The sequence below is a fragment of the Sarcophilus harrisii genome, chromosome 1, assembly GCF_902635505.1.
Source record: "Sarcophilus harrisii chromosome 1, mSarHar1.11, whole genome shotgun sequence".
Classification (NCBI taxonomy): Eukaryota; Metazoa; Chordata; class Mammalia; order Dasyuromorphia; family Dasyuridae; genus Sarcophilus; species Sarcophilus harrisii.
The window spans coordinates 467289743-468443175 of record NC_045426.1 but is presented as its reverse complement, the minus strand read 5'-3'; the positions used below and the strand labels follow the sequence as shown (position 1 = coordinate 468443175).

Below are 1153433 nucleotides of genomic sequence, written 5' to 3'. Positions count from 1 at the left end.
TAAAGATTTATTAGTTTTTAATTTTTTTTTCTGAGGCAATTGAGATTAAGTGATTTGCCTAGGGTCACACAGCTAGGAAGTATTAAGTATTAAGTATTAAGTGTCTGAGGTCACATTTGAACTCAGGTCCTCCTGACTTTAGGGCTGGTGCTCTATCCACTGCGCCACCTAGCTGCCCCAACTTATTAGCTTTTTAAAAGAGTTGTTTAGAGGCTTCACTTTTAAAATAACAACACAGTAAAGTGACTTGCTTAGGGTGTCATATTCAGAATGTGTTAAAGACAGACTTAAACCTAGGTTTTCTTTACTCTAAGGGTAGCCTTATATCCATTATGACCCCATAGCTGGTCAGTTTCTTTAAATGTAATAATAACAATAATAATAAACATAATAACAAATATAATAATAATATAATAAAAGCTAACCAACTGACAGGGCTCTCCCGTCCTTTCCTGTAAACTGAATCTCTTTCCTTTTTTCATCCCTTTCCCAGGGTTAACGATTGAGCAAACCTACTTTCTCCCAGGTTTCTTTCTTACCGCAGGACTGGAATAGAAGAATCATCATTTTCTTACCTTCTTTTATCATACTTTTACATCTGGGTGTGATATGTTATCCAATAATATTAATGATGATGATGACAGTTTACAACATTGTTGTTGAGGTAATTTCTTTCTTCTTTTCTTGACTTAGGAGGCCTAAGGATGCTTACTATTCTAGAAGACATAGCATTACTTACCTACCATACTTCCTTACTACAGAAGAGTTCACTGCCAGTCATAAAATTCAGGTTGAATACTAGCTTTACTGGCTTTGTGATCTTATATAAATCACTTAACCTCTCAACCTCTATTTCCTTAGTTGTAAATGATATTACCTATATGGACCTCAGTTTCTGCGAGTGTGAGATGAAGGAATTTATTCTTTGGTATTCAATTTCTCAACTGCAAAATGAGGGAATTGCACTTGTAGCTCTGATTTTCCCACCTATAGAAATGCTTTCTTTGTCTTCTCCCAAAATGTTTCTATGTTCCTTATTCATGGCTTTTGGTAATTGTATTCTTCATTGGTTTCTGGTGAAAATATTAATATACCCGGAAGAGAAACATTCACTTTTTAAACAGGTAATCTCTCACAAATGGTTACTGATTCTTCTTTAGCCATTTGTGTCAAGATGACAAGTGACTTACTGGTGTGTAGTCTGTGTAGGAAATCTCTTCCATGGCAGCAATGAGAATGTTTATTGTAGAAAGGGAACTTTTGCCCTGTGAAGTCACCTCCTCATAGTCACCAGTAGCTCTCTGATATTCTATCACAGGAAATTCCTGGTGGTCCACAAAAGCAGTCTCTGGAGTGCAGCTGCAAGGAGGGGAGGAAAAATACTATACTATAGAGTTGTATCTGGAGTTCTGAGTTGGGGGTGGGGAAGAACCAAGCACCTGCACCCTGTGAAATGCAAACTGGGAGGCTCTTTGAACAATGTGAAAATGAACTATACAAGGAACATAGGTCAAGTGACCCTTCATTGTACAAAATTTTATGCAAAGAGGAAAAAAATGGTATTAGAGGATGTCTTTTGTATTTTTTAACAAGGTGGGGGAGGGGTTATATTTAGCTTTGGTTTTTTTGAAGCTTTAGCCACATCTCTCTATTTACAACTCTCTATGCTAATGAGTATAGAGAGGGTCTCCTAGGTTATAGGGAAAGATGTATTAGTTTCTTTTGAGAAGACTTGACTGCTTTTTGAGTTGAAGTGGTGAAAAAGTTGTAGGAGCATTCAGAGGATCTTTAGTAGACAGATGTTCATGCATCAGAATCTGAATGAAAAGGCAGCATCTACTAATGGTATTTTGTCCAATCCAATAAGCATTTATTAAGTGTTTAGTATAGATAAGAGTATCAGTCTTTTAACTAGGAATTCAGTTCAGTTCAAGAAACATTTATTAAGTGCTGGGAACTGTGCTAAATGCTGGGGACACAATAAAGATAGTCCTTGTCTTCAAGACAGTTACAATCTAATAGGAAAACACAATGCAAAAAAGAAAGCTGAAAAGGGGGAAAAGGGGCCACCGGAGTCAAGGATAGGTGGCATGGAATTGAAACCAAGCAAAGCATTTTATGGAAAATGGAGAGGTATTTGAAAAATAAGGATTACTTACCCCCTAAGGTTATAAATTAAAGAGAAGGGAGGAACCTGAATTGGTAGAGAGGATTTTCTCATCTGGGTCTTCTCTATATTAGCAAAATCATAAATTCAATTCTTATCTCTGTCCTAGGTACAAAGTACTCTTAAGTACTGGGGAAACAAAGACAAAATGAAACAACATCTTTTCTTTTAAGGAGCTTGTATTTTATGGATGGGTTACAAAAGTATGATACACAAGGTAATCTGAAAATGGAGATAGCCTTTGGAAGGATTGATATAGTAGAAGGAGTACTAGATTTGGAGTTGGGGCCTACATTCAAAACTTGACTATTACTACTATGTCTTGAGTAAGTCAATTAACCTATAAGCTTATTTTCCTCATTTGTAAAAAATAAAAGATGCAGTTGGATTGACTAATTTCTGAGGTTTCTTTCAACTCTAAATCAATGGATAATCAACTGCTTTGGCTTATTGTGAAAGACTCTCAGTTTCATGGGTACCATGCCTGGCATTAGTTCTTCAGGTCACTAAAGAAATGAATTAATTGACAACAGGGCCTTTGGACTAATTTTCTATTATCACATTAAATATGAATTTGAATCATCTTTTGTTGATACCCTGATACCAAATTTAATGGCAATGTACCCTGTACAAGAAGTTTCAATTGGCCCATATAAGAAACACTATCTACATTCAGTGAAAATACACACACCCATATACTCCAAGACTAGCAATAGTTATTTTGTTTAAGCAAATTAACTAAACTGATTATTAATGATACCAAGATGGAGGCCCCAAGAGTTACAAAACATCTCAGATTAACTTAAAGCAAGCCAATTCCATGTATTAGTAGGGCTGATATAATTGTATGGAGAATCTTTGTTGCCCTGTGTTGGCAGCCTGCAGGTTTCCAGCCATACATAAACTGGCGGCTGCTGCACACCTCCCACCGGCCACAACAATTCATGGAAATTAATAAATGCATTTATTGGGAGAGGTCATGGGTGAAACAGGAAAATCAGTCCCCCAGCTTCCCAGACAAGTCCTCTGAGATCAAGCTCCTTCAGTGGAAGCCAGCAGGCTCCTTCTCTAGCTTGGGTATTTATAGTAAACAGATAGGGTTCAGGTTCTTAGGGAGTTCATCAAGGTTAAGTATGGTTCTTCTAGTTGTTTAGTTAACAACTATGATTTTCATTTTTTATGGCCAGGGTCTGTCTGACAGATCTAATACAAATTAGATATTATTCTTAACCTTGATTAAATTAATGAACATGGTACCCAGGCTTTGAATCTGGGAAGACCCAGTTTATTGTCAGTATGGTCACTATTCCAGCCTCACTAAGTAAAAAAAAAGAATGGTGTTTTTTTTTGTGTTTTTTTTTTGCATTGGACAACAGAGAGAAATTCCTCAGAATACTGGATGTGAGGAGAGTGATATAGAAGAAAGAGAGAGACCGCTATAGTAGGACTATTACAATTGGAGCACCTCTTGCCTGCTCAACTTTGTCTCACCTCACCTCATGCCATCCCACTTCAGATTATGTCCTTATATCCTGCCACAAGGTCCACAAAAAGTGAGAGTTAGGGAACTGAAAGAAGGCTATTCTCCAGTTCCCTTTGTGTAAATAGACTATGCTCATTCTTTTCTCACCATAATTTTCTCTGAATCTAAATTTTTTCTCTAATAATGAAGCTGTCTTGTTTCTATGCTTTTTCTTCCCCATAGCCTTCTTTAAGGAATGTGCTAGCTCCCTTTGGGTGAGATATTCAATATGCTTCCTCTGGTTTACTCTCACTATTCAATTTCCTTAAATTTCTTCCAAGAAACATTTATTAAATACTATTATATGCCTGGTACTGTTAAGCTCTAGGGATGAAAAGACAAAAATTAGTCTCTCCAAGATCCTTACGTCATATTGGAAGAAAACCAATATTTATACTTACAAGTAAATAAAAACATACACTAATAATTTAATGGAGGAAAACACAAATCTAACATTCAAGGCAATTTGTTAATAGTAAAATAACAGTTTTAAAGGACAGAATGGAAGGATAGGGAAGAGTGGAATAGGGACCCACGAGTGATGGGGATGACATGCGTAGGTATGAGGCAAGGTGATATGATGGCCCTCAGAATGCAGCTATAGAAGAGTAAATTGTTAGGACTTTTCTGGTAGTAGAAATAATGGTGATTTGATTGTCAGTTCTTGAGTAAGAGACTTTCATCATTCACTTCTTCATGTCTTTTCTTTTCTGTTTTATAGAAATTTTCTGCACCATTTTTGTAACTTGGGAAAAAATGGGTATTTATTTCAATATCCCAATTATGAGAAAGGATGGAATGAGTGTTATTCTCATTTTCTTGATTAAAAAGTGTAACATTTTCTTTTGGGGAGTGCTTTAGCCAATTTAATCTGCATTATATACAATCATGACACTTTTTTTTTTTTTTTTTGGTGAAAAACCAAATGCTTTAATCAGTCTCTCTAGGACAGATCAATTGGATACATTAATATTGACCCATAATTGATAGTGCTGTGGACCATACACAAAGCATTGCTGGGTCAACAGTAGGTAAATATATCCATATTATATTACTAAGCATTGATAATAGCCAGCCATTTGTCATTTTTTTCAAGAAAAGGTTTCTCTTTTAAAAAAAAAATATACTATCATCAACATCAGCTTTCTCTTCAGTGCATTTTTTCTTCAAAAACATAAATAAGTGCCCTCCTTTTAGTCTGTCTGTTTTCACTTTCTCTTAATTGGTATTGCTTGCAAAGTTTATTGCTTTATTGTCTAAAAAAAAAAAAGAAACAGAAAGAACTACATTGTTACTATACATTGTCTTGTTGGATACATAGTTTTGGCAACATTAGAATGCTGTATTTTACATCCCTAATATAAGGGGATGACTAGACAAGTCTGGCATTGTGATCATTTCAAAGCAAAGGGCCCAGGACCATACTTTTTATTCTCAAATTTTGTGATGAGGCACACAGCTAGATGGCACAGGATAGAAGGCTGGACTTGGAATTATGAAGTCCAAAATTCAAATCAAAATCATGGCTTTTTACTAGCTCTATGATCCTGTGCAAGCCATTTAACCTCAGTTTCCTCCTCTGTCAAATAGGGATAATAATAGCATTAGATATATCAAAAAAGATAGAATATGTAAAATGCTTTACAGACCTCAAAACATTGTAGTACATTAAGATAAACAACATATGCTTATGTTTGCATAAACATATATATTGTATATTGCTGGTGGCATACTGAAGCAGCATTCACTAGAGAATAATCAGAGAAAGGAAATTTAGTAACATTTCTTTTGCATTATTTTATTTTTTATTCCTTTTTTTTCCCTGAGGCAATTGGGGTTAAGTGACCTGCCTAGAATCACACAGCTAGGAAGTGTTAAGTGTCTGAGGCAATATTTGAATTCAGGTCCTCCTGACTTTAGGACTGGTGTGCTATCCACTGCACTACCTAGCTGCCCCAACATTTGTTTGTTTGGTGGTTTTTTTTTTTTTTTCAATTTGAGTTCCAAATTCTTTCTCCCTTCCTCTCCCTTCCTATACCTGAAATGGTAAGCAATTTGATGTTATACATGTGCAAACCAAGAAAAACATATTTCCATATTAGTCATGCTGTGAAAGAAAACAGACCCTCCCCCAAAAGACCCATACAAAAAAAATATTAAAGTGACAAATAGTATTCTTTGATCTGCATTCAAACTCCACTGGTTCTTTCTTTGGATATATAGCATTTTTCATCATGAGTTCTTTGAAATTGTCTTAGATTGTCATATTGCTGAGAATAGCATTTTACAACTAATCATTTCACAATACTGCTGTTACTGTGGACAATGTTCTCCTGGTTCTCTTTACTTCAGAGATAACACTGTAAAAATTTCCCCACGCTTTCTGCTTTCTTTCTACCCTTGGCTACACTGACTTTGTTTGTGTTACACCTTTTTGATTTAATATAATCAAAACCATCCATCTTACATCTCAAAATGGTCTCTATTTCTTGTTTGGTCATAGATTCTGCCCTTTTCCATAGACTTGGATAGCAAATTATTCCATGCCCTCCTAAACTGTTTATGGGGTCATCTTTTATGTCTAAATCATATACACATTTTGACCTTATTTTGGTATATGGTATGAGATGTTGGTGTATACTTAATTTCTGCCAAAATGTTTTCTAGTTTCCCCCATATTTTTTGTCAAATATTTTGTCAAATGAGTCTTTTTCTCAAACTTGGATCTTTGGGTTTAAAAAACATTGTATTACTATGGTCATTTACTACCATATTTTATGTATTTAATCTATGCCACCAATTTATACCACTCTATTTCTTAGTCAGATTTAGATAATTTTTGATGATTATTGTTTTTGTCCCCCCTGAGGCAATGGGGATTAAGTGACTTGCCCAGGGTCACACAACTAGGAAGTGTTAAGTGTCTGAGATCAAATTTGAACTCAGGTCCTCTTGACTTCATGGGTGGTGCTCTATCCACTGCGCCACCTAGCTGCCCTATGATTACTGTTTTGCAATACAATTTGAGATCTGGTCCAGCTAGACCACGTTCCTTTGCATTATTTTTTCTCATATTCCTGAACTTTGTTCTTTCAGATTACCAGTTTTTTCCAGCTCTAGAAGATACATTTTTGGATAGTTTGATTGATTTGGTTCTCAGTAAATAAATCAATTTAAGTAGAATTGTCATTTTTATATTATTGGCTCAGCCTACCTGTTTGGTACAAAAAGACCTACCCAATTTAGATCACTCATAGAAAGCAGAATTATTTATTAGAATCTTGAGAAGCAGATCCCATCCTGGTCTGCGAGCCAAATTTCATAGCAGTATAGGGCCAGACCCTTGAAAATGCTTACAGCTATTATACATTTCAGACAAAGAACCTCCAAAATCCCACCTTCCATATGTTGTGATTGGTCACATAAGTCTACTGTTCCCCTAGTTGGTCAATGGAATATAGTAGACAAGGTGATATATAGCTTCTTTGGCCACGTTGGACAATGGAATGTAGTCCAGGCCTTATCTAAAATCAGGTTACTCCGGAAAAGCTGAAACTGAGGCCTATTGGCTTGATCTACTTTAGCTAACAGTCTCTGATCAATATGTGCTGTAAGTTCTTCACCTTCTCCCACACACTACCCATGAGTAATTAATATTTTTTCCAATTGTTTAGTTGTGACTATATTTGTTTTTTTTTAAGTTCTTATAGATTTTCCTTTTAAAATTAAATCTATTTATTATGCATAAAACATAAGCATGGATAATTTTTCAACATTGACCCTTGCAAAACTTTGTGTTCCAAATTTTCCCCTCCTTTCTCCTACCCTCTCCCTCAGATGGCAAGTAGTCCAATACATGTTAAATGTGTTAAAATATATGTTAAATACAATATATGTATACATATTTATGCAGTTATCTTGCTGCACAAGAAAAATCGGATCAAGAAGAAAAAAAATGAGAAAGAAAAAAATACAAACAACAACCAATGAGCTAGCATTTTTTCAGTGTTACTATGTGCTATTTATTATCATTTAAAAACAACTTATTACACAGTAATAAATTTCTATGTAATCAATTTCCATTTTTATTTTTTGTTGGTTTATTATTATTATTAAAGCTCTTTATTTTCAAAAGATACATAGGTAATTTTTAACCCCCATTGCCTCAGGGGGGGACAAAAACAATAATCATCAATTTTAACATTTTCAACATTGACCCTTGCAAAACTTTGTGTTCCAAAATTTTTTCTCCCTTCCTCTCACCCCCTCTTCTAGATAGCAAGTAATCCAATATGTTAAACATATGCAATTCTTCTATATATATTTCCACAATCATCATGATGCAAAAGAAAAATCAGATCAAAAAGGAAAAAAAAATGAGAAAGAAAACAAAATGCAAGCATACAACAACAAAAAGAGTCAAAATACTATTTTGTGATCCACACTCAGTCCCCACAGTCTTCTCTCTGAGTGCAGATGACTGTCTCCATCATAAGATCATTGGAACTGGTCTGAATCATCTCGTTGAAAAGAATGGCTAGAATTTTTAATAATGAATAGTGATAATGAGTATCCTTGTTTCACCCCATCTTATGGAGAAAACTTCTAGCTTATTCTCATTACACATAATGCTTGCTGATAATTTTAGAAAGATATGACTGATCATTTTAAAGGAAGCTTCATTTATTCCTATACTCCCTAGTGTAAAAATCTTAATAGGAATGGCAATTGTAGCTATTTTCAAAGCCTTTTCAGCATTTATTGAGATAATATGATTTTTTTTGGTTGTTATTGATCTGGTCAATTATGCTGATGATAATTTTTCTAATATTGAACCAGTCCTGCATTCCTGTTATAAATTCTGCCTGCTCATAGTGTATGATATTTGTGATATATTGATACAATCTCCTTGCTAGTATTTTATTTGAAGTTTTTACAGCAACATTAATTAGGAAAATTGCTCTATAGTTTTCTTTCTGTTTTTGTCCTGCCTGGTTTAGGTATCAGCAACTATTTGTGTTACAAAAGGAATCTGGAAAGATTCCTTCTTTGTGTGTGTGTGTGTGTGTGTGTGTGTGTGTATTTCCAAATAGTTTATATAGGATTGAAATTAATTATTCTTTAAATGTTTGATAGAATTCACTTGTGAATTCATCTTATTCTCAGGATTTTTTTCTTGAGAAACTTATTGGTGGCATGTTCAGTTTCTTTTTCTAAGATAAGAGTTTTCTAAATATTCTATTCCTTCTGTTAATAAGGGGAATTTATATTTTTGTAAATATTTACCCTCTATGCTTAGATTTGTAGATTTGTTGGCATATAATGGGCAAAATAGCTCCTAATAATTGTTTTTTAATTTTACCTTCATTGGTGGCGAATTCACCATTTTCATTTTTCATACTGGTAGTTTAATTTTCTATTTTTTTAAAATCAAATTAAGTAAGATATATCTATTTTTTTGATCCCTTCCATAAAATAAGCCTCTAGTGTTATTTATTCATTTAATGGTTTTCTTATTTTCAATTTTATTAATTTCTGCATTGAATTTCAGGATTTCCAATTTAGTGTTTAACTAGAATTTCAAAAAATTGTTCTTTTCCTAGTTTTTTAATTGCATGCCCAATTGATTGAGCTGTTCTTCCTCAATTTTGTTAATATAAGCACTTAGAGATATAAAAGTTCCCCTAAGTACTGCTTTGGCTGTATCCCATAAATTTTAGTATATTATCTCATTGTTGTCATTTTCTTTAATGATATTATGGATTGTTTCTATAATTTGTTCTTTGACCCACTCATTCATTTAAATTATTTCATTTCCAATTAATTTTTCCATCTCTTTCCATAGTCTTTTATTGAGTGTAATTTTTATTGCTCTATGATCTAAAAAAAAATTCTGCTTTTCTGCATTTGGTTGTGAGGTTTTTATGTCCTAATGCATAGTCAATTCTTGTTTAGGTGCCATGTATTGCTGAGATAGAGAAACTTCTTATTCAATTTTTGGTTAGAGTTATTTAGCTCTGAAAGAATAATTGAAGTCTGCCACTAGTATGGTTTTACTCTCTATTTTCTTCTACAATTCTCTATTTCCTCCATCAGAATCTGAATGTTATACTATTTGGTGCATATATGTTTAATATTGATTACTTCATTGTCTATGATATCTTTTAGCAAAGTGTAATTTCCCTGCTCCATTAATTTTTTTTTTAATTTAATAGCCTTTTATTTACAGGATATATACATGGGTAACTTTACAGCATTAACAACTGCTCCATTAATTTTTTAAAGAATTGCTTGAATCAATGAAATCAGACATTTGAACTCTAACTTGTCTTATCAGACTTTACTCCTCAAATTACAAGTTTCATTATATTTCTCAAATGCCTTCCCAAAGCACTATGCATATTCTTCCTGCACCAATCTATCTTCACCCACATTCAACTTTACCTATCCAGTTTTGTCTCATCTTGGAATTCCTCTCCTTTAAGTCTTACTTAACCATCTATTCTTTGGAATAGTAGTAGTTGTTTTATAGATACTTTACTTTTAGACTAATACAACTACCAAGATAAGGAACTCATCCAACTAGGATGTATAGTTTGAAAGGCTGGCACATTACAGTACTGGGGATATCCCTGAGGAACTGGGCCTCTGCTTTTTGAGGCCTAACTAGAGTGATATCCTTTGATAACCAACCAGACTTATTTAGCCCTTATAAATATTATTTACTGAAAAAAAGCAAAGTAAGAATTTTTTATACAAAATATTTCCCTTAAAACTAGGATATATTCACCCACAAATACACATAAAACCCATGAGAAAAGTTGATTTAAACTTAGAATACAATGGCAGTGAGTTAAACTTGTAGAGAACACAGAACATAGATGAAAAAAGAGTACGTTCCTAGCTCTGGAAGACCTTTTCTTCCTTTGTGTATTCTTTATAAGGTTTCCCCTTGTGTACAGTTTTTAGCTGGGTGGACTGCTCAGTTGAGCTCCTAGGAACTATGTTTTTCTAGGATCCATACCTGACTTTTCTCTCTGACATTGCCTGATACACTAATATTTGTCTCTTTGCCTTTCCTCAAACATGACACTTTCTCTCTCGAATATAGTAATTTTCATTGATTTTCTCTCATGGCTTGAATACTTTTTCTCTTCATCTTTCCCTCCTGAGCTTCAAGTTTCAGCTAAGTCCTATTTTTTCTAAGAACTTTTTCCCTCTCCTCTTTAATTTTAGTGCCTTTCCTCTGAGATGATTTCTAATTTATTCAGTATATGTCTTGTTTATACACAGTTCTTTGCATATTGTTTTCCCCATTACACTGTGAGTTCCTTAAGAGAAGGGACCAATTTTTGTTTTTCTTTGTATTTCTAGCTCTTAGTACAGTACAGTGCCTAGCACAAAAGAAGTGCTTAATAAATATTTGTTGGCTTGACTTGGCTTTATTCAGGTGATTATTGCTCTGCATCCAATTGTCTTTCCAGTGTCTGTTCCTGGTGCTTTTGGACACAACCTCTCAGAGAAACAATGCTACCTATTCTGGTGAACACTACACCCTGTTACCATTCAGCACTGATTTGATCTCTGGATCTGCAGATCTCATAAGATTGCCTTGATATCTCTCTTGTAATACTTATTAACCTAATATTAGGAAATAAAAACCACAAAGAGCCAGAAGTAGCTATGAATTTAGAGCTACCACATCTGGTAAGACATATAATGTACCTGGCTATTGGGAGGCAATTCAGTCAACTCACTCACTCAAAACTGCAAAGAAAAAGTGAGTGAGGAAGGTGTAAGTCATGCCCCCCTCTAGAATACCTATTGAGTTATGACTTGGCAAACCCAGAATCAGCACTTTGTTTTGCTCCACAGTAAGGTAAGAATACTTTTAATTATTATTCAGAGTTATGCATAGCCAGAAAAAAGGCTCTTTTAAAATTTTTCTTTCTTCCTCACTCCCTCATTCAAATTTCCACATCTTTTTTTGGACTGGAACCAGACAAGGCTATCTACATATAATGCAAGGGGCCAGTCCACCCATGCTCTACTAAGAAAAAAGTAGATTACTGATCTTCTGGAGAGGGAGCCCAGAAATTCAAAACCAAGAGTTGGGCAGGGAATTCAAAAAGCACGCAAGAACATCTCCAGATGCTAGAGAAGGCCTAAAAGCCATTACAAAGTAGCCTAAAATAAGATAGTAAAAACCATAGTCAATTAATTTATCCCACCATTGTGGTTTAAAGTTACATTAAGAGTAAGGACTTAAAAAACTTGAAGTCCAAACTTTCATCCTTCTGATCTCCCTTCCCCTCCCCCCCATGACCTCTAGCCCTTTCCTCCCCTCAGAGTTTCCCAATTCTGTTAATACCAGATAAGATATTCAGTGATAAATACAGTTAGTTGATAAGAATTTCTGGGTGTAAAGGGGAGCATTTACATTTTAATTGGAGACCCAAATGATCTTTCCCTTTTCCTCTTTAAATTTCTCAAAGCACATATTGCCTGAATCATTTTCTTAAATTTAACAACCTCCCTTATTTAATAGTTATTTGCATCCCTTCTCCCTCCATTCATCAGTTAGAAAAATTTAAAGAAAGGCTTTTACTCTCAATCCCTAGGATTTAGCACATAGCTTTAGAGATTCATATATTTAGATCTAAAAGGTATTTCTAAAGGTCATTTAGATGAACCTCATTTATAAACAAAGAAACTGAGGCCCAGAAAAGTCAAATCACTTGCTCAAGGTAATACAGGTAGTTAATTGACAGTAGTAGATCTATTTCTCTAGAACTACTTTTAAAAATTGAAAGATGAAATGACTAGCTGGTAACCTCTAGAAAGAGAGGTGATGAATTCAAGTTGCATTATGAGACATAAACACATTTTTAGACTCGGTCAGTGTAGGAATTTGTTTTGCTTGGCTTGTATGTTGGTTTTACAAGGTCTTTGTTTTTCTTTTTTTTCTAGTTTTAAAGAGATAGGAAGGTGGGAAAGATAAGGTAACTAAAAAATAGAAATGACTGGAGCTAAATTGATAGATCTCACCAAAGTCACTGAGTCTACTCCATAACTCCTTAACTTGTGACAAAACCAGGATTATATCACTGTTTGGAGAGCAGTAGATAGGTTAGAAAAAGGACACTAGAAGCAGTGAAACTTTGATTGTCAGTCTTGTTCATTACATGTGCGATCTTCACTTTCCCCTAGTAATTCAATTTCCTTCATTTCAATTAAATAAGCATTTAAGTGCCTGGTAGGTTCCAGATTTGTGTTAAGTAAGGGGAATACAGTATATAGTATATATTGGTATTAAGTGCAGGGAACACAGTATATAGTATAAGCTCCTTAAGGAGCTTATATTCTATTGGAAGAAAATCACTAGTAATACAGTAAATATTACATATATAAATAAAATTAGATATATATAACACACACACACACACAAAATTCAAAATATATACAAAGTAATTAAGTGTATAGATTAGGGTAGGAACAGGTTGAATGTGAAGGATAATGTGTTAACACTGGATTGTTATAGGGGTAATTATAGATGTAATGGGATAGAGATTTCAGATGGCCTAATAGAGATTTAAGAGTGAGATAGGGGTGGGTGGCTCCATAGGGATGATTTACAGGCTGGTTTCAGCAACTTCCATAAGAGCAGTCTCCCACACTTAGTTGCATATTTCTATATCTCACTTTCACATAGATATGGAAGGGTCTCAGAGTCAGCTGTTGTGCCTTTTTCTGGCAGTCCTACAAAAGGAAAAACTCTGCTGAGTGATGAGATTTCCAACCTCCTCTTCCAGCTTCCCCTGCCCTCTAGTTCTACTTTTGAGCAGCTCTTATCAAATTCTTCTGGAAAAATCAGCACACCCGACCATTAATAATTATGATGAAATGAAGCTTCTGACCCTCTGTTACCTTGATAGGAGAAACTTATTTAATAAGTTCTGGGTGGAGGTGAGGGTCACCTGCCCAGCTAACCTAAGCTTGTATCTCTCCAGGAAGGAAGAAGCCTATCTGAAGTTAAGAAGATAGGAATGCAGAACATGCTGAGAATTTCTCAACCTTATATGATAGTACAATTCTAAGCCTTTCTAAAGGTCAGTATGAGGCAGGAGGTTAGGGAAGTGCTTTTGGCAAAATTTCCCACCATCCAAACCTTTAGAAAATGAAGTTAAAGTAAAGGCACAGACTCAAATCTATGCATTCAATCCTAAACTAACTCTTGACATCACCAACTGCATGCTGGAATCTCAACTTGGATGACTCATAGGTGATTTAGTCAACATTTCCAAAATAGAATTCATTATCTTACCCCTTAAACCTACTCCCACCTAAATTTCTCAATTTCTGCTGATACCAACTTCCTTGCCACCCAGAATCAGAAGCATACAAGTGCAATGTATGAGAGAATGTTATGTTTGAGAGTCTGGAAAAGTTCACACTCTTGCCTCAGATTCTTCCTAGCTATATGAAAGTCATTTGGCCTCTCTCAGATTCACTTTCCTCAACTGCAAAAGTGAGGATAAGTATCATCTTCACAGGGGTGTGAGGATCAAATGAGATAATGCATAAATAATGATTGGTAAGCTTTAAAGCACTACATATGTACAAGTCACTATTGTTATAGTTTTAAATTCTTCCTTCTCTTACACAATGGTCATTCCCCCAAGTAAAAGTACTATAAACTTCACTAAGACTTTTGGGATATCCTAGATAATCAATTGCCACATCTTGTTGCTTCACCCTCAATGACTTTTAAATTAATTTTTAGCTTTCCTACCCCTTTCCACCACAAAAAGAAATAAACAAAATCCTTTTAACAAATAATCATAAGCAAGTAAAACAAATTTCCATGTTAAGGGAAGAAATAAACATTTATATAGCACCTGCTATTACCACATACTCTGCTAAAAACTCTTAAAATATCTCATTTGATCTTCACAACAATTCTGTGAGATAGGTACTATTTATTATTAACTCCTCAGTTGTAAAGAAAGGTTAATAACAGTACCTGCCTCACAGGGTTGTTGTGAAGATCAATTATGGTTAGTAATTATTTGAGGGCAGATTTGAAATCTGATCTTCCTGACTCTAAGCCCACTGCTCTATCCAGTAGGTTACAGCACCATCTCCCTTAGTCTCAACCAAGTCTAACATATCATTAGTCCATTACCTCTATTAAAAGAATGGGTAGCATTTTTTATTGGTCCTCTGGAATCATGGTTGATCATTGTGCTCAACAATATCACTCCACCCATCTACTTTTTTCTACTAATATCACTAAGATCCTAGCTTGGGTTCTCATTAATTCCTGCATGAACAGTTGCAGTGATTTCTTAATTGCTCTTCTTTTCTTCTCCTTTCCTAAGATCTTTCCTCTGCTTAGCTGCCGAAAGAATATTCCTAAAGCATGAGATTTTATGTATTCAGTAGTTATTTGAAATGTAATTCCTTTTATTGTTTCTTTCTGGCTTGTGTTGATTAGAATTAATAATAATTTGTGTGGATTTATGCTGCCTGTAGACTTGCTGTAATTATAATTATCTCATCTCAATGTTTCTTTAATGATTTTTGAGGCTTTTTTCTTTTAAGATTTTTTAATAATATATTTTTTTTATTTTAAAAATGCACAAAAAGATAGTTTTCAACATTCACCATTGCAAAACCTTATGTTCCAAATTTTTCTCCCTCCCTTTTTCCCACTTCCTCTCCTAGACAGCAGGTAATTCAATATGTTAAATATGTGCAATTCTTCTATACATATTTCCATATTTATCATGCTGCACAAGAAAAATCAGATCAAAAAGGATAAAAATGAGAAAGAAAAGAAAAAACAAATAACAAAAAGGTGAAAATACTATGTTGTGATCTACAACTCAGTCCTTACAGTTCTCTTTCTTGATATAGATGACTCTCTCCATCACAATTCTATTGGAACTGGTCTGAATCACTTCATTGTTGAAAAGAGCTTTGTCCATCAGAGATGATCATCATATAACCTTGTTGTTGCTGTGTACAAAGTTCTTTTGATTCTACTCACTTCACTTAGCATCATTCCATGTAAGTCTCTCCAGGTCTTTCTGAAATCATCATTTCTTATAGAACAAAAAATATTGCATAACATTCATATACCATCACTTATTCAGCCATTTCCCAAATGATGGACATCCACTCAGTTTCAGTTCCTTGCCATCACAAAAAGGACTACTACAAACATTTTTTGCACAAGTGGGTCTTTATTCCTTTTTTGATCTCTTTGGGACCCACTAGAGACACTGCAGGATCAAAGAATATACACAATTTGATAGCCTTTGGGCTTCATTCCAAATTGCTCTCCAGAATAGTTGGATCAGTTCACAACTCCACCAACAATGTATCAGTGTCTTAGTTTTCCCATATCCACTCCAACATTTACCATTATCTTTTTCTGTTATCTTAGATGGGTGAAATGGTACTGAATTGTCTTAATTTGCATTTCTCTATTCAATAGTGATTTAAAGCATTTTTATATGACTAGAAATGGCTTTAATTTCTTTATTTGAAAATTGTTTATATCCTTTGACAGTTTATCAGTTGGAGAATGGTTTGTATTCTTATAAATTTGAATCAATTCTTTATATATTTAAAAATGAGGCCTTTATCAGAACCCTTGGCTATAAGACTCCTCCCCTCTCCTCCCTCCCCCCCTCCCCCAGTTTTCTGCTTCCTTGAGGGTTTTTCTAAGAATATCATCATGTTATTTCCAAATAAGGATAGTTTTGTCTCCTCTACATTGCCATTTACATGTTTGATTTTGTTCTCTGGTTGCATGGCTTTACCTATTATGTAGAACTATGTTAATGTTCTACAGTTTGGAAGGAATAAATTTTAAGGTCCAGATCTGATCATCTTATTCTCTTGCTTGAACATTTCCAAGTTTTTCTGGAAAATTAAAGATTTCTTAGGTTTTCAAGCTCTCTGTATACTGCCTTTGTTTAGTGACACAATTAGTTCTATGGGTATAGAATATTTTCCTTCCTTATTTGATTCTTAGAAAAACTTCCTCTGGTTAATCTGTTCTGCTGTCCTTAATCAGTACTCTTCCCTCCTCAAATTATCTTGCATTTACTTATCCATGTTAATGTTGTTTCCAATCCCCTGGTTAAAATGTAAAGGTCATGGAGAGAAGAAACTTCTCTGTTTTTTGTCTTTGCAACCCTAATGCATAGTATAACACTTGCCTTACACGCAGAAAGCATTTAATACATACTGGCTGAATGGAACTGAATCAATGCTTAGTTATCCTTTAGAACCTCTGTATTCTGTGAGGATGAGAACTATTCCTCATGACATTATATAATTCAAATAGATTTAGTTCCTATGTATCAATATATTAAATGAATCCAAATCCCATATTTCCTTTTCTTCCAAAAATAGTTATTATTATAACTAACATTTCTATAGTGCTTAAAGATTTACAAAGGGCTTTGTATATATCATTTCATTTGATCCTCATAAAAACCCTGTGAGCTAGGTATTAATAACTTTAGTGTATGGCATTTAGTAGGTGATTAATAAATATTTACTGACTGATATTGATTGAGTTCAAGAGAGGGTAAGTGATTTTTCCAGAATAGCACAGTTAGTGAATGTCTGAAGCAGGATTTGAACTCAGTTGCACATTATTTAAGTCCAGCACCCTATCCACTAATGTTTACTAAATATTCACAGATTCTTAAAAGTATACATTTTTTTTCCTGTTTTGGTGTTGGTCAGTGTTGGTCAGAATGGTTAATTTTGATAATCAGGAACTATGTCTTCATCAAGGTTTGGTATCTGCAAATCTATTTACGTCAGCCGAGATTGTTATCAAGACTCACAAGTGATGCCTATATTTTATTTTATTTTCCAGATTATAAAGGTCAATGGTTGCTGTAGCACAAGGGGACAAGTAATTCTGTGACCTATCCTTCATAATTGTGTTTATAGACTTACTTACCTTCAATCCTTGGACCCTGAGGGAAAATCTTTACTTTGATTTTAGAACTGATGTGAGAGTCTAATTAACAATTTCTTCAACTTCTTGCTATCCAGAAGGAAAAGTACATTTCAAAAGTTCCTTTTCCCTTTACCATCTTGAATTTTATGCTTTGCAAGATTTTACCTAGGAATGTAATTCCCAGCATTGAATTCATGTTGATTATTAACCCAAGGAATGTAACACCAGCTGCTGTTGCAATTACCTGTCACTAAGAAAAGATTATGTTTATTTTTATCCCATCTCCATCTTTGACTTACAATCTTTTGGTGATGTAGGTATGTATTTGTGTGTGTGTTTTTGTGTTCCATATATAATTAAGTTGCTCATAGAAATTATTTATCAGTTTGTGGAGGTGCTTGTTTTGAGGACAGGGAAGAGGTTTCATTTCTTCTTAATATCTCCAGGCCCTAGAAAAATGCATTTGACTGAAGAGGTTTACTGAATACTTGTTAAATGGAATGATGTAAGTTTAAAAGAGTTCTAGATTTAGAATGAGAGAACTTTGTTTGAAACACCACTGCTGAGAAGGAAGGCCAGAATCATTGCAAGCAGAACAGTTTTGAAAGTTACATAGAATTTATTATATATACTTTAAAAAAGCAAACTACTCAAAATAGAGATTTGTAGCTTTAGATATAGTCCTATTCTTGTTGGTTAAATTCAAAATAAAAAATATCCTAATAAAAAAGTCCAAATGCCAATTTTGCTGCTGTGATCATGGACAAATTACTGATCCTTCTAGAAAGATAATCTTCCAATTTTCTGTCAGGACAGAATAAGTGATTCTATGTGCTTCAACTACTTTGTATCAAGGAAAGCACATTTCCTTCCTTTCTTTCTATATTACTGCCTGAATTCTTAGGTACCCTCTGAAAAGTTAGTTGTCTTCCCAATCTGGCTAATGTTTCCTAGAAGAGAGAAACTCCTTTCCTTTTCCCTCACATAAAGAGACCATATTACTCATTTTTACAGCCCAAATGGCTAAAGAAATAGAGAGGAGAATCGTCTTAGATGATACTACTGGAAGGGAGGGGAGCAAGGATATGTATATGCACACTTGCTCCTCCTCCTTTATCTTAGACTTGTTGGAGCTGAGATTCAGACCCTGAAGTGATACAGTGCCCCACAGAGCAGAAGAAACACTCTCCTCTACCTTCTCTGGTTCTCATTTAAACTGATGGCACGCAGACAAACATATCACCATAAACATTTATTGCAATCTGTAATTCCTCTACCTTTTAGGTGGGAGGAAATTGCTATTTCACCATAATGTTTATCACAACATTGTGTAGCAAGTGCCATTTCATGACCATGCACAGATAGTCACTACTTGGTTCTAGTCTACCACCTGGAAATCTTAAGGCAATTTCCAGTCATGGGCTGACCCATTGCTGAAAGTATTTGGCATTTTAGTATGACAAGGAAGCCCCCATAGATCTCTTGGACATCTCTCTGCATAGTGATAAAGTGGGAGTGGGGGGTAAACTACATGTGATATAAAAAAAAGATATCATGTATATACTCTATTCTAATGATACCATTATTGGGTCTATAGTCCAAAAAGATCAAAGAAAGAAGATAAAGATTCAAATGGGGGATTTTTCTTTTTTTGAGGTAATAAAGAACTGGAAACTAAGGGATGTCGATTGGAGAACAGCTGAACTAATTATGGTATCAAGATGTAATATACTATTATTGTGATGTAAGAAATGGCAATGAGGACAACTTCAGAGAAACCCAAAAGACTTTTATAGATTAATGTAGGATGAAATGAATAGAAGCAGAATTTATCCAATGACAACAGTACTATAAAAAATGAATTTTAAAAGTCTTAAGAACCATGATGAATGCTACTTACCTCCCAACAGAGGGGAATTGGACTCAGGACATAAAATGAGACATACATTTCTGCACAGGATTAATGGAGGAATTTGATTTGATTGACAATTCATGGTTGTCTTTCTTCTCCCTAGAGTTGGGGGAAAAGTGGTGAGAGGGAAAGAAGATAAACTTCTTAATTTTAAAAAACAAAATGTTGTCTTATAATGTCATAATATCAAAGAAAATGTTTCATAAAGCTGTTCACTTTCATCATAATGACATTCTGCAAACTACAAAAAGGAGAGAATTGGCTTCAGTCTGGAGGATGATTTTTTATTGTCATGCTATAGGGCTCTATTTTGTTTAATATTTTATTTGATGGTTTTTGTGATGATATTAGCATAATAAGCAAATTTATGGATGACAGAAACCAAGAGTGAACATAAATAAATTGAATGACAGTATTTGAAAATATTTTATAGGCTATAATTTTGGACCTAAACTAGAAATATTTAATTTGTCAGGGATAAAAGTAAAAGCCTGTACCCAGGATTAAAAACAAATCAATTACGGAAGTACAGGTAGAGGGAGATCTTGTTTGATACCAGTTCTCATGCAAAGGACCTCATTGTTTCAAATGTAAGATTTTGATGTTAAAAGGAAACTTCTGAGAGCATATGATCTGCTTTCTCATCTAGTGACTGAACCCTTTCTATGACTTCCTTGACAGTCATCTATCTTCTACTTAGACATCTTCAATGAGCAGGAAACTCCTAGTTGGCCACAGGCTTCATATGGGATATGTTATACAATAGTATTATACAGCTTTAAAAAAAGCTAATCTAGTCTTAGTTTGCATTAACAGAAGCATTCTATTCAGATCAAGGAAGTCAATATTCTCACCATACTCTGCACCTGACAGAACACATCTGGTGTATTGTTTCTATATCTGGATACTTTAAGAGAGACATTGGCAAATTTTATAAAAGTTTCTATGATGATAAGGAAATAATGTCATGTGAGGAAGAGTCAAAAAATTTAAAAAAATGTTTAGCCTAGAGGAGAAAGGGCTTAGTAAAGATGACATAATGTTTTAAAATACTTAAAGAATGTCCAAAGGAATAAGAATATCAAAACTCACATGATTAATTCCTTTAGCAATAAATCCATTCGTTAGTCATTGGTCAAGTATCACATTTAGAGTACACATAATCAAAATAAAGTTTACAAATGGGTCTATGTGATTTCTTAATGCCCTTTGCTCCCCTTTCTTATTACTCCTCCGACATCATCACTGTAGAATTAGAAGGAAGTCCCCTGGAACTGTAGTTATTACTGCATTTTAATTTATTTCATGAGTTTCCAAGGTCCTAAAATTCATTGTTAAGTAGCTGTAATACTGGTAAGGTATCTTTCCTTACTTAGCTAGGCAAGTTCTCATAAAATAGAATTATTTTGTTGCTTAGTACCAGAATGGTAGAAACTGCCAGAGCCTGTAATTTGCTGATGTGACTTCAAAAATGAAGCATCATCTACATGCCATCATGAAGCATTAGAGTAGGACTTTGTGGAATCCTACTTTCTTAGCATTCTTGCCATAATGAAAATAGGAGAAATAAAGAAGCTTCAGTTATAAGGAAGATTGTTCATAGATACTCATTGAAAAGTCAAAGCAAGGAATTGGTAGAATGCATTTATACTTTGCCAAAAGTCAAGAAGAAACATTTCAAGGGATATCTGGTCATCATATACAGTAATTCTACTGGTAAGCATTTGCAAAAAGACCACCATGAAAATAATTGCAGATTAGCCAACAACATCAAAAGTTGGTGGCTAAGGATGAAGAAATAGAGAAATTCTATGGTGTTTAAGATCTCCCAAATTAAACCAGTATACCTCTGATATCTAGTGATTTCAGTGTAATAGTGGGAGAAGTAAAGGATAGAAAAGCATGATTCAGGGGAAAATGAAAAAAAACAAACTTGTAGACTACCAAAAAACCTGATGAATATTTTCTCAGAAAAAAGAATTGGTAGGCACTAGACATGGTGAACACCAAATAATATAGAAAAGTACAAAATAGATTATATTTTAATAGTGAGAAAGGGAGTTGTTATTGATGTGGAAGTTGTTACCAAATGCATTCAGACCTGTTAAAGATTAGAATTAATTTTAAAAAGCAATGAAAGATGATGAAAAATTGGTCTACAATTGAAACAACTAAATTCTAAACCTTTTAAACAAGTAATTGACAGTCAAAAATAAAATATGGATAACAGAAATGAACTTGACATCAATTACAAACATTATATAAAGTTTCAAAAAGTAAATTAATTGCCACAATAAGAAAAACAAAAGAGCCCAGAATGCACCTTAGTCAGATGCTGTTTGAGTTGCCAAATGGAGAGAGAGGGCTGCCAAAGATAATACCAAGTTATAATATAAACTGCTGTATAAAACCTTGCAAGGAAGAATTGATGGGCAATTATGAGTAATATTATCATAAAATAGAGAGGAGCAATGGAGAATAATTCCAGTTTAAAAAAAGCTTGACAAGATAGTAGACTAAGTAAAATCATCTTCAACAAAAATGGGAAAGGAAAACAATGAAGAGAAAATGGCAAAGATTTAAAACCCCCTTTTTTTTCAATCATTAAAAATCTATCTTCTTCCTCTCTCCTCTCTCCTTTTCTTTTTGAGAAAGAAAGAAAAATAAAATCCCTGTTACAGATATCTCTAGTCAAGCAAAACAAATTCTTCTATTGGCTTTGTCTTCAAACCAAAACTATGTAGCATTCTAAACTAAAAGGGCTAAAAAAGCCCTTTACCTTTCACTTAGGAATTTGCTAACTGTTTTATCCTAAATCCTCCTGAATTGTGGAGATCTTTGTTCCCAAGTCTTTTAAAGTTTGTTTTGCAGTGTTGTAGTTACAATATTGTATAAACTGTTCACTTCATTATGTATCAGTTCATTAAAATCTTCTAAAGTGTCTTTGATATCATCCCTATTATAATCTCTGTCAACACAGCAGTATTCTATCATTTTTATATACCATAACCTGTTCAGTCATTCCCTGGTTAATGAGGACATCTCAATTTCGAATTCTTTTTTCTCTACAAGAGCTGCTATAGGTATTTTTAAAAAATCTTTAGTTTGTTTTGATTAGGATTAATTCCTCCCTTAATTTACCCTTCCTCTTATTCCTTTTTTTCACCCTTTCCTGCTCTTTCTGTTTATTGATATGTATTTTTATACCTATATGTATATTCATACCTCCTTTGTCCACTACAGATGAGAATAAATTTAGTGTCTCTATTTTCCTATCCCTTCCTCGGTATTTGTATAACTTCTCTTGCTCATCCTGAATATATGAGATAATATTTCCCAACCTTCCTCTCCCTTTCATCTCCCTACAGTTGTTTTTCTCTTCTACCCCCTTTTTATTTTTCTCCTAAAATTAAGACATTTCAGAACTACTCTTTACTATTTTAATTAGATTCTAACTCTAGCTCCTGCTGATATTAGTTCTCCATATTAGAATATAAATATTTTATTCTTAATTCCTTATGATTCTTTGCTCATATTTACCTTTTTATGTTTCTTTTGATAGCTAAAATTACACTTCAATGTTTCCATGCCATTTTCTTCAGGAATGCTTGGAAGTTGAGTTTTTCATTAAAAGTTCATTCCCCTACTCTCCATCAAAGGATTATACTTAGTTTTGCTGCACAAGTTATTTGTTGTTGTAAACCTCTATCCTTTGCCTCATTCAATAGTGTATTACAAGTTCTTTTATGGTTTATTTGTTGTTGTTTTGTTGTTCACAGTTGTGTTTAATTCTTTGTAACTTCTTTTGGTGTTTTTTAGGCAAAGATATTGAAGTATTTTATCATTTCCTTCTCCAATTCATTTCACAAATGAGGAAACTGAGGCAACTAGAGTAAAGGGACTTGCCCAGAGCCACACAGCTAGTGTTAGAGGCCAGACTTGAATCTTCCTGACACCAGGCCCAACATTCTCTCTGCCGTACCACATAACAGATAAATCGTGTCTGACACTGACTGTAATATTCAGTATTTGAATTCATTCTTTCTAATTGCTTATAGTATTTTTTCTTTGGCCTCAAAACTGGATTCTGAATATCATGTTCCTATAAGTTTTTATTTTGAGGTTTCTTTCAAGAGGTGATTCATGGATTTTTACTATTTCCCTTTTGCTTTTAGTGATTCTGAATTTTGGGACACTTTTCTTTTTAAACATATCTAGCCTCTTTTTTTGGTTATGATTTTCAGGAAGTCCAAATGATTATTAAGTTATTTCCCTTAATCTGTTTTTCCAAGTCATTAATTTTTGTCGTGAGATACATTTTCTTTTATTTTTAAAAGTCTTTTTACTTTATTTTAATATTTCTGGGGTCTCCTGAAGTCACTAATTTCAATTTGGTCTTTTATAATTTTCAAGTAATTTGTTACTTGAGTAAGATTTTATAGCTCTTGTGCCAAGTTACTACCTCTCTTTCAAGTTCTTCCTTCCATAGTTCTCATTTCATGTTCTAATTTTTCTTCTAGCAATCTCATTTAATATTAGAAACATTCTCTTGTTTCATGTCTTTCAAAAATTCTAGTTGAACTTGTGCCCAAGGCAAGGTTTTCTTTGAGACTTTCTTGTAGATGTTTTGGAGTAATTCTCTTCTTAGTTAATATCTTGCACATTTTTGTCACCATAATAGTACTTTATGGTGGGATTCTTTATTTGTTTACTCATTCTTCAAGTCTAATTCTTGACTTCAAGCTTTATGTGAGGGTCAAACTCTGCTAACTTCTGGAGGGGATATCTGGATTGAGTACTGTGTTATATGGAGATCTCAGCTCAGGTTGGGGACCAGCATGCTTTCAATGGTCCCTAAGTGGTCAATGCAGGATAAAGTCTGATTTTCCCTCTTTTCTATGCTCTGCAAGTCCCTCACCCTGATTTGGTTGGAGCAATATGTCTTGTTTTTGTATTTTTAGAATAGGAAACAAACTACTGCTTAACTCAGCCATTATTTGCTAGCTGAAAAGCTCGGATAGTTCAGAATGACAGAATTTCAGGCTCCTCTATTATCTAAGATTCCTATGCTGGTAATTCCTTTCTAGACAAGAAACTAAAAATGAGACTCCACTTTACTTCTGAGGTTCAAACCACAGAACTGCTCTTTACTTCTGAGCTTATTCCTTGTTTAATATGCCTTGGATCCTCATCCATTCCTATATTTGGAATGCCATTCCATGGCATTCCAGTCAGTTCTGGATTTAAGAGCTGGAATTGGGAAGTGAATATAAAAGTTGCTTGTTGTGTGCTTTGGACACTTGGACACATGCTTAAGCCTACTCTGTGGTGGATATGGGATCTCTTCTTGTTTTGGTACATAACCTTTCACTGCAGTTGAATATTCTGCATGCTCCTTGTTGGCTGGAACTCATCACCAGCGTCCAGTGACATTTCTGTCTACCTCCTATGTTGAATTGGGCTGGAAAAATGACCCACTGTGATTCTCCCCTTCCCCCCCCTTCCCCAGTCTTAGATTTCTCATCAAGCTTTGGTCTGGTGTATTTTCTGAATCTTTTTAGAGAAGCTATAGGAAGAATGGATGTATTGTTTCTGGCTTCTCTGCCATTTTTGGCCAATCTCTTTTAGATAGTGGAATTAAAATTGAGTTTTCAGGAAAGCTAGGTGTTAGAGGTAAGGAGGGAGAGCATTCCAGATATGGGGGATAGCCATAGAAAAAGCATGGAGTCAGGAGATGGAGTGTCCTGTATGAAAAACAGCAAGAAACAATAAAGCACTTTAAAATTTATAAAATGTTTTTCTTACATTATCATATTTGATTAATATAGCAATTAAGTCTCCATTTTATAAGTGAAGAAACTGAGACATATATATGTATGATATTCATCATCACATACCCAGGGAATATTAGAGGCAACATTTGAACACAGGCCTTCCTGAGTCTGACCAGTACTTTCTCTATTATGTGATGTTGCCTTTAGGATGGAGAGCAGACCAAAGAGTAGTTATTACAACTCAATATAAAAAATAGCTTTCTAACAATTTGAAAAGTATAGTCATTGAATGGACTCTAAAGTAGTAAACTCCTAATCAAAGAAAGCATTCAAGCTGAATCTGAATAGCTAACTGGTGAAATTTGAAGAAGGATTTCTTTTTTTGGATAGGATGCTGAACTAGATTACTTCTAAGAGTGCCTCTAAATATGAGTCTATAATTGTATTGTATGGGTTTTTACTGCAATATTCATCTAATGAACATTTCTAATGTAAGGCTATAGTCAGAAAAAGTAGATAGCAATTCTTCCCAGTGAAAGCTAAGATATCTTAAATGTGTCATTTCTCCACCAACAAATTAGGTCCTTTCTGTCATAGTCAGGAGAAAAGAAAAAACATTAGGAAGAAAGAAATTCAGAAAAAATAACTACCAGATACGTAGTGTGCCAAGTGAGAAAGAAGGGTATAAAAAATTTTAAAAAAGCAATGCAAAATTGAAGTGAAAGTAAAGAAAACTACATGTTGGAGGAGGAAAAATATAATAGACAATAAGGGTAAACCAAAATAAAAGACAAGATCTAAAATACTTAACATAAATTAACTATCTTAATTTCAACACTGTCTCCTTTTCTCTGGTTCATTTGAACTGCCCTGATACTCTGAAGAGAAGTTTTTCTGTATGGTTAATATTGAACTTAGCAGAAGGCAGGACTACTGGAGTAACTTCATATCATCTACATTTTCAGGGTGAGCATTTACACTTTAGACATTATCAAACCTGTAAATCCAGGTCTCGATTTATTGATTTGTTGTTTATCAACACTTTAAAAAGTATGGAGAAGATATTAAGAATGCAAGTTAAACTAAAATGTGTATTGAATTTTTGGAGATTCTATTGTTAAATTTTTAAATAACACACCAGTTATTTCTTCAATAGTATTTAATTTTTCCAAATACACAAAAAGATAGTTTTCTTTCTTTCATGTGTTTGTGAGAGAGAAAAGGAGAGAGAGAAAGAGAGAGAGAGAGAAAGAGAGAGAGAGAGAGAGAGAGAGAGAGAGAGAGAGAGAGAGAGAGAGAGAAAATTGGGGTTAAGTGACTTACCCAGGATCACATAGCTAGAAAAATGTTAAATATTTTTCGGATTTGAACTTAGGCCTTTCTGACTCCAAACCAGTGCTCTATTCACTGTGCCTTCTAACTGCCCCATAAAGATAGTTTTCAACATTTATTTTTGTAAAACTTTGTATTCTAAAGTTTTCTCCTTCCTTCCCTTCCCTTCTCTCTCCCAAGATAGCAAGCAGTCTGATAAAGGTTAAATATGCACAATCCTTTTAAAAATATTTCTATATTCATCACATTATGCAAGAAAAATCAGACCAAAAGGAGAAAAAATCCTCAGGAAACAAACAAACAAACAAAAAGGTGAAAATACTATGCTTCAATCCATATTTAGTTTCCATAGTTTTCTATCTGGATGTGACTGGCATTTTCCATTCCAAGTCTATTGGAATTAATTTTGAATCACCACATTGTTGAGAAGAGCCAATTCCATCACAGTTAATCGTCACTGTGTTCAGGGTTCTCCTTATTCTGCCCACTTCACTCAGCATCAGTTCATGTAGGTCTTTCCAGGATTTTCTGAAGTCAGCCTACTCACCATTTCTTATAGAACAATAATATTCCAGGATAATTGTTATTTTGAAAAAGTGAAAATGACATTTCCAATCAATAGAAATAGTAGAAGTGAACTGTTACTTATTGAAGTTTAAAGCCTTTCAATTATCTTTTTCTCCTCTAATGTAGATTAGAGCCCTGTAGAATACCTAGTCTCTTTAGTCAACCTTCTCTTTTATCCTTTTATACAACTCCAATATCCCCCTATGACCTGGTGTACCTCATTAAGGACTATTCTTCACAGTGTGATGCAGTCAATAAAAGACTGGGTTTAGAGTGAGAGGATCTAGTTTCAAAATCTTGATTCTGGCACATATTACCTAAGTGATCACTTCACCTCTGTTTGCTTTAGTTTCCTCCTTTCAAAATGAAAGGTCTGGATTAGATAAGTTTTAAAGATCTCTCTGGTCTCCTATTTATGATTCTGTATATTATTCATACTTATTATTTAATCAGAACTTCCCTAAACAAATAAATTTCAATCTGTATTTTTCTTTTAACTGAGAACACTTGATCTTCAAGTGTCATTCAATGCTAATATCTCTTATGCGTTTTTTTTAACCACTCCCTATCAACTTCATCTTTTCTAATAAACCGTTCTCTGTATGATAGAAAAAAAAATTGTATCATTTAATCAGGTAACATATATTTATAACTTACAGCTTCTTGAAGTACTGAGGGAAAAAATGTCTCTTTTGGCCTTCAAACTAAATTGGCTATGCAAGAATGGAATTAATTAAAAGTAAGAAGTTTTTTTAGATTGAAGTAAAAGTCATATAATTGGTATAATAAGCCTTATATAAACTATTATCCTGAAAAAATTCTAAGCAAGAAAAGTCTTGTAAAGAGGGCTAAGCTGTTTAGAAATCACAGTAATATAAAAAGCTTTTGGAAGTGAAGGTTGGAAGAAGAATGATAGCCTCAATTGTAATTAGTTCATCTCATTTCTTTCCTTTAAAACTTCAACTGCCTATTATGGAAATCAGGCCATTTGTATGAGCCTTTACTAAGAGAAGACTTTAGAAACTTAACCTTTATCTTAGTAGCTGTTACCGAAAATCCACTTTTAACCCTAGCTTCTCAGAAACAGTCTGTCTTATCCATCACTACTTGTCTATCCAGTTCAAGTTCACAGTGATAAATCTAGCCTATAAGGGTCCTCACAAAGGTGGGTGTGGTGTGCTGATAGCATTCATGATTAAGTGCTTTCCTGTGTCAAATATAGCTGTAATATACTACAAACAGGCAGTCGATTTTTATACAAACTGATCTGGCTGCTATCAGCTTCTCTGACATTTTATACTAATACTTAAAATAAATCTAGAAACAGGAAAGAAAGTACAGAATTATTGTTTTAAGCTGCCTGTGAGAGCTTATCTTCAAAGTGGCAGAGGTTCTATTGTATTTAGAGAAACTGCTCACTTCACTGGCATAAAGGTTAGTAACTCGGAGGCCAATTTGGTTAAATTCATATTCCTTAGGAATATGCATTGCCATTCTACAGATGAGTAATTTTGGTAGAAGTCCCATAGTTCTAACTTTTCATTTGAAAAAACTCATCAAGTGCTAAACATAATATATACCAGATCTCCTCCCTGTTTAAGTTTGCCTAAAAGATATTTGCAGTTTCTTCTTGATCTTCAGGCATTCATTAAAGCACACAAGAAAGAAAGGGCTATTTTTTTCTTCCCTTTAAAACAAAAGTGGGTTCAGAAACTTTCCTGGTGACAATCCATACTTTAGGAGTTGCCCGATTCTTTTTCTTCATCTTTCCTTATTTAAAAAAATGATTCTGTCATTTACCAATAACTCAGTCAGGAATATACTAATAAAAAATTAACAATTGACTTACCAAGAAAAAAAAAATTAACCTTAGACCCACTTTTAAGTTGACTCTTCATTATTAACATTTTCTCTATCAAGTTGAGACAATCAAAACAATAACCCAAGCAAGGTCCTACTCTAGCTCTCAGCTCTTTTCTGTAACAAAGAATAATAATAATAGCTATCATTTGTATAGAATTTTAAAGTTTGCTAAACACTTTATAATAGGACCTCATTTGATCCTCAAAACCCAATCCATAAAGGGGGAGGTTTATTATCATTATTACTTTTTGTTCAGTCATTTCAATTGTGTCTGACTCTTCATGACTGTATGTTGGGGTTTTCTTAGCAAAGATACTGGAGCAGTTTACCATTTCCTTCTCCAGCTTGTTTTACAAATGAAAAAATTGAATCTAAGACTTGCCTAGAGTTACACATCTTGCAGATGTTCGAGGTCAGATTTGAACTCATAAAGATGGATTTTTCTGGTTCTACCACCAATGATCTATCCCACTCTGTTATTGAAGAGAAAAACTGAAGCTTAGAAGATTTAAGTATTTTGCTATAGTTATACAGCTAAAATTGAGATAAGGTTTTTATCTAAGTCTTTCCCATTAAAATTCAGCACTCTTTCTACTATATCAATATAAACAAGACAAATTGCCTTATTAACTACATTAGACACAATAAGACTGATTCCACTTCTGTAATGCACCAATTCTCTACTAAGCTTTCTTCTATTTCTTTCAACTTCTTTACACTATGATTTATGTATGGCGTTTCAGAATGTGAAAGTTTCATAGTACTAAACAAATGAAGGAAGTAGATACTGTTCAGAATACTTCATTTGAACCTGAAGTCCAGAAGAGATGTGGCTTAATATTTAGTATTAGATTATGTTATAAAAAGAACTACAAGGGTTTCCCTTAAAATGAAATGGGTCTAGAATTCTTGTCCATTAATGTTTCTTATTACATAAAATTGTCTCTGTAATTATGAAGAGGAATATTAGTGTTATTCTTCATGGAGGATACAGGTAGGGATATGTGTATTTTTCATGAGGAGACTTCTGGTCTAGAACTACACAAATTGTATTCAGTCCTGGGGAAGCCTGATCCCTTAAAGAATTGTTAGCCTTTTTCTTGTATTTTCTGTCTCAATGAGACCCACTCCAGCTTACATTGGAGAAAATGTCTACAATAAAATTTAGGAATGGCTCATGTCTGGGGTCTCTCTTATAAGGGATCTCCTTAATTGGCAAAATCTACAAATCGGGGTTTGACTTATTATTTCTTTCTTTCTTTAATATCTCTTAAGTCTAGACTTAAAGGGATGGAGAAAATGTTAATGATGTGAATTAAACTAGTTATATATATATATATATATATATATACATATATATGTACATATATATCTAAGAAAGGGTTTCTTTTCTTTTTTATTATAGCTTTTTATTTACAAAACATATTGATGGGTAATTTTGACCCTTGCAAAACCTTCTATTCCAAATTTCCCCCTCCTTCCCCCTACCACCTCCCCTAGATGGCATGTTTAAATTATATGTTAAATCCAATATATGTATACATATCCATGCAGTTATCTTGCTGCAGAAGAAAAATCGGATCTAAAAAGGAAAAACAAAAACCTGAGAAGGAAAACAAAAAATGCAAGCAAAAAACATCAGAAAGAGTGAAAATGCTATGTTGTGGTCCACATTCGACTCCCTCAGTCTTCTTTTTGGATGTAGATAGCTCTCTTCATTATTGAACAATTAAAACTAGTCTGAATCAATTCATTGTTGAAGAGAGCCACATCCATCAGAATTGATCATCACATAGTCTTATTGTTGCCATGTACAATGATCTGGTTCTGCTTGTTTCACTTAGCATCAGTTCATGTAAGTCTCTCCAGGCTCTCTGCATTCATCCTGTTGGTCATTTCTTACAGACATTCATATACCATAATTTATTCAGCCATTCTCCAATTGATGGGCATCCATTCAGTTTCCAGTTTCTAGCCACTATGTAAAGGGCTGCCACAAACATTTTTGCACATGTGGGTGAAAAGATTTCTTTACTTTTTTCTTTTTAATTATAGCCTTTTATTGACAGGACATATGCATGGGTAATTTTTACAACATTGTCCCTTGCACTCACTTCAGTTCCAACTTTTCCCTTCCCTTCCTCCACCCCTTCCCCCAGATGGCAAGCAGTCTCATACATGTTAAACATGTTAAAGTATATCTTAAATACAATATATCTGTGCAGATCCATACAGTTCTTTTGTTGCACAAGAAGAATTGGATTCAGAAGATAAAAATAACCCGGGAAGAAAAACAAAAATGGAAGTCGTCCACATTCTTAGCGTTCCTTCTCTGTGTGTAGTTGATTCTGTCCATCATTGATCAATTGGAACTAAATTGGATCTTCTCTTTGTCAAAGAAATCCACTTCCATCAGAATACATCCTCATACAGTATTGTTGAAGTGTATAATGATCTCCTGGTTCGGCTCATGTCATTCAGCATCAGTTCATGTAAGTCTCTCCAAGCCTCTCTGTATTTATCCTGCTGGTCATTTCTTACAGAACAATAGTATGCCATAACATTCATATACCACAATTTCCTCAACCATTCTCCAATTGATGGGCATCCATTCATTTTCCAGTTTCTAACCACTACAGAAAGGGCTGCCACAAACATTTTGGCACATACAGGTCAAAGGGTTTCTTTTCTAGAAAAGATATTTATTGAACAAAGTAGTAGACATCAGCTATAGGAAAGCTCTTTATTTCTTCCATTACAAAAGACATGATCAAAACACAAAATAATAACTAACATTTATAAAGAACTTTAATTTTGTAAAGCACTTTACAACTATAATCTCATTTTATCCTCAGAATAACCCTGATAGGTACGCATTATTATCATCCTTCTTTTACAGATGAGGTAAAATGATTTGCCTATTAAGTGTCTGAGACAGGATTTGAACTCAGGTCTTATTAACTCTAGGTCTGGAGCTCTATCCACCATGCTACTATCTCATAAAGAAAAGACTCATAAATGCTCCTAGACAAATACCTAATACATGAAACAACACATGGTCTTTTTCAGGGAAAGACTCCTGAGCCTACTGAACATATACTTTAGATTTATCTCAGATTTCTTCTGGCCAGACAGTTATAGAGGTGGTCTTAGCCTCTGAGAAGATATTGTAGACATCATAAACAATTGAGCCATCAGCATCTTAGTCTCCCAAAGTAGTTGCTAAAACTAGAAAATTCCAGCTCTCAGATTTACTATTCAGGTATCTATGCATAGGGAAAGAAAGACAAAGCAGAAGAGACTATCAGGTATTTTAGGTCCAGTGTTAGATTGACTTTGGCAAGCTTTTTGGCATTGGGGGCCAAGTGCTCATAGCTGTCATGGCTGTTGGAAGGTTAGGGAGAAGAACAATCAAATCCCCCAGCATTCTAATGAAGGAAATAATAAAAGACTTTACTTTGATCAATGTTATGATCAACTACAACTCTAGAGAACCTAAGATAAACCATACTTACCAATTTCTTAAAAGACCAAGGATATAGAATTAGACATACATTTTTGTACATGGCAAATGCGTGGATTTGTTTTATTTTACTTGACCACATTTATTTATTACAAGGATGATTTTTTCTGTTTTTATTGAAATCAAGAGGGGAGCCAGAGATATTGCTATCTCCCAAAAGACAAAGAAATAAAAAACAGAAAAGAGAAACAAAAAAAGGAAACAAAACAAAGTCATTGAAGCATTTTAAAAATTGATCAAACTAGAACAAAAGGAAATTCAGAAAGGAACATAAACAGAATAGTTTATAAAGTAGTACATAGAATGTATCATATACTTTTAAAAAAGCAAGCTAAGTAATATATATGATTACTTTCATATATAAGGTTTGCTTCCTATGTTACATATGAAAATGTTTTCTTTTTTAGAGTTTGTTAATGTCAGAATAAAATTAACTTTATTGAGATTGACTGCCTTAACTTCTAAGTTTTCTAGAGAACTCTAAGGGACCAACTTGCATTGGTAGAATGTTCTCTATGAATGAAATCTCTGGTCTAGTTCCTATCCCTATAAGACAGAGAAATTTATTAATTTGAATGGGATGGTATTCCCAATTCTTTTTATAAGTTTATAACTAGAGCAAATATGTTAATCTGTATATTCTTATCATTCTTTACCATAAAATGGATAATAATGCTTATCACATGTCTTTTTTAACCATATATGTGATTTTGGGGTATGTGGTAAGTGGCATTCTGACTTGGAGTGAGAGAAATCTGACTTCAAATTCAGTCTTAAGACACTTATTTGGTATGTAGCCTTGACCAAGTTATTCTCTATCTGCCTCAGTTTCCACATCTATAAAAATGGGAACAATAGTAGTAGCTATCTTCCAGATTTGGTGTAAGGACAAAATAATAAAATACTTATAAAGTGCTTTAAAAGCCTTAAAGTGTTATATAAACTCTAGTTTTTATTTAATGTGGAATCTATGTCAAAGTGGACATTTTAGCCACTTAATTTGCATAATTCCAAATTACTTACAGAATGATGCATTGATTTAAATCTCAAAAAAATGCATTAGTTTGCCTGCCTTTCTGCATTTGTTCAACTTGACCATTCCTACCTCTTGTCATTTTTGCCAATTTGCTAGATCTAAGGTGAAACCTCAGAGTTTTTTTTTTAATTTCTCTCTTATTATTAGTAAACATCAGTTTTCTAATATTTAATACAAGACCTGGGTTCAAATCCTAACTTTGCTTATTTACTAGCTATTAACACTATGGATAAATAATTTTCTTCCCTGAATCTCGAGTTAGTATTCTTTAAAATTTTTAAAAATGCGTCATTACCTACCTCATTAGATTATTCTGAGAAAACTGCTTTCTGAGCCTTGTAGCACTGGTAATAGAGGTCATTATTATAAAAATAGCTTGTACCAATAGAGAGTAATTTATGTATGACAGGAGAATGTGGCTTAAAATATATAAAGAGTTTTGAAAATGATGCATATCTATATCATGATTATAATAATTACTCAACTAAAGAAAGTCCCACCTTCCTGTGTCTAAAAGCAAATTAAACTGTCTTTCTCCATTGTTTGTCCTCATAATGCAATTTAGTTTGAAGGACATGCCCCCTAGTGCTTGAAGGAGGTACGATTTGTTAGAGGGTTAATAGTTTCCCTTAGCTCTCACTGTTTCCTCCAAATCCTTGTCTCCTACATTCTATATCCCAATGAGTTTTTTTTTTTTTTAAATTTAATTACTTTTTTTACTTTTAGGGTTTTTTAAAGTTTTTTTTTTTTTAACTTAGTTACTTTTTAATTTAATTATTTAGTCTGAGTTCTCACGCCATGAAGATATGAGAGGCAATGCTGTGAAAGATATAAAAAAGTCAGACTTGAAATTAGAAAGATTTCCCAGGATGAGATGCCATTTCAGGAACTTATTAGCTAAATCATTATCTTCATCCCCTGCTTTCTTATCTGTAAAATGGGGTTAATAATGACTTTAGTATTTACTTTGCAAAGTTATTGTGAGAATCAAATGAGATAATGTATGTGAAGTGCTTTGCTAACCTTAAACTGCTTTGTAAATGTCAATTATTGTGATCTGTCTCATGAAAGTTGCCACTCCTTCCATTACTCTTCATTTCTTTCTTTTCTCTTTTCTGAGTCTACATGTTCCATGGTTGTCTAGATACCTTATGTCTGGTATATTTCAAATTGTCAGTATCTTAAAGAAGCTATAATTATTTAATTAAAATTCATTTAAAAGTACTACTATTTAATTATTTATTAAACACCAGCCAAATTCCAGGTACTGTTCTAAATTCTATCTGTACAAAGACAAATGGCAGGGTTAAGACACTGAATCATGAATCAGAAAAAAAAAAATAGGGATCCAGTTTTTTCCTCTAAAATATTTAACTGCATTTACAAATGTTAAGCAAGTTAAAAAGATATAACCAAATTGTTATAATAAGATGTTCTTTTGATGTCTCCATCTATCATTTCACCAAACTAGCATCATGTTCAGATCTTTTATTTATCTTTCGGCTTAATCCTAGTGCTTGTCATTTTACCCCACTCACCCTCCATGGTAACATCACTTTTTTCTGTTGGAGAACTTTATTTTTATTTGAACTGGCTTTTGCCAATGCATAAACAATATCTTATAATAAAATGTGGTGTGATTTAAAAGCCCAAGAAAAAGCCTAATCCAGTATATGAATGAAATGTCTTATAAGTTTTTAAAAATCTGCTGTGTATTACTTAATGGATAATAACAATTGGATAGTGTTCTAACAAATTGTATAATGTTCCACGAATAATTTTTTAGTATTTTAGTAATCAATTTTAGTCATTTTAGTAATTTTTAAAAATGTTACATCAAAACTCTAAGTCAAGGGTGCTTTGGGAAGGATTCTGGGAGTAGGGAATAGAAAGGGATTGAAATTAGCAAGAATGTCCTTTTCATGGCATAAAGAGTTATGATAGGCAATGAAAGTTAAAAATCACACTAACCTTTTATTTTTTTGCTTCAATCATCAATGAAAATCATCAGTTTGCATCAATCAGTGCTTTTGGGATGTGAGACAACTCTAGACTGCAGTCTGAAATTTTGTAGTGGCAAAAAAAAATCATGGCTCTGGAATCAGAGAATGTGAAATCCTGATTCTTTCACTGACTCCTTGATCTTGGGTAAGTCACTTCCCAACAAATTACTGAGTCTTTATAAAATGAGAAGTTGGATTAGTGATCTTAAAAGTTCCTTCTAGATCTCAATCTATAATCCAATGATAAAAGGTAATCTCATAGGTCGTGTGACTGTATGACATAAGTTTTGATTAGAGTTGGCTCAGGGAAAAATTTGCGATTCATTTTTTTCCTGATAGCAGTGACCAGATGGGTAGATCCTGAGTTGGGAGGAGAAGGCTATTGTAAACTGGGAAGTATCAGTATTCCCTAAATTTATAAATGACCTGAGAGGTCCCCTGGACTGGCAATTTAAGTGAGAATGGTGGGACTGGCTTTTCCTTAAGTTGACATGAGATGACAGCTTATAGAATGGGTTGTAGAAAAGTTTCTTCTTCATTTATGATTTAAACTAGATAGCTCTGGAGTAATTTGAGACTTTGATAAGATATGATTCTAATTAAATTCTTTAAGGGGAGAAGCTTTATTTTATTATATTCCCAGAATCTAGCACAGGAGCTTGATTAATAAATATTTGTTGATTGACTGATCTCCATTTTTCAGATGAGGAACATAAGCCTCAGAAAGCTGAAATGACAATTCAAGAGAGTATATCCAATAAGGAGCAGCCAGGATTTGGACCCAAATCTTTTCATTTCATTGATAGTGCTTAGTATACTACCTTATAAGATATTTCATTTGTGCTTTCTTTTACCTATTCTCTCTTCACAAGTGAATGCGTCTGATCCTTCTCCAAGTCCTAAAAAATACATCCTCTATTCATGGTGGCTTTCCGCCATTTAGTTATGCTCAACACTTTGTGACCCCATATGAGGTTTTCTTGGGAAAGATATTAGAGTGGTTTGCCATTTTCTTCTCTAGCTTTTTTTTTTTTACAGATGAGGAAACTGGAGCAAATAGTTTTATTACTTGCCCATGGTCACACAGCTAATATGCATCTGAAGTTGGTTTTGAACTCTGATCTTCCTGACTCCAGGCCCAGTGTTGTATATACACTGAGCCATCTAATTCTTCCATATTCTCTATTATCTTCCCTGAAATATTATTTCTTCTTACTTTTGCCTCTTTAAATCCCTAAATCCTTCCTAAGCTCAACTCAAGTACCATCTCTCACAAGAAACTTTTTCTGATTCCCTTTGCCCTTTATTTCAAAACAATTTTGTGTGTGTGTGTGTATATATATATATATATATATGCAAATATATATACATACATAGTATTTATTAATTTGTATACATATTGAATCTCAATATAAGCTTCTTGGAGGAAGGGCTTTACCCAGTTTTGTGTTTCTATCACAAGCACCCAATACTTTTTTTGTTTAGGTGTTTTTCAGTCATTTCTGACTTTTTGAGGTTTTCTTGGAAAAGATTCTGGAATGGTTTGCCATTTGCTTCTCCAGTTCATATGTGCAAAATGAGACACTTACTTGCAATTGGAGTCCATGCTAACTTCTGTCTTTTACAGATTTTCTTATATTTCTGTGTCTGTTCATTTGTCTGTGTTCATCAAGATTCACACACACACACACACACACACACACACAAACATAAGCGTACTGGAGATGTCCAAACCCTCCCCCAGCCTTTTGCAAATATAAATGAGGAAAATGTCTTTGAGGTGAATGAATCCATTTGTTATTCTGTTGTGTGGTCTCTTGTGCTAGAATGTTAATAGAAACTATATCAATCAAACTGTCATTAATAAACCAAGGAAGGATGGGTATAAAATTTGACTTGATTTTCTGCTGTCTGTCATCTTCAGAGTTCAAGAGAATAATCTAGTGAGTCAATTAAAGCACATAGAGATAATTCATTTTCTTGGACAATTGATATGGAAAAGTTATTTCATAGCTTCTCCTCCCCCCAAAAAATATCCTGGTTAGAATTTTGGTTCCCAGAAGAACTTTAGACTTTGATCTTAAAGGACTGAATATTCAAGAAAAACTTGGATAACTATAATCAATTCAGGTCAACAAATATTTGTCAAGCACCTACTTAATAGACCATTGTCCTGGCTGCTAAGGGAGATACCAAGTTCAGATAAGACATATCCTAGTCCCCCAAAACCCAGGAGAATGTTGGAGTTGATAGAGACCCTGGAGATCATTGATGATCCACCTCCTCATCCTCCCACCTTTTTCAGTTTACAAATGAGAATAATTTAATTGACTTCCTCAATGTTAGATACTTACTAAATAGCAGAATTAAGGTTTGACACCTACCTTTCAAGTTGGTTTCAGCTGGAAGCAGCTACAAGCAAAACTATGAATTAAAACTATTTCAACTCCGAGGTTCCTAAATAGTGTGGTTCTCTTACTTTAGACAATTTGTACCTTTGGGGTCAGCACTGCATGTGTTTTCTTTTGAAAAAGTCACAACTCCTTTCTAGTGAATTAAAGAAAGAAGAAGGAGGGAAAGATACATGTTTGCTGTAGCAAGATTAAAGTGAAGCCACCGGTATAAGAACTATTAGTGGTTGGCCATCTCCATTCTACCCCACAGAGTTTTAAACTATTAAAGCTTAAAACTGCACTAGAGCTTTTGGAACACTGTAAATATAATGAAGATAATAAAGGGTCAATGGGCTAAAGTAAATTATAATTTCAAAACCCTTTTTGATGACCCAAAATTTGAATTCAGTGCCCTTAATATAAAAAAAAAAATCTTTAAGGATAGAAGATATATTATCCTCAATATAGATAATTCATATACATATGTTCATATGTAATTATTTCATCTGATCCTCAAATGCCATACAGTCAGCCAGAATATTCTACTGCCTAAGAAGGTCAGGAGAAAAGAAGAAATATTGGGTGGACTCCTTATGACAAACTCATGAAGTGGTATGGACAAAGGGAAGGCAAGAATGGAGGAGTTATGATATATGTTTGTTGGAGGGAACTTGTTAATGGATGAGATCACACGTATTGAGTACTGAGTATCTCATTTGATCCTCAAAGCAACTTTTTGAGGTAAGAACACTTATTATTGTCATCTCCACTTTGCAGTTGAGCAAGCAGAGATTCTGAAGGTTTTTATGACTTTTCCACAGTGACACAATGAGGAAGGAATTTAGACTCAAATCTTTCTTGATTCTAATGCTTATCACTATGTGACTTGCCTCCCTATTTCCCAGTTGCTGCCTAGCAGCCAGTGAACCATAGGAACTACTCAAAGAATATTTGTTGAGTTGAATTTGGTAGATTGAATACCTCAACTAGATGTGAAAAGAAGCTAGCAGTTTTCCTATTTTATTATTTTTATTTTGTAGGATTAGGAATTTATTGAGTGATCATCTGCCACAGCAATAGCAGAAAATGGAAACAAATTTTAGTGAAGGAATAAATATCATTTTGTGCAAGGGAACCGAGAGGTTTGTTTCCTTGCTCCTCCTGTCAATATTATCTCATTTGAATCTCACAACAACCTTATGAAGAAGGTAAAAAATCAGATTCAGAAAATTCTAGTAATTTGATGATGGATAAACAATTATCACACCAGCAGTCCTAAAAGAATGCAGAATTAAGTAGGGTTTGAGATGTGATTTTAAAGGAGAAAGGCAAAGAATGAAAGAATAAATTGGCAAAGAAAAAGAATTAGAAAAAGGAACATAAGACATTAACAGAATCTAGGAATTCCCCATATTTAACTAAACTGGAGTTCTAGGTTTTAATTTTTAAAGGCTGAGTTACTAGGGGGAAAAAATCTTACTATTGCTTTAACCTGATAGTTTCCTTTAATTAAAATTACAAAATTTTCTTTTATTTTTTATCTTAGAAAAAAAACTGTCAATTCAATTAGCAGTACTTTAGTGTAATCAGAAATAGATCTTTGAAGGGAACAGTAAAACATTTTTGTTCCAGGGGATTTCACTAAAGGGAGGACAGAATATCTAAGTGCCAATTCTTGCTAAAGGTTATTCCAACAAATTCAAGTCAACAAGCACTTAATTTAATATTTAATATGTTATAGGGAGCTGTACTAGGGGCTGGGGAGAAGAAGAAGAGGAAGAAAAAGGAGGAGGAGAAAGAAAGGGAGAGGGAAGAAAAGGAAAAGAAAGAGAAGGAGGAGAAAGAGGAAAAGAAGAGAAAGAAGAAGAGGAGGAGGAGGAGGAGAAAAAGGAGAAAGAAGAGGGAAAAAGAAAAACAATAACAAAAATAACAACTAACTCCAGAGCTCAAGGAGTTTACTTTCCACTGGATATTATAATATGTGCACAGATAAACTAATACAAAGTAATTTTTGGAAGAAGACTGTACTAATACCTGGGGGAAATCAGGAAAGCCTTGCAGAAGGAGGTGACAACTGAATTAAGCCTTAAAAGATCATAAGCTTCTAAGAGGCAACTGTGAGGAAGGAGAATACTCCAGGAATAGGATATATTGTGTACAAAGGCATGGAGATGAGAGATGGCATGTCAGCTTTATAGAATAGCTAGTAATTCAATTTGGCTACAACATGGAATAAGAGGGGACATACAACAAGGCTGAAAAGGTGGGCAGGAACCAACTTATGTAGGGTAAACTATGGGCAATGGGCAACCATTAAAGATTTTTGAATAAGGAAATGACACAATTGGATTTGTTCTTTATGATTATTTTGACAACTGAATGATGGGTAGAGGAAGAAATAGGAAGCAAGGAGACTAATTAGGAAGGAATTATATAAGTGATCAGGGCCTAAACTATAAGTAAAGAAGAGGAAAGATGTGAGAAATATGAAAGTAAAATCCACCAGACATTACTTAATTGGGGGAATAAGGAATAAGAGTCAAATATGTATGAATGAGGTTACAAACTTGAGCAACTGCAAGGATGATGGTACTCTAAATGCAAATTTAGGGGGCAGCTAAGTGGTGCAGTGGATAGAGCATCAACCCTGAAGTCAGGAGGACCTGAGTTCAAATTTGACCTCTGACACTTAACACTTCCTAATTGTGTGACCTAGGACAAGTCACTTAACCCCAATTGCCTCAGGGGAAAAAAAAAAGAAAAAGAAAAGATATAGAGAAACCTGGAATAGGGGAGGGTTTTGAAGAAATATGAGTTCACAGCTACGCCCAGAGAAAGAACTCTGGGTGATGACTAAAAACCATTACATTGAATTTCCAATCCCTATATTTATGCCCACCTGCATTTTTGATTTCCTTCACAAGCTAATTGTACAATATTTCAGAGTCTGATTCTTTTTGTACAGCAAAATAACAGTTTGGTCATGTATACTTATTGTGTATCTAATTTATATTTTAATATATTTAACATCTACTGGTCATCCTGCCATCTGGGGGAGGGGGTGGGGGGTAAGAGGTGAAAAATTGGAACAAGAGGTTTGGCAATTGTTAATGCTGTAAAGTTACTCATACATATAACCTGTAAATAAAAGGCTATTAAATAATAAAAAAAAAGAAATATGAGTTCATTTGGGACAAGTTGAGTTTGAAATCCTGATAGGACATACAGGTAGAGGCATGCAACAGAGATTTGGCAATATGGACCTAGACTGTAGGACTAAATATATGGATTTAAAAATGTATAGAGAAAATAACTGAATGCGTGGGAGATGATGAGCTAACCACAAGAAAGACAATGTAAAGAGAGAAATGCATACAAGTCCAGGGAAGCACCAATAGCTTTAAAGAAGGAAGGGATCTCAGAGGCCACCTTGTCTATACTCCTCATTTTGCAGGTAAAAACACTGAAATCCAAGATGATAAATTACTTGCCCAGAGTCATACAGATAATGTCAGAGGTAGGAATTTGAACCCATATCCTCTAACTCTAAAACTACTCTTTCTATCAAACCTTAAGACCCAGGAATAAAAAGGAAAATCAAGACAGATCAGCATTGCCACAGAAGCCAAGAGAAGAGAGACTATCTGGGAGGAGTACTTGATATGTCTGACAATGTCAAAAACTGTAGAATAGTAACAAATAATAAAGATTAAGGAAAGAACATTGAATTTAACAGTTAAGGGATCAGTAAAATGGTGGGTTCAGAATCTGAATCACAAGATGTTTGGGTAATGACTGGAAGGTGAAGTGAAGGAAATATGCAGAAGGCATTCTCAGACTTTGACTATGAAGGAGAGAATAGATCAAAACTGATAGCTTGAGGAAATGGCAGAATCAAAGGGTTTTTTAGGAATACAGGAGACCATTATGTTTGGAAAGACCAGGAAAGGAACTAAGGGATAAGGACCACCTTAGATGAAAGAAAGTGAATGATCCAAGAACCTTTTAGAGAAAATAGGATGAGATAGGATGGAATCAAGAACTCGAGTAGTTAGTGGGATTGGCCTTGGAACTGACAAAACCCTTTATTCCTCGTAGACTAAAAGAAATGGGAGAAAATGAGCCCTGATAAGGGATTTTGAAGTGTAGAATAACAGAAGAGTGGGAGAACTTGTCAATGATGGCCTCAGTTTATAAAGGTGTGGTTCTATGGATGAATTTGGAATAGCTTCTGTCAGGGAAAAATAAAAAGATTATTTACAGCTTTCAAGGTTCAGTTGAGATTAGATAAACTAAACAGGGAGGAGAACTAGTCTGTGATTTTCTTTAGCAATCATTTTGAAAAGCTGAATGGTAGGGGTTATCTAAAGGTTTTGGTTTGCTAAGATAGCAATGACAGATCAGAGAAACAAGTGATTCTAGAATAGAGAACAGCATATAATTGTACTAGTCAATCGTTCCTACCTGGGCACTGGGTGTGTGTGTGTGTGTGTGTGTGTGTGTGTGTAATCACAGGGAGGCTGCTCTTCTATTTTTGATTTTTAAACACAATCCCAGTTCAGAGTAAAGATTTTCATAGTCATTCTACCACCACGATTTTAGCAGCCACCTCTTAGATATACAGTTCTGCCTGTGATCTCTATTTTATGGAATGTTTACTAATCTTCATTCCTCTCTGAGCTCTGCTCCTGATTCTTTTAGACTTTTTTCCCCCCATCTTTCTTCCTCCCACCTAACCCTCTTTCCAGATTCTTTTTGCATGCTCTCTTCCTTCATTAGAATGAAACCTCCTTGAGGTCAGATACTTTTTTTTTCTACTTGTTATTTGATTTGTTGTTGCTTGGCACATTGACAGATACATAGTAAATACTTAATACTTTTTGGCTTGACTTGATGTCAACATTCTATCTGTATCAAGTGTCTGGGAAGCCACATGAAGGTTTGGCTCCCAATGAGAGTGATTTTCTTACTCTGAATCTGTAAAGTGACCTATTCTAAAACCTTTAGACTAGGAACAAATATAGGGATTACTTTGGCTTGTCCAGGTATCAATTAGGTGGTACAAAGCTTTGGGTTTACTTGGAAGAGAAAGAGGAACCATGGCATATAGGGTCAAGAAAATGTTTCATAAAGCTTAGATATGAATCCTTAAATCTACTGCCTATATAACTTTAAAGAAACTCCTTAATCTGATTCCTTCAGTATCTACAAAAAGAGCACAGCAGGAATTAGAAAATACCAGGTAGACTGATTACAGAGACATTGTTTCCTTGGAGGGCTTTATCAACTCATTGTATGAGAGTTAATAGCTAAAGACAAACCCTAGGAGAACTTACACATTTAACTAAAACTGTTAAAAAAAAATCTGTATTTCTCCCATCTCATTACACATAGATATGTTAACAAAGTTTGATTCGTACTCTCAACTCTATTGTTTCCCTTAAATTTAAATTATCAAAGACCTTAGAATTTAAGAAAATAAAAGCAACCATTTTCAGTTTCACTGACAATAAGATGAACATGGATCAGTAGCATGGACATGGAGACAGCCCAGGATCCTGAACTCCTTGGGAATAATAGCATTGCCCTCCAAAGCACTAGACCAGCTTCCATCTGGTTCCAACTGGAACTCATGGCCTTCATCTTGAGAAGCAAGATGTGGAAGTAGAGATGTGACCTGGACATTCTGCAGTATTATAGCAGAGTTAGTAAAGAACTATGAAAGAAGTTTTTTTTTTTCTTTCTTTTTTATAATAATAGATTTTTATTTTTCAAAATATATTCAAAGATAATTTTTTTTTTTTTTTTTTTTTTTTTTTGCTGAGACAACTGGGGTTAAATGACTTGCTCAAAGTCACGTAGCTAAGAGTGTTAAGCGTCTGAATCAGGGCTGGTGCTGTATCCACTGCATCACTTAGCTGCCTCACAAAGAGACAATTTTTAACATTCATCCTTGCAAAACCTTGTGTTCCAAATTTTTCTCCCTTCTCTCCTTCCCCCCCTAAACAAGTAAGTAATCGAACATAAATTAAACATGTTCCAAACATATTAAAAAAGAAGTTTTCACTACCAAAGTCCTTATATTTGGTAAATACTAAAGTACTTACCAAAGTCAAATGACTGAACATCAGAGGCTGGTATTTTATCAATAGAAATAACCTTATAAATGATGTATCATAAAGGCTGCTGACATCTTTCTATCTGGCTTGCAGGTACCTTCAGTATTTATTGTCTACCCCATTAGTTGCTAGGTGGCACAGTGAATGGAGCCTAGAGTCAGGAAGACCTAAGTTCAAGGCCTGTCTCCAACCTTTACTAACTGTATGACCTATCATTTATTTCTCCCCGGGTTGTTGTAAGGATCAAATGAGATGATAATTGTAAGGTATTTAGCATAGGGCCTGGTACTTAATAAATGCTATATAAGTATTCATTATCATTAAAATGAAAGCTTTTGGGGAGCAGAGAACTTCCTACTTTTCTATTTGTATCCCCAGGATTTGGCACAGCAATCTGTACTTATAATCTGCATATGTGTTAAATAAATACTTTTTTCATTCATTCATTCTTCATTCTTTTATTTATTCATTTATATCAGGTCACAAAACTGAATTATATGGTATTGTTTAGAAGCAGATTCCAGATAGAATGCTCTTTCTATTATAGGTGATTAAAATGGAACATCTGACTTTAAATCCTGCATTTGCTACTTACTAGTTGTATGAACCTGAAAAAATCATAGGGTTCCTGAATGTGGAGCTGGAGGATACCTTTTTTGTTGTTCAGTTCTTTCAACATGTTTGACTCTGTGACTATTTTGGGATTTTCTTGACTGAAGTATTGAAGTGTTTTGCCATTTCTTTCTCTAGCTCATTTTAAGATGAGGAAACTGAGGCAAACAAGGTTAAGTGACTTGTCCAGAGTTATACAGCTAGCTAGAAAGTGTCTGAGGAAACATTTGAATTCCCAACTCCATTGAGCCACTTAGCTGCCATTCAAATATAATAAACGAAGCTCCAAAAACTTCCCAGATTGATGTCACATGATGAGTAAATGGCACACCTGGGTCTAAAATGAATGCTCCCTCCACCACCTTCCCCATTTTACAGATGAAGAAAAAGAGTATTAAAGTAGATAAATGACTTGGTCACTATCACATATATGCTTAGATTGCACAGTCAAAACCAGAACTCAGATATCCTGATTCTCAGCTCAGTTTTTATTCTTCTGGACCATAAATTACATTTTCTATGACAGTCATCTATCTTTCCCAATTGCTAACTGAAACTTCAGAGGAGCAACTTCAACCTAAAAAGATGCTACTTCATTCCTTTCATGGCTAGAAGATGAAGAGGGGAAGCAAGATAAGGGAAAATAGAATCCTCCAAATCCCTGAAAAAAACCCCTACCACTATCATAAACAAACCCTACAATTTGACTCTGGAAGACTTGAATAACCTTTGGAAATGACATTACATTTTTGGTCTCCAAAGTCTTCCCAATTTGGAAGAGGAAGTTTGGTCAAAGGCTCCAGTCAGAAGGCATGTTTATTTCTCTTTGGTTCCCACCAAGTCCCCCACCTAGAGTAGCTGATCTCCATTCCTAACAAAGAGTTTAGAATCAATGGGCTCCCTGCTGGGATAAAGCAAATTATCAGTGCTAGTCATGTCCTGTCTTGGAAACACCTTCCCAAGTCAATGATTGATCTGGCTTGGGATTGAGTTGAAAAAAAAGAAGAAATAAAGCTCTTTTGACAAGTTATAGGAAACCAATTTCTAATCTTCCTGGCTAAAAAGGTGGAGGAATTATAAAACAACTCCAATAGAATAAAAGAAAAATTAAGAAAAAAGAATATCTTGAATTAGTTTCAGTCATTTTCTTTGAATTCATCAGAAAGGGCCACCAATGCATCTCTTTAGATAGTTCTATGCCAAACATATGACCTGGGGTTGGAATAATGACTAAAAGGAAATTGTAACTTATATCAAACACTTTTTGCTAAAGATTAGTTCAATGAACCCAAGATCTGGCCTATTTAATGAATTTGGGACTCCCAAAAGTATGTTGACCTTATTATTAGATTAGGGTAGGGGAGGAGAGATGTGCATTCTAATTTTACCTGGGACCTTGGGCAAGACAAACCAAAGTGCATAATATAGATAATATAGCTAGCTGTCTTACCTGTCTCACAGGTTAAAGCATTTGGAAGCATAAAGTACTGTGCAAATAGATGTTACTGTTACATTGTTCAGGTATTTAACAAGCATTGGCTAAATATCAGGCATTAATTATCAAACATTATGTGTCCAGTACTGTGCTAGGTATTCAGAATAAAAACAAAAATGAGGCAATCCCTGATCTCAAGGAGTGTATATTCTACCAGAGAGCAACATAACATGTATATAGGCAAGCAAATAAAAATAGATTTTAAAAAAGCAAAGTAATGGAGTTAAGGAGAGGTGGAAGCAGCAGACTGTGAAATATTCATCCTAAGAAGAAAAAAGCAAAGAAAATGTGGTCACACTATTTATTAGGATTACAGGAAAAAGACATTTTCTGGACTACTTTGAGCTTCCTTCCCTTGCCTTTCTGGAGAAACACCCAATTTCCTAATTTAGAATCTGGCCTGAAAAGCAGCCCAGTTATAGGTCTTCAGCTTTTCCATAGAAGAAAATAGAAAATTAAAGGTTGCCCATGAGAAAGACCATCAGTGTTCCTGTTAATCTGGCATCACTATTACCTAGTTGTTAAAATATCTAGTTATTTGAAAGATGCTCCATTTTCAAATATTAGTATAGTTCCTGGTAATACATGAAGTCTGATTATTTCAGACATAAAGTCTGAACATCTTAATATCAATAGTGCCAATATTTTTCTTTTCATCCAGTGATTTTAAGCTTTCTTGAATCATAAATAATTAATGTGGACCTCCTCTAAAACAAAATCATGGCTTGCAATTGAAGTTGTCTTATTACTATTACTGTTTTTTCATCAATCATGGATCATTGGTAAAGTATTCCAGAAAACCATCTTCAATTCATCTGGATTAAAGCTCCTGGTGAGTCCAAAGGTGGCTGCCTAATTTTTCAATAGAAGTTAGTTTGAAAACTTCCCTGGATAGATCTATTTCAAACCACCTCTCTAATTCTGCTCAGAACAAAATCCTCAGGGTTAGAGAAATCAAACCAATGTTCCAAGCATTAGATCCAGCAATCGCATAAACCATCATTACTTACACAGCTCTGCAGGTTGGTAGCCTGAGTTGGTAGGAGCAGAAATATCCTTGTGTGCAGCCAGCCCTGGAGGGCCCTGAAAATGTAGGAAGGGGTTTGGAAAACTGGACTTTAACTAACTAGTCTTTGCAAGGGCCACAATGAGGCATTGTTAGAAATGGGCTCTGCTAGACAATAGTCTTTGATAGGACATAATACCCATTCAGAAAGGCAGCTTTGCATCCTTGTTCTTAGAGCTCAGCTTTAATTTACTTTCCCAACACACAATGCTTGTGTGACAGTATTTTCCTCAACCTTCTTGTTTTCCTCTTTTTCTTTCTCTTCTCCCTCCTCCAATACCTGCTCTTTACTTCCCAACTTTCAGTGAGGGAGAGAGAGATGTCATAGTTAAAATTTTGGATTTGGGTTTTGAATTATTGGGTTCTACAGCAGAGTGGATTACCTTCCAGTGCTCTCTAGGGAAATTTTTTTTTTTAGAGTAGTCTTGAGAAGATTGTATAGATAGTCTTGAAGATAGGTTGCTTAAAGTTCAAAGTTCCTGATTCAGAGTCAAGATAGACTGGAGTTCAAATTCTGTGTAACACTGGGCAAAACTTTAACCTCTGTCAATCTGCTTCAGTTTTATTCATCTATAAAATGAGGATAATAAATAGCATCTCCATCCCAGGATTTTGTCAGGATCATTTTTTGTAAAGCACTTTGTAAACCTTAAAAAGTGCTATATAAATGCTGTTTTTCTTATTAAGAATAATAAATTCCTTTGTATTTCAATAGTTCCTCATTTAGAAGTAGTCCCCTTCTAAACTCATAAGATCACTTTTCATTCCTAAGGACTTTACAATTATAAATATATATTTAAATCTTATTGATGTGTTTTGTTTTTAATCTTCCGTTACATATTATTCCTACTTCATGAGAGGTCTTTATAATAAAATAAAACACTTAAGTAAAACTGGCCTCAGAAGTTATCCACCGTGAGACCTTGGGCAAATCATTTAATTTCTGTCTGTCTCAGTTTCCTCAACTGTAAACATCACCAACCTCCCAGAATTGTTGTGATTCTAAAGTAATGTAAATAAAGTAATGATTCTAAATGATTCTCAAGTGCTTGGCATAGGGTCTGGCACATAATAAGTGTTTAATAAATGTTTGCTTGCTTTCTTCCTTCCACAGGGGGAGCAGGAGGTAATTGGGTTTTCAATATCAAAGACTCGGAGTTTGTAAGAGAAATAGACTTCCTCAGTACCAGGAATCTATCTTCACAGCAGAATTTTGTTGGCTTGGGGAACTTCTCTAAGGATTTATTTTTGCAGAGTGATATCAATCAGCCACACATTCCTATGGAGACTAGCTTTTGTCCTAATTTTAAGTAGTTAGGATGAGGAGCTGTGGGCCCTTGGTCCTATAAAGATAAATTCCTGTTGCAGTTGGGTCCTTCAAGAGCATCTATAAAGGGATGTTATGAAAGAAAAAGAGTTTGATAGATAAAATCTCTTGTACACAGAAGCCTTCCCTACTTATGACCAACTTGCTTTGTGAGTAATCAAATTCTGGCTTCTGAGTGAAGTCCCACCCCACTGACTTTAGATTTTAGCTGTGGTCTCCAAGCACACATCTACATGGGTGTGAATGTGGATTTTTGAACTGGTGAAATTTGAGCGGGAAATTCACAGCATTGACATAGCATCTTCAACCCTTAAGTTAATGATAACACCCATATGGGAATTTGGGGTATGGCTCCTAAAAGGGTGGTTGGTAAAAAAGCAAAAGACGGCCAACCCGGAGGTGCTAGTGAAATTGTACTTTGAAATCAATTACCTGGGCAACAAGGGCTCTTTACCTCCCTATAGCTAATTCCCTAAATCCCCAGGCTCATTTGGATACTGGGGAATGGGATTACAGAAAACAAATCTTGGAGAAAAGGGATTTCTTGGGAGTAAATATCTGTCAGTGTGAGTGGTTTGGAGTTATCAACATTGCCAGTAATTTTTTTCTTCTGTTCCTAAAGCTGAGTTTGGTTTCACCTGGAAAGGAGTTTAGTATAACTTCATCGTCTTTCCCCAGAGCTACTTGAAATTTCCTTCAAATTGCCACATTCTAGTGGGCCTAGATTTAAAAGAAGCTTTTCTTCCTGAGGACCTTGATGCAACCACTAGATCAGTTATATAATTTTAATCATGCTGGGCAAGATCAAAGTGGCAGAGGCCTTAGATGAGATGGTAGCCCATATTAGAGGCAAGGGATGAGAAATCAATCTAAAAAAAAATCCAGGTTTTGGTCAAGTTTGGTGCAATACCATGGGCGGGGAAAACACAGATGATGGAAGGCAGAGTCTGAAATAATTTATTGACACTTGCTTCCTCACAATCTAAAAGCCCAGGGGCTTATTGGACTTCTTCACATGGGTAATCTTGGTGGTCCTTATTTATCAAGACATTCACAAGCCTTGCCTGTTTCAAGTGGACCCCAGAATGTAGGCTAGCTCTAGAAGAGCTAAAACAAGACATGCACAGATTCTTTTCCTGGGCACTTATCATTTTGCAGACCCATATTTTGGGAGGTCTTTATTAAAAAAAGATCAGGCTAAGTACAACTTTTGGCAGGTACCAGGAAGTGATAATTTTTTTTTCCTTTTCTTATTTTGGATTTTCCTATTTGTATTTGTATTTAAATGCATTTTTAGAAATAAAAATGTTTTCAAGTATATTTAAATATCAAACATATTTAAATGTATACCATGAAATTGTATGCATGACCAGCAACTAATTAAATGAAAAGGAAAAAAAAAATCTAATGGCTCCTTCAGCAACCAAAAAGGTAGAAGAGAACAAAACCAGCAACATTTCAAGCTTTGTCTTCCTTCTTCAGAAAGACTATGTTCCAGATCTCAATGATCTGGTCTATGTGGTAAATGATAACAAATCTTTGCAATTCATAGTGGATCTCCTGATGTAAGACAATGATTTTTAGTTAACTGCTGTATTAGGAATATCACAGCATAGAAGATGATACCTCTAGCATAATCAATAATTTTTCATAATAGGTTAGGTTATCTGCACTAATGTAACTAAGAGGTCATTTCCACCAAAACTTCCTCCTTCCTCAGAGGGATATCGGGGAAATGATAGCAATTTTTTTTTTTCATTTAGAAGGGCTGCCCCCTTCTTCCACAAGGATAAAAAAGGAATTCCCTTCCTCTTCCTCCACAGATCCTGAGTTACCACCAAATCAGCTAGAGAATCCCCTTTTTTCACATTTCACATTCACCATAATTATATTTCAACAATTTCATCTTTTTCATTCCTCAATTCATTTTGATTTCAAAGAGGAAAGCATTTGATTCTCTATTTCTGTGTTCTCCAAGCCTCAGATCACTTAGCCAGATCTGTGATCAGTAACTATGACTCACTATAAATAAAGATGTGCTCTATCCCATCCCTTGAGACTATTTCACATGTTGGCCATACATCCTGAAGTGCAACCCATTCAGAGGATTTACCAGGATTCCCATATGGAACCAATAATACCCTATTATAGAGATGACTTATGAAGTCACATTGCATATATCCTTCACCTAAAGTGGAAATCTTAGTTTCTGCCAGAGTTACTACCTATTTATGAATCAAACCTAGACCCAGGCAAACTCTATTATTTAGAATACATAATTTCTACTTAATAGTTGAGGTCTCTTTGTTTACCCATATAGTTAGAAGGGCCATCTTGCATCACTCTACTCATTATAGGCAACTTTGAGCTATAGGTGATTATATTACTTTATGTCTTCTAGTTAGTAAAAAGTTTCAAGAGAGGTTCCCTCAGTCTTCCCCTGATCATACCTGGATTCCCTACACTGTCTGGGAGATGAAAATTCCTGGGGCCCAGCCAAGATTACTTCCCAACCCAGTTAGCCCTAAGGCTCATCACTTGCTGTTTCAGGGAAGCTAACTTGGAGATGTTTATACTTCATGTGGGCCAAACATCTGTCTAAGACTTAAAATTTTTTTTTTCTCCTATTGTCTCAGAAGGACCACTGCTCTTCCCAAACTTTATTTTGACCTGCCCTGCAGTACTATTTTTTCTTGTTTGTTGGGGGGAGATCTGAAGGGCTTAGAATTGTCTGACCTATTCACTATCCTCTCAGAATCCTCTCCTCTTGGGGTACTTTTTTTGCCTATTTTGTTCTTGTTATCCTTTGACTAGTTTCATCTCACTCAATCCTCCAGTACAGCCTATGCCAGGTTCCTCACATTCAGATATTAGTATTGTCTAGTAAAATCTTTAAATCCATTTAAATGGTGGAAGGTCCTTTAGAAAACATGGGCCACATGTGGCTCAGAACACTTATAAGTAGAGCCCAAACTAGATTAAAGTGTAGGAAATATTTAACAAAATAAGCAAAACTATAAGAGAATAAAATCTTAACATGTGGTTTTCTAAGATAATATGTGGCCCACATGGATCCTTACATGTGATTTAGTACTACTTGTTCTGATCTCTTTTTCTTTTTGAGTTTGACATCATTGTTCTAAAAGACACTTAGGATTTTGTCACCAAGGGGTTGGGATGTGACATAATAATTATTTACCAGCATTCCCCCTTTAACTTCCTAAGTTGGTCATCAGGTTTTGATGGAAGTCTCCTTGCTTTTTTTTTTTTTTTTTTTTTTTTTTTTTTTTTTTTTTTTTTTTTTCTCTAAAAGTCAATCCAGGGGTAATCAAAGTTGCACCTCTTTTAATACAGCTTCCTGGTGGCTTCTGGTGTTACTGATATGGTTTCTTATTTCCATAAGGAGGCTAATCCATGCAAACTTGGGAAAATAATTTGGAACTCAAAAAAAAAATCTAACATATTAAGAATGATTAAAAAATTTTATATGTAATTGGAGAAAATATTTTAAAATAACTACCCTATTTCTGTAGGAAATTTCTTCCATTCTTTCAGTTTCCCAGGTTTTTAACTTTAGTTAGGAACAACTCAAATTGGACAATTAATTATCTTTCATTCCACATATGCAATTAATTGCCAAATTTTGCCATTTCTATTTCTTTGAAATCTCTGGTCTCTAACCTCTTGAGTCTAGTCACAGAGATACCATTCTAGTTTATGTCTTCATTACTTCTTTCCCTAGCCTATTGAAATGACCTCCTAATTGATTTCCTTGCCTTAATTCTCTTCTCACACCAGTTTATCCTCTGTAGAATTGCCAAAGTGCTTTTTCTTAAGAATAGATCTGACTACCTCTATTCAATAAAGTTCAGTGTCTTCTTGTCATTTCAAGGATTATATGTGAATTACTGTTTGGGTCTTAGAGGCTTTGGAGAACTCAGTTTATGTTTCCAGATTCATTAAATATCATTCTTCTTTCCACACTATAAAGAAGTGTCAAACTCCTGGACAGCAATATTTTTTTTTCTTTTTATTTTTTAATAGCCTTTTATTTACAGGTTATATGTATGGGTAACTTTACAGCATTGACAATTGCCAAACCTCTTGTTCCAATTTTTCCCCTCCTTCCCCCTATTCCCTTCCCCAGATGGCAGGATGACCAGTAGATGTTAAATATATTAAAATATAAATTAGATACACAATAAGTATACATGACCAAACCATTATTTTGCTGTACAAAAAGAATCAGACTCTGAAATATTGTACAATTAGCCTGTGAAGGAAATCCAAAATGCAGGTGGGCAAAAATATAGGGATTGGTAATTCAATGTAATGGTGTTCATCTCCCAGAGTTCTTTTGCTGGGCATAGCTGGTTCAGTTCATTACTGCTCCATTGGAACTGATTTGGTTCATCTCATTGCTGAAGATGGCCAGGTCCATCAGAATTGGTCATCATATAGTATTGTTATTGAAGTATATAATGATCTCTTGGCCCTGCTCGTTTGATTCTCTATTTCTGTGTTCTCCAAGCCTCAGATCACTTAGCCAGATCTGTGATCAGTAACTATGACTCACTATAAATAAAGATGTGCTCTATCCCATCCCTTGAGACTATTTCACATGTTGGCCATACATCCTGAAGTGCAACCCATTCAGAGGATTTACCAGGATTCCCATATGGAACCAATAATACCCTATTATAGAGATGACTTATGAAGTCACATTGCATATATCCTTCACCTAAAGTGGAATTTTAGCATCAGTTCGTGTAAGTCTCTCCAGGCCTTTCTGAAATCATCCTGTTGGTCATTTCTTACAGAACAATAATATTCCATAATATTCATATACCACAATTTATTTAGCCATTCTCCAATTGATGGGTATCCACTCAGTTTCCAGTTTCTGGTGGGCAGCAATATTGCAGAATGCACCTGAATCAAATAAAGACTGTGATAGGGAACTGAATCTGTGATTTCATCTTATAGGTAGCTCCCAGGTGAAGAAATTCCGCTTCATGATTCAGGTTGTCTCCTCTACAATTTTATCACATTGGAAACTTTCTCAAAACACTGAGAAATTTAATGACTTGCTCAATGTCTCTCAGCCTGTATGTACCAGAAAGGAGAGCTTGAAATGAGGTCTTTCTAGATCCTTAATCAGCTCTCTATCCTGAACACATATTAATACTTTTGGAATAGGCTTCAGTTTTCTCATCTACAAAAAGAAGGGATTAAACTAGATAATCTCTATTAATTCCAAATCCTATGATTAATCTGGTTTTGAGAAGTTGTATCTGAATTAGGAAAATAGAAGTTGTAAGTTTTAGAAAAAAATTATTAAGAAACTTAGACACCCAGGAAATTTAAATGACTCTCAAAATCAGGCATCTAGTCACCTGAAAGAAGCTGGATTTTTTTTTAATTAAAGCTTTTTAATTTTTAAAGATATGCATGGATAATTTTTCAACATTAACACTTGCAAAACCTTGTGTTCCAATTTCCCCCTCTTCCCCTCACCTAGGTAGCACCTAGATAGCAAGTAATACAATATATATTAAATCCAATGTATGTTGTGTGTGTGTGTGTGTGTGTGTGTGTGTATATATATATATATACACACACACACACATATATATATATATATATATATACACACACAATTATCTTGCTGCACAAGAAAAGGAAAAAATAAGAAAATAAGATGCAAGCAAACAACAACAAAAAGAGTGAAAATGCTATTTGTGATCTACACTCATTTCCCAGAGTCCTTTATCTGGGTGTAGATGGCTCTCTTCATCACAAAATTGTTGGAAGTAGTCTGAATCATCTCATTTTGAAAAGAATCATGTCCATCAGAATTGATCATCGTATAATCTTGTTGTTGCCATGTACAATGATCTTCTGATTCTGTTCATTTCACTCAGCATCAGTTCATGTAAGTCTCTCTAGGCCTCTCTGAAATCATCCTGCTGATTGTTTCTTATAAAACAATAATATTCCATAACATTCATATATCATAATTTATTCAGCCAATCTCCAGTTGATCGGCATCCACTCAGTTTCCAGTTTCTTGTCACTACAAGAAGGGCTGCCACAAACATTTTGCACATGTGAGTCCCTTTCCTTGCTTTAAGATCTCTTTGGGATACAGATCCAGTACAGACACTGCTGGATCTAAGGATATGCACAGTTTGATAGACCTTTGGGCATATGATTGGATCAGTTCACAACTCCACCAACAATGCTTTAGTGTCCCAGTTTTCCCGCATTCCCTCCAACATTCATTATTATCTTTTCCTGTCATCTTACACATCATAGGTATGTAGTGGTACCTCAAAGTTGTCTTAATTTGCATTTCTCTAATCAATAGTGATTTAGAGCACCTTTTCATATGACTTAGAAATGGTTTTAATTTCATCTGAAAATTGTCTGTTCATACCCTTTGACCATTTATCAATTGGAGAATGGCTTGAATTCTTATAAATTTGAGTCAATTCTCTACATATTTTGGAAATGAGGCCTTTATCAGAACCTTTGAATGTAAAAATATCTTCCCAGTTTATCGCTTCCCTTCTAATCTTGTCTGCATTAGTTTTGTTTGTACAAAAATTATTTAACTTAATATAATCAAAATTATCTATTTTTTTCAATAATGATTTATCTGGATTTTCTTATACCCTCTCTGGTGTTCTTTACAGAACACTTTGTTAGTTATATAAAATTTCCATTTAATTTAAATAATCTTGAGGTAACTTGTACTTGCTCTATATGATATTATGGGGACTGGATAAGAGGAAAGTGAAATTCAGTAAACATTTATTAAATGCCCATTCTGTGCAAACACTATGATAGATGCTGATGATAGAAAAATTAAGACAACAACATAGTCCCTGTACCTTCAAAGAGCATGCAATCTAATAGGTGGATGACACATATACACAAATAACATGATACTTGTCAGAGCAATTCAGGGTGAAGAAAAGATCCACACACAGTTTGCTAAGGAATTTATGGAAGGCAGATATAGTCCTTGAATTTAACCATAAAAAACAATAAGGATTTCAACAAGGGGAATTGACAGTATTTCTGACATGGAAACTGACATGTATGAATACTTGGGGTAGGTACAAGAGAGTAAGGGCAAATCTAGGAATTGTTAGTAGCCCAGTTTGTTTGTTTAATTTAAAATTTTGCTTTAAAAAAAAATTCTGGAATTAAGTAACAGAAATGGGCATTTCCATACACACAGGAAGATTATCTTTGAAACTGCAAATTTTCACTTCATGCCATTTGCTTTGGGGAAAAAAAAAAGTCTTACATGTTACATTCAAAACTGTTTTGTTTGTGCTTCCTTTTGAACTTAATTCTGTGAATTTTTAAAAATGTTATAATGGATTTTTCAAAATCCAACATTGTTGACACTGTCAACCTCCCCATTAATAGAGAATTTGAAAGAAAAAAGGAAAAAAAAATCTTTAAGCAAACAAGCATAATAAAACAAAAATAATTGCACACATTGACCATGTCCAAAAGTATATGCCTCTTTCTTTGTTTTTATCATCTTTGGTTAGGTGAGTAAATGGCTTTATCATAAGTCTGGCAATATGGTTAGTTATTATTTTAATGGGAGTTCTTAAGTCTTTTAAAATTATTTTTCTCTTTAGTGTTATCCTTATAAAATTGTTCTCCTGGTTCTGACCCATTTTATTCTAAATCAGTGTATTCTCTCCAGAATTCCCCGAAATTGTCTTTTCTTATTTCTTAAAGCACAGTTACATTTATATTTAACAATTTGTATAGCCATGCCCCAATTGTCTAAAAGGTAATGTAAAACATTTCCTTATATTTTAATTCTTTGCCCCCCTCTCCCCCTACTCCATCCCCACTCTTGAGTTTCTCCTTCAGGATCAGGAAGTTTATTTTGCTTGTGTTATTCCCTCCTATTATTATTCTCCTTCCCTTTCCATAACCACATCTCTACTGAGTTTTACATATTTCTCTGCCAAATTGTATGTGTATGTGTGTATGTATGTGTTTGTGTCCCTGTATAAGAACATTCAACCTTTTTTTTCCTTCTGTTTTGAGTAGTCTTGGAACTTTTTTTGTCATGACTTGGATATAAGCACTAGGAAGACAAATCTCTTCTATCATTATCAGGTCAACAGCCTCTTGCCTCAACATCCCCTCAGTAGGAAATCACCAACCACTATTACCTCTTCTTCTTCTTCTGACCATTAATGGATGCTATTTCACTTGATATGTTGTGCCATAGTTCTCTTTTATTATTCTGATTTCCCTAAATTGTCCTGCCTCAGTTTACCTAATTGTTTTGCCTCAGTTTATAATTGTTCTGCTTAATCCTGCAAAGCCACCCCTCCCTCTTAATCATCAGAATATTTGATAAGGATAAAAGATCTTATATTTTAGAATATCAGAATGCCTCTCCCCATCCCAAGCTATCAGAATATCAGATACCATCTTATCAAGATGGCATCTTGATAAGATACCATGTCCAGGGTTATTTCCCCCTTATGTCATCCCCATCTCCTATGGCTCAACCCACCCTGTTAGAATCCCGTTCCTGCTCTTATCACCCTGACTCCACTCCTGCCTCGGTCTACCCCCTCTGAGTCACGCATATATATATATACGTCATTGAGAACTCATATTGTTTGCTGGATTCTTAGAGACAAGTCTTATTCAATCCTGGGATCAAACCATGCATCCATTTGGTCCCAGTAAATCTCTCCCTTTCAAAGAAATTATTAAATACTCTCTAATCTCTCTCTTGCCTCAGTTTCTCCGGCATTACAGATAGCCTCTCATTTTTTGAAGGAATAACAGCTGCTATTTACACAAGAAATCAATCCCTACCTCACCCCCTTTTTATTTCAGAATTACCATACTTTGTATTAGGAAGATAATTTTGATCCCTCTATGAAAGATGGCCTGGTGAAGAGAAAGCTGATGAGGAGCCCATTACAACAACAATGATGATGATGCTAACAATAATAGCAACAATTGACACATACAGGCTTTGAAATTTGGAACATATGGGGCTTGAACTTCCAGGTCTAGTCACCTGTGAAACTGAGAAGAACAAATGAAACAAAACAGAAACATCACTGGGCCCACTTCTCAGATTTGAGGTAAAAGAGGACATCAGGAAAAGGAAGTACTTCCCTTCTTAATAATTTAGTCCATGTCACCATGCTATAGGTGACTATGGTCTTCACTCAATGTGTATAGCAGAAAAGAGTGCACTAGAAAAATGTTTGATTGTCCCTAGTCTGACAAGTTTCAAAGACACAGCCTTTTCAGATTTGCAGTCAAAGGGGGATGCATCCACTCACTGAGACAGAGGATGTAAAGCATCTCCATGTTAGGTGATCTTGACATGCCTAGAGAAGCCTCCTTAAATAATTACTTTATATATGATATCTCTAGCATTCACAGTATTCATAGTATCTCTAGTATTCACAGTAAATAAGTAATATTCTATTCATTTTATAGGTGAGACTCACAGAGGTTGTTACTTGCCCACAATCTAAATAGAGAATTCAGTCTGATGAAGGAAGAGGATTGGGAACGACTAAAGGAGAAGAAGAAATTTAAGAAAGAAAAGGTGCTTTGTGTAAAAAAAAAAAAAGCAAGAAAAAATTAACACAATAAACTAATGAGACAAAATAAGTTGTCAGTGGAGAAGGAGAAAGGAAGTTGAGTATGGGTAATTTGTAATCACCCACAAGCTCTATGAAAGACAATGATTAAGGATCTCAGTCTCTATGAATGATAGACTTTTTAAATGATTTGCATTGAGTATTGCAATGTTTGTGTTTCTGTCACCCAGGGTCAAGGGACTGCTATTTTTCTTTCAAGAAGAGAATAGAGTATTACTTATTTACTGTGAATACTAGAGATACTATGAATACTGTGAATGCTAGAGATATCATATATAAAGTAATTATTTAAGGAGGCTTCTCTAGGCATGTCAAGATCACCTAACATGGAGATGCTTTACATTCTCTGTCTCAGTGAGTGGATGCATCCCCCTTTGACTGCAAATCTGAAAAGGCTGTGTCAGACTGAATTCTTTTTCAAACTGAGACTTTCTCTTCCTCTGCCTTTAACTATTTCTCCTTCAACTTTTCCTCAATTTCTCCCAAATTCCTCCCTAAATATAATTCCCAGCCTTCTTCGCAATTCCACCCAATCTTCCCAAATAATTTTCCAGTTTTTTTCTCTTTCTTTTCTCTTTCTTCTCAGACTGACATGCAATTTTTTCTACCAAAAATATGTAGGTTTGAATTATATGCCTCTGAAACATCCAGTTTATTTTTGGTAGAAAAAAGGTAGGTTTATTATGAAAAAAGGTTATAGACAAAATGAAAGGTAAAATAGACACCAAGAGTGATAAGTAGGAAATAGATTTGGGATCTAGGAAAGGAGTTTTTTTTTTTTTTTTTAAAACAATTAACAAAGGATAAGACAAGTTCCCCAGTAGAATTCAAAATTAATCAGGAGAAAAGGAATACTCTATGAGGTGGGAGTGTTCATTTGACTGGCAGGCTAAATCCTAAAAGGGATTTAGCATCATCTGAAAAGAGATAGTTAGATATAACAAGAAGAAAGATACCATGAAGTATGATGGGGTGGGGAGGAAGAGAGGCAAGACACCCTAGTAGGGCTCCTCAAACTGTGGCCCGCGGGCCAGATGCAGCAGCTGAGGATGATTATCTCCCTCACCCAGGGCTATGAAGCGTCTTTATTTAAAGGCCCACAAAAGAAAGTTTTTGTTTTTACTATAGCCCGGCCCTCCAACAGTCTGAGGGACAGTGAACTGGACCCCTATTTAAAAAGTTTGAGGACCCCCGCAGGTATGAGATAGGGGTAAGGAGAAAGACACCACAAGGCAGAATACTGTTGTGGTTTAACCCAGAAGAGATTCAGGAAAAATGGCATGGGCCATGGATAGATTTATAGGGAAAACTTAATCTCAGAGCTTTGACATAACTTGACTTTCTGATTGGATACAGTAAGGTTGAGCTAATCCCCAGGAGGTAATCTTATTAGTACTTCAGACTTTCTTTGACAACTCACCTAGTGATCCAGGACCTCATCACATTAATGATCAGAGGAAGAAAAATAGTGGAGAGTCACAATATAGAAAAATCACAGCTGAGATGCCCAGAAGTCAATAGAAGCAAAAGAGTAGTAAAATTCATTGCCTTACTACAAAGTGCGAGTAACAAGCAAAGCAAACTAATTCAATTACACTAATTTAACCCCTTAGATATTACTGAGACCTGATAAATAGAACCAATAACAAATATGTTATTTAAGAAGGGGATACCTTATTCAAAAGAAACAGTGAAATAGCATTATATATACACATTTACATATGTGTACATATATAAAATATATTTTCATAATATCTTTTGTTTTTACTAGATTTCCCCCTGTATTCTTCCCTCTACCCCATCCCATCTAAGAGAGCAATACTTTAAAATAAAGATTTTTTTTCCCCCATGGGGATATTTATTTTCAAAATTTCAAAGATGAAAATATAAAAAGATTATAGAGTATGGATTTAGAGCAGTTCAGAACCCCAAGGGTCATTTAGTAGAAGCTTCTCATTGGAGAGAAAAGAAAACTGAGGCTTAGAGGAAGTGATGAAATCTAGGTCCCAAAGTCATTAATGTTCTGCGCCAGCCACTCTTTTTAAGGGTTAGAGAAGAGGCTGATCAAGAATCAAAGATGAGTCTTCTCCTAGTCTTTAAATGTGGCCTGGGAGAGTTTGTAGGCGGCAAAGAAGCAGATCTTTGATTTGGGGACTGTGGATCCACCTTTCTGGGAGACGAGCAGGCTTCTGCCTCCTGGATCTGATTGATTGCTGGTTCCTCCTGGATCTGATTAATTACCATGGGAAACAGAAAGTGACTTGTAGTCCAGCTGTATTCCTCATCAGCCACTGTCCTTGGTCCTATTTCCCAGGGTCTAAACCACCGCACAAGGTCAGACTGGTCTGGTCCTGCAGGAACATAGTTCCAGAGGGACATTCCCAATTTCAAATAGGTATTCAGTTTCTTGGATTCAGAATCTTGGGTCACCTGAGCACAATGGGTGTACCTTTGGTCTGGGGAGTACCTGGTGGGGTCTCTTGGAGGAATGTGAGCATTTTCCTGCTGGAAAAGATGAATGGGTGGTTCCTGTGAGGGGAGCAGTAAAGGTTGGATGCCACAGAGTGTTCCAGTTTGAAAGGAGAAGGAGCCCATCACTTTCTCTTTCTTAGACTCCCTGTTTCTGGGTACATCCTTGGATGCCATTTGTGGGGAGCAAAATGAGTCCAACCTTTACCAATTTCAATATGCTGTCAGTGCGGCTGCCTCAGTTTCCAAATATTCAGAGCTCTCCGGGTATCGTTCTAACTCTCCAGTCTTTAGCTCTCAGATGTTCTGTGTAACTTTCAGCCTGTTGGCTTTGGGTTCCTGGTGTATAGGGCTGGTCCTTTAAATCCTGGATTAGAGGGTGGGGCTTTAGTGCCTAAATGTGAACTCCCAATCTCTAAATTGTCACTTAGCAGGTATCAACTCCTGAGTGGTCACTTAGTAGAAGCCAACTCCTTCATAAAACAACCAACATGAATGACAACCTTTCAATACATACCTCTCAGGCACTAAATTCTCACCTGTCAAGCTTGAATTCCCCTTTAAATGACCTGGGGAATAAGAACCTGTGCATACTTATCCCTCAGGTAGAGACTGCCAGATGAGGATTTGCTACTTGAGGGATAAGTATGCACAGGTTCTTGCCAATCAAGGTTACTTGAATGAGTAATAACCTGCAGTCCACCATCTGAGATCTAGGAGCTAAAGGAGGGCAAAAGCTGTTGATCTTTCCTTGGAAGATCAGTGGAGAGGACAGTCAACATGTTTGCCTATAGCTAGGGGCATGATGCTCAAACATCCCAAGAGTGAATGTTTCTAGAATTGAAGAATTACAGAGAATCTCTTGCCTCTACTTTGTTTCCCCAACCAAGAGCTTCCTGAAAACAGGGTCTTAGTGCTATCTTCATTCTGGTAGAGACATGAGGTTTGTATTTGAAGCAGAACATAATGTGACAGGTGTTTAAGAGGTGTTCATCAATGGGGGCATAGGAGCTTAGGCCTGCAGCAGTTGCTTCATAGAAAAAGTGTCTTTGATCTGGATAGTGAAACTTTGGTGGGATTTCCACAGACAGAAATGAAGGGCATGGGATGGAAAGGTCCAGAAAGTATAGTGCAGAGTGGATCCAAGAGAGAGAAACTGGAGACAGGGAGGCCAGAAAGGAGATTTTTTTTTTTTTTTTTTTTGGTAATGGTGGGATGAGATCCTTTAGTGAGGAATGTTGTGGAAATAGACTGAAGAAGTCTGAATAACTGATTTGATGTTGAAGGCCTTCTACATTTCTCTGAAGGTTTGAGTCTGAGAAGTTATTCTTTTATGATGGCTTAAAATTTCATATGTAGACTTTTTCTTTTTTTGGGGGGGGTCTTAGCTTTCGGTAGTACAATGATTCTTAAATCATATCATTTGGATCTACTTTTCAGGTCAGTTTCTTTAAAACATGAGATAACTTGCCTTTGCTCCTTCAGCTGAGGTACCAAGACTTACAAGGAGTTGGCTAAGCTGAGCAGTGGAGAGAGTGACTCATTTGCCACTGAAGATGGGTTGAAAGCAGTTTTCATGAATATATATTCTGAGACCCATTATCTACTAGGGTCCAAAATATGGTACAGTGGTAGCCTGAGGTGAGCCTCTGGGTGTCTGGTTACTTCCAACTGGGAGTTGTTTTGAGAATCTTCAGATCTGTTGGCTATCTTGTCTGGAAAGTGTCTGGTGTGGTCTTTTGGGAGATCCAGGGCATTATCTTGCTGTGGGTGGAAGGAACAGGGTGAAAATAGACTAAGATGAAAACATGAGGCAGTAGAGTGAGAAGAAAAAAAATTCTATGAAAGGGTTCTAGCAAAGCCAAGCAGATATTTTTTTTTTTCAAAAAGAATAAAATGAGATTAAAAAGAGGAAAAAATTCAGTAAAACCAATATATCAAAAAAACCTGATACTATGTTTTATACCCTTGAATCCCACATCTACAAAGGATACAGGGGAAATGCCTTATATTTCTTCTTTGGGATCAAATTTATTTCTTTACAATTTTCTACATTAATTTTTTTTATCAGATCAGAGAAAAATAGAATAGTGAACTGGTTCAGCTATTCTGAAGAACAATTTGAAACTATTACCAAAGGGCCATAAAACTATGCACATCTTTTGACTCAGCAATACCTCTATTAAGTCTGTATCTCAAAGAGATTTTATAAAAAGAAAAGGACTTTCATATACAAAAATATTTGTAGCAACTCTTTTTGTGGTGGCAAAGAATTGGAAATCAAGGAAATGTTCATTAATTGGGTTGGAGTAAGATTGTTCTGTGAGAAATGATAAGGAGTGGTGTTTTCAGAAAGGTATCAGAAAACCCATACGAACTGAAGTAAAATGAAGTGGAAAGAACTAGGAGATAATTGGGCATAATAACAGCAATCTTGTAATGATAATCAACTGAGAAAGACTTAGCTACTCTGATCAATGTCATGTTCCAAAACAATTCCAAAGAACTCATTATGGAAAAAATGCTACCCACCCCCCAGAGATTCTGAATACAAATTGAAGTTTGATTTTCTCATTTTATTTTCTTGCTTAAAACAAACAAACTGTGGCTAATAAGGAAATATGTTTTGGAATAATGACTACTATAGAAATATATTTTATATCTATAATTGATAACATTTTACTTGCTTTTTCAGCAGGCAGGGTAATGAGTAAGAGAGAAAGAAAGAATTTAGAACTCAAAATTTAAAAAGAAAAAAAGCTAAAAATACATTTAATTAAAATGTAAAAAACTCCAAACCCCATAAAACATATATTTTGTATATACTGGTATATGCTTCCTCCTTCAATAGAAGGCAAGCTCCTTGAGGGCAGGGACTATTTAATTTTTGTTTTTGTATCCTCACCACCTAACAGAATCTTGGCACAGCAGTAGGTATTTAAATGTTTACTAGGTGAATTTTTTCAAATTAAAGATCAATAATGTTATTTATGAAGCCTTGATGCAAGAATTTATTAAGTGCCTATTATATGCTAGATAAATCCTGAGGATACTGATAAAATAAAAAACATGGTCCTAAAATTTTTTACATTATACTGGATCTTTATTTCTACTTATTAAAAAATAGATAAAATGACCAGTCCTTTTGGAGAACCATTTCATCTCTTATCTCCTGAGGGCAATGTTGCTGATAATTAGAGAGCTGAAGTTACTAAATGAGTAGACCTTCTGTTTTGTTTTTCCTTTTTAAAAAGTAAAAGCTGGAGAAAGGAGCTGGAAAACTCCTAAGCTGCTTAAGTTATGTGGTTTGCTCAAAAACATTTTCATTGTTCAGGGTGAAGAGTTCCAAGTTTATTTTTATATACCTCTGTTTTTAGTTACAGACTGACATTGCTGGCCAGTGGTGGAAACCCTTTTGTGTGAAACATCCCTTACCGTATTCGTCCCTGGAGTCTAGCATGTGCCAAATGATCATTCCTAATAGTTTCGTTGGTTTTCTGGACAGAGGAAACATCTTGATAATTCAGTGGGATGTGTTATGTCAGAGAAAGTGTGTCATGGATCTTTGACAGTTTACATAAGGACATCATTAGAGGTCCAAATCCTAAGTGCCAAGTTCCTCAGCTCACCTGTTCAGGGAACTGTTGTTTAGGGCATCTGATTACCCAACTGTGTACACTAGGCTGCCATTTTTTTCAGGGAGATTTACGCAGTGGTATTTTGCAACGACGTCAATTCTTTTCCTGTCTGACCTGGAAGACTACAGTGACTCAATGCTGGCTGGTCAGCCTTAAAGATTAAATCGAGGACACTGGCTTAATTATTTTAACAGTTACTTTAAAGGATTTCCCAAGTAAGAGAATCTATAGAAGCTCTGGGATTTTTTTACTCATTCCTGAAGATAAAATTGATGATATAACTTGAAAAATACTCCATGATTATGTTTTTGCAAAAGCTGTCAAGTCTCAATGAAACTGAATTGTTAAAGGAAGCAGTTAGTAGAAATTTTAAACATGGCTACATTTTCAAAACACTTTTATTTTAAAATGTGATCATTCAGATTCTATGTAAAGAAGAATTATGTTCCCAAATTTTGTAATTAATGTACAGTTAGTAAACAACTAGTTATTCATAAGAAAAATATTTCTATGATCCGGACACTTTTATTTCTTCTATTTATTTTAAGTAATACTTCCATACTCTGAGAGAGAAATTTTTTAATGCTGCTGTTGCTAATAACTTAGTTATTATTAATTTTGTTTTTTACATTACTTTTGTTTACAAATATGTCCTCATATCTACCCAGAAATCCCCTGAAAAAAATAAAAGTTGGAGATAAATTTTAAAAGCACTGTGAAATACATGCAGAAAAATAGGTTTCACTCTTCTGCTACCTTCACCATCTTTTCCCACTCTAGTTCTGAGCCACTTGCATCTTTCTGGTTGTTGGCTAGGAAACTATTCTTCCTACCTCTAAGAGTATTGCTGTCCTCCATAAGCTTTTTTTTTTTTTTTTTAAATAACTTTTTATTGACAGAACCCATGCCAGGGTAATTTTTTACATTATCCCTTGCACTCACTTCTGTTCCGATTTTTTTCCCCTCCCTCCCTCCACCCTCTCCCCAAGATGGCAAGCAGTCCTATATATGTTAAATAGATTACAGTAGATCTTGGATACAATATATGTGTGCAGAACCGAACAGTTTTCTTGTTGCTCAGGGAGAATTGGATTTAGAAGGTATAAATAACCTGGGAAGAAGAACAAAAATGCAAGCAGTTTACATTCATTTCCTAGTGTTCTTTCTTTGGGTGTAGCTGCTTCTGTCCATCCTTGATCAATTGAAACCAAGTTAGATCTTGTCTTTGTTGAAGAAATCCACTTCCCATCAGAATACATCCTCATACAGTATCGTTGTTGAGGTATATAATGATTTCCTGGTTCTGCTCATTTCACTCAGCATCAGTTCATGTAGGTCTCGCCAATCCTCTCTGTATTCGTCCTGCTGGTCATTTCTTACAGAACAATAATATTCCATAACATTTATATACCACAATTTACTCAACCATTCTCCAATTGATGGGCATACATTCATTTTCCAGTTTCTGGCCACTACAAACAGGGCTGCCATAAACATTTTGGCACATACAGGTCCCTTTCCCTTTTTTAGTATCTCTTTGGGGTATAAGCCCAGTAGAAACACTGCTGGATCAAAGGGTATGCACAGTTTGATAACTTTTTGAGCATAGTTCCAAACTACTCTCCAAAATGGTTGGATTCGTTCACAACTCCACCAACAATGCATCAATGTCCCAGTTTTCCCGCATCCCCTCCAACAATCATCATTATTTTTTCCTGTCATCTTAGCCAATCTGACAGGTGTGTAGTGGTATCTTAGAGTTGTCTTAATTTGCATTTCTCTGATTAATAATGACTTGGAGCATCTTTTCATATGACTAGAAATAGTTTCAATTTCTTCATCTGAGAATTGTCTGTTCATATCCTTTGACCATTTTTCAATTGGAGAATGGCTTGATTTTTTATAAATTAGAGTTAATTCTCTATATATTTTGGAAATGAGGCCTTTATCAGAACCTTTGACTGTAAAAATATTTTCCCAGTTTATTGCTTCCCTTCTAATCTTGTCTGCATTAGTTTTGTTTGTACAAAAACTTTTCAGTTTGGTATAATCGAAATTTTCTATTTTGTGATCAGTAATGATCTCTAGTTCTGCTTTGGTCATAAAGACCTTCCCCTTCCACAGGTCTGAGAGGTAAACTATCCTATGTTCCTCTAATTTATTAATAATTTCATTCTTTATGCCTAGGTCATGAACCCATTTTGACCTTATCTTGGTGTACGGCGTTAAGTATGGATCAATGCCTAGTTTCTGCCATATTAGTTTCCAATTTTCCCAGCAATTTTTGTCAAATAATGCATTCTTATCCCCAAAACTGGGGTCTTTGGGTTTGTCAAACACTATATAATTAAAGTTATTGGCTGTTTTGTCCTTTGAACCTAACCTATTCCATTGATTAACTAGTCTATTTCTTAGCCAATACCAGATAGTTTTAGTAACTGCTGCCTTATAATATAATTTTAGATCTGGTACAGCTAAGCCACCTTCATTTGATTTTTTTTTTCATTAATTCCCTTGAAATTCTTGATCTTTTGTTTTTCTGTATGAATTTTGTTGTTATTTTTGCAGGTCATCAAAATAGTTTTGGGGAAGTCTGATTGGTATAGCGCTAAATAAATAGATTAGTTTAGGTAGTATTGTCATCTTTATTATATTTGCTCGCCCAATCCAAGAGCATTTAATATTTTTCCAGTTAGTTAGATCAGACTTAATTTGTGTGGCAAGTGTTTTGTAGTTTTGCTCATAAAGTTACTATAAATGGGATTTCTCTTTGTAACTCTGACTGTTGGATTTTGTTAGTGATATATAAGAATGCTGATGACTTATGTGGGTTTATTTATTTAGCAACTTTGCTAAAATTGTGGATTATTTCTAATAACTTTAGTAGAATCTCTGGGGTTCTCTAAGTATACCATCATATCATCAGCAAAGATATCCTCCATAAGCTTGAGCTAGATGTGCTGCCAAATGAATTCAATGTAGTTGAACAGGCATTTTTTTTGAAGTGTCCATATATGATCAAGATTGCTGCTGCCAAGAGTAGATCAAGGCAAAGAAGAGATAAGGTGGAGTATAGCCACTGGTGGAGAGGTAAGGCTTATTCCTAGGTAATGCTATCTTTTGGTGTCCTCTTAATTTCAATTCTGAGTATCAGAGTTCCAATTACATGTCCCTAGTTAGAAGTCTACTTGAAATTTATTTATTTTGCAAATTTCTGCCTATGGCTAGTAAACTCCAACTTCTTGATTCCCCAATCCAATTTTTCAGGGAAAAAAAGCCTAGAATAAAACTCCTTTTTCTAGTCACTTTTTAAAAAAAGTGTTATTCATATCTTTTCCTTGTTTCTATACTCACAATATGTTAGAGGTAGAATGAAACTGTACATTTTGTATAGATGAGGAAGCTGGAGCTCAGAAAGGATAAATGACTTGAGCTAGATCACAGCTAGGAAGCTGTCCAACTCTCAAGTCCAAAAATTTCTCCATTACACCTAGAATCTCTTTTTTTTCTGTTCCTGATTTTGTCCTTCCTTTTCCCGCTTCATGCATTTATGAAGAACACCCCTTATATTAGGACCATGTTGCTTTTATATCCTTTTAAAATTCTTCTGTTCCTTTAATCTAGTTCAGATATCACCTTTTTCATGGGGATTTTCTCTGATTCCATCTACTCAAGTTTCCTTTTGATACTTTGTCTAATCACATTCTACCACATATATGTTTACATTCTTTAAAAAATATTTTATTGTCATCTTGTTTTTACTTTACTTTCATTTCTGAACATAATCCACTCCAGCAAGCCATTTCCTGACACAAAAAATCAATTAAAAAAAAATCTCAGCAAAACTAAGCTACGTTTCAATGGATGCCTGATACTATATGCAATATTCTATATCTATAGCCCCATCACTTGGGAAGAAGGTATGAGGCGTATTTTTTCATATAAGTATACATTAAAATTATCTGTTAGGATAGACCTTAATTGTGTATTTTTAAAAAAAATGAAAATTTTTAAACCCTTTGAAGTTATGGACTATTTTGACTTTTGTCTTTCAAACACCTAGCATTGTATCCTTTTTTTTCTCTGGGATCTTCACTCCTTACTCTCTAAACTTTCCTTACTACCACTTCAGCCTTTCTCACTATGAACATTCATTTCACCCCTAAAATCCTTTCTTCTGATTGGTTAGTTCCTCTTGCAATTTTTATTTTAAGGAAAGTACCCAAGCTAGCCATGTTGTCTTCATTTTTCTCTGCTTCTGTTCCAGTTTCTCAAAACTTTCTCCAATTCTCTGCTCTCTCCAGTTCCTTTTCAGGTTTCTTTTATGTGGTATCTTTCCTATATTTTAATTCCTCATTTATATTAGAATATAATCTCCTTGAAGGCAGACACTAAATTTTCTGATATTTGTATTGCTAATGCTTAGCACCACATCTCATTCATAGTTAAGTATTTTATAAATGCTTTAAAAAAGCTATTAGCAGGCTGCTGAATTGATTTAAATATACTCTTAAAATCTCAAAAGATGTTTGAAGGGAGTAAATGAGCTGCCCCATAAATTCAATGAAGTTAAACAGGTATTTACAAGAAATGGCCAATAAGATAAGTAGTCAAAGTTGTGGCTCTCAAGGGGAAAAATCCTATTGGAAGGAGATAGTCTTTATTTTTTATTTTTTTTTGCAGAATTTAGGTTTAGTTTATTGCCTTAAATTACATGCCACATGAAATTTTTTTTAATAGCTTTTTATTTACAAGTTATATGCATAGGTAATTTTACAGCATTGACAATTGCCAAACCTTTTGTTCTAATTTTTCCCCTCCTTCCCCCAACCCTCTCCCCTAGATGGCAGGATGACCAATACATGTTAAATATGTTAAAGTATAAATTAAATACAAAATATGTATACATGTCCAAACCATTATTTTGCTGTACAAAAAGAATCAGACTTTGAAATAGTGTACAATTAGCCTGTGAAGGAAATCAAAAATGCAGGTGGACAAAAATATAGGGATTGGGAATTCTATGCAATGGTTCTTAGTCATCTCCCAGAGTTCTTTCACTGGGTGTAGCTGGTTCAGTTCATTATTGCTCCATTGGACCTGAATTGGTTCATCTCATTGCTAAAGATGGCCACATCCATCAGAATTGATCATCATATAGTATTGTTGTTGAAGTATATAATGATCTCCTTGTTCTGTTCATTTCACTCGGCATCAGTTCATGTAAGCCTCTCCAGGCCTTTCTGAAATCATCCTGCTAGTCATTTCTTACCGAACAATAATAATCCATAATATTTATATACCACAATTTATTCAGACATTCTCTAATTGATGGGCATCTACTCAGTTTCTAGTTTGTGGCCACTACAAAGAGGGCTGCCACAAACATTCTTGCACATAGAGGTCTCTTTCCCTTCTTTAATATCTCTTTGGAATATAAGCCCAGTAGTAACACTGCTGAATCAAAAGGTATGCACAGTTTGATAACTTTTTGAGGATAGTTCCAAATTGCTCTCCAGAATGCTGGATGTATTCACAACTCCACCAACAATGTATCAGTGTCCCTGCTTTTCCACATCCCCTCCAACATTCTGCATTATCTTTCACTGTCATTCTAGCCAGTCTGACAGGTGTGTAGTGGTATCTCAGAGTTGTCTTAATTTGCATTTCTTTGATTATTAATGACTTGGAGCATCTTTTCATATGGCTAGAAATAGTTTCAATTTCTTCATCTGAGAATTGTCTGTTCATATCCTTTGACCATTTATCAATTGGAGAATGGCTTGATTTTTTATAAATTGAGTAGATTCTCTATATATTTTGGAAATGAGGCCTTTATCAGAACCTTTGACTGTAAAAATGTTTTCCCATTTATTGCTTCCCTACTAATCTTGTCTGCATTAGTTTGTTTGTATAAAAACTTTTCAATTTGATATAGTCAAAATTTTCTATTTCTATTTCTAATAAAAATATTTCTATTCTATGATCTCTAGCTCTTCTTTGGTCATAAACTCAGAAGGAGATAATCTTATGTGTAGCCACTAGTAGAGAGGTAAAACTTGTTCCTGGGTGGTGATGTCTGTTGCTACATTCTTACTTTCAGTTACATAATTCAGAACCCTGATTACTTTACCCTGGTCATAAATCTTCTTGGATTTTAATTATTTTGTCAACTTCTGCCTACTTAGTATTAATTCTCATTTCAGCTAATAAACCCCAGTTTCTTGGTCTCCTAATTTAATTTTTCAGAATCAAGCCAAAGACACTAGCTGTCATTAATGTATTGCCTTAAGTTTTCAATGCTCTTCATATATGCTTTTTTTTTTTTTTTACTTCATTCATAGCATAAGTGATATGTGCTTATCTTGCTTTTACAAAAGAAGAAACTGAGCCCAGGAAAGGTTAAATGAAGTCGACAAGGTCACTTAGCTATTAAGAGTCAGGAAGAGTTTGGATATAGGTCTTCCTGACTTTAAGTCCAAGCCACTCTCTATTACAAACCTATCTCTGAAAAATTGACATCAATGTTCTTTTCAGGTTGAATAATTAGGATTCAAAGTACATAATATTTTGTACTTAGCTGGCCTTAAGGAATGTTTGTTGAAGTGAGTTGGGAAATAAGAAAAAGACATGGAGACTAATAATACTCTTAAAAGGCACTTTACTTTAATCAACCTTAATCAAAAGAAAAGAATAGTAAGTAAAGAGGTTAAGGGAATTTTAAACATTTTAGTGAAAAACAGAAAAAGAATCCAATAAATAAATTAATCAGAAATAGCTACAATATTAATGCAAATCCTAACCCCTTTCTTTCAGAGAATTGCTATAGTTGACAATTTCATTAATAAAGTGATCAGCTTCCCTAAATTTAGCTAGTCTGGTTCTTGAAAATAGATATGAAATTTATCACTGATAAATGGAAGCCTTTGGGGCTGGGAGGAGAGTGGGATTACAAGATCACCTTGATTTTACTCACTTTATTTAACTTTTCTTAAATTCCTAAAAATTGGCTTTAAAAAAATTAAATATGCCTCTTTCCTGATATTTCCTAAATGCTTCATTTTTTTTTTTTTTTAGGTTTTATCTAAATCTTTTTCTAAGAAACTTAGATATTTTAAAATAGTTTTAATAGGCAAAGAGGCAACCTACTGTAATAAGCTAGCACGACCTAGATTCAATTCCTGCCTCTTATCTACATTGAATTCGTGATCTTGGGCAAGTCACAACCTCTCAGTACTCTGAATAACTCTGCAAGTTGCATCCTCTGCAGAAAAGATACCATTCTGACTTGTTTGTATCAGTAGCAGGAATTCCCTCACTTGCATGTTCTTTATATAACAATAGAATGAAAGTAATCATAGAGGGGAAGGTGTTTGGTGTCTGGGGAAGAGGCATTCCCCATTTGGGAATTTATATTTGGGGGTTTTTTTATTTTTATTTATTAGCTGCCATTGTAATGCTAGAGAAACTGAGGCAGGATGGAGATTAGAGAGTTTTTAACATTTTATTTGAAAGGGAGAGATTTACTGGGACCAAATGGATCCATGGTTTGGTCCCAGAACTGAATGAGACGGTCATCTCCAAGAATCCAGCATCCAGCAGCCAATGTGAGTTCTCAATGACATATTTATACACAGTAGCTAAACAAAAGCAGGGTAGTGGACTCCAAACTCTGGTGAGCGGGAATCCCCAGGCAGGAATCATTTATTCAGTTCTGACAGCTTGGGGGGGGGGGTAGCACCATAAATTTTAACAAACTGGGAATTAAGAAAGTGTCTGGCTAGAGACAGAAAGTCTGGACTCCCCCCTTGTGAGTTTACACATTGACATTCTAAAACCTCTGAGTTATAGCAGTCTTAATGAACCAGAGCTGGAGGTGGGTTTGCAGCTAAGGGGATTGAGGCAGAACAATTAGGGAAACTGAGGCAGGACTAATTAAGGAAACTGAGGCAGAAACAATTTAGGGAAACTGAGGCAGAACCAATTTAGGGAAACTAAGTCAGGACAATAATAAAAAGGGAATTATGGCACACCATTACAGCAGTATTTTTTTTCTTTTTTTTTTCTTTTTTTGCAAAATGATACTTTAATTTGACCAGAGATGTGACAGTGAACACTCTCCTTGCATTTTAATTGGGTAAAGGAGATGGAGTGATGAGTGATCCTTCCCCCCCCCCCTTTTTTATTATTATTATAGCTTTTTATTGACAAAACATAAGCATGGGTAATTTTTTTAACACTGACCTTTGCAAACACTTCTGTTACAACTTTCCCTCTCCTTTCCACCCCCCTCTCCTAGATGGCAGGCAGTCCCATACATATTAAACATGTTAAAGTATATGTTAAATACAATATATGCATACATATTTATACAGTTATCTTGTTGTACAAGAAAAATCAAATTTAGAAAGAAGGTAAAAATAACCTGGGAAGAAATACAAAAATGCAAGCAAACAACAACAGAAAGAGTGCAAATGCTATTTTGTGGTCCTCATTCATTTCCCAGTGTTCTTCCGCTAGTTCTAGTTGGAACTGATTTGGATCCTTTCATTGTATGGCAGTATTTTCAAAGCATGTTTTAGTCTTAAAATGAAGATGGAATCTGTAACATATTCTAACTGATATTCAGAGTGAAAATGGACATTATTAGATATTGAACTGAAGAAAAATCTTCAGGAAAATGTTAAATAAATGTTGATTAAATGAATCAATGAAAATTGAAGGAGCACATTGACCTAAAAGAACGCACTAGAAATTGAAAAATGCTAAAATGAGAGAGGGAGAGAAGGAGAGAGAAATCTGGTCTTTTGACCAAAAGAGTCAGAATACTATGAGGAAATACAAAGCCTTGCTACTGCTACCACAACTTTTCTCAACAGGGTCAACATATGTCCTGACTTTTTCCTCTATTCTCATTCCATCGTTTATTTGATTTGGGTTTGATTTTAATCTTAAAGCAACAATGATTATATTTGGGATCACCCTTAAAGATGATCTCAATCTCAATCTATGATTTTTCTAATTTGTAGTTTACCCAGATCCTTTAATTCTTTCTATTTTCCTTCTCACTCTAGCTGTCAGACATTCTTAGTATTTCTAGGGGATTAGGGAAATAAAAGGAGATAGAATTCATCAAGAAGGGGAATTGTTTTTCTTTGGGGATAAGAGGTGTTAGCTACTTTGATTTAAAAAAGGTTGAGTTTAAAAAAAAAAAGGCTGAGTAAAGAAAGAGAGTAAAGAAAGTCCCAAATAAAACTAAGATTATCCCTGAATTTCAATTTCAGCTGAAATTTCACTCTTTAAAGTTCCCTTATACCTCACAAATAAATGAAAATTCACTTGTGTGGGTACTTAGCTCTGGTTTTAAGGAGCTTCTGCAAGAAATCCCATTTTTTCCAAGTACAAAATGTTTATAGTCTCAATTACAATTGAACTTAATTAAATTATAGGAAATGTATTCGTATCCTAAAAGGCTGAGCATAGCCCTACATATAAACTTTAATGTAGAGGAAATGATCAATAATAAGACATGCCATTATATAGCTGGTTAATAGTTTTAGGGGAGTATGAAAGGCAGACACTTAAAAGCTATTTAACAGTTATCTATTCGTTAATATCCCCCGAATTGCTGAAGGTTCATAAAGAACCTGATTCCAAAAAGAAAAAGAATCTGTTTGAAGATATCTGAAATATTCTCTGTAAACATCTCCCATTCCTCAGAAGAGCTAAAAAGTTCAATCAAGAGAAATTTATATCATTTTCTTCCTGATTTATGACTCCCTGTGAAATATTCATATCTTCACAGCTATTGTGAACTTTATCTCATTTCCATAGTTATCTGATCAGAGCTGTTTATTTCCTTACCCAGTTATTGCTGTAGTCTGAGAGTGCCGAATTGAAACAATGGAGAGGCTCAGTACTGTTAGCTTTTCATTTCCATACAATCTAGCCCTGTTTGGACATGCAAAGCTTTGATTTGAGGTTTGTAAATTCTGGGCAAAAGGAGTTGAACGCTAACTACTCTATATCATAAAATGTTAAAATTGGAGAAGACCCTAGAAATCACCCAGGGTAGCCCCATCATTTTAGAAATAGGGAAAGTGAGACTCTTTCAGAAAGATGAAGTGACTTGCCTAAACTGAGGAGAGCAAAGCTGAAATCAACAAAAATAACAAATGTAATTTAAATAGCACTTAATATTTGTTAGACTTCTATACAAGATTTTATTTGAATCTCAGAGCAACTCTGAGAAGAGGTACTTCATGTCTTGTTACATTCATTTTACAGATAAGGAAACTGAGGTTTATAGAGATCAAATGGTTTTCCAACATTCATAATAAGTACACTTCAGAACCTGAATATGAACTAAATTCTTCTTAACTCTTAAGTTTAACATTCAATTCTCTCACTCTGGTTTTGTGGATTAGAAGCCTGGTATCTTTAGTCTAAATTTTCCCAGATTACAAAGAGCAAGAAAATCAAGATAATTTTCATAGTTAAAAAATCATATGTACTAAATATTTTAAAAACACAATTTCATATTAAGAAGAAAAATTTTGTTAGCATCAAACTTTTCTCTGGAAGATAAAATATTCTAAAAACTTGAAATTTAAAGTAAAATATTATGCCGTGTGAAATTGCTATTAAAAAATAAAAAGAGTAGTGGTTCCCCAAATCACATTACCTACTTCTAGCACAGTTCCAACAGCTAGCACTCAAGGGAAGAATCTCTGCCTCCTCAGCAATAGTCACAGAAGACCTGGAAAAGGAAATTTTTGCCACCAAAGTCTTATCAAAAAGACTTATATCAGAAATAGATATGGTATTGTCAATTTAAGCAACCTTAAGGAAGATACTTTACCATCATCTGTTTTGACACAATACCTAAAGGACCACGAAATCTTTCTATTTGATTTATAGCTGAAACTTCCTATATGTGATCCCCATTATTAGAATGGGAACTTTTTGAGAGAAAGGACTATGCTGTTTTTATATTTGTATCTCCAGGGCTTACCACAATGCTTTAGACTTACTAAGGACTATTAAAAACTTTTTCATTTATTCATTCATGGAACCCCTATTCTATTACATTGTTCATCAAACAAGATATTCCATTTTCTTGATTCCAGGCATTTTTACTGGTTTATTCCCACATTTGGAATGCTCTCCTTCCTCATGGCTTTTCTGTTTTCCTTCAAGTCCCAGTTAAAATCTTTCAGAATTTTGCAAATTTCTATAGGAGATTTACAAAATTCTATAGGAAGCCTCTTTAATTCTAATGACTTGTCTCTTTTGATAATTTTCAATGTATTTTATACAGTGTTTGTGTGTAAGTAGTTGTTTGCATGGTGTCTGCACCATTAGCCTGTGAGATCCTTGAGATTAAGTACTAAATTTTGCTTTTCTTTGTCTTCCTAGGGCTTAGCACAGTACTTGGTACATAAAAATTGTTTAATAAATGTTTACTGACTAACTGGTACAAATTGTTCTCACCTCCCCACCTCCCATTTCCATTAGAGGAAGCCTTCACATACTTGGGGAAGACATGCCCCTAATTTGCTGACAGGATGAGACCTATCAGTTACCCTCAATCTGGTTTATACTCTCTACTGAGACTGTCTTACAGGTGTGGCTACTACATATGCTACAGTTTCTTGAAGTCACAGATGAAAATTGGGGGACACTAAAGATGGGTCCACAGCCCTGAAAAAGGCTCAGCAAGTCCTCATACCAGAGGGGTTAGTTCTCCCTCAACACTTATAGCTTAGTCATATATTGAAAACACCAAGGTAATCTATTGTATCCCAGGCTATCAGCAATTGTTTTGATCTTTGTTTTGCTACTGGATTTTGATGACCCTGGAAAAGAAAGTGACTTTATGCAACTGTCTCACTTAAAACCAAATCATGCACAAATCAAGATAATGCATCATCATTGGTCCTCTTTGACATGAACAACTGACTAACTGATACTGAACTTCATTGTTTTGCAGAACACAGACTTGGAAACACTAGTTTATTTTAAACTAGCTCATTATAAAACTGCTCTTTTATAGAAATATAGAATTTAGAAGTATTAAATAAGTCCATGTACAGAAAGGGTCTGGTTCAGGTATTACTTGAAACCTCCTCTTCCTGTACATAGACTTATTCAATACTGTTCCTCTATAGATTTAGTCCTGTGGAGATTTAGTCCTGTAAAAAGGCCTTTCATTGTACTTTATTAGTTAAGTTCTTATATACAGACTCTTTGAAAGAACTTGTATAGGATAAGAAGGTGTGGAAGAATATGAACACCAACAGTGTTCTCCTGTTGATTAGATCTTAAATCTATTAAAGTAGTGAAATAAAGTAATAACACTCATATCCTTGGATGGACCTGAGATCTCATTGATTTGGAAGTTTTCTCCAAAGATGCAGATTATAATCTATGCATACCTGTCCATCTTCAGGAACTCTCATCAGTGGCCTTCCATACAGTTGGATCCAATGTTCTACAGGCCTTACTTGATTTTCTTCTAAATTCATGAAGGTCCCAGTAGAGTACTCTGGCTGTTTGTTTCTTTATTATCTCTTCCTAATTCAGTGATCAGTCCATGTTCTATTTCTGTCATGTTCATTCTTGATGAGATATTTTGCTTCTGCTCTTCCTTGGAGTTCCTCATTGATTATGCATTCAATCTTCATACTTATTCCTCCCACCCTAACCTACCATATAGATCTCTCTTCAAGCACAGTGTGATATTTATATTTAATTTTTTGGAGAAAGGTGTATTACATGCCTCACTGCCATATTGCAAAATCAGTAGAATATTAATATTAAAAAGGTGGATCTTTGCTTTTACGTGAAGTTTGGGAGATGGGAACAAATCAACAAAATCATAGAAAATCTTGAAACTTAATGAAAAAAAGGCAGCGGAGAGAATGTCAGAAACTACTGTTATATATATCTAGTCTCCCATATATTCAAAATCTTTATGAGATGTCTAGTTACTCCACTGGTTTCAGTTCCCATCAATTTGTGTTCTTCATTTTTAGGGGAATACCCTGTATACCAATTACCTTTAATAACCCAATAGTTATATTAGCTTTTACAAAGAAATATTTACATCAAAAGTATAATAAGAACAAATATCCTCCCCACCCTTCCACATCACTTTAATAGCTGAGGAGAAAGATTAGATTTATGGTTTAGCTCAGTTTCTATATAGTACAATTCCACCAGATTCTAAGTCCAAAACTCATTTTGGTTTGAGTCTCAGTCACCCTGGCTTTTCAGGATTTTCCTCCTGGGCTGGTTGCATATATGGCCTTAGATCCTGCCACTAAGGTCACTGTTTCTGAGGATTCTACCATTTATGCTTAGAACTGAAAAGGACAAATTAAATCAACTAAACTCCCAAGCCTTATTTTTGGATTCACAGATTCTAAAGGGGAGCCTTTGCTTCCACTCATTTTGTTGAGGTCTAGATTTGGGGTACCTAAATGAGATTAGGGTTTAGTTGAGGTCTAGTGGCATGTTCAGGGTACAGGGAGACAAACAGAGCTCCCCTGCAACCCCCCTGGATTTGGCGCAAGGATATGCAGTAAATGAGGTCTAGTAGTGCCAAGAGTCCCCAATAAAAGCATTTATTGGCCAGAGAGCTAGATTGATAAAAGAGGTTTATTATTGGGTTTGGAAGTAAGGAGATAGGTGAAGGTAGAGATAAGGAGGGCACTGGACAGAGGGTCCTCACATGGCTAGCATGTTTGGAATCTCTGCAAAGAGGGGGTCCCCACGTCTCCCTTTTATAATGGGAGATTTAGCTGGAGGGGCTTTTGGGTATAGCCCCAAAGTTGGCTCAGATTTGGGTGGGGCTGGGACAGGTCCGGATCTTCTGTTGGAATTCAAAGGGACCAGGATTTGTGAGTCAAAGGGTAATTACATTAACTAGGGGGGTTTGGGAATCAAAGATAGGAATCTTTCCCACATCAATTTCAGTGCCTGTGCTGTGAGTAAATAGGATCTTTAGTCTTGAAGCTTGCCAGAAAAAGGAGATATTGTTCCAAACTGGTGGTTTTACAGATACAGGCTATACAGTAACTGGTCAGCACAAAGAGTAGCTCCCACAGATGTGTTGGGTAACAAAGGATATCTTCTCCAGAAGCAGGTCCCTTTATCTTATGTGATCTGGGTATATGCAAAACCTTATACTTTTGAAAAGTGTTCACTACTGTACTAAAGGAGATATTAAGAAGAACCAAGTTTGAGGAAGGATTTTTTTGTGTATGCCAAAATCCTCTGAGTTTCATTGCGTGAAAGCCCAGAACGTTTCAGAGCCTCCTTGGAAGGGATTGTAATCACTCAAAAACATATTTCTAGAAAGATTAGATAGGGATTAAGATTATAGTGTCAAAGTAGTCCCAGAAGACTCAATCCACCTCCACCTGCTCAAACTCCTGGGAAGAGTGGCTAAATTCTCAGAAAGAGGAGAGAGAGAAAAAAAAAATTAATCCAATCCCCTTCTCATTTATCTGCCTCCACTTCTCCCTCAGGATGGTTGGTATTTACTCCAAAGTTTTTCTGTCTCTTGAATCTGTTAATAACTCCTGGTTTAATTCATGTCTTTAAAAGTATCTCATCCTGGTTAAAAAAAAAAAAAAAAAAAAAGATTGATCATTAAAACCCAACAATAACAACAACAAACTCAAGGAAGTTTGGCCTGATTTTCCACACAAGACCAAGTTCATGAAGACTTGAAGTTTTCTTTCTTTAAAAAAAATTTTTTTTAAATATTTTTTCCCAGTTACATTTAAAACAATTTTTACATTTGTTTTTAAAATTTTGAGTTTCTGTTTCTCTCCTTTATCCCCATGCCCACTCCTATTAAGAAAGCATATGTGAAGTTATGCAAAACATTTCTACAAAAGTCATGTTGTGAAAAAATAGCCCCCCCCCCCAAATAAAAACCCTCAAGAAAAACAAGGTTAAAAAAAATTAGAGAGCATATGCTTCAATCTGTATTCAGACATAATCAATTCTTTCTCTGGATATAGATAGGATTTTTTTCAGTAAGTCCCTCAAAGTAGTAATGATCATTATACTGCTGAGAATAGCAAAGGCTTGGTTTCCAATGTGTATTTGAATATTCCATAAAACTTGCCCAATAGTATGGGTATGCAGTAGATATAGATACAGATAGATAGACAGATAGTGCATATGGTCAAAGAGATGAGCCTAGAGTAGAAAAGGGAATGGGAAGTGGGATGGTTTACTTTCAGAAGTAATTATATTTTGAAAGAAATCTTTTGAAATCCATCAAACTAAACATTCTCTACTTTCTGTTGCAAAGTTCCCCATCACCAATGGATTTTTTTTTTTTTCTGAGGCAATTGGGGTTAAGTGACTTGCCCTGGGTCACACAGCTAGGAAGTGTTAAGTGTCTGACACCACATTTGAATTTAGGTCTTCCTGAATTCAGGACTGGTGCTCTATCACCTGCGCCACCTAGCTGCCCCTAATAGATTATTTTTAATAGTCAAAGACTAATAAAAATAACAAAGAAACTTTCTACAGTAGAATGTAAATAACTTGGTGATTGGGATGTTTTGTTTTATTTTGTCTTTATAGCCCCCAAGCCAAAATCCTCCCCAAAATAGAAGACCTTAATTTTCAATGTCATTATCCAGTCACATTGTGAGAATTAGGGCTGAGCTATCCTAAGTTCTTCACTGCTGTCCTTATGATGGCTGAAGAAAATAAGGAAGGATTGGATGCACACACCCTCTGAGACAAACTTAGGGAGGACATGGATAAGAGTCACGTCAGATAGTCAGGAAAGAATGGATTGCTGTTAGGAACATTTAGACTGATGAAGTCACAGAATATTTACAAATTTGAATATTTACATATGAATTCTGGACAGGATGAATATAAGAAAACTAGTACTCTTTTTATCACTAACCACTGGGTTTATTCAGAGGCAATAAAATAGCTACAGTTTGGCACACACGTTTTTTAAATTATAGAGATCTGTTTCACATTGATTTAGATTAAAAAAAAAAATTTGAATCTGTTTGCAAATGAGCCATTCTTAGGTAGGTCTGACAAGACAAGAGAGGGTTGTACAATTTCTCTTAAGTCAGGGGGATGAATTCATTACTCACTTCAGTTATTTTAAAGTGCATATGCTTCCTCCTCTGGGCTTTGCCCAGACCACCAGAAAAGTGGTCCACTCTATCTTTTCCTTTCTTAAAGATCCTTCATGAGGGCAAGATTGCCTTTCTTTGTACCCTCATGGCATAGTACCTCACATATAGTAAGCATAGAGCCTGGTACATGGTAACCCTACTGGCTCATTTGTTGTTTAGTTGTTTCAATCATGTCCTACTTTTTGTGATGCCATTTGGCATTTTCTGGGCAAAGATACTGGAATGGTTTGCCATTTCCTTCTCCAGCTCATTTTGCAGAGGAGAAAACTGAGGCAAACAGGGTTAAGCTACATGCCCAGGATCACATAGCTAGTCTGGGCCAGATTTGAATTTAGGAAGATGAGTATTCCTGACTCCAGGCCCTTAGCTCTATCCACCACGCTACCTACCTGTACATAGTTTCAGATTCATATAAAGATCGTTTTCATAAAGATTCCATAGTGGTGAAAAAGTGACCATAAGAATCATTGTTAGTCATGTTTATTACACTGACCTTTTTTTGGATGTCAATGCTGTTGATTTTTTTCCAGACATTTGGCATCTTGTCTACTTTCAGATGCCTTCAAAATGCCTCATCTCCAGCCTTTTGATATGTATTTTTTTCTCTGTTATAACTTTTCTTCCCTCTTTTCTCCTTCTCCTCCTCCTCCTCTTCCTCCTCCTCCTTCAGCTTCTTTGGTCGCCATAGTTACAGGTATAGGGTACCATACTTGGCTTTCCTTTATTTTCAGAAATGACATTTCCACCTTCTTACATCATTAACTCTGGTGTTTGAGTCTAAATTGGTTGGTTTAAATGATTTTTCTCTCTCCAGTCTCATTTCTAAATGCTCTTGGGATGTCTTATTTTAGTTGGATCACATACTGTTTGACAGACTCATCATTTTTCCTCTACCAATCTCCTCTGGTTAATGTAAGTGATACTGCTTGTATCCCATCATGTTTTTGTGAAATATTTTGTGAATTTATGAATATAGCACAATGAAAAAAGGAATGAATTTAGACACAGAAGACCTAGGTCCAACTTTCAGTTTTTCACTACCTATATAAACTTAGGCAAACTAGTTTCTTAGGACCCTAGCTTTCTCATTTATAAGAGAGCTGTACAATATGACCTCCTAAAAGTTTCTTTTAAATTTTTCAAAAGATATATTCAAGATGACTTTATTGCCATAATTTATACATAAAATGTCATTATTTAGATAGTAATTCTAAAATTCTCTGCTTGCTTTTCTTTCAAAGGCCCCACTAATCTGGTCTACCCTGACCTTTGAACTAGTATTTCCCATTATTCCAAATTTTTAATTTCTAATACAGTAGGGTGATAGTGGATGGCATGGTGGATAGAATATTAGGCTTGAAGCCAGGAAGACTCACCTTCATGAATTCAAATCTGACTTTAGATTCTTACTAGCTATGTGGACCTAAGGCAAGTCACATAACTCTTTTTTGCCTTAACTCCTCATTTGTAAAATGAGTTAAAGAATAAAATGACAAATTATTCCAGTATCTTTGCCCAGTGAGGTCATGAAGAGTCGGACATGATTAAACAACAAGATCAAAGTGATCTTATTGTCCTTAGATCATACTTATATTGGCACTACCCTTAATCTTCCATTTGCCTATCATAATTCTGCCATTAAAAAAAAAATTCCAATGCAAGTTTTTAGGTTAAATTCCATAGTTCTATAAAATTTCTCCACTTTATATTGTTTCCTTCAATCCAACTCAACAATTTTTTTTAAAAGTAGCACTCTACTTTTTGTTTGGGATACAAAAATGAAAGCAAAACAGTTCCTGTCTTCAAAAAAGCTATATTTGGAATAGATATGACAAATATAAAGATAAATATAGAACAAAGTAGGAAATATTTGGGGCAAAGGAGAAATTGGCTCATAGAAGATAAGAATCCTAACTTATAATACCTCATATTCCTTAGAGTTTCTAGTACAATGCTAGGTGTTCAGTTAAGTTTCTAGCACAGTGTTAGAAATCCAGTAAGTGTTCACTAGCTATGTTTTCATTAATATATAAAGATAAGATTGTTTGCATTTTACCTTAAGTGGATCTGACTTTGATGGTGTGGAAGTACTATTTCCTTTCCTACTTCTTTCTTGGGGGGAAGGGGAGCCAGGAGGGGGTGTGTGTTAGAAAAATGTTTGAATTTATGATTTTACTTGATCGACTGATATGAACGACTGATATGAAAATTGCTTCCACCAATTTAGATGGACAATTCATGTGTGATTCATGGTCATAAAGAATGGGATGGAAGGAGGTGCTAAGATGTTAAGCGATTTGGCCAATATACAGCTAGTATGTGTCAGAAACTGTACTTGTATAGTCTTCCCACCTCCAAGGCCTATTATACTACTCCACACTGCTTCTCAGTTCCACTTAGGTAAACCTTTTTGTTTATTTTCTATGTAGAAAATCTCCTTATAAAGATTAGGAAGGAGAACAAGGTTTTCATTAAAAGAGACTACTACAGTGGAAAAAAAAAATATTCCCATGTTAGGGACAGTATACTAAAATCTTCTGGTAAAGCAAAGCAATATTTATGTGAAGAGAATCATTCCAGAACTTTATAAAGGTTCCCTCCCTTCCTCCCCTCCCCCCCCCATCCTCCCCCCAGTGCTCCCAGACAGGATGAAATACAATGAGAATGACACTTGGGAGGTTATAATATGAAAATCCACATTAAGTAGAATTTGGCTCCAAGGATCCTAGGGCTCAGATATAATCCTAATGTCAGGGTCATTCCATTGTAGACCCCATATGCTTAGACAGAGGCTCTCTTACTCCACCCGTACCCATTATAAATTGGATGCCAAGTGGACTTTCCCACAAACAATGATTTGGGATATGGGTGGTGCTGGCTGAGGTTTCTGGCTTTTCAATACCTCTCATCTTCTGTGTGTTTCACAGAAGGTTGGTTGGGTCTAAATTCCATATTTGTTGTATACCCAACAGTTGTAAAATATTTGAGGGAGGAACAAGGTAACCAAAAGGTCCAGAAAATACTAGGGAGATTTGAAGTGCTGTATAGTTAACTATGGACTACTTAGTCTTAGGCAAAAATTGAGGAGGATGGATATTAATTCAATGCCAGGAATTCAAACACAATTTTTGTCTGCCAACTTGCTTCTTTTTCTGTGTAAAGAAGTCAGTCTATCTTGTCTGGGAAAAAAATTCTTGGGTAATAGAATGTTCTATAGGAAGAGTCCCTAGGTATAGAACAGTTTTTTCCCCAACCTGATTAAAAAGCCTTAAAACATTTTTTTTAACTACAGTAAATTGGCTACATACCCATTACTGTATTTTACAATATTGTAGATTATACCATATTATAAGGATGAGATTACATTTTTGTTTAGTCATTTTTCAGTCATACCTGACTCTTCATGACCCCATTTAGAATTTTTGTGGCAAAGATATTACCATGGTTTTCTATTTCTTTCTTCAGCTTACTTGACAGATGAGAAAACTGAAGTCACTTGGGTTAAGTGACTTGCCCAGGGTCACACAGGTAGTAAGTATCTGAAGCCAAATTTGAACTCTGATTTCCTAACTCCAGGTCCAGTACTCTATCCACTGTGCCACCTAGCTACCCTGAGAATGTATGTACTCTCTTGAATAGTGGTTAAAATTACTTGAGATTTATAATTTTTGAAGTACTTTATAATTGTTTTAAACAATATGTATATATGTGTGTTTGTATGTATTATTTAAAAAATTATCAACCACAGAAGTCAAACAGCAAAAGACGGATAGGGTTTTTTTTGTTTTTTGTTAAGTAACAGTTTATTCTTCTAGAGGCCCTCTCCATCTCTGCCCCACGCCATCCCCCATATATTGAAAATGGTGGCTTTGTAGAGGGACACTTCCACAGAATAATTCTGTAACCACCAAAGAGAATAACCGAAAAACAAATTCCCTTCTCTTGTATACAATAATAGCAAGAATGTGATGATCAGCTATGAAAGACAGTTCTCAGTGGTCCAGTCATCCAAGGCAATTCTAATAGACTTTGGATAGAAAATGCCATCTGCATCTGGAAAAAGAACTATGGAGATTGAATGCAAATCAACACATACTTAGTTCATTTCTTTTTTGTTTTGTTTTGTTTTTTCTCCCATAGAGAGATGTTCTGATTTTCCTCTTCCAACATGATGCATAAAACTATGTATTAAAAAAAAATAAATGAAAATTTAAAAAATTCCTTTCTCAAGATACTCATCAGGTAATAATCTAGCCATGATTTGAATAACTGACTTCTGAGCAGTCTCCTTCCCATTACTTTTGGAGGCAACTCCTTCCTTTGGGAAGTTCTATTTGTGAGGAACCTTTTTCTGATATCAAATCTACTTCTTGGAACTCCAACTCATTTTTTCCTAATTCTACTCTTTTTTGGAATTCATTCTGCTGGATATAACTAGTATTTTGAGATATAATCATGGAATCTACAGCTGAAAGTCATTTCAAGAGGCCTTGTACTCTAATCACTGATTCTAAGAAAGTCTATATCTAAATATAGTAAATATAATAAAAACCTAAATATCGTAAAAAGTATAGATTGCTATTGGTTATGCAATCTATACATTTTACTATATTTTAAAAAGTTTTAATTTTTTTTTTTAAATTGTGAATTTAGGGTAGTATGCCTTTGAATTTTAGTGCCTAAAGCTTAGAGATTATGTGCTATTTGGCAGGAGCATTAAAAACACCAAAATTTATTACACATTTAGGCCTAAGTAATAATACACGAAAGTATCCCCTTTTAATCGTAAATATTCTAGTATTATCAGTTTATTTTACATAATTATTGGCATATTTGAATACATACCCGTAAAATGCTTCCTTGAAGATAGGAACTATCTCACTTTTGTATTTGTATCCTTAATTCTTAACATAGTACTTGAAACATAGCAGGCACTAATGTATTCTTGCATGTTCATTGTTATTGTTATTTGTCCTTTGCTCTCTAAGTGAACCACGATATCAGGGAGATGATGCTACGACATGCAAGTGAACTGGCTTTGAGTGAGGGTAGGCTGTGAAAAGTCACCAGTCTCATTTTTTCCTCTAGAGTCATTTGAGTCCAGTACCAAGATACAGACTAGGAGGACTGGAGATGGCCCTGGATGCACTGGGAAACCTTGGCCTTTTTAAGCATAGGTCTTTCCCAGGTTTCAGTTTGATTGAAGCAATATCCTATTCAGTGATTAAGGAAAAGTAATAATTGAGGCAAAGAATGGCCCATTTTATCTAGTTTTTAAAAAATCAATCTAGGAGGGAAAAACTCTTAGGATTTCTGACCAAAACAGAAACAATTGCTATTTAAAATTCACTCTGAGTCAATTATTTTTAAAAAGGCTATGTAGGCAATTCCTTAAATGGGATTAATATGCTTTTTTTTTAAAAAATCATTATAACTTTATGTTATAATCATTTTTATTTTTTTCAGTTTCAGTTTTCTTCAAAATCATGTACAGAATATTTCAAGATCAAGGAATATTCAGTCCTTCATTCTGGTTAATCTGGAAATCTTAAATCATTAACTTTCTTTGCTATTGGCAATTTATATAAAGCCAATTTAAATAGTTCATTCTAAGATACTTTGAATATCTTTTAGAAAATACATGGCATCTCTCACACATGGTTATTTTACTTTTGCTTCTATCAATAACCACAACTTCTCGCTTCCACTGAAGTTGCTGGCCTTTCCATCCCCTTTATTTGTTCTTGCAAGAATTCTCAAAGTCAAATATATCCACAATCCTATCTTCTACAAGATGTGTGCAATCCAGAGTAAATTGGAGGACCTGCTTATTTGTTTTGCTGCTCTTCATCATATTTTTTTCATGAGTCTCATGGTGACTGAGGAACTAGAAAGTGCCATTGTCATTTCCCATCCATCCACTCCAGATTAAATCTTCCCTTTTGACAAAGAAAGGCAATGAAGCAAAAAACATCTAATAAAGAGACTATGCCAACATGTAGAATATTCTGTTCTGGTAGTTCATAATTGCTTTGCCAAGAAGTAGTAGGTATGCTTTATCATTTTTTATTCAGAACTTTCATTTGTTTTTCTCATTACTCATTTAATGTCTTTTTAGTGATTTTTTCTGCTTTGTTTTAGTCATTCTGTATATTATTCTGTTGCTTTTTTAAAACAATTTTTCTAAATTAGTTCTTATAATGTTCCCACATTTCTCTGAATTCCTTTTATTTACTTTTTATTGTAACACAATAATATTTTATTACATTTTTATACCATAGGTTACCCCTTCTCAAGTCCCTGTTCCCTCCAGCATTCCTCAGGTATCTACTTTGTTTCTCATTCTTTGTTACTATAGTGTTATTGTAAGCCTTTACCTAATGGAGTTTTGCTTCTTTTTACTTACTTAGATAGTACATCAGCACACATTCTTAATCTCTAGAAATGTTTAAAAAATTGATTTTAAACATTATGAATAAAGCTATGAAGATTTTCTGAAGTATATACTAAGACATTAATTTTTTTTCCTAATAGGCTTGAATATTCTAAGTAGCTATCTTCTATTTACTAGAAAAATAAAGTCTAGTGGAAATACAGACATAGATGAAAAAGGAATAAACTTAAGGCAATTGCAAAAATCTGTCATTGAGATGGGTGGTGCTCTGGCTGGTGTATTTGCCAAGTGATCAGGGTGCAGAGATAATGTTCAGTTAAAGAACCAGTTGACTTTCCAGTAAAGGTTGAGAAGCAGACTTGTAGAGCAGAAAGGTCTGACAAGAACAAAGCCAAGTTTTCAGAAGCAGCCTTAGCAGCAGCAACAATGACATGGCTGTTTTTCTTAGCAATCTAGGGATCATGCCAAGTGTTCGGGTGTGCAGCCAACATACACTGGGATCTGAGCTACATACTGTAATAGGAAAAGGATTTACTGTACATTGTCTCTAGCCTATGGTGCTTAGAAAAAAGACTTAGAATATCAACTTAGAAAAGGAGCTTGGACAGCTGAGACTTTTACAAGTAAATCCTCTTTCCAGAGAATATGAAGCTTCTAATGAAAGACTTTATGGTTGCCCTTATCCTTTTCAAACTATAGAGCACACAGTGAAAGCATATTAAAAGGGGTGATTTCTATATGTGATTCCTAGGTTTTTCATTCTAATTCAACAAACATTATTAAGAACTTACCATGACATGCAAGACATTGTGTGAGGCTCTGTGTACAAAGACAAAAATAAAATAATCTTGACCCTCAAGAAGCTTACATTCCTAGCAGTGGATGCTTCTTATACCAAGAAGCTTATTACCACTGCTTCATATTACGAAGAAGATCATCCACTTAGGAGAATATTGTTTCATTTTTATATCATGTATCAGCAAGATGATGTGATGATCAGCTATGATAGATTTAGCTCTTCTCAGCAATACAGTGATCTAAGACAATTGCAATAAACTTAGGATGGAAAATCTGCATCCCAGAGATAACTTTAGGGAATGAATATTGATTGAAACATACTATACTCCATTTTTTTGTTTGCTTTTTTATTTCTCTTGGTTTTTCCCTTTTGCTCTGATTTTTTTCACAACATGGTTAATATGGAAATGCTTAAAATGATTCTACATGTATAACCTATATTAGATTGCTTGCTGTCTTGGGGAGGGGAATGTTGAAGACTATTTTACATGGAACTGGAAAAATAAAATACTATTGAGGAAAGTAAAAGCTTAAATTCCTTTGGGGCTATATAACAGATACTCACAGAAATAAAAAAAAAAAGGTATATGCAAATTAATTTCAAAAGGGGGGGCATACTAAGAACTGGGCAGAGTAAGAAACTAATTTTCTTGAACTACAGATGAGTACACTTAGTTTCTATTTGACTAAGAAGCTTAAGAATGGTGGGATAAATGGGGGAGAGGGGAGTGGAGTTAGGGACATAGTAGTTAGAGAGAATTATATATTCTTGTATCTATATAACTAACTTCATCGTTTTCAAAACACTGTCATATATATAGACATATATATCTATATATATGTCTATATATAATCTATATATCTATATATAATTATTTTAGGCTCATGTTCCTCAAATATCCATTATCCTTAATTTGTAGAAGAAAAAACTGAGGCAGAAAAAAGTTAAATGACATACTAGGGATAACTCAGCAAGTTGGACATAGACTTTTTGACTTCTTTTCTAGTTTTCTATCGGCAGTTCTCAAACTTTGGTTTTAGGAACCCTTTGTACTCTTAAAAACAATTGAGGACTCTAAAGAGCTTTTATTTATGTGTGATATATTTATTCATATTTATTTACTGTATTATAAATTAAAATGGATTAATTCTTTATTTCTTTATTAATCCTTAAATGATATCAATTACATGTTAATATAAATATTATTTTAATAAAAATATTTTTTAAAAAAATTATTGAGAAGAGTGACATTGTTTTATATATTTTGGAAATTTTCTTTAATGTATAGTTTAATAGAAGATAATTAGATTCTCATATATGCTTCTGTCTTCAATCTGTTGTGTTATGCTATTTTCATTGAAAGAGATGCAGAAAATCTAGTCTCACAAAGTTATGTAATTAAAAATCAGAAGAGTATTTTAAAAGGCAAATAATATTGTAATATAATTATAGAATAGTTTTAACTTCATGGACCTCCTATTGTTACACAGACCTCAAATGTAAGAACCACTGTTCTACACCATACCTTTTATGTATCACATGGTGATAGGACTTCTAAATGTGACAGAAGTACATCAAATGAAAAGCAAATAAATATCCAGGGAAATTTTAAAGTCATATTCCTTTTTCTCTAAGGTTTTTCCTTATATTTTGGTCACACCAAAACTAGATAATTCTACTCTATCTATACAAATGTCCCTTATGATTTGAAATATATTTTAGAATGTATTTCTTTCCCTTTTCTACAGAGATATTATTGGAATGAGATAATAGGACCGTCTTCCAGGACAGTGAAAACTTAACTAGACAAAAAAATGTAATGACTACAGTAATATTTACTAATGAAAATTTTCTTAATTACTTCTTGTATTATTTTCATATCATGAATTACAATGTTGAATTTGAGGATTGGGTTTTTTTTGGGGGGGGGATGGGCTGCTTATACTATTGCCAAATTTCTAGTTTCAACTGTTTTCTAGTAAAATTTCATTTGTTATTCATACTCTCAAAAGTAAAATTAAAAATAAATATTAAAATTAAATTAAAATATAAAATATAGCCACATATATTTTAGTGAAGAAAAATATGATGATGACGCTAATGTGGTGATTTTAATATGAAATGAATAACCTGAGTATCATTATGCTTTGGAAAACAGCATGCCACATGTCTGTTTTATATGCTTGAAATATCCTAAGTTTTCAATCAATAGTAATTCACCTTTATATAATACTTTATAGTTATAAAATGTTCATATATTTCTCATTTGGATCTCTCAATGATCTAAGCTTTTTTTGTTTGTTTGTTTTTGTTTTGTTTTGTTTTGAGTAATTTTCCAGTCATGTCTAACTCTTTGTAACTCCATTTTGACATTTTTAGGCAGAGATATAAGTGGTTTGCTATTTTCTACTCTAGCTCATTTTATAGTTGAGGAAACCTAAATAAAGAGGGTTAAATGACTCATTAAAGTCCAATAGCTAATGAGTGTCTGAAGCCAGATTTGAACTTGGGTACATGAGTTTTCCTGACTCCAAACTAGCATTCTATCCCTGTGACAGGTAAGCTGCCTTAACTTCTAAGGAACAGAGTATCAACATTATTATTTCCATTTTACAGATGATGAAGCTGAGACTTAAAAAAGATTAAATGGTTTGTTCAAGGTAACATAGGCAGTAAGTGCAGGTACTCTGAAACTCATTTTCTTCTTTAGAACATTGTGTGAGACACTAATAAATTAAATTACTTGCTAGGTCACAGCTAACATATTGGAGGCAGAACCTAGATCTTCCTAGCTGGCTCTCTCTTCCAAATTTCCTCTTTATCATATAACAATGACATATTTATATAGCACTTTAAGCATTTTCTTATTATTTTTAAGATTAATAAAGAAATAATATATTTAATCCATTTTAATTTGTGATACAGTAAGCCCAGTGAGATTGGTAGTGTAATATGATTTACTATTCTTTTATTACAGAAACAGAGGCTCAGAGAAAGTGAATGACTTTCTCTAAACCTCAATAGTTTCAGAACTAAGGTTTGAAAAGGGCGTCATAGACATAGGCAGAGAGACAGAGAAAGAGACACATACAGAGAGACAGACACACAGAGAGAGATAGGAAGGAAAGGAGTAAGGGAGAGAAGGAGAGAGACAGAGATGGAGAGAGAAGGAAAGAGGGAAAGAAAGCAAGAGAAGGAGGGAGAGAAGGAAAAAGAGGGAGGGAGAGTGAGTCAATTTGTCTCTGACCTTGTACTCATATTTTTAGAACACTAAGGTAATAAAAATGGTTTAAACCATTGATCCAGTGTACAGTAGGAAGGCAGTCATCTTCCTCAGATCTGCTGAAGCTAGTTGGGACAATGTTTAGGGAAGAAGGCAAGTTTTCCCACTTCAGCTCAACTCTGCATGAGGCCCTTGGCTAGTTTAGTGAGAACTTATGAGACTTGGTTTTAAACTCTTAACTAATCTGAAAGAAGTGACTGAGAAACTGTCTCTCAGCTTTGCTAAAGGGATTTGGCACCTGTGATTCATGGATATGTAAACTGAGGTAGGAGGCTGGTTGCTTTTTTAAAGAACACAATCCTTGTGAAAACACAAAGTCATTGAAACTTGAAGGTGGAATTCTAGGTCATTAGAAATAACCAAATTTGAAAAATATTTTCAAGAAAAGTAACTTCCATTATTAAAACTTAAAAAATTTTTTTTGCTTGTGATTTCCATGCTCCTCTGTAAACTGAAACAACATGCCATTTTCACTGAATTCCTGCCATATCCAGGCACCAAGCAATGTATAGACCAAATGATTGAAATTACAAGTAGTGATTAGAAGAAAAGCCCCAGAGACTCTCCCAGTAGTCAAGCTGAGAATGTCATATAGAATTGAAGCATGATGTGATAACAAATGGAAGAAAGAATGCTTGATGAATTTAAAGTCAGGAAACGGCTTCAAATGCTCATTTTCAACATTTAAAAGCTGTGTGATCCTGAGCAAGGCACAATCTTTCTGAAGCTGAGTTTTCTAAAATGAGAATCAATTAATAAGCATTTATTAAGCATTTACTATGTAATAGGTGGCACAAGCAGATAAGAGTATCAGGCCTGGAGTGAGGAACATTCATTTTTATGAGTTCAAATCTGGACTTGGATACTTACTAGTTATGTGACCCTGGACAGGTCACTTAGTCCTGTTTGACTCAGTTCCTCATCTGTGAAATGAATTAGAGAAGGAAATGGCAAGCCACTTCAGGATCTTTATTAAGCAAACCCTGGGGTAGCTAGGTGGTACAGTGGATAGAGCACCAGCCTATCCTGGTCTCAGACATTTAACACTTCCTAGTTGTGTGACCCTGGGCAAGTCATTTAACCCCAATTGCCTCAGCAAAAAAAAAAAAAAAAAAAAAAAAAAAAGGAAGAAAAAATCCAGATGGGATTATGAAAGAGGCAGACATAACTGAAGCCAATTAAATAATATATATCAGACCTTCAGGATACAATGACAAAACGGCCAGTCCTTGCCCTCTAGGTGTTTAGGTTCTATGTAACACATATGCTCATTTATATGTCCTTGTATATCTATATAATACATATATGTATGAATAGGTCCAAAATGTAGGTGCCTGCATATGTGTATGTTAAATGTGTGTATATGTATATGTGTGTGAGTGTATTTTTAAAATATTTTTTGGAAAAATCATATAGTTTATTTTTGTATCTATCCCAAAGTCAAAACATGAAAAAAAGGGCTATTTTTTTCAATCAATATAAATTCATTATTTGGTAGCTGTGTTTCCATAGGAATTAAATATTATCAAGCAGCAGTCATTCAGTAATTAAGAGAATAGGATGATAGAGCTAGAGCTGGAAATCTAGTCATTTCTTTTTTCAGAAAAATAACTCAAAGCCCCAGGATTTGAAGTAACTTTTTTTTTCGGTTAAATCTTAAAAAAAAATTTAAATTAGTACTTTCCTTCCCAAATACGTGCAAAGATAATATTCAACACCCACCTTTGCAAAAAACTTGCATCCAAATTTTTTCTTCCTTGCTCCCCCATCTTTCCCCTCTTGAAGCCAGCAAGAAATCAGTTATAGGTTAAACATGCGTAATTCTTCTAAACTTATTTCCATATTCATCATGCTGTGAAAGAAAAATCAGATCAAAAGGAAAAAAAAACACAAGAAAGGAAAAAAAAAAACAACCAAATAAATAACAAAAGGTGAAAATACTATGCTTTTTATCTACATTCAGTCAGTATCCATAGTTCTGTCTCTGGAGAAAGACATCACTTTTCATCACAAGTCTACTAGAATTGCCTTGAATCATCCACAAGGGTTATTTTTAAGTATTTGAAGAGCTGTCAGATAGAGTTTTGCTTGAGACTGGAAGGCAGAATAAAGGATTGGTGAATGTGACATATTTCAACTTGGTTCAAGGAAAAGGTTCCCAATAATTAAAATGATCTAAAGTGAACTTGTCTATACTGACTGAAATGTAATGGCATCCCCATTCCTGAAAATGTGAAAGCTTAACCTCTGTAACTGCTGGTTAGAGAATAGAGAACTGGAAAGTATTCAAAGTGATCTTAGAGACCAGAAGGTTAGTCCCTTAATTTTGTAAATAAAGAGATCAAGGTAAAAAAATATAATGTGATGTCCCCAAAGTCATAGAAGAGTAAACAGCATAGCCAACGTTTGAATTCAAAGCAACTAATTCCATTTCCTTTACTCTTTCCAGTCTACCATATTTGTGAGGCATCCAGGTGTGGCAAATGGAGAGCTGACCTCATCTGGATTCCAGTCCTGCCTCTAAGATATTTTCTCTCCATTTACTATCTAAGGTTTTTAAGCTCTAAAAAGTGATGAGATTAGATCTATGTCACAGGAAAATTACACAGATAGAAATATGAAAGGACAAGAAAGGGAGGAGATAGGAGACAGGGAGATCAGGAGGAATGGATTATAAAAGTTTAGGTGTCAGGTGACACAGTGGATAGAGTGTCTGCCTTAGAATCTTCTTCCTAAGTTCAAACTGACTTTAGAAATTTACTTGCTGTATGATCTTGGACAAATTACTTAACCCTGTTTGCCTCAGTTTCTCATCTGTAAAATGAGCAGGAGAAGGAAATGGCAAACCAATATCTTTGCCAAGAAAATCCTAAATAGGGTCTTGAAGAGTTGAACAGGATTGAAAAACTACTAAACAACAACAAAAACATAAGTGATAAAGTGAACTAGGGAGAAGACTGTAAGACTGGAAAGAAGGGATCAGATGAGAAAAATATGGGGGGGGGGGAAATTCCAGAAAAGCTGACAACTGATTGAATGTGTAGAGCAAAGAGGAAGAGGAGAAGCCAGAGATGATAGAAAAGCTTTTTTTTTTTGATCAGGGTGACATGGAGGAGGCCTGTTCTCAGCAGAGGAGGGGAAGACTCTGGGAGTAGGTGTTACTGCTTTTTGAACATGCAGAACCTGAGATAGGGTATCTTGGTGGAGATATCATTATTGGTTCATTCCAATGAAGGAATTAAAAGGAATTAAGATCAGGATTTCAGTTTTGATTTGAGTGGACAAGAGATTGGATTTGGGGTCAAAGGATCAGGGTTCAAATTCTGGCTTAATCCTTACTACTTGTGTCATCTTTGGTTTTCAGTTTTTTATCTATTCAATAAAAGATTGGACTTGGTTGACTGTTGTCCTTTGCATTCGAAGAGGCCAAAATGACATCATTATGATAGATTCTAGTTTCAATATGTCTGATTGTGGCTTATCAGACCAATATGAGCTCAGAATGCTTTGCCACAGGTCAGACACAAATAGATTGTATGAACATTTGGGGTAGTTTCTCTAATTTTGAACATCTCACTTTTTTGGGGGGGGATGGGGAGATAATTCAATTCTTTGCTCATTGGACTAGATGAAAGCCTGCTCTCATCTGCCCCAAATCAATGATCATATGCACTCTATGGTCTATTCATTCCTTATGCTTCTTTAATCCAAGGCCAGTTTCATCATTATTATCACCATCAATATATATTTACTGAGCACCAACTACATGCAATGCAGCACAAGGCCATATAAGGCAGCCTAAGAACAGTTTTTTTTCCATAGCTGATTTACATTTTAATGGGAGAGAGAGCACTCCACTCCAGGCAGCATATGATGAGTAGTACAGGACAGGGATTGCAGAAAAGGAAATGGGCACTGGAGTGATAAAGACTTCACTGATGAGTGTACTGCAATCTCAATCAGAGCAACAATTGAAAATGACAATTTTGAGAAGCAATAACAAAATTTTTCTCTTTTTTTCATTGCCAAGCTTCTTGGAGAAATATTTAATCCTCACTGTTTCCTCAACTATTTCCAGTCTGGCTTGCTTCCCCATCATGCTACTGAAAGTATTTTCTCAGCAATACAATAACACTTTCCCCTCTTTGGATACTGACCTTTCTTGACTTTTCAGTGGCTCCTGTGAATTCCCAGGGCATATTGGCTAGAATGTGGACCTGGATTCAAATCTTGTCTCCAACACTTAGTTGTGTAATCCTGGATAAGCCCCTTGTCCTATCTCAATCTCAGCTTCTTTAAAAAAAAATATTTTATACACACACACACACACACACACACATATATATATACATGTGTATTTGTAATTTCATATAAAGAGGGGACTGGATCTGATAGTTTCTAAGATCCTTTCTAGCTCCAAATCTATGACCTATGATCTTTAACAATGTAAATAAAAATATCGAAAAAGTAAAACTGAATGCTATGTAATTTTAATTAACAAGTTTGGCTTTGAATAAGACTTGACAGGACGAATTTCTCTTCCTCCCTGCACAGTTAAGGGGCTATCCATATAGAATATTGTTGTTGTTGTTTTGTCTTTCATTGTCAAAGAGGACCATGGCATCAAGGAGCTAATGCCATGACATGCAAGTAAAATGGATTTAAGCGAGGAAGACCTGTGCAAGGTCACCTGCCTCACTTTCCCCCTACAGCCAACTGGGTCTAGTGGCCAAATATAGATCAGGGACATTGGGAATGGCCTTGAATGCAATGAAGATTTTGGCCTTTTTTAAGCTAAAGTCTTCAACAGGTCTCAGTTTGACTAAAACCACATCCATTCACTTATTAAGACTAGGTAGTAATTGAGGCAAAGACTCTCCTCTTTCACCTAATCCCCAAAAATCTAAATAAATAAATATTATGAATGGGGTGGCAGGCAAATGATGACCCAGTTCTTAGAACATACAGGTATTCTGTCCTTTTTGTTGGATTACAAATATAGTGGGTGGTTCCAATGTAAGATATAGAACTTGGGAAAACCTGTTTCTCATCATGCTTCAACCAGTGTCTCAGGTGTTGAATTGGAATTGAATTTGTATACAAACAGAAGTCCCAATATAACAGGAGTCAATCTCAATCAAGTCTTCCCCTGTGAAGGGGACAAGGATTTCTGTGAGTTGCCAAGAGGAGAAGGAAAGGTGTCTCACCCTTTCTCCTACTCTCAGCTGCTGTGATTCTAAAAGCACACAGTATCTCCATTACTTTGGTATTTATTCTTTCTGGGTATATTACATACACTATCAGCCACTGTAAATTATGTAGGGCAGTTGGGTGACACAGTTTATAAAAAGCTGGACCTGAAGGTCTTTGAGTCCAAATCTATTTTCAGAGAATGTATTAGCTGTGTGACCCTGGGCAAGTTACTTAACCCTGTTTGCCTCAATATCCTCATATGTAAAAGGAAATGGCAAACCATTCTAGTATCTTTCCAAGAAAACCCCAGATGGAGTCACAAAAAGTCAGGGACACTGAAAAATGACTCAACAATAATTGTTAATGTGTTGATTTTACTGACATTCTTTCTCCTTTAAAATTTTTATTAAAAAGGATGGCAGAAACCAAATCCTATGATTTCAGAGGCAGTACTCTTCCTCATACTATATTATTTCCTCTTATCCTCAAGAAACTCACAATTTAACTGGACTTTGAGACAGTATACTACAGTAGAAAAGATGTGAAGCTGAGTCACTAAAACCTGAATTCTGCTATGAATTATGTGCATTCCTATGAGTAAGTCATTGAATTCTCTGGTTCACAGTTTTCTCAACTAAGATTGGTAATTCTATGAAATCTTAAAATTTTCCTGCATTTTGGTTCAACAGAATCTTGAACAGACAGCTAGGTGGAGACAGTGCTAATGCTCTGGGGTTGGATTCAGAAAGATTTGAATTCAAATCTCACAGTTCCTGGACTATAATAGGATTTATATAAAAGTTAAATCCCTCTTCCCACTGTTACCTTTCCATAGTTGGATCCAGGAACTGGGAGGCAGTGTGGGTCTAAGAATGCCCCTTCTTTTCTACACTAATTTGGGTCAAGTGGCTCTGTTTTCTCTTGGAGCCACGTAGTGAACAAACACTATGTGAAGCAAAGAGGTAAGAGATCCCCTTATTTCCATTTTCTGATACTTCTCTGGATGTGAAAAGAGCACAGGCTTCCTGCCTTAGTCTTAAGACTGCCATTAGTGGAAGGGGAACAAACCATAGTACAGGAAAACCTGAATTCAAATTCAGTTTCTGAATCTTATAAGTTCTTTGACTCTCCTCAAGTCATTTATCTTTGTTTGCCTCAGTTTCTCAGCTGTAAACTGGGCATCATAAAAATACCTACCTCTCAGGATTGTTATGAAAATCAAATGAGATAATATTTCTAAAATACTTAGCACAGTGACTGGTGCATAATAGTTGCTTGATAAATGCTCATTTTCTACTTCCTTAAAAAGAAACTTGAATTGAGAATCTTGGGAAAAGAACAGATTTGTTATAAGCTTCTAGAGACTAAATATCTTACGAAGAAAAATTTCTTTTAAAAATAACCCTATTGGTTTGTTAAACCAGTCATTTCTCAATATTGCTTACCCCGTTCTGGCTGCCCACTCTGGAATTTAATCTTTTACCTGAACTGGGAAAAAAACCAACAAACAAACTAGCTAGACTCTATCAGTTAATTCAAAAGAAATATTTAGCTGGGCTTGGGGGTGGGGAAGGGAATGGGTAGAGGTGGTTAGTATGGTAGTGTGGTGTGGGATTTGAAATAAGACTTGGATTCAAATCTTGGCTTTTTCCACTTATTACCTGTGTCTTTAGGTAAATCAGTCCACCCTCCTGGATATTGGTTTTCTCATTTGTAAAAAGGGGAGTTGAATGAGTCTCCTTAGAACCCTAAATGTGGGATCTTGAATTTGAGAATATATTCCATCTTGTGCCTTCATAATTCCTCATCTCTATGCAGAAAGGAGAGAGACATGTTTCATTATCTATTTTCCCAGGCTAAGACCAGTTATTTCACAATTATTCAGTTTGGCTTTAGTTGGAAACTTTTTAGTTTTAGTTATCATATATATATATATATATATATATATATATATATTCCCTTACAAAATGATTATTTCAGAATAATTTGTTCATTTTGAAGATCTATTCCTTTCCCATCATTATATAATTTATATATACACATTTTAAACATTACCGTAAAACATATTATATTTCTATTTTTATCATTTGTAGAGTATGGATACACCCCATGACACTTGGAATGGTTCTAGATTTCCTCCCTACTTGTCCTTTTGTCCAGTGCCTAGATTCCTGTGGTAAGAGCAGGTTAATATTTTGCTGTTACTACAAATAGCACACAAAATTTATCCCATTTTGCTTTGCACAAGTAGGTCATTCATCACTCTTCCATGGGATTTGGGGTGAGGGAGGATGATTGATAGTGGCAGGTAATTTTATTCATTTTTCTTAGTGAGGTTGAGTAATGGTGGAGCCTTTAACATTAGTAAGTTTCTTGAACCCTAACATTTGGCTTGACTTACCCTCAACAAAGTTTGCTACGAGCTGCTTATTTAGCTTTCCTAGAATCTTTGAACTTTGTCCCTTTTCCTTCTGATAACTATTCTTGCAGTTCTGTCTGGCCCAGTTTGGGATTTACAAATGATAGGTTGGATTTACTTTAGAAAATTTATTCATGTGCATTTTCCAACTCCTCCACCCAATGATTACGGATCTAATCGCAAAACAGATGCCTTAAAATAGCCAGTTACAGGATAAAGGAAAGATAAATCAGTGGAGTTTGTGTCTCCCTGTCATGAAACTGAGCTTTGACCCAAGAGTTAAGAAACCTCACCACCACCTATTACTGTATACTTGATCTGTGATTCCCTGAGCTGGAGGCCAGCACGTCCAATTCTGTTCCACTTCAGTGGCCAGCTTGATTTTGACCCAATAAGGTTACCACAGTAACAGTGGGCTTCCAGGTATTGATGTGGGTGGTGTGAAGAATTGGACAAAGTCCCAAATTCTGCTTAGTGTTCCATTACCACCCTAACATGTGAGTCACTCAAGGCTGTAGCCTAGTTGAAACCAAACCCAGAGAATCAGAGGGTCCAGATATGTGAGAAGTATTCTTTGATTTCTGAGTTGCCATTTTTGCTACAAGTTGTGGTTTTGTGTTTTCAAATGACTATGATTTTGGAGCATGTTCTTACTTTCAATTCTAGGGGGAAATTTCACCTTTTTTGACTGTACCAATATGACATTACTAAGAGAAATAACAAAGTTTAGGACATATTAGAAGTATATTTCATTCAAATCCCTGTTTCTAGATTATAAGTCTGAAGTATATGTTGGGGGAAAGCTAGCAAAGGATGTAAAGAATAAAAGTTATTCTCTTCTCTATTCCAGCTTCTCTTTTCTAGGACCCTTTTTGGTTGTGGTTTCTTCTGATTGTACTAGGTCAGTTTTTTTTTTTTGGGGGGGGGGTTTGGAGATCTTGAGTCAAGCCCCTCACAGCCATTCTGAGGGAAAGTAACACTTGTGGGGACCATCATCACTTACCACAACCAATGCCAACTGCCATAGCAAAAGCCACTAACAGGGAAGTAAGTCCAAGAACTAAGGAAGTAACAGTGCCCAATAGACCTCTGATCTTATTACCAATCTGATCCTTACAGCCATAAAACAGGAGAGGAACACTTGTGGAGATGTGAACAGTTTACTTAGGTGCTAAAAATCTTTCAAAAGCCACAAGTATTGAAGACTCAGAAAGGAAAGTTCTTAATATTAAAAACAGATTTGATTATATCATTAGAAAAGATGCATTATCATCTACTTTTCTGCTGCACCCTAAGAACCATGAAACCTTTCCATCTGACTTAGAGTTGCAATTTTCTATGTATTTTGTTTCCTCTGTTAGAGCATAAACTTCTTGAGGGCAGACACAAACTAACTTTTCTGTTTGTTTCTCCGGTACTTAGTAGAGTACTTTACATGAAGCAATATTTAATATATGCCTATTCACTCATTCATTCTTTTGTTCATTCAATTTTTTTCATTTCAGAGGAGGGGTTAGGAGGATCTAAACTCAGGATGTGTTGGTTGTGAACTCATGGATGGTTGGAAGAGAAGGGAGTAGATGCTAGAGTTAATATTAAATATCAAGTGACCTGGAAAACCAAAGTGGTTAAAGAAAAAAATGTTTGGTAAATGTAAAAGTCAGATCTAAAGGGAACTGGATGGTCCTAAAGGATATTCCATTTATGTTTGTTAGGATGTGATGATTTTTTTCCCCTTTTCATTGAAAAATATACATTTCTTGTGATAGGAAATTAGAATCAGTCAGACTCATTCTTTACCTTTAATAATCCTGGACAAATATAGTTATGTTCTTATTCTTAAACTCTTCTATTTCTAGAATTCATTCTAAGCATTCTTTTTTATTTATATAGCACTTTCTTCTTCAGGAGCCCTAAAAATAAAAGAGGACAAGACAAACATGTTTAATATGCAACTTGTATGTGTGTGTATATACATACACATACATTTGGTATATGTACACAGTCTATATGCACAATGCATAACTACATATGCAATGCATATACCTATATAAAACATATAAAATTAACATGTACCCATAAAGTCCTAAATGTGTACATTTATGTATATTTACATGCATGTCTGAGTGTATAAAACATACAACTAATTTGTATATTGAACTTATTTGCTTTGTTCTATGATCCTCTTTTTTTCCTATGAATCCTGAAGAAAAAAAGTGTTATACAAATGGAAGGGATGTTTAGCATGAGTTCTAGAAAAAAATGTGTATAGATATATAACAGATGTACATACACATACACGTATATATAGATATGTACATAGTAGGTAGGTATGTGGATAGATAAATAGATGATAGATAGTTATTAATTAGATAGGTTATAACTAGATAGAGCCAGGGTATGAGTGAAAGGTTATTCCATTTGCTCAGAGCCTCACAGCTGAGATTTGCCAGAGATTGGACTTGATCATAGGTCCTCCTGGCTTTGATAGTAGTTTTCTCTTTCTTATACCATGGTACCTCTATGTGTAGATATAAAACATATATAAGTAGTTATCTAGCCTCATACAACATAGAATAAAGTCCCTTCAGCATCTTCCACCATACCTTCTGTAGTTTATTATTGTTCTTAAATGACAGCTCCTAGAACTAAATACAGTGAACAAGATGAGATCTGTCAAAGACAGGGTATAATGGAACTTGGTCAGTCATTTCACTTGTCTAACTCTTTGTGACCCTATTTGGGGTTTTGTTTGCAAAGATACTAGGGTGATTTTCCATTTCCTTCTCCTGCTCATTTTACAGATGAAGACATTGTGGCAAACAGGTAAGTGATTTATCCAAAGTCACACAGCTAGTAACTGATAAAAGTCAGATTTAAACTTAGGATGATAAGGCTTCCTGGCTCCAGACCAGACATTTCAATTCACTGTGCCATGTAGTTGCCCCCATGGGATTATTATCACTTTATTTCAAGGAGCTATATCCCTCTTCATGGGAACTATGTGCCCTCTTCAAGGACAAATGAGTATTTTTTTCTCCTACATTGTACTGCTTATTCATATTGAACTTACAATTCACTAACATCTTTTGATCTTTTTTAGAATAACTTCTACCTCATTATGTTCCCTCAATACTTTTTCTTACTAGATTCAACCCAATATTACACTAAACTCTTTTCAAAATCCTTTTCGATTCTGATTCTGTCATCTATTATATAAACTATTTTTTCTAGATGTGTCATCTGCAAATCTGATCTATATCTTTATTCAAGTATTGATAAAAATGTTAAATAGCATAGGCCTAAGCACAGATCCCTGTTTCACTCTGTTGGAAATCTCTTGCCATGTTGACTTTTAACAACTACTTTTTGAGTCTGGCCATCCAAATTTAGTTTGAATCCATTTGTGTCATGTCATCTATATCATTCTGTCTTCTCCATAAACATAGTATGAGATAATGTATCAAAATGATTATTTTTTTATATTTTATAATTTTTTTTTGTGAAAATTGAAGTTATGAAGTTCTTTTAGTCAACTAAGAGACTTTCAATTATAAGAGCTATTCATACCTGGAAGCCTACTTCCCACTGTTTTCCACAAGCTAGAAAGAAGACCCCAGTCATAATATATTAAACATACTTATATTTAAAAAATAAAATCATAACATAATATATTAATAACTATACATGTAATTTTAAAATTCTAAGCTAAATATCATGTCAAACAACAAGTATACAAGAGCAAGCTCATACTGGCTAGAAAGTCTGATTGTTAAATTTTCAGTGTGAGTATTTATGTCTCAGAAATCAGCAAATGCTAGGAATCAAGTTCTGACATATTGTTTTGTTGTCCATTCAATTCAATATGTTTTTAAAGCACTCATTATGCACTATGCTAACTTTGGGGGATACAAAAAGGTCTAAACTATAATCTGAGAGTCAAAACTGATCCTCTGTTTTAATATATCTTCTGAGCTAAAAAAAATATTTTTAAACTTTATTTTACCATTTTTACATTTTGCCATTAAAAAAAAACCCTTTATTTTACATTCTAACCATTTAAAATCATTCTTAACTCAGATGATGCAAAATCATGCAGGTTTTGAAGCAGGTGATGGAAAATCACAAAAATTATTGGAGAATGGTAATAATGCAAGTTAAACTTAAAAGTATATCATTTATACACTTTTTTTTTGTTGTTGTTGGAGGGGTGGAGGGGAGAGGCAGGAGCTGGTTGGTAAACATTTATCAGTACATGGCAGTCCCAGTTGTCAGTTTTCCAAACTGGCTTTCTTTTCCTGTTTCTGCAGCTTCAAATTTCAAGAGTAAAATAGAAATTAAAAAAAAAAAAAAAAAAAAGACTATGTGTCCCAGAGTCCAAATTATAAAACCTTAGGAATGTGTGTATCAACTTGGGAATTTGTTGCTACACCTTTAAACTGGGAATTTCATGTTTTACTGAAGCCTGATTTAACCACCAACTTAGAAAATATTAGAGACTTGTGGATAAACTTGTCTAGTAGACAAATCTAATTGTTCACTGGTTTATGTTGGACTTTAATCAATCTTTGTGCTTCATCTTTGCTACCTCATGTTTTAAAAACTGAAAAATAAGTAAATGAGTATGTGAAATATAAACAGATTTATTAAAGCCCTATCAACACATGAATCTATCTGTACAAGCTCAAATCAGGAACAAGACTGGCCTTGAGCACAAGCCTTCTGTGTTAGTGGAGAATATGTATTTACACACACACACACACACACATACACACACACATACACACACACACTTGCGAGATCAGACCCATTTATGTGTGTAATAATAGTGCTAGCTTACATATATTTGGTGCCTTATTTAATCTTTACCACAGGCATGAAAAAAATTAAAGTTCAGAGAAATTAAGTGATTTGCCCAATGTTTATAAACATTGATAGAGTGGGGAATTCAAACCAGACTTTCTGATTTTATAGACATTTCTTTTTTCTTTTTCTTTTCTTTTCTTTTCTTTTTTTTTTTTTTTTTGCTGCATAGATCACAAGAGAGCATGGTGAATATAGGGTAACAAACATGCCCTTTTTACAAAAGAATGTTTACTTCAAAAATATATGATTACAAAAATACATTCTTTGTCTCAACATGTGAGAGGCATAATTTCCCTTTCCCACCTCCCATAACCACCATCTCCACATCAGTTCTACTACCAGATTCAAACCCTTACTGAGGTTCTAGTCCTAGGAACCCTGCCTTCTCAGGGTTTTCCCGGATGGTATGGCTGGCAACACCACCTCACTACAATCCTGGCACCAAGATTATCATGGATCAAACTCCTGGGTAGTGGCAATCACCTCTGGCACATAGGTGACAGGATAATTATCTAAGAACATAGGTCTGATTATGTCACTCCTTTGTTTAAAAATTGACTCCCGTTTAACTTACCAGACTTACAGAACAAAATTCCCCATGATACTCTCTTCTCCCTATATTTTCAGACTCTTGTGGTTCCTCTCCTACCAACTGACCACTTCTTCTCAGTCTCCTTTGCTTGATTTTTATTCAGGTTTTTGCTGCTAATTATGGATGTCTCCAAGGACTTTGTCTTGGACCTTCTCTTTTTCCTCTATACCATTCTACTTGGTGATGTCATCAGCTCTCAGGGATTCAGCTGTCATCTCTATATTCAGTATCTCTACCTTGGGGAAAACATCTCTATTATCAACATTAGTTGTCAATTGATGATTCTACTTATCCAAACCAAACATCTCTGCTGATGTCCAATCTTGCATTTCCAATGGCTTATTAGACATAGGATGACTTGTAGACATCTTAAGTTTAACATGTCTAAAACTGAATTCATTATCTTTTCTGTCAAATCTTCTCTCCTTCCAAACTTCCCGATTACTGTCTAAGATACCACCATATTTCTAGTCCCCCAGGGTCTCAACCTGGGTATTATGCTGACTCCTTCTTATCTCTAACCATTCATATCCAATTTGTTGATTTCACTTTTGTGACATCTTTGAAATCAGATACCCCCATCTGTCCTCTGATACTGCTATCATCCTGATTCAAGTCCTCATTTTCTCATACATGGACATGACAAAGCTTATTGGAGGGTCTGCCTGCCACAAATCTCTACCCATTCCAGTCCATCCATTCAGTTGCTAAATTAATTTTTCTAAAGCACAGTCCTGACATGCTATACCCACAATCTTCTATTTGGCTTTTATAATCTAGGTCTTACCCTCCCCTGGCTACCTTTCTAATCTTATACTTCATGCTTTTATCTAATAAGACTGGACTTTTTGCTGTTCTTCACACAAGATATTCCTTCTCCCTGCTCTGGGCATTTTCAGTGGCTGTCGTTCCTCACCTCACCTCTCCCCCCCCCCCCCCCCCCCCCCCCCCCCCCAACCTGGAATGATCTCTCTATTCATGGTTGCCTCCTGGCTTCCCTTAAATTCCAACTTAAAATCCCTTTTCTATAGGAAAAACTTCCCCAATTTCTATAAATTCTAATGTCTTTTATGTTTATTATTTCCCATTTATCATGCATATAACTTGTTTATACATTTTTTTTGCATGTGTCTCTTTTATTAGATTATGAATTCTTTGTTTCTCCAGTGCTTGACATCTAGTAGGCAGGTATTTAATAAATATATACCGACTGCTTAACTAACTTCCCCTAACATATTCGATATTCAAGATAAAATGGACTCCTTGTTATTTTCCAAACTCTTTCTACTGCCTTCATGCCTGTATTTAAGTTTCTCATACCTGGAATGCATTTCCTTACTCTTCAGTTGTCATCCTTGACCCTATGAAAGTGGCCTAGTCATTTAATTTCTCAGTCTCAATTTTTTTCATTTATAAGATAGTGATTGCAATGCCTTTTCTTTCTGTGTGTCTCTCTCTGTCTCTCTTTGTCTCTCTCTCTCTCAAAAAAAATCTCAAGAGATCTCAGGGCATTTTTCAGTTTGGGATCTTTAAAAGTATAGGGAGAATTTCACCTAACAACAAGTTTACAAAAGTAGAGGTCAAATAAAATGAGTTGCCAACCAAAAGGAAAAGAAATGTATTCAGTGATAAGGAAGAGTGTTTGCTGATGGCAGCTTCATTTTCCTTGGGGACAAGTTTGAATTATATAGGTTTTTCAAGTCTACTCAGAGTACATAGCCAATCAACAACATTCTATATCATTTGAATGAACTACTGGGAATCTATCCCTACAGGAAAATTAGTAGTTGAGTACAACATTTGTGTTACTTAGTGAAGCAGGTTTTCTCTCTTCAGCCTAAGCAGGATGGTAGTAATTGAATCAGTTGTTATTATTCAGTTTACAGCAGAAGGGGAGACAATCAGTCAGGTATTATTATTTGGTCTGCAGAAGAACAGGGGAGTAGATTTTACCTTCCAATCACAAAATTATCTAAATAAGATAATATATTTAAAAGTGCTTTACAAAATAAATCAATATTACAAATATTCATTATTATTATTAACATTTGTTTCTAAATGAGGTCATAAACTTGAGTCTGGTTTGGGACAGAGATTTAGTAGATAAGAAAACAAGAGATATTGCTTCTAAGAATTGTCTAATCCTGATAAAAACATACTCAGTAGAAATTAAATTGGCTTATTAGTGAACCTTTGAAGAGTAACTTTCATTTTTTTCTCAAATTCTGCATACCTTCCAAAAAAATGAGTATTGATAGTTGGTTCTCCAGATAAAACTAGCATAGAAAGGGAATCTTTTGTTTTGCCTTCTCATTCTAGAACCATTATGGTGTCAGGAGTGGGCCAACTTTCTAAGTCCAAGTTATTTCCAGAAACTTTGACAGTTTTTGAGTAGACAGAATTGTAGTTTGTGAATTAAAAATTAATTAGTTTCTTAATTTAAGAAGTAATAACATTTCAGACCTGATTCAAAGGAGCCTATTCAATATACTAATACATCTCCACACTTGATTAATTACTACACCATTCTCAAGTCAAGTCTTTTAAAAATAATTTTGGGCTTTTATTTTCTGGAGCTGTCAGTGCAAACAGAAAAATCTCCTTGTAGAATTTTACACAGCCTACACTCTATGGAATTTTCTACAGAAGATCCTAAGTAAAACAACTAAAATCTCTGGCTATAGTTCCAGATACAGAAAGCAGAAGAAAAATGTGATGTGGAAGACCTTCAGAAATGGGTCCAGAAATCAGATGCTTTCTGTCTTTGATTGTAGATTGGAAGCAAATTGTCTTAAAGACTCCTCTTAGGCTACGAATAAGGTGCAGTGATCTACTGTTATCTATAGTGGTCATTTTCAATTCTCTTTATTAATACTAGAAGGATTTGTGATTTCCTTGGAGTAGGGAAGTCAGAATCTGGGAGTTCCCTGAACACACATTGATAAAATTCCAAAAGTAAAAAATGGTTTAACATAAATCCTAAGGATTTACCAGAGGTACATAGATATCAGATGAGTTGTCTAGAGTAATACAGCTTATAAGTGTCAGAGGCTACATTTGAACCAAGTCTTCTTGATTCTGAGTCCATTCGAAGCTCTGTCCAATATAAGACAGTTGTTTCTACCAATTATTTAATACTACCTGGAAAAATTTGCATTGAAAATAGCTGCCTTGTCATCAGAATCTTATGATCTTTTGTTTGAAGAGCAAGTTATATACATTATTACTTGCTAGAGGAATAACCTATGTCTTTGGGAATAGAATGGAGATGAAACAATAGATAGTATTTCAAAATTCATTTCATTACTGTTCATTCTCTGGGCAAAACATGATTTTTAGATTTTAACAGTTGATTCTCCTAAAGAACTTTGGGTTCCTTTTAAGTATTTGATTATAACTACATGAACAAGGGATTTAATTCAGTCCAATATCTTACCTAAATTAGATTAGCACAAGTCCTTGAGACAAATGCAAGAGGGTTTTTTATTTATCTTCAATCAGTCAACCATCAGTCATTTATTAAATTCTTGCTGTGTGCCAGGTACTATAATAAGTGCAAGGCATACAAAGTAAAGCCAAAACAGTCTCTACCCTCAAGGAGCTTACATTGGAATTTACCATTCATACACACATATATATTTTAAATTAATCAGACTTTTATTCCCAAACTGCAGATTACTTAACAATAAGTGCTTACATTTATGTAGTACTTTGCAGTTATATAATTTCCTCATCATATCTCTAATTTTAAAAGGTCACAAAATATACATGAATATACATACATATAAGTTTAGATTTTTGATTTTCATTTTTTGAAAGGCATTTGGGGTTAAATGACTTGCCCAAATGTTTAAATGTCTGAGGTCAGTTTGAATTGAATCCAGATCCTCCCGACTCCAAGACCAGTGCTCTATCCCCTGTATTGTGTAGTTGTCCCCACATATCAGTTTTATAAATGAGTGAGTGATAGAAAGGTTTTAGTGACTTGTCCAACATCACACAAATTATAAATGACAGAGCATACATAGACTGGAACCCAGGTCTTCTGACTACAAATCCAGCTCTTTCTATCATAGAATGCCATTTCTGAAACCCAGGAAGCAGTTTATCTTACTGGATTTTTTTAACTTTGACTGATGAGAATTGAGTTTAGCATATTCTTGGCAAAACAAGACTTTCTAGTTGAAAGGAAAAGGGCTTTAAAAGACTTAGAAAAAAAAAGTTCAAAAGGTTCCTTGGACTTCAAATAGCTCTTAGGGGTTAGTTTGATGAGTTAAATGAAACAGAGACATAGACAAATTTCTCTTAAAATAGTCATGGGTTCAATAGTCAAGAAAAAGGGGCATAAGGTTTCATGAGCAGAATGGCAGACTTTCCATAATGTTTACTATTGAAGCTCTCAGAAGATCTGCCAGTCTACATTTTTAAAGTCTTTGAAATGCCATTTCATCCTTTCCTGACTGCTTATATAATCTTTGATAGCATTCTTTGTTTGGGGATTTGTATTAAGTTAGCACTTTAAACAAAGAAGACTTTACATGATTTTTTCAAAAATTGTATATCTTGATACTCCCTACCATCACCACTTTTAAGGAATAAGGAAGGAAACTAGCATGTGGGTTATTCAGAATTTGACTAAACAAAACCTCATAGAAGGTATTTTCTTAAATTGATGTGAGCCAACCTCTATTGTAAGATATCTGTAATGGATAAAACCTTTTGAGTAAAAGACTATTTAATAAGGTCAGAGAAATGGGTTTGATCACTCTCTCAGCATCTCTCCTTCCATCTTTCTTGTTTCCATCTCCACCCTTAATTAGCTGTTCAGATTAATACACACAGATCATATCTTTAAGGATTTTGCTTTACCCTGAAGGGGTGGAAGAACAGCTAAGATTGTTTGGATGACTCAAATTCATCATCATTGCTAAGGAAACAAAATTTACATGTATATCAACAATTTTCTCCTCTTTCTTGGTACCCAGTCATAGATGAATTGAAAGTAGCCATAGTTGACCTGAGGCCAAAGTAATGAATTTTAGGTGAAGTAATAAGGTTTTCCTTATTTTGATTTTCATTTTTTGAAAGGCAATTGGGGTTAAATGACTTGCCCAAATGTTAAACGTCTGAGGTCAGTTTGAATTGAATCCAGATCCTCCCGACTCCAAGACCAGTGCTCTATCCCCTGTATTGTGTAGTTGTCCCCACATATCAGTTTTATAAATGAGTGAGTGATAGTCAGAAAGGTTTTAGTGACTTGTCCAACATCACTATGCTAATTTTATGTTAATATTGGCATCTGAAAAGATGTTGAGAAATGAAAAGACAAAGAATCATAGAATTTCAAAATTGAAAGGGACCATAAGAGGTCTTTTAGGCCAATGATAATAATATTGATAATTAACATATTGTATTAACTTTGTGCCAAGCCCTGTACTAAGCTCTTTATAATTATTATCTTATTTGATCATCAACAACATTGAGGTATGGGTAAGTATTATTGACCTCCTAATTTTTCAGATGAGAAAGCTAAGATAAGTAAAGATTTACGTGACTTGCCCAGGTTTACACAGTTAGTAAATATTTGAAACTGGATTTGATCTTAGGTTTTTCTGAGTTCTTGGCCTGTACAAGAAGACCTGAGCTCAAATCTGATCTCAGACACTTGCTATCTCTGTATCCCTGAACAAGGCACTTATCCCTGTTTGCCTCAGTTTCCATATTTATAAAATAATCTGGAAAAGGAATGGCAAACTATGTCAGTATCTTTGCCAAGAAAACCCAAAATAAGATAATGAAGAGTCAGAAATGACAAGGAAAAACAAACTAGAAAGGGGTAAGAGAGAAGACTAAATAAAGGTACTGGGTATTCTAGAAAGCTGTAACATAGAGTTAAAAGAGTAAATTTTACAATTTAGCAGGGCCAAATTACAGTCCACAATTGGTATTTCTGTCGATTAGAAATGCTTGTTTCTGTATGATAGGATTATGACAAGGATGTATATTGTTTCCTAATTTATTTAACTTATATGTAGGATACACCATAAGAAATGCTAGTCTGGATGAATTAAAGTTGAAATTAAGGTTGCCAGGAGAAATAACAACAGCCTCAAAAATACAGATGATACCACTCTTTTAAAAAATATTTGTTTATTTATTTTAATACATAGTTCTTTTTCTGGATGCAGAAGGCATTTTCTATCCAAAAATCTAATGGCATTGTCTTTCATATTTGATCATTGCACATGATGATACCACTCATGTGAAGAAGTGAAGAAGAATGACGAAGTCTCTTGATGAGGATGAAATAAGAGGATATACAATTAGTTTGAAACTTAACATCAAAAAAGCTAAAATTTTGGCAACTAGAACCATTACTTCCTGGAAAAAAGAGGGAGAAGAAATGAAAGGAGAATCAAATTTTATATTTTTGGGTTCAAAGATCATTGCAGACAGTAATTGCAGCCATGAAATTAAGACACTTGCTCCTTTAAAGGAAAGCTATGGCAAATCTGAACAACATACTAAAAAGCTATGCTATCTATCACTTTTCTGACAAAGATCGTTGTGGTCAAAGCTATGGTTTTTCCAGAAGCAATGTATGGATCTGAGAGTTGAACTCTGAGGAAAGCTAAGCAACACAGAACTGATGTTTTCAAATTGTTGTGCTAGAGAACATTTTTGAATCTCTTGGACAGCAAGATCAAATCAGTCAACATTTAAAGAAATTAATTCAGACTATTCACAGCAAGATCAAATACTGAATCTGAAATTTAAATACTTTGGCTACATAGGGAGAAGGTAGGACCCATTGGAAAAGACTGTGATGTTGGGAAAGTTTGAAAACAAAAAGAAAATGAAATGGTAAAAGATAAGATGGATATCTAGTGTCATGAAAGCAATGAACTTGAAATTGAATAGACTTTGGAAGATATTGGAGGATAGAAAGGCCTGGTGTCTTTCTCTTTCTCCTCCTCCTCCTCCTCCTTTTCCTTTTTTGAGTATGTTCTTCCTCAAAGTCATTGTCTCCCTTAATCTGTCCTAACTTTCTCCCTCCATTCTCTCTCCAATATAAAAAACCCTAAAATATATACCTCTTTTATTTATTTTTAAATTAAATTTTTTCTTTTCTTTATTTTTTATAATAGTTTTTTATTTCTCAAAATAAATGCAAAGAAATTTTCAACCCATTCATCCTTGCAAAATCTTGTGTTCCATATTTTTCTCCCTTCCTCCTTCCCTCCCCTCCCTTAGACAGTAAATAATCCAATATAGGTTAAACATGTGCAATTCTTCTAAACATATTTTTACTTTTATCATGCTTCACAAGAAAAATCAGATGAAAAAAGGAAAAATGGGAGAAAAAACAAGAAGTAAACAACAATAACAACAAAAGATGAAAATACTATGTTGTCATTCATATTCAGTCCCCATAGTCCTCTCTCTGGGTATAATTGACTCTCTCCATCACAAATTTATTAGAACTGTCCTAAATCACCTCATTGTTGAAAAAAACCCAAGTTCGTCACAGCTGATCATTACATAATCTTGTTGCTGTGTGTAATGTTTTCTTGGTTCTACTCACTTCACTTAACATCAGTTCATTGTACCACTTTAATGTGAGAAAATTTTTTCCATTTTTTTCCTTCTTCCTTCTTCTAGCACATTCTACCTGCTGCATTTTTTGGAGATTATTTCAATACAATCAACTCACATCCATGCCTTGTCTAAGTAAATTCCTCTTAACTATCCTAAGATAAAGTTTTGCATTAGTCATATTGTGAAAGAAGAATCAGAATAGAAGGGGAAACTATGAGGGAAAAAAATGACAAAAAGTAAAAATAATATGCCTCGATCTGCATTTAAATTCCATAGTTCTTTTTCTGGATGTGGATAGTATGTAAGTCTTTTGGAATTCTCTTGTATCATTGTATCACTGAGAAAAGCTAAGTCTATCATAGTTGATCATTGTACAATGTTGCTCTTACTGAAGTACCAGGTTTTTATGCTCAAATTCTTTTGTTGTTTGTTCATTTCCCTAACCTATTTCTTGGCTTTGAACTTCATATTAAAATTGGGCTTTGCTCATTTGATAGTGGGGAGTCACTGTCCCAAGTGTAAACCTTTTTCATGTTACTGTTTTACTGGGATTTTGGTGCATCTAAGTTGCTATTATCCTGAGAGAGGTATAGTTACTGCTTTCCTGATCTGTACTCTGGTCTTTATCCAGGAAGGGTCCCTAGTCCCACATTCTCTTTGCCTTAGAACTGTGACCAGGACCCCTGCTTCCTTGTGACTAATTCTCTGTGCATCCTTCTCTGCCCTGGAATTGTGACCTATAACTGCATGTGGGTAATAAGGTTATCAAGCTGTACCCACTGCCAGCAAAGGGTTTTCTGTAATCTATTTTTAACTCTATCCCCTTACCATCTCTGGGCTGAGAGCTCCTGAATCTGGGAATGCCACTGCCTCCATCGCTGCTGCTTTTGTGTGTGTAGGCTCTGGACAGGCTTCCACCCTGCCTACCCCCTAAGTTTTCATAGGCTGGAAAAATGCTTCACCTTGACCTCTTGTTGGCTCTGATGCTTCAAAATTTGATTTGAGGCATTATTTTAAAAAAATCTTTGGATGAAAATGTTGAGAAAATTCAGCTGGGTTGCCTTTAATCTATCATCATCAAAGGATATTCTTGAGCAGTGAAAAAAGTCATAGTCTTATGGTTAGAGTTATGTTTCAGGAATATCAGTTTTATATTTGTGCTGTAGATGGATTGGACAGAAGTGAGACTGGATGGAGAGACCATTCAAGATGATATTTTAATGGTCCAAGTGAGAGGTATTGAGAACTTGAAGTAAGACATTGATTATGTGAATGGAAAGAGGGAACAGATGTGAAAGATATTGTAGATGTAAGATTAATAAAAAGGACAACTAATTGGGATATTAAGGGGGAGGGCGAGGAGATTATTTAACATCATTATGAAATTGTGAATATAAATGCCTGGGAGGATAGCAGTACCCTCAATGAAAACTGGGAAATTTGAAAGAGGGGATAATTTTAGGGATAAGATAATGAATTCTGTTTTCAACATGTTGAGTCTGAAATACCTCTTGACATCCTAATTCCTATGACATTCATTTGGATGTCTTGAATAGGCAATTGGAGGTGCTAGACTGTAACTCAGGAGAAAATTCAAGGTTAGAGCTATAGATCTATGATGTAGCTGGGGAAAAGTGAAGGGGAAAGAATAAGTATTTATGTAGCACCTGCTATATGTCAGGGACTGAGCTAGGTGCTTTTCACAAATATTGTCTTATTTTATTCGCTCAAGAACTCTGCAAGGTAAGTGATTGCTATTATTCCCATTTTATAGTTAAAGAATCTATCCATCCCTCCATCCAGTCCCTATATCTACAGAGGTCATAATCGAACCAAGAGATAGAACAGAGAGAGAGAAAAGAAAAAGGTCCAAGTATCAATCCCAGGTATACGGGTATATAAAATAGGTATACAAATCAAACATTAATTGATAATAAATCATAATTTTGTGACCCTCCACATTCAGTTATGAGACTCCATATGGAATTGCAAAGCACAGTCTAAGAATCTGAGTTTTAGAATGTCACTGGGAATTCAGTCAAACTTTTTCTTTGAAAGTTTGAAAAGATGCTCCCTGTGGCATTTCAATGTCTTTCATATCCCAAAATTCTTTCAGAGATCACATCTACCAGTTCTTTCAGGACCTAATAAAGAATTCATTTATACCAAGCAACCTGAACTCATGAGGGAGTGTGTATGTATGCAGTGGGAAGGATGGGCCTAAATTCTTTCCTTTCTTATCTTGGTTATCAACACTCTATTAGCCATATTTGTTCTGTCCTTTCCAGTCCCAAGATCATTCTCTTCTTAAGAGTTTCATTGGTGCCTTTTGTTTTTACATTACATTAATTTAGAAATATATACCTTTGTTACCTAGAGAACCTTCACTTTCAACAAAGATTAAAAGGAATACACACACACACACACACACACACACACACACACACACACTAATTTTCCTTGGCAGAGAAAATAGAAGTAAAAAGCCAGTGGAGTTGAGCAGCTGCCTTCTTTCCACTGTCAATCATTCACAGTAGTGTGGTTCATTCTTTGATCCTCCTCTTTTCCCCAGTTACAGCTATTTAAAAAATCCACCCTTTTCCTTATCCTTGGGCCTCACAATAGGCTAGAAGATGAATGTTTGACTCTGTGACTAGAATATGGGGACCTGAGGTGAAGGTGGGGTGTGAAGGAGGAAGGGAGTTGTGAAGAAACTAAAAATGGCCATAAAAGAATATAGGCCACTGCCACCAACATTACTTTCCTACTATTCATTGTCATTACTGATAGGAATGCAGGGATTTTGAAAAATTACAGTGGATTTCTTGAAGCTCTTTCTTCTGAAGATCCACATTATAAAATCAGTGTCATTATTGAATAGTATTTGAAATTTTGACTGTTTTCAAATATATAATCTATGTCCAAAGGATAAATATTTAATAGACTGTGCCTCAGGCTCTGAAGATAGTTTCTAAACCTGCTCTTAATTCTGATAAGAATTGGAATCACTAGAACTATGTGCTGATTGGTCAGCTTTTACCTTATCTTGGATACTCTCAAGAACCTTAGTTGTTTTGAGAGAACTTTATGAAATGTGATTTTTAAAAACATCAGGCTTTTACTTCTAGGCCATTTTCATTCTTTTTTTTTTAATTGAAGTTTTTTATTTTCAAAACATATGCAAGGATAATTTTTTCACCATTGACCTTAGCAAAACCTTGTGTTCCAATTTTCCCCTCTTACCCGCCCCCCTTCCCCTAGATAGCAAGTAATCCAATATATGTTAAACATGGTAAAAATATATGTAAATCCAGTATAGGCATACATATTTATACAGTTGTCTTGCTGCACAGGAAAAATCAGATCAAAAAGGGAAAAAAATGAGAAAGAAAATAAAATTCAAGCAAACAACAACAAAAGAAGTGAAAACGCTATGTTGTGATCCACACTTAGTTCTCTCAGACCACTCTCTGGGTGTAGATGGCTTTCATCATCATGGAACTGACCTGAATCATCTCATTGTTGAGAAAAGCCATATCTATCAGAATTGATCATCGTATAATCTAGTTGTTGCTGTGTACAATGATCTTCTAATTCTGCTCATTTCACTTAGCAGCAATTCATATTTCTCTAGGCCTCTCTGAAATCATCCTGCTGATCGTTTCTTATAGAACAATAATATTTCATAACATTCATATACCATAACTTATTCAGCCATTCTCCAATTGATGGGTGATTTTCCACTCAGTTTCCACTACAAAAAGGGCTGCCACAGACATTTATTTTTACACATGTGTCCCTTTCCCTCCTGTAAGATGTCTTTGGGATATAAGCCTAGTAGAAATACTCCTGGACTAAAGGGTATGCACAATTTGATAACCTTTTGAGCATAGTTCCAAATTGCTTTCCAGAATGGTTGGATCCATTCACAACTCCACCAACAATGTATCAGTGTCCTAGTTTTCCCGCAGTCCCTCCAACATTCATCATTATCTTTTCCTGTTATCTTAGCCAATCTGAGAAGTGTGTAGTGGTACCTGGGAGTCTAGGCCATTTTCAAAGCATACCTCAAGTCCTGTTAATATTGAAATCCTCCAGTTCCTTTTTATGTGCTTTTTTCTTATATTAGAATGTAAGATTCTATAGGGCAGACTGTCTTGTTAGCTTTCTTAGTGTTTAGCATTGTGTAGTACCTATTAAGTGCTTATTAAATGCTTTTTTAAATTCATTCATTCAAAACGGGAGTTCCAAAAATATCTCCAGCAGTGACAGCCAGGTTGGAATAAGCATGGAGAAGAATCTTCCCTGAATGTATTTTATAAAAAGACATTCCAATTACCTTATAGTTACATTTCAAAAGTTAACTACTGAAAAAGTCTTCACTTCTATTATATGGTGGCCTAAGACAAAGCATGCTGTTGGTTGTTTATCTTATAGTTTAAGATGTCCTTACTAATTGAGGATTCTCATAGTTATTTGAGTTAGATGAGGTTTTAGCTTCCTTCCAGCTCTAAGTCTTAGGCTTCTGTTGTCTTATATTGGTCAGGAAATTTCAGCAGCACTATTTCTTTGGCCCATCAATGAAATCATCTTGCTTACTGATAGATGTAGGAACTCTATTAAAACAAAGAAAATTAATATACCTTTCCCCATAATTAAGCAATCAATTCACAAAAATTCATTAAGTTCTTGTTACATTCTAGGCATTGTGTTTAAGGAGGGATGGGGAAGCTACAAATGAAACCATTTTTGTCCTCAAGGAGCTTATATAAGGGAAAAAACAAAAAGTACATATAGGCATGCAAAATAAATATAATACAAAATAAATGCAAATTATTTTTTGTGTGGAGAGGGGAAAACTGAGAAGCCAAAATAGCTAGATGTTACAATGGATAGAACTTTAGGCCTGGAATCAGGGAGACTAGAGTCCAAATTCAGCCTCAGACACTTATTATCTGTATAACTATGAGCATGTCACTTAATTTCTGCCTGCCTCAGTTTCCCCAATTGTAAAATGGATTTACTAATTATACCCCCACTTCCTAAGGTTGTTGTGAAGATCAAATGAGAGATGTTTGTGTGGTGTGGCACAGAAAATATGTTATTTAAATGATAGCCATTACGATTATTACAAGCAGCTGGGGTCAAGAAAATAGGAGGGACTAGACCTGGGTTTTAAAGGAAACTAGGGAGTCTCTGGTTAGGAGAGAGTGCATTCCAGGCTTGGGGAATAGCCATACCTCTTCTTTAGGGTTTGGAAATGGGAACCAAGATTGGGGAATTGCTCTAGGGAGCAGTGGGAAGGTAAGTGTGTATGTGTGTGGAGATTATGGGGGAGGGAAGGCAGCAGGGTCCACTATCAGACCTCCACAAGTGTTGTTATTTTTCCTGTCATGTTTGTTGGGGTCCAGCTCAAGTTTGTTTTTCTTAGAGAAAGGCAGGAAGGCAAATTTGGAAAACATACAGCTCACATGTCATCGATGATGACTTGGCCCTAGTGTTTGGCACTGGCTTGCTGATAGTTTAAAGGCAGAGAGTGGGTGAGACCACGTTGCAGCCAACACTAAGGAACAAGGAACCAGAGAGAGCAGGAGCTGGAGATCATTATCTGCCTAGGACCTCACCAGCCCTCCTCCTCCATTCTTTTCTCTCTGCTCACTCCTCCCCTCTGGGGAGGGAGCGCCCGTGGCTGCAGCCTCATACAATCGGCCTTCTCCCATCTTAGAAAGAAAGGACTCTCCTTTTCAGGGGCCTCCCCAGCATTCTGTTCACCTCTTCCTGAATGTGTGAGGAAGCATCCCACCCTAAGGAGGGGAGCAGTCTCCTTGGGCAGGGACCAGCAGAATTGCATTGTGGGAAGGGGAGGAAGGAAGAGTGAAGAAAGATCGTTTTCAAATCTGGGTGTAGGACAATCATTTGGTCCTTGTGATGAAATGTCTTATGTTTTTCCATCTAGTAGTTTGAGGAATCATAACGCAGAAATTGTCCTAAGTTCCTAACTAGATAATGCTTTTAAAAAATATTATTTATTTTTAACATTCTTTTTAAAAAAAATGAGTCCTAAATTCTCTTCCTTTTAGCCTCTCCCTACCCAGGTGAACAATATCTATTATATATATAAAATCATGCAAAGCATTTCCATATGAAGTTTTAAAAAGCAAGAGTGATTTAAAAAAAACTCCAATATGCATTTTTCAATTACATGCTAAAGTAGGCATCTTGTAGACTCTCAATGAAAACTAACAAATATAGTAAATACTGAGATGTTTTGAGGAAAAAAAAATAACAATTCTAAATATGAGAGTCCAAATTTATATAATGTCTATCATGAGCCAGGCATTGTGCTGAGTACTTTACAAATATTATTTTATTTGATTCTCCCACCAGTGCTGGGAGATAGGTGCTATTATTATCCTCATTTTACAGTTAAGGGAAGCAAGGAAAATAGTAGTTAATTGATTTGACAGTCACACAGGGAGTATTTGAAGCTGCATTTGAACTCTGGTCTTCCTGTAGCCAAGTCTAACACTCTATCTACTGGATTAACTAGCCACCATAGTAAAACCTTCCTTTGAGAATCTATAATTTCCTTGGTATGGGCACAAAGAAAATTATAAGGTCTTTATGTGTTAGTGGAGGATTTTATGAATTTCTATGCAAAAAACAAAAAAGTCATAATCTAGTGGTTGATAGTGCATGTTGTTGTTGATTTGTGTCTTTTTCTTCATAATCCTGTGGACCACTGCATACCAATACTGACCATGAGGTTTTCTTGGCAACGATCTTGGAGTGGTTTGCCATTTGCTTCTCTAGCTCATTTTACAGATGAAGAAACTGAGGCAAATAAAAGGTTAAGTGACTTATCTAGGATCATAGAACTAGTGTCTGAAGCTATTTGAACTAGATTTTCCTGACTCTAGGCCTGATGCTCTCTCCACTGAGCCACTTAGATTTCTCCATAATATTGCATAGAGTAACTCAAATGAATTCTACAAGTCAGTGACTCAGTCAGTTGTTTTTATGTCAGTTAACTGAGTCACTATCATTTATAAATTGTTTATTCTGTGCTAATTACTGAGGATACAAAGAAAAACCAAAACACAGTCTTTATTCACAAAGAACCTATCAGTCAATATTTTTCCTTTTTGGAGCACTTAATATAACTGTTTCATCTGTAGAGTTTACCTGCTATAGCTTTTATGCTGGAACAAAGAAAGAGAAAGACCATCACTTAGTGGCAAAATGGTGAAACCAACTTGTAGAGATATGGGGCCTAGATGGACAAAAAACCCAGCAAACTGTTTTTGCTGAAATCCTGACCTTGCACAGCCCTCCCTCACTTCAATATAAATTCACTTGCATGACATGACATTATTTCCCTAATGTCATGAATTTCTTCCTCTTTGAGAAGGAAGGAACCTTGACCTATCATGAAATTGAAAAATGCTTCCAAAAAAGGCTAACATGAACTGATGTGAAATGAAGTGACCAGAACCAAGAGATCATTGTATCCCAAACAGCAATATTGCATGATGATCAACTGTGAATGACTTAACTATTCTTGTCAATACAATGATATGACAATTCTGATTATTACAACAATTAAATTGAAAAATGTTATCTACCTCCAGAAAAAGAACTGAGGGAGTCTGAATACAGATTGAAGTTTAATTTTTTTTTTACTTTCTGTTCTATTTTTTTATTTATGTTTCTTTCATAACATGACTAATGTGGAAATATGTTTTGCATGATTGAACATATATAAGCTATATAAAGTTGCTTGTCACTGCAGACAGGGCAGAGGGGAGGGAGGGAGAGAATTTGGAACTCAAAATTTAAAAACATGTTAAAAATTGTTTTTAATCTGTATATGTAAAAGAAATGTTTCCAGAAGTAAATGATTGATAGAAAACAACCTCTCATATAGAAGCAGCTTGAAAGTAAGCCCCCAAATTGAAATTTTTGTAGATATTCCTTACAATGGCCAGCTCCTTACTTCTCCCTTTAATGCTGAGATATAACATGATTTCAGTGCTGCTTCCCCTGGTACAGATCACCACAATTCCAAATTGTATCTTACACTCTTTTCACCATTGTCTTTCTACAGATTTTCCATAGAGGACTGAATCAATACGGTGAGAACCTCTCTCTAGTTATTTCAGTAATTTTTGTGAATTAGTAATCTAACTTAGCCTATATTGGGTCTTACAACTAATTGCAAACAAATCATCTTGATAATGTCTCCTTATACATGCTATGCATTTCTTCATTATCCTTTGAGTCATAGACAGTTTTGTTTTTTTGGAGCTCATGGCATTCCATGATTTGTAACAATATAGCATATTTGGAAAAACATTGGTGTTGCAAATGTGAGCTTTAGGCAGCAGATCGAGATCCTTGGCAGTGTGGTATAATTGTACCATTACAATTTGGCCCACTTTTCTTCCTCATCTTCAGTTTTGGGAGGGGTCCAGCTCATTGCCAATTATCAGTGACTGTCCAGAGCTTTATGCAATATGTGTAGTGATGTATTAGAGCTCAAAATTGGCTATTCCTATGGAAGAATCCCTGGTATGGTACATATTTCATTATTTTAGAATTTCTTCAGATTCTTTGTACTTGAAATCTAGGGTTGTTTTATAGGTTATAAGATTTTGCAACCCAAGCCATTGTTTCTGGGAGATAAAAGAGATGTGGAGTGCAACAGTTGCCACTGTTAATTAGAACAGTAGCTAACATATTTAATAAATACTTGCTGAATTGAGAAAGTTAAAGTATCTACTGGGTGATAGCAAAAATAAAGTTATAGCTCTCTTAGATGTTTTGATTCTTAGATTCTTTTGATTCTTAGAAACTTTTTTTTGTTTTGCTTTGAGATTGAAGTAAAATTGGAATCTGCGGCCGTAGGTTCAAAAGCTTGTTCTGATGAGAGGATCTAAATCAGTTCCAACTGATCAGTAATGAACAGAACCACCTACACTCAGGGAAAGAACATGAGAAATGACTGTGGCCCACAACATAGCATTTACACTCTTTCTATTATTGTTTGCTTGCACTTTTGTTTTTCTTCTCAGGTTGTTACCTTCTTTCTAAATCTGATTTTTCTTGTGCAGCAAGATAACTATATAAATATGTATACTTATTGTATTTAACATATACTTTAACATATTTAACATGTATGGGACTACCTGCCATCTAGGGGAGGGGATGGAGGGAAGAAGGGGAAAAGTTGGAACAAAAGTTTTTGCAAGGATCAATGTTGAAAAATTACCATACATATATTCTGTCAATAAAAAGGTATTAAAGGAAAAAAAAACTTGCTATTTATTTATTTATTTATGTGATTTTGGCCAAGTCCTTTAACTTCTCAGGAATGTATTTCCTAAGTAAAATGTAGGAAAGGGACAAAATAATTTACAAAGTTCCTTCCAAAATTTCAACATTAGAAAGGGAATTCAGAGACCATCTAGTCTAAACCATACCTGAGCATAAATCTCTTCTATAATATCCCTAATCATTGAGTCATCAATTGTCTCTTAAAGACCAGTAAAAAGTACTGACTACCTCCAGAAGCTTTCCATTTCTCTTTTGGACAACTGATCATTTTCCCTTATATTAAGCTGAAATCTATTTCTATAGTTTCTACTTAGTACTCTTAGTTTTTCTGAAACCTCAATTTATCTCTCTTTCATCTAATTCTACCCTTTTGATCCAACAGAACAGATCTAATCATTCAATTATTTGAAGACATCTATTTTGTGTCCCAGTTAACCAGATTTACTTTCTTTAGCTGGTCCGTGTATGACCTTTTTTCTAATCTCCTCTTCCTTAATTATCCTCTTCTTCCAGTTGGGCAATGTTCTTAAAATGTGGTTCCAGGAACTGAACATAATATTTCAGTTGTGGCGCACAGAGGCAGAGAACAAACTATAAAACCTTCCTTATTCAGGATGTTATGCTTCTAGCATTTGAACAAAACATTGTGGGGTGGTGATGTGGAATAATAATCTGAACATTAAAACACTTCATGTTCTTTGCACATAGAAGTATAGATTTAAAAGAAGGGACCAAATAGGTCAAGTCCACATGAACTATAGTTCAACTGCATAATAATGACAACTCACATTTATATATTTCTTTTAAGAACTGGAAAAGGCCTTCCCTACAGCAATCTAGTGAGTTAGGTGTTATAATTATTATTATCCCTATTTTACATATAAAGAAACAGAGAATTTAGGTTAAGTGATTTGCCCCATGTACAAACAACTAATAAATTTAAGAGGTAAAATTTGAACACAGGATCTTCTTGACTGAGGGGAGGGGGGAAGGAGAGAAGGAGGGGAGGAGAAGAGACAGAGTGTTACAATACCAATGGAATTATAGGTCCAATAATAAGAACTTAATTTTTTTTTTTTAAAGAGGCTTTTTCCAGTCCAGAAAACTCTTTGGGGATTCTGATTGCAACATCCAACATATAGCAATACTATAACTTTGTGTAATATGAAAATTTGGTAAGGATCCCATCTATGTCTTTGTAGGCTTCTAAGTAGAGTAATATATAGAATGAGTGGATCCACCCAAATTAAGTCCTGTCTTAGGCACTTATTAGCTGTGTGACCCTAGGGAAACCTTATTTAATCAAACTCAATCTGTTTCCTCATCTGTAAAATGGGGAAAGGAATAGTACATATCTCACAGGGTAGTTATAAGGATCGAGTGGTGCTGAAAATAGAGAACTGAACTTGGTGGCCTCAGATATTGGGAAATTACTGTGTAATCCTGGGCAAATCACTTAACTTCTGTTTGCCTCAGTTTCTTCTATGTAAAATGGAACTAATGGAATAATAGCAACTACCCCCCCCCCCAAGATTGTTGTGAAGATCAAATGAGATGTTTGTAAAATGCACAGTGCTTAAAATATAAAGTTCTATATAAATGTAAGCTATTATTTTTGTTATTATATTTTAATATTATTATAAGATAATATATAATAAAATTATTTTTATTTTTAATGAAACACTTTGCAAACCTTAAAACACTATATAGATACTAGGTACTTTTTTGATTCAATTTTTTTTTTTTTTTTGGATAAAAGTGTTGATGGAAGAAAGGGACAGAATTTAGGGCGTTTCATTGGAAACAACTTTCCAAGTTGACATCTTTTCATTAAATATTAATATTTAAATCTAATTGTTACATCATTTCTGAATTTATTCAGCCATATTGTCATCTAGTACCCAACTCTATTCACTAGATGCCGAATTCTAATATACCATACCTAACATTTTCCTCATTTGCTATTCTTGTGACAGTCAAGAAAGGAGTACTCTAGTTTATACTTAGAAATCCAAGTTGTTCTAGCTTCTTCTAGCTGCTTCCCTCTCCTCTTTTCCCTGCCTCCTCATTTGGATTATGCTTTTACGCTCTTGCCAGCCCAGCAAGGAGGCTAAGGGTAGGAAGAAGGTAATTTGTAAAGTATCAAGACACCTGAGACCTTGAGGCTAATTTGTTAAAAAAAAAAAAAAAATCTTCCATTCTGATTACTTGTCTGCTTGGCACTTTTTCCCTTTACTTTCATCATTCCATCAGCTAGGAGAGAAATGAAAGTTGGCTCCCCAAAATGGAGACCTTGAAGTGAACTTACCAATGGGAAGAAAAAAAAGACTGGCATGGCTAAGGGATATTCCCTAGTGCAGGTGTTGATGGATGTTCCAGAGTGAGGAAACATCAAGCACTGAAGGAAGTTCCAATCAGATTTGAACTGAAAGATGGTCTCAATGTGGAAAAGTCAGAAGTAAGAGCCAGGAGAGTAATGAAAGTTGGTCAGACTGGGCACTTTCCAAAATGGATAAATCACTAAATCATTTTATTTGTTTCCTAATCTACAATATGAGAGTTGAATTTAATGGTTTATAAGGTCCCTTTTATTATTAAACCTGATCCAATGATTCTCAGTCAACTTGGACTTTTCCTTTCCATAGCTCATTCACTTTTTTTTTTTTTTAATTTTGAGGTAATTGGGGTTAAGTGACCTTTCCAGGGCTACACAGATAGTAAGTGTCTAAAACCAAATATGAACACATATCTTCTTGACTCCAGGGTGGGTTCTGTAACCATTGCCTATCTACCTGGTTCATTCACTATTATTCTCTTTCCTAATCCCTTTCCCACCCCACCTTTGTGCTTTTTGATGGTCAGCTCTACTGTGATCAAACTCCCTTTCCAATCCTTTATTTCCTGAAAACTGCTTCTTAGGCCTTCTCATCTTTAATAGAAACCTAGTTTTCAAAACTTTCAGCAATGAACACTGTCCCTTCTATTGTTCCAACCCAAAGAGCAAGTTGTAAGGGTCAACATGCTTTTAGTTACCTACTGATGTTTCTGGGCTGTTATTTTTAACAATCTATTCTCTCCTGAAATCCTTGTCAGTAGTCACTTATACCATTATTTTCCTATCCTTTTCCTTAGTAGACCTCCTAGAATTCCTTCCATCATTCTCTAACCTGCTTTATAGTCCTTTGACACCTCTCTCCCAGCGTTGTTGGGAGGATCAAATGAGATAAACTTTGTAAATCACTTAGCACAGTGCCTGACACACAAATAGTGGCTTCATAGATTCTTTCTCTCTCTGGATATCTATTAAATCTATTTTATTTTTATTATTGTCCTCTTATTATCCTAACAATGGCATGTATACTATTAAACATCCTAATACCATGACTTCACAGTTCTTTTACTTAACAACAATGATTTTCACCTCCCTCCTATTTCTGTTACACATAAGCAAAGCCACTCAGTGAATTAGTTATCTCTTATTTCTCTCCTTCCATTTACTGCCAGGCTTCTGTAAAGAGTAGCTACCTTCATTTCTTAACCATCTATTCAATCTCACAACTTTTTAAAACTTTTTTTTTTCAATTAGCAAGCATTTTTTCTTCTTCCCACCTATCCCCTTATTGGAAAAGAAAAATACCTGCACATATATACATAATCAAATAAAACAAATTCTCATATTGGCAATGTCCATTTCCTCTCCATTAGGAAGTTGTATTTTTCATCACTGATCTTCTAGAATCATAGTTGATCATTGCGTTGATTTGTAATGAGTTTTTTGAGATTGTTTACTTTTACAATATTGCTATAAAATTTTCTTCTAGCTCTGTTCATTCTGTATGCTCTATACAAATCTTTTTAGATTTCTCTAAAACCAGTGCTTTCTTTAGTTTCTTAGAACACAATCACATCCTATTATATGCATATGCCATAATTTGTTCAGCCATTACTCAATTGATGGATTCTCCCTTAATTTCTAGTTCTTTGCCACCACACACACACACACACACACACACACACACAAATTGTCTTAAATATTTTTTAATAGATAGGACATTTTTCTTCCTCTTTCTTTGGACTATAAAACTATAGTGCTATTGCAGGGTAAAAAGGCATGAACACTTTAGCAACTTTTTGAACATAATTGCAAATTCCTTTCTAAAACAGTTTTACCAAAAGCATTTCAATGTGCCCATTTTCCTAACACTCCTCCAACATTTGCCACTTTGGGTCAGTTTTGCCGATCTGATTCATCACCACTCCTTTTACTAAAATTGTTATCTTCAAAGATCACCAATGATATCGCCAACTGTGCTGGGTCTTTTCCAAAATCTTGTCTTATTTAACCTCTCTTTACTATTTGGATACTTGATTCATTCTTGTGTCCTTGATATTCTTTCCTTTCTTGACTTCTATGACAGAGCTCTTGATTATCACAGGATCCTAGAGATAAAGTTGGAAGGAACCTTAAAGATCATTGGGTACAATTTTCTTATTTTACAGAGGAAGAAACTAAGACCCTACAAAGTTAAATGACTTGCCTTGTGTCATACGGACAATAAGTGACTGAAGTTTGATTTGAACCCAGTTCTTCCTGACCTTGTGAAATATATAATATGTGCAAATATTTTTAATCACATTTTTTAGATGAGAAAGCTGAAACTGAGAAATTAAATGCTTTACTCAGGATTATATGTTTCATAAGTGGAGGAGCCAAGACTTGAACCAAGGTCTTCTGGTTAGAAGCCCAGTATCTTTCTACTGCATGGCCCAAACTCATATAGACTGGCACAAAAGGACAGCTCATCCTTATCTCATTGTTGGGTTCCAGGGGAACTCCCAAAATGTTGAGGTTGCAAACCGGTGTTGAGAGGTGTCTCAAATGAATTTGCAGATTCAGACCAATCTTGAACTCAAGGGGCAAAATTTTTTATAATTGTCATGCCATTAGAGCAGGCTAAATTCCAAAAGAAATTCCAATTAAGTAATTTATAGGGAAAAGTGAGAAGAACCAGTTGCTTCATGCCACCGATATGCTAATTTTATGACTTAGAGATAGAGTTGAGGAGTGGTCTGGTTCTGACTTTGTGCACAGGTGCAGTACCCATAGTTCTCTGGGCAGAATTAAGGGGAGAGTAGGGATATTTCAGAGGTGTATTTTTAGGCCTAAAATGTCACTAGGTCAAGTGGCTGACACCCAATTTTGTTCTAAGCCTGTGTTAACTTAAAGTACCTTATTATTGTTGTTCATTGGTTTCAGAAACTCTGTTATCACTGACCAACAGGCTGTTATCTGACAGCCAGCAATATTTGTGGTCTTAGCATCCTGGTCATATAGAGTAATCTGGGACAGGATAGCCTAAGGGAAGAAATACATCATTTCTAACTATATCACTCCCAAGGCCAGGTGGCCTTGGGGTTATTGCTACATCCTTCCTAAGGGCTGCACCATATCATCACATTTTACCCAACATCAAGCTGACCTGTGTGTGTGTGCATGGGCATACATGTGTTTGTCTGTCTGTCTGTATGTATATATAGGAAATTACAGTTGGGGCATGCCTAATCAAGAAGCATTGATCTCAAGAAAGCCCAAGAAAACTAAAAAAAAAAAATGAGTATTTCCACGTGAAATGGTTTTCATACAGAACTTCTCTTTGCAAGGAAGCCAAGCTGTTTATGAAAGTATTGAAATCTTCACTATCTTTAAGTGTATATCAGACCAAAGATTACTTTGTTTTATAATGAAAAACTAATGAGCTGGGCAGCAGAACTAGAATCATAGATCATAAAATTGGAAGGGACCTTAAATATCATTTAATCCCAACCTGTCTTTTGACAGAAGAGAAAACTGAGCTGTGGCAAGAACTTTAATTATGTTTCTAGGTCTGCCCTTGAGTCACATATAAAATTAGTTAAGACATATTTAACTTTTAGTGCCTAGTTTTCTCCAGGATAAGAGACATGATCACACATTGCTATAGCCAAGGACATTGTGAGATGCTGCCAGTTTAGTATGGGTAAAACACTTTGAAGGCAAAGGGCTTTTGATAAAACTTAAAATATTCTTCCAAAATACACAGATTTAATGAAAGTAGGAAAAACCAACTGGAGATAACATCATCACTTAAAAAACAAAGCCTGTTTCTAGGGAAGTTAAAATATTTTCCTCTGTAACAGAAGAGGAATGCTAAAGTGACCCATGAGAACTCTAGCCTTTGAACTCAGCCTAGAGCCCCAAAGAATGAATATCATGCTATTCTTGTAGAGTAAATAAATTAAATACAGAGGTATATTCAAGATATAATATACAAATTCTGATAATGGGGTTTAACTGCTCTAGATTTGTAATAGACTATACTTTTTAAAGAAGACCTAATATTAAATTTTGAGAATCCCTTTTATAAAGTCTTAAATTTTTTCTTCATCATCAGTAAAAATGGAACATCATTTAGTCAATAAATGTCTATGAAGTACCTACTGTGTGTGACATCACATTTGACTATAAGAACCTAGAGAAACTATGAATTCGTTCTTGACATAGGCTCCTTGGTGTAAACATACATCATTAGAATATGAAATTAGAAACAATCTTGTAGACTATCTAATTTAATACATTCATTTTATTGATGAAGAATCTGAGACCCAGAGAGATTAATCTTCTGTTCAATGATGCAAATGTAGTGCTTCTGACTCAGAATCCAATGTATTTTTCCCTGTATCATACTAATTTTGACACTATTAAGAACCTATATTAGTTTAATTTACAGTCTAGGGAAGATCATACTGTAAAATCAATTAAATACTTCTAAAGCAATCAAAAATATTTTTCCATTTATATATTTAAAGAAATAAAGCCCTAATCATTTATGAAGGTATTCAATATTGGAAATAAATCTGTTAGTTCTTTTTGTATTTGAAGAGAAAACCCTAGAAACCAGAAGGTCACCAAAGTTTCAATTTAATTAAATGTTTGCTAAACATTTAATTTGGGCAGCTAGGTGGCATAGTAACTGGACCTGGAATCAGGAAAATGTATCTTCCTAAATTCAAATCTGACCTTAGATACTTTCTAAGCTGTGTGACTCTGGGTAAGTTAACTTTGCCTCAGTTTCCTTCTCTAAAAAATGAGCTAGAGAAGAAAATGTCAAACCACTTCAGTATATTTGTCAAAAGAGTTCCAAATGGAGTAATGAAGAATTGGACAAGACTGAACAACAAAACATTTAATAGTATTGAATTGAGATGACCCAATGTCAAATCAAGCTTCTTAATCCTTTTACTCTTCCCCTGTACCCTGGATGGTATAGATTGATAGATTTGTAGATTGTTAGTGTTAGAAAAAAGTACTTTGGAGATCTTTCCACATCTGACTTTCAAAGGAGAAAGTTACATGGTTGAAGAAGAAATTATAAAGTTTGCATGAAAAGCTTTAAAAATTATGAAGAATGTCAGAATAATTTTAAAAAGGAAAAAATTGAAACAACTTAAGGACATGTGAAGTAGAAAAAGGATTTGAATTAGAAGAGGAGCTGAAGGAGAAGAAGAAGCTTAAGAGAAGTTCATGATCAGAAGCAGAATTAGGAAGACATGAGGAAACATGTCATTGCTAATCAGTGTCAGGAGATTGGAGTGGAAGAAGGGACTAGGGAACAAATGTGAATATTTTTCCTGAAGAAGCGGGGAATAAGAATGACTTTGGGCAAATTCCATAACTACTCTCAGCCTGATTCTTCTAATCTTTCAGATTATGATTTTCATTTTGCAAATGAGAATAATAATAGTTCTTATTTCATAGGAGTTTTGTCATGACAACCTAAAAAGACCTGGAGGCAGGAAATGGAGTGGGTACTGTGTGAAGAATAGCAAGAAGGCCAGGGTAGCTCCACCATATAGTGTACGAAGGAGAATAATAAACTTGTAAAGTTAATTTGGAGTCAAAATGTGAAGAACTTTATATGTCAGACTGGTGAGTTTGTGTTTGATCCTAGAATATAGAGCTAGGGGAGTTTATTGAGTAGAGGAGCAATCTATGAATTAGGAATCACTTTATCAGCAATATAATGAATGTACTAGAGAAAGGGGAATTCTTGAAGCAAGGAGACGAAATTGGGAGGTTGTTATAAAAAGGAGAAATGTGGTAAAGGCCTGAATTAGAGTGAGAGAGAGGAACATGTGAAAAATATGGAAAAATTAATGTCTTGGCTACTATTTGGATATGTGGAATAAGGAAAAAAAGGATAGCTTCTGAATTAAAAACCTGAATGACTAGAAGAATGATGATGTACTTGACAGATTTAGGGAGGTTCTGAAGACATATGGCTTTGGTGGTGGTACTTGTGGGGCATGTCTTGGTAGAGGTAAATAAGGAGTTGTTTTAGATTTGTTGCTTTTGAGATTCCTGTGCATTATCTAGTTTGAAAAGTATAATAGGCAGAAGTTGATATGGAGCTGAAGCTCAGGAAACAGACTTGAGTAGAATGTATAGATTAGGGATTATTTTGTATAAAGATGATACTAACTCCATGGGGACTTTATGAAGTCACCAGGTGAGAGGGTAGAAAGAAGTCTCAGGAAAAAGCCTTGAGGTACACAAACAGGCAAGGGACAGGATATGGACAATGAATGAATGGCGAAAAGGGGGGACATTTGTTAAGTGTTTACCATGTGCATATAGAAAATAGTTCCTATTTTCAAGTCACTGCTTGCATTGTATTATCTGAGACAAAACACATAGAAGGTTTTAGCTACAAATCACATGGAAAGGTCCTATAGTCCTTAGGATGAAGCAGCAAAGATGGTAATGTATCTTCATTAGTTTCATTCCTACTGATAAAAATATCACTTTCTGATGTTGAACTATTTGGCAAGGGCAAGGCCTTTAGAAACCAAACATTTCATTTCTGGGTCTTCAGTAGCTGGGGCTACAGCATTCATAGAAACAGTTGCTAGGCTGCATCTCCACTGTGATTGTTTCTCAAGATAGCAGCTGAGCCTGAGTTGAAAATTGAAACAGTAAACTAAAGGGTGTTGCTACTCCCAGGGCTGATGGATTTACCTGCCAATCAATAGCAATTGATCAGCATCTGGTACTGGGGAAGATGAGGAAAACAAATCCCTTTTCTACAGTGTTTGCTCACCTGAGTGATGGATGCAGGCAGAGCCAGGGGTGCAAAAGGCTAGATTATTCCTGGATTCAAAATCCTACATAAATGCTTATCTGTTTATTTGTTGGATATTCTCCCTTGTGCTCCCTGCCTTTTATTCCTCTCTCCTCTATCCCTGCCATGTGTATTTCTTGAGGGCAAGGACTGGGTATTTTGTTTTGGTTTTGGATTCCTGACATTATGCATGGAGCTTTGCAAAATATAGACTTTGAAAGAATGCTTGCTTATTTGAATTGAATCCCCTCTCCAAATTTAAAGAAAAAGTTTGTATACTATATTTGACAAACATCAAATAAAAACGAGCATTTCCACATTCATAATTTTTTCATAGATCGTGCTTTTCTTTTGTAATAATTATCTAATTCAACACATCACTTTCAAGGCTTTCTTATGAATGATTCTTCTTTCTATTTTCTTGTATTCTCCCCCCTGGAATCCTATCCCTAATTTCCTTCTTATTTCTCTTCAGAGGAAAAAAAAAAGAAAAGCAGTACCTTTGCAATAAATATATATAGTTAAGCAAAACAAATGTTTAACTTATTCTGTAATTCTTTTTCATATAGTGGGTAACATGTTTCATTCTTGGTACTTTGGAATAATATATGATCATTAGTTATTGTTATGCTGATAATTTGTTTCTTTTCAAATTGTTTCTGTTATAATATAGTATAGCTTTACTAAAACTTTTCATATATAATAATTAGTGAATCAAAAATTCTACCCTCTAAATTTTATCTTCCTACCATCTTTTAATCTTCTGGCATCACATGACAATTTGTTTAATAATAGCTGACAGTGGTGCTTTGTAAAGCATTTCATTTTTATGCTTAACACTTCATATCCTTTGTTTCATTTTATTCTTCCAACAACTCTCTGAGATGAAGGTATTATATCCATTATTATTTTCTCTTTTACAGATGAGGAAGCTAAGGTTTGGAGAGGTCAAATGAGTTATCTGTGGTCATATATTTTGTTGTGTCAGAGATAAGACTTAAACTCATGACATTTTTGACTCCTAGGCATACCTTCCACAAGATTATATTGAATTTCTATTCAAATTTTTAAAGTGAGAAAACAAATGTTAAGCAGTTCCTTTAAAGTCTCCTCCCTTCTTCCTTCTCTCTACTGTCCCTCCTCTCTGTCCCTCTTTCCTTTTTTCCTTCCTTCCTTCCTTCCTTCCTTCCTTCCTTCCTTCCTTCCTTCCTTCCTTCCTTCCTTCCTTCTTTTTTCTTCCTTCCTTCCTACCTATTTGAACTCTTTTCTTTCAAAATCTTATTCTTATAATAATATTAAAATTTAATAACTGTAATAATTGAAGACAGACTTGTGAAAAATACATGATCCTAAGGTTAATTCTTCTTTTACTAAAGCTTCACAACTTCCAGAATCTTCTCTCCCCTCCAAAGGCTTTTTTCTTCAGCTGTATCTAATTCTTTGCTAATTCTTAACCATGAGTAAATACAACTGTCCCTTACTGCCTTTATTTTCATCCTAAACCTGAGCTGTCTGGAATTTTGGGGGAAAGTAAGATAGCTCTGACTATTTGCTCTACTACAACTTTATTCTATCTAAACCTTGCTTAGGTTTTGTTGTTGTGGTAATTCTTTTACCAATTTATAGTTGACTCCAATTCCTGGCAGGCACTGTTCCAGACCTTTCCTATGTTCTCAAATTCTTTAGTTTTTGAAGTCAAATCCCTATGCTGCTCCTATGTTACCTTCATCTATTCATTTTTAAAAGATAACCCAATAAGGTCATATTTACTAAGACTAAACTCATACAAACAGAGATGTCTCCATTTCTCCACTTTAAAATTTCCTATCCCTCTTGTTCTCCTTCTCCCTCTATGTGTGTGTGTGTGTGAGTGTGTGTGTCTGTGTCTGTCCGTCTCTCTCCTTCTCTCTTCCCCATTTCCCCTCACATATAGTTCTCCTGATAAAGAAGTTTTATTGAAATCCTTTGGCTTTATATCATAGTTTTTTCAATTCCCATTCCAGATCATCATTTTTGTGATAAATAATAATAATTATGGTATTAGCAAGCAATAGTATTATGCTTTATTTATAAATATTATCTCATTTTATCCTCACAAAAATCCTCATTCTGGGAGCTATTATTATCCATATTTTCTATTTGAGGAAACTGAGGCAAAAAAGGTTAAGTGATCTCTTCAGGATTATGTAGCTAGTAGATGTGTGAGCCTGGATTTGAACTTACGTCTTCTTGATTCCATGTCTAAACAAAAACATTCAAAAACGTCTAATATAATTATGGTCAAGTAGTCCCTCACATCTCTTCTATGAAAGTTAAGGTAAATTATTTTTTCTGAGCAAGTATTCTTGGTTGTAAGCATCTATCCTATGCTTTATGGAATTTCATATTCTGAATTCTCCTTTCTTTTACCATAGTGCCTTCTTAGTCATATGTGATCTTGACTATGGCTCTTTAGTACCTAAATTCTTTCTGTCTACTTGTTCTGCTTTTTCTTCAAACTAGAGGTTTTGGGTTTTGGTTATCATATTTCTGGGAATTTTCCTTTTCATGGAGGTGATTGAATTAATTATTTTTCCAATTTGTCCTTTGATTTTAAGAGATTTGAACAATTTTCTTTTATGATTTCTTGTATATAATGTCTGGTTTGGGTTATAACTAGATAGATAGTACAATGATTCTTATTATTTTTTCCTTCTCAAGTTATTTTCTAAGTCAGTTGACTTTTGCAGAGATATACCTTAAGTTTTCTTCTATTTGTTTCAGTCCTTTGCTTTAGTTTTAATATTTCTTGCTGCTTCATGGAGTCATTGGCTTATATTCAGCACATACTAGTTAGTTTTTAAGGGAGTTGCTTTCTTGGGCAAGATTTCATACTTCTTTTGCCAAGATGTTAATTCCCTTTCCAATTCTTTCTTTCGTGGGTCTCTTTTATTTCCCATTTTTCTCCTCTAATGCTCTCATTTATTTATTAAAAACTTAATTCTTTTAAAATCTTGCTTCATCTTTTCTAGAATTTTAATTGCATTTGTGCTTAAACTATTTTTGTCTTTAAGCAGATGTTTTAATCATTCTCTTCCGAGTTTGTATCTTTAGCATTCCCATCACCTAATAGTTTTTTTTTTATTATTATTATTGAATTCCTCCTTCTCCTCCCCCTATTCTTCCAACTTATTTCCTGTCTCCAGGCTTTATGTTAAGGGCAGACTCTGCAAATTTCTGGAGGAAATATCTGGGCTGGTTTTCTTTGCTACTTTCTTGATGGGTAATGACTATTGGGTTACTCCAGGATCTCAGGAACAGCTCAGGTTGGGGGATGTGCAATCCTTTAGTTCTCCCAAAGTGGTCTAATTCAGGGCAAAAGTCTGTTTGCTCCTCTCCTCATCTGAGTTGAAACTTATCTTGGTTTTGGGCCTACAATGTTGCTGGGCTCAGCCCTTATCAGTCAGTTGGAAAGCTCTGTTGGGTTCAGAGTAATAGAATTTTAGTCTCCAGGAATTTCTCACAGGAATCTTCTCCTGTGTCTTTTTCTTCACAAGTCTCACAGGAATTTTCTCCTGGTTATTCTGTATTGATGGGGCTAGTTGCTGGCATGGTCACCCTAATCACTTTTGGGGTTTGAGCCACATCACTGTTGTTGCTTGCTTCTGAACTTGATCTCTCTTGGTAAACTCCCTTAGTTCTCTCTCTTCAAGAATGCCTCTCTCTCATCACTCAGAACTGGGTAGTGGTAAAGTGAGGGGAGGCTCATTATACTGTTACTTGTGACTCAACCTTCTTGGCTCCAGGTGCCTTATTCTGATTTTCCATCAATATTGCAAAATCTTTGCTCATCCATAGAAAAAGCTATGGGGACTGAATGTAGTTCAAAAACAGTATTTTTACCTTTTTTCTTTCTCATGGTTTTTTCTTTTTGTTTTGACTTTTCTTTCACAACATGACTCATATGAAAATATGTTTAAAATGATTGTGCATATATAATCTATATCAGATTGCTTGATGTCTTAGGGAGGGAGGAGGTAAAGGAACAGGGAGAAAAAATTGGAACTCAAAATCTTACAAAAGTGAATATTGAAAACTATCCTTACATGAATAATTAGAAAAAAATCATTAAGTTTAAAAAAATGAGCAGGATTCTCTCAGAGAAACATGAAAAGATTTAAATGAACTAATGGAAAGTAAAATAAGTAGAACTAGGAGAACATTATATATAATAATAGCAATATTGTTTTGATGATCTGCCATAAAAATCTTAACTAATGTCATTAATATAATAGTCTAACACAATTTTGTAGGACCTATGATAAAAGGTTCTGTCCATCTCTAAAAAAAAAAAGAACTGCTAGAGTTTAAATGCAGATGAAAGATACTTTTCCTTTATTTTTCTTTCTTTCTTTCTTTTTTATTTTGTATGTGTTTTCTTTCACAGAATGACTTACCTGGAAATGTGTTTTATATGACTATACATATATAACCTATGTCAAATTGCCCCCTTCTCAATGGGGGAATGAATTTGGAACTCAAAATGGGGGAAGGGCAAGAAGTTAAAATTGTTTTTACTTGTAATTGGAAAAAAATAGAATGTTAAATAAGATTTTAAAATTTACTAAAATTGTAAATTCTTTGAAGACAAGGGCAATTCTGAGTCCCACTTTTATCTGTAAAATGAAGAAGTAACTAACTGTTGCCTTAAGTCCTTTCTATCTATATAATCTATCTCTGTATTTTTCACAGGCCTTACCAATAACACTGCTCTTTGAGATCTATACTCCATTAGTTCTTTGGGTTGATTTGCTGAGCCATTAATCAAATAGGATTGAGAGGTTTTTTTTTTCTTCTTTCAATTCAGAATGATAGAATATCTTTATGGGATCCCACCTGTAAGAAGAATTGGGAAGATCAAGAAAAGGATCTTATCTATAACCCATTCTCCCCTCCATCCCAATCACCCATACTTCTTAAAGTTAAGGTTTCAATGTAAGGTCAGTGTCAGGACTTAGAACTTAATGCAGAATTCAAGTTGTTATTGAGTTCTAAATGTCTCAAAAAGAAGAAAGAAAGAAAAAGGAAAAAAAGAAAACCTAGAAGAGAGAAAAGAGAAGAATGAGAGAGAACAAAATAGACTCCAACTCTGCATATAACAAAATATTCATCATAGCCCTTTCTGATAGCAAAGAATGGTAGACAAAATAGATATGAATCAGATGGGGAAAGACTGGAAAAAATGATGCATGTGCCTGTAATGAAGCATTGCTGGACCACAAAAAATGATGAATATGAAGAATTCAGAAAAATTAAAGTAACTGATACAAAGTCAAATTAGCATAATTAGGAAAATAATATAGATGATATAAATAATGAAAATTAAAAAGAGAAGCAACAAGAAAAATGGCACAAGACTATAATGACTAAACTTGGCCTCAAAAAACAGTTGAGACAATACACCATTCTGTCTCTTTGCAAATGTGGAATATTGAATGTATTATCAGACTCAAGTGGTATGTTCTCTAATTTTATAAAAATACTTTCCTCTCCACTTTTTTTGTTTGTTTATTAAAAGGGATGAATATCACCACAGGGGAAGAGGAAGTAGTATATTCAAAATGAAGATGATATGAAAACAAAATAAATCAGTGTTTTAACAGTTAAGGGAATCTCAATTATCCTTTGATAGGAAGTCCTAATTTTTATAATGCGGTCAAGCTTTCTTTATAAAATAATTTCTTCAGAGGATCACTTTGAATGGATTACGTATATATTCTGTTTTTTCAGATGAAATTGAAGCTCAGACATTTTAAGTGAATTGGTATAATTTCTAAAGCATTTTTATGTATTTGACACCTTGCTTTGTAATAAAAAAAAAAAAAAGTCCAAAAGACAGGCCTAAGCTTGTTTCTCTTAAAGCTTTTCTCTTAAACCAGTTAATCTTTTCATATAGGAACAGTAAGTATTTATTAATCTCTTGTGACCCTCACTGTCTCTTTTTGGACCACCATTGACAGGGAAAGCCATGGTTGACATCTGGCAAAAAAAAGAAGATAAAGACCAAGATTATCAACAAAATGATCTCTCACCCATAACAAACGTGCCATAACAAAAGATGTAAAAGCAGCAATTTTAATTACACCCAAGATGGCAGGAAGAGATCAAAGAAACTCAGGCTTTGCTACGTGAGTAAAATTGCTTAAGTTACTATACAAGGAAGAGTATTATATAAAATTAGCATGGATATGTTTATCCTTATTTTGAATACAGCTTTGTTTGGATGGAGAAACTGGCAGAAAGCAGCCAAGCAGTGGGTGTCATTTATTGCTGTATTATGTTGTCAGGAAAAAGCTTTACTTAAATATGAAGAATTATTTCAATAGCTTAACTCCTTCCCAATTTAGCCCTATGATTTTTGTTTGTCTCCTATAACTTTTGTTATGATATTTCTGATGATATTTCCTAATGATACTTCTTAATTGTCAACTTATGTCATAGTTAACATATGTGCAATCAGTCACTAGATCCAAGCATTTATTAAAGGCTTATTACGTGTGGGACACTGTTCTATATAACTGTGTATGTTTCTGAGTCTGTTTCCTCATTTATAAAATGAGATTCTTCTTTTGAGGATCAAATGATTTGATCCTTTAGGTTCTTTTCAGATCTAATATCACTTTAGCTCTCTGGGTATCAGTTCCCATATCCAAATAAAACATGAAGAACCTTTTAGTAAGATGCCCCATACATAGTGGGAATTTAATAAATATTTGTTCAATGGTACTGAATTTAGTATTTTTTCCCCACTTTAAATGGATCCAGTGTATTATTACATATAAAAATCAAGAAATTTCATTTTTTAAAATGCCTAAGACAGTGATACATAATTGTCCATGTCATCAATGAGGAGTTTCTTTCTGTGTTTATGTTGATATTTATTTTATTTGTCCTCAAGATTTTAAAAAATATTCAGCAGACAAAATAAATTTCATAGACATTATAACGATAAAAACTCTTGTGAAACACCTAAGCTTAAAGATGAAAGTCTAAATGTTAAGGATAAAAAAATACTTTTCATAGATTAATATGATTTCTGATAAACTTATATCAGGTCAAACAATTAGAGAATCACAGAATCTTAAAAGCAGTAAGGACTACCTTATTCCAATCCATACTAGCCATACAAGAAAGAACCAGAGATCAGTCAACAAATCCCAAGGAATTTTCTTAATATTCTGATTATAGTGGGAAATTATTATATAATTTTAAAAATATATTGTATTTTTTCTAATTATATGTAATTTTTTTTGAGTTCCAAATTCTCTCCCTCCCTTCTTTCCTCTCCCTCTGAAAGTGCAAGCAATTTGATATAGATTATATTTGTATAGTCATACAAAAATATTTTTAGATTAGTCATTTTGTGAAAGAAAACAGTCCAAAAAAACCTTAAGAAAAATAAAGTTTAAAAAGTTTTGGTTATTTTTAAAGTTAACTTTTGGAGCAGATAGGTGGCGCAGTGGATTGAACACCGGCCCTGAACTCGGGAGGAACTTCGATCCACAGTCAGACTCTACCAGTTCTTTCTCTGGAGATGGATCATATTTTCCATCATAAGTCCTCTGGACTTGCCTTACATCTTTGTATTACTGAGAACTGCTAAGTCATTCATGGGTGATCATTGTATAATACTGTTGTTACTGTGTACAGTGTTATCCTGGTACTGTTCAATTCACTTTGGATTGATTTCCAGGTTTTTCTGAAAGCATCTTGCTCATTATTTTTATGGCACAATATTATTTCATCACAAACATATACCACAACTTGTTCAGCCATCCCCCTTAATTTTGAACTCTTTGCTGCCACAAAAAGAGCTGATATAAATATTTTTGTGAATATAAATCATCTTCCTTTTCCTTCTCCCTCCCCCCAATCTTGTTCTCTTTGGAATAAGGACCTAATAGTGCTGTTGCTGGGTCAAAAGGTATGATAGTTGTATGATCATTTGGGAATAGTCAAATTGCTCTGCAGAATGGTTGAGTCAGTTCATAACTCCACCAACAATGCATTGATATCCCAATTTTCTCACACATCAGTTGTCATTTTCCTTTTCTGTCATATTAGCCAATCCCCTAAGTATGATGTTGTACTTCCAAGTTGTTTTAATTGCATTTCTCTAATCCCTAGTAATTTAGTGAAGTTTTTCATACTACTATAGATAGTTTTGATTTCTTCATCTTAAAACTGCCTAGTCATATCATTTGACCATTTATCAATTGGGGAATAACTTACATTCTAATAAATTTGACAGTTCTCTTTATAGTTGAGAAATTAGCCTTTTATCAAAGAAACTTGCTATAAAATTCCACCCCATTCTACCCTGTCCCAGTTTTCTTCTTTCCTTCTAATTTTTGGTTATGGTTATGGTTAATTTATTGATTATTTTTGTGGAAAATATTTTTAACTTAATATAATAAAAATTATCTATTTTATATTTCACAATGCTTGCCCTCTTGTGTGATCACAAATTCTTCACTTATCTTCCATGCTCTCCTAATTTATTTATAATATAATTTTAAAATATCTTTAAATATCTAAATCATGTATTCATTTTGATCTTATCTTGGTATATGGTGCAAAATATTGGTCTATATCTAGTTTCTCCCTTCTTCCCCATCTCCTTCCTCCCCAGACAGCAAGCAATTTAATATAGGTTAAACATACGCAATTCTTCTAAACATATTTCTATATTCATCATGCTACACACAGGAAAAATCAGATCCAAAAGGGAAAAAAAAACATGAGAAAGGGAAAAAATCCCCAACAAACAAACAAAGAGCAATAAAAAAAGATGAAACTATTAGGCCATGATTCACATTCAGTCTCCATACTTCTCTCTCTGGATGCAGATGACTCTTTTCATCACAAATCTATTGGAATTTCCATAAATTATCTTATTGTTGAGTCCATCACAGTTGATCATCATTTAATCTGGTTGTGGCTGTGCACAATATTCTCTTGATTCTATCACTTCACTTAGCATCAGTTCATGTAAGTCTTTTCAGCTAAGCCTCCTAATTGATCTTCCTGATTTTAGTCTATCCTTTCTCCAATCTGTCCTTTTCACTGATATCTGAGTAATCTTCTTACTAAGGTCATTTCATAGCATTGCTAATAAAATCTTCGCTGCTAGGGTCATTTTGTAGCATTACTAATAAAATCTTCATTGACTTCCTTTTTTCATATAATAAACTTAAGACCTTGATATTCAAAAACATACACAATCTGTCAGCAATCTATCTTTTCAGTTTTATTTCATATTCTAGATAAGTTGCATTTACTTCATCTCCAGTCTTCATCTATTCTCTTCCTTTTCTATTCCTTTGCTCACTCTATTCTCCATTCCTATAGATACTTCTATCTATCCTCTTTTGAAATTTTTCCCTTCCTTCAAGGCAGATGCCATCTCCTTCATGAAACCTTGTCTTTCTCATCCTAACTCTGAGATGGCTCATTCCTCAAATTCCTAATGTTTTTCTTAGATTTCTCTTTTGCATTTCTCTTACTCTCCTTTACTCATATCCATATCCATATCTATATCTATCTATATACATACTTTTCATCAGTAGCAGCATTTGTAGAGAAATGATCATTATGTGTATGAAACAATAATAGGTCCACCAAGTTGGTGATATATTTACCTATATTTGTTATTTAAAAGGCATTTGTATATCCTACATAGATATTAAATTGACTTGAAGAAAATTAATAATTTAAATAGGAAAAAAAGAGAAAGGTGATGGCCTTCCAAACATCAAATTAACTGGAGTTACCCCAAAATATCATCCAATATCAAGTTTCTAATATTTGAAGATTTAAGGATATTTCAAACAAATATCTTTTTTATAATAGCTTTTTACTTTTCCAAATACATGCAAAGATAGTTTTCAACATTCACCTTTGCAAAACCTTGTGTTCCAAATTTTTCTTCCTCTCCTCCCCCTCTCACTTCCCCTAGACAGCATGTGCTCCAATATAGATTAAACCTATGCAATTCTTTTAAACATATCTCCATAATCATCACACTGTACACAAGAAAAATCAGATCAAAAAGGGGAGGGGGAAGAAAAAGAAAAAAAAAAACAAGCAAGCAAATAACACCAACAAAAAGGTGAAAATACTACATTATGATCCACATTTAGTCCCCATAGTCCTCTTTCTGCATACACATGGCTCTATTGGAGCCATCACAAGTCTATTAGAATTGGCCTGAATTGCCTCATTGTTGAAAAGAGCTATATCCATCAGAGTTGATCATCACATAATCTTGTTGTTGCTATGTACAATAGAAGCTTTAATGTAATAGTAGAAATAACATGCAAATAACTATGTACAAATACAATTTTTAATCATGTCCAGCTCTTTGTGACTCCTTTGGGGTTTTCTTGAAGAGGTATTTGAGAGTTTTACCATTTCCTTCTCCATCTTATTTTACAGATGTGGAAACTGAGGAAAGCATGGGTAAGTGATTTCTTCAGTATTATATAGCTAGTAAGTGTCTGAGATCAGATTTGAATGCAGATGAATTTTCCTGACTCTAGGCTCAGCATCATATTCCTGTATCACCTAGCTATACTGACAAAATAGAAATTGGAAATAATCTCAGAGGGAAGACACCATTCGCCACACCCAAAAACAGTCTATTTTGCTTTAGAATAGCTCTAAGGATTCCCCCCCCCCAAATCTCCCAAAAAAGAAAGAATGGAACTCTTAAAGATGCCTACCAATTGTGGAATGGCTATATAAATGATTATGTATATGTATGTGTGCATGTACACACACATACACATACACACACTTTCACAAACTAGGTAGTGCAAGGCAGCTAGGTGATACAGTGTTCTGGACCTGCTATCCAAAAGACCCAAGTTCATATGTGACTTGGGACACTAATTAGCTATGCAATTCTGGGCAAGTCATTTAACAAATGGCTGCCTCAGTTTCCTCCTCTATAAAATGATGATAATAATTGTACCTACCTCTTAGAGTTCTTACAAGGATCAAATGAAATAATAAATGTAAATGCACTTAGCACAGTGCCTAGCACATAATAAGTGCTATATAAATGTTAGCTAGCTAATATATATCATATAATACAGTTGTAAGAAATGAAAAAAAATGGTTCCAGAGAAACCTGGGAATATTTATATTTATTGATGTATATTGAAGTGAATAGAATCAGGAGAATAACTTGTGCAATAAAATTGGTTTGATAAAGACAACTTGGAAAGAATAAGGAAATCTGATTTGCATAATGATCAGCTATATTTCTAAAAGACTACTAATAAAACATGCTACCTACTACCTTATAATAATAACAATAATAATGTTATCTAAAATTTATGTAGCTATATATAACATTTATCTATGAATATTAATGTTTTTATGTATAATATAGCTATATATATGTATGTGTGTATGTATATATATATATATTCCTCATTGTGTTGAAACATTGTGATTCAGGGTCCTGTAGTCTCATGTATTGGTGGAATGGAGAGAGGCTGAAGAAAATCACACCAACAAAATATGTGCTTTACTTACTAAGGAATGTTCACTTCAAAGACTAATTTTGACCACTTAAATGCCATGGTCAATCATTAAAATTTAATGGTGATATTTTTCTCCCTTGAATCATTGGAACTTGAGACCTAGTTCATTCTTCTAGGCCAAAGTTTCTATGAATGAAAAAATTGCCAGAATTAATAAAATACTATAGGCAACAAGATTTGTTTATCATTTGTTTGATCGTGTTTATAGAATCACTTGTGAAAAAAGTTCTAACAAGAATGGACCTTCACTTGCTATCTTTCAATGTCAATTGATTGTGGAGAGAGAATGACCACTTGATTCAGACATGTATTTTAATTGGGATCTCTATTGGATCACTAAAGGTGTAGAATATCAAGGGCATTTTACATCATACATAGTATCATGGCATAGACAACGGAGGAGAGCAAAATGCAGAGAGATGATTGAAAATAAAATATAAAAGATACATCAATATTAATCATGAATATAATGGAGCTGTTCAGTTTAGATTTTCAGAAAGTGATTTTCTCCTAGTATCTAGAACTGGAACTGACTTCAGATTATTATCTTATCCAACTCCCTTATTGTACAGATAAGGAGACTAAGAATCAAGGAGGGTATATAACTTGCCCATAAACTCACAGGTAGTAATTAGCAGAATAAGAATTTAAATCTATATTCTCTAGTTCCAAGTCAAATATATTTTCTGCTATTCTCTACTGCCTGTCTTTCATAAAATATTAGCATCTTGATCTTTCACTGGAATGCACTGACCCAAATCACCTTCCCCAAATGTTCTGATTAGCTGTGGGGCATGTGAAAAGGAGTCCTATCCATGAGCAATTTAAAATTTCCATTACTTTCCACTATTTAGTTGGAATGGAATTCAGCCAAAACGTAATTTTTTTTTCTGTTTTCCTCCCCTAATGTACTACTATATGACGGATGAAAATGTTTGGCCACCCTCACTTACTCTAAGGGATTTCCTTCCCAGTCTTTCTCCAGATTACTTTTCTGCAAATCTGGAAGAAAAGCACATTAGGCAGATTTTTATTTTTCCTATGACAAGTTTTCTTGTTGTTTTCAACAGGCCGACAAGATGATTTGGAATTTTAAGGTTTAAGAGTCTGCCCTTAAAAACAAAACCTCAAAAAGAAATAGAATTGACATGCATTTGTATATCTTATTCAGATATTCCCAACTCTGGGTGATTGTTAGGTACAACTGTCATTAGAAACCATGTGACACATCTCCAGTTTTTTCTCATCTTTTCACCTTGACTAATTCATTTTAGTTTGTTTTACAGTTTAGTTTGTTTATAGTAAGATCATGAAGCAATCTAAAAGACTAATAATGGATTGGGCCCTGGATTGCAAAGAAAAGTAAGGTGACATACCAGGAAGAGAGTTTTGGATTAGTAGTGTGGGGGAATCTGTCTTCAAAGCCTTGATTTATTATGTATTACTTCCTTAACTTTGTGAAATTAACCTCAATATTAGTTTTCTTCTTTTAAAATAGGGATGCTGGCTATCATTAATGTTCCTTTCAGTTCTAAAGCCCATCATCATTGCCTTTAGCACATAAGAACTTTCTTTCTTGTTGACTCAATGGTATCATTCCCATATGCATGGTGATGGTAGTGGGGGAGTAGGAAGGAGTGGAAAAGGGGAAACAGGTGATAACTTGGAAATCTTCCAGTATAAACGAAGCCCATTAGCTTCAGCTGGTGGCATAATGCATCCAACTTAGTATTAAAACCATTTCCTTTTAAAAAGCCTGTGGTACAAATGAATTGTGATAAACAATTTCTGTCCCATATTTTAGAGTGTGTATTTAAAAGAAGGATTTGGGATTTCTTATACTTCTTAGTTTGCCAAAGCTTGCTAAAGGTTAGGCTGACCTTCCAGTGTTGTTTGAGCTCATTTGAAGGTACAGGCATGGAGTTTTGGGGCCTGTAAGTCTGTTTATCTCTGAAAAATAAAGCAGTTGTTGCTCAGCTGAATATAGGAGACTGCACAGCTTCTGTTACTACTCTGTCCCTGCTCCCAAGCTTGATAGTACTTCCTTCCTGACCTCTCATGACTTCCTGCTTCTGGCCTTATCGGGGCAAAAAACTTGACACTGTACTGGATGTGCCACATGGAACACACTTAAATTCCTTAAATGGAAATCTCTTGCCTTTACATTTACAAACAACTGTCACCCACCAAAAAATGTTCTCTGCATTTTCATATTGATGTTCTCACTTCCTTGGGAAGGTAGAGCTGATGAAATGAGGGGAGAGGGGAACAGGGAAAAAAAAAGAAAGGAAAATAAGCATTCTCCTATCACCACTCCTCTTTCCCCCTTTACTTCTCCTTTCCTAACCTGAATGTTCAACTGATAATTTTACCTATTACTGTAATATATATACCTACTGTGAAAAGTAATGGGTTGGGGGTAGGGGAAGATCTGGGAAACATTGGAATAGATAAGTGAAGAAAACCAGTGTTCACAGAACCTTGGAAACAGTGCTTGTAATGAGTTCTGCTGAGCAAGTAGAACCAAAGACAGTGTTCCTTCATTTTGTCACCCATGTCCTGAATTGTACTCTTCTTGAGTTTGCTGCTCATTCTGAGTAAGAGGGTGGCTAAGTATATTACGCATGATTGTGTAGTTTTACAGCATGGTCTTTCTGAGACTGGAAGAGCCAATTTTCATTTTATTTTTTTGTTGGTTGAGATGCACTGTGGTATTTCTTTCCAATTATCCCCTCTCCCTGATTTCAATTTCATTTCCTAAGCTTTTATTAAGCACCTACCATTGGAAAAGTACTGTACTTCTTTATTCTATAAAATTGCAAGATTAGAGATGTAGACACTCCTTATTTTAAAACTAGAAAAACAAATGCCAAATTCACAAAAAAATCAAGTGAGACTCAGTGGATCCTCTTAGATCAGCAGCTTAATCGAAGAGAGGAAAAAAATTAACTGGAACTGCTTTTCTCCTGCTGTAATTTAATCAAGATGATAGAAAGCTGTCCTTGCAACCAGGGAAAGCTGGATATAATTCCCTTCTCTTACACACACATTGACCTTGGGCAAATAATTTAATGTTCCACTAACCTAAGCAAGTTTCAAAGACTAGTAGAAAGATCTATATTGCTGGACAATTTCCTTGTCCAGAAGTTCCCTGTACCACTGGAATCATAGGTCAACTCCCAATTTTCATTGTCCTCAATCATTGAATTGGGACACAAGTCTCTTCTTGTGTTAGGGTTCATCAAGTAAGTCCAAGGTGCCACATAAAAGAGAGGAGCTTAGAGTTTTCTCTGAATGTTGTTTATTGTCCACATTACTGGTAAATGTTCCAGGGGAGTTTCTAGAGCAAAACAGCTTTTGTGAGCTCATGAAGTCTCTTGAGAGATGATCATCTTTTATTCAGATTAGCAGTATTTCCTTAGATGTGATTCAGGGGAGGTGGGTCTAACTCTTTAGATGTCAGAAGTTTTCATACTGGAGGCATGTACAGTGCTGGAGTGGATTCTATTTTTTATTTCAAAGGAATTCCCCTTTTGAAAACCTCTACTGCATAAGACAAGAATATTTTTTTAGGGGAGGAAGAATTAGAGAAAAATGCTTACATTCTGATTTCTATTGAACTATTAGTGAGCCAATTCATGTATGGATATCATCTTAAACAAGCAGTAAGGAAATGTTTATGTGCCAAGTACTGTGCTAACCACTGGGAATACCAAGACAAATAGAAAGAAACAAAGTTTTTAAGAGTTTGTCATTTCAGGACAGTAGCAGTACTAGATAAAAATGTTATCCCACTTTAGTCACCTTTATATACTGATGTACAACTTAAGTAAGAGCTAATTAGAGGATTGATTCTAACAATCATCACTTGTACACAAAAATATGATATTTTTTGGCTGTTAGCTATATGAGATGCGTGGAAATGACCACATTTTCTTCTCATTTTTGAAAAAATGGATATTTTGACTGGCTAAATTTTAGACTAAAGATAGATACTAAGTTGTCTGACATTCCTTGTTCAAAACCTTCTTTATCTTTTTTTCTTTGTGTTAAACATGGTGCCTTTTTTTTTTTTTTTTTTTTTGTCATGGCGAGTCATAGAAAATAGCAACAGCTCTTAAAGATTCTGTCATATCTTTGTGAACGCAGGGACGATCATCCCAGTCTCTTGAGGACTTTCTGAAATAACCTTTTGACCATCTATAACCCTTTCCTGATAGAAGTTACAGATGGAAAAGACTAATGAGATCATCTTGTTTATTACCGGTTCATGTAGAATTGCTCTCTCTGGCTTTCTGGAGATCTTGGACCAGTCTACCTTTAAATGACTCAAACAACAATGAGGTTTTCAGTATTCCCCTAAGGGAGATTACAGTCTCATTAGACTTTTCCTGCTACATAGCCTGATGATTCCTTTGTTAGGTTCTTGCTCATTACCCTGCAATAGGCTTCATCAGAGAATGGAAGACTTCTGAAAGTGAGTTATAGACTTCAAGTTTAACATTCCTATCAAAAGATGATATTAAAAATTAAAAATACTTCTGAGTGCCTATAGGCTCTACATTTTAACTGTGGTACTGTGGACTCTATCAAAATAAAGCTTAAACAAGACCTAGTCTGTTCCCTATGAGAATTTGCCATCTAAAATAGATGAGGCAATTCTTTTCTTTTTTTTTTAGGGCTGTTTTATTTTTTGTTTTTTTAATTATAGTTTTTTAATATACAAAACATATGCATGTGTAATTTTTCAACATTGACCCTTGCAAAAACTTCTGTTCCAACTTTTCCCCTCCTTCCTTCCACCCCCTTCCTTAGATGGCAGGTAGTCCCATACATGTTAAATATGTTAAAATATATGCTAAATACAATATATGTATACATATTTATACAGTTATTTTGCTGCACAAGAAAGATCAGATTTAGAAAGAAGGTAAAAATAACCTGAGAAGAAAAAACAAAAATGCAAGCAAATAATAACAGAAAGAGTGGAAATGTTATGTTGTGGTCCATACTCATTTCTCAGTGTTTTTTCTCTGGGTATAGCTGGTTCTGTTCATTACAGAGCAATGGGAGCTAATTTGGATCCTCTCATTGTTGAAAATAGCCGCGTCCATCAGAATTGATCATCATACAGTATTATTGTTGAAGTGCATAATGATCTCCTGATTCTGCTCATTTCACTTAGCAGCAGTTCATGTATGTCTCTCCAAGCCTCTCTGTATTTATCCTACTGGTCATTTCTTACAGAATAATAATATTCCATAACATTCATATGCCACAATTGATTCAGCCATTCTCCAATTGGTGGGCATCCACTCAATTTCCAGTTTTTAGCCACTATGAAAAGGGCTGCCACAAGTAGTTTAGCACATATGGGTTCCTTTCCCTTCTTTAACATCTCTTTGGGATATAAACCCAGTATTAATTCTGCTGGATCAAAGGGTATGCACAGTTTGATAACTTTTTGAGTATACTTCCAAATTGCTTGATGAGGCAATTCTTGAAAAAGAATGTAGATAGATTGTTTCATTGTGAATCCTTCCATCCTGAATTATGGCCCATCATTATATTGATCAGAGTCCCTACACAGTATTTTAAATAGAAAAAAAATACTCATTTTAAAATAAGTTGGTAAACACATCTCTGTGGTTTATGTATATACACATTAGTTTTTTCTTTTCTTCCTTTTCAATAGGAGACCTTGGCAAAAAATTCTGATTAATTAAACATAGTTAAAAATAAGATCTAGCTGCCTTTGGAATATTCTATACAATTTCTGTATCAAAAAAATAATTACCAGTCTGAAACACTTGACACTTACTTAGTTATATGACCCTGGGCAAGTCACTTAACTCCAATTGCCTTGTCCCTTACTCCCACCCACCGCCAAAAAGAAAAATAATTACAGGAAAAAAGAAAATATTGTTTAGTAATTAATAATTATTCACATTTATTAAATAAAATATCATTTTCTGGGATAGTTTTTCAATATGCTAGTTGGCCTTTTGGTACCAGGAGTAAAACTTTCCCACAAATAAAAATTTTAATGCAGTTTCCTTCAGAGGTTAGTTATGGTTAAGTCTTCCCTTTTTTTGGAGCAACAAAAGAAGAGGGTTATAAAGAGAGCTAAGTACCTAGGATTTCTATTTTAAATTAGACTGGAAATTAAATCAAATGACATAGATTTTCATGCAAGATTTTTTTAAGGTCAATTATTACAATAATAAGAAAATTATTTTATAATTAAATAATTTGATATATCATAGTATGATATAATATGTTTTAGTCATATGCTAAATTTTGTATAAATGAATTAACCACAATGTGAAATGCTTATACAATGTAAAAACTTGTTTGTTACTTCACATTTTATGTTGTTTTTAAATTCAGATAATAACTGTTATCTTTCATTCTCACCTTTTCAGATTTTGAAATAAATATATTAAGAATACAATTCAGCATTCTAAATCATATATCTTTGGAAATGCAAAGTTAAGGTAGATAAAGCCTGCATTTGTTATGCCAAAGTTCTCTTTTAATGGGGTGACCAGTTCCTTCAGTTGTCCTATTTTGTAATTCTGCCGTAGGTTATAACCATCCCCTCTTAATGGTTGAGATAAAGGTTTTATAGACATTCCTTAATGTCATTAGAATATCAGTAACCTCCCTATATTAGGTTATCCCCACCTAGGTCCCTCCATTATGTCATTGTTCTTGTTATTCCATAAAAGACTCACTGCCCCCATACTTGGGGCTAGACTCTTTGAGATGATAGTCTAGTCTAGCCCTGGGATCAACATGGATGCATTGGTCCCAGTATTTCTCTCCATTTAATAAATTATTGAATTGGTCTTTAATCTCTCTTGCTCAGTTTCTTCGGCATTACACATTAAGTTATAAATTTTGGTAAATCCATATGCACTGCTCTATAATAGCAGTGTAATATATTACAATTACAAATGCAATCATATTTACATTGGGAATCCTATCACTTCAATGATTGTGTTTCAATACAAAAATATTACTTAAGTATTTTTCAGCATGCTTATATTTTAGATTTCAAGTAAGATTCAAGTAAATATATTTCTTTAAATAAAGAAATTTATTAGGGCACAAACTACTCAAACCTAATGTGTCAAGATAATCTTGCTATAAAAGGTAGCTTGGTTTCATTTTGGAATTGGTCCTAAATGAAGTAAGACTTCATGAATCAAATATTATAAAATTCTATGTTGTAGAGATTCAACATGACAGTTTCTGATCAAGATATTTGTTTGACATTCTGTACCAAGATAAGGTCAAAGTAGATTCATGATTTGGACATGAAGAGTGATAGACTATTCCTTATGCTCCTAATATGCTTATGCTACCTCTCAGATCTGGGGAGAAGGGAGGAATTTATGGCCAAAGAACTAGAGAACATTATAAACTGCAAAATAAATAATTTTAGTTACAATGAATGATTTTTTTGTACCAACAAAACCAATGCAGTAATTTTTTTTTTTTTACATTCAGTATTTCTGATAAAGGACTCCTTTCTAAAACATAGAAAACTGACTCAAATTTATAAGAATACAAGCCATTCCCTAACTGATAAATGGTCAAAGGAGATGACCAGATACTCTTCAGATGAAGAAATTAAAGTCATTTCTAGTCATATAAAAAATATTCTAAATCATTATTGATTAGAGAAATTTAAATTAAGATAACTTTGCCATACCACTTCACACCTCTTAGATTGGGTAAGATGACAAGAATAATGATAAATATTGGAAGGGATGTGGGAAAATGGGGACAGTAATACATAGATGACAGACTTGTGAGCTGATCCAACCATTCTGGAAAGCAATTTGGAACTAGGCCCAAAGGGCTATCAAACTGCATACCCTTTGATACATCAGTATCTCTACTGGGTCTTTATCTTAAAGAACTCATTAAAAAGGGAAAAGGATATACATAGTCATGGGCAAAAATGTTTGTTGTAACCCTTTTTGTAGTAGCAAAGAACTGGAAACTGAGTGAATGCTTATCAGTTGGGAAATGCCTGAAGTTATGTTACATTAATATAATGGAATATTATTTTTCTATAGGAAACGTTGAGCAGGATGATTTCAGAAAAAAGCTGGAGAGACATGAACTGATGCTAAGTAAAGTGAGCAGAACCAAGAGAACATTGTACACAGCAACTAGAAGATTATGTGATGATCAACTGTGATGGACTTGTTTCTTTTCCATAGGGAGGTGAATCAAGACAATTGCAATAGACTTGTGATGGAAAGAGTCAACCACATCCAGAGAGAGAACTATGGATATTGAATGTGGATCAGAGCATAGTATTTTCACCAATTTTTTTTTTTTTTTTAGTTATTATTTGCTTGCTTGTTTTTTTCTTTCTCATGTTTTTTCCCTTTTGATCTCATTTTTCTTATTGTAGCATGATGAAGATGGAAATATGTTTAGAAGGATTGCACAGGTTTAACTTATATTGGATTGCTATTATAAAAAAGATTTTTGTTTGAAATATCCTTAAATCTTCAAATATTGGGAACTTGGATATTTAGATAGCATTTTGAGGTAACATTAATTCCAGTTTGATTTGATGTGTTTAGAAGCCCTTCACCTTTTCTCTCTTTTTCCTATTAAAATTATAACTTCTCTCCAAGTTAATTTAATACCTACAAAGGATATACAAAAGCCTTTTTAATAAACAAATATACATAAATATATCACCAAATATTTATTTTATTTATTTATCACCACTTGATGGACCTATTTTTGTTTAATATAAATAACAATCATTTCTCTACAAATGCTGCTACTCCATAGGTATCCTTATGTTTCTTCTTGCTGAAGCTTCAATCTCTGTTTAAGTTGTTAATTATCTATTCTATTGCTTCACAGGTTTTATTAATATTAAATCACATTGTATTTACTCTTAGGAAACTGTTAGGGCTCACTTCTTTCACAGTGATTATGGCTTTTTGAGTCAAAATGATCTTTGTTTCTTAAGGATGTGGTTTGTATGTATATATGCATCAAGAAACGGGAAAGATCATTTACATATATATATATATAAACATTCATATATATATGATAAACACACAAATACACACACATACATATACACACATGCCTTTCATCTACTGAAAACATATTTGTAAATGAAATATTTGTAGATTTAAACTCCATTGCTTTATCTGTGAGATAGATTACAGAATATTCCTTCACATCTGTTTTAGTTCTTGCTGAACTAACAAATAATTTTAAGACAGAAGACTTCTCTATGCTATACTGAGAATTCTGTTGTTGTTTATTTGTGTCTGCCTCTTCATGACCCCATTTGGATTTTTAGTTTAGTTTAATTTTTGGCAAACATACTAGAGCAGTTTGCCATTTGATTCTCCAATTCATTTTATAGCTATAAGCTAATAAGGGTCTGAGGCCAGAGTTGAATTCAGAAAGATGAATCTTCCTGACTCCAGGTTTGACATTTCATTTACTGTGCCACCATACTGCCCACTTAGAATTCCGTATGTTTTGTATTTGGAGCAATTATCTAATCATATTTTTACACAGTGACATTTTAAATCAAGTTATGGGCTCTTAGTTTAATAAATGATTCTCTGTGGCAATAGACTTAGAAGTAAAATATTGATGAACTTGCTAACTGTTTTGCTTTCCTGGTGTTATTGTTCCCTTTATCTTTAGTCATTACATGCCATACCATTTAAACATAAACTAGAATGTTGACTTTCCAATAACAAGGACTATCATAGAACCATAAGACCTTGGACCTGAAAGAGACTTAGGCAGCTGAGCTTCCTCATATGTTATCTCTATTAGGTGGAAAGGGAATGCCTTATGATCAGTAACTGTCTCTTTTTTGTCCATATCCACAATATTTTATAGAGTTCTTTGTACCTGATAAGTGTTTAATAAATGCATTTTCTTTGATTCAAGAAATCAGAGAAACACAGAATGAAAGAACTTCAGTGGCCATTTAGTCCAACACATATTCAAAAAAGTATCACTTCTCTATGTAACACACCAGCTTATGATTGTTGCAAAGAATGAAAGGGTACCGAAATTCTATCGAGAATATGATTAAAATCCTCCAGATTAAATTAACATAGACTTTTAAAGAGAATTCAAGTCTGAATCATTTGCATTGAAATTTATTCATTGGTGGAAGGGATGCTGACTTAACCTTGCTTGTGTAAAGGAAGGAGTTGGTATGAGAGCTTAGCAGAAGAGCCACCCTTTTCTTCCTTTGAGGACACATGTGGTTCCAAACACTCTTTGAAAAGAAATTTGGAAAGAAGGTGAAAAAATTTAGGAGGCAGCCACATAGTGGGAAGTTGTCTGCTCAACGTTTTACTGATTTCCAACTTGCTTCCTTAGAGACTTTCAGGAATTTCTCCCTGGATGGATTCTATGTGAAGGTTCTATGGAAGAATGTGGACAAAAATTGGAAAAGATGAAAATATACAGATTGTGGCCTGTATCCATGGAGAAAAAAAACCCACATTGAAAAGTTCAAAGATTCATTAAAATATAAATTTTAAGCATGTACCACATTGATAGAATGCTTTAAATTTTATCAAATATTTTTCTGGCTATAACTCTATGACATGCTTGGTATAAATTTATTTTGGTCCTGATCTAAGATACCAACTGTCACAGATTAAAATTCAAAAGCAAAAACTTCTTCTCCTAGTATAGAACAGTTACTTACTTATAAGTTATAGACTTAGAAAATTGCTTGAAAGAGTAAATGACTTACCTATGGTCTCACAACTTGTATGTGTTAAAGGTAGGGCCTGAATCTCATTCCAAGGCTTACTTACTTACTGTGCTGTCAGTGAAGTATTGTTATCCCCAACTCCTCTTTTCCTTTACAGGTGAGAAAATTGAAGTTTGTTGTAATTTTGGGAAAAATTTTGTTGAGGTCTTTTATGGAGGGAAGTGGTGTGGGAAGGCAATGATGGTTAAGTGATTTGCCTAGGTCACACACAGCTAGAACATATCTGAGTTCAGATTTGAACTCAAGTCCTCTTGACTCCAGGGTCTCTGCCCTATTCACTTCATAAAGTAACTGCTTCTTATTTTTTTCTTTCTACAGTGTATAACTTTTCCCACTTTGACTTCATTTGAAGTTGGCAGCCAGGTGGTATACAGTGCTAGGTGATGCAGTGGATAAAATTCTTGACCTGACATCAGGAAGACTAAAACTTGAAATCTGTCCCCAGACACTTAATTGTCTGCTTTGGTTTCATTAACTCTAAAATTGTGATAATAATAGTATCTACCTTCCAAGGTTATCATGTGGATGAATGGGATCTAGGTAGTGTGCCTGGCATAATACATGTTCTTTTTTTCCCCCTTCACCTGATGAAATCATCACTTTTCTTGAATACCGATCTTTGAATTGTTTAATGTTTTCCATAGCGTCTCACTAAATGCTGAATTTAGTTGTCATTTCCCATAATCTAATTCATGATACCATCAAATTCTAATCATGTCAGATTTCACTATCACACAGTGAAGTGTTTTGGGTGAGTGCCTTAATTATTTCATGTCATAAAAATAGCCTGAAATTCTGTTTTGTCTTAATTTTTATGTTCAGTGTTTTATAATCAAAGACCCATTATCTTTACAGATAAGCCTAACCCATTCTCCAGGTACATTAAAATTTATAGATACTCCCAAAGCAGAATTATTATTTGTTAGTGATTGACACACCAAATAAACTCTTGTTTCTTAAGGAGGGAGCTCTTTTATTTCTCAGCAGTGACTGCCTGGGAAAACTTTACTCCTTTCCCTTTCATTCTATCTATGTTTGTATAAATAGTGACATTCACACATAGGAAATCCTTATAGTACTTTCCTTTTAAGAGTACTTGTAATATTATTGTATGCTAGAATTCCTTGCGTTTATTAATGTACACTACACATTGTGTTTATTTCTGCACTATAAAGTTATTGCCAGATTATGGCCTGTCTGTGCCTGATAGTGATTGTGTTTGTCTATGAGCACAGGGTCATCTGATAACAACTTGTAGCATCATGCAACTAAATGATGTTTAAAATGGGTGCACGCCAGAATTGTAGGACTCCCTGTACACTTTTAGAAGGTCCTATCAACAAAAGAAAGTTCAAGGTATTTTGGAAGAGGTCAGTGACTACAAGCAACTCCACGATCATTCTGGATGTGTTCCTTCCTGCAGAGATGAAATTACAATAATGTTGTACAGTAGGAATTGTTTTCACTTTTGGAGCAAGGCTAGATTTGGGTAGGGAAATTAGTTTAAACCTATCTTCTTTTCAGAAAGGACTTCTCTACTATTTCTAAAATTTCAATTAGTTACTTGCTAAAAATGACTTTTTGCATCATTTTGCTGTCAGATCTGTGCAATTAGCAAAAGCTACATGTTATAGTAGAATGCTACTATAGGAGTCAGGAAAATCCCATCTTTTGTATTTAGCTCTGTAAACAAGAAGAAATCAACATCTTTTGAGACTCAGGCAACTCTCTAAGACTACTGACAATTTGTTGAGTGAGGGAGTTTCTACTCTGAGGGGATTCCACATCATTGACATATAAAATAATTATTTATCAAAATTATTAACTCATATTGCTCAGTGATGTTGCTATGCTGAAATATATACATTTCTAGAATATAACTGCCTAAAATAATAACTCGTCATCTTCCAAATCTGTTAGAAATTAGTATCTTCTGGACAATCAAACTCAAGTACATTTTTGGTATGTAATCTTAATGGCCCTTAATGGCTCTAGTCATGGAGTTTGGAAGATGTGAATATAAATCCAACCTTGGACATAAACTGTGTGATCCTGGGAAAGTAATTTAACCTGTATTTGCCTCAGTTTTCTCATCTGTAAAATGGTGATCATATTAGTACTTACCTCATAGCATTATTGTGAGGTTCAAATGAGATAATTATAAAAATGCTTAGTATAGGTCCTTGCATGTAGTAAGTACTATTTAAATGAAGGTCTCCATTGCATCCAGGGCCATTTCTCGTCATCCTGATCTGCACCTTACCAAAGGGACCCAGATAGTTCTAGAGAGATAAGCCAGGCAAGTGATCTCGCATAGCTCTACCTCACTTCAATCCAATTCTCTTACATGTCATAGCATCACTTCCCTTATATCATAATTCTCTTCAAAAATGAAGGACAAATAACAACAACCTAGAATGATAATTAAACCCTTAAGAAGGGAGAGTCTAAGAGGTTTGTGGTCAGAATTAGTTGTCCAGTGTAGTTAATCTTATTGCTGCTTCTTTGCATTTAGTTTTAGACAATAGAAAATTACTTAAATGTTTTCTTCTTCAAATTTGATTTGATAGATAAAAATTATCCTTACTACTGATAATAGCTCACATTTGTATTTTAACCTTACTAAAAACAAATTCCAAATCTTGCTTTATTTCTAGTGAAAAATCTTAAAGAATTGGAAAGTAAGATGTGAATGAGGTGATGATAATGGGTAGTGTGTAGGGGTGTGTGTGTGTGTGTGTATGTGTGTGTATGTGTGTGTATAAAAATTACCATTTGAGAATTTGGACAAAACATTTGATTATACAGAGCTCAATATTCTGGATTATAAAATGGTGATAAGTATACAGAGTACCATATTAATGTCAGTTAATTATTATTGTTGTTGCTGTGAGGGAGTTACTTTATAAATGATAAAACATTATATAAATGAGATCTCTTATTATTGAGGAGATATTAGATAGTGAGCAAGTAGGAGGTATAACCCAAATTCTTTATATGATGTCTATAACACAATGCTATGATAAATTACAAAAAAAAATTTCCATACCTAGATGACTTAGGAAGAAGATTGTCTAGTAACTATATTCAGTTTTTACCTAGCTCTTTATTAAGTCATAGATCTTGGGAAAATTCCTTAACACCATATTTATTTGTTATTTTTGCCCGGGATTTCTCTTCAGTAACACAAACTTTGTTCTTTCAGGCCTTAGAAAAAAAGGTAAAGCATAAGTAAACTTTACTATTATTATTCCTGAGGGTTGACTATTCTAGGAGTACATTGGCCTATACAAGTGACAAGTCAACTCTGCTTCCTCTGCTGTCTGCTTTTTCTTCCTTTCTTTCAAAATAACATGTTAACCTTCCAAAATAAACATGAAAGGGAAATAGATGAGTGGGTACGTAATCACACAGATATCTGAAGCAGCAGGCTGTAAAAAAAAAATGGGTGAAAATAAAACACTCATCAGAAATTTCATTTTGCTTCTGCCAGGGACTGATTAAGAGTTCTCATCTTGTCTTTATAAAACTTTTGGAGATTTTTACATTTTTCTGACAAAATATTTGCAATAGTTGAAATCAGCTTAAAAAACATGATTGATAAAACCAATTCTCTGCTTCAAAAGTTATATTCTCCTATCATGACCTTAGACTGCTGATAAAACATAGCTTCCTTGTTTTAAAAAAAATTTCTTAAAAAATTTTAAATTTACCAAACACCAAATTAAATGGACATATAAAAGAAGATTGGATATAAAACTGTAAATCTCTGTTATGAACAACTTGTTTTTCTTTTTTTAAATATATAATCACACATAATTTTCAAGACTATCTTCCTTGTCTGTAATTTTTTTTAATCTTATTTCTATCTCTTCTGTTAAAAAAAGTTTCAATTTCTTTCTTCTTTCCTTTTCTTAAAAAAAAAAATGTAACATATACATGAATTTGTATGTATACACACACATGGTTATATTATATATAACAAAGTTACATATATTTGGACTATACTTATGTATGTATATGCAGATATGTTTATATAAAAATCAAGCAAAAATAAATTTTCATGTTGGCCATGGCTAAAAATGTATGTTCTATTCTTCTCTTGAATCCATCATCTGTCTATCAGAAGATATAAAAACATGCTTCATCCTTAGTACTTTGAAGTCATAGTTGGTTATTTCATTGATTACAGTTTTTATGTCCTTCAAAGTTTTTTTGTCTTTATAATATTGTTATCCTTCCATAAATTGTTCTAGTTCTGCTCACTTTACTCAATATCACTTTATAAAGTCTTTCCAGATTTTTCGAAAACCATCCCTTTTAAAATTTCTAATAGCAAAATAATATTTTATTATGCTCATAAACCATGATTTGTTCTGCCATTCCCTAATTGATGCTCATCAACCTAATTTCCAATACTTTGCCATAACAAAAAGAACTGCTAAAAATGGTGTGTGTGTGTGTGTGTGTGTGTGTGTGTGTGTGTATACAAACAGGTCCTTTTCCTTTATATTTTTGGGACATAGGTCTAATAGCAGTATCAATGGATCAAGAGAAATTCTGACTTTGGGGGAATAATTCCATATTACTGTCCAATAGGGCTAAACTAAATCATAGCTCCACCAATACTGTATTAATGTACTTATTTTCCCACAACCCTTCCAACATTTTTTAAAATATATTTTAATTATCTTTACTTATTTACTCATTTTTTGGGTTATTTTTGCTAATCTATTGGGTATAAAGTGGAACTTCAGAGTTTTTTCAATTTATATTTTTCTAATTATTGATGATTTGAAAAAAAGTTTCTAAAACATAGTTTTAGATGGCTAAAATGGCTTCCTTTGAAACCTGTTTGTTCATTTTCTTTGCTCACTTATGATTTAGGGAATGGTTGTTGGAATGAGTTCTTAATCTATTTTAGGGAATATATGACCTTTATCAGAGAAACTTGCTGTAAGGATTTCCCTCAATTATTTGTTTTCCTTGTAATTTTAGTTGCATTTAACAGAGCTTACTTCTTGGTTTAAGAGAAAGAAATATGCAGTTTTGAACTTTGCAAAACTGTATTTTGAAAAAAAATATCATTCAAACATCACAATGTCACATTCATTCAGTATTTGTATAACATTGTTCTAAATTCAAAGTATCTTAATATTACTACTATAGTATATGTATATTATATAGTATATATAGTATTACATACTATATATAGTATATAATAGTATATGTACTTTATATTTACATTGTATCTTTTCATCTACATATCATCTTTTAGGTTAGAAAACTTTTTAAAAAATTATTTACAATGTGCCAGGTGATGTACTAACTCCTAGGAAGCAAATACAAACAAAAGTGACAGTACTTGCTTAAGGAGTTTTTATTCTAATGGGAGAAGACAACACATAAAAGGAAGCTGAAAGATGAGGTGGGAGGTAGGGGATGAGGGGTAGAGGATGGGGGTGGGGTGGAAGCTTTCTCCACAATGAGATTCTGGAAAGGATTTACCAATGGGAAAAACAGGCCAAAGAGACAGAAAAAGTCAACTGAAACATGTTGTAATTTAAAACTCATTAGATTTGTAGAAATCACTATTTTATATTATAGTTAGAGAAAACATCATTATCAACATCCTTTATTAAGTGTTTATTATATAGATGGTAAAAGAGGTATGAGACTTAATTTCCATCATAGCTTCATGATATCTTGACATTTGGAAACTTATCTTCCTTCAAGATTTCATTAATCTTGGTATGATGAGTGCGTATTCTAAAATCAGCCAGAGCCAGGAATTCAGGTTAAGGGAAAATCTTCAATCTTTGTTCTCAGTAGAGGTGAAGAAGGATTGGAGGTGAAGGGGGATCAGAGGTGAAGGGGGGGGGGGTTCATGATCGCAATGTGTGCAGCTGAGTCAAGAAAGCCAGCCAGCAGTCTCTCTCCACTTTTCTCCGCCCCTCTGCCTCCACCCACCAAAATTGGCATTTCCTATACAACACATTAGGACTTGCACAAAGAGTGGGTGGGGGCCATTCTTTCTCCAAGCATATATATTAATAGAGTATGGTCCAATTACTATTTAGCCTCATGTGCTTGGGACCTCAGTGCATCAACTCGAGCTTCAGCCCATTACATCTTGGCACTTGCACTTCATCAGGACCCTTAGCACCCACTTCCTCTCTGATTGGGAGAAGTCCCAATCTAAGGAAAGGTCTCAAGCAAGTTATCTTTTCATTTTCCACTAGTTGTATTATGCCCCAATGTTAGCTACCTTTCCCCCCTTACTTTTTTTCAGCTTCCTTTTGTTTGTGTTTTCTTTCCCCTTTTCATTGTAAGCTCTTGAGATGGAGCATTTAAAAAAAAAATATTTGTATCCCTAACACTTAGCAAGGTACCTGGCATATAATAATTTAATAAATGTATTATTTAATATGCATATCAATATATGAACATATCAATTAAATATATTTACTAATATATTTAATATGTACATTAATATATGCATATAATAATTTAATAAATGTATATTAACTGAATTACTCTATATGCCTCTAATGGGCATACATAAATATGTAAAAAATAAAATAAGTATTTTTTAATGTGGTAAAAAAAGATTTAATATCTGTTGTGAGGGCACCAAAGATGTCAGAATGGTAGAATTAAAAATTAAGTTCTAGTCTGATGATTTTCTTAATCTAGTACTGGATCCATAAGATCATACTTTTATCCCAAATTTTACAAAGTTATCCAAACTGTATTCCTTCAGATACTGCGTATTTGTGATTTGTGAGACTTCAGAGTTCAGTGGACTGACATTTTTATTATTTGTGAATGTGAATTTTATTATTTGGGACAGTGACCCTTACTCATATTAAAATCAGAGACTCTCAAGGTAAAAAAAAAAAAAAAAGATTTATTTTGATCTCTTAGGAAAGGGCAACTCCCAACAGACAAGGTGTCAATAGAGAAGTGCAAAGCACAAACTGCAAAACACAAGATTAAATAGACCCTAAATGCAGAGGTCCTCCCACCCCATCTTTTCTCCCATTGTCTGGGGGAGTCCAGGCTCATATACTAAATGCAGAAATCTAACCCAGAAATTTAAAAATGCTAATAAATAACAAACTTTTAATTCAAATTTCCCTAGAGAACTTCTATATAAGCAAATATTCTTGAATGAGAAAATTCTGTTACCTGAATTCCCAAGCCCTAATCACTCTTTTTTTTTTTAAAGTACTTAAATGCTAATTAAGAGGTGTGTGTGTGGGGAACAGGAGGAGAAATGGTCATCCAAAACAATAGAGCACCCTTAGATTTTTATCTATAGCTCAATTTGTTATTGCAAAATCTTAAGTCACAATTAGGGCATAGTTCAAAGCCACACTCCCAATGAGAGGTCTTCACTCAGTTTATCCCATTCATGAAGAAAGAGTTCATCCTGGCAAAATTGTTATTTTTAAAAATCTGCTTAAGAGAGTCAAACATTTTTGAGCATTTAAAAAATATACCCACTCGTTTAAAATCCTTAAATATGCTAATTATAAATTATCATAAACTTTTATAAAAAGTTTCCCAAAGACTTCTTCTTGTAACATTCATTTATTCTATATCACCCAATGTCTGAAAAATATTTTATGATTCAGAGTATATTCAGTTCTAATCATTTCAGATTTCCTTGTAGAGAATTTCTGTATTTTTCTTTTTTCTTTCTTTTTCTGTCTTTTTTTGCTGAGGCAGTTGGGAATAAGTTTCTTGCCCAGGGTCACACAGCTAGGAAGTGTTAAGTATCTGAGGCCAGAATTGAACTTAGGTCCTTCTGACTTCAGGGATAGTGCTCTATCCACTATGCCACCTAGCTGCCCCAGTATTTTTCTTCTGGAAGTAGAATTCCTTTTCCTTTGAAAATTCCATGTGCCAAAAAGAAGATAAAAATTCATGTCTTTTATTGTGGTAGTGGTTGTTACAATATTTATTCATAGGGTGAAAAAAAAGATGTATCACAGCTATTGATTTACTGTGAGACTGGGGATGATCCATGGGGATTTTGACTTGTTCTTATCTGGACCAGTTCATTTACCCCTCTTTAGATAGCTTGGTGAGCTCCTTCGTGTTTGCTCACCATGTTGGTCTCAGACTTTGTGTGGATACCAGGTAGATTTTTGCCAAGAATTTTCAAATTCAAGTAATTTACCATCTACCCAGATTTTGAAAGTCTTCATTTGGGGTTCTAATTAATCTATGACCCAGTCTCATACTCAAGGAAGAGATTATCCTTCTTAATGTAAGGAAAGGGGAACCAGCAATTTGGCAACTACATTTTAGAGAGGGAATGAGGAACTACAAATATCTTCATGCCATGGGCCCTGGAATGTCTAGTCATCACTCTTTGTGCATATTTTAGTTGCTATTACCCAAGTCAATGGAGAGAGCAAAAATGGGAGGATTTGTAGTAATCTGGAGTTGTCATTCTTATCAGATAAGGGGAAAAAAGCAACTCCAATCTGTGCCACCATCTATATTCTAGTTATATAATCTTGAGTTAGTTCTTAAATGTTTGAGTGATAAATATTTCCATAACTCTAGGTTATAAGGCTGCTCCTTGGGCCATTCATTATCTTTACTCCTCAGAAAATGTCATCTCTAATTCATTTGTTATGTATTCCAGCTAAACTGGGCAGCTCTTTCTCCCAGGTCTCCTACTCTTTTTTTCTGATCTCCATGCCATGTCAAGTGGACTAACTTCCTATTTTCTCATGTTTACCTGTTGAAATTCTAATTCCACTCCCCCCCCCCTTTTTTTAGCCCCAACATAGATGCTCCTACCTCTAATTCAATGATACTGGAAACATTTGTTAAATAACCACTATGTGCTAGGCACTGGAAATATGAAAAACAATATAATCCCTTTCCAATTTCCATCCTGAAGGAATCTAGTAGGGAAAACATAGCAACTTCATAGATAAATGACATAAAATATAATATGTGAAGAAAAGATGCCATTAAAATGCTATGGGACATTTGAGAAGAATAGGATTACTTTTAAGTATTGTAGGTAGTTAGATCAAGAAAAATTTCACAAGGAAAAATAGCTTCTTAAACTGGAGTCATAAATAAAATGAGAAGAATCAGAAGATCAATTTCTATAATAAGAATAGTATTATAAAGGTTAACTTTGAAAATCAATGGTGTGGTATTTCAGAGGGCTAATGTGACCTATTGACAAAGATGTGATAGATTCAGATGTAGAAAGATATATTTTAGATATGGCCAATACAAATTTGTTTTCTTGGCTATGCACATTTGTGGCAAATTTTAAAATCATTTTTCAGTGATGAGGGAGGTGGGAAAAAGAGAAATTAAATGCTTGTTAATTAAAAAAAAGAGGAAATAACCACATTGAAAAAAAGAAAACCTTTTTGTCTTTTAGGTTCTCTTTTTTTACACATTACATTTTTCTAAATCTTTTTTCTCCAGAATTTTTTCTCCTTCCTACCTTTCCTCAAGGGAAAAAAAAGGTCAGCAAAACTCTTGAATCCAAGGAGTCATAGTGAAACAAAACAAATTCCTTTCTTGACCATGTCCAAAAATGTATATCTCATTTTATATATTGAGTCTATTATCTATCTGTTAAAAGATAGTAGTGTTTTTCATTATCATTCCTCTGAAATCATGACTAGTTATTATTACATGGATCAGACTTCTTAAATCTTTCAGAATTATTTCTTTTTATAATAGAAATTGTTTTCTTGGCTCTGCTCATTTCACTCAGCATCAATGGATCCAAGTCTTCCAGCTTTCTCTGAATATCACATTTGATTCTGGAGTTTTAGTATGTCATATTGATGAGATAAACAGAAGCTTTCTGCATCTTTCTCAGTAGTGTAGAGACATATTGTTTGTTGTTTGACTATTCATTTGGTTTTGCCTTGTTTGGATAGAATTTTACACCTTTTTATATGTTTATTTTAGTTAGCAGATATTATTAAGTGTATATCTATCTATCTGTATGTATGTATGTATGCATTTTAGAGCAACTGGGTAGAAACATTGGACTTGGAATCAGGAGGACTCATTTTCATGAATTCAAATTTGGCTTCAGACACTATCTTATACTAGACATGTCACTTTACATCATTTGTCTCATTTGTAAAATAAACTGGAAAAGGAAATGGCAAATTACTCTGGTACCTTTCCCCCCAAAATATCCCACAATTCCAATAGACTTATGATGGAAGGAGCCATCTGCATACAGAGAGAGAACTGTGGAGACTGAATGTGGATCACAGCATAGTATTTTCACCTTTTTGTTATTGTTGTTTTGCTTGTTTTTTTCTCTCTCATTTTCCTCTTTTTAATCTTTCTCCTTTTTCTTTCCCCTAATCTTCCCCCTTTTTCTTGCACAGCATGATAAATGTAGAAATATGTTTAGAAGAATTATACATGTTTAACCTATATTTTATTACTTGCTTGCCTAGGGAATGGGGAAGGTGGAGAGAGAGGGAGAAAAATTTTAAACACAAGGTTTTATAAGGGTGAATATTTAAAACTATCTTTGTGTGTATTTTGAAAAATAAAATTATTTTTAAAATCTTTAGAAATAAAAAAAGAAGAAAAAAAAAAAGAAATTGCCTCAAAAGGGATCTCAGTTGGCTTTGAGTGAAACGACTGAAGAACAAAATGTATGTATTTTAATGTAATAATAGTAGCTAACATTTATATTATTTTTATTTATTTATTATTATTTATATTTTAATTTGTGCCAGGCACTGTACTAAATACTTTATAATTATTATCTTATTTGATCCTTATAACAATCTTGGGAAATAAATGAGGAAAATGAAGCAAACAGAGATTAAGTGCTTTACTCAGTGCCATACAACATCTGAAAGTGGCTTTGAAGATAAGTATTCCTGAATCTAGACTTGGAGCTCTATCCATTGCTCTAACTTAGCTGTCCCAACTGTGAGTCGGAGAATTGTGCTGGTTTCACCTCTGTAAGCCCAACAGTGGCTGATATGCAGTAGACACTTCATAAGTGTAATGAAAGACAAGTCACAAAGTAGCCTGGGTAAACAATTTAGGTTTAAGCAGCCTGCTTTGTAAACAGCTGGAGAAGTAAAATCATGGGCTACTATTCTACTGCCTTTTTCCTCTAAGGATTATACTTTTTAGTTGGAATGTTTAAAGTCTTGATATTATTTTATCTTCCTGCATTTTTTTCCTCCCCACTTCAACTGGAAAGAACTTTGAAATATACATTCTTCACTAAGATAATAAAGAGAGGGGGAAAGAAAAATAAGAATTTGAGAAAAGGAAAAGGAAAAAAGAAGGAAAGGTAGTTAGAGAAGGAGGAGGAAATGAAGAAGGGAGATGGAAAGGAGAAAAAGAAGGCTCAGAAATGAGGAAAGAGGTCAGAGGAAATAGAATGTATTTCTTCCCTTCTTCAATTTATACATTGTGCCACACTCACTTTTCTTCAATAGAATTTGAAAGCTCAAGCCCAGAGATGACTAACCACTGTAGTCAACCTTAGAACTGATTGGTCTAATCTGTTCCTTCAGATGAATCCAGATGTGGTTGTTTCATTGGGACCCCTCAAAACAGAAACAATCACATCATTTTAGAATCTAGAAGATAAAACTTCTAAATATTATCAAAGACAAGAACTATGATTGGATTGGAAGTTCAAAGAAATCCAAACAATATATGTTAGGTTTTAAAAAACATAATGAGTTCTAAGTTGCCAAGCTTTCACTAAAGTAAATGTCTTTAATTTTGTAAGCACTTATTTTAGCCAGGGACAACTTTCCCAAGGAAATAAAACTTTTTCTTTAAAGAGATAAAACCTCTAATTTGAGGGTAAAGGAGAGTAAGCAAATATTTAATGCCTAACCTTCCCCTTCACCTCCAGAAATGTTAAGTGTTGAAGGAGGTTACATGTGTCTATCTTTTCTATGGGTTACTGTATCACTTTGGAGTTGTTTAAGGAGAAATACTTTAATTTTGTGTTTTGGTTTACTGTTTTAAAAATGAAAAGTTTGGATTTCAGACATCCCTAAAGTCATTCCTTCAGCCAATAAGCATTTCTTATATGTTTAGTATGTGCCAAGCACAGCTTCTTTTTAAGCAAGGGAAGGGGTACAGAGGAAACACTTGTAGTTCAGTTCAGTTCTGTTCAACTCCTCCTGACCTCATGGACTTTATAGCATTACAGGATCTCTACTATTTCTCAAAATCTATCCAAGTTCATGGGTATTGTTTCCATGACACTATCTATCAAGCCCATCTTTTCCTATCCCCTTTTCCTTTTGCCTTCAATCTTTCCCAACATCTGGGTGTTTTTTCATTATGTGGCCAAAGTATTTTAAGCTTAAGCTTCAGCTTTAGTATTTGACTTTCTCGTGAATAACCTGAACCAAATCCTTTAAATATTGACATATCTGATCCCCTTGCTGTCCAAGGACTCTCAAAAGTCTTCTCTGTGACACCCAGCTTTCCTTATAGTCCAACTCTAATGGCCATTCATTGCTATGGGAAAAACCATATCTTGACTAAAAGGATGTTTTGTCAGCAAGATGATGTCTGCTATTTAGCACATTGTCCAGATTTGCCATAGTGTTCCTTAAAAGGGGCAAACATTTTAATTTCATGGCTGCAGTTGCTGTCTGCACAGTGATCTATCTTTGAACCCAAGATTTTAAATCTAACACCAACTGATATTTTTTCTCTCTCTATTTGCCAAGAAGTGATGGGACTAGTTGCCAAAATCTTAGATTTTTTTTTTTAGTGTTAAATTTCAAGCCAGTTTTTACATTCTCCCCCTTCATCTTCATCTAGAGACTTCCTAAATTCTCTTCACTTTCTGCCATCCAAATATCATTTATATATCTGAGATTGTTGATATCTCCACCATCCTATCCCTCTTCATGGTCCTCCTCTTCCTCCATTAGTTCCATTTAGTAGCTGTGGAGGGAACATAAAGAAATACAAAAATCGAATCATTGCCCTTAAGGGGTTCACAGGCTAAATATGCAAATAATTGCTAATTTACAAGGATTTATCATTTAAACTGAAGGAAATATTTGAGGGAGAGGCCTGGTACTAGCACTGGCACTAGTACTAGCACTAGCACTAGCACTGGCATTAGCACTAGCACTAATACTGGGATGGAGTGAGGGTGTAGGAAAGGCCTTCAACTGAAGGTCAGACTAGAAAGTTTGTGGTTAAAACTAAGGAAGGCTTTATTATTCTAGAATTCAGTTGGACTTTTCATTTTCTGGAAGTTCTAGAAACATCAGAATTTCTGGTTTCACTCATTAGACATTCAACAAATACTTAACTGCCTTCTGTTTATATAGCACAATGCTGAGCCAGTGAGAAATTCAAAGGTTTTATAATACAGGGTTTTGTTGTTGTTGATTTGTTTTTCAGCAGTTTGACACTCTTTGTTAACACTTTGGGGTTTTCCAGACAAAGAGACTAGAGTGGTTTGCCATTATTTCTCCAACTCATTTTATAGATGAGGAAATTGAGGCAGACAAGTTTAAATGACTTGCCTAAGCCTGTCTGGGGTTGAATTTGAACTTAGGTCTTCTCCAGACCCAGTGATCTATCCATTGTGATGCCTAGCTGCCCTAATACAGAGTAACTATCTCATCAAGTTTATAATCCAAAGGAAAGTCACAAGGATTCAAATCACTACCATATATAAGAGAAGGTAGAAATAAAGTCCAAAGTGAAGTTTGAGTAAAGGAAGTTTCTTGTTGACTAGGAAGATCAACAAAGCATTCAAGTTAAGCAGTCAATTATAGGATTAAAGATTTAGGGCTAGAAAGACAATTTAGTTCAATCTATTTTTCAAATTTTTATTTGATTTATTTATTTAATATTTTCCCAGTTACATTAAAAGCAAAATTATTTTACATTTGTTTTTAAAATTTTTGAGTTCTAGGTTCTCTCCCTTATACCCGTCCACAATTAAGGGCATAACAAAACCACGGTGAAGTTGTGCAAAACATTTCCATAAAAATCACATTGTGAAAGAAAACATAGGTCTCCCATTGTAATGAAAATAAAAACCCTCAAGAAAAATAAAATTAAAAAGAGAGAGAATATTTCAATTTATAATCAGATTAGAAAAAAACAATTAGTTTTTTCTCTAGGTATGGATCCATCAATCTATTTTTGAGGAAACTATGGACTTATGGTTAAATGACTTGCCCATGTAACTCCCAATAGTAACCTATCTGGGGAGAGGGGAAGAGAAAGAAGAGGTTTCATGATAGTTAAAATTTGGTTTGAGACCTATTGAATTTGAAGGGAATGAATAAGTGTGTGTGTGTGTGTGTGTGTGTGTGTGTGTGTGTGTGAAGGAAAACTATAACAGTTGGAAATTTAGAGATATTGCTCAAAAGAGAAGTGAAGGTTGGGTAGAATCAGGAGCTTAGAAATGCTATTTGAAATACAGGAGAATGTTAAAGCAGAGAGATTAATTGAGGGATAGAATAGGACAGAGGACAGAAGTATGGTAACAGCCACTTAAAAAAGGTTTACAAAAACAGAAGGCAGAGCATTTAGAGAGGAAGTAGAAGAAAATGAGGAGAGTCTGGTGTTCTGGGGTCCAAGGAAGGAGGACTTATAGAAAAAGAAAAGCTAGGCAACAATGTCAAATGTTGCATACATGTTATAGACCTCCTTTTTCTCCAGTTGGCCATAGTAGATTCATCTAATATTCCTGAGATAGAATTAGTTCTTCAGTTTCAAGATCAGGATGTGTGTGTGTGTGTGTGTGTGTGTGTGTGTGTGTGTGTGAGAGAGAGAGAGTGAGTGCCTGATCAGACACAGGTGCACACGAATTCATTCAATTTCTGGATCACAGGAACATTGAATTCCTGTCCTACATGAATAGAAAATAAGTTTATCCAACTTTGTGTTAGGCATTTTTACCATGTTATATCTTCACTTTTATATTCCATAAGTCAGAAGAGATAAAATTGACTCCTTTTGCATCTTTATACCTGCTTACAGGTATGAAGGTTCTCTCCCTTATACCTTATAAAGGTAGAGTTTGGAATCTATGGGGCTAAGAATACTTGTCACAATGGGAACTATAGGGCAGATAACTCTTCCAGAGTTTCTTTGTCCTTTTTTACACCAAGAATTTTTCTCTAACCCCTAACCTCCACCCCACTCCAATCTTCATTTTCTTTTTTTTCTTCTCTTCCTCTCCCCCTCAGATCTTTCAGGCTTAGTTATGGTGAAAAGTGTTAACTCATTGATAAGTAAACAGAGCCTTAGAATACCAGGATAAGGGTGGAGATTTTTTTTTTGGAGGGGGGTCTTGCAACTTTCCCTTAAAATAACCCCAGATTTCCTGCTCCAGACAAATTTAAAGACCTTACAGTTAACTCTATTTTCCATTGACTAGGCCCATTGCACTTGAGAGACAGAGAAGAGGGGGTACATCACTTACTTTCACTATGGTATAAACTCCTGGGAACAGCCTTTATCTCTGTCATTTCTAGCACGTAGGCTTTGTAAATAAACTAGAGTCTTCACTTCCCTGCTTTGTTACTGTGCCCTATAGTCAGGGGCTGGAGCCACTCTGCCTTTCTGTCAAAGACACTTGTTTATGTGTCGTCTAGAAAACTGAAGGGGGAACCTGCCCAGGCTGTGTAGTTAGCTGTTAACAATAATGTGTCTTGTCTCCATTTCTGATTTTTTTTAAACCCTGATGAGAACTGTGTTATGTAACAAAGTAAATATTTTAAGTCCAATTCTCATCAGCAAAAAGATACTAAATTAGAATGACCTTGGACCAAGTAACAACTTTCTGAACTTCAGTTTCCTCATCAGAAAAAATGAGGAAGGTTGTACGTGATGATCTCAAAATCTTTTCAAGCTCTGAGTCCAACTTTCCAGTTTAAGTTTTCTAGTATTAATGATGCTGATAGCTCATCTTTATGTAACATTTTATGATTTACAATTTTATCACCCTGTGAGATAAGCAGCAGAAAACTGAAAATAAATTAATGTTTGCAAATTCCCCTCCATATACATATGATTTCTTAAATAGCATGTTTCACAGAACCCTAGATTAGATTAGATATATTTTCAGATAATGATTCCTGTTATACAGAATGAGAGGGAACAAAATATTATCTTCTCTTAAAAAAAATTCAAACTCTACCCAAACATGACCTCAAATTAAAGAGTGAATGTAAGGGGAAAAAAAGACATGTCAAGTTCAAAGACTTATGGTATTTTATATTGATAATTAGAGGCACCAAGCTGGCTCAGTAGATGAAGCATGGGCCTTGGAGTCAAGAGGACCTGAATTCAAATTCAGCCTGAGACTTTTAACATTTACTAGCTGTGTGACTCTGGGCAAGTCACTTAACCCCAGTTGCCTGGACTCTATGTGTATATGCATTCCTATATATCATACCATATCTGTGGGGAGCTGGCACTAATCTACAGGTGTTAAGGCCATAAGGCCATATAGGTGATAAGGCCATATTCCAAAGACTGCCTTACCCTTGAATAGGCAGATATCTAGGCATCTCCTAATCACATCCTGGAGCTTCCTACATGACCAAAGACACCTGATCAGTTCATCCTTGGGCGGGAAACAAATCCTTTGTCTAGGACCCCCACCCTGTACTGAGTTAGTACAACCCTGCTTCCTTTCCTATTGCTATAAATACCTGTACTATTGCACTCATTAAAACGAGGCTTGATCAGATTGTTTTGTCTTGCCTCCTTCTGCATGTCCCCTGTCTCTTGCTCTTGTCTCTCTTCTTCCAGGGTCCACACACTCTGCCTCGCGGGCCGAGGCAAATGGCACCCAAACGTGGGGCCTGGAAGATTTTGGAGTAAGGAGTAGCCATTGTTAGATCGAACCTCTCAACAAAAAGGCTGTGCAGTCCCGGAGAATTTAGAGAATAAGGTCGCCATGGATCTGCCTGCCCCAAGGAACAAAGACCTGGGTGGTAAGAGGCTTCGATACCAAGAGAGAGAAGAAATTAGTGTATATGATAGATTTATTGAGGATCTCAAAGACTCATTAAGGACATGTAGAGTAAAGGTTAAAAAAAAAAGAACTTATAAAATTTTTAAGTTTTTTAGAAGATGTCTGCCCATGGTTCCTGCAGGAAGGAACCATTGATGAGAAAAGGTGAAAAAGAGTTGGAGATTGCCTTAATGATTTTTATGTTAACAAAGTAATTCTGGACAGTTCCCCTTTCTTAAAAGGTGCCCTTAAGCGCACCAATTCTAGGCTCAAATTAGACTCCCATAACAATGAAAAGGATTCTGTACCATTCCCTTAAATAAGGTTTCGAATGACCCTCCTCCCAAAGCTGCTTCTACCCCTCCCTCAATGGCTTTTCCTCAACTTCCCCAAATGAGAGCCTTTAGCTCCGCTGACTTGAAAAAGAAAGTGATTCTTCAGCTTCAGTCAGGCCTACAATGGGCAACGAAATTGATTAGGCATTTGGGAGAGTAAGTCTGTCTGGGTGCCTTTTGGGATACCATCTGGTTCTGGTTCTGGTTATTCTGGTTCTGGTCTGGTCTGTTGCTAGCAGCCTGTGGTCTCAGAATAAATACCAACAGGTTTAAAAGTTCTGAGACAGGTATTTTCTGGGATGCTGTAAAATATCCTTTGGGTATGTGTTATGTGTTTGTTTAATGTTGTAACTGTGTGTTCTATGTTCTGTGTGATTTGTCTGTCTTTTTTGTTGGTTGAAAAATTTTTAAGAAAAAGTCACTTTAGTGAGTGAATGGAAGATGGATTAAATTGTGGAGATACTTAATGCAGGTAGATCCACTAGAAGATATTTCAATAGTCCAAGTATAAAATGATGAAAGCCTTCACTGGAGTGATGGCAGCATCTGAGGAGGAAAGAAGGGTTTTATTGGATAGATGTTGCAAAAATAAAATCAAAAGGTCTTGGCAATGGATTGGATATGGAGTTGGTAAGAGATAGTGAAAAATATTGTATTAAATTATAATCCTGTGTGGCGATATCTGTCTGCGCTCTCATGCTATCTTGCTATCAGGAAGGCTGACACTAGTAGATGTCTTTGGTTTATGAATTCTAAGTTTAGCCCTCATATGATGAGACCTTATGAACAGGGACCATCAGACTATCTAAGAAAGAGTGAAATGGTTCAGGTTAGAAACAGAACAATTGAATTTTATGTGTTTGATACATTGTTGGTGGAATTGTGAACACATCCAGCCATTCTGGAGAGCAATTTGGAACTATGCTCAAAAAGTTATCAAACTGTGCATACCCTTTGATCCAGCAATGTTACTACTGGTCTTATATCCCAAAGAAATCTTAAAGAAGGGAAAGGGACCTGTATGTGCAAGAATGTTTGTAGCAGCCCTCTTTGTAGTGGCCAGAAACTGGAAACTGGGTGGATGCCCCTCAATTGGAGAATGGCTGAATAAATTGTGGTATATGAATATAATGGAATATTATTGTTCTGTAAGAAATGACCAGCAGGATGAATACAGAGAGGCTTGGAGAGACTTACATGAACTGATGCTGAGTGAAATGAGCAGGACCAAGAGATTATTATATACTTCAACAACAGTTCTATATGATGATCAATTCTGATGGACATGGCCCTCTTCAACAATGAGATGAACCAAATCCAAATGAACAGTAATGAATTGAACCAGCTATACCCAGCAAAAGAACTTGGGAAATGAGTGTGAACCACTACATAGAATTCCCAATCCCTCTATTTTTGTCCACCTGTATTTTCGATTTCCTTCACAGGTTAATGGTACGCTATTTCAAAGTCCAGTTCTGCTTGTGCAGCAAAATAACTGTATGGACATATACACATATATTATATTTAATTTATATTTTAACATTTTTAACATGTATTGGTCTACCTGCCATCTGGGGGAGGAAGTGGGGTGAAGGAGGGGAAAAACTGGAACAAAAGATTTTGCAACTGTCAATGCTGAAAAATTACCCTTGCATATATCTGATAAATAAAAAGCTATAATAAAAACTAAAAAAAAAAATCTTATGTGTTTATCTATGGTGGTTGCTATCCTTCCATTTGCAGGCAAAATACAGAAAGCTAGACTCAAAAGAAAGAAAGGAAAAAAGAAAAGTAGGCCAAAACACCAAAGCAAAATGAACAAATTACAGAAAAGGATTCTGACCATAGAAAGTCACTATGATGGCAAGAAAGATCAAAATACACATTCAGAAGCAGGTAACAAAGCCAAAACTCCTACATCCAAGAAAAATAAGAATTGGGTTTAGATCATGAAAAGGTTCAAAAGGGATTTTAAAAATAAAGTAAAAGAAGCAGAGAAAAAATTGAGACGAGAAACAATAATGATGCAAAAGAAACTTCAAAAAACCAATGAGGAGAAGAATGCCTTAAAAAAGCAAAACTGGCCAAATGGGAAAGGAGGTACAAAAATTCACTGAGGAAAACAATTTCTCAAAAATTATAACTGAGCACATAGAAGCTAATGACTTTATGAGAAATCAAGAAACAAAACAAAACCAAAAGAATGAAAAAATGAAAAACAATGTAAAATATTTCTTTGGAAAAACAACTGATCTGGAAAATGGATTCAAGAGAGATGATGTAAAAATTATTGGTCTACTTGAAAGCCATGATCAAAAAAAGAACCTAGACATCATCTTTTAAGACATTAAATGCAAAGCTGTCATAATATTCCAAAACCAGAGGGTGTAATAGAAATTGAAAGAATCAGAATCAACCAATCACCTCCTGAAAGAGATTCCAAGATGAAAACTCCCAGGAATGTTATAGTCAAATTCTGGAACTCCCAGATCAAGGAGGAAATATTGCAAGCATCCAGAAAGAAACAATTCAAGTACAGTGGAGCTATAGTCAGGATAGTGCAAGATTCAGCAACTTCTACATTAAAGGATAGGAAGGTATAGGATATAATATTCTGGAAGGTAAATGAGCTAGGATTACAACCACCAATCCAGCAAACTGAGTATAATACTTCAGGAGAAAAGGAAGATATTCAATGAAATAATGGACTCTCAAGCATTCATGATGAAAGAATCAAAGCTGAATACAAATACATTTGGCTTTCAAACAGCGCTCAAGAGAAAACAAGGGGGTAATCAGGAAAGGAAAATCACAAGGGACTCAATATGATTAAATCTGTTTATATTCTTACATGAGAGGATGATATTGTAACCCATAAAAAATTTCTCATTTACTGGTTGGTTGATTGTTGACCTTTATTCTTAAAGAGGACCAAAATAATATCACTATGTTAGTTGAGTTAGTATGTTTAATTGTGACTGATTAGACCAATACAAGCTTAGAATGCTCTGCTACAGGTCAGATACAAATAGTTCCTATGAATATTTCATGTGACTTCTCTGACTGTGCATCTCATATTTCTTTATGAGCTAATTTAATTTTGCTTTGTTCATAGAGCATAGCACCTTTTCTGATGAGGGCATACCATGCTGTGTGGTCTTATGCCAGTGTTAGAAGAAGTATATATAGACATAAAGCACAGATATAAGTTGAATATGAAGGGCTAATATCTAAAAAGTAATTAAGGAGTGAGAGAGGAATATACTTAAATAAAAAGAAAGGGAAAGATGAAATGGTATAAATTATCTATCATAAAAAGAAAAAGCTTTTACAGTGGAAGGGAGAAGGGAAGAAGAGGAAAAGTAAGTAAATCTGATTCTTATCAGATTTGACTCAAAGAAGAGATAACATACTCAATATGGGTATAGAAATCTATCTCATTCTGCAGGAAAGTAGAAGGGGATAAGGGATAGAAGGGAGGACATTTTGGGGAGGAAATGGTCAGATGCAAAAATTTTTAAGGAGGGCCAAGGTGAGGGGGAGTGAGAGAGCAAGAGAGAAAGAGAGAGAGAGAGAGAGAGAGAGAGAGAGAGAGAGAGAATAGAATAGTATAGAATAAATACGGGGGTGGGAGGAGAGAAATACAGTTAGAAATGGTAATTGTGAAAAGAATCTTGAAGTAAGTTTCTGTGATGAAGGTCTAATTTCCAAATGTATGGGGAACTAAATCAAATTTATAAAAAATAAGAGCTATTCCTCAATTAATAAGTAATCAAAATATATGAACAGTTTTCAGATGAATCAATCAAGATATTTATAGTTATATAAAAATACCCACTCTAATTTGCTATTTTTTGTAGAAATGAAAATTAAAGTAATGCTAACTTATACCTCATATCTATTAGATTGACTAATGGGCCAAAAAAAGAAAATGACAAATATTGGAAGGAAGGTGTGATATTAATGAATTGTTGGTGGAATTGTGAACTGATTCAACCATTCTGTAAAACAATTTGGAATGATGCCCAAAGAGCTATAAAATAATACATATCCTTTGACCTAACAATATAATACCAGAAGAGATTAAACAACAAAAGGAAAAGACCTAATATGTATAAAAATATTTGTAGCAGCTCTTTTCTCAGGGCAAAGAATTGAAAATCGAGGGAATGGCCATCAGTTGGGGAATGATTGAATAAATTGTGGTATGTGATTATGATGGAATATTATTGTTCTATAAGAAATGATGAGAAGATGCTCTCAGAAAAACCTGGAAAGTCCTCCATGCTTATGCTAAGTGAAATGTTCTATTTACAAAGTAATAGCAATGCTATGGGATGATCAGTTGTGAATGACTTTAATATTATTGGCAATACAATAATCCAAGAATACTCTGAAAGACTTATGACAGCTGTTATCCATACCCACACACAGAACTGATTGTATCTGAATACAGATTGAAGAATATTATTTTTCTTGAAGGTCTTTTTTTGGGGAGGCAAAGGGAAATCTATGTTTTCTTTTCCAACATGGCTTTTATGGAAATGCTTTTCATAACTTCACATATATCTTCTCAATTCGGGCTGAAGGTGAGGAGGAAGGATGGGAGAGAATCTGAAATTCGAGTTTTAAAAACAAATGTTAAAAAATTGTTGTACATATAACTGGGAAAAATAAAATGTTATGTTTTTTTTAAAAGACCAAAAAAAAGTAAACTCTTAGCTTGGAGGGATGGTTTCATTCTTTGTTTTTATACCCCCAATGTTTAGCATATTACTTGGTATATTGTAGGTACTTAATACTCGCTGATTGATTTATTCAATCTTACCTCTTTTGAGTAAGTGATAAAGTACCAAATCAACTAATCTTCTGGGTCTTAGGTAAGGATGGAAAGATCTTTACTGTAGTGATGGCTTGGGATCTGGTCAAAATAATTTAAGATATTCAGCTAGGCTCCAGTGATTTTCTATAACTTATCAAACTGGTTAGTATTGCATTCATTCAAGTGGTTGAAGCAAGCTTGTTTTTTTAATTTTTCCCCTAGGAGAGATTTCTCTTCACACTTGGTCAGGTCTCTTCCCCTGTTCATTCCTTTTTGCAAGAGGAGAACCACACAAGCTTAGAAGGGTCTGGAGGATTTGGAACTTTCCTTTAGGTGAAGTGCTCTATCCGCATCAACTGTTAGTAGTATCTATATTGGGAACCAAGGGCAAACTGAGGATAGGTTCACTTCTCTACAGAGAGCTCAGCAAAGAAACAATAACACATCTGAAGGGAACTTCTTAAGTGTCCCAAGAAGAGAAAAAAAGAACTTTTGAGAATCAGGAACTTCCGAGTTACCTCTTTGCCACATATAATCATAGGCTTGAACCTATTTTCTTCTGGATTCTATATACAGATAGGAGAATATATTATAGACTTTTGAAGGGAAATTTCATATCAACTACTTTTCTAGGTACCACATACTATATTTCAAAAGCTACCAAAAGTTGGCTGACTAGACTGATTTTCAACTGATGATCTTATGGAGAAAGCATAATGATTGGGCCAAGCCAACAGCATTAAAAATCATCTACAATTCCTCTGTAATATCTAGATTCTTGAAGAGAATAATGCAGTCAAACTTTAAGGACTTGACTTATCAGTGGAAGTGGGAGCTGGGAGAAGGATCCTCAGAATTTATGTTAATTATCATAATATAGATAGGTGTATTCAGGACTGATTGAATGGTCAGTTCCAAAGAGTTATCATTTGTGAATATCTTGGTGGATGATATGGTGGATAGATTCTAGGCTCAGAGTAAGGAAGATCTGAATAGAAATCTGGCTTCAGATTCATAGCTGTATGATCTTGGGCAAGTCACTTAACTGTCTGCCTTAGTTCCCTCAACTGTAATATAAAGATAATGGTAGTACCTTTCTCCAAGAGTTTTGAGAACTAAATGAAATAATTTTTTTAATGGTTATGTCTTGTACATAATAAGTCCTATTTAATTTTTCCTCTTTTTAAATATTTATTATTTAATTATATTATTTCCTTTTTACATTCTAAGTTCCAGATTCTCTCTTCTTCTATTAAACCTCCCATTTCCACTGAGAAACTAAGCAATATGAAATCAAGTATACATGTCAAATCATCTGCAAAACATATTTCCATAGAAGCCATTTTTAAAGGCAAAAAATAAAGGAAATAAGAAAATTATATTTCAATAAGCACTCAGAGCTCATCAATTTTCTCTCAGGACCTAGATAGAACTTTTTCACCATGAATCCTTTGGAATTGTCTTAGATTACTGTATTGATCTGAGTAACCATGTCTTTCACAGTTGATCATCCTTGCAATATTGCTATTACTGAACACAATGATCTCCTGACTCTTTTCACTTCACTTTGTATCAGTCTTTTCATATATGTCTTGTCATGTTTTTCTGAAACCATTTCCCTTGTCATTTCCCAAAGCACAATTTTATTCCATCATAATTATATTCTACAGCTTGTTCAGTCACTCCCCAGTTGATGAGCATCCCCTCAATTCTCAAATCTTTGCCACCACAGAAAGAGTTGCTATAAATATTTTTGGATATATAGTTCTTTTTCTTTGATCTCTTTGGGATGCTGACATGGTAGTAGTACAGCTGGATCAAAAGATATGCACAATTTTATAACTCTTAAGGAATATTTCTACATTGTTTTCTAAAATGGTTGGACTAGTTCACTACTCTATCAACTATTCATCATTGTACCCACTTTCCCTCATTTCTTTCAGCAGTTCTCATTTCTAATTGGTGTGAGGTAGTACCTCAAAGTTGTTTTACTATGCTTTTCTCTAATAAATAGTTATTTAGAGCATTTTTTGTTCCATATGACCATAGATAAGTTTGCTTTTTTCTTCTGAAAACTACCTATTTATATTCTTTGATCACTTATCAATTGGGGAATGGCTCTTATTTTTATAAATTTGACACAGATTGAGAAATCAGGCCTTAGTAAGAGAAACTTACTGTGAAATGTTTTGATCTTGTTACTGCTCTCTTGTGATCAATCACAAATATTCCTCTTTACACTAGAACTGCTTATGAGCAATAGAGTTGTCATTCTGCTCCAGCTGCACTCAATGCAGCAAAGGATTCCCTATAATCTCTTTCTGACCAGTTGTTCTACCCCATTACCCTCTGTGGGCTGAGAGATCCCAAATTGTTATTGCTGTTGTGCCACCTCCAAGGCCAACCACTAGGACTCCTGCTTTGATCAGGGCTTGCACACAATCCAGTGTTACAGATCTCTCTTGTAGATTTCCTAAGTTGTTTTTGGCTGGAAAAAATGTCTCCTGGCTTTTTATTGGCTTGATAGCCCAAAATTTGGTTAGAGGCATCATTTTAAAATTGTTTGAAGGGCAATGTATGGGTGAGTTCAGCTGGTTCTCAGATGTAGTAGGTGCCATTTAAATATTTTTGCTGCCATTACTAATGTAGTAAGTGCCATGTAAATATTGTTGTTGCAGTTATTAACTTAATAGTTGCCATTTAAATATTGTTGTTATTAATGTCAATGAAAAGAGGTCTTGGGGATCTCTGCTTAGCCCTATGCTTTTTAACAAATTTAAAAATTCATTGAAAAAGGCATATTTGAAGATAACAAAGCTGAGAGTTCAAAAATTCCAATCCAGTGAATAACAAAAGGGCACTGAAGCACCTCTGAGCATTTTCAGTTTATTAGGGGAACCAATAGTCCCTGAGAAATTGGACCTGATACTTGTCTCTGCAGTCATGGTTTCCTCTATCTCTGAACTGGGCTTTTTTTGGTAGCAATTGAGGGGATGTTATAAAATATATTGAGGCAGTACAGTTCTTTTATTGGTCAGTTCTAGAAGGGGGAAATCCACATGATTAGTCAATGGCAGGAAGTCGAACTTCATTTTGACTAAAGAAAGAAACTTTCATTTGATCAAGAGAGACATCCATTAATCACTAAAGTTTAGTCATCAAGCTTTCCACAGGTCACCAACATGAGTATTTAGTCAGTAACTGAGCAATAGGATTCTGGGGTTTTCCACTTGTTTATTATGACCACAATCCAAAAAAGGATGGGGTAGCTATGGTTTTTTGGAACATAGCAGCTTCCAGGGTACAAAGAAGTATTTACGTGTGGTAGTGATGGCACGGAAGAGTATTCAGGCAATTCTCTATCTCTGGACCTAAATAACAAATGATAGTATAAATCTATTTTATAAATCATTATCAGTAGTTTTTCAGTTCATTGTGATTTATGAATATGTTGGATATATAGAATAAAATTAAATTGAATTGTTAGAATAAGAGATTGGATTAATTAACTCATGTACTGATAATTATATCCCATCTGTTCTTTTCCAATACATTGCCCCCAATGTTATCCATATTATAACCTTCAGTTTCTCCCTATCTACTAGCTCTCTTGCATACGTCTACAGATATTCACATATCTCCTTTAACCTTAAAAACCTTCACACAATACAAGTATTTCCATTAGCTATTGTTCTAACTTTACTTTCATGGCTAACCTCCTTGGAGCTGAATGGTATACTTGGAGGATTTCCTTCAGTCTAGCTTCCAATCTCATCATTCAATGGAAATGGACTTCTCTAAGGTTTTGTTATTGTTTTTCAGTCATTTCAGTTGTGTCCATGTTCCCATTTGGGGTTTTCTTGGCAAAAATACTGGAATCGTTTGCCAGTTCTTTCTCCATTTTACAAATAGGAATTGAGGTAATTTTTTAAAATTTTAATAGCCTTTTATTTACAGGTTATATGTATGGATAACTTTACAGCATTGACAATTGCCAAACCTCTTATTCCAATTTTCCCCCTCCTTCCCCCCACCACCTCCCCCAGATGGCAGGATGACCAGTAGATGTTAAATATATTAAAATATAAATTAGATACACAATAAGTATACATGATCAAACCATTATTTTGCTGTACAAAAAGAATCAGACTCTGAAATATTGTACAATTAGCCTGTGTAGGAAATCCAGAATGCAGGTGGGCAAAAATATAGGGATTGGGAATTCAATGTAATGATTTTTAGTCATCTCCCAGAGTTCTTCGCTGGGCATAGCTGGTTCAGTGGAATTGAGGTAAAGTGATAAATGACTGAGGCTGAACTTGAACTCGGTTCTTTTTCACTCTAGATGCTACACTCTATTCACTGTGTTACTTCATTGCCCTCTAGACTTGTTCTATTTGGCACCCAAAATAGGACAAATAGAAGTGAGTAGAATTTGCCAAGGAACAAACAGTTTTGATGTCAGGAAAAACTTTTGTATAAACAAGAGTTGTTTCCAGGAGAAATTAGCCGTTTCTGGAGATAGTGGGTCCCATCTCCTTGACAGCAGTGGTGCTGTGTCTTTAAATAGAAACTAAATGAACATTTTGTGGGCATATTGTATAAAGCTTCTTTTCTGAGAGTGAATTGGATTAGACAGCCACTGATGTCCCTTTCATCTCTGGAATTGTGATTCTAATAAAATATTTGTTAGTCAGTGCCATTTAATACACAAGTATTTTAATAACCCCAAAATTCCTTAGTCTGAAGGTTAGGAATTTGTCTTAAAAAATCCCACAAGTATGTATATACATTTATATGTATGTGTATATGTATACACAGAAATATGTGTACATATATACATACATATATGTGTGTATATGTACATGTGTACATATATAAGAAATTATAAGCAAAATCATATATGTATGTATGATCTTGCTTATAATTTCTGTTAACTTAAAATTAGGGATTTTAATATCTCATGAGTGAAGGTGAGACTAAATCATCTGTAAACTTCTTTTCATCCATAACATTCTATAAGCTTATTTATATAAATTCATAATCTAACACCTAGATGAAGAAATGCAGATCATGCTGAAAAAAGAAAGATAATATAGACTAGAAGAGAGAATATGAACTGAAACATTAGCCCATCTTCAGTTCTAAGACTTGGAGAAGCCCAATAAAGGCAATGTGGAAATTCATTAAAAAGTGACTAATAGGTCTATACTAATCCACTGTGACCTTGAACAAATCACTTGACCTCTATTTCCATGTGCTGCTATGTTTTCCTTTTATTTTTTAAATAATAGGGGACATGAATAACGACTGATGATTATAGAACATGATAATTTTATAGTATGCTGAATTTTGAGATATGACTAATGATGAGTCTTAGTCTGGTAAGGTAATAAAGACTATTCATGTATTACAATTTTGCAAGGATTGTTTTTATTTAAAAAACAAAACCCAATAACCTATATATTAGATTACATAAACAAGTCTCTCTGAATGAAGTTAAGTCTTTTATCCTTTGAATCAGAACTGAAGCTCTGGAATTATGGTTCAATATTGATAGCTCTCTGTGGATCATTTACCCAGGGTTGCCCATGAGAATATTAGAATTCACTCCAGAAAAAAAAGGGGGAAAGGGTAACAAAATGGGGACTATAACACAAACTTTATTTAATCTGATAAAAATGTGAAAGGCTTGAACCCAAACTTTATAAAAAATTAAACAACATTCTCCTCTAGTGAACTCTGTCTCTTCTAGCAATCCATGTAGTTCTCTAGAAATATTGTATTACCTGGGAGTTGAGATCTTTTCTATTCCTTTCTTCAAAGTGGACTGGAAAGAAAGCAGCATTTTTAAGTGTTAAGTATTGTGAGAAATACTTAATAAATATCTCATTTGGTCCTCACAATGACCATAAGAAGGGTCCTTCCAATTGTTGGGGAGGGCTTCCAGAAAGATCTCCTGTAGAATTTATATTGGAGCTGAATGTAGAAGGAGACCAAGGCAAAGGAGCAGGGAATTCTGGTGTGAGACAGCCATGAAAAAGCAAAGAGTTAGGAGATGGAGTGTTGTATGGGAGGAACAGCAAGAAAACCAGTGTAGCTGAATTGTAGAATACAGGAAGAACAAAAAAAAAGGAAGGGGTCAGGTGATGAAGCGCTTTACAAGCCAAACAAAGGAGTTATGTTTCATCCTGGATGTAATGTAAGAATTTATTGGCATGGATTTGAAAAGTCTTTGATCTGTGATATGATAAATTCATTTTGACAGCTCAGTTGGGAATGGATCAGAATGGAGAGAGGTAAATGAGCAAGATCATTTAGAAGATTATTGCAGTAATCCAGGCATGAAGTAATAGGGGAATATATCAAAGTGATAGCTGTTTGAGTGGAGAGAAGAGAAGAGAAATTTTAAAGATAGAAAGGGCAACTCTTGGCAATAGATTGAATGTGTGAAGTGAGACTGAAGAAGTAAGGATACCATCTAGGTTACAAACTTGGGTAACTGAGAGAATGGTAGTATTATTGATAGGGAATTTGGAGAGAAGTTTTGGGGAGAAAGAAAATAAATTCTGTTTTGGATTCATCAAGTTTGATATGTCTGCAGCTTCTTCCATTTCAGTGGCTACCGCTGCTAATCACTAATGAGTCCTCTGGTGGAACCTCTGATCTTGCATATTCACAATATTCCTTGGATCCTTTCATCTCAAAATATTCATTTGCTTAAGATTAGGAAAGAACAGTCATCAGAGACAGACAACCAATTGATCACAACTTACATGCCTGAATGAGAGAAAGGACTACTACTCTTCCTCATCTGACTCTCAAGATCAGATCAAAATAGTCCTACTCACATGATGCTCCTAAGAGAGATGAAGAAGGGCAAGACCTCTGTTTTATATGTGTACTCAGTTCATTCCTCATCATTAGTCCTAGCTCCATGACTATTCAGAAAATATTTTATTATTGTTATTATTGTTGTTGTTATCACACAGTACAAATTACTGAATCATCCACTTGATTGTTTGAAAATAGATAAGGAATATCTGCATATTTCAAGGACTGGCATCAATGATGCATTATGCTTTGAAGTGAAAACAAGCACAGTGAAAAACTAATTGCATAAAATTATTGTTTCTAAAAAAGTACTGACCTATAGGCACACATTGTTTTATTGCATTTCATTTTATTGTGCTTCACGGATATTGCATTTTTTGTAAATTGAAAGTTTGTGGCAATTCTTCATTGAGCAAGTCTATTGGTGCTATTTTCCCAATAGCATGTGCTCATACTGTATTTCTATGTCACATTTTGGTAAATTTTACAATATTTCAAACTTTTTCATTATTATTATAACTGTTTTGGTGATCTGTGATCAATTGTCTTTGATGTTATTATTCTCATTGTTTTGGGGTGCCCCAAATTGTGCCCATATAACATGACAAACTTAAATATTATATGTGCTCTGACTGCTCCATTGACTGGCCATTCCCTCATCTTTCCTCTCCTCTGGTCTCCTTATTCCCTGAGATGCAACAATATTTAAATTAAGTCAATTAGTAGTCCTACAATGACCTCTAAGTGTTCTGGTGAAAGGAAGAGTCAAACTTCATTGTTGTCTTATTTTAAGAAATAGTCAAAATTACCTCAACCTTTAGCAATCTCCATATTGACCATTCAGCAGCCATCAACATAGAGGGAAAAACTTGCATCAGAAAAAAAAAAAAAAAAAGATTCTAACTCACTTAAGGCTTAGATGATAGTTAATATAGTTAAATATTTTCTAATTAAGATATATACATTTTTAGACATAATATTATTGCATAGTTAATAGAACACAGTATAATATAAACACAACTTTTATGTTTACTGCAAAACCAAAAAAATTTGTAACTTGCTATGTTGTGATATTTGCTTTATTGGAGTGGTCTGGAGCCAAACCTACAATATCTCTGAGGTGTTGCCTGTATTTGTGAGAAATTCATTTTAAATTAAATACATTTCTATATGGAAATGAAGGATAAATAGGACTCAGAAAAATAGAAAACATAGAAGGAAAAACAAATAGGAATTTGGATTGTTCATGACTTAGGAGAAGGCTAAGTCTAATGAAGGCTAATATTGTATTCATTTTAGATTCTTCCTTCTTCCTTATTCCACATATCTGTTCGGTCCTGAATGCTAATTCTACCTCCACAATATTTCTCACTGATGTCCCTTCTTCACTCCAACTTCTGTTGTTAGTTTTGACCCTCATGTATTCTTACTAAGACTATTGAACTAAGCCTCCTAGTTTTTTAAATTGCTTTTTATTTTTCCAAATACATGTAAAAATAGTTTTTAGTTTTTAACATTCACTCTTGCAAAACCTTGTGTTTCAAATTTTTCTCCCTCTCTTCCCCCACCCCTCTTCTAGACAGCAAGCAATGCAATATAGATTAAACATGTGAAATTCTTCTAAACATATTTCCATATTCATCATGCTGCACAAAAAAATTAGATCAAAAGGGTGGAAAAGATAACACAAGAAAGGTAAAAATACCCAAGCAAACAAATCACAACAAAAAAAGGTGAAAATACAATGATTTGACCCATATTCTGTCTCCATAGTTCTCTTTCTGGTTTTGTATAATATTCTTCTCTAAAGATGCAATATTCTCTGGGAGCAGGTTTCTTGGGGGGCTTCCAGAGGCAGCCTTAGTTTCAGTTTAATGTAATCAACCCAAATGCAGCCAGGAGTTAAAATCCAAATCTTTTATTGTCTCCTTCAAAGTCTTGTCTCTTTCACTTGGGGCTCAGCTAGTTTTTCTTAGAGGCCTATCTCTCTCCTTGGTTTGGAGAGCTCCTACTGCTAGTCCTTTGCCTCTTCCAGCTTTTGCTTCTAACTCCCTCCAAATGTCTCCAAATCCAAAAGTTTGTACTTCAGCCTCCAGCCAGCACAAAGGTGGAAGATGGAATGAATCTGTCTCAGCCTCAGAAAGCTTCTAGTGGGCTTGTCCTGTCTGGCCCTGACAGCTCCTCATTATATGTTCCATACTGAGTATACACCAATCATTATATCATTAGGAAACCATTATTTGTTGTAGGATTAAATCAATGCTAAACTAGATTTAACCACTGTCTCCTCAGTTCCACTTAGCACCTTGTAAGAATCCTAACATCTCTTGCTTTGTTTTGATTTAGAACATAGGTGGTCATGATCTCCCTGACTTCTCAAGGAGGTGAAAATCCCAAAATAGGAGGTGATCACACCTTCCCTGACTGCTCAAAGGTGATCAGGTCCTCCCTGATGTCTCACGAAGGGAGATGAAAACACCAAAGGAAATGGGAAATCAAATCAGATTAGTGGGTTTCTGAAGGGGATCTCTTGAAACAGGTGTACATAAATCCATCAATATGGGAGGTATTACACATAATTACATAAATTACATAAGCATGTAGTAACACAGCCTAGTAGAGATATAGCAAATAACATAAATCAACATGAGGAATTATATATTACTCATATTTCCTAGAAATAGTCCAAAAGGAATCTACTGTCCATTACTTCATGTGCCAGAAATCCAATAATTCCTGCAAGTTTTTAAGTCCTGCAATAGTCTCATCAACAATTTTTCATCTCAAGGAATCCAATGATTCCTGCTGGTTTTCAAGTCTTGCAACAGTCTCATCTTGTGTTAGGGAATCCAATGATTCCTGAAGATTTTGTTCTTAGGTCTTCTCCTTTGCTTCCAAATTTTTCTCTTTTTCTGTCTCTCATTGATGGACAAGGCGATGGCTCATTGGCACCCATCTGATTCTTTCTCCACCTGTAGAATACAAGCAAACCGTTTCTCCCAAGCAGTTAACCTATCTGGTCCCTTCTATTTACCATTTTCTAAATCTCTCCTCATCATCTAGCAATTACATTGGAGCTGCTCATTATATTGGAGCTGTTCTCACTGGACACTGCCCTTCTGTTGGGTTAAAAAACCTGTATTCCCTCCAATTGTAATCCCTTTCTGCCATCTGATTACTTTTCTGCTGATTGATCCCATCAGAATCCTGATGTTCTAAAGACTCTCTGGGTGTAAACTCAGCTGCCAGCATGCTCCAGCTGTCTTTTGATTGAGGTCTTAGAGCTGGGCTCACCTCTCATTTCCCTGGGTCAATCTATCTTCTGAGGCCCAGTGGAAGCCCTTGTGGCAGTTTGGACATAGGGTTTTAGGTCTTCTTTCATCCTGTCCTCTCACTTTCTCTCTATACATGCATTGGACTCTCAGATGTCCAACTTTTCTACACTGAAAACATCAACGAGTTTCTCTAGAAGTCCCTTGCCAAGAGGGACCCTATCTTCCCATGTTCATCATAGTCTGGGTATAATAAACATTTTTGCCCACTGTGGTACAGCATCTTATGATCTCCTCTAAAGGAGCATCTTTGTGTAGTCCCCATATAATTCTTTTGCAAATCTCATTAGCATTTTCCTTAGCCAATTGTCTTATCATAATTCTTATGGCTGCATTTTCTTCAATAGTTCTTGTGACAGCTGTCTGCAAACGTCCCACAAAATCCGCAAGGGGTTCATTGGGACCTTGCTCTATTTTTGTGAAGGCTTTATCTCCATCTTTCCCTGGGAGGGAACCCCAAGCTTTTATAGCAGCAGTAGCAATTTCTTCATACACTCTTGGGGTAATTAATCTGTGCTGAATTCTCTGCATACTGACCTTCATCTGCTAGTTGGTCAAAAGTGATTTGTACATTAATTCCAGTTTGCTTATTTCATTGGGCTTGAATCCTACATAATTCATGATCCTCTGAAAGCCACAACAAGTTTTGTCCTGGTTCTAAACATGTCCTTGCTATGGATTTCCAGTCACTAGAAGTTAGGATTTCATAGGCCAAATTATCTAGTAACATCTTAATATAAGATGATGTAGCCCCATAAAGAGTGCAACCCTTTTTCAAATCCTTAATTTTTTCCAGATCAAAAGGAGTGTATCTTCTCCTTTTTTGACCTGAAGAGTCAAGCTCTTCAATTACAGGATATGCATTTATTTTTAATATATTCAGATATTTAATATTTTCAGATATACCCTGTCTTTCTCTCTTAGCCTTAACCAATGCCTTCTGTAATCTTGTCATAGGCTGCTTCATAGGTGGTGCTGATTGCATTACTCCCCTTCCTCCTTCTCCCTCCATCCATGATGGATTAATTGAGGGATGTAGGTTAGGGGATGGCGAATGCTCCTTCTGTAAAGTGCTACACTCAGAATTGTACTTAATGCCATTCTTATCTGATTCTTCATCCTTTTCACCTATTTTATTTAGCTCCTCCCCCTCCTATTCTTTCTTCTTATTCTAACACATATAATTTCTTAAAGCCAGTTGTATTAAATTGTATGTGTTAAGTGTGTCTTTGGAAATTGAGTCAGGTCCATTTTCATTGTAGAATTGACAAAGTTGCTCTCCTACTAATTTCCACTCATTTGGATCCAATTCTTTTGCTTTAGAGAACCAAGGAGATGTGTACTGTACAGTTTTTAAAAGATCAATGATCTGTTCCCAAATTAAAAATAAATCTTGACTTTTATTGGTCTGACCAACATTTTCCTTGAAGAGGAAAAGAAGGCTGTTTTCTAAATATCTGTCCCATTTTAGCTGAAATACTATTTTAACCCTTTAACAAAGTTTCCTTGTTGTACTCCCTAATTTCTGGGTCACAGATGAAGGTTCTTGGTCCCATGTTCAGGCTGAAAAATGTAATATTCTTCTCTAAAAAATGTAATGTTCTCTGTTGTAGGATTAAATCAATGCTAAACTAGATTTAACCATTGTCTCCTCAGTTCTATTTACTTAGCACCTTATAAGAATCCTAACAGTTGTGAATAGCTCTTTTCATCACAAGTCTAATGGAACTGCCTTGAATTATCTCATTGTTGAAAAGAGCCAAGTCCATCACAAATGATCATCACATAATCTTGTTGCACTATACAATGGCCTCTTGGTTATATGCACTTCACTTACTTCATGTAAATCTTTCCAGCTAAGTCTCCTTTTTTTTTTTAATAGTCTTTTATTTACAAGTTATATGTACGGGTAACTTTACAGCATTGACAATTGCCAAACCTCTTTTTTTATTTATTTTTATTTTTATTTTTATTTTTTATTTATTTATTTATTTATTCAATAGCCTTTTATTTACAGGTTATATGTATGGGTAACTTTACAGCATTAATAATTGCCAGACCTCTTGTTCCAATTTTTCACCTCTTACCCCCCACCCCCTCCCCTAGATGGCAGGATGACCAGTAGATGTTAAATACATTAAAATATAAATTAGATACACAATAAGTATACATGACCAAAACGTTATTTTGCTGTACAAAAAGAATCAGACTCTGAAATATTGTACAATTAACTTGTGAAGGAAATCAAAAATGCAGGTGGGCATAAATATAGGGATTGGGAATTCAATGTAATGGTTTTTAGTCATCTCCCAGAGTTCTTTTTCTGGGCATAGCTAGTTCAGTTCATTACTGGTCCATTAGAAATGATTTGGTTGATCTCGTTGCTGAGGATGGCCTGATCCATCAGAACTGGTCATCATATAGTATTGTTGTTGAAATATATAATGATCTCCTGGTCCTGCTCATTTCACTCAGCATCAGTTTGTGTAAGTCTCTCCAGGCCTTTCTGAAATCATCCTGTTGGTCATTTCTTACAGAACAGTAATATTCCATAATATTCATATACCACAATTTATTCAGCCATTCTCCAACTGATGGACATCCATTTAGTTTCCAGTTTCTAGCCACTACAAAAAGGGCTGCCACAAACATTCGTGCACATAGGTCCCGTTCCCTTCTTTATAATCTCTTTGGGATATAAGCCCAGTAGTAATACTCCAGCTAAGGCTCCTAATTGATCTTCCTATCTTTTATCTATTCCTTCTCCAATCTGTCCTTTCCACTGACATCTGAACAATTTTCTTAAGTCATTGGTAGGGTCATTTCACAGGATTGCTAATAAAATCTTCATTGACTTTCTTTTTCTATGGAATTAAGTACAAACTTAAGAACTTGATATTCAAAAACATATACAATCTATCAGCAATCTATATTTTCAACTTTATTTCCTATTCTAGATAAATTGTACTTACTCCATCTCCAGTCTTCACCTTATTTTCTTACTTCTTCATGCATTGGCTCACTCTATTCTCCTAAATGCCTAAATAGATACTTCCGATACTTCCTATGCCTAAAATAGATACTTCCATCTATCTACCTCTGTTGAAATCATTCCCTTCCTTCATTTCCTCCAATCCTTCAAATTAGATGCCATCTTCTTCGAAGCCTTGTTGTCTTCCATGACAGAGCTGGATAAAATCTCAATTTTTAGTGTACAATTAATAAATTCTGTTCTATTACTGCTATTGATTCATTTGACCTTATATATGTATAAATAATCACTAAATAGATATAAAATTATAAATGTTGCACATTATGCCATGAAAAAAGTGCTCTTTTACAAGTCATTTCCCAATTGATAAGTCAAAGGATATGATAAATGATCAAAACAGACAATTTTTCAGATGAAAAAATTAAAACCATTTCTAGTCATATGAAAAAATGCTCTAAATCACTATTGATTAGAGAAATGCAAATTAAGACAACTCTGAGGTACCACTGCATACCTTTCAGATTGGCTAAGATGACAGCAAAAGAGAATGATAAATATTGGAGGGAATGTGGAAAAACTGGGACACTAATAACATTGTTGGCGGAGTTGTGAATTGATCCAATAATTCTGGAGAGCAATTTGGAATTATCTCCAAAGGTCAATCAAACTGCATACCCTTTGATTCAGTAGTGTCTCCAGTGGATCTGTATCCCAAAGAGATAATATAAAAGGGATAAGGACCCATGTGTATCAAAAATGTTTGTAGCAGCCCTTTGAGTAGTGACAAGGAACTGAAAACTGAGTGGATGCCCATCAGTTGGGGAATGGCTGGATAAGTTATGTTATAGGAATGTAATGAAATATTATTGTTCTATAAGAAATATTGAGCAGGCTGATTTCAGAAAAGACTGGAAAGACTTACATGAACTGATGCTAAGTAAAGTGAGCAGAAACAAGAGAACATTGTACTCAGCAACAAGATTATGTGATGATCAAGGCAGTTTCAATAAACTTGTGATGAAAAGAGCCACCCGTATCTAGAGAGGGAACTTTGGAGACTGAATGTGGATCAAAACATAGTATTATCACCTTTTTTGTTGTTGTTGTTGTTTGCTTGGTTTTTTTTTTTTTTTTTGATCTGATTTTTCTTGTGCAGCATGATGAATATGGAAATATATTTAGAAGAATTGTACATGCTTAACCTATATTTGATTACTTGCTATCTGGGAGAGGGGGAAAAGGGAAAGGAGAAAAATTTGGCATATAGTGTTTTACAAGAGTGAATGGTGAAAGCTATCTTTGCATGTATTTTGAAAAATAAAAGTTGTTATTTTTAAAAAGAGAGACAAAAAATTATTCTGTTGAGACTATGAAAAATGAAAGAAAGAACCAATTTTTAATTAAGATAATTGAAGTCTGTGGAAGGTATTAATTTTTAAGCAAATAATTTTTGTGCAGCCTTAGACTATTTGACTTACCACACACACATGGAAAGAAACACATATGCTATTCCAATCTCCACATTGTCTACTTTTTAATCCTAAATTTTTTGAATGAAATAGGACAATATTCTAATTTTTTGGCTTTATAAAATGGAAATTACTCAGTATATTTATAAGAATTTTTAAAAAATCACTTTCCAGAAGATTATAACTCTTTCCCTTTGGAAGAAGAGCTCAAAATGGGTTTATTGAAAGTTTCAATTAATTTGTCAGTGTTTCTAATTTAAAAATCTGGCTAATGGTCCAGGGCATTTACAAAATTATTTAACTTCTAAAAGTTATAAAAATTTTAAATAAATTCTTCAAGATGTAGAATTTTCCTGAATTCCTTTAAGACTTCAGGCCATTACAACGGTTACAAATTCCTGGCCCAGCCCTTTCACACAAAGTGTACTTACGATAACTTAAGGTCTTACTGACCTAATAAAAAACTACAGATTGATACTTCTTTTGTTGAACAGCCTGTAATTTCATTAATTTCATTGACAGTAATTATAACAAGTTGAATTTATGAAGGCCACAAAGTAAAGTTAGTGAACCACAGGAAAATGTCAACATGCTCACTTTGGTCCTGGCCATTTCCATTTTTTTTTTTTTCTTCTTGTAACCCAGTTTGGCAGCAGTTTCAAAAATTGAGTTTGAACTTTCATCATTTAATTTAGAAAGTGGCCAAACCAAAGTATTAAGCTTTTTTTTTCATTAATCTGAGAAGAATGCATGTTGCAGTAGTGACATTGCTTTCTATGTGGCTGCCTAATTGTCTGTTGTACTGTCTTAGAGACAACATGTAAGATCAATTTGCTGAGTGTTAGAGAACATTCTGCTGTGTGTTTTGTTTTAGACTTGATTTAGCTATCTTTCTGGAGTGCGATAAATATAGTTCTCAGAGAATACTACACTAGATGATTTTGAAGATTCCCCCAGCAATCTAGGATTCTCCATTGCTCAATAATTCTTTTGATTGTCCTTGTTGTCATTTTTTAGTCATGTCTGACTCTTTGTAACCCCATGTGGAGTTTTCTTGGCAAAGATACTGGAGTGGTTTGCCATTTCTTTTCCAGCCCATGATGAGGAAACGGAAGTAAATAAGGTAAAATGATCTGCCCAGGGTCACACAGCTACTGTATATAAGGCCAAATTTGAACTAAAGAAGATGAGTCTTTGACCACAGTCCTGAAACTCTCCTCTACTGTGCCATCTAGCTACCCAGGCATGGGAATAGCTAGTGCTAACATAAAAAGATTGTAATTGGGGTCATTTTTGAGGAAAGGCTAGATACTTAAAGTGTTATTTCCCTAGGATCATTTGACTTCATGAAAGTCTTTCATTACCAGTTCTGAAATAGATCATACTTTCCAAGGCACTTTGGACCTTTCAACCCTACCTGTTAGTACTTTGAAGATATTGGCTGAGGTTTGAAATTTGTCAGGCAATCAATTAATGAATACCTGAATCAATAAGCATTTATTAAATATCTTTAATGTTTCCTGTACTGGGGATTCAAAGACAAAAAAAAAAAAAGAGAAAATTTCTGCTCTCAAAAAACTTCCATTCTATTGAAATAATAATAATAACTAACATTTATATAGTAAGGTAAATCTTATAAAATACTATGTATATTTATGTATGTATATAAACTTCTATATGTATATAATCTCATTTCATATCCATCTAATTAGAGCTATCGTACTTAACAACATATTAATTTCAGGAAGGAGGAATTAGTGAATAGCATCAATCAGAGATTCATCCATTTTTATTTATCACCAAACTCCAATTTGTTACATTTATTATTATCAGGCACTATTTTGAAAGTGCACAATTCAACTAATGGACATATTTACTATTGAAAAGAATTTGGAATCATCAATTCATAGGATTATAAATCTAGGTCAGTAGGGAAATTCAGAGGGGTACCTGTCATTTTTACAGATGAGGAAACTGAAGGCTAAATTTAGTCCAGCCTTTTCAGTTAAAAAACAATTGAGAACATTGAGGCCCAGAGAAATTAAGCAACTTGTCTAGATTTGCAGATGTAAAAAACAAAAGTCACTTGAATCTCAATATAATACTCTTTCCACTATCCAGTGCTGTTTAGGTCATCCCAGAGTCCATATTACATCATGATTGAATGTGTACCAGCTCATTAGGAGTGAAATAAAATGGTTCATAGATCAACCTCAGTTTGGACTTTAGGGCATACTGATAGGGATACATCTGGGTATATCTAATTCATCTTCCCTCTAAGAAGTACTGTGCTTAATATGAAGACTAGGACCTTTGGTGGGGAGGGCTTGCTATGGTCTTTTGAGGGCTGCTTTTCCACCTTTGTTATCCACCTTTTTCTAGTTCTCATCTGCGGTCCCAAGAAGCTGTAGTATACACAGAGACCAATACCTGGTGAGCCATCTTGGCAAATGGGCTAAACTAGATTTAGGATAATCAACAAGCTTCAAATGCATCAATGAGTTAGAGCAATGTGTACCCTGGACATGTGAAGACTTCCCCTTGTGGAATAGATGGATGATAACAATCTGTTCCAACAGCTTCAATAGGGCAGGTCCTGTATGAAGCTTAGAGTTTAATGTCAAATATAGGGGACACAAAGGGGATCCACTCCATCCCATCCACCACCAACCATCTTGAATTTTGTTCTGGCACTGGGTTTCAATGACTCTGGAAGAGAGTGTGGCTGACGACTTTGTGCAATTCTCCCTCACTTAAATCCAGATCACCCATGAGTCAAAGCATCACCTATGATGCCATTGGTCCTCTTTGAAAACAAAGGATGTTTTCTGATGAAAACATCAACTGTGTTTTAAAATCTCACCATTCCTTGACAACCTCCTCTCTCCCCCCTCATTTACCAGTGCAGATGTACTGTCACATCTCCAACTATTCACATGCACTTTTTTCCCTGAATATTAAGGGTTATTTGACAAATTTCCATTAAGACCTATTTTACCACTCTTCTAACAGCAGAGTATATCAGAAGATATCCCAGATACCTATATCCTTCTCATCTTCTGCCCTATATGTCTTGTTTCTTTCCCCTCTTTTGTCCATCTAATTAACACCTTGGAACTATGTAATAATAGAAAAACGTCTAGCACATTGAAATTTTTATTTAAAAAGTTTTTATTATAAATTCAATTATCAATAAATTAATTAACATTTATTGAGTGCCTGCTTCATGCTAGATATTGTTCTAGGCATTGTTGATACAAAGACAAGAGAATGAAATAGTCCTTACTCTCAAGGAATTTACATTATATATGTACAAATGTGTCCTGGGGAGACTTCAACAAAGTTGGAGATTTGGAAGTGAAAAAAAGACAGAGGTAATAAAATAGGAGTGAGACCCTTTCAGGTAAAAATGAAGCATTTCATACCTTCAAAAGATTTCTGAGACTTTGAATAATCCAGTTGTGCTTATCAAGACAGAAAGAAAAAAGACAATTCCTCCTCTTAATTTCTTCCTTTTCTACACACTCATTTTGCAGAATATATAACAGGATTCGTGGTATATGAATGTTATGGAATATTATTGTTCTGTAAGAAATGACCAGCAGGATGAATATAGAGAGGCTTGGAGAGACTTATATGAAATGATGCTAAGTGAAATGAGCCAGAACCAGGAGATCATTATATACTTCAACAACGATACTGTATGAAGATGTAATCTGATGGAAGTGGATTTCTTTGACAAAGAGACCTAATTCAGTTTCAATTGATCAATGATGGACAGAAGCAGCTACACCCAAAGAAAAAACACTGGGAAATGAATGTAAATAGTTTGCATTTTTGTTTTTCTTCCCGGGTTATTTTTACCTTCTGAATCCAATTCTCCCTGTGCAACAAGAAAACTGTTTGGTTCTGCACACATACATTGTATCTAGGATATACTATGACATATTTAACATATATAGGAATGCTTGCCATCTAGGGGAGGGGGTGAAGGGTGGGAGGGAAAAATTGGAACAGAAGTGAGGGCAAGGGATAATGTTGTAAAAAAATTACCCTGGCATGGGTTTTGTCAATAAAAAGTTATTATAATTAAAAAAAAAAACAGGATTCTGAAAAATCTGACTGGGTGGACATCATCAGCCAGACTGGGCACCTTCACTAAGAAAACCATGCTCTGAATATTTTTCCCAATTACAAGTAAAAACAATTTTAACGTTCTTTTTTTTTTTTTTTTCAAATTTTGATTTCTAAATTCCCTCCCTTTCTCCTTCCCCACATAAGGCATGCAATTTGACATAGGTTATACATATGTAGTCATGCAAAAAATGTTCATGTAAGTCATGCTGTGAAAGAAAACAGACAAAAACCCCCCAAAAGTAAAGAAGTAAAGAAAAAGTATTTTTGATCTGCATTCAGGGTTCTTTTTCTGGAGATTGGAGAGTACCTTTCACCAAAACTCCTTTAGAATTGTCTTGGATCATTGTATTTCTGAGAATAGCTAAGTTATTCATATACGTTATTGCTACACATTATACAATATTGCGTACAATATTCTCCTGGTGTGCTGATTTCACTTTGCATTCAGTTCATATATGTCTTTCTAGGTTTATCTGAGAGCATCCTGCTCATCATTTCTCATAGCAAGAGAGTAATTCATCATAATCATATATAACAATTTGTATAGCCATCCCCTCAATTTTCAATTCTTTGCCACTACTAAAAGAGCTGATAGAAATATTTTTGTACATAAAAATCCTTTTTATTTTTTAAAAAAATCTCTTTGGGATACATCTCTCATACAGATCTAGTAGTGGTATTGCTTCTTCAAAGTAGACATAGTTCTATACCTCTTCAGGCATAGTTCCAAATTGTTCTCTAGAGTGGTTGAATCAGTATACAGCCTCACCAACAGTGCAATGGTGTTTTAATTTTCCCACATACCCTTCAACATTTGTCATTTTCCTTTTCTCTCATATTAGCCAACCTGATAGGTGTGTGGTGGTAGCTCAGAGTTATTTTAGTTTGCGTTTCTCTAAATCGATAGTAATTTAGAACATTTTTTCATTAGACTAAAGATAGCTTTGATTATTTTGCCTGAAAGCTACCTATTCATATCTTGTAACCATTTATCGATTGAGGAATGGTTCTTATTTCTATAAAGTTGACTCCATTTTCTATATATTTAAGAAATAAAGTCTTTATCAGAAAAACTTGTAAAACATTTTTTTTCACAGTATTGATTACCAACTATGTATTTTTATCCATCCTATTTTCCCTGTTTATCTTGTTCATCTCTTTCTCCTTTAACCTGTCCATTCTCAGAAGTGATTTGCTTCTAATTTTTATCTGTCTTCCCTTCTATCAGCCCTTCTCTTATTCCCTTCCCTTTATACTCTCCTGTATGGTAAGAGATTTCTACACCCAACTGTGTATGTTATTCCCTCTTTGAACCAGTTCGGATGAGAGTTAATGAACAAAGAAGAATTGTTGAATGGAAAAGACTATACTTTTCCCAACTCTTGCATGGGAGGTGATAAACTTCATGGATGAAATTCTGAGAGTGAGAGGCTTCTGCTATCCTAGCCTCAGGGACACTGCAGTGTCTGAAGTGCACACTAGCATTTCAGCTAAAAACAGCATTTTATAGAACAGGGAGCTTGGATTAGAAGTAGTGGAAACAACTGCCTCATTCAGGTTAGCCTGGAAAAGTGGGGTCAGGGAGTCCAGTAACTCAACTTCTGACCAATAGTCAAACAACCCTCTTCTCCAGAGCTTGGCAGTAGATTGGACCATCCAGCAAAGATGCTGTACTCTGCAAGTGAACTTCATGAGCATTCTTTAAAGAAACAACATCAAGGCCCTGCAACTCCAGAGTTGTGAGTTATCTTGTTTACATGAGTGTCTCATATCATTGCAAATTAAGTTTGTACTCTTGCTCCAGACTCTATGTATTTAACTGAAATGACTAAACAAGTCTTATCTTGTACTACCAATCAAAGTTGTAGTGTTTAGGAATGAGTTGAGAGCTCATCTTGGGTGGGTGGGTGGGTAGAGAATATTTTATGATTGTGCCTACTACCTGAAAGTAGGGAGACTTCATTAAGTGAAATCTTAAGATGTTTTCTAATACAGTGATCCTATGACCTACAAGGAATTGAAACTATCCTTAAATATGTGAAATGTTTTTATGTTTTATTGAAAATATGAATCCATTCAATTAGTGTGCAAATGGAAGCTCAAGTAAGTAATATACCTCTTGAAATTCTAATGGAAGACTCTCCTTGGTGAGCCCAAAATAGAACACTAATTGTGGGGCAGGGTTGCTACAGTATAGGTGCTATTTAGAGTCAGGAAAAGCTGAGATTGGTTGTTGTACAAAATACCTCACTAATTGTGTATTACTTATTTCCTCACATTGTGGTTTTACAGTATCTGCCGGCAAATGTGGGTGTGAGTCAGGCCTCAATCTGCCTACTTCACTACACAGATAAGCTATCTGGAAATCTTTTGACTATTCTGAAAGAAATGAGGAGATGCTCACCTTTTCTATAAAGGTTACATAGAATGCTGTGGAGGGTGAATTTGTGGTCACATCTATACCATCAATACAACATGGAGAGATTAGCAGTGATGTGATTATTCATTTGGCAGGGTAAATAGATTCTCTAGGTAGTTCAATCCCCATCCCCCAAGAAAGTATACAGCTAAATATGATCAGTCATATAGTCACATTTCAGTTAAGAAATTTTAATGAAAAAAAAAAAAGAAATTTTAATGAATATAAAAGTTATCAGCCTACCAATACTTAAGTTTTATTGAAAGTAAACACACATTTCAAAAAAAGAAGAAACACTTAGATGAAAGAATAGTTGGAAAATGTTCATTCATAATAATAGTTGAAATACAAATTCAGATAACCTTCAGTTATCATCTTCTACTCCTTGAAGTAAAACTTTATGTTGTAAGGTCTGTGAAGAAACAGACAATATTGTTGTTCCACATGTTGTGGGTAACAGTGCAAAATGGTGGAATCCAGTATAGTGCAGAAATTAATTATAAAACTTGGATGTAGAAACTTTTATTACAGAAGTTCTATCCCAAAACATTTATTAAAAAGAAAAAAAAAACCTTATAAGATGATGTTTATAATGATACTATAAGCAATATTGAAAAATGGAAAACAAGGAAAATACCCCAAACTCTGATATATGTCTAATCAAGATCACTATGCAGGGCAGTATTATTGGTATCTGAGCATGTGAATCTGAATACATTTGCATATTTAGATGGTCTAATAGATAAATAGATAGATTGATGTATAGGTGAGTGGATAGATAGACAGATGGTGGATGGATGGATGGATGGATGGATAGATGGACTGATATATTTTGCTGATATCTGGATTTTCATTGGTTTGGAGAAAACATCTGGTGGAGAAACTCTCCTTGATCTTCCTCCCCTCCCCTATGCAGATCAACAGCTCCTTTGTAATTTATAATCTTAAAGAGTTATTGGAAGCACTGACAAATTAAATGACTTATGCCAAGGTTTGTCTGGCTGAGGCCAAATTTTAATGTAGATTTTTTCCAAGTTCAAGGTTGGCTCTTGGAGTGTGGCTACACTATAGCATCCTGTCTATTGAAATACTGTGTGTAAAGGAACACAATAATATAAAGAAACACTATAAAGGAACACTGCCAACTGGGCAACAGAATGTTCTCTATCTATTCCCTAGTTCTATAAGATTGTAACCAATCCTGTGAAAGAGGAGAGAACAGAATTCTTACAAGAATAAGAGATGAACAAGACAAATCAATACGACAAGTCAAGGCAAGAAGAATTTCTTAAGATAAATTATTTATGGGAAGGAATAAGAATTTTTATAGTGCCTACTATGTACCAAGCACTGTATTAAGTACTTTTAACAATATTGCCTCATTTGATCGTTAAAATAACTTTGTGAAGTAGATGCAGTTATTATCCCCAATTTACAGTTGAGGAATTGAAGCAGAAATTAAATGACTTATCCAGGTTCATACAGATAATAAGTGTCTGAAGTCACATTAAACTCAGGACTTCTGGATTCCTGATCCAGTGCATTATCTACCATGCCACCAGCTGTCTTTATATTTCTAATAATAAATAATAATTTTTTATTATGAGGAAGCTATTGGCATCATTTACTTAATTATGTGCTAGGCACCATGCTAATTTCTGAAGATACAAACACAAGAAAGATAGAGATAATCCCTATCCTCAAAAGGCTGGAGCAACATTGTAATGCTGAAAGATTTGGTTTGGATTTAATCAAATATCACTGTCATTTTAAAAATTATGCCCCAGTACTTCTTTTTTCACCCTTTTATATCCTCCTTAGATCTGAGAGAAGTTATCCAACCAGAGGAAGGTATTTAAAGATGAAGAGTCCTTCTAATGTGGAAATTCCAGTACTGAAATATGCTTCAGTATGAAGTCTCTTAGGCATAGCAGAAAAACTCCTGAGGGCAGCCTGTAGAAAAATTATGAATTGTGTGAAATCCAAAGAAGCAGTGATAGAGGCAGGAGAGAACAGGCTGCTATGGATATCTCCCATCTTCCCCTTATTGCCCCCAAATGGAGTCTCTGGGAGGAATGATATCCTCCAAACAAACTTCTGGGTCTTTGATTATACCATTTTCTTTGCCTCAAATATTCTCAAACTACTTACTTATAAGTCCAATGTAGCAATTCCCTAAGATTCAACTCTTGTGAAAATTAGAAAGTAGTTTGGTAAACATTAGGTTTTAGAGTGGCATATTATATCATATACCACAATATACTCAAGATACATATATTTGTATACATATACATAAACATATGTATAAACATATACATTTTTAAAACATAACATTTACACTATATTAAAAACTGGGCAATCAGGGTCTATTCTCAATTATGACTAAGAGGAGATTTATCAACCAAACAAGAATTTGAGGAGATAATAAAAAATGAGCCAGTTTTTTTTACTACATAAAATAAAATAAATTTTGTACAATTAAAATCAATAACAGAATTAGAAGGAAAATGCTAGAATGAGGAAAATATTTGCACCAAATATCATCAATACAAGTCAGATATCATAAATATAAAGGGACACACATATACATATGTACATGTATTTTGTATGTATGTATATATGCATGTGTGTATAAATCAAGCGAACCATTTTCCAACAGATAAGTGAGAAAAGGATATGAGCAATAAAATATGTTTTCAAAAGAAGAATAAATTGTATAGTATAAATGATGACATTAAATACATTCCAAATTGCTAAGAATAAGTAAAATGCAAATTAAAACAACTTTGAGGTTCCCTTTCATATAATGCAAATTGCAAAAGATGACCAAAAGTGATAAATAATAATGGAGAGGCTTAGGGAGAATGAGCACACATGCATTCTTGATGGAATTATGAAATGGTCCAACTGTTCTAAATTTCAATCTTGAATTACACAAGAAAATCAATAAATTGTATATATCTTTAGATCCTAAGCATACACTTTGAGTTAGCTAGTAATAGAAAGAAAGGGGCAATATAATACTGATAACAATATACTTTTTGGTAGCAAAGAATGGGGGGGGGGCAGAAAGTAGATGTCTATTGATTTGAGGAATGACAGAAAAAGCTATTGTTTATCAATATACTAGAATATTTATGTGCAATAAGAAATGAGTGATATGAGAAACTTAGAAAAATATGAAAAGGTCAGTATAGGTAGACATAGGATTAAATAACCAGAATCAATGTACACAATGACTGAAACAATATGAATGAAAAGATCACTTGAAGTTGTAGTGTAACGGGGAAAACCCAACAATGAAACATCCTGAGAAGAAAAAGTTACAGTACAGAGATGGGGACTGCTAGGACAGAATACTCTATTATCAGACTTGGTTTTTCCTTGTTTTCCTTTGTGACAAGGGAGAGTTCAATTGGGAGGAGGGGAGAGGTTGATGAGAAATGACGGTGATGAAAAGATGAAAAGCATTGACAAAATGTGTGGGTTTTTTAAAAAATGTTTTACCTTTGTACCTCAGCTCAAGGTGATCTCTCTCCTCTGAATGTCTCTAGAGCACTTAATGTCTGCTGTCAATTATTTAACTCATACACTTAATTGAAAATGAACATTTTTGTGTATAGATTGTTTTTTTTAAATAAATGGATTGTTCCATACTTCAACTCCTTGGAATCTGAATTTTACTCACACAGTGACAGCAATATTACTTTCAACATAACAGAAGGTGATAAACTAAAGATGGCTTTGTTCATAATTCTTTTCTATCTTTGATCTCAAACTTTTTGGTCTCAAGACCCTTATATACTATTAAAATTATTGAGAATTCTAAATAACTTTTGTTTACATATTAATAACATTTTATTGTTATGAAAATAGTTGTGGAAATAACTCAGATCTCAAAGTGATGAACTTTCATGGTATCTTTAAACTTTTTCCTACTAAGAATTCTAAATTTTCAGTTTATTGTTTAGAGACTATCACTTGCATCCAGAGAGAGCTTTGGAGACTGAGTATGGATTGAAGCATAGTATTTTCACTTTTTATTTGTTTTTTTCCCCTTTGGTCTGATTTTCTGGTACAGAATGATAAATATGGAAATATATCTAAAAGAATTGTATGTTTAACCTATATCAGATTGTTTGCTGTCTTGGGGGTGGGGGAGAGGTAAGGGAGAAAGGAAAAAAAATTAGAACACAAAGTTTTGCAAAAATGAATGTTGAAAATTATCTTTACATGTATTTGGAAAATAAAATACTATTGAAAATTAAAAGAAAAAAACTATTAGTGAAAACAGTTAAAAAAAAAAACACAGTATGTGGGTGATTGTATGTCCTAGGTGAGAGAGATGGAAAGGGAAGGGAAATAATGGTTGTTGCTGCCAAGGTCTTTGGACTAGAATGAGCATTGGATTCACAGAAGATCTCTATTCCACTATATTCTACTTAGTATTTGCATGACTTTGGAAACATTTCTTTATCCCTCTGATCTCATTTTATTATCTGTAAAATGGGGATAATAACTCTACTTACCTCCCAGATTTGTTGCGATTAAAGTACTTACTTTGAGATTGTCAAAGATTACAAAAATGGAAGTTGGAAGTGTAATAGTAATAGTATTAGTGATGGGGAGGTGGTAATGATGGTGTGATGGTATGGTGGCAGCAGTGTTGACAATTTCAAAGTTGTTAATTCACAGCATTGTGGAGAAACATATATAATTTGTTTTGGTTGGCTATATTTATTATGGTGGAACACTTTAAATTTTTTAAAATATACAACATTTTAATACTTTTATTTTTATTGAACATATATGTTCTTTCCCTATCGAATAAACACTATTTTTTAAAAAAAAGTGTTATTTTAGTGATATTTAGTTGTCCTTCCCTACCCACCCTCACAAACAAAAACAGTAGCAGCAGCAGCAGCAACAAATGCTCTAAGCAATCTGGTCTGTTTAGATATAAAATCTTTATCCTCATCATAATTTCTAGTCCTTCCAACTCTTTTTTTAAATTATAGCTTTTTATTTACAAGATATATGCATGGGTAATTTTTCTGCATTGACAATTGCAAAACATTTTGTTCCAATTTTTCCCCTCTTTCCCCCCATCCCCTCCCCCAGAAGGCAGGTAGACTAATACATGTTAAATATGTTAAAGTATATGTTAAATACAATATATGTATTCATATTCATATTCATACAGTTATTTGAGCACTTTAATTTTATTCTGCACTTATAATCCAACACTTCATCTCTTCCGTCCTCTTCCCATCAGAGAAGGGAAAAAAAAAATCAATTAGCCAACTTATACATCAAAGGCATGGTCTTTCCCCTAGGAATCAATCCTGTTCTCTCAGCTGTATTTTTTTCTTGCTTCCCACTAAACTTCCCCTGTTTACTTATTGAGCTGCTACGATACAAGTTTTGTTATTAGAAATTCCTCCTTTCTTTGATTTTTTTGCTGCTCCCTCCCTGTATGCACAATTGGTAAATGTCATAATGTCATATCCCATATTGATTCTGAGATAGGCTCAGGAACTTTATAGGGCTCTCAGAATCAGAATCACAGAACCACAGCATTGGAGAATGAATGAATAAGTTATGCTATATGAATTTTATGAATATATGAATATTATTGTTCTAAAGGAAATGATGAGCAGGGTGATTTCAGAAAAGACTAGAAAGATAGACATAAACAGATGCCTAGTGAAGTGAGCAGAATCAGGTAACATTGTATACAATAACAAGTTTATGTGATAATCAGTTGTGATGGACTTGGCTCTTCTCAACAATGTAGTGATTCAAGGCAATTCCAATAGACTTGTGATGGAAAATACTGATCATATCCAGAGAGAGAACTATGGAAACTGAATTTGGTCTGAAGCATAGTATTTTCATCTTTTTACTTGTTTCTTTATTTCTTTCTTTCTTATGGGTTTTTCCTTTTTATTCTGATTTTTTTTTGCACAACATAACAAATATGGAAATATATTTAAATGGATAGCACATATTTAACTTATATCAGATTGCTTGCTTTCTTGGGGAGGGGAGAGATGAGGGCAGGAAGGAGAAAAATTTGGAGCACAAAGTTTTATAAAAATGAATGTTGAAAACTATCTTTATATGTATTTGGAAAAATAAAATACTATTGAGGAAAAATTAATTAATTAAAAATGCTTTCTGAGGACTAAACTGGAACCTGATTCTTAAGTCCACTCACATTTGAAATTACAAGTCTAAGATTTCCTTAATAATGGATAGATCTATTTAAATTTGAGCATATTGAAGCTTTATATCTTAGTTTCCTTCCCAACTCTAACCTATTTTCTCCTTTTAAAAATGACAACATTCTATAGCATCCCCATTCTTATCAGACTTGATCATTGATTTCTTTTTCTTTCCCTGACACCTCCTGGAATTTCTGAAGCTACCGCCAAATCTACATATTGATCAGAGGACTCCCTGTCTCCAACCTGGTGCACAGGTAACACCTAACATTGTCACCTTGATGCCCTCCCTAACAGTCCCAGGATTCTGACAGGTAAGAGGTCAGAGATGAAAGGTTTTTTAAGCAGTTATTCTTTCTAGTCAGCCTTTCCTGGAAGCACTGCCTCTCTGTTTACACTGTCCTTGGAGCCCAAGATGGAAAACTTTTACTCCCAGTTCCATGTGACTATAGAAGTGAAGCATAACCTTTATCTTTCTCAGTTCCTTATGGAGAAAGATGGATGGTTAGCTTTTAAACTATTTTGGCTTTTTAGGTAAAAGATTTAAAGCTCTTTGGGCTGTGTTTTTAATACTTTCAATATTGGGAGCTCATGGATTAATGCAAGTTGATAATTGATGAGAGTAGAAATTAACTCTCAAGTGTGTCAAACAAAGAAGTTCCACAGAAAGAACACAGAATTCTCTGCCCATGTCTATAAAATAAGAATACTGGATCTCAAATTTCAAGGTTCCTTCCAACTCTAAAATGTGATTGTTCTAGGAAATGATTTCTTTTCTATAGCTGCATTAATGTTGCTTATTTTATCCTCAAGCCAGAGCTTTGAGGATCCAATCAAAATTCAAATGGCTAAATTCCAGAATATGACCAAAAAAAAAAAGTCCTTACTCTCTTGGGCTAGAGACACATTCTTTCTGGTGGTGGTAATAATCCCCAGGATTACCCACTTGCAGACTAAATGTTCTAAATGATAGTAGTAGTTTAGTTTACCACACCCTGTTTTACTGAAGAACTGACCTTCTGAAATCACCTTGATAAAATCATGTCCTATAGGGTCAGGAAGTTGAAATATATTTTGACATAAACTTTTAACTTCATAAGAAAAGAGACAAAATCTAACTTGCAATCCAAATTTCTCTCACTGTTTCCATTGGGAATTATCAGATGTGACTAAAAATAGTACTCCACAGTTCAAATGTTATGCACAATGAGGACAGAAAAATATCTGTCATGGTGGGGCAAATTAGAATCACAAAACATTCCAGGTTTGCAGGTCAAAAATTTCCACTTTCATCACTGTTAAGACAGGGGGAGTCTGAAACACTCTATTTAGTTGAAACTAAAATAACTTCATGACTCTTTCTTTCTTTTTCTTCCTTCCTTCCTCTTTTCTTTCTTTCCTTCCTCCCTTCCTCCCTCCCTCCCTCCCTCTCTCTCTCTCTCTCTCTCTCTTTCTCTTTCTTTAAAGTTAGAGATTCATAACTAGTAAGCTATGAAAATTGAATGTACATGTACAGAGTTAGGGTTGTATTATAATTTTTATTCTGGCCCCATTCTCTGAGAGCTAGACAATATATGCCATCCATCCAGGTTCAAGGGCACTCTGGGGAATTGGTGAGTTGTTTCTTTCTTTTGTCTCTTTTTTTCTTAGAGTCCGAGTGGACTCTATTCCTTCCATTTTAGGGGGCAATAACTAGTGTTTCAAATCCATTTAACCTCTGGGTATTGAGTGCCTTTTATAAAATGGTATTTACTTCAAAGATATAGCAAAGAGAAACATTCAAATAATTTCCTCAACACCTAAGGGTATATACTACCTTTGTCTGTAGGAGAGAGTAGGATCATAATTTTGTTCAATTCTTACATTGAATTGATGCCATCAAGTTTAAATCCAAAGGTAGCTCTAGATAAGTCTTTCCATTAGACTAGAGTCTTCAACTTCACTCCGAGATTTCTCCTGGTTCCTTAAAACACTGATGCTATATTGGCTGCCAAGTATGGCCTGGATTCCCATTCCTAGGTTCTTATGTATTATTCTCCCAAATTTGAAATGTCTAAAGTTGGAGACTCCATTCCCTGCTTCTAGAATGGGAAAGAACAAACAAAAAGGCCAAGATGAACCTGTTGCTCTGGACTAAATGGCTTCAGAAGGGAAAAAGTACAAAAACTACCCCCTTAAGGTATGGTTCACCTCATCAGATGTCATGAATGGGGCCATTCTCATATGTGAATGAAGGATAGAGAGATCCAGAACTGAAGTAGGCCCTTTTCAAGATATGATTGATTCCATCTATAAGGTCAATGGAAAAAAGATTTTTCCCAATAGAAAACAAACTAATTGGAACCAATTATAGAATATCCCCCAACCTCTCTAAAACACTTCCTTTATACATCATCATGACTGTTCTAGAGGCAGTTCTCCACAGGGAAATACCAACTTACAAGCTGATATGAGTTACACATGTATTGTACCCTCATTAGAGTTGTAATGAAACTCAAAACAAAGTTAATTATAATTAGCATAAACATTTGCTGTATTGTCATTGGCACAGCACTATTCTCTTCTATCTAATGACAGACTCTTTTACTCCTTGTCTATCGATAGAGAAAAGAGGAAAGACATTTTCTCTTTGCTCAGAATAGAATATTTCATTTCCATACTTCAACAAGAAATTATGGAATGATTTGCTTTATATATGCATGGCCTACCTACTTTCCTGAGAAATATTCAACACAATAGAGAGGTGTTACAGATATCTACTTAGAAATTGCAAAAATAAAATCTGGATTTTTTTGTATTATAAACTATAATAGAGATTCATTAATTTTAGGTATACAAGTGTTATCCCTTATAAGAATTGTAATCTCTCTGAAGTCAGGGACTGTTCATTTTTGTCTTTATATCTCAATGCCTGGCACATGGGTACTTAATGAATGCTTGTTGATTGATTAAGATTCAGCTAGATAGAAAAAAAAAGGTGACAAAGTGTATAGAGTTGGACTTGGGATCAGAAAGTTCTGAGTTCAAATCCTGGATCAGGCACTTTCTAGCTGTATGACTATGGGCAAGTCACTTTACATTTCTTGGTCTCAATTTCCTCTTCTATAAAATGTAGATAACAATAGCATTATCTTAATGTGTTGTATAAATGTTAGCTATTATTGAACAATAGAACCTAAAATGATTTTCAAAACTGATTATAGACTTTCTCAACACTGAGAAAAATACAATTTTGCTTTCTCATTCCTTTTGTCTTCATTTTGAGGTTTAAAATAAGGAAACTTTTTTTTCTACCAAATATTTTAATTTGCCTATGTAAAATTGTATTTATTTAATTTTATTAAAATTAAATTTCATTTATTTTATTAAATAAAACATTACAACAATATTTCAATAAGTTGATTTAAATTTCTATTCAAGAAGAGACTGAATATTGTATGAGGAACTCTTGCACTGAAGGTTAGTTTAGATGACTGTTTAGTTTAGATGATATCCAACCCAAAGATACTATGATTTTTTAAACCCCCAAGAAGAAGGAAACAGGACCTTCTTTATATTGTCTTGACCTCCTTTTTCTATTTATCTTTATCTCATCAGATTCATAGACTGCTAGAACTGAAAGGGACCTCAGACTACCTGAAGAATTAATCTCCTCTCTGTCCCATCATATCCCTGTCTAGATACAGCCTTCAGAGATGAGCACCTGAATTCCATACCTGAAAACAACAAAGATATAGGAGTCAAACCCGGACTTTATTACACTAGGGAGACACCACAAGAAATTCTCACTCAAGTGAATTTTGCATTACCTTCTCAAGTTCTCAAAACACTAAGGGGCCTTTGCTGACCCCTTGAAAATCTGGGGTTAAGTAATAGTTTACTTAACTATTAATAAGGGAGAAACAAGATGGTGCAGTGGATAGAGCACTGGCCTTGGAGTCAGGAGGACCTGAGTTTAAATCTAGACTCAGACACATAATAGTTATTAGCTGAGTGACCCTGGGCAGGTCACTTAACCCCAATCTCCCCCTCCAAAAAAAAAACAAAAAAACTTAACTATTAAATTACATACACACAAAACTTAACTATTAATAAAATTTTAAAAATATTTTCTCATTCTCTTACCATTCCCCATCCTGCCTGTCCTCTTCTCCCCTGCCAAATCAGACTTACTTTTGAAACAGAATAGGGGCACCATTAAGAATTAAACAAGTCATGCAAATTTTCTTCTGAAGGCTAAGCTGAGAAAACATTGTACCCACATTTATTCTAGGCTGGGTCTGACCTAAGCTAGTTCAGTGATTTAGGCTGGAGGTTAGAATGCAGTGATGTACTTCTGGATCATAAAATTCAATTAAAACAATTATACTGGTGACAAAGAACTGAAAGGATACATTTAGAATAATTTCAGAGACTTGCCTGGGGAGCTGAAAAGTTGTCATATGTCATGCTTTTTAAAAAAATTCTCAGTATCTTCTATTGGCTAGGGTGTAATCTCTTCCAATTGCCATTCAAAGCTATCTGTAATCTAGTTTCATCATAATTTTCCTTATTTCACATTATTATCCTCCGTACACATTATGCTATGGCTAAACTTGACTATTCTCTATCTTCCAAACACATCTTTTGATTTTTCTTCTCCAAATTTTTTCTTATGGTTTTCTCTTTGCATAAGATTTTTCTTTCCTCCTTTCCTTACTGAATTTCTATCTATTAGAATCGACTTTACATGCCAACTCCTCAATGAAGATTTCTAGGATTTCCCTCGCCAGTAAAGGTCTTCCCTTTCAGATTTTACACAGCACTTTATTTTACATTTCTCTAATGTGTTTACCATGGAATATTATATAGTATAGTTATCTGTGAAAATGTCCTATCTCTCTTGTGAACTATAAGTATCATAAAGACAATTCCAACTCTTATCTAAATTTTGTATCTCCCTCAATATTCTGCATAGGTGTTTAATAAATATTTGTTGAATGAATAGAAAATAAAGAAGAAAAGGAATTTAAATTTTATTTTATTTTGAATTTAACAAGCCGAAAATACAATCAACATTTTCATATATAAAGAACAGAAAAGAGAATTGTACATGGAAATGTGGATCTCTATCATATTTACAGCTTACTTTTCCTTTTTAAGCATATATATATATATATATACTTATATAATATATATATTATGCACATACACATGTAATATGGCAATATAATATATATATTAAGCATATATATGCACACATACATACACACACAAACACACATATATTCAGTATTTAATTTTCAAAACTGTCCAAGTAATCTGATTTTTTAAAGGCTTTTTGTATTCTTCTGAGAATTTCTTTTAAAAAAAAATACATCAACAATCCTGGTTACTTTTTTTTCTTTTTAAGAAATAATTTTATTGCTAGTCTTTTCGCTCAACCAAATTTTCCAACCCACAAAAATAATACAAAAACAAAATCTCTATAGCAAATGAGCATAATTAAGCAAAGCCATGTCAAGCAAAGCAAAATCAAAATTGCCAGGTTGGTCATAACTGGAAAAATGTATGTCTTATTTGGCATCTTGAATCTGGCACCTCTCTGTCAGGAATTGGGTATCATTTTTTTTTTAAATCAGTCCTCTAGAATTGAAGTTGGTTATTCATTGCACTGAACAAGATTCTTAAGTCTTTGAAAATTGATTTTCATTATGAGTTGTTCTTAATTGTAATAAATTGTTCTTTTAGTTCTCATTTCACTTTGTGTTAATTCTTACAAGGCTTCTCAGATTTCTCTGAAACTGTCCCTTTCATTATTTCTTACAGTGCAATAATATTTCATTATGTTCATATACCATTCTCCAGTTCACTCATTCTCCAGTTAATGGATACCCCGTTAGTTTCCAGTTCTTTGCCATAATAAAAAGATTTGCCCTAAACATTTTTGTATATATGGATCCCTTTCCTCTCATTTGATATCATGGGGGTAAAGAAGAGTAACAGTGAGTTAGCTACTTTTGTACACAGGAAGAGATTCAGGACTACTAGAGAACCAAACAGATCAGATAGTTTTTATGTCAATACAATTTAGTGAGAACCATATTACATTGCCAAAAAACTTAAATTATAAATTCCCTAAACGCAGAGAGTTGTGATGTAGGAACATTTTGTGTAGTTTCTTATATAATGTAAGCTATCAATGTAAATTAAAGTAAAAAAAACAAAACAAAACAAACAAATGCAGTTAGGCTTCATAGGCCAAAAAAGAATATGAATAGGTATAGAAAAATATAAGAACTGAAGTATCAAGCAAGATAAAATTTTTACAATGGCTCTATTAATTCTTTCCTCAACTATACCAAATGCAAATATTTGATCATTTGAATCAAAACAGCTATTGCAAAGATCCTCAATAAAAAGTTCAATGTGGAAGCTTTGGGCCTGATTTTTTTTAGATTTGAATCACTTGGTTTCTCTTTAGAGAGTCAGAACTTAAAACTATTAAAATAATTAATGGACTCCCAAGTTTAGGGACTGATAATTACCTCAATTTTAGCTCAGCTACATATTGAGAAAGGTAGGGGGATTTTTCAGGGATATATCTACTATTGCTAATCTTATCATGAGAGCAAAAAACAAAACCCCAAAGTATTTATTTTAGAGCACTTTCCTCCAACATCATGTTGAAATGATAACTCCATTGGAGTTATAAAGCAATTCACAGAGGCATTAAGATTAGCAGACCTTTGAAGACACTGTCAATCAAGGTATAGTCACTTTGAAATCTGCTGCTCTTAAATCCCAGTGAAGGTTGAGCTCTTCTAGTTGACTCTTAGATCACTAATTAACAATGTTTGGTGAATGTATTATGCCTTCCTGATTACTACATCATGAAAATAATACTTTATTAGGCAATGCTCCTGGTCAATAGAGATCCCTTTCAGTTGCAACAGTTTGATTTGCTAAGATTAGGTAAACAACAGGGTAGTAAAGGTTTCTTGTTTGATGGATGTTTCATGGAGGATTTGTTGGGTATCTGAAAGTGCATGCCTGAGAGGACATAGCATGTTAAATGTCAGGAAAGAAGTTCTTTGGTGAAACTAAGAAGTAAAAGAAAAAGAGCTGACAAATTCTAAATAGCTAAGAATAATCTCTGCCCCTTCAAAAATGGGATGGAGAACATGTCACTTTTATTGTGTACAGCTGAAAAAAATCACTGGACTGGGGAGATGAAAGATCTGGGTGCGAATCCCAATCCTGCTTTCCTTGGGCCAATTACTTCATTCCTCCTGGCCTAAGGTTCTTTATTTTTAAAATGAGTGATGCCATTCAGCTCTCACATCCTAGATTACCTGAAATGCTCCCAAATATTGATAAAAGAGCCAAGGAGTAACTAATAATGTGTATTTAACGTACAAAAAAGCACAGGAAATTGGTATATCATAGTAGTTAACAGAAACCATATTTGTTCTTTAAGAGAACTATGTAGAAATAGCTATTGACCACTGTATATTTACTTAGGCTTGTTTTTTTAAATAATTGTGTCATCTTCCTATCAAAAGCTATATATTTATGTAATAATAAACTCACTAAAAACACCAGGAAGAATAAATCATATGTATTTCAAGGGAGCCAAGATAATAATATACTAACTACATTATGCCCTTTTACTTTTGGTCCAATCATAGTCTTATTTGAAATATATCCTGACACAGAATAAGAAAATTCATAGCTCTATATCTTTTCAAAGGAAGAGAATAGAAATCTTGTAAATGGTATTTATTGGGCAATTCAATTCAACAGATGTTTATTGAATATTTACCCTCTACAATGTCTAGAGAATACAAGATAACTTTGTTGTCAGGAAGCTTTCATTCTAATAAGGGAACAAATAAACATATACAATCAGCTACAATGTAAGAAAAAATGTTACAAATGCAAAGAAAGAGTCTAAAGAATTATGAGAAGTGTGAGGAGAGAGGGATTTTCCTTTGGGAATGTTGGTAAAGAGAGAAGGATCAGATCAATTTTAATTCCTATAATCCTATATACATTTTTTTCCCCTTTGGGATTAAAAATCTTGTTAAATACAGATAATTCCACATGTCAAGATGTAGGATGGGGTCCAAGAACTCCTGTGTTTGTCAGGTCACATCTGGAAACTTACAACAATTTCTGGGCTGTATAATTTAACAAGGACAAGGACAAACTGGAATTCATTCATAGGGAGATAGAATGGTGAATGACTAGAAATTTTGGAATATGAGGAATGAGTGATGGTTCTGAGAATAAGACTAAATCAGTCTAATCAGAGATATGATAGTTATCTTTATATATATGAAGAATTGTTATGTAGACAAGAGATAAGATTGATTTTGTACTCCCCTCTCTGGGCAGAATCATAATACTGAGAAATTACAGTCTAGTTTGTTTGGTTCAACATAAGATAGTTTTATAACAATTGGACTCATTTAACATTAGAATGAAGTACTTCATGAAGAAGTGAGCTTTTTGCTATTGAGGCATTTAAATACAAGGCAGAAATTGATAAATGGTCAAAGGATATGAACAGACAATTTTCAGATGAAGAAATTAAAACATTTCTAATCATGAAAAGATGCTCCAAATTATTATTGATCAGAGAAATGCAAATTAAATCAACTCTGAGACACCATTATACACCTCTGAGATTGACTAAGATGACAAGGAAAAGATCATGATGAATGTTGAAGGGGATGTGGGAAAATTGGAACACTGATACATTGTTGGTGGAGTTGTGAATGGATCCAGCCATTCTGGAGAGCAATTTGGAACTATGCTCAAAAAGTTATCAAACTGTGCATATCCTTTGATCCAGCAATGTTTCTACTGGGCTTGTATCCCAGAGAGATCTTAAAGAAGGGAAAGGGACCTGTATGTGCAAAATGTTTGTGGGAGCTCTTTTTATAGTGGCAAGAAATTGGAAACTGAGTGGATGCCTATTAGTTGGAGAGTGGCTGAATAAGTTATATTATGAATATTATGGAATATTTTTGTTTTATAAGAAATGATCAGGAAGATGATTTTAGAGAGGCCTGGAGAGACTTATATGAACTGATGCTAAGGGAAATGAGCAGACCAGATCATTGTATATGACAACAGCAATATTATACGATGATCAATTCTGATGGATGTGACTCTTCTCAACAATGAGATGATTGATTCTAGTTCCAATGATCTTGTAATGAAGATAAGCTATTTATACCCAGAGAGAGGACTGTGGGAACTGAATATGGATCACAACATAACATTCTCACTTTTTTTGATGTTGTTCATTTGCATTTTGTTTTCTTACTGATTTCTTTTCCTTTTTAATCTGATTTTTTGTGTGCAACAAGAAAATTATGTAAATATGTTTACACATACATTTTACATATATTGGATTGCTTTCTATCTAAGTAGGGGATGGGGGGAAGGAGGACAAAATCTGAAACACAAGGCTATGCAAGGGTCAATATTGAAAAATTATCTGCATATGGTTTGAAAATAAAAACTTAAAAAAAACAAAAAAACAAATGCAAGGTAGAAACTTTCTATTTTTCCTTTGGTGATATAATTTCTCTACTTTATTGAAATTATACCTACCTTACATCACTTGAATAGCTTTTTCCCAGGGAAAAAATGGACTTGGAGTTTACAGTTCACTTTCCTAACCATTTAAATCTGTTCAAAGTTAAGATGTACTTCAAAAGAATAACTATACACTGCCTCTAAAATATATCTGCATTCCACTCAATTTTTCTAAAAAGAGGGTAGTCACAGTATAAATACATAGATAAATAAACTACAATTGTGTTTCTCAGTCAATGCAGACATGATACAATGTATTGTCCGTAAAGTAGATATATTTAGATTCCACCCCACAGAGATGTAATATGGAAAGTGCTTTATGATGCTCAAAGGGCTGCATAAATGTGTTATTTTTCTGGAAAGAATCTGTTCCAGAGCAGGCAGAACACATCATTTGAAGTCAGAAGATATGGGTTTGAATTTGGCTTCTGATGGCATTAGCTAAGTGATCATAGATCAGCTATTTTTCAACTCTTAAATTTGAGGCAAAATGGAAATTTTTCCCTCCCTTCCTTTCTGGCTTGCTATGATTAAAAGTATATTCCCTTGTTCATTCAGTCTTTTAGGGGAAAACTCTGAACCTTCAGTAGAAAGGCAGATTTAAACTCAATATAAGGAAAATTTCCAAACAACTCTATCCCCAAATGAAATCTATTGTTGGAAGGTTTCCCTAATGCTAAACATCTTCACCCAAACGTTATTGATGCTGTGTAAAGGATTCATGTTTGGACTGTGGTTGTGCTAGGATTGGCCTGCCCTCTGAGGCAATAGGTCTATCTTTGAGATTTCTAAATGATCACTTCTGAGATCAGGCCAGTTGGGGGCAATAAATAAAAATTTAGGCTCCATTAGGTCAAAATTTCAGTGATCTCCATTAGTTTATTCATTGCAAGTATAGCTCTTTCTCTCTTTTCTTATCTGATCTCTTCTGTAATGTAGAAACAACTTAGAAAATCTGTCATTTATGAACTGAAGTATTACTATAGTTTTTTCATTGTTATTAAGGTATATAGGGGAAGATGTGATATTTTTTCTCTAATTTTACTGAGTTGTACTGGTAGAAGTCATTTTATAACACTGATGTGCCCTGGAAAGATACATTTACTTGAATTAATGGAGCAGTTTCTACCAATATTTAAGTGTCATAATGATTAGAGTACCGGACTTGAAGTCAGGAAACCCTGAATTCAAATTATGTCTGAATGGAAAATACATCTGCATCCAGAAAGAGAACTATGGAGAGAACTATATGGAATGAAGTACAGTATTTTCACCTTTTTTTTTTTTTAATGTGTTTTTTTTTCCTTTTTGACCTGATTTTTCTTGCACAGTTTAAAAGAATTGCACATGTTTAACCTATATCAGATTGCTTGCTGTCTTGAGGAGAGAGGAAGTAAAAGAGGGAGGGAGAAAAATTCAGTATACAAAGTATTCCAAAAATGAATATTGGAAACTGTCTTTACATGTGTTTGGGAAAATAAAATGCTATTGAGAAAAAAAAATAATAAAAATAAAAATAAATAAAAATAAAATAAAAAAAAAGAGAAAAAAAAATCATGCCAGAAATACTTATCAGCTATGTTTTTATTATTGTTTAATCATTTTTCATTTGTATCTAACTCTAAATAACCCTTTGGGGGGAGGGTTTCTTGGGAAAGATATTGGAATGGTTTGCCATTTCTTTTTTCAACTCATTTTTACAACTGAGGAAACTGAAGCAAAGACTTGCCCAGGCTCACTGCCTGAGACTATATTTGAACTCAAGTCTTGCAGACTCTAGGTGCAGTATTCTTAATGGCCAATCAATTAAATGATTCTGGACTTACTTTCTCTCAGCCTGAGTTTCCTGACCTGTAAATTGGTGGTAATAGTGGCATCTATCTACATCACAGTTGTTGGAAGGATTAAATGAGTTAATACATGTAAAGTACTTTGGAAATCTTAGCATCATAATTCTCAGATATCCTTATTCAGGGTTAAGCCCTTTAATATGTGCAATTGAGGGGAGGGGCGGTATCTATACAGAAAATGAAAGTTAAATGATTTAATATAGATAATTGATAAGTTTAAAAAGTCAAATCAATAAGAATTTATTAAAAGCCTACTAGGTGCCAAGTCACAAAGTGCCCTAGTCACAAAGAAAGGCAAACAAAACAAAACAAAAAACAAGTCAATTTTGATTATTCAGCACCTTCCCTCCAGTTCATTTTGCCTCAATAGCAAGGACCTCAATTACTCTTTACCAGAATTAATTCAAATTTGGTTTTTAAAACACATTCATAAAAGAGGGAAACATTCAAAAATGGGCTGGTTCTGGAGTCAGAGGAGCTAGATTCAAGATCCTGCTTTGTCTTTTGGTACCTGTATGATCTTGGGAAAATCATTTTACTTCTCTGGGTCTAAATTTCCTTATCTGTAAAGGGATTGAATTAGGTGGTCTCTTAAGTCTTTCAATCTTTGATGATGATGATGATGATGGTAAGTACCTATAATTTACAGAGTATTGATACTATTGGAGGAGCTACAAAGATTAATGACATAGTCTCTACTGTCAAGGAAATTACATTTTAATAGAAAGTTATGTCATGTCATATATTACAAGATGATAAATGGTAAGTGCATAAGAGATATAGGAAACATAAGTTGGAATCACTATATGATGTCTGTTGGGAGAATATCATTAATAACCAAGAGAATCAGAGTTCAAGACATTTCAGGCATAAGAAACAATGTGAACAAAGGTACATAGGAAGGATAATTCTATTCAATATGCATTTATTAAGCACCTACTCTGTATTTATCTTAAATGCTGGAATTACAAAGTAGAAGTAAAAAGACAGTCTCAGTCTTTAAGGGTCTAATGTGCGAAGACAATAAACAAAAGGAAGCTGAGGAAGGTGATGTACTAAAGGATATAAGGAGGCTCCATTTTAATGGAGTTGAAACCAAGTAGAACTACTGATATGGGAAGAGTTTATTGTTCTGTCCTTTAACCCTCCAGGTAAAAAGGGTGATAAGAAAGTGCTGAGTAAGTCAATCTGCATGGTGGAAGATTTCAGATGATCAGTTTCTCCTGGGGAAGGCATGCTATTCCCAGAGTGAAGATCCCACAGAGCCACTTATGGAAAATGAAGGCCAGCACAGCATATAAACTGGCATTAAGAAGAATAATTTTGTTTGATTTCATGCCTATGAAGTGAGGGAGAGAAATAAGGCTAGAAAGGCAGTCATCCCAAAAGGAAATAGAGTTTGTTTTAGGAGAGGGTGGTCTACATGTTGCAAAATAGTTAAGGAAGAGGAGTACTAAGCAAAAAGACATAGGATTAGATAATAACAAAGTCTTTGTTGACCTTTGGGAAAATAGTTTAGGAGAGTGGTATGGACAGAAATAAGAACAGACTGAGGGAGTGGTGGGGAAGTAGGAACATTGGGTGTAGGCAAACTTTCAAGAAGTTTGGTGATGAAATGAGGAGAAATAAGAGGATAGTTGTTGGATGGGATAGAAGGATTGAGGAAATACTTTCTTTCATCTATTCATTTATTTTTAAGATTAGAGAAAATATTTATATTTATAGAAATTTTTATTTATAAATATTTATAGATATTAGGATTATAGAACTAAAATATTTATAGATCAAATGAGAAAAGGCCAGTGTAGAGGAAGAAATTGAAGATGCATAGAAGAGAGGAGAATTTGATATAGTAAAGAACAAAAAAAAGTGAGAGGGCTGGGGTTCAAGGGCACATGTAGAAGTACTGTTAAGGTGTAAAAATGCCTCACTCTTGGAGATACAGTGAAGAAGAAAAGAATAAATGAAGAGATTGACAAATTTGAACTGGGAAGTTAAAAAAAAATCTTGTTCGAAAGCTCTTAGTAGAAGATTGTGAACTTCCTGATCAAGTTTAGGTGGATTACAGTGGCCTGGGCAGAGATTGGGGTAAGGTTAAGGCCTCAGGGAGGAACAGAAAGCTTTCACACAGTAGCTGTGAAGAATAAGAAAATCAAAGTGTTTCACTGGAAGCAGCTGTTTTTGTTCTTTGTCCTTCATTCTCAAGAGGACCATGACATCAGGGAGATGATGCCATGACATGTAAGTGAATAGGATTTAAGTGAGGGAGGATTGTACAAGGTCACCTGCCTCCTTTTTCCCTCCAGAACCATCTGGATACAGTAGCAAGATACAAATCAGGATGATGGAGATGGATCTGGATACTATAGGAGCTCTTGACCTTTTTAAACTAAGGTTTTAAACCCGTCTCAGTTTGACTGAGGCTGGCTGTATCCATTCAGTGATTAAGGTTAGGAAGTAACTGAGGCAAAGTAGGCAGCTAAATGGTGTAATGATAGAATCCTGGACCTGCAATAAGGTAAAACTGAGTTCAAATGTGATTTTGGATACTTATCTTCAGTCTGTCTCAGTTACTTCATCTGTAAAATGGAGATAATAACAGCAGCTACTTTGCAGGGTCATTGTGAAGACATACCATATTTGAAATCCAGAATACATCCTCATACAGTATTGTTGTTGAAGTTATTTCACTCTCTGGTTCTGCTCATTTCACTCAGCATCAGTTCCTGTAAGTCTCTCCAAGCCTCTCTGTATTCATCCTGCTGGTCATTTCTTACGGAACAATAATATTCCATAACATTCATATACCACAAATTTACCCAACCATTCTCCATTTGATGGGCATCCATTCATTTTCCAGTTTTTAGTCACTACAGTTACCTTTACAATATTATTGCCAGTATATAAATTATTCTGGTTCTGCTCACTTTACTTTGGATCAGTTCCTATTAGTCTTACAAGTTTTTTTCTGAAACCATCCCCCTTCTTCATTTCCTATAGTACAACCATATATCTTGTTTAGCCATTCCCCTAAATGATCGATATCCTCTCAACTTCCAATTCTTTACCATTACAAAAAACTGCTGTGAATTTTTTTGTACATTTAAATCCTTTTCCTCTTTCTTTGATCTCTTCAGAGCTTAGACTTAGTAGCTGTATTGCAAAAGGATATGCACAGTTTAATAGCTTTTGGAGCATAGTTCCAAATTGCTTTCCAAGATGTTTAGACTGATTCACGACTCTATCAACAATGCATTAGTCTACCTATAATGTTTCTAACATCTTTCCCAGCATTTGTTATTTGATTAAATACATTTCTAAAAAAGACCATTGAGGAATTTTGACAGAAAGGAATGGCCTGCTAACAGTGAAAGAGAACAAAAAGAATACTCCTCTCAGCTTTGAGAATTGAGAAAACAATGACCACACTATTGAAGAGGGTTTTAATGGATGTGGTTTTGTTTAAAATTAAGGCAATCCAGGTTTCAGTTAAAGTTAGAAGAGGGGGAAGTATGTTTAAAGAAAAGGCTGCTCAGAATAGAAGTTTCTAAAGAACATCATAAAGAGAAATTGGGAGGCTGAGAAGATGATAAATAGGGTTGTAGTGGATCTAGAAAGAGTTCAGGAGAAGTATCTATGTCACCCATTATTTGTTAAATCCAGTAGCTTTCTAAGTTAAATACAGTGCTTCTCTAGGATCAAATATAAAAGCTTCACTTTGACATCTAAAACTCTTTAACAACCTGATCCTTCCCTATTTTCTTACTCTTTTTATACTTCATTCTCTACACAATATATGATATAGCTATACTATTTGGCCTAATTATAATTTCTTGAACTGGACGCTACATCTCCCATCTCCATACCTTTGCAATGCCTATTTCTCATGTCTAGATTGTTCTGCACCCTTACCTCTGCCTCTTAGATTCCATGGCTTCCTTCAACTCTGTTTAAAATTTAATCTCTTCTGAAGGCCTTCCACAGTCTCCCCATCTTCTCCCCCCACTCCAGCTGATCCCAAATTTTTGAGATGTCCTATCTATTCTGTCTATATCTTTTATTTAGCTAATTATTGACATGTTCTCTCCTCCAGGAGAGTATAAGCTCCTTGAAGTCAGGGAGTATTTTTACCTTATATCCCTCGAGCTCTGCTCAATGCTTGACACATCATAGTAAGTGCTTTAGAAATCATTGTTGGCTGACTGTACTTGATTCACTAAAGAATGCATTGGTGTTAAGTGTATTAAATTACACTGTAGGTATCATAGTATAGCCTCATGTTCTTACTCCTGTTATGAGACTTTACTATCTTTTAAGGAAGTTTCCTTAGCACAGTTCCTGTCACATAGCAAGGGCCCAGTAAATGCTTTTTGATTGAATAATTGACTGAGGTAGTGGGGATGTAGAGTTTGCATCTAACTAACTAATCAACAAATATTTATTAAGAACTTACAATGTGCTGAGCATGATAATGAGGAATGGGGCTACAAAGGCAAAAAGGAACAAGTCCCACTCCTTAAATAGTATTGGGATTTTAAATGGATCACAGGACTTGGGGAATCTGTAGAATGGAAGGGGAGTAGACTAGTGTGGCGAGGATTATGGCACTTGGGGTATTGTCTCAACTTTAAAATTGCTCTACTAGTATGGATATGATTTAAGTTTATGATTTAAAGTAGCATGATGCTAGCAATAATTGCCAAATGGTTGCCCTGTTGCTAGCAGTTAAAGAAGTATTACCAGGCAAGATTGGTACTTACATACTGTAAGAACTGTCTACTGATCATGGCACTCTGAGTGTGCACATCTCACTTAATCAAAACAGAACTTGTGTATTGATTCTTTATGGAATCAACCCTTTGTACTTTGACTTCTGTATGCCAGGAGTTCATATTCTCTGCATATCCCTGATCAAACTCTTGGACATGGTCCCCCAGGTTCCCAGATTTCCAACCCCTGATAGGGCTCCAGAGAAAGCTGGCTTCTAGGAGGGCACTGCTTGTTTATTGATCTGCTGATATCCCCTCAACATCCCTGCAGTAGTAGGGAGCTCTGCCCCAGTGATTTTCAAGTTTAAGGTTCATTTTCCCCTATGTTGTGCCTGTGATATAAAGAACATTGCTTCTGTAGTCAGAGGTCCTGAGTTCAAATTCCATCTCTGATGCTTCTTAAATGTGTGACCATTTGCAATTCATTTAACATTTTGGCACCTCAGTTTCCTCATTTGTAAAATGAGGCATGATCTTTACATGTGTTCTAATGTTCTAACCTATTCTAAATCCTATTTTCCTAAGTAATACTTTAACCTTCTTTCTGTTCATCTCACATGCTTTTGTATACCTCTTTCTCCTCTTTAAGGGCAGGAGACTAAGGATTTATAGCTTAAGAGTTCACTGGGAATTGTAACAAAGAAATAAGGAACTATTCTTTTAAAAACTTAGAGAAAAAAATAGTCTCATAGTCTATAATTTAAACTTTTCAAAGTTGAGGTAAAACTAATCTGTGGGTTGGCTATGGAGACATTTTTACTTGCGAAGATCTGTTTTCAGGTGAGAAACAATTCAACCTTACCCTGAGTTCTTTTCTTTGCAGGTGACCCCTTCCCAAAGCGCCAGCTTTCTTCCTATCAGGTGGGATGAATGGCGATAAAGTTTGGAGGTCATGGTCATGAGTAGCTTCTACAGGGTCTAGTTGAGAGAATGCCAGCATTAGCCATTGTTTGTTTTTCTTTATTGACACAGAGGTGAGATGCCTCATCACCAGCTCCTACAGAAAGTGCCATTTCCTTATTCCTGGGCAGGCAAATATTTACTGGCTTTGTGGACTTCCAGGTGTATCAGCTCTAAGGAGGCAAACAGTGTAATATAGTATAGCAGAGTCAAAACGGGGTCAAAGCCTAAGTGGAGTGTATGTCATTACTGCTATCACTCTGGCTGCTAGTGCAGATGCTAAAGCAGAAAAGCTAAGAGAAAGAGAGAGGAGAGGAAAGAAAGAAAGAAAGAAATTGTGTGTGTGTGTGTGTGTGTGTGTGTGTGTGTGTGTGTGTGTGTGTGAAGAGAGACAAAGAGAGAAAATGAGAGAGAAAATAAAAAGAATAGGAGAAAGGGAGGAAAGAGAATTTATTTACCCTTTAAGGAACTCATTTTAAAATTTAATTGTCATTGTCTCATGGCCCCAACATTCATCTTGTTCTCATGTATTAGAATTGATCCTTTTTCAAAAGATCTAAGAATAGTCTAAGAAATCATCTATGAATGATAAGCAGGATGCTCTCAGAAAAACCTAGAAAGTCCTCCATGAGCTCAAGCAAACTAAAATGTACTGTGTACATAGTAATAGTAAAATTGTGGGATGATCAGCTGTAAATGACTGCTGTTCTCAGCAATACAATAATCCAAGACTTCTCTGAAGGATTTATGATGACAAATGCTATCCATACACAAAGAAAAAAACTGATTGGGTTTGAATATAGACTGAAGCATATTTTCTTTTTACTTTTTTCCTTGAGGGTTTTTTCTTTTTTTTTTTTTTTTTGAGAGGGGGAATCTATGTTTTCTTTTGCAACATGACTTTTATGGACATGTTTTGCATAAATTCACATGGGCCTTCTTAATGAGAAGGTATGGAGGAAAAAGGAAAGGATCTGGAACTGAAAGTTTTAAAAACAAATGTAAAAAATTGTTTTACATATAACTGGGGAAAGTAAAAATATTAAAACAAAAAAAAAGAAATAGTCTGTGGAATAAGATAAAGAAGGAAAGAAAATACATGTTTATGTGTATGTATGTATATGTGTATATATGCATATATATTCATATATACACATGTGTACTTAAATATATAAGTATAGGAACTGAGGAAAATTGAAACAAAGAGATTAAAAAGGCTGAGCTGAAGAAAAGTCCATGTGGTATCTTTCTGAGAGACATTAGAAATTGCCTTGGAAAACATCCTGGGAACCTTTTTTACATCTGTGGTTCTAGAAGTCAGATGATCAGGATTCAAATCTCATCTCTAACATTTATTATCTGTGAGACCTTATGATAAGTTTTTTACCTTCTCTAGGTCTCAGTTTCATCATCTGTAAAATGAAGAGGCTGTACTAGATGGTCTCTAATGTCCCTTTCAGATTTATGTCTATGACCCTATGATCCTGTAGTGATATGAAGGCCAAAGGGATAGAATTAGAGATTTTATTTGTAGCTAAGAGATTAATTTTATATGTACAAATGCTTCTTTAGAAGAGTGGATCTCTGCTTTTCTGTCTCTCTATTTATGTCCAGTTTCTATATCCAGACTAAAGAGGATTCCCAGAGTTCAGACTTTATATCTTATGTTTATGAAATTTAATTTAAAAATCCATTTTAATGAAGGTATATAATACAGAAGTATTGACTCTGTGGAATTTGAGGATTCCAGGAGCTTAGGCCCTTAGAAATTCTAAGTGGATTAAGGAAAAAAACAAGCATTTATGACATTGGTACTAAACATATGGTGGCAAAAAATTCAAAAACTAGTTCCAGGATGTGAGAAAGGCTCTGAGAGATGGGAGAAGCACACTTATCTATTTGAGCACTCAAGTATGAATATACATTTAGTGACACTATGTATTCTACATCTCTAAAAGAGAAGGCTCCAGAATAATATTACTTAGTCCTTATCTCCCCTAATTCCCCCAAATTACAGTAAGTGGCCCTCTAATACCATTCACTGGTTCTTATGTGTCATCATGCCTTGCTGGTTTGAATAGATCAGGTTTAAAATTATTCTTGGACTATTTTGTTCCCATCAAAGCTTGGCTTTCCAGCTTTCTATTTTAGTAAGTGCTTACCTCAATTATCTGAGCATATTTTAAGTTTTTTGGTAAGACAAATTCAAAAGGTCATTAGGAGACTGCTTTTTTCACAGACATCTGTTATTAGATTTCCTGCCTTCTTCCACATTTGACTGGGATCTTCCTTGTTCAGTCTCTTTTGCTTTCTATAACTGCAGAATATTTTCTTGTTACATTTGGTGACTTTTGCAAGCTGCATTTCCTGTCACTTCCTTGGCTTTCTCAGTCTTGTCTCAATGCTTTTTGTCTTATTTCTTTATACTTTTCTTTACTTACCTGACCTAATTTTCATTTTGGGAAACAATTATTTTTCAAGTAATTGGAATTGTGCAGTGTAACTTTAAATTTGACAAGAAAAACATTTACTAATCTCCTACTGTGTAGAAGGCACAGTGCTAGCTACCTGAGATACAAAAACAGGTCTCTTTGCTCCAAAGGTTTGCATTCAACTGGGAAAAACAACTTATGGATTGATTGTAGAGGGTCACAGATAGTGGGGAAACTCTGGGTGAGGTATAAGACCCTTCAGCCCAGAGGGAACCTGCTGACAATGTCTGGTTTGGCTCCCCATCTCCCCTAAGGGATTTCAGCCTTCCCGAGAAGTCAGGGAGCAGTGACAACCTGTGTTGTGATTGAAGCTGAGTGATGCCAGGTGGCAAAGAGTGATGCCAGGTGGCAAACTACATATAACAGCAAGTTGTTTATGTGGTTCCCACATACAGTATATACTCAGCGCATGCCTAATGTTTTTGTTACTTAAGGGTATGAGGGTATATAAGGGTAAAGAGCTTGTAATAAATGAACTCCATTATTTCTACTATCCTCAGGAGTCCTGCCTCATCATTTTTCCACTAAGATGGTATATTTTAACTACCCTGGCATGAGGGCTCTAGAAAGCATGGTATGTTTTGTCACCCCAACTTGGGGGCTCTAGAAAGCAGGACACAACAATTGATAAATAAATACAAACAATTTGAAAAGAGAGAAAGCACTAACAATTACAGATTCTTGAAAAGTTTCCAGGAGGAAGTGCACTTGCATCCAAGGTTTAGTACCTAATGACATTAAGAAAGATATATATATATACCCTTTACAGAGACTAGGGGCCCTAATTCACCTTCCACTCTGACAGATGAGTACCATCCCTAAACAAAGCTTCCTTTTAGGATTATAGAGTTACCTCTGAGACCAGGGTGATTCTTCTTTAATGCCTGGACTCAAGCCCCTATTCTCATGTGTTCTCCATCCTACTAATCAGGAAATTAATTGAACCAATCAACATCGATGAATTTGTACAGAGATGTTTATTGAGAAGATATAGAAAGAATAGAAACACAAACTTTTCTTCCCAAAACTTGGAGGACATTTTCTCCCCTATATATCATCTCAATCCTTGGAAAGAGATAGCTCAAGTTTAAAGCAGTCTGTACAAAATTTTCCCCACCAAGTTTACTAATAAATTAGGTAGAGCCAGTCTCCCTTTTGTAGTGCCCTGCATTGTGTCTATGGCATCAAACCACTGTTGAGTTGGATTCTAATTCCTCCTCAGGGATGTGTTTGCCCGTGGACCACAAACTCTGCCCTAGCCTCTGGCCCCAAGACTTCTACTCTTGGAAGCTGACAAGGTTGAAGCCTAGCCTTATATAACTTCTCTCAAGAGCAGTTAAAAAATAGAAATAACGGAGCCAGAAACAACAGCCATATCTGTGCTCATTGGACACAGCCTGAATGGGTACATAAAAGCCTGAGCTTTTTCCTCACTCCTATCAGATCAGGCAGGAGAGAATAAAATACCCATTAGTGCCTTTTGAATGCATTCTCAGTACCTAATCAAAAAAGTCCCTTTGCTTCACATGTAGGGGTTCAGAAATAATCAGAATACCTGTGCATCCTCTGATTTGGGGACCTTTTCAATGCACTTTATCAGATCTTTCCAGAAGCAGACTTCTCAGACTTTCCTATGAACTGACAGAAGGTAGAATATGCTATGTATTCCCTGAAGATGGGGCTCTCATTAGCCAGGCCCTAATTATACAGATGTGAGAAGGGAATATATCACAGGAATGGTGAATTACCTGTGCAAAGGAATGTAGTGTGGAAAACAATCAATAACCATTTATTAAATGCCAACTATGTGCCAGGTACATGCTAAACACTGGAGATACAGAAAGAGGCAAAAGACAAGCCCTACCTTCAAAAAGCATACAGTCTAGGTAGTCTAATCTGGACTATAGAATACCTGAAGAATAATATGAAATTATTCAGGAAAATTCCCTTCCTCCCTTTGAAGTAGTAATTGCCCCCTTTTTCTATTGAAATGCTTAAAGATGATCAAGCTATTTTAAAAGTCCTTTATTTTTTAGCTTTCCTTCCATAACAAAGCATAGAAGGATTGAATCTCAGAATCCTAGAATCAAAAGGAACATCATTGGTCACATAATCCCATTCTTATGACTTTTGGTCCCTTGGAACTCACTTAACCCAATTCCTCTTTTGATAGATAAGAATTTTGAGAATAAAAAGATTAAATCATTTGTTCTAGCTTATACAACTAGTGTAAGATTGAGATCTAGAGAACAGTTTTCCTAACTTCCAGTTCACCTTTTTCCCTAATTTTATTTTTGGATAGGATCAGCATAGGGAGATTCCACTGAAGAATGTTTAGCAATGCAGATTGTTATTTTGTGGGGTGGCTAGTGAATAGGATTAGGTGATGGTGGATTGTCACCCCCTGCCCTGAACATAGATATATATGTAAATAGCGATTCATATATATGAGTATATAGCATACATATGTATATATGCTCTGTATATGTTTTATAAGCTCACATATGTTTTATAAACTCATATATATAAGAGTTTATAAAACATATATATATGTGTGTGTGTGTGTGTGTGTGTATTTTCCTTTTACCATCCCCAATTGCTAATTGGACATTTCATTGTGGATATCCAGGAAACAAGATCTTAAGTTCAAAATGTTCAAAATTAAACTCATTATCTTCTCCCCCAAACCCTCTTCTCTTCCACATTTCCCTATTTCTGTCAAAGGTACCATTACCTGTTCAGTTGCCCAGACTTAGAAGTTTGGCATGGAATGCAATTCATCTTTCTCCATTACCCCACAAATCTAATTTATTGTCAAATCTTGCCATGTCTATCTTCACAACTTCTCATACATCTGACCCCTTCTGTCTAATCACAAAACAATCACTTTCATTCAAGGGCCCATTGCAACAGACTTCTAATTGTTCTCCATGCTTTTAGTCTTTCTACATACTTGCTGGCCAGCTAATTTTCTTCAGTCACATGTCTGACCGGTCTCTCCTACTCAGTCAACTCCTGTGGCTCAAGTGCTCCTCGGATAAAATGTAAACTTCTCTGTTTAGTTTTTAAAACCTCATACAACCTGGATCTGATCTATATGTCCAGCCTCAATGGGCATGACTCCCCCCTCACCTTCCTTGTTCCAAGCCAAGGTTGACCTTCTTTCTCTTCTTCACATGTGATACTCTCATGGTTATCTCTGCACCTGTAGCTGTTAGCCAGGTCTGAAATGGTCTCTCTCCTGCCTGCCTGCCTTCAAGATTCAGCCCAAGCACATATCCATCTTGAAAACTTTTCTCCCAAACTATCATATGTACTGAACTACTTTGTATATATTTGTACTTATTCATTCTTATTCTATAGTATATATTTATGCTACATTTGTATATCTTATTATCTCCTCTGTTAGAATATAAGCTTCTGGAGAATAGATATTGTTTCATCCTTGTTTTCTCAGAGCCAAGTACAGTGCCTGGCACACAGCTGGTTTTAATATAAATATATATTCATCTGAGGTACCACCTCAGATTGGTTAATATGACAAGAAAGGAAAATGATAAATGTTGGAAAGCATGTGCGAACATTGGGATACTAAGGCACTATTGGTAGAGTTGTAAACTAATTCAATCATTCTGGAAAATACTTTAAAACCATGCCCAAAGGGGTATAAAACTGTTCATACTCCCCCCTTTTAAAAATTATTCTCTCCAGTTATATGTAAAGCAACATTTTTTGGAGGAGTTATACATGTACATTGATTTTTATATTTTTTTTTATATGAATCATGTTGGGAGAGAAAAATCAGAACAAAAAAGGAAAAACCATGAGGGAAAAAAACAGAATACCAAAAAAGTGAACGTAGCATGTGTTCATTTACATTCAGTCTCCATGGTCCTCTCTCTGTATGCAGATGGCATTTTCCATCCAAACTTTATTGGCACTGCCTTGAGTCACTGAACCGCTGAGAAGGACCAAGTCTTTCATGGTTGATCTTTGTAAAATCTTGTTGTTGCTATGTACAATGTTTTCCTGGTTCTGTTTGTTTTCCCTAAGCATTAGTTCATGTAAATCTTCCCAGGCCTTTCTAAAACCAGTCTGTTCTTTATTTTTTATAGAACAATAATATTCCATTATTTTCATATGCCACAACTTACTCAGCCATTCCCCAATTGATGTACATCTACTCATTTTCCAATTCTTTGCAACCACAAAAAGAGATGCTGCAAACATTTTTGCACATGTGGGTCATTTCCCCTCTTTTAATTCCTTTGGTATTGTGCATACCCTTTGATCCAGTAATATCACTATTAGGATTATACAAAGAAGTATTTTTTTTAAAGGGAAGAATATGGAAATATGTTTTAAGGATAGTAAATCTATATCAGATTGCTTGTTATATTGGGGAGAGGAGAGATAAGGGAGAGGGAGAAAAATTTGCAACTCAAAGTCTTACAAAAAAGAATGTTGAAAACTATCTTTACATGTATTTGAAAAAATAAAGTACTATTGAAAAAAATTTTTAAAGGGAAGGAGAGGAAGAACCTATTCATACAAAAATATTTATAGCAGCTTTTTTTGTGGTGCTAAAGAACTGGAAACTAAGGGGACGTCCATCCATTGGGAGAGGGCTAAACAAGTGGTGGTATATAAATGTAGTAGAATACTGTTATGCTATAAGAAATGACAAGCAGTGGTTGTTTTCAACAATGAAATGATTCAAGGCAACTCTAATAGATTTGTGATGGAAAAAACCATCAGTATTCAAAGAGAGAATTATGGAAACTGAATATGGATCAAAGCATAGTATTTTTACCTTATTTTTGTTGTTGTTCATTTGTTTGGTTTTTTCTCATTTTTTTCTTTTACCTTTGGATCTGATTTTTCTTGTGCAGCATGATGAATATGGAAATATGTATAGAAAAACTACACATATTTAACCTAAATTAGATGACTTGCTGTCTATAGGAGGAGATGAGAGGAGGGAGGGAGAAAAAGTTGGAATACAAGATTTCACAAAGGCAAATGTTGAAAACTATCTTTTCATGTATTTGATAAAATAAAAAGCTATTAAAAGTGAAAAAAAAACACAATAAAGGTTTGTGGCAATCCAGCCTTGAAAAAGAAAGAAAGAAATGACAAGCATGACAATTTCAGAAAAGCCTAGAAAAACTTAAGTGAATTGATGCAAAGTGAAGAACAACATGGTGCACAGTAACAGCTATATTGTATGATGATCAACTGTGAATGACTTGACTATCCTCAGCAATACAATGATTAAAAACAATTCCAAAGGAATCATGATGAAAAATACTATCTGTCTCCAGTGAAAGAAATGATGGGGTCTGAATTCAGATCAAAACATACTATTTTTTACCGTGTGTGTGTGTGTGTGTGTTTTCTTTTGGTCTGTGTCTTCTTTCACAACATGATTAATATGGAAATAAATAAATATTGATTGATTGGAATGCAGGATGATGAAGTGATTTGCTCTTGACTATGGTCCCAAGTCAGTATGTATCAGAGTTAGGTCTTGAACATAGGCCCACCTGATTCGTTAGCTAGCTCTCTCTAATCTCTATATCATTCTGCCTTTCATATTGAAATATATTTTTCTGAAGTCTGAAATTTATTACACTGTTTTCTCTCCTGATTTTAGATTTGCTATCATTCAGTGGATAAGAGTATCATAGAAGTTTCCATCTCATAGAGATTTAATTTAATAAAGTGCCTTTTTTTTTTTTTTTTTTTTTTTTTTGCTGTGGAAATTGGCATTAAATGACTTGCCCCAGTTCACATAACTAGTAACTACTAAGTATCAGAGGCTGGATTTGAACTCAGGTTCTCTTGATTTCCAGACAGTTCTCTATCCACTGAGCCTCTAGCTGCCCTGCATCTCCTTACTTTAAGAACCAGCTCTACATATAAGAAAGTTGGGTTCAATGACTTCTGAGGTCTCTTCCGGCTCTAGATTATGCCATCTAGTCAAATTTATTTCTCTATATTCATTAATTTCTCTAACTCTTCCAAATAGTTAATTGTGAACAACTTAGACTGAACAACTAAATTTGGAATGTTAATAGAAGGCAATTACTTCTGTATTGGGACACTCTGGTCCACTGTGTCATATTTAGGACATTTCAGTGGGATGTTTTTATTTTTTATTTTACATTGTTTGTCGTCTGCTGAGAGTTTTAAGGGGAAAGTGTCAACATAAATTTGTAATTTCCTGGCTTCTGTAGATTTGAGTTATAATCCTGATATGAACAAAAAGGAAATCTTAAAAAATATTTAAGAGTGTTTTATTGTGGAAATGTCCCCAAACATTTTCATCCCATTTTCCCAGAGAAACCTGACAGCTTGGATGGAGGAGGGGGGTGGGAGAAGAACCAAATCCAATGCCATATCCTTGAACTCCTTTGTGTGTTTAGAACAATGTCTGGTTAAAATCAAACAATATTGCTGCTTAAATAGGTCTTTAAAAAAAAAAAAAAAACTTCAGTTGATGCTCATGCTGGGTGAAACTGTTCTAAGGAAAATAGCATTTTGCCTCAGGCCAAGCACAGTGGACCGAGTGAAAGGGTGCAGCCCATGCAGTCTGTCCTTAGGGACCATAGCAAAAAAAGATGCAGTTATCTTTCCAATAATCCTGTCACCGGTTCATTTCTAGCTTGTGACTTTAAATAGCTCTTTCTGAGCTCAGGGTGAATACCACCACAGCACTAAAGTGGGGGGAAAAAAAAGATCAGGGTAGGGGGTGGGGGGCTGAGACTCATAAAGCAGAAGTCATGAAGTCTGGAGCTGAGGCCAGATTTCCTCTGCAAGGTGAGGTGTGGCCTGCACTGTGTAGGGAACTGCCTGGGAGGGACACACACCCTCCCTCCAGACTGGAGGACCTAAGGACTGGCTGGCTGCCAAGCAGTCAGACGCCAGGCCCTGGGCTCTCAGCACTGGGAGAGGTCGCTGGGCTGGGTTATACAATGGTATTATCTCAGGCCAACCGCTGCTGCAGAAACTCTCAATGCTTCCTGTCCTTATAGCTGCAGCACAAACTGTCCGACTTCCAGCTCCTTTTCGGACATACTCACCAGCCCTTGGTCGCCAGACCTGCTATATAAATGTCTCAAGCCACTTCTTCCTTGGGAATTGCAGACACTGCAGTGCTGTAACCCATTGTATTGTTATCCCTCCTGAAAAGACTAGCAGGGATCATGAGTCACATGGGGAAAGGGAGTCAACTCCCAGGACACTTTCTGTAATATAAGCAAAAGTTGACAGGAAAAAAAAAAACCTACACACATACTCACACAACTTATTTTAAGTTGCATCAATATCATGTACACCACATGTCACTATTCATCATCTTACTCAATCTGAATTCTTTCCCACCCTCAAAAGTCTGGACTTTTTTAAATTAAAAAAAAAAAAAAGCAGGCAAGGTAGAGAACGAATGTGGAAACTACTTTGTAAGAACAGTGAATGGTCAGAAATGGTGAAATTTTTCTTTTTGTATCACCCAGTTATTTTCAATATATATTTAAAGCTGAATCTGGCTTTAAAAGCCTTGGATGTTCTCACATATATGTGTAAAATTGAAAATCTATGTTGGATAAGGGAATGAATTTGGGATTAGGAATTAGGCCTGTGTTTGAATCCTGGCTCCATTACTTATTGAATTGGATGCATGATCTCAAACAAGTCACTCTTTTTTTGCCTCAGGTATCTCATCTTCAGACTATATGGTCTCTAAATTATCTTACAGCTCAAAATCTACAATTCTGCATTTTGATCTTATAGTCAATAGAAACAAAAAAACCCCAAAAAAACCAGAGAGGGAGGGAGGGTAAAGAGATGCCTTTGCTCATTTGGGGGGTTGTCTCTATAAGATCTCAGTCACAACTATTTTTGCTCTACTTTGCTTCAGGTTTAAAGAAGGGGAATTATGTCTTCAATGGCATAATTAAATAGGTATCAAAAGAATAAGTCACTCCTTTCTTTTTCGTACCTTCTTTTTTTCTTTATCTTCTTTCCTTCCTTCTTTCTTTTTCTCTTTCTTTCTCTTTCTTCCTTCCTTCCTTCCTTCCATTTCTCTCTCTCTCTCTCTCTCTCTCTCTCTCTCTCTCTCTCTCTCTCCTCTCTTTTCCTCCTCTCCCCCCTCTCTTCCTCTCTCTCCTCTCCCTCTCTTTTTACCTGTCTCTTTTTTTCTTTCCTATTTCTTTCTTTTTTATTTCCTTTTATTTATGAACCAATTTGTTTGGGACTTCTGACCTAATCCACTTTTGATCTGGCATAGTTGGTCCTTCCTTAGGCAACATAGTGCTCAACTACTTCCAGGGCTTAACAAATAATTATTGACTAACTGACCATATTGACATTGAACTTAGAGTAACCGCCTGACCTACATAATCCATTCCACCTCAGAATTCCCAATTTTCAGAGATTGTAGGTAGTTAAGATCATAAACACGGACCCTTGCACTGGGTAATGAATTTTCATTAATTTTGACATCCAAAATCGGGGATTGTGGATTGTGGATTTTGCTATCTGAAGAATTTCTAGGGAAGGCTAAATATAATTAGGTTAAGAAGTATCAAGTCATGGCTTAGGGTAGGATACATCTGCAATATATGCTAGTCACTTGCTCCAGGACATTTGCTTAATCCTTCATATATCTAATTGAAATTCGTCTTGTAATTGCGGATGGTTACCCATATCAGCTTACATTATTCATTGGAATGAAGAGCAAAGTTCATCCTATATATTGCCAGGAATAGCCTTGTCAACCAATATCAAAGCAGCCAATAGAAGAAATAAGGTATTAACATCAGAAGGACTGAAATTTAAGAATACCTTGAAGGACCAAGAGACATCAATTCACAAAGTAATTTTTTTTAATCCATAAGACAAAGACATTGATGATGATAGAATTGAAATTTTTATTTCAACATAAAAGTATAATTTTTATATTATATTAATTAATTAATATGCCTGGTTCTTCCAGTATTGTTATTGTAAATATGATTTAAGAGAGGGAGTAAGTCACCTGGCTAACTTTCTCCTCCAGAGCTATCTGATATAGATCAGGACAACTGGTGATGGCCCTGGATACAGTGGGGGACCCACAATCAATATTAATTGGTTGTGAATCAGCTGCAAAGACAGCAGGATTCAGGAATATTAGGTATTTCTCAGTTGTACTCTGTTCCTCTTCATGACCTCCTTTGCTGATCAAATAGAAGAAGTTCAAGGGCAGCCCTCTGCTATGTAAAATTTTCCCTATTATTCTGGAAACATTGGAACAATTGTGGACCTCTGCAGACTTTTTGAATTCTAAGATTCTATGACAGTCTAACTTTAAGAGATTGCTATCAAGTCTGAAGGACTGGATCAATCTCCCTTTCTACTTAGAAAAAAAATAAAAAGGAGACCTCAACTGTGGAATCTCCAGTTTCACTCATGGGTCAGTCTGGTCTCTAATAAAAAGGGACTTGGGTTTCCTTCTTTCAGATTTTTGGCTCATTAATTCTTACCCCAGCACCCTATGTCCATAGGGTTATTTATATTTATTTATAGCTTAGATATTGGGTTATGTCCAAGGTTACCTCAAAAGGGGGTTCTAGAAAGATACTTAATGTACAATAGGAATCAGGTATGGGTCAGGTACACATTTTCTACACACACACACACACACACACACAAAGCCAAAAGACAGTCCAGGATGATATACCTGTTTGAAACAGGATTCAGTAACAATGTATAATTACTATTATAATCTTTTATGAAGCTGATCCTTAAACTATATCAGAAAAAAAAATCAATTTATGAAACAACCTAATAGGCAAGGTCACATGCTTCTGCATTGTCCAAATAATTCTTACTCATTCTCCTACCAATAATCAGTGCTAATCAAAAGGACTTAAAAGTTTTGAAACTTTCAAACTTCCAAAGTCACTCACAAACCTGGATTTATCTTCCAGTGTTTTTATGAGTCTATGTTCACTTACTAAGGAAACACAAAGGAGAAAATCAGAGGCCCAAGGGCAAGCTTGCTTAGTTGAGTACTCCAGCTTACCTGGAAGTGGACAATATGTGATTATGACAAAGCACTTGTCATCCTCTGAGAAGTCTCAGAATTAATATAATGCTATCTGAAAGGTCAAAGGAAGAGAAAGGGTCAAAAGCTGTCTCATTTTAGTTGATTCAACTAAATATACTACTACTACCCATCTGGGAACACCAAGGGATCACTCAGGGTTTACTACACCACATCAAAGTATTTTCAGTGCTGAGTCATACATGACCAGCAGCATGCAAAAGTTTATCATTCTCATTACGGAATATTATTGTTCGGTAAGAAATGACCAGCAGGATGATTTCAAAAAGTCCTGGAGAGACTTAAATGAATTGATGCTGAGTGAAATGAGCAGGACCAAGAGATCATTATACACTGTAGCAACAGTACTATATGATGATCAATTCAGATGGACGTTGCCATCTTCAGCAATAAGATGAACCAAATCAGTTCCAATAGAGCAGTAATGAATTGAACCAGCTACTCCCAGTGAAAGAGCTCTGGGAAATGAGTATGAACCACTACATAGAATTCCCAATCCCTCTATTTTTGTCCTGCATTTTTGATTTCCTTCACAGACTAATTGTACACTATTTCAAAGTCCGATTCTTTTTGTACAGCAAAATAACTGTTAGGATATATATATATATATATATATATATATATATATATATACTTATATTGTATTTAATTTATACTTTAACATATTTAACATGTATTGGTCAACCTGCCATAGCGGGGAGGGGATGAGGGAAGGAGGGAAAAAATTGGAACAAAAGGTTTGGCAATGTCAATGCTGTAAAATTACCCATGCATATAACTTGTAAATAAAAAGCTATAATAAAAAAATTTTTTAAAGGGTTTATCATTCTCAAATCATCAAGCCTCCTCAGTGTTGAATCAAAAACATATGATTGATAGGAAGCAAGAAGTTTTGTTTGTGACCACTGTTTCAACAATTTTGAATTTTTAGATATAACCTCTCTCTAAGGTTACCTATGACCTTTGACTTCTCTGTAGCTTTTAATATCCTTGGCCATCCTCTACTATACCTTCATCTTCCTCATCTTTATCCTGCTCTCATCTCTTCTCTAATCTGTCTCCTTTTATCTTCTTTGTTGGATTATCCTCCAGGGGCCTCCTCCTTACTTAGAGTGTACATAAGACTCTGTACTGAGTCTTCTTCTCTCTAAATATATTCTCAGTAATCTCATCAGTTCTCTTAGGTTCAATTATCTTTTCTATGCAGATAATCCTCAAATCTATTCACAATAATCTCTTTTCTAAGGTCCAATCCTACCCGATCTGTTGCCTGATAAAAATCTTTGCCTGAATGTCTCATAAACTCAAATCAACAGAACTCTTCTATCTCTTGTAAACTGCCTCTCATCTAAATTTCTCTTGAATGCTCTTGAGAGAGAAAAAGCATCAGTATGAATAGTTTTGAAGGGAACTAGTTCTGAAGTCTGGAAAAGCTGTGTTCAAATTATTGGCCTTGCTGCTATTCTTCTTATATGACACAGCAGCTCTCAATTCTGAGAATTTCTACTAGTTGTTTCCAATACTTGGAATATTTTTCTCTTCATCTCAACCTCTGGATTACCTCAAATCTCACTAAAGTTTCACCTTTTTAAAAGAATCCTTTCCCAGTTCTCAGAAATCTTAGTGGCTTCCTCCCTCTAAGATTACCCTTAATTTATCTTAATTGTACATGGTTGTCTACTGAATCCCCACTAAACTGAGAACTCCTTACAGGATAGGACTGGTTTTTTGCTTTTCTTTGTATCCTTTGCACTTAGCCCAGTGCCTGGCACATGGTAGGTATTTAATCAATCCAAGTTAACATGACTTTGGCAAGTTATCTAACCTTTTTCTGCTCTTAGGCTGCTCTAAGTTGGCAGAATGCATATTGATGTGCCCTGGTAGAGGTTTATTCATTGAGAATTCAAGGGTCTGATATAAAAAACAAACAAAAAAACCCTCAAAAAAACTTTTTTTCCCTTCCTCTCCTTTCCTTCCTTCCTCTCCTTTCCTTCCTTTCTCTTTCTTCCTTCCTTCCTTCCTTTCTTTCTTCCTTCCTTCCTTCCGAATGTCACTGTCCTTTTGGTTACAACCTGGGAGTCATCCCTGACTCCTCACTCTTCCTGTCTTCCATGAAAAATCAGTTGCCAAATCTCAGCAATTCTATATCTCTAGCATCTCTCATATCTATCCCCTTCTCTCTATTCCCAGGATTATTGCTTTTTTCTGGTCTTTATCACTTTTTGTCTAGACTATTGTAACATACTCTTGATTGGACTCTGATTCCAGTAGCTCCCTTCTCCAACCTACTTTCCAAACAGCTGGCAAAATATTATTCCTAAAGCGAAAGTCCATCCCATGTCATTTCCTTTATCAATAATCTTTAGTGGTTCACTAATTTCTATGAATTAAAATGCTAACTTCTATGCTTGGTATTTAAAATCCTTTACAATCTCATTCCAGCCTATTTTTCAAATTTATTTCATTTTATTACACTTCATATATTTTACATTTCAGTCAAATTAGCCTATTTGCTATTCCCCAAATTCATCAACTATGTCTATGGGGTTTTTAAAATATTCATTTCTTTTTTTTAAAAAGTGATTGGAGTGTTTTTTGTAATTTGTAGGTCACTTTTCTCCCTTTGAGAATTATTTGTTTATATCTTTTGCTCATTTGTCTATTGGGAAATGACGTGTGTATATGTGTGTGTATGTGTGTGTGTGCGTGTGTGTGTGTGTGAATCAGTCTGTTAAATAGCTTAGATATTAGACTTTTATCAGAGAATTTTATCGAACACTGTACACCCCCTCCAGTAACTATTTTCCTCTTGATTTTAACTGTACTGATATTATTTGTGAAAAACTTTTTCAATTTTATGTAATCAAAATTGTCTATTCTATCTTCTATGATCCTCTAATCTTTGTGTGGTCAATAATTCTTCTATCTTTAGTTGTGAAAGGCACCTTATCTTCTGCCCCTCTAATTTGTTTATGGTAATATTTACTGCTTACAGCAACATACAGTATGAGATGTTAATGTCATCCTAATTGCTGCTAGACTGCTTTTTCTAGATTTCTCAGCAGTTTTTCTGTTGTTGTTGTTGAATGTTGAAAGTTCTTATATCAGACTAGAGGCATGGAAACCAGTTATTTTTGAGTTTGTCAAATATTATGCTTGTATGTTCATTTACTGAATCTAATGTTTCAAATTATTGCACTGTTCAAACTTATCTACTTTTTAAACCAGTACTAGTACTTTAGTTGATTAATGTTTTGTAATATAGTTTAAAATATGATATAGTTAAACTGTTCCTTCCTCTTCATTCTTTTCCTTAATCTTGAAATTTTTATAGTTTTTATTCTTCCAGATTATTTTTTTCCTATTTATATAAAATCACCAGTGGTACCTTAATTGGTATAGCATTGAGTAAGTAAATTAGTTTAGAGATTATTATGATATTTTTATCATGTATGTTTTGATAGGTGGATTTCCAAATATTCTATGCATGGATCTTTTGATTAAGATCTTGGTGTGAAGGGTCAGTTTTCCCATAGAGATTCTATCAATGATCTAAAAAGAGTATTAGGTCATACTCTTCATGCATGACCACTTAACTTAATTTTCTCATTTATTCCTGTCTTTAATGATTTTTAAATGCCATTTCTTGCATACATGTTATCATTTGCAATATGCTATAATCTATTAATGCTTTATCTCCTCTTTGGATCATTCATAGTTTGAATTCTTTGAATATCTTCTATAATGTATTGAGGAGATCTACTATAGTGACATGGAAGATTCATACGGAAATGAAGTCACAGAATGAGAATATGCTGATGAATGATAATCTGTTCCAATTGAGAGATTATTGATGAGATTAAACATGTGGCTCAGAAATTGTCTCAGTATTACATTTTAAGCAACATATTAGAATCTAGATGAACATTTAGCTCAGAAACCTCATTTGGTACATGAAGAAACAGAGATACAAAGAAGTGAACTTATTTGCCAAAGTCAAATAAGCAGAAAACAGAAGTCAAGATTTGAACCAGGATCCTATGACTACAAATCTAGTAGCTTTTTCATGGCATTCCACTTAACAGGACATAATGAAAGACTTTTCTGTTTAGGGCAGCTAACTGGTGGGGCTAGAGTGCCAAGCCTGGAATCAGGAAGACCTGAGTTCAACTCTGGCCTCAGATACTTAGTAGTTGTGTGACCCTGGGTAATTTGCTTCACTCTATTTGCTTGAATTTCCTCATTTGTAAAATGAGCTGGAGAAGTAAATGGCAAACCACTCCAGGATCTTTGCCAAGAAAATCCAAAATGGGGTCATGAAGAGTCAGACATAACTGAAATGACTGAATACAATAAAATTTTCTGTTTCTTTTAGGAAAATGTATAATAAGAAAAGAACATTGGCTGATTGTGTGAAGGACAGAGATAACTGTGGACTAACTGAGATCTCTACTGTTATCTTTGCTAAATTAGGCAGAATCTTCAAGGAAAGTGCACTGGATGAATCTTCTGTAACAAATTTGGGAAAGGACTTGAATAAGAATACCCAGGAATGGAGTGGGTTACATTAGTTGCAATCTGCATCATTAGAGGAAATAACCACATTTGAGATCTCTGCTAGATCTCAAATTTGAGTATTTGAGTTTTACACAATGCAGCACTGCTTTAAAAAAAAGTAAAGACAGGGAAATCCTGGGATGTTCTGAATTTTCAATCTAGTTTATCAAAAAAGACTTTTAAAATATTTAATTAATGTGATTATAATAATTTAATTAATTTTATATTTAATTTTAAAAAATAAGCTCCTCAAAGAAACTATGTCAGAAGGCAATGTGGTTAAAGTGAAAATATCAAAGTCCAAGGACCAGGGTTAGAATTCTGGTTCTGCTCATTTAGTACTTTTTGGTTCTCTGGGCAATTCACTTTATCTCAGTTTCTAGGGCCTCAGTTTCCTCCTAATTTCTAAAATACATTCAACTTTTAACATTGTGATTCTTTGACCTCTTTGTTTTAGGTTCTTATTGACTCTGCTCTTCACCCATCTATTTGGTTAAAGCTGAGACAGTCCTTTGAAGTTAGTGGGAATTGGTCACTGAAAGCCACTCATACAAAGAGAAATATGTAGGGTGTGGAGAGGAAGAAGTTTCTGACTTGGCTTATAAATAATCCTTTTTTTTGTGGCTTCCTATGCTTAGTATTCACAATGCTACTGAGAAAATTTGGACTATCATTGATAGAACCCTCTCACGAGAGAGAGTTCTCATGGTCTTCCAAATACTAAATGTTTGGTAATAATGGTAATGATGAAAATGAAACTTGGTAATAATGAAAATGATCTTTTTTGTAGGTTCTTATACTGCTTCCTTTGTCTAAGTCTATTATCTCCTGAAGTTCTTAAAATTATGAGAATCACAGAAAAGGAATAGGTTTTTAGAAATTATTTAGTTTAAGCCCCTCATTTGATAGATGAGGAAATTGGTAAAGGAAATGATATACCCAATATCATTCCATGAGTAGACAGTAAAGCTGGGACCTGTTGCTGATTTTCTTGGCTTCTAGTCCAGAGCACATTCAATAGCATTGAATGATGCTGCTGAAAACCATTGCCACAACAACCAGTATGAATATACTGAATAGTGGAAAATAGTAGTTCGATATATTTGGTGCTGTATCTTATCCCAATTGGGACAGGCCAATAGAACCACAAAACAAAATGGAAGCAATGTGGCCACCACCTTAATAAGGCCACTAGCCTTTTTTTCTAACATTGTTAGATTGGTCCTTATATTCCAATTTTGAAACTAAGAATATTGGCAGGAGAATGAAAAAGAAACCTAAGTGATACCTCTTTACAACAGAGGGTTTAGTTACATGGTTGACCTTTTCTATGTATCTGTATTTGTGTTCCCCTGTTTCATGTGTCTCTTGAGAAAATCGGATTCAATACTAGAAGGAGGAAGTGTATGTGAACAGTAGTATATGTTAAAAAAGATTTTTTAACCCATTAAATTGTAAACTCCTTGAGGTCAGATTCTGTCTTTTGACTTTTTTTTTGTGACCCCAGAATTTAGCACAGTGTTTGACTCATAGTAGGCACTTAATTAATACTTATTGATTGATTGATTGACTGCAAGCTCAAAATCAAGGCTACAAGCACAAAAGGAAATGCTACCTTTAATCTATATTAATAGAGAGACATAGTATAAAGAACAAGGGGATTTATAATCTTACTGTACTTTATTCTGATCAGATCATTTTTGGCTCATTGTATTCAGTCCTGGATGATATTTTTGGGAAGGATGTTAAAGAATTAAAACACATACCAAGAAAGATGACCAGGATAGTGATGGGTCTGATGACCATATCACATGAAGACTGACTAAAGAAAGTAGGATTCAGATGGGAGAAAAAGGGGGAAGGGTGGGGGGATATGATAATAATTTTCAAATACATGAGAAGCTGGCTATCATGGAAAAAAGTAAATTAGATTTTTCAGGAGGATTGACCTCAGAGGGCAGGATTATGAGCAATGAATATAAATTGGAGAGAGGAAAATTTAGAAGTGATAGCAAGAAAAAACTTCCCCCAAATTTGAGCTCTCCAGAAGGGAAAAGGGTTTCTTGGGGGTAATGTGAGCTCTTCCTTACTAGAGTTTTTCAAAAAATTACTGGATTACCATTCACTGGATTACCATCACTGGACTACCATACACAGTATGTAAAGAGGATTTGTGTTTAGATATGAGTTGGAGTGCAGGTTGACGTCCAGTTGATGTTTGAGGTCCCATCAAATGATGAGATATCATAATTCTTATCACATTTTGTCATTGTTCTACACGTTAGCACATGTTGAAATGGAGGAAAAACAACACTTCTTACTATATTTGAAAATGGGTAAGATTCTGTTTAGTTACTGTGCAATAGATTTGACAAGTGCTACCATCTTTCTCTGATAGATTATTTCATCTTGAAAGATCCTAAAATGTTTTAACCTGCTTTCCCTCCATCCCACCCCCCACCCCCACCCCTAACTGGGGTGATGGAATGCTTCCAGTAGAGAGTAAAGGTTTTGTGAGCAGAATTAATTATTCTTTGTTTCTGGTTCCACTCTCTGGTGAGCCTCTTCTCTCTTCCCCAATTCCTCCCTCCATTTTTGAAAATACTTCCAGTTCCTCTTCTCAAGGGAGTGGTTATCTTTCAAACTTGCTAGAAATTAAACAAAGGAAACTAAATAAACCTCAGAAGGCTGTTCTGGTGCATTTACAACCATTCCTCTACCAAAATTGCCTCAAGCTCATTGGACATATACATTAGTCCAGATTCATATGTTTTTCTCTACTTTGGGGAAACTATAAAGATAAATATCAACAAAATTGCCTGTTGCTTGGAGCCCCTAATTTTCTGTCAAAGAATGTCTCCCTTTAATAATAAAACCTATTGATCTCTCTCTCTCTCTCTCTCTCTCTCTTTCTCACAGTCTGCCTCTCAGTTATATTTAATTCCTATTAGATACATACACATCAGTGCTTCAATTAATGTTCAAATAAATATTAGTTTCTTCATCATTACAGAAGGCAAAATAAATCACTAGGAGGTACAATAGATAGAAGCCTAGGAAAGCAGTCAGGAAAACTTTTCAAATCCACTTTGCGAAATTTGGGGCAAGTCACTTAACCTTTATTTATTAATTTTATCTCTTCTGTAAAATAGCATCTATTTCCCAAGGTTGTTGCAAGGAATAAATGAGCTGATAATTGTAAAGTGTTCATTCAACATGTAGCATGTTGAGTGTCTGGCATGTAGCAAGTATTATATAAATGTTAGCTAATTATTATTATTATCATCAACTGAAAACAAATCCTTAAATAACATATACTGGCAATTTTTATCTTTTCCTTAAGAGATGGAGAAGGACAGAAGAGAAACAGAGAATTGTTCAATTGTGTCTGATTTTTTGTGACTCCATTGCCAATATCTTGGCAAAGATATTGGAGTTGCCATTTCTTTCTCCAGCTCATTTTACAGATGAAGCAATTGAGACAAATCAGGTTAAGTGATTTGTTCAGGTTCACACAACAAATAAGTGTCTGAGACTTTTTTTTTTATTTAAGTTCAAATCTTCTTGATTCCAGGCCTAGAACTCTTTCCACTGTACCACCTAGCTGCCCTAGTGAGCTAATAGGGTCACCATTTCAGATCTTAACTCCTGATCACACAGTCTCTCTTTGTCTAGCTTGAGTTCGATCCTTCCCTGTTCCTCCAACTGGTGTAGCTCTCCTGTTTTGATGCTTGGGGGAAGTAGTGGCTGCTCTGTTCCCCTATCCCAGTTGTATCTTTAGGTCCTGCAGTGGTGTCAGCATCCCTGATGCCTTTTCCCACCGTGATCACTTCCCCCTCCTATGTGGTGGAGTCCCTGATGTGTCCCTTACCTCTTGCACCATCTGATATAGCTGCTTCTTGCAAGATTTCTACCATTCTCCCCACCATGAGGGGCTAAGTTATCAGTTACAGTCAAATAGTTCTATGAGATTCAAATAGATAAACACTTGGAAATTTATGTCTTCCAGCAGACACCAATGTCTTGCTATACATTTATAACAATGAGCTCGTATGCTTGTAGAACAAACACACACACAAACACATATTTAGTTGTTAGCATTATAAATTAAAAAGTTTACAATTTTAATTTCCCCAAATGAACACATAAAGTGGCACAAAAAAGATCTAAGTACTAAAATGCTATTTTATTTTTAAAATTTTATTTTATTCTGAACTTAAGAAATAAAGCAAACATTTCTACAACATGGTAGAATAGAGGGGAAAAATGATTGCACATGAAACTGCAAATCTATTACATATACGTTGCTATTCCTTTTAAATAGTTATCTAGAAAATTTCTTTTTTCCTCTTTTTCCCTATCTAAATGATAGCTACCATTAGATGCAAATATATATATATATATATATATATATATATATATATATATATATATATAAAAATCATAAAATGCTTTTTTAAACTGTAAGTTACTCTATTACATATATCATGAGAATTGATCTTTATTTTTGATCAGGAGTAACTATTTTATCCCAGTCTTTCAGGTTTTATAATCTTGGAGTCATTCTTAACTCATTCTCGGTCATTTCATATATCTACTCTGTTGCCCAGTTATGTAATTTTTAACTCCACATCTGTCACATCTGTCCCTTTCTATTCACACAGTTGTTATCTTAGATTGGCCTTCAGCACTTTCTTTATACCTAGACCATTGCAAGAGATTTCATTGAGCTCCCTGGCTCAGGTCTCTCTGTTCCAATTCATCCTTTACAAAGTTTCCAAGGCGATTTTCTTTAAGCACAGATGTGACTATGTTACTATCCTTCTCAGTCACTCCTAGTAGTTGCCTATTATCCTCAGATCAAATTTAAAGATCTCTGTTCTGCTTCTAAAGTCCTTCTCCACCTGCTTTAAGCCTATCTTTCTCATCTCATCATACATGATGAGGTCCTGGGTAACTAGGTGGGATTGGAAGAAATAGCCTGAAGTACTGATAAGATTACATTTTGAGGCAAGCAGGAAAGGGCACTGATGATCAGCCCAACCTTACATCCCATCCTGCTGGAGGTCTTGGCCAGTACCACTTTACTATATTCTATCAGAAAGCCAAGTTATGATGCAACGCTGCTCCCCTCCTCCATCCCCAGATTAAAATTTCCCCTATAAATCAGTCTATGACTTACATACACCATGTTTGCTGAATCTCTTTTGGATTAGTTTGTAATGTTCTGCCTTGTAGTATCTTCTCATCCTGTCCCCTATGCCTCATGCTGTCTTTCTCCTAATGATAGCTAACTCTTTTATGGTTCTAAGCTTCTCTATTGATTTAACCTCCACTTCATGGAGTATTCCCTTTCACCTGGTTAATTGTGAGTTCTACTAGGGGACTTGTATTTTCCATTATTAATTGTGAAATCCCTTTTTTTTGTTAACTATATAGTTTCCCAAATCTATTTCACATTTACCATTTCTGGTGTCTACTTTACCTCTTCATCTTGTTTGTAATCTCTTCTCATAAATAAAAGTACCTTTTGGCAAAGACAAAACTCATTGTAAATTTGTCACATTATCAAACTACAATATTTGGTGTGCCTTTACCACTCTCATGAATACATACATGCCTCCCCTTTCCATTGTGTTGACAAGCCAAACTGTTCTTCTTTTTCTTCTTCATCCTCCCTCTCCCATCTCTGAACCTTTACTCTGGTCATCCCCTCCATTTGTAATATACTTTTTCCTTTCTTCAGTCTCAGAGAATCCATCCCTCGATTCCTTCAGGCTTAGAGCAAGAATCACCTTCTACTTTTAGTTTTTCTTGATTCTCTCTCTTGCCAAATGTTTTCTCTTTCCATATATACACCTTCCTTCCCCAATTCCCTTGTGCTTATTTTGTATGTACTAATTTTGTCCACATATCTATATGTACATATTGTTTCCTGCAATAGACTATAAGCTTCTTGAGAGCAATGTTTGTTTCATTTAACTTCATATTCTGAGTACCTAGTGCATTGCCTGTATGCTTGTCAACTGACTGATTTATCTTAGAGGTTCCTGATATTCAATTCACTAGCTTTTTCCTGTCTAAGGTTTTAGATTTTTGTTGCTTTAGGCAGAGGTAACTCTAGAGAGTTAGTAAGAGGAAAAACACTGCTCAGAGATAAAACTACTTCAATTCCCAACTGCATCCAATCCAACATGATTTATTAAATAATTCTCTTTAATTAGGGTAATAGTTGCATAAAGCTAAACCCCTCACAAAATTCACATTGCTCAAGACAGATATTACTTTATTTTTCACAAAGGACCAGCTCATTAAAACAATTTATTTCCTAAATAAATTATAATGATAAATCAGCAGTAGTATCTTAAATAAATATCCTCTTGCATTTTCCCTTGATTTCCATGCCCAAAGTGAACAACTTATTTCAGGAGGATTATTTCTGCTACCAGGGAAGTTTAAAAAAATCTTTCAGATGAAGAAGACTTCCTGTCAATGAAGGAATCTTTGAATTCTTGCCATTGTACATCATTTGATCACTGTCTAACACTGGGGGTTTCCTTACTGAAAGGAAATGTGCAGTGATAGTTGACTCTCACTATTACTAGAGGGTGTGCCCAGAAGCAAATAGCATTTGAGGGGGAGGGTGAAATATAAATAGAATACCAACAGATGTAGCCTGGCTTTAGGAAACAGTGTTAAATGCACAAGTTAAGGAAAGCTACCATAGGTTTGCCTTTTTAGATTTTGGAGATGAGGGGCAACTATATATAGCTTTAATGTTTAAATAGAATCAAAGATTTAGAGTTTACTGGGATTTTAAAAGGCCATCTAAAGAAAGGAGGGAAGGGAACATGCATCTATTATGTTTAAGGCACTGTGCTAAATTCTTTCCAACTACTATCTCATTTGATCCTGATGATAGCAGCTCTAAGTAGGTGCTGTTGTTATTCCTATTCTACAGTTTAGGAAATTGAGGCAAACAGATTAAGTGATTTTGCTAGAATTACACATCTAGGTTGAATTAGAGGTCAGATTGAAACTCATGTTCTCCCAACTCCTTGATTAGCTCTCTGTCCCCTATGCCACCTAGCAGCACCTAACACAATTCCTTTATTTTCCAGGTGTAAGAACTGATGCAGCAAAGTGAAGTGACTTGTTCAAGGTCACATATTCAGTAAGTGGCAGAGCCTAAATTCAAACTGGAGTTTTCAGACTTCAAACCCAGTCTGAAGTTACATCTTCATAAAGAAATGGGATATGAATAAGCAGTTTTTGGATGTAGAAATTAAAGCCATCTATAGTCAAAAATGCAGTGATTTATATTACTGATTAGAGAAATACAAATTAAAACAATTCTGAAGTACTTCCTCCCACTTGTCAGATTGGCTAATATGACAGAAAAGAAAAATGATAAATGGTGGCTAGGATGTAGAAAAAATGGAACACATAAAGTATTGGTTGGTAGAGTTGTGAATTGATCCAATCAGTTCTGGAGAGCAATATGAAACTATGTCCAAAGGAGTATAAAACTGTACATGCCCTGGATCCAGCAATATAACCATATCCCAAAGAGATCAGAAAAAGGAAAAAAGGACCCAGATGTACAAAAATGTTTATAACAGCTCTCTTTGTGGTGACAAAGAATTGAAAATTGAGGGAATGCCATCAATTGATGAATGAACAAGTTGTAGTTTATGAATATAATGTAATACTATTCTTTTATAAGAAATAATGAGCAGGATGAAAGACTTACATGAACTGATGTTGAGTGAAGTGAACATAACTAGAATAACATTGTACATAGTAATAGCAACATAGTATGATGATCAACTTTAATAGACTTAGCTCTTCCCAGCAATACAATCAATGATTTATCACAATTACAAAAAACTCATATTGGAAAATGCTATCTCTATCCAAAGAAAGAACTATGGAGTCTGAATGCTGATTGACCACCCCTTCTTGTGGTTTTCCCCTTTTATTCTGATTCTTTTTTCACATCATGAGTAATATAGAAATATATTTCATTTTGATTGCATATATATAGCCTATATCAAATTACTTATCATCTTGGGGGAAGGGAAGGGAAGGAAGGGAGGGAGAAAAAAATGGAAATAAAAATCTTATAAAAGCAAATGCTGAAAACTTTTAAAAAGAGATAAAAGAAAAGGGGAAAGACTTATGGTTTACAAAATGATAGCTACTGTTGTTTATCCTTCATTCTTGAAGAGGACCAATGACATAACAGGGAGATGTCTTGATTTGTGGATCAATTGGATTTTGAGTAAGACAGAGTTGCACAAAATTAACACCTTCACTCTCACCTCCAGAGTCATCAAAGTCCATTGGCAAGACAGAAGTCAAGACTACTAGTGATGCCCCAAGAAGCAATGATATTTTTGCAATGGTAAATTAGGCCATCTTTTGTTTCAATTCTTACCTAGCCCATAGACATTGACTGGTTATATTCTCAGACAAACTGAAACCTGGGAAAGGCCTTCATTTAGAAAGTGTAACTATCTTCATGACAAATTTAAGAGAGAGGTTTTATAAATATCATTATTCCTATTTTTTTTTAAGTTCAGGAAATTGATACTCAGTTCAGTGACATATAGTTACATGGCTAATAAGTGTCAGAATTGGGACATGAATTCTGATCAATATTCTAGGAATTTGTGACAAAGAAATACTAGAGATAAACTCATCCAAAGCCCTCATTTTATAGATGCAGAAGCTAATTAGTTATAGCTTTGAGGACATATCCCCAGAAAGTGGAGAATTGAAACCATCATCTAAACAATTTTGAAAAATATCTTAACCACTTACTCTTCCCTACCCCATTTTCCAATGTCTGAAGTATGCACTTTTTTTTTTTTGATAATGGGAAACAAATGTTATTATACTAAGCAAGAGATAACAAAGTTGAGGCTATTAATTTTAGATCTTATTTACTCCTTTTCCTTGAACATATGCATGTGCTTCTTAGAAAAGAGATGATTTTGAAATATTTCATTCCAATCAAAGTGAATTTCCTGATCTAGAGGTTAAAAAAAATACATTTTAATCACACAAGAAATGCTTTACACTAGTTCTATAAGATATTGTTAGGGAAAAATAAATAATAAAAATAAATAAGCAAGAATCATTAAGTTCATCACTAAAAGCTCAGTTTCTTTTCCCCTGGACCCTTCCTGTTAGCTGGCTTGTTCCAATTAACAACCAAAAGTTAAACATTTTCCCAGTTGTGGCTGCCCTGAAACAAATACAAGAAGGTAATGATAACTGACTGAGAGAAACTGTTTTGCAAGTTTCCCAAATGTCCCTACATTAAGTCTCAGTGTTGTATTCTTACAACCAAGGTAAGAAAGGTTTTAGAATTATGGATCGAATATAATTGTCTACAAAGGGTTTAAAATATGTGCTTTTGTTAACTTTGGATCTGGAAAGACCAGAGTTTTATAGTTTGTAAAAGTTATTTTGTGACTAATGGCACCCAAGAAAAGAATATTGTCTCCAGATAAGGGATCCTTAAATTCTTTTGTGCAATGGGCTTTTTTTGGGCAGTCCTGTGCAGCTTATGGACCCCTTCTCAGCATAATGTTTTTAAACATATAGGATAAAATACATAGGATTACAAATGAAATTACTTTAAAATGTAATCTCTCTTTCTCTCTCTGTCTCTCTGCCTCTGTCTCTGTCTCTCTCTCCCCCCTTCCCCTCTCCTCCACTCTCCTTTCTTCTGTGTGTCTGTCTCTTTCTCTCCCTCTTTACCTCCCTCCTTCTCTCTCTTTGTTCTTCCTCTCCTTCCCTCTCGGAATCTGTCTAATTGTCCATCTTTGTCTGTGTCTCTGTCTCCCTGTCTGTCTCTGTCTGTCTGCCCCCTTCTGTCTCTGTACCTGTCTTTCTCTTTTTTTCTTTCTCCTCTTTCCTTCCCTCCTCCTTTCTCCTTCCCTCCCGCTCTTTTTCTTTCTTTCTTTCTCCCCCTTTCCTCTCCTTGTCCCTCTCCTCTTTGCCTATCTTTTTTAAAAACTCAGAGACTTTATATTAAAACCCTAGGATATGGAATCAGAGGACCATTGTTCCAAATTCTCTCTGAAACTTGCTACCTCTACATCTGGGTCATCTAACTTTGCCTTAGCTTCAATTTTCTCTTCTAGAAAATTCTAGATCCATTATCTTATAAATTACCTGATTCATATTTTTTTATTTAAAGTAGCTGGAGGTTATTTAATAGAAAAAACCTATTAGTCACTTTGATATAAATCTATTTTTCTCTTCCATTTTCTTTGAACCTCAAGGGCATTAGAAGACTTTTTTTTCCTTAGACATAGGAAAAAAGTTTGTGATGACAGGGTATTCCCATAAATTTATTTGGAAAGTTGATGAAAATGTGAGAGTTCCTTATCTGAAATGTAGGAAATGAGTAAGCCTGTTGAAAAGATGAGGTGTGGTCACCTGTGGATAAATGTATGCTATGTCTCTGGAAAGAGTGTTATTCAATTCAACAAATGTAGGTATTTGCTTACTTCCATGCTGTAAAGTGATTTTTCAAGTTAACTCGGCATCTGTTTCAAAAATAAATTGTTTTTCTTAACTCATGAAGTAATTTCATTAAAATGGGAATTTAAGATACTGGTTTTTGTCTTAATTTGTTCCAAGCACTAATCCTGTCCTTTCAAAGTAGAGTATCTACAAGAGTTCCTTCTGCCCCTAAATATAATAGAATCATAACTGGGAGAGAGGTTTGAAACTGCAATAGACTTTTAATAGTTTGACATCATCTGTGCCTATTATAAACAAATCCATGTCATAATGAGGAATTTTATTGTGACAAAACTATTGTACTCAACTGAATTTAAGGATAACTGAGTTGCATCATTCCAATGAATGATTTAATTGAATTCAATAACATTTATTAAATGCCTACCCCATATAAGACATTGTGTTAGATACTGAAGACACAAAGACAAAAAAGATTCCTGCCCTCAAGGAGCTTAAGATTTCTTTCAAAGGATAATATATGGAAATAAATAAGCAAATACATGATATATTCAAAGTAACTTTTAGAGGGGAAAAGTGCTAATGATGAAGGGAGAGGAGGTTTAGATCAGGAAAGATCAATGTAGTATATGACCCTAAGGATGTGATTTGAAGGAACTATGGATTCTAAAAGCCAGTTAGGTAGGTGGCACAGTATATAGGCACCAGGGCTGAAGTCAGGAAGATCTAAGTTCAAATCCAGCCTCTGACACTTATTAACTATATGATCCTGGGCAAGTCACATAATTGTTTTCCTTAGTTTACTCATCTGTGAAATTGACTGGAGCAAAAATGACAAACTACTCCAGTATCTTTGCCAAGAAAACTCCAAATGGGGTCATAAAGAGTTGGACATGACTGAAAAATAACTAAGCAACCACAATAACAACAATAAAAAGGGTCCTGCAAAGAATAAGTTAGGAAGAAGGGCATTTCGGACTTTAGGGACTCACACAAAGGTGAGAGGTGGATTGTCATATATTAAAACCAGCTATATCCCTATTTGACTAGAGAAGAAAGGTCATGATACAGAGTACCAAAAAATTAAAGCTAGATGACTATAACATGCAAAAATATTATTATATGTGATATCCTATGCCTAAAACTATGTTGTGATTAATTGTATATACCTTGAACATTCATATTGATACCTTGCATATAGATAATATTCAATAAATATTTGTTGAATGTATAAATGACCAATTACTACTTTGATTAAGTGGATCATTATATAGCATGAAAATCTTTTCGATTACAAAGGAGTATCTTTTATGATAGCATTAACAATGATTTACATCAATGTGTAGATATCAAATCTTACTAAATTTGTAGAGATGTAAGTGGATAGCTAATATGTAAGATGATAGAATCAGGATTAAAAAAGAGATTGTTAAGTTGTAATGGTGAGAAATGAGGTAAAATTTAATAGGAATTAATGTGAAATACTGCATTTATGTAAAAAAAAAACTGTATTGTCATATGATGAGGAAGGAGATAAGTAGAAAATATTTCCAGTAAAAAAAGACCTTGAGTTTTTAGTGAATTGCATGATAGTATCCAAAAATTAATGTGTCTAAGTTAACAGAAGCAGATTTTCTAAGTGAGAGTAAGTTACAGTACATGTTGGCTGTCCTTGTTAGGTAAAACACATCTGGAGTTTTGCATCAAGTTCTGTTACATTTTCTTTATCATTATTATTATTATTATTATAGCTTTTTATTTACAAACATATACATGGGTAATTTTTCAACACTGACCCTTGCAAAACCTTCTGTTCCAACTTTTCCCCTCCTTTTCCCCACAATCTCCCCTAGATGGCAGGTAGTCCAATACATGTTAAATATGTTAAAGTATATATTAAATTCAATATATGTCTACATATTTATAGTTATCTTGCTGCATAAGGAAAATTGCATCTAAAAAGAAAGAAAAAAACTTGAGAAGGAAAACAAAAATGCAAGCAAACAATAATAGAAAGAGTGGAAATGCTATGCTGTGGTCCACACTCATTTCCCATAGTTCTCTCTCTGGGTGTAGCTGATTTTCTTCTTTACTGAACAATTGGAACTGGTTTGAATCATCTCATTGTTGAAGAGAGCCCCGTCCATCAGAGTTGATCATGGTATAAACTTGTTGCCTTGTATAATGAAGTCCTGGTTCTGTTTATTCAGCATCAATTCATGTAAGTCTTTCCAGGCCTCTCTGAAATCAAGAAATTGTTCTTACAGAACAATAATATTCCATAACATTCATACACCACAATTTATTCAGCCATTCTCCAATTGATGGGCATCCATTCAATTTTCAGTTTCTTGCCACTACAAAAAGGGCTGCCACAAACATTTTTGCCCATGTGGGTCCCTTTCCCTTCTTTAAGATCTTTTTGGGATATAAACCCAGTAGTAACTGAGTGTTACATTTTTCATTTTTTAAAATCTTTTTTATCTTTTTTTTTCATAGCTTGTTATTTACAAGATATATGCATGGGTAATTTTTCAGCATTGATAATTGCAAAACCTTTTGTTCCAATTTTTCCCTTCCTTCCCTCCACCTCCTCCCCCAGATGACAGGTAGACCAATACATGTTAAATATGTTAAAGTATATGTTAAATACAATATAAATATACATGTCCATACAGTTATTTTGCTGCACAAGAAGAATTGGACTTTGAAATAGTATACAATTTACCCGTGAAGGAAATCAAAAATGCAGGCTGACAAAAATAGAGGGATTGGGAATGCTATGTAATGGTTCATACTCATTTCCCAGAGTTCTTTCGCTTGGTGTAGCTGGTTCAATTCATTATTGTTCTATTGTAACTGATTTGTTTCATCTCATTGTTGAAGAATTGATCATCATATAGTATAGTATAGTTGTAGTTGTTGTTGAGGTATATAACATATGTAGTATATAATATAGTATACATACAGAAATATATAAAGTATATAATGATCTCCTGGTCCTGCTTATTTCACTCAGCATCAGTTCATGTAAATCTCTCCAGGCCTCTATGAAATCATCTTGCTGGTCATTTCTTACAGAACAATAATCTTCCATAACATTCATATACCAAAATTTATTCAGCCATTCTCCAAATGATGGGCATCCACTCAGTTTCCAGTTTCTGGCCACTACAAAGGCTGCCACAAACATTCTTGCACATACAGGTCCCTTTCCCTTCTTTAAGATCTTTTTGGGAAGGGTGTTACATTTTTCAAAGGACATTGATGAGCTAGATTGGTTGGTTAATATCCTTTGTGTTTGAAGAGGACCAAAATGACATCACTATGTCAAGATAAGATATGTCCAACAGTGACTGATCAGACCAATATGAATTCAGAAAGTTCTCCCACAACTTGTACACACATAGTTGACGTGAATATTTGGAATGGAAATGTCTCTAAATTTGTGCATCTTACATTTCTTTTGAGCTGCTTTAATTCTGCTTTGGGTATGGAACACAACACCTTCTTTGATGTAGGCACACCATGCTAGGCAGCTCTGTGTCAATGTCTCACATGTCTCAAAATCCATTCCAAAGTTTTTCAAAGGGATCTTGAAAGTATTCTTGTATTGTTTCTTCTGACCATCATGTGAGCATTTGACTTTTGTGAGTTCTCCATAATTTTAAACAAATATACATTCAAACAATATGAACACCCCATTGGAGGTGCACTCCCTGAAGTAGAGTTTGAATGTTTGGCAGTTCAGTTTGAGAACCTGTCCTTTATCTTATTTTGCCAGATGATCTTTAAAATCTTCCTAAGACATAGAAGTGATTCAGTTTCCTGGCATTACAGACATACAATAAAGAAGTGAGCATAACAGCTCTGTAGACTTTCAGTTAGATAGGCAGCCAAACATCTCTTGTCTCCCACACTTCTTTTTGGAGTCTTCCAAAAACTGAGCTATTTATGGCAATGCATTGCATCAACTTGGTCAGTAAACTGCCAAGGCAAATGAGTCTATCTAGTACGAGGAGCTGGAATATATAGAGGGAAGTGTAGCTAGAAGAATAGTTAATAAAGCATAGCATATAGCAAAGAAATATAGCCAGAGCTGACTGAAAGAATTGCAGATGCTTGACCTGGAGAGGAGTAAAAACTGGAGGCATGATAAGCGCCTTAAAGAATATAGATAAATGGCTGTTGTATGTAACAGGGATTTGAAATGCATTTCTTGGATTCAGGGATCAAAAATAGGAGAAATAAATGAAAGTTGCATAAAGACAGTAAAGCAGATTGGACACATTAGGCTTTTTCCTCCCAGAGGAAGTAAAAGAAATGTATTAACAGCAAAAATTAGAGTGACTGATGAATCTCTTTATCAAACAATTGAGAGTCAAAGAAATTTTATTAACCCAGATATTTGTGCTTGACCAATATATTCATGATTGGTTTATTCAAAGGTGCCTGAGATCTGCTTAGAAACAATATTGTATTTTTTTTAAGTGCCAGCTCATTTTGTCCTTTTGAGGATAATGCTCTGAAAGTCCAATGTTCAGGAGGCACTCAAGTCAGTCTGCAGCCCTGACTAGAATGACTAATTCCTGGACAGACTTCATGTGTGTTGTGGAATGTCCTAGATTGGGACAAAAGAGACCTAGGTCTCTGTGTCACAGACTGGTACATGACCTCATTGAGTTCTTTGTTTTAACATCAATAAATTATATTAAGTTCCTTGTAAGTCAGAGTCTGTGTCTTTTTCCTAAATCCTAAAGAATAATTACAGGCAGATTTCAGCTTGGCATAAGAGGAAAAAATCCTAACAGTAGGAGTTGTTCAAAAATAGAATAGCTGTTTCCAGAAATAGTAAATTCTCTACTTCTGGAGCTGAGAGGATAACCAGTTTTCAGACATTATAGAGAGAATTCCTGATTTGAACTAGATGATTTCTGAAATATCTTCCACTTCTGAGTTTCTAGGATTCTATCAATCATCTATGCTGTCTATAGGAGTAAATTTAAATACTAGGCCACCTGGGTCTAGATGAGTAATTAATGACATAAAACCCTGAAGGAAAAAGAATTAACTCCACTTCATTGGAATTGTTAGGACTTTCCCTACATTTTTCATATCCATTACTTCTTAGTACATAGTAATATGCCTGGGATGATTGTTGTTTGTCCTTCATTCCTGAAGAGAACTTATATCATCAGGAAGGTGATGTCATGATTTACAAGCAAAATGGATTTAAGTGAAGCTGGCAAAGTCAACAGCCCCTCTTTTCCCTTCAGAACCATTTTAGATCGGGATGACCAGAAATGGCCCTAGAAACAGTGAGAGACCTTGGTCTCACAATAATATCTCTTTGCTTTTTTATACTATCATCATGGGGGACTGGCCAATGAGACTACTGTCCTTAGATAGCAATCAAAGTGCTCTTCCAAATGCAGTTCCCTACAGGGATAGCTCAGGTAATGCTCAGGTGTTAGGTGACCATTCCTATCCACTTACTCTAGGCAAAAAAGAGTATTTTGATTCACTACTGAGAAAGAAATGAAGCATATAAATGGCATTAACTGATCAAACTGGGATCTGGCCCGAACCAGAGTTTGTCTCCAGGTCTGCCTTAGTTTCCTCATCTGTAAAATGAGCTGGAGAAGGAAATGACAAATTATTCTAGTACCTTTGCCAAGAAAACACCAAATGGAGTCATGAAAAAAACCACACAGTTGAATATATTTTATTTCTGTTATTATAATAATTTGTCTAAATATCTCTTTATAATTGGTAGTAACTGATCAAATGATATTGGGGTAGTACTCATTGGTATTAATACCTATTAACCAATTGATGATTGCTATTAGAAGAACACACTAGAATGGAAGCTTAAACCAACAGCATTAGAAAAATGGTCTCAATCCCTAGATCTCTAAGGGAAAGATCAGCAAGGAGCCTACTAGGGAGCTGACTGAGTCTAAGTAGAACAGCTATTTTGTGCAGTGAATAGTCTATGTCTAGAATCAGGAAGATCTAGTTCAAATACAGCCTCTAACATTGTGCAGTCTGTGACTCTAAACAAGTCACTTGATTTCTGTCTCAGTTCCCCATCTATAAAATGGGGAAAATAGCACAGATCTGCCAGGATGGATATGTGGATCAAATGAGATAATGATTGCAAAGCTCTTCACATAGTGCCTGGCACATAATGAGTGCTAAATAAATGTTGGCTATTATTGTGAAATAGGACTGCAGATAAAGATCCTCAGAGCCTATTTAAGCTACATTACAGTTTGCTAAGCCATTCTCCAAAGGATGGCAGCCACTTTGCTTCTAGTATTTTGAGAACACGAACAATTCTACTATAAAATTTTTGCCATATGTGGGACATTTCTATCTTTGTCCTTTGTGGGATTTGCCCAGTAATGGGAGCTCTGGGACAGGCAGTATGAGAAATTAAGTGATTTTTTTTTCACATAATTCCAGGCTCTTTTCAAGAACACAAGTCAATTAATATCTCTACCAACAATGTGTGTCTCTCCACAATTCCTCCATTTACTTTTGGGGGCAAATTTTTAGGCATTTTGGCATCTTCTTTATCTTATCAGTCTTATATTATGCCCTCTCCAAGCAGTCCATCTTCATAATCAAAGTGGACTTTTCTTTGTAGGGGAGCACTGTATTCTCCCATGTATCTTTGCTCATTGTTCCCTATGTTTGAAATATCCTCCTGAAAGACTCTAGTAAGAGTTTGTCCATTCTCCCAGGAAAAAAAGATTAACCAGAGTGAGTCATACATCTGTAGGTGTAATCATTGAACACCAGAGAAATTCTACCAACTTGTATATGTATTTTTAATAGGATTACTTAGGATTAGTGAGATATGTAACTAGCTAGATGAGAGCTCTCTCTCTCCACATATATACACTTATATGTAAGTATATTACACATAAGTATTTAATTTTTCCACTTAAAAATTAAAATAAAAACAAAACTTGTCATAAACATACAGTTAAGCAAAAAAAGTTTTGCATGGGCCATGTGCAAAAAATATGCCTCATTCCATATAATTCTACATAATTGATATAGTCCTAAACACCTGGGGTTTTCATCCTATAAACTTTTGCCTTTGAAAATATGCCTAAGTAGTTTGTTTTTTTCTAAAGCAGAAGAGGATATTGTCAAAAGGAAGCAGAGTATAGTTCAAAGGACATTAGATTTTTAACCTAATTGCATGATCATGGATGAGGCACTGTTTCCTCATTTGCCAAATTTGCAAAATGGGGATAAAACCATCAGAAAGGTGTAATAACATAGATAAAGCCTCTTCTATTTGCTAGTTGTCTGACCCTGAGACAACCATTTAATCTTTATGTGTCCTAGATAATTTTTGCTATGTATTGGTGGAGGGAGTTCCCATAAAGGATATTCCTTCTATTTATTGATGAAACCATGGATGCTTCATATATTTGCTTTTAAAGGAATGTTGTCTTGAGAGGGTAGACACTCACTCACAGTCAGTCTGCTATCCTGAGACTGAAGTAGTCAGCTCCTGACTGAACCTCATTATGAGTTACTATACATTTGAGAATTAGCATGCAACATTAAGATCTAGTTGGCTGTGGACCACATTGGTACACGTTCTTGTTATATACTTTGTTTTCAGATAAAATTGTAGTCTCCTTTAGGAGAGGGACTGGACCTGTGGTTTCATTATTAATTGGTATTAAACCGATGCATATTAAAATCTTATCTGAAACATAATCTTAGAGAATTGCCTAGAATAGCAGTTCTCAAAATTTTTGGTCTTGGGATTTCTTTATAGTCTTAAAATTTATTAAAGACTCAATGGAGCTTTGTTTATGATCAGTATTTTTCATTTTAATAATTAAAACTGATAAAATTTTAAAATATTTAATTTAAAATGATAATAAACCCATTATATGTTAATATAAATACTATTTTTAAAAGAAATAACTATACTTTCCAAAGGCAAAAAATATAATGAGAAGAGTAACATTGTTTGACTTTTTTGTTTGTTTGTTTTTATTTGTTTTGTTGAGGCAATTAAGGTTAAATGATTTGCCTAGGTCACACAGCCAGGAAGTGTTAAGTATCTGAAGCCAGATTTGAACTCAGGTCCTCCTGACTTCAGGGTTGGTGCTGTATCCACTGTGCCATCTAGCTGCCCTGTTTGACAATTTTGTAAGCTGATTTAAGGCCTGACTTAATAGAATATAGCTGCATTCTCATATCTGTTTTTGTATTCAATCTGTTGTAATCTATTGTTGTGGCTTACCTATATTAAAAACAACAACAACAAAAAAAACAAACAAACAACCAGCCTCATGCATATATGGGGAGGAAGGGGAGGAATGTTTTAGGCCTTTCTAGTGAATTGTAGACACTTTTTAATAATATACTCAAATTTGAAAAGTGTTAAGTTATTTTGAAGGTTAATTGCAATGTGGAATCTGAAACAGCATCAATCAACTTTTTGTTCATATTCTGCTACATGAAAATTCATTGGCCTATTTTGTGCTCTGAATGGATCTTTTATTCATGCAGGATTTTTTTTTTATTTTAATAGCCTTTTATTTACAGGTTATATGTATGGGTAACTTTACAGCATTGACAATCGCCAAATCCCTTGTTCCAATTTTTCCCCTCCTTCCCCCCACCCCCTCCCCCAGATGGCAGGATGACCAGTAGATGTTAAATATATTAAAATATAAATTAGCCACACAATAAGTATACATGACCAAACCATTATTTTGCTGTACAAAAAGAATCGGACTCTGAAATATTGTACAATTAGCCTGTGAAAGAAATCAAAAATGCAGGTGGGCAAAAATATAGGGATTGGGAATTCAATGTAATGGTTCTTAGTCATCTCCCAGAGTTCTTTCACTGGGTGTAGCTGGTTCAGTTCTTACTGCTCCATTGGAACTGATTTGGTTCATCTCATTGCTGAAGATGACCAGGTCCATCAGAATTGGTCATCATATAGTATTGTTGTTGAAGTATATAATGATCTCCTGGTCCTGCTTAATTCACTCAGCATCAGTTCTTGTAAGTCTGTCCAAGCCTTTCTGAAATTATCCTGTTGGTCATTTCTTACCAAACAATAATATTCCATAATATTCATATACCACAATTTATTCAGCCATTTTCCAATTGATGGGCATCCATTCAGTTTCCAGTTTCTGGCCACTACAAAGATACCTGCCACAAACATTCTTGTACATACAGGCCCCTTTCCATTCTGTAACATCTCTGGGATATAAGCCCAGTAGAAACACTGCTGGATCAAAGGGTATGCACAGTTTGATAACTTTTTGAGTAATGCATGATTTTGTAAAATCATACACTGGTCATTTGGAAAATATTGATTCACTGAATTATGTAAGTCTTCAAATGTTGACATATTTCATTATGTGGTATCATTATTTAATGTTCCCACCTATTTCATTAGAAAAGTTCTGAAAAGCTGTCAAGTTTATGGTGACAAATACAAATTTTCTAAAATTTTAATTTTCATGCTAAAGTACAAATATTATCATTGGCAACAGACATTGTAGTTGTTTCCTTTGAAGTGAGAGGCCCATCTTGTTCATTTTTGAAATACTGACAAATGCCCAAGATAGAATATTCATAGTTTGTCATATCTTCTTTCAAGTAAAAATGGTGTTGCATAAAAAAAGCAATTACTTTAGTTTACAACTCAAACAAGCATAAATGCTTTCCTTTGAGACTTTGGCATGCCACACTAATATTTTATGTGTACTTCTCATTTTTGTCACACAGAATATTAAAAAAAAAGATGTTTACTCAAGGATCAGGATTTAATAAAATTAATAATTTTTTACTGTTAACTATTAGGATATTTTTGGTGCTATTTCCTTCATTCCTTCTTTTGCTTTTTTTTTGCCATCAGTATATTGTCAACACAGTTGTCTCAAGAGAAACTATTTTATTCAAAAAAGTTATTCAATACTTTGCATATTTTAGCAATGGTGTAGGAAGAAAATCTAGTCAAGTCTATAGATTTGTTCATTTGCAAGGTAAAAGAGCAATTCTGAAGATATTACCTGAATCTTCATGTTCACAGCTAAATCTCTAGTTTGCAAACCATGCGTCCTCTGGAAAACTCCATTGTACACTTATAAGAAAATGAGAGTGAAAAAAGTAATTGTATCTTAGTATTATCATGAAAATATTTTGATCTTCCAGATTCTCTGAAAGGGTTTCAAGGACTTATAGGGGTCTGCAGAATGGACTTGAGAACTTACTTCAGAGCATTGAGAGGTTTAGTTACTTATTCAAGATCACATATATGGCTAATATGTATCAGAAATGTGACTTGGACGCAGGTATTTGCTCTGAGGTTGCTATCTCACTATTGCCTTCAAATATCCTCCATCAAGAGCTAGGTGTTTCTTCCTTGAATTAGAAATGAATCATTACATCTTCCCATTTGCCATTAGAATCCCCATCCTTCTTTTAAAGTTCAATTCAAACACCTTCTCTTCCATGAAGATTTTCCTTATCCCCATTTAGTGATAATTTTTCCCTCTAAGATCTAATGGTATTTTATTTGGTAGTTCTCAAATGCATTTATCAAGTGACTTTGAGTTATGTGTTTCTTTTTTTAATTCCCTTTCTAAACTAGAAATTACATGAAGGGAGAGACTCTTTTTAATTAAACTTTGTATCTCCACCTAAAATTTAGCATAAATGGTTAATAAATGTTTGTTAAATGTTGAATGGATTACACCAATATGTGTCATGTAAGAACATTGCTAGAATAAACATATTGTCCAGGGAAAGCCTAGGCTGATCATAGTGAACCCAAAGGATGTCAAGGTAATATATTGGCATGGGGCCCCTGACTCCACAGACCTATTTTCTAGTCTTCCTCTGTATCAGCATTATCCTTTTTAGATGATAAATATCATTTTTCTTCTTCACTAGAATTGTTTCCCTTTGTGCCTTTAAAATTGTAATATTGAACATCTTGCCATTGTCCCGTGACAACTACCTACACATTTTTTTTGGTCCATGGGATTCTCCTTATCCTTCCTCTGAATACTTTAAAATTTGTTTTCTCAGAATTTAGGGTGTATTTCAGACTTTGCCTGAAGTTCCTCTCCTTTTCTATCATAAGCTCAAGGAATAATAGTCACTTGCTCCCAGGGTTTCTGTCATTTCTATATCAATTAATTATTTTCTAACACCTCTGTAGGTGGAGCTAGTGCTAATGACTTCATGGAGCAAATATTTTGAATTAAAGTCGGACATCATGGAACATATAGTTCTTATCTTAGATTAGAAGAATATAGAGATATTATCTAGATATGTAAAATGGCAAGGTGAGACTTAGAGCCAATGGAATGTGAAGAACAAAATGGGAGATGGTCAGAGAGGGTGTGGGAAAGTTCTGTGGCTCCAAGAAGCTGACGTATATACAGTGGTCAAAGCCTAGAAAACCATCTCAGCAAACAAACTAAAGCAGGCCTCAGACCATCAGCCATTCCCCAATGGATGACTATCCCAAGCTTATGAAGACTTCCCTGGGCAGAATGAGCAGATGAGAAGAATTTGTTCCAATATCCACAAAGGTGGCTGAAGAAATGGCACTTCATCAGACATAAAAGACACCAAGGTCATCCACTGCATCTTGGGCCATTACTAGTCATGTTGACTTTACTTGCCACTGGATTTCAATTCCTCAGGAAGAGAGACTGAGGCTGATGCCTTCGTGCAACTCTAACTCACTTGAATTTAATTCATGGCCAAATTAAAACATTTCTGTTCATTTTACTTTGTTTGAGTTCATGAACATTTTTCTGAAAGCATCTTGCTCATCATTTCTTCCATCATAATCACATACCACAGTTTATTCAGTCATTTCCCAATGGTTGGGCTTCCCTTCAATTTCTAGTTTTTTGCCCTGAGAAAAAAAGTTGCTATACAGTCACCAAAACCATTTGGTATTGGCTAAGAAATAGATTAGTTGATCAGTGGAACAGGTTAGGTTCACAAGACAGAATAGTCAACTATAGCAATCTAGTGTTTGACAAACCCAAAGATCCTAACTTTTGGGATAAGAATTCATTATTTGAAAAAAACTGCTGGGATAACTGGAAATTAGTATGGCAGAAATTAGGCATGGACCCACACTTAACACCATATACCAAGATAAGATCAAAATGGGTCCATGACTTAGACATAAAGAACGAAATTATAAATAAATTGGAGGAACATAGGATAGTTTATCTCTCAGACTCGTGGAGGAGGAAGAAATTTGTGACTAAAGACGAACTAGAGACCATTATTGATCACAAAATAGAAAATTTTGATTACATCAAATTAAAAAGCTTCTGTACAAACAAAACTAATTCAAACAAGATTAGAAGGGAAGCAACAAACTCGGAAAACATCTTCACAGTTAAAGGTTCTGATAAAGGCCTCAGTTCCAAAATATATAGAGAACTGACTCTAATTTATAAGAAACCAGGCCATTCTCCAATTGACAAATGGTCAAAGGATATGAACAGACAATTTTCAGATGATGAAATTGAAACTATTACCACTCATATGAAAGAATGTTCAAAATCATTATTAATCAGAGAAATGTAAATTAACACAACTCTGAGATACCATTACACACCTGTCAGATGGGCTAAGATGACAGGAAAAAATAATGATGATTGTTGGAGGGTATGCAAGAAAACTGGGACACTGATACATTGTTGGTGGAGTTGTGAACAAATCCAACCATTCTGGAGAGCAATCTGGAATTATGCCCAAAAAGTTATCAAACTGTGCATACCCTTTGATCCAGCAATGTTTCTACTGGGCTTATACCCCAAGGAGATACTAAAGAAGGGAAAGGGACCAGTATGTGCCAAAATGTTTGTGGCAGCCCTGTTTGTAGTGGCTAGAAACTGGAAAATGAATGGATGCCCATCAATTGGAGAATGGTTGGGTAAATTGTGGTATATGAATGTTATGAAATATTATTGTTCTGTAAGAAATGACCAGCAGGATGAATACAGAGAGGCTTGGAGAGAATTACATGAACTGCTGCTTAGTGAAATGAGCAGAACCAAGAGATCATTATATACGTCAACAACGATACTGTATGAAGATGTAATCTGATGGAAGTGGATTTCTTTGACAAAGAGACCTAATTCAGTTTCAATTGATCAATGATGGACAGAAGCAGCTACACCCAAAGAAAGAATATTGGGAAATGAATGTAAAATGTTTGCATTTTTGTTTTTCTTCCCGAGTTATTTTTACCTTCTGAATCCAATTCTCCCTGTGCAACAAGAAAACTGTTTGGATCTGCACACATACATTGTATCTAGGATATATTACGACATATTCAACATATATAGGACTGCTTGCCATCTAGGGGAGGGGGTGGAGGGTGGGAGGGAAAAATTGGAACAGAAGTGAGTGCAAGGGATAATGTTGTAAAAAAAAAATTACCCTGGCATGGGTTCTGTCAATAAAAAGTTACTATAATAATAAAAAATGGCACAATGGAAGAGTTCCAGCTCTAAAGTCAGAAAGATTCATCTTTCTGAATTAAAATCTGACCTTGGATACTTATGAACAATGTGACATTAATCAAAAAAAAAGTTGCTATAAATATTTTTGTACATATAGGTCCTTTTCCTTTTTTAAGAAAAATCTCTTTTGGGATTCATGCCTAGTGGTAGCATTGTTGGATCAAAAGATATAAATGATTTTTATAGCCATTTGGGTATAATTGATTTTTGATCATTTATCAATTGGGGAATGGGTCTTTTTTTTTTTTTTTAATAATTTTGACTCAGTTGCCTATGTCATATAAAAATTTGTCAGGCAAAAGGAGGTCATGCATGAGTGGAAAAAAAAATTAAGGAGCTCTGATCTAAATGAGAAAGTGATATCTTCTAGGTGGTCTACTTGTAGTTAATATGGTCTCAGCACTCCACTCTTTCTGTTTAGGAGGGGGAAATGAGGAAAACACAGAACACTTATACTTCATGAATTAATACTTAGTAATTATATATGTTAGTGAAAAATCAAAAAAAAATGTTTTCCTTTCTTGTCCTTAATTTTTTTTATTGCTGTTGTGGCAATTGGGGTTAAGGAACTTGCCTGAGGTCACAAAGGTAGTAAATGTCAAGTGTATGAGTCTGGATTTGAACTCAGGTCCTCCTGATTCCAGGGTCAGTGACATATCCATTGCCACCTTGCTGATCCTCCTCAACCTTTTAAATGATGAAATTATCATTAAAGTAAAAAAATTATTTGCAGCTGTGTCTTGGTAGATAGAGAAAGCTATATATTTGTATATTTGAAGTACTTTGTAACTTCTCTATTATGTCTCTGTGCTAAGCTTGTGATTTACTTTCCAAACTCCTCATCTCTTTTCTCTTTCTCTTAAGGTGGTCTGTAGTATTCTCAGATAACCAAATCTTTTCTCTTCTTTCTTCCATTTTCCTTCTTTACTCAAAGGCTCTCCACCTTGTTTCTCTCCTCTAGATTCTAGATTTCTTCATATTATATAACTTTTTATATCTAATGCTAGCCTATTCTCTTTAATCTGTTTTGTTTTGTCGTTACTGTCGTTTTATTTTTTAATAAGGGATGCCCCTCCATATTTATATTTTATATGATATATATATGTAAATATATATATATATATATATATATAATCCCATCAAATTTCAGTGATCTTTATAAGATCAAATTTTTCTCTTTGCGGCCTCTAGTTCCTTTCCCCCCTTAAACTTTAGACATTTGTGTATAGATATTCACACTCCCTACTGCTTTCTTTCTATTTGTCTTAATAATCATTTTTTTCATTGGAGCTATTCTTTATGACATCTAGATTAGGGAATATACATATGTAGTTCTTTCCTTCCCTCAACATTTTTAGTTTAGCCTTTTGATTAGATTTGCAAGATATCTAAAAATGTATTTTTTGGTAATTTTTAATTTTTAGGTTATATTGAATTATTTTTTTTCCTTAGATATTTCCATACAAATCATGTTGAGACACAAAAATCAGGACAAAAAAAAAAAAAAACCATGAGAAAGAAAAAACAGAAGAAAGAAAAAAAAAGGTTAAAATATTATGTACTGATATACATTCAGTCTCCATAGGTCTCTTTCTGGATGTAGATGGCTTTTTCCATCCAAAGTTTATTAGGATTGCCTTGGATCACTGAATTGCTGAGAAGAACCAAGTCTAACAGAGTTGATCATCACATAACTTTGTTATTGCTGTGTACAATATGTTCTTGGTTCTGTTTGCTTTACTCAGCAACAGTTCATGTAATTCTTTCCAGGCTTTTCCAAAATCAGCCTGTTCATCATTTTTTATAAAACAATAATGTTCCATTTCTCACATATGATTACTTATTCAGCCATTCTACAATTGATGGGCATCTATTCATTTTCCAATTCTTTGCCACCACAAAAAATTGCTACAAACAAGTTTGAACATGTGAGCTCTTATCTCTTTTTTATGATTTCTTTGGAATACAGACCAAGTAATGGCACTGCAGGATCAAAAGATACACACATACAGTTTTATAGTCCTTATAGCATAGTTCCAAAAATACTCTCCAAAATGGTTAGATAAGTTCACAACTCCATGCCCAATAGATTAGTGTTCCAATTTTCCCACATCTCTTCCAATTTTTATAATTTTTATTTCTTTTTCTGTCATAGTAGCCAATCTAATAGGTATGGGATGGTACCTCAAAGTTGTTTTAATTTGCATTTCTCTAATCAGTAGTGAGTTAGAGCATTTTTAAAAATATAACTATAGATGGTTTAAATTTCTTCATCTGAAAATTGACTATTATATCAACTGGGGAATGACTTAAATTCTTGTAAATTTGACTCATTTCTCTATAAATTTTAGAAATGAGATCTTTATCAGAAACACTGGTTATAAAAATTGGTTCTCAGCTTTCTGTTTCCCTTCTAATCTTGGTTGCATTGTTTGTTTGTGCAAAATCTTCTTTAATTTAATATAGTTATAGAGAAAATACATTCTTACCAGTCTTAGTGAGGCAAACCCAATTTCTGACCAGGAATCTTTCATTCTTCTGTTTTAAGCTATAGTTCTTATAGTCCAAATCCCATTCTTAGGCAATATATTCTTAGCCTGATGTTCACATCCTAAAATAATTTCCTCTTTTGTGTCCCTTGATTTCAATAGTCAATTAATTGTGAAGAAAGCACACCTTGTGCTCCTATGATCTTCAATTTCTTACCCAAAAAAGACTTCATAATTATTAACAATACTGTTTGGATTCCTTTTGGCAGTATCATTTGTGCTAACATGAATTACTCAAAGTGAGTGTCTTCCATTTTGATATATTGATATATCTTGAGAGGTTCTCTGTCATGTCTTAGATATGTGGCCCAGGAATAAAAGAAGCCTTTGTGTTATTTTTAGAAGGTGAACCAAAAGCAGCTTCAGGACATCTGAGTAAGCAGTACCAATTACAACTATTACTCTCAGGAAATATCCTGGATGACTTCTCATTTGATAGCTTCTGATGCTTTACTATACAATTCTGGGTAGACCAAACAGCTGCATTCTGAAAATATCCAATTATTCTGGTCCCTAAATTCCTCTTTTCACTCCCATGAAGCCTCAATTCTTTTTCTATTTCCTTGAAGAACCCTTCTTTCCTTCAAGAAGAAAATAATCTTATAGTTGGAACACATAAAACAATCACTTTGTTGCAGCAGAAATGTAAGCATCACATCCTCAATATAAATTCTTTTTCTCTATTTTTCACACTAGTTGAGAGAATAAAGTTCTTGGGAACCTTTAGCTTCATGAATGTTATTATTGGTCCTTCAGGGTTCTGTGTCCCTCAAAATTAAAAAAAAAAAAAGAATCAAAGTATATTCCAAAGATAGTCATTTTAAAAATTTTATCAGGAACTGTCCAGGCAAATTTAGTTATGGCATTTATCTGTCAAGAAAATGTTTTTGGCTTCCACAGCAATACACAATGAATTTGTGTCTCTAATTCTTTAAGTGCATGGCACCATTTAGTTCCTCTGACTCATTTGTCCTACAGGGTGCCTGCCAGATCATCAATTAGATTCTGCATGACAATTATTGTGGGTTTGAGAGCCAAGTATAAATCCTTGGTTACAAATTTGAAAATGCTACACTTCAAAAGCTTGGAATTTCTCCTTCCCCATAAATGTAACCCGTATGTCTGGATATCCCATCTGAAAACCATTGAACCAGTGAAGTTTTTCACTGGCTTATGCAGTCAATCTTGGCACTCCATCTCTTACATTTGTCCTTCTGCAAGGGTTGTCTTATATGTGTAGAATTTATTCCCTAGTTCATCTATACTTCCTATAATCCCTAACTTGCTTCAGGATTGAAGCTTATGTACCCATTTCTATAAGAAGACTTTCCTCATCCCTTTAGTTGTTAAAGTACATTCCTTCTTCCTCAAATTATATATATATATATAACTTTTATATAGGTCTTACACAGTCCACATCTAAGATTTTGGATTATTGTTGTTTTTTGGTGCCTGATTCTTTTAGGGTTCTTGGTAAAGATACTGAAGTGATTTATCATTTCCTTCTCCAGAACACTATATAGACAAGAAGACTGAGACAAACAGGGTTAAGTGACTTGCTCAGGGTCACACAGCTAATTAATGTCTGAGTTCACATTGGAATTCAGGTCTTCCTGACTCTAGGCAAAGCACTCTCTTCTATTCATTGTGCCAGCTAGCTTCCCCAGACTTTGGGGCATCTATAAATTGTGTCCCACCCACTCCTTGCCTAGTCAAATTTATAGTCCTAAAAGATAAGAACCTTTCTCCTCAATCTTTATATTTCATCCCCAGTGCCTAGTACAACATCTATACATAGTAGAGGCTTGATAAAATGTATATTAAATTGGATTGGGTGTTTTAGGAGACTAAAATAAATACTATGCTGCAAATGTAAATTGAAAGTCAAGGAAAAAAGTATATATGTGTAAGATATACATATATATATGTATATATACATATACATATATATATATATATATATATATATATATATATATATATATATATATATGTAGCCTCAAAATGCACTGGCCAATTATTTTTCTTTGTTCAAATGTGAAGTATTATCCAACTAATCCAATAGCTCATATTATTAAGATTAAGAAGTAAAAATTAAAATTCTCTAAAACTCTATCAACTAGATGAAAATCTTTCACTTTTAAAGAATTTCTCAATCCCCAGCCCTTTTCCTCAAGTACTCTTTTCCCTTTTATGGATGAGCACCAGGTTCCAAGACAGTGTAAATAGAGTTTCCTGTTTCAGGGAAGTGCTGGATACTGCAGGAGCCCAGGAGTCCTTTGGGAAAAAGTTAATAGGAACTAAGCGATGTATGTGACCTGAGCCTCAGGAACCAACTGAGCCAGAAGTGAGGGAAACACATTTAACAACCCCTTTGTGCAGTGTTAGGTCCCAGAAGCACTTCTGGGAAAGTAGGTCCATTGCCATACACACACAGTCTTTCTAAAGAATGGCAAAGGAATTGGGCCAGTGCCCTGCAAAAGTCATTCCAGATCAAGTTTGGACCTTGCCTCTTCAAGGTAACTTAGCGGGTGATTCGTAGGGCATTTCGGGTTTACAAGTCTGGTTGTAATAAATAGATTAGAATACACACAATCACAAATTGGCCTAGTAATAATTCACCTAATGCTACCCTAATGACAACTGTTATTCAGGGAACTATGTTAAAATACCCAGAATATCCACATAAAAGCTTACTTTCCTTCTTTCTTATAGATTTGATATTTCTTCCATGTGTATTAACAAGAAAAATGGAGTTTGCAGCACTTTCCTTTCCAATAGTTTCATTTTTTTGGGGGGTAATTCAATTCATTTGTGTGCTATAGAAGAGTGAGCTCTGGATTTAGAATCTCAAGACCTGAGTTCAAATTTTGACTCTGTTACTGTATGATCTTGGGAAAATCACTTCACCTTTCTAGGACTCAATTACTTACTTGTAAAATGAGTTGGATTAAATGGTATGGTTAAATTAAATGGATTAAATTAATGAGTGAGTTGGATTAAATGGTTTCCAACATCCTTTCCAGTGCTAAAATTTTATGACCTTAACTAATGAATTCCTATTTTATTTAACAGATTTGACTATTAGCTTATAGGTATGATTTATATTAGTAATGTATCAAGAATCTATTGGAACTGCAGCAAAAATACTATTATCATTGGGATCTGCTATGATTTCTTGATGGCCTTATGATTTTATCCTAAACCATCCACTCTATCAATACAGCACACCCCAGGATATCACATAATGGTTTAAAGTATCTCATCTATCTCTGACCAAAGTCAATTGGGATTCCAGATGGATATATTTCAAGGGAACATCCTGGCATGTCTTGATGGGATCATTTGGGAGGTAATTTTAAAAAGTTTTAAACTAAGTCCCTTGTTCTATCCAGGAAAAATATTGGGGAAGAGAAGAGCAAACTAAGATTTACTGTTCTGGATCTTTTTTTTTTTAATTTTCCAGACTTTGTCAAGTCTGAACAACTGGAAAAATGTCATTTGCTCATGGTTAGGTCGAGCTAATGTAATAAAAATGATCATTCTACTTAAATTAATCTACTTATTTGCTGCCATACAAATAAAACTACCACAAATTATTTTATAGAATTAGAAAAATAATAACAAACTTCATCTGGAAGAATAAGAGATTAAATATCAAGGGAATTAATGGAAAAAAATGCAAAGAAAGGTAGCCTAGCCATACAAGATCTAAAATTATGTTATAAAGTGACAATTATCAAAACCATTTAGTACTGACTAAAAAGTAGAAAGGTGGATTAGTTGAAAAGGTTAGGTGCATAAGACAATAATAAATGACTTTAATAATCTATTGTTTGCTAAACTCATAGACTACCGTTTCTGGAATAAGAACTCACTATTTGTCAAAGAATTCTAGGAAAACTAAAAAATAGTATGGCAAAAACTAGGCATACACCAACATCTCATACCCTATACCAAGATAAGGTTGAAATGGGTACATGATTTAGACATAGAGGATAATACTATTAGCAAATTAGGAGAGCAAGGCATAGTTTATCTGTCAGATCTTTGGAGAAGAGAGGAATTTATGGACCAAACAAGAAATAGAGAGCATTATAAAATGCAAAATGGATAATTTTGAATACATTAAATTAGAAAGAATACAATGTAACCAAGATTAAAAGAAAAGAAGAAAGCTGAGAAACAACTTTTATGGCGAGTGTTTCTGAAAAAGGCCTCATTTCTAAAATATATAGAGAATTCAGTCAAATATATAAGGATACGAATCATTCCCCATTTGATAAATGGTCAAAGGATATGAACAAGGAAATGACATGAACAGTTTTCAAATAAAGAAATTAAAACAATAATCATTTGAAAAATGCTCTACAATCTGGAATTATGCCTAAAAAGTTATGAAACTGTGCATACCCTTTGACCCAGCAGTGCTACTACTGAGCTTATACCCCAAAGAAATACTAAAGGAAAAGGGACCTGTATGCGCCAAAATGTTTGTGGCAGCCCTCTTTGTAGTGGCTAGAAACTGGAAAATGAATGGATACCCATCAATTGGAGAATGGTTGGGTAAATTGTGGTATATGAATGTTATGGAATATTATTGTTCTGTAAGAAATGACCAGCAGGATGAATACAGAGAGGCTTGGAGAGACTTACATGAACTGATGCTAAGTGAAATGAGCAGAACCAGGAGATCATTATATACTTCAACAACGATACTGTATGAGGATGTATTCTGATGGTGTATTTCCTTGACAAAGAGACCTAATTCAGTTTCAATTGATCAATGATGGACAGAAACAGCTACCCCCAAAGAAAGAACACTGGGAAATGAATGTAAGCTGTTTGCATTTTTGTTTTTATTCCTTGGTTATTTTTACCTTCTGAATCCAATTCTCCCTGTGCAACAAGAGAATTGTTTGGTTCTGCACACATATATTGTATCTAGGACATACTGCGACATATTTAACATATATAGGACTGCTTGCCATCTAGGGGAGGGGAAAAATAGGAACAGAAGTGAGTGCAAGGGATAATGTTGTAAAAAATTACCCTGGCATGGGTTCTGTCAATAAAAAGTTATAATAAAAAAATGCTCTAAATCATTATCGATTAGAGAAATGCAAATTAAATCAACTCTGAGGTATCACATCATACCTACCAAATTGGCTAAAATGACAGAAGAAGAAAATGATAACTATTAGAAGGGATGGGGAAAAATTGAGACATTAATTCATTGTAGAGAATTGTGAATTAATCCAACCATTCTGGAGAACATAGTTCCAAATGCCCATGGGCTATGAAACTGTGCATATCCTTTGATCCAGCAGTGTCACTACTTGGTATATATCCCAAACAGATCACACAAAGGAGGAAAAGACCCATATGTACAACAATATTTATAGCAATTTTTTTTGTGATGGCAAAGAAGTAGAATTTGAGGGAATGTCCATCAACTGGGGAGTAGCTGAGCAAGTTGTCTTTTATGAATATAATGGAATACTATTGTTTTATAAGAAATGATGAGCAGTATGATTTCAGAAAAATCTGGACTTATATGAACTGATGTTAAGTGAAATAAGCAGAACTAGAACATTGTACACCATAACAGCAATATCATGTGATGATCAACTATGATTGACTTAGCTCTTCTTAGCAATGCAATGATCCAAGACAATTCCAAAAGATTCTTGATGGAAAATGCCATCCACATCAAAAAAAAAAAAAAAAAAAAAAAGAACTATAGAGTCTGAATGCATATTCTTACTTTTTAAATATTTATTTTTTATTTTTCCATTCTCATGGTATTTTCCCTTTGTTTTGATTATTTTTTTTTCACAAACTAAGTTATATGAAAATATGTTTAACATGATTGTACATGTATAGCCTATGCCGGATGGCAGACTCTCTTGGAGAGAGGTTAGGGAAGGGAAGGAGGAAGGGAGAAAAAATTGGAACTCAAAATCTTAGAAAAATGAATGTTGAAAACTATCTTTACATACAATTAGAAATTTACATGTAATTATTAAGTGCAAAAATATTTTCGCCCAGATTTTGGAGTATCTTTTCAATGAAGATGACTAGGTTACATAATGAATTGTAATTGGATTCACACTGTGTTACATTTGGACAATCTTATGCCTTGTGACAGAAACTTGGAGTTTTTTTCACTAGATACTCAAAGAAACAAGAGAGGGGTGTGTGTGTGTGTGTGTGTGTGTGTGTGTGTGTGTGTGTGTTCCAAGTCCCAATAGAAGGTTCGAAGTGGATGGTGGGAAGGGTGATTACTACTATTCTTCTACATCATATTACTTTTCTAAAGATCCCCTTTTCTTGAGTCAAGGTTTCTTTGAGGGGTACTTTTTTTGTCCTCAGAAGAAAAAAAAGCAATATCAAATTAACGCAGCTAGGTGGTGCAGTAGGTAAACACTAGGCTTAAAATCAGGAAGACTCATCTTCATGAATTCAAATCTGTTACAAGTACTTGCTGGATGTGTGAGCCTGGGCAAGTCACTTAACTCTGTTTACCTTAGTTCCTTGTATGAAAAATGAGCTGGAGGGAAAAAAAAAATGGCAAACTACTCCCGAATCTTTGCCAAGAAAAAAATTAGATGGGCTGACAAGAAGTTAGATATGATTGAAAAAACTCAACAATGTCAATGTACCATACAAATGCCACTTTAGAAAACCTCCTTTTTAAAAATGATAGAATGAGAGTGACATTGGTAAAAGGAAAAGAAAAGACCACAGAGAATGTAAGCAATATGCTATTTAAGTGATTAGTTCTACCACTAAAGGATTCTAAATCTTTCCTGATGGCAAACATTGTGGTCACAAGACTCAAGTTGTGGCCTTGGTGGACTGGAGTAATCAGAGATGAGAGATATTCATTTACAGGGATGGTTTCTCCACAAACTCCATGCTGTGGTATTACAACATAACTGCCTATCTATTCACGTGAAGGTATGCAGTGAAATGACAAGAGAGGAAAAAAATACTGACATCATTTATGTTAATATCTGTGTAACTCTTGAGGAAGATGGACTGGTTGACTGCTTAATTTTTTCTACTTGTTTGCAGCCTTAGGCTATAATTACCTTAAGTTTTTCACTTTAAAAAAAATCCGGGTGAATTTACGGAAAAAGTTTTCCTCTTTCTTGTTGCATGTTCTTGTTTTCCAAACTTTGAGAATTATTAGTGGGCACCCATTATGTCTTGATAGAAATGAGAGTGATCATTCACATTTGGTATTTTATGGTTTTGAAACTCATTTCCCATACCTTATTTCATTTGAAAACTCTCCCTCCTACACACATCTTTTAAGATATTTAGGAAAAATATTATTATACCCATTTTACAGAGGAGAAAATAAGGGCTAAAATCACTGATAACCACTGATATCCTAGAGTTACTGCTCTAATTTTGTATCATTTTCTTATATTGGTATTTTAGACTTGACCCTACTAACCAATTTAATGATGTCAGATCCAGTCCCTATGAATAAGGTTGTAATACTTTCAAACATAGAACCATAGAACACTAATTTCTTTAAAGCTATCTCTAGAGATCCCAGAAACTTACCTTGTTTTCTTTCACTATCCATTGTATGCATACTTAATCCCAGTATTCCCAAACGTCATTGCAATTAGCATAAAGGAAGAGGCCAGATTCCCAATTAAGAATTAAAGAGTTTCAGTCTTAGATGGCTTGCTGTTTACTACCAATAAAGATAAACTATATAAATAGTTTATATATATATATATATATAAACGATCAACTGGGTTTTTAAAAGAAAATATAAATGATTTACTTAGTATCTTTTAAATCTTTGAAGGATTCTTACTATCTTGACTTGTAACTATTTAATACATTCATTATATCCAAGAGACTACCTTTAATATATTTGCAGGCATTTTTTGACAAGATGAGCTGCTTGAGGGTAGATGGAACTTGGGGAAAATAGTGTCTTTCAGTGGTAAACAGACTTTAGAAACCTAGTCTAATTAAACCAAAAAGAAACGAAATTCTGAAAGAATAAAACAACATGGTATTAATTGTTATTTTTTTTACTTATATACGTACTTTAAATGTTTTTCATATTTTAATACCGAACTTTACAAATATTAAGTAAAAATCAGCATTCTTATACACAGTAGAACAGAAAAAGGAAGATTGTACATAAAGCATAAAATTACTATTAAAGATCGCTTGTTTTTCTTTTTATGAATATATACTCAATTTTAATTCAAAACTAAGGCATATCTATTTCTTTCTATTTGTATGTCTGCATTAAAAAAAAGGTTTCCTCTTTTCTTTTTTGACCACTATTTTCTTATTCTGTCTCCTTCCCCATATAATAATTCTTCTCCCTCTCCTTCCCTCATTTAATAATTATAGCAACCTTGTGAGGTAAGTGCTCTTTTATTCCATTTACAGAGGAGAAAACTGAGGCTGGCTGAGTGAAGTGAGGTGACTTGGCAAAAGTCACACAGGTAGTCTTTGAATTCCAAGTCTACTTAAAAAAAAAAAAAAGAAAAAAAGAAAAACAAAGCTCTTGTAACAATATGCATAGTCAAGTCCTTTGAAGTTTACAAAGTTCTTTCTTCACAACAACCTTGTGAGGTTGGTAATGGCAAGGACATTGCTCTTTGGACTCTGGAGACCTAGATTTTAGTCCTAGCTAGTCAGTCACTCCACTCCTTCGGGTAAACTGGGGAGAATGATAAAAAAAATTGACTTTTTTTTTTTTTTTTGAGTACCTGCAGGGTTTTTGTAAAGTAATGTATGTAAAAATGCTTGGAAAAAAAATATAAAACACTGTGTAGTTTGACTCCCTCCTATCTTCTCCCTATATCATATATATATATATATATATATATATATATATATATATATATATATATAGGGTTCTAGTACCTCAGTCATAAAGGAAAATTTGACAAAGACTTTTAGTCTCAGACCAAGGGTAAATAGGGACCAGTTTAGGAATAGATTATTTCAATTTTGAACACATTTTTGCCATAGAACCATTGTTATAAATGATAGTCAAGTTCCCAGGGTAGCCCATAAAGGAATATTTAAACTAAAATGGGTTGTTAGTGGATAAATTGCTTGGCCTGAAGTTAGGAAGAACTATCTTCATGAGTTCCATTCTGACCTAGACACTTATTAGCTGTGACTCCAAATAAATCACTTAATCCAGTTTGCCTCAGTTTCTTCATCTGTAAAATGAACCAGAAAAGGAAATGGCAAATGTTCACCCCAGTATCTCTGCTAAGAAAACTCCAAATGGGTCACAAAGAGTCAGACATGACAGAAATGACTGAACAATAATGACAAACCACATGGCTGTAAAACTAGCCTGAGTTTGGGGCCTTGGGAGCGGGATGTCAAAAGGTCCAAGAAGGTAGATAGAATTTGTCTTTGTTATACCCTTCCACTTCCTAGTGCCTCTGGCTAAATCCTTCTAAAGCCTTTATTTTGTTCTAAGGTTCCCACAGTGGCACCCCACCCTAGTCTGGTACCACCCCAAAAGGATCCAAGCTAATAAAACTACTTATTATTTCTCTTTTCAATAAAAACTCTGGGTCAACCAAAGATGCTTCGTAAATGTTTGTTGAATTGAATTAGTCTGGGTTCAGATATACCTAAAAGTTTTCAGTAATCTCTGCTCCGCTCTAGAGAGAAGGCCTAAAGCTAGCAAAGATGAAAGGAAATGACTAGTCTCACACTCCTAGGTGGTGAGGATTCTTCCTTGGGGTGAAGAGGGATATTGCTAGTCAATAGTAGCCTGGGGCCGAGTCAGACTCTCACATGCACATAATAGGATTCAATTCAATTCAGTGAACATTTATTAAAACCTGTAAGAAGGGGAGGGGGAAACTACTCGGGATTATCTCACTCTACTGGGAGAGGAATGGCTTTATTTCTATGCTCTGTGAGCACTGTTAGTCTTAAGAGCTAGAAACTCTTATGAATCAAAGCTGTGACGGATAGGAATGGATACTCCCAGCCCACAAATTCTTGAGTTTTCCCAGTCTTTTATTTTATTTCTTTATGGTGCTATTTGGTGCTTACCAGTTCTTTTCTCCAAGAAAATTTTCATGATATAGAGTCTGGAGACTTTGGTGTAATCTATAAATCTTTGGTCTTTCACATTTTCTGAGTGATACTTCCCATATTTACTTTTTCCAGTCTTTGAACTGAAGTGACCAAGTATCAAGTGTATGTTGGTTTAATTTGGAGAATCATATCCAGTCCTCCAGAGAATTTCTCTTCCATTTCATCCTCAGCAACTGCAATATTTTTATAGTGTTGTTTTTTTTTTTTTTTTCCCAAATACTCATCATTAGTTGTTAGTCCTTTATTTCCAAAGAGGACTGGGGTGTTGTCTTGACTCTCAGATGAATTGGATGTAAGTAAGGTAGAGTTGCACAAAGTCATAAGTTTCACTCTCTCTTCCAATTATGGAAGTTCAAAAGAAAGACAAAAATTAAGGTGACTGGTAATGGTCTAGGAAACAGTGGATGACTTTGGAATCTTTATTGCCTGACCCAGTTCTCCAAGTGTTCCATAGTGCTTGCATAAGCTGCTTTCTTAGTCACTGTGGAACAAACTGTTCTCACCCATCCATTCCAATGGGGAATATCTTCATGTGCTTGGGTTAGACATTCCTTAACTCACCAACCTGGGTTGAGGCCTTTCAGTTATCCTCAAACTGGTTTAGTCTGTGTGGAATTTTAAAATTTTACAATTTAGGGGATGTGGCAGCTGCGTATTATCACTTCTTTGAGCCACAGGTGAGAATAGAGTATAAGGTTAATACCAAGATGGATAAGTAATCCTGAAAAGGAGTTGGTAAACGCTAGTACCAGACATAATAGAATTTCCTGAGCACTCATTGGTACCATAATGAGCTTTGTTGCCTCTGAGCATTTGCTAAATTGCTAAATTGTCAGTTCCTTTGCTGCTCCAGAAAGTAAGTAATCCTTTCATTTAATTGCATCTTCCTTTTTTCTGATTAAAAACAAAACCAAAAGCAAAATAAACTTTTACTATCAAAGAGACTTGCTTTAAAAAAAAAAAGTTTAGTTTTTCTTTTTTGATTAACTAAAGAATAAGTTTCAACTTGTGAAAATTTTCAATCAAGTGCCTCAGGAATTTGTCTTAAGCCATTGACTATTTAACATTTTTATAAAGGGTCAATTAAGACATTTATCAAAATTTTGGCATTCACAATTTAGAACCTCCTTCTCTTATTATTCTTCAGCAAATGTTCCTCCTTCTCTCTCAGTTTATGCCAGCTTGCTCAGATCATGGTTCCTAGCACCCACCAGTCTCCTAGTTATGTTCCTTCCTTTATCAAAAAATTTGGCACCTGACTTCTTCCTCTCAACTCCATTCCTTGACCTCTGACCTAGATATTTTAACATATATGTTGATAACCTCTCAATTTTTGTGTTTCTTCTCTTAAACACATCATCCTTAATATGAATTCCAGTCACTCTTCTCCATCCCTCCTTTCCCAGCATTCCAATTTTTGAACCTTCAATATCTTTTTTAGTTTAACTTTATAATATTCTCACCCCCAGAATCCTTTGCTTTTTGTCCTATTTTTTTTTTAAAGAATGATTTTGTTATTCTGTATTTAACTAACAAGGTTAATATGATCATACATACAAAGTCAGAAAAGGAATTTCATATGAAATTGTTAAAAGAAAAATTCTACAATGATCCAACACAATTCTAAAAGACTTGTGATGGAAAATGCCATCTACTTCCAGAGGAAAAAACTATGGAGTCTGAATGAAAATCAAAGCATACTATTTTCACTTTTGTTGTTGTTTTTTTCTTTCTCGTGGTTTTTCGCTTTTGCTCTGTTTATTCTTTGACAACATGACTAATGTGGAAATATGTTTAACATGATTGCACGTGCATAGTTGCAAGATTGCATTTAGATTGCAAGATGTCTTGAGGGGGAGGAAGGTAAGGAGAGGAGGGAGAAAAATTTGAAATTCAAAAATCTTATAAAAATGAATATTGAAAAATATCTTTACATGTAATTAGTAAAAACAAAACACATTTAAAAAAAAAGAAAAAAATTCTTTGTTGAGGCTTTCACCCTGATTAATGAGGCAAAACTCGTTAATTATTTATTATTAATTAATAAAAGGAATTTATTAAGAAATATGTTAAAGTAGCACATATTGATGGGCTGATCACTACAGGTCAGCAAGGAATTCAAGATAGATTCAGCTTTTATTGATACCTTTCATGATGAGATAAAGACAATTCCCCCATCAGTAATAGGGGATGTACCATTGCATCTTAGCTTCTTCCCAATTGCTGATACCTATGGCTAACAGGTAGGGATAATCTACTACATTCTGGATAGCAGGTAATATAAAAGCTCATAAGAACTTTAACATTATTTAGATAGAAGGATTCTATATAGAGAACATGGATGCATATCAATATTGGAATGATCACCCAAAAAAAGGAGGGATGAGAAAGAAGGATGCACTGTGAGAAGGGGAAGGGAAAAAAAATTGGGGAAACATCCCATATAAAAAGAGACATACAAGAGAAAAAAAAAAGGTAGGATTTGGGCAATTCTTGAATCTCCTAATCTGAAGTAGGAAGGATATATACATACAAAAGTAAGGTAAGTATATACTCTGTTGGGTAAAGAAAATTATCTTATTAAAGAAAACTATCTTATCCAAAGGGGAAATAGGAAGGGAAGGGGATAAGAAAAAAATAGAGGGGGGGGGATAAGAGGGAAGGTAAATAAAGGAAGGCAATGATTAGAAGAAAACAGATTTCTGAGAAGGGACAAAGTTAGAAAAAAAAGAGAATAAAGGTAAAAAGAAGAAAATTGAATGGAGGGAAATACATGGAATCATAACTGTGAAAGTGAATGGGATGAACTCATCCATAAAATGGAAGTTGATAGCAGAATGGATTAAAAATCAGAATGAAGTGATACATTGTTTATAAGAAATACACCTGAAGCAAAAAAATACACATAGAATTAAATTTATGGTCTGGAGCAGTCTATTATGTTTCAGCTAAAGTTAATAAAGGCAGGTATAGTAATCATAAATGAAATTAAACAAAGTAAAAACAAAAGTAAAGTAGAAATAAAAATAGACTTAATTAAAAGAGATAAGCAGGAAAACTATAGCTTGCAAAAAACATAAAAAGAAAATTGTAGATCAATTTCATTAATGAATATGGATGTAAAAAATCCTAAATAAAATACTAACTAGGAGATCACAATATATTACAAAGCTCATATACTATGACCAGGTGAGAGTTATATTAGGAATATAGGACAAATTCAATATTAAGAAAGCTGTAAGTATTTTTTTTCCATTTTTATTTATTTATTTTTAACACATTGCTTTATAATTCATATTGGGAAATAAAAATCAGAGCAGAATGGAAAAACCACAGGAGAGCTAAAAAACAGAAAAAAGAAGTGAATATAGTATGTGTTGATTTACATTCAATCTCAGTTTTTTTTCTGGATGCAAATTGCATTTTCTGTACAAAATTTATTGGAATTCTTTTAGATTACTGAACCACTGAGAAAAACCAACTCTTTCATAGTTGATCATTGCACATTCTTGCTGTTATTATATACAATGTATTCCTGGTTCTGCTTGTTTCACTCAGCATCACTTCATGTAAATCTGGGAAAGCTATAAGTATAATTACTGTATCAAGAACAAAAACAATATCAATAGATGCTAGAAAAGTGTTGGTTTTTTTTTTTTTTGCTCAAAATATAATATCTATTCCCAAGAAAAAATACAAGAAAGCTTAATAATAAATAAAACTTTTCCTAAAATGAAAGTATTATATATCAAAGCCAAGAGCAAGACTTCTTTGTAATGGGGATGAAATATAGCCATTTCTAATAAGATTAGGGGTGAAACAAGGATGTTTGTTACCTCTACTATTGCATTAGAAGTGTAACAAGACAAAAAAAATGAAACAAGACAAAAAAAATGAAGGAATAAGAATAGGCAATAAAGAAACAGAAACTATCACTCTTTGCAGATGATATGATACTAAACCTAGAAAATCTTTAGTGAATCAACTAAAAAACACATAAAACAATGAACAATGTTGTTAAATTTGCAGAATATAAAATAAACCCACAGAAATTGTCAGCATTTCTATATACTACTAATAGAAGCAAATAAGAAAAGATAGAAAGTGAAATTCCATTCAAAATAACTGTAGACAATATAAAATATTTGGAAATGTATCTGTCAAGACAAAACCAGAACTATATGAACATAATTGCAAAACACTTTTTACACAAATAAAGACAAACCTAAGTAATTAGAGAACTAGAAATTGTTCATAGATAGACTTAGCCAATATAATAAAAAAGACAATTCTATCTATTAATTTACAAGAAATTCAGAACTCCTGAAAAACAAACAACTCTTATAAGAGAACTCAGCAGGTATTTCATCCAAATAGCATCTCTGAGTGAAACAAGGTTGGTAAATAAAGGCCAGAGCTGGAGACATGTTTTTAGGGAATAGTCACATTAATGGGGAGGGCTGTAAAGATTTTACAATCAGAACTAGTCTAATCAATAAACTTGTTTGCCTCCCAAAAGTAGAGATTTATGGCAATGTGATTGCCATTCTCAGGAAAGTGGCATATATTGTCAATACATATACTCCCACTGTGATGAATTCTACTGAGATCAAAGGAAAATTTAATGAAGATCTGAAGAAGCTGTGATTCTGGGTGACTTTAAGGCCAGACTAAGTAAAAATTCTCAGACATGACAGGGGCCCATTGGGAGGAATGAAGTTGGAAAGAGAAATAGCAATAGTCACTACTGTGTGTCATCATCTCATCATCAATACTGTCTTCTGTTACTTAGATCCAAAAAGTTTTTATGAATGCACAATCATAGCAAAGATTGACAATAGATTTTTGTCATTGTAAGAAGAGACAGGCAAAGCTATAAAGGGAGCAGATTGCTGGACCAATCTTAAACTTATCCTCTCCAAATTGTACATTCATATTCAACCAAAGGCAAGATGTCTCCTGAAAAACTTAATGTTAAGAGATTAGAGCATTTCTCCATACATGAACAATATGTTGCTACGTTGGAAAGAAAGATGAGCCAACATATAGTTGGTAACAGTGGAGCAAAAAAGGAGTTGGTAGCTTTCAAAAACTGCTGTACAATACCACATTTACTCATTGGGTCAGAACACTTCCAAACATCAAATTGGTTTAGTCAGAATGATGGGAAAATTCTGAATCTATTAAATAAAAACTGAGAATTTTACATGGTAGGTAAACCTGCTCTACATTAGTCTTGTATTGTAACTTTTTCAAGTTAAATATTCACCATCAGTGTGTTAACTAACCTCAATGTCATTGTTGTCCCCATTTCAGGTGAAAACATCATGTTAAAAAGTGTTGGAGTAAATATACAGTCTTCCTTCACCATTGGTGACTGAGAAAGCAGAACATCCTACATTATCCAGAACCCATGCAAACATACTGTCATGAAACAGACGAACTTCTGTGGGCAAACAAGTTTTGCTTTGATCTTCTACAAGCCATCATGACTGATAGCATAAAAGATCTTAGTTAGATCAAAAGTATTTCTCCCAGAGTTATTGGTCAGCAAACACCAAAGTGGAGAGAGAGAGAGAGGTGTGTGACTTTTTGTTCACAGATGATTGTGCATTCAGTACAGCTTCTGAGTCTGAGGTTTGACAAAGTATGAATTGAGTCTCTGCTGCATATTGTCCTAACTCTGGCTAAACTAAAAAATCAAGCTCAAAATGCTTTAAGGCATCTGTTTCAGCCTCCTTTGTAATCATTGGAACAAATTGTTCTCATATCTCTATTCCATTGGGGGAAGCCTTCACATACTCACATAGGGTAGACACCTCCTAACTCACCTATGTACATCTTGATTATTCTCAACTTGGTTTAGTCTATCATCTACTAAGATGATTTTATTGGAGTGTGGTTACTGTGCATGCTATATTTCTTGGAGCTAAAGATATGAAATATTCAAGCCCAAACCTTAGAGACAATTTTTTTGCTAATTCTTGGACTTAGTTTGTTTACACTGAAAATCTGACTCCCAACTAAACAATGATTTTGCAGCCACCTCTCCATTCTTACCCTGCTCCTCAAACTGGGAAGGCTCAATCAGAACCTTGGGTATCTCCACCATGAAAGACCTTGATGGTCCTGACCTTAATTCTATTATAAAGTCGGAAGTAAATGATGTTAAACAGGTGTTCCTTGTACTGATGAAGTATAAAAACAAATTTCAATTAATGGTGAAAGTGTATGAAAGTCAAATTCACAAAAAAAGGATACTGTATTTTGTCAATTAGAGAGACTAGTAATATTTAGAGAATAGTGAAAAAATTGCTATTCAACACATTTCATAATGAGGGAGACACTGAGGTTTTGTAGAAAACTTAAGTAGAAAGATCATTGCATATTGAATTCCAGATGTCCTGGATTCAATTTCTAATTCTTCCATTTACTACCTTGTGAAATTTTTTTGCTTCTCTAGACTTGTTTCCTCATCCAGAAAATGAGGAGACTGGACTAGATAACTTCAAAATTTCCTTTCAATTTTAAACCCAATAGCTTATGTGATAAGATAACAAACAAGTAAACCTACACCTCCTTTCCCCCAATCTATAAAATATTAGGGCTTTTGTTGTTCAGTCATTTTCAGTTGTGTCTCACTTTATGATCCACTTTGGCGTTTTCTTGGCAAAGATACTGGAGTGTTTGTCTTTTTCTTCTCCAGCTCATTTTATAGATAAGGAAGCTGAGACAAACAGGGTTAGGTGACTTACTCAGGGTCACACAGATAATAAAAGTGTCTGAGCCAGGTTTTAACCCACAAAGATGAGTTTTCCTGATTGTAGGTCCAACACTCCATCCATTGTGCCATGTAGTTGTGAACTCCTTGAGAACCTAGCCCTTAGCCCAGTGCTTGGTAAATAGTAGATATTTAGTAAATGTTTTGTGGACTTGATTTGGCTCAGAATGTCTCAGAATTTTTTAAAAAAATTCAATAGTACTCTATTTTCCCAAATACATATAAAGATAATTTTTAGTATACATTTTTGTAAAACTTTGTGTTCTAAATTTTTTCTCTTCCTCTCTTAACCTCCCTTCTCCCCATCACAGCAAGCAATCTGATATAGATTAAATATGTGCAATCCTTTTAAACATATTTCCATATTTGTCAAACAAACACAAAAGTGAAAATACTATGCTTTTATTCACATTAAGTCTCCATAATTATTTCTCTGGATGTGACTGGCACTTTCAATCCCACATCTATTTAAATTGTCTTGACTCAATACATTTATTGTTGAGAAGAGCCATGTCCTTCACAATTTATTATCGCATAATTTTGTTGCTAATGTGTACAATGTTCTCCTGGTTCTGCTCATTTCATTTAGCATCTGTTTGTTTGGGTCTTTACAGGCTTTTCTGAAATCAACCTACTCATTTCTTAAAGAACAATGATATTCCATTACCTTCATATACCATATACCATAACTTTCATTCCTCAGCTGATGGACATTTACTTAATTTCTAGTACCTTGTGACTATGTAAAATGTTGCTATAAACATTTTTGCACATATGGGTCCTTTCTCCTTTTTTATTATCTCTTTGGAATGAAGACCCAGCAGTGAGAACATAGCATACACACAGTTTGATAGCCCTTTGGGTGTAGTTCCAAATTCCTCTCCAAAATAATAGAATCCTTTCACAACTCCACTAACAATGTATTAGTTTCTACTTTTCCCACATCCCCTCCAACATTTATTCATATCTTTTTCTGTCATCTTAGCCAATCTGAGAGATGTGAGATGATACCTCAGAATTGTCTTAATTTTCATTTCCTTATTGTCTCAGAAATTTTTAAAAATTATTGATGAATTGTTGCATTGAACATAAGTTGAGGGTTGTAGAAAATATTCATCAAAGATAAATTCATATTAAAAATTTATATCTACCCTAAGAATATAAATAGGATAGACATTTTTCTGAATGTGTTTTACGCTTAGCTATTTGACACTGGAAAAAATAGACTGAAAAACTTTTAAAAATTATAATCATGGGAGCTATTGCAGGGGCTTTTCCTTAGTATTAGTACTATGCCAAGTACTAAGAATAGAAAGACAAAAATTAAAAATGTTCTTGCCCATGATTATAGCTTTTTAAAGTTTTTCAGAATTTTCATTATCCTCTGTAAGTTTGGTGCCTTTCCATGGTTGATTATTTCTAATTTATCCTGCATGTAGCTTGTTCAGACATAACTGTACTTTGTTTCCCCCATTAGACTATACACTTCATGAGAGCAAGGACTAATTTTTGATTTTCCTTCAGCCTAGATACTTATTGCTTATTACTGAAACTTTCATCATAATATCATAACAATTGGAACCACATCTAATACTATAACTACATACCAACCATGAGATATAGAAATATCATTGTTCTATCATGTTTCCCTAATATATAAAGAGAATGAGTGACTTATTCAAGGTCACAAAACTCTCTTCATTCTTCAGGACTCAGCTCATTTCTCTGTGAAGCTCTCCTTGTTCTTACCACCAATATCCCAAATTGTCAGCATTCTCTTCCTTTTTAAATGACCTTGTACTTATCTGAGTACATGTTGTAACTCCTCTTCTACTCTCCTTACTTAAATAAACATTTCTAGAGGGCAGTGATTCTTTTGGTTCAGTTCATTTCTTAGCATCATTCCTTGCACATAGTAGGAAATAATTTGGTTCAGTTCATTTCTTAGCATCATTCCTTGCACATAGTAGGAAATAATTAAATGCTTATTGACTAAAAATGAAATTCAAAGCTTATTCTTCTGACTACAAATCTAGCATTCTTTTCTTTTCACTATACTATATCTATAGATCATGATATGGACTGAGTGTCAATAATACTTGTAGTTTAGAATAACTTTTGCAGAAGAGGTATTGGGATTGTATTAAGCCATTAAAATTTTCTTATCCTGGCCTCCTTGGGATTAATGGTATATACGTGTGATATAGCTGGTAAATAGCTATGCCCTAAACTTTTTATTATGCTAATAGATTTTTGTGGCAACAGAATTTATTACTCATGATTTTCTAAGGAACTTACATTAACCAGCCTCAACTATATCACTTAGAAAGGACAGCTAGTAGACACAATGGATGGAGTGCCATTCCTGGAGTCTGGAAGACTCATCTTCATAAATTCAAATCTGACCTCAAACACTAAATAGCTGTATTACCCTAGGCAAATCATTTAACCCTTTTTACTCAGTTTTTTCATTTGTAAAATGAGCTGGAAAAGGAAATGGCAAAATCACTCCAGTATCTCCATGAAAAAATCCCAAAATGAGTCATGAGGAGTCAGTAATGAATAATAATAACACACACACACACACAGAGAGAGAGAGAGAGAGAGACAGACAGACAGACAGACAGACAAAGACAGAGACAGAGAGAGAATGCAAAGTGGGGACACCTGTGCTTTTTCAAAAGCCTATAGGAGCCATGCATGGGATATAGCCTAGCCATATTCTGGAATTCTGGAAGGTATCTCACCCTTAGTGCTCCCCTATCTCTTGTCTCGATTTAATGGTTGAGACTAGTGAAGAGAAGCTGATTTTTAAATCTAGTTGAGTTTAGGAAAGTAATTGTTTTTTTTCCTCTCCTCGAAAGACCTTGAATTAGGAAGAAAAACAGAATAAAACCATTTGATGGTCACCCTTTCCCCCATCCTCCAGGGCAATATTTCAGGTTTATTAGACAGTTTGTCTGTTAATGTTATGCACTTGAAACAAAACTCTGGGTGTGTGCTTTTTAGAGCCTCAAGTAAATCAACAAAGCTATACATAGAACAGTCTGATTTAGTTACCAGCTGAGAGCTTTCCACAGATAGCGATTATATAGATCTTCCAAATGAAGAGAGGAAGCCCTGTGCTTCCTTAATTTTTTTTTAAACATGCTGAGCTTATAAGTCAATAAAAACTCTTTATACTCACAAACTTTTGAAGTAAATATTGAGAAAGTCAAACTGATTCAGTGAATTGGTTTATATTACAGAAATATTAGTAAGACTATAATTTTAATATTTAGTCAGTTTTTTTCAGAAATATCTAATTTAGTATATATATTCATCAATATAAAATTTCTTATTTAAACATTCTGATAACTCAGGGTATTCAATACCCTAATAATGTTTCAAGAATGCACAAAGACAAAGTATATCAATTCAATTACATAAAATCTAAAAGCTTTTATATGAAGAAAATTAAAGCAGGTAGGATAAGAAGAGAAAATGTCAATTCATAAGAAATATTTACATCAAATGTCACTGATAAGAGTCCTATATACAAGAAAGATACATGTAATATATATAATTAACGGCAATATTTAATTAATTAATTTAATATTTAAACTCCAATGAATAAGTGAACAAAAAAAGATGCAAAAATGTTTTCTAAATAAATTACTAGTGACAATATGAAAACATATTTCAAAACACCAATAAGAATAAGAGGATATAATGATATTTCTATTATATATGAAGCATAATATGATTAGGATCTAATATATAATCATATCAATATGGCAACAGTGATACATATTAATAAGATTAAGGTTATAAAAAGAAGAAGAAGAAAGCAAATTTAAACAGATCTCGAGTTTTACATGTACCTAGCAAATGATTAAAGATGGCAATCAATATTGAGAAGGTTGTGGAAAGACACATAGCAGGATTACTGGAAGCAGTTATGAAACTGATTGTTAAATTTTCAGTGTGAATGTACTTCAAAACTCAACAAATGCCATAAATCAGGATTTGATTTGTCTTGCTGATTTTCTAGACTTGGGAAAATGACGGAGAAAATGTTATATTGCAGATTAAATTTAAATATGTGTGTCTGGATTGTTAAATATTTATCATATGTACCTCATGCATTATATGAATAGGCACAACTATTCTGGAAAACAATTTGGAATTACATAAGAAAAGTTACTAAATCGTTTAAACCTTAAAACCTCATGATGACATTAGTTAATCCCAAGGAAGTAAAAGATAAAGGTCTCATATGTGTTAAAATATTCATAGGTTCTTCTTTTTTGTGTGGTAGATCACAATGATCTGGCTGAGAATTGTTTTTTATTCTCCTAGAAAGATCTTGAGTTAAGAAGAAAAACAGTATAAAACCATTGGATGGTCACTCTTTCCCCCATCCCCCAAGGCAATATTTCAGTTTATTAGACAATTTGTCTGTTAACATTATGCACTTGAAACAAAACCCTGGGTGTATGCTTTCTCTCTTCGATTGGAGAAATGATTTAACAATCAGTTATTTAAATGAACTCGAATATTCTTGTAAGTAAAAAAATAAGAACATGAGGAATTCAGAGAAACATGGGAAGATTTATATAAACTAATGTAGAATGAAATGGGTTCAACAAGGAGGAAAAAAAATATATATATATACACACACATAGACATACATAATGTCTGATATAAATGAAAAGAACACTAAAAGAGAGCTTAATTCTAAGTAATTTTAATGATCAATCTTGGTAGCAGAGAACAGATAATGAAAGCTAACTCTCTAAGTTGAGGTAATAGTGCAACACATATAGAATTTTTGCTTATATTGCTTGATGTAATCATATCTTATTTTTTCTTAACTATCTTTTTTATTTTCCTATTTACAACAGAAAATTTAGTACTATGAATGGAACTATATGTGGAAATGAATTTGATGCAAAAAGAGACATCAACATTTATCTTTTCAAAGAAATGAAAAGAATGGATTTTTTTTTTTAAAGGCAAGAACCTCACTTTAAATTTCAAAAAGCTTTTCATACAGCTTGCCATATTAGATAAACAAGGCATTTGTGTAATGCTTATTCTCTTACTTCCTTAATATTATTAATATTGGAATATGGAATGGAAATAGAGTCATCATTTCCCACCTACCTAACAAAAACATGTTGCTTCATGTTTTCTTCTTTTGTTCAAAAGTCATATATTCCAAATATTGTCTACCATATTTTGCACCAGTTTTCTGCCTGGTTGGAGAATCTTATTTTACATTATAGAAGCCATTGAAGTAGAATTTAAAATACTTTCTAATTGCTCGAGGGATAGTGTCTGCACTTCTCAGAAATTGAAATTGCAAAGACTGAGAAGAGGAACAGGAGAGGAGAGAATGTCAGAATTATAATGTGTTCATATTATTTATGATTTTTCATTTTCCACTGATGTTTTCCAAATTATCTTTCCTTTCACCCACAAATACCTAGGATTTGGATTCAACCTCTCTTTGAAAAAAAAATAAGAAAGGATAAAAAAGCATGTCCTCTTACTAATAAGAGTAGTAGCAGCAGCAGCTAACATTTATATAGTGCTTGCTATGTGCCAGGCACAGTGCTAAGCACTTACAATCATTATCTCATTTGATACTCACAAAAACTCTGGGAGCTAGGTGCTGAGGCAGATAGAAGGTACGAGATTTGCTTAGGTCACACAGCTAAGTATGTCTGAGATCTGATTTGACTCGAACCTGGTGCCCTATCCACTGCCTTGCTTAGTATTATTCTAAGGCAGTAGTATGCTTGTCAGAGACAGACTAAAGAACATCCTCATGGATAGTAGATGATGCTAAAGGGAATGCATCCAGTGATTCCTATAGCCTATAGCTGTCTTTAGCTAGAATACCAGACAAAGTGTCAAGAAAGATGACCTTTGTTCTATTACAAGCTGCACACTCAATTACAGTCATATGAACTACTTGGAAGATAGTAAAAAAAACACAGAAAGCTACATTTCTTTTTAAGAAATAAGAACAGATTTTTAAAAAATAGGATAGAAAACTGAAAATCTCCCATAGAATTGTTTCCCCAATTAATGGCAAATAGAAACATGTAAAAGATTTTGAAAGCTCTTATTTTCTTGATATTATTCTTACTTAGCGAGGCAATGTGGCATAGTGGATAAAGAGCTGGTCTTGAAGCCAGGAAGACCTAAGATTTATTGCCTGTGTATCCCTGCAATTTATGTAATTTCTTAGTACTCTAGGCCAAATGTGCCAAACTCATCGGATGCATGTAGCAGAGTACTCCTTCATAATGCCTTAACCAAATTAAACTGTAATTGGGAAACATCTGAGATAGATAAAAGTATAATAAAACATACATTATATTGCATTTTAAAACCAAGTCAATAAACTGCCTGTAGAGGAGCCTCATGAATGGTTTAGAGGCCCTTATTTATATTTGAGCTTGATAACACTGTTGTAGGAAACTCTTTAAGATTTTAAATATCAGTAAAAATCCTAAGCTTTTTTGGTAGGAGTTGTTTTCCTGTCTTTGAGTTTCCAAGTCTAGTGAAATCTCAGGCTTAGTCCTTAACTCTATCATGTACATATTGAATATTTCTCTCCCCATCAATAACCTCCAACAATTGTGAGTAGGGATTTTGGAATCCCAATTTCTCCTCCTCCTCCTCCTCCTCCTCTTCCTCCTCCTCCTCCTCCTCCTCCTCCTCCTCTTTCTCCTCCTCCTTCTCCTCCTCCTCCTTTTCCTTCTTCTTCCTTCTTCTCCTTTTTCCTTATTCTTTTTCCCTTCCTCTTCTTCCTTTTCTTCTTCTTCCTTCTTTTTCTAAAATCAGGGTCTGAAGCAGTTTTTAAATGAGCAGTTATAAATTTGGGTCATGGGGGAAAGCACTGGGTTTGGAATCAGAGGGCTTGAGCAATCAACTTAGTAATGTCAAAAAAAAAAAAAAAAGGAAATTTGTCTAGTAAGACATTGTTGATGAAGTCATGACTCTGTAATCATTTCTTTATTTTCTAGATATTCACTAATCATCTTAAAATAGAAAATTGTGATAATACTTGCATTTCTTCAGTCCTATAGTACATCTGTTTTTTCAAATATCTTTCATGGTGGCTCAGGAATCACACCTGTCAATTCTTTCTTTACCCCAATGATATAACATATCCAGGTCATGTGACCTGATTTCATTGAGTGCATTTCAGTGGTCATTTACTATTTTCTTACTTATTTTGGGTATTACCCCTTTACTCATTTTGGTTTCATCTTTCCAGTTCATATGTAATTTTCCTTAGCACAGAAACAAAATTAAGAACTGAGATGTTCTGTACTCTCTCCATTGTCAGTAATCATTGATCCTCCATCTAAGAAATGGTCCTAGACCTGCTTTGATTCTAGTATTTTTCCAGTTAAAAAAATCATTTTTATTGTGCCTTGATTCCTTCTGTGCATTTTGAACCTTAATATTTCTGACTCTTATGTTACTGTGCTATGACTTTATATGCACCATATCAATTGTCTCACTTTCTTTCTCATAAATCTTTAAAATACCTGAGCTCTCTGGGTCCATGTCAATCTCTTTTTTGTTTGTTTTTTGCTGAGACAATTGGGGTTAAGTGACTTGCTCAGGGTCATACAGCTTGGAAATGTTAAGTGTCTGAGACCCAGATTTGAACTCAAGTCCTCCTGACTTCAGGGTTGGTGTGCTCTATCCACTGTACCACCTAGCTATTCTCCCCATATCAATCTCTTTAGACAATTTCTATTTTTCCTCTTTATCAAAATTCTCTGTGTATTTTAAGAATTTCATTCTTTAAAAAATAATATAATTCTTAAAAGTTTCTTATCCTTCCTCAATTGACTCACCCTGTAGAATTTTCATCCATTTTACTCTACTTATCCTTCTTCTCACCACTTTCAAATATATTCTCCACACATCTTGGATACACATCAGACTGTACCTAGCTTTCTTTCTTTATTAGGAAATAGTGATCTTTCTTCAAATTTTTTTTTTTTTTTTTTTTTTTTTTTTTATCATTTTTACCCCTGAGAACAGTTTCTATCTTTTGGTTCACCATCAATAATAGATTTCTCCTCTTTTGGTTCCTCTACCAAAGTTCAATGAAATCTCAGGTTTAGTTCTTAACTCTATCCTGTACATATCTAGTATTTCTCTCCCCATCAACAACTCTCAATGATTGTGATTATGGATTTGGAATCCTCTACCAAAGTTTGTTGAGTTGAATTGGTAGTTTGAAAAAAAGACTTGGGTTGAATGTGTATGATCAGGGTCAATCTTAAAAACAAAACTATATAGGGAGAAATAAAAAGGAGTAAATACCTCATACAAATGAGGCAAGAAAGGTAAAATTGATTTAGAAGAAACAAGTAGAATAGGGGGAGGTAGGGTAGTGCTGGAACCTTACTCTTATCAGAAATGCATAAAGAGGAAACAACATTCATGGATGTGTGTATATATGTGTAAAAGTCTCCTAAATTTAGAAAGAAATAAGGGGGAATAGGATAGAGTTGGAGGAGAAGATGAGAGAGGGACTCAGAAGAGTGAGTTTAAGGAATTGGAGGGCTAGATAGTGGGTAAGAAGTAAATTAGAGGAGTGAGGAGGAATAAAATAAATAGATGAACAGGATAGTGAGGAAGGAGAGAAATATACAAATAATTATAGCTTTAAAAGTAAATAGGATTAATTTATACATAAAATGGAAATAGATAGCAGATTAAAAATCTGAATCTCAGGAAACAATAAAAATGAAAGATATATACAAAGATAGAATAAAGAGCTGGAGTAGAATCTATTATGTTAAAAAAAAAAAGCAGAAGTATTGATCATGATCATTAAGTCAATGCTAAAATAAATTTATTATAAAGAGAAAAATAGAAAAACTCCACTATTCATCACCAATATTACTCAATATTGTTTTAGATCATTTAAAATAACTAAATATTATAAAATGCCTTAAAGCATACTTGCCAAACAGTTACAGGTACTTCATGAATACAAACATAAAATGCAAATCTATACAAATAGAATCAGATTTAAATAATTGGAATAATATTTATTGATCATGATTAGATAAGGCCAATATAATAAAAATAAAAATTTTACCTAATTGATCTATAGATTCAATGCCATCCCCATTAAATTACTTAAAAATTATTTTACTGAGTTAGAAAAATAATAATGAAGTTCATTTGTAAGAACAAAAGGTCAGGAATTTTAAAGACAACAGAGAAAAAAAATATAAAGGAAGTAGACTCAGCAGGACAGAGGCCTTAAACTATAAGGCAAACGTATAGTTAAAGTATATAAATTAAAATTTTCTTGCATAAATAAAATCAATTTAATCAAGAACAGAAGGATGCAGAAAATTTAGGGGAAAAGCTTTCATAAGCAATCTTTTAGATAGGATATGATTGTATTGGAATAGTGCTGTATATAATAATGAGTTGGTTGATTAAAAAAAAAAAAAACACATGGAGGACTTGGAGCTAGGAAGGAAGTGGCTATCTACCTCCAGAGAAAGAAATGACAAGTGGAAATATGCATAGTATGGTCTTACAAGATGTCTAGGGGTATGTATGTAAATATATGTATGTATGTTTATAGATAACTATGTATCTGTATCTATATCCACATTTAACTGTAGTTTCATTAGGGGAGGAGAAGGGAAAGGCAGAAAGAGGGAGAAAAAAAGTAAAAAATGCACGGCAAAGAACAAAAACAAACCTAAAAGAAAGGAAAGAAAAATTGGGTAGGTGAAAATAATGTATAATATTTATTATATATGTTTTCTTGAAATGGAAATTTATTGATTTACATAGAATTCTCTCTTATGTTCAGCTTTTTAAACAGAGTTTTTTTTTCCTTTTCTTGTTTGGTATTTAAATTTAAAATAAATAAGAATTTTACCAAAAAAAAGTGAAAAAAATAAAAATAAAAAAATTTCCTTAGAGAAGTCAAGAACAGAACAGAGCACTGAAGACTTGTGGATTACAGAAAAGATACATGACCATTTATTCTAAACTCTGATAAATCAAACTCTACTTTCAAATATAAAAATATATAGATTAGTAATTTTACTACATAACTTCATATTCTTAATATTTTTTCCTAAGAATTTAATTTGTTTCAAATTCATTGCCTAAGATATAGAAGGGGATGGATACAATGAGGATATTTTCCAATTATATCTTTCTCTAAATGTTCACATGTAATGTCCAGGCTAGTTTTCTGGAGGATCTTGGGATCAGCCGGAGATCTTGGTCTTAGTGGAGGAGTGAAGAAGGCAGGAGGGCCATCACGCGGCTGGTCAAAGATGGAGTACAAAGTCTGGAGTCTGGAACTTGAAGTCTTCTCTGTGTCTGTGGCTGAGAGAGCTGTGGCTGAGAAAGTCTTCTGTGTTTGAGACTCCCTTAAATACCTATAGCACACTGAACACTGGCCAACTGTTAGGAGAGCCATCACATCACCAAATAGAGAACTATTATCTCACACTGTAGGTGCTTAACTATAAGCACCATGCAATCCTTGATTCAAATATACCTTTTCAGAGTTCTGGCCCTCTACATTCACCAAATTGGGTGAGTCCAATTTAGTTTAGATTTAAAATTTCCTTAGCAAAAATAGGTTGCTTCAGAACCATTTTGTATACCATAGCTGGGGATGAAGATCAGTTATCAATCTTTATATCAGCCCAAAATACTTGTATTAACTTAAGACTGTTTAACAAGAAAATATGAGCTAGCCATACTCAAAGCCTACTGGAGCCAGGTATCATAAAGAGCCAGAAATCACCTTGTTACAATAATAAATACATTCAATGTTTTAGCAGCAAAATCATTTATTTTATTTTGATGAGCTTAATTATTTTTCTCTAAATAATAATGATAGCATGTTTTTGTTGTAGAATAGTACTCCAGATGGACCAAATGCCATCCAAACAATAGTTGTAAATACGTCCATCACATCTGCCTAGTATTTGATGGCTAAACCAATTCACTTGCAAATCAAGGCATCATCTTTTTCTTCTCATCCTCCTTTTCTCATGCTTCTCCTCCTCCATCCTCTTCCAACTCCTATCTCCTCTTCTTTCTTTTCTTCTTCCTCCTCTTTTTTACTTCTCCTCCTCCTGGTCCTCCTTATTTTTCTTCTTTTCTTTTTCTCCTTCTCTTTTCCCTTCTTCCTCTTGTGGTATCATACCCTGATATGTGCATACTCTGTCTAAAGGAACATAACTTTTAGTTCTATGTTTTGTAGCTCTGAAAAACAGGCTTTTCAAAACCCATTGTGATTCAAATGGAATTACTTGACTGTTTTATTTAACCAAAATCACTCTGGCTTTCACTGAATGGCTAATAAAAGGACTTAGCCCAAACCTTAGTTCTCATTGTTTGAGTTTTGATGTCTTTGAGTGCAAATTGTAATTTTTTTTTTTTTGGCCAAAAACTCTGAGGGTCTTCACCTTCACTGATACTTTTATGATGATAACTAGGCTCTCTTTTGTTTCAATTCTGACCTAATCCTTATTCATTGAATCAATATTGCCTCAGACAAACTAAAATCTGGGAAAGACCTTAATTTTATTTTATTTTTTTTTAAATTTTTATTTATTTATTTATTTTTATTAAATAACTTTTTATTGACAGAACCCATGCCAGGGTAATTTTTTACAACATTATCCCTTGCACTCACTTCTGTTCCGATTTTTCCCCTCCCTCCCTCCACCCTCTCCCCAAGATGGCAAGCAGTCCTATACATGTTAAATAGATTACAGTAGATCTTGGATACAATATATGTGTGCAGAACCAAACAGTTTTCTTGTTGCTCAGGGAGAATTGGATTTAGAAGGTATAAATAACCTGGGAAGAAGAACAAAAATGCAAGCAGTTTACATTCATTTCCTAGTGTTCTTTCTTTGGGTGTAGCTGCTTCTGTCCATTGTTGATCAATTGAAACTAAGTTAGATCTTGTCTTTGTTGAAGAAATCCACTTCCATCAGAATACATCCTCATACAGTGTCGTTGTTGAGGTATGTAATGATTTCCTGGTTCTGCTCATTTCGCTCAACATCAGTTCATGTAAGTCTCGCCAATCCTCTCTGTATTCGTCCTGCTGGTCATTTCTTACAGAACAACAATATTCCATAACATTCATATACCACAATTTACTCAACCATTCTCCAATTGATGGGCATCCATTCATTTTCCAGCTTCTGGCCACTACAAACAGGGCTGCCACAAACATTTTGGCACATACAGATCCCTTTCCCTTTTTTAGTATCTCTTTGGGGTATAAGCCCAGTAGAGACACTGCTGGATCAAAGGGTATGCACAGTTTGTTAACTTTTTGGGCATAGTTCCAAATTGCTCTCCAGAATGGCTGGATGTATTCACAATTCCACCAACAATGTATCAGCAAGACCTTAATTTTAAAAGACCAAACTCATCCACTGCATCCTCAGTTATTACCTGCCAATCTTGCCATTAGACAAGGATGACTCTGGAGCTGAAGGAAAGAGTAAGGCATCTGATGACTGATGACTTTGAGTAGCCTTATTTAAACCTTATTTAAACTCACAAGTCAAGACATTATCCTCATGATGTCATTGGTCCCCTTCGAAAAGGAAGGACCAATAACAATAATCTCCCTAATTTTCTAGGTTTAAGTAAACATTAAGGCTACTGCCTAAGGCATTTATTAACTGTAAAATATATAAACAATAAAACAAAGATGTAAACAATTTCTTACAATGTATTAGCTATGAGAAAGATCACAATCAGAGTCCCTTTTTCTAATACTGATACTGTGAACTTGTCTGCTCTGGAAACATAGTGCTATTACTTAACTGTCAGCTAATGTAATAATTAAATCTTCTCAAGAATTATCTTTCATATGTTTCTTCATAAAATAGACTTTTAAAAGTTCTCTCAAGAAAGGAATAATTTTATTTTCTTTGTCTTTTCTCTAGCTATTAAAGTTTTTCTTTAAAAAATGACAGTTTAGCAATTTCTCAAGAATTTCTTACCTCATGAAGGAAGCAAAACCAGGAGAATATTGTACAAATAACAGCAATGTTATACAATGATCAACTGTGAATGACTTAGCTATCCTTAGCAATACAATGATTCAAGACTATTCCAAAGCATTCATGAGGGAAAATGCTATCCACATCCAGAGAAAGAACTGACAGAGTCTGAAAGCAGATTAAAGCATACTATTTTCACTTTATTTTTTTCATAGTTCTGTTTTTTTCACAACATGAATAATGCGGAAATGTTTTAGAAGATTACACATGTATAACCTATACAAATTGCTTACCATTCCAGGAATGGGGGAAATAAAGTAAGGAGGCAAATAATTTGGAACTTAAAATTTTTGTTTATTTGTTTTTGGGGTGAGGTGACTTACCCAGAGTCATATAACTAATATGTGTTAAGTATCTGAGGTCACATTTGAACTTAGGTCCTTCTATCTCCAGGGTCAATACTCTATTCATTGTGCCATCTAGCTCCCTCAGAACTCAGTTTAAAAATATTTAAAATTGTTTTTACATATTATTGGGAAAATATTATTTTTTTAAAAGGAGTCTATTGCCTCTTAAAGATACAGTATTAATATCCATATTCTCTTCTGGAGACAGACAATATTGTAGATGGTGTTACTTCATTCAGCCAACCCAAAAGACAAAGCCCATATATAGGATGTATAAAGCCACACTGTATCCAAACCCTCATGTACCTATCCTATTTCTTTTGAAAAAAGTACATACATATGTAAGTACATATGCGTATATTTTATAGTATAAAATATCTCTACCTATATTCTGCATGTTATTCTAAAGACTCAGAAACTACCTTACTAAATTCTTTTAATGAGACACATATGGTCTTTATACCAAAAGCAGAGAAAGGCAATGTAGAGAAAGAAAACTAGAGATCTGTTTTTACTATTTTCAATAATAAATTGATTCCAAAATTTGCAAATAAAACCATTCCCCCCCCAACTACACCAATATAGCCACCAAATTTTCCCTGTGATACAGGGGAAACAAGAATAGTTCAACTTTAAGAATTATTAAATTAAAAAGCATCACAAATATTAATAATTATTCCAATAAATACAAAAAGAAAAGGTGTAATCTTACAAAAACACAGTCCAGTCATTAATCTTTTCCTCTATGAGCCCAAGTTTGCCTACTTATATTAAAACCTCTAGTTTATCTGCTTTATTGTCTAAACTTTGTACACCTGTGTGCAGACATTTGGATTCTGGAGTTTGCTGTTGTTTTTTTCTAGAATTTGTTTCTTGTGAACATCTGTATGTCTCAGAAACTATTTTTTATGCTATAAGACACCTTTTCTCCATGTTATCTAGCTTTAATATACCTATGTAATCCCCTTGCCTTCCACTTTCTGGTTTAAAATTGAAATTCAGAAGTGCTTCATAACCACTTTCAAATGATTTGCACTGAGATTAATTTTAAAATAGAACTTTGTTAAAAATGATGAAAATTCCCATTACCTTTCCTATCAATAATTCCATTTTAGGGAAGCCTACAAAACACCTATCTCAGCCTAACAATATTTGAGGATAAGGGGAGCAGAGTTAGTTACTTTTTAAAGAGGTAAGAACAGATTTTTAAAACAGGGTGGAAAACAGAATAACATCCTAGAATTGTTATCACAAAATTAACTTTTAATGCAGAGGAATTTGAAAGTTTCTATTTTTCTTTCCTCTTGGTTTTATTCATACTTGACATTCCTTTTTTCTTCAGTAAAGGGAGCAGTTAGCACCCCTGCAATGTGTTTTGGCATTATTGATAGAGATGCTCCAAAATCAACAGATATTTTCTGATGTCGGAAGTCTTTCAGGATTCCTTTTGATGCATTCCAGAGCTGGATAAAGACATGTTTGCCTAAACTGGCTTATCTCTTAAATAGGACTTTCTGACTGAAACTGGCCCATGGCCCTTGTTGCCAGGTGTTACTCAAACAAGAATCCATCTATAATCATTCATGAACTCTTTGAATCCAAGTTCCAACAAAAATTGAGTGCATTATATAGAATTTATATAATCTATATTATAGAGTAATTGCAAAAAGGTGAACATAGATATATTTTCAAAAAGATAGAAAATTGTAATACAAGATTAAATTTTTCCAAAATGTGTTCAAAAACTTTTGTTGTGACACAAGAAAAGAGTGATATATTTAGATGGAAAAAAACATTTTAAGTAAATAGCAGCAACAAGATTCTTTTCAAAAGCAAGAAAACCACATATTAATAATACCTTGGATTGTGAATTACTTGTCCAGCCAAATAGGAGGTATAATAGGGTGTCCTTAAATGTAAGTACTTTTTGCTTCATCATAATTACAGAACAAAGAACTATATATATATATATATATATATATATATATATATTTACATAGTGATTAATTTACTGTACAAAGAACTATGTTGGTGACCAACCTGTCATTCAATTCTAGTTCACTAGTCAATCAGATAGTAAGCATGGCAATGCTCAAAGTATTTCAGAAAATAAAGCAGAAAAGGTCTATGTTGCCAGAATAAATTAAAAAGCTGAACATTGTTCATGTTCAAAGCAGACACCAAGTCTGGCTAGGTTAGACCCCAAGTTCTTTTTCCCTTTTCCGGAAGCTTTCTGAACTAATTACACAGGTGATTACAGAAACAATCTATTTTAAAATTTTGCCTCTGCAGATACATTCAGAGCATTATAGTCATTGCCAACATCATCATCAAGACACATTTATTAAGTTTCTTCATTTATTTAATGAATCTTTATTGAGAACTTCCTACATGCCTCACGGAATTGCCTGGCAGTAATGTAAATTAACATTTCTAGAAGAAATGAAACAAAAGTCAAAAATGATGCTATAAATGGCATAAATGTTCTTGATCAATGGTTCTCAACATTTTTTATTTCAGGACTCTTTTACATTGTTAAAATTATTGAGGATTCCAAAGAACTTCTGTTTAGGATTTTTATATCTGTTAACTTTTAACATGTGAGAAATTGAAACCAATAAATTTTAAAAATTATATTAATTTATTTCAAAATAGCAATAACAACCCATTAGTTAGATGAATAACTTTTTAATGTAAAATAACTATAACAATTTTTTAAAAGTTTATTAAGAGTAGGGAAAAAATAACTTCCTACATGCAAGGCACTTTCCATGTTTATATGCCTAATTGTGTTAAACACTAGGGTTATATAAAAGAAACTCCATGGATCTGGTCCTTGCTTTTAGGTAGTCCTAATTTTAAGGCACTGATGTGATTATACATATGTCAGACAACAGAATAAAATATACCAATACAAAAAATATCATTAAGGTTTCTGTATTTTGTATAGATACTTGGAAAATATGCATTGTTGTATATAGCGAGAGTACAGGCAGTGAAGGGGTTGTACCACAGTCGTCTGGATCATTGAGACAAAATGATGTACTTTACCTGATAATCAGAATTTTCTACATCATCCACTTTATAGGTAATCCTATGTATCTTATACCTATTCTTATGTCAATCAAGAACAAGATTCCTTTAAAGGTCTCCAAACTTTCTCTGAATGATCCACCATCTGTGGGTCCTAGGTTTTCCACATGTAGCAGTTTGTTTTAAAACAAGAACAGAGAGAAAACAGCTTTGTCCTGAGACCAGAGTTCAACTGTTTTCTAAAGTGTTCTCAATTACTCTTCCTGCCTAAACTCTGGACTCTAGCTGCCTACATGTATTTACTTGATTTTGCTTGTTTTAGCTGATTTGCCTGGCTTTGCCTCCTAATCAATGTTATTTAGGCTTCCTATATCTCCAAGACACTTAGACTCTTGGACCTATCCCTATCCATCTAGGCAGATGAGTCAGTCAGTTAGCATTTATTCATCGTTTTCTTTTTAAAATAGTATTTTATTTTTCCCAATACATGAAAAGATAATTTTCAACATTCATTTTTGTAAGACTTTGTGTTATAAATTTTTCTTCCTCCCTCCTTTACCTTCCCCACTTTCCCAAATCAGTAAGCAATCTGATATAGGCTAAATATGAACAATCCTTTTAAACATATCTTCATATTTATCATATTGTGTAAGAAAAATCAGACAAAAAGAAAAAAAAAAACATGAGAAAGAAAAAAAAAAGCAAGCAAAAAACCCCTACTATGTTACAGTTTATATTCATTCAGCCTCTACAATTCTTCTTCTGGATGTGACTGGCATTTTCCATACCAAGTCAATTGGAATTGGCTTGAATCACCACCACATTGTTGAGAAGAGTCAAGTCCATCACCGTTTTTTGTTTTTTTTTAATCATTTTCTACACACCAGACACTATGATTAGTGCTGGAGCTACAAAGAAACTCACCCACCCCAATTTAAGAAACAAAACAAAACAAGATTCTGCTTTTTGTGAACTAAAAATCTAATCCAATCCAGCCCTTTCTCACTGCTATTATTCTTTGTAATTCCTAGGTACCTTGGAGAATTGTACAGACTGACAGTTTAACTCTAGTTATTTAGAAACAGTTAGCTATTTAGCTTTTCAGAAGCAGACCTTCATAACTTGAACCTTCTCTTTCATCCTTAACAGTCATGATCCTGACAAGTCTTCTTATATCTTACACCCCACCCCAAGTATCTGAGATCCCTGGACACTGACTTCCTTGCTGTTCCTTGAACATGACATGCCATCTTCAATTCTAGAAACTTTCATGGGCTGTCTCCAATGGATGAATGCTCTCCATCCTCATCTCCTGGCTTTCTTCAAGATCTAGCTAAAATTCTATCTTCTACAGAAAGATTTTCCTCATTTTTAAAAAATTCTAGTGCCTTCTCTATGTTTATATGTTATTCATTTGTTTCAGTTGTGTCCAAATCCATATGGGGTTTTCTTGACAAAGATAGTGGAGTGGTTTATTATTTCCTTCTCCAACTCATTTCACATATGATGAAGCTTTAGCAAACAGGGAAAAGTGACTTGCCCAAGGTCTCACAATTAGTATGTATCTGAAGCAGATTTGAACTCAGAAAAATAACTCCTGGGCCCAGCACTCTATCTACTGTGTCCACAGCTGATATAGATTGTCTTTTTATCCTTTGTATTCCAGATGCTTAGTATAGTGCCTGACAGTGCTTATTAAGTATTTATTGCCTAGCTGATTGAAAGCCATGATTATAGAAAAGATCTCTCTTAACTGACCACTTCTAATCTAGCATAATACTCAGAGATATCTACAATTGATTAGGTTAAATTTCTGTTGCTGACCACTTGTGGAAAAAAAAGTCTACAATAGCAAATGTTGTTATAGAAATGGGGTGGGAATGTGAGGAAACAGTCAAGAGCTGTAGGTCTGGAACAAGAGAAATCCAGTTGTGTCCCTTAATATTTGTGGGACCCTGAATAAGTCAATTTAAAAAGCACAATTCTTTCTCTGTAAAATTACAAGGTTGTAGCAGATGGTCTCAGCCGGCTTTTTTTTTTTTTAAACTCTGAAGCTGTGATTCTCATTCCTCCAGCTCTAATACTGCAAGATATTACAATATAATATTAGACAGTTCTGCCTTTTTAATATGCTTTATAAAATAAGAAGCTTGGGTCCCGGTAACTAAACCTGTATCTAGAAGGGGAGGAGGGTGGGTGAATCATTCCATTGTATTACTATGAGGGGCTTACTAAATGAATCTCAGAATGGGGATGAAATCTTTAATACTAGAAATATTAAATATTATATGGTGACTGAACTAAATTTGTTTAAATGTTGAGGGATTCTCTCTATCTCAGCTTCTTTCCTAACATTGCCTCACCCGTCAGACCAATATTTCATTATTTTTAACTCACAAACATGTGGTCCCCAAAGGCATCAAGGGCTGTTAGTTTCCTTCCCGTGCTCCCTACAGTTATGGGAAACGAGCGCCCCATTCCTTTTCCCCACCCTGCTCACTGCACACAGCACAGGGTGATATTCTTATCTACTGGAGTTCAGACAATGTCAGGCAAAGAGAAAAAACAATTCCTGGTGTTGTCTGTCCATCCTCTGATGGTCTGTCAGGCACAGAGGTTACTTTGAAGGGCAGGGAACTTGTCACATAGAACTGTGGCATTTTTTTGGCTGTGCTCATTAAGAAAATATATGCATATTAGACACACACACACACACACACACACACACACACACACATACGTTTTCCACTCAGCAAATCTTACTATTGGCTTTAATACCCCACAACTTCTGATATTTATTGTCTTTCCAGAAGTAAGTAAAGACTGTGGTGGGCATACTGTGAAACTACAAGGACTGAATTTCCTTATCTATAATCCTTGTTAATTAAAATGTACCCTATCTTCCTATTTCTATAGTATACTTTCCCCCCTTTTAAAGTTTGAAGAGTCTATGAACAGGTGGTTTTTTTTTCCCTCATGAAATTTCTAAATGATTTTGTTTTCAGGAGATGATTTCCAAAAGATTCCATGCATATGATCTTAAAATATAGCCAAAATATTTTTGGAGCTTTATATGGTTACATCAATAGATGAAACCTGTCAAGTTGCAGTATTATTGACTTTATTTCCTTCTAAATAATTTTGTTTTAATGGAATGAATTCTAATAGATCCCACACATAACATTTAAAAATATAGCCATATTTTAGGAACTCTAAATGGTCACATCAATGAATGGATCTATCAAGAAGTGTTATTGACTTTAAGGGAATTAGAATGATAAATGCACCTCCAGGTAGTCTCTCACTGACATTTTAACCCAGGGTTCAAAGCTTCTATTAAGTGTAACTCTCCCAAAGAGCTTTGAAGTAGAGCTTCTCATTCACTCCTTGTTTGCTGTTGCCTAAGCTATTTGCCTGTGTGCTGCGGCATTTTTGGTCGAGGTGCCTAAGAATATAGCCCAATAATTGAGTTCAGATTCAGCTCTTTGATTTTAAATATTCAGATGAAGCGAATCATCTGAGCTCAGCTAGGAAAGTTTCTGTAAATTTCAGGGGTAGCATGAAGTACGACGTTGTCCTATTGACTTCCTCTAGAATATAAAACGGGTTTCTGTGTACCTGTAGATTCTGTTGAGAAGATAAATTGTTCTAAATGAGTTAGTTTTCTTGAGAAAAGGAGTTTGAAATGGCTGGAGGGGGAGGAAGGGAGGGAAGGAGGCAGTTAAAGGAGGAGAGAAATTCAAAGATAAACAAAACAACACAATAAAGCCACACTAAAACAGGATTACAAGCAAAAGGTTACTAGGTCACTACTGATTTATTTCTAAATGTTTCCCTCTTGTTGCTTGAAAGAAAACAAGTGTTCTCAGCAAATTACAGCAGGATATAGGAACACAGTAACATCAGAAACAGAATTCAGTTCATTGAATTGAAAAGGAGTAATATTCCTTACACTTTACTGTTTGAAGATGGCCCTAAAAACTGACCAGAAATTGCAATATATTCACCTTTATATCTGGAAATGATGGCGCCACATAATCAATTGAATCCACATGTATGTATATATTAAGAAATTACTATGGAAAGAATTTAATACCATTTGGCTGGGGGGTTGGAGCTGATGTAAAAAAAAAAAAAAAAAAAAAAAAAGAGAGAGAGAGAAATGACTCCTGAGCTTTAGGGTATCCACAGTTGACTTGGGGAGACCTGTTTTCAATTCCATAAACAATTACCAAGAGCCTACTAAGTGAATAGTAGTTAGCAATGGGAAGGTAAAAGCATTTATATAGCGTATTACACATATCATTTAACACAGATCTTGATGTCAAGCAATTTGTAATCTAATCGGGGAGGATAATTTGAGAAGACTGGTATAGCATAATAATGGTCAAAAGGAAAATAAGTCTAAGAGAGGTCCAGGAAAAGTGCTTTGCAAAATTATAGGAGAAAATTGAGGATAGCTTTCAGCTTTTCCTTTTTGTAAGTTTTTTATTCACTTTAAACTTAAATACAAAATAAGAAAAAAAAAAGACCATTTCCATATATACAGCTGAACATGAGAGGATTCAGTATAAAACAATAAATTTCCATTTCACAAAAACCTACATATTAAATACTACACACTGCTTTCAAAGCTACCCAGCTTTTCTTTGCTTCCTTATAGGTTTTCTTTTGTTCTCTGCTGGACATTTTTAACTTTATTCCTCCACCCTTCTACAAGGCTACAATTGAATGTGGAAATATATAAACATGCACATAGATATCTATAAAAATATATACATATGTACACATCTCCATTCATACGCCACATATACCTAAGACTATGCATATATCCACCTGTCATCTCTTTCTCTGGAGATGGATAATTTCTTCGTTCATAGGTGCAAGTCTTACCATATTTTCCAAATCAACCAGCTTATCATTACCTAACTTTAGGCTTTTATTGACATAAAAGGACACCTAACATTCAATACTTCTTTTTTGAAGCAGACTTTTGATTTTATTGACATATTCAACTCCCAAATTAATAGTACAGAAAAACAGTTCTTTTAATATTGATTTAACACTTGGTATTTTATTAGAATGAAGTAAGATATATTTGGATATGTCCCTGTTTTCATGGAACTTTCATTCTATTAGGACATAAGTCAAAACAGCAACTTTTATTATCATTATTATCATTTTGTATTATTTTGCTACTTAATGTTTATTTTTTGAATATTTACTTTTCCCAAGTATATGTAAAAACAATCTTTAAACATTCATTCTTTTTTATGCATACATATTTATACAATTATTGTGTTACATAAGAAAAATCAAATCAAACTAGAAAAAAAAGAGAAGCAAAATAAAATGCAAGCAAACAACAAAAAAGAGTGAAAATACTATGTTGTGAACCACATTCAGTTCCCACAATCCTCTCTCTGGAGTAGATGGCTTTCTTTATCACTGAACAATTGGAACTGGTTTGAATCATCTCATTGTTGAATGAGATGTCCATCATGTCCATCAGAATTGATTATTATATAATTTTGTTGTTAAACATTCATTCTTTAAAATTTTGAGTTCCAAATTATCTTTTTCCCTCCCTTCCCTTCCCCTTCCCTGAGATAGTAGGCAATTTGACATAGGTTATACATGTGCATTCATACATATTTCTAGTTTAGTCATGTTGTGAAAGAACACCCCTCCCCACAAAAAAACCCTCCACAAAAAAAAGTGAAAAATAGTATGAGGATGAATTGTTATTGACTTAGGTATTCTTAGCAATACAATGATCTAAGACAGTTGTACAGGACTCATGGTCAAAAATGCTATCTACCTTCAGGGGAAGAGGAAGGACTTTTCAGATATAAGATAAGGTATTAGATATAAGATAAGATAAGGCATAAGATAAGATTTAAGATAAGGAGCAGTGGTTAGCAATATGTATTCCCCAAAACACTTTTTAAAATGAACAGTGAGAAAGTATAGGGCATAAGGCCAGAGTAGTCCAATTGATTAAGCATAGAATGTATGAAAGAGAGTGATATTAGATAAGATTGGAAAAGATGAAAGAGGGTCCTTCAAGATCACACAAAAGGAAGAGTTTGAAATATCTTATTAGGCTATAGGGAGTCACTGAAAATTCATGAACAGAGAGAGAGAACATAAATCAATTTTGAATCAATTCCTAAGTTTTGAACTTTGAAACTCCTAACTCCTAAGTTTTGAAAGGGATCTTAGGAGTCATCTAGTCCAGCTTCCCCAACCTAATTCAGTCTGCTCTTATATATAGCCCTGAAAAGTGATTATCTAGCCTCTCAGTGAACTCTTAAATACTTAAACTGCAAAAAATTTCATAGACCAAACAAGGGAGTGCTCATCATGGGATAGAGAAATCAGAGTAGGTATTGTGGAAGAAGTGAGGTTTGTACTAGGTCTTGGAAAAAGTGAAGGAGTTAAACCAAGAAGGAAGTTATTTTAAATTGATAAAAAAAAAAAAAAAAAAAAAAAACTAGACACAGATAGATACATGTTATAAATAGATGAAAGATACATAGAAAATAGATTGATAAGATAATATGAGGAAGGAAATAAGTTTTTCTATAAGTCTACTGAATGCCAGGTATAGTGCTAAAGTGCTATACAAATATTGTTTCAGACAGACAGACAGATAGATAGATAATTTATTAGGTACTTACCATGTGTCATGCACTCTGCTAAGCATTACTTTGGGTTTTAGACAAGGGGACCTAGTATGAGCAAATCAAAGAGATGGATTCCAGTGTATAGTAAACCATTCAAACTGGAGTGAAAGGTACCTATAGGGGAGTAGTGGGTCATAAAGTTGTAAATCTATCTTTGGGCATAATTGTAGATATCTTTAAAAGTTAGCAAATGTATGCCCAGAAAAAGAACTCTGGGAGATGACTAAAAACCATTACATTGAATTCCCAATCCCTATATTTATGCACACCTGCATTTTTGATTTCCTTCACAAGCTAATTGTACAATATTTCAGAGACTGATTCTTTTTCTACAGCAAAATAACGTTTTGGTCAGGTATACTTATTGTGTATCTAATTTATATTTTAATATATTTAACATCTACTGGTCATCCTGCCATCTAGGGGAGGGGGGGGGGGTAAGAGGTGAAAAATTGGAACAAGAGGTTTGGCAATGGTTAATGCTGTAAAGTTACCCATGTATATATCCTGTAAATAAAAGGCTATTAAATTAAAAAAAAAAAAAAAAAAAAAAAAGAAATCTCCTAAACAGGAAAAAAAAAAAAAAAGTTAGCAAATGAACTTTTCTTTTAGCCTATAGACATGGGAAAACATTGAAACAGAATGGTATAATGTGAATGTCCTAGATTTTAACTAACACAATTGGTTGAGGGATTATTACATCTAACTTCTTAATGTTATTAATGAGGGAACAGAAGCCTACAGATACACACTGATTTGCCTAAAGTCACACAAGTGGTGAGCAGCAAAACTAAGATTGAACCCAGCAAAACTAAGATTAAAGTCCAGGCCTAGTATTTTTTTTCCCATTGTGTGAAATATTATGAAAGGTTTTGACTACTATCAATTAATGTCTGATTTTCTTGTTGTTTTTTCTACATATATTCTGTCTGACCATTAGCTGACATGACTATTATTATTTTTTTCTACCTACACCTCTACAGAGGTGTCAAATTCATTGACTTCAAAACTCCACCAACCAGATTAAATTGTAATTGGGAAATGTTTAACAAAATAAATTAAAAATACAATACAACATAGATAATGTTAATTTGTGATTTTCTAAGTCAATATGCATCCTGCAGGGATCTGTTTCTAATTGAGTTTGACACTACTGCTCTAAAAGCCCCCTTTTTACTTCTAATTTGCTGCCCCTTACCCACCTCTTCTCATTTATAATTTGTTTTTGAAATCTACTGTGGAATTGGGAAAGATAGCTAAATCTATTAGAATAATATATAAAATATGAAAAAAATAGGCTCTGAGTAAAAACCAAAAAAGCTCATATATGAATAAGTTTCAGTAAATGAGCATCATTACATGGATTTTAGCTTCTCAGAGGTCTTTTTTGCTTGCTTCCTTATTGGTCGAATGATTACTATTTTATTGTGGATTTAGTTTAGGAGAATTTCAGGACAAAAGTATAGTGATCAAGCAAACTTGGTTTTGAATCTGATTCCAGACATTTGCTTTCAAATCATTTAACCTATTCCTGCCTCACTTTCCTCATCTATAAAATGAGGGAGTTGTGCTAAATAATCACCAACGTCCTGTATAGCACTAAATGTAGAATCATAAGACCCTATAGTAAGTCAGCTTGAGCTTTGAAGAAATGTAGAAATCAAAGGAGAATATAAAGACATGGGTTTGAGAAGAGTGGAAGATCTATAATGGAGGACTACTGAGAGATAAGGTTAGAATCCTAGAATGAGACCATCTGATAAAGGACCTGGGATTCCAGACTAAGGACTTTGGACTTGGACCAATAAGCAATAGGAAACCATTCTGGTTTCTTGCTTCAAAAGCAAGTAGATTCTTCCCTAAATTTCCTTTCAAATGTGAAGGAAAAAAGAAAGGAAAGAAGGAAAAGAACATTTGTTAATTGCCCATTATGTGCTAAGAGTTTTATAAATATTATCTAATTTGATCCTCACATGTGAGGATTATTATTATCCTCATTTTATGGATGAAGAAACTGAGGCAGGCACAAGTTAAGTGACTTACCCATGGTTATTGCTGAGTTAAGAAATAAATCACCTTTAAGTGAGATAACAGGGTAGCAAATCTGCTACGCTGAGAAATGTCTATGGAATTACTCAACCAAAGTGATCTATGAAAAAGGTTTTATAGTTTTAGGAAGAGAGGAAGAGGAAAAAGCATGAAGTGGTAAAAGTGTGGTCATGCTAGTGACAGTTAGCAATCCCAGCAAAGAAAGTTACTTCATTTTGGCTATTTTGCCCTTCGAGCTTTGAATTCTAATGGAATAGAGCAAGAAAGCCAGAAGTTGAGAGATCCAACTTGAGCTGGGCTCTCCAGAAGACAACATCCCTAGATGGATGAGTACCTAGAGTGTGTTTCAGCTCAATCCAATCAAGAGTAAATATCTTAAGAGTAGGGATGTGAGGACCTCACTGAAATTCTGGAATTAAAGGGATCATTTAAGAGAGTGGATGTTCATATTACCCACTTCTGTGTTTATATAGTTAGGAAGTGTCAGAGACTGGATTTTAAGCCCAGTCTTCCAGATTTCAAGTCCAGAGCTCTACCTAATAGCAGTAAATAGAGAAGGCATATGAATTTTGGGGTTCTGAGAATATGTTCTCTTAGAGCTACACAGTTGAGTTTGTAGTGAAACAACCTGAGCTCAATTCTTTACTTATCTGTATGTCATTAAGTAAGTCAATTAATCTCTCTGGGACTCAGTTTACTTATTTGTAAAATCAATTAGATTCTTCTAAGATCCCTTCCAAATCCATAATTATAATCCTTCCTATAAGAACCATTCATATAAGAACAGATTAGAGTAATTAAGCTAATAATATTACAAGTATGTCATCAATTTAACCTACTTATTTATGTACCTTTCCCTATGGAATTCCTCTCTGTGATCTGCATTGTTATCCAGAGGAGTTGTGCAAAGGTAAGAAGAGCAGGGGTCTTCATGACTATCAAATCAAAATTTTCAACACAATCTTTGTAGGGCTAAACTGATTTCCCTCTATAAAATAGAGACAAAAAGGTATTTTGGCAAAAGAATAGACTTCGAAAACAGGGGAGCTGAATTGTAATCCCAACTCTGACAAAATTAGAAAATCTCAGCATTTAAAGGTACATACTGATGATTGACTATGACAGACTTAATTCTTCTCAGCAATGCAATGATCCAACAATTCTAATAGATTTGGGATGGAAAATTCCATTCATATCCATGTAGATTGAAGCATATTATTCCCTTCTCCCCACCTTTTTTGTTTGCTTTTTATTTCTCATACGTTTTCCCCTTTTGGTCTGATTTTTCTTGTATAACATGACAAGATTATACATATATAACCTATATCAGATTGTTTGCTGTCTTGGGGAGGGGAGAGGTAAAAACGGGAACTAGAAAGGGAGAAAAAATTTGAAGCACAAGACCTTATAAAAATTAATGTTAAAAACTATCTTTACATCTATTTGAAAACAAAGTGTTATTGAGAAAAAAAAACAAAAGAGGAAAAAGTGATTTAAAAATATATAAAGGATTTGCATCAAATGTATTATCTATTTTTTTTTTAAGGCTCATAGAATCCTGTTGGTTATATATCCCGATATTAGTGCCATTCACCCTCCACCCCATGCTTCAGATCCATATATTTTGTTAAAAAAAAAATCTGGTTATGTATAAAGACAGCAGAATATTGGGGCTAATGCTACCACTGGGAAAAATAGGAAGTTGTTACATTTGGAAGGTTGTAATTACAATATCACTATATTTTCAGGATACAAATAAATTCAGGAAAATCATTTTAGTATATGGTTTAAAAAAATAGAAATGTATTTTTTCTGCTCAAAAAATAATTTCTTGGGAATTTTGTAAATTAGGGATTTAGGAATCCTCTGTAGCTAATTTCCCCAACCTTCAGTGTCCTAAACTAAATATACCTTTTGATAACAACTCAATTATAATACTAACTCTCTCCAATGACATATTACATTTTTCCTATGGAAGACAATTGTGCTGGTGAGAGACCTTATGCTTTCTAATTACCTTGTTCTCTATACTCTGTACTTGACTGCCACTCTGATATAAAATTTCATAATAATTCATATAGTCAAAGCAATAATTACCAGAATCCTGACTAAATGTCCAGTGCCACCTATTGGTGGACAAGAATACTGAATGTGATCTATCAGGAGTGATACACATATTCCCACTGAAATATTAAGGACTTGAATTCAATTCAACTCAAAAATTCATGACAGCTGCATTATATGTCATTGGCAAGAAAAAATTATATGATAAACAAATTAGAAAATAAAGAAGCTGCTGGAATTAATTAGCATCATTAACATTTACTTGAACAAGCAGAAAAATCAGTTTCCTTTCTTCTCCTCTCCTCCACTCTAAATCCCCTCTTTTCAAGGCAAATCTAAGTGAATATATTTAATAAATGGGAAAGAAGTTTTTCTGCTAATCCTAAGAAAAATATAAACAAAAATATTAATCTAAACAACTCTGAGGTTTTACAATAAATAATACTCTAGCAAAGATGAGAAAGAATGGAATAGAAGGTATGGGCAGGGTTATAGAAGGATGGACGCTTTAATGCCATGCTGGAGGAACTGTCTTTTGAACTAAATGTCCTGAAAAGCAATTTGGAATTGTACAAAGTAAGTGATTAAAATGACCATACCCTTTATCCCAGAGATTCCATTGTAAGGGTAGTCAATAAGAAAAAAGCATGGCCCATATACACCAAAATATTTCTACCAATTCTTTTTGTAGTAGTGAATAGGAAAATGAAAAAAATTAAGTAAGTAGCACCAGGAAAATAATATGCATAATGGCCACAATAACGTATAGGGAAAGCACAATTAAAAACAAATTCTGTGAAAGTATAATGACTTAACTTGATCTCAAAAAAGAAATATGAGAAGGCAGAGATGGGAGATTATGGGTATAGAACATATTATGTAATACCATACTTTAAACTAAAAGTGGGTTAGTTTTGATGAACTTTTCCCTTCCTTCTTATTTTTATTCTTGGCTATAAAGGGTCTCTGAGAATAGGAGAGATGAAGGGCACACTAAGGAAGTGAAGGTAATGTAAAAAATAAGTATCAATAAATTTTATTTTAAAATAAATATTAACTCTTTAAAAGTATAGCTCACATTTTGTTCCTTTATTTATACAATGGAAAAAATGTAATCCTGGTTTGGTAGTCTATAAATATATGTTTTTTTCCCTAGATTTACATGTAATTTTGTTAGTTTGTATTATAAACTAGTTGTGTGTTACAGAAATGCAACTCTTTTGTAGCCTAAAAGCTTTAAAAAGACTCTTGAGCTTTTAGAAATTTTCATGATTTGCCCATAGTCACACAATTGATATGTGCCAGTGATGAATTTTGATAGAATGATTCCCCAGGCAAATTTTCTGTCATTTATCCACTTTGTCAAATACTTGGTGCCTTTAATTTATCTTCTTCCTATATTAGAACTATTGTAAGGACCATTACATTATTCAATTTTGGCTTTAAAAAAATCCTATCTTCTTGACAGATCAAGGAGCAAGGGATTGGGAGTATTTCTTAGTCATGGCCACAGTTTCTTAGGATTTTAGTCCAGAGCAGAATCAAATGCAAAACTAGCATCTGCCCATATTTATCCATAATATTAGTAGATGAATTAGATCATCTAAGGAAAATCTCAGTTCAACAAGACATCAAAATGAGGTGATCTGTCTCCTGCCACACCCAGTTACTTTTAAGTGTCTTCCCTTATAACTGGAACAATGGATTGAAAATTATTTTCCATCATTCAGACTGAAGATAATATAAAGTTAAGTGAAAATTCAAATGAAGAGGACCTTAAAACTAAAAGTAACTTGCTACTGAAGATACAAACTTTTAAAAATATGAATCCCAGTTAACCAAAATTTTGTGTTTTGTTGAAGACTTAGACTCTTATTGACATATTTAACAAATTTCCCAAATGATAATAACTCTATCAAAAGAAACAATAGGATTTAAAGAGTTGTTTAAATGAGGAATACTTAAGGAGTTAAGGAATAAATTATAATTTACTGGATTGTGCCATTGAAGTCCACCTTTTCTTAAACTTCTAATCAACCCTGTTCCTTCTTTCCCCATTCCCAACTGAACAAATTTGATGATTATAAATCTATTAGAGGTTTAAAAAATAGCTAAGTATATTATTAATTGTATATGTAACTATCTCTTTCCTTCCCTTTCTCCTTCTCTCTCACTTATTTTTCTCCCTTGATCTTTTTCTGTCTGTCTCCCTTCCCTTCCCTCCTTCCCTCTTCCTCCCCTTCCCTCCTTTGCGCCCTCCCTTCTTCCCACCTTCTCTTCTTCTTTTTCTTCTCTCTCTCTCTCCCTTCCTCCCTCCTTCCCTTTTTCCTTCTCTCTCTCTCCCTTTCTCCCTCCCTCCCTCCCTATTTCCCTCCCTCTTTTTTTTTTATTATTATAGCTTTTTATTTATAAGATATATGCATGGATAATTTTTCAGCATTGACCCCTGCAAAACCTTCTGTTCCAACTTTTCCCCTCTTTCTCCCCACCCCCTCCCCTAGATGGCAGGTAGACAATACATGTTAAATATGTGTCTATATAAATACAATATCTACATACATATCCATACAGTTATTTTGCTGCACAAGAAAAATCGGACTTAGAAATAAGGTAAAATTAACCTGAGAAGGAAATCAAAAATGCAAGCGGACAAAAACAGAGGGAGTGTAAATGCTATGTTGTGGTTCACACTCATTTCCCAGAGTTCTTTCGCTGGGTGTAGCTGGTTCTCTTCATTATTGAACAAATAGAACTGATTTGGTTCATCTCATTGTTGAAGAGAGCCACGTCCATCAGAATTGATCATCATATAGTATTGTTGTTGAAGTGTATAATGATCTCCTGGTCCTGCTCATTTCACTCAGCATCAGTTCATGTTAGTCTCTCCAGGCCTTTCTGAAATCATCTTGCTGGTCATTCTTACAGAACAATAATATTCCATAACATTCATATACCACAATTTATTCAGCCATTCTCCAATTGATGGGCATCCATTCAATTTCCAGTTTCTAGCCACTACAAAAAGGGCTTCCACAAACATTTTTGCACGTAGAGGTCCCTTTCCCTTCTTTAAGATCTCTTTCTTCCCTCCCTCTTTTCTTCTCTCCTTTTCTCCCTTCCTCCCTCTCTCCCTCTCTCTTTCCTTCTTTCTTGCCTTCTCTTCTTCCCTCCTTCCCTCTCTTTCTCTCCTCTGTCACTCCCTCCCTCCCTTCCCCCTCTTTCCTTCCCTCCCTGCTTCTTTTCCACTCTCCCTCCCTCCTCTCTCTCTCTCTCTCTCTCTCTCTCTCTCTCTCTCTCTCTCTCCCTACCCCCCTTCTCTTTCAAGTCCTGACTGGCCAAATTACTTAATCTTTCAGTCAGTGTTACCTTCCCTCCTCCACATCCCCCCAAGCAGGTAAAGATCTGTATTACTGGAGGAACTTCCCTCATTAGATGTTTCTTACCCTCATGAAATCTGAAATCAATGGGCTAAGCCCTGTCCCCACCCACCCACCACACTTACCTTCCCAGACTGTTTCAAGACTTCTATATGACTACATTCAACTTTTTTTTTTTTAACTGTATAACCTTTGAGAAGACATTTGTTTTCTTCTACATCCATTTTACAGTTTTTATATTAAGAGCAATTCCATGTCTCTTCAGACTTTTGCCATCTGTTTTTATATTAATTATACACAATCTTCATTGAAACATATCTTTCTATATACAATATGATGGGATTGAAAGTTCCTGTCACCTCTGTGTGCAGATAGTCTTTTTTAAACTTTTTTTTCTCCCTCTTTCTGGAGAATGGCCAGTAAGATTATTTATGTCTGTTAGTCCCCCTCACACCTTAATAATACACAAGAGCAGTTTCCTTTTGTTTCCAATTTCAACAGTACAGTGGTTAAAAATTGGCTCCCATAAGAAAACTCTTTCTCCACCTCAACTGTGCAATGCTATATACATGATTAACCAGTACAATACGTACAGTAAAGAAACCAGGTGAGAGATTTATTGATTCTGGCTGAAGTAAATTAAAAAGTAACCTTGAACACTTTGTGAAGTTCAAAATGAAATTCACAAATCACCACTGGGGCCAACTGTACCTGTCTTTATCTGAGGTGATATGTATGGGATTGATGTAACTTAAGAAAATCATTTAGGCTGAAGAAATGAAACAAAACGAGGGGCTGGAGACTAGACCTGTCATTTCTTTGGCACAGGAAACTCCTAGGTAAGGAAACTCTATCAATGCAGTTTGGCATTTCACTGCAATATATAGTCTTAGAGTTGTCCACCGCCTTAAATGGCTAGCCCAGGGTCACCCAGACAGTATGTGTTAGAGATGGTACTTGAACATTGATATTCTTGCTGTAAGACATGTCTCTCATCACTGTCTTGTGCTACTTTGAACAAAAATAACTCTTCTTAAAATGTAAAGAATAAATTTGATATCCCCAAAATATCATTGCTTACTATTCTCTTCTTCTGAATACTTAACTATCAAATGATACTTTTGAATTCTTTAGAAGAATAAGGCTACAAATTTAGGTGAATACAACCATATTGAGGGCAAGTTCAAAGCAAAACTCTAAAGTGGGTTGACTGAGACTAAATCTGGCCTCATTGAACTTAATTGAACAGATGATGGATGTTGAAATCATGAGGAACGTTGTGGGGGGAAAAGCCCTTTCTTTGAATATATCAAAAATGAGGCTTAGGAGCTTTAAGCCAGGACACAGCACTAATGAAGGTGTGTAAAAGACAACCCAAGATCAGCAGATGAGAGCTCAGAAGGTGATGCCAGATCCATTACCACCATATCCTTCTATGTGGTTTAAAATTCCCACCAACAAAGAAATAATGTAATTCACTTTGAAACTGCGTATCAAATAGATCATTATGGATCTTAGATATCTAATGGGTATTAATAAGATGAGTCAGCCACAAAGAAAAGTGTCGTAAGTTTTGAAGCAAATTCAGCTATGTGAACCTCTTTTGAATTATTTTTAGAAGAATTGGACCATCATAAATATTATCATTTACTAATAATAAGCAAACAATGGAATTCTATAACTGAAATTCTAAAGTTTTTTGTTATCATGTACACAACTTTGTACTTTTTAGTCTTGTGCAGGTTTTTCTAAAAGTCTGAGTTCAATTGTAAACTTTCATAGCTTACAACTATGCTGAGATGTTTTTGGACATGCTGTATATTTTAGTGTTCTTAAATAAAGCTAGCATTTTGTACTCAAAATATAGGAAGATAGACTAGCAAATCAAAACAAAACACTGCAGAGGTACTGGGTTTAAATTCCCTTTGACTTGCTGCTAGTTATGTCATTTTGGGTAGTTTTGATTATATATAAATAAGAATAATGTCCACAGAAGAGCTCTAAGTCAACTTTTAGCTTTAACATGATATCTAAACTCAATGAAAAAACTCTGTTCTTAATTCTCTCTAGAGGCCATTTCTTTCTTATCTGCCACATTGTCACTCTGGGCAATTTCTTCCCTTGGATAAATGCCCAAGGCTTTTCCCCTCTTTGACTTTTCCTCCCTGAGATCATCATTTTTGGAAGGACTGCACCCATTTTCTACATTACTCTTGCCATGACTCTTTCAGGACATTATTTCTTTCTTAACTGCCACATCATCTCCTCTTTTCCAATGGACATTTCCTGCCTCTTTCTAATACTTCTCTACACACATAGTTTTCCCTCTTTACAACGTAAGTTCCTTGGGGGTAGCTTAATGTCTTGCTTATTTATATTTCTATCCTCAGCACTTATAATAATTCCTGGCACAGTCAATGCTCAGTAAACATTTTAGTTATCTATATTAAAAATTAATTATTTGAGTAGGACTTTATTAATTTTTTTTGTTTGTACAGCATCCTCATTTCTAAATGTGCCTCTCTTTCCCCACTTGAAGGATCTGTCTCCTATATTTAAAAAGGAAAGAAAATTAATTTCAGCAAAGCTAACTAACATATCAATGAATCTAAGCAATTCCAAATTTCTGGGAAGAGGAAATTGAAGGGAGATGCATGTTCTTAACTCCTCTCACAGATCAAGTTTAACAGACTATATTTGAAGAAGCTATATTAAAAAACATTTAAGTTATATATGAGTAATTCAAATAATATAAATAGCCAAGTTAGGCCATCTCAAACCCTCCTTTTCTTCAATAGAAAGTTTTTCTCCCCTGTCCTCTTTGCTTATTTTTCTAATCTGAGTTACCAATTTACCAGAAACTTTAATGAAATGGCATTTCTTTGTGATTTTGAAGCAGAGGGGTGGAAAGTGGTGGATGAGTGCATTGTACCATGTCCCAAAACTCAAACTTAAATGTAGTATTTTTCAAAATTAGGGATTGTATGAAGACAATCGAGTCTTCTTTTAAATACTTATTTAATAGTCAGAACACTTCTTTTTATGGATCTACCATTAATCTGGTAAACAAACCCCATGTGACCAAGAGAAGTAGGCAAGAGTTGAAGAAAGCTTTTATTGGTTGGATCAGTGAATCATCTACTTCCACTTATCAAGAAATTTGATTCTTGATAGTACTGACAAACTAATCCTGCCCTCCCTCACCCCACAAAAGACCCATAAGTCTTTTAAACTATATGAAGTAATAGATTTTTTTATAAAGGCACAGTGTCCATGATAGGAATAATCCAAAAGATAGAATGATTATTTTAAAAATCAGTCATTTTGATTATATTTCTTATATAGCTACAACAGGCATAACTATATTACAGATGCTTCAAATTGGAACAAAATATATTGTAACAACCTAAACCTATCATAATTTAAAACACCTTTTTTTTCCCATTAAATGTTTCCCAAATGGCAATTTCTCAGTTGTAGAATATTCTTTTGGTTGGAGACATCAGAAAAAATAATTCTTTTGGACCAATTGACCAAAAACAAACAAAAATATCCCCAACACTCAACTTGCTTTTTTTTAAATCGCAAAATATTGGTGTAACTGGAATATTATAAACATTTTCATAATTTCTGCTATTTGTACCTATATTCACCTGAATATAGCTTATTCCTATAAACCTTATAATATCATTGTTATACATATCAAATAAGCTATTATGGAATCTCATGTTTAATTTGTGAGAACCTCTAGTTGGTTGAGAACTGGATTAGGCCATGTATAAACATTTCATATCATTGTACCAATAATATAGTATTGGATATTTATAAATGTACAATGGAAAGCTTTTTTTTTTAAATCACTTTTAATAATCCCTGGGATTTAAAAACAAGTACATTATGAAGTTTCACACTATCAATATTATGAGGAAAGTTACCTTTTGAAGTTGAAATATTTCATTGCTGATGAAAAGATTTTGCCTTAAATCCACAATCCCTTCCCAATAACACCTCCAAAGTTTAAATGACTTAAAAAGTTTTATCCATGCCTATTCAATACCTATGTTTCCTTTATATTTCTGCTTACAGTATCAAAAGTTCCACTAAATATCTATTTCTTAGTCTTCCAGACTGAACAGGAAAAAAGATGGTCAGAGTAGACACACTAATAAACTCTAATCCAATTGAAATTAGGATAAAGGTGCAAATGTTAAGGGGATTTCCTTCTAACCCCCTGCCAGTGCCTACGTGCCATTTATAAACTTGATTAACTCAAGTTAAACTTTATCTTATCTTTCTAAAAAGTCCATCAGGGCCCCACACCAGTTAGATCTGTGTTACCTAATCTTGCTAACTGTGAACAAGAAGGAAAGAGTGAAAGCTGAAGTTGTTCTCTGAACCATTTTATCCATTCTAATTAAAAATTGTTCATAGTGTTGGGGGAGGAAGAAAAGCATCTAGTCATTTTATTTAGGATATTGAAATAATCTATGTAATACTGTTGGGGTAGGGTAGAGACTGCTTCAGAGGTGTTTTAAAGTTTAGCTTGAAAATAAGATAAATAGAGCCCAGCAGGTAAAATTGTAAGTCTTATTTACACTTGAATTTTAAGGGTCTAATTTTACAGATGTTAATTATTTTAAAATTATCTTATGTATAATCATGGATCTCCTAGAAACACTTAAATGTGACAGACACCTTGATCACATCATAGACTGTGACTATTAAATACAGAAGAAAATCTACTTACTATAGGAGTGGAACATGATATTAGGGGGGAGGGGAGAGTACTCAAAAAAGTTGTCTTGATCTTTTAGCTGCATTTCCTGAAATCCTAAAGTTTTAGTGTCTGTAAAAGAATCTTTCTAGAACATCTTTCCTGATTGCCCTAAATGTCTACTTCTCCTACTTACTTGGTTGTCTTTCTTAATTAAAACCTGTTTCTTAATAAAAACCTTCAGTGTTTCTATACCAGATTCATGGGAGGGGATGGATGCCAATTCTTTATGAAACCTTGTATCTCCACATTTGGACCTATGGAAGGAAAAATAAGTTTTTAAAAAGAGTATATTGAAATTCAGTGTCAAATGTATACAGGATATAGGCTACCCGTTTTGATTCTGTATCTAGTATTGTAATCACAGTGCTCTGCATAGCAATGCATAGAGTGCCTCATGGCTTTTGAGGCAGAAATGAAGGTATGGAAAAAAAAGATATATTCGTTTTGCAAATAATAAGGATGAAGAATTAAAGGATCCCTTTCTGAATTTTTTAGCTTACAAAGCTAGAGTTGGAAGTAGAATTGCAGCAATGAAAATATTCTTATCTGTTTCCATCTATATTTCTCAATAATTATATATATGTGTGTGTGTGTGTGTGTGTAATTTTACTCTTTTAGTGTGAAAATGAATTAGCTAGTATAATCTGGTTTTAAAAGATTTAAAATTTACAAAATACCATTGCACAGATTTTTTAAAAACTTAGCAGAATTTTTTTCAATTACATGTAAAGATAATTCAACATCCATTTTTTTATTATAGCTTTTTATTGATAGAACATATGCATGGGTAATTCTTCAACATTGCCTCTTGCAATCACTTCTGTTCCAACTTTTCCCCTCCTTCCCTCCAACCCCCCTCCCCCATGGCAGGCACTCTCATACATGTTAAACATGTTAAATACAATATCTTAAATACAACATATCAACATTTATTTTTAAAAGACTTTGACTACCAAATTTTTTCCCCTCCTTCTCTCCTGCCCTCCCTACTCCTCAATAAGGCAAGTGATCTATACATGTGCAATTATATTAAACTTATTTCCACCTTAGTCATCTTTGGAAAGAAGAAAAGAATGAAAGGGGGGAAACAACCAAGAAACTCTCCCCCCCCCCCAAAGTGAAAATAGTATGCTTTTATCTTCATTCAGACTCCATAATGGAGTCTGGAGTCTGGAAAGAACATCCAGGTCTTTCTCTGGATGTGAATAGCATTTTCTCTCATAAGCCTTTTGGAATTGTTTTGAATCATTGTATTGCTAAGAGTTAAGTCAAACATAGTTGATCATTGCACAATTCATCTAAGTCTTTCAAGGAGGTTTTAAAAAAATTATCCTGTTCATCATTCCTTACAGCACAATAATATTCTATTACATTCATACACTACAGCTTGTTTTATCATTTGCCAATTGATGGGCATCCTTTCAATTTTCAATTCTTTGACACAATGAAAAGAGCTGAAATAAATATTTTTGTGCATGTAGGTACTTTTCCCTTTTTATAATCTCTTTGGGATATAGATCTAGTAGTGCATTTGGTAGATCAAAGTGTATGCACAGTTTGATTGTCCTTTGAACATAGTTCCAAATTGCTCTAGAATGGTTAGATCAGTCCACAACTCAGTCAACAATGTACAAGTGTCCCAATTTTCCCACATCTTCTCCAACCTTTATCATTTTCTTTTTCTGTAATATTAGACAATCTGATAGGTGTAAGGTGGTACTTTAAAGTTCTTTTAATTTGCCTTTGTCTAATCAATAATGCTTCAAAGAATCTCTCAGCCAAATATTATTAGTTATTCAATTATTTCTAAAAGTTATCTTCATAAAAATCCAGAACATTTTATTATTATTAGTTTTTGAATATTGGTGGAAATTTTTTATTTTTTTATTAGAGGTTTTTAATTTTCAAAACACATGCATGGATAATTTTTCAACATTAATCCTTGCAAAATCTTGTGTTCCAATTTTTCCCTGCCTTCCCCCTCCCAATGGCAAGTAATCCAATATATGTTAAACATGATAAAAATATATAAAACCCAGAACATTTTAAAGGATATTCACATCATAATTAAATGTATTTAAATAAGGAAACAAATCAATAAGGAAATTTTTCCACACTAGAGCTCTACTTCCCTTAACATATAGGGTTATTAATTACTTCAGTTTTCTTTAGGAAAAAATATGGGGTCCATACTAGTGAGAAACAAACCAATGGGATTTAACCAATATTAGTAAAGTTTTCTGTTTGAGTATAAGACTTATTTAACTTCAGGAATTTCATATTGGAGATAAAAAATATGAATGTAATGAAAGTGGGACTCCTTTTGCTAGAGATGCATCATACTTGACATCAAAAAATGGATAGGAACTTTATGAAGGCAATGGTTGAAGCTAAAGTTTTCTTCAAGAGAAAACACCTGATTTAATGCAAGAAGCTGTCCTTAGTGCTTGGAAGGCTCTCCTTCCCCATCTCTACCTCTTAGAACCCTTAGTTTTCTCAAAAAAAAAAAAAAATCAGCTCAAATACTATCTACCATGTGAGGTCCTTTTTGAATCCCCAGATACTAATGTCCCCCAAATTATTTTGTATTTATTTTATGTCTATGTCTATATATGTATATTTGCATATGCTCAGTGAATAGAACACTAGAAGCGGAGACAGGAAAACCTATATTTAAATCCATTCAGACATTTACCATATGAATTTAGCAAATCACTTGATCTGTTTGCCTCAGTTTCCTTAAGTGTAAAATAGGAGGACATAAAGCATATGCTATTATTGTTGTTGTGAGAATCAAGTGAGATAATATTTATAAAGCTCCTTTGATGGAATATAAGAGAAAAGAATATTTCACTTTTGTCTCTGTATGTGCAATACCCATCATAACACCTAGCAAATAATATATAATTAGTAGGTGCCTATGGAATGATTTGTTTGGAGAAAAGAACATTATGAATATAATAAATATAGGAAAAAAAACCCTTTGGCCAATGAACAGAACTTACAAGAGCCTTGGATAATTCATGTGGTAAGAAGTCTTATGAAGGCAAAACTCGGTGAATTGTTTCTTAACAATTAGTTGTTTAAAAGGTGCTTTGGAAAGTAATAGATTCCTCTTCACAAGAGAGCTTTGAGTGAAGATTGGAGGACTTCGGAGGCTTCTGAGCTACTTTTTAACTTTAAGATGTTATTCTATGAAAGCAGTATGGTAACTTAATTTTTGCATATTGAAATCAATCCAGGCTAAATGATTTGTCCAGAGTTCCATAGCTAGTAAGTGTCTGAAGCTGGATTTGAACTCAGATCCTCTTGACTCCATTGTGTTTTGATGTTGCTCTGAGCAATATTGTATAGACAGACCTATATGTTGACTTCTTAGTGTGAGAGGCTATAGGTTTCTGGGGCCAGGCAACTGTGATTGCCCACTATGTTCCTTTAATGTTTTTAGTGATGTTAGCATAGTTCAGTAATCCTCTCTCAGTCTCCTTGAATTGAATCAGGGTTGGAAACATTGAACAAATCACTGAAAGAGAGTGACAGGGAAATTTTTATGATACATAAACCTGTCTTTCTATGTAGATATGTTCAGTGACAAAACTGGACTTGAACATAACCCGTTCCTTGTTGGTAGAATTACCTCCAAAAGAATGGAAAAGTTGGGGAAGAATAGATTCCTTTTCATCAAAGATGGTAATGTTGTGAATTGTTTCAAAATGAATTTCAACTTGTTCCAAGTAAAATTTCTTGTCCTCAAGTATAAAATGACATTACTAATGTAATCAAAAGCATTTGAAAAAATGTTTAAGGACAAAGGTTATATAAGTTAGTAAAATTTTGAACAATCTAAAAAAAAGTGTTTCCTTTTCTGGTACTTATGTTGCCACCAATTAGTTGTGTAATATGGCTTGGCTAGATTCAAAACAAATGGATGTCATCATTTTAAATGAATATACTGAAATTTCTTTCTTGAAAGAACAATTGTAAAGAGGCAAAATGTCTCCAGCTCATAGATTATGGTCTTAGAATTTAAGAAAGATAAAGTATATATAGAATAAAACATATTTTAGATCTCTGGCAAGTAAAATACAATTTTCCATTATAAGAGCTTCAATCCCTCCTACAGAACAAAGTTTTCACCATCATAATATTTTATCAATGAGACAAAAATGTTTTAGTGCCAAAATCAGTACTTTATCTACTTTACCATTCTATATATGAAACACCATAAGGATAGATGTGTAATTTGGGAAGGGATATAGGTCTCCAGGGAATTCTGGACAACCATGTCCTAACCATGTTAGTTGGAAGGCTATAAAATATAGCTGTAATTCTGTTCCTCATCTAATTTTGCATTTATCTTTTGTGTTATTGTAACAATGGATAGTGTATTGAGTTTAGAATTTTAAAAAAGTTGGACTTAAATCTTGCCTGTGATTTTGGGCAAGTCATTTAACTTCTATTAGAATCCAGAAAAAACATTGATAAATAGAATTATGTATAAAATGATTCTATAGACATTCATATATATTTGTGTCTAATGGTAACCATCTCTGGAGTGTAGGGGAGGAAAAAAAAGAAATTTACATGATACTTTGAAGACATAGCAAATTGTACATAATGAACTTGCGTTATGAGAATGCTTGTTTTATTCCACTAATTAAAAATAAAATTACAAAAAGAGAGTGTAACCTGTGACGATATATATAAACTTTTTGAGAGGAGGTTGGTTCATTTTTTGTCTTTATATTTTCAGTGCCTGGCATAGTCTAGCATAGTAGGTGCTTAATACATGCTTGTTGATTGGTTAATTGGTAAACCTCTCCTTAACGAGAAATCATCATGATTACAAAACATACATGAAAAACTGGGTTTGTTACAAGAGACATGAACATCCATGTGGAACCCTATGCAGAGAACCCCTTAATTATCTCTAAGACATAGACTAGATCAAGGCTGTTTAAACTTTTTACACTCATGACCCCTTTTCACCACAGGAATTTTTATGGGACTCTGGGTATATAGGTATATAAAACAGGCATATAAATCAAACATTTACTGATAATAAATCCTAATTTTGTGACCCCTCACACTCAGTTACAAAACCCCATATGGTACTGTAAACCACAGTTTAAGAAGCTGGGGACTAGATTAGATTAATGATTTTTAAGGTGTGGTTCAGGGATTCCTGTTGATTCCCCAGACTCTTGCTAACAATCATGAGATCAAAACTATTTTCAAAATAAAATATGCGGATACTTTAATTTTTTAATGAGATAAATATCAATAGATGTAACCCACATACACAAAAGCTCTTTGGGGAGTCCTAAATAATTTTAAGCATGAGACAATAACCTAAAGTTCCCTGCTAGCTCTGAATCAATGATTCCATGATCTAATGAAACATAAGTTACACTGTGTTTTTGGTAGATGAATTTCCAACACCCAGAATTCTCTAAGAATAGAAGAGCTCTATGAGTTTGGATATGGAGAATGAATTTTGGGAGTACCTTGCTGTTGATTGCTCAGGCAAGTCTCTGCCAGGAGCACTAGTGAATGAAAAGCACCAGGATTTCAAAGACAGCATTAAAGTTAACAGCATCTTAGTTCCAAGGTCCCATTTCATTCTCCCCTTCTGTCTTGAAGTTTGGACAGGAAACAGTCTATGTATTGGTATGTGTTTGGTATTGAAATGGTAGCTTAGGATCTCTGTGTGAAATGTTCATTTAGTATGATTATGCCAAAACCACACTTGAGAAAGTGAAACTGATCTTCATAAAGTTGTTTAAGAGAAATTGTGTATAAAAGTCAATGTGGCTTGATAGGTTAGGCAAAAATCCAGGACTCCAAAACTTTGGCATCTGGCCTCTTTGTGCCTGATGATAAAGTAATTGTTCAACACTGGCCTTTGCTTCATTTTCTTTCATAAGTGAAATGGCAACAATAATAATTATTTGCTAGTGAGAGAATGGTTAATAGCAACAAATAATAATCACCAAATCTACTCATCATAAAACTCTTTGCAAAATAATGATAATTTCACATCTTTGAGGTACAAAAGAATTTAGAAAAAGCACCACATGAAAATCTACTGTGAGACCAGTTCCCTCTCATAGAATCTTGTCTTTTCCAGTTCTTTAATCCCATCAATGTAAAAACAAGAATGAACAAATACCAGGAAAGAAACTCAGTCCTCACTTCATCTCTACTTTCTGAAGTCTGGCAGACTCTGAGGTTCTATGATTAACTGCCATTATCACTCAGTAGTCATTCTCTACTATTAAACTTTCATTTTGCTTTGGTGGATGTCCAGTTCTATATGAGATAGTACTAGATTTTACCTTGATATCTGATTTTCTTACTTCATATTTTTATGCACAACCTTAACAATAGTAGTAACTTCAATAGCAAAGGTAAAAGGCCACTCTGTCCCCAAGAGAACACATAAATAATTTAATCCTTATTCCAACTAGGTAGGTCATTTTCTCTCTAGAGATAGTAAACTGAGTGAAGATAGCTGGGGTGGGGAGGGTTTGCCTGCCTTCAGATCTTGCAGGTTGTTTGCAGTGGGTGTAGAGACCTTTCTTAGCTGAACTGCAGGTGGGTTGGCTAAGATGCCTTCTTTCCAGCTCCTGACTCCAGGTGATAGCTATTGTCTCATCCCTTCAGCAAACACCTTCAAAGAACATACTGCAGATATGAAGTGGGTAGGAAGATTGGCTTTCTCCAAACAGAGAGACTGTGTAGGGGGAGTAGGTGAAAATCATATTCTTAATCACAAGTAAACACAATTAACTGGCAACTGGATTAAGATACCTAATCAGTCAAAATTATTTGGAAGGTTCTTATGACCATTGATTACTCTGTGAGATAATGTCTGTTAATAAAGGACATTCTCTTGATGGGGCATCTAATTTCAGTGGTACTTCTTCAAGAGAAATATCTATTTGATTTCACTATGACCACTAAGCCAGGTTGGGAAATCTATGAGAAAGAATTATTTAAATGGAAAGTTCAGAAATTATTGCAATAAATGAACTGATTCAGACTCAAAAATTATTCCACACACACACCACCCTTGAGTCTAGATATTTCATTTTATAGGTTAGGGAATTCCCAATGTGGAAATTGTATTATATTGGAGGGATCCAGTAATAAAGATCAGTAATTGACCTTTAATTTCTAATTTCAGAATTTCCTGAGACTATTTAATAATTGAAATGTTAAATAATTTGTCCATTGGTCTCACAAGTAGTATGTGTCTGAAGTAGGATTTGAACAAGGGTATTTCTTATTCCAGACTCTGAGTCATTGAGCCCAAACTAGTATCTCTAATTTTAGGTACATGTGAAGCTATGTTAGACAGATGGCCTGTCTTCCTCCATGTCAAGAGAGTAATGAAAATTGGACTTGACTAGGGGAGAGGGAAAATGATCATCTTTATGTTTTATTAATCAGTGACATAAGAGGAGGTTAACACAGCTAGAAGAATTGTGACTTGGCACTGTTTTGTATTGGGGTGTTGGCAGGCTTGAAGAACGTGGAGAACTTCTCTGCATATCTGTAGAACAGTGAGTAATTAGAAATCTTGGCAATATCATTCTAAGCTTGTTCCTTCTTCCTCCCTTTAGTTTTAAGGAAGAGAGAGGAGATCTTATTAACTCTGACCCTTCTGTCCAACATTGTTTTAATGCATGTTGAAAGCCAGATGGGAGTTCTATTCTCAATGTGAAAGGGACTGGTTAAAGGTACAACACCTGGTACCAAGCAAGGACCTCTGGGTTTGGGATCAGAGAATGTGGAATCATTTCCTGCTTCTGGTGCTTATAGTCTCTCAACCAAAATTTCCACATTTTTTAAAATGAGAGGTTTGAACTAGAGCAGAGATTCTTAATCTATGTTCTGTGAACATAAAAATATCTTGATAACTATTTCTATGCAATTAGTTTCTTTTGTAATTTTGCATATTTTATTTAATGTATTTAAAAGCATTATTCTGAAAAGAGTACCACAGACTTAGACAAAAGCCAGAGTGCCAAATGGGCCCATGCCACAAAAAAGTTAACACCTTCTGAATTAGAAGTTCTCACAAAGGTTTGTTTGTTTTTGGTTTGTGTTTTTTTTTTCTAGTTCTAAAAGTATGATTGCTGGTAACCATACCATGTATTGCTAATTCATTCAGATGACTTTATTATTAGGTAATGAAAGCAGGAAGAAAACTGTATCAGGAGAGTTTGTGTAATTGTGTGTGTGTGTGTGTGTGTGTGTGTGTGTGTGTGTGTGTGTTTGTGTATTATATAAGAAATCTTCCTGAAATGGAAAGTCTTCCATGAGAGCAGTTTATTTGACCATTATTTGTTCATCTTTGCTAATGAAGAATGAAGAACAAAGAAGTTGATGTTATCCAGTTCCAGAATTCATAAGTATCATCCAGTTTTCAGGACAAGTATTATTGGTAAGGAGAAATGCCAAAATAGTACTTTTTGTTGTTCTTTCTTTGGATGCCAGTTACAAAATACAGCTTAAAAGGATAAAACATAAGCATATTTTTTTGGTTTGCTAAATAATGGTGAACTAGTGGATCTGAATTCTTGATAGTGAAGGAATGAGTTTAAGAGATCTAATTTTCATTGCTCTGGACCAAAAGAAAGATCTTAACTAAAACAGAGAAAAACTCCATATAATTAAGGAGTGGCTAATAGCAGGGTAACCCTCCTTAGAAGCCCTTTTAAAATGTTCTCTCAATTTACAAATATATACTACTTATAGTCTTCCATGAACGCAGAGTCACATCTAATAGTATTACTTGACACTCTTAAATGACAAATTAATCAATTAATTCCTCATGTTTGTAGGAGTTAAAAATAACTATTACATACTTCATGGAAGAAGGAAACTAAGGGTTGGATAATGTAGCCTATCTGCCCAATATTCCATGGATTTCAGAGAAGCTAGAATGAAAATTCAGAGCATTTGGTCTCTGTACCATCAAGTAAACTGATCCAGGTATAAAGTAGTGGTTGGGTGCTTATATTATATGCATATAGAACACAGATTCAAAAATAGACACTAGCTTATCAGCCATAAGAAAATGGATCAATGTTGACTCAGTAAGCCAAAAATCATGACATGGAATCAACATGTCTGACATTAAAGAGAAAGTCTAAAGATAATCTTTATGGATCCCTAATAAAGAAACTAGCATTTACCACAAGTTCTTTGGCATATCCAGCTAACTACTTGGTTTTCCATGTTGGAGTACTTATGTTTTGAGAAGGAGGTTAGACTATTTTAAGCTCAGACTCAGGCAAATCTGATGAACATACTAGGTGGGCTTGAGAACTTATTGGGAATCTTTGACCAGTCCTTGGATTTCACTGGGCCTCAGTTTTACCACTTTTTTTTTAAGTGAGAGGGTTGGACTAGTTGATCTCTAAATCCTTCTACCTTTGGAGCCTCTAGCATAATATTAGATAATGTTGTTCACAAAATAAAAAGAAGAACTTATTGGAAAAGATTGATATTGAGAAAGATTGAAATCAAAAGGAAAAGAGGACAATAGAAGATCAGATAGTGTCATAAAAGCAATGAACATGAGCTTGGACAAATTTCAGAAGATAGTAGAGAATAGAAGGTCCTGATGTACTATGGTCCATGGAGTCATGAAGAGTGGGACATGATTGAATGAGGAAGTGAGTTCTTTTTAAGGAAAGATAAGATATAAGGAAAGAAATATATTTTGTTTTCCATAAGAAAAATTTGTACTTCATTCCTTCCCTGCATCCTGATACCAAGCCCTTATCACCATTACCATTCTTACTTCACAAAAACTTAAGGCAAAGTTACAGAAGAGGGGAAGGTTAGGATTAAAGCATCATCCTATTTTGTTCTGAATTGAGGTTTGTTTGTTTGTTTGTTTGTTTTTTTAAGAGTTAGAATGTGCTGCATAGGACATATAGTGGGATGACTTAATTAAATGAACATGACATTGATCTAAGAATCAAAGCAATTAAAACAATTTTTTTCAATACTTGGTACTCATGTAGATGCATGCACACAGTAGATAAATACATGTTTATTGAAAGAATGGGTGTTTTTCTTTCTCACTAGTATTGACTTGCTGGATGATATTAAGAAAACTATGTATAAGTTCTCTGAATATGATCTATATTGATAAGACAAGAAAAAGAAATTAAGAGAATAAGCACAGGCAAAGAATTATTACTTCTTGTAGATGATGTGATGATTTATTTAGAGAATGTCAGAAAATCAACTAAAAATTATTTGAAACAATAATGTAAAGCTCACTTACAAGGTATAAAATAAATTCACATAAATCTTTAGTAATTTTATATGTTATTGACAAAATCCATGAGGAAGAAGAAAGAAAGAAGAAATTCCATTAAAATGATTGCAGGATATATTAAAATCTTGGGAATTTTCCAACAAATATATATACAGGAACTATATGACTACCGAAAACTCTTTATAGAAATAGAAACCTAAATAATTGGAGAAATACCAATTAATCATGATTGGACTGATTCAATAAAATAAAAATGATAATTCTATCTAAAGTAATTTACATATTCCATTACATATTGTTTATCCTTCATTTTTAAAGTGGACCAATGAAATCATGGGGTGATGTTTTGACTTGCAAATGAATTGGATCTAAGTGCAGCAAAATAAATAAAAGTCATCAGCTTCATTCTTCCTTCCAGAATAATTGAAGGACAAAAGTTGAGATTGCTGGTGATAGACCAGAATACAGTGGGTGATTTTGGTGTCTTGAATGTTTGACCAAACTCAAATCAATCCAAAATGTCTGCTTTAGCCACCTTCATGGCTTTTGGAACAAATTGTTCTCATCTGCCTCTTCTGCTAAGCTAAGCCTTCACATGCTTGGGGTAGACATTCCTCTAACTCACACGTTTCAAACCTGTCAGTTAAGCTTAATCTGATTTAGTCTATTAAGATCATTTTACCAGGGTATGTCCACTGTGTATGCTACAGCATCTTAAAGTCACAGGTGAGAGTTTCATGATTTATACTGTGATAAACCAACTCCATGATATATCAGTTATATTACCAAAAGATTATTTTATAGACCTAGAAAAAATAAAAACAAAACTGATCTGGAAGAACAAAATGTCAAGAATCTCAAGGGAAATAATGAAAAAAGTGAAAGAGAAGAAGGCCTATCAGTAAGAACTCTCAAGCTAGAAGCAAATGAAACCAGTGTTTGGTAATTCCAAAGATGTTAGCTACTGGGAAAAACTCATCATCTGTCAAAATGTTCTGGGAAGACTAGAAAGTAATTTGGCAGAAATTAGGTTTAGTCCAACATCACAAAATCACATATGAAGTTAACTCCAAATGAACATAAGATCACATCATAAATAAATTAGAGGAACAAAGAAAATATTATTTTTTGGATTGATAGATGTCAAAAAGTTCATGACCAAACCAAAAAAAAAAAAAAATAGATAATGAGGATTGCAGATGATTAAATGGTCAACTTTCATTTCCTAAAATTTAAAAGTTTTGGAAATCAAAATTAGTGTAACTAAAATTTGAAGAGAAATAGTTGACAAAAAAATCTTTGTAGCTAATTTCTCTAATAAGAGTCTCATTTCCAAAAAATATATATATAAGTAACTGATTCAAAATTAGAAGAATAAAAGCCACTCCTCAGTTGATAAAGTATATAAACAAAGAATCCCTAGAAGAAGAAATCTAAGCTATTGATATTCATAACAAAATCATTATATTAACTAGACAAATGAAAATGAAGGCAACTTTGAGGTTTTTTCTCACAAATACCAGGCCGGCAAAAATGAAAAACAAAAACAAAAACAAACAAAAGAAACAAGTTGGAGGGGTTATTGGAAAATAGAGCTGTGAATTGTTTTAGCCATTTGGAATTATGCCCTCAAAGCTACTAAATTCTAAATTGTGCATATCCTTTTGTTTGTAAATAAAACTACTAGATTTATGTATCAAAGAAAGAATTGTACAAAAATATGTATGTAATAGAATGTTAGAATATATATATAGAAATATAATATGTAATAGAATGTAATAAGAATTGATGAAAGGGACTGTTTCAGAAAAATCTGGGAAGACTCATGAGCTAATGTAGAACAAAGTAAAAAGAATCAGAACAATTTCTACAATAAAGATTTTGTAAAAAACAAGCTTTAAAAGATTTAATTTTAATCAGTTTACTGATCAACCTTGATTCCAGTAGACTGTTGACATAGAATGCTATATAAATCTTGACAGATAGACTAAATATGTAGAGTGGTACATGGATTTTTGGTGATGGACAATATGGGAATTCTTTTATTTTGACTGCCTGTTTATTTATAAGGATTTTGTTTTTCTGTTTATTTTGGGAAGAGGGGGAAATTAATGCTTGTTCATTGAAAAAAGTTAAGAAAACCACAGAATTACTTTGAATTTCAATTTTCTAATCTTGCACAAATGAGGCTGATAGCACTGAGGACCTATTTTTCTCCAAAGGAAAGTTACAATGCAAAAAAATTTTGAGACTGTTACATGGTATAAGAAGAGAACTGGGGAAGCCAATTAGTGTGTCCTCAACACACACTGATAATAGTAGATGACATTTTTATAATGCTTTGAAGTTTATGAGACGTTTCTCTAAGAATAATCCTTTAATATAGGTACAACATGATTACTGCCCTTTTAAGCAACCACGAACCATAGAGGTAACAACTCTATATGACTACTCACCAGACTTTAGGAAGCACTGAAATAGGGCCTTAGGACTCAATCTATAACTTTGAGTCTTAAGTTTTTTGTTTTTTTTTTTTTCCCTCTCCAGTAGTCTTTTCATTAAAACCATACTGTCCTTAAAAACTACGAAGGAAATCTTTAAAAGATTCTCAAGGAAATCTTAATGATAAAAGTAATTCCATTCGTCTTAGGGGGGAAAGGTACACATATACTTTTATAGAATTTGACTTTCCTTATATTTAAGAATAGTTTAAATTTTGTCTTTATAGCTCTTTGGCTATCAAAAAACTAAGAAATGATTAGGATTTTTTAGTTGTACTGAAATTTAGTCATATCAAGTATTGTTTAAAATAAATAAGATAATAATAACATAGATTTGGAATTGAATATGCCTTTGAGTTGGAGTCCATCCCTCATTTACAGATGAGAGAACTGAAACTCAGACAAGTTAAATTCGAGGATCACATAATTAGCTGTCTAAGGCAGCATTCGAACTCAGATCTTCTCGAAGTAAGTGAGCCTTCTACTATAGAATCCCCTTCAGTCCTCAACCTACTCCTCCTTTTTGTATCGAGTGTTTCTTGGGACTGCCTGCATCCAAAATGTTAAAACACAAAATGTCGTGGATGTTGCCTGGGCATTTGAGACTTAGGAATTCCCCCTTTGTTACTTCTTCTACCTCCACCCACTGGGCGTCCAAGAGAGTCTCTGCAAGTACCTGACAGGGAAATGGAAGGCCTAACCGCTGAAGTCCACAGCTGGGAGCAACAGCGGAAGCTGAGTGGTCTATGCAGCATAGAAAGGAATACACTCTCCTTCCCTGCTCCTCTTCTCCCTCCATCATCTCCCTATCCTCAATACTAAGGGATTAGGGATTTAAGGGAGCATGGGCGACCACAAAGCTTCCCAGGATCTCGAGTGTGTGTGTGTGTGTGTGTGTGTGTGTGTTGATATAGGCTATGAGATAGTGAAAAACAGTCTCAAAACTGAGAATTTTCTAAGGAGGGAAGCAGGCTGGAATAACTCATTTCCTGCTTCGCTAGTACAAGCGCCCGACCGAGCCAAGGAGGAATTGAGGTGCAGACCCGTAATCTTGCTTTGCAATTTCTGCCCAAGCAAAGGTTGGCAGATGAGGAGGGCAAAACAGGGAATCGAGTCAAAGGAAGAGCGAGCAAGACTGGTCTAGAGGGACAAGGGAAATGAACTGTGTGCGTGAGGGACAGTGAGCTATAAAATAAGGAAAAAGCCTCTGTGGCCTCTAGAAACTCGGAAGCTTAAGTAGAAAACTGAAATTGGTAGAAAACTTGAGCGCAGGATAGGGGTTTGGTGTGTGGATAACTGGAGAGAGAGTCAGAGATCCTGAGGATGCCAGCCTCTTGTCAACAGAGGATTTCTCTTCCGTTTCTTCCACCTCCCCTCAGCCCGGGTCAGCTGCCCGATTACCGCCTCTTCCAGTGAGCTGTCGAATTCTGGAATTCGCGCCCGCTCGCGTCTCTGTCTCGTAAGGTCTGTCTCTATCTCTGGCTCTCTCTGTCTCTTAAGGTCTCTGCCTGTCTCTTAAAGTCTGTCTCTATCTTTGTCTCTTAAGGTTTGTCTGTCTCTCTGTCTCTGTCTCTTTCTCTGTCTGTCTCTCTCTCTGTCTGTCTCTCTCTCTCTGTCTCTCTGTCTCTCTCTCGTTAGGAGAGGGGGATAGTCAATGAAGGAGGGGGCTAGAATAGGGAGAGGCGGGGCTCAAAAGGAGCTGACACCAGACGCCACCGTGACTTTCCACCTCAAAACTGCCTTACCCAGGGCTGCACTTAGGGCATCTGGCTCCTACCTGGAAGGTGAAGGAGACCATTACTCCGGCCAGGAACCGCCAAAAACAGCCCCAGACTTCAGCTAGCGCTCTCCTGTCGTTGTCCCCAACAGATTGATCATGCTTTGCCGAGGGAAAAAAAAATCCCACAATTTATAAACGCTAAGATCTTATTGTTTTACTTTCCCGAGAGGGCTATTGTTTATTCTCACGTCTGGGCTACATGAGGCTGCTATGTAGCCTTTCTAAACAATCTTGAGGCAACCTTGTTCCCTTTACGAAGGTTAACCTTGCAGAGCTGCTTTCTCTGTGCCCCTCAAAAGTACGGCTGCAAAAACAACATGTACCTAGGGTTCGTCATGCTTTGCTTTGTTTAGTCCTGGGAGAAGGGTAAATTCATGTTGGATTTGTCTCGATAACTTTTTTTTAAAACCTCTCTTTTGTCATTTCTCTCGATATTTAGCCGGGTCAGATGTGCACTGGGCTTTCCTCTCAGCAACACCGATAGTTAATAGGAACTATTGATTGAAGTGATACTTCGAATAGGCATCCCTTTTCTTACTACTCTTTATTCCCACACTCTGCTGCGGACGGCATATTTTGGCTGCGGCAAGAAGCAGCATTTAGAGATTTCTCCCACTGAGGAATTTGCAAAGCAACCTGCCGCAGGAGGGTGCAAATGGAAAATGTCCGCTTTTATTTGGGTATAGTGTATACTGTTCTTTACTTATGAAACTCCCTTCCTCACCAAAGAAACAAAACAAAACAAAACAAAAAATCCTTCGCTGTTGAGAAAAGCGGGTTTTCAGGAAGCACTCCGGATGTTTGCGGCTTTTCATGTGGCATTTGTGGCTGGCTGTGATAACACTTGACCACTTCCAACACTATGGTTAGCAATGAGACTGAAATAGAATTGATTCCTTGCAACAAACTACAGGGTTTGATAAGGTCTAAAAGAAACTGCGGTCCAGTTATCAGAAAGGAATATGCCAAAGGGAGCAGAGTTTGAGAGCCAGGCGAAACAGGGATGGGGAATTCCTTCCCAAAGATTGAATTAAACCAGTGCTGACCTCTGGAAGAAAGATAGTGTTATGGGAAGGAGGTGAAAGCTGAAGATTTCGATTAAACTTTGGTATAGTAATTCCTTTTGATTTCTCTCTAAGCTAATTGGGGCAAAGATTTTTTCTATTTAAGCACTGAAGCCATTTGCAAAATGCTAATGAATTGCTTTTGCTAGTTGTCAAACTTAAAATTTCCTTTCCATGCGGGTTGCATTTTTTCCTAAGAATGTTGGTGAAGTTAGAGCATCAGAGTGAAGAAAATTTTCAAATATAAGTCATTGGATATAAGAAGCTAGTATCTCAGCTCTGAAACATTTATTTTAGATCACTTCTTTTAAAAGAAGGGATTATTAAGACAGTAGCTAAAATGCTTTATTCCTTTCTTGAATGCAGGATGAGATTTTTTTTCCATATGTGTAATTTGCATAATTCTCTTTAGTTCATGGCCTAGGGAGATTTCCCCAGTTAAATATCATTATTCAGATTATGAACATCATGTTAAATTAAAAGCAACTGTATGTTTGTATTTTCACAACCTTAGAAGTGATATTTCTAAAAACCATAGTCAGAATTTGGAGGTCCCAGTGAATTTTTGGATGGCCAGCCTTTTTTAATCCTATCAGTATATCCCTGAGAATGTTTTTAGGATTTGTTTCTCAGTTAACTTGGAAGAATATTTAAAATTTAATTACAAAGGCACCATTGTGAAATTTCTTTTCGTGACCATCTCTTTTCTAATTCACCTGGTTGAAATAATACTTCTGCAATTCTTTAAGTTAATGTTCCTAGTTGGGGACTTAACTTTCTTTAGTGTTATGTTCCCCTTTGGCAATCTGGTAAAAACTTTGGATGACTCTATATAATGTTTTTAAATGCATAAAATGCAATGCAAAAATTACAAAATAAACAAATTATATTGAAAGTTGTCAGAACAACAACAACCAGGAACTCCAGTTTAAGAAGCTAAATATTAATCTATTTGCTGTTTTTTTTCCTATCTCTTAAGAGACATTTTTTAAAGTCAGACTTAAACTTTCATCCTAAATTAGGGAGAGCAATGGGAGACAGAAGGCTGCTGGTGAATAACTCGAGTGAATATCAACTGCTCAGAAGTGACACTTTTGCGATTGGAATACATGCAATTCTCCTGAGAAGAGACTCTCTAAAGAAACTCGTAGATTATCAAACAGAATAGTCCCTTACACAGTATGGTGAGATTCGGTAGACAATCCAGAACAGTGAATTTCTTAAGCAGTGAATTGGGTCATCTCGCGGATTGTAACATCTCTGAAAACGGGATGACTAACTTTTGGGCTGAAGAGCCTAAAGTACTTTTTTTCATTTCCAGAAGATATTTCACAAGCAAGAAAGAAAAAAATCCCACTTTTCTTGAGATCAGTGTTAAAGTTGTTTGGGCAAATTGATGGAACAGGTTGGGTTTGTGAGGCATAGACTCACCAGATCTCTAATTCAGCCTGAGTTAAGACGCAGTATTAAAACACACACATACACAACCCTTTTACCCCTCCCCTTCTACGTCCCCTCCCACCACAAATTACTTTTATCACCTTTCCTGAGTAGTTCCTAAATACAGAATTAAGAAATGCATTTTTTTTCCTACCTCAAATTTCGGGTCTCGGAATCCCGACTCTTTTTTTGGTTAAGTCATTTATTTTAACAAATGCATTCATATTTAAATACAGCCAAAAAAAAAGGGTAGCAGACTTGGGCTGCTAGTCTGACTACTGAAAACCACCCAGAGTGCTAAAGTTAGTTTGTAATAACTGTAGTCCAAACAAAGCTGTCCTTACCCAAATAAGGCCCTCTGATCTCCTGTTTACACCTAGACATTTCCAGATAAGCAGTGGATTTATTAGCAGTCGGGAGTAAATTTTGAAAATATTCAAGATTAGGCCCATAAAATTCACATCTTTGACCCAGTTTTCAGATACTAAAGGGAAGGTTTGTCTTATTTATTAGACACGGGAGAAATAGTTTGAAAATATAAATTTACATATAAAAACACTTGAAACGATTTTCATGGCACAAAGGTTTCTCTGCTGGCAAAGGGGCATGAAATAGTCTAACAATTTGAAACAATTTTTTCCCCGAGTTTTGAATAACCTAGGCGCTAGCTATATGTGTATTTTATTGAGTTGGAAGAGAAAGATTGAAGTCGACAGAAGATTAATTTTTATTCTTTAGTAAAAGTTACTTATGAATCAATGTGGAAAAAAGTCGAAGTGAAGCAACAAAAACTTAATTTGGAGAACCTTTGATTTATTTAGTTTTGTGCGAGACTTTATTGAGGTCCGACTAAGCGCCTTTGAAGAAGATACCTGGAAGAGAATGAAGACTTCCCGTAGTCGATCAAATAAATAATTTTGAACTTTACTTAAAATACAAGTACTTTTGTATTCTCATTTAAAAAAAAAGAGCTGAGGAGTTTTTGTCCAACAGCACTAGCATTTAAAGGGAAAAAAAAGTATTTCTAAGAGGGAACCTTTGAAAATTTTGCAGCTTGTGCAATCAATCCGATAACTGCGAAATCTGAGGTTCCGATTTTCCGGTGCCTGCAAGTCTGGTTCCTTCCAGTTCACACCTGCTCAGGTAAAGCCTGAGCCGCTGCAGCGGTAGCTCTCAGCTGGGAGGTGGCCCAGGCCTTGGTCTGGGAGGTGGCCCAGGCCTTGGTCTGGGAGGGGCGTCTGACACCTCGTGGGAGCCGCCCCGCCCCCGGAGCCTCATTGGTTGAGTGGGTATAGAAAGGGGAGCTGCTGCGGAGAGAGCGCTCGCACTTGGCCTGTGTAGTTTCTGAGCGTTTGTTACCCACTTGTTTTGGACCTGGCAGTGGAGGCTGGGAGTCAGGGTATCTTAATAGGGTGATCAATTTCCGTTGGCTACCGCGCTCTCCTCCCACCTTGGACCCGCCACTGAGGGAACCTTCGGGTCCCGACTGAGGGTGTGGGGACGGGGCGGGGTGTGAAGCGCAAGGTCTGGGCAGGAGAGCCATGAGCAGCCCGGACGCGGGGTATGCCAGTGACGACCAGAGCCAAACTAGGTGCGCACTGCCCATGATGATGGCCGGGATGGGCCCCTGCCCATGGGCAGAATCTCTGAGCCCCCTGGGGGAGATGAAGGTCAAGAACGAGTCCGGTGCAGGTGCAGGTGCAGGAAACGGGGGCAGCGCGACTGCTGCAGCTGCTGGGACTGCGGGCCGTAGCAAAGGGGAGTCCCGTATCCGGCGGCCCATGAACGCATTCATGGTGTGGGCCAAGGACGAGCGCAAGCGGCTGGCACAGCAGAACCCGGACCTGCACAACGCCGAGCTGAGCAAAATGCTGGGTGAGTTGGCATTTCAGGGGATCAGCAGGGACCTCTATTGTACGCTTCAATCGTGGTGATCTTCATTTCCCAAGTGGGAACCTTAAACTTCCAAAGTAAAATTCTGTGTTTTGTGAGACTACACTTCCTCCTTGCTTTGCTTTTTCCATGCGTTTCTTCTTTCTCCACTTCCCTACCCACCCCCACCCACCCCCCGCCCTAACTGCCTATCCCCCTCTAAACTGATCTTCCCGGTATTATCACCCTTTTGCACCGCTATTCCCACTAGCCTTGTTACAGAACTCTTTGAGGGAGGTTACTTTCCGGCAAATCTTTCGAGAGTATAGTTTTTGCTCTCTCTCCTAGACTGGAAGAAGAAACTTATTTCCCGCACCCCTGGGCAGCTAGACGGGAGAATTAAATGAGGAAAAGGGAAAGGATACTGTGTTGCAAACGGAAAGGCCAAAGTGTACTTGGGAAAGGGCGGAAGGGATGAAATTAAGGCGCTTCTCGGAGATTGAAAATTTAAGTGTTTTTATAATGAAAGTAGTTCTCTCTTGGAGTGAAGCATTTTACCTTTCATCATAGATAGATCCTAGATGCCGCAATACTTTTTTTTTTTTTTTTTTTTTTTTTTTTTTTTTTTTTTTTTTTTTGCCATTTCTAGTAACGGATTCATTTTAAGGTTTGGGAATGAGCTCTGTCAGCGGGTGGAGAATGATCAAGTCTGTCCCTTCTTGTTTTTCCCCTTGTTCACATAGGGAAGTCTTGGAAGGCGTTATCTCTGGCGGAGAAGAGGCCTTTTGTGGAGGAGGCCGAGCGGCTGCGGGTGCAGCATATGCAAGACCACCCGAATTACAAATACCGGCCTCGGAGGAGGAAGCAGGTGAAGAGGCTGAAGCGGGTGGAGAGTGGCTTCCTTCACAACCTCCCAGAGCAGCCGGGCTCGGGACTGGGTCCAGAGGGCAGAGTGTGTGTGGACAGCCTGGGACTGCCGTTCCATGAGCAAGCCTACCACCATGGCCAGGGAGTGCTACCTCCTCAGATGGGACACTACCGCGAGTGCCAGAGCTTAGGCCCGGCCTCTCAGTTTGACAGCTACAATTTGCCTACCCCGGAGGCTTCTCCCATGGATGGAATGGAGCCAGATGCAGCTTTCTTCACCTCCTCACTCCAAGGAGACTGCCAGCCAGGACCCTATAGCTATCCTGTAGCCTCTGAGTATTCTGCACATCCTGACTCTCACTCGGGTCCTGTGCACCACAGACACATGCAGGAACCCCTGGCACACTCATTGCAGGGCCTGATGGGTCCCTCCAACCCTCTGCATATGTACTATGGTCCCATGGGCTCCCCCCAGGCTGGGAGCAATGTCCGTGGTTTTCAGATGCAGCATCAGCCAGGATCTAGTCAGCCCTCTCCTCCTCCAGAAGCCCTAGCCTGTAGGGATGGCCTGGACACCAGCCAACCTGCTGAGCTCCTTGCAGATGTGGACCGCACAGAATTTGAACAATATCTGCATTTTGTATGCAAACCAGAGTTGGGGCTAAACTACCAGGGACATGAATCTGGCCTTTCCCTACCTGATAGTCATGGGGCCATTTCCTCTGTCGTGTCTGATGCCAGTTCTGCAGTATATTACTGCAACTATCCAGATGGGTGACACATCTACCACTCTCCTCCAGCCTGCGGGCCAGCAGCATAAACAGTGTTACACACTTCCTGCAGGAGCTAAGGAAATCCTTTCCCTCCCCCTTACCCCCCTTTCATTTCTGTGTTTTTTAAATTGAGAGTTGTCTTGGCACCTAATTTATGGTAATTTATTTGACTCTAATCTTAGCAATTTCCTAAAGAGGAAGTGGGGCTTTGGGGGGCTCATTCTGTCGGGATTTACTCTTAGTCTTGCCCCTAATTCTTGTTGTCAAAATTGCCATTTGTAAATTGGACTGTACTTTTTCTGAGTAATGTGGCACAAAATGCCAACCATACTATGAAAGTTCATGTTTAATGAATTGGGGGGATGGTTTTTTATATGAATACTTAATAAAGCTTGAACTTTTCCAGTGTTTGCATTCCCAGAAATTTATTAATCATGCTACTAATTTAAGTAGAATTGAAGGATTTCATGTTATTAGATGAGTATTCAGTGCTCATTAAGAGTGAGTTTATATGTATAATATATGTTGTCTTCAGTAAGGATCTGTAAAATCTAGGGTATACCATCAAATCAGACTGAAAACTTTTCTCCATGTTAATTTGAGATGCTAAAAGTAAAAATTCACTTCATGATCTGCTCCTATTATGGAGACACTTGATATTTTAAAAGTAAGAGGATAGTTTTTATTATGAATGAACTGATTCATGTTTTAAGTGGTTAAATATATTCAATTTTTAGTTCATTTAAAGTAGCTTCAATATTAAAATTAATTATGTACATTATCAATAAGTTGACAGGCATTTATCAAGTTCCTATTGAGTATCAGGAGCTGTTACACCACCTACAGATAACAAATCGTGTTTTATTCACCAGAGTGAATATCCAAGCATTCTATGTGTTAAAACCCAACTAATTTAAAGCATAATTTTTATTACTAGAAACTTTTAATTATGCCCAATTATTATTGACTAAAAATTCCTTTATTGTTTCTAGTTCTCTATTTGAATGTTACATTATAGTAAGTTTAGCTTTTTCATCCAACCCTTTTTGATATGTAAAGTTATTTTTTAGCTTCTATTTTATGTGAAATGGCAACAAAAAATCATGGGAAGAATAGAACTAATGTTGAACTAAGGAGTTATGTGCAGTTAAGATCTGGACTGGGACAATAAATCCCCCATGGAGAAGGGTGACTTGGAATTTGCAAAAAGCATTTTTTAGAGAATGGTCTCACAAAACTGACTTGAATTCTGATTCTGGTGTTCTTGAACATACAGCTTCCTTTCTATGGAATTGGAAACATCTCAAATTTGATTTTAATTACTGGGAAAGAACAAAAGGAAGAGAAGTGTAGGAAAGATGGCAAACAAAAGAATGGGGGGGGGGGATTCAGGGCGGCTAGGTGCTGCAGTGGATAGAACAGCAGCCCTGAAGTCAGGGTTACCCCAGTTCAAATCTGGTCTCAGTCACTTAACACTTCCTAACTGTGTGACCCTGGAAGTGTTAAGTCATTTAACCCCAATTGCCTCAGAAAAAAAAAAAAAAGAATGGGGGTATAGGAGGAGGAGTGTTGTTGGTAAGAAAAAGAGTTCATGCTTTATTTACTTCCATTGGTCTCATTCTGTGTAATAATTGCTCTTCCCCTTGATGGTTCTTAATGGACACATATTGGGTGACAGTACTATTCACCTAGATTTAGTCATTGGTGAATTTAGCCGTTCATTTATTTGGTCCAGCAAGCCACTATCAAAACTAAGCTATTCCTATCTATGCTGGAGAGGAGGCAGATAAAATAAAACTGAGAGAGAAAATGTATCATGGTAGGGAGCAGTCAAGAGGTTTAAAGTTTAAGCAAAGAGAGAAGTATACACTACAATAACTGGCTCTGACTCTTTATCTCTAGGGATGGAAGTTAGAGACAATCTTATTTTTAAAAAATTTACATTCTCCCTCCCCTCCCCTTTTTTCCTAGGGAAAGGAACCTTAGGAAGGATAAGAGAAAGGAAGGAATAAGCATTTATTTGTATCTTACCATGTGTTGGACACTGTGTTAAATATCTTTCATTTTATCACATAGGGTATGCAAAAATTCTCTTTCTAGATTTTGGATATTTTATTCTTTGAAAAATTATATGGTTTTATTCTTAAGAAAATCAGTTGGAGAGCAGCTAAATGGCACAGTGGATAAAGTACCAGCCTTGTAATCAGGAGGATCTGAGTTCAAATTTAATCTCAGACACTTAATATTGCCTAACTTGTGTGAGCCTGGGTGAGTCACTTAACCTTAATTGCCTTCTCCTCCTCCCCCCAAAAAAGAAAAGAAAACCAGTTGCTATAATTTTTTTTTTTTTTCTGTATACAAGCAACCTGGAGACATTTAGAGGAATTAGTATGCAAGAAGTCTAAAAAGTTTTCACTTGGTAGGCCTAATTGACAGTTGAGGGAATTCTTCCTCTAGGGTCTATGAATTTATTTTAAAATATTGGAGAGATATTTCTATATAATTGATTTCCTTTATAAACGGATGTATTTTCTTTTTTGAATTTAGAAATATTCTGAGAAGTGATCTATGGGTTTTAACAAATTGCCAAAGGGATCTGACCAAAAAAAAAAAAAAAAAAGGTTAAAAAGCTTTTATAGGGAACTTCACTAAAGGCATGCCCCTCCTCTTCTGGAGGAAAAGATATTAAAAGTTTGATTTCTAATGTCAAAGAGGTATGTAAGAAGCAAAAAAAGAAATCATTCCTCTCCAACTCATTCCCTTCGTTTTTTGTATCGCCTGAATTATCATTTTTCCATTGCTTTGCAAGATCAGGAAATACAATATTTACTTTAGTGTTATACTATTTTGAAGGTAAGGAAAAGTATAGTACTGCTACTCCAAAGCATAGTTAAATGATTGTGTTTTATTTTGTTGGAATAAGGACCTTATTTACAGAGGAAAGAATGAATAGTAAATTCATTAGACTGGTTTGGGAACTGTAATTATACTTACTGAGAATAAAAATGCTAAGTTATAATTATGACAAATAATGCAAAATTGAAAGTTAAACATGCCTTCTGTGATTTGTGTGAGATTATTAAATGATTCCACAACAACCTCCCATCCAAAGAGATGAAATTACTCTATGGATGTTAATTTTTAAGGAACATCTCTAAATCTGAATTGAATAAATATTTTTGATTAAACTGACTTGGATTTCTCATAGACATTCTAAATTCAATATATTCAAAACTGAACTTGTTATTTCCTCCCTTACAAACTTTCCTAATATAACCAGAACCACCATATTCCCTGTCACCCGGGGTCACACCTAGTTCTTCACTTTTTCATCTCCCATATCTAATTGATTGCCAAGTCCTGTAGATTTTATTTTGACAATATCTTGAACACACTTTCTTTTATGACACTGTCATCATACTAGTATGGGCTCTTATATACTCAAGCCTGGATCTTTATAACAACCTGTGGGTTGATTTCTCTGTCTCAAAGTCTCTCCTCACTCCATTCCCCCCTCTTTTCAAAGTGGTCTTCCTAAAGCACAAAGATGTTACCAGTCATATGCCTATTTAATAACTCTAGTGGCCGCCTATTACCTCCAGGATAAAATATAAAATTCTTTGTCTTTTAAAGCTCTGCATAAAGCTTCTTCCTCTACTACACATCCCAAAAATTTTAGTGAAGATATTTCTAGTGATGGAAAATTACATTTTTTAAAAATCAAGGTCAAGTTAAATGACTGGAACAAACAAATTCAAAAGAAGTCAATTCAACAAACATTTATTAAGCACCTAATATATCTTGGGTGCTGGGGATACAAAGAAAGGTTAAAGTTAAAAAGTCCCTGCTCTGAAGGAATTCACAGTCTGGTAGAATAGACATAACATGCAAACAATTATGTATATATATATATATATATATATATATATATACAGGAATAATTAGAAAGAATCAACAGAAGGAAGGCAAAACCACAGAGAGATCTGGAAAGGCTTCTTATAGAAGGTGGTGTTTTGAAAGGAATTTATCAGAAAGTCAAGGAAGGCAAAAGATGGAAATGAGGAGGAAGAAAATTGCAGACATGGGAAAGAGCTAGTAAAGACATTTGTAGTGAAGAATGAGAGCGTCCAGTGTCACTAAGGTACAGAGCATTTGGAATGAAGGAAGGTTGGAAAAGACAGGAAGGGGCTAAGTTATGAAAAGCTTTAAAAGACAAAAATTGATAGGGTGTGGTGCTAAAATAAACATGCAAAAAAGTTAATGAAGGAATTTCTGTTAGAACTATGAGGATAACATTTATTTAATTTTTATTCAAATTTATTCAAATCTATATTGATAATCAAAATTTAAGATCTAATCAATGAGTTGCAAATATGCAGAAAATCCATTAATTTTCCAATGAAATAAGAGGCTGATTTCAGGGAAGAGAGTTAGAAATAAAAATAGTTGATGAAATCAGTGGCAATGACAGAAACAGACAGAAATAATATTTCAGGGGAATTCAATTTAACTAATCAAAATGTTAAATTGAGAAGTTCTAAATTTCATGGTTGACAATTTTTGAAACCTTTATTCTCAACAATGATTTGGAGAGTAATTTTAACATTTATAGAAATGCATAAAAAATTCATATATCCTGCTCCTATAAGTGCCTACATTTCAAAATGTGTTATTCATCAGACCTCCTCTGAACATCTCCTACTACAAAAATCCAAAAAAGGGGTAAGAAAGTGTTAGAAAAAGAGTTTAGTAAAACCATTCAATCCATAGAAAAGTCATCCCTTTCTTTCTTCAACCTGTTAAAAGAAGGAGAGGGGTGCTTTTAATTAATTTCAACAAAAATTTATTCTCCAGTGATGACAAAGTGCTTTTGGCTACTTCTTTCTGAGTCCAAATTATAGAATAAAATGTTCAAAATCTTCCCACTGCTGCTAAGTTGTGAATTGGATGAAATTTAGGGCATACTGTTTTCAATTAAATTTCATTAAAATAATAATACTGTAGTTACTCCACTGAAATGTTTTAGATCATTTCCAGGTAAAGAAGTCTATGCTCTATTTAACCCGTGTCACATTGCTTGCTATCTCGGGGAGGGAGAAAATAAGGGAGGGATGGGAAAAAAAAAATTGGAAACAAAGTTTTACAAAAATGAATATTGAAAACTATCTTTACATGTATTTGGAAAAATAAAATGCTTTTGAAATGAAATGAAATAAATATAAAACACTTCTGCATGTAATCCAGTGTGGTGTGAAAGGAGACCTATGTTTGGAGCTGGAGTAGATTTGTGTTCAGATTTAGCCGCTTAACTAGTTGTGTGACCTTGAAAAAGCTTCCTGACCCTCAGTTTCCTTAAGTGCAAATGAGTAATAATACTTTTACTACCTACCTCAGGTAGTGCAGGAGTCAAATACGATAGTAAATCTGGAAGCCCTTAGATACACTAAAACATTATGTAAATGAAAATTCTTATCTTAAAACTCCCATATTTTCATGAGCTACTTAAATGTAAATAAAAATATCCCCATCTCCTTATAAATCCCACAAGTTATATTTATGTGTAGATCTATGTTTAAATTATAAAACTATTACCTATAATTACTATTTCAGCTTTAGCAGTATAAGTAATGAGTATTCTTATTTTTTACATTTGTTATTTTATTTTTACTTGATTATATGCAAACAAAATTTTCTAAACTTTTTTTTAATGTTGAGTTCCAGATTTTCTTTTTCTCCCTCTCCCCTTTCCCCCAAGAGTATTCTTAAAAATAAGTTTTTTTTTTTTTTTTTTTTTTGGCTGTTGCACCATTGGTAAAAATACCAAATTATTCTTAGTATAAGGAAAGATTGTAAAAGCCCAAATTTTGTCCTGATATCAGTAGTTGTGTGACCTTGGGAAAAATCAATCTGTCCCTATGGGTCTGCTTCCTTTTTTTCAAAAAAGAAAAAGTTGGATAAAATTATCTTTAAGGTTTCAACCAGATTTTTTTAAAAATAGGATTCAAATATACCATCTGAACAAATTGGAAAAAAAACCAAAACATGAAAATTCTGCATTTTGAAATTAAGAATATTGAAAACATGATCTTTCTTTTAGAAACCAAATTGTTTTGTTAATATAACAATAGCATTTTCAGGTATGTATGTTTTTTTTTTTTTAAGCTACCTTGGTTATTTTACCTGGAATTCTGAATTTAATATTTGTTTGAAATCTCTTTTCTCTTCTTCTCATATCAATTCAGGTTTCTAATTTCCTATTAGAAAGGTACTGTCTTCTTACCCCCATTTCTGTCTGTTTTCTAAACACTCTCCTCTCACTCTTCTCCCGCCTTTCTTTTCTCCCATAGCCTTTCCTCTACTTAGTACTAGAGGTTCCTTGCTGAGCTTAATGAAAAGTCAAAGCTCAGTGATGATCTTTTCCTGATTTTTGCTGTGTCAAAGATTTTTTTCCTTCTGAATTAAAGAACTTCTGCCCCACAGTGGTCATTCTGGTTTATCACTGAGTTCCCTGCCACTTATTCCCTTTCTTCATATTCTATGCACTTTGAAAATCCAGGAAAACAACCTAACAAGTCCCATCTTTATATTACTGTGCATTTTACAAACATTTCCTCCTTTACTTGTCCCAATTGCTTTCTTTCCTTTGGTAGCCAAAACCTTGGCCAATCAACCCTCATTTTCTAGAGAAATCAGTTCTGGGCATTAGAACACATTTTCACTTCATTGATTTGGATCCTAGACTGAAGGAGCAATCAACCCCCAAAACAAGAGTAGGTTGTTTGCCAGTGTTTGTTAGGGTACCATTATTGTTTTTCCTGAAGGTTGCAGATATATATATGTATGCCTGTCATTTTTCTTCTTAAAATACATACACACATACATACACACATATATCTGTATTTAAAGGAAAATCTTAAGGGAAAATGAGGATGAGTTCCCTCTTTGGAAGTAGGGTGTACAATTATCCTTTCTTCTCTCTGATGTAGTGGAAGGGGATGCGTATAATGGAAAGAATATTGAGTTTGAACTCAAATTCAAATGTCACCTGCAGCAACATATTTCTGTGACTTTGGACATCCTCATTTGTAGAATAAGAAAGTTGGACTAGATGGCCTCTGATTCATTGTGTCCCTTCCATCTAGAAATTGATCTTATGAATTCAGAGGCTGTAGTTTATACTTAGATGTTTAGAGGACAGGGCTAAATGCTAGTAACTGAACATTTAGTGCTCTAAAACTACAAAGGGCTTTACATGTTATCTTATTCAAAAGATTCAGATCCAGTTGTCTGTGTCACCTGTTAGTTGTCCTGCATGGGGGAGGGGAGCTGAAGAAAAGGGAGAGAAGTGGAAAGTATAAAAAGGAAAAGAAGGGAGAAAAGTTAGGGAAGAGGAGAGAGAGGATACAGTGAAGAAGGAAAACAGATGAAAGTGGACAGAACAGGAACATAATGTCTCATATTCATGTATGCATTTCTCAAACCAGTCCTCTTCCACACTTTTCAAATTTTTTTTTTTTTTTTTTTTTTTTTTTGCTGGCCTTTGTATCTAGCAATCACCCTGTCTCAAAATCCTTCCCATCCTTTAAAGTTCAACTCTGGAGTATAAAACAGTGGCAGTGGCATAGTAGCAGCAGCCTAGAGAAGATGAGCTTACTTTCCAACACTTTTATTCAGTTACAAAAAAAGGTAACATTCATCTATCTATACAATGGTCTGCCTTTCGTATATCATTAAACGTAAAAGAACAATAGTAACAACTTATCACAAAACTATTTCTGTCAACTCCATCAAATATAAGAATAATATTTCTATAATGACTGCCTCTAGACTCTTTAGAATGTGAAACACTGGGTAACTCAGCCTCTTTGGACCTGTAACAGCGGTTAACTTATTTTGGGGCCAAAGCAGAAATGCTTCGACTTGTACTCCCCTCCCCCACTTTAAAAATGTGCTTTTAATGAGGGCCAGTTAAATCGGAGTAGTCTCGATAGAAATGCCACCTCTGCCAACACTCTTTTCCTGTTCAGACTTTCTTCCTGTCTCTGTCACCATTTCCCAGTCTCTCAGCTCCGGTATCACAGCTCTCCTAAATTTCTCAATAAAATAAATTGAATCTGACTGAATTCCTGGAATGACACAGGCTGAAAGAGAGGATGGAAGAACAGGCAAGGAACAGAAGTCCAGCTATTAAAAATTCCAGGAAATTCATAGAATGAGCATGAAGCTTTAAAAAACATTTAAAAACAATAAGTATTTTCTTCCAAGGGCTAGACAGAAGGAAAGGGAATTTTAGGTTTTTAGAATAGGCTGAACGACCTTGAACAGCTGAAAAGCAGAAGTAGTGTTAAGGAAAGAACAGCCCTTCCCCGACCTTTTCTATCTAACTGATTGACCTCTTCATTAATTATAGTGAATCTGCATGTTAGGGGAAAAGGTAAAGCGAGATTAGAGACTATGAAGTGGGGGAAGGGAAGAACAATGCATTTATAAAATCTTTTGACCGGAGCCGAGGGAGGGTCTGAGGTGACAGAAAAGTTTTTTTTTTTTTTTTTTTTAAATCGAATTGATTCGATGCATTAAAAAATAAAGGATTTTAAAGTAGGGAGGGAGGAATAGAAGTAGGGGGGAAGTGTAGTAGGTCTTGGCTTTCAATTTCCGTTCAGCCAAATTATTTCTCTCCCCCATCTATCCCCCTCTTCCCCTGTCCCCAAAGATTTAAAGATTTCCAGTATTTAAAAGCCAATGTTCAGTGTTTACACACACAAGAGAGTCCTGCGCGGAGAAAAATGAAATAAAATCTCTTAAAAAGCGCAAGACCGTCAAAGTAGAGTGACCCAATACCTCTCTAGCTACTTTTGTTTCTGGACAAACTCCGGGACTTTATTCCTTTGTATTCCCTCAGACAAGTCAGTAAAGACCTAACTGAAGTAGGGTTAAATGAAACTAAGAACCGCGTCTAGGTAGCTCTGGGTTAAACACTGGGATTCACAAATAAGAAAGACTGTGAGTGATTATATCGGACAGCGAAAGACTCTGTTCTGTGTTTCTTTTTTCACGTGTTCTGATTAAATGTGTTACAAAGATAATCAGGAAGAGAGCTTGGTGAAATAAACCTTTAAATCCTTCGATTAAAAATGGCGCGTTTATACGGTTAAAGACGCGCCATTTTGATCGTAGAATTTAGAAGAAGGAACTTTAAACATCCTCCAGTTCTACAGATGACTTAGAAAAGATTACCTGACTTTAGAGTTCGAATCTGGTCTCTAGACTTCAGAGTTTCTGCCCTTTTCATTACACTTCTGATCTAGTAGTAATAATAATAGATTAAAAAACCGGGAAGTATGGGGAACTGGGGGAAGACCCGGGACTGAGCTTCCTAAAAGGTTTGCTGCAGCCTAGAATTAGTAGTGTATGGGATGGCTTGGAGGCAGAAAAATCAGTAACCAGTTCGAAGCGGAATTGAGAGCCTTGTGGAAGTCTTTGTAATAACAGCATACTGCAACTGAGAAGTCCTGGACCCTGGGAGGTTTCTTTCTAAATTCCTAGAGAGGAATATAGTGGGGGCACCACCCCATCCCGGAACAACCTCTGACATCTCGTGGAAGGAAAAGGGAAGAAATAAGGAGCTGTGTTTTGCATAAACTGGTTTTTATATCCCTAGTAAATTTTAATTATGACAATTTTTTGTCATAATTCCTAAGCTTTTCATGTATATGTCAATTATTTATTTGATTTGGTAAAGTGACTTGACGTGAGGAATGTTATTTTAGTGACTTTCAGGATTTTGAAATAAACTTTAAAAAAAAATAGTAGCATTTATGTACACTTGGAAGTATGCAAATGTAAAGCACCTTACAAATGTTATCTCAACACTGCTAGGACATAGATATAATTATTTTCTCTACTTTACAGGCACGGAAATCGAGGTTGATAGAAGTTGCTGAATTGCCCAGGGTTCCACAGCTAGTTCAGTGTCTGAAACTGGATTTGAACTCAGGTCTTCCCGAATTTGAATTCAGGATGGGCACTTTATCCATAGTGCCACCCATCTTGGAATTAATAGTAAGACTTAAGGTTGGTTTTTTTTTTTTTTTTTTTTTTTTTTTTTTTTTTTTTTTTTTTGAGAAAGGTACCGGTTATGGTACTTCCTAATTGATTTGGGGCTCAGACATATCTACGAGAGTTAGGTGACTAGGGGAAATTTCAGCCAGAAACTCTTTCCTTCTTGTCAGGATATGGGTCTCCTAATGAGGTAGTCATTTTTGTATCATGAGTCCTTTAGCACTTTGGTGAAAATTATAAACCCTTTCTCAAAAAAAAAAAAAAAAGTTTTTATAACCATAAAATAAAATGCATGCTATTACAAAGAAAATCAATTATATTCATTGCAGTCATCAAGTATTTTAAGAAATAAACACATGCTTCCTCAGATTAAGCGCCCTCATTTTAGGTCAATGGTATGCATCAGAGGTGACCAGGAGTGCAATATGTTCTATTGTCCAGAGACCAATAAGGTCCAGGGAGATCCTGTTCTTGCACTTCAGGTAACCTCTAGCTCCCAGGTAAAATTCGAGCAGGCCAGCGAGAGGATTTTGACACCTCGTGGGAGCCGCCCCGCCCCCCGGAGACCCATTGGTCGTGTGGATGTAGAAAGGGGAGCGGCTAGGAGGAGGGCTTACCCAGTGGGGCAGAGTAAATTTGTGGCTTTTCTAGGTGGTGTGGCTTGGACTTTTTTTTCTGGGATTCAGGGTATTCAAGATAGATCATCGATTCCCGTAGGTTATCGCGCTCTCCTCCCACCTTGGACCCGCCACTGAGGGAACCTTCGGGTCCAGACTGAGGTGTGGGGGCGGGGCGGGGTGCGGGTCGCGAGGTCCGAGCAGGAGAGCCATGAGCAGCCCGGACGCGGGGTATGCCAGTGACGACCAGAGCCAAACCAGGTGCGCACTGCCCGTGATGATGGCCGGGATGGGCTCCTGCCCATGGGCAGAGTCTCTGAGTCCCCTAGGGGAGATGAAGGTCAAGAACGAGTCCGGTGCAGGTGCAGGGAACGGGGGCAGCGCGACTGCTGCAGCTGCTGGGCCTGCGGGCCGTGGCAAAGGGGAGTCCCGTATCCGGCGGCCCATGAACGCATTCATGGTGTGGGCAAAGGACGAGCGCAAGCGGTTGGCGCAGCAGAACCCAGACCTACACAACGCCGAGCTAAGCAAGATGCTGGGTGAGTGGGGCTCTGAACATTTACAGCGAGAACCAGAAGTGGTAAAGGTATGGGGAAGAAGTCCCCAGCCTATGACAAGGATCAAAGAAAGTAGCGATTACTCTGAGAAGGCTTTTAATTTTAATTCAGTGGCTTGTCCACAAGTGTCCCTATCACTTTTTTTCTTTTTTTAATTGACTTATCTAATAGCACCGCGCTGACTATATGGGGAGTGGTGGGTGGTGGTGGTGGAGGGCGGAAGGAGAAGAAAGGAAAATTCATCCTAATGGGACCACAACCTTCTTAAGAGGTCCTTCCCACAGGGAAAACCTGAATATGCATCTATGTCAATTATAACTTTTTATAACCTTAGTTTCATTGCTGAAAAGTGGTTCCTGAGAGTAAATCCAGGTTTAATAACAGTTTGGCTCTGTGGATCTGATTGTTGATCTCAGAACCAGGAAGTTCGGGGTTAAAATGCCACTGGCTCTCAAGTTACTTAGCCTTTAAATGTAAAAGTCAACGACTCTGCTAGAGGATACATTGTAGAAAAAGTTCTTGAAGACGTTGGTAGAGGGAATTTTCTCTGGCTGATGTAACTTTTAAGAATATAATCATAGGTACAGTCTCTTATCTCTGGGTTAGAAATGAGTTGTTAATCTCGGTGATTCTCTTAAGTAATTATTCCGGCGGGTCGGGCAATTTGATTAAAAATTGCTTTAAAGATAAATCCGTCTATAACAAAAGCAATAGTAGGAAGATAAATTCAATGTTCAATTTTCTTTGGTGAGAAATTGAGAGATGAGAGTTTGCCACATTGGTGATTAAAAACGATTGGTCAGTGGTGACGATAAAATTACTTAAAAATGTTTCATCTTGTTTACAAATTTAAATTGTTACAGGCTGCTATGTAGATACTACATTCTCTCTTTGTGTGTCTGTACACACACACAACACGATCTAAGACAGTCTTCTGCTGGTACTGTGTTTAAGCAGCTGTATTTAAAACGCTAACTTTTATTTTACGGTTAATCTTCCACAATTAGAGGCCGCATCGGTATAAGTGTTGATAGCGAATACTCCTGGGGTACGGGAGACTTGGGTTCAAGTTAAGACCATGGCTCCTACTGGGTTAATTAACCTTGGGTAGATTACTTTACCTGGTAATTGAGCCCCATTACTCTAAGGTAATGAATTATGGAGAAGGTACTCATCTACTTTGTTTAGAAAAAAAGCATCCTCTCCTTGGAGTAACCTAATTCGCTGCAATCACAGGTTCAGTCCCTAGCACTTTTTCCAGGTTTTTAATTTGGTTGGCTTTTTATTTGTTTGTTTTTAGTCTAGAGAGTTGGATAATTCCTAAAAATCGGGATAAATAAGTATCAGTTTCTGCCTTCTTGAGGAAGACCAGGATAAATATATACCAGTTTCTAGCTGCTGCTTCTTTCTCCTCCTCCTCCTCTTCCTCCTCCTTCTTTTCCTCCTCCTCCTCCTCCTTCTCCTCCTCCTTCTCCTCCTTCTTCTCTTCCTCTTTTTCCAGGGAGGTGGGGAGATGTTACAAAATAGTTATAAAATTTTCTCAGTGATTCTGAAATGAGGAAGACAGACTGGAATGTTGTGAAAGTAGTATTTTGTGATGGAAAAGCACTGGGCCAGAATCCAGGAATATTTAGGTTCTAGATCAACCATTGCCACTAACTTAAGCTGTTTCACCGAAAGAAAGTCAACTGTCAAATAAGAATCTAGGTAAATGATTTCCAAAGTCTCTCCCAAGTCTGAAATACTATGAATTCAATGGTCTTGCATTACTTTTGTTAAAAAAAATCCTGAAATCTATTTGCCACGTTATACTACAATTGCCTGAAGAGATGATTTTTATTTTTAAAAAACTATGAGATACATTGCTTGTGCTGAGTAGAAAGCTGGTGCAGTGCTATGGTGTCCAAGTTAAACTGAAGCAGATTACTTCTGGCTCCATTTTGACTAAGAGGACCACAAATTAACATTATGTTGTATTGTATGTTTATTTCTTTTAAATATTTTCTTATATTTTAATCTGGCCCTAGGGGTTGCCCTTGGACTTTGAGTTTTTGACACCTGTTTAGCTGTTAGTGGACTGGCCTTTTGGGATAGAAAAATCAGGATTTTTAAGTCTTTCCTCAGATAATCACCAATTGCACGAACACTGACATATCAGTCAAGCAGTATGCATATATTAAGCATTTACTGTGTACTTAAACTCTGGGGATATAAAGACAGGCAAAAAAAAAAATTGTTCTAAAGGAGAGAAAAACCATGAAAATAATCATGACATATGCTTTAGACAGGAGAAAACATGATCTCCGCACTAGGTGCTAGGCAAACTAGAAAAGACCTCCCTTACCTGACATTTGAACCAAGTGCTGAAGGAAGCCAGAGAAACTGAAGCATTGATAAGGAAGCAAAGGGGAGATTATTCTACGCATAGGGGGTTGATAGTGCAAAAGCATGGAGTATTGGGAAGATGACTCTTCAAGACAGGAGAATATGTATTGCATAGATAGTCAATGTGCCTACCATTTAATGTTATGCTCTGTTTTGCATAAATTCATATGGCTTTATTTGTGTTTGTATTTATTAAAATTTTGCTACAAAGCATAAAACAAAATTATAAACCTGTTTTACAAAATAGAAAATTTCCTTTTAAAAAAGTTAACCTTCTGCAGAAATTCTTTACTACTATTTTGCAGATTAAGAAAAAGAGCTAAAGACCAAAGGAAAGGCTCAAAAAATTATGTTATCCTGTTCTCTATATAGAGTACCTGGGAAATATCCTTGAGTAGAAAAAAGAACATGTGAGAGTTGTCTTCAATTCTTTCTAGAACTTGTATGTTATATTTAAATAGCTTTAGACTTCTTTGGCCTGAGCGGAGAGGACTGAAGTCTACCAGAAGAGACAGAATTTTGTTTGAACGGGAAAATTTACATCAGCAATTGTAGTTGACTCAAAGGAGAATGGGCTGCCCCCACGTTTGTGAAAAAGTCTTGAAGAGAGACCAGGTTGATTCTTTGTCAGGGACTGCTGAGTAGATCCTATTCAGCTCTAACTTGGTGTAGATGAATTTTGAGAAGGTCCCTTCCTTCCATCTTTGATATTCTTAGATTCTTTGATTTGGAATTTAGGGGAAAAGATATCTGAGTTATTTCTAGAGACTTCTCTGTATAGTGGAAAGATAATTAGTGGTCTTGGATTTGAATCTTGTAAAACTTGGGCAAGCCACTTCCCTTCCTTAGGCCTCTAGAAAGGGCCTCATCAGTTCAGTAAAGGAGTGAGAAGCTTGGGCTTGAAGCTTCTTCAGCTCTGATTTTGTTTCACAAAACATCTTCCTCTAATTTGGTAGTGAGTCCAGTTTGGAAAAGCTGGATATGAAGAATCAAAACTATGGGACTTTAGGTATTAGAATAATAAAAGGAAAGGGGGATTAAGATCTAGCTGTGTTTAATGATTGAAGTTTTAATATGCTAATAGTCATCTTAAGTAGGTGTATTGGGGATATTTTTTGGCTGAGAGATGCATACAAAGGAAAGACTACTTGACTGGAGACTTAGTTGATGGTTGGTGTTATTGGCTCTACCCTGAATTCCGGAAGAGCTGAACCCAATTATTGTCTCTATTCCCAAAACAATTAACTTAACCTTTTTTCTGCCTCTCTTTCCTACTTTTTAAAAGGGTTTGGCCTAGAGGGCCCCTGAGGCCTATTCCAGCTTTAGCTGGAGTAATTATGCAAGGCAATATTTATTAGTAATTTTCAATTAAGTTTGTTACAAAGTGAGGAAATGTGCTTTGGGAATTGGTAGAAAGGGGTAATTTAGAGAAAGAAATCTTCCTAGAGAAAAAATTCTGATAAAAGAAGGCCTCTGTAAGTCATGGACAAAAATATGAAGCAGGCAGCATTTGTCTTTGGGTCCTTAGCCACCTTTTCTGCTTAGGGCCCTTTTCCTCTTCCTGGAGCCCTTTCCCAGCTTTTCTTTTTTAGGATATCCATCCCTTACCTGTGTAATGGAGTCAGGTTATAGCTGATCTCTGCTAAAGTGTGAATTGTTAGTGGAATTGAGGCTCAACATTTTTCTAGGGGTTTAGAAGAAGATTTGAAATTAGAGTTATAAGATGACAAGTTATGAGTTTGGTCTGTGAGCCCATAGGGACAGCCTGACTCAGGTGTTTTTTTCCTGGAATGGAAAAATGGGGGAATCCTTGTGGGTGGAGAGGCTTTTGAGAGTAGGATGGTTTGGCATGACAAGGAGACCAATTAGGAGGCTTTTGTTCCAAACTACACTATCTGAATTCAAATATGCCTCTGGTTAGAACCTTATATTGTTCAATGCTTTAAACTTGTGAGAAATAAGATACAGTTTTTAAAAGGCCATATTTATGTAGCACTCCTCACAAAAAAACCCCTCAAATCTGTAGTAAATTTTAAAAATAGCAAGAATTTAGATGTTGGTAATTTGTTGAGGACTGGGGATTCAAAGAAAAGCAAAACACGATTGGCTAGAATTTTACTCATTCTCTTGTCTTAAAACCCAAACCAAACTCTTCATCCCGAAGTACCACTTCAGCTGAGAATTCATACTTGGGAAAGATTCTCAGCTCCACTCCAACTAAGGGATAGTTTCTTTTTGAACTGGGGGGGGGGGGGGGGGGGGGGAAACACCTGGATCTGCCATCTTTTTATTTCTCTGGAAGTCTGTCTTCATGCCCCCAAGGCAGATACTCCACCTCAGTAATTTTTATATATTGTCTTCCACTATATTAGAATGTAAATTCTTTGAGGGCCGAAATTCTATTTTATTTGTTTTCATATTCGCAGAATTTAGCTCTCTGTCCCTGGCACATAGTAAGCTCTTATAAATGTTTATCAACAGATTTTTTTTTTTTTTCTGATGAGAAAAATAATGGTCAGAGAGGTGAATTGGCTCATATAGTATCTTTTTTTTTTTTAAATTTAAATTATTTATTTATTTATTTAATAGCCTTTTATTTATAGGTTATATGCATGGGTAACTTTATAGCATTAACAACTGCTAAACCTCTTGTTCCAATTTTTCACCTCTTACCCCCCACCCCCTCCCCTAGATGGCAGGATGACTAGTAGATGTTAAATACATTAAAACATATAGTATCTTTTAAAAAAATATTTGAAATTTATTTTATGTCTAATTTATGGGAAAAAATAAGCTATTTCTGTTATGTACCATAATAAATACACATGAAACTAAAAATCTATATGTACAATTTGCTATTCCATTTACATTTGTAATGAATATATATACACTATATAATTAATTTTTTCTCCCAACCCCCCCCCCTTTTTTTTTTTTTTTTTTTTTTTGGTTTTCCCCATGGTTTCCATTAGGAACAAATAAGTATATATACACTTCTGTTTGTTAGTCCTTTCTCTGGGTACATATAGCATTTTTATTCATATATTTTTTGTAGTTAATTTGGTATTTATAAGTCAAAATGGTTTCACTCAAGGAAGTTCTTAAAACAATAGTGCTTATTACTATATGCAAAGTTTCTTTGATTCTGTTTGTTTCATTATTATTTCATGTAAGTCTTTCCATGTTTTTCTAAGATCATTGAGTTCACATATATATATATATATATATATATATATATATATATAGTTTGGTTGGGGCAATTGGGGTTAAATGACTTGCCCAAGATCACACAGCCAGGAAGTGTTAAATATCTGAAGTCAAATTTGAACTCAGGTCTTCCTGACTTCAGGGCTGGTGCTCACTCTACTACACCAACTAGATGCTCCGAGTTCATCATTTCTTAAAGCACAGTAGTATAATAGTATTTCAACATAATGGTATACAATAACTTTTTTGTTCAGCCACGCCCTCAAAACTTTTTGCATAGATAGAATTAGTTGGAATAATTGGAGAGCTATCCATTGTTCATAGATATTCAGGATCAGTATAATGAAAATGACAGTTTTACCTATGCTGATTTTTACATTTGATGCCATTCTGATTAAATGACTAAAATCAATTTCATTGAATTTGAAAGAAGTAGAATCAAGAAAATCAAAGAACCAGTGAGGAAAAACTGTAGAGAAAGGAGGTTAAGCAGTACCAGATATTGGATTTGATTTGATTTGATTTGATTTTTTATTTAATAACCTTTTATTTACAGGTTATATGCATGGGTAACTTTACAGCATTAACAATTGCCAAACCTCTTGTTCCAATTTTTCACCTCTTACCCCCCACCCCCTCCCCCAGATGGCAGGATGACCAGTAGATGTTAAATATATTAAAATATAAATTAGATACACAATAAGTATACATGACCAAACCGTTATTTTGCTGTACAAAAAGAACCAGACTCTGAAATATTGTACAATTAGCTTGTGAAGGAAATCAAAAATGCAGGTGGGCATAAATATAGGGATTGGGAGTTCAATGTAATGGTTTTTAGTCATCACCCAAGAGTTATTTCTCTGGGCGAAGCTGGTTCAGTTTATTACTGTTCCATTGGAAATGATTTTGTTGATCTCCTTGCTGAGGATGGCCAGGTCCATCAGAACTGGTTATCATATAGTATTGTTGTTGAAGTGATATTGGATTTTATTATAAGGCAAGTCAAGACTGGTGTGGTATTGTCCAAGAAGTGGAAGGGTGGCTCACTGGAACAGAATACACATACATAATATAACAGCAAATAAATACAATAACCTTATATTTGATAGGCATATAGACTTGGGATAAGAATTCATTATTTGGTGAAAGTTGCTGGGAAAACTGGAGGGCAGTGTTGGTAGAAGCTAGATATGGACCAATGTCTTGCATCTTTTACCAAGCTGGAGTCAGGATGCATATAAAGAGACATGTAGTTAGAAAATTAGAAGAACATGGAACATTTAGACTTCATTATAGTTCAGAACTTTATTACATGTGATCTAGGTTATGAAAATAACATGTTAATTGGTCTTCCTGTCTCTCCTTTCAGTCTCACCACTTCAGTACCTTACACTTAGCTCACAAAGTGATTTTTTCCTTAATTGAAGATCTGTTTTGCTTACTTACTCAATATTTACTCTAGTGGCTTCCTATTGCTTCTAGGATAAAATAAAAACTTTTCATTGAGCTTTTAATAATAGGTAGCGCATTACATAGTACTTTAAGGTTTGCAAACACCTTACAGATGTTATCTCAATTGATCCTCCCCACAAACGGGGGAGATAAATATTGTTTTAGATTGATTGTACAGTTAAGGAAACTGAGGTAGAAAGAGACTTGTAATTGATCAGGGTAGGATTTGAACTTAGATCTTCTGATTGGTTCAACATTATAACTGCTGTGTCACCTAGCTACCTTCACAAAAAAAGTCCTTTGTAGCTTTTTCAAGATTCAGTGGACATTTTTCCTCTTAGCTTTGGCCCAGTCCTGCTTCTCTTAAACACCCTTTCTTCCTTCAGGATACAAATTCAGTCACCACTTAACACATTCTACCTTTTTTTAATCTCTCAACTGCCAGCATCTGCCTTCTCAAGCTACCTATTTTAATTACTTATTTATCCAGTACCTGACACATAATTGGGTTATTAATAATACTCATTGATTCTGTATTTCTAGTCCTTTATTTTTTTTTGCAAGAAATAGGATTCATCAATATTTTGGAGTCATGAATTGATCATTTAATAGAACATAGTTTTTAAGGCTTTTCTTTACATTATTATAATTTGTACTTCTGCTTACTTCATTCTTAAATTCATATCAGTCTTTTGAGGCTTCTCAGAATCTGTACTTTATATCATTTCTCATTGGGAATAACATTCCATTACACTCAATTGTTTAGCTACTTATCTGATTTCTGGGTACTCACTTCTTTAAAATTCTTTTTACAAAAAATAATACAGTTTTAAACATTTTTGTAGGTATGTGTCCTTTCTGTAGCCCCTTTGGGAGTATATAAAGCAGAATGGATTACTTTTTTATTTTTTATTTAATAGCCTTTTATTTACAGGTTATATGTATGGGTAACTTTACAGCATTGACAATTGCCAAACCTCTTGTTCCAATTTTTCCCCTCCTTCTCCCCACCCCCTCCCCCAGATGGCAGGATGACCAGTAGATGTTAAATATATTAAAATATAAATTAGATACACAATAAGTATACATGACCAAACCATTATTTTGCTGTACAAAAAGAATCGGACTCTGAAATATTGTACAATTAGCCTGTGAAGGAAATCAAAAATGCAGGTGGGCATAAATATAGGGACTGGGAATTCAATGTAATGGTTTTTAGTCATCTCCCAGAGTTCTTTCGCTGGGGGTAGCTGGTTCAGTTCATTACTGCTCCATTGGAAATGATTTGGTTGATCTCCTTGCTGAGGATGGCCAAGTCCATCAGAATTGATCATCATATAGTATTGTTGTTGAAGTATGTAATGATCTCTTGGTCCTGCTCGTTTTACTCAGCATCAGTTCGTGTAAGTTTCTCCAGGCCTTTCTGAAATCATCCTGTTGATCATTTCTTACAGAACAATAATATTCCATAATATTCATATACCATAATTTATTCAGCCATTCTCCAATTGATGGGCATCCACTCAGTTTCCAGTTTCTAGCCACTACAAAGAGGGCTGCCACAAACATTCGTGCACATACAGGTCCCTTTCCCTTCTTTATGATCTCTTTGGGATATAAGCCCAGTAGTAACACTGCTGGATCAAAGGGTATGCACAGTTTGATAACTTTTTGAGCATAGTTCCAAATTGCTCTCCAGAATGGCTGGATGTATTCACAATTCTACCAACAATGTATTAGTGTCCCTGTTTTCCCACATCCCTTCCAACATTCTGCATTATCTTTCCCTGTCATTCTAGCCAGTCTGACAGGTGTGTAGTGGTATCTCAGAGTTGTCTTAATTTTCATTTCTCTGATTAATAATGACTTGGAGCATCTTTTCATATGGCTAGAAATAGTTTCAATTACTTCATCTGAGAACTGTCTGTTCATAAGAATGGATTATTTTTACTAGTTTTCTTAGTGCAGCAAAAACTTTTTCCAATATACCATGCCCCCTGTCCCCTGTAAGTAACATATAGTGATATTATTACTTTTGTGGAATTGATATTCTGAAATTTTTCATTCCAGGAATCACTTGAGTATTGTAAGGTATTTACAATGGTGGAGGCTACTACCCATGAATTTTGTCTCAGTTCCTCATCAGTAAAATGAATTACAGAAGGAAACTGTATCCTTGACAAGAGAACCCCAACTAAAGATTAGGACACAATTGAAACACTGAACAACACCAGTAACAAAACTGTATGGGTTTTCCCCACACTGTCCTCCCCCAAGGTTCTTTCCTAAGCCCAAATAATTTTCTTTTTTCTTTTCTTTTTTCTTTATAGTATCTCGCATGGTGGTTTCATCAGCTTCTAGGCTCTTAATTACTATTTGTATTCATATTATTCTCAGTCTATGTATCCATCCCTAATCTCCTGAACATTAGTCTCACATCAACTGCTCTGGATATTTCTATTCAAAGGAATTCAGTCATCTCAAACTTAAGAAATCCAAAACAGAACTCCTTGTCTTCCCCTTCTTTTTCTGAACTTCTCTATTATTATCAGAGGCATCACCATCTATTTGGTTATCTAGAATTGCATTTTTTTTTGTTGTAACACTTTTAATCTCTTTCATAGTACTGTCCCCCCCCCCCAATAATCTAGTCAGTCATCAAGGCTTATAATTTCTTTCGCTACAACCATTCTCAAACGTGGCCCATATACACATAGCCACAACCGTGGTTCAGAACCTTATGGCTCACCTCTTGCCATGACTGTTTGAAATAATCTCCTAATTGATCTTCCTCCTGATCCATCTTCTACAGAGCTATCAAAATGAAGTACCTATTGAGTAGGTCAGCTCATGTCAGCCCTCTACTTAAACTCCAACAGCTCCAAGTCTATTTTACCTTTATCATCAAATATAAATTCCTTTGATTAAACTTTTTTATAACCTTGCTTCATCCATATATTTAAATGTATTACTTCCCTCCATACATTCTATGGTTTGGCTTTGACAACTGGCCTACTTGAATCTTCTCTTTTTTAGCTCTAAACTCTTTCTGAACCTTTGAATACTCTCACTCCTAACATTGCCTTTTAGCTTCCCCAATTTTAAGTCTCAACTCTGTGACCCCTCCTTCTGGAGGAACCCTCTCCCTGTTTCTCCAACTCTATTAGTGTCCTTTCCTAGGATTATCTACCATTTTCTATGTATTTATCTTGTATGTACTGATTTACATATGTATGTTGCCTATATTTATATGTAACATCCTTGAGAACAAGAGGTTTTATCTCCTCCCATAACGGTGTAAACCTTCCCCTCCCGTAGTTTATCACATAGTAAGAATTTAACAAATACTTGACAGATTGATTTGATTGAAAGCTAGACCAATGGTTTAGACACCTTAATCCTGGGATATATGTTATTAAAGTTGCTTCACTATCATACTGTTATTGTTATTTTCCTATTTTATTCTGTTTCTAAGGGAAAGGAGAGAAGTAAAAGATGACTTTATGAGAATCTATTAAAATCTCTTGAGGTCATAATTTTATGAACCCTTTAAGGAAAGGGGTGTGTGTGGGCTTTGTTGGCTTGTGGTAGCTTCCAAAAGATGATATCTTTTGGGTATCACCAAATCATTCACCTGATGATATTGAAGGACATCTAAAGAAAGGACATAATAAAGGACAAGCCCTTCTTATAGAAGAAGCCTTGGACTTGGTTGTCCTTATAGAAGCAGAAGTAGCAACAACTATTCTACAAACAGTAGCTTATAGTGAAGCTGGTTTAGATGTGATTTTTAAAAAATGTCTTCATGATTTGTGATCCCAAAATGAAATGAAATGCTCACAATATACAGGATGAAATACCCTTTGTTTTAGGGTATGCTATGAAAAGGGAGATTATTATTCTGGTTCTGCTGTCGGTCTTAGATGGCCTCTGAAGTCCTAAGATAATAGTGTTGAAGGTCATCTAGTTCCCAGCTTCTTAAAATGATTCTCAAATCCATATAAGGTCTTGTAACTGGAATATGGGAGTTGTTAAATTATGATTTATTATCACTAAATGTTTGATTTGCATCTTTATTTATATGACTAGGATCATGTAAAAATTTCTTGGGTAGAAAGAGTTTAAGAAACCTTGATCTTGGTCCCAATCTTCATTCTTCAGAGGAGGAACTGCATCAGAATTTGACCAAATTCTGGTTTGAATACAGTGTTACTGATGTTAGAACGAGTGCTTTTTCTACTGCATATTAGCTATCATCAATTTTGAGATTTGTGACTTTATAAGATTAATTTTGCTCATTAATGTTGGCAGGGAAGTCCTGGAAGGCGTTACCTCTGTCCGAGAAGAGGCCCTTTGTGGAGGAGGCTGAGCGACTTAGAGTGCAGCACATGCAGGACTACCCCAATTACAAATACCGGCCTCGGAGGAGGAAGCAGATGAAAAGGCTGAAGCGGGTGGAGAGTGGCTTCCTTCACAACCTTCCTGAGCACCTGGCCTCAGGGCTGGATTCAGAGGGCAGAGTGTGTGTGGACAGCCTGGGATTGCCGTTCCATGAGCAGGCCTACCACCATGGCCAGGGAGTGCTACCTCCTCAGATGGGACACTACCGCGAGTGCCAGAGCTTAGGTCCAGCCTCTCAGTTTGATAGCTACAATTTGCCTACCCCGGAGGCTTCTCCCATGGATGGAATGGAGCCAGATGCAGCTTTCTTCACCTCCTCACTCCAAGGAGACTGCCAGCCGGGACCGTATAGCTATCCTGTAGCCTCTGAGTATTCTGCACATCCTGACTCTCACCTAGGTCCTGTGCATCAGAAACACCTGCAGGAACCCCTGGCACACTCATTGCAGGGTCTGATGGGTCCCTCCAACCTTCTGCATATGTACCGTGGTCCCACGGGCTCCCCCCAGGCTGGGAGCAGTGTCCATGGTTTTCAGATGCAGCATCAGCCAGGATCTAATCAGCCCTCTCCTCCTCCAGAGGCCTTGAGTGCCAGTCAACCTGCTGAGATCCAAGAGGCTGGAATCCACACAGAATTTGAACAGTATCTTCACCACTTATGCAAAGCAGAGTTGGGGCTTGCCTCTCCAGGTCATGATGGTGACCATAACCCTTCAACTGTTTCCTCTGTCATGTCAGATGCTAGTTCTATAGTCTATTACCATAATTATGAAAACATATGAAGCTCTGTATTCTTCACCGACTGAAGCCAGCGATACAAAAGTTGTTAGAGTATCTTTGCCAGTGAAGGCAAACTAAAGATGTACTGTGCCCCAGTGTTTTCCAGTTATGTGGGCATGCTTTTAGTTTTATTTAAGCTTAAAGCCTTCACATTTCCTAGTGGGTATTTGTTGAAGAAAATAATGATAAACCTGTACAATCATCTTTCTTTGTAAAACATTTATATTTCCAGCTACACTTTTTAGACTTTATTGAATGAATCTACAAATCAGAATGCTTTTTTTTCCTCAAGGAAAACCTTGTTTCTCAGGAAAGTTGTGAGGTTATTTAGCCTATTTAGTTTCAAAGGCTCTAGTTAAAATTCTTTGTAAAACATATAATTTCTAACTATACTTTTTAGAACTTATTGAATCTACGAATCAGAATGCTTTTTTTTCCTCAAGGAAAACCTTGTTTCTCAGGAAAGCTGTGAGGCTATATAGCCTGTTTAGTTTCAAAGGCTCTAGTTAAAAGTGTTCTCTACCTCTAAAGAATATCACCAATGGGGGGAAAAAATAATAAAACTTGATGAAAGGTTGTGGTGATTATCTCTACATAAAGTTAAATAATAATCAAGGCTTTCTTATGCATATATTACATGAATGTGATCTTAGGTGTCATTTTACAATTTTGCTTTTTATATCATCTGCATTTTAAAATAGATGTCCCTTATGTTACAAACAATGTAAAAGAGAATTTGTCAACATAATCAACCAAGTCTGCTATCATATGCTGTTTCACATCCACAATCTCCTATAGGGATCTGTCTTCCCATAACTTTTATAATTTTATAAGATTTAGTTTTGTTCTTGTATTTTATTCTGCCATTAATTTTGTGGTAGTCATTGTACACATTGTTTTCCTGGTTCTATAAATTATGTTTTACGTTGCATCATTTCATAGATGTCTTTTTATGGTTCTCTATTCTTCTTAATCATGATTTGTTACTTCAAAGTAATATTCCATTGTATTTATGCACCACCATTCCCTAGCTTATGGATATCTATTATTTTTTCTAGTTCTTATTTTATTGAAGGTAAATATGGAGCTATTTTTTTCTATCCCTGGACCTTTTGGGGGTATGTGATTTTTTTTTTTTGGAATAAATTCTTTCTATTGGACCTTAGTGTCCCATATAGGAGAATTTTCCCTAGAAATAAGCTATTGAACTTGGCTCCATTAGGGTTAGCAGAGAATCTCTAGGCAACTATGGCACAGGTTGTTTCTGTTGAGAATCCCTGCTATGGTAATACCTTAGGTTCAGTCTAGCAGAAGAGTGTATTGATAGCTTTAACTAGAGGGGATCATTTGGGAAAGGGTACCCCTGCTGTCACCACCAACAGAAACTGCTGACCAAATGACATGAAAGAGTAAACCAACCCAAGAACCCTGTAATGACTTTCCTCAATTACCTCTTTTCAAATCAGACATCATTCCAAAAACTGATCTGTTAAGATGTTGCCTTGTTATTGAAGACTGCAAAAGAAGGTTATCACCATCACTAAAAGTCCTTATCATTGTTAAATTGTCAAAAAACTAAGATTGTGTCAGTGAAAATAAAAGTTATATATCTATTACTTTGTTTCAAACCTTAAATATCAAAGGACTTTTAAAACTAGTTTATAGCTGAAACCACCTATTTGTGTTCTTAAGAGCTCAAAGTACTGGTTTGAACATATGTAAATACTTCGTGCAGCAGCTGAGGGACCACACAAGACATCCAGGGAAATACATATGTGGGATCACTTAAAGTCAGAGAAATAAAATAGGATTATGGTACTCCCAATTTTTGGAGTCTTTCTTGGCCTTTTGCTTTCACATACTATGATAAATGGCATCAATGAACTGTTTTGTGTATACTAAGATTTCTTCTCCAGTGATGAATCCACCTCAGTAATTCTCCAGTCAGGTGACAGCTATTATAGATAAGAGTTTCTTGTTGGGTTCCTCTGCATCCTTTTCCTTTGATATCCTTCCTGACACAATTCATTGACAAATATTAAATCCACTATGTATAAAGCAGGTAAGCTAGATGGTTACATGGGCTAGAGCTTAGGGCCTAAAGTTGGGAAAGAGTCAAAATCTGCCCTCTGGCATTTACTAGTTATATGACCATGGACAAATTACTTGAGCTTTAGTTTGCCTCAGTTTCCTCATTAGTAAAATATATTTTCTAGAGTTGTGCTGATTGAATGAGAATAGTGTTTATAGGCCATGTAACAGATCTTGGCACAGCTAAGAATTTGAAATGCTGTTTTCCTATTCCCTTTACCCATTTCAGGATTTTGAGAAATGTTGTCTTACCTGTAGGAGATTTAAGATTATTTGTTGCTAAGAGGGATATAAAGTAGTATACAAAGTTATACCTTCACAGAGTTTAGAATGTAGTTGTGAAGAAGAAAAAAACAACAAAGGCAAAATGGGTCATGAAACAATTTTGCTATGTTCACGGGAAATTTAAGTACTTCAGTTCAGAAGAGATACCTCTGAACTGAAGCAGTGGGAATCATGTGATTGGGTATTAGAACTTCTTAGAATCACATCTAGATCATATATTCAATTGTGTCCACTTCATGACTCCATTTGGGGTTTTCTTTGTAAAGATAGTGGAGTGATTTGTAGTTTTCCTTTGCAGGTCATTTAATAGCTGGGAAATGTAAGCAAATAGAGTTCAGGATTAAGTGACTTTTCCAGTGTCACACAACTAGTAAGTATCTGATTTTGATTTGAACTTTAAATTCTCCTAACTTCAGGACCAATACTCTAATCATTGTGCCACCTAGCATCCCCAGAAACTTAACACAATCCCCTAATTTTACTGATTAGGATACTCCATTTTCACTAGGTATCATCCATTCCTGTATTTTCCCTCATCTCTGACTCATTGTTTCTTTGAGTGTCAGATAAAATTCTCCTTTTTTGCAAGAAGTCTTAGTTGATCTCACTTAATTTTGTTATCTTTCTGAGATGATTGATCTCCAGTTTATCCTGTAGGTATTCTTTATATACAGTTGTATGGCTGTTGTATTCCCCCATTAAAGTGAAAGGTTTTTGAAGACAGGGCTATTCTATCTTTGTGTCCGTCCTTCTTCCCCTTCTTCCCCTTCTTCCCCTTCATCCCCTAGTAGCACAGTACTTGTCACATAATAGACTTTCAATAAATATTGACTTGACCCAGAGAGGTTAAGCATGTTATTCGAGCTTACTCAGAACTTGAATCTAGGTCCACTGACTTAAGAACCAATGGCCTTTCCACTGTGCCAGGCTCCTTGGCAATAGTAATTTTTTAAAACAATTCAGGATTTGTAAAAACAATGTAATTTTGACAAATGGCTTACTGAAATCTAGGGAATCATTTTGTTGGACTCAAAATAGCTTAAATTAAAATGCTTTGATACAATAGAGAGCATGGTCTGTGTTTAATATGCAGCTCAGTTCAAATGTCATTAGTCAGGTTATCACTTGAGTAAAGTTTGTGCATTAGTTTTAACGTGCCACTTGGGTTAGCCAGGCAGCATTCATGCTGAAAAAAAATATTTAGATTTCTAAATAAAATGGCTTTTTTTTAGAATGAATAAAGCTATTCATACTTTGATAGGGAATCATTAAAAATGATCAGTTAATCTTTTTCAGCTAGTGCCTCACACTGTTCATTCGTAGTGATATTGCAGTGCACTAATATCCTAAGGTTTAAATTTTTAAAACAAATCTATAATATGCTTCCCTCATCTTTTAAATGTGAAATCATTTTATATTTCCAAGTGGGCAGAATTTATATGTGTCCCTATTGGAATTCCATCTTAACATCTCTTTAGCTCTTTATTCTGGTCTGTAGTGCCCCTATAAGATTCTGATTGTCATCCAAGACACTCTTAGGTATGAGCCATGCAAATCCTATAGGCACCCAGTCAACTTGGGCAATTTTTCCATGTCATTGGCAAAAATATGAAGGACATATAAGGACAAGTAAAGTTGATGTTACTAAACATTATTCTTTGAGTAGTTCCAAATCCATTTAATTGTATTATATTTTCCTTGTGGAGAGCTGTTCTAAGTATTTTAGTAGAGGAAGTTCCCACATTTCTCCAGTTTCCACCAGGACATCTTTATGCTTTGGCGGCTAGGTGGCGCACTCGGTCTGAAATCAGGAACACCGGAATTCAAAAGTGGATCTTAGACACTTAAAATCTCTTAGCCTTTGTTTTCTCCCCCCACCATTTGTAATATGGGGATGATAGTTTTGGTAAGGAAATAAATGAACATATATGAAGCACTTTGAAAAACTTAAGGCAATATGTAAATTTTTCATTTTCTAAATTTTAAGTATTTTCTAAAATGTCAATAAAATATGACGACATTCCCCGGATTTACCAACTTAATCTATTGGTTAGTCTGACCTGACCTCTAATTAATTAAACTGTGCTGTCTCTGTGGTGCCTTTTTTATTTTCCGTAACCTTTGAGTTTTCCCCGAGTACAGCATACATTTCTTTAAGTACAGGAAAATGTGATCCATTTGGGTCAGGCATTTAGGTACTCCCTATTTTTTTAGTTTTAAATATCAGTAACTTGATAATGATTTTTGTTCTTTCATTTCCAGATCGTTATCCTTGGCAAAGGAAACAAAAGCAACATAATGAATAAATAGCTCTCTGCCTTCTGTAAGTTCAGTGAGTTTTGTTCCATCCACTCAAAAAGCACTTCCATCTGACCTTAACTTTCTTCTTCAAATTAGGATCATTTTGAGTTCTAGCACTCCTAACATTATTTCACAGTACCTTTTGTTTCTATCTTTTGTACGTATCTTTTCAAAATTTAATTTGATAAGTTGACTGTGCATTCATATCAACTTCTTTGGACAAGTCACATTTTTGACGTGCTTATCATTGTATCTTTAGAATTTTATTCTCAGAAATTTCCTATTTTTCCTCAGCCAACTTCCCCACTACGAATTACCTGCTCTATCCATCCAGAAGCCATTCAGGGCTAGCAGAATAAATTACATGAGGTGCTCTCCCACAATCTTCCTGCCAAAGTCTTCCCTTTTTTTCTTCTTCTACTTCCTCTATTTTTCTTTTCTCTTTTCTTCCTCTATTCAACTTCTACCCTTTCCCTATTCCCACTTCCCTGTGAGGAAGAGAATTCCTGCTCCACTAGATTCAGACTCACTTCAAGTCTTCCAATGGTAGTAGGCCAGGTTTCACTATCGGTTCTGCTGTTTCCTTACTTCCCTCCCCTGTAGAATAGACTTGGGCACTCATACCAGTTGGGTGAGTCACCAGCTTACTAGGGTAAGATAAAAAACCAATAGACAGTCCCATTTTATTGCTACTACGTCTTTAAGGTCTCTTGAGTACTCATTATTTCCCTTGTTTCTATACCCTTCAAACCCTGGGCAACACCATTTAGCCTGTGTCTGCAGCCTAAGGATCCTCTGACCTTACTATCTGATCTGCCCACAACATCTTTAGGATTTCAATCAGTCAATAAACATTTACTGAGTTCTGACGTGTGCCAGGTACCATACTAAGTGCTAACTATACAAAGAAAGACAGTCTCTACTCTTGAATTTATAGTCTGATAGAGACAACATGCAAACATCTATAGAGACAGAATTAAGGGGCTCCGAAAACCGCCTGTAAAAGGTGGGTTTTTAGATGGGATTGAAGGAAGCCAGGAGGAGTAGATGAAGGAGAGCACTTTAGACTTACAAGGCAGCCTGGGAAAGTGCCTGGAGTGGTGATCTAGGAACAATAAGGAAGTCAGTGTCACTGAATCAGAGTTAGCTTGACTGAATTGATTGGGAGAGTATAAACTACTAAGAACTCTGGAAAGAAACAAAAGAAAGGGGAGCAGGTTATCAAGGGTTTTGTATACTATTTGCATATTTGATTCTTGAAATAATAAGCTCTTGATTTTACTGAGTATGGGGTGGCAAGGTCACACATGCAATTCCAGAAGACTACTTTGAATGGAATATAGACCGAAATGAGGAGAGAGGTGATTAGGAGACCAACCCAATAAGATAATTGAAATATTTGGGATATCAGATGATGAAGATCTGCATCAGGATAGTAAAAATGTCAGAAAAGAAAAAGAGGGTGATCTACTCAAGAGTATTGTGAAGGTGAAATCAATAGGATTTAGGAACAATTTGGATAAGGAATGAAAGACAAAGTGAAGTGTTGAGAATGACAATTAGGTTGTAAACCAGGTTAAGTGCTGATATGATGGTATCTTTGTCAGTAAAGATGTTGAGTTTGCTAACAAGTGAGCAATACAAATTCCTCGTGCTGTCCAAACCAGGTTAAAATGACTTGGTGAATATTTAATAAAATAAAAATATAAATGTAGGTAATATTAATTTGTGATTTTCTAAGTCAGTGTGCACCTTCAAGGATCTGTATCTTTGAGTTTGGCACAACTGCTTTATAGTAATAGGGAAATTTTAAAGAAGGCCTAGGAAAAAAAGGTAATGAGCTTAGAACTAATTTTTGATATATTGAGTTAAAGATGTTTAAAGGATATTCAATTCAAGATATCTAATAGGCAGTTGAAGATGTTAGACACTAGAGGTGAATTCAGCAAAGAGGTTAGGGCTACAAAACTACATCAGTGTAGAGCTGATAATTGAATCTATGAGAGCTATGAGATCAAATAAAATAGTATGTGGTCATAGAGAAGAAGAGATCCCAGGACAAAGTCCTTTGGTAAATCGGTGGCTATCAAGATGACCTGGATTAGAGAGCCATTGAATGATACTGAGGAGGAGAAGTCAGATTGATAGAAGGAGAACCAGAAGAAAGTAGTGTCCTGAAAATTTAGGAAAAGATCAGAGAAAAAGAAAGTAATTAAAACATTAAAAAGTAGGGGCAAATGGTGCAATGGATAGAGTACCCGCCCTGAAATCAGGGGAATCAGAGTTCAAAAATAGCCTCAGACATTTAAGACTTACCTGTGTAACCCTGGGTAAGTCACTTAACCCTAATTGCCTTGTCAAAAGGCAGGAAAAGTTAAGTAGGATGAGGATTGAGAAAAGGTTTGGATTTGACAAGTAAGAGATTGATTTCCAGGTCTTTTCATCTACCCTACAGATGAAATCTCTATATTTTCTTCCCAATTAAAGTGTGAGTTCCCCAAGATCAAGAAGTAGCCCACCTTTCTATTTGTGTCCCCAGAGCTTTGACACAGTCAGTGCTAAGTAAATGCTCATTTTTTATTCATAGAATTTTTGTCCTTTGTAAGATCTACTTCATCTATCTTTTCTTTGAACCTTTGAAGTCTCCTTGCCCAATATTCAGAGTCAATGTTATACTATATCCCAGCTTTCTAACCTTATCTGTCACAAAATCTAGGAGAGATTGGTCACTTTATTTGAATGTTTCCATCATTTCCACCCCAGCAACTATTAACTTCTCAGTGAGGATCGCATCCAAAATGGTCTTTCCTTTTACTGGTTCCTTGACATTCTGAAGATAATTTAAAAAATTTTTTTTAGTTTTAAGTTTTTTTAAATTTATTTTTTGTTATAGCTTTTTATGTACAAAGCACATGAATGGGTAATTTTTCAACATTGACCCTTGCAAAACCTTCTGTTCAAACTTTTCCTCTCTTTCCCCCCCTACCCCCTCCCCTAGATGGGAGGTAGTTCCATACATGTTAAATATGTTTATGTATATGTTAAATATGATATATGTATACATATTTATACAGTTATCTTGTTGCATAGGAAAGATCGGATTTAGAAAGAAGGTAAAAATAACCTTAGAAGAAAAAAACCAAAAATGAAAGCAAACAGTAACAGAAAGAGTGGAAATGTTATGTTGTGGCCCATATTCATTTCCCAGTGTTCTTTCTCTGAAGGTAGCCAGTTCTGTTCATTACAGATCAATTGGAACTGGTTTGGGTCCTCTCATTGTTGAAGAGAGGATCATTCATCAGATGATTATCATGTCCATCGGAATTGATCATCATGTAGTATTGTTGTTGAAGTATATAATGATCTCCTGGTTCTGCTCATTTCACTTAGCATCAGTTCATGTATGTCTCTTCAAGGCTCTCTCTATTTATCCTGCTGGTCATTTCTTATAGAGCAATAATATTCCATAACATTCATATACCACACAATTGATTCAATCATTCTCCAACTGATGGGCATCCATCCAGTTTCCAATTTCTTGCCACTACAAAAAGGGCTGCCACAAATATTTTTGCACATACAGGTCCCTTTCCTTTCTTTAATATCTCTTTGGGATATAAGCCCAGTAGAAGCACTGCTGGATCAAAGGGTATGCACAGTTTGATAACTCTTTGAGTAGAGTTCCAAATTGCTCTCCAGAATGATTGGATCCATTCACAATTCCACCAACAATGCATGATCAGTTATTTTAATGACTTCTTTTAGGAGGATTCTGGGAAGATGGCAGAGTGGGTCAAAACAAATTTAAGCTCTCCCAATTTCCCCCACAAACAAAACAAAATTGCACCTCAGAGTGAATATATATAGGTGAAAAATAAGAGTTGGGGCAGAATTGGGGTTCTTCTGGGACAACCCATGAAGACTATAAGAAGGAAGACCCCAGGACTAAGGTTTAACTGGTGTGAAGTGCAAACACCTGCAGGCTAGCTCCATAGAAACAGAAAGTGGGACCCTTGGCTTGCTGAGTTCAGAGGAACCCTCAGTCCGAACCACAGGAACTTTTATCTACCTTCAGCATCAGGTGAATCCAGAAGACTGAGTTATTAGGAACACCAGGCCCAGCTGTGCTACAGATATATGATGAGAAGGAAGTACCATACCCAGTGATGTGGAGGTCGTGGGGCAGGGACATTGCTGGCTATGGGGACTTGCAGGAGAAGGGACCTTTGGGTTTGGGGTTCCAGGTCAAAGGGGATAGCTGAAGTGAAGGTAGAGGCACTATGTCCCCATCCCAGGATTAGAGGTACTTACACTAATAGTTCTCATTAAACACACACACACACACACACACACACACACACACACACGAAAAGGAGAAAGAACCCAACCATAAATTTTCTATGAAAATAGGGAAGACAGATTTTCAGAAGAGGGGAGTGAATTGTCTTACAATGATGTTGAAAATCACCTGGCAAGATAAAGTGTTCGATACTGAAGTCTTTTCTTAAGTTGAACTGCCAAGCATACTGCAAAGGACACAACTCTGATAGATTAGTTATGTGGCTTGAATGCCAAATATATGTTTGCCTAATTGGTCTGATCAGTACAGTCAGATACATTTTACCTTGACCAACATAGTGATGTTATTTTGGTCCTCTTTGAGAATATAGTAATAATTATTATTATGAAAATATAACAATAAATAATAATTACAAGAATATTATAATAATAAAAATGATAATAACCAACTAAACTTGTTTCATGTACAATGCTACCAAGTAAGTAGTAGGTCCTTAATACATGCTTATTGACTTAGTGATATTACCTTTTCCTTTTCCCATCCTGCCTTTTTTTTTAAATGTATAGCCTACCAGAATCATGTTCTAATTATGGCCCATCAAATCTTAGTGATAGCTGTAAGATAAAATTTATTCATATTCATTTGCTCCCCAATGCCTATATTAAAATACAAGTTCTTCAGTCTCACCTTCCTCAGTCTGTTATCTTGCATTTTGAGCCTTATTTTACATTATTCTATTTTGAGCACTCTATGTTCCAGGCAAACAAGAGTTCTAGATAATCCCTATATTTGATATTTCATCTCTCATCCCTATTCTTTCAGATAAATTGTCTTTTCATTCCTGCCATACCTATGTTCCTCTATCTTTTGGAATGCTTGTTTTCCTGTGAGATACATATTGTCTGTGAAGCTTTCTTTGATCCCATGAATATCAACTCTTCAAATTATCTTTTGACTATTAGCCTGTAAACATGTCATTTCAATTAATGATATGTAAGCAATGATAGATGAGGAGATGCTATGTGGTGAGGTATTTTTTAGCAACAAAAAGAAATTTTTATTTTATTTCACTATATATCTCTCTATATGTTTTTTTTTGTTTTGTTTTGTTTTGTTTGTTTTTTGCTGAAGCAATTGGAGTTAAGTGATTTGCCCAGGGTCACACAGCCCAGAAGTGTTAAGTGTCTGAGGTAAAATTTGAACTTAGGTCCTCCTGACTTCAGGGCTGGTGCTCTATCCACTGTACTACTTAGCTGCCTCTATATTTTAAAACTAATAGCTTTCTATTTTCAAAATACATGCAAAGATCATTTTCAACATTCATCCTTGAAAAACCCTGTGTTCCAATTTTTTTTCTCCCTCTCTTCCTCCTATTCCCTTCCCAATATATGTTAAATGTGGGATTCTTCTATACATATTTCCATAATTATCATGCTGTACAAGAAAAATCAGATCAAAAAGGAAAAATAAGATAGAAAACAAAAAGCAAGCAAACCACAACAAAAAAGATGAAAATACTATGTTGTGATCCATGGAATTTCTAATTCTAAACTTTGTTAGAAGCCAGTGTTAAAAATGAGTCTAAGACTAGGGAGGTAGAGTAGCAATGTTAGTGTTATCTCTAGTGTATTTTGGGATAGAATCTCCCACCTTTCTGAGTCTTAAGACAATTAGTGACAGAGGACTAGCTAGGTATGGTTGGTGATATGAAAATCTCTCTGTTTTCCAGGGCAATATCCACCCTTATGGATTGTCAAGTGTAAGAAGAATAAGTAGACGTTGATTTCACAAATGAAATAATGGCTCCTTTTTCTCTTGGGTCTTCAGGTCTATGAAGACTAATTTAACTTGATTTTGCAGAAGAAACAAAATTTATTATAGGATTCCATAGGATCATAAGATTTAGAGCCCAAAATAATTTTAGACATTGTGTAATCAAACCCAATTCATCTATTGATTTTTTTTAATATTCAGGGAAGTTAGTTTGATAAAACATTAAAGTCAAAATCAAAGATTTGGTGACTTCTGTAATTTTAACAGGGATGAATTTTTAGGGATGATATGGGGAGAAAGACCTCATTTGGAGATTACATAAAATAAGATGTTAGAAATGGAATAAAACTATTGCACAGCAGTATTGTTTTGTTAAGGTCAACAGCTATATAGGGAAATGTAGCCTACAATTTTGCCTTTTTACAAATCAAGAAACAGTGGGGAAATGACTTGCTCAGAGTGACAGGGCAGTAAGTAGCATGGGCAAGATTTAAAACTGAGTCTTCTGACTCTAAATATAGTGCTCCTTCCACTTTTTTTTTTTTTCTGTACCTCAGATGTAACTTTGTTCAGTTATTCTATTATCTTCATTACCTATTCCAATTCCTTCAATTTCTTCCTTTATCACTAAAGCTAACATTTCTAATACAATGTTGAATAATAATGGTCGCAATAGTCAACATTGTTTCATTGGATCTTATTGGATAGGCTTCTAGCTTATCCCCATTACATATAAAGCTTGCTGATGATTTTAGATAGATACTACTTGTCATTTTAAGAAAAACTTATTCCTGTGTTCTTTAGAATTTTTAATAGGAATGGCTGTTGTATTTTATCAAATACCTTTTCTGCATCAATTGAGAAAATCATGATTTCTGTTAGTTTGGTTATTGATGTGGCAATTATCCTATTATCAATATTAAGTGAGGCTTAGATAGGGGGATACAATGTTTGCTGCTGTCCTGTGCAAATCCATATATGGGGTATTTGGATATATGGAACCCCCCCCCCCACACACACGGAATCCAGATATTCCTTTTTAAGCATGACTTTGTTCTGACTTAATTAAGGGCTAGAACACTACAGAACTTCTCAAAAAAGATTAGCCTAATAGTTTAACTATGAAAATCAAGAGGATGAAGGAGTTGAAGAATACATATCATCCCATGTCATCCAGATTCTGACTTGCAAATAGATTAGCAGTCAATTGAATCAATTTATCATTACCTATATCTTGGCTAGGCACTGAAGACAGACCATAGATTATGCTTAAAACTAATTTAAAAAAGGAGAACTGGCCTATGTGTCTGGGAAACTGCATATTTTTTTCAGTGACCTCAGCCTATTTTTTTTTTAATTGATACTCTTTTAGTGATGCTATGTATTTCCAAATCATGAAACACTATGGTCTGAAAAGAAATACAATTGCAGGTAATTCAATGAAAAGGGATGCATGGGTTCTAAGATGGAACATATTAGCAATGGTGACTTTCTAAGACTTAATCAAAGAGGGATTAAAGCAAGCAGTAAATAAAAGCCAGATTATGGAGAAAGAAAGAAAGTATCCTGTGAGTTAAAGCCTAGCTTCTTAAATTGTGATTCTCTAACTGTGGGGTCTCATAACTGAATATGGAAGGATCACACAATTATGATTTATTATCAACAAATGTTTGATTTGTATATCTATACATATATCCCAGGATATACTTATATATCTATGTACCTGGGGTCATGTAAACATTTTTCCAATGAAAAGCGGGTATGATTGAAAAAAGTTTAAGAAACTTTGAACTATAACATTGTGCAAACTGAATATTGCATTGTATCCATGAAATATTAAAAGACTAAGAAGAAGTTTCCATTATGTAGGATAAATCCTTCTTGGAGGATTATGGAAGGAGAAAAAGGAGAATCTCATAGGTATGTAGGTGGACCAGTTTGCATGAGTAAAATCTAGGATCCATTGAATTATTAGAAAGTAACATATCCAGAAGTACAAGTTCTCTCATAAATGGAAGGGACCTGTCCTTCAAGATGTGCTGAATAAAGGAAGGGAAATAATCAGGTGGCAGTAACTCTAGAAGGTTCTCTGAAGAAGGTAAATTTTGGAGTAGGTACCTAATACAGACTGGTGGAACAAGGTGCAGAAAAGTCAGGAGGCCCAGTGAGGTACCAATTACCAGGTAAAAAACTAAAGGAGATAGGAATAGTACCAGTCATTTAATCAATTAACACTTATTACATACTGACTGTGTGCCAGACACTGTGCTAAGTGCTGGGATTACAGGAAGAGTTAAAAAAAAGAAAGACCTTCTGCTCTCAAGGAGCTCACAGTCTAATGGGTGAGATAACTCTGCACAGACAAGATATATACAGAATAAACTGGAATTGATCAAGAGAGGGAATTAGAATGAAGAGTGATTGGAAAACATTTCCTGTAGAAGATGGAATTTGAAACCTTGATGGAAGCCAGTAGTCAGAGCTAAAGAGATCATTCCAGGCATGAGGGGACAGTCAGAGAAAATGTCGAGTCAGGAAATGGAGTGTCTTGTTTGAGAAATAACAAAGAGGGGAGTGTTAACCGATCTCATATATTTGGAGCTAAAATGTGAGATTTGAGACTGGAAAGGCTGGGGGAGCAGGTTATAAAGGGCTTTGAATGCTAGAGAATTTTGTGTTTAATCATGGAAGTGCTAGGTAGCCACTAGAGTTTATTGAATATTGGGGGTGACATGTTCAAACAAGAACTTTAGGAAGATTACATTGACAGCTGATTGGAAGAAGGACTAAAGTGGGGACAGTGGCAGAAAGTGCCCGAAAGATCAGTCAGCTGACTATTGTTATAGTCCTGGAGAGAAATGATAAGAGTCTGCACCAGAGTAGTAGCAATGTTACAGGAGAGAAGGGAATATATATCCTTTTTGGAGAAGTGAGTTTGGAAGTCAGCAAAAAGGTTAGGGCTGGATAAATAGATCTAAGAATAATCACAATAGAGATGATAATAATATTTGTAGGGACTGATGAGATCACCAAATGAAATAGTTGAGAGGAAGAAGAGAAAAGGACTTGGGACAGAGTACTATGGTATGCACACTTTTATCATTGTGTCCTGGATGAAAATCCAGGAAAAGACTGAGAAGGAAGTTAGATAGGTATAAGTAGAAATAGGAAAGAGTAGTGTCTGAAAAGACAAGAGAAAAGAAAATATCAAGAAAAGAGAGAACCAAGAAGATTGTTCCCTAAACATATATATCTGTGTGTATGTATGTGTATATATGTATATATACACATTTATTCATTTATATTTATATATATACATACACACACATATATATATATATCATGTATAATATATACTATATACATTATAATCTATAACACATTGTTTGGATGTGTGTTTTATTTGTCTATGTGTGGTTTGGGGAACAGTGACACATACACACCTACATATTATTTTCATCAATAGAATATATGGCCTTTGAGGACAGGGTCTTTATTTTTGTCTCCATATCATCAGCACCTAGCACAACTATAGGAACATAGTACATAGTTGACTGATTTAAAAGCACATGCATGTGCATGTGCACACACACACACACAGAGTATCTGGCAGAGGAAGAGGAATCTGCTCTAGATGGGAAAAAAGTCATTTATTAAATATGTACTATGTGTTAGGTACTATGTTAAGCTTTGGGGATACAAAGAAACTAATCCTTGACCTCAAGTAACTTACATTTTAACTAGGAATGGCATATATCAAGGTATGGAAGCAAGAGCAAGCTAATCATGCATTGGAATAACAAGTCTATTAGTTTGGTTGGAATCAAAGGAGAGATTAAACCTGTGTTTGGCGGGGGGGAACCTAAATGAGGGACACCTCTTTAAAAAAAACACATAAAACCCCACCCCAAAACAACTTGCCTACAATGGTTTAAGAAAATAACAATTCAAAGAAATCTGAACATATTTCCATTCTTTTTCTTATCACACTAAAAATGCATTTCAGAGGGCATTTCTTGAAGTTACCAAGGGAATAAAGTTATTGTTCATACTGAGGGTGGCAGCTCTATTTACCCAGGGAGAATCTATTTAGAAACCTGCAATCTTGGGCTCTTTCCAAGGCATTGTAGAATTACTCCATGGTGTCTGATTTACTTTAAAGCTTCTTGTTATTGCCACTCAGAAACAAAATTTATCCTGCACACATCCTGTTTAAAGCAGAATTTTCTTCACTGTTTAGCAGAGATAAAAAAATACTAAAATATGCATTTCACCATGTATGGTTGCTTTTTAGTATGGGCTGAAAAGGTAAACTAGTATTTGGTGCTTTCTCAAATTAGACCAATTATTGGTCTTGGGTACAAATCAAACTTTTATGTAATTACAATTTAAATGAATTGTCACCATGTCTATTTTTAAATGATATATTAGGAATTTTTAAACACACAAATTGAAGGAAAAATTGATGTTTCAGGTTTCAAGCAAAACTTTGAAGTACCATGTATGCATATATTTAATGACATCAGAAAAATTGGTAGCCTAGTCATAGATAATGGAGAATAACAGATGGACAATGTGAATGGCATATTGGAATCCACAAAGGCTTCAAAGAACACAAGAGAAAGCCTTCAATATGTTGGATGGATTATCTTTGAAGAAATGATGGAAGAACATGGACAAATATTAGGTGGAATGTGAGAAGCAATGTTAGAATTTTAATTTGCATTGGTGGAAGAAGAAACCAATGAGATAAGTTCATTAAGGTATTGAAATCCCTATTCTTAAGCCACAACTGTTAACTTGGAAGTCAGTCAGCAAAACTGGGAGATATAAAGATTTATTGCCACAATGTTGATATAGGTCATATATGAAATGTTTTTCTTCTGTTATAATAAAGCTTTTCTGAATTTTTAGTAACCTTCACATAGCTTTTTTAGTTAGCTCATTAAAGATGTATTTAAATATCATAGGGGACAAAGTGATGGTATTGAAGAAAGGAAGACATGGTTTCAAATCCCACTATGACGCTAACTAGTTGCAGTTAACTTAGCTGAGATTATATATGTTAAACACTTTGTAAACTTTGTAATTCTTTATAAAAGCTGCTTTTTATGTCTTCCAATAGGCATTAACTAATAACTGATATTCATTTAATGCTATGAGATTTTCAAAACAACTTATATACATTAATTCTAATGATTTGTTCTGTATAACAACTCTTTGAAGCAGGTATCCTTGATCTTATTATGCCCATTTAACCATTAAAGAAAACGATACTCAGGCAGGTTACATAAATTGCCCATGATCACATAACTCATAAATGTCAGAGGGAGGATTCCAGTGTAGATCTCTTTAAATTACAAAGACTCTTTCCACTCTTTCCACTATATTGGTCTTCCCTAGGCATATTCTGAAATATTTATTAAAACATGTCTGTTACAAATACGGAAATGTTTAGAAGAATTGTATATGTTTAATCTATATTGGATTGTTTGGGGAGGAGAAAGGGAGGGAGGAGAGGGAGAAAAATTTGGATCACAAGGTTTTGCAAAGGTGAATGTTGAAAACTATCTTTGCATATAAATCTTTACATGTATTTGGAAGAATCAAATACTATAAAACATGTCTGTTATATTCAAATATTTTTATTCATACATAGCATTCCAATATACACAACTGAATATCCATTTTAATATTCTCATTGGATTTGACATGGGATATAACAACTGATATCCATTCTTAGACTCTGGAAGAGAGAACTTTGTTTTAAAAAATAGGATAGATAAAAAAAAATTGAGACAAGTAGCTTTCATATTTTAGGTAGACACAGGGGAAATCAAGGTGTCAATGGGAAACATGGTCCAGAACATTTGGGTAAAGATTACTGGAAGCTGAAACAAAAATATTATTGTCATCAGAATATGATTTATAGTTAGCCTTGGAAGAAAGAAGGTGAGAAGTTCTGGAAACAATACAAGTCTGACATAGATGCATTATTTAGTAGTGATAGGTGATTCAGTTATCTAGACATCAGCTGAAGCTCTCCTTCTCTACCCAGGGCAAAGTTATGAATAATGTCATGATTTTATTGAATGATAACTTCAAAAATGTGAGAATCTGATGAGGGGAACTTCTGTTCTCAGAGTGATAGTCACCAATAAGAATAAATTGTTTATTGAAGGTAGAAATAATGGAGATGTTGGTACATTGGGGGATATGAGAAACTGTTCACTGTAGTTTAGAGTTTGTGATAGAGAATAGGAAAGCTAGGCATGTTCTGATATTGTGACCTGAGAGACCAAATTTCAAAGGGTGTAGAAGAAGGATAGGTAAGATCCCAAGGATGAAAATTCCACAAGAAAAATCTGGCTCTTAACCTAAATGTTTTAAATGATTTTAAAAGTGATTTTTGGTACCTGACTTTCCTCTGTATCTACCATCCATAGATGGAAAACTCTCAGATGAAATTTTGAAGACATAAAGAAACTTGGTAGAGAACTAATAAGGCAACAAGTATTTGTTAAATGCTGACTGTGTGCTAGACAATATGCTAAGTTGCAGGAATACAAATACAAGCAAAAAACAAACATAAATTTGGGCTGTTCCTTCAAAGAGTTTAAATTCTAATGGGAGGAAAACAACACATAAAAAGGGGGAGAGAGAAAGTACCTACTTGGGGTCATTGTAGTAGAGTCAAAAGTATACTTAGGAGGGCAATGAAGCAAGTCCATTAAGGTTCTGTCTCTTAAAAGGAGACTGGAGAATGATCTTACTAGAAGAAGGAAAAGACTGGGAAGGTGGAATAATATTATAAAAGAGGGTAAGAAGGTAGCTGCTTCATATAACATCAAAAACTTAATCTTTATATGGCACTTTAAAAACCTCAAAATGCTTTCTGTACATTATTTCATCTGACTTTTCTAATACTCCTATAAATTATGCACTATAAGCATTATAATCCCCATTTTACAGATTAGAAAAGTTAGATGTGAAGAACTTAAATGACTTTCTCAGGACTGCTAATAAATATCAGAGGTGGGATTTGAATTCAGTTTTTCCAGATACCGAATCCAGAATTTTATCCACTATACCAACTTATCTAATGAAATAGAAAAATGGAGAATAGTTTCAAAAGATCAACATGGATGTGTAGGGAACTTGCTGAGATTGAAAAATAGACATATACAGAAGATGGAAAGATAGGCAGATGATGGAGGATGAAAATCAAGAGCTGCATGTTCTTGTCATGTCAGTAAGTCAGTAGTGCTAAAGATAACGAAGGATGAGACTGACAAAGAAAGGTAAAGACAATAAAAAAGCATTTTTCCTTTTTCCCTTAAGGAAAAAAAGATCAGCAAAGTGATAGGCATAACCAGTGATAGGGGACAGAACTGTTCATCTTTCATATTGCTAGGGAGATTTGTATTTGAACTAGAAAGAATAGGGAAGAGCTGGATAAGGGACATGATACCCAAGATAAATAGAAAGAGAATTGGAGGGCACCTAGCTATTCTTGACAAGATAAGTTACCAGTACTATATGAAATATATCTTTGGGGACAGAAAAAAACTAGATTTCTGAAATACTATTGTTGATTTTTAATAAAATGTCGAGAAAGGGAAAGGTAATGTGTTTGAAAAAACCACAGATTTTTATTTTTTATTTTTTAAAGAAAAGATAACAGAGTATGCAAACTACAGGCCAGTGAACTTGATTTTAATTCTTGGGACATTTTTAGAATTTATTAATAGAAATATGGTGGCAACAAGGTGGTGCAGTAGATAGAGCACCATCCCTGAATTCAGGAGGATCTGAGTTCAAATGTGACCTCAGAAAATTAACACTTCCTAACTGTGTGACCCTGGGCAAGTCACAACCCCAATTGTCTCAGCAAATATATATCCCTCTTCCTCCCCACCCCCCACAGACACAGACACACACAGACACACACGGACACAGACACAGACACACACGCATATCTATATCTATATCTATCTATCTATATGTATGTATGTATGCATGGCTGTGAATCTCTAGCAAAGGAAGTAGTTATCAAAAGCATGACTTCCTTAGGGACAGCTTGTGCTAGACTGATTCTCCCTTTTTATAAGGTGACTTGTATGAGAGAGCACAAGAATGCTATATAGTTCACTTGGACTGTGGCAAAGCATTTGACAACTATTTAATGCCCTTATAAATTTTGGAGATGGAGCCATATAGGATAGGATATAATATGTGTATGTGAATTTTGAACTGTGAAATCATTAATGGTTCAATGTCCATTTGAAAGTTATAGCTCTAATGTTAGAAGGGATGTTCAAATCTCTTCATTTTACAAGTGAGGAAATGGAAGCTCAGGAAATGAAATAATTTGTCTAAGGTTACAGAGTTCTATATGTCAGAAATGAGAAGTAAACTAAATCCTGTTGCTTATTTGAATGATTATCCTAAAGAAAAGGGATTAGACTTGGTCTTTATGACCCAAGAGGGCTGAACTTGGAGTGATGAGTGAAAATTACTAACAGATCATATGATGTCAGGAAAAAACAAAACAAAACATTTAGAGTTTTAGAAAAAACCATTTAGAACAAAAGAATTGTGCAGCCTTGAGAGGTGGTGGGATTCTTTTGATTAGAAATCTTCAAATAAAGGATGTGTGACCATTTTTGTTGCTGAGAGCATTCTTTCAAATGTCTAGATAGAACCAAATAGTTCCTGAGGTTGTTTCCAATTCTGGGATTCTTTCCTTTTGTGATTCAGTGTGCCATGTTTGGATGAATTAGCATCAAAGGGGTTGAATAGAAATGTAGGAATTGCTTAAATGCATCAGCTCTGTAGTTCATATAACCCAATATTCTTTGCATCCCGAGAGATACACAGTGAGAAAACAATTGCTTTTCCTGAAGTCAGCCTAAAAGAGTAGATGTATCTGAATTTCTTTTAGTATCTACTTTTAGTTTTATCATTTATAAACATTTCCATACTCTTTCCTGCCATCACTAACTATTGGGACAGTGACCCCCCCAAAAAAAACTTCTTATTTGTTATGAGACATAAGATCTGGTTTGGAATGGGGAAATAATCCTTTTTGAATATGACTGGAAAGTAGGATTCTGAAACTGGATGATAGTTTCTTTATGGATTCATAGAGCTATTAAAAATAATGTAATAATCCATTGTTGGCTTTTAGTCTTCTTAGTCTTGACTCTTGTTAACTAGCTGTATTATACACTACCATCTAAGCTTGAATCTCTTATTCTTTTATCCTTTTGCTGTTTATGTCTTGCCCAACCCCAAGCCTTGGTTATCCTACCATCTGTTTCTTAAGTGCTAAATCTAAATCTAGCAGTCTTTTTTTCTGTTTTTGTTCACCTTGATCATGTTATAATACTTTCCATTGGACAATATACTTTCTCTGGGTTTTCATAATGCTGTTTTCTCTTTGATCTGCTCCTATCTGTTTGTTATCTCTCAACATCCTTTGTAGGTTCATCATCCTTGTCCTGTACCCTAATGTAGGAATAAACCAAGGTTCTGTCCTGAACCTTTTTCTCTTCTCTTTCTATACCCTATAACTCTTGGTGATCTCATCACGCAGTTGATATGTGTCCTCCTTAGAGAAAAGATAAAATACTAGAATTTAGGAACCAGGAAGAAATGTGTTTTTAGTGGAGCCATATCTCTTCCTCTTAGAATTATGAGAAAGGTAACAGGGATAGCTATAAAGTGATTGATTCATTAGGGGTGAAGGTGAGGTAATTTATATTTGATGTCCTCAATGATCCATATGATATAGAACAAAACTTCTTAAACTGCATTGCAATCCTATATGGGTGTAACTGAATATGGAGATCACAAAATTACAATTTATTATTAGCAAATGTTTAATTTGCATACCTATTTTATATACCTATATACATAGAGTTTACTTGGGTGAAAAGGGGTTGTAAGTGGAAAAAGCTTAAGAAGCCCTGATACAGGAGATCAGGTACAACCAAAGAAAAAGGGAGGTAAAGTAAATGAAGAACTCAGGAATTTAGAGAAGAAGGTCTGGAACAATTTCTGAGCAGTCAATGATGGATACATTTATGTATTTTTAAGTAGCTATTAAATAAGTATGTTCCAAGTGCCTTGACAATGAATGCCTCAAATCATCTTGAAAATGGAACTAAAATTCATTTTTAATAATCCCACCCGACTCTGGCTTATGAAGGATAGAATGTCTCACTTGGAGAATTTTTGTAGATATATTAGAAACCCAATCTGTAGTTAGTATTTTAAATAATGAAAAGATCTTTGGGAAAGAGGTATTTGAAACTCGACTACTTCTTTCTTTGCTTCCAGCCAGAGAACTAAAATGTGTATTATTTTACTATTTTTTTCTTCAGTCATTTGTGTTAATGTCAAGATTCTCTCTACCTGGTAAACAAATTTTGGATAAACTGTGTATTTGATAGCCTTTTCCCACCTACCTACATCAGAACTGATGAACCTAGTTTATTTTTAATTTATTTTTGTCACTAATTTTTAAAACTGAGTTTTGAAAATTGAGAACTGAAAATTTTTAAAAGTGAGTTTCAAATTTTCTCCCACTCTGTAATCCCTCCCTTCACCATTGTGAAGGCAAGAAATGTGATGTGAATTATACTTATAAAATCATGTGAAACATTTTCATATTAGGTTGCAAAAAATAAAGAAAATGAAAATAAATTATGTTCCCATCCATTTTTAGATTTCATCCATTTTTTTCTCTAGAGATAGATAGCATTTTTCATCATTTGTCTTTTAGAATAGCTAAAACATTCATTGTTGATCATCATACAATGCTGTTGTTACTATATACAATGTTTTCCTGGTTCTTGATCCTAATTCTCTAAAACTGGTTTCTTTTACTTTTTAGCTGTGGGAGAGAGACTCCAGTTCTTTATTTGTTCTATGATCGTTTCTGCTACAGAAATGCTACTTTTTAAAGAAACTTGCTGTCCCTATGTTCCAGGCCTGTTCTATAGGTACACAGAAAAATGGTGTGATGAGGGCCTAGTCCTTTCCATTCTTTTAGTTCTTGGGTTTCCCTGCAAGTAAATCTATACTAGTGATGAGGTATGGATCATGGTAGGAATATGGGTTGGTCTCCTAGTTCTCAAGAACATCAAATTAGGGCGGGTTCGCAGTGAGAAATTCGCTACACAAAGGCTGGGATAAGAAAAGGCACTTTATTAAAGAGATAGACCCCAAGATGTTCACTTGGTGGGCAATGTCAAAGAATTGCAAAGAGACATTTTCTCAGGGCTTACTTTTATACAGAAACAAAACAATTTTAGTTTTGCATCCGAAAGGAACATACTTGAGATAGGGTGTGGGAAAAGAGTCTTTCCCAGAAAATGAAGGTTTTGCATCCAAAAGGTGCATACTTGAGATAAAGTGTGGGAAGAGAGTCTTTCCCAGGAAATGTAGATGCTCTTCTGGGCAAGGCTGTATTGTCCTCAAAGTCATGGATCATGTAATTTAACTTACGTAAAAAATGCATTTTTAGAAAGTGTAAAGGAAAATGTCCTTGAAAATCATTAGCTGAAAACAGAAGAGGCAGTCAGAGGCAGGGTTTCATAGGCTCAAAGGCTCTAAAGCTAGAAAGGGCTTTAGTCCATCTAGTTTTGCTTTGTCATTTTTCACAAAAGGAAACTGAGGCCATAGAGAGGAAAGTAACAGAGTCAAGATTTAAACATCATGCTTAAAAATTCAATTCCTGAATAACTAGTTGCTAATTGTTATTTAAGACAACCAGATCTGCCTTCTTGGATCATAGAACTGGAAGAGACCTTAGATGTCATATTGTCTAGCACTTTATGAAACTGAAGGCTCCTTATTAACTTCCACTGTTCACATTTTGCTTTTTGGAACGACAAAGAATAAATCTAGTCCTTTCTTTCCATGACAAGCTTGCAATTTTTGAAGTTATCTATTGTGTCCACATAGCAAGTCTATAATAGGACTGGATTAGAGTCCAGGCTTCCTGTCTAACACCAATGTACCAATTTCTCCAGATGAGGCAGTGTGATGGAGACACCTGCCAAGTGAAAAAAGTGGCAATAAAATTGAAAGTTCTGGTGCTGATGGATGATAGGAAACTATGTCAGGTCTGCTTCTGCATGCCAAGGAGGAAACAGGTGAGAAGGCAGGCAAACCCTCTGCCATCCCTCTATTCCTGGTAAGAACTAAATTCCTTTTAAACACAAATACTTTCAAAATTCTCTAGCTTTAAACAGAATTACTTTAATTATACTACTTAAGATATAAACCATAATATAATCAAATAATATGTCATGATACTGCTTTTTAAATGAAAATGGAGAAGATATTTCTAATTTTCCTATCCTTTATCTTTAGTAAAATAAGGGCAAGCTTAGAGAGGAGTTCTGAAAAATTATGGACCTTTTAAATTAATTGTCCATGGAATCTCCGTCTATTCCATACTAACTTATTAATGCTATCTTTTTCCCTCTTGAAGAGCAATATGCTATAGGGGAAAGATTCTAGTCTCTGAGTTTGGATTTCTCACTGATTAATTCTGTGATCTAACTTATCCAGGTCTTGATTTTTTTTAATTAAAAAAAAAGCATTGTTGGACTGGGCAATCTAATTCCTTTATTGCTTTCTGATTATGTGATTTTAGAGCGGAAAGCTGAGGATGAGATTAATAGATATTTTGGTTATGAGATGGTGATAATAGCAATTATGAAACTGAAGAAGCAATTGATCGTCCAGTATTTATTAAGCTCCTAAAGTTTGACAGATGCCACAATAGGCTATGATGATATAAAGACAAAAATGAAACATCCCTGTCTTCAAAGAGCTTGCATTCTATTGAAGGACAAAGAAATATTCCTTAATATAAACATACATATACAGTTTTATACAAAAATATCTAAAATAAGTACAAGTTAAAATTTTTTGAGGAAATTGGGATTAAACGATTTACCCAGAGTCACACAGCTAAGGAAGTCTTAAATGTCTGAGGTCACATTTGAACTGGGGTCCTACTGAATTCAGGACCAGTGCTCTATCCCCTGGGCCATCTAGTTGCCCCCACAAGTCAGATTTTTAAAGAGGAAGGATATTACATGAAACAAGCACTCCCTATTCTTTTTTTTACAACCAAGGCCTTTTCCAAATGGAAGTATACCATTGTTAAATCAAGAAAAGGACTTTTCTGATTCTCTCAGTTGTGAGGACTGACTTATTTTTATTTTTGCATGTGTCTTGGTGTATAGTAGCTGTTTAATAAATAAATGTTTGTTGAGATTATTTAAATCATTTCTTTCATGTCCAAAGGAGAGTTACTTCTCCTTTCCATTTCTCTTGGTATATGTATTATGGACTAAGAAGACTTAGGTTTTTTTGTAGCAGAACAGAGAGAGTAAATTCTGCCAAGCAAGTATTCCTTAGAAAATCTAACCAATGTCTAACAGATCCCAGATTGAAAACAATGGTCCTTTCCACTTAATTCCAATGTCCCTTTCCTAATAGTTCTAGGCAAGGAGGACCTGCACTGATTTGCATGGCTGTTAAAGAAAGGCCACCTAAAGTTGAGAACAATGATGCACTAAAGGTTCATTCTATATTTCCTTGAGACTCAAACTTCTATTAACCCCAGTGGGAATTCTGAGTCTGGGATGAGAGAGGAAACATGGGCCCTTATAGAGTGCAGAGCTTCCTGTAAGGCTACCTGCTGTGCTTGGCTCTAGGCCTGCCTCGGAAATTGTGCCAAGACCGGAGATGGCTGTGAAATCATAAGGCCCCAGGGATGTTTTCTCCTCCAAAAAAGCAGGGTCGGGAGCCTTGTGGCAATTTTATTGGAATACTTGGAGCAGACCATCAAACATGGCATCCATTCCTTTATGACCTTTTGGTTATAATCTTGGGTTCAGCAGGTATTCTGAACAGGGAATAGTTAAACATTTAGGGGATTTAAAAAAAATACATTATTTGAATCAGAGATTCTTAACTTGAGGGCCACAAACATGTTTAAAAATATTTTTTAAAAATTTATGTATTTAAAAATATTATTTTGAGAAAGGCTTCACTAACTTGACAAAGGGGTCCATGATACATAAAGCCTTTGAGTTAGATAATCCATAATAGATGAATAATAAAGGAGAATTTTTTTAGTGTGTTTTCTGAATGTCTTGACCATTTAAAAATAAAATTGTTGGATTCCATTGAATTTGCTAAATAAAAATAAACCTTAAAATTAGATAAATTTTAATTTGTTAAGAAATTACTAATTATATGTAATAATTTCTTCTCCTCCAAGGATAGCAGCATGATTTCCAAAGCTGTTGGCAAATGTTATTATCTCCAGTTTGGAGCTGAACAGCTCCTGAGGCAATTGTTACAAAAAATAAAGGCTCTAAAAGTTTCTTTCCATCAGATGGATTTATATATTTTCTGGAAAGATGCTGATTTTGTTTTTAGGCCAAGTAATGAATAGCAATATTATGGTATCTCATAAACAAAATGCTCTTAGGTTGTTTGGCTCTTCATATTTCCTAATTTAGAATTGCCACAATATCCAGGAATTCTCATTTTCTGGTTCAGAATCAGAAATCTTTATGAGTTCTCATGATTCAGTTGAAAGTAAAAGGAAATGAGCTTCAGACGTTTTCCTTGAACACTCTGCTTGTGAGCAGGAAATCCAACAGTGTCAATTGAAAACATGGACATCGTCAGATCTGGGGAAAAAAATAAAAAAATAAAACCTGGGAGTCTAACAGATTCTGTCTTCTCCTGTATGCTCTCCAACCTTCTTTAGCATTCCTTACTTAAAAGGCAAATTGATGAGAAGAAGAAGGCCAAGAAATAGGTGAAAACACAGTCAAAATGATGGAATTTCAATACCAAATTTACATAGAAATTAAACCTTCTCCAAAGAGTTATAATAATCCTTTATCCAAATATAATTAACAATTATTGCTTTAGTACTTTAAAAGGGTGATAGAAGTGTCAAGGATAGCATGGCTTAAAAAATAAAGAGATTTAGCTTCTGGATATATTTGCTTCTATCTCTGACTTCTTATGTGACCTTACACAAATAATACCTCTATTCTTATCTCTAAAAAGGAATTCATTTTAGTATTTTATAAAATTAAAGTAAAGTAATACATTTGAAAAGTCGGTGATGCTTGGTTTGAAAATTTTCAAGTAAGTTTCAGTGATGGTATATTCTTAGTGGAAAACCTACTATGAAAAAAATTTTTCAGACTTTTTTGAGCATGTTTCACTATTCTACAACTATGATTTTTGTCCTCTACTTCAGCTCTTGTACATCTAATAGCCTGAGGGTAACCTGGGCTCTCAAAGGTCTTGCCAAACTGGAACCATCTCCTAAAAAGACTAGAATAGGTTCTCCTTTGGTGGATGAAATTACCAATGTTGTTTTGAAGTTTTGTTTTTCATTTTTTAAAATGTCTATTCATTCATGGACTGACATTGCATTTCAAAGATTTTGTCATGCTTTCAATGGTCCCAAGCTGCTCCTTATGATATCAAAACCCATTTCTTTCACATCAGTATATTTCCAGCGATATTGTGTGGTTGAGGATCACGAAATGAACATGAATTCTGAAGAATTAAATTATGAGAGTAATGGAAAAATACCTGGCAGGCATGATAGGCATAAAGATGCTACAGCATATTACCAATGATGGTTTGCACACAAAATGTGCTATAAAAGACAGCATTCAGGAAAGGTGCCATTGGAAAGAGAAATGGGATGTTTAATGAAAATAAAGAATAGCAGATGAACAGAAGAAGATTTCTATTAATTTTTCTAGGCAATGTAAAGGAGTGGATTGAGAACTGGCCTGTGTGACAGGGAGAACTAGATTCAAATCTAACTTCTGAAACACCATTGGTAAGGGATCCCAGACAAGTCACTCCATCACTCTGTCTCCTGAACAAGTCTCTAAGAAGTTGGGTGCTGTTAAGCATTGGTAGAAGAAGAAAAAGTTCCTCAACAGGGGATTCTTTCATCAATGAAATTATAAGTCTAGTTAAAACAAAAACAAAAAACAAAAAAGAAAGAAAGAAAAAGAAAAGGAAAACTACTTCCCAGGATTACTGGAAGATTCAAATGATATAAGATAACATGTAAAGTGCTTTGTGAATTTTAAAGTGCTGAAAAGTTAGCTTTTATTTTTTGTCTAAGAGTTTATAAGAAAGAACAGGCAAGAATTACACTGAAAAAGAAGGCACGGATAAATTGTAATGTGAGATGGTAAAGAGATTAAACCTATAGGTAAAATTTCAGATCCTTAGCAATAATGAAAAAGTTCAGTCCTTAACACAGAACATATTTATGGTTGTCTATCACAAAGAGAACTTATCCCTAAGATAACTATAAAGTAGGGAAAGAAATGGTCCCTGTCTTGAACAAATTTACATTCTTCATCAGAGTGACAGTATGTATAGTGGATAGAGGGCTGTGTGACCATTGGCAATTCATAACCTCGCAGGGTTCCAGGCAAATCTCTAAGATGATAAGTGCCAGGAAATTTGCCAGTCAGCATCATTGGAATAAGTTTCTATACAGAGTATTCCTTGTAGCAATTAAATAATGATAGGTCTGAACAAAAATATAAATGCTATTTATATTTTATTATTCTCCAAAGGAATAGGTAATATTATGCATTTGATGCCCTATCTTATCACATGATTGAAATTAATAATTTTTTTCTTACTATATAATCCTGATTTTAATTGTAACAGACTCCTTTGGATATCATGATGCATTCCTTAGAAAGGAAGTTTAAAAGGACCTCTTCTTGCTAGATCGCTGACCTTGACCTCCTGGGGCAAAAATTCCTGTTTTCCTATGTTTTTAAAGGAAACACGTTTCAGAAAAGCTCTCAATCCCTGTTACAGTGGGGTTTCTTAAAATCTGTTTGGAGAGACAACAATGGAATTCTGGGAAAGATCTGACATAAACCATTTTCATCCGATCTCTCATCAGAGAGAAGTGTTTGTTTATTTTGCTCCAGGCACCATATTCCTATGTATGTGCTATTATTAGATTCCTTTGAACTAGGAGAGTGCTATCTCATGGAGTTTGTTGCATTAGTAAAACTTTAAGATTGTTTTCCTGACACATATTCAAGAACACATGAAAAGGAGAAACACCTTTCTGTTGAAATTGATTTTAAAGACTTTCAGAGCAAGTTTTTAAATACACTGCACAAATAATGAAATTTGTTTATTTTACTGTGTCTTTCAAGTGTCTTTAGACAAAGAGACTGTAAAAGGAAATTTGACTGAATTTGACATCCAAGTAATTTATATTGCTTCTGGATCAAAGCAATAGAGAAAAGACAATTGTTACTTAGCTCCTCTGTCCTGCCCCATTCTTCCTCTTATCCATCTCTTGTTGAAGGTAAATGTGTGAGAAGAAAGGGAAGTATCAAACCAACCTGGCACACAGCTGAGGATGCATATTTCCTGCATTTGATTGCTTCAGTGGAATTAAGTAGGGAATGAAAGAATAAGGAAAGATTTCAAAGAAGCTTAAGTAAAAAATGGGGGTGGGGGGATGGGGAGGAGATTCTATTACATTCAAAACTTGCTTATTTTGATATCGGCCTCCAAAGTAAAAAATTTAGTGATTCAGAAAAAATAATTAGATTATGGAATTCCAGTAAAATTCTTATTTTTTTCCATTACTTTTTGGGGTAGGAGGGATGGGAATAATCCTAATAATCCATTAAGGTAGGTATCACTTGGTGATGCAGTGTTTAGACTGTTGGACTTGGAGCCAGGAAGACCTGTATTCAAACTCTGCCTCAGAAACTTATGAGCTTTCTATTTATGGGCAACTCATTTAACATATAGCTGCCTCAGTTTCCTCATCTATAAAATAGCACTTACCTCCAAGGGTTATTGTGAGGATCAAAAGAAATAATATTTGTAAAACATGTTGTGCACGTTTAATCACTATATAAATGTCTTCTTTATCATCCTCACCATCATCTCCCTTCTTTTTCTCCTTTTTCTCTTCTTCTTCCTCTTCCCATTCTCTAACTGAGGAAGCTGAGGTTCCAATGAGAGGCTAAATTGACTTGCCCAATTTCCTCATCTATAAACAAATATCTCTACATATGTAAACTGAAGCTCAAAGACTCTCCTCATTGGTAGAATTTGATTTTCTTCAGAGAATCCTAAAAAGGATATATTTTCATTTTAACTTCACAACTCTGGAAGATAAGTAAAATGAGATAAGGTAGTAGCTTAACTACCTTAGTACTACTTAGTACCACTATTACTTGAAAATCTTGCAGCATTATGTAGATGCCATTTGTTAATATACTGATGAAAATATAAATTATTAATATGAAAATGTTTTGAATTCTTAAGGAAAGTATTAAAACTATATTATAATTCACCAAATATATTTTGGGAACTTAGAGTTTTAACACATATGAAGCCCAAATAGTTAAAACTACTGAGTTGGACTTTAGAAAATAAAAATAGAAAGGCTAGGAGGTACACAGGTGTGAAACATTGCATATATTTTCAGATTTTTCTATACGTTTATTGGTTTATGCAGGTACATGTACAGTGATAGAGTGCTGGAATTGAAGTCAAGAAAATCTGATTTCAAATCTAGCCTCACTCTACTCTCATCTATAAAATGAGAATAATACTAGTACTTATATTTCAGGGTTGTTATGGGATCAAATGAGATATTTGTTAAGTGCCTGGCATATGATAAATGCTTAGTAAATATTTGTTTTTTCCTTTATCATTTTTCTTTTGAAAATATTATTTTTGTATAGATTGGCTCCTTAAGAGAAGTGAGGGGAAATTTAGGTGACATAAAAGATATCAATTCCTTTTTGGGAGAGGCAATCAGAGTTAAGTAAATTATCCAGTTATAGTAAGTGTCTTTCTATAGCTTGTAAGAGTCTGAAACTGGATTAACTCCAGGACCAATACTCTATCCATCACACTCCCTATCAGTTCCTATAAAATTTACTTTTAAAACTATGATAATAGATCAGGAGGAAGATGGTGATGGATAGTAGAAAGAATGGAGAGAGGAAATGATGAATTCTTTTAAAAAAGCATTTGTTCCATAGATATACAATGTAGGAATGTCAAAGTCTCAGCTCCTGCATAATACAAAGTTCTAATGGTAGTCTAAGAAAATAAAATTTCTGTATTTTGGCAGTTCAGAGACTACACTGACAATTTTAGAATAAATATAAGAGAGATGGGAGAAGAAGAATCTCTAAATGATGACAACAATAGTTTCTCAAGTATCTATGGCATTTGTCCAACATTTTTTCAGGGACTTGGAAGAAAAACTTAACAAATTTTTTTCAAAAAAAGAAAATAAAAAATATGGAATTACTTAATGCCTTACTTTATACTCATATGACCTATCTTGTATGGTTGTTTTGAAGAAAGTGCTTTGTAAATCTTAAAGTGCTATAGAAATGGAAGTTATTATTTCATCCAAAATAGTTTCCAAAATTGTGATATAATTCAAATCAAATTAGGGAGTTGGGGATGGGAATGGGTTTATTCCTAATTGTTGGTGCTTCTATAGAAAATACAATTTTTCTTTCTTTTTTTTCTCCCTTAAGTTCTCTGTAGTTCTGAAAGTTCTCTAAAGCAATAAATTATAGATCAGGGTGCTATTTACATAAGTAGAGGGTGTTCTTAAACTAAGATTTCTTACACTGCTAAAATTTCAGGCCCTTGACCTATCAACATACTGAGGTATTCTTGCTGATGGACTTGAAAGCCCATCAAAGAGGGACAAAAATGGCTTATTATATGCCTGAAAAAATATTAGTACATATTCTCCACAACTTTCTATGTGGGCCTCAATAGATCTGCTCAACCATATGATCTAATAATATAATTAGCATTTATATAATATATAATATAAATTTTGTAGTGCTTTGTCCACATCTCATTTGGGCCTTACAAATCTGAGGTAGGTTCTGCAATTATTTTAGCTCCATTTTGCTAAGTAAATGGAGACCTAAACATGGTATAATTTCCATTATCATACAACAAGTAATTATGAAAGTGAAGATTTGAGCATAGATATTCCTGTCTGTAAAACAGAAGTCCTATAGTCAGGAAGATTTCATGTAATGAAGATCCTGATAAATATCAGGAAGCTTTCCTGGCTCTGAACAATCTACAACTATCCACCTCTGAACTGGAGGAATCTAGCCTGGGCCCTCTTGCTCTTTTATACCTAATTCCAAGAATTCTCAAGAAGTTAGTTTATGGCTTTTAAGGAGTTCATCAAAATTTTGATATAAAGTTTAACATATACCATTGAGACCACCTTGATAGAAATAAGAATCTGACCTAGAAAAGTCTTAACTGCTTTGGACCCATTTTAATTTATGAGAAATGAAGATTAATTCTATCTCTCAGGGGCTATTCTCTAGTATAGCCCTCAGAATCCCAGAAATTAGCTGGACAGAGCAGGATCTTTCTTTTTTTTTTTACATTTGTATTTATGTTTTTGTTTATTTTTTTATTATAGCTTTTTATTTACAAGATATATGCATAGGTAATTTTTCAGCATTGACAGTTGCAAATCCTTTTGTTCCAACTTTTCCCCTCCTTCCTCCCACCCCTTCCCCCAGATGGCAGGTTGACCAATACATGTTAAATATGTTAAAGTATAAGTTAAATAAATATATGTATACATGTCCAAACAGTTAATTTGCTGTATAAAAAGAGTTGGACTTTGAAATAGTGTACAATTAGCCTGTGAAGAAAATCAAAAATGCAGGCAGACAAAAATAGAGGGATTGGGAATTCTAGATAGTGGTTCATAGTCATCTCCCAGAGTTCTTTCACTGGGGTGTAGCTGATTCAGTTCATTGTTGCTCTATTGGAACTGATTTGGTTCATCTTCATTGTTGAAGAGGGCCACGTCCATCAGAATTGATCATCATATAGTATTGTTGTTGAAGGATATAATGATCTCCTGGTCCTCCTCATTTCACTCAGCATCAGTTCATATAAGTCTCTCCAGGCCTTTCTGAAATCATCCTGCTGGTCATTTTTTACAGAACAATAATATTCCATAACATTCATATACCACAATTTATCCAACCATTCACCAATTGATGGGCATCCACTCAGTTTCTAGTTTCTGGCCACTACAAAGAGGGCTGCCACAAACATTCTTGTACACACAGGCCCCTTTCCCTTCTTTAAAATCTCTTTGGGGTATAAACCCAGTAGTAACTCTGCTGGGTCAAAGGGTATGCACAGTTTGATAACTTTTTGAGCATAGTTCCAAACTGCTCTCCAGAATGGCTGGATGTGTTCACAATTCCACCAACAATGTATCAGTGCCCCTGTTTTCCCACATCCCCGCCAACATTCTGCATTATCTTTTCTTGTCATTTTAGCCAATCTGACAGGTGTTTAGTGGTATCTCAAAGTTATCTTAATTTGCATTTCTCTGATTACTAATGACTAGGAGTATCTTTTCATATTGCTAGAAAGTTTCAGTTTCTTCGTCTGAGAATTGTCTGTTCATATCCTTTGACCATCTGTCAATTGGAGAATGGCTTGATTTCTTATAAATTAGAGTCAATTATCTATATATTTTGGAAATGAGGCCTTTATCAAAACCTTTGACTGTAAAAGTTTTCCCAGTTTATTGCTTTCCTTCTAATTTTGTCTGCATTAGTTTTGTTTGTACAAAATGTTTTTAATTTGATATAATCAAAATTTTCTATTTTGTGATCAATAATGATCTCTAGTTCTTCTTTGGTCACAAATTCCTTGCTCCTCCACAGGTCTGAGAGGTAAACTATCCTATGTTCTTCCAATTTATTTATAATCTCATTCTTTATGCCTAGGTCATGAACCCATTTTGACCTTATCTTGGTATATGGTGTTAAGTGTGGGTTAATGCCTAGTTTCTGCAGGGCAGGATCTTTCAAAAGAACATTTCTCTTGGACTCACCCAAGCTTTTTGTATCATGTCATTCGTGTGCTTCCTGATCAATGTAAGTGATGGGTGATTTGTACACTTAGCAGTAGTTATTTTCTCAGTTTCCTCAACTGTAAAATGAGGTTAATAATAGCATCTACTTCTCAGTTAGTTGTTGAGAGGACCAAAAAGGCTTCTGGCACATAGTAGGTATTATATAAGTGCTTATTCATTTCGCTTACCTACATTTTCTTATTTGAGTGTCAAAAAAATCTTTGTGATGTAGGCACTAAGTTTTTTTTTTTTTTTTATCACCTCCATATAATAGATGAGGAAAATAAGGCAAATATGTTACTTGCCCAGGATCACAGAGGTGGTAAGTGTACAAGGCAGGATATAAATCTAGATTTTTCAACATCAAAGTCCAATTACTCTGTGCCAAGTTGGCTGCTTCTCAAACTCCTCCACTTAAGTCAGATTTATGGAAATATGTCATTTAGAAGATGATGCTCAGTATAGGGTTTATGATCTATAAATGTTTACCTAGAATACAAAAAAAATATGTTCAGCTTGTGAATATAAACAAAGAAGCAACCTTGGAACAAAGCAAATACTATAAAGGAATTTTAAAAAAACCTAACAGCTTTCCATGCATTGCTGGGGGGCAGATTTTGCTAGTTTATCCAGGTAATTGGACTGCCAGGAAAATTGATCCTTAAAGTACACACACTGATGAGAAATCCTTGCACCTTAGGGCAAAGAAAGAGGATCCCCTATAATTGGTGAGAACCTGGAAAGAAATAATATTGGCTGGTCCCCAGATCTTGTCATTGTGTTTTCACAACTAATAGCTCCAAAATTGTTGACTTTAACCTTTTTTCATCATTTAACCCATAAGATTGGGTTTTTAGTTTTCAAATTCTATAAGTACTTTGCAGCGGTTAGCAAATCCTCACACCAAACAAACCAGCTGATTTCCAAAAGCACAAGGAATCAGGGAAGATGCTCAGCCCTCCCTAATTGGAATTACTTTTTAGAGGATGTTTCCTCATGGGATGTTTATTTATAACAGTCAGACAACATCTCTCCAGGAAAACGAGATAATTGAAACATTTTCCAGGATTATGAAAGCAGAAGCACATTTAGTACAGTTTGCAAAAGAGTCATGTACATCCACTATAGGAACAATGAAAATAATCCACAAAAGATAGGGTAAGAAGGCAAATCAACTGGGAATAAAGGCAAAGTTTTTCTTTAATGAAATGAAATAGAAATATCTCAACCCAATTTAGTTTTTATGTTTTAAATTCTGAAATATGACTTTTCTAGTGATCTGTGGCTTCATATTTTCTACCCTAGAGAACTGCTGTTTACCCAAGATTTTAAAGAGCTTCACAAATCTGATGATTTCCCTGAAGTTACATTGTTAGTTTAGAGTTACAGGTGCACAATTTCTAGTCACCTAAAGTCATCATTTGGAGACTTGTAAATGTGATAGGAAATTGTAATTGGTTTTGTTTTTGAGGACAGTTCAGTTTTAAAAGTCTCAGATTTTTCCAGTGAAATGAGTTTTATATAAAATAACTTCATGTGCATTGGACTGAATGCACACAACAAATAGCTCTCCATTCAAAGTCAATTCTTTTCCTTTGACTACAGATTCACTGTGCTCTATATAAGCAGCCATCATGCAACAGAATGAGGTTGGCTACACAGCATTCTTGTTTATCCTTACCTAATAGGCATCTGTAATTTCTAATCCTAAGTAAATCTTTATTTAACCAATCCAAACCTGCTGAGTCCTTCTCCTCAGGTATATAAATCCAGAGACTAGTGGAGCCTGTGAAATCTCAGGTACTGGTGGGTTCCAGAAGTAAAATTCTCAGGGAGATTACTCTTAGGTGGTTTTGCTAATGAACATAAGACGAACAATCCATCCAGAGGACTGTCATCCTGGCAAACTGGGAGGAATAGTAAAGCATACAATACAACAACACATCCACCTTCCCTAATGAGGATGACACAGGGAAAACCTAAAGTGTGGTCAATATCATGTACTCTTTTAAAATTACCCATTCATTTCCCAGAGTTGCCCTATCAGTTGCCAATTCATTTATCTGGCATAGGCTGCAATTATTTTTTTTCCATGAGCACAGCTGTTCTTAACATTGAAAAAAATGTATGGAAGTATCCTCAAGAGTTAGTTTAATCCAATGGATGGATTATCAACTCAATATATGTTTATATTCTTAACTTGTTTCTTTGGGTTCCATGAACAGGGTATATGTATTCTTATTACAATTAAGGAGCTTTAAAAAAACTATTTGGGGTCTAATTAGAGAAGAAATCTTTTGTGGGGGGGGGCTGAAATTTGACTCAATCCCTAAGGGTTCCTTAGTACTTGTCGATATATCGATTAGCTTTTTGAGCTTGAAGACAATTAGTAAAGCAGTTGAAAATAACAGAATTAATAAGAATGTTCCAATAATGGAGGATCATCAGATGGCAGGGCAATAGAGAAAATGGCCACTAAGTATTGCAAAAACAACCTATAACATATAATAGCAATGCATCTGCAGCAGGAAGCCCAAGTAGTAACAGAAGAAATCCAGCTTAGATCTTGGAACAGAAACATGTGTTGTGATGACTGCATGTGTGTTTTTTTTTTTGCTTTTATTCTGCCCCACATGTATGTTCTTTAGTCATGTATATTTTCTGCATATATGCATATTTTCTCTTCAATTGGTTATATGAGAAGCTAGGGATTATGTGTAGAGGGGATGAGATTTCTTTTATAATTTAATATTTTTAAATTTTTATTTATTTAATGCATTGAATTGCCTTCTATTTACCTAGGATTTGGGGGCTGGTCAGCCATATATTTGAGTAGAGAAGCTGATTTGAAGTATACATCAAACCTGAAATTGTTTTTAAGAAAGAGAGTGGGCTCATACATGTTTTTTAGCCTAGTGCTAAGCACATAATAAGGTGTGGCTAGGTGGCATAGTGTTGAGAGTGTAGTCAGGAAGATTCATCTTCCTAAGTTCAAATCTGGCCTCAGACACTAATTAACGGTATGACTCTGGGCAAGTCATTTCACCTGTTTGTCTCAGTTCCTCATCTTTAAAATGAGCTGAAAAAATAAATGGCAAACTACTCCAGTATCTTTGCCAAGAAAATCTGAAATGGGATCACAAAGAGTTAGATATGACTGAAATAACTCAACTATAATTTCTCAACATTACCCTCTGCTTCTTTGACTAGAGGTTAGAGCCGTGAACTCCCCAAAATCTAAACATCTTAGCACAACTTTAATTGTTTAAAACTTCATTAAGGCCTTTGGAATACCCTGCTTAATGACTGGATTCGCTATGGTAGATTTATGGTCAAGAAATTCACAGAATAAGAAGATCTAAAGAAGTATAATCTATATTAGTAGAAGTACCCATGTAGATGAGATTGAGTCATTAATGGCTTGAAGAATATGGAATGCTAGATTGCATGGATGTCTTTGGCTTTCAGGCAAGATGGGAAATTTAGTAATAAGAGAATTTTAACTTTTGGAGGGTTAAAACTGTAATATTAGCATCTTTTGTGTTTATTTCTGAATATATTTGATCCCTAGCCCATTGAGTCAAAGATTGAAAAAGAAAGAGAAATAAAATAGTTCAGCAAAACCACCTAATGCAGCAACATCTCTGACAGTAAATGAAATATTCCACACCCATAATCTACCACCTCTGCAAAGAGAGAAGGGAGGATCTATGTGACTTTTTAAAAAATGGTATTTTCATTTAATTCTAAATTCATTCATTGACTCATTATCAAACATTCATTGAGAACTTATTATTATTATTATTATTTGCTAGAGAATTTAGCTTAGTATGGAATAAAAAAAGAACCCATTCATTAATTCCCCCTCTAAAATCAGAAATTTTTTTAAATCTAAAAACAAACAAACAAACAAAAATGTTTGTTAGGTTCTAACCTTCTCACACAGACCACCTGTCCTTGCTTCCTCACCTTCTGACCTTTGTCTGCCCTGTAAATGACAGATTAGTGGGGAACATCCTTTATAGAAGGAAATGGGGTTCTATAAAATTTGCACCAGGCTTTCCAACTTAGTATCATCCAAGTCAGGACATCCTAAAATAAAATTTGTCTCAAAAATAGACATGTGAAGGGAAAATGCTAGGGTTGAAAGCAAACAATTAATCCTCGTATGTCACTTGATTCTGTGAGAAAAACCTGAACAACAATAACAACAAAAATGGTTCTTGTTCAGGTGCAGTGATTTTGCTGATGGAAAAAAAAGCATAACAAAAATAGTGCAGTCAATGAGCCAAGTGTGATAAAAGATACCACAGAGCAAAACAGGAAACTGTGTTGTTGTTGTTTAATGGAAGGGCATTAATTGACCCCTGAATCTGAATCTTACCTCCAAAAGATCTTAACAAGACAAAATCAAACTTTTTTTCATAAATGATCAGAATCATAATTTAACCTCTCCAAGTAGTTATCCACTGTTATCAGGTCAATTGCAGATACACCATTCCAAAGACTACCATAGCATCAACAGAGATAAGTTATTTCATAGCAAAATTTCTTCGCCTTTTTTGTGTCCTAGACTCCTCTGGTAAACTGGTGAAGCCTGGGGACTTCTCAGAATAATGTTTTTAAATGCATAAAATAAATACACGGATTTACAAATGAAATCAATTATACTGAAATATAGTTATCAACATATATATATTTTTAATAAGTAAGTTTAATAAGTAACCCCCAGGTGAACTCTGGCTTTACAATGATGTTGTTTTGCATGACTAAAATTTGTCATTTTATTCTAAAATGAAGAAACAGGATATAGAAATAAATTTCCTATCTTATATACTAATAAATTTACCTCAAAAATGTGATTTTGTGTGTGTGTGTGTGTGTGTGTAGGAAAGTGAGGAAGCAAATTTATATTAGATGGAATGTTACTGAATCCTAAGCCAAGTTATCACATTGCAGTTGACTCTCCCCAACTATCCCAACCCCAAATCACAGTAAACATCCCAACTACAACATTTAGTCCCAGATAACCCCACCCCAATTTCAACAATTAATTTAAATAGTTTATTGAAGGGAAATATGTTCAAAAAACCCCAACCAAACACATACACACATCATTTTTAATCTATGGAATAAAATTTAGAATTACCATAGCATAATATAATAAACAAAGGTGATTGCATATGAAATTGCAAATCTATTATGTATCAATTGCTATTCTCTTAAATATATGATAGTTACACAAATTTCTTTTTCCCCATTTTTCTTCTCTCACCCTAGAAATAGACATAAATATGTATTTATATCTATATCTCTCTCATTCTATACATCCATTTATCAGTTCTTTTCCCTGTCCTTTGTAGTTAATTTGTATTATTATTTCAAGGGTTAAGATGATTTAATTGCTCAAAATTGTTCTTAAAACAGTATTGGTCTTACTATAATACAGTGTTCTCTAGGTTCTGACTATTTCACTTTTCATTATTTTGTGTGTCTATTCATGTTTTTCTAAGATCACTGGATTCATCATTTCTTATAGCATAATAGTATTCTGTCATAATCATTGTACTATGAATTGTTTAGCTATTTCCCAATTGGTGGACATCATTGCAATTTCCAATTCTTTGCTACCATGAAGAGAACTGTTACAAATATTTTAGAATCTATAGGTTTTTTTTTTTTTCTTTTTCCCTATTCATCTTTGAAAATAGGCCTAGTAGTGGTATTTCTTTGGGTATTATTTCTGATTGATCTCCAAAATGGTTAGATCAGTTCACAATTGCACCAAGAATGAATCAGTGCCCTGTATCCCCTCAATCATTTATCACCTTCCTGTTTAGTTATTTTAGCCAGTCTGATAGTTATAAAATGATATCTCAAGTTTTAAATTTATAATTCTCTAATCAATTGATAATGATCTAGAACATTTTTCATGACTTTAAATTGTTTTAATTTCTTCTTTGAAAAATTGCTTGTTCATATCCTTTGACCATTTATAAATTGAGGAATAACTGGTATCCATATAGAATTGATGAAGTTCTTTATATATTTGAGGGATTGTAAGGGGCTGAAACTCTGAATAGGTGCACTGAAATCAGAGAACTGAGCACTTAAGACCAATTACCTATTGGATAATAAAATTAACATATGCTTGGGAAAATGGTCCTTCTCACTATTCCATGCTGGCTCCATCTTTTGGTATATACAGATAATTGTAGGAGGGATTAGGGGGTAGAATGAGACAAGCCAGACTTTGGAGGAGGATGAGGAGAAGGGAGGTTGGTGGAGAATTTGTGGCAGTTTTGTCCATCCCCTTCACTTCTCTCCCTAAAGACCAAGGACTTTTGCTTATCCTGACTCTGGCTGCTTTTGAGGCCGCCAGGGAACTATCCCAGAACTTACAAAGGATGAGAACTTTTTCTGAGAAACTGTCTATAAATTTTCTACTCCTAATTTTCTGCTTTCCTTCTGATCTTGGCTATATTGATTTTATTTGTACAAAAACTTTTAAATTAATGTAGTCAAAATTATCTACTTTATATCTTACTCTGCTGCCTATTTCTTGTTTATTTATAAATTGATCACCTATCCATAAGCCTGATAAATAGTATGTTCCATGTTCTTCCAATTTTCTTACCTCTCTTTAAATTTAGGTCATGTGTCTATGTTGATAAGGTATCTTGCTAAATGGTATAAGATACTGGTCTATGCCCATTTTCTGATATACTGCTTTCCAGTGTTCCCAACAATTTTTAACCACTAGTGAATTCTTATCCCAAAACTTTATCTTTACATTCACTAAATAGATTACTCATATTTATTTGATGATGTAAATTGTATGTTCCATTGATTTACCTTTCTATTTATCAGTACTAGACAGTTTTGATATTATCTTATAATATCGTTTAAAATTTGGTACTGCTAAACTTCTTTCTTTTACATTTTTTCATTATTTCCTTTGATATTCTTGACTTCTTGTTTTTCCAAATGAATTTTATTATTATTATTTTTTAATTCAGGCAAATATTTTTTGGAACTTATTTGGGATGGCATTGAATATATTTTAGATAAAATTTTCATTTTTGTCATATTGGCCCTGCCTAACCATGAACAATTAATATTTCTCAAATTATTTACACATTAACTTGAAACTTCCACTTTGTCACTACTCTTTGTTCTTCTGATTGGAGGGTGGAGTCATGAACTTCCAAACCTCCATTTAAGGAAGGAGCTTAGTTCAGAAATTGCATTTATCACCAAGAATGGCTACACCATTCTAGGATTTGCTTCACCATCTCTGACCCACTGTGGGTATTTTTTCCTCTCACCTTTTCAGGCTTTTGTAAGTCATATTCTCCTATTCCATTGTAAGCTACTTAGTTTAGCAAGTTTATTGACTATTGACAAAGAAGAGTTTTGCTTTCTTAATCCTTTCTGGGCTATGAAATTTTTCTTGATGACATTTAAATTACAACTAGTTGGGCTAATCAGAGAGAATTCATGCAGATGGGAAACTTTTTTTTAAAGGGTATCCTTACTATAGCAAGAGTCCCCAACAGTATTTTTAATAAGATTTCTTGTATTTTCTATTGGTTATGAAAGGAAATAAATTCTAGTGCTTGCCATGTATGTGTCCATAAGAAATAAAATTGATTCATTTTATGTGAAAACAAATTTTCACTAACATTTATTTATCAAATATTTCCTGTATCCCCTTGACAAGATTCTCATATCTCTTTGGTCTATGTTTGCCCTCAAGTGGAAATCCCTGTTCTGGAGAAGGGTCAGTATATGCACTTCTAAGAAGTGAGACAGTGAGTGCAGAAAATAGAATCAGCTGTGGATTCAAAAGAGATTTAATACTGACAATTGGGAATGCAGCAGGCCCAAGTAGCCCACGTGAACAACTTGTCCAACAAGAAGCAGTGTGAAGACACCACCAAAAAATAGAAAAGAAGGGACATTAGGCCTTTATTGTATCAGAGGCATCTAGCTATTTGTGTTTCAAAGACACGTGCTACCAGTGTATTCTAAGTGTGTGCCCTTCTTCCTAACAACATTTATATAAAGACAATTAAAAAATTATTAAAGCTTTTTATTTTTCAAAACATATGTGTGGACGATTCTTCAACATTAGCTCTCGCGAAATCTTGTGTTCCAATTTTCTCTTCCTTCCCCTATGCCCTCCCTTAGATGGCAAGTATATGTTAAACATGGCAGAAATATATGTTAAATCCAACATATGAATATATATATATTTATACAATTATAGTGCTGCACAAATCAAATCAAACTAGTTAAAAAAAAAAGAAGCAAAATGAAATGCAAGCAAAGAACAACAGAGCCATACTCAGTTCCCACAGTCCTCTCTCTGGGTGTAGATGTCTCTCTTCATCACTAAATAATTGGGACTGGTTTGAATCATCTCATTGTTGAAGAGAGCCATGTCCATCAAAATTGATAATCATATAGTCTTGTTGTTGTTATGTAAAATGATCTCATGGTTCTGATCATTTCATTCAGCATCAGTTCATGCAAGTCTCTCTAGGTCTCTCTGAAATAATCCTGCTAGTCATTTCTTACAGAACAAAAATATTCCATAACATTCATATACCATAATTTATTCAGCCATTCTCCATTTGATTGGTATCCATTCAGTTTCCAATTTCTTGCCACTACAAAAAGGGTTGTCACAAACATTTTTGCACATGTGGATCCCTTTCCCTCCTTTAAGATCTCTTTGGGGTATAAGCCGAATAGAAACACTGCTGGATCCAAAGGGTAGGCACTAAAGACAATTTTCAATATTTATTTTTTGAAAGATTTTCAGTTCCAAATTTTTCTTCCTCTCTCCTTCTCTGTCCTTCTTATTCCCTAAGATGGGAAGATATAGATCATTTCATAGTGTTACTATTACTCCAGGTACATTTGAACTTGTTAGTTACCTCCCAGGGATCTAATCATCAGCCTGGATGTGCTGAGTTGAAGCTGGCTAATGTCATAAACATTGTCATAGCCTTCAAGAATTTAAGAGCTTCTCTCTGCCTTGATGAGGCACCAAAAACAGACATTTATCAGTTAATCGCTAATTTTTCCACTTTATGTAATCTAGACTTGGCACTTCTAGCCAAGGGTTGCTGGCCATTTCATTTGAAAATAGAGAGATAGAGATAAGAGAGACAGAACAGACAGACAGACAGACAGACACACACACACACACACACACGCTCACAGAAAAAGAGATCATAAACTCAGGGTACACTTTTAGACATATTTTTTGGACTTGGCCATTGTATTTACTTTGCTTGACCATAAATGTTTGTTGGGCAATTAGATGTTAGAGTAGTTAGACCTCCAAGCCTAACTCAGGAATCAGGAAGATTAAATTCAAATTTGGGCTCACATTACTAGCTGTGAGCAAATCACTAAACCCTATTTGCTTCATCATAAAATGAGCAAGAGAAGAAAATGGCAAATCATTCCAGTATCTTTGTCAAAAAACCCTAAATAGGGTCACAGAGAGTTGGACATAACTGAAATGATTTAACAATAAATATTTGTTAAAAGGGTTTTTGTTTCTCTTTCTTTCTTTCTTTTTTTTTTTTTTTTGTTTTGGGGGGAGAAGTGAAAGGGAGAAAAAGTAGGTATTCATTAATTTCTTTTAAAAAGAACTTTACCTACAACTTCCGTAATCATGCAAAAAAAAAAAAATTTAGGTAGAACAGCAACAACCAGATTATTTACCTACAAACTTCTATATCATGCAAAAGAATACATGGAATCATTCTGTCATTCCTAGCACCAAGCACAGTGTCTGGCACATAATAGGCACTTAATAAATGTGTGGCAACAACAAAATTAAGTGATAATCAACTGTGATGGATGTGGCTCTTTTCAACAAAGAGGTAATTCAGGCCAATTTCAAAAGAATTGTGATGGAGACAGCCATCTGCATCCAGAATCCTCTGATTGTAGGGAATGAATGTGGATCACAACATAGTATTTTCACCTTTTTTGTTGTTGGCTTGCTTTTTTTTTTTCTTTCTCATTTTTTTTTTCTTTTTGATCTGATTTTTAATTGTTCAGCATGATAATTATGGGAATATGTTTAAGAGAATAGCACAGGTTTAACCTATAATGGATTACTTGCAGTCTAGGGGATGAGGTGGGAGATAGAGAAGGAGAAAAATTTGGAACACAAGGTTTTGCAAGAGTCAGTATTGAAAACTATCTTTGTCTGTATTTTGAAAATAAAAAGCTACTTTTAAAAAATGTAAAAACATTAGAGAGAGTAATATTTTTTGGGGGGAGAGGGTCAGGAGGGAATTTGTGGCCAAAGAAGAACTGGAGTATATTACTAAGTTCAAAATGGATAATTTTGATTATAGTAAGTTAAAAAGTTTTTGTACAAACAAAACCAACACAGACAAGATTAGAAAGGAAGCAATAAACTAGGAAAACTTTTTTAAATTCAAGGGTTCTGATAAAGGCCTCATTTCTAAAATATATAGAAAATTGACTAAAATTTATAAGAATTTAAGTTATTTTCCCAATGATAAATGGTCAAAGGATATGAACAATTTTCAGATGAAGAAATTAAAACAACTTTATTACCTTTTTGCCTATACTTATTTTCTATATTTCTTTTTCATATAATATTGTTAAAACTAGCATTTATAGTAGTATACTTAAGAGTAATGGGGACAATCAACATTTTTATTTTACTCTTGTTCTTATTGGAAAAGAGTTCCAGTTATCTCCTTTACAGATATTGCTAGTTTTTGTTTTTAGATAAATACTACTTATCAAATTAAGGAAAGATTTATTTATTTCTGTACTTTTTAGTTTTTTTTTTCAAATAGTAATGGGTGTTGCATCTTGTCAGATTGATGAATATAATCATATGATCTTTGTTGTCCTTGTTAATAATGTTTAATAGTATGTTTAATAATTAGGTTTTCCATTTTTCTAATATTGTGCTAGTCCCTACATTTCTGAAATAAGTCCAACCTGATCATAGTACATAATCTTTGTGATGTGCTATAATCTTCTTCTTAATATTTTACTTGAAAATTCTGTGTCAATATTCATTAGAGAAATTTATCTTTAGTTTTCTTTCTCTATTTTTACTCTCTCTCACTGAGATATCAAAGCCACATTTATGTCATAAAAGGAATTTGATAACATCCTTTCTTTTCCTATTGCTTTAAGCAGTTTATATAATACTGGAATTAATTTTTCCTTCAATGTTTGAATTTACTTTTTATTTTTAAAAATATTTGTTTTAATCTGTCAAGATCTATCTTCCCATCCTCTTTTCTCCCTCCCCACCTCCATTGAGAACAATGAAAAAAAACCCCTATTACATCCTGCATTCTGAATGTTTATTTACCTCTGTATCAGGATGTGGGTAGCAGGTTTCATTAATCCTTTGGAATTATTGCTAACCATTACACTGATAACAGCTTGGAACAAGAGTATTTTATCATATTTATATATCATGACTTGTTCATCCATTTCCCAATTTATGGACACTACCTCAGATTCCCATTCTTTGACACCTTAAAAAGAGCTATAAATATTTTTTTGTACATCTTTAGTTTGTTTTGCTTAGGGCTAACATCTCCCTTAACCCACCCTCCTTTTCTTTTCCCCTCCCATTCCCTTCTATTTCCCTATTGAGTTAAATGTGTTTCTGTATCCAATTTGTGTGTATATATGTGTATGTGTGTTTTTTCTTCTTATTGCTAGTTCAGATGAGAATAAGGTTTAAGTGTTATCTGCTCCTCCCACCCCTTCCTCCTTGTTTATATAGATTTCTACTTGTGTACCTCAATTATGTGAGATATTTTTCTCCATCCTTCCTCTCTTTTTCTTCTCCCTTGTGTATTCCTCTTCCTCTTTCTCTTTATTTTTCTTTCAAGATTGTGAAAACATAACAGAACCACTCCCAGATCCTCTGTTTAATTAGACTACCTCTGTGACCCCTAATGATGATAGAATTCTGAGGGAACAGTTTATCACCTCCTCGCAGAAGAATGAAAGCAGTTTATACTTAGTTCCTTATGATTGCTTGCCCATGTTTACATTTTTTTTTTTTTTTTTTTTTTTTGGTTTTCTTGACTCCTGGGTTTGTACTTTAGATAGCTGTTGTCTACCAACATCTAGGACACTCCCATTTTTTCCTCAGTGACTTCAATTCCTGGCTAAAATTTTCACTCTTCTCCAACTTCTGCCTCCATCCTGGGGAACTTGAATATACATATAGACACTCCCTGAAATATCCTAACTCCTCATTTCCTTAATTTACTTTACGTATCCTATTCCTCCACTCCTTCTTAGCCACACACAAAGATGGTCATAAACTTGATTTTGTTATCATCTACAAATGCACCACTTCCATATTCATAAACTCTAAAATTCCTTAATCTAACTACAAATCTGTTATTATTCCATCTCTCTTTGTGTCTTGGAACCTCTACACCTCTTCTTTCTCTTTTCTATGACCTCTTATCCCTCTGCTCCTCATTCTTTTCAGGCCATCAAATCTGCATTAGCTACACTCTCCTTCTTTCCCCATACTGATCCCAACTCTGAACCAGTTCAGGTCTACATAGTCCGTTCTCTCAATTTCCTTGTCCCCTTATGTTGTTATGAATCCTCAACCTTCTATCATTCCTATCTGCTTCCTTAGTTCCTATTTACATGCAAAAGACTCTGTGTTACAGAAGCTAACAAAGTTCCAGCTAAAGGAAGCTGGAGAAAATAGCAAAATTATAGTAACTGGGCCTATTATAAATTTATTTTACATAATCTTATTTGGACCCTTACTATAGGGTCCTTTTATATGTCCATTATTAACTTAGCATCCCATCCACCACAGTGACTGTTCTAAATCTTTTAATATCTCTTCAAACCTCCCATGGTTCTCCTTCCCATCATTTCAGCTGATATTCTTGTGCTGTATTTCACTGAAAAAATTGAGGCTATCCTGCAAGAGCTCTTTCTCATATTATATCATCCAGAAATCTTCTCTTTCTTTTCTTTTCTTTTTTTTTTTTCTTTTTAAATTATGAGATCTTTTTTTCAAACAACAAAAATCTCTCTTTTCAGTTATCCTCTCAAACCTCTCTTCACTCAACTGGGAAGAAAAGAAAAACCAACTCTATCACAAACATATATAGACAGTCAAAACAAATTTCCACATTGACCATTTATAAAAAAAGTCTGCCTCATTGCACATTTTGAATTCTTTATTTCTTTGTCAGAAATTGGGTAGCATATTTCATTATTAGGTTTCTGGAATAAGTCTGATAACCTCTCTGGAATAGAGGTTGGTCTTCATGTTGATAAGAATTTCTACTTCTTTCAAAGTTGTTTGTCTGTACTATATTGTTGTCATTATACAAATTGTACTTCTGGTTCTGTTTACTTCACTCTGCATCAGTCTATATAAGTATTCCCAAGCTTCTCTGAAACCATATCCATCATTTCTTATAGCACAATAGTATCTCATCATATTTATATGTCATAGTTTATTCATTCATTCTCCAATTTGTGGATAACCCTTTTCAGATTCTTTGCCACTTCAGGAAGTGTTATAAATATTTTTATACACCCTTAGAGTTTGTTTTGCTTAGGGCTAATCCCTCCATCTCTCCTCTGTCTAATTCTCCTTGCCCTTTCTCACTTTTCTTTCCTCTTTCCCTGTGGAATAAAATATATTTCTGTACCCATTTGTGTGATGGGTATTCTTCCTTCCTTTAACCAGTTCAAATGAGAGTGAGGTTGAAGTGTCAACAACTTCCCTCATTCCATCCTCCTTGTTTGTATCTGCTTGCATATCCTGATTTATGTGAGATAGTTTATGTGACCTTTTCCTTCCCCTTCAGTGTCTTCCTTTTCTTCTCTTCCCATTTTTATCTTAACATTATCAAGATAGAACAGAACCACTCTGAAGTTTTCTAATTATACTCCCTTTATAATTTTTCATGATGATAAGATTCAGAGGGAATACAGATATCATCTCCATATATTTGAATGTAATATAATATTTGTTTAGTTCTTTATTATTTTTCATTCATGTTTATTTGTTGATATTTCTCTTCACTCATGTTTAAGCTTAAAAGTTTTTATACATCGGTGTTCTTTTCATCAAGCATGCTTGGAAGTCCTCTATTTCATTAAAGATCCATTTTGCCCCTCTCTTTAGTTATTCAGTTTTTCTAGGTAAGTTATTTTTGGCTGTAAGCCTGAAATATTTGCTTTCTGGAATACTACATTCCAATTTTCAGCTTCTTTATAGTGATAGCTACTAAATCATGTATAGTCCTGACTGTGACTTCATTGTATTTGAATTCTTTTTTTCTCACTACTTGCAATATTTTTTTTTCTTTTACCTGGAAGCTCTGCATTTTAGCTATGGTTTCCTTTGGAATTTTCATTTTGGAATTTCTTTCAGGAAGTAAAATGTGAATTTTTTCTATTTCCACTTTGCCTGGTGGTTCTAAAAGAGCTGAGCAATTTTATTCCAAAATTTCTTGAAATATAATGACTAGATTCTTTTTAAAAATATATTTTATCAGGCCTCATTTCCAAAATATATAAAGAATTTACTCAAATTTGTAAGAAATCAAGTCATTCTCCAGTTGATAAATGGTCAAAGGATATGAACAGACAATTTTCAGATTATGAAATTGAAACTATTTCTACCCAGAAGAAAAGGTGTTCCAAATCATTATTGATCAGAGAAATGCAAATTAAGACAATTCTGAGATACCACTACATACCTCTCAGATTGGCTAAGATGACAGGAAAAGATAATGATGGATGTTGGAGGAGATGTGGTGAAACTGGGACACTGATGCATTGTTGGTGGAACTGTGAACAATTCTAATCATTCTGGAGAGCAATTTGGAACTATACTCAAAAAGCTGTCAAACTGTGCATACCCTTTGATCCAGCAATGTTATTACTGGGATTATATCCCAAAGAGATACTAAACAAGGGAAAGGGACCTGTATGTGCGAAAATGTTTGTGGCAGCCCTTTTTGTACTGACTAGAAACTGGAAATTGGATGCCCATCAATTGGAGAATGGTTGGGTAAATTGTGGTGTATGAATGTTATTGAATATTAATGTTCTGTAAGAAGAGACTTGGAGAGACTTACATGAACTGCTGCTAAGTGAAATGAGCAGAACCAGAGATCATTATACACTTCAACAACAATATTATATGAGGATCAGTTTTGATGGAAGTGGCTATTTTCAACAAAGAGAGGATCCAAATCAGTTCCAATTGATCAGTAATGAACAGAACTTGCTACACCTAGCAAAAAAAAAGCACTGGGAAATGAGTGTGCCCCACAACATAGCATTTCCACTCTTTCTGTTATTATTTGCTTCCATTTTTGCTTTTTTTCCCCAAATGATTTTTACCTTCTTTCTAAATCTGATTTTTCTTGTATAGCAAGACAACTGTATAAATATGTATGCATATATTGTATTTAATATATATTTTAACATATTTAACATGTATGGGACTACCTGCCATCTAGGGGAGGGGGTAAAGGGAAGGAGGGGAAAAGTTGGAACAGAAGATTTTGCAAGGGTCAAACCCATGCATATGTTTTGTCAACAAAAAAACTATAATAAAAAATATATTTTAACAGTTTTTTTTAGTTTATTAATTTTCTTCTCCTCAATCTGTTTTCTAGATCAATTGTTTTTGCATGAAGTATTTTACAATTTTTTTTCTATCTTTTGAGGTTTTTTTTTTTTTTGACTATTTTAATACTTTTCACTATCTCATGGTGTCATTGGCTTCTATTTAGTCCACTCTAGTTTCCAAGGAGTTTGTTGCTTGGGAAGCACTTTGTACTATATTGAGCCAGTAATTTCTTTTCCAACTTTTTTGCAAGCTTACTTATTTCATCGATAAAAGTCCTTGTTTTTAACTCCTCCTTCCTTCCTTCAAGGAATTCTAGTTGAATTCCTTTTGTACCCAAAATGTATTTTACTCTGAGGCCTTGTTTAGAGATGTTTTGGAGTAATTTTCTTTTTTTCGGTTTGTATCTTGAGTGTCTCTATCACCACAAAAGCTTTTCATAGTGGGTTTAAAAAAAATTTTTTTTGTTCATTCTTCTAGCCTACTTCCTATCTTCAGACTTGATATTAGAGTTGAGTTCTGCACAATTCTGGAGAGAATACTTAGATTGCTTCTGTTTCTGTTTTCTTAGTGATATTGTTTTGTTTCTCCAGGATCTCAGAAACAATTCAGTCTGGGGACTTGTAAGATTTCAAAACTCCCCAAGTGATCTTATCTAGAGCAAGATCGAATTGTTGACCTCCCCTCATTCCTGTTCTGAGATCTGTAAGTTCCTGGCCAGGTTTTGGGTTTAAGCAAATAGTAAACTGCTGCTGAACTCAGTCCCTGTCAACCAGGAAAAACACTGCTGGTTCAGAGTGACAGAATTGCAGACTTTCCTTTGGTCTGGAATTCCTGTCTTGAGTCTCTTTCCCTCCCTCCCCCTCCCCTGCATGTTTTAGATTAGACTAGAAGCAGGAACTGAGCCCCAGTTTCTGTTCATGGGATCAAAGCCATACCACTCTTATTTGATTCTAAATGTCCTCCTTCTTAGTACATTGTTCAAAGTTTTTTACTGCTCCCAATTTTGGAATGTCACCTCTGGGCACAAGTGCCCTTCTTAATCTGTCCTGAATCTGTGGTCCAGAACTGAATAGGTGTTAAAGCTGTGAGTTGGTCATCTATCACCATCTCAGTACCCTGGTATGTATCTGAGAGGGTGGACTGGTAAGAGTCTGGAATCTCTCTTGCCCTATGTCACAATTTCTTCCTGAATATCAGAGGATTTATTGGGCAGCCTACTCCTGGCTAAATACCATTCCCTATGATCATAGACTGCCCCAATTTTCTACACACACACACACACACACACACACGCATGTGTGTATGTGTATGTGTATATATATATATATATATATATATAGTATATAAGTACTGAAAAAAAAAGCTTGCCTTGATACACAATCTAGGACAAGAGATATTGTCTTACTTTGGAGTACTATCCTTAGGCACTAAGTGCTTAGGCACGTAAGCACACTTATGATGTACTTAACAGCAGCTAGTTAGCACCAATTTGGATACTATATGGAGAGTCTGACCCCTCTTTGTGGATCTGGTACTTCTTTTTACCCTGATTACATTTGTTTTGTTGTTATTATTCAGTTGTTTTCAGTTATTTCCAAGTCTATTACCCCATTTGAAGGATTCTTGAAGAAATACTGGATTAGGTTGTCATTTCATTCTCCAGATCCTTTTGGAGGTGAGGAAACAGAGTCAAACAGGGTTAAGCCCAGGATCACATAGCTACTAAGTGTCTGAGACTAGATTTGAATTTAGGAAGATGAGTCCTCTTTACTTTAGGCTCAACATTCTATCCATTGTGCCAGCTCATAGTTTCTTCCCGTCTTATAATGCTACATCTCTGGCCAGACCTGGTTAAAGTCTGTAGACTCATTGTAACCCCAAGATATAGTAAAAGAGGGGAAAGAACCCACATGTGCAGAAATATTTGTAGCAACCTTTTTTGTAGTGGTGAGGAACTGAAAATTGAGTGAATGCCCATCATTTGGGGAATGGCTAAATAAATTATGGTATATAAATATAATTATTTAAATCATTAAGGGATTTGCCCAACATTATCCAGGGAGTAAGCCTCAGAGAATGGATTTGAACCCCAAACCTTTGATTCCAGAACCAGTGCTCTTTCAATCCCATTACTGTATCTCCTAGATAGGGTGGGGCTAGATTGAAAAGATTTTCATTACCACACAAAGGAGTTTACATTTGATTTTAGAGGTAATGGGGAGTTACTGGAGATTATTGAGTAGAGGGGTGACCTCATCAGACTTACTCTTTAGGGAAATTACTTTGGCCAATGTATGGAGGATGGATTGATTGAAGGGAGGAGATATTTAAGACAAGGAGACCAATTAATGCATAGTTCTTATGCCAGGTGATGAGAGCTGGAACTAAGGAATAAGAGAAAAAAGGATGAATGTGAAAGACATCATGGAAGTGGAAATGACAAAAGTTTGACAATTGATTCTTACATGGAATGAGAGTCAGGAGTCACTGGTTTTGACTTGATACCCAATGATCAGAATGTTGGCAGCTTCCTTTACAGAAACTGAGAAATTCAGAAATGGATGGAGTTTGGTAGGAATGATAATGAGTTCTGTTTTAGATATATTGGATTTGAGATATTTGAACAACATTAGTTTAATATATGTAACAATTATTAGTAATGTGGGACTAAAGCACAAGAGAGAGAATATGGCTGAAGATATATATGAGAAGTTGAGTAAGGTACCAGCTTACTGGTTTTGAAAATGGAAATGTTGCAGGAAATAATAGGACTTTTTCATGATGATACCCACTTATTTAAATATTCAATTTTTAAAAGAAATGGTCACAAGATTATAGACTTTTGAGTTGGAAATTACCTGACATTAGGATTTTGGGGATATTTATCATTCATTGTTTACCTACTTCCTAATTTGAGATATCTATATATCATTGTTAATTTAATGGCCAAATGAAAATGTGAAAGAATAACATGTAGATACATTTTGTTTGTTTTTCAGGTGCCTTGGATAAGGAAGGCATAGGCTTTTGTTTGTTTTTTTTAATATTAGGTCCTAGAAAAAGTACTGTGATTGGTCTTAATATTTGAATAAAACTATTTACATTTCATCAATGCCACTGCTTGTCCCTTAATGATGTTCATGCAAAATTTAACATTATATATATATATTTATAGATATTTTGTATTTATGTAGATATACACACATGAACATATATATATATATATATATATATATATATATATATATGTTGGGGATAGTCAGCTCATCAAGTTGGCCAAGATTCAAAATTCTGAAAGTTTTTAGATTCCCAAGTGAATCTTCCTTGTTTCTCTCAAGGATTAGTTGGCAAATACTTGAGCTGGAGAAGACTCTCAAGCTTAGCCTAGGGCCTGAGCTCCCCCCAATGGGCAGACCTCTTTTGGTTGTTTTAGTTGTTGTTTCCTTTTCATTCAAAGCCTGGTTATCTGACCTGACCTTGCTTTAGAAAGATTATCTACTTGAGTTAAATCCCATCAAATGCAGATGTTTTGAAAAGTAGTTAAATCTGAGGCTTATCATGGTGCTCTTCTATTGCTTCCAAAAAATCTATATCCATTTTGGTTAAAAGTAGTAATTCCAATAAGAATAAACAAATGAATTACAAAAATAGCTATACATTTCAGAGGAATAAAGATCCTGGGAATTAAATAATTGTAAAACTGGGTTTAAATTATCTACACTGAAATAGCAAAGAAAGAAGAAATTTCACTAATCTTAAATGAATAAACGTCATATGCCATGATCAAGGCTCAGGAAAGAAAAAGTAGTGTTCATTTTAGGTACAGTGACTAGAAGAATGGATGGCTTTTTGAGAATGTTATTCTACAGGTTATCCATACTTTAATAAACTTGGGACTCCAGTGAAGACCTTCTCCAATGCCTCATTATGGTGAGTAGGTGACTCAAAGTCTTAGGGAAAATGTCATCAGAGTATAAACACTGATGGGTCCTAACAGTTTAGAAGGGCTTCATATAGAGCCCTAGACAATATGCGAACTTAGGAACTTTATATCTGTAATTTGAAATTCAGCCTTGCTATTTTCAGAGAGGCTTTCCCCCTTAGTGGGTGATGGGTAACCAGTCACAAAACCTCTCAAAGATGACATTAGAAGGAGAAATACATTTTAGGGAAAGATAATAAGCTTAATTTTGGACATGAATTTTAAGAACTAATGGGATACTGAAGTGGAGATACAGCTGGGGTCTCAGAAGAGAGATAAGTAATGAGAATATAGATTTAGGAGTTATTTGTTTAAAGGTGATATTTAAAGCCACAAGCGTCAATGAGACTGCCAAGTAAGCAAGCAGAGAGAGCAATGAATTTCAAGAAAGGAGAAATTCTCTTTTTTAGTTGAGAATGAAGAAAATTTGCTTAAGACTTTAAGGCTGTTTGATGAGTAGATAGAATTAGAGAAAGAAAGACACTATAGGAATAGGCATTCCAAGGTAGCTGATGGGCTCACTTCTGCTGGTCTGGGCTTCTTCTACATCATCCAATGCTGAAGATATATTTTCCTCCCTTTAAGTTCTTCTTTCCTTTTCTTTAAAAATAAATTCCATACACACGTGCACACACACACACACACACACACACACACATTTGACACATACATTTTCCCTTCTGTCTTCTTTTTCTTTTAAAAAAAATTAATGCCTTTTAATTTTCAAAACATATGCATGGATAATTTTTCAACATTAATCCTTGCAAAACCTTGTGTTCCAATTTCCCACTTCCTCCCCTACATGGCAAGTAATCCAGTATATATTAAACATGGTAAAAATATGTGTTAAATCCAATATATGCATATATATTTATATAATTATCTTGCTGCAGGAGAAAAATCAAATCAAAAAGGAAAAAAAGTGAGAAAGAAAATAAAATGCAAGCGAACAACAACAAAAAGAGTGAAAATGCTATGTTGTGATCCACACTCAGTTCCCACAGTACTCTTCATCTCTGAACAATTAGAACTGGTTTGAATCATCTCATTGTTGAACAGAGCCATGTGCAGAATTGATCATCATATAATCTTGTTGTTGCTGTGTACAATGATCTCCTGGTTTTACTCATTCCATTTAGCATCAGTTCATGTAAGTCTCTCTAGGTCTCTCTGAAATCATCCTGCTGATCATTTCTTATAGAACAATTATATTTTATAACATTCATATACCATAACCATATTCAGTCATTCTCCAAATGATGGCCATCCACTCAGTTTCTAGTTTCTTGCCCCTATGAAAAGGACTGCTACAAACATTTTTGCACATGTGGGTCCCTTTCCCTCCTTTAAGATCTCTTTGGCTATCCTCTTTTTCAGTATAATAATATGTTATCCTCATCTTGTCCCATCTCCCTTCTTCATTACTTTGAAGCACTGTGATATAGTGGAAAGAATATAGAATTTTGAGTGAAGATAAATTTGAGTTCAAACCCCAGCCTTCATATTGAATGACTGAGTGACAAGTGTTAGTCATTTGAAATAGCTGAGCCTTACTTTTCTTATCCATAAAATGGCAATTATAATATTGGTAGTGATACCCTCACGGAACTCTTATGAGTATTGAATTTAAATTATATATATATATATATGTACATATGTATATAATACACACAGATAGATATATATGTGTGGATATATATGCACATTCAAATACTTAAATAGAGAAGCAAGTAGGTGAGGTTCGTAGCATTATAGGCGTAGCACTTAAAGGGATCTTAGAGGTCATCTAATCTAATCTTTTTATTTTACCTATGATGAAACAGAAGCTCAGAGAAGAGGCTCTACTCAAAGGCAGTGGGTAGAGTGATGGCTCAAGATTGAGGAAGGTCTGAGTTAAAATATGGCCCCAGAGAATTTTGTATGATTGAGCAAGTAACTTAAAAGTTGTGTGACTTATTTTCTTCATCAATAAAGTGGAGATAATAAGAATACCTTATTCCTGAGATTCATGTGAATATTAAATGAATTACATATGTACAATGCCTTACAAACATAAAAACACTATGTAAATGTTAGGGGAAAAGGTATGTGGCTTCCAGGCATTCTTCTTTCACCTGATTTTTCATTTCTGGATTGTCATGTCAAATAAATGTAAGATGCACCATAAATATCAGTTATTATTACTATTTTTAACAAAAAGTTCCCAATGCTTCAGGAAGATAATTTTTATTACATTTAAATAACACCTCATAGTCCCCCTCCCGTCAGAAGAACATTTGTGTTCATTATTTCATTGACTCTTTACAACAAAATTGTGAATTAGTCAGGGTAGGTATTCCCATTTTCTCAGATAAACAAATTGAAACTCCTAAAGAGTTAGATGACACCTAACTTCTGCATCTTTCTCCAATGATTCCTACTTTTTTCTGACAAATCATTAGGAATTTTTGTATATTTCTCCTTGTTGCAGTGAGATATTTTCCTGCTAGGAGGCAGAAAATTAGGGATATGATGAAATATGTAGGAAACACAACGAAACACAACAGCTTTAAGGAGAAGCAAGTCTAAGGAGGTTAGGGAACCAAGACCTCCATTTTCTTCCTTTCTTCTTTTCCTTTGGGGACATTCTAAAGTGTGCTAACAGAAAAGACCACTGAATTTGGAGTGGGAAACCTAGATTCAAATTCTGCCTTTACTTATATGATTTTGGGCAATTCAATTAGGGCCTAAGTTTCATTACCTATGAAATAAGGATGTTGGTCAATATTATTTCTAAAGTTTCTTCCAGCTCTGTCTATAATCCAATAAACTTTTAAAAGACATGTCATAGTACTCACAGGTCTACAGAAATACTCTTGCAAATTAAAAGAATGTGTGTGTATATGAGAATGATATGAATTTATGTGTTTATAGATATGTGTTCATGTGTGGGAACATATAAACCTTTTTAATAAAAATTATAAACAAGGAAAATCTAGTGATCATTAAATCCTTGGTGTGATTAGAGCTGGTATGGATAGGAGAAAAGGTTTTGATCTCTTTGGAGACATAAGAGACAAGGCTCTTATTCAGCTTGGGCTAAATAGTGGGAGATGTGGATAGAACCCATTTATCAAAGAGATTTACTCATAGCACCCTCTGAGTCATACATAGCACCCTAAACAGAAGAGTCTAGAAGGGCCATCATATTTTTGTCTGTCTCTATTTCTCTCCCTCTTCCTTTCCATCTCTTCCTTCTTCCCTCTCCTACTTTTCTCTCTTTCTTCTTTTCCCTCTCTCTCTCTCCCTTTCCCTCTCTCCCTTCCTTCTCCCTCTCTCTTTCTATCCCTCCTCCTCCCTTCTCTGTCTCTTCTCTGTCTCTCTCCCTGTCTCTGTCTCCCCTTCTCTCTCTGCTTTCCTCCCTGTCCTCTCTCTGCTTCCCTCCCTCCCATCTCCTTCTCTCTCTCTCTTTCTCTCTCTCTCTCTCTCTCTCTCTCTCTCTCTCTCTCTCTCTTTCTCTCAACACACACACACACACACACACACAATCAGTCTAAGGAAGATGAGTCTTTGGGGCTTTATCAGGTGGGACCAATCTCCTGAGGAGAGTTTGTATTCTACAGAGTTGGTGCTGTCCCTCATATCTCTTACAGGTACGTCACCCATGTTTAGGCAGCTACCTCCTCAACTTTCCTTAACCCCTTTACCAAAAATGTGTAGGAAGATTTTAGTCTATGATCAACACTACCATTACGATGACCATACTATTCCTAGGGTGAGCCCTATGCTAAGGTTTCTGAAAATGGCTGGCATCCAAAGACAACTTGACTTTGGTAAATTACTTTTCTTTTGCGAATGGAATAGTAGTTTGCCAGGAATGTAACTGCTTCCTTCCTTTGCCACTCCACTTCAATGTACCATTTCCCAATAACTAAACTATTACCTACCACTTTCTTTGTTCTGATCATTGGTATCTTTATCCAGAAAATGAGAGATTAAACTTGGAAATGTGCCTTAGTACATGCAGAGAAGAGTTAGTGACCCATAACATCTCTTATATTTCTTTAAAAAATTATCTTTGTAATGCTAAATTCAATTCTCATGGGCAGTTTGGGGTAGAGATGCTTTGATGTGGTAGTTTATATATATGATAATTGCCAAGGGTGGACCTCATTTTATAATACTGATGTCATGGTCTATTGGCAGATAACATGACCTCAGGAGATATCTTCCTGTCTGGTCCCTGGGATCTAGGAATGAAATATCTTTCTATGGTTTCAGTCTTTGTTAGTGCTTGTTAAAAACTTAAACATATTTTACAGTGAATTGATTTCACACTGGCATTTTTTTACTCTTGCTATAATTTTCTTATTAGTGGTGACTACCTGGGATATTTAGGAGAGGATTTAGCAATTGCTGGTACATCCCAGCAGGGAGACCAACCTAGTTCTTCTTCCTTTGTAACCCTGGGAGTAAACAGTTTCTTAATTTGTCTTTCTCTCTTTTTTTCTCCTTTGTTCAGCCTTTCTCAACTCTTTCTTCTTTTATATTACAACAGTAGTTGGATTTTTTTTTTTTTAACAACAGTACTGAAAAGAAACCATATGTATCTTTGAAAAGTATACTTTTAATGGAATTTTGTAAAAGTAACATCCTGTGTCAGTTCACTTGTTTCAATGTCAATTTTGATATACTATGAATCTTTCTGACTGATCTTTAGCAATCTGACACTTTGTTATCATCTAATAGAGAGAGGAGGGATGTAAGAGGTGGGTTGGGGGACATTCACCCCCAGAATTTGAAGACTTTTCCCAAACAATTTGTCCCATTGGCCATAGTGCTGTGGGACACCTAGAGCTTGGTTGGACATGAAAGATGCCAAGGTCATCTACTGAAAAGAACTAGACATAAAGTTCAATGCATAAAAGTTAAAAAGGGAGAATACCAGCAGTATTGAGGGGTATCAGGAAAGACTTGGACAACAAGATAGTGTCTGACATTCATCTTAAAGGAAATAAGAGATTCTCTTATGAGGCAGAAATGAGGAGGGAGTGCATTTCAGACATGGAGAAAGGGATTCAGGATTGGATGTGGGAGATGATGAAGAGTGAAGGGTTGAGGATTACTCCAATATTATAAACCCAGGAAACTGAAATATTCTTGGGAAGAAGTTTAGAAACAGAGTGTGTTGAGGAGAGAGGGAAGAAAATGTAATCAATTTGGGTGCATGTTGAGGCAGAAATGTCTTTGGAACATCCAGTTTAAAATGTCCAAAAATCAATTAATGACACTACTCATTGGTGATATTAGTAGTGGAGCCAGGCCACTACTTCTAAGAGTGTAACTGATATTTCCCTGTCCAGGGATCTAACTTTACCCATTGTCTTTCCAATTCAGTTTCATCTCCTCCCAAGATGACTCCTTCTGACCAGTTTGGACTCTGCATTGTGATTTCTTAACTTATGTGAATTTTCCTTGGGTGTCAGAATTCTAGTTATATCTCTATAGCAGAACACTATCTCACAATCAACATCACACTCTGAGATTTACTGATGCCTACTTCTGAATGATGGGAGAATGAGAAAGTAAGGAATTTCATTTAAAAGAAAGTTTTTTAAATTGAAGTGCATGAAATTATTAAAAAATATTTTGATAATTATTTCAATACAATTCATATGCATTTCCTTTAAGCATTTAAGCATATTATTCTGAGAAGAGAGCCATAGGCTGGCTATACCAGAATGCCAATGAGATTCATGACACAAAAGAGTTTAAAAATCCCTGATCTATAAAGACTTTCAAATTCTTTTTTAAAAAAAAATTTTAATAGCTTTTTTTAATTTGCAAGTTATATGCATGGATCATTTTACAGCATTGACAATTGCCAAACCTTTTGTTCCAATTTTTCCCCTCCTTCCCCCTCCCCCCTCCCCTAGATGGCAGGATGACCAATACATGTTAAATACATTAAAGTATAAATTAAATACAATATAAGGATACATGTCCAAACCATTATTTTGCTATACAAAAAGAATCGGACTCTGAAATATTGCACAATTAGCCTGTGAAGGAAATCAAAAATGCAGTCGGGCAAAAATATAGGCATTGGAAATTCAATGTAATGGTTCTTAGTCACCTCCCAGAGTTCTTTTGCTGGGTGTAGCTGATTCAGTTCATTACTGCTCCATTAGAACTGATTTAGTTCATCTCATTGCTGAGGATGGCCAGGTCCATCAGAATTGATCATCATATAGTATTGTTGTTGAAGTATATAATGATCTTCTGGTCCTGCTCATTTCACTCAGCATCAGTTCGTGTAAGTTTCTCCAGGCCTTTTTGAAATCATCCTGTTGATCATTTCTTACAGAACAATAATATTCCATAACATTCATATACCACAATTTATTCAGCCATTCTCCAATTGATGGGCATCCACTCAGTTTCCAGTTTCTGGCCACTACAAAGACGGCTGCCACAAACATTCTTGCACATACAGGTCCCTTTCCCTTCTTTATGATCTCTTTGGGATATAAGCTCAGTAGTAACGTTGCTGGGTCAAAGGATATGAAGACTTTCAAATTCTAAGGAATGGGGGGAACACTCTTACTAAATTACAAAGTAATTTGTAATTGGCCAAAAACCAGAGAATTTAAACCTGAAAGAAACCTTCAAGATTGTCTAGTTCAACTCCTTCATTTTGCAAATGAAGAAACAAATTCCTAGAATAGTAACATTACTTGTTTGAAATTCTATCCAAAGATAGGAAGTAGGAAAATATGGATTACAACTCAGGTTCTTTTACTCCATATTTTATATTCTTCACTTTATACTACACAGCTTCTCAGCAGATGAGATATTTGCTTTGAATGAAAAGGATACATTTATTTCTTTAGATACTGAAGAAAAGAATAACTGCTTTGATTTTATTTTTTTTTTTGGGGAGGATGGATGGGTGGGTGATGGGAAGGGAAAAGGAATCAATATGACAAAAATATTGTACATATGGTACTCTAAAAATCATGATTTTGTCACATAAGTGCACTTCAGCCAGCAGATGGAGCTCTTGAGGCAGTTTATTTCTTAGTTTCATCAAGAGTTACTCTCCTTTTAAGTCCTTTGAAAAAAGGCTGGCTGGTGTTTTTTATGTCCAGCATTGGAGAAACATAGATATAAATGACATTTATGTGATTGCTTTTTCACTATACTTGTAAGGAAAGTTCTGTGCTTAACTTCTGGTTGCTCAACATTTTAAAAAATCAATGCTTTAGATTTAGATTACATTAAAAAGACATACTTAAGAGATTTACAAAGAAAGATGTATAATACATCAGATTACAGAATCAAGACTCAAAAGTATCCCCAGAAGCCTGGGATGCTAGGCTGACACCAAGAACATAAAACTGGCAGGGTCAAACGTCAGTCCTGTACTTAGTTTATAAAATCAGCTATTAGAGGATAAAGGAGACTTGGCTTGATAGAAATTTTTGTGAAAGAAAGTTCTCATCCATCAAGTTGTGAACCAGTACAGGGTGTGTGTGTGTGTATGTGTGTATGTGTATGTGTGTGTGTGTGTGCACGTGTGTGTGTATGTGCACATGCGTGCATGAGCATGCATGCGGGATTCTCAGGTTCTTCAAGACAGGATGACCTGAGTTCAATTCCAGTCTCAGAAACTTACTAGCTGTATAATCTTGGACAAGTCACTTAGCTTCAGTTTGCCTCAGTTTTCTCATCTATAAAATGGTGATAATAATAGTACATATCTCCCTGATTGTTGTGAGGATGAAATGAGATTATAATTGTAAAGTGCTTTGCTCAATGATATGTAAATCTTAGCTATTATTATTTTTGGAATGTTTTTAAATATTTTAAACAAAATATTTAGGATTACAAAGGAAATCTATCATATTGAAATTCAGTTACCAAATCATAAATAAACAAAGAAGTTCATGGTTCATAGGTTAAGAATTTCTGCTTTATACTATCTCATTTGGTAATCTTCTAAACTCTCACTGGTTCAATTATTATCTCTATGCAAATGATTTTAGGTCTATGAGCCTAGTCTCACTCCTGAACTCCAGTTCTTTGGGTATCATCTTTTGAATATCTTGAATTGTATGTCTCTTGAAAATTTCAAACTCAACATGTTCAAAATAAGATTCTCATTTACCCTTATTCACCCCACATCTGTCAACAAATCTTGTCTTTTCTCCTTTGTACAATTTCTCACACCAAGTTCTCTCTACCCACGCAAACATCATCTTGCTTCAGGCATGTATCATGACTCACTTGGACAATTGCAACCTCTTTTCCCTAGTCATCTTGCCTCAACTCTCTTCCCCATCCAGTCTATTTTCCACTGCCAACTGCCAAAGAGGTTTTCCTAGTGTGGGTACAGGAAATCTGACCATGTAATTCCTCACCTCCAGCAACTCTTAATTACTTCCAACATTACTCAGTCAGTAAACAAGCATTTGTTGTGTCTAACACTGTGCTAAGTACAGTGCTTCTGGTCTGGCATTGCAAAGTCCTCCACAGTCTCTAGTCTTACACTTACCTATGCATATTTTATGATCTAATTACACTGATTTCCTTGCACACAATTTCCATTCCCCACGTCCTTGTGTTACTTACACTGTTCTCTATACCTGAAATGCTTTTCCTTCTCACCTCTGCAACTAAGTCTCTCTGGCTTCCTTCAGGACCATCTTAGATTTCATCTTCAGCAGGACTTTGCTGGTACTCTCAGTTGGTAGAGCCTTCCCTTTCCTACTCTGGATAGCTTATATGCACCTAATTATTTACATATTATCTTCACCACTAGAATGTGAGTTCCTTGGAATCAAGAACTATATTTGCCTATCTTTGTACTCTTGGGCATAGGACTGTGCCTGAAACATAGTAAAAGCTTAAAAAATGCTTGTTGAAAGAGATCAGTATCAGTAACATGATTCTAAGAATGACTTTGAGTAATTAAGTTATTTTGTCTATTATAAATACCCAAATTGACTATAAGGGATATATAAAGAAAAATGTTATCTGCATCCAGAGAAAGGACTGATAAATAGAAATATGTATAGAATAGTTTTACACAAATATACTTATTTGTGTCTAATGATAGCCATCTCTAAGGCAGGAGGAGATGGGAAGGAAAAAAAAAGAAAAATATGATAATTTTGTTTTATATTTAAAAGAAATAGCAAGCTGTACACAGTAGATTGTCAATTTTATGTACTGTTGTGATGAAAATGCTTGTTTTTATTCCATAAATTAAGAATAAAAAGTTTTTAAAAAGAAAGAGATCTGTAGTTTTAGTTGATAGCAAATTCAGTATAAGTCAACTATGTTACACATGGCTGTCAAAGAAAAAAAAAAGACCCCAGCCAAATAAAACCACAACTCACAACTAATTTAATATTAGATAGTGTATATAGAAGTACAAAGCCCAGAACACAATTAATACTATTAACTGAATTTTGTGCTGATCTCATTATACCCAGAGTACTGAGTTCAGTTCTGACCATCACATTTTAAGTGGTTATTGACAAATTCAGGCGCTTCCAGAAAAGGGATAGAATTGGAAAAGGCAATGTGTACTGGGAAGAACCCAGGATTGACGATGCTTCTTATTACGTATGTCAACCTAAATTCAAAAAAAGACAGCCAATAGAGAAAAAAAAAAAAATTGAGGCCTTTAATCAGGGCAAGTGCCTTGTAATTTGGAGTGCTACCCAGCAAGTTCTGGAGTCCTTAAAGAGTTAAATTGTGAACAGTGATTATTTAGGATACTAAGACAAGGGCAATGGCCAGGCTGCAGGTGGGAAGGGTTACGAAAGAGTCACTTTTCCACAAAGTAAGTTGTTTTACATATGCAGCAAAAGTCTGTAGAGAAAGTTTGGGAATTTTTGGAGGGCTGATTTGGGGACATTTATAAAATTAGTCAGAGGCTGAAAGGGAAAGTGTTGGGTCAATCTTTGGGAATCCATGGGTCTGGGAATGGGGACAAATTCAGATTTAGTCAGCTGAGTTTGATACCTATAACATCTTACATAAGTTAATTCACATATTTTGGTGAATTTTTCTTTTTATCTGTAAAATGGGAAGATTAGGTATGGAACCTTTCCAGGTCTGAATCATATGATCCAATGAATCGTTTAGATCCCAAGAAATGGGATCTAAAAACCATATTGATGTGATTTAGGAGAACAATTTCTGGTTCCAAATGATGTGTTTGGGATTCAGTACTAAATGAGATTGATATAGACACTAAATATTAGGATTTGGTCATATGAAGAATTCACAATGGCCATTCTCTTTGGCAAATGACAGATTTATTCAGGAGAAAAGGTTACAGACAAAAATGAAGAGATACAATAGATACCGGGAATGGTAAATATGAAATAGAGTTGGGAGATCATATAGTTAGCAAGGAAAGGCATTTTAAAAATTAATGATGGAAAAGACAAGTTCCCTAGTAGAATTTACAATTAACCAGTAGAAAGGAAGCACTCCATGAGATTGGAGTACACCTTTAACTGGAAGGCTAAATCACAAAAGAGATTTAGCACCCCAAAAGAATTAGTTAGCTATAAGAAGAAAAGAATAGTGGCATGGTAGGGGATGAAAGAAGAGACATCAAGTGGCTGGGGAAGGAATGAGGGAAAAGACATGACATGGCAGAATGTTGTTCTGGGTGTAACCCAAAGGGGTTTAGCCAACATGTCCTGAGTCATGGACAGATATATAGGGGAAATTTAACTTCAGGGGTTTGACATAACTTGGATTTCTGTCTAGACACAGCAAGGTGGGGCTATAAAGTTAAACTGATCCCCATTAGTGCCCCTACCTGTTTGCATCTGGCAGTAATTCCATCAATACTTTAGTCTTTCTCTGCCCACTGCATCACCTAGTTACTCAGGACTTCAACAATATTATACCAGGAACTGGGGATATTTAGCTTAAAAAAAATTCCAAAAAGCAACACCCAACCACAACCAAGTAGGGTAAAACAGGTGTCATGAAATATTTTAAGGGCTGTCCTTATGTTCTCTACCAGGATTCCTTGATGTAGAATATATGAACTTATTTGTTAAAAATATATTTCTATAGTGGTATTTCAGTATAATTGTTTTCCTTTGCAACCTATGCATTTTATTTTATGCATTAAAAACATTCTTCTTGGAAAGAGAGTTTCTTTTCTTTTGTTTTTCTCCTTTACCCACTTTTTTTTTATTATAGCTTTTTATTTACAAGATATATGCATGAGTAATTTTTCTGCATTGACAATTGCAAAACCTTTCGTTTCAATTTTTTCCCTCCTTTCCCCCACTCCCTCCCCCCGATGACAGGTAGACAGACCAATACATGTTAAATATGTTAAAGTATATGCTAAATACAATATATGTATACATGTCCATACAGTTATTTTGCTGCATAAGAAGAATCAGACTTTGAAGTAGTGTACAATTAATCTATGAAGGAAATCAAAAATGCAGGTGGACAAAAATAGAGGGATTGGGAATTCTATGTAGTGGTTCACACTCATTTCCCAGAGTTCTTTCACTGGATATAGCTAGTTCAATTCATTACTGCTCTATTGGAATTGATTTGGTTCATCTCATTGTTGAAGAGGGCCACATCCATCAGAATTGATCATCATATAGTATTATTATTGAAGTATATAATGATCTCCTGTTCCTGCTCATTTTACTCAGCATCTGTTCATGTAAGTCTCTCCAGGCCTTTCTGAAATCTTCCTGTTGGACATTTCTTACAGAACAATAATATTCCATAACATTCATATACTACAGTTTATTCAGCCATTCTCCAATTGATGGACATCCACTCAGTCCCTTTCCCTTCTTTAAGATCTCCTTGAGATATAAGCCCAATAGTAACACTGCTGGATCAAAAGGTATGCACAGTTTGATAACTTTTGGGCATAATTCCAGATTGCTCTCCAGAATGGTTGGATTCATTCACAATTCCACCAATAATGTATCAGTGTCTCAGTTTTCCCACATCCCCTCCAACATTCCACATTATCTTTCCCTGTCATTCTAACCAATCTGACAGGTGTGTAGTGTTATCTCAGAGCTGGGAAAGAGAGTTTCTTGAAATGTGTTTGCTTTTACTTAATTTATTTAAATAAGCACTGTATAGCTCTAAAGGTGGAAGTTAAAGTAAAAAGTAAATTCTGAAACTATATACTGCTTTTCTGGTGGTAAGGGCTGCCCAATAATGGAAAGAATGGCTTAATTTTCCAGTGAGTTGCTTGTTACTAAAAGTATTTAAGGGGAAGTCTGATAAACTCAATGTCAGGGATGCCATAGAAAGGATCTTTGAAATATACCTCTGAAATCCCTTTTTAGCCTAACATTCTTTGAAAGTGCAATTTTGACCATGTTTTCCTTCCCCACTTTCAAGCCCCACTTGCTCTATAATCTTCAATGGCTCCCTCTGTCCTCCAGTATCAAAATAAAGTACTCTGTTTCGTATTGAAAACCTTTTATAACCTAGCCCCAACTCCTACCTTTGCAATCTTTTTAGATGTAATTCCTCCTCTGCGGCATTCCCCTACTCCCCAAATACTCTTTGATCCAGTAACACTGGTTTCCTTGTTGTTTTTAGAACAAGATATTACATCTCCTCACTTTGGGCATTTTCTTTGGCTGTCCCCAGCTTGGAATGTCCTCCCGTCTCACTCCTGCTTTCTGGCTTCCCTGCCATCTCTCAGATTCCATCTAAAATCCCACTTTCGACAGGAAACCTTTCCCAATGCTTCCTAATTCTAATCATTATTTTTTATTTATAGTGTCCATAGCTTGGTTTGTATATATTTATTTGCATGTTGTCTTTCACGTTAGTATGTGAGTTCCTTGAGGATAAAGGCTATTTTTTTGGTCTTTTATTTCCAGTATTTAGCACATTGCCTGACACCTAGTAGTTGCTTAATAAACCCAAATTGACTGACTGGGAGTTTGAAGCCAAGATGAACCTAGAAAATTTTAGAAACTATAGAACTTTAAAAATAGTAATAGTGTTTGATTTTCAGTTCTGAACACTGCTGTATCCCTCACTGGTAATATTAATTTTAAGAATTCTTTGAACTCATTTTCAAATATTTGGTTATTAAAAGACAGAACCTACAGAAGAATTATTTTCCCTCATCCTTTTCCCTCCCCCTTTGGGTTGAACTGGCCCATCATCAGAGGGAGAGGCCCTGGAGGAGGAAACAGCCTTTGTGGTGGATGGACTCCTCCCAAGTTCAGTAGAAAACCTCCCTGACTTGGCATCTGCCAGATTTTCTCCTGCTTCAAAGGGATGGGGGAAGGCAGTGATTCTACCCAGCCCATGACTTTGTATAGAAAATATAGTCCCTTCTCTGCTAATAGCCTAACTGGCCTGACCTTGAGCTTATGGGAAAACCCCCAGTTCTTGATATTCTGAGCTGGAAGGAAGTTCTTGCCCAGCTAGCTTTCCTCCCTCCCTGCCTTAGAGAGGACTCCTGGGGCACTGATGTCATTGTGGGTGATAACTCTATTCTCAATCTTAGTCAGGCAGGGAGGGAATAGAAAGAGAGCCAGAGGACTGGCCATATCCTTTCCTCCTCCCATAAGATTGGAAAGGAAGGGGTGGATAGAAATCATTGGCCTGGGAGGTGTCAGGGTTAGGGCATATAGCTATTACAGTAATAAGGAGGTATAGATGAATAGGGATTTATGGAATATTATGGGAAAAATCAGAAAGAGTGGTTGTTAGAATAGATATGGGGAACAAAGGGGTCAGAAGAGGTAAAAATGATTCCAAGATTGTGTGCTTGAATGTGTAAGAGGGGGATGGTGCCATCAAAGTGATGAGGATTGTGGAATCATATATTAGGAAAAAAAAGTCAAAAGTATAATTGTTTCATTTTACAGATGAGGAAACTGAGACCCAGATAGGTTATATGACTTTTCTTAGGTCTCATCAATAATAAGGAATTGTAGTAGGATTAGAACACAGATTCTTTGATTCCACATCCAGCAATCATTCTACTAGCCCTAAAGATAATTAATCTGGGTCTGAGTTCTTGAACTTTTGTGTGTCCTTGTCCTCATGTGAAGTCTGATGAAATCCATGGACTCCTTCTGGGAAGAAAGCTCTTAAATGTGTAAAATAAAAAACCTCTTAAATGTATGAAATAAAAAACAGAATCACAAAAAATGAACAATATTGAAATATAGCTATCAAAATATTAAAAAAAATCTAAATTCATGGACCCCACAAAGCATTTATCCATCATGAGTCTGTGAATCCCAGACTAAGAACTCCTGATTTAGAAACTGAAGGAATGTTTAATATATCATCAGAGAGAGGTAGAAGGAATTTTAGATATATCACATTCCAATTCTTCATTTTACAAACAAGGGAAAAAGTCACTTGTAAAAGGAGAATGATGATGGATCCTGCTAGCATTGCTCAGGTTTGAAACTAAAGGTTCAGAGATGTTTTGCTATGCAGGACCAGTGAAATCATTAGGGCAGATGAGAATGTATTGATGTTAGTATTAATCTTGTTGTTGATTACTGTGTGCCTCTCAGTGTCAAGTTCAGAGACTGGTAGCTAAATTTGTTTACATATGAGAGTCAGTCTGGTGGCTCTTAAGATACTAAGCCTCTGCTTTATGGTTCTTCATAATTTATTCTTTTCTTTTGATATTTTAGAATAAACTAAACCTCTCAAACATAATTAGCATATTTTAGGTGGTTTACTTTTGTAGAATTAGAGAAACAGAAGTAGGCAGATATTTTGCTTTAAAAATGACTGTTCACACTACCAAACTGAATCAGAATTTTATTTTTAAGTTAGCAAATGAGTATAATTGAACTTGCTTTACACTGATCTTCTGTACCTGGAATATATAACCTGCTCTCTCTCTTCTCCCACTATGCCTCTGCTTGTTGAAATCCTTCCCTTTCAAAACACAGCTCAGATATCACCTTCTGCAAGGCTGTTGTTATATTAAGGGCTCCCTCAACCTTCCCAGCTTCCTTTTCAGGTATCCTCAAGCCTTTCTGAACCAAAAGTTGTTTCCTTTCTCAGATCTCTTAGCACTATATTTGTATCTCACATTTTGTTATTCTGTAATGTCCAATTCTTCATGGTCCCATTTAGGACTTTCTTGGAAAAGATACTAGAATGGTTTGCCATTTTCTTCTCCAGCTCATTTTACAGATGAGAAAACTGAGGTAAACAGAGTTTAATACATGCCCAAGGTCACACAGCTAGTAAGTATCTGAGGCTGGATTTGAACCCACCAAGGTGGTTTTTCCTGACTCCCCGCCCACCCAATGGATTGAGCCAACTTGCTGCCCTTCTATACACTTAATTGAAATATAAATTAGAAGTGACTCTAGAAAAATAACTTAAATTCTCTGTCATTTTTATCATCTGAAATTAGCTTAGTAATACAGTATTACCTGTCTCACATGGGTAGTTGTGAGAAAAGTACTTGATAAACTTTAAAGTACTATATAAATGTAAATAATTATTGTTAATACCTAACATTTATGTATACATCTCATTTTCCTTCCTAGATTACATATTTCATAAGTGAAGACCCAAGTATTAATTATTTGCTTTTATTTCTCTTAAGAATTAGCATAGTATTTTGTATAAGTAGATTCTTGATAAACTTCATTTAATTGCATTCAGAAAGGAAAAGAATGGTTAATATATATTCTGTAAATAAATAAAATGAGCAGGAGACCTTTGTGCAAAGAGGCACATTTGACCTCATAGCTATCATTGATATTTGAGGGGATGTGACTCATGATTGGAATGCCTCTAGAAGGGGATGTCATATTCAAAAGAAACAGGATAAGTAAAAGGGGTGAGGCGGGCAAGTATTGTATTTTAAGAAAAATACTCATGTGAGGAAATCCCGGAACCAGAGGGGGAAACATGGTGAGAACATTTGGAAGGTCAAAGAAGGTAGAAAGAGAAGTGATTTTAATTACTGAATTATATAATAGACTACCTGGACTGAAAGAAAATGGATGAGAAGCTCAGGAAACATATCATAAGCTTGGCTTAAAGGTATTATATAGTAGCACTGAGAGAATTCAGTTATCTGTACTTTTGCTGAAATTTTCTCTGCATAAAACAGACTATTTCTTCATAAGTGAATTTTGACTTATTTTCTACACATAAATGTTCTCTTTCTAAACTATTTACATACAAAGAAGTGGTATCTTCCACTTGACAATGATAATTTTATTTTTTTAAAAATGGAAAATCAAAAAAGGAAAAAAATTCTGGGTCAGATTCTCATTAATATGGAACAACTGGTTTCTGGGAGTGGAAATAATGGGAACTTTAAGGGAAAATGAGCATTCTATCTCAAAATTAGTGACAAAAGAGGAAACCATAGCAAGAATTTAACACGTGCCCTAATTTGGAGGCGGGGGGAAGAGTTCAATGGATTCAGGAAAAGTATATCTATGATCTTCAGCATTAAACTGTTATTAGGAAAGTCAACTTAAAAAAAAATGGAGTGCTCTCAAGAATGAAATTCTGAGCATGAAAAAAAGAAACTTTGATGACAAGGAGAAGAAAGGGAAATTGTTTAATGTGTCCAATGTGAATAACTGGGGAAGTCATTAACTAACTTAGGAAAAAAAAAAGACATATATGAAATAGAAGGGTAAGCAACAGAGGATGATGATAAAGGTAAGGCACATATCCGTAAAACTAATATTAAAAGTTTTAACACTCAAAGAGGTCTAGACTTGCAAAAAAAAAACTAAGCTCAATCTAAATGGGAGTTAAAAATCATACAACAAATAAGAGAGGGTCAAAGTAAAAATAGGACCAATGCTTAGGGTGGATGGGATATAATAACTCATAATGAATATAAAGCAGAGATGCTCGATTAATTTTGATTCTGTTTTCCCATGTAATGGAAATGATTGGAAAGGACGGGATAAAAATAGCTAGTGAAGAAGTAAACCAGGATAAGTAAGGGAACGCTTAGTTGATATTGATGAGCTTAAGTTATTTAGCACCGATTAACTATGTCCTTGGAAACTGAACTAACCAGCAGATGTGACTGCTGAATCACTAGATGTGTGATATCTGAAAGATTATAGGGAACAAGAAACATGATATGAGATTGGAGAAGGACAAATACCCTTAATTTCAAAATAGGAAGAAAAATAGCATCTGAAAGTTATAGGTTGAGGGGTTGGACTTTAATTCTTTCTAAAACTATAGAACATAATATTAATGAGATGGCTAATTAACAGAAAGGAAATAGTGTTCACAAAGAGTCAGCATGATTTCATTAAGAAGAAGTCATTTCAGCTTAATATTATTATATTTTGAGATCAAGGGAATAATGCAGATATTGTTTAATTGTATGTTAGCTAAATTTTTAACCCAAACTCACGTTATTCTTACAGAAATGACTAAGAAATGTAAACTATCCATAGTATGATTGATTAGGTAGATTTAAAACTCTTGAATGTCTATATCTAAATATTAGACATACATTTTAATTTCAAATTGGAAAGTTATCTCAAGTAAAGTGACTTATGGTTCTATGACTGACTATGATATTTAAGATTTTTAGCCAAAAGCATATTTTAAAAGCTAAAATTTTCAGATGATACAAAACTGAGGGGGAAAGGATATGTCAAGTGCTGTATGACAGTCAGTATCCAAAAAGAACTTGACATGCTAGAACATTGACCCAATGGAATTCAATGTGGATAAACTTTTAACTTGTGTCAAAAAAAATAAATAAGCTTCATAAGTACAAGATAGGGAAGTCAAGCTTAATTTGTCTGAAAAAGACTGGGGAGTTTTAGTGGATTGTAAGCAGCAGATGAGTGAACAAACTAATACAGCAGCACAGAAAGCTTATATAGTCTCATCCTGCATTTAGAAACATACATTTCCAGGAATAAGAAGGTGATAGTCTTTTATTTTTTATTTTGATCAGTCTACATTTATAGTATTATGTTCAGTTTCAAGTGCTATGTATTAGGAAAGATATTGATAAGCTGGAATGTCCAGAAAATGGAAAATAGTAAGGTGAAGATACTTATAATTTTATGTCATATGAGGATCACTTCAGGATACTAGAGGCTGAAGAGTGTCTATGTTGTTCAGTGGTGGCTGATGATTCAGGATGAGGTTTTCTAAGTTGCCTTGGGTATCAACTGTTCATCAAAATAGTAAGTACAGTTTCTTGGGAACATAGCATGAGTCTGAGCATAAGAAAATTTAAGTATGAACTACTATAGGCCCACTCATCTGTTTCTGATAGACAGAAAGATAAACTCCTTGAAGAAGATATACATATTGCAATTTTAATCTATGAGTTACCAAATGGTAAAACTGGGAAAACTTTATAAACAGAAAGAAAGACAACTTTGAAAGTCTTAAGAAACTTTAAATCAATGACTGACCACTGCTTCAAAGGATTCATGATCACCTATGTTACTCATCTCCTGACAGATGGGTCATAATTCTTAAGAAAGGAAGTAGGTTGAGGAATGGTAGAGAAACAAGTCTGGGAGAGGAATATATATATTTTTTTCATTTGGCAGATTCCAACCCCAAATGTTTCAGGTATACTTCAATATAGATTTTACTAATTGGAGGAGGTAATAATCATACCTTTTCTGGTACTGATGATATTTTCTTCATCTTTCTAGTCTCTCTTCAAACATCTTACTCCTTTCTCCTTCCTCTTTCAACTGAGGACTTCCTTTCTGTTTGTTTGTTTGTTTGTTTTTTTTTGGAGAAAATTGAACCATTTGAAGTAGGCTTTTTTTCCCTTCATTTCAAAACCCCTCAACATTATTCTCCACACACTCTACTCCATTCCTCCACTCTTTCCTAATGTAGTGCCATTTTCTTTAGGGAGGTGAACTTCTTTACATCTCCTATATTCTCTAGCACATTACTCCTATCACATCCTTCCTTTCCAATTTTTAATCTCTCCCTACCTATTGGTTCTTTTAATACTGTTTTAATGTAAGTTCAAGTGCCTCCCATTCTTCATACTTTCATTATATTCTATAATCATGCTATCATTCTCATGTCTCTTTTTCTCAGTCAAATTTCTAGGAAAATCTGTCTACATTTGTTGACTTCATTTTCTTTTTTTTTTTTATTCCCCAACTTTTTGTATCTGCCTTCCAACCTTGAATGAAAATCTTCTTGTCAAATTTACCAATAATCTCTTAATTAATTAAATAATTAATTAACTTAATATTAAGACAAATTGAATGATCTTTTTTCATCCTTATCCCATTCTTGACTTCTGAATGTGTCATTATTGATCATCTCCTCCTGTATATTCTTTCTTTTTCAGATTTTTGTGACATTGTTCTCTCTTGAGAGCCCAGTTTCCCTTGATGACTCATCATACACTTAATGTCTCCTAACTCTACAAGTTCTTGGTCACCCTTCTTGATGACCTTATCAGTTTTCATATTACTTAATTATCATCTTTATATAAATGATTCAAGTCCTGTCTCTAACAAATACTTGCTGGGTATCGGACAGGTCACTTTACCTTTCATTTTTCTAAGCAACTTTTAAGTTGCAAAGAAGATGTTGACCTGCATTAGTAAAGGTAGTTTGTTTTTTTTTTTTAATCTGGGGATTACTTATACTAATCAATGACAAGTCTAGTCCCTAACCATATATATACCTGTGTATGTGTCTCACAGCTTCCTATATTCAGCCCCAGTCTCTCTCCTGAGCTAAGGATTAGACATTTCAATTAGGGACATTTAAATTAAATATATCCAGAATTGAAAAATCATCTTTCCCACCACTCCTCTCCCAGACTTCTGTTTTTCTGTAAAATATATTACAAACCTTCTAGTTTCTTAATTTTAGAACCTTGATATTTTCATCAACTTCTATTTTCCTTACTTTTCAATCATTTGCCACAACCTTCTACCTTCACAACATCGCATTTAACCAATTCCTTTTTCTTTTTCACACAGTATCATCATTTCTTCTTAACTATATTAGTCTTGTGGCCTTCTTTTTCCCCATGCTAGTTTAACCTGCATACTACTGTCAAAGTAATTTTTCTTCAGCACAGATATGACTGTATTATCCCTTGCTCCTCTGGCTCCCTATTATTTCTAGGATAAAATAAAATTCCTTTGTTATTTTTTAACATTCTCCACAATCTGGCCCCAACCTATCCTTCCAATCATATTGGACATTTTTTTCTCCTTCCAATAATCTGTGATTTAGTCAAATTGACCTTTTTCCCTATTCTTTACACATGCTATTCCATCTTTCTTCTCTAAACCTTTTTTATTGTCCAGCCTCCATGCTTGGAATGCACTGCCTCTTTACCCCTGTCATATAGATTATCTGTTTTTCTTCTAGAAGTGGCTCCAACATCACATGGATGAAGCTTTTCCTAATCCCTTCCATCACTAGTGCCTTTCCTCCCAAACTATCTAGCTTTTACTGGTATTCATTTTCTTTATATTTATTTTTTCTTTATATTACATTTATTTATATCTGTAATAATTTTCTTTGTATTTATTTGACACATACTTTCATATGTGCCCATTGTCTCTACTATTAGAATAAAAGTATATGAATAGCAGTTGCTTTATTTATTGTATTTGAATTCATAGCACTTCTAATGTGACTGGCACTTAGTAGGCACTTATTAAATACTCATTGATTGATTGATTGGAGATTGAACACCTTCAGCATTGGCCTTTCAGATATAGTGTAGGGGTACTGATTGAAGCACAGAGAAGACAGCTCAGTGAAGGGACTTAAAGATGGTGACCCTATAGTAGCTACCTATATCTTTGAGATTGAAGCTGTGAATTCAACAGATATTCATATAATCCTTTGATATTTATAAGCCACTTTGCATGTTTTTTCATTTATTCCTCAGTACAATCTTGTGAGGTAGATACTATTTCTTTTTATTCCTATTTTGCAAAGATTTGACTGTCTCACAGCTATGTAGGTATGAGTTTTCTCCTGACTTTATGTTCAGTGCATTTTCCATTGTACCATTCTGGACTGAAGTTGTACTAAATGAGAACAAAAACCTGATAGATATTTATAAAGCCATTTAAGTAATAAAATGTACTTTAAAATTCTTTCTACATGATCTCACTTAATTCTCACCACAAGTTTGTAAAATAAGTGCTTTGAGTATTATTGTAACTTCCTGATCATTATATAGCTAGTGGGATGTATAGAGTGTCCAGGGAGAACTAGTATCTCTGGTATAAGGACTTGCTGAACACTTTTCAACAAGGATTGTTTCAGGAATGCTTTCGTGTCAGTCCTCACCTGTGACTCCAAGAAGTGATACCCTTCAGTAAAACTGTCTTGGAAGATAGGTTAAACCATGTTGATGGTAACTGACAGACCTTAAATCTATACGTGAGTTAGGGGAATGTTTACCCCAAGCATATGAAGACTTCCCCCAGTGGAATGGGCAGATGAGAACAATTTGTCCTAACAGTCATGAAGGCAGCTAAAGCAGGACTTTGGTCAGACATCAGATGCCAAAGGCCATTGCCAACCATCTTGACTTTTGTCTTGTCACTAGACTTCAGTGATTCTGGAAAAGAGAGTCAGGCTGACAACTTGGTGCAACTCTTTAAATCCAATTTATGTGCAATCAAGACCATACCATGATGTCATTGGTCTTCTTCAAAAAATGAAAGACAAGCAGCAACAACATATCTAGTGTTAGAAGAAAGATTCAGTGTCTTGTCTGGCTCACCCTCAAAAATTCCTGTTGAGCTAGGCATGTGGCAAATAAGAATATGCCATTGTTAGACCGCTGAAAAATCAACTAAAATAACAACATGATTTGCAAATGGCGTACCTGAGATCAAATTCTGAGTTTAATAGTCAGGATTATATAACCATGGTCAAGTTACCCAACCTCCTGGTCTTCCGTTTACCTCATCTCTAAAATGGGATATACTATAGGTTTATTTTTATGACATATTGATTAGTAATCAGAAGAACCGACTCTTTTACTGAGTTGCCTAAACTCTCTAAACTTTACAGACCACCTTTTAATTTTAGTCTTGAATATAGTTTTCTTGAGACATGGGATATTAACGGACCAAGACCTCAAAAAAGGAGCAGAGAGATTCTCCAGAAAGCACTCTTACAGCTCTTTAGGGAAGAATGCTAGACAACTAGAAGGGGTATTCTTACACAAAGAAAAGGAATTTAAATATGCACTTTTCTTCTGTCTCAATTGAAAAGTGATCAGGTTGATTTAACAAGGTTCTTTACTGTGGGTCTGTGAAGTTAAAATTATTTTTTTTTGATAACTGTTTTTCAATTATTGTTTTCCTTTGTGATCCCATGAATTTTTTCTTATGCATTTGAAAACACTATTCTGTGAATGATGATGTAAGTGACTATAAAAAGAGTCTATATTACTACAAATGTTAAGAATCCTGGTATAAAGAAATTAATGTAGTTCACAGAAGGAAAATTCTATTATTCTCTGACGAGTTTAGCTTAGTAAACAAAATCACAAAACTGTTAGGAAGTTCTGATGATACAGTTAAGGTTTGAGAATTTCTCTTTGATAACTTGGAAAGGCCTAAATAAGTCATTGAACTAATTTCCCAGTGGGCTGGGAAGTATTTTATTTCATCCCTCAAAAATGGATATTTATCCCTCAAATAGAGTTGATGGCCTTATGACTCTGCAAAACTGTGTAAATGGAAGACTTCTTAATATGGATAGTATTGTCACAAAATCCTTTGTTTTGTGGAGACAGCATTGTAATTAAAAAATGATGATATGTAAAATTATTAGAAAATATGTCTAAGGCCTCTAGGTGGTGCTGCTTAAAAACAGTTTTTTCTTGAAATAACTTGATTCTAAGAGCCTCTAGGGAGTGTGTATTTGAATACAACTTTAATACAAGGGCTCTAACGGTTTTTTCAAATGCTTGTATGTCTGGTATGTATGTATTGTATATCTATGTCCAGTGATATTCACTGGACACAGAAAAAATGAAGCTCAAATTTTTGGTAAACATTGGTTTCAAAGTTCCATATTGTTTACAATGAGTTTGTGGTTTGTATATACCCATCAGTGGAATCAAGGGCATTCACTGTTTCTCTCTTTTTGTTTTTACTGTATCCATGGCTGAGAAATAAGGCTTATGTAACATGATTTTAAGAAATTAAATAGGTTTAAAACAAATGAAATAAGAGAAGAGAAAACAAGGAGGAGAGACAGAGAGGGAAACATGGGAAAGAAAGAAAAAAAGAGAGACAAAGATGAAGAAAAGGGAAAGGGGGCAAGAGAGAGAGAGACACAGACAGAGACAGACACAGAGACAAACAGAAACAGAAACATAGAAAGAGGCAGAGAGACTTAAAGAGATACAGATAGAGAGAAGGAAGTAGAAAAGAAAGAATAGAGACAAAGATAAAGAAAAGGGAAAGGAAGGAGAGAGACAGACAGACAGACGGAGACGGAGACAGAAACAGAAACACAGAAAGAGATAAGGACAGAGACAGAAAGAGAGAGGCAAAGTGACACAGAGAGACTGAAAGAGACAGAGAAATACACAGAGAGAGAGATACACAGAGACAGAGAGACATAGAAAGTGACAGAGACAGAGATAGAGAGTCAGAGAGAAATAGACAGAGAGAGAGACAGACAGGAAGAGACAGAAAGAGATAGGGAAGAGACAGAAAGAAAAAGAGGACATGAAATAAGTAAAATATCCCTATTCTATGCCATCACAGTAGCCTTTGGAAGCTGTAGTAAGGATGTAGTGCTTCAAAGTTAGTTACACACACACACACACACACACACACACTTTTTATTTATTTTTCTCATTCAGTCAGCGGATCTTGAATCAAATTCCAATTCCCATAGTTAATAATCATATGACATTCTGCAAGTCACTTAAACTCTTTGGGCTTCTGCTTCCCCATCTGTAAAGTGGGAACAATACTTATCCATGTATATTTTGCTTTGTTGCACTTCACAAATATTGTATTTTGCTAATATTACATTTTTAACAAATTGAAAGTTTGTAGCAATCTCCCCTTGAGCAAGTTTATTGATGACATTTTTTTGTTTCTTTTTTCTTTGCAAGGCAATGAAATTGGATTTGAATTTAGGTCCTCCTGACTCTGGAGAGGGAGCTCTATCTACTGTGTCATCGAGCTGCCCAAGTAGCATTTTTTTTAAATAGCATGTGCTCACATGCTTTTTTTCCTGTCTCATTTTTGGTAATTCTTGCAATATTTCAAACTTTTTCATTATTTTTATATCCATTTATGGTGATGATCAGTGGTCTTTGATGTTATTACATTATGTACATTATGGACTATACCCATATAGAACAGTGAACTCAATAAATGTTGAGGGTGTTCTTGTAATGCTGGAGAAACTGAAGCAAGGTAGAGATTAGAGAGTTTTTAATACTTTATTTGGGTTTCTGAGAGGGAGAGATAGTCTGGAAGCAGAGTATAATCCATTCTGCCTCCAGGACTGAATTGGACTTTCATCTCAAAGAATCTAGCATGGAATGTGAGATTCCAATGAATTATATGTGGTTCTAAGATCAGGGGAGACAAAGGCAAGGGGTGAAGTCCGAACACTGGTAAACAGTGGGAATTTCCAGACCTGACATGTTGGAGGTAGGACTATAAATTCTGATAAATTGATAGTGAAGGGAGTAGTCAGCTAGAGACATTAAGTCTGGAATTTAGAGATATGTAAGCAAGCATATCTCTTAGTAACTTATCTGCAATTTATGGCTCTGTGGAAGGCCAATGATCAGGGCTCCCAGCCTAATTGTCTCAGGCCTAAAGGTCAAGAAGGGGGTTTGCAACTGGGGGGTTGAAGAAGAACAATTTAGGGAAACTGAGGCAGGACAGTAAAAAGAAACTGTGGCACAGTTTCTGCTCTACCAACTCTCCCTTTCCTCAGACTTCCTTATTCCTAGACATAACAATATTGAAATTAGGTCCACTTAATAACCCTACTATAGCCTCTAAGTGTTCAAGCGAAAGGAAAAGACACATGTCTTGCACTTTAAATCAAATACCAGAAATGATTATACTTAGTGAGGAAGGGTTATGAGGAGGATTATGGCTGAAAGCTAGTCTTTTGCACCAAACAGTCAAGTTGTGAATGAAAAGGCAAAGTTCATAAAGGAAATTAAAAGTGTATTTTTTAGTAACTTTTAAAAAAAAAACCAAGATATGTACTTTTATGATATATACTTAAGAGTGCACACTTAAGAGACTACAGTTTTGGAAAACCTAAAACTTCAAGTGGTTTGTTTTATTACAATATTAGCTTTAATGTATTGGTCTGGAACTGAACCTTCAACATTTCCAAAAACATGCTTGCACTATCTATTAAATACACTTCATATGTTTATGTAAGGAAAGTGGTTTGTGAACTATGGACCCTATATAAATGTAAGTTCTTGTTATTGTTACTATTTCTGGGCAAATTTTCTTTTAGGATATTTCCTGAAAGGAATGAAAACTGTCAAAAGCTAATCAAAACACATTGGCACGTTTAAGATTTATTTATATTGGGATCATCCAAGTAACAGGTATGGTTTTTTTTTTGACCAGAATATTTCAGACAAAACCCCATATCCTGTTGCATAAACTTGTTCCCCATCCCCAGACTCCCACTAAAAACCCCAAGGAGAAAGCCCCCTCAACAACTATTATTTAAATCATACCAGAGCTGCCAGGGAAATTTGAAGAGAGTTACTCCAAACTGTATTTTAAAAGATACTTCTTTTCCATTTGTAGCTCTCTAATGAGGAAGAACTAATTACCTCCATAGGTAATTTGTTCTGCCTTAGGATAACCAAAATGTTTAAGAAACTTTTTTTTTTTTTTTTAGTCAAGCATAAGCCTTTCCAATTCTGCCCTTTGGCTCCAAGCTGATCAAATCAAAAGCATTTTTCACTATATTGTCCTTCAAATACTTGAGGACACTTATGTAAATTGAAATTAAGAATAATTATTAAGAACTACCAGTAGTGTAAGACACTGTGTTAGAGGGTAGAAATTCAAAGATAAAATGCTATAGATTTCTTCTCTTTAAGTAGTTTATGAGACAACCCCATGGCAGAGTAGAGCATGCACAGGACCTGGAGTCACAAAGATTCCAGTACAAATTCAGCTTCAGACACTGACTGGCTGTGTGACTGGATATTGACTTCTGTCTGCCTCAGTTTTCTCATCTATAAAATAAGGGTAATGATAGCACTTACCTCCCAAAGTTGTTGTGGGAATTAAATGAGATAATATTTGTAAAGTACTTTGTAAGCCTTAAAAGACTATCTAAATGGTAACTGGTTTATAAACATAGTAAATGAGTCAACTTACCCTATCATTGGAACTTTTTAAACAGAGGCTACATGATTATTTGTCCCTTAAATTGCATCAATAAATGAATGAAAAAACAGTAGTTAAGTGCTTATTATGTATCATACTGTGTGTATTATATTGTGCCAAGTAATGGGGATTTAAAGAGAAAAGTGAAACAATTTCTACTCTCAAGAAACTTATATTAAAATTGGGGAGATGGCTATTTGCAGATGGCAAGGCGTGGTCCAGAAGATACATAGCAATTCTGAAGACAATGTCCATAGGTTTCTGACCTTTCCACAGGTCTGTAGAGTTTAAATGCTTGACAGTTAATTTCAGTGGTCTAGATGGTAAGTGATTCAGTTTGGCTGGAACTTTTAAATGTAAATAGGAGCCAATTTTTTGGGGGGGTGGGGAGAAGAAAAGGAAACAAAAATTTATCATACACCTGCCATGTACTAGGCACTATTCTAAGTGCTTTACAAATATCTCATATTTGATACTCATAACAACATTGTGCTATAAAGGTGCTATTATTATTCCCATTTTACAAATGAAGAGACTGAGACAGGCAGAAGTTAATTGATTTGCTCAATACAAAGCTAAGGATCTGAAGCTGTATTTGAAGTCAGGTCTTCTTGACTCCAGGCTCAGTACCATATCTATCCACTTCAAAAGCTGGGAGGATGTGAGCAGTGATTAAGGTCTGAACTAAGTAGCAGTCTGAATGGAGAGGAAGAGAAACATTTGAGAGTAGTGTTGAGGAAAAGCCCTGGTGGACATACAACATGACCATTTTTGTTGTTCATTGACATTTTATTTTTGCCCTTTATGTTTTCCAAGACCAAGATCCTTAATTTTCTGTCACTCTTGCAGCTCCCCTTTGGTGCTAATTGCTGTGACAAACTACTAATATCTTACCTATATCTGTTCACTATTGTGGTTTGTTGCTGAGGGATCCTCAATAGGACTTCAGTTATATCTTGATTTCTCCTGCTTTTTATGGGGCTTTCCTATTCTTGAAGATGTCCAGGCTAGTTACCCAATCACTCAGATGTTTCATCTGCACATAAAGATTTCTTGCCAAAGCTTCAATGCAAATAGAAGCTCCTCTATGCTGTACATAAAAACTAATCCAAATTTTACCCACCCCTGCTTCTTTCTTTGTCTTCTTCAAATTCAGTGTATAGCAGACTCTAGCCACCAGTTTCTCTTTGCTTACCTCTTTGCTGGAAAAGCATTGGTCCCATGACTCAGTGTGATCTAATTGCTGTTTGTACTTGGTTTTAAAAATTGGTTTATTTTTCCACAATTTCAATCTAGTTCTCTCCTTTCTTTTGCTGCTAAAAAAATAATACCAAATGTATGGAGTGATTACATGGCAAGGATAAGAATAGACAGCCTGAATGATTTCCTATTACCAATGGAGTATTTAAAATCCTTCAGAGATCTCCAGCATATTGAGTAGATCCTTTAACAAGGATTCCTGTATAGACATGGATAAAGATTATATAGGATGAAAAGTTGTGGTTTGCTATTCAGGCATCATAGATTTAGAATTGAAAATGAACTTTTAGGTCATCTAGTCTAATTCTTTCATTAAATGAAAGAGGAAATAGAAACAGAGAATTGTAATTTGTCTTGGGTTACACAGCTAATAATGTCTGAAACAGGATTAGAATCAAGGTCTCCCTTACTCTTTGGCACTCTGTCTACTAATCCGTGCTGACTTCTATCCCTTGGGAAGTACTCACAGATCCATGTTTCCACTGGAACACTGAAGAAAAAGGTAGAGATATTAAAAATGACAGGGGGGACTATTGTGCGATGTTAATGTTTGTATTTTCTTTGGCTTCTTGTTAGTGGTTTTCTTTGTTGCTTTGTGTTATCGATTCTCAAATGGGGCTCTGTCCAGAGTGGTTCTAAAGCAATTAAAACCTTGTTATAAGTCCTGCTTTGCCTTTTCAGTTTTATGACAATTCTATAGGGTATATATACAGAAATCAGTTGCCTAGCCCTATAGCGAGGAAGGTCTTTTTCTTTGTTTCTTTCCTTCCTCCTCCCTCCCTCCTTTCATCCTTCTCTTCCTCCCTCCCTTCCTCCTTTTTTCCCTCCTTTCCTCCTTTCCTCTCTTCCTCCTTCCTCCCTTCCTCCTTCCTCCCTTCCTCCTTTCCTTCCTCTCTTCCTCCTTCCTCCCTTCTTCCTTCCCTCCCTCCTTTCCTCCTTCCCTTTCTCCTTTCCTCTTTCCCTTTCTCCTTTCCTCCTTCCCTCACTTTCTTCCTCCTTCCCTCCCTCCCTTCTTCCCTTCCTCCTTTCCTCCTTCCCTTCCTTTCTCATTCCCTCCCTTCCTCCTTTCCTCCCTTCTTCTCTCCTTCCTTTGTCTCTCCCTTCCTCCTTCCCTCCCTCTTCCCTCTCTCCTTTCTTCCCTCCCTCCTTTCTTCCCTCCCTGTTTTCTTCCCTCCTTCCCACCCTTCTTTCTTTCCTCCCTCCCTCTTCCTCCCTCCTTCCCTTTCTTTCTCCCTCCCTCCCTCTCTCCCTCTTCCTTCCTCCCTCCCTTTCTCTCTCCATCCCTCCCTCCTTCCCTCCCTCTTCCCTCCCTTTCTCCCTTTCTTCTTCCTCCCTCCCTTCTTCCCTCCCTCCCTCCCTTCCTCCCTGTCTTCTTTCCTTCCTCCCTGTCTTCTTCTCTCCCTCCCTCCATCCCTCTCTTCCTCTTTCCCTCCCTCCCTTCCTCTTTCCCTCCCCTCCTACCTTTTTTCCTTCCTTTCTCCCTTCCTTCCTTCCTTCCTTCCTTCCTTCCTTCCTTCCTTCCTTCCTTCCTTCCTTCCTTCCTTTCTCTTTCTTTCACTCTCTCTTTCTTTCATTTCTTCTTTCTTTCTTTCCTATTGTATTGGATAACTCACTGAACTTGGAAAACAATCTCTGCTGACCTACACTATGTGCTGTAATTTTGAATTAGAGTGATAAGCTAGATTTTTGAACTAGAGTGTGGCTCTTCCATTCCCTGTTTTATAGACTTAGTAGTTAGGTTGGTTGCTAGAGAGTTGTTTCCTTGTTCAAAGATTGTAGGGTTTGTTAATGCTTCTTAGCAACGAGTAATAGTACAATGGCACTAGTGGTTTTGGGACTTGATCCTAGGAAGGAATTTCTTTGTAAGTATATGGTTCCTCATACTTTGGGGCATTGAAATAGAGACTAGAGCTGTTGCTTAACCAGCATGTTCCATCAATGCCATATTACTGTGTTGTTACATATCAGTAAGCATATGATTTGGTTGGTTGTTTGATCTGTGAGATTTTTAAAAGTCAGAAATTGCATGTAATGTAATAGTACTTTGAAATCATTCTAGGAAAGTACTCTCTCATGTTCACTTGGCTCTCAAAGAGTGCTTTGTAGTCTTCAAGGTTACACTGACAGTCCTCCAGGAGGTTGTTGAAAAAAAAAGGTTATGCAGAGTGTGATACTACATGAGGGATTGGAATTAAATTAATTTGAAGGTATCCCCTCAAAAAAATTAAAGAAAGCATATAAAAACATGTATTTCCATTGTTTTATGGTAATTTAAAAATTGGTTTTATTTTTCAGATAACTATTAGATAAGGCTAAACTGTTTTATTCTTTTTGTGGGCGAGGGGATTTTTGACAATATAAAAAAAGTCTCTTGGGTGGAACACAAGAAGAAAATTAAGGGAAAAACTAAGGAGGTCACTTGTATTTCCATGCATTCTGATTCTTGGCTTATTTTGATGTCTCACTTAGTTACTGTGAGCCTTGAAAGGTACTTGTAGTTGACTTTCCTGAAGGCCTTCTGCCTAGCAATCCTCAAAATGGTTTTTCAACCTTATCTCATGGAAGAACCAGTTCGAATCTATACTGATTTCTCTTTTGTCCCTTGCCTCTTATATCAAAGATCTTTCCTTGACAAGCCTCAGATCACTCCTACCACCTATTGCCATTTCTAAATGAAGTTGGAGAAAGTAATAAAATCATATTGATTAGGTCCTCCAGAAATTTATGTGAACATGATCTCAATTGGGCCCTTGCTATTACAAGCCAATCCTTTTATAATTACTATCTCAATTGCCACAGCTGTTTTTCCAAACCTTTTTATCTTTCTCCAAACTTCCCAAGACCCTTCTCCCTCCCTTAGTTGAGCATCTTGTTTCTTACTTCACTGAAAAAAAATCGATTTTATTTCAATTGAGCTCCCTTTTCTCCTTCCCTTTTCATCACAAATCACTAAGGTGCTTTCTAGTACTTTTTCCTTTCACATTTTTCTCACATGAAGAGGTGGTCCTTTTTCTTGACCAAGGCTAATACCTTGGCACAAGCAATCCTATTCCATTTCATCTTCTCTAGAAATCTGATTCTTTTATCATCTCCATTCTCTTCACTTTTCTGCTATCTGCTGCTTCTCTATGGCCTAAAAACATGACCATGGCTTCTTCATCCTCCAAAAAACGTTACTTAGATGATCCATCCATTCTGGTAACTATTTTCCTATATCTATTCTCTTCTGGGTAAGTGCCTTCAGAAGGCCATCTGGAATTGATGCAGTTGATGCAATTGATCTTTCCTTTCTTTTCTTTCACTCCCATCTTAACTCTCTACATTCTGGTTTCTGATCTGATCATTTAAATGAAATTGTTCTCTCTAAAGTTACCAATGATCTCTTAGTGACTAAGTTCAATGGTCTTAGTAAACTTGATCCCTATCCTTCTTGACCTCTCTCCAGTCTTTGCAGTCTTGGTCTTTATACTTTCTTCTCTATCTGGTTCTCTTAAACATTTGATCATTTCTGTTCAGACCCTTTTGCTGGATCTTCATCCATCCAGGTTGTACTGATTAATCATAGGTGTCCCCCAAAGCTCTACCCTGGTTCTTCTTTTCTTTTTCATTTATGCTATTTGACTTGGTGATGTTATTAGCTTTCAAATTTTAAACCATCATCTCTATGCAGATAATTCTCAGATTTATTTATCTACCCTAACCTCTCTCTTGACTTCTAGAATTTCATCTCCAATTGGTTTTCAGGCATTTTATCTTGTAATCATCTTAAACTCAACATGTACAAAATTTAGTTTGTTATTTTTCTGCCCAATATCTTTCATATTCTACACTTCTTTTTTTAGAGTGGAGGGTACCATCATCCAGTCTCCCAATCTCCCAATCTCCCAATTGGAATGTCATCCTTAATTCTAAATGCTCTCTCTCAAGCCTCCCTATGTCTAATTGGCTGCAGAGTCCTAGCATTTCTACTTTTACAAAATATCTCTTATACACCTTCTTCTCTATTCTGATACAGCTACCACCCTGTAGTAGGGATGTTTAGTTCCCCATCACTTCTGTGTTTTGATTATTCCAATAATCTGCTAATTGTTTTGCCTACCTCAAATCTTTCGCCACTTCGGTCTATCCTCATATTCTCATTTGTCAAATTGATGTTCCCAAAGTGCAAGTTTGATCAGATTATTCCTCTATTCAATCAGCTCCTGGAACTTTTACTTGTTGATCCTCATACCTGGAATTCTGTGTCTCCTCATCCCCTCATCCTAACTTCCCTGGCTTCCTCTATGTCTCAACTGAAATGCCTCCTTATTTAAGAAGCTTTTCCATCTTATTCTCTTGCCTTTTATCATTTCATTATCTTCAATATATCTTGTATATCTTGTTTGGACATAGTTATCTTAGACTCTGAGCGTCTTGAAGGGACTAGTTTTTGGCTTTGTTTATTTGTTTTACATTTTTTGTATCCCTAGTGTTTAGCACAGTCACATAGTAAGTTCTTCATAAATACTTTTTGACTGACCTACTGATAGGTAGGTGCCCTACAGGTTTAGATTGTTATACTAGTATTTAGAAAATGGCAAAGGACACCTTTTTAGTTATTTTGTTTATGCTCCCATGAAAGAGTCAATTCTTTTTATTGAATGAAAAAACAGATAAATCCACTCTTGTTCCCATATAGTATAATTAATACTAATTCTTAAACAGAAGGTTCTAGTGACTATAATATAGGAAAAAAAATGAGTACAACAACCTATTTATTTAAATGATTAATTTATGGGGCAAGGGACTGAAAAATTTCTACTTTTCAAGGAAAAATTAAGTGATATGAAGAACGGAAGAATTAGTTAATAAACAAACATTTAGCAAAAGTCTAGTATGTGCTCTATGCTATGCTAAGCACTTCAGATGTAAAGTAAAACAGAACTGTTTCTTGCTTTCAGGATCCTTATATTTTCCCAGGAGATACAACAAAATCAGATGATGGAAGAAAGCAATAGTAGGTCGGGGCTTTTTAAGAGGCCTCATGTAGAACATGATGCTTGAGCTCATCTTTGATAATGTTTAGGCATTTTCAGAGGTTGAGTTAAGGAAGGTGTATCTTCCAGACATGAAAGACAGTCTGTACAAAAATATAAAGATGGGAAATAGGATGGTTTAAATAAGAAATGATTAAAAAAAAAGGATAGCTTGACTGAAGTCATATTGTTTGTGAAGGGGAATAAAGTAAATAAAAATAAGTAGGTTTGAATCAAGTTGTACAGAAGTTTACATGCTAAGTAGAGGAATGAGTATTTACTCCTAGAGACAATAAGGAGCCCCTGCAGTTTATTGGGGTGAAGGAGGAAGAGAATAAACATTTATAGAGCACCTATTATGTGACAGGCACTGTGCTAAGCACTTTTTATTTTACAAATATTATCTTTTTTGTTCATCATGACAACTCTGAAAGGTAGATGTTATTATTATCACCTTCATTTGACAGTTGAGAAAAAGGAGGCAAATAGAGCTTAAGTGACTTTCCTAGTGTCATACAGCTAGTCAGAGTATAAGACTACATTTGAACTGAGATCTTCTGATTCCAGGTTCAGTGCTTTATCCGCTGTATTATTAGCTAGTTCACTGTACCAAGCAAATGATCACCCTCTTGTTTTATGAAGCAACTATGGCAGGATCAGTTCCTCCTGCCATCCTCCATAAAGCTGCATAACAAAACTGAAATGGATGACTTAGAGATGCAGTATTATCTGTGAGTGCCAGAAGGCAGAAGCAACATGAGAAAAAGAGGTGTAAGCTGAAGAGAAATTTGTCAACAATAGAATGAAATTCTAGAGGACACAGTGGAAGAGGCAGACAGAATTTCATTGGGACATAGGAGAGATAGAATCAGGTTTGTACTGATGAATTTTTAACAATTGGCCAGGTCTATGGAGAATAGATTGAAGGAAATCTAGATAGGAGAGAAGAAAGGCCTGAGTTAGGGTTACCAGTGGGGCTATTGAAGTGAAGGAGAAAAAGGATACAAGAAGGGAATAACCAGAAAGTTTAATAATGTCTTTGACAAAAAAGGACAGTCTGAACTTGGGATGGGAGAAGATAATAAGCTCAGATTTGGACATGCTGAATTTAAGAAGACTATTAGGCATGCAGTTAGAAATGTCAAATATATTGTTGTTGATTTGATAATAGAGAACAAGACAAAGGCTAGGACTAGTAATATACAGATTTAGAAGTCATTAATCACAGGGTCAAGATTAGGAAGAATGGCTGGTGAAATCAGAATAGGGGTGATGACTTGGATGGTAGGAGAAATACCTATTAGTTTCTCTCACCATGTGGGCTGAGGTATTTAAACTGGCCTTGACTGGTTCAGAGGATAAGGCTCAGTTTGTTGAATATGGCTTCCTGATCATTTGAAAACAAAAAGCCATAAAGAACTCTAACTGGGCTCTGAGATTTAAACAAAGGGCTTTTACCTGCAGTAGGCAAGTAAACCTTTAATTAACTGTAAAATAGACTACAAATGTCTTATTTATAATTTCAGTATCCAAGAAAAGTAGTTGTCTTCTTACAGGCTTGGCAAGATCTGGGATACTAAAGTTTAGCCCAAGGAGATGGAAAAAGAAAACCTTACTGAGAGGACATACATTAAGAAGAGGGCAGTCAGGAACTATGTTCCCTGAGTATCAACAATGAAAGGGAGTACCCTGATGGACCCTGAGTGTGAAGGAACCTAATCCTGGGGAATGACGGCTAATTCATGCTCTGGGGGGAATTGGGGGAACATTACACTGCTCAGGAGCCGAAGGCTGGTTGATATTCAATCTCCCTGTCAATAGAAAAGGGTTTTTTGTCAGTTTTGAGAAGGTATTTGAGCTTCCCCAAGTTTCCTCATTAGGGAAGATAGGGAGGCTTTTGAAGTCCTTAGAAGTACTGATGTAATAGGATTCTGTATCTCCCTGATTTTTGGTGTGGTAGATCTGGATTATAGAAAAACACTGAATCTGGGAAAACTACCTGGTTCCCATAGTTAACTCCCACCTCTGATTAATCTGGGAATCACTTTGCTCTGGGAAACAATCACCACCCTTATTGATGGAATTTAGCCCCTAATTGTGTAATGCTGGAGAAACTGAGGCAAGATAGATATTAGAGGGTTTAAATATTTTATTAGAGGGAGAATTTGGACTGGGGGCAAATTGACCCCAGCTGGTTGAATCAGACTCTTGTTTCAAAGTACCCAGATCCTCGAATTAGGGATTCCTGAGACTCTTATAGGGCTCCAGGGATCAGGGAAATAAAGACAAAGGCCCAGTAGAGCACTGGTGAGTGTGAAGTTCTAGACAAGGACCATAAATTCAGTTTTGACAGGTTGGGGGTAAGAAAGGATCATAAATTCTCATAAGTTGGGAAGAACTTAGGAGCCACTAAGTCTGGTTCAGAGGGTCCCATCTAAGTATCTGAGATAAGCCATCTGCAGTTTTATGATTCTTTGGAATGCTGGTAGCCCTAATTATTTCAGTCCTAATGGCCAGGAAAGGGAGTTGCCGCCACAGAGACTGAGGCAATACAACTCAAGGAAACTAATACAGGAAAACTGAGGCATAACACTGCGAATTCTTTCGCAAAACCTAGGACACTGGCCTGGGGACCCCCATCGCTGTTAGGGTATCCTCACCTCTCAACAATACCAGACTGATCTGGAAGAGTATAGTTTTCTCTTCCATATCTCAACTTTCCCCATTCTGGTTTCCATATATTGAGGGTTAGCATAAGAAATTAAATGGGAATTTTTGGGGAGTGTTTTGGAAACAGAAAATGATGCAGAGCCTATGCCCAAAAAACCCAAATTTTATAATAAAATTTCTTCTCAAATTCAAAAGGAGGGCCAAATTTTTAATTTAGATTTTCCAGATTGTGGCAGCACTATACCCTTAGTTCCCCTGCATGTGGAAAGGATAGTTGTACCAAGGTGTGGAAGTGTTGTGATTTGGGAGTTAGACCCCAAAATATATTGTACTTTCAGGTTGACATTATGATTCAAAAGAACTTCTAGGTTTAGACCATCTCCAAATCAAAAGACAAAGATTTTATTATGCTGCTGACAGCAGGCTAATTTCCAAGAAGGATTTTTAATCATTAAGGGGGAAGATACCAGGTTGAGTTAAGCTCCTAAAGAAATAGCATTGTCATAAAGTGGGCTAAATTCCTAAAGAAGTTGAGGGGATTATGCCATTGACACTAACCATAAAAATAATTAACAAAGATTCTTTTTTATGGGAGAAAAATAACCTCTGCATTGACATCATAACTTGGTCTTCTGAATAAATATAGTAACTGTGGGGTCATGATAATTTTTTCAATGCAAGGAATTCACAAGGAACTTAAAAGCCTATTGCAATAAAGTTCCACTTAAGAACAACAAAGAGTTAGGGTTAACCCTATACCTCTCCTTGCTTGCCTGTAAGAGATTGTGGGAATGCACCCAGGGAACAAAGGCTCACTTAAATTCCACTTATGTTCAACAAAAGCCTTCTCTAATCAATTGACCCTCCCTAAAGCTCACTTAGTTACTTTATTCATCCTATCTGGAGTAGAGGCCATAATGAGAATAAAGAATAACTTTTGAAAGTGTTGTGCCACAGTTCTTTTTTAGTGTCCTGACTCAGTTTCCCTAATTGTCCTGCCTATTTTCTCTGAATTGTTCTGCTTCAGTTCCTAATTGTTCTGCAAAACCACCTCTCCCTCCTAATGATGATGATCAAGATAATGAGAAAGACTTTCTATCTTAGACATTATCAGAATGTTGGGTGCTTCTCCCCATTCTGTAATCCCAATTTATCTGAATGCCTCCCCCCATCCTATCAGAACTGGATTGTTAGTCCCATTTCCCACTCTCAGAACCCTGACTCCGCCCCTGCCTCAGTTTACCCTGAGTCTGAGCCATGGGTATGTAGGTTCTTGAAAACTCACATTGTTTGCTGGATTCTTGGAGACCATAGTCTCACTCACCCCTGGGACCAAATCATGGATCCATTTGGTCCCAGTAAATCTCTCCCTTTCAAATAAAATATTAAAAACTCTAATCTCTATCTTGCCTCAGTTTCTTTGGCATTACAAAAGAATGAGACTTAGTGAAATATGGAATGATCAGAATAAAAAATTTTTAAAATTCTCAGTCACAGAAATGAAGATGATGAAATTCAAATGGTGTGACCACCATTCTTGGGGGGTCACCATTATTGTGAAGATCAAATGATGCCATATTTATTAAGTGCTTTGCATTCTTTAAAGCTATATATAAATGCTAGCTATCATTATCATTAATTATTATTATTAAATTACCACCAAGATAAGTGCTATTGTTGTTATTGTTATTGTTTGTTCTTCATTCTTAATGAGGACTATGACATCAGGGAGGTGAGGCCATTGATGAGGTTCTGGGTAGTTGGATGCTGTTGGCAGAGAAAAACTGAAGTGTTGCCCTGAGGCAAACAGGGAAAGGCTCTACTGGGATCAGTATAACCCTACAGCCCTACCTGTTGTATTCAGTCAAGAAATCCCAGTCACTTCTCTGAGGTCCCTATAAATCTGCTTATAGCCTATGGCCACCTCTGCTTTCAACTCCCACCATGCTTAATGGTGTCTTTCCTCTCAAATTCCACTATGCCTTATGATATTTTTCTCTTTTTTATAGCTACCTAACTCTTTTAGGGTCCTACTTCCTTTTAGGATTTAGCCTGCTGGCTAAGGGTATGCCCCAAATCTCATGTTTCCTTTTTCCTGGATAACTGTGGGTTCTACTAGGCAACTTGCCCTTTCCATCATTAATTGTTAAACTCCCTTTCTGGCTAACTATATGCTCCCCCACTCTCTTTTATATTTACTATTCCTGATATCTACTGTATCCTTTTTCCTGATATCTACTGTATCATTTTGTCCATAACTTCTTCTAAATAAATCTACCTTTTGGTAAAGAGGATGGCATTGTGAATTTTTCACATGACCAACATTTGGTGCTTCTCCTAAGCACATCATTAGTGTACCTTATTTGCTACACCAACCACATCACCATGACATGCAAATGATACTAGGGTAAATTTGAAAGGAGAAGGAATTGCTACATAATAGTGGTGAGAGAGAGATTTTAGAAGTGAAATGAAGAGTAAGAAGTATACCAACTTCTCTCTTGGACCAGAGTGTGTAAAGTGGAGTGAGAGAAAAGAGTAACTCATACTGAAATGGATGACTTAGGGGATGGTAGGGTCTTCTGGAGAAAGCCAAATCTTTGTGGGTATCAAAGGTAGGAAGAACAAGAAAAGAAGTGTTTTAAGGTGAAAGAAAGTCTGTTAATAGTAGAAAGAAATACCGGAAGGCATTGTGGAAGAGGCAGACAGAACCAGATTAGGACTGGGTGAGATAGGACTAGAGTTGCCCTATTGAATGTTTAACAAATAAAAAAAAATTAAAAATGCATGTACATACATATATATTCATAACACAGTTTAACTGCATTGTTAACACTTTACCTATCACTTTCTTAAATGCAGAAATCACAAAACAATGAATCAAGCCTTGATTTGTAGAATATACCAATTTCTGATGTAATGCTGGAGAAACTGAGGCAAGATAGAGATTACAGAGTTTTTAATATTTTATTTGAAAGGGAGAGATTTACTGGGACCAAATGGATCCATGGTTTAGTCCCAGGGCTGAATGAGACTATGGTCTCTGAGAATCCAGCAACGAATGTTGAAAACAAAGATTCTTTTATAGGGTAACAAGAACAATGATATAATGGGGGGAGGCACCTGATATTCTAATTAATTGGGATGGGGAGAGGCACCTGATATTCTAATGATGTCTAAGATATAAGATTTTTATCCTATCAAACATTCTGATGTTTAACAGGGAAGGATGGTATTGCAGGATTGAGCATTACAATTAGGAACTGAGGCAGAACAATTTAGGGAAACTGAGTCAGGAAAATTAGGAAAACCGAATCAGGACAATAAAAGGGAACTGTGGCACAACACTGAAATGAGTTGGTAGAAGTTTAGTCTAGCACACACTTTATAGGGCTGAGGTAATTAGGGAGAAAAGGAGCAGAAGCTGGGGGCAAGGAAAGGGATAATTTATGGTTAAATAGAGCTTCTGTACCTAGAGACTGGAACAGGAAAGAATAAGTGTACTAGTCCTGGTGGATATCCTACCCCTACTATTTGACTAGAGCTCATATCTTCAAGAAGATCCATTTTCCTGTCCTTACAGAATAGGATTGGGAGAAGGAGAGAGAAATGTGTGCTTTATTCAACAAACATTGATTTATTACCTATCATGAACCAAGTACCCACATGAGAACACAAATGCAAGTGATAGTCCCTGCTCTCAAAGAGCTTAGATTCAAGGGGAAGTATGGGAGAAATAATGTAAATAAATATAAAAGGTGTTCAATATAATTTTAAGGCATGGGGTAAAGAGTAGTACTAGACCTATGTTATGTCAGAGTAAAGGAACTGTTAGGACTTTGAGGAAAGATACAATCTGGATTTTTGTCTTCTCTATTTATATTTATACATATTTATAACTAACACATATTCCTAGCTCCCCACAGGTTCTAAATTAATGCTTGTTGATATGAATTGCATTGATGGCAACCAAGGCCTGGAAATAAATAAAGGCCATATTCGTATTCAGTCTGCGAATTGTTCTGTGGTTCTGTGTTTGCTGTTGCCACAGGAAATGCAGATAGGAATACAAACATTAGCTGCTCCTTTCTAACCAATTAAAGAAGGAGATGGGGTAAAAACCAAACCCAGAGTGTTTCAGGCTTTTAGTAAGCAAAGGTCCTTAGTTTTGCAAGGTTGCTCTTAGTCCCTGTTTTATTTCATTTTTTGGAGATAACTAAGAAAAATTTGGTTACATTGTGGAGGATACAGGTAAATACTGATTGAAAATGTGTGTTTCCCTCTCCTTCCTTGCTAATCTTCCTTCTCTCAAAAAAAAAATTTGCTGAAGTTTAAAGTATTTTAATTTAGATTCAAAAATGGGGGGAGGGGAGGGAATGGCCTTAACTTGCATTTATTTGATATTGCTCACCATGGGAGAGATGTGGATAGAGCCAGATAACCTGAGCATGGTTTTGGATATTACTATATTAACTGTATTACTAGAAAAATAATGTTATATTATTACTTGTTATGTCATAGATATGATATAATATGCATTATATTATATACAATACTATATTATATTAATAAAAAAATCAGAACTCTTCTCCCTATGAGAAGTTTGCATAGATGAATCTTTGTCATCTGCATTAGGCAGGAGGTTGCATTAGATAATCTTTAAGTTTCTCTGCAGTTCTAGCATTTTCTAAAAAGAGATGTTTTTAAATTCCACGAGTATGTATAGATCATTCATTTGTGACCTTCAGTGGGAATTCAGGAATTCTGTGTGCTTCCTCCTGAGTGTTATTGCCTATCATAGCTCCTCAGGCTATAAATGACCAACATCTGGACTAGCTCTTTACTATTTCAGATCCTTTAAATGGACTTAGGAATTTTTTCATCTTAATAAGTCCAGTTGAGATATCTTATTTAAGCATCAATAAAATTAATTACTAATTTATGAGCAGTCATTCTGTTACATAATCCTTTAAATGGTGGAGATTATTTCCCTTTTTATGTCTATTCTTTCAGAATAGTGCCCAGCTGATAGTAGGTACTCAAATAGTTTTTTAGGCAATGTAAAGACAAATAATATTATTAACTATCTATACAGGGTATGCCCGAAGTCTGCTTAAGCTATTAAGGCCTAAAACTGAACTAAAACTTTTTGGGATACCCTGTTTAAAAAAAAATAGAAGGAGGAAATAGGAAAAAAAGAAGAAAAATATATACTAAATATGTCTCAAGTCATTGTAGATTCTGTTTTGATAAAAATTTAAGAAAACCCTGAGTTTATACTTCATTCACCATTTGGAGACTGGCAGGACCTCCCTCATCTCAAACTAATTGTTATGACAGAGAAGTAGGGAAGATTGTTTGGGGAGCAGAAAGAGGTTCAGAGAGTTCTGCTTGCTGACTCAAGGTATTTAAGGCTAAATTTTGCACTTAGTATCCTTGGTCTGTTTGATAATTGTATCCTTATAAGGTAAGTAAATTTCTTTTTCTTTTTTTTCTTTTTTTATTTAATAGCCTTTTATTTACAGGTTATATGCATGGGTAACTTTACAACATTAACAAGTGCCAAACCTCTTGTTCCAATTTTTCACCTCTTACCCCCCCACCCCCTTCCCCACATGGCAGGATGACCAGTAGATGTTAAATATATTAAAATATAAATTAGATACACAATAAGTATACATGACCAAACCGTTATTTTGCTGTACAAAAAAGAATCAGACTCTGAAATATTGTACAATTAGCTTGTGAAGGAAATCAAAAATGCAGGTGGGCATAAATATAGGGATTGGGAATTCAATGTAATCGGTTTTAGTCATCACCCAGAGTTCTTTCTCTGGGCGTAGCTGGTACAGTTGGTAAGTAAATTTCTTCTTTTATAATCCTTTTCATTCTGTTAGATTGATTGTTCAGAATCATATTGATATTTGATACCAATAGCTGTCCACTGTGGTCACATAATTCCTTTTTTTTTTTTTTGGTCACACTCCTCAATGTCCTTGATTTCATTTTATGAAATTGAAATTGGTGGTAAACAAAGGTGATTTTTTTTTTGTTTTGGTACAGTTTTAACATCTTTGGATTTCATAATGTGTGTTTGAATCAAGGAAATGACTAAATCAGTTGTCATCTATACTATTCAGTTTTTGTTGGTAGTAGCTTCTGGGTGGTTTAGGATTACTTTATAGCAATAAAACACATGACTAACAACACCCTTAGAAACTTTCAAACAAATCTATGAGGCTTTAAAAAAAAACAATTTAATTTTTCTTTTCAACAAATGGAAACACCACAAAGGCTATTGTGTACAGACTGAACCACACTAAGTATCAGTTTTCAAAGAATAAAATGTTACCCTGAGTTTCAGGAATGATGGATGGGGGACTTGCCTTTGTATTCTACTGAGCTGTCTTATCACCAAAGTTCTAAGTAACCATCAAACAGAAAAGGTGTCTAATCAGATGTTAACAAACTTCTGTGGTTTAAGGGTTCAGCCTGATACTCCTTATCATTTAAGCCTCTTGGAATCTATTATAATTGGTTCCAGTATTATATTTGGAATATTGGAATATGTGCAGTAAGCACAAGGACTTGGGAAATTTCCATTTTAATACAAACATACATCTCATTAAAATAGCTTCTGGTCAACTCTAGTCAGCTTTTTAAAGATACAGACACATAATGCAATTAATGCAATTAAATTAGAAATTATAATGTCTCTTCAACCATATTGCTTTTATTTTTTTTGTGAGATAATATCTTCTAAATACAGCCTGTCCTCCCCAAATATAAGGATATATAGAGGGAAGAGAAAATTTATAGAGGCATTAAGTAGAATAAAGAAGAGCAGAATTTAAAATTTGCCTTAAATACTATCTTTGTGATATTAGACAAATTATTTAATCTTTCTAGATTTAATTTCTTAATCTGTAAAATGGAGAAAATAAAATTACAACTACTATTTTACTGCATTGCTGTCAGGATCAAGTGAGATAAAATGTAAAAGTGTGTTGCATCTTTAAAGTTTGATAAATGGTAGTTACTATTATTAACTCTATAATGAAAAGCAGTGTGCAGTAATGTAAAGAACACTGACCTATAATTAGAACTGGTTATTAGTCTTGTGCAATTTACTTTTCTCTAGTCTTCATTCTCATCTGTAAAATAGGGTTAAAATATTTATTTTACCTATTTCACGTGATTGCTATGAGGAGAGCATTTTGTAAACCATAAAGAGCTATAAACACTTTTGTAAACCTAAAAGTATAAGCTAGTGATTATGATTATAATTACTAAAAGCAGGAGGAGGAGAGGAGAAAGAGGAGGAGGACATAGAAGAGGAAAGAGAGAGCAAACAAGGAAGGGAAGTCTATAAACACACCTGAATACTCTTTTCCCGATAATCCAGTCAGATGCGTTCATAACTAATTGAATGGTCAGACTCAAGGAGCAATTTTTAGTGGTCCAATGTCAATGTGACAGGTCTTCAGAGGAGTACCTTATGAATCTCTGCTTAGTCCTAAAGGATCTTGACAGGTTACAGTATTGGACTGAATCTAGTAAGATGAAATTCAATAGAGATAAATAGAAAGTTTTATTCTTAGGTACAAAAAGATAAGCTTCACAAATATAAGATGAGGGAGGGGTAGGTATAGTTAGTTCTGAAAAAAAATCTGAGGGTTTTAGTGGACGGGGAGCTCAATATGCAGTTAGGAGAGTATTGTGACTGTCAAAAAAATAATTAAATCATAGTGCATTAAGGACATAACTTTCAGAAATAGGGAAGTCATAGGCTCACTGTATTCTTCTCTCATCAGACCTCATATACAAGATTGTATTTAGTTCTTGGCTGTATGGTTTATGAAGAACACTGACAAGTTGGAATATGTTCTAAGTGGGGCAACCAGGAGGATAAAAAGTCTTGAGACTAAGACACATAAAATTGACATGGTTATCCTGGAGAAGAGAATACTTGAGAGGGTCATGAATCACCATCTTCAAGGATTTGAAGGATTGTCATATGCAGAAGAGATTAGCCTTATTCTGTTTTGTCCCACAGGAAAAAATCAGGAGCAGTGGGTGGATGTTTTGAATAGGCAAGTTTGAACTTGATGTCAGAAAAACCTGAAAGTTATTGTTTCATTTTTCTTATTTATTAAATAGATGTAATAAAAGCACCTACCTTTTGTGAGGATAAAATAAGATAATATTTACAAAGTGCTTTGCAAACCTTAAAGACCTATATAAATGCTAGATGTCATCATATTTCCAAATAATTAGAGCTGTCAGAAAGTAAAATGTAAGTCTTTGAGCAGAGGCTGGATAATTGTCTGTGTCCTGTTACTACTGTGGTATAGCAGGGGTTCTATTGATAAATGGGTTAGACTAGATAGCTGCTGGATTCCTTTACAACTATCAAATCTTGTGATTCTTTTAATAGAAAGAAGGTCACTTTGGAGAGAGAAGTTCAGCTGAGTGATGAGGTGTGAAACTAGACTACAGTGTTGAAAAATGAGGTAAGGGAGAGGAAGTTGAGGCAAGGAATGTCGAGGGGGGGTGTTATTTATTTGTTTGTTTGTTTATTTATAGGAATTTAGCTGAAAAAGATAGGGGAGCTATAGAATAATAACTTGAAGATAGTAGGGAGGGAGTAATGAGGTTTTTCAGGCATTCAAGACAGCAAGTAAGCATCTGGGAAGGAGCCAGAGGCCTTGAAAGTACTGTCAGGTGTAATTGGTGTGGCATATTTTCTATAATCTTTTAGGCTTCATGCAAATAGAAAGGGATGCTGTGGGCTTGGAAAAGGAAAAATCTAGTCCTAATTTCCCAATAGAAAATACCTTTCTTATTTTTCTCATTTTTTTTTCAGTTTTTAGACTTTGTTTTAATATTTCTAGTTGTCACTTAGAATCATTGAGTTGTTCATTTGCTCCATTCTATTTTTCAGAATTCAAGAATTCTAATTTCATATTTTGTCTCTTACTGTCTGTATCTCTTACTTTATTTCTTTGAAACACTTTTGGGATCTTTGTGATCTTTTTTTTTTTCCTGAGGCTTTTTTTTTCTAATAGTCTACTTACCAAGGTATTCTTTTCTGGATTAGCTCCATTCTGTTTTTCAGAAAGTTCTTTTTTCTGTCAAGATTTCTAATTTCACATTTTGTCTCAGGCTGTTCCTTATCTTTTGTGCCTCTCTTTTCTTTTTATCGTTATTTTCTGGTTTTATATCACCTTCATTTCTAAATGTATTTCTTCTTCCTTCTCTACACAGTGATTGATCTCATAACAACAGAAATAAATAAAAAAGAAAAAAAAACCAACAAAATCAATTATATCTTTCAGTATATGCAATATTCTATGTTCATAGTTTCCCACCTTTACAAAGAAGACAGAGAGCCATTTCTCAATTGAGGTTTTTATCAACTCTTATTTGAAGGGTAAATCTTGGTCATTTTAATTAAGCAATACTTAGCTTTTGTTTGTTTGTTTGTTTTTTTGTTTTTTGTTTTTTGTTTTGTTTTGTTTTGTGTGTTTCCTATTTACTAAACACTGAGATTAGGCTCATGAAGAGAATTAAAATCTCGTTGAATGAGGATCAAGCAATTAGTCAGGAAGCATTTATTAAGCACCTACTACATGTTAAGATCTTCCAGAAGGAAGGACAAATAACAACTATGTGTTAGGTACTGTGCTAAGTACTGTGGATAGAAAAAGAGATAGTTCCTATCCTTAAGAAGCTTACAATCTAATGGGGAAAACAACATCCAATTATGTACAAACAAGTTTTATATATAGGATAAATCAAAAATAATAAGAAAGGGAAGGCATTAGAATTAAAAGGGGTTTAGAAAAGTTTCATGTAAAAAAGATTTTAGTTGGGACTTAAAGAATTGTTTGAAAAAAAGTGGGTATCTTTAACAGGGGTTGGGGGTGGGGGGTATTAAATGGAGGATCATAACCATTGTCTTCAAATATCTGAAAGGCTGTCATGAAGAAGATAGATTTTTGTTGTTCAGCTATTTTTCAATCAATTCTGACTCTTAATGACTCCATTTAGAATTTTCTTGGCAAAGACAGAGGATTGGTTTGCCACTTCCTTCCCCACCTCATTTTGTACATAAGGAACTGAGAAAAAGAGGGTTAAGTGATTTGGCCAGGATCACATAGTTAGTGTTTGATACCAGATTTGAACTCAGGAAGATGAGTCTTTCTGACTTGTATCCATCAGCTGAATCACCTAGCTGTCCCAAGAGAGAGATTAGACTTGTTTTCTTTCACTCCCAACCTTTCATTATTCTCCTGACTATGCTTCTAACTCTCTGGACCATACCTCAGCTGCCTTCTCATTCAGGACCTTTCCTCCTAGCCAAGGTCATCTCAACTGTTGTATCCCTCCCAACCTGCTTTCTTCCTTTGGAGTTCCCTTTTGTGTACTCTTCCCCTATTAGAATGAAAATTCCTTGAAGGCAGCAATTATGGTTTTTTTTTTTTCCTTGCATATGTATTTCCAGCAATTAGCACACTTTTTGGCTCTAGGCAAGTACTTGCTGCTTGTCTACCTGCCCCTACAGAACAAAATTAAGGTTGCTAAATGGGCATTATGAGAAGGCAGATTTTGTATCAACACAAGTGAAAAAATTAAAAAAAAATTCTGGAATGACTAGTGTAATACAAAAATGAAATGTGTTGTCTTAAAAAAGTGAATTCCACTTCACTAGATATCTTCAAGAAGAGCTTGGATGACTGGTTACTTTTTTTCAGTGTTACAGGCTAGACTTGATTTGGTTATGGTTTGAAAGACAACCTTGATGTATCTTCCAACAGTAAGATTCTTGTCAATGGAAAAGGTATCCTTGATGTTATAATAAGATGGAAGATAATTTCATCTTTCTTTGACGCTTTATTATCTCAGTGCTTTGTCATCAACATTACAAATGAGCACTGAGCCATACTGCATATTCACTTTATTATGAGACCCATGGTAAGCACTGGGGAAGACACAAAGGAACAAGACTGTTCTTGCACACAGAAAAATCCTCTGCCACGCTATGCAGACAAATTGCTGTATTACAAAGGAGAACTCAAAAATACATGTTGGAGAATTACAGATTGGTGTGTGTATTAGATTGGGGAAAGACAAGATAGGTTCTGACATGGATGAGCAGAGAAGGCTCCCTGGGTCTTCTTGATATAAGAGGTGCATCAGCTGGGGTGATGGAGTGAATAAGTGATATGATCACCTGGGAAGTTGCTTTTTACAACAAATACCAGCTTATTGTCATTAGTGTTTTACACAAAAGTAGAAAGCAGAAAGATAGTTGGCTGCTTGAATATTCTAGGCTACTAAGAATTTCCTTCTTTGCTTGTGGAACTTGAGCATTAACAGGATGAAATCAGGTGAATAAAATAGTATGATTACTCTAATTACTATTCAAAACAATAAAAATTTGTGAAGCCCCGTGTGCATAGCATTGCACAAGGATAAAGGAGGGAAGTTACAAGAATAAATAAATAACCACTAAACATTTATTAAATGCCAATTATGTCCTAGGTCTTGGGGACATTATATATTGATAAAAATGAAACAATATCTGCTCTCATGGAGTGTACAATTTATTGAGAGAGGCAATATACATATTTGTATATATTATATATTTATTATAATAGTCATTACTTATTATTAATTTATAAATTTGTTACTCTACATTGTATATGTTATTATATTTATCATAATATATTTATACACACACATAGATATACACACATATATAGTACACATACAAAATATATGTAAGGTAAATTTTAGGGAGGAGCTTGGAAATTATGAAAGGCCTCATATAGTTTAATGATATATGCTGGTATTTCAAGGAAATTAGTGATTCTAAACTGTGATAAGTAGATAGAGTGCCAGCCCTGGACGTGAGTCCAAGACTTAGGTTCAAATCCGACCTCAGACACGTACTAGCTGTGTGACTCTGGGCAAGTTATTTAATCCTGTTTGCCTCAATCTCCTTATCCATAAAATAAGCTGGAGAAGGAAATGGCAAACCCCAGGATCTTTGATAAGAAAAACCCACATGAGGACATAAAGAGTCAAATATTACTGAAATGACTAACAACAAGGGAGTCTGAGAGATGCAATTTCTGGAAGGATTATATTTCATGTGTGGAGGATAGCCACTACAAATGCGTGAAAGTAGGAAATGGAGTGTAAAAAGGATCATGAAAAGATTGGAAGTAATATATAATATGATTGAAAATAAAGATGAGAGAAGGTTGTTATGAAAAAATTATGGAGAAAGAATGTTAAGTGTTCAAAGGATGATGAGTCTGACAAATTATTACTCATAGGTGGGCAGGATGTAGCTTCCCCGCCCTGCAGTCCTATGGACACCCAAATGTTGACTCAGGCATATTGAGAAATGAAGGCTGATCAAGAGAGATATCCTCTGGCTCTGTCCTTATATCTGATTGTTGTTGTTGCACAGATTTATAGGAACTGATTGGAATAGGGACCCTAGACTTAGTGAAGTCATGGATGATCTGGAATTCTCTCATCCCTCATTGACCATGACAATGTTATGTTTAGGAAAGTTTGTTATAATTAGATTATATGAAATTTTCCTTTGTACTAGGGAGATTGCTAAACTGGCACTTTGATAGTATTTTATATGTAGATATAGCCTCTCTATTTATATATATATATTTCACACACACATATACACATATGTAGATATATCTATCTACTTATCTATATCTATATCCCTAAATGTAGCTGTGCAAACCAGTTATGGGTATACATAGGAACGTCTGGGTATATCGATGAGTCAACCTGTGGGCAAACATCAGGTCACTTCTATTGTTTAACACCAAACAATAGACAATTCTCATGAATGTCAAGAGTTTTAAATGCAAGAAGAGTTTTTATTTGATCTTAGAAATATGATACAGTAAGTAAATTATTAAATAATAAACTAAAGACACAGTCCTTGCTCTTGTTTCTCATGCTATTTCTCATTTAATTATTTGGAGACTATAAGATGGTTTTGTCAGATGTTCACAAATATTGACTAATTCATGACAAGACAGTTATTATAGAATAATGCTATATATAGCAAAGAAAACTACAGCTCTTTTAATAGGAGATTGTTAGGTTACATAAATTAGGCATTTGGGGCAAGCTCAAGAATAATATTCTTGATGCAGCTAGATGGTTCAGTATATAGAATGCTGGGTCTGAAGTCAGCAGGAGAGGAGATCAAATTTTACCTCAGACAATCACAAGCTATGTGACCCTGCAGAATTAATTTAACCTCTGAAAATTCACTGGAGAAAGAAATGGTAGATTAGTTTAGTATCTTTGCCAAGAAAAATCCATATAGGGATTTCAAAAAGTTGGATATAACTGAAAAACAATAAAAACATCAGAGCACTATGAGAATAGTTAGTGTCCTAGAAATGTGATTTATTAGTGACTTGAAGAATTCATAAATCCTATTTAAAAATATGTTGCTTTTTCTGGAGTATTGTGTATTGTACGGCTTTTAATGGGACGGATAAGTAAAGTGTTTGCAGCATCTAATATTAATATTTCAGCTTTTAGGTAGTGATAATATGTAATACATTCCACTGAACTTTATTCATATGTACACATTTACAAGTACCTTTTAAATAATATATTATTCTTTGATGCTGTCATCTACTTAGAACTTACTGCTATAATTTGTTGTAAGTTATTATAGAATAATGCAACTCTGTTGTGAAATTATGCATACAGCTGTATCCTAGCTATCCTCATGTTTTAAAAAAGAAATGTTGCTTATTGGAGAGATGGACATTCTCTTGATTCAGCCTCCAAAACATCCTCTTCATTAGTCTCCTTTCTACTTGTAAGGACAAGTAGAGAGTAATTCCCTTGTAATGTTATTCCCCTCACTTCTAATGCTATAGCTTCCTAACTGGTTTCATCATCCAACTTGTACCTTTTATAATCTGTCTTTTCTATGCAACTGCCAAAAACAAATGCCCAGTTCTGGCTATGGTCTTTCCATAGGAAAAAAATTAGTTTTTAGTTTGCTCTGGGATTACCTACAAACTCCTAAAGGATCTTAAGAATATGACTCCTGATTATCTTTCCAATTTTATTTTAAATGACTCCCCTTCACACATTATTTCAGTTCCCAGTATGAGTTATTGAATTCAAAACATTCCTGAGGCCAAGCAAAGAGAGTGTATTTTTGATTAATTATTTAAATCAGCCATGCTGATGCTATAGAAATATAAAGGGTTAGATCTCTCAGGAAGACCCTTTGTAATCAATATTGCTCTATATGATTCCTATATATCTAGGACCCTCATAAGATCATCAGATTCTAGCTCTAGAACTGAAAAGAATCTTAGAGATCCTCTAGTCTAACCCCCTCATTTTAAGGATCCATAAGATAACATACATAAAATGTGTTCAAACATTAAAGTACTATATAAATACTTCTAATTCTCCTTCTTCTTTTTCTTTTCTTTCTCTTCCTTCTTTTCCTTCTCCTCCTCCTCCTTCTCTTCTTCCTCCTCCTTGTAATTCTTGTTCTTGTTCTTCTTGTTCCTGTTCCTGTTCCTGTTCTTGTTCCTCTTGTTCTTTTCGTTCCTGTTCTTGTTCTTCTTTCTTGTTGTTCTTCCTCTTCACCTTCTCCTCTCCTTTCTTTTTCTCCTCCTCCTTTGCTCTATATGTATTGATGCTTCTTTTAGGTTTAAGGATCTCATGTTTTAAATGAGAAGCTGTGGCTTAATAACCCTCTAGACTAAGGATCCTTTTGAAGGGCTTAAAGTTCAATCTGATGCAGGTGGTTTTCACCTTTATAAGAGGAGAATCCTTGGGTGGTAGATCAGTTTCTTATTTCAATCAATCAATACACATTTATTAAGAACCTACTATATGCCAAGTATGACGTTAAGCTCTGGGAAAAGGCAAAAGATACTTCCTGTCCTTGAAAGATCACAATCTAAGGAAGAAGAAACAATATAATGAATATATACAATCAAGCCAAATATAGTTAGGAAATAAATAATAGAAGGAAGGTCTTAGTTTTAAGACTGACAGAATGAGACTTCTTTTAGAAGGTAAGTTTTTTTTTTTAAGAGCTTTTTAAGGAAGCCAGGGAATCCAGAAAGCAGAGAAGAAAAGGGTTGTAAAGAGTAAGAAGACTTGAAAGGTGAGTCAGACAATTCTCAGATGAAGAAATTGAAGTCATGTGACTTCTAGTCATATGAAAAGATGCTCCAAGTCATTATTAATCAGAGAAATGCAAATTAAGACAACTCTAAGATACCACTACACACCTGTCAGATTGGCTAAGATGACAGGAAAAAATAATGATGATTGTTGGAGGGGATGCGGGAAAACTGGGACATTGATGCATTGTTGGTGGAGTTGAGAACGAATCCAACCATTTTGGAGAGTAGTTTGGAACTATGCTCAAAAAGTTATCAAACTGTGCATACCCTTTGATCCAGCAGTGTTACTACTGGGATTATATCCCAAAGAGATTATAAAGAAGGGAAAGGGATCTGTATGTGCACGAATGTTTGTGGCAGCCCTTTTTGTAGTGGCTAAAAACTGGAAACAGAATGGATGTCCATCAGTTGGAGAATGGTTGAATAAATTGTGGTATATGAAAATTATGGAATATTACTGTTCTGTAAGAAATGACCAACAGGATGATTTCAGAAAGGCCTGGAGAGACTTACACGAACTGATGCTGAGTGAAATGAGCAGGACCAGGAGATCATTATATACTTCAACAACAATACTATATGATGACCAGTTCTGATGGATCAGGCCATCCTCAGCAACGAGATCAACCAAATCATTTCTAATGGAGCAGTAATGAACTGAACTAGCTATGCCCAGAAAAAGAACTCTGGGAGATGACTAAAAACCATTACATTGAATTCCCAATCCCTATATTTATGCACACCTGCATTTTTGATTTCCTTCACAAGCTAATTGTACAATATTTCAGAGTCTGATTCTTTTTGTACAGCAAAATAACGTTTTGGTCGGGTATACTTATTGTGTATCTAATTTATATTTTAATATATTTAACATCTACTGGTCATCCTGCCATCTAGGGGAGGGGGTGGGGAGGTAAGAGGTGAAAAATTGGAACAAGAGGTTTGGCAATTGTTAATGCTGTAAAATTACCCATGTATATATCATGTAAATAAAAGGCTATTAAATAAAAAAAAATTAAAAAAAAAAAGAAAGGTGAGTCAGAACTAGGTGATGAAGGGCTTTGAATATGATTGGAGGACTTCCTACTTTATTATTGAGATGATATGGAACCACTGGAGTTTACTGAGTATGGGAGTGACATGATGAACCTGGTGCTTTAAGAAAATCACTTGGTATTTGAATGGAAAATGGCAGGTATGTGAATCAGCAAATTATTACATACAGGTTGTTAATTGCCTGGGTATGAGATGATAAGAGCCTGCAACATGGTAATACCATCAGAGATGAGGAGGATTATTCAAGAGATGTTGTAAAAGTGTAATCAACAGACCTTAGCAACAAATTGGATATAGGATTTTGAAATAGTGAGAAGTCAAGAATGACACACAGGTTATGAGCCTGTGGGATTGGCAGGATGGTGATGGCCTTGAGAATAATAGGAAAGTTTGGAAGGGAAGAGGGTTTGGGGAAAAGATAGTGAGTTCCATTTTAGACATTCTGAATTTGAGATTCTTGAAAGGTGGTTGGACATGTGAAATTGGAATTTAGCAGAGAGGTTAGGGCTGAATAAGTAGATTTTAGCACCATTAACATTTATATGATATTAAAATTCATGAGAATTGCTGATATCACTAAAGCAATAGAGAGAAGGCTACATGGGATACCTAAGATTAGTGAATGTGACATGAATAAGAATCCAACACTTTAAATTTGAGACATAGTTAGATAAGTAGGAGGAGAACCAGGAGAGAGTTGTATCCCAAAAACCTGGAGAAAAGGAAGTATGAAGAAGGAAAGGACAATCAAGATGGTCAAAAGCTGTAGAGAGATCAAGAAGAATGAAGATTGACAAAAGGTCATTGTATTTGAAAATTAGGAGATCATTGATAACTCTGGAGAGAACAGTTTTGGTTGAATGATGGGGATGGAAGACAGATGATAAGAAGTAAAGAAGAAAGTGAGAAGAAAGAATATAAAGATGCATATTGTAAGTGACTTTCTCAATGAGTTTAGTTATAAAGGTCAGAAAATATACAGGATAATAGCTAGCAAGAATAGTAAGATAAAAATAAATGAATTAAAGTTTTTAGACAACAGGGCAACATGGACATGCTTATAGATAGAAGGGAAGGACCCAGTAGAAAAGGAGAAATCAAAGATAAGTGAAAGAATGGGGAGAGAGGAGAAATCTATTGGAGATGGGATGTAATAAGACTGTGAAGACAGAGGAGTTTGCCTTGGTAAGGAGTAGATCCATCTCTTCATGTGAGTCAGATGAAGGAACAGATAATAGGAAAAAGAATCGAAATGATATGAGATGAAGAGGAGAGGAGAAGAGGGAGCTCTTAAAAAGTGGTCTCATTTTTTTTTTCAGCAAAATATGAGGTAAAATTCTCATGTGAGTGGGTTGTGGGAGTGGAGAAAGGGGACCATGGAAGACTTGAGGAGAGTTGAAAAGATTTGAAAGAACTGCTGTGCAGAGGGTGATAGTGAGTTGATAAGGGAGGTATAGAAGGATGCCTAATAGCAGTGAAGGCCCTGTTAAGATTAGGTAATATAAATTTGTAATGGACCTAGCAGTGGGAATAGTTTCATGTTTGTTTGTTTTTTTTTCTCACTGAACATCAGACAATAAGATTCCAAAGTTATCTTGTCTTACAATTGAATTTTTCTGCCCTTTACTAAATTTTCATAGCTGAAACTCTCATCTTATAGACTGGAATTCCTTGACTTATTTTTCTGAGGTTTGACTTTGCTGTTTTTTTAAGTGGGGGTAAAAACAGACAAAAATATTTTCACATAAAAACTAATATTCTAAATTCTCCTAGCCCATTGGTTATCACAGAAACTGTATTTTCAAATCTTAGGCCTGTTCATTTATATTTACCTTTACACATTGGGTACTATAGACTCTTGAGCCTCAGTTCTCTTTATATTTTATTATTTATTTATAATATTTATAATTTAACATTCCAGTTCTTCATTGGCTCCAAGATTGGACAGAAAAATGAATTTCTAGAATTTCAGTAAGAGCTAACAAAGTGAGAGAGAGATGGCTTTCTGGATAAGTATCCAAATCATTTGAATTCTCTACTCAGTCTAATAATATATTGTAGGTGTAATGTTTTGGTTAGTTTTCTGGAGGTCTCTGGACCAGACTTCATTTCAGTAAAATAATCACCACAAGAATAGCCAGGGATAAAATTCAAATTCTTTATTATCTCCTTCACAGTCTAGTTTCCTTGCTGGGGGCCCAGGCTAGTGTTCTTGAGGTCCTCCGGAATGTGTCTTGGTTTCTATGGGGGAGGCAGGAGGACCACCATGATTGTCTCTGTCTTGAAGTCTGTCTCAATCTGAGAGCTTGTGCTCCAGTCTCCAGCCACCAAAAGGTGGGAGATGAAATGAATCTCTCTGAATGAGTTTGTCCCAGTTTATGTGCAGTATACTGAGTATAAACCAATCAATATAATAGGAATTTCCTAAACTAGGAAACCATTATTTGTTATAAGATTAAATTAATCATATTGAACTTAGAGAACTATTAATCACCATGCTAAACTAGATAACCATTGTCTTGTCAATTCAACTGACTTTACACCTTGTAAGAATCCTTGTTTCAAGTACAGAGTTCTGGCCCATAACATGTAGGTACTTCTATAAAAATGTGCTACAGAGAAAAACTGAAAGTATTTTAGTTTTTTAAACTGAAAGTTATAGCAAAGCCTTCTCTCTTGTTATAATTTGAAACAAGCTACTTAGATTTGTGTTCCAAGAGGTCATGTATGATTCCTTAATTCTCTGCACTTATAAAATTATTAAGATTTATGAATTTGAGATTTTTTTTTATTATGTTGAATTTTGGGAGTAAGTGATCTCTTTTTATTTCTTTTTCTCTTAGTATCTAGGCCAGAGAAAAAGTAAAAATATTGCTCAAATCTAATTTCAATCTGCATTTTAATTTTCTCATTGAACTGCTTACTTTCTTTTTGCCCAGACTCTTGGTTTATTAAAAGTTATTTCCCTTCTCACAGCCAGCCAGCCAAAAAACCCTGAGAGCAACAAATCAACAAACACATATCTCAGTACTCATACTCATCCAACCAAAGGTTAAAAACCCTTTAAAATGTATGTAGCTCAATTCTTTCAGACCCATACCAATTCATACAACTTTTTTAGGTTTTCTTCCTCATCTTTCTGGAAGATAGGGGAAGAGAGAAACACTGGAGGGAAGGAAGCTCTTAGCTGTAAAAATTTTTCCCCATTAGCTGTAGACTTTTCACATTCTTAGTACCATCTTAAGAATTGTTTGTACTATTTTGTTACTAAAATAGTTAACTCTCAATTATTGTTATTATTATTATTACAGATAAAATTAATAGCCTGAGTTGTTGTTTTAAATATGGTATCTGCTTTCATTTTTTTGAAACTCTGAGAAATGACTCCCATTTTCTGGTGATTAGGGGCATGAGGCAGGATGGTATTATAATCTCATAACATAGTTGGTGGAATGGAGAAGACAATTTTGATCCATATTGGATTATTCAATTACAGAGATTGTCAGTATTCCATCTGAACAATATGGTAGTTCTCCATTTGTGTTCCTCTTTTTCATGATTTCCTCCTCTGTTCATTGCAGATTGGGTGTTAGAAGGCACTCTCTTTTTCAGTATTTTGATGGATTCCCAAGACTTAAGTCCCTCTCTTCAAAACATATCTCATACTTGCCTATTACACAAAACATTTCTTCCTTCTCTCAAATGTATTGCCTTCTCTTACAATTTGCCTGGTATTTAACTATCATATTTATTTTTATTTATAAACTTTTTATTATTCTGTATATATATATATATATATATATAAACATACATGTATATTTATATGTGTATGTGTCATAAAAGTCCTGGAGGAGTTTGACATTTCCTTCTCCAGCTCATTTTACAGCTGAGGAAATTAAAGCAAACAGGGTTAAGTGATTTGCTCAGGATAACATAGCTAGTAAGCATCAGAGATCTAATTTGAACTCAAATTCTCCTAACTCCAGGCTATCTAGCTGCCTCTCTCTCCATAACACACACATACACACACACACATATCTACATGTACTTGTACATTTATATATACATATAAGAATTTTTATTGCTTTTATATTGCTATTGCCTTATTGCCCAGCTCATAGTAGGTTTTTAATCAATGCTCATAGTATTGATTGAATTGAATTTGGATGCTAGATCTTTGTTATATTAAGGCATACATTTTAAGAAATTTTGTGTAGATGATGCAATTATTCCATTTTAATAAAAATCAACCAGTAGGCACATATTTTCTTTTCCCATAAAAGCAACACACCTAGGTACTAGTTTTATATATGAACAAAACAAAGAATGAGAAATATAAAACTATGAAATATTTATTTCTCAGTTATAGAAAGACTCTCAAATATAACTTGGAAGATTAGTTTTAGAAATAATTGGAAAATGCTTAAAACCCGGTTCAAGACCATGCCTTCCTGATGGACTGTGACTAGAGCTCTGGAAATAAACAGAAATAACTTGTAGAAAATAGAGCTTAAAATGACTTTCCCTTTAAAAAAAATCACAGGTACAATTTTATTCTGGGCTTTTTTTTCCCCTGTGATTTTGGGCAAAAATTGTAGTGTTCCCCTTCCTTCCTACTTATCCTCTTGAGTAATACTAAATCATAGAAAATTTTTAATTGATATAAAATAATGCCATTTCGATAAGGAGATATCCATTGTCATTTTTGTTATTGTTATTCATTTGTTTTCAATCATGTCTGACTCTGTGACCCCATTTGGGGTTTTCTTGGAAAAGATACTAGAATGATTTGCCATTTCCTTCTCCAGCTCACTTTATAGATAAGGAAACAGAGGTAAGCAGGTTTAAATGATTTGGCTAGTGTCACACAGCTAGTAAGGATCTGAGACCAGATTTGAACTCAAAAAGAGGAGTCTTCTTGACTCTAGATTTGGTACTTTATTCACTGTACAATCTAGCTGCCCTCAGCCAGGGTTCATAATTTTGAACAGAAGCATGATAAGATGCCATGATCAAATCTCTGCATATGACAAATCTGGCAAGGTTGTGGAAAAGAAATAGAGTCATGTTTCAGTAGTCCAGGTGAATGGGGACGTGAGTTTAAATTAGGGTGGTCCCACTGAGATTATCAAGAAGGAAACAGATGTAAGAGAAATTGCAGACCTAGAAATCACAGGACTTGGCAACAGACTTGGGTATGAGAGGTAAGGGATAAAAAACAATCAGAGATAACCCCCAGGCTTCAAACAAAGGAAACAAGGGTGAATGGTGGGGTCTTTGACAGAAATAGTAAAGTCAAAAGGATGAGCAAGTTTTTGAGAAACATAATGTTCAGTACATATATATGTCATATCCTTGGCAAAGAAAGCTGAGGGACAGAAGCCAGATGGCTTGGGTTCATATTCTAACTCTGTGTGTGTGACCTTAGACAACTCATTTAATGTTTTCCTTACTTGTAAAATGAGAGAGATAGGACTCAAAGGCCAGTGAGGTCTTTTCAATCTCTATGATCCTGCCCTAGGATATCATGATGCTTATATATTCAGTGTGGTACTAGAGGGAGAGCTGATGGGAATTCCATGGTATAGATGTCTTCCTCTCTGGATGAGGAGAGAACAAGGGTCACAACCAGAGGTTTCCTCCTTAAGGAAGGGACAGAAATATCAAATGAGCAGTGTGAAAAAATTAACTGATATTACACATTCCTCTAAAGAAAAAGATGAAAAGGTTCTGCAAGGGTGAATATGGAAATCTATCATCTTTGCGTATATTTTGAAAATAAAAATTTATTATTTAAAAAAAGATAAAGGTGAAGCTAACAATGGGAACTAGAAAATTCTGCTCCTGAGAAAAAGACCACCTATCTTTAGTTGAAAAAGTTGGGAATAGATAGCACAGGGAAAATGCTCAACCCACTCTGCCATGTGGTTGTTTTCTGTTTTAATTACTTATTATTGCTAACTACATACCTAACATTGTAGTTGATATACCACTGAATAATTGCTAGGTACTGTTGGAATTCTCTGCCCACCTTTGGGCAAAGTTCTGCTTACCTGGATCTAATTATGACTTTGGAGAAAGAATGAAAATGGGTGGGGAGAACCTAGTGTTTGGAATGGATTTGGGAGCAGACTGTCTCTGGGGAGAGGGCAGCAGTAACAATTAGTGGGACCTAATTTCTGACCTGACTTATGAATTTGGAGTCAGAAGATTATTTGAAACCCAGTTTTGCCATTTACTACCTTAGGAAAGGTAGTATGTGATCTTAGGATAATCATTGAACTCTTTGGATTTTTTTCATCTGGAAGATGTAAGATAAAGATCTTAGAATACATTACTTCTGAGGTGAATTTATTAGGGACAAATAGTGATTTTGATATAGTTTCATTTTGTGGTAGTAATGGCCATATAAGTGACCCCAACTAGATAAATCCAGATATCATTCATTACTTTTTTGGGTTCCTTTATTTTCTTTTGTAGTTTTAAGAATGAATATTTCTTCAAAAATGTGTAAAAGTGGTAATTTTTAAATAACATAACAGTAACTGTTAGTGATTTTGCAGTGGCTGTTAGTGTGAAGAAGTCAAGTATTGCAAGGATTCTTCAAGCTCACAATGAAACAGTTTTAGTCTCACAAAAAGCACAAGTGTGGTTGAAAAAAAACTGTAAAAAGAATTGACAAAATATTCTTGTAAAATGACCTTATTAATCTTCAGGAAATAAGATTATCAGAGAATCTTGGCAACTGGAGCTGCTTTTATCAATTATTAGCAGTGGAGCATACTTCTTGAAATTGAAAAAATGAAAAGATTGAAAAAACAGGAAAAATTATAATTGTCATGACTAGGAAACATACTAAGAGATCATGAAAATGTTAGATAAACTTTTAGTTTTCCAACATAAAGTTTTTAAAGAGGGCAGCAAAGTATAGTGAGAAGATTGATCTTATGGATTCAAGGAGGCTCTGTATTCAAGTCCTGTTTCTGACATATACATAGCTATAACTATGGGCAAGTCACTTACAATTGGGTGTCAGACAATACTATAGGATTTTATTGTTGTCAAACCGAATAGGTAGCAGTATGTTTCCTTTTTTCCTCTGTTTCCTATGCCAGTGAAATCACGTTTGGACTATCTTCTACATTCCCTCTTTCCTTTTCCCCAAACAATAAATAGTATAATCCTAGATTTAAATATCACTCAAATTCAGTAAAAGTGTTGATTCCTAAAGGAAAAAAATATATACAAAAACAAACAAAAACTCAATTTTCCTAACCTGAGAAGAAAAGTATAATCTCTACTAATTATTCAATTAATGAATTCAACTTCTATTTATAAAATTCTTACTATGTGACATAGTATGTGCCAAATGTTGGGGGTATCAAGACATATTTGGATCAATTTTGCCCTCAAGGGGCTTATTTATTTATTTATTTATTGCTAAAACAACATACAGAAAAGTAAAGTATATGTATCTACACACATATATGCATGTGTACATATATAAATATGCACATATACACACATAGCTCCTCATTCATCCCAAAAATAGACATAAAGTAATTTCTGGGATAGGGAGGATACTAGCAATTGAAAAGATCAAGATAAATCACCTGTAGGATGTAGTACTTGAGTTCAATTTGAGGAAAGTTGAGGATTTGACAAGTCAGATATTAAGAAAGCCTGTCTTGTATAATTGGGGGAAAGCCTGTGCAAAGACATGGAGATATTGGGGCATATTGTGTATGGAGAATAGAATGCAGAGTGGGCGAAAGGCACTATTAGATATTAAACCTGAAAAGACAGGCTGGAGCTAGACTGTGAAATGTTTTAAAAGCAAATAGAGGAATTTGCATTTTACTATAGAGTCAAAAAGGGAATCTCTGAGACTTCTTGGGTAGGAGAATGACATATATCTGTACTTGTGGATTATCATTTTGGTAGTTATGTGGAGGATGGATTGGAAAGGAAAGAAACTTTTGAAGTTTCCGCAAATTGCATTTTTTTCTGATAAAATTGAACATGCCATGTAGTTATAATACAGACTTGTTTTACATATGAGTTAAATATATTTTAAACAGAATCTCCCTAAAAGTCTTTGATTTCAAAAATACTCAATTGAACTCAAAGTAGTGTTTTTTTCTGCTAAAAATGTTGAAAATATTTATTCATTTGTACTTAATATTATAAACCTGATTTTTCATTCTTTCAGTAAGTTCTAAAATAATTTTAATATTTTTTTACTAATTTTAATTTTAAATTTACTATTTACTTAATTGTCAATTAACCAGTCATTAATTAGCATTGTTGTTGCTTTTGCTAACGTCTATGTTCAGGTCTGATGCATAGAGTCAAGAAATTAGAAAGTATTGATTTTGGGAACTCTTTAGTAGAGAGTGTCCAGGGATCTAGTCACTAGGTGTCTCTCAGAATTTCTTGAGAGAAAGATTGATAGTTGCTGACATAGTTGATTTATGTTTTCTCGATCAGTTTCAGATACTAGCCATGGGAAAAAATACAAAAAGTCTCTCTCATCTTAGAAAATACTCCTTGACTAGAAAAAATAATTCAAGAAGGTTAAATTGTCTCAGATTCCCAAGGGCCAAGAGATCTGACATGCTTTGTTCCTAGTGGAGAATGGGTTGACACTGTAATTATTGGATCTGACTTCAAATTCTACCTCTGACCCGAAAAGGACCTGTATGACCTTGAATAAATCATTTAAATTCCCTGGTCCTCTGTTTTCTCCTCTGTGAAATGAGGGGTTAGTTAGATGTCCTTTCTGCCAGTCTTTGTCTGAGGTCCTTTCTAGCTCTGGATCTGTAAACCTCTGTATCTGTCTTTTGCATTAGGAACACCAATCCTTCTCTTCTGGTCCCCATTTTTAATAAAGAAAAATATGTGAAAATATATAAGTGAATTGAATGAATTGTTATTCAGAATTCCTGAAGGATGTATTATTATGGTGGTTGCTAAGGCTTAGCAGTAGTGCCATTGGATGGCTTATAAGGATAGCATCTTGTTGCTGCTAAGCTGCCCTGACTCCTGTGGATGATGGGTACTAATATGCCTTGTTGGAACCTGTGGTTGAATTGCAAACAGAATACGTGACCAGTATGTTCCCATTCTATATTCAAAGTCATTGCATAGAATGTCTTCTTCTTGTTGTTGCTACCTTTCCTGAGACAGTATTGGTACACTGGGCAAAGAGAAGGATGACTTAGAGTATTGATATCCCTTCTGAATTCTCCTGATATACTAGTGCATCCCACCTGCTTTTCTTTATCTTTTCACTACCTGGTATTCAATATATATATATATTATTATTGATGCCTGTAACTTCTGTTCAAGGTAAAAATTACTCATCTTACTTGGAATTATGAAAGGTATTTTATTCCCATTTTTGTTTTTGTACGATACACAGCTATTGAATTTAAGCCATTTTGCAAGCCTTGTTTACCAGTTATGAAAATGGTGTTACTTTATTGTAAATTTTCAATAACCAATGTAATTAGCTTTCATTGTTTTGCATAACTCTCTTTTTGTATAGTGTGGTGAATAATGTTTATTCAGAAGTTCCATCCTATTTTCAAAATTTTTCTTTAGTATGAATAGAAAAGTGTTGAAAAGGAAAACCAGTTTTATAGTCTAGACTAATTAATAGCTCCTGTCCAGTTCTTCTATTTTAGACCTTCTAGATTCCTTTTTTTTTAGATAGAGATCATAAAAATCCCATTAAGTCCAATTGAAATCCAAATATAACTAAAGTTTATGTCTAGCCCAACATAATGTGGGAATTTATTTCTGGATTCATCTGAACAGTTGCTGCTCTATTACAGTAAACATCACCTACTTAGCACTTTATGATTTATGTAATCAAAGCAAGGCCCTTCAGGAGAATTGAAAATGTAGAATGCCCTTGACCCTGATGGTGAGAATGCAGTGACCACTACTAGTGAAATCAGGTATAGTGGAGGGAAATTGTATAGTATAGGGGAAGGGACATCCTTAGTGATTTTTTATTCCTCAGAGGGAAAAAAAGGAGCAATAAACAGAAATGAGAGACAGAGATAGTGACATAAGGAGATAAGTAATCAATCAGTAAGCATTTATTAAGAACTTACTATGTGCTAGACACTGAGAGAGGTATAGAGAAGTATTTGGGCTTGATACAAAAAAAACAAAAAACAAAACACTAAAACAAAATAAAATAAAACAACTTACCTGACAAGCAGCCTGCCATAGCATGATACTTGTGTCATCTATTTTACAAAGTTATTATAACTTATGACTAAATGTATGTAAAGGACTTTGTAATTGTAAAGTGCTGCATAAATGCAAGTTATTTGCAATGGAAAAGCATTGCTATAATTTATGATAAGGTTCTCCTGTCTAAAAGACTCGGTAGGAAATTTCTGGCCACCATATCTTAGTCATGTTGTATTGCCCTCTTTTTTTTTGTTACCACCTGTTCTAATGGTTTTTCCACCTCCATTTTTCCCCAACATGACTCCATGTCCATCATACCACCCCCAAGGAACTAAATGATAGAATATTGAAGTTGGAAAAGACCTCAAAGGTCATTTTATCCACATAGTTCTCTTAACCCCTCCCTCAATGTGTGATCAAAAATTCCATTTATAACATTCCTAAAAAGTCATCATCCAAATGCCAGTCAAAGACTTCTGATGTGGAGGACTATACCACCATTTGAGGAAGTCCATTGTCTTTTTATACCGTCGTGTCCTAAAATGTGGTGGTCAGGATAATGTCACAATGCTTCTAGATCTAACCCTGGTCTCAGTGCCTTTGAGGCTACCTTATCAACTCGCAGAAAATTAAAACTAAAAGAGATTTTAGTTTTTATTTATTCCTACCACAACAATTGTTCTGTCCATTATACATGGAGATGATATATATATATATATTTTTTTTTTCCAATAGTGGTAACATATCTGTATTGAATGACCTCTTTATTCCCCTTACAAGGAGGGGCTGTGTAACCTGAAATGTTCATATAAATGTTAGCTCTTCTTTTTCTTAATAATGCTAATTATGATAAAGGCCATAAAAGCCATAGAAAACTACAATGTAAACTACAATTGAAGGTATTTTAGCATGAGACAAATCAGTTTGCATGCTAAGCCTAGGAAAGCAAGTTCTCAGTAGGTGGTGGTATTGGTTGCATTAAGTCAGATTTGTCTGTGAAAAGAATAAGAATTAGGTGTCCCCTTCTTTAGGAATGAGATTTTGCCCATTCAGTTGAATGGTTCTCCTGTCTAATTCATCTAGGCCAAAAAAATATGCCATTTTTCGGCAATGACTTTCCAGAAAATTAAGTTAATTTAAATCACCATAGATTTTGAAACCAGTAATTATCACAATTATTTTAGTATAAATGAAGATTCACTAAAATACTAGAAGTTTCCCTGTTCCCCTTCTCTTCACTTATTCTTTGCTCCTGTCTGTCTTTCTTTTTTCTTTTGCCTTCTCTATCTGTCTGTCTCTATCTCTCCCTCCTCCTTCCTCCTCTTCTTCCTCTTCCTCCTCTTATTCTTCCTCCTCCTCCTCCTTTTCTTTCTCCTCCTCCTCCTTTTCCTTTTTCTTCTCTCTCTGCCTCTCTCTGTCTCTCTCTTTTTCTCTCCTTCTCTCCACAGAATATTATAGTGCTTAGAGAGGTAAAAAAACAAACAAGATAATGAATGAGAATTGGTTGAAGAAACAGTGCGGTTCAGTGGAGAGTACTGCATTTCATGTCAGAAGACCTGGGTTTAAATTATTACCTATGTGACCTTGGATCAATTACTTAACTATAGTATTCAAATTCTGGGACTGCAGTTATAAAATGAAGGCACTGGACCGAATGATCTCTTAAGTTCCCTGCCAGCTCTCAATCTACTACCTTATGAAATGGGAACGTAAGAGAGCCTGTTCAAAAATGGAATGAGCTGTCTCTGGAAGGAAGATGTTTTCCCTATGTGGAGGTTTTTAAGCAGAGGCTGTATGACTACTTTCTGAGTATTGCAGAAGATATTTTTTCCAGTAAGTTATTTGAGGGCCTTTCTGATTCTGGAATCCTGTGATTCTGTGATAGATAAGGCTATATTCAATAAAGACTGAAATTTTCCATTTGCATATGAATGTGTATATATGGGAATATAGAATTCATTAGTTGTTATATCATTTTCTCCTTGACATAAACATATTTGATCATCATCTACAGTGGTTCATACCTATAACACATTTGGTATATGTATTGTCCCAAATATGTATGAATGTCACTTTTTAAATCTCTATTTTATTTTACATTGATTCAGTACAAATTTTTAAAATAGACTTCTCTTTGCACGTGCAATTTTATATTTGTGATGTGGGAGGAATAATCAGAGGTGTGATTGATTGTTTGCACCCTTAAAATAAACTCCCCAAATAACTCACTTGTATAAATATTTGTTAATAAATTTAAGCCCCAAACCAAAGCTGTAATTACTTATTTTTATAATTGGTCTTCTGTCAGTTTTTTTTAAAAGGCCCACCCTTTATAAACTTGGCATAAAAAAATCCTACTAATAATAGGGTCTTGCCTATAAATAGTGAATTGTAGACATCATCTCCTCCTTCTATTGTAAGGCCCACTACAATGCTCCATGTATCTTCATCCTTTATTTTTATTCAGCCATAAAACTATGGCCCTTGATTGTAGGGAGGATACACAATAGGCCAGATGTCTTAACCATGTTCGGATAAATCAGTCATCACCTCCCCCTTCCCCCTGTCTTTTTTTTTCCCCTTTTGGAATTGCATTACACATAGCCACTTAAATGAGGCATACTTAGCTTTCCGCTTCATCCTTCCAAAGCTAACAGAGCCAGGATCTAAAAGTACACTAACTATGTTGTCTCAGCCGTTTGGGCATCTAGCAATAAGGATGCGGCTGTGGTTATTGTCAAGCAAGATGGAGGTCAAGCTGTCAGCGTTTTGTCTGCACATTGTTTAATATGGAGACCAAAAATAACAACCCAGGGAGAGAATGAGAGATAACTGACTAATGAATTTTGTCTCAGTCTCACATTTCAGAGTCATGTAGACTGATGATAGGAAACTAAGGAAACATAAGTCCCTGATACTATAATTTTATCTCAAGTTTAATGAACCTTAGAGTCACATTTATATAGTGTGTGATGTGAGAATTTTATAAAGATTTATGAATGTAGACTAAAAGAGCCTCATTATACTACCTCATTCCTCTATGGATGTTACTCAGTAGTTATACAGCCCTCCTGGGGCGTAGCCAGGCAGAGAACAGTTGAATTCTAACTCTGATTTCCCATTCAGAGGACTATCAATTTGCCACCCTGTTAGAAAACTGATATCATACAGCTTTCCAGGAATAAGATTAGTGATTCCTCAGGCAGGCTGAGGATACTCTTCTGCCTCCCTCAGTTAGAAAAGAGATTCCTATGTATTAGTGAGAGCAACACTAGCACAAGTTGACTGGAATTAGGGTAGGAGAGCCAGGAGGTTAGGGGAGTATTGGAGTGAAGAAGTGCATTTGAATTGAGGAAATGGAAGCAGTGCCTTTTCTATATAGTTCTTTTGTGTATTCTTGTCATCTCTTTTTAATCCAGTTTTTTTTTACTTCTGTTAAGTCTCTGCCATTTTGTCTTTTATCATGCCCATTTTTGCTTGCAATATTCCTCTGATAACTCTAATTTTCTTGAAAAGATCTCATCTTGTTTTCTTCTATTTCTTTGATTTGCTCATTAAAACACACACACATGCACACACAAAAAATATCTTTCTTTACTATTCTCTAGAATTCTGCCTTCATTTATGAATATCTTTCTTTTTTTCCTTTTCCCTTTCCCTTTACACTTTTCTTCAGCTATTTGTAAAGCCTCATCAGATAGCCATTTTGCTTTTTTGCTCTTCTTTTTCTTTGAAATGCTTTTTTGTTGCTGTCTTCTGTACAATATCATGAATGTCTGCCTATAGTTCTTCAGGCACTCTACCAGATTTAATCCCTTAGATCTATTCATCACTTCTACTTCCTATTCATAAAGAATATTATTTAGACCACATCTGTGTGATCTGGTGGTTTTCCCTACTTTCTTCAGTTTAAATCTGAATTTTATAATAAAAAGCTCATGATCTGAGCCACAGTCAGTTTAGGTCTTGTTTTGATTGATTGTATAAAGCTTCTCTATCTTTGCCTACAAAGTATATAATCATTGACCATATGGTAATGTTCACGTGTAGAATCACCTTTTGGGCTGTTGAAAAATAGTGTTTGCTATGACTAATGTGACATCTTGACAAAATTCTCTTAGTTTCTATACTGCTTCATTTTGTACCTGAAATCAAACTTGCCTCTTATTACTTTTTTATTTCTTATGTTAATATTCTAATCCCTTATGATCAATGTAATATCCTTTTTGGCATTATTTATAGAAATTGTCATAGGTCTTTAAAGAGCTGATCAGCTTTGGTCACTTTGGCATCAATGGGTGAATTATTGTGATGTTGAATCGTTTGTCTTGCATTGAAACAGATATCATTTTGGAAATTTTGAGATTGTAGCCCAATATTTTTTTTTAGCCTTTTATTGACAATGAGGGCTCCTTTTCTTTTTAAAGGATTCTGGCCCATTGTAGTATACATGATGATCACCTGAATTAAATTCAGTTATTGTTATTTCTAGTTGTCTTCATTTCTTCTTCAGTAGTGTATATGCGCACAAGATAAACAGCATGAAATATGCTTTCTAATAAACTTTAAAAAATAAGTTTAGTTATTGGAAGATGTTAGGATTCAAAACTCTATATTCCCATGGACACAAAACCTTTAGGACACTACTAGGATTCTGTTTTGGAGTTAGTTGGATGCTAGAATGTAGTTCAGTGGAAGAATGTTCAAGTTGGTTTAATCAGGAGGGCAATTTCCTATTTTACTTAATAATTAGGTAGGATTCAGTTGTTTAAAACATTTAAATGTTGTTAATTTCAATATACTTTAAATTATAAATGTATTGTTTCATAGCCAACAGAAGACTGAAGTTGTTGTATAATACTATGTCTCTGGAGAAAATAATGGAAATCAATCAACAAACCTTTATTAAGAGCCTAACATGTATCAGGCACCTTGGTAGGTGCTAAGCCTACAAATGTAAAAGAGACAGCTCCTACTCTAAAGAAGTTTACAATCCATTAGAGGAAGATTTGAGTGCAGCTGAAGTCCAAATTACATTGAGGTCCAATTTATAAGGGTTTGCTGATGCTTTTTTCTATAAGCAAGGGTTCTTAACCTTTTTTTTTTTTTTTTTTTTTTTTTGTAGACTAGTGAACCCTATGGACTTCTCAGATGAGTGCTTTTGAATGCATAAAACACAATACATAGGATCATCACAAAACAAACCAATTAATTTGAAGTGTAGTTATCAAAATATTTAAAAAATTAACTCATAGATAATAAATTGTTTTGATTTCTTCATTGGAAAACTATCCCTTGACTATGGAAATATTTGTTTTATTCTATTAATAACAAATAAATGTGGGGGGAAAATTAATTCATAGACCCCAGGTTAAGAATCTTTGATTATAATCAGAAAACTTTTTTATATAAGAAGTTATAGAAGGAAATAGGAACATTTAGTCTGAAACAGAGAAGTCTAAGGTAAGGAAGGGCATGATATCTATCTTGAAACATTTAATGGATAGATGAAAGTTGTTCTGTTCTATTTCTCTAGGTCAGATGTAAAAATAGTCAACAAACATTTAGTAAGAATCTAGTATGTGCTAAGCATTATACTAAGAGTAGGAGATACAAAGAAAGGAAAAAAGATGGCTATTACTCTCAAGGATCTCAGAATTTAATGGGCAAATGGGTGAAAATTAGGATACCCTAGTAGACTGTAATGTCTTTGTGGCTTGGTGACTATTGTCTTTGTACTTAGTGCAGTGTTTTGTGCATAGTAGGGCTTAATAGGTGATCTTTAAATTGAATTGGAATCAATTTAAAAAAGAACTTTCTAATAATCAAATAGCTGGAAAAAAAATAAGAAAAAACAATGGAATGAGTTTCCTTGAAAGGTAGTAAATTTCCTGTCACTGGAGATAGTCAAATATATAGTCAGTATCAATAATGAAACTATTAATAGTAATATTTATATGTTTCTTTAAGGGTTACAAAGGTTTTTATTTGATAGTCATTTGTCGGATTCCTCACAAATAACTTAATTGCCTGAGAAGTTGACTAGATGACTCTCAAGGGTGTTTGTAAAACTTAACTGTGATTTTAAGAGCTGTGCAGTTGAATGTTTTAGAAGTTAGACTTGCTAACAGAATTGCTCCCTGATGTAATGAAACATCTGAGTTAAAGGAGAGAAAGGGGCATCTGATCAAGGGAATGGAAAACATATTGTACTTCTTGACAAACAACATAAATAACAGGCCCAGATATCGGCAGGTGCATATGCTTAGATTTAAAGCTTTTATTAGAGGAATTTCACCTCAAAGAAATACAAAGGCTGGAGTTTGATATGATGTGGGGTCAGCACTAAATGTGGTTTGAAGTCCAAAATGACATATGTGGGTGATGTAGACACCAGATGATGGTAGGTACCAAAAGTTGGGATTTGGCCATGTGAAGAATTCACAACGGCCATTCTCTTTGGCAAAAAGTAGATTTATTTAGGGGAAGGAGTTACAGATAAAATTAAGGGCTACAATAGATACCAATAATGGTAAATATGAAATAAAGTAGGAGAGCATAGAAAGGGATTTTAATAATTAGTGATGGAAAAAGCAAATTCCCAGTGGATTCCCATATGAAATGGAGGAGGGGGGTAAGGAGAAAGACATGAGACAGAGTACTATGTACACTGACCCAAAGGAAGGCAGCAATTATGGGATGGCTCATAAGTAGATTTTATAGGGAAAATTTAACCTCAGGAACATGACTGGGATTTCTGACAGGACATGGCAAGGTGAGATTGCTGAAGACTTCTACAGAAGGTGAGTCTTAGGGGTTTGACATAACTTGAATTTCAGACTGGACAACCTCCCCAGAGGGTAGGACCAGGATAAATTTTTATCAATTACTAATTTATCAAATACTACTAATATCAATTAACTTTTATCAATTTATCAATCACCTAACATTGAAGACTTCATCAAAATGATGGAAAAATGGAAGGCATCGATTCTTCTAGCACTCTGTTAGTTTGTTGGCTTAAAAAGATCCTGTTTAGGCATTACTTGTTTTTCTCAAGAAGAAAAAGAATGCATAATACTGTCAGTTTCTTACTGCTGATTAATGCTCAGAATCAGTTGTGTGTCATCTGTCAACTTAGCACTTTCATTATTGATAGCAGTCATGGCATGAACTCTCTATCTCTTTCTCTCTCTCTCTTTCTCTCTTCTCCTCCTCTCTCTCCATCCCTTCCTCTTTCTCTTCCCTCCCTCTCCCATTTCCTCCCCTTTTCTCCCTGTCTCTCTCTCCACTTTCCATGCATTACTTAATTACAATTTAATTTACACTGGGTCACTTCTCATGTGTTTAAGGCATTTTGTCAAATATCCATCATCTATCAGAATAGTTCCTGACAGTTAATGACAAATGATGCCCCTGATGTCAAAATGAAGAGATTCTAGCTTCCTTGTTACCATTCTAAGTTGGGATCATAGTATATTATTATCTTTGTTACGGACATTTCTTTAAAAATCTAATCATAACCAAAGTCTTATGAAAAATGCTAGAAGTCTGGAAGTGGAAACATAGGGAAGTGATTTATCTCATCAAGACAGGAGCTAATCTTTTTCCAGTTTGAGTCCGGAAATTCATGGGTTTCATTTCCTAGATAATTCTCTGGCAGCATAGAACAGCTGGAATGAGGGGATATAGGAGTCTTCCATGGAGCTCACATTAGCAAGAACTCAGAAATCAATCTGATTATTGGTTAAAAATACCCAGCTTGATGAAATTGAGTTGATTGGGATTCATTTTCTATTCCATGGCAATGATGCTCCCCTTTCCAAAATTCAAATTGAGCTAAATATGGAAATCAAACTTTTTTTGTAAATTAAGAAACTGCTAAGTGGGTGGAGTACAATTGTTTGACACTCCCTGTTATAGAAAGAGTGTTAACTATTTATTTGCAACCTCTATTTAATTGGGAAGAAAAGCATGCTTTACCATCTGATTAGCTGAAAGTGAAATATTAAAAAATTTTTTTTGCTTTAATGCTGTTTCAAATTATCTTTTGCTATTGTTCTGTTTATTTAAGAGAATTTTGTAAAATAATCTATTGCTTAAAAAAACCAAAACCTAAAACATGGTGCCTTATTTAACACTCATGATTTGAAAAGAATCAAATGGCTTATTACTTGTTAACCTGCCCAGTGATAAAAAATGAATAATTGGATTGGTTGATATAAAAAGTGCCAGATGAAAGGCTAATGTAGATTACTTAATGGTGATGAGAAGGTTAGTGGATATATGTAAAAAGCAAGTGGACAGGAGGATAATAGGAAAAACTGAGGCTCAAAAAAGGACAACTAACATTCATCCTGATGAGGTGAAGTCTAATTTTAGGGTTCCTGGTCAGGGAACCAAAAATATGATGAGTTTAGGTTTTGGGATTCCCTTTTAGAGGGAGGGGACCAAATAATAAGGTCTAGATTTAGGGAACCAAAATGAGATTAGGGTTTCTGGTGGTCAGGGAGTTAAATGATAAGGTCTAGTGGTAGGTTTGGGGTTCAGGGAACCAAAGGGAGAGGTTTGGCTCCCCTATACCCCCTCGGGATTTAGTGCAAGGGTAGAGAGTTTTGGGGAACCCCCTTCTGGTGGTGCAGAGATTCTCTGTAAAGGAATTTACAGACCTGAAACCTAGATTGATAAAAGAGGTTTATTATAGAGATTGGGAAGTAAAGTTAGAAATCCCAACAGAGAGGCATAAAGTCTGGTTAGGGAATAGGTGAGGGTAAAGAGAGGGTAGACTGGAAAGAATATTATTCCAGTGGGCAGAAGTTTCCTTGGCATAGCATGGCACGTTTAGAACCTCTACAAAGAGAGAATTTTAGATTGGCTCTTTCATAATAGGACTTTCATAATAAGCTGAAAAGAACTTGTGGGTGGAGTCCCAAGATGGCTCATCTACTAGCTGTTTCAGCTTGAGCTAGAATTTGAATAGAATTGAATTAATTTTTTAAATTCAATAGAGTTGGAATTCTTTTGCTCAGGACTGAACCAACCCCACCTAGATAACAGAATGAAACTGTTCGTCTTGTTTCCCTTGGGTAAGTTCCCTCACTGAGGCAGAGTTGAAGATTTTGTCCTTCAAGGAGTTTTAGAGTTTTGGGGTCCCCTCTTCAATTCCAGAATATGAACTGTGGAACTAGAAATAGAAGTGAAGCCTCTTGGTTGTCAGTCAAGAACTGCCTAAACTAAAAATAATATTTTCCCTATTTGAAATGGAATTGTTGAGGGATGAGACACCCTAATAGCCTTTGGGGGTCCCCAAGTCAGTGTCATAGGTTTTGCGAATTTCACAGCCCCAGTCTCCAAGTTAAGTTGGTAAAAAAGTTTATTTTGACACTGAGAATTCTCAGCGGGCTGGTTTCCTGATTGGAATAACAGCAAAGCATTGAGAGACAGAGTTCAATTTTTATCTAGTTTTCTATAGCTTGGGGCTAGGGGAGATTGTCTCTAGATGAATTAAGGGTGGAGGGCTAAGGAGTAATCTCCAGGTGAATTAAGAGTGGTGATTATCCTAGGAGTTTACTGAGGCTAAAAGCTAAGGAGTGGTCAGAATTTCTAAGAGAGTTTCTAAAGCCAGAAAATTCAAGGATTTCTGACTGGGCTCCTCATAAAGATCAGGGGACCAAAGAATCCTATTATATCAGAATATTCATCATCTGTAAGAGTCATCCAACTGGCCAGCTCCTAATGTAATGCCAGCAAAACTGAGGCAAGATAGAGATTAGAGAGTTTTTAATATTTTTAATATTTATTTTTAATATTTTAATATTTTATTTGAGAAGGAGAGATTGTGCAGTGAATCCAGCAGTGAATGTGAGTTCTCAATGAAATTTATACAGGTAGCTCCAAGGTCAGGTACACAAAGTGGGTGAAGTCCAAACTCTGGTGAGCGGGAATCTCCAGGCAGGGACCATCAATCTTGTTGTGACAGGTTGGGGGTAGGACCATAAATTCTTACAAATTGGGAGGATTTAGGAAGTGTACAACTGGAGCCAGGAAATCTGAAACTTAAGAGATACCAATTAGGTATCTGAGATAGGACATCTGGAGTTTTATCTTTTGGAATGGTAGATATCCACAGCCCTAATTATCTCAGTTCTAAGGAGCAGAAAAGGGGGGGGGGGCGTTGCAACCAGGGGGATTGAGGCAGAACAATTAGGGAAACTGAGATAGGATGTAGGGAACAGGCAGAACAATTTAAAAAAAATGTGGCACAACACTGAGGTCCTTTCCAGAGGAAAAATCTCATGATTTTTGTTTCAAAAGAAAATTAACGTTATTTTCCTTGATGTTTACAACAGTTTCATATATTTGGCAGTGGGAGTGACAATGTTGAAATTTGGAATACAGACTCTTCCCATATTGGACCACCAAAATGATGGGGTTTAGCCATCAAATGATGGTCTATGGGTCATTACCTTTAAAATATATTGGGATTACAGAGCAGTGCTGTAGATTGTCTGAAAAGAATTGATAGACTTAGACATTTTCCAAATCAAGGGGCAAAGATTTATTACACTAAGAACAGACTTCAGCAAGGAAAAGAGCTTTTAGCAATTAACAAGGGGAAAGACAAGTTCCCCAGCAGAGATACCATTAAGACATGTTAAAGGGGAAATTCAGAGCTAACCTTCAAAGGAGTTTAGGGTCCTGATAAATGTTAGCCATTGTATTGCTTTACAGGCAGAAACTTAATGCCCCCCAAAAGATTTAGCTATAACAGGGTAAGAGATTATGGTTGGCTAATCCTAAAAGGAATTAGCAAGGTACAACAATATGAGTAGATCTTTTATAGGAGAAATGTGACTTGAAGATTTGACATCATAACTTGACTTTCTGATTGGATACTGTAATAGGGGCTGTCCACCTGAGCAAAAGGTCTACTTAGGAACAAAAGGCCCACTTTAGACTGAAATGATCCTATCAGAGTTCCTATCTTTTTTCCTGAGAGTAGCTAGGCTTCCAAATTGTTTACTGTGATTTAGGCTTTCTCAGCTGACATATATATTGGCATTTACTAGCCAGATTTCTTTCTTAAGGGCTATTCCTTAAACCAAAACAATTTTAATTCTCATGGATTGGCCATCAAAAGGTCCCAGGTCAAATCTCATCCAGTCTTTGTATGGGCCCTAATTGACTTAGATTGAATATAAATAGCAATAATTTCTGCTTTGGCCAGAAAAATCTGAGGGTCTTCCCCTCCCCCCATTTGTTTATTGATTTGGATTTGTTTTTTCTAAGTGAAAGAAAATATTCTTTGCCTCAATTGTTATCTCACCTTAATCACTGAAAGAGTGTGGCTTCAGTTAAACTAAGATGGTTGAAGACTTTATTTTAAAAAGCCCAAGGTCTTCCACTGAATCCAGGGTCATCTCCACTCATCTAGGTCTATATCTTGCCACTGGACCGAGATGGCTCTGGAGGAGAAATGAGGCAGGTGACCTTCCACAGCTCCCTCTCACTTAAATCCAATTCACTTGTACATCATAACATTACCTTCTTGATGTCATGGTCCTCTTCCAGAACGAAGGACAAACAACTTCCTATTGGATATCCAGGACCTCATCAACAATGAGTTAAAATGTGACTTCAGGTTCTTATTGTAGGTATGATGTTGGGCAAGTCACATAACCTGTTTTCCTTATTTTTTTCTAACTGTAAAATAGAAACAAGAACAGCCCTACCTACCAGTATTATTTTGAGATAATAAAGTTATATTTGCAAAATTCTTTGCAAATATTAAATTGCTATAAAAATGCTGGCTATTATTATTAATAAAATTAATAGATCTAAATAATAGAATCTTTGAGAAGGGGACTTAAATATCTACTCTAACACTTTATCTGATTTCTCTTTTGCAGCATTCATGGCAGGTCTGATTGAATTGAATATTCCATGTGACAGACAATTTTTAGGGCCACTCTAATTAGAAAGTTTTTTCTTATATTGAGCCCAAACTTGTCTGGCTATCTCCTTTCTCTTCTAAAAGTCTTAATCTTTCTCTCTGGGCCTACATAAGATTAATCCAATCTAATTCCTTTTATAGCTGATGGCTTTTGAAATATTTGAGTGGTGATAAAGAGAAGTAAAAGATATAGACAGAGTAGTCAGAAGACCACATTCACATCCTGGTTCTCTTCCCTATTAATCCACAAGACTTTTAGTAAGCCATTTAACCTCTGGCTTTCAGTTTTCTCATCTGTAAAATGAATGTTTGTTGAGATGTTTTTTATGGTCCCTTCCAGTTCAGAATTTTATGATTTACTCTAGATCTTGTCCTACCTCCATCTGTTTTTGTCTTCCTTAAATCACTCTTTCTAAGATGTGGTTTCCAACCTCTTTTTTGCCATGGTTACATGGCTCTGGCACAGACTCCTTATGGCCTTCCATGACATTTGGGACAACTCTATATTGAAGAAGGCTCCATGTTATAGTTCAAGCTTGAAGTAGCTCTAGGACATTCCCAGGGAACCTTAAGCTACCTACAAGTCCAAAGATTGGTGTGGACCTGTATGATTAACCATTTATTGTGATTATTTAAAAAATTTCAAATCTTTTCCTCCCATCAATAAAAACAAAACCTGTTGTAAGTTCTCACATTGGCTAAGTTCAAATATACATACATAAACACACACACACACACACACACACACACACACATATATATTTATATATGTGTATGTGTATCCTAATAATGGTCTGTCACATAGAACATATTTTGTCATGGATGATTCAAAAGAAAAATCAAGTAAAAGTAGACTAAGGCCCCCTCACCACGATTCTGATCACTCATTGATAAAAAAAAATAACAGCTAGTATTTTATAACTAATATTTTGAAAAGAACTTTACAAAACTATTTCATTTTATCCACAAAACAATACTGAGAAGTAGGTGACATATATATGTTTATGTTCATATATATCACAATACATATATATTTAAATATCTACATATGTTGATATGTAGATATATGTGTATACATATGTGTGTGTGTGTGTGTGTGTGTGTATACCCAAACTTTCACAATTGTTATCAAAAGACCCTGTAGAACTCAGCAGGGTTGGGGAGTAAATCCAGGATGAGCTGCTACTGCCCACTGCTTCTTCAGTTGCAAGCTAATCCGTGGTATTATTAAAACCAACACTCTTTTACAGTGAGAGAAGAATCCTTTATTCAGAGATTCTCATGAGAAGCGAATGTGCTCATGGGTGAGATGCATACCTAACATAGAAGCAGGAGCAAGCTTTATACTATTAATTTGGTTCCTTACTCCTCTTTTCAAGGTTTGGATTGGTCGGATTTACAATCAGAGTTAGTTACAATTGGTCTGATTTACAGTCAAGAGTTAAAATTAGTCAGATTTAATCCCCTTTTTTCTGCCTGTTTCATATGTCAAAAGGCTTGTGCCTTGTCATTGATCCTACCTGGTTTGGGGTGGTTTAGGCTTGGGCCCCTTTGTCAGGAACTTTGTTGTTTACTTAGTTCTTGAGTCATACAGTGATTGGTTGGAGATAATCTTAACAAGACATTTCACCACTCCCTTCATCCTGTTTTGACAATATTTGTGGAAACTTAATTTCCCATACTCCTCACACAATGCATATCTACACATACACACACACACACACATATTAGGAAGTAGGTATTACATATAGTGCACATATAAAAATATAGACTATATTAATGTATTATGTGCAAGATATATCTAATATTCTATACAATATATAGCATCTACCTCCCAATATATATATGTGTGTGTATACATATATATATTTATATATCAACCAGCACACTGGGTCTATCATCTCTCTCTCCTTAAAATTTTTTTTGAATTTGTCTTTTACATAGTAGTTTTCAAAATCTTGAAGTTAACATGATTACAGATAAATATTATATATATTATATTATATTATATTATAGATATTATAGATATTTAGGTATATATTGGGATGAATAAATAATTCCTGTGTTTCACTGGCAACCGAAAGGACAATATGTAGTTATGTGCAAACATCTTTTATCTATTACTCCAAGCCATCTTTTCATCACCTTCTACATTTCTTCTTCCTGCTTACTCTTCCATTTCATTATTCTTTATTTAATTTCATGTTTACTTTAAACAGAAATTTTCAGGTAATTAACTGAAGTCAAGTATCAAGAATATCAGTTGTTATGGCACAAAAATATTCCCTACTCTACTGATTCTGGATCATGCTTCCATTCATCTTATGCTGTTATTTTTGATTCATACCTCTTGCTGTCTTTATATCGTCATTTATCATGTCCTGTCAGTTCTTTTGAACTGTCTCACTTATCTGTCTATATCTACTGTAACCATTGGAGCACAAGCTGTCTTGTCTATGCTGTTATTCAATCAAGCTTTAAAAAAAATTCAATTTTATTTTTAGTTCTAAATTCTCTCCCTCCCACATCTTCTTTCTCCTTCCATTGAAAAGGTAAGAAAAGTAAAAAATATATACATAAATATGTATAGTCAAGCAAAATAGATTACTTCATTAAAGGAGGAGGAGAAAAAAGGAGGAAGAGGAAGAGGGGGAGGAGAAGAAAGAGAAGGAAGAGGAGGAAAAGGAGAAGGAAGAAGAGAAGGAGGAGGAAGAGGAAAAGGAGGAGGAGGAGAAAAGAAAAAGAAAGGAGGAAGAGGAAAAAGAGAAGGAGGAGGAGAGTACAATGATGATGACAAGTATAATTAGCACTTTGAGTCCTTCAGTTCTCAATCTGGAGCAGTAAGGTGAAATGGAGAGAGTGTCCTGTTCAGAGTGGAGAAGAATTGGATTCAAATCCTGCCTTGGCTTGCTACTTACTAGTTGTGTGACTTCAGATAAATTATTCATTTTCTCTAAGTCTCAGGCATAACTGAAATACTAGACACCAAAACCTACTGAAGAATTAGCCTGGTTCCTTAGAAATTTGTTGCGAGTTTGCTCCTTCCACATGAATCATCTTGATCTTCTCCAAGCTCACTTCTGGATAGCAGTTTGGACTTGGAAGACCCCTAAGTCTTGGTGCTAATAGAAAATGTAATTGAAAACAGTTAGGGGTTTTTCAATTAATTATAGGGGAGTGAAAACCTTTTGGTAGCAACTTCAAAACAATTTTCTGGCATGGAAATCTGCTGGAAGTTCTAAGCATTTGGTTATTGCTGAGACAGAGGAAATAGGGATAATTAGCATCTGCACAAAACTAGTGTTCTTTAGATCTGCTATTTTGCTGCTAAGCAGGCTTGATCTGTCTTTGCTTAATATCTTTGGCCATAAACCTTTTGTGAATACTGTATTACGCAAATGAAAATTCCAGGGGAAAAAAGTATTTCCCCAAACTGACTAAGAAGTACAGCTCAAAGAATTTGGAAACTTCATGAAAAAAATTTAGGGTGAGGAGCTGGAAATGTTGCCAAATGGCTATAGCCACAAATCTTTGGCTTTCTAAAATTAGTCTGGACAAACACTTGAGAATGAGGTAAATAGGAGAATTCACAAGGTGACCTCATGACACTTTTCCATTTCTAATTTCTGAGTTTCCAGGAAGGTCTCTTTATCATACTTTCTTTGTAGTGTATTTATCCTAATTATTTATAGATTTTACTTAGAAGGACTAAAATTACTACCAAAATGTCATTTCACATCTATTAAGGTCAGTTTATTTTAAATCCAGAGAGATGGTCCTGTGAATTTCTCTTGATAGAAAGTAAAGCTTTCCCATCATGTTGTCTTGTGTCTGCTGCTGTTTTTGAATTACATTTGCAGTAACCCAATCCACTTTTTGATAAGGAATTTTATATTCATTGGTAGGCCAACTCATTATGACTTTATGCTGTGAATATAACTGCAAATTATGAACCATCATTCAATTTGAGTTCTTCCCTGGGACAGAGAGGTGGTCCAAAGGCAGAAGGAAAACTCTTTGTGCTTATGAAGATAAGAAATAAGTCTACAGAGACAATGCTTTGATAGTGAGAGAATAGTGTACTAGGCTGTGGGCATGTCCATGCTAAGGCAAGGCTGGAGAGATGGAGTAAGAGCAGATTAACCCTAGAAAAGGATGTAAAAGCTGGTGGTCCAGACCAAGTTAGAAGTATGGAGTGGAAGTGCAATTAAGAAGGAACAGTCAGAATCAAATGGTCTATTAGAGCCAGGAACCCTAAGGTTGAAAGGATCAGAGTTGTAATCAGAGGTCAAAAGGGGCATTTTAATTGAACTCATGGAAACTGGGCAATAGGAATCACAGGATTATTTAAGAATCACAGCATTAAAAGGGAATTTAGGGGCAAAGTAGTCTAATGTGTACCTGATCAAGAATTCCCTCTATGAAGTACTATAGTTATCCAAATTTTTTCAAGCAGCATATATTTAATTCCACTATCACATCATGGTTCTACAAATACTTCATACCTTTCTTAATTCTCTTTTAGGTTAAAAATCCTTAGTTTCTTCAACTAGGCTTTGTTTCACCTGATACCTACATTCTTCACTCATACTAGAGTACTGCTAAACACTAATGGTGGGACACAATACTGTTGGTTTCATCTACTATAAATTTATGCTATCTAACCTTCATTGTTACATGGCAATTCTTTTATTCTTCCCTGATTGATTCTCATTCAGATATTCAATGGTAGCTATTTCAAATCAGCTTTATAAAATGTGGCTCACAAATTATGATTTATTATCACTAAATGTTTGATTTGTATGCCTTTTTTTATATCTATGTATTTGAGTTTGCATAAAAATTTCTTGGGCCAAAAGGAACAGTTGTGAGTGGAAAAAATTTAAGAAGCCCTGCCCAGACAAACAGCCTTGTTCCCTCTTTCCATTAGAGTGCCTTACCTGTTACTTTACTTAAATCTCACTAAATTAGATCTTTTTACTCTTTCCATATAGCAAAACCTTTTTAGATTATTTCATATTTTCCTTTGCTCCACTCTCTAATGATGAAGTGACCCTTCCTCCTTATGAAGGGCAAACTCTCTTCTTATAACTTTGATCTCATTTCCTCTGGTCCACTATTGGAGTTTGCTTATTGTGTCTCTGTTTTCATTTTCAGCATTAATTTTTTTAAAATATCTGCTTTTTCTTTCTTTGTAATCTATGAACATGCTCAGATCTCCCCCATCCATAAAAACAAAAAAAAAAAAAAACAAAATCAACCAAAGAACCTTCCACATGTTCCTGTCACCTCCTCAAGCTGTAATCCTATTATCTTTCCACTCTTTTATAAGCAAGCTTATCCAAACTCATCATCTATACTTCTGTGTCTCTTATTTCTCAACCCTTTTCAAGCTGACTTTTAACTCCACCACTCATCTGAAACCACTTTCCTTTTAGTTGTCAATGATTTAGTAATTGCTTAGATCCATGGCCTTTTCTTAGTTCTCATCCTTCTGGTGTCTTTCAGATGTAAGCACAAGCATTTATCATTGAGTTGCTCCACTTGAGACTCCTTTTCATGCTGGCATTCACCTATTAATAACTACTTTTAATGATAAAACCAGTTCTAAATCTACCTAACTGTTCTATTGTCTAGTCTGTATCTCTACATCTTGTCTAAAAAAGGATAGCACAAGACTGTCAAAAGCTTTGTCAAAATCTAAGTTTAATTTTATTTCTGACTTTCTCTTGATCTGTTAGTTTCATAACCGTTTTCCAAAAAGGAAAAGAGGTTAATCTGAGATGACTTGTTTTTGATGAAGTCATACTGGCAATTTTTAATCATCACTTTCTTTTCTAGAAATGAGGAACCCAAGCACTGAGACTGAGTGATAGTGGACTGGGCTTAGCTAAAGAATTTTGAGTTAACAAACGTGAGTAGTTCTTTGATATTAAACCAACATTTTGACTCATTTAGTTAATTATTATTATTATTATTTTTAATAAATTCCCTGTTAGAGCAACTGCCATTCCCCAGAGTGACTGGTCTATGGCTTTCAGATAGAGGTAAGGATTGGAGTAGTGAGTGTGTTGAGAAGAGGGCAGCTATTGACAGGAAGCACTTTCTGACTCAGAGAAGCTATCTAAATACTTAAAACAGGGATATAGTTTTCTTCCTCCTCTCCTCTCCCTGTGGTCCACATGTATGGGAATGCTGAATATATTTTCAGATTTTAAAAATTGATCAGAATTTGCTTATTTTTTTCTTTTAAAAATATTATCTATTATATACTTTTATGACTCTGGGAAGGAGAGAGGGAAAAATCAGGAGATATAAAAAGAAAAGGTATCAATAAAATTCATTTAAAAATATATCCTTAAAATAAGCCTTTCTTAGAGGTTTCTGAGAATATTTAGTTTCTTTGAACCTATCATTTATACTTGAAAATCCATTGCTTAATTTTTTTTTTTAACTACTAAGGTTATTGCATTTATGTATCATTTCTCTCTGAAAACAAAAGTAACACCCAAAGGATGGATTTTTTAACATATTAAAAATTAATCTTATTTCATTTTATCCATAGCTAGGATTTAATAGTTGTAATAAAAATCACACAGTCCTTTTCTTTGAAGTTTTAACCAAGACTTTTCTAATTTTTTCTAGATATCATCTTGTTCCCATTAAAATAAAAGCTAAAAACCAAGACAAACATATTATAGCTCTCAACTACCCTGAGACACCTCCATTCTTCAATCTAAGGTTTATATATATGTAGCTTTCTTTGTGCCTGTACGTGTCGGTTTTCCTTTTACACCAGAAGTTAGGTCTCTTTTTCTTCCTTTTTGACTTTTCTTCTTCTTCTCCTGTCTTTATCTTTCTTCTTCCATTCCTCATTAATAAAGCATGTTTCTTTAAGTTGTGTTTCTTTGAGGAACTCACCTATATATCTATATGTTGGCAGATCATCTTATGCTTTTCAATGGGCTACAAGGGAATTTTGTTTGGGTGTCCTATTGATATTTCAGTTGCATTGATCTACAACAAAGAATCTTAAGGGTTCTTACCTGGGGTCTGTGAACTTAAAAAAAAATCAATAACAATTTTTCAATATATTTGGTTTTCTGTACTATACTATATTTATTTTATGAATTTAAGAACTTCATTCTGAGAATGGGTCCATAAGCTTCACTAGACTGCCAAAGGAATCCAATGACACAGAAAGATCAAGAATCTGGACATAAGGAAAGGTCATTTAATTTGGAATTCTAAGACTTGAGTATGAGTCTCTGTCTTATCATTCACTGACCATGTGTTACAGAGAAAGCCATTCTCAGAGTCTCAGACCAGTCTAAGAAATATCACTACAAACAATTTTGAAAGACAGACTTTGGTTAACTGTAATTTTTACTGTAACTAATATTGGCAAGGAGAATGGATGATGAAATCTATCATTGTCTTCCTTGTAGAGGTAGGAGGACTATGGTTGAGGAATATATCACATGCAATCTTGTGTAAATTGACTTTGCTTAAGTATTATTCTTTATTATAAGGGAGATATTGCATGCATGATAGCTATATATATATTAGTGTGAATCCATTGAAGATATATAGAACAATGATTGAATGTAAAAATAATCTAAGGTAATGAAACATAAGAAAATTCAATTCAATAAAAATCATGTGTTTGGTGTATATAAGGCACTATAAGCTAGATATTAATATATGCTAAGATACTGAATGGAGAATTCAAGAATGGTCATATTTGAGCATTAGCCACCAAAAATCATGCATGAGAAATTTTTATGTCTTAAATGAGAACTTTCTTGCACAAGAGAAAGGAGAAAAGCACAATTATTCTTTAGAAAGTATATCCAAATATTTATCTCCATTAAGGTGTGTGTTGAAAAGCCAGTGTAAAGGGATACCAGAATATTCCTTTTTTCTTTTCCCTTAAAGACTACAATACACCCATGGTAGGAATAACAGATTTGTTTTGGACATAGTGCATTTGTGTAACTAGAAAATCTAATTCCCCAAGCAAAAGTGCCTTACCCCATATTGCCTTACCCTAACAAGATAATCTAATCACATTGAGCCTATGTGTGACTGGCTTTGAACTGTCTGCCCTTCTGCTCCTGTTTCTTCTTTATAAATTGACATCTCTCAGCTCTAAGTATTTCCCTGTGGCTGCATGCTAAGAAAAATACAAGAGGAGATCTATCTAATATCATTCTTTCTACTAGCTACTTCCAGTGATTTATCTGGAATCCTAAGAACTGCTTATCAATTGAGGTAGAAAATTGCAAACCTAGTGTCTACCTGTTTTCTCTGAGCAAAGTCTTGGCTCTATTGTTCTGTCACAATCATTTTGAAAGATTGCTGTTGATTGACCTCCTGGTAAGTTTAACTAAAGTATGTCTTTTGAGGACAGCTGTATTTTCTTTTACTAATAGTGGAAGCAATGGTTCCTATTCTAGGATAGATTAAGAGATACTCCTTCTTTGGTGTTGAAAGCTTCTTCCCAGAAGGAGTAATTTAACTCTAAAGGTTATGTGTATATTTTTTAGAAGCATAGTTTATTTCATGATAAGATTAAATAAAATGATTAATTCTTAATTTCTAGCCCTCCATTAAGAAGTCAATATTAGTCAAATCGCAGGAATAATAAATCCTAATCCAGGAAGGTTCACAGAGCTTCTTTGAATTTCATATAGCATCACAAAATTGCAAAGGACCTTAAAGGACTTTAAGAAATCATTCTATCTATCCCCTACCTCCATCTGATTCTTTTTTTGAATTTCTAATTTAAAAAGGCTACTTGTAGTTTCATTAGACTTGGTCTCTCAGTGTTAAAGATCACTGACCTTGGGCCAACTCATGGAGAATATTGTAGTATTATCCCTCTGAGTTGTTGTTGAACTATTGATCAAGATTCTCTGATAGTTACCCTCCAACCTGTTTTGTACTTGCTTATCATAATTGTACTGTGATTGCACTCCTGCTCTTTCTTTCCTTTCTTCCTTTACTGCCATGAAAACATAGATCTTACTTAAAGTCAGTGTACCCTCTGGGATTTCTGGCCTTGTGGACATTCATTCTGGAGGATCATTCGTATCTTAAAAAATGGACTGAAAAAAGAGGTCATACTTGTTCTTCTCAAAATTTATTTTGAATATTAGACATAAACCATTTCCTGCTCATTTTTGGCTTTTTTTGGTAAACCTGTCCAAATACTTTAGAATTCATTTATATCTCTTGCTCTTATCAGGTCTTGGAGGTCCATATATTTATTATTTGTTGTGAGAAATGGCAGTTATTTGCCTGTGCCAGGGCAGAAGGAACATTATTAGATTAATTACTAAAGGACGCTTGTTGGAAACTAATCTTAGCTCTGGCATTAATTATCTGGGATGAATTTTCCTTGTCTATGCAATGAGAGGGTTGTTGTAGATGCACTAGAACAATTCTTAACTTGGAGTCTGTTAACTAAAAAAAAAAGTATTTTGGTAACTTTATTTTAATGCAGTTGGTTTCCATTTTAATCCTATGTATTTTACTTGTACACTTACTTTTAAAATTTTTATATAAATTTATTCTGAACTTAAGAAATAAAAGTATTTCTGTAACATTGTAAAATAGAAAAAAAAGATAGAAAAAAAATTGTACATGAAACTGCAAATCTATTATGTACAATTTGTTATTGCTTTTAAATATATAATAAAGTTATTGTATAAATTCATTTTTTTCTCTTCTCCACCCTAAAGAGTGCTACCACTAGACATAAATATCTGTCTATCTATCTATTTATCTATTTATCTATCTATCTATCTTAACTATCTATCTATCTAAAACCATTCTCTCTGTGTAGATTTTTATTTATTCTTTCTTTGCAGATAAGAGTTCCTTCACAGCTCCTTTATAGTTTATTTTTAGGTATTTATAAATAGTCAAAATAACTTAGTCACTCAGAGTTGTTTTTAAAACAATATTGCTGTTTAAAGATTTAGAGAAGTTCATAGGCTTCAACACTCAGCCAAAAGGGTCCATGATACAGAAAAGGTTAAGAACCCCTGTTTCAGAACATCCTTCTAGTTTTAGACTTTTCCAATAATTTATGCTCTTCTGGATTACTTTAGTCAATTTCAGTCTACAAGTAAATGACATTTAAAATTTGAAGGAAGTATGGTATTATGCAAAGAACCTTGGTACAGAAATCAGATGATTTTTTAACTTTCCCAAATCATTTAATCCCTATGGGCTTCAATTTCTTCATTTGTTAGAATTATTTTGAAGGACTTTTCCAGAACTGAAATGCTGTGATTCTATGACAATTAGAAGTAGGTTATATTTCATTTTCTCTCTCTACATCTTTAAGCATACTAAGTTGGGCCTGATATTAGGTTGTCAAAGTGCCAATTTGGCATCTTAGCTGTATGTTGGTTTTTATATGATAGGATACTTTGCTGACCAGAGTTCATCTTCTGTTTAGTGTCAAGCTTACAGAGAAAACCTTTGGTGTCATTTAGAGAATTTCACATATTTTTCCTTTTAAAATTTTGACTGTGTGTCTTATAAAGATTTCTTTTTCATGAGGATGTAAAATAAGTAAGGACAACTTGAGACAACTCAGAATAAGTATACCCATCCTATGGAGAGTAATTTGAATATTATTGGAAGGGTATACTTTATTCACAAAGTATAGAATAGGAAACAGGGAAAGAAAAGAGTGGGATTACGTATTAAGAATATACTCACATAAAGAAATATCATAGATATATTTGGATGAAGATCAATGGAAACAAATAGAAGTGATATGATCTTCAGAGTCTACTACACAAACCACCTCGATAACTAGAGGAAATGGATGAGTTTAGTAAAACATATAAATCTGAAATATAAACATGGTGTAGTAATGAATGATAAATGCAGTTATTCAGGTATCTGCTGGAGCTTTTTCTGTTCCCAAATCAGATTAGCTAATTTCTTGGTTTGTCTTTATGATAATTTTATCCTTAAAAAAGCAGAGGAACTAGCAAGGCAAAATTCAATTCTGCATATTATTCTTATTAAGGAAGAAACTGTTGTTAGGGTAAAATGATGGGAATTTATGATATAAAAGGAGAAGAAGGCAGAAAAGACAATCCCCAAAGTTCTCTGAAGAGCAGCTTCCTGAAGCTTCAGGGAATGGATAGAATCATATTTTGCAAAGAAAATAAACTTTGGTAAATTCTCAAGAATAAACTTTGAAATCTTAAAGATAATTATGAATCATGATGGGAGAGAACAATCAGAACAAAAGGGAAAAACCATGGGAGAGATTAAAAAAACCACAAACAAACAGAAAAAAGAAGTGAACACAGCGTGTGTTGATTTACATTTAGTATCTTTAGTTCTTTTTTCTGGATGCAAATGTCATTTTCTAGTCAAAGTCTATAGGGATTGCTTTGGATCACTGAACTATTAAGAAGAACCAAATCTTTCATAGTTGATCATCACACATTCTTGTTGTTATTAAGTATAATGTATTCCTGGTTTTGCTTGTTTCACTCAGCATCTGTTCATATAAATCTTTCCAAGGCATTTCTAAAATCAGCTTGTTCATCATTTTTTATAGAACAATAATATTCCACTAATTTCATGTACCATAGCTTATTCAATCATTTCCCATTTGATGGGCATCCACTCCTTTTCCAATTTTTTGTTACCAAAAAAAGAGCTGCTACAAATATTTTTGCACATGTGGGTCCTTTTTCCTCCTTTTTGATTTCCTTGGGATACAGATCCAGTAATGGCACTGCTGGGTCAAAGGGTATGCACAGTTTTATAGCCCTTTGGGCACAGTTTCAGATTGCTCTCCAGAATGATTGTATTGTTTCACAACTCCACCAACAATACATTAGTGTCCCAGTTTTCCCACATCCCCTCCAACATTTATCATTAATGGAAATTATTTCTATTAAATGTTTGTGAAACTTTTTTTTATTTATATAGCACAGGGGTGTTATAATCACCCAAAGCTTTCCCCCTTTCTCTTGGCTAGAGCTGACATTCCCATTTGCAAATGGCCATGGCTTCTACCATAGTTTCTGCTTCTTATTCTCTTGCAGGTTTCTAGAGGTTCATTCTGGTATGGGATGATATCTTAAGATTCACCCCTCTAGCTTCTGACCCCATCACTGTTAACCATTTATACAATTTTTCTTTTTTTTCCATTTATACAAAATTAATTACCATCACATCATTAACTCTTGAACATAAAACACTTATTAAATGAAAAAGACAAAATCAATAATAATTATAATGTTTATTTAATAAAAGGCAGAAGAAGAAATATTAAATTTTTTTATTCAGTAGGAGTTATAAGCAAAAATAACCAAAACACTCCATAAACCTGGGTTCCACTCCCTTGTGAATACTACCTATGGAGGAGAATGGGCACACACTTAAAGAAACCTAGCAGGGAGGTACATGAGTGAGGAAACCCATGGGGAAACTCACAATTCTGTATTACAGGCCTTGATGTCCTATTTCCTTCAGGAAGAATTTGAATCATGAAGCTGCTTCTTTGCTAAAATTTTTCTGATTCTCATTACTTTCCTCTTGGGCAAAGGCACCCCTCTTCTGCTCTTCATTCAATGAAACAGCAGCAAGCTCTTGTAACCTATAGCCACCCTTAACAGGATGCTGGAAAAAAAATGTTCTTTTTAGCAAAAATAAATAAATGAATAAACAAATAAATAAAAAACAATCCACATTGCACTTGTTCAGTGACAAGCAGTTCTCTTATGATGGTAAATTTCAAAGCTGTTCAGGTTGGATCCCCAGGCAATTCAAAAAAGTTCAGTCAGTTCTTCCTTTGCCAGAATTCTACTTTCTCTAGATAATAAACTTCTAGCAAAGTAAAGCCTCTTTTCCAATAAATACAATGCACAGTAAATACATGCAAAGCCCATTTTATATTTCTGTTTTTCTCTTATCAAACCATAAATAGAGCAATCATGCACTCCTAAAACAATGCTTTACACAGCATTCCTTCAATCATTATGAAAATGTCTTTCAATTGATTCTGCTTTTCTGTAATCCTTCAGCAAGGCAATGTTTCTCTTTCAGCCAGGATAAAAATTACTTATGAATCAGCTTTCACAGATAGAAGCCTTCAATGTCTTCTGCCTCCTGCTTCTTCTGATGCTTTTTGTACTCGGCTTATTCCTCTGCTTCTTCTGCAATATTTTTTCCTATCTTTAATTTCTTCTCTGATTTCTTATATTTTCTGATGTCTCAAATCAGTCACCTGGTCATTCATGACTCATCTTTTGTATATGAAATAAAACTTAAGAATTCTGTCAGTTATGACCCACACAGTTCTTATAGAATTTTAGCATCTTCTTATTACAATTATTTGACTTATAATAATATGATCAGTTATATCTTTTGTAACTCTAAAACAGACACATGCAAAGGAATTAATAATCTACAATACTCTGTAATTATTGCTCTTTCAGTTACTGCTATGCTTTCAAGTCCTTATATTATATTCATCTGAGAATCAGTTCAATATTTGGGACTTAGAAGAGTCTGCTGTATCCCACTTTAACATTTTATCTGAGACTGCATTTTTTCACAATTGGATTTTTAAAAACAGTTTTACTTACATAAATCTTTTTCTGTTCTTTTCAGTAACCAAAATGCTCACATATATCTTACATTTAGACTTTAGTACTTCCAAAAATTCAGAATTTCATTGGTGTGAGAAAGAAAAAAAAAGGGGTAGTTTCTACTATGTTCTAGGCACTGTGCCAAGCATTTTTTACAAATATTATCTCATTTGATCATTATAACCTTGGGATATAGATGCTATTATTGTTCCTATTTTATAATTCAAAAACTGAGGCAAGGAGAGGTTAAATAATTTTCCCAGAGTCACATAACTCATAAATGTTTGAACCTGCATTTGAACTCAGGTCCTCCTGATCTTAAGATATATCCATTGTACCACCAGTTGTATGTGGCTGATACAGATTGAAATTCTTCCATGCTTCCATGGATAGTTTCATTAATATCTATGGTCAAGTACATTATTTTGCCCAAGATGAGCTTCTCTGATTTCAAGTAGGCTGAGACAATACCTCAGATATGATCTGGCCAGGGCAGGGTACAGTGGGACTATCAACTTCTCTGATTTTATTTTTTTGTTTTTTAATTCTTGGTTGGCAGATAGTGTTAATGGATAGAGAAACGTTTGTGATCCAACATAATAGGAAAATTTAACCTTTTGTTACTACAATTTTTTTTAGATTTAGAAAGAAATTTAGTTTAATGAATAAACAATAGCTTCTGGTAGAAAACATCTATAGGATACTCTTTATCAAACAATGTAATATATTCTGGTATAAGGTTAGTTATTCACTGACCTAATCAAATAAAGCAATTCTTTGAAAATTAGAAACATTAAAATTTGGTAGAAATTAAAAATTAGTTGGCTTTCTTTTCCCAGGGACCAAGGAGATGTGACATAATAATTTATATGATTATCATTTAGTTTTTGCTAATACTCTTTAGTGTTCTTTGCCTTGTTGGCCTATTTTGACTATTCTTTTTTCTCTGAACTTTCTCTATTTCCTTTGATGCTTTTTGTCTATTTCCCCTTTCCCCAAATATGGATATTTGCTAAGATACTTTCTTAAATTTCTCTTCCCTATATACAATGCATGAGCCAAAATGGACTGCTTCCATTTCTCTGAAAATGTTTTGTCCTTTTTCTGACTCTGCTTTTGATTATGCTGTCCCCTCCCCTTGGAATGTCCTTATTTTCTGTTTTCTCTGTTTCAAGGTTTAGTTCAAATGTTAGATCGTCATAGAATCATAAAACTCAAAAAGGCTCTCAATTGCCAACTAGTATAACTCAAGCCTGAAAAAGATGTTCTTCTACACTATTTATGATTACATGTTGATCTAATTTTTACTATTAGACTTCCAATGTTTTAGAAAAATCTGTAGAGTCTCACATGAACTGAAGCAAAGCAAAGTAAGAAGAACCAGGAGAACAATTTACGCAGTAACAACAATATTTTTCTTAACAATAATCAATATAAAATAATCAGTAATAAAAAAGATAATCAACTGTGAAAAACTTAATAACTCCGATCATTATAATAACTTGCTAGGATGCCAGAGGATTCATAATGAAAAATATTATTCACCTCCAGATAGAGAACTGATGGACTCAAATTGAATATTGAAGCAGATTATTTTTCAACCCTTATTTTTCAAGCCCTCTCCCCTGAAAAAATGGCTAATTTAGAAGTAAATTTTGCATGATATCATATGTATAATGGGCATCATAATTTTTGTTTTCTCAATGGTTGGGGAGGAGGAGATGATTTGTAATAGAAATTAAATAAATGAATATAAATTTAAAAAAAAAACCCAACAAAGACCACCTCCAGTGATGGGAAGTTCTTTCCCAAAGCAGCCCATTATATCAAACCCAAACCAATCTCTCTGCAGCTTCCATTCATTACTTATGGTTCTGTCTCCTGGGGACAAGTAGTAACATTCTTTCGCATGCTTGAAGATAGCTATCATGTCATCCATCTCCTCTTCTCCCTTCCCTTCTTGTCTTATTCAGGCTAAACACCCCCAACTCTTGCAACTAGACCTCATCTAGCATGACCTGGAGACCCTTCACCATACTGGTTGCCTGGTTGCCTGGTTGCCTTCCTTAGGATACTCCCCGGCTTATCAATGTCCTTCTTAAAATGTGGCGCCCAGAACAGAAGACAATACCTCAGATATGATCTGGCCAGGGCAGGGTACAGTGGGACTATCAACTTCTTATTCCTGAAATCTATGCTTCTATGAATCATTTTCTAGTTGAACAAGACGGAAGTCTTCTCTTCCTGTTCTGAACTCCCATGTCATGTTGTACCACTCTATGGTTCTTGAACATAATAGAAGACCTTTTGCTTATATTTCTTATCTTTCCTTCTAGTGTAAAGCTTCTTGAAGTTAGGGACCAGGCCCTTATTTATCTTTGGGTTCCTTATAGCTCCTAACATAATGGGACATAATAAGTTCCTAATAATATTTGTTGAATAGATAATTGAATAAATGCATATTTCTAACCATGTACTTGATTTTAGATGTCAGCTCTAAAAACTTATTTTTGGATGTGAAGTATACTTAGGAAGCACCATCCCCTTGATTTTATTTTAACTCTGATTATCTAATATAGAAACTACTAATATTATTACCTCTCCCTTTTCCTCTGGATATTTTTGTTTTTCTCTTTCCTTTTTTCCTACTCAAGTTGATATTGGCTATCACATTTTTCTTTTCAAAATTTTCCAAACAAATGCTGGGAGGGATTAGCTTGATAATAGCTTACAGAGGTCAGTGAAATAGTACATTAACTAAATGCTTCAAAAAATCTTATCAGTAGCAGCATATTTTTTTAAAAGTATATTTTGGGAACACTTTTCTTGGACAGGATGTAAACAGATTTGGAACAGTTAGAAAGTTTAATCTAGACCCAGGTTTATAATGTGATAATTTCTTTTGCAATTTGGTAGTAGTTCTAGTTTTTATACCTTAGGGAATACTTAAAATTCCATTAAAATATTAAATTCAGCAAGCATTTATTAAGCATCTAACAGTTGCAAGGTATTGTATTGGTAGATCCTTATGAGGTCTTGAATTTAATGATGTGTGAATATAGTTATTATGTATTAATAGCTTAAAACTGTACTAAGACTTGTAGAATAGGTGGAACATTATATATCACTTAGTAAATGAAAAGCTAGGTGCTGGATTTGATATGGATACAAATGAGGCAGGTCTTTTCCCCAAGGAGCTTTTGACCCAGTAGAGGAGATAAAGTCGGTACTCAAAGAGAGGTGTAAACAAAACCACAGAAGGTTTAGGGAGAATGTGAAATATTTTCAGTTGATGAGTCCTTATAAAGGATAATCAATGGTGGGTAAGACAGATGGAGAATGGGGAGGGCCACTCAGGTAAAACAAATGATTTGAGCAAAGGCAAAGAGGGAAGAAACTTTGAGGACTATCAACAGAACTGTTTGTTTATAAATACTGCTTTTCTTCTCTCTCCCTCCTTTCTTCCTTCCTTCCTTCCTTCCTTCCTTCCTTCCTTCCTTCCTTCCTTCCTTCCTTCCTTCCTTTCTTCTTTCCCTCCTTCCCTCCTTCCTTCCTTCCCTCCTTCCTTCTTTCCTTCCTTCTCTCCCTCCTTCCTTCCCTCCTCCCTTCCTTCTTTCCTTCTTTCCTCTTCTAATTCTATTGCTTCCATCCTTTTTTTCTTTTCTTTTCTTGTGGGGCTAGGGAAAAAAAGTTAGGACTAGACTGTGGTTAGGCTTCATTGCAAATTTAAGGAGCTCAGACTTTATGTAATAGTTTTCACAGTTATGAGGAGAAGGCCTGAACCTGTGATTTCATTGGATTTCCCTGGATAGGGAAATTTTACCACTGCAAATTGCATTTCTCTGAAATTTAGTCTTAGAGAACTGACTAGTGTATTTAAAAGGTTAAATGACTTGTTCAGGTCTACAGAGAGGGGACTCAATCTATATCTTCTTTACTTTGAGGTCAGTTCTGTATCTACCACAGAAGGGCTCTCAGAAGTCAATTAGTCCAATCCCCTTTTTAAAATATGGGGCAACTGAAACCCAGGGACTTTAAATCACTTGCTCAAGATCACCCAGATTGTAATTGTTGGAGGCAGGATTTGAACTTAAGACTTCTGATTCCAGACTGAATATTTTTGTCATTGTATCATGAATACTAAACCATTGCAATTTAGAGGCAATGGAATGACATCTATTTTTTTTTTTTTTTAACCATTATCACTGATGACTGTAGCAGCACCATTCCAAAAGGATTGAAAAAAGAACTGGATGGCGTTATTGTCTTAAATTTGTGAAATCGATTGGGTGCTTTGGAAAGAACCATTATATAATTTAGGACAACTGATGGTTAGAGTCAGGAAGACTCATTGAACTGAGTTCAAATTTGGCCTCAGACACTTACTAGCTGTGTGACCCTAGGCAAGTAACTTAACCCTGTTTGCCTCAGTTTCCTCATCTGTAAAATATGCTGGAAAAGGAAATGGCAAAGTGCTCCATTATCTCTTGTGAAGAAAACTGCAAATGGGGTTATGAATAGTCTAACTAACATGGTTGAAACAACAACAAATTATACAAATTTAGTTAGCAATATGGGAGCTACAAAGCAATTTAAATGATTATCAATTGTTACACAGCTGGGTACTTAAAACTTCTTTTCAGTAAAATAGAACTGGTCCAGCAAAAGGCATTCATTTCTAACAAATGTGTAGTATGGGTATTAGAAAGGGTTTATTTTTTGCTTTTTTCAGAGAATATGAGTAGAAAAATTTCACTTTTCTTTTTATTTCTTAAAAGTTCCATATGATATAAGGTATTTGTAAAATGAAGAATTTATAGCATTCATTGAAGATGCAAAGGATGCTCCAGGATCTCCAGTACCTTGCTTGAGATATGTGAATTTATGGTTCTTATGATGGTTGGGAGGAGTTAAAAGATTATGGAAGTTAGAGTGGTAAGGTGGTAAGGTAATCCAGTCATTTTATATTTAAGGAAACTGAAGCCCAGAGCGAAAGTGATTTTTCCTAGGTATGTTATGTTTTCATAGTTATGTTCATCGTGGTTATGATTCAAAGTTCGATTCCTTGATGATTCAAAATCTGTTCTGAATCAAAATCTAGTGGTTCTTTCTCTATACTAAAATATAGAGTGAAGTGGGAAGATTTACTGTCCTTTACTACTAACCCTAATCTACTTTATTCTTTTGTTTCCTGCTTTGTCTATGCAGGCTTTACTCCTTGAATTATTTGAAATCCAATCTGTACATCAGTCAAAGCCTGGAGATATGGTAGGTATATTTTGCTGACTCAGACATTCATCATTATGTTGCAAATCTTAAACCCTGGTATTTTGTAATACACTATAGTAGACAATATCTTTTTAAAAAATTGAAATATATATTATAATTATTAGAATTCTAGTTAGATATGTTCATCAAATAAGATTATCAAAATTAGAAATTCTACTTTTTCATAGCTAAATTGAATAATCAAGAAGTCATTTGCATGATGAAATGAAATGGCAAGTTTATAGGATATATGATTTTAGCCACTTCACTAAAAATAAACAAAAAACCAAACAAGAGAAACCAAATCTTTAAAAAAACCTCATCTTACAATATAAGTTAAACAGAAAAGAAAGTGTAAATATTTGTAGCACATTCAGATAAAAATATTTCCCTTGTTTTTTAATAGATGATTGTGATATAGTTTTTAGAGTAAATAATAGTTAAGAACTACACTTTACCTGTGGTGTGAAGCAGCATGGAATAATGAGAACAACATTAAATTTGTTGTCAGAGCTCTTGAATTCACACTCTGGATTTCAGGTAAGTTGTTTAATATGACTGAATTTCAATTTAACTATCTGAAAAGTGAAGGTGCAGAACTAATCAAGGTATTCAACTTGGGGCCCCATGAACATGTTTTAAACACTATACTTCCTTTTTTAAATTAAATTTCTTAAAGGAGTGGAAATAGAAAATTTTTTTCTACCCACTTCTTTCCCATTAGGGGAAAGAAAAAGAAAAACAATGGTCATTACGTTGTTTAGAATATTTAGGACTTTCAGAAATATTTATTTTTGGAGTGTTGTTGGTATTATATAAATTGTTCTCTTGGCTCTGTTAATTTCATTTCTTATCATTTCATAGAAGTGTTAAAAATTATTAGGTTTTATAATACTGGTGTTATAAGATTCTTCTTTTGGTTCTATTCACTTCACACTGTATCAATTCATTAAATTCTCTCCATATCTCTTTGAAATCCTTTCTCTCATTTCTTACAGCATAATAATATTCCATTACTTTGACATATGGTAATTTCTTTAGGCATCCCAAAAATGATGAGTATTGTCTTAGTTTCCAAATTTTTTCCTGTACCAGAAACTGCTAGTATATAGAACATTGGACTTGGAGTCTGGAAAACCTTAGCTGAAATATAGCTTCAGATATTTAATAACTCAAGTTATTTAACCTTTATTTGCCAGTTTTCTCAATTATAAAATGAAGATATTAATAGCACCTATAAGAGTTGTTATAAGGATCAAATGAGATGGTATTTTAAAAAAGTACTTAACACAGTGCTTTACTCCTGATAAGTGCAACTTGATAAATGTTTATATTTCCTTCCTTTTACTATACTAGTTTTTTACATATAGGACCTTTTCTTTTCTACATTCTTTGGTCTTTTTGGGATATAGACCAAGCAGTAGTATTGCTGGGGCAAAAGATATATTTTCTATGCATTTCAATATAATGATTTTTCCTTTGTAATCTTACATATATTATTTTATACATTTAAAAAACATTATTTAAAGCGGTCCACAGGCTTCAGCAGAGTGCCAAAGGGGTCTGCAAAACAGATTATTATCTGATGATAATAAAGTTAATCTTGAATGTTAATCTCTAGACAGAGTAAGTTTCCCTTCCCTTCACCCCAGGAGACTCACCTATAGGTTTATTCTATTTATATCCATCTTGAAAATAGTCTCAATAAATTTTATTATATCTCCTAGTATGTATAGAACACTTGCTGGGAGCTAAGGGAAATATAGAGATGAAATACAACCTATTTGAGCTCATAAAGTAGGTGGATATGGCATTTTTAGAATCATGGACCTTTAAGAGCTAGGAGAGACCTTGGGACTCAATTAGTCTAATTTGCATATTTTCTAAATGAGAAAATTGAGGGCCAAGTTGCTAGGAAGTAACAGATTTGGGATTTTTTTGACTCCAAATTCAGCATTATTTCAACACTTACATATTTGCTTGGAGATAGGAAAAAAAATTGCAAATCAGTTTGGAGGAAGAGATGATTAGTCAAAATAAACTGGGAAATAAATTCTGCCTCAATTCTCCTGATAAAAACCCATGACAACATATGCCAACACCGTGAAAATCTTGTTGTTGCTTAGTATTTTTAAGTCATGTCTGACTCCGGGACTCCATTTGGGGTTTTCTTGGCAAAAATACTGGAGTGGTTTTCCATTTTTTTCCCCTTTAGTTTGTTTTACAGATGAGGAAACTTGAGACAAATAGGGTTAAGTGACTTGCCCAACTAGTAAATATTTAAGGCCAGATTTGAACTCAGGAAGATGAATCTTCCTGACTCCAGGCCTGACATTCTAATCACTATACAATCTAGCTGACATTTAGTGAGCTTCACTAAAATGTTTCTAAGCCATGTTTGATGATCTATGTATTTTAAATCTATGTATTTCCTTATGCAACAAAATTTTCTTAAATTATTTTGTAGTGAAAAGATGATTGAATTGAAAGTCAGAAGGTTTATATTTTACTCAGTGTAAAAAAGGGGCAGATGTAGATTAAAATGATTTATTGGATTCAGAATCCATTGAATTACCAGATTGCTAGTCAAATTCCTCTTTGTATATCAGACTATCAGAGTTAATGAAATATTCCTTAAAGAAACAGAAAAAAAGGCTTTGTGGTGAAGACTAAGAAAAATATTGTACTAAAGTGGCAGTAGCAAATTCTGACATATATTCAGATTTTGGAGTGAATAAAAAAAAAAAGATCACTGAATATTTGGAGCTAAAAAACAAATGCAAAGCCCTTTCTAAAGAATGGGATGTTGGACACTTTTAGGAAAGAAGTGAACATTTAATAAATGCCTACTATGTGCCAGGCACTGGGTTAAGTACAGATATCTCATTTGCTCCTCTCCAAACCCTGAGATATAGGTGCTATTATTATTCCCATTTTATAGTTGAAAAAATTGAAATACATAGAAGTTGATGACTTGATTTGAATAGATTTGAGAATTCTCAAGCATAAAGGTGATAATTAAACCCAGAGAGGCTCATGAGCTCGCCAACTAAAATAATATAAAGGGACAAGTGTGGGACATTTGGACTTATTTGGTATAAGGTGAAATTTCAGAAAAGGAGACTGGAGATCAGTTAAGTTGGAAAGAAAACTAGGGGAGACTGATGTTCTAAAAAACTGACCGACTGATGTGTAGCATGTTGCAAAGTCATGTTGCTGTATTTCATTTCCATCTGGAAATTTTTATAGTTGTGGAACATTATTATTTCTCAATATGTCAATAGATTTATCAGACTTCATAAAAGGATAAGACTTCCCACTGGAAGTCTCTGGAAATAAAGTCTCTCCAACTTTTTTGGGGGGATATTTTATAATATGATGGAAATATTTAGATCTTACCACCTCACTTGACTATTCTAATAGTAATTTTTATAAAACTTTGAATTAAAAAGTGATTTTCATCAGTAAAATCACATTCTTTTCCCAATCTTTAATTTATCATATTTTGTATTTATTTATAATGGGTGTTTCTTTTTCATAGAAACAGCTAGCAACTGTTCCTTGCCTCCTTGCCCACTCCCACCCTCACACTATTTTTTAACATCAAGAAGTCTAGGTCTTATTGTAGAGAATCAAATTTTTCATTTGCCATTTATTCCTGGCAATTTACTTGGACGTTTGGAAGCAATGTTTGTCAGTTCTTGGTATTGACTTTTATTTTTGACTATACTTGCCTTTTATTTTGGTGTGATTAATTCTGTTTTGTTAAGGGCTTGAATGATCCTTTAAATCAGTGGTTCTCAAACTTTTGTTTTTAGTATCTTTATCCTATTAAAAATTATTGAGGATCTCTCCAAAGAGTTTTTGTTTATCTGGATTATATTTATAGACATTTACCATATTGGAAATAAAAACTATTTTTGAATTTGTAGACCCTCTAAAAGGGTTTCAGAGATCCCCAGGATTCTCTAAACCATACTTCGAGAACCACTGCTTTAAATGCTTGATTTCCCTTTGCCATCTGCTACTGCAGTATCTCAAACAGTCATTGAAATATGCTCTTTAAGACTGACAACTTTTGCCTGTTTCCTTGGAGTAACAAGTTCTTTAAAATGACAGAATTAAAGCATATTAAAAGACATCAGTGAAAACAATGTATTACATAAAATCCGGCATGCTGCTCATAGAGAACTGTAGGTGGGGAAGTTATGGTGACACAGTGGATATAATGCTGAGTCTGGAGTCAAGCAGATGTGAGCTCACTCACATCTTCAGTTAGCTTCAGATGCTAACTGGGTGGACCTAGGCAAGTCACAACGTTTTTCTACCTTAATTTCCTTAACTATAAAACGAAAATCGAATAGAACTTTCCTCACAGGCTTATTGTAAGAATCAAGTGAGATTGCATTTATGAAGTGCTTTGTATAGTGACTGGCACATAGCAGGTGATAATAAAAATTATTTCTCCCCCCCATCCAGTCTTGTTTTATCTTATCAAGTCTAGTTGTTCTGAGACATTTTAGTGTCAATAGAATATTACACATATGACTATTACTGACACAAATGAAACCGCATCATAGATATTACTTTCCTAAGTAATTTATAAAAAATTGTGTGCATGTATATATACATACACACACATATATATAAATATAAATATATACATATGCATATATTTTGAAAAATATGTCTCTAAACAGTGTATGTAGCAACAACAAGGTTATAGAAGGATCAATTGTGATGGACTTGGCTCTTTTCAATAATGAGGTGATTCAGATCTGTTTCAATAGACTTGTGATGGAGAGAACCATCTGCATCCAGAAAGTGGACTATGAGGACTGAATGTTGTTTGCTTGCTTTTTTCCTTTCTCATTTTTTCTTTTTGATCTGATTTTTCTTGTGTAGCATGATAGATTTGGAAATGTTGAGAAGAATTGTACATGTTTAATCTATTCTGAATTACTTGCTGTCTAGTAGAGGGGGGTGAGGGAAAGGAAGGGAGAAAAATTTGGAACACAAGTTTTTTCAAGGGAAAATGATGAAAACTATCTTTGCAAGTATTTTGAAAATAAAAAGCTATTATTAAAAAAAGAGTCTCCATATGTTTGTCTGTCTGTCTCTACCTATGTCTTTCTGTTTCTCTATTTCTCCAAAAAAAATGTTGAGTTTGGAATAGATGAAGTGTAAGATCTCACCTAGTTCTAAATTCTACCTTTCCCTGAATAGTCTCCTGAGTCTCATTGTGTCAGGATGGTTTTGCCTCCTTTTTAGTATCTTGCTATTTGATTTTCATGAGCATCTGTGTTTTTCATGTATCATTCTAAAATATGGGCAGAAGCTAACTATAATCAGACAGGTAAGAGGTTGGCACTGGAAAGCTAGACAGAAATCCAGGCTGGAGAGAGACTCAAGTTTTCATACCCAAAATTGCAAGATACCAGAAATGTTATTAAGCACTTCTTTTTGCTAAGTTCAATGTTGGTTGGTGTAGGTGCAGTGATAATAAAAAGGGAGGATCATTTGTATATTGGACTAAGTTTTATGATGTGCTCCATATACATAATCTCATTTGGTGTTCACAACCACCCGATGAAATGTGAAGTATAACAAGTTAGTCAACAAATATTTATTACTAAATGCTAAGCAGTGGGGATTCAAAGAAAGAAAAAAATTTTTTTGCTATAAGCTTATATTGCATATAAGTAACTATACATATACACAATGAAAATGAAAGGTAACTTCAGAGGGAAAGTAGTAGCAGGAGTATTTGTGTAGAGGGAAATGGAGGTCTGGGAAAGCCCTCCTGCAGAAGATGGGGTCTGAGCTGCATTTTGAAAGAAGCTGGAGCAGCTTAGGGGGCAGTGACTTGAAGTCTGGAGGACCTGAGTTCATATGTGATCTCAGACACATAGTAGCTATGTGACCTTGGGCAGGTCACTTAACCCTGTTTACCTCAGTTTCCTCATCTGTAAAATGAGCTGAAGAAAGAAGTGACTACTTTAGTAACTTTGCCAAGAAAACTCTGCATAGGGTCACAAAGAGTCAGAGATGACTGAAAACAATTGGACACCATTGTAGAAATGCTTAGAGGCAGGAAAGATCACATTTTAGGAAGGGAGTGAAAAAGCAGGGTGGGGAGACAGAGGATTGTTTGAGAGGAACAGCTTGAAGGTCAGTGTCATTGGGTTATACAGGGGAGTACAAAGTAAGAAAACTGGGAAGGTAGGAAAAGGCCCAGTGGTACAACAAGTCTTTAAATGCCAGAGGATTTTATGCTTTATCATGGAGATAAAATGGAGCCTTTGACATTTATTTTAGGAAGAATGACATGATTACTGTTGTACTTTAGGGAAATCACTTTGGCAGCCGAGAAGATGGAATCAGTGGGGAGAGACTTGAGACTCGTAAGAAGTTTCTTGTAGTTTAAGCATGAGATGATGAGTTCTTGAATTTGGGCAACAGCTATGTCAGTGGAGAGAAAGGGATATATATGAGGCATCTTAAAGGTAAAAATGACAGGATTTAGTAACCAATTATATTTGTGGGATGACTCTAGGTAAAGGATTAAGGATGATTATTGGTTAAGGTTGATGCTGACATTGTGGACCTACATTATTGGGAAAATGATTGTGTTATTGACAATAATTAAGAAGTTAGTAAGAAAGCATGTTTTGGGAGAAAAAAACTGTTTTGGACATGTTCAGTTTAAGATGTGTATCAGACAGCTCAAGGTGTCTAGAAAGGTGATTAGTGATACAAGACTGAGCTCAAAAGAAAGATAGAACTGGATACATAGATCTGGGAATCATTTGGTTAGAAATAATAATTGAATCTACAATAGCTAATGAGATCACCAACTGAAATAGCTTAAAGAGAGAAGAGAAGAAAGTCTGGGATAGAATATTGGTGGGCAACTCTGTTCAACAGGCATGTTCTACCTGAAAATTCAGCAAAAGAGACTGACCAGTGCTCAGACAGGTAGGAGAACCAGATGAGAATACTGTCATAGAAATCTAGGGAGGAGAGAGTATCAAAGAGAAGAGGGTGATTGACAGCATCAGAGGTCAGGATGGATAAGGATTGAGAAAAGGCAACTTATTCCCCCTATTTTACAGATGGTGAAATTGTAATTGTGAGAGATTAGTAACTTGTTTTGATTCCCTTCAGTTCTTGACTCCAAATCTAGTAAAAATAAAAATGGACTTAATCCAAGTCATTAAATGATCTAGAATTCAGGGAGCCTCTATCCAGACTCCCTGAATTTTAGATCACTTAATGACTTGGACTAAGTCACTTTGCCATTGTCTGTGTTCAGGGGCATGGTGAAAGTGTCAGTCTATTATGCCAGTTTTTTTATGAAAACAGAGTGTCAGTGAGTCCATAGCACAGAAACCAGTAAAAAATCCAAGAGGTCTGTACAAATACGGAGGCAAACCAGACCTGCTATCTAGTAGGCAGAATTGCAGAGTGGATAGTTTTAAGTAGGGAGCCAAGCTTTAATGTCCTGGACTTCAGCCCACGTCTATATGGACAGATACATAGAAAGTTCCTGATGCAGGTCAGATTTCAGGGTCCTAGGGTTCAGCATGGGCAAGAAGGAAGAAATATAGAGCTTATTCCACATGCACAGCACACTAGGGTTTCTTCCCTGTTTTCTGTCCTAAGCTTATATAACCTGCTTGGTGACAGGTAAGGGATGTTTGTCTATGATGACCCTTATATTCTTGTGCAATGCTGAGGAGCCAAACTGTTTACCTTGCAGTCTGAGTGAGGCAGGTTTCCATTGGTGCTCCTGATTGTAATTGTAAAGGAACTCACCTTAGTGAGGAATTCCTTGTGTTACTTCGGGCACTCAGAAGTGAAAAGGGGCTGAATCCTGATTTTAAAGTGAGGGTTGTTAGGGAATCAAGAACAAGCAAGCCTTAGAAATCAATGCAGATAGAGGGTCAGGAATCCAAAAGGGCGGTAAAGGTAGAGAAAATGGCATCAGAAATAGAACTAACCAAGAGAGATCCCTTATAAATATGGCTTCTCTCTGTATACTAACATTTGCCTCTTGTTGCCAGAAATGTCTATCTGAAGTTAAGGGTTAACTACTGACAGAGGTTGAAAAAACAACTTTTATTAATATTGTTAATTTTAATTGATGGTTTGTCACAAAATATGCATCTGAGGCAAAAGTGTACAGTTATGATTTATTTTCTTTTGTGAATTGAAGGATAATAAGTCAGAAAAAAACAGATACAGATTGATTTTTTTTAAAAGTAGCAGAATAGGCAGAAGTTGGTAAAATGTATGAGTTAAAGGATTGGGCTGTCACAGGGATTCTGTTCTCGGTACCCTTGAGTTGCTGTGCAAAACAGAGATGGGGAGCTTGCTCAAGTACTGATTAGGAAAAGCGTCTTCAAATAAGATTAGGCTGCTGGTAGTCATTAGAGGGAAGAGTTGCCATCTGTGGAGATACTGAAATCCTGAAACATCTTCCAATCCCACTATGATTAAACAAGGCAGTGCAATTGGACTGTGTTTTCAGAAGCAAACTCTTTTATTTGTTTTGGTGTGCCACTTTGTGCAGTATTAAATAACCAAACCATTTACTTTGATAACCATTTATATTAGAGCCACAATGATGTATAGCATTAAACAGTATGAACACTAAGGGGGAAAGATGCTTAGGTATTATGTTTTCTTTTTGTAATGAATATTCTGAACAAACATTATCTCAGGATTTATTACATGGAAGAAGTGCCAACCATCTTGTCTTTAAGCAGCATAATGAAAATTATTTTTTAACATAAGGAAATGAGAATTTCAGGTTGTCAGGTTTTAGCAGTGGGTGAGAAATGCTTGTATATTAGAGACATTCTTTCCTATGAATGTGACACAAAGACAGAAAAATTATACAAAAGAAATTCTAATTAGAAAGATACTTGAACTTCTAACCCTGCAACTCAGCAGATTTGGTTTTGATCACCATCCAACCAAAATGAGCGCTGACTGGTGATTAGCATCAGCTCAGATTAAGTTAATTGGCTTTAGTTAATCCCTAGGTAGACACTCATTTGGAATAAACCTGAAAGTGTTTCTTTCATTGCACAAAATGAACTAGTTACATGACCAATGAAATATATGTACATTAACTAACAAATTGAAAATCTTAAAAAACCAACCAACCAACCAACCCATCCAAAAAGTTCAACAAATTTTAAAACAAGATTTCAATTGCTGGTGAGTATAGAAATAATTTTTATTTTTCTGAAGTGAAATTTTTTTTTTAGCTAGTTTCATGGAGTTTTATTTTTTTTCAGTTTCAGCTTTACTATTGCTATATCTTTGTATTGAATATAAAACTATTATCATGCTATGAAATGGTAAATAAATTGTATACGGTATATCAGCAATGCTAACAATGTGGTATTATTGAGAATATAAAGAGTAATATAAATATTCTAGTAACCTTTGTTGGTTTGTATTTTAGAAAAAAATTAGATAAATTGAGTTTGCTCAAATGAAGTTGAGTTGAAATAAGGTATTTAGCATATTATCACACATGAAATAGTCTTTCAATTTCTTTTCTATTAAATTTTTGAAATACAATTAGGGATGACAAGCTAGACCTTATCTTCTTTTCAGTTTTAGATTTCCTATATATATGTATATATAGAATATAAGTTATATATATACATATATAACTTATATCTAGGATATGTTATATATATGTATATAAGTTGCTTTAATTTATTATTACCTAATAAAAATAATGAAATGTTATATCTTAAACAGCCTGCCATTTGCCTAATCATATGAATTACAGGGAGATAAAAAAATCTGGCAGAGATAGATATTTAGCTTTCTGAAAGATGTTTTGTGAAGTCAAAACTTCCATTTTAATGACCATAGTGAATAAATGGATTTTTGAAAAAGTCCTCCATTTATTATTTTTAAAATGCTAACATTAGACAATGAATTAAGGCATGGAAGGTGGAATAGGTTTGTTTGTTATTGTTGATTTAGACTAATGGGGTATACTAAACAGTCATTTGCATTACTTCTGTTTCAAGTTAGTTCCAAATGTACTTGCATGAATATGTGTATGTATGTATGTATGCACATATATATTTACATATTGTGAGAGAGAGAAAGAGGAGAGGGGGGAAGGATAGGGGATAGGGAATAGGGGAAGGGATGGAGGGAAAGGGAGAGAGAGGAGAGAAGGGGAAAAGGAGAGGGAGAGGGATCTGTGTATTGGAGAAGGTTACTATTTTAGTGGTATTGAGAATTGCTGGCAAAACACAAACAAACAAAAAACAAACCCTTTCTCTCAATGTAGAACAATTTATAGTCTTAAATTGTTGCCAGATTTATTGTAGACATTGTCTTTGACTCAGAACACCCAACTGCAAGCTCTTTACCAGCCTTGGTGTTCCTCAGTAGCAGGGATTACAAGGTCTGTCACCGCACCTGGCCATATTCTACCTACCTTTTTGCTAAATTGGATTCTGAACTGCTCCCTGACTTTATTTTCTACTTTTCTACCTCTGTTCATCCATTAAGGACACATTCTCTTTATATCTTTGTTTATAGAAATCCTTCTATTTTTTTAAAGTCCCCATCTAAGGTGTCATCTCCCATTTGTGTCAGTGTTATACCCTTCCCCACTTAGTGTTTAAATTCCTTAAGAACAGGGAGTATATTGGTATCTAGCACAGTGCCCTGAATGTGTGAGTACATCACATCTATTGAATTGAATTAATTTATGTTCTACCATGCTATTCTGTCAGTTTATAGAATGAAAAGCATATTGTAACTAAGAAAAATGGATGATTACAAGATAGGAGCAAGAGATGATTGATTAGTGATAGCTCTCATGGCAGAAGAGAAAGCTGTACAGCACATTAGAGACGTGGCCAGGGCACTCAGGAGACTACAAAGCAGAATTGACATTAGCATGAATTATTCTTCCTTTTTGCATAACCTTTATTTCCTATAAATGTATAGGAGAAGTGTGTGATTAAATGAGGACATACACTGACCCACTGCTTATGGAAGTATTTAGCTTGCCCTGTATCAGAGCATAATAGCTTAACACATTATTCTTTCAGAGTCCTATTTATCCCAACTGATTTACCAGTGTTAACTCCTTAATCTCCACTAGAGTTCAGCAGCAGAGGATAATAAGTATATCTTTTAGTTAGATTTCAAAAACCTTCTCTACTGGCTAAAGGAACAGAAGATGCAGTGATGTATTTATAAATGTAAATTTAAATATGAACAGAAAAATGCCTCCCAAGTCCTACTACTGGGGGAAAAGAACCTATTAACACGGACCCTGTGTAGGTATCTGTTCAGATTGGATTTATCAATAAACTATGATATGAATCTAAATGAATGATCTAAATGTGAATGGTTTATTATATTTTTATTATGACACAGATAAAGACCTCATCATTTCTATTTTATAGCTGGAAGACTAAGTATTAGAGATTATGCAACCTGCTCAAGGTCAAATAAGGGTTTCTTATGGCAGGGATGAAAAAGGATTTCAATTTTGCTGACTCAACTCTACTATATCCTCCACCTTCTCCTCTCTTTCTCCTTTGTGCATTTTGCTTTTATTGTCTCAAGTACCATAATTGCTTTCATCCATTGGAAGAAAACATCTAATTTCTATTCTGATCTTTGAATACATTTTCCTAAGGAATATGCAGATAAAATTTGCAAATTATACTGGAGATATATGAAGGAATCTTAGATAACAGCTTGGATCTATTTAAGTGGGTGATTGGGGCCAGATTTACAGCAAGTTTTAAATTACAAATATACTTTTTTTTTTCCATCTTCAGAGTACTGATTACATTTATTCAATTGGTTCAGTTTTTCTTTAGAATTTATCCTTGTTTCCAAGCTGTGGGGAATGCTCACTGTTTCTTAAAACACCAATAATTAAGGTGATTTAATACAACCCAAAATGCAATAAAATTGCATAAAACCAAAAAATACAACCCAGAATCAAACAAATCCTTTCACAACAGCTCACTTTTCAGTTCAGAGATTATGCTTTTATTAATTAGTGGAAATATTCTGAAGGCTTCCCAGTTCTCTGAAATTTGGTTTTGGAAATTATTGATAGGAGGACCTTATGCAACTTTTAACTATCATAGTAGAAAAGATATAACTGTCATAATACAAGGTATAAGAGATATAGCGATGGACTTGAGAGAAAATACTACCTCAGATACTTAGAAGCTATGCCATCCTGGGTAAGCTACTTAGCTTCTCTGTGCCTCAGTTGCCTCATCTGTAAAATGGGGACAAGGAGAGGATCTACCATGTAGAATTGCAAGAACTAAACAAGATAACAAATAAGCACTACTTGTTCAAATATTAGCTCTCATTATGGCTATTATTATTATTTGTTTAAATTTTCTTTTTCTCCTCTTTTTTCTTTAGATTCCAATCAAAATGAGTGAAACTACTTCCACTAACTTTTCAATGATTCACGCAGCTTCGTCTGAAGGCCAAGTTTCCTATGCTCGTCATTCCAATGTCATTCAACCAGTCGTGGCCAAAAGAATTAGTTTCTATAAGAGTGGAGACCCTCAATTCAGTGGGATCCAGATGGTTGTCAACCCTCGCTCTTTCAAGACTTTTGATGCTTTGCTTGACAACTTGTCAAAGAAGGTCCCATTGCCCTTTGGAGTCAGGAACATCAGCACCCCACGGGGTATCCATAGCATCACCAAGCTGGAGGACCTAGAGGATGGCAGGTCATACATCTGTTCCCACAGGAAAAAAATAAAACCCATTGACCTGGAGAAAGCTCGCCAGAAGCCCCTGCCCTGGCAGAGCAGTAGGCCTGTCAGTGCCCGTCGCCGAGCTGCACAGCTGGCCAGGGCAAAGGACTTTGGCCTGAGTTATCGAGAGCTTCCTGCGGTGGTTCAGACGCCCAGAAAGCTCTTAGTTTTCAAAAATGGTGATCCCCGGACCAGGCAGCCAATAGTTCTGAGCAGGAAGATCACTCAGAACTTCGAGGCCTTTCTGGACCACCTGACTGAGCTCATGCAATACCCAGTTGTGAAGCTGTATACCACAGATGGAAGAAAGGTAAGAACATACCTTTGAGAGAAAGCCATTTCTCCTCAGTGATAATGTAGCTTACTCTTTTGGTTTTAGGAATGCTTGATCAATAAATCATTTAATGAATTATTTGGGATTCATAAATCTCTTATTAGTAGTGTACTTGGCCACAGGGATGGGCCCCTCCTACCAATCCCCCCCAAAAGAAATCATTCCTGCCCTCAAGGAAAACACATTTAACTAGAGGAACCATACTGACAACATTTAAGCTATAATAGCTGCTGTTGAATGGGACTAGAAGTTTCGGGAGGAGAATTATCTTTGATTTCCTTATGTTTCCACAAATAAAAAGTGTATATAGGTATCTTCTTTGATGACTTTAGTATATAACTAGAAGAATATTTTATATACTAGCTAGAGCTTTCTCTAGCTCAGAGTAGGGTGTAAAATGGGCAACACCTTAAATACTTGTTGGGGTTTGCGGTTGACAGTGGGAAGCAGAGGACACATACATCATCTTATATGTTGTTATACCTTTCCAGCTATACCATAGGATCTTCAGGAAGAATGGATAGGCCATTTATTTCTTTCCTATTTACATAATGAGAAATAGTTTATCTTCATAGAGGATTTGCTTTGGAGTCAGGAAGGGCAGGGGTCAAGTTCTTTCTCTGGCATATCTACTAGCCAGACATGGCCACATGGACACATCACTTAATCCTGGCCCAGACAATTCTTCAAGCTTAAAGCTGTAGAAGAATGGATGGATAATAAGAATTTCCAATCTGGGAGTTCTATGTGCAGATGAAATCATAGATGCAAAGAAGAAAAAAAATTGTTGAAAGCACCTGGAACTTTCATTCATGGATTTAGAAGTTTAATAAATTCTTATTTCCTATAAAACTAGGAGATGTATTGAGCTGATTCAATCAACAATAATAACACTAACAATAATATTAACATTTTATTTTTATATGGTGTTTTAGGTTTACAAAATTCTTTACATACATGCTGAGATTTAGTTTAGAATTGAAAATGACAATGTGGAAAGAATAAAATTTTCATCATGTGTAATAGTTGTGGTCATACTTTCCAAAATGCATATTGTTCTGCTGATGTGACCTTTTCTATTTCTTTGAGGTGCCCAGCCTACAGGCAGTTATACTGAGCTCTGGTGCTGTGGTGGCTGCAGGAAGAGAGCCATTTAAGCCAGGAAATTATGACCTTCAGAAGTACCTGCTTTCTGATCATTTACCAAGGACCTCTAGACACATTTACCCCAAAGGACAAGCTAAACCACAAGGCAGAAGTAAGTTACTTAAAAAATAGAGCTTCTATTTCTATTCAGAGTTTTTGACAGCAAAAGAAAGTACATGTTGAAATGGACCAAGTTTCTATTTTGTAGGAAATAAAATGAAAAAAAAAAAGAAAATTGAAAGATGTTTCTCATCCTAATCTGGTTAGCCCATATATTGAAATGTTTTTCATTGTATTTTTTGATCATGAAAAAAACGTACCTGCCTGAAATAATATCATCCCCCCCCCCCTACACCCTGTGCCAGTTTCAGTAAACCAACAGGTTGTGTGACGTCTTGCTTCAAGGGGAAAGAAAATGTCATGTTTCCACCTGGTTGCATTCTGAAGTTATATTATAGCTTAGCCCAACATTATATAGTAAGTAGCATTTGCTTAGTTGACTAAGTGAATAGAATCGCTATAATTTATCTTTAATTCCATTCTTTCCCAATTTTTGCAATCCAAGACTTATAAAACCACTTTTCATTCGTTTTCATTTCATTCTAGAGAAACAAAAACCTTGGGCTGCTAATAAGAAAATGCTATATAGTATAATGGGTGCTATGTACAAATATATATATACTTACTATATAAACATACACACATATACATGCATACATATATACATAAATATATAGTGAATTCCGCTTGAACTGGTTCATAAGACCCAATTTTTAAAGTTTCAGTATGCTCATTTAAACTTCAAAAATCTTCAAGTGTTACAAATTTTTTTTTGATGATTGTCTAGATTTAAGAAAATGATGAAGAAAATGTTAATAATGAAGATTAAACTTAAAAGCGTGTCTTATGTACATTTTTCTTCCTGGAGAAATAGTTTGTTAAGTATTTGCTATCTAGTAATGGTTCTAGGGCACAATGTTATTGGAGAAAGCTTTGGATAAGTTATAGTTAGCTTTTTACAATTTTACCTTTTTATTTTCACCCCTTTTGGCCTTTTGAATATTCTATGTTTTGGGAGTGGTAGGTAGTGAATGTCTTAATTCTTAAGGAATTAATCTTTGTTTTGTCAGGTACAAAACTCCACTGATGTATATAGACCAATTCTTATATGTGGTCAGATTAGTACAATTTGACAGAAATGTATTTCCCATGTTTGTAGTAGAGGCATCTAAAGATTTTTAATTGAAGTAGAGGAAATCTCTATAAAGTCATCTATGAAAAAGAAAAAGTATATATTGTAGAATGTATTTTATGGATATAACTTATTAATGATGTAAGGACTATAGTACTATAGACAGAGCTAGGAGAGGGAAGTCACTTTCTCTAACTCCTTCATTTTATAGTAAGGCACCTGAGGCCCAAGAGGTTAAGTGACTTATATTATGGCCTTTATAGAATAGTGATGGAGCAAGGATTCAAATTCAAGTTCTCCGACCCAGGACTTAGCACAATCTCACACATTATAGATGCTTAATAAATTCCTGTTGATTTATTTCCAAATACAGTGTTCTTTCCCTTGTACCAATTTGCCTCTATTAATGATAGAAAAATAAGATCATACATATAAAGTAGTGTTGGAAATCTTTGGAAGAAATAAAATTCTTAAATCTAAAGTATTATGCATTTTCACATGATTCCATAAAATGATTGAAATAATGATTGAATTGAAAAAAATGTATTAAAAAAATCCAAAGGAAATATATGGAGTCAAGGAGGCTCCATGTTTCATTGTATGCTATCCTAATGAGATAGGGGTCGGGTACTTCTGCATGGATGCAGACTGCATGCAATCTTTTTCTTTCTTTTTTCTTCCTTTTCTCCCTTCCTTCCTTCCTTCCTTCCTTCCTTCCTTCCTTCCTTCCTTCCTCCCTCCCTCCCTCCCTCCTTTCCTTCTTTCCTTCCTTCCTTCCTTCCTTCCTTCCTTCCCTCCTTCCTCTCTTCCTTCCCTCTTTCCTTCCTCCCTCCTTCCTTCCCTCTTTCCTTCCTCCCTCCTTCCTTCCCTCTTTCCTTCCTCCCTCCTTCCTTCCCTCTTTCCTTCCCTCCCTCCCCCCTCTCCTTCCTTCCTTCCTTCCTTCCTCCCTCCCTCCCCCCTCCGTTCCTTCCTTCCTTCCTTCCTTCCTTCCCTCCTTCCTCTCTTCCTTCCCTCTTTCCTTCCCTCCCTCCTTCCTTCCCTCTTTCCTTCCTCCCTCCTTCCTTCCCTCTTTCCTTCCTCCCTCCCCCCTCTCCTTCCTTCCTTCCTTCCTTCCTCCCTCCCTCCCCTCTCCGTTCCTTCCTTCCTTCCTTCCTTCCTTCCTTCCTTCCTTCCTTCCTTCCTTTTCTCTTCCCTTTCCTTCCTTCCTCCCTCTCTCCCCCCCCTCTCTCCCCACCCTCCTGCCTCCCTCTCTCTTTTGTTTTAAATAATACTTTCAAGGAAATAAATTCTAGGTCTCTCTTTCTTTCCATAATGTCACAGTTTATAGTAATTTCTGCCTTTGTTTGCAATAAAAAAGGACCTGAGACTGAATTCCTAAACAGTGAGAGAATCTGCTCAAGTTAAACGCCAGCTATAGATAGCAGTGTGCCACTGAAAAGGCCAAAAAGCATCTACTGATACCCTAAAATGATGATTAAAAACACCAGTGGGTATTTGAAGATGATGAGAATTTAACTGAAGAGTCATTTGACAATTAAAAACAATAACAGAATAAAATAAATATGCTATGGATCCCAGTTTTGCTCCTGGATTTGCTGGAAGCAAAACTGGAATCCAGAGCTCCTGGCTTTGCTGGAAGTGTTTGTGTTGTCTTAGCTTAGTCAGAAGGTGTTCTTTTTGGTAATGGATCACTGAATCTACGAGATTCTACATACTTCTTTTCAAAGAAATTTCATTTCTGAAGGAGTTACTCTCAAGACTATCTTTTGAAATGAATATAAAGGTAATTGCTAAAACAGATACAAAAATAAGGAGGGGGGCAGAGTAATTCACAGGAAATTTATTTTCTTTATAGCAGGTATACAAAACTAAAAAATAAATTTAAAATATGGAATTGATTGACTTGAAGAGAAATAGATGCTAGGATGATTAAAGTGATGATAATAGGGATAGCAACTGGTCCTATGATTTTATGGATACAGGAAATTTCCAAATAGGGGAGCTCTTTCTATCTATGCAACGCAACACCTTCTGTACAATTTACAGTTTTGGAGAGGTTAAGTGACATGTCCATAGCTTGTATGTGGTAGATATGGAAATTGAATCCTGCTGGTCCTAGACTTGTGGCAAATTATGTATCTATACACTATGTCCCATTGCTTCATGTGATAAAAATAACAAGTTTATGTAGCACTTTGACATTTGCAATGCATTTTATTGAAATATTTCTCTTATTGAAATATCCTCACAGCAACCCTGTGAAATAAGTGCTATAGTTATCATCCTAACTATATGACTCGGTGTTCTAGGCAACTTTTTATCACTAATGAAGATGAAATTAAAGCAATTGTAAGGAATTATTCTGCCAAATTATATGCCCATGAATCAATTTAATTGAAATGGAAGAATATTTATAAAAGCATTAAGTTCCCTAAATTATATTTGCTTGTATCCTAATGGGTACAAGTCTTTTACATTATTTGCTAATTTTTATAGCTGCATTGTACAGAAATTCAGTTTATTTTTTTCTCTCAGAATGATTGTTACTTTGTGATGCACAACTTATGGTTGCCATATATTATTTGCTCTTATTCATGACAAGAATTTTCCATGTGAGAAATATGTCTTTTATGCAGCCAACTTAATAAAAAAAGTTGAAAAGTGGGGGAAAAATAAGAGCAAGTGAGGGATATTGACCTTAGGAGATGTATTGGCAGAATAAATTTGATCTACTTTGTCAGAAGAAGTTTCCTCATTGGGAATTTCCTTTACTAATGAAATCACAGATTTGGTTCAAGTAACAGTAGCAAGAACAACATTGCATATTTTATATGTGAGAGCTAAAAATTTCCAATGGATTTGTGATTTATGGGGGAACAATTTACAAATATGGAGGAATATGGAAGCCTTATCCAGAGTACATTGCCATGGCCCATATGGGACCAATCTAAAATGAGCTGTGCTGTCATTATGGAAAAAATAATTGAAAATTTATATTTTTATTTTACCCATTATCTAATTTTATTTGAGCTATTTTTTTTATATTCTTCTCTACTAATTGGTTTGTTTTTCTGTTTTTTCCTCTACCTTTTTCTTTTGCTGCCTCTCTCCATTTGGATTCTTTGTCTTCTTCACCTCTGCACTGTGTGGTGATTTTGGGTGACATTTACTCTTGAAATCTTGAAAGTGATTATCCGCAGACCTTCCAGTCCAGGGTCTCAGATTTACTCTGTTTCTTCTGACAAAATTTATAGTAATGATAATAATTCAGACTGCTCTCTTGCCCATGACCATTACTTGGGCTTGGAAAAAAATGATTCTCAGGTTTGTGAGGATATATCGATACTACCTTCTGAAGATGACATTGAAAAATCAATTCTTGTTAATCAAGATGGCACTATGACTGTTGAGATGAAAGTTCGATTCAAGATTAAAGAAGAAGAGACTATAAAATGGACAACTACTGTCAGTAGAGTCGGTCTTCCGAATAATGACAAAAAGAGTGAGACATGTAGTTTTCTGGCCAGAACAGAAGATCAGTCACCTGCTATAGAAATTTCCACATGTACCAATTCTACAGACATCCTATCCTTGGAAAAATGTGAAAATGAAGAGGAAAGCTTGACAAAAGAAAGAAACCCTCAAGTGACAGGCAGAGAATGTGACATTTATAATGATACTGTTTGGGAGGACACCTTTGTGAACACAGACATTGGTGAGATGCCTCGAGATCAAGTCAAACATCATTTTCATCGGCCCCCAACACCTGGTCCGAGAAGAGTACGACAAAAGAAGTCTCTGTTAGAGAGCATCACTTTGGTATCTGAAACAGAAGTTGAAGAAAAGATGATTGGGCAATTTTCCTATAGTGAAGAAAGACAAGATGGAGAAAGCAAATCTGAATATCACATGTTCACACATTCTAGCAGTAAAATGTCATCAGTGACTAACAAACCAAAGCTTTCTGAGTTCAATAGTGATAATTCACTGAAATCTTCTCTAGAAAGCAAAGCTGAAGATAGGATGCTTTTGTCTAGCCCCCAAAATAGTAGCCTCATAGAAATTCAAAAGACTTTGGAGGTGAACCAAATTGATAGTTTGTCACAAACTGTCCAGGATAAATCAGTAATGGAGGAAGGTATACCTTGTGTGAAGAACTTTATATCTTATGATGCAATAAATGACAGGATTAGACCTTTTACAGCAGATGTTGCTCACTTTTGTGTTAGTGAGTCTGGAACTGAACTGTCCCATGGAGAAACTGCTTCTGAAATACCCACCTCAGTAGATCCCTCTCCTGTAATTACCAACATTGATAGACTAGTGAGTGAGTTTGCTCAGTGTGGGATAACAAGCACCCCTTCCAGTGAAAGGCTGATTTTACCCTCAGGATCTAGAAAGAAAAAGGGGGAAAAGTCTCAATTGAAAGTGGTAAATTCAGAACAGAGTCAACACGACAAGGAGAATGAAACAAAAAAAAACCTTAACAAGAATGAGAAGGTAGACTTCAACAATGAAACTATCCAGGAAGACATGTCACAGAGCTCACACTGTACAGAAAGAACAGTGGTACTTCGGGTGGGAAGCAAGAAAGCAGCTAATAAGACTGTCTATGCAAATAGTGTGTCTTCTAAAAGTAACCTAAATCTCTCAATTTCTAAGATACTCCCATCAATTAAATTCCTGGCTGCTAGAAGAATCAAGGATAATGGACATGTTTTAGGTAAAACAAAACACAAAGCAGTTAAAAAAATGAGCTTTCCAGGATCCACAAAAAGAGAAAGTAGTGTGGAGAAAAAAGATTTTCCCCAGAATGACATTAAATATGGCAAAAATACTTTTGGTATTGAAGATGCACGCCACATACGTAATGTCAGGGACCAAGTCCCCAAGTCTCTGTATGCACAAAAGTCTGTGGCAGCAGGGTCCATGACAGGAACTGAAAAGAAGAATAGTTTTTCAAAAGTGACTAATTTAAACACCTCTCTAAGAAATCAGAAAAAGCAGAAACTAAGTAAATTAAAGTCAGATGCTGCTGAAAATAAACAGCGTTCTAGAACCTGGGATCATTCACTCACTTCTCTGAAAAAAGCTGATTTTCTAGATGATCTTGCTCATAATTCTGTTCAGAGTTACATACAGACCTGGTTGCAAAATGTATTTCCACCTCCTATTTTACCATCTGAGAAATTAACTCTAGTAAATAAAAAGGAAGGGGACATGGAAAATTATTCTGGGGATTGTCTTCCGAAACTTATCCAAGCTGTTTCTGAAAAGGAAAGTGAAGCTATTATAGAAAACAAGACACAGACAACTTCAAATCCTCCCCTGGATGAATATAGTTTTGATGGAGTGGAAAATAAATCTCTCACTAAGCAGGACAGTGCTGAAGAACTTGCCAAAGAAATCTATGAAAGACAGATTGGATCTCTGACTAATGCTTCCTTGGTGTCTTTGGAAGAACAAGTTACACCCTCAGTCTTCCATGAATATGAGATCAAGACCCAAGCAGCTAATGAAGAGACTCACCATTCCACAAAAAATTCTGAGGTAGACATTCATCTCCAGGGAAAAAAGCCAGATTTTAAAAAACAAAGTGTGGAGGCAGAAGTTCAAGTTAGTTCTGGGGACAGTACTATGATTATGAACAATATGCCAACAGATCTTTTGTCTGGCCTATTGCTTCACCAAATGCAAGCATTTGTTCTAAACCTTCAAAAAAATCAAAATGGAACTGTTAAAATACCATATCCGCTTTTAGATTTTCCTTCTCTTTCTTCTCCCTTATATAGTTCATCCACTAACCTACTTTTAGCTTGGCTATTGTTATTAAACCTAAAGGGAAGTTTGGATACCATCTGTCAAGGTGATAACTTCAACATGACCTCTAAGTCTTCAGAAATATTTACCTTGTTGGAATTTTTGAAGAATGTTGCCATTGTAGAAAAAGCTGATGATTTGAAAACTGCTGTTTCACATTTGAAGGAGTCAGCCACAACTTGTTTAGGACTCACTGGGAAAGAACAAATCCCCATGGATGTTTCTGGAAATTCATCTCCAGATGTAATTAAAAATGTAAATGAAAAGAACAAGGAAGTTTATGCTTCGTATGAAGGGAACTCTGTCGAGGACTATGGCACTGAAGAAACCTCCATTTCCCATGAGATCTCTGCTCTCAGCAATGCTTTTTCTCCCACTGAGGATCAGACTTGCTCTTTAGATGAGCCCTGTTTTCTGAAAGAAGACTTTTCCCATAATGGTGGCGAGGGAGAAAGTGAGATCTGTACCTTTATGTCACCTTGCTCACCTGAAGAAGACTGTATTATGAGTAAGACTTGTGTTCCAAATGACATTTTAGATTCAGAGGAAAAAAATGACAACTTGGAATTGGTTGAAGAATTAGAAAAGTTAGATAGATTAGAAGAGGACCTCATTATGTCAGAGGAGCTAAATGACTTGAGTATTCATGAATTAGTGCCATTTCAAAATGAGAATATGGGGAGTTTAAGTAATTGTAGTCCTTTCCCAAATGAGACATTAATGGAGCCTAGTGAAAAGCAAGAAGAGATTCCTCTGGCAGAATTCCAGAATAGTGTGTTAAATGAATCTCAGGATAAAAATACAGATATGTCATTTGATAAGGAAGACTCAAGGACTTCTGAGGAACCAGGCTCAACAACTAAGAGTATGACTTCAGGGGAAAGAAATATTTCAGAACTAGAATCCTTTGAAGAGATAGAAAATCAGGACAAAAGTAACTTTAATGTACAGGAAAATGTAGGAGGAGGGCAAGATAATTTGGGAGCAAAAGAGAAGATAACAAATAAAAATCCAGAATTAATTGCTATATCTGATGGAGGCATAGTGGAAGAAGAAAAAAGGAATGATGAATATTGTGAGAAGAGACTGACTAAACTACCATCTTTAGACTTTTGTTATGATTCAAAGCAAAGTCCAGAAAAGGATACACACGAAGGAGAAAATAATGTGCAAGTAAAAATGAAAATGATCAGTAGAAATCATTCAAATCCATCTCCTGAATCTAGAAAATGTTTAAAAAGTCCAGTAACTTCTGATTTGTCAGACTATAGGCCAGATACTGAGAGTGAACCTACATATAAAACATCCAGTGACCTGACAAATGAAAGTGGAGAGGAAATAGTTCAGGAGAGAGCATATAATACTGGGTTTGTGAAAAGAACTATTGAAAGGCTTTATGGTAAAGAAGAAACTATTAAACCTTGTTTCCTTATTGGGTCTACAAATGAATCTCTAGCATTTCACGCCAGTTCTTTAGAAGCTATTCATGGTGCTCAGAAAGCAAGTCCTTATCAAAAAGCAAGTCAGTGTCAGACATTTAATTCTCCTCGGCAAGTGTCACACTATACATCCACATTACAAAGCTCTTGGGAGGAAGAAATAACTGATGATATTACCTGTGCCGAAGACACTTCTTCCATACCATCTATGAATGGAGTGAAAGTCAATCATCATGGACAAAATGTCCTAGAACATCGTATGGAACAACATAATGATTCCAAGATTGTTAGGGGTGTAGATGAGGGTGTCCTGATAGACAAAGGCAAATGGCTCTTAAAAGAAAATCATTTGTTAAGATTATCCTCCCTTGAGAACACTGGTATGTATGGCAATGTGGATACCACATCAGTAGATACACTACTTGATAACAATAGTGATGAGATTCCATATTCACATTTTGGAAATTTGGGCAAAGCCCTGGCTGATATATCTTCTTCAGAACTTGAAGAAATGGCTCAACCCCCTGAACCTAGATGTAATTATTTTAATATGCCTCATGGTAGTGATTCAGATCCTTTTTATGATGATTCATCAAGGATTCAAAATAAAATTGTCAACACTGATAGTATACCAAATCTTCATGAAAACATGGAGGATAATCAGCAAATAGATAATGTATGCACATCTCTTGCCTGTGTATATACCATGCCTGGGAACAAGGTGCATCCTGTGGGACATCCTGTAATCACTGAAGGACCTGTAAAAAGCCAGTCATCACCTTCCATTAATAGGAATAGTGCAATTCTTCAGGAAGGTGATTCTTTGGATAAGCTCTATGCTGTTTGTGGTCAGCATTGTCCAATACTAACTGCTGTTATTCATTCAGTTAATGAAAATGACAGGGGATTTGTATACCAGAAAGCATCTGACATTGAGAATTTGGGGGGCTTCCATTTATGGACTTTAACACCTCCCCATTTACTATGCTCAGATAACAGTTCTTTCAGAGATGAGAATAATAATGTGAATGTGAAAAAGACCCTTATGGATAAGATCAGCAGTGATACATTTGCCAGATTTTATTTGAATTCTACACTTGATTTGATTAAAAGAAGGGATTTTGGAATGCTTAACTCCTTAGCCACAGAGAATGGATACTATCTAAAGGAATGTGAAATATATTCAAGAAAAAGGTTCTATATATATTTCCTGCAAGCACAATTGTTTGTTATGGATAAAATGAATTCAAATAAACAAGGCTCCAGCAATCAGGGAAATGAAATCTCAATAGCAGTTGATGAGAATAACAACTTATTAAATAATAAATGCCAAAGCTCAAGAGCACAAAAACCAAGTGGTTACGAAGAATATCCATTGAATTCCCTTTTTTGAAATATTTGGGAGGAAGCTACCAATTGGACTTGTTCAAGGTTGTGAGACGTCTTTAAAAGAAAGATTTCTGAAAATGGTTAGATAAAAATGCTTTCTTTAGCAAAGAAGAAAAGGTGCTAACTTTACCTGATCTTGAAAGTAACAATAATAAAAAAAAAAACCCTAAACAATTCCATAGTTACGATGGCTTTTTCATAATCTAGAACACCCTAATTCCTTTTCCTTGCCATTCCAAGTTCTTTATTTTCTTCTATCTGTATGAGATAACTTTTACTGGACAAGCTCATCAGGAAGATTCTCTTTAAGTCTTAATTACAGCAGGATTCCCAGAATCCATTTGTTGTTTGTTACTTTCATTTGTGAATGTTACTGTCTTTTTTTTTTAAATGTCTTTTCAAGTGTGAATATTATCCCTCTGCCTTTCTCCTCCTTGAGGCTTAGAAGTACCTCAAGGCCACCAGAGACTGAATCTTTATTCCTTTTATAGCCTCCTTATTCCTGGAATCTAGTATAGAACTCTAAAGCACCCAATAAAAACATTTTGAAAGAACCTTGAGTGTCCCCTAATTTATACTTCAAAACCTTATTTATTTTTTTCTTCTACTGGAGGATGAGTTGTTTTGTTTTGTCAATGTTTTTAATTAATGACTTTAAATTTGCATTTGATTCTACCCTTTTCAATTTCTAAAGTACCTTATTTTCTCTCTTTCATCTTAAAATATATATATATATATGTATTTTTTTTATTCAGAAAAAAATTATTTCTTCTTCCCATTCACAGTCTGTCCCCCAATTTAGAATGAAAGAAGACAAACATATAAAGTTAAGCAATATAAATTTCCACATTGGCCATAATCAAAAATATACATCTCATTTCATGCTCTTGATCCTTTACCTCTCTATCAGGAGGTGAGTAGCATTTTAGATGTCTACTTGGACACTGATTATATGAGATAATTTTTGATAACTCTTGATTTTCAAGTATATTCCTTTCCTCTTCTCTTTCCAGTCTTGTTATAAAATTATCAAGTCATGACTAAAGTCACGATAAGTCCTGACATATCAAATTATGACCCTTGATACAGCTCAGAGAAGACACATGTTTCTTCTCACACTTGAAAGACCAGTTTATGCTTGTTTAGTTCCTTATGGACAGCAGGTACAGTGTACAGAGCATTGGGCTGGTAATCAGGAAGACTCATCTTCTTGAGCTCAAATGTGTCCTCAGACACTGTGACTATGGACAAAGTAACCTACTTGCCTCAGTTCCTCATTTGTAAAATAAATTGGAAAAAGAAGTGACAAAACATTCTAGTGTCTTTGCCAAGAAAACCTCAAATCAGGTCACAAAGAATCAGCACAACTGAACAACTATAAAGTTTTTTATGTTTGTATATTTATTACTACCTTTTTTTTTTCTTATCTCCCATATGTGAACTTCAAAGTTTCCACACCTGTCTGGTCATTTGATCCTCAATATTACATATCCTCTGTCTCATTCAAGGCTAATTTCCCCCATAGGGTTATGTTCAGTTTTACTGGCTGCTATTTTTAGCTGTTAAGTGCATATCTTTTCCCTTTTGGAATATTATATTCCAAGTTCTTTCCTTTACAGTAGAGACCAGTAAATCATCTCGGATACTGACTGTAGTATTTTAATTCTTTTTTGCTTGCTATTGGCAGTAATTTTTCTTTGACTTAGAAATTCTTGGTAGTAGCCATGATGTTCCTGGGAATTTTTATTTTGAAATTTCAGGAGGATTCTTACTATTTCTATTTTTGCCTCTGATCCTAAGAAATCAGTAGTTTTCTTATTTCTCCTCCTCCCCCAAGGCAATTGGGATTACTTGTCCACAGTCACCAGTTTATAAGTGTTAAGTATCTGAAAATGCATTTGAACTCAAGTCCTTGACTCCATGACCATTGCTTCATCCACTGTGTGTTAGATGACACAGTTTTCTTTAAAGATCACATAAAATAGGATATATAGGCTCTTTATTTAGAAGGGGGAAATAAGAAGGAGGATTCATTTCTTTCAAGTTGTAATGATTCTATTTTTTTCCTTAATAAATTTTTTCAAGTGTCCTCTTCCTTTTCATCCCTGCTCCTTTCTTTACCTACTCTCCTCTTCTCTTTCCTTTTCTCCTTCCTTGTTAATTCTCTTTCCAATTCTTCTAGTCCTATTTTTTTCAATTTTTCCTCAAGCACTCTCATTTCATTTATAAAAACATTTAAGAACTTAAAAAAACTCTTGCTTCATAGTTTCTACAAAATATAGTTGAATTGTTCCTATATTGTGCTTTTCTTTGAGACATTGCTTATAAATGTTCGAGTTTTTTTCCTTCTGAGTTTGTGTCTTACTATATTCCTGCCATCATAATAGCTCTTTAATCTTGCAGGCTAGTTTTTGATTTTTGATTTGATGGTTGGATGGAGCTCTGTATTTCTGGAGAGGAGATCAATATGGTTGGTCCTGGTTGCTACTTCTCCTGGGTAATGAATGTTATGTTATTGTAGGATCTCAGAGACCCACTCAGTCTGGGACTGCAATCTTTCAGTGCTGAGCTGATCCAGGATCTAAATACTGCTTTCTTGAGCTGAGCTCTTCAAATTTCTGATCTCTGTTGCATCTGAACAACAGTATAATGTTGCTTTACTCAGTCCCTACTAGCCAGATGAAAAACTCTATTGGGTTAGAGTGACAGAACTGCAGGATCTCTTTTTGTCTGAAATTCCTGCCCTTAATTTCTCTGAAGACTTAAGACTGAGCTAGCTGCTGGAACAGAGACTATAATTTGTTTCTGGAATCTCAGTCATATTTCCTACATTCCTTTCAACCCAGAGCCTTGCCAGTTCCTTGCCAGAATGCCACCCCTAGGTGCAGGTCTCTTCTTCACTCCACCCTGGATCTCTCACAGAACTGAATAGTGAATAATAGCTTCCAGTTATCTCCTGTTCCTACTACAGTGCCCTGGTGTAAAGCTTCTCCCTGTCTGAATGCTTAGTAGGCAGCTAAGTAAGTGAAGCAGATAGCCAGTCCTGGAGTCAGGGAAACATGTTCTTCAGTTCAAATCTGGTTCAAAAATGTGTGACTCTAGATAACTCATTTAATTCTGTTTGCCTCACTTTTCTCATCTGTAAAATGAACTGGAAAAGGGAATGGCACTCCAATATCTTTACTAAGAAAACTCCCTAATGGGATCAGAAAGAATAGACCTAGGAAATGACTAAACAGTTATAGGCAGCAAGTTCCTACCTATTCCTTTTCCAGGATGAAGACCTATCTCCTTATAACCTGGACTAGAAAAAAGACTCACTGTGACATTAAGAAAATTGCCCATTGGGATTTGATCTGCATTTTAGATATCTATTTGTAAGAATTTAAGGGGTGGGGGAGTTAATGGTTTACTGAACTTCTTCTACTTGACCATCTTTGCTGTACTTTCTTTTCTCATCTAAAGGCACTTTTTCTGTGTCTTTCCCTCTCTCCATTTTTTTCCTCCCTTGGTGTTTTCCATGTTTGTATGAAAATATGATCAGGTCTTCTCTATTGTAAAAACTCACTGGTATTCTGTATCACATATACAAATATGCAAAAATGTACTTTGTCTTAGTCTTGATAATCCTTTCCCATTTTTATTCTTTATCTCTTCTTCCTTTTTTCACAAAACTTCAAAAAAAAATCATCTTTATTCTTTCCATTTTCTCAGCATTCCTCCTCCCCAAGATCCCTTCTATCTGGTTTTTATCCTCACCTATTCACTATACTTACTGTCTCATAGACTGCTAATGACCTTTTATTTATGATACAGTATTCTTTTTCTCAATCTTAAATCTCTTTGACTCTGCGGCCTGGTATTGAAGGACTTCTAAAATCTAATTCCAACTTATTTTTAAAGTCTTATTTCTCATTATATTTCTTCATACCTTCAACATTTTAATTTTTTTCTCCTGTTTCTCAATCTTTTACTTTCTTGCTTCTAGTCATTGTTGCAGGCTGTCCCCCATTCCTGAACCATATTCTTTCACATCTTATCTTTTGAAATTCTTTCCTTTCTTCAGACCTTGTTCATGTATAATCTCCCTCCATGAAGCTTTCCCTGATTTTCTTACTTCTTAACTAAAAGAACTCTACTTCAAATTTCTTACAGATTTAAAAAAAATTTTCATACTGCATCATATTTAGATATTTACAAACCTTATTCCCTCATTCAATTTTAAGTTCCTCAAGGGCTAGGAGAGGTTCATTTTTAATTTTGATATTTAAAGCAATAAGCATTTATTAATTTTTTTTTTACTATTTTATTTTTACTATTATTCTTCTATTTGTCTATCTACTATTTGTCAGGCACTGTATCTATTTCTATGTTCCTTATCTAACACAATGCTTTACATATAATAGATACTTTATGAATATTTTGGAAGTATATGAAGTTGAATGGGGCCTACAATTAGAAAAATTAAAGAACTTAAGAACATCAGCCAAAAATTTTATTTTAGTTATTTTTTTTTGAAATAAATTATTGTAAAGTTCTCCTATAACTTTCCAGTTTTTCTCCTTGGATGTGGTTAGCTTGATTCTCTCAGAACATGACATCATATTCCTGGAGGTCATTGCACAAAATGGTAAAAAAAAAAATTTTCTCCAACACAAGGGCAGAAAAATTGAACACACTGAATTATTTCTCTGGTACCCTGCTTATAAAGCCTAGTTCTTTAAAATATTACTAAAATGGTGAACAATAGAGCCCAGAAAAAAAAGAAAAAAACAATGAATTGGAAATTTGGTCCCATGGGGAAAAAAAGTTAAGGAAATTGGATAGTTTAGCTTGAAAATGAGAAGACAGAAGGATACTTTAAAAACTATCTTCAGATATAGTCATGAGTGCCATGTTGACCACATTCCCATTCAGTTTATGATTTATTGAGTAAAATTGTGTCAAGAAAGTGTGTAAAACAAAATGGAATCACTATGTTAGCACCATAGAATCCCAGAGTCTGAAAAATTTGGGAAATTTGCTTAGCTAAGCTTCCAATACAATGCAGAAATCCTTTCTAACATCCCTGACTATTTGTTGTCATGCTCCTCTTTTTTTTATTTTTCAATGACAGCCTGTCAAAAGCTCTTTCCATTTTGGAGTTATACTGAGTAAATCTAATATCTCAGCTATGGGATAACCCCTCAAATATTAAAAGAGATTTATGGCATTCTTCTTTTCTCACTACTCTGCCCCAAGTTTAACTCAGATTAAAATACCATACATAGGTTCAAAGAATGATAGGATAAGCTTTTTTGATATCTAGGTGATATTATTAGCTCATATTGAGTAAATTAAATTGCCAAAACTTTTTCACTTGAATTGCTCTTAAGTCAACCTTTCATCATCTTACATACACGTAATTTTTTGGACCTCATTAGGTGTGTATGCATATGGGTATTTTTTTTAGCTGTTTGCAAAAGTTTAAGAGGATGTGAGAGTTTGTTATATTTCTTGCTATTTGACTATTTTGGCTCTTTCCTCTTTCCTCACTTTCACAGTATTTCTATATTATTCTTTCCCCCTTTCCCTTTTTCTCAAAATGAGAAATAAAATTATTAGAGAAAAGTAAAAAATTTAGATATTTTCCACATCACCAATCACCCTCACAAAAACAAAACAAAACAAAACAAAACAAAACAAAACAAAACAAAACATTAATAACAAAAACCCAAACTTACTAGATCTTGCTAATTTTGTGATCCAAGTTAGATTAGTACCATTTATATCCTCCATTTGGCTAGGATTTCTGTGATGTATATTCATAATACTATTTCTGATCCTCACTTTTTATTTTTACTATTATTCTTCTATTCTTATGTTTGTGGATTTCTACTTATGTAGACATATTTTGGATTTCTTTTCCTTGATGCATATGCCTTTTCTTGTCTCAGCTTACATTTACTTCTTTTGGAAACAGTTTATTAACGTTTTATTGTTGAATTTCAGTGATTTTCACCAAGTCAGTAAATCAGTTAATAAATATTTATTAAGCACTTTGTATATGCTAGGTACTGTGCTAAGCATTGGAGATACAAAGAAAGGCAAAACAAAAATGAAAACCCAAACCAACCCAAAACAAAATAAAAAGCCAGCCCCTGCTCCCAAGGAGCTCACTGGTCTAATTATAGAGACAACATAAAAGCAACTATGTACAACTAAGTTATATATGGGATAACTTTGAAGCAATCAACAGGGGATGGACATTGTAATGGAAAGAAATCAAGAATGGTTTTTAGTGGAAGCTGGAATTTTATCTAGGAGTGAAGGGAAACCAGGGGAGTTAGGAGACAGATAAAGGAGAACATTCTGAGAGTAAACTGTTTCTGGAACAGCCAGGAGGCCAGTGGCCTTGGATTGAAATGTATATGTGAAGGTTTAAGGTAGAAGAAGACTGGAAAACTTGTTAGGGTATAGGGATTAGTTTGTAAAATGCTTTTAATGCCCAATAGAGGATTTTCTATTTGAACCTGGAGATGATAGGAAGTCACAGGATTGCGTTGGGAGAGTGTGGTGAGTGACAGTCAGACTTAACACTATAGGATGGATGATCCTATAGACTGGATGATGGAGTAGAATGGGAGAAGAGTTGTGACAAGAAGACAAGACAGGAGGTTTTAAAAATGTTCTAGTTATAAGGTATTAGAATAGAATAATAGAGTAGTAGGGTAGAGGAGGAAAGGGTGCATATGTGAGTTGCTATGAAGGTAAAATCTACAATTTTTGGTAACCTATTAGATATGGGAGCGGTGGGAATGAGAGAGTGAAGAGTCAAGGATGACTCTTAGATTTCAAACCTCTGTGACTGGGAGAATGGTGGTACTCTTGATAGTAATAGGAAAGTTAGGAAGAGGAGAGTGTTTGTGGGGAAAGATAATGAGTTCAGTCTCGAGATTGTCTTACCAGGAAGATGAAACAAAAATAAGTTATAAAGAAAAGTTTTAGAATTTTATACGTGGATATATTTAAAAACAAGATAGACAAATCTTTGGCTGGTCTAGGTAATAGTAAAAGTCACTTCAAACTCTGGTTTCATTTCTATACAAGGAAGTCATATAAAAATTGACATCTGGTATGTTTTTCTGGGGATTGTTCTCAATTTGATTGATTAATGCCCTTTGAGATGTCACTTTTAATATCAATAGTAGCACTAAAATAAGTCAAATTTTGCCAGTAGCACCAGATCCATACATAATTATAGCAAGAAGAATTTTGATTTCAATTAAGCATAAGACAGAAAGACATACAGAATGGTTTAATTAGCCAGGAACCTGCCTGTTTGAACTATTTATTGTCATTTATGTCACTTACTTGGGACTAATCCTATAAATGACATTTTTCTCTAGGTAATATTGGATGATATGCTACACTAATGAACATTTAGATGCTAAGGGAGATTGTTGCATCATAGAATAGAATAAGTTTTTTTGTTTTTTTTTTCTTTTAGAAGAAAAGCTGCAAAATTTGAGAGATACAGAAAGAATAGGAGGTCCTCTTAAAAATATTTTTAGCTGAAGAAGACTTTGGAGATTTAAAATGTGCATTTTCCTACCCTAGAAAGGGCAGAAAGAAAAGCTGGCAAAAGCAGAGTTATAATTAATTATGTTTTTAACCGAGAAAAGTTATTTAAAGCCTTTCATCACCTTGCCTCTTTGTACCTTTCTAAACTTCTATTTTACTCTCCTCCACAGATTCTGTGATTCAGTGACACAGGCCTCCATATACCAATTCTGTATTGTTTCATTGACTGTTCTAAGTGCCTGGAATTCTCTTCCCCCTCACCTCTGCCTTTGTAGCTTTTTCAGCTTCAGTCAATCTCAGCTAAAATTCCACCTTCTTCAATGTTAATGCTTTCCCTTTGAGATTACCTTTAATTAATCTTGATATATCTGGTTTGTATATGGTTGTTTGCATGTTGTTTTCCCTGCTGTTCCCCTCTTTCCATTTTTAGATTTTGAACCCCTTTGGAACAGGGACTATTTTTGCCTTTCTTTGCATCCCCATTGTTTGCCACAGTGTCTGGCACTCTATAATTTTTTTTTGACAAATATTACTGATTTGACTTGAAAAAAGAATAAGAACTAAATAAATCAAATAATAATTTTGATGAGGGGGGAAAATGCAACTTTAAAGTAGTTGGAGCACTCCACTTTTTTTTGGACACCATATTACATGAAACAAAAACCTTGATGACAGAGAAACATTTTTAAAAAACTGACTGGATGAACAAAAATGAATCAGCAATAAGTCAATGTATGAGGTATGATTTATGAAAAGAAATTGACATGGTACTATAATATTATATTCTGAAATATTTGCAGTATCAGCTTATTCTACTAATGGACAGCTTTGCCTGTTAGGGAAATTTTCTGGATTTCAAGTCTAAATTTGCCTCTTTACAACTTTTGACCATTGCTCCTAATTTGACTTTTCTAGGGTCCAATAAAATGACACTTAAATTTGAATCCTAGGTGAGTCAATCTTTCTGAGGATCAATTTCCTCATTTGTAAAATGGGGTTAACACCTACCTGTCTCTTGGCATTATTGTGAGAATGAAAAGACAAAATATATGCAAAATACTTTGCAACACTTAATGTTTTATACAAATGTTAGCTATCAATTTTCTTTCATATGACAGTCCTTTAAATTGTTAAAATCAGCTATTATATTTTCCCACCTTCCGGTTTTTTCTCCTCCAGGCTAAATATCTCTAGCTCCTTCAACTAATCCTCATGTAGCATGGACATAAGGCCATCTGCCATATTGATGGCTTTCCTACAGATGCTATCCCATTTATCAGTCTACCTCAATTTAGTATGCCAAGAATGGAGCAATACTTTAGATATGTTTTTATCAGAACGACTGCTTATTCCTGCAAGTTCTGTAGAGCTTCTCAAACTGTGCTGAGCCATCTTCTACTAATTCCACCGAGCAGTCCAATTAATTCTGGAAAGGGAAAACTTTTCTTAGTCAACAAGCACATCACTTTCCTTTTCTATATGGTCTCTATAGGGTAAATGTTGGTTTAGGTAAGGCTGGATATGTGGGCTATAGCAGCTGATGTGTGGAAGCCTTTGAACTTGTGGGTTCTTTTTTAATCAAACCTGATGCTAGGTACAAAATACATTACAGAGATTGACATGGGGTAACCAGTTCACAATTAAATATACCATATGAAAACAGATATAGGCCTCCATAATAATTTGCTTTCTTTTGTTCTTTTTTATTAGGAATTTTCTTTCTGAAGGAAAGGAGAGATTATATATTAGAAAAATCATATGATGTTAGAAAAGCTTATGGGTGTTTCAGGCCATGTCATAAGCTATAGCTTTTTCAAGCGTTCACTTTTCTCAGACTCTATTAACTCTGATATAGTTTCCCACTCCAAAAAAATCCTTCCTTTGCATCCAAGCAATTCTTCCAGGTATGGAAACTTGGCTGCAGGTGAGGGATTGAACAAGGGAGAACTGAATGAAACTGGCAAGAATAATGACGCCAGAGACTTCACTGCCACCACTTACCTTTAGATCTAGAGCTTGAAGGGATGTTAGAAGATGTTTTGTTCAAGCTCCCACTTCATAAATGATGAAATTGAGGTGGTAAGAGGTAGTGAAGAATTGAGGATAAATTTTAGATTATAAATTCAGGAAATCGAAATGTTGGCATTGCCTTCTATTGTAATAGGGAAAGTTGCATGTATGTATGTATGTGTGTGTGTGTGTGTGTGTGTGTGTGTATATATATATATATATATATATATATATATATATTATATTTATGTGCTTATGCACCTAGGTATTTCTTCTTTGGGCCTTAGGCAATTGGTATTTAGGTAATTAATTTAGGTATTTAGGTACATTTAGATAATCAGTTAACTTGGTGCTAGGTTAAAAAGTAGATACTTGGATAAATCTTATTCAAAGCAGTCTAAACCAGTTTTAACAAGTTTAGTCTGGTTTACTCTTGTCCAAACAAGTTTAGTCTATCAAACTGCTGCCAATTAGTCTAAATCAGTTGAATATTATCTAAAATATTTAAAAAATTAGATTTTGAAGGTAATCTATGATAATTAGGTAAAAAAGGTTTTTAGCTAATTATTGACATAGGTGCTTAGATAAAAGATGATCAATTTGATACTTAAAATATTTAATTCTTACTTAGGTAATTATCTAATTAGGTAGGAAAGTCAGAGTGGCATAGTGTGTTAAGGGAGGTATAATAGTATTGCCTAGCAATAGTGAGAGCCCATTTGAGGCTGTGCAATATAAGTTGATAGTGGATTCAGTCAGAATAATTTTATGAATTTCCCTACCTTTGTTCAGCAGCGCATTTGTAGGAGCAAAGTTGGTAAATGGTGGGAGTGATCCAAAACTGAGGCTTGGCAGGACATAATTAGTGATAAGATAAGGGGGCTAAGAATTGAAGAGATGAAGAAAGTGTATAATTTAACTGTTTCACCAAATGGTTAAGACGGAGAATATAAGAAAGAGTGACTAGAGCAGGGGAACTGGCCTGAAAGAGAATTGGAAGGTCAAGGGACTGACTCATATTATGGATGAAGAATAGGAATTTATAAGGGAAAGTAGTGGGAGAGATGAAAAACCAACAGGTATGGTCAGAGGAGATTTTTGATTTTCTGATCATGTAGGGGTACATTTGTGGGTGATGGCAAGATCAAGAATAAGACTACCTTTGTATGTAGCTATCATGGGAAATGAGTAGGTACTAAATGCTTAGGGTGTTTAAGGGAAAGTCAATATGTATGTTGGAGCAGGATTCCAGAAGGAGAGAAATTGTGAGTCATGTACTGAAATCACTAAGGAAGGAAAGAGTTACCCAGGAGTCTGGATACATCTACCGGATTTTGATTAAGTGATAAGTATGAATAACATGAACCTCAAAGGAAGAGAGGTTCTTTGAGTGATAGAAATAGGGAGAGGATTCAGAAATGGCATTGGGGAGCAAGGAGTATTCCAATTCCCTTCCACCATGAATGGAAGATAATGAAGATGAAATCATAGAAAGGGTACCCAGGGAGGTTTCAGAAATGGCTAGTAGATGGAAAAAAAAAAGTGATGAGAAAAAGATTTAGAATGAAAGAATGGTTGTTGCCTCTGGAACAAGCATTCTAGAAGCCCCAGAAGGGTTGGGTAGTATTTGCTCTAAGCTGTGGGTGAGAGTGGATTGTTGTCCAAGTTTTCAGGAGTAGAGAGTAGCTACTTTTAATCCAAATCTTTTGATATAGTGCTCTTTCTACTGCCAAGAGCTCTGACATCAATGTCTGACATGGATCCCTCACTTAATTTAAAACCAGAAGCATTTTATTAAGTGCCTTTGTGCCAGAAAGCATGCTTAGTGCTAGGGATACAAAGAAATGCAAAAAATATCCTAAGGGGGGGACAATATACAAACAAGACATAAACAGGATAAATTGGAATTAATGTTAGAGGAAAGGCATTCATATTAAGGGGAGTGTTAGAGAAGATTTTTGGAAGGTGATTTTCTATCTGGGACGTGAAAGAAGGCAGGGAAGCCATGAGAGAACTGCAGGAATGGCATATAGCCAGTAAAATCTCCAGAGTTTAACTATAGAATGTCTTGCATAAGAAACAGAAAGGAGGTTAGACTCACTGGGTTGCAGAGTACTTGGGGAGGAGTGGGGAATAAGATGTAAGAATATTCCAGGTCCTGGGTAACTAGATGGGGTTGGTAGAGAAAGACTGAAGTATTGATAAGATTACTCCCTGAGGTAAGCAGGGAAGGACATTGATGGGAATCAGTTCTACCTTATAGTCCCCCAGTGGACTTTTGGGGTTTGCTGTATTATGCCGAACTGCCCTCCCCCCAGTTAAATTTCCTCTGTAAATCTGTCCATGGCTCATACCATCTTTTGCTGAAGCTCTTCTAGGTCAGTCTGCCAAAGCGTTCTGCCACATGTTGTCTTTCCTCTCATTCCTCCCCCATGCCTCATGGCATCTTTCTCCTTCTTATAGCTAAATGTTTTAGGGTGCTAAATCCTTCTATGAATTTAGCCTTCCGGTTAAGGACATGCTCCCATCTCATACAGTATTCCCTTTCTCCTGGTTAATTGTGAGTTCCACTAGGAGACTTGTCTTCCACTGTTAATTTTTAAAACCCCTTTTCTTGCTAATTATATGCTCTCCCAGTTTTATTTCATATTTGCCATTCTTAGTGTGTATTGTACCTCTTCATTTTGTCTGTCACTTTTAAATAAGCTGACTTTTTGTCAGAGAATGGTCATTGTGAATTCTTCACATAACTGAACCCCAACATTTGGTGCACATATCAATGTCAATATTTGGTGCTAAATCCCCAAAACAGCATTTGGAACTTGGAATTGCTATCCTGATCACATCAAATAGAGGAAAGAAGTGTCTGGGGTACGTTATAAAGAATAAACATAAGGTTTTATATTTGATTCTGTAGTTCATGGGGAGCCAGTGAAATTAAATGAATAGATGAAGTGATGTCACATGTCTGCTGAGTAAGTGTATAACGCTTCATTTACTCTGCGCCAAGCACTGTGCTAAGTACTTTACAAATATTGTCTTTTGTGATCCTCCTAACAACAGTGGTAGGTGAGAGCTTTTATTCTCATTTCACAGTTGAGAAAAATGAGGCAAACAGAGGTTAAATGACTAGCTTAGCTCACACAACTATGGCTGGATTTGAAGTTAGATCTTCCTGATGAAAGAAAGGTCCCGCATCCTGTATGGGTGATACTGGTACCTTTGGCTTCTAAGGAAGGAGACAAAAGGAGATGAAGGAGTGCTCAGATTGGTGGGAGGAGAACCAGAATAGTGTATTGTCAGAGAAATCTAGAGAAGCCGGAAGGACAATATATAAGTTCTTTGGGGGCAGAGGCTGGCTTTTATAATTGGGAGGGGGGTGGTCTGAGATTTCAGAAGGAACCCTCTGGATTTTGTCCCCTAATCCTTCTCTCAGGTTATCTTCCTCCATAAAAAAAAAAAAAAATCCCCCCTGTCCCTTGGGGGCAGGGACTGGCTATGTAAGGAGAGGTGGAGATTTCTTTCTTTCTTTAACTTTTGGTAATTTCTGTAACATCCAATTAATGGGGAATCAGTGGAGGGATTCAGGATAAGAAATAAAAAGGGATCTACTCAATTAGACACTTACTCAAGCAAGAATGTAAAACAGAATCTTTCCTGCATTCAACAATGTTAATGGCTACTGAGTAGTCAAGGAGGAGGATGAGTTGTGAACTGATCCAATCATTCTGGAGAGCAATTTGGAACTATGCATACCCTTTGATACAACAGTGTCTCTACGGGGTCTGTATCCCAAAGAGCTCATAAAGTTATGGTATATGAATGTTGTGAATTCTTATTGTTCTATAGGAAATGATAAGTAGGATGATTTCAGAGAGGCCTGGAGAGATTTTCAGTAGAACCAAGAGAAGAGAACATTTTAAAAAACAACAAGTAGATTATATAATGCTCTTGGCTGTTTTCAATAATGAGGTGATTTGGGCCAATTCCAACAGATTTGTGATGGAGAGAGCTTTCTGCATCCGGAAAGAGGACTGTGGGGTCTCAATGTGTACCACAACATAGTATTTTTACCTTTTTTGTTGCTATTTGTTTGCTTTTTTTTCCCTTTATGATGTGATTTTTTTGTGCACCATGATAAATGTAGAAATATGTATAGAAGAATTGCACATGTTTGGCAAAAAAGGAAATAGGCTGCTATTGGTTTTCATGCTTTAAGCGTCTCCTTACTCAAATTTATTTTCCACTCAACTGTCAAATGGAGGGACAAGACTTTATACTGCATGTTGTTGTCCAGCAGAGCTAGGAACACTATAAGATATACAAAAAGGCAAAGAAAAAAACTTCCTTTTGAAAAGAAAAATGGATTTCCAGGTATTAGCAGATTCTACCTTGCTGAAGGTTTTTAAAAGAAAAAAATCAAATAATAAACTATTATCATATTATTCTTTAAATATTGGTTAGGTTGGATAGCCCCTGAACTTTGTTTTGTCTTGAAAATCCTGTCAAATATTTATTGAATAGTAATACTAAATGTAATACTAAAGCTTTTTACCTTTCTCTCATAGCAAAAAAAAAAAAAGTAATTTCTGAAAATAGAAATGTGGTACTTTTGCAAAGAGATACATGTTTGGCGTTTGTAATACCTTCTGAAAGAACTAAATAGCTGTCATGCTGCAGTTAATATTAAGAAGTGACTATAACTTTCTAAAATCCTTCATTTTTGTAGATGCTTTACTTCTTACTTTTCTAGAATAGATTGCATGTTCTCTAATTTGAAACTAGAAAATTTAACCAAGGGTTTTCAAGTTCTATTTTCAGTCATTTATAGGAGAAAAAAAAATTTAAATTAGTTAAAACAAGTATCTGTTTGAGATAAGTACATTTTGGCCCAAAGTGGAGGGTCTACAGTGGCTCAGTTTATGGGCCAGTTAACATTCATTAATCAGGTACTTAATACAGATATCTAAAACCTAGAAGGTGATTTCAGGACAGTTTCACAAATGAAGGAGAGAAGCATTAGGTGGAAAACAACTACTGTTTTGGGATTTGGTCTATTGTATTTACAGAAATATATAACTTGCTTAATGTCAGGAAATTGAGAAACTATGTGGGACTAGGAGGTGAAAATGGATGTGTATACTAAGGGGAGTGTTATTGCCCTCAATATCTGGGGCCAGCTGGCCTCTAGACATATTGAAGTTGACTTTACTAGCACTTCTGCTTGGGTATTTGGGGCCTCCATGGAATAAAAAGGAGATTGGTGGATCAATGATTAGGTAGCTGCTGTGGGGTGGTTGAGTAGAGATTATATTTACTTGGTGTAGGGAGAGAATTTGGGGTAAATATTGGAGGGGTGAGAGTTTAATGAAATAAATATTGAACTTGAGTTCAGAAAACTTAGGTTCAGATCCTGGTCTTTATTACTTCCTGGGCAAACCTAACGCAAGTTACTTAAACTCTTTGAACCCCACTTTCTTCATCTGTAAAATAAGAAGTTTAGGCTAGATAATCTAAGACTTTTTCCAACTTTAAAAACTTCTATTCTTATGAGAAAGCATGGTAGCATCCAAGATGTTTGGTCTCAGTCTTTTGCCCCCATGATGTGTGGTATATATTCAAAAATATTTCTTTTTCTTCTAGATGCTGGCCCATGATGATTCTGTACTCATATACAACAAGGGTTATAACTGAGGAAGCAATCCATAATCATTACTGATTAGGTTTAGGTTCCCACTTGTCCAAATTGTTCTTAAAACCTTGTTTACAACATTCTTTTCAAGCTAAGATTCCTCAATGGGATATTGGATCATAAAACACTAGTTGTTTTGTTTGTTTGTTTGTTTTTGTTTTTTTCCTTTTAAGACTGTTTTACTGCTTACAGCTTTCTATCAAATTTAAAAGCAATTTTTTTTTTTTTGGTGTTAAACTTTCCCCCCAATCAATAGCTTATCTTTAGCACCTAAATTTCTTGTCTCACTTTCATTTTATGGTACAAGATGCTTAGCTCTTTGAAAGAAAACCTTTTTATCTATAGGGCCAGCCAGAGTAGCATTTTACATAGATGATAGGGTTGATTGCTTCGATTTTCAAGACAAAAATCCTAAATACAATGTAATAAAGTTTTATAATCTTTCACAGTCACTTAATATTTAGTGCTGCTAATGGGGCTAGTAAATAGAAGGGATATACTTGTTTTTGCCTTTGGTGACAATTATATGTGTAGGAGCAATATTTCCATCCAAGTAGCAATTGTTATTTTCTCTTTTAGGTCAAAACTTTTATTTTTTATGAACAAAGTACACAGCATATAAGTTTGAACTTGACAGGTTCTATCCAAATTGTTTCATTTAGCTTCCCAACCAAAATAGCAATGTTCAACTTAGTTTGGATGAATTTTTGAATATTTCTGCTATTGATTACTTTAATTTTCTGGTTTAAGTATTTAAAGAATGAGATTTCAATTATGATATGATGTCCTTAGGTGGTTACTATATAAATATAAATTTCTCCATGTACATTTCTTTTCAATTTAGAAAATATTTAAGTATCTATTTGGACAAGTCCTGCAATCCTAACCCAAAACAAATGGAGGATCTAGTAGGAAAGATAAGATGTTGAATAATAACACAAATAATTCTTAGTAAGAGATAACTGTGCACAAGAGAGGAGCAAACCAAGGCTGCTTTGGAATAAGAGAAATAGCTGGTATAGTCTAAAGAAAGCTGAACTGAGGGTCAGGAAATCTGAGATATGGAATATCGCTCTGCTTCTCAAAGCTCCTCAAATTTATTAGTATTCTTATGACATATGACAACAGTAACTATTTTGTACCCATGTAAAACAATTTAACCTCTTGATCCATTTCAGAAAAAATAACCTCTACCTGGCATCCTCTCTACTATCTTATGAAATGTATATATATATTTAAAAACAATAGTAAAAAATTTTATATTTCTTCTGAATGAATTTTATCTCAGATTTAGCCTACTAAAGGAAAGGAATACGCTTTTGCCTACTGTTTGCCAGTGCTTTTGCAAATTTTATTTCATTTTTTTCCTCACAACTGTGGCAGTTAGGTGAAATTTGATCTCCATTTTACAGTTGAGAAAGTTAAGTGACTTATCCAGATTCACATAGTTAATAAGTATCTGAGGTCAAATTTGAATTTACCTCTTCCTGATTCAGGGATAATTGTTCTGTGCACTCTGACAACTATCTGCATCTAGGCTACTTGTCAAGATTTTTTCAATATAGTCATTGAACTCCACTGACTCACTGATGAATGCAAGAGAGATTTATTTTACATTCTTGCAAGAAAAGGTGAGTAGAACACCTTTTATTTCCTGTCTTGAAGCACAAGTCGCTCTCCTGATTCCCCATTAATTGGATGTTACAGAAGTTACATGAATCTCCATCCCTCGTTACATAGCCAGTCCCAGATCCCAAGGAGTTTACATTCTAGAAGGCTAAGGGCAAAGAACAAAAAATTCTTTTCAAACCTCTGGCCACCACACCTGATAACAAAACTCAATTCCTACCCCAAGGAACTTACATTCTTTTGGAGGAAAATAAACTCAACCCTTGATTATTCCTTGATGTTCTTGTGGGTTTCAGTTTTCTAATTTAAGTTTCATTTCTCCAATTTACTTTTCTTAACTGTGGAAAACAAACATCCATCCATTTCTCATAGGAATGAAACAAGCATTTCTATATAATAATAATAATAATAATAATACAGGTGATTACACATGGAGCTACAAATCTCTTATGTACAACAAGATATTTCTTTAAAATATATAATAAAGTTATGTATTAATGTTCTTTTTTTTTTGGCAAAATTTTAAGTTTCAAATTTTTTCCCTTTCTCCCTTTCCTCCCCCTCTTAATTGTTTGGTAACTAATTTGACATAGATTTTGTGTGTGTAATGATGTAAAATCCATTTTCATATTAGTCATGTTGTGAAAGAAGAAACAATTTGCAAAAAGAAAAAAATATGAAAAAAAAATAAAACTAGTATGCTTTAATCTGCATTCAGACTCCCTCAGTTTTTATTGTGGATGTGGATTGCCTCATGAGTCCTTTGGAATGGTTTTGTATAATTGGATTGCTGAGAAGAGTTAAGTCATTGGTAAAAATCTTAAATAGACCATAGTCAAGCTCATATTGCATCTCAGCATAGCGTTATGAATCTACCCATTAAACCAATTATAAACCACCTAATTATACTGTCACCTAGCTCCCATTTCCACCATCTTTTTCACAAGAATACTCTAAATGAATAAAAGAATTAGCATTTGTAAAGTACCTAGTATGTATATTGTACTAGGTGCTATGGATAAAAATATAGAGCTAAGACAATACCTGTTCTCAAGAAATTTACATTCTAATAGAGCAATACAATACAATATTATATTATGGCTCAGAGATGGGACTTTTATTCAGGGTATGGGTTATTAACCTTGTGTCCACAAGTCCTAAGGAATTTATGAATAAATTTTAGGATATCTCCGGGTTTGAATTGGAAAAAAAATACATTTTTATTTCAATTTTTAAAATAATTCTTTGTAATTATATGCATTTTTATTTGAAAGATTTAAAAGCATTATTCTAAAAGGGCCACAGACTTGCTAGATTGTTCCCCCTTCTCTCACCCCCTTGAAAACAAAAAAAGATTAGGAACTCTAGGTTAATATTTATTTTTGCCAATTATAAGTTAAGACAATTTTTCTCCTTGACCTCTCAACTAACTTTTTTAGAATTATAGATTGTCTTTCTCTGGAGATTTTTAAGGAACTATGCATACCATTTGTAATTATAGAATTGTAGAAGGCGCCATAGGATATTAGACTGTTTTAACCTTTCCTATAGTAAGAATAATATTTTTGTGCTCAGAACAAAATCAATAGAGGAGTGTGCTGTTGTTCAGTGATAGGGAAGCTGGCAAGCTGTCGGTGATGACTGACTTTAGCTTCCTGGTAGATGGCAAGATGGGATATGAAAGGCAATCTGAATTTAGCTAAATGTAGTAGATGATGAATCTTCACTCTTCCACCAGTGGGGATGGCTCAACCAGGGATAAGGCAGGAGTCAATGGAGAAGCATTAAGTGTACCTGCCATCATCCAGAAATCCAGTGCATCCAGAAATATGGGGGCACAATAGAACCTCTGAACTGCATGAAATATCTGGATTATATTGTTTAATGAATGTGGCTTCCTTTTTTGGTACCTTTGTCCATGTTCCCCAAATCTATAATGATGTTCTTGTCCTCTGTTTCCTGGACCACTTCTTTCAAGATGCTTTTCCAGGTTCCTCCAGTTACTAATACTTCCCTTAAGGTTATTATTATTTATATCCAGTATTTACTTATTTGTGAATGTCTCTTCTCATTTCCTCCCACCCAAAGCTCTTTGAGGGCCAGAATTATCTCACTTTTGTGTTTTCTAAACACTTGTTAATTGATTAAGGAGATAAAGTAATTGGTCCAGGATCACAGAGTTTGAACTTGGAGTCTTCTGATTCTGGTTCTTTTTCTAGTACACAGTGTTGATGGCCTGAGAATGAATTAATAAATTTATTTACATAGATTTTATTTATGAGTTTTATTTTATGAGTTAACCTAGGATAGACTTATTTTTAAAATTTTTATTTATTTATTTTTGTGAGGTAATTGGGGTTAAGTGACTTGCTTAGGGTCACATAGCTAATAAGTGTTATGTGTCTGAGGTTGGATTTGAACTCGGGCCCGCCTCACTCTGGGGCTGGTACTCTATCCCTTGCACCACCTAGTTGCTCCAACTTTTTAAAAAATTTAATATTTATTTATTTTTGCCAATTATAAGTTGACAATTTTTCTCCCTGACCTCTAAATTGATTGACTTTTTCAGAATTATAAATTGTCCTTCTTTGAAGATTTTAAAGAACTATGCATACCATTTGTAATATTTTACAAAAAGGCCCTGAACCTAGATTCACTTAAACAGTCAACTTTTACTAGTTATAGTGATCATATAATCATATATAAAATAATGTAACTTTTGAATAGGTTATTTAATTTAATGGCATTTTTATTTTATATGTGGCTTAAAGAAGTTAAGTGACTTGCTTGATGTCACATATATAGTGTTCTCACTCATTTCCATTTCTGCCTGAAATGACCCTTGTCTTTTTCTTTTTTCTTGATTGTATTGTACCTCATGTTTCAAACCTCATCATTCTTCAAGACATAATTCAAGTCCTAACATCCCCTTAAAGCCTTTTCTGACATTGTAGCTTGATGATCATTTATGGCACAGGAGAAAGAGCATTGTCTTTAGAGCCTAGGGAACTGAGTTTAAATCTTACCTCTAATACTTATTACTTCTGTGACCTGAGGGCAAATAATTTCATGTTCAAGGGGACAAGCATCAAGTAAAATAAGGGAACCATGTCCTATCCTTTTTTTTTTTTTTTTTTTTGCATCTTCCCTTATTTCTCTCCTCCCCCAAGCTGGACATATGCTAAGTAAGGAGTTCATTGGTTAATCTCTTAGTTGAAAAAAAAAAGTATCTTGTACTTCCTTTTCATCCTGGAATCCATCTGCTCCATTGTTCTCTCTTTATTCAGTGGTGAGATTTGGACAAATTTTAGAATTTCAAAAGATACAGAAATTCATGTTTGAGACATTTTTCATTATTTTCATTTTTCTTTCCACTCCTATGCCTTCCATCCTTCTCCATCATAGTTGCTGGAAATTGCAACTTTTTCCTTATTGATTTGGTTCTTGCACATTTAGCAGGTATTGATTCTTCCTCTTGAACTCTTTGGCTTTATCTCTAATGGAAGAGAAACCATAATAGACTTCTTTCATTTCATTCTCATAAGGACTTGTGTACCATTTATGCTGAGGAAATAAATTGGCATTTCTCAGCTCTCTGGTTTGTGTTTATGGGTTAACTACAGGAGCAAGTAGAGACCATCATTTGTTGCCAAATTCTTTTTATGATATTCTTTATCCACCAAATCATTATCTACTTAGATAATTTTATACTACTAATAGTCTTCACAAATTTTGATCAGGATTTGACAAAAAATTAGAAAATTAGTTTTAATTTAAAAAAAAAGACATAGGGGAATAACAACTAAAACCAGAAGTAGTTGTCTTGTTGGAATGATCAAGGTAAATTATAGACCAAATTTTTAGTGGACGGAATTTGTGTCCTAATGGGAAAAAACTAATAAATTAATGAAAATACCGATTTCTGAGTTTTATTTTTCATACTTTGGTTTATCACTATTACTGCAAAATTTGATCCATCCTTTAATATTTGTTACCTCAGTTTCTCATGGGAAATGTTAAAGAAACATGGTAAAAATAAATGAGAGAGTAGTAAAATGCCATATGTTTCTCAGCAGAGATATTATATAACTTTCAAATGTTTTTTATGATCTGTTAGTCTATATAACTTATTATTACTGTGGTAAATGCTTCCCCACAAGCTCAATAGAATTGAACCAATGGTTAAAATGTTCAAAACTAAAGATATAAACTCAAAAATTGTAAAAATATATACATTATACATGTACTAAAATATGTTAGAAAAGAGAATCCCAGAATTTCAAGATGAAGACAGCTTGAGAGAAGAGAGGTAGCTATCTATTTGTGATTAGGATGATGTGGAATTCTAGTTGACAGAACATCATGATCAATAAGACTCTATAGTTATTCTTAAATAACTTTGGCTTTATTAGAGAGACACCATTTGAAGAAGTAATTGTAATACAAGGTAGAATGTGAGAAATGCATAATATGAATATTTAAAGGTCAAAAGGATCACTATTGGAAAGAGGAATCAGGGAAGACTTAAAGGGAAGAGATACCAGTTGGGCATCTAGGTGGTACAGTGGATAAAGCACTGAACTTAGAATCAAGAAGACTTATCTTTTTGAGTTCAAATTCGGCCTCTGACATTTAGTAGCTGTGTGATGCTTGGCAAATCATAACCCTGTTTGCATCAGTTTTCACATCTGTAAAATGCACTGGAGAAGGAAAAGGCAAACCAATTCCATATCTCAACCAAGAAAACCCCAAATGAGGTCATGAAGAGTTAGACATGACTGAAATGATTGAAAAGCACAATAGCATTTGACCTGGGACTTGAAAGATAGATGATAACAAGGTGATGTCAAAGGTACAGAGAAAGAAAGATGAAGAATTTAGAACTGATAAGTCGTCCAGTTTATATGGTAACGTAGGGTGTATGAAGAGTAGTGTGAGATGAAACTGGGAAAGTACATTGGTGATAGACCACTTGACAAAAGAGTTTATTAAAGTACTAGATTTAAAGCAAGGAAGATCTGATATTGTTGTTGAGTTTTTTTTTTCCAGTTATGTTTGATTCTTTGTGACCCCGTGTGGGATTTTTTGGGCAGACATCCTAGAATAGAGTTCCTTCTTTAACTTCTTTTACAGATGGGGAACTGAGGCAAACAGCATTAAGTGATTTGATCAGGATCAGATAGCTTGAGGTGCTTGAATTTAGTGACCTCTAAGGTTATTTTTCTGTTTAGAATTACCAAATCATAATTTTGTGACAACTAGATGGATAATTTGATAATTGTTTAGTACTTGAAAATTTTGAGCATGAGAGTGATGATCATTAAGAAAATGAATCTATAAGTGATGTGTAGGTAGAGAACAAAGTTGGGAGACAATTTCAATATTCCAGGAAAGAAGAAATAAAATTCTGTGTTATGATGGTGACAGTGGGATTGGTAAGGAGAAGATGTGCAAGGGACTTAACAGGACTTGGTGATTAATTTAATATCATGTATGAGGTAGTTAGTGGTATAGTGGATAGAGTGCTGAATTTGGAATCAAAAGCTGAATTTGAATTCTGCCTCAGACCTTAGACAAGTTATTCGACCTCTCAACTAAAAAGATTGTTGTGAAGATCAAATGAAAAAAATTTATTAAACACTTGGCAAAACTTAAAACACTATATAAATATTTACGATGCTGGAAAGTCAAAAGTGACTCCAAGATTTTTAGTTTGCTTAATTGCAGAATGTTGGTGTCATTGATTGATGTAGAGAAATTGGGAAGAAAAGTAGCCATGGAGCTTAAGATGATGGTACATATGAGTTATAGACTGAAAATCTGGGTTGAGATGCTAAGTAGATGGTAGAAAATATAGATTTGGGGTTCAAGAGACAATATGGAACTAAAGCAAGAACATGGGCGTCACATTGTAATTATCATTGAAAATATGAAAGTAAATGTACCTATGTATGTATACATCATTGTCAAAGAAATTATAATGAGAGTGAGAACAGAATGACTGTAATGATGTGATAGAAACGGAGAGAAGCCTATGGAAGAAGACATAAGTAAGAGACTGCTATGTTACAGAAGCCACTTGGGAAGAACATATCAAGGAAATGATTATTTATTAAGGTCTACAAAGGAGGAAGTTCTAATTTACCTTGGCATTTGTGAACATATAACATTCATTATCAAAAAGTTTAATATCTAATCAGAATTTTTCCTTCTAAAATTTAAGCCTATTTCCAGAAGATATAACTGACATTTATATAGTATTGTATTGTATTTTTATTTTTTTTAAAGAAAATGTAATAGTATTTTATTTTTTTCAAATACATGCAAAGATAGTTTTCAACATTCACCTTCACAAAATCTTGTATTCCAATTTTTCTTCCTCTCCTTCTCCCTGCTCTCTTCCCAAGACAGCAAGCAATCCAAAATAGGTTAAAAATATGCATTTCTTCTAAACATATTGCCATATTTGTCATGCTGCACAAGAAAAAATCATATCAAATTTATATAGTATTTTAAAGTTTCTCATTTGATTTTAGTAACAAACTTATGAAGCAGGGCTGAGAGATATTACATTTTTACAGATGAAACAACTGAGCCTCAGAGACATCTTTTCCCTGTGTTAAGAACTGGGATCCATATCTTTCTGGCTCCAAATTCTCTACCTGGTCAGGTAGATGGTACAGTAAATAGAGTATGTGATTTGTAGTCAGGGAGAAATCCAACCTCTAATGCTTATTAGCTTTGTGAAACTGTTGTCAGTCACTTTACCTCTGTGTGCAGTTTCCTCATCTGTAAAATAGGAATAATAATAGCATTTACCTTCCAGAGTTGTTGTGAGAATCAAATGAGTTTATAATTGTAAAGTGCTTAACACAGGGCCTGCTACATAATAAATGCTACATAAAATGTGAGCTATCATCATCATCATCATCATCATCATCATCATCAATTTAACATTTTGTTCTAGACTTTCTTAATTTGATATGACACACCAGATCCCATTTGTATTTCTAAGATGCTAACAGGTCATTTTTATCTGACTCATATTTCTGTAGATGGTAATTGGAAGGTTTCAATAATTACCAGTGAATTGCCATGTGCAGGAACCAGCTCACAGATCTATATTGTATTATATGGACAGCACAGAAGCTCAGCACCTATCTATCTTTATGGAATAGGTGGGAATGTATTTCAAGAAGGTCGAGAAGATATCTTCACTGTAAGTAATAAACCTGGGTAAAACTCAGTGAATGAACTAGTACAGTGGAATGATTGGAACTGTGTCCTCTAGGTGCTCAAATAAAAACAGTGCATAATGACATTTTTTCTCAAATAGTTAACAAAAAATAGTAAAAGGACACAATATGGTAAGAGATGACAACTGGAAAGGGCTGCTTAATTGATCACATTTACACCCTTTCTTAATGAAGAGCCACCATCAAGGTCTGATTAATATTCTTTTTCAAGAACTGTCATGTTTAGGGCAGTCATAGTCAAGGGGTAAATCAGTTATAGTTGTCAAGCATTATTTAAGTGTGCTCTATTTTAGGCATTATACTATGTGCTGCAGATAGAAAGAAAAGTAAAGATCAATGTTCCTGCTCTCAAGGTGCTTATATTCTAATGTGGGTGAAAACATACAGACAACTGTGGATAAATCAATATGTAGGATAAATTGAAGAATACCCCAAGCAAATTTTCAAGTAAAGGCTAATAGATTATGCATACTTAGAGATTAGGATCTTTGGGGTGACAAAGAAAAAATAAATACAGAAACCTCTTGTTATTCAGACATATCAGTCTTGTCCGACACTTCATGACCTCATTTGGGGTTTTCTTGACAAAGATATTGGAGTACTGTGCCATTTCTTTCTTCAACACAGAAATCATAGATGCAATCCTATTCCACAAATGCTTATTATGAGCAAGGTACTATGTTGCATGTCAAGAATATAAAACCAGTACATTTTTCTGTAAATGGGAGTGAGGGGTGGAGAAGGATATGAACACAAAGATTTATATAAATATTATTTGAGGGATTATAGTATTTAATAATTAAAGGGCTCAGTATCAGGACAAGATCTGTTGATTGTAATACATAAGCTTAATCTTGAAGGAAGCCAGAGATTCTGAGAGAAATTGAAGGAATGCTTTCCAGTAATGGGGAAAAAAGCTTATACAAAGCCAATGGAAGTTGGAGATGGAATGCCAGGTTCAGCAAACAGGCTAAGTTTTACTGGAATGAAGCAAGAATAGAGGAATAAAGTGAAACAGCCCTATAAAATATGCTTTTCAGATAGTGAAGGGCTTCAAATTCCATTTTAAATACCCAGCCAACTTAATGTATTAGACAGGGGCTGAGGAAAATCAATCGCAGATTAGAACTGAGCAGAGCCAGAGAAATAGATTGCTGCTATCCATACTTGCAAACTGCTTTTATCACACTCAGGATCATCATCCTTTAGTTATGGATTGAGTGAGGAGTGTTTTGGATGGATTCTGGAGGACAACTAAAAATCAGGGAAAGATAATGAATGATCATGGGAGAAGGACATTGCTACAAGCAAAGAAATCCCAGGCAGGATTGTTGCATGGACCAGGGAAAGAGCTTTAAGTCCTAGATTCTAGCATAATGATGAGGAAAAGGCAAAATCAACACCATTTGAAAACACCAAGGTGGGGGCAAGAGTAAGAATAGTGGCAGGATGTCAAATCCAAGATCATCATCCAGTGACTCTGAAGTCATAGACAGGAGCAGCTAGGGTTGGAGCTAGTGTCCAAAACTAAGGTCAGCATATCCGCAACCCAGAATCATATAATTGTAGCAACAAAATGCTTAAATGAAGTCTGAGCAAGCTCCAGCTTCTCCTTACTCCTACAGGAGACTGTGAATAATCATGGCTTAAAGGATACTCTAAGAACAACTTTGAGTGACTAAATCATTTTGACTATTATGAATAAACAAATTAAAAATAAAGGACATGTGAAGAAAGATACTATCTGTAACTAGAGAAAGAAATGATTAATATAAGAATAATTTATATCTATACATGTATACTTATTTGTGTCCAATAGAAGTTATTTCAAGGGTAGGGCAGAGTCAGGGAGAAGGAAGAGAAAAAAAGGAAAAAAAAATATTTGACAACTTTATTATATTTTAAAGAAACAGCAAATTGTATATAATAGATTTGCAGTTTATGTATGCATTCATCTTTTTAAAAAATAAGCTATATTATGGAAATGGTTGTTTCTTCCCATAAATTAGAATTATATATTTTTTAAAAGTTTACCAAAAAAAAGACCAAGGGAACTATGACAGTCCTGGCACCAGGGAGGAGAACGCTTCGAGACCCCAGATCTGGCCACATTGGACCATATTCTCTCCTCTACCTGATTCTATTTGTCAAGTACCACTAACCTTTTTCTACTCAGACAATCTACTTACTTATACAGTCCTGAGAGAGGAGGCAGCATCATCATAGAAGCATTCTGATCATTCCTCTTGATTGAACCTATTGATTATGATTTTTCCATACGGCATCAAGACTAATTGTGATTATTTCTTTTCTATGGTTCATTGCTCCAGTGAAAATTATGGTATAAAAAAGATCTATAATGATCCTGCCACTGTACGTATCAGACATAGCCTTAGAAAGTAAGGTAGTAAGTACATGAGTTGTTTTCCCATGACTTTTTTGAATTGATCACCAAGTCTATTCTTTGGTATTCTCTGACAGCTGAAGACTGGAGATATTGGAGAGCTCTATAAGATACGCATTGGCCACAGTAATTCTGGTCTTTCTCCTGCCTGGCATTGTAAAGAGGTAAGAACACACAATTTTTGACCATCCTGTTATGATAGCAAAAATTGTTTTTCTTTTCTTTTAGTGAGAGACTACATTGTCTCAGATCAGTTTTTCTTATTAATTGTTAAAAAAAAAACTGCCCTGAAGAAGCTATACTACACATTCATGATCAAAACTAGCATTGTAATAATTATTGTTCAGTCCTTCAGTTGTATCTGATTCTTTGTGACCCCATGTACCCTACTGTCCATAGAATTCTCTTGGCAAAGATATTAGAGTGGTTTGCCATTTCCTTCTCCACTGGATTAAGGAAACAGAGGTAAAATGACCAAGAGGTTCAGTGACCAAGGTTACAGAACTAGTAAATCTCAGGTCAGATTAGAACTCAGGTGTTCCTGACTCTTGGCTCAGTGCCATGTTTATTGAACCACCGAGTTGCCTGTATGTAACAATAGCTACCATTTTTAACTTTTCTATTTTTTTTTTTACATCTTAAAGTTTTCAAAGCACTTTACTCATATTATTTCATTGGATCCTCACCCTATGATGCAGGCGCTATTGTTATTCTCATTTTACAAAAGACAAAACTGAGATTGAAATGAAGACTTTACTTGTCCAGCTAAATAGTAATTTGAGGTGGGATTTGAACTTCAGATTTTGTTAATATGCCAAGTCCAGCCTTCTATCCAATATACCATCTTGCTGCTTCATTGATATTCATGTCATCTTGGGGGAAAAATATTTCTTAGTGGTGTGAATTTTTGTTGTTGTTGAGATTTGTGACTTCATTTGTATGTGATCTCTTCCAGTTGAGGGATGCTTTCCAATGATGTAAATCAGGAATTTGATTATAACTTTAAATCTTAGCATTATCTGATAGCACTAAGAAATCAAGTGAATTTCTCCAATCACATAACTACTATGTGTCCAAAAGAATGCAAGTTCTGGCAAGTTCTAACATAGCTTCAAATGTGGCCCTAATTATATTATGAGTTTTTTCTGGAGACCAGCCCTGATAAATACAAAGATATCTGTCATCAGTAGGATGACCACTTGATGATGAATTCTTTGATCATGGCAACACTTGAAAGAAAAACATAAAATGACTCTCATCCTGTATTTTCTCCTTCCTCTTTTACAGAAATGGTAACACAGTAGGAGAATAGGGGTAGATGATATTAATAATTTCACCTATAAATGCTAATTTAACCATATCTACTCAAAATGTATAATTCTTATCCACTGAATAAGTAGAGGAATTGGATCATATCAATGTGACATTCTTGTTATAAATGAAGCCAGAAGACAAAAGGACAATTTAGCTAAATAGAAAGGTGATTTATACGTTCTCTTTAGAAGTACAAAGAAAAGAACAGGAACATTGATTTTACTGCATATTCCAAGGCAACAGAAATATAATGTCATGGTGCTCTTGGTAATATCATATTGTACTTTTTGTTACTAATTATTCAAAAAGATTTCCATAGTGGAAGATTATGTATCAACCTCTCTCATAGAAAATTATCAGATAGAGAAGTTCTACAAATAACTTTATTAGAGAGAGCCTCCAGATTAAATCAATATGTACTTTGCCAATCAGTGATTTAAATGCCTAGGTGGGCAAAAAAGAAAGTGACAGAATTGTTAGAAAATGTGACTCAGACATTCCTCAACTGACAAATAATCAAAGGATATGAATAGAGCCAAGCAATATTAAAATTTGCTAAATCACCAATAATAAGAGAAATGCAAATTAAAACTGCTTTAAGGTTGTGTCTCATACCCAACAACTTAGCAAAGGTGACAAAGAAAATAACAAATGTTATGTTGTATGTGGTAAACAGGTACATTCATTTATTATTAGGGAATTGTGGATTGATTCAACTACTCGGGAAAGCAATTAGGAACTATGCTCATTTGACCCAGTGATATTATTCTGAGATTTATGTCCCAAAGAGATCACAGAAAGATGAAAAGAATCCATATATTCAAAAAATTATAATAGCTTTTTTGTGGTGGCAAAAAATTAAAAAGAGAGAAAATATCCATCAATTGGGAAATGACTGGACAAGATATCATATGTGAAAGAATACTATTATGTTTAAGAAATTATGAAGAGGATAGTTTCAGAGACACCTGGGAAGACCTTTATGAACTGAGGAAAAGTAAAATGAGTAGGACCAGTAGAACGGTTTATATGATAATAATAATATTAAGACAATAAACTTTGAATGACTTTGGAACTCTGATCAACATAATGACCAACCACAATTCCAAAGAACTTATGAAGGAACATGCTGCCCATCTCCTGACAGGGAAGTGATAGAGTAAAACTGAACGTTGAGACAAGCACCAAAAAGAAATATGAATCAGAATTAAAAAATGATAGAGGTCAAAGATTTGTAGATTTCCCAAATGCTTCATACCTATATATCATATTTTTTTTTCCAAGAGAGCTTGTAGGTACTAGACATGGGAAACACCAGAAATATAGAAAATACACATATAAACAACACAGTTCACTATATCTGAGTAACAGGATTTGAATGATTATCAGTTAGAATGATTTTTTAGTTAGATCTCTGTGTACAGACATCAACATGATAGAGAAACACAAGAACCAATAACAAAAAAATAATAAATTAGGAAGAATAAATTTAGAACAATATGACTTAAAATTTAAAAATATGTAACTTTCACTTGACCTATTTAGATAAGTTATTGATGATTTCTGAAAAATGAAAAATGGATAAAATAAAATATATTGACATTCTATTTTATCATTTCCTGAAAATATTTAATGAAGGCAGCAATTGCCACAATGAGGCCAAAAGAACCTAGAACTACCCTTAAGTGGAGATATGGTAGCCAAGGACAATGACAATTTAGACTACAAATTTGTATGTTAAAAAAACTGGAGGATTTTAATATGGTGGATTATAGAAAGTCTTCTTACAAAACTTTGTGGTGTTTTGGAGGGGGAAAAAAAAGCACAACACAAGTTTATAGAAAGCTTGCCAGTAGGCCCCATCAAACCATATCATCAAGTGAGTGCTAAAGGATTTTACAAATGAGGAAATTGATCCTCAGAAAGATTGACTCACCTAGGATCCAAATTTAAGTGTCATTTTATTGGATCCAAGAAAAGTCAAACTAAGAACAATGGTCAAAAGTTGTAAAGAGGCAAATTTAGACTTGAAAGCCAGAAAATTTCCCTAACAGGCAGAGCTGTCCATTAGTAGAATAAGCTGATACTGCAAATATTTCAGAGTATAATATTATAATAGCATGTCAATTTTTTTTTCATAAATCATACCTCATACATTGACTTATTGCTGATTTTTGTTCATCCAGTCAGTTTTTAAAAAATGTTTCTCTGTCATGAAGGTTTTTATTTCATGTAATATGATGTCCAAAAAAAAAGTGGAGTGCTCCCACTACTTTAAAGTTTCATTTTCCCCCCTCATCAAAATTATTATTTGATTTATTTAGTTCTTATTCTTTTTTCAAATCAAATCAGTAATATTTGTTAAAAAATTATAGAGTGCCAAACACTGTGGCAAACAATGGGGATACAAAGAAAGGCAAAAATAGTCCCTGTTCCAAAGGAGTTCACAATCTAAAAATGGAAAGAGGGGAACAGCAGGGAAAACAACATGCAAACAACCATATATAAACCAGATATATGCAAGATTAATTAAAGGTAATCTCAAAGGGAAAGCATTAACATTGAAGAAGGTGGGATTTTAGCTGAGATTGATTGAAGTTGAAAAAGCTACAAAGGCAGAGTTGAGGGGGAAGAGAATTCCAGGCACTTAGAACAGTCAATGAAATAATACAGAATTGGTATATGGAGGATAAAAAGAGATGAAAAAATGGAAAAGCTGTACCAACATACTTTTAACAAACTATTTTCTCCATCATTGTTCTCAAAGATGATCATAACATTGGGAGGTGACACCATGATATGCAAATGAACTGGAATTGAATGAGGGTGGACGGTCCAAAATTCCCAGTCTTACTTATTCCTCCAGAACCCATTAGGTCCAATGGCTAGATATAAATCAGGATGACTGAAGATGGCCCTGGATTCAATGGAAGGCCTTTAATTTTTTTAAGTAAGGCATTTAACAGGTCTCAGTTTGATTTTCAGTGATAGATGAAACAACATATTTGGACAATAACATCAGAACCCTTAATGTGCTTCATGAGTAATTAGAAGTGACACTAAAGAAAATCATAAAACCAACTAGGCCAGAACAATAGCATAGAGAAGATCCATGGTAGATGCAAACCATTTTTAAGGACATTGAAGGTTTTTAACAGAGAAACCAAGTAATTTGAAAAAAAATCATGGATATGGTTATTACTGGAAATTCATAGTTAGAAAAATATCAGTAAAGAATAATATGCCTATTTTCCCATTTCTACAAAATCTTTATGAGAATAATCTATATATGTGTCATAAACATTATTGATAAATGTATGAAAAAATAAGCAGGATTTTGCAAGTGTACTGGACATTGGTTCAGTGCAGAGTTCAAATAAAGGGAAAAATTCAATGTGGTTAGTAAGGTTCTACAAATATTCTTTTTTTTTTTTTTTTTTTTTTTTTAATGCAGATGGCACTGTCCTGATTTCACAAAGCCATGGAACACTGTAGTATCCTCTAAGTGAAATCTATGATCACTTAAAGGATTTTGGATTAATTATACATGAGAAAAAAATCTAATGCATGAAAAATGATTTATCCAGATCATGATATATTGTAGTATGAACAGGCAGCTCAGTGGATAAAGCACTGAGTCTACAATTCAGGAAATGCCGAGTTCAAATTTGTCCTCATATTAGCTGCATGACCCTAGTCATATCACTTAACCTTGTCCTGACTTACCTGTAAAATGAGGGTAGTAATAGCAACTGCCTACTGGGGTTATTGTGATGATATAATGAGATAATATTTTTAAAGCACTTTTCAAACACTAAAGTCCTATAAAAAAGCTCACTGTTTATTATTATTATGCTGAAGCAAGAGTTTTCTCCCTTCCACTTCCTTTTTCAATTTAAAAATTTTCAGGTTATAAGAATTTATTACTTTATTTCTGTCCAAGAGTCCATTATTCTTATATCTTAAGATACGGTTCAGAAATCCTAATCTCATCCTTAGACTTCCTAAATCTCTTTTTGTTTTCTGAAGTCCCTAATTGACTGTCTCTAAAAGTTGAGAATACCACCTGTACCTCTAAGTTATTAACTTTTTTCCAAAGAGGTCATAATCCCTAGCAGAGCCTTCTGGGTTCATTCTGCCTGAATTATGTGTTCCCTTATGAATCACTAGGAGTAGCCAGCCATTGTAGGCTGGTCTACTAAGTCTCAGAGCTCTCTCTTAGTTTTCTATTGATAAAGATATTTAAAAATTGCAGCTCTTAATTAAACAGTAAACTTAATAACAGGAATGTGAAATAATTTGAGGAATTTATGACAGAAACATCTTCAAAGATGTTCTGCCTTTACTTGCAACCTACAATTTATCTTAATTGATAATACCATGTTTACTTGTAAAGTAAAAAACCCTCTGTATTAAGTTTTCTTTTTTAGGAGAAAGATCTTTTAAATGTTAGATTTGGTTTTCCTCTGTGTCTTTCCACCTCAATCTCTCCTTGTTTCAGTTTCTTTGTTTCTGCCCCTTTTTCCCCTTTCCCCATTTCTCTTCTCTTTTCTTTCCTCTACTTTCCCTCTTTCCCTTTCCTTCTTTTCACCCTCTTCTTCCTTTTCTTGTCATACAATTGTAAGGAAAATTGCCCCATTACAAAGAGGAAGTTATTTCTCCTTTCTGAGCCTCAATTTCCCCATCTGTAAAATGGGGATAACTATGATAGTATTAAAAGGCTATTGTTAGACTCAAATAAGATTAAGATAAAGAGAATGCTTTGCAATCTTTAAAGGGTAGAATTTTTTTTTTCCTTCTTAATACTGTCTGTACATGAGGAAAGCACAGATTTATTTTCTTATTGACAAATGACCAACCTTTAGAGAGAGAAAATATCAACTTATTAGTTGTCTATTCTTCCTCTTAAAATTTATAACTAGATAACGTCTCTTCTGAAGGCACCTGTGAGGCATGTCTTGGAGCACAAGTAGGACATTATTCCTGAGAAGTTCTAACTTCTCACTCCATGGGAAGAATCTCAAAACTTGCTTATATTGTTGTCCAATTATATCTTTTTGTGACCCCATTTTTTGGGGGGAGAGCAAAGATACTGGAGTGGTTTGCCATTTCCTTTTCTAGTGCATTTTTACAGATGAAGAAATAGAGGTTAATAGGATTAAATAACTTGCCCATAGTTATCACCTAGCTATCTCCATATCTAGCTTAGTGCCAAGTATTTCAGGGATCTCATTCCACCCCCCCCCCTTTTTTTGTCACATTTTTTCTGATCTCTAGCCTCCTTACAAAATTCCCTTTCTTTCTTCAGATCCTTTTTCTTATGAATTCTGGCAGAAAGGAGTACTTTTCATTATTTCAATAGAAGACAATGGGTTCTTCGATTTTCAGATTGTTCACAATTAAAAATCTGCCTTATTTTTGTGATTTTCATTAAATGAATATCACCAGTGCCACAGATTCTGCTACCTCTTGACCCTGTTTTTACCTCTTTTATGTTGGGTGTATTATTTTCACATTTTGAGAGATAAATTATGTTGTAAAGTGAAAAAAAAATCTAAAATGCAAAATAACCTGCTATGCAAATCCTTGGTAATTTGCCTGGCAAATGTTTTATTTCTGTGTGGTGTCATAGTATGTGAGAAAATTAATGAAAAATTCATAGGAGACAAGAACAGATTGTTTATTCCATTAGCAGAAAGAATATATAGCAGTTAATAAAATCATCATCTTAGACTAAAGTCTGAAGAAGCCTGAAGCAGGATGAAAAGCTTATCTAACTTTATGAAGAGAGAGGATAAAGCTATTAGAGCTCAAAATGAAGAATTACTTCCTAGATTTTCACATCATATTGATACTTTTTTATACTGTGTAAGATTTAGAAATGTGATGTCAATTTAATACATGAATATCTATAGTAATAATAACTTGTCTTTCTGCTCTCACAGTAGGACAAAGCAATTTTTTTCCAAAGTTATAATTAGTCTTCTTGCTAACCCCATGAGATTGATAGGGGGCAACTATTACCATATCCATTATGAAGATGGGATGCTGAGACATAGGTTAAGCAATTTGCCCAGGGTTACATAATGTTTCAGAGCAAGAATTTATAACTTTATTTTTTTAAACTGAATATTCATTTTGTCTTTATTTGCTATTTTGGAAATGATTCTCCAATGTGGTTGTCCCTTCTTGTCTTGAAGTCAACATCATTGTCATTATCCTCATCATATATTTATTAAGCTCATTTTATGGCTAATGTCTTAAGGGCAATACAAACATTACAACAATTAATTCCCATTCTCATAGAGTTCACAAGCTAGGAGATGGACAGATATGATAATAGCTCATCTTCCAGGTCTTTTTCCCTCTGGAAACCCAAATCCTGGCATCTGCCTTGACACTACAACCTTAAGATTTGTGAGCAATATTATATTGCTGCTGTATCTTACAATGTGAATTATCTCCCCCTTTTAAATAGAAGTTCCTTGAGGTCAGGAACTGACTTGCTTTTAGATTTACGTTGCTAGAATTTAAGAAATGAAGTGTTTTGTATGAGGAACAACAGTGTCCCTGGTTTGTGAAGTAAGGAATAAGAAGATGGTAATGGTAGAGAAGAGAATGGCAGAGTATTAATATTGGTTCTTAAGTTAGAGAATCATTCTTCTCATGCATATTACCTGTGTGACCTTGGACAAAATATTTAACATCCCTAGATCTCAGTATTCTTCATTTGTAAAACAAAAGATACACTAGATAACTTCTAAAATTCCTTCTGACTCTAGTTGTATGAGTCTGTATTGTAGAGATGAGGAAGTATTCTCCAGGTACGGAGGACTAGACAATATGTAATGCTTTAGATGTAAATTGGCATATTTTACTTAAGATAGCGCCTTTGTGAAGCTAAAAGGATTGCCATTCTAGTTGGCATGGATGTGCAAAAAAGGTACATTATTCATTTCTTTAAATGGTGAAATCCCTGATGTGTTAAATATAATTAAAGATTTCAATGCATTTTGGGGAGGGGCAGTTTATCAAATACTGTCATTTTATTATATTACATCTCCTCCATGCATCATATTGTTGCCATTCCAGATAAAATTGCAGAACCTTTTCTCAGGGGAAAAGTTTCATATCCCTGTTTGCCGCTGGTTGGCTCAAGATCGAGAGGATGGAGAAATCTGTCGGGAATTGCCTGTTTTTCAAAAAGGCCAGCCAATCCTTCCAGGTAAGGGAAGATAAAACTTTAAACAGAACTGGCAATGCTTAACTGCCAAAGCCAAGTGACTTCTTACCTGTTCTTGCTAACAATTGTTATGTCTTCCAGTCTTTAAAAACACTGACTCACATGCTAGAATATTTGATTCTTAGGGAGCAGCATTGTATGAAGATGATGAAGGGGAGCTCAAAGGCCCTTGAATAAAAATCTGTGCTTGGTTTTTAGAGGGTATTGAAAAAGCTTCATGAAAGTTGCTCTTATCAGAACCACATGCAATACCATCCCTAAGAAACAGGAAGAGAGAGAAAGAAAAAAATGAGAGAAAAGAGAAAGAGAAAGAGAGAAAGATGAGAGGCATATATAGAGATGAATATAGACTAGAGAGAAAAATAGAGACAAAGACAGAGAAGGGAGAGGGGGGGATGGGGAAGAGAGACAGACCAACATAGAGAGATAGAAAAGGGGGAAAAAGAGATTGAGATAGATAGAGAAGCAGGGAGAGAGAGAGAGAAAAAGAGCAAGAGCAAGAAGGAGACAGATAAAAGAGACAGAAAGAGAGTCTGAGAAAAAGAGTAAGAGAAAAACAGACACAGAAAGAGATGAATGAAAGGGGTGATACAGAGAAATTTTATCTCATAAAAGTTTGTAGTGAAATCTTTAATACCAATAAAGATTTGAAGGTTCCACTAGACAATGCCTTTTTTATAATAATAACTGATATTTGCAAAATGCTTTAAAAATTGCAAAGCACTCTACATGCCTTAATTTAATTTGAGCCTAACAGTAGTCTTTTAAGGTAAATATGTGGTTTACATTACTCTCATTTTACAGAAGGAGAAGCTAAGGACCAGAAAGGAAAAATAATTTCCTTGTGTTCACAACATCTAGGAAGTATTAGATGTGAAATTCAAACCCAAACCCATTGCTTTCTTTACTACACCTTGCTTTTCTCATTCAGAGATATACTTTGCCACTCTGCATCCCTATATACTGCCATAGCTATGTTTAATCAATAATACACATACGGACTTAATGACTTTGACTTAAACCACTTTGACATTATTTGCTTCTTTTTATTGCTCTCCATTTTGGGAAAGAGAGAAAAGAGATGTGGAAAGCTGTCAAAATTGGAGCTTTGGGAGATGATGATATTGGTGATGATACAGATCTAATCCCTTCCCCCTCCCCACCATTTCAAGCTTCATCCTATTAAAAATTGGATTTTCCAATCTTCCAAAGAAATACATAAAAGAGAATTATAAGTAGGGCCTAAAAGGAATATCATGATGACATTTAGTTTTATTTCAGGCAAAACTGTGCTCCTAATTGTTTTCATTCACTTTATTACCAGTAAGTGGGAAAGATGGCCAGGGAAGAAATTTGTTATATGGAGTTAGGAATCTTTTCTTACTCATTTCATTATATGGTTATAAGGACAATTGAATCCTTTTTCTTGCCCTTAGACATTGCCTAAGCTACTGAAATTAAGATTCAGTTGAAGAGTTTTGAATAATCTTGTTTGCCAAGAGGAAAAGTACAGAAATCACGCTTGGATTACCCTTTTCAATGCTTAGATGCCTCAGCAAGAAAGAAATTATACTTGATTCTCTTTCCCAGGTCATTCTGTTTGCAATAGCCATAATAGCAATATATCTGCATGTTCCCTCCCTTTTCTTTAGTGTGAAATATATACTTCAAGTGTATATACTAAAAATAAACCCCCATTTTTTGTATTCTTAAATATGGAAACTGTTTAATACTTGTCTCCATTTGTTAGATTTATTGTTGAACATACCCCTAGTTTTTCTAGGTTGCTTGATGTTCCAATTTTATTCACAAGTATTTAGCTAAAATTGCTGCCATCTATATGATAATTTTTTTTGGGGGGTCAACTAGGCCAGAAAATATTAAATGTTTATCTGCTCTCCTGGTGTTTGAAATGTATGCTTCAAGATGGTTTTACAAAAAAAGTATGGCTCACATTGTGAGCAAAGACATATATGTTTCTGTTTTTCTCAGATGGAATGCCATTTTTGTTTGTTTGTTGATTTTTGTGAGGCAATTAGAATTGAGTGACTTGCTCCACATTCGCACAGCTAGTAAGTGTTAAGTATCTGAGGACATATTTGAACTCAGGTCCTCCTGACCTTAGGACTTGTATTCTGTCCACTTAACCATCTAACTTCCCCCTAGAGTGCCATTTTAATGAAATAACTATCATCTATTTCAATTTACAAGGTGCATATGTGACTATATTAAGGAAGATTCTAAATTTAGTTTATTTTTCTTATCTATTTATTTTCTAAATTCTCACGTTGAAAGTAAAAGAATTGTCATTCTGACTATGGTCATAAGGGTGATCCACAATTACTATTTATGGCACATTCAAGCAACACCATCTATTTGGGAAAAGAGTAAATGGGAAATAAGACACAGTTTTGTGATAGGTTGTTCATACTTTAGGGCAGACTAAGCATATTGGCAGGTCTGAAAAGTGAAAGTAATCTCTCTTCTAACAATTAGTACATGCTAAGTGCTTTGATACCTCTATGTAATATGTGCTACAAAGTACCTGGGATCTTAGATTTACACAGATTTTTTTTTTTAAAGAAAAATATTTTGCCTTGTAATTACTCCAAATGGAGCTTTAGTGCTAAATTGCGATTCATTTATACTGGATTTCAATTTTCATTTCCCATTGTGACAATCAGGGAAAATATTCATGCAATCAAAACAAGGTTTTACTTCATTGCATTTTATACTAGAAAACATTTCTTATGAAAATGCAAACTCTGCACTATACCCATTATATTTGATGGATATAGGTGATTCCCCCCACCCCCTTATCTCCATATGATTTTCTCAAGTCAGCAATGTTTGGGATGTAAAGCATAGTTTCCTTTTCTCATCAGTGACAGTGTATGAGGTCCGTGTGACAACAGGAGAACGGTGGAATGCTGGGACAGAATCCAGAGTCTACATTTCTATCTATGGAGAGAAAGGAGATACAGGTTCCAGGCAACTGTTTAGATCAAAGAACCCCAAGAAATTTTTAAAAGGACAAGTGAGTGAACAAAACCCATTTAACTGAATCTTTTTTTTTTTTTAATACCCTATCTTTATATTATACGGCTGGGAATAATTATTGTCTGCATATTTGTTTTAACATTTATTGTTTGCTGTGAATATATAATAATTATTACCAGGTAATGAATGTATGATGTAAATTTAATGCTATATTTAATTACATTCTGTATTTGCATTCATTTTATTAAGCAAAAAAGATCTTTCACAAAGCATTTTGCTTTTAGCTCTCCTGAGTGTTTGTTCTTCCAGTAAAGCTCAGCTTTCATTCCTCCTTAGGCTTGAAGGGGTCTTTGAGTTCTTTAAGGTTATGACAGGCATTAGAATTTACTTTCTATCTGGAAAAGATTTGTTTATATTCCTGGAGATGGGTGACATAGCATCTGAAGCTCAAGGATAGTCAAGTTTGAGGAATAGCCCCAACACAGGTTTGGCCATGACATGATATTTTTCTTTTTGTTCTAATAACTCATTAAATTGTCTATTAATATGTGGAGGAACTATGAGTTAACATTAGTAAAAGCAGAAGTGAAATCATAGATCTTTGAAATATTGAAGAGTAACCCTTCACCCTACATAGCAAGATAAGTTCCAAATAAATATATGACCAAAATATAAAAGATTCCATTATAAATAATCTAGAGAAAAAAACATAGAAATTACCTTTTGTATCTATAGCTAGGGGAAGAGTTCCTAACTAAACAAATGATAGGATCACACAAGATAAAACAATTTTGATTATATAAAAATAAAAAAAGTTTTTCCACAAACAAATCACATGTAGTTAATATAGAAGAGAAACATGTAATTGGAACAAATCTTTATGATAGGTTCTCTGATAAAGTTGTTATATCCAAGATATATTAGAAATGGTTTCAAATTTATAAGAACAAGGGGCATTCCCAATTGATAAATGATCCATTGATATGAACAGGTAATTTTCAGAGGAAGAAATATAAGATACCAATAAGTCTATGGAAACAATACTCTAAATCATGAATAATTACAAAAATGCAAATTAAAAGGACTTTGACTTTCTTACATTACACTCATCTGATTGGCATAGATGATAAAGAATGGAAAATGACAAAGGCTGGAGGGGCTATGGGAAAATAGGGAAATATACTGCTAGTGAAGCTGTGAATTGGTTCAGCCACTCTGCTAAGGTATTTGAAATATATCCTCCAAACTATTAAACTATACATGCCCTTTGTCCCATCAATGCTACTTAGGTATATATCCTAAAGAGAGAATCTTGTAGATGTTTCATTTTCATCTTAGTTTTCTGGTCAACCAGTAATAGACATATCTTCCCAGGACCTAAGCCAGAACCAAATTGCTATATTGATTTTCATATAAAAATATCTTTCACTTTTTCCTGTTTTGGACATGTACAAACTACAACAAGATAAGCATGTCTGTTTTTGAATGTAGCAGCAATTCAGGATTTGAAAGAACTATAATCTTTCTCACTTAAGTTCTGCCCTCATTTGTGTCAAAGCTATAAAATTAATTTTATTTTTAAAAATTAAGAAGCTTTTGTTTTCTTTCTTTTCTAACTTCCCCCACTGGGAAAACCCCCAAACCCTTTTGACAAACATATACAGTTAAGCAAAACATATTGGCCACACCAAAAAATGTTTCGTTATTTATATTTAGTTCCTTGAAATTACTTTGGATTGATGTAATCTAATAGCATTATTTTTGAGGTAAAGACTGCAGTGCTGAAATAAAGATAAGCTTTTAAACATTTGAAGAAATTATGTATTATTACAGCACAATTACTTATGTAATTATATTTGTATATAATTAACACCTATATATATATCTTTATTATTTGTGCATTGATAAAATGAGAAAAAATAAATATTTGAAAACTTATGGTTATACTAATAAAATTCTATTGTTCTTTTGTTCTGTTATTTTCTTCCTTATTAGAATCATGTCAATGAATTCAATTTTTCATTACCTTTTTAATATTACCTTACTTTCCAGTGTTAGAAAGCTGGAAATTATCACCTAGATCTCATTATGCTTTTATTGATTGATTGCAGACTGACATTTTCTCCCTTGAAGCTGTGCATCTTGGGTATTTGTACAAGATTGTTATAGCACACGATGGACTTGGCTCAGGTGAGACATTTCTACATAGGGATACCAAGTAATGACCAGTTTCTACTGCATTTGTAAGAATACCTTGTGTTTCTCAAAATACTGATGCTGAGATATTTTGTGTTTATAAACAAAGCAATTTAACTTCTTATTGTCTAAAGCCTAAATAATCTTTCCAATGTTTGTTAGATTTTAGATAGAAAAATTAGACATTTACTCCCCTAAATATTTTTTTAACAAAGAAAAGAAAGAAAAAGAAATAAAGAAAAATAAAATGGACACCTTATACATAGGTAGATCTCATAAACTCTTATTGAAATTGACCTCAAAATACTATACACTCTGGTGCTTTCCTTTCTGAGAATTTCATGTTCTGATTTCCTGAAAATGGCTCTATAATTTCAATAGGATTCTAATAAAAAATCTCAGATAATTTCTTTCTATATAGAACATTATATGCTTGATTCTTACATAAATATCAATCACTTAAAACTCCAAATTACCTAAAGCTGGATTTCAAAGGGAAAGAAATTGAAAACCAGCTACTGAATCTTAATTATGATTTGTAAAAGTATTTATATTTTGATGAATTGCCTGATATTGCCTGATGCCATCTATTATATATTGATTCTGTGTATGAGGGAAGATCATTTTATCTGAATCCTGAAGTGATGAACTTGGTCGACATCAGAAATCTAAGATTAAATTGTGAAGTTCATAGCTACAGGTGGTGGGACTGTGACATTTGTTACCATTATATAGGTTAGGTTGATCTCACAGAGGACATTATTTCCCTCTTTAGTTCCTGAAGGCAGCGTAAGGAATATAAAGTGGGTTTATAGTCTTGAGAGATTTGAGTAATGATGATGCTAGTTGATACCTCACTTAAAGGTTTGTAAGATATTTTATGTACATTATCAGATTTGAATCCCACAACAATCCTCTGAATTCCACTCTATAGGTATTCTCTTCATTTCACAGTTGAAGAAACAGTCTCAGAGGGTCATAATGACTTGCCCCTAAGCTCATGGTTAGGAAGTATCAGTAAATAGATCAATGATCTTGGAACCAAGAAAACGACATCAAATTCTGTCTCAGACACTGAAATGTTGTTTGCAGATGTTTCACTTAGTATCTTTTTTCCTTATCTATAAAATGGGAATACATGCCTCTCAAGGTTGCAGTGAGGATTAAATGAGATATGTGTGAACACTGCAATCTTTAAAGCAATTCTCTAAATGCTAAATAATATTAATATTATTGACATTATTCATATTGATTACTTATCCATTAATTCATAACCTTTGGTCTAATATAAAATATTTTTAAGGAATATGTTTAGCTTTTATCTTTAGTAACTTTCAGTATATTTTAAAAGCTAAAATATTGAAACTTGTAATAAAACCATAATCTATTTTTACTGATACATATTGTTTTATTTTCATTTTTATTTGTTTCTTCCTTTTCTCTCTTCTCAGAGAGCCACTTTTATTAAAAAAAAGAGAGAGAAAATAGTAAAACTTATCAACATATAAAATTTTTGATGTTATAGGCAATGTTTCACACTAAGGACCCCTGCTTCCACAAAAAAGGCAGGGGGACTGTGTCTCCTAATATCTTTTTTTGGAGGGTTAACCCTTTGCTCTATAATTTTGCAATATGCAATTTTGATTGTTTTGTGATTATCATTCCTTTCATTTATGGTACTGTTGTCATTATTTAAATTTTTCTCTCCTGGCTTTGATTATTTCTAATAGTTCATATAAATATTTTGATGTTTCTCTTTATTTTACTTATCATTTCTTATAGCATGATACAATTATGTCACATACTTTATTACAATTTGGTTAACCATTTCCAAATTTATGGGTATCTCCTTTGCTTCTAGGTCTTTGTTACCATAAAGAGTGCTGCAATAATTTTTTGGTGCATGTAAAGCTTTTCTTTTTGTCATTGATCATCCTGCACTATATATCTACCCAGCACTGGGTTTAGTTTTTAATTAACATAATTACAAATAGATTTGTAGAGTGATTGTACCAAACCACAACTCAGTGTATTAACAACCAATAAATCAATTAACATTTATTAAGCATTTATATATGCCAGACATTGTATTAAGTGCTAGGGATGCAAGTACAAAAAGAAAGATATTTCTTGCCCTGAAGGAGCTTATGATATAAAGAGGGAAGACAATACACAAAATAAATTTGTGTATTCTTGGAGGGGGGGGGAAAGGATACCTGATGTGGAGGAATGGAAGAAAAGTCAGAGAAGTCCCAAAGTAGTGTAGGCAAGTAAGAAAAAGTGTGCCTGTCATAACAGCTCTCCAATATTCATCATTTGCATCTTTTCTCATCTTCACTAATTTGCTGAGTGTGACATTTAACTTCAGAGTTGTTTTATAAAATTTCTCCTCCTCCTCCTCCTCTTCTTCTTCATCTTGGTCTTCTTTTTCTTCTTCTTCCTCTTTCTTAAGAGTTTATAATTATTCTTTTGAGAATTCTTTGGTTGTATTCAGTGACCATTTATCTTTTGGCAGTCTTATTTTTATATTTTTTAAAAATCACACTTAAGTTTCATCTTTCATAACTTTTGTGTCCATATGTTTGAAGCAAGGCATATTTTAATAGGAATTTAGGGCTAGCATGTTTAATGCATTTTATGCTATTATTTCCTAGCCACTGTAAAATGTTTTCCACATTCTTTTTTGATACTTTTAGCAAGATGCAATCTCTCCCTCCTCATATCTCCTTTGTGTATTTTGCACCTCTCTGATGTACTTTCCTCAATGCTTCAATGCTTAAAGGACCAGTAATTTCATTGGTGTGGATGCCTTCTCCATCAATGCAAAGTGAAATCCTTTTATGCTTTGGTTAATGATCTTCAAAAGTAGCTATAGATTAAAAAAAAAACATCTTAAGTTCATGTTGGTGATGAATTTATTCAAGCATCATTAGGTTGATTCTCTGATGACATAGTCCCTCACTGGGCCTATAATAAGCACTTGGTATCATATTATAAGCATCATTGAGCACCTGGCTTAAAGCTTTGCTTTATTGTGAATGCTTCATAAATGTATTTTGATTTTGAACAAATTCAACTGTTTTGAAAGTTTTATTAAAATATACATCTTAAAAGAATCAAGCTAGAGATTAAGAATTAAAGTTTGATATACCTTGTTCATGTGCTACTTAAATTTTTTTCTAATAAGTTTTTTCTTTTTTAGTTTTAATTTTTAAAATTATATTTAAAATCCCAAACTATCTCTCTTCCTCTCTCCTCACTCCACACTAGAGAAGGTCACCATTTGACATCTATCTATCTATCTATATATGGGGGTGTATATATATATATTTATATAAATATACATACACACACACACACACACACACACACAAACACCCACCCACACACATTTATTTATAGATTAGTATCTCTCTCCCTATATATACATACATATATATACAAATATATATATGTATGTATACTTAAATTTTTTTTTTGGTAGGTGATGGTATCTTCCTTTATGGATTCTTTGCAGAATAATTTAGTTATTCACAGTTGTTTTTTGAACAATGTTACTATTATTGTATATGATGCTTTCTTGCCTCTGCTTATCACACTGTTCTCTGAAATCAACCAGCTCATCATTTCTATAAGTATAATTTTTCAACCTATTTAAAATTTGTTTAATGAGAACTTTACATTAGCCCTGATCCACATTAATTCTTGAATATTAACCAAATCCATTAATCATTCATAGTAACAGTATATTTTTCTTTCTTTCAATTTGTATTTAGGAACTGGTTGGTTTCTTGATGACATAGTGATCAAAGACCCTACCACAGATCTTGAATATGCCTTCTTGTGTCACAGGTATCATTGTGTGTGTATATACAATTTTACTCAGAATGCTCCTTTGTGAAGAGTCTCTGGTTCATAATTTTTGTATATTTGAAAATTAGACCCTTTCTATTGTACCTAGGGTCTGATAATTTATACATAGATAATCAGTTATCTTTTTATTGATCTTCTGCATTCCTTCTCCCTACTATTCCTTATACTTATTAGTAATGGAGTATTTTTGCCAATCTATTCTATTATTTTAGACTTCTTTGGCTAAGAGTCAAAGTTGTCATTGTAAGTACTAAACATAATTGAGTTGTTTTTCTCTTCTTAGATGGCTGGATCATGGAGAGGATGATGGGAAAATCATTAGAGAACTATATCCTAGTGATAATAGCACCTTCTTTGGGAGTAAGTGCTGAGCACCTTATGGAATTTTGTTTTACTATTGTGACTGCAGAAGCCATAACATTGCTAAAGTTAACAATCCTTTCTTTTGTTTATCTTCACAGGACAGAAGTTAGAACTTCAAAGAAAAGAAGCTGTAAGGATTTTGATTTGAGTCTTAGTGTATATAATTTTCAAATAACCATTTAATAAGTGATAAAACAAACAAAACAAAATTTTTGTAAGAAGTATTTGTTTCTATATGATGTTTCCCCTGTATGCCTTCTCGTATTAATTTTAAGATTTTTATTTTGGTTGTTGTATGTCTTTTTTTTTTTTTTTCAATCAGTGGGCTGCTGAAAGTTGGAAATTGAAGAAAGGAAATACTCTTCAGTTCTACAACCGGCTTAGTGGAGGCTTTGTCCGTCTCCACCCAGATGGCACCATTGATGCTCTTGGAGAAAAGACAGATAAAAATGGTAAGCATTTGGACAAAGCATGTGGTGCTATGGTAGGCATGGGAGGCAGATTTTAAGACTCGGTTTTGGTTTTTACTTTTAGTTGCCAGGTAGTTTTGGACAAGAATTAGGACTCTTCCCTCCTTGCCTCAGCCCGTCCCTACTTTTAGCAATTCCATTTGTTAAGCATTTATTAGATATATAATTTATATGTACATTTATATATTTATCCATTTCTATTTCTCCTCTTTCCATTTATATATATGTGTGTGTGTTTATGTGTGTCTGTGTCTGTATTACATACAGACACAGACAAGTATACATGTATAGACTCCTATCCATATAAAGTTTTCAGTCTAGTAGGAAGATGACATGCATACAAGTAATTGTAACATGCATAATTATATGGCAAATGCATTAGGATGTTTCTAAACAAAAATTCTGTGAGGTCTGAAGGAAATCTTTATGGACTTGGTAAGGGGGAAATAATGGGACATTTAACAAGGAATTTTTAAACAACATCATATTTTAAAAAATGGGTAGAAATTCAACTGGTTTAGTTATGGTCATTCCAGACACAGGAAAAAACATCAGCAAAAATATGGTAGCAGGAGATCACAGTTTCATTTTTGTAGGATAGATAGTTGTCTGTTTTGCCTTTTGCATCTCAATATCATCCCTACACTCAGTTGCATTTGGGATCCTTGCTGTTTCCTCTTGTTGACAACCTTCTTCAACTTTCAGATACATTCTGTGATTCTTATAGCCTGTATTTCCTCAAATCTGACACAAATCAAGTCATTTTAAAGTCCTGGAAATGAATTTTTTTCTCACTTCAAGAAATATTATTATAATCAGTTGTTACTTGTTAATACCCTTTCATGCCCCAAATTGACTTTTTTTCTAATATAATATTTTACCTGCTGCTCTACCAGCATGCTTTTGAATACCCAGTTCTTGGATCAACTCTTTTTTTTTTTTTAGATCTACTAGTTAAGAATGTTGCATATTTCCTATAACCATCTTATGCCCAATTTTTCCTCTGGCTAAAACATTCTCTTTTCTAAATATTGCTTGCTGTGCTTCTTTCTGACACACTCTCTTTTCTTTCTTTTCAATCCTCTTGAATTTCAGTGGATTAAAGCTAGTAATAAACAAGAGCTCAAGTAAGTCAATAAAGATCTATGGGCTGAGCTTGCCAACTGCCAAAATGGGGAGGGTAGAGGGGAGTCTTGCCCTGAAGAGCTATCAATCATTTTTAATGTGCTAGTACTATGTAAACCACAATGGGCAGTCCAAAGCAGGTAGGTGCCTAAGGGCGGGGAATAGAATTCCATGGCTTAGCTGGCATTCCTCTGGTAACAGCAGGTCTTTTGATAATTGCATGAGATGTGGTTTCCTGTTGTTCAGTGGCCCATAAATCCTCACTGTGAGGCAGTTTTTTTTTACATCTTTGGAATGTGTTATAATGGACAGCACTGACCTGTGGACAAGTTGTCAATGAAAGCTCTGAAGAGCATCTTCCTGTCATAGCATTTTTCAGTCCATAAAATAGGCAGATTTCTCACTTACATATCAATTTTTCCAGCCATTTATCCAGCTGGATCTAAGTCCCACCATTTGCATGACTCAGAGAGCTGGATTGCTCATTCCTCTAAAAACTGTTGTACCATTTTGTAGCACTGTGGGGTCCAATAGTAGTTGTATAGCACAGGACTGTCCTGGAAATCCCAAAGGGAGCTTCATTTTATGATCATAAGCTATGAGCTATTAAAAAAATAATCAGTGCAAAACAAGGACAAGGACAAGAACAAAAATCTTCCCACCAGTTACTTCTTAGTCTTCAAGTCCATCTCCAAGACTCCACATCCAGACTGAAGCAACAAGTAAAGCTATTTGATTTTCACACTAAACCATTGATGGATAGATTTATGGCTGAGCCGGTTTCATAGGGTTCCTGCTGAGATTTTTTTAACAGATTTGCTGGCAAAATCCAGCTTCCTATGGCAACCTACATCCATTATACTTGTCTCCTGTATGTGAAGTGGCTCATTAAAAAACTGTTCATCCTATGGATTCAGGTGTACCAGCTATAAATCTAGTATGCCTGACTTCCTAAAAAGGTTAATCAGACTATTTAGTGGGATGCATCACACTGTAGGCAGGCAGAAGCATGGTGCTGTTTTCTTCCAAAATTTCTGATGAGATTATCTGGCATGTATTCATATCTCTATCCTATTGATGATTATAATAATTGATATTTGTATATCACTATCTTTTTGGGCTTCTCTCTAACATACTCTATAAAGGAATATCTAATGTAATATAGTATTATATATACATGTATATGTGCATATGTAATAAAAATGCAAAATGCTTTACATGATCTCATTTGAACCTCCCAATAATTCTGTGAGGTGGGTGCTATAATTATGCCCATTTTCCAGAAGCACATATTGAAGCTGAAAGTTACTAAGTAACTTGTCCATGTTCACATAAAACTAGTAAAGGTCTGATGCAGATTTTAAATCAGACCTTTCTGATTCCATATTCAACACTTTTATGATTTGTGAGGATTTGTGTGGTTAGCATGCTATAATAATATGAGGACTGATTTTGGATAAAAAAATAACAACAATAACAACCTGGATTTGAGGTGTGACCCTTTTATCTGGATGTCAATAATGAAATATTTTATAATCATACTGAGTGTCTTTTGCAAAGACAAAACAAAACAAGACAAAAACCCTAAAACAATAACTCACATTTATTTCCCTCATGATTTAATCTTAAGGAAATGGATTTGTAAACTGTTACTCTGGCAAAAGGATTTTAGATTCAGATGAATGACTTAATGACTCATTTAAGAGCCTTGTGATCTTGGATAATACACTTATTCTTTCTAGACCTCAGATAACTTATCTGAAAAACAGAGGGTGATTTGGATTAGATAATTTCTAAATTCTCTTTTAGTTCTAAATCTATAATCTTATTAAAGTTTTATAAGTATTAAAATATAAATATTTTTATAAAGTATTATACTTGTATACTTTTAGAATAGTATTTATTTATAAATATTAAAGAGTATATTTGCATTGCTAATCAGGAGAATTAGTTTCTGGGGTTCTGCAACTTGTCAGCAATCATTTATTAAGTGCCTACTATATACCAGACACTTTACTAAGATCCGAAGTAACAAAGAAAGGTAAACAAACAAAAAGAAAAAAAAAAAACTTACCCAATTTTTACTGCCTTGAACAAATTAATTAGTTTCTTTAATCTCAGCTCTTCAGCTGTCAGGTAAAGGATCAGAAAGAGATGATACTATCATTTTTTATTTTAAGTCACTTCAGAGTTTATGAGAGAGGAAGAGATAAAGAGCATATGTGTAGGAGCTGAGGATAATAATGGTGAATGGGGTACATTGAAGGGAAACCTTGAATAACAATGCTATTAGTTCCAGGAGGGTGGAATACTTCCTTCCCATCCATTTGTCCTTTTAAGTCTACTCATCATTTATTAGTTTGCTGAACTAAAGCAATCCTTTCCTGACTATTGATAGTACAACAGGTTAAAAAGGAATGAAACTCAAGTAAGAAAAATATTATAAAAGTCGATATAGGAGATAGCATGCTATCATGGAAAAAAACAGTGAACTGGGAGTCAGAACACCTATTTTCACATCTGAGACATGATCCTTAATAACTGAGTGAACAGTATAGGCAAATCATTTTAGTTATATAAGCCTCAATTTGTTCATCTCTAAAATGGATGTAGGATATTTACCTGACTTAATCCCCGGGCTTGTTTATGAAGGAAAAAAACACTTTGTAACCCTTAAAATACTCTAGAAAAGTGAATTAGTGAGGCATACTGGATTTAATACTGAGGGATTATGGCATTGTTTATTTGTATGACTGTGATCTGGTCAATTGGCCTTTACTAACATTAGTTTCATAACTCAGTAGTTTAAACTGGATAATCTCTGAAGTTTTCTTCAGTTTGATAGTACTGTGTTTTCTTCTACAATTCCAGGAATTCCCATATTCTCAAGCAATTAATAGCTATTTGATCTTGATTTTTAAAAAATTTTTAATCTTTTTTTAATCTTTATGGGGCTCCTGAATAGTTGAGCTTCGACATTTTCTGCTCTCTTGTTCAGCATAGAAAATATCAATTTCTATTGCTCATCTTTAATTGTCTTGTTTATGTACTTAAGAATTTTTTATTAGCTCCTGGAATATTTCTAAGGAGTTTCTAAGATGCTTTAGTAGATTTTGTCAATGTTTAACATAATGCAAATAAGGGAATAAGTTTTGATTATATTTAATATTATCACCATCACCAAGAAAAGAATGGTGCTCATTGGTTTAGATTTTAGAAATAAAAGAGATGAAAGGATTGTATTCTTCCATCCTGGAAACCCTTTTGCCTTGAAGCTAGTTCTTCTGATTGGTAACTGCTTTTTTCCTGGACTAAATACCATTTCATTTTTTTTTATTATAATAACTTTTTATTGACAGAACCCATGCCAGGGTAATTTTTTTACAACATTATCCCTTGCCCTCACTTCTGTTCCGATTTTCCCCCTCCCTTCCTCCACCCCCTTCCCTAGATGGCAAGCAGTCCTATATATGTTGAATATGTCGTAGTATATCCTAGATACAATATATGTGCAGAACCAAACAGTTTTCTTGTTGCACAGGGAGAATTGGATCCGGAAGGTAAAAATAACCCGGGAAGAAAAACAAAAATGCAAACAGTTTACATTCATTTCCCAGTGTTTTTTCTTTGGGTGTAGCTGCTTCTGTCCATCATTGGTCAATTGAAACTGAATTAGGTCTCTTTGTCAAAGAAATCCACTTCCATCAGATTACATCTTCATACAGTATCGTTGTTGATGTATATAATGATCTCTTGGTTCTGCTCATTTCACTTAGCATCAGTTCATGTAAGTCTCTCCAAGCCTCTCTGTATTCATCCTGCTGGTCATTTCTTACATTTCAACAAAAGTCCCAACCAAGTTTCACTTCATTTTCAAGTTTCCTACAAACTTTTCCAGAACCTCAACCTACTGCCTAAGAGGCACTTTTGCTCTGGAGTTGTACTTATAGGTACTCTTTTCTTTTTAAAATGTTTTTATAATAAAAACAGATGATTACACATGAAACTGCAAATCTATTATGTAAAACTTACTATTCCTTTTATATAAAAATTCTCATGTAAATGTCTCCTTTTCCCTTTTTTTCTTCCTTTTTCCTTCCTGCCCTAGAAATGGCTATCAGACACAAATGTGTATATCTATCTATCTATCTATCTATCTATCTATATGTATATATATATGTGTGTGTGCATATATAAACATATGTACATCTGTATATAAAATCTGTATGTAAAACCATTCTATAAATACTTCTGTTTATCAGTTCTTTCTTTGGATGCAAACAGCATCTTTCTTCATATGTCCTATTATGATAATTTGAGTAGTTATAATAGTCAAAATGACTTATTAGTCATTACCATGCTCTTACTATATACAGTGTTCTTTTGGTTCTGCTCATTTTGTTTTTCACTATTTTGTGTAAGTTTATCAATGGTTTTCTAAGATCATTGAGCTCCTCAGTTCTTATAGAACAATAGTAAGCCGTTGCAATTGTATAATACAACTTTTTCGGTCATTCCCCAATTGATGGGCATCCCTGAAATTTCTAATTCTTTGCCACAACAAAGAGATCTGCTAAAATATTTCAGAACCCTTTTCTATTCTATTTTCATAAATTCCCCTCCACCAAATTCTAGAACCACAAAGCAGGATCAGATTAACTTTATCATTGTTCCTGTAAAGAGTGTATCTATTTCTCTTTCTGTTCATTATTCCTTTTTGTGTGTGTTCTTCCCTAATAAAATGTAAATTATAGAGAGGTAGAGCATTTATTATTTTTCATAGTAATAGCTTTTTATTTTTCAAAATACATGCAAAGATAATTTTCAACATTTACCTTTGCAAAACCTCATGTTACAATTTTTCTCTCCCTCCCCCGACCCCCCCTCATCCTAAATAGCAAGTAATCCAATATAGGTTAAATGTGTGAATTTCTTTTAAACATTTTCCCACATTTATCATGCTGCATAAGAAAAATCAGATTAAAAGGGGGGGGAATGGAAAAGGAAAAAAAAACAAGCAAATGAACAACAACATCAAAAATGTGAAAGTATTATGATGTGATCTACATTCAGTCTTCATAGTCTTCTCTCTAGATGCAGATGACTCCATCACAAGACTATTAGAATTGCCTTGAACTATCTCATGTTGAAAAGAGTCAAGTCCATCACAGCTGATCATTACATATTCTTCTTATTGCTGTGTACAATGTTCTCTAGGTTCCATTCACTTCACTTAGCATCAATTTGTGTAAGTCCCTTTTGCTGATTTTCTTGAAGAACAATAATGTTCCATTACATTCATATACCATAACTTATTCAGCCATTCTCTAACTGATGGGCATCCATACAGTTTCTAGTTCCTTGTTACTACAAAAAGGGCTGCTACAAATATTTTTGCACATGTGGATTCCTTTACCTCCTTTAAGATCTCTTTGGGATACAAGCTTAGTAGAAACACTGTTAGATCAAAGGGTATCCACAGTTTGATAACTTTTTGAGTCTAGTTTCAAATTGCTCTCCAGAATGGTTGAATCAATCTACAACTTCACTAACAATGTATTAGTGTCCCAGTTTTCCCACATCCCCTCCAACATTTATCATTATCTTTTCCTGTCATTATAACCAATCTAAGAAGTGTGAAGTGGTTAGAGTTGTTTTAATTTTCACTTCTTTAATCAATAGTGATTTAGAGCATTTTTTTTCATATGAGTAGAAATGGCATTAATTTCTCCATCCAAAAATTGTCTGTTCATATCTTTTGACTTTTTATCAATTGGAGAATGACTTGTCTTCTTATAAATTTGAGTACATTCTTATATATATTTTAAAAATGAGGTCTTTATCAGAAATAGTCAATATTTCTATTCTGTGTCAATGACTATTGTGTCATATGATCCTACCCTATTCTACTGATCCACAACTCCATTTCTTATCCAGTATCAAATGGTTTTGATGAGTGTTTGATTTATAAAGTAGTTTTAGGTCTGGTATAGCTTGGCCACCTTCATTTGCATTTTTCCCACTAATTCCTTTGAAATTGTTGACCTTTTGTTGTTCCAGATAAATTTTATTATTTTTTTTTCTAGCTCTATAAAGTAATTTCTTGGCATTAGACTGGTATGGCACTGAATAAATAGATTAATTTAGGTGGAATTGTCATTTTTTTATATTAGCTTGGACTACCCCTGAGCACTTCATATTCTTCCAGTTGTTTAGTTCTAACTTTATTTGTGTGAAAAGTGTTTTGTAATTGTGGTCATATAGCTCCTGGCTTAGTCTTGGCAGCTAGACTCCCAAATATCATATATTATTTATAGTTATTTTAAGTGGGATTTATCTTTCTATCTCTTGTTGCTGAACATATAGAAATGCTGATGATTTATATGGGTTTGTTTTATATCCTGCAACTTTGCTAAAGTTATTGTTTGTAGCAATTTTTAGTGGCTTCTTTAGGACTCTTTATATACTATCATGTATTATCTGCAAAGAATTATAATTTTATTTCCTTATTACCTATTCCAATTCCTGCAATTTCTTTTTCTTATTGCTAAAGCTGAAATTTCTAGTACAATTCTGAATAGTCATGGTGATAATGGGCAACCTTGTTTCATTTCTGATTTATTGGAAATGCTTCTAATTTATCCCCATTATATATAATGCTTGCTGATGGTTTTAGATACTTATCATTTTAAGAAAAACTCCACTTATTCCTATGTTCTCTAGCATTTTTAATGGGAATGAATCTTGTATTTTGTCATTTTTTTCTGCATCTATTGATATAATCATATGATTTCTGTTAGTTTGGTCATTGATATAGTCAATTATGCTGATAGTTTTTCTAATACTGAAGCAGCCCTGCATTTCTGGTATAAATCACACTTGGTCATAGTGTTTTATCTTGATAATAAGTTGCTGTAATCTATTTAAGATTTTTCTATCAATATTTATTAGGGAAATTGGACTATAATTTTTTTTTCTCTGTTTTGGCCCTTTCTGGTTTATGTAATAGCACAATATCTGTGTCATAAAAGGAATTTGGTAGGACTCCTTTACCTATTAGGTAGAGCATTTATTAAACACATTGTATGAATATTGAAGAGACAAATATATAAATAATGACAGTTCCTGCTATATGGGGACTAAGATTCTATTAGGGCAAAGTAGTATATTAAAAACCATTAATGGCAAAAATGAGGTGGGCAATGGCATGGAGGTGGCTTGAAAGTAATGTGGGGACCTGGATGTAGGCAAAATAAGGTGAAAGTTCGCCAATTAGAGTTTGGGGGTGATTCTTAGAGTAGAGTCTAAAATTCTAGCAGAGAATAATTGGAGATGATGCCCCAAGTAGAGAAGGTATTCTATAGAGATGACCAGGAAGTGTAGGGACTATTTTACTTTTTGTGTTTTTATTCCTTGTGGCACCTGGGTGGTACACTGTATATAATGCTGATGCTGAAGCCAGGAAGGTAATACCCTGAGTTCAAATTTGTACATGTATTAGCTGTATAACCCTGGACAAGTCACTTACTCCAATTTGCCTCAGTTTCCTCATCTGTAAAATGATCTGGAGAAGGAAATGGCCAACCACTAGTATCCTTGCCAAGAAAAACCCCAAATGGGGTAACAAAGATTTAAACATGACTAAAATAACTAAACAACAACAAATTTATATCTTTAACACAATGCATTTCTTGGTACATACCAAGTACTTAATAAATATGGATACAGTATTGGGCCTGGAGTCAAGAAAACTCAACTTAAAATCCCACATTAGCGCTTTCCCAAGGACAATTGTGTATCCCTGGCAAGTCATTAACCTTTAGTTCGGCATAAATGCAAAATGGATTATAACTACTTCAGGAATGCTGGTTATATATTCAGAAATGAATCCTTTTATCAGAGAAATTTGCTGTAAAAATTGTTTCACAAAGAGGATTACTGTGGGTTTTCCCTCTATTCTATTTTTCCTTCTGAAAATCATTCTTTTTCTTACCTTTTACTCTGTCCCTTCTCAAAAGTGTTTTGCTCCTGATCACTACTTCCTCTAATCTGCTGTCCTTTCTATCAGTACTCCCCCCCTTTCTTTTTTCCTTTTACTCTTTTCTTTGTAGGATAAGATATATTTCTATAAACAGCTGACTTCATCTTTAGTCCAATTTCAATGAGAATAAGGTCTGAACATTATCTGCTTTTCTCTACCTTCCTTTCCAATATAAAAGCTCATTTGTACCTCTTTTATTTAAGATAATTTATTCATTCTACTTCTTCTTTCACTCTTGCCCTAATGCATTCCTCTTTTTATCTCTTATTATTATTTTTCTTGTTATCATCCCATCACAGTCAACTCATAGCTTTATATTAGCTTTACTTTAGCGTTAGTATAGTATATTCCTTCTTTAGCTAAGTATATTCCTTCTAACTGCTGTGATAATGAGAAAGTCCTATATCTTCCCATGTAGAAATATAAATAGTTTAACTTTATTGAATCTTTTATGATGTATCTTTCCAATTTGCCTTTTTGTGTTTCTTTTGAATCTTATTTAAAAGTCAGATTTTCTATTCATCTCTGATCTTTTCATCAGGAATACTTAAAAATCTTCTATGTTATTAAATGTCTATTTTTGCCCTTGAAGGATTATACTCAGTTTTGATGGGTAAGTGATTCTTGCTTGTAAATCTAGTTCCTTTCCCCTTAGGAATATTATATTCTAAGTTCTCCTTTAATGTAGATGCTGCTAAATCTTGTATGATCTTGACTGTGGCTCCATGATGTTTACATTGTTTTTTATGCTTACAGCATTTTCTTCTTGAACTGGGAGCTTTAAAATTTGACTACAATATTTCTGGGAGTTTTCATTTTGGGGATCTCTTTTAGGATGTGATTATTTGCAGGTTCTTTTAATTTTTATGTTATCCTCTGGTTTTACATCAGGGCAGTTTTCCTTGATAATTTTTTTTGTAGTATGGTATCTAAGTTTTCTTTTTTTTAAATCATGATTTATAAGTATCATTAATTCTTAAAATATCTCTCTTAATCTATTTTTGGAGTCCTTTGTTCTTTCGATATATTTCACATTTTCTTCAATTTTTATTCTTTTGATTTTGTTTTATTGTTCTTGATGTCTCATGGAATAATTAGCTTTTGCCTTCTTAGTTATAATTTTTAAGGATTCATTTTTTTCAGTAAGCTTTTTGTCTCTCATTTTCCAGTGGCCCAATTCTACTTTCGTACTTTTTTTTTTGACTATTCTGTTTTTAAGATTTTTTTTAGTAATTTTTGTGTCTCCTTTGCTAACCTGTTCACATATTTTTCATGATTTTCTTTTATCACATTAATTTCTTTCCCCAGTTTTTCCTTTATCTCTCTTATTTGATCTAAAATAATTTTTAGACCTTTCTCTCTCTCTCTTTCTCTCCCTCTCTCCCTCCCTCCATCTTTCTTTCTTTCTTTCTTTCTTTCTTTCTTTCTTTTTTAAGTGGGAAGGCTGAGATCAATTCACATTTTACTTTGTCTATAGCTATTTTTACTTTATTGTCTTCTTTTAAGTTTCTGTTTTGATGTTCTCTGTCACCATAGTAACTTACTATGGTCAGGTTCTTTTTTATTGTTTGTTCATTTTCCCAGGCTATTTCTTGATTTTCAACTTTATGTTAAAATTGGGCTTAACTCTCAAGATGGAAAGGGCACTGTTTCAAGTTTCAGGTTTTTCGTATTGCTGTTCTCAGAGCTAGTTCTAGGGATCTGTAAGTTTTCAGGACTGTGTGTGATTGAAGTAGAGGGTTGGTCACTCCTCTCCTGGCCTGCTCTAGTATTTGAGTTATCACAAGTATTCTTTTCTACCCTAGAACTGTGTCCAAGATCCATGTTCCTCAACTTCTTCATGCCAGAGGGAGCTAGTACTTCTTTTCACCCTGAGGCTCTAACAGTGAATCAGATATGGACAGTGCCACAGAATATTGTATCCAGTATCAAAAGTCCCTGTAATCTCTTTCTGATTTGTTGTATGACCTGTTTTCCATCTGTGAACTGAGAGCTTCAAAAGCAACCAATGTTGATTCAGTTGCCCATAAGACCCGCTGATGGTTTAACAGGGCAGCCTGAGCAGGACTGTATTCCACTCTCACTTTAGTGAGACAAGATATTTTTTTTAATATTTATTTTTAATACACATTGCTTTATGTATAGTGTTGAGAGAGAAAACTCAATAGCAAAAGGGAAAAACCATGGGAGAGAAAAAAAAAAACCCAGAAGAAGAAGTGAACATAGCATGTGTTGATTTACATTCAATCTCCATAGTTCTCGACATAGATCTTTTTTTCTCCTTGCCAACCTTCTCATTTGTCTTGAGCTAGAAAACGTTTCACTCTATCCTTTTTGTTGGTTATGCCATTCCAGAATTGATTTTAAGGTTACTTAGGGGGAATTTGGAAGAGCTCATGTAAATCTCTGCCTTTAGTTTTCTGTCATGGCTATATCCCTCACTACTTGGTTTCTTAATAGCAATATAAAAAATTCTATGTGTTCTTTTCAAAAGTTATGCTCTCTGTTTTCTTCTGAGCTTTTTCTAGTCTTTAATGTGGTTTTTTTTTTTCAAAAGATTGTTTCCTTATTTTGCCTGAACTGAAATTGCAGCAGTTACTCATTGGACAGATCTAGGTCCTAATACTGATTGATTTGGAAGCTTTAATCTATTCCATTTTTCAGACTTGAGTCAGTGTATCATTCCTGATAGGCATTCTGGTATCCTGCTTTTGGAAGAACAAGTAGGAGATTCACCATAATAATTCTGGATTTAGTATTGCTATCTAATCATCTTTACTGTGGTTCAGAACTTCAGAATTAAAGTAATCTACCATCCTCTGCCTTCTTCTGTAATAGGGATTACAGTTGTAGGCCTACCATATCTAGCTCTTTTATGCATGAAAAAAATTCTCTCTTTCTTTTCTGATTTCCCTCTTTTCTCCTTCTTGCTCTTCCTCCTTCTGTCACTCTCATCCTTCCTCCTTCTCTCAATATTGATAATTCAGTTTTCCCAATTAAAAATGAAAGAAAGAAATAAAAAAGATATTTTCCAACAAAAATAATCCATACAGCAGTTATTTCCAAAATAGTGTATTTTGTACTGATTGACTGTTTTAGAAACGGAATAATCTACCTCATCATAGTTCCTTTAGGGAGATATAGAAATTTCTTTGTTCAGAGTTCTTAAATATTTCAAAGTTGTTTTTCTCTGTGTAGTTGTTCTTGGATAATATTTTCTGGTTCTGCTCAACTTGCTCTTTCTTAATTCATATTACCTATAGTTTTCTCAAGTCTATTCTTTTCCCATGTCTTATGGTGCAGAAATATTCCACTTCATTCATATTGGCAGTTCTATGGTGATAGAGTGCTGGTCCTGGAATCAGGAAGCTCCTCTTTCTGAGTTCAAAATCTGGTCTTAGACACATTAGCTCTGTGAACTGAGCTCTGTGAACTGTCACTTAACTCTATTTGCCTCAGTTTTATAATTTGTATATGAGTTGGGGAAGGAAATGACAAAATATTACAGTTATCTGTAAATCCCAAATGGGATCATGAAAAGTTGGATATGACTGAAAAAAACTGAAAAACAATATATTTATATTTTCCAATTTGTTTAGGCATTCCACAATTGTCAAAAGAGCAGTCTAAAGCTGCTACCTTCCTTGCAATATTGTTCTTTAAAAGCAACTACAACCACAAAATATCATTTTCAACTCTTTTCAGCATTAGGGAATTTATTTTGCTTATAACTATTCTTTTGTGCATATTAATCTCCATCTTAATCCATTTCCACTCATTCCAACATTCCTGCTGTCTATGCCAAACTATATGTGTTCAATTCTCCTTTATCCATTTCAAATAAGAACAAGATTTTCCTACTACATCCTCTGTGTTTGTATACTTTTCTTTCTCACATCCAAAACAAGTTATGATAAATGTCAAGTTCTACCTACCTTAGTCCTCCTATATTCTTTTTACTCTCCCTTCTCTTTCCCTTCTTCAAAAATATCTTAACAAACCAAATTCATCCTCAAGATTTCTGTTTTTCTTCTAAAACTCCATCAATTCTCTTTGAAGACATTAAAGTTATAAAGTTATATTTGTTTCATCTCTCTCTATTAGAATTTTAACATTATATCATCCTACAGAACTTTCTGTTTGCTAACAAAGTTTACTTTTCTAGGTAGATCCTGTGTACTATTGTTGTGGGTCCTCTGGGTTCCTTTCCAAACTATCAAATATTCAGATGCCAAAGGAATTTTGCAAAAATGTGGCTTTGATGTTACCCATCTCTCTTTACTCTCCATGCAATAAACCTTAGGACTCTTTTTCATTTTTTGTACATGATCTGTTTTAACATTTCAGTCTGTTTGATTTTTCCATTCTTCATACAATTTACTTCCCTTCACTATGACCCACCAACTGTCTACCTTGCTTTCCGTTACATATTACATTCCATCTCTAATGACTTTTTATTGGCTCTTCCTTCCTTCCCAAGTCCATGTCCAGAATGCTTTTTGTCCTTCTCTCTGCATCCTGGCTTCATTCAAGATTTAATTTCCAACTAGAGGACTTTCCTTTATTCCTACTGTACCCCCTTCATGCCTTACCCTCTCCTTTAGTGTCTTCATTTAACAGGTATATATTTTGTATCTACATAGTTGTTTGTATGTTGTCTCCTTGCCCTTCATCCCCTATTATAATATGATCTCTTTGAGTTCAAAGACTAAGCTTTGAACTTTTTTTGTATGCCCAGTGCCATTATACTACAATCCCTGGCACAGAGTAATCATTTAGTAGATTCTTTTGACTGACTGATTTACAATCCTCTGCATTTCACTTGTCACTGTGCTTTGAGGCAAACTTTCAGTGTCATTTAAGAAGCTAAAGTGAGAAACAACTGCTAGAATAGAACAAATGTCCACCAAAGATAACTTCCGGCGGCAATTCAATCTTGAAAGCTTTGCAGAGAGCTTCCATTTTTACAAGGTATCTCTAAGAGAGGAAGAGAAGAGGAATCAATTATGGGTGATCTCATTACTCCCTAAAAGGTGATTGGACAACTAATTAAGTACTGACTCATGGGCCTATTTTCCTACAAAGATAAGGAAATTCCTGTAAAAATTTTATGTGTGTGTGAGCCACAAGTAAATTCAGTGTGTTCTTTATGAGATTTACAGGGGAACCAGGTAAACATTTTCAAATGATTCATTAGAGCAGATTGGATCTTTATATTCACATAATTGACTGAGTGATTTAGAGAAAATTAAATACTGTTTTTAAAACAAAAGTGTTTGATTCAAAAGAACAAAATATAGTTTAAAATAGTGATGTGCTGGAGACAGCTTGTTCCATTTTGAGTCCGTTATTAAATTTTCACTGTAAGCATCTTACACCTCAGGAAACAGTAATCTTAATTTATGGTTTTGTTGCTTTCTAAAAATGTGATGAAGAAATGTTGATAATTTAAATTAAACCTAAAATGGGGTGTGCATAAAGTGTATGTGTATGTTATTGTTCAGTCATTTCAGTCATGTCTGGCTCTTTGTGACCTCATTTAGGGTTTTCTTGGCAAAGAGACTGGAATGGTTTGTTATTTCATTCTCTAGTTCATTTTATAGATGAGAACAGATGAGGCAAATGGGATAAAGTGACTTGTCCAACTTCACATAGCTAAGTAAGTGTGAGGCCAGATTTGAACTTGATGGGTTTTCCCGATTCCAAACCTAGTACTCTATCCACTGTCCCAACGCACATCTATATTTCTCTCTATAATATACATGTGAATATATTATATATCACACACACATATATATAATACTGATATATGATAATATATTTCAAAGGTGTATGTGTATGTGTATGTCTGTGTATAAGAGAGAGAGAGAGAGAGAGAAAAAAGAGAGAGAGAGAGAAGAAAAAAAGAGAACCAGTTATTAAACATTTATTAGTATATATTATATATTAATTAAGGATTCTCCTCCAACAAGATTCATAAGATCATAGATTGAGAGTTGAAAGGAACATCACAGGCCATCTTATTCATTCCCTAGCTTGTTCTCTTCTCCTTTTCCTTTCTCTCCCAAACCTTATTTACGGACATGTTAAGTGATTTGTCCAACGTACCGCACTTAGAGAGGAAGAATATGTACCTAGATTGTCTGCACTTGGAGCTATTGCTTTTCCCATCACACTGCCTCTCTAAGTGTCTTTCATATTAATGGTAAGGTCATACAGAGTGAAATGATAATTCAATTACAGAAAAACCAATTATTTTATCAACAACTATCTTGTCAAGCATTCAATAGAGAAATGTATTTTTTTTTCCTTTTTTTTTTTGCTGAGGCAATTGAGATTAAGTGACTTGCCCAGGATCATGCAGCTAGGAAATGTTAAGTATTTGAGACCAGATTTGAACTCAGGTCCTCCTGACTTCAGGGCTGGTGCTCTATCCACTGCACCACCTAGCTGCTTTGAGAAATGTATTTTTCAGAGGGATTTGTTCCTTTCTACTGTCATGGATGGCCTCTACATGGGTCACAAAAAAGGATTCCCTAAAGATGGTGAGGATGTTGTTGTTTGTAAACACCTGACTACAACAAGGCCCAGGACATTACAGGATCTCCTCAATGAGGTCCATGATTGTTTAAAAAGATTCAAAACATTTCTTTGATATTTACTTGGTCTTTCCCAGCTGTTTTTTCCTGCTTTTGTCCTGTTTCATTTCAGTTTCCTTATATAGTACATTGGCAAATGAGGTTCACAGGATCCTAGATGAAGAAAACACTTTGAGTTATATAATTCATGATTCTCCAGGATTCTAAACAGCTCATAAAGAAAAACTCAGTTTATTAAAAAAGCCAGTTGTCTAGCTATTTAGTTGTTTGGCTAGTCCACTTAAGTATTCTTTCAGCACATAGATTGTAGACAGACCTTGCAGTTAGACATTGAGTTAGCTTCAGAATTGAATAGGAGTAAGAGAGTTGATAATTGAATTTGAGCAATTGAGCAGTGCATCTAATGATTCTGACTTGCTCTTCAATGAAAAAATCCATCAGTCTTCTTTCAATGATGCTATCTGTTTGGAAATCTTATGATGCTACAGCCTCCAAGGAACCGGTGTTGTAATTGATCCAAAAGTAAATGAAAAGATGTATTGGGAGGGAGTGAAGAAGGGGTAGATGTTGGCTACAGAACATTTCTTCTACTCAAGAAATATCATGATTGAAATTTATGATAAGTAACATAATTAGAGTAGGCAAAAAAGCTACATGAGTGAAGTTTGTAGTATCAAAACTGGAATTTCTAGTAAATAGCATGAATAGAGTTTTTAGAAAGGAACATGATTTAAATTAGTGGGACGTATCATGATTGGAATTTTTAGTAAGTAATATGATTGTAGTCTTTGTTCATATTGACTAAATAATTAAATGTCAGATATATTGTATTACTTCACATCACAATTCAGAAAGAATAAGCTAAAGGTTATTCCTTAGTGTGTTATGAATCTCCAAACAAATTTTATTTATATCTACAAGTAATAATAATGAAATAAATTTGGCTCAGATTTTTATATTTTTGAGCTTTAAATCAAGAATGATATAGATCATTTATTGACTTTTAAATGAAGCAAGTCAGTCAACAAACACTTATTAAGCTCCTGTTATGTGCCACATACTTTGCTAAGCACTGTGGACACAAAAGAAGGCAATCCCTACTTTCAAGGATCTCATAGGAGAGGCAAAATGCAAACAACTAGGAAGATGTAAGCTACGTACAGGATAGATTAGAAATAAGTAACAGAGAGAAGTCCCTATAATTAAGGAGGATCAGAAAAAGTTTCTTGTAGAATGGGTGATTTTAGCTGAAACTTAAAAGAAGTTGGAGAAATCGAGGTGAAGTTGAAGAGGGAGAACATTAAGCATGGACAGAAGGGAATGTGGGGTCAGTCAGTGAAAACATCTGGAGTAACTTTATCCCAAAACTGATAAAGTTGTATCTTTATACTTTTACTGATTCAGATTGTGATGTTTAAGGACATTTTTATTTTTTATATTTATGTGAATTCATTAGATCAAAATAGAATACAATATAAGAAATGATAATTATTCTTAGCACAATTTTAGTAATCCTTCTCTGTTTTTCAAATATATCTTCCATTACTAATTCATTAGTCCACACAATTAGCAGATCATTCAGAACAACAGTCTTCTGGGAATTCTTGCCCTGATTTCATAGATGAGGGTATGGGGAGAAAAACACTAAATGTTTTGCCCAAGGTCACCAAAAAAGTTCATATCAGGATCAGAATGAGAAATCAAAATCCCTGCTTCTTCGATCTTTATTCATTCTATTCTGTCCCCCCAGGAGTATCATCAATGTAGTTTCATTTTATGAAGACCTTTAATTCTCAACCATTAGGAACAATTTTATTAGAAAGATAAAAATAAATTAGAGTTTAATTAAGCAGAACCCTTATAGTGAGAAGTGGTATTTAGTTTATGTACAAGTCTTTCACCTTTGGAAAAGAGGGTTCATTTAAATATATATATTCCTTTATATACAATCTGAAATTCTCTCCAGTTTTGGACTATCATTTAAAATTTTTGTATAAAACCTATTATTTAATAAATGAGGTTGTGTGTATTTTCTGGCCAAGTAATCACTCATTTGTTTACCTTTGACTTTGAATCCATATATGCAATGGAGACCTTAGGCAATTATATGTTTCATTCTAAATAAAAGTGAACATTTGGATGGGGTTTAAATTTCTAGGTAATTATAACAGTCTTTCAGTTCCCTTATATGAATAGGCACTAGCAACCATTATTGAAAAGGACCTGGAATACACTAAGCTGATAGTTGAGGGAAAGAAATTATTGATTTCTGGAAACCCTTCCCATTTTAGAACATTTTTATAGTTTGGAGGGATGGGAAGTCAGAAAATTGCATTTCCTAAATCTATTCCTCAATTTTTGACTTGCTTTTATTTTTTTTTTTCTTTAAAGATGGTAGTCATTGCTCTTTGTTGTTAAGAAAAATGAATTTTGTAGCAATTTGTCAATTCTGAATAATGGCCAAATATAGTTGGAAGGGAGCATTGATGTGTAAAATTGAAACCAGTTGTTAATCCCCAAGTTATTTCAATTTGTTTTTGTAATATAGCATGTGTTGTTTATTTTTTTTTTATATTTTACTCATTAAAATTCATTTGCATACCTCGATATTGTCAGGCCGAAATATATTGAATTACAGTGGAAAATAAGTTTTAAATTAAAATTTTTCCATGGATAGTATATATCATTTGTAATACAGACCTGATGATTACTTCAGCTAAAGAAGAATGTTTAATCTGAGAATTCAACAGCAATTTACAGTATTAAAAACATATTTGCAATATATATTTTTAAGAGGAGAAAGATCTTCATAAAAGTGAATTGTTTATGTATTCTTAGGGTTAGCAAATGTATGAATTTTTTTTTCTTGGCTCTATTTGTTGGAAAGATTGTGTTTTTCTTTAATTTAGAAGGGGGATTTGGTAGAAGTGAGGCAGTTAATGATAAGATTGCCAAAAAGAAAGGAAACGGACAGAAAATATTGTCATTGAAATATATTTTAAAATACATAAAAGAAAACTTCAGGAAATTCAGAAGAAAGCACAAGGCAGTTTTTTTTTTTTTTTAAATAATGTGTTGATAAACACATTGTCTAAAACAATTTAGATGGAAAGGCTATACCACAAAAAATAAAAAGTGAATACTGAAAAATTCTAAAGAATCAGAGTGACTTCAAAGAAGAGATGTTGGAAGATATGCTTACCTCACTACTTTGCAGAGTTGGGATATATATGAGTGTGGAACACTATATTTTTAGACGTTTTTGGTATGTTGATTGGATTTGCTGATTTTATCTTTTTTCCCTTTTTTTATTTAAACAAATTTTGTTTGTTACAAATAGGATGGCTTTGGGAGCAGGGGTAATGGGAAAATTTTTGGCTATTTGAAAAAAGATATCAATAAAATGTATTTAAAATGAAAGTAATGTTTCTATATAATATTTTTTTAAAAAGAAAGGTATATATAAAACAGATTTAGGCTTTCACACATAAAATCTCTTCTCTGTGCTCTTCAGTATATGGAAATGTTCTTTATTTTCTGGTAATCTTTAAGTTCAACCTAAAAATAAAGCACTTTTTAAAGGAAAAAAATCAATATCTAATATGTTTCTTAAAGGTATTTTTGATGTTATTATCAAAAGAGGAAATATATGCATTTTCCAAAGTCATCAAACAAGAAATCTTTCTCTTGGCCTTGATAATATCTCTGGAATGGCTACTGGAAAGGTATGTAATTTTTTATTGCTATAGGATACTAATACTTACCATTAAAAAAAAAAAAACAACAAAGTGAAAATTGTTTTCACTAAATAATTTTTAAAGTTTCTGTTTTAATTTTTTGTTCATCTGTAGATTTCTTATCTTTGTGTAATAGTAATTTCTTTCTGGCTAAGTCAAAAGGTTTTGAATGGAAAATGAGTTGTTTATTTAACAAATGTGATTTAAAGATAATTAATTGAAATAAGTATGGAAAGAAAATGAGAATTCTTCTAGTTTTAGCCTCTTCATTTTACAGATTAGGAAACTGAGCATGAGGAAGTTTAAATGACTTGTCCACAGATACATAAGAAATATAAGAGACAGGATTTGAATTCAGGTTTTTTGGCTTCAGAGCCAATGTTCTTTGTGCTGTATAAAGCATTACAGAACTATAGATAATTATAGATTTTTATAGATTATAGATAATTATGGAATTATCTAGCCATTATATGACCTAGCAATGTAAGTTTCATTTATTTCTACACCTGTCTAAAGGAAAAAGTATTAGCTATGTGACTCTTTAAAATCATTTTAAGTGCTATAATTCAGTAAAATAAAGGAAATTCTGATGATAGTTATTCACATTACTTGGTCAAATTTTAGAACTCACTTATGATATGACACGTTATACTTGCCTTGCATGCATGGATCTCAATTGTACTGAAGAATGAGATAGTTGAAAATGATGGCATATCATGGACAGCACCAATGACCATATTACTATGGAACAATAAAAGTATATTTTTAAAAATCAACTATGGGTTTAGTTTTAGTCTTTGTACTACATATCACCACATAAATTTTATTTTAAAAATGTATTTCATTTTACTAACTTAAAGTTTTCTATCATAGGCTAATAGTGGAGTTTCCAGTGAGCTTCGAGTACTTTATCTGCCCAATCGTTGTGCTATTCTGGAATCAGTCATGGTCCCTGGACAAACAGTTGCTTTCAATTGTCAAGGGAAAGTGGCTGATGAATCAACAGATAGCTATGCAGGGCTCTCAAAAGAATTTGTGATATATGCTAAGGTAAGATGAAGGAAAGTTATCTGAAGAAATAACAGTTTACCTCCCCTCGAGTTTTAAGAAAACCTTCAGTAATTAAAAATCATTTGGCAGAAGTCAGAAAGTTTCCCACTAGGTGGCACTCATGTCTCCTCCCATAATATTTTACACAAACTTCTAGTATTTAGGGATATGTACTGTTTAATATATGTGTTCTCAGGAAATTCTGCTCCTTTTCATCCTTTGAGGACAATAGAGTTAAGAGGTTAGCACATAACTGAATTGTTATCAGAGTAATGTCTCATAACAGAAGCTAAGTTAGAATTATAACTAAAGGAATTAAAATGGGGGACATTATGGGAGTAGGGAGAATCTGAATCTGGAAGCTTATCAAATTTGTAGGTTACATGCTTTTACTGAATTTTAACTTTTAAAGTTTTTCATCTTGCATAAGCTTGGTGAAGGACAAATTTAAGGTTCATGCTTTTCCCTTTTTAAGTCTTTTTGAACTTAAGCATAAAAATGTCATAAAAATGCTCAAGACATACATTTGTCAAGAGGAAACTTCTCTGAAAATTGATAAATGTTTAAATATATGGCTGTGAAATATGATTGCAATACATTAACTTGTTCTCCTAGGGGTGTGGATATGTTGTAGTAGAATGGGCTTAGATTTAGATTCAGGAAACTTGGGTTATAGTTATGGAACTTTTCAGGAACATAGTTCACTGGCACAGGCATAAAATTTTGGGGCATAGGATATAGGTTGGAGTCAGACTTTGTCATATATTAATTACCCATGTGATCTTAGACAAGTCACTTCATGTCTTTCAGCCTTAGTTTCTTCATTTATAAAATTAAGTGATTTCACTAAATGACCTATAAAGTTTCAATCTTAGCACAATGCTTCCAGTGCTCAATCCAGTTTCTGGCACATAATATGGGCTTGATAAATGCTAATTGATTAACCAACTGAAATCCTTACAAATCATTTAACCCTATGAACCTAATTTTTTTCATATGTAGCAGGATGGGACTAGACTTAATGATCTCCAAGGTCTCATTCAATTCTAAAATTCCAAGATTCTTTAGCTGGTAGGAGATAAATCTATACAAATAGTTATAGGCAGTAGAACATTTCTTTTGGAACCTAATTTGCCTTCTTTCCTTCCAAAAAACAAATAAACAAAAAACAAACCCAAATTCTGAAATATCTCAAGAAAAAATTCTTGTTTTGTGTTATAGGAATTTTCTAGCTTCCCAAATAACTGTCAGTTAGTATGATGTTACTGGGAGTTTTCCTTTTGGAAAGTCTTTCACGGGGTGATTGGTGGATTCTTTCAATTTTTGTTTTGCCTTTAGTTTCTATGATACCAGGGCAGTTTTCTTAATAATTTTTGGAAAAAAAATGCTATCTAGGCTTTTTTTGAGGACTTGGGGGAAGTCCAAGAATTTTAAAATGATCTCTTCTGGATCTGTTTTCCAGGTCATTTTTTTTTTTCCCAGTGAGAAGTTTCACATTTTCTTCTTCTTTTTTCCTCCCTTTTGATCTTGTTTTAATATCATTTGATATCTCATGGACATCATTAGCTTCCACTTGCCTAATTCTAATTTTTAAGGAATTATTTTCTTCAGTGAGCTTTTGTACTAATTTGGTTAATTTTAAGGAGTTCTTTTCTTGAATGAATTTTTGTAGTGTGTGTGTGTGTGTGTGTGTGTGTGTGTGTGTGTTTCTTTTACCAAGCTGTTGACTTTTTTCATGATTCTTTTTCACTCTAATTTCTTTCCCCAATTTTTCTTCTGTTTCTCTAATTTGCTTTTGAAAATCCTTTTTAAAAGCTCTTCCAGGAATTCTTTTTGGGACTGAGACCAAATGACATTTTTCTTGGAGGTTTCACCTATATCCATTTTGACATTGTTGTCTTCTGTTTGTATCTTGTTGCTTTGTGTCAACATAGTAACTTTCCACAGTCAAGGGTTTGTTGTTGTTGTTGTTGTTGTTGTTGTTCTTTTGTTTTGTTCATATTTTCTTGTGACTTGGTATTTTTATCTGAGAGTTGGATTCTGTTCTTGTACTGTCCCATGCTGATTGTGCTGGGGAGCCTGAGCTCCTGTATCACAGGGCCTGCGCTTGTATGGGGGATGCCTCTCTGTTGGCTTGTGCTGGGGGGGCAGGACTCCATTGGTCCCCCCTTGGTTATGGGGTTTCACTGCTGGCCAGCAAAATGTGATGTGTATGTGATCTTTTTGCTGAGTGACCCTGGGAGCAAGACCTCTCTCTTGGTCAGCAATGGGAATGAGATCTTGCTGGTGGCCCATACTGGAGGTGGGACCTCATGGAAGGCTGCCTTGCATCTGTGGCTGCTGGCTTGCATGAGGGTACAGCTCTGGATAAGTATTGCTCTGGAGCTCAGAGCTTCTCTGTTGTGCATCCTGATCTGTTGCTCTCCCACCTCACTCCCTCCTACCTCAGTGAGACAGATCTTTCCACCTGTGCTGGTAAGCTGCCTCTCCCAAGTCAATTTTGAAGTAGTTTTCAAGTTTTTTTGCAGAGGAATTTGGGAGGATTCCAGGGAGTTCATTCCTCACTCTGCCATCTTGGCACCAGAAGTCTACTGTAATTCCTCAATGAAGAGAACAACATATTTGGTTAACAATAATTGATTTGTGAACTAAGAACTCATATTTTTTCTAAGATCCAAATACTAGAAGATTTCATCCTCTGTTCTGGATCAATGATAGCATTATATGTCTGTCGCTATCAGTCTTTTTCCTTTTAGGTAGTAGGTATAAATACCGGTAAAAGTTCTTGACTAGTGAGAAAATTTATTAGAAACATGTGACTAAAAGTATCACTTTCATTGTACATATAGGGTTTTTGCTTCTAAGACAAATCTTTTTGCTTATGTGTCCACAATTGCCTCCTGGTTAAATAATGACTTTATAGATTTAGACCTGAGTGAGACCTTAGAGATCTAATCTAGCACCCTCACTTTTCTTCCTGAAGATATTTTATTTTTGCAATAATTATTGGTTAATTTATTTTCCTCCATTTTTGGTTTTAGTGATAAATTTTGTATATCACACTTCTTTGCAAATATAGACCTTTCCCCTCCTTTAACATGGTAGGCTTTTTCTTGTACCAGAGATTAAAAAAGAAAAAAAAATATTTTAGCAAAATGAAAACTCTCACCATGTCTGACAATGAATGCAGCATTCCTTATCTGTAGTCTGTCAACTCTGTAATGAAGGGATAAAAATATTTTTTTTCTCAACTTTTCTCTGAAGCCAATCTTGACCATTATAATTATGTAGCCTTTAGTTTTCTTTTTTTAAATTCTTTCCTTTTCCCATTGTTGTAGTCCTTGTACAGAATTTTTTTTCTCCTGGTTCTGCTTACTTCACTCTGCATCACCTTATATAAGTCTTCCCATGTTTTTGAATTCAGAGAGGCCCAGGGATTTGCACAAAGTCACATAGGAAATTAATAGCAAAGATGGGATATGAGTATAGTTCTGCTGACTTTGATTTTATCACTGTTACTGTATATCATAAATACCCATAAATACTAAAATACCCAGATTAGGAATCTTTGCCAGAGAATAAATATCCTCGACAATAGAAAGAAGAATATAGCTGTTAATACTTAAATCTTCTATCAATTGATTTAAAGGGTGTGTTCCACAACAGTGCAGTGGTTCTACTTACCACAAGCTTATGCCAGGCGCTGACCCTCAGGTCTGATGGAAGCTGCAGTGGTGCAGGGAATCAGTCTGAAGAATCTCACTGGAAAGTGCATAAAATCAGCTCTGGAGTTTGCATGTTTGAAAGTGTGAAAAATTCAAGAATGTTTCTCAGGATCAAGAATGGTCACTGTGATGGAAGAGTAAGCATCTGTTCTCATTTTTTTTTTTTCTTAGCAAATGTTTTAATTTGCCAATAATAGAAATGAAGATGATGTTTTAGAATCTTTCATTTATTTGTTTTTAAAATCATGAGCATCCTGGAGAGTAGCATGTGAATTTTAGATAATGACATTTTCTGACTAGTTAGTTATTTGTAGGATTGTCAATTATTAGGATTGGCTTCAAAACTATGTATAGTAAGCAGCTATTTATTTGAAGGCAGGGGCATGTTTGATGAGAATGATGTCACTTTATATGAAGTACATCCTTGTTACCAAATAGGCCCTTATACATATTTGAAATTGTGCCACTAGAATTTTTTCCCTTTGAATTTTGATAGTTGTTTTGTTTTGTTTAATTTTGTTTGCCAGTATCCACAAAAATCTTATTCCTATACTTTATTGTGTATGTGGTACTCTTCTTTTTGTTCTTGCAGAAACTTCTGTATAGTTTGGCCATGCTGAAAAACCTTTGAATATGATACTGGTGATAAGCTAAATTGTTGAGGACCAAGTTAGCTAAAAAAAAAAAGATATGTAACCTATAGATTTGTCACTAATGGATGATTCTGCATTTCATGGGTTGCTATGATGAATGAAAAATGCAAAACAATATTTCTTCCTATGTGACCTCCTTCCATATCTATAGTTAAGAGTGGTAGAAATTAAGTAGACTAGGGCAGAAGATAGTATTAATCACAATTTTTAGATCAATATTGATAAATAATGTATTAAAATATAACTGCCTCTGGAAGGAATGAACACTATAAACTTACATTGGATTATTATTCTATAAAATCACATTTAATCTGAGGTAGGTATTTTCCCCAAAGATACAGAGTACAATCCATCCATGCCTTCTCATTCTATATGACTCTTATCCACATTCTGTAGGAAATACTCCATGAGAAGAGAGTATACTGGGATTCTTTTTCTAGATTCTTGGCATTTCATGAATTCAAGTAGAACACATGGACTGCTTATGAGTTATCTCTTGTTCTCACTACATGATTAGCCAATCTTCTTTACTCAGACATCCTTTTCATGATATCCTTTACATTGCTTCTTTTGCATAATTCTTCATTGTCAATTTATCAGATCAATTTTCATCAAACACATGCTTCTTTATTGCCCTTTGGGCTATATCTACAATTTTAATTCTTTGGATTCTGTATTATGTCATGACTCACAGCTATCACTGAAAAAAAAATTGATGTTATAAAATAATGGACTTTTGTTTCAGGGAAAAGCTTAACTTCATTAAAAATATGTAATTTCCCAAATACAATCCAGATCACTTTCTTTCTGTCCAATCTTGGTCCAGTTAATTTTCCAAGATAATGAATATCTGTCCAAAGTATACTTCATTTGGTCTTTATAATAATCCTTTGAGTTCAGTTCTATAGGTATTTTTATTCCCCTTCTACAGGCAAGAAAGATGAAACTCAGAGAAGGCACTGGTTTCTGATGACTACATGTCTGGTGCTTGTTTATCTACCATGCTGTTTCTCTATTATCACATTCAAGGAGAATTATGAAAGTGTAAATGAGACACACTATAGTCACCTAGAAGGAACTAAGTCTAGCCAAGGAAAAAAGGATACTAAAATGGGAAGTGAGAGAATACCAAAGAAAAAATATGTCTACTTCACATTATTTTCCCAGGGCCAAAAATGTTGGTAGGTATTCAAGAAGAATTGCATGAGATGAAGCTGAGCTTTAGATGGGGGCAAATAAGGCCTCTTCTCTACAGTATCACCCACTACTTTTAGTCCCTTGTACTTCCCCTTTTTCCCTTTTTGGATTTCTGGCATAGTATGGTTATACTTTTTGGAACCATAATATTTCTGAAGAATCAAAGTTGTGGGTGGATGACCAAGAAGATGATAGAGTGATGTAAGATGGGCACATTTCAGGAAAGCATAAGAAATATCAATGAAAAAAAATATTTTTAGAATGAGAGATTCATCAGTCATGTGGAAAAAGGGAAGGCTAAGCAAACAGTCTAAATGTTCCATTATTACCCACAGAATATAAATGTGACCCAGAGGAAGGCCTCTATTGCCAGAAGTGGATCTTCTATTGGGGATTTGGGAAAATATATGGATGAGAATTGCAGAAGATGAGGAGGAATGGGTTGTCTCTGAACTAGGCTAATGGAAGGAATCCTCATATCATTGTCACATTAGATCTTTTGAAGAAGAATCTTGTTTTAGACACACACATACACACACATATACACACATACATATAGAGACATACATACATCTGTGTGTATATATATTTATTCGAGGACAAAAGGGATAAGCATTGAAATTATGCTGATGAGCTAATATTTATTTTGAACTGAATTAAAAAGATTGAGATACAACATATTAAATCCAGATATACAAAGTGGTTATTAAAAATACAAGGTGATTCCCAAGAAAGAGTAAATGGGCATTAATGTAAAGGTAGTTTCTGAGTTAATCTAGTCTGTTGGTATCATATTCCTTCCAGGTATTGCTCATTGTTGTTCAGTTATTCAATTATGTCTGATTGTGATCTCATAGATCGTAGAACTCTAGGCCCTTCTATTCTCTATTATCTTTCAAATTCTATCCAAGTTTAATTGCTGGATAATAATTGTAACAGTAAGATGATAGTGATGATGATGATACTTATCATCTTTATAATACTTTAATTTGCAAAATCCTTTGCATATGTTAATGCTTTTGATCCTCATAACAGCCTTGTGCGATAGGATCTATTATTATGCCCATTTTACAGATTAGGAAATTAAGATAGAAAGAGAACTTGCTCAGGGTCACATCTTACAAAACCATCAAGGGCAGGATTCAATCTTAGATTGTCTAGTGGAAATTTTAGAGGCCATTTAAAGACTTTTCAATGCTCCCTGCATTCACAGGCACCTACCTCTTTTAATTGTTTCTGATGGACTTTCTTCTATGCTGCCATAGTTGCCTAGTTTTTGCTATATGTGATTTTGTAGCTAGATTTTTCTCTTGGTTGAAATATTCTTCTAATTCTCAAACAGAGACAAGACAATAATCACTTTTAAGATGACTACAGGGTTTATTTATTAGCACATCAATCAGTAATAGAATATTCATTTGTCCCAATGTGATACAAGAAGACAGAATATTCATTTGACCCAATATGATACAAGAAGATCTATGTATCTGTCTCTTGGGTTCCAGACTTAGTCTAGTTTTGGGAATAGATGCTGAATAAGTAATCACAAACCAGGCCATAGTCTTTATCCAGACCCCAGAAAGAGTCAAAAATGGTAAAGACAGGCAAAAACTTGCTTTATTTTTTTTTCTTTCATGTTGAGATTGAAGAAAAATTACTGATTAGAGCTGGCTACATACATACCAGTTCAGGGCAAATAGACCCCATGCGCTTTTTGAGAGCACTAAATCATGAGTAGGATAGAGAAGGCTCAAAGCTGGGGTTGGTTCCTTTTGTGCCATTCATGAATTTCTCAGTTATTTTTGTTTATAGACTTTTTCTGTGCTTGAAGGGTTGAGGTGGTGGGGCATCTATCCTAATCATTCTGCACCATAGTTATTCTTGAATTTCATCAACTCATTTACCACCCCCCCCCCCCCCCCCATTCTTCAGAAACTTAATTGATTTAATTCTTCTCTTCTTGCCAGATTACATTTACAGTGGAAGAACTTTGTGTCCCTGCTGTTCAAATGGTATTTCTATACCATAGCTGTGATGATGATAGATAGAAAGACAAATATATAGATACATAAAAAGAGAGGGGAGATGACAGAGAGAGAGGGGGGATGGAAAGTAGAGGGAGAAGGAGGGAAGGGGAGAGAGAAAGGGAGAGGGAGAGACATATAGACAGACATAGTTAAATAGATATCAATTGCATTGCATTTTGATGTTTTCAAAGCACATATTATTTCATATAAATCTTTGGGTAGATTTTTCTGATGATCTCTGATGATATAGTTAGGTTTATACACTGGTTAAATGTTAATCTTCTTGATTCCAGGCTTCCTCATCACCCAAATATTTTCTGGCTTTTCACTCTGCAGCATGTTACCTTATATGAGGATAACGCTCCCTTCTAGGATAAGATAAAACCTCAAAGGAAAAAAAAAAAAACTTGCTCTGTAGACTTGAACAACCTTACTTTTTCTGAAGATACCAATTAGGCATAATTCTGGACTCATACATTCTCCCCAACTAGCCAACCAGACTGGTCTCTATACTACCAATTTGCTAGAAAAATTTGAAAGAAGAATAAAAAAAACTATACAACCAGGTGGCTCAGTTGATAGAATGCTGGGTCTGGAATCATATCTTTGTGAGTTCAAATCCAGTCTCAGACACTATGTGTATGACCCTGGATAATTCACTTAACCCTACTTGCCCTCAGTTTCCTTGACTCTAAAATGAGCCTGAGAAGAAAATGACAAACCATGCCAGTATCTCTTCCAAAAAGAACAAAAATGGAGTCACAAAAAATCAGACATGACTGAATTTCAACAAACAAAGACACACTCCCTTTCCTGAAGCAGATGTGAGTGTTAGAAGTTTCCTGGTACTCCTAATTCCCTATCAACTATCTTTAAAATCAAGGTTTCTCATGTGCCCAGTCTTCATCCTATATGTCAATGAGGATGAACTTCTTCCAGGCTATTTTACAGATTTCATAAGAAAATTTTGGATTTCTGCAGGAAAAAAAGCTGCTTAGTTATTAGACTTGATGGTTTTTTGGGCTAGCTTAAGCAAGCATTTTTTTGCCTGTTGACATGGAGCCTGGAATAAAAATGAGATCATAATGGGTGACTCTGTCCAAAAAGAGTTTTTTGATTAAGTCCAAAAATTGTTGGGCCAAGTGTAAATGGCCTTCCTTTTGTCAGAACTCATCCATCAATGTCTCAGAGTAAAGGTATCTTAAACAGCTGTCTAGGCTCTCTCTCTCTCTGATTCAGCCACCAATACATTTCAGGGTCCTATCAGTAGTTATTTCCGACCTCTTATTTCCTCCAATATGCATATGTCCAAAGATAGATTGCTTATATTGTGGGCATGGCTAGTAACTGTTGTAATAACTATCAGATGAACCCCAAGTGAATTCTACCTATAAACTGTCCTAACTGACCCCGGATTCTGGTATTAGAACTCTCACTTTCTGATTTCTAGACAATCTGAAGCCCTTTTTAAGAGATTTGACATTTATCCAGCAAAAGCAACTGCTAATTTCCTACAAGACTATTATTATCTTAGAAGTAGAAGATATTGACCCTTGGGATTCAAGATTTGCATGCATGAAACCTAGTCTCTGCTGGAATGTTTCAGATCTAATAAGGAAATACTCATATAGTACCAAATCCTACTTTACTTGAAGGAATTTGAAACTGATCAAAAAATATCATTCATTGACCTCATCTACTTGATGACTAGTCTTTCAATCATTCTGCTGTTTTGAGATAGTTTTATCTAGATACCTTTAAGTACAACTAACCCCTACTCAGAACCAGGATTGCTATGCTATGACAGAAAACTCAACATATCCAATACATCTTCAATGATATAGAAAATAGATCTTGTTAAGTCAGAAGAGAAATGGAATAGTACATTTGGGTTCTAATTCTGCCTTGAGACACTTGTTTGCTGTGAGATACAGGGGAAGACACAATCTCTCCATGCTCAGTTTCCTCATATAAAATAAGAGAATTGGACTTCATGGCTTCTAATACCTCTTTGAACTCTAAATCTCTGTGACCCTATAATGTGTAAATCACTATTATTACAGACTCTAATTGAACGAGTTTATCTTACCTTAGAGCCTGAAATCCAGGTCCTGTAGAAATTCCTACAGGTCAGAATATGCTAAAGTTTGAGCGAATAAGTAATTTTGACTATTTTAAATACCCAAGTTAACAATAAAACACAAATGAAGAAATATGCTATCTGCATTCAGAGAAATACTAAATAGAAATTTGTAATGAATAATTTCTATTCTATAGAAATACGTGTGTGTGTTTGTATATTGAGCCTCAAATGACATTGTAATGTGGGATTAATACCACTCCATTCTGACCCCTGATTTACCATATCAGTTCAAATGAACTGATTTTCTGTCCTGGATCATCAAAGTATATACATCTTAGTGCCCATGGAGGAGAATGAATATGAAACTACTTTTGTGCAAAGTAGGAGCATTAGGCATTTTCCCCATGGTGTCATTTTATTTCTGTAATGTCCTTACCACATGTTAGTACCTTATAAACTCCATATTTAAGTATTTAGTGGGTGGGTTTGCAGTGGGGAACATGATAATTTAACTCAGTGGTGTTCTAGTGTGTCCCAGGGATTCCAGAACAACGTACTTTTTTCACTGGCATTTTCTTAACTTATCTCTAATAGAGTCTGCTCTTGGCCTGAAATGTGCAGATAAAAGTAGGTGAAAATCAGGTTTAGTGTGGAGGTGAGAGATAGCATTTTTCAGGAGAGTAAACATTCTGCAAGGATACAGAATGATCATTTTGGAGTGAGACATAGTGGACAAATTCTAAGGAATATCCTACACTTTTTCTTCAGATTTTCTCATGATGATCATTGTCTCCTAATCCCTTTCTAAATCTGTCTCTTCCTTTTAATGGACTTTCAGCTTATTACTAGATAAATAGCCGGGGTTCTGGGGTAGCAAAGGGATAGGTATCTAGCATTTAAATAGCAATAAAAGGTTTTCAAAGCACTTAACAAATATTATCTCTTTTCTTTATAATACCAATCCTGGAAAGAAGGTACTATTATTATCCCCATTTTACAGATAAGGAAACTGATGTACAGAGAGGTTAGGTGATTTATATATAATGTAATTATATAATATGTGATATGTAAGCAAATAATACTGGTTCAAAACTAGATGTGAACTCGGGGCTTTCATACTCAAAGTTCAATGCTTAATCCATTTGCACTGCCTTGCTACTTAGAAAACATTAATTCAGTTAATCTAGTTCTGTCATGGCTCTTTCTACAAGCCACATTGCATGCTTTAAAATAATTTGTAGTCAGGGGAATCATTTGGGTTCTGGCTGCTATGATTATGCAATAATATGTCACTCCCTCAGCATCCATTAGGTTCAGGACCTTATTATAGTTCAGTGTAGGAAACTTTAAAATCTCTTGTAGGCCCTGGCTAATTCCAAAGTATCTGTGTTACTAGTTTTTTGATGGCTATATTTCAGGATGATAATAGCTAGTGATTATTGATACTCTTGTAACAATAATGTTATTGTTATGATGATGATAATTTTTTAGCAACTAAGTGATATACTAATAATTATAATCATAATTTTAAAAGGAGCTATATTCTAGGTACAGTACTCAACTTTGGGGATTCAAAAAAAAAAAGCAAAAAAAAATAATACCTGCCTTCAAGGAGCTTTCAATCTAATAGGGGAGATAGCATGTAAATAAATATATGCAAAGCAAGCTGTATACAGGATAAATAGGAAATAATTAACAGAGAGAAGGCACTGGTATTAAGGAGAGTTGAGGAAGGCTTCCTGTAGGAAATGGGAGCCAGGGATGCGAGTAATTGCAAAGGAGGAAAGAAAGCACACTGGGTATGAAGGATAGCCAGAGAGAATGGCCAGAGCTAAGAGATGGAGTGTCACCAGGAGGTCAGTGTCAAATTTGAACTCAAGTCCTCCTGACTTGCACTGACCACCTAGCTGCTTCTGCTCTAATTACTTCTTATTGTCTCCAGGAGCAAATACAAAATCTTGTATTGCATTCAAAGTTTTTTATAACCTAGCCCTCCTCCTACCTTTTCAGTTGGCAGTCGAAGTCAGGAGGACCTGAGTTCAAATCTGACCCTGGGCAAGTCCCTTAACCTCAATTGCCTCAGCAAAAAAAGGAAGTCACTAGAGCTTAGTGAGTAGGAGATATGATCAGACCTGCATTTTAGGAAAAATCTCTTTAGTGGCTGGAGGATAGAGACTTGAGGCAGGACAGCTCACTAGTAGGCTAATACAATAAAAGGCTTGACATGTCCCAATTGATAAATGATTAAAAGATATGATCTGTGGCCCAAAGGCTATATATTCATGCATATCTTTTAACCTAACAATACCACTACTAGGCATGAGTACCAAAAGAGATTAAAGAAATGATCTATATGTAAAAAAAAAATTCATAGGAACTTTCTTCTCAGGCAAAAATATTGGAGATTGAGGAGATGCCTAACAATTAGAAAATGGCTCAATAAATTGTGGTATGTGTTTATGATGGGATATTGTTGTTCTATGGGAAATGATGAGCAGGATGCTCTCAGAAAAAAAGCAACTCCAAAGCAGCAGCAGCAGCAGCAGCAACAACAACAACAACAACCTAGAAAGTCCTCCATGAACTTAAGCAAAGAGAAATGTATTGAAAACAAAGTAATAGCAGTGTCCTGGAATGACCAACTGTGAATGACTGTTATTATCAGTAGTACAATCATCCATCTGAAGGACTTAGGATGAAAAATCCTGTCCATGCCCAGAGAAGGAACTGATTGTCTGAATACAGAAAACAACAACAACAACAACAACAACAACAACAACAACAACATTCTCTCTTTCTCTCTTTTTAAACTTAATTTTTCTTGAGAATTTTTATTTTCATTAAGGTGGGAGATCTATATTTTCTTTCACAACTTGACTTCTATGGAAAAGTTTTGCATAACTCCACATGTGGTTACTTAATTGTGGATAGGGATAAAGGATAGAATTTAGAACTCAAAAATTTTTAAAACAAATTTAAAAATGTTTTGAATGTAACTGGGACAATATAAACTAAAATAAAATAGTAGATGCTTGAGGTCATGAGGGCTTGTGTCAAAAGAGAAAAGGGGACATATTAGATCTTACAAAAGTGAAATCCACAGATCTTGGCAATTAGAAAGGGGCTTGGGGTAGTATGTGTGGTTGAGAAATAGTGAGGAGGCAAGAGTACTAGATCTGGAATCATAAAGAATTGAGTTCAAATTCTGCCTGAGTTATTTATTTAGATATGTGATTGTAGGCAAATCACTTAACCCATGAGTGCCTCAGTTTCCTCAAATGTAAAATGAGAACTAATAATAGCACCTGACTACCAGAGTTGTTATAAAAGGATCAAATGAGATAATACATGTGAAACATTTTAGAAACATTAAAACACTCTAGAAACTCTAGCTATTATTATTAATTATCATTATTATTAACAATAACTTGAGGAACAATATGATATAGTAGATAAAGGTCCAGCCATGGAGCCAGAAAAACTTGGGTTTAAATACTTCCTCTGATATATAGTGTATAACTGAGCAAAACACTTATCTCAGTGCCACAATCAACTCTCTAAGACTGAAAGTTGCTGATGAGTTAGGAATTTTTAGTTTGGTTTGATATGGTTTGGTTTGGTTAGGAATGTTTACTTTGGTAAAGGTAGTTTCCACACAAGTAGATAAAATCCCAGATGCCCATCCTAATCCAACAATAATAATAACAACCCCCCACAAACCTGACATTTAAAATAATGCTTCAAGTTTACAAAATGCTATCTTAACAAGGCTTATAAAAATAGCATCCCTTCCCTGTGTGCTTCCCTTGCCCCCATATGCTTCTGTTGGTAATCTACCCATCTCTTCTTTTTACATGAAGTCTTTTTTTCATCTTTCCCTGTTCTGAACTTTCATCACTACTTGTTGGTACTTCACTTTTCTATTTTCTATTAGAATATTATGATGGGATATTGTTGTTCTATGGGAAATGATGAGCAGGATGCTCTCAGAAAAACAAACAAACAAACAAACAAACCCAAAGCAACAACAACAACAATCTAGAAAGTCCTTTGACGTGAACTTAAGCAAAGTGAAATGTACTGAAAACAAAGTAATATCAGTATCCTGGAAAGACTAGCTGTGAATGATTTTGTAAAACATGGATTCAAATACATGTTATAAATCCTTAAAGACAACGCTTATTTATATTTGGGTTTCCTTCAGGGCTGTGCCTGGAACCTTCAATGTAATAGATACTTAATAGATGGTATGTGCCAATTGACTGAATGAAAACATACTCATATAATTTGTTAACAATTACTTTCTTGTATTTAGTTTCATGGCAAGCATTGATTAAATAATTAATATGTACCAGAAAAGAATCTCAAAGATATACTGTGGAGAGGAACTGGTTAAGCAATAGTACGAAAAAAAAAAGTCAGGGTTTTAAGGAACAAGTAATATGTGAGTCATCAATGTTGCATTGCCATCTCAAAAAAGAAAGAAAAAAAAAGAATAAAACATGATCCATGCAATAAACAAGAAGATGGTTTTGCAGGAACTAGGAAATGATTCTCCCACTCTGCTCAGCACTGGTCACACTCTTTTTCTGGCTCTGCCCACACGTGCAAAATGCAAATGTCTTTCTCTTCATGAAAAGAACTGGGAAAAAATATTTCCGATAATGTCGAACAAAAATATCTTTGATGCAAAATATTCAGATAGATTGCATCTATATATGCCCAGAACAACTGGTTGAAAAGTGAAGCATCCAGTGAAATAGATTACTTGGTCTCATCTGTTGATAAAGAGCAATTTTTTGCTGAGTTCAATTTTTTAAAATCCTGATTTTATGTAAGCTTGTGGTTCATGCAGACAACTATGGTTAGAATAGATTTTCTTTTTCTTTTTCCTTTTTTTTTTCTCTTGAAATACTCACAAATAGCCTTAACTTTCCAACTCATTTTGTACTTGCATATTGCTTTTGGTCTTCACAACACAAGAGAGAATTAATATTAATAAGCATAAAGATAGACACTAAGATCTATGATTTGACAATAAAATCTATGTATCCATGGATACAAGGAACTTCTCAGTGAAGAAAGCCTTATTCATTGGTCAGCAAGGTCAGCAACTCCTGGTCCTTGAGTTTCCTATATTGTGGAAAAGTTAAATAACTTGCTCACATCATATAGCCAGTATGGACCATAGGTGAGACTTGAATCTAGGACTTTTCTGCTTTGAGCTCAGCTGTGTCACTATTTTTTTAAAGGTTATAAAATAAAAGCCAATTAAGCAATCCATTATTGGTATATATATTTCAACAAGGTCAAAGACATAATGATATGTTATGTGTGTTTGTAGATATATATACATGTATATATACTCATATATATGTACATATATGTATATAGATGTTTATAAGTATTATACACACATATATTCATAGCAGTATTTTTGTGGCAGCAACAACTAGAACTATAAATGATGAGGAGATGATGACTGAGGGAAAAGAAGCATAACTACTATATGATGAAAGGGTTACAAGGTAAAATGCAAAAATCATTGGGAGTTCTTCCACAAAGCAGTTCTCATTGATTAATAGGGAAACATGCAAAGTCTTTCATAATCTTTACAACTACATTCTCTATTTTTTCCCTTCTCATCCATATACCAACTGGTCCCCTTTCATATTGGGAATAATGAGTATTAATTAAAAAGAATAGCCACAAAGTATTAAAACCAACTTTAAAGGTCATAGTGAGGAAGCATTAAATACATCATAGTAGTGATAATATGTAGATATTACATTTAACTGACTTGAAAATGTAGAAATACATTTACAGAAGGAAATTTTCTTTTCTACTTTTCTCAGTCTCATACTAGATTATTTTTCCATGTGAAATGTTTGTATTTTTAATCAAAGAAATAGGTAATTCTGGTGTAAGATCCGTCCCAATTGAAACTCTCTCTGAATATATACTCCTCTCTGATGAAAAGCTTTGAAGGATGATTCAGTCACTCTGAGAAACATGTGATATCACTGCTGCAGAATATTTGACTTCTAAATCTTCTAAAGGAATAACCAATAGGTAAATGTAGAGTAGGAGATATTTTGTTTTATAATAAGGACTAAAGAAAATGACACACTTGAGAAAATGGCCAGTTAGATCTAACATATTTCTTTTTCCCCCACTGTGAGATTCACATGTATGAAATTATATTGTGTTGTTCCTAGGGCACAGGAGCTGTTGATTGTCACTTTAAAATTCAGAAGAACTTGGAAAATGGATCCATAAGTCTGGAATCAGTGAAAAGCACAGGCCTGTTTGTTGGACTTTTGCCGGATGGTCAGACAAAACCAGTTCTTTATATTAAAGACACAAGTGTTTTCTTCTATCCACAAGTTATCCAATGTATGTTGACAAACAAAACTTAAACATTTTAATAAATCCAACAAATTATATTGTAAAATACTAAAGAATGTGTTTATATTTAGGATAGAATAAATCTATTCTGCTGATTTTTTTTCTTTATGTAGTGAATCCACATTCAATTCAATATAGTGTATTTATTATGTTCCAACCATATGTAAGAGCACTGTGTTTGGAATTATAGCATAATAAAATCAATAATGCATATTCCTTACCCTCAAGAAGCTTATAATTTAGTCAGGAAAATGATGATAATGATGACAACTGTTAACATTTATATAACATATAGTGGACCAGGCATTGTGCTAATCATTTTACAATTATTATTTCATTTGAGTCTCAAAACTGTCCTGGGAAGTAGTTGCTATTATTATACCTATTTCATACTTGAGAAAACTGAGGCAAATAAAAATTTAATGGCTTGCTCAGACTTATATAGTTAGTAAGTGTCTGATGTTTAGTGACGGGCACATTTGAACTCTGGTCTTTTTGACTTTAGACTTAGCACTCCATCCACCATGCGAATTAGTTGCCCCAAATACACAGATAACAAAAGTGGAAGGTGGGACGCATACTATGATACCAGATATTTGTATACAATTACAATGTGAAGGGAAAGAGAAAAAGATTACATTTCCTGTGGAGATGTGAAAGAAAAGGAAATGATATTTTGTATGGGCCTTGAATAAAGGTTATAATCGGGACATGATAAAAGGGATGCCTGGGTTTTAATTAGCTACTGATGAACTTTTAAAATTCAGTTGATAAACATTCATTAAGCACTCCTCTATTTCAAACTAGGGAGGCTATCAAACTTATGCAAGAGGCTGCTCTCAGATCCTCTTTGGTTTGTAATTAAATTGTTTTGTCACCAGACTTTCATCTGCCTACCTTTATCTCTTGCCTTTTTCTTTCTTTCTTCTTTTTGATTTTGTTAAGTTAGTGATCTGTTTGCCTACCATTTTCTGGACATGCTCCATGGGAGCTATCTAATACAATGAAGTTCTTCAGGTTTTCTCATATGGGACCTGAAGGGGCACCTTGACTTTCCATTGCTTGTTCCACCATCTCCCTCAACCTACTGGCTCATCATTTTTTCCCCACTCACAAATTTTTCTGATCCTCTATACTATATCACATTCCCTAAATAATTCCTTGTTGGGAAGCGTGCTCATTCCCCACTTTTCACACTGTCCTCCCTTTCACTCCCTCCCTTTCCCATATGTCTCTTCATTGCTCTTTGGATGATCCTCAACTTTAATTTTTTGATGAATGTATTGTTCTGGTGAAGTCAATAATACATTGTTTTTTTCTCTTGAGTCCCTTGCCCCCTTATCCCATTGCTGATCTTGTCTTACCAGACCTCAGCTCCAGATTATTCCCAATATTTTTTTTTTTCATTCTTTCTTTATCAATATAGGAGATTTTGTCAAAATTCTTGGTGACCTTCAGATATATTATTTCATTTTTATCAGAGAATTTTCCTTTCCTATTCTGTTAAATTTTGAACCCCTCTTAATAAGGCCCAAAAATCTTAGGGAAAACATAGTCTTTCCATTCTTCCATCTCTCAGAGAAGTAGTACTCTATACTTAGGCAAGTGAGTTTCATTTTAGTATCATATCATAGTCTAAAAAAAAAATCATAGTTTTCAATACTATCAATAAGAATAGCTATTTACTTCAATCAATTAGCTAGCATTTATTAAGGACCTACTCTGTGTCATGCACTGGGCTAGGTCCTATATACTCATGAACAAAGAATATTGCAGTTTAATCGTTTTCAGTTATGTCTGACTCTTTGTGACTCCATTGAGATTTTCTTGGCAAAAATACTAGAATAGTTTACCATTTGCTTCTCCAGGTCATTTTATAGATGTGGAAACTGAGGCAAACAAGGTTAAGTGACTTTGTCCATGGTCACACAGCTAGCAAGTGTCTGAAGTTGGGTTTGAATTCAATACTTCTTGATAACAGGTCCAACACTCTATCCTCTTTGCTACAATCCCTACTTAGAAGAAATCCATCATTCTGGTATCTTAAGCTATGTTCCAAAAAAAATCAAATCTGTTTTTTTAGTACCATCAGCAAATCTAGCTTTTTACTTCAATCAATTAATCAACAAATGATGAAGCTCTACTCAATTCCTATTCGCAAGGATCTTCCCTTCCATCTCTTCCAAAGAATCAACGGTGAACCAGATATGTAGAAGAAATTATTAATTTTCCCCGAATTCCTTTGTTTTCTAAGATTGAACTTTGTTCCCTTTAGAGACATTTCTTAAGCTGTTAGAATGTGTAAAAGTAGAATGAAGAATGTAAATGCCTCAGGTAAAGAACTATTTTGTTTTGTCCTACTATGCCCTAGGAAAGTGACTAATAAACCTAAAAAATACAGCATTTGGTGAATTGAGCATACCTTAAATGTAGATCAGAAAGTGGAGGAAGTAGGAGGGTTCTTAACCTGAATGTTCACAAGATTATAAGATCCTTAATTTAGAGTTGAAAGAGGAATCAGAGTGCATCTAGTACAAATTTCAATTTTATAGATGAGGAAAGGGAAGCTTACAGAGATTAAGTGACTTGCCTAAGATGACACAATAATAAACTTTGTACCCCAATGTTTCATCACCTAAAAAGATCTTTTTTCTTAACTTTGTTGAAGTTTCGAGTAGTGTTGGCAGGGAATGAAATATCATAAAAGATTCCTAATTTAAAATTTAGATTTTTCTATGTAATTGAATCAATTATTAAATGAGAAAAATTATTTAGAACTTACTATGTAGAGGCAAGTAAGGGAATTCAATGAATAGAGCATTAGGTTTAGAATCAATGTCCAGAGGTCAACTTTGGCTTCGGATACTAAGATGTATGATCCTGGGCAAGTCACTTACTCCCTGTTTGGCTTAATTCACTGGAGAAAGAAATGACAAACTATTGCAGTTTTTTTGCCAAGAAAATCCCACAAGAGATCACAAAGAATTGAACATGATTTACCAACTGAACAACATGGGCCAGACACTGGACTAAGTACCGAGGATAGAAATATAAGTTTTTTAGACTCTTTAGTTTATGAAGCAATGGGTGGCTAGATTTCTTTTTTCAGTATTTAAGGGATTCTAAAATATCCATTTGGAGGAATTGGAAGATAGTCACTATATACACAACATGTAAAAATGTAATTTTCATATTTCAAAACAAGTTTCTTTTCTGTAGACATTGAAGGGTTATTTTTTATATTTACTTACCCTAGCTCTTTCAGAAATTTGTTAATAATTTTTGGAATTAAAGGGCAGAAATATATTTTAAGTCAATCTCTTGTCTTGGAAGGCAAGGAAATGTATACAATTCATTTCCAACTCCTGCCTCTGGACAAATAATGCAGTTCTGAGACATAGACATCATGAAAAAGTTATAGTGAGAGGTAATTATAATTGGTACATGCACATTTCATATTACCTAATCTTGGCTATCCTTGGCTAGACTGTTTTCTCTATCTCGTTTGACAAATACACCTGAAAAATTACTACTAAATTGTTTCAAAGAAGATTTAGAATCTTCATAATGACTGACATTTTTAAACCTATATTTCAACCAGAATTGTGATTGATAATTGCATTCTGATTATTCTGAATAATAGGAATTAATGATGTTGTCAGGTGATTTAATTTACAAGAGAATGAGAAAAAAATGTTGTTTTGTTTTCACAAACATGAATTTACTATAAGACAGATTGAACTTGTCATCAATTCAAACACATCTTCCAATTTTAGAGTTGAAGTTTTGAAGTGTGGGTGAGCCTTTTAGCACCAAGATAGATGAGTTCAGCTTTCTAGCAAATGTTCTCCTCAGTTAATCCTTGTCATCCTGGTTTCCTGGGCATAAGAATAGAAGGTGTGGGGAAAAAACAACAACAAAAAAGCACACAAAAACCCTCCCCTCCCCTCAACCCCCAGCCAAAAAAAAGAAAAAAAAAAACCACCTAAACCTGAATTTATTCATGGGATTACAAAGGAGAAAGGTAAGATTCCAGAATGATTGTTGTTGCTATTGCCTTCCAGATGAGAAAGGAATTTGATGCCTTAAAGTATTCACTTGTGTATGGAGAAGAAGTAGTTAAATCTCATGTAGATCTGTGTAATATGTCATTGGTTGGTTTCCTGAGGTTCAAGTGACCTCTTTTTTCCATGTTAGGCTTTATTGAATGCCTATATTGAAAATATTCTTGTTGCCCCTTTCTAGTGACAACAGTCCCCATACCCTTTAATGGAATTTTCACAGACTGATAGAGTTATTGGTAGATACAAGAGGAGAAAGGCAAATATTCTTTTAAGGTTGATATTTTGCAAGCCTGGGTGGAATTGAGAGACTATTTGATGACTGATATCATAGAATCATAGAATTGGGGAGTTGAAGGTGGGCCACAGTGGCCAAATAGCAAGAATTCTTAACCTTTTTGTGTGCCATGATCCCCTTTGGAAGTTTGGTGAAGTCTATGAACTTTTCAAAATAAAGTTTTTAAATACATAACATAAAATTTATGAAATTACAAAAGAAATTAGTTATATTGATATTTAGTCATCAAAATATTTTTAAAAAAACTAAATTTACTGATTACAAGTTAAGAACTAACGTAGTTAAGATGTTAAGAACTAACCAAAACAGTCAAGGTCTAGTCCAGCACATTCATCAAAAATAATATACCCAACAAGTAACTGTTCAACTTTACTTGAAGACTTCTAAGAGTTATGATCAAAGCTAATACTATTCACTAAAAGTGAATAAAAATTCACTTTTTATTAACTTTAGCAAATTTCTTAGCTTTTTCTGTATCTCTGTTTCAGTTTCATTTTAATCAGCATGTTTGATTGAATTGTTATGTGTGTAGAAGGCACAATACAACTGTTTTATTCAATTTCAGTTAATGAGATCATAGATTTAGTGTTATAAAGGACCTTAGAATTCATCTAGTCCAACACCACATCTTACATATGAGGATTCTGAAGTCTAGGAAGGTTTAAGTAACTTTTCTCCTGTTTACATAGATGGTAATTTTGAGAGTCAGGATGTCCTCTATTTCAGTTCTTTCCAGTACATCACAATTTTTTAAACCATTTTTCCCCCTTGAGAAAACTGGATTACTCACTGATATCTCTTTCAGTTTTTTTTTTTTTTCTGGATATAATAATTAGACATTTACCTAGGAAAAGACATGAAAACTTCAGTTTTCATCAGCTTGTATATCAAGATTAAGAAAAATCTAGATGCTATACTTGAAGTATTTGGATTTTTATAGATCTAATTCTACACATTCCATATACAATGAATTTATTTATATTGCATTGGACTGTGAAGAGAGAACCTATGCTTTTTAGCACCTACAGCATATCTCACAAGATATAAAAAAAGATTCCCTTCTTTTAATGTAATTCAAGTAATTCTTTCATAAAGCTCTTGATGACCATAAACATGAGTAATCAGGGGAAGCTGATATCTGCTGTGGCTTCTATTTTAAATTTATATTAAAATAAAAGTATTTTTTTTTCTGGCTATGGGCTTATTGATATATATTTGCTTATACTAAAATGTATTTAGGTGAAGCATTTTCCTTCTCCTATTGATCTATATACCATTGATTCACTAGTCAGTTCCAATAGAACGTTTTCATCCATAAATCATTTGTTATTATTTATACATATTATTTACATTAGTAAATCAATGATCTCATTGGTTCAGGTACTTTCTCCATTGCTATAAATTCCAATATGTCCTCTCATTTTGTATAATTCTAATGAGTATCTTTCTATAAATCTTCCTAAGGAGTTTTACCCACTATATTGGAAGCCATTTTCTGGTCCATTCTAACTATTACAGATAGCAGTTCAACATATGGACTTTCCATTTATTCTCTAAATCTTGTTACTCTTGACCTGTTCATTGTAAAATATGCTCATACATGTCCTTGGTGATGTGTTTCCAGCATCTTCTTATTTGCATACATCAATAGTAACAAACTATTATACTTACTATATATCTTACCATTATTCTTTGGATCAATTGCAATTTTATTCTTGTGCCATGTAATATGATTCTTATTCAGGCAATATACTATGGGGTTTGAATTTTTAAAAATATATGCAGTCAATAATTACCTTTAAATAGATTTCTATATTTAATATTTCTATAATACTAATGTATTATAGAAATTCTGAGATTTAAAAAAAAACCTTATTGTTGCTTCAATATTACAAGGATATGTAATTTTATCATTATGGGTACTCATTCCATTAATACCCCACTTGGGATTATAGCTTTTATTGGCCTCCTTTCCCATTTGGATGATTTTGTAGTTTCTCTCTCTCCTTCCCATTGGGTCAGAATATTATACACTGGCAAAAGATTAAAATATTTGTACCTGTCCTTGAATAGCAATCCCCTCAACATGTTCCCAGTAGCCTAATTAATGTCTGGGCAGACAGAAGTCAGTTAGTGATGTTACTCTATTAGTGATGATCACTTATGAGAATTGACGTAAGCCTAGGCTAATTAGACTTTTATCTTAAGGATGAATCTCAGACTTTCCATGAGTGGAAGCAATGACATACCTGCTATAGCAATCATATACAGGATAACATGATAACATAATCACAATAACTTTATAACTTAGTCCATGGTCTTTGAGAGTTTCTGGGGCAAAAAAAATTATTTTTATTTATTTATTTATTTTTGCTCATGAGGTTCTTATAGTAACTGATCATAGTCTTCAAACTTACCTAGGCTGGTTTATCAGCAAGCATTTATTTAGCACATCCTATGTGCCAGACACTATTCTAGGATGCTGAGATAGAAAAAATAAAACACAACTTGCTTCAAGTAGTTTACACTCTATGAATCACTTTTAGTCAGTCCATTACTGGGACCATAACAAAACCTTTCCATCTGGGCAAAACTTTCCAGAGTTGTTTTTGTTAAGGTGGCCTTTAAGAACCACAGAGTAACATAAGAGTGCAGACTTATAGCTGACTCTATGTAAAAAACAAAGGACAGAATTAATAACTGCTAAAGTGAGATTAATACTTTTTTAATCTGTTGGATTCTTCTTAGATGTCTTCAAACAGTTGCTGGATGATTCTTTATTGTAGTAGAGATTTCTTTCATGTATAGATTGAACTAGATTTAAAGTACAGACTAGCCCCTTAGAGGGCCACAGGGTCAGCCGGAGTCAGGATAAATCAAAGTTCTTGGACTTTAGAGGGAGAAGTGAAGGAGGCAGGCAAGCTGCCATGCAGCCGGCCAAAGATGTATCCTGGATTCTAGAGTCTGGAATCTTCAGCCTTTCTCTTCCTCATCCTACAGCCAAGTGCCTCACACTTCTCTCCCTCTGCCTTCCAATCCTTGCCTATGATTATTTTACTAGCAAACATTCAGCAAGCACCAATTGTGAGAATAGGCATCACCTAAAATATATGCTAATAGAGCCATTGTCTAATATCAAATAGGTAGCCTTAAGTGCTCTCTTGTCTGATTCAGAGTTTCAGCTTTCTACACTAGATGACTGATAAAATCATTTTCAACTATCAAATTTTGTCATTCTTGGAATCTGTTACTTTAGTTCTTGATACTCTTGAATATATAGAACTCTACAACTTTCCTGAAAAACTTTAAACTCATTTGCTCCAGAGTTGTCTCTTCCAGATTTGCTAAGCTCTAACTTTTTAGAAGCTCAACAAATATGCCTCTCTGCAATTGTCATCTACTACTCTTGCTTTCTCCTCTGAGCATTTTTATCCCTCATCTTCTTCAGATATATGAAGACAGCCATCTTTTCTCCCCAAGTCTTTACTTGCCTAGATTGTATATCTCAGGTCCTTAAACAATAATACACGTAATGCTTTTGAAGCCTCTCAAAATCCTAATCTTTGAATCTTTGTGAAGGAAGTCAAACTTGAAAACAGTTTTACAATTTGAAAATCAGAGCATATTAAAAATCATTATTAAGACCAACCAATTTAATCTTTCTATTTTATCATTTTGAAACTTCTGAGATATAATCCCTGAAAAGCACAAGTACCTAGCACGGGTCCTGGATTGCCCTTATAATAAGTTAAGAAATCTCTATACCTCAAAATATAGACAAAATATGCACTCTTTCAGATGAAATATTAAACCAACAGTTACTTTTGCCCTTTTGATTCTAAGCTATTATTTGAACCCACCCCTTTACTTTGAAAGCCTTCCAAACCATAAGCAATTGCTGAAAGGTAAAAGTCTGTCCCATTTTTAAAGATCCCATGAGAAGGAAATTGCACTATTCTTTCAGCAATGTCATGGTTGGCTAGTTCTTCCATTCTAATACTGTCTATTCTCAAGTAAAAACAGAATTTCAGATTACTCTGCCTGAGCAAAGGGTCTGTTAACCAAGTTGTATCCCAGAATGCCACCTAAAATCAAGCTTATACATTGCCCACCTGGGATTTTAACTTTTACTGGCCTCCTTCCCTATTTGAATGATTTCATGGTTTTTCTGTCTCTCCTTCCCAATGTAAAAAGATACATGTACTTTTGTACATGTACCTGTCCTTGAATACCACTTCCCTCAGTAGGTCCCCAATAGCCTGATTACATTTCTGGACAGACAGAAGGAGTCAGATTTTATCTGTTAGTGATACTTGATACTCTCGAATATATAGAACTCTACAACTATAATCACTTATGAGAATTGATTTAAGACTAGGCTAATTAAACTGTTATCTTAGTGATGGATCTCAGACTTCCTATGAGTGGAAGCAATGACATAACTGTTATAGCAATCATAGACATGATAATAGTATTTAGCCGTAACTTTGTTCTCAGTTACTGCCATCAGGTTAATCCGCAAGCATTGTTTTGCTAAGCTCTGCTGGAGAGAAAACCATTTAGTCTGGTTGTCCTGCCTCTGAAATTCTTAGCATTAATAATGATTAGGATTGCTTGTGGAGAGGGTATCCACTAACTTCTTAACAAGAATCACAGCATTTGAGATGCAGAATGGATCTCAGGGGCCAACTGGTACAATCTTTAATTCTAAGGACTTTTTACTACAACAAACCCTTTCAAACTCCCCTTGAAACTCTTCAAGGAGGGGAAATCCACCATGTCCTCAAGGCACAGCATATTAGGCAGTTTTTGCTAGGCCTAAATATTTCTCTTTGTAATTCTACCTATGTTTTCTAGATATGTCTTTTAGAGCCAAATACAACGTTTCATCCCTCTTCCACATGACAGTTCTTCTTGAAGAAAGCCATCATGTTCCTCCTGAATGTTCTCCCTCCTTCCCCTTCCTCCTTCTCTTCCTCTTGTTCTCCTTCCCTCCCTCTCTCCCTCCTTCCCTTCCCACCCCCTTCTCTCTTCCACTCCCTCCCTTCCTCTTTCCCTCTCTCTCTGTCTATTTCTCTGTCTCTCTCTGTCTGCCTGTCTCTCCCCCTCCCTCCCTCTCTCTCCTTCCCCTCCCTTTCTTTCTCCCTTCCTTTTCTCTCCATCTTCTCTGTCTCTCTCTGTCTTCTCTTTCTCTCTGTCTCACACTCACTCTCTTTTTCTCTATGAAGCAAATAATATTGTTATGGCCCATTCTTTCACTATGCTGTTCCTTAGTTTTTATGCTGACTTTAATACATCTTCCTTAGGTATCTTATCATAATACAGAGATAATTAGTTAAGATTTTGACAAAGGAACATGCATGAGCTCTGGCAGATACTACTTAATGGGAAAGATTATGGATATTGGATCAATGATGGCTACCTAAGGACCAATCTAGCAAAGGACAAAAGATTCATAATACCAGATTGGCCACAGGATGATGAACTTTTTGGCCATGGTGATTCTTTTATCCTGTTTTTATATTCCTGCCAGTTACATATAAAAACAATTTTGACATTTTTTCTACTTTGGAATTCCAAGTTCTCTCCCTCCCTTTCCTTTCCCCATCTCATTGAGAAGGCAAGCAATTTGGCATAAATTATATATGTGTAGAGATGCAAAACACATGGCCATGTGAGTTATGCTGTGAAAGAAAATACATACAAAATTCCCAAGAAAAATTATTTTTCATATATATTCAGGTTCTACCAGTTCTTTCTCTAGAGATAGACAGCACCTTTCATCCTAAGTCCTAAAAAATTGTCTTGAATCTTTGTATTGCTGAGAATAACTAAATTATTCATAATAGATCATCATACAATATTGTTGTTACTTTGTACAATTTTTTTTTTTAGTTCTGTTCATTTTACTTTGCATCAGTTCATGTTAACCCTTTCCAAGTTTTTCTGGGAGTATATACTGTTCATTATAATCGTATTCTATCACAATCATATACAACTTGTTCAGCCATTCCCCAATTGATGAACGTCTCCTCATTTCCAATTCTTTGCCACCACTAAAAGTGCTGCTATAAATAATTTTGTAACAGAGGTCTTTTTCCTTTTTAAAAAAAAATTCTTTGGGATATAGACCTAATCAGAGGTATTGTTGGGTCAAAGGGATCCCTGTTCTAGCATCTGCTGCCAGCAAAGGGATATCTACAAATCTCCTTCTGACCTATTGTCAGATTCTTTTACCATTTGTAGGTTGAGGTCTGGAAGTTGCCACTGCTCCCATTGCTTTGGTTGCCTTGAGGCCTTCTGATTTTCTGGGGCCCAATCTGCTCTGGTGCAGCCCATATGGGACTGAACTCCTCTCTCACCCTGGTGCAACAGACTTTTTCTACCAACCTTTCAAGTTATCTTGGAAAATTTTTTACTCTTGTCTTTTTGTGCGTTTGGCTGCTCTAGAACCTGTTTAAAGTTATTATTTTAATGGTATTTGGAAGGATTTGGGGGAGAACTTAGGCAAGTCCCTAGGGCCTTTGTTTCAACATCTTGATTCCACCTCTAACCATGATGATTCTTGAAGATTCTTCATAAGGAAGATTAGATTTTTTTTGACTAGTTAAAAGTTGCTAACTAGCCTTAATCACTGAATGGGTGCAGCCTCAGTCAGACTGAGACTCCATGCGGGACCTCAGCTTAAAAAGGTCAAGGTTTCCCATTGCATCCAGGGACCATTTCCAGTTGTCCTGATCTCTGTCTGACCACTGGACCCAGATGACTCTGGAGGGGAAAGTAAGGCAGGTGATGTTGCCCAGCTCTCTTACTTCAATCCAATTCATTTGCATGTCACAGCATTACCTCCTCATGTTCCTCTTCAAGAATGGAGGACAAATATCACCAATTTGTAGAAAGAAGCTTTGTTTTGCATGGGTGGAAGGAGTTCTCAAAACAATTAAATAATGATCTTGGAGTTATTGAAGTAGTTTTGGTTCTCTAACTCTTGACTCATAACTTTGAATTTGAAAATGTTTTTTCCTATTTAGTCATTTCTTCTTGTTACTTTTTTTTTTTTTGGTAAACCACTAGATAGTACAGTGGCTAGAACACTGGATTTTGAATCATGAAGAACTGCCTTCTGTTCTACCCTCTAATACTTATTATCTATGCAAATTTGGGCAAGTCACTTGACTTCCATGCCTCAGTTTCTTTATCTACAAAATTAGGATAATAATAGCACCTACTTGTCAGAGTGGTTGTGAAAATGACAGATAACATCTGTCAAGTACTTTGTAGACTATAAAGCATTCTTTAACAATAACTGTTATTGTTATTATTGTTGTCCATGATACATGTCCTTCTAGAGTCTACAGGACACATAGGCCCTCAACTAAGATACTGTTCTACTTGTTTTTGATATATATATATATATATATATATATATATATATATATATAATCCCTTTGACCCTGGACTTCCATTAGCTAGTTGTGAGATGATAATAATACTCTCCGGTTTTAAAAGTCAGCTTTCTTCTTCTTTTTTTCTTTTTTCTTTTTATATTTTATTCTTTTTTTATTCTTCTTCTTGCTCTTCTTTTTTTCAGAGTAAATAAAAGTATCTAAATTGAATGTCTAATTTTATATTTTATTATATATTATATATAACAATATATTAATTTATATATATTTGTATTTCATATTATCTTATACATTTTATATTGGTTATCTTATACAAATGACATAAATTTATAAAAAAAAAAAAAGAAGAAAAAACCAAAAATCTTTACCTATGTATCATGGGAAATATGACTCCAGATTTTAATCACTGTCCCCTTTCTAAGATTTTTTTTTTTTTTAATTTTGGTAGAGTCTAAGAATAAGGAGCTATGAAACTACTTTATGAATGACAATTTCACAAATAGACAGAATGCAGATATTAAGTGCTGATACAATATTGACACATTCAAAGTCCCAGAAGGCATATAATATAGCTTTTAACACAATTCCCATGGTTGTGTGAATAATTTGATCCTCATAAAATTGTCAAGACAATCAGCAGAGCCTGTATGGTATGGACCTATAGAATCATGTTCACTTATAGTGGTACTTTCTGAACAGGACCAGCCTTGATGATATTTGCTATGATATTTCAGTAAATCTCTTCTTTTATCAATTTGGCTATTCCTTCTAATAATGTTGATTATATACCATCCATGCTCTTTCATTCTATGCAGTTTTTTTCTGTGTTCTTGTATGTATAGATCCTCTACCTATCATAATCAGAACCTTTCTTGAATTCCTCTGATATCCCAAGGACACTAGTTGAGCATGGGGTTGGTTGCTCATTGGCTATTCTTTATCTCAGAGGACTAATCAAGTCATTTATCTCTCTGATGATATCTTTTTACAGTTTCTTTTGTGCAGTTGTTACTGATACTGATCAGTTGATACTAATACTGATATTGATACTACTTATGCCTACCATTTCCTTCTCTATTGTCTTTTGTTTGAACCTTACCTTAAATTCTGTGGTATTCCATGATTTGCACTCGTGAAATATTACAGGATGAATATTGTAGTATTTAATTAAAGAAAAAATATCAGGTTATCAAAAGCAGTTCCCAAAGACAATTCAACCTACCCTTTTTCTCATTGTTCATTAACCTTGTATGTCCATAATAAATGTACTTCTGAAACAACTCTGTAGGTGGTCTATTGATCTTATATGCAAATCATATTCTGGGCAACAGACATTTTTCATCCATTTGGTTTTTCTAGGGTGAATATTTTGGCTATACAATTTTAAAAGTTTACTATTAGAAATCCTTTATTTTTATAGGGTAGATTTCTTCCATTCAAACTCTGAATTGTAAATCCTGTAAAATGTTAGAAAATATTTTATGAGCATATCCTTCACTTGATATTAATAATGGGATATAGCTAGATTCTGATATATTTGTAATTAGCAATCATAGGATTGTCTGATAAATTTATTCATTATTTCAAAGAATCACATATTATTTTGACCTATTTTTGTTGGAGAGATTTTTGGAAATGAATAATTTGCTATATTCAACTCCAGGGTTCTATAATTAAAAACTATTTTATCTATATTAGCCTTTATTAATGGTGGCACAGTATGTAGAGTTCTAGGTCAGAAAGACTCAGCTTAGGAAGTTCAAATCTGACCTTGGTAGCTTATTAACTATGTGATTCTGGGCAAATCACTTAACCCTGTTTGCCTTAGTTTTCTCATCTGTAAAATGAGCTAGAGAAGGAAATGGCAAATCACTCCAGCATCTTTTCCAAGAAAACCCCAAATGGGGTCATGAAAAGTAGAACATGAAAAACAACTTAACAATCTAGTCATGAGAGTATAAATGAATATAAGCCAGAAGAAAAGTGATTCTACATACACTGCAATATTGTCTCATTACTGACTTGTGAATGTATTTTTTGAATCCAGAAAGGGTAATTCAGAAAGGAGAGTTTTGAAGAAGTCAAGATTATACAGACCATTGCATCAAAAACAATGTGAAAACCTTTAATTGCTATGAAGCAGCGAATAGAAGTCATTCTGATCTCTCACATTGACATATACTTAATTCCTAAGTTATTGACTGCTTTCAGACTATTAAGAAATTGCTTTTGTTATTTATTATTTATGTAATAGCAGACATGTATATGATATTTCACAGCTGTTGAGATCTCCAAAGACTTGACAATCACAGTATGGTAATATATGAAGCCTGTCCATTTAAAAAACAAACAAACAAACAAAAAGAACCCTTTGCTTTATCACAGAAAATGACTTCCCCTATCACAAAACCCCACATACATGAAGATCTTGAACAATTGAACATATCATTAAAAGAAAAAAAGATTACACTTGATCAGAAATATTTGCTATCAGCATGAGGTGCCAAAAACAATAATACAATTCTTAAAAAAAAAAAAAAATGTAAAGCAGCAAGTGTTTTCTTTCAGATTTGAGAGATTTTTCTCTTGCTTTGCATTGGCATCTCTTAGAAGGCCACAAGCAGTTTTGTTCGAAAGACATTTTACAGTCAATGTCCCCTTTTAGGAAAAGCAGAGCACCAGGGGGTTGGAGGAGGCATTTGAAGCCATAAGAAAATTACATTTTGAAAAAGTCATTTGATTCCTACAGCAGTGCCACCCTGTTTCTTGCATTCTCAAGGCAGCGAATGGATTTTATTGGAATACCATCCACGTGCAGCCTGCTGCTAAGAATAAAAAGGCACTTTCTGGTAACTATGCAATGTGGAGAAAAAGGATTTGGCAAAGTATTGAAATGGTGACAATAGCAGATCTTAGTGTGTAGCTGAACATATGGTGAATTTCAGAGAAGAAACAAGTGACTTTGTGTAGATGACATCCTTAAAAAAATCTTTATTTCAGTTGGCAGGGAAAAACCAATGGGAACATCTGCAACAGCTAGCCAACAGGAAGAAAAGGCCAGAGAGTTGGGGAACCAAGTAGAGGCAGCATCCCAATGCATGGCCCGCAGCCCATTCCACACTCCAGCCTCAAGTAAGTTACAATTAATACTGAAATGTACTAAGATTCTACATTATTGGGTAGTTATATCTGTAGTTACATACCTGCTGAGAAATATAAGGGGGTAGAGCAAATACTTTTTTACATAGTAATTCTATTACTTTTTCCCTTCATTTGTGGCAAACTATAAGGAAGACATTCAATGGCTTTTTTGAGAGGATGACATCATATCACACAAATTCCTTTGAAATCATTGTCCACACATAAATCATAAAATATTTATCGCTCTTTAGAATTCAATATTCATTTACTTATTAAGGTATATTCTTTCAAGAGTATCACATATTATAACTGCTATATAATGCCCTAACACAGTTTACCTGTATTAAATGATTGTGTGAAAAAAGAAAACTTAGTCATCCCTCAAAATAACAACTAACATTTATGTCAGTTAATCATTCAATTATCATATATTAAATACTTACTACGTGCCAGGCACAGTGCTAAGTGGTTGGGATACAAGAATGGGGAAAAAAAAAAACAGTCCTACTCTCAAGGAGCTCAGTTTAATGGCAGAGACAACATGCAGTGAAAAACAACTGAACAATCTAGTCATTAGATAAAAGGGAGATAACGAACAGAGGAAAGGTATCCACATTAAGAGGGACTGGAAAAGGCTTCTTGTAGAAGGTAGGTCATTAGCTGAGGCTTGAAGGAAGCCAGGGAAAGCAGGAAGTGGAGATAAGAACAGAGAGAATTCCAGATATGGGAAGCAACAAATAAAAAATGCTCATTTGAAAGATGGGGTGGTGTTGTCTGTGAGGGCCCGCAAAGAAGTCAATGTTACTATATTGTAAATACAGAGTAGTCAAGCACAGTGTAAAAATATTGGAAAGGTAGGAAGGAGTCAGGTTAACAGGAGATTTTATATTTTATTTTGTAGACAATAGGGAGCCATTGGAGTTGACTGGATTAGAGAGGTGACTTAGACTTGTATCAATTCAACAGCTGTAGTATGTATTGGAGTGAGGAGAGACTTGAAATAGAACAACTAGCAGGCTATTGAAATAATTCAGGTGTGCAGTGATGGTAGCACTCTCAGAGGAGGGAAAGGGGAATATACAAGAGATGTAATGAAGGTAGCTCTTGATACAATAGATAAGAGTGCTAGGCCTGTAGTAGGGAAGACCTTAGTTCAAATCCAGCCTTATATATCATCTGTTTATTAGATCTGCCAATTATGACATCATAAACAACATTAGAGAGAGCATTTTTAGTTGAATAATGCATTTGGAAGCCAGACTACAGAGAGTTAAGAAAAGAATTAGATAAAATGATGTGGAGGCATTGAGTATAGACAGTCTTATTAAGGAGTTTAGTCACATAATTGAGAGGGGATTTTGGTTGAAGGAAATAGGAATAAGGGAGTACACTGTGGAGGTCCATGAATAGGGTTGAGTGGTGGCAGCCAGGGGTTAAGAATTACTGGGATGGGGAGGGTATGATGGATTGGTAGTTTGCTAACAATTGATGAATGAGTTCAGGTAGGTCATCATTATCCACTGAGGTTCAGTTTGGGGGTGCAGTAGGCAGCAGTGGATAGTAAAACACTGACCATGTGCTTGATGCTAATAAATGCTTGAGATACTTATACCAAGTGCTTTCTCTTACTTGAAGCCCATAACAACTCCATGCTTAATTGACATTTAGCGAAGTTAAATGATTTGTTCATGAACATGTAATTAATAAATACTGGTTTCCTGACTCTAGGTCTAACACTCTAATCACTGTCATATCTCTGAAAAACAAAACAAAATCCTAAATAATCTTGAATCTGCTTCCTCTTATAAACACAGAGATTAAGGCAGAAACAAACTATTCTAGGTGCCACAATACTAAATCTCCAGTCTCTGTTTTGTACATCTGGACTCCATTTTGCTTTTAAATATATTATATTACCCTTTACTCAGAAGGGTAAAATACATGTCATATAAGACATTCAGATTGGGTCAGATGGCCTAGTACAATAGAATCTCAGAGCTTTATACCTTACTTGGAGATAAATTATTTTGCATTCCCCAGATAAAATTCAAAATGTTTTCTCAAAGCTTGTGATCTGTGCTAGACCCCAAAGAGGTCCATGACTATATTTCAAGTCATGACTAGATTAGTTCAGAAAGACATTACATTTTTTTTTCTTACTGACCTCTAATTGAAATTTAGCATTTCCTTCAATTACTTAAAAACATTGTATTCAGAGCAGGGAATTACAGACTTCACTAAACCACTCAATGCATCTGTGACATAAGAAAGATGAAGAACTTCTGCCCTAGGCAATCTTTTCCCTGTGTGTAGAGGGACAGACAACATAGTGCACCTTACTGGGAAGCTTGGACATTTTTTGTGGTATCTACCATCTCTTCCATCACTGCAAAAGAAACCCATTTTTTCTGTATTAAATAGTCTTGGGCCTGCACTCCCAGATTATAACAAGAGTCCACTGAAGCCTCTTAGAAAATGGAATGAGACAGGAACATGAAGTTGTTTTCTTAAAACTTTTTACCGAAGTCATGAAGTGCTAAAGCCCCAATCAGGTTGGGCAGCACAAAATAAATGTAAGATCTTACTGAGAACAGCAGGGTTGGTTGAAATTACTTCAGAATGAACACTTTTCAAATTTTATGACTTATGTAGGTTTGTCAGCTGTGACAAACACTGTTTCAAATATGTTTTTGTTTTGGCCTTTGCCTGGAGTGGAGACCGTAATGTTTTTGATAAGGTAGGGCAAGTCACTTCTGAAAACCAACTATCTAGGCCTTATGATGAATTTAAGCCTTTTCAAATTAGGGTTCTTACAAAGAGCACAAATTCTAGAAGCTCAGGGGAAAGCATGTCATATGCACTAGAAAATAACTTCCAGTGGGCTCTTTAATATTATCTCTGCTGAAAGGACACTGGGAATTGAAATCAAAGAGTAATGAGAAAAAAGCTAAGTATTCATTGTGTATAAATATGTTAATTGATATTATTTTAGAAAAATTCTTTTTAAGGCAAATTTAGTTTCCTTAAAATTTTTATTCCTTAAAAACCCACTTAAGGAAAATACCTTCAACTTTCTAAGAGCAGAACAGGTATCTGTACTGATAGAGGAAATTCTTCAGGAGATGGGATGTGACAGTAATGGTGTATGTGTGTATGTTTAAAACAAGGTATCACAGGTCCAATTTTTTTAAAAAAATCTAGCAATTCCTGAAGGAAGGGAGAACTTAATTGAAAGTCATATTCATTAAAGTTCTTTTTAAATTTCCTTTTTATTACATTTTGAATTTTGAGTTTGTCTTCTTTCCTTGTGTGTATATAACATATTATACATACTTCCATAAATCAATTAATTTTCCTTCATAAGTTCTTCATAGGTAATTTGAATGTTCATTTAAGTCAGAATAGTTTAGTCATTCACAATTAATCTTTGAACAATATTGCTATTGCTGTATACAATATTCTCCTGGTTCTGTTCCTTTCACTCTAAAAAGATTCTATTCTTCAGGAAGATGCATAACATTTTTTTTTTTTTATTTTGAAACTAGTAAGTGTAGATAAAATGAAATCATTCATACAGAATGTTGAGGCAGTGTGGTATCATGAAAAATATTGTATTGGAAGTTAGGTGGAGTGAGTTTTAGTCCAGTCCTTGCTTCTCTTTTGTTTTTGGTGAGTCCCTTACCACGTTTTGCATTATGTCTTTAATAGAATAGGTGCTTAATTAATTTGTGTTAAATGAATGAGCAAGACCTTTGAGTCTTTACTTTCTTCTCTGGTAAAATCAGGGGGTTGGTTGAATGATTTCCAAGGTTCTTTTCAGATTGAAAATTTTCTGCTTCTTTAATTCCAAAAGTGCTTTTGAAGAGCTGGGAGGAGTAGAAATGTTTGCCTTCAGTCATCCATATTAATTCATTCCAAAGGATGGGTGCACATGACAAGGCTCTTGCAAAAACACCACATTGGATTTTTGCCCAAATCATTAGTTTCTTGTGAATTTACACATGGAAGATTAGAGAAGAAGTACCTAGGTTACATGGCTAGTTTTTTTCTCTTAGTCAAAATAGTTTGCTTGCCTATTGTTGCCTGGTATGCTCACATTGAAAACAAATGATACCAACTTTGTTGTCCATCTCTCTGTTATTTATCTACTTTCTGTCTCTAGTCTGGCTTCCTGTAGCATAAATATTCTTCCATGCTGCTTATCCATTGCTCCTCTGAGCCCTAGACAACATTCTCAGTTTCCTCCCTCCTTTCTTTCTGAACTTCTACCTGCCTAATCTTCAGATGAAGAGGTAATATCTGGCTGCCTGAGAAAGTTCTTTGGGGGGCCATAGGATGACAGAGACTTTGATCATGAATTTACAGCAGGAATGAATTTCAGAGGCTACCTAGTCCAGTCATTTTATTTTTCAGAGGTGTGGCCAAAGTCACATGGAACCCAGTTGAAACTGGAAGAAGGATATTAGGTTCTTGACATACAGTTATGTCCATCAAGATATAGGTTAGTTATCCCATATATGGGATCAAAGCATTATAGGATTTTAATCTGGAAGAGACATTGGAACTCAAACTCTTATTTTATAGAGAAGAGAAATGAGGCCTAGATAAATGACATCCATAATTACATAGTTAGTAAATAAGAGAATTGAGATTTAAGGCCCCCTGATTTCAAATTCAATGATTTTGACACTTCATAGAATATGGAACAAAAGGAAGTTTGGTAAGTCACGTCTCTTGGCAAACAAAATATTCCATTGTTTTAACAGCAATTACTCCTCATGAAAAAATTTAGTGATTTTTGTAGGAGAATTGAATTAAATGATATGGCAAGTAGATATCTTTTGATTAGTTAAATACTCCAAAAATCTAGGTTATCATCCCTGAGGATATTCTCTATTTTTACACAGATAATTATACTTTAGTATAGTAATGTCATTATGACTATGCCAAGGATCCCTGCAAGTCATGTATTGACTTAGAAAATTGAGAGTATGGAAAAAAAGTAATGTGAACTAAACCTCAAAAAGCAGATTGGAGTTGGATTGCCAACAAAGAAGGAATTGCATTTTGGCCTAAAGACAATAAGAAGTTACTGAATTTTCTTGAGCAAGGGAACAACATAGACATACCACAGCTGGAATAGTATGTTCAAATGTGAGTATGACAGTTGAAGAATGACATTGGAGGGCGGAGCCAAGATGGCGGAGAAGACACACGCGACTTTCTAAGCTCTTCTCTTACCCTCGTTACCAATATTATATTGAGCCTCAAAAATAGTCTTGACTGCTACAATTCGGAAAGATAAGAAGTAGAACAACTCACCTGCCAAAGAAAATCTGCAGTCTCGCCAAAAAGGTTGGTTCCGGGGCCAGGGGAGATCAAGGCAGACGGGAGAGAAATTAGGTTCCGAGAGAGTCTCAAACGAGGGTGAAGGCACAGATCCCAGCACAAGCGCAGCCCCAACCCGCAGTAAGGGCTTTCCTTGGGCAGTTGTGATCCTGCAGCAGGAGGACGCAGCCGGTTAGCCTCCAATCTGCACAGTGGGGAGCTCGGCTTGAGGGCCATAGAGCTTTTCCAGGGCCGATTGCATTGGGCAGAGACACTGGGGCAGAGTTCTGGGCGGTTCATGTCTGCGCTCAGCTGCTAATACTCACAGTCCCACAAGAGGCTCCGGCCTGGGCGGGTGACACTTTCACCACTTAGTCTCTAGCCTAGGGCAATCGATAATCCACTCAGCCCTACTAAGCCGTTTGATAACTGGCAGTGCTGAATCCACTTCCTGTTGGGGAAGGGAAAACTTCACCCAGAGCACTCCCATACCGGAGCCGAAATCGCTTAAATCTTTCCCTGCTCTGCAGAGGAAGCTGGTAACCCCTTGCCTAGGGAGACATACCCTAAAGGCTTTAAAACATGAATAAAAGATGAAAAGAACAATCGACAGCTTCTATGCAGAAAAGAGCAGGTCAGCAAACCTGAAGAGACCTCAAACAGCAAAAATGCACCAGACTGTCCTCCTTACATAATGCTCTCATAGAAGAGACCATTAAAAGTCTCAAAAGAGAGTTAGAAGATAAATGGGGAAAGGAAAGAGAAGCTTACAAGAGAACAACAACTTCCTGAAATACGAATTGAAAAGTTAAAAATTCCCAGGAAGTGCAAATTGGTGAATTGGAAAAATAAAAATCACAGGAAATTAAGAATTGTGAATTGAAAAATAAAGAATTCACTAGAAAGTAGGATCCGTGAATTGAAAAGACAAAGAACACGAAGAAAGTAGGATCGTGAATTGGAAAAGAAATAATTCACTAAAAAAAAATTAGTGAAATGGAAAAATTCCACAGACCAAAACAATACATTCAAAACTCAATTGGACATATACAGAAAGAAGTAAAAAAAGCTAATGAAGAAAATAATTCTTTAAAAATTAGAACTGAACAAATTGAAACTAATGATGCATTGAGACAGCAAGAATCAGTCAAGCAAAACCAAAAAAATGACAAACTGGAAAAAACCACGAATTATCTACTTGCAAAAACGACGGACTTGGAAAATAGATCTAGGAGAGATAATCTGAGGATTATTGGACTTTTCGAAAACTATGATGAAAAAAAGAGCCTAGATACTATTTTACAAGAAATCATCAAAGAGAACTGCCCAGATGTAATAGAATCAGAAGGTAAAATAGGCATTGAAAGAATTCATGAACACCTTCTGAAAGAAACCCTAAAATAAAAACACCAAGGAATATTGTGCAAAATTTCAGAACTATCAGATAAAGGAAAAATTCTACAAGCAGCCAAAAACCATTTAAATACGAGGTGCCACAATAAGGATCACCCAGGATCTGGCTGCCTCTACATTAAAGGAAAGAAGGGCCTGGAATATGATATCTCGAAAGGCACAAGAACTTGGGATGCAGCCAAGAATAAACTACCCAGCTAAGTTGAGCATTTTCTTCCAGGAAGAAGATGGACATTTAATGAAACAAATGAATTCCATTTGTTTCTGAAGAAAAACCAGAATTAAAACAAAAATTTGATCTCCAAGAATAGAACTCAAGAGATGCAGAAAAGGTAAAAATAATCTTGAGAATTGTATTTCTGTTGTGGATATACAAAAAAATACATGTAAAATTTGATAGTACTGATATAACATAAAAAAAGGGAAGTAGATATGGAAAAGGGATGATGGCAGAATAAGTGGGAAGGAGGATAAAAGAGGAAACCACATCCCACAAAGAGGCTAAGGAAACTTATCATATCTGAGGGAATTTGAGAGGGGAGGAACATTGTGTGAATCTTACTCTCATCAGAGTTGGCTCAAAGGAAAAATAATTGACATTTGTTTTAGAGAAAATTTTCTCTCGCTCATTAAAAACGGGGAGAGGAAAGGAAAAGAAAAGAGTAATAAGGAAGGAAGGGGAAAGACCTCAAAGGGGGAGGAGGGATATAAAGAGGATAAGTATCGTGTTACAAGAGGGTACATAAATTAAAAGGGGAAAGAGGGTTGGGGAGGCAAGAATAAGTAAAGCACAATCTGGGGTTATTAGGATGGCAGGAAATACAGATTTAGTAATTCTAACCATAAATGTGAATGGGATGAACTCCACATAAAGAGGAGGCAGATAGCAGACTGGATCAAAGTCAGAACCCTACAATATGTTGTTACAAGAAACACATTTAAAGAGGGATCATATAGAGTAAAGGTAAAAGGCTGGAGCAAAATCTTTATGCTTCAGGTGAAGTCAAAAGAGGGGTAGCCATCCTTATCTCAGATCAAGCAAGTAAAAATTGATCTAATTAAAGAGATAAGGAAGGAAACTACATCCTGCTAAAGGGTAGCATAAACAACGAAGCAATATCAATATTAAACATATATGCACCAAGTGGTATGGCACTCAGCTTCCTAAAGGAGAAGTTAAGAGAGTTGCAAGAAGAAATAGACAACAAAACTGTAATAGTAGGAGATCTCAACCTTGCACTCTCAGAATTAGACAAATCAAACCACAAAACAAATAAGAAAGAAATTAAAGAAGTAAACAGAATATTAGAAAAATTAGGTATGTTGGATCTTTGGAGAAAATTGAATGGAGATAGAAGGGAATATACTTTCTTCTCAGCAGTTCATGGAACCTATTCAAAAATTGACCATATATTAGGACATAAAGACCTCAAAATTAAATGCAAGAAAGCAGAAATAGTAAATGCTTTCTTTCAGATCATGATGCAATAAAACTACATTCAACAAAAATTAGGGAAATAGACCAAAAGTAATTGAAACTAAACAATCTCATCTTAAAGAATGATTGGAGTGAAGCAGCAAATTATAGATACAATTAATAATTTCACTCAAGATAATGACAATGATGAGACATCATACCAAATTTGGGATGCAGCCAAAGCGGTTATAAAGAGGAATTTTATATCCTTAGAGGCTTACTTGAATAAAACAAAGAAAGAAAAAGATTAATGAATTGGGCTTCAACTAAAAAACTAAAAAAGACCAAATTAAAAACCCCAATCAAATACTAAATTGGAAATTCTAAAATTAAAAGGAGAAATTAAAAATATTGAAAGTAAAAAATCTATTGAACTAATTAATAAAACTAAGAGTTGGTTCTATGAAAAAGCCAATAAAATAGATAAGCTCTTTGGTAAATCTGATTAGAAAAGGAGGGAGGAAATGAAATTAGTAGTCTTAAAAATGAAAAGGGAGAACTTTCCACCAAGGAAGAGGAAATTAGAGAAATAATAAGGAGTTATTTTGCTCAACTTTATGCCAATAAATTTGATAACCTAAGTGAAATGGATGACTACCTCAAAATATAGACTTCCCAGACTAACAGAGGAGGAAGTAAATTGCTTGAATAGTCCCATTTCAGAAAAAGAAATAGAACAGGCAATTAAACAACTCCCTAAGAAAATCCCCAGGACCAGATGGATTTACATGTGAATTTTACCAAACATTTAAAGAACAATTGGCCCCAATGCTATATAAATTATTTGATAAAATAGGGAATGAAGGAGTCCTACCAAATTCCTTCTATGACACAGACATGGTACTGATACCTAAACCAGGTAGGCTGAAAACAGAGAAAGAAAATTATAGACCAATCTCCCTAATGAATATTGATGCTAAAATCTTAAATAAGATATTAGCAAAAGACTACAGAAAATCATCTCCAAGATAATACACTATGATCAAGTAGGATTTATACCAGAATACAGGCTGGTTCAATATTAGGAAAACTATCAATATAATTGGCCATGTTAATAACCAAATTAACAAAACCATATGATCATCTCAATAGATGCAGAAAAGCATTTGATAAAATCCAACATCCATTCCTATTAAAACACTTGAGAGTATAGGAATAAATGGACTTTTCCTTAAAATAATCAGCAGCATCTATTTAAAACCATCAGTAAGCATCATATGTAATGGAGACAAACTGCAACCATTCCCAATAAGATCTGGAGTGAAACAAGGTTGCCCACTATCACGTTACTATTTAATATTGTATTAGAAACGCTAGCTATAGCAATAAGAGCTGAGAAAGAGATTAAAGGAATAAGAATAGGCAATGAGGAAGCCAAATTATCACTCTTTGCCGATGACATGATGGTATACTTAGAGAACCCCAGAGATTCTGCTAAAAAGTTATTAGAAATAATCCACAACTTTAGCAAAGTTGCTGGTTATAAAATAAACCCACATAAGTCATCAGCATTCTTATATATCACTAACAAATCCAACAGTCAGAGTTACAAAGAGAAATTCCATTTAAAGTAACTACTGATAATATAAAATATTTAGGAATCTATCTGCCAAGGGAAAATCAGAAACTTTATGAGCAAAATTACAGACCACTTTTCACACAAATTAAGTCTGATCTAACCAATTGAAAAATATTAAATGCTCTTGGATAGGGCAGCAAATATAATAAAGATGACAATATTACCTAAACTAATCTATTTATTTACGCTATACCAATCAGACTCCCAAAAACTATTTTAATGACCTAGAAAAATAACAACAAAGTTCATATGGAAAACAAAAGGTCAAGAATTTCAAGGGAATTAATGAAAAAAAAATCAAATGATGGTGGCTTACCTGTACCAGATCTAAAATTATATTATAGAGCAGCAGTTACCAAAACTATTTGGTATTGGCTAAGGAATAGATTAGTTGATCAGTGGAATAGAGTAGGTTCAAGGATAAAACAATCAACAAATATAGCAACCTAGTCTTTGACAAACCCAAAGATCCCAGCTTTTGGGATAAGAACTTACTGTTTGATAAAATTGCTGGGAAAATTGGAAACTAATATCAGAAACTAGGCATTGATCCATACTTAACGCGACACCAAGATAAGGTCAAAATGGGTTCATGACCTAGGCATAAAGAATAAATCATTAATAAATTAGAGGAACATAGGATAGTTTACATCTCAGACCTGTGGAAGGGGAAGGTCTTTATGACCAAAGCAGAACTAGAGATCATTACTGACCACAAAATAGAAAATTTTGATTATACCAAACTGAAAAGTTTTTGTACAAACAAATCTAATGCAGACAAGATTAGAAGGGAAGCAATAAACTGGGAAAATATTTTACAGTCAAAGGTTCTGATAAAGGCCTCATTTCCAAAATATATAGAGAATTAACTCTAATTTATAAAAAATCAAGCCATTCTCCAATTGAAAAATGGTCAAAGGATATGAACAGACAATTCTCAGATGAAGAAATTGAAACTATTTCTAGTCATATGAAAAGATGCTCCAAGTCATTATTAATCAGAGAAATGCAAATTAAGACAACTCTAAGATACCTACTACACACCTGTCAGATTTGCTAAAATGACAGGAAAAAATAATGATGATTGTTGGAGGGATGATGGGAAAACTGGGACATTGATTCATTGTTGGTGGAGTTGTGAACGAATCCAACCATTTTGGAGATAGTTTGAACTATGCTCAAAAAGTTATCAAACTGTCATACCCTTTGATCCAGAGTGCTTACTACTGGGATTATATCCCAAAGAGATTATAAAGAAGGAAAGGGACCTGTATGTGCACGAATGTTTGTGGCAGCCCTTTTGTAGTGGCTAGAAACTGGAAACTGAATGGATGTCCATCAGTTGAGAATGGCTGAATAAATTGTGGTATATGAAAATTATGGAATATTACTGTTCTGTAAGAAATGACCAACAGGATGATTTCAGAAAGGCCTGGAGAGACTTACACGAACTGATGCTGAGTGAAATGAGCAGGACCAGGAGATCATTATATACTTCAACAACAATACTAGATGATGACCAGTTCTGATGGATCAGGCCATCCTCAGCAACAAGATCAACCAAATCATTTCTAATGGAGCAGTAATGAACTGAACCAGCTATACCCAGAAAAGAACTCTGGGGATGACTAAAACCATTACATTGAATTCCAATCCTCTATATTTATGCACACCTGCATTTTGATTTCCTTCACAAGCTAATTGTACAATAATTCAGAGTCTGATTCTTTTTGTACAGCAAAATAATGTTTTGGTCATGATACTTATTATGTATCTAAGTTATATTTTAATATATTTAACATCTACTGGTCATCCTGCCATTTAGGGAGGGTGGGGAGTAAGAGGTGAAAAATTGGAACAAGAGGTTTGGCAATTGTTAATGCTGTAAAGTTACCCATGTATATATCCTGTAAATAAAAGGCTATTAAATTAAAAAAAAAAAAAAAAAAAAAGAAGAATGACATTGATATTCTAGAGAATATGTAGAGGAATGGGACCAGTAAGGTGAAAACTCTGTGAATGATGCCATATTAAAAAATGCTGTGTTTAGAAGAAGTAAGGAAAAATGGTAGATTTCCTCAGATAGTTAAGATATGATCATGTGGATAGGGGATCAAATTTAAGTTTGTAGTTCCAGAGATCAGAATTTGGGCCAGTGGATGGGAGCTATGGGAAGGTAATTTTTCAATTGACATCAAGAATAATTTTTTTGATAGAACTATTGAACAAGAGACTAGATTATCTCTTAGGTTCTAGAGTTCTCATAATGCAAGTATTCAAGAAGACACTGGATAGCCAGTCTTACATTGGAAAAGAAGATGAGCCAGACAAATTCTAAGATCCCTTTGCATACTTGAATCTGAGAAACATACTTTAGAAACCTGTGCTATCATTAGTATGGGTACTCTAGTCATAAGAGATAATTACAATACTTTTTTGACTTAGTAGAATGTATTAAAAATAATTGGGACAAAAATATATTATGTTGTTGCCAACTTTTAATGAGCCTATCCCAACTTGCCTGGGATGATCCCTAGATAATAATCTGTCACTGGACCTGAATTTAAAAACATCCCATTGTCCAGAACTTTAAGATGTTCAGCTTGTTTAACCTTTTGGAACTAAGGGCTAAATCTATTCCATGATAAAGCATCAGAATTGGACTTTAATCCTATACAAGATTTTAGAAAATCGATTCACATTAAGACTCAGTAGAAGCAAGATAGATTGACTTCATTTGTGGGGATAAGAATAATAATTTTTTGAAGGTTTGATATTTATTAAAACTGTATGAATTTATATCTGGAAAATAGCTTTTAATAGGAATATAACCCTAAATGAGATTAAAAGACATGGATAACTTTTTTTGCATTCTCTGTAGAATTCTTTGATTAATAATATTTGGTTGATGACTTAGTTTTTTATTAGCTCATTCTAGTTATCTTGAAAAGTGCATATGTTGCAGTCTCCATCTCCTTTTTATAAGAATGTGACACTTAAGATACTTAGAAAAGGAAGCTATACAAATTGTTCAATAGTTAATCCAACATCTATTTATTAAAAGACTTTTCTGTGTAAGTTACTATATACTAGATGCTTCCCAATTGAGTAATGTTCTCAGAATCCTTTAGTTGCTTCCATTCCACTGCCTAAGGGAGTAAATCCAAATTCAATGGCACTTGTTATCTGGACAAAATATAACTTTCCAGCCATATTTCCTATTTTTTCCTAACCCACATCACACATTCTCACTATAAATTATTTCTTGAATAAGTCCCATAATTTTTTGTTTCTATGCTTTCCCCTTTCACTTAGGCTTTCCCTTTCTGGAAGGTCCTCCCAATCCTGTGCCCAGCTCTGTTTCTCTAAATGCTACATACACATCCTTCATAGTTCATTTCAAATACCACCTTTTAACAAAGTCTCTTCTATGTCCCCTTCAATCAGATGTGATATTTCCTTGCTAAAAATACTCAAAGCATTTGATTTGTATCCCTCTAATGGCACTATCCCACTCTGAACACAATTCTGCCACTAGATTAGAAAATTTTTTGGGAGTTTAACATAGGTTTTATAAGATTGACATACTATCAGCAATATGTCAGATGGAGGAAACGAAGGTCTTAAGACCAGTTAAAAGGTAATTGCAATAATCCAGGTAAAAAATAAGGGTTTGAACTAACGCAGTTGAAGAAAGAAAGGAAGGCACAAATATAAGAGACAAAATGCAATTATAGGACAACTGGGTAGTATAGTTGATAGAATTCTGGACTCAGAGTTAGGAAAACCTCAGTTTAAATATTACTTCAGATCTTCATTGGTTTTGCTATGTTGGTCAAATCATTAAATCTATCTCAAATTTCTCATTTCTGAAATAGCACTTATCTTACAAGGTTGTTGTAATGCTAGAGTGACATTCTTATTACAAAGCATATTGCAAACCTACAAATACTATATAAATGCCAGCTATTATTAGTCACTGTGTAATTAATTAAATAACTAATTAATTAGTCACTGTTAATAGAGTCAATAATATTTATGGACTTTGTCACTACATTTGAAAATATTTGGTGTCTTTTTATATGGAATTTTTTCTATAATTTTTAAATCTTAAAAGATAATGAATTGGTTTTATATTATATTAAAACTTTAAACTTCACATTTCAGCAAACTGGCTAAATCACCAGAACTCCCTCCCTCCCTCTCTCTCTTTTTTCCTCTTTGTGTGCGTGTGTGTGTTTGTGTGTGTGTGTGTGTGTGTGTGTGTGTGTGTGTTTGGAAATCAAGGATTTTTAGTATTTTCAGAGACTTTAGGGATCATATTCATTTTTATATGAAATGATTGTTATTTGAGGCGACTATCGTTTAGATGTTATCCAATGGGTTATAGTATAAATAAATAGTAAGTACTAATAAAGCTTTCCTAATTCATAGTTTTTACTAATTTAAAATACTGACCCTTATATATATGAGTAAGTATATAACTGGTATAATTGGCATCCTGAACAATGGCTTGATCCATTCTGAATAGTTTTGCCATGTTGTTAGTTTTAGTTTAATTCATTGTTTTTCATATCATTTAACATTTTATCAAATGCTTGTTATATTGTAAGGCCCTGAAATACAAAGACAAAACCAAATCATCCCCTGTTCTCCAAGAGAACATTTACATTTCTAGATTGGTGAAGAAGGGAAAGGAAGGTCTCGATCACACAATAAATAAAAATTATAAGAAAAATCAAAGCATTTTCAAAAGTAAGAGAGTGCTAATAAATGGGGAAATCAAGAAAATATTTATATAAAAGATATATGACTTTTGAAGACAGCTATGAATGCTAAGAACTTGTGTAAAGAGGGAATGTAGGTGACAGCCTGTACAGTAAGTAGCATGGGAGTGGGGCATGAATTTGGAAAACACCTTAGAAGGCGATTTGCTTCTAATGTAGATTGAATGAAATGGATTAATATGAAGTAAGTTTGGGAATATGGGAGCCAGATTGTGAAGAGTTGCAAATTTAGACTTAAGGCTTTTGTATTTTGCCTTAGAGGTAGTAGTGGAATACTGAATTTTTCAGCAGAGAGGTAACATGGTCAGAATATAAATTAAAAATAAGAATAATAATGATAGTTAGCATTTACATAGGCTTCTCATGTAGCAGGCACCATGCTAGGTATTTTACAATTATTATGTTATTTGATCCTTATAACAACCCAGGAAATAGATGCTATTATTATCTCCATTTTACAGATGAGGAAACTGAGGCAAATAAATATTTGTCCAGAGTCACACACCTATTGATTACCTGAGGTAGATTTGAATTCAGTTTTTCTTGACTGCAAGCTGGTACTTTAACCAGTATATTACCTAGATATCCTTAATAGCTAACCTAACTTCATTAAAAAGGAAGGAGACTAAAAGCAAGGAGAACAACAAAAAAGACTATCATACAGTTATAATTTTGTTTACATATAACTGTGCTGGTGAAATGGAATTATAATTTATATTTTCATCGAGCTGTTTAAATGATTTAAAAAAAGTTTTCTGTAAGTGTTGAGGTTAGACTAGTTGACTTCTAAGTTTACTTCTATCTCTAAACTCTCATCTGATGACCATAAAGTAAATAAATTGAGCAAAATGAATTTGACTATTTTCTTTCACCTATTTTCTTTAAAGACAGTGATTGGGGTCTAGATTTTGCTTTTAATGTAATTGTAATACAAAGGAATTGCTGCCTCCTTTGATTTGGACCCTATTTTTATTATTGTAGTCCAAGGTTATATTAGTTTTTTCAGCAGTCATATCATATACTAGGATCATATTAAATTTCTTATCTATATTCTGTCCATGATCCAAGGACCAGCTTACATACTACCTTCTCCATGAAACATTTTATGAATCATAGATCATAGAAAATTAATTTTAAACAAACACATCACACCATATGTCACAGCAAGCTCTAATGGATATATGACTTACGGTAGAAATAAAAAATCACATCATAAACATAGTAGAGGATACTAGAAGGAAATACCTTTCTTAACTTTGGATCAGGAAAGACTATTTGACCAAAGAAAAGAGGATGACAGAAGATAAAATAAACAGTTTTGATTACATAAAATTAAATTCTTTTAGCCAAATTAAATGAGTACATCAAAATCAGAAGAGAAATAGTTAACTAAGATTTAATTTTTTTTATTAACTCTCCCCAATAAAAGCTTATGATCCAAGATATATAAGGAAATGATTCAAATATGTAAGAACAAGAGCCACTCCCCAACAGATAAACAGTCAAAAGATATACACTAGTTCTCAAGAGAAGAAAACTATGCTATTAACAACCACATGAAAAAGTTCATATCACTAATAAAAAATGACCTAAAAATTACAAGAACTATGAGACTGCTTCATACTTATTAAATTAGCAGATAATAAAAATAGAAAATGATAGTTGCTAAAGGGACTGTAGAAGGATAGGAATACTAATGTCACAATTTAGTTACAGTTATTCCTGAAGGGAATATGAAACTATGCTGGCCCAGAAAAACCACTATTAGACATATACCCCAAAGAAATCATAGAAGGAGAAGAGAAAAATCCACAAATACAAAAATATTCATAGCAACCCTCTTTGAAATAGAGAAGAATTAGATATGGCTCATATATTGGGCAATGACAACAAATTATATAATAAAATATTATTGCATCATGAGAAATGATATAAGAGATGGATTCATAGAACACTAGGAAGACTTGAATGAACTATTGCATAATGAAGAAAGCAGAACCAGTAGAAGAATTTATTTATTAGCTACATTATTAGAAAGGAAAATGACTTCCAAAGATTTTAGAAGTTTGATCAGTGTTCTTCCTTCTTCTTACTCTGGTCGACTAGTTTCCTGAGCTTCCTTCAAGTTCCAACTCAAATGTTATCTTCTGCAGATAGTTTCCTAGTTCTTCCAATAAACAATAGCTTGATTTTTTTCCATTATCCATTATTTTTTATATTATCCATTATTTTTTAAATTTGATTTATTCACTGACTTTTATAGTATATATCTTTATACACACATACAGAGAGAGAAAGAGAGAGAGAAAGAGAGAGAGAGAGAGAGAGAGAGAGAGAGAGAGAATTATTTTCATGTTTTGTATCCCATTAAAATGTGAACACTTAAAAGGTGGGGACTGATTTTATGTTTCTTTTTATTATGAATTCTTAGCACAGTGCTTGTATATAGTAAGTGCTTAATAATTGTTTTTAACTGACAATGCAATGACCTAATATGATTCCAGAGATTGTCAAAGAAGCATGCTTTCCATTTTTTGATAGGAAAATGATATACTAGAGTGATAGAATAAGAAATATATTGAGTGACTATGCTAACATATTACAAAGTAGGACTTTTATTTCTGGAGGGGAAAAGAGTACTCATGTTGATGATGAAAAGAATGAAAAAAAAGGAAAGAATGTTCATAAAGTACTTTAAAAATGCAGAGAAAGTAACAGAAAGATTCTGGGGAAACAGACAATTGGGATTCAGGCGTCCTCAAACTTTTTAAATAGAGGGCCAGTTTACTGTCCCTCAGACTGTTGGAGGGCCGGACTATAATAAAAACAAAAACTTTGTTTTGTGGGCCTTTAAATAAAGAAACTTCATAGCCCTGGGTGAGGGGGATAATTGTCCTCAGCTGCCACATCTGGCCCGTGGGCTGTAATTTGAGGACCCCTGGATAACTTAACCAAAATCTCAAATAAATTATACATCATCAGATTTATATTTTATATATAATACTATTTTCATGTGAAAATATTTTTTGGTGTCTGTCAAATTCAGAGTGATAAAAATTAAAACATTAAAAGCTAATAGGTCATACATACAATGTTAAATCTGGGAAGAAATTTTAGATATCACTTAATTCAATGCCATACTTTTTCAGATGAGTAAAATGAGTTCCAGAGAAAAGAACGGCTTTGTTCAAGAACACATAGGTCTAGTCACAGAGTCAAAGTTTAAACATAAATCTTCTGACACCATATTGATGCCTTATTCCCACATTGTTTTGTCGTTAGCTGAAAATGCTCTGTCATCTGATTTTATGTAGTTTTGTACTCCTGTTATGGACTTGTGTATTATTTTACTTAGTAAGTTAACCATATAAATATTTATCTCCCACTACATCATAAGATCCATTATAGGAGGTATTATAGCTTATCTGTTTTTGTATTTTTCTCCACATTTAGCACATTTTATTGCACATAATGAGTGTCTTAATAATTGCTCAAGTTCTTAATCACAGTTTGGCAGTAGTAAAAATTTCAGTGAGTCATGAATTTAGAATTAAAAGAAAATATCAGAAGTTATCTATTCTTTTTACAGAGTAATAATACACCATGTTTTTCTAAAGAAATCCTGAAATGTGGTCATCCAGTCTCTCTCTCAAATACCTCTAGTGATAGAAAACTCACTACCTTCAAAAAACAATGTGTAGTGTTTTGAATTAGTTATCATTACTGTAAAATTCATTTTTATTTGTCCTGAAAACAAGTTACTTTAATGTTTCATCTCTCTTAGTTTTTGCTTTTCGGACAACATAGAACAAATATTTGAAAACAGCATTATGTCTCTTTTTATTCTTTCTTTCTCCAGGCTAAATAGCTCCAGGTCCTTGTATGATATGTTGTCAAACAACTCATTTTCCTAGACACCTTTGCTGGAAGCAATCTAGTTTGCCCATTATTAAAATAGCATGTCCAGGTGTGAACTTGACACTGCAGATGTGATTCAATGGGGTTTCTACTTCCTATTGTAGAAATTCTACTTCTATTAATGCAGGCTGGTTGCATTTGATTTTAGCCATATCATACTAGCCATATCATGTTATTTCATTTTAAATCTGTGATCAAATACAACCATCAGATCTTTTTTTAAACGTGAATTCTGGTTAAACCAAGCCAAGTCTTCAACACTGAGTACACATCCAATTGATATTTTGCTTCTCTTGCAAGAGAAAACAAGTCTGTTCCTTCCTATACATGACAACCTGTCTAATATTTCAAGACAGCTGTAATATTTCCTCTTAGTTTCTTCTTGTCCAGGCTGTTCTTTCTATGATGTAGAGCATAAAAAGATCTTATCACAAGGGTTTATTTTCATCCATCTTAAATTTCTTCTTGCTGTTCTCAACCCAGGATTCCAGTCTGTCATAATGGTTTTGAAAATAATCCCATTCATTTCTTAGCCTTTTCTCTTAGCTTTGTATATAACTAATCTTATCGGGAGACATTTTTCAGCACTTGACATAGTGCCTAGTATATAGTAGGTACTTTATAAGTATTTTTGGATTCATCAATTGAATGATCAATGCAAGTTGTTAAAGGTGGTGAATGGATTTGGCTGCCTGTTCATATTAGGTTTAGCAAAATTGGGATCTCAGCATTGTGAAATACACAGGGAGAGCATGCCTTTTCTATTTTCATGCCCTTCACTCCTATGCCTTTGTATACATTTGAATTGAAGTCTCAAAAAGTAATTTTATTTACAAAATACAGTATAGATTGATGCAAACACCCAGGTTTTCAATTGCTATTTTAGGTTTCAGTATAAATAAATTCTCTTGAGCATGCTCTTGCCATTTTGATGACATCTCCTTATTGGTTGGGTTTCCCAGTGGTGATCTTCCCTTCAGACTGACCCTAACCTTGACCTAACCTATGAATTGGTGGAATTAGTTAGTTTATTATATATTTCTCTGACTCATTGTCAAAGACAATTGGGACAGTTTTTAGAATTAACATGTTGAGTTTAGTAAATGTTTTAAAAACACAAAAGAAAAATGCCAAATTAGTTATACATAATCAGATTTATGATACATAATCCCTGTCCCAGAGCCACTATAGAATGGCATGAAGGGAAAATGAATCATTACTATCATATGACTGGTGGTGAATTGAAATATTCTGTTGTACCAACTGAAAACATTTCTAATCAATTGGGATAAATGTTATTTTGAATAGATTTTAAATGGTGAGACCTCTGAAGGAGAGCTCTGTCAACCCAGAATTGCCATAAGTGCCCTCTCAAGATAGAATATTTTTAGCCCTTAGTCAACAAAAGCTTCCACTTTTATGATTCCCCAGAAGGAGAAATTTATAGCTTGAGACTAATGGACTTCTGTTTGTTTCCAAAAGATCACATCACTTGATTATATTCATTTTTAATTGGGAATGACATAAATTATAATACATTGTTCTAATTTGCAGATCATGCCATATTATGTTATCAATGACTGTAACCCAAGCAGAAAGTGCCCTTGTGCTCTAACTTTTTACTATAAAGGAGAAGAAATATTTAATTGTACTATAGCCTTTTGTAGTCATATGAAGTGAAACCTAAAAGTTGGCTGCCTAGTTCAGATTACTACTAAATCTACCAAGTTCAAGAAGAATGGAATTGCACAATATCTGAGAGTAAATTAACCACATTAGGAAATGTCTGATTCTTTTTTGGCTACTAAGTTTTTTTTTTAATACTTAGTAAGTTATTATTCCAATGTACCATAGAATTATTTTATAAGTATATGTACACACACACACACACACATAGAGACACACTTGTTTCTAATGGGTAGTTACCTCTACAGTGAGAAGAAAAGAAAGAAAAAAAGGGAAAAAGAAGTTTACAGCATAGCTTTATATATGTAGAAGAAATAGCAAGTTGTACATAATAGATTTATAGTTTCATGTACAACTCTCTTTTTAATTATACTGTTATGAAAATATTTGTCTTATTCTGTAAATTAAAAAAAATAATTAAAATATATTGCTTTTTTGCTGCTTACCTGTAAGAGTTAATGTTGCTCCCTTGGAATATTTGATTGCTGGTTTCAGTAATCACAGAACTGATCTTGGAGCAAGGAAGACAGGGATTCATGTCCCATTACTGATGAATGTTGATTATGTGACCCTAGGAAAGGTCTTTAACTTTTGTAAGCAATTCCAGACATTGCAAAGTAGATGGTTACCAGTATTGAAACTAGAAGTTCCTTCATTTGTGTGTTCCACATACCAGGAAAATCATAAGTTAATTCTCTATTTTTTCAGGCAACTATCAACCCTTAAAAATATGGATGTTAGGTAGGATTACCATACAACTTTTTTTGAAGATCCTTTATAGTCCTTTGACTCACAAAAGAGAGATACAAATGGTCAAATTATCAAAATTCAATACTTCATTCAGTCAGTTATCCTAGATTCTAAGCCCAACCCTAGATTCTAAGACAATTTAATTCTGTTACTGAACTTTAAAAATCATCATTTTAAGTAAACGTACATTTACTAGACATCTATTGTATGCCAAGAACTGGGGATACAAAAAGAAGGCACAAACAGTACTTGGCCTTCATTGAATTCCCTTTCTAAAAGAAGAGACAAAATGTAAATAGCTGTCAGTATGTGATATATACAGTATAATGGAAGGTAATTTTAGAGGAAAGACACAAGAGAAAGAATGGAAGGAACTGAGAAAAGACCTCTTGTAAAAGCCTGGATTTAATCTGAGGCTTAAAGGAAGCCAGGAGTTGACAATGTAGAAGAACATTCCAGGAATGAGGGACAACCTCAGTTTATTTTAGTTCAGCAAATAGATCGAGAATTTACTGTAAATGGAACACCTTTGGAAGGGCTAAGGGTTTGCTGTGACATTATTTTAACTATTTTTGAAATTTTAGTTAAGAAGGGGATTTTGAAAACATTTACAAATAGCTATAACACAAAATAATACATAAAATACATGAGAGGAGCAAACAAAACTTTAGTTCAAATCCAAAGGAAAAGTTATTACAAATTATTATCTTCTGTCCATTCTGCTGGGGGAAGTCTTTATATGCTTGGGATAGACACCCCAACCTCAACTCACCAAAGGGTTTGAGACCTCTTGATTACTCTCAGCCTAATTTAGTCCATCTGCCAAAATGGCTACTGTGCATGTCCCAGCTTCTTGCAGCCAAGTTGAAAGGCGAATGAATCAGGTGGACACCAAAGGTAGAAAGCAGTCCTGAAAATGGCTCAACAGGTATCACACCAGATATATTAGTCTTCCCTGAGCACATCCTATATTCATAAAAAGAAAATTGGGGAAACTATTAATGAATTGTGCTCATGTCCAACTCTTTGTGACTCCACTTGGGGTTTTCTTGGCAAAGATACTAGAGTAGTTTGCCATTTCCTTCTCTTGCTCATTTTACAGAAGATGAACTGAGGCAAACATAGTTAAGTATCTTTCCAGGATCACAAAACTAGTAAGTGTCTGATACTGGATTTGAATTCAAGTCTTTCTGACTCCAGGCTCCACACTTTACCATCTAAGCATCTGACGAGAAACACAAAATTCAGTAGACTTCAAAGATGAACAGCATTTCTTGTGAGAGAATTCAGCAGGTAACACATCCAAATAGCAACTCTGAGTAAAACAAAGTTGGTATCCTCAGCAACGAGATCAACCAAATCATTTCTAATGGAGCAGTAATGAACTGAACTAGCTTTACCCAGAAAAAGAACTCTGGGAGATGACTAAAAACCATTACATTGAATTCCCAATCCCTATATTTATGCACACCTGCATCTTTGATTTCCTTCACAAGCTAATTGTACAATAATTCAGAGTCTGATTCTTTTTGTACAGCAAAATAATGTTTTGGTCATGTATACTTATTGTGTATCTAAGTTATATTTTAATATATTTAACATCTACTGGTCATCCTGCCATTTAGGGGAGGGGGTGGGGGGGGGTAAGAGGTGAAAAATTGGAACAAGAGGTTTGGCAATTGTTAATGCTGTAAAGTTACCCATGTATATATCCTGTAAATAAAAGGCTATTAAATTAAAAAAAAAAACAAAAAAAAAAAAAACAAAAAAACAAAGTTGGTAAATGAAGGCCAGTTTATTGAAGTTGAAGTTAGAAATATGTTTTTTCTAGAATGGCTATAGTGAAAGAAAGTATCATGAAGCTGACATAGATTTTGCAATCAAAATTAATTTAGTCAACAAACTGCATGCCTATCAAACATAATGGATGACAAGCTCATGACAATGCCATTGCCATTTGCAGGAAATAAATATTATCATCATCAGTGTATATGCTCCCACCATGACAAAGTATATTGAAGATGAATAAATTTTCAAAGAAAAATTTTATGAAGACCTGGAGACCCTCATCATCAATGGGCCAAAAGATGACAAACTAATAATTCTGATTGATTTTAATGCAAGAGTAGAAATAGGCTACCAGACATCACAGGGAGTGCTTGGGAGGAATACAGTTGTAAATAGCAATGGCAATAGTCACTTACTACTGAAGATTTGTGCATCTGATGAGTTTCTCATCACCGACACTGTATTCTGTTACCTAAATGCAATAAAACTCCATGGAAGTACCCTCACGGTAAACACTGCTATTTAATAGACAATGTAATTGTAAGAAAAAGAGATAGACATGATTTCCTTCACAAGCTAATTGTACAATATTTCAGAGTCTGATTCTTTTTGTACAGCAAAATAACGTTTTGGTCATGTATACTTATTGTGTATCTAATTTATATTTTAATATATTTAAAATCTACTGGTCATCCTGCCATCTAGGGGAGGGGGGAGGGGGGTAAGAGGTGAAAAATTGGAACAAGAGGTTTGGCAATTGTTAATGCTGTAAAGTTACCCATGTATATATCCTGTAAATAAAAGGCTATTAAAAAAAAAAGAAAAAGAGATAGGATGTTAGAATTATGAAGGTATGTGTTCCGAAGCGCTGAACTGATCATAGACTTATCCTCTCCAAGGTAAATATTCACATTCTACCAAAGCAGCAGCCCCAAGGCAAGATGATTACCAGAAGGCTTAATGTCAACAGCTCAGAGTCTTCTCCAAGCTGTACCAGTTTGTTGCTAAGCTGAAGGGAAAATCGAACCAAAACACAATTGGCAACAGCGGAGCAGAAAAGGAATGGTCGGCTTTCAGTAATTTATTGTGTAGCACCACATTTATTCTGTATCAGAACACTTAGAAATGTCAAGATTGATTTGATGAAAATTATTAGGAATTCAGAAGCTAAATGAAAAATGAAAACTCCACAAGATGTATCAGCAGGATAACTCACCAGTCTTTAAGAAGGTGCTTAACTCCATTAAAAGTAAAGTGCAAGTGAAGTTTAGAGAGATGCAGGATTCTTGGATTAGTAAGAAGGGAGATGAAATTCAGTTTTACTCTAATAGTAATAATCCAAAGCACTTTTATGATGCCCTGAAGGCTATTTATAGGCCAAAGACCTATGGTGTATCTTACTTCCTTAGTGTTGATGGAGCCCCATTGATTAGTAATAAGGACATGACACTAGAGAGATGGGCTGAACACGTGTATGGTGTTCTCAACAGACTATCATCAATCAATACTAAAACACTGACCATTTATCTCAGGTTGGAGTGAATTCCTCTTTACTGAACTTCCAACTGAAAAAGAGATTTTCAATGCTTTTTGTGTGGTAAAGTGCTTGGTACTTGATTCTTTTCCAGTTGAGATTTATAAGTCAGAAGGTCCATTGCTCATACAAAAGCAGATGGAAGTTTTCTGGTTTATATGCAAGAGGAGGTCATCCCCTTCATTATCCATCTCTTTAAAGATATGAGGCAATAGACTGTCCTATGAGAATCACAGTGGAATCTCTCAGTCATTCCAAGAAAGTACAGCAGTGATCCTTAATAGACTGGTTCTTCACCTGGAAGATGATCATCTATCTGAGAGTCAATATGGATTTAGAAAAGGATGAGCAATAGGTGATATGGTATTTTTTGCCTGACAAATCTAAGAGAAATTTGAGTAGCAGAACCGGTCTGTATGCAATGTTCATTGATCTGACCAGGGTCTTTTATACTTTCAGTCATGGGGACTTGTAGAAAATTATGGCAAAATCTGGTTGCCTGAACTTCATCAATATTATATAAGTTTTGTGGCAGTGTACTTGCACAGATTATGAAAAATGGAAAGTGATTTTGTGCTTTCTCAATCACCAATGGAGTGAAGCAGGGCTGTTTGCTTGTTCCCATGTTTTTTTACGTTGACATTTTCAGTGATGTTCATAGACACCTTCAACAAGGATGAAAATGGTATCATACTGATGATAAATTATTTAATTTGAAAAAGATGCAAGCTAAGACTAGAGTGGTTGGAGATTGGTGCATGTTTTTTGATTGCAGATGGTTGTACACTCAATGCACTTCTGAGACTGAAATGCCACAAAGTAGGTATAGATTCTCTGCTGCTTATGCTAATTTTAGCTTAATATTTAATCAGCACCACATCATTCACATATGGAATTATTAGTTATAGCAAATGGAGAAATATTGGATGTTGTGGATAAGTTCAGTTACTTTGGCAGTGTACTTTCCAGGGGTGTGTATATAGGTGATGAGGTTGATGTGTGCATTGCCAGAGTTAGTTCAGTTTTAGGGCGGCTCCAAAGGAAAATGTAGGGTAGAAGAATTATTAGACTGCCAATCGTACTGAAGGTCTGCAGAACCATTGTGCTGACCTCATTGCTGTGTGTCTCTGAATCCTGGACAGCATACTGTGACATTCCAGAAAACTGGAACATTTTATGGAGAACTTACACAGGACAGGCACTCACATGAAAGCCAAAAGAAGTGATGGAAGGACACTTTTAAAGTCTCTCTGAAGAACTTTGGTACTGATTGTGAGACATGGGAGACACTGGCACAGAACTGTTCAACATGATATTCCCACATCAAAGACAGCACTGTACTCTGAGCAAAGCAGTATTGCAGTTGCTCAAAAGAAACACAAGTTGCACAAATTTAGAGACATCTCCACTCCAAATGTTCATATTAATTTCTTGTGTCCAAGTTGTGGTAGAGTCTTTTGAACTTGTATTAATCTGAGCATCTACAATTGGTTACACTGCACCATGACTCCAACATAGTAATGTCATTTTGGTACTCTTCAATAATGAAGGACAACAACCAATCAATTAATCATCTGTGGAAGGATCCAAGAAGCCACATAGATCAATTCCGTCACTTTGTATGAAAGTTCAAGAGGAACTTTGAGAGTTCTTGCTGCTTCTCAAATGACTATTGCCTTCTTCATTTGGTTTCCTTGAATATTCACATGATAGCACTTCCTTTAAGAATGATTTAATTAAAAAAGTTCTGGGATACATTTCATGAAAATACTTTGAAAAGAATTGGCAAATAGACCACTGGATCTTGGAGTTAGTATTCTAACTTAGTACCTATATGTATTTGTGGAAAATCATGTTCTCTCCCTGAGGATCAATTTCTCAGTGATAAAATTCAAATGCTAAGATATCATGGAATTATTTTGAGAAAAACACTTTGGTTTATAACTCTTAAATATTCCTATCTTGTAGTATCTGTCATGTCCTGCTGCCTACACTTCCCCACTAGACTAAAAGTTACTTAAGAGCACAAACTTCATATATATATACATATATATATATATATATACATATATATGTATATATATGTGTGTGTATACATATATATGTGTGTGTATACTATATATATTATACACACATGTTATATATATATACATACATACATATGTATGTATATATATATATATATATAAAATGTATAATGTGTATATAATGTATCTTCTGAGTAGTGTGGGTTAAGCACATAGTAGGTACTAAATAAAATAAAAATGTGAATTATTAAAAAGTAGACAGCTAAGAATGTTAGTTGTCAGAGATCTACTTTGTTCATCTGATACATAGACTGATATGTCCCAAGAAACAAGGAAATTTATTATTCTATTTGAAAACTACAAGTATGAAAAATATTTTTTCTTTGGTGTCAAATCCATTCAGTTTTATTCTTCAGATTTCCTTCTGGTAGAAAGAATTGCTGCTGAGAGAGCATCAGATTTTTAGACCTAGGAAGGGGCTTTGAAATCATCTACATCTCATTTTGTGAATAAGGAAATGAAGAGTCAGTCAAGTGAAGTGTCCCAAGGTCACTCAGCTAGTGGCAGATTTAGGACCCAGGTTTCTCAATTCCAATGTTTGTGCTTTTTCTATTCTAGGACATTGCTTTTATTCTATTCATTTTCTGAAAAAGTATTTTTATATTTCTATCTAGCTATTTTCTATTTCTCATCTAAATGTGCATCCTTCTTTTCTGTTACTGTCTTTGATATATTTTAGTGCAACTTAAGAAAGGATAAATTGGAAAAGACAGGCTGAAAGAGTTTGTCCAGAATTGCATTAATGTTCTATACAGGGAGTAAAAGTTGACTGGACATGTCAGCTGTTCATTGCTCATTTTCACCTATACAGGCATTTAACTTTTTGAAATATGAATCTTAAGAGATGAAAGAATTCACAAACAATCTCCAAGAGCTTTCCTGGAATAGTAATAATAGACTCTTCTCAGTTTTGATGTCATTGGGCTCTCTTGTGACAAAGGACACAACTAACTTGATGGTTCATCTGCTCTGCTACTAATGTTATCTTTTGTCATTGTTCCCACAGCAGAAATCTGTAATACCTCCATCACTGACAGGGTTCTTCTCTCAGATGATGAATGGCAGGTGCTGGTGCTGACAGGAAATACAGGGACTCAAGCCAATGTTACTCTTTGGGTGTATGGAGACAAGGCAGTTACTGGACCACTACTTCTTGGCAAGGATAATAAGGAGCAGCTGTTCCTTCCAAGAAAGGAGGATGAATTTCAGGTAGACACTAAAAGCTGGCATTGACATTGATTTATATACCATTTTAAAATATACTTCTGTCATACAGGGCGATAATTTTTTTGTGTTAGTTATTTATATAACATAAACTTATATTTCAGGATTCTCCTGTAAATTACCATATGTCTGTTGAAAATAGTTGAGGAAATACTATTCCTTCTTCGACCAGCACATGCAAGTCACACACACACACACACGCGCGCGCACACACACACACACACACACACACAAATATGCACAGCATTGTCAATTTAGGGGAAAATGTTGGAACAAATCTCTTTTCTTAAAGAAGGTGGTATTAAAGTTGAAATTGAGCCCAGAAATGATCAAATGAGCAAAGCCCAGCTGGACAGTAGTTAGAGCAGGGATTGGTGAAGCCTATGGATCCCTCAAAATAATTTTTGAATGAACAAAATTAAATACTTAAGATTACAATTATGGAAATAGCTACTAAGATCTATTTGCAAAGTTCATAAATGTCTCTGCTTTAGAGAATTTTCTGATGAATTTTATACTTTCATATGAAATATGATTGTCAACCAGAAGTTATTTAGCTATATCTTTCTCCATAGGATTGTGACTTATTGGAAGGAGTTCAAGGTTCATTACAATTTCCCTCATATCTTGGCTTCATGGTGGGCATCACTAACTTGGATCAACATTTGATTGTTGCTGCAGCTTCTGCTATTCCTTTGCTGTTTAGTTGGTCAGTCAGTCAACAAACATTTATTTAGTGCCTACTAAGTGTCAAAACAAACAAAAAAAATCCTGGGGATAAAAAGAAAGGCAAAAGACAGTCTCTGATCTCATGTGGTTGGCTATATTCCTTTTAATTTACTGTCAGTTCTTTGTTATTTGGGGTATTTTGGTACACTGATAAGAAATAAATTTCCCCTTAAAATTGTTTTTTTTTTTTTCCATTCAATCCAGCATACATTTATATTGTATCTGACACATCATAACAGACAGCATTCAAAAATGTTCTTATCTTGGAATCTCAGGACCCTTGTTCCAATGTGAGCTTTGTTATTTTCTATTTGTATGATTTTGACCAAATCATTCATCTCCCAAGTTCCCTTCTAGTTCAAAATAGATAATACTCAATGTTCCTATGCTCCTTTTAGCTCTAGAATAATAATCTCATAATCCTTCACCCTGAACTCAGTGAGTTACATGTTTAAAACACTGTGATAAGTACTGGAACAGATAAAAAGTTTAGATGAGACCTAGTTTCTGCTCTCATTGAGTTTATAGTCTTTTAGGGAAAAATGAACAACTGTAATACAAACAAACTCTTCTCCACACCATGATAAATACAACAGGGAAAGGTAAAATAAAGATTTCTCTGGTTCTTAAAGGCCTTCCCAGAGCATTCTAAAATTGGAAAGAAAATAATTTAGATTCAAAAGAATCTGCCAGAGGCAAATGAATTTTTGATTCACAATATCTGGCAGTAACTAGTGAGAAGGAGATGTACCTTTAGAACTGTCCATAATACATTTTCTATTGCTCAGTCATTTCATTCTTGTCTCTATTCACTCTTTATGACCCCATTTGAGGTTTTCTCAGCAAAGATACTGAAGTTATCTATTATTTCCTTCTCCAACTCATTTTTGCAGATAAAAACTGAGGCAAATAAGGTTAAATGACTTGCCCAGGATCACACAGCTAGTACATGATTGAGGTCAGAGTTGAATACAACATAGATGATTCTTGCTGATTCTAGGCTCAGTACTATATCTGCCATGCCATTTAGCTGGCCTTATGCTATCTTTTGGGCAAATAATTTTAGCCTAAATCTCAAAGAAGAGAGTCTCTGAATCTCAACAATAGCTGTTTGGAGTTGTAAAGGAGTTGTTTGTCATAGTACTATCAGTTTCTTGGGGGCAGTTATGTCACATTTGCCTTTCCTTAAATGTCCAGTACTTAGCAGAATGTCTTGTGCATAGTGATTATGCAATAAATTTGTGCATAGTGATTATGCAATAAATTTGGCTAATTGCCTAAGAGCCAATGTATCTAGAAAATAAAACTACATTTGCTTTCTAACATGAATTTCTCTAGTGACTTTTGATATAACTTGGGATGGCTCTCTATCCTTTTACTTTATTATCAAGAGAAGAACAATCCTAGTATATCTTGTATTTTAAAGAAGTAATCTGAAGATATTAATACTTTATGAGTATCTACTTCATAAAGCACCAAAACCTGGAGGATCAAAATATCTTTGAAGGCTTAGATGGATAGAGAGTGAATAATAGCTGTATTACTTCCACTGAGCAAGAGCAGAAATCAAAGTGAATGTATTTTATAGCTATTTTGTTGCTCTTTGAGTTTTGCACACATATCCCCTGGCCTGCAATTCTGGGAAATTCAAAAGGAAGAGAGCCTTAGGTATTTGAGCCAAGGCTTACTTCAAATCAGCAAAGATTTATTGAATATGTTGATGGCACTGTGTTTGGTGGAGGGCATACACAGACAAAAAAGAAACAGTCCATGTCATCAGAGAGCTTCTATTCCAGTGGAATCTAGACTCACTTTCTTTTTATTCCTCTGTAGCCTATGGGATGAATTACAGCAAAGATTTATTTTGGCTCCTGCCCTTCTTTTAGGAAACACTTTCCTGAGTTTTTCTTTGATGAAATCTCCTCTCTAGACTGTCTTCCCTCCCATTCTCTCAAGAGCCTTTATTTTTCTTACCACATCTCAGTCTTCCAAAAAGGATGATTCCTAAAGAGAATTGTGGTATGCAGAGAACTCAGTACAATTCTCCTAAATCTTATTCTTTATATGACTATTTCTGGCATATTTTAGTTGAATCACATAATATTTCTGCCTTGCATTCTCTATCTGTGAGGCTCCAGTGATAGCCTCTTATGGAGGGGTTAATCCTCAAATGCTGATACCAGCTTTAGAGTCCTTTAACTGCCGAGAACTACAAAATGTTTTTAACAGGAAAAAGCATGCAGCAACTTCTTCATGGGTATAATTTTTTCCCCACTTTTAATTTCATTCAGGTTCAAATAAAGAACATTGGCAAAATATACAAGATCAGAATAGGACATGATGGAACTAGTCAACAGCCTGAATGGAGTTTACAAATGGTAACAAATTTTTTTTTTCTGGTTGGTATTTGTCTGAACTTACAGTACTTAATCTTGTGGAATAGATTAATTCTCTAATTGTGGCAAAGAATTTTAGATATTAATATATAAAAATTATTGCAGAGAATATTGTTCTTTTATTGTGTTTTAAAGAAACACATGTGACAATCATATCTTCTAAATCAATACAGAGGAAATAATGAAAATATTTATTTAACTGGTATGCTTCTATTATTGCCTGATTAGCAAATAAAGTGCAGTTTTAGAGCAAGATTATTAGTGGTTTTTAGACAGAAAGAATTGTAAAAAAAAAAATTAGGAACTGTACATATCCTTATTTCATGGAAGAAATATGTCCTGCTCACCTTCCATGATATTACTCTTTCAGAGATTTATATTCTGGACAAGTTGTTTTTCTCCCCCAATATATAGACATATACCTCAACTCAAGTACACTCTACCATTTTGATAAATTATGCCCAACTTGCTAAGACAGTTTGTATTGCTGACTGTTGCCACAGAAATTCAACTATGAATGAAAATGTAAACATATATAGCTTTGGGAATCACATACTAGATAATTTTCATTTCTTAATAGTGTCTGTTCCTCTGAAGGAGTAATAATAAGGTAAGAATAAGAAACCAGCATTTTTTATTACACATTTGACATACATTTCAGTCTCAATTATTTAACATTTGATCATCCAGTTTATATATTATTCAGACCTTTTGCTTTCTCTCTAAAACTCAATTCAACTTTACTGCTTGTTAGCAAACCCACTGGAGAATAGGTACAGGCAAATAGGAAAGAAATCCAAATGAACAATTTTGCTTCTTGCTTCTAAAGGAAATATTCCTTAGAACAACCTAAACAAACTGCAATGTTGATTTGCAATGTATTGTACATTAATAGAATGTAACATATCAATTAAGCATTGTACATGTGAATAGGTATATTGAATGACATGAGAGCTGTAGGAAAACAAAAAAATAATATATTTAGAGGACTATAGGAGGCTTCCTGGAAGGTTGGTTGGATTTCCCCAATCAGAGTCTGTCAACAAGTACTTATTTAACACTTACTATATTGCAGACATCGTGCTGTGTCTAGGGTACAAAACAAAAACAAATTCTTTGCCCTCAAGGAATTTTTTTTTTATTATAATTCCTTTGAAGTTGGGGAGTTGGGAAATTAGAAAAGTATCTGAGCAGTAGTGACACAGGAGAAGAGAGCATGGGGATAAGTTGTGATATTCATCAGTAGACAGAGTAGCCACAATCTTGAGATAATTGAGTCATAGAAGTAACAGGAATTTACTTAGGATTTGTTGTTTTTATTAATTATACATGATCTAAGGAACTGTTCTATTTGAATTTGTTAGGTTTAGAAAGTGTCCATTAAATTCAACTGTTAAAAAGAAAAATATTAAAGGAATTAACTTGGCTTTGAAACTAGAAGTGTTAAGATGCTTTAAGATGTGTGAAATACTTGGACAAATTGTTAATCTTTAGGAATTGTTACTTTTATGATACAAAGAATGTGTAAGATTGACGATTGAACTGCCACACTTTGCTGAACTATACTGTTCCATATTTTAATTTTCTCTTTTATTTTTCAAAATAGTGAAGTATAGTATTCTTGTTAACTCTTAAAAGTATGTTAAAATTGGGATATTGCTCTATCAAAAGATATTTTCCCTTTAAAATATTTTCTTCATCTTGTTCTGTGCCTTCAAGTAGCCTTTTTTTTAGTATATCTATATAAACATATATATACTTATTTTTGACATATATCAGACCAAATTGAGGCCCTTATTCATAGATTCCAAGATCCATAAAGCATTGTCTTTCTTCTTTTACTGGAATATTAATAGGCAGGAAGAAGTCAGTAAAAGAGAAGTCAAACTGAAAGAAGCAATTAGGTAAATTAAAATCTGGCCATAAAGCCTCATCCAATAAAGAAGTTTGTCTTCATCATACATTAAGCACACCAGAATCAGTTATAGAATTTCTGCACATGCTCCCAACTCTCTCCAAGGATTTTCATTACACAATGTTAAGGCTCCCTTGGAAACAGACTCCCCTGCCTATTTTGTAAGGGGAATTGTATAAGTAAGTGGCACTCTGTTATAATCACAGGACTGGGCTCAGTGGCTAGTCTTCTGTTATATTTATATATATATGTATGTAATGTGTGTGTATGTGTATATGTATGTGTAATATGTGTATTCTTGATTTACAAGAAAAACCACCAAGCCAGAGTTCTGAACTAATATACTTTATTAAAAAAATCTACGATTCCCTCTAATAAAGCGGTCCCAAGACGTTTCTTACAATCTGAGATACTTCCTTTTTCAGGGCCTATTTTTATAAAATTTACTACCAGATTCGATACTTCAACACTCCACTGGGGTTACACAAAATACAGAATCTTATTGGTTGATAGATCTTGCTTTGAGAGCCAAAAATGATGTTTCGGCTAGAAAATGGTATATCATTGAGAGTTAAAGTGCAAGAACTCCCAGTTTGGAGTTCTCTTGGCAAAGATACTGGATTGGTTTGTCATTTCTTTCTCTGGGTCATTTTACAGAGGAGGAAACTGAGGCAAACAGGGTTAAATGATTTTTCCAGCATCAGTCAGCTTGTGAGTGTCTGTAGTCAGATTTGAACTCGGGAAGATGAGTCTTCCTGATTCCAGGCCTAGCAGCACTCTATTATACTATCTCATTGCCCCTAGAATGTGTCTAGAAATAGAACCACTGCTCTCTACTCCCATTTTCCTAACAAGCTAAAATAAACATGACATCACATTAAGGCAAAGGAACATTTAATTAAAATAGAATGCAAGTTAATTAACAATATATTAAACCAAACAGTGGATATTCTTTCATCTGTTTCCACAGATCACCTCCTTCTATGTTTCTTGTTCCCAGAAGCTATAAACCCTCTTTCTTCTGTCCCCCATTCTGGTTCATTGATACAGCAGGCCAAATGTCAGGCTACCATTTACAACAGTAGCATTGAAGGTACTTAATTTATTGATGTGAGAACCAGACTGTCAATGAAACCTCTCAATGAAATCTTATGGGCTCTCATTTTCATCATTTAAATAGTATCATGTAAACCCATAACCAAAGAATGCATTTTCTCACAAATTGAAGGCTTGAGTACTAGGTTTAGGTACTGTTCTTGTACCAATGAGTTTCTCCAGTATTTGTTCTTCCCATCTCTCCCTGGCTATCTCACAATTCTGCCTGGAATTTTTTTTAAATAGCACAACCTCTGCTCACTTATCTTCTTGTGAATTTTCCTTCAATATTTCTAAACTTCTTACATCAGAAGCATTTATCACCCAACCATCCATTGACATCTTGCCCTATTAAAGTGGACAAGTTATTTTTAAAATATCATAATCACTCATAAGATAATAAGGAGGCAAATGATGAGTATGAATAGATTGCAATACATATCAAATAAAAAGTATGAAGAACTAGAGTGCAGAATGCCATTAGAAAAGAAAGTATGATAAAAAAAAACCATACTGTACACTTATTAAGAACAAAAGTAACCAACAGACAGGCTTTTTCTGCTGTCTATATCATTGTTATCTTAAGAAACTGCATAAAAACTCCAAACTTATTATGTGGAACCCTTTGGCCAAATTTCAGGGAAGGCATGGACCAGATTCTACAAGATATTCAGGCATGAATGGATTGCGATCTGCATTGCTGGAGGAAATATCCACATTAACAAGATCACAAATCCATCTTGTTATCTGAATTAAAACAAAGGAACAAACAGAATTGGCTGGATCAAGGGTTGTTATACTCTTTCTTAGCTATCTATATTGGTGAAAAATCTACCTTTTTGGTTTAGTTGAGTTCAAATTTAGTCTCATCACTTAACATCTTCCTTAGTCCCAGTTACTAACAACCAATTGTGGTCATTATTTAGTTATTTTCCAGTTATAATTGATTTTTCATTATCCTATTTGGGATTTTCTTGGCAAAGATACAAGAATGGTTTGTCATTTCCTTTTCTAGCTCATTTTATAGATGAGGAATCAAGGCAAATAGAGTTAAATGGCTTGCCCAGGATCACATAGCTAGTAGGTAATCTGAGGCTGGATTTCAACTATTCCTGAGAGTTTCCTTCAACTCAGGAAGATGAGTCTTCCTGAATCCTGGCCTGGAAATCTATCCATTATGTCCCCTAGCTGCCCCATCTTATCTATAAAATGTGGGTAATAATATTGCCTATCTCCCAGAATTGTTTTGAGAATAAAGAGATAATATTGATGAAGTGCTTTTCAATGCTAGCTATTATTATTACTAGCCCACATAATTCTACCTGAAGGCATTATATATTACTTAGAAGCTGTTTTTCAAGTTTCTGGTGTTATGTCTTGGAGTAAACAATCAGCTTCTATCCCACTAGCCTTAGAAATTCTTAAAGTGTATCAGTGATAAAAAAAAGAAAGAACTATAGCATGATCCTTATCTTCAAGAAGTCTGTCATATATGAGAGACAATGGAGTGAAGAGGAAAGAACATTATGTTTAAATCCTAGTTCTGGACTTGACAGGCTTTATGGCTCCAGTCAAGTCACAATTTCTGAGCTCTGTTTGCTCTTCTATAAGATGGGATAATATTGTGCTTCCATCTGTAAGGATCCTTGTACTGTGTACCTCACAGAGTTATTAGAGGAATGCTTTATAAATATGTATGAGTTATATAGATGTAGATTATTTTTGCTCTTATATGCATGTAAGCTTATTATTAGCATGTTAGAGGGAGATTAAGTAACACATAGACAAACACAAGGGATCAAAACTAAAAAAAGTTAAATGCTAACTTTGTGTGCTAGGAGTTGTAGAAATATACACTGGAGTAGTCAAGGAAGGTTCATTAGGCTGGCCCTGAATTGGCATTTTAAGGTCAGGAAGCAGATAAGAACAACAGGCTGTTGTAGAGTTAGTTGCCTATTATATATCTATATCTATATCTATATGAGAGAAGCTCCATAGGATAATGAAACTTTGAAGTGAGGCCTGATATACATGGTTGTTCAAATGTTGACTCTAAGACTAGTTCATACAAGCAAAGAACTTAACTCTTAGTGCTCCATGACACATTTTGGATCAGTTGCTGATCACCATTAGTATAAGGGAATTTTCTCAATAAAATCTCCCCTAAATGAATACAATCTCAGGTTTGGATCTCTCTCCCACTCCTAAATGATACATGGTTAAGAACATAGAGCATTTGGAAATTGGACATGTGAATATGAGAAAGAGCTGTGATTTAATTAGCATTAGGAGAGTGCAAAGACACAGCTTTGGGGAAGTTTACTACCTGTGTTATTGCACGCCTATATTCCTATAAAATTAGGACTTGGATTAGATGGCTTTTGTGAGGTCCCTTTCAGACTCATGATCTTATGATCCTGGAACTATTAGGTGGCACAGTGATGCAGAGATAGAATGCTGACCATGGAGACCTGAATTTAAATCTAATCTTGGACACTTACTAAGCACTAATATGACCCTATTACTTAACCTCTGTTTGCCTCAGTTTCATCAACTGTAAAAGGGGACAACAGTAGAGTTGTGAATATTTGCAAAACAGCACAGTGCCTAGCACATAGTAGTAGATGCTTAATAAATATTTATTCAATCATAGATCTATCCTGATCTCAGAATTCCCTCCTATGACAGCAACCCATATTTGACTTTAGTGAGTTCTTGAGAGTTGTTTGAAGCACATGGCAGCTAATCGGGCTTGTCCAGGGAATTCTTAGCCAGAATATTTATTTGTCCTAATTAGATGCTAAATTAGTCTTTTGCAGTTTATACTAACTTGTTTAAGACCTATATGACTCTTAGTTAACCAGATACTGTCAAGTGTGTCTTGTTTTACACTTGCTGTGTTGTATTCACTCCAAATTTGCTACATAATTTCAACCTTGCCCTCACTGTAGAAGCAAACCTCTCCTGTTTTATTAACTGGTTCACCATCCCCATTTCCTGCAGCAGCTATTCCAAATAATTTTTTCTCTCTCCTCAAGCATCCCTCTCCCCCATTTTACAGCTGAGGACTTCCACTCTTACTCTTTTGATTCTCAGCTTTTTTAGCTGTTGTTATTTAGTCATTTCAATTGTGCCCAACTTTTTGTGAGGCGAATTAGAGTATTCTTGGCAAAGATACTAGAATTGTTTGCTAGAGTAGTAGAAATACTAGAATATTTAGTTTTCTGGTTCATTTTACAGATGAGGAAACTGAGGTAAACAGGTTTAAGTGATTTGCCTGGGGTCAGACATCTAGAAAGTTATCAGATACCAGAAGATTTGAACGCAGGAAGATGAGTTTTCCTGACTTTAGACCCAGCACACTGTACCACCTTGCTGCCTTTTTTAGCTGAACTCAAGAGATACTTTTACTACTTATTTCAGAAGATGTTTGTGAAGAAGATACATTGAAAATGACAAAATACTATATCAATTATTAGGCCAATAACTTTTATAATAAAACATCTAACAAACTGATCTGGACAAAATGATACTTAAAAGGTGATTGGGATGGGATGTAAATGTAACAATTGAAAGATAACATTTTAACCTCACAGACTTCATCCTTGAAATGGACTAGGCTACATATGTAGAAGAAAATTCAACCACATGCACAAATCAAATTCTACTTTCAGGTTATTGTTAAATCTGGGGCATTTTAGAAGGAATTTTTCTATTACTTTCTTCTTTCTGAGAAAGTTTTTTCTCAGGTAGTTTTATTTCTTCTTTACCTGTATTAATACTCTTCCCTCCATTCCCCTTTTATAATTGTTATTCCTTGCTTTTTTAAAATATCTCAAATAATAATGGGGGAAGGAGGCATCTTTGGTTTACTCCTATATTTATCAGGAAAGTTTCTTGGGTATAGCTATTTTATATAATGTGTTATTTTAATTTTACATAGATTTTTTTTAAAAAATCATATCTAAAAAGATCCCTCTATGACTGTACGTGTAGGATTTTTTTCAACATAGATCAATATTGTACCCTGTTAAAGGCTTAGTTTTAGTTTTAGTTTTGCTTCTGTGAAGATTATCATATAGTTTTGAATAACTCCTTTCAGAAGCAGGGGAAAGAGAGAGAGGGAAGAAAGAGGGAGAGGTAGAGAAAAAAGGAGAGGAAGAGAGAGAGAGAGAGAGAGAGAGAAGACAGATGAGACAGATAGAGGAAGGGAGGGAGGGAGAGAGAGAGAGAGAGAGAGAGAGAGAGAGAGAGAGAGAGAGAGAGAGAGAGAGGAAGATGATATTTTATAAAGGATATTAATTAGATTTATCCCCTCATTTTAGGATTGGAGCACAGATAGACTAATTATTTAAATCTCCAGATAGTGTCACAATAGGTTATTTGCTCATAGTTAGTATTGAAGGTGGGAACTAAACCCAATTCCTCCTGAGCCCAAATTTAGCAATAATCCATTTATTCAACAAATATTTACAAGGCAATATATTCAGTGCCTTGTGTTAGAGACACTGAGGAATATGAGAGTGTAGAGAAAGAAGGAATGATATAGTATACAGGTACTGGATGTATCAGGTTGACTTGGGTTCAAATTGTACTTTAGAAACTTAATTGTTATTTAAAACTAAAAGGCTCATTTAACTTTTCTGGGTCTCAGTTTCCTCATGTGAACTTGATGGTTTATACCCCTAAATCTATGTTTCATAAGACATGATTCTCAATACAGTCTCATAAAGAATATCCACAAATTGTATTAATTGGAATATGATAAATTTATAAGAGGAATACAAAGTACTATGAGGTCAGATAAAGAAAAATGACTATGTCTAGTGGGGGAAATCAAAAATAGCTTGGGTAAGGAAAAATATTTAATCTGGGCTTGGAAGAATCTATAGGATGTTAAAAAAAAAAGCCATGGGTTATTTCAGGCCTATATTCATTCCTACAATATAGGAAAAGATGAGGAGATGGGAAAGCATAAAGTCTCTTTGAAAGGTGACAGATTTAGATGGAGATTGGCATATGAAGAAGTTAATCAAGCCATAGTAGGAAGCAATTTGGCGTCAGATTAGGGGGAGAGGTAAGAGTCTTGGAATGTCATGCTAAGGAGTTTAATCTTTCTTTAGGAATCAATAGGAAATCTGAGGCTATAATACCCAGGAAACACCCATGTTTCCCAAGAGACAAGAATAGTTTTTTATGTTAATATTTTCTTGCATAACAGCTAATATTTGCTATTGTAAATCAGCGGGGGAGCTCTGCAAATGAACTTCAAAGCTTTTGAGGCTATTTCTAAAAGTACATTTAGTTCTTTTAGGAATTAAAACAATGATGAGATTTTATGTAATAAAAAAAAAAAAATCCTGCTTTTCTTTTAAGTTTCTGGATGTTCAATAGATTTAAGGTTTATTTTAATGGAAAAAAGTCTTTTCAAAGATATCACTTTTTTCTATCTCATTTATTTATCTTTCCAATAGAAATTGTGGTTTAAAAAGTTGGAAATATCAGATTAGGTGTTTTCCCCCCTCTCTTCCTTCCTATTAAATCTTTTTACCATAAAGTCTTGGAAATAAATTGGCTAAAGTGAGTACTTTATATTTTCTTAGTGCCATCATTTACATGGAGAATATTAAAAGAAAAACCTATCTGAATAAACAAAAGAAAAGCATGTTTTTAAAGAAGAAATTATCTTTTCCCTTCATTACTTTATAGAAACGCTAAAAAGGACCCTAAATAAAATCAATTATTAGTATTTAATTTTAGATTCTCTTTGTCTCTTTCTGTCTTTTCTCTCTGCTTGTCTGGCTATGCTTGCCTGTCTTCCCTTCTAATTTTCTCATCTATTTTTCTTTTCCAAGTAGCACTCTCACTGGGGATCCAAATGGCCAATTCCAGTTTGGCAATGCTTTTTCCCTCCTTCCCTCCCTCCCTCCCTCCTCCTCTCCCTCCTTTCCTCCTTTTTTCCTTCTCTCCCTCCCTTCCTCTTCTCCCTCTCTTCCTTTTCTCCCTCTCTCCCTCCCTCTCTCCCTCCCTCTTTCCTTCTCTCCCTCCCTCCCTCCCTCCCTGCCTTCCTTCCTTCCTTCCTCCCTCCCTCCCTCCCTCCCTTCCTTCCTTCCTTCCTTCCTTCCTTCCTTCCTTCCTCCCTCCCTCCCTCCCTCCCTCCCTCCCTTCCTTCCTTCCTTCCTTCCTTCCTTCCTTCCTTCCTTCCTTCCTTCCTTCCTTCTTTCCTTCCTTCCTTCTTTCCTTCCTTCTTCCTCCCTCTTTTGTGTTTCTGTCCACATAGGAAACCATACTCTTATCTCTGAATGCTCTACCCAAAGGAATATTAATTTTGATAGCTGAAACTTCACAAGATATGTTAGGTTTTATGGGCTAGATAATTTTTTTTCTCTCTTCCCTATTTATTATTCTATCATTTTTTGCCCCATGTAGTTTCATTTGTCATTTCTTGAAATATTACACTGGAAAACCAGGCTTTGATAAAGTCCATTGAGATTCAAATGGAGCTACTTGACTGCACCTGAGATCTAAGTCATTTTGGCTTAGACCCAAGTCACTACTGGCCAACAATAGGTCTTAGTCTAAGACTCATTGGTTCATCATTTGGCTTTTGATGGCTCTGAGTATAAAAGGCAGTTGCTTTTGTTCTGACCAAAAATCTTGAGGCTCTTCCCTTCCCAGATTGATTTTTTTTTTTTTTTAGGTTTTTTTAAACCTAGCTTCAATCACTTAATGGGTGTTGCTTCAGACAAACTGAGCCTTGGGAAAGAGCCAATGTCTCCCACTTCTTCCAGGGCTATCTCCAGTCATGTTAATCTATTTTTTGCCACTGGACCCAGATGGCTTTGGAGGAGACAGTGAAGGTAGTGACTTTGCACACCTCATTTAAACCCAGTTCTTGATGTGATTGATCCTTTTTAGAGAATGAAGTACAAAAAACAATTTATCTTCTTCATGGATGACTGCTTTGTGCTATTCTACATGCTATCCCTTTCAGTTTCACAGAAGGTTACCTTCATGATTATCCCCTCTTTCTTTCTAATCTTTATTCTCTTTCTATCTGTTGGTTTCTTCCCTGTTATTGCTAAACATGCCCAAGTTTTCCCAGCTTGAAACATGTTACTGTCTCCTCATTCACAGCCAAATTCCCAGAAAAAGCTATTTATATCACTTGCCTTCATTTCTATTCTTTTATCACTTTTCAACATTTTGTCATTTATTTTCTTACTATAGCACTAAGAATTACTCATCCAAAGTCACCAGTTTTTTTTTTTTTTGTTTGTTTGTTTTTTAGCCAAGGAAATGCGATTAAGTGACTTGCCCAGGGTCACACAGCTAGAAAGTATTAAATGTCTGAGATCAAATTTGAATTCAGGTCCTTCTGACTTCAGGGCTGGGCTCTATCCACTGGGCCCCCTAGCTGCCCTGACCGGTGTTTGCTTAAAAGTCCTATCTGATCTTTTTATCCTTCTCAACCTCTCTGTGAATTTGATAGTTTCCTATCTTTTCATTTTGGAATTTCTCTTTAAATTTTCATCATTTTACATTTTTTTCTCTTTACTTGTCTGACCACTACTCATTTTCCTTGGTTGGTTTAGGAATATCATGCCCCTTTACTTGTAAAAGTAGCCCTAAGTCTCGGATCCTTTCTCCTCTCTTTTGATTCTTACAATTAGTGACCTCAGTTCCATGGGTCTGAATTATCTTTATGCAGAGCATTCCCAAACTTTTATATTGGGCTCTAGTCTTTTCCTTGAGATCCAGTAGTGCATTTCTGATAGCTAATTGTATATGTTAAATTTATAGTGTATAAAACTGAATTCATTATCTTTCCCTCAAAATTCATCATTCTTCTAAAGTTCTATATTTTTATTGAAGCCACTAGAATCTTTCCAATCCCTCACATTCCCAAATTCAGTATTATGTTTGATTCTTCACTTCTGCTTCCCTCACATTTCAGATCAATTGCTGATGATTATCATTTTCACCTCCACAAACTCTTTCTTGGTTATTAACTCTTTCTCTGATTGAATCCATCCATCTTTTTTTGAAATTGCTTAAGTAATTTTCCTAAAGTGATTTTCCTAAAATGTTCTCCTGACCACTTAGCCCCTTCCCCCCCAATTTAGTTAGGCCCAGGGCTTTCCTATTAGGATCAAATGTAACTCCTCTATTTGTCATTTAGAGCTCATCACAAATACACTGCTTCCAACCTCTCCATTTTTTTCCTATATTAGTTTCCTTCATGCACTTTGCAAACTAGCCTGAGTAGCCTACACTCCCTTATAATTGTGCCTCATCCTGTGCATTTGCACTGATAGTCCTTCATTTTGGGAATGATCTCCCTCCTCAAATTCACCTTTTCATTCTCTTGTTCCTTTCCAAATCCTGCTCAATTTTCACCTTCTTAACGTCATACCGATAGTTTGAACTAAGAATCAAAACCAATTCCTTTAACCCAATTTCCAAATTCTCAAATTATAATTCTCAAAAATTATACTATATCTTCTGTCATCACTGTTGCAACTGAATACAACATAATTGTTGAGTTTCTTAAACTTTCTTGAACCCTAAGTTTCTTTTAGGTGTCCTTGAGCAACTGCTATGGCTAATTTTTATTGTTAAAAAAGGCAGAACTCTAAGTACCAACATCTTGGGGAATCACTATGACAGTCTCTGCCTCCAGTCAGTGGTCCAATTGCTATTCCTCTCAAGGGTTCCTTCCAGATATTCTCAGGAGCCAATTGACACATCTCTTTCCCCCCAGGGCCAGCTTTCTTTTACTATCTTGGGATAGTAAATTTCCCAAGTCTCCCTTTCTTCCTTCTCGGATCTCAAGGAATAGGGATATTGGGTAGGCTCTCTGGGAGAGCACCATTCCATCTCTTTATTTGACTATTCAAGACTCAAAGAGCCATCCTTTATATCACTCTAATATCTTTCTCCCCCTTCCCCAAACCTCAATTTGACTTGCCTTTTGGAGTAAGAATTTGTAGTTATGGTGCTGCTTTAAAGGTAATGTTTTAATTCCTAGGAGAAAAACTGCCATAACATCACCAAACGGAGATTGGCAGTCATTGAATATCAATTATTGTGACTCAGTTTTGCTCCTACAGAGTGTTGGAAAAAGAAAGGAAACAACAGCAGATGAACAAACCACACTATTTAAAAAAATGATTTTAAGAGGTACTTTTAAAGTCATAAAATTTCTTCCTGTTTGTAGATAAAAAAACCAGAGTCAGGAAGGTTTTGAAGGACTTTCCTGGGGTCATACAAATAGCTATAGCAGAAAAGGTGGGAGCAGAACATATCTCCCAGATCCCAAATGTTGTTCTTTCTAATGAACTATGATGCAATTTGCTTCACTTAAAAAATATTACCTGGCTATATAGAACGTAATGGTACAAGTTCAGGGTATGAGTACAGGTACATTCATAAAAAATAATTAGCTGTAAGTCCCAGATACTCTTAAGATAAGATAAGGCAACTCTACTTTTATAAAATTTTGAGTTACTTGGTAAATGTCTCCCTCTTCCTTTTCCTTTTCATTCACCTCTGAACTTCAGGTGGCCAGAAACAATCAGAGAAGGTTAAGAGTAAATACTGAAAAATCATGAGAAAGAGTTTGTTCTTAAGGATTTTTTTAGTCCAACAAATAGGAAGAAATGCCTGTGGTAAGTTGAGAACAAAACTTCTTCTCAAAAACATCTCCAGTAAAATGTTTAATCTCAAAAGACTCCAGCAGTTCAGAGAAAGCATTCTGCAAGATTCTTTGCTCATTTGAACCATTATAATTATTATAATTATAATACATTTTTGATTTCTGATAAACATGTAAACATGATAGTTTATTCTCACAGTTCAATCTAAATATAACATTCATTCAGTCAGTAAACATTTGTTAAACGCCTACTACATATGAGGCTCTCTACTAAGGCTTGTCCTTGTTCTCAAGAAACTCACACTCTAATGGGGGAGACAATATGCAAACAATTATGTATAAAGAAGGTATATGCAGGTTAAATTTTAAATAATCAACAGAGAGAAGACAGTAAAATTAAGGGGTCTCAGGAAAGGCTTACTTTAAAATATGAAATTTTACTTGGGACCTCAATGAATCCAAAGAAACCAGAAGAGGAAACCTTCAGAGCTTGGGAACAATTTAGTGAAAATGCTCAGTTTGGAGGTGCAGTGTCTTGTGTGAGGAACAACAAGGAGATCAGTGTCATTAGATAACAAATAATATGCATAATCTGCATTGTAGGGTAGAGGTATAAGGGCAGGTATAAGAAGACTGGAAAACTGGAAAGGGATAGGTTATGAAGGCAGAGGATGTTAAGCATCTAGGTGGTAAAGTCCACAGAGTACTGAGCGTAGAGTTAAAAAGACCTGCATTTAAATCTGATCTTAGGTTTATTAACTGTGTGATCCAGGGCAAGTTACTTTACTTTGTCCATTTCATTTTCATCATCTGTAACATGGGGGTGATAATAGCATCTAACTCCCAGGATTATAAGGATCAAATGAAATAATTGTAAATGGCTTAGCATAGTGCCTGGCAAATAGTAAATGCAAATATTATTTGTTGTTATTAATACTGTTGTGATGATGATGAGGAGGAGGAAAATGAGAGTGATGAGGATGAGAATGAAGATGTTCAATCCTGAAGACTATAAAGAGTTATTGAAATTTATTGAAGAAGATCACTTTGGCAGTTGAGTAGAGGATGGATTGATATGGAGGAAGATTTGTATCAGGTAGAACTACCAGTAGACTGTTGCAATAGTCCAGGCATAATGTGATGATATACCAAAGGAATAGCAATATCAGAAAGGAGCATATTTAAGAAAAGTTGTGCAAGTAAAATCATTAGGTGTTGGCAAAAGACTGGATATTTTTGGGAGTGGTGTTATATGAGATAGAGTGAGAAGGATCAAGGATGCCACCTTGATTGTGAACCTGGGTGATTGTTAGAATGGTGATATTCTCAACTGTAATAGGGAATTTGGTAAAAAAGAAAAGTATTGGGAAAAGATAATTATTTTGGTTTTGTACATGTTGAATTTAAGATTTCTTAGTGGGATCTGTTTCAGTGGAAATAAGGCTGAGAGTTCAGGGGTATGTAGATAAGTTAAAATTAAATATATATATTTGAAAATCATCAGTATGAAGTTGATAATTGAATCCAGGGGAGTGTCTGAGATGAAATAAAATAGTATAGGGAGAGTAGAAGGTCCAGGATAGAAAACTGAGACATCCACAGTTAGCAGGAATAACCTGGATGAAGATCCCAGCAAAAGAAACTGAGGAGAGGTATGAGGTAGGAGGAAGAAAAGAGTAGAATATACTCATTGGTATTCAGCAATGTCAAGAAATTGAGAGGAAAGGTTTCAGCCTGTTGGGTCAACTTCATGAGTTGAATTTGTAGAACCATATGGATAAGTATGGATGAACTATGATATGCATAACTGGAGATAGTGTCTATATCAAAAAGGTAACAAACCTGAAATACCGTAGTATATATGGCCCGAGAAGTGGAAGTGGGCAGCTCACTAATTATCTCTTCATAGTTTGCTGCTGTTTATCACTAATGAAAACGTCAGAACTCTATATTCACAGTCCCAGTACAAATTTAAAAGCATTTGTTTTATGTTGAAGTTCCTCCATAATAGCTCTGGTAGTCCTACCTTACAGTTTTTGAAAACTATACTTCTTTGGTTTGTTTTTACTTATTCATTCAAGAATTCTTCATTCCTAATCCTTATATCATGACCTAGAAAACAACAAATTTTTTCAGCATCATTCACTTCCCACAGCTTTTTCCCCGTTCCAATATATTTTCTTCTCTTTCAAAAGCTCCTATCTTTATCTTGAAGAAAATGAAAGCATTGTCACTTGGTTTTTAAATCCTTCCATTTTCTTATCCAGAACCCCAGTTTCTTTTCCCATTGTCATTCATCCATTAATTAGTAGGGGAGACTGGTAGTCATTGTGTTTAATAAAATATAAAGACTTTTCATTGTATTTCAGATAAGTTCTTCAGGAAAACAGTATACCTTCCAAAAGTCATGATAGTACTATATGTAAGCTATTTTTAGACCTAGAATTAGGAAGATGTGAGGTCATCTGGATTCAGATACTTGTTAGCTGGACAATCCTGGTCAAGTCACTTAATCCTGTTTGTTTCAATTTCCTAATCTGTAAAATGAGCTGGAAAAGGAAATGGCAAACCATTTTAGGATCTTTGCCAGTAAATCCCAAATGAGTTGACTCAAAAGTGATCATGAAGAGTCAAACAAAATTAAAATGACTGAACAACAACTACCTCTTTTTCTCAGGGTTGCTAATGATTTCCTTGTACCAGCTGTCTAAAAATCTCTCTTCTGTATAGCAAGGGATGCTGTTAATATGGAACATCTAAAATTCACACTTCATAACTTCTGTAAGTTTCCAAGTCCAAATTTTTATTTATTTCCTTTTTGCTTTGTGTCATTCGGAATTCCTGATATGAGTTTTTGCCTCCTTTCAATCTGCTCATAATCTTTTTTCCCCGTCTTCTATCATAAGAGTATTTCTTCCATCTTGTACTGATTATAATTTTGCCTGTTTCCTAGTCTAGTTGATGTAATCACAGGAAGGGGCAGAAAATAAAAGTATCAAAGTATTGATGTGTCCAAGTATAAAGATGATTGACTTAATCCTGTCACGAAAAGTGAAAAAATCTCTCTGGTAGAATTGGAAGGATAGTTTGCTCTTGCCTGGTTAAAGACTGGGTCCTGTACAGGTAACCTTGAAAACATTAAGCTTTTGAATTATGGATATAGTTGATAGAGTAAAAGCTTCCCCCAGCTCTGTGGAACTTCCCCATAGGAATAATGGATATTTCTCTTTTATTCCTGTTCATGTTGTTTGCCAGCAGAGATTCACTCAGTGAGAGATGGCACATCCAGGAGAGACAAAAAGATAGTTTAATAGATCAGGAAGTGGCTCCAAGGAGCATAATCCTTGGCAGCAGAGAAGAGAGTTGATCATAGATTCAAGGAAGAATTAGCCCTGGCTGTTGAGAATTGAACTTTAGAAAGGAACAGGCCCAGAGAGCTCAATTACAATATTAAATCTACTTTCAGGGATGATCAGCATAAACACATTAAGAGAGAAAGGACACTGGAACTCTGTGGTGCCAGATTAATGACTTGCCTTGGCTTCATGTGTTCATTACAAGTATATCTCATTTCCAATGTGTTTTAAGTTTGTATTCAATCTTCCAATTTTATGTTCTGTACACTTGTTGGAGAGTGCACCCCAGTTTTATGGAGAGAATATCATGTAGCTACTTCCCTTACTATGGAATTTTAGTAAATACTCTGTCTGAGCCAATTACGTCTGCTAAGTAGATTCCCAGAAGTTTTACACACACACACACACACACACACACACACACACACTATCAAACAAACAAAAATGCTTTTTGTTATCTGAAATAAGCAGGAACACAAAGGGGTATATTGTAAGCCCTTTAATATCCTCTTTAGTTAGAAAGATCACGTTGCCTTTGCAACATACATATATTTGGTGACTGTCCTTAATTTGGAGGATGAATATAATATCATCTCTTTTTACTTTTGTGTAAAAGGATTTAAGTTGCAGGAAAGTGGATTGAGATTCTAGGATGATTTTCTAAAACATGTTAAAGGGATAGTGAGTTTTTTTTTCTTTCAGATTCATTTTTAGAAATAGATTATGTGACCACTGGACAGCTCAGGGGAGAGATTATTTGTTCATCTGTATTTATTGAGTAGCTGCTAATGTCACATAGCCTATCCAAAGAAGAAATAAGACAATTCTTCCTATTGTGGACTTTAAAGACTGGTAGGGAAGATAACATAAGTATATATTTTACAATACAAGCTAAAATATAAAAGGAAAAATGTGTATTACAATTTTACATGTGTATAAGAATAATAGAGACATACAGGTAAAATGGTGACCATGTAAATTAATTCATCTTTTCTCACCTTAAACTGATCAACCTGAGGAATTCCTTCAATAATTTTGTATTTCACAGTGGCTACTTTTAAATATAATTAGTTTCAGAAGTATAACAACATTTAAGAATGAAATGAGCATTAACAATTTTGGTACCATTCTTATAAATTCTCTACTAACCTAGCACCTTCTTTTCCTATTAATTTGTCCTATAATATAAGAATTACTCTTCATTTTAGAAAATGTGTCATTTCAATGCTAATTTTTTTAGAATTCCCTGATAATTTTCTTTGAAAACTGATATAATTTACTTGTTTTCTGAATTTATGATCTTTGTGGAATGCCCTCTTCAAACTAGGTTTCTGCTTCCCTCTTATTTTTGATAATCTATTCAGGTATTTGGATTTCTCACTTGTTACACATCATATTTGTCAGTGTGTTACCATTTCATTGTAAATGGCAGCTTTCTACAATCCTAAGTTTAATCATTGTGGTCTTTTAGAAGTTTATCATCACTTATTATTTAAGAACTGAAAGAGCATTTTTTTTTCCAAAAAAGAAACTGAAGAGACAGGATTTTTGGATATTTCCTCACATCTTTAAAAAGAGCAAGTTGAATCATAATTCCTTGGTGTTCTATTTTGAGTTGTCATGATTTTAAAGTTAAATGGAGCTGATTCATAAATGCTCTTTCCATAAAACTTTTACTGATATCAGTGGTATTTGATCTGAAGTAGAGTGGTTCCTTAGAAAATTTGCTATTAATTTTCTAAAGAGAGTGAGGTAAAAAGAATAATGTGGATTTTCAGACTGGACTGTCTATGAAAGACCCATCACTTTATAAGACAAGATATTAGAGCAGGAAGTCAAATCTTGTCTTCTCCAAATGCACACCCTCACTTATATGAATCCCACATAAAATTTACATGCCTCTTCTAGGGATCCATATGAAATTAAACTCTTCTTCTCTTAAGTACCAACACTTTTACCACTCTCCAGACCTTATTTCTTACTTTACTGAGAAAATGGACACATCAATTCCTTATCTCTCATGCTTTATCCCTCTTAACTTCTTAAAGTTTTCTTCTTTTCCCTTAGTCTCAGAGATTGAGGTAGTCCTTCTTTCCAAAAACAATACCTCCATCTATATCCTTAATTGAATCCCCCTTCTTTCTTCCATGGTCTTGCTGTAACAAGAACATACTTTAAACTTTTTAGCTTCTCTGATGTTTCTTTCTACTGGCTGCTCTTTGCTCACTCCTCATCCTCTATCTACTACTATGCTTAGATCTTACCTATCCAAAACAAACAAAAAATAAAAAATCACATTTCTTTGTTAGCTATTCCTTCATCCTAAAATTCTTCTCTTTCACCAACAAGTATTTAGAAAGAGTTGTCTCCATTTATTACTTCCATTGCTTCATCATCTACATAATCCTTAACTCTTAATATCAATTTTTTTGTTCCTGAAAGCTTTCCCCAAAACTCACCAATGATCACCTTATTGCCAAATCTATTGCCTTATTTTTATCCTGTTTGTTATTTCTCTGGCATTTAATCCAATGAACTACTATCACCTTAAAGTTCTTCTTCTTTTGGCTTTTGTGACAATATATTTTTAGTTTAGAGGTTTCTAGGTGGTGAAATGGATAGAGCTCTATGTCTGGAGTCAAGAAGATCTGGGTTCAAATTTGGCTTCAGCCAGTCACTAGTTATGTGACTTTGAGCAAGTCACTTAACATTAGTCTGCTTTCATTTCTTCAACTACAAAATGATGATAATAAGAGCACTTACTTAACAAGCTTGTTGTGAAGATCAAACGAGATGATATTTGTGAAGGGCTTAGCACAGTGCCCAGAAAATAGGGGTGTGGTGAGTATTCAAGGAGGACTAATATCTCTTGATAAGGTCTTGATAAGCCCTTTTCAAGGCTGGCCATCCACTTTTGGTGTCTATCTGCCACCCAATGCTTACTAGTGGCTCCAAGAATTCATGGCAGGCACATTTTGGCAAAATCTGTCTTGTCAGACAGTAAACCAGGTTGAATATTTAACAGAACTGAAAACATTAGTAAGTTAGAGAGATGTCTACCCCAAGCATATGAAGACTTCTCCCAGTAGAATGAGCAGATGAGAACAATTTGTTCCAGTGGTCATTGAGATAGATGAAGCAGGTGCTATGGAGTGCTTAGAGCTTTGTTAGACATTGAAGATGCTAAGACCATCCGCTGCATTGTGGACCATCATCAGTCATCTTGACTTTTCTCTTGCCACTGGATCTGATGACTCTGGAAGAGAGAAGGAGGCTCATGGCTTTGTGTAACTTGGCTTCACTTAAACCCAATTTACAAGCAAGTCAAGACACCATCTGTGATGTCATGGGTCCTTTTTGAAAATGAAAGATAACATCTTGAAACCTAGTGGACACTATATAAATGCTTATTCCTCTCCCCCTTTACTTTATTTCTGAACATTTTTTCTATTTCCTTTTTCTGGATCTTTATATTTCTTCCATCTGTTCAAAATGGGGGTTCTCCAGACGTCCTTGGCCTTCTTATTTTCTCTCTCTAGACCAATTCCATTGACTATTTCATATTTTCTTTATATTGAACACATCTCAGAAGCATCTTTGATTTATGTAACTGAATCCTCAAAAAGTCTTTTTCAACCAATTTCCATGTATGTGTTCTGTTATATGAAATTTCTTATAAAAGGCCATAATGGAAATAACTATTCAGTGACTTTAATTATTATTATCAAAGAAGATATAAAATAGGGAAAAAGGTATTTGCTGAAGGTATTCCCTGCTATTCTAAGCATAATTCAAATAAGAAAAGGATTACTATTATCAGGGAGATCCTTCTAATGGCAATGTTACTATGACATAGTGTTTATGGCATCAAATCTCAGGAACCCTTATATACCTCTTTAAGAAATTCTACAACTTCTAAAAAGAGATAATTCTAACAATTGACACAGGAAAATAAAAGGATAAGGAATGATTGTTATCCATAGTACAACATGCAACCTATTGTTACTGTATCAGTACTTATATCTTGGAAAGTTAGATATTGTAGTTAAATAATGAATGGGTTCAGAAATGAATGGGTAAATAGAGCAAGCTGAATTGAATTTGGGAAATTCTGCGATATTTTCAATGATCCTGAACTGTTCCCTGACATGAAAACCTCTCTTTTCAAAAACATGTTCTTTTAGATTATGCTGTACAACTACAAGTCATGAAACATAGCTATCTCTAAAGAATCAATATTATGACAGATACAAAGGGCAACACTGAATCACACAGTCATAGAATCTCTGAATTAGAAGAAACTTCATAGGCCATTTAGCGCAACCCATACCAAAACAAGAGTCCTTTCTATTACATATCCAACAAAATAGCACAAAGACCTTCATTAATGGGAACTCAACCTCCCAAGGCACCAGTTCCAATTTTAGATAGCATTGTTAGACAGTTTTTTTCCAGATCTGCCTCTTTGAAACCTCTTCTCATTGTTACTAGTTCTTCCGCTTGGGATTAAGTAGAATGACAACTTGGTAGTAGTTTTAAATGGACTATATTGCAAATTATAAAAATGATCTGTCTGTTAGAATGAATGAAAATGCATTTACTATAATGCTTCCCAAACATTAAGAAGTGCAGGGATACAAATAAATACAAAAGGGTGCCTGTCCAGAGAGACTACAAATATTGGACAGTAGTGACAATTTGGGATGGAACAAGTATAATGAATGGAGTCACAAAGAAGTTGATTAAAATGCCCTTTTCAGCATTGATTCCAGTTCTCACATGGAAAAAGTGGGAGATGAGAGCACATGGTAAGAAGATATCTGGAAGAGTATTCTTATTATTGGGGGCAATTTAAATAGGTGAGTTTGCCTTCACTGATTCATCAGTTATATAGCTTTACTCCCTGGTAGAGATTTCAGATTTGAATGGATTATGTCTCCCAGGCCATGCTTTCTGGGTTGTTAAGTTGGCTGTCTGGAAGTCAAGTAAGTGATATTGAACTTAATTCAATTAAGCAAGCATTAATTAAATGCTTTGCAAGTCATCCAGGCACCTAGTACTGCTTCCAGATATCCTTTACAATCATCTTTCAGGTAAATGGTTCCTATGTCCAAAGGGCCAGTCAACCAACTCACACGGCAGGAAAATCAGCATAAATGAAATACCCTGAGAGAAATACATATGTTTGTCAAAATATGATAGCCAAGTTTAACCATCCTCACTTTGACAACCCTTTCGCAGACTCTGATGGACCAGGTAGCCATCATGAAGAGAGAAATCATTGTAGAGAAAGAGCCCACTTTCCTCATCACCACTTACACTAACCTCTGACCAATTGTCACCAGTGATTCAATTCAGTTCAATAAATATTAAGCACTGTTTTTTTTTCTCTTTCTTGTGTTTCCCCACTCCCTTTTGATCAGATTTTTCTTATACAGCATGATGCATATGGAAATATGTTTAGAAGAACTGCACATGCTTAACCTATATTGGATTGCTTGTTGTCTTGGGGAGGAAGGAGGAAGTAAGAAAGGGAGAAAAATGTAGAACACAAGGTTTTGTAAAGGTGAATGTTGAAAACTATTTTTGCATGTATTTGGAAAAATAAAATTCTATTAAAAATTTTAATCACAAGGAAAAAAATATTAAGCACCTACTATGTGTCAGACATTGTGAGAAGTCCTGGGAATATAAATAAGAAAAAGAAAGACAACCTAGTTGCTTATGATCTAATGAGGGGAGATGATATATAAAAGGAATCTGGAAGGGCAGAAATGGGGAGAAAAAGATACTAGAGAGTACTTATTGTGGGAAGAACTTCCATGAAGTTTAGACCAAAAAGAGTTACAGATGAAAAGTAGCATGAGTTGCAAAGTGCTGGTCAAGCTTTCTATAAAGGACAGTTTTTGTTGGAGTTTAGTGTTCCAATAGCCATACAGATAAAAGAATTTTGGCAGGAGCAGTATCCTTCACACCTCAAATCCTTCTCTCAATTCAACCTTTACAGTTATCATTTAGAAAGATAGTGCTGCTTGGTTACCCTCACCAACTGCTAATCTGGCTGAAGCATCAAGGCACCTTAAAGGGAGTGATAGAAAGTAGCATGTGGCAAAACACCATGCCTCCCAGCTTGATAGCATCTCCCTGAGATATTGATGGAGACAAATGATTTGCATTTAGGTAATATGAGACAGCAAAGTGGTATTGTGGATAGAATGTTGAAGCTGGAGTCAAGAAGGCCCAGCATCAGATACTTACTAGTTATGTGACCTTCACAAGTCACTTAATCTCTGTTCCTCTGCTTCCTTATCTATAAAATTGGGATGATAATAGCACCTACCTCCTAGGATTGTTGTGAGGACAAAATGAGATAATAATTGCAAGATGCTTAGCATAATGCCTAGCATATAGTAAATGTTCTATAACTCTTAGCTATTATTATAATTATATTTACATTTGTGGAATCATGGGATCATCAACACTTAAGTATAATTCTTCCCTATTGAATTTTAAATATCTTCAGACTGAGTCTATGTCAAGTCTATTTTTCTATCTTCAGCAGCTAGCATGGTGAGCTACTTAGAGTAAGCTCTTAAATGAGTGTTCAGTTGAAATGGAAACCTCCTACATTGATCATTACATTACATCATATTAATTTATATCCACTGTCATGCTGTTTTATAATTGGTCTTGTGTTGTGATCATATTTGTTCCCATTCCCCAAATAGACCATAAATGCCTCGAGGGAAGTTAATTTGTCCTCTTTTTTGTTATCAATCTACAAGGCCTTGTCTAGTCCTCTGAATACATAGAACACTTCAAAAGTGTGTTTGACTGGTTATCTAAGATTTTTGTTTTCTGAACATTGGGCCAGTTATGTGACCCTGGACAACTCTTTCTCACTAAGATTTCTCATCGCATAATTTTGATGACAGAAGACATTGTGATTAGGCAGCCAACTTGCAAACAACATTCAGAGTAGAAATGCTGGATAAATACCAGACATTTGTTAGTATAAAACTATTTCAGTAAAGTTTAAATTAGTGAAATATCCAACCCCAGAACTCTTAGGTGAAGTCTTTTTAATTTTTTCTGATATAAGGCAAAAATAATCTAGATCTTGACTTTAAAAAAGGCAAAACATGGTTTTTCAACCTTACTTTGTTTTAATGGAATGTTTTACCCACAAGTTGTTATTAAATGCATTTCTCTAAAGAAAATAATAATTTCCCATAATTGCTCAACATAATTACATGTCAAGATTTCTAGCTAGTTCTATCTTGTCCTAATGATATTAACAAGTGAAAAGAGGTACTGTAATATGTATACCTTCCTTGGTTAACAGAGGCTTTCCCTAATCTTTTGCACAGAACCCTCACTCTTCCAAATTTTTTTTTGGATATAGTATCTTCTTGCAGCAATGGTGCATATGTTCTTAGAGAATTCAATTAAAAGACATCTTTTGAGTTCATACATCTCAGTTGTTCCTTACTTTTCTATATTATGGTGAATTTTTGCATAATGAAACATATCCTTGTGTCATACACTATACTCAGTGCTGGGGATACAAAAAGAGGCAAAGATTAAACCCTGATCTCAAGGAACTCCTCTAATAGAGTATCAAAAATAGAAAACATTCAGTTTTCTGTGACTTAGCACATTCTGAAGACAATCTCATGTATATTAGATGGCAAAGTTTGGTACTATGTGGAGTTTTGGCCTAGGGAACGCCAGTATCTAAAAAAGCACTGTGAATTGAAATCCTTAGGAGGTATTTCTGGCCAAAATGTAATGAAGGCAATTGTGTCTAGAGAGCTAAGGACTTAATCTGACTGTATGACTATGGGCAATTTCCTCTGTAAAATAAAAATAATAATAGCACCTACTTTACAGGATTGTAGTGAGAATAAAATCTGACAATAGTTGTAAGATTTTTATTGTATTTTAATATAACATAAATGTATTACAATGTAATAATAATTATAAAACATGCTAAGGTACATTGGTCGGTACATAGTATTATATAAATGTAAGCCATGATGATCATGATGATGATATCTGCCTAAAGAGGAAACATCCCAATAGTAACAAAACTCTTGATTGAGGAATAATCAAGAAATCTGATGAGAAACTAGAGTTAATGATTTCTTCCACACTAGAACTATACAATATGTTAATCAGAAGAAGCCTGAGCCAGTAGGGAATGAAGCTTGCTTGTTAGCACAGATTAGCATCCTCGATGACCAGAGACTTCCATGGACACATGGAGCTTACAAAACTTTGTGTCCAAAGTCAGCAAGAGTGAAGGGCTTACTCAAGAAAGCCCTACTGTGTAAGAAGGCCCCAAGAGGGGGACATTGGAAGCTCTGGTAGTTTCTGTGTATAGTGGTAGTGCAGTGTAGTAATGAGACACTTCAGGCCCCAGGATTATGAGGATCCCAATTCTGTTTTGAGAACTTTGAGAGATCTCTGAAGAGCTATTTCTTTGAATCTCAAAAATCGGGGGGGGGGGGGAAGGGGGGAGAGGAGGCAAATCCCAGGAACTGAAGATCATTGTAGGAACTAGACATTCCAGGTTGAAATCAATCCAACAATATCATAGATAGAAACTGGCCATGGTGCATAGCCACTGTTCAGGATTTAAAGCTGCAGAGATGACTAAATCAAAGAAAATATCTATAAACTAGCATCTAAAATATACTAAATCTAAGGCTTCTCCAGAAAATGACAACTAATTAGACAGCAAGAAGTATTAGAACAAAGTCAAAATAGAAAAAAATAACAAAAAATATGTAAAATATCAGATTAAAAAAAAAAACAAGTCACCTGGAAAACAGGTCAAGGAGAAATATTTGAAGAATTATTGGATTCTCTGAAAACCACAGAATTTTTTAAAGCCTAAATATTGTTTCTCAAGAAATCTTAAATAAAAACTGGCCAGATCTATTTGAATTAGAGGGTAAAGTGAAGATGGAAAAAATTCATCAATCACCTGAAAGAAGCCCCCAAAAGAAAAGTCTCTAGGATGTCATAGCAAAAGTCCAGAACTCTCATAGCACAGAAAAATAAGGACTTCAAAAACCCAGAAGAAACACTTCATGGAACAAGGGATCACAGTCAGGATCACCATAGATATGGCAGTTCATAGTAAATGAGAAGAGATCTTGGAATGCAATATTCTAAAAGGCAGACGAGTCTGGTTTGTATTAAGTATAATAATTTTCAAAGTTGAATCTAATCTGAAAATAGGAAAAACAACAAGAGACCTTTTAGGGGACTTTTAAGCATCTTTAATAACTAGAATTGAACAGGAGCTTTGAAATACAAATATGGGATTCCAAAGAAACCTAGAAAAATTATTTTATTAGTATAATTGGAAAGCACTGTTTACTAAAATGTTAATATTATAAAAGGGGAGTGGAAACACCTTTTCAGAACCTTTTGGTCTTCAAAGGGTTTTGAGGAAATTAAATAAGAAAAAGACCCTTAAAATTTTGGGTGTGGATTGGGTCTCTTCTGAGAGTTGAAGAGGGGGGAGGAAAGTGTAAAAAGAGAAATACACTTGTACAGAAAGAAGGAGTGAAGCTTGCTATTTCTCATAAGTAAAGTGTGAGAAAACTATATAAGCATGAAAGTAGGGATTTAAGAAATAATAATTAGATTTGGAAAGGCATGTTAAAAAGTGGATTTCCATTAAAAATGCACTCAAAACACTTTTTAAAGTTTAATCTGAGATATTAACATATTCTCAACTGCTTTCTTAAGTCTAGACAATCAACAAAATGAAAAGTCAAGTCCTACTTTGTAGGATTTACTCATTTCTAGGTTAAATGCTCACCTTGAAAATTGAACAATCAGTTCTTTCAACTCATTCAGAGCTGGCCCCCACATACCCCTTGAATTAGCCTCTTAACTTAAATGGAAGGATGATTGAAGGTAAGTCAAGTCAAAAAGCATTTATAAAAACACCTACCATGTGCCATGTATTGTGCTAAATGGTGGGAATAAAAGAATAAGCAGAAATACAGTTCTTGCTTTCAAGAAGCTTAATGAAAAGGAAGTAGGGAAGAGAGGAAGTTTCCTTGAGAAGGAGTATTATAAGACAGTCTTAGAATGTTAAGAGTGCAGCCTGGGGAGATTAAACACACACACACACACACACACACACACACACACACACACACACAGAGAGAGAGAGAGAGAGAGAGAGAGAGAGAGAGAGAAAGAGAGAGAGAGAGAGAGAGAGTTTTGTGTGGAAATATATCAAACTGCCAAACAAAATACCTGATCTTGAAGAGGAAAAGTGAAAAAAAGGAAAGAAAAAAAAAACAATCTAGAATTTAAGATGTTGTCTCAAGTTGTCTCTTAGACAATTAACAGATAAAATTGTGATATGTGAATGGAATATAATATTATTGAGTCATAAAAAATGATGAAATATAACTCCAGAGAACCCTGGATTGCATGAAGTGAGCAGAGCCGAAGGAACAATTTAGATAAAGATAATGACAATATAGAGTAAAATGACTTTTATATCCAATATGGTGGTTAACCATGTTTCCTTAGGATCTACAATGAAGAACATTAACACTTTCTGACACAGAAATAATAGATATGTAGCCCAGAAAGAGTTGGATAAAGTTTTTTGGACATAGTCACTATGTAGATAGTTTGCCTGATTATATTTATTTGTTTACAAATGTATTTTGAAATTACTTTTCTCAGTTAATAAGGGTTAAGGTTAACAATAATTATGCATGAAAAAGAGGGCCCTTAAAACACTTTACAATGTTCAGACAAAAATAGAAGGAAGTTCAGAAGAAAGGATCGATAAGCAGGGCAGTTTTGAAAATAATGTTTTGAATTTATTATATGCTTTAAAAACCCAATTGTTATGAAATAAGATTTATAATTACAAGAATCTTTTTTTCTTCTTTTTCTTTTTTGTGATAATGTAGAAATGTTTGTGGTAAAGGAAGGGAAATGCAAGTGGCTAAGTTTAGAATAATTTATGTTCATATATGTGTACAGAGTCCAAGTGTCCTCTTTAGGTCCCTAAGAGATTCTCTCCTTGGAGTCCTTGATGTCTATAGAATCCTCTCCCACTAGCTGAAAGCTATCTTAGATCATTATAGTGCAGCATTACACTTGAGCATTTACTGAAGAGTATACAGCTATATAGTGCTAGTGCTTAGTTCTAGAAAAAATCTTAGGAAAGATACTAAACTTTTATTTTTTTCTTTGTTTTGCCTTTAATTTCAGGTGACAATGCAGCATTTAAAGAGCAGGAAGACCCTAAACTTTGTGGCAAACAAATGCTTATCTAGAATCCAAGGAAATGGAGACATTGTCTGTGAGCTACCTGTAGAAGAAGATGGAAAAGCAATTTTTCCAAGTGTGTTATTAAACTTCAACATTTTTATAGCATTTTCAGTGTTTTATAGCTATTTTATTTATTTCTGAAATATTTAATTACATGGTATTAGTTGTTGTGAGGAAGGCAGTTATTTTTACATCAAATCAAAAGTTATATACAGTGAGAGATGTTTTTCAGAGATTGTGACTGAGTCACTGGCCATTGTAGAACCAGAACTAATTAGAATTCCTGAGTGTTGAACATTTTCTTATCCATTGGTAGCAATGGTGAAGATGGAGGTTGGAGGTTATGATGTTCCAGTTATAGGGGTCACCATGCCTTTAGATTACCCCAATCCATTATATACTCAAATATCATTATAACTCAAATGACTGTAAACTTTAAACTGTTCATGTAATAGTGTTGTCTTCAGTTTTAGAAAACCATAAAAGTAGAATGCAATCTATCATTAATTATTTAATTTATTAATTCTAATTTTAAGATGTGAACCCAGTGGGCATTTTTTATGTTAAAATGTCTAATGTATGAATTAGGTTAATGATTCAGAATTTTCATTTCCCTGTATATTGATAAATTAATCAATGGGGTGAATAGGGTGTTCAAGATAGAATAGCACCTCTGGTGAGAGAGCTTTACATGACTTTTTCAGAGATGCTCATCTATGTTTAGTGTACATCTGCCATCCAACTCTCACCTGTGCTTCCAAGAAACTTTAGCATGCACAGTAGCTAAACTGTGGTAAAACAAACAAACAAACTTGGCATATGGGTTAAAAATAAATTGAGTATAACAGACAGATTTCAAAACCATTGACAAATTAGGGGGATGTCTACCTCAAGCATGTGAAGATGTCTCCTGGAGGAATGAGCCCACAAAAACAATTTGTTCCAACAACCATGAAAATAGCTGAAGTAAGCACTGTGAAGCCCTAAGAGCTTAGTCAGACATCAAAGATATCAAGATCATCCAATGTATCCCAGACCATCACTAGTCATCTTGACCTTTGTTTTATCACTTGCACTTCAATGATTCTGGAAGCGAGGTGAAGCTGATGAGTTTGTGTAAATCTACCTCAATTCTAATTAATGTACAAGTTAAAATATTACCTGTGATGTCCTCTTGAAAAAAGAAGGAACAGATAACATTAATAAATACACAGAGACATTTATAAAGGAAGTTCTTTCTATATATATTTTTTAAAGTTAAATAATTTTAATTCAGACACACTATGAAGATAAGGCAACTCCAAATGAGGAATCTGTATACACAGGGCTCTCATAGAAGTCTGAGAATATAGAGTAGATCTCTAATTAATTTTCTCTAACTTGCATGAATTATTAGCAAATTGTTTTTGTCTTCTCTTTGCTTTGAATTAATAGTAGTAAGATATGATGTTAATGTCTACACGGGCCAGTTGAAAGAAGCAGAAACCACATCTCCGATTTACCTTTGTCTATACGGAGAAAGAGGTGACTCTGGTATAAGGCTTCTCCACAAATCAGATATGCCAATAAAATTCCAACGAGGTCAGGTAAGTCTATAATAATTATTTTCCAATCATTTCAGCAATATTTCTTAAAGAGACTGCTTTTCAAATTCCAGTATTTGATTTTCTTTGGCTTTCCAGTTTTCCCTACCATGACATTCTAACATGCTTTATCTGAAAGGTTTTTTCTTGAAAGAGCAATGAATTACACTAAACCATTAATGAATAATAGAACAATAAAAAGAAAGCATAAAAATTAGTGCTAATGATGAGAAAAGGCAAAAAAAAGAAATAGAAATGACACTAGGGAATTATAGTGTGAATATACTTAGTCAGGACTGAAAGGCATGAAAATTGTTCCAAAACTTTCAGTGCTTTTTAAAAAAGTAATTTGAACCAAGGAAGCTGTATTTTCAGTGCTTACAGCTTAGTATTCTGTTTTTTTTCTTTTATATGTTCACAAGTCATTTTTAAAGTAAATTTTCTAAGATATTACAGAGGAGTCAATGACAGTCTAATAAGAAAGGATATTTACTTTCTTTTGTATTGGTGTTGATTAAGAAAAGGCATTGTTCATTCATCCCTGCTAAAATTGAGAACATGGTTTAATCTTCCCAAATGAATAATATCTAAAAGAAAAGACAACTAAGTTCTCAATCTTGTGGGATCCACAAATTTTCTTTCAGTGTTATTCAAAAAGTTACCTAATTCTTTCACTTTCATCACAAAATAAAGTTACTTAATGGAATGAAGAGGAAGATTACTGCTTTGGATCAAACTCAAACTAATGTCAGTATTTTATTTAATCTACATTTGAATCTGTCATGATTTATCGTAATACAAGCATAGAGCTACTCCACTTCAGAATCAATAACTTATATTAATGTAACATTTATATATGAAGATTTATAAGGTTTATATATACATATTACATACATATACACACATATATGTGGATTTATTATTTTTATATTTATATCTCTATATACATACACACACATTTTTATTCTTTTATTTCCTTTTCTTATAATAATATTTTCAAATACATATTGGGGAGGGAAGGAGAATAAGCATTTATTAAATTTTTGCTATAAGCTAGGCACTATGATAAACACTTTACAAATATTATCCCTTTGATACTCACAAGCACTTTAGGAAATAGGTGCTATTATTATTATCACTATTTTACAACTAAAGATACTGAGACAAACAGAAGTTAAATAATTTGCCCAGGTTAATGCTAGATTTGAATTCAAGTCTTCCTGACTCCAGGCCCAGTGCTTTGTCCAAAGTATCATTGTATAATCATAGAAGATAATAGAAGATAATCATAGAAGATAAAACAGAATTCAAGGAGGGACTAGGCTCAGCATGACATGGCTAATGTTGGAACTAGAAATCAAACTTAAGTCTTTTGACTCCAAATCTTGTGCTCATTGCCATGCTATTCTTTTTATCTTTGATTAAATAAAGCTGGTCCCACGGAATTTTTATCCTTCCTCTTGCTCATTTACAATCTTATGGGATCCAATTTGTTATTTGGACATGCCATCTATTGTCTTTCATCCTTAGTATATGACCTGCCCAGTACCTATTTATATGATATACTACCTCGAATACATTTTTTATCCCTAACTTTTTGAAGGATTCCTCATTCATCAAGTAGTGGCTCAGAAAGGGATTAATGTTCTCCCTTCCTACTCCCCAAAATCCTTTATATATTTTCTTTCTGTCGCATAATAGGTGATGATAAGCTTCTGTTTAATTATTGTGGACTCACATTCCGATGCCTATGTGATTGTGGGCAGTACTGTTGATATCAAACATTTCTGTACAGATCAGTATGTCCTCTCTTAACTGATCAACATTAATGACATATTAACTATTTTAGGCGGTTTTGCTTCTTCTGGTTCATTCTCTAGACACAATATTTTGGTTGATGACTAAGATACCCATATTCACTCAGTCATATATTTATTAGTCACTTACTATGTGCCAAGGAATGAGCTAAGCATTGGGAATACTAAGAAAGGCAAAAGTCAGTCTCCTCAAGGAGCTCACAATCTAATGGGAAAAACCTCAAGCAAACAAATATGTACAAACAAGTTAGATAGGAAGTAATTAAGAGAGGGATGGAACTAAAATTAAGTGGGATTTGGAAAGGCTTCCTGTAGAAGGCAGGATTTTAGTTGGGACTTTAAGGAACTCAGAGAAGTCAGTAGGTAGAGATAAAGAATAAGAGCATTTCAGGAAGGAGCATATGCATGAAGACAAAAAATATTGGAGCTTAAAGATAGATATCTTATGTGAGGAATAACTAAGAGGTCAGGGTCACTAGATTAAAGAGAATATGACTGGGGGTGGGGATGGGAAGAGGTTATGAGGTATGAGAAGACTGACTTTGATTGCAAAGTAGATCTCATATTTGACCCTAGATGCAACAGGAAACCCTTAGAGTTTATTGAGTATGGGGATGACTAGTTTGTACCTGTGCTTTAGGAAAAATCATTTTGGAGCTGAATGGAGGATGAATTGCAATGAGGAAAGACTTGGGGCAATCAGACCCATCAGCTGATTATTGCAATAGTCCAGAAGTGAGGTGTTAAGGGTTTGCACCATAGTAATGATGATTTCAGGGGAAAGAAGAGAAGAGTATTGAAGAAATAAAATCAAAGGTAAAAACAACAGGCCTTGGCAATAGGAGTGATGATGAGAGATATGAGAAATGTGGTACATTTGACAGTAATAGTGAAATTATTTCAAATATTTATTTGTTTTCTATAGGATGTTTAGTTTTCATTAGGTATCATAAGGCAATTATTCATTCAGGCCAGGAACATGTGCTATTATATATGTCACTACTATGCAAGTCAGCTAATCTATTTGCCAGCATTTATTAATTACCTTCTATGCTCCAGACCTTATGCTAAGAAGTGAAAAAATAGTTTCAGTATCATTAAAGTATCATTCATATAAGGTATCAAGGGTTCCCCATCCAGACTATCCTTGAATTTTAAGACACATGACTTTAATGAAAAACTAATGATGAAGAAAATCAGCTAATGCTTCTTTTCCTTTAAGCAATTAATAGTTAAAGTTAATTGGCAATTTTTTGTGTGTTTAACCATAACATTGATGTCAGTTTTATTGTTTATATGTTTAAGTGTAGGTGGCATAATCAATAGGTAATCAGCATTGATGTTTTGCATATTTTTGGAAATAACTGTAATTGTAACAGTTTTGTGCATGCAAATTGATTTTCAGAGTGGCTTGGATGATAGATAGCTGTCTGTAATGTTGGGAATATATAAGTTCAAGATCCACCCCTAACACATTCTGGCTTTGAGCAATTCTTTTAATATCTCAGTGTTCCAAGGCACCTTTTTGACACTCTGACTTGCCCAGGAGAGGCCAAGTTGCACTGGTAGAAGAAGTTTTCTCACCTGGGAGTTTCCTATTCCAATGATATTACATTTCCAATCCTCTGCCTTTTATTTAACTCATCCTTTGGCTAGGATCCTAAGAATGAGTCTCCTGTTCTGATTTCTCCCCTCCAGGTTAGTTCAATTCTGTTGTGCATCTTTTGGCAGCAGTGCCTTTTTATCTAAGGTCTTTCCTTTGTATTTCTATGCAGTATTTTGTTTATTCATATATTTTGTGACTGACCTGTTTACTTTAATATAGTGAATAGAGCCTGCCCTAGTGTAAGAAGAAGAAAGGATATAAATTTGGTAAAAATTTTGGAGAGTGTTGATATTGTAAAAAACAAATGGTTCATCCATGGGACTCAATGGCAGATCTTTTTACATTTTGAATCAAGAATTGGGAAAAAAAAACTCTTTTGACATTTCTGTATGCTTTTATTTGATATGTGTGCTGCAAAGAAAATGACTTATGGATCTCAAGATTGTATGTTATTTTAAAGGAAATCAAGATAATCATTTTTTGAGAACTATCAGTGTACCTCACTTTCTCTTACCAGGAGGATGTTGGCCAAGATTCCTTTGGATCCACAGCTTTCTAGCATTTTTTACTTTGTGCTTCTGAAGTAGCAATATTATTTTACATTATGAAGTGATCATGTGAATATCATTAATAGAGTTCTGGAAGTAGATAATTCATTTCAGAACATCTGAGAATTTCATCAGTATCTTTAGTCTACTATATTTGGTTGTGTTCATAAATAAATAGTAGTTATCGCAAGAAGTTATCTTATTCAAAAAAATCCAGACATAAATATTCAGTGAATCAGGCAGTATTAGTGAAACATAACAGGTTCTATCAGTTAAATCTCAAAGTGACAAACACAAAACAAAGAAAGTTTAAGTCAAGCTTTAAAGTCAAGAACATTTAGAAACCTGGAAGCTGTTGTTAGGCTGTAGTTTTGGAGCTCCAGCATACTTTTCAATTGCCCACGCTCTATGTGTCCCCAGAAGCACTCAGTAACACCTTCCCCTCCTGGGGTTACCTTTGTGTTTCCAGGACCCCACTGTGGTAATGAAGGAGAGAAAGAAGGAGCCATATTAGCCTGCTGGCATCATGAATGAACTCTCTTGTTAGTGAAATTGTAGAAGACAGGTCATCACCTTGTCAGCACTGACTCCTCTTCATAGGATATATATTTTTTTAATTCTTTATAGATGCCTTTCTTTTTAAGCGATTTTTCTTTTCTCTGCCTAGCTGTTTGATTTTATTATTCTCTTACCTCTGGGTCACAGCATCCAGTTTGCTCTCTGAGTCCACATCCTACGCCCTATTAAGGTTCTCTCCCAAGGCTATTTTAATAGGTTTCTAATTCAAATCCTTACTGTTAGGTACTCTGCCCAAAGGAATGTAAATATTGATTGCTGAAATCTCACAAAATATCTTGGGCTTCATGAACTAGAAGCCCATTTTTTTAAGGCTTATGCCTTAAACCCAAATCACTCTGGCTCTTATTCAGTGATTGGTAATAGGTCCAAGCTCCACTTGGTCATTTTTTGAAGTTCTGATTGGTTCAGAGTGAATGTAAGTAGCAATTGTTTCTGTTTGGGCCAAAAACCATGAGGGGTTTCCCTCCCAGATTGATATATCAATCTCTATCTCTATAAATATCTCAATTTATCCATTTATCTATTTGACTAGATTAAAGGAGCCATTTTCTGCCTCATTTTTCGTTTAACCTAATCATGATTGGACATTGCCTCAGTCAAACTGAGATTTGTTAAAGACATTAGCTTAACAAGGTCAGTCTCTCACTGTAAACAGGGACATTCCCAGTTATCCTGATCCATATCTTGCCACTGGACTCAGATGGCTGTGGAGGAGAAGGTCAGACTGGTGACTTTACTCATCCCTTCCTCTAAATACAATTAATTTGTATGTCATAATATCACTTTCCTCATGTCATGCACCTCTTCTAAGAGAAAGGACATACAACAATTCCAAATCAAAATAATCTATTCCCCTTCCTTTTATCCAGATATGGCCAAGCTGTCTTTTGTCTGCAAGTCATCTAGATAAAGGACCTGGAAACCTCAATCTTGATGTAGCATTGTAGGCAATTGGAGCCTATACACCAGAAAATTGTGTACACTCTGGGGATTATTTGAGGCCCTTCAGGTATCAAAGAAGTGGCTGTGGAAGTAAATGTCCTCCCTTTTCTCCCAGCCAATATCCTAGTTCAGACCTTTTTCCCCTCTCACTTATACTATGGGATAATCCTAATAGCTTCCAGTAGTCTTCTTTTCAGTTCTTCCTTTATATGGCTTCTAAAATTATGTTCCCAAGGCAGAGTAAAGATCAATATATTTAGAGTCAGAAACAATGGTTCAAATCCTATTTCTGATGCTTATTGTATGACTTTGGTCAAATGAATTTTCTTTTTGCCTTTTGTTGCCTCAATTTGCTCAACTGTAAAATGATGGGAACTGTACAAGATTCCTTTGAATAAATGTCTTTTCGAGTTTTAAATCTTTGATTCTATGGTTGACAAATCCTCATGCACTTTCATTAATTCATGATGGATGAGAGTGATAAGGAAACTATGTTTGTGAGTCAGGGTAAATAAAGAATAGGGTCTGGGGCAAATAGTTACCTAGATCATTGAAAAGATCTTTTGCATTTGGAGATCACTGAAAAGTACTGGGAATGACCTCATTGTGTTCAGAGTAGAAGATGTGGAAATCAGAGTTCATTATGCTTCCCCAAAGTTGGTGGAGACTTTCTTTGAAAGGTAGTCTACTAAAATCTAGGGGTTTGAGTTCCAGAAATGTGTTCCAGTTGGGGAGACTGGGTTCTAAAATCTAGGTAATTCTTTAAGACAAACAAGGTTTATGAGACAAACCATAGACTTAGGGCATCTAATACTGGGCTTGGTATCAGGATGATCTGAACTTGCCTCAGACATTGATAGTTATTCAAACCTAGGCAAATAACCTTTCTATGTCTTTGTTTCCTCAAAGGTAAAATGAGGGGCTTCCTTTTCATCTCTAAGTGATTCTATGCTGTTATACTTCCTTTTTAGCCCTTTGCAGAAAAAAAAATTATGAAAAAGCAGCCTTGTTCTAAGCCAACATGTGGCTCAAGCCTTATGTATATAAGGAAGAGAACAAGGTTCCAAATAATATACATTTAAACCTTGGTTTCCTCAGATTGTGGTTTTAGGCAAAGTTAACCTGATTGCTTATATGGGTATCAAAATCACACTTACACCATGGGTTATTCTGATGATACAATAAAATAATCATGTAGGTCCTTTTACAAATTTTAAAGCACTAATATACATTAATTGGGAATACCTCCTGAAGTTGGAGCATGCCCTTAGCTGGCAGGATAAATCCTGAAAGGGACTTAGCACCCTAAAAGAGTTAGTTAGCTCTAAGAAGAAGTGGGGTTGAGAAGCATAGGAGGTTAATAGGGATACATATGACATGGGAGAGAGTTAAGGGGAAAGACATCAAGAGACAGAGTGTTGGGGTAGACTGATTGAAATGAGGGCAATAAATATGGCATGAACCTAAGTAGATTTTTAAGGAAAAATTAACTTCAGGGACATGATTAGTATTTGGGACAGGACATGGCAAGGTAAGGTTGCTCAGGACCTCCACAGAGGATGGATCTCAGAAGTTTGATATAACTTGGATTTCTAACTGAAACCTCCATGGAAGGTAGGATCACCAACCTAAACTGGTTTCTCTCAGAGCCTTCTCCTTGCCTGCCCAGGGAATAATTTTATCAATACTTCAGTTTCTCTCTGCCCACCACACCTATCAATCAGGATCTCATTAGTTCTTGATAACATTCCTCAATCATCAGATTTTAGGAGCTACAAAACTGGAGTGCACATGCATATGTACATATATACGTATAAATTTTACTGATAATAGTTAAAATGTTCACCAATCTCCAATTATAAACTCTGAAGATTGTCCAAACAAGGATTTTTTTGGATTTTTTTCTATGAGTAATTTTAGAGTAGTCATTTTTATCATAAAATGATAAATAATATCTGAGAGAATTCCTGTAGTCCCTCATAATTCTACATGTGAACTCTATAGAAATGTGTATGGATGTTTGATTTGTCATTGGTCTTATTTAAAACTGATGATGGAATTGTCCTTTTTTGTATATAAATAATGTACTGTAGAGCTATTTATAGAGAAAGAAGTTCCTTTTTTAAAAAAAATTCTGTTCCCACATCATTGGACTTGTAGTAGTTTTCATGGAAATTGAATTGTGCTCTTGCTCTTCATTAGGTCAGACTGTGGTCAGCCTAACCAAATCTAATAAGCCGCTTGTCTCCATTAAAATGATTTTTGTCACTGGAGGCAGGAATCCAAAAAAATAGAGAAGCCACACATGATCGTCTTCACTTCAGCTCTTTCAGATTGAATGGGAAAAAATGGAACTGCAAGAAATAAAATTCTGACCAAATAAATAAATGTTCAAATGAACAAACAAATGAATATATATTATATATGTGTTTCCATGTGTGTGTATACATACATACATGCATATATGTATATAAAATAGATGAAAATGTAATTTGCTTATTTTTCTTTTGTTATTACCCCCTTCTGGTGTTAACCTCAGTCACATGAACTTCTGGTTTTCCTTGGGTTATTGTTACTGCTTGCATTTGTCATGTGCTTGAACTTCGTTGTTTTTTTTTTTTTTTCCCCTCCTGTACAGATTGATAAGTTTCAAGTGGAAGCTGTATCTCTGGGGAAACTGCAGAAGGTGCTATTGCTCTGTAAGGCCACTGACCTATCTCAATACTGGTACTGTGAGAAAGTCATAGTCAGAGAGCCAATGAAGGAATTAGAGTCCATATTCAACTGTGAAAGGTAAGGTTAACTCTCTACTGCTAACTTTTAATCATTCTCTTGTGAGATATGCTATTGTCTTAGAATTATATTCACCTCATAGCTGGCAAAAATCTACAGCATTATATTTGATTTTTAAGGGGAAATATATTTTTAAAATTCTCTATGTGATTTAATTTTCCACCATTGATAATTTAATTTTGTGATCTCCTGGTAATTATTGGAAAGAGAATCCACATACCTTCATATATTTTTGCTGGAGCAGTGCAGTGTATTTCAATGCAGGGACAATGTCCCATAAAGCCTGAAATCTACTAAGCAAACAGTGAGGATAAATCACAGGAATAAGTTTTTAAATTTAAATTTAATCCATTACCAAAAGAGTCAGTGGACTCCAATTTTAAACATAATTGTCCTAGTGATATTCTTTCAAAAGAAGTAATCAGAAGTAAAGGAATGAGAAGAAGACAAACAAAACAATATGTTTGAAAAAAGTCAGAGAACTAGATCCAGTAAACAAGGGAATCGCCAGTTCAAGAGCTAAGCCAGAATTGGTATAAGTGAGAAGTTATTAGATGGGCAATGCAACAGGAACTAAGAAAATTTCATTATAAAACACCAAAGAAAATGAGATACCAAACCTAGACAGCAGTAACGAGAATTTTATTTGGCTTTAGACTATCAGGTATCACGTTGCATCTTTGCCCTTTTTGGCATCTCTCTCAATTCCAACTCTTCCTTTATATTTTTTCTATCATTGTAATTTAGACTCTTTATTCTGAGATTATGATGATATTATTATTATTATTATTATTGTTAATTGTCATTGTAGTCATTGTTATATATTCTTTAGGCCGGGCTCTTTGTCCCCAATTTTTTCCTATTAATCCCTTAGATGCCTGCAGATTACTTTTTTTAAATTTTTAATTTTTTAAAATAGTTATAACTTTTTATTGATAGAACCCATGTCTGGGTAATTTCTTTTTACAACATTATCCCTTGCACTCACTTCTGTTCTGACATTTCCCCTCCCTCTTTCCACCCCTTTCCCAGATAGCAAGTTAAATATGTTACAGTATTTCCTAGATACAATATATGTGTGAAGAACCAAACAGTTCTCTTGTTGTACAGGAAGAGTTGGATTCAGAAGGTAAAAATAATCCAGGAAGAAAAACAAAAATGCAAACAGTTTACAATCATTTCCCAGTGTTCTTTCTTTGGGTATAGCTGCTTTTGTCTATCCTTGATCAATTGAAACTGAGTTAGATCTCTTTGTCGAAGAAATCCACTCCATCAGAATACATCCTCATACAGTATCATTGTTGAAGTATATAATGATCTCCTGGTTCTGCTCATTTCACTCAGCATCAGTTCATGTAAGTCTCTCCAAGCCTCTCTGTATTCATCCTGCTGGTCATTTCTTACAAACAATAATATTCCATAACATTCATATACCACAATTTACCCAGCCATTCTCCAATTGTTGGGCATTCATTCAGTTTCCAGTTTCTGGCCACTACAAACAGGGCTATCACAAACATTTTGGCACATACAGGTCCCTTTCCTTTCTTTAGCATCTCTTTGGGATATAAGCCTAGTAGCAGCACCTGCAGATTACTCTCGATAGAGAATTGCTTTGAACTTGCTTGCTTAAATTCTTTAATTGTTCTTGCTCTCTACACAATAATGTCTAAATTTCTAAATGACATTCAAGACACTCCATTGTTTGATCCATTCTTCCATAATAGTCTTACAGTGTGCACAGTTATTGAATGTGTAGGGAAATGGAACATGGACAGTCAAGGATGACTCTCAAATTATGACCTTGGATAATGGAAAAGATGGTAGTACTCTTGACAGAAAGTGATGGAAGAGGTGTGGTCTTTGGAGAAAAGATTATACATTCTGATTAAGATATAATGAGTTTGAGAAGCCTATAGAAAATATCAAGTATAGAATATGTAAATATTCAATAGGCCATAAACTCAGGAAAAATATAGGCACTGATTATATAGGTCTTAGAGCCATCTGCATAGAGATAATAATTAAAAACATGGCAGTTGATGAGACAACTGAGATTGTGGAGAGGAAAAGAGTAGCTCCTATTAGGGAGAATGACATGATTGATGAACTATCCAAGAATAGTGAGAAGAAATGTTAGGAAAAAAAGAGAGCAGTGTCACACAAACCTAGATAAGTGTGAATATTCAGGAAGCAACAGTGTCAAATGCTGTTGAGTTGTGAAAAATGAGGAAGAATTGAAAAAAGGCAACATTATTTGTTATCAATTAAAAGATCATTAATAACTCTTTCTCTTCCTTCTCTCTCCCCTCTTCTCTCCCTCTGTCTCTGTCTCTCTTTCTCTTTCTTTGTGTATGTCTCTGTCTCTCTTTCTTTTTCTTTGTGTCTGTGTCTCTGTCTCTCTCTCTCTGTCTCTCTGCCTCTGTCTGTCTGTCTATCTGTCTCAATCTAAAATTCAAGCTTTTCCACAAACTATCTATAGTTAAAGGGAATAAATGGGTTGTACAGGTGATAGAAGTGGATGCAGATTTTCAGAATGATATCTAGAAACTGGGTGATTCCAGCTGACTTTGGAACCTGGAAGACAACTCATAATCAGTGTAGAATTTTATTAATGAATATGTGGTATACCCCTATTTTTTTTCAGCTACCTTGGACATAAATCTTTGTATTGCTTGCAGAATGTTGTCCAATTTTGAGCAGGCATCCAAAAGATCGTATAATACAGCATAGCATTTACCATTTATTCATATTACCTCAATTTACAGCTTGAGAACCATCAGCAAAGTTCAAGATAGTCTAGATATCAGAAATTGGTGGACAAATTTAAGGACCAGATTGTTGACTTTGTGTAAGTCTGGTTTTAATCTTGGAAGATTTACTTGAATCTCCTCATTGTTAAAGAGAGTGGCTATTTGGTGGGAATGGGACAAACTTTTAGATATAAATTTCTTTTTAAGGAATAACAACTTGGCAAACAATTTGAATTAAAAACTAATTCTCCTTAATTCATCTAGAATAGAAATATTTAATGGGACAGATTTTATATATAAATATATATATATATATATATATTTCTGGTTTGGCACCATCTCTTAGAGGAAAATAAAGCTAGGCTCCCAGATCTTTTTTCTAATCTCCTTCTCTCTAGGCAGGATTCTTTAAGTCTTTTTTTGGAAAGGGATAGGCAGGAATCCTGATAAGCCTACCTGCAAGTCACATATAGTTAAATCCATGTTGACATATTCATTTGAATATTCAGGTGGATATGATAGAAACCTCATGTTTGTATGTGAAGAGGAGGAAATGAGAATGCCAGAGATGAAAGATTTCTTTATGAATATTTCTTGGCCCCAGCTTTTGCTTAAGGGCTATTGTTTCCTGTTGGCAGGAAAAGCTTCATGGAGCTGATGCAGCATTTAGGACACAATGGCACTATTGTGACCCCCAGAGGCATAGTCAAGCAATTGGTTATTCACAATTAATAAAGTCATTTACTTTTAAGGATATTGAGCTCTAGGGTATTTGGATGACTGCATAAGGATGGTTGTGGTCTAGACAAGTCAAGAGAAAATTCTTATCTTGGGTTATCAAATAAGATAATATTTGTAAAAAGTGGTCAGCATGATTCCTAGCACATAATAAGTTCTATAAAAATGCTATGGATTTTTTGCCTTATTAATATACAATATTACTCTATGTCACCTTGATTTTATCTATCATGTTTCTTTTATATAAAGTAGATTTTTCCCAAGCTGGATTCTTGGTGGATCCCATCTCACCAAAGCTCATGAAGCTAATTTTGCCTCCTTGTATTAGGATCTTTTGTTTACCTTGCTCATTACCTATACTTTGTGCTTTTGAGTCTAGATAACTAAGGATGTAGATTTTATTACTAGCTCCTCTCTTGATTTTTGACTCCTATGAATTACGCTTTTTCCTCCTATATTCTAATTACTTTATATAATGTTTTGCTGAATACATATAAAAGTAGGTTTCCTGCTCTCCTTTCCTTCTCATTTGAAATCTCTTTTGATTAGATGTATAAGATGCACAGCAAATGAATATTAATTTTTATTAGATGTGTTCTCTCCCTGGCCAAGAGCCCATCATTATTGTATTGTAAACTGTGGCCCAGAAATCAAAATCCTGTTCTTAACTATTTGTCCACTTACCAAATATGCCCCTCTGGCCTAAGGTCCTTGTCTTAAATCGGCAATAATGAAGAAAATGTCACCTATACCCTCTAAGTTTTTCATTTTTTTGAACAGTACTTCACATTCATTAGCAATACTTCACAGATTACTTCTGTCAGCATTATTTTTCCCAAGCTAATCACTAGAAGTGGTTAATGGTCTGGCAGTTCTCAGAAGATTTTATGTAAGGCTCTAAAAGGACAATATATGTCTATATGTCTTTATTATTAGCATGAGTTCAACAAATAGTGCTCAGTATCCCTGGGGGATACTTCTTCTTCCTTACAAGATAATTCCCCACCTAATGCCACTTGTGGAACATTGTACTTGGTTGATGTACAAACAATGATTTCCCTTTTCAAAGATCAACTCATTTTATTCCAAATTTATTTCTATTTTCCTCCTCCTCCTCCTTCTTCCTCTTCTTCTTCTTCTTCTTCTTCTTCTTCTTCTTCTTCTTCTTCTTCTTCTTCTTCTTCTTCTTCTTCTTCTTCTTCTTCTTCTTCCTCCTCCTCCTCCTCTTCCTCTTCTTCTTCTTCTTCTTCTTCTTCTTCTTCTTCTTCTTCTTCATTGGATGATTGCCTACCTAATTCCACCTATGGAATGCCTCCTTTGTACTTGGTCGATGTACCTCATATTGAAAATATCTTCTTGCTCTTTGTAGAAGTGGGAGCTTATGGTGTGGAATATTGCATATAATGTAAAACTTTTTTGAGATCTTAGCTAGTTTGATGAATCTCCCCGATTTTTAAAATACTTTATTATACAAGACTGCTCTTTGAAAGAGGAATGGAGGAGAAAGAGCAATTGATGAAAAATTTAGGATATGCTGGGTGTTGAAGGAAAAGTTTATAGTCCATGCTACTAAAAAAGCTAAGGCTAGAGTAATATTCGAATCTGGAAAAATTCTGATTTGTAATCCACACTAAGTCTAGCAACCTTTTGGATCCACACTAAGTCTAGCAACCAATGGTTGGTGGGATGTGATGGATATGATGGGGGGGGGGCGGTATACCAAGCCACCTGAGGACTATTGAACTGATCCAGGCCAGAAATAGAAAAGATCAAAGCTTTTTTTTTTCCCGATCATCAATAGGGTCCTTCCTTCCTTTCTTCTTTCCTCTCTTCCTTTTCTTTCCTTAAAAGCAGAATTAGTCCTAAGCCCTTTCATATTTTTCTTTAAGAGAAATGACAATATTTACTTTGAATTAGGGAGAAATTGAAGCATTGACTTTATAGATTACTACATTTTCTTGCCCTCCCTATGTGGTGAAATCATGAGCCTCAACTTATTCTCTTGTTGTTCTTGTTAGTACTTTTTCCATTCAATTGAAGCATAAAATTTCTTCAGTTCACAAATGAAGAAACTAAGGTCAAAAGACAAGAGACTTGCATTTGATTACACAGGTATAAGTACCAGAACAGGATTCAAAACCCTGTTCATCTCCAAGTGATTTTTCCACTATAACATATTCCTTACTTCATCACGATAGATTAAATAATATTATCTTTAGAAATTTTTTTCTTTATAGAATTTATTACATATTTTGATTTGTAATCAATTAACTTGGAAAGAAACTTTTGGTCTTTCTTAACTTCTGAGCATAGAGGTATTTTTTCTCCTGTGTGTGTGTGTGTGTGTGTGTGTGTGTGTGTGTCAACAATTAGAGTAATAGATCTGTCTAAAATAATCTATCTAGCAACTTCAAATATATAGAACATATCTTATTCAAAAGTTAGCCAGAAAGGTTTCTGAGCAGCCAATCAGAAAATAATAGAGTCTGTGCTACTAGGGCACTACTGGGGAAGAACTTACTTGTGATCTCTTAGGGATGTGACTTTTCTTTTAGCTGCACTTTGTCTCATACCTGACTCCAGGAAAGGAAAATACCTGTATTTTGCTCACCTCAAAGCTGAGGCTTATTATTGTTTCTGGAAGAATCTGGACCTGACTATTGTTGCTTATCTCCTTGATTGCACCCTGAACTCAGATATGTGCTTTGAAGTTGGATTGTACTAAAAAAAAAAAAAAAAAAAAATCTAAATTGGTCTTACAAAAACTTCAGTTAACTCAAATCTGCTTCTCTTCTAGGTCTATTAACATGTAAACAAAAGTAGCAAGATATGAATAGCAACCTGACTATTTTGAATATATTGTCACACATGTATGCAAAAATACTTGAAACAATACCAATTACAGAGACTTTTAAAAATAGATTTTTTGATCTATTATGCTTAGATCATTTAGATTTTTGACTTAATTGTTCCCTTTATCCTTCCAAGAAATCTATCCCTTATCAAGATTTTTTTTTCAAAAATATAAAAAGAAAGAACATTTTTTTTAACAAAATTGATTTAAAAAAGAAGCTCACATTATTTGTAATCTTCAAACCAATGAACTGTAACTCTTCTATAAAACAGAAAGTTGCCTTCTTAGATGTCATTTTTTGAGACTAAGCTTAGTATTTGTAATTTTTCAGGATTCATCTTCAATTGTTTTGAGGCTATTCTTTTTTTTTTTTTTTACATTATTATAGTCAGGCAACTAGCTAATTCAGTGAAGAGAGTGCTGGACTGGGAGTCAATAAGACCAAAGTTCAAATCTGGCCTCATATACTTGCTTCATGAGCCTGAGCAAGTCATTTAGCCTCTTTGCCTTGAACCACTGGAGAAGGGGATGGCAAACTATTCCAGAAAACCCTTGGATAGTTTGGTCCACAGGCTCATGAAAAATCAATTATGACTCAACAACAACAATGGCAAGTCACACATTTTGCTTCCTTGGTATTACTTACTTCACTCAGCATCAGTTCATAAAAGTCTTCCATGCTAGTGTGCATTTATCACATTTGTCCTTTCTTAAAGTACTGCAGCATCAGTTGCTTTTGCTTAGACATTTTGTTTAGACATTCCCATTAGCATGCAGTAATGCTCAACAATATGACTGCCTTGATGGTCCTCAAACAAAGCTTATTTAAAATGACAATAAGAATCATTTCCATTTCTTTATTTCCTACCTTTGGGGGTTATTAAAGGAGATGAAATACATGAAAATGATTTTAATAAATGTTCAAGGATTACACAAATATCAGTTTTCATTACTATTATCAAGAACCAAAAACATAGACTAGCATGTGTTTGGGTAGGGGAGAGATGGATAATGTTGAGGTAAATTGACATATACATGAGAACATCCTTTCAAGGTACCACACATTGTTATTCAGTCATTTTAATCATATCAGACTCTTCACGATCCCATATGGGATTTTCCTGGCAAAAAAAAAAAAACAAAAACAAAAACAAAAAAAAAAACTGAAGTTGTTTGCCATTTCTTTCTTCAGTGGATCCATTTTTTTAGACTATCAGAGGACTTGCCCAGGGTTGCATAATGTTAGCCAAAAACAATATCATACGTCCATGAGACACTGTATTGCAACTAGATTTATTGGAAGAGAAGTGAACATGAATGTGGAACCCTGAAAAAGTAAAGAGTCCCTAATCCATACAGAAATTTGCCTATTTATGATAATACAAACAGAAATCTCCTTCTAAAGGGGAGGGATATGGGAAGGTGCAATGGTGCAGTAAAAGTGGGAAAAGAACAGAATCCTTCTCAAAGAGGAGAAGCAAAGTGATGGTAAAAGGTACATTCTTTTCTCTTGGGAACTGCTAGACCATGAAGCTATGATAGTTTCGTTATCTACAAGGGCGCAGCTGCACAAGCAGTTTTTCAACCTGCTGAAGACTGACTGGCACCTGTCTTGACTCTCAACAACACATAGGGAGTGTAACTTGGGATACAAACAACAAATTATGGCAGCTCAGAGAGGCTTCATCCTTGATACATTCAGGACCTCCCACATAAATTGAGTTCAGTATTTCTAGGAAAAAATTGTCAACTCAAAAAGAAAAGTTCAGGGGACTCTTTAACATTCACTAATAACAACCAGGAAGTGTCTGAGGCTAGATTAAAATTCAGGCCTTCCTGGATCTGTGGTTATTGCTGTGCTGTTTTAATAATTTATCATATTTTGGATAAAGCAATAGATGATGCATTCATGAAATTTGCAGATAAAAACCTGGGAGAGATATTTAACATGTTGATAAATAGAATCAGCATTGAAGAGGATATTGCCAGATAAGAGTGCAAAGTTGAATCTAATAATATGACATTCAGTTAGGATAAATGCAAAGTCTTGCTTTTGTGCATAAAAAGCCAACTCCACAATTATAATACAGTGGAAGTATAGATAGAGTGAAGTTCTGAGAAAAAAATCAGAGGATTTTGGAAGACTAAAATCGCAGTATTTGTCAGCAGTATGATAAGGCAGTTTAAAACACTGATGTGATCTTGGATTTTAATATAAAAAGCAAAAATTCTAAAAATAGAGAGGTTACTGTAATCTGCCCATATCAGACCTTATATAAAGTACTATGGTCAGTTCTGAGTACCACATTTTTGGAAGGACATTGAGATACTCAAGAGTGTCCTTAGGAAGGTAAGCAGGATAATGAAGGGACTTCATTTTGATACCAAAATTGTGTGAAGGAACTGGGCATGTTGAGTTTAGAGAAAAGAATACAAAGAAGGTAGTGATGTTTGAGTGGCATTTGATTTCCTTAATTAGGTGTTTATAATCAGAGGTTAGAAGATCACTTGTCATTGTTATAGTGTTGGACCTCTGATTTTCTCTGACCTTGAAAATTCTGTATTTCTGTGATTATGTCATCAAAAAAGAGGTAAGTTCTATACTTCATACCTTCATTAAGGAGGAAGAGAAAAATGTAATATAGAAACATTTCCATCCTAAATGGAAACCAAATAGATTTTGGAACTTAAAGTACTATATTTCATGTAGATAGGAAATTGGTCTATATTGATTGATTTATTCCATAAACATCATGGATAGCTGAAATTTCATTGTATATACTTCATCTCTTTAGCTTGGTTATAAGCTTCTAACACATTTTATTAGTCTTTTATGCCTGTATCTTGTAATGCATATTCTTTTATCACACCAGTCATTTTAAATTTAATAATTCCATCTTCCAAATTACCTGAGACACTTTGGCTGAATAGGAAGGTGATCAAGACAGATTGATTTTCTTTTAAAAATCTGGTCTTTTTGTTGTCATTTTGAGAGTACACTCAAATAAATATGCTTCTGAGAGAAGATGTCTTTCCTTTTTTGAAATAATATTTTATTTTCCCCCAGTTATATGTAAAGACATTTTAAACATTTACTTAGAATTTTTTTGAGTTCCAAATTTTCTTTCTCTTTCCTTCACCTCCCTCCTCCTTTGATATAGGTTATACATGTTCAATTTTGCAAAACATTACCATATTAGTCATGTTGTCAAAGAAGACACAGACCCAAAGGAAAAAACAAAAATGAGATACAGAAAGTGAAAAACAGTATGCTTCAATCTGAATTGAAACTCCATCAGTACTTTCTCTGAATATGGATAGCATTTTTCATCGTGAATAATTTCTATCTTGGATCATTGTCTTGTTGAGAATAGCTAATTCATTCACAACTGATAATCATACAGTATTGCTTTAACATTGTGTACAGTGTTTTCCTGGTTCTGCTCCCTTCACTTTGCATAAGTAAATATGTCTTTCCAAGATTTTTTGAAATCTATCTGGTTATTTCTTATAGGACAGTGATATTGCATTACAATCATATACCTCATAGAACATAAGGCTTTAAAGGAATATGACATTGAGTCACAGGGCATTCTCAGAAAAATAGAAAAGGTGAAGTCAACAAGTATTTACTAGGTGGTTGCTGTGTGCCAGGCAATATGCTAATGACTGGGGATACAAAAAAAGTCAAATATGCATTCTGCTCTCAAAGAGCTCACATTCACATGAGAGAAGAAATATAAATAACTAGTTATATATACATATACAGAGGTAGTTGAGGGGAACAATGGATAGAGTGTTGTACCTAAGACTAGGAAGACCTGAGTTTAATTTTGGTCTCAGATACTTATTGGTTACGTGACTTTGGAGAAATAACGTAGTACCTAGCATATTGCTTCCAGTTCTTAGCATAGTGCTTGACTCATAATAGGTACTTAGCAAATACTTATTAACTGACTGGGGTTGACGTCTGTCTATCTCAGCTTCTTCATCTTTATAATAAGGATTATAATAGCAGCTACTTTTCAGGGTGATTGTTTTTTGTTGTTGCTATTGTTGTTTTTGCAGTGCTTACTGATTTTTTTAAAATTTATTTTTTATTAAAGCTTTCTATTTTCAAAACATATGCATAGATAATTTTCAACTATCACCCTTGCAAAACCTTGTGTTCCACATTTTTCCCTCCCTCTCCCTCTCCCCTCCCCAAGACAGCAAGTAATCTAATATGTTAAACATGCAATTCTTCTATACATATTTCCACAATTATCATTCTACACAAGAAAAACCAGATCAAATAGGAAAAAAAAATAAGACAGAAAACAAAATGCAAGCAAATAGCAAGAAAAAAATGAAAATACTATGTTATGATCCACACTCAAAACCCACAGTCCTGTCTCTGGATGCAGATGGCTCTCTTCATCACAAGACTATTGGAACCTGAATCATCTCATTGTTGAAAAGAGCCAAATCTGTCAGATTAATCTTTATATAATCTTGTTGTTGCTGTGTACAGTAGTTCTCTTACTCACTTCACTCAGCATCATTTCATATAAGTCTCTCTAGGCCTCTCTGAAATCATCCTGTTGATTGTTTCTGATAGAACAATAATATTTCACAACATTCATATACCATAACTTATTCAGCTATTCTCCAACTAATGGACATCCACTCAGTTTCCAGTTTCTTGCCACTACAAAAAAGGATCCCACAAACATTTATGCACATGTGGGTCCTTTTTCCTTTTTTATATTCTCTTTGGGATGCAAGCCCATTAGAAACACTGCTGGATCAAAGGGTATGAACAGTTTAGTAGTCCTTTGGACATAATCCCAAATTGCTCTCCAGAATGGTTGGATCTGTTCATAGTTCCACCAACAATGTATTAGTGTCCCAGTTTTCCCACATCCCCTCCCATAGTCATCATTATCTTTTCCTTATTATCTTAGCCAACATTAGAGATGTATAGTGTACCTCAGAGTTGTCTTAATTTGCATTTCTCTGATCAATAATGATTTAAAGCATTTTTTTTCATGTGACTATAAATGGTTTCAATTTTTTCATCTGGAAACTGTCTATTCATATCCTTTGACCACTTATCAATTTGAGAATGGTTTGTATTCTTATAAATGTGAGCCAATTCTTTATATATTTTAAAACTGAAGCCTTTATCAGAACACTCGGATGTAATTTTTTCCCATTTGTTGCTTTCCTTCTAATCTTGTCTGCATTGGTTTTGTTTGTACAAAAAAACTTTTTAACTTAATATAATCAAAATTATACATTTTTGTATTCCATAATATACTCTAGTTTTTCTTTGGCCACAAATTATTTCCTTTTCCATAGATCTGAGGGATAGACTCCTTTGTTTTTTTAATTTTCTTATTGTATCATTCTTTATGTCTAGATCATGAATCTATTTCAACATTACCTTGATATAGGGTGTCAGGTGTTAGTCAATATCTATTTTCTGCCATACTAATTTCCAATTTTCCAAACAACTTTTGTCAAATAGTGAATTCTTATCTGGGGTCTTTAGATTAATCAAACACTAGAGTACTATAGTCATTGACTATTGTGTCTTGTGAAAATAACCTATTCCACTGATCAACTACTCTATTTCTTATCTAGTATCAAGTGGTTTTGATGGCTGCTGCTTTATAATATAGTTTTAGGTTGGATACAGTTAAGTCACCTTCATTGACATTTTTTCATTAATTATCTTGAAATTCTTGACCTTTTGTTCTTCTCGATGAACTTTGTTATTTTTTTCCTAGCTCTGTAAAATAATTTCTTGGGAATTTGAGTGCTATGGCACTAAATAAGTAGATTAATTTAAGTAGTATTGTTATTTTTATTATTTTAGCTTGGCCTACTTTTGATATTTTCCAGTTGATTAGATCTGACTTTATTTGCATGGAAGTGTTTTATAATTGTGTTTATATAGTAACTGACTTTGCCTTGGCAGGTAAACTCCCAAATGTTTTATATCATTTAGAGTTATTTTAAGTAGAATTTCTCTTTGCATCTCTTGTTGCTAGACTTTGTTGGTAATATATAAAACTACTGCTGCTGCTGATTTTTTGTGGACTGATTTTGTATCCTGCAACTTTGCTAATGTGAATTGTTTCTAATAGTTTTTTAGTCGATTCTCTAGGATTTTCTAAGTATACTATTATATCATCTATAAAAAGTGATAATTTGGTTTCCTCATTACCTATTCTAATTCCTATAATTTCTTTTTCTTCTCCTATTACCAAAGCTAGCATTTTGTTACATATTGAATAGTAATGGTAATAGTGGGAAACCTTGTTTTTATTGGTTCTAGTTTATTCCCATTACATATGATGCTTGCTGATGTTTTAAATAGTTGCTACTGATCATTTTAAAGAAAACTCCTTTTATTTCTTTATTCTTTAGTGTTTTTAATAGGAATGGGTGTTGAATTTTGTCAAATACTTTTTCTGCATCTATTGAGATAATCATGATTTTTGTTAATTTGTTTTTTGATATAGTCAATTATGCTAATAGTTTGCCTAATATTGAATCAGCTTCTCAGGATGCTTATAAAGATAAAATGAGATTATATTTGTAAAGTGCTTCATAAACTTTAAAACACTATATAAATGCTAGCTGTTATTATTATCATCATTACTACTAGTGTTATTTTTATGTAGGTAATATTTATTGTTGCACTATCTAGTAACGTATTCACAGTGTAAATGCAAAGTTATCTCAGAGGGAAGATGGAGAGATAGAATGTAGTAGGGTTTAGAGTAAACAGGAAACCTTCTGTAGAAAGTAAGATGAGCTATTTTGAATAAAATCAGAGAAGACATGAGAAGTCTCAAGACAATGAGACAGAGCATTTCAGAAATGGGGACAACCAAGAAAAAGCAACAAATACTCAGAATGAAATATCCCATGTGAGGAGCAGAAATTAAGCTTGTGAGGTTGGCTTATAGAGTGCACGAGGGGGAAAAGGTGTGCAAGAATTGAAAGGGAGGAAGAGGCTAGATTGTGAAAAGGTTAAAATATCAAAGAGATGACGTTATATTTGAATCCCTAAGGCAATTGGAAGCACTTAGAACTTAACTGAGTATTGAGGGAGGGCAAAACATTTTCGGACTTTAGAAAAGTCATTTTGGGTCATCATTTTGGAACTGCTAGATGATTCAGTGAATAGAGCACTGGCCTGGGAGTGAGGAGAGCCTGAATTTAAATCTGGCCTCAGATAGTTAACACTTCCTAGCTAAAAAAGTCACTTAACCCCAATTTCCTCAAAAAAGAAAAAGAAAAGAAAGAGAATAAAGAAAAAGGTCATTTTGGCTGCTGAGTGGAGTTGGGGGTATGGTGGGGGTAGACTTGAAACACGACATACATATTCATTTTCTTCTATCTTATGGAGATAAGATAAATTACTTCTTCTCCAAGTCCTGAAGTTAAGCAGCAAGTCCATATTGGAGCCAGGAATGGAACACAGGTGTAACTGGTTCCCAGCCAACAATACAGGCTCTGCTTCTACCTCTAGCTGCTGTTGCTCTGACACCAGAATTTTATCTCTATGTATGAAAGGCCACAAGCAGAGGACTGATGTGAATGTGGCAGGAGGCTCTATGGGGAAATGAGGCCAGCTGACTTTGCCAGGAACCTAGAGGGAGCTGCTCATTGTTGCCTGAACTCCCCCCCCCCCCCCCCCCATTAGTCACATGGCCTAGCCAAACAGTGCATGACAGGACACTTTGTGGATAATTAGCACTAGGGTCTGGTCAGCAGAAAATGCTCAGCTGTTGAAATCACAAAGGTAAAAAAGGAAAGAAAATTTCTGTCATTCTCTTTGCAGCTCCTTAGGGGGAAAAAGAAATTCCACAGAGAAACGGAATTAGGACAAGGAGAAAGACCACCAAGCGATAGTTCCCTTTATGAGCCAAAAAAAGTACAGCTAAAATACAATGCTTAACTATGGGAAGAGAATGCTTTTGTCCATCACAGATGCTTCATACATTTGTACATGGCCCATTTTTCTTCAGTTTGAACACCCACGTCCTTCTGGTTTTATTTTAATTCTATACCTGAAGTTTTTTTTTTTTTTTTCAAATTTCCTATTTTTATTTTATTTTTTCCTAGTACTTATAATATACACAGGTGTATACACTCTTTAGAGACTACAATTTGCCCTCATGATTTGGGGTGCATTTTAAATTGATTTAGAGAAATGTGCAACCAGTGCCTTGTGAATTTAAGTAAATTGGATAATAATAGTTTTGTATAATAGTTCTGTAGGGTCCATATTAGACCTTGCCCTTCTTAGTTTACTTGCTTTCCAACTGGAGAGATCTAGGATTAAGTGAGTTCTCAAATTCATTATATTGTCATGCCTACTCTGAAATGGGGCTACTTACTTTTAATTATACAATTAAAAAATAAGAGAAATAGTTCCTACAAAGTGACATGTGATACATGCTTTTACTAGTCCATTTGGCTTAGGAGAGTGCAGATAAGTTGAGATTGAGTAGCCTTTTAAAAGTTAAACTTTTTTAGATTTAAGACAGGCAGTAGTTAGTGCCTTCTGCCTCCCTGTGTTAGCATCTATTATTCCTGATTCAGGAAATGTTTTTGACATGAGCTTCACAGGGAGCAAGTTATTAGAGACAAAGGTCCTCCTTCAGGCAGTGATGAAAAGAAGAACAGAAAGATGGAGGAAATAGAAAATATAGATGCAAATAAATTACATTTTGCAACCAGGTGCTGTATGAAGTTATACACTTTTAAACATCAAGCTATAAGGTCTGTTAGATAGAATGGTCATATGATTTAATGACCTAAGAAATGATGTCCAGCTGCAGGCTGCTGTTTTGCTCCTTGTTGTTCTTATCATATTTTTCATATGCAAAGTGCCCAATTTCTGCTCCTGATTATTAAAGTGCTTTCCTATTAAGAGAAGGATACTAGAATGCCTTTTATTTTAGGGCCAAGGAAATAAGGCAGAGGAAAGTATAGTTGGAGGACAGGACTGGCTGTGAGAAAATCTTTGGAATCTTTTTGTGACTTCCGTGGGTCAAGAACTTTTCCTTTTTCACTGGACCATTAGGCAGAAGTGACAGAACAAGAGAGGAATATGCCTTGAAGTAAGAGCTGGCCAGAGGTCAAAGAGCTTTCTTTCTTTGGAAAATCCAGGTTATGAGCTTCAACCTTTCCGTTGCTCTATGTGGATCATGATATAATGTTCCTTTCTTTGCATTTCTAGGCATAGGAAGCCATTTGTAGTTGTGCTGGCCCTATACAAAATAGTGAAATAGATGAAATTGTCTGTTTATTTTATATATGTTAAAGGCACAGTGTAAATAAGATACCAAGTTTTATAAAGCACAGACCTGCCTTCAAGGGACTAATAATTTAGCAAGGGAGATAACACAAGGAAGCAAATAAGTATAAGGCGAATTAGTTCTATAAGAGTAATTTTAAAAAATCCTCTATAACATTCAATGGATGGAATATATTAGCTTTGTCAAACATTGCCCAAACCACAAGCAGTTTGCTACACTGCTTTTGCTCTGTTTTGTTGGACCCCATAATCTGACATTTACCACTTATATAATTCCTTGGGATATTTATGTTTTAAACACTCTTCAACCCGGGGAAAGAAAGGTTTTTTTTTTTCTTTTGTTAAATGATTTTAGGCATCAAGTAGCTGATGAAAGAACTATTTGGGGAGACTAGGAGAACTTTGTAGTAAGAATTTGGAAATCCTTTCATACATAGATTACATAGATAGAAGATACATAGAAGAAAAGGATAAACAAGATTACATTTTGTCCTAAATCACTATATTCAGAACCCAAAATTATAGGCCTACTTTGGGGCACATGTTTTCAGTTAACAGATGTATCTCTCATTCAACCAGAAAAAGGAGCAGAAAAAAAAAGAAATTTGAGAAAAGTATGGACCAAAAGGTATTTTCCAGATACGTATGTTTACAGAAGCTATCCTGCTAATTGCATATGGGATGAATGTTGAATCGCATTTTGGCTGTGCATTGAGAATATTGGTATTTCTTTTTTATGATTTTGAAGTCCTTTGCATTTTTATCCTACTCAAGAATCATAATAACTCTAATAGTTATTTTACATATTTTATAATAGGTTTGTATTTGTCAAAATACATGTAATGCAAAAAATAGTTTTCAACATTCACCCTTGAAAAACCTTGTATTCCAAACGTTTCTCCCTCCCTCCCCATGTTCCTCCTCTCCTAAATAGTAAGTAATCCAATATAGGTTAAAAATGTTGGTATCTTTTTAAAAAATCAGTTACAGGTGATCCAAAGATTAATTGATTGGAGATAGGATAAGTGTAATTGATCTGTGTTATTTTACTACTATGATTGAATTTAAGATGTGGTATGAAAATCATAACCAAGGACATGCCAAAAAGGAAGGTGCACTGGTCATATAAGAAGAAGGGATAGCACATGGCTAACTCAAGTACTCTACTGATATGTATGAAATATTTAAAAAAAATTTTAAATGATCAATGAAAGTCTGCCATTTTGAGTAGATCAACTATGGACACTTTACAGAAAATGTGGATGATTATGAAATGTTATAGAGGAGATTCCTGGGTTGAACTAGATATCTAGTGAAAAGAACATTGGATTTGGAGTAGATGATATTGGTTAGGATCCTGATTTTGTTATCTACCATCTGTGGGTATTTGGGAAGATTACCTTACCTTCTGGGTTTCCTTTTCCTAGATGTTGTCCAATTCAATCATTTCCAGAAATTTTCCTGGGTCTAAATATTTCAGTCCTCAGTGTTCCTGAGGTTTTATCCTCTTCAGACCTTCTTTGTGATTCTGGGAGTAAGTCCAATCCTATCTTATCCAGCAGCTGAAGAATCTAGGAATGTGGTGAAGATGTACATTCTCCTCTCCTGTGTCTTAGGAAATTTTGAGAGAATAAATGACCTGGCATGAGTAAATGATAGAACTATAATGATGTAGCTCGTTCTTTGAGATTCACATCTATTCTGACCCAACTGAGCTTTTTTGAATTTACACCAACTAGTCTTGTTGATTTGAATATTATATTAATGAATCTTGATGATTTGAAAGCTATATTTTTTTAATTAGACCTAGCCCTCAGTAATGGACTACCAACAGGAAGTTTCCCACAGCAATTTGTCATGACAGCTGGTCACAAAGAATTAAAAAAAAAGTCAGAGAACTGAAAATTTCCCTTTGAGTAAATTTAGAGGACAAGTGAGATTTTATAGAGACTTGCATAAAACATGTGATATTTGTGCTTTGGCTATGACCAAGGAATTGTTATGAATGCACAAAGCAAAGGTTGGCCATCTCTCTAGGGAAGAAAGTATAAGAGAAAAAGACCTTTCTGCTCTCTTGCTTACCGCATGATGATTAAAAAAAAGATTCAAGAAACATAGCTTCTGGGTAATTTAATAATTTTATCAATAAGGCAGGAACATTATTAATTAAAAGAGCAGTCATTTGCCCCTCTTTTTTAGTACAAAGACAATGATGGAGTCAAGCTCACAGTTCACATGTCCTTCAGTGTTTCTATTTGGGCAGTCAACTTTAATTGGATCACACAATGTAAGGTGTGTTTTATGAAAATGAAGGGCTGGAAGTGACATTATTTCATCCTTACACAAAGAAACAATTTATACACTCGGACTATACCCAGTCTTGGACTATTTGAAGAATGTATACTCTCCCCTTGCTTTAGCAGAACACTGTAGTTTCCACTAGGGTGGAGTCTTGAACAATAAAGTTAAGTTCAGTTTCACCAGAAATAGCCTTCAAGAGACCAAACTTTTAAAATTGAGATTTTGGAAGAAGGACAGAGATCTGGATTTCCCCAAGATATTGGTAATTAATAACCATTTTCCTCATTCCTAAGATAAAGTATTTCTTAGAAAGATGGAATAAGTGCTTCAAAGCAAAATTAAAGACCCATGTTTTTGTTATCTTCTTCAGGACTTGTCATAATCTATTACTTTAAGATTTTTGCATTTCAGAATCTATGTACCTAGTAGAGTCAGGGTTCATGAGCCTGAATTCAATTTTAGACAAATTAATTATGCAAAAACCTTTTTTAAGGTACAATTTTTTGGTCACAGTGACACAGTAAATAGTGTTGGACTTAGAATTGAGTTTAAATTCTATTCTAGACATTTATTACATATGTAATTTTGGGCAAGTCACCTTCTTGCAGTCTTAGATTCTTCATATGTAATATGAATAATAATATAACTATCTCACTCCTTTGATACATAGAAAGTACTTTATATGTGAATGCTATTATTATTTCTAATATTTATCCATAAAATGGGCATATTAATATTTGTAGTAACTATCACAAAGCTGCTGTGAAGAAAGCATTAAATAAATGTGAATAATTGTTATTACAGCCATATTATAAGTGTTTAATAACTGTTGAATAAACTAACTTTTTTCAACCCTACAGTTCACCTTTCTTCCTTCCCCTCCTCCCATTTATCTATAATCAGGAATAATGATATGTTTGCTCCCTATTCCAGTGTTTCCTAATAGTTATTGTGGTGATTTAAAAAACCCAAATATATTAAAGTTCTCTAAACTGTGTCTTCCATTTGCTTTTGTAGTTTCAACTCCTGCTTTCCTCTTATATAAACCCTACACTCTAGCCATTGCTGCCCTTCCGCAAACATAGTATGCACATTGCTGGTATCACACCTTAATTCTACTTTAAATATGTGCCTTCCATCTCTTTTTATTTGAGATGAGTCATTTAAATGACATGTGGATATCTTGGGAATTGTAGCTAGCTGACCCCATACCCACTCCCCTTAAGTGAGGTAAAAGGAAGTCAAAAGCTATGAGTTTCTCCTGAAGTGGCCAATTTATGTAACCATTAATCACAGGCAGAACAGAGGGTGCCACCCAAAGTCAAAGCAATACTATAGTAGATTTTGTGCCTTTAGGGAAGAAGCCAAGAGGCCTGTGGTGTAGTTTCTTTTCCTTTCATTTTGAGATTTATTTAGGCTTATCTTGAACGGTTGTTATGGTATTTCTTCTATAAGCTTAATGCTCTTAAATAAAAGGACTTCCTTTTTCACTGATCTGTTAAGTATTATCTTTAAAAACTTGTTTGGAGGGAGGTGACTTTAAAGGATTAGTCGTTTGATAAATTATCAGAATCTGCAGTTTGGATTTAAGATGCTATAGGACTTGGAAAAGAGGGGTGGTTTCTGAGCTAAGGTTTAGTTTTTGTTTGTTTGTTTGTTTGTTTGTTTGTTTTTATTTAATAGCCTTTTATTTACAGGATATATACATGGGTAACTTTACAGCATTAACAATTGCCATTGTTTGTTTTTTTTAATGAATGAACCTGTAACTCTCCAAAGTAATTCCCAAACCTGAATATAGACTCACTTAGATTGCTACTAGCTGAATTAGTGGAGACACAGAGCCCTTGAGGGTCCTGGAGGACAAACCTCCCCCCCTTTATCTGAATGGTGTGAAGTGGTAGAAAGCTAGAAGGAACTAGAGGAATTCTTTTACATAATCAGGGAGCTCCAACCAGGGCTGTTTCTGATTGGGAGGAAGAAGTGAAGAAAACAGTGTTGTTACCCGATGCTCCATAGTGCCTACTACTGTTATAGCAATTCTATCTATCCTTTGAAACATGCTGAAAAAATTTTTTTCATATATATATATATATATGTATGTATATAATTTTAATAGCCTTTTTTTTACAGGTTATATATATGGGTAACTTTACAGCATTGACATTTGCCAAACCTCTTGTTCCAATTTTTCCCCTCCTTCCTCCCCTCCCCTCCCCCAGATGGCAGGATGACCAGTAGATGTTAAATATATTAAAATATAAATTAGATACACAATAAGTATACAGAAACATGCTGAAATTAAATCTCTTTGATAACACTTCCCCTGAACACCCAAATGAGAATTATTCTCTTATTTGAATGTCTGTAAGTTTGTTTGCACCATTTTTACTGAAATTAGGAATACTTTGTTTGCATGTATATCAATATCTTCCTAAGGAAGGGAGATATGATGTACATGCTTCTCTAGAGGAAAGGGCTATTTCTTTATATCTTCCAAGGTGCCCTGAACAGTGCCTTGTATTATATGTACCTAGTAAACTTTTAATGAAAGGGAAAAAGGAAGGAAAGAATAGAAGGAAATGAAAAAGCATATTTGTATTCAGAGTAATTTTTCAATATAATACTGTAAAATGTAAAAAAAAAAATCTCAGTCTCCACTTTTGGGAAATGGGTAATATATTTCAGGGTGTTATGTTTAAGAATGTATTAGGAATATATGAAAAAAGACAAAGATTTGAATAGAAGATGGCAAAAAAAAATCCAAAATACTATTTCTTTAGTGGGAGAAAAATATTAATAAAAAAAATCATAAGACAGTGAGTTATCACTTAACTTTGCTGTGGTTTTTTTTCCCCCAAAAGAGGCCACTATTAATAATTTCTTGCTATTCTGAGCATGTATTTGTGCTGCTGCAGATCTCTGTACTTTGTCAGTTTATGCTATTCCTTGGTGTGAAATTGACAAGTAGTGATGGCGGGAAATTGACAGAATGAGGCACAGGGATGGTGGTTGCTGCTCACAGTTGGCTCGCTCATTGTCTAGGTGGGGGCGCTTACTCATGTATTTAGCTGAACATTAAGATGTTCTCATAGTTATGAAATTGTTCTTTGGACTGAAAGTACCTTAGAGATGATCTCATCTGTTCTGTCTATCCCTACCCCCACCTCCCTTCCACCTGGGCTTTGCAGTAGGAAAGAGCCACGTCATTTAACTCCCTTGAAGCTTGGTTTCCTCATTTATAAGTTGAGGAATTGAACTAGATAATGTATAAAGTTTCTTCCAGTTCAGAATGCTATAATTTCCCCAGGGAGGCAGTGTGGTGTGGCAGATAGAGCACTGGCTTAGGGTCTGTCATTAAACTTGTGTGATTTTGAACAAATTAGTTAAACTCTCTGAGCCTCGGTTCCCTTTTCTGTAAAATGAAGATATTTTGGGCTAGATAGGTTCTGAGGTTCCTTTTAATTTTAGATTTATGAGCTTGTGATCTCAGGATCCATTCTCTGACTTCTGATATTCTCCTCTGGCCTCATTTTTAGCACAGCTTTAAGGCATTTTGTACTAAAAACCAGCTATAACAAAGATGGGGCAAGTGAAGTAAATTCCTCAGTTGTGCAAAGCTCGGGAGCACATATGCAGATACACATACACACATATGTGTGACTATATAAAACCCACATGTTTCTATTCTCCTAAGCATACCCTAACATTAGGATTGGGGAGCATTTTTATATTCTTGCCTCAGTCACAAAATTAGCTAGTTACCATGCTGCTAGAAACAGACTTTAGCCTAGTTTTGAACCTCTAATCTTTCTCAGGAATTTATTTGGATATTTCCTATTTATACAGGTAGGGGGGATATCCCCAGGGGGCTTATGGATAAGCTAAATTCTTTTGCAGGTAGGTGAAAAAATCTCAAGAAATGCTCACCCATCTCCAGCATGCTGCAGGCTTTCCTGCACTCTTCTAAGTTGTCGTCAATCCTGAAAATTCAGATTTATCAAGCACTTTGCTCACTTGCTTTGCTTCAGGAGAATTTTCCTATTCTAATGCTTTACCCTTGCAGATGACCTTCAGATCTGATGCAGGACTCATTTTGGCAATTCATCCCTGATCTTAAATTTAACAAATCTGTGTTGGAAAATGAGAATGTCTAACATGTAAATAGGCATATGTGTTTTTGTTTCTAGTGGCATAGATATCTATAGGTTAATATATCTAAATATATAAGTATGCATACTACATATATACATACATGTACACACATACATAAACAATGAGGACATTAGATACCATGAGGATCACTTGAAGAATTGTGGATGTCTAGTCTTGAGAAAAGAAGCCTTGGGGGAACATGAAGGCAGGTGATGTAAGAGAAAACTACCTAACAATTTGAGCTGTCCAAAAGGGAACTGTGCTGCCTCAGGAGGTTTTTTAAGTACAGACTAGTATCTACTTTTTTTTTAGGGATATCACAGAGGGAATTTCTATTTCTATATGGATGGAACTACATGACCTCTCAGATTTCTTCCAAATATAATACATTTATGTTCTAATATTATTCAATTCCTCTTTTATGGACCATTTCATTCCTTATCAGTAGCCTATAGAGAACATATGTGTATACTCCAAAAATAGCCATTTACTCAGAATAAGTAAAAGATTTATTCTGGGCTGGTGATAAGGAATGGTGCCTAAAGGATGATCTGATAGAGTATTTTAAAAAGCCATTAAATTGTCAGCCTTGCAGAGACCTTAAAGCTTTCCCTTGAATTATAAGTGAGGAAATTTGGTTCTCTGAAGTCTCCAAGGACATTGACTTAGAGAAAATCTAAGGGGAATGAGAGCTATAGAACCCTGGCTTCAAGAAGTCTGGTGTTCGGGATCCTCTCCTGACTCTCTAGTTTGCTTTTCTCTGTATTTTCCATCAATAGAGAATCCAAGGTATTTGCCTTTCAAGAAAAGGAAAAGAGAGGGAAGAGAAGGAGGACCCAGGGAACTATTTTAAATTCTCATCAGCCAACAAATATTTAGCTAGTGCTTGGCTAGGGAAGGCTTCCATTGGATGTTAAAGGATGATTTGGATTCAGAGAATTGTATTCTAAAGAAGATGGGATTATAGCCAAGAGGGAAGGGAATAAGCATTTATATATACCTATTTTTATTCCAGACACTTTACAAATATCTCTTTTGATCCTCATAACATCCCTGCAATGAAGGTGCTATTTTTATCCACTTTTTACAGTTGAAGAAACTGAGGTGAATAGAGATTTATGTGACTTAACCAAGGTCACACAGCCAGTAAGTGTGTGAGATCAGATTTGAACTCTGGTTTCTCTGACTCTGGGCCAAGTGTCACCAAGTCGCCTACAATCAATGGCTTGATCCAAAGATTTGGAGGTCTTCATGAAAAAGGGATATCGCAGAGAAATGTAAAGACCATTATGCTTGCATTAGAGAGATCACTCTTTCTGGAAAGCAGAATGTAGAGGAATTAAATGTTATTGATTGATTAGGTTAGAGATGTAGATACTTTAAATATTAAACCAAAAATATGCAAAGTAATTTTTACATTTCGTTTTTAAGCCATTGCTGTGACACAAACTTTATTTTCCACAATGGGCAATCTAACAATCAACTCATTTTATTAGGTGTGATTTTCCAGGGCAGATGGTTTTATAGTGGTGATCAGCATGCAAAATGAAATGTGCGGTCTTTCATGTAATAATACCATGAAAAGAAAATTAATATTTTCTCTTTCTTCTCCTCTTCTGTATTTGCCTTATTTTCTTTCTCCTTTTTCTCTCTTTTCACCTTTTCTTCCTCCTTCTTTGATTTCTCAGGTGGCTTCCTTTTATGTCCCAGGGTATAATTCACTCAGAAATAGAACTTTATCCTCAAGGTAAGTATGGTAATGGGGACCCCCAAATCATGTTGTTATCATCAGTCTCTTAAAAATACCATCCTATTCATCACTGGGTTTCTGTTTGATAGAATATGATATTTTTATTCAATTTAACAAGAATTTTTAAAGTTCCAACTATTGGTACTGGGACATAAAAAGCTTAAATTGTTCTGGGGAAATATAACACTTATGATAAGTGAGCACAACATATAAATATATGCCATGTTATTCACATACATATACACAAACACATATATGATTCTTTTCAAAAAAAACCTTATACTCACATATACTTACATACAATATACACATAAATACATTTTTGTTGCTTAGTCATTTTCAATAATGCCCAATTCTTTGTGACCCTATTTGTTTTTTTTTTCTTGGCAAAGATACTGGAAAGGGTTATCAGTTTTTTTTCTAGCTCATTTTACAGATAAGGAAACTGAGGTAAATAGGGTAAGGGACTTGTCTCGAGTTGTATAGCTGGTAAATATGTGAGACCAGATTTGAACTCAGGGCTTCTTGGCTCAAGGTCTGGCACTCAGGCAACCATTCCACCTAGCTGCCCATATACTCATAGATACATATATACATATATAAACACATGCTTATGCAGCACAGTGCACATGAGCAGATGCATATACATGTGTACATATATGTATACACCTATCAATGAATATATATATATATATATATATATATACACATGTGCATGTGTATATGTACTTATACATAGCATACAGATATATATTGCTTCATTTGACCAAAAATGCATATATACACATATACACACACTTGTGGGTATAAAAGTTTTGGAAAAGAATCATATGTGCATGCATATACACACACATGCACTCACACATATATGTATGTGTATACTATAGATATATTATTCACTTATCAATGTATAGGCTATATTTCCCCAGCAATATTTAAACTTCTTAAGGGCAAGAATTGTTCCTTTTATGCTCTTTCATGCCTCAGTGTCAGTGGTTACATATCTATGTGTGAGTGTGTATATAAACATACATATCCACAAATAAATATATCTACATGTTTGCACATCTAACATTTTTGGAGAAAAATCACTTAGAATTGGAAGACTAAGGACCTCACATAGGAGGTAGCATTTGAGCTGAATATTTGAATGGAGCTGGGGGTTCTTGTGTGAGATTACTCTTGAAAGAGAAGTGAGTTTTCTATAAATCCAGGGTGGGGAGCCTGGGATTCATAATAGTACACTTTTTCATATTTTACATGTCTTTTAATCTAGGTTTCCTCATTCCCCTCCCCTTGCTTCACAATTCTCAAGTAAGCCAAGCTTACAATAATAATGTCATATAAGTACATCCCTACTTAAAAAAAAAATAACAAAAACCAAAAAGTCCTCAATAGCTTTTCCCATCTTTCACAAGCAAATACCTTATTGCCTCCTATCCACTTGGAAAAAAATAACACAGAGTTTTCCAGGGGAGATGGAGTAGAGGTTATGAGTTAGCCCTTTTTGCAGATGCTTAGAGGAATTGTAGGAGATGGTGTTTGATAGTCACAAAGTTCTGTTTTCATGGGGTAAAATGACCAAATTTAAAGCTCTGTAGCTGTTAAAGAGTTAAACTCATATTCTTTTTGCCCTTCCCTCCTATAATGTCATCAGACAGATCTATTATTAACTGCACTTCACTTTTATGTTTGCAGAAATGCAAATAAACCATCAGCCTAAAATGCAAGAGGAAGCAAACGGTAAATGTTGTTGCTGCTTTTCGTCTTCTAATCATCTGAAAGAGTCTATTTCTGTTCCAAGATTACCTGCCTTGCACATTTTTCTAGTCTATTCTTATTCATTTTAAAAATATTGATTGAAAATACTTAAAATGAATATAACAATGAGCATTAAACTGCATTTTTGATGAAGAAAGAAAATTACATAAACATTTTGTTTTCCTATAGATGCTTTTCTTGTTTCTTTCCCCACTTCTGCATTTTTAAATATCTAGGGAAATGATAATTTGCCTAATAATTAATTTCTATGAATTTATCCTGATTTTGCTTCATTTAACCAAATATGTATATTAGCTTCATAGCCCTCTGTTTAAGGCCATTGGTAACTAGCTTTTTTTTTTTCCTATATATTTCACTTTTTAAGTCAGTATATAATTGGTTTTTAATTCATTTTTTCATTTTGATATTAATATTGATTTAAATAATATGCATAAGTATCTTACTTAACAAACTGTCTTAAGTAGTTTCAAGTTGAACAATAATTTGGAACTCACCAGAAGAAAATAACTGTCTATTTGTAATTTCCTGTAGCATTCAGCATCTCCAATAAGACTCAGTCACTACATTTCAATTTCTATCCCTAATGACAAATAACTAGTTATGTCATTTGTATTTAATTATGTTATAAATTAAGTTCCAGACAGTATTGTATTGTTATAGATTTTATTTTTAATAACAGAAAAGGGGAGGGGGAGCCACTTCTTTAATTACTGTAGAATATCAAGTCAGGTTTCAGATTTCAGATTTTTCATATGATTATAAACTACATAAATGCTATTATTCTACAAAGTCCAGTTATGCTTGTAAAGAAAGTGTAGTTTTCATACCATCCAGAAGATAAACTGTGGCTTATATTAGCTTTCATAAAATGCTCTAAGGTGCTGGAATTATACTCTCAACTAGAAAAAAAAAATTCTTCATTCTCAAACATGGAAAACATATATGAACATCCTCAGATTTGCAAGTGGAGTTGAGATGCACAGATTTGAAAAAAAAAATTCTTGGAGAAAGATTTGAAAAGAGTATAATATTGTTGATGATATTGAATATAATAAAAAATGTTTATTTAGGATTTTACTCACTGTATATCAGAACTAATTATTGTGACAAACTATTCCGTAATATATAATTTCCAATGAACAGCATCTAGAATTGTGCCAAATAGAATTAAAATAGGTGAACATTTCATCCTTCTTTGGGATATAAATGCACCAAATTACAGGAAAACATGAAATGATTAGCTTTTTTATAATTCTGTAAGTAAACTCTTTCAGTAGGAAAGGGATATTGGATAGTATTGGGATAATCTGGTTTCTTCCTCTTAATCTGCCCTTGGCTATTCAGTTTTTATTTCAATCCAGAGTAATAATAATTTTTCAATTTTTGAAAACTGAAAAGGAAGATTCTAACAACCTTTGTTTTTTCTGTGCTGATGATGCATTCCAGTATATCTTAATCCTTACAATTAGAAAATCTTTAGAAGCTAATTCAAAAACCTCTTTCAGAAAACCCTTTAAATGTCTTCCCTTTTGTCCTATTTTCAGTAGGCACAGAATAGCTGCTTCTGCTGCCCGTTATATTTTGACTATTAAAAGCTTTTTCTATCATCTTTATCAGCAAAATAAACTGACTTTGTTTTATACTCCTTGGAGCATCTCCAACTTTTCTAGATCTTCCTGGAATTAGTTCCCAAGACAAATACAGTAATGTAATAAAGATCTAAGTAGAGAGAAAAGATTAGCCACTAGTATTCAAACATTCTGCTAGTGATTGTGTATATTTAATTTTATACTGATACCCAGGTACATTGGGTCAGTCATACATTTTGAATGTCTACTAAACACAAATTATCATGTTAGTTTTGGCATAATATATGTATATATCTAAAATAATTCCTTTACATTTCATGTCTACTCCTGATTTAGAAAATAAGAACCTTGATTTTCTATGTTTTAGCATAACCATTAAAATGCTATCTATTTTAATAGATTAGTTAGAATTATTTATTATCTAAAGCAGCAGTTTAGATATACTATAGTACAGCCATACATATTCTTGAGGTGCTGGTAAAAATTTTGAAATCAGAAACTTTTCATGGTAATAATAATTCTTTTCATTGTCACTTTGAATAAAGTGACTATATATATATATATATATATACACACACTTATATATATGTGTGTATATATCTATATATCTATATCTATATATATAAAACATACACTTCAGATTTCCATCTTTGGTGGATAATATGAATACCTGAAATATTTGTGATTTTGTCAATATGGAGAACTCCCTGAATCGACACTGTTTGCATCCATTTAAGAGTTAGTAGATAACATCTAAAGGGTTGTCTGAAGCATATTATGTGATTTGCCCAGAGTCATATAGTAATTGAATGTCTCAGGCTTTGAGTTTAAATCTTTTCAGTTCCTAACTTAGCTTATTACTGTATTTGAACATCGTATGTTGTTTATTTTTAGTATTACCTCTATCTACTACCTCATACATGCCATCTCTAATATGTAAAGTTAATGTGTGCTTAGAAATTACAGCAAAAATTACCATTAGTTGAAATTAAGCAAAAGAATGCAAAAAAGTACTTATTAAATTCAAGTCAACAAAGATTTGATCACAAAAGATAATTTAATTTGGTAGAACAAAATTAAATCTTAAAGGCTTTCCTCTAAAGTATTTCCTATTTATATTTAAGGATCATATAAGATTCCTTCATAGAAATAATAATAAAAATAAGTTTGCTGTGAAATTCTCTGATAATTAATACTTTAAATAAGGTATAAAACAGGGAGACATATGCTTACCAAAGATATTTACAGCTTCCATGGAAGGCAGACTCTAAATGGAAGAGGGATTCTCTATATATGATGATGAAGGCCTCTCCAGATGTTCCTGGTTGCAGTTAACATTGTGATAATTGCATCAAGCCTTGGCACACAAAGGAACTTCCTAAATGAGATTCATAATTATTCTGGGATCTACCTCATTATTCCAAAAAATGCAAAGCTAAATGGCTGAAGTTGCTGATTCCACACACTGGTAGGGGAAGAGAAATGAGGCAAAGAGACTAACCAGAAAGCTATTATAATTGTTAAATGGAAGGGACAGATCCAAGATGGCGGAGAGCAGACATAACTTTCTGTGACCTCCTCTGAGCTTCTCTCAAACCAACAGCAGATTAAGACTCTAAACTGGTCTAAGAGTCAAAGAACCCACAAATATTTGGAGTACAATGCATTCCCAGAAGAAGATACCTTGGAAGAACTTCAGAACAAGTCTGTCAAATGGTTAGGGGAAAGTCCGCTGAGCCCAGACCACAGAACAGGGAGACTGGGCAAGGAGCTGGGGTGGGGAGTCAGAACATTGCAGCTTCCATGCACTTGGGAATCTTCTTTGAGCCTCTTAGGCTACTCTGCCTTGGTTGCAAACCAGTGATTTGGCAGATTTTGTATAAAAAGCAAATTGTAAACCACTGAGCCCCTGAAGAACATAGAACTTAGCTATAATTACCCAGCACTGAAAATCAATCAGCTAAACTGCCCCAGGGCAAACTAAAGCAGCTGTCATTCCTTTTCCTTAAGAGCAGACCTTAAGTCTTAAAAAAATTGACCAACAAAATACCAGAAAGAACTCTCACTATAAACTATTTTTATGGAGAGAGAGAAGAACAGACCTCAAATCCTGAGGCTCCTAAAAGCAAATCAACTCTACATGAAGCCCCAAAGGGACATATGAGCTGGTCCCAATTTCACAAGGCTTTCTTGGAAGATTGCATAAAGGATTTTAAAAGAGTTAGAAGAAAAATGGGTAAAGGAAATAAGATCATTGCAAGAAGGGATGGGAAAAACATAACACCTTACAAAATGGATATGAAAAGGATATCAATTCATTGAAAAAGAAAATTTGTGAAATGGAAAAAAAAATGCATTGAACAAAACAATTCAATTGGTTAAATACAAAAGGAGCTAAAAATGGTAACTGAAGAAAATAATACACTAAAAATTAGAATTGAACAAATGGAAGTGAGTGACTCAAATAAGACTTCAAAAATCAGTCATCCTCCCCTCCAAAAAATGAAAAAAATAGAAGAAAATATGAAATACCTCCTAGGAAAAACAACTGACCTGGAAAATAGGTCTAGGAGAGATAATCTTAGGATTATTGGACTTCCTGAAAGCCATGATGAAAAAAAGAATCTAGACATTATCTTAAAGGAAATTATAAAGGAAAACAGCCCTGATGTCAGAATCAGAAGGTAAAATAAACATGGAAAGAATTCACCAAAACTTCCTGAAAGAGATGCCAAAATTAATACTCTAAGGAATACCATGGCTAAATTTCAGAACTATAGCATCAAGGAAAAGATATTACAAGCAGCCAGGAAAAAAAAAAAAACCCACAATTTAAATACTAGAGAGCCATAATTAGGATTACCCAGGACCTAGCAGCTTCCACCTTAAAGAACTGAAGGGCCTGGAATCCAATATTTTGAAAAGCAAAGCGACTTGGATTACAGCCAAGAATGTACTATCCTGCTAAAATGAACATTATCTTTCAGCGAAGAAGATGGACATTCAATGATATAGGTGAATTTCACCAATTTCTAATGAAAAGACCAGAACTGAACAAAAATTTTGATCTTAAAACACAGAACTCAACAGAAGCATAAAAAGGTAAAAAGGAAAGAACTCTTGAGAAGTATATTTCTGTTATAGGTATACTCAGAGAGTGTGGGTAATATATAATTTGATTTTATTATGATAATATGAAAAAGAACCTAGAGGTGGAAAGGGGATTGTACTTGAAAAAGAAGAAAAGGGAGGTAAACTAAGGGAAATTATATTTCACAAAGAGGCAAAGAAGACCTATTATAATTGAGGGAAAGAAGGGAGTGGATGAGCATTGTGGGAATCTTACTCTCATCAGATTTGGCTCAAGAGAGAATATCAGACATATTTGTTTTCACAGAGAAACTTCTCTCACCTTATGGCAAAGTGGGAGGGGGAAAGGGAAAAGGGAAGATGTGGACTAAAGAAGGAAAAACAGAAGTACTAGGGGAAAGGTGTAAAAAGGGGGAGGGACTCTAAAGGGAGGAAGGCTGTTTGAGGGAGATGGTCATCAGAAGCAAAATACTGGGGAGTAGGAAAAGGGGAAAGGAAAGAGAAAAGCATAACAGGGTAAATAAGATGGCAGGAAATACAGAATTAGTTATTTTAACTGTGAATGTGAATAGAATGAACTCTCCTTTGAAACAGAAGCAGATAGCAAACTGGATAAAAGCCAGAATCCTACAATATGTTGTTTACAAGAAACACATTTAAAGCAGAGTGATACATACAGAGGGAAGGTTAAGGGCAGGAGCAAAATCTATTATGCTTCAGGTGAAATAAAAAGAAGCAGGAGTAGCAACCCTGATCTCAGATCAAGTAAAAGCAAAGATAGATCTAATTAAAAGAGGAAAGGAAGGAAACTATATTTTATTAAAGGGTACCATAGAAAATAAAGCAATATCAATACTAAATTTATATGCACCAAGTGGTATAGCATCCAAATCCCTACAGAAGTTAAGAGAGATGCAAGAAGAAATAGACAGCAAAACTATACTAGTGGGGGATCTCAACTTTGCTCTCTCAGAACTAGATAAATTGAACCACAAAACAAACAAGAAAGAGGTTACAGAGGTAAACAGAAATTTTAAAAAGTTAGATATGATAGATCTTTGGAGAAAATTAAATGGAGATAGAGGTTTACTTTTTTCTTGGTGGTTCATGGAACCTATACAAACATTGACCACGTATTAGGACATAAACCCTTCAAAATCAAATGCAGAAAGGCAGAAATAGCAAATGCATTTTTTTCAGATCATAATGCAATAAAAATCACATGCAATATAAGGCCAGAAAATTGATAAGGCCAAAAATTAATTGGAAATTAAATAATCTAATTCTAAAGAATGAATGGTTGAAACAACAAATCATAGACACAATCAACAACTTCACTCAAGAAAATGACAATAATGAGACAACATACCAAAATTTGTGGGATGCAGCCAAAGTGGTTATAAAGGGAAATTTTATATCTCTAGATGCTTACTTGCATAAAAAGAGAAAAAGAAAATCAATAAATTGGGCTCACAACTAAAAAATCTAGAAAAATAACAAATTAAAAACCTTCAATTAAATATCAGATTTGAAATTCTGAAAATAAAAGGGGAGATTAACACAATTGAAAATAAAAAAAACTGTTGAATTAATAAATAAAACTAAGAGTTTTATGAAAAAAATAAAAAAATAAACTTAATTTTATTAGAAAAATGAAAGTAGAAAATCAAATTGTTAGTCTCAAAAATGAAAAGGGAGAACTTTCCATCGATGAAGAGGAAATTAGAGCAATAATTAGGAGTTATTTTGCCCAACAATAAGCCAATAAATTTGATAATCTAAATAAAATGGAGGAATATCTACAAAAATATAGATTGCTCAGTTTAACAGAAGAGGAAATAAATTATTTAAATAGTCCCATTTTAGAAAAAAGAAATAGAACAAGCTATTAATTAAGCCAGATGGATTTACATGTGAATTCTACCAAACATTTAAAGAACAATTAATTTCAATACTATATAAACAATTTGAAAAAAATAGGGAAAGAAGGAGTCCTACCAAATTCCTTTTATGACACAGATATGGTACTGATAGCTAAACCAGGTAGAGTGAAAACAGAGAAAGAAAATTATAGACCAATTTCCCTAATGAATATTGATGCAAAAATCTTATATAAAATATTAGCAATGAGATTACAGAAAGTCATCCCCAGGATACTACACTGTGACCAAGTAGGATTTATACCAAATATGCAGGGCTGGTTCAATATTAGGAAAACTATTAGCATATTCGTCTATATCAATAACCAAATTAAGAAAAATTATATGATTATCTTAATAGATGCAGAAAAAGCATTTGATAAAATCCAACACCCATTCCTATTAAAAAACACTAGAGTGTATAGTTATAAATGGACTTTTTTACTTAAAATGATCAGTAGCATCTATTTAAAACTACCAGCGAGCATCATATGCAATGGGAACAAACTAGAACCATTCCCAATAAGATCAGGAGTGAAACAGGATTGCCCATTATCACCATTCAATATTGGATTAGAAATGTTAGCTTTGGCAATAAGAGAAGAAAAAGAAATTGAAGGAAATGAGGAAAGCAAATTATCACTCTTTGCAGATATGATGGTATACTTAGAGAACCCTACAGAATCAACTAAGAAACTACTAGAAACAATTTTAGTTCGACAAAATTACAGGATACAAAATAAATCCATATAAATCATCAGCATTTTTATATATTGCCAACAAAGTCCAGCAGCAAGAGATACAAAAAAGAAATTCCATTCAAAATAACTGTTGATAGTATAACATATTTGGGAATTTATTTGTCAAGGAAAAGTCAGGGACTATATGAGCACAATGTTAAAAAAACACTTTCCATGCAAATAAAGTCAGATCTAATCAGTTGGAAATATATCAAGTGCTCATGGGTAGGCCAAGTGAATATAATAAAAAATGACAATGCTCCATAAATTAATCTACTTATTTAGTGCCATGCCAGTCAAACACTCCTAAAATTAGTTTTACAGACCTAGAAAAAATAACAAAGTTCATCTGGAAGAACAAAAGGTCAAGAATTTCAAGGGAATTAATGAAAAAATGCCAACGAAGGTGGCCTAGCTATGCCAGACCTAAAACTATATTATAAAGCACTGGTCATCGAAACCATAAAGAGTAGTTGATCAGTGGAATAGGTTAGGCTCACATGACAAAATAATAACCATAACAATCTAGTGTTTGACAAACCAAAAGACCTTAACTTTTGGGATAAAAACTCACTATTTGACAAAAACTGCTGGGAAAATTGGAAACTAGTGTGGAAGAAACTAGGCATTGACCCACACCTAACACCACATACCAAGATAAGATCTAAATGGGTTCATGATTTATACATAAAGAGGGAAATTATAAGCAAATTAGAAGAACATGGGGTAGTTTACCTCTCAAATCTATGGAGAAAGAAGGAATTTGTGTCTATAGAAGAACTAGAATTCATAATTGCACACTAAATAGATAATTTTGATTATATTAAGTTAAAAAGTTTTTGCACAAACAAAATTAATGCAGACAAGATCAGAAGGGAAGCAATAAATTGGGGAAACATTTTTATATTTAAGGGTTCTGATAAAGGTCTCATTTCTAAAATGTTATTGAACTGTTCATACCCTTTGACCCAGCAGTGCTTCTATTGGGCTTATATACCAAAGAGATCTTAAAGGAGGGAAAGGGACCCACATATGCAAAAATGTTTGTGGCTGCTCTTTTTCTAGTTTCCACTGGAAACTGAGTGGATGGCCATTAATTGGAGAATGGCTGAATAAATGATGGTATGTGAATGTTATGGAATATTATTGTTCTGTAAGAAAAAATCAGGAGGATGATATTAGAGAGGCCTGGAGAGACTTCCAGAACTGGTGCTAAGTGAAATGAGCAGAACTTGGAGATCATTGTACAAAGCAATGTCAATATTATATGACAATCAATTCTGATGAATGTGATTCTTTCCAAAAATGAGATGATTGATACTAGTTCCAATGATCTTGTAACAAAGAGAGCCATCTACACCCAGAGAGAGGACTGTGGGAATTGAATGTGGATCACAACATAACATTATTACTCTTTTTGTTCTTGTTCACTTGGATTTTGTTTTCTTATTTATTTTCCTTTTTGATTTGATTTTTCTTGTGCAGCAAGAGAATTGTATAAATATGTTTACACATATTGAATTTATTTTAACATGTATGACATATATTGGATTGCTTGCTATCTAGGGGCGGAAGTGGGGAGAAGGGGAAAATCTGAAACACAAGGCTATGCAAGGGTCAATGTTAAAAAATTATCTGTACATATGTTTTGAAGCTTTAAAAAAAATTAGTTAGATGAACATTCTACTCACATAGTCCTGGTATCAGTACAAATATCTTGGTAGACCCTGCAGATGGACAGCTCTCATTGCCTAGTATTGAATAGGAGGAAGAGAACAGAATGGAATGTATTTGTGAATTTGCATAACACTTCAAAGACAACAGGCTTTCCCTATTTTTTAAAACACCAATGGTCCTCTGATGATTCCATATGTCTAAAATCGTGATATTACTTAGTCTCTCAGTGTCAAACTTGTTGGTCCCCCAAAGCAAAGTAGAGAAGTACAATAGGAATAAATAAGCTGTAGCAAGTTAACAATGAAAGATGGGAAAAACTGAAGCTACATTAAAGATTTAACAAAAGTGATACATAGAAACAAAGTGGACCCATAATAGAGCACAAGTATAGAATGAATATCCCACATGTTTCATAGTGTCAACATAATGTTAAGAGACGAAGGAAAAAAGTCCTAAATACTGGACTGCTCACTCTGGAGGATTTCTGGAAACACTCATGATAAGGCATGGATGAGTTACAATTTTACCCATTTCAATGAAAAGAATGAATGATGTGGACCAGCCAAAATTCTGTTGGGCTTAACATGCAAATGAATTTGAGAAAGTTCAAAAAGTCAGTTTAAGAGGCAATTTCATTCGTGCTCCACCCACTCAGTCTTCCTTCCTTCTTGTCTTTATTGCATATTTCTATCAACAGCAAAATCTGAAAGCTTTGGTTCTATATTTTGTCCAGCACGAAAAAAAAAAAACCTTTCAGGCTTCTTAAATTCTTTCTCTTTCTACTCCCCAAGTAAAGAATTTGTATTCCTGGGATATTATCTGTGATACATATGAACATCTCTGAGCATGCATTATAAACAAGCTAAATTGATAGATAACATCCAACTACATATTAAAATAAGTATCTAGATGATATACAATATTCACACTAGAACTGGGTGCATCTAACATTAATATATGTAATAAACATAATTCATATAGAACAAGTTTTATTAAGTCTTTGTATCTCTCCTGAAACCTTTGAATATATAGTTGATGAATAAATAATTGAAAGAAAAACAATTTATTAAGTGCCTACTATGTGCCTATATGGTTATAAGTGCTAAAAAATAGTAAGAAAACCTGTATCCTCAGGGAATGTACATTCTAAGAAGGCCAGAACCACTTCTCTCTTAGGAAGGGACTTTCTCACATTTCTATTTGCATCCTTAACTCTTAGCATAGTACCCAGCACAGATTAAGCACTTAATAAATCATCATTCATTCATTCATTTATTAATCTATTGAATGCTTAATGAATACATAACTTCTAGTTAAGTAATTTTCTAATTGGGGAAAATCCTTGCCTTGGTAATATTTAGGTCTGACAGAACTGGAAGTCATTCAGCAATTAGAGTGGGCAGAGAAGGGACTAGGGATCCAAACAGGTCTGTAAAGTTGGGGAAAGTTCAGGAATTTATTCTTCTAGAAATAAGTAGTAGAATCTGAATATAGATCCAAAATTAGAGATTAATCCACAGGAAAAAGAAATCAGTAGAAAATGAGTATCATTAGCAAAAATCCAAATTTAGTTCTAGATACAGGGTATACATTCAAGATAGATCAGGGTACACAATTAATGAAAATCTGAATAGTGGTTAATGTATGTAGCATTTTGGCAATTGGGGACAAGAAGATCTATTATCAGGAATCATTCATTCTCTGTGGCTTGATGGATTGACTTGAGTTTTAAGGCTCTAATTAATGCTGGGGAGCAGAATTCTGCTCCCTAGTTTTTTCATAAAATCATATTCTTATATTTCATTTTGCCTTCCTTCCTCCAAGTACTCTCTCCTAGATTTTACATTTAGACTTCAGGTAATGCCCATAGTTATCTCAGTATTTGGCTGGATATACACACAAATGCATATTTAATGAGATGCATTGTAAAGAACAGTGCACCAGCACACTAGTTAATTGGGATGATAACCTGTTGCAAAAGACAAAGAGATGGAGACAGACAGACACAATGATGTGAAATCTAAAGCCCTGAGTTTGAGATCTGTCTCTGGTGATTACTACTTGTATGTCCTTGGGCAAATTATTTAACCTATCTGGAGCTCAGTTTCTTCACTGGTAAAATGGGAGTTAAACCAGATGTTCTTTATGGTCTTTTCCAGCTTCAAATCTATGATTTTATACTTCAGAAAGTAACTCATTACAGTTAGACATATGTTTGAGTGGGGTGATTTATTCTATTGTCTAATCTCTCATCAATCCCTCCCATCTTGTTTATATATCCTGCTTATCTTGAGCTGATTCTTGCTTGAGTTAATTAAATTATTCAATAAACATTGAGCACCTATGTAGAATAATGGAACTTACTAGACCTCATGGGGGAAGACAAAATTCTCAAATTTAGTTGTGTCCTATTCTATTACTTCCATTGTGTTATACAGGTATGGAAGAGGCATGTAAGTATAATTCATTCATTAACATTGTACTTGTTATGCTGTTACTATATGTAAGGCATTGTACTAGGAATTCAACTGTTATCTCCCTCTCTCCAATAAAACAAAAAAATCTTCCTACTTGAAACGGGCTTGCATCCTATTATTCAATACAAGCTAAAGTATTAATATTTATATAAGATTTTCTGCTTGAACATGATTAACATATAAACTTGAAGTTCTTGCACAGTGTTTATAAGCAGAAGCTATGATCTACAGAAATCTACAGAAAATCTCCCTCACATCCTAAAACCATCTAGAATTCACTTCAGACAAAAACTTTTATTTATTTTATTTTTTTTTTTTTACTCACCATAAATCTATAGTAATAATACTGAAAGCTGGAAATCCCATCTCCAGTGGAATTCAGTCCAACAAACATTTATGGCATGGTATTATATGGAAAGTACTCTGGGATAAGAAGTTAAAGGAACAAATTCTTTTTCACTTTACCGAATCCTATGAAGTTTGGGATTCTTAACTACCTCATGTGGCAGCCCATACCGGAAAGAAGCATGGGAGAAAGAATAGATGTACATTAGGAATAATGTTAAGTCAGATGCAACACAATTCTAAATTTCATTTCTAGAGGTGATTTTACTTTGTGTTTGCTTTGTGCACCATTTGAAACTTACTGGGGAAAGCTGAGGGTTGCGATATGCTATTTTATCCTAGGGGGCAATTTTCATTCCTTCTAATTCCAATCCAATGCCACCTTTTTCATGAATCTTTCCTTAATGCATCTAATTTCATGTCTTGAGAACAATCCCCATGCTGATCAATTCATGCCATTTTTTGTGTTCCTTAATGGGTATGAGAGAACCCATGGTATTTGTCTTGGAAGAGGAAAATGTTTATAGAGTGCTTTAAAAAAGGTACCTCAAATATCATGATTAGTTAATGTTGTTGATGATTCAGTTGTCTTCTGAAGGTCATGCCAGAAGACTTCAGTAGTTTGTTATTATGTTACAAATAAAGTCCTGACTCTTTTGCCTGATATTGGAAGCATTTTGTAACCTGACAATTTCTTATCTTTTCAAATTTATCTCATTTTATAACTTTCTACATAAACTATAAGATGTAGAGTCTCAGAACTCTGGCAAAGTATACTTGAATCAAGGACAGCAGGGTGCTTATAATTAAGTACCTATTCAGTATGATTGATGGGATAATCATTCTCTAGTTAAACATATACTTAATGTGATGTAATGATGTAATTACTCTAGTGTGATATGGTGATACACATCTTTCCACATTTGGCACATGCTCAGTTGTTGTAGTGATGTAATCATACTGAGATATTTAAGAACTGAGAGGAGTGGGATCTGAAAGTCTCTCAGCCACAAACACAGAGAAGACTTCAAACTCCAAATTCTAGACTCCATCTTTGACTAGCCTCATGGTGGCTTTCCTGCCTACATCAATTTTCCATCTAAAGACCAAGGCCCATCCAGAGTTCCTCCAGAAAGCTATTCCAGATGCCCAAACAGGGACAAGAAGAACCAGTAGTGTTCGAGAGCTTTTCATGAGTAGGATCCTCCCAGAGTTCCTTCGGTAACCTAAGGGGAAGGAAAGGGAGAAGAGACCTGGTAAAACTGTTTTAGTTGGGGTAATTAAATGGGCCAATACATCAAAGGGCCAAGGCAATAGACTGATGAGAGACTTAAATGCCTGTTCTGACTATAGTCCTCTTCTCTGTTTGAAAGTTTGCCTCTATGATATCTCACAAGATCAACACCTGCTATAGTATTTCAACCCCCAAACATCCAGAGGTGATAGTGCTGTTTGCATTCCTCAGTGTGAAGACTCAGATAACAGTAAATGCACAAACTTACTGACTATGCTGTGAGGGGAAATTATTGTGTCTAAAACAAAAAATGGGGAATTGTTAAGGACCATGTCTAAGTGAAGGAGGCAGGTCAGTTCTGCAAGAGCCTCCACATCTATGGATCATAATACTTAAAAGAGTTGCAAAGCAGCCTTTACTGACACAGGTATTGCTTGTGGATTGGGAATGAAATAAATTGGAAGCAGAGGGAAGAGGAGAGAGGTCAGACAACACACCAGCCTCTCGGTCTCCTTGTATTATCATCATCCTCTCACATGAAGAGATTAATTCTACAGGTCTGAGTGGACCTTCAGCAGCCACTGGCAGATAGCTCCCATATTACAACAATAATTTATTATATTTGGGATCATCTTATTTCCCTTAAACATACAGTTTTATCATCTTTGTACCTCTGCTTTCTATTCTTCTGTCTATTGAATTCTCATTCCTTCTAACTCCAATCCAATGCCAGCTTTTTCATGAATCTTTCCTTAATGCATCTAGTTGGGATGGACTTCTCACCTGCTGGTGCCTCCCACAGAATATTGCCTACCCATCTGCGACATGTTTAAGTATTGCAGTAATTGTGTACATTATCAACTCTTCCACCAGGATATAGAAATGTGATGTGGATAACATTGCATCTGTACCGATATAGCATGGTACTTTGCACACAACAGGCACTTAATTAAATAGAATTGAAGGGCATGGGTTTAGAGGCAGTAAATGTCATTTTGGAAAAAAATTCTATAAATGTATATACATTGTGAAGAGTCGCAGTTTTTACAATGTGTTTGGTGAATTTCATCCAATTTTTAAAATCTAGGAGACTTAAACATATATTTTTTTATTTTCTTTGGACTAATAGTAACAATGGAAATAATTATATATAATCCTTTGGGAAAAAATGTGTATACCCAGATGGTGGCCCTGTCCCATTAATAGAACATGCTTTTCAAATTGTCTGAGTGACAGTGACAAGCTTGAACTGAGTGAGTCACCTCCAATAAATGTCTTATTTTTCCTATATATCCACATACGTGAAGTCTCCTTCTAAGGGTTCAAAATATTTTTTAAATGTTAATACTTACTTTACTTAGGGTATTATTAGCTCCCTGTGGGACTATAAAAGTAGAAAACAAGAAAACTAAAGCTCATATACATAGTAAGCAAGATATTTACTCCAGGTTCCTTTATATTACCTTGTTATGTCTTGCAGTATTTCAGCCACAGATTACTCAATTCCCATTTGTTGTCTCTTTAAGGTGAATGTGGATGTGTCCCGATTCTTGCCACATTTTATACTGGCAGGTATGATAAGACTCCATATTCTTAGTGTGCCTAACAAACAAGTGCATGGTGAGAGGTTAATTTGTATGCTATCTTCACTGAAGCTTGCTAAGTATTCAGTGGCTATTTCCTGGGGCCTAAGAAACTAAATGTGTATCTAGATACAGATGTTTCTTAGTTTTAAAAGTGTCATTTCTGAGGCAAGGGAGTAAAACACCCATAGCCTTTTCTATCAAAATACACTGAATATTGTTCTTAATCTTCCTGGAGTAGATTTATATTCATTGGAACTGCCGGAAGGGCCCTTAAAGATGATCTATTCCAACTCCTTCATTTGACAGAGTAGGAAACTGAGACCCAGAAAGGTGAGGTATCTGTTATGTATAAAGCACTGAAACAGGTCCTATGGATTTTTATGTTTACATGCTTATTTGTTGACTGGTAATTCTTCTCTTACACTGAGTTATGAATTTTGGTTTGGCAGATAAGAGATGATACCTATGAGGCAAGATTATGAAATCAAGAAAAAGGAGATTTGAGTTCTAATTCTAGTTTTGTCATTAATTAATTCTTTTATCTTTAAAAGTATACTTTAGGGTATAGGCCACTGTTGATAACATGCCACCTTTGACTTTTGTTCACTATGTATCTTTTATTTGCTCTTTGACTTTTCTGAAGTCTGAAGACTACTTGGAGAGTACTAGTATTAATGAGATATGCTTTTATAATAGTGACCAGTGACGGGTCATTGATAGTGTACCACCATTTGCAAAAACAATTATATATGAATTCATTCAACTTCAGTCTAGACCTTGTTCATTATTCATCTACTGTGACTTTTCAAGACATACATATGATGGACAAATTTGATGACTTACCTATGCCATTCTATAACATACACTCAGTATTTTGTGTTCTTCATCTACTTTATCCAAGATAGATGGTTGTACAGACATCTTTTCCACTACTATGGATTTCACCAAGGAGAATTTTTCTGGGTTTTTTTGCAATGTTATTTGAAAAGAAGAACATTTTGGAGAACTCCATTAATAGAAAATCCTTGTTTTCTTTGGACCTCAAATAAGACATCTATCATGTCACTGGAGAAAACTTTTGGATAACATACATATTTTAAAAACATCTTAATGTCATTGCTCTAATAAAAGATGTTATTTCCAGTCTTGTTTATTATAGAATCATAATGATGATCTAGATTTTCCAACTAAAGTGTATATATGTTATATTGAACAAGTGAAGAGAAAGACAGAGACTACCTTTGTGAAATTAGGGCAAAGAGTTGCACATATTGGTGCTCAATACGTATTTGTTGAAGGAATCATTGAGCTTATATTGAAATGGCAAGTTCAATTTCATTAACTGGCTGAAATCAATCTTCTATTTAGGTCCATTGGATTGCCAATAATGGTACCTAGAGATTCTATGGAGATGGTTAAAAACAAAACAAAACAAAAAAAAAAAACCCTAAGAAAATGTTATCTATGAATTACCTATTTAACTGCACAGAGTGGTAGGAGCAATATCTTCACTCTTGAGTAAGTTAGGTTAATTTTTCCTTAAAAGGTATTGAATACATCCTTAATACTTAATTGCTCTGGGGATTAAAACTCAAATTTATATTATTCCTTGGTCCCCTGAGGAGAAAATATCCACAAAAAGCTCCAGGAGGACTTTGATACTTGGTTAGTAGATAATGATGGGCAACTCAGGTCAGGAAATTTTATCTGATACAATGAAATGGAGATATCCTCAGGGCTATCCTTGTGGAATATCCTCTTTCTGTTATAGGTAAGTAAATCTCATTTTGTTATAATTGTTGACTGACTTCCTAGTATCTCATTTTTTTTTGCAACATCAATCCTAAACGATCAGGATATTGGCCTTCAAAGACTCTGCCCAGAACCCACATTCAGGCTATTTAATTTTCATTAAGTAAAAGAAAGAAAAATAATCTTTTAATGTATAGATGCGAGAAACAATCAAGAAAGAAAAATAATCTTTTAATGTATAGATGCGAGAAACAATCTGAGTTTTTGCTGTGTCCAAAGGAAGAGAATTTTTACAGTATGAATTCCAGTTTAAAGATGAAAAATTGTGAATGGTGAAAAAGGAAGTCTTGGTGGCTTTGTTCAGTTTAAGGTATATTACCAAGTCTGTCTTGCACAGTTGAAGGAATGTGTGTATGTTTGTGTGTGTGTGTGTGTGTGTGTGTGTGTGTGTGTTTCTGAACACTAACACTTAATGGTTTGACCTTGTCCACCCTTACAATTGTGCCTGACCTCGATTTCCTCTCTACATTAAAAGACTTTAACCAACATGAATTACTTTCTAAAAAGGACATGAAGGTTGATAATAATGCCTTACCAGTAAGAAGAGCAGTTACAAAAATAAAACTAGGAAACTTTCATAGCCATAAGATCTGGATTCATATTTTTCCTTCTTTCTTAAGAAAGTTCTGCAGAAGGAAGAACCCTTATAATTGTGACATAAGTAAGGAGCACAAAAACTGTAAAAATATTTTTAGCCCAGTTAAAAATAAACTGTCTGTGTTTCACAGAGACGTGGTGCTTTTAATTGGAGTTGAGGTTCAGAATGTTTTAGTTTATTACTTTCTACAAAGGTCCTTTACTATTTTGTATTTTAGATGCTGAGGCATCAGTTCCTCTGGCAAATTAAGGTGAACTTCATATATTTGAATTCACGATATTAAATAAAAAGGGGGGGGAGAATGGGATTTTAATTTTTTTAATCAGTCTTTGGAAAGGATACTCAGGAAGATGTGAAACATGACAAATACAGTTTCAGAATTTCTCATTAGTTAATCCACCCTTAAGGCTTCATGTCATGGTGACATGATCATGTTCTCTGTTTTAAGAGTGAGGAATCATGGGAGAACAATATACAAGACGGTGTTTCCTCTTTGTTTCTCTCTAGTCTAACAAAGAGAAGATCAAGCCTGATATACAAACTCATTTCTGTGCATTGACATTAAGAATGCACGACATTAAGAATACAGGACAGGCTTAAGATGTGGAAGCAGGGGATTTCATGACTATTTGAATGATTCAATCACAAGGACTACACTTTCCATAAGAAATGAAATCATGGAATTGATCCCAAACAGCTTGTGATTGGATTATTTCATTTTTAATAAATGAAGTGAAGCTCTCTCACAGAAGCTTGTCACCTATACAAGGTGAAAAAAATTTGTTGGGTGCAACATTTAGGTTTTTCCTCTCCTTTTATGTTCTCACACAGGAACATAATTTCAATTTTTAAGGGTCCAGAATAAGATAATGAGAGATTTGCTTAATGAAAGCTTTATTAAGTTGATTAGAGATATTCAAATGCTGTATGTGCACTGAGCTACAGAAATGGACTTAATTCATTTAAGGGGAAAAAAAAAAAAAGAAGATAAGGACTGAAAGGACCAGCCAATAAGAACCTAAGTTTCAGGGATAAATTTGAGGAGTTTCATCAGACTTTAGAAATCCCAGAGTTCATGCATATGTTGCCTATAACCATGACAATTTCTTAAGAAACCCCAAATACCCCAGAGATTTGAGAGAAAATTGTGATAAATGGAATTTTATGAGCTCCATGATGCTGAAGGGACTTATTTTCCTTCCTTGAACTAGAATGTTTAGTATGGGCTCAGGCTTCTTGTGAAAGGACTTCACTGTTAGGTTCTTGATAGGTTAGCTTTTGAAGACAGAGTGGAGAATGATGATAAAATTTATACTACTTCACTTTATCTCTTCAGTGAAAACAATCAGAGAACAGCTCATAGATCTTTTAAAAAATGTTTTCTGTTATGCTCTGTTTGCCTCAACCTTTCTATACTCCCAGCATCATTTCTGCAGGAAGCTTGATTATCTATTTTGCTTCTATGATACATTATCTTTTTCTCTCAAATTTTTCTATGCCTTCAACCTGCTCCTCTCCTCCTCCCTTGAGTCTTGTTTTTTTTTTTTTTTTTTTTTTTTATTTTCATCATCCAGCATTTTGCCCTTTTACTGGATGGTGTGGTTAATCCCTTTGAAAATTACAATATCCTTTTTGGAACCAAACTTAGTTTTGCCATTTCCCCTAGATCTTCCATACCATCTATCAAATGGGTTTAATAATCTTAACTTTTCACAACTAAGACTGGGCTGGCAGCCTCTATTCTTAACCACGTGGTACTAAGTAGTGTATCTTATCTCACAGTTTTTTTTTTTTTTTTTTTTTTTTTTTTTTACCAAAGTCTTAGCAAGGATCCCAAACTGATGAGAACAATACTGTATATTTTTAGTTAACTGCATAGTACTGAATGTTCTCTATTCGGCCATGCAGTTTAGGATATGAACTGCAGGACTTCAAACAGGTGATATAGTTTTTTCTTTTGACATTCCCTGATAAAGATAAAGTCTAATTAGTGTTCTGGTCTAAAACTCCAAGTTTCCCCTGAATTTTGGTTCCTTTCCCTTGCATTACTTCTTTAGCAGCTCATATGATGCTCCAAACACCATAAGCATTTCCATGCTCATTTTCACTGACTTTTTTCTTCCTTTGTAGAGGGTGACTGGAAGATCACTGTTGTCACAGGGGATTATGAGAAGGCTGGCACAACTGCTACAGTGTCCCTTTATGCATATGGAGAAAAGAGGTCTTCAGGTCCCATCATTTTGGGATCTGGGAAGCACCAGTTGTTTAATCCCAACAGTGCAGACATATTTAAGGTAACTTTGATAAGTGTGGCTATAGCTTCTTCTTTCAAAGATGTATTATGACACAGAATTCCTAAAATGTGATTCTCATAATTAGGGAATGGACAATGAGAATATGAAAAAGGTTTTAACTTTTGGTTTTCATTACAGTATAATTAAATGTAACAACCCAAATGTAAATGTGTTAATTAGTTATGTGATATGTACTAGATACTTAAGCAGAACATAATATCCCCAAGGAAGACTTAAGTGAAGGATTACATTTCTAATCATGGCTCTCTTTCTACATCTTTCTATAACTGAAGTAATTGACAATTTTTTTTTGTATCTATACTTCATCAGATATAACTTTATATAGAGTTAGACATAGAGACTAGACCTATGATTTCATTGGCATAGGTTACTTCTAAGTGAAGAAACACCATCTGCCAAGAGAATTATCCAATTCCCTTTAACTTATTGTTTTAGAGAGGTGAGAGCACTGAATTTAAAGGACATGTCCAGGGTCACAAAGCTAACTTTTCAGAGGCAGAGCTTAAACACAGGTCTCCCTAGTTTTGAGACTGGTACTCCATCTACAATATCACTATCATACTGCCTCTTACTTTTACAGGAAAAATAATTTTAAAGTTAAAAGGAACTTTAGAAGGGACTTAGTTAAAATTCTTCATTCTATATATGAAGAAACAGACTAATAAAAGGGCAAAATAACTTTTCTCGAGCCATATACTAGTTATTGTCAAAGTTAAGACTGGAAATTAGAGTCTTTAGACTCTAAAATTCTTTCTACTGCTTTTTCAAAGACTCATTGCAACTATTATGTAGAGGTTTGCTATAAGCAGTAGGGAAAGATATGTTAGCATGAGGATATTAGTGAGTGTTTCACTTGTAAAAAACTCTCAGCATGAGGATTAATTTTTCTACTGCAAAGTTATAAAGGGAGGTACCTATCATATGTAAACATTTTCGTGATTGAAGGATGACAAAAAGAAAGCTTTTGTTTATTAAAAACTTAACAGATATAGATGTAAATAATTTTTTTTATGAATGAAAGGTTTAATAACATTATTTTAGTAGGAAGTCTCCAATAGAGCTTGACTCTGGAACATTTAGCATTTTTTTCCATGTCTTTTTTGTTTATTTGTTTGTTATAATAACTTTTTATTGACAGAATCCATGTCAGAGTAATTTTTTTTACAACATTATCCCTTGCACTCACATCTGTTCCAATTTTTTTCTCCCCCTTTCCCCCTCTCCCCTAGATGGCAAGCAGTCCTATATATGTTGAATATGTCATAGTATATCCTAGATACAATGTATGTGTGCAGATCCAAACAGTTTTCTTGTTGCACAGGGAGACTTGGATTCAGAAGGTAAAAATAACCTGGGAAGAAAAACAAAAATGCAAACAGTTTACATTCATTTCCCAGTGTTTTTTCTTTGGGTGTAGCTGGTTCTGTCCATCATTGATCAATTGAATCTGAATGAGATCTCTTTGTCAAAGAAATCCACTTCCATCAGATTACATCTTCATACAGTATCGTTGTTGACGTATATAATGATCACTTGGTTCTGCTCATTTCACTTAGCATCAGTTCTCTAATTCTCTCCAAGCCTCTCTGTATTCATCCTGCTGGTCATTTCTTACAGAACAATAATATTCCATAACATTCATATACCACAATTTACCCAACCATTCTCCAATTGATGGGCATCCATTCATTTTCCAGTTTCTAGCCACTACAAACAGGGCTGCCACAAAAATTTTGGCACATACAGGTCCCTTTCCCTTCTTTAGTATCTCCTTGGGGTATAATCCCAGTAGAAACACTGCTGGATCAAAGGGTATGCACAGTTTGATAATTTGGGGGCATAATTCCAGATTGCTCTCCAGAATGGTTAGATTCATTCACAACTCCACCAACAATATATCAGTGTCCCAATTTTCCTGCATCCCCTCCAACAATCATCATTATTTTTTCCTGTCATCTTAGCCAATGTGACAGGTATGTAGTGTTTTCTCAGAGTTGTCTTAATTTGCATTTCTCTGATTAATAATGATTTGGAACACTTTTTCATATGAGTGGTAATAATTTCAATTTCATCATCTGAAAATTGTCTGTTCATATACTTTGACCATTTGTCAATTGGAGAATGGCTTGGTTTCTTATGAATTAGAGTCAGTTCTCTATATATTTTGGAAATGAGGCCTTTGTCAGAACCTTTAACTGTGAAGATGTTTTCCCAGTTTGTTGCTTTCCTTTTAATCTTGTTTGCATTAGTTTTGTTTTGTACAGAAGCTTTTTAATTTGATGTAATCAAAATTTTCTATTTTGTGATCAATAATGGTCTCTAGTTTGTCTTTAGTCACAAATTTCTTCCTCCTCCACAAGTCTGAGAGATAAACTATCCTACGTTCCTCTAATTTATTTATAACCTCATTCTTTATGTCTAAATCATGAACCCATTTTAATCTTATCTTGGCAAATGGTGTTAAGTGTGGGTCCATGCCTAATTTCTGCCATACTACTTTCCAGTTATCCCAGCAGTTTTTGTCAAATAGTGAATTCTTATCCCAAAAGTTAGGATCTTTGTGTTTGTCAAACACTAGATTGCTATAGTTGACTACTCTGTCTTGTGAACCTAACCTGTTCCACTGATCAACTAATCTATTTCTTAGCTAGTACCAAATGGTTTTGGTGACTGCTGCTTTATAATATAGTTTTAGATCAGGTACAGCTAGGCCACCTTCATTTGATTTTTTTTCCACTAATTCTTTTGAGATTCTCGACTTTTTATTATTCCATATGAATTTTGTTGTTATTTTTCTAGATCATTTAAAATATTTTCTTGGAAGTCTGATTGGTATAGCACTAAATAAATAATTAGTTTAGGAGTATTTTCTTTATTATATTGCTCAACCTATCCAGGACCATAATATTTTAATTATTAATCTGACTTTATTTGTGTGGAAAGTTTTTTGTTATTTTGCTCATATAATTCCCGACTTTTCTTTGGTAGATAGATTTAAATTTTTATGCTGTCGACAGTTATTCTAGATAATTTCTCTTTGTATCTTTGCTATTGGATTTTGTTGGTGATGTATAAAAATGCTGGGGTTTGGGGTTTATTTTTATAACCTGCAACTTTGCTAAAGTTATGGATTACTTTCGATAGCTTTTAGTAGAATCTCGGGGTTCTCTAAGTATACCATCATATCATCTGCAAAGGTGATAGTTTGGTTTCCTCATTGCCTATTCTAATTCCTTTAATCTCTTTCTCAACTCTTATTGCTGAGGCTAGTGTTTCTAATACAATATTGAATAATGATGGTGATAGTGAGGCAGCCTTCTTCACTCCAGATCTTATGGAAAGTTTTCCCCATTGCATATGATGCTTTGTGGTTTTAAATATATGCTCCTGACTATTTTAAGAAAAGTCTATTTATTCCCTATACTCTCAAGTGTTTTATTAGGAATGGATGTTGGATTTTATCAAATGCTTTTCTGCATCTATTGAGATGATCACATATTTTTTGTTAGTTTGGTTATTGATATAGTCAATTATGCTAATAGTTTTCCTAATATTGAACCAGCCTGCATTCCTGGTATAAATCCTACTTGGTCATAGTGTATTATCCTGGGAATTATTTTCTGTAATCTTTTTGCTAATATTTTATTTAAGTTTTTAGCATCGATATTCATTAGGGAGATTGGTCTACAATTTTCTTTCTCTGTTTTAAGCCTACCTGGTTTAGGTATCAGTACCATGTCTGTGTCATAAAAGGAATTTGGTAGGACTCTTTCAATCCCTATTTTTTCAAATAGTTTATATAGCATTGGAGTTAATTGTTCTTTAAATGTTTGGTAGAATTCACATGTAAATCCATCTGGTCCTGGGGATTTTTTCTTAGGAAGTTGGTTAATAGCTTGTTCTATTTCTTTTTCTAAGATGGGACTGTTTAGTCTTTTTACTTCTTCCTCTGTTAATCTGGGCAAGCTATATTTTTGAAGGTATTCTTCCATTCATTTAAGTTGTCGAATTTATTGCCATAAAGTTGGGCAAATTCCTAATTATTGTTCTAATTTCCTCTTCATTAGTGGTGAGTTCTCTCTTTTCATTTTTAAGACTAACAATTTGATTTTCCTCTTTCCTTTTTTTAATCAGATTTACTAAGGGTTTGTCTATTTTGTTGATTTTTTCATAGAACCAACTCTTAGTTTTATTAATTAATTAAATAGTTTTTTTTTACTTTCAATTTTATTGATCTCTCCTTTTATTTTTAAATTTCAAGTTTAGTGTTTGACTGGGGTTTTTTAATTTGTTTTTCTAGCATTTTTAGTTGCAAACCCAATTTGTTGACCTTCTCTTTCTCTATTTTATTCAAGTAGGCCTCTAGAGATATGAAATTTCCCCTTATTACCACTTTGGCTGCATCCCCCACATTTTGGTATGATGTCTCATTACTGTCATTTTCTTGGGTGAAGTTATTAATTATGTCTATGATTTGCTGTTTCACCCAATCATTCTTTAGTATGAGATTATTTAGTTTCCAATTATTTTTTGGTCTACTTTCCCCTGGCTTTTTGTTGAGTGCATTTTTATTACATTGTGGTCTGAAAAGGATGCGTTTACTATTTCTGCCTTACTGCATTTGAGTTTGAGGTTTTTATGTCCTAAATATGGTCTATTTTTGTATAGGTTCCATGAACTGCTGAAAAGAAAATGTACTCCTTTCTGTCTCCACTTTGTTTTCTCCAGAGATCTATCATATCTAACTTTTCTAGTATTCTATTTACCTCTTTGACTTCTTTCTTATTTATTTTGTGATTTGATTTATCTAATTCTGAGAGTGCAAAGTTGAGATCTCCCACTATTATAGTTTTGCTGTCTGTTTCTTCTTGCAGCTCTCTTAATTTCTCTTTTAAGAATTTAGATGCGACACCACTTGGTGCATATATTTTAATATTGATATTGCTTCATTATCTATACTCCCTTAGCAAGATATAGTCCCTTCCTTATCTCTTTTAATTAGATCAATTTTGTTTTGCTGATCTGAGATTAGGATATACCCTCGACTTCACTGAAGCATAGTAGATTTTGCTCAACCTTTTTACCTTTGTTCTGCATGTATCTCCTACTTCAGGTGTGTTTCCTGTAAACAATATATTGTAGGATTCTGGCTTTTAATCCATTCTGCTAATTGCTTCCCTCTTTTGGGGAATTTTATTCCATTTATGGTTAAAATTACCAATTCTGTATTGCCATCTTAACCTTTTATGCTTTTCTCCTTCTTTCCCCTATCCCCTTCCAGTAGTAAACTTGTGAGCACCACTTGCTTCTACAGCCCTCCCTTTTTGGTATCCCTCCTCCCCACCTTGGTTCCTCCCCCTATCTTTCCCTCACAGTTTTCTTTCCCTTCTGCTTAGCTTATTCCTTCCCTTTTCACTTTTCCCTTCTCCTTTTCATTGAGATGGGAAGTTTCCCATAAATTGAGTATGTCAAAATTTTCTCTTAAGAATTCTGATGGCAGTAAAATACCCACTATATTCATCCCCTTCATTCTTTCTCTCAGATATAATGGGTTTCCTTTGCCTCTTCGTAGATATTTTACTTTACCTTTTTCTGGTACAATGTCCTTTCCCCTCTAATTTCTAGAACAAGGTATACATATATTTTTATACATCTTTACAGCAGAAACATAGTTCCAAGATTTCTTTTTACCTTTTAAGGTTTCTCTTGGTTCTATATTTGTACATCAAACTTCTTGTTAAGTTCTGGTTTTCATCAAAAATAGGGTGAAATTCACTTATTTTGTTGAATGTCCATCTTCTTCCCTCGAAAAAGATGCTCATTCTGCCTGGGTAAGTTATTTTTGGTTGCATACCGAGTTCCTTAGCCTTTCGGAATATCATATTCCAGGCCCTTCGATATTTTAATGTGGATGCTGCTAGATCCTGGGTGATCCTTATTGTGGCTCCTCTATATTTGAATTGGGTTTTTCTAGCTGTTTGGAGTATTTTTCCTTTGTTTGAGGGTTCTGACATTTGGCCACTATATTTCTTGGTGTTTTGATTTTAGGATCCCTTTCAGTAGGTGATCAATGAATCCTTTCAATGTCTATTTTACCCTATGTTTCTATGATTTCTGGGCAGTTCTCTTTGATAATTTCCTGGAAATTAGTGTCCAGGCTCTTTTTCTCATCATGGTTTTCTGGGAGTCCAATAATTCTCAGATTGTCTCTCCTAGACCTATTTTCCAGGTCTGTTGTTTTCCCAAGAAGGTATTTCACATTTTTCTCCATTGTTTGATTTTTGGTTTTGCTTGACTGATTCTTGTTGTCTTCTCAGTCATCAATTCCATTTGCTCGATTCTGATTTTCAATGAAGTATTTTCTTCATTCCTTTTTTATATCTTTTCTAATTGTCCAATTTGTTCTATGGAATGTTTTTCCATTTCGCCAATTTTATTCTTTAGAGAGCTATTTTTTGTTTCCAGTTTACTAATTCTATTTTTCAAGGATTTGTTTTCTTTATTCATTCTGTCTTTAAATGAGTGGGACAATTTCTCCAGACTCTCTTGCCAAGTCTCCCTCTCCTTTTCCAATCTTTCTTCTAGCTCTCTTGTGAGAGCCTTTTTAATTTCTTCTATGAGATTCATCTGTGCTAAGGAACAAATGATCTCTTCCTATGGGGATTCACCTGGAGACAGTGTGCTTTTAGTCTCCTCAAGGTTTAGAGTCTGCTCTCTGTCCGTATAAAAGCTGTCAGTCGTTAAGGTCCTTTTCAATTTTTTGCTCATTTTGTCAGAGAAGAATCAGAGACAAACTAGCAAAGAAAAAAAGAAAAAACCCAAATGGAATTTGCTTTTTTGGGGGGGAAGGGCTGGATGGTGTTACCGAGCTTCCTCTACAGACTGCGGGGACAGCAGCGAGGCACTAGCAGGCCTGCGCTCTGAGACTCTGAGAGCGTGCTGAGACGCTGTGGGGGAGGGGTGGCCAGGTCCCAAGGAACTCCAGCTGTTTGGGGTTGTATTCTTCACCCCCTGTGTTTTTAGCTTTTCTGCTGGGCTACTGACTTGCTGCCAGGGCAAAGTTTCCAGTCCTGTAGTGAAGCTTTCCCCACAGAGATGGCTGAGATCACACCCCACCCCACTCTGGTCTGTTTGGCTGTGAGCTGCTTGCCAAGCTCTTGCTGTTGCTGCCTGCCCTCAGTCTGTGCCCGATCTAAAACTGTCCCACCCTCGAGTAAAGACAGACCTTTCCTGGCAAATCTCAAGGATGTCTTCTCTTGGTAACTATTTGTGGGTTTTTTTTCAGTCAGACATTAATTCAGAGGCTTGTAATGAGATGGATTCTGAGAGAAAATGTGGAGCTTACACAGCTGTGTGCCTCCTCACCGCCATCTTGGCCGGAAGTCCCTATAAATAAAATTTTTAAGATAGACTTTGAAAGACCCTTTTAAGACTTTTGTATGGTGGAGAATTGCAGAACATTGTGGTCCTGCTTACAACTCTTTTGCATTTAATTGATGTTTTAGAATTTAAAATTCACAATGTGGCAAATAACTGTTATAAGGACATGAGATGATTTTTAAAGACTTTTGCTTTTACTAACTGAAAAGGGGAGTTTATGAGATTTTGTTGTTCCTCATTAAAGAAAGGTAAGATTTTAAGTACCAGGAAGTGCTGGTCTGAGCAATTGAAAATAATGAATAAACAGTGAATAATGAGGTTGGAGTGATTAAAAATGAAGAGATTTGAATTCAGAAGAGCAAGGAAGCTATGTTAGAGATGTGTATGGAAACCTGGAACAGGAGCAATGAAAGTACCAGAAAGCTTCAGTTGCTAGTTCTTGATTGGTTGAATAAAGGATTAGGTTCATTAGAAGAGTTTCAACTTTAGTTATTGTTCCTTAGTATCATTGACAGTATAAAAGAGGTAAAGCTGCAGATGTTCATATCACTTTGGATTGCTTCCTCTGGTGTGAAAGGGAAAAGCAGAAAGAGAAAAAAAGGTCTTGTAGTTACTTGCTGTCTATTAGAAAGACATACTGAGATTTAATAGAATGGTGTATGATCCTGGTGAGTGAAGAGCTAGCTGGTCTTGTCTCTCTCGCTGAGAGTCAGACTAATGAACCTTGTAGTTCTCTGGCTTAAAGGGCCCCTTTAAATGTGATTATTAGTTAAAAGAGCTTGTCATTGCTTCATTGATTAAAGATCAGAAGAACAAAGGGCAAACAGCAGTAGAATGATGGGAGGAAGTTAACAAGGAAACAGTTTCATGTTGTCCAGATGTTCTTGAGATAGACTAATAACACTAACACAAATAACACTAAAATTTTGCTTTAATCAGAGCATCAGAGTTTTTCCTCACTCATGGGTCACCATATCAGGTTTAGGCAAGCATGTGCCCATTTCTCCCACAGATTCTGAGTTCTTTGATTATAAATTGTGACAAAGGTTTTCGTAAGGACAATGATATGTTGATGATTTTTACATTTACTTGTGTTGAGTGCTAATTATATATTGATTATTATAGTTTTTTTTCTTATTAAGTGAATGGTTTTGTTTAAGATCTAATGGAGTCATCATTGAGAGTGGCTGGTTTTGTATAAATGAAGAACACTGGTGGTATCTAACGAGCTATAATAGGAAATGGGGAGAGCATATTTCCTACCATAGGGATAGAACTAGATCCTTGAGAGAGTATAATTTTGTGGCACTAGTCTTTTCTGGAAATTCAAAGCTATCAGTCTGAAGGTAGATTCAGATGAGTTATCTAACTCAAAGAGTGAATAGATAGTATACACATCATGAGAGAGTGAAAATAGTGGGAGTGCATACCAGCTAGATCCTACACATCATTATATACTATTTCCCAAAGAGAATTTAAACTTTTGAAAGTAAGGATTATTTCATGTCAATCTTTGTATCCTCTGTGCCTTATAAATAGTAGGTTTTTAAATAAACTTTTGAGAGTTATTCAATTTGAAGGAAATATAATACCAAAGTTAATGATGAACTTGCCCTTTTGTAACTAGTTCTTAAACTTTTTTTTTTTTTTTTTTGGTGCTGAGGCAATTGGGGTTAAATGACTTGCCCAGGGTCACACAGCTAGGAAGCATTAAGTGTCTGAGGCCAGATTTGAACTCAGTTCCTCCTGATTCAGGGCTGGTACTCTTATCTACTGTGCCACCTAGCTGCCCCTAAATATTTTTTTTAATCATTAGTTATTAAACATTTAAAAACATTAGTTCTTAAACTTTAAAAAAATGATAATTTGTGACTGATTATATGAGACCCTTTCATAGCGCTGGAGATCATGTCATTATGTGGTAGTTTGTAACTTCACAAGGCAAATCTGATGTTAATTAACTAACCAGAGTAGGAAGCCAGAACACTCAACACCAAAACCAAAACTGATAATTTTTTAACTTCTAATTTCTTCTGAAAACTTGTTAGTGCAAAAAGCCTCAAGAGAAAATTTTTTTCATTTTGTTTTAAGATTGGGAGTACTTTACCATTTTGATAGATGGGAAGCTGCTAGTAAAAAAGAGAATGAAGATACATATGTAAAAAAAAAATTGGAGCAATGTCCTAGAAAAGATAGGAAGGAATGGAATCAGGGTTGAAGATAGACAAATTACCCTTAATAAAGAAGAAGGATACATCTTCTTTTGGGACCAGAGGAAAAGAAGATATAATAATTAAGATAAAAATTCAAAATTCTGTAATAGTTAACTTTGGATACCAAATAACTCTTTTCTCTTATCATACTATACAGAAGATCTTTTTTTTTTAATTTTTTAAATTTCCTTTACTACCTAGTCTTAATCACTGAATGGTTGTGGTTTCAGTCAAACCTGTTGAAGATGTTAGCTTAAAAAGGCCAAAATCTCCCATTTCATCAAGGGTCATCTACAGTTATCCTGATCTATTTCTGGCCTCTGGACCCAGATGGTTCTGGAAGGGAAAGTGAGGCAGGTGACCTTGCACAGCCTCCTTCATTTAATGAATGTCATGGCATCGCCTCCCAGATGTCATGGTCCTCATCAAGAAAGAAGGATAAGTAACAATAACAACAACAGATATTATACCATAGTATCTACTTCAATTAAAATAAAAGTTCACTATCAATAACTCCCTCCAAAAATAAATATTATATAACTACTTTTCTACAACATAAATTGGAATCACAATAAAAATATCTTTTATTTGTCTGGTGCTAATGAGTTAAGAACTTAAAATCAAGAGCACCTATGCATAGTTCAAGCCCTGGTTCCTGTGTCAATTTACTTCACCTTCCTCTGAGCCTCCATTTTTTCACTGGCAAAAAGAGGCTAATGATATTTATTTTGCCAACTTCACAGGTTTGTGTATAAACTTTAGGGTGCAATGTAAATGGGATTATTGTTATTATTTGGTGCATTCCTTACAATAACTCTTTCATGTAGGTTTCTTCAAGGAAGGGATCTATGATTTTATTGGTACAGAGAATTCCCATATGAGGAAATTCTCTATACCAATACAAGTTGTCATTTTCTCTGCAACTAATAAATCTTAGAGTTGCCAACAGCATTGAGAGATTAAATAATTTGCCCAGTTGTAATGTCACTATGTAGAAGAGGCAATATGTGTCCAATTATGTTTTTAAATGTATACAATAAAAAAATAAAAAATGTATTACAAAATAAACCAATTAAATTGAAATAAAATGATAAAAAAGAACAACATCAAGGTCATAGATCACAGGTTAAGAACCATTGGTTTAGATGCAGTGGTTCTCAAACTTTTGTTTTCAGTATCTTTATCCTATTAAAAATTGAGGATCTCTCTAAAGCATTTTTGTTTATCTGGGTTATAGTTGTAGACATTTACCATATTGGAAATAAAAACTATTTTTGAATTTGTAGACCCTCTAAAAGGGTTTCAGAGATCCCGAGGATTCTCTAGACCATACTTTGAGAACCACTGGTTTAGAGAGTACTCTTCTTTCTTTTGCCCAACTAAAATCTCTCCTTCCATAAGAAGCCTTTTGCAGATGTCCTCCTTTATGTTTTAATAATTTCTCTTTCTTGATTATCTCTAATTTATCCTGCATATAACTTGTTTGTAAATTGTTTTCCTGTTATCTTCACCAAATGTGTAGGATATGTGTGTAGGATAAATCCTATGTGTAGGATATGTGTAGGATAAATCATTGCTGGATATATAGAATTGATAAGTATATAGTAAACTGTAAGGTAGATATCCAACAGTAGACTCATTTGGGAAAAAAAAGAAGTTTTGTTTAATAAAATTTGGTACTCTATTTCCTATCTCTCTATACAGTAATGAACTTCTTCATTCTCAATCAATCAATTAATTCATAAATATTTATTAACATGCTAGTGCTAAGGATACAAAAACAACAACAACAAAAATCCTAGTTCTTAAGGGTCTTATGTTCCAATAAAGGAGACAACATTACCTCATAGAAACTTTGTCTTCCTGTAAGATTCAGTTTGGATACCACTTCTTTGGCAAATATTCCTCAAATTTCTTGTGATGGTTATTGTCCTCCCTTGCCTCAGTTTCCTTTATAATATGCTTAATTGTGTAGTCATTGCATCCTCTAGTCAATTTTAAGTTCTTTGAAGTTTGAAACTGTTTCATTTGTGTTTTTGTCTTGTCTTTGTGTAATAGAGCATTGGGCCTGGAGTTAGGAAAATCTGAGTTCAAATCTGGTCTCAGACATTCATGAGCTGCGTGACACGGGACAAGTTTCTAATTTTCATCTGTCTCAATTCCTTCAGTTGTAAGATAAGGATAATAATAGCAACTAATTCACATGATTGCTGTGAGGATCAAGTGAAATAAAATCTGTAAAGCAATTAGCATAATTCCTGGCACATAAGAGGTATTTAATAAATGCTTGCTCCCATATCTCTTCCCCTTCTTTGTATTTTACCTGTTACAGTGTCTTGTACCTAATGCCCGCAGTATTTGTTGAATTGAAACAGATTTTTAATACACTATTATAGTCCAGGAAAACTACTATATGATTTGGCTATATAATTTTACAAAGAATGTCATAATTTAGTTAATTCCTAAAGATAAAAAAACCGATATGGATTGTGGCAGAAAGGAAGTATTTATTAAGTACCTACTATTTGCACTATGCCAAGTGCTTACAATATAAAGAAAAGCAAAAGACATACCATGTTTACAAGGAGCTTACTGTGTAGAGAGGTAGGAGATAAAATGCCAAATTTTATTATAAAAAATTTAAAAAAAAATTTCCTAATAAGCCTGCTTCTGTGATTACCCTAGATTTCTACCTTACAGTTTTCTATATACTTATCAACTCTATATTTCCAGCAATGATTTCTCTTCTAAGTGCCAATCTCCATGTCCAATTGCCTGAAGGATATTTCCACCCAGATAACTCTCCTGATATTCAATCTGTCCACAATTGAGTTTATTGTTTTTCCCCTAGAACCTATTCTTCCTTCTGGATTTATTATTTTTCTTTCTGATACTACCACTTAGCCATTTTCACATGTTGGAAACTATAGAGTTATTTTTTGCTACTGGGGTATCTCTTGGTACCACTTAGTAAATTGTCTCTTTCAAACTAAATTGAAACCTAATACATTCAAAGATAGAATGCTTCTTGGGCCTAGGGAGTAGTTTTCTGATTCTGGCTCAATAGAGGATGAAATCAATTAGTTTCATTGATATATTGGTTTAATATTCACTGTGTGCCCTTGGGGTTCTTGTAACTGGTTAAGTCTATGTACAAACGTTGACTATTTAAGATCTTTATTCTCTAATGAACATACACACTTTGGAGATAAATCTTATCTCTAGATTATATAATCTCCAAGGTCCCTTCCAGCTCTAAATCTATGAGTTTTTATTCAAGGAAATGGCTATTATTGCTCTCTTTTATAAATGGGGGTGCATTTCTTTGAGCGGGTGGGATCTGAGATAATTTCTAAATGAATAAAGGCAGAAAGGCAGCTTGGCAGATGGTCAGTGGGTAGTTATTGCAGGCATGGGGGATTGTAAAGAAATAAGTGTGGGGGCTAGAGTAGGAGGAAAAAACAAAGAACTGAGAATAGATTCAGGCCTAGAACAAAAGACTCTGGGAGTAGGTAAATGATTAAGGAGATATATATTCTGAGACTTTCCAATTCTGAGAGTAAAAAGTTAATGAAAACAACTCATATTTATGTAATATTATAAGGTTTGCAAAGGGCAGCTAGGTTGTACAATAAATAGAGCACCAAACCTGGAGTCAGGGAGACCTGAGTTCCAATATGGCTTTAAACATTTACTTGCTGTGTGACCCTGAATAAGTCACTTAACCATGTTTGCCTCAATTCCTCATCAGCAAAATGACCTGGAGAAGGAAATGGCAAACCACTCTAGTATCTTGCTAGGAAAATCCCAAATGGGATCATGAAGAGTTGGATATGATCAAAGTGGCTAAATCACAACCAGGTCTGCAAAGTACTTTCCTCCAAACTAACCTGTGCAACAGGTAGGGCAAAGCTTAGTCTTCTCATCTTTCAAATGAAAAATCTCTTGTGTGGTTAAATGATTTCCCAAGGACACACAGCCATGAAATAAGATGTTGTTAGCAATTAAATTGAATTGCTATTTACACTAACTCCACTGCCTCCTGTATGTTCCAGTGGACAAAATAGCTATAATGTTCTTTTGTTTTAAAGCTTGGTTGTTTACTTGGTCTCTATCTATGTATCTATCTATCTATCTATCTTTTTCTTCTCTTCTCTTCTCTTCTCTTCTCTTCTCTTCTCTTCTTTCTCTTCTCTTTTTCTCCCTTCCTCCCTCCTTCCCACTCTTCTTCCCTCTCTTCCTTCCTTCCATAGCTTTACATTTTTCCAAAAACATATAGAGATAGTTTTCAACATCATTCACCTTTGCAAAACCTAGTGTTCCAAAATTTTCTCCCTCTCTCCCTCTCACTCCCTCCCATAGATAGCAAGCAATCCAATACAGGTTGAACATGTTCACCTTTCCCATCTGTAAAAATGGGATGATAATATTTACAATACCTATTCTATAGCACTCTTTGTAAAGTACTTTGCAAATTTTAAAGCATTATATAAATGTGAATTATTTATTATTATTTAATTATTTATTAAACACTGGCAATATGCACAAGACTGTTATTATGTGTATGGGGTATTATGTACCTTTAATTATTTTTTTTAATCTGCTGTATAAAAGCATTCAAACAATCCTTTATTTAAGGATATTTTAGTTTACCTTATAAAAATGACACATGAAATAATAATAAATAATAGGCTGCGTTCTTCTTTCAAAGAACCATAATTTAGAGGCAGCTAAATGCACTGGCTCTGGAATCAGGAGGAATGTATTTCCAATCTGATCTCAGACACTTCTAGCTATATGACCATGGGCATTTAACTCCAATTGCTTCCCTCTTCCCATACTCACACAAAGACCCATGATTTCATTCATATGAGAAGTCTCTCCCCTCAACACAGGTCACATGACCTCTGTGCCTTGGTAGACAATCTCTGTGAGTTGTTATGGTAGGGGAAAAAAACAATTAAACCTTCTGGTGGACTTGTCCAAACTAAACAAAGTTGGTTACTGGATAACGGATAAATACTTCATTAGTAAGATTAGTAAGTATTCAAATCCTTTTGAGTTTGATAAATCCATTCAAAGTATGTGTCCCACTGGATAGCCCTCCAGAACCCAGGGTCACCTTTATGGCAACATGAGTAATTGGATATTATAATTATTAAAATAAGGCAAATAATTACATTTTAAATAGCATAGGACAGAATAAAAAAGCTGTGGGAATTGTGAGGAAATGGAGATTAGTGAAGTCTAAAACTGTCTGAGAAGGTTTCAGGGAGGAGGCAGGGGACTTCAGCTAATCCTTGAAGGACAAGTAGGTTTATATAGCTGTGGAGGAGAGAGGGTTATGAATGAAGGCATGAAAATAGATATGAGAAAAATGTTTTTGGGTGTGCAATGAAGAGAGCTGTCTTATAAGAATGTTCCTTCACACAATTTTGAAAGATTTAAGACCTAAGATCAATTCAATGACCACCCACAATTCCAGAGAATTCCTGATTAAGCATGCTACTTACCTCCTGACAGAAAGGTGATGCACTCAGGGTGCAGAACGAGACATATTTGGGGGGGGGCAATATCAATATGGAAAAAATGTTTTGCTTTACTATACACGTGCTATTGTTTTTCCTCTATTAGAATGGATAAGTGGGAGGGAGAAAAAGATAGCTATTTGTTAATTTAAAAATTTTTAAATAAGATTTATACTGGACAATATTGGAGAAGAAGGCTATATAAATAAGGCAGGGTCAGATTTCAGAGCGTCTTGAAAGCCAATCAGAAAAACAAACTAAGTGTGGCAACACAGCCATAGCCACGGTAAACTTTTGAAAAGTAGTGAGATGAGATAAAAATGTCATTTTAGGAAGCTTAGCCTGAAAATGATGTTCAATGTACCTGGACATGCTAGTATCTCTTCCTTTTTCAATATCTTTCTAAAAGGATAAACATGTTAGTTTGAATCCAGAAAAAAAGATTAAATACAGAAATATAATTGGGTGATCCTACTAATCCTAAGATTCAATGTATGGTACTGATATGAATAGACGCTAAATAGAATCAGCTCACCACACACAACTATGGAATTGAAAGCAGAGCTGAAACCTGTTTTATTGGTGCAAGACAGCAACATCCTGAAGAAATCATTATGTGTGATAGTAGGGGCTAGAGAATCTAGGTGTGTATGAATTTTCAAAAGAAAAAGGGTATTCTGACCTAAACATGTATTTTAAACTCTGATCATAGCAGCTACAGAATGCTCTCTTCATAATGATCCAGGTGCTTTACAGATGGCCCTCAAAGAAACCAGAGGATTATGGACTTAAAAGTGCAAAGTACTTTAGAGGTCATTTATTTTAATTCTTTATTTTAGAGCTGAGGAAGTGAGTACAAAATTTTTAAATAATTTAGGTACTCAGTGGAAGAATGAGGTTTCCAATTCCTATCTCCTCTGACTAAATTCCCAAACACCCCTTAATGAAGATGATGAGTACCATCTGGAAGAACTCTGGAATCTAACAAAGGAGCATAAATTACAGGAGGCAGAGCTATATATAGAGGATAGTGAGAAAAATCACTGAGAGAATCACTGACAGGTAGGGAGCCTCTGAGGTCTGAGAATAGTGGTCATGTCCAGTGAGAGCTATTGGTGAAAGAGTAACATGATACAAAGGAGCCATAGAAAGGTACCCTAAGAATGGAAGAACAAATTATGATTCCTGCTTCCAGTCCCTGCCTTTGTTGTCACACTCAAAGGCTTGTGTGTCATAGAAATTGTACAAGTAACTCTGGTTGGGGGGCTGCTGACTTTGAGGCAAGGACCTTTGACTTACTTGAAACTAAGATCCAAGTCCTTTCTGTGTCTATTAATTTCAATTTGATGTAGTTCAATAATCATTTATTTGTTTATATTTATTAAACATTATTTACTATTATGGGTTCTGGGGATAGAGTGAAATGGAATAGTTCCTGTTTTTCTAGAACTTATGTTTCATTTAAAAATACAATTTGTGATTTGAATCTTGTCAAATAAAGTTTGCAAGATAGATATAGTGCCATAAATGAGGATGCCAGGCCATTATATTCAGGGCAATGAGCCAGGGAAGTGAGAAACTCCCCAAAAGTAGGCAGACTTTTTGTCAGGCAGAAGGCAGATAACTGTTTCTGTTACCAGAAACAAAGCATATTAAAATTTCCATAACTGTAGGTCTGCAGGAGGCCATGAAGTCTTATGTGAAAGAAATAATGAATGATTAGTTTGAGGGGTAGAGAAAGAATGGTAGTGTTATAAAACTCAGTGGAAGAGAGATTTTAAAAAATGTAAAATATGGAATTATTAAAGGGCATAAAAGTTCACTGGATTTGCTTATAAGGATCTCATTGGTGATCTTTAAGAGAATCAATTTCAGTGATAGAAACAAAATTCAAATCAACTCAGTAATTCAATGAAAATTTGTTAAATGCTATATGCAAATCATGCTAGGTATTGGGTCAAATACGAATTTAGATAGAATATAGTCCATGGTCTCTTGAGTGTAGATTTCAATAAGAGCAAAGCTGTAAATAGGGTGGGGTCAGCTGGAGCTCCATCCTTAAGCAAAAATTTAGAGAGAGAGATTGAAAGGACTTACAATCTTCCTGTAACCTAGACACAATTGAATTTAGTCCCTGTTTAATAAGAATAATTAGTTAAAATTGGAAACTACAAGATAAAAGCCTATAATTCCTAGATGTTCTACTCTAGATGAGTTCTCTTCAATACAAATGAATTGCCCTCTCTGTTACTGTTCTTTTTAAACATTATCTTAAGTAAAACAGCTCCAATCCTTCCAAAGCTGCATTGAGTGCTGCTCCAGTTTCAAAGAAAAAAAAAAAAAAACCCACCAAACATTCTAGTTATGACTCTATTTGGAAAGGTATGATACAAAAATACTCAACTATAATACACTATATTTCATGATTTGTGCATTAGAGTTTTTCCTAAATAAAGTGCTATGTCAGGTATAATCGGGAAAGTCATTAATGTCAAGGGTGGGAATAGGGTCAAGGAAGTCTTTATGAAGGAAGTAACATTTGGGTGGACTTGAAAGGATAATTTGAAATTGCACTACTGAATGGGTGGAGGAAACAGAGATAGTATCATGATGAAAATTAGGGAGATGGGAAATACAAGGTATATTTTGGAAACATAGGTCAGTCTTGAATGGCTAAAATATAGAATGAAATCAAGAAGCGATATTACATAAGATTGGGAATGTGAAGTGGTGCCAGATTATGGAGGACCTTAAATGTCAGGCAAAGAATATGAACTTTACTGATTTGGCAATAAAGAGACTCTGAAGACTTTTGAGCACAGAAACAATAGTACTATCTGTATGCAGAACAAAATTTGATTTGGCAGGAGTATGAATGATGGATTAGTGTGAGAAGACAGTGGAGTAGAAACAGTCCATTTGAGACTTGCAATAATCCAAGAGGGTGAAAATTCAATTCTTATAAGTCATTTAAGACAGGACTTCTTAAACTTTTTCCACTCTTGACCCCTTGAGAAATTTTTATGGGATCCCATCTCCAATATGAACTAAGGTGTTTCTGTCAGTGTTTGTGCAAACACAGTGCAAAGTGAACTTGGTTTGTTTTTAGAACGAAGGCTGAAGTGAAGTCGAGCAATATATCCTGGGCAAGCACTGCCAGGAACAACTTTGATTCATCACATGTTTGACTTTGAATTATTTTTTGGTTGCTAATTCAGAAATCTTTTACTGGTGACAAATTTTTCATGAGCATCACAATCAGTTTTGCACTTCCATATGGGGTCATGGTCCACAAGTTAAAAAGCTTTGATTTAAGGCACCTTCTACATCCAAGGCACTTTGCTAGGCACTTGTAATATAAAGACAGAATGAAAAACAAAACAAAACAGTTTTTGCCCTCAAGTGTTTTCTATTCTACTGGTCGGAAAAAGAGTGTAAAATATAAATAGAAAAGTGTCATGTAATAAAAAGAATGTTAGGAAGTGATGTCTGAATTAAGTCTTGAAGGATGTTAAGGATTCTAAAAAATAGATGTAAGAAGGAAGTATAATTTTAAATAAATTGTGCAGTTCTGCAAAATCACAGAAGTGGGAAATTAAATGCTGAATTTGAGAAACAAACAGGACAGTTAGATAAACATAGTGTGGAGGAGGGCAAAGTGAAATAAGTAAAGAAAGGTGGGCTAGATCCAAGATGTGAGAGGCTTTAAATGCCAAACTGAGGAATTTGTATTTTACTTTAGAGGCAATAAAAACACTAGATTTTGGAGAAAAGCTATAACAACATGAGCCTATCTATGCTTTTGGTAGATTATTGTGGCAGTTGTATAGTGAATTGGCTAGAGAGGGGATAAAGTAAAAGTGGGTGACTAAAAAGTAGGATATTACAATAATTTAGGTGAGGTGTGGTGAATAGAACATTAGCTTTGTGAATGGAGAGGAAATAAATTAACCAGATGTAATGGAGACAGAACAGGCAAGAATTGGCTGTGAGGAGTTAAGTAGAGGGGAGATTCAAATATAATTGTAAGGTTATGAAACACAGTAAATTGTGATGCTTTAGACAAATGATAGGAGGATCCTGTTAAGGGAAAAATATTTTAAAGTTTAGTTTTGTATATAATGACTTTGAAATGCATGTGAAATAGCCAAGTAGATATGTCCTTAAAAACTAAAGGTAGTTGGAGAAGAAGATCTGAAAAATGAGAGTTCTGATGCAATGATGCAAATTTGATTGTCATAGACATAAATGTGTCAGTTAAAACCATAGCAGTGTATAGAAATGCCAAAGGAAAGTGTAGAAAGGAGAAAGAAAAAAAGCCAAGAGCAGAACCTTAAAATAATACTCATTTTAAGGAATTGAGAAAAGGGTGTAGGGGGGTGGTTATTAAAGGAAAAAGAGAAGCATAAGGAATGATAGTTTAGTGCTCTCAAAGCTAAGGGAGGAGAGCTTCTTGTAGATGATTAGCAATCAAAAAATACAAAGGGATAAGAGGTCCAAAAAAGAGGTCAATGGCATAGGCAATTAGGAGGTGAGTTAATTACAATAGGGTTGTTAAGCAACAGAGGCAAGTAATATTTATTGAGCACTTCTTGGTTATGATGTGTCATTTTGGACTGGCTGAAAGATTCCTTCTTCTCTGGACCTGGGAGGATGAGGAAAAGTAAAAAAGAGCTCCATTGAAGCATAAAAGTTACTCCTGTCTTCTCAGTCCATTGATGTCATCAGAAAAAAAGAAAAAGCAGATTTTTTTTTTTTTTGCAGACATCAAGTAAAATTTGAAGGAAAATAAAACTAAAATGTTTGTATTACTTGAATCTTCTTGGTTCTTGTATGACTTTGATAAAAGGCTCTAAAAATATGGAAATTCACAAATTATACTCTGTGTAATTTGGAGGGTTAATAAATTATTGCTCTGGTTTCAAGAGATTTCTAGTATGGAAATGTACAAGGAAAGGATCATTATGCATACATTAATAATTGTAGGTAACTCAGTCTTTGTGATCAGCTTAGGGTGCAATGATTTGAAGCAATTTGATACTTTCATATTAAATTATCAAAATGAAAGGATTTCTTTCTCCCTCACCTTCTCTTTCCCACTCCCTCTCTTCTTTCCTTCTCTCTTTCCCTCTCTCTGTCTTCCTTTCCCTTTCTGTCTTTCCCTCTCTCTGTCTTCCTTTCCCTCTCTCTCTTTCTCCTTCCCTCCCTCCATCACTTGTAACAGCATACACCTAGGCAATTAAACTTGTGCTTCATTTATGTCATAAGGTCATGTATTCTTTTTTGTCTATCTTGATTCATTGTTTTGTACCCTCATTGGCATCAATATGCTAGTTTTTGAAAAACATTAAATTTTGCATATATCTTTTGATGTGTGTTAGACATATATGATTTTTCTTTTTCCAAATATACTTAGGATTTTTTTATTCTAAATTTTGACTAATGCTATGAAAATGCCTTCCACATGCAACCTTAGTCTGAGCAAAATCCTGTGCATTGAATATTTCTCTCTATCGTGTCTTTGCTATCTAGTGACAGTTAAGTTCTGTATTTCTAAATTTTGTCAGATGATGAAAAAGTTAAAAACAAAACAAAATCTGCCTTAATTCTGGCAGTATATTTTGTGCCTACACAGAAAAAGAATGTGAGGGTGATTAAATTTTTTCTAATGCTATATATCAATAATAACTTATTTTGATAATTAAAATGCATATAATAAACTTTTACAGTATTAAGTATGAAAAAGCTGATTCATTCTACTGTGACTTTTCTTTATTTAATAACCTAATTGAGTAAGTGAATTTAAAATATCATTTAAGTTTTAAGTTGGCACTAAAATGAAAAGCATTGGCAGGAACAGTATTAAATTCAATTTTGATGAATTCATCCAAACTATTTTATTTTTAAGATTCTTCTTAATTCTTTTTTTATGTCACCTTTATTTCTGTATTTATCCCTCTCTCCTTTCCAGAGAATCAACTCTTGTAATAAAAAAAGAAAGAAAGAAAAGTAAAAAAAAAAAATGTTCAGCAAAACAAAGACATTAGCCAGGTCTGATAATTATATGCAAAGCCCCACTTCCATAATATTGTCTAAATATTTTTGCAAGGTAGAAAAGTTGTTTTCTCATGTCTACTTTGCATTCAGGCTTGTTTATAATAATTATGGTGTTCATAATTAAGGGATAGGGACTGGACTATTTACTTTATTAGTATTAATAAATCATGTAAGGAAAGTCCCTCTACCAATGCAGGGCAGCATTTTCTCTGCAACTTAGACTCTTAAAAAATTATATAGAGAGATTTGGTGATTTATATAGGATTACAAAGCCAGTTTGCATGAGAGATCTCACTCAAATTCAGATCATCCTGGGTCTAAAGCTAGTTCTCTATCCATTATATAAATCTCTATCAAATATTTATCAAATACTTCCTATAACCAGAATACTGTGCTGGGTTCTGAGCTATACAAAAATGAATGAGATATGCTTGTAGTCTAGGAGGGCAGAGGGGCAGGAATTCACCTTGTTATGTTGACAAATATTGCTCTGAGCTGAAAATCCAATCTAATCTAATGGTATTGCCTTTAAAAAATAGAACAAATACAAGAGAAGAGTAATCAGAAAAATATGCTGCATAAAGTGCAAAACCAGAGTTGAGTGAAACTAAAGAAGATGTAGAGGTGATAACATAATATATTAGAGTCAAAAGACAGAGAGGGGAAGAAAGTTAAAAGATAGAGGAGATTTATTAATGAAGAATGATTAATACTATTAAATATGAATAGCTTAACATTGCTATTTATAGAGAGGCATCATGGCATAGTAGAGTACTGGATTTGGGTACTGTGGTCAAGCCCTGGTCTAAGTCCTAAATTACAGATGTGAATAGAAACTAAGAAACAATCTTTTCTCAAGGGACTTCCATTCTAATGGTGGACAAAACATGCACATATATACATATATGTAGAATAAATAAAAAATAAATACACTGTAGTTAAATAGAGGGAAAGTGCCCATAGTTTAGAGGAAGAAGATCAGGAAAAGAATTGAAGAGAAGATACTGCTTATATTTGTGTCTTCAAGGAAGAAAGGAATTTTATGGGACAGAGATGAGGGACAAACAATATTTACAATCAGAATTTATAATTTGTAATCAAGAATTATAACTATTTGTAATTATTTATAATTATATAATTATAACTAATATTAATTTATAATAATCATAACCAGCACTTATATAGCACTTTAAATTTATGAAGTACTTTAGGCATAATATTTCATTTCATCCTCTCAACAACTTTCATTATTATCCCCATTTTACAGATGAGAAAAGAAGATGTTAAGAGATACTACATGTCTTACCTAGTCTTACATAGTCTGGTCTCAGTCTGGTAACTGTATTATACATTCCATGAATGATAGCTTTACAAAACAAAATGGGAATTAGGAAGAAATATTGCATATCTTGCTTTTCTCTTCCAATCCCTTTTAATTTGATTTCCATCACAATCTTTGTGTGATCTCTCTACTAAAGATTGAGATTTGGATTTGATGGAACTAATAAATACACTTTGGAAGTTTAAATATGAGATGGGAAAAAATGAAAAAGAAATCTTTTGAGAAAATAAGCATAGTATAGACAGATTCTCTCACTGGATGTTTTTTTTTTTTTTCTTTTTTTTTAAACCTCAGTTTGTACTCTGAATTCATCCTTTCTCTGCCAGGTGAGAGATAGCATGCTCTGGAATCATGGATGACCACTATCCTTGGAATTTGGAAGTTTTAAAGTTTTGTGTTTTTTTTTTGATAGTACCTCTATATGTTCTGTTCCCAAATAATAATACAATTATTAATATTTATATGGTGCTTTAATGTTTGCAAAAACATTTTGCATATTATCATCTTATTTGATCTTTATAACAATTCTGTGAGGTAAGTGCTATTATGATCGAAATTATATGGGTAGGGAAACTGAAACCAAGAGATATTAAATGACTTGCCTATGGTCATATGGCTAAACACACACACACACACACACACACATATATATATATATGACAAATTTGAATTGTTTTCTTACTGCTCTCTGGCTATTTGCTCATTATCTTATCTAGCTATCTCTGTTTATCTGGTCACATTGTAGTATCAGAGGCAAATACAAGAACACTCACAAAAATCAGTCAAACCAAACTACAGATGATTCCTAATGAAACCTAATCTGATTGGTTCACAGTAAACTACAGTCTTAATAGTTTTTTACATAAAGGATAATTTCAGCCATCAGGTGGGACTAACATTTAGATTAACTGACTGACTTTTAGCTTCCCATTGTATTATTCCCTGTAATGTCAATGCTTCAATTCTTTAGTCCCAAATTTGGTTTTCCTTTTATTTTCTACATGTAGATTTATGAAAGAAGTCATTCTCTAGAGGTAAAATGCCTCATTTCTTTTTTCAACCAGAGAGAAATTCAAAAGTACAACCCTCAATTAATCTTTGATAACATCCTATTAATAATTTTATCCTCTTAATGGGAATTTTTTTTTCCTTTAATAAACTCAATTTATCTCTATGGGTAGGGGCATTTTACATTACAAGATCATAAGTATATGTGAAGATGTCCAGAACAGGCAGAGTTAGTTAGATTACAAGGGGGAAAAAAAAACTGATCTTTAGATTTACAAATAGAAATGTGCTAAAGATTCAAGCTGCATAGCTCTCACAGGGAAACTGACCTGAGCTGATATGGAATAAAATGATTGAGAAAAACATAAAACCAAAAAGTTCCTTGGTATTTGGAGACAATTAAGTGGTATATGGAGAGAATAATGAATTTGAAAGTGGGGAAGCCCTGAATTTGAATCTTGTGTCACATACTAGTTTTGTGACTCTGTCAGTTAACTTCTCTCAATTTCAGTTTTACCATCTGCAAAATGGGAGACAATAATAGCATTCATCTTACAGAGTTATTGGAAAAATCAAAAGAAGTAATCTATGTGAAACTGCAAATTTTAAACGGTTACAAAAATGGTAGTCATCATTAGTAATAGTGGCTTATACTTGCTGAATTAGCCAATTAATGGTAAAGAGGGAGCTTTTCATAATAATTTAAGTGTGGGAGTTGGAGGATAGTCTTAATCAGTACAGCACTTATTTATATCGCAATACATGCATATAACATTATTGTTTACTCTAATTTGAGGAGATATTATGGATCTCTTTGGCAGTCTGGTTAAGCTCATGGACTCCTCACAATAATTATTTTAAGTGCTTAAAATATATGTATAGAATTATAAAGGAAGACAATTATATTGAAATAGATTAAATATATAAACAAAATTAATAAAAGAAAAAAGTTCTTAGACCCCCAGATTTAGAACCCCCATTTCTATTTCAATAAATTGACTTATTTTTTGCAAGTTACTAATAATCTTGATTTGTAGTCAATTATAGTCTAGCATATAAGGGGAGAATAAGAAATGAGGCTTCTATCTCTGTGATTAGTTAAGCTCTTCCTTTCCCCCTCAAGTCTTTCATATTAATTGTGGGCTTGAGCAAGATATGTACCATTAAATCACAGAGCTCATTTTATATGGTGAATATTATAGCTCAATGTCCCGTGTAAAGGAAATATAATACCTGTAACACCTATTTCACAAAATGATTGTGAAGCTAAAATAAGATAAGGCATGTAATTGTAAAGCTTAAAGTGATACATAAATGTAAGCAATCGTTATTTTATATCATGTTGCTATTTCTATGTCCATTTTTAACTGAGTTAAATAACACTATACTCCTTAAAGGTTGATTCACTTGGGCACAATACTAGTATGTGTATCAGTAATGTTATATTCATTAATACTGTCATCCCTAATCATAATAACTTACATTTATATGTTGCTTCATGGCTTATGAGGTTCTTTTATAACATATATAGAGTGTATGCAAGGCTGTAATGTGAAATAAGTCAGTAAAAGTATGTGGAAATAAGCTTGGGGAGGGTTTTAAATATGAAACAGAGGATTTTGTATTTGATCTTAAAAACAATAGTTATTGAACACTTCTGAGTAGGATCTGTGTAACATAGAGAAATGTAAGTGACTTGTGGGCAGAAATTATTTTCAATTTTGTCTATATAGCCTTATCACCTAGCTTAGTGCCTGACATAGAGTCAGCAAATAATAAAAAGCTATTTGGGTTAAATTGAATTTGAGAGGTGAGAGACTCAAGTTAGGAGACTTTTACAATAATCTTGTAAGAAGTGATAAAGGACTGAGGAAGGTATTATCTGGGTGAATAGAGAGAAAAAAAAATAGATGTGAGTGGTGTAAAAGGAGCATTGGGCCAAAGAGAATTGGTCTCTGTTTGCATGTAGGGAATAAAGAAGAGGATGGCAAACATTGACTCCAAGAACTAAGTGATGAGAAGGATGATGGTGCTATTGATATAAAAAGGAAATTTTGGAAGAGGAGAGGATATGTGAAAAAATATAATGAATTATGTTTAAATCATAATGTTAATGGGATTGATAAATGTTCTTGTAGCACATGGTAAACAGGTTAAAATTTATAGAATTAATAAGATGGGAACAGAAACTGGCTGACAAACCAACCTCATTTCACAGAGCATTAGCAAAAGCAGACAGCAGATATATACCACAGGATTTGTTGAATGTAGACAAAAGCAGATTATCTCTGGAAGAAGCCTATGAAATAAGCAACATCCAAGAGTGAAATCAAAAGACTCTCCATGGGTGACAACCACATGAACCCAAGCAACAATTTGTTGACAGAGAAGCAGTGAGCAAATGACTTGATCATTTAGATTTGTATATGGAAATTGAGAGTTTTATGATAGCTATTCTACATCAGGTTAGTGGCAAAGAGTGTTGGCTGTGGAGCAAGGAAGATTTATTTTTATAAGTTTATAAGATCAGAACTGTACCCAGACACTTACTGCCTGTGTAACCCTGGACAAGTCCCTTAATCCTTTTCGCCTCAGTTTCTGCATCCGTAAAATGAGCTGGAGAAGGAGATGGCAAATCATTCCAGTATCTTTGCCAAGATAACCCCACATAGAGCTTCAAAGGGTTGAAAATTACTGAAACAACTGAAGAACAACATATTCTACAATAGATGATTGCCACTAGAAGTCAAGGGAAATTTATTTTTAAGGAGCTGGGTATAAAGATAGAGGCAGATTGCACAGTGGCATGGGGAAAAAAAGAAAAAAATTCCTATACATATCCATACAGAATTTTTAAAAATGCATCTTCCAGTTACCCAGACAGAAACAAAATCATTTTCCTAAAGTTCAGATCCAATAACATCACTACACTGAACTCCAATGGCTTCCTGTTGCCTTCAGGAACAAATACATAGTGCTCTTTTTGGTATTCAAAACCCTTCAAAGACCTAGCCTACTCCTATCTTTTCAGTCTTATATTCCTTAACTCTTCAGTGGCAGTGGCTTCCTGGTTGCTCCACAAAAAGGGTCTGCTGTGTTTCCCTTCTTCTGTTCTGACTACTCACCTTTTTGACTTGCTTTTAGTTCCATCTAAATTCCAGCCTTCTACAGAAAGCCATCCTTAATCCCTCTTAATTCTGGTACCTTTTTGATTTCCTTTTAGTCCCACCTAAATTCCAGTCTTCTACAGAAAGCTATGCCCATTTCCTTCTGTTACTCATTTCCTATTTGTTCTAGATTTAACTTGCTTTGTGTATATTTGTTTGTATGTTGCTTCCTCCATTTGATTGTAAGCTTCCTCTTTTTGAATCTCCAGCACCTAGCACTGTGCTTTGCATCTACCAGGTACTCAATAAATGCTTACTTATTGATTGATTAACTAGAATTATTCAGCAGAAGCTTATTATGCTTTCTAGAATAACATGATGAATCCTTCTATTGAAATAACAAAATTCCAGATATCTTTGATAATTCAGTAAGTAATTTGCACTGCTACCAGAGCATCTTTACAGAAAAAACTGTTGACCACCAATAGCACTGACCCTCAAATATTTCAGAGCAAAAATTTTAGTGGAGGCCAGTTTTCTGAATATTCATAATTTCCATAGTACATTGAATGAAAATCAGAAGAAAGTCTAGCCATGAATAAAGATGAGGTACATGTTATGCCAAGGATCCTGAAGGTAAAAGTTGTTATCCCAAGTAAGATTTTATGTGCCAAAACTTTTACTCAATTATGAAAATCAATCATTTTGTCTACCTGCAAAGTAACCCACAGAACTTTAAATACTGAAGGATAATGAAAGTGAATTGTCCTCAGATGACTTTTATTCAAACCCCATCAAAAAGATGATGAGAACAGTAATAACTATTTTAAAGCTTAATAAAGGCAATATAATGACAAAATAAAAGGAACTACAATGAGAGTAATGTGTAATGTAGAATATCTATAGCCTGAAACTTCTATGGAAACTGAGGAGGCAGGTCAGAAAGGGATCCAGAAACTTTAGTTATTTGAACTCTGGTGATTCCATTGATCTTAATAGAATTCTAGCTAATGTCGTGACCATGAATCTAAGAAATAGATGGGAGAGCACAGAATTACAGGCTGGCCCCAGTGGGAATTATCACAGTGGTCAGCTTGACCAAGAGGGCAGCAGAGTTAGTTATATCCTTTCATGTGCTGATACTGGAAAGTGGCAAGGTATACAACAACAAATTAGAGATATCAAAAATTCATCTGTTATATAAATGGTTCAACAAAGATAACAAAGACCAGTAGGTGGGAAACTATGAATATGCATGAAATATACTGAGAATATGAATTAATTTGTTATATTATTGTTATCAGTTATTAATAATAGTATTATATTATTATAAAATAATAGTATTATTAGTTATATTAGATTTAGTAGTATTAGTAATATAACACAATAATTTTTTTTTTTTTTTACCATTCAAAATCAAGGAATTCATTTTGCCTTTTTTCAATGATAGCCTGAGACCCATGTTACAAAAAGGGCTGCTACAAACATTTTTGTAAATGTGGAACCTTTTCCCCTCTTTTATGATCTCTCTTGGTAAAAACCCAGTAGTGAGATTACTTAATCAAAGGATATGAACAGCTTTATAGCCCTTTGGTTATAGTTTCAAATTGCTTTCCAGAATGGTTAAATTATCTCACAATTCCACCAACAATGTATCAGTGTTCAAGTTTCCCCACATCCCCTCCAACATTTATCATTATCTTTTCTTGTCATCTTAGGGGATCCAAGAGGTGTGAAATGGTTCCTCAGAGTTTTCTTAATTTGTATTTCTCTGATCAATAGTAATTTAGAGTATTTTTCATATGATTAGAAATGGCTTTCTTTCTCTGAAAATTATTCATATCCTTTGATCATTTATCAATTGGGGAATGACTTGTATTCTTACAAATTTAAGTCAGTTCTGTATTTAGAAACTTTAGAAATGAGGCTTTTATCAAAAACATTGTCCTTAAATGTTATTTCCCAATTTTCTGTTTTCTTTCTAATTTTTGGCTAATATTGGTTTTGTTTGTGCAAAAACCTTTCAGAACAAGGTTTTAGCTACTGTATTTTTGAGGCTCTTCACCACATTTTTCAGCCACATCCTCCTTTTCTTTTTCTTCCAATCCTTTTTGTCTTTTATGTCCACCATTTTTAGGGAAGGGAAAGATATAAGATAGAAATTTGAAATATTCCTTTTTAGTTTGATGGGATAATTCATTTATAGATCACTGCAAAATTGAAAAATTTGAAAGGCTGGCAATTAAAATGATCATTCTGAACAAGTGCATTCTCTTACAGTATTTGACAAAGTATATAAACAAGTTTCAAGAACTGTTCACAGTAACATATATTGCGGTAGTTACGATGGTAAGGACTATAGGAGAAAAAGTGGAGTTAGAATATCATTAACAACAGGTACTAGATACCACCATGACATAAGTGATTTGAAAAAAATATACATATACATTAAGTACCTGGGGAAGGAGTATTTAGAGTATTACATCAATATCTAGTTGATACATGGAATAGAAATCTTGAATTCCTTATTGCCATATTAAAGGAAGTGTCTGCTATTAATAGAAACAGTGCTAAGCACTTTAAACATATTTTCTCATTTGATCCTCATAACAATACTGTGAGATAGGTTTCATTATTGTCCCTATTTTATAATTGAGGATGTATAGATAAATAAAAGTTAAGTGACTTCCCCAGCCACACAGATAGTGTTGTCTGAGACCGAATTTGAACTCATATCTTCCTGATTCTAGGCCTGATTAGATAGGTACTCTATCTAATGCATTCCTTATCTGTCTCTCAAAGGCAACAAAGAAAAAAAAAAGAACTATGTGAAAATGTAAGTGGAAATCAAAAGTAAATTAGAAATTCTTTATATAATTATCAATAATTAAAAATAAAAGTCAGGAATTTCAAGTGATAAAAGAAAAAATAATATTAAGAACAAAATTAATAATTCAACCATCAGTTATACTACTATGGAAGACTGAGAAGCAAATAAACTAAATGAGAGAGTATCCTCAAAGAAGGAATGTGTGGAAAATATTTGGTCACTTATATGATCATATGGAATATTGCGCAATGAAACGTGACTGAATTTAAAACAGAAAGATTGTATACCATTAATATGAAAAACAGGACAGTAATGTCAAGGGAAGTGACTGAAACTGCAAAATTGGAGAGGAGTGGGTCTATTAAGATCCATGATTACTGGCTACAATTCTTCACAGTGGTCCATGAATTATTAGCAAAGCACCTTTACCAGCTTCTTATCTGATACAGTCTTGATCCCTTCTTTTAAACAGTAGGTATCACATATTTATTGACAAAAAATAATAAGACTTCAAAATACAGGCTAATCTTGTAATATTATATGTATTATGTAAGGCTTTCACAGTTTATATCAATAAAAAAATCTAGAAACAATTATATAATAATATATTGGGAGAGATAGAAAAAATGGCTCAAGCATCCTAGGGATAAAAAGAACAACTCATTATTTATCTAGCAACTATTGAACAAACCACCTGGAAATGCTGTATTGATTACACAAAATTTATGCCACCTTTCTTTAATTTATTTAATGTATAATTTATACAATTATACTGTATTAAGTCAAAGCAAAGCTTTTGACTTTTTTCTGAATTCAAGGATTAGTTATATGCTGGAAAAATAGAAATTCCATACAAACCAAATAAGAATATTTGAGGATTAATATCTACAAAGAAGATTTTTCTTTATTTCAAATATACCACTTAGAAGTTAATGTCAAGAAAAGCTGATTAAACATATATGGCATCTTTCAGGGAGACACTTGAAGCCTTCAGGGATATTGACTAGGCTTAAATCCATTATAATCACTACTGAATCAAATTGAGTATGTTTTTCAAACTAAAGAGGAAGTTGTACCAAAATATTTCATCAATCACTTGATATACATGTAAACTCCTTAAGAAGATCTCATATAATAATTGCCTCCATTTCCATTCCTCTCCCTCCTTTAAAAAGCCAAAACCAAAATCAAAACCAAAAAAACCTGTAGCCTGGCTTTATCCTTGATATATATATTCAACCCAAACTCCTCTCTAAAGTTACTAAAGCTTTTGCATCCAGGGCCATCTCCAGTCATCTATATCTATATTTTGCCACTGTACTCAGATGACTGGAGAATAAAGTGAGACAGATGACTTTGAAACCAAAAAGCTCTCCATGGCAACATTCAGTGAATTTAACTAACAATATATTGAAAGAGAAGCAGAATTATAGGGGAAAAATATTTTGGACAATAATGAAGGAACTGATTGGAAATAATTCATGTTCACCTTTTCCAAATTTGAGATTATATGCTTATATTGCTTAACATTGTACTCTTTTACATATTGCTCAAGAAGTTTAACCTATCACTGAATGCTTCTTTTCCTTATAGGAAGGTAGGAATAATGGTTAAGCAGTTGTAAAGAGGCAGATTGAGACTAAAAAAAAATGAGTAACTTCTAAAGGATTAGAGAGTACCCAAGTAGAATATATTGTCTCAGTTAGAGGGAACTCCTTCACTAGAAGGTTTCAGGTAAAAGCCAGAGTTAGGGGTGGCATTAAGAGGGTTATTATTTAAGTCTAGGTTTGATTAGATTGAAGGTTTTTTAACCTTTGTACTTTGTATTTGGCCCTCTTGGGCAGACTGGTAAAACAATGGATCCCTTCTCAGAATAATGTTTTTTAAACCAATTGAAGAAAATGCTAAATTCCAGAAAAGGTGTAGTGAAAAATAAAGATATTTTATTTTGTTTTGTTTTCCTAGACAAATTTATGGACCCACTGAAATCTATCCACAGACTCAGGATTCCAGATTAAGATTCCAGATTAAGAAGTAGATGTTTTCTGATTGTTCTTTCAGTTTCCTAATTTGGTGATTTTTAGAACACACTTCATGCAAGCCATTGGACTGTATAACTTCTTTGGGGGAAGATTTGTACTACCAAAAAAAGTGAATCCACATTATTAGCTCGGGACTAGTGTATAGAAAGAAGTCAAATAAACAAACAAAAATGGTCCTGGAACCACAACCTCTGTATTCAAGCCCTAGTTATAATATTTTACTAGTTGTATAACCCTGGGCAAGTTACTTAAACTTCATGAGCCTGTCTTCCTTCATCCCTGAAATGGGGCTTTTAATATTTCCACTATTGACCCTGGATGAATTCTGTGAGGAAAAACACTTTGTGAATCTTACAGCACAATATTGGTCTGAGCTAACATTATTGATAGAAAATACCTTTAGGGCATCTGTTGCAGGATGAAAAACATCGGCGTGTGCTATGTCCATGATTTGAATTCCCTTATCCTGGATGGATATGTGTGTGGCTTATTAATATCCTAGAAGTGCTGTGTAGCTGTGCCAAGTTAATTGGCCTTCATTCAAAAAACTGACTGAGTTTAAACACCTGGAAAACACAAGCAAACTGGTTGGACCCCGGGTGCTTTGTCGGAACATTAGTTATAGCATTTCTGGCATCAGTGCCAGCTGCCTGGTCATGTAGTGGAAATTTTTTTTATTTCCCTAGATTTCTTCATTCTCTGTAGGTGCCACAGAAGGCAAATGAGTGCAGTTGATGATTTCCGGACTACTGAGGAATCCAGCTATTATTTAAGCCTTTTCAGAGTTGCTGTGGATGATGGGGCCTTATGGGAAATTCATCAAGTGTGTATTTTCCATCAGCCTCCAGGAATTGTATTAGATATGGAAACCAAGTATTGATTCTTCTGAATGGTGCCCTTACTAACATCCTATAAAATGCCTATGTCTAAAGCAGAAGGGTACTAAATACTTTCTGAATGAAAGGAATATAATGATTTAATTTTTTCCCTCCCCCATCTCATCAGAAAACCAATTAGAAAGGTTAAAGATAACTCTCTTCTCAAAGTAGAATTCTGAAGATTACATATTTCACTTTGAAGGATAATCTACTTGAAATAAAACGTATCTCCTTATACTAATCAACATAGTTATAGTGGATTTGTTTATTTTTTAAAGTCCTATATTATTAGAAAAAGACAATTAAATTTTAGGATATTATAATAAGGAATGCAATTTCAAATCACCAGTCATCTTGACTTATGTCTTGCCATTGAACTCAAATAACTCTGGAAGAAAATATGAGAATGATGATTGACTGTTTCTGCCTCACTTAAATCCAATCCACTTGCAAGTCAAGGCACCACTCTCATGATGTCACTAGTTAAGGAATTCCACTATTATCTCTTGTCTATCACTATAATGAATGCTTTTTTCAAGCATGTCTTTTTATTTTATGCTGATATCTATGATTAGAAAAATCATCAAAAAAGGTTAATTCTTATTATTTTTAAAATAACTCTCGAACAATTGTGGTATATGGGTGAAAGATACCTTGTTGAAAATAAGCATTTAAGGCAAGGCATTACTATACTAAATAAAAAAAAAATTAAACCTAATGAACAACACAGTGTGGTCTTGAGTTTTTAACATTTTTCAGTCAATTTTGTGATGGTAAAGATGTGTCCCACTGTGGAATATCACTAGAAAAAGATATTTTGTTCTTTTTTTTTAAAAGGAACTTTTGTTCTTAACTCATTGACTTGGTTAGCAGATTATTTATGAATCCACTTCTCTGTGTAACATTCATCCCATTTCTTCTAGTCTTGTCCACAAGCATATTATGGAAGAATTTTATCAAATACCTTGGTGAATTTAAAATATAGTAACTTCATGGTATTCCCTGAATCTATCAGATTAACTATAAGTTTTTTTCCTTTGTTTTGCTTGGAAAACTTCTAGCAATTTATGTGATAGTTATGTGGATGTACTTCCAAAAAGAGAAGAGATTCTCAATTCTACTTCAAAATAGCTTAGTAAAATAGTATCAGTTTCTCAGTTCGTTGTTACTTATCATCTACTATTTTCATTTAAAATATTTGAAAATCATTTGCAGGTTCCCTATAAGTCCTAGTACTAACAGAAACTGTATATTAATATATTTACTAAATTCAAATATATAATTTTTGTATTTATTACAGTGCATGCCAGAAAATTAAACTATAGTTAAACTAATGAGGATTTTTTTCCCCTTAACAGCTAACATATATATATATATATATATATATATATATTACTTTAAAGTTTATAAAGCACCTTACATATGCTGTCTTGTTTCATAGTTATAGTCCAGCAAAGGAAATGAGGTATTTGGGGCATTGGTGTGGCTGATACATGAAGATAACTTTTATTAGAGTGACTTGTATAATATCCTTTGGCACTGGAAGTTTCTCTGTATAACATTCTCCCTGGTTATATTGATATAGAAAATTAAATTTCAACTTTCATCTACATTACTAGTTTGTGCTGGAGTGGGCAAGTAAGGCCATTTTCATCTGCCTTGTAATGCTTGAGACAAAGCTAGCATATGGCTGAGATTATGCCAGTTGGCAAGTTGTAGCATTTTAGTAAGTTAAAACTGCTGAGAGACCAACATGACATCTTCTCCAGTAGTGAAATAAATCAGTGAAAACCCACACCACAGAAATGAGAGACATTAAATGGCTAAAAATACAGTGCATGTGTGCGCCTCATACTAAGCCAGACATACCTGCACAAGTGCTACAATATCCATCATTATATTCTGCTAAGAATAAACTTAAACATTGAATGTTTTTTTAAACCGAGATGTAATTCAATTTTATAAAAATTTATTAATCATGAGTTACATGTAAAATTCAGAGAAACACTTTCTGTGAGATCCTAGGCAGTTACTTAACTCTGAGCCTCAATCTCATCTATAAAAATTGAGATAAGCATTTTTGAATCATTAAATTCTTATTGTTTACATAATGGTAGATTCCATATATACTTAGAGATTCAAATGTGTCTGTGTTCCCTTCAGTTTGGATGGCCTCTATAACAAGGTGGACCATAACCCATCCCTGCCTAATAATCACTGTGTGCAAATCTTGTCCACATTTTCCCACAAATCCACCCTAAGAAATCCATTAAAGACAACAGCAACAAACAAACACACAACAAACTAGGAATTTCCATTATTTCTTCCTGTAGAGCTCTTGGGTTTTCTATCATACCTCTCACTCTTACCACTACCTCATAAGATACCCATTCTACTAATTGTAAAGAAGTTTTTGTTAGCATTTAGTCCATATTTGCCTCTTTTCATCTTCTACCCATTGCTCCTACTTCAGCTCTTTGGAAGCTAGCATAACCTTTTTAGTTCCTTCCTCAAGTGACAGTTCTTCAGATACTTGGAGACAACTATTAGAGCTCCCTCAAGTCTTCTGCAGGCTAAGCATTTCCTAGATCTTCCTTCAATCTTTGTATGGAATTTTCTCTCTTTCATCATCTTGGTGGCTGTTATTTCTATGCATTGTAGTTTGTTTCTATTTTCCCTAAAACATGGTACCAGAACTACATCCAATCTTTTGGATGTCAGAATATAGTGGAATGAGGAACTTCTTTATTTTGGATGATGCTATACCTATCTTAATCCAGGATATCATTAGATCTTTTGCCTATCCAATTATATTGGCCACATGTTTTTTGTCTTTCATTCTTGAAGAGGACCATAACATCAAGGAGGTGATCCATGATGTGCAAGTGATAAGTGAGTTGGATTTAGGTGAGGGAGGGTGTGCAGTCACCTGGCTTACTTTCCCCTCCAGAACCATCTGCCTTCAGGGGAAAGATAAAAATCAAAATGATTGAGATGGCTCTGGATAAGATAGGAGACTTTGGCCTTTTTAAGCTAACTTCTTCAACATGTTTCAGTTTGACTGAGGCCATATCCATTCAGTGATTAACGCTAGACGGAGATTAAGACAAAGAATATCTTCCTTCACTTTGTCCAAAAGAAGCCCACTAAAATCACACCCTTTTTTTTTCAGAAAACAATTGCATGATCCTACATCTAATATCTTGAGTTGTAAAGCTAATTTTTTAAATTCAAAACAAAAATAAAGTCTTACATTTTTGGAGTTTACAACCTAATTGAGAGGTAGGAATAGATGGAGAATATGATAATATAATCATAATATTCATTATTGTGTATATATAGTATATAGTTGTACATATATACATATATACACACATGTATAACATATATCATTGTGTATATATATATATATATATATATATATATATATATATAAACATTATATTAATACCATACAATGAATGATGTATGACAAATGTAACAGAGAGGTATGAAACAATGTGCTACATGATTGTATAGTAACAGCTGATGTTCTGTTGGGATGTCCTTAATGAAGCTTTCAGCAAGAGAAAATCAGTATTAACATGATTACTTTGGCTAAAATGTATTTGTTGAGAGGAACATTGTCACTAAAAGGGCAGCCTTGATGTCAGAAAGACATGAGTTGACATTCAATTTATTTGTTCTACTTGTATGATCATGAAAAGGTAACTTAATACTTTAGTACTAAAATTTCTTAATAGTATAATTTACAAGTGAATTTTTGTTTGCATCAGTAGAGGGAATTCCACAATAGGAGTTTCTTACACTGGTGAAATCATAAGTGTAGAGAGAAAAAATGTTGCAACATTATACCTAAAGCTTCATGATTCTAAGAATTACCAAATTTTTTTTATTTGATGGATTTGGCCTGTATGGAATTTTGATCTTCAAATGATCAAATTCACTGAATACTGCTAGAAAAACTCTCTTACTGAAGACTAAGATCTAAAAAGCCAAAAATAAAAGAAACAAGTATTTCCACATTTATAGAAGATCATTATTCATTCAAATGAAACCCAGGGAGGTTGACCCCTTGGTGAACCTAAGAGTTTACCAGAGTGAAAGATGCTCCTCAATAGTAATAGTTTTTTGTCACCATCATATAAATATTAGTGAAGAAACTGAGTCCAGTCACACATCATTAATAGATTTTTGGAGCTAAGAGTAACTAGAAGTCAGCTATCACAGCTTCATGTGGTTATGATCTTACTTCCAAGATCTAGTCTTATTTTTGTTTTCTAAAGCAACATTATAGCATAGTATAAGGCTGCTCACTTTTTTATATGAGGACCCTTGAAATGTATAATAGAATTTTAGAGTTGACAGTGACTTTCAATCTTACCTAATCTAACAGAGTCTGTGTTTTACAAATTAAGAAACCAAGTCTCTGAGAAGTTAGCTATTTTGGCCAAAGTCCCACAGCTCTCATTTCCTTTTAATCTTTTGTCCACTTGGAAAGACCAAAAGTGTACTTTATCTCCTATTCATACACACTTAAAGAAGCCAAAGAAGGTCGATGTTAAGAATTGACATATTTTACGATAGGATTATAAACCTGACACACATAGAAACAGAATCTCAGAAATGAAAAGTACCTTAAAAGCCATAAAGTCCAACTTGTATTTGAACCATGATCCTCAACACCAGATGCCAGAAATAGGCAAATAATCTTTGTTTAAAGGTGAATTCTACCTTCAAAGGCAACCCATTCTATCTTGGGCAGCTTGAACATTTTTCTTTCTATTGGGACTAATCTTCCTTGCTGCAACTTCATCTGTCACTACTAATTCTGCCTAAGGAGGCTGGTGGGAACAAATCTAATTCTTCTTCCATGTGATAGCTCTTCAAATACTAGAAAATGGCTAAAAGGCTATCTTCTTGTACATCCTCACATCCCCCTAACTGATCTCCAGATGGCATGATGTGGAGATCGTTCATATTCTTGGCCACTCTTTTGGATGCCCTCTTGCAGAGTATAGTGGGGTTATCATCTTCCTTTTTATGGAGACTATCTCTCTTAATAGACTTAGGATAATATTGACTTTTTAATCTTCCATATCAAAATATTGACTCATGTTGTGCTTCTCCCTCAAACCCCCAAACTCTTTCTGAGGTACTGCTGCCCCAAATGTACCTCAATCATTTGATTTAAACGTATGTACCAGATCAAGGGACAGCTAGGTGATGCAGTGGAGATAGTGCAGGACTTGGAGTTGGGAAAACCAAGTTCAAATCTGGCCTCAGACACTTGATAGCTATGTGACCCTGGGCAAGTCACTTAATCCTATTTACCTCCATTTCCTCATCTGTAAAATGAGCTAGAGAAGATACTAGTCCACTCTAGTATCTTTGCTAAGAAAACTCTAAAAAGGATCATTCAGGACTGAAAATGACTAAACAATAACAAAAACAAGATCAAAGAAGGAAAAGGTCAGTTAGTGGTGATTTTCCAGTTACCATGAAACTACATAAATATGACTAGATGAACAGAATTCCAGTATTAAGAATCTGAGAGTAAGAAAAGATTGAAGAGATAATTTAATCCAAACTCCATGTTTTATAAAGAAGCATTCTGAAACATATTACTAAAGTGTCAAAGCAAGCACCAGAGCATAGATTTTCTCATTTCAAACCCAGTATTCTATCACAATAGCCTTGTGTCTTATTAAAGCTGAGTATCTAGATAACAAAGTTGTCAGAGTGGTGACAGATAGAAAAAGGCAGGGGCTCAGCTCTTGCATGAACATTCTAAACTCTTCTTTCCTAGTTTAGGGTATCTTCACTTGGATACTTCATTACCTCAACCTCAAGGAATAGATAGTCAGTGCCAAATATGTTCCAAACAATGTGCTAAGTGCTGAGAATGCAAAAAAAGGCAAAGACAGTCCCTGACCTCAAGGAGTTTATAATCTAATGGAGGAGACAAAATGCAAACAAATATATGCAAAGTAAGCCATTTACCAAATACATGGAAGTAACCAATAGTGGAAAAGCAGTAGACTTAAAAGGGGTTAGGGAAGGCTTCCTCTAAAGGGTGGGATATTAGTTAAGCTTAACAGAAACTAATAAAGTTAGTAGTTGGAATGAAGAAGGGAGAGAATTCCAGGCATGGAAGACAGCCAGAGAAAATGTCCAGAGCCAAGAGACAGGATATCTTATTTGTGGAACATCCAGGAGACCTCTGTCATTGGATCAGAATATGTATGGGAAGTTTAAGGAATACGATGATTAGAAAGGTAAAATGGGGCCAGGTCATGAAGGCCTTTGACTGCCAATTAGAGCATTTTGTATTTGGTTATATCCAGCAATGTTTGCCATGTTACAAATTAAAACAGATAAATTTTAAAAATATCTATTCATTTCAAAAGATTAAAAGTCATTATAGTAACATAAACATTTTATTAAAAAATAACATTTCCCAAAACAAAGAGAAAGAAAAGTAGCATTTTTACATATTTTTGCAAGTCTTTTTAAATGTCTGATTTAATTGACAACTGGATTCTTATATCTGGTTCTGGATTCAATCTTGTTTTGATATATTATTTAAGTTTTATGAAAACATGTGGTTGATAAGAGATATTTTTATAGACAAATAACATGTCAATATTATTACAAAAATAGTTTTGACCTTAAAGATCCCCTCAATAGGAAATCTAGGACCTCTAGAGGTAGTTGAACAACACCTTGAGAATATCATTCCATTTCATTACCTAATGAATCTATCTGGAATGTCATCTTTCATTATGTCATCATTTTTTCTACTTATTTTAATATTGTTAGTACTACATAAAAGGAGGAAATAACAATTTAAAATCTTGACATGTCATGCAATTCTTTATTGTTAGATTTTAAGAATTTCAGAGATTCTCTTTGTATTATGGAAGAGGAGTGAAATTGAAAAGGTATCTAAGATTAGCAGAGTCTAGGACATATTGAACTTTATGGATTGATCTTGGCATTATGAATTGTGCTCAGGACGAGCAGGTAACCAATTCAAGATTAGTAGCTCAGGTATAATGTTTTTCATTCACTTTATATTATTCATTAAGTCTCTCCATCTTGTTAGCTGCTGTGTAGTTGATCTTCACCCAAACATATGCCTTTCCTATTAGCTCATGTAATTGCTTCTTAATAAATATAGTTCAGTAAACTAGTTATTTCTGTGCTAAGCTAGCTCACAGACCTTTCACATAGCCTCTTTGTATCAAGCCTACATATTATTGAATGAACAAAAACGTGATATACCAAAGCCAAGGCTTCCATTTACGGATGATATAGGTATAATGAGAAAATCACTGCCTCTGCCAAAATTTGTTAGCTTGCAAATTTGCATATTCTCCTCTCATAAAACTGGCTCTAGTGACACAAAAGCACACAGATTCATAGTCATTCATCCTACCCTCAGATACAGCTCTGAAAATGGCCAGCCATAGACAGAAAAATGATTGCTTCCTTTATAAAGAAAATTGGTTCCTTACCTCATCCCAGACCTGTTTACCTCTGCCACATGGGGACATTGCAATTTACCTACCAAAGACCCCATCTGGTTTCAGGCATCAGGCATCTACTAAATTACATGATGGGATATGCATTAATATTTGTATGCACAGATAGACTGCTCAGTTGGGGGAGGAAGGAGAAGAAAAGCATAACAAGGCTTGAAAAATGAACTGAAGGGAGTTGAATGGTTTCAAAAGAGAACTCTAAGATGATTCCTATGAGTCACTACAATCAGTCTTAGACTTTCTTCAGTGCTTGATTTGGAATCAGAAAGTATGAGTTGAAATCCAGTTCCAAGACATTCACCAGCTTGAATAAGGACTCTAATTAATCACTTCACCTCTCAAAGCCTCAGTTTCTCCATCTATAAAGTATAGAAAATGATACTTGGTAGTTAGCATAATGACATAGATAGTGTGGGACTTAGCATAAGCAAGACTGCATTTTGATCTTATTTCAGATTTATCTTCACAAGGTGACTATAGATAAAGCACTTCTTGGAACCTCCCTTTCCTTATCTGTTGCATACATAAGTGATCAAAATACCTTAAGCACTTACATTACAGAGTAATATAATATATATAATATATTTATATACATAAAATATATATGTATAAACAATATTCAATGAATGGAAATAATGTATAAGAATGGGTTACTTTTATTACCTGTGCTAGCTCCCAAACAGAACTGTTGTAAAGAACCTTTTATGATTTAAAATGCTATATAAACATGGAAGTTTATTATTAACATTGCCTTACCCATCCATATAATCAGAAGATTTTTCATGGTAGCAAAACTTTTATGATAGAAGTTAAAGCTGAATAGACAATTCTCTTCTTGGAGAATTTTATTGTGGTAATGCTGAGGATTCAGTGAAAAGGCTTGGTCCAACTTTCCTAGCTTGGGGCAGATAGAAGTAAAAAGCCTAAGGAATTTGAACTCCAATTATAACTGGCTTGTCTCAAGCAATCTCTCTCAGTGATACCAAGCAATCAAATATCATCATAGATCTTGTGGAAATATTTCTCTTATTAGTTCTCTGGGCTCAGTAAGTCTGCATCCACCTGTTATAACAAGAAGAGAAATCCCGGTCTTTTGTGTCTCACTGAACTGTCTGGGCTACTAAATGCACATCGATAGCTGCCAAAAACCCCACTGAAGATACATTTGTTTAGTTCTTAATATTGTCTTTTGGTTTGGGTGTTGTTAGTGCATTTAGCATGGCTAGATGAGCTTTGTTTGGAACCAAACAAAGTAGTTCTTTTTCACTCCAGTAGTTTACTCTTTAAGTCATCACCACTGCGTTTTGCAGTTTAAATTTTTGACAGTGGGGCATCGGCATTTACAGAAAAGGGTTAACCCTTACCCCTAATGCAAAAAGTAAGAAGTTGCCATGATAAAACTAGAGAAAAGATACAAAGGAAGGAAAGTGGAATGGATCCTACTAACCTTCTTAAACATGGAGTGTAATGTTCTTCTCTAAAATATGATATTCTCTGGGAGCAGGTTTCTTGGGGGAGGCTTCTGGGAGCAGCCTTAGTTTCAGTACAGTGTAATCACCCCAAATGCAGCCAAGAGTTAAAAGTCTAAATCCTTTATTGTCTCCTTCCAAGTCTTGTCTCCTTCCTCAGGTCGGTTAGCTTTCTTAGAGGCCTATCTCTCTCCTTGGTTCCTAGTACTCCCACTAGTCCTTTGCCTCTTCCAGCTTCTGCCTCTAGCTCCCTCCCAATGAGCTTCTAGTGGGCTTTTTCTTTCTGGCCCTGACAGCTCCTCCTTATATATCCCACACTGAGTATACACCAATCATTATATCACTAGGAAACCATTATTTGTTGTAGGATTAAATCAATGCTAAACTAAATTTAACCACTGTCTCCTCAATTCTACTTACTTAGCACCTTGTAAGAATCCTAACAATGGAGAACACTTTTTTCTAGAGGATATTCATTGAGTTTTCTCCTTTTCTCCCTCCCTCCCTCCCTCCCTTTCTCCTTCCCTCCTTCCCTTTCTCCCTCCCTCCTTCCCTCCTTCCCTTCTTCCTTCCTTCCATTACATAATTCACTTTCTGAAGTTACTTGTTTTTGACTTTGTTAAGCTGGCATTTTGTGCTGCCAAATTGCTTCAACAATTTCATATTTCCCTTTGGAAGAGGTTTGCCACTGATCACACAATTATAGCACCCCATAGTCCCCTGGAAGGTACTGGAAATTTTGCCTGAGCAAAAAAGAGCTCCAGAATATAGTTAAGCCCTCCTGTTCTAGCCTGGGTAATTTAGCAGAATTGATTTTTTGAGAAATCCATTTCCTTTGATGATTGGCTAGGGTCTCATACAAAAATTTGGCTCATGGTTGAACTCTTGTCTTCAAAACTGTTTCATAACCTACTTGTTGAACTATTCATTAGCTTGAAAAAGTTGTCATTGGCTATTCCTATTAATTCATCTCAAGTCAGCATCTCTCACGGCAAACTCTGCAGGTCATGCTTTCAGAAATAATAAAATTGGATGCCTTTTATGTGAATAGATGAACACTTAAAATATAAAGTTCCTTTATTTTTCTTTATATTTTTATTAAAGCAATAACATCTTAAATTCTATTTAATATTTTATCTCAAAGCAAGGAAAACTCATAGTTTTGATATTTTACCCCAGGAAAATAAGGAACCTTCTTTTAAACATTCAGAGAAGGATACTCTCTCTAGCAATCTTCTTTACAGAGCAAGTTGTTAATACTAAAATGGATTGCCAAGAGGGCTGTGCAACTGTCCTGTCTGTCTGCCTTATGGCATGCAATGAAGTAGATGGCAGTTCTGGCTCCTTTCCAGTCCTATGATTGTGTGAGCACTTCTACAATAACAAGAAAGGTCAAAAGTATGGGAGCATTATATCTGTGTTGGGTTTTTTAATTTTTGAAAATAGATGAGCAGACTTGAAGTGCTATTTGCTAAAATTAATATTTTTAGGAAAGTTTTCTACATACATGGTTGTGGGTGATTATTTATTATGATTGTGACTTTATAGCTTAAAATGATTTTTTTCTTTGTTTCTGGTGTTTTTGTCACTTTAGCAAATCAATTACTACATGTATATGATTCCATAAAAAGCTAATCAATTCTAATGCAATTATAATTATATAAAAATATAAACTCCCTTTGTTTATAAGCTTTAGTATATCAAATTATCATATCCTGTAGAGGGTCAGGATCACAGGGTAATGGAGAGAATGAGGCTTGGTAGTGCATCCTCAGAAATTTTATTGCTGCCCACATCAAGCAAGTAAAGGACAGTAGATTGTACAACAATGATTTGGTCTAATTCCTAAAAAAGAGAAGTTTGGTAAAACTATAAACCCATGTATATCCTTCTGCAAAGACAAAGTTCTTTCAGCTCTTTCTTTTACCCCTTCACAATCATTAGCATATACTCTTTCTTTCTATGTTTTGTCAATTTTTTTGTGTCTAAAGACTACCCTATAGCTTTTTTGAGGGAGGGTCACTTGGAACAGTGTGGAGCATGTCTATACACTTCCCTGGCAACATGAAGTTACAGGCAGGCATTCAATGGCTGTAGGTTGTAAACATTCTTAGACTAGGGCTGAAATCGCTTTGTAGTTGAGACTGCTTATCTCCCATTGAACAATGAGCTGATTGAAACTGGATATTGGCACAAAAAACACGAACATTAGATGAATTAGGCAATTTTTCTCTGCATTTCTTTCCTAATATGCTTAACTGTTAACATAGCACTTTTTCTGTCCTTCTTAAGCTTCACTATTTCCATTGTAAGCTCCTTGAGGGTAGAGGCAAATTAAATTTATTTTTTGCTTTTATTTCCCCTATCATAGTGCGCTGCACATATTAGGTACTTAATTTTTCTTTTTCAAAAATCCAATTCAATTTAATTCAGAGGAAATCCTCTTAAATCTTAAGGCAAATGCCCTAATGCTAACCTATTAAGTCCAACAAACACCTGGTATTTGTTGCAGTCATCTGAAAGAATACAATACTGAAAAGATATTACACTTGTTCTGCTTAATCCCAGGAAGCAGAATTCAGAGCAATATGTGAATTTAACATAAGGGCAGATTTAGGTCTAATGTGAAGAAAAACTTTCTACCAATGAGAGCTTTGAGAGCAGAAGGTTTCTTCCCTTTCTCTTTCCCCTTTTCTTCCTTGTTTTTCCTCTTCTCTTCTTAAAGTTGCATTGATTTGTTTGCTTTCATACTATAAAGATTTCATTCTATAAACATTCTCCATTCATTAGTATTCTCTTATAACAAAGTAAAGCAATCAAACTAAAAATACGGTGACCTCATATAAAAGTATTTGTAGCATTCCACATCTAAAGCACTCTATTTTTAAAATTGTAGTTAAAAAAATTAACAGAAATAAGTTTCTCTTCCTTCAGCCTACCCTACCCTATTGACAAAACAAGAGAAATTCCCTCCCTCCCTCCCTCTCTCCTTCCCTCTCTTCCTTCCTTCCTTCCTTCCTTCCTTCCTTCCTTCCTTCCTTCCTTCCTTCCTTCCTTCCTTCCTTCCTTCTTCCCTTTCTCTTCCTTCAACCTACTCTACCCTATTGGCAAAACAAGAGAAATTCCCTCCCTTCCTCCCTCCCTTCCTTCCTTTTTTCCTTCCTTCCTTCCTTCCAGCATCTACTAAATTCTCTTAGAAAGAGGTAAGCATGTTTCCTCATTATTCTTCTGAAATCATGGTTGATTGTATTGACCTTATCTTTCAAAGATTTTTAAACTAGAATTGTTGTCGTATGATAGTTTTCTGTTTTTGTCATTTTCTTCTTTAAATTTGTTCATTTTTTGCTATTGATGTTATAATTGTTTTTCTAATTCTGCTTATTTTACTCTTTATTAGTTCATGTATTTCCATATCTTTTAAAAATTATTTATTTCTTTTACCACAATAGTATATTATCACATTAATATACCAACTAAATTAGTTTGCCTCTTCAATAGTACACTAATCAAACTACCCAACCATCTTCAAGGGAGGCAAAAAAAAAAAAGTCAAGGGAAATAATGAAAAAAAGTAGGAATGATGCAGGCCAAGATCTCAAAATTCTATGAAACAGTGATTCTCAAAACAATTTGATACCTATTAAAATCAGAGAGAACAATCAGCAGAATAGGTTAGCTATATATGTTCACAGGTGTATCTCATTATTGTTTATTGTTCAGTAAACACAAAGATCCCAATTACTGGAATTAGGATTCATTATTTTATATAATCTGTTGGGAAAACTGGACAGCAATCCAGAAGAAATCCAGTAGATCAGGATCCCTACCTTATACCAAGATAAGGTAGGTAAGATATACCAAAATGGATCTATGACCTAATCTCTCACTCCCATGGCCAATTTCATCTTTGCAATACCTCTCCAATAGCTGTTGATAAATCCTGTATAATTCCAATTGTAATTCCAGCATATTTGATTTTTTGTTTGTTTTTTATAAACAATTTTTTTTATCTTTGATCTGGGGATTTCAAAATTCAGCAGTTATGTTCCTATGTGTTTTTCTTGTAGAATCTCTTTGAGTTGGTGATTGGTGAATTTTTTTCTATTTCTACTTTCCCTTTTTGTTTTATCACTTCAGGAGAATTTTATTATTTCTTCTATTACTGTGTCAAGTAATAGAAGGTTCTTTTTAGTCACTTTTCCAAATGTGTTGTTTTTCTTATGTTTCACATTTTTTATTTTTTCAGTCTTTATATAATTTTTTTTATTTCTTGGTCTCTTATAGCTTCACTAGCTTCCTCTTGCACAATTTCAATTTTCAAAGAATTATTTTCTTTAAGACTCTGGATCTCTTGTTCTAGTTGCTTAACTTTCTTTTCATAATCTTGTTTTTCTTCGATGGTTACCATTATTGTTATTATTTTACGTTTTTCTCAGTCTCTCTCATTTGGTTTTAAAAGTCTTTTTTGAGTTCTTCTGTAATTTTTTTGGAGGGGCAGGTAGTCATCTAATGTTACTCTTTGAGATAGGAGAGGCTTTTTTTTTTTTTTTTTGGCTTCAATGATCTCTGAGGATGAACCCTCGTCTCTCCTACTTCCATAGTAAGTTTCTATTGCTTGGGTTCTTTTTGCCTGTTTATTTTTTAAAATGAGAATTTATTAATGTAAGCTCCTCTAAGTCTGGATTTGGGGCAATGGTGCTTCTAGCTTCACTTCAACTCCCCCCTCTGATCTGGAATCCCAAGCCAAAAACTTCACTCTCCTACAAGTGCCTGGATCAGCAGTGTCCCTGCCCCAAGGCCCCTGCATTCATGATTATGCTGGTTCTTCCTCACCCAGGGCCATCTCAGCAGCACAGCTGGACCTGGTATTTCTTGCCAGAAGAGGCTCCCTCAGTCTTCCTGGACTCAGAACCCTCAATTGCCCACACTGTCTGGGAGGAGAAAGTTCCTGTGGTTCTTGCTGAGGCTTCTTTTGAACCCAGCTAGCCCTAGGGTTCCCTACTTGCTGTTTCTGCAGCGCTAGTCCTGGTGTCTTTCTTGGGCTTCTATTTAGATTGTTCCAGGAGAACCCTTGTTCTGTCCCGTCTTATTTGTTTTTTGCTGGTTTATCTTTGATGTACAATTCTGTTGTACAATTTTGTTTGCTTTGTTGGGGAAATCTAGAGAGCTTGAGAATTTTCTGACCTACATCCACATCTTCCCAGAATCTTCCCCCTCAGATATATAATTGACAAATTAGACATGATGGAATGAAACAGCATTCAAAAGGGGTAATAATAGTTGCAGTGTCTAGTAATTCATAGTATAGAATAACTGGGGAAAAAAACTCTGTTCTTTTGAAATTCCTATGTTTCATTCTGCAGAGTCACAGTAACTGATACATTCAGCTCTTAATGAATTAATATAAAATATAACTTCATATTTGTCATTGAAAATTGATGGAATAATTGCAGTGTAGCAGCAGAAAAAATATCTTGTTTTAAAAAATCCAATAAAATTTGATGAAAGTGGTGGTAGAGTAGTTATATCCCAAGAAGCTCGCTGTGTGTGTGTGTGTATGTGTGTGTGTGTGTGTGTGTGTATATATATATATATATATATATATATATATATACAGAGATAGATAGATAGATATATAGATAGATATAAAGTTTGATATATAATAAACATAACTAACATTTATTTATATAGTTCATTTATAGTTTACAAAGTGTTTTACAAACATTTTTTTATTGTGTCTTTACAACAACCATGGGATGGTATGTACAATTATTAGTCTGATTTTATTATTGAGAAAATTGAGGCAAATATAGGTTAAATACCTTGTTCAAAGTACACATCTAGTGTCTGAGGTGGGGTTTGAAATAAAATTTTCCTGACCTTATGCCCAGCTCTCAATCCACCATGAAACTTAGCTCCTTCCATATGGTAGAGAATATTGGATATGGTTTTTTAAAAAAGAAAAAAACAAATATTGTTTTATTTCAACTACCCCTGTTAAACAGAAGGAAGGATGAGTTATTCTCTAAACAGAAGAAATCAAAGGTTATCAGATTAAAAGACTTCATCAATCTCAGACATTGTGTCAATCTTTCTGCTGTATCAGAACATTTAACAAATTCTTATTTTAGTTGTTGATAATTTAGTCTTTTAGATGTCATGAGAATTGATGAGGTAGATGGATCAAATTCTGACTAATAAAGAATTTGTTGATCAAGATAAGTTGATAAGAATCTTGGGTGGAACTGATCATGTCATTTTAGCATTAATATCAGACAAGAAGGCTTCAATTGAAGGACATGGAAATGTTTAGCCTAGAGGAAAAAGAAAGATTACGGGCACTATGAAAACTGTCTTCAGAGACAAATGAATGTTTCCTTTAAAAGGAACAAGTTTCCTTTTGGATTATAATAGTTTGGATTTTGTACAATTTTAATATCCCTAATACTGAATAATCCAAAGTCATTCATACTGATGGTAAATCATTAGTGTCACAAAAAGTGTATGTTAAGTCCATGACAGCATGCTTACAAAGGTTCTGGATAATGGACAATGCTTTCGTACTTTCCCCATCACTGATGGAGTGAAGCAAGGCTGTGTGCTTGCTCCCTTGCTTTTTAGCATGATGTTTTCAGCAGTGTTTGAGGGTGATAATGGCATCGAGGTCAGTTCCTGCACTGAGAGTGGACTATTTAACTTGAAAAAAAGCCAGAAGCTAATGCTTGAAGGGAGAATTGATTCTTTGTTTTCAGGTGATTGTGCACTCAATGCAGCCTCCGAAGCTGAAATGCAACAAATACAGATAGATGCTCAGGTGCTTATGCTAATTTTGGCCTACCAATTAAAATCAGGAAAACACAAATTTTCCACCAGTCAGCACCAGACCAGCTATACATGGAACCCATCACTTACAGCAAAAGGAGAAATTTTGAATGATGTCAATAAAATTCACCTATCTTGGCATTATACATTTCAGGGAGGTACACAAGATGTTGAGATTGACACATTCATTTCCAGAGCTAGATCAGTATTTGGGAGACTAAGGAAAGTGTAGGAGGGAAGAGGTATTAGGCTACTTATCAATTTGAAGGTCCACAGACGTGTTATCTACCTGTGGACCTAATTGTTGTCTGCCTGTGAAACCTGGACAGTATACCAGTGCCATGGCAGGAAATTGAATCATTTCCATTTGATTTGTCTTAGGAAGATTCTGAATATCACTTGGCAAAATAAGGTACCAGACACTGATGTCCTTTCTTGAGCTAAACTGCAAAGCATTCAAACTCTACTTCAGAGAGCACTATTCCAATTGACTGAATGGCAAAGGTACATTTATGCTTAAAAGACTATTTTATGGAGAATTCATACAAAGCAGCACTCACATAGAGGTGAGAGGACACTCAAGATCTTTGTGAAGAACTTTGGAATGTAAAATGGTAGACACTGGCTACCCGGTAGGATTGGGTAGGACTGCCCGGCATGACATGTCTGACTCAAAAAAGTGTTATGTTCTATGAGCAAAGTAGAATAATTTTAATTATTCAATTAAAAAAATGTGAAATGCACGAAGTCAGAGCTACCTCCACTCCAAATGTTTATGTAAGCTATTTGTGTCCAGTATATGACAGGCCTTTCAAGCTCATATTTGATTGATCAGTCATAGTTAGGCACACAATTTCTTGACCCCGACATAATGTTGCTGTTTTGGTTCTCTCTGAGAATGAAGGACAACAGCATTTTCTTATGAGACTTCAAACTTATTTGTGTATTCTTTGTCTTTTTTCCTCTTCACCAGAACCCAGCAAAGAGCTTTGCAAGAGAAATAATAATAATAGAAATTTATTATTGAAATTGAAAGTTATTGTAATCTATACTAATAAAACAAAAGCATCATTAAATCAAAGATATATTAACTAATATCCTATAAAAATGCAACTCATTTTAAGTGTATACATTCTCAGAAGAGTTTCCTTTGTAGGTACTCGTGCTTTGTTATTTGTACATACCAACAAAAATAAAAGATCTACAGATAAATAATTCAACCATATATATTTGAAAGATAATGACCTTTGTTATAGAAGGAAAATGGCCTTCCTTAATACTATTATCTACCATACATAGGAAAGCTAGTTGAAATTATACTTCCTGTAGTCATAAAACACTAATGCATTTATTCTCTTAACATAAAATACCATACTGACTAATGAATTGGATCTATGCCCATCGCTAGACTTAAGCTCTATAAAAGCAGAACCATTTCTTATCTAAATTTTATATGTTCTTCAGTGTTTACAAGAGTGTGCTGCACTACATATAAGAGGTGCTAAATGAATGCTTCTTGAATAAATGAATCTACTTTCCTTTGTTCTATAGTTTTGCTTCAGAGTATATTTTCTTTATGGAAACCATGATAAAAGAGCATGAGCTAAATATAAACATACTATATCAACACTTCAAGATATTCTCACAGTGGATTATGTAGCAATAATCCATTATCCCATATACGTGATACAAAATTAGTCTACTTCTTCTCCCTGTTTTATATCAACTGATTGAGAACTTTTATTACATTGCATGTGTCATGATTGGAAATAAGATATATCCTACTTTTGTAAACTAAATATTTTTCTGTAACCCTTTGATTCAATGAAAATTTTGATTCTTTGGAGATTATAGTCATGACCTGGTCTGCTATTTCAAACTGGCTCCCATGTTTTAACTGTGTACAGTATATTCAAGAATATCTAAGGGATTTCACCATTAATAGGTAATCTCTTTCAAGCTGTACACTGGACATCTGCTATGACAGTGGCCAATTATTTTTTTTTGTAACAACTATCTCCCTGTTTTGTATTTGATTTGATTTTGTTTACTACAAAGATTATTGAAAAAAGTTGTTTCTGTGTTTGTTACTATAATTGGTGTATTTAGGGGACCTCTCTCCTCAATTTGGCTATTGCTAAAGTATACTCTATGGAGCATGCCTGGAGCTGGTTCTTTTCTATATAATACATTTGTTCTTGTCCTTTCTGTTGAACCTTATATGCTGGCTCAGTTCTAAAAGATCTGGCACTTTGGGATGGCACAGCACAATTTAAGTTATCCCTTGATCTCCAATCCTATAATGGAAAGATATGGGGAGCTATGTTGTAGCTGTATCAGGGAAGATAGGTCATTGAACATAAAAGAACTATGAATTTACTAGACTTTGGAAGGAGTAAATCTGTCCTTTGAAACTGTCCCTTCCTGTGTGTGGAATGTGTGGCAAATAATTAATTACCTAGAATCTCCTGTGAAAGATAGGACTCCTTGATCACCATTCTCCACCCAGAAATCTATGACTACATGGCAGTGTTCACTTTATGTAACCTCTGAAGAAGAGCTTGGTCTTTGGAATGTCTCTTTTGCTTTGCATTTTTTTTTTTCTTGTCTGAGCTTAGATAACTGAGCAGCAAGGGTAAGGTTGATATTTGTAGTCTTGGAAGAAACATGAATTTGGTTGGTTGAGTGTTCCTAATTTGGTCAGAGTTGATTGGTAGCAAATAGGAGAACTTTACAACTATAGTCCTCTCAGATAAGATGACCAATATCCCTTTCAAATTTTTAAATTAATGTATTTCTTGACTTTTCTCTATGTTAAATTTGGACTCTGCTTCCAGGGTGGAGGGGGCACTGTTCCAAGCATCAGGTCTTCCTGCTGCTATTTTCAGAGGTAGTTCTAGAGACTGTTAAGTTTTCAGTTCTTCCGAGGCAGTTATGATCTCAGGAGAGAGGTATAGTTCTCCTGTTCTTCTCTGTGTTCTGGTCTGTGCGCAATGACAAGCACTTTTATTCACCCTAGAGCTATGGCTAAGGTCCCTGCTGCTACATGATCGAGTGTGATAGTGCTCTTCCTTGCTCTGATATTATGACTTGGAACAAGATATGGATAATGTAAGAGTCCTGTACTCAGTGCCAGAAAAGATCCCCTGTGATCTCTTTCTGACTATTTGTATTACTTCTTTGCTTACAGTGGGCTGAGAGCTTTAGAAGGTTTTTGTCAGTTGCCCCCAAGACCTTCTGCTAACTTGCCTGGGCACAGCTAAAATATGAGTTTGCTGAGTAGTCTTGGGTTGAAAAATAGTTTCACACTATTCTTTTGTTGGTTCTATTGGTCCAGAATTTATTTTGAGGTGTTATTTTAAAGCTGGTTCAAGATAAATTTGAGAGAGTTCAGGCAAGTCTCTGTTTTCACTCTGACATCTTGGCTCTGCCTTGGTGTATGCCTTTTCCCCCCTTCTTTTATATCTTGTCTCCTTCAGGGCTATGCCAAACAGTAGAATCTTTGAGTCAAGTAATATAGATATTTTAGTTGTTAGCATAATTCCAAATTGCTTTTCCATAATATTGGACCACTTCGTAATTATCAATAGTACATTAAAATTTTCATGATTTAAAGACACTATAGACTATTTTGATTTTCATTTTATTTAGTTTTAGTGATTTAAACGTCTTTCACGTGTTTATTAATTTTTTTTTGCAATTCTTCTTTTGAGTACCATTCATATTCATTCACCACAAATGCATGGAGAGAATAACTTAAATACTCTTAGTATAAGTATGACTCAGTATAATCCCAGTATAATCTTACATTTCATTTGAATAACATGAATCTTAATATATCAAGTCTTACTAATCCTAACGAGTTCAAATTTGACTGTATTAGGATCACCTTGGTTGTCACTTTTACTTTATGAATTTCTATATAGATATCTGGGGCTATAGTTATTTTTGCTACTTCTTTTCATATATTTTGTCTTATTGTCTTTATAGCTATATTTCTTTCTTTGTCATAATTATTCTTTATATATAGGTATAAAGATACATATGCAGCTAAGTCATGATTAGTGTGAATAATGAATCTCTTAAAATGGTCACTGAGTGTATTCAAAGTCACACTATTGAAAGTTATAATCATGTAAAATATTGTAATTGGTTCCAGCCCAAATGGAAATGCAATGCAGATTTGAATAGTGTAACTACCTCAAGAGGTTCATTGTTAATACTAACCAGTACTACCCTATGGGCATTTCTCCCATTTCCTTCCTATTTCATATTAAATTCTTTTAGATTAAAGAATGCAAATACATTCCTACTTTCCCTCAGTATATCCTCTTTGTCATTTGCTAAGAAGTCATAATTTCTTTATTTTAAGACCTGGTTCAGACATCCAAATATCATTCTTGGACACAGTCTTCTTAATCAACTAATATCCTTAATTTCCATTTCTCTTCTGAAACCCTTTTCTTCCATCACTAGTAATGATCACAATTTCCTATTATTTGCCTTGGATCAAGCATTCTCAACTGGCTATTTTTTTATAATGTTGCTGTTGATATTTTTCCCCTTCCCCCACCAGAATACCACAGACCATCCCTGAGAGGGACTAAGCCCTTCACATCTGAGCTACCTGGAATCTTTTGTCTTCATCAGTATTTTTTCCATGCTACTTCCATGTTTCATCAAAGGGCTAGAACTATTCATCTTTTATTTATTTACTTTTATAGCAATCTTTATGTAATTGAACCTATTTAACATTCTCCAAGCATTCATTAATGACTTGACTTCCCACCTCTTTTTATGAAAACTATATACAAAACAACAGTACCATTGCTGGGAGAATCAATAAATTACATAATTTTTTCAAATATGAATTAAATGACTTCCTATACCATTTTCAAGCCACTATTTCTCTTTATGAATTGTCTTTTCCTATTAGAATATAAGGTCCCTGAAAGTAGACACTATCTTCCTTTTGTATTTATATTCCCAGTTCTTAGCACATTGCTTGGCATATAGTAAGTGTTCAATAAATACTTTCTCAATTATTCATTTACATTTTTCTTTCCTGTAAGATTTTATTTTTTTGCCCATTTTTCATCATCCTTAGAAATTTCTAGGTTCTTTCTGACTAAAAGAAATTCCAGCTACTTAGCTATGGCAGAAGCCAAACATCTAATATTCTAGTCAGGTCACTATAAATTTCTCCTTGTCCCTGATTTGTATTACATAAGTCAAATCCTCCACTCTCATTTATTCCTTTTGATAGCTCTTGTGCCCAGTTCTCACGACAAACTGATACATTAAATTGCCATTTTGCTATACTAGTCTGTAATGGGCTGAGGCTTGAGTTGATGCACTGAGGTCCCAAGCACGTGAGGCTAAATAGTAATTGGACTATACTCTATTAATATACATGCTTGGATAAAGAATGGCCCCCACTCTCTCTCTGTGCAAGTCCTGATGTGTTGTATAGGAAATGACGATTTTGGTGGGTGGAAGCAGAGGGGCAGGAAGAGAGGCGGGGAGAGATTGGGCCTGGATTCCATGCTAGCAGCTGCTGGTCATGTGGCTTCTGGTCCAGCTAGTTTCTTGACTCAGCTGCACACATTGCTATTGCCCATTCTCTTCCACCTCAGATCTTTCTTCACTGAGAATAAAGACTGACTATTTTCCCCTAACCTGAATTCCTGACTCTGGCTGATTTTAAAATACGGTCTTCACACTAGTCAGCCTCAAATGAGGCTTAGTCAAAGGGGCTCTTGAGCAAGGATTTATATATTTATATTCCTACCCTTTTCTTGTAAGATAGTAATACTTTTATCAATTGCTTTTGTTTGTTCCAAGCAATCAACTTTAAAGTCCTATTGATTCTGTCTTCACAACACATATTTAATCTATGCCCTTATTGTGTACACTTTTAACACTTCTTTCAGGAACCATTACAATAGACTCCTAACTGCTCTTTCTATCTCTAGTCACTTCTTTTTCTGGTTCAACATTCACATAATTGCCAAAATAATCTTCCTAATGAACAAGACCATGTGACTGCCTATGCAAAAACTTTCAGGCATTTTCCATTGTCTGTAGAAAAAAACTTGGGATTTAAAGCCTTTCATAATATGACTCCAATCTACTTTTCCAGATTTATTTCATAATTATTTCTTTTCATATAATCTAAGTCTTAATCAATTATAACTTCTACTTGTTTCCTGATTTTATATTTTAAAAAATACTTTATTTTTTCCAGCTATATGTAAAACAATATATTTTTATATTTATTTTTAAAACTTTGATTTCCAGATTATCTTCTTTCCTCCCTTGCCACCCCACCCTATATTGAGAAGGTGTAATGTCCAGGCTAACTTTCTGGAGGTCCTTCGGATGGGCCTTGGTCACAGCGGGATAGATATCACCCAAAACTGTTATTACTTTGTACATAGTACATTTCACTTTGCATGATCTCATGGAGGATTTTTTAGGTTTTTCTGAAAGCATCCTGCTCATTATTTTTTCTATAGAACAATAGAATTCTATCATAATTCCACACCATACTTTATTCAGCCATTCCCAAATTGATGGGCATTCCCTCAATTTCCAATTCTTTGCCCTGAGAAAAGAGCTTCTATAAATATTTTTGTAGGTCCTTTACCTTTCTAAAAAAATCTCTTTGGGGATACATGCCTAGTGGTGGTATAGTAAGATGAAAGAGTAAGTATAATTTTATATTCCTTTAGGAATAGGTCATGTTTTATTATCACTTATCATTTGGGGAATAGACATTTTTAATACATTTGACTTGATTCCCTATGCATTTAAGAAATGAGACCTTTATTAGATAAACTTGCTACAAATTTTTTTTTCTCACAATTACTATTTCTATTCTCTCTCCTCTCACCTTGTCTTTTCCCAAAAGTGTTTTGCTTCTGACCCTCCTCTCCCTCTTCTCTCCTACTTTTCTGCAGGGTAAAATAGATTTCTATATCCATATTAAGTGTGTGTCTTATTTCTTCTTTGGATCATTTCTGCTGAGAGTAAATTTCAATCTCTCCCTTCCCTTCCCCTCTTTTCTTTCATTGTCTCTTTAATGGCAGATACTTTAAGCCACTCCACTTCTCTCTTTCCATTTTTTTACAATCCATTCTTCTCTCAGCTCTTAATTTCATTGTTTTTAGATATTATCCCTTCATATTATTCACAACTGTGCCCTCTATTCATATGTAATCTTTTTAATTTATAATAATGAGAAAATTCTTATGAGTTACATGTATCATCCTCCTATGAATGTAACTTATATTAAGTATCTTATGATTTCTCTTTCCTAATTACCTCATGTTTCTCCTGAGTCCTGTATTTGAAAGTCAAATTTTCTATTCAGCTCTGGTCTTTTCATCATAAATTTTTGAAAGCCCTCTATTTCACTGAATATCCACCTTTACCCCTGAAGGATTGTACTCAGTTTTGCTGGGTACTTGATTCTTGGTTGTAATCCTAGCTCCATTGCTCTCTGGAATATTTTCTAAGCCCTCTGATTCTTTAATGTAGAAAGTAGTAAATTTTGTGTTATCCTGATTGTGACTCCACTGTACTTAAATTGTTTCTTTCTGGATGCTTTCAGTATTTTCTCCTTGAACTAGGATTTAGTTGTAATATCCTCTTTCAGGAAATGATCAGTGGAATCTTTCAATTTCTAATTTAACCTCTGGTTCCAGAATATCAGGTCATTTTTCCTTGATAATATCTTGCAAGATGATGTTTAGACTCATTTTTTTTTTTATTTAGGTAGACCTCCAGAAGCCTCCAGAAGGTATTTTGAAAAGTGTGGGGAAACCTAAATGATCTATTTTGCCATTTCTTGCAGCACAATAATATTCAATTGCCTTCATAAATGATTTGGTCATTACCCAATAGTTGGTCATTTCTTTATTTTCTACTTTGTTGCTACTATACAAAGTTACGAAATATTTTTAGTACAACTAGATCCCTTTCCTATTTTTTTTTTTTATCTTTTTTATCTTTTGGATTTTTTTTTTTTTTTTTTTTTGGATATAGGCTAAGTGGTGGTAATTCTGGGTCAAAGGAGAGCCAAATTGTTTTCCAGAGTGCTAGGAATAGTTTACAATTCTACCAAACAGTGCATTAGGGAAAGAGAAAAGGAAAGGAAATACGAATTAATGTAACATCTTCTATATGCTGGGCACTGTATTAGACACTTTTCACAAAACCTCAAATGATCTTTTCAACAATCCTGTAAGGTAGCAAGTAAATTTGAGAAAGCTGAGGCAAACAGAAAATAAGTAACTTGCCAGGGTCACACAGTTAGCATTGTCTTAGTTCAGATCTGAATTCAGATCTTTCGGGCTCCAAGCCCATACTTTATTGAATATGCCACAAATGCCTCTGGCATTAATGTATATATTGTCTTGATAGCCCCTCCAATATTTGTTATTATCTTTATTTGTAATCTTCACCTATGTGAGGGAGGAGCATTTATTTAATTTACATTCTCTTATTATTAGTTATTTAAAACATTTCTCTATGGCTAATTGCTTGGATTTCCATGAGAACTGTTCATTTAAATCATTTAAACATCTATTGTTTAGGTAATGCCTCTTTCTAAAATTTGAATCAGTTTCATATATATTTTGGATATGAGATCTTTATCGGAAACTTTCTGCAAAACTTTCTCTAATTCTTTTCTAATTTTAAATGTGTTGGTTTTGTTAAAAAAAACTTTTCAATTTTATATAATCAAAATTATTAATTTTATCTTTTGTGATATCTTTTATTTGGTCTTCCCCTCTGCAAAAAAATAAAGGAAATTTCTTCCTTGATCTTTTAATTTCCTTAGGATGACCACCTGTCTCTTCAAATAATTTTCAAACTTACAAGAATGATATGTGGAATATAAAATTGTTTCAAAAACAAACAGCATTTTTAACAAACTCTTTATAATTTATTGGAAAAGTGATGAAATTTTGGAGAGATATTTTCTTTTTAAAGTATAAGAATATGACTCATTTCTAGCATCAAGATAGGCAAATGAATACATATTTATCTTTTGTTTTCTAGAACAGATATTATTAGCAAGATTAATCTATGCGTGGCACCACCTAATTAGTACATATAAATGATACATTTCTACCTTTACTGGAACACACTTCAAATAGAGAAACATTATGTTTTCCTTATCAATTTCTTCCTGAAACTTGTTTTGTGAACATACAATAGAATGTAAATTGTTCCAAATATGAATTAATCTTCAATAGCTTAAAACTGCAAGAAGAATTTTGGAAACCCTATCTATATTGATTCTATTATCTCCAAGTATTGGAATCCCTCCTGATGCAGTTTAAATGCCACTTTGTAATGCCTTTCATTATCCCACAGTAAGAAATAATCTTTCTTTATGTAAAACTCATAACATTTTGCATTTATCTTTCTTATGGACTTAATATATTTTATTTTGCATTATGGTTATTTGTGTATCTATTTTTCTCTACTAAAGGACAAACTCCTTGAAGACAGGGACAGACTCTTATTTCTCTTTGAATTCCAACACATATTTCTGCACATTCAATAATATATATATGTGTGTGCATATTATATTATATATGCATATACTATATATGTTTATATATGTGTGTATATATACATACATTTGTTGAGTTGACAAACTTAAAGGAATTTGTATTGTTGAACTTACAAATCTTCCTAGAATTTATATTGGGAAATAGAAAATTCAACTTTGAGAATTCTTCATTTTTTGTCATTTTACCAATAAATTTTAAAAATTTGATTGGAAAGCTAAAACATTTAAATATTTTTATTTTATTCCTTTAGGACTATAGGAATTTCATATTATTATTATTATCAAGTGTGACCAATGAGATTAGCAGTCTTTTTTAACCCAAAGTCCTTTAAATCAATAGAAATCCATGTAGTGTGAGTTGGAGGAAAAGTAAAGGAGCTGCACGAACTAAATAGATAGGGAGCCGAGGTTTCTTTTTTTTTGGGGGGGGGGCAGCGCAGAATCCATATATCCCCTTTTGAAAATGAATTTATGTAAAGACATGGACGATTGAGGCACACCTCATGGGAGCATGGGGTGCTGGGGACCCTTCACCTCCCAGTTCCTGAAAGCCCTGTCCTGCTGGTCCTAAGGCACATTTGGGACTCCTCAATTACTGTAGACCTTGTTTAATTGCTCCAGGAATATAAAGGTGATGACAATGTGTCGACTGGCCAGAGTAAGTTGTGAACCTGCTTATTGAATGACCTTCACTAGCACATCGCATCCATTCTTATACTATGGCTCTCCGTCAATCATCTGCATATTCTGGATTCTGGTATTAACAAAATCCACAGGTAGAGATTGTTGTGGTGACGCTCACTAATCATGCTGGCACAGAAATGTCAGAAAAAGTTCTCAGCAGAAGTAACCTGAAGCTATGGGAAGGTGTTTAGCCTGTGAAAAGATAGAAAACTAGTTACCTTTGAAAACAATAGGTCTTGACACCGTAAGGATACAACCCCTCTGTGGGTGAAGACCTCTCTTCCTGAGTAATCCTTAAGAATGCAAAAATAATCTTGTAACCTCTGCTGCTTGCTGATCTAAGGGCAACTGGCCATTAGCTGTCATAAGAATCAGGGCAAATGCAGAAGGTCCTCCCAAGAGGGCTGAATGGCACCTGCTGTCATGCCAATCTGGGGTTTCCCATCTGCCCTAGGCAGGTGGTGGAACAGAACAGTATAAATACCAAGGCAAGTTGTTGTGGAGGTGACTTCTGGTGTAGGCGCCTTGCGGGGCAGCCCCATGTAGATGCCCCCAACTCCAAGATCAACTACTTCAGTTAGAAGCTGGCAAGCAGAAGTACAAAGAGCAGACTAGAAAGAGATAGCCCGCGGAGTTGTACTCGGGAGAGGAAGCCGGGTTTGGAAAGTCCAGCTTGAGGTCGCGGAGTTTGAGGTTGGAGGAGAAAGGCATAAATATGGAAGAGAGAGGTGGTGAAGGGGCAGCCAGATGGAATAATGAATGGAAATTCTGTCCTGGAGTCAGAAAGGCACACAGACTCAGACGTGTGAATCTGGGCAAATCACTTAATCCTCTTTGCCCCACTTCTTTCATCTATAAAATGAACCGGAGAAGCAAATGATAAATCACTCTATCTTTGCCATGAAAAATGAATGCCTCAAGACTGATACCTTTCTCTAGCATGTAACTAAATTTTGGGGTCACTTTTGTTTCAATGATATAGTAGGTTTTTTTTTTTCCCCGCAATGTGTGAATCTCTGGGCTAGATTATTTTAGTTGCACTGGTTATATTATAGACATGTTTTTTTAAGGACCCAGAGTATGAAAGAAGTCCTTATTGTGTCAAGTACTGTAATGCTGGAGAAACTGAGGCAGGAGAGAAATTAGAGAGTTCTCAATATTTTATTAATTGGAGAGTATGATTGACTGGACAGGACTCTCATCTCAAATTATCCAGTCAGATAAAGATATACTGGGACCAAGGAAACCCTGTTGGTCCCAGGGCTGTCATCTCAAAGAATCCAGCAATCAATAGGAACTGCCCAATTCCTTAAATAACCCTAGAAACAAAGAACCAAGAGGGCGGGAAGGCTTTTGTTAGGATGGGGGGAAACCATAAATCCTAAGAGCCCAGAGACAGGATGTCTGAATACCCAGGGATAAAGATGTCAGTGAGGTATCTTGGAATATTTTAGAGGGATATTGTAAATTCTTGAGGACAGGAAAGGGTCAGGTAATCTGTTCTTCTTGTTTATCTTGCTAGCAGTTTATAACCTTAGAGTAAACGTAAACGGTTCTCAATCTTAATGGACCAGACTGGGTTTTTACGACTCAAGGGGATTTGACAGAACAGTTAAGGAAACCGAGACAAAGGAAACTAGTTCAGGGAAACCGAGTCAGAACAGTTAAAGAGAAGTATGACATAACAGAACCACTCTGGGCCTTGCCCTTCCTTCCACTCCAAAACACTATTTTGTTTGCATCTCAAGATGGATTCTCTGTGTGAAGACAAGACAGAGTCTACTTAGTCTGTGCTAGGTTGGGAAATTGCTTGTGCAACTGGGTCCCTTGCAAATTAGGAGATTCTCTGGTCATTATATTCTTCCCTATTCCTATCCCTGGGGAAAAAAAGTTGTTTTCGGCATTGCCTTGCTCTTCCCCTTTGGATGGAGTTATGTCCTTTTTCCAACCTTTACTGCTACAATACCCTTCCCACGCCACACCATTTAGGAGGAGATTTCTGGAAATCACCTCCCCTAACCCTCCTTGTCCAGCTTGTCATAAATATGTAAATTTCAGTAAGGATTGTGGAGCTTTCTTCTGGCTTTGGGTTCCATATGCACGTTCATTTCTTTTGCAATAAACCTAAGTTTCATGTAAATTTCATGAAATTGTGATTTCTTGTTGACATTCTACAGTCTTCCAGATTCACCACATATTTTGTGTAAGCAGCACTGTTGCCTAGATTATTGACATTTTATACAACACAATCAGCATTGCTTTTGTTTTTAACATATGCTAGAGTTAGATTACCTCCCTAAAACAATCCAGGGGATGTTCCTGATACCACATTCATGGAAGCATTGAAATACTGGAGGGCATTAGCAAGATGAACGTGGAAGTAACTATTTCCATTCTATCGACAAAAAATACACTTTGGAGAAAGGTGATTTCCTGTAGCCCAGAGGACTTAATAATGCCTCTTAGATGAATTATTGTTGACTTGGGAGTGAATTGACCTATATTTTGCTTTCTCAACTCTTTCCATAGTCTTCATTTTCTAATCATTTCTATTTCTCAGACAGGGTAGAATTTATTCCATCCTTTCCTAATGAAATCTTTTCCATGATCATATTAACAGTAGAATTTATTAAACACCTTCTTTTTACCAAAAAAAAAAACATAGGAAAAAAAAATAATTGTTCAAGGTTTCATTGAAAATAAAAAAGAAGTTCCTAACAATTTTAGAAACAATATAGATTTAAGAAGTCTTAGAAGTATTTTTTGAGAAAAATGAAAGACTTTATCTCATATGCAAGTGAAAAATTCAGATTCAAGAGAATCAATAGATCTGGTATTAGATATGATTACTTTCTGAAGAATAGTGAGGTTTTATTTAGGAGGGAAAAAATCTAACACTTTTTTGGATCATATTTTCATTTAATATGGTCACTTAATGCAAGTGGGATGGATAGCAATTCATTCATTTCCTCTTAACCTGTATGCTTTTTCATTGACCTCTGTGGTATAGTGGGACAAAAATCCTGGATCTGGAATTAAAAGACTGGGATTTAAATCACAAATTATGCTTCCTATATGACCTTGGATAAGAATATCCCTTAACCTCTCTGGGCTTCAATTCCATCACCAGCTAAATAAAGAGAACTGGATTAGGTAACTTCTGACATCCCTTCAGGTTTAAGTCTACCATTCTATGATTTTCCATAAAAGATAAACTCAATATTTAACACACATTTTGGTTTTTTTTAATGTTCTAGGGATATGAGTGAAGTATTCAAGTGGTATCTCGCTGTTGTTCCTCATTCTTACTATATTTTTTAACTGGCTTCCAGTTCAATCCAGTTCAATAATCATTTATTAATGATATACTAATTGTAAAGCATTGTTGCAGGGTCTGGACACAGAAAGCATGCTTATATTGTCCATGAACTTCTTTGCTCTTTGAGTAATGCAAAGTTTTAATTTTTTAAAAACATGGTAGTGTCTGTGCTTTTCAGCTATCAATATTCCACAGTGTTTAAAAAAAGAAGTGGGGGATGAGGGAAAGGGAGACTGTGATTTTATATTGGATACAGTTTTTGATCATTGCTAGCAGTGGATTATTTCTTCAGTGAAATCTAGCTCACTTTCTTACTTAACTTTGACCTTTCTGTCTTTTCCTTTGTTTTTTGTTTTTTTTTCATATAAAGACCAAGGATTAGAGGTATCTATATGAAACAATGCTCAAAAATAGTCTAACTCATTTCACATCTTTGATGCTTGTCCACAATATATAATGATAAACTAATTGGATGTCTATTCTGTTGTATGATCTAGTCTAGACAGTGCACATTTTTTATCCTTTTGATTTTGAGATAGATTATTAGAGTGATTTTTTTGAAGATATGGTTTCTTGAGGAGTCCCTTAAGCATTACAGGAATCAATGCAGTCAACAAAATATTACATAGGTATGGGAGCACTTGGAAGAACTTGTAATCAATAAGCATTTATTTGGACACTTTATAGGATATCCTTCACAAAATTATCAAATATCTTTGATGTTTCCCTTCACTTATTTTTAATGATTAGAGAATCACTTTATAGAGTTAATTCTATGGTTGCATCTATCAAGGAATCTTGTATGATTTTGAGATATAAATGGGAGATAACTTGTTAGAAGAAAGCATTTAAGATTAAATTTTGCTCTAATAGGTCAATGTTTTGTTTGAATCAACAAACAAATCAATTATGGGACTATGAAAATATGGTCAAATGTAGAAAAAAGAATTAATTTCCAAGTGCTCATTTGTTCTTTTTTCATATTTTCAACACGGATTCATTCAATACATGTTTAAAATCATTTACATAAAGTTTGCAAAATAAATATATATGAGAAGGTAGTCATTAGTGTTTTCTCAATTGCATTTTATTTGTAGTTATAAACTAGTCAGGATTTTTCACTCAATCATTTGGCATATTTTTTCCTTTTCAAACATCTTTTTCATCTAATCCTTGATACTTTCAAAACTGTGCCACCCTCATCATATATTTCTTTTGTGTATACTTGTTCTGTTCTGAATGATCCTCTCAACTTCATTCACTTAAATTCTATTTCTTTATATAAGACATAGGAAAATGAGGTATTAGAATCTGAATGTGGTGATTCTTTGTCAGAAAAATACAGATGTCAGAAAATAATATAACCAGCTGATGACAGTAATCTTTAGTGGGATAGAAATGTGCTTTGAATTGATATTCAAGTTATTCAATTTTAATGATTATTTCTTAGTTTTTATCTAGCTGCTATATGCTCAAATTTCTCAGAAAATAATTTTTGAGATCAAGAAATAAATGGGATTTTCCTGTCTCCAATCCACCAAAATGATATTTTGGAGATGGAAATATATAAGTATGATTCTAGTTAGCTAAATAGAGAGATCGAAGATTACAAAGAAAGATATTTTTAGAGAGCAAGATTCCAAAGTTGGGAGAAAAAACAAGTGATGGAATTTTTTAGATTGAAAAGAAGAGGATAAATGAATTAAATAAATTGATATTTTGATAATAACCACTTTTCTAGATATTGAACCAATTAAAATAGCAAATTTCTCTTTTTTTTTGACTCACAAAGTTAAAATATTTTATTTTATTATTTTTTTAATAGCCTTTTATTTACAGGATATATGCATGGGTAACTTTACAGCATTAACAATTGCCAAACCACTTGTTCCAATTTTTCACCTCTTACCCCCCCACCCCCTCCCCTAGATGGCAGGATGACCAGTAGATGTTAAATATATTAAAATATAAATTAGATACACAATAAGTATACATGACCAAAACGTTATTTTGCTGTACAAAAAGAATCGGACTCTGAAATATTGTACAATTAGCTTGTGAAGGAAATCAAAAATGCAGGTGTAAAAATAGCAAATTTCTCAAAGGAGACAAGAACAGAACATTGGAAAATGTGGATGATAGAAATATCTGATCACCCATTCTAAACTCTCTCATCCCTGAGAAAGATGATCAAAACAAAATGCTTATAAAAAGTAGAACAAAAGAATTTGCTCTCCAATGTAAAATAAAAAGAAAGTTAACATAAATTAACAATTTTACTAAGTGGCTGTTATTCCTAGCTAGTTTTCCTAAGACTTTAATTATTTTCAGATTTAATGTCTAGTATTTAGAAAGATGATAGATATGATAAGAATTTTTTCCAAATATACCTTGTTCTAAAAGTCCAGCAAGTTGGGTGAGTCCAGTTTAGTTTTTAGACTTAGAATTTCCCTAGTAAATTAGAATTTCCACAGATGCTTCAGAACATTTTATATACCATGGCTAGAGTTTATGGTCAGTTATTACTACTTAAATCAGCAAAAAAGACTTGGATTACCTAAAGACTATTAAACTAGAAAATATGAGCCACCCATACTCATAATCTACTAGAGCTAGGCATCACAAAGAGCCAGAAATTGCCTTGTTAAAATAAGAAGTCCACTCAGTGTTTCAGTGGTTTGATAAGCTTGATTATTTTCATCCAAATAATAATGATAGTAAATTTATTTTGTAAAACAATACTGGACATGACCCAAAATGCAATCTAATAATGGCTGAAGATCTATCCATTACATCTATCTATTGTCAAACTATGTTTGAGGGCTGTTTTTTTGAGACTAAGCTTCCAAGTGCCATAATTTATTATATGTAGCATCATACTCCAGATTTTAATCTCCATTTGAGAAACTATTGCTGAAGCAGTAGAGATTTTGGTGTTTGAAATTGAAAATGAATTTCTAGACCAAAAATAATAACACAAAGAGAATATTATTTATAAATCAAAAAGAAATGATTGGTTTAAGTATAACTTTAATTTTTTTTTCAGATTAATCTTAGAGATGTTGGTGAATTGTATAAAATACGAATTGAACATGACAATAGTGGAAAGGATCCTAGTTGGTATTTGGAAGAAATTAAACTGGAAGAAATAGCCACTGGTGATGTGTTTTCCCTCACAGTTGATTGTTGGATAACTGAGAATGAAGATGATGGAGATTCCTGTAAAGAAATAGCTATTAACAGACCTAACAAGAAGTCCTTGCCATGTATGTATTTGTAAACTCCTTTGTGACTTTTATAAAGTAAAAAAGGTTCAATACATTGATTTAAAAGCAACTCTGTGAGATAATTTTTCATAAACTTCCCCTTCCTCTCCTCCACTAACATTTTCCCTGTCCTCTCTTTTTCTATTTTTTCCTTAAATTATCAAGACATAACAGAACCACTCTTTTCTAATTGGATTCCATTTCTAAACCCTGATGATGATAGTGATGAAAGGGTACATCTGCATCATCTATCCATATTTAGTATAAGCAGTTTAGTCTTCTATCATTATTCATTGATGATGATGATGGTTTTCATCAAGAAAATGTGGAAGTCCTTTCTATAAAGATCTTTTTCACTCTCTTTCCCCACCTTACCCCATAGCAATATATATATATATATATATATATATATATATATATATATATACAAATATGTATATATTTATTTTTTCTGATTAAGTTATACCTGTCTGTGAGCCCATATTCTTTGCGTTATGGAATACCTTATAACAAATATCCACTTTATCTTAGTAGTGGCTGCAAAATTGTATATGTATCTGATGGTGATTCCTCAGTATTCTTTCAGGGACAGCTAGGTGGTGCAGTGGGAGAGCACCAGCCCTGAAGTCAGGAGGACCAGAGTTTAAATCTGGCCTTAGACACTTAACACTTCCTACCTGTGTGACCCTGGGCAAGTCCTTTAACCCCAATTGTCTCAAGGGAAAAAAAAAATCTTTCTGGCTGTTTGCAAAATTTCTCTTGGATCTGGCAGCTCTGGATTTAGGCTCTATTCTTCCTCAGACTTTTCATTTTGAGGTGTCTTTCCTTATAGTGAGTAAACTCTTCCAGTTTACTTCTTGAACTAAGGATTGATATTAGAGCTGGACTATAAGACATTTCTGGAAGGAAGGTCTGGACTATTACTACTTTCTTGGGATTTATGAATGTGGTATTATCCCATTTTTTCTGTACTATATTTCTTTAATTTTTTCCCACCAATTATCATGTGGCACATTTTTGAGTGCATTAACACCATCCAGATGATCATTTCCTAGAAGCACTCCAGTTTATCAATGTCTTTTTATACTCTAGCAATTAACTGTTATATAATTTAGTCCACATCTTTATATTTTATCTATACAGATAATAGGAGACACTGTTCCTTAATAATATGCTCCTGAGCTGTTCAACTAAGAACCTTTTTTAAAAAGGGAAACGTTTGTATGCCATGATTACTTATATAAAGTAATTACACACACACACACACACACACACACACACACAAATGGCTAGCTATGTACTGGTCAGTTGGTCATAGATCTGTAATCTGCATCAACCTATGATCTTTATCTGCCATTGTGACATTCTCAGTAAGGGAAGTAAGCTGCCAAGTTCTGATGTTCAATGATTCATCACTTCTAACCCAGCTATTCTAGGGACATTTTTATTTGGGCTCTAGTTGTCTTCAACTTGGGCTTCTAAGTCTCCAAATGAAAGGAAAATAAAAAAGGTCCCTAGGACACTATCTAATTTAGGTAGAGGATATGTTGTTTTATTATCACACAGAAAGCAATGTTAGAAAATGATTTAAATGAGATTCAGAAACTCAATTTACAGCCAAGTTACAATCTACTAGGAGGCTATTAGTAAACCCTGTCAAGATATATTACAGTCTAGAAATTCTACCCCTAGTCATTATACATTTTGCCTTTATTGAGCATGATACAGGAATGATTATTATTTTTTCTTGCTGGCCCCTCTCTCTCCTAAATTGACTCCTCTTTTTACATCAAAGTGTCCCTGCTGCTGCTATATCTACAGTTGATTACTTTAGTGGATACTACAGTTTTGGCCTTATTAATCTCCAATGATCTTCTGAAATTTACTAAAATATCTGGATTATCCATCTCAACATTGCTCTACCATTACCTAAATTATGGGGGGGGGGGTGGAAATGACAAGAAAAGAGAAGCAGTTTGTCCCAGGAATATATTTGCCTAACTATGGGCCTCATAAGGGACAAGGATTTTATCATTTTCTTAGGATACTTTCCCAGACTCATTCTGAATAATCCTCATGGTTGGTAGACATAGGAAGAAAACTCTGATGTACAGTTGCTTCTTTATTATATCCATGCAGTTCTGACTTGGAAACCAATCAGGACAATGAGTCAATTAAAGGATATCTGTTTATTCTTAAATTTCATATTGTCACCAAGAATGGTCACAAGACAAGTTCCAAAATGGGCAGGGGAAGGAATTTGCTACAAGTTCTTTCTTCTTCTATCATCCCTTTGAAGAAAAGAATAAAGAAGGAAAAGAGGTAGTTCAGTAAAAGCAAGAAATCACATTTCTTTTTTTTTTTTTAATAGCTTTTTATTTACAAGATATATGCATGGGGAATTTTTGCAAAACCTTTTGTTCCAACTTTTCCCCTCCTTCCCTCCACACCTTCCCCGAGATGGCAGGTTGACCAATACATGTTAAATATGTTGAAGTATAAATTAAATATGATATATGCATATATGTCCAAACAGTTATTTTGCTGTACAAAAAAGAATTGGACTTTGAAATATTATACAATTAGCCTGTGAAGGAAATAAAAAATGCAGATGGAAAAAAATAGAGGGACTGGGAATTCTATGTAGTGGTTCATAGTCATCTCCCAGAGTTCTTTCTCTGGGTGTAGCTGGTTCAATTCATTACTGTTCTAGTGGAACTAAGTTGTTGAAGATGGCCACATCCATCAGAATTGATCATCATATAGTATTGTTGTTGAAGTGTATAATGATCTTCTGGTCCTTCTCATTTCACTCAGCATCAGTTCATGTAAGTCTCTCCAGGCTTTTCTGAAATCATGCTGCTGGTCATTTCTTACAGAACAATAATATTCCATAATATTCCACAATTTATTCAGCCATTCTCCAATTGATGTGCATCCATTCAGTTTCCAGTTTCTGGCCACTACAAAGAGGGCTGCCACAAACATTTTGGCACATACAGGTCCCTTTCCTTTCTTTAAAATCTCTTTGGGATATAAGCCCAGTAGTAACACTGTTGGGTCAAAGGGTATGCACAGTTTGATAACTTTTTGAGCATAGTTCCAAATAAGCAATCACATTTTCTGACAAAATACATACCCTGAATCCTCAACCTTTGAGGTGGACGTTCATTTTCTCAAGGGCTAAACTTGGCTTTAATTACTGTTCATCACATTGTTTGCCCACTCTGAATTTGTTCATATATCTTCTCTTGTTTTCCTAAATCATAATATCTTATGGAGCAACAATATTCTATTACATTTATCCATAAAAAATTTATTTGTTTACTACCCCCTCCAAATCCATGAATTTCTACCTTGTTTCTAGTTCTTTATTTTTATAAAATTATCTGGAATGGATATATTGGCACTACAATATGAGACTTTTTTTCTATCTTTGAACTTTTGATAAATATATAGTCTGATATTTTTAATGATCCCAGGATGGCTTTTAATTCATGTTGCTCACAAGGAATTCATTTGGCAATCTATTCTAGAATTTTATCATTGACTCTAATTTCATTTGTCTACTGTTTCTAGAATTCATGCTGTTCTTTAAAAACAATAGAGAACTTGCCTCTTTTAGCTTGTCTCCTTTTTACCATATTTCATTAAAGATCTCAATGGTTTAGCTATCATATTTACTATCTCTTTTGATACCCTGATGCGTAGTCCACCTAGTTGTAACAGAGCATTTAGTGTTTGCCTTCCATCTCCTTAATTATCTTGGATTTCAATTCCCTTTGAACCATTTTTATTGTCTTCCTTCCCATCTAAAGATTATTCTTAATATGGATACAAAAACAATAGCAGAGAAGAATTTGTAATAGGAAAGATATTCATCCAAGATAAAGCATGAAATCGTATAGTTTTCTAGTGTTCATTCTATTGGTCTCTGAGACTCCAGGGAAGGTTTCTAGCTTTGCTATACTGGGTATTCTGTACCCAGGGGGCCAGGAAGTTTTGTCAGTGGCTGGAGCTGTACTGATTTCTTGAGCCAATGAAATCTTAAGGATAGTTTCAATACCTTTTAAGGTAAACTAGCTTAATTTTCATGGGGAGAAGGACTTAAGATACTGCTTCCACCACAAGTTAAATATTTCTTCATTTTTCTGTCTTATTTTCCTAACTGTCCTAAGTAGTAGAACTATTCCTTTCTATATTTTCCTCTTATCCCTAATTTAAATTTTGTTTTTGTTGTTGTCCTTAGATTTACTATAAGCCTTAGCATATGGTGGGCTTTGATACCAGTGTTATTATTCTTTTAAGTCCTGCTGTTCTTTTCTCTGATTTTTCTTCTCTATGCTTTACTTGCCATCTTGTCCAGCAACTTGTTTAACAAAGGAGGATACATATCTTAGGTCCAGAGTATTAAGTTATTTGTACAAGTCTCCTAAATTTCTAATAGTGAGTTATAGATTCAAATCTGGGTCTCCTGACATAAAGATTACTATGTTTTTCAATGCATATGAGGATTTCATTCATTCTTTTTGTCCCATATCATTACTTTTATATTCATAATACCCAAATCAGTATTTCTAGGCTGTTTGTCTCAATCAGAAATCATGGCTGCTAGTCTGCAAATGATTTTCACTTGGATATGTTACTGTCAACTTAAACTCAACACATGTCCAAAGGAATTTACCATTACAGTCTCTTTGCACAAAACTACTAACCTTCCAAAATTCCTCATTTGTCAGTGACATTATTGAAATGAATCAGGCTAAAAGAAAAAAATAAATAAAAGAACAACTTTGAGTTTTCATTCATTACTTACATGCATTCCCTGATTCAATTCAATAACTTTTTCAGCTTTTCTTATGGAATGATCCTCCTAGGTATCAGTACTTAGTCATTCACATTAATACTATCCTAATTCTTGTCTTTATTACTGGATGATTGCAAAAGCTTTTCCCCTAAGCACCCTTCAATTTGTCCTATATGTAATCGATCTTAAACTTAACTACCAAACTTATTTCCCTTGCATCATGGTCCTGCTTAAAAATTATTGAAAGCATTCTATTTCATTGTACATCAGGTATAAATATCTTTTCCTGGCCTTCAATGCCTTCCGCCATCCCTTTATAACCTATTTATCTTATTGCCTACTATTTCTGAACATGCATCTTTCATTCCAGCAAGGTCAAACTCCTCACTATTTCACAAATATACCAATATTCCTTTAGTCCTCTATGCCTTCACTAATATCATTCCCAGATCTTAGAATATGCTCCCTTGCCTTTTCTGCCTATTAAAATCTATAACTCATGTTTTCAAGGACTAACTCAATTTTTACTTTTTAAGGATGTTATCCCTGACAGATCTCTCACTTATCTCCTTATCTGAATTTCTATAGTAGTTCTAGATTTTACCATATGATTAATACTCAAGTATATATGCACTTGTGTTAATCTCTGTGTCATATTTCAACACTTAATAATAATATCTATATTTTCCATATGGGCAGATAGATAGAAATTGCAGTATTCCTAAGCCTCAGTAGACAATATTCATGAATTGCTATGTTTGAAGAAAAATCTATTGCTTGATTGCTAACCTCTTATGGTTAACTTCTCTCAGTTTGGATAAGCTGTTGATAGCATGACTTATATTTATTTCATTGTCAGTTCTTTTCTAGATTGATAAGACCTATTAAAGTTTGTTTTCCTGGAACAGCTGTTAAAGTCCCAGAATTACTTCCACATGATAATGAGGCACTGAGAAAAATTTTACCTATTAGTTTTTATTTCTCTGATAGAACTGTAAACACCTTGAGGACAAGAGTTATACATGTACTCACACATAGAAACATGTGTACACATATTTTCTGAATCTTCCATTGCACCTTTTAATATGCTGAGCCTATAGCAAATGTCAAGTAAACATTTATTTATCAATTGGAAGGTAGCCAGAGGCATGAAGGAGGAAGCATATACATGGAGCCTCAGCTAAGGGGCACGGTGAATAGAGCACTAAGCCTGGAGTCAGGAAAACTCGAGTCAAATCTAGCCATAGATCTCTAGGTCTATAACCTGGACAAATTATTTAACTTTCATCTCCCTCAGTTTCCTTACCCGTAAAATGGGGAGAATAATAACCTCTCCCTCCCAGGCTTGTTGTAAGGATAAAATGAGTTCTTTTTAAAGCACTTTACAAACCTTAAAAGCTTTGTATAAATGTGGGTATCATTGCTATTGTTGTTTGTTACATTATTATTTTCAACATTGGGAGATTTGTCAGTGGTATGCTTCTTCTTCTTCTTCTTCTTCTTCTTCTTCTTCTTCTTCTTCTTCTTCTTCTTCTTCTTCTTCTTCTTCTTCTTCTTCTTCTTCTTTTTTTTTGATAAAACAATTGGGGTTAAGTGACTTGCCCAGGGTCATACAATTAGGAAGTATTAAGTTTCTGAGGCTGGAATTGAACTTAGGTCTTCCTGACTTCAGGGCTGGTGCTCTATTCACTGTGCCATCTAATTGCTCCAGTAGTATGATTCTTATAGCAGCCCGATGTTAGCCATTGACTGAATCAGTCAACAAGCAAATTTTAAAAAATATCCCTTGTTTGTCAAACTCTATGCTAGGTGCTGAGGATACAAAAATAAAATGAAAACAATCATTTCCCTCAAGGAATTCATAGTTTCTTTTGAAGACTAAGATGCCCCAGAGAAATCTCCTATGATCCTGGCTTGTCAGTCTATACCCAGATGCTTTAATATTATTTTTATGTCAGGAGATTTTGTCATTGATGTGGCTGGTAGACCTCATAAGAAATATCATGCAGCTCACAATACAGCATATTGTAAATTGTATTTAGTAAATACTAGATTTTTTTTTAAAGGAGCATTACTTAAACCCCATTGAGATAAATATTCAGTGTTTTCATTTGCTTCCTGTTTGAAGAACAAACTCTTTAATACATGCAAAAAATGAATAAGATGATTCTGTGGGTTTCAGAAATTTCTAAGACATCTGAGAAACTCCATTGTACTTCAGATGAACTATTGATTCTTGGTTCATTTAACATGAACAGCAATAAAGGCTCAGCATGGCTCCCCAGCAACTTTCTATTCATTTTTTCCCCAAACTAGCAAATGAAACTTTTTCCATTTGCATTTCCCATTTAAAAGGGTAATTTCTTAGCTGTAGCACACCAACCATATCTTAAGGCATTTTCTCCAACAAAAACATTTAATGTAATACATGATAGTTATTGATAATCTGATATAGTTTGGTCACTTGTCTTGAGGGCTAGCAAATCAATCCAGTTGTACCTTTCCCAGACTACATATTTGCTCACTTTGGGGGAATAAATGTAGAACAGGCTAAATGTGATGAACAATAATTATTCTTCAATAATTGCAAATAAACTCTGGGCCTAAGCCGACTAGGGAGTAGGGAATAAGTTAATCAGCTGACTGCAAGATTCAGTATTAATTTTTGGAAATGGCATTACCTGTTTAGATCCCCTGAGGGCTCAGCTGTTATCTGTGCCCTGAAAAGTGAGTGCCCACAAAGTTTGAGACCATAGAATAATAGAGAGGAATAAGAGGTTTGGGAACACAAAGAAATCTGTTTCTTTTGGGAGTTGCTATGATGATGGTGAGAGGAAGGAAAACATTCTAGTTCCTATCTAGAGCATCCAACAGTAATAGGAATATCTCAGAGCCTCCCTGCTTACTTCCTGTTAGAGATTTATAAGGACCATATAAGTCATCCCTTTATTTTATAGAGACTGAGGCTCAAGATCAGGTAGATAGTAAACACTGGAATAAATTTTTGAACTCAGTCTTCAGAACCATTGCTGTTTTTCCCTGTATCATCCTCCACCCTGATCTTGGGTGGGACCTCACTGGGCAGATCCTTAAATGGTTTAGTGGCTCAGTTTTTATTCATAATAACCTTAGAGCTTCTAAAAAATTGTTTTTTTTCTTCTTTAGGATATGGCCTGGGGTCACCCCATTTGAATGAAACTTAGTGAAAAGTTTTATGGGTTGGCATGTTAAAAAAAAATCCCTGGAGTGGCAAACATAATGGAAAGCTAGATATTTTCTGGAAGGGAGAGTCCTTGATTGTTCCTCATCACTAAGTAAATGACTAGTTAGTTTCCATAAGGGATAAGAGAATGAATGCAATTCCAGAAGAATGTAGTTTGTTGTCTGCTCACTGATAAAATCAGGTTCCTTAGCAAGACACTTTAGGGTCACATTCTATATTTCTCTATTATTATATTATATTATATTGTATTATATTGTTATGTTATTATAAATTCACATATGTATGAATCATGCTAAAGGAATAATTTTACATTTATATATCTGTCCATAAGTAAATATTTATTAAGTTCCAACTATGTCCCTGGCACCTTGTTAAGTGCTGGGAATTCAAAGTGGGGCACAAGATAGTCCTTATTCTCCACAAACTTACAATATTTCAATGCTCTCAACATAGGTCAATGAACCAGTACTGTTTATTATATTTCCTGATGAATGAATAAAAAAAACATTTTTAAGCACTTACTAAGTGATAAGCAAGCACTGTGCTTAGTGTAAAAAAAAAAAAAAAAAAAAAAAGAGAAATACTTCTTGCTTTCAAAGTAACCAGAGTCTTAATTATGGAAAATAGTAAACACACACACACACACACACACACACACACACACACACACACTTTCTCTCTCACTCACACACACACACTCTCTCTCTCTCACATACACACACATTCTCTCTCTCACACGCTCTGTCTCTCTCTGTCTCTCTCTCTCTGTCTCTCTCTCTCTCTCTGTCTCTCTCTCTCTCTGTCTCTCTCTCTCTCTCTCTCTCTCTCTCTCTCTCTCTGTCTCTCTCTCATATCCACCCTTCAGCTGCAAGGAAGAAGGAAAGACGTGGAAGTCCTAAGGCTGTAAAAAGTAGATGGCATCCTTGGATTACATAAATAGGTCAAATGATAATTTCTGGCTCTTCAAGAAGAGGAGGTGGGGTGGATGGTAAGGTATGGATAACTTTAGGATGTTGTGGCAGGGCACACAGTAAGGCTTGGTGATCCTCTTATTCTTTGGAAGGAATTGATAATTCCCATTTCTTCCAATGTATTTGAAGAGTCAAAGAGTCAGAAGGGATGAATTCTGTGATGGGAGAGGCGTGGGAAGAGAAAACGAGGAAGGTTCTTCTAAGGTCATGAGATGACTTGTTAGAATAGTACGTAGTATTTTTGTGAGATATATAATTTAGCAAATGAAATTTGGCTTTATGTTAATCTGCACATTCTGTATAACTTATATACTTTTTGTATTAAGTTTGTGATTTCATTGGAGCAAGGAATTCCTAGTGAGGAACTTTCTTTAATAATGAAGATTAGCAAATTATTTGTAATTTATAGTCCTGAAGAGTTGACAGAAGGCACAGAGAGATTAAATGTTCTGTCCTGGGTCACATAAGCAGTGTGTATTCAAGACAGGTCTTGAACCCTGCTCTTCCTAACTTCATGGTTAGCTTTCTATCAGTTTTACTATTCTATTTCTCAAAGTGACTAATACACTAGTTATTAGTGTATTATATTATATTATATTATATTATATTATATTATATTATATTAAAGTGCTATTAGGTTTTTGTTAAAAAATTAGGTGGACTTTCTAGGTCAAAAACAAAACAATGTATATTGGGAAGAAAAGAGGAAACTATAAAGGAGCAAGTGGAGCCATAATTAGTTCAAGGTCTACAACTTTGGTTTAGTGCACTGACAGGGAGGAGTTGATAGGTCCCTAATCCCTCTAATCTTATTACTTTTTCTACTATGCCAGTTCTGGACAGCCAGCTCCAGGATCCTATGATTATAGGCCTACTTTCAGTGTTTACCTTCCTGTCTCTTTGTCCTCCTGCCCTGAAATAATTTCTCCCTTCTCCTTTAAAGAAATTTGAAGGTTAGGAACCATTTATCATCGAAAAGTTTTAGAATATACCATCATCTGAGATATACTGTCTTCTTCACATATCTCTTTCCTCTACTTTCACAATTAACTCATGAAATTACCTCAGATACAAGCATTTCTAGATATAATTCTTTGCTTTGGTGGTTGTAATTCTAGCTATCTTTCAAAAGTAATTTCAAATTAAAATTCTACATACTCCAGGAAACTATCTTTGATAATATTAGCAAATATTGAGCTCTCTTGCTTCTGTTATAGCACTTAACTTGATGTTCTGGTCACTGATTATGTTTCATTTATCAATTATTTGTTTCTTTATTTCCCTAATGTCCACACATTTTAATCTTTTTGACAAATTTGTCATTTTTTTACAAGGGAAAATACCATCTCATGTTTTTCTCTTTTTTCTCTGTCTCTTGACATTGACTAGGTATTTGAATAGGTTGAATTTAATGTATTTGACCACAATTATCAAATCAGTTTTGGTCTGCCAATACAAGGGTTAATTATTATAGTGTCATTCTTTCAGGATTTAACTTCTCATAAGTTCCCAGTCCAACATTGCCCTACTACAAATTCCTTCTCCTCTCAAAAATTATGCAGGATGAGGACCATGGACCATAGAAGACTTTCTCAGACTGTCTGCTGTGCCCCACTTTCTGACCATCTCCAGGAACTTTATTTTAGGACCAAACATTCAGGCACAAGGAATGGTCACCAAAAGAACAGTGAAACATTTTTTGATTAGAAAAGGAAAGTGAAAACATGAATAATTTTGAACCTTCCATCAAAAAAAGGACACAGAATCATGAAGAATGATTCTTCTTCTGATAATTGCACATATTAAGGATTATTGTTGTTGCTCAATCATGTTCAACTCTTGTGATCCCATTTAGGGTTTTCTTGGCAAAGATATTGGAATGGTTTGCCATTTTCCTTCTCATGTTAATTAAAAAAACAGAGGTGAAGTGATTTGCCTACAATCAAACAATTAGTAAGGATCTAAGGTCAGATTTGAACTCATGCCTTCCTGACTTCAGGCGCAGTGTTTTATCCACTGAGTCATTTAATAGTCTCTCTCATATTAATGATATACTGGCTTGGAAAAAAATAGCAAAACACATTAGAGATTCCAATAAGCTGATTTAGGCAAAGAAAAAATAATGGCTTTGCATTTAAGATTTAAACTTTGTATTAGCTCAATTATAGTAGTCAATTACTTTGATTCTTGTGCCTTTTCTGGCTCAGATCATTGTCATCTTTTGAAAGGATAAAGTTCTTTGAGAAACAATGAGTGTGTCAATCACCATTATTTAGTGGCATAAATAGATTGCTGGTGGGTTCAGAGAAAAATTTCCTTCAATAGAATAAAACTGCCAAATTAGGCTTGTTAACACAGTTTTCCCACTTTCTTCTGATTATTCACCATCTGCCATGTTGGCAGGACAGGACTAAGTAGGCTTCTGATCTCTCTCCATTTGTTATCCTAAGGAATATTTAGATAACTGACCATTGGACTGCTAAGGGTGCCTATTTGGTCTACCGTGGCATTTCCAAAAGGGCCATCTTTCCAGGAAAATAGAAATTATGATGGGGAAGTGAGATTTATTGCCCTGGGTTTTATGCCAGTCCAAGGCACTCTGTCACACATTGGGCTAAGGAAACCATCATTATAATAGAAGTGCATCTGCTCTAAAATGTTGACTTTTACTGGTTTCCTAGTAACAAAAGGATAACTGCCATTTTGAAACAATTGCTTTATAACCTGCAACCAGTTTCAGGTAAAATAGCATCTCTCTGAGCTCACAGCCATTGCCTAATCTGAAAATAAAAATGTGATATCTGAAGTTTTCCCTTTTAGCATATGTCATGGCTTCTTACCATTTATCTTGGAGACCTGACAGAAAGGCTTGTGGGAAAAGAATATTATGAGACCAAGTAAAGGAACTGGGTAGAGACTAGTGGTTTATTTGCAAACCCATGCAGGTCATTAATTTTATCAAAGAGGTACATTGAATTCCAAGCCCTGAGCACCCCTGTGCTAGGCTGAATCAGCGTCTTGGCCCACAAACCTTAAATGAAGGCTGAAACTGAAATTTCTCCACATGTTTAATGCTGTATCTCATTTACCATCTGTTTCTGAGTTCTAAATTCTTTGGGCAGTTTATATCAACTTGATTACACAGCAGTAAGTGTTTAAAAGACTTAACTCTTAGAGAACTGACAGAAAACAGATTATAAATGCACTAATTAGCAAATATGACATTTATGTAACACTTTGAGATTTACAATGTGCTTTACCCACAACAAACTCTGTATGTTGTATTAATGATGCTACTACTGATGGTGAAATTTCCTCTTAAACTTCTATTAGTAGAATCTTTAAATTCTTCAAAACTCATATTGAGTTTTATATTATTCCCCTCACTACTAGTGACCTACCTTCCCAACTACCTTGTATTAATTCTGTATATGCTTAAGCATATATATATATATATATAATATTTTTATATGTATGTATGCATATGTATTCATGTATATAAGAGAAGCAGTGGGACAGAATGGGTAGAAAAATGGTCTTGAAGCAAAGTAGATCTGGTTTCAATACCCTTCTCTGAAGCTTCCTGGCTTATGTCATTTGGGGAAAGTCTTTAAACTCTTAATGCTCTAAGACTGTAGAATGATGATCTGTATTGGTAGAGGCAACTTTGTGGTAAGTAGATTAAGAATGCAAGTTAATTCAAATCTAGCCAAAGACATATGGAAACTGTGTGACCATTGGAAAGCCATTTTCACCACTGTCTCTTTTCCCATTTGTAAAAAGGCAATAACAATAACATCTACTTCCTTTGATTTGTGAGAATTATGAAAATAAAATTAAATAATATTTTATAAAGATGTTTGCAAACCTTAAAGAGCTATATAAATGCTAGTTGCTATTTGAAATTTTAAATGTATTTTGTACCTTTTATTAAATATTCCCAATTATACTTAAACATTTTTAATATTTTAAGAATCTTTAGTTTTAAATTATCTCCCTCCCTGACCCTTTGAGACGAATGTAATATGATTTTAATTATGCATGTGAAATGATGCGGAGCATATTTCTATAGTAGTTATGATGCAAAGAGAAAAAAAAAACATAGACAATAAAATAAAAAAGTGAAAAAAGTATGCCCCAATTTGTACTCAGAGTTTATCAGTTCTCACCCTGAAGATATATGACATTTTTTCATCATGGGTTTATTGGAATAGTCTTAGTTATTGTCTTCATTAGAGTAGCTAAGTCTTTCACAGTTGATCATCCTTACAATATTGCTATTATTATATATAATGTTCTTCAGGTTTCATTCGCTTTTATTTTCTATCAATTCATTAATCTTTCCAGATTTTCCTGAAGCCATCCTGCTCATCATTACTTATGACACAATAGAATTTCATCACAATCATATACTACAACTTGTTCGGCCATTTCCCAATGGATAGATATCTTCTCCATTTTCAATTCTTTATGACCATAATAAGAGGTGCTATAAATATTTTTATAAAAATAAGTCCTTTATTCTTTCATTTGATCTCTTTGGAATACACACAGTGGTGTTATTGCTAGGTCAAAGGCTATGTACAATTTGTTAGTGATTCTGGTATAATTCAAATTTTTCTCCAGAATGGTGGGACCAGTTCACACCTCCTAGTACTCATATTATTGCCACCAGGATTTATTATTTTCTTTTTCTGTTATACCTGCTAATCTGAAATGTATGAGGCAGTATTTCAGAGTTCTTTAATTTGAATTTTTAATCAATAGTGATTTATAACATTTTTTCATGTGACTTGATATTTTTGATTTCTTCTAAAAACTGACTGTTTAGTTTCTTTGATTAGTTATCAAATAAGAAATTGGGTTATTTTTATTGTAGTATAGAAACTTGCTGTAAAAATGTTTCTTATTTTTCCTGCTTCCCTTCTAATTTTGGCTCCATTAAATTTGTGCAAAAAACTTTAATTTTATATAATCGAATGTATCTGTTCTACCTCTGTGATCCCCATTATCTATTTTTTCATCATAAATTACTCCCTTTTCTTTAGATCTGACTGGTTAATTTTTCCATGTTCCTGCAATTTACTTATGGTATCATCTTTTATGTCTAAATAATTATATATAATATATAATGTATGTATATATATACACATTATATATAGACACATATATAAAAGATATTGGTCTATGTCATGTTTCTTTCAAGCTCTTACCCAGTTTTCCCAGCAAATTTTGTCAAATAGTGCATTCTTATCCCCAAATTTTGGTTCCTTGGGTTTTTCAAACACTGGATCATTATGGTAATTTACTATTGTGTATTGTATACCTAATCTTTTCCACTGATCCATTACTCTGTTTCTTAGGCACCAAATTGTTTTGATGATTACTGCTTTGTAATATAGTTTAAGATTTGTTAGTGCTAAGTTACTTTTATTCATATTTTTCATTGATTCCCTTAATATTCTTGACTTTTTATTCTGTATACTTTGTTATCATTTTTTAGCTCCATAAAATAATTCTTTGATAGTTTGATTGGTATGGAACTGAATAAATTAAAGTTGAATTGTCATTTTTAGTATACTTGCTCAGTCTAACTATGAGCAATGAATATTTTCCCAATTGTTTAGATCTGTCTTTGTGTGAAAAGAGTTTTGTAATTGTATTTACATGATAAATATGGATTTGTCTTGCCAAGGAGACACTCAAGTATTCTATATTGCTTCTAGTTATTTTAAATGAAATTTTCCTTTCTATTTTTTTCCTGCTGGACTTTCTGGATAATATATAGAAATGCTGATGCTTTATATGGGCTTGTTTTTTTATGCTGCAACTTTGCTAAAGTTGTTGATTATTTCCTCTAATTTTAGTTGATTCTCTAAAGTTTTCTAAATATACCATGATAACATTTGCTGAGTAATCATTTTGCTTTCTAATTGCCTATCTTTAATTCCTTCGATTTCTTTTTGTTGTGTTATTTTTATAGCTAGCATATCTAATACAGTCTTGAATAGTAGTATTGATAAGGGACACTCTTGCTTCACCTCTGATCTTACTGAGATGTTTTCTGGTTTGTCCCATTGCAGATAATGCTTGCTCTTGGTTTTAAATTGTCAACTAATGGAAACTCATTTCAGATGCAATACTAAATAATTGCTATATTTCTATAAGAATATTTGATAGCCCTATGCAGTGTTGCAGATATGGTCTTCATTGAGTATACATGGTTCTGTTTATTGCTTGACAAATAACTACAATCCTATGTCATAGTGTTATCAACCATGTTCTACTTATATCTTAATTTTATGTACTATAGCTGTCAACAGCTTCAGTTATGTGTTATATAAAAAATTTGATAATCTGTCCATGAATGTGTCTATGTCACTGATAAATATTGATCAGAATACACCAAAGAAAAGAATCCATTAACACAACACTAAGTAACTTTCTAGGTTGACAATTAACCTAGAAATTAAACACTTTTTAGAAATCACTTAAGTGACTCTCAATTCATAGTCATGAAATATCACTTATCCCCCATTTACCTCTCTTGTTTACAGAAGCATTATAAGAAATTTTTATCCATCTTTGGAAATAGAAATATAACTACATCATTACTAGTATAAATTATAGACCATACAATCAGTTAGAAAATATGGATGATGCTTTAGTAATTCTTATTTTAAAACTTGTATGGAAGCAAAACATGATAGAGAAATTCAGTTTTGCTGACATTTGCAGGAAGTTTCATTCTAATCACATCAGAGTATTACACTAAGCCATGATGATTTCATCATGGTCATGACTTCTTTTGTTATTCCAGATTGAAACACACTATATATCTTCATGGAAACTTGTGAGTTTTATAACTTGCAGTAGCAAAAAAAATTTTTTTAAAGTCTTCACATGATTCTGATGCTGATTAATCAGCTAGTTCTGATATAAAGTCTGCACACAATCCATGAAATTCCTGTTCTAAAAGTTAATAGTAATTAATAGTTAATAGTAAGTCATTGATATGAACAAAAAATGAACTAAATAGGACAAAGAAGATTGTATTTTAATTTATATTAAATTGACATTAAAAGGAAGTAGCAGTATATATTAGGGAAAAAAATAATTTGGAGCTAAAAGGTATGGTTTTCAATCCCAACTTTCCCACTTATTATCTGTGTACTTAAACTTTCTGTCCCTCAGTTTCATGTGTAAAATATGAGGCATTGGAATGAATTATCTCTAAAATTTCTTTTAGTTCTAAATCAATAATCCTATAGTCTCATAGGGAATATATAATAAAAGCCCCTAATGTGCTAAAATATTTAGAAGTTTCAAATGGGCAAGAAAACCTTAAATGACTAACATTTTGATTTGGACTAGATTTCTTATGATTGCAGGGTGATAGTATGTGAGAAAAACTAATATGATTTCACTTTAGGATATATTTTAATATATGCATAAATAAAATTGCTTTAATGTAGATGAGGAAGGGAGAGAGAAAGGGAGGAAAAGAGGGAGGGAGGAAAGAAAATATTATTATTTTCTTCTAGAAATTATTACAATATTTTGAACAGGATGTTATTGTAAATTTCATTCAAAACATTATATTAGTCACAAGAAATCAAAATAACTTTTAAGTAGTTGTAGTAATATTGAATTCCGAAATGTGCCTGAAGAGGGAGGGAAATAATAAAGATCAACACATAGCTATGATGCTCTCCTCAGAGAGCATGGACCTGTATGCTATGTAGAAAAGGAACCCTTAAAGGATGATGCTGAATGGCATCAACATGTGCCTTTCAGAAAGACCATCCTGCACTGGCCAGAAGATGACAATGAGACTATTAATGTTTGCTGAGGGACACTGAAATGGACATTGACCTGATATAAACAATAAACAATGCTATCAAAACAACTGCAATATAGATGAGAAGCAAGGTCTGCTAATTGAAAATAGATATAGAAGAGTAGCAGAGTCAAAAATCAGAATGAATTGAATGGATATTTGTTTGACGGATCAGAAAAACCAATAAAAATAACAAAACATCTTATTAATTAGTTGATTAGTTAATTAACTTCTTACCAAGAAAAACAGAGTAGGAATGTTTGTTATTTGAAGTATTCAGGTTGGCAAAAGTGGGCAAGAGAAAGAAACCATAAAGTATTCAATTTTTAGTTCTATTTTCTCTATCAAAGAGAATGATTTTTATATTAGAAAGATTAAAGAAAAATGGTTAAAAGGAGTTGAAACATAATAAAACCAAGGTAATATTAAAATAGCATTTAGTTGCTATCCTCAATGAATTCAATTCACTAGCTTTGGATAAATTATATTACAAAATCCTAAAAAGAGCAGGCAAATGAGAATACTAAGCCATGGCCAGTGATCTTAAAAGATCCTGAAGAATTAGATGGGATGTAAATAAATATTGTTGTTGGTTTAAATGCAATAGAAAGGGGCTGAAAAAATTTCTAGAAGAGGAATGATGAAGAAGAGAAGAAAAAGGAGGAGGAGGAAAAAGGAGAAAATAGGCTTTTAGAGAAAGGGGATTAAAAAAGGTAGAGAAGAAATAAAAAAGTAATAAGAAAGTGGTGCCATTTACATAGTGGAGTGTGTTATTTTTATGATTGAAACGTAAGTAAACCTGTAACCAAATAATTTCATCATCATGTTTGATGAATGCATTCTTTTCTCATATCTAATAGTTTTCAGTGCTCTTTAATACAGAAGATTCCTTACTGATAACTAAAAATAGAACCTAGAACTGATTTGGCTCTGTTTCATTTTGAGATCTGCTATTTACCAGATCTGAAAACTATAGTAATTTAATTTTTTTTCTCTCAGCAATTAAAAAGTTTGTGGATTTTTTTCCTTTGCCCTTCTTTTGCTATTTAGTTGCAAAAAGCCTCTTGATGATTTAGAACCAATTTCAATTGCATTTTACTCAGTAGTAGTTTAGGATATGAGATAATTCATTTCTACACCTTTCATTCCTCATAACAATGTGGAGAGAATGGTTAGCTCTCAAATTCTGTGCCACTGAAGTAGAAGTCCTGACAGGGAACTACTAAACTGGGAGACTTTCAAATAAAAGTCCAGTATATTGACATGTGTTTTCTGAGGATCAAATAAGTTCTATTAGGAGACATTAATTGTAAGGTTAGTCATAGGATGATAATAGCAACTCTCAAAAACATTTTAAGAAACTATCTAGGGTCATGATCTCTAGTGGAGGAATAACCCAAACTACTAAAAATCACAAATTTTCAAAATATTAAAATGATACTATAAGATAAAACCTGTTTGGTTCTGTTTTATAACATTTCCTAACCGAAGCAGATTTGTTTTTTTAAAGGTTGTGCTGATGGAAACACAGGCAATGTTCCTCACATTGTTTTTCCACTTCTTGCATTTTTATATCTTGTACTTTGGAAAATGTTAATGGGAATTTCTGTGAATGCATTTGCACAATGATGAGTTATCTAAGTTCTAAAAAGTTCAGAAACCTTTGTAGTAAAAGACACCATGTCCAAGATATTATTCATTTTTAGCAGCATTAGTAAAAATAACCTCATTCTTAATTAATGCCTTTTTATTAACATCTTGGAAATTGTCCTAAACCCAAGGTCAAATTTTCTGTGTTATAATCTGCTAGTTCCCCTCTAGACTATTTTTTAAAGATTGTATTTAAATTCGCATCTCTTTAGGATCTCTGTATTCTTTCCCTCCCCACTCGAGGGCTATTAAAAAATCCCCATTATTAGAATAGTAATCTCTGTGAAGTAGCAGCATGAGTGACCAGCTGTGATTAGAACAGCCAAACTTCAGGGGGAAAAATTGCCACTTTCATCTAATTAAGAGAGAATTTTTTAATATAACTTCCTCTAATAACTGGAAAAGTATAGTGGCTATTTAGAGAACATAATTGCTAGCAATAATTATTTTGAAGCAGGAGTTCCAGGAACAGCGGGGAGACTATGAATTGGGTTCAAAGTAAAAAAAATTATAAGATTTGGGTTCAGGGACCTTGCAGCACCTAACATACAGGAAAGTAAAATCATTTTCTGATTCCCTTTTCAAGTGTACTTTAAATAGATTTAAAAGGAGGAAGAAGCAGAAATGAATGAAATAATAGTGTACATTTTCTGACATTTTAGTGGTGGCTTATGAGATTCATGTCTACACTGGATCAAAACTCGGAGCTGAAACAGATTCTAATGTGTTAATTAACCTTATTGGAACCAGGGGAGATTCTGGGAAACGAAGGCTTCATCAGTCCAAAAACAATCAGATCAAGTTCCGACAAGGACAGGTAAAGAATGCTTTCCTACCACAATCTTGACAGTTCTGCCCTCTCTCATATGCCAATTTTCACATATATTACCAGATAGATATAGTCTACCTTGCCTTCCTAATATTCAATTCACATATCATTTGTTATCCACACAGTTCATTGAAAAATTTTCACCTTTGCCTTTTATTGTTTTTTTTTTTCATATTATTTGCCTTTAAATTAGGAGTTGAAAAAAAATGAATTCTAGACCTAATTCCACCTCTGGGAAGCTATGTGGCAATGAGATCCATGATTTTGTGGTCCCCTCATCAAAAAATATTTATTAACTTCTTAAGTGTTTATCTCACATGACTGGAATGCATAGCCTTTATACCTCTGCCATGTAAAATTAATTACTTCCTTAATTCGAGCATCAATATCTACAGACTTTCTTGATGCCTCTATCTGCCAGTACCCTTCTTCCCTAACCACCTTCTATTTGTATGTATTCAATCTGCAAGGAAAAAAAAAAAACCACCGAGACAGAGCTCCAAGCTAACAGCACTTTATTAAAGAGTCCATTGTCCCCTCTAAATGGACCTTACATCTTCCTCATAATCTGAAATGCTTCCTGGTCTCCAAGGCTTTACTTTTATAGGGCTCAATACCCAGACACTTAGAGAGGCAGAGTAAAAATGCAGTTTCATTGGTTAATAAACCTTGCTTTTAACCTTTCCAGGAGGGCCAGAAATGATGCATCAGCATGGATGTTAACAAGATGGGCAAGGCAAGGTCATTTATGGTGACTGAGTAATCATAAGATGATCACCTGCTCACGTTGAGCAAGGGAAGATGGTGTAGAGGGACAAAAAGAAGTTGGAAAACTTTCTATATCATGTCAAGACATCTTATCCACACTGGGCTTCATCATGAACGCATTACTTAAAAGGGCAGAAGTCCTCTAGTCAGTATTCTTGTAGTTAGGAAAGTGAACTTCATAACACGTTAGTGAATAATGAAACTATAACTTTTAGTTTAAAAGTTAGAGGCCTATTTTAAGAGGTTTATCTAACCTTATCTAATTATTGCTATATCTAAAATATGTGAAATGTATCTATTAATGTATGTAATTTCTTTACTCATATTGTATCTGTATATACATTAAATCATGTATGTGCTAAATACATATTGCTATATAAATATATCACTAATAATTGATAACAATCTATCTCTATGGAATAATTATACTGAACTGATTAATACTATTGGAGCAAAAGATGGGTCTAATTAAAATCATCTTTGTCTCATATATACATATATATCACATATACACACACACATATATATATATATATATATATGTTTATATACTTAAAGTATATGTATAAAATTCACAAATACAATGTTTACTAAAGAGAGAGATAATATGGAGGGAGCACCATTTTAGTAAAATCACTTTGGCTTCTGAAGAGAGGAAATGAGAAAAAGTAACATAGGGAGGCCAGTTAAGGACTACCACAGTAGTCCAGTTGAGAGATGGCAGGTCTGAACTAAGGTGTAGTTTTATCAGTGGAAAGAAGTGATGGTAGAAATGAGACTTTGCAACAGATTGGACATATGGTGTGAATGAGTGTGACTACTTGGGGATGAAAGCAAAGTTGAGAGATGGGGGCTATTGATGCCCTGAATAGTAATAACATTTGGAAGAGGGGAGGGTTTTGCTATGATGAGAATGAGTTATGTGTTGAGCATGCTTAATTTGAAATGCCTATTGGACATAAAATTTAAAATGACCAAAAGGCCACCTTAATAATGTGGGACTGGACATCAAGACAGAGAATAGGGCTAGATATAGAGACCTGAGAATCATCTGTAGAGAAATAATGAATCCCAAAAGAAATGATAAGAATGCCATATGAGACAGAAGAAAGGGAAAAGAGAAGCTGACCCAGCACAGAGATGGGATTGGTACCCAGCATTAGAGAGTGTATGACCTTGAAGAAGATCCAACATAGGTGACAAAGAGACAACTGCCCGATGTATAGAAGCACAGGGAGAAAGAGCGGTGTGCCAAGAAAACCTAGAGAAAACAGAGATTAGAAAAATGATCTCCAAAGACATAAGTAAAAGAACCAATATTAGGACCCCAAAGACAGGAAAGCATATTCACTATTACAAAAACAGTCAAAACTGCTTTGACTGTAAATTATCTTGTTTTTAACCCTCTCTAGACAACTTGCTATTTAGATTAATATTTGTTTAGAGAAAATAATGAGAACACAAACATAGCACTTTAAGGTTTGCAAAGTAATATACATACATGATATACCTTCACCGTTTCTTTCATTGTATAGGTGGACATCTTTATCATTAGGGCTGTGTCTCTTGGGGAACTGAAGAAAGTTCTGATTAGTCATGATGGAACTGGTCCAGGTAAGAGAAAGATTTCTGATGAGAAAGTTTGTTTTGCAAACTGTTCAATTAAGTGGAAAAGTTAGATAATAGTGATGATAGAAGGCAAAAATAGCAGGGCCCACATGAACAGTGATAGGGAAATTCCTTTTATGTCAATCATTTATGTGGATTTAACAAGTAAAGATAATGTTGAATTCTATTTGAATTTAACATTAAACATTTTGAAATAGGCTTTTTACATGAGAGTCATGGCTGGGAATCAGAAAATTGGAACTTAGATGACTGGGCAAGTCCCCTAACCTCCCTTTACCTCAGTTTTCCCATGTGTATATCGAGGACAATGATACTTCTACTTTAAGTTTCTGTGAGAAATAAATGAATGTCATTATAGAATAACAGATTTAGGGATAGAAGGGATCTGAAAGACTATTTAATCCAATCCCCATATTTATTGAAAAGGAGCTATATTGGCCGAGAGATTAAGTTAACCTACCTAACATCACAATGTACATAAATGCTTTGTGACCACAAAATATGGCATAAACAGGAGTTATTGTGACCTGTTAATATTGCTATATACTATTGCTAAGTATAATTTTTAAAAATGTCAACAGATTGTTTCCAGGCATAGTATACTTTACTACCACCATTAATACTACTACTTCTATTATTAATTATAGCTTGCATTTATATTGTACATTGTGGTTTACAAGGTACTTTAAGTATATTAGCTCATCTCATCCTCACAAGAGCAGTAGAAAATATTATTTTCCTTATTTTATCAATGAGGGAACTGAATTTCAGAGACATTGACTAATTTTACTTAGTCATGCAGCCATGTAGTTGCAGAGCTGAACTTAGACCCAAATCTTTTACTTCTAAATTCAATATCTTCTTTATTATATCATAGGGACTTTATAAGATGGCTTTGGGTAAAAGGAAAAGTAAACTATTGAAATGAAATAAAGTAACATTAAAAAAGCATTTAAAAAAGTAGTTTTTTTCATAATAATTAAAATGAAAATGAAGAAAGGAGAAAAAAGCAGAGTAAGGAGAAAATTAACTTATAAAAGTATTAGAGGGATAATTATTGGAGAGTCAGACAAAAAATGTGTGTTTGAACCAAGGAAGCAAAAATAATTATACCATCCTTTATGAAAAGTGACAATTCAGACTCAGTATTAACAAGATTGTATATTTTGAATTGTTCTCAGTAATGTGGCTAGGTTGTCATTGATCCCTTATTGCTCTCTCACTGAATCACTTGTTCAACCCAATGGCACAATGATTTGGATAGAGTTAGACAGAAAGTTGGCAGCAATGAAACATTGTGAAGCTATATGGGTCATAGAAGGAGAATGTTCATAGAGTAGTTTTTAATTCCTGTTTCATCCATGTTCTTGTTTGGTCATTCTGACATTAGCTCTCCAAAGGGGATGCTAACAAGTCATTGAAAGAATAGTAACTGAATCATACTTAGGAAAAGCCACAGTGACCAACTTCTGGAATATAAAAAGAAGGTAGAAGTCTTTTCATGTGTGACTATATATACCTGAAGGCAAAGATAAGGGGAAATTAGTTATCTGCTTTGTATATGTCTTGAGTCTACATATTTGTGTATGCATTCTCTCCATTTTTATCTCTATTTCTCAAGTACCTAGCACATAATAGGTCTAAGATTCCTATTAATGGAATGATGAATTTAAAGGGATTGGAAGAGTAAATTGTGTTGTCTTGTTTTTAAACTTAATCCTCTATTGGAGATTTCTGGGAGAGAAAAGCATAACAGTAAGGGAATAGACCATTAGAATTTTGAATAGACCATATTTAAATATCTTTAAATATGGCCAGGGTAGAAAAAGTTGGTATTCTGAAAGCAGCTCTAGGTATGGAGTCAGAATCCTGGAGTACAAATCCCAGCTTTGACTCTTACCAGCTCTGTAACCTTGGCAGAGCCTCAGATTTGCTCAGATGACTAAGATGAATACATTAAGCTTTAGTAGTTTCCCAAGATCTCTTTCAGTCATTTTGGTCATGTGTGACTCTTCAGGACCCCATTTAGGGTCTCCTTAGCAAAGATATTGGAGTGGCTGCCATTTTCTTCTTAGTTCATTTTACATGGGGACACTAAGGCAAACAGGATTAAGTGACTTGTCCAGACTCATGTTGGAATCTCGATTTGAACTCAGGTCTTCCTGACTCCAGGTTCAGTACAGTATCCACTTTGCCACCTAGCAAGTTCACCCACCTACTCAATTTTAAAAATAGGACTCAAAACCAGCCCTCCATATGACAAATCTAATGATCCTTCCCCACCTCCACTGTCCCAAGATGACTTTCTTCTTAACAAAGAGGTTATAGTTAGGTGGGGAAAAGAAAGTAATTTTAAAGCATGCTCCATTATGGAAGAAAGTAGATTCATTTGTGAAATGTAGGAAGTTGGGTTGGGCAACATGATGGCATTATGGTATAAGAACATACTCTAAGGTTGAATAGAGGTGCAGAAAAGAAGGGAAATGAAACTGATTTATCTCTACTGTTCAGTATTGTCAAAGGCATTAGTTATTTTTATTTCTTCTTCCTTTTAAAAAATGTAGACAATTGTTACCTATCATTTACACATATGTTGAATTGAATAGTTACTATGATATTTCCTTATTTTGCAAATGAGACACTTATGAAATATCATTGATTTTTTTATTCTACAAAAGAACTATAGATGAAATCTGATGATTACAAGAAAGAGTATATGAACACATTGTGTTCCTTAAAAAAATTAGGTATGTTCTAAGAGATAGCTCTTAGAACTAGTGCTCCATTTACCCAGCTCTAGTGGGTTCATTATATAGTAGCAATAGACTTTGAACAGATTATGAACAGATTAATAGATTTAAACAGATTATGATGAATTCTTAACATCTGAACATCCTTGCCTTTAACAGCTTTTATTTGAAACAAAACTCACAAACCAAATAAAAAATTAGGGAAAATAGGGAAAGAATAAATAATGTTTTATCATATTTCCATTTCTTTTGCCTGAAAATAAGTTGTGGTTTATTTCTCTCCGTTCTTTTCCACCTCAAGCATTCCAATCATCTGATGAAACCTTACTTATACTAGCAATCCACTGAGATCCAAAGAATATTGTTCACTTTTCAAATTCCCATGCAAATTCATCATAGAAAGGCTGTGCCTCTATTTTATCTTCAGGTCATTTCAAATTGAAAATATGACTCCCAGCAATAATTTCATTTTAAAGAAGCTCCATTTGAAAAGTGAAATAAATTTGCAGAACATGAATTTCTTCAAAAAAAATTTAGTCTGTATTCAGTCTCAATTATTATTTTTGTGCACAAAAGAGTACTTCTTTGCACCCTTGATGTTCAAGAAAAGTTAATACAATTTTTATGGAAGAACTGAGGGACAGAGAAAATCTAGTTCAAAATTCTGACAGTATTATTGAAAAGTATAGGCCTTTCCTTAAATAAAATGGAATGTAATAGGAAAAGCACTGACATTAAGATCAAAAGACCTGAATTTAAATCCCAACTCTGCTATATGCTGTTTAATTGACCTTCAGGCTTAATTTTTTCATCAATAAAATGGTAAGATTGACCAGTTTTAAATTTGGTGACAAAGGGAAAAGTACAATGGTGGATAGAATGTGCAACTTGAAGTGTGGAGACCTAGGTTCAAATTCTGTTCAAATGCCTAATATGCACGTCAGATGATGAGATAAATCATCTCACATCTCAGGGCCCCAGGTCCCTCATCTGTAAAATGAGAGTGATACTTGCACTATTTATCTTGAGGGTAAATAAACCTCCTTATATGGAGGGAAGCCTTCTGAAAATCTTAAGATATAACACAAGTAATTTCTAAGATTTTCTTTTTAGGGGTTAGGGACTGTTTTTTCTTCTTTTTATATATAGTGGTTTAGCACAGTACCTGGCACATAGTAGTCATTTAACAAATATTTATTGAATTAAATTGAACATAAATAATGTTAATATGTAGCTGTCTGATATAATATGTTACCCTCAGGGATCCTTATAAATAACTTAGTGACCTCCTTTTCTACTTGAGTTTGATACCATTGATGTAAAATGCTCCTTGATGAACTTTCTCTACTAATATAAATTGTTACCTTCTTATTTAAGAGCAGAATCATATAACCAATATGTATCAAAGACCATGTTTGAATCCAGGTCTTGTAGTCTTATAGGAAGCACTCTAAATATTATACCATGTTGTCTCTTAAGTTTACGTATGGCTCTAAACTTTATGATTCTCTGGATGCTGAGTGCTTTTCCATGAACAGTAATTGGAGATATCATTCTCTGGTGCTATGATTTGAAATGTGTAGATTACCTACCTTATTAAACATTTCAGTGTTCTTCATCAATTAACTTTTGTTAATTGATTTTATAATGGAAATTTTATAATACACAATGCAGCTTTTAAAAAGGCAATTGAAATATAGTGGTTGGTATACTTCTTGTCAGACTTCAAAAGTGTAGTTATTCTCCTTTATCTATTTAACCCAGGCAATGGATGGTTTCTTGAGAAGATTATTATTAAATTTAAAGAAGAAGAGAATCAAGAAGTTCTGTTTCCATGTGACAGGTATATAATTCATTGATTAAAAAAAAATTACACAATTTTCACTATTCCTGGGCATTGCCATTATCCCAAGGTGTTGTCTTTGAGGTTAGATTCCAGGATAATTTTTCTACATATTTGTCTTTTCACATATTGTTATTTAATAAATATGGCTATTTCATTCATCATAACCCTTGAGTCTCTTGAATCTTTTTTTTCTCTTCTTTCTAGTCTTCCAAATCTGTTTTCTAGACCTTTATTAGTTTATATGAATTACTTTAATCTCTCTTGCTGTTCTTTCTATTCCAAACTGTAATGGATGTTATGTGGTCCAAGTTTCATTATTCTCATTTTCTAGATAAGGAAACTAAAATTGGGAAAGTTTATGTATCTTACCCCAAGCCAAACAGCAGTGGAGGCAGGTCTAGGATCAAACTGAGGTCTCCTGAATGAAAAGGAGGAGGTTTAATTCACTAAATCATGTTGCCTCCCACTGTTAATAGAATTATGCCTCACTGCCTCTTCCTATCAGAGATCTTACAAATAAACATGATTCTATAGAAGCTTCCTAAAATTCCTGTCTAGCTTTAATTGACCTTCCAGACAGCACAGTGGATATAGCCCTGAACTGAGAGTCAGGAAGACTGGAATTCAAATCTAGACTCTGACATTTGTTAGCTGTATTACTTAACCTATGTCTACCTCAATTTCCCTAACTGTAAAATGAAGATAATAATAGTACCTAGTTCACAGGCTTGGTGTAAGGATCAAATGAGATAATATTTATAAAGCACATAACACAGTTCCTGACATATAGTAGGCACTTAATAAATGCTTGTTCCTTTCATTTTCCTCACTTTCACTTTCTTTTGAAAACAGCCTTTTTTCTGTTTCTTTATCCTAAGTGTATGAGAAAGCTTTATACGCCCCATTAGCAAAAATGCAGCTCTCTTTTCCTTAAAATAATAGTTTTAAGTCTAGCTCCTCCAGGAAACTTTTCTCCACTGAATAACACATTATCAAACATATCCCTTTAGAAGCAGAGGATTGTGGAGGAAAGAGTAATGTATTTGAAGTTAGGAAATCAGGAGTCTATTTGCTGTTTTGTCATTCAGGACTTGAATCAATCAGTTAACCACTGTAACACATATTCCTCAGAAGATAATCATACCCATCCTATTTATCTTTCCATCTATCTACCAGTCACTCTCATCATCTAATCCCTGTTCCTCTCTCTCCCCCTCTCCCCTTGTCATCTTCCTTCTCTCCCTTCCTTTCTCCCTCCCTTTCTTCCTTTCTCCCCCCTCTCTCCTTCTCTCTCTCTCTCTCTCTTCCTTCTTCCCTCCTTCCTTCCTTCCCTCCATCCCTCAGTTTATCTGTTTCTCTTTCTCTCTTGTTATCTCCCTCTATCCACCTGGACTGTATGAGAATCTGGTCACTAAATATCTTAGAAAGGTACAGCTTTTCTTTAATTTTAGGAAATTTTAATTTTTCTTTAATTTAATTAAAATTAAATTAAATTTTAATTTCTTTAATTTAGGGGAAAAATCAGTTTTTGTTCACTCATGCCATGATGATGTAGTGGAAAGAACACTGATTTTGGAGTCAGAAAACTTGAGTTTTAATCCTAGTTTTGCTAATTTACTCCTTATACAACTCTGAAAAAGCTATTAAATTTCTGGGGCTCAGAATTTGTTCCTCTATAGAAGGAGAGTTTTTTAAGTAGAGACCTGTAAAGTTCTTTTCAATCCTAAATTCTGCAATCCTAAATTTCTTTTGCAATTCCTTTATCTATACATACTTGCATTGTCTGCATTTTCTTGAGCTTCTATGTAGACTACATCTATTTCCAATTTAATTCCCCCAAATTCAATCTTGTATGTTGTGTCATGCCTACCTTTTGATCTAGCAATATCACTGTTAGGTCTATGTTATAGAGACATTTTTTAAAAAGGGGGAAAAAGGAAAAGGACCTATTTGTGCAAAAATATTAATGCATCTCTTTTTGGGGCGGCTAAAAATTAGAAATTGAAAGGATGCTCATCAAATGGGGAATAGCTAAACAAGTTGTGGTATAAGATTGTAATGGAATATTATTGTGTCATAAGAAAGAACGAGCAGAATGATATCAGGGAAACCTGGAAAGAATTACATGAACTGATGCATAATGAACAGAACTAGAAGACTCTTATCTACAGTAACAGCAATATTGTTTGATAAAGAACTGTGAAAGACTTAGCTATACTCAACAATACAATGATTTAAGACAATCCCAAAAGATTAATGATGAAGCATCTGCAGTTTGAAAAAGAACTGCTAATGTTTGAAACAATTTTTCATTTATTTTCATTTATTTTTTCTTTTATACATGTCTTCTTGTACCAAATGACTAATAGGGAAATATTTTACATACTTGCATATGCATAATCCATATCTGATTGCTTACCATCTCAGGGAGCGGGAAGGAGATGGAGAGAATGGAATGTAGAATTCAAAACTTAAAAACAAAATTGTTTTAACATGTAATTGGAAAGTAAGTGTGTTTGTGTGTGTGGGGGTGTGTGTGTGAAATACTTGTTGATAAGCAGGTAAATTTTGTATCACCAACAGAGATATTCAGAAATATCAAGGTAATTGGGATTTTTATTTTTAAAAAATTGTTTCCAATTACATGTAAAACCAATGTTTAACATTTTTATTTTTAAAATTTTTGAGTTCTAGGCCTCTCCCTCTCTCCACTATCTTTTTTTTTTAAAGAAAGCAATCAATTTTATATGTTATGCATATGCAGTTATGTAAAACATATTTCCATATTAGTCATGTTGTGAAAGAAATTACAATCAAAACCCAAGAAAAATAAAGTTTAAAAAGTATGCTTGGATTTGTATTCAGACTCCATCAGTTCTTTGTCTAGAGGAAGATAGCATTTTTCATCATAAATCCTATCATAGATCATTATATTGCTTACAATAGTCATTTAGTGTTGTACATTGTATAATATTGCTGTTACTATATACAATATTCTTCTGGTTTTGCTCACTTCACTTTGCATCAGATTATGTATTGACTGATATTTTAAAATGTTTTTTTATAGCTATTAATAGTCATCTAAACCCAGAATTAGTGCAGTCTAAATTAAGCAATTTAATTTGGTATTTTGTTCTGTTTTTGCACATGTTTTCAAAGCATATAAAATACTATTGATAAAATAATGGGAGAAGTACAAAAGAGATATTTTTAATTAACTAATTTTCTAAAATTCAATAAATGTTCTAATAATTTTTTAATTACTAAAAGGTATCAAATAATATTTATATTCCCTTTATTACCAAATTATAGTAAGTCAAATCCTGCTGGCAATTTTAAAAGAGATACTTAGATAGCAATGACCCAGTGACAAAGTTGGGAAAATAAAATTCATTAGGGAAAGGTGCTTTATAGCTTGATGTTTAAGCTTTTTCCTATAAATATTCTATCCATAAGTCATTTCAGTTATATCTCACATTTTGTGATCCCCTTTGGGGTTTGCTTGGCAAAGATCCTTGAGTGGTTTGCCATTTCCTTCTCCAGCTCATTTTACAGATGAGGAAATTGAGGCAAACAAGGTTGAATGAGCTGCCCAGAGTCACATAGCTAGTAAGTGTCTGAAGACAGATTTGAATTAAGAAAATGAGTCTGTACCTTGCAACAATAAGCATAATCAAGCAAAACATACACAGAGCAGCCATGTCAAAAATGTATATATCATTCTGTATCTTGTATCCATCTCTTTCTGGAAATGGGTAACATGTTTCATCATAGGTCCTCTGGAGACATGGTTGTTGATTGCTTTGATTATACTTCTTAAACATTAAAATTTGTTTTTCCTTTAAAAATGTTATTATTTTATATATTTTTCTCCTGGTTCTGCTCTCTTCATTCTGCAACAATACCAGCTACCCAGGATTCTCTAAAATCATCTCTTTCACTTTGTTTTAAAACATCTTAATATTCCATTCCATTAAATAAATTAATTCAAATAAATTCCATCACATTCAAAAAAGAAAAAAAGAAAAAGAAAATGAGTCTTTCTGACTTCAGCCCCAGCACTCAATCTACTGTGCCACCTAGCTGCTTTTTATATAATTTATACTAATGTACATGTTATTTCCTACCACCATAATATAAACTCCCTGAGGATGGGAACTATTTAATTTGTATATAAATATTCCCAGAGCCAAATGTGCCTGCAACATAGCAAATGATTGAAAAAATAAAAATTGTTGAGTGAATGAATGGAAGATTTAATTGATTTTATATATGTTCATTACTTAGAAAAATAAGAAAATTATTTTAATCAATATCATTTGATTTTTATAAAATCTAAGAAGAGAATCTTTAAATAAATGGTTTCTCCAAAGAACTGACTTAACAACTACATTTTGTTAAATACAAAAATAAGTTTTTCTTCTCTAGTAGTAAATAGATTTTATAGAGGAAAGTGATTTTTAACATTTGCTCCATTTAATAGTTTCTGTAGTTTTTGAAGTTTTCTCTCACTTAAAATACATGTAGTTTCTGAAGACATTGAAAAAATTCAAAATTGAATCAACATTTTTATTATAACAATCTGCTAATACACTGGTGGTTTGCATGCCTGATTTTCTAATTTTAGTATGATAATGGCTCTTCATAGAAAAAAAAACACATTTTTTTTTAAGTCAGGCCCCTTTGTACTTAACTAAGTTGATCATCAGACAGCAGATACAGTTTATCATCCAGGCTGTAATCAAAGCTGCTTCATCTTGTTTGAGCCTGGTGGGGACTTAAAAATTCTTTAAAATTTATCTCTATCTCTATATAGATATAGCTCTATCTATATAGATATTTATATTTATATAGTGTTATATAGTTATAAATATCTATATGAGCCGTATATCTATCTATATAGATATTTATAACTATATAGCACTATATATAATGCTATATAGATATATATATAGATAGCTATATAGATATCTCTATCCCAAAGCGAGGCACCAAGCTTATACTGTAAAACTGTAGCATTTTATAGTTTGCAAAGCACTTTACTAACAACTGTATGAAGTAAATAGTGAAAGTACTATTGTTTTGTTTTATAGATAATAAAAGAAACTCAGAGAGGTTAATCAACTTGAACATGATATCTTAAGAAAAGATATATTTATGTATACATATGTAGATATGTACATACACATACACACATATCTTTCCTATCCTTGAATCTTTGCTTTAATTCTGCTCCTAACTTGCCTTGCTATTCCTTAAACTCCCCCTACCAAGGATCCCTCCCCTTGTCTTCTTCCCTTCCCCTTTGCTACCCCATTTGCCCATCCTTCCCCCTTATTTCTTTACAGATTTTGGAAGGTGCCATACCCTTTATGTTTTATATGCAATGATGTCTATTTAACCCATTCCTGATGTGAGTAGGTTTTCAGAACTATGTGCCCTCCTCTCCTTTCTAATGCCTCCGTGTCTATTCTTCCTCTGCGCCTCATTGGTATAACATGATTATTATTTTTACCTTAACTTTGCCCCAATCTTTCTTTTGAGCTGCCCTATTGTTGATCTCAATCCTAAACATGTGGTATTCATTTCCTATGTTAAAAAAACAAACAATTTGTCCATATTGAATTCTTTGAAACTGATCTTTGATATTGGTCTTATTTGTTAAATTTTCTATTATGTTTGGGTTTGGTTGATAAAAAGTCCTGAAAAATCTGCAAGTTTATTGACTATCCATTTTTTATTATTCAATATTATAGATAATTTTGCTGGATATGATATTTTTGGCTACAGTCCTAAATTTTTTTTTATTGTCCTATGGTCTATGGTCTTTTATTGTGGCTACTGATAAGTCCTGTACAATTCTAATTGTAGTTCCACCATATTTGAATTGCTTTTTTTTTTCTTGTTTCTTATAAAATGTTCTTTTTGATCTGGAGGGTTTCAATTTGGCAATGTGATTTCCATAAGGAATCTTGTGGAAGTGGTGATTGGTGGATTTTTTTTCTATTTCTTCTTTCTCCTTATGTTCTATCATTTCAAGATAATTTTCTTGGATTATTTCTTGCATTATTTTGTGAAAGTCCTTTTTTGGGTCACAATTTTCAGGCAGTCCAACTTAATCTTATATTTTCTCTTCTTGATCTGTTCTCCAGATTTGTCATTTTTTCTTATATTTCACATTCTGTTCTATTTTTTCATTTTTTTATAATCTGTTTTTTTTATTTCTTGGTCTCTCATAGCTTCACTGACTTCCCTTTACTCAGTTCTAATTTTCAAAGATTTACTTTCATCTTTGAGACTTTGTAACTCCTTTTCTAGTTGTTTAATTTTTTGTTTCATAATCTTGTTTTTCTTGAATGCTTTTTATTTTTTCTTGTTTCTTTATTGCCTCTCACTTGATCTTTAAATAATTTTTTGAGTTATATAAATTCTCTTTAGACAGGGGGTCATTTGGGGGGGAGTAGAAGTTTTTTTTTAATTTCAGTGTCTTTCTCTGAAGATGAACTACCTCCACCCCTTCCCTGTCCCCATAGTAATTTCTATGAAGGGATTCTTTCGTCTTTGCCAATTCATTTTTTAAAAAAAATAAGTGTATTAGTGAAAGTACCTTTAATCCCTGGATTGGAGGGATTCAACTCTCCCCTCTAATCAGGAACTCCAAACCATGAGCTCTCCCCTCTACCAAGTGCTTGCCTTCAGCAGCATCCCTGCCCCATTCTGTATTTACAGGTACTTCTGGTGGCAGGGTCATGTCCCTATAGTACAGCTGGGCCTGGTATTTCCAATCAACTGAGATTCCCTCAGTCTTCCCAGACTCAGACCCCATTCCACAAACAGTCCAGGAGGTGAAAGTTTCTGTGGTTCCTACTATAGCTCCATTCACACCCAGCTAACCCCAAGTTTTCCTTACTTGGCAGTTTCTGTGTAGAAAGCCTGGAAGTGTTTGCACTTCACATAGGTTAATCCTCTGGTTTTCCTCTCTCTGATTGTATCAGGAGGACTCCTGTTCTGCCTCAAATCTTCTTGATTTTTTACCAGTCTATGTTCTACCTGAGTTGCAAATTCATTCTATTTGTGGGGGAAATCTGGAGAGCCTGAAATTCACCAACCTACTCCACCATCTTTTCAGAATCCTCCCCAGAAGACTGAATTCTTAAGAATAGTGTGACATGGCTTTAATTCTTAGGAGTTCTTATTTTTGAAAAAAAATTATCTGCAATAGAACTGAACACATTTTTGCTTATTTCATTTTCCTTTCTTAGAAATGCATTTAATTTCAATTACTTTATCCAATTAATTAGTTTGCTGTTGTCCACACAGGTGGCTGGATGAGTACCAAGATGATGGGAAGACTGAGAGAGAGCTGCTTTCAAAAAGTAAGTAGAGTGAATAGAAGTTAATTGATGAATAATTTAATTAAAAGGTTGATTGATTCTACAGTTACAATCTTATTTTTTCCAAGGCTATCAACCTTGTGACAATGTTGTATTTGACCCTATCTGATAGTCAGGAAAAAATCTTGGACCAGGATCAGTTTGTTCTTAACAAATTAATTTCCTTCGAGACTTTCAGTTGTGGTAAAGGTAGCATTAATTCATCTGACCACAAATTCATCTACTAATTTATAAGAAGCATTTTTTCAATATATATGACTTAAATAAATAACTCGAATAGGAATTGCCTGGTCAATATACATAACCTTCACTAGCTAGAAGTCTGAAGGGGTAGACTGCCTAGTGGCTAGAGGGCAAGCCTAAAAATCAAGAAGACTTGGATTTGAGTCTTGCCTCTGATATACATTAAATGTCTTATTTAAATCACTTAAGAAAGTTATTCCTTAGTGCCTTCAGGCAATTGTCAAAGATTAAAAATTGATGAAGTTCTTTTCTACATTTGTTACAATATTCTATTCAAACATGCATTCATTTTATTTATATTCCCAGAGTCTAGCACAGTCCAGGAATTGCTTAATAAATATTTGCTGATTGATTATCAAATATCTGATCTATATTGTTAAGGGAATTTCTTTGCTGGAAAATTCTCTTCACTTAGATAATCATAGATCTGGAACATCTTCCTCATTTCCCCTCAGAAGAAGGTTTTTGTTTCTCCTCTGCTCAAAAATTATTAGTGCTTCCATATTGCTCTCTACTGTATGTTTGAACTTCTTTGCTTGGCATTGAAGACCCTCTATAATTTGGTCTTAGCTTTATATCTTTTACACTACACTAACTTCTACAAATGCTACATTGCAGTCAAGTTGGCTTATTGTCTTTTCCTACAACCATTTCTCACCTCTGGAAGATTCCTTGACTTTTTCTGCCTCAATATCCTTATTTATACTGATCCTTGTACCTCAGTCAATCAATCAGTCATTGAACAAATATTTATAAAGCATCTACTCTGTCCCAGGAACTATGATAAGCATTAGGAATGCAATGAAAATAGGAAAAAAGAATCCTTGCTCCCAAGAAGTTTACATTCTGTTGGCTGAAACAACTTGCACAAAATAAGGGCAAAATGTCACTCACTTTATTTGAGAAAGGTATCATGTTAGGGGTTGGAGCAAAGTACAAAGGAAAGATCCAGTCAAAGCACTCTGGGAAAATTTGAAAGTGGAAAAATCATTTTTCAGCTGAAATATTTTCATAGAAGAGATTTAGTAACTAAGCTAAGTCTTGGGAAAAAAATATTTTGAAATATCAAGAGGCAGAAGTAAGGAAGAAATATATCCCAGGGAGAAGGTTGGATAAGCTCAGGAATGACTAGATGAAAGAACAATCTTGTTGGATCATAGAGTATTTTTAAAGGGAATAATGGGAAATAAAGATGTAAAAATTAATTGGAGCCAGATTGTAGGTCATTGAATCCCAGGATAATCAGAAAATGTCATCTAAGTCTATGTTTCTTTGGTAATCCTGCCCCTAAGAAAATTCGTTCAGTCTGGAAGAACTGGGTATTTCACTTCTAGAAGTAAATCTCAATTATGAATAGTGTCACTCAAAACAGAGAAAGGACAAATCTGCTCATCAGTGAAAGGGAAAGGGAAAAAAAAGTAGAAACTCTAGTGCACATACAACATAAGGATTTTCAAAGTGGAAAGCAGGAAAGAAGGAAAATGTCAGGTTTTTTGTTTCTTTTTCCTTATTTGCAGAGTATAAACTGGATTCAGAAAAATTGATATTGAAAGAACTAATAGGATATAATTCTTCAGAAATTTTGGTAAGGTGATAAAACCATGCCAATAAAGTCAGTGGAGGAGTCAGTGGGTGAGACTGAAAAAGCAGGATTCAGTCAAGTAGAACTGGAGATTCAGAGGGAGCTGGGGGCTGAAGCTAAAGCTGGAAGAGACAAAGGACAAGCTGCAGGAGCTCTTGGAACTAGGAGGGAGATAGGCTTCTGAGAAAACTAACTGGGCTATTTTGGAAGAGACAATAAAGGACTGTATTTTAACAGTTGGCTGCATTTGAGGTGATTATTGATCTGAACTGAAATTAAGGCTGCCTCCAGAAGCCCCGCAAGAAACCTGCTCCCCCAGAGAACGATCATATTTTAGAAAAGAAGAGAATACCACATTGGATTAAGGACTTTTTAAAAATTTTCAGTGTGGCATCCATTTCTTAAAAAAATCATCACTTTGGGACAGCTAGTTGGTGCAGTGGATAGAATACCAACCTTGAAGTCAGGAGGACCTGTGTTTAAATTTGGCCTCAGACACTTAATACTTCCTGGTTTGTGATCCTGAGCAAGTCAATTAATCCCAATTGCCTCAGCAAAAACTAAAAAAGGATATTAAAGCCAAAAAAAGACTCTAAAGTTTCAGTCTAGAGAAACACGATTAAGATATTTTGAATGGAGAAGTGACATGTTCAGATATACATCTTAGAAATATTAATTTGGCAACAGTGTGAAGGATATATTGGAGAGGTCATACCCTTTTATGTCTAGGATCAGAGAGAACAATTAGGAGACTCTTACAATAACATAAATGAAGAATTATGAGGGCTTGAATGAATGCTAGAGATTTTATGGAGGTTGAATAAAAAAGACCACTTTGCAGTTTTACTACACACTATCATATGTAGGTGATTAATGATTGCCTGTTTACTGATTTTTTTAAAGGGCTTTAACATGTGTTATTTCATCCTCATTAAAAAAATATATATATTTACACATGAGACCAGATGTGGGACTGCTTATTCCCACATTATAGTTGCAAAACTATGAGTTAGGGAAATTCATAGGAATATGTCTAAGAATTGTGCCTAAAGTGGTAGGACTCTTTGCTAGGATAATCCCATAACAAACACCAGTATATTGTGCAGGCAATGATAGGGCAATGCTAAAGAGTGACAGTTTAATCTGAAAGATATACAACTTCCTTGTAATTTCATGAATTTCATGGAGCTTCTTTCTTTGTGGAGCAGATGCAATGCTTTTATTGGCAAAAAGTGGCAATTCTCAGCAAATATTATCTGCCATAGTTAAGGAGAAATCTGTAGTTTTCAGAGAAATCTATAATTTTCTATGTTGATAATCCCCTTGAACAGTTAAATTTTAATTCTCTTCCAGTAACAAAGAAACCTCCACAGGTGGTCCTTCTTTTCAAATTGATGTTAGTGAAAGGAAACTCATTATGATTCCAAGAGGCAGTGAAAGTCAGTGTGCTGAGCATTGGACCAGAAGTTCAGAAGATGTGAATATTAATCTTGATTCTGGCAGTAACTTAGCCAGTGACACTAGATACATAATAACAGTATCCTCAAAACTTTATTTCATTGCCTGCAAAATGAGAATGAACACATCCTACCAATTTGCACATGCCTTTTATATCGAGTGGCAGCAGCATTGAACATTGAATCCTAATAATGTTCCATCTAATTATCAATTTAATATATATGTGGGGGATGGAGAAAGGATCACAAATTCATCAGTTATCATTTGTAAGTCTTGTCTTAAACTCTTGTCTTGACAAATGGTGTTTAATTGGATGTTTTGGGAACTCCTCACAATTCTTAAAAAAAAAAAAAAACTTATTCTTTCTTTCCACTTGCTTTTATGATTCTGTTCCTATCCTAGTGAGATATTCTTTAGGGAAAAAGAAGGACTTGAGAGATGTTTTGTTTCAGTTAATGTCACTTTTGATAGATAGAAAAACGCTTCTTCAAGAAGCCATATTTAGGCGAAAATAGATTTTAAAGAGACAATACTAAAACTTTTTTGTCAAAATGTATCCAGGCTTTCTTGGAGTATTCTGAAACAACAAAAAAAATTAGTTTAGAAAGCTGAGCATAATTTTGTGCTTAATTCAATTAAAATAGAAGTGATAAAATTACAAATATCATCAGCTCAATATAATTAAATTCAACAAGCCTGTATTAAAATACCTACTATGTGTCAGGCACTATACTGAGGTATTAAAGATAAAAAGAAGATTGAGAAAACACCCTCCACCCCCCAAAAAGCAACATACAGTGTTCATCATTTTCAAAATTCTCTTGAGGGAGTATAGGAAGTAAGTAGATAAGTATATATGTTATGTTAATTTGAGCAAGGAGTTAATTTGAGTAGTGAAAAAATAACTATGGGGAACAGATAGGCTTCCCATAGAATGTTGTCTGTGGCATTGACCCAATAAACTAGTCATTCAATGAGAAAAAACTACTTCAGCTTCATTGCTGGATATCCTAAGGGATCTGAAGTACTTCCCCACTTCCTATGTGATTATCTTAGATACTAGGGCTATAGGAGGCAAGAAGGGAATGACTGTCCTGGATGAAGACAACCAGAATTCATGTTGGGCAGATATGGACAAATTATCAATGTTATATAGGGAAAAATTTAGCATCAGTGTTTTTTATGTAATTATTTTTGTATAATTTGAAGTACAAGCATTTACTAAAAATCTCCATTTAAAAAAATCTCAACAAATTTTGGTTGCAGAATTGACAGCTGTTGCATTTTTTCATTTGAAAAGAAACATTATTTGGGAAAAAGAACTGTTTAGACTTGCAGAATCTTTTTCCCTGTTGGTGTGAATGTAAAGTTAAAAAAGCTTGTCTGAGTTCTTTAATTCCTTTTATAGATTTCAGGGGTGTTATTTAAGGACAGTGATAACCAAACTGCTTCCACCAAGGACTCCTTTGGGCCTTCTAATTAAGTTCTATGGACTCTTTACCATTTCTATTTTTATATCCACGTTTCCCTTACTATTCTGTTCCATGGTTTTAACTTCATGCTAACACAATATCATTCTTTTCTCTTTCTAGTGGATTTCCAATTAGCTATCATTTTCTATCACTTTCACCTCAAAATAATGCTCATAAGATCAGGAGCTGGAAGGGAGCTAAGACACCATTGTGTCCAGCTCTCTCATTTTACAAATGAAAAAACTGTGGTCCAATATATTAAAAGATTCATTCATGATTACAAAATATTGAACTGAGGTCCTCCAACATCAAATCCAGTGATGTTTTCACTGTATTGTGTTGTTTACTTGATGTATATGATGAGTAGGAGTTTCTTTGTTATATAATGGAAATTTCTAAGACAATGAAAACAGATGTTTAATCTGTGCTGTTCAGTGATTAGCACTTCTGTGCTGGGTGGTGTCGAGTTATGGTTTTAAAGATTTTATACAAGTGAATCCACAATTTCAAAGACATTTACTATCTGATAGCAATAATAATTACTTCCATTTTCTAGGAACAGGAAATGAAATGCTGAGACATCAAACAACTTGCTCAACGTCACCTGCTAAAGTTTAGGTCTTATTTCTAACCACAGCTGCATCCTTCTAAATAAATGAGGATGAACATTTAGCTGTCTCTTTATATTCACCCAATGCAGGTTGTCAGGGTTCCCCGCCCCATATGAATATATCTTTAGCAGTACTTTTTCACTCATGCCTTCTATGTTTGATTACTTTAAAAGCAATGCCTATAGAAATGGCAGGAGGCTTTTCTCTCTTTTGGTTCTATTGCACTAGTAATTCCTAGCTCAAAAGGCAGTTGATGATCACATTCCACACTACTTTTGTCAGTGTTGTTTTTGTAAGTCTCATTTGCCCAGGATCACAAAGTTAGTGTCTGAGGCCTTCCTTTGATCACAAAGGTGAGGAAAATGAACTTATAACCATGTGGCTAAATAGGAATAAATGGACTAGTTAGCAAAAGAAAAAAAATGAAGGTAGAACTTTATTTTTTTGGTCAGAAATCCTTGTCAGATTTATATCCATCCAGAGATTATTGAGCTAGATGGAAATTTAATTAATATATGGTATAACCCCTTTTTCTGCAGATGAAAAAACTGAGCTCAAAGAGTAGTTGCTACCTGCCCAAGTATTAAGCCAAGGAAAAGGAATTTTCAAAAGAAAGAACAAATGCATTGTCATCATAGGAAGTTCTAGGATAAACAGAGTCAAAAGTATTCCATGATACAAAAATGTATAATACTAATTTCATAAAGGGAATAAGTCAGCCAATATATACCTTCATTAAGGCCATTGGATCTCAACTATTTTCTCTGAATCTTAAGCGTTTGTTATCAATTAATGAACAAACATTTATTAGACACTATAATCCAGGCACTTTGCTAAGTGCTGGGGATGAAAAGAAAAACAGTCCTTAACCTTAAAGATTTAACATTTTAGTAGAGGAGCCAACATGTATAGAAGACACATAAAGGTCATACTCAGAGTAGATAGTACTTTGGAAGAGCAGCACTAACAGTTGGGGTAGGGGAAACTGGGGAAAATCCTCCTTTAGAATGCAACCCTGGAACACTGTCATGAAGATAGCCAACAAATGTGAGAGGCAGAGGTGGGAAGGCAGAAGTATTCCAGGAATAGGGAATAGCCAGGGCAAAAAGCAAAGAGAAGGGCAATGGAACATGATATGTGAGAAGCATCAAGCCAATATGACTGGACCACAGAGTGGGTAAAGAGTAATTTCTTAAATTATCACAATAAAATCAAATTATACTTGTGCCCTCTAAGTATATCCATAAATGTTCACTTGAGTAGAGAAGGCTATTGAAATCAGCCTTTAATCATATTGGTAGGAACTGTCTAGTAATAGATTGCCAATTGCTTGGTGTGAACCAAGTTGCTTAACCTTTTTAATCAACAGACATTTATTAAGCTCTTACTGAAATAGTATAAAAGGTACCAGAAGTGATAAATAGATTGGAGATAGCATAATTATAAAAGAATATTATATAAAAATAGTATAATAGACATTCAGTTACAGTTCAATCAACTTTAAGAAATCAAATCAGACATTCATCACAGGTTACAAAGGTTTGCTTGTTTTATTATTTTGCAAAAATAGCTTCACGGAGTCAAGCAAATACAAGGCAAGACAGTCATACTGAATGAGCAGTTAACAAGGAGAAAGACAAATTCCCTAGTGGAACTCACAGTTAACAGGAAGTAAGAAGTCATTAAAGGAAACTCTGTATTTCTCTGCTTCTTCATTTTGGGAAACAAACAAACCAACAAATAAAACCCCCACAATTAAAGCTTTCATTGGTATTGGCTATTTGTCTAGTCTATATGGTAAAACTGCTTGAATTTTTTTGCAATGGAATTGTTGCCAGAATCATCCATAATTCCTCACTTTCTCAAACTTGAATCCTTTCAACAAATAGGACCTCATTGCTTTGATCACAACAGCATTTTTGGTGTGTTGTCATCTCAGTCAGCTTCCTTTTCTTAAACAGTTCCCTGACAATTCCTTCTTTTGACTATGCTTTCATAACCCCCCCCTGCTTTGATCAGAACAGATAAGTGGGCAAAAACCCAAACAAGTTGAAGTAATGATTTATACTGCAAAGAGCATTAAACTTGAAGTTAGAAGGCTGGGGTCAAGTGCTGGTTCTGTTGCTTAGCTCTTTGACCTTAGATAAGTTAATTAATATGTCTAAGCCATGGTTTCTCTTCTAATTGTTTTTTTGGGAATAATAATGCTTCCACTACATACATCATTGTTTTGTTGTAAGAAGAGTAATTTACAAATGGCATATCAGAGATATAAAAGGGTGTAATTCTTCTTTTCAGTGGGAGGTCTGTTATAAATAACCTAGTCCCAGTGTAAGTTCTGCCTTCCTTATTTTGTGACACACATAAATAGATAAATATGCAAATATAATATATAAATATTATACATTAAATATTAAGTATCTATACATACAAGAGAATATCTACCCTATCTTGCCTGGCAGAAGGTTTCACCACACATTCTTTAATTTGATGATGTCATTTGTTCTCACAATCTAAATTTTTTTTTCCTATGGAAATAGTTGTGTTCTCTCCTGAGCTGGAGGTCTCTTGTTGAATGATTTCCCTTTACTGTTGGATTTACCTTAACTTACAATTCATCTCACAAATGATTTGGAGGCATCATCATCTCCAAGATTCCAAGTTCGATTTTTTCAGCACTGGTTCTTAGAGAAAGATGGTGCAGGGAGCTAGAGTAGTAGATATAGCACTAGGCCCAGAGTCAGGAAAATCTGAGTTCAAATCTAGCCTTAGACAGTTAGATACAGTAGACCTGGCAAGTGTGTCATTTTCCTGACCTATTAAATGAGGTTGATAATAGCATCTGTGAGAATAAAATTAGATAGGGTTTGTAAAATATTTAAAACAGTACCTGGCACTGTAATAAGTGCTATAAAAATGACAGCTATTATTATTATAATTATTGGAAAGATATAAATCAGGATGAGTAGAGATGGCCTGGATGCAGTGGGAGACCTTGGCCTTTTTAAGCTAATTCCTTAATAGGTCTCAGTTTAACTCAGTTTAATATCATGGTATTACCTTCCTGATGTCATGATTCTTAATTATTCTTAATTAAATAATTAATTATAATTAATAAAAGAAGGGTCTTTAAAAAAAAAAACTTGGTCTAAGATCAATGGCTATTACCCCTACTTTTTAAAAATTAAATTTACTCCTGATCAGTTATTATGTTTGGGTATAATCTTTTATTTCCTGAACCTGTTAACTCTCCTGCTTTACTTCTGTTAACTTGCCTAGCTATTACTTAACCTCCCCATTGCCCCCCATCCCCAAGTGTTCCTCTAATATTTTCTCCTCTACCTTTTCCCTCCCTCTTTATCTCATTCCTATTAATCTATCCACCTTATTTCACCTCACTGCCATAAATATACACATCCTTCTATGCACTATCCTATCCTTATTTTATTCACTCCTGCCTTACTTCTTTACAGATTTTGGAGGGTGTTATAACCTTCATGGTATGTGTGTACATATATATATGTATTGTTCCTATTTAATACATTCCCGATGTGAGTAGGTTTTCAGAACTATCTCATATCCTCTCTACTGTCTCTGTTACTTCTTCCTCTGTATTTCATTCATACAGCATGATTACTATTTTTATCTTTTCCTAGATGATTTGTTTTTTAGGGTCAAATCATACTCAACTCTGCCCTAGTCTTTTTTTATTTGACTACCCAATTACTGATGTCAATTTTAGACATGTGGTTTATATTTCCATATATCTAAAACATAAACAATTTGTTCTTGAGTCCCTTGAAATTAGTCTTTTTTGTTGGTTCTTAAATGTTAAATTTTCTATTGAGTTCAAGTATGTTTGAGACAAAATACTGAAAATTGGAAAGTTCATTGAATGTCCATTTTTTTCATCCAATATTATATTTAATTTTGCTAGATATAATATTTTTGGCTACAGGCTTGATTCTTTTGATTGTTGGTATATGAAGGTGAAGGACCTGCGATATTTAACAGCTGATAAATCCTGTACAATTCTAATTGTAGCTCCAATATTCAAAAATTGTTTTTTTTTATTTTATTTTGGTTAGTTGTTTCTTGTAAAATTTTCTTTTTGTTCTGGGAGTTTCAAATGTTCTAAAGGGTTTTCTTATAAAATCTCTTTGAGGGACTGAATCGTAGATTTTTTTTTTATTTCTACTTTTTTTTCATGTTCTATCACTTCAGGACAATTTTCTTTGATTATTTCTTGTATTATTGTGTCAAGGTTCTTTTTTGCGGTCACAGCTTTTAGATAGTTATATTATTTTCTTATGCATTTTCTTCTTGATCTGTTCTCTAGATATGTTGTTTTTCTTATAAGATGTTTTACATTCCCTTCTATTTTTTTCTTTATACTTTATTTTATTATTTCTTGGTATTTTATAGCTTCATTAGCTTTCCTTGACCAATTCTAATTTTCAAAGGATTATTTTCTTCTTTAAAACTCTGGATCTCTTGATTTTTCTTGTGTAGCATGATAATTGTGGAAATATGTATAGAAGAATTGCATGAGTTTAAAATATATTGGATTACTTGCTGTCTAGGGGAGGGAGTGGGGGAAGGAAGGAAAAAAATTGGAGCACAAGATTTTGCAAGGGTGAATGTTGAAAACTATCTTTGCATATATTTTGAAAATAAAAGGCTACTATTAAAAAAAAAGACTGGATCTCCTTTTCTAGTTGATTGACTTTCTTTTCATAATTTTCTTGTTTTTCTTGGATGATTCTTAATTTATTTTAATTTTTAAAAAGTTTTCCTCAGTCTCTCTCATTTGATTGCTTAAAGTCATTTTGGGGTCCTTCTATAAATTCCTTTGGGGTAGGTAGCCATTTAATATTACTCCTTGGGGCAGGAGAGGCTTTTCCTTCTTTTCCTTTTACTTTAATATCCTCCTCTGAAGATGAACCCCAATCTTTCCTATTCCCATAATAAGTTTATATGTTTGGGTTCTTTTTTTCTTTACCTGCTCATTTTTAATGAGAATTTATTAGTGTAACTATCTCTAATCCTGGTGTAGGAGTGATAGTGCCTCTGGCTTCACTTCAGTTCTTTCCTATGGTTTGGAACCCCAACAAAAGCACTCCAACCTACTGCAAGTGCCTGAAGTCAGCAATATTCCTGCCCTAGAGCTTCTGCACTCACCAGGTGTGCTGGTTCCCTCTCTCCCAGAGCCACATCTCTGCAGCACAGCTGGGCCTAGCAGTCCTTAATAGAAGGATTCCTTCAGTCTTCCTGGACTTAGACCCTCACTTAGACTTAGTCTAAGTCTAAGGGGTGAAACTTCTTGTGTTTTGGGCTGAAGGACTGAGACCATCTTGGAACCCAGCTAGTCCCTTGCGATTTCTGCAGAGCTAGCTTGGAGGTGTTTACATTTCACACCAATTAAAACTGGATCCTTTTTTTCGGGTCTATGCTGGTTGTCCCAAGATGACCCCTGTTCTTCCTGAAATCAACTGATATTAAGGGAGTATATTGTTTCAATGTCAAAGGCCTACTTATATTGCTGTCTTGCTTCTTAGAACTTAGCAAAGTGTCTGGCACATAAGTGTTGAATAAAAGCTTGTTGATGCCTTCCTATTCTAACCTATATGATTCCTGAGAAGAAGCCAGGGAATTTGTCACTCATTTCACTCCTTTCCTTCAACCCCCATAAAGCTTCATACTGCTGAGTATTTGCCCAAGCTTTCCCTAGCTTAACTTGCTCTGCTTTCTTGTATATGAGTATTCTCAATTTCTGTTATTTGGTCCTTACTTTTGGCTTATTGCTGCTCAGAGACATATTTGATAAACTTTTAATAGAAGGCATCTTAAAAGAGTAGATAGAACACTGACTTGGAATCAGAGGATCCAGTTCCATCCCTGCCTCTAATACTTAGTCTGAGTCTGTAATCCTGGTTAGTTCATTAGATCTCCTTATGCTTAGTTTTCTATCTGTAATATGAGAAGGTTGTTTTCAATGATCTCTTTCAGTTTTAGATCTATGATTCTATAATATATCCTCATTAGTTCTTTTGCCATCTTGTTGGTAAAAACCAGCTCTTGGCCTACTTCATAATCTAAAAATAAAATAAGTTAAGGTAAAGTAAAATCCCTATTAGTAGAGAGCCACCAATGTTCTAGTGAGCAATTCAAATTAATTTGGGAGTTTGCTTCCATGTCAGACATGATCCAAACAATAAAACACCAATTATCCCCAGTACGGACACAAAAGCATCCCCAGTGTTGTTTCGTTGGCTGGTATTTGGTCTCTGAGCTAGAGCATAGGTCTCTTTAGTGCTACTTCTCCACAATGTCTTTATTCTAATTATTCCAATCATCCTTTGAGTATCATGTTCAGGAGCTAGTCATTGAGAGTCATGGTCAAGTAACTCATAACCTTTATTTTAATATACTACCTACCCCACCATTTCAGTCATTTGGCATATCCATTACTTCCCCCTGCCATGTCAATTTAGATTTAATCAGTAAGTGTTCATTACATACCAGACAATATTCTAAGTGCTGGGATTACAAATACAAAGAGAGAGAAAGAAAAGAAGGAAGGAAGGAAGGAAGGAAGAAAAAAGAAAGGAAGGAAGGGAAGAAATAAAAAAGAAAAGAAAAGAAGGAAAGGAAAGGAAAGAAAGAAGAAAAAGGAAGGGAGAGGGGAATGAAGGAAGGAAGAAGAAAAGAAAGGAAGAAAGAAAAAAGAAAGGAAGAAGAAAGAGAGAAGAAAAAAGAAAGGAGGGAAAGAAGAAAGAGAAAAAAGAAAAGAAAGTAAGAAGGAAAGGAAAAAAAGAAGAAAAAGGAAAGAAAGAAGGAAGAAAGAAGAAAGAGAGGAAGAAGAAAGGAAGGAAGGAAGAAGGAAGAAGCTATGCTGCCCTCTTTCACTTTAATCCTAATCACTAGAATGTCATGGCACCACCCCCCGATGTCATGATTATCTTCAAGAATGAAAGACAGCTAATCTCTGTAAGTTAACAATTAATGAGAGAATAAATATTAAAATGAGAAGTGGGCTCACTCTAATGAAAGCTGGATGACATCATGTCACTCTTGGGCAAAGACTTTATACCCATACTTCCCTTATCTGTGGGCAATCTAGACAAAGGATCTATCTTCAACAAAACTTGCTTGAATGGAGCACAATGACTAGGGATTCATTTTATGTTATGAATTCCTTATAGGGTTGGGTGGGGTTTAAGCATGATTGAGGAAAAAGTTGGTTCAATTTTCAGAGACAGAACTTTAGAAATGAGGACTTTATAAAAAAGGGGAACTCCCCATTGCCCCAAATTATTGGTTATTATTAATCATGTTTCTCCACTTCTAGGAAGAGACATGCAATTAGAGAGAGAAACTGCAAGAATGAAATTCAAATTCTTCAAATATGTGAATTCTAGGGCTGTAATGAGGTCTTAGAATGAAAAACTAGGGTTTGGTAGGCAAAGTCCTTACTATAACCTGAAGAGGAAGAAGGTTCACCCAAATTATCTTTTGAGGACTTGAGTACTAAAGTTTCAGTCAATTTAGGACAGCATGGTATGTGGAAATTTCACTCAATGGGGATCCAAGAGAAATCTGAGTTTCAAATCAACTTCTATCACTAGCTAACTGTGTGACCTTGGGCAATTCATAAAACCTGTATAAGTCTCAGCTCTTTCCTTTGCAAAATAAGAATAATATTGTAATAACTGTTGTAATAACAAAATCAAAGTGCTGCGAGATCAAAAGAAATTTGGAAAAATTAATTCAGAATTGATGAGGATGCTCTGAATGTCATTTTCTCCTTCACTTACCTTAAGATCCAAGGACTGTGTTATTTCAGTGAGTTCAGTTGAATTCTAGTTATAAGTATACATACATACATATATACATATGTATATATATATATATATATATATATATGTTTCACATGAAATAACCTACTCCATGCTTGTGTTCCTCAGTTTTACAGTCCATTTTAGCTTCATCCTGAAAACAATGATACTGACATCAAATTCAATTTTAAATAGATGGGACTTGTGTCCTACATTAGTGACAATCCATCTCATGTGCCAAACAATAGTTTCATCTTTGAATGAGAAAAAGTTCAATTTCATTATGTTTTTGACATTTAACAAAATTATTACTTAATACAAATAATACAAAAAAGTATTATGTGAGAGCTGAGAGGGGCAGTTTTACTATTAATAAGGAAATAAAGAAGAAAATTTCCCAATCACCTTATAGAATAATAACAGTAATGGCAAACACTTAGAAACATTCCAGGGTTTACAGAATGCTTTATAATATATAATCTTCTTTGTTTCTCACAACAATCCTAAGAGGTAGGTACACAAATTCCATTTTACAGATGAGAAAACAGAAACTAAAAGAGCTCGATTTACTTGCTCAGGGTGTCCCAGCTTGTGTGTGTGTGTGTGTGTGTGTGTGTGTGTGTGTGTGTGTGTGTGTATGAGATGCAGGATTCAAGTCTTTCTGATTCCAAGTCTACCACTCTATCCAAGGCTGGCTACCAGTATGGGTTACAGTTGTCAGCCAATAACGAAGGGGAGCTATATCATAGTTATGGGGAACAGGTTGATGAGAAGCATAAAGGCAGAACTACCGGATCTTTTAGTTATTTTGCCAAAGGTAGGGTCCCAAGTGCCATAGAAATAGTCTGCCAGCATGATGAATTTAGACAATGTATGTAAATCTGATTAAAAAGAGAGAGTAACTGAATCTTTGAACCTGAAAAATAGAATTTACAAAAGCATATCTCTGCTTCTAGAAGGGTTTCTACTTTGGAAGATGTTTTCTTGCTTGTCAGCTAGTACCACAAACAATTTTGCTTAAGGGCAACATGAAAAACAAGTAAACAAATAGAAGGACAACCAAGAAAAAAAAAAAAAAACACTTACCACCCAAACAAAAACAAAAACAGCAAAACTTTGAATCTGGGTGTATTGAATGGTTTAGGTTATTCTTGAAATGAAGGAAGGAAAAAACAAACAGACTTGGAGTACGTGTCTCTCATGTGTCAGACACTTTACAAATATAAGTCACAACCATTCTGGGAGATAGGTGTCTGGGAAGTAGCTAAAATAGGTAGTTATTTTATAGCTGAGGGAATGGAGACAAATAGAAAACATGTTAAATGGCTTGTCCAGAGTCACACAGCTAGTAAGTGTTTAAGGTAGAATTTGAATGTGGTCTTCTTGACTCTAGTCTGACATTCTATTCCATTGCCCCAGATTGCTGAGGACAATTCATGTCCCAGAGAGACCATGCCATCCATTCCTTACTTGATTCTTCACACATAGTTTGATTTCTGCCCCGTAGATAAAGTCACCACTTCTGTGCTTGAAACCAGTGACCTAACCACTCCCTCTTCTGAATAAGATATCTTATACTTGTAGTACTTTTGATGAACAGTAGCTATAGCCTTGTATCTATGGTAACCCTGAACTCTGAATTTTTGGTTTCCAAGACTTACTTAAGCCTGTTCTTAACTGTATTTTTATTTCCATAAACTATTTCCTCGGTTCTTCTTAATTCCCATAGCCTTGCAGTGTCCTTTTTCCAGAAAGCATTTCTTATCTTCTCTGTCTCTTTTCTCAGAAGCCATTAGAGAATACTTACAAGAAATTACTCTAGAGAAAAATTCAGCAATCTTTGTCTTCAAGTTCCTGTGCAAGGAAAACTTCTTAAATTTTTTTCGGGATTTCCTTACTTAGCTCCATCTTTCCCTCTGATCATCCAGGTTCCACAAATACATTTAGTTAGCAATATGTTTTATTGCCTATTCTTATTTCATCACAACTAATGATATGTAAAATTGGGATCAGGTGTTCTATGTAGAGGATGTTAGTTTTGGGAGAATTGTGAATACTTGGGAGGGAAATGTCCTAGAGAGACTAGAGTATATATGAATTTATTCCAGATGGTTTTACATGGGCTGCCATATAGTTAAAAAGAGACTTTTCTTCACTGGTTGCATAGGACTATTAGGGTCTTCAAAAGGACCTGAGTTAGCTCTGCTGCTCTATTACATTCATGTCTGGCCATCTCTCTCAAAGTTGAGTGGGATACATCTCCCCTCAGGATTTCTGGGCAATCTAAAGGGCTTGAGGTGATATTTTTCTCCATTCATTAGCTCTAGGGTTTACACACAATGTTCTTTCCCTTTGTTAAAGGGTCAATGATAGCATTTGCATTTAACAACTTGACATTGATTGGATTTTAGAAAGGGATATTTATTTAAAGTTATAACCAGAACAAATAGAAGAATACTTTCTTAGGCATCTTGAGGAAGTAGTTCCCTTTACACCACCTTGGTTCCTGGGGGATACAGTTCACAATTTAGCAGCAATTTGACAAAGAATTAGACCCACCAAGTTCACATCCAAAGACAGATGGGATCCATAGCATGCTCTACAGCATTGATGCTGGGTTCATTTTAATTCTGCCAATGGTTTTTTGATGTCAGGCAACTCACTTTACCACTTTGGGCCTCATGTTTCTTACCCTTAAAACACAGGACTTAGACCAGATTGAAAATTCTAATTTGGGATTCTTGGACCAGGAGATCTCTGGATAGATTTCAGAAAATTCGTGAATTTGGATGAGGATATATATATATATATATATATATATATATATATATATATACACACATACATACACATACACATATATACATATATGTATATATGTATATACACACACATATATGTATATGTATATAGAAAGAGTATATGTAGAGAAAACTAAGGTATTATTGAGTCCAATTGTCTACTTGACATACAGTCTCTCTCTACAATAATCCCAAGTGGGATTTACCAATTGGTAAAGATATTACCAAGTGGTAATCTGGTTTTTTGCTTGACTATTTCCAGGAATGTGGAATTTAGTTCCTATTAAGGCAACCTCTTCCATTTTCTTAGAGTTTCTTTAAATTTTCTGAATTGGTTTTTAAAAATTTCTTGAATTGGTCTTTTTAATAAGCTTCTATCAAGTTTTACTGGAAAATTAATTTACTTCATAATCTTAATCATAACCATCTATTGATTTCTAGAGATTTCTAATAGATAACCAAGCAAGAGTTCCGACTTTAAGCGTCTGTTAGGTTCCGTGAAGGAAGTATATTTTTAGAGTATATGGTACATTTGTTAGGAATAAGGGGAAGTGAAAGAAAGCAGAATGATCCACTTAGAATAGGCCTTGACAACGGCTATGAAACTCTCCTTGTAATTTTATACTTGATGAAACCTTAGGATGAATTTTTTCCCTCCTTGAGACACATCCTAAATCAAAAAGACGTTATAAATTGGAGAGCACAGGAGGCATGTTTTCTAAAGGTATTATTATAATGACAAGCAAAGACCTTGTAGTATACTTTACTACAACCTTTTGAGAGAACAAAGTGATCTTAATGCTTTAAAAAGAACAGAATTCTATAAAATTTCCAAGAAATAATTTATTCATTTTCTGACATGTCCCCTATTTTATAGGGAAAAAATAACTCCCAAAGAAACTCATTTTTAGAAAAAAAAGAATCCTACATAAAAATAATAATTCCTGTTTATGTGATGCTTTCAAGTTTACAAAGAGCTGCCCTCATTATGAACCTCTGAGACAGACCATGAAAAATGATAATTGAAGAATAAGGAATTACTATTTGGAGCACTCATGATTTGTTATTTTGGTTTCAGCTAAATGCCTTTTATTTATATTTCAGTCAGTTATGCAGTGATACTTTCTCCTTGTTTACTACTGATTTAATGTATATCCCAGAGGATAATCAAAAGGGAAAAATGGCTTAATACTAAAATTACTTGTCATATAAAAAATCAGATTGTGAATTTTCTCTGTCCCTTCCTCTTCCCCTGCTGCCCTATGCCAATAACAAATTAACTACCATCAGCCTTCAAAGTAGCTAATTAATGTAATTCGATTTGGGGATTTGATGGGATGAGTAAACAAAGCAGACCACAGAAAGGAAAAACAACTACTTATAATATATTTCACATTCATGAAAAGACATCTAATTCTTTAACAAAAAGAAAATGAAAAGAAAAACATCATGTGTTTAGAATGTCAATCTCAGAATTTTTAGATCTTACAGACCATTTAAAATAGTTTTTCAGGAGAATTTAATTTTAAATATTCTAGAGAACAAAACAATTTACCTTGTGCAACATTATAAAATAGCTATCCTGAAATATCAAGATATATATCCTTGTCTAACAGCTTATATAAAATTATTTTATGTACTAGAAATGAAAATACATTTTAATATTTATTTGTCATTTTTATTTTTCAAAATACACACAAAGATAGTTTTCAACATTCACTTTTGTAAAACCATGTGTTCCAAATTTGTCTTCCTTTATCATTCCCTCCCCCTCATCTGGACAACAAATAATCTAATATAGGTTAAACATGTGCATTTCTTATAAATATATTTCCACATTTATAATGCTGCACAAGAAAAATCAAATCAAAAGGGGAAAAAAGGAGAAGAAAGCCCAAGCAAACTACAACCAAAAAGGTGAAAATACTCTGCTGTGATGTATATTCATTCTCCATAGATCTCTCTCTGGATATGGATGGCATTTCCCATCACAAGTCTATTGAAATTGCCTTGAATCACCTCATTGTTGAAAAGAGCCAAGTCCATCACAGTTGATCATAGAGATGAATATATTAAACAACTTGGGCTGAGGTTTCAGAGGCTTACCCCATTTATTGTCAGGTATTCTAGAAATGAAGATAGGTTTTGGATTATAGGAATTCAGCCAAGAAAAAGATCTCAGAGATCATGTGCTAAAATCTCTTCATACTGCAGCTGAGGAAATTGGGACTTTGGTAGGTGAGGTGACTAACCTGGGGCCCAAACTAAATCAAAGAGCTCTGGATTTGTAAAATCTTGTCATTCTTGCCTGTGAAGGAGGTAGAGCAAGCAAAAAGTGAATGAGGGTAATACTCTTTGTACTGTACTGTGTATGGTGTATAGTGTAACATTTACCAATTTAGATGATGAAAAAGAGCAGAATATATTAAGAGAATTGAGCTTGAAGTGGATATGACCTCAGAAGTTCTCTTGTCCAACATAGGAGCATCAAGCTAGTTCCAGAAAGTGCCACTTATTCCAACTTCTCATTTTGCACTGAAGTAAACTGAAACCCTTGGAAACTAACTAACTTACTCAAAGGGCATACAGGTCTTTGAAGTGTTGTCCAGAAGAAGTGAGATTAGATTTATTCTAGTTGTAAGGGAAAAATTAGGAACAATGAGGGGAGATAGTAAAGTAGATTAGGCTTGTTATAAAAACTGGCCTACTAAAAATTTAAAAATATTTTTAAAATTGAAAAAAATATTAACAGTTTTTATTTTATTTGAACTGAGAGACAGCATTTTAGAAAGAGTTGATCATAGCATGAAAACTGGATTCAAATCCCAGTATTTGACACACCTACAATGATAAAGTCACAAAATCAGTTAAAAACACAATAATTCCTTAATAATTTGAGTGTCTCAAAAGTGTACTGCATTTCTTTAGAAAAAGTAGATTCTGTGTCTTTAGATATCTTCTTGTTGATTGTTAGATTTTAACTAATTGACCACCAAGATCACTTTTAGATCTTAAATTCCTATATTTATATAACGCCTATCTATCTATCTATCTATCTATCTTTTTGAGAATGTAAATTTCTCTGATTTCTATGTCTGTGACTTAAAAGGGGAAGTTGAGACATCTTTTGTAATGTCAGTAGAGTAGGATTCAATCATATACAGATTTCTAGGATTTCATTCTAGAGAGATTTGGGGAAGAGTTTAGAAGTCCTGAATGAACTTCTAGAAACATTATATTTTTAAAAAGTAAGTCATTTAATCATGGCAAGACCAACCCTGAGAGAATCATGAAAATGTGAAAATTACAATAACTTTGAAAAAAGTTAATATTTAGATTTATTCTTATCATCGGGCACAGGGTTGAGACATGGAAGGAAGATGGGACCATATTACCTGAAAGCCAATCTATGAGACTTAGAGTGTTCATTTGATAAATATTGCATCTATTAACACTTAAATAATAAGAGAAAGGAATATGATTAATTAGCCTGGTAAGCTATCAGGGTAACTTACCTTTAATTTCATTAATTCAAAGGGATAAAGCTTTTATTTATTGATTTTTCATTTGGGAGAGATAGGGATGAACTTTTTGAGAGCAAAAAAAGGGAAAGTGGAGTAAAGAGTGTAACATTACATAGAACTAGAAAATCTCAAGGCAGCTAGGCGGTACAGTTGAGGGAGCATCAGCCCTGAAGTCAGGAGCAACCGAGTTCAAATCTGCTCTCAGACACTTAACACTTCCTAGCTTTGTGACCCTGGGCAAGTCACTTAACCCCAGTTGCCTCAGCAAAAAAAGAAAAAAAATCTTTTGAGAACAATAGTAACAAATACAGTGTAACTAAAGTATAACTGTCCTGTCAATAAGGTCTTAATCTATTTTGTGTGATAGGCTTTTTTGGCAATCCAGTGAAACCTAAGCTTCATAGAAGAGGGATTTTTGTGATTGTTTTTGATAGAAAAGCTAAATTTGAGTTAGAGGTCAATGATAATAAATATATTGTCATCATTGCTTGTTTTTTTCTCATCCAAGTTCAGTATTTCAGGAAACTTGTGAATTAGTTATTTGGGGACCTAGAGTAAGAATACTTTTTTCTTGTCCAGGTTCTTCATTTTGTAGATAAGGAACTCAAAGCCTAGAGAAGTCAAATGGTTTGACCAACATCACATAATCAGCCAATGGCCCAATAGAGATGATACTTCAGTTTCTTGACTGTGTATTTTCTACCATCACAGCCTTGGGATGGAAAGGGATAATGAATATGGGGGTTAGAATCAGTTCTTTTGGGTGATGACAAATATCTGATTGGCAGCATGCCCCTAAAAAAAATTACCAATCTTTGTTGTCCTGTACTGAACCTTTGCAACCTAATGATATCTGTCATTTCCTTGTTACCTGAAAACAGTTCTAGCTTTTACAGTCACCCCCAAATCTGACTGCATAATTACATAATTTTTCCCTTTTTTCCCCATGAAAACAAGCACATTAGTCTTAATACCTTCTTTCTTTCCTGGACTCCATCTGACCTGCTCTGCCTTAGGTTTCCTAAAAATACATCACCAAATTGCTTGGCACCATGCATGTGGAAATAATAATGAAGAAAATAATCCTTTAAAATGTTCATGTTGTTAGTCCATTTGTAAAAATGGCTCCCACAGATTTCTCAAAGGGAAAAGTGTTCTTGTATATATTTAATTTACTTTATGAACTGAACTTGATTTCTTAGTACAGCACATACTGAATGATTAGGCTGTGGAATTGTCTGTTCCCTCTCCTTTGCAGATAGATCCAAATCACATCCAGGTGCCAAGTACTTTTCTTTATTAAAAATAGTTTATTGAGAATGGGATATTTATGACCATGCAGTACCTTCAGTATTAAAAACATGAGGTAATGTCTTCTGGATTTACCTTTTTAACTTTGTTCCTTTTCATATCTTCTGATCTCCACACAAAGTTCCTCATTATGTATATTCTCAGAAAATGGAATCCAATGAAGGGACCTTCCAAAGTGTACATGGTTAGGACATATTCATCAAATCATGCAGATTAAGTAACACATTGCTCCATCCTATTGCATTTTTACCAAAGGGCCCCTAAGCACTAAGAAGAGAGAAAAATGAAAAAAAAAATTAAAAAGGAATAACTGAAATAAGACAAAAATAATTGAGGGTAAAATACCAAAATTGCCATCAAAGAGGTAAAGATAAATGATGATGGGAAAAAAGGAGTAAAGATATAGTTACTTAAATATCACTTCAAAAGTTTTCACTTTGTATACCATCAACTTAGTGTCTTGTGCATACTTATATTCTGAAATAGCTGAAATATGAATTATTCTTTCCCCTCAGGAAATCCTCCATGCTAAAATAAATGATCACTGACTTCTTATCATACCAATCATGATGCTTTTTCATTTGATTGCTGGAGTTAGTGTGGACTATATGTTGAGATTCCTGCATATCTTAATCAACATAAAATATTCTATATGTCCATTTAAAAACTTGCCCTTGCTTTTCCTTTTGTTTCAAAGATTCAGTGTTCTTTTTATTTTTTTGTCTACATTTTTGCTCATCTCTCCACTAGCTAGAGTTATTATTGGTCTGGGTGAGTTAAGTGTAGGATGTGGGGGGTAAAGAATCATATTTTCTGACCTTATTGTCAGTGAAAAGATCTTGTGAACTTTGGCTCCATAAGGATAGGAATTGGGACAAAAAGAGAGCTGGAAGGAAAACCTAAGTGATATTTTGTTGTCAACATACCTTTCTCTATTTGTGTTTCCCTTCTCTGAACTTTTTCTTTTCTGAACTTGCTTGACAAGCGCCTATAATGTCACTTTTTACTTAGCCTTGGGTATCGTTCATGGCCCTATCACATCCTTCCTTATACATTCTATGCAACAGCTAAAAATATTTAATATTGAAGATGATAGAGTGAACCATCTTTTTTTTTTTTTAACACATTCGACAAAGTAACCTATTAGCTACTGTATGATTAAAATATTTTTTTCACTAGCCAAAACTCCCCTGTATGTGTTGTCTCCTGTTACAGTGTACACTCTTACTCTCTTTACTTTTCTATTTTTATCTTCAATGTTTACCATGTACTTGGCACATAGGAAGTGCTTAATAATGTGATTTAATTAGATTGTAACATTTTATAGCCAATGTTCATCATTATTTAGTTTAACATGTTAAGCTTGCTATCAACAGACATTTTCTCTTTTCCTCCTCATCCTCCTGTACTTCTGTTATATTCCTACTCTTCTCCTTCATTTTATCTCTCCTTCCCTCCCCCTTGCTTTCCTCATCCCTGTCCTTTTATCCCCCCTTTTCCTCCTCTTTCTTTTCCTCCTTTATTTGGAACGAATTGCCTTGGTTGCTCAGTTTTTTAAAGATCATTGTATTTTCAATTCTTCAACATGAATCCTAAGAAAGTTTTCAGGGATAGCACATTTTCCTTTTCTATTTAGTAGTTTTAGATATCCATTTGAATGCTATATGTTGAAGAATTTAAAGGGCTATTGATTTATTCTCTCTCAAGTTAATGTTTGTTTTCAGTTTGAAAGTGTGGTGAATTGTGGGTAAAGTCCTAATTTTTATCCAGTATTCAATAACATTTTTTGCTCATTTAGGTGGGCAGTGGATCATACAAGTAAAAACAGCTGAAGATTCTCCAAAAGCTGGAGAATGTAAGAGGACTCTGGTGATATATGGTTCAAAGGGGAAAAGCAAGGACCTTATCCTTTCACCAAGAAATCCAGGACAAGTGTGTTTTCTTCCTGGAACTACAGATGAATTCCTTGTAAGTCACAAGAATATTATGTTTCCTTTATAGCCTAACAACCTAGCTCAAAGACATAATTTAGTTGAATTACCAAATTGTATATATTCCATAAAAAAGTTTATAATTCAAATTTCTATCATTCTAAATGTTACATTCTCTCTTTTGCTAATTTTTGTTTTATTCCTGTAACATTTATCCATTGAAGAGAATGGTGATATCTGATGTTCTCTCTCATCCAATTCCTATGGTTAAAAAAATGACATTTCTATAGATTTTTTGCAGTATGAAAATTGTTTGATTCATCATAAACCTGTGAGGGAGATAGTAGAAGGTAACCCCTATTTTACAGATGAAGAAAATGATATATTAAAAATATAAAGTGGTTGTTTTAAGCTTATAAGAGATGATAATGGCCAACTTCAGCCTTTTGACTTCCAATCTAATACTTTTTTCATTCATTCATTTAACATGTACTTAGGTCATTCTGAAACTGTGGGTCACAATTCCATATGGGGTTACCTAACTGAATGGGGGGGTCATAAAATTATGATTTATTATAAGTAAATGTTTGGTTTGTATATCTATTTTAAATACCTATATATCTGGAGTTATATAAAAATTTCTCTGATGAAAAAGGAGTCATGAGTAGTAAAAGTTTAAGAAGCCTTCTACTATATTATATTCTATCTTTAATGAATCTGATCATCATCCATAGCATTTATTTAGTTCCTCTTGTGTGTGTGTGTGTGTGTGTTTTCCTATGATAGCTGAGAAACTAATTAGACTTGGCCCTTGCTTGCATTTCACAAGTAGAATTTATATATTAAGCAAAGAACTGAAGAGTTTTTGATGATAAATATATATTTTTATCTGGTTTGAGATTTACAGATCACTTTCCTCATTACCATTCTGTTAGGTAGTGTAAAGAATTATTAGGTAGTGTAAGAATTATCTCCACCTTAAATGAGGGGACTGAAGATCAAGTAATTTAAGTGACTATTCAAGTCATACAATAAATTTCAGAACTGGGATCTAAACCCAGGTCCTCCTGAAGACAAGATCAGAATGTTTTCCTTATAGTCATCTGTTAACTTATCTGTTAAAGCATATGAAGCCTAATGCCTCTTGTAGAGACAAATGTAAGAAAATAGACTCCTTGTGATGCATATTGGGACATTTATCTTGTCATATTTGATAGCATATGCCTTTGTGCTATTGCTCTTATAATCCACCAAGTCATTCTCAGTAATAATGAAATTCAACAAAAGCAAAGTTATGTATGTGTATATTGACTTTTGCTACTTTCACAGCTTATGTCATTTTTGCATCTTTGGATGGACCTTTCCTTAGTATCAATGTATGTAACAGTGTAAGAGAAAGGGGTCTGGCTTCATGTGTGCTCAGAAAGGTTTAACTTTTACATATATATATATGTTTGTATGTGTATGTGTGTGTGTGTGTATTTATATATAATTACTAACTTTTAAATAGCTTTTGTCCAAATATGACCTTGGATCTTATCCACTGAGGTTACCCATAAGGTATTTTATAGTCTTTAAAATAGTCACTGGGAGTTTTCAGAGCATACCCTTAAGTAGAACACAAAGCCCTGTGAACCATTTACCAGAATATAATTTCATGTTTCGTCAGTCATATAAACTCATTAAGTTGCCCCGGAATGGTATGGAACCTGAAAGTGAAAGAAAAACATTACTGGATAAAGTCAGTCTAACATCATTAAATAAGAGATTCTGATTACAGTAACACTACTGAATCTTAGTTTGGGAGGTGACACTGCCCATATGTCTTACCTCTCATTATGCTATATCACATGTATGTTACATTTGAATGTAATGAGGCATCCCACTGGTTGCTTACTCAATGTCTCTACAGTTCTGATCTAGGAAGATGTAATACATTTTCCTCTTGGTGCTTCATGACCCTGACTCTGTTCTTGAAGCCAAAGTCCTAGAATTCCCCTTTTGTTTTCCTCTTTGAGGTTGTTCTTTCTTCCTGCACTATTCATGGTATTTTATGTTTTCTAGAGAAAGTAAATCAAAACAGCAGCATCTAACATGAAGGAGGCAGTAGTATTTTTAGAGCAAGCTTTGGAATACATTCCAGTTAGAAATAATCCAATTAGTATTTTGTATTTTCCTTCATCTTCCTCTCCTTCTTATTTGTCAATTAACATTTGATTGGACTTTGATTTTTTTAATCTAAAATTTAATTTAAAATTTAATCTGAAAAATACGGAGACACTTAGAATTTCACTTTTAAATTTGGGGGATGATGTCATTATGAACCAAAGATAATTGACTCAAATGAGAAGGAAGAAATTGGTACTAATATAATCTTAAAGGATTAATAATGTATTCTGTTAAAAAAATAACTTTAGTTATGCAAGAGAACTGGCTAGAAATTCTAGAAAACACATTCTAGCAAAGTTGAATTGTCTCTCAAAGCCTTGCTCTGGATGTATGAAACTTTTTTTAATGATAACTAATTGGAAAGTTTTGGATAACCTGAAAATTAAATAAAAAGATTTGTAACATGAAAGAGTATATTTGGTGAAACATTACCTCAAAATAAAAATCATGTTAATTAATCAATAATTAATTAGCTATCATTAATATCAGAATTTTATTTTTTAGATTATCAAATAACCTTTGACATTAATTCTATTTTATTCCTTGATATCTTTACTTTTGTTTTTCCTTAAAAAGAATAGAATCAAGGAATGGAGAGATACAAATCTTCCTTGCATATATTGCTCTGATATTAAAAATATGAACTAAGAGAAGAAGTAATGTGTGGGGACTACAACTTGATATGAGGGGCAAAAGAAATCCACAAGAGTGTATAGAATATTTTGATGGATTTACCATCTTCTGGGTATGAACATTCTCTCTAATGACACAGATTACAATCCAACCTGTGTGATTCTTGTTCTATTTCCTCCTGTAAATTCTCCTAGGGGACCCAACCAAAGATTTGAAAGCCTTCTCTTGGTATTACCTGGAAATCAGACATGAACTGTTTTATCAATTATTAAAAAAAATTAAGGCTATAGAGCAATAACTATAAAATTAAGATTACCATTTCCTGAGGCACCCAGGTGATACAACAATTTTAGCTTCATTTCCAACTCTCAGGACTTCTTCAACCTCTTGCAATCAGATGTCCTACCCATTAGAAGCCTACACCCTGAAATCCTGACTCTTGATTGGTTAAATACTAGTTCTACTTCTTATTCCTTGACTTCTGGCCAACAGCCTTACCCCTGTGTGAGGGACATTTCTTCTTTTGTTCTTGTGTTGTCTTTTCCTTACTTTTCTTATGTTGTTATTTAGCATAGCATCTGTCATATAGTAATCTTTAATAAATGTTCTGTTGATTGATCTACTTATCTATCTATCTGTATCACCTAAGATCAAATTGTCATTTATTAAATTTCCATTTTCTAGTGGGGGTGGACAAATATATCTTCCTTGGATCATTACTTTGCAGAGTTCCTTTTTATTTTATATAAATATATGTGTATAAATATTTTATTTTATATAAATATATGTGTATGTACATGTATTGTGTGTGCGTATATATATATATACATTTATCTGTATGTGTGTACACATACACAAACATACAGATACACAGATACACAGATGACACACACACACAGAGTCCCATCTTCTTTAACATGGGGCTGCTTAATTCCATAATGTTATGTTTTGCTGGACTTCCTTATGTTGTCACATGGCTCCTCTCCTTTATCAAGTTTTCTTCCCTCCCAACTTTTAAATGCAGACTACCCTCAAGGTTGATGAACTCTATAGGGACCAATAACTTGTGACTTTTTCATGTGTTCCAGTTTCATATTTAACAAAAATATCAATCTATATGTGATTTAGTTTCACCAGAAATATATCAAGTTGCTGGTCACTGAAACAAATAACTCACATGGAATACTAACAGTTAAATAAGTGTTTGTAGGTAGTCTAAAGAAACGTGTGATTTTTATCACAGTCTGTGTCCTTTTTTTTTTAACTACTCCATCACTATCACCATGGAAACAACAGGGGGCTCTGAGGAATTGAGGACCATTTATGAATTTCTGTCTGTTCTCTGAATTGCTGCAGCCTAAAAAAATAATCACCAACTAGAGACCATCCTCCTGGTGATGAACTTCTTTGAATTTAGCTATATTGGTTCTCAGGTAGCCCGAAATAGAATTCATTTCTGGACCCATAATTGAAGTCATTCCATCTTTGTGGAACCTGCCAGAGAGCCTGAACATCATGATGAGTCATTGGAGGAGGACTTATTGAAAGACTTCAGGAAAGAAGAGGACTAAAGAAACATTTGGTTCTTAAACATTTTTCAAAGACAAGTATAAAATGAAGAGTTATTGAAGGCATCATTAAAACTGAAGAGCCAGGGAAGGAGTCACAGGATGAATGATGGCATAGTGGATAGACCAATCCTTTGTAGTTTGATTTTAAAAAATTAGTTATCCATGTATATAATGTGTATATGTATATATAATATATTATAATATCATTAACATTTATCCATAATTTATGAAAAATAAGATATATGACATATATATATATACAAAAATATGCTCACATACATGCACATATTTGATTTATGCATATATATTTATTTTAAGTATTGTATACACATATGGTATGTTTTATTCATTGTTGTGTCCCGCTTTCTAGAACCCCCAAGTTGGGGTGACAAAATGTACCATGCTTTCTAGAGCCCCCACACTGGATTTATTAAATTATACCATCCTAGTGGAGAAGTGATGAGATGGGACTCCATTTTTCCACCATCCTCAGGAGTGTTATATGTTTATGGATGATAACTGATTTTTTTTTAAATTAAAAGGGTTGGTTGTTATCCTTCATTCTCAAAGAGGCCCAAAATGACATCATGAAATTGGAGTCAGGGACACTGTAAAATTTATGCAGCATCATTGGAAAATAGGAACTTAATAGTCATCTGAACTCAGGTAATTTTATTTTTCTGTATACATTACCCATATTATACACACATATACATGTATGTGTATATACATATGAGAATACACATATATATTATAGCTTGAAATAAAATCTTATATTTTTATGGCTATTTTTGGAAGATTAATTTTAATATGATGACCATAGCTCCCATTAGTCGAGGGCAGCAATTCTGTATCATTCAGCAGCCTTGAAGTTTCCAGATAGCAGATTCTACCATGAAATGCAGAAAAGCAGCCATCACTTCAAAGGAAAGTTTTAAAGGATCTGCACCCAGAATCAAAGCAACAACACTGCAGTTCTCTATTATTACTAGTATAAAAATTGACACTCAGCTGGGTGGCTGAGGGTCAGAGCCTTGGACACCAAATTGGATTACATCAAGACTTTATCGGAGTACGATGTCCGACACTAGAGCCATAGTTTGGTTCCATATGTAAGGAATCTTCCCAGTCCTGACGAATGGGGAAAAGACAAAGGTGATAAATGTAAATTTCATTCAGGCTTGAATGACTGGATGCATTTACATGGTGCAGAGGATGGAATGCGAGGCCTAGAATTAGGAAGACTTGAGTTTAAATCTAGTCTTGGCTATTTACTAACAGTATGACCCTGAGCAAGTCATTTGATCTCTATTTAAATCACTTTCCTCAACTGTGAAATGGAGATAATAATAGCACCTAGCTCATAGGATTGTTGTGAGGATCAAATGAGAGACCGTTTATAAAACACTTAGCATAGTATCTATTATTAGTAAATGCCATATAAATGCTTATTCTTTTTCCCTTCTCTGTGTATATCTACAATACAGTTATATATATATATTATATATATACACATATGGATTGATATTTATAGATTCATATATCTGGATCTAAATCCATATATTATCTATATATATCATACAGAAAACTTTAATAAATAACCACCCTATGAACCTTTAGTACTACTATCACTACTACTTTGTACTACTACTGCTAATACTATTACAAATACTACTACTGCCATTACCACTACTACTATTGCTGCTACTATTACTACTATCATTACTACTACTACTACTACTACTACTATTACTACTATTGCTGCTACTGCTACTACCATTACTGCTACTATTACTATTACTGCTACTACTAACTATTGCTGCTATTGCTGCTACTACTACTGCTGCTGCTATTGCTGCTGCTACTATTACTACTACTACTACTATTGCTACTACTACTACTATTTTACTACTATTACTGCTGCTGCTGCTACTATAATTACTATTGCTGCTATTGCTACTACTACTACTATTATTGCTACTTTTGCTGCTGCTATCATTACTACTACTACTTCTATTGCTTCTACTATGACTACTCTACTACTATTGCTGCTGCTGCTGCTACTATTATTACTATTGCTGCTGCTGCTCCTACTATTACTGTTATTTCTACTACTACTACTATCGCTGCTGTTACTACTACTACTACTACCACTACTACTACTACTATTTCTATTGCTACTACTATTACTATTACTATTGCTGCTGTTACTACTACTATTGCTTCTACTACTACTACTATCACTGCTGCTACTACTACTACTACTACCACCACTACTACTATTACTTCTACTGCTACTACTATTACTACTACTACCACCACCATTACCACTACTACTACTATTACTATTAACATTTTTATTCACTTATTCAGATATCTGAATAAATCATCTCTGGTTTTTGTTTTTTGTTTGTTTTGTTTTGTTTTGGATACTGTTAAGCTCCAGAAGTAAGTTTGGAGAGTGGGATTTGAAACAGCCAAAAGAAAAGCTTGCTAATTGAGAATCATTCTATACAGGTGAAGAAGTAAAGGTAGCCTCCTAGATACCATGAGATAATATAGTCCAATGTAAAGAATACTGGATTTCAGTCAGAGGACCTGGATTCAAATCTCAGCTCTGCCAGTTGTTTGAAGTGTGAAGTTGGGCAAGTCATTTCATCTTTGATTTAGTTTCCTTACCTATAGCATGATCAGATTGCACTAGATGTCCTCTCCTTTTTCCTTTTATAATCAGATTTACTAAGGGTTTGTCTATTTTGTTGGTTTTTTCATAGAACCAACTCTTAGTTTTATTAATTAATTCAATAGTTTTTTTACTTTCAATTTTAATGATCTCTCCTTTTATTTTTAGAATTTCATGTTTAGTGTTTGACTGGGGGTTTTTAATTTGTTCCTTTTCTAGCATTTTTAGTTGCAAGCCCAATTTGTTGACCTTCTCTTTCTCTATTTTATGCAAGTAGGCCTCTAGAGATATGAAATTTAACCTTATTGCCCCTTTGGCTGCAGATTTTGGTATGATGTCTCATTATTGTTGTTTTCTTGGGTGAAGTTATTAATTATGTCTATGATTTGCTGTTTCATTCAATCATTCTTTAGTATGAGATTATTTAGTTTCCAATTATTTTTTTGGTCTACTTTCCCCTGGCTTTTTGTTGAGTGTAATTTTTATTGCATTGTGGTCTGAAAAGAATGCATTTACTATTTCTGCCTTACTGCATTTGAGTTTGAGGTTTTTATGTCCTAATATATGGTTTATTTTTATATAGGTTCCATGAACTGCTGAAAAGAAAGTATACTCCTTTCTGTCTCCATTTCATTTTCTCCAGAGTTCTAGTATTCTATTTACCTCTTTGACTTCTTTCTTATTTATTTTGTGGTTTGATTTATCTAATTCTGAGAGTGCAAGGTTGAGATCTCCCCCTATTATAGTTTGCTATAGTCTTCTTGCAGCTCTCTTAATTTCTCTTTTAAGAATTTAGATGCTACAACACTTGGTGCATATATGTTTAATATTGATAATTGCTTCATTATCTATGCTACCCTTTAGCAAGATATAGTGCTCTTCCTTATCTCTTTTAATTAGATCAACTTTTGTTTTTGCTTGATCTGAGATCAGGATGGTTACCCCTGCTTTTTTGACTTCACCTGAAGCATAGTAGATTTTGCTCCAACCTTTTACCTTTACTCTGCATGTATCTCCCTGCTTCAGGTGTGTTTCCTGTAAACAACATATTGTAGGATTCTGGCTTTTAATCCATTCTGCTAACCGCTTCCTCTTTATGGGGGAGTTTACCCCATTCACATTTATGGTTAAAATTACCAATTCTGTATTACTTTCCATCTTGTTAACCTCTGTTTATGCTTTTCTCTCTTCTTTCCTCCTTACCCCCCTTCCCAGTATTAAACTTGTGAGCACCACTTGCTTCTCACAGCCCTCCCTTTTTAAAAAGTATCCCTCTCCCCCACCTTAGAGGTTTCCCCCTATCTTGCTCCTTTCCCTCACAGTTTCCGTATTCCCTTCTGCTTAACTTATTCCTTCCCTTTTCACTTTCCCCTTCTCACTTTTCAATGAGATGGGAGAAGTTTCACCATAAATTGAATATGTCTTAAAATTTTTTTCTTAAAGCTAATTCTGATGGCAGTAAAATACCCATTATATTCATCCCCTCCATTCTTTCTCTCAGATATAATAGGTTTCCTTTGCCTCTTTGTGAGATGTAGTACCCCCATTTTACCCTTTTTCTGGCACAATGTCCTTTCCACCTCTAATTTCTAGAACAAGGTATACATATATTTTTTATACTTCTTTACAGCAGAAATATAGTTCCCAAGATTTCTTTTTACCTTTTTAGGTTTCTCCTGAGTTCTATATTTGTAGATCAAACTTCTTGTTAAGTTCTGTTTTTTTCATCAAAAATAGGTGAAATTCACTTATTTTGTTGAATGACCATCTTCTTCCCTTGAAAAAGATGCTCATTCAGCCTGGGTAAGTTATTTTTGGTTGCATACTGAGTTCCTTAGCCTTTCAGAATATCATATTCCAGGCCCTTCGATATTTTAATGTGGATGCTGCTAGATCCTGGGTGATCTTTATTGTGGCTCCTCTATATTTGAATTGGGTTTTTCTAGCTGTTTGGGGTATTTTTTCCTTTGTTTGAGGGTTCTGGCATTTGGCCACTATATTTCTTGGTGTTTTGATTTTAGGATCCTTTCAGTAGGTGATTGGTTTCTATGACTTCTGGCCAGTTCTCTTTGATAATTTCCTGGAAAATATTGTCCAGGCTCTTTTTTTCATCATGGTTTTCTGGGAGTCCAATATTTTTCAGATTGTCTCTCCTAGACCTATTTTCCAGGTCTGTTGTTTTCCCAAAAAGGTATTTCACATTTTTCTCCATTGTTTGATTTTTTTTATTTTGCTTGACTGATTCTTGCTATCTCCTCAAGTAATTCAATTCCATTTGCTCGATTCTGATTTTCAATGAAGTATTTTCTTCATTCACTTTTTTTATATCTTTTTCTAATTGTCCAATTGTGTTGTTTTGTTCTATGGAATGTTTTTCCATTTCACCCATTTTATTCTTTAGCGAGCCATTTTCTGTTTCTAGTTCACTAATCCTATTTTTCAAGGATTTGATTTCTTTATCCACTCTGTCTTTAAGTGAGTGGGACGATTTCTCCAGACTCTCTTGCCAAGTCTCCCTCTCCTTTTCCAATCTTTCTTCTAGCTCTCTTGTGAGAGCCTTTTTACTTTCTTCTATGAGATTCATCTGTGCTGAGGAACAGATGATCTCCTTCTGTGGGGATTCACCTGGAGACAGTGTGCTTTTAGTCTCCTCAGGGTTTAGAGTCCACTCTCTGTCCATATAAAAGCTGTAGATCATTAAGGTCCTTTTCAATTTTTTGCTCATTTTGTCAGAGAAGAATCAGAGACAAACTAGCAAAGAAAAAAAGAAAAAAAACCCAAATGGAATCTGCTTTTTTTTGGGGGGAGGGGCTGGGTGGTGTTATCGAGCTTCCTCTACAGACTGTGGGGGCAGCAGCGAGGCACTAGCAGGACTCTGCTGCGCCTGCGCTCTGAGACTCTGAGAGCGTGCTGAGACGCTATGGGGGAGGGGTGGCCAGGTCCTGAGAGACTCCAGCTGTTTGGGGTTGTATTCTTCACCCCTGGTGTTTTTAGCTTCTCTGCTGGGCTACTGACTTGCTGCCAGGGCAAAGTATCCAATCCTGTAGCAAAGCCCTCCCCGCAGAGACGGGCTGAGATCACACCCCAACCCCCTCCGGGCTGCTCGGCCATGAGCTGCCTGCTGCCTGCCCTCAGCCTGCGCCCAATTTAAAACCGTTCCGCCTTTGAGCAAAAACAGACATTTCCTGGCGAATCTCAAGGATGTCTTCTCTTGGTAACTATTTGTGAGTTTTTTTTTTTTTCAGTCAAGCATTAATTCAGAGGCTTGTAATGAGATGGATTCTGAGAGAAAACGCAGAGCTTACACAGCTGTGTGCCTCCTTACCACCATCTTGGCCAGAAGTCTCTAGATGTCCTCTCTAGGGTAACCTCTCCAATTTTACAGTCCTACTCTAAGTTTGAATCCCCAGGGAAATAATGACTCCCACATTTTAACATGTCCTTTGGGTCTAAAAGCTTAGCACTTTGATTCACCACCCCAACAGTGTTTGTTCCCTTCATAGACAGGATATATAGAACACTGTTGAATTCTCAATAAAAAAGGAAATTATTTTTTAAAAACAATATACATAGCTCTAACTAAAGTCATTGATTAAAAATAACCAGTTTTAAACATTAACTGCACAACATTTCTGCTGCCACCAAACCTGGGACATATATATTCTTTTATAAACAAATATACAGTATTCATGCATTGACTGGGCTCATATTTAGAGCATGTTGGTTTTTACACAAATTGGCAACACGGGTGTCTAAGGCCACTCACAACTCTAGTAATACAGAGGCTATAACATCCTTTTTCTGTAGATTTCTCATACTGTTTTCCCAGGACAAATTATCCCTGTCAGACAGGTTGTTAAGATAGACTTCCAGGACATGTACCTCTTCACCAAGCAAGTCTTATTTCCCAGGGGTATTCATAGTTACCTCGCTCATATGCGGCCAGAGGTCTCACCCTTTGAAGCTGCTTCCAGCCTTGAGTGATTGCTTCTCAGTATATCTTTTTGTATGGAGAATCTATATGTCTGTTCCCTCAACTAGGATTTGAATTATCTCTATCTCTGTCTCTTTCTCACCAACTTTCCAACAGCTAAATGGAGCATTTCCTACTAGGCTAGATGAACTCTTTCTCTCTCCCTGACTCTCTCTGTCTTTGTCTCAAAGACTTTCAAACTGCTAGATGGAGTATCTCCTCCTAAGATAGATACTGTGTTTATTGGGGAGGGCAGAAAAGAGAAATCTCTTCCTTTCCCTTCTCTAATAAACTTTATACACCACAAGCCTCCTTCTGGCTTGGATTCATAAAATCTTTCAAACTGTTGGAAAGCTTAGCTACATGAAGCCTGAAGGGACAGAGCCAAGTTTGAGAATGCCATCACCACACTTTGTGTTGTACTTTGTACATGGATTACCTGTTGTTACCACATTATTAACCATTAATATCTCATTATCTGTGATTACATGCTGTGATTACATCAGCTGAAGTGGGGTAAGGGGACTAGGGAGAACAAAGTCTCCTTTTTTCTTTCACTATGATTCTATGATTAGGCACCCTATTATAATGTTGATAATACATGGGCACATAACAAAAGCTAACATTTACATAATAATTACTATGTGCCAGGCACTGTGCTAAACATTTTACAATTATTATACAAATTTTGTCCTCACAACAACTTTAAGAGGACGTGCTATAATTAACCCTGTTTTACAGACAGGGAACTGAGGCAAACAGAAGTAAAGTGCCTTGCTCAGTTAGTAAGTATCTGAAGCTGGATTTTAATTTGGATCTTCTTGACTTCAGGCTCAAGACTGTATACATTTACCACCCAGTTGCTTAAGGCAGTTAGCAAGGATAGGACATGAAGATTATGCTATTGCTTTTAAATATGCAGTAAATATGTCTCCCTGGTGGCTACAGATAACTGAAAATTTGAAGTAATCCATCATTACTATAACACATTCGTGCCAGGCTTGTAATCTCTTTCTCCAAATCCTCATCCCCCACCCAATCCTCTTTCTGTCCAGATGGTCTATAGCACATCCCAGTGACCATACCATTTATGTTTTTTTTTTCTCTTGCACTGGCTTTCAACCCAATGTTTCTTACCATGTTTTCCTTTCTATGAATATATATATATATATATATTTAAAAATACAATGCTACTCTTCCTTCTCTTTTACCTATCCTTTCTTCTGAAAAAAAAAATACCTTCCAGAGCCATAGTCCAATAACAAGTCTCATCCTACTAAGTCTCAGTTTCCCTACTTCATATAGGTATTTAACACCAGTAATTTTTTACTGAGTCTTTTCTTAGATTTACCTCCTATGAATTTCTGGATAACACTTCTATTTCCCTTACTACAATTGTAGATAAATTTTGCTGTATCCAATTTGTGGATATTCACAGGCAGTTTTGCCCCTTTCCCCTTTTTTTTTCTGTTTAACCCTTTTCAAAATAGATGGGGAAAATTCATTATAATCAGATCTTACTTGGTGCCAATGCCTGGACATGAGCTTAGATGTCCAAGTCCTAGTTAGCAGAAAGTCATTAACTATCACTTACTACTTTTCCTTCTGATTGGTTTGATTCTTACCTGAGACCTCTGGATCTACATGATCATTTTTGAGAGAGCAATCAGCTGTTTTCTTCTCAGAGTACTGGGCTTCTTCCTTTTTCAGAAAAAGCCTTCTATTTGTGCCTCATTTCCACATATACATTGATCCTTCTTCCCTTTCTTCTCAATGTGATATTCTTCTACCCTTTAACCATATGAAAAAATCAGAATGAGCATTTCTTTACCTCTTCAGATAATTCAGATTTCTTGCTGTCTTGGAGAGGGGGGAAATAAGAGAGAGACAGAGAAGAATTTGGACCTCAAAATCTTATAAAGATGAATATTAAAACTACATTTATATGTAATTGGAAAAAATAAAAGACCATTAAGTTAAAAAAAAAAAAGAAAATTGCTTTCAGCTGAAGCACAGGAAGAATCATTTGAAATAGGCTGGGCATCAATTGAATAGAGTTCTTTTGAGCTGTTTTCCTTTTAAAATAATAAATTGCAGGTCTGATCATGTCAACCCCTACTCAGTAAACTACAGTGCCTTCTTTTTACCTCCAGAATCAAATTTTAAAAAATCCTGTTTGGTATTCAAAGCCATTCAAAACCTAGCCCCCTCCTACCTTTCCAGTCTTCTCTCACTTTTACTCCCTGCCATGTACTACTCTTCAATTCTGTGACACTGGCTTTCTGGCTTTCTGACACTCCATCTTTTGGCTCTGAGCATTTACTGTGGCTCTCCTCCATTCATGTAATGTTCTCTTTCCTCATCTCTCATGGGTGGTGTTCTTGACTTCCTTTAAGTTCATCTTCTATAAGAAGTCTTTTTCAGTTGCTCTTAATTTTAGTTGCTTCACTCTGTTTATTCTCTACATAGTTTCTTATCCATATTTGTTTGCTTGTCACTTATATTAAACTGTGAGCTCCTTGAAGCCAGGGATTTTCTTTTGCCTCTTTTTGCAACTTCAGTGCTTGGCAAATGAGAGGCACTTAACATTTCTAGGCCTATGTTTCCTCATTTTTAAAATAAAGGGTTGATCCAGGTGACCTATAAATATTCTTTTAGCTTTAGAGCTTTAGTACTAAATTCTAAATAAAATTTTCACCAGAAAGTCCATTTTCCAGTCAAATGGTTAAACAGAAATGGATAAGAATGTCAATAGAAATGACATTAAAGGATATGTATTACTATCTGCTTTTCCATTATGCCCTTAATACTATGGGATTTTTTCATCTGACTTGCATTAGAAGCCTTTAAGTATTATTCTCTCCACCTTCTTCCTCAAAGCATTAAAAGCAGGGACTATTTTTTCTATTTATATCCTAGTACTTAGCATATTTGCCCATAACAAGCATTTAAAAATGCATTTTTATTCATCCATTCATTTTTTCTTTTGTTAAAAGAATACTTTGTTGTCCTTTATAATTTTATGACTGACTGGAGAGTCTCTGATGCTTCTTTACTTTCTCTTCCAGTGAGAAGACCAGCCTATATTTTAAGCATAGGAAGCAGTTCTTTGGTTCCAGAAGAAATAAAATCATTCCACATTTTAGCCAGTTCATTACAAAGTTCTTGCACTTCATATTTGCTACAAATGAGATTCTCAATCCTTGTTCTTATTAGTATTTTTCCCTGAGAAGCCATACTGTTGTCTTAACCATCCCTCTCCCATTTCTCATATTATAACTCGAGATATTCTTTTTATTTCTCCCTTTCTATCTTTCCTCAGTTTTTGGTGATATAGAGCAGAAACTGTTCTATTTTTTTTTCATATTTCAGCTCCCAGCATTGCACCTGTCATCTAGTAGGTATGATGAGGTTGAGGTCCAGCACCAAATGTTGGGGTTTGGCAACAAATGATGAGGTCTGGCACCAAATGTTGGATTTTGATAGCAATTCCAAGTTCAGAATATGAAGCTCAAGGCACATGTGATGAAATCACAAGGGCTTTCTTCTTTCCAAAAGGTACTTTTATTTATGAGAAGAGGTTATGGATAAAATGGAGAGATTTATGAGTTAAATGAAGAGGTAAAATAGACACCAGAAGTGGTAAATATGAAATAATATTGGGAGAACATATAGTTAGCAAGAAAGGGGTTTTTAACAATTAACAATGGAAAACACAAATTCCCTGGTGGAACTCACAATTAACCAGGAGAAAGGGAGTATATCATGAGGTAGGAATATACTATTGACTGGCAGGCTAAATCTATAGAGGACTTTAGTACCTTAAAAGAGTTAGTTACATATAACAAGGAGAAAGACATCCTGAAGGAGGGAGTGATAATAAAGACACCATAAGACCCAATACTGTGGCCAATTAACCTAAAAGATACACAGCAAGGATGACATAGTCTGTGAGCATATTTTTAGGGGAAATTTAACCTTGGAGGTTTGACATCATAACTTGGCTTTCTAATTGGCTCTGCATGGCACAGTGACCCTTACCCAAATAAAAATCAGATTCTCTTAAGGGAAAAGGGGAAAAAAAAAGGATATATTACAATCTCAGAAAAAAGGTAACTCCCAATAGACATCTATTGATGTAGAGGAGTGCAAAGTGCAAACTGCAAAACACAAGAGTAGATAGACTCTAACCAGAAGACCCACTCCCTTCTGTCCTTTTCTTCTATTGGCTGGAGAGTTCTAATTTATCCATAGACTAACTATGTACTAGTCAATAGCATGCTCTTTATCATATTAGATACTAAAATGCTAATGAAAAGGTGGTGGTTGGGGGGAGAAGGAAGAAAATGTTTGTTTATAAAACATTAAAAAATGTTTTGTATAAGATAATGGAGCACCTGCAGCTTTTAGCTATATCTCAACTTGTTATTGCAGGGTCTCAAGTCACAGTTAAGGCATAGGTTTAGCCCACATTCTTATGAGAAATCTTAACTCAGTTTATCCCATTCAGATACAATAAGGTGAGGTTTCCCCAGACATTCACAGGGATGAGACTGTAAGGCTAAGCTGATCCCCATCAGTGCCCTTCCCTGATTACTTCAGGTTGTATTATACTCTTATCAGTGCTTCAGGTTTACTTTGCCAACCCCACCTTATTACTAAGGACCTCATCAAGTGCATTAAGAATGCTTATTGACAAATTGTGCAATAAACTTTTCTTGAGCTCATCTTCTGGAATGGAGTGGGAGGAATCAGAACCTCTTGTGTTTAACCCAAGTACAATATTTTGATATTTATACCTTTTGATATTTGTCTCTGTGTCCCCTGTCAGTCCTTTCCATCATTTTCATAAGCTGAGAGTCAATCCAAAGTCATTTTTAAAATCAAGTAATATTAAAATGTACTTTCTCAGGCTCTTTCCAGGAAGAAGTCAGCTTACTAACAATAGAAAATACTATCAAGTGACTTAAAACTGAGTATGGAAAACTAAATGAAAACAAGTTGTTTTAATAGTAAGTCACACATCTTGGTTGCAGTAAGATTAAAAAAAAACACTTCTATTTAAATAAATAGAAATTATTTATTTAAATTTAAATAGAAGTTATTTAGTTACCCACTGTTTGTATCTATTATGTATAATCAGAAATGTTTTATCAGAAAGAGAAAAATATACTCTTAAAAGTGCCATTGAAAAATCATATTATTATAAGAGATACTACCATCATAGGGATGGTAATGATAATGTGATAAAATGAGTATGCTAATATGTAAAAATCATTTAAAAACTATCCTAACTCTTAAAGTTGTTATTCTTGAAATGTGTGAGTGTGTGTGTGTGTGTATGTGTTGCGCACATTCATCAGAGAACACTGATCAATTGATTTCCCCCAGCTTTGTTAATATAATTACAAAAAGTAAAGGTTACATAACAAAATAAGAAATCAGTGTGTTAAAGAAAGTAGAAATACATGTTTCTGGCGATTTACTCTTTTACAATGTGAAGAACTTTTTCCTCAAAAAGTTAAAGATGCACCTTGCAATTGATTGACCAAAGATTGGTTGGGTCACTGATGCCATATATAAAGGAGACTTGACAGCTTTGAAATAGTCAAGGCAATAGTGCGTGTGTGACCCTTGGAATTTTAGATAAGAGCCACTTTTGTAGGAAGCACTCAACTCTTAAGAGAAAATTTTCTTTGCTTCTTCAGCTGCAAAAGATTTCTCTCTTCATATTAGACATGATGTAGCAAAGCTATTTACCTAGTAAGAGATGCTATACCTAGTGTGTTGTGGGGAGGGAGAGCTCTTGGGTGAGAGGGGGAGAGACAGAGATAGAGAAGAGGAGAGGAGAAAGAGAGGGGAGGAAAGGAGAGAAAAGGGGAGAGGATACAGAGAGAGACAGAAAGAGAAAAGGAGGAGAAAAAAGTTGCGGAAGAAGAAAAGAAGAGGAGGAAGAGGATAAGGAAGAGGAAGAGATGGGAAAGAGGATGGGAAAGAGAGGTGAGGGAAAGGAGGGGGAAAGTAAATGAAGGGAGAAGGAAGGAGAAAAGAAAGATTAAAAAGACACAGAGGGAGACATCAGTGGAGGAAGCTCTAAGGAGTATAACCTTTGCCAGTAGAGGGCCTGTCATGGAAGAAAAAAAGAGTTAGCTCTGGCTAATAAAAGTAAGTCTTTGGAGAGGAGCAGGATAAAGGATTCTAGCTGACCAATCTACTCAGCAGAGACCCTATGGGCCAAAGAGGAGCAACTTGAGAATACTACAAAAAAAAAAAAAAAAGTATCTGAGCTCTCTAGTACTGGAGGCATGAATTGTCTGTGGTACATATTTTCTATGTTTGTGCCTCACAATCTGTGTGCACTAGGTTTGTACATACTCTTCCCACTGATGCTATATGTAGTTGTGAATAGCTATGCTACACAATTATGGAAGGAATAATTTGTTAACTTCTGTTCTTACTTTGCTCTGAACTAATTATGTCTACTGGCTGACTATTAAAGACATACACACATTACTGGAGCTCGTAAGCTCCAGTTTTAGGAATACGTGCTCAGAAAATTCCTTTAACCGTGCTACAATAGCTACCCCCTAGGGAGCCAACCTATGAATATCAAATTGCAGAAGTCTTTCTGAAGGGACACAGGATTCTGCTCCACTAAGAATAATAGGATCCAGAACATAAGCCAAGTTGTGAAGTCTAACACTACTGTGAAAGAACTGAACTTTAGCTTTTCTGTCAAAAACATATTTAAACAACACAGAGATGTGATATGCTCCCCTTGATGGTATATGCTTGCCTGTGAATATAAATTATGGTGGGTTTTGGCCCAATGGGCAAAAAAAGAACATCTACTCTTAAAAATCTTCCTAGCTCTGAATTATACTTTTTGTAGTTAATATTTTATCAAATGATTTTTCCAAAGCCATTTTTCTGTTTTCAATAGGTATTATATAAAAGTTACATTTTAATTTTGGTGATTTCTCCCTACATTTCTCAAATACTTTTATTTTAATTTAGTAGTAGAATTCCTATTTATTACACATTATTGTTGAGATTGAGAAGGAACTCCAAAAGGCTGGGCATCACAGACTGGTGTCATGAGACATGTCAAAAGAATTTGCAGGCTTGAACCCATATCCAAGTCAAGGGGCAAAGTTTATTGAAATGTAATGCCAGTTGAAGCAGACTAAGTTCCAAAGGAATTTAGCAAAGACCCTGGAGCAAGAAGACACATTCATCCAGTTCTTCATGTCACTGATATGCTAATTTTATGGCCTAGAAGTAGAACTTAGAAATGGTTTTAGAAATTTGGTTATCACTGATTACCACATCTAGGACTATCCTAAAGCCAGAAGACTTAAGAGTCATTGACAGATTTTTAGAATAATAGCACTCTAAGGTCAGGGGGCCTCAGGATCCCTAATGTATCTATTTTATTCTTAGACCAGAAGACTTTTACAATCATTGACAGACAAATTATTGGAATGATAGCGTTCAAAGGCGGGGGGAGGGGGTACCTTGGGATCACTGATTGTAAATCCAGAAGACTTTAGAATAATTGGCAGATTGTTAGAAGTATTCTAAGGTCAGGAGGACCTCCCTACTACTGCCTATAGTAGCAGCTACTGTTGCCTATTATATTTAGTAGCTATATTCCATCATTTCCCCTCTCAAATAGTTTGAACCCCCAAATTCATTTGGGAAAAGGGAGGAAGATCTCATCTTCTGGAGCTGCTTCAGGTTGATAAGAGGTGTAGAGTGTTCCTGCCTACTGGGGTCTAGACTGAGGAGGGGAGGCACAAGACTTGCAGAAGAAGGAGAAGAACGAAGATGCAGAAGAAGAAAGAAGAGGAAGAAGATGCAGAAGAAGAAAGAAGAGGAAGAAGATGCAGAAGAAAGAAGAAGAGGAAAAAGAGGAAGAACAAGAAGGAGGAGAAGGAGGAAGAAGAGGAGAAGGAAAAGGAAGAGGAGATGAGAGAAGGGAAGGGAAAGAGAGATGCAACAGCAACATCTAGGGGTGTTGAGTGGAAGAATCAGTTAGCCCATGGGGTTCAGATTTGGAAAGTCATAGCTTGGAGTCTGAAAGAAACAAATCTCACAAGTAGGTTAAAAATGCAGGGGCCAAATATGAGCAGAAATAAGTAATTAAAAGTGGAGTTAGTATAGGGGTTAGTAGGGACAATAGCCAGGATCCCCACTCAGAGGAAAGCAGGGGTGGGGGTGAGATGAGACTTTCATGAATGTCTCGCATCCAGCTGGCTTTCTCTAGGATCCTCTCAGTATGAATCTCAACTTTCCCAGAGTTGTTGATGTCCATGCAGCAGGAGTTTGGCAAGAGCGCAGACACCACCACTTGAGGCAAAAAGATAATCCAAAGCCAGCCTGTTATCTAAAACCATGTTAGCAAGAGAGTCCAAAAATTCTTGGATCTCTTGAAGAGAGTGTGCAGTTTCATTGGCCAGTTGGCCAAATGTGGCAGTCAAGTTGGAGAGGATATTCTCGTGCTCTAAATATCCTACCCAGGGAACTTTCAATATTGTGCCCTTCCATAAATATCAAAGAACAATTTCCCCAAATCCCCATTTTTGTCTACTTGAAGGAGTGAGAGCAGTGTTTGAAGCAATGGCATTATACACAGTGAAAAGAGCACTCAGAGGGTCTAAGGTGCAAGCATTGTAATGTTTAAAAGGTGTTAAGCATTGCGTAGAGAGGATTACAGGTTGAGGAGGGTTCTAGCCAAGAGGCAATCCTTTTAACAGGTCCCTCAGAAACATTGAAGTAGAATGGAAAACCCATCTTACAAAGAAAAGCATATCCCTTCAGTGCACAAATGGTACCTGAAGTCAAGTTTTTAGTACCTTCTTAGTTAGCTGTCCCCAAGGATGATTGTAATTACATGTCATTATATCAATAGAAATGTTAGTTCTCAGGAGGTTTAGAAGCTTCAAGAAAGGTGGGTTAGAAGCATTATGTGTGAATTTACTGGAATAATTTTGGAATGGATATCCCACAGTTATTTCTAGGGATGGCCCATAATCATAGGTACCATGAGCCTTTGATCCACCTGAACAGCTAGCACAGGTTGTCAAGGTGAAATTGTGACAGTAGGAGAGGGATCGCACTCATTTGCTCTGACAGTATTAGTGGTACAAATCAATGTCCCAACATCTGGGACGTAAACATGGCCATTATAGGCCACAGTGACAGTTTCTGTACCTGTGATAGAGGTGTAGGGATATGTGGGTAAGAGATCCTTTCTGGCAAGATAACAGGGGATAGTCAGGTTAAAGTTATTCCCCTGGAAGGTAGCTAATATAAATGGGTTGGCATCCAGGGTGGAGATGGTGATATTTGGGAATGGGGCCTTTGCAAATTATGTATCAGGTCCCATTTGTGGGCTACCTGGAGGATGCTGATGGCCCACCCAACAATCCTGAATGCTCCCACTACACACAGAGTTCCCTAGCCTAACTAAAGACTAAGGAGTTTCTCCCCACTGACGGGCTCACAGCGAGACACCAAGAGAGCTGAAGAGAAAATACTAGGACCAGAGCTCTCATCCTCAGATTGTTGTTAAAGGTACATCTGGAAAAAGTGGGAAATAACAAGAAAGCTAGACTGAGGGAAAGAACACAGGCAGTTTCATCCTTCACTATCCAGTATATTTCCAGTGTTTCCAGGAGTCTTGCAGAAAACTAATTTCAGGTTCTCTATGGGTTCACAGGAATATTTAGGAATATCTGAGGAGTAATAGGAGTAGCACTCTTAATTCTAGAAACATGAGTTCAGCTGGGGAAACCGAGTTTGACTGATGTTGGAATAGTCAGAATGACCTCATATTGTCCTTTCCATTTTATATCCAGAGGGTCAGCACCTTGAGCTTTCCAAGATTTCAAATTTACCACATTCTCTGGGTTTATAAGGGAGGCAATCTAAATATGAGTATCTGTGGAGTTTAGGGCTGCACCAAGCTATGTGGCAAACTGAATGACCAGATACTGTTCTGGATCTACAAGAATGTCAGAGGTTAAGAAAGGGCCCCTATGCAGAAGTTTAAAGGGGCTCAGCTTAATGTTCTCCCAAGGTGAAGAATCTCTCATTAGGACTTCTTAAGAAGAGATTCTTCACCCAATTCTCTTGAGTCTTCAGCACAGTTTAGTAAGAACTGTTTGAGGGTGTGATTCATTTTCTCCATCTTCCCAGAAAGCCAGGCAGAATGGAGATGATAAGCAATCATAAGTGCCTCAGACACCTTTTGAGCTGTTTGAGAAGTGAAGGCCAGGCCATTGTACCTCTGCAGAGAGCTGTGCAGGCCAAACCGAGGTACAGTTTCTTTTAGCAAACACTTTGATACCTCCTGAGCCTTCTCAGTCTGGCAAGGGAAGGCTTCTACCAAATTATAAAGGTAAATAGGTTTCACAAGGGATTAGAGAACATTTTTTTCCAAGTGGGTAGCTTGATTTAGGCCAAAAACAAGTTTCCATTGGCTGGCTTCAGGCCTGAAAGTGTTTGAAATCATCCAGAAGGAGAAAGGGGGAACCCCTTTCTTTAGCAAATGGCCTGGTCCTGGGAGCTGAGAGTGTAGGAGTTGGGGGATTAAAGGTGCCATGGTCAGAAGGAAACAGGCAGCAGCACGAGCAGCTGAATCTGCAAGCCCCCTCCCCTCTGCAAGGGAGAAGTAAATCTCCCTTCTGGGGAGTAAGCTAGGAGTCTGGGATAGGGTTCCAGAGACTGAGTGGAGATCCCTAGGACCTGGTCCCACCTTCCATCAATGTATAGTGTAAAAGGCTTTAGGTAGGGGTAAGGCCAGGGGAAGAGATTCAGGGTCTTAAAATCCTTGGTCAGATTAGCCCCGCATTTGAGGGGAATTGTGTCAGGGCCTTGAGTAGAATCACAGAGGGGGTTGGCAAGAACTAAAGTTAGGTATAAAATCCAGCCATGTTCAGGAAAGTACACAGCTGTTTTTTTGAAGATTCAGGGAGTGATAAAATTGTTTCCTTTCTACGGTGAGCAAAAGGGAAGTGGGAGTTAATTCATGGCCCAAATACTTAACAGACTGATAGGCAATGTGGGAGTTTAGACAAAGAAACTTCAGTCTTGGGTGGGGGTGGAGGTCTGGAAGTTAGGGATTTTTATGGCTGCAGCCAGAGAAGCCTCTTGGGTGGGATGCAGATCAAGATATCATCTATATTCTGGATACCCAGGGCCTGTCCAAATATGTGGAGGCTGTCCTGGAAGCCCTGAGCTACCTCCATGCTGTGGATATGACTGTCCATGTTAATTGGTGGGGGTTATTTTTTCCTGGATTTGCCCCTCCAAGTGCAAAAAGAAATTTTAAATCTTTATACAATGGTATGCAAAAGAACACACGTTTAATATCTATGGTAGAAAACCATTTTGTCCCTTGGATACTTGAACTGAGCTCATGGCTTCTACTAATCATTTATTCTGATTATAGAACGTTGCTATAAGAGGGGACATGATTATAATAGCATCAAAACAGGTTTTTCAGGTTTCAGTCTGAGAGCACACACATGAGAGGATAAAGCTTTCTTAGATTTGTTGATAGCTGATCATGCATTAATAATTCCACCTTATAGCCAGACTCAGGAATAATCAGGTGGGAAACAAAGAAACAGAAATGGGAAACTGAGGCAGAGGGATCTGACCTTGAGCAGAGGCTAAGTTGTTCTCCCAACTCTTGCCCAGATATGATGTTCTCCTATGACAGTTCAGAGTAATTTATGGCATTTCTCTTGAATGGTGGATTACTGACTCAATGATGAGAAAATCAAATGTAAAATTCAAAAAAATATCAGTTACAGTCCCAGGAGCTTTTATCTCTAATAGCAAATTCTACTTAGCTTAGGGATAGATACATTATTTTTAAAAGTTTACCAGGACTTACACACATAGAAGATTTTGTTTAACATATCTTATATGTTTAAATTTATCCTAGTGCAAAGCATCAATCATTAAACAAACTTATAGATTGTTAGTAAACATATTCCTTATTTAGAAACTATAAATGCTAAATAGGTTCATCTCTTAGGGATGATGACCTTGCTTACCCTGGGTTCAAGAAAACCTGCAAGCTTACAAATTAAGGGGGGTTTGACAGAGACTCCAAAGAGGCTAAGCTTGCTGTTGCTCCTCCCCAACTTTTCTTAATGTTTTCATGGGCTGTGCTGTTTTATACCTTACCCCAACTCTGTGAAGGGTAAAAAGCTGTTGCACTCCTCATACTTGGAGGTGAACTTATAAGGCTTTCATCTCATCCCTCTTGTTCCACAAATAGTAATTACCAATTTTAGGTGTAATATGATGACTGTAACTCCTAATGACTTAGTTAACTATTTTAGAATTTTCATAAGTAATAGCCAAATAGTCTTAGCTGCAATTTCTATTCCCTTAAATAAGTTTTCCTTTTGTTTTAGGGAAGAAAACAAGGCAATTCTTAAAATTGAGATAGAACAGATTTTAAAATTGACAACTTTAGTTCATGAGATTCCTCAAATTCTGATTAAAGGTTCTAGACAAACTGAATTACTATTTGGTTATTTTCTAATTCACACAAATCATTTCTCTTTTGAGAACCAGAAAAACGGTTTAGGTGCCAGTTTTTATGACAGGACCTTCAGAAGTCTAGATAACTCAAAAGGAGGCTGTTTGTTACCAGAGTCTTTAAAGTAGTAGCAAACTGCTTTTCTATTTTCCTAAAGTTCCCAAACTGTTAAATTTTCTGATAATAGTCAGTGCAATTAGATTACAATTTACATATCCCTTTAGTGGGCTTTGATTAGAACTCCTTTAAAACTACTTTTACTATCATATCTCAAATAGCATTTACCTTAACATTGGCATTGCATATTGGTCACATCTAAAAACCCATGCAAATATAAGGCAATTTTATCCAAAGAAGCAGCTAAAATTCATATGTCATGTTTTATGCTAATCACTTTTTGCAATCATATGATCTCCACAACAACAATCATTATTATTTCTCTTTACAAATCAGAAAATTATTCAGAGATAAAATAATTTGCCATAAATTACATAGCTAATATATATCCACAATTGAAACAGAGAATGGTGGTTTTAGCAAATGCAGAGGCTGACTGGCTTTCTATCTTACACTGCCATGCTGGCTGCTACTAGGGGTACCCAGATCCTCTCCAAGCAGTTTATGGACAGAAGCTGTTGCAGGCTGGGGTGACTGGTGCCAGGATCTCCATTTGATGGTAGTTTCAGCTACCAGGGCTCAGGCAGTATTGACCATGGTGCCTGATCCTCACTCCATCTCCATTTCCCCAAGCTGGGATGGGGAGGTGTTTGGGCAAGGTTGTGGGGAGTCCCCACAGCTATTGCTGCTTCCTCTATTTCTTCAGGTGAGGCAGAATTTGAATTTCCTTATGGTCCTTGAGCATTCTCTTTTCTTAATCTGTTCTGAAATAAGAAGATTTAGCAAACAGTGGGACTTGAGCTATATGGATCTTCTTAGCAAACCCACAACTGAGATATACTCAGGATTCTGGGGAGTGGAGTTGAGAGGGTCTCTTAATACCTTCTGGGGTGCTTTTCCAAAGGAGCAGAAGGGGACTCTGGACAAGAAAAGGGTCAAGATGTTATGCCACAGTTTCCTTTAATCGTTCTGCCTCAGTTTCCCTGAATTGTCCTGCCTCAGTTTCCCTAAACTATTCTACCTCAGTCCCTCTAGTTGAAACCTGACTTCCTGAGGATTAGAATTGATATAAGTTAGGGCTGGGAGCCTTGACCATTAGCATTCCATAAGAGCAGATGGCTCATCTCAGATACCTAGCTAGCACCCTTTATTTCTCCTTCCAGAATTCCTGTCTCTAGCTTGACTACCTCCTTCACTCCCAACTTATAGGGATTTATAATCCTTACTGTCAGAACCAGATTTATGGTCCATTCCTAGAAATACCCACTCACCAGTGCTCTACCCCCTCCCCTTTGTTTCCCTGATAGCTAGAGCCTATAAAAATCCTTGGAATTCTTCATTTGATACTGAATGCTTTGAGACTCTAGTCCCATTCAGTCTGCTAGGGTCAATATGAATCCTGTTTTGGTCCCAGGCAATCTCTCCCTCTCAAATAAAATATTAAAAACTCTCTAATCTCTATCTTGGCTCAATTTCTCTGGCATTATTTGGAGGCTTCCCAGAAAGATATGAGAACAGGATTAGAGACTAGAGACCTTCATATCTCTGCCTTGGGCCTTGGGATGGCTGAGGTCTGGAAGTCCGGGCCCTTTTTTTTTGGAGAGGGTAATCACTTTGGATTGCTCCAGAGTCCCCAGGAAGAGAACAGTTTTTAGCTTTGGCAAGGCTCATTTTGGGCACTTTCACCTGGCCCCAGGAGAGTCTGTTTTAAAATCCCTGCAGGGTAAATGATTTTCCCTGTCCGTCTGTCTGTTGCTAGCATTTAGGTCCCCAGAATACAGGTTGATGAACCAATAATCAGCGGGATGCATTGGAGTGCCATCTGTTCTGAGCGTCTATCAAGACACATGTTCAGTCTGAATATGTCTTTGGACAATAAATCTGGGTGTTTTTAAAATACCATCTGGTTCTGGTACCAGCTGACATAACTCTGGGTGTCCTAGAACACAATTCTGGGTTCTGGGTATTTGGTTATATCTGGGCACGCTCTGTGAAGGCAGAGAACACAACAAACTGGAGTTTGGAAGCCTATTTAACAAGGCTCCATTTGAATTTCTGAGAGGGAAAAAATTGTCACCTTTAAAAACTTCCCCTCACAGGAATTACTGAGATATCAGGAGCTCACCCCTATATGTCAAATGTTGTAATTGTGCAATCTATGTTTGTGACTTTTCCGGCTGTTTTATTGATTAAAGAGCTCTGTTAAATTTTAAGAATAATGATTAAGAAATTTGGCAATTGGTCATTTCAATGTTGCAAAGGTGTTTAGTATAAGAAATTGCTTGTGGTTTTTAAACTTACTTAAGTGGGAAAAAGCCATTTAAAGTGGTATTGCGATTCTAAAATTGTTGCTTTGTGCATGCTATATTTGTTTATTCTGAGTATAAGATCTTAGGAATTTGTTTGAATATTGAAAAAAAAAAAAGAAAACACTTTTTTAAAGCTGTATTTGATTTGATTCAGTTTAACAATAGCTTGTTAAAACATAACTCTGATAAGTTGTCTGAAGAGGCCACTTGCTTCTAATTAGATAAAATATGTTACTTTCTGAAACATTTTGGGTAATTTGTAAACATGTTATGCTTTAAATTTGTCAGCTCTGCTGAACATGTTTTTATGAAGTTCTTTATCTATTCACTGTATTTCGAATCTTAAAAGTTTTGAAGGAAAAGGAAAGGAAAGGAGAAAGAAGGTGATTTAAGAAAGATTGATTTGTAGGAACAGTTGAAGGTTTGAATGATTTCAGGAAGGAGAAGAGAGATAAGAAAAAAAAAAGCAGGTCAAAAAGAGAAAGAGGAAAGTCTTTTATTTGAAGTATCATTTGTTTAGAGGAAGAAAATACACTGGCTGGCTAAATCCTGAGAAGGATTTGGCACCCTAAAAGTTAATTATGAAGGAAAGTTGAGTGGGGGAGGGAGAAACAGGAGATGATCTTTTGTCTTCAAAGGTGAAGATTTAACTCACCCTCTTCTCTTCCCCCCACTGCTTTCTGCTGCTTTAACAATGGAGATAAACTTATCTGCCTCTGGGCTGTAGAGAGCAATTTATGGTTTAAAGGGAAAGTTTACTTTTACACAGTGTTAATTGACTGAATGTTTGCTTTGTTAAGTGCATAATGGTCTCTTTGTTTAAAGGATATGGTCATGAATATGATCTATAATTTGGTAGGGCTATTTCCAAAAGTTTAATTGATATTTTTAAAGAATCTTTCAGATTCTTTTATGTGGAAATAGGATATTCTGTGTAAGTTTTAATTGAATGTATTGTGCCATCTTAAAGTTGTACCATTATTTAAAAGGACTCTGAGAATAATAGTTTTTGTCTTTGTCCCTTTGAAAATGTTTCTGTTATGGACAATATGTAATTTAGAATTTTTCTATGTACTAGGTATTCTAAGCAAAATAATCTGCATAATGTTGAAGCTCGTCTACTTAAATATGAAAGATAAGCTGTGAACTTTCTGGGACAATCTCTTACTGTTATCAATATAAGGTCTTGGTAAATACCTGTTTAGAATTCATCTGAAGTTTTGGTTAATGGGATTTGTTATTGGAGGTGAAATTTCTTTGGCCTGTAGTTAATATTATTTGGAAGTTTTAAAACTCCGTCTTCTGAAAGTTACTGAGACAATTACCTGGAATAAAACTGAATTAAGGCTATTTTATCCTGTGGCCTGTATGTGCTGAAGACTTAGTTTTGACTTTATATTATGTAATAGTATATCCCTGCTTTTTTCCTCCTGTGACTGATTTCTATGATTAGAACCAATAGTCAGTAGAAATCATTAATGCAATTCAATTATGTCATATCTTGCTGTTTCCAATCTGATTATATGTAATCATTATATCCTAAATACTTAGGCAAATAAGTATTTAGCCTGGTCATCTATCTGTTACTAGATATTTTTGTCTATAGATATTCAGATTTTTGAAGGTTTCTAAATAATGAGAAGACAATTGGTACAATTGTCTGTGAGATCTAACTGCTATTTATTGAGACTATAGCTGACAACCGTTTGTCTGTCCTGTGACACAAGCATGTTTCCCTACAGGGGAAGGTGCTGGTCAATCTATTTTGGCCTCCCCACATCTTGTAGCAGTCCTTGTGGACCAGTCTTTCTATGTTAGACTGCTCTAACCTTTAACCATAAATGTGATCTATAATTTGGTAAGGTTATTTCCAAAAAGTTTAATTGATATTTTTAAAGATTTGGTTTTTTTAAGATTTGTTTTCTGTTCTAGATTTTGATCAAATTACAGCTGTATTGACCTGTTCCTGGGACCTGGATCAGCCCTGTAGATACTTTGAATGCTTTCAGCACACCACACCTCCAACCCCCTCCCTGGAATAGTCAGCTTTTCACCCATTCTCAGCAGGAAGCAGCTCTAAAAGATGAGACATCGTCCCTGCTCCCATGGATTTTGAGCCTCATTGATTTGGGGGTTACTGGAAATGGTTGATGAATGACTGTTAAATTCTGACTGAGTCATCTATTACTATGTATTATTGTAAAATCCTGACTGGGTAACATGTAATTGTCTGAGGGATCTTTAGATAAGTTTCAGAGTGAAAAACCCCTGTTGTACTGGTCTGTTATGTATAGGAGCTTTAATTCACTCTCAGGACTTATATATATGATAGTTACTTGATAATTTATTTATTCCTTCTTGGATGATTCCTTCAGTTAAAAAAAAAAAAAAGAGGATAAAAGAGATAAGGGATCAGGAAAGCTGGTGGATTTTTCTCAAAATACCTGAAAGAATAGGAACCTCTACTTTCCTATTCACTTGACCTCAGGCACTTCTGCCTAATCCCCCAACCCACTGCCCTTCCAGCAGTTCTTTTTCATTTTTTATTCTTTGCTTGGTTTATTATTTAAACCCTAATTGGACTGTGATTGCTAGTTAAGCTTTACTTTTGAAACACCTTATTCTATTGGAATTGCCCTGGCAGACTCAGTTTTTGAGACTATTTTCTGATTGCCTGTTTTTTAGAAACAACCAGAAATCACCTTTGGAAATCTCCTAGGTACAGGCATTTGTCTTTCGACTGGCAGTCTCTCTGATCTCTTTCTCCAGTCCTGTAACCCCAGTTCCTTAATTAGTATTTCACCATTCTCAAAGGACATTGCAGTTTGGTATCAGGCCTCTGAATGTTCTTGGTTTGCCTGCCTTGATGGTCTGTGCATACTCTGACACTCTGCTCAGAAATCTGGATCCTTCTTGTATCCTAATTAGCAGGGCCTGTTCTTCTGAGTGGGGACAGGTGGAGCAATTTCAGGCCTCACCCTTCCCCCTTGGAATCTCTGACAGCCCTGGGGTGCCCCTCCTAGGGCAGCATATCTGTCTTGAGCACGACTACTGCTGCTCTATAAGCAGATGCTGAGTGAAGTGGACAAATGACTGCAGACCACCTAACTCACAGTAAATTGTCCATCTCAAACTGGATTGCCTGGCTGAGATGTTCTGGAATTGCAGATGCTCTCAATAGGGAGCTTTTGTACTTCTGTTAACTCTGGGGTTACCGGGGAGACACTTGTCCTTGCCATAGGTCTTTGTATCTTTTCTAGTTTTATTTTAGTTTATCTGCTCCAGATAGGGTTGGTCAAAACTATGATGCTAAGACCTCTCAGGTATCTGGGGGAAGGTAATTCAATGATTTGAATATTCAGAAGAGAGAGTATGGAATGTTGTGCCACAGTTTCCTTTAATTGTTCTGCCTCAGTTTCACTGAATTATCCTGCATCAGTTTCCCCAAATTGTTTCTGCCTCAGTCCTCCTGGTTGAACCCCCATTCTTCTCCTGACCATTAGAACTGATATAAATTAGGGCTGGGAGTCCTGAACATTAGCATCCCATAAAAGCAGATGGCTCATCTCATATACCTAGCTGGCACCCTTTATCTCTCCTTCCAGACTTCCTGTCTTTAGCCTGACTACTTACTTCACTCCCAACTTATAGCAATTTATGATCCTTACTGTCAGAACCAGATTTATGGTCCATGCCTAGAAATACCCACTGACCAGTGCTTTACCCTCCCTCCCCTTTGTTTCCCTGATAGCTGGAGCCTATAAAAATCCTTGGAATTCTTCATTTGATACTGAATGCTTTGAGACTCGAGTCCCATTCAGTCTGCTAGGGTCAATATGGATTCTGTTTTAGCCCCAGACAATCTCTCCCTCTCAAATAAACTATTTAAAACTCTCTAATCTCTACCTTGCCTCAGTTTCTCCAGTATTACAAAGGAAGGGTTAATAAAAAGTTGCTATTTACCTAGTTTGTTTTTGCTTTTTCTTTTCTTTCAGAATGGGATGTTCCAGGAATTTTCCTTGCAATCTCAAAATAACTAATTTCAAACTTCTTAATCATTGCTCTCAAAACTTTGCTAAGTTGCTATTTTAATTTTAATTAGCTAACTATTTCTGTAGCCCTCACCTGATCCACAGGAAATAGTTAGGCTTTTTCCCCTTCTAAGGTGGGAATCATAATCTCAGCATTTTAACTACAACATAGAAGTTCCTTTTTTTTTTTTTCTTGCTGGCAGCATTTTAAATCTTTCCGGGTAACAGAATCTAGCTCACAAAACAAACATGACACAGACATTCAGCACAGAGATATAGACCCAGACAAAAATGGCATGAAAGAAGACTGTCCCAACTTTGCCGAAAGCCATAAAATTTCTTTTCTAAAAGCCATTGTATAGCACTTTGTCTTCTCTGGCATCTCTATATAAAAGGTGGCAAAGATTCTCTAGGAACTTTGCTGAAAATTGCAAGAATTTCCATATCTGGGCCTCCCTAGTCAAGAAAAACTCGCTGAGCATGGAGCACATAATGACCCAGACAAAGCTTTTCCCATAGCTTGTGGTGTCACAGTTTTAGGATTGAGGAAAAAAAAACATGGGGGGGTGGGAGAGGGCTTACCTTGACAATGAGGAAATCAAACCAGGGAAGGCCAGACTCTCCCCGTATTGGGCCACCCAATGTTGCGGTTCAGAAAGGCCCCCAAAATGTTGGGGGTCATAGACCTGTGTCTAGAGGTGTCTCAAAAGAATTTGCAGGCTTCAACCCATATCCAAGTCAAGGGGCAAAGTTTATTGTGATTGTAAAGCCAATTGAAGTGGGCTAAGTTCCAAAAGGATTTAGCAAAGAACAGAAGCAAGGAAACACATTTATCCAGTTCTTCTTGTCACTGATATGCTAATTTTATGGCCTAAAGGTAGAACTAAGAACTGGTCTCAGGAATTTGGTTATCACTGACCAGCAGATCTAGGACTGTTCTAAAGCCAGAAGACTTTAGAATTATTGACAGATTGTTAGAACAATAGCTCTCTAAAGTCAGAGGGCCTCAGGATTCCTAATATATCTTCCCTAAAGTCTAAGGGAAGAAATATTGTATTCTTAGGCCAGAAGACTTTTACAATCATTGATGGACTGATTCTTAGAACAATTGCAGAGGGGAGGGGACTCAGGATTACTGATTCCTTTAGAATCATTGACAAATTGTTAGAACAAAAGTATTCTAAAGTCAGGGGGACTTCCCTGTTGTATTCCATCATTATCTCTGATTATAAGCAAATGATGTGCCTTCAAGGGGAAACACTGTAGGTCTAAGCTGCAAAATCTGAATTTAATTGCAGTTCCCTGGCTTCCTAATTGTGGTAGTTCTAGATACTCATCTCAGCTCTTTCAGTATATTTCCTCATCTTTGATTCTGAACCCACCAAAGACAATGTAGTTATAAGGTAATTATTGTTCTTAAGGAGAGACATAGGCTGCTGACATTTTTATGCTTATTTTCTTTATCAGCATAGGATGATTTGGGGGACAAAAAGAGGCAAGATTCTCTTGCAGAACTATTGTAGTAGCTTCAGAATCAGAGCCACAGAAGGTACATTATTTCTGCTCATTAAAGCAATAAAAGCACCCAAATACTACAATACTTAATGCAGTAAAGTAAAAAGAGCATAGGCTAGGCCAGATGTACTGGGTTTAACCCCCTCACCCCCCAAATTGTTCTAAGCCACTGTGACATTTTATAAGTTTGTAAGACATAATTTCTAAATAATTAGTCATTTTATTAATAATGCTTGTGTTTTAATAAAAAGAGATCAGTGGCAGTCTTGAATGACAAAGACAATCATGGTAGTGGGCTCATTCAAGGAAGAGAGATGTTTCTGAAAGTGGCAATCAGCTCTGACTAGTTAACAAGTAAGGAGAGAATAAATATTACAATGAGGGGCTATACTTATTCTAATGAACTTTGCCATTTACTTCTTTTTTTTCCTCTTTTTTTTTTTATTATAGCTTTTTATTGACAAAACATATACATGGGTAATTTTTCAACACTGACCCTTGCAAAAAACTTCTGTTCCAACTTTCCCCCTCCTTCCCTCCACCCCCTCCCCTAGGTGGCAGGCAGTACCATACATGTTAAACATATTAAAGTATATGTTAAATACAATATATGTATACATATTTATACAGCTGTCTTGCTACACGAGAAAAATTGGATTTAGAAAAAAGATAAAAATAATCTGGGAAGAAAAATAAAAATGCAAGCAAACAATAACAGAGAGTGTAAATGCTATGTCATTTACTTCTAAGAAAATTTTGGGGGTATGAGAACCATGCCTTGAAATTAAATCACTCAGGCTCTCTTTGATTAGCTAAAAGTAGGTTCCATCCCAAACCTCACTCCATCATTGTTTAGGTTCTGACGATTCAAAGAATGTAAAAAATAATTGTTTATATTTTGACCAGAAACCTTCCTCTCCCAGAATGACTTTTTTTTCCTTTTTTGAACTAGGTAAAAGAGAACATTTTTTACCTTATTTCTTACCTAAATGGTTATTGTTGCAGTAAAATTAAGACCAAAGGAAGACCTTAGTTTAAAAAGAATAAGGTCTCCCATTGTAATTGGGCCATCTCCAGTTATTCTGAATTATATCTGGCCATTGGACCAGATGGTTCCAAAGGAGAAAATGACATTCATGACCTTGCACAGCCCTCCCTCACTTAAGTCCAATTCACTTGCAAGTCATGTCATCCCCTCCATGGTGTCATAGTCCTCTTTGAAAACAAGAACAAAGAAGCCTTGGTCAATCTAAATAAAGACTTCATTTTCACTAAAATTGAATACAACACAAAGGCTTCCCCACCTGAGTAGAGTGTGAACAAGATTGTAAATCATTATGGATAATGTCCTTCAAGAGAAATTTTTGAATTTAGAACTTTAGAATAAGGGGAAATTCTGGATCTCCCCAAATCTTTGGTCATTAATAATCATTTCTCTCAGAGAAGATCATGAACTTTCTCACTGGGCTTGCTTCACAAATTTCCTCACCTATAAAATGTAGAAATTAGACTAGTTGATGTCAAGCGTTGCTTTTAATTTGACATTTTATGTCAAATTATGTTTTTTAAGGGTAGGATTTATGGGAACAGCTTCTAGGAATAATTATAATAAATACCTAACATTTATATATCACTTCCTATGTGTCAGATCCTATGCTACATACACACTTTACAAATATTATTTTGTTTGATCCTCACAACAAACTTTGGGATGTTATTAATATCCCCATTTTACAGATGAGGAAACTGAAGTAAACAGAGGTTAAGTGATATGCCCAAAGTCATATAACTAAAAAGTTTTGGAAATAGGATTTGAACTCAGGTTTTCCTGACTCTAGGCCCAGTACACTGTCCACTGAGCCACTTAGATCCCAATTAATACTCATCCATGAAAAGTTAGGATTAAAAGTAAGGTAGAGAGGAAGCTCTGCTATTTCTTACATATAGTGAAAGAAAGGGGAAAAAAGAAAAGAAGGAAGGAAGGGAGGGAGGGAAGAAGGAAGGGAGGGAGGAAGAAGGGAAAGAAAAAAGAAAACAAAATTGCATTTTCTATTACCTAAATCATTTAGTATAAATTATTCCTCTGCACAGTCCAATCTTGATGAATCATATTTCATTTTTTCTCCACTAAAATGCCAAAGCATTAACTCCTATTGCATGTATTTTTGTAATATGTTATAATGAAAATTCAGCAATTATTTTATCTTGATTGACTTTTATTCCAATTGATTCCTGGTATCTTAGAAGTAGAAATCTTAATTAGTAAGTATAGTGTAGTGTTATTGGATGGGGGAAGGAGTACTAGATGTGAAACTAACTGATCTGGTTTCAAATTCAAACTCTGCTATTTACTAGTTGACAGCCACTTCTGACTGCCACTTCTTTATAAGTAAAAGAAAGTAGTTGGAGTAGATTAGCAGTCCTAAATCGTAGATTCAATTCCTAAGTAATATATGGGAGTGCAAAATGGTAGAATAGAAAGAGCTTCTTACTAGGAATTAGGAGACAATTAAAGGTAAGGTAGAGTCTTAAGAATTTAGGCAAGTCAGTTTATTTTTCTGGAACTAAATTCTCTCATTTGTAAAATGAGAGTGTTGGAATGGTTGATCCATTAATTGTGTTCCAAATCTAAGCTGTGATGAGAAATGCTTGAAGTTCTTTAGTATCAGAAAGTGGGTTATTATGCAAATGAAGGAATGAACAAAACTTTGCTAATGCTAGGTCCTAGGAATACTTAAACAGCATTAGCAGTCTTAACATTTCCTTATAGTTGTCTAGTTTACAAGAAATTAATATGTTTTTTTTTGATTGACCATAATTAGGACCACAAAACATAGTCTATAAAACTAATCCTATTTTAATTGAGTTAAGTTGATATATTTGGTAATTTGTTCATTTTCCTCAATGCTCTACATTATAGATTGAAGTTGGAGATGTTGGAGACGTGTACAAGATTCGGGTCAGCTGTGATGATTTGCCAGGCTTTGAGGGTTGGCATTTGAAGTCTTTTCATATAGAAGAGCCAGAGACCAAACAAGAAATGAACTTTGACTGTAGCTGCTGGTTCTCTCGAGAAAATGGGGAACTGGTGAAAGAATTCCCTGCAGAGACTAAGGACCAAAACCCTTTACCAGGTAAAATAAAATAATAATAATAATGGATAGAAATATAGGAGCAATGTGAACAAGGCTTTGAACTCAAATCAATGCAAAAAGTATTTGATTTCATGATATTTCTCTGCCCTTCATATCTCTGAAGTCTTGATGTTCTCTCAGGCCGTGGATAAATGTGGCTCTAGACAATTTTAATGGCAAATAGAATTTAATGTTTGTTCAGTACTGTAAGTAATTCTAAGTGTGCAAAATCCCATTCTATAAATATGTGATTAAAGCATAAGGTTCATCATTCAAAACTGCAAAAAAAAATTGTTCTATTTTGTTAGTTTTTAGTTTATCATAGCTTGAATTATTGAGACTTGTATGAAAAGTAATTGTTGTCATGCAGTGATGTTATTTCATTTCAAAAAATGTTTACACAATGCCTTAACTATTCTTGTCATTATTAAAATATAACAGAACACTGTGTTCAGTTAGAAAATGGAAATAGCTAAATTGATGCTAAGTTTTGGAATAGAATTAAGAAGGGAGTCTGTCAGTTCTCTTGCACTGCTTAGATAAAGTTCTGTAAGATAAATTAACATAATTATTTGCAAATCTGAAATCTTGAGTTAGAGTTTCCTAATGCCAATTCTCTTTTCTCTGGTAAATTCTGTTACAGAGAAGATAATGCAAAGGAGCCATGCTTTGGCTATTAAATGACTTTCTTAAGAAATAAGTATTCTAATTGATGTCTGATATTATTATTATCCATCTTTTGCCAGTTGGTACCACTTCCTTCCAAGATTGCCTTCTGTTTACCCTGTATATATTTTATATGTGCATAGATATTTCCAGGTTGACTCCTTCATTAGAATGGGAACTTCTTGAGGGCAGGTACTTTTGTTTTTCTTGTATCTCCATCACTTAGTGCTTAATAAATACCTGTTGACTAACCCACTAACTCATCTACTATATAAACATAAATTACTGTAAATCAGAATCAAAGTATCACAAAACTTCAGAGTTTGAAGTTTATTGAGGCCAACTAATTTGAATCCATTAAGGACAACTAGGGTATTCTTTTATTAATTTCTTTACTGATCTTGAGCTTCAACTCCCTTTTATTATTTTTTGTTATTTCATTTATTATAATAAGCAAAACTCATTCCATTTGGCAGAGAAAATAGAAGCAGAGTAAGAGATCCTCATTCTTTCTCTGTTATTATACTGATCCTTTCTGTCCAAGCAATAGTTCTTTGTTTTCTTTTGTCTTCAAAGAAAAACCAAAGTAATATACAAGAACAAAAATGGCCCAAATCTTTTTGTATGGTCCTTAGTTTTCTTAGATCATTTTGATTCCTGACTTTACTCATGGATGGTCATATTACATTTTGATGTTACTTTTCCATTGCCTCCTTGCTTTCATTATCTATATATATGCTTTAAAATTCTCATTTAATTGATGAATTCTCTTTGCATTACAACTTCTCTTTTTTTCCTGCTCATAAGAATTGTCTTCCTTTAGGCTAGGCTCACTAATCGTGGCTGACTGCCAAGATTTTATTCTGGGCCTTTTCTTCATTCCCTATATTAATCTTATCAGCTCCCGTGTATCCAATTATCATTTCTATGTAGAAGGTTCTCAATTCTACTTATCTAAGTTCTCTCTTGATCTCCTATTTTCTACAATTTCCAGTTGGACATCTTGAACTTGATGTCCCGTATATTTTAAATTCAACATGCCCCCAAATTAGTCATTGTCTTCTCCACTCTCATCCCCCAGCCCTCCTATTCTTAAATTCCATATTGACAATGGGGACCATACTCACAGTCACCCATACCTTAACCTTGTTAAAACCTTTATTCCTTACTCTTTCTCTCTCGCTCCTCATCCCTCCAATGCAATATATTTATTCTATCTTTTCAACATCTCTCATATGTACTATTTTCTCTCCTCTGACACTACTAGCAACTTGCACAGGTTCTTATCACATTGTGCTAGTACTATTGCCATAGCTCTCTTGCTTGTCTCTCTGTATCAACTTTCTCCCCACTTCAAGATATCCTCCATTCTGTTATCAAAATAATCTTCCTAAAGTGCAGGCTTGATTATGTCACTTTCCCTGGCCCCCATTAATTTTACTCCAGTGGTTCAATACGGCCTTCAAGGTCAAATATATATCCTATGTTTGACTTTGAAAGCTTTTCATAATCTGTCCCCTTCCTATCTTTCTACTCTTCCTATACCTTACTCCAGTGGTTCTCAAACTCTTTTTCTCAGTATCTTTACGGTATTAACAACTATTGAGAATATGTCCAAAGAGTTTTTGTTTACATGGGTTACATAATAGATATTTATCATAAATAGAAAAAAAAAACTAATTTTGAATTTGCAGACCCTCTGAAAATATTTCAGAGACCTTCCAGGATACACTGCACCACTCTTTGAGAACCCCTGAGGCTTATTCCCTTCCTCTGGCTTCCTCGCTGTTCCCTGCAGAAGACCCTTTGTCTCTAGACTGTGCAAATTCACTGACTGTTCCCCATATTTGTAATTCTCTTTCCTCATTTCTATTCCTGGTTTCTTTAAAATCTTCTAAGAGCTTCTCCCTGAAAGCCTTCCCTCTATTCTTTAATATTAGTGCCTTCACTCTAAGATCATTTCCCTTTTTATCCTGTAACAATTCCGTTTGTGCATAGTCCTTTACACATTGTCTTGGGGAATAGAGGGTATCACGAAGGATTAGCATCTCTGTTGTGAGGAATTGTGGAAACCCTTTTCTGGGCTCCTTTGGGGCCCACCAAAACCGACCTCTCACCTGTAGCTACAAGAAGCTGTAGGAAACACAGGGGCCACACACTGGTAAGAGTGTTTTGGCAGATGGGTTAAACCAGGTTGAGGGTAATGACAGACCTCAAACCCTTCTGTGAGGTTGGGGCTTGTCTGCTCCAAGCATAGGAGGATTTATTCTGCTGGAAGGAGCACATGAGAGTGTTCCAACAGTCATGAGAGGGACTGAAGCAATCAGCCTTCCCTGGTCTTAAATTCCATCTTGACATTCTCACAGTCACCCATACCCTTACCTTGTTAAAAGCTTAGCCTTCCTTTCTTGACCCTCACCCCCCTAATGCCACACACACACACACACACACACACACACCCCTAAATACACATACACATATATACACCTAAATATACTCACATATACATACATGCATGCATATATATACATACCTAAACACACACATATACATATACACATATTGCATACACACAATGGATACACACGTGCACATATATACACACACCTAAATATACACCCATACACATACACACACATATATATATATATACATATCTATATAGATATATATACACACTTGTATGCATATATACATTCCTAAATATACACACACATATACATACATGCATTCACATACATACATACCTAAACACACACATGTGCATATACACATGCACATGTATATACACACCTAAATATATACCTACATATACATATATACATACATACACATATACACATATATACATACACACACATATATACATATACATATCTATATCTATATAGACATATAGATATATACACACTTATATACATTCCTAAATATATACACATATACATACAAACATATATACATACACAATGCACATTTATGAATATATACAACTGAAATATACACACATATACACATACACATATGTGCATATACACACATACACACATAAATATATGCACACATATACACATATATTATATATACACATATGCATACACATGCACATATATACATAATCACACATACACATATGCACACATGTACACAAATATATATGCATATATAGACATATATACTATATGTACACACATATACACACAAACCCACACATATATACACACAAATACACACGTATGTATATATAGACACAAATAGACACACATATACATACACATGTGTGTGTTTGTAGACACACATATACCTATATAACACATACATACACACATACACATATCTACATACACATGCACATATATACACATATGTATATACACGCCTAAACATACACACATGAACATATGCACAATGCAATACACACATATGCATGCATATATATACATATACACAATATATATATATATATACATATACATACACATATATATGCACACACATGCACACAAATATATACATATATGCACCTACACACATATACACACATACATACACACATATGTATGTAGGCATGTTGTCTTCCTTTTTAACATCTCTTGTATATACTGTTTCCTATGTGATTCTATTTTCAGTGATCAGAACTTACTAAGATTTCAAAGACACCAACAGCATCCGCTGCATCCTGGATCATCTCCAGTCAGCTCGGCTTTTACCTTGCCACTAGACTTTGTTAACTCTGAAAGGGAGAGCGAAGTGGTGAATGTGCAGCTCTGCCTCGCTTCAGTCCAAGTCACTAGCAAGTCAAGACATTATCCATGATGTCATTGGTTTTAGATGAAAATGAAGAATGAACATTTCCCTCTCCTTCCCCCCCCCCCCATTAAACTGTCAACTCCTTGAGTGCAGGGATTATTTTTGTCTGTTTTTGTACACCCAGAATTTAGTACAGTGCCTGGCACGTAGTAGACACTTATTAAACACTTGTGTATGTATAAATATGCAGGTTTATATATACACACACATGAAAACATATGGTACAAAAGCATATGATTTACTCCTGTTGATGCTGCTTCTATTTCAAAATGTGGTTATTACTAAGTCAAATCAAGAAATTATTAGGTTCTCTGCTCATGAGAAATAAAAGCATTAGATATCCAAATCACTGAAATCCTCCATCACCATGATATCATGTCTCTGGGCCAGGCTTTGGATCTGTTTCTCAATTTCCTCATCTGTTTTCTCTTTTTTTTCCCCCAGATTTTATGTGGAATACTTCCATGACAAAAATTATATTTATTTTTTCTTCCAATTACTCATTATTCTGCTTTCTTCTTCTGGTTCCTACATATCTGCACATAAGTAAATATTTTAAATATAAAGTGCTACTCCACCAACCTTTTTTTCTCTCTATCCTGTTTCTTTTGAATAAGATATATCCATCAAGAGTCATGGCCCAATCATGAGCTTCATCCCACCATGTATCAGAGGGAGGAAGTTGAATTTGGCTTCATTCTCATATACCATCTTAGCCAGCTGTTTACTTCCCCAATTAATTTTTGTCTTTTATATTCATTGGTTTCAGTGGAAAAAAGTTAGAATCATAGCCATTATCCTTGTTGTTATTGATTTATTATTTAAGACTTCAAAATGGTTGACAATAACTTTAATGTTTTCTTTTTTTCTGAGTGTTATTATGTTCTCCAAGAAACATGATCCCAAGAATAATGATCCCTTTATTTATGTGTCAAATTGTTTCTGTGTACACTCCCAGAATAGAGTGTAAACTTGTTCTATTCAATTAACAATACTTTTGTTTCCCTTCTTCCAGTTGTTAACTATATTGTTTCTGTATACACTGGAGACCAATGGGGAGCTGAAACTTTTGCCAATGTTTATATCACTCTCTATGGAAAAAGAGGGGACTCAGGAGCTAGGAAGTTATATCAATCTTTGAAAAAAGGAGAATTATTTCAAAGAAACAAGGTAAAAATATTTTATACATGTGTTGTGACTTATTTCTCTTGTTGTTTTGAAATGTTAGGAAAACTGTTTTTGCCTATGCATACTCACATGGAAATATGGTGACCCAAATAGGTGTCTTGAATTTGCCTTCTAAATCCTACAATTGGTGTTTTGAATACTCTGTGTGTGTCAGACTCTTATAATGAAGAAAATTAAATATTGAAACAACCTGCCTGTGGATGAACAAAGGAGGCATGTTGCAAGCATTTGGAATGGTAGGAGGAAGACAGGAGAGAAGAGAATATAATAAAAAACCATAAGCAAAAGATATATCCAATGGCATGATATTAAATGTGAAATTAAAAAAAAAAAAGAAAGAAAAAAAGGTAGAATTATTCCATTTATAGATTGTTTCTGTTTCCTCATTTAAGGAAAATAATCTTTGCATTGAAAATGATAGGAAAAATGGTTTATCAAGAGTTAAAACTTAGTATAAGTAGGGAGAAACACTTCTCTACTCCCTAGGGAATAGGTTCATTCACATACTCAGAGAAATAAATAAGCCCTTACCTCTCTACAGTATTTTAAGTCAAGACAATTGTCTCTTGATACTTCTGCACTGAACAAGGTGTGGATTTCCTTTTCTTGGGTTGTCTTTGACCTTATGGATGTGATCTTTGTTCTGGGGCAGCATTAACTGCATTGACACCATGCTAAGTATAGAGTTCACCCACTCCAGGTAGTTCTTAAGATTAACCTTTAATACTGGAATCCTTTAACTGATGTCCATGATATTGTAAAAATCTTGTTTAAAAAATGGTTTTCTTTTGCAATCCTGTTTTTTTTCCACCTTAATGAATTTAAAAATAATATTCCAAGAAGGGGAAGGGAAAGGGGAAGGGAGAAAGGGGAAGGGGAAGGGAGGAAAGGGAAGGGGAAGGGGAAGGAGAAGGGGAAGGGAGGAAGGGAAGGAAGGAAGGAAGGAAGGAAGGAAGGAAGGAAGGAAGGAAGGAAGGAAGGAAGGAAGGAAAGAGGGAGGGAGGGAGAGAAGGAGAGAAGGAGGAAAGGATAGAAGGAGGGAGAGAGGGAGGGAGGAAGGAGGGAAAGAGGGAGGAAGGAAAGAAGGAAGGGGGAAGGAAGAAAGAAAGAAGGAAGGAGAGGAGGGAGTGAGGGAAGGAATAAAAAAAGGAAAGAAGGAAGGGAGGGACAGAGGGAGAAAGGGAGAGAAGAAAGGAAGGAAGAGAAAAAAGAAGGAATGGAGGGATGAAGGGAAAAAGGGAGAGAAGGAAGGAAGGAAGGGAGTTCTTAGGAGTTCTTAATGGTGTGTGTGTGTGTGTGTGTGTGTGTGTGTGTGTGTGTGTATGTGTGTGTATTATGTTCCCCTTCATCAGTCTAGTAAACCATATGGACCCCTTCTTGGAATATTATTTTTAAATTCATTAAGGTGGTCAAGGACAACCTAAGAAAAGGAAATTTTTGTTCAGTGCAGAAGTATCAAGAGACAAGTATCTTGACTTAAAATACTGTAGAGAGGCAAGGGATTATTTATTTCTCTTAAAGATTTAATTTTCTTTTAGGGTAATTCATTAATATGATTTACTAAAAGTAAGTAAAGTTCATGAGAGGCAGCCTTCCACAGTAAGAAAATATCAAACTCAGGGCCCGCAAAATTCCTTTAGTGCTACTCAAACCAGATTAAAATATAATTGGTAAATATTAACTAAAATAAAAAATACAACATAAATAATATTAATTTGTGATTTTCTAAGTCAGTATGTAGCTCACAAGGATCCATTTCTATTTGAGTTTGGCATCACTGGCATAATGAACAGACAGGCTAGTTTTGGAGTCACTCTAAGTTCCCTTCTGGTGATGCTTCCTTTGTCCTTCTGGATAAATCACTTAATTTCTTATAGTCCCAAGTAACTATATATGACTATTGATTGAAAAGGAGGCATCAATATATACTGATGACAATAACCAGTAGCTCTGTATAATAATGCAATGTCAGATTTGGTTAAAGAAAGTGACAGTAGACAATGAATAAACATCTTTGGTTATTCTGTTGTTAACAACTACATTATTTTTATTTTAAAAAAATTCTCTCTAAGAATTTTATAAAATGGCAAATTAAAAATCAATTATAGAACCGATTATTTAGTATTAGTATTACTCATTCTATTTAGTATTAAAAATAATTATTATAAAAATATAATTTTTAGTGTAAAGAGATTTACATTTTCTTCTCAGATTTCTGAAATTCCTAAATAATATTACTTCAGGTAAATTGTGTTTTAAGTGATGGGAATTGTCAAAATTTAAAAAGCTTCCAAAAGTAATAAAAAATATGTCAGTGTGATTCTTCATATTAGAGATTACATAAGATTCTATTTTTCTCTTGTGTGGAGGCAGAATGGCTAAGCACTTTACAAAAAGCATCTTGTCTGGATTTGAGGCAAAATATTGTGGAAAGAACAGTGAACCTGGGATCATTCACACCCTGGATCTCCTACTTATTGCTTGGAAAAAGAAGAAAAAAAGGAGGGAGGAAGAGAGGAAGGGAAGAATGAAGAGAGGGAGAAAGGAATGGAGGGCGATAAAGGAGTAAAGGAGAGAGAAGGAAAATGGGAGAGAGGAAGGAAGAAGGAAGGAAGGAAGGAAGGAAGGAAGGAAAGAAGGAAGGAAGGAAGGAAAGAAGGAAGGAAGGAAGGAAAGAAAGAAGGAAGGAAGGAAGGAAGGAAGGAAGGAAGGAAGGAAGGAAGGGAAGGAGGGAGGGAGGAAGGGGAAGGGGAAGGGGAAGGGGAAGAGGAAGAGGAAGAGGAAGAGGAAGGGGAAGGGGAAGGGAAAGGGAAGGGGAAAGGGAAGGGGAAGGAAAAGGGGAAGGGGAAGGGAGAAAGGGGAAGGGAAAAGGGAAGGGGAAAGGAGAAAGGGGAAGGGAGGAAGGGGAAGGGGAAGGGGAAGGGAGGAAGGGTTAAATCTTTAAGTCTTGGTATAATCCAAAATTAAATCTTCAATAAACATCTATTTAGTTCTTAATGAATTACGAATCCTGTATCAGGATCTAGAGAGAGACAAGTTTAGATAAGACACAATCTACTTTTATAAAATAGATGGATACACAAATATGAATAATTACAATATATGATATTATATGAAAAATCAATAGAAAGAGGGGAAAAAGTGCTTGAGATGATCCAAGGGGAAAGTGTTCCAGAAGTGTCATGTTACATTGTCCAGTTAAAAGACCATATTTTGAGTCATACTATCTGGTTTCAAGTTGACTTCACCAAGGCAATTATGAGATTGAAAGATGAGAATGACCTGTTTGAAATTTAGAGATTTAAAAAAAAATTATCATCTTGTTTCTGAATCTAGCTTTTCATTTTCCTGTCTCCATTGAGCCATCAGTAGTGACAAAGATTTTTTAAAAGTTCAGCAAAACTAATCAATATATTGATCATATCTACTAATGTGTGCGATATTCCATGCCCATAGGAGATCATCTTTGAAAATAGCTATCATTTATATAGCATTTTAATTGTTGGAAAAGTCATATAATTAACTCATTCAGTATTAGCAACAAGCTTGTAAGGCAGAAAATGTATTACTACCATTTTGTAGATGAGGAAACTGAGGCAAAGTGAGGTTAAGTGACCTACTTACTGAGGGTCTAAAGATAGGCAATATCTGAAATAGGATTTGAACCAAATGAAAATGATCAATGGATAAAATTCACAAATTCTGTGGGAAAATACCATGAATTGAAAGAAAATTATTTTAAAATTTCAGTAAAAAAATTACCATGTTAAGATCTCTCCCTCTACTTCAAAAATAATAGCAGAAAAATTGAAAGAAGTTATAAGATGATTCAGAAGAGCAAGATAATTAAAGGAAGGAAAAAATCAAAAATATATTAAGAAAATGGAACATTTAAAACCAATGACAAAGAATTTCTCCAGGGAAACATGGATTCAAAATGAAGAAAGCAAAATGAGAAAAACAATATACACAATGACTGAAGCAATATAAATAGAACAAACAAACAACAAAAAAAAGTATTGAAATTCTGTGCAATTCTAATTGCTAAGCTTGACTCCAAAGAGAAGCTGAGAACATGTATCACATTTTTTCCTTTTCTGCAGATCTTAAAGTTCAGAAGTACTTGGTTCAAATCCTCTATTGGTTTCACTATGATGCCTTTCTTGTATTGAGTTCCTAGTTTTTCTTTTGTTGTTGTTGTTTTTTGTTGTTTGCTTCTTTATTTGTAAAATTTTAAATTAATATTATTTTGATATGTTAGAAAACTAAGAATAGACATAAGCTCTCATTCAGTCACTCAGTTGGAACTTAACTACTTTCTTCCTTTTCAATTTGACATTGGACAGGCACAATACTATGTTTCCATCCATTTCAGAGGCATTATTTTCTTTTGTCCAGATCATTAGAGTTAGACAAATTTACAAACTTTTGTTTACTAAAGAATGGCAAAGCCTATCTTAATTGTTGCTAAGGAGGAGACACTGAAAGGCAGTATCAAATGTAGTAGCATTGGATCTGAGTTTTGAGGTAGGAGTTTGAAGATTGGAGCTGGAAATATAACTTTGAAAAATTTCCTTAACCTATTTGGACCTCAGTTTCCTTTGCTATAAAATGTGGGGGCTAGACTAAAAGACCTCTAAAGTTCTTTCTAACTTTGTTTCTATGATCCCAATATTCTCTGTTTTTTTTTTTTTTTTCTGGAAGCAATTTCATTATTGGGAATTCCATCCCGAAACAATAGCATTAAAGGAAGATTTAATTTCTACATCTAGGAAGATGTAAAATAAAGGTATTAAACTCATCATCTTTTAAAAAAAATATTGTTAACAAAATCTAGCAGGATGAGATAGAAAAAGAAACTATATTTAAAATAATTATAACTACATGACATATCTGGAGGTTAAGCTACCATTCCAAGACTTCACTATTCAAGGTTTGATTGAGTTAACATAATCAAAATGATGATACTATTTAAATTAATTTACAGATTCAATCTGTGCCAATAAATCACTTTTCTGAAGCTAAATGTTTCATTTAATTTTTAAAAATTGAATCCCTGGAGCAAAATAAGTTACAATATCAACTGCAAATGTAGATAGATCATTTTTGCTTCTCTTTATATATAATTCTAAAATCTATTTTTTAAGCTGCTACTGCTAGAAACCAAGGGATTTCTTTATAGAACTAAACAGAGGTGAAGCTAAATGGCACAGGGGTGGAGTAGAGTCTGGGGTACCTGACTTCAAATCCAGCCTCAGACACTTACTACTTACTAGCTGTATGATCCTGGACAAGTTACTTAACTCCAATTATTTCACATATACTTCTCCACCCCCCCCCCCCAAAAAAAAGAACTAAACAGAAAGATTTTTAAAAAATCATAGGAATAATGAAAAAAATAACAGAGTAGATGTCTAACATTTCAAGATATTTTAGAAATCATTAGTAATAATAATTTCTGGTATTAATTATAAAATACAAAAGTAGGTAGATAAGATAAGCAAGACTTAATTGAATGAAAGAATCAATGGAAAAGCATTCAATAAGTGCAATCCATGTTTCAGATACTGACCTAAGTAATGGAAATCTAAATGAAAAAATGAAATAAATTCTGTCTTCAAGCAACTTACCTCCCAATAATGGTACATTATGTATAAATACTCTCTCATACATAACAAGCATTCACTTGACACATCCTTTCCAAATACAATGATAGTAGTGATTTGATTTATGTGAACAGATCAGAAGATGGAAAGTAGAAAGCAGGATACATGTACAACAGCAAGGCCTAATGCAAGAGGGTCCAAGTGGATAGTTGGATAGAATGTGAAACACATTTTTGTCTAGAGCTGGCTAAGTATGAAAAGCTTGGTGAGTTTGTGCCCAGTCACTAATCAAGGCAATTTAGATCCTAGGTGGAGTACCAAATCTGAGGGTTAACGGCTTAGTTTCTGGAGATCTGGTATAGAATCAAACAAATTCAGGCCTTCTTGTTCAGTAAATTCAAGAACATGAACTTCTGGAAGAAACATTGCTTTTTCTATGAAAATTAGGGGTAAAATTGGAAAATAGTCTGCTGGAAAATATGAATAGTCTAGAATCTAACATTTCACAATGAGTTTCAAAAAGATGTATTGTAATCTCAATATTTTAAAAATCAAAATACTTTTTTTACAAAATGGAAAACTTAAGTAAGTACTATGTAGTTCCATGGATTAGGGGAGAATTTAATACAAAAGATAAAATAAATTACAATAGATACAATGCAAAAATTGTCTTATATAAAATTTAAAGCCTTTGATATGAACAAAATCAATGCAAATGGAATTTAAATAAAAGAGAAATTGCCAAATTAAAATATCTTTGCAATTAGCAACTTTTATAAAAGTCTGATTTCAAAAATAAAATGAAGAGTTGTCTACATATATAAGACTGAGATATATCCCTTGATAGATAAATCAACAAAGTTAGTAGAGTTATCAAAAGATGAATTATGAACTATCAATTTTCATATGATAAAATGTTCTAAGTCACTAATAGATAAGAAAAATACAAATTAAAATCACTTGGAAGTTTCACTTCATACACATTAAAATATATGAACAATTCCCTTACTGCACATTTTGAAGTATAAGTATCTGAAACCCACACATTCAAAACAGATTTCATTATCTTTTCCTCCAAACCCACCCCTCCTGTGAACATTCTTCATTCTGTTTATAATAATATAATTCTTTGTCTCTGAGCTTCACAAACCCAGATTCATTTTCTATCCTTCCTTCTCCCCCATCCCAATAATTTGACAGATATCAATTTTGCGTGTACAACATTTCTTGTATTTGTTTTTTTTTTAATCTCTATTCATACTAATGCTGCCCAGAATCACATTCCTATCATCTCTTGTTTGATTAATTATTGCAATCATCTCCTTACTAGTCCCCTTGTTTCATATCTTTTCCCTTTCCTAATCAATCTTACTCCCAAATGCCGAAGTGATACTCTAAAAACACAGGTTTGATCATGTTCCTCCTTGATTAAAAAACTCTGGTGACCCTTATTACTTTATTACTTCAAGTATCAAATTCAAATGCCGTCAGTTTACGTTTCTAGTCTTTCAAAACCTGACTCCAACATACATTTCCAGGTTTATTTTACTCATTTCTAGTCTTTCAAAACCTGACTCCAACCTACATTTCCAGATTTATTTTACATTATATCTCTCAATGCATACTATTATTCAGATGACCTTTTTCCCCTGCTGTTCTTTATCCATGGTATTCTGTTTCTCTGTGTTTGCGCAGGCTATCTCTATGCCTGTTTATGTTTCCTTTTCATATTTATTCCCTTATATCTCAAGATTCTTTCAAAGGAGTGCCAAAATATCACCTCTTCTATGATACCTCTCCTTATTCTACTAGTTGTTAGTGTCTTTTCCCTGAAATTACCTTATTCTGTATTTATTTGTTTGTATACGTGTTTTTCTTCAGTACACTGTAAACTGCTTGAGGTCAGGAACCATTTTATTTTGGAGTTTGTATCCCCAATATCTAGTAGGGACTCTAGTATATGGTTGGTACTGAATAAATGCCTATAAATTCATCAATTGAAATACCTAATATTGAATAGGCATCATAAGTTGTTTTGGTATGAGCTGGCTCAACTATTCAATGAAACAGTTTGAAATTATGCAAAAAAAAAATTCACTAAAATATTTATATCCTTTGATACTACTATGCCACTACTGGGCATATGTCCAAAATAGTTCAATCAGAAAGAGTTCACATATATACTAATACACTCATAATAGCACTTTTGTAATAATAAAATACTAAAAATAAAGTGGGTGCCCAATGATTGAAAAATTGTTGAATGCTGTAATATAAAATGCAATATAATTGCACCTTAAAGAATGATTTATGAAGAGTTCAAGAAAACACGAAAAGACTGCAAGAATTGATGGAAAATGAAGAATGCAGAACCAGGAGACAAATGCACACAATGATTACGATACTGTAAATATTAAAAAGCAGCTGAACTCAGATTAAAGGTAGTGGCCAATATTTATTCTAAAGCATTAATGATAAAAACAAATTTCCCTACTCCTTGTAGAGAGATGTTATCAAATATCTTATTAGACTTAGTCACTGAGTTAGTTTTCCTAAATTGTTTCTGTGATGGGGGAGGGGAGATGTCAGGGCAAGAAAAGAATATACACGATGGGGCAGTATCTGGAAATATTTGGCATAAAAACTAAAAGACACCAATTAAATGGAAAATGTTCATAAAAATGTAGGTTTTTAAATCTTGAGTTTAGCACATGTCTTCCACTATTTCTCCTGAAATCTGGTTATAGGAATATATATTAGAAGAAATGAAGAAAGTTGGAGTTGGAAAGCTATTAGCATCATCCTTATTTTAGTGAACAAGATGATGATTTCAATAGTTTGGTCCAAATTGTAAGAGTTTCTTTTAAAAACTCAACATAAATCAGAACTTTTGCTAAAAAATATGTGTATAGATTCATATTAATATCATAATTTATATTTACAAAGGTTTTGAAATTTATAAAATACTTTTACCTATGCTATCTCAGGGGAAGTAATTGGTTATTTAGCATAATAACATAACTTAAATTGGCTTGCATATGTTAACAAAACAAAACAACAAACAAAAAAACCAACTTTCTGGGTAGGGCAGTAAGTGGATAGAGTGCTAGACTTGGATTTACAAAGTACTAAGTTCAGTGATTATTTTAGATATTTAGTTCTATAATCCTGAGCAAATCATTTAACCTTAGTCTGCCTCAGTTTTGCCATCTATAAACAGGATAATAATAGCATCAACTAGCGAGGTTTTTGTGAGGATCAAATGAGATAATATATTTAAATGCTTGCAAACCTCAAAACTCTTTATAAATGCTATCTATCATTATGCCCATTAATCCTTTTAAATATTTGATTTTGGCAGCTGGATTTATTCATAGTGGAAGCTGTTTCCCTGAGTCACTTGGAAAAAGTGCTTCTTGCACATGATGGAGAAGGTTATGGAGCTGGACTTTATTTAAAGATGATAACTATTCAGGAATCCAAAGACCCAAACATTGAATGGGTATTCCCATGTTGGAATTGGCTTGATTCCCATTTGGGAGCCTATGTAACGGTTTCAGAACTGAAGACTATAGGTAGGTCATCCTAGGCAAAGACCTGAATAAAGCAAAATAACTGTCAAGTTTTTGAGAACTAATAAACCAATTCTAGAGTTTAATTTCTAAAGAATGATTATTTTTTTTTAAACATCACTTTCTGTAGTTTTTTCATTGGGTTTCTTGATTAGTTAGTATTATGAGAACTTGATGGTTTTGCTAGAATATCAGTATGAGTATGGGAACCTATCATCTAGGAGAGTGACTTCTACAGGTGACAGGTCACCCACTTCCCAGACTTTGCTTTTGTATCTGTTGATAGGATCATATACTTTTTGTTGCTTTTATTATAGATATGGTCAATTATTCTGATAATTTTCCTATTATTAGCATTCCTGATATACATCCCAGATGATCAAACTCCAACAAAATCAGTATAGTCACATTTTATCCAAACATGCGCTTTATTTTACAGAATATTAAATGTGAAAGCATAATAGGAAGATAGCTACAGCTACTTGTTCTTAGGCCATTTCTAATTGAACCTCTTTAAAAAAAGAAGAGTATGAAATAGTGATGATACTATTAACAATTATGACAATCTAGTTGATAAAAATAAATTTTATAGTACTTTAATATGTTAAAAATAATCTTATCTGTATTATAATATTCTCAAAATTGATCCTGTGAACTAGGCAGTGATATTATTACCATTTTAGATAAAGAAACTAAGGCTAAATAAGATTAAATAATTTGGCTAGTGCTTTATTACAAATATGCATGCTAATGCAGTTTTTAAGTCATGTGTTTGAAATATACTGAAATTGAAACCAGAAGCAATTCCTCAGAACCCTCCCAATTAGGTAGTTCTAAATCAAATACCCTAAAGGGTCACAATAACTTAAGAGTTGTGGATTTCCATGTTGTGTTTCCAAACACAATGTTTGGATGTTTGTTAATGTAGTCATTTTGCTAGATGAGGCATAGTTTATTTTTAGGCCCATATATTGAGCATTGACATTTGTTCCTTGTGTTGCAATCATATTAATTTTCCATATAGTGCTCTATGTGCATGATTTTTTGAATTTAGATTAGTCAGAACTAACTGAACTTTTTAACTCTGGGGGAAAAAATAGAATGATAAGTCTGAGACTGAAGGTTCTGAACAGGATGCCAAGTAGCTTGGATTCCTTCCTGAATCATCTTAGCCTTTGTAGTAGTTGTTGAAATGCAGTCTGCGTCACAATAAGGTGATACTCGGGGCTACACGCTCTTTATAAGACTAACCTTGAACATCAGAAAGGCTTTCTTTGGCAGTAGCTGTTCTCCCTTAGAGGAAGAAGTCAAGAAAAGAACAGAACGATGTAGAATTTCAAAACTGAGAAGCAACTTTTCATTCATCTCTAGTGAAAATCTTGGTCACCAGGGGCCTTTGTAGTTAACCTCCCATTATTTAAAGTTGTCATGGCTCATTAATGTCAGTAACAAATTGGACACCAGCTCTATGCACATTAACCAATTCAGTTATTTTGATTGAATAGAACAATCAGTTCTAAAGACTCCTTCTTATGTCTTTTAAATCATATCAATAATAGTTTGATAAGCAGTCAGTTGGCTAGTTTGGATGAAATAGGTAAATATTCCATACCCAGTGAACTGAGAACTGAGTACAGTAGTATATATATATATAATATAAGAGATTATATATGAAATAAGATGTCCAATTTCTTATTTGCACTTCCTTTGCTTTTGAGTCCTTGTTCCTTAGCAGTTTACTAAAAACTAAGTTGTCTGACCATTGAATTTTATTGTAGATATCACAGAATATACTTATGTATGTATATACGTATATAACATATGGAAAGGTAGTATGTATGTATATAGACACATGCATGTATATATCTATGTCTATGTGAATCTACATACATACACTGTAATACCATAGTATATTATACTTAAAAGCATATATGCATAGGCATCTATGTAAATGCCTGTGTATATACATATGTATATGTATACATATAAATCAGTATAAATATTTGTTGTGTATATATGAATATATATGTAAATATATATGCATAAATAAGGGTGCTTTCAAGTTTACATGTCCACCAATATTTGTATGTAAAGGCAGGTATGTATAAATATAAACTATAGTACAATATACATATACATATAAGTATAAATATATTTATACACATAAATATATGTGCTATAATGTCCCCATATATTATACTTATATGCATACATGCATATGTTTTATGCAAATATGTAAAGGTATGTGTGTATATATACACACTAATAGAAATGTTTATACATAAGCAAGTTTATTACATATCAGCAACATGGCATAGTGGAAAGAGAATTGAATTCAGGAATATCTTGTTCAGGTCTTTCCTTTGATAACTGGTTTGAGGCAGCTAGGTGGCTCAGTAAATTAAGGACTGTGTCTGGAATCAGAAAGAACTGAGTTCAAACTCAACTCCAGACACTTACTAGCTATTTAACCTTGAGAAATTTAAATTTAAATTCTTTTTACCTTGGTTTCCTCATCTGTAAAATGGGATTAATAATAGCACCCACCTCCCAGGATTGTTGCAAGGATCAAATGAGATATTAATTGTAAAGTACTTGTTCCAATGCATGGCACATTATAAGTATTATATATAGCTATTATTTGTGATCATGGTCAAGCCATTTAATCCTTAATGACTCCAAACAAATATATATAACTCTGTATAAGTTAATGATCCAATTTGGTGGAGGGAGTTTCCAGAATAGGAGTTTTTTACACTAATAAAATCATAAATATATACAAATGGAGGTTCATATACATACACAAAGAGATACCCATATAGATATGTGTCTCCTGGTGCTTTGTTTATATTTCTGGTTTAAAAAAAAGCTAACATTTTGCTTTGCTATTTTAAAGAGAAAGAGACCTTGGAAGAACTTGGCACTAATTCTTTCTCCTATTATTAGTTGTAATATGAATGCAGGGTTTCTTGATCTAAGGTCTATGAATTTATTTTTAATGACCAAATCTCAATACAGTTGCTTTCATTTGCAAACCTATGTGCCTTTTTTATTGATCTAAAAATATTCTTTGGAGAAGTAGTCCACAGGCTTCTCCAAATTGATAAAGGGATGATAGCAGACAAAAAAACAAAAAACAAAAAAACTAAACAAACAAACCAAAAACCCAGTAACAACAACAGCAACAACAACAACCACCACCACCACCAGTTTGGACTAGGGTCTACTCCAGGTTACTTGCAGAGTTTTAAAATAGTACCTGGATTCCAAGATAACAAATAATGTAAAAGTTAATAAAATAAATAATAATTCTTAATAGGGTTTTTCAGTGACATGGTAGGTTTCTCTCCTACTGATGGCTTTCTGAGACTAATTTTAGGTATGGTTCATGCCCTCCAGTAAATAATTCTCAAAGGGAAAGTAAAGACAACTTGACAACAAGAAAGAAAAAGAAAAAACGCTTGAAAGCTAACATTTAAAACACATAAGAACACTCAAATGTTACATTGCTTCAGAAATAAAAGCAATACTGCATTGCTCTCTTCTGAGTAACTGTTGCCATAGATACACCATAGCCTGCAAATAGAGTTTTGTTTATACTAGGTAGTATCCAGTCTTAGGTTCAACTATATTATGATTTTCCCTTGTGTTTTCTCTTCTCATTTAATCATCTTTTTTTTTTTAAAGGGAAAAGACTGATTTGTAGCCCTGAGCAACCCTTAATCAACGGACATGGTTCATGGATAGTGGATATTGTTGGATCTGGTTTGAGTACCAAAGAAGAAATGATGGAACTTTCCCTAGTCTTTTATGGACATCTGAATCACAAAAAGCTAACACTTCGTATGACAGAAAATGGAGCACAAATCAAAGTATTTCATCCTTTTCTTATTACCAAAAGAGTTGGAAGCCCACTAACTTTTGGAGAAATTATTTTCTTGTAATTAAAACTCTAGTGACCATGCTGATGGGTATTCTATGCTCATGCTCAATATTCTCCTCCTAGTTGTGCTTCTTTCCTTGCCAGATGTGTCTTTGTCTTCCCCTTTTGCCTTAAATTCCCTTTGCTGCCACCCAGACTGTCTCCATGACACCAGACAACTACTTAGATTACTATTTTGACTGAATTGACAGATTATTTAGCATTATAGAAAATAGACACAGCAGAGCTTTCCCTAGTGAACAGAGCCAGGAGCACCCCAAACCACCTATTTTGAACAAAAAAAGATTTTAATGATGAGATTCATCGGTTTAGTTTCACATAGTACAGAAAGTCACTGGAGAATAGGAACACCATCCAAGTGTGGTTCCTCAGGAACAGAACATAACAAATGGAATTTCTTGTCAATATTTGGGAGGAGTTGAGAGGAAGAAAAGGTTATTTGGTGTATAAGCTCATCTTTTTTTTTCCTGCTACTGATGAATACTCAGAATTCTTCAGAGCTTTACCTTACTTTGAAATAAACATGTTCTTGGGAGTTTGAGATTCTTGATAATGAAATCTTATTTCCAGAATTTTACTTACAAGAATTTTATTATCAAGTAATAGGTATTCAGAATTATCTGTGTAGACTGCAAAACCTTATATTGTCAATCTAAAAACACTAAATGATTTCTAAGGAGGAATACTTTGAGATATCTAGAATTGAAAAATAGGGTATTTACTGTGCAGTTTTGAGTGGGCAGGTAAAAAACTAAGTGGATTATACCAAGGAGAAATCTCAAATTACTTAAATATAAAAATTTCTAATCAACCAGCCCATGCACCCCTTTGAACTAATTAACAATCAGTCACTACCTTTGCAATATATTTCCCTTCTTGGAAACTTGGCAATTCTGGTACAGAAATAATTATAAATTAGCTAGCATTCAAATCCAAGGACTTCACTTATTTTCGTTAACATTTTTCAAATTAGGTGGAATGGAACCGTGGAAAGAACCTGGGCTTTAAAGTCAGGAAATACCGAAGTTTGAATTCTGGTTCTGGAATATTATATGTAACATATTATATGTGACCAGGCAAGTTGCTTAACTAACTTGTCTAAGACTTTTTCTCATCTGTAAAATAAAGACAGGAATACATTTACTCTACAACTCACAAATTTGTTGTATAGACAAGGTTTTGTAAATATGAGTAATTGTTTTTTCAAAGAAAAAGAAAAAAATGAGAACTTACTACTTCAGTGACTCTTATACATAGTCTGGAAACTTAGGATTTCATTATTGTAGCTGCTCTCTCTCCCCTAAGACAATTCATACCCAGACTATCACATAACAGATTCATCCTAGATATTTACAGTTAATTTCTATGCCTAGTTATGCTAGTAAATACTTGAAATAAGATTTAAACTTGGGTTTCTCTGACTATGCCCATGAGTCTGTCCATTACATGTCTATATGATTTTAAAATATTTTCTTATCTGGGACCAAATTCTTTGTAATCCCAAAGCCACCTCTCTATTCATTATATCTATTCACTATATCACTATATCATGGCTGCCTCTCAAAATAAATACAGGTGGCACAGTGGATCGAGTGCCAGACTTGGAGTCAGGAAGATGCACCTTCCTGAGTTCAGATCTGACCTCAGACTCTGGGCAAGTAGCTTGAACTTGTTTATCCAAGTTTACTCATCTATAAAATGAGCTGGAGAAGGAAATGGCAAACCATCCCGGAGTCTTTGCCAAAACAATCAAACAAACAAAAAATCTCAAATGGGATCACAAAGTGTTAAACACTACTGAAAAACAAAATATATCATGCATATGCATGCATTTGTACATATGTATATGTATATATGACATGTATATTGTATTTATATATGATATATATAGACATACACAAACGTGTGTGTGTGTGTGTGTGTGTTGTTTCTAATAAATGATAATTTCAAATGCAGTTTAAAATTGATGAAGGGAGTTTGGGAATGAAGAAAGGTTTGACAAATTATTTGTTTTTCTCCCAGGATGAACTTGAGGGCATTGGATCACTCTATAAGCTTCAGGTGTTAGGAACATCTATCCAGCTGCATAGGTCTTGGCATTTAGATACAGTAAACCTGAGGCATACAGGCAGTACTCTGGAAATGTGGTTGATTTTTGACTACTGGTTTAGGCCAAATGAAGAGGACTGTGTGGAACTTCCTATTCTAATTTCAGGCCAAGACCCTCTACCAGGTAACTTTTTTGGACCTTTTCTTAAAGAAATAGATATTAGAATAGAAAATTAAACTGATTTACTTTAAGAAAAGAAATACATGATTATTTTTTTTTTACAAATTATCTTAAAATAAATTCATCATAATCTCATAGGATTTGTGACTCTAAATCTTTTTGTTGTAGAATCCCAATTAATCCTTTGTCTCATTGGTTAAATATTTATTCATCTGAGGAGCTTACAGTGTGTCATAGTATGTTAGATAAAGAAGTATGTGCCCTTATAAATTCTGCAGAACTGTTTTTGATCCTGTAGCTGATAACTGGGTTTCAATATATAACCAAAGAACACACCTACATCCTGTTTTGGGGAAACAAGATGGGAAAAAGCACTGAATCTGAAACAACTTATTAAATCTCACTGACCAAATTCAGCAAATAATTGTTTTGTTTAATAGGAATTGAAACTATATTTGTTGGTACTATATTGATATTCATTTGAGATTTCTTTAAAAAAACCTAATGTGCCATTATGTTAACTAACCAGGGGGAAAATGAGGTCAATTGTGTTGTCTGATTTCCCTAAGATAAGATAAGAAAACTTTAGGGAGTAGAAACAACATTTTTTTTTCCGCTACTTCCCTATCAATCTATGATTGATAGTAGTAGGAAAGTAAGAAGCCAAATATTTTCTGGCTATGGAAAGTATATTGAAACACTTCCTAGGAGTTCTTGGAATTTCATTTTTATTTTTTATTTTTGTAATCAGTCAATGAACACATTTTCATTAAGTGCCTGCTTTATATTAGGCATTGTCTTATGCACTGGGAATACATATACAAATATGAAACTGTCTCTAGGGTCACACAGGATTATGAGCCATTCTTCAGTTCCTTTTATAGATGAGGAAATAGACAAACAGCGTTAAATCACACACACACACACACACACAAGATTGCTATAAATCAAAGCTAACATCGAGGGGAATGCATTTGCAGTTGTGCAGGACCAGGAAAGATATTGCTCATTCTACACAGAAAATGGTTGTTTTTGTTGTTGTTTGTTCTTCATTCTCAAAGAGGACCATGACATCAAGGAGGTGATTCATGACATGCAAGTGAATTGAATTTAAGTGAGGGAGGGCTATGCTTGAATTTTGAAGGAAGGCAGGTGTTGCAAGAGGCAGAGGATGGGAGGGAGAGTGTTTTAGGAATGGATGATAACTTGTGTAAAGACACTATTGAAAATCAATGCTTACAAAAGTCCTTTTCTGGCTCTTTGGGAAAGATCACATCTTTGTATGTTTTCCATGAGGGTCATAGTGTTCCGTATGACATATCATATTCTTAATGTTGTCTATTTCAAACAGTGACCCGACTGAAAATTCCCAAAATATTTATATACTTCCTGTGGATTATTAAAGTGACATCAACACCATTAATGATGGAAGTTTATGACCAGAGACTACAGTAGAGAAGTCAGACATATGTAATACATACGATGAAAAGATTGAGGTACTTCTTTATCAAAAGGAGGACCTTAAAAGCACACTTTCACATTTAAAATTCTATCTCATGGGAAGATTGAGTAAGTCCTATCCTATTTACAACTACAGGAGGAGTAATTTAGCTAAGTGAACATAATGTCATAGAGCAAAATTTATAAGCCAGTTCCTTTAAAATCTCATATGAACAGATGGAACAATTCATCAAAACTCTCACTGTAAATTTCTTTTGAGTAAATGGAGTTTTTTCCTCAGTTTTTGAAGAAAATACATTTTTTTCATTTTAAATCACATTTTTAAAAAAATATAAAATCTTTAAGAATTTATAACAGAAATTACATTTCTACAGTTTTTATCCTTTTCAAAGCATTTTATCATTTTAACTACAAAGTAAACTGAAGCTCAGAGAATTAAGTACATTTCCTCTGAGTCCTCTGAGTACATAGTTATTTATGGTAGAGTCAGGGCCAGAATTCCAGAGACCTGATTCCTAAAACATTGACTTATTCTCATAGTTATCAGATCAACAGCATCTTTTATATAGAACAAATAATATACTTTTGGCTTTTAGGACAGAGATTCTTACCAGCTAAACTAATGGATCATTTTAATGAAATGTTAGAATTATATACAACACTGTGTCTGGAAAATAGAAATGCCTTATTCATTCATTCATTCATTAATTCATTCATGTTTATGTAGTCTTTAGTATATTAGCAGAAATATTTACATGAGGTAGATACTATTCTTTAGGGATCTGAAAGAGAGGCATGTCAGCCAGAGTTGAATATTGAATATGATTTGTAGCTCCTCCCTGGGGACAAATTATGCCAATCAGGAAGCTGCATTAACTTTTTTTTAGGTCATTGATATATGACATATAATAACTGTATACAATATATGAACGTGTCCATATGTGTTATATAAATATAAGAAATAACCTCTATATTTGGCATTTCTATTTAGCATTTTTAACTTGGCACAGGAGTGTTATGTTGATCAACTTATGCCATTTGTCACAGCCCTGTGCTGATGCTCCAAGTGAAAACTCCAAATTAATTTCAGTTATTATTTCTCATAACTGACATTTAGATAGCCCTTTTGGACCTCATTTGATCCTTTCAACATTCTTATGAGTGAGGTATCATAATTATTATTCCTATTTTATGAGGAATGAGGAAACTGGGGCCAAAAATGGTTAAACATTGGCCATAGGGTCACATAACTAGCAAAAATCTGAGGTAGAATTCAAATACAATTTTTCCTGTTTCTATAACTTTTGCTCTATCAGTTATGTCACATCATCTCTCCAGTGTTGACCAAGTTATAAATGACACTTAAAAAGGCAGAATAAGAAGATTTATTTCAAAATTTAAATAGGCTAGTTGGGTACCATTATTCTGGTGAGTGGAGACTAAACTAACCAGGTCTTTTCATAGGGGAACTATTAAGAAACATCTAAGTATGTATGTCCTTGTATTTCTCCTGGTAAATACCTCAATTTTGGCATTCCTTCAGTAAGATGTGTGGAGGGGAATTTAATACTTCCCATAGGGTGGGGAAAGCATATAAGAGCATCAAAAGACCTAAAATCAAATTACCATCATGCCTGCCCTCACTGTCAGGCTGTCTGAATTACTGTTTGCCTAGCTATTTTCCCTATGCACTCTAAAAATAGGTATTTAATCTAATTAAGAAGTACTTGATAAAAAAAAAATAAAGTAACATATCTGAAATTAGATTGGCTAAGAGGAGACTTAGCTTGATTTTAATGATGCAATATTAATAAGAAGCATGATTGAGATACATAGCATAAACTTTCCACTGTGAAATGTTCCATAGTTCCCATGGGAAGATCTCCTAGTTACTTAAATTGACTCAGTATCTAATTAGTGGTACTTAATCTACCCCCTTGGAATAAAAAGATATATTAGCTTTCTAATAATATTAATTTCATTTTTTTACCCAATCAAGGAATTTCTACAGGCTGATATTTTTTTCTTGTGATTCTTTGGTTATTTTCCCCCTTCCTTTTCAGCATCTCATGAAAATTAAAAAAAACCCATAATTTCTGACTAGCATAATCTTATAATCACATGGAGACTTTCTCTTCATTAGGAGAATGAATAGGAGAAAGGTCTTCCTCCCCTCTTTCTGGTGAATATTTTTCTTGGTTTAATTTTGTCCCTGATCTGTACAATTGGATTTTTTGAATGTTCCTTTAGCATGTGATCTTTTGGTATGTTAGAAGCATTTAAGAAATGATGATATAAAATGTCACAATATTTGAAACTGAACCCTTTCATCCTATTTCTCAAAATGAATACACATTTGTGAAAGAGTGACAGAGAAATTTTAAAATATAAACATATTGGAGTACATTTTATTTTATTTTGCCATCACCTATGTACCAGAATTCTTGACAATTTTCAGTGTTTATTCTTGGCTTCTCACAGTTTATTTTGACACATTTTCTCAAATCAACCATAATTCTTTCACAGGTAGGACTCTTTGGGAGTGTCTACTTTTGAACTGGTTGTAATTTCATTTGATTGATTGAAGATTGTTTTGTTGTATGCTTTTGTTCAGCATCCTGGACTTTAAACATGTGATCCCCTTCCCGGACTCTGAATCAGTGCTGCTGGATTCTTTCAAATCACAGCTTCTTACAAAAGGCCTTTCTTGATACCTTCTCTCCTCTGCTCCAAGCCTCATTCCCCAGGTGTTCTATTCTCTCTCTCCCTCATGATATTACTTAGTATTACGTTATATAGGCAAAAGTGGTGGAAAAAGGAAGGCTATTTCATATAAAGAGAATACGGTGAGCACAGAACTACTACTTTGTGCCAGGCACTGTGCATATTATTCTTTTGATTCTTGCAACAGTCATGGAAGGTGCTATTATGACTCCCATTTTACATTTGAGAAAACTGACGTAGACTTAAATGACTTGCCTAGAGCACACAGCTAATAAATGTCTGAGGTCACATTTGAACTCATCTTCCTGATGTTAAATGCAGTACTTTATCCACTGTGCCTTCTACCTGCTTCTACCATTTTCCTTACATGGTGAAGTAAAGCTATATTTGAGGGACAGAGAGTAAACCCAAGGGCTAGTGTTCCACACTTACCTGGGTAAGGGAGTGGAGAGAAAGAAGTCTTGAAAGGTAAGGAGAAAAAAATTGTAAATGACCTTGAATGGCAACCTGATGAGTTTGGATTTGAATTGTTAGCAATAAGGGTTCATTGAGTACTAATGATTAGAGTGTGATAAAAGTGGTGCTTTCAGGAAATGAACACAACAGTACTAGGCAGACAGTGTGTTTTGGAGGACAAAGGAATTGGCAGTGAGCCTTGGTTAGGAAATATGCCTTCCTCCTCTCCTAAGAAGTACCTAGGAAAGTGCTTCCTTGTGTGAGCATGTGCAAATTTATAAGCTCCCAATCTGGATTTATATCCACAGCAGAACAGGAAGGGTGCTTAGAGGAGGTATTTTTTCATATAGCTCTCAACTTCATTCCCAGGTTTCCCATTGTGGGCAGATCAGACCATCAATTCTTTATCAGAATAACTGCACTCAGCACTGATTAGTGCCATTTAGAAATTTAGTAGCTAGAAGGCAGGATGCTTTTGGCAGGGATGGGAGAGAAACTTTTCTAGAGTGCTTTATTGAGAAAATTAGAGGACTTCATGAGTGAAGAGCAAAGATTAAAATTGTTTAATAGACTTAGGTTTTCAAAGATTATTTTTGTTACCATAATCAAAAAGGTAGGAGTGGAAAAGCTAACAAATATTGCCACAAACACTTATATGAGTAGGTCATATTCAAGATTAAGTGCCTTGCTCAGAGTCACACAGCTAATAACTGTCTGAGGCCATATTTGTATACAAGATGAGTCTTCATGACTCCAGGCTTTCCACCTAACTGCCCATATGTAAATAGGTAAAATAAACACAAATAACTAAGAGAGACAGAGACAGAGAGAAAGAGACTGCAACTGAGAAGAGAAAATTAGACATACCATCCTAGGAATGTGTGAACCTGTATATTTGATGGAGTTGAGAGACAGAAAGTTCAGAGAACAAATTGACCAAAGCATAAAGTTTGTGAAGGGAAGTAATGGGAAATTAGACTAGAGAGAAAAGAGGAAATTAGACTCCTATCAATGCTTGATTATGGGGGATTTTCAACTTGGACACACTGGGAAGCCATTGAAGATTTTTGTGCAGGGATGGGATGTGGGATGGACAGATATGTGCCTTAAGAAAATTATTTTTTTTTGGCTAGGTAAATACTGTATTGAATAGGATAGCGACTGAAAGCATGGTGGCTATTATATCACTCTAGGAGATGGATAGAGAAGACCTAAAGTAGTAAGATGATGAATATATTGGTTGGAAGGAAGAGAAAAGATATAAAATATTCTGGATAGAAAGAATCAATTGGACTTGGAAAATTATTGGATATTGGATGTGAAAGAGAGAAGAGTCAAGGATTAATCTGTGGTTATATACAGGAGTGACTCGGATGTTAGCAGTGTCCACAAGAATAGTAAAGAAGCTTAGAAGGCCTTCAGAAAATTATTTGAAAGTATATTGAAAACTGAAATATGAAGACTAGAATTGTGGTATAGTAGAAGACTGTGTTTTAGATCATACAGGTACTCAATTCCTTGACTAAAGAGGGACAATGACTCATGATAATTTTTTGAAATAGCAAGAATGTGAACTGGGTGGTATAGTCAAGGGAGAAATTACAGAAATGATGACATATTATTAATGGTGTGGGGATGGTTGAAGAGATCAAAGAATATTCCAATGGCCCTTTATATTTCAGTGTGTGGTGTGGATGAGATGAAATGTTTCTAGCATTAGAGAGGATGGTCAGGAATAAAAAAAATGCCATTTATATTACACAAACCAAGCAAGATTTTCAAGCTCAATGCCAAAAGAAAAGAACACCGTTTTATAGACAAACTGAAAAAAAAAAAAAAAAAAGCAGAGAAGTACAGAAAAAGAGGAAAAGTTTGAAATGGTCTGGGTAAAAGTGAGTTTGTTAATGGAACCAAGATTCTAGAAAGAACAATGGAAGAGAATAATCAAGAAACAATAGAGAAGAGAGAATGAACTAGGTGGGATTAGAGCCTTGCAAAATAGCATTCGGGATTAGTGTTTTATCTCCATAGTTACAGACTGTGAATACTAAGGATTAAGTGAATAAAATGTAATTGTAAGATAAATGTTAGATGGGGGAAGAATGAGTCAATTAAGATCCTTGTCCATTCACTGCTTGGCCTAGGGTTTGTTTTGTAAGGTTATTGATGAGAGAAATCTGATAGGTGTGAAAACCGAGTATTTTAAAATCGGCCGGAATTCAGGTTAGGGGAAAATCGTCAGTCTTTATTCTCAATGAAGAAAGATCGGAGGTGGAAGGGAATGGGCAATAGCAATGTGTGCAGCTGAGTCAAGAAGCTAGCTAGACCAGCAGCCACATGACCAGCAGCTACCAGCATAGAACCCAGGCTCAATCTCTTCCAGTCTGTCTTCCTGTCTCTCTGCCTCCACCCACCAAAATCGTCATTTCCTATATAAACATCAGGACTTGCATAGAGAGTGGGCGGGGGGGGGGGGGGGGGGGGGGGGGGGGGGGGGGGGGGGGGGGGGAGAGGGGAAGGGGGAAGGGGATTATATATTATTATATAATTATATATTAATAGAGTATAGTCCAATTACTATTTAGACTCAAGCCTCAGCCCATTACAGATAGGGACTTACTTTGTACCTTCCATTTGTATTTCTTAACATAACTTGGAGGATTTAAAGATGAGTCCAATTCTTATTCTTTACAAATTGTACATTATAAAAGTTCTCTTTTGCTTTGGACTATCAATTCTGTCCTTCGTATACATTCTCTATGCCTTACTAAAGCAATGCCATTGTAGCAATGTCTTTTATAAATATAATGGATGTGTATAAGTTTGTCCACTTTAATGTGTATCTTAAACTGATATACATAAGTATGTATGCATGCAGGTATGTACATGTGCATGCATGTCTGTCTTAACCAGCAGGTCCAAACTTTATTTCCCATTCCCATGATTCAGGATCAAAATGATCTACTTAGACTTCTGGTTCTGTTTAAGATTTGAAAAGAAGGGAACTAAACTATGCAAATGTCTCAAAGTTATCTCAAATAATAGAGCCATACTCTTTTTCTAAATGATGAAATTGTCCTTTCTGTAACACTAAGTTCCAAAAGAGCAGAGAAGGCTTCTTTGCTGCTTTGCTCAGATAAATATTTAAGTAAATGAAGTAAGAGCCTTCTGGGAATGTGAAGTCATTTTGGAGACATTTAATTGAGAGGTCTGAGATTAGATCCTGGACTAAATCTTGGAAGGAAGTGGCAAGTAGTAAAATAGCCAAGACCAAAAGGAATGACTAATTGACAATACTAGACCACTCTCTTGAGAGAATTCAATTGGATAAAGTGGGTACATTTTAAGAAGAGGTCCACAGAGTAGGCATTAATAGCCATTATGGTGTTATTCAATCACTGTCCTCCGAGTAGAATTATTATGTGTAAGGTATGGCATTTTCCTGATTGAAGATAAAGAATACATGAATATTAATGATAGAGAATGGCAAAATTAGGTTTTATATATGATCTACATAATATTAGGATAGAAAATGTAAGAAAATGGTCAAAATTATTTGTTAGCTTTAAAAAACCAAACATTTTAGAATTGCTTGTTATATGTACATATATACATAAATTCTACTTTACAGATAGGGCTCTAAATGTCTCCTTTCTTTTCCTATTCTTTCTTCCCCTTCCTCCCCTTTCCCTCTTTTTCCTGTTTCCTCCCATTTTCAATCATAAAATTAGACAAATTGTCTTGTTTACTAAAGTAAATATCCTGGATGGCATATTGATAAACTATTCAACTCATATTCAGTAAGGACAAAACTATATATTTTCTTGTCTTTAATAAGTAAACAGATGGCTAAAGCAATATTTTTCCTTTAAAGTTATTTATTATTAACATAATAATTACCAACAAACAAAAACATTTAAAAATTTGAATAGAAATGTAAAAAATGGATATAGCCCATTGTTTTTGGTCATTTACAGTTTTTAGTACACCTATTAACTTTAACAAAATAGCAACCAAATAGCTGTTTATTTCCAGATTCTCTCTTTAAAAAAAAAAAAAAATAGCTTTTTATTTACAAGTTATATGCATGGGTAATTTTAAAGCATTGACAATTGCCAAACCTTTTGTTCCAATTTTTCCCCTCCTAGATGGCAAGTTGACCAATACATGTTAAATATGTTAAAGTATAAATTAAATACAAAATAAGTATACATGTCCAGTTATTTTGCTGTACAAAAAGAATCGGACTCTGAAATAGTGTACAATTAGCCTGTGAAGGAAATCAAAAATGTAGGCAGACAAAAATAGAGGGATTGGGAATTCTATGTAGTGGTTCTTAATCATCTCTCAGAGTTGTTTCACTGGGTGTAGCTGGTTCAACTCATTACTGCTCCATTGGAACTGATATGGTTCATCTCATTGCTGAAAATGGCCAGGTCCATCAGAATTGATCATCATATAGTATTGTTGTTGAAGTATATAATGATCTCCTGGTCCTGCTCATTTCACTCAACACAGAATCTCTTTTGGATGTTTTCCTTCTCCGTATTTTAAAAAATATTTTGTTCCTATCATTTTATTGTTATTAAAAATTACCTATTTGTCAGCAGGTATGTTGCATTTTTCTTCATTATGTATTATTTAATGCAAATTCCTATATTACATTATTCATATTCATGCTTGTTTATGATACAGTGAAACAATAATATGTTGTTATGCTATAATTTTTCATCTATTTTTCAATTTTTAGGCACATATATTATTTCCAATTTTTTCTGCTATCATGATCATTATAATCAATTACAATCATCTTTTCATTTAATCTTTTTTCATAGCTTTTGATGGAAATAATAATCTTATGATGTCATTTTTGAATTTTTTTTAACATTTCATATTCTGTGAACTATTGCATTGTTGGATAAAATGTATGGTTTGTTTTTGTAATAGAATACAAATATTAAAATGAAACCTTATATTCTGTAGAGTCCTTAAAACCATTTTGAAGACAACTACTGTAACAAAGAGAATAAAAGTGATGTTTTGTTCCCAGTTTTGATATCTTAAGCTAGAACTCTATATTTATAAGCTCTTCATTACACATAGTTTGGAGATGATTATTTTTCAGTATGGCAGCATCTACTTAAAATGTTCTAAAGTGTGCATGCATACATTTCATGCATTGATAATTATGGGGTTTTTTTTTTTTTGGTGATTGTTTTGCTTTGTTTTAGTTCTTTTTCTGTGATAATGCTCTATTTCCAATATAGTTTATTGATTTAATTATTAAGTTATATTTATAGTGTAAGGATTTTTCCTTTGTTAGTTTATGGAGAATGATATATTATTAGCTAAAATTTGTCATTTTTTTATTTGTAACATACTTTGTATAATATATTTCATTTGATTCTTAAAACAGTTCCTTGAAATATATATTTTCTCTATCTAGCAGAGTCATCATGTTGTAAATGGTCATTTTTGTACTGATGGGCCTTTTCCTGTCCCCCCATGTCATGTCCCCCCACCTAGCTTAAACTATTGTCATAGTAGTATGGTCATTGGGTCAATTGTATGAACTGCTTTGTGGTTCTTGCTATGTAATACCCTATTGCTTTTCAAATGAATTGCCCAAATTTATAGCTTTGCCAGCAGGGTAATGATAAGCTTGCTTCTTTATGGTCCAGTATTGAATAGCATCTTTTTTAACTTTGCCAATTTGATAGATATATAGGAGAATCTTGAAGTTTTGTTAATTTGCAATTATCTAACTGTTAGAATTTGGACACTTTTTTAAGATCACTATTAATAATCTGTATTAAGTTATTTTATGATATACCTCTGACCATTTACCTCATGTGGAATAGAATGGTACCCTGGTTCTTTAAAGGTAAAATATAATCATTTTTAAAAAAAGTTTACTTTTTGCAAATCATGAACATAGAGGTCAGATTTTTTTTTCAAACTATTACCACTTGAACTATGGATATATATGCCAAAATTGCATATCTCAAATGATCAAGATCTTGGCAATTTGCCTCCTAATCAAATCAACAACCATTTATTAAGCATCTACTATGTACTAGGCACTCTGTTAAGCACTGGAGATACAGAGAAAGGCAATATACAGTCCATGATCTCAAGGATTTTATTTATTTCTAATTGAAACAATAAAATTAAAAAAAAACTCTGTAATTTAAGATATATACAGTTTGGAGATAATTGACAAAGAGAAAATACTAGCATTAACAGGGTTCAGTAAGGGCTTCTTGTTGAAGATGGGATTTATTTGGGATCAGAAGGAAGGCAGGGAAGCAGCATTGAAGATGGGGGAAGAGATATTTCAAAATATGGGAGGCAGCTAGTGAAAATAAATGGAGTCTTGCTATGTCCTGCTTTCTAGAGCCCCCATGCTGGGGTGATTAAAATATACTTTCCTAGTGGAGAAGTGATGAGGTGGGACACCCAAGATTGTGGGAAAATGGAGTCTGTTTATTTTAAGGGCTTTCCCCTTTTTATAATGTAACAAAAACAACATTGTGAACATGGGACCACATAAAAAACTTTCTATTATATGTAGTTTGCCACCTGGTATTGCTCTTCCACCTGGTATCACTCTGCTTCAATCTCAACACAGGTTGTTGGTTCCTGACTTCTCAGGAAAGCCGAGAGCCCTTAGGGGAAATGGGAAACCAAACCAGACATTGTTAGCAGGTTCCCTCTGGGTTGAAAGGTCTTATACCTTACCCAGAGTTTCCCCATTGACTGTGACCCTCTACAGAGTCTCATAGCCTAATTCATAAAAATATATATAAAATCAAAATATGCAGATTTAAAAAGACTTCAAAAATATTTTAAGATTAATTGACTGCTAATGATATCCTTTTATTGATCTTGCTTTTGATAGAAAATATGATATTTTTCTCTGAAAAGAATAGATAATTATCCTTAACTTGTATGATGGCCTTACAAGCTTAGAATGTTTAAAATTTTAAGGAAGGTTGTGGTCTTGTCAAGAAAAACATTCTTTTGGCATCTACTTGTACTTTTAATATAAAATTTCATATAATCATTTATTGATTTAAATATAAGCATTTTTAGAGTTGGCAAAATGAATCTTATTTCCTCTTCAAAATAATCAATCCTACAGTCTTCACGACAACACAGCAAAATGACATTTTCTACTTGTTTAAATGTTAAGCCTCACATATTTTACATAGGCAGAAAATACCATATTTTACTCCTTGATGATGGAAATCATGGGCTTGGTCATTTTCAAGTAGAAACAAAATGTTAGGTATTTTAACTTGGTGGTAGCTTTTTAAGCCTTATCTACTGATTGCAGTTTGCATCTACTTTGATGAAAAAGAAAAATTATTTATCTGCCATGCAGTAAATCCAAAATGAAGTCAGGTGACCTAACACTCTCCAATGCTTTCTATCTTATATCAAATAGTTTATTTTTATTACCAAATTTATTTACATGACTAATGAGCATGAGCATTCATAGAATAAGGAACAAAATGGGAACAGCTAGATGATACAGTGGATAGAACACTAGCCCTGGAGTAGTTCTCCACTATTTATTTTCTCTAAGTTTATGAGATGATCTGATCTCATAAACTTAACTCTTCTTAGATGTATGACCCTGGGCAAATCACTTCATCCTAATTACATTGCCTACAAACTCACATACACGCCCACACACACACCAAAATGATACACATATAAATATTTTTGTGGTTCCTTTTTTTCTTGATTTCTCTTTCTTACAGTTGTGGAATACTCTGTCCAGATACATACTGGGGATGTGAAGAATGCAGATGCCACTGGAAAAGCTTATATTTACATAAAAGGAGAAAGAGGTGATTCTGGGAAAAGATGGCTTAACAATTCAAGAAGTAGCCCAATCACTTTTTCCAGGGGACAGGTAAAACAAAAATGTTACTTATTAAACAAGTGCTTTGAATTGCTATTTCTCATTTTCATGGAGTCTATATTATATTCATCCATTCATTCATATATAAAGAGTTTCTAATGTACACAGAACATTATGCTAGGTGCTTGAGGTGATGACATTTAGAGAAAATACAGGTCCCTGCTGACATGGAGCTTACAGTCTAGTAGGAGGATTAGACAATAACACACATAGCTATACAATACAATATTAAATAGTAAGGCAGAAACAAAATAATGAGACCCCAGAGGGGATTACTTAGATGTGAAAACAGAGGAAAAGATAAGAATAAGAAGAAATAGAAAAAGAATAAGAAAATCAGAATAAGATTTTAGAATACGAAACACCCGAATTCTAATAGTGTGTTACTTTAAAGCTTTCATTTTTCATTAAATGAGGACAAGAACATCCAGAAGGACATAGGTGCTTAAATGTCTTGCTATTTTTTCCCTTTAAGTACTAGTGAGGAATGATAGGAAAGAAAATCACTTGCCATTGTTTCTGAGATTCTAAAATCTCTTGTGTTTACTTGAAAAATGTTTATTCATGTAATAACCAAGGTCTATTCTACTTATCCTAGGATGCATGACAGCATAGGGCTATTGACAAAGGAGGTATCAAATTAATTACTCAGCTTCTTTCAATGTTCCAAAAGTTTTTTCATTGTATGAAAGAAGAACACAGCACTTATTTCTCTTAATAATTTTTTTCATCAGTTGGTGGGAAGAGATGTATGCTTGTTGAAAACACTCTGAGAATACCTGAAGCAAATCCCTTTATAAAGTCTTCAAGAATACATTTTTTTCATCTAAAAATTTTGGAAGACCAAAAAACAAATTTCAAGTTAAGCAGAAACTCTGAACATCTTCGGTTTAGAAGTTTTCTTCTTAGATTTGAATTTACAGAATAGAAGATAAAAGCTTGTCTGATGCAGAGGGAAAGGGTGTGCCTATTGTCCCATCAATGTCCTATTAAAGAGAAACTGTCTTGTGCTTTTAAATGATTACCTGGTGCCCATGTTGAAATTGAGAGATTCCAAAGTGTGTAGTTACCTACGATATGACATACAGGACTAGTGAAACTAGGGACACTTTTAACATTACATTTACAAATTCACAATCTAATGCTCTATATACTTGCTCTTCTTGGCATAAAAGTGAATTATCTTTTGATATCAAGGGTACTGATTTCAGTTGTTTAAATACAGGAATCACACAGGTTTCAAGCTATTCCTGGGGTCTATATGTGACTATTTTTTTTCTACTTCTGCCTGATATAATTATTAATTACTGGTTGCATTTTAACAGATCATCTAAGAAGATCAGGATATTTCCAAAAGAATCAAAGCTTGTCATTATTTCATTGCCTGAAATAGAAGGCCAAGAGTGATGGTTGAGCCAACAATTCAATTTAAATTCACCAAAAATTTCCACTCAATTGCTCACATTTTCATAGCAAAAAAATAGTACTTTACATACTTAATCCTCATTCAATCCTAGCATTAGCCCCATAAGATAGGTGCTGATTTATTGTATCTATTTTACAGATGAAGAAACTGAAGCTAAAAAAAAAATTAATGCCTTGTCCAATGACTAGCAAATGTTCGAGTCAAGATTCAAACTCAGTTCTTCCTAATCTCTATTTTACTATTCTATCCACTAAATCACTTACCTATTTCAACAAATAGGAAGTTCAAGATACTGTGATTTTCATTAGGGAGACAACAAAACAAAGTTAGAAGCTTAAGAGAGACATGCCATGTAACTGGATTCATGAATATTAGATTCATAAACACTAGGTTCATTATGAGGAGGAAAGGAGAAACTAGTAATCACTGGGTTGTATAAATCTCCACTGAAGAAGGGGCAAATGAGCTGAACCATAAAGGAAGTTAATTATTTCATAGCCCTCCTTATTCTTAGTTCCTTTGGAACTCTTAGTTTCAAAATATATTGTGTGTAGTAGTTGTTTGAATGTTATCCTCCCATTAGTCTGTGAATCAATAAGGAAAGGGACCAATTTTTACTTATTTTTATATCTCTAGCACTTAACACAATGTCACATATTGTATGTACATAATACATACTTGTTGATTTGATTTGACTTGACTTTTTGGAACAAAGGCTAGAAATATAAAGTGAAGAGATTTCTGAAATTATCTACTACAGGAGTTGGTCCCTTAAGTAGAGGAAAGAAGATAGATGCATACAATTTTGTGGAAAGAGATCAAGAATTTACAAAGGATTAGGTGTAAGGAGTGAAGATCAGGAAAGTATAAGAGAGAACTGTGGTTATGAATTGTATTAATAAGGGATATTGAGGTTACAGACAGAGGATATTTGGAGGAGGGTGTGGTTTAAAAGAAAAAGTCATTGCACTGCTTCTAGGGAACAGTATACTATATTCACCTGTTTGATTGTATCCACTTTTACTCTCCTACCTAAAAATTTCAGAAGACAGCTGTCAGAAATGTTAATTGAATCATTGGCTTACTTCTCTACCCTATAGTAATTAGTCTTGCCATTTCTGTCTTCAATTTTCCAGTTCTTTTTTTTTGTTTGTTTGTTTTTCTATTATGTTTCCAATTGATTTTTTCCTATAATTTTGCAATTGCTGTTCAAGTTTTTCAATTTGTTTAGAGAAAGAAATAGTAGCTTCAACTGTGACTTACAGAGATTCTTGTGGTATCTTGATATCTTTGTTATTTAGTTGTAATTTCAAAGACTTGTAAGCCTAAGTAAGAAATCTATTTTTCATTTAGTTGCCTCTTTACTTTGATTACTCTCTTATTTATCAGTATTTCATTCTACTTCTTGGCAAAGAACTAAAACAGGCATACATCCCATGCTGAATAATTCTATATCTACAAATGTATTTTAGATTATACCGGATACAGGACCAAATTATTTATGTTCCTCTCAAAGTACAAGTGTCTTGCCCACATAAAGTAAATTTACCTTAGTAAAAGTCTTTTATAAACAATAAAAACTATGCAGTTATTAGTATAGCCTGTCCTCAATATGTTCACTTAAAAGCTAAAATCAAATTCAAAGTACTCTTCAGTTCCTCTGACTTGAGTCTCTATCTCTTGTTGATCCAACAAAATTAGACATATGAAATTATAAGTAAATAGAATTTAATAAAAAAGAAAAATATCAAAGTAAATAGGAGTATCTGGGACATTAATAAACATTTGTCAAACTGAATCCAGCAATGAAATATACTCCTCATTTTAAAAAAATATAAAGTCATTCTCCCATTGATGCTTACACTACAGCTAAGTGTCAATAAATATCTATTAAGTATCTACTAAGTACTGGGGATTGTGCTAAACCTGAAAATGCAAATGTGAAAAAAGACAGGCCTTCAAGGGGTTTATAAACTAACTAACTGGAGGAAACTGCTCATAAAAGAAAGTTGAAACGTTCAGATATCTGATCTATCTATCTATCCATCCATTCATTTATTTATTGTTTTTTTTTTTCTTTGACATGGTGAAAGTGCAAATTCTTTGTCTCAATTGCTCCTAGCCTTAATCACTAAATGAGTGCAGCCTCAGTCAGACTGAGACCTGTTGTTGAAGACCTTAGCTTAAAAAGTCTAAGGGCTTCTATTTTTTCCAGGGACATCTCCAGTCATCTTAATATATATATCTGGCCACTGGATCCAGATGACTCTGGAGGGGAAAGCGAGGCAGGTGACCTTGCACAGTCCTCCCTCACTTGAATCCAATTCACTTGCACATCATCCCCTCCCTGATGTCATGATCCTCTTTGAGAAGGAAGGACAAACAACAGCAGCTGCTACTGACCTCTTCTGATTCTCTACCTAATGACAGTTTCTAGTTAGTTTTTGTTTTTCTTTCTTAAGAGTGTTTTGGATTTTTGATAATACAAAATGGTTACCTTACGTCAATTTTTTTTTTAAATTTTAGTCCTCTGTTTTTACCTTAATGAAAACTCTCTTATGCTAGATTTCTTTTGGGATGGGGGCTAAAGTCTTTTCAACCCTTGGTCTCTGACAGCCTCAGACATGCAGATTATTCTGGAATATTGTTTAATAATCAACAGTAGTTCAGAAACATGTTAAATTTGCATCCTTTATTCCATATCAATTCTCAAGTAATTTATTTTAGATTTCAGAAGCAGTCACTTGGTCCAGGATATGTCCAAGTCTTTGCAATAATAAATTATTATGGAGTCCATTTGTATTTCATTATAGTTATTATTGAGAAATTAAGTTTTTGAGGGATTAACATAATTAACAAATTATGAGCAGGCATTTTAATCTAAAGAAGTGCATTTTACTAGCTTTGTTTCCATGTAAAAACTCTGTATAGTTTTAATGAGAATTCTGTAATAATTTCTTCCCTCTATCTCCAAAGAAAGTGCATTTGTAAAACATATTTTCACATATATTCTAATTAGGGAGATTGATATAAGCAAGTAGTGGGAACAGTGAGGAAGATTTGTATATAAAGTTATTCACTCCTTTTAATACCCAAAAAATGTACATTGGATGAAAGGAACCATAATACTATCATTCAAGGAAAAGCACAGGCCTCTGCCCGTATTCTGCATTGTTCCCAAAATTCTATTTGTTATGTGTTATTTCTTAATAAACATCTACTGGTGTTTCACTGACTATTCATTGGTTTTTGCCTTCATGAGGAATAGCAAAAGCATTTATATAGATATTCTTGTTTTGATTATGAAAATTCTGTAGAACTTTCATGCCCATGTTTTTTAGACTTGGCATAATTTCTGTGGACAAAGTATATAATATCCAACATTTTGGGAAGATTATTGGTCCTATTGCTTGTCTTCCAAGATGAAAAAGTTTTTCCTTTTTAGCTCTGCCTCTTGTTTACCCCTGATCTTTTTCAAGAGTCCACTAAAACAGCATCTTTTTCAAGAAACTTCCCTTATTCATAGCCCCTTATTTGCCCTTTCTCAGCTGCTAGTGCCTTCCTTCTGAGATTATAAATATATACACTATATATATGTATAAATAATACAGTTATATATATATATACATATATATATATATATATATATATACATAATCTTGCATGTGTCTCCCTCATTAGGATATGATCTTTTTAAAATCAGGGACCATGTTTTGGCCTTAACTAAGCTTGGAATTATTGCTTAATAAGTCTTTGTTGACTGATTGACTTTAGATATGCAAACTCCAGTCCATCTATGATTTTGTATTATGCAATTGTCTGTAACAGATACATAGAGATCAAATGCTGCTGCTGCTAGGAAGAATCAAAGGCAGGATTTTAAGATCTTCCTGGACTAAAATGTAGCATTCTGTCCATTACTCTCTGAGAAAATAACCTTATGGGAAAAAAATTCCAACCTGAAATTTCAGGCTGCTATTGTCAGCCTCTTGTTTGCTCTGTGACCTTTGCATCCACAGACACAGTAATTAAAATATCTTTACTTGTCATTTTATCTGTAACTTTCAATAATTCCTCCTAGCATATATCGCAGATTTGTCCTTGTCTCGACTAAGAATTAATGCTTACAAAGCATCCCTCTCTAAATGATTTCATAGCATCTCCCAATGTATAACTCCATTTGACTTCAAAACTTTTTTGTAAGGTTGTTAGGGACAAATGGATGGGAAATAAATTTGAAAAACAAACTGAGAAATTAGTTCTTATGTTCACCATTAGGGAGCTATGGGAAGTAATATGGCATTGAGCATAATGTTGTGTTAGGAGGCAGGAAAACTGGTTAAATCCTGCCTCTTAAAACTTCTAGTTCTGTGGTGATGGGTAAGTCATGCAATTTCTCACAGCTCCACTTTCTACCTCACTAAAACAGCAATGATAACAATGGCACTGCATATTTCCTACATGATTGTCATAAGGTAAGCACTTTCAAATTCTAAGAATTCTATATTGACATGAATTTTTCAAGAGTAGGTTTTACATTACAGGTATTGAGATGAATATACTATGTAGTCAAATGAGAAATGCTTGACTCAGGCTTTCTCAACTCCTATTTTCATATTACATTACTTCAAAATACATACATACATTCCCCTTAACTGAGAAGGTAAGGTATTTGAGGGAGTAAGTATATAATATATGTATACATGCACACATACACATATGTGTATATATAATTTATATTTATATATTGTTCCTCTTGCAAATACCTTAAATTCCCAGTTCCTCAACTTACTCATTGCACTCAATACTCAAAGCACACTCTGCTTTTCCATCTTTTCTCGGTTATACTTAGAGATGATTATAAGTTCTATTTCCATGCTCATAGACTCTGAAATTTTTTGATCTGATTATAATCTATTGTCCTTCTTCCTTGCAATCCTAAAACCTGATCTTTATCCTCACCTATACCTCTAATTTATTTCTTAGTTTTTTCCATGCCTTAAAACTTGCCTACTTTATTTGCCATCCTGATCCTGAAAAATGAACCCATTCATCTGTATGTTTTTTTTTTTCCTAGAGTATCTTGCCTTCTTATTGTATCACTGCTCTTGCCCTATCAAGCCCCAGCTTTGGATTGCTCCTCTAAACCACTGTTTTTGCTTCTCTTCATATATTATAGAATGAACCTAGAGAAATTTTGAAACCATAGTGACTGAGACCACAACAATTTTATGGTATATAATCTCAACTGAGCACTCTTGACAAGGCAAGCCTTTCATATCTTCCTAATTGAGTCATCATCTTATTCAGATTTTCCACATTTTTTCATTCTGTCTAAAGCCTCCCATAGCTCCCCTTCTTTTCATCCTCTCTGGTAAGAACCTTATGAAATAGTTTACTAGAACAAATTGAGGATATTCATGTGCGTTCCCTTTTCTTTCTTCTTCATCTCTTATCAGTCATCTGTCTTCTGTCACTATCTTCTCCTTTATCCCTCACATGAAGAGGCATGGTAAGCAAACCCCTTTTATGCAGATGTTATCCCATTCTATTACATCTTCTTTAACAAATTCCACCTCTACTTACTATCACTAATATTTAGTATTTTTCTGATATTTGTTATTTCCTTACTTCCAACAAACAGTCTCATGTTTCTTCCATCCCCTCCCTATCACATCTATGATCACTATCTCCATTTCTTTCTTTCATTCTCTGCTAATTCTATATAGTCTGACTGCTGACTTCATCATTCAACTGAAAATACTTTCTACAAAGTTACTAATGATTCCTCAATTGCTAAACCTAAGAGTCTTTTCTCAATCTTCATCTTTCTTGCCTCTCCAAAGCTTTAGATACATGATCAACATGTTCTTTTTGTGCTCTCTTCTTTCTAGAATTTCATCATGTCCTCTCTTTTTTTACATCTTTCTCACTAGATCATGTCTACTAACCATTCCCTAAGAATTTGACCTAGCAATTATTGTCTTCTCTCTATATTATTTCACTTGGTGATCTCAGTGCCAGTGGATTAAATTATCATTTCTATGCAAATAATTCTTATGATTCTCATTCTCGTTATTTGTTTAGCCCTAATTTTCTCTCATCTCCAATTTTATGTATTCAGCTATTTCTTAAACTTCACAAATTGAATATATCATAAACATCTTTAAACTCAGTATATTCAAAACTAAGTTGATTGCTTTTTGTTTTGAACCCTTCCCTCTTCCTAACTTCTCTCTTATTGTCAAGGACACTACCATCCTCTGTGTCATCAAGGCTCACAACCTAGATGTTTGCCTCAACTCATTATTTTTCTTCTTCATAACTCCTATATCCAACCTATTGCCAAATCCTGTTGATGTTAACTTTTTAAAATATCTTTCACAAATGATGCTTTCTCTCCTCTGACACTGTCAGAACCTGGTGTAAGTCCTCATCACTGCATTTCTTTGTTGACTAGTGAAATAACTTCATAGTTGACCTTCCTGTTTCAAGTCTCTCCCAATTGTAGTCTATTATCCCCTTAAGAACCAAATTGGTCTTTCACTGCCCAAAGCAATAAACTCCAGTGGCTCTTCTATCACTTCCAGAATCAAATATAAAACCCTCTGGTTGTCTTTCAAAGGCCTTTATTACTTAACCTCTTACTATCTTTTTCATATTCTTATACCTTACCCTTTCTTCCCCCTGCCCAATGTATGTTGCAATCTAGTGCCATCAGCCTCCTATTTCTTACATGAGACATTCCACTTCCTAACTCCATGCACTTGTGCTACCTGGATTCTCTGGGTTCCTTTAAATTCTAGCTAATACTCCACCTTTTTGGGGGGGGAAGTTTTTTTCAATCCCTCTTAATGGCAATGTCTTCCTTCTTTTGATTATCTCTAATAAATATTGCATATGTCTTGTTTGCACAGTTATTTATGTTTGCTCCATTATATTTTGAGCATTGTTTTTATGTTTTTTAAATCCTTATTTTATATCCCCAGTATTTAACATGGCATTTTGTGTCTAGTAGGTGATTAATAAAAATCTGTTGACTAATTGATGAGATGAATAACGGTTTATCCTGCTTGATAAGAATTCACTTAAAAAAGAAAAAAACTTTAGTTAACTACCAATTGGTTGAGGTTCAATAGCTATTGCCTTAAGATTAATCTATCTTGTTCTATTTCCTTTTTTTTTTTTGGCAAACCCTAGTAGCTTTATTTGATTTTCAGCCACACTCTAGCTTTGTTGTTTCTGCAAAAAGAAAATCTTCAAAAATATCAAGATGTTTTGTTCTCCCTGATTCATTTATTTCTCTTTCTGAAAAATTATCACCCAGTCTCAGGTTTCCTTCTGTACCATCTTAATGTTCTCCCAAATCAAATCCAAATTGTCCTTCAAATCCTTATTCCTGTTTTCTGAATGCTGAGCATTTAGAGTTTGTGACAATGAGAGTATTTTTTCCAGACATATGACCTATTCTCAGCTAGCCTTCATATCTGCATAAAAAAGTGATGATATCTTTAATGGAACTTTAAATAGGCAGCAGAAATGTTAGGCAAGATTGTCCTTAGCTGTAGGTTGACATCTGTGTCAGATGATGGGGAATAATCAAAGGAGCACGAGAATCAGGAAATGGGACACTGAAGTCCTAGGCTAGAGTAGTCCAGAAATTAACTGGAAAGGTTGCTAATGTCTCTGAACTTCCCTAAAACTTAGTGATCTCTTCTTCCCTTCTGAGACTCTCACCAGCTCTAAAATGACCCAAATTTATAGAATGGATTGGATAGAATATAACTTAAGAGAGAGAATGACTAATCTCTTTTTTCTATGGGTTCCTTACTCCCCAGTTTAATTCTTTCTTTCATTGCAGGTAGAGTTTTTCACAGTTAAAGCAGTGCATCTTGGTAAACTACATCAGATTATTCTTGGATTTCAAAGTCTGAAAAAAGGTACAGTTACTTCTAATACAAAATAATTACCTGCACATTGACTGTACAGCTTGAATACACTAAATACATTGGGAATTTAATAAGGGGTTGTAACTTTAATTCAACATACTGTTTTGATAGATTAATTTAGTATTGTTCCTACATAAGGACATGCAAGAAATTTTTACAAAGCTTATATCAAATCTGTATGTCATTAATGCAATTAAATAAATATATTAGGATGTTAAGGGAAGCACATTTATTCTATACTAATCAGAATGTTTCATAACTCCTATGAAATTTGGCCTGTTTCATTCCCTCCTTCAATCTTTTGACAAAGCAACACAGTATCAAATTGTACTATAGCAGCTTAGTAAGGTGATTTTGTTTGGTGAAATATGCCAGTAGGCTTTCCTAAAGCTTGTTTTAACTCCTATAAAAGATAACTCATGTTTCTCAAAGCAAGAATATGCTTCAAAGAATTGAAGATTTATATGGGTCTCATAGGTTCATGACTCTGCATAGAATATATATAGACCGGATTTGGATTCTAGACTCCTGACTTCAGGTCTTCTTAGTCACCTTATTTTAACAGAAAAATTACCAACATGGAATATGCTTATTTATTTATTTATTCATTCATTCATTTATCTATTTATTTTTTTCATTCATTTATCCATCTATCTGTCTGTCTAGCTATTTATTGTGTCATTCACTGTTAACAACAGAAAAATAGTGTAAAAAGATTGTGTTACTTGAAGTTTCTGATTACCCTTTTTAGACACTACCACTTAAACTTGCTAGTGTTTTATATTCATAATTATGAGGAAATGAGGACAACTGATGGCACAATGGACAGAGTGCCAGCCCTGCAGTAAGGAAGAGTAATTTTCCTGAGTTCAAATCTGTCCTCAGACACTTTCTACTCTGTGATGCTGAACAAGTCACTTAATCTTGTTGGCCTCAGTTTCCTCATCTGTAAAATTATCCAAAGGGGGGAAATGGCAAATTACTTCAGTATCTTTGCCAAGAAAACACCAAATGTGGAACACAAAGAGTTGTATATAACTGAAAATGACTGAACAGCAAAAATGAGAGAATGGATACCTAGAATCAAAAATCGTTCTAATGAATTTACTCTTTCTCATCTTCCCATGTCAAATATGTTGCCAAGACCTGTTGCTTTTATCTTTGTCACTTCTCTCACCTAAAGCCTTTTCTCTCCTCTGATATTGTCATTAGCTTAAGGCAGATCCTCCTCATCTTATACCTGTAATATTGCAATAGCTGTTCTCCATGTATCTTTTCCTATTCTAATCCTAATTCCTAAAATGTAGGTGTGACTTTTTCACCTCATCTCAACCAAGTAATAAACTCCAATGACTCCCTTTGACCCTCAGGAACAAATATGGAGTTCTCTTTTTGTATTCAAAACTTTGCCTAATTTGTCCTTTACCTTTCCCAATTTTCTTATATTTTACACATTCTTCATTCCTTACCCAGCACTACCTTCCTTACTATTTCTCAAATAAGAAACTCCATCTCCAGATCCAAGCATTTTCACTGACTTTTTCCCCTTATACTTAGAATGCTCTAGAATAACAGTTAGGATTCACAGTTATATTTCCAGATCTGCCATTTAACTTCTGTGACTATAGCTTAGTAATTTTAACTTTGTCCTCTGTTTTGATATATAAATATGTGATGATTGAATAAATATAATCACAAAAATTGAACTTATTGGCCAGTATTTATACATAAATACAAATATACACACATATCTATATGCATATCTATCTAGATATAAACTATATATAACAATATAAATATATACATAATTTATATATGTATAAGTATACATGAGAGACAGAGATGACAGGTGACATTGACACTTGATGAAAAGATCATGTACTCATATATGCATATACATAAGTATAAATACATGCATCTAAACAAACATATGTTGACTTTCCCCTCATACCTAGAATGCTCTAGAATAGCATTTAGGATACACAGGTTTTATTTCCAGAACTGCCATTTAACTTCTATGACTTCAGCTTGGCAATTTTAACTTTGCCCTCTGTTTTGATACATAAATATATAATGAGTTAATGCATATAATCACAAAAATTGAACTTATTGGCCAGCATTTATACATAAATACAAATATACACACATATCTATATACATATCTATCTATATATAAACTATATATATAGCATAAACATATAGTACATATATAATATAAATATATAAACATATATATTTATACATAGCATAATATACATATATACATAATATATATGTATATGTATACATGAGAGTCAGAGATAACAGATGATTGACACTTAATGAGAGGATCATGTACTCATATATGCATATATACAGGTATAAATACATACATCTAAACAAATATATGTATTTGCAATATATGTTGCACATGTATATAATGTATTTGTATATATATGTGTATATTTATATATATGTGCATGCATATGAGAATATGTATATATTTACATACATATACACATACATATAGCCTCCAAAGTCATAAGTATAGTGAACGACAAAGCTAGAAATATATTCTGTATATTCTAAATTAAAATTCTGACAAAGCAATATAGTTTAGATTAATGTAAAATAAATTCACTTAAAATTGTATATTTCTAGTTATGAGTTCTTATACAACTATGAATATTAAACACTGACAGGTTTAAGATAGAGCTTGGTAATCAGCAATATCAAGAATCTTTACATTTTTATAATTTTTTCCATTTTGAAAAATGTCAGGCAAAGATAAGAAAAAAACATATTTTTCTCTTTAGGATGAATATGTATGTGGTATACATGTGTATATGCATTTATCAACATGTATCAATGTATATTATCAACATATATAAATTATTGTGCTTTCTGTTTTGTTTTGTTTTTTAACTGGGATAACATAAAGGAAAGGAAAATGATGTGTATGAGGAAAAGCAGTGGTTTGGACTTATTATCCTGTGATTTTACTAATATGGAAAATTCCTAATATAGAAACTTTCTCCATCATAGATCTTCAGTTTGTCTGTGACACTGAATCTGTGACACTTGACCTTAGCTACATCATCAGAGGAGACAGACCTTGAACTCTAATGTTTTTGACCTAAAGGCTGACTCTCCTGTACTAGTTTTATTTGCATTAACATGTTATCTCCCTAATATATCCTATAAGTTGTTAAAAATAATTCAACTCCACCTATTTGAAGAATAATTGTCAAAATCTCAGAGTATATGCTACTTCAATCAACCAGGTTCTTCTCAACAAAAGCTGGTTACCACTTTTTAGTGACCCATAGAAACAGCAGTTTCTATATATATTATATATACTATATATAGTTACAATAAATTTTCTACAAGGATTACTGAATTACTACATTAGCAAAAATTCATATTATGATCATTTACTTCACCCTGCCTTTAAAGTACCTAATTGTATGCTCAGTTTTCACTCAGTAATTTACTATGCACTTTGCAGTGTCTTCAGGGAGCTGAAGAGAGAGTAGCTGAAATACATCTCATTTGTTTTTGACTTATATTTCAACTCCTATTATCTTTGCTATCTCATATATCCTGAGCTTCCTGCAGTATACATAAAAGCAAAACTAGCACAGTGGCCCATGGACTTAGAGGTTGTGTGCCTTAATTTTTCCTCTATTGCTGTCAGAATGTGTCTTTTTAAAATTTCTTTTTACTAATTCACTTCTGAAAAGGCTAGATATCACTTGTCTGAGATAAGGAATGTGATTTCTGGCAAGTACTCATTATCAAAAAAATACTATAATGAAAAGTTATAAGTGTGTTTATATATATGCATAAAACCTTAATAATTTGTCATATAATATGAAGAATATATGACCAAGATTACTGATGATTAGCTAAATTCAAGTTTTAAAAGATATAATCAAATGATTACATTCATTCATATATAGACAAGCATTCTCAATTAGAATCTGTATTTATTAAATGTTTCTTGTGAAAGCATCTTAATAGCCATATGGAGTTATTTTTCTAAAAAATAACATTTATTTTTAATATTCTCTTCTTTTAAAATTTTGAGTTCTGAATTTTCTCCCTTCTTTGTGTCACCTCCTTTACCTGTATATATGCATATATGAGTACACATGGGTAGAGGAGAAGGCAAGCAATATCATATCAATTAAACATGCAAAATCATGTAAAACATAGCTCCATATTAACCATATTTTAAAAAGCAAGGAAAATAAAGAGAGAAAATACACTTCACTGCAGAGCTCATCACTGGTGAAGTCTTTTGGAATTGTCTTGAGTCATTGTATTGATCAGAATAGTTAAGTCTTTCACAGTTGATTATCATTCCAATATTGTTGTTACTCTGCACAATGATGTTCTGGTTCACTTCATTTTGCAGTATATTCTATAGATCTTGCCATATTTTTTTTTTCTTTTCTGAGACCACACCCCTCATAAATTTTTTATAGCATAACAGTATTCCATCACAATCATATACCACAACTTGTTCAGAATTATTATTATCCCTTAGATTTCTAATTCTTAACTATCACAAAACAGCTGCCATAAATATTTTTATACATGTAGGTCCTTATCATTTTTCTTTGATCTATTTAGGATATAGACTTGGTAATGCTGGGTCAGAGTTTGTGCAGTTTTATAGCCTTATGGATACAGCTTCAAATTGTTCTTCAATTTGGTTGGATCAGTTCACAATTACATTAGCCCTCCTAAAATGCATTAGCCCTTGAATTTTTCCATATGCCCTCCAACATTTGTCATTTTTCTTTCTGTTCATATTAGCTAATCTCATAAGTATGAGGTGGTACCTTAGAGTTGTTATAATTTGAATTTCTCTAATCAACAATGATTTAGAGCCTTTGTCACATGAACTTAGATAGCTTTGACTTTCTAAAAACTATCTTTATATCCTTTGACTATATATCATTTGGGGAATGACTCTTATTTGTATAAATTTGACTCAGTTCCAATCTCAATATACATTAGAGCAATGAAGTCTTTATGAAGTAAACTTGCTGAAATTTTTTAAAAATATTGCTTCACTATGATACCTTTTAGCAAAATGTAGTTTCCCTGACGATCTCTTTTTATTAGGTCTATTTTTGCTTTTGTTATATCTAAGATCCTGATTGCATGTTGCTGAAGTATGTTAGATCTCTCTCTAATCCTTCATTTTAATTCATTGTGTGTCTTTCTCTTTCATTTATTTTAAACAGATAATTGGTTTTTGGATGAAGTTGTTATAAAGGAAGGACATACTTCTGTCATCACTCATATCTTTACTTATCAAAACTGGATCAGTAAACATTCAGAAAAAAAATTTAGTGAAGCTATAATTCCGCTGAAAGGTAATACTGGTCTTGTTTGGATGTTACTCTGATATTGTTCAATCTAGAAAAGGATAATAGTTTCCAATATGCCAGTAGTTCAACTACAATCCCTGTAGATCTAAATAATACTTAAAATTTCCATATGAACAGGATTCATTAACTAGGATTCAAAGTTTAATTTACTAAATGATGAAAATGAGTAAAATTAGAGGCTTATTGCCTTCAACTTTGTATTTCATGAGCTTGACATACCATGGATATAAACACATCAAAAAAGAAATAAAATGATGCTTGGATGTTTGGGTATTGATCTTAAAATATTTTATCAAATGTTTCTGTACTGTTGAGGGGGAGATTCCTGAATATGATTGTCTACAGGTGAACTGTGTATAAATTGAAAATAAAGATAATTTGAAGACCAAAATGGTAGAGCTGCATCTTTATCAATTTACTCTCCATTAAAATAATAGAATCTTAGAATATTAGACCTGAAGGATCCCTTACAGTTCATATTATCTACCCTCTTTCATTTATAGTTGGGATTGAGATTGAAAAAGGTTACAGAGTGTAAGGCAGATGATTGATCTAAATTGTTGATTAATTGATTGAAGTCTTATAACTCAATCAACTTAAAACCCACTATCATAAAGTTCATGAACCCCGCCCCCTTTTTTTGGACTATAATTTTGCATGAAAATGAATAAAATGAAATAGTATAAAGTAATAGAGATTATCTGCTCCAGATCTGTTTTTGAAACAGATTAGGTCACAGAGGTGTTGAAAAATTAAAAGGTGTAATTAAGATCTAAAAGCTAATTTGTGATGGAGATGGGTATTAGAACTTAGATCTCCTCCACTTGATGTCAAAAGTTAGCTAACAGTCTAGGTATTTAACATAACCAAATCTTTATAAGTGAGTTCCTATCAGTGACTGATTTTTATATCTACTTTCAATAATTTTTTCTTAATGAAGAAAAATTTGTATAATAATTCTTAAATTTCATGTATTCTGGAACACAAGTTATATATATTGTCATTTTAAAATGAATTTGATATTTTTGCTTATGTGCAATTATGAATTCATTTAATACTTAATAATATGTTATGTAATGCAATTTGTCATTGTATACAATACATGGTACTAATAGAAAGAAAACTCAGCCCCAAATTTATAATTCATCTTCAAATTAAGCTTTCATAGAGCTTTTTCTCATAAAGATAACTGACAGCTGTCTATTGTTCATTAAAAATCTACTTCAAAGCCTAGTAGCCTATGAGTAAAATGATATTATCTATGGGAAGGATTGTAAATTAGTCAATGAATTATTTTTCAAGAGATTTGTGAACAATACCATATATTTCTTTAAATAATGCAAGTAGGAACATGTGGCTAAGATTAAAAGTATTTTTAAAAAATTCTCAAATTCTTAAATAGAAACAAGATGAACATTCAAAAATAGAAAATTCTCCACCTCTTCTAGGTTACAATTGGGAATACTGCTGAATTAGCCCTTTATATTTCTATTATATGAAAACATCCAAAATGCCTGGTTTTTATTATTGGGGAATTCTCAGAAGAACAAGGCACCATTCAAAACATTGCTTACTAAAACCCTCATTTCTTCTTCATTATAACTCTAAGAGCTTCCATGTATTATTTCACTTGATTCTTACAATAGCCCCATGGAGTAGGGCTATTGTAAGAATCAAGTGAAATAATACATGATACTTTACTATCCATGGAGTAGATAGTAAAGCATCATCATTTCTATTATCCCAATGAGAAAATTGAGCCATTAAACAACTGTCTCTAAATCATATAATTAATTAGTTATAAAACCTATGTGTCTTGAGACTAAATCCAAGATTTTTTTTTTTTTTTTTTTTTTTTTTTTTTTACTATCCACCAGTAGCTCATTCACTTACTCAGAAGGCTCTCCTAGATCCTCAGCTTGGATCTGGACTGCTGTAGCCTGATCCCATTCTTCCTAGCCAATTGTATGTGTGAAGCCTTTGTTCCAGCTAGGTCATTTATGGTACTATTTGGTTCATAGAACTCCCATATGTTTTTTTTTGTTTGTTTGTTTGTTTGTTTTTCTCTCCTGTTTATCCAAATTTTTGCCATTCATTCATGGACTATCTCTGGTTCTGTCTCTTTTAGATGAATGTTCAAACACCATAGGTCTCGTTGGTTTCTTCCCTCTCTAAACTTAGAGCACATTTTTTTTCTGAAAGGCATGTTATTTCTTAATAATGTGATAACTTGTGTGGTTATTTTTTCTTGTGTGTTTTACATTGCTACATTCCATAATGAATGATAAAGCTAAACTTAGTGTGTATTATGTTCCAGGTTCTGTATCAAGAACTAGGGATATATGTGAAAGTCAGTCCTTGCTCTCAAGGAGTTTATGTTGTAAGGGGAGATAGAAGTGAGGGAATGAGCACACACAGCCACAGTTTGAAAATTATCTAGAAATGATTTGAAGGTCAGATTCTGTGGAAGATGAGGTGAAAACACATTATTCAAAAAAACAGAATCTCAAAAAGCAGAGTCCAGGTTCTGATGAGAGGAGTGGGAAAAAGATAACAGTTTTAATGAGTGGGTGTGATTTTGGGTTATGCTTCACTAAAAAAGGATTTATGCCACTATCTAATAATAATGTTAGAGTACTTTGATTTTTCAAAGCTTCTTTTCATTTGCTCCTCACAGCAGACTATGCATTAGGTTCAATAAGTATTTTTCTCATTTTATAAATGAATAAATTGAGGATTTGAAAGGCTGTTATTTGTTGTATTATTACAAATATCAGAGGCAATATTTGAATCTAGATCTTTACTGACTTTGATTCCAGTGCTCTTTCCACCCCAAAATGCTGGCTAATACATTTAATATTTTCTCTCTCTTCTCTCTTTCTCTTTCCTCCATCTATCCATCCATTCATCAACATCCATCTATCCATCTATCTATTGTTATTTTTTTTTTAATTATAGAGGCAAATGTGATCCCTGCAGTGATAAAAGACTCCCCTGTTACCAGCAAAGGTCAGTGGCAAATGTGGCTCTCTGCATCTCCCTTACCAGAAAACATTCCAGATATTCAATTGATTGTATTTGGAATGAGAGGGAAATCTCCTGTGCAGAAAATTGAGAACTTGAAAAATGATCCATTTTTGGTAAGTTTATACTAATATTACCTTTTCTTTATGTCTTGGTCTTGCTTGTTTTTCAAATGTCATTTTAATAGGTTGACTAAAAAATAGTTATAACCATGGCATTTGGACTGTTTCCTAACTTTTGTAATTTGTTGTGTCAATCTCGATAAATTTAAAGTTATTGAAAATCATCAAGAAATTCTATAAAGATATGGTCAGCAAAGCTTCCAGAATGCTTTTGCAGACATTAAAGGGTGCAAAAGAATTCAAAGTGCTTAAAAATTGTTTTGAATCATTCTGCCAACTCTCAGACACTATCATATCTTGGCTGCCTTCTTGATAATTTAGTCTAGCTGCTTGAAATTTTCCCCCCAAAGGATGGAACTTTCTAATGCTTTAGCAAGTATGTTTTAAGGAACTACCACTGCTCATATGCTATCCTTTTTTAGAGACTACCAAAGACATAAAAATCATTTGATTATGTTATGGAAAGATCAATGTTCATAAAGCCTTTCTTTTAACTCTAGTTTTGTTATTTCACAGTTGCACATTGATGACATTGGTGACATCACAAAAGTTTCTTTTTTATTACCTGACTCATGTTTGAAGAAAGGAATTAAGCTATACAAGGTACTGTTTAGTATTGTATATAGAATATATTTAAATCACTGCAAGAAACATTATTTTTTTGAACTAATTCTTTTTGGAATATTGAATTCTGCATAGTTTAGAAATGTCATTTCCCCAGTAAACAAACACGATTCTTCCTACCCCTTGAGAAAAGTTGAGTGAGATATTATAAATCTATGGAGGGAAAGAAATGTCCTTAAAGTCCTGAATCATTGCTTGTCAGGGACAATATCTCTGATTGAAATTCATAGTGAGGGGATTGGACTAGAGAGGCTCAGAATTCCCTGCCTATTCTACTACTATGAACTGTGATCCTATGATATACAACCCTGAAAGGAGGTGCGGTCTAGATATGGATTTCAGGTTCTACTGAGGCTAGAATTCTCTTTGTTCCCGGGAGCTTTTACTAAGAGGAAAAAAGATTTCCTAAACTACTCTGAGTAAAAATTGTCTGATGGAGAAAAGATAAAGGACCTCTGGGGCCTGATTAAGGCATTGTTCATATTTGATGCTGACACCTTCCCTTTTTCTCCCTGTTCTTGTTTGTAGAAGAGTGTAGAGTTCAAAGAAGCTACTTTATCCTCCACACATAAGAAAACATGTTTTTAGCACCAACTAGGCTATGGATCAAAGAACTAAGTGAAATACTAGGCACTATTTAAAGTAAAATTTTTACCTGGCTGGATCATATTTCTGACTTCACATCAATCCTATTTTCATGCAAATATTCCATTTTTCTATCCATTCTGCCTTATTCTCTTCCTATTTTTCCTCTTGTAAGATATTTGCAGTTGACATTTATGGAGGGATCACTGTATACAGGTCTTTGTGTTCCAGTTGTCTATATTACTTATTTGGGGCTCAAATTTTATTTTAATATTTATTTTTTGTATTGCTCCACTCTAATATGGGAATGGCTTGTTTTCCTAACTAGACGGTAAATGCTCCATACTCCTGGGAATTGCTCCGATAGTATAGGATGATGTTATGAAAATAATAGGCACTAAATAAATATGATGAATGGATAAATTATTTAATTAATAAAGATCTCATTGCCTTTTCTCTCATTTTCTATTGCATCCTTTTTTTTCCCATTTCTCCTTTTCTGAGCATAATGTGCTTTTTAATATTATGAAAATTCTGCCACACTTAATTTTTAAAGAGAAGATGAATATGGAATATTTGGCTTAATGAAATGAAAATTACTGACCTAGAAGAAAGGGATGATTATTTTTTTACTCATACTGGTCTTCATTACAAATTTGTTTTTAGTCAATTCTTCTTCATAAGAAAAAATATATAATAAGAATACTTACTTGCACTGAAGGTGTCAACTGCAAAGTTGAGAATAATCTGATAGAAGATTTTTTTGGTTAAAAAAAAAAAACACTTATACCTAAGAATTTCTTTTGAGAAAACCTGATTTGACCCAAGAAATTTGAAATACAAATGTATGGGATAAAATGTGTGTAAGTCAACTGTGACTAGTGTAGGGCTCAAAAATGATCCAGTAGTTACATTCTGAAAAGACTGATATTTCTTTGGAGTTCAACCTTGTTTAAGAATCTCTGAGTGAAAAAAGAGACTAATTCTGACTCTAGGTATTCAAAAAAAAAAGTTTATAGAGCAGAAAGAAGAGGCATCAGACCAGGAATAGATTAGTTCTTATAATTGAGGTGTCACGTTTAAAGACTATTTTTATTATAGGTATAAGAGTGAGAACACATCAGTTCTTACTCTTAATACTATAGTAATAAAAGTAAAACAAAATAGGGTGGTGCTCCTTAAGGCAGTGGGGAAGAATTGGGTCTGAGCTGAACAGTAAGGTTGAAAAGGAGACTGCATCAAGCCAAAAAAAAAAAAAAAAAAAACTGAGGCCGATACATTTTTTTTTAAAAAAAGATGTTTGGGGAACATGGGGTCTATATTTTAAGGGAAAGATGAGATCATATTTTTCTAAGTAATACAAAGTGACACATACATAGCTCCATAGGGAAAGGAATGGGGAGAGGAAGAATATATAACATAATAAAGTTTAATAGCAAGACTAGGCCCCTCACTGGTCTGAAATCCTTTTACACTAAAAAACTTACTTAGAATATTGTGAATGTTATAGTTACCCAGAAAATTTTGAATTCAGACATCAAAAGTAGTACATTTTTTTCTCAGATAAGGAAAAAGTAAAAGGAAAGATGAATAAAGATATGGTCAAAAGATAAGTAGAAAAATTACATTTTATACAGATGCATACATATTTTTATGTACTACCTAAATACATAAGAGAAAGTATAATGGAAAACTATTAGGAAAGAATGAAGAGTGTGACACTAGTATATTTCAAATTTAGTTATTAAGCAGTTATAATCAAAGTTATCTGGTATTGGATTTTGAAAAAAAAATGTTTATCAACAATAAACTACATAAATAATACCTAGAAACAAATTCAGACAGACGTCAGTGTTGACAAAACTGAAGAACACAGCCTCCTGGGGAAGGAAATTTTATATTTTACAATCATTGAAAAACATTCTGGCAAATAATAAAGTTCACTTAGCATCTTCTTTATGATATAATAATTGAAAGGAGATGAATATTCTCAACATCAAATATTGTGCTACAAGACAAATTAAAGGAACATACAAAGTTACATATTGCACCATCATATGTGGAGATATTTTTTAATAATAAGGCAAGGAATAGAATAAATCACTAGACAATTTTGGCTTTATTTTAAAAATTAAAAAGCTTTTGCATGAGTTCAATCTATGTAAGGTAAACTAAAAGATGAAATATATATGGTGAAAACCTAGCATTAAAATTCTCTAATAGAATCCTGACCTCCAAAATGTAGTTGGTACACATATATTAAAATAAATACCATTTTCCATCAGACAAGTGGTTAAAAGATGCAAATTGATAAAAAGAAATTCAAAGTAAAATGTTCAAAATCGATACTTGTCACTTGTATGAAATTTAATTCCATAAACATTTAATACACAAGTATAAGACACTGTGCTTAATTGATAATAACACAAAGTTTTCTTTAAGAGAATACTAATGACTATTAGGACTACCTCATCCCTGTTAATATAACAAAGAAACTAAAAGATAACAAAACTTATTTTTGCAGAGGATAAAGTAGTTCTAAAACTTTTTGAATATCAGTGGAATATACATACATATTATATATATATATATATATCAATTAAAGATTAAAACCAAATTTTAAAATATTGTTAATTCATTTAAAATAATAACAAACCTATTTTGTCAATACAAATAGCATGTTTTGTGAAAAAATATGAAAAATTGGAATAATTTTCCAAAACAAAGAAAAAAACTTAGTGAGAATTGTGGTATTACATTGTTTTTACATATTTTTCAAATCTCCTTAATATTTAACTTATAGAAGACAGTTCAATTCTCATATCTGCTTCATTTAATCTGTTGAAATACTTTGTTTAAATTTTATATGAAGTAAATCTAGTCTTACATGTAAATATAATTGGAAAAGAGAAGAATGCTTTAATATTAATACATATTAATAATATTAATAGAGGCCTTTTAAAAAGTGCTGGACAGTGGAATTAAAAGTATGCTAATCCAGTTCTCGTGGATGGTTGCATTGATTCAACCATTTTAGAAAACAATTGGGTATTATACAAGCGAAAAAAAAAAAAATCAAGCATTTGTTACATCCATGTTTCTTAAGGGTTTTAGTTATTCACTGTTGAAAACATAATAATTTCAGTACTGTAGGTATTTGAATGACCAAAATCTCTGTCTATTGAATAAAAATAAATTAATTTATAAGAACTGAATTCTTTTCTGTTGCCTGCAGCTCCGGCTCAAAGACATGGATACGAAGGAAGAATTGGCCTTTTATGTGGCAGACCAGTGGCTCTTTGATGAAGATGGATCAGAAAGTGTGACAGAGCTAGCGGCAGTTAGGCCAGAAAAGGAACCCCTAAGAGGTATCGTTGCTAAAATAAGAACTAGCCCTTCAAATGTTTTTTTTTTTCCTGAAATGTTTCATTAGGTTGTTCATTTCACATTAAAGAGGATCTAATTTTGGAAAAATTCCTATCAGTCACAAAGACTTTCGATGTGCTTTAGCCTTATTCCTATTTATAAGATTAGCACTAAAAATTATAACATCAAAGATTGAAAACCGCCCTCACTTCAGAGATAATAAATTTCAGGCTCAGAGAAATTCATTGATTTGCCCAAAGGCACACCAGTAGTAAGTGGCAGAATTGGAATTCAAACACAGAGTCCTCAATTCCAAATCTAGCACGATTTCCACAGAGCCTAGCAACATGTTTATCAATTTACTAATTTAGACAATTCGCCTTATTTATTCAGTTTAAGTGTGGAGGGGTCTGTGTTTGGTTTTTAATGCTCCATTATGATAAAAAAAAATTTTTTTAACTGCAGTAAGATTTTTTAATGATCACTATTATTATTCTTATCTTACAAGTGAGGAAACTGATGTAAATAGAAGTTACTTGTTCAAGGCTATATATCTTGGAAGTATCACAGGTTAGATTTATACTTGGGTGAGGCTTACTGATTTCAGGCTCATACTCTACACACTTGTTTACCTAAATACATCTCACAATCTTCCCTTTACATATATATGTAAATACATACATATTTGTAAATATATGTAAATTTGTGCATATATGTAAATATATACACATATATATGTATATATAAATATGTATATATGTACATATAAATGTATATACATATATAAATATGTATATATATACATATTTATATATATACATATATATATGAAAAATATAGAGAGAGATAGATGAATGTTTTATAGAAATAGAGAACTTGTTTTTTAGACCAATTCCTTAGTTACATATATTTGTGGTAATCTTTATCACCAAGGTATATAGAAATAGTTGGACAAAAACTCTTAGCATCTCTTGTGCTTCAGAACCAGAATGTTGGTGAAATTCCATAGGGAAAGGTTTCATAGCTCTTTATTTCTACAGTTAACACTGCCCTTGCTAAAATATTTTTGCCATGCTGCCTAAAGGAGCATGTATTACTTAACAATATGCTGTCATCTAGACATCATGGTAGATGATAATTATTGCTATCAGTGGGAAATGCTAATGCATATTGAAGGGAAGAGTTGAGCCACTTCCCCAGACCACATTAATTGGTAGTGGCAGCAATTATCTCACTGAGAGCCTAATATGCAATGCTGCTGATTTGGAATAGACATAGGAACCTCCCATTATGCTTCTTTCTCTCCTTGCCCATAAAATTCCAGAGCAGACAAGGAAACACTAACTAGATTTAAAAGCTATAATTAATATGAAGAGAACTTACTTAGATAACAGCTTTTATCCCTTTTTCTCTGAATGGAAATGAGAACATGAACATGGATCTAAAATGTAGCATTTGGATAACATCTGAAAATGGAAACTTATCATCAAAGAACTCAGATTTGGTGTTTTACTCTGCTATTCCTTCTGTATTCCTTAAAGAAAGAAAACATGACACTTTACATCATATTTGAATTAAAGGTGTTAGATCGTGATCTTGAGAAAATTATAGATACTGTTTATTTTCACTTCAGATACAATACCATGAACATAGTCAATATACAGTAAAATTAATTCATCCCCTTTACAGCTAGGGGAAATGAAACTCAGAGAAGGGGTGACTGGTTCAAGGTCATGTAAGCATTAAGTAGCAGAGTCATTATTCAAACACAGTACTTCTGATTCCAGTCCAGTACTTTTCACTCTATATCACACTACCCAAGGCCTATGGTTGTTATTTCTAACAGTTATTTATTAGGCATTAAATGGATGAATAAAGCATCTTATTTAGCACTTTCTTTGTACAAAATACTGTACAAAATACTATACTAAGCACTGGGGATATAAACAAAAAAGTAAGATAATCCTTACTCTCAAGCAGCTCACATTCTTTGGGGGGAAACAACATATATGGAAGATTTTATGTCCAAGTCAAATAGGAAAAAAAAAAAACCTCACATGACCCTTAGAATACAGTGGCAAACCAAATGGTAATATTTGAATGTTTTCTTGAATTTCATTTCCAGTTTCTGATGCTGAATGATTTGACATTATCAAAAACTTTGATAATAAGAACTTTCTTTTGGGGACCTTCAACAAATGTAGTTGTGGTACCTTCAGGAGCTCTTTCCAGGCTGCTAGATTGCGAATATTACTATTCCAAAATCCCTTGGGTCCTTTTCTTTTTCCATGATGATTTGAGGGGACATAGTATTCAATGAAATGGTGGTGGTGATTCAGCTCACTTGCCACATGTTACCTTCTGTTTCCCCCTTAGGGAACCTGTCTATTTCAGTTAGGTTGCCTTGACTACTCTGAGTGACAGTCGGCAATTGATGGTGATGGTCAAACCTTTATATTGAGACATTTTCTCTCCTGATAATAGTATGATGGCTAGGTTAGAAGGAAAACTGGTGATCTGGGCAGGGTTGCCACATCCAGTGTCCTATGCACCCTATTAGTGGCAATTGAAAAGCATTTATTACTGATGGTGATGAGGAAGGTTCTTTTTCTATAGCTTCTCTTTTCAGGGATGGCTATGGGATGAAGCTGGAAATAGATCTGGTGCCTTGGTGAACTCTGCTGTCCCCAGGGCTTATGAGCATCGCCACCATGGTTGGAAGGAGAAAATGCAGTCAAGGGCAGAGGAGTGGGGATTTGACTCATTGGAGAGCCTCTTATCTTCCCCACAGGCTACTTTGCTAAATCAGTTAGACTGGCTTACCTCTACAGTGGATAAACATTATTGATTCTGAATGTGCCTTTTTATGAAATTTTCCTTCCTTCTTTCTTTCTTTTTTTGTTTGTTTACAGATGTGTTTTACTTAGTTAATATCCACACGGGCATACAACCAGCATCAGGAACTGATATAGATATTTTTATCACAATATTTGGGGAAAATGGAGACTCTTGTCGAAGAAAACTCAGACACCCAGGGTTAAATTCCTGTTTTGAAAGAGGCAAGGTATAGTATGAGCTAAGCTAAAACATTCTGGATATGTGTGTACATGTTGGTGAGTGAGTATGTACATGTGTATATGAGCCACTAGAAACCTGATTGACTTTTAGAAAATGTCTATTTAAAAAAAAGAACAATTAAGACAAAAGTGACTAATTTTAAAGCACAGCTTCCAACATGTAATAGGTGAACAACAGATATTAATTGATGGTGATAAAATTATTATGGGTTTTCATCATCATCACTATGTATTTTGGCAACATTATTATTGAGCACCATTGAAAAATGGTGACCTAACAATGATTCAGATATAATTAGAAAAATAATGAATGATATTATGAACTCTTATGATAATTTGCATTTTCATTCTTTTGAATCAAAAAAATGAACATACTTTATTTTGATTCTTTTTTTAAAAAATCCTTTTATTTTACATTCATTTCTAACCAAATCCCTTGATTCCTTACTTTCCTGTGTGAAAAATATTTTTAAAAATTTCAGCAAAAACATTCAGCATGTCATTTGTTTCAGACAGCATATGTAGTACTCCCTTCTCATAGTCATAGACTTTTTCAATGAATGTGGGAAATGCTTTTCTCTTCTCTGAAGCCTACCCAATTAGATCACTTATTACACAACTTATAGTTTCATATTATTTGGCTTTACAGGTACATTGTTATGCTCCTTGGGAATTCTGTTTCCCAAATTCTGCTTATTTTACTTCATATCATCCAAATATCTTTTTAAGTTTCTATTTTTTATATTCATCATTTATTATAAAGCAATGATATTCCATTATATTAATGTGTTACAGTTTATTTAGCCATCATCCCAGTAACATAAACCTATTTCATTCAACTCGTTTTCTTTAAAAATAAAATTTTTTAATATATTATTTTATACCACCATGTTTTCCAATGAATCTATCCTCTCACCCTCCTAGAGAACTTTCCTTATAACATAATAAAAAAGAAAAAAAGTTCTACAGAATTAACCAATATATCAAACAAGTCTAACATTATATGTTGCATCTTGCTACCATAGCCTTCACCTCTGAAAAGAAGGGAAGTAAAGGAAATTTTTTATCTCTTACTTAGGGACAAGTTTAGTTCATATTTCATAGTTTCCAAATTCTGTTATTTTGTTGTCATTGTTTCTTTCATTTTCAGTTTTGAAGATACTATTTTTCTGGTTCCACTGGCTTTACTTTGTATCAGTTCATTTAAGTCTTTTTATTCTTTTCTGTATTTATCATTTTATATAGCACAGGAATATTTAATTATATCCATGTACCACAACTTGTTTAGTAATTTTCCAATAACCAGACATCTACTTTGTAGTAGTTTGCTGCTACAAAAAGCTTTACTATAAATATATTAGTACTTATAGAAATTGTCTTTTTACCTTTGATAAACTTGGGCCACATATCTAACAATACATTCTCTGAGATTAAGTGACTATTTTTTTTTTTGAAATTCCAAATGCATTCCAGAATGATTAGCTCAATTTTCATGTTCACCAAATAATGTGTGAATGTGCCCATTTTTCTACAAACTCACCATCATTGACCATTATTATCTTTGTCATCTTTGCCAACTTCTGATTGTGAGATAAAACCTCAGAAAATTTTTGATGTGAATTCCTCGTTATTGATAATTTGGAGCATTCTAGAATTTTCTTTTGAGAATTGTTTCTTTATATCCTTTAAAATATTACCTATGAGGGAATTATTTTTATATTTTTATATATTGCCTTTGTAAATTGTATATGATATTTTCTCTTTTTTGACCTTTTTTATTAAAGCTTTTTATTTTCAAAACATATGTATGGATAATTTTCAACATTCACCCTTACAAAACCTTATAGTTTCCAAATATTTCCTCTTCTTTCCTCCCACCCTTTCCTTTACATGCTCAACATGTGCATTCTTCTATTCTATGAAATTCTATTCTAATTTCCATAATTATCATGCTACACAAGAAAAATCAGATCAAAAAGGAAAAAAATGAGAAAGAAAAGAAAATGCAAGCAACAATCAAAAGAGTGAAAAGGCTATGTTGTGGTCCACACTCAGTTCCCATTGTCCTCTCTGAGTACAGCTGGCTCTCTTCATCACAAGACCATTCAGAACTGGCCTGAATCATCTCATTGTTGAAAAGAGCCATGTCCATATGATATTATTTTCTAGAGATATTTGATAGAAATTTTTTCCCACTAGACCACTTCCCTTGTTATCTTGGTTGTTCTAATTTTGTTTGTACAAAAGTATTTCAATTTTATATAAACTAAAATTACCACTTTGCCTTTATTAATTTTTTTTGGCTGAAGTAATTGGGGTTAAATGACTTGCTCAGGGTCACACAACTAAGAAGTTTTAAGTGTCTGAGGTCACATTTGAACTCAGATCTCCTGACTTCAGGGCTGGTGCTCTATCAACTGTGCTATCCAGCTATTCCACCTTTAAATATTATTAAGAATTTTCTCTCCTCATCCCCACAGTGATATCTGTGAAAGTTGCCTGATTTAGTTCTTTTGTAACCTTTTTATAGAGTGACTTAATATTTAGGTCCCATTTTTATTTGGATTTATTATATTATGTGGTATATGATACATTGATTTCATTGATCTGAAGATTTTAGTGTGTAATCTCTTCTTGCCTTACCTAAAGACTATATTCAAGATCTGTAGCTAAAAGTATATGAAAATTTTAGTTCCTTTTTCATTTTTTCATATAATTCCAAACTGTTTTCCAGAATTGTTTTGCCTTAGTTCTGTCAAACAAAAAAGTAGAGTGGAGCTATAGGAAGACCAAAAAAATAAACATATTGCACTAAAATGTCTTTACATTCAACTTAATATAAGATGATGATATTATTTATGTAGTTCTTAAAAGTTTGAAAAATGTTTATGAATATATATATATATATATACACACATACATACATACACTGTCATTTAATCCTCACAATAATCCTATGAGAGGATCTTTTATTATCACAATTTTTAGATAAATCAACTGATATACAGGCAGAGTAAATAACTTGACCATGGTCATAATGACTAGTAAATGTCAAAGATAAGATTTCAACTTATGAACTGTGTACAATGTTCTCTTGTTCTGTTCACTTCATTTTGCATCAGTTCGTGTTAAGTCTTTTTCCAGGTTCTTCTGAAGTCATCTTGCTTATCATTTCTTATACCACAATAATATTCCATTACACTCATATACTATAGCTTATTTAGCCATTCTCCCATTGATTATTGTTTCTTTTTAAAAAAAAATTACTGGGTTCCCATTCCAAGCACCTACTGTCAATCCATTGTGTCACCCAACTGCCTACAAGAAAATAAGAAAGAAAAAAATAGATTTGTGGATTTCGGGTAGCCTTTCACTGGCTTCAAATAATGTTTCCTGAACTATCCATCAGCACCTTACCATTCTTTCTTATTATTTTGTTTCTAGCTCTCTCTCTCTCTCCTATTATCTTTTTCAAATACTCTTAGGAGAGTAAATGGATATGTGATTTTTCTTTTCAATATTCAACTCCTTGATGAGGAAATTTCCTCTTTAAATGTGGATTGGCACTTCCTCTCTAATTTATGACCTTAGGGAGTTTTCTAGAGCACCAAGAGGTTGAGGAACTTGCCCAAGATTACACAATCAGTATTTCAGAAATGAGACTTGAACCCAGATTTTCTTGTCTTCAATCTATCTATATCTATATCTATATCTACATCTATATCAATCATTCTGCTTCTGCAGATATCCATATCTATATTTTAAATATGTCAGATTTATTTTATTATTTTCAATATAAATATCTTATTTTCCCCAATTATGTGTTAAAAAATTTTTAAGAGATTAAAAAAAAGTTCTGCATTCCAAATTCTAACCCTCCCTCCTCTTTATCCCTTTCTCACTTTTCTGCCCACAACCTGAAACAGTAAGTAATCTGATGTCAAATTACACATGTCTAATCATGAAAAACATTTCCATATCAGTCATTTTGTACAAGAAGATTTAAATAACAAAATTAAAGAAAAAAAGCAAAAAATAGTATGTTTCAATCTGTATTCAGATAGAATCAGTTCTTTCTCTGGTAGCAGATAGTATGTTTCCTCATTAGTCCCTGGGGGTTGTATTAGATCATCATATAGCTAAGTCATTTACAATTCTCCATCTTGCAATATAAGAATATTGTTTATTCTTATGTACAATGCTGTTTTATTCTACTCACAATTTTGCATCAGTTCAAATTAAATCTTTTTCCCAGGTTTTTCTGAAATCATCCTGCTTGTCATTTCTTATAACACAACAATATTTCATTACATTCATATATCACAGCTTATTCTCCTATTGATTATTGATCCCTGTTTTTTTTTAATTGCTGGTATCTCTTCTATTATCTGTGGATTTGTTTAAAAGAAAAAAAATTGATTGCAGAAGAAACATGTGAAACAAAGACTGCTTCCTAATATTTTAGCTCTATTTAAGTATAATTGACCAATATCTATTCAAGAACATTCTTCATACATTCCAGGGAGAAGATTAATGGAGTGCCTATGTGTGACCCATGAACAAATGACTTCACCAATAGGAACTTCAATTTCTTCCTCTATAAAATTGATATTTGGATTCTTTTTATTCCTTAACATACATGATTATTTTGAAGTAAATGAATGCAAATCTGAAATAATTTTATAAATATTAATTGTAATTATTACTGTCACAGTGCATGTATAGTGTTATTTTACACACTAGGATTTTACACACATTAGTAGGGAGGTAGGTAGGGCAAGTCTTCACTTGTGGCACAGGATTAAATTCCAGGCATAGAGAAACTTAAGAAAGTCCATGCAATGTACTGTGATTATTTTCCTTTATCATTGGGGTATGTATGCATGTATGTATATGAGAATGTACAAATCACACACACACAATAGAGAAAAATTGTCAAGGGTAAATTTAGATTCATTTATTTTTTTCTCTCTACTTATTCATACTATTTATTTCTTTGGAAGTTTACAAAGTGACCATAGGTAATTCCATAGAGTGAGTGAGTTATCAGGACCAGCCCATTCATTATTTGACTATCAACTCTCCAGTCTGAGCCCATTATTCATGAAGAACAGAACTCTGAATTCTTTATTATGTTTCTTCCCAACCATTACTACCACCTCCAGATAATTACATAGTTAAACTTAGCACACTAAATTCATTTTATGTATGATGGAGAGCAAAGCAGAACAGAAAGAAGGCAAATAGAATATTTAATGGGGAAGGGATCTGATCATCACAGAAGAACACAGCAGGTACTGATTTTCTGACTACAGGGAAGAGGAAGAGCTTGCTATTTAGATCTTGGAAAAAGGACAATTCATCAATATCTTTTCTTTTTTCTTGAAGGCTTGGGGAATAGAGAACATCTCTGAGGGAACTGTCACATCCAAACTAGATTCAGTTTACTACCCAAGGTCCATATTCCTTCTACCTGGGCCAGTGGAATAAGTGGTCTTTCTATATTCAAATCTGGATGGAAGGGACACAAGTTGGAGGTTTGGGAACCACCACCATACAATATGTTCTGTCTTCAAACAGAGAATGTACCTACTTTTCTCAACTTCTACACCTTTCCTTCTTTCTTCTACATTTCTCCCAGAATGTCCTATGAATTAAATCAAGTAACCTACATACATAGTTTTCTAAAGTTTTCTCCAGATCATTTATGCTTTGATTTTGGCATTGTTGTGCATCCTTTAATACTGAAAGATCACTCCATAAGATTGATTGAAGGAGTTGATTTTTTGATTGATTGAAAGATTGAAGGGATATGTCACTTAATTCAACTCTTATACCAATCATAAAACCTATGAACCACATGGTTAATATGCTACTCAGCTTGAAGGCCTCCATTCATTGGGAACTCATTACCTTATGAGTAGCTCAATCTATTTTTTAAACTTTTAATTTCAAGATTTCTAATTTGTCTTTATAGTTAGTTGAAATCTCTCTCTTCTTATAATTTCTAACTGATACTAGTTCTTTCCTCATATTGTTTCCTTTTCTCTTCCATTCCCCCTTCAAATATTTGAAAACAACTATTATCTCTATTCAAATGTTCTCTTACTTGGGTTAGAAAATCATTTGATCAATCTTGTATGACCTGGATCTTTAATGCCCTCACCATTCTAGTTGCCTCCTCTGGAATCTATTTTGTTTGTCAGTTAATGTCCTAAATTTGTTGAGAATTAGACACTGTATTCCAAATGAGGACAGATTTATTTTAGACTAAATTCTGTTAATGCATTAACTTTTTTTGAACACCTGTGATTTATTGTTAGGATTTAAGTTTTTTTCCTCTTCAAAATGTCTTTGTAGCCCAAATTTTCCCCATATTGTATTTGTTTTATTGATTTTTAAGCCAAAGGTCCCACGTTGTGTTTGTGGTTTTGATTTTTAAGTTAAGAGGATGACTTTGTATTCCTCCTAATTAAATTATTTCAACTGATTAACTTCAGCTCAACCTTCCATCTTATTTAGGTTTTTTTCTTCCTTTTAGAATAGGAGGGTTAGGTATTCTTATTCATTTTCTCAGCTATCCTTTCCACTTTTAGGTCTCCAATCAATTTGATAAGTTTGCCATATGTAGGTCATTCAAGACATTTTAAAAAATTGTTGAACAAAATGGGGACAAAAATAGAGTCCTGAGGCAATTCACTAGAGGTTTCCTGCTAGGTTGACAGTGATTCATCAATAAGTAATGCATTTCAGGTCTAGTTACATCATGATTTCTAAATCTACCTAACTGTTGTCCCAAGTTCACTTATTTCCAATTGAAGTGAAAATTGGTCTATAAAATCTTTTAATTATAATATTACAGTAATGATTGAATGAAAGTAGAACAAAAACATGGTCTTGATTCTGATTCACTTATCCTCCCATTTATATAGTTGACCAGTAGTTCTCTATTTTTGGATCACATAGGACAACAGATGACATAAAATATGGCCAAGTATAAAAAAGAATACTTTCTTAAAAGCTGTGAAATACATATGAATTCATGCTATATTTATAAAAAGAGGTCTGTAGATTATTTTTGAATTCCAAAGTTCATTTTTCAATAATTGTATGCAACAATTGAATGAGTTAATGAAGTTTACTGTGTGTAAATACTGACTTTTTATTAACCTATAAAATAATAATGAAAACTTTTTTTTTCTTGGTCATGATAGGATCTAGTCTTATGATTTCATTAGTATAAGGAACTCCTAATGTGAAAACTTCTCTTCTTTTGCCTGTGAACATAAGGAACTCCTGTACAATTTAACCTTTTTTTAGAAAGTTGCTTGGGACTATGAGAGGTTAAGTGACTTGCCCATAGCTGGTATATGGGCAAACATGACATGGGAGACAGAAATGAAACCCATCCTTTCCTGACAAGCTTCTGTATATTCTTTTGCTTTCATAAACCAGTTAAACTAGTGAAGTTGTCATATCAGAAAAAGCACTGCTAAAAGAATCAGAGTACCTGATGTCTGCTGCCTGTATGGCTCTCAGCAAGTAACTTGAGTTTCCCTTTGTTACTCCCCTGGAAACTCACTTTCCTTATTTGTGAAATGAGGGAAGTGGACTAGATAGCTTATGAGGTTCTTATAGAGGTCAAAATTTGTGAAATATTAGAGTAGATGTGAGATTCAGTATAGGTTTTTCCTTCTCTCAAAATGTTGACTTGAAGTGATGTCATTGGCACAGACCATTCTAATTGTTAGAAATAATTTTAAAAACATGGAACTTTATCATTTCGAAGTTGAATTGATGCAGCATAAAGAGCTGGCCTTGGAACCAGGAAGACCCAGAACCAATTTCTACATTAGATACTTGGTGTCTTTACTTTACTTATATATGCTAAGCATGCATATATTTAGCCTGTATATTTCTTTAGAAAACTTTTTGAGATTATAAATTGCAGAGACAGTGCCAGCCCACATTGGTAGTGGGAGTTTCCACACCAGAAATTTCCCTAAGCCATTGAAATGATGAACAGGTTAAATAATTATTTTTAAGTTTAAACATATTTTTATTTATGTGATCACAGAAAAGGAAGAAACTAGGTTGGATGGACTTCAAAAATTGTAAAACTCCTTTAATGTTCCCAAGGTTCTCTAAAAAACAAATATTCATAATTTTAATATAATTATAATAAAACTTAAAAATTAATTAATAAAAAAATTAATGGTTATTGTTTAGTTAAAAGGCAAGCAACACAACAATCTTAAATGGATAATTAAAAGGGCAAAACAAAATGGTATGTAGGTAGGGATAGGCTGCAACATGTGACCAGTGTGGAACTTGAAAGAATAGAAATAAAAACATAATCAGAAAAACTGATGATCAGAAGAAGCTAATCATGTATCTAACAAAAGTAAATAATGACCAATGGTTCACTCAAGTTGTTCATTGCTATCATTGGAATATTAGAAAAAAAGTCACAGAAATCTTTAGCATGTTGCATCTACCCCTTATGGTATACTTATGGGAAGATAGGAGCAGGAAGTCCACAGAATGGGCTATGCTAGATGGGCTGCAGCAAGAAGAAACATCCAAATAATTGAGATCAGAAGTTCTTTTGAGGGTCTGACTAAATTGCTCTGTGTGTGTGTGTGTGTGTGTGTGTGTGTGTGCTCAGTTTCCAAGACTAATGTAAACGAGAAATTTAGGCATACCTGAAAAAATTCAGTTTAAATTTGGGTAGTAGCTTTAAAACATGCAATTTTGAAACCCAATATCAATAACAATAGTTAATATCACTGGACATTTTAATGATGAGTAAAAAAATTTCTGAGAAAAAATTACAATAATCTGAAGCATAAGTATAATATTACTAATAGATTGGCAGATATGATGAAATTGATGAGAATTAATAAAACAATAAATGATTTATCTACTATTTTCTAATGTCATGTAGTATGGTGACAAAATGGTCTAAATGATTAGCCTCAATGAACTTTACAGCAGTGAAAGAAGACAGAAAGAATTCTCATAAGAGAATTTTTCAGTTAGGATGATGCTGACAGGCAAGAAAGTTAGAATACTTTTCTTTAAGTTATCTAGAATACAATTGGAAAAAATGAGACTTCTGTAAAAAGTAACTACTAAGTTATTTACATCATTTTTCCACCATCTCCTTTAGGTGTCATGTGGAGAAATCGAAGCAGATGTGGCAAAGAAGATTGAACTATAGTTAAAAATAATCCCTCTCTACCATTTTCCTTTCCCTCCTTCTGTGTGTTTTGTATGAAGCAAACTTAACACTGGACAGCCGTTCGGGGGTGGGTAAAGAGAATTTGGACTAAATGACTAAATGAATCTTTCCTCTTCCTTCTAATTTTTTTTTTTCATTTCTGGTCTTTTAGTCCTTTCTGGATGGTTGAGTGGTTGGTAACTAGTGAGATTTAATCTGCTTCTTCCATCCATCTGGTCTCTTTTATGTCACCCACACATACACCCATATATCCACCTACACATAGACTGTGTCTTACAAAAACACAGTGAAGTAGAGAATTGAGGAAATTATCTGAATAATCCAGGCCAATAAGTAGTTTCATCCAAATTATCTAAACCATTAGAATAAAAATATTTTTGATATATCTTCTTGATTATTGCTTCAGTCCTCATTCAAAATTTAAAAATATATATGAGAATCAGTGAGGATTAAAAATCTGATTCTCTGTGCACTGTTATAACCAAATCTGTAACTCTTGATATGTATTGATAAACTGGTGTCCATTTTAAAGTAATTTCAATTAATTTCTTTCCCCTAAAGTGCCATCAAAATTTCATTTTAAGAGTTCCATAGTGGAATAAAGGAACATAGTGAATGAGACTGAATTAATCTCATAATCTTGTTTACATATCATTCATACTTAAACAAATACTGAAAATGCTTCCATGGTTTTCATTATCCTTTCAGTCAATAAAAAAAGTATAAAGTATTTATTACTGAGGTCTCCAAACACATCAAGAGATAGGCTATGTGATATTATATAAATAGCATTGCATTCAAATTGATTGTTGTCATTCAGTTGTTTTTTAGTCTTGTCTGACTTCATGATATCATTTGGGATTTTCTTAGCCAAGATACTGCAGTGGCTTGCCATTTCCACTTCATTTTATAGGCAAACTGAGACACACAGACTTAAGTGTCTTGCTCAGTCAGCCAGCTAGTAAGTGTAGGTAAGATTTGAATTTAAGAAGTTGAGTCTTTTTTACTTCAGGCTCAGATCTCTATGTATTTCTCCACTGACATTCAAAACCTGGTACCTGAAAAAATAGAGATCTTGATCCCAGCCCAGTTGCAACTTACCACTGCTATGACTATGAGGAAATTATTTAAGCTGGATGAGCATCTGTTTCTTCACCTATATAATGGTCATGACTATCATATAGGTGGTTTGTAAGCTTTCTTCCAATTCTAAAGCCTGTGGTGCTACGAGAACACTTATCAAAAAGTTGATATTGGAAGAGAAGATTTCTTTATAGGGAGTTGCATATACTGATGACCTCTCAGGTCTAATTCCTTTTTTTGTTTTAGTTGCATGCCCAACTCATTGATCTTCTCTTTCTCTTTTTAATTTGAGTAAGCATCTAGACATATAAAATTTCCCCTGAGAACTGCATTGGCTGTGTATCATAAATTTTGGTATGTTGTTTCATTATTGTCATTCTCTTAGATGAAATTGTCAATTGTTTCTATTATTTGTTGTTTCAAGCACTCATTCTTTAGGATTGGATCATTTAATTTTCAATTAATTTTTGGACTATTTTTCCCTCAGCCCTTTATTACTTATAATTTTTATTGTTTCATGATTGGAAAAGGATGTACTTATTGTTTCTGCCTTTCTGCATTTGATTTTGAGATTTTTATGCCCTAATAATACATGGTAAATTTTTATATAGGTTCCATGTGCCACCAAGAAAAATGTATATTCCTTTTTGTTCCCATCCAATTTTCTCCAAGAGTCTATCGTACCTAACTTTTCTAAAATTCTGTTTAGCGCCTTAGTTTTTTTCTTGTTTATTTTGTGTTTGGATTTATATAGTTCTGATAGAGGGAGCTTGAGATCCCCCATTAGTTTTGCTGTCTATTTCTTCTTGCAACTCTCTTAACTTCTCTTCTAGAATTTGGAAATTATATGCTCTATTATAATTAGATCATTTACAGTATACTGAGTATAAACCAATCATTATATCACTAGGGAACCATTATTTGTTGTTATATTAAATCAATCATACTGAACTAGAGAACTATTAATTACCATGCTAAACTAAATGTTCATTGTCTTATCAGTAACACTGACTTAAAACCTTGTAAGAATCCTTGTTTCAAGTACAGAGTTCTGGCTAATAACAGTTTTGCATAGTTGATTCTAGATTGAAGTCCAAGCTCTTCACATTCCAAAGCCTTTAAACCTTTGAAGTGGAAGCTGCTAGATCCTGCGTAATCCTAATTATGACTCCTCAATATTTGAATTGTTACTTTTTGACTCCTTGTAGTATTTTCTTCTTGATTTGATAATTCTGGAATTTAGCTACAATATTCCTTGAAGTTTTCATTTTGGGATCTCTTTCAGGAGGTGATTGGTGGATTTTTTCAATGGCTATTTTGCCTTCTGGTTTTAGGATATCAGGGATGTTTTCCTTGATGATTTCTTGAAAGATGTTGTCCAGGTTTTTTTTTTTTTTCTTTTTTTTTTTTTTTTTTCATGATTTTCAGGTAATCCAATAATTCTTAAATTGCATCTCCTTGATTTATTTTCCAGGTCAGTTGTTTTTCCATTGAGGTATTTTACATTTTCTTCTGTTTTTTTTTTTTCTTTTTTTGTTTTGTTTGATTGATTCTTGATGTCTCATTGAGTTATTCACTTCTATTTGTCCAGTTCTAATTTTTATAAATTATTTTCTTCAGTCTGCTTTTGTTTTGGCCTCCTTTTGCATTTGGCTACTTGGACTTATAAAGGAGTTGTTTCCTTCATTGTTTTTTTCCCCCCACTTCATCAATTCTATTTTTAAGGAGTTGCTTTCCTTTTCCATTTCTCCAAATGTATTTTTTAAGAAGTGATTTTCTTCAGTTTATATTTTTTCCAAGTTACCAAATATATTTTTAAGGAATTGTTTTCTTAAGACAAGATCCCTTTTTCCAAACTCTCCTGCAAAGCTTTCATTTCCCAATTTTTCTTTTAACATCATTTTTTAATTATCTCAAGAGAACCTTTTGAGTTGGAGACCAACTCATATCCTGTTCTGAGGTTTCATCTGGAGGTTTTTTGCCTTTATTGTCCTCAGGGTTTGAAATCTTCTACTCTACCTTTATTATAGCTATCTATGGTCAGAGATCTTTTTTTTGCTTTTTTACTCACTTTAAAAAGGTTGAGTCTGTTCCTAGGGCAGAGGAGATTATCCCCAGCTTCCTCTTACACTGACCTGCAGGCTTCTTCCTCAGCTGGGTGAGTTCAGCCAAATCCCACTAGTTATTCTGGGCAGGGCTCACTATTTGCCTTTTAGATTTGTGTTGGACTTCTCACAGCTAGTCTACTGATCCACTAACTTCTGAACCAGGACAGAGTAGCTACCACTGCTGTATTATGGCTAAAAGTCTCTCACTATATTCCCTGGTAGGGCATCTCTCTACCCTGGATCTCCCTGCCCTGTGCCTGCTCTGAGCTAATCACCCCAAAATCTCCCCACACTCAATTGAGACAGACTTTCCTGATGTCTTACCAAGATATCTTTTGCTTATATGTTTAAGAGGTTGTGTTCCCTCAGTCCTGCATTTATGCTGTAATTTCTTTTCCTTTACCCATCCTGTTGACAATTTTGATACCCTAATTTCTCCCCTAGAGCTGATGTTTTTTTTTTTCCCACCAGCTTTTGCCTTTCTACTTCTCTCCATTTGTCAGTGTTTGTGATCATAGAATCTAGGTCCCCATTCCTTCAAGAGACAGGAGATCCATTAATTGAAAACCTGTCACTATCAAAAAAGAGGATGCCAATGATTTTAACTCTTCAACTCTCAAACACTAATGTCAGGGACCAGAAATGGGCATAACCTGGTACCTTTTGAGTTTTTTGTTTTCAAAATGATTGATACTAGTGTGTGAGATATGGAAATAGGGGGAGGTTGGCAATAGCCCAGTAAAGTAAAATGACTGGTTTAGAGTTTGTTGTTGTTTATTCTTAATTCTTGAAGAGGACCATGACATCAGGGAGGTGATGATATGACATGCAAGTAAATTGGATAGAAATGAAGAAGAGCTGTGCAAAGTCACCAGCCACACTTTCTTCTTCAAAGCCATTTGGGTCCAGTGGCAAGTTGTAAATCAAGCTAACTAGAGATGGCCATGGATGCAATGGGAGACCTTGCTCTTTTTAAGCTAAGGTTTTTTGTTTTTTTAAACAGGTCTCACTTTGATTGAGGCAATGCCCATTCAGTGCTCAAGACTAGGTAAGAAGTGAGGCAAAGAACAGTCTAGTTTCCTTAGTTAAATTTTTTTTTAATGACATGGGAGACACTGGCACAGGACTGCCCATTATAGTGTGCCCTCATCAGAGAAGATACTGTGCTTTATGAGCAAAGCAGAATTGAATTAACCCAAAAGAAATGTGAGATGCACAAAATTAGAGAAGCTTCTCCAAATGTTCATATGGACTATTTGTGTCTGACCTGTAGCTGAGTACTCCAAGCTTGTATTGGTCTGATCAGCCATAGTTGGACACACTGCAACTTGACTCTAACATAGTGATGTCATTTTGGTTCTCTTCAAGAATGAAGGACAACAACCAACTAACTAATGCTCTCCTACTCACAGAGGTTCTTTGCTCTTGAAGATGACTGTGACATTAGATAGGTGAAACCATGGCATTCAAATATATTACATTTAAGTGGGGAAGGGCTATGCAAAGTCACCAGTCTCATTTTCTCTTTTGGAGCCAACGGGGTCCAGTGGGAAAATAATTTGTTTTAGAGTTTGTGGCTCTTTTTAATAGCACAAATCTGTAACTCCTGACTCTTTAGGTCTTTATCAGGTCTGAACCAAGTTTTCCAAGTTAGAGAGGGGAAAATATTCTCCAGCCTTCTCACAAAGAGAAACTGTGATTTCATTTATGTAAGGAACTTCAGGAGAAGAAATTCCCTTTATCAATTCAGGCCAGCACTCTTGTCTGTAACGTATTGTCTTAGAGTGTTCCATTGGTAGTTAAGTGGCTTTCCCAGTAGCACACAATCAGTGAGAACCTTGAACTCAGGCCTTTCTGATTCCAAAGCTGGCTATCTATATATTACACCAACTTATCTTTATATATCCTATAGTATAAACATTGAAATACATTGATCTATGCCTAGAAAGTTTCTTGGAGTCTGAAAATTCTAGAATAGTATGTCTTCTTGTACACCTAGATCCTTTTCCTCTGTCCCTTACACTTCCTAAAGGCTAAATCATACAATTATAGATTTAGTGGTAGATAACCAAAATCCACCTTCAATATAACTCCATTTTGTGGAGGAGAAAATTGAACCTGTGTCCTCTAAGTATTGTCTTTTGAATCAAAGACCATGTCTCTTTCCATTCTATCATATTGAAATTCCTATCTGCTATACTTGCCCTGTACAAATTGATGATGGCTTTTGCATAGGAATGAGGACATTTAATTAGCATGAAAAGTATACTTCTTTGATGGGTGGAGTTTGAGCTAGTTTAATTCATAGAATTATTGTGAATATTAAATAAGATACATGTGAAGTGCTTTGCAAACTTTAAAGTGTTAGATAATTGCTAGCTATTATCTCAGATTGAAGATAGGTAAATGTGAGGAAATCTATGAGCTAGAGAGAAATAGCTTGGTGAAAAATATTTGAGTAAGAATTAACGGGAAGGGGAGAAATAACAATAAAATTGAAATAGGTATTTAGGGTGGGCCATGTATTTAAAAGGATGAAATGGATGAGGAATTAATGAATTAAATCAATAACACAGAATAAAGGATTTTAGCATGATGGTGGATTTCAACTAGCTAGATATATGATGAACTTGTGTCCATAAAGTAAAGTAGTCAGTAAATAGATTTACCTTAATAAAAATTTCATCCTTCATACTGCATAAAAAACAATAAGGAGAATGGTTTTCTGAATGAAACTCTAATTAATAGGTAGAAATTGGTTACTAAATTAGGAATGATGGGAATTTTTGGTGAAAATGAAAATTTCATCTTGAAGATTGCAATAGAAGAGAAAGTGATTCATAATGTGGTATACACCTTAAATAGGGAGGTGAGAGAGAACCAGATTTTTGACATGCAAGTGAATTGGATTTAGGTGAGAGAGGGATGTGCCAGGTCACCTGCCTCACTTCTTCTCCAGAACCATCTGGATCCAATGACAAGATATACATCTAGACTAGAGATAGTCCTGGTTGCAGTAGGAGACTTTGGCCTTTTTTAAGCTAAGGTCTTCAACAGATCTCAGGTTGGTTGAGGCTGCACTCATTCAATGATTACTCTTTCATCTAGTCTAAAAAAATCTAAATAAATAAATTATATATTAGTAAGATATTTGAAAGTGTTGCATTATATATTCTTATGGACAAGATGGAGATGTGTGAGCTGATTCACACAATGGAGTCATATGATAAATGCATTTAGGGGCATAGAAATAGCAACAGGACCTGTAATTTAATTGATTTAGGTTATTCTAAGATGTGGAAACTTCCTCTATCAGTATATCTTATATTTTCTTTTCAACTTGTCTTAGATAATAGTATAGGGCACTGAAATATTAAGTGATCCATCCAGGATCTTAATAATCAGTACATACTGATACCGGTATGTACTTAGGTGAAATATGTGGTCTGGATCTTGAGTTCCTGTTGCATTATATGAGAAGCTTCCTCATAAATGCATTTAGTTTATGTGAAATAAAGTGCTCTAAACAGTGCTCTAAATATAGCTCTTTAAACAAAGAAAGAGAGAGACAGAGTCAGAGACAGAGACACAGAGAGACATACATACAGAGAATGGTTTACCAATTTATAAGCTGAATTTAGAACCTAATCTCCATATAAAGGGCTAAATCTGTTAGGTAGTTTTGAAACATGGTTGAACAATCAGACTCAAAGATAGTTAATTGACTAGTTCATATCAACTTGGAGGGATGACTCTACAAGAACATCTATCTGGCCCTACGCTATGAAACAATTTATTTATTTATTTGTTTTTTAATTTAATAGCCTTTTATTTACAGGTTATATGTATGGGTAACTTTACAGCATTAACAATTGCCAAACCTCTTGTTCCAATTTTTCACCTCTTACTCCCCACCCCCTGCCCCAGATGGCAGGATGACCAGTAGATGTTAAATATATTAAAATATAAATTAGATACACAATAAGTATACATGACCAAACTGTTATTTTGCTGTACAAAAAGAATCAGACTCTTAAATATTGTACAATTAGCTTGTGAAGGAAATCAAAAATGCAGGTGGGCATAAATATAGGGATTGGGAATTCAATGTAATGGTTTTTAGTCATCACCCAGAGCTCTTTCTCTGGGCGTAGCTGGTTCAGTTCATTACTGCTCCATTGGAAATGATTTGGTTGATCTCATTGCTGAGGATGGCCAGGTCCATCAGAAATGGTCATATAGTATTGTTGTTGAAGTATATAATGATCTCCTGGTCCTGCTCATTTCACTCAGCATCAGTTCGTGTAAGCCTCTCCAGGCCTTTCTGAAATCATCCTGTTGGTCATTTCTTACAGAACAATAATATTCCATAATATTCATATACCACAATTTATTCAGCCATTCTCCAACTGATGGGCATCCACTCAGTTTCCAGTTGCTATGAAACAATTTTAAAAAATCATTTTGAATGAAAGCCTCATTGATTTCAATGATATACTTACCAAATTTGCTGGTGAGAGACACCTCTTCACAAGCTAATGTTATTTTTTTAAAAAGCATTTTTAAACATTAATGTAAAATTCTAGTACTTTGCAAACATCTCATTTTATTTTTTCAATAATCCTGGGAGTAAATCATTATTAACTTCATTTTACAGATGAGAAAACTGTGGCTGAGAGAGATTAAGTGATTTGCGTAGCATCACATAGATAGTGTCTAAGACTAGCTTTGAACTTAGATTTTCTTGACTCCATATTCAATATTCTTTATGAAGCTTTCCCCTTATTGCTTTATGCCCCAAATGATCTTTTGCTTGTCTATATCTCAAAGTCATCCTTAATTCTTCCTTGGTTGCTATCCACTTTATTCTAACAGTCTCTTTCCAGTTGTCCTACCTATGTTCTCTCCCTCTGCCAAACCATCCTTTGCTCTTATTATTATGGTTCTTTGAAAAATGTGTTAATGACCTCCTATCATTTTTCAAATTATATTCTTCAATGTCATCCTCTAATTTTCAAAGCACTTTACCATCTCTAGCCTATTTTTTTTTTACACCATATCCCTGGCTGTCCCCTTTTGTCCCCAGCCAAACCCAATATCCCCTAAATGCCACTTTGATGTAATACTTCTTTGATATTGCTCCTACTGTTCTCTAACTCTGATATCAGTCACAACTCTCTTCTCTGTTAAAGTCATGCCTAATAATTAAGGCATAGCTCCAATGAGATTTTCTTAATGAAGTATTTCCCGATGGCCTTTTCTGTTTCCTATCCATAATGTTCTTTCTTCCTTTGATCTGATCACCATAGAATTCCTGATTTTATATATGTATATATGTATGTAAATCATTCCACAAGAAATCACAAAAATTTAAGTGCTTGCTTTTTTTCCCTTACTGTGCCAAGTGCTGAGGAGAAAATGGAAGACAGACAATAAATTTATCATCAGTTAACAAGCATTTCTTAAATGCTTACTATGTGACAGACACTATGCTAATTCCAAATGCAAGCCAAGAGAAAGACAGCGCCTTCTCTCAAAGAGCTTACATTGTAAGATGACATAAAATAAACATACAAAATATGGTGTATGTATCAGAGGTAATTTAGATGAGGAAGATCCTAGTAGTCAAAAGGATGAGGCAACCTAGTAAAGGTCTTGGTTGAATGTGGCAGTAGAGCTGATTCTTGAAAGAAGCCAGTTATTTATACATGTGTAAGCTCTAGAAGAACTTTTCCATTCTGTCATTTACATGGTGTTTCTGTTATTTACTTTTCATCAGATCAGCACCTTCAGCCTGAGGGCTGTGGACCTGGGCATGGTTCGAAAAGTGCTTATAGAACACAGTGGCGCTGGCTATGGTGCTGGATGCTATCTAGACCGAATCACCATTCAGGAATCTGGGATAAGAAACAAAGAATATGCCTTTTCTTGCCAGCAGTGGTTAGACAGTGAAGTTGGTGACAGACAGATGGAAAGGAAATTGAAGCTTCTTGGATATATTCGAAAAGAGCTACTGCCGGATGATATTCAGGGTGAGACATCATCACATTGAACACACAGATTTTTTCTTCAAGGAATTATAATTTCTGTAATGCACATACACACACATACCTTTTTCTTTTTGTGAAGTTTATCTTTTATGCATTTGAAAAATTATTTGGTAATTATATTTAGCATTTAATGATAATACTATTCCATAAACATTTTGTCTATTTTTTATTCAGTCATTTTCAGTCATGCCATACGTCTCATAATGCTATTTGAGGCATTCTTGGCAAACTGGCTAGAGTGGTTTGCTCTTTCTTTCTCTAGGTCATTTTAAAGATGAGGAAACTGAGGCAAACAGGGTTAAGTGACTTGCTCAGGGTCACATATTAAGGGCCTGAATCTGCATTTGGAATAAAAAAGATGACTCTTCCTGATTTTAGACCAGTACTCTATGTCACTTAGCTGCCCTGTTCTCTTTATAATTTGCACAAAAAAGAAAGAAAATAGAGATGGCAGGTAGAGTGTCAGATGGTGAAAAGGGAATAACTGGAAAACTGGAAAAATATCCAAATTTTTCATCCTCTTGATTTTATAGCGAATGATCTTTCATAGGATCATAGATTTCATAGATTTTAAGTTGAAAAGAACTTCAGAGACTAGTCTAATACTCTCAGTTTAGGTAAAGAAACTGAGGCTTGGAGACGTTACCTGATTTGTCCATGCTTACCAACTAGTAAGAGTCAGTGGCAGAATTTGAATATAGGTGTTTCTTTATCATATACTTCCTCTCACAAACAGACATTTGAAGGGATTCGGCCCCTTTTGCCATCAGAATTTGGACCAATCTTTCACCCTTCCTAGATATAACTATCTCTATATCAGTTTTCTTAGTTGGAACTTGACACAGTTCACAGATGTTAACTAATGCATTTCAATCTGTGATATTTTAGCACAGCCACACATTATTCAGCATGTGATTACAAGTTAAAGTGTTAAAAAGAATCAGATCAAGGCATTAAAAAAAAAAAAAACAGCTACTAAAGAAACTATAATAAATTCAGGATCCTGGGTCTTAAAAACAAATGCTCTTGTCAGTTTCATTAGTAATTAATAATGAGGAAACCTATACATAGCTCCTTAATTAGAGAGTTAACAGGTATGTTTTCAACTCACACATACACACACACACAAATGCATGGTGTCACTTTTTTAATAAGCTACAAAATGCATACTTAAAACACATAGAGTGACCTATTATTTCTTACATCTATACATATGGTGCTCCTTTCATACCTTTGCAACCTGTATGACTCATTCAAATTGTGTTATAAATCCTCAATAATGATCCAACTAAGACATTGAAGGTCTCCTATTAAACCACTTGTGTTGTCTATCTGTTTTATCTCATTATCACTTCATGAGTAACCACCTCTTTTTTCCTAGTCATATATTTTCTCAAATAAGTTTTTATTCCATTTCACACCTAAACCCTATCACTGACAATGTATTACAGATTATTGCTGCCTAGCATATTCCATTACCTTTCAAGTTTATAGTTTTAATTCTTCAATATCATTATATTCTAGAATTAATAGCTAAATGATTTCATTATGGGAATGTTGGTTTAAAAAAAATGGATTTATTTATCTGTAAACTACTTAGTATCATTTAATGTACTGTGTGATTTCCTAAATTTGATCTTTTGATTTCCTCCTTCTTTTCCATGGCAGAACCTCACTCATTATATATTTTAACAACAGTAGCATTAGAAGTAAGTGTTGATGAATTAGTGTGATGGGCTTTCTCTCTATCCAACTGAATTCCAAAAGATGGACAATAAGCAGTTTATTTGCTTTATTTTAAAAATCTGCATGGTTGAGTCAATGCCATTTTCATTACTACATTTTTCTAAAGAATATTTGCAATATTCCAAGTCATAATGCAATTAAAACCACTGTCAAAAAGAAATAGTTGGAGTGTTTTGTCAGCATCAGGAAATGTTAGTCTCATATTACTTTAAAATGCTGCTTTTGGCAAACATATATTTGTTGAAGGCTTGTTTATATTTATATTATCTATATCCAATGCTGACCACCATAGCCCCCACTGCCTGAAGACTAGGTATGTTACACATCCTCCTCCTAAGGATGTACCATTAAGGGAATTTGGGAGTGTTTCTATTAATGACTTCAACCTCTACTAGTGGTCATCCCCAGTATAGGGAGTAACTTCTTGCAACTAAGATCCATTTATCCACTTAACAGATTGGATTTTGCAAAGAAATATTTACTTCAAAAATGTAATAACAAATATGTGATTAGTTTGGCTAAATTTCTTTTGATAATAGCTTTTTATTTTTCAAAATACATGCAAAGATAATTTTCAATATTCACCTTTGCAAAACCTTATGTTCCATATTTTCCCTATTTCTCTGCCTCCCTACTCCCCTAGATAGTAAATAATAAAATATAAGTAAACTGTGCAATTTTTCCAAACGTATTTTCACATTTATCATGCTGCACAGATCAAAAAGGAAAAAGAGGAAAAAAAACTAAGAAAACAATAGCAACAACAAAAAAGATGAAAATAATGATTGTAATCTATATTCATTCCCCATATTCCTTTCTCTGAATGCAGATGATTCTTTATTGAGACTGGTCTGAATCACTTTATTGCTGAAAAGGTCCAACTCCATCATAATTTATCACATATAATCTTGTTATTGCTGTGTATGGTGTTCTTTTGGTTCTACACACTTCACTCAGCATCAGTTTGTTTAAGTCTTTCCAGACTTTCTGAAATCATTCTGCTAGTCATTTCTTACAGAACAATAACATTCCAAAACATTCATATGCCATAACTTATTCGGCCATTCCCCAACTGATGGGCATCCATTCAGTTTCCATTTCCTTGCCACTACAAAAAAAGGCTGCCACAAACATTTTTTAATACATATGGGTACTTTTCCCTTTTTTATTATCTCTTTTTGACCTGTTGAGATGCTGCTATATCAAAGAATATGCACGGTTTGATAGACCTTTCAGCATGGTTCCAAACTGATCTCCGGGATGATTGTATCAGTGTACAACTCCACCAATCATGTATTAGTGTCCCAGTTTTCCCACATCCCTTCCAGTATTTATCATTATCTTTTCCTGTCGTCTTACTCGGCTAAGTTTTTAAAAAGCACAGGTATAAGTGAAAACACCTCCTTGGGATTTAGTCCCAAATACCTGGCTTCTCAGACCTTTCTTAACAGGCTGGTTAGTTAACATTCAATGTGGAATCTTGTCTCCAAGGCTGCCATGGCTCCAATTCCTGTTTTTGGTTGGGATTAAAGCCTGCACCTAGAAACTGTGAGGAACAAATGAAACATAACAAGAGAAATGCCTTTGGCTCAGGAAAGAGAATTAGATTGTCCCAGTCTTTCAGTTTTTAAAACACAATTTGTTTCAGATACCTAGCCAGCTGAAGAAAGTTATTCCTGTCCACAAAGTAGAGAAATTGAAGATTTCTTTTTCCAGAAGCAGAATAACTCCATGTTAGGAGATCTAGATATACTCCAAGCAAGAGTACAATACATATATCTCCCTGCTTAATACTCATTGTTAATTCACAATGGATCATTAAACAAAAGTAATCTCTTTGGTGTTTTTTTCCTAAAATTTCTTATGTAATTCCAGTTATCTTTTTGTATAAGAATTGACTTTAAGATTGCATTTTTCTCATGTTATCAAATATGATCTGAAAGTCAATAATCAATGTGTAAGAGAGAAGGTGGATTTATATTCCCTGAATTTTATCTCCCATGTGACTCTAAAGATATGGTCTCTGGAGAAGAAATTTGTTTCCTTATTGTTTTCATCAAGGATGCTCTATGATCATAAATCATTTTTATATTTTATATTATGAGAAATCACAGTGGTTGGTAGTTATTATAGCTTCCTAGTTGCTCCTTTGTCGTTAATTCTGATAAAAATATCACTTGCAATAATTACTATCCTTTTTGATTCTTCATATCTTTAAAATAGCTTTAGAACTATTCCTTCAGTCACTAGCAGGCATATCATTTCCAATGCAGACATTTTTCTAGGTATATTTAATCAGATATAACTACTATTCCCAACTTCTTTAGAGCCCTTACCACTTTTCTCCCCTGATTAGAGCCAGCTGTTACCATGGAAAACAATGAGAATAGTGGCAGTAGAAGCCATCTCAAACACTCTCTCTATATGAGTCTCCCTCACAAATTTATCCTGAACCGTTCCCCCCCCCCCCATCTATTATCTTTCCTTTGTTGATCTCATCCACTTCTCTGCTCTGTGGACCTAATCATACTCTTTCATTGGTCACCTCTGTTCCAATAGCTTCCCACATATCTGTGTTGAAAAATTGGTTTCAAGAAACACTTTCATGGGACACTTAATCACATCATTTTAAAGTGATCATGATGACTATAAGTGAACACATCTTCTGAAGATTACAGTCCAACATCTGTTACAGGGAATTAAGCAGAAGAAAAATTCTGTGAAGAACTTGATGAGATTCTCCAAATTAAATGCAATTTGATGCTTGGTCACTTGAATATGAAATATAGCACAGAGAAAGATGCAAAAAAAGTTTATTGGAAAAGATATTTCATACTCAATGAATGAAAGAAGCCAAAGGCTTATTGGTTATTCAGAATTTCCAAATCTTGAAGAAAACAGAAAATGCTGAAAGTGATTAGTAACCTCCAAATGATACAACAAAACATCTAATTTTTTATTATAATTCTTAATAAATAAACAGTTTCTGCAGATATAAATCAACCAACTAACTAACAAACATTTATAAAATCAAGTACTATTTGTACTAGGCTCTCTTTTCAAGGAGTTTATTTACAAATAGGGAGATGCAACATATTTATAGACAAATAATTGTGGGAACAAATACAAGGTGATATGGGACCAGAAACTAGAAAAAATTAGCGATTATCTTTTGAAACTCAACCTTGATGAGAACTTGGGATTCAAAAAATTAAGAAGGAAAAACATTTCAGACATGGCAGAAAGACTGTACAAAGGCCTATGTCTATGATAACCTGTAGTGTTAACCAGGATGTTTGGGGAAATGGTGTTATTCTAGACAGAAATACAAAATTATAAGGAAAATAGAAATTTAGAGGAAAAAAGGTGATTTCTCTTTTAGATAAAGTAATCTTCAGATGTCTTTGAGATATTTATGTAGATATTTATGCAGAAATGTAAAGTACACAGTTGTGATGAGGTCCTGAGTAACTAGGAAGATTGAAGTACTGATAAGATTACTCTCTGAGGCAAGCCGGGAAGGGTATTGAAATCAGTTTAATTTTATACTCCCACTCTCTGTGAAGGTCTTGTGTAGCCCCATTTTTCCAGTCAAAAATATGAATTATGTTAAACCCCAGAAGTTTAATTTTCCCTAGAAATCTATCTATGGTCCACATCATCTTTGTTGAACCTCTTTTGGGGTTAACTTGCCACAGCATTCTGTCTCATGGTGTTTCCTCTCATGTCCCTCACCATACCTTATGGTGATTTTCTTCTTCTTACAGCTAACTCTTTTATGGTGCAAAATCTCCTTATGGATTAGCCTGACTGCAAGTGAAGTACTCCTACCTCATGGCATATTTCTTTAATGAATTCTTCCAAGCACTTTTCTTTGTTAACCCAATTGCTCTCTCAAATATATTTCATATTTACAATTCCTGGTGTCTATTGTATCTCTTTTGTCTGTAACCTCTTCTAAATAAACCTACCTTTTGCCAAAGAGAATGGCCATTGTGAATTTTTCATAAACCCCAAAATTTGGTGCCTACATTAAGATCATAATTTGATGCTATACCCAAATACATCATTTGGAAATGAAACATAGGAACTCAGGAGAGAGATTTACAGCTTTGCAAGTAGAATTGGGAGTCATTTTCATAGAGATAATAATCAAATTTATTTAGTCAACAAATGTCAAAAATTACTTGACATCATATCTTCAAACTGTCAATCTGTGAAGATTTATATCATTGAGTGACTGATCAGAGTAAATATCACAGTAAATACCAAGATAGGAAGGGGGAAAAAAAGATAAAATGCAGAAGGGGTTACATATAATTCAAATAGTTTTCACCAACCTTTAAATAATCTGTTGACTATAAAATTATTTCTACTTCCTCTTTAGTAGACTGCAAGTTACTTTAAGTGATTCTCATTTTTTCCTTTTTGGTTTCCTTCTACCTTACCTCATTCCTACACCAAGTGCAAAGCTTTAAACATAGTGACTCTTGTTGAATTTAATTGCTCTTCATCACCTAGGAATGAAGTCAAGGAGCCAGGAATTGAACCTATAGTGGTGTGAAATAACTGCACCAAAATAAAACAAACAAACAAAAATTTATTGAATCATACACTAAACCTTATGCCTTTTTATATCTTTTAAAAACTTTTAATTTCTAAAATTGCTTACTTTTTTGAAATAATTTGTTTTGTATGATTTGGCATCTATTTCATAAGGTCTTGATATATATTCTTTAATTCTTCATCATGAAACTATACTTTTTACCACAATTGATATTAAATGTACTTTTGATGAATAGTCTATTTCCCCAAATCCAACCTTGATTATAGTGTGTATATTTATTATGGGGAATTCAAACAAGTGAGCAATGTTTATTTACATCTCTTAAGTAAATTTCTTAATGTTTTTTTGATGTGTGATGTGGTGTAAAGTCACATTACACTATTCCTTCTCTATTTGGGAATTTTTACAATTTCAGAGCAATGCTGCTTCTCAGTACATTAGCATATCTATAAGAATTCATTATTCCCTCAATGAGACAAGACTTTTAGGTCCACTAGGAATGAAAAAAAAATCATTCAAATGTGTATTGTTGTTGTTTTTTCAACGAAGGTTTTACAATTTGATGAAGATGATGAGATCTTCTTACAGCTTTAACTAAAAATTTTTTTATAAGGGATATTGGTATACCCTTGATGTAATGAAAAAAAAAAATGACCCTTTGCAGTCTTTAATTTTCCAGCCTTCAAGCTGAAGAGGTTTAGATTTGGGGAACCCAAATGAAATTAGGGTTTTGGTAGTCAGGGAGTTGAATGAGTCTAGTGGCAAGTTCAGGGTTCAGGTTAGGTTTGGCTCCCCTGCATGCCCTTGGGATTCAGGGCAAGGGTAGGGAGTTTTGAGGAACCCCCTTCTGGCAGCGCTGAAGTTCCTTGTAAAGGAATTTACAGACCCAAAAATCAAGATTGATAAAAGAGGTTTATTATGGGGATTGGAAGTAAGGTTAAAGTCTGGTTAGGGAAATAGGTGAAGGTAAAGAGAGGATGGCACTGGAAAAGAATATTCCAGTGGATAGATCTATGGGAAATGGAGTTTTGCACTGATAACACAGTTCTCAGTGGGCAGAAGGAGCTGGTAGTAAAGGGCACTGCCAAGGCCCATCTGCAAAGATCTTAGTTGATGGAAGCTCATTATATTGCTTGACTTGATGGGGGTTGGGAACCCTGAGCAGATCATCAGAATTGGGGCTGGAACAAACCAAGTTGGCTCAGATCCAATGATGGCTGGGACAAGCCTGGATCTCCTATTGGTTCAAAGGGGTGCTTTTGACCAGGATTTGTGAATCAAAGGTCCTGCATCCTGGACTGATAATGAGTCAGCCAGGAGGGAATCTGAAAGGAATCACAGATCAATCTGAAAGGAATCACAAATGCAGTTTCTTAAAGGGACCACAACCTGCTTCAAAGAGCCTCTCTTTCTCCTCCTCTCCATAGTAAAGACTAGTAGTTCTTTTTGTTTTTACTTGTTGCTCTTAAAATTTAAAGAAATCTGTGCCACATTATAAAGCTGCCAGCTCTCTCTTTTCTTTTGAAAATTAGTTGCAATTATGTTACAATTGTGTGCTTTACAAATTTTTTTTAATTTGTTTTTGGCTATGTCTCTTTTCATCCAAATGTGACTAATCTGGTTTTATTGTGGGCCTGAATTATCATTGACCTATTTGACTTTCCTATGTAAATAGTTGCTACATTATCTCTGAATCATTAAAATTGTGCTTTTTTTGAACTACATCTTTTGTACATTTATTTGAAGTAATATATTTTCTTAAAAAATTATTGAAGAAAGCTTATTGGGGATGGGGAGGTGGGGAGCTGGATGGCACAGATCCCTGGGCCCTGGAGTCAGAAGGATATGAGTTCAAATATGATCTCAGATATTTAATACTTAATAGCTGTGTGACCCTGGGCAAGTCACTTAATCCTCATTACCTTGGAATAGATATACAAAGGAATATCCATATTTCTCAACTTACAAAAATTGATCATGTATTAGGGCAAAAAAATTGTTAGCAAATATAAAAACAAAGTTCATAGAGAAAAGTTTTTAAAAATGTCACAATATGAAGCAGTGTTAAAAATTACTTTTCCTAAGCAATTTAGACATTACTATAGATCTAATCACTCTGATCAAAAATTCTTTCCATTGTACCAATTTGATTCTTTTATGACAAATGCAGTCTCCAGAATTTGTAGGTATAAACCTTCTTAAGTAAATTAAATTCTTTATTGAAAAATAACAACTTATTTACTTTATTCTTAATGTATATCAACAATATGTCAAATAGCCCTATACTCACCAACTCTTCAACTGACAATAATTCCTTTTCAAAAGCAAGAACAACTCCCTGTTTAAGCATTCTCTTTCCAAATAAGATTTGGGATTAGTTTCTGAGATATTATACTCGCTGGCCAGCCTTAGCCAATGTAGAATCTTGAGCAAATACTTTTTGAGAAGCTTCTGTCTACATAATCACCTTGATTGAAAATGTATTACAATATTCATAGGCCCATTTGAGGTATACTGATTTATTGATGAAAATTTAGAACAATTAGTTTGTAACAGTAACCTTTTCATGGGAAGTAATAATATTTAAAACACTGAACTTTACATAGTTAGAATGACTGTTGATTACTATGGTAGACCATGTGACAATTTGCATCATAATTCTGTGCATATGTGTGACCCACAGAAAGTTAAACAGAATTGTCCCACCCATGTTCCTGGTTTTTCACAACACTTTTATTCAGATATTCTAAGAATATGATTTACATTATGGGTATGTATCTTACTCCTTTAGCTGAGAGGCTGCCCCCTCAATATGCCATAAATAGCTATAGCTTAATTTTCAGAAAGTATTTTCAAAAACATTTGATAGATGATAACCAGAAGTTAAAATATGTTAAATACTCCACCACCACTCCCTGTTGCAAAAACATAATAAGTAAAAATGTTTATCATAGCTGAAAATGATTCTTTTTAATGAAATAAATAATTCAAAAGATATTTTTATTGCATCTTATGCCAACATTTGAATTGTTATTTTTAATATTATATTTTATGTTAGTAGTATCAGTAAAGCAGAGACTAGCATATTGATACTGTCTTTATATTTTATAATACCTTGTTTTTGAAATCTCAAATACAAGAAATATTTCTTTTACAATTAAACTAATTGCTTTTTATCAAATGTACAAATAATAAAAATATAATTTAAGAAATAATATCAAGTGTCATAATGCGGTTGATTTTAATTTATAAATATCTGTGAATTTAATATATATATATACATATATACATACTATATCTTTTGTTTTCCCATCATTTCTAGTAGTTTAAATGCACACAAAAATGGAAAGTACCAAATTGAAACATTGCAGTCTTTATACAAAACTATCTAACCTCTAATATAACATTAAGAGAAGATGCCATCGTATATAATATGAGTTAGTATATATGCATATTTTTATGGCAACAGCCCATCTGCCCCTGTTTGGGTACTTATTTCAGGTCAAGAAACTGGAATATTACTATCAGTAATGTCTATATTACAAGTTTGCAATTGTTGTTATAGTATCAGCAATCACATTGCATTTTTCTTATAGAGTAGTATTTTCTTTTAACAATGAGTAAGATTCTTGCTCACATTTCATTGTGTGTGTACTTATGTAATTATTGAATTTATCATCCATGACAATGTATTCAGTCAATAGTATATGTTATACTTTCAAATGACTCATGATAGTTAACAATGAGCAGTAAATCTATGAGTGCTTAAATGAATTGATGAAAATGTGGGGGCAAGTGGAATATGTTAGATGAATGCAGAACATTTTCCATTATTCTTCTCCATGAGGGGATTGGAGCCTATCAGAATCTAAATTATTCTGTCTTTTTAGGTATTCTGTCTTTAGAATGTCAGATATTCCCATCAATCATGCAATAAATCCCGTACAAATAAGGTAACATCATCTTGGTATATAGATCATTCTTAATTATTTCCTTTTTAATTCTTTTTTCATTTTTCTTATTTTTTTGCCTATAGTGAGCAGCACTCTCCAAAGTGAGAACCCCTGAGTAATGCAACCCTGAGCAAGGGCCCTGTTACCTAGGAGTAATGGTAATATTTTTGTGCCCCAAATCCTAAAATTATTACTTTTGGTCAGATCAGAAATCTTTGAGAGATTTATTCTCCAAATACTCCATTCTATTCAATTAGAGAACAGGTAGGTGGTAGAGTAGAGAAACTATTATGCAGAGAGTCAAGAGAACCTGGTTTTGAATTCAATCTCAGGCACTTACTAGCTGTATGATGCTGAACAAGTCACTTCTCCCTGTTTGCCTCAGTTTCCTCATCTGTAAAATGAGATGGAGAAGGAGACAAAAAACCACTCCCAGTATCTTTGCTAAGAAAACCCCAAATAGGGTCATGAAGAGTTGAACATGACTAAAGTAGCTATAAAACAAATTTAATTAGAACCACTTTTCAAGTTGATTGGGTAAAAATTTTTTTAAAAATCACACCTTTTATTTTTAGCAATTTAAATGTAACAGTCCTCTCTGCTATAGATTGCTTCTGTAGGATTTACTCTGCTGCCAATATATTTAACCTAGTCCAAGGAGGCAGAGCAGTATAATCAATTAACAAGCATTTATTAAATGACTTCTATGTGCTAAGTATTGTGCAAGGACCTATGACTACAAAGACATAAATAAAATAGTACCTGCCTTTCTTGAGTTTATATTCTAAAGGGAAAAATGATCCATGATAAAGAACTAACATAACTCCTCTGTGTATGTTTACATGGAATTCTTTTCATTGATTTCTATGAACTTTTTTTTAAGTTGGAATAGTGGACCAGATCTTTAATTTCATTGATAAATAAACTTCCAATTAAGAAATTCCCTCTACTGTTGTAGGGCAGTATCTGTTCTTTAATATTAATTCTTACAGAATTGCCTTGGGACACTAAGAGATTAGGTGACTTCACACAATAAACTTGTTAGAAACAGGATTTGAACCGAAGTCAACCTTCTACCCACATCTCAACCATCACCTCCCCTCTCAGATTGAGAGAATGGAAGACCCTGCTCCCAAGATCCTCATGAATGGAAACCCTCAGATGCACTTTTCCTGTTTCCAGCCTGATTCCCTTACATCTATCACCAAAAGCAACCACCTTTGTGGAAAAGGGACTCCTTACATTACCAATCTCATCTGCCACTGATGGTCAGGTAAACCCCCAAACTCTGATTAGCAGTAATCCTCCTGCCATAATTCACCCACTTTTTCTTAGCCTGCCCTCAAAGCCACTGTTCAGGAAAACAACCATAGCAACTGCTTCCTTAGTAGTTACTTATGCCCCGAAAGGAAGTTGTCCAAACAGTTCTTATCACTGTGAAATGACATAATGTGTATTAAAAAAAAAAATTAAAAAAAAAAAAAGAGAGAGAGAAAGAAAAAAAAAAAGAAAATTTTTTTCCTTCATCGTATATATGTAGTGTCACCCATTTAACCATTCCCAATGTGAATAAGTTTTTTTCAGAATTATGAGCCCTCTTTCCCTTTCTAATACTTCTGTGTCTATTCTTCCTTTGTATCTCATTTGTATAATGTGATCACTATTTTTACCTTTTTCCAGGAGGTTTTGCTTTTTAGAGTCTACTCACTCTGTCCCAATTTTTCTTTTGAGCTATCTTAAACATATGGTATATTATATTTCCATGTGAAAATCATAAACAATTTGTCCATGTTAACTTCTTTGAAATTGATATTGAATTGTACATGTGAAATTTTCCGTTGAGGTCGGGTTTGGTTGAAAGTTCTGAAAATCTGCAAGTTTGCTGAATATTCTTTTTTTAATTTAATATTATGGAAAAATTTGCTGGATATGATATTTTTGGTCACAGGTCTAGTTATTTTGGTTGCCAATATATATGATTCTAGGATCTGCAGTCTTTTACTGTGGCTGCTAAGTACTGTACAATTTTAATAGTAAGTCCAGTGTATTTAAATTTGTTTTCTTGTTTCTTGCAGAATTTTTTCTTTTATCTGGGTGTTTTGAAATTTGAGAATAATATTCCTATGTGTTTTCCATAAAAGATCTCTTTGAAGTAGTGATCAGTGGATTTTTGTTATTTTTACTTTCACTCATGTTTTTTATCACTCCAGGACAATTTTCTTGGATTATTTCTTGCATTTTTGTGTCAAGGTAATTTATTTGGTCACAACTTTCAGATAGTCCAATTATTATAATTTCTCCTCTTGATCTGTCTCCAGATCTGTTATTTTTTTCTTATAAGATTCTTCATATTCTATTGTATTTTTTCATTCTTTTTATTCTGTTTTGTTATTTCTTGATCTCTTATAGCTTCACTGTTTTCCCTTGCCCAATTCTAACTTTCAAAGAATTATTTTCATATTTAAGACTGTAGTTCCTTTTCTAGTTGATTAACTTCCCACCCCCATAATTTTGTTTTTCTTGGATGGATTTTGAGTTTTAGTTTTTCTTCAATATTTCTCATTTGATATTTAAATTTTTTGACTTCTATAAATTCTCTCTGGGCAGGGAACAATTAAATGTTTTTTGTGGGGAGGGGGTAGAAGAATTTTTTTTTACTTCAGTGTTTTCCTCTGAACCCCAGTCTTCCCTATTCCAATAATAGGTTTCTGAGATTGGCTTCTTTTCTTCTTTACTGGTTCATTATATATATATTTTTAAATAATAAGTACTAATATAAGTACCATAAATCATAGGGTGGGGAAGATGATGCCCCTAGCTTCATTTTAACTCTCTCCTCTTGAACCCCAAACCAAAAAATCCATTGCCTCTGCACTCTTGGGTATATTGACTCCTTTCCACCCAGAGCAGTTTCTCTGCAGCACAGCTGAGCCTGGCATATCTAATCAGCTGAGGTTCCCTCAGTCTTCCTGGACTCTGATCTCTAACTCCACACATGTCAGAAAAATGAAATTTCCTGTGGTTCCTGCTGAGGCTTCAGTCAAACCTAGCTAGTCCCAAGGTTCCTCATTTGATATTTCTGTGGAGCTACTCTGGAGGTGTTTTCAATTTACACTGGTCAATCCTGGCTTGGGGGCTTTCTTTAGATCTTCTTTGGTTGTTCCAGGAGGACCTCTGTTCTGTCCCAAGTCTTCTTTATTTTTTTTTCCAACCTATGCTCACTCTGATGTTCAAATTTGTTCTGTTTATGGGGGAAATCTGGAGGGCTTGAAATTTATTGCTCTACTCTACCATCTTCCCAGAATCCTCCTTCCTCAAAGGCTTTTGATATGAATCAGCAGAAGGACAAAAGACAAAGGTAGACAATCATTCAAAATCTGCAGTTTCCACCAGGCTCCAAGGGGGAATCCAAGAGGTGAAAGCTAAAGGTATAAATGGTGAAGCATAAGACTGTGATTTTCATGATAGAAGTCCCCTTAGATAGATAGAGCATGGCATATAAAAAAGGAGAAATTTGAGTTTTTAATTCCTTTCTCTCTGCCTTACTTCAAATGAGTTCAAGCAGCTATTTTTCAGTCATTTTAATTACATCCATTAATTATAATTTTAAAAACTACATTGGGCTAATCCAATATTATTTCTGATAAACAATTGTAATTGTTTCTCTCATTTGTATTTTCTTGTGTTCCTTTATTAGTGATATGAAACCAGACTAATTCTGAGAATAATAACAGTGAAGAGTGATCTGACATAGCACAGGGCTAACATCCCAACCTGGGAGTTAAAATAAGTTAAAAGAGTTTTTGTTTAATTCAAGACACATGAACTATTAGTATGTTTTACAATTACATTTCCAAGGACTAAATTACTATGAATTTGGGCACTTTTATCTCTGCCTGTTTAGATCACTTCTTAAAATAGGCATCCCTAAAATGAGTAAGATTTAAAATTCAAAGTATTTGGGGATTGGAATATTCACTAGCATCTCATGGAAAAGGAAAGATCACATGTAAATGGGCAGTATTTTAAGTGAACTTTGATTTTAAAAAAATAGGAAGCTTAAGTGGCTGAAGTAAGGAAGTAATGCATTCTAGATTTGGGGTATAGTCTATACAAAATCACCCCCAATACTGGGGAAATAGTGCTGAACAATGGAAGGAAAATTGACTAGAGTTAGAGAACCTGGGTTCAAATACTATCTGTAAAGCTTATTACCTATAACACTTCTTGGAAATCATATCCTCCCAGGGCTTCACTTTCTCATATATAAAGGAAGGGGCTTAGATTAGCTGATCTCTGAGGCCCTTTTCCAACTCTAGATCTATAATCATATATCCTATATGAGCAACAGCAAGAGGTCCAAGATTGTGTGAAGGGAAGTAACAATAATAAACCTGGAAAAGTAGATTGGAGCTGGGTGATGAATGACTCGAAATACTTATATTTGATCCTAGAGGTAATAGGAATTTGTTGAAAACTTCTTCTCAACCCTATGCTTTAGGAAAGCTACTTTGGCAGCTGTGAGGAAAATGTATTTGACGTGGGAGAAGCTTTAAGATAGGGAGATCAATTTTGATGATATTTCAATATTCCAGGAAGTTCAGTGGGACTGAATTAGGATACTGATTGTATGAGTAGAAAGACAGAAGGTATATCTGACCTGTTATGGAGTCAGACTCTGTAAAGAATGGGCAAATGATTGGTTATAGGGCAAATATTGGTTATAGGGTTATAGGTTATAGGGAGTGGTAAGGAAGAAGGAAGAATTGAGTCTGATTCTAATGCTGTGGAGCTATTAAGACTTGCATAGCAGTAATGTCCTCAATAGAAATTAGTAAATATTGTTTTTATAAGAAACGATAATGAGTTCAGTTTGAAATATGCTCTTTTGATATACCTAAAGAATTTCTGGTGGAAAATATCTAATAGAGAATTGATGATTGAGATGAGGATCCAGTAAAAACCATAAAGATGGATTACAGAGATTTAGAAGTCATCTATATAGACACAATAGTTGATTTCATCAGATATGAAGAGGTGTTGAGAGAGTTTAGAGAGAAAAAAAAAAAAAGACAGCCTTAGTATGTATACCAACAGTTACAGAATAGGATATGGATGGTGTTTTGACAAAGTAGACTTAGACAGGAAGGAAAAAGAGGAGAAAGTGCTATCACATGCAGAAAGTATCCAGGGGAGAGTGTTCAACAGTGTCAAGTGATATAAAGAAGTCAACAAAGATTGCTGAGAAAAGACCATCAAAGTTGGCAAGTAAGAAATCACTTCTGACTGAAAGAACCAGTTGATGAAACTGGAAAAAAAAGAGTTAAGAAGTGTGTATGATAAGAGAAAGTGCAGATTATCTTGAGGGGAGGGAGGGAGAGGAAGAAGGGGAGAGGGAGGAAAAGAGAGGGGGATGGGAAGGATAAGAGGGAGAGGGAGAGGGGGAGAATAAGAGAAAGAGGGAGAGGGAGAAGGAGTTGATAATTATAGGACTAATCTGCTCCTGAAGAAAGTGTATAAATGGAATGTGTATAGGTTTTGAGAAAAAGGATTTGAGTGGGTCAGTTAGGTAGCACAGCAGATAGAGCACTAGCCCTGAAGTCAGGAGCACTCCAGTTCAAATCTGAACTCAGACACTTAACACTTCCTGGCTGTGTGATCCTGAGCAAGTCACTTAACCCCAATTGCCTCAGGGGGAAAAAAAAGGAAGAAAAAGGATTTGACTTTTTGAGTTGTAGTTCTGCTTCCAACTATCTATGTGTCTTTGGGCAAATAACTTTACCTCATTTGGTCTTAGTTTCCTCCTCTCTAAAGCAGGACTTGGACTAGCTGGCCTCCAAAGTACCTCTGAGCTCTAAATCTCTATTGATTCAAGCTGTCAACCATGACATTTTCCTGGTTTCTGTGATTTCATTTATTCAAACCAGGGCAAACTAGGTTAGTAATAAGTTATGTGAACTGTCTCATGGGCAAGTGCTGATATATACAATAATGACCTATCCCTTTGGTTTAATGACACCCCCCTAGTACATAAGTTAATTGTTAATTTTTTTTTCTTATTGAAGTTAGCCACAATTTGATATGTGCAAAGTTAAAGAATATTTACAGATAGAAACCATTTCACTGCCTTCTAAAAACCAAAACTAGGGGGAATACTTATGTCAATACTTCATGTACTTTCACTCATGTAAGGATTCACTTCATAAAAAAACAAAAAGAAAAAATTCCTTCAATTCATCAACAACTCAGTAGATTGTCTTGCGACTTGCTAGGGATGAAAAATTAACTAGTCTATAACCAAACTAGTGACAGACACTTTCAAACTTAGCCAGATATAATAGTCAAGAGAATTTACTTAAAGACTTTTCGATTTCATAGGACCTAGCAAAGGTTGTGCTTCATTGGTAATCTTAAGAGAACTCAGGCTTACTTCTCTGCCAGGAACAGGGTTTTGGTGAAAGGGTACACATACAAATTAATTTTTAACATTTGATTACCCTAGCTTTCTTTTCAACAATGACCACAATTATATTATTTTATTCCTACTTTTATCATTCTATGATTTTCTTCACAATTTTGTGATCCATATTATTTGGGATTTTAAAATTTTATATTAACCATTGACTGATATAAAATACTTTAGTATACAAAGTATGTCTTCAGTGAATTTGTATTTATTTTGATTTATCAAACTTCCCCATTAAAAAGAAGTTGTAGATTGGAAGAACCAGTAGGAATCAATTAATCAGTCATAAAGCACTATTTAAGTGCCTACTTAAGACAGTATCTGAAGTACTCTGCTTAAAAGGAGGAAGAATGAAACAGTCCCTTTTGGTGAGACAAAGAACAATAAGGAGAGACTGTGTGTGTGTGTGTGTGTGTGTGTGTGTGTATGTGTGTGTGTGTGTTGAGGAAGACAATAAATACATATTTAAATATATATACATATATAGTGAGGGAAAATATACATATAAACATATACAACGTAAATATAATGTTAACAATGAATGTATACAAATTTATTCAAAACAAGGTAATTTGGGAGGGCACAAGCCATTGGGGAATAATTAAAACAATATAGTTATATTATTTTATTTTGTTCTTATCTACTTCACAAGTTTCAACACAAAAAGGTAAGGCATACAGCAAAAGTAAAATGAGGCAGTAGAGAAAACAAAATATGGAAGAGAGCATTTCACAAATACATGCTTTTTACTCATTTTATTTCTTTAAAATGGTTACTAGCTAGTAGAAAGTGTTTTCAGTTTAACAATTTCCTAAATTAATTTTTATTTACAGAGTGCCTGGCATATAGTAGGTGTTTAATAAATGCTTATTTATTATTTAATGGATTGGTTCTCCAAAAAAAAATAGGATTTTAAAAGTAAGAGATAAAAAGCCACGTTAAACTTATAACAGTAGTATCAAAGGTAAATATCGAAATGTATTATCAAATTACCTTGTCAAACTCTCTGGCTGCTCTGATTTTGAAATATCAAAATCAATTAAATACTTACTACACTTTGACATAAAAATAGATCCAATAAGTCTTGACCTTTTTGTATTTAGAAAAATAATGTAGTTTCAGCTGATTACAAAACCAACTATAACAGTACTGTAACACAATCCCCAATGTTCTCACTCAGAAGAAGCTCATCCAATATTATGTGTAGCCTACTACTAATCTATCCTTTCAATCTACCTTTCTTTTGCTGATATCTATTCCTATGACCCATGTTTTGGCACTTTTGTGTGAGTCTCTATATTTTGAAATGATAATGTTGTTACTGATCATTATTTCTGGGGAAAGTTTGCATTCCAGAAGAAAGTAAGCTTCATTGAAGAAAAATGTTTGTTGTTGTTATTTTAGTTCTCCATCTATTAGGTCAACAAATAAACAAGAACTTGCAGGAGCAACATTTGGTTTTGTGAGTGTGTTTTTTATATCATGAACTTGGTTAAATTGGTGCTCCCAGATTCCAGGGTTATTAGTAGAGTATGATAAAGTTGCATAGGGTAGCAGCCTGAGGATGCTTAAACATTTTTGTAATCTCCACACAGTGGAAAGTCTTATAAAACTGTCATTTATGAACAAAACTAATACCTGCCTTCTTGGGTAACAGTTTTATAAGGTAAACTGTAATCATTATTTCAGGGCACAAAATTTAATCCATGACATTTCTAATTCTGTGTAAAACTAATATGTATTTTAATTAATTCTACTCTTCTGTATTTACATAGCTGTTATGTTCATTCCATTATAAGGGAAATATTTGTGTGTCTAGAGTTTATATTTTTACATGGATTCCTGACAGATGATATCTAAATGGGAAGTATTAATTAAATCAATAACTAAATCGTTCATCTTTCATGCATTGAATTTTTCAGTTGACTATTTTATGTATTTTAAAGACTAAATCTGTTGTTTTTACTTTTTCAGGTTTGGTTTTGTACTGTGAATAACATAAATGCAGTTATTGTCTCAGTCCTGTAAAAATGTACATTCTAAAATAATAGCATACACATGTAATACATACTTTATGGGAATTAAAATTGATGTATGAATTATTTGAGAAAAAATAATTTTGATAATGATGCATTTCATGATGTCATCACATGTATTTCTACTGATGCTAAACTGACATAATATACATAATTTTGACCCAAAGAAACTAGATTGACCTGACATCTCTCTTTTTCCCATACACTTTATTTATTTGTTGATTGGTGGCAATATGATTTACTCTAATATTTGTCAGGATGGGAGTTCAGAAGATATATTTACTTTCTGCTCCTTGAAGATAGGCTTCCAGTGGTAATCCAGGTCACAGAAGTGTTTTCTGTGAAAGCTTGTGGTTCTACAACATTGCCATTTCTTTTCCCAAACATGAGCTTCCAAAGGCAATCAAGGACCACTGGAGCACCTATCTGGAGGCAAGAAGCTATATGTTCTCAGGCATTATAATATAATTCCTGCCTGAGGTGAAGGGCCAACTATTTCTATTTGCTTCCTAAAGATTATTTTCTTGAGGCAACCAGTATAGGTTAGCACCTATTCTGAGGCAGGAGAACCTGGACCACATTGGTGCCTCCTCAAAGGCAGCATGACAACCAATAAAGGACCATGCTAGTGTCTTGTCTCAAGATGAGAAATTGTGTAACAGAGTTCTAAAGTGCCTCAAACAGGAAGCTAAAGTACCTGCCACATTCTCCTTCCCTTAATAAACTAAGTTATCTTGCACCTACTCTAAATAGGGACATCCCTGACTCCAGGTGATGCTAGTATATACTTTCTGAGTCAGGAATTATACAGCTTCAGGGCATTTAAGCACTTGTTCTGAAGCAAAATGCTAAGGAAACCTTTACTTCCTTATCAGAAAAGATTGTGATGAAAACCAGTCTATTTAAGTGCATTTAAGTAGGATTGTCTGGATCCTATCAGAGGTAGAAGGTTTTTCAACTCCAGACCAGGGCAGATCTTGAAAGCTTTGAAAACTTAGGGTACTCACTCTAGTATCTGTCCCAGGGTGGAAAGGTCTGGGAACCACAAGGTAGGAGGCCACAACAGTGTCACCTCTCATCAAAAGATTATCTTCCCTTGGACTAAAGTCAACTAAAGTACCTGCTAATGCAGGAGCCTCAGATGTGAATGCCTTGCACAAAACAATATAAAGGTTGGCATACTAAATATTAAAAACAATCTTTTCCCTGATGAGTCTCTCTTAGAGACAGGTAAATGATAAAGAAAAGGATAGCCCCAGAATTAGGAAGACCCGAGTTCCAATATGACCTCAGAGATTTACTAGCTGAGAGATTCTGGTAAGTGAATTAAACAATTTGTCTTAGTTTCCTCAACTCTTAAATGGAGATAATAATAGCAATTACCTCCCAGAGTTGTTGTGACTGTCAAATTAAATATTTGTAAAGAAGTTAGCATAGTGCCAGACATATAGTAGACATTTAATAAACGCTTCTTTCCTTTCTTTTTCTTTAAAAGCTCTACTAAATCTATTGGATTAAGAGGTATCAGTGTTTGTAAGATTTGGTCATCTTTATCATACAGAAATATTATATATACACATGCCAATACACACATAGATTTTTGTCTGGTTATCTGTCTATCTATCTATCATCTATCTATCCATCTATCTAATCTCCTCAAGAAAGTGTTTTGGAGAGTTTTACTTCCCGTCCCCAAGAACATCTTCTCTTGAACCTATAGATACTTGAAATAGTTCTTGAAATCTTGCCCCCAATGAGGAAATGATAAGCTCTGATTGTACACACACACACACACATACACACACATACACACACACTCACACACACACACACACACACAGAGAGACAGAGACACACAAAGACACAGATAGAGAATGCTACATATACATATCCATCTAGGTCTGGATTTACTGAGCAGAATTATTCCAGGATTATAGGAATCCCTAAGTGGAGATAAAATACTGAAAAAATCCTTACCCCATGTGATGCATCACATCAAGAGATGGAATAAATAACTTGGAACATTACTAACTAAAACTACATTGAAAATCTATGAAGTTTACTCAAAGATATCTTTGAAAAATTCACAGTTTCTCAAAGGCGCATTTAATATCTAATGCACTAAAAGTGTAGTACCATGATAAATTAAATATTTGAGAACTCAGTACCAAAATGTATTTTTAAAAGGAGATATTGCAGATAAAACTCTTTAAATGGGAAAAATGTTATAAAATTTATTATATGTCAATAAATTTAATTTTTATACTTTGTGCCAATGACATTGCACACCACCTTAAATATAAATAGTATTGTGTACATATTAAATATGTTATGTGTTTTTAACTTTTGTGTTTTTTAACCTTTATTTGTCATTATATTTTAATTTTCCATTTCCTTCCTTCTTTTAAGAGAATGTGAATATATGGAGTCTAATTGATGGATATATTATCTACTCAATTGAATAAGGTTTCCTGAAGAGGAAAATATAATTGTTGTTTTAAAATAGCAGACAGAAACATGTTAAAATTAGAGAATAGATTATTTTTGATGTTATGGAACTCCCTAACATTAAAGCCAATTTTTCCTTTCCTTTATCTTGCGAGGAGAGATCATATTCTTCACTCAGAAAAAAGTACAATGCAAATTGAGTATATAGTAATTTTATAATACAGTGGAACACAAATAAACTCTAAAAATTAATCTGAAAAGAAAATCCAAGTTTGCAATGATTGCAGAGTTAGTTACAGCCAATGTCATCTCATTTTTTCTATCATATATTTTCTAAAGGATAGCTTATCATATAAGATAGAAGTTATGTTTGTTTTTATAAATTTTTATTTAGTATAGAACTATTGAAAATTCAGAATTATAGGGGGTTCCACAATTTTGATGATTTTTTTTTATGTCTTCATTTTTCTATACCTAGGAACTTGGGATATCACCATAAAGACTAGTAATGTTTTGTCCAGTGGCATAAGCCCTAAAATGGCCTTCACTGTATGCTGTGAACGAGGCACTTATCCACCAGTGATATTTCCAAAAGGCTCATTTCAAAGGGCTCAAGTCTTTAGGACCACAATGCAAATGGACAGAAATTATGGAGTTATAAAGAAAGTACGTTTGCAAGTAGAAGATGCTGAAGATGGTCAAGTCTGGCATTGCCATGAGGTAAAAATTACTAAAACATCTCTATGTACTCAGATTTCTGTTTTCATTAAAGTACAAGTTCCTAGTGGGGTTAAGGCTATTTACTATCTATTAGAGATGGATATTAAATATATGTGTATGTGTGTCTGTGTGCACACAGATATATCCATATCTACACACACACACACACACACACACACACACACATATATATATATATAATATAGTCCACTTATATTCATTACTATAAACCTTTTTTTTTTTTAATTTTGAAAAATAATGTGAGCAGCTAAGTGTCCTGTCACCCTGATTTCAAGGGCAATATAAAGCTATTCCTTTCTTAGATGCCATTTGGAAAGTAAGAATTTTGTTAACTAGAAGATATCCAATGGGTAACTACACTTCTTTTCATATTTCAGTGTTTTAGTCTGTTTGTGTTTATTTTTCCCGATTTCAATCATAATATGATTTTATAAGCATGACAGACATTATTTCAACAATTCTAAATGGACTTTTATGTATTCTGAACCTATAATTCAAAACAGGTTTGCAATCTTCCCTCCCCCCAAAAATCTGTCACTTAAATGTGCTAAAGGAGAAATGAGTAACAAAAATGACATTGATGTCTAAGATACTGAAGTGTAAGACTTAGATTACATCAAAACTCTGACAATGGTACAACAGTAGAGTCTCTTCCATTTCTTTCCAAAATGAAAAAGTCTTGAGATAGAAGCCTTTCATTTTGTTTTTAATCAAGAGTATGCTATACCCTTTTCATTGTCACAAAAGTAGAAAGCTACCTGCCTTAACAATGGCAAATGATGGTACCGATCATATGATTAAACAAACAACATCCATTATTTGACAAGTCTACTTTTCACTTTTGCCTTTTTCTCTCTTTTAAAGATGTCTGCACTTGGTGGGTTGATCAACTTTACACTAAATATCTCAGACTAAGGAAGTTCAGTAGTAGTTATATGTTGAGATGTAAAATTTACTAATGAATAACTGAGAATAGAGCCCTCCATTAAAGCTAGTACTGTGATGCAAAGGCGTGTTAAAAGAAAAGCACTCCTGAAACTATCAGAATGATGATAATTCATTCTCAAAGGTGTTCACAGAAGGCAGCTCAATGTGGCATTGCCCTTCCCTGGAACTGTTAAACATGGTAGATTTTCTCAAGACACTATATACCTCCTGCTGTCTCTATTGTCAGATTTGAAGAGCTGACCACTAATATTACTATCATCTTTTCTTGCAACCCTACAGGGAAGAATTAGCTAATTGTCTGTAAAGCTTTTTGAAATGAATACATGCACCCAAGTTAATGGGATGTTGGGAGTATTTCATACAGTCTTGATAACATCAAGTATTTAGGGCAGAAAAAACGCACAGTATATTTGTAAATAAGAACGTTTCTTTCCCCATCTCCCTTAATACATATATATATACACATATAAATTTAATAAGATTTTTGCTAACAATATATTTGACACCAAAACCAGTTGCATTAGTAATTATTCTTAAATTTATTTCTTCTAATTTTTTTTTTACTTGTAATAAAATGAATCACAATATAAATGACATTTTGGTCAGTAGTTGACTGACTGAATTGGTATTACTTTGACTTTAAAACATATAAATCAGATTCATATAGTTTTATTTTAGAATTCATTTTTATTGATATGTTTTTCTCTTACATTCCCTTTCTCCTTTTATCCTTCACCTTACCACCTCCCAGAAAGCCATCCATTTTGAGGGAAAAAAATGGCTTTATTTCTTTAAAGACAGTATTCTTTCTGTCATTGAAAATATACATAGACATTATTATATTAGTCAAAATGTAGATTTTATTGATTTTTGTGTCTCCCCCATTTTTGTCTGTAAAAAAAATCTGAATTTTATCTGTAATGTTATTATTAAGTATATCTATTTTTTTCTTTTAAAAATAGTTCATTTGAAAGTATGATCTCTAGGTATGGACAAGGATCATAGATTATTATGAATTTCCTTGGAAGTCCATTGTAATGAGTCAGAACTAGTCATAGGAATTAAAACTAAATGAGCTTTAGAGATCATCTAGGCCAACTCTAATCATCTTATCTTTGGAGAAACTTAGCCTCTTAGAGGTTAAGTGAAATTATGCAAAAAGAGAGCTGGGATTCATACCAAACTTCATGATGTTGAGACCAGAAGCTCTTTGCATTACATGATAATATCTCACATGGGAAGTAAATATGGAGAAAGCTTATTAAATATTCCTATGCCCATCAAAAAAGCTCTATACAAGCCAACCAAAAAGTGCTGTTGGCACTGTTAATCAATAAATATTGACTGCTACTCTATAATGGGTATTATGGCTAGGTCCTGTGGATTCCAAGACATAAATGTAAGTATCCCTGTCCTAAAGGAAATTCCATCCTATTAAGGGGGAAATATACAGAAAAATTAATGCAAAACAGAAATGAAATAAAGCGCTTATATGTGGAAAAAAACTAACAGCAGGCAGAATCAGGAAAGACCTCTGAAAGAAATGACATTTGAACTGTTTCTTGAAGGGAGCTCAGTATTCCAAAAAGTGAAGATGAGAAAGAACAACAGTCATGGAGGATTCTATACAAAGTGAGGGAGGTGGAAGGTAGAATGTAGGAGAAGAAGAAACCAAATAAGCTCATTCTCCCTTCCTGACAAATGTTTATTGACATTTCTCTCTTATGTCCTCTTATTTCCATTCACAGAGCCACTCAAGCCCTCATTATCTTTCACCTAAACTACTGCAATACTATAGTCATGGGAATCCCTGCTTCAGGTCTCTCCTCATTCTAAACTATCCCTCCACACATATACACTCAAGATACTCCAGAGACCTTTAGGATCAAATATAAGCTCGTCAATCTGACATTTAAAGCTTATCTCAACCTGATACCTTCCCATATTTCCACTTTTCTTAAACATTTCTCCCCTTTATACCTATTGTGGCTCAGCTATTCTAGCTAGCTTGTTTGTATACAATGTGTCATGTCCCATCACACTCTAGGCATCCACTATACTGACTATGAGTCCATAATATCTGCTCATAAGGCTTCCTGATTTCCCTCAGCATCCATTCTATTTTACATTGATTTCTAAACTTTATTTTTTTCTGAACAACTCCACAGCAATTGTCTGCCCCCATTTTCCAACTGCTTTCCCTGACTTAATCCAAGCTCATTCCATCATAATAAACCTGCTCCCAATCTAACATTCCCTCCCTATTCAAATGATTCTGAATCTCTAAAAAAAATAGAATAATTTGCCATTGTTCAAATCCAGATCTTTCTTACTCTTTGACCACTTCTTTATTCTTCTCCCCCTCAATCTCATTAATGACTCACTTTAAAGCTACCCAGGTCTTTTACTATATTCCCTGAAATACTTGCTCTACAGCTACAAACTAGTTGTCATCTTAAACCTTTTCACTTATCACTTCCTCCTTCTTACAGTCTCTAAGAACTGGCTCCCACTAATTAAATAGATTCCCTGAATACACTTTCCAGCATATGTTCACACTGGGACAGTGTCTGATTCATAGTAGGTACATAATAAATTCTAGTTGACTATTTGACTCACTGGTTGCATTTTTATTCATTCCCTTTTCACACTGGATATAGTGAATAAATGGTAATACTTCTTGTTTCTAATGGCTACTTACAGGCTTTAGCACTATGACTCAGTAATTTCTCCTCTTTTGAAGTTCACTCAGTCAAATCAATAAACATTTATTGGGTAATTATGTAACAAGCACTGTGCTGAGCACTGTGGATACAAAGAACATTTTTTAAAAGTCCTGTTCCTAAAGACACTGACAGCCTACTTATTGCAGAGACAAACATGCAAACAAATACAAACAAGATATATGCAGGATAAATGGGAAACAATCTCAGAGACATTAAAAAAAGACTGTGAAAGGTTTTTGTAGAAGGTGGACCTTCAGGTAAGACTTGAAGGGTCAGAGAAGGGAGAAGATGGATAAGAGTAATGAGTTCTAATCCAGTGAAAATGTCTAGAATTGGGAGATGGAACATCATATGTGAAAAACAGTAAGGAGTCCAGTTACAGTGAATCGCAGAGTACATGGGGGTTAATAAGGTCTAATAAGTTTGGAAAAGCAAAAAGAATCTAGAGAAGATTAGGGGCAATTACAACTTCCACTCTCATTCATATGTTGGAATGGAGTCTTCCTATTAATAGCAATATCTGACTTATACCTAGAACTTTCAGATTTACAAATGTTGTTTTACACATACTATCTCATTGGAAGCTCAGAACAACACTGAGATTTCAGTGTTATTGTTATCTCTATTTTACAGATGAGAAAGCTAAAGTCATAGAGATTGAATATCTGGTCTAGGATCACAGAACTATTAAGTATTTGAGGCAACATTTAAAATCAGTTCTACCCCAGTCTCAAATCCAATAATCTATCCACTGTGTTTCTCAATAAGTTTCCCTCTCCCTAAGGTGAGAGGATGAATATAGAATATTAATTAGATGGCAAGCTTCATTGTCAGAAAGATATGTGTTCAATTTCCACTATATAATATATAGCTTTGTGATCCTTGGTAATTGACCTGGTAATACTTTCAGCCATCTTTGGTCTGGAACAAATTGCTGGGTTGAGGATTGATTGTGGTTTGTATTTCAAGACTACTGTGACTTAAACTTGCAAGATACTGGTGAGTGAAGGAAAATCTCAATAAGTTTTTAGGTGGAAAATCAAAAGCCACATACCACCATCTGGGTATAGATATTTTGGCCACAATAGAACTCTTTGGGGCACTGCTTGTTGTCTGTCATCTCTAACAATTTTCTTAATATGTTTATGTGAAGTGAACAGGATCAAAAAAAATGATTTTCAAATTAGGAACACATAGTATTAATGAGGTCAAAATGATAAATAATGTAAGGGTCCCGAGGGACATACCTAAATTCACATAAATGTTTAATCATAGTTGTAAAAGTAGGGCCAATAATCTGACTTTCATTCTAGCTTTAGATCCTTTAACCAGGGTTTCCACAACCTCTATCTCTGAGAGTCAGATATGACTAATGAAGCTATTTAATAATCCTCCCAGAGGTTCCTACAGAAGCTCAGGTTAAGTAGTTCCTATTCTCCTGGGAGCCAGCAGATGGTTTAAAAGAACTCTTCTTTGAGCTTGCTATTTCCTCTCCATAAGTCTCATCAACTTTCTTTGATCACATGATTTATAATGGACAGTTATAGAGAATGAGAAAAAAGAAGAAAATGAAATAATCATTAGAAATTGACATTGTGGAAGCCACAGTGAAAGTATTAATTTATATCTTTATCTTTATGCTATCACCCCCAGGAGAATATAAGGATAAGTCTGCAAGAACAATATACAGACAAAAAAAACCCAAAAAAATCTTGCCAATCTTTCTGTAAAAATCTATTTTCTTCCTTAATCACATTAACTATACTGAAACTTTGTTAGCTCAAGATATGGTACATTATGAAATAATAATGGCACTAATGAAAATGAAAATAGAAAGAATAGTTGAACCAAACTAGTATATACAGCAGATGTCCAAACTGAGGGCAACAAAGTTTTGAGAGTGTTGAAGCAATTTTTCTGAATTTAATTGAAAGAATGGAAAATACCAATTAGAAACTAAGTTCGTATCATATAGCACTGAATAAGCAGATCAATTTAGGTAGAATTGTCATTTGCATTATAATAGTTGAACCTTCCCATGAGTAACTGACATTTTTCTAGTTGTTTAGATCTGACTTTATTTGTGTAAGAAATGTTTTGTGATTGTCTTCATATAGTTCCTGGGTTTGTCTTGGCAGGTAGACACCCAAATATTTTATTTTGCCTATAATTACTTTAAATGGAATTTTTTTCTATCTCTTGCTGATGGACTTTGTCAGTAATATGTAGATATGCTGATGATTTGTGTGGGTTTATTTATATCCTGCAACTTTACTAAAGTTGTTCATTGTTTTCAATAGATTTTTGGATGATTTTCTAGGAATCTTTAAGTAGATTATTGTGTCATCTGCAAAGAGTGAGAGTTTTATCTTCTCATTGCCTATTCATATTCCTTTAATAATTTTTTTATTTTCTTATTGCTAATGCTTATATATCTAATACAATATTGAAAAAGAATGGTGATAATGGGCATTCTTGTTTCATCCCTATTATTATTGGGAATGTGTCCAGTTTCTCTATATCACAAATAATATTTGCTTTTGGTTTAAATAGTTACTGTTCATTATTCTAAGGAAAGCTCCCTTTATCCCTATGGTCTATAGTGCTTTTTTTTTTTTTTTTTTTTTTTTTTTTTTTTTTTTTTTAAGGAATGGGTACTGTATTTTGTCAAAACCTTTTTCGGCATCTATTGAAATTATTATATAAATTTTGTTGGTTTTGTTATTGATATGCTTGATTATGACTATAATTCACCTAATATTGAACCAGTCCTGCATTCCTAGTATAAATCTCACTTGATCTTAGTGCTACTGATATCCTTCTGATAAGTTGCTGTATTATCTTTGCTAATATATTATTTAAAATTTTTGCATCAATATTCATTAGAGAGATTGATCTGTAATTTTCTTTCTCTGTTTTGGCTCTTCCTGGTTTAGGTATCAGTACCATATTTGTGTCATGGAAGGAATTTGGCAGTACTTGTTCTTTATTTTTCCAAATAATTTACATAGTATTGGAATAATTACATAGTATCTTTAAATGTGGTAGAATTCACTTGTGAATCCATCTGGCCCTGGAGATTTTTTTCTTAGGGAATTCATTAATGGTTTGTTAATTTCTTTTTCTAAAATGGGACTATTTAAGTTATTTATTTCATCTTCTATTGATCTGGGCAATTTATATTTTTGTAAATATTCATCCATTTCACTTAGATTGTCAGACTTGCTGCCATAGAGTAGGGCAAATAGCTCCTAATCATTGAATCATTGCTTTATTTTCTTTTTCATTGGAGGTAAGTTCACCATTTTCAGTTTTGATGCTGGTGATTTGGTTTTTTTCTTTCCTTTTTCTAATCAAATTAACCAAATGTTTATCTATTTTGTTTGTTTTTTCATAAAATCAACTCTTAGTTTTAGTAATTATTTCAATAGTTTTCTTAATTTCAGTTTTATTAATCTTATCTTTGTGTTTCAGAATTTCTAATTTGGTATTTAATTGGGGGGGTTAATTTGTTCTTTTTCTCCAGAGGTCTAACATATCTAGGTTTTTTAGAATCCTATTAACTTCCCTAATTTTTTTTCTTTATTTTGTGGTTAGATTTGTCTGATTCTAAGAAGGGAAGTTTGAAGTCCCACACTTATGTATGTACTTTTCTTGCTTTTCTTTTTTAATTAGATGTATTTTTTCCTTTTGCTTTATCTGAAATCAGAATTGCTACCTCTGATTTTTTTTTTATTTTAGCTGAAGCATAATAAATTCTGTTGCAGCCTTTTAGCTGTATGTTATGTGTCTCTATGAGTCAAATGAGTTTCTTATAAACAATATATTATAGGATTCTTTTTTTAATCCATTCTGCTATTTGCTTCCATTTTATGGGAGAGTTCATTCCATTAACATTCATAATTATGATTATCAGATCTGTATTTCCCTTCATCGTATTTTTCCCCTTATGTAAACTTTTGTTCTCTCTTTCCACCCTGTCCCTTTTTAGTAGTGTTTTGTTTTTAACCTACCCCACTCACTAACTACTTTATCTTCTATCATCCCCCTTCTTTTATATCTTTTTCCTAATGTTTCTACTCACCCTTTTATCTAGCCCCTTCCTTTTCTTTACTCTTTCTCCTATTTCTTCATAGGGTAAGGTAAATTTCTCTACTCAATTGTATGATTATTACTTCTTTGAGCAAAAACCCATGAGGTCAAGCTTTATATAATGCTCATCGCCCTTGTTTCTTTCTCTCTAATGGAATAGGTCTTTTCTGCTCTTCCAGTGGTTTAATTTGTCCCATTATACCTGTCCTTTCCTCTTCTCCCAATAAAATCCTTTTCCCAATATGTAATGTCTTTTTCTTTGATATCATCACATCAGAATCCATTCACAACCACCATTCTTCATCCATGAGATGTGCACCTCTAATTGCCCCAATAACCGATATATTCATAGTTTTACTACCTACCAAAAATGGTCATATATTAACCATATACATGGTCATAACCATAAATTTCCTTGCTCAATGGTTAAAAGTCAACAAGTGTTTATTAAGTATATACAAAGAAAAGCAAAAACATGCTTTCTGCCCTTGCAAAGCTCCTGTTCTAATAGGAGAAATGATGTGGAAAACATTTATATTTCTGTGTCTACAATATATATAATGTAAAAATATATATGATAAATATAGTTCTAATGGGAGGCAATCACAAAAGGAAGTATCAGCCACTGAGGGCAGAGCAGGGAGGATTTCATGGTTTGACCAGGAAATACCAATTGCAAAACTTAGCTGAGAGAGCCAGAGATTATAGGGGATGGAGATAAGGAAAAAGAGCATGGAATAAAGTATAGAATGGCATAGAACCAGGAGTCAGATTATCATGTGTAAGGAACAGCAAGAAGATCTCTGGATCAAATAGTACGTAGAAAAAAATTAGCATAGGAATGATAAGTAGATAGGAAGGGACAAAGTTTTTGTTGTTGTTCAATCATTTTCAGCTGAGTCTGACTCTTTGTAACTGACCCCACATGGAATTTTCTTGGGCAAAATATGGTTTGCTATTTTTTTCCCCAGTTCATTTTATAAATGAGGAACTGAGACAAATAGGGTTAAGTGACTTGCCCAGGGCCACACAGTTGTTAAGTGTCTAAGGCTAAATTTGAATCTAAGTCCTCTTTATTTAAAAAATATATATATTTCTAATTCATGGACTAAAATAGGTATTTTAATAACATAATATAATAAAAAGATTGTATATGAAACTGCAAATGTACTATGCATAATTTCCTATGGCTTTAAATATACAACAAAATTATCGTGTACATTTTTTTCTTTTTTCTTTCCATACTATGACTATAGTAGAAACAAAAAGGTTTTGGAAAATTGTAAATTTTTGAAAGTTATTCTAGAAATGTTTGTATTTATCAGTTCTTTTTTTGGATATAGATAGCATCTTTCTTCATATATCCTTTATAGTTAATTTTGGCATTTACAATGAAAATATTTTATTCACTCAAAGTTTTTCTTAAAACAATGTTGCTGTTACTGTATACAGTGTTTTCTTGGTTCTGCTTATTTCATGTTTTTGCATGTCGCATGTCTTTCCATGTTTTTCTAAAGTCATTGAGCTTATGATTCTAATAGCACAGTAGTATTTCATCACAATCCTATAGTACAAGTTGTTCAGCCATTCCCCATTTGATGAGCATTCCTGCAATTTCTAGTTCTTTACCACCACAAAGATTAAGTCTAAATTATATATGGTGAGGTAATTTAAAAAATTGTTTAGGAAAAGATTAAAAGGTAAATTATCTCATAGAAGAAGGAGATAAACATTGATGGCTAGCTGTATTGGAACTTACTATTATCTGGCTTAAAGAGGAAATGATTTCTATATCTGAAGAGGTTTAGAAGTCTTATAAACTTCTAGAGAGATGAGGAAACTGGGGGATAAAGTGAGGAGGGATTTTTAGAAGGGAGTATTGATTAAGATTAGAAGGGTAGGGTAAATAGATAAGAGAGGGACTTTAAGAAAGGAGGGTAAAATAAGGAATAAAAGGTAAAAAGAGAAGATAAGGTAATCTGGTAAAAAGGAGAAGGAAAAGAGTAAAAATAAGATGGAGGGAAATTCACAAATAGTAATTATATCTTTGAATGTGAATGGAATGAACCTTTCCATAAAATGTAAATGGATAGCAGATTGTATTAAAAATGTTTACAAGAAACACATTTAAAAATGAGAAATATATGCAGAGTTGAAATAGGGGATTGAAATAGAATTTATTATGCTTCAACTGATACAAAAAAGGCAAGGGTGGTAATTATGATCTCAGACTGAGTTATGGATAATGGAAAAATGAAAAAAGATAAACATGGTAATTACTTTTTGATATAAGGTACCATAGACAATGAAGCAATATCAATACTGAACCTATATGCACCAAAATACTATAGTATCTATGTTTTTTTAAAGAAAAATTAAATGAATTAAAGGTGGAAATAGATAGTAGTACTATAATAGTAGGGAATTTTAATACCACTACATATCTGTTTCCAAAAATTATTTAGAAAAAAAGGAAAGAACCTACATGTTCTAGAATGTTTATAGAATTCTGGTCCTCTTGACTTCTGAGCTAGTTAGTACTGTATGCACTACATCATCTAGAGTGTTTCTTTTGTTTTCTGGACAGAAATGGTGTGGCTTTTGTGGTCCCAGTTCTGAAGCTAACTCATTTATACAACACATAAAAAGAAACTTGAAATGATAAGAAGGAGTAAAATTATGGTATACCCAACATGAAGGCATTATGTTCAACAACATATGGAAAGTAGAGAACTAAAAAAGAGAATTTATGCCCTTTATAAATGAAAATTGTGGGAGGAGTTTAGTGCTCCATCTTCCAGCTCTCTAATAAGAGAGGAAATACCTGAGGGGATTTGGGAAGTCTTTGAATATCCAAGGCTGATTTATCAGCATGATGAGATTTAAAGTAATCACCTTTTCTGGAAAGGTATCCTGTTCCTGTGGAATCAAAACTAAGGAGAGCTTCAGATGGAAGTTTCTTATCCTGAACTTGATTTTAAAGAATTTTAAAAATGTACTTCAATATAATTATCTTACTTCATAATGTTACATCTATTTTGTTCATTTAAAAACATTATTCTGATAAATGGTCCACAGTCTTTGCCAAATTTCCAAAGGAGTTCAATGTAAAAAAAAAAAAAAAAAAAGATTTAAGAATTCCTAATAAAAAGAATAAACAGAAGAGGGCTCAAAACAGAGCTCTGAAAGACAGTTAGGGAATATGACTAGAATGAATAGCAAAGAAGACTAAGAAGGAGCAGTCAGAGATGTAGTCAGGAGACTAGCATCATGAAAATTTAAAGGGGAAGGAATGTCCAGTAGAAGAGACAATCAGCACTGTTAAAGGCTCCAGAGAGATCAAGAAGGATGATAATTGAAAAAATGCTATTAGATTAGTCAATTAAGAAATTGATAACGTTAAAAGGGGCAGTTCCAATTGAATGATTTGAAATTTGAAACCTGACAGGATATTCTAGATTCAAGAAAAAGCACAAAAAAATGAAGTTGGCTATCTCAAATAATATAACCATGAGAGGGGGAACATAGAATGGTAGTTAGTAGGTATGATTGGATCTAGCAAGGGCTTTTTATTTGGCTTATTTTGTTTTGCTGTTTGTTTGTTTCTTTTAGAATGCAAGAGACAAGGGCATGTTTGTAGGCAGGTGGGAAGGAGTCAATAGAGAAAAAGAGATTTTGAAGATTTGAAGTAGAGTGAGAAGATTTATGGGGGCAATCTGCTAGAAAAGATGGTATCAAGGGTTCCTGTAAAAGATTTTGCCTTGGAAAGGAGCAGAACCATCTCTTCAAGATAGGAATGAAGAGAGAGATTAAAGACATCTGGGTGATATAATATGTGAAGAACGGGGAAAGGGATCCTTTTGGGGAATGGCCTCAGTTCTTTTAGTGATTTAAAGGGTCAGGTCTTAAGCTGAAAGGGTGGGGGAAGAAGGCACAATGGGAGGCTTGCAAAGGAATGAAAATGACACATATGTATTGAAACTATTTTCCCTTGAAAGTATGAAATGGAAAGTCAGGTTTTCACAATATTTTACAATATACCACATTCTTGTATTAACACAAGAAACTGAAATGCGCAGTGAATACAAAATCCCACTGTTTATTGTTTGTAGCCTTTCAAAAAAATATTGATTTTTTTTTTTTTTTAGGATCAATGCAGACTTAAAGCCTCAGCTCCAACAAAATGTCATCTATGTATATGTTAAAATCATACAAAATTTCTTGATAGATGAAACAGTAGATACTTTGTTTAATGACCTTCCAATTATATTGAGCAAGAAATAAACATGGAGACATGATCACCAAATGCATTTGCCTTTGAAGTTGTTCAATACCGAATCAAGTCCAAGTGTCATATAGATTTTCTATTTATGGTGAAGTCTTGCACATGTTCCTTTTGGCAGATAGCATTGTGTCAATTGCATCACAAATAATATTCACATCCAGTCAAAAGAATTTGACTTGAATGAAAGTGGGAAAAAAGTAAATTAATAGTAAGTTGAAAACATTTATTAAGTGCCTACTTTGTAACAGGCATTATACTGGAAGTACAAAAAGAAGGAAATGATAGTCTCTGTTCCTAAGGAAATGACAGTTCTCAGACTATTGGGAGGGACAATATGCAAACAATTATGTACAAACAAGCAGTATACAGGATAAATAGGAAATAATCAACAGCAGGAAGGCACTAACATTAAGGAAGATTGGTGGGATTTGAAATGGGATTTGAAGGAAGCCAGAAGGCAGAGATGTGGAGTGAGAGTATTCCAGGAATGAAAGACAGATAGTGAAAATACCCAGAGTCAGGATACTGCATGCCTTGTGAGAGGAAAAAAAAAGCAGCAGTCATCAAAACCATCTTATGGCTAAGAAATAGAGTGGTGGATCAGTGGAATAGATTAGATACACATAACACAATAATCAAGGCCAATAACAATCTAGTATTTGAAAAACTCCCAAACTCCAGCTTCTGGAATAAGATCTCACTATTTCACAAAAATTGCTGGGAAAACTGGAAAATAATATATCAGAATGTTGGCATAGGCCTACATCTCACATGCCCTATCAAAATAAGGTCAAAATGGATATAGGATTTGGGCATAAAGGATGATACTATAAGCAAATTAGGAGAACAAGGGATAATTTGCCTATCAGATCTTTGGAGAAAAAAACAAAGAAGAACTAGAAAACATTATGAAAGGTAAAATGGACAACTTTGATTACATTAAATTAAAAAGGTTTTGCACAAACAAAACCAACAGAAATAAAATTAAAAGGGAAGTGCAAAGCTGGGAAAAAATCTTTACAGCCAGTGTTTTTGATAAAGGTCTCATTTCTAAAATACATAAAGAACTGTGTCAAATTTATGAGAATATAAGTCATTCCCCAACTGATAAATGGTCAAAGGATATGAACAGACAATTTTCAGATGAAGAAATTAAAGTCATCAATAGATACATGAAAAATGCTCTAAATCAGTATTAATTAGAGAAATGCAAATAAAATAACTCTGAGGAACCACCTTACACCTCTCAGATTGACTGAGATTACAGGAAAACAAGATGATAAATTTTGAGTGGATATGGGAAAATTGGGCCACTAATGCATTGTTGGTGGAGTTGTGAAGTGATCCAACCATTCTGGAGAGCAATTTGGAACTACGACAAAAAAGCTATAAAACTGTGCATATCCTTTGACCCAACAGTGCCATTATTGGGTCTGTATTACAAATCATAAAGGAGGAAAAAGGACCCACATGTGCAAAAATATTTATAGCATTTCTTTTAGTGGTAGCAAAGAATTGGAAAATGAAAAGAGGCCCATCAGTTGGGGAATGGTTGAACAAGTTGTGGTATATGAAGATGATCAAATATTATTGTTCTATAAAAAATGATGAACAAGCTGATTTTAGAAAAGCCTGGAAAGATTTACATGAACTGATGCTGAGTGAAACAAGTAGAACCAGGAATACATTGAACACAATAATAGCAAGGTCGTGTGATGATCAGCCATGAAAAACTTGGTTCTTCTCAGTGATTCAGTGATCTAAAGTAATCCCAATAGACTTTGGGCAGAAAATGTCATCTGCATCCAGAAAAAGATCTAAGGAGACTGAATGTAAATCAACAGATACCATATTCACTTCTTTTTTCTGTTTTATTTTTTAAATATCTCCCATGATTTTTTGGTTTTCCTCTGATTTTTCTCCTCCAACATGATTCATAAAGCAATGTTAAAAATAAAAATAGAAATAGAATTTCCCTATGCTCAAAAGTCACATATCCTTTAGCATTCCCATAAATCAGATTAAATTGTATGTGCTTTCAAGATATTCAGGATGCCAGGAAAATTTGAGGAGGGAAAATGAAGTACTTTATTTAAATCATTATTTAACAATCAAAAATGATTGCAGCTTTAAGCTTTAGATGCCATCCCTCTTTGTTTATTTAGCTTAATTTTACCTTTCCTATTTCTACTGGAAATATGATCCATTTTTGGTGGTTATTTTTAAAGAAAAAGTATGAAATTTGAATTTTCAACTATTGTTATCATTCTCTGTCTCTGTCTTTCTCTGTCTCTCTGTCTCTGTCTCTCTGTCTCTGTCTCTGTCTCTCTCTCTCTCTATATCTATATATCTATATATCTATATATATAGATATAGATATAAATATTTAGCTACAGTAACATAACGATAGAATTGTCATTCAATATAGAACATAGCACTTACTAAAGAACTTATTTTAGTTCATTAAATTTGTAGACTTTCTCATAAACTGGTATATACAAGTGTAATGACTAGTGAATAATTTGATGTTCTCCTTTTTATCTGTTTAGGTAAAACTTCAGCATAAGAAAACCAAAGAGAGCATAGAATTCCCTTTTCTGCAACTCTTCACCAATGTCGAAGGATGCACAGTGGCTGAACTTCCGGTTCTCACAACCAGCTGTTCTTTCTCATCAGGTTTGTAATTACTTTCCATTCTATAAATATGTTTAAAGGCCTATTGTGTGCATATCCATTTTGGAGGACATAAGAGCAGTCACAAAAGGACTTGTGGCCTCACAGAGTTTACTCTGTAGTAGAGAGCTATGACAAATGCACTACTTTAATGCACAATAATACATTTTATTGTGAATCCTTATTGAAAATAAAATGATATCTACAGTAATGTTCAAAAGGTACCTTTTTTTCTTTGTGTATATGCATGTTTCATTTATGAATATTTACAATCTTGAGTCATGCAAGACTATAGAAATGAGTTTTGACAGCTAAAGTAAATCACCACTTGATGACTCAAACCTTTGTTTAAATTGATTACAATTTTAGAGATTGCACTGTTCTTTTTTTGTAGGCAGCAAAAAGGCCCAATGAGTGAAACTTCACTATAAGTAAGACTGTTAAGGAATCCCTGGGACCTCAGAAGTTATATAATCTAAGAAAAATTTTTAAAAGACACTTCATAAAATAAAAACATATTATCTGAAAAATATTTGTGTAATACTATATATATGTCATAAAAGTGATATTTGGTTCTAACTCAAAGACATCTAGGAAAGACAAATCTATTATGTTCTCAAACAATCTATTTTATTTCTGAAAAACTTTAATTATCAGGGAAAAAATTCCTTATACTACAACTAAATTAGCTTTTTTGCAACTTCTACTCATTGCTTCTAATTCTGACCTTTATAGTAAACAAAACAAGTATAGTAATTTTTCCACATGACAATCTTTCAGTTAGTAAGTCAACAATAATTTTTAAGCAATTGGTATTTACAAAGTACCATGCTAAGCACTGGGAATACAAAGATTGGACAATATATTCAAGGTCCCCAAGGAGTTTAGATTTTAATGGGGAGATAACATCTAATAACAAGGTACATGCACAATATATCCCAATTAAAAGTAATCTCAGAGGGGATGGCACTAGTCTTTCAAATATTTGAATATAAGTATTTTTTCCCTTTTAAGATTTTTTTTTTCATCCAGGGTAAACATTCCCAGTTCCTTCACCTGATCTTCAAATGGCATAATCTCATGGCATTTCATTATCCTAGATGCTTCCTCTGGATAGTCTTTAATTTTCATTTTTATTCCTTTCCACTGACTTTTCACCATGCTTGGGAAGTGCTGTTGTTGTGCCACCATTTCCTTTTATTGTCTTGCCTCAGTTTCGCTAAATTGTCCTGCCTCAGTGCCCCTGGTTGCAATCCCTACTGCCCTCCTGACCATTAGGACTGATATAACTTAGGGTTGGTTACTCTAAGGTTATTAATTATAAATGTTTAATCTCAGATAAAGGGAAGATCTTCTACTTTAGATATCATGGCTCCAGTCTTTCCCAATTTATCAGAATGTCCGGTGCTCACTCTGTGCCCTCCTTCCCCCTCCTCCCCTCCCCCCCCCCACTCGCTTCTGTCTTTGTTCTGCCTTATTACTAAAGTCCTATAAAGAATCTCTGGAATCTCACATCCCATGCTGGATTCTTTGAAAGGAAAGTCTAATTCAGCCCTGGAAGCAGAATGGATTCTGCTCTGCCTCCAGACTATTTCTCCCTCTTAGAAATCCAAATAAAATATTAAAAACTCTCTAATCTCTATTTTGCCTCAGTTTCTCTGACATTACACTACATCTGCCTCTCTATCTCATAACCCCCTGAGCCTAGCTGAAGTGTGACTTTCAACATGAATCCTTCCTTCTCTGATACTCTCATTTGCTAGAGCTTTCCCTGTAAAATCACATTGTAGCCATTTTGTATATGATTATATGTGTGCATGTTGTCTCCCTCAGCTAGAATAAGGTTCTTGGAGGCAATAACTATTTTTGTCTTCTTCTTTATATTTATTTCCAGTATCACCTAGTACAATCCTACAAATAGTAGGTGCTTAATAAATGCTAATTGATTGATTGATGCTTATTCCAAGTCTCTTTAATAGCTGTTATTTCATGTACACATTAGCAATACAGTAGTCGGTGTCTCAATATATTGAGTAGAATTTCTCATGCACATACAAACATACACATAAAAACGAAAGAAGTTGTTAATTGTTTATGGGGAAAAAAAACACTTTCTAAACTTGCTGAAAAAGAGAGCCTTCATTTTGTGTCTTTCTGCACTCTACTCTTGCAGAACTACCTGTTTGCCAAAACCTGTTCATTATGGAAAAAGCATTGTCACCAGAGGCTAAGAAGGATGGCTTTTTAATAGCAGGCTTTCCTGCCTTTTTTACCCTCTCTCAACATGATTGTTGACTCAAAGTTACAGGTCTTGTAACTATTTTGTCATCATGTTTACAGACACAGACTAACTTTACTTTTTGACAAGTTTCTCCATCAAGCCTAATTCCTTAAGGAACTCTAGGGGGAAAAAGTGACCATAAAGGAGCTCCACAGAAGAAAGGAGAAAAATGAAAGCAACTGAAACCATTGATTAAATCTACCTTGAGGAATTTATCTTTTGATATTTTGTTTTTGTCCTGTCTAGCTTAGAACTTTGAGTCCAAAATTATTTGTTGTGTACTACTTTGTTTTATAGAAGTATTTTTTGATGTTTTAAGTAAATGTGAAAAAACAGGAATGTAGTCCAAAGAATTGTTGGGGTCTCTGAAACCCTTTCAGAGGCTCTACAAATTCAAAATTATTTTTTATTTCTAATATAGTAAATAGCTATAAATATAACCCATGTGAACAAAAACTCTTTGAACAGATCCTCCATAGTTTTTTGAACAACATGAAGATACTGAGAACAAAGGTTTGAGAACCACTGATTTAGATGATTGCCACTTTGTAATACAGTTTTAAATCTGTTTTAATTAGGCCACCTTTTCTCACATTAAAAGAAAATTAATTTCCTTGATATTCTTGACCTTTTATTCTTCTAGGTGAATTTGATGATTTTTTCTAGCTTTTTAAGATAAATTTTAGTGGTTTAATTTGTATGGCAATGTGTACGTTAATTGTAGTAGTATTATAATTGTTATTATTTTGATTTAGCTAACCCATTAGCAGTTAATATTTCTCTAATTGTTTATATCTTCCTTTATTTGTGTGAAAAGTGTATTTAATAGTCCCTAGGTATGTCTTGGTAGATAGACTTCCAAGTACTTTGTAATGTACAATTAATTTAAAGGGAATTTCTCTTTCTATCTCTTTCTGCTGGACTTTGTTAGTAATATATTGAAATGGGGGGCAGCTAGGTGATGCAGTGGATAGAGCACTAGCCTGAAGTCAGGAAGACCTGAGTTCAAATATGACCTCAGACATGTAACACTTCCTAGATGTGTGACCTTGGGCAAGTTACTTAACCCTAATTGCCTTAGCAAAAAAAAAAAAAAAAAAAAAAAAAAGTAATATATTGAAATGGTGATGATTTGTGTGTGTTTATTTTATATCATGTAACGTTGTTAAAGTTACTCTTTAAAATAATTTTTAATTGATTCTCTAGGATTCTCTAAGTAAATTCTAATTCCTTCAATACTTTTTTCTTCCCTTATTATTCCCTTATTGAATTTCTAGCATAATATTGAATATTAATAGTGATAATGGGCATAGTTGCTTCACCTTTGATTTAATTGGTAAGCCTTCTAGCTTATCTCCATTATAGAAAATGCTTAGATAATTATTTATCATTTTAAGGTAAATTACATTTATCCCTATCTTTTCTAATATTCTTAATAGAATGAATGTTGCATTTTGTTAAAAACTTCTGCATCTATTGAGATAACCATATAATTTTTATTGGTTTTGTTATTGATATAGTAAGCTATATTGGCAGTTTTCCTAATATTGAAATTCCTGCATTTGTAGAATAAATCCCATGTGGTCATAGTATGTGAGCTTTGTAATATATTGTTGTAATTTCCTTGCTATTATTCTATTTATTTTTTTAAATAAATGAATATTTATTTAAATGATTTTTTAATTTATTTGAATTTATTTAAATGAATATTTATCAACATTCATTGGATATTAGTCTATACTTTTCTTTCTCTCTTTCTGTCTTCCTGGCTTAGATATTAGTACCACATTTTGTTATAAAAGGAATTTAGTAGGGCATCTTCTTTGCCTATTTTTCCAAATATAATTACAATTAGAATTAGTTGCTCTCTATGAATATTTGATAGAATTGAATTCTGAATCCATTTGATCCTGGGGATTTCTTTCTATGGGAATTCATTCATAATCTGTTTGATTTCTTTTTCTAAGATGGACTTATTTAAACATTATATTTTCTCTTCTGGAAATTTGGGTAATTTACATTTTTTTTGGTAAATATTCATCTATTCACTTAGATTGTCAGGTTTATTAGGATATAGTTTGGGCAAAATAACTCCAAATAATTGCTTTAATTTTCTCTTCATTGATTTGGGGTTCACCATTTTCATTTTTGAAATTGATAATTTGATTTTCTTCTTTCCTTTTTTAAAATAAAATTGACCAAAGGCTTAATCTATTTTTTTCATAAAACCAACTTCTTTTATTTATTAGTTCAATGGTTTTCTCACTTTCAATTTTATTAATCACTTTTTTTTTTAACTTTTCAGGATTTCTAATTCAGCCTTTAATTGGGGATTTAAAATTTTTTTTCTAGTTTTTTTTTTTTTTAGTTGCATGCCCAATTCATTGACCTGACTTTCTCTGTTTTATTTATGTGCATATTTAGAGATATAAAAATTAACCTAAACACTGGTTTGACTGCATTCCCAAAATTTTGGTATATTGACATTGTTGTTATTTTTTAAAGGTTAATAATCTCTTACTAGTTAAATTGACCTGTAGTGAACTTGCAGTCTTTCAGGACTTTCTATCAATCAAACCCAGAGGTAACAGAAAATTTAACATATAAAATCCAATATCAAACATGAACTTTAAGGAACTCAACATGGACAAACTGTTTAAACATGCACAAATTGTTTATGTTTTTTTCTTATATGGGAAATACATATTATATGTTTAAGATTCACATCAACAATAGGGTGGTTCAAAAGAAAGATTGGCAGGGTGAAAGTAAAAATAGTAATTATGTTATACAAATGTGGTGCAGAAAAAGAATAGACACAGAGGCATTAGAGGGGGAAGGAGGGTTCATAGTTCTGAAAACCTATTCACATCAGGAATTGGTTCAATAGGCAACATTACTTATGGACCATAAAAGGTATATACCAAAATCTATAAAGAAATAAGGGGAAGGGGAAGGGCAGATGGGGAAGCAAAGAGTGAGGAAAGAAGACAAGGGAAGGATCTTTGACTGGGAAAGGTTAAATAATAGCAAGGCAAGATATAGAGCAGAATTTAAAGAGTCAGCAAGGAGAGGAAAGATGTGTGTGTGTGTGTGTGTGTGTGTGTGTGTGTGTGTGTGTGTGTAAAGAGAGAAAAAGAGAAAGAGAAAGAGAGAGAGGAGAGTATGTATATCTACAAATGTATACATAAATATATATTTTCTTAACTGTAGCTTTATTGGGATTGGGGGTATAAAAGGGGGAAAAAGAGAAAAGTAAATAAGGTACATAATTTACAAGGAAGTAAAGAAAAAAATGGACATTGATGAATATAATTTCTTCTACATATATATATATATATTTATACATATATATATATTCTCTTAATCTGTGTGATGTTCTGCTGGACACATGACAATGTTCTCTTTTGTTTTATTTGTTTTGTATTCCATTTCTGTTTTTTTCTTACTCAGTTTTTTTTCAAATAAAATAAAATTTTATATTAAAAATAAATAAAAAAATAACTTTTTTTTTTGCCACATTGTTTTCTTCAGGTTCTTCTACTTGTCTAATATCTACTTTGCTGGATTTTTAAGTTGCACCCATTTAAGTATGAGTGCTCTCCAAGAATCTGTCTTGGGCTTACTTCTTTGCTCCTTTTGAACTATGGATTTAATATTATCTCTATACTAATTATTTTCAGTTCTATTTATATAGCTCTTATTTTTCTGTTGTTCTGTTTTCCATTGTCTAATGGACACACATCTTTAGAGAATCCTAATGAAGAGTGATAGTTTTATTTCCTCATTGCCCACTCTAATCTATTATTTAATTCTATACTGCTATTATATACATGAAAAATAATAATGAAGGTCAGTAATTATCTATGAATAATAATAGGCAACAATTATCATTGGGCTTGTAACACCAATTTTTTCTATCATTATTAAATAATAATTTTAATATTTCCTCTTAGGATATATAATTGGGCTACATAGTATAAGATTAAAAAACAGATAAGAGTTGTCAAATTTTTATTCTATTCTATGAATATTTTGAGGCACTGTCAGATTGATTCTAAGTCTTGGGTATATGCAAAAAAGCAGGTAGGAAATATGAAGTGATGATTCATTTAAGAAACAGTTTCTACCATGTACATTTAATAGTTTTAGATATTGGAGGGTAACATATAAGAAAATTTTCTTACAATCAAGGAATCTGCAATTTGGTGAGACTAAGATATGCCCATTTATAAATATAATACAAGGTATAAGAAAACATGTTCTATGACTACAAAGTACTATAAGATAGGCAGAGATATACCATTTCCACCTAGGGAGAATTTTAAAAAGTATATGAATGTTAGGCTTTTTTTTTTTTTAATCTTATAAAACATTGCATTTTAAAATGATATTATTTAAAGTATTTAAAATGATAGTATTTCAAGAATTTTTAAAAATTATATGAAACATACAGGGTTTTCACATGTTAAAGTATTTTTAATTGATTTATTTGTTTATTTTTAGGCAGTCAACATGGTCAAAATGCAATAAAGTAAGTGTTAGGAAATATGGGAGTTCTTGTCTTAGTTTTACTACTAATACCTATCGGGCCTTAGGCAAGCCATTTAAATTCTTTGGGAATCACTTTTCTTACCTATAAAATGAGGTAGTTTGATTGATATCCCTTGAAGTTCTAAAATTCCTGATTCTATAATATAGTTTATCAATGGTAAAAAAAATTTAAATTATTTCTACTTTTATTAAATGAATTGTATCATAGATTTGGATGATCACTTGTGCTTTTCCTACCAGACTTTTATTTATGCCATTCATTGTAATTAATTTCACAATGAAAAAACCTATAATTTTAAAAACAATAATTACTTGCAGAATGATCTGTCACTTTCTTAAAACTAGTTGTTTGTTAATCTTTATTCCAACTTCTTGTATCCAAAAAGCACAGTCAGAATTTCATATGTTTGTATGATTTGAGGAATTTCAGGATTCCTAATTTGTCCCCATAAAATAGGTATACATGCCATTTTTAAATTTTCCATAAAATCATTTTCCTTTCCAAAATGCTTCAGTGACTAAAGAGAGACTTGCTAGCTCAGTAGGAACAGCTGACAATTTTGACAAGAACAGAAAAATATAGCTCACCTAGGCAACAAAGTAAATATAAAGAGATGAGTGACAGCATTACACTTAATAGAATTAAGAGCATAAATATAATTCCTTGGTGTTAATTTAGTACTACTGATATGAGCTTTGCCGAGATCTAGGTTAGCATCATAGGATTATAGACTTACAAATGGAAAGGGCTTTAGAAACCCTTTTATTGCCAACTTTCTCATACTGAAAATGAGGCCTAAAAGAATTATTTGACTCACCCAAGGTAAATATATATATATATAGCTGAGATTTGACCTCATGAAAATAAATGAGCTGTATGTAACAGAACTTCACAGTTTCTTATGCAAGCCTAATTTTTGTTCTTTATCATATATTGAAATGCTTTTATTTGCTATTGATGAAGTTCATGAATAAATTTTACAGAAAAGAGAAAAAATGGTTATGATTTCTGTCAGTCATACCCATTATCATTAAAAGTAACATCTAAGGGGAACACCAAACAAGACACATATACTTGGTAAAGGTGTTTGCCACTGTCATGAAGAAATTCTTATATTGTCCAAATGGACAAAGAGTTTGCTGTTATTAGTATGGTCTTATACATATTCCAATTTGTAGGTGAAATTGTACTGATTTTATAATGTCCCCACATATTACAATATTTTTTCACTGAGATACATGTTTACCCAAAAGAAAATAGCTAAATGGATAAAAATATCTATTGATCACACTATGATATGCTGTATTAGCTAACCCTATGGTTTAGTGCATTGATATATATATCTGTGCTAGGTCCTATAGTTAAAAAATGAGTTGTTTCCAGAGAAGGGGGCAGCTAAGGGCATAGAGTACTGGACCTCAGTCAGAAATACTTCAGTTCACTATCTGCAGTGACCTTGTATAAGTCATTTAACTCTGCCTCAATTTCCTCTTCTGTAAGATCAGCTGGAGAAAGAAAGGGCAAATCACTTCAATATATTTGCGAAGAAAACCCCCAATGGGGTCACAAAGAGTCAGACATGATTAAGCAACAACAATAACAAACAACATGAACAACAGAAACAACAGAGCAGGCTATGTTCTTTTTGGTAAATTTTCTACTTCTTCAGGTGATCTTTAGTTTTAATATGTACCACAAATTCATTTTTTGAGCACCGGTATTTTTTGGAGATACTATATGGCCCTACATTGAAACATGACAAGTTCTCAAGAATTAAAATGTCAGTTTATTCAAATAACAATGGCAAAATGCATGATGCATTCAACTTGAACGCATATACCTTATACCTTATAAGAAGGCATAGAGAGATTATTATAGAAATACATGATCAGAAAAGGAGATGGGACAGTCAAGTTGAAAGAGATGGAGATTAAAAAAAGCACATTGGCTGAATATTTGAAGTATTCAAAGTATCTCAATATGGAGAGCAAATTCTTGGTATAGGATCTATGAGGAAAATGACAAGGTTCATAAAAGATAGTCAAAGTGTTGGATATTTATAAATCAGCAATAAATTGAAATCTATAAGATCACAGCTACCTAAAGTATTAATCTTTTCTCATTCCAAACAAAAAAAATTCCAAAACAAAAAAATATATATTTAATTCACCTACACAGATTTCTCCTTAGGCTAGATAAGGAAACATCAGAAGTAATCAAACTCAACAGCAACTTCAACATGAATACCTAACCTGAATATTAAAGGCAAGGACATATGAAATAGATTAGAAGAAAAAACAAATGAAGCACTCTTCACAGAAATATATAACTAAAGGAGAAAATCTTTAACCAAATGAGGAATCAAAGTAATCACAAAAGATGAAATAGAAAAGGAAAGTTTTTTGTTGACTAACTGGAAAACCCTTTGAACTTATTCTAAGAAGGAAATTTAAATGTCATATCCTTTAACCTAAAGATCTCAAGGATAGGCATATAATTCAAAGAGGCAAGTAAAAAAGGTCCAATATACATAAAATACTTGTGATATCACTTTTTGTAGTAGTGAACACATGGGAACAAAAAAGGATGTCATTGATTGGTAAATGGTTAAACAAATACTTTTTCATGAAAATAAGGGAAAAAAGAAAGGACATAAGAATGATGATAAAGAATAAGATGATTATGGAGAAAATTACTGGAACTACTAAATGAAGTAAGTAGAACCATGAAGCACTACACAAAAAGTACATCAGTATAAATGGGGGTAACACAATAACAACAAAAACAAAATTTAACATTGTATAATTATAATAACCCTGCTTGCCCCAGAAAAAGAATAAGAAAATACACCTCTTTACCATATTTACAGAGGTTTGAGTACATTTCAATGATTTCAAAGACAATGGATTTGGAACACTGCATATGTTATCACATTAAATTGTTATATTGGTTAATTTCACTAAACTCTTTTTCCCCTCCACCTCTATTCTCATTTTTGATTACATTGAAGTGTCTCAGAAGAAGCCATTTAGAGAAGGTAGTAGAAATAAATTCTGAAATAAACATAATCTAAAACAAAAACATGCAAACCATTTCAATATCTTCACCAAGAAAACCTCAAAAGGAGTCATGAAGAGCCAGACAGCATTGAAAAATGATTAAACAATAATAAAGCCCTAAAAAATATGAATAAAATTTTGAGTTACTACACATATATGTATATGTTTATAAGTGTATTTACTGTGTGATGTCTTACCAAAAGGCTATGTATACTAGCTTATCTCCCTAATTATACTGTTCAAAAAGCCCATGTCATCCCAGGTGGTTTAAAAAAAAATTGAAATGCCCTTCTTACTTACTTTTCTGGCATAGATTGTTATTCTCCATGAGGAAATGATTTCTTAAGTAGTAGAATTTTAAAGTTTCTCTCTAAGAGTTAGTCAAGTAATATAGACAAAGAATATGTATACTAATATCAACAATATAAATAATGGATATATTTTCACTCAGTGACTTTGCAGACTTGGATTTCTTAAATAATTCAACTTATAAAATGAAAATTGGACTTATGCAAAAATATGTAAAATTATGTAAAATAAAGTTTGTGTCAGTTTCAGGATTTACTCGTTTTAAGTTAAAATTTTGTATTCTTTTCAGTGAAAGAATATATTCTTACCATTACTACGGGCAAAAATTCAACTTCAAGTACCAACGTGGATGTATATGTCACTTTGTGGGGTTCCTTAGGAGACACAGGAAGAAGGAAACTAACCAGGAAAGGAGAGAAACTTTTCAGCAAAGGAAAGGTATGATAGTAACCTCTATCTTCCCTTCCTTTTTTCACACACGGCCCTTTCTTCCCCTTTAACTTCTGCCCTCCCTTCTATTAGCTTCCCTGTTTCCTTTCCCCTTTCCCTTCCTACTTCCCCATAGGATGAGACAACTTTACTAAACTAAGTATTTACATGATCCTCAATTTGAGTCAAATCTGATGAGATTAAGGTTCAAACAATGCTTATCCCTTCCCTTCTTTCCCTCAATTGTAGTAAGTCTTTTGTGCCTCTTTATATAATTTACCCTTTTTTACCTCCTTTTTCTTCTTCTCCTAGTACAATCCTTTTTCCACTCCTAATTTTATACCTACACCCTCTAAGTATACCCCTTTTAATTGCCCTAACAATGATAAAGTTCTCAAGTTATATATATCATCTTCCCATATAAGTATGTAAACATTGTAACTTCTTAAAAATATGGTTGTTTTTTTTCTTCCCTTTTAATCTTTTTATGCTTTTCTTGAGCCCTGTATCTGAAGATCAAATTTTCTGTTCAGCTCTGGTCTTTTCATCAGACTGAGAATCCCTTCTTTCATTAAATGTCCACTTTCTCCTGAAATACAATGTTTAGTTTCCTGTGTAGTTAATTATTGGTTATGTTTTAAGCTATGTTTTTCTGGATTATAATATTTCAGTCCATTCAATACTTTAAAATGAAAGCTGCTAGGTCCTAGGTAATCCTGATTGTGGCTCCTTGACATTTAAGTTATTTCTTTCTGACTGCTTTTAGTATTTTCTTCCTCATCTGATAGTTCTGAAAAGAATACTTATCTGCAATATTCTTTGAAGTTTTCATTTTTTGGTTCTCTTTCAGGAAGTTATCAGTGGATTATTTCAATGACTATTTTATACTTTTGTTCTAGTATATAAGAGCAAGTTTCTTTGATGCTTTCTTGAAAGATACTGTCAGGCTCTTTTTTCATCATGGCTTTCAGGCAGTCCAATAATTCTTAGATTGTTTCTACTGGATCTATTTGTCAGATCAGATGTTTTACCAATGAGGCATTTTACATTTCCTTTTCTTTTTTTTCATTTTTTCATTTTGTTTGACTGATTCTTGAGTTCTCATTGACTCATTTATTTACATTTGACCAATTATAATTTTTAGTGAATTATTTTCTTCAGTTAACTTTTTTACCTCCGTTTGATAATAGTCATTTCGCCAATTTTACTTTTAAAGGAATTGTTTAATTCAGTGTTTTTTTTTTTCAATTTGCCAATTCTATTTTTCAAGGATTTGTTTTCTTTTTTCCATTTTACTAAATTTGTTTCTTAAGAAGTTGTTTTATTTGGTATATTTTTCCCATTTTTGTCAAATTTATTTTTAAAGAGTTGTTTTCTTCAATCAATTTTTGTGCTTCTTTTTTGAAGCTGTTGTTTCCCCCCAAATTTTGTATTTCTCTTGTATAACTCATTTCTTTTCCCCATTTTTCTTCTATCTCTCTTTTAAAATCCTTTTTTGAACTCTTCCAAGAGAAATTTTTGAATTACAGACAAGTCCATATCCTACTTTGAGGCTTTACCTGAGTTCATTTTGCCTTTTCTGTCCTCTTCTGGGTTTGTGTTCTGATCTTCCCTGTCTCTATAGTAGCTTTCTATAGTTAGAGCTCTTTTTCCTTTTTTTGGTCATTTTTAAAAGTTGAGGTCTCTCCTAGAGTGCAATGGAAATTATCCCAAGCTTTTTTTGCAGAGGGCAGGGGCTTCTCACTGATTGTGCTGGGCTGGGATCAGGGCTGGTGGTACTGCAAGCTTTCCTACTACACTGCATGGACCTGGCCAATCCCACCTGTTATGCTGGGGTTTGGGGCTCACAATTTGCCTTCTGCATTGGAGGTCTCACAGTTTGTCTACAAATCCACTGCCCTTATGAACTAGGACAGAGTAACCTATGCTGCTATATTTTGGCTAAGCACCTCTTGCTAGGTTTTCTGTGCCAGGTCTTCCTGCACTGGGCCTCTCCACACAGCACCTGTGCTGTTCCACATCCTCCCTATTCAGTGAGACAGACCTTTCCTGAAATCCTTCTAAGACATTTTAAACTGAAAAATGTTTGTAGGTCCTGTCAATCCAAAACATGTCCAGAAGCTTGATCTATTGTTGATTCTAGGGGAATCTGGCAATGCCCTTTATATTCTCTACCATCTTAGCTCTGCTCCCTCCCCACACTCATTTTATTCTTTATCAAGATTTGTGACCTTCAATATTTTACACATCTTCCCTTCTCTCTGCATTCTCTCTCCTCTTTCTTTTTCTTCTTCTTTTTTCCTACTTTTACTGCTACTTCTTCCTACTATTTACTATTACTGCCTTCTCTACCTTCTCCTCCTCCTTCTCTTTCTCCTTTCCTTCCTCCTCCTTTTCCTCCTCTTCTTTCTCCTTCTCCTCTCCTTTCCTTCCTCCTGCTCTTCTTCTTCTTCTTCATTTCTCCTTCATCTTCTCCTCCTCCTGCTCCTCCTCTTCCTCATATATCCTTCTCCCTCTTTTGCTCCCTCCCTCCTTCCCTCCTTTTCATTTAGCATTATGCTAGAGGGGATACAAAATGTTAATATGTATATATATTTCTTCTCATGAGGATTATGCAGTTTCACTCTTGGGGCTATGAAACTGGGTGTTGTGGTATATGTACAAATGATTATCAACTGAATGAATGGAAGAGAAACAAAGAGTTCAAATTAGTGTGATGCATTTTAAAACAATTCACATTTAGGGATGTATATGTGCCTGGCACTATGCAAAATGCTGGTGTTACAAATAAGAAAAAAAAATGATGGTCTCTGACCTACAGGAGTTTATAATCTAATGGGAGAAGACAGCACACAAAAGTAAACTGAAGGGGAAAGAAGGACCACCAAAAGGTATGATGTTCCATGTAGTCAAAACCAAAGAGATCTATTTAGGGAAAATGGAGCATTGGAGTCAAGTAAAATGCTATGAATAATTTGAGGAGGAAAAACATTTTTTTAATTTTAAGGGATTGTATTGGGAGGTTTTAAAGCAATTGAACTGGATGTTAAAGAAAGAAGAAGCACTTCAATAGATGGAGATACAGCAGGGTGTAGCTAAAACATGTTACAGTACTAAGATTAAAAAAAAAAACCCAACAACAACAATATAGGATGAGTAATGGAGAATTGTCCAGTATGGATATAGAAACATGTAGAGGAAAAATATGAGACAGGTATGGAAATATATTTTCGGGTAAGTTTGTGGTGAGCCTTAGATATCTTATTCAGTAGGCAATAGTGAACCACTGGATTTTTTTTTTAGTAGAGAAGTGGTTTGACCAAATGAACCATGGGGAAAAATTGTTCAAGTATGTGACATTACTGAATATTTTTAGATCAACTTGAGATTCTTGGAAGAAGTTTAAAATTCAAAAATTAGACTTCTTAGAAGAAAGAATTAGAAAAAAGATAGACGGGAAGCTAACCTTGAGGGAAAAGTTGAAGGTGGAGAAAGATATGTGAAATTCATATTCTTTCTCTTATTTTCCTTCATCTCTCTTTTCTTCCTCTCTTCCTCCTCTTGCTTGCTCTTAGTTTTTTCTTTTTTCTTTTTTTTTTTTGTCTTCTCACTGCTTAGCAGATTATATTTACTCACAAAAGTCACAATTTTTACATACCTAGGAATCTGTTTTCTAGAGGAATTCTACATAATCCCACCTGAGTCTTCTGGAGCCTATCCCAGCTAGTTTTGTTTAAATCCTCTCTAATAACATTGTGTCTAGCGACTGTATACGGTAAAGCATTTTTCAGCAGGCACCATATCAGGGTGAATAAGAAAAGTCAAAAATAAGATCATGAATGTACCATTTCTTATATTTTTTGCCTAGAATAGAATACCTATTTTGGAGATATTATCATATTATATATATTATATAATACATATTATTTCAAGACTAGTCATAGATTTAGTTCTGGAATTTGTGTGAAGTGGATTTGTTTTTCTATCTCTATAGTTATTGAGCTTAGTATTTTGATATTGGTTATATCCCAAGATCCTTGCAAAATTCCTTATCCATAGGAGGCAATCAATTAAATGTTTACCAAATGGATCACTCAATTACCCCTGGTTTCAAGCAACACTTCATATATTCATATATTTTTATATACATATAATATATGTATATATAATTTTTCTTCAGTCTCCCCATTTTAAAAATGTTATAATGATTGCTGTCTGAATTAGGAAATGCTGTGAGTATTCATATTACAAGTCACCTTTTTCTCACCTTTTGGAGGTGAATGTATTCTTTAAAGTCAATGGCAAATTATTTAGGAAATGAGTGCACTGGTCCATTGATCTCAATGGGACCCTGGGGGTTTTAAATGAGCTTATTCACCTCTAAAAGGAGAGTGGTTTCATGCCTACTCCCTAGCAGAATATTTTTAAAGCACTTTGAGCTTCTTGGAAAAACTTTAAAATTCCAAAATAAGAATTTCCACAAATTCAAGTAACCTCCTTGGCCTGAGGGATACTCAGGTTTCCCTTGTTACTTCTAAATTGGGAAGATTTTCTTTCTTTAGGAGACATCTGTCAGAACAGTGCATTAAATAAATGTGTTTAGAACATATAAACAAATCTTGGCAACATCAGGGACAGCTATTGACCCTATAGTATACAATTGACATGCTTACTTTTGCTAAGTCTTGAATAAAAACAATTGTATAACAATAAGTGACATTTTTTATAGCAATTTCATGCTTACAAAGCACTTTACATTTATTATCTCATTTGTGCAGGATGGTAAAATGGGAAGAGTAATGACTCTTAAATGAAAAGGCTTGGAGTTAAAATCCTACTTTTGAGTTTATTTGTCTGTATGACCTTGGATAAATCTCTTAGCTACCCCAATATCTGCCTCAGTTTTCTTATGTGTAAAATAAGGGAATTGAATTAAATGGCTTCTGAAGTGCCTTCCAAATCTCGAATTAGGGTTCTATGATTCTTATAAGATAAATGTTATTATATTTATATTACAGATGAAGAAAGTGACACAGAAATTAAAAGACTTGCTCAAAGTCACACACATTAAATTTCAAAGGTGGAATCCAAATAATGGTTTCACTCCACATCAAGTACATTTTTTTGGGAGGAGGAAGATCATATTACACAGCCTCTCCAATAGAAAGAGGGCTCTTTCCCCTCTTTCCCCTCTTTTTCCTTTTTTTTTTTTTTTTTTTGACATCTTCCACCGCTAAGAGAGATGAAACTTTTTCCTGTATATGGCTTTCAGCCTGAAAATCCAGGTGGAAATAATGAATGAAAATTAGTTCCACACTTCATGAAATAAATTGATATGATGGCTATAAGATCCAAAGGATCCCTTTCTAATCTGACAGTATTATTCAGAGGGTTGTGACAAAGTCTTTCTGTTTCTTTATTAGATTTTAAAATTCTCTTGGATCAATAGGGTGCTATCCCAATTTATCATGCCTCTGGAGATATCGTTTAGATTTCAATTGGAGATTTACATCTCCAAATCCTCAAATAGTCATACATATCAGTCTGATTGGTGGTATGTGATGTAAAACATGACTGAAATTTATGGACTGATTTTACTTCAAAATTTATTGTGCTTCATAAGAATAATATAGCTCAAAAATTATTGTCCCAGATATCTGAATCAAGATCTCACATTTATTATTATGATGATGATAATAGTTGATCTTTATAAAGTGTTTTTTACTATATATCAGGCATCGTGTTAAGCACTTTACAATTATTATTTCAATTTGTTTTCACAACAACCCCAGGAAATAAATAGGTATTATTATAATCCCTTGTAGAGATGAAGAAATTAAGGCAAGCAGGATAAATTACTTGCTGAGTATCACACAGCTACTAAGCTTCTGAACCTGAATTTCAATTCAGATTTTCATGACTCCAGGTTCAGCACTTTATCCACTGTATCATTTAGTTACCATTATTTTTCTTTGTCATAGGGGCAGTTTGTGGTGAAAGACATCTCTTTTCATTTCTCTTACCTTGAAAACTTTCTACTGAGGTAAAAAAACAAACAAACAAAAACCCCATAAAATTGATGACCTACTATGTTTATAATTTCATAGAAATTATGTGAAATCCCCATATCACATCCTACAGAGAGCTCCCCAACTTCCTCCCATGCCTTTTTAAACTTTTAGTGTTAAAATTCAAAGGAAATGTTTGGCTTCAGAGAACAAAGCATTTTGGATATTTGGATATAACTTTTATTTTTTGTAAATTTTCATCCATTTTAGTTAGATTATCATCCTTTTCATTTTTGATATTGGTGATTTGTTTTTTTTTTTCTTTCCTTTTTCTAATCAAATTAACCAAAGATTTATCTACTTTTTTTTTTTTCATAAAACCAACTCTTAGGTTTATTTATTAATTCAATTGATTTCTTAATTTCAATTTTATTAATCCTTCTTTTGGTTTCAGAATTTCTAATTTGGTATTTAATTGGAGGGATTTAAAATTGTTCTTTTACTTTTTTAGTTGAATGCTGAATTCATTAATCTCCTCTTTCTCTATTTTATTCATGAAGCTATTTAGAGATACAAAATCTCCCCTAAGAACTGCTTTGTCTGCATCCCATAGGTTTTGGTATGTTGTTTCATTATTGCCATTCTGTTGGAGGGAACTGTATTGTTTCTGTGATTTGTTGTTAGACCCACTCATTTTTTAGAATTAGATTATTTACTTTACAATTGGTTTTTAGCCTTTTTCCTTTTCCCTGTAAACAACATATTGCAGGATTCTGTTTTTTAATTCACTCTGCTATATACTTCATTTTATGAGAGTTAATATCATTCACATTAACAGTTATGATTACCAGTTCTGTATTTTCTTCCATCCTATCTTCTCCCCATATACAATTTTGTTCTCTTTCCATCTTGTCTTTAGTAGTGTTTTCTTACCCACCACACCCACTACCTTATCTTTTATTACCCTTCTTTTCTTATCTTTTTTTCCCTTGTGTTTTTGTCCTTCTTTCTTTCCTGCCCTTTCCTTTTCTTTCCTCTTTCTCATCCTTTTTTATAGCAGTAGATAAATTTCTATACCTAACTGAGTGATCAAGTTATTCCCCCTGAGAGCCAAAACTGATGAGGTCTCAAGCTTCAGACAATGCTCATTCCCCTCCCTTATTTCCCTGGATTGTAATAGATCTTTTGTGCCTCTTAATGTGATTGTACCATTATATCTACCCTTTCCTCTTTTCCCAGTAGAGATCTTTTCCCACCTTTTAATGTCTTTTCTTTTTGATATCATCACATCAGAGAGTATTCACAACCACACCCTCAGTCTATGTGATGCCTCTCTCTGTCTGTCCCTGTGACAGACAGAATTCTTAAGAGTTACAGATATCATTGTTCCATCTATGAATGGAAACAGTTTAACCTTTAAAAATATATATTTTCCTCCTCTTTACTTTTCTCTGCTTTTCTTGGGTCCTTTGTTTGTAGATTAAATTTTCTGTTTAGTTCTGATTTTTCCAATGGAAGTCATTGAAAGTCTCTTACTTCATTGAAGATGCATCACCTTCCCTGAAAGATGATGATGAGTCTTGCTGAGCAGTTAATTATTGATTGTACTAGATTCTTTGACTTCTAGAATATGATATTCCAGGCCCTTTGATCCTTTATTATAGAAGCTGCCAGATTCTGAGAAATACTGACTATTTTTCCTTGATATTTGAATTGTTTCTGTCTGATAGCTTGCAGTATTTTTTCATTGAGATTATAGTTCTGGAGTTTTGCAATAATATTCCTTGGGGTTTTCCTTGTGGGATCTCTTTCTGAAGTTGATCATTGGATTCTTTCAATGAATATTTCCTCCTCTATTTCTAGAATTTTGGTGTAGTTTTCCTTAATTAACTCTTGAAGAATGCTATCCAGGATCTTTTCTTTTTGGTCATGGCCTTCAGGTAGGCATGAATTTAAGGTCTTCCCTGTCATCATAGTAGCTTTTTATGGTCAATGTTCTTTTCTATTTCTTGCTAATTTCCTTCACTTTTCTTTTGATATTTCCTCTTTTTTTCTCCTTTTTTTTTTTCTTTTTTTTAACTTTTAAGGTGGAGCTCTGCACCTGGGGTAAAGGGAGCATTGTCCCAAACTTCCTGTACTATTCTGAATTTTGGCTTTCCCGGCTCTTTTTAGGAAACAGTCTGGTTTCTCAGAGTTTGCTTTCCAAGCTAGAACTAGAAGCTGCCCCACTGATTGCTTCTCTACTGAGCCAGGAATGAGGATCTTAGCTATTTATTTGCTGTGAGTAAGATCCTCTCACTGGCTTTCCCAGAGTCTATCTGATCTGGGCTGAACACCCTTTTCTCTTCAGTGACATTCACCTTTCTTGAAGTTTTTTCAGACTATCTTGAGCTAAAGAGAGGTTTCATTCTATCATTCAGAGTTTTGATTTCATGGGATTTTTTAAGAGAAACTGTGAGATTTCCAGCAGCTTCCTGGCTTTACTCTGTCATCTTGGTTCCACCCTTGAAGTCATTCTTAAAACAATATTGCTATTACTGTATACAATATTCTCTCATTTCATTATTTCATGCGGGTTTTCCCACATTTTTAAGTTAATTCGCTCATCATTTTTATAACACAGTAGTATTCCATTATAATTATATACAACAAGATTTTCAACCCTTCCCCAGTTGATGTGCATTTCTGAAATTTCAAGTTATTTGTCACCACAAAAAGAGCTTCTCTAAACATTTTAGAACATATTCTTTTGTTTTATCCTTAATCATAGTTGGAAAAAGACCTACTAGTGGCATTACTGGGTCAAAAGCTATAGAGAGTTTAATATGTCATTGAGCATCATTTCAGATTGCTCTCCAAAATAGTTGGATAAATTTACATTTTTACCAACTATGAATTAGTGAATCATTCCCTTGATTTTTCATGTTTTTAATAGGAATTGATAGTATATTTTCTCAAATACTTTGCATCTATTCATATAGTCATTTGAATTTTGTTGGTTTTGTTATTAATGTGGGCAATTATGCTTATAATTTTTAAAATATTGAATCATTGCTATATTCCTGGAATAAATCTCACCTGGAAATCCTTTTGATATATTGCTGTATCCTCTTTGCTAGCATTTTATTTAAAATATTTGCATCAATAATCTTTAGGCAAATTGGCCTCTAATTTTCTTTCTCTGTTTTTCCTCCCTCTCCATTGTGTGTCATTAATGGTATTTAGCAATACTCTTTATTTAATTATTTTTAAATAGCATTAGAATTAATTGTTAAGTGTTTTATAAAATTCACTTGTAAATCCATAGGGTCTAGAGGGTTTTTTATTTATGTATTCTATGTCCTCTTCTATTAATTTGGGCAATTTATATTTTTCTAAATATCCATCAATTTCACTTCACTTGCCAGATTATTGACATATAATTGGGCATAATAACTCCTAATAATTGCTTTAATTTCATGTTCAGTTGTGCATCATTTGATTCTTTCATTTTTGATGCTGTTATTTTGGTTTCTTTCTTTTTTTCTATTAAATAAAATGTTGGTTTATATATTTTATTGTTTTTCCCATGAAAACAACTCCTGATTATATTTATTAGTTTAATATTTTTCATTTTCAATTTTATTCATCTTTCCTTTTATTATCAGGAATTTAATTTTACTGTTTAATTGGAGATTTCTAATTTGTTCTGTTTTCTAGTTTTGTTTTTTAGCTGCATGATTATTCATTGTTCAGGTCTCTCTTTTATTAATGTATGCATTTTGAAATGCATTTTTCCTTCAGTAATGCTTTGGCTTCATCCAAATAATTTTAATGTGCTTTTCTCTTTTAATTAGTTCTATTTTTTTTTTGTTTTGTTTTCGCTTTGTCCGAAATTGTGATTGCTACTCTGCATTTTTAAAAACTTGATCTGAAGCTTCATACGTTATGTTTCAGACCCTTATATTCTCTCTCTCTCTCTCTCTCTCTTTCTCTCTCTATTTCCTATTTCACAAAAAATTTCTTGTTAGCAATGTATCATTGGATTTTGGTTTATAATTCATTCTGCTATCCATTTTAGTTATATGGATTATTTCAACCCATTCACATTCCCAGTTATGTTTACTTTCTCTCTTTTCTGTTTTCTTCTATTTTATTTTTTTTCTCTCTCTTTTACCATCCTTGGAAGTCTATTTTATTCTGACCTCTACCTCACTTATTCTGTCCTGTCTTTTGCTGTACATCTCCCCTTTTTTTCTTACCATTTTTTCTCTTCTGTTTTTCTGTTGGGTAAGATAAAATTTTTTTTATGATTTTTTTTTGGATTTTTTTTCCTTTATTAAAGCTTTTTATTTTTCAAAACATATGTATAGACAGTTATTCAACATTAGCCCTTGTAAAACCTTGTGCTCCAATTCCCTCCCTTCACCCATCTCTTCCCCTATATAGCAAGTAGTCCAATATATGTTAAACATTCTGGAAATATATATTAAATCCAATATATGTATATATATTTATACAATTATCTTGCCACACAAGAAAAATCAAATCAAACCAGGAAAAAAAAGATGAGAAGCAAAATAAAATGTAAGCAAACAACAAAAAGAGTGAAAATGCTATGTTGTGAACTAAACTCAGTTTCTTCTCTCTGGGTGTAGATTGCTTGGTTGATCACTAAACACTTGGGACTGGTCTGAATCATCTCATTGTTGAAAAGAGCCACGTCCATCTGGATTGATCATTGTATAATCTTGTTGTTGCTGTACAATTATTTCCTAGTTCTGTTCATTTCACTTAGCATCAGTTTATGTAAGTCTCATCAGGTCTCTCTGAAGTCATCCTGCTAGTAATTTCTTATAGAACAATATTATTCCATAGCATTCATAAGCCATAACTTATTCGCCATTCACCAATTGATGGGAATCCATTCAGTGGTAAGATAAATTTCTATACTCAACTGAGCAGATACATATATTCTTCCTTCTTTGGATCAGGTTAGATGAAAATGAGGTTCAAATGTTTTCCCTCTTTTCTCTTTTTCTCCCTCAATGTAAAAGTTCTTCATTGAACACCCTTTTTATATGAGATAATTTCCTCTACTCTTCCTCTCTTTTTGCCCTTCTCCCAATGCATTCATCTTTGTCTTTTATTCATTCTTAAAAAAACCATTCCATCCTAAATTATTCCTGTGCCCTCTACCTATGTTAAGTCCTTATAAATTTCTTTAAAATTCTAAAGTTCCTAGGAATTACATGTATCATCTTTCCATATAAGAATGTCACCAATTCAATCTCATGGAGTTTCTTTTGATATTTGCCTTTTTATTCTTCTCCTTGAGTCTTGCACTTAAAAAAAAAATTCTATTCATTTCTTATCTTTTTGTCATGAATGTTTGAAAATCCTCAATTTGTAAATATCTATTTCTAGAGGATCTAGAGAATTATATTCAGTTTTACTGAGTAGGTTATTTTTGTTTATAATTCTAGATCCTTTGTCTTTTGGAATATCATTCCAAGCCTACCTCTCTTTTACTGTCATAAGTGGTAAATCTTATATGATCCAGGCTGACTTCACAGTATTTGAATTTTTTTTCTGGCTGTTGAATCATTTTCTCTTTGACTTTAGTGCTTTGGAATTTGTCTATAATGTTACAAATGTAATGTCAGAGAAACTGAGCATGACAGAGATTAGAGAACAATTTAATAATTTATTAAATGGAGAGATATACTGGGACCAAATGGATCCATGGTTGGTCCTAGGGCTGAACGAGACTATCTTTTCAAAGAATCCAGCCCTGAGTATCAGGACAGCAAGATTTTTATAGGACAACAAGAACAATCACATAATGGGGGAGGTACCTGGATGGGGATAACCTATTAAGGGGAAGGACCTGGGATGACACAATGTGGAGAGTACTAGAGAGGTTACTGATATTCTAATGATATCTAAATTGGATAGACCTTTATCCTATCAAACATTAAGAAGGAATGTTTATAGCCTAAAGATATAAAACCTTTATCTCATCAAACATTAAGAGGGAAATCTGAGGCAGAGTAACTAAATAGGACAATTGGAGAAACTAGGTCAGGACATCAAAAGGGAACTGTGGCATAACACTAGGAGTTTTTATTTGTGCTGAATTTGGTTTATTAACAATAAAAAAATAGAGATTCTCCACCAACCAGCATCATACCATCTGTATGTTGAACCATCAGATATAGCCAAGTGAGAAATTTTGAATGCTGTGGATAAGTTCACTTACCTTGGCAGTACACTTTCCAGGGATGTTTACATAGATGATGAGTATGACACCCACATTTGCCAGAGTTAGCTCACTGTTAGGGAGGCTTTGAAGGAAAGTGTGGGAAAGAAATATTAGACTGCCTACCAAACTGAAAGTCCACAGAGCTGTTGTGCTGACCTAATTGTTTTATGCCTGTGAAACCTAATAAGGATACCAGTACCATGTCAGTACACTCAATTACTTTCATTTGAATTGTTTTAGGAAGACTCTGAAGATCACCTGACAAGATAAGGTATTAGACATTAAAATCTTTTCTTGAGCTAAATTGCTAAGCATTCAAATGCTCCTGCAGAGAGCACAACTCCCTTGGGCTAGTCACATTATTCAAATGCCAAATGTATGTTTGCCTAAAAGATTTCTTACAGAGAATTAACACAAGACAAGCACTCATATGGAGTTCAGAAAAAGCAATGCAAGGACACTCTCAGAGTCTCTATGAAGAATTGTAGAATCAATTGTAAGACATGTAAGACTTTGCTTGAGACTGTGGGGCGTGGCATGCCCACATCAAAGAAATCATTATATTCTATAAACAAAGCAGAATTGCATAGCTCAAAAGAAATGTTAATTATGCAAATTTAGATCTCTCTACTCCTGGTCTTCAGGTGGATTACTTTACTTAACTTGTGATAGAGGCTTTCAAGTTCATATTGGACATATCAGCCATAATCAGATATACTGTACCTTGATTTCAATAGTGATGTCACTTTGGACCTCTTCAAGAAGGAAAGACAACCACCCATTGTCTATTTTCCTAATCTTCTTGCACCATTATTTCCTTTGCCAAATTTTGCTCTACTACTCATCTTTGATTTTTAAAAACATTTTTATTTTTTCCATGAAATGTTATCAGGATTTTGTCAATTCACATTTTTGTTTGAGGTATTGCTTGTGGCTGTTTTGACATTATTGTCCTTTTTTTTTTTTTCTGAGTTTGTGACTTCATATTCCTTGTTATCTTATTAGATTTTTATAATTAGGTTCTTTTGTTGTTGTTACTCATTTTTCCAGTGTATTTCTTGATTTTAAACCTGTTAAAGTTGGTCTATGTTTCTAGGGGCAGAATAGGGCAGAACTACTAGCCCAAACTTTAGACTTTTTTACACTACACTTTTCAGAGCTAGTCCTGAGGATTTGGAAGTTGTCAAACAGTTTCCTGTCCTATGCAAGTACCCCCTGTAGTTTTTTTTCCGACTTGTTGCCTAATCCCCTTATTATTTCTGGTTTTAGAGCTCTCAAAGCTGCTACTACTGATTTTTTGCAATCTCTATGGTCAACCACTTGTGTTTCCAGGTTTCACTATCTCTTTGTAATCCAAGTGGTCTTAGGCTAGTTCTTGACTTATTGATTCTGTCACTCCAGAATTTGTTTTGAAGAGTTACTTTTCATATTGTTTGGAGGGGAAGGTTGGGAGAACTCAAGTGCTTCCTCAATTTTACCATCCTGAATTTTCTGTATCTAAGTCCAGAATTCTTATATAATATACCATCAATATACCTAATTGAATTTTCATTCAACATGAAAGTGAATGAGAACTCTACTCCTTAATATCATCTTATTGTCTAATGTTTGTAACAGTGATATCATTGCTTTTTTTAAAAGTCCATTACACATGGGGATAGCATTAATTTTCGTGTGCAATTGTTTCTTAAGAGAGTTTAATGAAATCTATATGTCCCATCCCAAGATAATTTTTTTTAAATGAATGAAATAAAATATTTAGTGTTACAAATGATATCCATTGTTGACATATATGTGTGTATGTATTTATTAAAAATAACTAAATGGACCCTAGATAAAAAACTCCCACCGTCTTAACTGGAATTTTAATCTATGTTTATATGATACTTGTCATTTAGTCCTAGTTCTGTCTTCTGGAACAAATAAAAATGAATCTAAAACCTTTTCCAAATGATAGCCATTCAAATATTTTAAAATGATTGTTTCTATATTGCCTTTTTCTTTTCCATTTAATGATTCCAATTTCTTTAACTTAATCCTTATGTGACATGCTTTTTCATCCCCTATGACCCTGCCAAAGACATGATTAAGATTGTTAGTGATCTTGCTAAAATGTGGTGACTAAAATGGAAGACAGGATATTAGATGTATTCTGAATATTACAGAGAATGGCAGGAATTTCATCTCTATTATGCTGGATTCTATGTAGACTGAGATCAAGATAGCTTCATTAAATATTTTTAAGTGTCAACTGCTTGCAAGATATTGTGATAGGAAATGGAAATCCAAGGAAAAGTAACAATACTCAGTGACAAAGAGCTTATGTTATACCAGAATATATGCAAAATATTTTTAAAAATGTGAATAAGTACCAAGTAATTTGAGGAGGGAATATGTACTACCAACTTCAAGAAAGACTTGTGGGAAGTAGCATTTCAACTAAGTGTTAGAGAAAGCCCAAAGTTCTAATAAACAAAGATAAAGATGAAATTTACTTCAGGCCTTTATCCTAGATATGGGAGATAGAATGTGAAGTTTGGCAAATGGCAAATAGCGCATGAGAGAAGTTAAGAGATTTAACAACAATAGAAGCTGAGTGAGTGGAAAAGAGGAATAGATAGAAAAGATGCAGAACAAAATCAATTTAATTTACAAATCTGAATTTGTAATTTATCTTCATATGGAAATATGAAAATTTCTATATTTTCAAAATGTGACAAAATGACATTTTTCAAAATGACAAAATATTTGTCATTTTCATATGGAATATTGTCTAACCACAGCTTGACCATTTTACTTGAGTTTTTTTTTTTAATTTAGCTATAGAACTTTACATTTTCACTTAAATTTCAATTTATTTTCCATAATGAAATATTTTTCATCTCTCCCTGCCCCCATATAGCACACTATCTTTATCAATTTTATATCATCCAAAAATTTGACAAACATGTTATCACTATTTTTATCAAAGTTATCAAAGTTATTGATATCAAAGTTAGTGGTAAACATGTTGAACAGAATGGGACAAGGACTTTCTAAGATGTCATCAATCTATAAAAAGACACTGGATCGAGTTTTGCAAATCATTCTAATATTATTTTCTATCATCTAAGATCTTTTGTCATAAGTCTTAGTAAAATATCAGCATATTCAACTAATACACAATTGTCATATATTAACATCTCCTGGTAACTCAAGATATTAATTTGGTCAAAACAGAAATTAAGTTTAGTTTTGCTTAACATAATCTTAAAAAATCTACTCTGGCTTATAGTGATCATAGTTTAACTTTCTATGGTTGTGATGGCGTTTATAGCAATGATGTTTGCATACTCTGCTAGGAAAAATATAGCAAATGGGCCAGCAACGTATTCTACATTGAATCCTGATACTAGTTCGGATTCTCCTTCCGTTATATCTACAAATCATATATTTAATGATATTTTCTGGATATTTATTAAAGATTAAAACCCAGTTCACCAGGATAATTTATTCCTAGAGCACACTGCAAGTTAAATACACATATAGAGGACAGATATGGCCAAAGCAACCGCCTTTATTACTAACACAAGAGATCTCTGATACCCCTTTTTTCTTGTAATATTTCTTGTGTTCTCAGGGCCTCCTCTTATTCTCAGCTCAATTCTGGACATCCAAGATTTATTATCTCTTGGATGCATAGTTGAATCGCCTCTTTGTTGTCAAGAATCATATTCTGTGAGTATTTTCGTCTCTGCTGTCTTCTTGACCAAGGTGGCTTATTCTTGCTGCTTCTATGTCTCTTATTGGTCAAATAGCTCTGCTGTAAATGCTATGGCTAGGTGTGGAAAAGAGATAGAGAAATAAGTCAAAATGTAAAGAATAATCTCATCTCAAAAGCTGGCTTCTTTCTCCTTAGCTGACTCTTTTTTCTGCTGCCAAGGAATACATTCCACAAAGGTTTTCTATCCCAAATATTCAGAACTGGCAAATTGACCTTTAGAAGATCACCAGGACATGTCTTGCCAGATTGCCAGACAAATGGCTATCTACCTTTTAATTTCATCAGAAAAAAGTTCCCACTTCATAAAAGGGTAACAAGGTAGGTATGTTTTGCATTTTGTTTAGCACACAAAAATATCATTATCTCTAGCACTTACCCCTATAATTTTATCAGCTGGACAAGGGGAGTATCAATTGATAATGTGTTCTGACCAAGACCTTCCTATTTATTTAAATGAATTTAATATCCCTCCATTAAATTATAAATTCTTTGAGATAAAATTCAGATAAATATTTTCCTTTTTCCTTGGTCTTTTTATAATAGGCTGCAAAACTGGTATTTACATTTTATTATTTCTTTATGCTTTGTAGAAGTGAAGAGTAGAAATTTAATGCTAGTACATATTTGTGAAAATCATTTGAAAGCTAGCAATGAAATTATTCAATGACTATCTAAAATTTAAGTCTACCCTTGAATAATAAATAACAGCAACAAACAACCCTATTCTGAAAAAAAAAAAAAAGTTTTGTGAAATTATTCCATAAAAGAACCTGAAAAACAAACATGACACCACACTATCAGTTGGCACAGGGTATTTGAGTGTACTGTCCAGGTCCTAGTCTTCATCTATGTAGTAATTCCAATTAGATTTGCAGTAGCATATTTTAGACTATCATTCTTAAACATCTGATGCTGAATATCCTTAAAGCTAGAAATTCCGAGAATTTGTGACTATAAGAGTAATGCTCTTTTAAGTTTTTGGGAAACATAGAATGTGAGTGAGGGCTGGAAAGCACATTTAGAACAATTAGTCATTTTACAGGAAACTAAGGCCACGAAAGATTATGTGATACTTTTTAAGGTCACAAAGCTAGCTCTGGAACTCCTGTCTCAAGTTCTGTGTTCTTTCCAAAACACACTTCAATCTTTAAGAAGTGTGCTGCTATTTTAAGACCTGTGTTTTGGATGGATGGTTAAGTTTCTTCACTAGTCATCTTGGAGTAATAGATAACACTATTAACCACTGATAAAGAGAAAGCAGTTTTCTATGAAATAAAATACAAAGTATGAAATTAATTGCCTAACAGTACATCTCTATTGAATATAATATCAGGGATGTTCTACCTAGGAAATCAGCCTCATAAAAAGAATGGAAAATTGGAGCATTCAAATGGATTTGCAGTGGATCAAAGATTCAATGAGAAAATAGCTTCCTTCTACTCATGGATTAAACACCACTGCAAGCTAAATAAAAATTAAGATTTATATTCAGGTTTTTAATTTTAAAAAGAAAATTTGGGTATGGGAATAAGATTGTTCTTATATTTACAGATCAAATAAACAGAGCATGAGGTAGCAGAGAAATTCACTTACATGAATTCTATCTCCCTCTGCCCTTTATGATTCTTCCCAAACGATCTTGAAGCATGGGTATTTAAAGAATAAAGAGAGAAGGACTTGAGTGGCTGGATAGAAATTAATGAGAATTAATATTATATAATTTAGGCAGTCTCAGAGATTTTTATCAAAGATGAACATGAGAAGAACAGGTGAAAAATGTAGTAAGTACTTTAGACATTTTTTCCAAATAATAAAAGAGAAAGTGGAGTTGATTTTTTTTCTTTTGGAGAAACTAAAATTATGAATCTGCTTTCTGTAGCTATCAACAAAAATATCTCTGGGAAAAGAATATTAGTTTGAAATTATAAATTTTACAATTTTTTATATTGATTGTTAATTTTTTAAAAAATAGAACCTCAATAACTTATAGTTAGAAAATTAGATTAGTTCATCTAATCTAATACTGTAATCTGTGATCTATGACTGAATCATTTTGTGAGATGGAAATTAGTATCTATTTGTATTGTATTCCATATATATTATCATCTATCTTACTTTACAATTCTTGAATCTTTCAATCAAAAACCAACTTGTAATATATTCAAATTATTTTTGTTCTGACCATTTTTCCTATATTAAATAACTTAGCTGGAATATTCAATGCTTTCTATGGGTCTATTTTGTCTATTTGGGACATAAAAGTCATTTTATGGAAGTCATAGTCCTAGTCCTAGTCTTTGTTTAAAACAATAAGCCTTTATGTGGATCTTTTAAGGTAGGATCTATGGCTTATCTGGATATATACAAGATTTTGTGCAAGGTACCCTGTGGTACTGAATGGAGGAAAAGATATTAGATAAAAACCTACCCACTCCCAAAATGAAATAGCAGCAGACAACTTCAAAAAAGTTGAGGAAACACTCCTTAAGAGATAAAACCTGGTATTTCACCTGATAATTGTGTATGAATGACTTCAGTTCATGAAGAGAAGAAGAATTCTATAGTACTACAATAGACTTCTCTATGGATTTCCTGTATGCTTCCACCTGGTTTTTGTCACTTTTTCTTGCTGTTGTGGAAGAGACTTGAACGCCCTTCATTGTTATTCCATGCAACAGCATTGCTCAGAGTCACTGAAGAGAGATAAGCATTTTAGAGAGAGCTGTAGAGTCTTGTGAGGTACATTTGATTGATTTACCTCAGATGTTATAGACCAGGACATCTTAAACTTTTTCCACTTGCAACTCCTTTTTACATGACTGGACATATAGGTATATAAAATAGGTATACAAATCAAGTATTTACTAATAATAAATAATAATTTCATGACCCCCACATTCAGTTACATGATCCCATATGGGATTGCAACCCACAGTTTAAGAAACTTTGTTATAAGACTATATGACATCTAAGACTTAGACATCTAGGAAAATGCTTGGCATAGTGCCTGATGCATAGTAGGTGCTTAACACATTTTGATTTATTGACAAAAAAGGAAGGTTTGGTAGGCAGGATAAAAAGGATATACCTAGATCTAGTAGAGCCTGACATAATAAAGGGTGCAGCAACAATACAAAAAAGGGAGAGAAAACAACAACAACAACAACAACACCAGGGGGTTGGGTTTTTTTTTTTTTTTTGTGTGTGTGTGTGTGTGTGTGTGTGTGTGTATTATCATGATATTTAATATTGTGCTAGGATTTTGAGGAATACAAAAATAATTTATGGTCTGGTACTTGGTTCCAAGGAATATATAGCTCTTCCAGGGAAAAATACTATACCAATGGGAAAACAAGAGAGCAATGAAAGACAAATTATGCGTCATGAAGTTATTTAGGAAAGCTTTTATAAGTTAGTTCATTCATTAAAATTAGATAAAAATTCCATAATTTGGGAATGAGGAGGTGAGAGTCTTTCATGTGGAAAGAATAGTATAGAGGAAAATTTCATAGGAAGGAATAATCATATATAAGGGAAAGAATAAGTAGACATACTCTATTACATCAGAGAGTATGTATTATAAAATACTACAATATTTCAATGAATCTGCAATTTCATGGGACCAATTACTCTCACTACTTGGCAAATATTTGGCTATGGATTAGATTTTTCAGAGAGAGGAAAAAGCCAGCAATATTTCTTTTTAAACAAGAGAGATCACAATCTATATATTGTTTATTTTGTGTGACTCATCTTTTTCTTTTCATAAGTCCTCTAAGGGGGGACCCATTCAACTTGGTGGGAAACTTTGATAGATCTCTTAATATTATACTGGCATTAGCATTGTACATAAGCTGTCTGTTATTTCTCTCCACTGATTCATGACTGGCCTTTCTCCTTGCATTCAGTCATTGAGAATATATTGTAACCAATTTATAGGCATACATATAATACACACACACACACACACATATATATGTATACATATTTAGTTACACATGCATATGTAATGTATTGTGTATGTCTGTAAATATGTCTGTATGTGTGGGTTTATGTATAAATATGAATATATTGTCTTATATAGCTGTACATTGTCTTTGTGATGACCTAAAATATCTGTTCTTTGGAATATGCTAAAAATAGTGAGTATAAACTATTATAAAGGGCTTTAGAAACTATTTGTTCTCAACTGACTTGAAAGATGAACCCAGATCTGACTCCAAACCTAGCATTCTTTCTGCTAAATTAAAGAGAAGAACATTATGAGAATCTTTTAGTATGAAGTAAGGGGTAAAACAGCAGTGTCAAAAGTTACAAAAACTCAAGGAAAATGAAAACTCAGAAACGATCCTGAGATATACTAGTTCAGATGTCATTGGGCACCTATTAATTGGATATGGTTCAGCCTACCATAGCATTGTTGACTGCTTTGATTTGTAGAATTACTGGACGGGGGAAAAAAAAAGAAATTAATTACAGCCCCAAATCTTTTTGAAGCTTGTGTTAACAGATGATGAGTAATGGTAACAGAAGAAATGCAAAAGAAAAAAAAAAGGAATCTAAGAAAAATGGCAAAAAAAAAAAAAAAACTATGAAGAAAATGTAAAGTGATGAAAACAAATAATTTCAAAGATTGACAAGACCAGTTGATACCTAGTTCAATTAATAAACAAAATCCTTTCTACAGTGTCATTAAACCTCTGTTGTCTCCAAGAATAGGATGTTTTGCATGTAGAGCATGCACCTAGGATGTTTTGCTTTTCTTCATATCCCCAGCACTTTACACAGTACATCACATATAGTAAGTATTTAATAAGTCTTTGTTAACCAATAGATAAATGGTCATATGGTTTCTGGTTTCTTTTTCAGTGCCTTCAAAAAGCAGGAATTCAGTGCCTTTTAAGCCATTCCACTCTATAATTAGATAGGTTGAAGTGTTATAAAATTTTATCTCTGGAATCACTGTTATTATTCCTGCCTTTTGGGGCCAAACAGTAAAGTCTAGTCCTTTCTTCCATCTGATAATGCTTCAAATATTTCATGAGTCGATTCATCCTCCTCCCACCATCTTCTTTTTCACATCTGCATTTCACAGAAATACACCCTATTTCTTTCCATCAAATTTTATTTGTCCTTGTTCCAATCCTTCCATCTATATCCTCTGGACATAGTTGGGCTTAGACATATTCTTTCTAAAATATGACTCCTAGTACAATATACCAACTATTATCTGATGAATAAAGAGAAAAGCATTATAATTTATCTTATTTTAGATATTATGGTTCAGTGTAGCACAGGAGAGGATTAACTATTTTGTCAGAATATTTTTCAAAAAATATAGTCAATTTTAAACCACAGTTCAATAAAATCTCTAGATTTTTCCACCTAAGGGAACTATTGTCTAGTCATAGCTAACCCATCATGTACTTAAGAAGTTGATTGTTTGGCCATAAATGTAGAACTTTGTATTTATCCTTACTACAATTCATATTAATAAATTTGGTTACCACATGATTCAGATCATGCTATCCAATGTGTTAGCTATTTCTCTAAACAAAATATTACATGAAAATTAAAAAAAAAAAGTTGAACAAAAGAGAGTTAATATTTCTTCTGTTACCATTACTCATCATCTGTTAACACAGCTTCAAAAAGATTTGGGGCTGTAATTAATTTCTTTTTTTTTCTCTATGGAAATTCTTTTCCCCCCAATGCCTATCTATTCAATCAATTCTAAATAAAACTAAATATATTATTTTCTAGACAATATCTCTGTATCTTGTCTATAGGGATAGTATGAGAAAATGACATGTTTTTAACTTATTTTTATTTTTTAAAATTTTTATTTTCAACACATGTACATGGATAATTTTTAATATTCACCTTTGTAAAACATTATGTTCCAAATTTTTCCCTTCCTTCTCCCCACCCCCACCTCTACCCCTAAATGGCAAGTATTTTAATATGTTAAATGTGCAATTCTTTTGTATATATTTCCACAATTATCATGCTGAAATATCAGAAATATCAGAAGAAATATTAGATCAAAAAGGAAAAAAGAAAAAGAAAACAAAATTTAAGGAAATAATAAAAAATTGAAAATACTATGTTGTGATCCACACTCAGTTTCCACAGATTTCTCTTTAGGTGTAGATGGCTCTCTTCATTACAAGATAACTGGAAATGATTTGAATCATTTCATTATTGAGAAGAGCTACATCCATCAGAATTGATTATTCTATAATTTTGTTGCTGATGTGTATAATGATTTGGTTCTACTCACTTCATTAGTATGAGTTCATGTAAGTCTCTGTAGGCCTCCTCTGAAAAGATAAAGCAGGAATATTCCATAACATTCATATAACCATCACTTATTCAGCCATTATCCAGTTTATGGGCATCCACTCAGTTTCCAGTTTCTTGCCATTGCAAAAAAGGGCTGCCACAAATATTTTTGCACATGTGGGTCCCTTTCCCTTCTTCATGATCTCTTTGGGATATAGGCCCAGTAGAAACATTGCTGGAGGATGATTTTAGAGAGGCCTGGAGAGACTTATAAGAACTGATGCTAAGTGAAATGAGCAAAACCAGGAGATCATTATACATGGCAACAACAAGACTGTACAGTGATCAATTCTGATAGATGTGGCTCTTTCCAACAATGAGATGACTAAAGCCAGTTCCAATGATCTTGTGATGAAGAGAGCCATATACACACAGAGAGAAGACTGTGGGAACTGAGTGAGGATCACAACATAGTATTTTCACTCTTTTTGTTGTTGTTTGCTTGCATTTTGTTTTCTTTCTCATTGTTTTCCTTTTTGATCTGATTTTTCTTGTGCAGCAAGATAATTGTATAAATATGTATACATATATTGGATTTAACATATATTTTAGCATGTTTAATATATATATATATATATTGGATTATTTGCCATCCAGGGGAGGGAGTGGGAAGAAGGAGGGGAAAATTTGGAACATAAGGTTTTGCAGGGGTCAATGATGAAAAATTATCCATGCACATATGTTTTGAAAATAAAAAAGCTTTAATTAAAAAAAAGAAAAAATAAAGAAAAATAATTAAAAGAAATCTGAACTCAGAAAAAAATAAAGTTGTTAATTATTAAAAAAAACAAAAAAACAACAAAACACTGCTGGATCAAAGGGTATGCACAGTTTGATAGTCCTTTGGACATAGTTCCAAACTGCAAATGGTTGGATCAGTTAATAGCTCCATGAGCAATGTATTAATGTCCCAGTTTTCCTACATCCCCTTCAACATTTTTCATTATTTTTTCCTGTAATTTTAGCATCTTTCCTATGACTATAAATAGTTTCAATTTCTTTATCTGAAAATTGTCTGTTCATATCATTTGGCCATTTATCAATTGGAGAATGACTTAAATTCTTATAATTTTGAGTCAATTCTCTATATATTTTAGAAATGAGACCTTTATCAGAATCCTTGGATGTAAAAATCTTTTTTCTTTTTATTGCTTCTCTTCTAATCTTGTCTGCATTGGTTTTGTTTGTATAAAACCTTTTTAACTTAATATAATCAAAATTTTACATTTTGCATTCATTAATGTACTCAAGTTCTTCTTTGACCATAAATTCCTTCTTCACAGATTGGAGAGGTAAACTATTTTTGCTTATAATATCACTCTTTATGTTTAAATCATGAACTCATTTTGACATTATCTTGGAATACAGTGTTAAGTGTGTGTCAATACCTAGTTTCTGTGATACTAATTTCCAATTTTCTCAGCAGTTTTTGTCAAACAGTGAGTTCTTATGCCAAAAGTTGGGTTCTTTGGATTTGTCAAACACTACATTACTATAGTCATTGATTATTTGTTCTATAAACCTGACCTGTTCCACATACTGACTTCTCTGTTTCTTATCCAGTACCAAATGGTTTTGATGACTGCTGATTTAGAATATAGTTTTAGGTCTGGTACAGTTTGGTTATCTTCATTTTTATTTTTTTTTTCATTAATTTCCTTGAAATTCTTGACCTTTTGTTCTTCCAGATGAACTTTGTTATTATTTTTTCTAGCTCTGTAAAATAATTTCTTGGAAGTTTGGTTGGTATGGCACTGAATAAATAGATCAATTTAGATAGTATTGTCATTTTTATTATATTAGTTCACCCTACCCATGCGCACTTGATATTTTTCCAAGAGATTAGATCTGACTTTATTTGTGTGTAAAGTGTTTTATAATTAGATTCATATAGTTCCTGACTTCCCCATGCCAGGTAGACTCCCAAATACTTTATATTATCTACAGTTATTTTAAATGTAATTTCTCTTTGTATCTTTTGCTGTTGAACTTTGTTGTTAAGTATATAAAAATGCTGATGATTTATGTAGATTTATTTTGTATCTTGCAACTCTGCTAAAGTTGTGAATTGTTTCTAGTAGTTTTTCAGTTGATTCTCTAGGATTCTCTAAGTATACCCATTATATCATCTTCAAAGAATGATACTTTGGTTTCCTTATGACCTACTCTAATTCCTTTCATCCCTTTTTCTTCTCTTATTGCCAAAGCTAACATTTCTAATATAATACTGAATAATAATGGTAATAGGAATAGGAATAGGAATTGTGAATAGGAAATCTCCATATTGTTAGTAAGTTCATTTCAAATCATTGTAAGAACATGACTTTCCCCATGTGAACCTAATCCCCATGTGAACCATGTGAACCTAATCAAGGTATGATGTAACTTCTTTGAGAACCTGATCATTCCCTAACCCATAAGAGCATATGTTTTAGCTTCTTCTCCTGTGGGAACTTGACCATTCCCTAACCCATAAGAACAGGTGTTTTAGCTCCTTCTCCTGTGAGAACTAGACCATTTTTTAACCTATAAGCTGGGAACGTACTACATGTGTTTTAGCTCCAACTACATGATTCCAGGAACTCGCCACTCCTTGGAACTGTTGCTGTCAATAAGGACTGGCCTCCTTGTCGATGCAACACTTGATCACAACCACCTGGAGCCCTTGTCGGTACTTCCCTGTCTTACATGATGTCTTTACTTGCCTCAAAGCCTTCTTTGTCCTGATTCCTATAAAAGGCAGGTAAACATTCTCTATTTGAAACCTCACCTACGGAGATGATGATCTGCCTAGGATTTTCCCGTTTGGGACTCAAAGGCTGAATTATTGGGGTTTCCCACCCAATTCGAGTCAATTAGAGTTCAAGCTCCCCTGATCGGTGATGTATTCTCTCCCTCTATCTGCTATTCTAATCATAATTCTCATTATTCCTTTGTCTTTTATGTATTATTTGCTGTATTAGTTGTTATTGTAAGCATTCTATTCTATGTATTGTGTAATGAATATTGTAAGCACTCTACTCCATGTACTGTGTAATTAAATTTTACTTTCACTTTGACTGAGTCTGAGAGCATCATTTATAGAAGCGAATCCAAACTTTTCCCTAAAATCATAGAACATCTTTTTTTCACCTCTTATCTTATTGGGAATGATTCTAGTGTATCCCCATTACATCTAAGGCTTGCTATGTCTTTAAATAGCTGTTATTGATCATTTTAAGGAAATCTCATTTTTTCCTATACTCTTTAGAGTTTTTCATAGGAATGAGCATTGGATTTTGTCAAATGCTTTTCTCCATCTATTGAAATAATTATATGATTTTTGTTAGTTTGGTTATTGGTATAGTCAATTATGCTAATTGTTTTCCTAAAATTGAACCAGTCCTGCATGCCTGGATAAATCCTACTTGGTCATAGTGTATTATCCTGAAGATAACTTGCTGTAATCTCTTTGCCAACATTTTATTCAAGACTTTTACATCAATATTCATTAGGGAAATTGGTCTGTAATTTTATTTTTAGAAAAAGGTCCTAGGTAATCTTGATTTTGATTTCTCAATATTTGAATTGTTCCCTTCTGGTTGCTTGTAATATTTTCTTCTTGATTCTATAATTCTGAAATTAAGCTTTGATATTGTTTAGACTTTTCATTTTGGGGTTTCTTTCAGGAGGTGAGCAGTGAATTCTTTCAATGGCATTTTTATTTTCTGGTTGTAAGACATCAGAGCAGTTTTCTTTGATTATTTCCTGAAAGATGATATCTAGGCTTTTTTTTTTTTTTAATGATGGTTTTCAGGTAATCCAATAACTCTTAGATTGTCTCTCTTAGATCTATTTTCCAGATTAGTTATATTTCCAATGAGGTATTTTACATTTTCTTCTGTTTCTTCTATTACCTTCTATTTCTTCTATTTTTTGTTTTGTTTGATTCTTGATGTCTCATTGAGTCATTCATTTCCATTTGTTTGATTCTAATTTTTAGTGAATTGTTTTCTTCAGATACCCTTTTTAAACTCTTTTACATTTGGCCAATTCAATTTTTAAATGAGTTGTTTTATTCAATGGATTTTGTTTTTCCATTTCACTAATTCTGTTTTTTAAGGAGTTGTTTTCTTTTTCCAGTTTATCAAATCTATTTTATAAGGAATTATATGCTTTTTCCATTTCACTATGTCTATTTTGTAAGGAGTTTTCTTCAGATAATTTCTTTGTTTCTTTTTCCATCCTCTCCTTCCATGTTTTCATTTTCCCCCCAGTTTTCTTCCAACTGTCTTTTAAGATGCTTTTTGAATTATTCCAAGAGACCCTTGTCATATGGTAACCAACTCATACCATCCTTTGGGGCTTCATCTGGAGATGATTTGCTTTTAGTGTCCTCAGGGTTTGGGGTCTGTTCTCTTTTTCCATTAAAAACTATCTATGATCAGAGTTGGTTTTGCTTTTTTGCTCAGTTTTAAAAGGTTGAAGTCTGGGGCAGCTAGGTGGTACAGAGGATAGAGCACTAGCCCTGAAGTCAGGAGGTCTTGGGTTCAAATCTGGTCTCAGACACTTAACACTTCCTAGCTGTATGACCCTGGGCAAGTCACTTAACCCCAATTGCCTCAGCAAAAAAAAAAAAAAAAAAAGGTTGAAGTCTGCTCTTAAGGCAAAAGGGAGATTCTTCCAAGCTTCCTATACAGGTAACAGTAGCTGTGCTAAGTTAGTGTTGCTGACTTCTGGTGCTGGGTGGGTGTTGCCAGGTCAGATTCTACATTATTCTGGAGTTCAGGGACTCACTATTTGCTTTTTGTATTTGTGTTGGATGTCTCACAGCTAATCTGCTGATCCACTGACTTGTAACCAGGACAGAGTAGCCAATACTGCTGTATTTTGGCAGATTCTCCTGTTAGATTCTGGACAGCACACTGCTCACTTATGGCAGTGTGCTGTGCCCACACTTGCCCACCTCCTCTATGTCTGATTAAAACAGAACTTTTCTGAATTTCTTCCAAAATATTTTCTTGGTCAAAGCCAAGGTGGCAGAGAGGAGACATATCTTTATCTGAGCTCTCTCAGATGTCCCTCAAATTAATAACAAATCAAGGCTCTGAACTGGTTTTGTAGTGACAGAACCCACAAATTTTTGGAGTGTAACAAATTTCCAGCAGAAGATAATTTGGAAAAACTTCAGAAAAGGTCTGTTTCAATTACACATGGGAGAAAGTAGGCCAAGTGCAGGCACCCAAATGCAGGCAGTATAGAGTACTAGAGCAGTATGGGCTTCAAGCAAAGGGGAATTTACTGGGAGGAATTTATACAATAGTGTTGGTTACTGGTTGCAAGCTAATAGATCAGCAGATTAGCAATAAGACATTCAACACAAATACAAAAGGCAAATAGTGAGCCTCTGAATTCCAGAATAATGCAAAACCTAGCCACACCCACCCAGAATTGGAAGTCAGTAACACTGACCCAGCACAGCCACTGTTGCCTATAGAGGAAGCTTGGACAATCTCTCCTTTGTCCTAAAAGCAGACCTCAATCTTAAAAAAAAAAAAAAAAAAAAAAGCAAAAACAATTCTGATCATAGATAGTTTTTATGGAGAAAGAGAACAGATTTCAACCCTGAGTTCATTAAAACTAGAACATATCCAGATGAAGCCCCAAAGGGTGATATGAATTGTTCCCCATCTCATAAGATTCTCTTGGAAGAATTCAAAAAGTATCTTAAAAGAGTTAGAAAAAAAATGGGGAAAGGAAATGAGAACTTTGCAAGGGTTTGGAAAAGGAAACACAGAATTTATCTGAAGAAAACTCCTTACAAAATATTTTCTGCTGGAAATTTGTTACACTCCAAATATTTGTGGGTTTTGTCACTTCAAAACCAGTTCAGAGGCTTGATTTGGTGTTGATCTGAGGGACATCAGGAAGAGATCAGATAAAGACATGTTTCTTCTCCACTATCTTTGCTCTGACCCCCTCAGACAAGATTCTTTTTTTTTATACCACGTATCTAGATTTGCTAAAAGTCTAAGCATATTACTTCTATACCATAACACCTTGATCTAGTTACTCTTACCAAAAATAATAGAAAATAGTATTATTCTGGAATACAAACTGTTCTTATTAATAGTAATGATGATATTTTAAAGTTTCCAAAGAATTTTACAAATATCCTGTCATTTTATTTGCTCAACATATCTAATATGTTAGTTCAATTATTATTTCTATTTTATAGTTAAATAAATGACAGAACTCTGAGGTTATAGGACTTGCTTATAATCATATAGCTAGTAAAGAGTTTGAAACTATATTTGAACTCGGTTCCTTCTAATTCTAGATCTACTGTTCTATGATATTTAACTTCCATGTTAGATCTCAGCAATTTCCATTTTATTAAACCCACAACATGATTTGTTCAATGATATCTTTCTAGAATTTTATCTCAAATAACTTCAAACACTACCCATAATTGGAACATAAATAATAGCTACATATATGCAGATTTGGAGAAGATATATCTAGATAACAGTTTGTTTGGGGGAAAAAAAAACACCTGGAAATGTTAATAGATTGTAGACTTGATTTCCATCTACAATCTGATTAGAAAATAAATAAATCTAAATGTTGCAGGTTGGAGATAAGGAGAAAAACTATCTGGGACTACTAATTTTATTAAGAACATAGATATAAAACAACTAAACAAATTAAGAATACTTTCAATAAATACCTGAAACTTCACCACAAATGGGGATAAATCATGAACGATTTTTCTTTTCATTATAATTTGACATTTTAAAATTTTAAATATTTAAAAAAAATACTAACTATGGCAATATGGCAAAAGAAAATAATAAGAGGAATTGACAAGGAGAAGTCAAAATTATTCCTGTTTGTTGATATCATAAAGATATCCTTATACCCCTCCCCCAAGAAATGGCATTTAAAAGAATTAAAAGATATTTAATAGCTTCAGTAAAGTAGGATATAAAACAAGTCTATAAAATCATTATATACAAAAATTACATATGGCACTACAAACAGGGAAAAAGCCAACATAACAAAAATGATGGCTTAAATTCCTTTAGATAGCATTAGACTCATCAAATGGTCAAGGAAATGTTTTATGTCACTAGATAAAGCAAGCATAAATATATTTGGAACAATTTAAGATCTCAAATTTCAAGCACAATAAGGTAAAATATATAAATGAAGAAGTACATCATTATAAAGCAGTAGTTATCAAAATAATTGTGTATTGCTTAAAAATATAAAGAGAACATCCAAATAGATGATTAATTAAGAAAGGAGATGCTATTAAAAAAAAAATAGAAGTCCAGTGTTTGATACAATGAGGGACATATATTGCTGGGCAAACAGCAATTCCTTTTTTTAACAAAAAAAGCTGGAAATTGACATCTTCTTATACTCTATAACACAATGAAAGAAGATAAAAAGCCACATGATTTTTTTAAAATTAGAGAATATGTAGAAATATCTTTAAAATTATGTTTAGAGATAATTAAAGAAAGAATAGGACAGATAAAAGATGTGTTTTTGATTGTATGAATATTTTTCACATTTTAAAGGAACAAAATCAATGAAGATAGAATGAGAAGAGAAACAGAATTATATGAGTCAATCAGTTAACATGATTTATTATATCCCAAGCATTGAACTAAATGCTAAGGATACAAAAGAATAAAAAGATAAATAAAAAGTATCTTATTGCCTGGAAAAGGCATAGATTTTGTGTTGGAATGGACCTCAGAAGCAATTTATTCCAGTTCCCCTCATTTTGAAGATTAAGAAACGGAGTGACATTTCAAATTTGAATGTGTACAATATCAGATGACTCTCTCATCTGATTTTTTCCCTTTTTTTTATAAGAGGAAGGTTCAATATGGAGAATGTAGTAGTTTTTTCTCTCATAAATGACTATAATATAATGACAAAAGCATAATTAACATACACATTATGTGTATATATTTTTTCACATGCATATGTACATATTAAAATACAAAATAGCTAAGGTTTTTAAAAAGTTTTAAAAACTTAAAAAAGTTTTAAAAGTAGTTAAAAAGTTAGTGTAAATATCATACTTATACTATGAAATAAATTATTAAGCACTCTTAGCTTCTTTAGATTTTAAAAGTGATTGAGCCTCCATAATTTAGACTTCTGATTAAATGTGCTATGAAAGGGTATATTTCCAACACTTTCACATACACTGGAAAATATTCTGCTTAACTGAGAAAAAAAGTGTTATAGCAAATTTTTTTAATAAGAGTTTCATTTCTCCAAAATTAAGGGACCGAGTCAAATTTACAAAAATAAGAGCCATTACTCTTGTAGGTCTATGTCCCAAAGAGATCAAAGAAAAGGGAAAAGGACCAATAGGTGCAAAAAATATTTTAGGGAGCTCTTTTTGTGGTGGCAAAGAAATGGAAATGGAGAAGATATTCATTAGTTAGAAAATTGCTGAGTAAGTTGTTGTTTATGATACCATTTTGGTATAAGAAATAACAAGCTGGATGAATTCAGAAAAACCTATGAAGAATTTTATGAATTAATACAGAGTAAAGTGAGTAAAAACAGAAGAAAATTATACACAGCAACAACAATATTGTGACAAAGATAAAATGTTAAAGACTTAGCTATTCTGACCAAGACAATACCAAAGAAACCAGGCTGAAAAATGCTAGTCACCTGTACAGAAAGAACCGATTAATTCTGGATGCAGATTGAAGCACACTTTTTTATACTTTCTTTTTTATTGCTGTTATTTTTGTTTTATTTTGCAATATGGTTAATATGAAAATATGTTTTGCTTGGTTTCACATATATAATCCATATCAAATTACTTTCCTTCTCAAGGAAGAGAGAGGGACAAGAAGGAGGAAGAAAATTTGGAACTAAAAATTAAAAAAAAAAGTGTCAAATTTTTAAACATGTATTGGGGAAATATCTAATGAAATAAATAAAAATGATTTTACAAAAAGAAATCTCTATTGTTGCCCCATAAATGCATATTTTCTCTAAACATGACTTTTCAGTAACTTCTTCTCTCCTTGCTTCCCTCCACTTTCTGTCCCTCCTTTCTTTTTCCTCCTTCCCTCTCACTCTCCCACCTTTCTTTGAATCTCTCCTCACACTTTCCTCAAACACTTTCCTTTATATTTTCCTAGTATTTTTAAACTTTGGTATATAATTTACCTCCTCTATAATATTTTAAGTATTTGGAGGTTTAGTCCTGTGTCTGACATTGTCTTTGTATCAACAGAATCTAGGTTCTATTGTCCTTGTATCAACAGAATCTAGGTTCTATAATGAGTTGAACCCAGACACCCAATAAATATTGAATTTACAAAGACATTTGAGTCAGTAGCTTCCTATAAATACATCTAAAGATATTGCCTCTCAGGATTATTTGCTCATATAAGATAAAGTTATCTTTTTTTTTTTTTTTTTTTTTTGGGTACATGAGTGAAATGTCTGGTTCTTCATCTGTATAATACACAGATAAGCAGTTTATCTTTTCAGAGTAAATGTGGTTTCATATTTTATAATATAGTCCACAAATATATACTTATATATTAATTAAAGTACAAATACAGACTATGAATTTTTCCATCTTGAACTGACTTTTTCTTCCTCTTCTTCAATAGAATAAAACCATTTTATTATTTTTTTTTAATAAAATTTAGACTATTCCTTTAGGGTTACTAAAAAGGGAGGACAGGCCCTTATATCCACCTAAAGGAAATAAGAAAATAATTCAAAGTGATCCTTGGAGAAAATCTATTTTCTTTTAGGCACTAATGAGGAACTTCATTTTTATTCAGTCATTTTCCTTTGCTATTAAGAAGTTCAGAACTTTTTCTTCCCTGGATGAAAATTTTGCAGAAAGGAAATATTCCTTTTTATCTCATGGAACTTTTGTCCTTTTTATTTGTACTGTATTTCCCATCTGTATTGTTTTGGCATATATTTGTTGCTTCTCTTTTAGGACTAGAAATCTCATTCTCTGCATGATTTGTCCCCAATTTAGCATTTAACTTAAAAACAGTTTAGCATAACATTAATACAATAACTTTAATTAATAAATCAGAAGCTAAGCCTTGCCTATACAAAGAAAATGTACAAAAAGAATCTCTACCCTTAAAGACCTTATATTTTAATGGGGGATGCAACATGTACATACATAGGCACATATAAGACATATACAGATAGATATAGCCATAACTTTGTAGGGAAAGATATTAGCAGTCAAACAAATTAGGGAAAAAATTTTTTCTTCAGAATCCAGAATTTTAGTTGAAAGGAATCCAATGTTTCTAAGAAATGAAGGTGAGGAGAGAGAGAATTCCATACATGGAGGTCAATCAGAACAAAGGGACTAAAACGGGAGATGGATTGTCATGTACAAAGACCAAATAGATTATTATCGCTGGACTATAGGATGTGTGGAAGGAAATAATAGATGCCACAATACAAATAGTAAACATTTTGCTATGAAATCAGCTTTATCATTATCCCTTATACTTAAAATATTCCCATTTTCCACAGGGACATTCATTCCATTTTCTTTGCTTTTCAAAATGTCCCTTTAATATTTGGAAAGATACTATACTTTATCACTATATTTAGACATCAACCAGGCAGGTTGGTACCATGGTAACTGCTGCATGAAGAAATGTTAGTAAGAGCTGATCACTTATGTTCTGTAGAATTACTTGTTTAGAGCCAATTGAGCAAGATTGAAGATACTGTATGGGCCAAGGTGACATGTGCTGCCCACACACTTAGACCAGTCTGCTCTCAAGAAAGATAGGATGAACAAGAATAAAAAATTAAGATCACCCAAAGTACCTATACCTGACAATAGTGTAACTGCTATGGCAATGGAGAATTGATGTAAATCTGTATCTTTGGTGCTGTTAATCTCTGATCCAGGAGTCAACTTCCTCTCCTGCTAAGGCCACATTAGTATTAAGATCATAGAAACTTCCCTGAAACCATTTTAATATGGAGATAGTAGTATAATTATTTTATAATCCTGTATTCTTTTTTGAATGATATTATTGATTTAAAAACTGATTTGGTAGAATGATTTATTCAACCAATAAGCTTTCATTATATACTTATGTGTAGAATCATGTGTTAGGTACAAATTACAAAGTTTAACTAAGACTCAGTCAGCCATCATGCAGGTTATAGTCTAATAGGTAGATAAAAAAGGAACACAATAAGGAAAGTAGAATACTGGCCCCAGAATCAGAGATCTTGAATTTAAATCTCAGCTCTGATACTTACTACCTGCCTGATTTTAGGCAAGTTATTTAATCTCAACAGGATCCATCTATAAAATGAGATGGTTGGATTGGATAATCTCTGAGGCTTTTTCCTTTTTCTATAGGATCTTTGATCCTATGACAAGGAGGATCATACCTGATTCCAAGAGACTGGGAAAGGCAGGTCTAAAGCAGTTTATCATGGATGGAGAAAAAGATCTCAGGCTTTTATTTTTATCCAAGATGGACAAAGATTATGGTGGTCCTTTCTTCTACTACTTCCCTTCTCTTATTCTAGGTACTCAAACTCTGGAATGTCCCAATAGATCTGTGCCTAAGCTTAGACCTCCCAGTGCTTATTATTCTTTCTGTGGGTGTGATTTCTCCAAGTTACTTCTTTCTGTTTTTGCTGAAATTAAACTAATCATAATAAAAGAACTGAATCCTGACCATGTATGAATCATTTCTTACCACAAAATAAGGAAACCATTGTAACACTCTGTAGTGAACATCCTTCCTAAGCTAATGTTGACCAAAGTGAGAGACTTAAGATATTTGTTGTGATACAGGAGCCACCTGCCAGTGGCCGCTGGAGACTCAGACCTGTAAAATGGATCTCTTCATGTGAGAGGATGATGATGATACAAGGAGACTGAGAAGCAGATGTGTTCTCTGATCTCTCCACTGAAAGGCAGTTGCGTTCTCTGACTTCTCTCTTCTTCCCTCTTGCCTCCAATTTAGGAACAGCTCTCAAGCACTGCTGCTTCTTTGTTTCTTGTGTTTCTTATGTCCCACATCCAGATGCCATATGTTGTGTGCTTTCTAGAGCCCCCAAATTGGGGTGCCAAAATATACTATCTAGACTACCTCTCTGGAGTATTTCAGAACCAGCCTCTTAATGGAGGAGTAAAGAAAGCAAGAGACTCACAAGGATGGTCAAAAATGGAGTGTGTCTAATTTCCAGTCTTCTCAGCCCTTAAATACCTCAGTATGATTACATTATTACAGCACACTAAGCATGTGCCAACTAGAGAACCATTATATCATCACATCACACTGAGCAAGTGCTAACTATAAGCATCCTGCTATTGATATGTAAATGTCTCATTTTACTGTAAGTATCTCTTGCTTCAAATAGAATACAGGTGGTCTGCCCTCCTTGACTTCTCAGGAAGGGTGAGAACACCAAAGGGAGGTGGGGAGCCAAATCAGACATTGTCAGCAGGTTCCCTCTGGACTGAAGGTCTTATATCTTACCCAGAGTTCCCCCACTATCTGCTGCCCTCTACAGATGTTTACTACAAAGCTCATCTATTTTAAGTGTTCTAGATCATACATCTAGTAACTATAAAAGTGGAATTTGTAACCAGGCTTTTCTAACCCCCAAAAGAGAATTCATGTCATACTATGGCTACATAGTATAAAAGTTAAAGGGTTAGCCTACGAATCAGAAAAATCTGGTTAAATCCTAGTTTGGCCATTTACTAGTTCTTTGATCATGGACAAGTTGTTTAAATTGTCTGATTCTTGTCTCATTTTAAAATGATGAAGTTGAACAAGGTGATCTTTTGAGGTCTTTTTTAGTAATAAAGTGATCACATTGACTCTTTTCCTCAATAGAGATGAAATAAGTATCTCTTTTCCTGAAAAGATATAGGGATTCCTTACTTGTCTTGGCAGTACTATAATGGAAGGATTAGAGTAATAATTTAATTTTATAATTTAGTAAGGTCAACTATAATACATCTTTGTGAAATATACTTTTGAGACATGACAGCCTTTAGAATCAAGTATCAAAACAAAATGAATTTTCAGCCAGACCTTCAAATTGTTCTACAACAAAAATGTTAAAATGAGATTTTAAAAAATAATGAAACATTTTCAATCACATTGAACTAACTAGAATATTACTAACAAATGATTTTTGTATCATTTGATTAACATTTAGCAATCGTTAAAATTGTGCTTATTTCTTTATCAAATAATTTTAATGTCTATTTTGCATGTTTTTAATTAACATATATACAAGCATGATTTTATATGTATGTTGTAAAACTATGAATAACTACATAAAACACACATTCATACACATACACCTGTGTATGTATATATGTTTTACATATTTATATTATATATATATATTTGCTTATGGTTTTTAAAATTTTTCTAGTGAATTTTCATCTTTACTGATGCTTGCAAGCTCACTGAAAAGTATTGCATTTTTATATTCTGACAAGCTGGTTCCAAATGCACTTGAATTCTGATTGTAAGGTTTCTCAAGGCAAAATATAAACATAGGATAAGTTTCATAATATCATAATTGTAAATATCAAAATAATATTTTTGAATTTTTAAAATTATTTGTCATGTAATAAACAATTGTCCTTTCCCCTCTTTATTTGTCTGGCAAAGTATTTCTACTAGGAAAGCAAATGTCAGTTCTGCCATTTTCTTGCTCATTTAATTTTTTAGTATTACCTTCAGTGTAGGGTTTCTTAACAAGAATGTTTTTAGTCCTTTGTTTATTTGTGAAGGTTTGTTTAGCATGGTCCATAAATCCACTTAAACAGGTAACATGTAAGTTGTAATACATACTACTATGTTGCAAATGGATAAATTAAGTAGAAGACACAAGTTGATGCAATGAATAGGGCACTGGGCCTAGAGTTAGAAAATCTATTCCATTTTTAAATATTTCCAGGGATGTGACCTCTGTTTCCTCCTCTGTAAAATGAAGATAATAATAACACCTACTCCCAGAGTTGTTGAGAGGTACAAATGAGATAAAGTTTGCAGAGTACTTAACATAGTGTCTGGATAAATATCATATAAATGTTTGCTATTATCATCAGGCAGCTAGGTGATATAGTTGATAAGAGTGCTGGGACCTAAATCAGGAAGACTTATCTTCTTGAGTTCAAGTAGGCCTCAAAGACTTATTATCACTATGATCCCAGGCAGGTTACTTAACTTCTGTTTGCCTCAGTTTTCTCTTCTGTAAAAAGAATTGGTGAAAAAAATGTCAAACCATTCCAGTACCTTTACCAAAAAATCACAATGAGATCATGAAAAGTTGGACAAGTGTGGAAACCAACTGAACAACATAATTATCATCATTATCATTAAGATACCATTGACAATATAGTTGTGGAATTCCTGCTCTTGACTAAGCATATCTCAAATAATATACATGACAAAGCACCATTAACATATTCAAATGGAGGGAGGTCACTAATTTAAAAGTAAATATTAATTTTTTTTCCTGTTTTAGATACAATTTTAGCAGAAATTATAATATATCTATCTCATATCTCAGTGGATAATTTTTGTCTATCTTTAAAAAGATGAAATGACAGATTAGAGACCGCTGCTTCAAAAAAGTATTTTATTTTATTCAGGTATAATATTATAATAGTTAATTTAATATGCCAACAAACATTATGTTTGCTAAGTGCTTATTATAAGTCATGCACCAGCACTGGTATATGGAGGGATGAGTAAGAGTAAAGAATAAATGATGATACCTGGTTTGGGGGCTTGGTTGGCTGGAGATATATTTGATAGTATGCCTAAGGGATGGTGATACTAGCTATGTCACCCTACTCAAGTCACTTAACTCCAATTGCCTTGCCAAAACAAATAAACAAATCCAAAACAACAAACTAGAAGAAATGAAAAATAGGCTGATTTCAGAAAAGCCTGGAAAGACTTTCATGAAGTGAAACAAGTGGAATCAGGGAAACATTGTATGCAGGTGTAACAAGACTGTGTGCTGATTACCTATGATAGACTTAGCTGTTCTCCAAGGCAATTCCAATGGATGGAAAATGTCCATGAATGCATATCAAAGCATACTATTTTTGAACTTTTGTTTTGGGCTTTTTTCATTTTTTTCTTTCATTCTCATTTTCCTTTCCCAATATGATTCATACAGAAATAATGTATCACCTATATTAGAGTTTAGAGAACCTCTCAGATTATTGAATATAGTGAGAACCTATATCAAATTGCTTGCTAGTTTAGGAATGGGAGAAGTAAGGGAGGAAGGAAGAAACAAAATTTGGAACTCAAAATGTTACAAAAATGAATGTTGTGAGTCAAGATGGTAGAGTATAGGCAGAGCTTTCTAAAACCTAAGCTTTCTCCTAAACCTTTCCAAATACCTTTAAATAATTACTCTAGACAAACTTTAGAGCATCAGAACCAACAAAAAAGATGGAGTCAAACAATTTTTCAGCCGAAGACAACTTAGAAGTTCAGCAGGAAAGATCTGTTGCAACAGGGTGGGAGAGAAGCACAGTCTCAGCAAAGATCACACCAGCATAATCTTTAGTCCTAACAAATTAGGAGCAGACCTTAGAGCCTCTGAATCAGTAGTAGCAGTGGTAATTTCCAGACCTCTCAGCCCATAGACACAAAGGTGACTTGAACGATCAGGAGGAAAAGTTTGTCTCACTAGGGTGAGAGACGCTTAGGAAAACAGCAAACAAGGAGCAGGCTTTGGAAGTCACTGAATTGGCAGTGGCAGTGGCAGCATTAGAGATGGTGACATTAGTCACAGTGATGACAGCCCACAGATCTAAGAGGTCAAACAGCTAGTCAGAAGGAGGTTTAATTACTGTTGCCTTGTCCATACTCAGATCCAGGGCATATTCCTGGTTCATAGTCCCAGCTCATAGTTCCAGGGCGATTAGGAGCACTAGGACACTAAAACTTAAAGACAGAGTAGATTGGAGACCCTCCTCATAATTCCATGACAGAAAAGAGTGCTTGTGGTCACTCACAGACCATATTTTAGGCCAGAAGTATATAAACACACTTCTCCTTGAATCATATCATCTTGGAAGAACTGAAAATCCCTAGAAGAGATCTGAAAATAACTACACAAAACTCCTGAAGCTTGGGACATAGTATCCTCCACCTTGGAAAAAAAGACTTACTTTAACAAAGAGTTAAAAATCAAATAATAGGCTGAGAAAATGAGCAAAGAACAGAAAAGAGATTCTAATCATAGAATGCTACTATGGTAACAAGGAAAATCAAAACTCAAAAAAAGATATCAAAGTCAAAGCTCCTATATCAAAGAGAAAGAAAGAAAGAAAGAAAGAAAGAAAGAAAGAAAGAAAGAAAGAAAGAAAGAAAGAAAGAAAGAAAGAAAAAAGAAAGAAAGAAAGAAAAAGAGAGAAGGGATAGTGATACAAAAAGAAATACAAAAAGGCAGGTAGTTAGAACAATGCTTTAAAAAGCAAAACTGGCCAAATGGAAAAGGAGGTACAAAAATTCATTGAGTAAAATAATTCCTTAAAAATTAGATATGAACAAATGTAAGCTAATGACTTTGAGAAATGAAGAAATAGTAAAACAAGACTAAAGGGATGGAAAAATGGAAATCAATATGAAATATCTCATTGTAAAAATAACTGACTTAGAAAATAGATGTAGAAGAGATACCAACAACTATTGGTCCACCTCAAAACTATGATCAAAGAAGAGCAAAAACATTATCTTTCAAGAAATTATCAAAGAAAACTGTCCTGATATTCTAGAACCAGAGGGTAAAATAGATTTTGTAGGAGTCTACCAATCCCCTCTTGAAAGAGATCCCAGGATGAAAATTCCCAGTAATATTATAACCAAATTCTGGAACTCTCAGGTCTGGGAGAAAATATTGCAAGTGTCCAGAAAGAAACAATTGAAATATAGAAGAACTACCATCAGAATAACACAAGATTTAGTAGCTTCTACATCAAAGGATCAGAGGTCTTGAAATATGATAATGTGGAGAGCAAAGAAGCTACAATTACAACCAAGGAGACAAGGGACAATCTATGTTTTCTTTCAAGAATGAATTTTATGGAATTGTTTTGTATAATTTCATATATGCCTTCTCAATGGGATGGGTAGGATAAGAAGGGAAGAAAGGAGAAAATCTGGAACCCCAAGTTTTAAAAACTAATGTTAAAATAATTTTATATGTAATTGGGGAAAATAATATATTTTTAAAAATGAATGTTGAAAACCATCATTATGTGCAAGTGGAAAAATAATATGCTATTAAAATGAAATTTTAAAAAGAAGCTGGATTTGGATAAACATATCTGAAAAGGAGTAGTGCTATAGAGATGAAATTGAATTCATGGAAGTTTACAAGATCACCAACAAGATAGCATAAATAAGAAGAAAAGAGGTATAAGGAAAGAAAAGTGGGGGATAAACATGGTTACCAGGCATGAAAATCCATACAAGAACTTGAAGGAGCTATAGAAGAACAGGCAGGAAGAAAACCTGGAGAAAGCAATGTCAGGAAAATCTGCAGAAAAAAGAATAACAAGAAGATATTGATTGACTATAGTATCAAAGAGAGGTCAAGAAGAATAATAATTGAGAAAAGCCTTTATGTAAAAACTTCTATAACATTTTAATAACCAATAGGTACCACTAGGTTTGGGAAAGAATATTGTTGTCTTCTTAGTGGCCAGTTTCACTTGAAGAAAACACTGACCTGACAACCTGTGGAGGGCTGCACGTACCCACTGATATGTATAAGGTTATTAAATGAAATCCCTAAGGTGGGATAGCTTCATCCAGGAACTTTCTCTTTTTGACTCAGCCTCACATGAAAAATTTTTATTATATTAGCTGAACTTAAAACACTTGTCTCACCTGTCTCCTTCTGTGATGTCTTATTTCATCCTTGTTGATATATTTTTGTTACCTTTTGCAGGTGGACATATTTAGAATTGAAGCAGTAAATATTGGTCTTTTGCAAGCCTTGAATGTGGAAAAAGGAAAAGGTCCTGACTGGCAACTGGAGAAAATTGCCATAAGAGAGGCATCAGTAGTAGGAAAAGAAATAGTGTTTCTAGCCCATAAATGGCTCAAAAGTGGAAGAAACCCATCAGTTACATTGAATATTACAGGTGACTTAAAACTGAAAAATTCTTGTTTTAAAAAAATTATTTGATTTTTTGAATAACTTTTATTATCAAAATATATGCAAAGATAATTTTCAACATTCATCCATGCAAAACCTTGTGTTCCAAATTTCCTCCCTACTTCCCTGAGCCCTTCCCCCAGACAGCAAGTAATCCAGTATATGTTAAAACAGTACATTTCTTCTCTCTATATATTTCTACATTTATTGTGCTGCATAAGAAAAATCAGATCAAAAGGGGAAAAAATGAGAAAAAAAACACAGAAAGCTAGCAAACAATAACAAAAAAAAAAAAAAAAGGTGAAAATACTATGTTGTGATCCACAGAAAATAATACTTGTGACTGAATACTAATGATTTTGCTGAAATTTCTTGGAAAGGGCAGTGATATAGGTATATATTTTTGTTTATGTAAAAAAACATCTGAACAGTTTCCATTTTAAGAAAAGTGGCAGTGCACTTAGTTTAGACTCAGCACAATGAATGTGAGTGGAGTCAGCAAAGTTGTTTTTATTTCTAGTCCTGGAATTTATTTACTAGATGAGTATGAAATTAAATAACCCCCCAAACAATACTTAAAGTCTTTCTGTCTTAACTTCCTTATCTGAGGAATAGAAAATCTATATAAGACCTGCCCTTATTCCAATCTCAAGAGATGGATTAGGGGGCTTAAATGGATAATATATGGAAAGAATTTTGAATCTTTCAAGGACACTTACATTTGAAAAAACAACCACATATCATTCTTGCTTTTCATCATATTTACTTAGCAACTACAGTGAGAAATGTAAATATCTGGGTATGTATTAGCTATCTTTAGTTTATATTTTTCTCAAATCATTGCCATGCCATTAAATTTCACATATATACAAGAGTATTTCATTGTATCATAGTTTTTATTTAAGTGTACACCCAACTAGGAAATCATCATTTCCTATCATTAAATGTTTCTCTCTCAATACTGTAGTGATAGTTTTATAGATTGTTAGTGTCAGAAGGTACCTTAGAGACCAAATCCAACTCCTTTATTGTACACATTGCCAACTCTGTATTTTTTCTACTTCTCTATATCTTGAGAATAGATGGTTTGATCTGAAAGGATTGCAATTTTTGTTATATTAGTGTTTTTTATAAAATATTTTTGTTATTTCCTTATTTCTGTTAGGATATATTTTTAATTTTATTGGCATATTCTAAAGGAGAAAATAACATCATCATTTATTTCTTTTTTTTTAATTATAGCTTTTTATTTACAAGATATATGCTTGGGTAATTTTTCAGCATTGATCCTTGCAAAACATTCTGTTCCAACTTTTCCCCTCCTTCCCCCCACCTCCTCCCCTAGATGGCAGGTAGACCAATACCTGTTAAATATATTAAAGTATAACATCATTTATTTCAAGGAAATTAAGTTGTATCTTTGTACTAGTTTTTTTTTTTTTAAATTACTTTTGAAAGTAACTTAAGAAATAATTCTGAGATGAAAGTTGTTATGTGCCCAGGGAAAAAAAAATTACATTTTGTGAACTTCTGGAACACAAAGAGCTTTAATTCACTTTAGCATGAAATCACAGAAGAAAGAGTTATATTTTATTTTATACAATTATATTTGTTATGACTTAAGTAATTAGCTTGGCATTAAAAATATCTGATTAATTCAAACAATCCAAACCAGTGATCACAGTAATTATGTAAATGAAGCATAAATAATTAAAAATGAAAAATAGTTGAATATCTAGATTCAAAGCTTTTCAAAATATTGTGTGTTTTCTAGACCCAGTTCATTATATGAACAATATCTAGGAGAATAAGTGTAAGTAGAGAAATCACATTACAGATTTCATGATTTAATCTTAATCTAAATGATGTTCCATTGCTGAACCACAAATGAATACAGATGCTCATTTTCATTTAGACACTGTTTTGTGAAAACATTAATTTGGATTTCAATCTCCTTTTCAATTAGAAATTGAGGAAATCGGGCATGTGAATGCCTTGCCACCAGGAAGCCAGCAAATGAAGTCAGGTAATCCTCATGCCACTGTAGTCAATTTAAATACAACCCTATGGGAGCTACTTCATACTGAACTGTTTAATTTCTTTTGCTAGTACTATGTGCATGAAGTTAGATTTCAGCTAGTCGATCATCATATAGTAAAGAACGATGGAGATGGCTTTTCCTCTTTGTTTTTATGTCTGAGGAAACAGAAATGCACTCATTCTTTTGTTTTGAAAAGTATACTTATTTCTCATAAAATGTGATGTTTATGTTAACATATTTGTTGTTTGCAAATAACTAAATTTGAAAGAATTGAAAAAAATTTTCTGTTTTAATCTTTAAAATAGTAAATACTGATCGATATAAGCAGGAATGTGGTTGTAAGTGTTTAATTGGCTTCCTAGGGGGAGAAAAATATGCTTACAACAAATTAAGTTTATTTGACATTATTAATATTTATTTCATTACTTTCATAAGTTTGGACACTAAGCAAAACAATAAATCAAACATTCATTTGGAATATTGGCCAATTTCCAAGATGCACATATTCATGCTGAAAATATAATAATTGGTTCTCATGAGCCAGATCAAGCTGACTCTAGCATATACCTGAATCTACATAAATAAAAACTTTTAGGGGTACTCAATTTTTAAAGTATATAAATGGTTCTGAGATAAAAAAAGTTTGAGAATTGCTGCTCTCCAGTATTACGTAGAAACTGAAATGTGGTTTCAATGAATATTAGTTAATTTGAGAAAATTGTTTAATAATTTTATCTACTATCCTATAATGAATAAAGGCTGAAGAAGTAAAATAAAGAAAAAATTTAGTAATCTTTTTATTTTATGAATTTTGCTTAGGTTATCAGTTTTACGTGAAAATCACTTTTTACTATAAAATTTACCCTTATTTTCTTCATATCTAATTTGCTCAGAAGGCACATGGAAAATTAATCTGAAGATTCAAGAAAAATCAGGTCAAGAATATGAACATTTTGGGCGAAATATTCCTCATTTGGTTATGATTCTGTATGGTACTTATGGAAAATCAAGCCCAATGACTCTAGAAAACAGTCTGGATCAACATGCTGAGAATACAATAACATTTGAGGTAAAATACAATGTAAACTTTGTCTTTCACAATTCTTTTTAATTTTTAGATTGTTTAGTTTAGTAATTGGCCTTTTGCATATTAACTATAAAACATTATAATTTTAACCAGGTAGGAATCATGCAAATGTTGTTATTTTGTGCTACTGGATATAGTAAATCAGGGATGATATTTTTGTCTACATGATAAACTACGAAGAGATTCTTGCAAATGTAATTAATTCAAAGACAGAATTTGTTCCAAGATTACTAATTATAGTTTATTATGTAATTTTTAGGTAGCATTTGAGTGAATTTCATGTCTCTCAGATCTGTGAATATACATTTCACAGAAATCCTATTTAATATTGTCTTGTTTCATTGCCTCCTAGGTATTCATGCCCTCTGATTTAGGAACTCTTTATAAAGTAAGGCTGGGTTTGGAGAGTTTGCATTCTAGCACTTCACAGCTATCTGTTCATCATTTTAAAATGCAGAATAAAGGAACCTTGGATACCTTTAGTTGTTCTATAAATAAAACACTTCCTCTTTCTTTTAATGGAGATAGATGTATTGAGTTCCCTGTCGAGTGGCCATTAAAGGAAGCATTGTCTGGTAGGTATATATCTATCTGTTCTGAAGATGATGAATGAGCCTGAAGGCTAATGGCTCCTAATATTACAATCATGTGTTTTTCAATTTTTTTCTTAAAGTAGTACATCTTCTTATCTTTTAAAAAAGTGAATTAATGAAACATTGTGCAATTATAACTAGACTTGGCCCAAAGGAATAGATTAGAAAATGTACCTCCCTCCCTTCTTTTCAGAAGCAGGGTTGAGATTGCCTTTAGGTGTGGAAGGTTGCATAATCAGATTTGCTTATGGCTTGGTTAACTTTGCTTTTTTTCTTCCTCTTCCTTTTTCAGAAGGGAAGGGTATATAAAAACAAATATACATACATATGTGTGTGTGTGTGTGTGTGTGTGTGTGTGTGTATGTATATATAAATTAAATATTAGAAGTGTTAAAATTTTTTATTTGGAGTGATTTAAATCAAACTAAGATTTCCAAGTGGATTTATAGCACACTAGTACTGTAAATTATTATTTTTTGTGAATGCAAATTTTATTTTCTCAACCTTCCAATGATCCCTTATTCTACAATAGTTACATTCTGAAATAAGTGACTTTTATGTTCTTTGGAATAAGCTCTCACCCTTTGAATGCCACCTCTTATAATCAGGTATAGATATTGGTGAATAATCTTTAAGAAAGTAGTTTGATGCTAGAGTAGAGAAAGCCTGAATGCCTGTGAGAATTTCATTGTGTTGAAGAATTCTCACAGCAAGTGGTATAGACAGAGTTCAAAGTTAGCTCCTTCACTGTACTGTTGAGCAGACGCTTAAGTGTGAAAGAGTCCTGTTTCTCTGTCAGTGTTGCTTCCTTCCTCCACTCCCCTATCGGCCCCCAATCCAAATTGATTTTGTGCTTCCTGTTTTTCTTCACTTGACAAAAAAAGCACCAGTAACATGTTGTCTGTGGAAGGCTGCCAAAATAGCAGTGTCCTTCAAGAAAAAAAAAACCCTACTTGAAATTTCCAAATATAGTTCAAAGATGCTTCACAAGCTTTTATTGCATTATGCTAATAATATGCGAGGTCATTACGATCCGTTTGTCTATTGATTATTTAAGGAAGGTGTTCTGGCAGGATATTCATGTGCTAAGATTATTGACTGATCTTCAGTGTGTACTTAAGTGGGCAGCTGAGATACATCTCTTGATATGTGTTATTAGGTTTTACCACTTATCTACTACACTAGATTCTGTGCTATAGAGTTCCTTCTAGAGTTTCACTTTTCTGGGGTTAAGAGAAAAAATAGAATTCCTTCTTTATGTGTCCTCCATGGGTCTTAAGTACTGCTGGCCATCTATATCAGAATTGGGGAGGAGAAGGGAAAACACAGAAGCATTTGCAAAGTATCTACTAAGCACTTTTTACAAATTTGATATCATCTGATTCTCACAACAATCCTGGGAAATTTCTTTATTATCCCAGTTTTACAGTTTTACAGTTTATAAAACTGAGTCAAGCAGAGGTTGAATGACTTGTCTAGAGTCACACAACTTTTTAGTGTTTGAGGATATATTCCACCCACTTTCTGATCCCAGATCCAGCACATTATTAATTGTTTCATCAGCTGCCTCTGTATATGTGTGTGTGTGTGTGTGTAAAGAGAGACAGAGAGAGAGAGAGAGAGAGAAAAAGAGAGAGAGAGAGAGAGAAACAGAGACAGCAACATAGAGACCTAGAAAGTGAGTGAGTTACGGCTGTTTGTATCATCTATATCTTAAACATACACGCGTGCACACACACACATATATAAATATGATAAATACACATAAATACATGCTTGTTGAATGAATGACTCAGTTTCACCATTATATACATACTAGTTCAACAAGAGAGCAAACAAATAGCTAAAATATTTCATTCATCTTTTCTCTTATCCTCTGTCTAGTGTAGCAAGAAAGACAAGGAATATCAATGGAACTGTGGTTCCTCCATTTATTGACTAAGCATTGAGGATAGAGCTCAGAGGCACAGCTATTACTATGAACAGAGTGCTCAGCATACAGTAGGTGCTCATTACATGTTGGCAAATTATTACAATTTCCACAGAGAACATGGAAATTAATCCAGGATTATTTCCCATCTTCATAGTAAAAATAATTTCAGTGTCCAGGAAGACTATTAAATATTCAGGATTCATAATTATATTGATTTAGAAAGTAGATTCCTTGACTCTGACACCCTTTCCATCTATAAACCTACTTCTAAATGTTGCTTCTTCAACAGAGTACTTTATAACCTAGCTTTCTTCTAATTTACTATCCACACATGATTATGGATTAACTTTCACATGTGAGAAAGGGACATTATATATAGTTCTTCATATAATTATTAATAGCATTCTGTCTATTAGCTATGGCTAATTTTTTTTTTGCTGTGATTTTTTTTTTTTTTAATGCTATCTCCTGAATTTCAATAGCTTTGACTTTGGTCCTTTATTTTTTCTTCTCTAAGACTTTTCCTCTCCAGCTCTCTCTGCATAATTTTTTCCTTCTCTATTAATAGTCCTCTAGTCCTTTAAAATGTTATGCCATATTACCTAAAATATCTTAATATTGTTCTGAGAAGTGACTTGGGAATAAGACTGTCCCCCTTTTCTAGCCAAGAAATTCAGGACCCCTTTTTAAGCAACTGGCTAATATAGTTCTAGGCTGATAAAAACAGATTCAACAGCATGGAAATAACCTTTCAAAAGGAGGTGTTGAGGTAACAGGGAGTAGAAAGGAAGAGAGATATCTAATGAGGACTAGTAATGTATAGAATTGGTTAGGGGGGAGAGTTTCTAGCTTTATATAATCATGCAAATCCATAAAAAATATTTTTCATAAATTAAGACTTTAACTCCAGGGATACATAGCAATATGAAAATTCTTCTATTGAAAATGAAAAGAAAGTCAGCCCAGAAAAGAAAATCAGGCTTCCTGAAAAGAAGCTGAGGCAGTAAGACCAAGAAGGCATGGAAGAGACAGGAAGGATTAGGAGCAAATTTTATCTCATATCTTCTGGCTTTTAAAGGTGTGGGAAATAAGAAAACTATAGAATATTTCTTGTGGACATCTTTCTTCTATTCTTTCCAATACTGATTCAGTCAAACAATCTAATTCCATTTTTTTTCTTGTTAAATTCTCTGTAGCCTCCTCCTCAGCTTTTCTAAGGATTGGAGGCAAAATTAACCTTTCTGTACTTGAACTTTTATTTTTTTTTTGCCAAATGTAATGGTCACTGGGGGATTTAGAGTGCTTTCCTATTCTAAAAAAGGTATACTTTTATACTATGCATAGCTGTCCCCTCAGCTCAGTCACATGAGCCATTTTTCTCCCTTTTCTAAGACTTATTTTATTGGCGTAACTAAATGGACAGGGAAAGAAAACGTTATTCTTCCCTAATCCACCTTTCCAAGGACCTATAAGAGAAAGAGATATCAATTCATGATATATTGGGAGCGCCTTAACTTATTGTACATATCTTTCAATTCAAAATAAATCTTTCTATCTTATACATATTTTTTCTATTAAATCACTGAGTGTCATCTCTGTGTCTTTCAGACTTTTTTTTTATTCTTCTTCTTTCATCTTCTTTCCTCAAAATCACCCTTTCCTCAAATATTTAAAGCACTTAAATTTTGAAATTGTTAGGATCTTTTTTACATAATTGCTTATTTTCAGCTATTGGTCTGCAGAGATTATTATGAGATAAAACAATGTGAAGTACTAGTCTGAACAATCCAAGAGTTCACTGAATATTGTGATCAGAGTTAAAATCCACAAAATTCTGAGGTGTGAGCTTATATAACAATTATTGCAAAATTAAGATTTGTATGTTAGTCTTAAATTTAGTCCTTTCATAGAAGGAAAAAAGTAATTCCACAAAGCCTCAAAATCAAAACATGTTTTATTTAATACAAAATAATTATATAACATTTATTGCAAAATCTGTTATGCTTTCAACACTGTCTGGAAAGTATGAACATTGTTCCATTGTAGGCCTTAAAAATAAAAATATATATTCTTTGTTGGTACATTGCTATTGTGTTAATATCATTGCTAAGCATTTCATAGGCATCGCGGAATTAAAATTGCAGCAAAAAATGAGAGCATAAACTGACTTCATTTCATTGTCACAATTAGATGTGTTCATTTATTCATTATGGTATCCTTTGCCTCAAAAAAATCTACCATATTTTAACAGCAATTTTGTAAAAGGGATGTTTATAGCAATAACCACACTGTCTTCTTCTTGTCACTTGGCAGTGGTTAGATACCAGGTGACAGTCTTTTCAAGCAATTTTTTCCACTTGAAGAATTTAGTTCATGTCAGTATCTGCATCTTTGGAAACAATGGAGACACGGGAGATAGGGTTCTTCTTCTCCCTATTGAAGATTTACAACAGCAGAAAGATGACCAAGAGGTAGATAATATTTTATCATCACAAAAATATTCTTGCAGGATTCTTTTTTCTTATTTGAAAAACAGCTTTCCACTTTTATATTATATTATTTTAATTATATTAATTATATATTATTATTATTTTAATTGATCACTTATGATTTTTGTGTATGTGTCTAGTCTTTTGCCCTGGAGGCTGTTGATTTGGGAAAACTACAGTATGCTAACCTCTCCATCAGTAGTTTGACAAGTAAGTTTTGATTTTGTCTTTCTCATAAAGATCAGCAAAGAGACTTGAAATTTTGAATGAGATATGACGAGTGAAAGAAAATCCCATTCAGACCTACTTTCCAGGGTAGAGGGAAAGTTTTTACTTAGAAGAGGTATTTGTCCAGTATACACGGAATGATTATAGCATGTAATTCCTATGATTACCAGCCCCATAGGTGTAGAATCAGCCCAAACAAGGAAGGCTATTTTCCTTCCAAGTGACTCTACTTCGATGAGGGAGAAAAGTGTATTAAAGTTAAGGTGGCTTTATCTTCTAGTTATTTGGTAGTTTCAAAAGAGCAGAGGCCTCTATCATATGTTGGTTAGTCTTCTTTATCATTTGAAAGTTATCTTTATAGAGAAGAGAATTTTGAAGAGAAGTTGGATCAATAACATCCACTTTTTTAATTAACAATTTTCTGAGTATGAAGAGTCTGTCTTTGGAATTCCTATAGAAGGCCAAATATTGGCTCACTTTAGGGAGTGTAACCCTGTCCCCTTCTCTAAAAGATAATAATGAAAATGAAAACCATTTTGTGACAAAATACTTCTTATTTTAATGATATTTCTAGTCAGTATATGGAATTAACTAAGTTGAAATCAAAATTGTGTGTCCTTAAATGTATTCATTAAAACTAGAAGTGGTTATCATGATGGTAGTATAATTTTCTTTTCTTTTTCTTTTCTTTTTTTTCTGAGGCAATTGGGATTAAGTGACTTGCTCAGGGTGACACAGCTAGGAAGTGTTAAGTGTCGGAGACCAGATTTGAACTCATGTCCTCCTGACTTCAGGGCTGGTACTCTATCTACGGAGCCAACTAGCTGCCCCTGTATTATAATTTTTAATTAAAATTACACATTGAAGTTTACAGAAAAAAAAAGTCTAGTCAATGTTGAGAGTTATAAAGTTGTTGAATTTCCTGATAACCAGATCCTTGTGTTGCATTTTGATTGTCCAAGAATAGTACATGACAACAACTTAAAGATAAAATTCAGAGAAGTATCTAGAATGCACTACTGAAGTATATTTTCTGTTCTTTCTCTTTGTAGGTTGTGAGTTAGATGTGAAAACATTACATCTGATGGAGGCATTAAAAAGAGAGCCCATTTATGTATTTGAAGTGAATGAGTAAGTTTGATGCTTAAAATTAAAGGTGGCAATGTGATGCTATAGAGGCCATCTGTTGTTTTGAGTATTGGGAAGAAGGACATTTAGCAAATTTGTAAATTTCTTATTTTTTCCTCTACATACCAAGGAAGCAAGCTGATTTAAGCAAGGTCAGGCTGTCTCCATAAAGCAGGCTATGGCTGCAAAGCCATGAAGAAGTGTTTCTGTGGGGGCTGGGGCAAGGATAGAATACTGCTGCTATCTCTCAACCTCCTGCAAAAGGGCAGAAAATGCAAGTTCCTATAGAAATCAATATGGCAAATGGCTAATTACTCTCAGAGGAACTATGGTTTTTTTGTCTTAGAAACACAAGAGATAAAAATTGTAGATACTTTAAAAAGTAGAACACAAAACAAAATCCTCCTCCCCCAGATCATGACAGAATTATTTGGGGCCCATTTCAGTTTTTTGTCTTTATGGCCCTAATCCTTAGCATAGTGCCTGCACATAGTGCATGCTTAATAAGTGGCTGTTGGTTGATTGAGTGATGAATGCTATATATGGCCTTACCACAAAGGCTTGACTACAAAAAGAGTTAAGGACCTACAGTAAGAAAAAATGGATTGAATGAATGAATGAATGAATGAAGCTACAAATAATTTTTGCAGCATCAGGGAAGGACAGACTGTCTAGTGTTGTCTGTGGCAGGAGGAACTTAATATATTTACTATATAGTTTAAAGGAAGGGAAGGGATTTTATGTTTTGTTTTGTTTTCTCAGTTCTGTCTCCTCCATCTGACTGTGAGCTTCCTGAGAGAAAGGACTCTTTTTGCTTTTCTTTGAAATCCCAGCACTTAGCACAGTTCCTAGCACATAGTAGTCCCTTAGGAAATGCTTAAGTTGACTTAATTACCAACCCTCTTCTAAACCAGGTATGAATTTGACAGACTGAAGAATCAACCTATGACTATTTCCATGTGAATCAAGTAGAATTCTCACTGTACAGGATTAATAGGGTGAAAAGAGATGAGAAAAATCAATTTCTACCTTTAACTGATAATCAGCATCTTCCTAAAAAGTAAGGGAAAATAAAACTCAAAGTAATAGAAAATATCCTCATTCCATTTATTTTGTGTCTTTATATGTGAGTGGGAACTTCTGACATATCACCTCTCCCCAGCATTCCTCTCTTCTGGTAATATAAGCCCCCAGACCCTTTTTTCTTTTCTAGTAGTTCCCTTAGGGTGGATTTTTGTCCACTCCATCATCAAGGAGAGCATCAGCTCCCTGGGATAGCTACTTAATCAGCTAACAGCAGAAGAGGGATTTTGTGACCCTTTGGAAATGACTAAAAGAATCAATTAGATATATTGGAACTGTCATAGAATGCTTAAGAAAGCTGCCATTTGTGCATGGAGAGTGGCAAAGATATAAATAAACAGAATAGGTTTTGCCTGTGTGGCACTGAAGAAAACAAGGCAAGAGCAGCCAGACTAGAACAAGGATAAACAAAGAAGATCTATGCTAGAGCTCACAATATTCTGAGGGCACTGAGGGAGCAAATCTTAAAATCGAAAGGAAGGAAGATAACAAAAGCATGAAAAATTCAAAATAGTTTTTTTTTTGCAAAAGTTGTCAAGTATTATATTAAGAATCACCAATCTTTGTGCCTACTTTCCACTTTCCAAACATTTTCATGAGAATAATTTACATACATATCAAACAACAATTTAAAAAATGCTTTACAAAAAATAGCATATTTAAAGTCATGGAAATGATTGAAAGATTCAGAGGATAACACATCCCACTATATCTATTGCTTATTGACTCTAAAAATATTTTGTTTATAGAACAAAATATTATTCAAAAACTCTATTATAACAAATCCTGCTATGTACAATAAAGTTACATAAGATTCCTTGAAAGATGAAACAACAAAAGTAATTTTGGCCCACAGTCATGACATTATAAATATTATGTTAGTCATAAGACCAAGATTATTTATTTTTCTTAAGAAAGGTATCCAACTTAGAATTCAAATGGAAAAGGGACTCCCAATAAATTGTATTACAGATATTCTTGTTCAAGATGACATTGCGATGATTGTATTAAGCCTGGGAATTATTGTAAGACATCATAAATAAGATTTATAATCATCAATCAATTCATTTCACCTAACTACTCCAAGGAAGGGAAGAATAACAAGTAGATAAAGAATGCTTATTGCTCAGAATATGACATGATGTTTGATGGCTGGCTAATCAAACTGGTGCTTATGTATTTATATTTACATAATATATGTATATGTTTAATGTTTATATATACATATACACGATTCAACAAACATATATACATGCATATATTGTGTCTATATGCACATGTATATATATATATATATATATACATATATATATATATATATATACACCCATATGTATGCATGTATATAAAATTACAGATGGACCATGAATTATGCCCATAATTAACTAGGGACAAACATGAGGAGAGTAGACTAGATTGCATTTGGGAAATTTTGCAGTGCTTTATAAGTCCCCAAGCTTCTCCCTAAAGACTCTTTTTACCTCCAATCATCTTCCATTGATACTGTATAGCTATGAAACAAAGAATACAGCAGCCTCCAAAAAATTAAAATTTTAGGTCACCTAAAGGGTAACGAAAGGATGAATATAGTCATGAACATAATGCATCAAATTTTCAAAAAAAAACTTTAGTAGAGAAATGGAACAAGTGATAATTTCAAAGAAATATATACCAAAAAAGGAGGTAAGGCAGTCATATAGCAAGAGTGAAGGAATATTACTGAAGAGACAATGCTCTCCACTGGTAAGACAGACTAAAATATAATGATAGGATTTCGATTGGTTACTTGGAGGGTAAGGAAAAAGTAAGCTAGGATAAGAATGTATGAATAGGTCACAATTTGAACCACTGTAAGACCCATATCAATAAGCTTACAACTCCAAATAAATTTGAAGTATTGTTGTTATTGAGTTGTTTCAATCATGTTCAATTCTTCATGATCCCATTTGGGGTTTTCTTGGCAAGGAAAATGGAATGATTTTTTATTTCCTTCTCCAGTTTATTTTGTAGATGAAGAAACTGAGGCAAACAGAGTTAAGTGATTTGTCGAGGATAAGTGACTTGCCTTGTGACTTACAGCTAGTAGGTGTCTGAGATCAAATTTGAACTTAGTTTTCCTGACTCTGGACCTGCTACTCAATCAGCTAGGCCATCTAACTGTTCTAATTTAATTAATTATAGAAGTTAGAAATAAAACTAATGTCACAAGATAAATAATGCAAAAACAATGCATGATGCTATAATAGTGGTGATGATTGATGGCATCTAGCATTAATTTAAGGTTTTTGAAAACTGTACAAATATTATCTCAATTTATCCTTACCACAACCTAGGTTCACATAGATAGTGAGTACCTGAGGCTTGATTTGAATTTAGATCTTCCTTCCAGGTCTTGTGCTTTATCCACAGCACCACCTGGTTTCTTGTAAGAAAAATATCAAGAGTGATACAACTCAAAATGAGCAAAGTTTAGAGATGAAAGTTAAATGTAACAAAACAGGACTTGATGGTAGCAAATAATGGGCAAAAAAAAAAAAAAAAAAAAAAAAAGGTACAACAACACAACTATTTCAGGGTGAATGAGCATATAGGATGATAATAATAATGGATAATAAAGGAAGTATTGCTCAAATCATCCTTTGCTTCTATTTTTGGACTTGTAAAGATTAGTTTATGGCTCATTGAGAATTAATATCTAAGATCAGAAATGTAACACTCTTTAAAAAGGTTGTCACAGAAAGATAGATATTAGGTTACTGAAAAAAATTGTAGGTATTATGTTGAGTCACGGTCAATGATCTCTGAAAATTTTTTGAATATGGGAGAGATGACACAGGACTAAAGAAACACAAATGTCCCAATTTATACAAATATGAAGAATGAAGTCAGAAAAGTAACCTGTTACATCTTCACTTAACTTCAAATCCTGGCAAAATTTTAGGATGCTATTCAAGGAATAGTTATTGAAGATTGAGAAAAGGGAGTGATCAAAAAGAGCCAGCATATTTTCATCAAAAACAGGTCATCCAAGACTAACGTTATTTCAATTATTGACAAAATTACAAGAAAAACATATGCGAGAAATGTTAAAGAGGTGATAAATGTCGGTATAAATATTTGACAATGTCCTCCATGCTGTTCTGGTGGGCATTCTGGGAATAATATATATTATATTACAAGATAACTAAGATTCAAAACTATCTGATAGATGAGAATCAAAAAATAGCCACTATAATTAAATACCAACTTGGAAGATCTGTAGTAGGCTACCCTAGAGATTTATCCTTGCCTGTTCCTGTACATTTTCTCATTTTTATCAATGACTTGGATAAATACAAAGACGGTACAAAACTAGGCAATAGAAATAATACAATAAATATTTATTAATTACCTGATATGTGCTGGTACTATGCTAAAAATCTGGGGACATAAATAAGATAATCCCTGCCTTCATAGAACCTATAATCTAATGGTAGAAGACATATAATAAAGGAAGTATATAAGAAAACATATACAAAAGGTAGCTAAAAAGGAAAAAAAGGGAAAAGTGAGGGGAAATGCTAGCTGGTACTTAGGGTAGGGTTATGATGGAAAAAATGCTGGAATTAAAATCAAGCAGTTTCACCATTTAATAGCAAATGAAGAGTTGATTGAAATATTGAGCCTTTTAAAAAGAGGCCAATGAAGGATTTTTTTTTGTTCTGCCCTCTAATTAAAAATAAAAATTAAAAAAATTAATGAATATTAATGAGTTGTGAGAAATAAAACTGAAGGAAGATCCCTGAGGATGAGTTTTCCTGGTGATGTGTTATTCATTCTGGGTGGAACATGATGAAGATGATGATGGAGTTGAACTAACAAGAGAGACAAGGTCTAAAAATTTCTCAAGGAGAAAAGAATAGGCATTAGTATTGTACATAATGTGTGTTAAGCGCTATACTAGGCTCTTTATCTCGTTTGATTCTCACAACAATCATGCAGTGTTGTTATGTACTCTGTTTTATATTTTAGGAAGCTGAGGGATATGAAAACTAACACAACTAGTGTCAGAGGTTGGATTTAAGTTCAGGTCCTCCTTACTCCAAGACCTGTATTGTATCCATTGTGCCATGAAGCTACCTCAGCAAAATAGAAAGTCAGATTAAATCTAATAAATTGAAATTTTGTTGAGATAAATGTAAAATGTTATGTTAAAAAAATCTAATTTTAAAGGACAGGTAGGAGAGACTTGGCTACACAGGAAATCATGTTTAAAAAGTTTGGGGATTAGTGTACCACAAACTCTATGAGGACAACATTGTATGACAGCTAAGAAAGCTAATGCAATCTTAGATTTTCTTGCAAGGCTTAGTGTAAAGGGCCAAATTCATTCATTTATATATTCATTCACTCATTCACTCACTTATTCATTCATTTGTTTTGAGACAATACGGGTTAAGTAACTAACTAGGGTCACACAGCTATTAAGTGTTAGTAAGTAAGAATTTAAACTCAGGAATTCTATTCCTCCTAACTCCAGGGTCAGTGCTGTATTCATTGTGTCACTAATTTATAAAATTATAATCCTGTCATTCAGAATGAATCTGGAATATTTTGTTGAGTTTGCTTGCATATTTTAGGATGCCCAAGGAACCACAATAAGTATAGTGAAGGGTTTGGATGTAATGCAATATATATGCCACTGTACTATATAAGTGGATCAGATGAAGAAATTCATAATGTTTAGTTGGAGGTGATTTAGTAGCAAGAATGAAGGGAAACCAGAAAAATAGACTTTTTTGTTGCTTTGCCCCAGAGAAGTACTCAGAGCAGTGAGTAGAAGTACAAAGGTTGTACTTTTGGCTTAAGGTAAGGAAAGACTTCCTAATAAAGTGAAATGGGTTTCCCACTGTGGGGGAGTCATTGTGGCTCCTTTTGTTGAGAATACTTAAAGGAAAGAAAGGTTGTATCATTACTCTTTGGGCAAATTGTTTTAAAAAGGTTTGAACTGGTTGGCCTGCAAGTTCCCTTAGCCATGACCACAAAAGAATGGTAGAATGGGTGATATTTCACTGGCAGAAGGCGGGGGCACAGAAACAGCAGGTGGCAATAGAGAAGGTAAACTATGCCTTTTCTTAGTTTGTTTTTTTCTAGGGTAGATCCAGTTAGTGAGGAATCTTTTGAGGTTTCCATGTTACTTTGTTATAAAAATTAAATAGGTTTTATGTCTCATTTTTGTCTTGGAGAAAGAGATGGTTATTCTAACTTCATAGAAAGTCATGCTAAATCATATGAACCCAACCTTTTAGGTGAGTTCCTTTCTCAAATCCTGAACACTATTGGGTCAAGTAAACCTCAGAAAACAAAGTTCTGGGCTTTTTTGTTGTTAATCTATTGTTTTATCCAGAATTTTCAATTCTTCTCAGCTAAAATACTCTATATATCTTGTATTTAATTTATTTGGCAGAAAGTTTATCATGGATTCTGATAAGCCTGAAATTCAGAAAAAAGTCTCAGTATCTTACATTATGGATAAAAAAGGAATTGAATCAACCAGTGAATCGACTGATAATTCCCATGAAGAAAAAGACTCCAAAGCTGCTATGAATGTATATCAAATTAAAGTATATACAGGTGATGTTAATGGAGCGAGCACAAATGGCAAAGTCCATGTCACCCTCTTTGGAAATCAAAACACCTCTAAATCATTTCTTCTCACTGAGTCACTGGAGCATACAAATCCTTTTGAAATGGGAAAGGTGAGTTTTGAAGAGTTAGTTTTATGAGATAAATCAGCCACATTTATTTCTGAAGTATATATTTTTTAATGCAAAAGACCTCAAAAACATTTAGTCCTGCTTCTTTTTTTTACTTTTCCTCTTAGAATATAAACTTCCTATGGATAGAGATTTTATTTTTTCTTTGTGTCCTCATTATCCAGGACAGTGCATCAGACAGTTTTCCAAATATATTGAATTGCTTTGTATTCAATTCTAAGCATTTTAAAAATTCTGACCTTATAATTTTATGTATTTTAAAATAGAACGTTGTGGCAATTTGTGTCTGCTCCATAAAATTCCACTCTGCTTGTATTGCACAGTTTTCGTCATCTTTTAAAAAATTAATATATATTTTAATACATATTGCTTATGAATCAAGTTGGGAGAGAAAAATCAGAACAAAAGGGGAAAATGATGGGACAGAAAAAATAGAAAAAAGAAGTGAACATGGAATATGTTATTTTACATTTAATCTCCATATTTCTTTTTCTGGATATAGATGGCATTTTCTGTTCAATCTATTGGGATTGCTTTGGATCACTGAACTACTGAGAACCAAGTCTTTCATAGTTGATCATCACACATTCTTGCTGTTGTTGTGTACAATGTATTACTGGTTCTGCTCGTTTTGCTCAACATCAGTTTATATAAAATTTCCAGGCTTTTCTAAAATCAGCTTGTTAATCATTTTTATAGAACAATAATATTCCATTCTCTTCATATACCAGAGTTTATCCAGCCATTCTCCAGTTGATGAACATCTATTCATTTTCCAATTCTTTGTTACAACAAAAAGAGCTGCTACAAACATTTTTGCACATATAGGCTCTTTTCCTTCCTTTATGATTTTCTTGAGATACAGACTCAGTAGTAACACTTCTAGGTCAAAAGTTATGCATAGTTTCATAGTCCTTTGGGCATAGTTCCAGATTGCTCTCCAGAATGATTAGATCATTTCACAACTCCACCAACAATGCATTAGTGTCCCAGTTTTCCTACATTCCCTCCGACATTTGTCATTATCTTTTCTTATCATCTTTGCCAATATAAGGCGATACCTTAAAGTTATTTAAGTTTTCATTTCTCTAATTAACAGTTATTTAGAGTATTTTTTCATATAACTATAGATGGCTTTAATTTCTTCATCTGAAAATTGTCTGTTCATATCCTTTGACCATTTATCAGTTGGGGAATTACTTGTATTCTTATAAATTTGTTCTTTACATATTTTAGAAATGAGAACTTTATCAGAAACACTGGCTATAAAGATTTTTTCCCACCTTTGTACTTCCCTTTTAATCTTGTATCTGGTGATTTTGTTTGTGCAAAATCTTTTTAATTTAATGTAATCAAAGTTGTTTGTTTTGCCTTTCATAATGTTCTTTGGTCATAAATTCCTCCCTTCTCCAAAGATCTGATAGGCAAATTATTCATTGCTCTCCTAATTTATTTACTGTATCATCCTTTATGCCCAAATCCTGTATCCATTTTCACCTAATTTGGAATGGTGTGAGATATAGGTCGATGCTGAGTTTCCGACATTATTTTCCAGTTTTCCTAGCAATTTTTGTCAAACAGTGAGTTCTTATTCCAGAAGCTGAATTTTGGGGACTTATCAATTACTAGATTATTATAGGCCTTGATCATTGTATCATGTGTATATACCACTCTATTTCTTAGCCAGTATCAAATGGTTTTGATGACTGCTGCTTTATAATAGTTTCAGGCTTGGTACTGCTAAGCCGCCATCCTTTGTAATCACCCTAATGAATATTCATGCAAAAATTTAAAATAAAATGTTAACAAAAATATTACAACAACCTTTCAGCAAGATAATACATTATGACCAAATGGGATTTGTACTAGGAATACAGGGTTGTGTCAATATCAGGAAAACTATTACCATAATCAACCATTTCAATAACAAACCCATCAGAAATCATATGCTAATCTCAGTAGATGCAGAAAAGCTTTTGATAAAATACAGCACCCATTCCTATTAAAAACACTAGTGGATATAGGGATGAAGGGAACTTTCCTTAAAATAATAAGCAGTATTTATCTAAAACTAACAGCAAGCATTATTTGTAGTAGAGAGAAGTTGGATACATTCCCAATTAGATCAGAGATGAAACAAGGATGTCCATTATCACCACTATTACTCAACATTGTACTAGACATGTTTCCTTTAGCAATAAATTATTTTTTAAAATTTTTTGCTTTTTAAATTGAAATTTAAAAGAAAATAAATTAAAGGAATTAGAATAGGTAATGAGGAAATAAAACTATCACTCTTTTCAGATGATATGATGATATACTCAGAGAATCCTAGAAAATCATCCAAAAACCTACTGGAAGCAATGAAAAATTTTAGTAAAATTGCAGAAGATAAAATCCACAAAAATCATCTGCATTTCTATATATTACTGGCAAAGCCCATCAGCAAGAGATAGAAAGAAATTCTATTTAAAATAACTATAGACAAAATATTTGGGCGTCTACCTGGCAAGACAAATACAAGAACAATACGTATGCTTTTCAAACAAATAAAGTGAAGTCTAAACAATTGGAAAAATATAAATTGCTCATGGGCAGGCCAAGCTAATATGATAAAAAATGATAATTCTGCTTAAATTGGTCTACTTGTTCAGTGTCATCTTTAAATATGTAGAATTAATTATTATGAAATGACTTCTTTCTTTCCTAACTCAATGGCATACCTACATAAATACTCTTCACCTTTCTTATTTGGGACTTCTTGCTAAAAAAGGATCATTTATGCCCCCCATTGACATTCTGATCCAGGGCCTTATAATGTTATTGTGGTGACTCTCCTTTTCTTGAAAACCATCTACTAAGTCTATTTAGAGTCTGAAAGATGTGTCAGTCAAGAAGCATCTACAGTCTACTTTGGAGGGATCTCCAACATTATAAATACTCAAAAGGCTTTATATAGTCTAACACTTAGATATTTTATGAATTTATAGCAACTCATATTAGTCTAGCAGTTTGTTTCTTTATTTGCTCTTTGGAAATTTTCTTCTTCCATATTCTAAATTTTGAAGGGAATAAATTATATATAAAAACCAGCACAGAATTGTATATGTCTAATGAGATGTGTATAAAGTACTTTGCAAATTGTAAAGCATTCATATAAAAGCTATCATCATCATCATTATGGTGACTTGGAAGTAGGAAGATCTGAGTTCAAATCCAGTCTCATACACTTACTAGCTATGTGACCCTAAGCAAGTCAATTAACTTCTGTTTGCCTGTTTTCCCAAATATAAAATTGGAAAAATAATAGCACCTACATCCCAGAGTTATCATGAGGATCAAATGACATAATGTTCATAAAGTGCTTACTGCAGTACCTGGCACATAATAGGTGCTCTATAAGTGCTATCTATCATCATCATTATCAAGTATATTATTGTTTTGAGTACATATTTTAATTCTTATACAATACTCTATCTCTAACCCTCTTGAAGTGCAGTATATATTACTAGTGATCCTCTCTGCTTCCCCCTAGCTCTACACTCTATATTGTCAGTTAGGGGTGTCCCTCTTCATGTCTTGTCTAACCCAAACTACTTGAGTTTATAGATTTTAAACATTTTTCCAATTACATGTTAAAAACTACATATATTTATGTGCACATGTATTATGTGTATATATAGTGTATGTGTGTGGGTGTGTATATATATATTTATTTATTTAAATATTCTCCCTCCTTTTCTCTTGCCCCCTTTTCTGAGATGGCAAGCAATTTGCTTTAACTTATGTGCATGGGCAATCATGCAAAACATATTTCCATATTAATCTTGTTGTGAAAGAAAACACAGAAAACAACAATAAAAAGAAAAGAAAGTTTTTTTAAAAAAGTATGCTTCAATCTGCATTCAGACTCCATCATTTCTTTCTCTGGAGGTAGATAGCATTTTTCATCTTAAGTCTTTCAGAATTGTGTTGGATCATTGTATTGTAAAGAATAGTGAAGCTATTCACTTATCCATCATACAATATTGCTGTTACTGTGTACAATGTTCTTTTAGTTCTTACTTCACTCTCCATCAATCAAACTACTTCAGTTTAAAGGAAAATATACATAAAAGGTAATATCCAGCATTTGTATTTAGGTATTGCCCCGGTCATATGGACCCCTAGCTGTCTAGATCTATATCTAGACTCTTTAAATATAGATGTAGGTATATATGCTATATATGTAGCATGGGCTAGAGGAAAGAGCCATTTACTAGTAATCAAAGAACACAAGTTCAAACCTTGACTCTACTTAGTTCTACAGGGCTGACCTTAAGCAAATTGTATAAACTACCTTTTTTCCAGCAGGCAGTGAGATGAAAATGCTGGTTACTTTTTACGTAATCACCTCTATGAAAATAAAAAATGAACTTGACAGGGTGTGCACCTTTCTATTCAAGTCAACTATTGTCATTGCAGAGCACATCCAATAAGAAATGAGACTGCTGGTACAGAAACAATGAAGTCCTAGCAAAGAGCCATTAAAGAAGCAACAAAGCAGCATTGATTTCATTTTCTGTATTAGAATGAAATTGTGTGTTCCTATTTATAAAATGAAGAGGTTAGATATATAGTTGGTAGAGTGCATAAAATTCAGAACCTAAAGTCAGGATACTCTGAGGTTGAATACCCCCAGCTCTGTGACCCTGGACAAGTAATGTAATCTCTCTCAGATTAGTTTCCTTATCTGTAAAATAGACACAATAATAGTGCCTACCTCCAAGAGTTGTATCGATCAAATGATTTTTTACACACATACACACCAATTTGCAAAACTTGAAAGGCATATTATGTTAAGGGTAACTATTAGGAATAGTAACTGGGCTGGAGAAGGAGCATCAAAGGTCCCTTCTAGCTCTCATTTTGTCATCCTGCTATGCTAAGTTATTTATCTACAGAATTTTCAGCTGATTAAAACCTGCAGCAGATTATCTATTATTCTGTAAGAGGTGACCCTAGTTATTTTGGATGCTCGACTAAACACCGAATCCTAATCAACTACAACTTGAATTGAACTCTCCCAAACAATCCCTTTCACCAAGCCACCAGGTTTATAGTTGATCTGCTTAGTTGTTTAAACTCCTTACCACTGTAATGACAAGTCAAATTCTGGGAAACTTTGGAGAAACAAATTAAGGAAGAAAAAGGTCCATAAATAATGAAAATCCTTCTCTAACACCTCTAAGAAAAGCAAAGGTACATTCAGAGTTTGTCACTAATAGTACATTATAAAAATGGTGAGACAGTGAGGGGGAAGGAGGATGAAACTAGGAACATTAGGTAACACTAAAGTACCAAGAAGGACATGAAGTCAGTAGTCTGGTTAGGGTTTGAATCATAGCCTCCTATTTGTTTTTCTTCATTGTTACAGATGTTCAGCAGAAATATTATTAAGGGAAAGTATGTTGTCTTCTATTTCAAAAGAATTTAGACCCCAGACATAGAAAAAAATTTCAAGCAGTAGGACAAGAATAAGAAATAATTATTCTGTATTTATCATATCCTTTTATTTAGTCAGTGTATAAAAGATCACAATAATAAAAAGTGCATTTCTTTGTATACCTGACATTTTCCCATTGTATACAGCCATCATCTATCCCTTATGCAAGGTTAAGAAGTATCAAATAAGAAATGGAAAAGAACATTTTTTTTCTATTTAAAGGAATGCATATTATCAACTTAGGACATATACTAAAGGGATTCATTAGTAACAATAATTCATCCTATTATCTACCTGGTAAAGATATTTGCTGTATTTTTCTGTTAAATGTATTTGCTGTAGCATCAAACTGAGCAAGTCAAACATTGTTGTCTTCATGCTTTGATGTATTAAATTTTAATCATCTCACCTTGTTTCCTTTTTTTTTTTAAAGGCTGATACGTTCCAAATTAAAACAAAGAACTTAGGATGCCTGGATCGAATTGAAATCATGCATGATGGAAAAGGGCTCAGTAAGTACCTGTGCTTCATTATTTTAACCATTGTGGAATTGCTGCCCTATGGGACTGTGGGTGATCTTTATATTTGAAGATGCTCCCACTGACTGTTATGCTCTCTGAACACATGAGGATAGTTGAAAAGACCAATGTGTAGCCCAGGCTTTTCCTCAGTGTGTGTGAAGACTGCCCTTCAGTTAACAGCTGTAGATACTCTTTGCCAAGCTTGTTGCTATTTTTGATTCTGGATCTTTCACAAAGACTGCTAGGTATGAGGCTGGTCTGTCTGTTTTTCTATTGCTCTTAATTCCACATATAGTCTGCATTACTTAGCATCAGCTTTCAACATAAGCTTCTTCTATTTATTTTGGTTTTTCCCTCAATTCATAGTATTTTAATTTTTCCAAATAAATGTAAAGGCAATTTTTAGTGCTATTTTTTCCCCTGAGGCAGTAGGGGTTAAGTGACTTGCTAGGAAATTGGTAAGTTTCTGAGACCAGATTTGAACTCAGGTAACAGTTGTAAAAAGAAAGACACAAAAAAGAAAAATAAACACACAAAAAAAAAATAAAGTGAAGAAAATATTCTTTGATTTGCTTTCAGAGTCCATGAGTTCTTTATCTGTTTGTGGATGGCATTTTCCTTTTTTAAGTTCTTTGTAATTGTGTTGGATCATTGTGTTGTTGAAAAAAATAGTCATTCATAGCTAATCATCACATAATGTTGTTGATACCACATTCCTGGTTCTGTTCATTTCATTTTGCATCAATTCATACAAATCTTTCTAGTTTTTTTCTGAAATCTGCCTGTTCATTTTTCTATTGAGTAGTATTCTTTTACATTCATATACCACAGCTTGTTCAAACATCCCCTAATTGATGAGCATTCATCCCTTCTTTTTCTAATATTTTGTCACCACAAAAAGAGCTACTATAAATATTTTTTACGTATTTATTTTGTACGTATAAATCCTTTTCATCTTTTTGTGATCTCTTTAGAATATATACCTAGTAGTGGTATTTCTGTATCAAAATATATGCACAACTTGGTTGCTCTTTGAACATGACTCTAAATTTTTCCTCAGAGTGATTAGAGCACATCCTCTCCAACATTTATCATTTTCTTTTTTGATCACTCTGATAGATGTAAGATGGTACCTTAGAGTACTTTTAATTTGTATTTCTCTAATCAAAAGTGATTCAGAGTACTTCTTCATATACCTATAGATAGCTTTGATTTCTTTATCTGAAAACTTCCTATTCATATATCCTTTGACCATTTATCATTTGCAAAGTGACTTACATACATTCTTATAAATTTGACTCAATTATACATATATATATATATATATATATATATATATGAGGAAAAAAGGCCTTTACAATTGCTGTAAAAGTTGTTTCCCAGTCTTATGTTTTCCTTCTAATCTTGGTTTAATTAGTTTTGTTTCTGAAAAAGCTTTTAATTTAACATAATCAGAATTATCTTTTACATATCATAATGTTCTCTTACTGTTGTTTGGTCATAAATTCTTCTTTTCTCCTTAAATCTGAGACGTAGATCATTCCTTGCTCTTGTAATTTTGCTTATGGTGTTCTTTATTATTAAAACATATATCCATTTTGACATTATCTTGGACTATGGTATCAGTTGTTGGTCTACAACTCATATGTGCCAACTTGTTTGATAATTTTCCCAGAAACTTTTGTCAAATAGTGAGTTCTTCTCCCAAAGACTGAGGTCATTGGGTTTATCAAATACTAGGTTACTATGGTCATTTATTACTGTCTTATGTACATAATCTATTCTGCTGATTCACCACTCTATTTCTTAGTCTGCACCAGCAGTTTTGATGATTACTGTTTTATAATATGGTTTGAGATCTGCTTTTTCAAGGATACCATCATTTGTATTTTTTCATTAATTCCCTAAATACCCTACTCCTTTTATTCTTTCAAATGAATTTTGTTATTTTTTCTAGCTTGATAAAATAATTTTGATAGTTTGATTATTATGACACTGAATAAGTAAATTAATTTGGATAGAATTATCTTTTTATTACATTGGTTTGGCCTATCTATGAGCAATTGATTTTTCCTAGTTGTTTAGATCTAACTTTATTTGTGTGAAAAGTGTTTTGTAATTGTGTTCATATGGTTCCTGGGTTTGTCAGTCCAAAAGTGGTAAAGTCAAGAGAAAGAAAACAAACAAATAAATAAAAAGTGTGAAAATACTATCCATCAATCCACATTTGGTTTGCATAGTTCTCTCTCTGGATACTGATGGCACTTTCTATCCTAAGTCTATTAGAATTGCCTTGAATCACTGCATTGTTGAAAAGATCCAAGTCCATCACAGTTATCACCACATATCCTTATTGTTACTATGTACAATATTCTCTTGATTCTGCTCATTTCACTCAAAATCAGTTCATGTAAGTATTTTCAGGCTTTTCTGAAATCAGCCTACTTGTCATTTTTTTTAGAACAATAATATTCCATTACCTTCATATACCACAACCCCAAATTATGAGCATCCACTCAGTTTCCAGTTCCTTGCTATTACAAAAAAAGTATGTTACAAACATTTTTATACATAGGGGTTCGTTCCCCTCTTTTATGATCTCTTTGAAATACAGAACCAATAAAGAGACTGCTGGATCAAAGGGTATGCACAGTTTTATAGCCCTTTAGGCAAAGCTCCAAATTCTCTCCAGAAAACTTGTATTATTTCACAACTCTATTTCATAACTGGGACATTAGTGTCCCAATTTTCCCATATCCCATCCAACATTTATCATTATTTTTTTCCTGTAATCTTAGCCAATCTGAGAAGTGTGAAGTCTCTCAAATATTTAAATTGTTTCTTTCCTACCACTTGTAGTATTTTTTCCTTGACCAAATTGTTTTAAAATTTGGCTATAACATTCCTTGGAGTTTTTATTTTGGGATCCCTTTCCTGAGGTGATCAGAGGATTCTTTCAATGCCTATTTTGTCCTTTGGTTCCAGGATATCAAGACTGTTTTCCTTGTCAGTTTCTTGAAAGATGCTGTCTAGGTTCCCCTTTTGATAACCAACACCTTTATCTCCCTGCAGCCAACTAAAGGGAAGGATCATTATCTTGATGGAAGCTTTGTGCCTTACAATCTATTCATTAACCAGACATCTTCCAGATATCAGAACATTTTAAAATCTATGTCAGCAAATGTATTTGGCTTTATGTGGATTGGCTAATGTTGTGTCCTGTGTTCTAGAGCCCCAAGTTGGGGTGACAAAAAATACTGTTGTTTTCTAGAGCTCCCACACTGGGGTGATTAAGATATATCTTCCTAGTGGAGAAGTGATGAGGCAGAACTCCCAAAATGGTGGAAAAAGGAGTCCTTTATTTCAAGGACTTTCTCCTTTATATAATATAACAAAAACAATACTGTGCATGTGGTATAAGATAAACAACTTGCTGTTGTATGTAGTTTGCCACCTGGTATCACTCTTCTACCTCATATCGCTCTAGTTCATTCTCAACACAGGTTGTCACTGCCTCCTGACTTCTCAGTAAGGCTGAGAGCCCTTAGGGAAAATGGGGAGGCAAATCAGACATTGTCAGCAGGTCCCCTCTGGGCTGAAGGGTCTTATATCTTACCCAGAGTTTCCCCACTGACTGTGATCATCTACAGGATAAGATACCAAAAACACTCCAACCTGCTCTTAAATGGGTGAATATATACACTGCTAATATATTAAGGAAACACTTGTACAGTAGAGAAGAAGCATAATTTTGCTAGAAAGGATATTGTCTTTATCAATACAAATTAAAAACCCATATATCTTCTTATCACATACTATTGTTTTTTCCATGTTCCCCCCTATGTACTTCACAGAGAATCCAAATTCCACACAAAAACTACCCAATGAAATCTTAGGCAATATCAGTTCTTCACTGCCACTCATTAACACAAAGGGTGATACTTTGATTTTTGTTTTGCCATAACCCATAAACCCATAAAAACAATGAAGAAAAAAATACAGAAACAATGAGTGAAACAGAATCCTTTAACCAACAGTTATGAGTGTAATTACTATTTGTAAACCATTATATAAGCTTAAAATGCATAATTTGTTTAGGGGAAAGTCCCATTATGATTGACCTTTCCTCCAGAAATGCCACTATCTGTCTTTTAATATGAGTACTCCAGACATCTCTATTTTTCTTCTGAGTATTTGGCAAATATGGTTATTCATTTTCCCATATCTCCCATTCCATCCATCTTCTTTTTTTTTGTTTCTTTATTTTTCCCTTTCTCTGAATGTCACTGTTCTTCCCAATATGCACCTGTTTCAATGCCCACTGATGTTAGGAAATTCAGAATTATTAATGAAAATATTGTTTGTAGACTATGGGTGCCTTCTCATTTCTTTAAGTTCTTTAGAGAAAAGATACTATAAAACCATACAGTTTTCCCTGGTTAATAAGTCAAAGAAAAGGTTTTGGAAATTATTTATAAAATTTTTCCAGTGATTAAATAAGGGGCAGACAGGGCAGTCTACTATGAGGAGAGATAAAGAAAATAAGGAGGAACACAATGAACCAAGAAAGACCTAGTATAATAATCACAATAACAATGATGACAATGACTGTAATAACACCACCTAATAACACAAAAGTTGATAGCTAAAATGAAATATTAGACGATATTATTTTTCATGAATAGATCACAAATCTTCATACTCTAAAAACAGACCTCGGAATATTCTACTGAATTCAGCCACCAAAATATACTGGAATGAGATCATTATAAAAGACAACAGTTTTTTCTATCACCCAGACATAACTCTGATCTATGAGGACTTAAAAACAATATTTTTTTAGATATCATTTTACTAAATATGCCACTTTACTAAATAAACTCCAAACTACACAGGGAATATGCTTTTAACATATAGAGACCTAGTAGAGGAGCTCAGAATCATTTAGGAATAGGAGTAAAGTATATGTCATTCCTGTTGTCCTTTCTGCTACTGGAAGTTTACCAAGAATATTTTCAGTGAAGCTAAAGAAAAATTATATCCTAATAATCTTACTGAATTACAAAAAAAAGATTATACACCTCTGAAATAGACTTAGGAGCATAAATATAATATACTTATCCGATCTAATCTAATCTAATATAGCTGGATAATAGTTTGTCTCTGAACTGTTTCTATCAGGACTCTACCAAAACCTGAAGAGCTAGATAAAAATAGTGATGATATGATGATGATGGGGATGTTATTTTTGGTGGTGGTGGTGTCACTGACTGGATCATCATCCCAAGTCAAACTCCCAATAAATATTAATCAAGTATCTTTTGTGTGCCAGGAGTTGTACAGATGCTGGGAATATGGAGGGAAAGAGGAAAAAGAAAAAAAAAAAAGATAAATGTTAGTCCCTAATCTCAAAGGGCTCCAAGGTTAATGAGCAGGGAGAGAAACAAAAGTAAACAATTATGGACAAACAAGCTGAAAAACTTAATAAATAGGAAATAGTTAACAGAGTAGAGATACTAATATTAAGATGAAGAAAGACTTCCTTGAAATGGTCAAGTTTTTTTCTGGAACTTGAAAGAAGCCAGCAAAAATACATACACACACATATGTCTCTCTCTCTCTCTCTCTCTCTCTCTCTCTCTCTCTCTCTCTCTCTCTCTCGCTCTGTGTGTGTGTATGTGTGTATTTAATTTTTGTCCAGTAATTTTTATAACAAAATTAGAACTACATCACAAAGAGATCTTCTAATTTTAGATAAACTAGTAAGATGCTGTCAGCTCCAAGTCATACAATGTGTTGTCAACCAATTCAGTGAACCCATAAAAATAATTTCCTACCTGAGGACATTAAAAGAGATATTTCCACACTATATTGCCTGTACTTTTTCTGTTTTCAGTGAGCCTAAAAAGGATGAGGTCACATCCTATTATTTTCAGAACTATAAAAAGCAATTATTTTCAACTGTGCAGTAGCCCTTAGAACAATGACAACAAGAGTAATAGAATATTAACTACTCTCATGATATTTTTTAACTTTTAAATTAAAAATATATTTATTTTAATGTATATACAACTTATCCCCCATTGCCCCTCTCACTCATTGAATAGTGACAGAAAACAATGCCCTAATTATAACATACATAATCCAAAATCCTCCAAATTCTCACATTGGCTATATCCTAATGTATATATTCATTTTAACTTCTTCATCTTTTGACAAGAGATGAATGGCCTATTTCAGATCTTTAGTCCTCTAGAATTATGGTTTACCATTTCTATGATTTGAGAGCTAAAATATTTCCAAAAAATTTTTTTTTCTACAAAATTGTTGTATGTATCTTTCTTCTGGTTCTCACTTCATACTATATTAATTCATAAAGGTCTTCATAGTTTCCTTGAAACATTATCACTTTCATTACTTATTTTGGAAAAGTAGTATTCAATTACATTCATAAAGCATAATTCCTTTAGTCACACCTCAATATCCCCTATTAGGGGGGATACCCCAATAGGATATCCCCTAAATTTTCAGTTTTGGATACATGAAATTAGCGTTATAAACATTTTTTGCATACATAGATCCTTATATCTTAAAAAAATCTTTTTAGAGTTTAATCTAATAATAATTATCATAACACTATCATCATTGTAGTAGTGTAATTGAGTCAAAGGGTATATAGAATAATGTTTTAGGCATAGTTTCAAAATTGCTTTCTGGAATTGATAGATGAGTTCATTCATGGTTTCAGCAACAGTGCATGTACAGTCTGTTTTCTTGCGGTCTCTCCAACATTTTTTCATCTTTGCCAATCTGATAGACTCAAGGTAGAACCTTAAAGTCACTTTAATTTTCATTTCCCTAATTATTATTAATTTAGAGTCTTGTTCATATGGATATTGAAGCTTACATTTTTTTCTTTAAAAACTTCCCAAGACTAAATCCCTATTGAAAAGGATGAAAAGAACAAGATGATCAATCAATAAACAATTATTAAGTACCTTCTATGTGTAGGAACTGTGCTAGATACTTGAAATATAGAAACAAAAACAATCATAAAAATCAGCTGTAAGAATATAAATGCTCCCAATAATAATAACAATAGAAATGAAACTAAGTATGATGTAAACATGAAGAGAATTAGCTAACAATATTTGTGAGAGTATAAGGAAAAACAGTTTTTCATCATTACTCAAAGATATATAACAATGATGTAATTTTTATTTATTTAATTCTGTCCCAGATTAAGGTTAAATCCAAAAGTGTAGTGAACTCTTATACTTCATGAATTTTCCCTTATATTTCATGAATTTTTATTCATTAATACAAATAGAACCTCTGTTTTATCAAGTAGACTCTCATTTTTACTTGTTTATCATATAATCCAAAGGGGAAAATGCATATTTATTGAAATACAGAAATGTGATTGAAGTTGATTTTATATAAATAAGAGAATTTCATCTTTCAGAAAAGTTTTAAGAATTTCCTATCATTAAATGCTAATGCTTGGAAAGGACTTTTAAAATTTAACTAGTCCAATTCCCTACTTTACAAATGAAGAAACTGAGGGTTAGAGAAATTAGATTTTTATGTAAGGTTCTACAATATTTTAATAATGTAACCAAACCTTGAGTACAAATGTTCAGACTCAAAGCTGTAGAATCTTTCTGTATATTACCTAAGTCTGAAATAAAATTCTCAAGTCAGTAATTCAATAGAATGCAAATATCCAAAATCTGAATTTGAAGCAAATGTCTTCTTTTTTGATTTAAAAATATATAAATTTTCATGGGTTCTGAGAAATATCCTGGGTTTATAGAAACTTCTAATAGAAAAGATGAATAAATGTAATACATAGTCTTAAGAGTCTGATCTATTCGTTTAGAGTGTTCTACTTGGAACTTTCTGTTGCTTTGAGAAAAACAGTCTTCATTGTGAATTCTTGTAGCTTTCTTGCTTTGGCAGAGAATAAAGATCAGCATAAATTAGCAGCAAATTAGATTTTAGATAGCATTTCACCATGGTAAAAAGAAACAATATCAAATTTTCAGAATTTGTCCTGTATGCTTCATATTTTACATTTGATATAATGCATTCTATAGAGTATATTTAAAATGACTTAAAATTGAATCAAAACTCACCTTTTTATATTAGTTTTTAGAATTGGTCCCATGAGAAGGAAAAATAGTTTTGAAAAGGATTTAAGACTCTTTTCTTCAGAGTTACTGTGTTTTTTTTTATTGCAAATATTGACTATAGTAGATCATGAACTATACTCTCCACTGTCAAAGAAAATAATAGCAACAGTTAAAAAAGGAATATATATATATATATATATACATATATATATATATATATATATATATATATATATATATATATATGACATGTAATGTATTAATATACTTGTTCATTTGGGATATTTTTTCCCCATAGCAAATGGTTGGTTTCTAGAAAAAGTGGAAGTCATAGATGTGTCTACAAAAGAAAAATACTGCTTCCAGTGCAATCGGTATGTAGGTCTATTTTTGTATATGTGTTTAGGAAAACCAATTCTCATTATATGTGTATTTATATTATGTCTATATTATATGTGTGTTTTTCTGCTTAAGTACATAGAAAATAATCCTTTCACTTGCACTGGCAAGTAGCTCCAGAATAAGACTAACTACCATTCCTGAATTTTGAGGGGTTTAAGGTTTCTCTAGTATTGTTGTTTATTGAATTCAATCAACATTTCTTATCTTTATAATACCATTAATAACCATTTCATATCAAGTAGTCTTTACAAAGTAATATTTGCTGAGAAAACACAAATAGGAGCTCTCTATAGGAGACCACTATAGGAGCTGCACTATCCTAGTCTCTGGAGGAAATGGACTTACACTTCATGGAATGATTACTATCCATTTGCCCATTAAGTTGACTGCTGGGTCTGATCCATATATAGTAAAGTTGTTCCCTTTCTTGCAGGGCTGTTGTATTAGCTCAAGTCAGTTGACTGCTGGTTAAGATCAAATGTTTCTCTCCTCAGGCTGGGTCTTCATTTAGTTTCACTGTTGAAGTTACTGGAAGATTCTTATTTGGACTCTAGTGGCTGGAATTATGGCGTATTCCAACTTTCAAAGCTTACGAGTTGTACAGTCTGTTCTGTTTCTGTTTTGCATACTCATTCATCTAGGATCTGGAAAGAGTGCATAAAAGAGAGCTTAAAAGATCAGTGCATCTGTTCCCACCTAGACACTTAAAGCATTTCTTCTTCTTCCTCATTTGATAGCAGTCTGGGAAGAAAGAGAGCTTTTCTCTTTAAGCTTTTTTCTGGCTCAGAAACCAGTTAAAAAGGCTTTTCTCACTACTTAGTGAACTCAGAGGAGAAAGTCAGGAGACTTGAACATGCTTTGAATCAGAGAAGGGAAGGCTCTCTACATCTTGTACTTCTTGTAGTGAGCTCCATTTGGCCATGAAGCATGGGGAACACATTGCCTATAGTCTTAAAGACTTTACTCTCTGTAGTCAGCCCCCTCCCTCCCTTTCTTCCTCTCTTCCTTCCTCCCACTTTTTCATATATTTATATATATATATATATACACATAATTTTTGTTGATATAATATAGATATGAACAGATATGATATAGCAACATATCTGCATAGATATATTTACATATGTACACATATGTACCTGTGGATGAACATGTCTGGTTTGTACTCAACACAGTGCTCTCTCTATAACCTGAGCATTTCTAGCCCTTACCATAGCCTAGACTACATGAGCTTTTTATTTCAGGGCATGAATAGTCAAATGAGCATATCTATGTCATTTTAACAGGCAAAAGACAACAGTCCCAAGTTTCCTGGGTCCCTGAGGAACCTACTCACTTTTTCCACCTTTACTCTCATTTTTGGTACCCCTCAGATAATGTTTTTCCTATCTCTTCCACTCAGTTCTTCCTACCACCAATACCTAGAATCAGTGACTATCAGAAAGAAAGTATTGTGCCATTGAATGAAGGAGTTTTGACTGAGGATTTTTGTCATACCCTCTGCTCCACAAACTAAGGAAGGTGGTGCTTTTGAGAAGTGCTCATTAATGGACAGGAGAACACATGCAGAATTATCTCAGGGAACCTCTTGCTTAATAATTATGGAGCATAATGGTTAATCAGTAAGTGTCTTTGCCAAGGATTGCCTAAAGTGGCAATAAGTGCTAATAAGTAATAACCAATTTTCTAGAAAATGGATATGAATAAAAAGAAAAGAAGGAAAACAAAGGAGAAATGTGAGTGGGATACGGTGAAAGGTGAGAAATTTAGTGGAAATTCAGACCATTAAAGATTTGAAGAAATACATTTTATTTTACTTAGTTTCATTGTATTTAAAAATTTTCATACATACATATGTATATTATCTATTACATTACTGGTTATTAACCTTCATTCTCAAAGAGGACCAAAATAACACCATCGTGTTAGAGTGAAGTTTGATACACTATGAGGTTCAGACCAATATGAACTCAGAATGCTCTGCCATAAGTTGGACACCCTATGAATATTTGGGATGATATTATATTGCAGTTACATATATATATATATATAAATTATACACAAAATTATATATGTGTATTTATATATATTATGCACACACATATATCAAACATAATTATACAAAATAGCATTTTACACAGTTAAACTCAATTCAACTCAACAAACATATATTGAGTACCTCTGGTGAGGTGTGCTAATGAATGAGTGAGGTTCCTTCTGCCCATAGAGACGTGCAGGTTCTAAAGTGAAAGAATTCACTAACCCCAGAGGCTATGGCAAGAATAGGAAGCTTTATTGAAAAACACCAAGAAGCATTCTCTTGATAGGCATATTTTCTCAATGGAGAGAAATCTGCAAAGAATCAATTTCCAGAAGACCTATTTATGAGTAAATCTAGGGGAAGTTTGATAATTCTCAGTTGAATGTGAAATCTTATCTGGGATTGTGACGTCCTGAATGATCAATAAGAGTTTGATTTGCTCTTAAATGGTATAGCTGTATCACACTCTGAAAGGATGTGAGACCATTTGGCATCCATAGCTCGAAGAGAGACATAGTTTTTGTGATTTTACATAATTTTACAGAGTTCACTCAGGTCATACAGAATTCACTCCCCTCACCTCCAATAAGCAGGTAACATGCTATTTCATAGGATGTAAAGATTAAAAGAATCCATCCAAGAGCTGCATTCAAGGGGCTTACAATCACTCAATTTCCCCAAAAGTCCTGTAAAAAAGGTTTTCCTATTTTATATATTGTCAGTTTAAATAAATTTTAATAATTTGTTAAAGTACTTCTTCCCTAGACCTCAAAGAGCTAGGAAGCTTAATTTAGATGCTTTTTAAATTCATGGATAGAGAGGCAATATGGCCAATGGATTGTGAGTAAACTTTAGAATAAAGACTTACTTCAAATCCCCTACTGATACATATAGACTGCATGACCTAGAGAAAATAATTTAATTCTTGAATTGGACAGGCAATTTCCTAATTCCATAAGTTGTAGAAGTTCTGATCTACTTTGATAGAAGGGATTTCTTAATTGAGAATTCCCTTTACCAATGAAATAATAAATACTTGTCCTCCCCTACTTCCCCCCCCCCCAAAAAAAAAACCTTAAAATTTTCTGAGGACAAATTTAGTTAAGCATAGAAAAATTTATCACCAGTAGCCAGGTAATGAATTCTTTGACCTTAGTGAATTATGAAAAAGAAGAAAAAGTAGCAAAAATAGACCAATCCTATATATATATATATACTTACTATTCTTTAGTGGTAGAATCAGAATCCTATTTTTAAAAATCATATTAAAAAGTCGTTAACAGTCAACAAGCATGTGTTAAGTGTCTGCTACATGCCACGAGTTATGCAAAGGCAAAAATGAAACATTCATTTTTATTTGGGGGTAGGGGTGAAGGAAATATATAGATATCTATACAAAATATATGCCAACAAATACAAAATTATAGAGGAGGAAAGATGTTATAGGGAGAGTAAGGAAACCCTTGTACGTGACATTTGTGTTTTGAAGGAAAAATGGGGTTTGAAGCACAAATCAGGATGAAGAGTACTGCAGATCTAGGAGACAACTAGTACAAACTTTCCCCACAGAGATGGGAAAAGGAATGTTGAGGAAAGGTAATCTGGTGGGATTGCATAATATGGGAAAGAGAATATTATATAGCAAGGTTAAAAACTTAGGTATGAAGGGTTTTAAAACTTTGACAAAGGGTTTATTATGGACAAAGTCAGGCTTTAACACAATTATCTTTAGCAGCAATTTAAAAGATGAAATGGAGAGGAGGTATTTCAATAGTTTAAAGCAAAAAGCAGAGTAGTAGCTATGTGAATAGAAAGTAAGGAACTGAAGTAAGAAATGTGGATGTAAAAAAAAGAAGAAGCAGTAAATAGAAAATACAAGGTGAGTGAGAATGAGAAATACAGGATAATTCTGCCATTGTGACAGGAACACTATAATGTATTGGAAAGGACCTGGAAAGTAAATAAAGTTGACTTTAGATGAATTTTTTAAAAAATTTCTATTATGGGTATGTTGGAATCTTTACAAAGTGTTAAGCCATTAGAGTTGATAGAGACGATAATTATCTCATTTAGCATGGTTCAATATGATTGATTTGATCTTAGAAGGAGATATTTTGGGCCAGAACTTGAAAAAAGGTACTAAATACAACTGATAGAAGCGATGCTTGTGTTCACACCTTTAGAGAGCTCATAAGTATTTAAGTACTCATTGGAGTTCACACGTTTGAGAAATTTCAGGGTTTAGTATGAGATATCCGAATTCACACCTCCCTTGAAGTTTTTAGGGCCAGAGAGCACTCTGGGAGATAACCCATAATCCCATTCTCTCAGAGGAGGAGTTAACCTTTGGGAGATCATATATAGAGGAAGCTCTTAGAGCTTCAAGAGAGTTACTTGGGAACATTCCCAGGGTCGGAGAGGAGCACTCTGGGAGGAAGGCTACAAACCCTCTCTCAAAGGCAAGAGAAATTCATTGCATCTTCCTCCTTGGTGCTGGCTGGAGTCTGAAGGACAAACCTTTGGATTTGGAGACATTCGGAACCAAGCAGAGAGATAGGCCTGAGCTAACCGGGCTATATTGAAGGACACAATAAAAGATCTGAACTTTTATCAGCTGGCTGAGATTTGGGGTGATTGTAACTGAAACTAAAGCTGCTTCCAGAAAGCCTCCCCAAGAAACCCTCTCTCCCAGAGAGAACAATCTTATATTTTAGAAGAAAAACCACCACATGGGTATATTATGTTGCAGATACTTACAGCACAACTAATATAAAATTTATAATAATCATTTAAAGATGAAATCCTGGAGATTTAGGAAATAGCTTAGGGCAAGCTATAGAAAATATAATTTAAACCCAAAGAAGCTAATGAGATCACCAAGAATGTGAATGTAAATAGAGAAGTTCTGTGATTTAGCACTAAGTTGTGATAGACAAATAAGAGAAGAACTCAGAAAGGTGCCATTAAAAACCTAAATGAAAGAAGTATTCAGGAGAAGACAATAGTTCATAAATTCAAATACTACAGAGGTTGAGGGTCAGTGTTTCAAATATGACTTTTACATGGTGATCAACAAGCTGAGAGAACTGTATCTATGTCAGTTGGTAAGAACTTATTAATCACCTATGTGTTATATGCTGTGCTATGCAATGGGAAAGACAAAAGTTGCCTCTGTCTTCAAGGAGTTTAAATTCTATCAAGGAAATCAATATATAATTTACAAGTATGCATGAAATTAATAAAAGGATAACTTTTTGAGTTTTTTGATGTACTACCTATATGACCTTGGGCAGTTTTTTTTTTTTTTTTTTTACTTCCTTAAGTATCAGTTTCCTCATCTGTAACAAGAGGCTGTTAAACTAAATGAACTCTAAGACCATTTTCAGATTCAAAGTCTGTAATTCTATATACCTTAATATTTAATAACTTCATTTCAATGCAAAGATCATCTTGAAAAATATAAGCATAAAATTAAGATATGAAAAAGGCCAAAAAATTTCAGATTATTGATAATCTTCATAATACATCATTTTCATTATTTTTTAACAAGCATCAGAAGGCATGCCTGGCAAAACCGATAAGCATCATAAAAATTAAGCCTTAGATCAGAATTTGCCTTTTTAGATACAACAAGGGTGATTGTCAGAATAAGCTATCTACATATTTTCATATCATTTATTTAGTAAAACACTAAGTGAGATAAAAGAGAAGATATTATCTCTAATAACATTTGTGTAGCCCAACCTATTTAAGCAAATTTTGCAGGAATAAAATAGAGCAGATTTCTTATTAATAATAAGGCCTAGAAAATTTTCATCATTTAAAAAGAGTTGATGAAGTTTTTAGAACAAATTCTAGAAAGAAATTTTAGTACATCAAGGTATTCTACCTTTTTTCTCTGGTAAATGTCACAGTCATTAGTGATGCTTCATTAGGGTTTTCACACCTGTTAGATTTTAAGTATCAAAATTGAAATACTGACAAGTTTAAAAATAGCTTGTTTGTACAATAATGTACAAATAAGTCAATTTTTCTTTATATTCTTTGACAATTAAATATGTCATATCATTTAAGTGTAGCATGTGTGTTGGTCCAAAATTGTCCAGTCTCCAAGAAAGAATGACTGAGGTAGAGTTGTAAGCTAATAACACTTTATTAAAATGTCCATGATAGCATCTTCTAATGGAATAAACCTCATGTCTTCTTCTGAGATGTCTTTGGTCCCCAGGACTTTGTTTTTTGTTTTGTTTTGTTTAGATATGGATTGACACCTACATATGTAAAAGAGGCATGATAAAATATAAAATCTCACTGATTAGTAGACTTTGTTCTTGAGGGCCAAAAATTAGGATGGGCAAGGCAAGAATAATTTCTAGTGATCAAGTGGTCATAAGATTCTTACTTGCTCATGTTGGGCAAGAGAAGGTTGTTTGGAGGTAGAAAAGTAAATTGGGAGACTTTCCAAAGAATCAAAGGTCTCCTATTCATCCTGCATTTAGACATGAAATTTGAGTAAAATAGCATGTTGATATTTTTGCCAACATTCTTGTGATTCTGAAGTGAGCTTCATAACTAGTAGTGAAATATTACAGTAAAGTGAAATATTTAAGTTCTTCACCTTATCTTTCTATTCCACACAATACTTATTGTAGGAATACAGACTGTTTGACCTTGAGGTGGGTGAGGGGAACTTAATTAGGCAATGGGATATCTGCTTTCAAGCATTTGTCAGATTATTAGGTGGAAGGCTATTATACTTGTTCTTCTTAGCCTCAGGGCACAGAATTAAAAGATAGGGATCCAAGTTCCAGAGTCTTGATGTCAGACAAACACTTCCTATGAAGCAAGCCTATCCCAAAGTGGAAAAGGCTGCTTTGGATTAGCCACATTTCCCTTATTGAAGCTCTTCAAGAGAAAGCTGAAAGGCTAGTTACTGTGTAATTCAAAGATATTCAGATAGATATTGTTCTAGCGGACTTCTGAAATCTCTTCCAACAATGATATTCAATGATTCTGAGAAAGTAATTAACAAGAAACTCTTAGGTTCTTTTGAACCACTTCCATTACACTGCATTCCTGGAAACAACATTCTGAGATAGTGTCATCCAGAAAATAGAGGGTTACATCAGTCATTTTGATGCAAATACTGCTGTAGATACTGATGCAGGTATCAACTGCAGAAACTACTTAATGAGCAGATAAAGAGGGTGAGAAATGAATTATGGGTGCTTCATTAAGCAGATGCATGGGCTGATTAGGCTGAATAGGACTGATATGTGAAGCTGAAAAAATTCATGACTGCTTATATCTTGTTACCAACTTAACTCAGAACATCTCCTCTTCTCAACATGGCTTATTAACTTTCTCAACTAACAAGTGGCCCTAGGGTCATTTTTACTGCTTCTGGCTGACCCCCTTGGTTTAGCCTTATTCACAGATGCTAAAGTACAGGTGTTAAATGTCTCATTAACACTTTTCTTCTACTCACTCTGGGAACTATATGTCCCTAAGTATCTCTCCCAATTTTTCCTTAGTTCTTTCCTGCCATATGCTCTAAGCCTTGATGTCTTTTCTTTGAAGTTTGCTTGCTAGCTCTAATTTTTTTTAAAAATGGGAATTAACACTTTGTCCCAGCTGTGGAAGGGTACTGATTTCACCTAGGGTACAATGAGAGGAGGTAGTGAGGCAATTTGACTATTATAGGAGCCCAAACCTTATTTCTTCTGTAGAATCTGAAGCAAGTACATAGACAAAAAGATTAGGTTTAGCAACATAAACATGTCACTTCACAAAGTGCAAAAATCCTTCCCTTGTCTCCCTAACTACTTACTAAAAAAATAACAATTTGCTATTTAAAAAAAATCAAAACAACACTGCTTCTATTGCTACTGCTACTATTGCTACTACAAAGTACCAGAGTACAATGTACTCACCAGAGGGTGTGTTATAACAATAAAAATTCTTCTTTTGGCAATTTTGGTTTATTAAGGGTTATAGATAAAATGGCATTTGAACTCTCAAAACATTTGAGTACTAATCTTGTTTTTTTTTTTCTTTTTCTCCTAATCTAGGTGGCTTACTGAAGATGAGCATGATGGCCTCACTATTCTAAAACTCTACCCATAAATTTGTTTTTTTCTGCATTCAATGCATTTTTTCAAATTCCTTTTGATTTGAATCCTCATATTTCTTTGTGTAAAATTATAAAGGCTTTATAATTATTATAGATGAATGTCAAAATAATAACAGCTAGCATTTAATATTACCAGCAGCATTTAATGCTTGTTGGATATGTAATTCTTCTACAGGGAACATTAAATAGTTGGACTAGAATAATTTGTAAATAAACAGACTTAAAACACAGTAGTGACTCTATCCATGCATGGCAAATACACTTAAGCAAATCAGTCAATTCATTTCCCCTCCAAAATATTGTGTTTTTTTTTCCTCAATAAGTATGGATTGTCCTCATAGTCTTTAGCAAAATAAAGTGGGGAAACAAAACATATTCTTACTTATATGTGTGATATAGCTTTCTTTCTAAAGAATTTGGTTTAATCCATTCATTGCAAAATAAAGATAATAATAACAGCTACTAAATATAATATTCTGTAAGTTTTGCAAAGTACCTTCCATATGCTATCTCATTTTATCCTCAAAACAATCTGAGAATTAAGTACTATTATTATGTCCATTTTGCAGATGAAAAACTTAAGTTGTGGCCTTCTTAGGTTCACATAGCTATTAAATTTCTGAGGTTAGATTTAAATTCAGGTCATCCCAACTCCAGGTCTAATACTTTCTCTACTCTTACCAATATAAAGGAAAAATGTATTAAATTCCAAATTGTAAATGCATTGAAGTTGTGATTTGACCAGTTCCCTAGTGTTCTTATCCAGGCTACTCTCCTTCATGTTAAGTGCTCTAAAGTATTGCTGAGATGTATGAATCTTTAGGGCTGGAAGGTACCACTGGAGGTCAACTAATCTTCAGTAATTATTATAGGTATAGAAATTGATGCCCACAGAAATTAAAATATTTTCCTATGATGATAGAGTAAATAAATGAGCTGCTCTGCACCCGAGGTTTTCTGATTCCTAATCCATTATTTTTCTCATTGTATCATGTTGCTTCCTAATATAAATGATTATTACTAAGAACAATAATTATGTCATTTTCCTCTAATTCTTTGATCATTATAATATTTTTCTTTCATCAACTTCCTAGACTTTCTGGTAAATAATAAAATCATTCCTATTAAGAGGAAATAATCATTAATATGGTACTTGTGATGTGCCAGGCCCTGTGCTAGATGCTTTTTTAAAAAAATTATCTTTTTTTGATCCTTACAGCAACCCTGTGGAAAGGTTGTTATTATTATCCCCATTTTACAATTGAGGAATTTGAACTAAACAGGTTAAGTGACTTGATAATGTAGCTAGTTAAGTATCTCAGGCTGGAGTTAAGCTCAGGCATTTCTGACTTCATGCCAGTGCTCTATTTACTTTGCCACAAACTATTTTCTGTTAACTGCCATGTATAATCAATAGACAAGTCCAATTTCACCTTGACAATATCTCTAATGTATCTCGCCTGTTTTCATTTTGACTATACCTATCTTAGTTCAGGACATCGATTGATACTATGATGATACAAAAATAATTTCCTGGTCTGCTTGAATTTCAGTCTCTTCCTTTTTCAATCCATCCTTCAGGATGAGTAGAACTTTTACATATGTTCCTGATCCTTCACTCATGACTGCTTGCTAACTAGAATGTATAATGTTTGTCATGTTCTTGAGGTCGATTAACAATCTAGTCTCAATCTTTCTTTAAGTTGGGATCTCTTAACCTGGCTTCTGTGATTCTTTTTAAAGTTTCTCTTATATTTTTAGTATATTGTTTTGTGAACATGTGATTTCCTCCCTCCCCCATTAGATTATAAATGCTTAGAAAGACAATTTTGAAGGGCATATGATGAAAATGTTATTTACCACCAGAGAAAGAATTTATGGAGTCTGAATGCAGGTCAAACTATATTTTTAAACTATATTTTTCTTGTTTTTTTTTTTTGGGGGGGGGAGGGAGGACAAGGAGAGGAAAATCTGGCTTCTTTCATCATATGACTAATATGGAAATAAGTTTTACATGATTGCACATGTATGATATAGCAAATTACATGCCTTCTTAAATTTAAAACAATTTTTAAATGAGTGTCAAAAATTCTTTTTCATGTTATTTGAAAAATAAAATGTTTTTAAAAAGAAACACATGGAGAGCATGTCCATGTCATATTTAGTTCAATACTCTCAATACTTTGTACATAATAGATATTTAATTAGTATTTGTTGTGAACTTATCCTAACTAGTTTGAGCTCAAAAAAAGGAAAGCTAACAAAGATTAACTTTCCAGCAAAATTCCTAGTACTTTCTATTCTCAATCAAGCTAAAAATACTCTGAGAACATCCTTTCTAACCGGAGGCTATCAAATTTGCTTTTCAATATGATTGAAAATAAGTGGTGAAAAAGGAAAACAATCCACTATAAAAATGACCAGAATATTCTCAAAATCTTGAAGATTTGTTCATCTGTTGTATCTTAATAAATTTTTTTGACAAGGAAAATCTGTAATTCCATTTTACCTCTTTTCCTTTACCTTCCAAGAATATATTTTGAATAATGTAGGACCCTATACTTGGAAGCCAAGATGGACGAATTAAAAAAACATACTAGATGAATATTTCCAGCATTCCCCTTCAAACAACTTTAAAATAAAATATTAAATTAAATTCTAAAATATTATTGCCTACAAAAGATCAGGATAAAACATTTTTTTTAGCCCACAACAGCAAAGAAGATGAGAAGTCTATGGTACTGCAATGGAACCTGGGTGTCTGTGTAATACTAATTAATGGGCATCAACATGATGACAAGAACATCAGCAACAGGAAGAGAGTAAAACCAGGGTCTCTCACTGTCCAGAGACAGTAAGGAAATGAGACACCTGTAGGAAAGAGAACACAAGAACACAAGAACCCTGTGCAGCAGGCACAGGACCACTTGCCATTTGTCAATTTCTTTGCTCAATATATAGCTTCAGGTTGAAGTTCCAGAGAGGAGAGGAATTTTGGTAGTGACTCTATCTGGGTAACTGCACAGAGTTACTACACAAGAGTAAAGACAAGGAGAATGGTAACTATACCTCTCCTCAGATCATACTGCCTTAGAAGCACCAAAAACTTATAGACAACCATAACTAGTTCTGGAAAAAAATATATATAGTAAAGAAACCTGAAGCTTGGGACAATGACTTCCTGCCAGAAGAGAGCAGAGACTAAATTTAACATTAAGTTCAAAGTTAAAAAATGGACAAGAAATAGCCAATAACAACAACACAAAAATAACTTGACCATAAAACTTTACTATGGTGACAGGGGAATTCAAGATATACAGTCAGAAAACAATCATGTGAAAATGTTTGCAAATAAAGCCTGAAAGAAAAAAAAAAAGTAGGTTGAACACTAGTCTACAAAAAATTCCTATAAGGATGAATGAAAGAGTTGGTTTTTTTTTTCAAAGAGCAAAAAAAAAAAAAAAAAACCAAACAAACAAAAAAAACTAAACATCAGATAAGAGTAGTGGAAAATAAGATTAATGCAAGAAAATTATGACAAGATATTTAACAATTTGGAAAAAGAGGCACAAAAATACTAGAAAAAAATTTAAAAACAGAATTAGCCAAATAGTCAAAGGCTTACAAAGTTTGACAAAAGAGTTCCTTAAAATTTCTTAAAAATAGAATTAGTCTTGTGGAAGTTAATGACTCTGTGAGACATTCAAAGTCAAAAGAATAAATAAATAGAAAAAAGAGAAATATGTCATCAGAAAAAACATATGACCTGGAAAATAGATCAAGGAGAAATAATTTAGTAACTATTAAACTATCTGAAATTCATGATTTAAAAAAAAGAAGCCTACATATGATATTTTAAGAAAGAGCAAAGCAAAACTGCTCATGTGGCTTAGAAACAAAGGGCAATATAGAAATTGAATGAATACAATAGTCACCACTTAAAAGATATCCTCAAGTAAAAAATCCTAGGAATAATATAACCAAATTCCAGAGCTCCTAGCTCAAGAAGAAAACACTAAGAGCAACCAGAAACAATTCAAATACTGAAGAGACAGGGTCAATCTCATATAAGATTTAGCAGCTACCATTATAAAAGAGTGGAGTGCCTGGAATATGAGATTTCAGAAGGCAAAAGATCTAGGCTAACAAAAATGACCTATCTGGAAAAACTGTGCATAATATTGCAGAGGGGAAATGAATAGTTAAGGAAAGAGAGAACTTCTAGGCATTGCTGATGTAAAGACCAGAAGTAGGTAGAAAATGTGATTCATACATACACAAGACTCAAGAGAAGAAAAAAAGAATATATCATGAGGCATCATGAGGGACTTAAGTTAAACTGCTTACATTCCTAAATAAAAAGATGATGAATGTAACTCCCAAGAACTTTATTATCTTTAGGGTAATAAGAAATAATCTTCTTAGAGGATATGGGTGTAAGTCTATTATGCTTGGATGACATCAAAGGAAAAGGGAAGGCTGAGAAAGAGGTTTGTATTTGCCACAAGGCAATAGAAGAAGAATCAGGAAAATTATCTCACATAAATGAGGTGGGCAAGGCAGAGATTTATAGTAAAAGGAAAATGAGCAAAGGGTAAGTGGACAACATTTGAGCCTCTTTTTCATTTTACCTGGTTCAAAGAGGGAAGAATATGTACAAACACACAGTCAATTCCATATAAAAATTAAATTTATTCAACTGGGAAGTAGAAGGGGAAGGGGCAACAAGAAAGGGAATATAGTAAGAGGAAAGACAAGTTGAGAGACAATTTCCAGAAGCAAAATAGTCTTTGAGAAGAATCAACATAAAAAGGATAAAAGGGCAGAAGACAGATAGAGACATACAGAAGGACACAGAGAAGGATAAATAGAAAAAATAGATTGGCAGGAAATATAAAATTACCAATCATAACCATGAATATGAATGTGAATAATATATTGTTGGATTCTTGTTTTTAATCTATTCTATTATCTGCTTCTGTTTAATGGGTGAATTCATCTCATTCACATTCAAAACAATTATCATTTTTTTTTAGATGATATGATGTTATTCTTAAAAAACCTCAAAGAATCAATTAAGGATGTGGAAAAACTGGGACACTAATACATTGTTGGTGGAATTGTGAATACATCCAACCATTCTAGAGAGCGATTTGGAACTACACTCAAAAAGTTATTAAACTGTGCATACCCTTTGATCCAGCAGTATTACTACTGAGCTTATATCCTAAAGAAATCTTAAAGAAGGGAAAGGGACCTGTATGTGCAAGAATGTTTGTGGCAGCCCTCTTTGTAGTGGCCAGAAACTGGAAACTATGTGGATGCCCCTTAGCTGGAGAATGGCTGAATAAAATGTGGTGTATGATTGTTATGGAATATTATTGTTCTGTAAGAAATGATCAGCAGGATGATTTCAGAAAGGCCTGGAATGACTTACATGAACTGATACTGAATAAAATGAGCAGGACCAGGAGATCATTGTATACTTCAACAACAATACTATATGATGATAAATTTTAACAGGCATGGCCCTCTTCAATAATGAGATGAACCAAATCAGTTCCAATAGAGCAGTAATGAATTGAACCAGCTACACCCAGGGAAAGAACTCTAGGAGATGACTATGAACCACTACATAGAATTTCCAATCCCTCTATTTTTGTCAGCCTGCATTTTTGATTTCCTTCACAAGCTAATTGTACACTATTTCAAAGTCCAATTCTTTTTGTGCAGCAAAATAACTGTATGGACATGTATACATATATTATATTTAACTTATGCTTTAACATGTTTAACATGTATTGGTCAATCTACCATCTGGGGGAGAGGATGGGGACAAGGAAGGGAAAAATTGGAACAAAGGGTTTTGCAGCTGTCAATGCTGAAAAATTACCCATGCATATATCTTGTAAATAAAAAGCTATAAAAAGAATCAATTAAAAAATTCATTGAAAAATTAACAACTTTAGCAAAGTTGCAGGATATAAAATAAGCACACTTACTAGGAAGGGATAGAGAAATATCATTTAAAATAACTTCAGTGTAAAATAATTGGGAGTCTATCCACTAAAATTACCAAAGAGCAATATGAAGAATTGGAAAATATTAATTGCTCATGGGTACACTGAGCTAATATAGCAAAAATTACAATTCTGCCTATATTAATTTACTCATACATTGCTATAGCAATTAAATTGCCAAAGAATTATTTTACAGAGATAGGAAAAAAAACAATTAATTTGGAATAACTATTGGTCAAGAATTATAAAGGAAGTAAAAAAAATGTGAAGGAAGGCATCTAATAGCTTCATATTTGAAACTATACTGTAAAACAGTAATCAAAACAGTCTGGTACTGGATAAGAAATAAGTAATTGATTGGTCATATTGATTAAATAAACTAATAAATTACCATAATAATCTAGAGTTTGATAAACCCAAATATCTAAGCTTTGGGACCAAGAACTCCCAACAGTATGAAAAATCTGATGCTTACAACATTATCCCCAACAAAATTCCAACTCTAATACAAAAATAATATTCAAGAAATAAGCTATTAAAAACTAAGTAAAAGAGGAAAAAAACTGAAATTAGATAGCTACTGTGGTAATAGAAGAGATCTGAATTGAAACTCAGAAAAAAGCAGTGAAATCAAAATAGCTATTTCTACTAAAAAAAAAAAAAAACCACCATAAAATGAATGATCACAAGCTGAAAAAGAGTTCTTGAAAGAGATCTTAATTTAATTTCTTTAAAAAAAAGCATGAGATTGTGGTGGATTTACAAGTCAATTCTACCAAACATTTAAAGATCAGCTAATTTCAATATTAAATAAATTATTTGGAATAACAGGCCAAAAAAAAGAGCCTAACCAAATTCCTTTAAAAGAAATTTTCTTTGGGTTTATTCTCTTTCTTAAATCCAAATCTCTCTAGCTCTCATTGAGTGGTCAACAGTAGTCTCATGCCAAGATCTATAGGGTCATTTTTTGGGTTCTGATTGGCTCAAAGTGAATGTAAATAATTGTTTCTGTTTTGGCCAGAAGCCCTGAGGGTCTTCCCCTCCTAGATATTTTTTTTTTTTTTTTACTAAAAAAAAGAAGCCATTCTCTGCCTTATTTCTTACTTAATTACAGTCATCTATTGGGCGATGTCTCAGTCAAACTGAGACCTTTTAAAGAATTTGGCTTAAAAGACCAAAGTCTCCCACTACATCCAGGGACATTTCCATTCATTTATATCTTGTCACTTCACCCAGATACTTATGAAGGAGAAAGTGAGGGTAGTGACTTTGCACAGTCCTACCTCACTTAAATCCAGTTTGCTTGCATGCCATTGCATTACTTCCCTAATGTCATGGTCCTCTTTGGGAACAAAGGACAAACAGCAAACTCTATCAGTAGTAGGAGCTGCCCCACTGGGGACCCAAATGGAATTGCTAATTGGGCAACCATAGACTGTTCCTCTTCCTCTTCCCATTCTGCTTCTCCTTTCTCTTTTCTCTGTCCACATAGGGTACCACACTCTTACCTACAGGTATTCTGCCAAAGTAATGCAAATTTTGATGACTGAAACTCTGAAAGATATCTTGGGTTTTTCAGATTATGTCTCTTTTTAAAAAATTAATGATAGCTTTTAATTTTCAAAATACATGCAAAAACAGTTTTCAATATTCACTCTTGCAAAAGCCTATGTTCCAAGTTTTCCTCCCTCTCTTACCCTAACCCCCTCCCCTAGAAAGCAAGCAATCCAATATATGTTAAACATGTGCAATTCTTGTATACATATTTCCATATTTATTAGATCGTTGTATTAAAGACCATGTAGAGAGCAAACAATGCCTGAGTATACCTATCAAGACAAGCTCAGAAGCTATATGAACATAATTATAAAACACTTTCATAAAAGAAAAATCAGATTTAAATAACTGGAGATATTAATTGTTCATGGGTGAACAGAGTCAATATAATAAAAACAATAATTCTATTTAATCTAATTTATTTATTCAATGGTATCCCAATTAAATGACCCAAATAATGTTTTATTGATCTAGAAAAGATAATAACAAAATTCATTTGGAGGGGCAAAAGATTAAGGATATCAAAGCAATTGATGAGAAAAAGTATAAAGGAAGCAAGTTTAGTAGTACCAGTTCTTAAACTATATTAAAAGGCAGCACTTATCAAAAACTGGTACTGGCTAAGAAATAGAAAGGTAAATCAGTGGAAGAAAGTAGATATACAATGCACAGTAGTAAATGATTATAATAACCTTATATTTTACAAATGTAAAAATTTAAGCTTTGGAGATAAACATTTATATTTGATAAAATTGCCAGAAAAACTGAAAAACTAGGGCAGAAATTGGGCATAAACTAATATTTCACAACTGTGCATACCCGTTGATCCAGCAATAGCATCATAAGGTATACTTCCCAGGATGATCAAGGAAAAAGCACAAGAATCTTTATGTTCTAAAATATTTATTTAGTGGCTCTCTTTGTGGTAGCAAGGAACTGGAAATTGAAGGGACGTCTATCAACTGGGGAATGGATAAACAAGTTGTAGTACATGATTGTGATGGAATGCTGTTACACTGTAAGAAATAATGAGCAGATTGCTTTTATGGAAAATATGGAAATAATAGCATGAAATAATGAAGAATAAAGAAGAATGAGCAGAACCAAGAGAACATTGTATATGGTAGAAACAATATTTTCCAAAGAATAATAGTGAATGACTAATTTATTCTGTGTGTCATAAATTCTCAAATCAATTAAAAAGGACTTATAAAGGAAGATGTTATCTATCTTCAGAGAAAAGAACTAATAAATAGAAGTATGCATAGTATAATTTCTGTGTGTGTGTGTCTCTCTGTATCTTTCTGTCTCTCTGTCTCTGTCTCTCTCTCTCTCACACATACACACACACACACACACACACACACACACATATGCAACTGTGTCAGTGGTGGCCTTCTCTAGTATGGGCTGGGGAGAGAAGGAGGGAAATAGTTCAAAACTTAAAATATGCATCAAAAATCAATTTAATTTTTTAAAAGAAAAGAAAAACCAGATGGAGCCAAAGGAAAAAAAATCCTCTGATAGAAGTCTCATTGCTCAGACATCTAGAAAATTGAGCCAAATTATAAATATATTAAAAAATAATCTTTCCCCAATTGATAAATAGCTAAAGGACATGAACAGTTAGTTTTCAGAATAAGAAATAAAAAATTATGAATAGTCATGTGAAAAAAATGCTCCACATCACTTTTAATTAGATAAATGATTAAAAAAAAAACTCTTGAGCTATCACACCTCACACCACATTGATTAATATGATAGAAAAGGAAAATTATAAATGCTGGAGTGAATGTAGAAAAAGAAGGATTATAATGAATTGTTAGTCAAGTGAACTAGTTCAACCATTCTGGAGACCAATTTGGAACTATATTGAAAGGGGTATTTAAATGTGCATACCTTTTGAATTAACAATACTGATACTAGATCAAATTCAGATTAAAAACAAGAAAACCTAGACTATCACCTATCATACATTGATTAATATGTGAAAGGGAAATTATAATGTGGTAGTCAATTGAGAAAAAAGTTATAATAATGTTATCAGAATATTAACCATTGTGATGGAATAATTTGACTATATTGAAAGAGATGATAATGGATAGCTTTTAATATAACAATACTGAGACTACTTAACTGATCTAATAGTAAAGAAGCAGATGTTCCAATAACATTTCTACTATCATTACATTGTAGTTTTGTTGAATGTGTTTCAACTTGGGAAAAATTATAATTTTACAATATATTTTGGACAATATTGACAGAATTAAATGAAATGATTGATTTAAAATTAATTCTAACACTGCTAAGGATACTTGAACTGATCTAAAGTGAGAGAGAGTGCAAGGATAAGGCATTTAATAATAACACAAGTTTTGCAAGTTGTAACTAGTGAAAATTATTTTACAGTCAATGATATTGATCAAAAAATAAAGTAAAAAGTCTTTAAAAGCATGAACTTCTAGAACTTTTGGATTATTCTTTATGCTCAATTAGGAAGAAGTTTGGCTATATAATTAAAAAGGTAATTAAGTTTATAGTAATTATTTAAGCTTGTCTGTTGAAATAAAACAAAACTCAAAAAAATAGAATTAATTTCTTTTACTCAATCTTCAGAAAGCTTATTGGTATAATAAAGTAATTCTTCATTTCCATTTCATTTTTTTTGTTAAAAATTCTTCCTTCCTTCAAACTCCTTATCTCCTTTACTATCCCTACATTCCTTCACTTCTTCCCTTTCTTCTTTCTTCCTTCTTCCTTCTCTTCCTTCCTTCCTTCCTCCCTTCCTCCCTCCCTTCCTCTCTTCCTTCCTTCCTCTCTTCTTTCCTTCCTTCCTTCCTTCCCTCCTCTCTTCTTTCCTTCCTTCCTTCCTTCCTTCTTTCCTCTCTCTCTTCTTTCCTTCCTTCCTTCCCTCCTTCTTTTCCTCCTTCCTTCCTTCCTCCCTTCCTCCCTCCCTTCCTCTCTTCCTTCCTTCCTCTCTTCTTTCCTTCCTTCCTTCCTTCCCTCCTCTCTTCTTTCCTTCCTTCCTTCCTTCCTTCTTTCCTCTCTCTCTTCTTTCCTTCCTTCCTGTCTTCCTTCCTTCCTTCCTTCCTTCCTTCCTTCCTTCCTTCCTTCCTTCCTTCCTTCCTTTCCTCCTTTCATTTCTTCCTTCCCTGCCTCCTTCCTTTTTTCCTTATTTTCTCTTTTTTCTTTTTTTCTTTCTTTCTTTCTTTCTTTCTTTCTTTCTTTCTTTCTTTCTTTCTTTCTCTTTCTTTCCCCCCTTTTTTTCTTGCACTACAGCTAATATATTTTGCATGATTTCACATGTATAACAAGGATCATATTGCTTCTCCTTCTCCATGAATGGGAAAGGGACAGTTAAGAGGGAGATAATCAGAAACTCAAAATTTTAAAATTAATTACAAAATCATTAAAATTGTAAAAAACAGAAGAGAGTAGAACCAAATATCTGAGAATGAGAACCTAAGAGACTTTCACTCTTACTATGTTAGGCGTGTGCCTCAGCTACTCCAGGTATAACATAGTAAAATGGTGTGTGTGTTGGGGGGGGATACGGAATAATAGAAGACACAGAATTATATCTGAGTTTAAATCCTATCTTTCCCACTTAGGAACTAATGTGTGATATTGAGTAAGTCACCTCTTGAGGAAAAAAACTCCCTAAGATTCAAATTCTTCTCTGAGGAAATTCAGCAAATATTCATTAAATACCATCTAAGAGCTAGGAAGTCTTTATGTTAGACACCAAAGATAGAAAGACAAAAATGACAATAGTATCTGCTTTCAAGGCATTGTCTTAGAGTGTCTTAGAGTGTCTTAGAGTGTCTTAGAGTGAAGCAACAGTTATGCCAATATTATTGTTCATACAATCTGTGCTTGACTCTTCTCACTTCGTTTGGGGTTTTCTTTGCAAAGATACTGGAGTGATTTGCCATTATCCTTTTCAGCTTATTTTACAGTTGAAGAAAGTGAAATCAACAGAGTTATATGACTTGCCCAAGGTCACACAACTGCTACTTGTTTGAGGCTATTTTTAAATTTATAAAGATGAGTTTTTTACTTCAGACCTGGCACTCTATCCATTATCAGAATAAAGAAAATAATTATGCGATATTAGTTCCTAGGAAAATAGAATTTCTTTTTAAATTGCAGGAGTATACCTTACAATAGTTTTAAAGTCTATTCCCAGGGACCATGACCTCCTTAGTTTGGATCAGTATTCATTGTAATAATATGTTGTATTGTGACCAGTTATGGGTTTTGTTCCATTATTAGGTCTTTCATTAATGATTTGTAATATTAAGGCTTTTTGCTATCATGTGGAATTACCATATATCAATAAGACCAATCTAATTTATTTTATAATATTAATAATAAATATTTTCCTTTAGTAGCTGTCTTTTTTCATTCTTGAAAAAAAATGCCCTTTTAATATCTATTTTATGGAGCAACCAGATGGCATAATAGATAGAATACCAGGTCTGAAGTCAGGTCCAATCATCTTCCTGAGTCCAAATCTGGTTTTAGACACTTACCAGTCAAATGACCCTGAGCAATTCTCTTCAGCATATTGATCTCTTGTTTCTTCATCTGTAAAATAAGTGAAGGAAATGTCAAACCATTATCTTTGTCAAAGAGATCCCAAATGGAGTCATAAAGAATAAGTCATGACTAAAATTATTGAACAACAACAAATATTTGTATGTATCTAATGGGTTCATTTAAAATTCAACATAAAAAGGAAATACCTTCCCCAACTCTAAAATTGCTTCAAAATGGCATTCATTAAGACACAATAGTTTTGCCTTCTTAAACATGATATTCAGAGTTTTTAAAAATAGAGACAGAGGCAGAAATGCAAACACAAAAATACAATGAAAAAGAAAGAGAAAATTGAGTAATTAAATTAGAGTAAAAAATAATAGATGGGAGCAGCTAGTTGGTATAATGGATAGAGTACCAGCCCTGAAGTCAGGAAGACCTGAGTTCAAATCTAGTCTCAGACTTTTAATACTTTGAAGCTGTGTGACCCTGGGCAAGTCACTTAACCCCAATTGCCTCAGCAATAAAATAAATAAATAATAGATGAAGAGATTAAGTTATCAAAAGTGAAAAATAACAAGGAAAATGCATTTTTGTAAGCTTAAATATTTTGTTCTGCCTCAGTTTCTCTACATTGTCCTGCCTCAGTTTCCCTGAATTGTTCTGCCTCAGTTTCCCTGAAGTGTTCTGCCTCAGTTTCCCTGAATTTTCATGCCTTAACCCCCTGGTTTATAACCTCCCTCCTGCTCATTAGAACTGATATAACTTAGGGCTAGTTACTCTAAGGTATAAATTGTAAATGGATAAACTCAAGATAAGGGGGAGTTCATATGTCCTGGCTCCTAACTCCTCCTAAGCTAGTAAGAATTTATGGTCCTAACTCCCCAACCTGTCAGAACCAGATTGATGGTCCTTCCCTAGAGATTCCTGATCACCTGAGTTTGGACTCCACCCATCACTTTTGTGTACCTGAGCTTGGAGCTTGTATATATGTCATTGAGAACTCACATTCTCTGCTGGATGCTTTGGATATCTTCCCTGGGGGCAACATGCCCCCAGAACAATCTCTCTCACAAATCCAAATAAAATATTAAAAACTCTTTAATCTCTATCTTGCCTCAGTTTCTTTGGCATTGCAATTTATAGAAGCTGACTGTACTATATTTCTATTCATTTTTTTTGGCCCTCATTAATGAAATGTTGTTGCCATTATTATTTACAACATTAAGATGTCAAACAGCTGACAGCTAAGGTGAAAATTTTTTCTGAAAGGTATTTTTCATCAATCCAACACTAAATACTTTCTAGTGATAGTGGTATTGTAACTGATCTAAAATTTTAAAATAATTAGGGTCATTAATGTATATATTAATTGTCATAGCATGCCAGGAATTAAGTCTAAGGTGTCATCCAGTTCAATCAGGTTTTAATATATTCTGCTTTATATACACTAATCTGTTTATACCTAGGATTTTTAAAATTTTTAGATTCATAAAATAATAACTCATTTCATTCATTAACTTACTTGAATGATTTCCATCATTGCCATAGCCATGTATCCCCAGAAAGTCATAGCAAATAAATAAAAATAAATGAAACTCAATTCTGACTGCTAAACTAAGACTAAGATAAGGAAAATAAGAAGACAAGGAATATAAGGAAGATGGTGGAGGTAGCTTATGAAAAAGTTATAAAAAGTTATAAAGAGTTCAATTAATAATGAAGAATAAATTGACAGGTGGTATGGTACAATGGACAGTTTGGCAATTCAAGTTGAAAAGACAAGAACTGAATCCTTCTTTGGATATCTACTAGCTATATGATGTGGAAAAAAATTTTTCACCTCTCTACCTTTTTCCTCAGCTTCATATTCTTTAAAAATTAAAAAAAAAATACTAATAGCATCAATCTTACAGATTGTTTTTAGTATCAAATTAGATAAAGTATGTAAAGTGTTTTGCAAACAGCAAAGTATTTATATAAATGTGAGTTTATATAAGTATAGATCCCATAAAATGGAAACTGAAGTGTAAATATTTGTATCGGTACAGAAGTAATTCAGATTGCTTCTCTAATATGTTTCGGACATGAAGTGAATTTCCAGTCACAAACCTTCTTTCAGAGAACTATTTTATAACAAACAAATAAACATTTCACTGGATCTGTTTTTCTTCTGTTCTCTTGGGAAGTAGTCAATGAGAGCATGTCCTTGAAAATTTCCAAAACATATAGTAGTCCGGGTTTTGTATTTAGTGTTATAAAATTAAAATAAATTCAAGCATATTTGCAAGCCACACATGAACTTAGAAAACCATAAATGAACATTATGTTTTATTGGATTTTTATTTGTGTTATTAAGCATTTCCCCATCATATTTTATTCTGATTTGGTTCTTATTATGGAGGCTTGTGAGCTGTGTGTTTGATATCTCTAGTGTTCACTCTGGAAATTAATTCATCCTGTAACTCTCCGGATTTTAAATGGTCATATTATTTTGTAATATGTCTCCAGTGACCAAAACAATATCTACAAATTCTGATCAGTGTCATCTAATAGCAGTAGTATGTAGTATGTCACCTTGTGTTATATAGCTGTTTGGCACAATTAAATTCAAAGGAGCATGCAATTAAAATTGAAGGTAAACTTAGGCATTCCTCAGTTTTTTTTTATTGTTTTATTAGTATAACTGGGCATAATAGATTCTGATAATTAAGTTTAATTTTTTTTGTTTTATTTGGATTTTTTTATCTTTTTTAATTAGATTGACTAAGTCTTTTAAAAGAACCAGCTTTTAGGCTTATTTATCATTTACACAGATTTTTTTTTTAGTTTATCAATTTATCCTCTAATTTTAATATTAACTTTTTATTGTTGTTTCCATTTGTGTCTGTTTTTTTCTTTGTGTGTGTACTTCCTGAATTGATTTTATAATATCATAGTTTACAAAAGATGCATTTACTATTTCTACTTTCTTTACATTTGTTTGCCATATCTCTGTGCATTAATATGTAATAAATTTTGTAAAGTTTCATGTGATATTGAGAAACATACAGTCTTTAATAATACTGTTAGGAGACAACATTAGTGTTTTAGCTCTAGTTTCTCCAACAATTTGTTTATTTTTCCTTTTGTTTGTTTTTATTTTAGACTGAGAAAACATTGAAATATCTTGCCACTATTGTAGTGCCAATTTTTTGTTGCTCTTCAGATGTTTTCCTCTAAGAATTTGGATACTAGGGCATTTGGAAATTAGTTTAATATTGATATTGTTCTCTTTTCTCTAGTTATATTTAGCAAAATACAATTTCCTCATTTGTTCCTTTTTGATATTTTGATTTGTTTTGTGGTGATAGGATGATTGAAACTTTTGGGGTTTTTTTTATTCATCTAATGTATAGCAATTTTTTTCCCAATCCCTCTTAATTCAGTGTATTCTTTAAATTTCAGAATGTGGGATTTTCCTTTCTTATTTAATCTGTCACTCTTTTTTGTGGTTTTGTTTATTAGCTTGTTTAATGTATTCACATTTAAATTTGAGTTGTTTGTATTTTTCTTCCATTATCTCCAATAGTTTTTAAATGATGATTTTTACCTACTTTTGTAGACATATTCACTATATGTCATCAGTTATTTTATCTTAGTTGTCTCATATTTGTTTGCATTTTTGTATTTTTGTTGCCTAAGTTTCTTGAAAAAGCAAAATAAAAACTTCAAGTCTGTTTTTATTTTGAGAGATATTTGGAATGTTTCTTTTATTACTAATTGTTTGGATAGTTTGGTGCATCTTCAGCTCCTTTGCCCTTAGGAACATATCATTCCATTTTGTCTTGCAGTTTCTGCTATCTTCAAAATAGTTTTACATTATTCAAATTTCCTTTCCTTTATATTTGAAGATCTTTCTCATGATCATTTGCTGGACTTGCTATTTGTCAGTGGAATTGTTATTGCTTTTCGTTTCTCTTCTTCCAAATTTCTCTTTACTTCCATACATTGCTTTTCCATTCCGTAATTATCTTGTTAATTTCTTTTATTAGACTTACCTCCATGGATTCAAGATGTTCTATTCTATTTATTTCTGATGTGCTGGTCATAAATTCTGAATTTATTATTCTTAATTGTCTTTTACATTATTCAGGAACAGTAAGCTGTTCTGTGCTCACTTGAGAATCCACAAATTTTTGTACCACATAAAAGTTTTGATTCACTTTGCTTTTTATTATGATATTTATTCATTGATTTCTGGACTTCCTTAACCGATCTGGAGGTCATAATCCCATTTGATATTCTCTTTCCTATTTATTTGTCTGTTTATACTCAAGGTTGTTTTCTTCCTTCTGATATCTTTGGGAAGTTTTGCTCTACTCCCCTTATGTGTCACTATTAGCCATTTTCTGAACACTTCCCCTATGAAAGTGATCTCTTTGGAGGTTGGATCTCAAAGCTATTTCTGCTTCCTTCCATACCAGACAATTCACTTTTCAATAGCCTTAGTCCCTTCTCCAAATGACTTCTGGGTAAATAAATCAGACCCCAACTAAATCCTGTGCTCTCTTCGTCAGGCTTAGTGAATTACAGTACAACTACACACAACTGTCCTGCCCTAGTTCTTTCTTTCATTTCTCTGTTGGGGCACAGAGCCATGCTCTGTTACTCTCCTAGTATAAGAAAGCTTTTGCTTTTTGTCTTTTTGTGGTATTGGGAGGAGTGACAATATGGGGATAGATAGAGAAAGATTAGTGGACATAGCGTTAAATTCTGTTGCAAGTAAATCATGAGCTATTTTGTATAGCACTGAGGACAGAGCATGATGGTGAAGGAGATGCTGGTTTAGCAAATTAGAGATCAGCCTATTCTAGTTCATTGAATTCTTATTTCATTTGAATTATTGGTGTCTTAGACCTTTGAGACAATGGAACTTGACTTCTCTAGTGTGTAATTCCTATTTTGTACAGAGCTAAGAAGTTGTGAGAATCAGAGAAAATGTTTGCTCTTCCATCTTGTTGGTCATGTGGTCTAAAGTCTAGAAGGATTTTCAGAAATAATCCAGTTAAACTCTTATTTTACAGGTGAAAAGACCCTGGGATTAAATAATATGTTTAGCACTAGTGTTTCTGCAACTAATAAGTTTTAGGACTAAGATTTGAACTCCTTCTTATGATTCAGCTCCCTTTCTCCTGTACTATATTGTTCTCCAGAGATTTTTTAAATTAAATGCTCTTGTACATTTTATTCTTCCAGACAAATAGTTTAATATATTTTTAACATTTATCTGTAACTTGTTAAAGCATTTTGCAAGCAGTAGAAACATGTAAATACCTGCTGTCATTTAGACTTGCTTTGATAAATGCAGTCTAAAGTTTAATAAGGAAGTAATGGGGGGAAAAATTATAATTTTGCGGTTGTGTTACTCACTTTTAAATTTGTGCTACTTTTTCATAGACTAAATCTATAATTTCATTGAAATAAGAACCTGCCAATTAGGAAAATTATATGGTATACTAGGTAAAAACATTAGATTGAGTTAATAACTCTTGAGCCGGAAAGCCCTGGATACAAATACTGCTTCTGATGCATAATGGCTATAGGACACTGGGCAAGTCACTTGATGTCTCACTTTCCCAGACATCTCTGAGTATATGTGAAGCAGATTTGAATTTGCATTCTATTAGTATGTTTATATTAAACTAATTTCAAATTATGTGTCATTTGGACAGAATACTAAAAAAAAGTAAAGTCATCATGTTCTTCAAGCACTTGCATTTTTATTGAGTGAATGACTTTTTCTTTTGTAGTGCTTACACCTTCATATATTCTGAGGAACACATGAATCACCTTAGCTCCCTTTAATGCTCTTTCCCAAAGAACTCAGAAACTTAATTAGGAAAAAGCAGTTCATCGGGCTCTGGAATATGTCCCAGTTCTTGTTTAGACTTCAAAGAAAGTTCAAGTCACTAAAGAGATAAGGAGGAAGAGATGGGAGGTGGTGAGGTCCCCTGGGCACTCCAGGATAGCTTTTCTCTGCTGTTTTTGAATATGGAAGCTCAGCCTTCAGAAGCAATATCTACAAGTATTAAAGGGTGTCTAGATCAAATACCTTATATATGATTTTCCCTTTGGGTTAAATATATGTTTAAAATATTGGAGGAAGGGCATGTAGAAAAAACAGTTTGTATATTCCTTCCCTATTTTCAAAATACCTGAATAGAAATAGTATATAATCATGATGTTTAACAAATATGAATTGCTTAGAAACACTACCTAATGAAATTTCTATCTATCCTTGCTGTCTTATGGTCAATTTATGGTTTACACTATAAAATACATATATCCAGAAATGTCAATTACTGAAATAATTTTGCATTATCTCTAGCACCTAGGTGTATCTCCACAAACTCTAAGGCAATGACTTACTTTGAGTGGCTGATTGGTAGATATTAAATGATTTGTTTATTGCAGTTTCAGAACCCAAAATGGACCTATAAGAAATGAAAGAAAACTTCAGGGGCATTGGTAAAAGTGGATTTGTATTCCATTGATCCACATCATGCTTTGTTCCAAAAACTGATTTGAATCTGGTGGATGACTTAAAAATTAAAAATTATAAATCATGAAAATTGTTGTTATCTCTTCTTTTACTTATGTATGTTTCTAGATAAGGATTTTTTTTCTTCCTTTTCTTTATTTCAACAAAAATAGCATTATTTTTACAATTCTTAACATTTGATCACAATGTGATGAACAATGAATTAGGCTTAAGTATGTCATTTATTAACTTGGAGTTTAGGGTAATGAAGAGAGAAAGATATAAAACAATTAGTATTTTTTTCTTTTCAACTATATAAACATGAATCTTATTGGGTTTATTTAAAGAAACAAAGAGAAAATAAAACAAGGAAAGAGCAGAGAGAAAAAGCAGAGAAGAGAAAACAAATTCTCATTGATTTATTAAAGTCTTATTAAGAAGACCTCAAATTGTTCATTAATTGGGTCAACAAAATATATAACTTATATGATTTTCTAATATTAAGAGACTTGTGTTAAGGAAATATTTCTTGACCTAACTATAAACCAAAACAAAAATTATCTCATTCACATGGAATTAGATAAACTAGAAAATTATTTTTTAACCAAGAGACCTAAGGGATAAGGAGTAGAAAGTATTGAAAAGATTGGATGTTGAAACAAATAAAATAAAACAGTGTGCTGACAGTTTGCTTACCCTCCTGAATTGTTATCTATTAGGATTCAATCAGTAGTCCTAAAGACTATATTCATTCCACTTGCTATTGTATATTTTAACTTTAGAGATGAATGAATTTTTCTGTCATTATATATGCTTTGTAATATTGTCTCTTCTGCTATCTTTTTTTTAACTTCCACTTGATTCTTTCCTCTCTCAACCTGAGAAATATATTTGGTCAAATGTATTTTAATGAAACAACTGCATTCTTGTCATTTAGTATGAAGAGTTATTAAACTAGAATGTCAGTTTCAGTCATCAATAAAAAAAGAAGAAATAATTTGAATTGTAGCTAGAGTAGACTGACTGAGACTTTGATTCATAAAAAAGATAATTTAGGTGATATTGATAGAACCGTATCAGGACATCCCCCCTTTCCCAACAACAACTTTGTAAGCTCCTGTCTAGCATATCCACCACATAGAAATGGAGACTTCATCTAGAGATACATCCTCCTCCATCTACTTAGTACCTTTCTGGGCCTACTTCCTCTACCTAGCAGCAAAGGGGTCTTCAACAACATATATATATATATATATATATATATATATATATATATATATATCTTCCACTTCCCTTTTGTTGTTACTTTTCAGTCATTTTTTTCAGTGAAGGGTTATGTTGTACATGAAACTGTCTTTCCCACTTGATTGCTCCATGTTCAATAATTGAGCTCTAGTAGTAATTCTGAACTCACAATGAGCTAAGGAAGTTATATAAACAGCTGGAATTACAAAATCATCATGATTCTTCTCAGGACTTTGCAGTAAATTTGAAGAATTTACACTATAGACATGATCCAAGTTAAAAACACCTGCACATTCCCTCCAAAATCCCCTTTACCCTAAACCCTGTCCTATGATTCTGTCTCTTCCAACATTTTTGTGATTTTAAAGTGATTTGTTATTAATTTGACTGTAAACATCAGCAAAAACATTTAAACACATCTTCACATTACCTTGTTTAGCAAAGGCTAAAAGAGCAATCTCACCATTGATAACAGTTGACAAAAGAACAGAGACCTTATCTAACTTGATACCCCTTGCTTGTCTCCTCCTTTTTTTTTTTTTTCTTTTTTTTACCTTAGGGAAACTTTATATATTTTGTTTCATTCTTTTACTCTAACTTAAACTTTACATTTAACTTAAGACTTGGAATGAATGAAAGGGACATATAATCTATCCTGTAGCCAGTTAGGAAGAAGAATCCTTCTTAGATTCTGCTAACTTATCAAATCATTCAATTTCCTTGAAAACCTCCTGAAATATAGAAATCACTACCTAACCTCTATGGGACTCCATTCTGGTGTTGGATAAAACCTTCCTTTTTGCACCTTCCACCCACTGCTCCTAGCTCTACCCTCTGAGATCAGGTAAAACAATTTCAATCTTTGTCACAATAATAATTTTACAAATATTTGAAGGCCTGAGCTACCTTTGACAAGTAATGGAACCTTTCTCAGCCCTACTTCCTTTATGATCATAGATGATACCTGAAATCCCATGTAGCTTCAATGGCCTACTTCTACTATGCCCAAAGGGCTAAAAAGCTGTGCATACACACCCTTTGATCCAGCAATGTTTCTACTGGGCTTGTATCCTAAAGAGATCATAAAGAAAGGGAAGGGATCACATATGCAAAAATGTTTCTGGCAGCCCTTTTGTAGCAGCAAGAGACTGGAAAATGAATGGATGTCCATCAGTTAGAGAATGGCTGAATAAGTTGTGGTATATGAATGTTATGAAATATTATTGTTTTATAAGCAATGATCAATAGGATGATTTCAGAGAGGCCTGAAGAGACTTACATGAACTGATGCTAAGGGAAATGAGCAGGACCAAGAGATCATTGTACATAGCAATGGCAAGATTATACATTGATCAGTTCTGTTGGACATGGCTCTCTTCAACATTGAGATGATTCAGACCAGTTCCAATGATCTTGTGATGAAAAAAGCCATCTACACCCAGAGTAAGGACAGTGGGAACTAAATGTAGACCACAACATAGTATTTTCACTCTTTTCATTGTTGTTTGCTTGCATTTTGTTTCTTTCTCATTTTTTTTTCCTTTTTTATCTGATTTTTTGGTGCAGCATGATATTTGTGAAAATATGTATAGAAGAATTGCATGTTTAACATATATTGGATCACTTGCCATCTAGGGGAAAGGGTAGAAGAAAGAGAAGAAAAAAATTAGAATACAAGGTTTTGTAAGGGTGAATGTTGAAAATTATCCATGTATATATTTTGAAAATAAAACCTTTTAATTAAACAAAGGAATAATTCAACTTCATCAGAAATTTGTTAGCTTTTGTTTGTGGATCTAAGAATCTACCCACCATGAATAAAGAAGACTATATTTATGTGAGAAAATGAGTTCTAAGTACCAAATATCTGATTTATAAATACTATTGTAGACAAGACAATATAAGTTGGGTATTAATAGTTATGGTGTATGAAAAGAAGCCCACTAGATTAATATACTGTTTTATCATATATAAACTGTTTTGTGTGGGTTTTGAGGTCATCTATATTCTTCCCTATTCTACTTGTCCAATATTATTTTTCAAAACTTAAATTTGCAGTGGCTCAGGATACCAGTTACACAAGCCTCTCTATCATGACAAAACATTAACTAGTTCAATGAAACTATGAACTATATCATATAGCATTATCCAAGATAGTCGCGTCACAGTGGAGAGTTCTAATGAAAGATGATCCACTGGAGAAGGAAATGACAAATCACTCTGGTATCTTTGTCAAGAAAATCCAATGGATTGTATTCCATTAATAAAAGACATGACACTGGAAGTTGAGACACTCAAATTAGAAGGTATCCAATATACCTAGGCAATAGAAAAAAAAATACAAGTAGCTTCAGAAAGAATGAATCAGCTCAGCCAAATCCAAAAGGAAGCTCAGGTATGGATGTGTCAAAAGGAAAATCTGATGCTATAAAGATGAATACTGCACAGGAACCTGGAATGTAAGTTCTTTAAACAAGAAAAACTTATGGTGGTCAAACAGGAGATAGAAAGTTTAAACTTTGACATCTTGGATGTCACTGAACTTAAATGTATGGGAATGGATGAATTTAATTCAGATGATCATTACATATACTACTGTAGGCAAGAATCTCTTAGAAGAAGCTCTTTAGTAGCTATCATAGTTAATGAAAGTGTGAACTGAATATAATCTCCTAAAATCACATAATCATATGTTTGAATCCAAGACAAATTGCTCAACATCAAAGTAATGCAAGTCTCTGTTTCACCACTGATGCCAAAGTTTATCAATTCTTTAAGAGATTTTCTAGAGGGGGGCGGAGCCAAGATGGCAGAGAAGACACATGCGACTTTCTAAGCTCTTCTCTTACCCTCTTTATCAATATTATATCGAGCCTCAAAAATAGTCTTGACTGCTACAATTCAAAGATAAGAAGTGAACAACTCACCGCCATAGAAAATCTGCAGTCTCGCCAAAAAGGTTGGTATCCGGGGCCAGTGGGGAGATCGGCGCAGACAGGGAGAGAAAATTAGGTTCTGAGGAGAGTCTCAAACTCGAGGGTGAAGGTACAGATCTCAGCACTAAGTAGCAGCCTCAACCCGCAGTACGAGGCTTCTTCCTTGGGCAGACTGTGATCCTCCACGAAGGAGGACGCAGCTCGGTAGTCTCAATCTGCACAGTGCAGAGCTCGGCTATGGGGCCATAGGAGCTTTTCCAGGGCCGATTTGCATCAGGCAGAGACGCTGGGCAGAGTTTGCGTGAGTCTGCGTCTGCGGCTACGGTCTGCAGTCTGGGTCTCAAGTCTGAAGTCTGCGGTCTGTGGTCTGCGTGTCAGCTGCTAATACTCACAGTCCCACAAGAGGCTTCGGCCTGGGGCAGTGACACTTTCACCCCTTAGTCTCTAGCCAGGGCAATCGCTAACCCACCAGCCCTACTAAGCAGTTTGATAGCTTGGCCAGTGCTGAATCCACTTCTAGTTGGGGAAGGAAAATTTCACTCGAGACCATCCCATACCTCGGAGCCTGGAAATCGGTTTACATCTCCTCCTGCTCTGCAGAGTGAAGCTGAGTAACTCTGCCTAGGAGACATACCCTAAAGGCTTAAAACATGAATCAAAAAGATGAAAAGAACGATCGACAGCTTCTATGCAGAAAAGAGCAGGTCAGCAAACCTGAAGAGACCTCAAACAGCAAACATGCATCAGACTGTCCTCCTTTCAGACTGCTTCCTATAGAAGAGACCATTAAAAGTCTCAAAAGAGAGTTAGAAGATAAATGGAAAGGAAAGAGAAGCCTTACAAGAGAGCAACAACTTCCTGAAATATGAATTGGAAAAAGTAAAAAATTTCAGGAAAGTAAGAATTGGAATTGAAAAAGTAAAGAATCTCACTAGAGAAGTAGGATTTGTGAATTGAAAGACAAAGGACTCTGCAAAGAAAGTAGGATCTCGTGGAATTGAAAAGACAAAGAACACTCAAGAAAGTAGGATCTGTGAATTGAAAAGAAAATAATTCACTAAAAAAAATTCAGTGAAAAGGAAAATAATTCCTTAGACCAAATAACAATACATTTAAAATTCAATTGACATATACAGAAAGAAGTAAAAAGCTAATGAAGAAAATAATCTTTTAAAATTAGAACTGAACAAATAGAAACTAATGATTCATTGAGACAGCAAGAATCAGTCAAGCAAAACCAAAAATGACAAACTGGAAAAAACATGAATTATCTACTTGCAAAAACGACAGACTTGGAAAATAGATCTAGGAGAGATAATCTGAGGATTATTGACTTTCTGAAAACTATGATGAAAAAGAGCCTAGATACTATTTTACAAGAAATCATCAAAGAGAACTGCCCAGATGTAATAGAATCAGAAGGTAAAATAGGCATTGAAAGAATTCATCGAACACCTTCTGAAAGAAACCCTAAAATAAAAATCCCAAGCAATATTGTGGCCAAATTTCAGAACTATCAGATTAAGGAAAAAATTTTACAAGCAGCCAAAAAAAAACCATTTAAATACCGAGGTGCCACAATAAGGATCACCCAAGATCTGTGCCTTACAATTAAAGGAAAGAAGGGCCTGAAATATGATATTCCAAAAGGCACAAGAACTTGGGATGCAGCCAAGAATAAATACCCAGCTAAGCTGAGCATTTTCTTCCAGGGAAGAAGATGGATATTTAATGAAACAAATGAATTCCATTTGTTTCTGAAGAAAACCAGAACTAAACAAAAATTTGATTCTCCAAGCATAGAACTCAAGAGATGCAGAAAAGGTAAAAATAATCTTTGAGAATTGTATTTCGTTGTGGATATACAAAAAGAATACATGTATAATTTGATTGTATTGATATAACATAAAAAAGGAAGTAAGATATGGAAAAGGGATGACGGCAGAATAAGGTGGGAAGGAGGGATAAAAGAGGGAAACCACATCCCACAAAGAGGCTAAGGAAACATCATATCGGAGGGAATTTAGAGAGGGGGAGGAACATTGTAATATTCTATTTACTTCTTTAATTTCTTTCTTATTTGTTTTGTGGTTTGATTTGTCTAATTCTGAGAGTGCAAGGTTGAGATCTCCTACTATTACAGTTTTGTTGCCTATTTCTTCTTGCAACTCTCTAATTCTCCTTTAGGAAGTTGAGTGCCATACCACATTGGTGCATATATGTTTAATATTGATATTGCTTTCGTTGTTTATGCACTCCTTTAGCAGGATGTAGTTACCTTCCTTATTCTTTTAATTAGATCAATTTTACTTTTGCTTGATCTGAGATCAAGGATGGCTACCTCAGCTTTTTTGACTTCACCTGAAGCATAATAGATTTTGCTCCAGCCTTTACCTTTACTCTATATGTATCCCCTGCTTTAAATGTGTTTCTTGTAAACAAATATTGTAGGGTTCGACTTTTGATCCAGTCTGCTATCTGTCTCCTCTTTATGGGGGAGTTCATCCATTCACATTTACGGTTAGAATTACTAAATCTGTATTTCCTGCCATCCTAATAACCCCAGATTGTGCTTTTACTTATTCTTGCCTCCCTCAACCTCTTTCCCCTTTTAAACTTATGTACTCTCTTGTATCATGATATTATCCTCTTTATAATCCCTCCTCCCCTTTGAGTCTTTCCCTTCCTTCCTTATTACTCTTTTTTTCTTTTCCTTTTCCTCTCCCCTGTTTTTAATGAGGTAAGGAGAGAATTTTCTCTAAAACAAATGTCAATTATTTTTCGTTGAGCCTTAACTCTGATGAGAGTAAGATTCACACAATGTTCCTCCCTCTTAAATTCCTCAGATATGATAAGTTTCCTTAGCCTCTTTGTGGGATGTGGTTTCCTCTTTATCCCTCCTTCCCACCTTATTCTGCCATCATCCCTTTCCATATCTACTTCCTTTTTATGTTATATCAGTACTAACTCAAATTATACATGTATTCTTTTGTATATCCACAACAGAAATACAAGTCTCAAGAGTTATTTTTACCGTTTCTGCATCTCTTGAGTTCTATTCTTGGAGACTCAAATTTTTGTTTAGTTCTGGTTTTTTCTTCAGAAACAAATGGAATTCATTTGTTTCATTAAATGTCCATCTTCTTCCCTGGAAGAAAATGCTCAGCTTAGCTGGGTAGTTTATTCTTGGCTGCATCTCAAGTTCTTGTGCCTTTAGGAATATCATGTTCCAGGCCCTTCTTTCCTTTAATGTAGAGGAAGCCAGATCTTGGGTGATCCTTATTGTGGCACCTCGGTATTTAAATGGTTTTTTTTTGGCTGCTTGTAAAATTTTTTTCCTTAATCTGATAGTTCTGAAATTTGGCCACATATTGTTGGGATTTTATTTTAGGGTTTCTTCAGAAGGTGTTCGATGAATTCTTCAATGCCTATTTTACCTTCTGATTCTATTACATCTGGGCAGTTCTCTTTGATGATTTCTTGTAAAATAGTATCTAGGCTCTTTTTTCATCATAGTTTTCGAAAAGTCCAATAATCCTCAGATTATCCTCCTAGATCTATTTTCCAAGTCCGTCGTTTTGCAAGTAGATAATTCGTGGTTTTTTCCAGTTTGTCATTTTTGTTTTTGCTTGACTGATTCTTGCTGTCTCAATGAATCATTAGTTTCAATTTGTTCAGTTCTAATTTTTAAAGAATTATTTTCTTCATTAGCTTTTTTTACTTCTTTCTGTATATGTCCAATTGAGTTTTTGAATGTATTGTTTTGGTCTGTGGAATTTTTTCCATTTCACTAATTTTTTTTTTAGTGAATTATTTTCTTTTTCCAATTCACAGATCCTACTTTCTTGCGTGTTCTTTGTCTTTTCCAATTCACGGATCCTACTTTCTTGTGAGTTCTTTGTCTTTTCCCATTCACAAATCCTACTTTCTAGTGAATTCTTATTTTTCCAATTGTATTTCAGGAAGTTGTTGCTCTCTTGTAAGGCTTCTCTTTCCTTTCCCCATTTATCTTCTAACTCTCTTTTGAGACTTTTAATGGTCTCTTCTATGAGAGCATTATGTAAAGGAGGACAGTCTGATGCATGTTTGCTGTTTGAGGTCTCTTCAGGTTTGCTGACCTGCTCTTTTTCTGCATAGAAGCTGTCGATCGTTCTTTTCATCTTTTTATTCATGTTTTAAAGCCTTTAGGGTAGGTCTCCTAGGCTAGGGGGTTACCAGCTTCCTCTGCAGAGCAGGGAAAGATGTAAACTGATTTCTGGCTCCGAGGTATGGGAGTGCTCTGAGTGAGAGTTTTCCCTTCCCCCAACAGGAAGTGGATTCAGCACTGGCCGAGCTATCAAACTGCTTAGTAGGGCTGAGGGGTTAGCGATTGCCCTAGGCTAGAGACAAAGGGTGAGTGTCACTGCCCCCAGGCCGGAGCCTCTTGTGGGACTGTGAGTATTAGCAGCTGACCGAAGACCACAGACCGCAGACCGCAGACCGCAGACCGCCACAAACTCTGCCCAGCGTCTCTGCCTGATGCAAATCGGCCCTGGAAAAGCTCTATGGCCCCAAGCCGAGCTCCCCACTGCAGCAGATTGAGGCTAACCGGTTGCGTCCTCCTGCTGTGCAGGATCACAACTGCCCCAAGGAAAAGCCTGAACTGCGGGTTGGGGCTGCACGCTTGTGCTGAGATCTGTGCCTTCACCCTCGGTTTGAGACTCTCCTCGGAACCTAATTTCTCTCCCAGTCTGCGCCGATCTCCCCCCTGGCCCCGGAACCAACCTTTTTTGCCGAGACTGCAAATTTTCTTCGGCCGGTGAGTTGTTCTACTTCTTATCTTCACGAATTGTAGCAGTCAAGACTATTTTTGAGGCTTGATATAATATTGATAAAGAGGGTAAGAGAAGAGCTTAGAAAGTCGCGTGTGTCTTCTCCGCCATCTTGGCTCTGCCCCGGAGGAGGAACATTGTGTGAATCTTACTCTCATCAGAGTTGGCTCAAAGAAAAAATAATTGACATTTGTTTTAGAGAAAATTCTCTCTTGCCTCATTAAAAAGGGGAGAGGAAAAGGGAAAAGAAAAAGAGTAATAAGGGAAGGAAGGGGGAAAGACTCAAAGGGGGGGAGGGAGGGATTATAAAGAGGATAAGTATCGTGATACAAGAGGGGTACATAAGTTTAAAAGGGGGAAAGAGGGTTGGGGGAGGCAAGAATAAGTAAAGCACAATCTGGGGTTATTAGGATGGCAGGAAATACAGATTTAGTAATTCTAACCGTAAATGTGAATGGGATGAACTCCCCCATAAAGAGGAGGCAGATAGCAGACTGGATCAAAAGTCAGAACCCTACAATATGTTGTTTACAAGAAACACATTTAAAGCAGGGGGATACATATAGAGTAAAGGTAAAAGGCTGGAGCAAAATCTATTATGCTTCAGGTGAAGTCAAAAAAGCAGGGGTAGCCATCCTTATCTCAGATCAAGCAAAAGTAAAAATTGATCTAATTAAAAGAGATAAGGAAGGAAACTACATCCTGCTAAAGGGTAGCATAAACAACGAAGCAATATCAATATTAAACATATATGCACCAAGTGGTATGGCACTCAACTTCCTAAAGGAGAAGTTAAGAGAGTTGCAAGAAGAAATAGACAACAAAACTGTAATAGTAGGAGATCTCAACCTTGCACTCTCAGAATTAGACAAATCAAACCACAAAACAAATAAGAAAGAAATTAAAGAAGTAAATAGAATATTAGAAAAATTAGGTATGTTGGATCTTTGGAGAAAATTGAATGGAGATAGAAGGGAATATACTTTCTTCTCAGCAGTTCATGGAACCTATTCAAAAATTGACCATATATTAGGACATAAAGACCTCAAATTAAATGCAAGAAAGCAGAAATAGTAAATGCTTTCTTTTCAGATCATGATGCAATAAAACTACATTCAACAAAAAGTTAGGGGAAATAGACCAAAAGTAATTGGAAACTAAACAATCTCATCTTAAAGAATGATTGGGTGAAGCAGCAAATTATAGATACAATTAATAATTTCACTCAAGATAATGACAATGATGAGACATCATACCAAAATTTGTGGGATGCAGCCAAAGCGGTAATAAGAGGGAATTTTATATCCTTAGAGGCTTACTTGAATAAAACAGAGAAAGAAAAGATTAATGAATTGGGCTTGCAACTAAAAAACTAAAAAGACCAAATCAAAACCCCCAATCAAATACTAAATTGGAAATTTAAAATTAAAAGGAGAAATTAAAAATATTGAAAGTAAAAAACTATTGAACTAATTAATAAAACTAAGAGTTGGTTCTAGAAAAGCCAATAAAATAGATAAGCCTTTGGTAAATCTGATTAGAAAAAGAAGGAGGAAAAATGAAATTAGTAGTCTTAAAATGAAAAGGAGAACTTTCCACCAATGAAGAGGAAATTAGAGAAATAATAAGGAGTTATTTTGCTCAACTTTATGCCAATAAATTTGATAACCTATGAAATGGATGACTACCTCCAAAAATACAGACTTCCCAGACTAACAGAGGAGGAAGTAAATTGTTGAATAGTCCCATTTCAGAAAAAGAAATAGAACAGGCAATTAAACAACTCCCAAGAAAAATCCCCAGGACCAGATGGATTTACATGTGAATTTTACCAAACATTTAAAGAACAATTGGCCCTAATGCTATATAAATTATTTGATAAAATAGGGAATGAAGGAGTCCTACCAAATTCCTTCTATGACACAGACATGGTACTTGATACCTCAAACCAGGTAGGCTGAAAACAGAGAAAGAAAATTATAGACCAATCTCCCTAATGAATATTGATGCTAAAATCTTAAATAAGATATTAGCAAAAAGACTACAGAAAATCATCTCCAAGATAATACACTATGATCAAGTAGGATTTATACCAGGAATGCAGGGCTGGTTCAATATTAGGAAAACTATCAATATAATTGGCCATGTTAATAACCAAATTAACAAAAAAACCATATGATCATCTCAATAGATGCAGAAAAAGCATTTGATAAAATCCAACATCCATTCCTATTAAAAACACTTGAGAGTATAGGAATAAATGGACTTTTCCTTAAAATAATCAGCAGCATCTATTTAAACCATCAGTAAGCATCATATGTAATGGAGACAAACTGCAACCATTCCCAATAAGATCTGAGTGAAACAAGGTTGCCCACTATCACCGTTACTATTTAATATTGTATTAGAAACGCTAGCTATAGCAATAAGAGCTGAGAAAGAGATTAAAGGAATAAGAATAGGCAATGAGGAAACCAAATTATCACTCTTTGCCGATGACATGATGGTATACTTAGAGAACCCCAGAGATTCTGCTAAAAAGTTATTAGAAATAATCCACAACTTTAGCAAAGTTGCTGGTTATAAAATAAACCCACATAAGTCATCAGCATTCTTATATATCACTAACAAAATCCAACAGTCAGAGTTACAAAGAGAAATTCATTTAAAGTAACTACTGATAATATAAAATATTTAGGAATCTATCTGCCAAGGGAAAATCAGAAACTTTATGAGCAAAACTACAGACCACTTTTCACACAAATTAAGTCTGATCTAACCAATTGGAAAAATATTAAATGCTCTTGGATAGGGCGAGCAAATATAATAAAGATGACAATATTACCTAAACTAATCTATTTATTTAGCGCTATACCAATCAGACTCCCAAAAACTATTTTAATGACCTAGAAAAATAACAACAAAGTTCATATGGAAAAACAAAAGGTCAAGAATTTCAAGGAATTAATGAAAAAAATCAAATGAAGGTGGCTTAGCTGTACCAGATCTAAAATTATATTATAGAGCAGCAGTTACCAAAACTATTTGGTATTGGCTAAGGAATAGATTAGTTGATCAGTGGAATAGATTAGGTTCAAGGGATAAAACAGTCAACAAATATAGCAACCTAGTCTTTGACAAACCCAAAGATCCCAGCTTTTGGGATAAGAACTTACTGTTTGATAAAAATTGCTGGGAAAATTGGAAACTAATATGGCAGAAACTAGGCATTGATCCATACTTAACACAGTACACCAAGATAAGGTCAAAATGGGTTCATGACCTAGGCATAAAGAATGAAATTATTAATAAATTAGAGGAACATAGGATAGTTTACCTCTCAGACCTGTGGAAGGGGAAGGTCTTTATGACCAAAGCAGAACTAGAGATCATTACTGATCACAAAATAGAAAATTTCGATTATACCTAAACTGAAAAGTTTTTGTACAAACAAAAACTAATGCAGACAAGATTAGAAGGGAAGCAATAAACTGGGAAAATATTTTTACAGTCAAAGGTTCTGATAAAGGCCTCATTTCCAAAATATATAGAGAGTTAACTCTAATTTATAAAAAATCAAGCCATTCTCCAATTGAAAAATGGTCAAAGGATATGAACAGACAATTCTCAGATGAAGAAATTGAAACTATTTCTAGTCATATGAAAAGATGCTCCAAGTCATTATTAATCAGAGAAATGCAAACTAAGACAACTCTAAGATACCACTACACACCTGTCAGATTGGCTAAGATGACAGGAAAAATAATGATGATTGTTGGAGGGATGTGGGAAAACTGGGACATTGATTCATTGTTGGTGGAGTTGTGAACGAATCCAACCATTTTGGAGAGTAGTTTGGAACTATGCTCAAAAGTTATCAAACTGTGCATACCCTTTGATCCAGCAGTGTTACTACTGGATTATATCCCAAAGAGATTATAAAGAAGGAAAGGGACCTGTATGTGCACGAATGTTTGTGGCAGCCCTTTTGTAGTGGCTAGAAACTGGAAACTGAATGGATGTCCATCAGTTGGAGAATGGCTGAATAAATTGTGGTATATGAAAATTATGGAATATTACTGTTCTGTAAGAAATGACCAACAGGATGATTTCAGAAAGGCCTGGAGAGACTTACACGAACTGATGCTGAGTGAAATGAGCAGGACCAGGAGATCATTATATACTTCAACAACAATACTAGATGATGACCAGTTCTGATGGATCAGGCTATCCTCAGCAACAAGATCAACCAAATCATTTCTAATGGAGCAGTAATGAACTGAACTAGCTATACCCAGAAAAAGAACTCTGGGAGATGACTAAAAACCATTACATTGAATTCCCAATCCCTATATTTATGCACACCTGCATTTTTGATTTCCTTCACAAGCTAATTGTACAATAATTCAGAGTCTGATTCTTTTTGTACAGCAAAATAATGTTTTGGTCATGTATACTTATTATGTATCTAAGTTATATTTTAATATATTTAACATCTACTGGTCATCCTGACATTTAGGGAGGGTGGGGGTAAGAGGTGAAAAATTGGAACAAGAGGTTTGGCAATTGTTAATGCTGTAAAGTTACCCATGTATATATCCTGTAAATAAAAGGCTATTAAATTAAAAAAAAAGTTATCAAACTGTGCATACCCTTTGATCCAGCAGTGTTACTACTGGGATTATATCCCAAAGAGATTATAAAGAAGGGAAAGGGACCTGTATGTGCACGAATGTTTGTGGCAGCCCTTTTGTAGTGGTTAAAAACTGGAAACTGAATGGATGTCCATCAGTTGGAGAATGGTTGAATAAATTGTGGTATATGAAAATTATGGAATATTACTGTTCTGTAAGAAATGACCAACAGGATAATTTCAGAAAGGCCTGGAGAGACTTACATGAACTGATGCTGAGTGAAATGAGCAGGACCAGGAGATCATTATATACTTCAACAACAATACTATATGATGACCAGTTCTGATGGACCAGGCCATCCTCAGCAACGAGATCAACCAAATCATTTCTAATGGAGCAGTAATGAACTGAACTAGCTATGCCCAGAAAAGAACCTGGGAGATGACTAAAACCATTACATTGAATTCCCAATCCCTATATTTATGCACACCTGCATTTTTGATTTCCTTCACAAGCTAATTGTACAATATTTCAGAGTCTGATTCTTTTTCTACAGCAAAATAATGTTTTGGTCAGGTATACTTATTGTGTATCTAATTTATATTTTAATATATTTAACATCTACTGGTCATCCTGCCATCTAGGGGAGGGGGGGGGGGCGGGTAAGAGGTGAAAAATTGGAACAAGAGGTTTGGCAGTTGTTAATGAATGCTGTAAAGTTACCCATGTATATATCCTGTAAATAAAAGGCTATTAAAAAAAAAAGAGATTTTCTAGAAATAATACCCCTTAAAAGATGTCACTTTTATCATAGGGAATCAAAATGCTAGAGCAGGAAATCAAAAGATAATTGGAATAATAAGCAACATTGGCTTTGGAGTACAAAAGAAAGAAGGGTTGAGACTAATGGAGCTTTGTGAAGATAACTCAGTGGTCACAGCAAATACTCCTTTTTTAAACACCCCATTATCAAAATCAAAATGATTATATAATTTGCAGTCAAACATTAAAAAAAATAGTAAATTAAAATAATAGAGCTGATAGTGGCTTAGATCATGATCTTCTTATTGAAAAATTCAGACATAAATTGAAAAAAAGTAAGGAAAACATCAGATCATTAGCTATATCTAAAAAATACTCCTTACAAATGTGAAGTGGAACTGATGAATAGATTTAAGAGTTTAGATCTGGTAGATGAAATGCCTGAAGAACAATGGACAGCAATTCAAAATATTGTGCAAGAGGCAACAACAACAACAAAAACTCAAAGGAAAAAAAAGAGCAAGAAAGCAAAATGAGCATCATAAGGCTGTACAAATAGTACAGAAAAGAAAGAAAGTTAGAGGTAAAGAAAAAGAGGAAAGATATAGCCAACTGAATTCAGAATTCCAGAGAATAGCAAGGAGAGAGAAGATTTTCTTAAATGATTAATGCAAAGAAATAGACAAAAACAATAGAATGAGAAAGCAGATCAAATTAAAGTCAGAAATGGAAGCAAAGGGCATAATAAAGTGCAAAATTGGTAGAGATTTAATATAAGTAGAAAAGATTAATAAGAGGTAGAAAGAGTATGCAAAAGACATACAAGAATGATCATAACATCACAAATAATAACATAAGAAGGGGATGGCTACTGATCTAGAGTCAGTAGCCATTTTGTAGAATAAAGTAAGTGGGCATTAGGAAACATTGCTAACAGTAAGGCTAGTGGAGGATGGAATTCCAACCACACTATTTCAAATCCTAAAAGATGATGCTGGTAAAAGTGCTACACTCAATATGCCAGCCAATTTGAAAATATTGAGTCTATAATTTGATCTCTTTGAATTCAAAGCTGTATTAGGAGCAATATCCTTAAACCTTGTCCCTATGCAAGTTACATTAGTTTTTCCTTAAAAGATTTAAAACTATCTTCAAGAATTGGTTGATATAATTTACAAGAATATAAGGTATACTCAATGATAAATGGTCAAAGAATATGAAGGCAGTTTTCAGAAGAAAAAAAATTAAAGCTATCAATAGTCACTAGAAAATATGCTCTAAATCACTAGTAGTTATAGAAAAGCATGTTAAAACACTTCACACCTATCATATTAACTAAAATCACAGAAAAGGTCAAACAAATGCGTGAAGGGATGGAGGAAATTAGGACACTAGTGCTCTGTTGGTGGATTTATGAACTGTTCTAGCAATTCGGGAAACGAATTTGGAACTATTCCCAAAGAGTTATAAAACTGCATATCCTTTAACTCAATAGTAGCACTATTAAATTAGTATCTCCCCAAAATATCAAAACAGGAAAAGAACCTATTTGTGCAAAAATATTTATAACAGTTCTTTTGTGGTGGCAAAGAACTGGAAGCGAATGGGATGCTCCTCAATTAAGGCATGGTTGAACAAAATGTAGTTTTTGGTTGTTGGAGAATGCTAATACAAATGACTAGCAGTATTATTCAGAAAATCCTGCGAATGCTTATATGAACTCATGCACAATGAAGTGAGCAGAACCAGATTATTGTCACAATGATCATCTATTAAAGACTTTGCTCTGAACAATATAACGATCAAGACAATACCAATTCCAAAGGACCTCCATCTACCTCCAAAAAATTCTGAAAATAAATTGAAGCATTTTAAAACTTCATTTATTTTTCTTCTTTGTGTGTCAAGATAGGGAGAAAAGAAGATGGTAGCTAGTTCAGGGGAAAGGCCCTGGGAGAGAATTGAAGCATCAAGGGACTGTATTAATGTCCAGTTTGGATATGCAGTTGGATAAGAGAATTTCAGAATTTTCAAAACAAGAGATCGTGAATTATTTGTGGGTGATGGTGATAAAAATTATGACAATCTTTGTGGATAGACGAAGTGGAATAGAAGTGAACAGGATCTCATGAAAGGTATATAGATTGAGAGTATATAGATTGAGTGGTTAGGACAATTGAGGAAAAATCAGTATTCATGTTGAAGTCCCTTGGTGTAATATCAGAAGTTAGGTAGGAGATAAAAATTGTGAACTAATTTGTAGACAACAGCTACCAGGATTTTGATTGGATGGTAGATGAATGGCATGAACCTCATAGAAAATGAGACTACTGACTGATAGAGAAAGGAAAGGATATAGAAGTTCAATGAGGAACAAGAAGAAGTAAGGGAGGCTCAGATGTTAGTAAAAAAGCTCCTAGATGGAAGGAGAGACAGCGGAAAATTTTAAGATGGTGGGAAGCTTATGGCTTTGTTATAGAACAAGCTTTTCAGAGTTCACAGTGGAAGGTGCCTAAGTTAAGATGAAACTTTGGGCTGAACGGATTGAAGGGGAGGAAGATGAGCAATCAATTGGTAAGTGGCAAAGAATGGAGTTTGGATGGTTAATTGAAGGATTTCAAAGTCACTGAGATGTGAAGGGAATGACCATATAAGAGAATAATAATCAAATAATTTTCTCAATTGGAAAATTGAGCTTGCAAAAGGAGTTGGTAAATTGCTTTTCTATTATAGACGGAAGCGATTGCTTTGGGTTGATGGCAAAATTTTGGTTTGGCCCCTAGAAAACTTCCTAAAGGTTCTGAACCCAACAAGATGGAAAAGCTCAAGGTGCTAATATACCTGGGCTCTGAGCTTTCCCCAATTACCTTTCCTCAGAGGAAACATCAGGAAAAGGAAGATTCAGGATGCTAGACCATGAATCATGGTTCAACATTTGTGTATTTTTGGACTAGCCTCACCATCTTTCAAGGCCTAGTTTTCTAATCTAAAACATGAATCTTTTGGACTTGAAGACCAATCCAGAATAAGTAGATCCCAATCACCTTTTAATATGACAATCATAAGTAGGTCAGATAAGGATAGATGCAGAGGTTGGCAAGATATCTTTGGTGTCAAGAGCTATACTTAAAACTCTCATCAGTCATTCTAATTCTGTCTACTTGTTCCCCTTTTCACTCTGAGGGGGAGAGGACAAATCTAACCAAATAGCACCAGCTCTTTTTATTACAAGAATTGTTCATATTCATATTATTCCCCTGCATTAGATCATAAACTATTTGAGGGCAATATCACAAGCTATTTTTATACATCTATGTATGTCCTCACAGTGCCTGGAGGAGTTTCTCATATATAGTAGACATTCAATACATAACTCTTGATTGAATGAGCAAATGAATACATATTCACCCTCAACTTTCTAAAAAAGCTTATTTTTACAATGTACCATGAACATTCCTTTTTCATTCTGATATACTTATGTTGGGGCAATGTAGAGGGCTGAAACCCTTCAGTTGTTGCACTGAGGTCGGTTCAAGCACTTTGGGCTAATTACTGATTGGACAATACTCTATGGGCATATGCTTGGAAAATGATCATTCTCACTAGTCTGTGCTGGCTCAATGATTGGTGTATACAGAGGATTGTAGGAAGGATTAGGGGGTGGAATAAGACTAGCCAGAGTCACTTTGGCCATAGACAGGGAGAAAGTGGTTGTGGAGATTCTGCTTCCATCCTGTTCAATCCTGCATCTAAAGACCAAGAATAAAGACTAAGGACTTTTGCTTATCCTGACTCCGGCTGATTCTGGGGTGTCCTGGGTGCTAGCATGGTCGTCACAAGGCAATTTGTCCTTACTTACTCCTCAGTTCACTCTTCCTATTCACATCCTACCAATTCTTCAAACTCCAGCTCCTATTTTTTCTACCTCCATTGATTTTCTCTATAGCAGGTGAGTATCATGGCATGTTAGACTTAGAATCAAGAAAATCTGAATTCAAATCCTGCATCAGACACTTGGTAAATAGTTAATTTTTCACAAGTCATTTACCCTCTCTTAGCCTTCATTTCCTCATCTGTAAAATGGAGCAAGTAAGAGCATTTACTTCACTAGCTTATTGTGAGATAAAATGGGATAATATAGTGCCAGATTTCTCACTGTGTGTCTCTCTGTGTCTCTCTGTCTCTGCCTCTCTCTGTTTCTCTCTGTCTCTCTGTCTCTCTGTCTCTCTGTCTCTGCCTCTCTCTCTCTCTCTCTCTCTCTCTCTCTCTCTCTCTCTCTCTCTGTGTGTGTGTGTGTGTGTGTGTGTGTGTTAGTTGGTTGGCACAATAGATAGAGCTCTGGCCCTGAACTCAGAAGGACTAAATTCAAATGTGGCATCAGATTCTTTCTAGCAATGTGATCCCAAGTAAGTCATTTAACCTTTGTCTAGGTTTCTCATCTCTACAATGAAAATAATAAAAGAATTTACCTCCTAAAGTTGTTTGAGGATAAAATTAGATATTTATACAGCATTTTTCAAACCTTAAATCACTATATAAATTCTAACTTTTCTTGGTGATGGTGCTTTTTCCTCTGAACTCCTATTGTACTTAGCATCCCATACTTGCTGTATATTCTACACACACACACACACACACACACACACACACACCCATCAGAAGAATGAACAGTGCAGTTCAGACCTTACAGAGTATGTAGTATGCTCTACTATGGAAGGTATCTGGTTCTAGAAATACCTGATAGTATTTGATACTCTTCCTTAATGCAGAGCATGTGCAAGTATTTTACGACTAATTCCTATTGATTAATTTTGTGACATCACAAAAAAGTTTTTTTTAACGTTGCAAGCTTTGGAAATTTGGAGAGGCCAATAAAGATAACAGCATTTGAAGTCCACAGGAGAATAACTGGCAGTCATCGAAACTGAAGGTGATGAAAATCCTGAGGATCAAACTGCTCAACTTAGTCCAATATTGAATCAACCTGGAAGCCAAGTTACAAGTCTTTCCAGAAAGGAAGTGATTCATTCATCAGGTATGTCATATTCAAAAGTGACCTTGAATGAAAAAGATTACTATGAACTTCTTTAAATGTTTCACTTTCTCTAGCTAGAAGAACATGGACTCCCAGATTCATAACTTTTGCTCTACATTTTCTAAGTAAATATCCTTTTAAAAGGCTAATTGATATTAATAAGTTAAATTGAGTAATCATTAACTAATGAAAATAATACTAAGAAAACAATCACTGGCAATTGATATTGGGAGGAACTCATCAGATGATAGCTTGACAGCAATAGTATTAGAAAAGCCAGACCATAATTCCTCAGTTACAGCTAGAACTCCAAAGAGAGAAATATCTAAGTTCTGGGGACCCAAAATGCCAGTGCAAGTTGTATTTGGGGGTCTGAGCTCAGAATGTCTATGCTCTACATATGGGATGAATAGTGGACTCTGTATTTTTTAGGAACCCACTAAAGAGACATTTTTTGCTTTGGAACTCAATTGAATTTTCTGCATTTCAGAATCCATTAGAGAAAATTTAAAAGTTTTTAAGATGTTATTGTATAGTTTTCTATTGTTTTTCCTTATATCTGACCAATTTGTGATAGCCTCTGCTTTTTAAAAATGATCCTAATTTATGTAACTATTTTCAGTATGAGTGTGATAACTATTATAAGAAGTATGGATTTTCTTTTCATAAAATATCTGCATATAGAGGGGTGGAGCCAGATGGCCGAGCACAGACATGATTTTCTGTGACCTCCTCTGACCTTCTCTCAAACCAATAGTAGATTAAGCCTCTAAACTGGTTTTGGAGTCAAAGAACTCACAAATATTTGGAATATAACACATTTCCAGAAGAAGATACCTTGAAAAAACCTTAGAACAGGTTTATTTCAAACAGGGAGAGAGACAGTCTGCTGAGCCCTGACCACAGCACAGGGAGACCCAGCAAGAAGCTGTAGTGGTGAGTCAGAGTGTTGTAGCACACTAAAGCATCCATGCACCTGAGAATCTTCTGTGAGACTCTTAGGCTATTCTGTCCTGGTTGCAAGTAGGTGGTTTGGCAGATTTGCTACTAAAGGCAAATTGTAAACTACTGAGACCCAGAAGAATGCAGGACCTAGCCAAGATTACCCAGTACCAGAAGTCAATCAGCAGAACTGCTCCAAAGCATACTAAAGCACCTGTCTCTACTTTATGTTAAAAGCAGACCTCAACTCTTAAAAATATTGAACAAAAATCCCAAAAGAACTCTCATAGACATAGACAGCTTTTATGGAATCAGAGAACAGATCTCAAATCCTGAAGGTCCTAAAGGCAAATCAACTCCAAATGAAGCTCCAAAGGGAGATATGAGCTGGTCCCCATTTCACAAAGCTTTCTTGGAATATTGCACAAGGATCTTAAAAGAGAATTAGAAGAAAAAAGTGGGGAGGGGCGGAAATGAGATCATTGCAAGAAGGAATGGAAAAAGCATATAATGCCCAAAATAAATATAAAAAATATACCAATGATTGAGAAACAAAACTTATGAAATAAAAAAAATGCAATGAACAAAACAAATCAATTGACCAAATACAAAAGGAGATAAAAAGGTAACTGAAGAAAATAATATACTAAAAATTAGAATTGAAAAAATGGAAGTGACTCAATAAGATGTCAAGAATCAGTCCAAAAAACCCAAAAAGATGAAAAAAATAGAAGAAAATATGAAATACCTCCTAGGAAAAACAACTGACCTGGAAAATAGATCTAGGAAAGACAATGTAAGGATTTCTTAAAAGCTATGATGAGCAAAAGAATCTAGACATTATTTTACAGGAAATCACAAAGGAAAACTGCCCTGATATTTTAGAATCAGAAGGTAAAGTAGCCATTGAAAGAGACCCCCATAATTAAATCCCCAAGGAATATTGTGGCTAAATTTCAGAATCATCACACCAAGAAAAAATATTGCAACCAGCCACATATAAACAATCTAAATACTAAGGAGCCATAATACGTGTTACCTAGGAACTAGCAACTTCCACCTTAAAGGATCAAAGGTCCTGGAGTCTGATATTCTGAAAGGGAAAGAAACTTGTATTATAGACAAGAATAAACTATCCAGCTAAAATTTGTGCATGATTTTTCAGGGAAGAAGATGGACATTACATGATATAGGTGAATTTCACCTATTTCTAATGAAAACATCAGAACTGAACAAAAAATTTGGTCTCCAAACACAGAACTCAAAAGAAACATAAGATAAAAAGGGAAGAACTCTTGAGAACATTGTTTTTGTTGTGGGTATATTTAGAGAATACAGGTATAATTTGATTTTATTATGATAATATGAAAAAGATACTAGATGTATAAAGAGGATCATACTGCACAAAGAGAAAAAAGGAGGTAAAATAAGGGAAATTACATCTGATGAAGAGACAAAGAAGACTAATTATAATTGAAGGAAAGAAGGGAGAGGGATGAGCATTGTGTGAATCTTACTCTCATCAGATTTGGATCAAAGAGAGAATATCAGATATATATTCACAGAGAAACTTGTCTCACCTTATAGAATAGTGGGAGGGAAAAGAAGAAAAGAAAGGAAAAGACTAATAAAAGGGAAAACAGAAGTATTAGGGAAAAGGTGTAAAAAGGGGGAGGGGCTGAAAAGGGAAAGGGCTGTTTGAGGGAGATACATCAAGAGCAAAATACTGAGAAGGAGGAAAGGGGGAAAGGAAAGAGAAAAGCCTAACTTAGGGTTAATAAGATGGCAGGAAATATCGAATTAGTTATTTTAACTGTGAATGTGAATGGGATGAACTCTTCCATAAAATGGAAGCAGATAGCAGACTGGATTAAAACCAGAATCCCACAACATGTTGTTTACAAGAAACACATTTAAAGTAGAGTGATACATACAGAGTTAAGGTAAAGGGCTGGGGCAGAATTTATTATACTTCAGGTGGGGTAAAAAAAAAAAAAAAACAAGGGTAGCCATCCTGATCTCAGATCAAATAAAAGCAAAGATAGATCTAATTAAAAGAGATAAGCAAGGTGACTATATTTTACTAAAAGTTACCATAGATAATGAAACAATATCAGTACTAAACATATAAGCACCAAGTGGTATAGCATCTAAAATCCCAGAGGAGAAGTTAAGAGATGCAAGAAGAAATAGACAGCAAAAGTATACTAGTGGGGGATCTCAACCTTGCTCTCTCAGAACTAGATAAATTGAACTACAAAATAAATAAGAAAGTAGTTAAAGAGGTAAACAGGATATTAGAAAAGTTAGGTATGATGAATCTTTGGAGAAAATTGAATGGGATAGAAAGGAGTTTACTTTTTTCTCAGTGGCTCATGGGATCTATATAAAAATTGACTATGTGTTAGGGCACAAAACCCTCAAAATTAAATGCAGAAAGGCAGAAATAGTAAATGCATTTTTTTTCAGATCATGATGCAACAAAAATCACATGCAATATAAGGCCAGGAGAAAAAAGACCAAAAGTTAATTAGAAATTAAATAATTTGATCCTAAAGAATGAATGGGTGAAACAGCAAAACACAATCTGCAATTTCACCTAGAGAATGACAATAATGAGACAACATAACAAAATCTGTGGCATACAGCCAAAGTGGTTATAGGAGGAAATTTTACATCTCGAGATGCTTACTTGCATAAAATAGAGAAAGAGAAGATCAATAAAGTGGGCTTACAACTAAAAAAGCTAGAAAAAGAACAAATTAAAAACCCTCAATTAAATATCAAATTTGAAATTCTGAAAATAAAAGGGCAGATTAATAAAATTGGAAATAAGAACACTATTGAATTAATAAACAAAATACTGAGTTAGTTTCATGAAAAAACAAAAAAAAATAGATAAACCTTTAGTTAATTTGATTAGAAAAAGGAAAGAAGAAAATCAAATTAGTCTCAAAAATGAAAAGGGAGAACTTTCCACCAATGAAAAGAAAAGTAGTACAAAAATTAGAAGATATTTTGCCCAACTATATGCAAATAAATTTGATAATCTAAATGAAATGAAGGAATATCTACAAAATATAGATTGCCCAAGTTAACAGAAGAGGAAATAAATTATTTAAATAGTCCCATTTTAGAAAAAGAAATAGAACAAATATTAATCAACTCCCTAAGAAAAAACCTCCAAGGCCAGATGAATTTACATGTGAATTTTACCAAATATTCAAAGAACAATTAATTCCATTACTATATAAACTATTTGAAAAAATAGGGAAAGAAGGAGTTCTACCAAATTCCTCTTATGACACAGATATAATGCGTTAGCTAAACCAGTTAGGGTGAAAACAAAGAAAGAAAATTATAGTCCAATTTCCCTAATGAATATTGATGCAACAATCTTAAATAAAATATTAGCAATGAGATTACAGAAAATCATCCCCAGGACAATACACTGTGACCAAGCAGGATTTATACCAGGAATGCAGGCCTAGTTCAATATTAGGAAAATTATTAGCATAATCAACTATATCAATAACCAGACTAGCAAAAATCATATGATTATCTCAATAAATGTAGAAAAAAAATTTGATAAACTCCAACACCCATTTTTTTTAAAAAACACTAGATAATATAGGAATAAATGGACTTTCCATTAAAATGATCAGTAGCATCCATTTCAAACCATCAGCAAGCATCATATGTAATGGGGACAAATTAGAACCATTCCCATTAAGATCAGGAGTGAAACATTATCATTATCACCATTACTATTCAATATTGTATTAGAAAGGTTAGCTTTGGTAATAAGAGAAGAAAAAGAGATGAAAGGAATTAGAGTAGGTAATGAGGAAACCAAATTATCACTCTTTGCAGATGTTATGATGGTATACTTAAAGAACTTTAGAGAATCAACTAAAAAACAACTAGAAACAATTCACAACTTTAGCAAAGTTGCAGAATACAAAATAAATCCACATAAATCATCAGCGTTTTTATATATTACCAACAAAGTCCAACAGCAAGAGATACAAAAAGAAATTCCATTCAAAATAATTGTTGATAGAAAGGCCTGGAGAGACTTACACAAACTGATGCTGGGTGAAACATGCAGGGCCAGGGGATCATTACATACTTCAACAACAATACTATATGATGACTAATTCTGATGGACCTGGCCACCCTCAGGAATGAGATGAACCAAATCAGTTCCAATGGAGCAGTAATGAACTGAACCAGCCTTATATTATAAAGCAGCGATCATCAAAACCATTTTGTACTGGCTAAGAAATAGAATAGTCAATCAGTAGAATAAGTTAGGATCCCAGGAAAAAAAATAGTCAATAACTATAGCAATCTAGTATTTAACAAACCCAAAGACTCCAGCTTTTGATATAAAAATTCATTATTAGACAAAAACCATACCAAGATAAGATCTAAATGAGTTTATGATTTAGACATAAAGAGTGATATTATAAGCAAATTAGAAGAACATAGGATAGTTTACCTCTCAGATCTGTGGAGAAGGAAGGAATTTGTGTCCAAAGAAGAACTGGAACTCATAATTGAACACCAGATAGATAATTTTGATTATATTATGTTAAAAAGTTTTTGTACAAACAAAATGAATAGAGACAAGATTAGAAGAGAAGTAATAAAATGGGAAATCATTTTTACATTTAAGAGTGCTGATAAAGACCTCATTTCTAAAATATATAGATAATTGACTTAAATAAGAATTCAAGTCATTCTCCAATTGATAAATTGTTAAAGGATATGAACAGGCAATTTTCAGGTGAAGAAATTAAAACCATTTCAAATCATATGGCAAGGTGTTTTAAATCATTATTGATCAGAGAAATGCAAATTAAGACAACTCTGAAATACCACTACATACCTCTCAGATTGGCTAAGATGACAGGAAAAGATAATGACAAATGTTGTAGGGGATGTGGGAAAACTGAAACACTGATACATTGTTGGTGGAACTGTGAACGGATCCAGACATTCTGGAGAGCAATTCTGGAACCAATAGAACTATGTTTAAAAAGTTATCAAACTGTGCATACCATTTGACTCAGTAGTGTTTCTACTGGGCTTACATCCCAAAGAAATCTTAAAGGAGGGAAAGGGATCCACATATGCAAAAATGTTTGTGGCAGCCCTTTTTGTAGTGGCAAGAAACTGGAAACTGAATGGATGCCCATTAGTTGGAGAATGGTTGAATAAGTTATGGTATATGAATGTTATAGAATATTATTTTCTGTAAGAAACAACTGGCAGAATGATTTGAGAGGCCTGGAGAGATTTATATGAACTATGCTAAGTGAAATGAGCAGAACCAGAAGATCATTGTACATGGCAACAACAATATTATATGATGATCAATTCTGTTGAACGTGATTCTTTCCAACAATGAGATGATTGATACTAATTCCAATGGTCTTGTGATGAAGAGAGATATCTATACCCACAGAGAGGACTGTGGGAACTAAATGAGGATCAAACATAACATTCTCACTCTTTTTGTTGTTCTTCACTTGCATTTAGTTTTCTTATTCATTTACTTTCTTTTTTTGATCAGATTTTTCTTGTGCAGCATGTGAATTGTATAAATATGTTTATACATATTGGATTTAACATATTTTAACATGTTTAACATATTGATTGCTTGCCATCTAGGTGAGAGAGTGGGGGGGAAAGAGGAGAAAATCTGAAACACAAGACTATGCAAGTATCAATGTTGTCAGATTATCTGTGCACATGTTTTGAAAATAAAAAAAATTTAAAAATTAAAAAAAATATATATATCTGCATACAGCTCATAAATGATCATTTTCTAATTGTTTTTACATTTAAAACTCAATTAGATAGCTTGTCTTAGTGGGATATCCGTAGTGATTCCATATTGATAGGAAAAAGTTTGTCTGCTATCTTAGAAACCTTGAGTGATCAACTCTGAATTTTTAATTCTTGTCAAAGAGCCTCACAAATTTTCTGAACTTACTTGGTTCTGCTTTCTCTTCTACACCAAATCTACTTGTGCTACTGGTGAGTGAGTTTTGTAGTTTTTTTTTTTTAATGCATACTTGTACAAATATGATTCCTGTGCCCCTCTGAACAACTATAGTAATATCCTATAAATTTTGGCATTTTTAGCTTCATCATTATCACTTTCTTCTATATAATTATTATGTTGCAGCCTGAGACGCCATGAAGTCTTGTGCTGTGTGGCTGCTGTGGCCCACCCAGGCCATGCCTCTCTCAACTTGTAGACAGTGAGTGTGGGCCTCAACACAGAATGGAGGGATATCTTTTTGCTAGTTGGCTGGTGTTCACTATTTCTTGCTATCCAGAATTGAATTATTTTGATGACTACACCATGGCTTACATCTCAAGGGCTATTCGAAGGATGTTTGACAGTACCCGAAGGTGAGAACAAAAGAAGGCAAAAAATGTGTAAGAGAAAAGCAGCAGGAGATCATAAATAGCAAAAGTACTAGATCCTTGAAGAATGTCTTGAAACCTAGCCAGGAAATGAAACTGAGAAAACGGAATGTTTCTAACAAATGATGGTGAAACCTGGAAATCAAGGGGACAAGGTTGGGGAGCTATATAGAACCAAGTCTAAAATGAAAATGGAGCACCTGACTATATGCAGAACAAAGCAGCCTCCAGGAGATGAAGCTTCCTGAGCATGTAAGCCACATTTCAGCATCACCTGGGCAACCCAGAGCAAAGAAGGGCCTTGTTTTACTTGAAGAACCTCCTAAGACTGTTGAGTGTTCGGATGGAGGTTTTACAATATGGACTGGATGATGAAAGTGGGCTACCATGGATCCATCTACACTCCCTCCATTTCTTATCCCAGAAGTCCTTTGGAAGTGGGAGAAGACCAAAAACTAGAAGATGCTGTGCTGAATGTGGAGGAGAAAGAGTCCTGCCTCTCAACATGAAATAGAACATGTGGGACTGAGAGGATGCATACAAATGTGCTGGCTGTGAGTAATAAGAGCGATTTCACATGATGATCAAGCTAAACAGTTAACAGATCCTTTGCAGGCAAGCGCACTAACTTAGGTTGATGTCCTTTGGAAATAAATGGATACGCTGGCAAAAAAAAATTAATTGTTGCAATGATTTATTCTCTGACTTATTCATTATTCAGGATTTCATTATTAGATCTCCGTTTATGTCTGTGTCTTTTGTTTGTGGTTTCTGAACCAAACATGACTTTTTATTATATTTTAGGATGTAAAGAATGTATTCACTATTTTTGTCTTTTTACCTGTATGTTAGATTATGTTTTAATACAATTTAATTTTTTCAAAAGTTCCATGTAATGATGAGAAATACATATCTTGTTTTTCAGTCCCATTTGGAAAGTGCTATGAGTCTTTTAGATCTAGTTTCTCTAGGAATTTGTTCAGTTCTATAGTTTTCTTTTTGTTTATCTTTCTGGTACACTTATCCACAATTTAAAAAAAAAAAAAGAAATCTCTTGTTACTAGTGTGTTTTTCTTTGTCTTTGTCTTCTTGAATCTTAATGTTTCCTTTACCAACTTGGAGACAAAGGCATTTGGAACATATAATTTTAATGCAAATATCAGTTTATTGTCTCTGTGGTTCTTTGCAGCATTTTGTAGTTTTCTTGTTTAATACCCTTTTGTTTTATGAATGTTTTTACTTTGTCAGGTAGCATGATTGGAACTTTCTTCCCCCTTAATTCACTTTATGTTTAGAATTCCCCCTTATCTCCTTAGTTTTATTTTGTGTAGGTCTTTAAAATGTGTTCTTATAAGCCACAGATCTTAAGGTTTTGAATTCTTATGAAATTATTAACCTTTTCCTTTGATTCATTCATATTTCAAGTTATGACTTAGTTTTTCATTTTCCTTCATTTGTGTCTGATAATTTTTATTCCCCCACGTTTATAATTTTTCCTTTCTTTTGCTATAAACACAATACAATTTCTGTTTATTTTTTTAGCTTAGTTTTAAGGGGATCTATACCCAGTGGCCCCAATCCAATTTTTAATATGCAATTTTATTTTTTCAGTTCCAAACTTCACACCCCCTTACCCATTGGAAAGGTTAATGAAAATAAAACAAAACCAATGAAAAATATGTATAGTTTACATAGAACAAATTTCTGCATTCACATGTCTCTTCCTTCTTCTAAAAAACAAACAAAAAACAAGAAGAAAAATACATATATGCCCTTCAGTTTTCTTTTTGAATTCATGCATTCTATATTTGGATCTGGATAACATGTTTATTCAAGAGTTTTTGGTATTATGGTTGATCTTTCATTAAAGTTATTATACAGTATTGATTAAAGTTATTAAATACAAAGTTGATAATCTTATTAGTTATTTTTATAAAATGTTTTCCTACTTCTATTCACTTAGTATCTGTTTATACAAGTATTCCAGACTATTCTGAAATCCTCCTTTTCATAATTATCTATAGCACAAAAGTATTCATAAATAACTTGTTCAACATTTCCTGAATTGACAAGTTCACTGTTCCAACAACTATGCATTAGTGTACCATAGCCCCTTCACCATTTGTAATTTTTGTAATTTCCCTTTTGAGTCACATTATCCAATCTAATGGTGTGAATTGCTTGCTTTAATTTGCAAGTCAGTGTTTTTATTTATATCCCACTAATTATTAGTGGTTTAGAGCATTTTATCTGATGATTGGTAGATTGGATTCTTCCTCCGAAAAACACCTATTTGTATCCTTTGACCATTTATTAGAGCTTCTCTCACATTTATTAACCATTTGCCTTTGGAATTTTATAAATTACTTCATTTATTTTTTTCATGTTTTGCTATTTGGTTATTTATCTCTTTCCCTCTTTGTGTTCTCTCAGTCAAGTAGAGTCCTCTTTTTTCCTCCTCTCCTTCAATTGTTATTTTTGTCCCTCTTTCCAGAAAGGATTTTTTCCCTTACTCTTTTCATTATCCAAGCTCCTTTTCTATCAACTCCACACCCTCAGCCTCTGATTCATGATTCTGATTTACCCTTTGTATTTATCTAATCCTCTGTATTGTCTATCTTCCTTCTAGAATCAAAACTTTTAAGATATCCATTCTGGATCTCTAAGCAATGGATGTCATTGCCCCAGAGAGCTTGCTTTCATTTTACATTTTGTAGAAAAATACTGATTCTTGCAGCTGACAGAGAGGATACAATCCCACTGCAGGACCAAGCCCCTTTTTGGTTACTTATCCTTCCCCTTTTGTCTCATAAATCTACACTTTTACCTATGTCAGCTCCCTCAATTACCAAGTTCCCACCAAGGGTATTGATTATCACTTTCCTGAGGTAGAGTAGCTGGTTTTGCCACGTATCAAATCTTCTAGATAATAACCCAGTGCAAGATTTCTTCCTTCCTTCACAGAACTTCTATCTTTATCCATGGGAGCATTTTTCAGTGGTACTCCTATCAATTACTAAACAAAGGACTCCTGTTTCTCCCTCTCCTCAATTGGTCCTCATACTCCCTCATCTACCTTTCTGAAAATATTTTCCTAAGAGACCATAGAAGTAGCCTTTAACTTGAGCAGAACACAGCAATCTCACTCTCCTATCATCCTTCTACCACCTCCAAGCACCTTCTCTTACATTCTGTAATTTAGGCTCACAAAAGAGCCAACCAAACAACAAAAACAAAACAAAACTGATTTAAGTATTAGCAGGTTGTGGAGACAAGCAATCCTTGGCTTAGGCATATCTCTCCAACTTTAACTCTGCCTGTCTTCAGTCTTTATCCCCATTTTCTTGAAGATTCTTAAAGAAAAGTCTCTTAATTGTCTCTTCCCTACCAGTCTTACTGCTGCTGACCTTGACTGATACATTTATTGCCTATCCTGAATTTTTCTTCTGTGGTACTTTTGAGAAGCAAACATTCTCTTCCTGTCTTGTTTTCTTTCTAAGAATGCTTTGAGTGCTTATTTATTATTGAACACTTATCTTTTTTTCATTTATGGTTATACTCAGATTTGCAGGATAGGTCATTTTGGACTGTATCTTGAGCTCCATCGCTCTTGGAACATATTATCTCCTAATTTTTCTGATGGGTGAAAAAGAATAGTTTTGTGTTGTTCTAATTTATTTTCCTTTGTATTTGAAGGTATTTTTCCTAATTGCTTAGAGAGCACATGATTGCTTCATAGAATTGTTACATTTAATCATTATATGTCTTGGAATGTTCAGTCTTTTGGGGGGGGAGCAAATCTTTGGATTGTTTTGTTGATACTGCTTTCTATGTACAGAAATTCTGAGCAGTTTTCTTGTTTTAGTTCTTTTACTCATGTTTCAGGATCTTTAGACTTGTCATGTTCTTTTGGGAGACCTAAATGTCTTAAGACATTTGTGCATGTCCTGTCTTTGAGCTCAGTATGTTTTTCTTATAGGGGGTATATATAAATATACATATATAGATAGATAGATAGATAGATATGTAGATTTGTGTATATATATATATATATATATATGTTGAAATATTAGATATCATGGTGTCACCTCTGAAAGACTCAGTTTTCAACCCAAGCAAAAATATTTTAATAAGATTTACACACTCAGCGGGTGGACAAAGCTCCCTGACAGAGTCAGCAGCCTAGCAAAGCAAGATAAGGATTTTATACAGTAAATAGTGCTGATTATATCACAAGATATGTAAATTTTGAGGTAATAGGAGGAGTCTGCTAACATGGGGAGGTCCTAAAGTCTTGGTAGAACTGTGCATGTGGCTACCCAGAAAGCATACAAAGAAGTTCACTTAGAGTGACATTCAGTTATAGTAATGACATAACTAACATGGTTCACTCAAGGACAGAAAAGAAAGGGAACTACATAGGCACCATTTCAAGGGAAAGATTTATTGAGGTTTACAGTTCAATGTCCTATTCTGCATCCTTTTGGTGCTACTTTCTTATTGTCTTATTTCTGTTATGTTTTGTGGTAATCATCATGCTGTATCCTAGTGATATGGTTACAGAATATGCTGGCCTACTCATTGAGACCAGTGATTGATTAATCTGTGGCTTTTGGAACTGGGAGCAAGTTTGGGATGCGGGCAACAATCAGATCCTATCATATACATATACCTACATACACATATTTATACATACATACATATATAAAAACGTCATTGTTTTTTGCTTCTCCTCTCATATTGGTCTTCATATCTCTATATTTGTTTCCTCAATCCTTTGTGTTCTCTTTTGTTTTGTCATTTGCCACTGTAGAATTTTTTTTTATTTTGTCAACTATTTCTGAAGTTCAGCCATAATTTCTGCTCTCACAGATCTATTTCATTTTTTAAACCATTCAAGAATAGTGCTTTTTGGTTTCATAATGTCCTCAAAATCCAAAGGAGCCTTATCTGGTACTGAATTATGTCCCTTTGTTTGCAATATTTATTCATAGATGCCTGAAGCAGATCCAGAGGTCATATTATTAGTTTCTTCCCTGGTGATTTATTCCCTGTTTATCTTTCAGGTCTTTGAGTTTTTTTTCCTCTTAAGATTTTTGGCAATTTCTATCTTATTTCCCCTTCTGGATTACTTTCTGATTTCTCTTCTTCATCTTGTTATTTCTTTGGGTTGGGGATCTCAAAGAATTTCAACCATCTTTCACATTGGGCAATTCATAATTCACTAGCCTTGCTGACTGCCCCAAGTGGCTTTTAGAATGAGGGAACAGAATCAACCCCAGCTGGATGATTGGATCTCTCCTTTAGGTATATTGGGTTGCCTTATAGTTCTCCACAGAGAGTGTCCTACCTCATTCCCTCTGTTCTTCAATTCTCTGGCTCATCAGCAGAGAATGCTGCTATGGAAGCCTGAGTAAATTTCTGTAGTTTGGAGGCATATAGCTGAGTTAGATTACAAGCCCAGACATATGTCCTGCCTCATTCCCTATGTTCCATTGCTCTCCTGCAGAGCTCTGTTGCACTACAGAATGTTTCTGTGTTGTTGCCTATCACAGCCTCAGCAAATTTCTGCAGTTTGGAGTTTGGAGCTCCAAAGTGCCAGGATTAAGGTATGGTATTTCATTCTATTGTCAATCTATAGGTTAGTAGATTAGGTACATTGCATAGTTTTACTGCTAGGAGGCATGAGAGAGATTGCTTATTAAGCAAAGTTAGGCATTACTTCATGGAGTTTTTACTTTAGTGAAAAATGTAAGATTTTATAGTTTGCTTAACAGAAAAAAAATTAATGGAAATCTAGAATATGCTCCCTAGCTTTTTTTTAAAATTGTTATTCAGTGATCATATCTGAGAAAAGTATAAATATTATCTAGGAAAATGTCCCTTTTTTGAAAAAAAAAAAAAAGGTCTTTGACTAGGAAACTAAAGGAAAACAGAAAAGTATAGATATTTACAAGTTTGTAGAGGACAGATTCTTTTATCCTAAACTCGATCACAAATTATTTTGATCAGCAGAGTTTATGGGACATTCACCCATATTCCTTTCCTTCATTTGTGTTTGATGAAGAAATGTGCTGGTAAATACTTAAGGACCAATCTTTGTGTGCATAGGATGCTTAATACACTTTTAAATTCAATCCACCTTATTAACATTTTTTCCATCACTTTTTAAAGTCTAGAATAAGTCAAGTCATCCTGAGTATTGTAATATTTGCCAATCTACAAAATATAAATGCTTACACTGAAAATTTAACAATTGGTTCAGTAGAAGCTGGTTTCAGCACACCCTTTGTTGGATGTTAAATTAAGTTACTCCAACTTCTAGACTGAGAAAAGTTTGTGTTGCCATTCTTCCATGGTCTAATGCATCCTTCATCTCCTCTAAAATGTGCTTCCCAGTCTTATTTGTTGTGCACTACTCCTAAGTCATTGTCTTTGGTCCTTAACTCCATGTTGGACTTCTTTTCTGAAGTCATAAATCCGAGATTTTTTTTATCATATCATTTTAACCTTATGCCTGTAGCTAATTACCACAGTAATAGGAACCTCTGCACTATGTTCCATGAAAAGGGTAGAAAAATACAAGTCCTCTGAAGTAATCAACCCATTCATAGAACTAATCAGCCTCTAAAAGTTGTACAGATTTTTAAAAAGTAGATTTTAAAAGATTCAAACAAGTTTATAACTAATATCTATCAAGTGATGTTAAAAGAAGAATGCTAAAAGAATATGCCTTACCTTTAAGATTGAAATCGAGAATAAAAAGCATCTCATAGGGTGTCACTTGGGGTTACTGTTAGCAAAATAAAACTGGGCTACATGAATTATGTTTCTGACAAATAATTGCAGTTCCTACATATGTATGGCATAGATATTTGAGAACTTCACTTAGAACAAAATGCTCTTCCAAAAGAAGCCCTGGGCTCTCCTCAATAATCTATAGTGAATTCCTATTTGCACCTGATACAATACAGGTCATTTGCTTTGTCTTAGAATGTACTCTGTCACTTGGGAACCAGTAACCAAAGAGATAATTTCTTTCCCTAAGTGCCTGTGCTGTAGTTAAGACCAGTAGGAACAATCTTATTTGAACATGGTGGAAGAAGGAGGAAAAGAAGGAGGAAAGTTTCCCCTTCCCCCATTGGTGTTTTCTGTCAAAAGACTTTGTTATACTATTAGTGGTCTATATTTAGAATGAAGTTAAAATATTTGTTTGTTATCACATTCTCAAGTGGCTAACTACATTTAGCTTCCTTCCCAGGTGCTTTGTTCACGGTATTCAGCATTAGTTTTCTCTGCTAGTTTTGTATGGGCATATTCAATTAGTTTTGTTTTGAGTCTATGTGGAATATAGTCTCAACTCTTTCTGCAAACAGTGCCATTAAAAAGAAGAATAGGAAAAGAATTAGAGGAAGGTTAAAATCAAGGTCAAGAGCATGTCATTTTGAGAGTGAATGACAGTTTGTGTTCAGGGAGTGGAACTGATTCCATTCCAACTATTCAAGCAAGCTGATATATCTTTGGCATAATGTGGTTTAGGTGACTCCTTCTATAAGCAGAGAAAAATGGTCATTCCTAAGGACCTAATGATCCTCCTATTCAAGTCAAACAACTACAAATTTACTCTGTCATTTACAGTACAGTTTAGAATTAGTTTGATAACTAGTAAAAAAGTTGTTGGGAAACTAGTTACAGGAGAAAAGCCATGCTTTCTTTTTTCCCCCCTTTTCCTCCCCTCTAGAAGTAAATGAATATGACTGATGTTCTCGCTTGAAAATTGTGTCAGGTCACTTCCATTTCTGCTTTTTACGATCTGACTCACTGCATGACAATAAAAACTATATTCCCTGGCTCTTACATTGCAAAAGTTAAAACCTGCTAACCAACAACTAAGTTTACTTTTGGGAAAGATGAGGGTAGAATATCTTACTTTACTAGAACTTTTGGAGTACTTTCAAACCTGAATTATTGGAGTTATTATTATTTGCCCACGATGGTAATTTAAGCTGGTCCAGGGCTTTAAAAGGAGCCCTTCCTGAAGTGATAGGAAATTTATTTATTCCACAGTTTCTGTCTCTTTAAGGGAAAAAAATAAAAATGGATGGGGAAGGTGGTTGAAGCTCTTTCAATTTAGCCCAATTCCAGATGTTCTGGTCTCAGGGACATCTTCCTTCAATCTCAGAGTCCTGCTCCGGTCCTAACAGTCTGATCTTCTACTAGCTGACAGACCTGCAGCGCTTCACCACCTGCTGAGACAAAGTGGAAAACCCTGTCGCTCCGGCCAATCACCCAGAGCAGTTAGCGGACAGAGCAGCGGTAGTCAGAGGCACGAAATAGCCACTGATGTTTAGTGCTTCAGTCAGGTGGCTTCAGCCTACAAGAGAAGGGGTAGTGTACCGAGATTGATCACGCCTTTCCCTGTTTCAAGCTCTCTCGCTCTTGGACTCCCAGCCCCTCTTCCCTACTTAAGAACTAGACAACAGTCCCCGCACTTAACCCTGACACAAGTTTTCCTCTGTTTTTGAAAAACCTGACAACAAGCAGTTCCCCGACGCTAAAAGAAATAGCTCAAGTTCCATCCCCAACATCACCTTCTCGGGACGTTGTCCCGCCCTGTTCCTCCCCTCCCCTTTTTCTAGTCCGGTCCAGTCTCTCGGGTTTTGCCTTATGCAAGAGCAGCGATTCCCGGCAACAGGAAAGGTTCTTATCCACCTGCTCACCCCAGGGGCTGAACACACATACACACACACACACACACACACACACACACACACACACAAACACACACACATGCATATGTACACGCAGGCACGCTAATAGAACAGAAAAACACAGTGACC

At 34.2% G+C, this 1153433-nt stretch overlaps 3 protein-coding genes across 3 annotated transcripts; all 3 read left to right on the top strand.

Annotated features, from left to right (window-relative positions):
* Nucleotides 1-333905: 333905 nt before the first annotated feature.
* LOC100932678 (transcription factor SOX-17-like) lies at nt 333906-336524 on the top strand. Its single transcript, XM_031946394.1, has 2 exons — nt 333906-334479; nt 335220-336524. The coding sequence occupies exons 1-2, from the start codon at nt 334146-334148 to the stop codon at nt 336119-336121; spliced, it is 1236 nt and encodes a 411-aa protein (XP_031802254.1). The 5' UTR covers nt 333906-334145; the 3' UTR covers nt 336122-336524.
* Nucleotides 336525-346807: 10283 nt separating this feature from the next.
* LOC100932423 (SRY-box transcription factor 17) lies at nt 346808-363338 on the top strand. Its single transcript, XM_003759778.2, has 2 exons — nt 346808-347334; nt 358711-363338. Exons 1-2 carry the CDS (start codon nt 347007-347009, stop codon nt 359580-359582), a joined length of 1200 nt encoding a protein of 399 aa, XP_003759826.2. The 5' UTR covers nt 346808-347006; the 3' UTR covers nt 359583-363338.
* A 153812-nt stretch (nt 363339-517150) lies between these two features.
* On the top strand, nt 517151-1099605 carry RP1 (RP1 axonemal microtubule associated). Its single transcript, XM_031946393.1, has 58 exons — nt 517151-517798; nt 518912-519080; nt 526254-526256; nt 552758-552921; nt 555440-555526; nt 563769-563901; nt 566805-566956; nt 569031-569109; nt 572892-572967; nt 573272-573348; nt 573450-573481; nt 573674-573803; nt 593202-593311; nt 594197-594373; nt 598023-598235; nt 610277-610454; nt 625232-625363; nt 652726-652928; nt 655964-656050; nt 683355-683487; nt 684849-685000; nt 693128-693282; nt 717094-717152; nt 718854-718898; nt 738135-738298; nt 803181-803400; nt 822554-822708; nt 825024-825102; nt 829632-829710; nt 837034-837089; nt 859746-859915; nt 894365-894578; nt 900067-900221; nt 909207-909420; nt 913105-913289; nt 915383-915593; nt 928001-928155; nt 937452-937530; nt 942777-942908; nt 945882-946063; nt 946586-946672; nt 950514-950646; nt 953557-953708; nt 971936-972188; nt 993901-994142; nt 1008764-1008890; nt 1019381-1019529; nt 1059878-1060073; nt 1062054-1062113; nt 1063022-1063197; nt 1063568-1063790; nt 1068055-1068212; nt 1068371-1068440; nt 1069511-1069589; nt 1076116-1076407; nt 1082344-1082422; nt 1090865-1090940; nt 1099081-1099605. Exons 1-58 carry the CDS (start codon nt 517157-517159, stop codon nt 1099133-1099135), a joined length of 8445 nt encoding a protein of 2814 aa, XP_031802253.1. The 5' UTR covers nt 517151-517156; the 3' UTR covers nt 1099136-1099605.
* Nucleotides 1099606-1153433: the final 53828 nt, after the last annotated feature.

Excerpts from the sequence above, each read along its gene's own strand:
- RP1 (XM_031946393.1), top strand. The coding sequence starts at position 517,157 with ATGAGTGAAACTACTTCCACTAACTTTTCAATGATTCACGCAGCTTCG. Across the intron at positions 693,283-717,093 it reads TCCATATTCAACTGTGAAAG|GTGGCTTCCTTTTATGTCCC; the intron begins GTAAGGTTAACT and ends TTGATTTCTCAG. Across the intron at positions 909,421-913,104 it reads TTCAGAACTGAAGACTATAG|GGAAAAGACTGATTTGTAGC; the intron begins GTAGGTCATCCT and ends TTTTTTTTAAAG.
- LOC100932423 (XM_003759778.2), top strand. The coding sequence starts at position 347,007 with ATGAGCAGCCCGGACGCGGGGTATGCCAGTGACGACCAGAGCCAAACC. Across the intron at positions 347,335-358,710 it reads CGAGCTAAGCAAGATGCTGG|GGAAGTCCTGGAAGGCGTTA; the intron begins GTGAGTGGGGCT and ends TAATGTTGGCAG.
- LOC100932678 (XM_031946394.1), top strand. The coding sequence starts at position 334,146 with ATGAGCAGCCCGGACGCGGGGTATGCCAGTGACGACCAGAGCCAAACT. Across the intron at positions 334,480-335,219 it reads CGAGCTGAGCAAAATGCTGG|GGAAGTCTTGGAAGGCGTTA; the intron begins GTGAGTTGGCAT and ends TTGTTCACATAG.